Source organism: Bos indicus, chromosome 1 (genome assembly GCF_029378745.1).
Source record: "Bos indicus isolate NIAB-ARS_2022 breed Sahiwal x Tharparkar chromosome 1, NIAB-ARS_B.indTharparkar_mat_pri_1.0, whole genome shotgun sequence".
Lineage (NCBI taxonomy): Eukaryota > Metazoa > Chordata > Mammalia > Artiodactyla > Bovidae > Bos > Bos indicus.
Window position 1 is genome coordinate 128,714,715 of NC_091760.1, and position 1,076,398 is coordinate 129,791,112.

At 43.6% G+C, this 1,076,398-nt stretch overlaps 1 protein-coding gene, 1 long non-coding RNA gene and 1 other non-coding gene across 7 annotated transcripts; 2 read left to right on the forward strand and 1 right to left on the reverse strand.

Annotated features, from left to right (window-relative positions):
* Positions 1-33,757: 33,757 nt before the first annotated feature.
* CLSTN2 (calsyntenin 2) lies at positions 33,758-779,664 on the reverse strand. 2 transcript variants are annotated; one of them, XM_070794086.1, is made up of 17 exons: positions 778,991-779,664; positions 499,150-499,272; positions 228,255-228,450; positions 226,666-226,874; positions 218,577-218,726; positions 165,014-165,199; positions 152,210-152,458; positions 142,852-142,973; positions 84,585-84,747; positions 69,354-69,520; positions 59,778-59,926; positions 55,193-55,416; positions 50,584-50,754; positions 49,948-50,093; positions 49,703-49,820; positions 48,259-48,443; positions 33,758-45,983 (listed from the first exon to the last, which is right to left on the reverse strand). In XM_070794086.1, the coding sequence occupies exons 1-17, from the start codon at positions 779,094-779,096 to the stop codon at positions 45,786-45,788; spliced, it is 2,862 nt and encodes a 953-aa protein (XP_070650187.1). In that variant the 5' UTR covers positions 779,097-779,664; the 3' UTR covers positions 33,758-45,785. The 2 variants fall into 2 exon arrangements, with proteins under 2 accessions (XP_070650187.1, XP_070650196.1); XM_070794095.1 differs by having other exon boundaries at positions 55,199-55,416; positions 778,991-779,663.
* Positions 187,738-263,916, forward strand: LOC109559774 (uncharacterized). Of its 4 annotated transcripts, XR_011567827.1 has the most exons (5): positions 187,738-187,881; positions 189,177-189,303; positions 219,553-219,683; positions 223,779-224,186; positions 224,782-225,287. It is a non-coding gene; the product is annotated as an uncharacterized lncRNA (long non-coding RNA). The 4 variants fall into 4 exon arrangements; XR_011567833.1 differs by lacking the exons at positions 223,779-224,186; positions 224,782-225,287 and adding an exon at positions 263,634-263,916; XR_011567830.1 differs by lacking the exons at positions 223,779-224,186; positions 224,782-225,287 and adding an exon at positions 220,679-221,589.
* A 93,318-nt stretch (positions 779,665-872,982) lies between the features above and the next one.
* On the forward strand, positions 872,983-873,055 carry TRNAG-UCC (transfer RNA glycine (anticodon UCC)). Its single transcript has one exon. It is a non-coding gene; the product is annotated as a tRNA-Gly (tRNA).
* The last annotated feature ends 203,343 nt before the right edge of the window (positions 873,056-1,076,398 follow it).

The window sequence follows — 1,076,398 nt, forward strand, 5'->3', positions numbered from 1 at the left end:
GCCACACAGACTACATTGGGCTTACCAGGCGGGGTGGCGCTAGTGGTAAAGAATCCACCTGCCAGTGCAGGAAAGAGACACGAGTTCTATCCCTGGGTCAAGAAGATCCCCTGGAGTAGGAAATGGCAACCCACTCTAGTATTCTTGCTTGGGAAATCCCATGGACAGAGGAGCCTGGTGGGCTAGTCCATGGGGTCACAAAAGAGCAGGACATGAGTTAGCCACTAAACAACAATGATTTGAGCAGGTTTCTTTTATATTTCACCTCTTACTCTGTATTCAGATTGGAGGAGAGAAAGGGGGCTTCAAATTATGTCCTTACAGTGCTACATTGACCCAAGTTCCAGTCTCCTTTCTGTTTTAAATTATGGGATGTGAATACATGGTGGGTCAATGATCAAACTCACACAACTGATGGAAATAAAGTTCACTTGGTTTGAAGGATGTGGACTGGAGGGGAATGGTAGGGAGAGAGCCAGCTTGTCCAAACTTTGTGCATGTGTGAGGCACAGGTGAAGCTCAGAACAAGACATAAACACCCTGCACAAGATACATACCTACCTGGAAAGGACATACCTGTTAATTCAGCTCACTAACACTTAAGGGCAGAGTTTAAGCCCAGATATACTCTCCATGTGAACCTGAGCTCCAAAGTCAACTGCCAAAGCCAGAAGTTTTGTTACTTAAATCCTGAATTAGTTATGCTACGATGGTTGTGGAGAGTATCAATATTTCACATTATTTAATTTTCACTTTAATTACCTGGAATGTGACTTACTATTTGGAAATGACTCTTGAGAATACCTTGGACAGCAAGGAGATCAAACCAGTCAATCCTAAAGGAAATCAACCCTGAATATTTACTGGAAGGACTGATGCTGAAGCTGATACCCTGGTATTTTGGCCACCTCATGTGAAGAGTCAATTCATTAGAAAAGACCCTAATGCTGGGAAAGATTGAAGGCAGGAGGCGAAGGGATCGACAGAGGATGAAATAGTTGGATGGCATCAATGACTCAAATGACCAGAACTTGAGCAAACTCTAAGAGGTAGAAAAGGACAGGGAAGCCTGGCATGCTGCAGTCCATGGGATTGCAGAGTCAGACAAGACTGACTGACTGAACAGCACAAGGGGTAGGATGTCAACCTTTTGATGCACAAATTCTTTGTTTCCCTGCCCAGTAGTTTTTTATGTCTACTCCACACGGCCTGGGATGGGGAGGGGGTTGTCAGGTGGAGGGAACTGGAGGGCTTTTTCTGTAACTTTCCTGTGGGAGGACATTTTTTTTTAATTAATTTTATCGAAGTGCAGTTGACTTACAGTTTGTGTTAATTTCTGTTGCACAGCAAAGTGATTCAGTTATGCATATGTATACTGTTTTTCCTATCCTTTGCCATAATGGTTTATCACAGGATATTGAGTATAGTTCTCTGTGCTATATAGTAGGACTTTGTTGTTTTATCCCTTCTTTGTTTTAGTTTTGGCTGTGCCATGTAGCATGAAAAATTTTAGTTTCCCCACCAAGGATTTGAACCTGTGCCTCCTGCAACGGTAGCACAGAGTCCTAATCCCTGGACTGTCAGAATTCCCTATCCACTCTATATACACTAGTTTGCATCTGTTAATCCCAAATTCCCAATTCATACCTCCCCCTCACCCCCATCACCAGAGGACATCTTTTGCAGCTAAGTTATAACACAGCGAGCAAATAAGACTTCTAGTTTCCTGTGCACCTATTTGTTTATAACTGGCTTTTCTAGACTGGCTGGACCAGTTTTGGAGCAGAGGTGGGGTTATTTCAAAGACTTTCTTTCAAAGCTTTGTTTTCAGAACTCATTTCCCCCTCTTACTCTCAAAGGGGGGGAAAACTGATAGCTTGGTATAGTTTATTTACTAGCAGCTTTTCCAAGGGAATTGAAGTTCGGCATTTCAAAGGCTTTGTTTTCAGGACTTTTTTCTTTCCAGTTTTTTCCCTTAGAGATAAAAGTTAGATCTATACAGTTTACAAAAGAAGTTCTTCTACAGGGATTTGTGTGCAGGTTCTTTCAGGGTTGCCAGAAGTATTCATTGTCAAATTTCCCCCAGTTCCTAGTCTGCTGGGTTCAAGCAGAAAGGGGCTTCAGCCTGTGACTTTGGGGTGGGGGGCTGTAGCTGCCATCTTATTACCCCTCCTCACAGTCTGGTGTCCAGCTTTATAGCTGCTCAGCTTCTGGCTGCTGCCCAGGCCCCATCTCAGCCCCTGACAACATCCACCTTCATGTTCATGTCCATCCTGGCCTCTAGCCTGGTTTGGGATTGGCCAAGCACTACCTCAACCCCACGGCTCCTCGATGAGCTCCACAGCCTGCAGCGTCCGTGGCCCACCTTCTCATTTCATCAGCTGAGACTGTGTCTTTGAAGTCATCTCTGTGGGAGAAGTGAAAGGCAAAGGAGAAAGGGAAAGATACACCCATCTGAATGTAGAGTTCCAGATTATAGCAAGGAGAGATAAGAAAGCCGAACAATGCAAAGAAATAAAGGAAAACAATAGAACGGGAAAGACTAACAATCTCTTCAAGAAAATTAGAGACACCAAGGGAACATTTCATGTAAAGATGGGCATGATAAAGGACAGAAATGGTAAGGACCTAACAAAAGCAGAAGAGATTAAGAAAAGGTGACAAGAATACACAGAAGAACTATATAGAAAAAGTCTTAATGATCTGGTTAACCACAATCTGGTTAAACCAAATTTAACCACAATCTCGTCACTCACCTAGAGCCGGACATCTGGAGTGCAAAATCAACTAGGCCTTAGGAAGTGTTACTACGAACAAAGCTAGTGGAGGTGATGGAATTCCAGTTGGGCTATTTCAAATTCTAAAAGATTATGCTGTTAGAGTGTTGCACTCAATACGCCAGCAAATTTAGAAAACTCAGCAGTGGCCATAGGGTTGGAAAATGTCAGTTTTCATTCCAATCCCAAAGAAGGGCAATGCCAAAGAATGTTCAAACTACTGCACAATTGCCCTCATTTCACATGATAAGAAGGTAATGCTCAAAATCTTTCAAGCTAAGCTTCAACAGTCCATGAACTGAGACTTCCAGATGTACAAAATGGATTTAGAAAAGGCAGAGGAACCAGAGATCAAATTGCCAACATCTGCTGGATCATGGAAAAAGCAAGGGAATTCCAGAAAAACATCTACTTCTGCTTTATTGACTATGCTAAAGCCTTTGACTGTGTGGATCACAACAAACTGTGGAAAATTCATCAAGAGATGGGAATACCAGACCACCTTACCTGTCTCCTGAGAAACCTGTATTCAAGTCAACAGTTAGAACTGGACATGGAACAACAAACTGGTTCAAAACTGGGAAAGGGGTACATCAAGCCTGCATATTGTTATTCTGCTTATTTAACTTCTATGCAGAGTACATCATGTGAAATGATGGGCTGGATGAAGCACAAGCTGGAATCAAGATTACCGAGAGAAATATCAACAGCCTCAGATATGCAGATGATACCACTCTAATGACCGAAAGTGAAAAGGAACAATAGAGCCTCTTGATGAGGGTAAAAGAGGAGAGTGAAAAAGCTGGCTTAAAACTCAAAAAACTTAAAATTCAAAAAACCAAGATGATGGCATCTAGTCCTACCACTTCATGACAAATAGAAGCAGAAGAAGTAGAAGCAGGGATAGATTTTATTTTCTTGGGCTCCCAAATCACTGCAGATGGTGACTGCAGTCATTAAATTAAAAGACACCTGCTCCTTGGAAGAAAAGCCATGAAAAACCTAGATGGTGTATTAAAAAGCAGAGACATCACTTTGCCAACAAAGGTCTATGTATTCAAAGCTAAGATTTTTCCAATAGTCATGTACAGATGTGAGAGTTGGATCATAAAGAAGGCTATACATTGAAGAATGATGCTTTTGAACTGTGGGGTTGGGGAAGACTCTTGAGAGTCCCTTGAACTGCAAGGAGATCAAACCAGTCAATCCTAAAGGAAATCAACCCTGAATATTCATTAGAAGGACTGATGGTTGGAGCTGAAGCTCCAATACTTTGGCTACCTGATGTGAACAGCCAACTCATTGGAAAAGACCCTGATGCTGGGAAAGATTGAAGGCAGGAGGAGAAGGTGACAACAGAGGATGAGATGATTGGATGGCATCACCAACTCAATGGACATGAGTTTGAGGAAACTCCGGGAGATAGTGAAGGACGGGGAAGCCTGGTGTGCTGGAGTTCATGGCGTTGCAAAAAGCTGGACACCACTGAGTGACTGAAGAACAGCCACCACGACTTGGGTGTCTAATGCTTTCTGATGAGTTGACCTATAACTAGAAGCTCTAAAATTCTATCTCCTGCAGCTACACACTGTCTTTCAGCCTTCACATTCCCCTTCCCCACTTTTAATGAGCTATTTTTGTGCGCAGCCTCCTAGCTGCTGCCTGCGAGAGGAATGGTTGTGCTCATGTAAATGATGACCCTCACTCAGATGCTGGGAAAAACAAATCAACGGTTTACTTCACTTAGAGGTTGTAGGTGCAGCATGTAGGAAGTGGCCTGTCAAGGCCCATGCAAACATGGGAGGGTTTTTTTCATAACCAGAAGCCTGCCATGCTGAGCAAAGTTTGAGGAAATATAGATCATGGGCCCATTCAACTTTCCACCACTTCTTATACCTGACTGGACTACAGCCACAGGTGTTTGTCTACATATTCTGTCTCTACTTTCATGTCAAAGTCAGGGAATTGTAACAGAGATCGCATGATATACAGATTCCAAAGTATTTACTATCTGATCTTTTCATCAAAAGTGTGCCAATCCCTTGTCTTCAGTCTATTGAGGAGAGGAAACTTGAGGCTTCCAGCAAGGCCCGGAGAGATTCAGGAAGGCTTCCTGATGGCTGTCCAGCATCCTTTAAAATATCTATTCTGGGTGTGTGAGATATGAGTGATGCTTAGCCATGTACTAAAGTAAACGTAAGTGCCTGTGACTTTGCCTGCATATGAGAGCCTGAGGGAGGCTCTTAGTTGGCTTGTGCCTATTGTTCCCCTCCAAGGGATGCTATGCTCATAAGAAAGGACAGAACCAAAGATGATATTGTAGTAATATTAGAAACAAAAAATGTTATAATTATTTGCATCTTTGTGAAGGTTTTAGGTTGTTATTTACTTGATGACACCTCACTAGTCATAATGAGGCCGTAACCCTTTGACCACCCATTTGTACGTGGTCAAACCACCTGCAAACCCACCTACCACCATCTCAACCCATTTGTAGGAGTTCAAACCCCCTTGGTAGCCCCAAGGTCAAGGAGCACAGGAGAGCTGTGGGCTGCCACATCCCAGGACAATCCACAAAATAACCATACTGGCAGAGTAAGTGGTGCCTTCCTTGTTGGGTTTCTGCCCATTTATCCCTGGCCCTGGGTAGAACAGCTGAGGCTACAGGGTGCACAAAACATGTGGTTTATTTATACTGATTGACTGTACCTGCAGAAGCATCACCAGGGGCACTGTACCTGAGAAGTTCTAAAGTATTCAGATTCAGGACATGGTTTTATCTTTACAACCCGAGCTTATTCTCCATGATTGTGGTGTATTCCTGAAACAATAGGAAAGAAAATTTACTTGAAGCATAAAAATAAGGCAAAGATGTAAGATGTCCTTTCAATGGCTAACAGGCTCAACCAAAGAGTACTTAATTATTTATGAGAATGTTCCTGTATTTGGCTTTGCTATTTGTTATTTATTAGAGTTGAGACATTGTGAAATTACATGTTGACTTATAATTCTGTTTGATAATCACTGCTGTGCCCCACCCCTTAAATTGTGATTCTATTGCTCTGTAAAACAGTAACTAGTTTTACATCTGGCACAGCAATTGTCTTTTAATTCCCCCCCCCCCCCACATTTTCCTCCAGAAATTTCATTTGAGCACTCTTTTTTAGAAAGCCTTTTGCTGATGACAATACAAACCCTGCTCCCACATACTCTTGGAAGCAGCTGTACCATTTTACTGGCTTGTAGTTAGGATGAAGGCAATGGCACCCGACTCCAGTACTCTTGCCTGGAAAATCCCATGAACAGAGAAGCCTGGTAGGCTGAAGTCCATGGGGTCACTAAGAGTCAGACATGACTGAGCGACTTCACTTTCACTTTTCACTTGCATGCATTGGAGAAGGAAATGGCAACCCACTCCAGTGTTCTTGCCTGGAGACTCTCAGGGACGGGGGAGCCTAGTGGGCTGCCGTCTAGGGGGTTGCACAGAGTCAGACATGACTGAAGCAACTTAGCAGCAGCAGCAGCAGCAGATATGATGAAAGTTATGCCCCAGCTTGTAATTTCAAGCCCCTCCTCCCTTAATGGACTCTCACATCCCATTGGCCAAAGAAAATTTCCTCAAATGCTAGGGCAAAGGAAGTGGGAATGAATAGTAGCTCAATAAGTATCTAACCAATTGTCATGGTTAGTTTCAGGTGTCAACTTAATTGCACCTTGGGGTGCTCAGATAGCTGGTTAAACAGTATTTCTGGATGTGTCCTTGAGGATGTTTTTGGATGAGATTAGCATCTGGGTTGGAGGCTTGAGTAAAGTAGATGTCCCTCCCCAATGTGGGTAAGCACTATGCAATCTACTGAGGGTCTAAATGGAACAGAAAGGTTGATAAGGGAGAATAGATTCTGCCTGACTGCAGAGCTTGACAGCAATCTTTGCCCTCAGCACTCCTGGTTCTCAGGCCTTCAGACTCGAACTGCAGCCTATGACATTGGCTGTCATGCTCATGGGCCTTTGAACTATACCACTGGTCTTCCTGGCTTCTCCAACTTGCTGATGGCAGACTGTGGGACTTCTCAGCGTCCAGTATCCCATGAGCCAATATCATCTATCTATCTATCCCAGCATTTATAGCTATCAGTTTAGTTCAGTCGCTCAGTCGTGTCCAACTCTTTGCGACCCCATGAACTGCAGCATGCCAGGCCTCCCTGTCCATCATCATCCCCTGGAGTTCACTCAAACTCACATCCATCGAGTCGGTGATGCCATCCAGCCATCTCATCTTCTGTTGTCCCCTTTCCCTCCTGCCCCCAATCCCTCCCAGCATCAGAGTCTTTTCCAATGAGTCAACTCTTCGCATGAGGTGGCCAAAGTACTGGAGCTTCAGCTTTAGCATCATTCCTTCCAAAGAACACCCAGGGCTGATCTCCTTTAGAATGGACAGGTTGGATCTCCTTGCAGTCCAAGGGACTCTCAAGAGTCTTCTCCAACACCACAGTTCAAAAGCATCAATTCTTCGGCACTCAGCTTTCTTCACAGTCCAACTCTCACATCCGTACATGACCATTGGAAAAACCATAGCCTTGCCTAGACGGACCTTTGTTGGCAAAGTAATGTTTCTGCTTTTCAATATGCTGTCTAGGTTGGTCATAACTTTTCTTCCAAGGAGTAACCGTCTTTTAATTTCATGGCTTACAGTCACCATCTGCAGTGATTTGGGAGCCCCCCAAAATAAAGTCTGACACTGTTTCCACTGTTTCCCCATCTATTTCCCATGAAGTGATGGGACCAGATGCCATGATCTTTGTTTTCTGAATGTTGAGCCCTAAGCCAACTGTTTCACTCTCCACTTTCACTTTCATCAAGAGGCTTTTTAGTTCCTCTTCACTTTCTGCCATAAGGGTGGTGTCATCTACACATCTGACATTATTGGTATTTTTCCTGGCAGTCTTGATTCCAGCTTGTGCTTCTTCCAGTCCAGTGTTTCTCATGATGTACTCTGCATATAAGTTAAATAAACAGGGTGACAATATACATCCTTGACGTACTCCTTGTCCTATTTGGAACCAGTCTGCTGTTCCATGTCCAGTTCTAACTGTTGCTTCCTGACCTGCATATAGGTTTCTCAAGGAGCAGGTCAGGTGGTCTGGTATTCCCATCTCTTTCAGAAGTTTCCAGTTTATTGTGATCCACAGTCAAAGGCTTTGGCATAGTCAATAAAGCAGAAATTGATGTTTTTCTGGAACTCTGTTGCTTTTTTGATGATCCAGCATATGTTGGCAATTTGGTCTCTGCTTCCTCTGCCTTTTCTAAAAGCAGCTTGAACATCTGGAAGTTCATGGTCCACGTATTGCTTAAGCCTGGCTTAGAGAATTTTGAGCATTACTTTACTAGCGTGTGAGATGAGTGCAATTGTGCGGTAGTTTGAACATTCTTTGGCATTTCCTTTCTTTGGGATTGGAATGAAAAGTGACCTTTCCAGTCCTGTGGCCACTGCTGAGTTTTCCAAATTTGCTGGCATATTGAGTGCAGCACTTTCACAGCATCATCTTTCAGGATTTGAAATAGCTCAATTGGAATTCTGTCACCTCCACTAGCTTTGTTCGTAGTGATGCTTTCTAAGGCCCACTTGACTTCACATTCCAGGATGTCTGGCTCTAGGTCAGTGATCCCACCATCGTGATTATCTGGGTCATGAAGATCTTTTTCGTACAGTTCTTCTGTGTATTCTTGCCACCTCTTCTTAATATCTTCTGCTTCTGTTAGGTCCATAACATTTCTGTCCTTTATCGAGCCCATCTTTGCATGAAATGTTCCCTTGGTATCTCTAATTATCTTGAAGAGATCTCTAGTCTTTCCCATTCTGTTGTTTTCCTCTATTTCTTTGCATTGATCGCTGAAGAAGGCTTTCTTATCTCTTCTTGCTATTCTTTGGAACTCTGCATTCAGATGCTTATATCTTTGCTTTTCTCCTTTGCTTTTCACTTTTCTTCTTTTCACAGCTATTTGTAAGGCCTCCCCAGACAGCCGTTTTCCTTTTTTGCATTTCTTTTCCATGGGGATGGTCTTGATCCCTGTCTCCTCTACAATGTCACGAACCTCCGTCCATAGTTCATCAGGCACTCTATCTATCAGATCTAGTCCCTTAAATCTATTTCTCACTTCCACACTATAATCATAAGGTATTTGATTTAGGTCATACCTGAATGGTCTAGTGGTTTTCCCTACTTTCTTCAATTTAAGTCTGAATTTGGCAATAAGGAGCTCATGATCTGAGCCACGGTCAGCTCCTGGTCTTGTTTTTGCTGACTGTATAGACCTTCTCCATCTTTGGCTGCAAAGAATATAATCAATCTGATTTTGGTATTGATCATCTGGTGATGTCCATGTGTAGAGTCTTCTCTTGTGTTGTTGGAAGAGGGTGTTTGCTATGACCAGTGTGCTCTCTTGGCAAAATTCTATTAGCCTTTGCCCTGCTTCATTCAGTATTCCAAGGCCAAATTTGCCTGTTACCCCAGGTGTTTCTTGACTTCCTACTTTTGCATTCCAGTCCCCTATAATGAAAAGGACATCTTTTTTGGGTGTTAGTTCTAAAAGGTCTTGTAGGTCTTCATAGAACCATTCAACTTCAGCTTCTTCAGCATTACTGGTTGGGGCATAGACTTGGATTACTGTGATATTGAATGGTTTGCCTTGGAAACGAACAGAGATCATTCTTTCATTTTTTAGATTGCATCCAAGTACTGCATTTCAAACTCTTTTGTTGACCGTGATGGCTACTCCATTTCTTCTGAGGGATTCCTGCCCACAGTAGTAGATATAATGGTCATCTGAGTTAAATTCACCCATTCCAGTCCATTTTAGTTCACTGATTCCTAGAATTTCGGTGTTCACTCTTGCCGTCTCTTGTTTGACCACTTCCAATTTGCCTTGATTCATGGACCTGACATTCCAGGTTCCTATGCAATATTGCTCTTTACAGCATCGGACCTTGCTTCTATCACCAGTCACATCCACAACTGGGTATTGTTTTTGCTTTGGCTCCATCCCTTCATTCTTTCTGCAGTTATTTCTCCACTGATCTCCAGTAGCATATTGGGCACCTACTGACCTGGGGAGTTCCTCTTTCAGTATCCTATCATTTTGCCTTTTCATACTGTTCATCGGGTTCGCAAGGCAAGAATACTGAGGTGGTTTGCTATACCTGTATTGTCTCTCTCTCTGTATCTCTATACCTCTTCCATTAGTTCTGTTTCTCTGGAGAACTCTGACTCATATACCAACCAGAGTGGATCAACTGGGGCATTTCATCAGCAGGTCTCCCTGCAGTGCACTCAGTCAGATTCCTAGGACAAATAAAAATGATCGTGTATTATATAAAACATAGAAGCATGCAAACTGACTTCTCAGCAAAAGTGCTGATTATAAATTGCAGCCCCATGAATGTATATCACAGACTTGTGATACAAGGCAGAACCAGTTGGAGATAATAAGTAAATTTAACCAATTCAAATGTTGTAATACTATAATCCTACACTGGTATCAGGTACAGAGATTTTTTTTTTTTTAAAGAATGTCGCTTGTCACAACTTTGTAGGTAAATAGATAGAGCCGATGTAAGCATGCTCATAAAAGACTAAGGTTACACCCATTCAAAAAACATCTAAGATGAAGCAGAAAATTTGAATTAGAGGTGAGAAACTCTGCAGCCTTGGGGACTAAATCTGGCCCATCTTGAGTTTTGTAAATAAAGTTTTATTGAGACACTGTGATGCACATCCCTTTACTTGTGATTTTATGGCTGCTTTAGTGCTACCAGAACACAGCTGAATATTTGCAACAGAGCCACAGGGCCCACAGAATCTAAAATAGTTACTCTTTGGCCCTTTACAGGAAACATTTGCTGACCCCAATCTAAAATATTCCAAATCTGATTTTTGTCTATTCTTAAACTGCCTCTGGATACACCATAAACTGCAAAGTGACATTGAAGGTGGCAGGATGAGCATTGCTAATCCCCCAATCTCAGAGAACCACAGCCTCCTCGGAGCTGTGGAAACAGGAGTCTGCTAGGGGACCTGTTGAGAGCTTCTCCTTCCCTGTTTCTTTTCAGGCATTCTAGAGAAAAGCTTTTCTAAAGGGAAAAATGTTCTGGGTGTTAACATCCCTCAAAGATTTTCCTCCCTCATAAACCTCGAGTTGAAAACAAAAGATATTTCTTTGAAATGTGAAAAACTCCATTTGCAGCAGAAGAGACAGGCACATGCGGTGTCAGGCTGCTGGCTCCCTGCTGACATTGCCAGGATTAAAAATAGCCGTTCTGTTTGTCCTTCAGCTCTGTATTGAACTGGAGCCTCTGAGCCGAGTTCTCCTTAGCTTCACGCTTAATGAAGCATAATTTGTATTAATAGCAGCTATTAAATCTAGAGTGCTTAATAGGAATTTACAGAGGAGGCCCTGAGTCACCGAGCACCTCAGACATGGTCCCCAGAGAGCTGAGCTCAGGCCTGGATGTGGCAGTGATGAATCTTGGGCCTGGTGAGGTGAGGCAGCAGTGGGTGAGCAGGGGAGAAGCAGGGCTCAAACCTTCCACCAGCCTTGGGCTTTCTCAGGTCCCAGGTCCTGCTCATGGTCCCTGCATCAGGTGGTGGCTGCATTCCAGAAAAGGCAGTGCTGGGTGCTGGGCAACAAGTGGAGCTGATGAATTTACAGACTTGCATTAGATTTGGATTCTGCTGTGTCAACTGGCCCTGTTCTCTTAACATCTCTGAACCTTAGGGTTTGTTTTTTTTTTTTAACCTGAGAAATAGAGATAATTAAATATGGATAATATAGTATGATATAATGGGAATTTCTGTGAAGAATAACAAGGAAAGACAGAAATGAACATTTGATGCTGGTTCTGTATCTCTGTTTTCTCATCCTTCTTTAAAACTATCTCCATTTTAAATGTCATATGGAAGGATTTCTGTAGAAAATGATTGCAAAAAGCAAAAGAGCTCCTTTTCAGTTGTTTATTAGCAAACATGTCCTTACTAGACCAGGCTTCCTGCCATTAACACAAGCTGTGTTTGTATTTCCACTATTGTAAATCCTCTGCTCAAAGGTCTGTCCCTGTCCCCGTCCCCACCCCCACCCCATGAGTTCCTTAAAGGCAGTGGGAGAAGCAAATGGTCCTTCTCATCATGAACTCTCCCCTGTCTTAGCACAGAATTCTAAGTAGGTGTGTGATTGTATGGTTGCTATCAACAATCTCACTGTACAATTAAGAAAACAGTGTTAAACACTGGGTCTAATTTTCCTTTATAATATTTCCAGCTGCTTGCCCTTGGGCGAATCACTTAGTCCATTTGGGCCTCAATTTCCACATCTGCAAAATGGGGCTAATAAGAATACAACTTCATAGATCGTTGAGACAATTAACTATAAATATAAGCGCTTAGATTGGGCTTCTGCCCTCTAGTGGTTATTTTTACTGGAAGTGCCATATAGTTATTTCCATCAGAGCAGGAAAGAAAGACTGAAGAGCCTTCAGTGAGTAGCCAGTAGAGTTTTCTGACAGTTGCATGCTCAGTGTGAATGTCCCTTTCTGCCCTGGGCCATGGAATTGGTCTCCATGGTGGAGGCCTGGCTTCAAGTACAGCTTCTGCTCAGCACATGGGGAGCGGGGAGAAGGCAACAGAATGCAAAACTTCAAAGAAATGATCAAGTTTGCAGCCTCCCTTTGGAAAGTACTGTTTGAAGTAAGTCATTGCAACCATGCCCCAGGGCCATTTAAACATGCCTGGGAGAGAACGCCTATAAAAGTCTGTTAAAGCCCTGAAGCGGGAGCATTCATAACAGCTGTGGTCTGGGACTCAGGCAGCCAACAGGAAAACAGACTGTGAAGACCTGGCAATGTGGGAGCCTGAGCAACTTCACAGAGCCACCCTTTCCAAGGAGCCAGCGTTAGAAGAGGAGGAGACTGCTCACTGTTTTATTGAGTCAGCAAGAAAGCTCTTAGTTTATGAGCAAGCTCATGAACCTGTATCTTTCTACCCACATGCACCAGGGGATTCTATTTCAGGGGATTATTCATTTCCATGATGTTGGCTTAGCCAACACAAAGGTAGGGCTCTTTGCTGGACTGTGTACATGCAGACAAGCATTCCTAGAACATTTGTGCATCTGTGGAAGGCAGGAGGCATCTGCAGAGTTGATGACCTGGCAGGAGCTGAGGCGGATCCCCCAGCTCTGTGTATGTTAGCCTCTGGGACAAGAAAGGACTCTGTGTTTGCAGAGGAATAAACTGTGAGGTGACTTAGGGAGTCACAGGGACAGGGCAATAATACTCCAGTTGGCTCCCAAGCTTGCCCCTCTTTCCTTCAGTGGGTAAGTTCTGAGGTGCCAGCACAAGCTGAGACAGTGCGAATGAGACTGACCGGGACCTGGGACCAAAGACCCTTTACTGCGTTCCTTGCACCTGGACAAATATCTCTTGGAGCAACAGAACACAAAGAAACTACAAGGAACTAAAAATAACTTCACGTATGCTGCAGCATGAGTCCCAGTAAAGACTTACCTGAATTCCTCATCTGGCCTCTTATCAATTTCTATTGATTAAAGAGTCCAAGGACCCAGGTCAGTAACATAGAAACTTGGAAACTGCAAGTTCTCCCATCAGGGAGTGGATCCAGCGTTTGCTTGGTTTTTATTGATTATGACTACAAAATTAGATAAAAATGGATATTTATTTAGAATAAGACAGAAATTACATCAAATTTAATATATTTAAAAGCTGATAAAATCAGAAGAATAGCATTGAGCTTAAATAGAAAATCAGATACAGTTCTATGATGCTTTTCATAAACATATTTTGATAGTATATACTTTGATCATTTCTTCATGTGACAACAATTTTATAATGTTATTTTCTAAGGAAGAAAGAGATGATTCAGTCATTCCTTTTGCCTAGTTTGTCAAAAATTGCTTTATATTATTGGTAGTTGAGGAAAATTTCTTTCATCCTCATGTATCATCAAAGTAATGGCATGTAAATAGTAGAATTGTGAATTAGGGGAAAACTTCTATCTCCAATGTAAGGATTGCATATTCTAGGTCTCTGGCTTTTTTTTTTTTTTTTTCTTGTTCAGTAATGTTCTGATTCTCATCATCTCTTTTATCTCTTCTGCTGTTTTTTAATCTATACATGTTAAATATCATACTTTCCTTATCTTCCTCTGGAGCATCAATATTTTAGTCTAGAGTGATATAAGAGGTTTTGACATTTTGAAGCCTGTGTTAGTCTGTCTTTCAGTTGATATTTTTGGCATCCCCTAGGACAGTTTCCTTCTATCATATTTTTGTTTTAGAGTGATCATTAATTTTGAAAATTATACAAAATTGATCTATAATTAAGAATTACACAAAGGACATTGAAATCCACTTCTGTGATGCCAGTTATTGTTCAGTCGCTCAGTTCTGTTGGACTCTTTGTGACCCCATGGGCTGCAGCACACCAGGCTCCCCTGTCCTCCACTATCTCCTGGAGTTTGCTCAAATTCATGTCCATTGAATCAGTGATGACATTTAACCATCTTATCCTCTGACACCCCCGTCTCCTTTTGTCTTCAGTCTTTCCCAGGATCAAGGTCTTTTCCAATGAGTTGACTCTTCATATCACATGGCCAAAATATTGGAGCTTCAGCTTTAGCATCAGTCACTCCAATGAATATTCAGCACTGATTTCCTTTAGGATCGACTGGTTTGATCTCCTTGCAGTCCAAGGGACTCTCGAGAGTCTTCTCCAACACCACAGTTCAGAAGCACCAATTCTTCAGTGTATCATCCAACTCTCCCACCTATACATGACTACTGGAAAAACCATAGCTTTAATTATACTGACCTTTGTCAGCAAAAGTGATGTCTCTGTTTTTTAATATGCTGTCTAGGTTTGTCATAGATTTCCTTCCAAGGAGCAAGCTTCTCTTAATTTCGTGGCTGCAGTCACTGTCAGCAGTGATTTCAAAACTCAAGAAAATAAAATCTGTCAATGTGTCCATTTTTTCCCCATCTATTTGCCATGAGGTGATGGACCGGATGCCATGATCTTAGTTTTTTGAATGTTGAGTTTTAAGCCAGCTTTTTCACTCTCCTCTAAAGTTCCTCTTCAATTTTTGCCATTAGGGTGGTATCATCTGCATATCTGAGGCTGTTGATATTTCTCTCAGCAATCTTGGTTCCAACTTGTGATTCATCCAGCCTGGCATTTCACATGATGTACTCTGCATCTAAGTTAAATCAACAGGGTGACAATATACAGCCTGGACGTGGTCCTTTTCCAGTTTTGAACCAGTCTGGTTCCAACTGTTAATTTTTGAATTGCATACAAATTTCTCAGGAGACACATAAGGTAGTCTGGTATTCTCATCTCTTTAAGAATTTTCCAATTTGTTGTGATCCACACAGTCAAAGGCTTTAGCGTAGTCAAAAAAGCAGAAGTAGATGTTTTTCTGGAGTTCCCTTGTTTTTCCCATGATCCAGCAGATGTTGGCAATTTGATCTCTGGTTCCTCTGCCTTTTCTATATCCAGCTTGTACATCTGGAAGTCCTTGGTTCACGTACTGTTGAAGCCTAGCTTGAAGGATTTTGAGCATTCCCTTCCTAGCATGTCAGATGAGCACAGTTGTACAGTAGTTTGAATGGTAGTACTTTGTGTTTAACTGTATAATTTTGAAATAAACTTATGCTCCGTACACTGACTGTGTAGGAGTTTGGCCAGACAAGTTTCTTAAGGTTGTTTTTTTTGCTTCAGTGGTAATTTTGTATGCAGTTTTATCTGAAACTTTCAGACTTTTTAGTGGACAAATTACATCAGCTATACTAAGCTGTACCTGATGTATGGGGAGGTTTAAGACATGAAATTTCCCACGTAGTCATGTTCTCTGTTTGCATTATTGCTACCGGTTTGTGCCCTATAACACAAGAATCAAGATAAAATTTACTGTTACATTCCATAAAAAGGAATTTTAAAATACGTGCCAAGTTGATAATTGTATATACAACATTATTAATTATAATCCTGAGAAGAGGGACATTTTTATTTGGGTGTGGATGAGCTCCAAAGCCTTTGCTTACAACTGTTTCTTCCTATGATGACAAGAGTATTACACATTTGGTTCTGGCTCCGTGCATTCTTTTTTTTGCTTGGCTGTACTGGGTCTTTGTCACAGTGTGTGGGGGCTTCTCTGGTTCCAGTCTGGGAGCTTAATTGCCCCGAGGCATGTGGGATCTTAGTTCCCTGGCCAGGGATCAAGTTCATGTCCTGTGCCATTAGAAGGGACATTCTTAACCACCAAACAACCAGGAAGTCCCTGGCTTCATGTATTTTAACTGTTTTTGGTTGTGGTTCACCTGCAGGCACAGGGGAACATGTTTATACTGTCACCCCATCTCTGGACCTTTGTCCCTGATGCTGGAGGGGCTGGCACACGTAGGTGAAAGAGTATCCCACAGAAGACACTGTAGCGCTTTTGTAAAATGCCCCACTCAATCCAAATTGAATCTATCCCGCAGCCACTTCAGTGCCACCTGCATGAAAGGAAGTGACGCAGGGGGAAGTCAGATGGAGAACAGTGTGAACCCACTGTATTTAAATATCTTATTTTTGACAAATCACATGACTATGAGGATACGTTGTTAGGGCCCCTGGCAGAGCCTTGGGAAGGAGCTGAGCAAGTGAGGAGACCTGAGGCTAGAGCATCCTCAGCTTCATGGAGAATCCAGCTCTGTCCATCCATAGAGAGGGAGGGAGGAGGAGAGAGAGGCTAGTAGACAGACATGGCAGGATAATCTGATCCTTCTATGTCCAGGGAAAGCACACGGCAGTGAGGAATCAGAGAGGAGAGGACCTAAGTCAGTGTGGGTGGCAGGGAAGGTATTCTTGGGGACAGAGTGTCCAAACTGGAACCTGAATGATGGCCAGCACTTAGCTAGACAAACCAGCTGAGATAGATGTTTCAGGTAGAAGACACAGCATGAGCAAGGGTCCAGAGGTGTGGATGTCCACAGAGTCCAGGGATGCACACATAGCTGTGCTGTAACTCAGAGTGTCAGGAGAGAAGGGGACAGAAAAGAAGCTCAATGAGAGAGCAGGAGTGACGTCACAAAGGGCCTGGAGGACCACGCTACGGGGATTCTACCCTGGGTGATGGGGCGAGACTTTGACAGAGGTGGATGAGATTTGCGTTTAGAAAGCTCACTTAGAGCAATGTTGAATTGCATAGAAGTGGGGTAATTAAAACTAGGACCGGTGCAGTAGTATCGATAAGAGTAGCTTTGTGTGAGAAGAAAAGGTCCAAATGTTAGGGGAGAAAAATAAGAAAAAGATGAGAAAAGAGACTTTGTATATGTGTGGATTTCCAAGGATAGTGATCTAAGTGTCTAAGTTGATGCGATGTTGAGATTGGGCAGAGGAAGAAAGTAGCTTTGTTGGGGCGGCTGGATGAGCTGCTTGAGATTCTTACAGGGCATCTCAGTGAAGACGAACCAGCTGCATCTGCAGTGCTGGGAAGGCACTTGCAGTGACTCCTGGAAATTAGTGAAGCTACAAGCATTCGCGAACTCTTCCAAGGAAAGTCTGTGGCATGGTAAGAGTTGAGGACATAGCACCAAACCCTGAAATAGTAATAGTGAAGGCAAAGAAGTGGAGGGATATGCATTGGAGATTGTGAAGAAATGGTCAAGGTGTAGGAGGAAGATCAGTCTCCAGGGAAGTTTTCTTGAATTTGGGTGTGATCCTAGGACAGGTTAGAATCAGACAGAGCTTCCAAGGAACCAGTGATGTTTGGGGTGTTAGTTGCTCAGTTGTGCCCAACTCTTTCATGACCCCATGGACTGTAGCCTGCCAGGCTCCTCTGTCCATGGGAATTTTCCAATAAAGAATACTGGAGTAGGTTGTCATGCCATTCTCCAGGAGATCTTCCCAACCCAGGGGTCAAACCCAGGTCTCAGGCATTGGAAGGTAGATTCTTTACCATCTTAGCCACCAGGGAAGCCCACTGATGGTTGGGGAAGCCCCCAAAATGGCAAGCATGATTTCCATTTTAGAATTCCAGGTTAATTTTCCATGTTGGCTTCATCTGGTTTATTGTGCCAGTAATTTAAAGGAGAAAACAATTTCCATTTTATTTGTGTTTTCCTTCAGGGGGACTCAAGAAAATACAAAACAATAAGACTGTCAATATCTGAGGTAGACATCCATGCAATGAATAGAGAACATAGACAAACACAAGATAAGTATAGTTTTATATTGCATTCTGTTTAGATGGTTACAGTTATCCATTCTTCTACTTAAATTAGCCAGAATAATGCTATAGAACTTAAAACAATGAAGGTTTATTTCCCACGCATAGTTCATATCTACCATGGTCAGTGAGCTCGGCCCCGCATGGTTACTCAGGATCCAGGCTGGCAGAAAGTCTACCATCTTGAAGCTACACCATTTCGAATGTTTGATTTCTGCAGTCACTTTACTAGGGAAGAAGAGAAGTCCTGGCTTTGTCATGTCCTGGCTTTAATTTGCTTTGTCCCAGAAGGGGTATGAACCACTTTAAGACATAGTCCTTTGGCCATATAACTGCCCATATAACTGCATGGAGCTGGGAAATGTGGAGGCATAGGCGGTGGCCAGTACATGTCTCTGCCATGCTCCATATTGTAAAAATCCAAAGTCCCCAAAGCCAATTTACATCATAAAATATATACAAAAACCAATAATAAAATATCTTACAATTAATATTAGCAAATATTAGTAAAATGCTTTTATTGAAAATCTAAACAAACACAAATGAAGTGCATCTATGTCTGGTTTCATTAGAAGCAATTTACTTCTTTAAAAGCATCTAGTTATTTAGATGCTGACATATTATCTGTAACACTACCACATTGATATTACATTTATATATTTTCCAAGCTTCTAATCACAACTTGTTCTTTCTGGTGACTGGCCTTCATCCAGCAGCACGCCATGAGTCACCTCATTAGAACAAAAGACACTTCTATCACCCAGGGAATACTAAGCATTTTAAGAGCCTTGTTCAGGAACCACGGGCAGAGACTAATATATGTATTTTCTATTATTTCACACCTTGAGGAAATGTTCATGTTATTTTATGTTTATCTAAAACTCATATTACTATGACACAGAATAATTTTGGAATGTTACCAGTTTCCATAGCATATGGAAAGGAGAAAGCAAGGGAATTACTGCTTAGTATTATGTTTATTATTTATTGAAAGGAGGAAGCAAGGGAATTCCAGATAAACATCTACTTCTGCTGCATTGACCATGCTAAAGCCTTTGACTGTGTGGATGATAACGAACTGTGGAAAATTCTTAAAGACGTGGGAATACCAGACCACCTTACCTGCCTCCTGAGAAACCTGTGTGCGTGTCAAGAAGCAACAGTTAGAACTGGACATGGCACAATGGACTGATTCCAAATTGGGAAACGAGTGCATCAAGGCTGTATATTGGCACCCAGCTTATTTAACTTATATGCAGAGTACATCATGTGAAATGTCAGACTGGAAGACCCACAAGCTGGAATCAAGATTGCTACAGGAAATATCAACAACTTCAGATGTGTAGATGATACCACTTAATGGCAGAAAGCAAGGAGAACTAAAGAGCCTCTTGATGAGTGTGAAAGATGAGAGTGAAAAATCTGGCTTAAAACTCAACATTCAAAAAGCTAAGATCATGGCATCCAGTCCCATCACTTCATGGCAAATAGATGGGGAAAAAGTGGAAGCAGTGACAGATTTTATTTTCCTGGGCTCCCAATTCACTGCAGATGGTGACTACAGCCATGAAATTAAAAGACATTTACTCCTTGAAAGGAAATCTACGACAAACCTAGACAGCATATCAAAAAGCAGAGACATCATTTTTGTTGACAAAGGTCATATAGCCAAAGCTATGGTTTTTTCAGTAGTCATGTACAGATATGAGAGTTGGACCACAAAGAAGGCTGAGCAATGAGGAATTGATGTTTTTGAATTGTGGTGCTAGAGAAAACTCTTGAGAGTCCCTTGGACTGCAAGGAGATCAAACCAGTCAATCCTAAAGGAAATCAGTCCTAAATATTCATTGGGAGGACTGATGCTGTAGCTGAAGCTCCAATACTTTCACCACCTGATGTGAGGAGCCAATGCACTAGAAAATACCCTGATACTGGGAAAGATGGAGAGCAGGAGGAGAAGGGGATGACAGAGGATGAGATGGTTGGATGGCATCATCAACTCAATGGACATGATTTTGAGCAAACTCTGGGAGATAGTGGAGGACAGGGGAGCCTGGCATGGGCTGCAGTCCATGGGGTCATAGAGTCGGACACAACTTAGTGACTGAATAACAATGACATACTTTAAAATTAGTAATTAAAATGAGCTTAATTACAATAGCATCTTATTTTTTGATTTTGAATTCATTTGGAAATTTCTGAAAGCTGTGATTTGTAGCTCTTTAAAAGTACTTGCATATAGGCCATTTTCCCCCTGGTCAAAACATATTTATTTTTCAAGAATGCTGTTTTGAAGGAAGTTTTTAAAAAACAATTTTACAAATGGGTTTTAGACATTTAATTATTGATTTTATATTGGATATTTAAGAGATACCTTTACTTATCAAAGGGCGTTCCAAGTACTCAGTGGTAAAGAATTTACATGCCAAGGCAGGAGACACAAGAGACGGAGATTTAATCTCTCAGTCCAGAAGATCCCCTGGAGGAGGAATGGCAACCTGCTCTGGTATTCTTGCCTGCCACCCCTTCCAGTCCTCTCATCTCTGTTCCAGGCAGGAAGAAGAGAGAAGGGTAAAGTCGAAGGCTACCTCAGCCTTGCCTTTTAATTCAGGCAAGAACATCTTCCTCAGGGTCTTCCAGCTACATCTAATTGCCCAAACTGAGTGAAGTGACTATGCTTAGCTGCAGGGACACAGGAAGGTTGTATAATTTTAACTGTTCTGTTCATAAGCAGGGAAGTGAGAGTGTTAACCATATAGGCAATTAGTAACATGTGCTGAACTTACCTGAGTTAAAATAAAGCTACTTATGTAACTAAAAAATTAACAAGTACATATTTATTTGATCAGTGGATAACATTCAGTGTTATTTATAATTGGCCTTCCTGTAGAGCCATCTTGGAGCATTTCTCAGCTCCAGTCTTATATCTTTCTATATCTGACACCTGGGTATTTACCCCCTTTTAAATAAAATGATCTTTGGTTATTTTTAAAATCGAGTGAGGAGGACACTTTTGGTTAACCTATGAGATAACAAGGCAGATATAAACAGATCTAAATAAGGAAATGTTAGAAACCTTAATGGGGCTTCCTAGGTGGCTCAGTGGTAATATGGCAAAGAATCTTCCTGCCAACAAAGGAGACACAGGAGTTGTGGGTTCCATCCCTGGGTCAGGAAGATCTCCTGGAGAGGGAAATGGCAACCCACTCCAGTATTCTTGCCTGAAAGGTCCCATGGACAGAGGAGCCTGGCAGGCTACAGTCTATGGGTTCACAAAAGAGTCAGACAAGACTTAAGCAACTAAACAATAATAACAGAAGTCTTAACACAGATCCAAGTGTATCAAATTATTACCAGAGTCTGAAATGTTATATTTCCCAGCTTTGTTCAATACTATGTTTTAATTTATTTTGAACTTTCTCATGTCAAGTCCAAAGCAAGTGTTCCTGATCAGTGGGCAGCTCTGCCTCAAGTCGTCCATCTCCTGTTTCTACCATCGTCAACCATTGCTTCCAAGGATGCATGTCAATCTGCACCCAATGGCAGAAGGGAAAGAACATGCAGAACTGACTGTTCACAGCCAGTTTCTAACAGTGGCTGGCTTTCTGTCCATGCACATGCCACTGGTTAGAACTTCCTCTAGGACCCATTAAGAGCCCTGTTGCAAGGACGGGGCACTGTGAACTGTTTGCCAGGAAGAAGAGCAAAGGGGTTCAGAAAGAAAGCTGGGCTGTGTCACATAACTGATTTGCCTGGTCAACAATTACCTTTTGGTAAACACTGGTTGAGTCTGGCAAGGTTGGTGGGGCTATATTTCTCTCCTTCACAATTTTGCTGCAGAAGAACCACAGAAACATGTTTGAAACTCAATTCTGATCAATGTACGAGAGGTCACAAAAGAGTCACATGGGCTCTGCTTGTAAAAAAGGAAGTCCTCACTCTCTATCCTTAATGACTGCTGTGGATACTTTGAGTGAAAGTTTCACTCCTGGACAGACCCCCAAATACTCAAAATATTCTGATGGCAGGAGCAGCCAGCCATAAAGCTGGGGGGCTGGATGGAGTGCTCTGTAAAGTTGGTGCTCCCAGGACCAGGGAACTCTAGACCTTAGTGCTGGTCTGAAGGAAGCGGGCTGCCATGCTTGCTTTCTTACTGTTTTTTTTTTTTTAAATAATTTTATTTATTTATGTTTTTGGCTGTGCTGGGTCTTTGTTGCTGTCCTCGGGTTTTCTCTAGTTGAGGTGAGTGGGGGCTCCTCCTCACTGCGGTGGTTTCTCTTGTTTTGCAGCACGGGCTTTAGATGTATGGGCTTCAGTAGTTGTGGTGCATGAGCTTAGCTGCCTTGCAGCATGTGGAATCTTTCTGGACCAGGGATGGAACCCATGTCCCCTGCATTGGCAGGTGGATTCTTAACCACTGGACAACCAGGGAAGTCCTCTTACTGATTTTAATGCAGAGGCCATGGCGATCCAAACCATCTCTGTAGGCAGCCATATATCCAGAATCAACCCTCAGTTCATCAATTCAAGTTCCTTCATTGTTATGAGTAATAGTAGCAGTAATACTAATTTGGACCTCGGGTGCAAAAGCGCTGACCCAGTGCACCCTTCAGCTCCTGTCGTGCTGTCATCATTGTTCTCTGTTCAAAGTCCTGTTCCTCTCCTGTTCTCTTCTCCCTTGCATAGGTAATCCATGTAATGTTCTTTTATCTGTATGTGTTCTTGAAACATGCATAGTTTTGTATGCCTTTTAAAAAATTTTATATTTATTGGGTTAGAGATCTTATTCTACTATTGTTTTTTTTTTTCTGCCCTTATCACTGTTCTTACATGATATGTTCTTACATGTTGCTATGCATGTTGGGTTGGATTTCCCAGAAAACAGACTATGAGATAGAAGATTAGCCTGAAAGAAGTTTACTTAGAATGTTCTGTGATTCAGGATCAAGCCCTGGGAGAGTGGGGAGGAGGGCGGAGGGAGAGAAGCAGGACTGGGCAAGAGGAGGACCTGACCTATGACGCAAATGATGGGGACCTCATGGGGAGCTCTGGAGCTGGGAAGTCCAGCCTCAAGGCATCAACCGGTTATTGGACCTGGGCTGCCCTGGGAACATGACTGGGAGAGGGGCTTGCACTGGCTGACAGAATTGTTAGAGAGGTTTGAGGGTAAGAGTATCAGTGGCCAACAGTTCTAGGGGCTGGAGGACCTGTTCAGTTCTGAATGCTTCTGTTCTGACAGAGGCCACAGAACACACTCTGCTATCTGCCACACGCTAAGTCCAGGCTGTTCTTTCTAAGCCGTGCTTCACATCCCACCATGGTTACTTGCATGGCTTCAGATGGCCTCAGCTCCCTGGTACCAGAAATGATGTTGCAACAAACCTCCCTACTTATCAGGTGGATCCAAGATGTTTCCCGGGGATTGTCGAATGGAGTCCCGGGTGATGGTGTTGGGGGCCTATATCCCCACCAGTGGTGCACAAGGGTTTTGGGGCTTCATCAACTCAAAGTTATATAGCTCTCTAATTTCTGCCATTCCAATGGGCCTGTGATGTTTGAATTTGGTTTGAATTTGCATTTCTATCATTTTTAATGGGTTTGAGAATATTGTTGTATGCCATTTAGCCCCCCGAGTTTCCTCCTTTTTGAATTGTCTGTTCACATTCTTTGTCCATTTCCTCTTGGGTTCTTAAAAATATTTCTGATCTCTCTTTAGCTGGTAAACAAACCTCCTGTATAGATTTTAATAATGATATCTAAAGAATTTAAGCAACCCTCCCTGGAGTGTGGATTCCTGTTCAGAATATTTCAATATTAACTAACCATTCTCTCTCTCTCCCTCTCTCTCTCTCTCTTTCATACACAAGGCTGTTTATTACGAAGTATTTTTGAAGATTATATAACAATTGTTAGTTAATTTTAGCTGAAGATTTCTTTGGAGTGGCTGACAGTGTATGTGTGTGTTTAACTCTCACTGCTTTCTTTGTGCCTATTAGTAATCATTTTCCATCTAAATCTACAAAAATTTATAATATTTTCAACATTTTGGGGTTAGAACTTCTCAACTTATAGTCAATTGAGTCTATGAAGGAGCTGAAGGAGGTAGAAAGACTGGTTTTTCTTCTCCTATCTCTCTTGCAGTCTCTCCTGCTCTCCTCTTTTCTGTCTCTCTCTGGTATATTGGTCAAAATAAGGTCTTGGAATCCCTGAATTCTATCATTTTGGGAATGTTTTTAAGGTACATGATTTTATCTAAAACAGAATATCCTATAGCTGAGGGCAATGTTTTTCATCCCAGAATATGTAAAGCCTTTCCGGACACGTGACATGCACACAAGCTGGGCCATGATCCTGAACAGGTTCATCTTTAGACTCTCCTTTCATAGCTCAAATGGCACCCCACTCCAGTATTCTTGCCTGGAGAATCCCATGGACAGAGGACCCTGGTGGGCTACAGTCCACGGGGTCGCAAAGAGTTGGACAGGACACGACTGAGCGACTAACACTTTCACTTCCCTTTCACAGCTCACCTCCCACATGGGGGAGAAACACCCTCAGGGTGGTCTGCTTCAGCTTTCCCCAGGGGAAGTTTATGTTGGGGGATGAATCTATTCACACCCATCCGTTTGGGGTTAAAATGTTCACTGAATACAGACCAGATCCTCCTGCGGCCTTTCCTGCAGGAGGCTGGGTTGTCTTAAGATGGGCTGACAGTGCAGACTGTGTCCTCCCACACCCAGGAAAATTCAGAGTAACTGTTCCAGCCAGAACACAATATTTAAAAAATTCTCCGCTCCCCACCTGCCCCACTTTTGGGCCAGGCTGCATGGCATGTGTGATCTTAGTTCCCTGACCAGGAATTGAACCCATGCAGTGAAAGCACAGTGTCTTAACCACCGACCTCCACGGGAGTCCCTAGTGCACAGTTCTGAAACTGGTATCTTAAATTCACTTCCAAGCTGGAAGTGGCTTCTTTTTACCTCATTGATACCACCTTTATCCTTGAGTCTAGACACCATATTTCCCCTTGGATGAAGGAACTGGGAAAGTCTGGCAGTACAGCTGGCAGGGATGGTGGACATGCACCCAGGCTGCCCGTCTCAGAAAGCGCTCACCAGAGCCTTCTGGTCGTGAGCAGTCTGCCCCATTGTCCCTCTGTCAAACTTAGCCAGAGGCGCCTTCTAGTGAAAGAAGCCTGCTTCCAGTTGTGTTTGGGTCAAAATGCTCTTATGCTACCTTTTGGCTACTATTGAGAAGCAGAAAGTGTGCACTAAGGAGTCTTTTTAATCAAAGTGTGTTTCCGCCAAGTGACAGAGTTGACATATTTTTGTCAAGTGAAAAGTTAGCCCTCTTATCATTCATTAGCAGGAGGAAAATACACAATGTAGTTTTTCAGTTTTTTAAACAGGTGGTGTCTGAGAAGGCTCATGGCTGCCCATCATCAGTATTACAGGTAAATAGCTACATTTCCCAGAAAGTAGCCTCTTCCTTGAGACCACTTCAGGCTCCCCCACCACCTTACCCCATATTAGTTAAGTCTGATGGGCACACGCATGTGCTCTGGACTGCAGGATTCCACACAGGAAGGAGTGGAGGATGTGTGTCTGTTACAAGCAGGTGGTGGCCAGCTTCTTAACCATATTATAAAGCTTGCAGTGGGTCTCCCTTGTGGTTATGGGGGTCTCTTGGTGGATTTCGAGCAAGGAAGTAGCATAATCTTAATTGACAACATCTGAGTCCATTTGGATTAGAGTAGCCCCATGCTCAGTCTACATACTCACTGACTCTACCAGTGGGCTCATCCAGGCTGAGACACGGCATTTCAGGAGGTAGAGTCACAGGGAATTTGGAGTGAAAGTCTTAGGGGAGGAATGGAGAGAGGAAAGCAAGATGGAAATCCTTGCGGATCTGCAACCCATATCTAAACTCCGGCCTCGGTTCATTCATGCTGGAGAAGACACTGCTGGATGGTGTTTCTGGAAGCTCAGTTTCTCTTGTCACTCCAATCATTCTGTTCATGAATATCTGCTGGCTACCACTAGCTGATGGTGACTTTCTTGTTTGCTAATAGAAACCTTGACCAATTCACTTCCCTTTTCTCCCTCTTCTCAACTTAATCCTGGGAACCTTGGCTTTCTGATGAAGATAATCTACCCTGGCATAGATGCCTGTAGCTCCAGAGGTGCCTCCTTTGCAGTGTTCATAAGTGCAATTATACCCTACTTATGAGTTATTTAATAATTGCTTCTGTCCTTCACTCGACTGGTCATCCAGTGAAGGTGGGAAGCTGGTATTGCTGGTATCCTGGTACCTAGCATGGTGGATGGTTCACAAGAGGCATCATTAGGATCATGGAACAGTTTTGGGCAACTAATAGACAAATGAATGAATGAAGACTCCAAGTTGCTCTCAGCATTGTCATAGATTCCAGGATTCAGAGGTCAACAAAGACTTTGAGGACAGTTAGCTGGCATTACTGCTCTGGGAAAGGAGACCCATTTGCTCTTGTTTCTGAGTATGTATTTTCACATAGTTTGCGTTCTTGTTGGTTTTTAGACTTCCTCTGGTTTACACACTTTTAGCATTTCTATTATTTTTGAAACTCTAGTTGGCCAATCAGGGCTTTTAAGTTCCTATCTTCTGTGTCCTTTGGGAATGGTGGTAGCCCAAGGCACTAAAAAGGAAAAGAGCATTCGTCTCTGGGCTCTGGCACCTGCCACTTGGCTTTCTCAAAGGCAATATTTTACTCTTCAAGGCTGGTTTTCACTCTTCAAGGCTGGTTACTTCTTAGCTGCATGGGCAGACACTTGGTTGAGCAGCCAAACACATTCTGAAAACCACATCTATGTGGGAATCTGGATTCTGTCATTTACCAGCTGTGTGACCTTGACAGGAGACCTCCTCTCCTAGTTCCTTCATGTATAGGATGAAGGTGAAGGTTTCCACATGGGGCTGTTGGAAGGATTCAGTTAGAAAATACCAGTGAAGTGCCTGATCCACAGCAAAATACCTTCTCTTTCCAAAAACCTCCACATCAAGGAGATAAAGTGGAGATACCTATTGAGAGTGTTGTTTAGGACAGACCCCAGTACCGCTAAATGAAGAGATGAGAAAATAGACAAAGGACCGACTGAATGAGTGAGGGTGTGACCCACACTATCTCTGACTAAGGGAGATTGGAGATCAAAACTGTGATGTAAATACTCAGTGAATGCTTGTAGAGCTGGACATTGTGGTAGACTTTTTTTTTTTAATTGGAGTATAATTGCTTTTTAATATTGTGCAAGTTTCTGCTGTCCAGTGAAGTGAGTCAACCATATGTATGCATATATCCCCTTCTACCTCCCTAATCCCACCCATCTAGGTCATCACAGAGCACTGAGCTGAGCTCCCTGTGACTCACAGCAGGTTCTGCTCACTATTTTACACATGGTAGTGTATCCATGTCAATTTCAATCTTCCAATTCATCCAACCCTCTTCCCCAGACCCCGTCTCCCCATGCCTTCTCTACATTTGAAAACAGGTTTGTCTGTATTATCCTTCTAGATTCCACATATGTGCATTGATATGTGATATTTTCTCTTTCTGACTTACTTCATTTGTTTGACAGACTCTAGGTCCATCCATATCTCTACCAATGACCCACTTTCATTCCTTTCTATGGCTGAGTAATATTCCATTGTGTATATGTCATCTTCTTTATCCATTCATCTGTAGATGGACATGTAGGTTGCTTCCACATCCTGATGATTGTAAATAGTGCTGCGATGACATTGGGGTGCATGTGTCTTTTTGTTTGGCAGATTCTTAATGGAAATTATCTCATTAATTATCACAAGAATCTTTTAAGAAAGGTATCATTACCACCATTTTGTAAATGAGGAAGTGAAAGCTCATGGAATAGGTCACATAACTGTGGTGCCATGACTAGTAAGTGGTTTTACTAAGGAATCACAAAAATGGAAGGCCTTAGGTATATATATGTGTGCATAGGGGTATTTGCAGGTATATGTATGTGCCTATGGTATTTAACTTCATCCCAAGAAAACGGTAGGCCCTGATGACATGCTTGTGCAATGATTAGATGACTATAAATGTTGGTGGTAATTAGAAGGGACAAGGCAGATGAAGGGAAGGGTAGAACAGAAATAATGGTTTTGACAATGTGGCCCTGAGGAAGGGAACTCAAGGTCAATTCATGGAGGACTTCTGGGACTGCCTTCCTATATTTTAGGGAAGAGAAAACTGGACTGAAGTTCCTGAGCAAAGTCAGAGAGATGTGCCTGAGGATTCCAGGATCCATGGCTGGGGGGCTTGTGTCCAGTGAGCATCCTGGTGAGTGAGATTCATGGGCATATGTGGAAGTCTCTTCAATATGACCAGTGTATATGAGCACCCAGATCTTTCCTTTTAAAGGTTTTCGAGTAGCTCCATGAATATGGAGCTCATAGAATATAGGCATCTGCTTTTGGACTGATTTGTTATTTTTGTTTAGTCACTAAGTTGTGTCCAGCTCTTTTACGACCCCATGGACTAGCCCACCGGACTCATCTGCCCATGGGATTCTCCAGGCAAGAATACTGGAGTGGGTTCCCACTTCCTTCTCCAGGGGATCTTCCTAAACCAGGGATTGAACGTGGGTCTCCTGCATTGGCAGGCAGACTCTTTACCAATGAGCCACCTGGGAGAGTTAAAAACACTAGTTTGAGCCTGAGTGACCCTGAACTTTAGCATCATGTTGCCTCAGATTATGCACTTGGCCTCTCTGTACTTTGTAAATGGAGATATAAATCTAATAAAATTTTTGTGAGGTTAAAATAAAATAATGCATATAAAGCACAGCACAGTTCCAAGTTCTTAGTGCTTAATAAAATACATATATTAATAATGATTCCCATGACAAAATTTGTTATAATAGAAAGCACTTCTAAGCCATAGTCCATTCAGTTTTATTTTAAGATCATTACAGGGGCTTCGCTGGTGGTCTAATGGTTAAGAATCTGCCATGCAGTGCAGGGACATGGGTTCAATCCCTGGTCAGGGAACCAAGATCCCACATGCTGTGGGGCAACAGAGCCCATGCTCCACAATTCACAGTCAAGGAAATAAATATTTTTTAAAAAGATCATTACAAAAACACAGAGGCTCTTTGAAGGCCTGTCTCTTGGTTTACTTTGCTAACATGTTCTGGTCTCAGTTGGGTGGGACTGACCCAGAGTTTCAAGCCAGGGCATTAACATGGTGACCAACCAGTGGCAAGGAAGAGATTTTCTGCAGGTGCTGTGGCCACCCATGGTACCCGGTCTTGAAGATCAACGAGACCTTTATCTTTTCCATTTCCCTTTGGCAGCCCAGCATCTCAGTGTGCACAGCCTGTAGGTGTCACCCTTCTGCTGGCCAAGCATCACTGCTGACATCACACCCCAACAATGGCGCCATTAGCACCAACCTGAACATGCTTGGGTTCCACAACTTTTCTTGGCCAATTAAACCTGAGATATTGCCTTCATGTGCAAGATCAACAGCATAGAAACTGAAGGGACTTCCCTGGTGGTCCCTTAAGACTCCGCATCTCCAATGCAGTGGGTGTGAATTTGACCCTCATCAGGGAACAAAGATCCCATACACCACATGGCCAAGAAAAAAAAAAAACAAAACAAAACAAAAAAAACAATGACCAAAAAAGAGGATTCACACTGGAAATTTAAGGTGTGATTCTGAGTGGGCTGTTGGAGCAGATAGGTATTGAAGAAGTGGAGCAGGGACTCAGAGGTGTCATGCTTGGGATGAAATTAACTGCTTGGTTCTGGATGGTTCCCTTGGATGAGTCACTAACAAAGGGAAGAACTGTGGGTCTGGGCTCCAGGTCCTTTTCTCAGGCTAAAGGCAGCATTTCCCAAAGTGAATGCTGGTCAGAAAGATGCTTTAGGAGGGCAAGCATTCCACAGTCCAATCAGTTTGAGAAACTCTCTTTCCTGCATTTTCTTCCAGATGATTCCCAATGCATGTTCTGAAAATTTCTGGCCTTAGGTCATGGGTACAGGTGCTCCTGGGATCCTCTTGATACCTGAACTGTAAACAGTGGTGTGTGAAAGTGGCCTTGAAAAAGCTCACTATTAGGATCTCTTTCTAACCCTGACTTTAGTGATGTCGCGTTGGTGGCTTCAGATCAGCCAAAGAGGGAGTAGTTATGTCATGGGAGTCAGCAAATGCTACAAATTTGAACTCTTCCCCCCAGAACTGATTGATAGCCATCCTCGAGCACACTATGGCCCAGAGACCTGCTCACCTTGGTCATGCCTTTGAGTACCCACATGGCTGACCATGACCCACAGGACCAAATAATCTGAATCAAGGTGGTGTGATGATTATTTGTTTCTGATGAATTGAACTCACCTGATCCACACTAATATGGTCTAGGATAGAGGTCACAAAATGGTCAACTGAGTCCTGAAGTCAGCCTGCTAATCCATTTTGCGGGGGGGGGGGGGGGGGGGGGGGTTTCCATACAGCATTTGTTAAAACCTAGGAATTAGTTGCCAAAATTTAAAATCTGGTCTGTTTCACATGAAAACCCAGGTTTCTGATTGTCTTGAAAGAGAAAATCAGAAGCTCTGGCAATCATGAGCAATACCCTTGCATTGAGACAGGGGCTGGGGCTGAGAGGCAGTCACACATTTGTCTTTGCACTGAAGGCCCCATCCAGGTAATTGTGCTACCTTTGGCTGCCTTTACCTCTGCAGGCACATGAGTTTAGCTTATAACAAAGAGTCAGCCCTACAGTCTGTTCCTCCCACAGTCGGCTTGAGATGCTTTACAATAAGGTAGGCCATGCTCCAGGGTGCAGAGGTGGGTAAGATCATCTTCCACTGGGGAAATCAAAGTGGCATTACTGATCTATAGCCCTGAAGCTCAGCAGGGAACTTTCTATCAGAGGTCAGATTTCCATGATCTTGGGTATGGGAGGATGGATGGCATTCCAGGTAGTAGGACCAGCAAGCAAAAACGTGGTGATAAGAATGTTTACATGTGCTTTGGGAATTCTAAGACCTAGGGCTCCTGCTGGGCAATTGGGTGATACAAGGGTGAAAGCGTAGACTGGGCCAGGTCACAGAGCCCCTTGGATTTGAGGTTTAATTCAGTTTAGCTTCATAAATGCTCTCTGAGCCCTTTCTAGCCCAGGTTCTCTGCTAGAGCATGAACACAGTACTGATTGAGGTGAAACCTCTGTCCAGGACTTTTATCCAGAGTGTAGTCATTTATAAGTTGGTTTTTGTTGGTGTGTGTGTTTGCCACGGACACTCATCAAGTTTACCTAACGTAAAGCCCTTTATTTGAACTTGATAGACCAGAACATTTTCAGTTAAAAAAAAAATCTATCTCGTTCGACCTGAGGGACAAGGAAAGCCCTGGAGCTCCAGGGGATTTCCATATGAAGGGTAAGTTCCTAGAAGTCTCTGTAGCCTGTCTGCCTGGGAGGGCACCGCCCAGCGGAGCTTCAGTCTCACGTGGACAGAGTCGGAGAGGGAGGCCAGGAGCAGGCCGTGGTGGAGGCTGAGGGGTGAGGGGATGTGTTTGAAAGAGATGAGAGGGAATAGGCAGGAAAGAACATGAAGGGTCTGTTTATCAGACAGCAAGAACATGGGCCTGATTGTTTCAGGATCAAAGGAATGATGAGAACTGTCAAGGGCCCTCTATATATAGGGCTCCAGAGATGCCCAAGGATAGCTGTAGGTGTGTGTGTGTGTGTGTGTGTGTGTGTGTGCTTGTGTATATGTATTGGAGTGTGCTTTATCCAGGTGAAGATGGAAGGACCCGCCAAACAGACAAAATCTCCTCAGGCTTCTTGCTGACTTTCTGAGACATGATACAGAAAATATAGTTCATTGTGATAAATGTGCTGTCTTCACACAGAACAGAAGAGCTCCTTTTAGGGTGTGAATAGCCTGTATTTGGGGGATTGTCATAGATGGGGAGATGTGAGCAGGGGTAGGAAAAGAAAGGGTGGCAAGGGTAGGTAGACGGCACATGGCTGGAGGAGGGTAGCCAGAGCTGCTTTAAAAGAAAGTGTCTATTCATACAGATGGCTAACAAATACATGAAAAGATGCTCAACATCACTTATTATCAGAGAAATGCAAATCAAAACCACAATGAGGTACTATCTCATGGCGGTCAGAATGGCTGCTATACAAAAGTCTACAAACAATAAATGCTGGACAAGGTGTGGAGAAAAGGGAACCCTCTTACACTGTTGGTGGGAATGCAAACTAGTACAGCCATTATGGAGAACAGTGTGGAGATTCCCTAAAAAACTGGAAATAGAACTGCCATATGACCCAGCAATCCCACTGCTGGGCATACACACCGAGGAAACAAGAATTGAAAGAGACATGTGTACCCCAATGTTCATCGCAGCACTGTTTATAATAGCCAGGACATGGAAGTAACATAGATGTCCGTCAGCAGGTGAATAGATAAGAAAGCTGTGGTACATATACACAATGGAGTATTAGCCATTACAAAGAATACATTTGAATCAGTTCTAATGAGGTGGATGAAATTGGAGCCTATTATACAGAGTGAAGTCAGTCAGAAAGAAAAATATCAATACAGTATACTAACACATATATATGGAATTTAGAAAGATGGTAATGATAACCCTATATGTGAGAGAGTAAAAGAGTCATGGATGTATAGAACAGTCTTTTGGACTCTGTGGGAGAAGGTGAGGGTGGGATGATTTGAGAGAAAAGCATTGAAACATGTATATTACTATATGTGAAACAGATCACCAGTCCAGGTTCAATGCATGAGACAGGTACTCAGGGCTGGTGCACTGGGATGACCCAGAGGGATGGGATGAGGAGGGAGGTGGGAGGGGGGTTCAGGATGGGGAACACATGTACACCCGTGGCTGATTCATGTCACTGTATGGCAAAAACCACTACAATATTATAAAGTAATTAGCCTTCAATTAAAATAAATAAATTTTTTAAAAAAGTGTCTATTGGTGATGTTTGCTGTGTTGCATGCCCCCTCCATGACCTCAAAACTTCCAAGAAAACTGACTTTTCCTTCCTTCTCTCTGGAAACAAAAGGTAAGACTTAACTCGTGGGTGGGCCCGATATAAATTAGAAGGGAGAGGCAGCTGTACCCGTGATTCACGAAAAAGTCCTCTGGATGTCCACTGGGTTTGAATGGGAAGACAGCCCATCTTCAGGTTTCAAGAACACGGTGGCCCTGACTGGCACCTGGGTGTAAGGGAAGGTCAGTGGGAATGGAAGAGCAGGAAGCAATGGGCTGGGGAGAGAGAGGGGGAGAGTGCTGGGCTCAGCCCCACCTGCCCTCTTCAATGCCCCAGCTCCCTTGGGGTCTCATCTTCATCTTAAGATGACGCACATAGAGCTCCAGCGCTTTGTAGGTGCTCAGTAAATACCTTAGCACAGCCTTTGGATTGGTCCCCAGCAACAGTGCTGCCCAGTTCCACTCTGGGGGAACAGGGGGGGAACAGGGTGCCCTGACAGAGCCCAGACAGGGGCCAGTTTGCCATGTCACCATCCCTCACGTCATCCCACGTCCCTCTATCCCCCAGGCATGGATTTAGGACAGAGCCCCAGAGACTACTGACCCAGTCAAAGCTCTTCTTAGCATCTCACCTCATCAGATAGTCTCGAGAATAAAAGCTCTCTGAGGTCACCTTTACTGTGAAATTCAAAAGTCATATTTATTCACCAATTCACAGAAAGTGTCATAATGACCACCAACATGAATCAGTTTGTAGGCATTTACAAGCCAAGGCTGAAAATAAATATCTGTGTTGAATAGGCATTTAACAAATTACTTGGAAACAGCAAGAATCCGAATTATTAGAAATTTAAAGTTTGTGATTCACACACGGGTAAGCTCACAGTCATGGGAAGGAGCCCAGCAGATTCCTATGATGGTTCTTATTTCTTCTTATATCTTTATATACATACAGCTTCTCGGCGCCCCTCACTGTGCGTCAGCCTTCAGTGGATCCGACAGCTCGATTAGGCAGGGGAGGGGAGCTGAGAGAGGGTGGGGGGAGGCGAAAGGGCATGTTCCTCTGTGACTGGGCAATCTTGTTCAATGCGCAAGATGACAGCATGATCTCCCGAAATTAGATTCAGTATAAATGCATCCTTCTAATGAGACAGTCCAGAGTTTGCCTTGTGTCACACTCATACACACACAATAGTATATTTAGTAAATAAACCCATTTTCTAAATTGAAGGAATTCACTCTGAGACAGCTGGAAGATCTCAGAAGTCTGACATGTGTCAGGTACACACTGGCCCAGCCATGGAGCTGCAGATGGCCATGGCGAGAGGCACTCTGGCCACACTGGCAGAAACTGTCTAGACAGTAACGGTGATCAAAGGTGATTCTACAGAATGATGTTGCTGGCCCTTCCTCTGTCTATGGTGTCAACACCACAGAGGTTCTGAGGAGAGAAAGCTCATAGGACCTTTCCCCCACCCACTGTGGTTGGGTAGATTGGAATAAACAGTCATCCAAGGCTTCTAAATGCTGGTGGCAGCTCCAGATAAGGGAGAAGAAATCTCTAGACCTTTCAGATCAGCTGAGCCCAGAACCTTTTCATTTAGCTCCAGAACTGAAGTTGGCAAAATTCAACAGCATTTCATTGAGTATTTAGGAAATGGCAGAGACCACAGGAAGAGAGCCCCTAGCCCCATTCCCTGTAGAAATATCTTGCTGGGAGTTATGCAGATGTGGCTTTAGTGGTACTGACTCACTCACTGTAACATTCTGTCACTGATCACTACCAGAGAGCCTGACCCAAGACCTGCAGCTGGCTGACAGGATGCCAAATTTGAATCTGCGAATCCACAAAAGCTTCTCTTCAGGAAGCTGTGATGACTTACAAGGGGGATGTGGCTGACCTGCTTCTCTGCAACTCATTTAACTTGGGGTGTGTTGATTCTAGGGCTTCCCAGGTGATTTAGTGGTAAAGAATCTGCCTGCCAAGCAGGAAATGCAGGTTCCATCCCTGGGTTGGGAAGATCCCCTGGAGAAGGAAATGGCAACTCACTCCAGTGTTCCTGTCTGGGAAATCCCATGGACAGAAGAGCCCAGCAGGCTACAGTCGCAAAGAGTCACAAAGTCGCAAAGAGTCATACATGACTTAGTGACTAAACGGCAGCAGCAGCATGGTGATGCTACCGTCTACTGAGTGGCAACAAGCTGGACCTTCAATTTCTAAGCACTTACCAAACTCTTAACTATGTGCCAGTGTTTTGAGAGCAAGAATAACAGTAAGAAAAAGCATAACATCCAAACCAGTGCTTCTAAGGAATTTAAAATGTGAACCGTTGACATCTTCATTCTACATCACACTTATTTCTTCATTTTATGCTGCTAAGTCACTTCAGTTGTGTCTGACTCTGTGTGACCCCATAGACAGCAGCCCACCAGGCTCCATCATCTTTGGGATTCTCCAGGCAAGAACACTGGAGTGGGTTGCCGTTTCCTTCTCCAATGCGTGAAAGTAAAAAGTGAAAGTGAACTCGCTCAGTCGTGTCCGACTCTTAGCGACCCCATGGACCGCAGCCTACCAGGCTCCTCCATCCATGGATTTTCCAGGCAAGAGTACCGGAGTGGGGTGCCATTGCCTTCTCTGTCATTTTATATATATATGTGTGTGTGTGTGTGTATGACACATATTCAGCTGTCCTTAGCTACTTGTCTGAAAATTTATATTTAATATATTAATTTTTCAAACATATGTCCCAACAGACCATTCTCTTAACCTTACTGACATTATAACGTCCCTACCAATATAAGATATCCACTCTACTACCTACAGATGTTTCTGAAAACAACTGATTTCTGCATGCAGTTTATTTTCTAAACTCATCAACTGTTTTTCTTCAATCTCCTATCAAGCCTGTCCAGTAGAGACCACCAAAAACCCCTTTTGGAAGCCACTGAAGTCAGGCTGGAAGCAGTCAAGTGGATTGATCCATAATAACTAGTTCATCTAGAACTGAAATCAGCTTCAAACGACTCAGAGTTTGGAAGCAATTGATTTGCTTGCCTCAGCAGTCACATGCCCAGACTCACCCATACTTGGCTGAACCTTGGATACTACAGCTCTCAATCTAGAGCTATCCTCTGGCTTCCCCAGGGAGCCATGTCCCTCTTGCTGTCACTCTTAACTCAGCCTCACCCGTTTCCTCTCCCAACTCTGAGTCACCTTTCCCCTCAATCTCTTCTCTTGTTTTTTTGAGTAGTCAGTCCTGGGTAGCAAGTCTGGCTTCCTGATCTCTTAAATGCTTCTGTTTTATTTCCAGCATTTGAAATTAGTGAAAATGGGCACGACCTCTCCCAAATCCCACATGTCAGAGCCTCCTCTGCAGCCCTGTAAGGGAGTGGGGGGTGTGGGTGGGGCTCCCGATCCTTGTGTTCCTTATCCACCAGGACAGATGCACTTTTGTCTCTGAGGTGGATGTGCACCGTTACATTCACATCTGTGACCCTGCCCCCTCCCTCAGGCACAGGCGGAGCCCCACATCAAAGAGCTATTAACCCTTTCCCAGGGTTGATGCCTCCTCCTCCTCTTCACTCCCTTTTCTGCATGGGGGCTGGAGCCTGTAGCTGAAACTCATGGTTGGTTCTCTGCTTCTGCAAATACACACAACCTGTGGGCTCATTTCTCTGAAAGTTCTTCCCATTGGGGAAAAAGAACCCTCCAATGTGTGTGTGTGTGCATATGCATGCATGTGTGTGTCCCATTTCTGTTCTGAAATGCTCAGGAAAAAAAGGTCTTGGCAGCCGAGATGCATTTTTGTTTCAAGATAAAAGCAAACAGACATTAGAGCTGACATGTTTCTCTTGCCTGTGATTAATACACACCGTCTGCCTTTCAGCTCTTCTCGTGTCTGTTGCCCTCTTTTCATTAGTCTATTGGGAACTGAGCTTCATCTTGATGAATCTCCTCTGCAGTGAATCTGATAAAACGGCCTGAAGAGCAGCACAGGCATTAACAGAATATGACTTTCTCTCCTTGGTCGGGATGCTGCCCATGACCTTTGGGGCAAAGCCAGTTGGCTCATTAAGGCCCACCTACCCCGGCTCCTTGCCTAGGGGCTCCTGTTACTGGTTATAGCTGGGAGAGAGTCCCTCTCCAAAAACCCCCACTCTCTTCTTTTTCCACTGGGGAAGCAGGAATGCTCCCCTTCCTCTACTACACTTCTGTCCTCCTCCACCTGAATTTATAAAGGACCTGAACTTGTATATGGAGAGAAAAGATGGAGCCATTTCCCTCCATTGTAGCATCTTAATTTTTCAAAAGAGGTTAAGTGATCTCTGCTACTCCATTTACTTTAGCATTTATAGAGCACACACTGTGGCCGAGGTGCTTGCTAGATACCCAGGGTGTTGCAATAGATAAATTTCTCTTCTTGCTTTGAGGAGGGGGCCTGGGTCAGCAGAGGAGGCCAGAGTCAGGCAGCCACATTAGCTTTACACAAGCATGTTTTCTAGTGTCCTAGTCACCCCACCTTGTGCCTGGAAAATGAGGGCTGTGGTTCTCTTCACTCAGCGGCAAGTTTTCATGGGGTGGGCCCCTGATTCTGGAGATGTGGCACCTCAGCAGTCCAGAGGCACCAGCTCCCCCCTGCCCCTCAAGATGGGAGGAACTGCTAGTACTGGGACACGACTTTCTCCAGTGGCTAATGTAAATGGCTGTTATGTCCTGCCCAGGGCCACACTGTGTGTGTCCCACCTGTATCCAGGACTTCAGTGAACACCCCCCTTATTCACTCACTCTACCTGACGTCATGGCTGGATCTGAGTCCTCACCCTCAGTTCACGGTGTGTCCCTGTCCTGCCTGACAACAAGGACAAAACCCACCTGCTCCCGGAACTACTGAAGGCCTCGCCATCCTCTTTTTGCCACCCCCACAGGAGCTTTTGTCCCACGGGAGCCTTTGTAATAAGTGACTAACCTCAGGGAAACATATAACCTCGCCTTAAGGTCATGGGCGAGAAATGTTTCATGAGAAAACTCACCAAGAGAGGCCAGCTGTGAACAGAGGCTCTCCTGGATCTAAGTGACATGAAAGAATGCTTTACCTTCCCCTCTTGGGCCTGGCTGGTTCTCCCCCCGCCCCCCAGCACACAACTGGCCAGCCCCATTCATCCTTGTTAGTATACTCTTATCTATGAGAGATGAGTTATTCCCGATAGGATCTCTGTGGTCTTAGGACACTGGACATTTAATTAGAAGATCTTTTCCAAGCTGGATTGGAGAAATGGAGGTGTCCTGGGGCGGGGGAGGGGTGGCATTTGGGAGGTTTCAGCAAGGAGATGGCTGAGAGGACCAGGAATGAGTCCATCAGGAGGGGATGGGAGTTTGTAGGAGTTAAACAGTAGATGCTGGATCTCTGAGGTCATGCATCTGGGCTCCTTCCCAGCCCATTTCTCCTCTGTGCTTCCACCCCAAGGCCCAGCACCCCATCCTCTGATTCCCAAAAATCCATACATGAAGACAGATCAGTACCCCAGAAAGTGAAGTCGCTCAGTCGTGTCCGACTCTGCAAGCCCATGGACTGTAGCCCCCCAGGCTCCTCAGTCCATAGAATTTTCCAGGCAAGAGTACTGGAGTGGGTTGCCATTTCCTTCTCCAGGAGATCTTCCCAACCCAGGGATCGAACCTGGGTCTCCCGCACTGCAGGCAGATGCTTTACCGTCTGAGCCACCAGGGAAGCCCAGAGCTAGGTGTAAATGACTAATAGGGCACCAACTAGTTCCTTCCAAAGGTTTGTGGACCCTCACAGTTTAAGCCTAAATCAAGAAGCTTAATCAATAAAAGGTGGACCTCAGGGATCCAGTTGATGGGGGAAAAGGGTATTGGTGGAGCCTGGCACCTTTGCAGGTCTTAGAAATTCGAGGGCCAAGACATTGTCTGTAGGGAAGGCTGTAGGTTTGTTTTGGGGTTTTGTTTTCTACTTTCAGTAGCATCCAGAGTGAGTTACTTCCCTTCCAAGAAAAGCCATTCATTCACCATCCGATTTAGTGGCTGCATGTGACACCACATGGCCCCATCTCATTACAAATGAAGCCATGCTACAATCACCTGGCTGTGTCCTTAACTGACCCGGCTCCACTCCCGCCAGGCCCTGGGCCACTCCACCAGCGTACTACAGTTTAATTGTTTCCCCTTAAAATACAGATGTGGAGGAGGCCACTCAGCTTATAGGACCCTTTAAGGTGGCCTCCCTAGGGCTGGGTGGCCTCACTGCAGCTTCTCCTGGGCTGTCTTTCTCCAGGATGAGTGGGGCCAGACCAGCAGGGAATGGTTCATGCCCTAGGGGAGGAGCGGAATGGGGACTAGGACCAGGGTTTCCTGAAACCACTGACTCAGAGAGTGGATTAGAGCCTGGGAGGGCCCAGGAGAGATGGCAGTCTGCTTCAGCATTCTCATCAGTACACATTTTTTTTTTTTTGAATCTTGTTAATAGTCATCGGCTCCCAATGCCAGCTTTAATCTTTCTTCTCATCCTCTGGATCAGTGGCTCTGAAACCTTAGCGTGCATCAGAATCAGAGAGCTCCTTAAAACACAGGCGCCAGATACCACCCCGGTTTCTGGTTCAGCAGGTCTTAGGTGGGGTCCAGGAATTTGTATTTACCATTTGATCCCAGGTGATGCTACTGCCTTGGCCTAAGGACACCTTGAGAGCCTGGGTTCCATAGGATGGGGTGTGAACCCGCAGTAGGCCCTCCCAACTCAGCCATTTTTCCTTCTTCAGCTCTAACCTGGGACCTCCGAGCCCCAGGCTATTCCACGGCTGTAGACCTAGGCTCATGCTGGCTCCTGGACCTGGGTTCCCCTTCCTAACTTCCAATGTCTGGCTGCCTGCTGTTTCTACGTAAGAACTTCCTTTGGCTGGTTTCACTGAAACTCAGCCCTTGGCCATGCTATTTCTGCCTTGTAGGCAGGGTGACTGGCTTCCAGGTGACTGGCTTCCAGGTGAGCTGAATCAACGGGCTGGAATTAAGAAACATGTAGGATAGGACTGCCTACATCCCTCGAAAGTTCTCCACTTGGCCTCAGCAATGTGTGGCGGGGTTCCCACCTACCACCTGACACAGTTGGAGAACTGCCAAAGCAAGTTATCCCCCTCTCCCAATCCCAACTTCTGTCCCCACCATCCTGACTGCTCGTGGACAGCCTCCAACAGGGCAGAGGAAACATCCCAGCAGCTCGAAAGATCCTCACGGGTAGGGCCACCACTCATCCATCCTCCCTTCCCCATTCCTGGCACAGGGCCTGGCATGCCACAGGGGCTGAGCGAGGGTTTGCTGAATTACATCGAAAAGAGCTGCAAACACAGAATCCCATCTGTTCGCTCATGACATACAGGGTGGTGTCTGATTGCTTTCTGGGGCGCTCATGAAGGTAACATCTTCTGTCTCTTTTCCTCTCCCTGGAAGAGTCAAGTTTGGCTTCTAACCTACTTCTTACCAAGCCAACTCTTCTTTCTGGTTGGTGCTCCAAGGAAAACCAAAGCAAGATCTATAAAGCAGGTACAGAATAAATTTATAAAGTAAAACAAATAAGGGCAGGAAATTGAAGGTGCTGGAGTAGACTTCAAAACTTTCATTACTCATTGCCTTTGCCTACTGCTGGACAACAGAGAGTGGTAACGTGAAAATTAAATTGTGCCCAGGGTTTTGGCTTCTCAGCCTCGATAAACGTCTGATGCCAATGGAGAATGCTATAGTATCCACAGCCTGCCAGAGTGCATCACAGTAGGTTTTGGGGTCCCACAAAGGCCTCAGGATGGTCTTCCCTGAAAAGCATCTACATTGCACTGGTACATTTTTTTCAAAGGACTAGACCAGCTCTCTCAGTTTTTTTTTTTTTTTTTTTTCTTTTGTTTTAAGTAAAACTGATTTGGTTAATTCAAATAAGGGGATGGTTAAGAAGAAAGTTCTCCTGTTCTCCTTTTCTTCCTTTGGCTAGTGTTGACTCATACAGCCGAGAAGACTGCTAATTTTGAAGTGTGCCCAGCTGGGCTTTCTACTGATTATGCTGTATTGATTTAAACAGTCACAAGTCTTTAAGATCATTTTTATAGCAATGGCATGAGCAGGGCTGAATGGAAATCAGTCTGAGATAATGAACATTCCTGCTTAGAAACCATTACGGGCTGAGTTGTTGGGGGAAGGCCCCGCACCTGGGAGCCAGCACTTAGCTCAGTGGTCAGTGGGTTCCTGGATCCCAGGCTTTTGGCTCTTGACAAATGCTTGCCTGAGCTTGAGTCAATTCAACAAGTAACAAGTTATTTTCTGGTTTTGGTTTTTGTTTTCCCTCTGGAACATGGATTTTAAAAACAGTTTAGTTAAGGACTATGCATTGTTTGCTGTTCATTTTGGAGGCAAAGACCCCTGAGCAGTTTATGGGAGGGCCTAAGATATCTGCTTTTTCTTGGCAAATGAAAGGCTGGAAGGCTGCTTCCCACACACACACAGTTGAGGTGTGCAAATTGTGGCCCCTGGGCCGAATCTGGCCAGCTGCTAGTTTTTATAAGGACCATGCAAGGAGATCTAACCAGTCCATCCTAAAGGAAATCAGTCCTGAGTGTTCATTGGAAGGACTGATATTGAAGCTGAAACTCCAATATTTTGGCCACCTGATACGAAGAGCTGACTCATTTGAAAAGACCCTGATGTTGGGAAAGATTGAAGGCAGGAGGAGAAGGGGACGACAGAGGATGAGATGGTTAGATGGCATCACTGACTCAATGAACATGAGTTTGAATAAACTCTGGGAGTTGGTGATGGACAGGGAGGCCTGGCATGCTGCGGTTCATGGGATCGCAAAGAGTCAGACATGACTGAGCGACTGAACTGACCTGATGGACTCAGAAAGTTATTTCTGTTTTTAAGTACTGGAAAATAGAAGTCAAACAAGTAATAAATTTTTGTGACATCTGACAATAATATGAATTCAAATTGCCTGATTTTTTTAGTGTTCATAAATAGTTTTGTTTTTTTTTTAATATAGCCATATTCATCCATTTAAGTGTATTGTCTGTGGCTGGTTCATGCTACCATGGTAGGGTAGAATACTTGTGACAGAGACCTTATGGCCTGAAAAATCCAAAATATCTACCAACTGGCTCCTTCCAGGTGAAGCTTGCCAATCCTGCCATATGTATAAGAACAGGATACATTACTTCCCTTCCAGGAGTCCATCTCCCTGCAGGGTCCAGGTCTGCCAAGCCACAGCCCATACTACAAGCAGAGCTGTGTGGGCTAAGCCCTGCTTGATAGAAGAGTTGTATATATTTAAGACAGAGGTGGTGAAAGCAGAACCCACTGAAATCACATTTTTGGTAACTAGATGAACTGAGGCCTCAGTCAGATTTATAGCACTTGATGAAACTTATTAGAGTGTACTTAGTATTATTTAACGCAGGTGGCCAACTAGTTGATTGCTTTACTCCACTAGGGCAACTCATTCTGTACTAGCCTTTTCCATTAACCTCTTCCTTCTCTTCTTGTCACCTGAGTTTTCAGCCTATGTGTTTTCAACCTTCAGGGAGCAGGATCTGATCATCTGCTTGGCAATATGAGCAAAAGTCTGTCCTGTGGACAAACTGGTCAGCTGTTCCTCCCTGTCCAGATGGACATCTGCTGCTGCTGCTGCCTGGGTGAGAGGCCACAGGGTATCCAGCCATCTGGGAGTTTGGATTCCCAGATGCCAGCAGATGGAGACTGGAAAACGCTGGGCTGATGAATGGCATTTTCCACCTGTGGTTAGAATCCTTGGGGGATGGCAAGTTATGTTACTCACCGCTCACCTGGATACTCCCTGAAGCTTCTGTTACTTTTATATAATTGCCCCTTCTTGTTCTCACCTGTGGTGCTGAGTTCGGCACTGGGAACACTATACATGCTCACAGATCCAGCAGCATCATCTCAAGGGCCTCGTCCTCAGCGCTGGCAATGCAGGCTGATCTCCCACAGTGGGAGTAGACAGAAAGGGCTCTGACTTGACCCCGCTGTTTCTCTACATATGAGTCCTGTCACAAGTGAATCGGCTGAGCTGCCCTGGCCAAGTGCCACTTTCACCTGCTCCTGTCCCTCCCAAAGCCCCCAAACGTATAATGGTTTCATGTGCCCCAAACAGCTCACTCAGCCATAAATAAGTGAGGTAGCCATTGGAGGCAGTGGAGGGCATGGGGACCACCTTCCCCACCCCAGCCAAACCGAAAGACCTAGCAGAAGCAAGCACCTCCTGAACACCAGAATTAAATATTTTAAACAAAAATCCAATTCCAAAGGAATTGGCTTTAAACATATCCACACAGTATTCATTTTACTGTTATAATTTTGCAAGAATTCTGTTAGCTCCTGAAGGCCCAATTAAAGGATCTCTTTATTTAACTAAGGGGATTGTAAGGAGTAAAAACTCCAGATTTTCTTCTAGTAGATGCATAGACCCAGCCTGATAGGAAAGGGCTATTGGGGAAATTCACAGAAGCGTCTATTTCCATTCAATGAATAGAAAACCCCAAACTTCTGCCGGTGCTTCTAAGAAGGGCAAAATGAGAGCATGGGTTGAGTTTGCGAATGAGTCCCTCTTCTTCCTGCGACTTCTCCCTCTCCCTCTGCATTTGTCTCTTACGTGATTTCTATGCCTATTTCTCCTCTGCAGCTATCAAGTCCTCTAAGGGGAGGAGGGGTTTATTGTCTGCTTTCTTCCTTTCCCACAGCTGCTGGTAGAGCGCTTAGCACACAGCAGATTCCCAGCAATGCCTCTTAGTTCATGAACACAAATAAGTAGAATCAGAGTGGCAGGCCCTAGGCAAGGAGTGGATGGTGGGGAGTCCCATCTAGTTGATGCGTCAGAAAAACTCTGAGCAAGATGCTGAATCTCTGAAGCTCAGTTTACTCAACATGAAAATGGGTCTAATAATAGATGTCCCCTCTACCTCATGGGATACTTGGAGGCTTGAAGGAGAGAAGAGATGCAAAAATCACTCTAGGTGATGGAAAAAGCCGCCTAAGGTGGTTCCCTCAAATCAGAAGGTTTCCTCGAATCAGAAAGACCTGTCACTAAAGGACACTGATGGTGGTCCCCCTTCATAAGTTCTCTCTGAGTTGGTAACACAGCAAGTAGAGTGAATAGATTCTGAAGTTTCTTTTGATCCTGAATGCCCTGTGTCTGTGGACCAGCTCTATTGCTGTGCCAAGCCAATATGAGATGGTTGGGGGATGGGTGTGGGGAGAGTTCGGCGATAGATCATACATACTAAGGACAAAAAAGCCCAAGACATTTGAAACAAAGACATTCGAAGAGCCTCGTGGAAGTCCTGTAACAGCTCTAGTTCTTGCCTGCTATCTTCTTGGCCACAAAAGATCACAGACCAGTTACTATAGCAACAACTCTCCTCCAAAAGTGTCCACGTTAAGATGGAGATGGAAAAGATTTTCTTATTTAAAAAAAGCAGAAAGAAAGAAACTAGGTTTTTGGATATATCTGCCATCCACCTAAAGCACTGCTCCCTTTCTGAGAAGAAAAAAGAAGCTGTTATTACGGCAAACACGCTTCTAATTCCTAGCAGTTTAATCTCCAAACTCTTGTTTTAGACTCAAAGCAGTCCATGCTTGTTCCAATACATCCAAGAGGAATGTATCTTCTCAAGAGGCAGAACTGTGAACTAGGGGATGAGGGACCCTAAGACTAGACGGTGAGAGCCTTGTCCACTTCCGGGCCACCTTCTGGCCTGGGAGGGCCCAGCCACCCTCGTCACCCAGCTCTGTGTCCACCATGCAGCCCAGTCGTACCATCTCCTCAGCCCTTCTTTCTGCTCCCCAGCTGTAGGCTTGTCTCAGTTGCTGCCGGGGGCAGTAGCTGTGTGGAATGCTTTCTGGCCTCCATGGTGTCCTGTGGTTGGAGCTGCCAGTAGGGCAGCCCTGCAGGTCTCAGTGGCTGCCAGCAAGGCAGGTTCTCAGAGCGCTTTGGCGGGAACCAGGCCCTGCTGTGGCCAAGGACCTATTCTTGGTTTTGGACTTTTCATATAAGCTTCTATGGCCTCAAGAAGAACAAAGGAAAAGGCTCTCCAAAATGAGAGAGTGGATGTGTGGGGGTGAGGGGAGCCCAAGCCAACCTGTCCTGCAAACTTAATTCCACCTGGGTAAGGATGTTCCTTTGATATGCAGAGGACTTAGACCTCCCGTGTGTGTAGTCTGACCACCCTGCCTGTAGGAAGCAGCCTAGAGAGTCAGGTGAGGAGAACCTGCCAGACTGTTTGGAGAGAACATGGAGTCCGTGCTCGCACAGTGGGTTGGAACCTAAGAGCCCTGGGGACGCGGAGCCCCAGTTGGGGAGCAACATAAAGGCTGATCTTCTCCCCTACAGGGAGGAGCAAACAGAAAGAACCCACAGATTTGGTTAACAGAATGCTGGGTGAGCCCAGGGCCAGAGAAGTGGGGGCCACAGGAAAAAGTTCACCCCGAAATCCCCACTGAGGATGACGCTGGGCTTCTGGAAACTGCCCCAGGACTGGGACACGAGCTGTGCCCAAGGCGTAAAACATGGGTTCCAGAATGTTGGGGAAGGCCTGCCGGGACCATCATGGAAATCAGAGGCGACATGTGATAGGCTGGGGTGTACATCGGGGCAGGGCTTACAAAACGGACAGGTGGGTGGGCGTGGCCCCGGGGAACTAGTAGGGGAGGGTGGAGTCGTCCCACTCCAGCTGGGCTTGCCTGGCTCCACTCTGCCCGTGTCTGCCCCTGCCCGCCCCTTCCTCCTCCTCCTCTTCGCTGCCCTCGGACTCGCTGCTGCTGGAGCTGTCTTCCTCCGCTTCCTCCTCCTCCTCGTCCTCGGTCTCCTCTTCCCCACGCCCTGGGGCTCCGTGTTTCTGGATGTCAGGAGAGAGAAGGGAAATGCTCATCATGGATCAGACAGAAGCCGTGTTGGCGCTTAAGTCTCTCTCTCCATTAAGGAGATAATTAGGGCCCCTTGGAACTTCCCTTAATGCTAAACCCTTGGGCCAGGAGATGGACTTTGGAAGGGAAGTCCTCTGGAGAAAGACCAGTCGGAGGACTAAGGAAAAGACAAGAAATGGTGAATTCCAAGACCCAGACTTAAGGTAAATTGTTGTGTTTTAGGTACTGCGCATTTAAGTTCATCCCATCCATCATCCAGTGAACCTTTTGGGCTAAGGTTTTGTCCTTGTTGTCTTGTTTTGTTTTAAATTTTTGGTGGACTTCTCTGGTGGCTCAGATGGCAAAGAATCTGCCTGCAGTGTGGGAGACCTGGATTTGATCCCTGGGTCAGGAAGATCCCCTGGAGAAGGGAACCTACTCTAGTATTCTTGTCTGGAGAATTCCACAGACAGATGAGCCTGGTAGGCTACAGTCCATGGGGTCGCAATGAGTCAGACATGACTGAGTGACTAACACTAACACACTTACATTTTGGGCAGAACCCCACAGCATGTGGGACCCTGGTTCCTTGACCAGGGATCAAATCTGCACCCCTGTGCATTGGAAGGTGGGGTCTTAACCACTGGACCACCAGGGAAGTCCTGGGTTAAGGTTTGTTTTCTGGCATTTCTGGAACCTATTTACATGGAACTTTCCAAGTCTTTAGTGACTTGCTTCTCAGTGAGATAATGACATTTAAGTTTGTATCCCTTTTCCAGGTGGGAAAATAATATCTCTGGGAGCAGAAGGTCTTCTAAGCCAAGATTCAGGTGTGCTGCCCCTCAAAAATACTCCTTCCAGAAGGCAAAGTTCACGGTCCTCATTTTCCTTGCCTGCCCTTCGTCACCTGACTTGTGTCCTAAACTCCACTCCACTCTTTTCCGGTCTTATCCCCTCCCCTGAGCTTTTTGGTGATTCCAGTAAAATTTGATATCTGGATTTATCCTTTGAGTTGATAAACTAGCCATAAAAGACACGCACCCATGCCTGTCTTCATCCCTTTTCTGCAGTGTTTTCTCTTCTACCTTTACCTCCCCCTAAATCCTACCCATTCTTCAAGGTCTCTCTTAGGCTCCAAGAAGTCTTCCCTGGACACTCCAGCCCCAAAGGCTTGCCCTGCTCCTGCTTTACTGACTGTCAGGTTAGCCCTTGGCAAGCACACTTTGGTCAGGTAATCAGACTGCTTCAGGCATAATGATCTTGCATTGCATCCCACACCCGAGGCTCAGTTCTATGAGGGTGCAAATGCTGGGGGCCCACACTGATGCACTTAGCATTACACCTCAGCACCTGATGGAAGCTTCATCAGCACGCTGGCTCTGAAACTGAAGCGTGAAGCCAGGTGGGAGGGAAACTGGGGACAGGCTAGGACACTTCATTTCTCAGTGGCACCTCGATGGCCAGTGGCCACCTTGCTTTCCTGCTCCAGCCTTTCCCTCCACCCAGCACCCATGGGCAGACCAAAGGGCACAATGGAAGTGGCTTTTGTTGGTATTCATATGCCCAGATCAGGAGCACTGGACACTCGTGTAGATTTGGGGAGCTGATGGCCAATTAGGACAATAAGAACTTTAGAATCAGGCAGTGGTGAGTTTGAATACTGGTGCTGACATTACCAGTTATGGGAGCCTGAACACTTTACTTTGCCTCCCTGAGTTGGTCCCACATTGGTAAATGAGGATTGGGACTCCTACATCGCAGGTTGCTGGGAAGATTAAATGAGGTGACGTGTGCACTGAGGACCCAGGACAGTTCTGGCATGATGGGTGCTCAATAAATGGCAGCTGTTAGCATTGTGTTTTTGTATTTACCTACTCTGAGCCTCTAAGTGAGCTTTGCAGGCAGATGGAGCATAGCCACCTAATTTATACTGGTAGCTAATAAAAAATTCAATCCTGAGTCCCTGAGTATGAGTCAGCTCTGAATTAAAGACTATGGGAGAGGCCAGGGACAGACACCACTTTGCTGCTTGGCTTAAGAAATGTCTGGTTCTGTTTGTTGGCTGAGAGCAGTTCACAGGTTTTTGAGCAGTACATGGAGTGGGTGGGAAAGTGTGGACCATTCAAGTTGAGAGGGCTGGAGGAGCCCAGAGAAGGGAAGGATGAGTGGGATTAGGCTAGCTGGACAGGGCTTCTGGCACAGAATGGATGGAACCCAGTGGAGGAGAGACATCCCGCTTCAAGCTCCCAGTCCCTGCCTGAGGATCACCTCCATGGGGTTGACCGTGATAGTGAGTGCAGAATCGTCCCAGTCCATCTCTGCTTCCTTGGCAGCCTCAGTCTCTTGGATGAAGTGCTGGTGGGCGATCCGGACCCGGTACACGCCCATGGCCACGACAAACACTAGCATGCACACGGAGATGATGATGACCACTGTGGCAATGCTTGGGACCGCTGGAACGAGGAAGGAATTCACATGGCATAGTGAGCAAAGGACTAGCTTACTCTCAGGATGCAACATGATTGAAACATTCACGTGTAGCTTAAAATCTGCCTACACGTACCTCAGCTGGAGAACTCTGGGTCAGCACCTTAGTCTCTCTGGGCTTCCCTTTTGTCATCTATCGATAATGTAATAGACTTAATCATATGTTTATTGCCTGCATCTATGTCTCTATTTCTGCTTTGTAAATAAGATCATCTATACCAATTTTTTCAGATTCCACATACATGCTTTAATATACCATATTTGTTTTTATCTTTCTGACTTACTTTACTCTGTAGGACATCCTAGGTCCATCCACAACTCTACAAATGACCCAGTTTTGTTCCTCTTTATGGCTGAGTAATACTCCATTGCATGTATGTATGCCACATCTTTATCCACTCCTCTGTTGATGGACGGGTAGGTTGTTTCCGTGCCCTGATTATTGTAAACAATGCTGTAATTTGGTACTATGTATAAAGTAGATAACTAATGAGAACCAACTGTATAGCACAGGGAACTCTGCTCAATGCTGTGGTGATCCAAATGGGAAGGAAATCCAAAAATCACCTACGTATAGGTGATTCACTTTTCTGTAGAGTAGAAACTAACACAACATTGTAAAGCAACTATAATCCTATATATAGGATTATATATACATATACTTAATCATTCCTATCCCATGGGTAGTTTTGAGACGTAAATGAAATCATCTGTGTGAATTTTCACAGAGGCACACAGCAGGTGCTTAATAAATGCACACTCTCTTTTATCTCTTTCTTTTTCCATCAAAGTACAGGGCAGCTGCCCTGAGAGCCAGAAACTGTGGAGTTCAATCAGGACAGAGAGAAGTGCCCACCAGACAGGAAGACAATATTGTAAGTGCTGGAACAGAAGGAAGGGTAGGAGCCTTTTCAATATGGTGCAGTCGTGTGTGTGAGCATACATGAGGTGTTCAGGGAAAGTGCCACGTAGCATATAGCTTTGAGTTGGGCTTAAAAAGATGCTAAATTTTACCCCAGCCCTGTGTGTGAACATCTTTTATCCTACACTGCCTGTAACTCCCTGTATACTTGACCAGCTCCCTCCCAAGGCTGTGAGCAGCTCAGAGCCAGTCTCATAGCTTCTCCATAGCCGGGTGCCCCCTTCAGTTCTGGCTGCTGCACCCTAACTGTTGAGTTGCAATGACCACCTGGCCTCCTGAGGTCCCTCCCCCCAGGTGACCCACCTGAACTGTGCTGGGTCTGGGACTCCGGGTGGTGGACGGACTGGAGGAATGGTGGCTGCGCGATAAGGTGGTTGACGTGCTCACTGTCCGGGACTCTGACCTCATGGAGGACGCTGACCTGGGAAGAGCAGGGAGAAGGTGCTCTGACGGGGAGTGGCCGGTGGACCAGTGTTGGCAGTTTCCTGAATACATGAGGGAGTGAACGGGTGAGCTGGGCTTCCCTCATCACTGCAGGACTCACTCACCTCCAGGTTGAACTCATTGCTGGTGTAGCGCCCGTTGAGTTCTGAGCACTTGATCCTGAAGTGCCGGGACTCCAGGGCAGCTGGACGCCAGTTGCGGTAACGGATGTGACGCAGCACCTGCTCGTAGCGGCTCATGGAGCCCACACCTGTGCCAAGAGACCACACCTGTCATAAGAACGCAGAAGAGGAGATGCTGTGGAGACAGACTGTGCCTACAGAGAGCGCGAGTCTCCCCTGAATTTGGCCAGGGTAAGAGCTGGGGGTATTTAGGGGCAGACAATGTGCGAAAGCAGACGTCCCAGGAACCAATTAAGCTGAAGCACAGATTTTCCATGTAGACTGGCTCTCACTGGAATGTTTGACCTCAATCTGCCAAATGCTGCTGTAATACTTGCTGAGATCAAATATGATAAGAGCAGGCTTTCGCCTAGTTTCTACAGAAGACTTCCTCAGGAATGGAATGGAAGCCAGGACCAGAGGAGGCTGGAGAAGCTTGTCCATAGAGGGGCTAGAAGTCCACGCTTTGAGCTCAAGTGTTCCCTCCTGACCTCCTCCATAGGTGATGGAGCTCCCATTGCAGTCAACTCCCTGGAGGTGAGAGGGGACCACTGGGTCCAGGATTGAGCACCACCTTACCGTAGATGGAGTAACCTGCTGTGGAGTTGGTGGCGTCCAGGTGTCGCTGGTGGAGCTCACTGTGGTTGAGCTCCAAGCACTCCTGTCTGGGGTCCAAGTCCCCTCCCAGCACTAAAATGTCACAGAAATCTAAGTTGTGAAGCATTTCTTCTAAAACTGCTGATTTGGGGGCTGTGGGAAGAGACAATGAGAAACATGGGCATGAGGACAGCACAGATATTGGCTCCCACACACCCCCTCCTCCATGTCTGTACCCCAGGTTCAGGCTGGGTCAGGAGCAGAGGCTGTAAGTCCCCCCAGGTCACCATCTCTGCTCGGATGGATGTCCAGGCGGCCCTTGAGGCTGGGCAGCATGAATTTGTGTGAAGAGCGTGAATACTGCAGTCAGAAGATGTGAATCTGAGTACTAGCACTGCTCCTGAGAACCTGTCTAGTTTACCTGTTGATTTCCTCATCCACAAAGAGGGCGAGGGCATTGAGAGGATGGAAAACAGTGTCTGGCTCTGTATGATTTCAGTACCTTTAAACTATGAAAATTTGCACCTTGTTTAATATGTTCTGTGTCTCTGAGTTTATAGTCTATGGGAACTTGAATAGAATTTGTATCCTGCTGTTGTGTGAAAGTTGTATAAATCTTAAGTATGTTGAGTTGGTTCATAGTGCTTTTCAGGTCTACTACATCACCTCTACTTTTCTATTCATTCTATTAATTTTTGAGAGTTTATTTTGAAACTCCAACTAAAAATCTTATCTACTTAAAAAGTAATTGTAATATATAGTGGAGCTGCAGTCACAAAGAGTTGGACACAGCTGAGTGAGTGAACAACAAATAGTGGAACTATATGTAACTGTGTTCTGTATTTTCCAAGTCTCCTGTAAATGTATTATCATACTTTTATAATTTGAAAAAGAAAAAAGGAAAGAAAAAAATGAAAACGGTGTCTGGCACAGAGTAGATGCTCAAGAAGAACTGGTCTCCTTTGGGACCAGAGGTGAGTGCCCCTCCATGAGGCTCTCACAGCTTTCCCTACGTGGTTATGGCGTATGTCTCTGTTATTCCCAATAGACTCTGATTTTCTCCGAAGCACTTTGCATGACTAACTCCTCAGTATCTGACCCAGAGGCTGACAGACAGCTGTATTATGACACATTGCTCAAGTGGAGGTGCACTGTTGATATAATTAAGTAAGTAAATTGGTTAGTTGGCAAGCTACTGGTCAGCTTAGCTGTCCTTGACTGATATTATGACACCCAAGTTTCCCAGAGGATGTCTGAGTACTTGAATGCTAGACAGGTTGGTAGTCCTAAATTAAACTCCTGCTTTAAAATAAAAGTGATTGGTGTTTGTGGAGTCTTTGCTTTATGCTAGGCACAGTGCAGAGGAAATCCTGACAGGCACTAGAGGAGGTACCATTATTATCCCCATTTCCCTGAGTGGGGAATGGACAGTCCATGAACTGGGCTAGATTGCCTGGGGTTACACAGACAGCTGGGGAGGAGCTGGGATGGCAACCATGACCTTCTTAGTTTTTAAAGATTTTTTTGATGTGGATCATTTTTAAAGTCTTTATTGAAGTTGTTACAATATTGCTTCTGTTTTATGTGTGTTTTTTTTTTTTTTTTTTGGCTTAGAGGTATGCGGGATTTTAGCTTCCTGACCAGAGAACAAACCTGCACCCCCTGCATTGGAAGGCAAATCTTAACCACTGGACCACTAGTGCATGCGTGCTAAGTCGCTTCAGTCATTTCTGACTCTTTGTGACCCTATGGACCATAGCCCTCCAGGCTCCTCCGTCTGTGAGATTCTCCAGGCAAGAATACTGGAGTGGGTTGCCATGTCCTTCTCCAGGGGATCTTCCTGACCCAGGGAACCCATGTCTTTTATGTCTCCTGCATTGGCTAGTTCTTTACCACCTGGGAAGCCCTACCAGGGAAATCCCCAACCATGACTTTCTGATTTCATACTTTGCGAAAGTCTCAGCCTCTGGGCTGTTGCTCTTCAAATGTTTTTGATGTTGCAGGCCTTTATTAAAAATTTTGTGAGCTGAGATCATTTAAATAAGTATATTTACTCATTAAGCAGACTGTTTTATTTTGTGCATGATAAAACATTTATGAAAACAGAAATTTTAAAAGGATTCATAAAAGATGAGAGAGCTATTTTGAAATAATTATTTTATTTTGTTTAATTTTTAAGGAATACCCAAAATATTTTTTATTCTCACTGGATATGTGTTATTAATAAATAATTCCATATGCTTAATTTTAAAAGGCTTGCCAATGTCAATGGCTTTGTGTATTGTTGGCAAAATCTAAAATCACATTAATAAACACTTAACAAGGTCTATTATTAATAATGGTGCATGTATATCTCTCTTTCAAATGGCATATGGTTTCTGGGGTTTCTCTGGAGCCATATTCTTCTCTTCTGAGGTCAGGTTGGGTCATCTTTGCTCCTAGGACCCTACGTGGTTGACTGATTGCTCCCTCTAGGCAGAGGTGTGTTGACCCCACAATCTTATTTTTCTCTCGTGCTTGCATAATGGGCTAAATGTTCCATTGGCAGTTTCCCTGCTTCCCACTGCCCTAAAGGGACTGTTCTGGGCTGAGGAACTTATTGGAAAATCAGCCATGGTTGGTCCTGGAGGAGCTCCTTGTCTGGTTATTAGTAAATAGATAATCACCAACCATGGGCCTGCCAATGTGTGTGAGAGGGAGCCTTAGTGGTTGGGGGGGCATACAGAGTGGTTGGGGGTGTATAGTCTGGGGTCAGGCTGGGGGCTGACCCAGTGGTTGGGGGCTGCCCTCTGGAGGAGGCACTGAAGGTAGACTGTTTTTTTCAGTAATAATAGGGAATAGGACAGAGAAGGACCTTCCAGGCTGAGGACAGACCATGAGCAGATGTGTAAACTAACACAGAGGTGTTGGGGTAGAGAGGGGTGTGTGTGTCGGTGGTACTGAAACAGCACAGTAAGTGAATCCATGGGGGCAGAAGAAGGATGGTGGAGAGGGTCACTGGTGGAAGTGCCATTAGCCTGCTTGTTTACTGCACCCACAATAATGATTATTCTTACAACCATAACAGTAAAATTTTAAAAGTACTAATAATAGCTCTCAGGCACTTGGCTACATGGTTTGCATGCACTTCTCATAAACAGAAGGTGACACATGGACCCATATAATTGCTTGTCGCTGGACTACCTGTATGCTGATGTCAGGCCTTGAGAATTCAGATACTCTTAGCTATGGCCTGCAGCCCGTGCAATCAGAGTCTCTCTTTTTCTGTCTGATTTCAGCCACAAATGAGGACCAGAGGGAAGATCACATGACCCAATTCACCTTGGAGTGTAACTGGAAAATGGTTCTGCCTGGACAGTTGGCCCAATACCATCTATTTTTGTGAGCGTAGAAGGACAGCCTTGCCAGGCATCCCATTCCTAGGGACCAGCGTGGATTAAGGCAGTGGGTAATTAGGATTATTATAGAAGCAGTCCTTCAGGGTCTCAGCCCCACTGGCACTAGCACATCATTAGCAGCTGCTTTTGGAGGCAGAAATGGAGAGTCAAAAATATTCATTTGGAGGAGGAGGCAAAGATGGTTCTCAAACATATTCTTCCCATAGCTCTGGCCCCAGAGGTCTCCTGCCTTCTTTCTTTATCTTTCCATCTTTCTTCCCCTACCAGCTGAATACACTATAGATTTCAGATCAATGTAGTGTTTCTTCCTAGCAGGTAATTCAAATTATGTTTACTGAACAGCCCTCCCAACCATAAAACCACTGGAAAGAACAATTGCAAAGTTCCCTGAGAGTTGAGTGTGATATTACTGAAGGACATGTTTGCTGCTGCTAAGTCACTTCAGTCGTGTCCAACTCTGTGCGACCCCAGAGATGGCAGCCCACCAGGCCCCCCTGTCCCTGGGATTCTCCAGGCAAGAACATTGGAGTGGGTTGCCAATGTATATATTAAGATGCAGCTAAAGCTTCTTTAGCTTTTCTTCTGATCACCAGAATGATACATGCCTACTACAGAACATTTTGCAGTTGTAGAAAAGTGAACAGTAGAAACAAATGAGCTTTCATTCTGCTTTTCAGAGACTGTTAGCACTAAGTGTGTTTCCTTCTGGGCATTTTTCTGTGTATTTTTTTTTTCTTGACATAGTTGTGATCAGTATGTGTGTAGATACTCTCTAATTCACTTCTTGCTTTTTTTTTTTTTAAACTTACAGTTTGGCATAAGTGCCTCCCCTCCGGCATCATACCTCTTATATGTTGTTGCAGTTCAGTGGCTAAGGTGTATCGACTCTTTGCGACCCCATGGACTGTAGTACACCAATCCGTGTTTGTGTTTCACCATCTCCCTGAGTTTGTTCAAACTCATGTCCATTGACCCAGTGATGCCATGGCATCACCTCTTAGGTGGGGGTACCACAATTTGCTAAGGCATTCACTCCCCTCTGTTATGTATCTGCATTATCTCCAGGACTTTTTGTTCTGTTATAAATTGCCCCACTATGGTGAACAACACTGTTGTCCTGAAGTGTGATTTAACAAGAAACATACTTTATGTGAGAATTTAAGGTCTACCATCCCTCGACCCAGTGTATGCACCTGTACCTGTGGTCTTCAAGTCACTGGGAGCCTCAGCTTTGGTGAAGGTGCTCACAATCTTGATGTCAGGGAAGAGGATCACCCCTCTGGCACTTTCAAACTGGGCGGCGGGTCTCCAGAAGCGGTCTGTGCCATGGAGGGTGATCTGGGGCTCGACCGCCTGCAGCACCATCACGTAGGCATCTATGTCGGGGATGCTGATACACACATCTTCTCCAAAGCACCTGGGGAAACAGCAGTCATTGTTGAAACCATCCATCATCCAATATGGACAAGATACCTGCAGCCACCTCTAGTCCTCAATGAGACATCCGGACTGCTTGAGAGCCTCTGATGATGTCAGCAGACATTCAAATTTAAAGTTACATTATTGGCTCAAGTGGTAAAGAATCCGCCTGCGGTGCAAGAGATACAGGAGACAGGGTTCAATCCCTGGGTCAGAAAGATCTCCTGCAGTAGGAAATGGCAACCCACTCCAGTATTCTTGCCTGGGAAATCCCATGGACAGTGGAGTCTGGTGGGCTACAGTCCACAGGGTCACAAAGAGTCAGACATGACTGAACATGAACACATATAGTCAAAACTACTAGCAATCTAGGGACATAAAAAAAGATTGACTTCTAGGAGAAATGGGAATTTTCTATACCTGGCAACAAGTAACCACTAAGGTTAATTAAACCTTAAACCACCTTTAATTATCCTTTAACAAAGTAATCAACAGCAACATTAATTAGACAGCAACTGCTCGCTCTGTGCATAAGGATTTAGTAAAAAGTTGTCTCGCTGGTTAGTTACAGCCATCTTACTAGGTGAGACCCCAGGGCTAGTCTCCCCTATCTGCTGGAGCATGTATGTGTTCTCTCTCTATGAGGATATCACACACGTGTGTGCCTGTTCCAGATGTACCAGTAGACTGCTATTGTAACCACACTCCTTTGCCCTGATACACTGTCACAAAAATGTCTGGGGGCCAGGGTGGTGTGACAACAAGAACAAAGCCTAGGAAGTGAGACAGGCAAGGGTCCACACCCGACTCTGCCACTCCTGGGCTCGGAGGATCTGGGCAGGGAGCACGACTCCTGTGAACCTCAGTCTCTTTATCTATACAATGGGACAATAATTACCTTATAGTAGTAAGGCTTGAGTGCAGGTGACATGTAGATAGGAAGCCACCCAAGAGCCTGCATCGTGGTTGGAGCTCAGTAAATGCTGACAGACTAACACTCTCGTCAGACCTCAGGGATGTGTGTCACTGGCATACTTTGCTGCTCCTTGCGACCAAGACCCAGGCTACATGGAGAACCCTAGGGTCTAGATGGATGCTCTGGGAGTGATGGTGGACTCCAGCTGGTGGGAGCCATCAGCTTACATCCTTTGGCAAGGTTCCTGGGGACAGGATAGGCTAAGCCACTCCATCTTTTTCTCCAGGGCGGGCTGGGTGTGGCCATGGTGGTGGGCTCTTGCTCCCACTTTTTATTTTTTTGGCCTTCGTGGCACCAGCAGCCACTCCCCTTGCCAGTTTATGGAAGCCTGGTCCTAGAGCTGGAGACCAGCAGTGTGGTCTCTTCTTCACTACAGTGTAGGGCTGACCTGGAGGTCAGCTACCTGTTCCCTATCGTAGCCTCCAGGGGTGGCCTTTAGTGTGGAGGTGGGAGCACTTTCTCCATCACTAGAACTGTTGGATGTATTTGCCATCTGTGAGCTCTGTTTTGGCATCTGTCCCAGGCCCCAGCAACATGGTAGGCAGCAGACCCATCTTTCCCACCCTTCTTGCTATCTTTCTGGGTCCTCTTAATGGCTCCAGGTGCCAGGTGACTCCCTTTATGCTTCTCAGGAGTTTTTCTGGGATCCCTTTCCTAGCGGCCCTCCCAGGCAGATGTTTAGCTGAGAAACAATTTGATAGACCAGTAAAGGTGTTATCTAAATGTCACAGTGATAGTCTCATCTCCTTAATTTAACTCTGATCCCTGGGGACAAGAACTATGCCTTCTCTTTCTCTTGCATACTTATTGTATTTAGCAACTCTATCAAGGCTAGGTTGTTTAATTTAATTCAATTAATAAACACTTGTGAAGCATGATACTATACATAGAAAAATCCTAAAGATGCTACCAAAATCTATGAGAACTAATAAATGAATTCAGTAAGTTGCAGGATACAAAATTAATATGCAGAAATCTATTGCATTTCTATATACTAACAACGATCTATCAGAAAAAGGAAAAGAAAACCATTTACATTTGCATCAGAAAGAATAAAATACCTAGGGATAAATCTAATTAAGAAGGTAGAATGTCTGTACTCAGAAACTACAAAACACTGATGAAAGAAATTAAAGATGTTACAAACAAATGGAAAGTTATGTATGGAATGTTCATGGATTGGAAGAATTAATACTATTAAATTGACCATCCAAGTCAATCTACAGAGTCAATGCAATCTCTATCACAATGCCAAGGGTATTTTTTTTTTAACCAAACTAGAACAAAAAATTCTAAAATTTATATAAAACCTTAAAAGATCTCAAAAAGCCAAAACAGTCTTGACAAAGAGAACAAAGCTGAAGGTCACTGAAGTCACTCCCTGACTTCAGACCATGCTGCCAATCTAGAGTGATCCAAACTTAGGTATGGTACTGGCACAAAGAAAGACATGTAGATCAATGTAACAGAACAGAGAGCTCAGAACTGAGCTCATGCAGAGATGGTCAATTAATAAATGACAAAGGAGGCAAAAATACAAAATGAGGAAAAGACAGCTTCAATAGATGTTGGAAAAACTGGACAGCTACACGCAAAAGAAACAAACTGGACTACTTTCTCACATCATACACAAAACTAAACTCAGAATGAGTAAGACCCGAAACCATAAAACTCCTAGAAGCAAACACAGAAAGTATGCTGTTTGACATTGGTCTCAGCAATATTATTTTGGATCTGTCTCGTCAGGCAATGGAAACAAAAGCAAAAATAAACACATGGGACTATATCCAACTAAAAGCTTTTGCACAGCGAAGGAAACTCTCAACAATATAAAAAGGCAGCCTAACGAATGGGAGAAGATATTTGCAAATGATGTATATAGTAAAGAGGACTTCCCAGGTGGTAGAGTGGTAAAGAATCTGCCTCCCGATGCAGGAGACACAGGAGATGTGGGTTTGATCCCTGGGTTGGGAAGATCCTCTGGAATAGAAGATGGCAACCCACTCCAGTATTCTTGCCTGGAAAATTCCATGGACACAGGAGCCTGGTGGGTTGTAGTCCATGGGGTCACAAAGAGTCAGACACGACTGAGCACATACACTATATAGTAAGGGGTTAAGACCCAAAATAGGCAAGAAACTCATACAACTCTACAGCAAAAAACAGATAACCCAACTGAAAGATGGGCAGAGGACCCGAGCAGACATTTTTGCAAAGATTTACAGATGGCCGACAGACACATGAAGAGATGTTCAATATCAGTAGTCAGCAGGGAAATGTGAATCAAAACCACTAGGTACCACCTCACCCCATCAGAATGGCTAATATCAAAAATAAAGTAAATAATAAGTGTTGGTGAGGATGCAGAGAAAAGGAAGCCTCTATGCACTACTGGTGGAAATGCAAATTGGTGCTGCCGCTATGGTAAACAGTATGGAGGGTCCTCATAAAAACTAAACAGACTTGCTGTATAATCCAGCAATTTCATTTCTGAGTATTTTCCTGAACAGTGCCAATTTGGTAAGATATATGCACACTAATGCTCGCTGCAGCATTATTTACACACATTAACTACAACATGGAAGCAGTCTAACACTCCAAGGACAGATGGATAAAGAAGATGTGGATTTATATATTTATGGTAAATACATATTTGTGTATATATATAGTATATGTATTTAAAATATAATTAGACATATTTATCGTATATATATAGTATATATCTAATAGATATATTAATACTATAGCACTAATAAATTATATATATATATACACAATGGAATATTACTAAGTCATAAGAAAGAATAAAATCTTACAGTTTGCAACAATATGAATAGAGGATGTTATGTTAAGTGACATAAGTCAGACAGAGAAAGACGGTAGGATTTCACTTACATGTGGAATCTAAAAAACCAAACCAAACCAGACTCATAGATACAGAGAACAAAGAGGTGGTGGCCAGGAGGGTGGGGGTTGGGGTTGGGGTTGGGGTGAAATAGGTGAAGGAAGTTAAGAGGTACGCACCTCCAGTGATAAAATATCCGCAGGGATGTGACATACAGCATAAGGAATATGCTCAATAGCACTGTAATAACTTTGTATAGTGACATATGGTTACCAGATTTATCATGGTTATCGTTTCATAATGTATGCAAATGTCAGATCACTATGCAGTACACCTGAAAGTAACATAATATTTTACATCAATTATATTTCACTTAAAAAAAAAAAAAGGAGAACACAAATCCACTGGGGTGGCCTCAAAGGGACAGCAGAGAAGCTGCCAGCAGCTGAAGAGAGGTGAATCCTATTTTGCAAGAGAATATCCCAGGGACTATCCTTGATGCCTTGGCTGGGCCCCAGGCTGCCTAGCATCTACTCACTGGACTTTGGAAGAGACTTTCAGGCGCCGCACACCCGCAGTTGGGAACTGCCTGGAGTTGATGTAGGAGACCTTCTGGAGGGCACGGTTGATATTCCCGATGTCATCACCTTCCATTACCAGGACGGACTGCGAGGGGTTGAAATGATACTGGAAGACAGGGGTATCACAGGAGAGAATAGTCAGGCATGTTCACAGTTCCACGGAGACCCTCCATCTCCATACAAAGGCCACTGAGGCATCTCCAGAGCTTGTGGGAGTGCAGCAGCTGTGTGCACAGTGACTTTTAATCCCTCAATCTCTACTCTCCCCTGGTGGACTTTGGGACTGTCCTCTGTAAGATTGCCTGAGATTATAAACTCCTGGTAATACTACCCTGAGCCACAGGATAAATCCTTTTTAGTCATCATGCTCCTGTGGTCCAGCCTTTAGTGGGCTCATGCTCGAGGCTACTATGAGGTCCTTCTCAGAAACTTTCAGCTCCTGGACTGCCCACCCCTTCAGCTGACAGCCTGGAAACCAGGGGCTTCAGCTCCTTTTGCTGTCTTGACTTTGACCTTGAACTGCTCCTCCATTCACCCTGCACTCCACTTCCTCACCCCATGTCCCATCTTTTCAGCTTCCAATCATAAAGTTCATTTTTAAGTTAATGGCCTTCTCTCTGTCTTAGATCTGATTCTTGATCTTGCCTTCTTGGTGCTAAACTTTGGTTTCCCAGGACTTTTAATCACTTGATATTTACATACCTGTCACCTGCCTATCCATCCCATTTGGGGTCCCTAGTATCTCATATTCAGTGAAGGTCAAGGGGCTATGATGCTACCCACTGAGTCACTTGGGTTCTCAAACCAGATAAATTCAATCCAAACTTCTGTCTCTTCCATGGCATTATTCCATCTTCCGCAGTTACTTTATTTCTGAATGAAGCGTGGAGAACTGCTTTTGTACTAATCTGAGTTACTGACCTTGACACACTTCTGAGTAATAACTATTAGGAACTGCTATCAGTAATATGCCAGGGACTTATCTGTGGATTCAGATTTTGTATCCAGTACTCGTGTCATAGGAGAGAGAGACATGGATATATTTTAATGTAGCTACTTGCCAACAATTATTTATATTTTTGAATAGATAACATATCCACATGGTTCAAATATATATGAATATATATGTATATATATATGAATATGTGCGTGTGTGTATGTGTGTGTGTGTGTGTATATATATATATATATATATATATATATGGCTTCCCTGGTAGTTCAGTGTTGAAGAACTTGCCTGTCAATGCTGGAGACATGGGTTTGATCCTGGGTTAGGAAGATCCCTTGGAGAAGGAAATGGCAACCTACTCCAGTATTCTTTCTGGAAAATCCCATGGACAGAGAAGACTGGAAGACTACAGTCCTTGGGATCGCAAAGAGTCAGACATGACTGAGCAACTAGACAACAACAACAGTGTGTGTGTGTGTGTGTGTGTGTGTGTGTGTGTATGTGTGTGTGTGCGCTAAGTGAAATTGTCCATCTTATTTCTATTTCCTGTGAAACTAATTTCCCCAACCCCATCCCACAGGTGATCACTGTTCCATTAATTTCTTAGTACAAATTGCATTATTATTCATAATCAGTTATTTCTCCTCCTAAGAGAAGGAAATGGCAACCCACTCCAGTGTGCTTGCCTGGAGAATCCCAGGGCCGAGGAGCCTGGTGGGCTGCCGTCTATGGGGTCACACAGAGTCAGACACGACTAAAGTGACTTAGCAGCAGCAGCAGCAGTGAAAGGCTTATACAAGCCTGTCAACAGGTTTAATCACATAACTTATGGTACCCCTCTACAGGATATACATTTTTGTCCTGTTGCACTCAATAGTGGTCATGTGACTTGCTTGGCTAACAGAGAGTGGGCCAATGTATTATTTGGTTCACAACCTCGGTAGAAGATTTAACAGCCAGTTAATTCATGGTCCCATGTCCCTTTCCCTCTGCCACGAAAACTGCAAGGTTCCCCAATGGTCTAACAGCCTGGGTCTCACAGTGAGGGGGGTATGGATAAGACTGCAGCTAATTTTTAGTGGGCATGAAGTGTGTACAATTTAAAAAATTTCTATATATTGAAATTTTAAAGTCATTTGTTACTGCAGCATAACATAGCCTGTCCTGACAGTTATATTTAAGCATTTAACAAATGTGTAATCAGTGAATATAGATTCCCATTTTTTTTCTTTCTTCCACCAAAGATAGCTTGTTACATGCTATACTGTACTTTGCTTTTTCACTTAGCTTGTGTCTTGGAGGTCTTGTCTTTTTTTTTCAAGTTGTATAATATTATTTAATATTAAATAAATTATCTAAGCAGTCTTCTAATATGAACATTTGGGTTGTTTCCAATCTCCTACTAATAATGCCATAATGAATAATCTTTTATATATAACACTTTTTAAGTGTGTAAATATATCTGGAGAATAAATCCCTGAGTGAAATTGCTAGGTCAAAGGGTATATGCACTTTAAATTTTAACAATGTTGCCAAATTTCCCTTTGCTAGGGATTATATCACTATACCCTCCCTCTCACGGTGTATGAGAATGCTCTTTTCTCAAAACCTCAACAAAAGAGCATGCTGTCAAACTTTAGGATTTGTGCCAATCTGATAGGTGATAAATACTATCTTAGTGTAGTTTTATTTTGCATTGCTCTTTCCATGAAGTAGATTCAGTATATTCTGAAGGGTTTAAGGGAAACATCTATTTCAGCTTTTCCCTGATATGACCTGGATGTCTTCACAAGAGTTTCTCATTCTCTGTCTGGACCCCACTAGGATGTGGATGTCTCATGAGCACTGTGGAGCCATTGCACATGGCAACCCACTCCAGTATTCTTGCCTGGAAAATTCCATGGTCAGGGGAGCCTGGTGGGCTACAGACCATGGGGTTGCAGTCAGACACAAGTGAGCACACACAACGCACATGGTGGCCTCAGCCAACAGACGCTCAATCACTGTCTCTTTCAAGTATCATGCTAGTGTTTCATTGTTACGTTCTCTTTAAGGCCTCCCTGGCTTCCCCCACTTATGTCCCCACTGGGTTCCTATAGTGCCTATGAAATGGTTTGTTGTTGTTTAAGTTGTGTCTGACTCTTTGGGGACCCCATGGACTGTAGCCCACCAGGCTTCTCTGTCCGTGGGATTTCCCAGGTAAGACTACTGGAGTGCATTGCCATTTCCTTCTCCAGGGGAGCTTCCTGATCCAAGGATTGACCCTGTGACTCCTGCATTGTCAGGAGGATTCTTTACTACTGAGCCACTTGAGAAGCTCACGTGAAATGGTAGTATAATTATAGTGCAGTGACCATGAGCTCACTGAGGACGGGAGCTGTGACTCTTATCCCTGAATCTCAGAACTTCATCCTGAGTGCCCAGAAGTCCCTGTTAGATGAATGAGTGAATGGTCTTCCAACCCATATTTTACTCAGTATCATTTCTTTTTACTCCCCAAAAGGACTTTTTTCCAGTCACTTGTCTTTTCAGTCAAGCCTTGGTGCAAATCATCATCAGTGCTTCCCAAACCGTGTTCTCCTTTCCTTCCTGGAGGCTGTACTTCTCAGCTGCCTCAAGCCACCTGCTGGTGGGTCATGTGACTGTGTCTGCCCAATGGCATGTGAGAGGAAGTGATGCAGGCACTCTGGGCTGAGGTAGTGAAGAGCCCTGCTGGATGCCCCAGCTGTTTTCTTTCTCAACTCTGGTGTTCTAGGTAGAAAGCCTACCTCATTTCCCTGACTTAGTGTGGGAGAAAAATAAACTTTTAAGCACCAAGTGATAGAGTTTTGAAGTCATTTGCTATTGCAATTGTTTGATCCATGGGAAGAATTCAACCCTTCCCTCCCAGGCATGAGTCACATATCCAAGGCTATGTGGTACTTTTGAAAGGTCAGGGGCTGTGTAGACTTTGTACCCCAGGTCCAGAACGAGCTACAGAATACAGCTTGGGACTGTTCACTTCCCCTTTCTGGACTTCATTTCTTCATTGAAAATAATGGGGATATTAATACCTACCTGTCTGGAGCTTAAGTAAGATAATGTATATAAAGTATCTAGCACTTAAAAAAAGGTACTCATTCTATAATAGCTTTTATCATAACTCTTAATACTGTAACTGAGGCTTTGCCTATGCTGGTACCATTGCCCTCACTGTTCATCGTTCCCTATGATCCAGTTTTCTCCCATCCTCAAAGCCCTGAGCAGAGTCTCTCTGAGCTGTGACATGTGGTCCCAAGCACTGTTCCCAGTGTTGGATGTGGGAGCCTCTGGGCATATGCACAGCCTCTGGGTGATGCTACAGTGGGCCCCCGGCTGGCTTCTCTCTTGCTGGGGCTGACTCACTAGCTTAGAGTGCTCAGCTATGGAGATGCCACACACCGGTGAATCATCAGTAGTTATCAGTATTTTACAAATTATCCACTTCTGATCTGAGCAGATTCAAGATCATTCTTCTAAATATACCACTTAAGTCTCTATGTTTTCCCCTGCCCTCATCTCTACAATCCCTGCTATAGAAGTCTTCTGGTGCTTTTGCTGTCTGTCTCCTCTCCCAGAAGATTGCAAGCACCTCCAGGGCAGGGTCGGCTGACTTTTTCAGCATCACCACAAGGTCCAGTACATGATAAGCATGAGACAAGATGATGTCCCCTGCAGAAAAGGCTGATTTCTGAGCCTTGCTTGAGGGCTGCATAGGAAAATCAAGCAGTGCTTCCAGAGGAATGGACTGGCAGCAACCCATGGCATCAGCATCAGCAGAAGGCATTCCCACTGCAGCCTCCTTGAGAGAGGAGTTAGGGAATGTGTTGGATCTCTAGTGCATACACAATTCTGGCTTCCAGAGCATCCCAGAGACTGTCACAGGGCATAAGGTGGGTGCTGGCCTAGCCACCAACTCATTTTCTTACAAGATCAATTAAATCTTCCTCTAGAGTAGGTTTTGTTTGTATGCTTGTGTTGTCTTTTGTGGCATGACTAAAGGTCAGGCTGGCACTACAGGAGACAGAATGGCACTGGCATTGCCACAGGGGCAGGGGATGGCTTCTTGGGAATCAGCACTCACTCAGCCTGGAAAGCTGGTCTGTAGCCAGTGGATTCTTCTTTTGAAACAAAGAGTGATTAGACAAATGGCCTTTGCAGAACTGTCAGCTGTCCTAGAGGGTCAGGCTGGGACATCAGTTAAGTCCCTGCCTAAAGCCCTGGGCTGTTCTTGGGGAACAGACTGGCCATGGCACTCTGGGCATGTTACCCTTTCCGTTGGGCACCTGCCAGCTTTTCTGTGCTGGGCCAGAGGACGATTCACCACAATAGAGGCTATTCTGTTGCAAATATCACCCAGACTTACTTTTCAAAAGAAGCTGGGGCAGCAGCAATGCCAACTGCAAGGTCAACCCAGCAGGAGAAGGGAACTGATTTGTTCAGAGCCTATTTATCAGGTTTTCTAGGGGAGATTTGTATCTATACCTCATCTATATGGATATCTTTGCTATATCTGATATATAAATGTATGTAAGGATATATAAAATATATGTATTTTTCAATTCTTACATTGCTACACAATGATATTAAGAACATTTTACACATGAGGGAATTGGGGTTTAAAGGATTAAAGTACCTTGCCCAAGGTCACCCTTGGGCTTTGAATCTAGAAATGTTTTGTCCCAAAGTTCTTCTTCTTTCCCACACTTCCACACTAGAGATGACAAATTGGCAGGGATGAGGCTATGAAAATCAAAAGCAGATTTTCCTCAGGAATCTGAGGATTCCACTGTGTCTTGTATGGATACATAACAGCACCCCTCTTGGCCATTTACTCACTCCAGACAAGCTGGTGAAATATCCAGAAATGCACATTTTCCAGAGGAAAACAAGTGAGAAGAGGAACCCGCCTGGGTCCATGTGAGTGATCAAGGTATTTCCTTAGTTCGTGGGAGGCTCTGGCTTTTTTGGACTAGCCTGAGAGGAAGGAGGAGGCTGGGAGACAGTAGAGAAAAACTGTGCAGCGTGCTCAGTCGCTTCAGTCATGTCTGACACTCTTTGCGATCCCATGGACCATAGCCTGCCAGGCTCCTGTGTCCATGGGAATTTCCAGGCAAGAATACTGGAGTGGGTTGTCATGCCCTTCTCCAGGGGATCTTCCCAACCCAGGGCTTGGACCTGAGTCTCCTGCTGTCTCCTGCATTGCAGGCAGATTCTTTATCCCTGAGCCACCAGGGAAGCCCAGAGAAAACACTAGTCATTATTCAAAAACAAAATGAGGGATAAAAGAGGGAATGCAGGTAGGAAGCAATTTTAATCATTTTCAAGAATGTCTTCTAATCTGAGCTGTGTGGAGGAAAGAGCCTAGACTTATTTTGGATGAGTCCCTGAGCCCCAATCTCCTTATATCTGAAATGGGTCATAATACTTAATTTGTTGTGAGATGTAGGGATAATGAACCTAAAATAGCCCCCAGTGGGTGCACCGTAAGTCGTGTGTGTTATCATTAACTTTTCATACGTGATCTAGTTCTTGCCTGCTGCATCCCGAGGATGGAACAGGATCATTTGCAGTGGCTGGTTCTGAGCAGGTGGTATCCTGTCAGATTAGCCTCCTCCACCCCCCACAGCTATGAGTGCCACTGAATTTAGCGCTTCCTCTTTCACAGGCTATGATCACTAGGTAGGAATTGCTATGGTTCTTAATTCATATTTCTGAGGATGTGTGGTTTTTAAGTGCAGCACCTTTGGTTGATTGGTTCTGCAGTGCTTGGAGTCCTGACTGTAGCCCCAGGGGATGGTCCAGAGCAGAAAAGATCCACCCAGAGGCAGGGAGCAAATCCAGAATCAGAGACGGGACAGATTCAGGATCTACTGGAGGACAGATTTCTGCATCACTGGCTTGACCAAACACTGAGAGAACAGTACAAACAGGGGATCAAGGATCAAACCCCAGGCTCTGCCTGTGAGAATACCCATCTGAAATGTGCCACGAGGGCCTTGCCTGGGCCAGCTGCCAAGAAACTGACCAGTGGAAAGCTGGCCTTTGCAATTCATGTGGTCTTGTGAGTTTCCTTTGATGACAGGTGATTAGCTGTGTACCCAGGGCACCTGAGTGTGTGTTTTCATGTATGTTAAACAGTGTATTGGAAAGCCATTCTTTACATTGTCCATGTAATCCTCCCATCATCTCCCACTGACCCAGGTCCCAGGGTGAGCATTCTGAACCCCACACCTGTCCAGACCATGTTCCCTTGCATGGATGGAGCCCTTCAATAACTGCTTGCTGCCAAAAAAAGAAATACCACTTTAAAAGATGATTACTCCTTAGAAGAAAAATGACGACCAACCTAGATAGCATATTGAAAAGCAGAGACATTATTTTGCCAGCAAAGGTCCATCTAGTCAAGGCTATGGTTTTTCCTTTGGTCATGTATGGGTGTGAGAGTTGGACTGTGAAGAAAGCTGAGCGCTGAAGAATTGATGCTTTTGAAGTGTGGTGTTGGAGAAGACTCTTGAGAGTCCCTTGGACTGCAAGGAGATCCAACCAGTCCATCCTGAAGGAGATCAGCTCTGGAATTTCTTTGGAAGGAATGGTGCTAAAGCTGAAACTCCAGTACTTTGGCTACCTCATGCGAAGAGTTGACTCATTGGAAAAGATGAGTCTGATGCTGAGAGGATTGGGGGCAGGAGGAGAAGGGGATGACAGAGGATGAGATGGTTGGATGGCATCGAAGGACTTGAGTCTGAGAGAACTCCAGGAGTTGGTGATGGACAGGGAGGCCTGGAGTGCTGCGATTCATGGAGTCGCAAAGAGTCGGACATAACTGAGTGACTGAACTGAACTGAACTGAACTGAATAAGGCCCCATGATGTGGCCTCTGCCCACCTCTCTGGTCTCTTTCTAGCTTTCTTCCTGCAACTTTGGTACTTGTAACACTGACCTTCCACCTAGAATGACCTCCCTGCCCTCTCCCTCACCACTCCCTCCCTTTTTCCTGGTTGGTTCTTACTCATCCTTAACAATGTGCTGAGACTGAATTTGCCTGAGGAGTCGAATTCCTCCAAGGAGCCTTCCCTCACTGCCCGTGCCCCAGGTTCTGAAGCTCTGGAGCAGAGCTGTCTGGGTTCACATTCTGACTCTCTCTTTACTTACTCCGAGATCCTTGGAAACTTTCTCTTCCATGCCTCCATTCCTCAGGTGCAAAATGGGAATATTCATGGTATAATTCTTTTTATCATAAGGTTACCTGGGGCTTAAGGGAGTTAAATCCATAAAGCTTTTAGAACAGTGCCTGGCACCTGGGAGACCCTCAGTAAATGTTGGTGCTTGTAAATTACAGGTATCTGCTTGGACCACTGAGTTTCCCAAAGACAGTAAGCTTGGACCATTCACTTCTGTTTCCCTCTACTCTGCCCAGAACTGTTCTGTGGTTGTCTGTGGAATGTTTGCTCAAGTGACTGCTACAGAAAGAGAAGCATAATGTACCCAGACCACTGGTTCCTTCAAGGCCAGCCTGAATCACAGACCCACAAGCAATTGCCCACTAAGAACGTAAACAAGAGGCTCCTCTGTTGGAGGTGTGACTCCTTGGCCTCTGGCTAGGGACAGAAAGGCAGGGCAGCTCCATGGACAATGCTGAGTGGGGACAGATGGGAAGCAGTGGAAAACCTCTGCTCTGGTCACTGCCTCCTTGGGAAAACTTCTTAGGGCTCGAGGGCCACCCTGACTCCCAGAGAAGAGGCCAAGGGACTGCCTGCTTCCACTGGGATCTGCTATGATACAGCACAGGCTGTGATGATGTTTACCCCTCTATTTGCTCAGGACCCTGAGGCCTGAGGCTGGCATGTGCTCCCTGATCCAGGTGAGGCCAGAGCTATCCCTGCCCATTGGGGCTGAGGGGCTTGATGAGGACAGTCAGCCATATCCTGCCCCCTCAGGAGGAGCTTTTCTTAAAATGTAGCTGGGATTCCCTGGGATAACTTTAGTTATATCGTGTATGGATGACAAAAATCGTAAATCTGCTAGTATTCTCTCTGATGGGAGACATTGCCTGGAGCCCAATCTGGGCTTCAACTTAATAATGGAGGACCCAATGACCTCAGCATCTGCTTTCTAATCCCACCCCACACCAGGATGACTTTCTGTGCTAATTCATATTGTCCATGGTCCAAACTTTTAATTCTACTTTTTTTTTTTTTTGTATTTCTGAAAGGTATGATTGCATGATCCCTCAGTTCCTTTGGGCAAATAAACAACAAAGCAGCCCACCACCCAGGTAAACAGTGAAATATGACAATTCCCTTCAGGTAGACATTGAACATGTGCCTGCTTTTATGCATCAAACTGATTATCCTCAGGCTTCATCAAGGAATTTCAGGAGATGGCACAAAGTCTGTTGTGTAGTCATGGTCATGATTCTCCCCACTGTGGCCACACGTTCACCAGGCACCGTCTCTGTGTCACGTGGCAAGGAACAACTCGGCTTCCAGGAGTGCACTGGTGCTGGGTGCCTCCCCCTCACAAAGCACCATCTGACCGGGGGCTAGGCTGGCTCCTTTCTTACCTTTATTCCTTGGCCCAGGCTTTCCAGGGAATTGATATCCAGCCCTTCCTTGCAGGCCTGCAGGCAGGAAATCACCTTCTGACTGTCCATTTTGCCAGGGCGAATGGTGAGACTGGCCAGGCTGCCGTGGAAGAATTGAGCAAATCGTGGCTTGGTGACTTCTCCTCCTAAAAGATAAAGAAGCACCATTATCTGCCCTGTGGAGATTGGGCAGGCAACATTGCTTCATGGTGCCATCCGGCCATGGAGCCAAGGATGCAGTGATTGTGTCCCTTAAACCTGAGTTTTTCCTTCTAAGTGGAGAGTGCAGAGTTGTGAACACAGAATGTCAAGAGGATGTTATTGGCTGCCAAGACCTTGGCACTCCCCAGCTACACCTATTTAGGATTCTGGAACTTTGAATTTAAAACATTTACTTTCAGAGGCACAGAATGTTTTAAAACAGCAGTCCCCAAGCTTTCTGGCCCCAGGGACCAGTTTTGTGGAAGACAATTTTTCCATGGACTGGAAGAGGGGGATGGTTTCAGGATGATTCAAGCACATTAAATTTATTGTGCACTTTATCTCTATTGTTATTGCATCAGCTCCACCTTGGATCATCAGGCATTAGATTCTTGGAGGCTGGGGACTCCTGTTTTAGAAGACAGAAAGTGCCTACAGAGTCAAAGCAGGGGATAGGGAATCTTCCGGTGATGAAAGACGTGCTGTGTGTCAGGCTGTCTGCTGGGGATTTCATCGGGGTGAGCCTACAAAGAGGAATCATTGTTTCCAAATGACAGACAAGGAGCCCTGGGACTCAGAAAGGTAGAAGGACTTGCCCCAGGACATACAGCTAAACGCTGGAGCTGGCACTCTGGTTCTGGTCTGTGTGACTGCAGAGCTGGCATCTGCTACCCTGTCTTCATTTCACTGAAAGGCTGGCATGCGATTGACAGGTCCTAGAACCCTGAGTCCCTGGGCTCTGATTCTCATGGAGTTGATTTCATATCTGCTCAAATCCAAGTTCTTTGTCATATAGGGGCTTCCTTGATTCTGTTCTACCTCTGTCCTTCTTCCCCTCACCTATGTCCTTCTACTGTCTGTGCCCAGGTCAGCTCTTCAGCTGGGGAAATTGTTCAGTGTGGCTTGTGTTGCAAAGGCAGCCTGGAAGCTGCCTCCTCCCATTCTCTCCCTGATTTCCCAAAGTTCCCTAATATCAATGCCCCTTTAGGTCCAGTGGAAGCCTCAGCTCCTCCAGGAGCCCCTTCCCACTGACTTCATTGAACACAAACACTGTTCCATCCAGGGGCAGCCTACGTCAACAACCTGAGCTTTGATCTTGTACTTCAGTTTGTTCAGAGAGGTAGCCAACGTGCAGGAAAGATGGATCTGGGCAGAACTCTAGCTTTGCTAATTCTCTGTGGGAGGTTCTGTAGCCTTTCTGAGCCTGCACTCACTTGTAGGGGACACTTCTGGGTTTTGCCTCCTGGTTCTCCTGTGCTGCCTCAGTGGCCCCCTCATCAGTTTCTCTAGCACCTGGAGGGCAGGTTTCTGGAAGGTTCTGCCAGAGTAACACCACAGTGACTTCTCTGCCCATGAGTGAGCGATGCTGTGTCAGCAAAGTCTGGACCTCAGCCTGGGTGGCAGAGGACTCTCCACTGGGGGCCCTGTCTCAGTCTTACGGGAATGGGCATCCTGATACCTGCATTCCTATAGCCTTCAGAGTTCTCTCTTAGCAGCTAAGAGATTATTCTCTCTTAGCTGCTTCATTATTCTAGTGCTCTGTTACAGTCAGTGAGTTTTTATATTTTCTTGTTGAAATTACTGTGTGGTTTCTCTCTTCTGATTGGGTCCAGAATGACACACCCTCTATGTTTGCACACATACTTTTGCTCTCACCCATTCCTCCCCACACTAGATACCGCCTCTAAAGTGCTCAGGTCAGGAAGATCCCACTGCTTCTCCAAGGCCCCTCAAGCTCTCTGCTCACCTTGCCTTCTCCCTGCCCTGAGCCTTGGAACACAGATAGTTCATTTCAGTGCACCTCTAAGAACTCAGTGTTGTTAGTTAATGTACGTGTGTTTCATGTCTTCAAGAGCCTATAAGGGGTGGTTGTCAATTATGGCTGCACATTTTAATCATCTGGGAAATCTTTAAAAGAATAATTGGGACGACCCAGAGGGATGGTATGGGGAGGGAGGAGGGAGGAGGGTTCAGGATGGGGAACACATGTATACCTGTGGCGGATTCATTTCGATATTTGGCAAAACTAATATAATTATGTAAAGTTTAAAAATAAAATAAAATTAAAAAAAAAAAAGAATAAACTGATTCTGGTGCTGTATCCCACCCACAGAGGTTATGACCTTTTTTTTTTAAATAGAAGTACAGTTGATTTACAATGTCATGTTAGTTTCAACTGCACGGTGACTCAGTTATATATATATATATATATATATATATATATATATAAACACACACACACACACACATATATATATATATATATATATACATATATATATATGTTCCTTTCAAGTTCTTTTCCCTTATAGGTTATTACAAAATATTGAGTATAGTTCCCTTTGCAATACAGTAGGTCCTTGTTGTTCATTTTATATATAGTAGTAGGTATATTTTAATCCCAACCTCCTAAATTATCCCTCCCCCCGCACCCCTCTTTCCCCTTTGGTAACCATGTTTGTTTTCTATGTCTATGAGTCTCTTTCTCTTTTGTAAATAAGCTTATTTGTATCTTTGTTTAGCTTGCACATTTAAACGATATTATATTTGTCTTTCTCTGACTTCCTTCACTAAGTCCATCCATGTTGCTGCAAAGTGGCATTACTTCATTCTTTTTATGGCTGAGAAATATTCCATTATATATATATGTGTGTGTGTGTGCGTGTGTTTGTTCAGTTCTTCAGTCATGTTCAACTCTTCGCAACCTCATGACTGTAGCCCACCAGGCTTCTCTGTCTAGGAAATTTTCCATGGCAAGAATACTATAGCAGGTTGCCATTTCCTGTTCCTGGGGATCTTCCTGACTTAGAGATCTGAACTGCATCTCTTGTGTCTTCTGCATTGGCAGGTGGATTCAAAGTCATATATACATGTATATATAACATTATATTAATATATGTGTATTTATATACATACCTCACCTTCTTTGTCCATTCATCTATCTCCTTTAAGTGAATCAAACATGAAGTCAAGGTTCAGAACCACTGGGCTATAAGCTTCTTAAAGCCAGGCTTGTGCTTACTCCTAAGTGATCTCTCTGCTCTGTGCCACCTGGTGGCTTACTCTTGCCCATCCTCACACATTGCTAGAATTTATTTAAGTCTGTCTCCTGGTTGGAAGGGAGCAGTCATGCATGATTCATTGTAATGAAGACAATACTGGGCAGGTAGTAGGGGAACGGAGGACTGTTGCAGGCACTTTGCACACATTGGCTCATTTATCCCTCTCAACAACACGAGCCCCTGACCCAGTGTCACTGGGCCTCCTACATGCTGTCTGGCACACAGTGGACACTTCCTAATTGTTGGCTGGATTGAAGGAGATGCTCCAGCAGAGTAGCACCTGTGGCATCTCTCCAGCATCCACCTCACTCCTGCCCTCTTGCAATGGCAGCACTGAAGTTTGAGGGGTTGACTCGAGTTCCAGGGATGGACTCTATTTATTCAAAACTAATGAATAATTCACCTGCCAGTATAGGAGGCACAAGAGACACAGGTTAGAGCCCTGAGTCAGGAAGATCCTCTATTTAGTCAAAGCTGGGTTTCCCTTGTAGCTCAGCTGGCAAAGAATCTGCCTGCCATGCAGGAGACCTGGATTTGATCCCTAGGTTGGGAAGATCCCTTGGGAAAGGGAAAGTCTACCCACTCCAGTATTTTGGCCTAGAGAATTCCATGGACTGTATAGTCCATGGGGTTGCAAAGAGTCGGTCATGACTGGGCGACTTTCATTTTCACTTTCAGTCAGGCTGTTTTGTCTCCATTGCTCCAGTGACTGAACCAGGCATGGACTTGGGATTAGCCATACCAGGTGAAGCCAATCAGCACTTGGCATCCAAAAAGCCACAAGTGTTGGTCTAGGAGATCAAGTTTAACCCAATGAGATGAGCAGAGAAGCTAGCTGGCAGCCTCTGGGACAAGGGCTTCCATCTTCTCTCTAGAAGGTGTCTGGAACCTACTCTTGCTCTCTTTCCCTGGGGATCATTCTGTAAAGATAGAAGGCTGAGAGTGGCTGCAGCCATCCTGCAAGCAGACCAGGGACAACTAAGGCAATGCCTGGAGCTGGGGCAGAGCCAGGAGGGTACAGCAGGCTGAGCGAATCCTGAGTAGACCTCCTCACTGCTTTACTGCAGGATGTCTTCAGCTGTGGGAGCTGGGCATCCATCTTTAAGGGTTTAATCTGTTTTGACTCACGCTACCCAGAACATCTTCACATTGGAAATGAATGGACAAGGCTCTATCAAAGTGCTCTATCCACAGGTTTGACTTTGAGAGATGACCTGAGATGATCTCTCAGGCCATGGCTTTGGGTATGGGGGAGCCAATCTGGGAGTCATTGGGTTTAGGCTCCCGAGGCCCTCATGGTTAAGGTGCCCCTCACAGCCATCAGCATGCTCCTGCCCTACTGAAAGAACACTTCTGTTACCCTGCAGGAAGATGAGTATGAGCCTGGATCTGAATGGCAGACTGCCACACTCCAGGGCATCCAGGTGGTTATCTCTTCCCTGCCTTGTCTCCCACTTAGAGCAGCAGATCCAACAAGAAGTCTCAGTGACTAGGCATGAACTCTGTGCCCAATGCTGTGTGAAGTCCTCAACATACATCATCTTATTGAACCTTCATAGAACTCTTGAGAGGTAGGCATTTCCTCTATGGTTAAAGAGGAACAAACTCAGGTTTAGAGAGAAGAAAGTAGCCAAGGTCATCTAAGGAGTAATTGGTGAAATGTAGGCTTCTAGAGAGTGAGTGTATCCATCCATACTCAGGACCAGCTGGTCATTCTGGTGGTACTAGTCAGCCCAGTCTATAGAGTGTGGCTGGTACTATGGAGAAGAGCATGGAGATTCCTTAAAAAGAAAAAAAAAAAAATATCTAGGAATAAAAGTACCATATGACCCAGCAATCCCACTACTGGGCATATACCCTGGGGAAACCATAATTGAAAAAAAGACTTGTACCCCAATGTTCATTGCAGCTCTATTTACAATGGCTAGGACATGGAAACAACCTAAATGTCCATCCACAGATGAATGGATAAAGAAGTTGTGGTATATATACACAATGGAATATATATATATATATATACTCAGCCATAAAAAGGGACACATTTGAGTCAGTTGTAGTGAGGTGGATGTAGACTACACTGATGTAGTCAGTATAGTGAGGAACCCAGAGCCTGTTACACAGAGTGAAGTACGTCAGAAAGAGAAAAACAAATACCATATAGTAATGCATACATATGGAATCTAGAAAAATGGTACCAATGAACCTATTTGCAGGGCAAGAATAGAGACACAGACATAGAGAGCAGATGGGAAGAAGGTGGGACAAATTGAGAGAGTAGTGTTGAAACACATACATTAACCATGTGTGAAGTGGATAGCTACTGGGGAGTTGCTGTATAAAACACAAGGAGCTCAAACTGGTGCTTTGTGATGACCTAGAGGGGTGGGATGGGGTGGTGGGTGGAAGGGAGGTTCAAGATGGAGGTCACATAAGTATATTTATGGCTGATTCATGGTGATGTATGGCAGAATCCAATACAATATTTTAAATCAGTTATCCTCCAATTAAAATTAAATCGGAAAAAATAGAGTGTAGCTGGGAGAGAGCCCTTGTGGTCTGCCACCCAGAGCCCCTCATCTGCTCACTCACCACTCACCATCCTTTACACTTTCCTGGGTTCCAGAACATCTTCCTACACACTATTTTCACTCAGCAAAACATCCATGTTTTCTATTTTTGACTTAAGAATCCTAGACCTACGATGCACTCTATTTATTAATGACACGACTCCAGGAAAGCAATTCAATTAGCATTGTGCAATAGGAGGCTAGCAAAAACTAGAAATATACTTGCACTCAGAGGTGGTTGTGATGCAGGATTTAAAAAAAGAGTGGATACATATACTGAAAAATCTTTCTGTTTAATATCTAGGGTGTCTGCACACACCACATGGCTTCTCTGCTAACATTTAGACATACATATGCTCATGAATTATTGTAAGAAAAGAAAATAACCTGATTTCCAATACAAAGAACCTTCTCCAAATATTTGCAAACACAGATTCCTAAGGCTAGATCTGCACACATTTTTAAAGTGTTTGCTGTTTGCCTAGCATTCTGTTTGATTCAGCTGATGATAAGATAGGACTGTGTTTTCCAGGAGCTCACATTCAGTTGGGAGAATAAAGTATAGACACTGGAAAAGTAAAATAAAAATGTAAGAGTAAATTGCCAGTTCAGTTCATTTCTTAAGGCAGTGCATGATTAATTTCCAAACACATGATATAGAAAATACATCCAACAGATCAGGGGGGAAAATAATAGCCGTGATTTATCAAGTCCCCAGGGCTTCCCTGGTGGCTCAGATGGTAAAGAATCTGCCTGCAATACAGGAGACCTTGGTTTGATCCCTGGGTCCAGAAGATCCCTTGGAGAAGGGAGTGGCTACCCACTCCAGTACTCTTGCCTGGGAAATCCCATGGACAGATGAGCCTGGTGGGCTACAGTCCATGGGGTCACAGACAGTTGAATACGACTGAGCTACTAAAACACACAGGTGGTGCTAGTGGTAAAGAATCCACCTGCCAATGCAGGAGACTCAAGAGGTGCAGTTCGATCCCTGGGTTGGGAAGATCCCCTGGAGAAGGAAATGGAAACACACTCCAGTATTCCTGCCTGGAGAATACCATGGACAGAAGAACCTGGCAGGATATGGTCCATAGGGTCACAAAGAGTTGGGCATGACTGAAGCAACTTACCACACACACACACTGGGTCCTTAAAACATGACAATTTCTTCCCCAGGGTATTTTATTTAATAATGCTTAAGTTGCAGGATAGTACTTTTGAGATCATAGTCTGTCTCTTCTGATTTCTTTCATCTTACCCTCAGTTTAAACGCATCTCTGTCTTGTGCTCACTGCTGCAAGAACGGTTGACAGGAGGGAGAGAAGATGGGGCTTGGAGCGGAGTTGCTTCCTCAATTTCATCTCAAGTCCTAAATTTAGAAGGGTGGGGAAGATGTATCTTCAACATCCTTGGAAAATAGAGGAAGGAAAAATCTGCCTTTCCCCAGTCTAGGAGATGATACTCCAAGACTCAGGTTTTGCTTGCTCTCAAGCTTTTGACCTGAGTGCCATACAATGCATATGGCTGGGAGGGTTCAAGCAGAATTTCTTGGAGGATCTCATAATTGGGCTGCTTCAGAAAGATGAGGACAGGTTGGGATTGATACAAGGCTGAGGGTGAATGTCCAATTACACGGAGTTCTGTAGACACTGAATGATTTCAGCACCAACTCCCAATGATTTGTGTCAAGTTTACTGGGAAACACAGTTCTCATGAAAAATAATGGTCTTTGGCAAAAGTGATTTAACATAGCTTGTGTTATTCTGAGCCAGAGTTTTCATTCAGCTTTCTTTCCACTGAGAGGTGGGCCCACCAACTATACACATAGCTTTAGAATCAGTAATATTCACTTTCCTCTGAGTAAAAGACCTGTGTTGTGTGAATGGACAAAGTAGCTTCCCTTTGCAAAGTATGTGTGGGATGCTGCTGGTCTTTTTTTTTTTTTTCTTGCTGTCATTCCCACAGCTATTTAGTCTGAGAAGCACATAGAAAGGAGGGGTGGGGGCATATTCCCTCCTGCTTGGGTTGGATGCTGCTCTGTGCATGGCTTGTTGATGGGGATGCCCCTCAATGAACACAATTTCACAGATGGTTAGCTATCAATTTTGAGCAATGCAAATGGTGAGACCATTGGAAATCTTGCTTTCTCTCATTTCAGTGATGGAGATACCCACTGAATGCAAAGACTAAGTGAAGTGTGTAATAGACTCCCATAAACTGTGGCTTTAAAACCTGTGCACAACCCCAGGGTTTAGAACTGTAGTTGTAAGGACTGGTGGTCAGGGATGCTCTGCCCTCAGGGCTGGCCATGACACAGTCTCAGCAGGCTTTCTCGATCCTTTGGTTGTTATGTCTCCGTCCTTCCAGCATTTTCAGTGAACATTTACATGGTGGGTTCTAAGTTCATAAGAAACATATGACTTATGGGATGACCCCAAAAGTCAGTACTCTGGCGTTAGGCACCTAGATTCACAAAGCTGGAATGGCCCTTATATATCAACCAGAATGGCTCCACCATTCTCCAGGAGCACAGAGGCAAGACACAGTCTTCAAAGACCCAGAGCAAGTAAGCAGCAGCAGTAGCAGTAAGGATTTAGAATTCTTTTCTGACTCTAGATTCAGCCCTCCTGTTAAACCAAGATGCCCAGTGGGCTAGTCATTATCTTTGGCCTCAGCTTGACTTTGTCTGATCTGGGGAAGAAAGCCCGGGGAGTCCTGGCAAATGGTTTGCCTGTAGATTCCAGAATCTTCTGGCCTTCCTTGCTTGGCTATTAAATGCCATCTGGTTCTACATATCTCTAGAAGCAGAGGTGGGTGTGGCAGTGTAATTAATGCTGTGGGTGACACAGTTCTCGGTGCAAACCAGGCTCTAGGTGACCCTTCCCAAGGTCCTTATGTTCTCTGTGTCTGTTTCCTCATGAGCAAAATGGAGATGATAATCACAGCCACAACATAGGGTTGTTAAAGAAAAGCCAAGCCAGAGCTAAGCACAGTGCAGGAACTCAAAACTAGCAGTCAGTTTTGGTGCCAGCAAGAACCAAGGAGCTCTGAGATGAGATGATGTCATGGGAGTCTTCTCTTTCTTCAGGGGTCTCTTTCTTTTTTTTTTCCTCCCTGCCATAGTGTGTCTCTCAGACAAGTTAAAATGATACTCAGAATTAAAATGGCCTTTTTCTCTAAGACCCTTGTTAAAATTTTCTAATTAATGTAACTTTTAGAATGAGATTCAAAGTTTAAATTGTAACTCAGTTATCCTGTTTCCACACATAAATCACCAAATTTTAAAGCTGATTTCATCTGTGTTGTCTTTAGACCAATATACCCTTATGCCAAATGAAATCTAGGGCATAGAATCATCTTTTCTTGATTTTTAAATACAGACAATGCTAAGAGACACTGTGTTAGTCACCCCTGTGTATCAGACATGAGCCATACACCTCTGTCAAAACAAACTCAAAACTGGGATATAATTCAATAACCAATAATTATTGACCTTCTCCAGGACATAACATAGGAGGGAAGGGGAGTCTTTGAGAGCAGACAGTCCTTGCTTTCTGCAAATCCATGCCTTAGTGGGGGATAGAGACCTCCATTAATAACTCCAATGAGATGGTTCCCAAACAGTGCTCCAGGAACACTAATCTACACAGAGTGACTTCCATAGTGAAATAAGACTGAGAACCACAGGTTAGGTAATGTCAAACTATTGGTTTCTTGGTGAGTTTCTGAGAGCTTTGAATAAACAAAGGTGCATTGTGACTCTTCAGTGTGGGCCGTGGGGATGGCTTATATGTTTTCCCAAACTAGACCTTGGCCTCCTTGTGGAACCTGGGGGACCCAAGCTTCATGAAGCCTTGGGGAAATTCCACTTGAATGTAAGGCAGACTATGCTAGCACATGCCTCTCTCTCAGCAGCAGAGACCTCCAGGGATGCAGAATAATTTCAACACAGACTTTATTAAGAGAATTTGTATTAAATTAGACCAAGTTTATTAAGTGATGACATGCGCTCCAGGTATGTACTAATTTTAGTGTCTGGCAAAAATAATGACCTGAAAATGTACACCAGATCTCGGGACCACATGTGGCTCCAATTCCCCTCTGTCTGAGGAACAGATGCTATTGATTACTGCAACTTTCAGCATCATTTCTGCCTTTTTATTACTTTTTTTGGCCATTCGTATTCTTTGCCTCAGCCCCTCCCAAAAGCCACAAGTAAGTGGGGTTCTGTGTCTTTTCCTTAACAGAGTCTAATTTTTAGAACTAGCCCCTTCCCTATCTCCTGCTGCTTTGTTTGTTAAGTAGCGGGTAGGACTCAGCCAGACCAGGAGCTAGGGTAGAAGGCCCTCCTCATCCAACACCAGGGGGTACTATCGTTAGGAAGAGGCAAAGCTGGACGCTCTAGGAAGGCCAAGGTCCAGAGCAGTGGAGGAGAGTCCCCAGCAGAGGCAGAGATGAGGTGGTCGCTGGGGACAGAGCCACAAGCAGGGACGACAGTGATGAGCTCTGCCAAGAGCAGATAAGGCTCAGGCAGGGGGCAGGGTGGTACCTTCTTAAATGCGTGTTTACAGCTATGCTTCTTCAAACACGTTTAGCCATTTCATTAAAACAACCCTAGCTCTGATATCATATAAAATTAGTAAGTCAGAGCTTCTCCGGTTGTCGTGATGGGGGAGAGGTGCTCTGGAGTGTCACCTGCTGGGTCATCTCTGTGGCTGGCACATCAGTAGCCTTCCTGACTCACTCCCATGACAACTGAGTTATAGGGCCTGGGTGGCTGGACCCAGGGTAGAGGTCCAGACACAAAGAAGATTATATAATTTTTATCACATATGAGTAGAACTTGAATTTTTGTTGTTAGAAATGGATGAATAGGGACTCTAAGGAAAAGGACAAATTAATTAGTCTTTTAAACAATCTTCCCACATGCCATGACCCAGAGAGAGACAAGGGACCTGGTATTTGTCTAAAGGCAGCAGTTTCTCAGTCAGCACAGACAGATTTTGGCCAGGAGAGAGGGTCTGGCTCCATCCTGAAAATGCTGACACAGAGCACAGAGGTGATGGCTAGGTGGCACACAGCAGCCACACAGAGACAGGACTCTCTTGAGATGCAAGGTCCATCCTGACTTCAAAAGCCCTTGCCTAGAATTAAGATATGCTGCCTGCTTGAGGCCATCCTGGCAATATTTACTAAGTGTAAATGAAGTCTCATTTTTTTTAATTACTGGAAAAATACCCATGAAAATGAAGTTCCACTGATTACTCTGGCTTTCCAATTCAATCACAGGACACAGTAGACTAATTGGGGCGGCAGAGTCCTGCCCAGCCTCTGAGCTGGAGCCTCTGAGTTCCAGCTCTGAGTTCCCGGGAGCACCCAGCAAGCAGCTGCTAGCACATTATTTTCTATCCCCATTGTTAACCCCCTGAATGGAAATTTCACAAATGGGAACTGGTTCCCTTGCCAACCTCAAAAGTACCTGAAAAACTCCCCACAATTACAGTCCCAAAGGGGCCTGTTCACACAGCGGGCTTATAATGTGTGTATAAGTGGAGTTTGGAAGGCTTAGAAACATGCCGAGGCAAGGGCTGTATTACTGACTATCAATTTCACAGCACTGTGTCCTATTGAAAGACCTTTTGATGTCTCCTCCCAAGACAAAGGGTACTTCCTTCGTAGCTCAGTCAGTAAAGAATTTGCCTGCAAAGCAAGAGACCTGGGTTCTATTCCTGAGTCAGGAAGATCCCTTAGAGAAGGAAATGGCAACCCACTCCAGTATTCTTGCCTGGAGAATGCTATGGACAGAGGAGCCTGGCAGGTTAGAGTCCATGGGGTCACAATAGTTGGACACGACTTAGCGACTAAACCACCACCCAAGACAAAAACATAGCTCCAGGGAGCATGTAAATATTCATGAGAATCCAAGCTCCTAACAAGGCAAGATGCACCCTATGGTCTGGTCTCAACTCTATCTCTTCCTCCTCTCCACTCATTCTGATCCACGCACATTCCAGTGATAGGCACCCTGGGCATGCCAACATCAAGCTGCTCTGCCATGGCATATGCTGTTGCTACCTTTATCAGCCTAGTGAACTCATACTCATCCCCAAAAGCTAAGTTTTAAAGACTTTAAGGGATTTTTCTCCCATGCTGAAAATTCACCAAAGATTATCTTTCCTTTCAGAAAAGATACCTAAATCTTCTCCGCGCTCAGAAGCCTGGATGATGAGTTCTCTCCTACAACATCAGCCCCATCTTCCCGTGCTTGTCTTCTGACTGACTCTTTCCCAGGCTCAGTGACCTTCTTTATGACCTAGAGATGGACCTGGCTGGCCAGGGCCTGTCTGTGAGGATTAGTCCTGGGGAAGGGGAGAAGGTCAGTACGTTCAGGGAGCTGTGGGGAAGCTGGAATCACAGAAGCCAAAGTGTACCAAGGTCTTGTGGAAAATCTACCATATAGGGTTTAGGTGCAAGGAGGAGGTAGAGGAGGCAACCAGCAGATGTTTTCAAATTTACACATTCATTCAACTGAAACATGCCAAGCACACTCCAAATGCCTGCACCGAGTCCTTATAATAACCTTGCAATACAGGTATTACTCTAGATAAGGAGATAGGTGAGAAAGTATTAATAGGAACTCAAGGAAGTTAGATATTCTGCAGGTTTCCACTGCAGGCTGGGATGATGGGGCTCAGATGTGGTCCCTGAGGGCTGCTAGGGAAGTCATGGTAAGGTTCATGGTGACATGATTAGGGCCCTTTCTTTCTTTTTTAAATTAATTAATTTATTTTAATTGGGGAATAATTTCTTTACAATATTGTGATGGTTTCTGCCATACATCGACATGAATCAGTCATGGGTGCACATGTGTCCCCGCATTCTGAACCCCCCTCCCACCTCCCTCCCCTACCCCATCCTTCTGGGTTGTCCCAGAGGACCAGCTTTGAGTGCTCTGCTTCATTCATCAAACTTGTACTGGTCATCTATTTTACATATGGTAATATACATGTTTCAATGCTCTTCTTTCACGTCATCCCACCCTTGCCTTCTTCCACATAATCCAAAAGTCTGTTCTTTACATCTGTGTCTCTTTTGCTGTCTTGCATATAGGATCATCGTTACTATCTTTCTAAATTTCACATACATGCATTAAAGTGCTGTATTGGTGTTTCTCTTTCTGACTTACTTCACTCTGTATAATAGGCTCTGGTTTCATCCACCTCATTAGAACTGATTCAAATGCATTCTTAGCGCTCTTTCTTATGGGCAGCATCCAATCTATGTCCCAAAATATCTGCGGCCTGGCTGTGGCATCTAGCTGGGGCATGCAACCACATGAGAGGGCTGTTGTTCTAACACTGTGTTCAGTGACTAATGATTCCTGGGCAACCTCTGAATTAGTGCCTTGCTATACTAACTAGTTCCATGGGCTCGCGTCAGATGACACAGTCTTCCTCTCCTCATATCCTGGGGAATTCTGCAATACTGAGGGAGCTCTTATCACATTCTATGAAACGTTTGAGAAGATTTTTACTGTCATGTGATGTACATCAGACTTCAAGTAGGTGACTTCTACTCAAAAATACACTCTTACTCAGCCATAAAAAAAGAATGAAATAATGCCATATGTAGCTACATGGATGGACCTAAACATTATCGCACAAGGTGAAGTAAACCAGACAAATATCATTGATAATGCTTATATGTTGAATCTAAAAAAAAAAAAGAGATACAAATGAACTTATATACAAAACAAAAACATGAGAAAGTAGCACTGACATATATATACTATCATGTGTAAAACAGATAACTAGTGGGAAGCTGCTTCATAACACAGGGAGCCCAGCCTGATGCTCCGTGATGACCTAGAGGGCTGGGCTGGGGGTGGGGTGGGAGAGAGGCTCAAGAGGGAGGGGATATACATTACATATAGCTCATTCATATTGTTGCACTGCAGAAACCAACAAACATTGTAAAGCAATTATCCTCCAATTAAAAATTAAAAAAAATAATGCTAAATAAATTCTTTTCGTTAAATAACAAATATATTTAAAAACTGGGGGAAAAAAAAAAAACCCAGATACAGACTTACAGACAGAAAACAACCATGGTTATCAAAAAAGGAAAGAGGGGAATGGATAAATTAGGAATTTGGATTAAAATATACACACTACTATAAACACAATAGATAATCAAGGACCTACTATTTAGCACAGGGAAGTCTACTCAAGATTTTGCAATAACCTATAAGGGAAAAAAATTTGAAAAAGAAGTGTGTATATATATACACACATATATATACATATATATATATACATATATATATTCAGTTATATATATATAACTGAATCACTTTGCTGTATACCTAAAACTAATACAACAATGTAAATCAACTATACTTCAATTAAAAAAAAATACACTGTCTTCCGTTGCCTCATTCCTGCTTTGTCTCCTTCCTGGGTTTTGGCCCTAGTGCTCCCAGGGCTGCACCGTGTGCCCTTCTTGCCATCTTCTCTTGCATGGAGCTGCCCAGAATTTACTCTTTGTCCCAACCCAGAGGGGTTTATGTCTCCCCTAGAGGGAGCCAGTCCTCCCAAGTCATAATCTTGTACCACAACCCACCTTTTTCCTCCGCCCCCACAGCAAATGGTCAAGGTCTCAAATCTTAGTAACCCTCAAAGAAGGCATCATCAGGAGTTTGAGGAGTCATCTCCAAGTACTGATCTGCTTATTTGAGGAGCATTTTACTTCCCCTCTGGTCTCTCACTGATACTTCAAAGAACCCCAGCTGTTAAAGGGAGCAAAGACAAAGATGCTCACAAATCTGAGTGGGGAACAGAAAGGCTAGATGCACGCTCAGAGAGCTGGCTCTCCTACTTCCAAAGAGGTGATGAGTCTGGGTTGGGGACTGGAGGAGAAGCAGCAGCAGAGGAAGTGACTTCCCAGAACAGAGAGTCGGGATCTTAGACAATTTGAGTGGGAATAAAGAGAGATCCTTGGCTCCTGACAAGTGTAGAGAGCAACAGAGCCAACTGGCAATTTTTTATACCAGATTCCACTTGCAGGCTTTTCTCTACACAGCCCCAGTTTGAAACCAGATAAGGTTCCAGAATAATAAAATGCATTAGCAACTCAGAGGCAATTCTGAAATTGCTCCTGTTGATCTAAAGTCAAAATCTGGTCTCAAGCCAAGTGCTTTATTATTACACAAGGTTAGTGCTTGGATTCATCCTTAACTTTTTAAGTCCTGTTTTATTAGTAGGGGATACTATATTTTCCTGGCTGAAGCTCATACCACTTGCTTTGCCCTTTTCTCTGCCTGTACCTTTGATGGACTGTACACTGATAGGCCAGGGAGAAGGGCTGGACCTAAGGGTTACCTTGCCAACAAGCGCCGACTGTCAGTTGCATGGCAATGTGAGATGGATGAATGGGCCAATCGTTAGTCACCAGGTATGGTTCATACGTTGCTCCATCCATGTATAAGGTGACCACAGGAAACTCCACATTGATGACATAGTAATGCCATTCTTTGTCACAAATCTAGTGAAAAGAAAGAGAAGCAACACTTAAAATTGAATATGCAATAAAACATCCAATAGACTTTTATTCCAATTATGAAAGAGGGAGAAGAGACCTTTAGGTTAACAATGTTTATTGCAAAGAACTCAGTGAACATAATGGCTGATATGCACTGAGGTTATAGAAACGCACATCAGATATGATGGAGCAAACCATGGAATTGAGGAACACCTGGGAAACTTATCATTAGGTAAATATCTGACTATGGACAGATTATCTTGGTCGGCAAGTTCTGGTGGACAGGTGGGGGTGTCAACTTAAATTTGCTCTGTGTGAGCAATAGTGAGTGAGTGAGTGAAGTCGCTCAGTCATGTCCAATTCTTTGTGACCCCCATGGACTATAGCCTACCAGGCTTCTCCATCCATGGGATTCTCCAGGCAAGAATACTGGAGTGGGTTACCATTTTCTTCTCCAGGGGATCTTCCTGACCCAGGGATCAAACCCAGGTCTTCTACATTGGAGGCAGATGCTTTAACCTCTGAGCCACCAGGGAAGCCCAAAAATGTTTTTCGAAGCTTGAGGATGGATGGTGCTACAAAAAGCAAGATGCTAGACTGGAAGTAGAAATGAAGATGAAGATAGAGAAGGCGCAGAGGAAGGGAAAAAGAAAGAACAAAATAGAAGAGGAAGAAATTAGGAGTTATGAGCAAGGACAGAGCAACAGACAAAGGAAGAAGGAGTTTCATAAGAACAGAAAACCTTCAATTCCTTTGTCTCTATATTAATGCTTGCCCAAGGAGCTGTTGTAGTCTCATGCTCCCTTCAACTGAAGCAAAATAAATTCTGAGACAGAGTCTTCCCAAGAAGATTCAGCTTCATCCCTCCTTAGAGTCCCTGGGAAGCCAAAGAAGGATGACAATGAGTCCTCCTGGCTGAACTTGGTACAGAGCGCACTCACATTCATGTCTGCTCATAGTTTTAGTACCTAAGACTTTTGGTCTTAGACCTGGGAACCAAAACCTAACCTTAATGGGTGGGTAGAGACATTTGGAGCCAGGATAAAGTCACTATTCCTGACCTCAAGGTACTCAAATCCCACTTGTTGTTCAGTCGCTAAGTCATGTTTGACTCTGTACCTCCATGGCAGACTCCTCTGTCGTTCACTATCTCCCGGAGTTTGCTCAAATTCATGTCCATTGAGTCGGTGATGCTATCTAACCATCTCATTCTCTGTTGCCCTTTTCTCATTCTGCCCTCAATCTTTCCCAGCATCAGGGACTTTTCCAGTGAGCCAGCTCTTTGCATCAGGTGACCAAAGTATTGGAGCTTCAGCTTCAGCAGCAGTCCTTCCAATGACTATTCAGGGTTGATTTCCTTTAGGATTGACTGGTTTGATCTCTTTGCAGTATGATCCAAATTAGAAACCAACATGGCATGTCTTGGGAAAGGAGCTAGGAAGAATAAAAGGTGGCAAGGCTGGGGAATGGCACCCCCTTCCTCCAATCCAAGCAAGTGCCTTAGAAGTCACATTAGACTCCATCTCTTCCCCACTCCCTCCCCCTCAGATCCTTCTGCATCCTCTTGTCTTCATCGCCCCTGTCATCTGTGGCAGCAGAGACAGATGAGTTCTGCAGGAAGGTGACCCCCAAGTGAGGGCATCGAAGTCCTCCTTACACCCCACTCTGGATTAAATGTGCTGTTTCTCATGAATAGATAACACCAACAGGGATGCTAAATGATCTTTTCCCTTTCATTTTAGAGTAAGATTTTTTCCCCTTAATGTTCTTTTTATACTGTCTTGTCTCATGTCTCAGAAAATTACTCCTTTTGAAGTCCATTAACCTGATAAAGGCTGATGAATATTTTAGGGACCCTTGAAAGGTAAGCAGGAGGGTTCCAGGCAGACACTTCCAAAATCCTGTTACGCTTCATAAGTATTCAGTTCAGTACTGCGTATATCCCACTAGAGGTCCTAACCCGATTTATACTCCCCTCCTACTTAATGCCTGTGATCAGACACTGGACTGGGTACAGAAGTCTGGGGGTAGGTCTGGGACCCAGGTGAGGCTGATCTAGGGGTATACTGCTAAGTCACTTCAGTCGTGTCCGACTCTGTGTGACCCCAGAGACGGCAGCCCACCAGGCTTCCCCGTCCCTGGGATTCTCCAAGCAAGAACACTGGAGTGGGTTGCCATTTCCTTCTCCAATGCATGAAAGTGAAAAAGTGAAAGTGAAGTTGCTCAGTCGTGTCCGACTCTTAGCGACCCCATGGACTGCAGCCTACCAGGCTCGTCCACCCATGGGATTTTCCAGGCAAGAGTACTGACGTGGGTTGCCATTGCCTTCTCCTGACCTAGGGGTATAGGTGTGGTACAAAGGAAAACCTGGAGACAGGGCCTGGGGGCAACAGAAGAATGAGAAACTAGGGAGAGTTCCGAATGAGGAAGCTTCCAATCCAAGGAGGCCCAACGTATCCTGGACTTGCAGTCCAGGATGCAAGTCAAGGATGGCTAGTCAGAATACCCCCATCCCCAGGATATTCTCTGAGGCATCAGGAAACCTCTGACTAGTCCAGGGTGGGAAAAGGGCAGGTGGAAGTGCAGTAACCCTCTCTACACCTCATGCCCTTTGAAATGTAGACAGAACACAAAAGTCAATTGGGCAGCACAAGGGGGCTCCCTTGCCCAGGTCACCGTCACCCCACTTCCAGTGGCCATGCTCTCGGGCCTGATGGCCACATTGAATCCACGTGCTGGTTGACTCTACAGTACTCCATGTCTGCCAAAGCTGGGTGGAGGCTGGGTCCTCTGGCCTGCTTTCTTTCACATCACTTACAGGGTGGGTAGCAGGAACAACGCCAAGGAGATCTGGGCTGGGAGCAGGGTGGTACTCTAGGGTGAGCTGGGGACTGGAGAAGCCTCTCATGAGAGGGGAGGAAGTTAGGCTGCCAAGAGTTGGTCTAAATGGCCTAGAAAAGGCCACATGGGAAGTTCCGAGTTGGTTTTCTCAGGAAATCAGGTATTTTTGAACATAGTTATTCAATGTGTGATGCATTTACCTACAAACCAATGTGTGAGGGAGTGTACTAGAGGCTGTGTGGAATGCAGAACTTGTCAGGTATGTGCTTTACTCTAGATTTTCAATTTGGGGCAGGGGTGGTGGTGGTTAGGTATCAAATACACAAGAGACTCGAATGAAATGGGAACTGAGATTAGTCTTACAGACAAGACACAATGCACTGTGAGATCCAAACTTCTGGCTGGGAAAAGTGGCAAGTAGGGTGACTAGAACTACTAAGGCTCCATTAAGAATAGATGGTAAGGAAAACATTCAGGTGAATGGAGCAACAATCTTTTAATCCTTCATTCATCAATCCTATTGCCAAAAAAAAAAAAAAAGATAATAGGTTTGGGATGAATGGAGATTCACTCATTCATTCAGTCCTGTGGACATTTACTAAATGCATATCCTGCTTTGTGAAGGAAAGAAAGCACCTGCCCTCATGGAGCTTCCAGTTCAGACATAGAATTGACAAAAAGGCTTGCAACAGTTGTGACTCATGCCCACAGATTGTGTGAGGCACCAGGGTGGCATGGTAGAGGGGGGTGGGTGTCTGATTGCCCTGTGAGGAGGGAAGGAGCACAGACACAGTCACATTGGTTTGGGAAAGGTGAGGAGTGGCAGATGAGGCTACAAGGACAGCTTGGAACTGAGGTCCTAGGACTTGGATAGCTTTTTTTTTTTTTTTTCTATAGGCAGTACGAGGTACCAATCTTTGAGGACCTGAGGAAGATGGTAGTCATAGCAACAATCAATCTTGGAACATGCTACTCAATGTCAAAGCAGCTTTTCCTCTTCCTTGTACCATTTAATCCTCCCTTGTTGTTGTTTAGTTTCTAAGTCATGCCCGACTCTTTGTGACCCCATGGACTGTAGCCTGCCAGGCTCCTCTGCCAGGCAATTTCCCAGGCAAGAATACTGGAGTGAAATGCCATTTCCTTCTGCAGGGGATCTTCGCAACCCAAAGATCGAAATTGCATCTTCGGCATGCTCGCTGCCAAATCAGGGTCTTGAGCAGATACTTATCTCTTATTCTTTTTAAAATAATTATTTTTTACTTTTAATTTTTTTTTTTTTTTGGTTGCCCTGTATTTTCATGGCTGCGTGTGGGCTTTCTCTAGTTGCAGCGAATGGAGGCCACTCTTTAGTTGCGGTGTGCAGGCTTCTCTTGTGAAGCATGGGCTCTAGCATGTGCAGGCTCAGTAGTTGTGGTGCACGGGCCTAACTGCCCCCTGGCATGTGGGATACTCCCAGACCAGGGGTCGAATCTATGTCCCCTGCCTTTGCAGGTGGATTCTCAACCTCTGGACCACCAGAGTAGTCCCAGACACTTTTCTCTTGAGTGACGGACTCACGTGTCAGATTGCCCGAGTGGTCAGCTAGATGTCCTACAGGCATTTCAAACTCACCATGCCCCAAACTGAGCCCAAGAGCCCTGTGCCCAGCTTTGCCTGCTCCTTGTCTTGTGTCCTCCACCTCAGCGAATGCTCCCTCATCCAATCTGTCATCCAAGCCAGTACACTGGGCACTGCTTTTGACTTCCTCCCTCTGTCCCTCCCTCCAGCTAAGTTACTGCCAAATTCCGAAGATGCTTCTCTCATTTGCTCTCACCACTCCACCCTCGTTTCTCCTTAGAATTTACAGTATGTACTAGAGAGGGGAAAGGTCGAGAAAGTGTGTTTGACATTACAGTAAGATGGAAGGCATTTCAGCAGGGGGAGAGGACCAAATGTAGCAGGAGAAGTGTGATAAAGCTTTGGTATGAGTGTGGGTGGGACAGAGTGAGGGGCTGCCCTGGGGCTGAAGGCAGCCACAGAGTGCAGTGGGCAGGGCAACCAAGGAGGGGGTGGGGAGTCCGTGTGGGGTGAGCCTAGGGGTCACAGGGTGGGTATCACACTGGCTTTAGGAATTTCTGGGGAACCATGTTCTGGACTTCAGGAAAGTACTTAAAGCTTCCTGGTCCTTAATTCCTTCACCTGTAGAGTAAGGGTAATAAGAGTATGTACATCATGGGGTTGTTGTGTGAATGGAGCTAAAACAAAGTACTCCAAATACTTAGAGCATATTTTCAACATGAACAGATATGGAAACTCCTTCCCTTTTCCAAACACACTGAGATGCTGCATAAACTATAACAACAACAGCAACAATATAAAACAAAAATAAGAGAGAAAGGCTCAGCCTATCAGCTGTGGTTTCAAAGCCCACAGGAATCAGGAATGACTCAGGTCTTCTGTGCAAAGAAAACTCGAGTTGGCATGTCTGCATAAAGTCTGGGACTGTCTGAAGTCTGGGTCTTGGGACAACTGCCAAAATTGATTGGCTGGGGAAGCCAGCCAATCACTCTGGTAAGCATCTCTTCTGAGATGTTACCCCTCCAAGCCATTCCTGAGCATGCACATTCGCTTCAAGTGTAAACAGCCCACTTGACGTGGAAATTCAGAGCTTAGACTCTACTTTAAAAATGCATCTTTGAAGTCTTTAGGCCTTTAGGAAAGACATATTCAAAACCTCTGGAGAGACATGTGCTCCCAACCCAGGGCATGAGCAGGACAATTCCTGCTGGAGATGAACGGAGAGTAAAAACTGATAAAACATAGAGGGAACAATCCTTTGCATGCATGAGAGAAAGCAGACAAAACAAATGATGAAACACATTCCAGGAACCAGAGAAAATGGAGCAACTGCAAAGGAGATAGGGGACGGCAGGTTTGAAAAAGAACCAGAGAGAAATTTCAGAAATAAAAGACATAGTTGTTGAAATAAATCAAGAAAGCCGACAACAGAGTTAGTGAATTGGAAGAAAGATTACAGCAAAATGAAACATTTGATAAAGCAATCAAGAGAGATGGATTCTATGCGTGATAGAAAGATACTTTCCAACCAGTGTTGTGTCAGGTATGTGTGGCTGGAGGTGAGGCTGGTGGAAAGCAGTGGGGCTGGGATCCTGAGACGCTTGTACACCATGCTAAGGAGTGTGTTACTTTATTTAAGTAAGTGCCTTGTGTTCTAGAAAGCCACTCTTCACTGCAGCAGCCTTCTCACATATTAGATTCAGATGAGAGTGAATACATAAGCTTCATAAGCTCGTGCCCCACAGGACATATTTGAAGGGTAGGTCAAAATTGAACTTCGGTTGCTGAAATGGAACGCTAATGAACCAAGAGGATTGAAACCAACTGCATTCTCACTGAGGACTTGCAAGGCCACCTGGCCCCAGGCCACTGTTTTGGAACATTAGAAAGATGAGGTTTTGGTTAGTGCTAAGATCAACCTTAAGCCAAGGCAAAGATGCCACTCTTATTTGCAAATCAATTTGAGATCTCCCCAGGAGATCGCCTGCACTTCCGAATTGGCAGGGAAAAGTTCAGTGGTTTTTCAGCAGCAGGTGTTTATGACAGCTCAGAAAGCACCTGCTGGGTCTTCTGTCAAAAAGCAATTGCTGACTCAGGGCAGTGGAGCCCAGGGGAGCGGGAAACATAAAAGGTGGCCTGTGTCAAAGCGACTTCTCCCATTTGCAATTTGGTTGAGGAACATTTGGGCAAATCCTCAAAACTATCCCCAAATGCCATCCTCATAATTTGTGCTCAGAGAGTATAAATCAAGAATTGCTAGCACCCAGGATTTAAATTTATCCATGGGGAGAGAGGAACACCTTTATTATGCAGCAATGATAAGACGTGCCCTGGCACCATGATATGATTTTTGCCTGTGTGATCAGCTTACTGGATCAGCTGGTGTCACCCCAGCAAGACATCCTGGGGAGATCCTTTAACTTCCAGGTCTTAATGATGGGCCTTATTTCCATGCAATGAAAAGGTGCATTTCAATTAGTCCCTCAACCAGGACAAAGCTTCTCTTGCCCAGCCTGGGGCTGATCGGCAAATTCTGCAAAGCCCCACAGAGGTAGGGTTGGCTGAGTTCATGTGAGAGTCAGAGGTTAGGGCAGAAATCTTACTCTCAGTAAAGTGGGAGTGAATCAACCCTGAATATTCATCAGAAGGACTGACGCTGAAGCTGCAGCTCCAATACTTTGGCCACCTGATGCAAAGAGCTGACTCACTGGAAAAGTTTCTGATGCTGGGAAAGATTGAAGGCAGGAGGAGAAGGGGACAACAGAGGATGAGATGGTTGGATGGCATCACTGCCTCAATAGACATGAGTCTGAGCAAACTCCAGGAGATAGTGAAGGACAGGGAAGCCTGGCGTGCTACATTCCATGGGGTTGCAAAGAGGCAGACATAGCTTAGTGACTTGAACAACAGCAACAACAAATGTCTGTTGTCTAAACTGGCAATCTGTGGTATTTTGTTATAGCAGCCTGAGCTGAGACATTTAGGAACTTGAAGCTCTAGACATGCACATTCTCAAGCCCTACCCTAGACCACTGAGGATGAGTGGGCCTGGCAGTCTGTGTTTTAACAGGCCCTCCAGGTGGTTCAGAGAGGATAAGTCTGAGAACCACTGCTGCAGAGAACTTACTGTGCTACTGTGGAGAATAAAATAGTCAGTTTGCCAAATTTTCTGAAGTCCTTTATTTTATTTTCTGGTGTGTGTGTGTGTGTGTGCGCTCAGTCGTGTCCAACTCTTTGCAACCCCATGGACAGTAGACCCCCAGGCTCCTCTGTCCATCGGATTTCCCAGGCAAAAATGCTGGAGTGGGTTGCCATTTCCTACTTCAGGGGATCTTCCTGATCCAGGGATTGAACCCATAACTCTTGTATCTCTGGCATTGGCAGGCAGGTTCTTTACCTATGCGCCACCTGGGAAGCCCTTGGGGCACCTATGAATATCACCTGGAACAAAAATCTCAGAAGACACATCCTGTGAGATTCATTCAGTTCATTCAACACAGACTGAGTGCCCACTATGTCCCAGGCACTTCCCTGGAATTGGGAATGTGACAGCAAACAAAACAGGAAGATTTCTACCAGCGCCTTCCTGCTGTCCACCAGATGCTCCTGTCTCTATATACCCTCCCCTCTCACCATCCCTCCTGCCCCACCTGGAAGCTTTCCTGCCTCTGATCATACACTTGAGCACTCCCTCACACCCCCCAAAACAAAAAGCCTCTCAAGCCCAGCTTTCCCCCTCCTGGTTTTTGTTTTTGTTTCCAGGACATGCCATGGAATTCATCTACAGGTATTCTCATCCTGAATTTCCCCAACAGCTAACATCTGTCAGGGCCTTGGGGCTCAGATTGGAGCCTTGGAGGCATGGTCTGCCTGTTGCGGGTTGTAAGCGACTGTGTACAGAGAAAGTTTAATATTTTAACAGGCCAGGAAGCATGTGTTTTCAACTTGACAATTAGGAAAGAGACTATTCCTCCTCTAGGGTTCTTTCCCTGATCACAATTGACTGCACAAAGACAGATTGCATGGTTCCTGAAAGGAATTGTCTTGAAAGTGAGTGAACCCCATCACTTTAGGATGGGGTTGAGGCAGTTAGGGTTCCACCACATGAGTAAGACTCCGTCCCATAAAAGACTGTGAGTTTCTAAAGGTACGTTCTAAGGGAAACAATGGCCACTTACAATTACTGAATGAATGAATGATTACAGTATAAGCCAGCAATAGTGGAATTGGTTCCTCTAGAAAAAGGTGATGAGAGTCCAGGTTAGGAAGCTGGAGCATGATCATGATCATGGGGATGAGGCCATATCTGTATCAAACACCTGGAATCCTGGTGACCTCACTAGGCTGGCAGCCCAAGAGGAAGGGTCGCAAAAGTTCAGCAGACATGGAGAGTTCTGGAAGATTGGAGCCTCATGGGGTCAAGGAAGGAGGGTGAAGGTCATCAGATATGAGTGAGTCCTAGTAACAGTAAGACCCTGGCCTGGAAAGGACCCAGGACTATCGTAGCAGCCTCCCACCCTAACCCCCATCCCACCCCCAGGCATGGTTGCCTCCTTGCAGTCTCACTGACAGGCAATGGCTTTGTAGTAGGGGAAACCACCTTTCTGATCTGGAACCTGGGGCAAGTTTCTTTAAGTGCCAGTTTCTTCATCTGTACAGTGGATAGAACATCCATGTTGCAGGAAGATCTGATTATGTATCCAGTGGATATTTACTCATAGCAGTAATGGGTCAGGAATTATTCTAGGTGTTGCATATATAAAGTGAGCAAAAATAGACACAGTTCCTTCCCTAAGGGAATAGACAGAAAATGAAATGTTCACATAAATAAATGTAACTTTATATCTGAAAGACATACTAGAATGGGATGTGCATGTGTATGTGCTAAATCCCTTAAGTCATGTCCGACTTTTTGTGACCCTATGGACTATAGCCCACCAGGCTCCTCTGTCAATGGGGATTCTCCAGGCAAGAATACTGGATTGGGTTGCCATGCCCTCCTCCAGGGGATCTGCCCAATCCAGGGATCAAACACGCATCTCTTATGTCTTCTACATTGGCAGGCAGGTTCTTTACCACTAGCGCCACCTGCAAAGTCTATGAAAGGGATGTACCAGGTGCAAAATGAGTCCATAATTGGGAGGCAGGTGAGGGGGTCAGTAAGAATGTTGGAGGCAGAGGAACAGCGCAGGTGGTGGACCTGTGGCTGGAACACAAGGATGAGGGCACGGCTTGTAACAGGGTGGGCAGAGACTGGCAGAGCAGGCGCCGTGGAAGCGCCAGTCCTGGCCCTTCTCCCAGCCCCACTGCTGCCAGCACACATGGGGTCTCCTCCAAACTCCCTGCCCCCCGATTAGCCTTCCTGTCTCCTCAGACCGGGCTCTTCGCTGCTCCAAACCTACGGGGGTGCCCATTCCCCACCAGGGGCTCACTCCTCAGCCCAATCCTAGAGAGAGGCTATAGCAAGTTCAACACTGAGGCTCTGGAGTCTGGCCCCTACACTCAAATCCTGATTTGACTACTTCCTGGCTGTCATGGCACAATGTGACAGGTGACAGGCAAGTCACATTCCCTCTCTGTGCCTCAGTTTCTTCATCTATAAAATGGAAATAAGAACATTAGTAACCACCTCATGAGTACCTCATATATATGACCTGACATCAGTTCAGTTCAGTTCAGTCGCTCAGTTGTGTCTGACTCTTTGCGACCCCATGCATGGCAGGCTTCCCTGTCCATCACCAACTCCTGGAGCTTGCTCAAACTCATGTCCATTGAGTCGGTGATGCCATCCAACCATCTCATCCTCTGTCATCCCCTTCTCCTCCCACCTTTAATCTTTCCCAGCATCAGAGTCTTTTCAAATGAGTCAGTTCTTCTCATCAGGTGGCCAAAGTATTGGCATTTCAGCTTCAACATCAGTTCTTCCAATGAATATTCAGGACTGATTTCCTTTAGGGTGTACTCCTCACAGTCCAAGGGACTCTCAAGAGTCTTCTTCAACACCACAGTTCAAAAGCATCAATTCTTCAGTTCTCAGCTTTCTTTATAGTCCAACTCTCACATCCATACATGACTACTGGAAAATTCATAGCCTTGACTAGATGGACCATTGTTGGCAAAGTAATGTCTGCTTTTTAATATGCTGTCTAGGTCGGTCATAACTTTTCTTCCAAGGAGCAGCATCTTTTAAACTCAACATTCAGAAAACTAAGATCGTGGCATCCAGTCCCATCATTTCATGGCAAATAGATGGGGAAACATTGGAAACAGTGACAGACTTTATTTTTTGGGGCTCCAAAATCACTGCAGATGGTGACTGCAGCCATGAAATTAAATGATCTGACATAGTGAGTGCTTAAAAAAGTGGGGGCTATTCTTGGTGCTTCCTTGGTCCCCATTACCTTCAACTACTTCCTCTGCCCTCCCTGCAGGTGGTCCAGGATGTGCCCAGCTTCTTGCCCCTCAGGCTACCCAGGCTACTCTGTATCAGCCCACCCCATCCTTGCCCACCTCCACCTTCTCAAGTCCCTCTCAAAACTTAAAGCACGTATGTAACCCCACATTTTCTAGTAGCTCCATTAAAAATCTAAAAAAGAAGAAAAAGTGAGTCAACTTTAATACTATACTCTATTTAATCTGATATATCCATTTATCATTTCAACATGTAATCTATAGTAAAACTTAGTAAGACATTTTCCATTATGTTTTTCTTGTAAAGTCTTTGTGTCTGTCACATTAATAGCACATCTGAGTTCAGACTAGCTGCATTTCAAGGGCTCAACAGTCACACGTGGCTGGTGGCTGTCCTATTGGTGAAGCCAGTCCTTGACTCCAAGATCCATGAGGGCAAGAACCATGTCTGTCTCCAGGTATGTGGTAGGTTCTTGATAACTACAGATAGCATGAGTGAAAGCTCGCATGGATGGATGAGTAGGTGCCATATTCTGCAAAGCCCTGTCTGCTCTCCCCTGAGGCCTCTTCTTCTGTTACTGGGCAGACAGCCTTTCAGCCACAATGGCAACCAAGTCCTGGGTACCAAGTGCCCAGTGACCTTTCCAAAAAGAAAGTGAGGGGAGAACTTAAAGGACCTGGAGACTGGGTGAGCACCATAAGGAGGGATGTGCAAAGAAGGAGAAAGGGAAGTCACTCAGTTGTGTCCAATTCTTTGAGACCCCATGGACTGTAGCCCACCAGGCTCCTCCATCCATGGGGTTTTCCAGGCAAGAGTACTGGAGTGGATTGCCATTTCCTTCTCCAGGGGATCTTCCCCACCCAGGAATCGAACCTGGGTCTCCTGCATCGTTGACAGATGCTTTACTGTCTGAGCCACCAGGGAAGTCAAAGAAGGAGATGGGGGTGGTAAAGATTTATGTTGTGCTAAGGAGGATAGACCCCATCCTCAGGAGCCCTCAGCCTCCTGCCTTCAGCAAGAGAGGGAGGAATAGATGTTTTTGGAGGAGCTGCAGAAGAGTAGGTGGGAGGGTCCCCTGGGGCCTCTGACCAGCCTTTGGGCCAGAGAATATCAGGGACTTGGTCAAGGTGAAGGAACTTGTAGATGGCAGGGCTGGAGCCCAGAATTCCTGCTTCCTGTCCTCAGGTGCCTTTGAATGTTATCCTTTGGCAAAGATAAAAATGAATCATAGGCTCTTTGAGGGGGACCGCAGGCTGCTTAGATGCAGCTAACTATTCAGTGATGTATGCATTTGAAGAAAATTAATTTTTCATCCTGCCACTCAGAATATTAAGGCTGGCTGTCTATAAACACACAGTTTGACTTCTCCTTGCAAGTTAAAAAGAGAGGAGGCATCTCAGCAGATATCTTTAGCGAAACATAATTATAATTTAGTTGACATTTATTAATATCTTGGTGTAGATGAATAAAATTCCCTTGAATAATTCAAATAATAAATTCTGCCCCCTTGGAAAATTGAGCTGATCTTTAATGGAATTGTTTAAGTATTTCCATCTCCTAAGACATAGCACATGCCAAGTCAGCCAGTGCCTCCTGCATCTCAAATCTCACTGGGATCTCCTTAGATTTTGGCTCTGCAAACCAGGTGCCACGTGGCTAACCTGTCTCACCTTTGGTCACATGCCCACCTGGTGTGTATTTGTTAGCTCTTCAGTAGAGTGGCTGAGACAAGCATGCCTTCCAAACAGAGTGGCTGAACTTCTAGCACAGATACTCCACCACATGGGCTTCCCACTCTGATTTTGCCCTGGTGGCCTCTGGATTGCCTGATTATAATAACAGACGACTGTCAGTGCGCTTTGGCTGTAAACTTCACATGGCTGCTCCAGAAAAGATCCATCCTGGCCACACGTGGATCACCTGCTCCTCCCTGCTCCCCCATCCGCAGAGTGATTTCTGGAGAGGGAGGGGCCGATCTGCATTTTACAGGGGCCTCCAGGGAAGGACTGTGAATAGGTTGCCTCTGCTAGGAATTCCACAGCAAAGAAATTGGTGCTTTGTCTGAACTACAAGTCAGCCAGTTAAGTTTGGCAGACTGTGTAGAAATCTTTAGGGAACAGCCAGAGTTTTAAATCCATTAGCACATCCAAGATCTTAAGATCGGTCTGTTAGGGAGATTCGCCACTTGGAATTTTCACTCTTGGGTTTTAGTCTCACACAAAGCTTTGGGAACAGTTTTTAAGATCCAGCAATATCTCTTCTCCCTCCCCACTTCGTCTTCCTTCTCCACTGGAACACCCAAAGAAACATAGGAACCTGCCAGCACCAACCTTCTCTTGTTTTGGAGACAAGGTGGTATGCTCTGACCAGCCCCATGCCCAGAATAGTCACTTAGCATGGATTCTGGGGCACCAATGAAGCACTGATCAAGTGCAAAGCACCTGCCGGTTTCAACCTTGGGTCTGATTGTAGATGTCAGGAAATATAAATGGGCTGCTACATTAAGAGAGATATGTGTGGTTCATCCACCCTGGCCTCTATCCAAGCTACACTGTGTGGGGACCAGGCTGTATAGCCTTCAAACAAGACCGGGGAGGTCTAAGTGCACAATTCTGTGTTAGCCTTTGTATTACTTTGCGTGGGCTGCTAGGGACCCCAGGTAGTACAGTGGTAAAGCATCCACCTGCAATGCAAGAGACATAGGTTTGATCACAGGGTCAGGAAGATCCCCTAGAGGAGGAAATGGCAACGTGCTCCATTATTCTTGCCTGAGAAATTCCATGGACAGAAAATCCTGGTGGGCTACAATCATGGGGTCACAAAAGAGTAGGACATGACCTAGCGACTAAACAACAACAAGGGGTGCTACACCAAAAGACCACCACTGGTCTCCTGAGACCAAGAATGATTGGTCTTACAGCTCTGCAGGCTAGAAGTCTGAGATCAAGATGCTAGCAGGGTTGGTCCTCTGGAGGGGTCTGCTCCATGGAAGCAGACCTCTTTGGAAGGTCTGCTCCATGCCTAGAGTCAGGTAGCCACAGGCCTCTCCTGGGCTCACAGATACATTCTACCAATCCTCCATCTTCACATGGTCATCTTCTAAGACACCAGTCATATTGGGTTAGGGGGTTGCGGTCCACCCTACTCCAGTATAACTTCATCTTGCTAATTGCATTTGTAACAACCTTTGCAAATAAAGTCACTTTCTGGGGTACTGGAGGTTAGGACTTTAACAACTTTTTTGGAGGAATCCAGTTCAACCCATAATAGCCTTGTTCTGGCCATGTTCCCAAATTGCAGGGCTGGGATTATTAATAGAAAGTTCTCCAAGGCTGTGCCCAGCATTCTATTCTACCGTGTACCTGATAGAAACAGCAAAGTGGCCACGTAGGTCACCATTGTTTTGGGGATGAGGAAAGGCTATTTGAATCCTGTGAACAGTAAATTGGGATATGTTATAAGTGTTCTGGAAATGTACATAAAAGATGCATCAAAAATTAAATAATTGAATCCCATTGAAAATTCTGTACACTATATTCATTCATTCATCCAACCAATATGCATGCAGCCTGCCATGTGCTAGGCACCCTGCCTCGTGTGGAAGAGGCTGAGGTCCTGCTTGGGGAGCCTGGAGCCTTGGCTCTGCCAGGCCAGGCCTCTGAGATTCTCTCTCTGGTGATCTGGCAGAAGTGGGGGAGATGCTCAGACTTAAGACCACTTCATTGAGTGCTTATTATTATGCCTGAATATGAGCAAGATAATGCTAGTAATGCTCAAAATTTTCCAAGCCAGGCTTCAGCAATATGTGAACCGTGAACTTGCTGATGTTCAAGCTGGTTTTAGAAAGGCAGAGGAACCAGAGATCAAATTGCCAACATCTGCTGGATCATGGAAAAAACAAGAGAGTTCCAGAAAAGCATCCATTTCTGCTTTATTGACTATGCCAAAGCCTTTGACTGTGTGGATCACAATCAACTGTGGAAAATTCTGAAAGAGATGGGAATACCAGACCACCTGACCTGCCTCTTGAGAAACTTATATGCAGGTCAGGAAGCAACAGTTAGAACTGGACATGGAACAACAGACTGGTTCCAAATAGGAAAAGGAGTACGTCAAGGCTGTATATTATCACCCTGCTTATTTAACTTATATGAGAAACGCTGGACTGGAAGAAACACAAGCTGGAATCAAGACTGCTGGGAGAAATATCAGTCACCTCAGATATGCAGATGACACCATCCTTAAGGCAGAAAGTGAAGAGGAACTAAAAAGCCTCTTGATGAAAGTGAAAGTGGAGAGTGAAAAAGTTGGCTTAAAGCTCAACATTCAGAAAACGAAGATCATGGCATCCGGTCCCATCACTTCATGGGAAATAGATGGAGAAACAGTGGAAACAGTGTTAGACTTTATTTTTCTGGGCTCCAAAATCACTGCAGATGGTGACTGCAGCCATGAAATTAAAAGATGCTTACTCCTTGGAAGGAAAGTTATGACCAACGTAGATAGCATATTCAAAAGCAGAGACATTACTTTGCTAACGAAGGTTCGTCTAGTCAAGGCTATGGTTTTTCCTGTGGTTATGTATGGATGTGAGAGTTGGACTGTGAAGAGGGCTGAGCACCAAAGAATTGATGCTTTTGAACTGTGGTGTTGGAGAAGACTCTTGAGAGTCCCTTGGACTGCAAGGAGATCCAACCAGTCCATTCTGAAGGAGATCAGCCCTGGGATTTCTTTGGAAGGAATGATGCTAAAGCTGAGACTCCAGTACTTTGGCCACCTCATGCGAAGAGTTGACTTATTGGAAAAGACTCTGATGCTGGGAGGGATTGGGGGCAGGAGGAGAAGGGGAAAACAGAGGATGAGATGGCTAGATGGCATCACTGCCTCGATGGATGTGAGTCTGAGTGAACTCCGGGAGTTGGTGATGGACAGGGAGGCCTGGCTTGCTGCGATTCATGGGGTCGCAAAGAGTGGGACACCACTAAGCAACTGAACTGAACTGAATACTATATATATGTGTGTGTGTGTGTGTATATATATATATGTAAAATACTGGTCTCTGCCTCTGGTTCCTGACCTAAAAATCCTTGTAAGTAGGAGTGCTAGGAGAATATTTTGTCCTAACATTAATCTTTGATCCCAGTTCCTGACACAGAGCTAAGACCTTTGTGATTTCCTCAATGATAAAAGCATCTGACACCAAGCACCTCACCCTCTTGGGACTTCCTGTTTCATAGAAATGCCATTTGTTCTCATAAGGCTACTCTTGGTAGATGAGCATCAGTCACCAGAAAGGCCAAGCCATGACTGGAAGCTTGGAACTTTTAGTCCTACCCACTATTCTAGGGAGAGGGGAGAGGGGAAAGGGGTTGCAGAAAGAGTTACTCATGTATCATGCCTACATGATAAAGCCTCCATAAAAATTCCAATAGTATGGGGTTCAGTATCCGTCAACTTCTGGGTTGGCACATACACCTATGTACTAGAAGGGTCAGTTTAGTTCAGTTCAGTCACTCAGTCATGTCTGACTCTTTGTGACCCCGTGAATTGCAGCACACCAGGCCTCCCTGTCCATCACCAACTCCCAGAGTTCACTCAGACTCATATCCATAGAGTCAGTGATGCCATCTAGCCATCTCATCCTCTGTTGTCCACTTCTCCTCCTGCCCCCAATCCCTCCCAGCATCAGGGTCTTTTCCAGTGAGTCACCTCTTTGCATGAGGTGGCCAAAGTACTGGAGTTTCAGCTTCAGCATCAGTCCTTCTGAATACCCAGAACTGATCTCCTTTAGGATGGACTGGTTGGATCTCCTTGCAGTCCAAGGGACTCCCAAGAGTCTTCTCTAACACCACAGTTCAAAAGCATCAATTCTTCGGCACTCAGCCTTCTTCACAGTTCAACTCTCACATCCATACATGACCACTGGATAGCAGACCCCAATTTCACAGGGACAGAAGCTTCTGAGTTTGGGACACTTCCAGATCTCACCCTATGTGTCTCTTCATCTGACTGCTTGCTCATCTGTATCCTTTATCTGTATATTTTATTACATAAAACTGATCAACACAGATAAATATTCCCCTGAATTCTGTGAGCTGTTCTAGCAAATGATCAAATCCAAGGAAGGGGTCATGGGGACCTCCGACTTGTAGCCTAGCTGGACAGAAGTGGTGGGTAACCTGGGGACTTACTACTTGTGATTGGCATCTGAAGTGGGTGTGTCTCACGTGACTGAGCCCTTAATCTCTGCGGTCTGTGCTAATTCCAGTTAGTGACAGAAACTGAATCGAATGGTAGGACATCCAACTGATACTGGGGAGAATTGCTTTGTATGGAAAAGAAGAAAAAAAAAAGCACATAATATCAGAAGAGTTATGAGTGTGGCATAGTATGAGAGTAAAGGAAAAGTACACAGGTGAGTTTTTCTTAGTACACTGAGATTCTAGGGGGAGGGGTTGAATTTACCAGGTAAGGGGAGGGTAGTGCTGAGAAGAGGGAGGGAAGACCAAGACAAGGACTCTCCCAGGTCCTCGTGGCCTGCAGGCTGCCTTTCCTGTCCTGTGGCTCTTCCTTGGGGATCCCAGATGAAGGCAACTCTGCCAGGATGCCATGTATGACCGTGGTCCTCAGTGTTTGTGTAAAGGGGACGTTCTCCTGACAAATATGCTAATATAGTAAGATAATTGGGTCATGAAAACAATTTTTCCCTCTGTCCCAAACTCTTGGGTAAAATTTTTCTATTCTTTCTTTTTTTAAGGAACTTCTTTACTAAGTTGCATTTCTAGCAAAATACTGGAAGACAGACACATTAAAGTCACCCCCAACTTGTAGGCTTGGATGTGAGAGTTGGACTACAAACAAAGCTGAGTGCTGAAGAATTGATGCTTTTGAACTGTGGTGTTGGAGAAGACTCTTGAGAGTCCCTTGGACTACAAGGAGATCAAATTAGTCAATCCTAAAGGAAATCAGTCCTGAATACTCATTGGAAGGACTGATGCTGAAGCTGAAACCTCAATACTTTGGCCACCTGATATAAAGAACTGACTCACTGGAAAAGACCCTGATGCTGGGAAAGACTGAAGGTGGGATGAGAAGGGGATGACAGAGGATGAGATGGTTGGATGGCATCACTGACTCCATGGACATAAGTTTGAGCAAGCTCCCGGGGTTGGTGATGGACAGGGAGGCCTGGTGTGCTGCAGTCCATGGGGTCGCAAAGAGTCAGACATGACTGAGTGACTGAACTGAACTTGTAGGCAGAATAATAGCCCCAGAGATATCTATACCCTGACCCATAAAATCTGTGACTATGTTCTCTTACTTGGCAAAAGGACTTTTCAGAAGTGATTAAGTGAGAGATTTTGAGATGAGAAATTAGCCTGATTATCCAGGTAAAGCCAATGCAACCTCAAGGGTCCTTGTAAGTGAAAGGGAGGCAAGAGGTTCAGAGGTGATGTGATGAAGCAGGGGCCCATGCGACTGCTAACCTGGATGATACAGGAAGTGCCACAAGCTGGGAATGTGGGGGCAGCCTCCAGAAGCCAGAAAGGGAAGGGAGTCCCATTCACCCCAGGGCTTTCAGAATGAACATCACTCTTTCAACACCTTGATTTTATTGGGTTGGTCAAAAGTTTCCTTCAGGTTTTTCTGTAACATCTTATGGAAGAATAGAACAAACTTTTTGGTCAACCCAATACTTCTAATTTCAGACATCTGACCTCCAAACTCCAAGATTATAAATTTGTGTTGTTTGAAGCTACAAGTATGTGGCAACCTGTACAGTAACAATAGGAAACCAACACACCCATCTCATCAAACCCATAATCCCTGCTTCTCCAAACACACCCATTTTCTCACTGTCCTCTTTTGGTAGTCAGCTCTATTTTTGCATCTGACTTACATCGGTCACCCCTCCTTCTACTTCTCTTACCCTGGTTGGCCCACCCAGACCAGTTCCCACCTGTGCATCCTACACAGCTCTCCACCTCTCCGGCCCAGCCCCAAATCCTTCACTGATACCAGGCACAGTTACTCTGATCCCTGACTGCCCTCAGTATTTTCAAGTGTTTCTCATTACATGTCATCTATGGTCACTTTAAATAAACAAACAAACAAGAATTCCATGTAACTAAAGACATTTAAATGGGCTGGCCACACACTACATAACTGGGAACCTACTGAATCTCCCTAAAGCCAGTTCCCCATGAATTAAATGCTGTTTAATAGGGGCTCATTTTCCTGAAATGCCAACAGTCTTTACATTCAGAGATGTGGAAATGGTTGGCCTTGGCTCCAGGCAGTACTAAACCTGAATGATGTGCTCTTCAAATCTCTGAAATGTCTTCCCAGGGAAAGGCACCCTTAGGAGAAGGGTTGCCCCCATCATCCTGTGACCCCACTCAATGTTGGTACTGCAAGTACCACCCTCTCTCATCTGCTTTGTGTTACTCCCAGGGCCAAGGATTCTGCAGGCATTGCCTTACTCAGTTCTTCCAACAACTCTTGGAGGCAATACTATTATTTTCGCCACTTTACAGATCCAGGGAGGCTCAGAGAGGTTAAATAACTGGCCCAAGGTTTCACAGTGAGTTTGTGACCAGAACCTGGCTGAAAAGCCTTGCTGAGCAAAGCACGAGTCATCCATCAGCAACAGCACCTGCTAGCAGCAAAGGTGTCCCCTGGGAGCTGGTCAGAAATGAGAATCGCAGATCCTGCCCCAACACGGAATCAGAATCCACATTCTAACAAGGTCTCCAGGTGATGGGCTTACACACGAGAATGGAGAAGCTCTGCTCTACACCAAGATGTGCTGTTCTCACACAAGAAAGATCAGTTCATTGTTGGATGAGACTTTGAAGAGGGTGTCTGTCAGGGGTCCTTGTACTTCAAGTGGATGTAGGCACTGTTGAAAGCTGGAGGGCCTTGGGAGAGGAGGTGAGGCTTCCCAAAGCATTCCATTTCATCCCTAAGCACTGAGTGGCAGGGCGTCCCTCAGGCCGGGCAGGGGAGGCCGCTCCTACAGGTTTGCTGGAGGACTGACACCATACTGGCTATTGGTACTTGTGGGGTGGCTGCAGGTAGATGACCTGCAAAGGGTGTTAGAGTGTCCGAGTGATAGTGAGTGCCCTTGCAAACACCCCTATCCAGACCGCACCTTCAGTCCCTTAGTCTAAGGAGAAAGGGATGCAAATTCAGGCAAGCTAGCTAGTAAGGAGAGGGAGAATAGGAGTAGGTCAGGGGAGGGGATGAGTCGCTTTGTAAAGAAGATGCCTCGTTCACCACAGAGTTGAGTGCAGGGCTGGCTCTCTCAACAGACTCCCTCCATTAAGCGGGTCAGGGAGGTCTCCCCTCCCCACAACACTCACCTAGAGATTAGAGGAGCCAGGCTGGTTCTCAATTGCTATCATTACTGCCTTTTAGATACATTCACTTAGATCTCTCTTACTTTTTTATACCCACCTCCTTCCTCATCAGATTTAGGATTAATTTGTATTTATAATGGATACTTAATAACCATCATTAATGGCAACAGCGCTCATCATTTTCCATTAATGAACTAACACCTTATTATTTTCAAAGTACACCTCATGTTATCCAACATTCTCCTCAGAGTCCCAGGGAGGATGACAGGGTGAGTGTTCTATGTGTTCTACAAATGAGAATCATACATGCCTGCAGAAGTGCCATGATTCCATCAGAGGCAGCTTAGGGAGCTGGGGGGCTCCTGATTCCAGAAAACACTGCTTCCTTGGTATTTTCTTCAACCCAGTGAACACATGAAAACTGACCCAGCAGAAACAACACGATGCTAGCTCAATGCAGGCAAAAAGAGAGCAGAGCCCCTCTCCTCCCTGATTCAGGAACACTTTCCCCGGTTCCCCATCCTCTGAGCACATGCCATGTTATCGATTCACGACTGCAGGCTCCTGCTTGAATGCTTTGCTTTGGTTCCATTGTGGGATTGCCCACATCTATTAGAAAGCTTCTCTCCCTCACCAATAGGGGTATATTTCTAATTTTCAAATACATTTCTCTATTTTAAATAGAAGTATAGTTTACAATATTGTGTTAGTTTCAGGTGTGCAACTAAGTGATATATTCTTTTTCAGATTCTTTTCCATTATAGGTTATTACAAGATACCAAGGGGCTTGGAAAATACCCTGATGTTGGTAAAGATTGAGGGCAGGAGGAGAAGGGGGCAACAGAGGATGACATAGCTGGATGGCATCATCGACTGAATGGACATGAGTTTGAACAAACTCCAGGAGATAGTGAAGGACAGGGAAGCCTGGCGTGCTGCAGTTCATGGGGTCCCAAAGAGTTGCACACAGGTTAGTGACTGAACAACAACAACAAAATACTGAATATAGTTCCTTATGCTATATAGTAGAATCTTGTTGGTTATCTATTTTATATATAGTAGTATGTATATATTAATCCCAACTAATTTATCCCTCCCTTGCTTTCTCCTTTGGTAACCAGAAGTTTGTTTTCTATGTCTGTGAGTCTATTTCTGTTTCATAAATAAGCCCACTTGTATCATCAAATATGCTTTTCGTCTGTGGTCATCCCTATATATGTATGTGCTGCTTGGTCTGCTCATTTCCCAGATATTTTCTGTCTCCTTAAACACTGATCAGCAAGACTGGTTTGGGGACCAGCCTCTGATATTTAATGAGAAATGCCTTCCGCTTATGCTAAGTGGATGAAAGAGGAGATATTTACATTCAGAATCCTCAAGGGTCATAAGCTGACTCTGAATTCCTGAGCCTAGACTTGGGGACCCCTAACCCGGACCTATGGCTTCCCAGGTGGCACTAGTGGTAAAGACCCTGCCCGCCAATGCAGGGGGCCTAACAGACATGGGTTTGATCCCTGGGTTGGAAAGATCCCCTGGAGGAGGGCATGCCAACCCACTCTAGTATATTCTTTTTCAATTAATTAATTTATTTCAATTGGAGGCTAATTACTTTACAACATTGTGGTGGTTTCTGCCCTACATCGACATGAATCAGCCATGGTTTTACATGTGTCCCCTCATCCTGAACCCCCTTCCTCTGGGTTGTCCCAGAGCACTGGCTTTGAGTGTCCTGCTTCATGCATCAACTTGCACCGGTCATCTATTTTACATATGGCAATAAATATGTTTCAATGCTATTCTCTCAAATCATCACACCCTTCCTTGCCTTCTCCCACAGAGTCCAAAAGTCTATTCTTTACATCTGTGTCTCTTTTGCTGTCTTACATATAGGGTCATTGTTACTGTCTTTCTAAATTCCACATATATGCATTAATATATGTATTGTTTCTCTTTCTGACTTAATTCACTCTGTATAATAGGCTCCAGTTTAATCCATCTCACGGAACTGACTTAAATGCATTCTTTTTCATAGCTGAGTAATATTCCATTGCATTTATGTACCACAAGTTCCTTATCCATTTGTCTGCCAATGGACATCTAGGTTGCTTCCATGTCCTGGCTGTTATAAACAGTGCTGCAGTAAACACTGGGGTACATGTTTCTCTTTCAATTTTGGTTTCTTCAGTGTGTATGCCCAGCAGTGGGCTGGATCATATGGCAGTTCTATTTCCAGTTTTTTAAGGAATCTCCACACTGTTCTCCATAATGGCTGTACTAGTTTGCACTCCCACCAACAGTGTAAGAGGGTTCCCTTCTCTCCACACTCTCTCCAGCATTTATTGCTTGTAGACTTTGTAATGGCAGCCATTCTGAGCGGCGTGAGATGGTACCTCATTGTGGTTTCGATTTGCATTTCTCTGATAATGAGTGATGGTGAGCATCTTTTCATGTGTTTGTTAGCCACCTGTATGTCTTCTTTGGAGAAATGTCTGTTTAGCTCTTTGGCCCACTTTTTGATTGGGTCATTTATTTTTCTGGTATTGAGCTTGTTTATTTTGTAGTATTCTTGCCTGGAGAATCCTGTGGACAGAGGAGCCTGGCAGGCTACAGTCCATAGGGTCACAAAGAGTCAGACACGACTGAAGTGACTGAGCATGCACACAGCACAACCTGGACTTTCCTAAGCTAAGCTATGCTAAGTCACTTCAGTCGTGTCCGACTCTGTGCGACCCCATAGACGGCAGCCCACCAGCTGCTCCCTATGAAATGCCCTGATATCCACACTCTGCCCTCCCTTCGGTAAGAGCATGTGTCTTCTTTTTTTTTTTTTAAAGGGGTCTTAAATATCTGTACCCCATGTAAGGCAAGGGGTGAACCTCAGACACCCGGGCAGGCCAGTGAGAGGCAATCCACAAGAAATATTTAGAGATGGAGGAATTGTACCACCACTCCACCAAGGGCACTTCTGCCAGTAACCCAGCTGTCTGGCACAAAGACCAGCCCCTCCATCTCTAAATGCTGCCCTGGCATCCAGGCCTTAGGGCATCTTGGCACCGGGCTGGGTCTTTGTTTGTGGGGCTGCAGTTCTCAGAGCCTCAGCCCAGAAAAAGACAGAAAAGAATCCCAAGTGAATGGTGTCCTCCCACATGTTTGTCTGACCATTTAATTACAAGGTCCAGTCAAACTAATTACACTTTCGGGACACTGAAGAGATTAGGTAATTAAAGGCTGCCTCACTGCTGAATTCTAAAAGGTAGACGGTTTTTAGTGCAGGTGGTAGGTGGGGCTGTAAGTCACGCAGTGAAAAGGAAACCTAGAGACCAAGGCAACCAGAGAAAGAGAAGCATCCGAGACGACAAACTCTCCAAGGACTCAATATTGCATTGACATTTTCAGAGTCAGGGAGGTAGTATATAAATTTTTTTCTAGCAAAATCCATCATCATAGAAATCTGGTTTTGCCATCAGGTTATATGGCTGAGCCACAGATGGTAGGAGCTGAGTTCTATGAAATTCAATGACATAAACCTGTTCCAGGGCAGGGTTGGGCATATAGTAAATGCTCAATAAATGGTCCTTATTAGTACATAATTATTGTTACTTATTTGAGTTAATGCAAAAACATTCATCAAGTGCTCAGTGTTGGGGACTCCAAGGAATATTGTTCTTGCAGGTTCTTGGGGTTTCCAATAACAGATGTAACCAAGGTTTAGAGGAAACACTTGAGGAAACCAAGCCTTACACTTGGCATAAGAGTTAAAGGCTACCAAGTTGTGTAGAGAGGTAATGACAGTGGCTAGTGGTTGCATCAATTTAGCCTCAAGCACCAACTTTATCCACCTTCAAGGATGAAAGAGAAGGGCTGTCTTGAGGATATGACTCTCACTGGAGAGTCTGGATTAGCACACAGCAAAGATTTTGGGATTTATTTATACCTCAGCCCATCCAAAAGCAGATTGCATGTGGCTTACAAGGATAAAATAAATACAGGTTAAGAAAGCAGGTTAGAAAATAGGAAGAAGCCATGGAAGGGAAGATGTGGGAAGAACAGTTCGTCAGACCCACCTTGGGTCTCGGTACCACTTCTCTGTGGGTGGTGGGGAGGGGTATGGCCACACGTTGGCTCCAGCTATGTGGCAAATATCTCTGCATGGTCCGCCCAGCTGCTGACCAGTGCTGAGCTTCTCAAGGGCACAACCCACAGCCCTGCCCCTGCTATAGGCTCCCCAGCCATCTCTGAGCCATGAGACACAGCAGGACTCATGCTACCCAGACATACAGAGGGGTGAACACTCCTGGGGCCAACAGGAGGCACGTGCCTGTGGACGAATTCGTCCTTTCTCTCCTCACCTAAGACACCGTAGGTTATTATTCAAAGTTAATAACTCTTTGGAAGAGCCATCACCTGAACTTGATAGTAAGCAGTGTCCAAGCCTGTGACATACTCTCTTTTTCATTGTTTTAGTATTTTTTAATTAAAGTATAGTTGATTTATAGTGTTGTGTTAATTTCTGCTGTACAGCAAAGTGGTCCAGTGTATACATATACATTTTTTTTAATATTCTTTTCCATTATGGTTTACCATAGGATATTGAATATAGTTCTCTGTGCTATATAGTGTGTGTATGCATGCTAAGTCGCTTCAATCATGTCTGATTCTTTGTGACCCCATAGAATGTAGCCCACCAGGCCCCTCTGCCCATGGGATTCTCCAGGCAAGAATTCTGGAGTGTGTTGCCATAGCCTTCTCTAGGGGATCCTTCCAACCTAGGAATCGAACCCATGTCTCTTATGTTTTCTGCATTGGCAAGCAGGTTCTTTACAACTAGTGCCACCAGGGAAGCCCATGTTGTATTTATCCATCCTTGTTTTTATCCATCCTATATATAGAAGCTGGATTTTTTACATATGGATATATAAAAGTTATATATAAATGTAGGTGACCCAGGTCTCTTGCATTGCAAGCAGATTCTTTACCGTCTGAGCCATCAGGGAAACCATATATAAAGCTTACATCTGCTAACCCCGACCTCCCAGACCATGCCACCCACAACCCTCTCCCCCGTGGCAATCACTAGTCTGTTTTCTGTGAGTCTGTTTCTGTTTCATTGATAGATTCATTTGTGTCATATTTTATATTCCACATATAAGTGATATCATATGGTATTTGTCTTTCTTTTTCTGTCTTAAGTTAGTATGATAATCTGTAGTTGCATCCATGCTGTTGCAAATAGCATTATTTTGTTCTTTTCATGGCTGAGTAGTATTCCACTATATATATGTACTGCATCTTCTTTATCCATTCATCTGTCTATAAGATATTCAGGTTGTTTCCATGTCTTGACTAGAACACACCCTCTTTATTTATTTCCTTTTTATTTGTGCCTCACTCCTTTTCCCCTCACTCTCATCTCCCTGAACTTATTCTCCTTATTGTAAAGGAGAAACTCATACGTTTTTACTTTGGACTTTGCTTTCCAGGGACTCGGATGAAAATAGAAAGTTGAGATGAAGCTTCGGAGGGAGTATGTGTGGTTTGCCCCTAAACGTGTGCTGAAAGGGTCTACATTCTTTAGCAAAGGGGCCACCAGTTTGTTCTGCAAGCTAAAGAAGCCAATGCACAGAGGAAACCTGCTGAGTGCTATTACTGAGCCACACCCATGCAATGAAGAGGCAGCTTTTGTCAAAGAGAAGCAGAGCTCTTCCTTGTACTGAGTTCAGACAAAGCTCTCTCTTGTGGTTCTCAAAAAGAGATACTGCATGATGTAGACACCACTATATTCAACATCACCCTTTAAAATCTGATAATGAGTTTTGGGGACTGGTTCTTTTAACACACTTCAGTGTGGTCTGAAAGTTTAATATCAAGGTACACTCCAATAAGAATACATAACTGAAAAGATAGTGCAGTATAAGGTTAAGAATAGGGCTTTGAAGTAGCTTAGTGTGATTTCCAGTTCTGCCACTGGCCACCTCTGTGACTTTGGGCAAATTAAATCCCCTATGTCTCAGTATTCTTCATCTATAAGACAGGTTGTGGAAAGGACAAATAAGATAATACACAAAATGTTTTCACTATGACACTGAGCACACAGTGAGTATTCAGGAGAAATCACTATTGATAAAACCATCCCGAGAGGGACCCTGGGATGAAATCTCAGAACAATGTGGTTCTCAGATAGTCTGTCTTAATTCAAGGATTAAGTGTAGAGTATTTTGTGTTGTAGCTCCCATATTTTTTCAAACAATCACACAAACAACAATATATTTTAAATCGTGACAAATGCTTTGAAGAAAGAGCCCTGTAGTCTAGGGATTGGAGAAGGCTTGCTGGAAAAGCCTAGGGCCATGCTTCCCTCCTCAGACGAGCATGATGGGCATTGTGATTCACAAATGTGGAAAAGGCCAGCCTTCAGGAATGGTGGCCCTCAGCCTCCCTAGGAGGCAGTATGCTGAAAGAACACAGGTTTTTAGAGAGCTCAACTACAGAGCTGTGTGGCTTAAGACCAGCTGCTTCAATGCTCTGAGCAAGTCTTCTGTCTGTGAAATGGGGGTAATGGTTCTCCTGTGCAGACTGCTGTGATGACTAAAAGAAAGAATGCAGGCGAAGTGCCTACAGCAGATTACCGTATGGGAAATCTCGGTAGTGTTCAGTCCTTCATCCTCCTCCCTTCTGCTGAATTATATCTGGCAATGTCATCCAGCTCCTGGTATGCTAGGCAGCAGTTTTGCCAAGAATTTCTTTGTGACCCCCTCAGAACCTAGCTTAATGACTAGTATACAGCAGGCATGCACAGGAGGTGCTGCTCACAACATATCCGACTGAAGAAGCAAACTTGTCACATTGCCCTTAGGTTCCATGACTAATGCTACAGTTATAAGAACAGCATGACTGAGATTCTAAACAAACCCTGTAATGCATGCAAATGATTTTCCACCATTCTAAATAATAACACAGATTTAATTAAAAACACTTTAAAGACATCCTTTCAAAGCCTCAGTCCATCCCTCTGTTCCTTTATCAACCTCTCAGTTTGCTGACTAGAGTGTGATTTTTGCTGAAACCTCTGTATGGCAAATCACATTTTCATCCCGAAGTGTCAGAGATAAAGTCATACAACAGAATAAAATAATTAAAGGCCAAAGAGGTAAACCCAGCTAGGAGTGCAATGGGAAAACATAAGTAGGCCAATGATCTTCACAAACATTTTTTCTTTTGCTGATTAAACCAAAGTTCTTTACTGTAAATTAGAATAGTGTTCTCCAGAAATATTAATCTATGTTGTAAAAAAAAAAGTCCACGTTGATTGTAACAATTCAAACTACTGATGAGTGTTCTTGGTAGAGATGAGTGAGTTTATCAAATCCTTTGTGGAATATTCCTTACATGGTGAGAGATTTCTACCTCCAGTGGGAGCAGAATTAATACAGACTACTAACCTCTTACCATATGTGGTCATTTTCACTCACCCACCCACTCACTTCCGTCCATCTGCCTCCCTACCCATCTACCCACTCATCCATCCATCCATCCATGCTGCCTCTAGCATGTGCCCATGAGTCCCTGCTGTGAGCCAGGCACTGCTAAAGTCCAGGGGGACACAACAGGAAAAAAGACTGGTGGGGTTCCTGCTCTCATGGAGAGAGACGACATAACTGCATAAACAAATAGTTGCAGAATATAAACCAGGATTGTCCATACTGACACCCATGCAACCAAATCTCCTTGAGCTAAATGCAAAAGGCCAAGATATCCTGGTTGTTGAGGAGGTGACTGTCTTTTCCCAAGAGAGTACAGCCCATCTCTGATTTAGCTGTGCATTACTAGTGCCTAGCATGAGACCCAGGACAGTACACACTCAGAAAAAGTGTTTAGTGAAGAGAATCTACTCTGGGGCTACTCAAGGACCAGGATACTGTCTTATTTACCTCTGCACAAAGCAGTGCAGATAGGTTTTAATTCTACTAGCTTTTCGTGAGACCCGTTCATTTCCCAAATATTGTACATGTTGTTCAGTGAACATATGTATGTGCTTTTGCTGGGTAGACTACTGGGAGTGAAACTTCTGGGACTACTAGGAGAATTACTAGGAGATTCTGCCAAGCAGTTTTGCAAAGTGGTTGTACCAATTGACATTCCCATAAGCCATATACAAGAGTTCTAGTTGTTCTGCACTCCTGCCAAGTTTTTAGTACTGTCTTTTGTTCTTTTCTCTCCTCCTTTCCTTAACCATTCTGGTGGCTGTTTAGAGCACCTCATTGTGGACTAAGTTTGCATTTCCCTGATGGAATCCCTCAGAAGAAATGGAGTGGCCATCATGGTCAACAAAACAGTCTGAAATGCAGTACTTGGATGCAATCTCAAAAACGACAGAATGATCTCTGTTCGTTTCCAAGGCAAATCATTCAATATCACAGTAATCCAAGTCTATGCCCCAACCAGTAACACTGAACAAGCTGAAGTTGAATGGTTCTATGAAGACCTACAGACCTTTTAGAACTAACACCCAAAAAAGATGTCCTTTTCATTATAGGGGACTGGAATGCAAAAGTAGGAAGTCAAGAAACACCTGGAGTAACAGGCAAATTTGGCCTTGGAATACAGAATGAAGCAGGGCAAAGGCTAATAGAGTTTTGCCAAGACAATGCACTGGTCATAGCAAACACCCTCTTCCAACAACACAAGAGAAGGCTCTATACATGGACATCACCAGATGGTCAACACCAAAATCAGACTGATTATATTCTTTGCAGCCAAAGATGGAGAAGCTCTATACAGTCAGCAAAAACAAGACCAGGAACTGACTGTGGCTCAGACCATGAACTCCTTATTGCCAAATTCAGACTTAAATTGAAGAAAGTAGGGAAAACCACTAGACCATTCAGGTATGACCTAAATCAAATCCCTTATGATTATACAGTGGAAGTGAGAAATAGATTTAACGGCCTAGATCTGATAGATAGAGTGCCTGATGAACTATGGAATGAGGTTTGTGACATTGTACAGGAGACAGGGATCAAGACCATCCCCATGGAAAAGAAATACAAAAAAGCAAAATGGCTGTCTGAGGAGGCCTTACAAAAGCTGTGAAAAGAAGAGAAGCGAAAAGCAAAGGAAAAAAGGAAAGATATAAACATCTGAATGCAGAGTTCCAAAGAATAGAAAGAAGAGATAAGAAAGCCTTCTTCAGTGATCAATGCAAAGAAATAGAGGAAAACAACAGAATGGAAAGATTCGGGATCTCTTCAAGAAAATCAGAGATACCAAAGGAACATTTCATGCAAAGATGGGCTCGATAAAGGACAGAAATGGTATGGACCTGACAGAAGCAGAAGATATTAAGAAGAGATGGCAGGAATACACAGAAGAACTGAACAAAAAAGATCTTCACGACCCAGATAATCACGATGGTGTGATCACTCACCTAGAGCCAGACCTCCTGGAATGTGAAGTCAAGTGGGCCTTAGAAAGCATCACTACGAACAAAGCTAGTGCAGGTGATGGAATTCCAGTTGAGCTATTCCAAATCCTGAAAGATGATGCTGTGAAAGTGCTGCACTCAATATGCCAGCAAATTTGGAAAACAGCAGTGGCCACAGGACTGGAAAAGGTCAGTTTTCATTCCAATCCCAAAGAAAGGCAATGCCAAAGAATGCTCAAACTACCACACAATTGCACTCATCTCACACGCTAGTAAAGTAGTGCTCAAAATTCTCCAAGCCAGTCTTTAGCAATATGTGAACCGTGAACTTCCTGATGTTCAAGCTGGTTTTAGAAAAGGCAGAGGAACCAGAGATCAAATTGCCAACATGCGCTGGATCATGGAAAAAGCAAGAGAGTTCCAGAAAAGCATCTACTTCTGCTTTATTGACTATGCCAAAGCCTTTGACTGTGTGGATCACAATCAACTGTGGAAAATTCTGAAAGAGATGGGAATACCAGACCACCTGATCTGCCTCTTGAGAAATCTGTATGCAGGTCAGGAAGCAACAGTTAGAACTGGACATGGAACAACAGACTGGTTCCAAATAGGAAAAGGAGTTTGTCAAGGCTGTATATTGTCACCCTGTTTATTTAACTTATATGCAGAGTACATCATGAGAAACGCTGGACTGGAAGAAACACAAGCTGGAATCAAGACTGCTGGGAGAAATATCAATAACCTCAGATATGCAGATGATACCACCCTTATGGCAGAAAGTGAAGAGGAACTCAAAAGCCTCTTGATGAAGGTGAAAGTGGAGAGTGAAAAAGTTGGCTTAAAGCTCAACATTCAGAACACGAAGATCATGGCATCCAGTCCCATCACTTCATGGGAAATAGATGGGGAAACAGTGGAAACAGTGTCAGACTTTATTTTTCTGGGCTCCAAAATCACTACAGATGGTGACTGCAGCCATGAAATTAAAAGACGCTTACTCCTTGGAAGGAAAGTTATGACCAACCTAGATAGCATATTCAAAAGCAGAGACATTATTTTGCCAACAAAGGTTAGTCTAGTCAAGGCTATGGTTTTTCCTTTGGTCATGTATGGATGTGAGAGTTGGACTGTGAAGAAGGCTGAGTGCCGAAGAATTGATGCTTTTGAACTGTGGTGTTGGAGAAGACTCTTGAGAGTCCCTTGGACTGCAAGGAGATACAATCAGTCCATTCTGAAGGAGATCAGCCCTGGGATTTCTTTGGAAGGAATGATGCTAAAGCTGAAACTCCAGTACTTTGGCCACCTCATGCGAAGAGTTGACTCATTGGAAAAGACTCTGATGCTGGGAGGGATTGGGGGCAAGAGGAGAAGGGGACGACAGAGGATGAGATGGCTGGATGGCATCACTGACTTGATGGACATGAGTATCAGTGAACTTCGGGAGTTGGTAATGGATGGGGAGGCCTGGTGTGCTGCGATTCATGTGGTTGCAAAGAGTCGCACACGACTGAGCGACTGATCTGATCTGATCTGATGTCTAATAAAGTTAAGCCCTTTTTAAAGCATTTACTGGCCATTCAGAGAACCTTGGTGCAGTGCTTGCTTGGGTGTTTTGAAGCCTCAGAATTTCTGTCTGCTTGGCTCACTGTGCATTCTCAGGGACCAGAGCAACTCGTGCCACATACTAGGTGCTCATAGGAAGTATTTGTTAAGTAAACGTGCAAATTCACATACCTTTCTACCATCATTTCCCTAATATTTTTTCTTTAAGTCAACTTGTGGTGGTGGTGGTAGTGGTTTAGGTGCTAAGTCATGTGCAACTCTTGCGACCCCATGGACTGTAGCCTGTCAGGCTCCTCTCTCCATGGTATTCTTCAGGCAAGAATACTGAAGTGGCTTGCCATTTCCTTTTCCAGGGGAATCTTCCCGACCCAATGATTGAACCCAGGTCTCCTGGATTGCAGGCAGATTCTTTATTAACTAACCTATGAGGGAAGCCCCTTAAGTCAACTCACTTTTACTTAAATAACTGACTTAAAAAGTAATTTAATATCATTTCATAGCTCTGAAATCATGGCTGTAATATAAAAGTTACACTTTTCCTCTTACACATTAAAATAAATGGGCAACAAATTAAAAAAAAATCCACACATGTATTTCTAATTTCTCTCCCTTAAAGCCACTGTTGATAGACTAATATCGCCCAAATTAAGTGATTTGATCCCCATGAACATATAAGTGCTCTTATGGGTTGGGTATGACTAGCTTTCCTGTTTGTGTTAGTTGCTCAGTCGTGTCTGCCTCTTTGCAACCCCATGGACTTTAGCCCATCAGAATCCTCTGTCCATGAAATTCTCCAGGCAAGAATACTGGAGTGGGTTGCCGTTTCTTTAGGGGATCATCCCAACTAAGGGATTGGACCTAGGTCTCCTGCATTGCAGGCAGATTCTTAACCATCTGAGCCACCAGGGAAGCCCAGCTTCCCTGTATACCAGTGGTATATGAACCACACCAGCATTCAGGGCAAGGGTGAAGTGGGCTCAGGAAACATGTATAGGTCAGACAGTGGTGCTGCAGCCCCTGCAACGTCTTTAGAAAAATCGTCAAAGCGAAGTAGCCAAGTGGACAAAAGGCTGGGGGCAGCGGGGGTGGGGGTGGGCGGGTGAGCCACATGGAGACATGGGAAGACAAGTTAACATGACTATGCTTGTGATGTAAAATATGTTTTCCAAGATTTTAAGTGACCAATCGTGGCTTCCTCCCAGGATAAAAAGCCCGAAATCTGTTAGAGACAAATGACTTGCAGGGGATTGAAACTATGCGAAAATCTTATTAAATGAACAGCCTTTAAATGTTCAGCCTCTCTCTCCCTAGATAAGCAGCTGTTAGATGAAATGCAGAAATGGAGCAGTCTCCAGTAATAAAGTGTAATGAGGAAGCCTCCTAGGCTTCTTTAATTGACCACATGTGAACCTGCCCTGACATCACAGCCAGGAAGGCTGGTCTGTGGGACCTTTGCAAGGTGTGGGGTCTGAACATGGTGACTGAGCCGATGATGGGGTCAGCGTTCAGCCTACGACACTGCCAGGTGAGCAGACTGCCCATAGCTGAAAGGTGGTGAGCCACAGAATCCTGTCTGTTCAGAACATACTCCCAGGGGATGGGCCACATTCTGAAGTGGTCCAGGGCAGTTCAGGCAGACTGGATAAAAGCCTTCTCTGTGGCTCAGGCTTAGGGTTCTAGAATGAAAGTCAGTGGAGCCCCTACTCTGGGGGCAAGTGATTCTTCAGTGATGCCTATTAACGGGGTTGTTTTTTTTTTTTTTTTCCTGGCAATGGGTGTCTGACACACAGGCCCCAAGTGGCGTTCCAGTAGGAACAGCCCTGCCTCCAGTAGGAAGGTATCCTTCCTTCATGTTAGTTAGTTACTGTTAGTTGCTCAGTGGTGTCCAATTCATTGTGACCCCATGGTCTGTAGCAGGTCAGGCTCCTCTGTCCATGAAATTCTCCAGGCAAGAATACTGGAGTGGGTTGCCATTCCCTTCCCTTTCCCACCTCAATAGGGCTGTAAACACGCACAGAGAAGAAGTGATTGGTGTGGAGGCCCCCGGATCCACAGAGTAGAGACCTAGGCTTCCATGCTTGTCCAATGGGCTGAGCAATAGAAGGAAGCAAAGACTCAAGTCTTTCATGTCTTCAGCCTTCACTGAGTCACTGCTTAGCAAAGTCAGAACCTCTGCTATGGAAACAGGAGTTGAGAAGCCCCAGAGGAGCCAGTGATGCCCAGGGAAGGTGCCAGTCAGATTGACAGGGATGCAGGAAGCCTGGAGTCAGAAACCTACAGAGCGTACAATGCACTGTATTACCATGTTTAATCCTCCCAATCCTATGGGGTGAAATTGGGAAACGGAGATACAGTGAACTTACTTTCTCAACTTTACATATGGAAGAGCACAGATTCAAGCCCAGAAAATCAGGTTCAGAAATCTGTGCACTTCAGCCAGGCTCATCCACTTGCCAGGCACACCAGAGGGCATGACTTCTTGTTTCTATTAAGCCCAGAATTCTAGAATTCTCCAGAACAGATTCAAACTGGCTAAGCCAAGACTTTGATCTCTAGGATGGACAAGACTAAGTAAAAACAAGGACAAAGATCAAGCAATGTAATTTATTACCATCCAGCATGAATCAGGTGCTTTATATGCACACAGCTAATGCTCATTAACCCACGTTTAAGATGAGGACATGGGGACTTGAAGGGATTAAGTAACATTCCTAAGTTCCCACTGCTAGAGAGTGGCCATGGTATGATGTGAACTTGAGATTTCCCGTTCAAAAATTACATTCTTGCTCCTATATGATTTCTTCTGTGGCTGTATATTTTCTCCAAGTATAGTGTACACACATCTGTCCTTCTTCTGCCATGGGTATTTGAATGGTAAAATGTCATCTGTCACCTGGGAAGGTGGCTGAGGCCCCAGGATAACCCTGGGAAGCTTGCACCGATTCATAGGTGCCCTGTCGGCACACACGTAATGTACCCTGATTGTGCTTGGTGCTAAAGTTGTATTACTTTGTTGTTTTACTTGGTAACTTTTACTTGGTAACGATGACTTTTTTCACTTTTATCATTTGTGCTTTTCTGTTGCCAACCCCTTCAGGTCCTGGTCAGCCTACTCCCACAGACACACCAGCTGGACCTGTCAGGGAACCTGTCTCAGCCTTCCCTGGTAATGTCATTGGTTCAAGAGTGTAGGTTTGGGTTCAACTCTCAGCCCTTCTAGTCATTGACCAGTTGATCGAGGGCAAATTGTTCTATATCTTGTCTAACCCTCAGTTACCTGCCATCTGAGTAATGGGGCAATAATGTCTGGCAGGAATTAACGAGACAGAGGAGAAGTGGTGTGAATTTCAGGGCAGGGTTCCCTGTCTGTGAGTAGACTGTCTGCCCACATCACCACAGTAAGACCATACTCAAGCTCCTTTAGAGCCAAGACAGACTCACCATCGCCCTGTGTGCTCACACCGGACCAGTGTGTGGTCGGGATTCACAGTTGTTAGGTCCTGTCCTTGCTGTTCCTGACAAGCCTCAGCTGCCCCTTGGGGCTGGCTAGGCGCCCCTCCCTGTCCACCTCTCCCTCTCTCCTAGCTCTGATCATGGTAATCCAACTACCTTCTCTCTCACTCAACTCTAACCTCCTTCAGGGCCAGGCTAGAGCTCCCCTCATTGCCAGAGCACATGGCAGAGTCTCCAGTACACAGCAGCCCTGCCCCAACACATGCTGCATCCTAAGTTACCTTTAAAATCTGTTTTTAAAAATTTGGGGGCCTAGTTGTGTAGCATGTGAGATCTTAGTTTCCCGACCAGGATTGAATCCATACCCCCTGCATTAAAAGTGCAGAGTCGTAACCACCGGACCACTAGCTGCTGCTGCTAAGTTGCTTCAGTCCTGTCCGACTCTGTGCGACCCAATGGATGGCAGCCCACCAGGCTCCCCCCTCCCTGGGATTCTCCAGGCAAGAACACTGGAGTGGGTTGCCATTTCCTTCTCCAATGCATGAAAGGGAAAAGTGAAAGTGAAGTCACTCAGTCGTATCCAACTCCTCGCGACCCCATGGACTGCAGCCTACCAGGCTCCTCTGTCCATGGGATTTTCCAGGCAAGAGTACTGGAGTGGGGTGCCATTGCCTTCTCCGCTGGACCACTAGGGAAGCTCCTAAATACATTTTTACTATAACTTGAAATAAGATGCCAAGAGCCACATAGATCAAGTGTAGAACCTACTGAACTATTTACATTATTGAGCAAACATCCTTCCAGCCACTGTTTAGGCTGAGAAAGAACTTTACCAGTTACAATCTCCCCAAATCCCTTCTGACTGGTAGATCCCACCTGTCAGAATCCCCTTCCTCCTCTCAAGAGTATGGTGTCCTGACTTTTAAAGTCTTTACTCACACAGTATTATCATTCACGTAGGGCTTCCTAGATGGTGCTAGTGGTAAAGAACCTACCTGCCAATGCAAGAGACGTAAGAAATTCGGGTTGGATCCCTGGGTTAGGAAGATCCCTTGGAGCAGGGCATGGCAACCCACTCCAATATTCTTGCCTGGAGAATTCCATGGACAGAAAAGCCTGGTCGGCTACAGTCTATAGGATTGCAAAGAGTTGGACACAACTGAGCAAATTAGCATGCATGGTGGCACACACATTATCATTCAAATTTGTATCCCTAGATACCATGGTTTAGTTTTTCCCATTAAAAAACTAATTTGTTATGCTTTTAAAGTTTTTTTTAATCTAAAGATTCCTCCTCTATTGTTCTTTTCTTCAGAATGTATCTGCTGAAGAAAGTAGGACATTTGACAAAGGAGGCAAAAATATACAGTGGAGAAAAAAACAATCTCTTTAACAAGTGGTGCTGGGAAAACTGATCAACCACCTGTAAAAGAACAAAATTATAACACTTTCTAACACCATACACAAAAACTCAGAATGGATTAAAGATCTAAATGTAAGACAAGAAACTATAAAGCTCTTAGAGGAAAACATAGGCAAAACACTCTCTGACATAAATCAAAGCAAGATCCTCTATGACCACCTCCTAGAGTATCAGAAATAAAAATAAAAATAAACAAATGGAGCCTAATTAAACTTAAAAGCTTTTGCACAATGAAGGAAACTATAAGCAAAGTGAAAAGGCTTTCAGTATGGGAGCTTTCAGTATGGGAGCTTTCAGTATGGGAGAAAATAATAGTAAATGAAACAACTGACAAAGAATTAATCTCCAAAATATACAAGCAGCTCATGCAGCTCAATACTGGAAAAATAAATGACACAATCAAAAAGTGGGCCAAAGAACTAAACAGACATTTCTCCAAAGAACACATACAGATGGCTAACAAACACATGAAAAGATATTCAACATCATTCATTATCAGAGAAATGCAAATCAAAACCACCACCTCACACCAGTCAGAATGGCTGCCATTACAAAGTCTACAAGCAATAAAAGCTGGAGAGAGTGTGGAGAAAAGGGAACCCTCTTACACTGTTGGTGGGAGTGCAAACTAGTACAGCCACTGTGGAGAACACTGTGAAGATTCCTTAAAAAAATTGAAATAAAACTGCCATACGACCCAGCAATCCCACTGCTGGGCATACACACCAAGGAAACCAGAATTGAAACAGACACATGAACCCCACGTTCATCGCAGCACTGTTTACAATAGTGAGGACATGGAAGCAATCTAGGTGTCCATCAGCAGTCGAATGGGTGAGGAGGTTGTGGTACATATACACAATGGAATATTACTCAGCTATAAAAAAGAATGCATTTGAGTCAGTGCCAATGAGATGGATGAAACTGGAGCCTATTAGACAGAGTGAAGTAAGTCAGAAAGAGAAACACCAATACAGCATTTTAATGCATATATATGGAATTTAGAAAGACAGTAACAATGACCCTATATGCAAGAGAGCAAAACAGACACAGATGTAAAGAACAGACTTTTGGACTATGTGGGAGAAGGCGAGGGTGGGACAACTTGAGAGAATAGCATTGAAACATATATATTACCATATGTAAAATAGATCATCAGTGCAAGTTCAATGCATGAAGCAGGGCACTCAAAGCTGGTGCCCTGGGACAACCCAGAGGGATGGGGTGGGGAGGGAGGTGGGAGGGGGGTTCAGGATGGGGGGACACGTGCCCCCATGGCTGATTCATGCCTATGTATGGCCAAAACCACAATATTGTAAAGTAAGTAGCCCCCAATTAAAATAAATACATTTTTAAAAAGTCACCCCCCCAAAAAACAAAAGAACACAGGACATTGACCTGTCAAGTTTCCCAGTCTGGATTTCATTAACTGTGCACTCACATTCTGGAGAAGGCAATGGCACCCCACTCCAGTACTTTGCCTGGAAAATCCCACGGATGGAGGAGCCTTGTGGGCTGCAGTCCATGGGGTTGCTGAGGGTCAGACACGACTGAGCGACTTCACTTTCACTTTTCACTTTCATGTATTGGAGAAGGAGATGGCAACCCACTCCAGTGTTCTTGCCTGGAGAATCACAGGGATGGGGGAGCCTGGTGGGCTGCCGTCTGTGGGGTCATACACAGTCGGACACAACTGAAGTGACTTAGCAGCAGCAGCATCAGCACTCACATTCAGCTCTGTCCCAGTATTTCCTGTAAACAGGCAACTGGATCCAGATTTGTATTGTTCATTTTCTGCCCCAAGCCTGGAATTAGCTATTTCTTCAAGAAAAGCTAGTTTCTTTCATCACAAATGATATGCTAAGACCATAATCTGGATAATGAGAGCAGAGACCTATCAAAGTTGTTTTCACCAGACAGTGCCTGGCATGAAGAAGCTGCTAAGACAGCATGTGTTAAATGCTTATGTATTTAGAAGTAGGAGAGTGCTTATTCTACATCATCATCATTTATCTTCCATTTATCTATCTATCTCCCTTCCCAGGTTACTCAGTGGTAAAAGACCTGCCTGCCTGTGCAGAAGATGTGGGTTTGATCCCTGGATTGGGAAGACCCTCCAGAGAAGGACATGCAACCCACTCCAGTATTCTTGCCTGGGAAATCCTATGGACAGAGGAGTCCGGTGGGCTACAGTCCATGGGGTCAAAAAAGAATCAGACATAGCTTAACATGCTTGCATCTATCTACCTAATTATTTATCCATGTGTATATATATTATGGCAGTGCTGGCCCTGTACAACACTTACATGGATCTGATCTGAATGTTCTGCTGCCACTCCTTCATTGATTTTCCTTTACAGTCATTATATCATTTAATCTTCACAAACAACCTCGAGGTGTTTACAACTAACCTTATTTCACAGATGAGGAAACTAAGGCTCAGAGTGGTGAAGTGCCTCATTCAGATCTCACAGCTAATAAGAGCAGAGCTCAACCACAAACTCAAATCTGATAGACTCCAAAGCCTGCCTGCTTTCCACGGTTCCTTCATGAGCATTTGCCCCTGAAATATTTTGTATGTTCATTTGAAAATTTAATCTCAATTTAAATTTGTTATAAATGAGTGATTGAATAAGCCTAAATTCATGGGGCCGAGTACAGGCAGTCAAGCTTTGCACTCGGCCCATGAAAGAATCTTTCCTTCCTTATTTTATTTTTAGTTCCCATTGTGACATATTTTGGCCAGATATGGCAGAGGGATATTTTTAGTATTCTGGAATAAACCTGAAGGTATATTTTCACTCTTGGCTTGTAAGGCTCATTTTATTCATATGTTTACAGATATAAAAATAAGTGAATGATATCTTTAAGTCATTCATGTCTCAATTCTCATGTATGCACTATTTATGAGTTCTCTTTTTATTTGAGTCTAAATAATAGTTATAAGAGGTTCTTTTTGCTTTGTGACCCCATAGCCAAAGCCTCACTGTCCCCTTATATTTGTGATGGTAATGGAACCTTTTGAGAAGGTTGTTTGATGGAAGGGTGTGTGACCCTTCTAATAGAAGCAGACCACATTACAAAGCTGATACAAAGCTCTGTTTCCTGGGAAACCTAAATAGAATGATAAGGGGTACTCGGTGTCTAACATTTCATGTAATGTCACGAAGGCAGATATTAGACTTCAGTTTTCACTTTCATGCATTGGAGAAGGAAATGGCAACCCACTCCAGTGTTCTTGCCTGGAGAATCCCAGGGATGGGGGAGCCTGGTGGGCTGCCGTCTGTGGGGTTGTACAGAGTCGGACACGACTGAAGCGACCTAGCAGCAGCAGCAGCAGCAGCATGGGATAGGAAAAGTTCTCCTCCCCATGAGCACATGAGAAGTTACCACCTACCCACTAAAAAGAAGAAGACAATGATCCACAGGGTCAAGCACCGCGGTGGCTCCAGCACTGTCCTATTTTCGTCTTGGACAATGAAATCAGGACAGTGTTTTTAGGAAGAATAATTTATCCCCTCTGATAAAGATGAGGGAGGGTCATAACATGTTTGTACCTTGATTTAGCCTAGAAGATGATACGGAAATTGACTCCAGAGCCTCCATTGGACTGTTCATAGAGGCTAGTTTGGCTTTTGAAGACAAAATGGCCACAAGGTCTGGAGGTGAGAGATGAGGATTTAAGGAAATGCCAAGTAAATATGGGAGACTCCTGATGTAAATGAGGGATTATTTCTGAGACCTTTGTGAATACCTTAATTTGTAAATACTATTTATAATTTCCCCCTTTAACCTCTAATTTATGGCTAAAATCATTGTTTTTGTAGCCCTCTTCACTTATTCTTTATTTAAATAAAGAGTGATGCTTATGTTTTAAAAGGGAAAGGACACTTACTCCATCTTGGGTATGCTGATTATCGGATGACACACACAGTCCTCAAGGCCTCTATGGTACACAATTTTTTTTTTTAATTAATTAATATATTTTAATTGGAGGCTAATTACTTTACAATACTGTGGTGGTTTTTGCCATACTTGACATGAATCAGCCATGGGTGTAAACGGAACCTAAGGTTTGTTTTAATCAGGTATGGTAAGATACACCTATGAAAGAAGTTTTTATACTCATAGATCCCTAGAAACAGGAGACATGGCATACCATGAAGGGCTACACAGGAGGGCAGCACTAGGGTTGCTCAGGAGGCAGAGGGGGTGAGAGGAGAAATTAGCTGAATAATTCCAATGGGCTCTAGGCTACAAGTGTGGTCCCTAGTTGTCCAGTACTTGGTTCTGGAATACTTTAGGGCAGGCATATAGTGTCCTGGTCTGCAGAAGTCCAATCAAAGGAGGCAGGTGGGGTAGGAACTCAGCACACCTTTTATAACAAAGGAGTGCTGGCAGACAAGTCATTTACTATCTCCAGAAATAAACTAGCTCTGAGAGGGGCACTTCCTTCATGGGTTCAAAAAGCCCCCAAAGGTCAAGGCATCAAAATATAGGGGAAAAAACCCCATGACTGATACACAAAGGGACAAGGTTGACACAGCTGCTTGCAGCCATAAAAGCAGCAAATTCCACCTTTCTTTCTATTCCTACACTTCTAGGCCATTTTCCAAATCCCTTAAACTTATACCTGTTGCTTTTCTTGCTTATTTTCTGAAACCCAAACCTCAGAATTTTCTCGCTAGGCCCTCTAAAACATGACAACTCTGTTTCATGGCAAACAGACAACCATACATTCTTAAATATTGTGGCCAATTCCAATTAAAGATTGGGAGGTAAAATCAGGCCCTCCTTCATCATTCATACCACCCCTTGAGCACTCTTTTTAAGCATTATTTAAAAATCCCAGGCTCAATTTTTCCACTCCTTTTGTGACCCATGCACACCAATGGTTCTTTTCCATTGTCACCACCATCACCCAATTTTGTCTGTTTTAAGAAATCTACTACATTCTGAGTCTTTTTTTTTTTTTTTTTTTTAGAGCATCCCTTTAATTTCATGGTCTCTACTCTAAAGTAGGCCTTCTTTCACATGCATCGTTAGCTTATCATAGAATACTTAAAGCTAACATTAAACTACTTTACATAAAATGTAAGAAGCGTGCAACAGTATAACTCCATTTCCCACACGCATCATTTGGTCTGCTGCATTTATGTATTTTAAATCTATGTACATTTTATGCCCACAGCCAACTTGTAACTGTTGCAGTAAAAGTTGTCATTTAAATAAACTAGGAGAGAAGTAAAGATAGTCTTTTATGTTCACTCACATATTACCATTTCCAGTTCTCTTCTTTCCTTCCTATAGATTTGTTTTTCCATCTGACACCACTGCCTTTCTTTCTTGAAGATTTTGTCATCCCATCGTCTTTTGGTTTCCATCATTTCTAGTGAAATGTCAGCTGTAATTCATATTAGTGTTCTCCCACATGGAAAAAAAAAGGTTTTTTTTGTTTTTTTGTTTTCTCTTTCTCTGAGTGCTTTCAAAATTTTGTCTTTATTTTGGGTTTTCAACTTGTTGAGGATAATGTGTTTAGGTGTGGTCTTCTTTGTATTTATCCAGTTTGGAGCATGCTTACCTTATTTAAATTTTAAAATGATGTTTTGTACCAAGTTTGGAAAACTTTTCAACCATTATGTTTTCAGTTAATTCTTTTATGCTCCATTCACTTATTTTTGTCCTTTGGTCCTTTTGAGACTTTTCTCTGTTCTCTGCTCCTTTTTTCTTCTCTTGCCCTTCCCCTTCACTGACTCCAGATTTTAAAAAATCTATCTCCTCTCTCCTTTTCTCTTCATATTGTACCACTGCCTTTGATCTCTCTTCCAGTTTACTGACTCTTATATGTCCAATCTGCCACTAAATCCTTTTTTTCATTTTAGATATCGTATTTTCCACTTTAGATTTACATGTACACATAATTCCCATTTCATCGCTGATATTCCCTAACTATTCATTCATTGTGACAATACTTACTTTAAAACTTTAAAACAATTAAAAATAGCTGCATTAAGCTTGCTTTCTGAAAATTCCCATATCTGTGTCATCTCAGGAACAGTTTCTTCTGAATGATTTTACTCTGAATCTTCAGTCAGTCAGTTCAGTCACCCCGTCGTGTCTGACTCTTTGCGACCTCATGGACTGGGGCACACCAGGCTTCCCTGTCCATCACCACTCCCAGAGCCTGCTCAGACTCATGTCCACCGAGTCCGTGATGCCATCCTGCCATCTCATCCTCTGTTGTCCCCTTCTTCTTCCTCTTTCAATCTTTCCCAGCATCAGGGTCTTTTCCAACTCTGAACCTTAGGTCACATTTTTTCCTGTCTCCTCACATGTCTAATAATTTGTCTCTCATACTGGGAACTGAGAATTGTACATAGTAGAAACTCTGGATTCTTTTTATCTTTCTCTGAGACTGTTGATTTTTATTAAATTATTTAAAGATCACTTTGTACCTGTAGACTTTGATTTTATACTATATAAGGCTATTAGTGTTTAGGTTTACTCTTAATCTTGAACATCCTGACATATGAACTTTACTTCTAATATATGTTTATCCTGTCATTTTATTATAAAACTCAAAGTGTTTATTTAGCCCTTATAACTTGGAGGAATTCTAAAATTTGTCTCATTTGAAATAGATGGTAACTAAAATCTCTGATCATTATTTTCATCTTTTGTGCTATCTCTTTTCACTGGGTTTCCAAAGTCTCTTCTGTATGTCCACAGTCCAGGGGTCAGTCAAGGATCTAAAGTAGGTTTGCTTTCAGAGTTGAGATCTCTTCCTATATATCCCTCTTTTCTGGTGTTATGTATGGCAATGGCACCCCACTCCAGTACTCTTGCCGGGAAAATCCCATGGATGGAGGAGCCTGGTAGGCTGCAGTCCATGGGGTCGAGAAGAGTCAGACATGACTGAGCGACTTCACTTTTACTTTTCACTTTCATGCATTGGAGAAGGAAATGGCAACCCACTCCAGTATTCTTGCCTGGAGAATCCCATGGACGGGAAAGCTTGGTGGGCTGCCGTCTATGGGGTCGCACAGAGTCGGACACGACTGAAGAGACTTAGCAGCAGTAGCAGCATGCTGTATGTATGCTTACTCACTCCATCATGTCTGACTCTTTGCGACCCTATAGACTGGAGCCCCCCAGGCTCCTCTGTTGGGATTCTCCAGGCAAGAATACTGGGGTGGGTTGCCATGGTCTTCTCCAAGGGATATTCCTGACCCAGGGATTGAACCTGGGTCTCCTGCACAGCAGGCGGATTCTTACCATCTGAATCACCAAAGCCTTTCTGGTGTTAACTCCCTAAATTTCCAGGAATTCTGGAATTGATGAACTTCATCTTATGACACCTCAAGCTCAAAGAACTGTGGTTTGCTTTCTTAGTTCCTTCCTTCCTTCTTTTCATTCTTCTTCACTTTTAAAATTCTTACTTTTAATAATTTTATTAAATAGCTTCATAGATAAAAGCTATCTTATACATCATTCAATTCATTCAATGTAATTGTACAATTCAATAATTATTTTTTTTTTGATGGGAGAGATATGTTTTTCTTTTTTTTAAATTTAATTTTATTTTTAAACTTTACAAATTGTATTAGTTTTGCCAAATATCAAAATGAATCTGCCATATGTATACATGTGTTCCCCATCCTGAACCCTCCTCCCTCCTCCCTCCCCATACCATCCCTCTGGGTCGTCCCAGTACACCAGCCCCAAGCATCCAGTATTGTGCATCGAACCTAGACTGGTGACTCATTTCACACATGATATTATACATGTTTCAATGCCATTCTCCTAAATCTTCCCACCCTCTCCCTCTCCCACAGAGTCCATAAGACTGTTCTATACATCAGTGTCTCTTTTGCTGTCTCGTATACAGGGTTATCGTTACCATCTTTCTAAATTCCATATATATGCGTTAGTATACTGTATTGGTGTTTTTCTTTCTGGCTTTCTTCACTCTGTATAATAGGCTCCAGTTTCATCCACCTCATTAGAACTGATTCAAATGTATTCTTTGTAATGGCTGAGTAATACTCCATTGTGTATATGTACCACAGCTTTCTTATCCATTCATCTGCTGATGGACATTTAGGTTGCTTCCATGTCCTGGCTATTATAAACAGTGCTGCGATGAACACTGGGGTACACGTGTCTCTTTCCCTTCTGGTTTCCTCAGTGTGTATGCCCAGCAGTGGGATTGCTGGATCATAAGGCAGTTCTATTTCCAGTTTTTTAAGGAATCTCCACACTGTTCTCCATAGTGGCTGTACTAGTTTGCATTCCCACCAACAGTGTAAGAGGGTTCCCTTTTCTCCACACCCTCTCCAGCATTTATTGCTTGTAGACTTTTGGATCGCAGCCATTCTGACTGGCGTGAAATGGTACCTCATAGTGGTTTTGATTTGCATTTCTCTGATAATGAGTGATGTTGAATATCTTTTCATGTGTTTGTTAGCCATCTGTATGTCTTCTTTGGAGAAATGTCTATTTAGTTCTTTGGCCCATTTTTTGACTGGGTCATTTATTTTTCTGGAGTTGAGCTGTAGGAGTTGCTTGTATATTTTTGAGATTAGTTGTTTGTCAGTTGCTTCATTTGCTATTATTTTCTCCCATTCTGAAGGCTGCCTTTTCACCTTGTGCAACAACCATCACAAGCTAGTTTTATAACATTTCTGTCACCTAAAGATGACTGTGCTCATTTATAGTTTACTCCTCCTCTGACTTTGAGTCCCAAGCAACCAGTGATCTATAATATTTTCCATCTTAAAACTGTGTTTTGTGGACATTTCATATAAATGAAGTCATGGACTATCTAGTCTTTGTTGTCTAGTTTTCAACACTTAGCATAATGTTTTTGAAATTGATCTATGTTGTGTAAGTCAATATGTTGTTCCTTTTTATTGCTGAACAACATTCCACGTATGGATATACAATAGGCTATTTATTTATTCACCTGTTAAAGGATATATTGGTTTTGTTTTGTTTTGCTTTTGGAAGCTTTTTTTCAATGTTCCTCAGATAATATTTATATAGCCCAACTGGTACTTATAGGTCTATGGACCAGTGTTTGGGAATCATGGTGTAGAAAATCAAATTATGACATTCAGATAAGGACTCATCTTTTTAAATTTAAGAAGCATATTTTGGACACATATTTGTGTTAGATGCTATGTTAAAAGTTAAAAAGGTGAATAAGACATGATATCCCAGCACTGTGGAAGAAATGAACCAACAAACAAAGAAGTGTAATGAAGTGTGAAGAATGGTGTGATAAAATTCTGGAGCCCTCATGGAGTTAAGGCTAATTCTTTATGGGAGAGAGAATTACAGAAAAGTCTTATAAAGGACGTGATCCTTGAGTCTTGAAAGATAGTCTTAAAAGATGAACAAGTAATTGGTCAGTAAGATAGTAGAAATAACTTGCTTTATCATGACAAATTGTTTTATTTTTAAAAGCTATGCAGATAGGTGTAAACATAATATTGTCCAAACTGTCTTTTCCTTGGAATTTTATGGAAACAAATTATTCCTGTGAGTGTCTGCTGAGATCAATGGATGGAGAAATATGGTGAAAACTTGGCAGATACCCCATTATGCCAAGCTATGTAAATAGTTCTCAACAAGATAAACACATAATGGAAAATAACCCATGTTCTTTTGGAGAACGGTGGACATGGTCTGATACCTTAGGCAAATTGCTTAATCTTTCAGAGCCTCATTTTCAACATCTAAAAAACTGAATTAAGAAATAGCTTCAAAAGTAACTGAGCAGATTAGACTTAATGTATGCAAATCAATGTATTTAGGGATTGGCACATAACAGCCTCTCAAAAAATGCCAGTTTTCCTTCTCTCCCTCACACATTGGCTGTTTGCCATTCTTGCACATAAGGGCTACAAGAAGCTAATGCAATCACAAGGCTTATTTGTCTTTTGATTCCTATGTATGTTGTCTAAAGAACAGTACCTTCTTCCTAGTAACCACCGGGTGCAATAGCAGTTTCATAATGAGGCCTTGCTTCCTTCTAAATATGCACTAATTGTCAAGGTGATGGAGGAGGTTCATTATTTAAAAGCATAATTAAAGGGCACTTCCTTTAGCTAAACTAATGAGCAGAAAGTGCAGCAATATTTGCATGTTTAGACATTAAGGATGGAAACAGATGACTCATAGGAGAATGGGAGAAAGCAGGGAAGGTAGGGCAAATTAATCTCACTGCCTAGGACCTCCAGGGTTATTGCATTGCAGGACATCCCTGGAGGAGTGATATTCCCTAAGAGTCAGCTTCACTGGCTTTTCTTGTTTTATTGGCTGAACAGAACTCTCACCCGCGGACCTCAGGAGAAAGCTGATCTTTACTGCAAAAGATGCTAAAATGTGATTCCTGATAAGCTGATCTTGGAATCTGTTTCTCGCTGGACATCCATGCCCTGTTCTAAACACTTAGGTATCACCACAGATATTGATTCATTCTTCTCATGCTGTGTACTCACTAAGGTTGTAAATCCTCCCAAGTCAATAACAGTGCATTTTACCCTCTTGGCACATGTGTGTTAAGGTCATATTCAAGGTTCTTCCATTTATTAGAGGAGGGCATGACAACCCACTCCAGTATTCTTACCTGGAGAACCCCATGGACAGAGGAGCCTGGTGGGCTGCAGCCCATGGGGTTGCAAAGAGTTGGACACGACTGAAGTGACTGAGCACATTTACTAGATAAGAGATGTGGAAAGCAACCTATTATGTCTCCCATTCTTCATCCTTAACCTGGGTGTTTTGCCTAAATTGCAAGATTCTTGTTAGAATAAAAAAGAAAGTGTCTGGAGCAAAGTAAGAATAGAAATAATGTTCAATCCAATTCTCCTTCTCACTATACAGCAATTTCGTGGTCATCAGTGCCTCTGCCTTATGTCTCCTAAATGAGGGTGTTAGCATTAGAATGTGCTGTTTTATATTAAGTTTCAGTTATGCCAATTTCTTATTTTCTACACTGTGGAAATGACACAGAGAGAAAAATACCTTTCATACGACAAATGTAGATGCTTGGGTTTGATGGCAAGGAGGAGTCTCTCTCCCCTCTCCCTGGTACCTAATCCCCAAAGCAGTCTAGAGAAAAGATAGGAGCAAGTTACAGTCAGTGTGGTGACTGAGTCAAAGCTGCTTCCACTGGGACCACCCCAAGGCCTGAGCATCTTATTACTGAAATGGTGATTTGATTTACTAAGCGTTTGTAATTATGTTGACATTGTTTTTGTCTTTTTAACAGTAAAATGAGACTGATTTTAAATATGTATTACAGGATGTCTACTGAACAGAAAATGCATTTGTTGCCTCTGGGCAGAGGTACAGGCTAAGACACAAATAATGATTTCACAGGAGCAAAAAGAATTACTGAGCAGATGCTCATCTGGGGAAAAGAGGCCAGAGAGGAGCCACGTCTGCCAGCAGAGGGAGAAGGTATAGGATAATTAGCATCTTTGATTTGTTTAAATTTACCAGTGGTATAGCCTTCTACTTCAAGATGGAATAAAAGAGTGGGAGAAGCCAGGTGAGATCGCAGCAGAGAAGAGAATTATAACTGAGCAGGACCCTATGAGATCTTTCTGGAACAAACTCCCCCCCCCCCCCGCCCCCCGCCTCTTGCTTGCCTCTTATCTAAGAAAAACTTTTGCCTTCTAGGCTTTCCTTGAGTTCCAAAGAATAAAATTAATCAGAGACATGAGAAAATGCAGAAAGAAAGGAAAACAGTCAAGCAAGACAAAATAATAGTTTAGCCATTAAACAAAGTCAAGGACCTTTAGATCCTCCTCAAGAGTCATAGATAATTGTGAGAAATATCCTTTGAGATGTTTTGCAGGTAGTGAAACCTCTACCAGGTGGAAGAAGTTAACTGTATGTTGCCCATAAGCACATGGACCCCAGACAAGTTGACACTAGGAGCCCGATGATATTGACTCCCAATTACCTCACCACCAACGAACCAGAAAATGTCCAAAAGCTGATCAAGCACCTCCTAACCCCCTTCCATCACCTTGGCTTTAAAAACGTTTCTTTGAAAGCCATCGGGGAATCCAGGTTTCTTAGGCACAAGCTGCCTGGACTCCTTGCTTGGCACCCTGCAATGAATGCTGCACTTTCTTTCACCACAACCCACTGTCAGTAAATTGGCTTCACTGCATGCAGACAAATGGACCCAAGTTTGGTTTGGTAGCATAATTACATTCCTGCAGCTCTTAATTCACCAAGAGTCCAGATTCTCCTTTAGCACAGGCTCTTCAGAAGAAAAATTAAAGAAAATCATTTGAGTAATAATGGAAATCCAAGAAAGCCTTGCAAAACCCCCTCTTTAAGCAATGACTCAGGATGTACTGACGAGCAAGGCTGAGGGGACCCTCAGCAGGTTTGTGGAGACTATGTCCCCAGTATGACAGATGGAATTATCTATTTGTCATCAGATGGTACTGCAGGTTAGGCTTGCAATCAGTTCCACTACAGCCCTGACAGCCTTCATCTGTACCTTGATAACCTTCCTTTCCTTCCTTTGGCTCACTTCATTTTGGTCTCTTGGTAATTTCCTTCATTTAGTTATAGTTCTGCCCCTGAAATTCTGAAGAAGTCCCTTTCTTTCCAATAATAATAGCAGTGGCTGTTTGCTAACGGCCCACTGTAGATCAATACTCTACCTGTGCATGCTAGCTGGCCAAATAAGAGCAGAGAGTTCATTTGGGAGCTGATTCCACAGAGGAAGAAAGAGGAAGTTGGAGAGCAAGTCAGGGACAGAGAATAAGACAGGGGGCATAGACAAGGTCATGGCTGTGGCTGGTGGGGTAGGGGGTTGGCTGTCTATCACTGGGACTCCTGAGAAGAGAGAAAGAGGCCACCAAGAAATGCTCCTCACCTTCACGCCTGGCTGCTCCCACGCCCTCTGAGTGAGGGGTGCTCCCAGGGCAGTAAGGCTGCTACTCCTGGACTGCGGTCCCTTGGAGCCAGCAGGCTTCTCTCCCCTGGGAGCAAGCCCTGCGGCACCAAGCTGAGAGCACAGCGGGGTGAGGTGTGAACTCCAGTAGAGACCTTCCAGTGACGCAGGTTTCTGTTCTTCAGGGGAATGACAGGTATTATCTAGAGGATCTCATTCATGTATCAACTCTGCCATTCTTAAGGCTCCAAGTGCTACTCTGTCAAGAGAAGGAGGATTTTCTAAGTTTGTCTTAGCATTTTTCAGAACCAAGCATAAAGGACTCACGCTTCTTCCCTAAAGGCAGAGAGGTACCTTTCCCACTGATCATGGCTGGTGAGGTGACCGGCACCTTGGGCTAGAGGAAAGATATGGCTTAGGGCAGAAGGAAAGGCTCAATGTGCCCCATGGGGATCCTAGTCCGGAGACTTGTTGAGGCAGCAGGCTTGGTGAACAGCAGGCAGTAAGTGGGGGATGTTAAAGGCAGTGGCTCTTCATCCCTCCCTGCTAGGGCCATGCCTCCAAGGGGAGGGGTTCTATAGAGACCCTGGACAGAGGCCCCACACTGGGGGTACAGAAGAGTCTCTGAACCTGCCTGGAAAGCTGGGCCCAGGGTCACCTCAGTAAAGTGTGGGAAGATGGGAGGTGATCTCCCAAAGGCTCACGAACAATGTATGTATTTCCTATTGCTGCTATTAAAAAAAAACAAAAACAAAAACAAAAACAAAACAACCTCAGCCTTTCTGTTAAAACAACACAGATTAATTCTATTATAGCTTTGGCAGTAAAAAAATCTGAAATGAATCTTGCTTGGCTTCAATCAAGGTGCCTTTTGGAGACTGTAAGAGACAATCTGTTTTGTTTTTTTTTTTTTAACCACCAGCTCATAGAGGTGGGTGCATTCCTTGGCTCACATCACTCTGACCTCTGCTTCCTGTCATGTCTTCTCTGACTCTAACCCTCCTGCCTCCCTCCTGTAAGAATCCTTGGATTACATTGGATCCACTTGACTAACCCAAGATAATCTCCCTAGCTCAGGATCTTTAATCACATCTATAAAGACCTTTTGCCATGTAAGGTAAAGTATTTACAGATTTCAGGGATTAGGAGGTGGACACCTTCGGAGCCATTATTCTGTCTACCAAAGGTAGACACACTTTCCTCACCAAGAATAAAAGATTTCTCCTCTCCCAGGAGCTTTGGATTTCTAAGCAGGTAGAATAGACTTAATGGGCAAAGGCACTGGTCTGACAAATTGAGTATTTGACTCAAATCCTGGCTCTGTCATTTTTTTCTGGAGGGACTTGGGCCTGTGACGTATTCTCTCCTTTATGTGGGAGGAAAGAAGACCACCTGGGTCTAAGGGACCCTGCCCCGCTCACAGCTGCTCCTTCTTCCTGGGTGTGGTGAGGGGCCACTCAGGACACAACATGCACCTTAGGTGGCTCGCTGGGGGCCCTGGGGAGCCCAGGTGAGGTGTTGTGGGGTGGAGGTAACCAGTGCAGCAGAGATGGGCAGGATGAAAGGCTGCCAGGAAAGGAGCTTCGAGGTGGAGAGAACATGGCTCAGGCAGTGGGTGATGGATTTCTAGGATGTTGGTACCATCTCTAAAGAAAACGGAATGACTGGGATAACCATGCCAGCACTTTCCAGAGAGCAGGAAATGCGGTCACTGCACAGTCCTGACCCAAGAGGACCAAGGCCGTCTGAGGACTGTTCTCTGCCAACACCATGAAATCACAGATGCCCCCTCTCCCGAAATGTTTCTAGAAGTTCTTGGAGATGAGAAGAGGCAGGGAGAGGGACACTGAAAAAAAGTGAGGGCTTATAAAGGGACCTTATGTACTACAGGAAAATAAAGAAGTAAGTAAGACTCACTGTGTTTGTGACTCTCCCCAACTCCTTATCCATTCTGAACAACCCTGCAAGTTGCATCTTAAGGGAAGTCATTTGGGATTCTGCCTAAAGGAGAGACAAAAGAGGTTCTGGACATTCTTCCTCCCCACCCGATTAGGACACATGTTCCTAAAGGGAAGCAGGTCTCACCAAAGGCCAGTGTGCTAGGTGGGGTGTTGAGTGGGCTATGTCACTGCATTAAAGGAAGCATGGCCAATGCACCCAAGAAATCAGTCTTTAACTGTGGAATTAGAGCACTGACAATGCCCAATTATTTTGCTCATTAAGACGACTGGTCTGGACTGGATTGACCATTCTCCAATTAACTCCTCGGCACTTGGCTATAATAATGATTGAACTAACTCATTTGACTCCTAGGGTGGCTGAAAAAGCAGATGCGAGTAAACTCATTTTACATCATTCAAACACACTTTCCTCACCAAGAATAAAAGATTTCTCCTCTCCCAGGAGCTTTGGATTTCTAAGCAAGTAGAATAGACTTAATGGGCAAAGGCGATGGTCTGACAAATGTGAGTATTTGACTCAAATCCTGGCTCTGTCATTTTTTTCCAGAGTAACTTGGGCCTGTGCTTCTACTCTCCTTTATGTGGGAAGAAAGAAGACCACCTGGGTCTGAGGGACCCTGCCCCACTCACAGCTGCCCCTTCTTCCTGGTGTAGTGAAGGGGTCCCTGGGGACACAACATGCCCCCCCCCCCCCCACTTGACACTGGGAACCCAGCATTCTTCATGGAGGGTGGGGCATGGGACTAGGACAGGAGGTGCTCAGAAAGGACAAATGTGCCTTACTGATGAAGATCAAACTTCTCAAACAGCCACGTTACGGTGTGGTTTTCCTGTATCCAGATGATGGGTTTTTTTGGTTACTGATCTTTTGTTTGTTTTTATCAGTGACCAGATTATAAAGTATACCATGGAACATCTGGTTTGATAATACGTTTTTAAATGAGAAAATACTCAATTTGGAAGGTTTTCTATGGCAACCTGACTCCCCATTTGTGAACGACTGCAAGTGCAGCATCAGGCTTGGATTCTTGTGTGGCCTGGATCTGCGTGGTAGGTGAGTCTGAATGAGGACCCACAGTCACCCAGCCAGGCATCTGCACTCACTTTGACTGCTTCTCCTGTCCATGACTATTAGAGTTTGGGACGCTTGCAGGAGAATAATCCTCAGGTCTGTAAAATTGGGCATAATCTAGGCAGGGCTGTGGGCTCCTAAGGCAGGATCCATCGTGTCCTTCTTTCCCCCGGTGCTTGCTGCAATTTCTGGCACAGAGAAGGTGAGGGCCAACAGAATGGATTTCACTTCCTTGCGATTTTTCAGAGATGCATTTTTTTTCCCCTTGTCTGAGCCTGGGGCGCCTGTCCTCTTATTGGTTCATTAAGGCTGTCACTCAAGCTGTGTGTTCCAATAAGTGAGTGTGCTGTCTCCCTCCAAGTACCAGTAAGTTCACAGGGAAGATCATTAGAATTTGTGATGCTGAGTCAACCATATCCAAATAACACGAAAGCTGGGAGGGCTGTAAGTTCATAAACCTTTTGCATGTGAACTGGCAACTGGCCTTCTCCTCTGCTCTTGTCTGGGTTTGCACATGACTAAGTGCAGGCTTGAGGGATTTCCATTAGCAGATCATAAGTAAAAATCTAATTAAAATGACAGTCTCCTCATCATGGATTCATTTTCAAGAGGTACACTGGGTAGTTGGGGCATTTCTTGGGGTTGCCTTGTAATGGATTTATCTGGCAGCCTATATACCCTGGCAAAGGCCTTCTGAGGTGCAGGGGAAAGGGATGGGCTTTTTGGAAGCACGTAGCTCCTCTGTGACAACTACTACACTCCCTGGGCACACACACTTGAAAAGCTATGTAGAACCTAGCCCACCCATCATGCCCTCATTTTATGCCCACAAGCAGCATCTGTCACACACTTAGTCTCCTGGCTGCAGAGAAAGGAAGAGGGAGACCCTGATTCTATCATACCCCCTGCTACTGACCCCAGTGAATAACCTGGCCTGAGTTACATTTGCTTGAATGTGATATTTTATGAATGTCATACTAGCATTCCTCACAGTTGTATCCCCCAAATTATTAGTCTTCTTTTGAATAACAAAATGCTTTGATTGTGGCCCATTCTTTGGGGATAAATTACCAGCTCAATAACACGCTATAAAAAGCCTCTTGATGTTTAATTCCCACCTGCTCCTCCAAACTGGGTCCTAATACCTGTTGAAACTGTACTCAAGTCCCTATGTCCATGTCTTTTGAAGTAAAACTATTTTGTTCTAGTCTCCCAGGTCACCTCTCAATCTTAAAAGATTTCCTAAGGTGGGCCAGGAATTTGAGTACACATAATACATTGCTATTTTTGTTTAGTTGCTAAGTCCTGTCCAGCTCTTTTGCAACCCCATGGACTGTAGCCCACCAGGCTCCTCTGTTCACGAGATTTGCCAGGCAAGAATACTGGAGCATTCTCCAGGGGATCTTCCTGACCCAGGGACTGAACCCATCTCCTGCATTGGCAGGTGAATTCTTTACTACTGAGCCAACAGGGAAGCCCACACAATACATCAGACTGGCTTCAAAGGGTTAATGCTTAGGAAATGCGAAAGTGTAGAAACAAAGACTAGCTGTTGAACCAACAAACTGGGAACAATTTAGACAATAAGTCATCCACAAAGCAGTGTCACTAAACTCCCAGGTCCCTGAGAAATACAGATAAAGGTCTGACACACATTCCTAAGTTGTACAGGTTGCAGACCCCCATCAGATGAAAACTGCTGACTAAAAGCACAGAGACTCCAGACAGGTTGAAACCAGAGGATTGGTGATGCTTACAACTTCACCTTGATGCCAATCAATTAGAACTCTGCATGAGCTGATCACGTACCGTGAGGCCTGCTCCCTCACACCACCTTTAAAAAAATTCTTGCCTGAAAGCCATGGGGAGTTCACAGTTTTTTGAGCATGAGCTGCCCATTCTCAGTGCTTGGAGCCTTAGAATAAATGCTATACTTTCTTTCACCATAACCCGTATCAGTTGGACGAATGGACCCAAGTCCAGGTTCAATAACATTGTCAACGTCTTCCCCTTCCGCCCTGTCCTTGTGCTGACACACAGAAAGCTTACAATCCCCTGAAGATGGCCCTCCTTCTCATTCCCTCCCGGCTTGGCTACCTGGCTCTACCTCCTCTGAACCCTCCCACCCCTCCCAGAAGCTTTCCCAGGCCCTCATACCCAGGGACATGGCAGGATCCTTCAGATTGGTCCCCATGGATGCCCCCTACCTGGTTCCCTGCCTTCTTCACATATCACATAGGATTGTACACTGTTTATGTGTTTGTCTGCCCCGTTGTCATGGATACTTCCAGAGAGCAGAAGCTTTATTTTAGTTGATCTCTGGTACCTAACAAAGAGTTTGGCACAAAGTTTATGCTCAGAATAAATGAGGTCTCATCAGGCAGTAGGACATTTATTATGCTTTTAGAACCCCTAAGGTGGGTCCGCAATTTGAGTACACACAGCACATTAGACTGGCTTGAGCGTTTTCCACTCAAGGCCAGAAAGTTTTATAACAGTTACAGAACCACTGGGGGTAAAATCAGTGAGATCTTTGAAAGAGTAAAATTATCAAGATCAAAGCTGAACCTTTGAGATTCAGAGAGTGAAAAAGGGCAAAATTTTAGAATTTTAAAATGTTCCATAAAAATGGATCAAAAGATCAATTAATCACCAGGAGGTTTTAAAAGATCTCGATTTTTCTTCTCTACTTCCCTCTCTTCCTCCCTCATTTTGTCTCTCCTTTCTTTTGATCTCAACATCCATTCATTTTTATGCAAACATTTACTGGACACCAACTGTGTGCTCAGGGCTACAATCTGCACTGAGAATTTGGAGAGAGTAAGACACAGACATGCCCTCCAGGATCTCAGCACAAAGTGGGAAGAAAGGCAGGACAAATAAATGGGTAACTAAGGCAGAGTAAGTATTGGGACGGATTCTGCATGGAGTCTGGGGAGCACTGGGAAGAGGCAAGCTATACAACATGTGACCCAGAATGGCTTCCTGAGGGAGGTGACTTTATCAGATACACACAGCTTGGCATCAAATGATTTACATCCAAGAAACTTCTGATATGTTTCTGTCTACAGAAAGAAGCTAGAGAGCTAAATAGTGGACAGAGGAATCTGGGTTGGTCTGTATATTCCACTGGATTGCTAGTATGAGTATGGTGGAGGTTCCCTATTCCCACCCACTGTAGCTCCTCTCAGGGTGTGGGCAACTATTCAAGTGAGCTGGGGCTTCTGATCATCAATAGGCAGGCTTCACATTTTTTATGTTAATTTCTTTAGTAGAAGAATGCTATAGCTAAATTGTTCTTTGTTGATTTTGTTTAGTTGCTAAGTTGTGCCCGACTCTTTTGCAACCCCATGGACTGGAACCCACCAGACTCCTCTGTCCATGGAATTCTCCAGGCAAGAATACTGGAGTAGGTTGCCATTTCCTTCTCCAGGGGATCTTCCCAACCCAGAGATTGAAACCACGTTTCCTGCATTGGCAGGTGGATTCCTTACCACTGAGCCACCAGGGAAGCCCTGTAAGCTGAACTGCATCTTTGTAAATTCATATGTTGAAGCTCTAACCCAAAACATGGCTGTGTTGGAAGAAAGGGTCTAATTTTCATTAGGACTAATGAAGGTTAAATGAGGTCATAAGGGTGGGACCCTAGTCCAATAGGGCTCCTGCCTGATAAGGAAAAGGAAAGGTACCTAAGCTCTCTCCACCATGTGAGAACACAGTGAGAAAGGCTGCTGTATATAGCCAGGAGGAGGGTCCTCATGGGGGAATGGCTAGCACCTTGAACTTGGACTTTTCAGCCTCAAGAACTGTGAGAAATAAATCTCTGTTGTTCAGGCCACCCAGGCTGTGGTATTCGGTTACGGCAACCCAAGCTAAGACAAGGAAGACAGAGCTTGAACAAAGTGAAGATTTGACAGTTTCATAGGGTTTCATCAGGATAAACATTTTGCACTTTGCATAATTCCGATCTCCAAATAAAAATTATTTGAAATTTAAAAATGTAAACATTTTGCATTTTGATTAGCACGCTCACCAAAGAGCACTAGAGCATATGGAAAAAGCAGGTCCTAGCCATGTTTATTGTGTGACCTTGGCCAAGTTGCTGGATCATGGTCTCCTGCTCCATATTATCCACGCAGCAGGGCTTGGGGAGAGATGAGATTGAGCTCTGCACAGAGTACCTGGCACAGAGCAGGCACACATGAATGGTAGTAAATGAGACTAGAGAAGTTTGGAAGATATTCAGTGGCTCTCAGCTCCTCCTTAAAGTCATCAGTTTGGGAGCAGATTTCAGAATTCCTAGATTCACTATAAGGTTTCCTTGTGACTCAGATGATAAGGAATCCACCTGTAATAGAGGAGACCTGGGTTCAATCCGTGGGTCGGGAAGATCCCTTGGAGAAGGGAATGGCTACACACTACAGTATTCTTGCCAGAATTCCTTCCTCACCTAGTTTAAATTCCAAAGCCTGTGACTTTCATTTGCCTATAATAGTGCCTTTCAATCCCATCTTAGGAAATACTGAAGGGCATCTATAATGATCTCAGCCAGTATAGAAATGTTTTTATTAAAACCCCTCACAATATGGAATTTATTCTAATTTACCTCAATTCATATTATGTATTTATAAAAACATCCCATATAAACCATATGGTATTTTAGAAGGTAGCCAAGAGGTTGCTGGGAAATCAGATAAACAATGTCAAGATAGTGTAATTTTTGTAAGGCCCAGAATTTCTAATTCAGAAGAACATATATTAATCCAAATGCCATATTTCCAAAACCCTAGGGTCCAGCAGGATGGGATTTATTGAGAATGGATCAGGCAGTTGCCCCAGGACTCCCTCAAACATCTTTCCCATCAGCCTGGCATCCTTGACCTTGTCACGCTGCCTGATGTCCCACCATTGAGACATTCCCTCAGATTAATGAATCTCTCTCCTAAAGAGCATATGTCAGTACTTTCATATAGAGGAAGAGTGGTAGCAATCATTCTCATCTTGGTGGAAATGAATTCCTTCTGGTATGCTTTCCAGTGACACACTCTGAGATCAGCCCCACTGGGTGCCTGGGGCTTCAGCAGAAAAGGGAGTGGGGAGTGGTAGACACAGGTAATAAGGAAAGAGAAAGGAGAGGATTATGAAACATTCAGCCCCAAGCACGGTGAGGCAGGTGGCATCCACCTGGAGGGAGAAAAGAAGGTTGAGGGCCCTAGAAGCTCTCAGAATATGGGTTGGGCAGAAAGAAAGCAAACAAGAGATGCAGTAGAATGAGCATTATTTCATCTGCTTTATTAAGCAGCACCCATGCTATGACCCTCTTCTCTGCCGACCACCACGCTCCCTCTTGACAATGTAAAACCATTGAACAAAAATTTATGCCCCCCACCCACCCCCCACCAAATCTAAGCAGAGGACAACTCTAGGTTTGCTGTACTGATACTTCTTCAGCAACACGACCACCCAGAGAAATGCCACCTCCACAATCTCATCACTGCACAGCCCTCAGAAACAGTCACTTCAAAGCATTTCATTCCAACTAGACACTTAATTCATTTGTCACTGACAAGTCCGACACAGCGGCCCTTGTGATCACAAGTCAGGAGTCAGAGATTTTCCTGCTTCAGAAGAGAACATGCACTGCTCACAGGGCACTGTGTCACTGATGATTTCAAAGTCCTCAGTCCCTGCTCCCAACCTGTGTCACCAAAGGCGAGGCTGCACCGTCACCCAAAGGACAGCATCAAAGAGGAGACACAGAGCATTTATGACAAAAAGATGTGCTAACAAAGATCAGAAACTGGGCCTGGGGATCAAGAGGATCAGCTTCCCAGGAGCTCCACACAGAGCAAGTCGACAAGCTACACACGGGCAAGTCCACTGATGGGTGACGGTCCAGCCAGGAAGGGTGGTCCTCCCCACTTCCTACTGGTCTTTAAGGCGGCAGTTTCCATCCTGACTTCAAGATGCTGTGTGTCTCCCAGAGTTGATTTTCCTCCAAATCAGCAAGTGACCGGAACCGTGAAGTACCTACCCATTGCCATCATCCCTGAACCACATCAACCATCCCGGCAGAGAGGCGGGGGGTGGGAAGGTGTGAGGTGAGCCCCATACCTGGTCCAGCTTCCAGTGGAACTCTGCTGGGCGGAAGGTGTCTGCCTGGTCAAAATCCTTGCGCAAGAGGAAGACGAGGCGGCAGTTGTGCACATACAGGGCGTAGTGATGCCGGTTCATTTCTGAAAAGCAGAAAGAAGATTTGAGGGGGGCCAGAATCCCTAAGCCCATCACCCCTAGAGGAGTCTTCCCAGTTCATCACTTAGCACAACCCCAAAAACAAAGAAATGGGCATTCTAGTTTTTTCTTTTCCAACTGATCTAATGAATAGTTCTAGAACACACGTGTGGAGCTCTCTGAAATGGAAGAGGTAGATTCCAGAAAGCCCACAAAAAACTTCTGCCAAGAAGCCATTTGGGCCTTAAATACCAACATTTACTGCATTAGCGCCTGGATAAAATTACATATGTTCTCAAGCTCTTTTTTTTTTTTTTTGTACATAGACTTCTGGGAGTGCCAAGGGCATTCTCTGACAATCACATCGGCCACTCTAGGTTCCTTTAACACAGCTGGATGCTCCCAGAGCTCTGGGCTCTTATTTTATTTCATCAGGTTTGACAACAGCAACCACAGAGCACACCTTCATTTCTGTGTGCAGTTAAGGAGATCTGCCTCTCTTCTGGCTGCTGAGAGGAGGTGGCAGGTCAACTTTCCAGCACTAGACACAGTTCCCTGAATTTCCAAAGCAATGAATAAATACCTCTTTCCCCATACACAGACAACAGATGGGACTTTCTCTTCCTGCTAAAACTTCCTTTTCTGATTAAAAAAAAAAAAATCAACTGGGTCCTAGCCATGATATCCTGTAGTCACAATATAACAGCCATTGGGAAGCGGGGAGCTGTTCTTTGACCAATACGCAGAGAACTCACACTATACTACAAAGTATCACACTCAGAAGGCAAGTATGGTGCACATGTTCTGTAAGTATTGGGCAAATGAGCAGATACAGCAAGAAGGACATGGGCCCTGGATTCAGATAGACTTGGAGTGAAGCCATACCTCTGGATGATGCTGGAGAAGTAATTCAACCTCTTAGAGGCTTGATTTCCTTAGCTGTATCATGACAGGGATGCTGGATTATCCTAATGTGTCACGAGAATAGATGTTGTGATTGACTAATTTTGCACATCCTGTACACACCTTGCTTATGGAGGTATAAGTGGGAAGAATCAACATCAATTCCCACTTCAAGGCATGGGCTCCACATTGGTTTAAGCCAAAAAGGCTCGTGAAACAACCCCCACCACAGTGTTTGGTTCAGAACCCAGGTCCACGTCCAGCATTGCAGACCATTCTTCTGGCCATGGGGCTTCAGTCAGGAAAGTGACTCGAGTCAGGCCAGTGATTCTGGAGCTGTTATAAGCAGTCTAGGAAAGAACTGTCTCCCTCTTTTAGCAGCTAGCAAGAAGAGACCCCCATCTCTTTCAAGAAGTTGCAGTATATACTGGGAGGCTTGGAGCTGCTGCAGACATGTTTACTAACATGAAATTGATACATATAAGGTGGCAGATCTGAAAAATTGTAGAGAATAGGAGCCAGGACCTTGATCACACTTTATCAGAAGCTATCTGTCTTAGCTCTAGCCACTTTTAGTTACAAGAACCCCACATTCCCTTAATAATTTTGATTTTTAATCATTCTATATCAGTTTGCTCTGTATTTCCCATTCCTTGTAACTGAAAGCATCTTAATTGATACAATGAGGAAATGTGTATAAACCATCTGCCCAGAACAGATGTTCAATGGCTGTTGGTTATTATAAGGACTACTACACTGCCTCATGACCATGACAACACAACAGAGTAGTGTCAGATGCTGTTTTCACAAAAGCATTACCATTCTTCAAAATGCAACCAAAAGATGGACAGAGGGAGAATGGTCAGTTGCCAAGTGTGGCAGCATTGGTCAAGACCAATATTCAGGTGACTACTTGATCTTTACATTGATGAAATACCCAGGCCTGCTTATAGGAATTTTACTAACCAGTTCTTGTCTCCCACACTATTGCCTAACTGATTTCCTGTAGTTTCTATAGATAACTGTCAGGAGGATACAGAAAGATTTCTCCCCTTTGGCTTCATTTGGCATCAGGAGAGGCTGTGGTGAAGAGGTTAAAGAAGAATGAAAAGATAGACCTCATGGGAGGTTTACAGCATCTCCTGCTCTCCCTCCAGTGGTCCCTCCCTCCCCCGCCCTCTGTTGGCTGGATCCCTGGAGTCACCACCCACACCAGGGTAACTGGTTCCTCGATGACATGAGGAACATCAGTGACATATGATACACTCGGAATTCAGCTCCGCTTCTGCTGTCCTTCAGTGTTCTCCCTGGCGGCCCCCCTCCTTTTCCTTGCCCACATCTCTGGCATATCCTAAAGTCTTCTGGCCACTGTCAGGTATTAAATAGTCCAGAAAGTCTCCATATCAAATACCAGCGTGTCATTAGTTAAAAGATCTTCCCCACTCAGCCTTGTCCGTGGCTTGTTGGCCACCAGTGGCGAAAGGACTCTTCTTGTCCCACTGCCTCCTCCCCCAAACTCCTCCCAGCTCCAGTCTTGGTCAGGGGCAGGGAAGGCAGATGCGAAGGAGAGAAGTGGAGTCTCTTTAAAGAGGCAGTGGACTTTGTTATTCCCCAGGGATGTCCAGTGTCCTCTGTCATGTGGGTCTACATGTGGGTTCCTTCATGGGTGCATTGGCTGGTTTTTGGAGAGGCTTTGCAGGGATCACCTGTGGCCATGAAACTGGGCCCTGGTTAAAAAATGTTTTCAGCCCTTCTCCCCCCCAACCCCTTCAATCCCCACACCCTCAATAAGAAAGGGCCTATTACAATCTTCACATAGGAATTGATCTGATATGTGACATTGTTCCAATCTGGACAGCAGGGATATTCACACCACTTCCAATCCCACTTTTGTTGGCTCTTACCTCTCCATTTGGAGAAGGAAATGGCAATTCACCCCAGTATTCTTTCCTGGAGAATCCCATGGGCAGAGGAGCCTGGCAGGCTATAGTCCATGGGGTCGCAAGAGTCAGACAGGACTTAGCAACTAAACCACCACCACCACCACCACCTCTCCATTACTTCTCTAAGCCCTGCTTTTCATGATTCCTTTCATGATTTTCATGACAGCTTTGATGGTCTTGGCTCCTGCCCTCGGTTGCTTATCCCTGCCCCCTTGCCAATCTACTTCTCCTACTGAATTCCCTCTTCCTGGCACTCAGCCCTTTTGGCTCCAGTCTCAACCATTTCTGGATGTCCATTTGGTCCCCAAGAATAAGAATAAAAACACTGATGTTCTGCTAAATTGTAGTAGGGCAGCCCCTCCCCCTGCTGCCCCTCTCTGCTCACTGCTCCCCGCTCAGAGGCAGCTGCCATTAGCCTCTTGCCTTCAGACCATCTGGGCAAGAGTCAGAGCCAGGTCCACCTTTCCTGTACCCTAAACTCCTAGGACAAAAATCACACTTGCCCAGAGCTCCCCTGGGCTCTGTTCTGACAGCAGCCTGGAACAGATGTAAGAGTGTTTTCAGCTCAGCCAACAGGGAGGTGGGAATGAGATTCCCACCTTCTCTCTACTTTAGACAACCTTGGTCCCTCTGAGAGGTTTTCTGGGCATCTCTGGATGTGTGAGAGCACCCCTTCCTTGTCCAGCAGCCTGAGGGACCATCCTAGGACTCTCTACCATGCTGGCACCTCTGTCCCCATCACTTGGTGATTTCTGGACTGGTTGGTCCCTCTGTCTTGGAAAGCACCATATGAAAGTAGCTGGCACTGCAAGTGGCACATCGTATTCAAATGAAACTCAGAGGCAGCGAGAGGGCTGATGCCAGGAAGAAAGGGTCCCACGGGAGGAGCGGGTGTGTAGGGGGAGAGGAGTTTCTAAGAGAGGCCAGGAAAGGACATTGCTCACACCAGGAATGGAGAGATAGGGCCAAGAAAGGTGGGGTTGGAGGGAGCACAAGTGCCCCTCACAATGCCATGTGGTAGAGCCATTGCTATGTATTCACCTAACCTTGTATCCTTGCTCTTAGAAACATAGCCTCAGTCATCTCGCTGCTTCTCTCATGGTCAGATGGAACACTGAGATCAAATTCTCACCAGAAAACTGAGAGCATGTGGCTTGCTGGTCTAGCTAATAAAACCCTTCTGTGTTTAACCCTCTATTCTAACTTTCTGTTCCACGGTTGAAAATGGCAGTGACAAATGATGGAAGGATCTCGAGTCCCTGAATGTCTGGGCAAAGCTGAGCCTCACCCCGCAGCTCCAGCTCGGGCTGCTGGACAGTGACAGGAGGGAAAACGAATGAAAAGGTGTTAGTTATCGTGAGGCTTCTTGGTGGTTGTGCTGAGAGTGGTTTCCTTTCTTTTATAAAACTGCAACTAACCCTTGATGACTAATCAGTTCTGTTATCCAAAAAATAAACTACTTCATCATAGGCTAGCATTGGTGAGTTTTACTTAGTGGGTAAGACAGAAACTAGTGCAATTTTCATGAAGGGTGATTTTGTAATTTATATCAACAGCCTTTCTAACATTTATTGGGTTGACCAAAAAGTTTGTTTGGTTTTAAAATCCAAATGAACTTTTTGGTCAACCCAATATATTCTTTTTTTTTTTTTAAACTTTACAATATTGTATTGGTTTTGCCATACATCAATATGAATTCGCCACAGGTGTACACGTGTTCCCCATCCTGAACCCCCTCCCACCTCCCTCCCCGTACCATCCCTCTGGGTCATCCCAGTGCACCAGCCCCAAGCATCCTGTATCCTGCATCAAACCTGGACTGGCGATTCGTTTCTTATATGATATTATACATGTTTCAATTCCATTCTCCCAAATCATCCCACCCTCTCCCTCTCCCACAGAGTCCAAAAGACTGTTCTATACATCTGTGTCTCTTTTGCTGTCTCGCATACAGGGTTATCGTTACCATCTTTCTAAATTCCATATATATGCCTTAGTATACTGTAACTAACTTAGTATAAGTTAGTATAGTATACTGTAACTAATTGGCTGTTTGGTCAACCCAATATATTCTTTAACTCAATAATTCAGCTTCTGGTCAGGAAATAATCAGAACTATCCATACAGGTATATACAAGAATGCTTATTATATATTGCAATAATGCCTATTACAACATTGTTTCAGCATTTAAAAGGAAATAATCTAAATGTCTAACAAAAGGGAGCCAGTTAAATGAAGTATAATAAAGCCTCAGGACTGTCATGTAATTCATATTTTTAAAGAATATTTTATCACATAGAGAAATGACCTGGATACATGTAATGTTATTTAAGAGAAACATAATAGTATCACAGGTATTATAAAAATAGATTAAAAATTGTAAGAATATTCTATATGTACATAGAAATTAAAATAAGATTTCATTTCATAGCGAAATATGCCAACTGTTATCAGAAAATATCTCCAATTATTAGAATTTTAGATGACTTGTATATTTTTCCTACTTTTCTGCAATTTTAGGTTACTTGCTATAAACATGTGTTGCTCTTATAACTTGAGAATTCTTTTCCTGAAATATAAAAGCCCTAATCAAGCTTTAGTTGATCCTGACAAATTTTTAATTTAGGGCAGGAGATACATACATACATACATACATATATATATATATATATATATATATATATATATATGTTTATTTTCAAGTCAAAGAAGTGAGAAAATCTTCCCCATCTTTTTTTGTGCCAGTGTTGAGCTGATTGGCCCAGTGTTATTTTATGCTGAGGCCAGAGCTGAGCAGTGCCATAACCTGCTGGTTGAAGGGGCTGAAATGCCTACTGGGGGCGCTACTCTGATGAAAGTGAGGCATCATCGTCTAACGCAGTTTTCAGCCATGGCTGCACAAAAGAATCCCCCAGACGCTAACTCCCTGGGCCGGGGCAGGGCCCTGGCATCTGGGTGTTTTTACAGGGTCACCAGGTTATTCCAGTGCATAGTAGGGTTGACAGCCACTGTTCCAACAGCATGGTCCTGAAATGTGAAATCAGTCCTGAATATTCATTGGAAGGACTGATGCTGAAGCTGAAACTCCAATACTTTGGCCACCTGATGCGAAGAACTGACTCATTGGAAAAGACCCTGATGCTGGGAAAGATTGAAGGCAGGAGGAGAAGGGGACGACAGAGGATGAGTGCAGGGAGCCAGTGAGAGGACCTCCACCCATGGCAAAGGTCATGAGGAAGGAGGCTCGACATAGGCAAAGGCGGGATCGAGCCTCAGGAGTCCCCCTGGAAATTCTCGAGCATCTACCCCCATAACCAGAGCCTGCCTACTTTACTACTTTGTGCTCTCACCTATACCTCTGACTTTACGGGGGGCTGTCCCCCACCACCTCTTTCGGAGAAGGAGTTAACTTAGAGCTCCAGTTAATAAAAACTCCTGGGCGTGACAAGAGTGTTTTAACCTACAAACTCCTCTGAAGGTTCTCTAGCCTGCCTGACAGGCTTGTCCGGCCACATGTGATTGCTCACAGCCTCTCAACCATGAGAGGCACGAGATGCTTTAAACCGTCTAAAAACAGGTTCCCTAGAAAAGTTAGAAAACCATTAGTATAAGTATAGTGGGCTGATTAGAAATTGTATTGGTGAAGGGTTTTTCATTTGTTGAGCCAATGTTTGTTGCTAAGACTCCACATCCCCTGACCTTACACACATTAATGAATATATAGAAGAAATAAGTATTAACCTTTGATATAAATCACATTAGACCTTAGGCTAAGTAAATTCTTTCCTTAACTAAAACCCACTACACCCTCACCCTATACGAATGTAACTTTATTTGGGTGGCATCTGTTTTAAGAATAATCACCCCTGGAGAAATAAGTGTTGACTGACCACTGTCACAAGGAGAGGGTCATAAATTGTCAGCAGGCCCCCCTGGCCAGAAGATGATGTAACACCCCTAAGACCTCTGTATACATTTGTATGAAGCACCTGACTTTAATAAAAGTCAGGACTGCTGTCCCTGCGTGACTTTTGTATAACATCTCAGTGTATAAAAACAGACTCTGGAAAATAAAGAATTGGGATCAGTTCCTTGAAAGACTGATCTCCCCATGTCTCTCTCCCTCTCATACTCTGGCTGAGTCTCCATCTGGAGCGCGAAGCCCACCATGCTTACTAATTATGCCTGGGCTTCTAAGATCCGACCGGGGAGGCCTCAGTGTCTCCTCTCCTTCGGGAGAATGGAAGGACACCTGCGGCCTATGTAAGTGGTACAAGCTTCTTGTCCTGAAGTTTTATTGGTTTCCCACGTAAACCAAGCTACTCAGCCTCTTTTCTCCACTGAATTTTCCTGCTGAGCTATCCTCATTCTATTACTCTTTATATCTCTAATTAATATCTAGTTGAAGCTATTGTATCCTGATCCTCCCCGAAGCCGTCTCCCCTTCGAATACCCTGGATCAGCCGGGGCTGGACCCCGGCAGATGAGATGGTTGGATGGCATCACCAACTCAATGGACGTGAGTTTGAGTAAATTCTGGGAGTTGGTGATGGACAGGGAGGCCTGGTGTGCTGCAGTCCATGGGGTTGTAAAGAGTCAGACATGATTGAGGAACTGAACTGAACTGAAACCTGAGCTGGAAAAACTAGGGCCAAGCCTGTTTCTTTGGCAATCAGTTGTGTCATCTTAAGTTAGTTGCTCAGCCTTTCAAATTCCAATTTCCTTCTCTGGAAGCCCAAAGGTCTCTATCTATTTGATCTGCCTCCCAAGGGCATTTGATACATTTTAGAAAGGACTCCATGTGTGTGGCCGCTAACCCTAGCTGGGGATGCTTTGCATTTGGGCTCCTGGGTTCATGATGGAAGCACCCTACCAGACACTGCGAAGATGGGGCCACAGGATGGCTCCTGGGGTCCTGGGCTGAGCTCTGAACCCAGTCCCAATCCCCAGTGGCACCTTAAGCAGGTTTGCGGGGCACTTCCTAGAGGAAGATCCCAGGAAAACCAATCCTTGGCCCTGGCTCTGACACCATATGCCTAGAAAAATGGGCAACTTCCTTTGTCTCAGTTTCTACATCCAAAAAACACTATAACATGTATTGCAAAGATTAGGTGAAATAGGAAATGTGGGGTCCTGATAATGATAGAATATGGAATAAAACCAGAAATAGCAATGACAATGACAACCACATTGAGTAAATTGGCATTGATTTTATGTGTGGATCTGCTAAGTGATTTCATATATTATCTCATGTTTATCTCCCCCATTTTACATATGGGGAAACTGAACTGAAGCTGTGTAGCAAGCCCTCAAAGGTCATGTGTTAAATAGTGGGAAAGCTTCCATGTGAACTGTGACTGCACCACAGGCTCCTGTTATTTATTTGAAATATTTTAACAAGAGTAGCATTTGAAATGGAAAACTGTGGGCATCAAATTTTCATAAGATACCAGAGTATTTGTGTGTGTGTATCTTTACATGTGGGGTGTGATGAGCAGAACACGGGGTTGGAGTTAGCTGGAGCTAAGCTTACCTTCCAGTTTTGATACCTACTGGCTGTATAATTTGGGACAAGCTACTTAACCTCTCAGGGATGTTTCCTCATCCTTAAAACAGAAAACACAATATTGCTTTTATAAAATCAATTGTAGAGATGTGAGACACCGTTTGGAACAGGAAGATTGCACTTCTTGTGTGCCAGCTACTGTTCTAAAGCTCTATATGTACATCAAATCACTTAATTCTGATAAAAACCTTATGAGGTAGATAATACTATTAATAAAATGCATGTTTTATAGACTGGGAAATTGAGGCACAGAGAAGTTAAACAACTTGCTCAAGATTACACAGCTAGTAAGTGGTGGAGCATTTTTAACCACCAAGCTGTGAACCCTGCTGCACACACTTAGCATGCTGAAAAATAGCTAACAAGACTTAGCTACCATTATTATGCACAGCAGTGATTTTCAAACTACTGTTGTAAGTTAGCAGGACCCTTTCATTGAAAATGATCTTAATGGAAATGTGCCTATATATAATACAGTGAAGGTGGAGCTGCTTTGCTTGAAGTAAAGATGAAATCTCCTCCCTCACCCCCAGCCCCTGGTATAGCAGCCCTACATTACTTCTGGGGAAGCTGAGGTTCTGAAGAAACCAGTCTGAAAACCACCAATGCCAACTTTTCGATTCTTTTGTGTCTGTACCCTACCTCCCATTTGTGGTCTTGCCCTACCCCAAGCCCAGGAAGTCAGCAGGCAGAAAACCAAAGACCAGAATATTTCCCAGGTCTCCTCTCATACTCCTGTTTTTCTCCCACACTCGTGGTGGCCGTGGCCATGCCTGACCAGCTGGGACATAACGGGCAGCTGCTAGGAGAGCTGGACGCAAGGCTCACCGGTTTTATCTGAGTTGCAGAGGATGGTTTCCTTCTCAGCTCTCACGCCAGGGCTGGGGCCATGCTTCATCCACATGGTGATGGTGAACTGGTCGGTCAGGTTCTTGGGCACAACTCCATCAGGGATCTTGGCACCCTGCCTGCCATCGAACTTGAAGATCATTTCACTGCTATCCACCAGCAGTCCTATGGTCCAGTTGGTGGCAGCACTGGGGGATGGCAAGAGGTCAATGATGCCAGAGGAAGCTCCTACAGGGGGCGGGGACAGAAAGAACAAAGGGTCATTCCTCCCAGGCCGGGTGTCCTCATGTTCTGTTTTCTGCTCTCAGGGCCACAGTGAACTAATATGCGTACTCACCCAGAGCTAAGAGCTCTGTCCTGAGCTGGGTGACTTGGGGAAAGAAGGGTTAAATGTCATTCTTGCCCAAGTTGCCCATGGCGGCTTGGGGAGGCATCGGTAACTTACAGACAAAAGTATTGCATGTGGGAAAACAGTGCAATTAACCATTATACAAGAAAAAAAGTGCTGAAGGAATTTAGAGAAACGAGATTACCCTGGGGGCTTCGAAAAGCAGGCAAGGTTCCTGGAGAAGGCCAGGGCTTGATTCCAACTGATGGATTCATTCATGCACTTATCCATGCATTAACCTGTCAGCCATTTATCGAGCACCCAGCAGGTGCCAAGACCCCTCCTAGGTGCTGGCAAAGTAAAAGTGAATCAGCGCAGTCCTTGATCTGGAGGAGCTTGGTCCCCACAAATTGATGGACCCCTGGGGTGCAGTGAGACCAGGGCTGTGATGGGGAAAGTTCTAGGTCCTGACCTGGAAGAGCTCGGTCCCCACAAATTGATGGATATCTGGAATGCAGTGAGACCAGGGTTGTGATAGAGGACACACAGCCCAATTCCAAGAGGAGTGTGAATCACTCTGCACTCATCATACTTTTTTCCAATCATTTGTTTAGGCCAAATGGTACAGTGGTTGAGAACACGGGTTCTGAAGTTGGCAGAACTTAAATCTGACGCCTGGTGGTGGCCTGACTTTCTAGCCTCGTGACTGTGAGCAGAGACTTCACTTTTCTGATCCTCCACCCCCTTCTCTGCCACCAGCCCTCCCAGGTGTTGTGGGGACTGGATGAGAGACTGCATCCTGGCTTGGACAGTGTGCTTGGCGCACCATGAATGGAGCTCACTCTACATTAGCTGTAACTCTGCCGTTATTATTAGAGTTGCTATGATTTTTGCTACCACTATGATTCTAGGCTAAGGATAACCCGAGGCAGTGGGAGTGCCATAGGCAGATTTGTGTTTTAGAATAATTACACCAACAGCTTTGTGGAGGGAGGGGCTGAGTGAGCCAGAGGAGCTGACCCAGAAAGTAGGATGGCACAGCCAGGAGGGTAACTGGGCTGCCTTGGCCTTTTCACTGAAGCTCAGGTGGTGCCAGCAGTGCTCTTGGCATCCTTATGCTCTGTAGAGGAGCAGAGCTCAGCTACTCAGGGGATGAGGAAGGTGGAGGGCTTCCTAATTCCAGGGAACAAGAACCAGGGAATCCAAGGTATGCCAAGGGCAGGGGACCAGGTGTGTGGGGCTCCTTCCTGGCACAGTACCAACCAGGTGGTCATAAATGGGTTTAATGGACAGTGGTGCCATTTGTCAGGGATCGCTGGACTTCTGAATTCTGTGTATCAGAGACTCATCTCACCTGGGGACTGCCACCACAAACATCCCCTAGAGTTGAAATGACCCTTGAAAATTCCTCAGAAAGGTGCAATATTAGAAACTAATGTACTTTGAAAATGTTTCACCCAGCCACTTTTCCCTGTAGCCTTGGAACAGATACCTATTGGTTTGCAATTGAAGGTTGGCTGCGTGAAACATTTGTATCCTTAGAGCCAGCTGCTCTGCTTAGCTGGTGAGAAGCTCACCCTGGGAAAGGCCTCCGGGGAACTACAGTGTCTGAGATGTAGGGGGTGGAGATTCTGGTCTCTTAATTCACAATCACCCTGTAGCTATGCTTATCAAGGGGAAATGTGGGCAGCGTTGACTGCATTATTAACAAGCATGTTTCTTAGGGATTTTGCATGGTCGCATGCCTGACACATAGTAGGTGCTCCATTAATGTTTATAACTGCCTTTTCTTCTGTAAAATACCTCTGTGAGATGCTTCTGGCCCCTACCCAAAACCCACCGAGCTTATTCACCCAGCCTCTAGTCCACACCCCACATCTCTCATCAATATTTAGAGGCTAAGACTCGGTGATCACAATGCAAGGGGACCAGGGTTCAATCCCTGGTCAGGGGACTAGATCCCATATGCTACAACTAAACTTGCATGACACAACTAAGACCCAGCCAAGTAAATAAATACTAAAAAAGAAATTTTACTTGTTCTCATCCATACTCCTAGAGTCTTATTTGATGTCCATTTTACTTATCCGATAAGCTAGTTCACACTAACATTTTAATGACTAGCAAAGCCTTCAGCGCTATGAACCTCCCTAGGTATTTGAAAGAAAGAAATCTACCAAGGTAGTGGTAGGTAAAGATTTGGGGGTAGTTGGAGGGTGGGACATATGTGGTTTTTGGAATAAGTTCATTTTCCTAGAATCTCCCAGAATAATGCCAGCTGGTAACAGCTTCTCTGTCTCATAAGTGAGTTGGTTCGGACACCAGGATTTGTCCAGGATAACAGCTGGTGACTAGGGCTCACAATGAATGTGTGTCGTTCTTGAAATTTCAGGTGGCCAGGGAGATGCAGGCTGACCATGCAGGGCTCCTGACTTCTAGCTCAAGCCAGTGCCCCCCAGCACAATCTGGCAGGGCCCAATACAGGGATGTGTGTTCGGCCGTTACCAAGGTCAGCTTTGCCACCACACAGAGCCAGAGACTTGCACACCAGGGAACCAGGATGACATTGACATGACTTAAAACTCCACTTCTTGAGCTTCCCTTTTGATCGAGGACCTTGCTTTTGTTAAGGAGCCAATGTTCCTGCAGAATTCATTAGTCATTTAGGTTACTGAAGGAGCTGATTGCTAATTTTCCCCAAAGCAAGGTTGGATAGAGGGAGGGAGGTTTAGAGCAAGGATGAGGTGGAGGGTGATGGAGAGAAAACAGAAAGAGAAGGTTAGGAGGAACAACTGGTTACATGTCATTTTATGTATGTGTATTTAGGGAACTTTACTTTTCATAGTTACAGACCTTTATTATTACTTTTTTTGACATTGATTTATAATGTTATGTTAGTTTCTGCTGTACAGCAAAATGATTCAGTTATCCATATGTATATATTATTTTTTATATTCTTTTCCATGGTTTATCACAAGATATTGAATGTAGTTCCCTGCGCCACACAGTAGGATCTTGTTTATCCATACTATATGTAGTAGTTTATTTCTGCTAAACCCAGACGCCCACTCTATCCCTTCTCCACACCCTCTGCTCCTTGGCAAGTGCGAGTCTGTTTTCTATGTCTGGGAGTCTGTTTCTATTTTGTAGATAAGTTTCTTTGTGTTAGGTTCCACAAATAAGTGATATCATCTGATATTTGTCCTTCTCTGTCTGAGTTACTTTACTTAGTGTGACAATCTCTAGGTCGATCCATGTTCCCGCAAATGGCTATAGTGCTGTTAAGAGTATAGGGGTGCATGTATCTTTTGAATTATACTTTCAACAGACATTTATTCTCATTTCCCTTGGAACATTTTATTGGGCACTGAGTGGGTCTAGACTTAAGTACGTCAATGCTTTTTCTTAGTTATTCATCTAAGTGGTGGATATTATTATGATTCCAGTTTACAGGAAGAAATCCGAGGCTCAGCAAGCCCAGGATCACAGCCAGCGAGTGAGTGGACTTGTCATCAGAATTTGCCAGCCCCAAAGCCCACACTCCCCACCGCACCACCTCAATCAACCTGGAGGAAGATCTTATCATCTCCTGCACATTCAAAACAAAATGGAAGTATAGTGACTTACAATATTGTGTTAGTTTCAGGTGTATAGCAAAGTGATTTGGTTACACATATATACGTATGTATCTATACACTTTTTTCAATTCTTCTCCATTTTAGTTTATTACAAGATAGTGAATATAGCTCCCTTTGCTATACTGTAAAACCCTGCTGTTATCTATTTTATATATGGTAGTGTACATCTGTTAATTCCATTTCCCCGAATTATCCGCTCCCAACCTCCTGTACATTTACAGACATGGAAACTGAGGCCCAGAAAGGAGAAATGACTTGACCAGGATCACACAGCCACACAGCTAGTTAGAGGCAGGCCCAGCTATCAGACACCTGGTGATATTCTTTCTACCATACAGCACAGTGTCCTGCCAAGCTCAGCCCAGAGCCCAGGACCCATCTCCCTGTACAGGTGGCTGTCCACAGAATGGCATGTGCCCTGGCAAGGCTACCAATGTCATCTTTGATGAGGGAAATAGCATGTCACTCTGCCCAGCCCACAGATGTTGCCTCCAGGAAAGCATGACACTGTGTTTCACTAGATGGTGCAGACTTCCACAGACTTAACTGATTATATTTCATTTTTCTAGGGGCTTCTCAGATGGCTCAGTGGTAAGGAATCCACCTGCCAATGCAAGAGGCTTGGGTTTGATCCCTGTGTCAGGAAGATCCCCTGGAGGTGGACATGGCAACCCATTCCAATATCCTTCCTGGAGACTCCACGGACAGTGTCTAGTGGGCTATAGTCCATGGGACTGCAGAGTCAGACATGACCTAGTGACTGAGCAACAATTTCATTTTCTGGTGCACTTAAATAAAATGAGAGGGATTTCCTTTCTCCTAAAGTTCTCTCTCCTCTCCCCAAGGTATCCCATGGAAAGCAGTGGGTAAACAGGATGCATAACTTGCAAAGATAGTGTGGCATTGTCTGCATGTCAGGGTGTATTTAAGATGCAAAAGTCCCTGGGACCCACTGGGCTACTGAGAGCTCATACTAGTCTGGTGCACAGAAACTGTGGCCTGAGTGTAAGGGGCTTGTAACCAGAAATGAAGTCTGCTTTGAGGTCTCTGAACCCTATCAAGGTGGAGAAGCCTTGCCGAGCCAGCAAGTAGATAAAGACGGGTGAGTAAGGCAGATTTCAGGACACACAGTGGAGTGAGAGCCCACAAGGAGCCTGGGGGCAGGGGTCACCATCTGGGTCTTTTCTTTTTTAATATTTACTTATTTATTTGGCTGTACTGGGTCTTAGTTCTGGCACATGGGGTCTTTAGTTGTGGCACATGGGATCTAGTTCCCTGACCAGGAATCGAAGCAAGAACCCCTGCAGTGGGAGCAGGGAGTCTTAGCCACTGGACCACCAGGGAAGTCCCTGGACCTCTTAACTGTAGGGTTTGTGTGCTGTTCTGGATGGCCTTGGTGAAGGCAGAGTGCCCTCAGCATTTCAAGTGGGCCTGCGGCCATGGTGACAGACGTGGAGCCTTAGTCATGCCTCCTTATGGTCCACAATGGGATGCAGAAAGGGATGGGAGAAGTGGAGGATCTCAGGGAAGAGGAACCATTGTAATCGAGGACACAGGCCTCATTTTGTAGCACCTTCCATGATTAGCAGCATCAACTCCATATTATTTCATTACATGCTTATATTATGTCTTAGTTATACCAGGCACTGTGGTGGGAATACAGCAATGAACCATGCAGCAATGGGCCCTACCTCTAGAGACCCAATGGAAAGTCTTTTATTTTTGGTGGGTGGAATAGTTCATTGGTAGAAACCCACTTCAGTACTCTTGCCTGGAAAATCCCATGGATGGAAGAGCCTGGAAGGCTGCAGTCCATGGGGTTGCTGAGGGTCAGACACGACTGAGCAACTTCACTTTCACTTTTCGCTTTCATGCATTGGAGAAGGAAATGGCAACCCACTCCAGTGTTCTTGCCTGGAGAATCCCAGGGACGGGGGAGCCTGGTGGGCTGCCATCTATGGGGTCGCACAGAGTCAGACACGACTGAAGTGACTTAGCAGCAGCAGCAGAGAGTCTTGGGGGAAGCCAGGGAGGCCCTCTTGACAAAGGCCATACTTGAACTGCATGAACTGCATGATGGTAGAAAGCATTCTTCTGTTCTTAACATGCTTCAATGACCCACTGATCACACTTGGCTGTGTGTGTGTCACTTGCTCTGACCAAGAAAATGTGAATGCAAATGACATGTGTCACTTTAGGGCAGAAAATTTATGAGCCAGTCCAAGGTTCACCACATATATTTTTTCCATCTGCCATGAGATCAACAATATTCTAGATAGAGACTATTCTGTTAGCCTGGATCGTGGTGGGAAACCAACATGGAACAGAGCGACAGTCAACCCAAGAAGGACATGTGATAGGAATGGAAATTAACTTTGTTATTTTAAGCCTATAGACTTTAAGCCTATAGACTTTGGCATCATTTGTTACCACAGCCTAACTTGCCCTGTCCTGGCTGATAATGTGCATAAATGACTGACATCAGTGGCTACCATAACCACTTTTCTATCTGCATACCTTCTGCATGGAGGTGGAGGACTTCTTGATGTCCTTTCCAAAGCTCACAGCCTGTTGATCCTACCATCAGATGGACTAAGTTTTTTACATGACTGTCTTCACCTTGAACTATTAAGTGGTCTTATTAACTTCTAGATAACCTCACGAATGAAAGCATTTGGACACTGAACAAATATTTGCTGAATTAAAAATAAGCAAATGAGGACTTCCCTGGTGGTCTAGTAGTTAAGAATCTGCCTGTCAGTGTAGGGCACATGGGTTTGATCCCAGGTCTGGGAAGATCACACTGCTGTGGGTCAACTAAGCCCGTGTGCTACAACCACTGAAGCCCGCATACTCTAGAGCCTGTGCTCTGCAACAAGAGAAGCCACCACAAATGAGACGCCCATGAACTGCAACTAAACAGTAGCCCCTACTTGTCACAACTATAGAAAGCCTATGCAGCAAAAAAGATACAGTGCAGTCAAAATAAGTAAGTAAATTAAATAAGCAAGAAAGCTGAACTTTCCTTTAAAAAAATGAATGAATGAATGAATAGATTCTCTATGAAAATCTCCTGTGCTCACAAGTGTATGAATTCTGAGAACAGCTCACTGTCTGATGATATGAGCTGGTCTGATGGATCCATTGCTTGATTTAACAGCAGGCTCTCACACTGCAGCCTTTCCTTCAACAGGACATGTCCTCAGAGCTCTTGACTGCACACCAGAGCAGCTGACCCCGAGTGTCATATGGGGAGATGCTGGACAGATGCCAGGAGACTGTGGTTTCAGGAAGGAGCAGTCCTGGCCTCAGGGCTCCAAGAGACGTGTGTGTCACAAACTGCTTTGCTGCTTATTGTAATATGCAGTGACTCAGGGCCATGGAAGCAGGCCTTTTCTTAGGCTTGGGCTAACGTCAAATTGAATTTGGTCAGGAAGCCTCACTGGGGCCTCATCGTACATTTCATTCTCAAGGCAGTTGTATGACACTTCACCTTGGGAAAACCTGGGACTGAGATGGCAGAGTTCTTATCTTGACTTTCTGAATCCAGAGGAAGTTATAAGCAGCTTGTCCAGCTTCCCCACGAGGCCTGGCTTCACATACAGGAAGGTCACTGGGGGACCGTGTTAGGCTAAATTTGTTCCTGCAAGTGGAAAGGGACACAGGCGCAGGAGCTTGTATCATGTTTTACAAAGTCTCAGCGCGCAAACCTCAGGCAGCAATATGGCTTATGTCTGGTGCTCCCTTGGAAACAAAGAGGCTTTTTTCTGGTGCTTTTGCACCTGCCAGGTACTTCCTGACAGTGGCTCTGCCTGGCTGCTGTCTGATGGCTCCTTATTCAGGGATGCCATCACTGCTCCTTGTGAATGATGCTGCAGAAAGAGGAAGCAGGTGGGCACTGATCAGACCTCTCTCAGAGTGGGAGACAGCCTTGCCTGGGCTACTGCACAAGGACAGTGTCACAGAAGCAATGTCAGAATTTAAAAGCACCCGGGAGCCCTCCAGCACTGCTTCTGATAGCAGAGATGGCAGGCAAATATTGACTTAAGGAAAGGGTTTGGAATGGTAAAGGAGAGAGAGGTTCTAGCAGGAAAAAAAAAAATCATGAACAAAGGCATAGGGATGGGAATGAGCTGGGGATGGTGACAAATGGAATACTCTGGCCCAGAAGAGGCAGCACACTGGGAAGAAATGGGCTCTAACAATGGACCAGTGGGATGGTGGCAGGTCCTCGGGAGCTCGGGAGGGTGGGGAGTCATTCTAGAGTTGGGCACCCACACCTGGCTGTTTCACAGATATTTATCATCACTGTCCCCTAAATCCACCCTTGCCTGGAATTTCTAGTTCTGGTTGGTGGCACTCTCATCCAGTTAGATGCTCACATTAGAATCTTCTAAGATTCCTTGTTTTTCACTGCTTGTAAAGGGCATTTTTACAAGAGCTGTTTGAAATACTTAGGTTGTGCTGTTTTCCCCAATCTCCTGCACTATTCTAGAAAAACCTGCCTTCCCATGGGCCCTCCTTTGAGCCTGGCAACATGATAAATGGGGCACTGTGCTACCCAAGCAGGGCATACTGCACATCCAGTTCTCAATCAATGGTTGACCCTTACCGATTTTGCCTCCTAAACCTGTCTTAGGTTCATCCCTACTGCCACTCCCCCAGTTCAGAAATCATTATCTCTTGCTTAGACTATGGCCATAACATCCTAATTGGTCTCCCTGTTACTATCCAAAGTCAATGAAGATATGTAGAATGAAACTGGGGCTTAAAGTGTCAATGAAGATATGTAGAATGAACACTGGGGCTTAAAGTGTCACGGTAGCCCTCTGGCTGGGAAACCCTGCCAGCAGCTTGTTGACAAGCCAGGGAAAATGCAAAGAAGCTTGTCTTCAGAACCTAAGGAGCCCCACTTAAGTCAGGAATCACAACCCAGGCTCCGCTTTAGAAGAGATCTGGTCTACCTTTCCCTCACAGTCTGGAGAGAGCGTGGGGCCCAAGGAAGCAGACCTAACATGGATGGGCATGTGTCTCACTCATTTGCTTCTGTCTTTTCTCCTCTGTAGATTCAAGAGGCAGATTCCTGATCTGGAGGCAGGAATGGCCCCCCCCCCAACAGGCTTACTCGGGGTTCCCAGAAGTGCACACCAGGAAGTGTAAGTGAGGACTATACAGTCCATGGAACTCTCCAGGCCAGAATACTGGAGTGGGTAGCCTATCCCTTCGCCAGGGGATCTTCCCAATCCAGGGATCGAACCCAGGTCTCCCACATGGCAGGCAGATTCTTTCCAGCTGAGCTTGACAAAGGTCGCTCCCAGTACTAGATAAGCTTGCATCTCAGGGTAAAGTGCTTTCCTGTCTGATTGAACCTGCCTTCCTGCCAGGTGAGGCTGGCAGCCCAGAGGAGTGAGCTATATTAACAACCAGATGCAATTTTGCTCTAAAGTTTCTTCCCTTGAAAAATCCTCTCCTTCTCTCCATCTCCTGTTCTCCCCCCAGCAACATTCAGAATCAAATCACCTGTGCGTGCCCTTGGGCTCATCTGATCTTTAACAAGTTGACTCCATCATCTCCTAACCTGGAGGAGTTGAGGAAATGACTGTAACCTGCGGTGGCGTGGGGTTGAGCTGACTTATAATTCAGGTGCACAGGGAGCAAGATGGGATATTCATTCGAAATGAGATGTTGGTGGAGACGGCTTCTCTGTGCGTGGAGTAAAGAGCACCGGAGGCAGCTTTCTCAGTACTGCGGGCTGCTGATGGGCATTTTTACAAGAGCTGTTTGGAATACTTAGGCTGTGCTGTTTTCCCCAATCTCCTGCATCATTCTAGAAAAACCTGCCTTCCCATGGGCCCTCCTTCCAGCCTGGCAACATGATAAATGGGGCACTGTGCTACCCAAGCAGGGCATACTGCACATCCATTCTCAAATTGTCACTTGGTCCTTGGGCAAGAGCTGCGTGCATGAAGCTGTGAGTGTGTGCCTGTGTATGTACCTGTGTTTTCATTGTGTGATGTGTGTACCTGTGTGTTGTGGATGTGTGTACCTCTGTGTGCGCGTGTGTGTACTTGTGTGCATTGTGCACCTAAGTGTGCATGTGTGTGTGCCTGTGCCTACTTTGTGTGCCCGTGTGCATCTGTGTGTGAATGTGTGTGTCCTTCTGTGCATGTGTGTACCTTGTGTGCATGTGTGCACTTTGTGTGCCTGTGTGTACCTTGTGTGCACCTTGTGTGTGTGTGCACATAAGTGTGTGTGCATGTGTGTGTCAGTGGTGAGGGAGGAAAACTTTTGCAAAGACAGCAGTGGAGGGGCCCCCAGTGGAGGGGTGCAGGCTGTGTTCAGGAAGTTACATCTTCCGTGGGTGATGGAGTTACCCCCAAGTACAGGCCCCGTCTTAAGACTAAGCTCTTTCTGAGCTGCCCACAGTCCGGCTGGAGAGGCTGTGTGAGGGCCTGAATAGTCTCGGAGAGAACAAGAAAGAAATGAAATATACATGGTGGGGAGGAAAGAGGCCCATCAACACACCCACGGTCTGGTTTACCAAGCACATGGGACCGTTCCCGCCGTACTGTGTCTTATTCTGCACTTGACTTGAGAGATTTACATTCCAGCTCCAGAGGCCTGGCCCAGCGTCACAGATCCAGAGCCAAAGAGCCCTTCCCTCCCATAGACCTACTTTCAAAGCCTGCCTCTGTCACTCCCTGTGTGACCTTAAACATAATTTTTCCTCTCTGGGCGTCTAATTGTCCATGTTTAAAACTGGATGAATGAGACCCTCCTCAGTGTGAATTAGGGTAGGGCATGTGAAGCACACTGGAGAAGAGAATGGCAACCCACCCCAGATTTCTTACCTGGAGAATCACATGGACAGAGGAGCCTGGTGGGCTATAGTCCATAGGGTCGCAAAGAGTTGGACAAGACTGGATGACTAACACACACACGCATGAGGTGTACACAGCAGGTGCTCAATAAAGCTAAGCTTCCTCGGGTAGAACCTGCATCACCCTGGCTCCCAGTTCTGGCCTGCTTCCTTCTTGGGGCACCATGTCTCAGCACACTGACAGCCGGCCCTCTGTCCCCTACACTTGGATCCTTCACATTCCCCATCTTTCCTCCCAGCCTAGCTCTTCTCCAGCGTGGCCATCCAGGCCCGGCTTCATCAGCATGTGACCTGAACAGTCACACGGGGCCCCCAGCTTGGTTTCATGCTTTGCTGTTTCTGCCTTAAAATTCTTCATAATTTTGGAACAAAGGTCAAGCACTTTCATTTGCAGTAAGCCCTCGTGTGCCATAGCTGGAGGAGACCCGCCTCTCCCTGAGAGGCTGGCACCACCCTTCACACTGGCCCCTGGGAAGGCACTTCTCTGAAATCAACACAGTACAAGGGAACCGTGTTCCTTCAGGTCCCAACTAGGTGCTCTTCCACTCCTGGTGCTGTGTCTACATGTGTGTGCCTGTGTGTGTACACAGGAACATAATGTCCCTATGTTACTGATGAAGAATAGAGGCTTTGTCACAGCACTTGCCCACAGCCTTAGAGTTGGTACATGGTGGGGTCTGATCAGGTGTGGTTGGTGCTGAAAGCTGAGCTTTCTAACCCTTTAACCCAGGGGTCCCCAACCTCTGGGGTCTAGTACCTGATGATCGGGGGTGGGGCTGATGTAATAATAATAGAATAAAGTGCACAGTTAATGTAATGCGCTTGAATCCTCCTGAAACCAACCCCACCTCTGGTCCGTGGAAAAATTGTCTTCCACGAATCTAAAAAGGCATGATACAAATGAAGTTACTGACAAAACAGGAAGAGGTTCACAGCCTTAGAGAACAAACTTATGGTTGCCAGGGGGGAAGAAAGGGGAAAAGGGATAGTTAGAGAGTTTGGGATGGATATGTACACACTGCTGTATTTAAAATGGATAACCAAGAAGGCCTACTGTATAGCACAGGGAACTCTGCTCAATGTTACGTGGCAGCCAGGATGGGCGGGGAGTTTGGAGGAGAAGGGATATGTGTATGTGTATGGTTGAGTCCCTTTGCTGTCCACCAGAAACTATCAAACATTGCTTGTTAATCAGCTGTGTGTAGTTGCTTTAGTCATGTCTGAATCTTTGCAACCCTGTGGACCACAGCCCACCAGGCTTCTGTCCATGGGATTTTCCAGGCAAGAATACTGGAGTGACTTGCCACACCCTTCTCCAGGGGATCTTTCTGACCCAAGGACCAAACCCCCATCTCTTAGGTATCCTGCATTGGCAGGTGGGTTCTTTACCACTAGCACCACCTGGAAAGCCTGTTAATTGGCTATGCCCCAATACAAAAGTGGAGAAGGCAATGGCACCCCACTCCAGTACTCTTGCCTGGAAAATCCCATGGACGGAGGAGCCTGGTAGGCTGCAGTCCATGAGGTCACTAAGAGTCGAACATGACTGAGCGACTTCACTTTCACTTTTCACTTTCATGCACTGGAGAAGGAAATGGCAACCCACTCCAGTGCTCTTGCCTGGAGAATCCCAGGGATGAGGGAGCCTGGTAGGCTGTTGTCTATGGGGTTGGACAGAGTCAGACATGACTGAAGCGACAGCAGCAGCAATACAAAATTAAAAACTTAAAAAAACTGTCTTCCATGAAACCGGTCCCTAGTGCCAAAAGGTTGGGCATTGCTGATTTAACCATAATAAGTAAACTTAATATTCATCCAGGGGTCACATGTGCCAGTGCAGTGGGGAGCGGCTGATTCTTTCATAATATAGTAAGATACGCTTTGTATATATTGTTTAAAACAATGAATTAAAAAATAACCCAAACAGGGAAGCCTACCACATAATTTCTGAAGGGACTTCTCAGAGTAGGTCTCCCGGTCACAGCCCTTCCCAATGTAGTTGGTCTGCAGCTCCGTGGTGATCTGGATGGAGGACACGGCCCCATCGCACGTCTCCAGGTGGATGCTGGGAAACAGGGGCACGCTCCTTGAGCCAGGCTGGTACTCAATCCTCTTGGTCCAGTCTGAGTAAACAAGGAAAAGAGTGACCGTCAGTCAGGTGCAGACAGTTCTGCTGTAACATGTGCTTTGAAAATGTACATTTGTTCCAACACAATTGGTACCTTTGGAGAAGGAAATGGCAACCTACTTCGGTCTTCTTGCGTGGAGAATCCCATGGACAAAGGATAGGCCTAGCAGGCTATAGTCCATGGGTTCGCAAGAGTCAGGCAGACTTAGCGACTAAACCACCACAATCGATATATTAGGAAATGATTCGAGGATAACGGGGATTTCACATTTACTTATGCAAGATTTTGTCCCCAAGAAACACTAGATGAATTCAGAAATCCACACCTGGCTGAGCTAAGCCACATAGGAAGGCACAAAACAGACCCACGTACAGACCTCAAAACATCTACCAGCTACTCCACTCGCCATGTGTAATGAGCCACACCTGCCTGCAATGCAGTTACAGCTTTCTGTGTCATTCAGAAAACCCTCTTCACAATAATGCATCAGCTTCAACCCTTCCTATATCCACCACCACAAGCAAACCTCAGGTCTCTTCAAGGCAAGGTACCGTATGTACTGTAGTACTTATATATTTCTTAATCATTTAACCTGTGTAAAACTGTGCTGGTGTTGTTTTTGTGTGTGTCTTTTTTTTTCAAATAAGGTTGGCTTTTAATTTATTTTATTATTATTTTTGACTATGCTGGGCCTTTCTTCCTGTGCATGGGCTTTCCCTAGTTGTGGTGAAGGGGTGGTGTCTACTCTCTAGTTGCCATATGCAGGCCTCTCACAGCAGTGGCTTCTCCTGTTGCAGAGCACAGGCTCTAGAACTCTGGTTTAATAGTGGTGCACTGGCTTATTGCCCTGGGGGATGTGGGATCTTCTAGGACCAGGGATTGAACTCATGTCCCCTGCCTTGGCAGGTGAGCTCCCAACCACTGGACCACCAGGGAAGTCCCTTTGTCTCTTTTTATGCATCACTGAGTCAGACACGACTGAGTGACTGAACTGAATTTAACTGAACTGATGATGTTTTTGATTGTTGAGTCCCTTGTCCCATTTTTCCCAGCAAGTTGATTTTCAGGAACGCATACACCTTGCCACAAGCAAACAAACAAACAAAAAAAGAGGCCAAGATAATTCAGGACTCCATGAAGCCATGGGGTTAGGCACAATGATTCCTTCCCTTTCAGGACTGTGACTTAAGTAGGGCTGATGGTCTTATCCCTGCATTTTAGTGGAAAAATAACTTGGAGACATCAAAGTGTGGGAGAGGAACAAAATCACAATCAAAATGACACTACACAAAAAAAGAGCAATCAACAAAAATAAACACTGAGAGTGAGCGTACACAAGAACTGATTGAAACAACAAGAGTGGAGAGTCAGAGTCTAGGCAAGGCCATGCTCACGGTGACTGGCAACAGCACTTGCTGACAATGATGCCTGCCTGAGAAGTCTACGTAGGCCTGAGCCAGACTTGTGGGTAGAAGTCTGAATCATCAAGGAACATGAGTTGTGGATACTATTTTATATGACTCTCAAACATTTGTCACATTGCTAGGTGGTATCTCTTTTTTAAAAAGTTTTTTTATGTGAAACATTTTTAAAAAGTTTTTTATATGAACCATTTTTAAAAAGTCTGTTGAATTTGTTACAATATTGCTTCTATTTTATGTTTTGGTTTTTTGTCTGGAGGCATGTGGGATTTTAGCTCCTGGACCAGGGTTGAACCTGTACCCCATTCATTGGGAGGCAAAGTCTTAACCACTGAACAACCAGGGAAGTCCCTGGATGGTGTCTTTATGCCAAGGTAAAAATGAAAATCTATGGATTGCCTGCCTCACCCTTGGGAAACTCAGAAAGTCTTGCATTTAGGATCATTCATCAGCCACCAAGGGGCTTCCTGAAAATACCCATTGGCCATTGGCTGCCATCTTGAGGAAACCAGCAGAGTGAAAGGGCTGAGCTTAGGGACAGAGGGCTTTGTTCAGTGAGCAAACGTATGTTTGAGCTTCTTATGCCCCCAGCTTTGCTTGGAGCATCACAGATACAGCAATGAAGGAATCTGAAAGGGTCCCTGCCTTGTGGAGCTGAGAGAGAGACAAGCAATGGATACGCCATGCTGTCCTATCACGGAGGGTAAGTGCTATGAAAGGAAAAGTGGTGACCTCTAGAGAGGAACTTCTTCAGATGGAGAGAGTTCCTGCCTGAGCTGACGCCTGAATGTCAAGGATGAAAGCCCATGGGGAGCCTCAGAGAAACTTGTTTGAAGTAAAGGCAGCAACGATCTTGGCTTGACTCCATCAGGTCAGGAAGTTCTTGGGCAGGTTATTGAAGGTCTCCAAGCCTCAGGCAGCTTATCAGTGAAGTGGGGCAACCATGTGGGCCTGGCATGCAGTAGGGCTCCAATCCTTGCTCTTCCTTCCCCAGAGAGGAAAGGAGATGCTCACACCCCCTGCACATTCCACATAACCCGGCAATCTGGGTTTAGCTCTGAACCCCCATGATAACCAACCACCCTGTAATGTATTTTTTGGAGTCATGAGCAAAGATTTAACACCACGTTGTGAGGTTTCTCACCAGGAACTTGCTATGGGATGATTTTTGTTTGTTTTTAAATGAAATTTTATTGGCGTATACTTGCTTAACAATGTTTCCACTGTACAGCAAAGTGAATGAGCCATACATATACATATATTCACTCCTTTTTGGATTTTCTTCCCATTGAAAGGATGTTTAGATGACAATGACTATAGGTAAAAGAGAATCTACCCAATTATATGTTTTCTCTCAGAGCCCCCAGGAGCTGTGTCTGGAATGGCCCATTACCTCCTGGAGGATAAGACCATGGAGTTGCTATAGCCCATGTGGCCCCAGGTCAATCTAAAGGACAAATCACTGGCAGACAGGAGGGCTTTTTGTCTGATATATCTGAAAGTCACCGTGCTGTAAGCAGCAGTCCACACATGACCAGGCTCATCTCAACCTAGGTTCAAAATATCGCATACCATTGTGCATTCAGTCATGCAATTTCTTCTGCATGGAGCTCCTTTCCTGTTCCTGTCTGTCTGTTACCTCTACCACATAACTTTCAGGATATCTCCAGTCTGGATAGAAACCTTCCTCTGTGCCCTCACAGCATTCTCAACAGTAGAGTCCAAGCTGATGGTAACTCTGAATCCCCATCATGCTGCGCGATGCCCTGCACAGGGCAGATACTCACTAGACAGTGGGAGAAAGCATGAATGGATCCTGTAGGATGTCATTGGAATGACCCATTTGTGTGCCTTCCCCTTCTTGTAACTAGGAACTCTTTAAAGGCAGGAATTGTGAGTTTACTTTTGATCCCTCCACACCAAACTGTAAGCCCAGGAAATATTTTCCAGGTGGATCTGGGGGGCCCCAGAAACCTAACCTTGACTTCAGCCCTGGCAGCCTTTCTTGAGCCACAGACAGAACCCATAGCCTATTTGTAGCTTATCTGGTACTTTCCCTGTCTGCCCCTACTCTCGTCCTACAGAAACAACCATTCCAACAGAAGCCATCACATGTTTGCTTCTCTTTGTTCTCAAAGGCACTTGGTCCAGAAATGATATGGAAGAATATCTTCCCAGTAACAAGACATGGTATCAAGGAGGAGGCTGCTCTCCTTCCCTTCCTCACTCGTGTCTCTCTGTATCATCCTTCTCTTTAGAGATGCAATTTAAAAAGATCAGAGAAATGGTTCTGTGGAGGGTGCCCATGGTATGGCCCTATATCACCAGTTCTTGAGTCTCTCCTGCTAGTGGGTGAGAGATTCCTCATAATATCTACTTCTGGAAGCCCAAGACATCCCTGGTATTGGTGTTCTGTGGGGGCCGTGGGCATCTCTTTCTCATCCAGATATGTTAGTGGTTATCTTTGATGAGAAATTCCAGCTCAAGTCTTTTTAGGAGTGTAAGTACCAGAGCAAATAAATAACAAGGCTGTATATTGTCACCCTGCTTATTTAACTTATATGCAGAGTACATCATGTGAAATGTCAGGCTGGATGAAGCACAAATTGGAATCAAGATTGCTGGGAGAAATATCAATAACCTCAGATATGCAGATGACACCACCCTTATGGCAGAAAGAGAAGAGGAATTAAAGAACCTCTTGATGAAAGTGAAAGAAGAGAGTGAAAAAGTTGGCTTAAAGCTCAAAAAATCCGGTCCCATTGCTGCTGCTGCTGTGTCACTTCAGTCGTGTCCGACTCTGTGTGACCCCATAGATGGCAGCCCACCAGGCCCCCCATCCCTGGGATTCTCCAGGCAAGAACACTGGAGTGGGTTGCCATTTCCTTCTCCAATGCATGAAAGTGAAAAGTGAAAGTGAAGTTGCTCAGTCGTGTCCGACTCTAGCGACCCCATGGACTGCAGCCCACCAGGCTCCTCCATCCATGGGATTTTCTGGGCAAGAGTACTGGAGTGGGGTGCCATTGCCTTCTCTGCTGGTCCCATTGTGTCATGACAAATAGATGGGGAAACCATGGAAATAGTGACAGACTTTATTTCCTTGGGTTCCAAAATCATTGCAGACGGTGACTGCAGCCATGAAATTAAAAAACGCTAGCTCCTTGGAAGAAAAGCTATGACAAACCTAGACAGCATATTAAAAAGCAGAGACATTGCTTTGCCAACAAAGGTCTATCTAGTCAAAGCTGTGGTTTTTCCAGTAGTCATGTATGGATGTGAGAGTTGGACCATAAGGAAAGCTGAGTGCCAAAGAATTGATGCTTTTGAACTATGGTGTCGGAGAAGACTCTTGAAAGTCGTTTGGACAGCAAGGGGATCAAACCAGTCAATCTTAAAGAAATCAGTCCTGAATATTCATTGGAAGGACTGATGCTGAAGCTGAAACTCCAATACTTTGGCCACCTGATGCAAAGACCTGACTCATTGGAAAAGACCCTGATGCTGAGAAAGATTGAAGGCAGGAGGAGAAGGGGACGGCAGAGGATGAGATGGTTGAATGGTATCACCGACTCGATGGACATTAGTTTGAGCAAGCTTCTGAAGTTGGTGAAGGGAAGCCTGGCGTGCTGCAGTCCATGGGGTCACAAAAAGTCGGACACAACTGAGTGACTGAACTGAACTGAAATAGTGGAGACAGAGTCCTAGCAAAGTTTTCAGTCCTTTTGCTGCCTTTGGTTAAGGGGGCAAGGCCCTCTCCAAGGAGAAATCAGGGAGAAAAGATCTTGAAGAACATCACACCTGCCAGTAGCTTTTGTGATCTCATGAGGCGTGTTTTTGAGGGTTTATGGAGAGCAGACAAACTGCAACCATATCGTAAAAGAAATCAATGAAGCTTTCTGAGTGTAGCATCCTTGACGTAGTGGGAAGCTCACACAAACATCTTTCATTTTTCAAGAAAGGGCGGAGGTTTAAGAGAGCAAAAGGCAAGTCATCAAACTCAGTGTTTGCCACATGAAATATCTATTCATTCTCATTTTCTGGAGGGTAGAATGGCAAGATGTCTAAAAGTATGACCTCCAAATTCAGGGTGCCTGGACTCAGACTCCAGCCTTCTCACTTCCTGCGTGGACTCCGAGTAAACCACTTACCCACCTTGAGCCTGAATAAAAGTAGCACCTACCACCAGGATCTGGGGAGATTAAATGCTGAATCATTTCAGCCTCAAACACAATGGATACATTCATCAGATATGGTATTAATGTTGTTAATTGGTCATGTATTCAATAACATTTATTGCAGGAAATAAGAGGACATACAATTATAAGCATCTACAAGATGCTAGGTGCTTTGACATCTGTTCTTTCATTTAATCCTCCCAGCGACCCAGTGAGTGGGTGTTACTATCTTAATAGTGCACATGGCAAAACTGTGGCTGAGAGTTGGTGTGACTTGCTCAAGGCTGTCTAGTTCTTTTACAATAACTCCTCTATGATTCCGAGGATTTGCTGGGACTGAGAATGGCAATTTTTACAGATTCATCTTGAATATTCAATTTACACTGATAAATTTTTTTTAATGATAATTTCTGATGATGGTAAAGGATCAAGGAATATTGTCAGTTTCATCAATGCTTGACCTTGGGGGCAGTTGTAGGGGTCGAGGGGCTGCTTTGATACTGTAGACTTGAAGAAATCTGGGTTTGAATCTCATCTCACCCAAATTCGGGTCATGTGACCTTTGCGAAGCAGTTATCTTTGGGCCTCTGTGGCCTCACCTGTAGATCTGAGATACTTATACCTCCTCATAGGCTTGATGTATGCATTGAAGGCTGAGGGCCCAACAGAGCGACCTTCCCCATGATACCTCATGATAGAAACATCCCACTTTGGTTCACAAGCTTCCTAAACTTCTCTGAACTATCCCACTTGGAAACGAAATCTTTTTGGAAAGAAAATAATTCCAATTCATGAAAGATCTAGAGACTAGTTAATGAACTGTTGTTCATTTTTTTTCTTAAATAAAGAGAAAAGAAGTAGACCACCTATTGTTTTAATACTCGGGCTCAATGGCATCATAAACATTCTTGGAAAGGTTACCCTGGAATGCCTTCAGGAATTAAATTCCCTCTCAGGGGATTAAAGATTTAGAAATGGGATGAATGTATTATAACTCCTGCTGAATTTGGGGAACATATATTTTCTCATTAGGAAAAGATTAACTACTTAGAACTCTCTTATTAGATGCCTGGAGGTGGAAAAAAGCTAAGCTGAGACTTCTGGAAAGCACAGGCTTTATGGGCTCTTGTAATTCAAGACACTCGGTAAATCGTTCCAACTCTATACTCAGAAGTGACACCGAAGGAGGGAAGGGAAAGACACAGGTGTGTCTGATGCTTTTTTCCCCTTAACTGTGCATGTTCAAGGGCCTCCAGCTCTTCCTAGTCTCAGCTCCTAGCAGAGGAAGAAGCATCAGGTTGTCCAGGAAATTGCTGCATTCATACAAAATAAATGGCTCGATGTGGGGATGCTGGGGAGGGGGAGGGATAGGAAAGGGGTTGTCCTGATCAGGGACTGTTCAGTTAGCTGATATTCTAACTAGACTCTGTAGGTGTCAACCACCTGGCATCTTTCAAGTCTTTCTTCCAGGGATGGGTGACTTTGATTTGGTACCCAGGGACTTCCTTTCCTACTGGGAGAAGCTCGGGAGGTGGACATGCTCAACAGGGAGCATCTTTATCTTCACTGGCATCCAGTGCACCTGAGCTGGGGGTGAGTGAGGAGGTAGAAATGGGCTGGAGAGGTAAGTGGAGGTCAGATGATAAATGCTGGCTAAGAGGTTTGGGTTTCATCTTAGGACCAGTGAAGAGCTATAAATGGGTGTTTAGTGAGGGTATGAAGAATGCAGACTGTGCTTTGGAAATGTCACTTAGCAGCTAGATTAGGTCTGGTGTCCAGAACACTAAAATATCTCCGATTGCCACCTCATAATCAAGCCACACAGAGGGTCACCACTGACAGGGTCACACAATAGGGAAATTAACTTCAGTTCAATTCAGCCAAATTCAACAGTGTTAATTCTGCAGTTGGACAGACTCAGGTCTGAATCATGACTTTGCTACTTTTTGGCTGTGTGGCCCTGGGTAAATCACTGAACCTCTCTGAGCTTCATTTTCACATCTGAAAATGAATTAAAATTTATGATTACATAAATCTACCTTGAAGAGTTGCTTTGGGAATTGGAGAAAAGGTTTGCAAAGCACAGGGCTTCCCTGGTGGCTCAGTGGTAAAGAATTTGCCAGCCCAGCAGGAGATGCAGATTCTATCCCTGGGTCAGGAAGATCCCCTGGAGGAGGGCATGGCAACCTACTCCAGTATTCTTGCCTGGGAAATCCCATGGACAGCGGAGCCTGGCGGGCTACAGTCCATAGAGTTGCAGAGTCTGACACGACTTAGCAACAAAACAATAACAAATGCAAAGCACCAGGAACAGACAGCTACTGCTACTACTCCTGTCAGCAGTCTTGTATCATTCTTATCATTATTCTGATGCTATGCATTTACTGAGCACCTACTATGGGCTAGGCAGAGCCCCAGGCATGAGCGACAGAAAAGTGTAACTCATGAGCCCTGACTCAGAGGCACTGACAGTCAGGTAAGGGCAGTGACAGGCACACAGCCAGCTTTAAGGCAGACAGAGGGACAAAAAGCAGACCCCAGAGAACAAAAAAGAGGTAAGTTATACTGACTAGAGTGAACAAAGGAGGCTTCCTGGAGGAAGTGATCTGGACTTCGTTTTAGCATAGGTTGTATTATTATTTAAGTGTGATAAGGCCAACAAATCAGGATATAATTGCCATTGAAAAGAGAGTTTGTTATACTCACAAGTCTCCAATAGAGGGGGTCCCCCACCACTGGGGATGCATGGAGAATCACCAGGGATAGTTAAGAGGTAGAGGGAGAGGAAAAAACCATGGGCAAGAGCCTGTGCTATGGTTTGCATGGAAGGAAGAGGTCAGGCAAGGTAAGCAGCCTTAGAATCACCTAGTTTGTATAATTTCAGTGGGCTCTGGGGCATGGAGCTGTCCCTAGCTGTCTGGTACCTGGCCCTGGGGTGATTAGTGCAGGTAAATGTTGGCTGGAGTGTGAGACCCTGATAAAAGAGGTGGGTGGGATGTAGGTTTTGGGTTGGTTGGTCAGTGCCTGAAAAGCAAAAGGGTAAGTTGTTCATTCTCTCTAGGAATTCGCTGATTGAGGGGGCAGTCTCTCCAGGCTCAGCCAGGCCCTGGTTGTCCAAGCATCAGGATGCAGGCAGAAGGCACGGTTAACACAGCACTGCAGGATGCGGGGCACACGGTGGGCAGAGAGAATTGGAGGGTGTCACCACCATGGCCTTGGTACAACAACAAGCAGTGCTACTTAGATGGAAAATGATATGAATGGTGCTCCCCACTCAGCGGCCTGGTGGGACTCAGCAAGTGTAGACAAATGTAAGGCCAGGAGTGGGCATCTAGGAGACCTGGTGTGAGATGGGCCAGAAAGCAACTTTGGGGCCAGATTGGCAAGGACTTGAGTGCTGGGCCAGGAAGTGAGCTTTTTGGTAAGAGAGTGACAAGAGCCAGCTTCTGAGACCCTCCTCATGTCTCCTTTCCCCCAGGGCTCCTGGAGTGGAGTCCTCAGAATCCCAGTCTGATTTTGGTTAGAGCCATGGTGACGCTTAGACAACGAAGTAGAGACATGAGGGAGGAGGAGTCAGATGCCTGCCTCCTCTGCCTGCCAGCTACTGCACCTTGCGCAAGACACTCCTTGTCTGTAAAATGCGGAGATATTACAACTATAGCTCATGGAACTGGTGTGGAGATAAGGTTAGATCATATACGTGGTAAGGCCAGGACTTGTGCCAGGCCTATAGGACTCTAAGACTCAACCTCTAAAAGGAATCCTGGCTTTTCTGAGTTCATTTTCTTTTAACATTTTCTCTACTGCTGTTGTGGGTCTATAAGCAGGAGATGGGACATTTAGCTGGAAGGAACAGAGACTGAGTCAGAAACTCAGTCAGAGACTGAGACTTCCAGTCAGAGCTGGAAGGAGTCAGAGCCAGGCATCCAGTCCTGGCTCCAAGACCAGCTTCATGTACAGAAGGGCCCCATGCTTGGTGTAACACTCTGCTGTCACTGTCTTGAAAATCATTTTGACCCCAATAGCTGCCTTTCCAGCTGAATAACCTTGGGCATGTCCCTTCATGTTTCTGAGCCTCAGTTTCTTCACCTGTAGAATGGGAATATTAATTAACTATCCCAGAGAGAGGAGCCTAGGTTTTGGGGTCAGACTAGGTGTAAGTCCTAGGTCTACCTATTGGTACCATGTGCTGGGGGGCCAGTCAGCTCCTTTCCTGCCTAAGTTTACTCATGCAAACACTGGTGATATTATCACCTATTTCAGAGCTGTTGAAAGGGTTTATATCAGATGATACATGCAAACTACTTAGCCTGGGCCCAATACATAAGACATACATCACTTTTTAAGCATTAAATTATGCGATTTTCCCTTCCCCAATTAAAAACAATTACACGCAGGCACACTTTCAAAAGAAAGAAAACACAAACTCTCTGAACTCAATTACAAATATAAGGAGTCCTCTCCCTTCCATCATTACTGACCCCTTTCCATTTACTATACTTATCTTCACAAGAGCATTTTATTACCTTTTAATTCTCACTAAAAAGAGAGATCTTAATTAACTACAAAAAAAGAAGGAAGGAAGAGAAAAAATACCCACAGTTCAGATCAGGAGGTACAACTCAAAGCAGCCCTTTGCCTGGTGCTCAGTCCCTGACACCCCGGTGGCTGGTCCTTCTCTTCCTCCAGGTCCCAAATCGCATGTGACTTTGTAAAGGAGGTTGTCTGGGTCTCGTTTTGGTGATGCGCCCTACCTCTACCCAACTCCTGCCTGGCCTTCCCCACTGAGAATTATTGACTCATGTATCATCTATTCATGTACCGGAGCATAACTTGTACATCACTCTGCAGGGCCTGGTGCATAACTGGTATTCAATAAATATCTAAGAAATGAGTGAATGATTAGGTATATGAAAATCAAAACACACACACTCACACACAGACACACACACACTCACACATTCTAATTTGGCTGCCTAATGCAGGGAATGGAGAAGGCAATGGCATCCCACTCCAGTACTCTTTCCTGGAAAATCCCATGGACGGAGGAGCCTGGTAGGCTGTAGTCCATGAGGTCGCTAAGAGTTGGACACGACTGAGCAACTTCACTTTCACTTTTCACATTCATGCATTGGAGAAGGAAATGACAACCCACTCCAGTGTTCTTGCCTGGAGAATCTCAGAGACGGGGGAGCCTGGTGGGCTGCCGTCTATGGGGTCGCACAGAGTCAGACACAACTAAAGTGACTTAGTAGCAGCAGCAGCAATGCAGGGAAGCTAAACTGCCAGGCACTAAAATGTGAAGAATCCTAGATATAGCTGCTGTGTGTGTGTGTGCGTGCGTGTGTGTGCATTTGTGTGTACACACATACATACACACTTCAGCCTGAGTGTCTGTGGACGAGTGTGTATGATGATGAAACTGCACTTGCATGTGAGTCCAATTTTGGAAACCCTCATGTATTTGCAACCTTTTTAGTCCCCCAAGATGTCTCAATAAATGTCAAATGAGACAACCAGTAATTTGTCCTCAAATTTTGTCCTGCCTGTGAAGTTCTCTTTAATTTCCTGATGATAGAAGGGTTTAATTTCATCCCAAGTCACCATCTTGATTACCAAATCCTTGGTCTGAGAAAACCCTCACATCGTCACCTGGGGGATTTCAAAGTCAGGCATGTGGGTGGACACTTTCAGGCCTTATTCTGGAAGCATCCAGGCAACTGCGGATAGTTTCCTGCCCAATAGCTCCTTGACAAAATCAGGGGCTTCTATCATACCCTCTTCCCTGGCCTATTATTGTCAGTCAGGAGAACCAGTACCATGAGGTAAGTAAGGATCATATAAAGATGCTTATGATCAGATTAAATTAAAAAGATCTGCATGTTGCATGTGCATGCTCATTTGTGTCCAATTCTTTGCAATTCCATGGACTGTAGCCCGCCAGGCTCCCCTGTCCAGGGGATTTCTCAGGCAAGAATACTGGAGTGGGTTGCCATTTCCTACTCCAGGGGATCTTCCTGACCCAGGAATCAAACCTACATCTCTACGGTCTCCTGCTTTGCCAGGCAGATTCTTTACCACTGCGCCATCTGAGAATCCCAAGCCTAAACCATTTCTGATTTTGTGGAGGGCAAAGGAAACAACAGATTCTGGGACAATGCTACTTACTGTGGTCTATAGAGGGGTGTGGCCTTGGAGTTACTTGTTATAGGTCTGCCATAGAAATCCAGGGTAACATTTTAAAAAACTTTATAGCAATTTGACAGGGTGATTTTATGCTTATCAAATCCAATAATACTTAAAAATTGGCTTACATTTTGAATGTCTTTGCTATTTATTTCATTTTTCTAGAAATTTGTCTCATTGTTTTTAAAGAATTAAGGTTCATGATGATTGGGAAAAAAGCCAATCCTTCACCATAGGTGATTTGAGAAGTACAATAGGGAAGAATAAACCTGACTTTCTATTAGATCTGTTTCTTTTATTTTAACCTTTGTATTCTATTTTTTGGCTACAAGAATGTTGCTAATTCCCTGAAATATACATGATAACCTATTCTCAATGCTCTAATCTTTAAGAGTATAAAAGTTTTCCATTTATATAGAGATAAGAAATTACAGAACAGAGAATAACATTTGTCTTATTGGAGGTCTGTAGAAACCTCATGACCTGACCTACCTGCATAGTTGCAAGAACAAAGGATTCTAACACCAAGATGTTTGCAACAACCAACCATACCCCCCTCTCCTTTTAGTATAAGAGCAGCCTGAATTCTAACTCTGATACAATACTTGTTTGGGACACCATTTGACCATCTTCTCAGTCTGCTGGCTTTCTGATAAAGTCGCTATTCCTTGCCCCAACAATTGTCCCTTGATTTATTGACCTGTCAGGCATTGAGCAGCACGAGCTTAGATTCAGTCCAGAAGCACTACTCTAAATAATATCCTATTTCCTAAAACTTACATCCAAAGACTTCAAATCTAGAAGGCAATACTTTAGAGCATTGTAACATTTTACCCTATATATCTACAGGGCTACTAATGCCCTTCTGCTTCTGAATTTTAGAGGACTCCTGAGATCAAACTCTTTCCACTCCAGGTTTTGTTTAAATTCCTTTTTAAACATTAATTTATTTATCTTAATTGATGCTAATTACTTTACAATATTGTGGTGGTTTTTGCCATAAATTGATATGAATCAGCCAAGGGTATACATGTGTCCCCCATCCTGAACCCCCCTCTCACCTCCCTCCCCATCCCATCCCTCTGGGTTGTCCCAGTGCACCAGCTTTGAGTGTCCTGTTTCATGCATCAAACTTAGACTGGTGGTCTATTTCACATACAGCTAATATACATGTTTCAATGTTATTCTCTCATATCATCCCACCCTCACCTTATCCCACAGAGTCCAGAAGTCTGTTCTTTACATCTGTGTCTCTTTTGCTGTCTTGCATATAGGGTCATTGTTACCATCTTTCTAAATTCCATATATATGCATTAATATACTGTATTGATGTTTTTCTTTCTGACTTACTTTACTCTTATAATAGGCTCCATTTTCATCCACCTCATTAGAACTGACTCAAATGTGTTCTTTTTAACAGCTGAGTAATATTCCATTGTGTACATGTACCACAGCTTTATTATCCATTCATCTGCCGATGGACATCTAGGTTGCTTCCATGTCCTAGTCCACTCCAGTTTTACAACCATCATTACAAATCACTACAACAACTTCCTACTTTACCTCTCTTTATGACCTTCTAATCTACAGTGGTTAACATTCCCTAACCACAATATATCTAATTATTCTTCCAGGGATTCCTCCATGATTGCTCCAATCTAGACTGTGCCCTCTCCTTCCCAATTCACAGGGCTTGCAATTTACCTCATCTACATGGAGCTCACACTGCACTCCCCAAATTCTTGTCTATACACAGATTCAGGGTCAGGGCTGGCTTCAGGAGAATCACCTGTAAAAGTTCTCAAGACAGCCTTTTGGGTCTCACCTTGGGAGATCCCAGTAGAAGGTTTTGAGGAGGAAGCCCTGGAATCTGTGATTTTAATCAACCTTCCTCCCCAAAGTGATCTGGATGCAGAGACAGACTTGGAAATGACCAGCCAAAACAATTTGCTGTTTAGTCACTAAGTTGTGTCCAACTCTTTGCAACCCCACAGACTGCAGCACATCATTATCTCCCAGTGAAGGCCTTGTTCACACTCATGTCCACTGAGTCAGTGATGCCATCCAACCACCTCATCCTCTGACGTTCCCTTCTCCTCCTGCCTTCAATCTCTCCCAGCATCAGGGTCTTTTCCACTGAGTCAGATCTTCACATCAGGTGGCCAAAGTATTGGAGCTTCAGCCAAAACATATTGGGCATTAAAATTCCACTCCATCTCTCACCACATTCATGACTTCCAACAGTCAGGGAGAGGCCTGAGAAGGGATTTCTGCTCCCTATGCAGGATGACCACAGGGAGATCTATTTGCTGCCTGAAAGCTGACCCAGCAGAGTAGGACTTGACACCGAATGAGCTTAGAACAAGTATTCTTTTCTTTCTTCACATTGTGTGGGTTCTGATTCCAGAAGAACTACAGATGCAGGGCCAGAGCTCTTAGTGGAGACAGAGCCACTTCCAGTTGTGAGGCATTAGATTATACCTCCTGACCACGTGATTGATAAAACATTTTTTCATATATTGAGATATAGGGAAGTCACTTTGGTTTACATGTGAAGTAACTTGAAGTTTCTGCTAACTAAAATAGCCTGTTTGTGGCCTATCAAACACACAGTATACATCTGCTTTAATTATGAAAGAAAAGGGCACACTGGCCAGAAGCAAACAATGTCCATGTTAAAAATAAGGATTAAATGCCCCTCTACCTGGTACACGAATGCTGGTACTCCTTTGACGATAAGACTCCCTTCCCAGGTGCCAAAGCCATACTGCCTCGCTGTGTGCATGTTGGTCTGTTCTTTTTTTTTTTTTTTTAATCTTAAAGAAATGTAACCATGACTTGTTTAATATTCTTTGTTCTGACAAGATACAAAACTGTGATGAAAACTCTACTTCTCTGGAGCAGTTTCTCAGAGTAATCTAGGAAGCTGGCTTCTGGTTTAAACCAGTTTGACTCAAATAAAACTCTTTTCTACCCTTATTATTGATTGTTTATTGACTATTTTCATTGACACCTTCCTCCGGTGGAAGGAGTACACTTCCCTTCCCCGGTGATTTTGGGGTTGGCCACATGACTGATTGTGAACAGTAGACTAAGCTATTCATTTACTTCCGTGATTGTTTTCCACCTGAAACTCTCACCCTTCACCTCCATCTTCATCTACCATCACGAGTTCCACAAGAGCGGGTTGCCTCCTTTGCTTAGATTTGAAATCTCCAGTGGTTGGTGGAGTTCCTGGAACATGGCTGGTTCTCACTACATATCTGGGGAATGAATGATATGGCTGCTTCATGGAAGGTGTCTGTGCTCATGTTCTGGGTTCTGGGAATCTTCCTGGCCCGTTGCTCTGGTCAGCCTTTCTTCCTGTTGTCTTTATTCTTGGATTCTCCTGCTCCTTCCAGCTTCTCTGAACTGAGGATGCTGCTGCTGTTCTGCTGGGCTGGGTTTAGGGTTCATTCTGTGCACTGTGTCTCCAGATCTGCCCTCAGCCGGGGGTGAGGTCTGTTCTGCTCCCATGCCTGACACAGGCCCCCTTGGCACTGCACCCCAATCTGGTCAGCCCCTGGCTGTTTGCATGCTAGGAGGGAATCCATTCACTGGTCCTCTGATGCCCTTGGGAGCACCTTAGTTTTCCAACAAGCCTCTGAACTTGCTGATGTAGGCACCCCTTCTCTAAAGCTTGGGTCCTCCCCCTTTCGCCCTGGCTCCACACTCTCCAGGATTGTCAGTGCTGCCACCGAAGTGAACCACATGGTGTTCAAAAACCAGGGCCCCATGCCAAATTTGGCTACTCTTACTCCCCACCCTTTTCATTCCCAGAGATTCTCAGCTCACATGCAGAAACATGTCCAGCAGAGTTGATGCTGGAAAGGGGCAGAAACCAGGCAATTTAAGAGCAGCCATTCTGGAAGACAAGTCTCCCAAGGGGGAAATCATTAACTCAACCAATCAGGGTACTTTCTCTTGGATTTATAGAAGCTTTTCTTTCTTATGTCCAATAAACATGAGCATTTTCCAGGCAATTTTCTTATCTTGGGACGAATGCATTATTGGTACAAGATGGAGTAGCTATTCTTCAAGAATCTTTACTTTTATAGCCTTGAAAAGCATTTACAATGCAAGCATATGGTTTTTCAAGCACACACTTTTAGTCTTTTTGTAAAGATGGCTTATGTAAACTTTTCAGACTCCAGTCACGTAAATCTTTTTAATCGATAGATCAGTGGCACATGGTTGCAGAATTAATTTTTTTAAACAAAAGGACCACAACTCCAGGTGATATTAGAGGACTGCAGGGTTTTTCATTTCACTGATTGACTTTATAAAATTGGGACCAAATTATCATCTCTTTGGAAAATATGGCACAAAGCTGCAGAGTCCATCAAATACATTGGAAATCAGAGTCCAAGCGCCCAGGACTGGGGAGAGGTGTCCTTCACATGGATGGGCAGTGGGAGTCATCACAGATGATTAGACTGATGCTTGGCAAAACATACCTTGGGCCTCAAAATGACCATATGCTTTGGCCCAGGTGATAATACTCCTGAGAAAGTACTCCAAAATGCAGACAAAGATTTTTGCACAGATATTCACTGATACACAGAAAAGCAGAACCGAGCTAAAGCTGGACAATCACTTTGTCCCATTTGACTTCAGGAACCCCATCAGGCACACTTGACCTTCTTTGAAAGAATGTTAGGCAGCTGATGAGAGGGCGGTATGGTTTCATGAAGTGGGATAATACATGTGGCACCAAGTTAAGTGGGAAACACGCAAAGTTCAAATGACTGTGTATGAAGGGAGAAAAGTATACTGTAATATTGATAATACTGCATTCATTGGATCATGGGGAACTTTTATTGTAATTATTATCTTTAAAAAGTTTCTTTTCAAGGGCTTCCCAGGTGGTGCTAATGGTAAAGAATCTGCCTGCCAGTGTAAGAGACGCAAGGGCCAGGAAGATCCCACATGCCATGGAGCGATTAAGCCCATGTGCCACAACTCTAGAGCCTGGTAGCTGCAGAAGCTGGCGCACCCTAGAGCCCGCGCTCCACAACACGTGAAGCCACCACAATGAGAAGACTGAGCGCCGCAACAGAGGAGCCTCCACTCACTGCAACCAGAGGAAGCCCGCTCAGCAACAAGACCCAGCACAGCCACAGAGAGATGAATGAAACTTAAGTATATATATTAAAACATTCTTTGCAAATGAGCAGGAAACACTTTATAATTTAAAATATATTTATATTAAAAAGTTGCTGTGGTCCAATTGCTACTTATCATACAGAACTTGTAAATGCTGCTTGAAAACCATCCCTCTCCTTTGGCCACTTGGGCAGACAGACAACCTGCCGCTTCCCTTTGCCACAGAGCTCCTGTTGGCGGGTCTGAGCGCCGCCCACACACTAGGCATGGGATGCTTTATCTTGCATTCAGTCATGAAGGGTGTTACAAATCCATGGTGGGCTGAGAGCCTGAAGAGCAAAAGCCTTGGAGTTTGGCAGGGAGTGGCATGCTGTCACTGCTTCTGGGCCTGTAGCTGGGAAGAAGGTGGGCGAGTCAGTCCACATGTGGCTGCCATTCACCAGACCTCAGTGGGTAGATGGGTCCTGCTGTGCTCCCTGCCAGTGGATGCTGCCAAGTATCACTGGCTGCTGTCACCTAGGGATGCAGGTCAGAGACAGACCCGGCACTGGGAGAGAGAGAGGGGCTTCTGGCCTCCCACAAATGACTCAACGCTGAAATAAGGCTGAACAACCCACGTGTCTTAGGCTGAAAATGAGGTCACATTGCACTCTAGATACTAATTTCCATCAACCAGATTATCAGAAATTCATCATCCTCAGAGTGTACTAGTTTCTACAGCCCCAGACAGATACTCCACATTGGCCCACAGTCTGACAGGGGAGCTCCAAGCCTCTCCAGACCCCTTGAGCTTCCACATTGCTCTGGGCCCATGTGCCCATACCTTGCCCTGCCCTCCTGACCAGGGTGATCAGCCTCCTGCTGAGGACCCCAACTGTGGATGCTCTGAAGGCCCATAGATCTCAGCGACTGACTCTGTTCCATGGGAAGGGAGGGAGAAGGGAAACTCCCACTCCCACCTGCTGAGGCCCACCACGCTCCTTTGGGCTCCAGTGAAGTCTGGCTGGTACACCCACAGCTGAACAGAATCTCTCTGGAAAGTTCTGTCTACTTCATTCACTGTCCACTTTGGAAATCTGACTGCATCTGTCATGAGAACAAACAGGGAAATGCATACTGGTTCATCCATTCGTGCCGAGTTTTCTCCACACTCTTATCTGCAACTTGAACTCTTGTCTCTCCTTGCTCATAGAACAAGAAATGCTGAGTTGGACATGGACAAGAACCCATGGCTGGCATGATTCTGAACTGAAGGTGCAGAACTGAAGGACTAGGCTCTGCTGGAGCACTCCTCCCTGCCTCTTCCCATCACAGCGTCCATCCCTACCTCCTCAGGGCACCTGGCAAATTGTACTGGCCCCTCAATAAGCCTCAGTGCCCCTTCATCCCTTTCCAAAGGCTTAGGCACCCCTACTCTCTGCTCTTCCAGGCCCTGGGCCCTGTCCCTGCTCTGACTTCCTCGGATTGGAATCATATATTCAGGATCTGGTCACCTGCTTGCTCTCTTCCCTCTTCCAGCTCCTGACCCCAGGGTGCCCTGCTCACCTGGCTCAGGCCGGGCCCTGGGGGAAGTTCCCTGTGTTGAATGGAAGCATTGAGAGCATCTCTTATGTGCTGGGACCTCAGCCACCCCTCTGCATGGTTAGAGCGGAGTTAGTGCTCTCGGCCACCGTCCTGGCATCTCCAGGGTCACTACATGCTTCGCTCTGTGAGTCCAGGGTGGACTCCTAGCTCTGCAGTCTGTTGCTCAGTCCACCAAGAGCCACATGATGAGGATGCAGAGAGGGGTTGCTGGCATTATTCTGCCCCTGTTAGAGATGAGGATGAGCTTGGCAAGGAGAGGTGAGTGACTGGCTGTGGTCACATTCATCATGAGAATCAAGTGTCTGGTTGATGTTCAGATGATAAATATCAGTGTCTAGGCTGATGATGCCTTTCAGTAACGCAGAGCAAGAAGGAAACCACCACTTAGTAAACTCTTGCTGGGCCTTTTGTATGTGCTATCAGTCTGCATGGCATCCAACTGAGAAAGGGAGCAGGCCCTCCAAAAGTAGGAGGGCCATTTCACCGATGCTGAGAGCCATTTAACTTATATGCAGAGTACATCATGAGAAACACTGGACTGGAAGAAACACAAACTGGAATCAAGATTGCTGGGAGAAATATCAATAACCTCAGATATGCAGATGACACCACCCTTATGGCAGAAAGTGAAGAGGAACTCAAAAACCTCTTGATGAAAGTGAAAGTGGAGAGTGAAAAAGTTGGCTTAAAGCTCAACATTCAGAAAATGAAGATCATGGCATCTGGTCCCATCACTTCATGGGAAATAGATGGGGAAACAGTGGAAACAGTGTCAGCCTTTATTTTTCTGGGCTCCAAAATCACTACAGATGGTGACTGCAGCCATGAAATTAAAAGACGCTTACTCCTTGGAAGGAAAGTTATGACCAACCTAGATAGCATATTCAAAAGCAGAGACATTACTTTGCCAACAAAGGTTCGTCTAGTCAAGGCTATGGTTTTTCCTGTGGTCATGTACGGATGTGAGAGTTGGACTGTGAAGAAGGCTGAGCGCCGAAGAATTGATGCTTTTGAACTGTGGTGTTGGAGAAGACTCCTGAGAGTCCCTTGGACTGCAAGGAGATCCAACCAGTCCTTTCTGAAGGAGATCAGCCCTGGGATTTCTTTGGAAGGAATGATGCTGAAGCTGAAACTCCAGTACTTTGGCCACCTCATGCGACGAGTTGACTCATTGGAAAAGACTCTGATGCTGGGAGAGATTGGGGGCAGGAGGAGAAGGGGATGACAGAGGATGAGATGGCTGGATGGCATCACTGACTCGATGGACGTGTGTCTGAGTGAACTCCGGGAATTGGTGATGGACAGGGAGGCCTGGCGTGCTGTGATTCATGGGATCACAAAGAGTCGGACACGACTGAGCAACTGATCTGATCTGATCTGAGAGCCATATAACCGAGGCTGAGATGTGAAATGACCTGCCTGAGAGCACCTCCCCAGCAAATGGCACCAACTAGCTGGCCTGACTCCTAAGCCCACTTTAGAGGCCTCTGTTTCTTCATCTCCTTCATGGTTCAAACGGAGATGCTCCTGTGAGCTCAGCACAGTTCTGTCTTGGGACGACCCTCTGAGACAAATGCTATTCTTAGTCTCTTCTTGCAGACACCATATCTGAGGGCTCAAAGAGGTAAGTGACCTGCCCAATGTCCCTGAGCCAAGATGTGATGGAACCTGGATGTGAATCCAGATCTTTCTGGCTTTGGAGCAGTCCTCCCAAGCCCCACTTTCTGTTGACTCCCTTCAGGGAGGAATTCAAGTTGCCTGCAAGTATTTAAAAGAACTGTCCATGGAAGAGGGAGTTGGCTGACTACAAGCGGCTCTGGGGGCAGACCCAGGTCCATGGAGAGATGGGCAGGTGGGCTGGGGCACTGAGTCAGGAGACCTATACCAGCTCTGGTTCCACCTCTCAGCATCTGGATGTCCTCTGGCAAGTCCATCCCCTTCCCAGGGTCCAAGGGGTCATCCAAGAAGGCCTATAGATGCCCTGCTGTCCTGAACAAAGGCAGGCATCACCTGTGGGCTTGTATGGCAGGAGTGGTACTCTCCCCACCACTATCTGGCAAGCCACCATCCTCTCTCATGGTTCCTTACTGTTCAACAACACGTTTTCTTTATAACATGAGGAAAGGGTTCCAACTGTGGGACTGTCCCCAAGACACCTTTCTTTCAAAGGTCTCCCAAGGAGGCCAGTGTCCTCCTTTGCTTTGAGACACTGCAGCTGAATGAGCAGTGGTCCTGCAGGCAGACAGGACTGGATTTGAAGGCTGGTCCTGGATATTAGTAGCTGGCTGGCAAGAGTCTCAACCACCAAGTCCTCGTCTGCAAAACGGGAAGAACACAGCTTTCAGGGTGTGATGAAGAGTGACTGGGTACATGAGTACCTGCCTCAGCCACACACAGGGCATGGCACACAGGAAGTGCTCGGTCAGCAGTGACTATTAATGTGGCTGAGTGCTGCTTGCGGTGAGTGCAGTCCACTCCCCCCTCCCCCTCAGGACTGAGATTATGGACCCAGAAACCTTGGGGCTCATTTCCCCCCAGGCTCACATGGAGCCTGGGGGAGCCGGGTTTTCGGGTGGGCACATTTATCCAGCTAGTCTTTAAGTGCTTTAAAAAGTCATGGAGGAACTTCCATGGTGGTCTAGTGGGGAAGACTGTATTTTCTCTGCAGTGGGCTAGTGTTCAATCCCTGATTGGAAACCTAAGAAGCCACATGCAGGCTGCACAGCACGGCCAAATAAAGAAATCACTGAGTAGGTAAATCAACATCCTGTTCAGAACCATCTGTTGCACCTTAAGGACCGACTGTGCCCACAGTGTCCCAACAGGTCATTATTCACAGCGCAGGAGAGCCCCATGAAGCCTCTCTGGGAGCACAGAGGCGCACCTGGCAGATCTGAGCTGACTCAACAACCACAGTCCTGGGGTCACACCCACTGGAGTTAGTGGGATTCTAATTACTGGAATTGGGACAAAATGTTCCACTGTGATCTTAAGAATTGAAATAAAGGAAACTAAAAAGAGCTGCTGTTCATTAAGCCCCATCACGTGTGGTTCTGAACATGGTACTACACACATTACCTTTCATCTCATCCTCACAAGAAGGCATTGTTGAGCCCTTTACACTTGGGGGAAGCCCAGCCAGGCAGGAGTGACTTTCTCAAGGCTGAAGGCTGGGTTGGAGCTGAGCTGGGACTGAGACCTGGTTTCTCAGCCCCCTAGACTGCTCTTCCCACCCCACCTCACTGTCTCCCTTTGGTCCAAGTCTTAGCCTCCAAAATCAAGGACTTGGTGCTTAAGCCACACAGCCTTACCCAACTCGATGGATTTCAGTGTGTGTATGTATCTGTGCCCATTTTTATGATAGTATATATTTTATCACAACATTATTTGATCACAACATTATTTGATCACATTATTTGCCTGATGATTTAAATTAGCACTTCCACACATAGAGCCTCTTGTGGTCTTCCTAAATCATACAGAATAATTGAGCCAAGGGTCATGATTCTTAATTTATAGTTGAGGAAACCCAAGCTAGCCAGGGAAGGGGCTTCAGCAAAGCCTGAAAATTATGATGGAGCTGTGTTGATGAAGCCCTTCCCACCGCCATCTAACTGTCTGCACTGTTTCTGTACCTGACTGCTGCATCCCTGGGCCCCATCACCCCCCCCCCCATCCCTCTGCGGGGATATGGGATGGGGGGTGGTAGAGAATCCTGATAAAGAGGAGAGTCAGTAGGACAATGAAGGGAGGGCATAGGGATGAAGGAGCTGAGCCCCTGGGATGAACCTCAAATAAAGCCAAGTTCCGTCCTGTTGAGCAGAAGGGTAGATGGTGGATAATCTTCAGGCTATGTCTCTGACAGGAGAAGCTGAGCTTGGGGCGGCATCTTTTGGTTTGAAACTTAACACCCAGGTCTTAGGCTCACACTGGGTTTATCTGGCCCATGAGATCACCAGAGGTAACCTGAGGCTCAGACAAATGGTATCTATTTTTGGGTTTATTCTCAAATGAACTGTAATCTCAAGGGAACAGGGCATAGGATGAGGCTCAGTTAAGGAAATGTGAAAAAGGGTCAGGCATGGAGAAGGGAGGAAAAGAATACTGGGCACCACTGAGATGCAAACTATATATTGCTTCATTGAACACTAGCTGCTCCTTCAAGGTAAGTCTCATCACCATTTTGTAGATAAGGTGATAAAGAGATTACATATATTCCCAAAGGACATATGTGTCTCTTGAACAGCTTTCTCAGATGCCTTTTGTATAAAGCTGCCTCGTTGGAAATTCCCAACTTTCTAATATATTCTCCTCCTTCCTCTTGACACCTTAGTCTGTCTGGGATAGACTGACATGAATGTGAATTCCATCTCTGCGATCTGTCAGATCTATCAGCTGTGAGGTTCTGGGCAAGTCACTCAATCCCTCTTGCCCCAAGTTTTCCTCATCTGTAAAATGGACTAGAATTGTTTCTCTGTCTTCTGTGTGGTGAATCTTGCTTTGGACTTTTGTATCAATACTTCTTTGCCTCTGTCTAAATGTGTTCATTTGTCGTTCTGTTTTTTTTTAGGCTGCCCTAGATACTCTGATAAACTACTACTCACTAAGGTGTCAACAGGCAATAATAGCTTCATGCAAGTGTCAGCAAACATTTTATGGAAAGGGCCAGATAGTAAATATTTTGGCTTTGAGGGCCATCTGGTCCCCATGAAACTCCTCAGCCCTGCTGTCATAGTGCAAAAGCTGCCATGAGATAATACATAAATGAATGAGTGTACTGTATGCCAAAAACTTTATTTATGGGCACTAAAATTTGAATTTCATGTAATTTTCATGTGCCACAAAATATTATTCATCTTTTGATTTTTTTCAACCATTTAAGATGTGCTACCATTTTGTAACTCACCGTTTCACAAAATCAGATCAACTAGATTTGGTGAATCCTGGCTTAATAGTGACATTTGACATTTACAATTTAAGTGGGGATTATCCTGTTAAAAGAAGAAAACCACAGGGCCTAAATGGCATCACTAGGCTAAGGCCCTGTGATATCAAACCTAGACTTAATACTTGACCTAACTGCAGTTCCAACCTTGTCAAGAAATGCAATCTTAATCGGGCAGTCTGGAATTTTATTCTCAGCACTAACAGGGTACTCTGTCATGTGAGATCTCTCCATCCCCCAAAGGAAGAAGCAACCTTCATGGTAGACTCTTGCCCTTTCCCCCCAAGAAAGTGGGCTGGTCTGAAACTATTCTCTCTCTCTCTCTTTTTTTTTTTTCCCACTAATAGTGTCCTTGTTCCACCCTCCTTCTATTCAAAAACCTTCCATTTTGTACAACTTCTTGGAGCATCTATCTAGGTACTAGATGAGGCACTGTTTGATTCATGATTCATGAATTATTGAATAAAGCCAATTAGATGCTCCCATTTACTTGGTGGCATTCTGTTTTTTAGCAGATTTGATGGCAGTAGTGGGACTGAAGCAAACTTTCAATGGCATCTGGGGATAGTAGGAAACACAGGCATGGTGCCCCGTGAACGCTTTCAAGTTCACTGTCTTTCTCACTGTTTCAAAGGGCCATTGGTAAGTTCCTCCCAGTTTGAGCTCCATTCACTTTGCTCTCACGCTTTCAGTATAATTGGCTTTCCTTTATAAGGCAGGTCAGTTTGAGCTGGTAAATGATTCTGCCTGGAGCCAATAGAGGTGGCAGATGACTCTGCCTGGAGCCAAGCCCTTAGCCTTTCAGACTACAATTTTCAGATTTTTGAGTGGAAAACCCCAGCCCTTGATTCTGTTCCCAGATTCCACATTGGGAACTGATGAAGGTTTAGTGTGCAATTCCACATTTGCTTGGAATTCTTCTCCAAATTCCATGTTGGGAATTGTTGGTGGCAGTTGCAGTTCTCCATTTTGTTTGGAATCAATCCTCAATGCCTCAGTCCTTGGGGTCTGCTGGTTCAATCCTTTCTCCAAGCCTCCAGGGGAATTGTTGGTGTTGCATACAGGTCTGTCTTTAGCCAGGATGCAGAATCATCTCTTGGTTACTGCCTGTATGTTAATATGAACATGTTTGTCTTGTTTTGTATTGATTGTGTAGATAAAGGTTGTTGCTAATGAGATTCTTTATACCCAAAACTTGAATGTGCCACTTTCTGACATACCTTCTTATTTTATATTTGAGAACTGTGATTCCAGAAGCTGTAGATATTTTCAAAAGTGGCAAAATCTTGCTAAGCTTGTTTTGTGTCCTGAGAGCTGGGCTCAGTAGCCATCAGGTTGGGGGTTCCAAAATATGACGAAACAGAAATGTGGATTATGCTCCATTTGTGACTAGAGACAGCTGGATAGAAATGTGGGCTAAACTCCATCTGTAGCCAGGGATCTACCAGATTGCTGTCAACTCTCAGAGGAATTACAATGGCCATTATGAGGGACAGATAGATCATTTTAAAACCCTACATAAAAGCTGCTGCTGCTGCTAAGTCGATTCAGTCGTGTCTGACTCTGTGCGACCCCATAGACAGTAGCCCTCCAGGCTCCCCCGTCCCTGGGATTCTCCAGGCAAGAACACTGGAATGGGTTGCCATTTCCTTCTCCAATGCATGAAAGTGAAAAGTGAAAGTGAAGTCGCTCAGTTGTGTCCGACTCCTAGCGACCCCATGGACTACAGCCCACCAGACTCCTCCGTCCATGGGATTTTTCAGGCAAGAGTACTGGAGTGGGGTGCCTTTGCCTTCTCCGACATAAAAGCTAGGGCTCCCAAATCATATGAACAGAATGGGATATCTATTTTGATAGGTATGCAGAAGTCTTCAGAAATTTTTGAAATTCCAAAATAGCTTCATTGAAAGACTTATTGTAAAACCTGTGAAAAAATTAAAGACATAAATTGTACCTAAAACAAAAGCTACATCCCAGTTCTTCAAGGAATTGGAAACAATTGTCGGGAGGAGGAGCCAAGATGGCGGAGGAGTAGGACAGGGAGAACACTTTCTCCCCCACAAATTCATCAAAAGAGCATTTAAACGTCGAGTAAATTCCACAAAACAACTTCTGAATGCCGGCAGAGGACATCAGGCACCCAGAAAAGCAATCCAACTCTTCGAAAGGAGGTAGGAAAAAATATAAAAGACAAAAAAAGAGACAAAAGAGGGAGGGACAGAGTTCCGTCCCGGGAAGGGAGTCTTAAAAAGAGAGAAGTTTCCAAACACCAGGAAACCTCACTGCCGAATCTGTGCCGAGCTTTGGAAGCACAGAGGGCAACATAACAGGAAGAAAAAATAAATAAACAATTAAAACTCGAAGATTGCGAGTCCTACGGTAACTCCCCCAGCGGAGAAGCAGCGCAGAAGCCTGCACGCGCCATTAACAAGCGGGGGCTGGGCAGGGAGGCGCAGCGCGGGCTGCATCGCTTAGAGTAAGAATCTGGCCTGAATACCCTGAGCACTATCTGAGCGAAATAATTTGGGCTAGCAAACCAGACTGTGGGATATCTACCACGCGAAAAGCCAGCCCCAACCTAAGACACCGCCAGGCCCGCGCACGGAACAAAGAATTGAACAGAGATAGCCGGCTGCAGACCTTCCCCCTCCGGTGACAGGCAGCCAGAGCCAGAAGGGGGCAATCGCAGCCCCAGAGAGACATTATCTATAAAACTGTAAGCAGGCTTCTTTGCTAACTAAAACTTCTTGGGGGTCTGGACGGTTAACATCTGCCTAAGAAGGTGCGCCGGTTTTACGCCCAGATAACCGAGTGGCGGGGAGGCGATAAGTCGCAGCATTGGCGCTCGCCAAACACCTCATCACTTGAGCTGCTCGGACCTGGGAAGAGCACAATACTCAGGCCCAACTGAGTCTGCGCCTCTGAGGACTACCCGAGTGCCTGAACCTGAGCGGCTTGGACCCGGGAGGTACATGCAACCCAGGGCCAGCCTCGGATTGTTCCCGGCGGAACAACCTAGAGGCCGAGCAGTGTGGGCAGGGAGGCTACACGCACCGTGAGCGGGGGCAGACCCAGTGTGGCTGAGGCACTGCGAACGCACGCCAGTGTTATTTGTTTGCAGCATCCCTCCCTCCCTCCCTCCCCACAGCGCGACTGAACAAAGAGAAGAAATACAGTTCCACCCATCAGAACACTGACACAAGCTTCCCTAACCAGGAAACCTTGACAAGCCACCTGTACAAACCTACACACAGCGAGGAAAAGCCACAATAAAGAGAACTCCACAAACTGCCAGAATACAGAAAGGACACCCCAAACTCAGCAATTTAAACAAGATGAAGAGACAGAGGAATAGCCAGCAGATAAAGGAACAGGATAAATGCCCACCAAACCAAACAAAAGAGGAAGAGATAGAGAATCTACCTGATAAAGAATTCCGAATAATGATAGTGAAATTGATCCAAAATCTTGAAATTAAAATGGAATCACAGATAAATAGCTTGGAGACAAGGATTGAGAAGATGCAAGAAAGGTTTAACAAGGACCTAGAAGAAATAAAAAAGAGTCAACATATAATGAATAATGCAATAAATGAAATTAAAAACACTCTGGAGGCAACAAATAGTAGAATAACAGAGGCAGAAGATAGGATTAGTGAATTAGAAGATAGAATGGTAGAAATAAATGAATCAGAGAGGATAAAAGAAAAATGAATTAAAAGAAATGAGGACAATCTCAGAGACCTCCAGGACAATATTAAACGCTACAACATTCGAATCATAGGGGTTCCAGAAGAAGAAGACAAAAAGAAAGACCATGAGAAAATACTTGAGGAGATAATAGTTGAAAACTTCCCTAAACTGGGGAAGGAAATAATCACCCAAGTCCAAGAAACCCAGAGAATCCCAAACAGGATAAACCCAAGGCGAAACACCCCAAGACACATATTAATCAAATTAACAAAGATCAAACACAAAGAACAAATATTAAAAGCAGCAAGGGAAAAACAACAAATAACACACAAGGGAATTCCCATAAGGATAACAGCTGATCTTTCAATAGAAACTCTTCAAGCCAGGAGGGAATGGCAAGACATACTTAAAATGATGAAAGAAAATAACCTACAGCCCAGATTATTGTACCCAGCAAGGATTTCATTCAAGTATGAAGGAGAAATCAAAAGCTTCTCAGACAAGCAAAAGCTGAGAGAATTCTGCACCACCAAACCAGCTCTCCAACAAATACTAAAGGATATTCTCTAGACAGGAAACACAAAAATGGTGTATAAATTCGAACCCCAAACAATAAAGTAAATGGCAACGGGATCATACTTATCAGTAATTACCTTAAACGTAAATGGGTTGAATGCCCCAACCAAAAGACAAAGACTGGCTGAATGGATACAAAAACAAGACCCCTACATATGTTGTCTACAGGAGACCCACCTCAAAACAGGGGACACATACAGACTGAAAGTGAAGGGCTGGAAAAAGATTTTCCATGCAAATAGGGACCAAAAGAAAGCAGGAGTAGCAATACTCATATCAGATAAAATAGACTTTAAAACAAAGGCTGTGAAAAGAGACAAAGAAGGTCACTACATAATGATCAAAGGATCAATCCAAGAAGAAGATATAACAATTATAAATATATATGCACCCAACATGGGAGCACCACAGTATGTAAGACAAATGCTAACAAGTATGAAAGGAGAAATTAACAATAACACAATAATAGTGGGAGACTTTAATACCCCACTCACACCTATGGATAGATCAACTAAACAGAAAATTAACAAGGAAACACAAACTTTAAACGATGCAATAGACCAGTTAGACCTAATTGATATCTATAGGACATTTCATCCCAAAACAATGAATTTCACCTTTTTCTCAAGCGCACACGGAACCTTCTCCAGGATAGATCACATCCTGGGCCATAAATCTAGCCTTGGTAAATTCAAAAAAATAGAAATCATTCCAAGCATCTTTTCTGACCACAATGCAGTAAGATTAGATCTCAATTACAGGAGAAAAACTATTAAAAATGCCAACATATGGAGGCTGAACAACACGCTGCTGAATAACCAACAAATCACAGAAGAAATCAAAAAAGAAATCAAAATTTGCATAGAAACGAATGAAAATGAAAACACAACAACCCAAAACCTGTGGGACACAGTAAAAGCAGTCCTAAGGGGAAAGTTCATAGCAATACAGGCACACCTCAAGAAACAAGAAAAAAGTCAAATAAATAACCTAACTCTACACCTAAAGCAACTAGAAAAGGAAGAAATGAAGAACCCCAGGGTTAGTAGAAGGAAAGAAATCTTAAAAATTAGAGCAGAAATAAATGCAAAAGAAACAAAAGAGACCATAGCAAAAATCAACAAAGCCAAAAGCTGGTTCTTTGAAAGAATAAATAAAATTGACAAACCATTAGCCAGACTCATCAAGAAACAAAGGGAGAAAAATCAAATCAATAAAATTAGAAATGACAGTGGAGAGATCACAACAGACAACATAGAAATACAAAGGATCATAAGAGACTATTATCAACAATTATATGCCAATAAAATGGACAACGAGGAAGAAATGGACAAATTCTTAGAAAAGTACAACTTTCCAAAACTCGACCAGGAAGAAATAGAAAACCTTAACAGACCCATCACAAGCACGGAAATTGAAACTGTAATCAAAAATCTTCCAGCAAACAAAAGCCCAGGTCCAGACGGCTTCACAGCTGAATTCTACCAAAAATTTAGAGAAGAGCTAACACCTATCCTGCTCAAACTCTTCCAGAAAATTGCAGAGGAAGGTAAACTTCCAAACTCATTCTATGAGGCCACCATCACCCTAATACCAAAACCTGACAAAGATCCCACAAAAAAAGAAAACTACAGGCCAATATCACTGATGAACATAGATGCAAAAATCCTAAACAAAATTCTAGCAATCAGAATCCAACAACACATTAAAAAGATCATACACCATGACCAAGTGGGCTTTATCCCAGGGATGCAAGGATTCTTCAATATCCGCAAATCAATCAATGTAATACACCACATTAACAAATTGAAAAACAAAAACCATATGATTATCTCAATAGATGCAGAGAAAGCCTTTGACAAAATTCAACACCCATTTATGATAAAAACTCTCCAGAAAGCAGGAATAGAAGGAACATACCTCAACATAATAAAAGCTATATATGACAAACCTACAGCAAACATTATCCTCAATGGTGAAAAATTGAAAGCATTTCCTCTAAAGTCAGGAACAAGACAAGGGTGCCCACTTTCACCATTACTATTCAACATAGTTTTGGAAGTTTTGGCTACAGCAATCAGAGCAGAAAAAGAAATAAAAGGAATCCAAATTGGAAAAGAAGAAGTAAAACTCTCACTATTTGCAGATGACATGATCCTCTACATAGAAAACCCTAAAGACTCCACCAGAAAATTACTAGAACTAATCAATGATTATAGTAAAGTTGCAGGATATAAAATCAACACACAGAAATCCCTTGCATTCCTATACACTAATAATGAGAAAACAGAAAGAGAAATTAAGGAAACAATTCCATTCACCATTGCAACAAAAAGAATAAAATACTTAGGAATATATCTACCTAAAGAAACTAAAGACCTATATATAGAAAACTATAAAACACTGGTGAAAGAAATCAAAGAGGACACTAATAGATGGAGAAATATACCATGTTCATGGATTGGAAGAATCAATATAGTGAAAATGAGTATACTACCCAAAGCAATTTATAGATTCAATGCAATCCCTATCAAGCTACCAACAGTATTCTTCACAGAGTTAGAACAAATAATTTCACAATTTGTATGGAAATACAAAAAACCTCGAATAGCCAAAGCGATCTTGAGAAAGAAAAATGGAACTGGAGGAATCAACCTACCTGACTTCAGGCTCTACTACAAAGCCACAGTTATCAAGACAGTATGGTACTGGCACAAAGACAGAAATATAGATCAATGGAACAAAATAGAAAGCTCAGAGATAAATCCACGCACATATGGACACCTTATCTTTGACAAAGGAGGCAAGAATATACAGTGGATTAAAGACAATCTCTTTAACAAGTGGTGCTGGGAAATCTGGTCAACCACTTGTAAAAGAATGAAACTAGAACACTTTCTAACACCATATACAAAAATAAATTCAAAATGGATTAAAGATCTCAACGTAAGACCAGAAACTATAAAACTCCTAGAGGAGAACATAGGCAAAACACTCTCTGACATACATCACAGCAGGATCCTCTATGACCCACCTCCCAGAATATTGGAAATAAAAGCAAAAATAAACAAATGGGACCTAATTAAACTTAAAAGCTTCTGCACATCAAAGGAAACTATTAGCAAGGTGAAAAGACAGCCTTCAGAATGGGAGAAAATAATAGCAAATGAAGCAACCGACAAACAACTAATCTCAAAAATATACAAGCAACTCCTACAGCTCAACTCCAGAAAAATAAATGACCCAATCAAAAAATGGGCCAAAGATCTAAATAGACATTTCTCCAAAGAAGACATACAGATGGCTAACAAACACATGAAAAGATGCTCAACATCACTCATTATCAGAGAAATGCAAATCAAAACCACTATGAGGTACCATTTCACACCAGTCAGAATGGCTGCAATCCAAAAGTCTACAAATAATAAATGCTGGAGAGGGTGTGGAGAAAAGGGAACCCTCTTACACTGTTGGTGGGAATGCAAACTAGTACAGCCACTATGGAGAACAGTGTGGAGATTCCTTAAAAAACTGGAAATAGAACTGCCTTATGATCCAGCAATCCCACTGCTGGGCATACACACTGAGGAAACCAGAAGGGAAAGAGACACGTGTACCCCAATGTTCATCGCAGCACTGTTTATAATAGCCAGGACATGGAAGCAACCTAGATGTCCATCAGCAGATGAATGGATAAGAAAACTGTGGTACATATACACAATGGAGTATTACTCAGCCATTAAAAAGAATACATTTGAATCAGTTCTAATGAGGTGGATGAAACTGGAGCCTATTATACAGAGTGAAGTAAGCCAGAAGGAAAAACATAAATACAGTATACTAACGCATATATATGGAATTTAGAAAGATGGTAACGATAACCCTGTATACGAGACAGCAAAAGAGACACTGATGTATAGAACAGTCTTATGGACTCTGTGGGAGAGGGAGAGGGTGGGAAGATTTGGGAGAATGGCATTGAAAAAAAAAAAAAAAGAAAAAAAAATAAATAAAATAAAATCTGTTGTTGAAACAACTAAAGCTGACATCTGACATCTGGAAATAGATACAGCTGAATCCATACTATACAATATGTACCTGGATGAACTCCATTTAATTTTTTAGATATAAAAATTAAAAAAATTAAAACTAATTGAAAAAAAAAAAAAGAAACAATTGTCTATATGTTGCAAATCACTGCAGGGCCCTTTTTTCTTTTGTCTTGTCAACCCCCAAACCTCACCTATTCCTCTCAAAATGCTTAAAAAAATTAGGACATTAGACCCAGACTTGTCCTGCACTTAATCTGTGCCTTTGTGATGTAAATTTCCTACCCCTATCTTCTTTAGGACCAAAGAGCCATTCTTTGAAATGCAAACTTAATTGAGAGTTTCTCACCAGAAGAAATAAATGAGACAAAAAGGGAGAGAGACAGAAACAGAGAGAACACGTATTTGGAAACTGGGCTATAAGCTCTCTGCAGCTATATGTGTGTGTGTTTATATTGTATGTATGTTGTAGATTATGTTATGTTTCCCCACCTTTGGCGGGTATCACCAAAATTAATCTGTAAAAGAGAGCCATTTAGTTGATTTGAATGCAAGTGCTTGCATGAATTGGTCATTCTGAAGTTCTCAGAAATAGAACAGAAACTCAAATATTTTTCAAGTTCACATGATTTGGGATAATCTTCAGCAAATAAAAGCTATTTTAAGTTGGTTGGTTTAATTTAAACAGATCTGTCTTTAAAGTTATCAACAGTGACTATAATACAGATAACTTATTCTACCCAGGTTTACTAGTCAAATTCATGTTTCTTGGTCACAAAATTTGTCAGCAAAAATTAAAATAACTCAGGACAATGGCTGATTTTGTCATGAAGTTTTTGGTGGGTAATTTAGACATAATTGATGGCAGCAAACAAGTTGAAGTCAAAGTGACAGTTGCTCAGTCGTGTCTGACTCTTTGCGACACCATGGACTATACAGTCCATGGAATTCTCCAGGCCAGAATACTGGAGAATCCCCTTTCCCTTCTCCAGGGAACTTCCTGACCCAGGAATCAAACCCAGGTCTCCTGCATTGCAGGCGAATTCTTACCAGCTGAGCCACCAGGGAAGCCCAGCAAGTTGCTGCTGCTGCTGCTAAGTCACTTCAGTCATGTCCGACTCTGTGCGACCCCATAGAGAGCAGCCCAACAGACTCCTCCATCCCTGGGATTCTCCAGGCAAGAGTACTGGAGTGGGTTGCCGTTTCCTTCTCCAATGCATGAAAATGAAAAGTGAAAGTGAAGTCACTCAGTCGTGTCCGACCCTCAGTGACCCCGTGTACTGCAGCCTTCCAAGCTCCTCCATCCATGGGATTTTCCAGGCAAGAATACTGGAGTGGGGTGCCATTGCATAAGTGTAAATAGGATAAGAATTTATACATCAATTTTTAAGCAACAGTTATATTTTATTGTATATGTACTTAGGAATAGCCTCCAAAGTCTTTTTGGTATCTTGAAACTTTTGAATTTTCTTGTTAAATGATAGAAATTTGCTAAATATCTAGGTCATTTAAAATAAGAGAGTCATGAAATATTAATTACTGAACATGTTTATCTACTTTTGGCTTCCGATTGCAGAGAAACTCAAGATAAATTTGGTTCTGTTAGTAAACATGTTCTGTATCACAGTGAGAGACTGTACTGTGAAGAAAGACATGTTTCTAGAAATTATGAAATATATTTGTAAATTTGCCAATCTAAAATAAAATGCTTATCTGACCTGTGGTTTACAATCACTTACTTCTTTAGTTTTCACTAAAAATGAAGGTTTCTAAGGGTTAAGAATTCTAGGCAATATATGTAAAGTTATTAGTAATAAGAAGGGACACAATTTTGTATGCAAGGAAAGTAGGATGTGTTTCTTGGTTAAGAAAAGATGTGAGGTATGGAAATGCATGCCTGTTAAGGGAAGTGAAAGTAATTTTGCCTAAACTAGAACTTCTGGTTATGAAAGACAAACTAAATGCATACAAAAAGTTGAAGAGAAAGAGAAAAAGCAGGAATTTCACCTTTTATAATCAATCAAGCTGGCTAAAATTGAAATTATATGGATTTTAAAATATGCTTGAATATTTACTTAAAACTAAAACTTGGTTTTCTTTCATCTGCTAAAATGACAAAGGAGATTCTCTTTCCACATGCACTAAAAACCTCACTGACCCCTGGATTGAGCAGATAAAGGCAGCAAATAAATCCATCTCCTGGTTAGCAGTAAATACAAATGAGATATAATAATAAATCTCTCCTTAACTCTTGGAGACATTGCAGATTCTGTTGCAAAAGCACTAGCTGCCCAGCAAAGATCCTTAGACTCTCTGGTCAAGATCGTTCTTGATAATAGAACAGGCTTTTATCCTATTTTATTCAAATAGCTGAGCAAGTTGTCTGCGCTATACCTGGATTGACACTTCAGGGAAGTTGAAACTCAGTTACATAAAATTACTGAACAAACCACTTGGCTTAAAAGGGTGACTGCTTCAGTGGGGTCTTTCTTTGATTGGTTTGGGTTTTGGGGACCATGGCTCTAAAGTGCACTCCAAACACTGTGAATTATCCTGCTTATTATAATCATAGTAATACCCTAGCGTGTTTTATTTTCCTGAAAGTCTTAAATGCGTGTTTGCAGTTGCTAACCACCAAGCAATGGCACTCTGCTCCAGTACTCTTGCCTGGAAAATCCCATGGATGGAGGAGCCTGGTAGGCTACAGTCCATGGGGTCACTAAGAGTCAGGCATGACTGAGCGACTACACTTTCACTTTTCACTCTCATGCATTGGAGAAGGAAATGGCAGCCCACTCCAGTGTTCTTGCCTGGAGAATCCCAGGGACGGGGGAGCCTGGTGGGCTGCTGTCTATGGGGTCGCACAGAGTCGGACACGACTGAAGTGACTTAGCAGCAGCAGCAGCAGCAACTACCAAGCAAATGATCTCCCTAAGACTAGAACATCAGAAAAAAGAAGATGAGGAGACTGAGCAACTTAAGGATTATGAACCTAGAACCATGGCCTGTGAATGTCACAGGGATTAAGCAAAGACATCATGAGCTATGGATACCACACCAAGGATCAACAAGGCTGTGAGAACTGCAGAGCAATAGGTGAGAGTGGTATTTATGCCTGAACTTTTGATCTCTCAGACTGAGCATTTGACCAAAAGGGGGGAATTATTAAAGGGAAAATCACAGGCTCAAAAGGGCATGCTTGTGCTAAAGCCCCGATACCAAACCTAGATTTAATACTTGACCTGACTGAGGGTTTGACCTTCTCCAGGCATGTAATCCTTTCTTTCTTCCTTTTTCTTCATTCCTTCTTACCTTTCTTCCTCCCCGCCTCTCTCCCTCCTTTCCTGTCTCTCTCCCTCCCTCTTTCTTTCTTTCTCCTGAAGTATAGTTGATCTAAAATATTAGTTTCAGGTGCACAACCTATATACAGGGATATAACCTTAATTGGCCAACCTGGAATTTTCTGATCAGCACCAGTGATTTGCCAGCGGGACCCTTTTCATCCCTCAAAGGAAGAGAGAGAATCTGAATAATAGACCCTTGCCTTTCCCCTCAAAGAGGATGACCTGACCTGAAACAATTCTTTCTTTTCATGTGCTCATAACTTCCTCGCCTCTCCCTCCTTCTATAAAAATTCTCCATATTGTACGACCTCTGAGAACAGTAGTTGGGATACTGCCTGACTCATAAATTGTTGAATAAAACAACTAGATCTTCATATTTACTACATGGAGTTTTGTTTTTTTACAATCTTTTAGAACAAAAAGTGGAATTCCCCATAGTGGAATGGTGGACCGCCTGGCAGGACAATGAATGAGAGAACAGAGGGCAAAGAGCTGTCCTTTCCTCTGTCTTTCTGGAAATGCCCTCTTACATCAGCCTGCAACAAGGCTGACATCGCCATAAATCCTCCAATGGACACATCTCCAACTTCACAACCCCATCTATTTCTGTTTCTCTCAGCAAATCTGGGTACCTTTGTGAGCTTATCATTTTATGATTCAAAATCAATGCCTCTCAACTGGTAAAATCTAAGTCAGCTCTTTGCTATACTTGATCAATAACTGATTTGACTTTTGCAAGGCAGAGGGTGAAGCCAGCTGACCCCTGGGTATTTTTCTACATGGCAGGGTGGCAGGGAAGTGGACAGCTGCAGAGGGGACAGAATATATACTTGACAAAGCTTAGCAGGTGTCTTTTCTACCCTAGACATGCCTGACTGCCAGCCTTGACCCCCTGCCTATGGAGTCTCATGGGATTTGCCTGAAAATCAAACCTTCTTTGCTTCTCAGTACTTTGAACTGGTTTTGGAATAAATGCATGTTTTTAGATATTTTTCTAGAAGTGTTCCACTTAGTATACTTAGGAATAATCATCTTTTTGGCTGGTCTCCCTGCCCCAGTTTCTGCATCCCAGCCACCATCTACATGGTCGGCCAAGCAGTGCTTCTGCTTCAGTATCCCCTTCATCATGTCTGGTGGAGCCTCTAGGCTTCCCATTGCCCTTGGGATAATATAGGAGGTCCCCCTCCGGATCTGGTCCCCACTGGCCTGTCCAGTCTTCTCCTCCATGCCCAGGCCATATCGTGCTCTCCCCCACCTTCCTGACACCTGACCCCTAGTCTAGAACACTCTTCTTCTCTGTGCTGAAACTATTATCCTTCAAGATCTACCCCAGGTACATCCCCTCCATGGCCTCTACAAAGTTAAATGTCTCTCCTTCATGTACCCAGTGCTCCCTCCAGCAGAACTTGTGACCCTCTTATTGCCTTCTATACTATGAATCCTAGTAGGTCTCTTTCCTCTATACCCCCAGCTTTCAGCACACCATGGGCCTTCAATAAAGGGGGACTGAATTCATTCCAGAATATCTCCTACTGTGTCATGTGTGTGTCAATTTCAGTTGTCTCAAATTGCAAATAACATGTATGGATGTTAGAGTTGGACTGTGAAGAAAGCTGAGTGCTGAAGAATTGATGCTTTTGAACTGTGGTGTTGGAGAAGACTCTTGAGAGTCCCTTGGATTGCAAGGAGATCCAACCAGTCCATCCTAAAGGAGATCAGTCCTGGGTGTTCATTGGAAGGACTGATGCTGAAGCTGAAACTCCAATACTTTGGCCACCTCATGCAAAGAGTTGACTCATTGGAAAAGACTCTGATGCTGGGAGGGATTGAGGGCAGGAGGAGAAGGGGACGACAGAGGATGAGATGGCTGGATGGCAGCACCGACTTGCTGGACATGAGTTTGTGTAAACTCCGGGAGTTGGTGATGGACAGGGAAGCCTGGCGTGCTGCGATTCATGGGGTTGCAAAGAGTCGGACATGACTGAGCGACTGAACTGAACTGAAGGGAAAATTAATCTCATCCAACGGCTTTCAGGTTGCTATCTTTTCAACATAAAAATCTTAGGCACCCTCTAGGTGTTTGGTAGTATTTTCTGCCTGACCATCTGACTCCAAGTGAAAGCCATGGACCAGGAACATCCAGGTCTACCCCAGACTTACTGAGTCAGAATCTGGATTGTTCCCAGCCCCCAGGTGCTCATGTGCACACTCAGACGTGAGAAGCACTTCTCTAAAAGACATCCATCTCCTGCCTAACGAAGGCCTGATTTGTGGAATGGTAGAAACACCTTGATAGTTTGATGCACCTGGAGAATTAGTCAATCCCAAAAGAACAGAGAAGAGATGGCCATTACATGGTTGCATCTCCTTTTCTTTCTGTATTAGATAGGACGCCTTACTGTGAAGGTAAAAGGAGCCAGAATTGGGCCCGAGGGAGAAGCTCTAGGAACCGCCAGCGCTGGGTGAACTGATACTGGGCGAGGTGTAATTGGCTGCCATGGGATGGTGCTCAGGTATGAAGCAGGCAAATCCTGGGGGTGGGGGCTGGAGTCTGGAAAGCTGATTTGATGTGGGAACTTCAGATACAGAATGGCTGGATGTCTGGTCGGCAACATGCCTGGGAAGAAAGGGTGAAGGCCTAGAAGGGAAGTGTACAGCGGTTCTCTTCAGAGGGGAGCTGTTTTGCATAAAGTGAAAAAATGAAAATGTTGTTCGCTCAGTTGTGTCTGACTCTTCATGACCCCATGGACTGTAGCCCACCAGGCTCCTCTGTCCATGGGATTCTCCAGGTAAGAATACTGGAGTGGGTTGCCATTCCCTTCTCCAGGGGATCTTTCCAACCCAGGGATCAAACTTGAGTCTCCTGCATGGCAGGCAGATAGATTCTTTACTGTCTGAGCCATCAGGAAAGCCACCATTTTGCATAAAGGGGACAGTAACAGACTGAACTTTGGGTCTCAGCTGGCAGGAGCAAGTAATAAATACAAAATCTGACTTGCAACAATAAAAAGGAAAATGTCCTAAGTAAGTGCTGTGCAGACGATACTTTCGGCTTGAAATGTAGAGAGACATGGGCCAAGGGATTATAAAGAACAATAAAGGGAGGGATAGAGAAGGGATGTGCGGCTTCACTGGTGGCCTAGTGGTTAAGAATCCATCTGCCAGTGCAGGGTACATGGGTTTGATCCCTGGTCCAGGAAGATGCCACATGCAGTGGAGCAACTGAGCCCGAAAGCTGCAACAACTGAAGTCTACATCCCTAGAGCCTGTGCTCTGCAACAAGAGAAGCCACCGCAGTGAGAAGTCCAAGCACTGTAACAAACAGTAGCCCCCAATCTCTGCAACTAGAGAAAACCTCTACACAGCAATGAAGACCCAGCGTGCCCAAAAATAAATAAATCTTTAACAATAAAAAAAAAGAGGTGATAGTCCATCCCATAATGTAAAAGTTAAACAAACTAAACCCTCAACCAGCAACTGAACTGCAAATGCTCCTCAGGACACAGTCTGTGGCTCCTATAAGGGGAGGTCAGCAGCACCTTCTCAATGTCTGTTGCTCTTACTGCCCCCATCACCCTGAGAGCCTCTGAGGGCACTGCATGCTCTGTGATGCTCTGACCCATGGATAGATGCAGATTCTTCCTGAAGTCCTCAGGTGTGGGCACATACAACTGCTTGGCGAAGGGAAAGAGACCCTAAGAAGACTGCAAATCCAGATGCCTGGCATGAAAGGCACGAGCTCGTCTACCGTGCACGTGTGGCAGGCACACCGTTTTCCTGGTTCCTATTAGAATCATTCATCTCCATGAATAAGAGCTGCTATCAGGCCCCTAAGCATTCTCTGAGCTCAGAAAAAAGCACAGAGATTTAGTTTTCCCTTCCACCTGCACTAGTCTAAGTGATGCTTTGAGGACCCTCTTCTTCCCTGGGTAGCTGAGAAATGGGAGTAACACAACCTCAGGCAAATCTCCACCTATCCCTGCAGAGTGAGCTGACTCCTAACACCTTTTAAGAATTACAGTCTCAGAATACAGCAGAGAAGATGAAACATAAGAGCAAGACACATGCCTCTAGTATCCTAGGGTCAAGCCTTCCTCCCTTGCTGTCAACTGAGCCTCTGATAAGTCTTGCTCTGCCATTGGTGAGTGATTGGGGTAAGCAAGTTTACATTTAGGTGATGGCTGGAAAATTCAGTGAGTGTCTGTGGGAAGTCCCACACATCTGAGGCAGATGATGCCTCAGCCAAAGTCTAAAAGGTAGGTGGCAGCAAAGCCAGGGGGTGGGAGGTCCTTCATATACAGCTGGGTTAAGGCCAGCATCACCTGGGGAAAGCTGCAGCACTACATTCCCAGAAGGGGTTATGGTAACAGATAAATTGTCCAGTGCCCCAGGGCATCACTGGGGTCTGGGAGGAAGGGAGGGCTCTAACTGTGAGCAGGTCCCTAGCTTCCCCAGGATAGCTCCCAGGGAGAAGCTAAGTACAGCAAGGCTTCAAGAGCTGATTGGGAGAGAGTGGTCCAAGGGAGACAGAGGGCTCTGAGCATGATGGATTGCTTTCACTATGCTGCAGTCGCCTCCTGCCTGGAGGGAAATGACTTAGAACAGGTACAAGAATTTGAACTGCCAAAATGTGTTTGCTTGGTGGCTCTTGCTGCTTGCTAGAAGCCAGCCCAGGGAGGAGCCTGTTCTACTGGGCAGTTATGCCTGGCACATATCTGCAGATCCCTCACTCAGAACTGGGTCCCAGGGGCTTGGGGATCATTGCAGCTCCTCACCCTGGCATCCAAAATCTTAACTGTCAACCCTCCCCTTCCCCTGATCTCACCAAACTCACTTCCCATTTCTCCCTAGTCCCTACCCACTCCACAAGCCAGACTGGCTTCCTGATACTGCTCACTGTGCCCTGAATAGCCTCCCACAGTGCAGCCTTCATCCCTACACCTGCTTCAGGAAGATCCAGCCCTTTTCCCTAGGAACTGAAGGCCTCCCCCAGTGAGGGACAGCCTGCTTCATCTGCGATCAGTAAAACAAAACAAAACCAACCCAGTTGAGAGGGTAACAGGCAGGAAGGCCAGGGGTCTCCAAATAGAGGAAATAGCCTGCAAGTGTCAGACATTTTTATCTCTCTTAAGCGGCAGGAGGAAACAAACTAGCAATATTTTTTCCTTCTCTATACAAATTTAAAGGGAGGTTTCTCTTAAAATATTGTGTTGCCATAATGACACCCGGCTTCGCCTGAAGTTAGCTATTCTCGAGTCTAGAGATAACCAGTGCCTTTTTCTTATGGAAATGTTTGTCTTAAGCTATGCTAATGTACTATGCCTTTACCCCAAACTCTGTCTCCAAGTCGGTTCCGCCTCTTGGCCCAGAACCTACTTGACAAACCAGTATGGATATTGTTCCCCTAATCTATGTAAATGAAACTATTTGTATGGTGGTCTGCCCTTCTTCAAGATTCAAGTTAATCATTTTATGGCCCAGGATAAACCATTTATCCCAAAATGCATCTTATGGGTGAGGGGCCTGGTGCCATTCTGAATTTTAAGATATTCCTTTCTTTCATTAACAGACTGCTAGTGACTATATAACATCCAGCTAAAGACTAGCAGGGGGGTACTCTTTCTGCCCCCTTCTGATGCCTATGTCAGAAGCTTTCTCTATCTCCTTTATACTTTAATAAAACTTTATTACACAAAAGCTCTGAGCGATCAAGCCTCGTCTCTGGCCCCGGATTGAATTCTTCTCCTCCGGGGGCCAAGAATCCCGGTGTATTCACGTGATTCAACAACAACCTTTCACAGTAAAACATGGCTCACTCCAGTTTGCTCTACAAAGCTGGGAGAAGGGGGCTAGACAGGAGACATATATCTGGGACTAGTGGTGATGCTCTTCCCTGGAGAAAGGAGCACTTCCAGTTCCCAGGCAGCCCTAGCCAGTAGAAGAGAGAACTGGCCCCAAGGGGAGGGCGGAGTTTGCCCCTGTGGAGGAGTAAAGTGGGCCAGTATGGTGGAAGGAGGGAAGATTCTGCACTCGGTCTGGGAGCTGGGATAGGAATTCCAGGAAAGCATTTTGATTTTGACCACTGCCACACATATCAGAGAACCAGGAATGCCTGTCTGTGATCTGTTAGCCTGTTGGGGTGATGGCTGGGGAGACAGACTTAATGCTGTCTACAGCGAGTAAGCTTGAGGGAAGAGGGGAGTGATGCAGAATCAGCATCAGCCACCCAAAGCTGGCAGACTCGGGCAGGGAGCCATCATCAAGTCATTGGTCCTAATGTTACCCCTGTTTACATCACTTTGCCTGGAATGGTGAACTGATACAGGAAGGTGCTGCTTCCTTCTTGTCTTTGTTCCACACAAAGTTATATTTTCCACCATTCATTCGTCCACTCAACACTTGTCAATCACCTGCCTTGTGCCTGGCCCTGTGCTGGGCGCTACAGACACACCAAAAAATGGACAGCATCCTTGCCTTCTTGGCCTCATTGTCAAGAGTGGAAAATAGCCTTGTGCCCCAAGGTAGCGGCCCCATACATTTTTCATATACAGAACTAACATTATCAACATGTTTTACTTTGCATACATTGAACACTGAAATAAGTACAAACTCTGTTTGGAAATTACATTTAAATTTAAGTACAAAAATGTGATTCCAAATCTGTAGGTATCTCATTTATCAAAGACAAAACAGATTGGGATCATTCTCCAGATATGGCTTTGGGTTTTGCTTTCCTCACTTAAAATCCCATTGGGAATGTGGTCCAGGCTTAGAAAACTTTTATATTCTCTCTAGGCTTTCTTTTCAAAAGCACGACTTTCACTGGGGCCAGTTGTTACATGTCAAAACAAGACAAGGCAAGTTCTTTACTCAGATAGCTTTCCATTCACTCATTCATTCATTCAAGGCCTATTTCTTGAGCACCTACCACTGGGGCCAGACATGTGTTAAGCCTGAGAAATTCTACTGCAAACATGAGCGACAGAATCCTGTCCTCAGGATCCTAAGGGTCTAGTGAATTACACTCAACCAGAGCTCAAGCCTCCCAAGGTTGGGAACAGTTTCCCACTCTGGTTTGTACTCATTTCTCTGCCTCTGGCTTGATCCTAAACAGATGGACACCAAGATGACCCACAGTGCTCTTTACATCTCATATGTCTCATCTGTGTCTCCTCTTACTCAGCATTTCATCTTTTTTACTTTGTTCAAAAGGGCTGCCCTTGTGGCTCAGTGGCAAAGAATCCATCTGCCAATGCAGGAGACGTGGGGGTTCGATCTCTGGGTTGGGAAGACACCCTGGAGAAGGAAATGGCAACCCAATCCAGTATTCTTGCCTGAGAAACCCTACAGACAGAAGAGCCTGGTGGGCTACAGTCTGCTGCTGCTGCTGCTAAGTTACTTCAGTCGTGTCTGGCTCTGTGCGACCCCATGATTGGCAGCCCACCAGGCTCCCCCGTCCCTGGGATTCTCCAGGCAAGAACACTGGAGTGGGTTGCTATTTCCTTCTCCAATGCATGAAAGTAAAAAGTGAAAGTGAAGTTGCTCAGTCATGTCCGACTCTTCGTGACCCCATGGACTGCAGCCTACCAGGCTCCTCCGCCCATGGGATTTTCCAGGCAAGAGTACTGGAATGGGTTGCCATTCCCTTCTCTGGGGCTACAGTCTGTGGGGTTGCAAAAGAGTTGGACACGACTGAGTGACTAAAAAACAACAAACTTTGTTCAAGAGCTAATGATTTTGGCTTTGTCCAAGGGTGGATTTAATTACACCTCCCATCTTTCTAGCTTCAAGATTAAGGGAGACAAAGTTGTGCAGGGGACAATCTGAGGCCCTGCCAGTCTGGCCTGCTGAACTGTTTTAGGACTGAATGCCTGGCTAAAAGGCAGCCATTCAAAATCTGGCCAGTGGTCTGGCATCAGCCTGCCTGATAGGGACATGAGCAAAAAACACAGCTTATCACACCCTTTCTGTTGTTGTTCAGTTACCAAGTCATGTCCGACTCTTTGTGACCCCATGGACTGCAGTACACCAGACTACCCTGTCCTTCATCATCTCCCAGAGCTTGCTCAAACTCATGTCTATTGAGTCAGTGATGCCATCCAACCATCTCATCCTCTGTCGTCCCCTTCTCCTCTTGCCCTCAATCTTTCCCAGCATCAGGGTCTTTCCCAGCAAGTCAGCTCTTTGCATCAGGTGGCCAAAGGATCGGAGCTTCAGTTTCAGCATCAGTCCTTCCAATGAATATTCATGGTTGCTGTCCTTTAGGATGATTGGCTTGATCTACTTGGAGTCCAAGGGACTTTCAGAGTCTTCTCTAGCACCACAGTTCAAAAGCATCAATTCTTCAGTGCTCAGCCTTCTTTATGGTCCAACTCTCACATCCATACATGATTACTGGAAAGTTTGATTATACGAAGCTTTGTTGGCAAAGTGCTTTATACTGTGTTGTCTAGGTTTGTCATAGCTTTTCTACCAAGGAGCAAGCATCTTTTAATTTCACGGCTGCAGGCACTGTCTTTAGTGATTTTGTAGCCTAAGAAAATAAAATCTGCCACTGTTTCCATTTTTCCCCATCTATGTGCCACGAAGTGATGGGACTAGTACATTCTCTTGGTAACACTCTATTAACCTTTGACCTGCCTTGTTTTGTAAGCCAAGGCCAAGTTTGTTCCTCCAGGTTATCTCTGGACTTCCTACTTTTGCATTCCAGTCCCCTATAATGAAAAGGCAGGAATCCCTCAGAAGAAATGGAGTGGCCATCATGGTCAACAAAACAGTCTGAAATGCAGTACTTGGATGCAATCTCAAAAACGACAGAATGATCTCTGTTCGTTTCCAAGGCAAATCATTCAATATCACAGTAATCCAAGTCTATGCCCCAACCAGTAACGCTGAAGAAGCAGAAGTTGAATGGTTCTATGAAGACCTACAAGACCTTTTAGAACTAACACCCAAAAAAGATGTCCTTTTCATTAAAGGGGGCTGGAAGGCAAAAGTAGGAAGTCAAGAAACACCTGGAGTAACAGGCAAATTTGGCCTTAGAATACAGAATGAAGCAGGGTAAAGACTAATAGAGTTTTGCCAAGAAAATGCACTGGTCATAACAAACACCCTCTTCCAACAACACAAGAGAAGACTCTATACATGGACATCACCAGATGGTCAACACCAAAATCAGACTGATTATATTCTTTGCAGGCAAAGACGGAGAAGCTCTACACAGTCAGCAAAAACAAGACCAGGAGCTGACTGTGGCTCAGACCATGAACGCCTTATTGCCAAATTCAGACTTATATTGAAGAAAGTAGGGAAAACCACTAGACCATTCAGGTATGACCTAAATCAAATCCCTTATGATTATACAGTGGAAATGAGAAATAGATTTAACGGCCTAGATCTGATAGATAGAGTGCCTGATGAACTATGGAATGAGGTTGGTGACATTGTACAGGACACAGGGATCAAGACCCTTCCCATAGAAAACAAATGCAAAAAAGCAAAATGGCTGTCTGGGGAGGCCTTACAAATAGCTGTGAAAAGAAGAGAAGCGAAAAGCAAAGGAAAAAAGGAAAGATATAAACATCTGAATGCAGAGTTCCAAAGAATAGCAAGAAGAGATAAGAAAGCCTTCTTCAGCGATCAATGCAAAGAAATAGAGGAAAACAACAGAATGGGAAAGACTAGGGATCTCTTCAAGAAAATTAGAGATACCAAAGGAATATTTCATGCAAAGATGGGCTCAATAAAGGACAGAAATGGTACGGACCTAACAGAAGCAGAAGATATTAAGAAGAGATGGCAAGAATACACAGATGAACTGTATAAAAAAGATCTTCACCACCCAGATAATCACAATGGTGTGATCACTGACCTAGAGCCAGACATCCTGGAATGTGAAGTCAAGTGGGCCTTAGAAAGCATCACTACGAACAAAGCTAGTGGAGGTGATGGAATTCCAGTTGAGCTATTCCAAATCCTGAAAGATGATGCTGTGAAAGTGCTGCACTCAATAAGCCAGCAAATATGGAAAACTCAGCAGTGGCCACAGGACTGGAAAAAGTCAGTTTTCATTCCAATCCCAAAGAAAGGCAATGCCAAAGAATGCTCAAACTACCGCACAATTGCACTCATCTCACATGCTAGTAAAGTAATGCTCAAAATTCTCCAAGCCAGACTTCAGCAATATGTAAACCGTGAACTTCCTGATGTTCAAGCTGGCTTTAGAAAAGCCAGAGGAACCAGAGATCTAATTGCCAACATCTGCTGGATCATTGAAAGAGCAAGAGAGTTCCAGAAAAACATCTATTTCTGCTTTATTGACTATGTCAAAGCCTTTGACTGTGTGGATCACAATAAACCGTGGAAAATTCTGAAAGAGATGGGAATACCAGACCACCTGATCTGCCTCTTGAGAAATTTGTATGCAGGTCAGGAAGCAACAGTTAGAACTGGAAATGGAACAACAGACTGGTTCCAAATAGGAAAAGGAGTATGTCAAGGCTGTATATTGTCACCCTGTTTATTTAACTTATATGCAGAGTAAGTACATCATGAGAAATGCTGGACTGGAAGAAACACAAGCTGGAATCAAGATTGCTGGGAGAAATATCAATCACCTCAGATATGCAGATGACAACACCCTTATGGCAGAAAATGAAGAGGAACTAAAAAGCCTCTTGATGAAAGTGAAAATGGAGAGTGAAAAAGTTGGCTTAGGGCTCAACATTCAGAAAACGAAGATCATGGTATCTGGTCCCACCACTTCATGGGAAATAGATGGGGAAACAGTGGAAACAGTGTCAGACTTTATTTTTCTGGGCTCCAAAATCACTACAGATGGTGACTGCAGCCATGAAATTAAAAGACGCTTACTCCTTGGAAGGAAAGTTATGACCAACCTAGATAGCATATTCAAAAGCAGAGACATTACTTTGCCAACAAAGGTCCGTCTAGTCAAGGCTATGGTTTTTCCTGTGGTCATGTATGGATGTGAGAGTTGGACTGTGAAGAAGGCTGAGCGCCGAAGAATTGATGCTTTTGAACTGTGGTGTTGGAGAAGACTCTTGAGAGTCCCTTGGACTGCAAGGAGATCCAACCAGTCCATTCTGAAAGAGATCAGCCCTAGGATTTCTTTGGAAGGAATGATGCTAAAGCTGAAACTCCAGTACTTTGGCCACCTCATGTGAAGAGTTGACTCATTGGAAAAGACTGTGATGCTGGGAGGGATTGGGGGCAGGAGGAGAAGGGGACGACAGAGGATGAGATGGCTGGATGGCATCACTGACTCGACGGACGTGAGTCTGAGTGAACTCTGGGAGTTGGTGATAGACAGGGAGGCCTGGCGTGCTGTGATTCATGGGGTGGCAAAGAGTCGGACATGACTGAATGACTGATCTAATCTGATCTGATAATGAAAAGGACATCTGTTTTGGGTGTTAGTTCTATAGGTCTTACAGGTCTTCATAGATCCATTGGACTTCAGCTTCTTTAGTATTACTGGTTGGGGCATAGACTTAGATTACTGTGATATTGAATGGTTTGCCTTGGAAATGAACAGAGCTCATTCTGTCATTTTTGAGATTGTATCCAAGTACTGCATTTCAGACTCTTTTGTTGACTATGAAGGCTACTTGATTTCTTCTAAGGGATTCTTGCCCACAGTAGTAGATATAATGGTGATCTAGTTAAATTCACCCATTCCAGTCCATTTTAGTTCACTGATTCCTAAAATGTTGATGTTCACTCTTGCCATCTCCTGTTTGACCACTTCCAATTTGCCTTGATTCACGGACCTAACATTTCAGATTCCTATGCAGTACTGCTCTTTACAGCATTAGACATTACTTCCATCACCAGTCACATCCACAATTGGGTGTTGTTTTTGCTTTGGCTCTGTCTCCATTCTTTTGTGAGTTATTTCTCCACTGATCTCCCATAGCATATTGGGCACCTACCGACCTGGGGAGTTCATCTTTCAGTATCCTATCTACTGTGGATATAGTGACTGTGGCTCAGATCATGAACTCCTTATTGCAAAATTCAGACTTAAATTGAAGAAAGTAGGGAAAACCACTAGACCATTCAGGTATGACCTAAATCAAATCCCTTACCATTACAGAGTGGAAGTGACAAATAGATTCAACGGATTAGATCTGATAGACTGTGTGCCTGAAGAACTATGGACGGAGGTTCGTGACATTGTACAGGAAGCAGTGATCAAGACCATCCCCAAGAAAAAGAAACACAAAAAGGCAAAATGGTTGTTTGAGAAGGCCTTACAAATAGCTGAGAAAAGAAGAGAAGCTAAATGCAAAGGACGAAAGGAAAGTTATATCCATTTGAATGCAGAGTTCCAAAGAATAGCAAGGAGAGTTAAGAAAGCCTTCCTCAGTGATCAGTGCAAAGAAATAGAGGAAAATAATAGAAAGGGAAAGACTAGAGATCTCTTCAAGAAAATTAGAGCTATCAAGGGAACATTTCATGCAAAGATGGGCACAATAAAGGACAGAAATGGCACGGATCTAACAGAAACAGAAGATGTTAAGGAAAGGAGGCAAGAATACATAGAACTATACAAAAAAGGAAAAGGAGTACGTCAAGGCTGTATATTGTCACCCTCCTTACTTAACTTATATGCAGAGTACATCATGAGAAACGTTGGGCTGGAAGAAGCACAAGCTGGAATCAAGATTGCTGGGAGAAATATCAATCACCTCAGATATGCAGATGACACCACCCTTATGGCAGAAAATGAAGAGGAACTGAAAAGTCTCTTGATGAAAGTGAAAGTGGAGAGTGAAAAAGTTGGCATAAAACTCAACATGCAGAAAATGAAGATCATGGCATCTGGGCCCATCACTTCATGGCAAATAGATGGGGAAACAGTGGTAACAGTGTCAGACTTTATATTTTGGGGCTCCAAAATCACTGCAGATAGTGATTGCAGCCATGAGATTAAAAGACGCTTACTCCTTGGAAGAAAGTTATGACCAACCTAGATAGCATATTGAAAAGCAGAGACATTACTTTGTCAACAAAGGTTGTCTAGTCAAGGTTATGGTTTTTCCTGTGGTCATGTATGTGAGAGTTGGACTGTGAAGAAAGCTGAGTGCTGAAGAATTGATGCTTTTGAACTGTGGTGTTGGGGGGAGACTCTTGAGAGTCCCTTGGACTGCAAGGAGATCCACCCAGTCCATTCTGAAGGAGATCAGCCCTGGGATTTCTTTGGAAGGAATGATGCTAAAGCTGAAAGCATTAGCCAGTACTTTGGCCACCTCATGCGAAGAGTTGACTCATTGGAAAAGACTGTGATGCTGGGAGGGATTGGGGGCAGGAGGAGAAGGGGACAACAGAGGATGAGATGGCTGGATGGTATCATTGACTTGATGGATGTGAGTCTGAATGAACTCCGGGAGTTGGTGATGGACAGGGAGGCCAGGTGTGCTGTGATTCATGGGGTCACAAAGAGTCGGACATGACTGAGAGACTGAACCAAACCAAAATGATATAAAAAAGATCTTCATGACCCAGGTAACCACGATGGTGTGATCACTCACCTACCGCCAGACAAACTGGAATGTAAAGTCAAGTGGGCCTTAGGAAGCATCAGTATGAACAAAGATAGAGGAGGTGATGGAATTCCAGTTGAGCTATTTCACATATTAAAAGATGATGCTGTGAAAGTGCTGCACTCAATATGCCAGCAAATATGGAAAACTCAGCAGTGGCCACAGGACTGGAAAAGGTCAGTTTTCATTCCAATCCCAAAGAAAGGCAATGCCAAAGAATGTTCAAACTAATGCACAATTGCACTCATCTCACACACTAGTAAAGTAATGCTCAAAATTCTCCAAGCCAGGCTTCTATAGTATGTGAACCGTGAACTTCTTCATGTTCAAGCTGGATTTCTAAAAGGCAGAGGAACCAGAGATCAAATTGCTAACATCCAGTGGATCATCAAAAAAGCAAGAGAATTCCAGAAAAACATCTACTTCTGCTTTATTGACTACACCAAAGCCTTTGACTGTGTGCATCACAACAAACTGTGGAAAATTCTTAAAGAGATGGGAATACCAGACCACCTGACCTGCCTCCTGAGAAATCTGTATGCAGGTCAAGAAGCAACAGTTAGAACTGGACATGGAACAACAGACTGGTTCCAAATTGGGAAAGGAGTACGTCAAGGCTGTATATTGTCACCCTGCTTATTTAACTTATATGCAGAGTTCAGTTCAGTTCAGTCACTCAATTGTGTCCGACTCTTTGCGACTGCATGAATCGCAGCACGCCAGGCCTCCCTGTCTATCACCAACTCCCGGAGTTCACTCAGACTCATGTCCATCGAGTCAGTGATGCCATCCAGCCATCTCATCCTCTGTCATCCCCTTCTCCTCCTGCTCCCAATCCTTCCCAGTATCACAGTCTTTTCCAGTGAGTCAACTCTTCACATGAGGTGGCCAAAGTACTGGAGTTTCAGCTTCAGCATCATTCCCTCCAAAGAAATCCCAGGGCTGATCTCCTTCAGAATGGACTGGTTGGATCTCCTTGCAGTCCAAGGGACTCTCAAGAGTCTTCTCCAACACCACAGTTCAAAAGCATCAATTCTTCAGCACTCAGCCTTCTTCACAGTCCAACTCTTACATCCATCCGTGACCACTGGAAAAACCATAGCCTTGACGAGACGGACCTTTGTTGACAAAGTAATGTCTCTGCTTTTGAATATGCTATCTAGGTTGGACATAATTTCCTTCCAAGGAGTAAGCGTCTTTTAATTTTATGGCTGCAGTCACCATCTGCAGTGATTTGGGAGCCCAAAAAAATAAAGTCTGACACTGTTTCCACTGTTTCTCCATCTATTTCCCATGAAGTAAAGGGAATGGATGCCATGATCTTCGTTTTCTGATTGTTGAGCCCTAAGCCAACTTTTTCACTCTCCACTTTCACTTTCATCAAGAGGCTTTTTAGTTCCTCTTCATTTTCTGCCATAAGGGTGGTGTCATCTGCATATCTGAGGTGATTGATATTTCTCCCAGCAATCTTGATTCCAGCTTGTGTTTCTTCCAGTCCAGCGTTTCTCATGATGTACTCTGCATCTAAGTTAAATAAACAGGGTGATAATATACAGCCTTGACATACTCCTTTTCCTATTTGGAACCAGTCTGTTGTTCCATGTCTAGTTCTAACTGTTGCTTCCTGACCTGCATACAGATTCCTCAGGAGGCAGGTCAGGTGGTGTGGTATTCCTATCCCTTTCAGAATTTTCCACAGTTTATTGTGATCCACACAAAGGCTTTGGCATAGTCAATAAAGCAGAAATAGATGTTTTTCTGGAACTCTCTTGCTTTTTCCATGATCCAGTGGATATTGGCAATTTGATCTCTGGTTCCTCTGGCTTTTCCAAAACCAGCTTGAACATCAGGAAGTTCACCGTTCACATATTGCTGAAGCCTGGCTTGGAGAATTTTGAGCATTACTTTACTAGTGTGTGAGATGAGTGCAACTGTGGGGTAGTTTGAGCATTCTTTGGCATTGCCTTTCTTTGGGATTGGAATGAAAACTGACTTTTTCCAGTCCTGTGGCCACTGCTGAGTTTTCCAAATTCGCTGGCATATTGAGTGCAGCACTTTCACAGCATCATCTTTCAGATTTTGAAATAGCTCAACTGGAATTCCATCACCTCCACTAGCTTTGTTCGTAGTGATGCTTTCTAAGGCCCACTTGACTTCACATTCCAGGATGTCTGGCTCTAGGTCAGTGATCACACCATCATGATTATCTGGGTCATGAAGATCTTTTTTGTACAGTTCTTCTGTGTATTCTTGCCACCTCTTCTTAATATCTTCTGTTTCTGTTAGGTCCATACCATTTCTGTCCTTTATCGAGCCCATCTTTGCATGGAATGTTCCCTTGGTATCTCTAATTTTCTTGAAGAGATCCCTAGTCTTTCCCATTCTGTTGTTTTCCTCTATTTATTTGCATTGATCGCTGAGGAAGGCTTTCTTTTCTCTTCTAGATATTCTTTGGAACTCTGCATTCAGATGTTTATATCTTTCCTTTTTTCCTTTGCTTTTCGCTTCTCTTCTTTTCACAGTTATTTGTAAGGCCTCCCCAGACAGCCATTTTGCTTTTTTGCATTTCTTTTCCATGGGGATGGTCTTGATCCCTGTCTCCTATACAATGTCACAAAGCTTCATCCATAGTTCACCAGGCACTCTAAGTATCAGATCTAGGCCATTAAATCTATTCCTCATTTCCACTGTATAATCATAAGGGATTTGATTTAGTACATCATGTGAAATGCCAGGCTGGATAAAGCACAAGCTGGAATCAAGATTGCCAGGAGAAATATCAGTAACCTCAGATATGCAGATGATACCACCCTTATGGCAGAAAGTGAAGAGGAACTGAAAATCCTCTTGATGAAAGTGAAAGAGGAAAGTGAAAAAGTTGGCTTAAACTCAACATTCAGAAAACTAAGATCATGGCATCTGGTCCCATCACTCCATGGCAAGTAGATGGGGAAATAATGGAAACAGTGAGATACTTTATATTCTTAGACTCCAAAATCACTGCAGATGGTGACTGCAGCCATGAAATTAAAAGGCGCTTGTTCCTTGGAAGAAAAGCTATGACCAACCTAGACAGCATATTAAAATGCAGAGCTATTACTTTAGTGACAAAAATCTGTCTAGTTAAAGCTATGGTTTTTCCAGTAGTCATGTATGTACGTGAAAGTTGAACTATAAAGAAAGCTGTGCACAGAAGAATTAATGCTTTTGAACTGTGGTGTTGGAGAAGACTCTTTAGTTTCCCTTGGACTGCAAGGAGATCCAACTAGTCCATCCTAAAGGAAATCAGTCCTGAATATTCATTGGAATTACTGATACTGAAGCTGAAACTCAAATACTCTGGCCACTTGATGTGAAGAACTGAGTAATTGCAAAAGACCCTGATGCTGGGAAAGATTGAAAGTGGGAGGAGAAGAGGCTGACAGAGGATGAGATGGTTGGATGGCATCACTGACTCGATGGACGGTGACGTTTGAGTAAGCTCCGGGAGATGGTGATGGACAGGGAAGCCTGGTGTGCTGCAGTCCATGAGGTTGCAAAGAGTCAGACATGACTGAGTGACTGAACTGACTAACCGATGGGACCAGGAAGCTGAACAATGAAAGCTTTAACAGGGGCTTTAAAGACATATGAAGGGAAGGCAACAGACAAAGGCCATGAGGCAGAGAAGTCCATGGAACACCATGAGTTATCAGTAAGCAGAAGCTGCAGCAGCAGCAGCAACCAAATGGCAGCACAGAGATGACTCCAGCATCCCTGCCCAGCCAGCAGAACTACTGATGTTACCACTAGAACTCTTGTTACCCCATACACTGTTCAGTCCTCTGTGAGCTCCTTCTCTGCACTGGCCTTCGCATCCTTATTTCTCCTTGAAAGTGAAAGCGAAAGTGAAGTCGCTCAGTCGTGTCCGACTCTTTGTGATCCTATGGACGGTAGCCTACCGGGCTCCGAGGTCCATGGGATTTTCCAGGCAAGAATACTGGAGTGGGCTGCCATTTCCTTCTCCAGGGGATCTTCCCAACCCAGGGATCAAACCCAGGTCTCCTGCATTGCAGACAGACGCTTTACCGTCTGAGCCTCTAGGGAAGCTTATTTCTCCTTAGTTCATTGCTATATCTCCATCACCTAAGAGTAAGCTGAACCTTCTATCTTTGCATCCTAAAAGAGGTAAACAAAAATCCACATCCATCTAAGGCCATTGTTTCTCCACTGCCAGAGCCAATAGTTTAGAAACCTGCTAACGCAGAGGCTGTATTCTGGCTCTCCATCCTCTGCCTGTATGCCCTCCGTGCAAGCCCAAGGAACACACAACCTTCCCCGGGCTGAGCAATGATCAAAACTTGAAACGCACTAGCAGCATGTAGGCTTTCCGGCACTTTCTCCTGAGCACTGTGGGATAATTACTATTGATTGGAAGATGTCATAAGACTTGAGAAAGGGCACCCTGGACAAACTGGGCACATGAGTTAGATGAGTTGCCTTGGACATTCTGAGCTGTACAGTGGGGGCAATATATCACCCAGGAGTTGTGAGAACAAATAGGCTACTCCATTTCTCACAGCAGAGTGCCTGTGCTTTACAAACTCCTCTAGTGATACATTGTGATGATCAGAAGGCAGGTGCAGCCCCTCTGAGACACACGGCCCAGCTGCCTTCAGCCGACAAGTCTGACAAGAGCAGGCCCACCTTGCCAGCCAGGCTTGCAAACTGGCTTCACGTCCACCTGCACCAGGGTGTCCTGGGCTGCGGGCTTCTGTCCACAGTCATAGGCGGTTACCAGGATCTCGTACTGGTGCTGCTTGTCATAGCTCAGCTTCTCTGTGTTTCTGACGTTGCCTGAGGACACAGGGACATTGAAAATAATTTCAGATCAAGTGAACCAAGTTGCAGTTCTTCAAAATCCCTTCTGCCCTCCTCCAGCCTTCACCAGAATAAAATGTCCCCTTTTCTTATCTCTTTATAAAAGCTAGGGCACGTAGGGAGCGTGGCTTCCACATGTGGCCTGCTTGATCCTTAGTGGCAGAGTCCTAGGAACAGCTGGCTGGAGCCACTCCAGCTGTGGGACAGAACTGGCAGGGAATTCTGTGCACACGTCTGGAATCCAAGTGGTTGTATTAAGTACGGGGTTGTCAGAATACCACCCTAAACTGCGCCCATGTGGCTATGTCCCTGATACAGGGTGTTGTGTGCTCACGTTACAGGAAATCTCTGGGAAAAAGATGGAATTCAGAAACTTCTCAACATGTATTTTTTTTTAACATCTGGGCTCTTCGCCAGGAACATGCACTGCCTCTTCTCACATTATTTTGCTACCAAATAAGAAGTAAAATCAATAAGAGAAGACGTGTGACCTCTCTTCTGAAAGCGACACAGAATAATAGATTCCTTGCCCCGGTGGCAAAGACATTTTTCTTCTCCAAGAGAGATCAGATATTGTTTCTGAGCCATTTGTGTGTTTTTGTTCCTGTGGGTTTGATACAATGGTTCAGAAATATTTGACAATTAATGAGCAAACTTTTATTTGACTATTTTTGCTGAAATACAATTTTGGTTTCAAAAATGAATCAAGGCCTGATGTGCATTTAATTATTTTAACTGTTTGATTCCAAGATTAAAGTCTTCCTTTCAGAAGAATAATTTCATTCTGGCTTTTCTTTTCCAGTGAAAATTAGAGTTGACAGCAAATTAGAACTCAAATGATATCATCATCCTTTGCTAGAAGCAAAATCAAGAAGATGGAAATTAAAAAACAAATCAACAAGCAAATACACAAACATGGAATCACTGACTCAGGTATACAATTTCTGTGCAGTTTTGTTGAATTTTTTAAAAAAATTATTAAAGTATAGTTGATTTGCAATGTTGTGTGAATTTCTGCCGTACAGCAAAGTGACTCGGTTATACATACATATTCTTTTGCATGTTCTTTTCCATTTTGGCTTATCACAGGATATTGAATATAGTTCCCCGTGCTATACACTAGGACCGTGTTGTTAATCCACGCTACATGTACTAGTTTGCATCTGCTCATCCGGAACTCCCAGTCCTTCCCTCCCCCCCCCCCCCCCCCCCGCCCCCGGCAACTACTAGTCTGTTGTCTATGACTGTGTGACTCAGCTATATATTTCAGTCTCAGCTCGGGGCCCCGCGCATGTGTGAAAGGGCTCAGTGTGGGGTTGGTAATATTCTCTGTGGCTTCTGTTAACAAACTAGTTCATGGTTATAGCCATCACAAGGGAGTCCTTCTGCCAGGTGGAAGTGCTGTAATAGGACCATGAGAATATGCTTCAGCAATAGCAAATTGAATTTTGAACAAAAAGTTTTATCTTTCTCTTTCTCTAAAGTTAAATGGCTCTCAAAAGATACACCTCGTAGAAGGGGAAGGCTCAGGGTTTACAGGCCGTGTGACATTCAGCAGAGCAACACTATTGACTGTGGGAGAAAAAGAAACACTCAAGACCGCAATCTTTGGCTCAATTTACCACAGCTCCACTTGAGTAAGAAGTCTTAATGAAACTGTCTGAGAAACTAACTTGCTTTCTCCACCACCACCAGTTTCACACAAGGGAGAATGGGTTTCAGAGGATAGGATTTGGAGCATTAGGTAAACATGAGAGTATAATAATGTTGCTGATGGTTGTGGGGGAAGGGTTGTATTTGGCTAAGTCACACTTTAAAAAACATTTTTTTTAAAGATCACAAAAAACCATCCTTTTGTGACGGGAGCCGGCATATTGCATATTGAGTGCATATTGCATATTGCATATTGAGTGCAGCACTTTCCACAGCATCATCTTTCAGGATCTGGAATAGCTCAACTGGAATTCTATCACTGCTGGGAGCCAGCGTGAGGAACTCCGCCCATGACAAAGGTCATGAGGAAGGAGGCTCGGCATACGCAAAGGCGGGATCGAGCCTCAGGAGTCCCCCATCTACCCCCAAAACCAGAGTCTGCCTACTTTCTGCTTTGTGCTTTCACCTACACCTCTGACTTTACGGGGGGCCTGTCCCCCACTACCTCTCTCTGAAAAAAGAGTTAGCTTACAGCTCCAGTTAATAATTCCTGGGTGTGACAGTGTTTCAACCTACAAACTCCTTTGGAAATCCTCTAGCCTGCCTGAATAGGTTTTTCTGGCCACATGTGATTGTTCAGAGCCTCCCAACTGTGAGAGGCAGGAGATGTTCTAAACTGTCTAAATACAGATTCCTTTGAGCAGTTAAAAGATTGATTAGAAATTGTATTGGTGAAGGGATTTTCACTTGTTGGGCCAATGTTTGCTGCTAAGTTTCCATATCCCTTACCTGCTGTGTCCCTGGCAGTGTATTGATTAATATAATTGGTGTAAATAGTAGCTTTAATGTTTGTAACCTGGGACCCTTGAGTTAATTCTTTTTCTTGTTATAGCCCACCACACCTTTGCTCTGTACGAATGCAACTTTATCTAATGCTTTTGGAGGGTGGCGCTTGACTTATCACCTTTAGAGAAAAATAAGTTTTCTGAAGAAAGGGTCTTAAAATGTTAACAGGCCTCCGGGCCAGAAGATGATGCAAATCACCTAAGCTTTTGCATATGATAAGTTTGCAGGAAGAAAGCCTGGCTTGCTGCCTGACTCTACCCCTTCCCCCATTATCCTCTATGCATAACTTAAGGTATAAAAACTACTTTGGAAAATAAAGTGCGGGCCTTGTTCACCGAAACTTGGTCTCACCATGTCGTTCTTTCTCTTACCTTCTGGCTGAATTATTCAGCCTCTTTTCTCCACTGTATTTCCTCACTGAGCTATCCTCATTCTATTACTCTTTGTATCCTTAATTAACATTTAATTAAGCAATAGTTTCCTTATCTTCACCTACACAGTCTCTCCTTCGAATACCCTGGATCAGCCGGGGCTGGACCCCGCCACTTTTGCTTTTGTGACAATTGTTGTTATTCTCCCAACTGGTTAATGATTTCTCCTAGTGGCATCTTCTCAGGAGACTTGAGTCCACAGCTACCCCAGGCGAGCACTGATCTCTGTGTTTCTCTGTTCCAAATGAGCCTGGGAAGCTAACTCTCAAAGAACTATCAGTATCTACCATGTGTCACAGTGAAAGTATTTTTTGAAAACTCAGCCGGGGCGGTGGATGCAATGAGACAAGTGCATTGACCTACACCCTCCTTCTGCCGGAATTTAAATTGGAGCAGCCGTTTTGGAAAGCCACATAGGTTGGTCACTTTGCAACTGCTCATACCTTTTGGCCAAGTCATTTCACATCTAAAAACTGACTCCAGGAAAATGATACAAATTGCAAACCAACAAATATGTTCATCTAAGCATTATTTATTATTAAAACATTGAAAAAGAGTAAAGAAACTGGATGCCCAATCATCAGGAGACAAGCTAAGCCTGAATCTCTGCTTAGATGGACTGCTCTTTACAGTAAAGTATTAATTATGAACTGTTTTACGGATGGAAAAAATCTATACAATTAAATGATAAGTGAAAAAGGGAAAGTGTGGCCTTACTTTTGTTTCAAAACTTCATGGAAAAAGTGCTAGCAAAATGTCAGTGGTAGTTCTCTTTGGTGGGATTACAAAAGTGACTTCTTCATACTTTTCTATGCTGCCCAGTTTCCCACCAGGGGCGAGCAGTTCCTCTTCTATTCAGGTGGAAGGGAAGTATGTTCACGTACTTGGAGATAAGCAGACTCGGGCTCACACCTCACTCTTAGGTAGCCAAGGGCCCTGACTCTCCAGGGCAGCCTGCGGAGGGCTCAGCAGAGGCTGTGTGAAACCAACCACTGCTTGGAGGGTACGAAAGCCTGCTGAATGGAGGCGGGTGTCCCGGTGAGCCCCGCACCTCCCTGTGCGGTCATCCCCACTCCTGGTTGAGTGCTTGCTCTGTGCCGACAGTCTGAGGAGTGCCTTGTGAGATCCGCCCTCTCACACAGGCACAGTATTTATTTATTTGTCTATTTCAGCTGCACTGGGTCTTCACTGTGGTGCTCGGGTTTTCTCTATTTGTGGCTAATGTGGGCTTCTCCAGTTGCACTATGCAGGATTAGCTGCCCCACAATATGTGGGATCTTAGTTCCCTGAGCAGGGATTGAACCATGTCTCTGGCACTGGAAGGCTGATTCTTAATAAGTAGACCACCAGGGAAGTCCCTTAGGCACAGTATTTAATTCCCATTTTACAATGAAAATCTGACATCAAGTTTAAGTAATTCATCAAGGATCTCCTTCTTTCCCTCTCTCTCACAGTGGTGGGCAGAGGATTAAGACGAAACTTTGTATTTTTGAACTTAAATACCATTGTCATACATTCCTGTCAAATATCACTGAGGACAGTGGTAATATCACTGGTGAAAAAGCTTTGGGATAAACATTCAGGGGACCTGGCTCCAGTCCCCACTCTGCCAACTCTTTACTCTTTAGGAATCAGTTTTTCCATCAGTTCAACGAAAGTGAGGATCTACAACCTAGCAATCTGAGAGAGACTAGCCAAGTGCTAGAAAGATACAGGGGACTGGAAGCCATCTGAAATGGATCCAGAATATCCCAAGAGGTGGCAATGCCACAAACTTAGTTACATGCTCATAATTTCAGCTTGAAAATCCATGGGGAGTGAGTAACCTTCATGTCCTAGTCACCCAGGCAAGTATCTGATAATCATGGTGTCATGAATGGAACACTCTATGCCGGGTACCCTGTTAACTTCATCCACAGGCACTGCCTCTCCTCGAGGCCTCACTGCTACCGCCATGATATCTCAGGGGAGGAATTCAAGGGAAGGGAGGCCAAGGACCCCTGGTTGGAAGAGGTTGATTCTTGCGTTCAGACAGGTCAAATCACTTCCATGTCATCTATCCTCCCTGATGCCCTGTTTCCCTTCTTTCCCCCACAAGCAAAGAGTCTGGCAGGTGGAAGGGCCCTGGAGCCAATCTCCCTAAAGGCCTGGGGCCTGAATGAGTGGACCCCAACTCAGCAGTACTTTTTCTAATGTGCATGTGAAGAACTTCTTCAAGGAGCTGGGAAGGTCGCTGGGAGAAGTGATGGATAAGGGCCAACTGGAAAGCTCATTAGAATGGGAGCTGCTTCTGTGTCTGCCCTGAGGTCCTGTCTTCATTACTGGAGAACTGCTTTTGTAAACCTTGCCGTCAAGGGCCCACAATCCCTGGGAGTGCCCGCTCTCCTCTATATCTCAGGCTGTAAACCAACGTTGGAGGCAGAGGCCTGGCGAAGGACCATTACTCACTTTTAATGAGACAGCCAGGGAAATAAATTGGCATATGTTAGTAAAATGGCTCATCAAGGTGAGTAATTATCTTCATGGCTGGGGCAGTTTACCCTCTGATAAAGGAATTAGCATCTCCTCTCTCCCAGGGCTGTGGCTCTCCAGAACTAAGGCAGGAGGCCAAGGGCAGTTTGACCACTAGTTCTGGATGCCCTCCCCCCATCCAGTCCAGCTCTATAGCAAGGACTTGTCACTCCCCCAGTTCCAGAGCTCTCAGAGTCATAGACTTCACAGCTGACCATTGGAGACCGGAAAAATACAAAGCATTACTCTATATTTTATACAGTGGGGTGTGAGTGCCTGTGTGTGTGTGTGTGGTGGTGACAGATCAGCTACGTCACAGGGCCTTGTAGGAAAAGCTATCCAGAGCAGTTCTGGCAGGCTCTACAAATGAAATTACCTGCTTCTTAATCCTGAGCCAAACTTTAATTACAGTACAGTATTTTCTCCTTTACTTCCTCATGCACTGATTTTGTGTCCCACAGAATTAACCTCTAGTGAGTGATGCCCAGGTGTGTGACTGACACTCGCCATGTGTTTGAGCATCTTATAAGGAAATGTCTCTATTATCACGTTATCTGCTTTATGAATATTGGTTTCATCTTTTGAGACAGATGATAAACTCCTGGATGCCAAGGATGAGGGAATCTGTAACAATTCCCAGGATGCAGAGCACTCTGTTACAGGGTATGTTTCTCCCTGGTCTCAACATCAGGAAGCCTGGGAAGCGCTGAAGATTTGCAAGCAGGTGACTGATGGTATTTCCCTCTAGGCACTGGCTACCAGGAGGCTCATGGCTGAGTCACTGCCCACCCCTGGGTCTGGATCAGGGCACGCTTTGTGCACCACCTTCATCCTTGATGCTGCCTTTCTAGTTTTTTTTTTTTTTTAATTTTGCTAGATGGTAAGCTCCATGTGGACAGGCCCGCTTATGCTATGACTTCCCTTCTCTCTCTATTCCCAGTTTCCAGACTGTGCCTGGCACTTAATAAACATTGACAGAGTGGATGAACCTCAGGTTATACAAAGTTTACATCTTTGAGCAGTTAAATCTTGTTTAAAATAAAATAAGGATAATATACATATGACCACACACTCATGCTAATAATGAAACAACGTAGTTGGCAAATAATTATCATTTGATTAATATCAAATTATTGAGAGTTGAAATGGGCTGAGCTGCCTGGGCCTCTGCGTTTGGTGTTTATACTGGAATGAGTTTTAAAAATAATGCTGATGGGGAAATATCCAAATGGCTTTCTAAGTTTAGTTTGAGATTGGGGTATAGTGGGACGGGTCTTTCATTCCTCATTCCAATTAGGGGAGAAATTCTAAAAAAACATTGGCAAGAATGGATAAAGATGATGTGGCACATATATACAATGGAATATTACTCAACCACAAAAGTGATGGAACTGTGCTGTTTGCAAAGACATGGATGGACCTAGAGACTGTTATACAGAGTGAAGCAAGTCAGAAAGAGAAAAACAAATACTGCATATTAATTCATATATGTGGAACCTGGAAAAATGACACAGATGAACCATTTACAAAACAGAAATAGAGGCACAAATGCAGAGAACAAGTGTATGGATATCAAGAGGGGAAGGGAGGGTGGGATGAACTGGGAGATTGGGATTGACATATATACACCACTATGTGTAAAACAGATAACTCATTAGAGCCTATGTATAGCACAGGGAACTCTACTCAATGCTCTGACCTAAACGGGAAGGAAATCCAAAAAAGAGGGGATATACGTACATGTGCAGGGGACTCGCTTTGCTGTACAGCAGAAACTAACACAACATTGTAAAGCAACTATAATAAAAATTAAGAAACAAATCAAAAACCAAACAAAATTGGCAAGAGCTTTAAAGATTCCTATAGTTTAGAAAATCTACAGCTTAGAAGGTGTTTCCAAAATCTCCACCTGTTCTTTTAGTGTCTCTTTGGGAACAGACGGTTTTGGTGCAGAAGTGATGTTCCAGTTTGTTATACAGGAAACTAAGATGTGGCTGAGTTGATGGTATGGCTCACGCTTGAATGACAGCAGGAAAATTCTACCAGAAAACCAACCTGTCTTCGGCATCCAGATACACAGCATCATGAGTTCTATAGACTCTTCACTAAAGAGGTTTACAAGGGATCTTGGGGTGTTTTGGAGAAGGGAATGGGAACCCACTCCAGTACTCTTACCTGGAGAATTCCATGGATAGAGGAGCCTGGCAGGCTACAGTCCATTGGGTCGCAAAGAGTCAGACACAACTGAGTGACTAACACTTTTACTTTAGACCTGACTGGGCTGCTAATTATGTGAAGTCATCCCTTCTAGTGCAGGGAATGTACCCAAGTTCTGGGTACAGAGCCTAGATCAGGGGTGGCAGGGAGGCATCACTTGGCCAAGTACATTCAGAGCCTGAACTTGACCTTTCAGAGGGGTGGGGGGTGGAGCTGTTCCCTGCTCCCATCCACCGGGGTTCTCTAAGGACACTCACCATTCCTGTCGATGGCAAAAGGCACATCAGTCGTGACGATTTCATAGTTGCAAATCTGGCTGTACTGGGGGGAGCAGTCTTCGTCGATGGCCTCCACTTGCAGGATGCTGTCATAGATCTTGCCCTCTGTCACGATAGCCTTGTAGGCCGGCTCTTTGAAGGTGGGAGCAAACTCATTGACGTCCTTCACCTGGATATGGACCACGGCCCTAGGACAACACACAGGAAAGGAAGAGAGGCCAGTAATGAAAGAATTGCACCAGACTCCTGCACTTCCCATGGGCACTGATTCAGGCCCCAAGGCCATGAGAGTGGAGAAATCATGACAACTGGGTTGGCTGTTGTCTGAGGGCCCTGTCCCCCCGTCCACTGAGATGCCTCTGCCTGTCCTGCCCCAATCCTTTGAGATGAATTCACCCCAGAGAGATACCCCCCACCCAGCTTCTTTGACCTTCCTTGTTACCCAGCTTTAGGCAACGCATTTCCTCTAGAATTCAGTGGTCTCCAAGCTTTTTGGCACCAGGGACCAATTTCGTGGGAGATAGTTTTTCCATGGACCGGGGGGTGGGTCCATGGGGGTGGGGAGGGGATGGTTTCAAGATGATTCAATCACATTACACTTATTGTGCACTTTATTTCTATTATTATTACATCAGCTCCACCTCAGATCACCAGGCATTAGATCCTGGAGGTTAGGAATCCCTGCATCTCTCTGGCTCATTTGTTCATTCACACTCCACTCAGTAAGAATTGAGCCACCCTTCAGTTCAGGTCAGTTCAGTTGCATCCGACTCTTTGTGACCCCATGGACTGTAGCACGTCAGGCTTCCCTGTCCATCACCAACTCCCATATCTTGCTCAGACTCATGTTCATCAAGTCGGTGATGCCATCCAACTATCTCATCCCCTATTGTCCCCTTCTCCTCCTGCCATCAATCTTTCCCAGAATCAGGGTCTTTTCCAATGAGTCAGTTCTTCGCATCAGGTGGCCAAAGTATTGAGCCACTCTTACTCTGACCCAATTTGAGAGAGTTATAACCCCAAATGAGGCTTCCTTGGTGGCTCAGATGGTAAAGAATCTGCCTGTAATGCAGGAGGCCACGGTTCAATCCCTGGGTCAGGAAGATATCCTGGAGAATGAAATAGCAATGCACTCCAGTATTCTTGCCTGGAGAATTTCATGGAGAGAGAAGCCTGGTGGGCTACAGTCCACGGGGTTGCAAAGAGTTGGACACAACTGAGCGACTACCACTTTTACACTCTATAACCCCTAAAAGAAAGGCGCTGACTGACAGAAGCATACGGCCTGGCAGAAATCCAGGGAAAGGTTCCAACTCGTTCTGCAGGGATGGGTTGGATCATGGAAAGCTTCCTAGAGGAAGTGACAACTGACCTCAGTCCTGATAGTAAAGTCCGAGTATCTGCACGTGAAGCAGAGGGGTAGAAAATGACCCATGCTTATGCCTGCAGGGGCCTGTGGACCTAGCCAGCGGTCTGGCAGGCTGCAGCTTCAAGGAGTGATACGCATGCGTATCGAAACAGACAGTCAGGCAGGGGAGGGCAGCAGTCAGCTCCATCAGGTCACTCACTTGTGAGATTTCTTCCAGGCTGTCTCCCGGGGCCCCGTGCCACAGTCATAGGCCTGGATGATGAACGTGTACTCCTTCTGCAGCTCACAGTCAATGGGGCTCTTGGCACGGAGCCGGCCTTCTCCAGATGTCTTGTTGAGTACCACAGCCTCAAAGGGCAACTCCTGGCCATGTATCTTGAATGCACAGATTTCTCCTGCAGGAGGACAGAAGGAGACAGAAAGCGTCTTAAGAACAGCCAGACTGCACACAGAGCTTCGACTGGACCAGACTTGCAAACCCAAAAGCCCTAGGCCATTTCCCTCCACACAGATAATTGTCAAGCTGGAAGCAGCCTTTAGGGAGCCAGTGGTAACACCGGAATGTCCCCCATCCAGTGCAGCTGGCAGAAAAAGCAAGGGGGTGGGGAGGGCGGTCATCACGCAGGGGAGCTGGCTGTTCATCCCAGTTTGCCAGTTTTCCTGGCAGGTTTCTCGCCTGCCCTCTGCCCAGAATGAGATTAAGGAATTTGACCACAGTCAAAAGACAAATGACTACAGAGGAAAGGAGAAAAAGGCCAAAGCTTTCACTGTCTTTTGTTCTGTGACAACATCCTCGATTGTTGAAAGTGTGCTCTGTGAAGCAGTGACCTGGGCATCCCTGGGGAGCTTGTTAGAATTACAGGCTCCTAGGATCTGGACCCTGGACCTCTTGAGTCAGGAGCTACATCTTTTTTATTTATTTATTTTTTAGTATGTCCATTATATCTTTTTTTTTAAGTATAGTTGAGTTATAATATTGTGTTAATTTCTGCTGTATAGCCAAGTGACTTAGTTATACATACGTATATATGTATATACATTCTTTTTTATATTCTTCTGCATTACAGTTTATCACAGCATATTGAATATCATTCCCTGTGCTATAGTAGGACCTTGTTTTTTTATCTATCCTATATACAACAGTTTGCCTCTGCTAACTTAATTAGGGTCCCCAGGTGACCTGTTTGCTCAGTCGGTGTGAGCAGCACTGCTCTGCTCTGCCCTTTACTCCTGGTTTAAGCACCCCACATTCCTGCAACCCCCTTCACGTCTCTCACCCACTACTTCTCTGTGGGGACTGGGACGGACACCACTCTGAGCTTGCCATCTTCTCTCCAAACAGTGGAGGTGAGTCTATGTGAATTTCAGAATTCCCATGGAGCCTGAGAAACCACCTTCTTAAAGAACTGACTATGCTGTAAAATGAATGCATTTCTCTCCCCCAGCTGGGTTCATGTGTTATTATACCTTTTTCTCTGCATTAAAACAATAAAGCAACGAAAATATCTTCTTTACCTCAACTGGCAAATATTGACTTCTTGAACCCTGACTCTGAGCCCTGTAGTAAGTGTTCTGGAAAGTACTAAAGGTTTGAGACACATTCTCTTCCTGTGTTGAGGGAACTTATAGACTTCTTGGGGAGATAATATGTAGATATCCAGAAGGACCATTCATAGTGCAAAGAGCTGGGTGAGCATCATGTGACATGGGCATCAAGGGGTCCAGGCTGCTGGTGAATAAAATGTAGGCTTGAGCCCAAGGGCCTGAGTCATGTTCCAGGTTTGCTACTTTCTAGCTGATTTAGTCAAATTATGTTGACTCGCTGGGTTTCAACTGTGTCATCAGTAACAGCACCAGGAGATGATGTTGCAGGGAGAGCATCTACCTGGCATGCCCCAATCCCGGTCTGACATTGTCCCAGCTGCACTGCTGGGACCAGGGTGAGGTGCCTACTGTATATATTTTAATGGGGTCCTCACATTCAGAGTGACCAGGCACCTGCCCAGCTGCTCCAAAGAACAGACACCATGAGAAGAAGGGATAACATGATTGCATGTCTGCTCTGCCCAGGCATCCAGCTTTGTACCCCCACCCAGGTGATCTGCTTTAATCATCCCAATAAACCTGCAAGGCAGACATTTTATACCAATTAGTACAAATTAACAACAAAAAGGATCAGAGAAGTTATTGCTTGCTCAAGGTCACAGAGTGAAAGTTGGTATAAACCCTGGATATGGCTGAGTCCTAACTCCACACCCTTTCTGCTTCACTGCACCATCTCCAAGCAGCCTTCTCAGAGGACCACCACAGGAATTGCTTCTGGTAACATTCTAAAACCCTGTTCAAGCCTCGCTCAGGAGAGAAAGCCCCCATTTTACATAGAGGAAGCATGCGCTGATCTCTTACTAACAATGTTTTCTGAGATGGCCAATCAATACCAATTTTACCTTTAGGCTTTTGTTTTTTATTATTTCATCGATCCTCAATTTCATTATGAACACTCCATTTTCACTACATTCCCTCCTGGCCATTTCTCAAATGTAGTCATGGAATAATGAACAAGACAGTTTGTGGGCCAGGCTCTAACAAGAAGGTTGCTTCCCTTTCTGTCACTGCACTGCCTCTTGGACAAGACTAGGTCTACAGCCTTCAAGGTGGGAGAAGGGGTTTCATCCCACCCTCAAGTTTCATTTCTGCTCTGAATTGGTTGGGCTTGAAGAGATGGACTTCTGACATGCCTGCCTTGAGATTCTATCTCAAGATGAATGCCAGTTACGGGAATACTAGCAGTAAATGTGCCCAGATTAGTTCTAGGGTATTCTCTGAAGTTCCCAACTATTGCCACAATTCTAAGACTCATTGGATCCTTTCTCTTTGAAAAGTTCAATTAAACTGAACGTGAATGAGGGCAATTCTCTGTTAGAGACACTCGATCTCATCTAGAGTAGTCCTCAAGGCTCAGAAATCCTGAACCAGAAGAAAGGAGAGGAAGGAGGAAAAGGCAAAGGAGGAAGGGGAGATCCAGACACAGGGGAGGCTGAGAAAAGTAAACCTCAGGGCCACATATTTTCATGAAACTAAATGCAGCTCAGTTCAACTCCACAGAGCCAGTATTTTTTGAGTAACTGCTGGACCTGGAGACACAAAGAAAACAACTTGGATACCTTAAGGCAGTGGTCCCCAATGCTTTTGGTACCAGGAATTGATTTCGTGGAAGATGATTTTTCCACAGACTGGGGATGTCAGGGGGACGGTTTCAGGATGATTCAAGTCATTACATTTATTGTGCACCCCATTTCTAATTCAATGTCACCACTGATCTGACAAGAGGCAACTGGTCTGTGGCCCAGAGGTTGGGGATCCCTCCCTTAGGGCATAAAGATACCCAATCCTCAAGTCCTCATTACCTCCTAGAAGAGACAGTGAAGTTCACAAGGGCTATGCCATGCTCACCTAGTCTGCACCAGCTCAGACTGAGATGGGACTTAGCCTCCTTTGAACAAAAACTAGAATTCACCCTAGTGAAATACATCACCCTCATTGATCCCACCTCTTCATCTGACTCTTGTGTTCTGGCTGCAAACGTTCATTCATTTATTCACCCATTCATCCATCTCATAAATATTTATTAGGAACTATGCTCCCAGCACTGATGAAATAGTGATGATCAAACCCCACCCAGTCCTGGGGTGATAGCAGTCCAGTGTAGGAGGAAGTTAAGGAATTATATAATCACCTGCTGTCAGGAAGGATGGTGATGGTGATATGTGCATTGAAGGAGGTGCTGAGTCCTGACCTGGGGAGACTGGGCAGGGAGGTCTAAGATAGATGTGATGGCTGAGCTGAGATCACAGGAAGAGAAAAAGGGAGACACTCAGGCCACAGGAGAGTAAACTGAGTTTCAAGCAGGGGGGGTAACACATGGGAGTGCCCTTCAGCAGGAAGGGACGAGGGACTGCAGAGACCCGTGTGGCAGGAGTAGAGGCAATGGGGCAGGGCCAGCGTCATGGATTTGCAACCGGAGAGGCACTCAGGGGCCGTGTGCTCAAGAGGGCCCTAAGCATGGTTGAAATCTCTGCTGCTGCCACACTGAAATTCTTAATAATGTTATCTTTGAACTTGGGTTTTGTAAATGAAATCTGATGGAACAAAGGAGTCTTTCTTAAGCAATGGAGGTGCTCCCTATTCAGTGCTCCGCATTCGTATCTAGTGGTCAGGATATGCCATGAGCAGAGTATTCTAGTGGACCCATGATGTGGAGAAGGAGATTCAGGAACCTCAGCAAGAGCAAGGTGAGCATGTGACGTCTACAACTGAGTAATCCACTAGGCAGGGAGCTGATAACTCCATGAGGCTACCCTTTCTGTTTAAATGAAAATTGAACACAGAATGAAGACAAGTGACCAAAGAACCCTGTCATATCCTCTGTTACTATATTCCTCCCTGTAGGAGCCAATCACTTAGGCTGAAAAGGATGACAGAGAGATAAAGATAAAACCACCCATTATTCCTTTTCTTTTTATACCATCCTTATACCAGCAAGCCAAAGGTGACAGAACATTGGTAGAATATATGTATATGAAGAAGTGAAACACTGAGGAAACCAGAAGGGAAAGAGACACGTGTACCCCAATGTTCATTGCAGCACTGTTTATAATAGCCAAGACATGGAAGCAACCTAGATGTCCATCAGCAGATGAATGGATAAGAAAGCTGTGGTACATATACACAATGGAGTATTACTCAGCCATTAAAAAGAATACATTTGAATCAGTTCTAATGAGGTGGATGAAACTGGAGCCTATTATACAGAGTGAAGTAAGCCAGAAGGAAAAACATAAATACAGTATTCTAACGCATATATATGGAATTTAGAAAGATGGTAACAATAACCCTGTGTACGAGACAGCAAAAGAGACACTGATGTATAGAACAGTCTTATGGACTCTGTGGGAGAGGGAGAGGGTAGGAAGATTTGGGAGAATGACATTGTAACATGTAAAATATCATGTAAGAAACGAAAAAAAAAAAAAAAAAGAAAACAGTTGAGTATTGCTTGTGTAGCATTTACACTGCTCTGGTGAAGAATAAAATACGCATGCATACCTGAGCTAGGACATGCAAATTCTGTAATTTTCAGAGATGCTGCATAGCAGTTAACTGCTCTTCTATTTGCATTTGAAACTGCCATTGCATAGTATAAAGATAAATGGTAGAAATTATGCTAATAATTGAAATTTTTAATTTTTCTTTACTTAGAATCACATCAAATAGCAAATTAAAAACATAGCAAGTTGAAAGAGAGACTGAAAGACAGGAATGTGCTGGGACAGAGTCCTGAGGAAGAAGCATATTTAAAATTGCAGTTCCCAACCTTTGTGAGTGACACATTGGGCTGTCTTGATCTTTTGTGAGGCCTGTCACCAGAATTTGTTATTACTAATAAAGCACAGTAGTAGGAGGATGATGTATTTAAAAGATCAGACCTAATGGCTTCCATATAGAAAATATCACTTTTAAAATCTTGCTTTCCAATCCGCTTTCCTGGGCGGGACAGTTGGTGTGTGACCTGTGTGTGGGAATTCAATGCACAGGTGCACACGCACTTGGGATCAGCAATAGACTCTGGTGAAATGGGGCCAGCAGCATGGGGCATTAGCTGGGGCCTAGGGTGGTTGAATTCTGCTTCACTGAGAGCCCCTGGAGGGGCCAGATCAGTAGAGGAGCCCCTGCAGTGTCGTGGGGGCGGTTGTCACGTGGCTCCAGCCCCTCATCACCTCCCTCCTTCTCACAAATACCTTTTCCTCTGCCGCAACACACCATATGACACATCAGCAGAAATTGGTGTAGTTATCTCTTGAAAAAAACTCTCTCTTAATTCCTCCCATAAGATTCTAGGGAAAATGAATGAATGAAAAAATAGATGAAATTGATGAATGAATGAATTAATAAAACTGATTTTTATAATATATTTTCTTCTTACCCTTGAATACCCTTGACCAACAGATTGGGTTGATTTCATTTTTCAGGTGCAAAACAGGAGCCTCAGACAGATTAAGTGGTTGACCCAAGGTCTCTTTAATAGTAAGAAGTGGATCAAGAACTGAGTTCTAGGCCCTTTGAATGTAAATCCTGTGCCCTCTGTCCTTCATGTTGCTTATCACTGGGTGGGTATGATGTTCTAGGAGAGGGGATTTCAAAGTGTGGTCTGTACACCCCTTGGGTCCCTAAGGACCTTTCTGCAAGGCCCTCAAAGTCAAAACCATCATATTAACACTAAGGTGTTATGTGACTTTTACCCTGCTGATATTTGCACTGATGGTATAAAAGCAATGGTGAATAAAAGTGCTGATGCCTTAGTAGCACCTGACTGCATTCTATGTGACAGGTAGTCAACTGTAAAAATAAAGGAAGAAGTCCAATTTCACTTAAGAATGTCTTTAACGATGCAGTAAATATTGCCAATTTTCATAAATCTCAACCCTTGAGTACACGTATTTTAATATTCTGCATAACAAAATGGAAAGTACTCATAAAGCATCTTTGTAGAGCAAAGAATGGTAGGAAAAGCATCTGTGTGATTTAAGTTGAGTGGGAGCTAAACTAGGATGTTTTCATAGGAGATGCTACTTTTACTTGAAAAGAATGACTGACAGACAAACTATGTTTATTTAAATGAGTGTGTGGCAGGCTTTCTTTTAAAGTAAGTCTGTCACTTCAAGGAAAAGAACTCATCATAGTGGTTAACCAGTGATAAATTTGAGACTTCAATTTTGGAAAATCTGTGTCTGCCACAGACAGTGTGACAATTTACCAATGCTTTAATACTTTTCTGATGAAATGAGTAGTGGTATTAAGGAATGTAAATGTTGATAGGGTATAATGAAATATGTCAACTTTTGAAAGATCTACTTAGCCTGAAATCAATATCTCCTAAATGACCAATGTATATTGTTATGCAGAATGTATGAGTAAAAGATTCATTCAAAGTGTGAAATGGAGCAATGGATTTTAATACAGCAGTATATAATAAGTTCATCGATGTGATTTCAGATTCTTTATGGTAGCCAAACTTTAAGAAACTGTTACTGGTATACATGTGTTCCCCATCCTGAACCCTCCTCCCTCCTCCCTCCCCATACCATTCCTCTGGGTCGTCCCAGTGCACCAGCCCCAAGCATCCAGTATCGTGCATCGAACCTGGACTGGCAACTTGTTTCATATATGATATTATACATATTTCAATGCCATTCTCCCAAATCATCCCACCCTCTCCCTCTCCCACAGAGTCCAAAAGACTGTTCTATACATCAGTGTCTCTTTTGCTGTCTTGTATACAGGGTTATTGTTACCATCTTTCTAAATTCCATATATATGCGTTAGTATACTGTATTGGTGTTTTTCTTTCTGGCTTACTTCACTCTGTATAATAGGCTCCAGTTTCATCCACCTCATTAGAACTGATTCAAATGTATTCTTTTTAATGGCTGAGTAATACTCCATTGTGTATATGTACCACAGCTTTCTTATTCATTAGTCTGCTGATGGACATCTAGGTTGCTTCCATGTCCTGGCTATTATAAACAGTGCTGTGATGAACATTGGGGTACACGTGTCTCTTTCAATTCTGGTTTCTTCAGTGTGTATGCCCAGCAGTGGGATTGCTGGATCATAAGGCAGTTCTATTTCCAGTTTTTTAAGGAATCTCCACACTGTTCTCTGTAGTGGCTGTACTAGTTTGCATTCCCACCAATAGTGTAAGAGGGTTCCCTTTTCTCCACATCCTCTCCAGCATTTATTGCTTGTAGACTTTTGGATTGCAGCCATTCTGACTGGTGTGAAATGGTACCTCATAGTGGTTTCGATTTGCATTTCTCTGATAATGAGTGATGTTGAGCATCTTTTCATGTGTTTGTTAGCTATCTGTATGTCTTCTTTGGAGAAATGTCTGTTTAGTTCTTTGGCCCATTTTTTGATTGGGTCATTTATTTTTCTGGTATTGAGCTGTAGGAGTTGCTTGTATATTTTTGAGATTAGTTGTTTGTCTGTTGCTTCATTTGCTATTATTTTCTCCTATTCGGAAGGCTGTCTTTTCACCTTGCTTATAGTTTCCTTTGTTGTGCAGAAGCTTTTAAGTTTAATTAGGTCCCATTTGTTTATTTTTGCTTTTATTTCCAATATTCTGGGAGGTGGGTCATAGAGGATCCTGCTGTGATGTATGTCGGAGAGTGTTTTGCCTATGTTCTCCTCTAGGAGTTTTGTAGTTTCTGGTCTTATGTTTAGATCTTTAATCCATTTTGAGTTTATTTTTGTGTATGGTGTTAGAAAGTGCTCTAGTTTCATTCTTTTACAAGTGGTTGACCAGTTTTCCCAGCACCACTTGTTAAAGAGTTGTCTTTAATCCATTGTATATTCTTGCCTCCTTTGTCAAAGATAAGGTATCCATAGGTGCGTGGATTTATCTCTGGGCTTTCTATTTTGTTCCATTGACCTATATTTCTGTCTTTGTGCCAGCACCATACTGTCTTGATGACCGTGGCTTTGTAGTAGAGCCTGAAGTCAGGCAGGTTGATTCCTCCAGTTCCATTCTTCTTACCTGTGGCAGATTCATTTTGATATATGGCAAAACCAATATAATATTGTAAAGTTAAATAAAATAAAATTTAAAAAAATAAATAAAATAAAATTGGTTGATGTAGAAGAAAAAAAAAAAAAAAAAAAACTATTACTGGGACTTCCTTGGTAGTCCAGTGGTTGAGAGTCTGCCTGTCGATGTAAGGGGGTATGGGTTTGATCCCTGGTCTGGGACGATCTCACATGCCTCAGAGCAACAAAGCCCATGTACCACAACTACTGAGCCCGCACTCTAGAGACTTGGGGGCACAACAAGAGAAGACGCCACAATGAGAAGCTCACACACCACAACTGGAAAGTGCCCCTGCACGCCACAACTGGAGAAAGCCGACTTGCAGCAACGAAGACCCAGCACATCCAAAATAAAGAATAATTTACAAAAGAAGCTATTACTTACAGCCTTCTGGCGCAGTATCAGAGAAGAATAGCTACGATTATCTGAAAAGATTAAAATACTCCTCCCTTTTCCAACTATATACCTGAGTGAGGCCCTATTTTTTTCTTCACATACTTTAACCTATGCAGCATATCACAACAGATTGAAGGGAGGGAAGTTATGAGGGTCTAGCTGTCCTCTATTGAAGCAGACATTGAAGAGACTGCAAAAATGTGCACGGCACCACTCTTCACACTAATTTTGTTTTGGAAAATTTATTTTTTGGGTCAAATCAGTTATATATGTTAACCTGTAATGAGTTTATTATTGTGATTAAAAAAAATAAGTTAATAAATTAGCATTTGGAATCTTCTCAATTTTTGTTTCGAATACAGTAAATATCAGTAGATATAACCCAAAGTGTCATTAGCAATGAAATGTTTAAAGTGGTCATGAAACCAAAACGTTTATCATTTACCAATCATAAATCATTTACCATGATTTGCCAGCCAGATCATGATTCCATATTCTATTCCTAGTACTTGCAACATGACCCACCACCTGTCAGAAAACTCCTGATCTCAGAGCAACTCAGTTTTCTCTGCATTGCACAGCTGAGGCATTTGTAATAAGAAGAACCAGGCAGAGCTTGATATCAACAAGGTGCTGGGAGTGGGGCTTCATTTCCACATCTTCATTCAAGCATGGATGGTTAACCTCTGGCTCTGTAGCCAGACAGGCTGGACTGGAATCCTCCATTATCTACATGTGTGACCTTGGGCAAATCACTTATCTCTCTGTGACTGCTTTCTCATCTATGAACTGGCATGATATTAGTAACAGTTATTCATAGCATTCTTGGTTGTTGGAAGGATTAAATGAGTTAATACATGCAAAGCACTTAACAGTGCTTGCCATGAAGTAAGTACTATATATATGTTAGTGCTTACTATTGTTATTATATTGAAGAAAAGCCACACACTTCTGGCAAAGTCCCTGTTCATGTTTGAGAATGGAAGAGGCCAAATGTGGAGTTCATTTCACCATCAGAAATATTTTCAATGTGTGTCACATGTGTCATTAAAAACAGTCTGAGGGCTTCCCTTATGATCTAGGGATTAAGAATCCACCTGCCAATGCAGGGGACACGGGTTTGATCCTTGGTCCGGGAATATTCCTCATGCCATGGAGCAACTAAGCCTATGGGCCACAGCTACTGAAGCTCAAATGCACCAGTGTCTGTGCTCCACAACGAGAGAAGCCACCGCAATGAGAATCCTGCACACCACAACTGGAGAGCAGCCTCTGCTTGCTGTAATTTGAGAAAGCCCCATGTGCAGTAATGAAGACCCAGCACAGCCAAAAACAAATAAAAGTTTAAAAAAAAAAGAGCATTTGCCTAACAGGCAAACAGTCTGGCGACTCCTTGAAGTAAGTACTTTACGTTTACCAGTCACAGCTTAACAACTTTCCTGGATATTGTTGGCCAATGACTGCATCCTGTGAAACCGCAAAATCTCGTCCAGGGCCAGTCCTGCTTCATGGGGAGAGATTTTGGGGGTGGGGTTTGTGTGTCGGTCTGATTTTGCTCATCACAGTGACAGGAGGTTGCTAATGGCCTTTATTGGGCAGGAGTCAAGGGTGCCAAGGGCCTTCCTGGTGGCTCATTTGGTAAAGAACCTGCCTGCCAATTCAGGAGACACAAGAGACATAAGTTTGATCCCTGGATTGGGAAGATCTCCTGGAGAAGGAAATGGCAACTAGCTCTAGTATTCTTGCCTGGAAAATCCCATGAATGGTGGAGCGTAGCAGGCTACAGTACATGGGGTCCCAAAGAGTCAGAAATGACTGAGCGACTGAGCGTGTACGCACGTAAGGGTGCTAAACGTTGTGTCCTGAGCGGGCCAGTCTTATACCACTGAGAACAGTCTCACCCAAAATGGCCATAGCATCGCCTTGACAAACACTGCACCCCAAGCGTGCAGATAGAATTGTTGGAAAAAACATCAGGCCAGGTTTATGACCCCAGGTTTGAGGAAAATGATAGATATTGTCAAGGCTTCTGCTTCAGATTGGTGAGGTCCCTGCCAATGGAGGATGGAACCATCTGCTCTGAGCTGCATCCTCTGTCCTCCCAGTACACACACTTGGCAGGCAGGGAATACTGACCACACCACCTGGGGGCTGGGCAGAAGGGTTTCTTAAAGTGTGCTCCACACCTCTATGTGGAGCCACCTGTAGTCACATACGGTGTAATAAAAAAAGGACAGGACAAATGCTAATCACACCAAGTGGTAATCATGCGCAGAACATCAAATCAAGGCTGAACATATACTTTAAAAAAAAAGGTTGATTTTAAGCCCTCCCACTTCAAATAAAAACTTGAAATTTCCAAAAGTGAAAAGTTGAAGGGAAAGATTCAATGGAGTATCCCTGAACTTGGCTGCCCCATCATGTATCTAGGTGGCAGGAAGATTTCAGATCAACCAACACAGGCAGCTGGCCTTGCACTGAGCCCCAGCCCTGCTCTTCTCAGCTGTAAGACCTTGAGTGTATCCCAAGTTCCTATTCACAACTGAGGATATAGCCATGCCTAATCCTGAACGTTCAGTGAGGCTGCACTGACACCTTAAAATGAACTTTGGAAAGCATAAAAGTCTATCTACTTTTTATTATTACAATTATAATAAATCCTGCCTGAAGACCTGCAGCAGCTAGAAGCATATTGGCAACTTACTTTGTTTCTATTAGAAACCAAAGGTGGCGGTGGGGGACTGTCACCATTTACAGTTATCTACTCAGTATTGAGCAAAAATAAAATATACTCTCTTATTTCAAAAGTCATTTTCATTTTCCTAAAGCTTTGTGCTAAATAAAAATCCCCCTCCTTTTGGAATATTAACACACTGGTTATGTTTTTGCTGAAAAACCAATGAAGTTAATGCATTTTTTCCTTCTTCAACAATATTATTGAAAGAATAAATGGTGTAGCAACCAACATTTATGCTAAGAGATTTGGAGTCATCCCCAGGGTTCAGTGAGTCACAACTGGATCACAAAGAACTTGGAGAGATGACAGGCAACCATTTGTCTGGTTGGAGCCCATGGTCTGGAGGTGAAGGACTCCCAAGTACAAAAACATGCTGTGGTTATCATTCACTCATCACATCTTCCCCAGGCATAAAAAAATATAATAAGAAGAAAATAAATAATAATAATTTATAAAGTTTACTCTAGCTCACATTTATAGTGAGCCAGACATTTTTTAGGGCTACAGCTTCCCTAGTGGCTCAGTTGGTAAAGAATCCACCTGCAATGCAGGAGACCCTGGTTCGATTCCTGGGTCAGGAAGATCCACTGGAGAAGGGATAGACTACCCACTCCAGTATCCTTGGGCTTCCCTGGTGGCTCAGCTGGTAAAGAATCTGCTTGCAGTGAGGGAGACCTGGGTTGGGCAGATCCCTTGGAGAAGGGAAAGGCTACCCATTCCAGTATTCTGGCCTGGAGAATTCATGCACTGTATAGTCCATGGGGTCGCAAAGAGTCGGACACGACTGAGCGACTTTCACTTCACAGTGAAAACAAGTAGCTCGCTTCTCTCTGTGTGCTGACCAGCCTGGCCAGGAATGGGAGGTTTAGATGAAACACAGACTAGCTCTGTCTTTGAGGACAGGAGAAGGAGGCAGACATACAAAGAGATGAGTGCGACAGTGTACTGTTGAGGCTGCAGTAGGTGTCTGTTCTGGGTGTTGTGAGAACATAAATGATGATGGATCAGTCAGTCTCTCTCCTAAATACTTCTAGAATTAGTGGTGGTTGTCATGCAGCCACCACCATAACTGCAAGAAGGCAAACCTTTCAGCCTCTGCTGAGACAAGACCCTGTTCTGTGGACACGGCCATGTCTTTCTCTTTGCAAAGGTTTTGGTGCTGCTTTTCCCAGCAGAAGGATCAGTGCCTAAGAGTAAGGCAAACCTAGATTCAAACCCTGACTCTTCACTTGTCTGCTCTAAAATTTATAAAAAGTTAAACTTTCCTATACCTCCATCTCTCCATTTATGAAATGGGAATACAGCAATCTCCTTCTAATGGCCACCATATTATAATCAGAATAGTACTTTTTTCTTTCTGAAGCTGAGAATTTACAATGGCATCAACTGGGTAAAGTGATTCGTGAAAAGCTATACAACGGAATTCTCATCACAGCTGTATGAGGGAGGCAACAGAAAAGGATGGCAAGCCATATCAGATGGGCTCCTTCCTAGTTCCACTGTGTGATCTTACAATGTTAATAATTCCCAGTCCTTCTGCTGACCTCACTGGTTGATCCTGAGGTGTCCACAATTCAGATAAGGTGTGGACAGATGGCAGAAGGAGGGAATGAGCAAGAATACCTCACTGACCAGGACAGTGACTGTTTATAGTGGCTGGATTTTTAATATTTGACAAGAGAGTGTTTAATTTTTGAGTGTATAAAAAATTGCTGGCCTAGATGAAACTACAGGATGGGGATAAGTACCTTTCCCACTGCCAGTGGGAAAGAGGACTGTAAAATAAGGGTAGAGAGTCTTATTTTTAAATGTTTACAATAGCCAGGACATGGAAGCAATCTAGATGTCCATCTGCAGATGAATGGATAAGAAAGCTGTGGTACATATACACAATGGAATATTATTTAGCTATTAAAAAGAATGCACTTGAATCAGTTGTAATTAGGTGGATGAAATTAGAGCCTATTATACAGAGTGAAGTAAGTCAGAAAGAAAAACACCAATACAGTATATTAATGCATATTTATGGAATTTATGGGCTTCCCTGGTGGCTCAGAGGGTAAAGCATCTGCCTGCAGTGCAGGAGACCTGGGTTTGATCCCTGGGTTGGGAAGATCTCCTGGAGAAGGAAATGGCAACCCACTCCAGTACTCTTGCCTGGAAAATCCCAGGAACTGAGGGGCCTGGTGGGCTACAGTCCATGGGGTCGCAAAGAGTCGGACACAACTGAGCGACTTCACTTTTACTTTTCATGGAATTTAGAAAGATGGTAATGATGACCCTATATGTGAGAAAGCAAAAGAGACACTGATGTATAGAACAGTCTTATGGACTCTGTGGGAGAGGGAGAGGGTGGGATGATTTGGGAGAATGGCATTGAAACATGTATATTATCATATGTGAAATAGATTGCCAGTCCAGGTTCAATGCATGAGGCAGGGTGCTCAGGGCTGGTGCACTGAGATGATCCTGAGAGACGGGATGGGGAGAGAGGTGGGAGGGAGGGTCAGGATGGGGAACACATGTACACCCATGGCTGATTCATGTGCATGTATGGCAAAACTACCACAATATTGTAAAGTAACTAGCCTCCAATTAAATAAAAAGAAGAAAAAAAATTGAAGGGATCTTGTTTGCACATAGCTGTTGGATACAGGTGAAGTCCTAAAAAACCTTCTAGAACTAACACCAAAAAAAGATATCCTTTTCATTACAGGGGACTGGAATGCAAAAGTAGGAAGTCAAGAGACACCTAGAGTAATAGGCAAATTAGGTCTTGGAGTACAAAATTAAGCAGGACAAAGGCTAACAGAAGAGAATGTACTGGTCATAGCAAACACCCTCTTCCAACAACACAAGAGATGACTCTATACATAGACATCATCAGATGGTCAATACTGAAATCAGATTGATTATATTCTTTGCAGCTGAATATGGAGACGCTCCATACAGTCAGCAAAAACAAGACCGGGAGCTGACTGTGGCTCAGATCATGAACTCGTTATTGGGAAATTCAGACTTAAACTGAACAAAGTAGGGGAAACCACTAGACCATTCAGGTATGACCTAAATCAAATCCCTTACGACTATGCAGTGGAAGTGACAAATAGATTCAAGGGATTAGATCTGAAAGACAGAGTGCCTGAAGAACTATGGATGGAGGTTTGTAACATTTTACAGGAGGTGGTGATCAAAACCATCCCCAAAAGAAATGCAAAAAAGTCAAAATGGTTGTCTGAGGAGGCCTTACAAATAGCTGAGAAAAGTAGAGAAGCTAAAGGCAAAGGAGAAAAGGAAAGAGATACCCATCTGAATGCAGACTTCCAAAGAATAGCAAGGAGGGAAAAGAAAGCTTTTCTCAGTGATCAATGCAAAGAAATAGAGGAAAACAATAGAATTGGAAAGGCTAGAGATCTCTTCAAGAAAATTAGAGCTATCAAGTGAACATTTCATGCAAAGATGGGCTCAATAAAGGACAGAAATGGTATGGATCTAACAGAAGCAGAAGATGTTAAGGAAAGTTGACAAGAATACACAGAAGAACTATACAAAGAAGATCTTCACAACCCAGATAACTTCAATGGTGTGATCACTCATCTAGAGCCAGACATTGTGGAATGCGAAGTCAAGTGGGCCTTAGGAAGAATTACTATGAACAAAGCCAGTGGAGGTGATGGAATTCCAGCTGAGCTACTTCAAATCCTAAAAGATGATGCTATGAAGTGCTGCACTCAATACGCCAGCAGATTTGGAAAATTCAGCAGTGGCCACAGGACTGGAAAAGTTTAGTTCTCATTCCAATCCCAAAGAAAGGCAATGCCAAAAAATGTTCAAACTACCACACAAATTTCTCTCATCTTGCACACTAGCAAAGTGATGCTCAAAATTCTCTACGCTAGGCTTCAACAGTTCTTGAACCAAGAACTTCCAGATGTTCAAGCTGGATGTAGAGAAGGCAGAGGAACCAGAGATCAAATTGTCATCATTAGATCATAGAAAAAGCAAGAGAATTCTGGGCAAAAAACATCTACTTCTGTTTTATTGACTATGCCAAAGCCTTCAATGTGTGGATTGCAACAAACTGTGGAAAATTCTTCAAGAGATGGGAATACCAGACCACCTGACCTGCCTCCTGAGAAATCTGTATGCAGGTCAAGAAGCAACAGTTACAACCAGACATGGAACAACAGACTGGTTCCAAATTGGGAAAAGAGTACATCAAGGCTATGTATTGTCACCCTGCTTATTAACTTCTATGCAGAGTACATCATGCAAAATGCTGACAGGATGAAGCACAAGTTGGATTCAAGATTTCTGGGAGATATATCATTAAACTCAGGTATGCAGATGACACCACCCTTATGGCAGAAAGTGAAGGGTAACTAAGGAGTCTCTTGATGAAAGTGAAAGAGGAGAGTGAAAAAGCTGGCTTAAAACTCAACACTCAGAAAACTTAGATCATGGCATCCGGTCCCATCACTTTATGGCAAATAGATGGGGAAACAATGGAAACAGAGAGAGACTCTATATTCTTGGGCTCCAAAATCACTGCAGATGGTGACTACAGCCATGAAACAAAAGACTCTTGCTTCTTGGAAGAAAGCTATGACAAACCTAGACAGCATATTAAAAACAGAGACACAGGTATACCTGTGGCAGATTCATTTCGATATTTGGCAAAACTAATACAATATTGTAAAGTTTAAAAATAAAATAAAATTCAAATAAAAATAATTTAAAAAAGAGAGAGAGAGATAAGCAACTGAAACCAAGCACAAATAAATGGTGACTCCTATACAAAAGTGTCACAGTAACCATAAAAAAAAATAAAAAAAATAAAAAATAAAAACGGAGACATTACTTTGCCAACAAAGATCCATATAGTCAAAGCTATGGTTTTTCCAGTAGTCATGTATGGATGTGAGAGTTGGACCATAAAGAAAGCTGAGTGCCAAAGAATTGATGCTTTTGAACTGTGGTGTTGGAGAAGACTCTTGAGAGTCCCTTGGACTGCAAGGAGATCCAACCAGTCCATCCTAAAGGAAATCCACCCTGACTATTCATTGGAAGGACTAATACTGAAGCTGAAACTCCAATACTTTGGTCACCTGATGCAGAGAGCTGACTCACTGGAAAATACTCTGATGCTGGAAAAGACTGAAGGTAGAAGAGAAAGGGATGACAGGATGAGATGGTTGGATGGCATCACTGACTCAATGGACATAAGTTTGAGCAAGCTCCAGGAGTTAGTGATGGATAGAGAAGCCTGGTGTGCTGCAGTCCATGGGGTCACAAAGAGTCGGACATGACTGAGTGACTGAACTGAACTGACAGGTGAGTCAGACGCACTTCACAATCATCACCTTGAGCCTTACCTCAAAGTGATGCTAACTTCTTCTTTTCCCTTTGAGAAAATAAAATGGATGTTGAAGCACCCCGAGAGTGAAAAAATCACATACAAATATAATGACCTTTAACTACTGTCCAATTATCTCCATCAGCAAAATTTTTGTAAGCACCTACTTGCTGTCAGAAGTGAATCTTACTAGGTGCTGAGGTCCCCAGAACCCCAAGACTCTGTCCTTGCTCTCCTGGGTCTCCCAACTGAGTTTCAGAAATAGAAGTTGTATATCAGATCAAATAATTAAAGATGTTTGAGGTTAATAAGTGCTAATGAGTTCTCAAGATATAAGGGCTGAATATTGCAGCCTCATCAATTAATCACGGGAAGACCTAATATTCAAATAGAATTGGTAGAATCATGCTGACAGCTAAAATCTTTAGAATCTCTTTCTGTCCCCATTTTCCTCAGTGTCCAGACAGAGGGCTCAGACATGGCCTCAAGATTGAAGCAGTCAGAGGTTCAAGATCAGTTTTCATTTTTTCCGTCTCCTTTATTCTGAGTTTTTTTCATCTGCAATGTCTTTTGGAACTTGGACAGACACAGGAAGAAAGTTTCTCTTCAAAGAATGACTTGTTAAATGTTTTATACTTTTCACTGTGGAAAAAGACCTTTTTAATGAAAATAGAATGTAAAGTTTCTCAATAAGTTTCTATTTGCTAACATATCAAAATGATTATATTAGATGTTTTGGGTTATATAACATACATTAGTAAAACCAATTTCACCCATTTCTCTTTACTGTTTTAGTGAGGCTATGAGAAAACATATATCATGTATCTGCTTGAATTATGTTTATGTTGGACAATGCTGCTCTACGTTATTCATAATATACACCATTAAAGGCTAATTTTCCCATAAAAATAAATGTAGAGAGATTCACTCTACAGTAACTGTAGAACTGTTCTGCTTTAACACTGATTTTTATTTCTTAGCATGATTCCTAACATTTAGGAGAATGCTTCCTCTTAAAAAAACAGCCCATTTGGCCTTCTTCAGATGATAAATCTAAATTTAGCTCAAGTTCCCAAAATGTTCATTGTCAGGCTTTGCATTAGCATTGCATCTTAACGACTGCTTGGATGGCATTGTTATAGGACAAAAACTATTTGATATTTTAATGACAGTAAAAATTTAAATAATAGCACACTGGTCACTTTTATAAATTCAGATGTATGTACTGACAAATGGTTTTAATACTAATTACCAGCTAAGGTAGAAGTCTTTTGACAATAAGGTTCTAGTTTACAATTCACTTAATCACTAGAATTCAAAATGTATAGCTCTTTATAAAGAAAATTTTATTTTTATAAAACAAATTTAATATTACACTATTCACATTAATACTAAAAAATATTTTTATAAAATAATAAATATATATTGCAAAAGTCATACTATGTCAATATTCTTATTGTACTTTTCCTAGTTAGAATCATTCAGATTCACACAAATTTAATGCATTGTGCTCCTTTCCCTGTGAGTAAAAGGATTTCCCTGTGAGTAAAAAGAACACTTGAGATTGTAAAACGTACAAGTAAAGGGACTTAAAGGGAGATGAGAAGACTCTGAACACAGACTCTCTCATAGAAACATCCATAATCCTTGGAAAATACCACCCCTTCTCCCTAGTTCAGTTCAGTTCAGTCACTCAGTCGTGTCTGACTCTTTGCAACCCCATGAATTGCAGCACGCCAGGCCTCTCTGTCCATCACCAACTCCCGGAATTCACTCAAACTCATGTCCATCGAGTCGGTGATGCCATCCAGCCATCTCATCCTCTGTCGTCCCCTTCTCTTCCTGCCCCCAACCCCTTCAAGCATCAGAGTCTTTTCCAATGAGTCAGCTCTTCTCATGAGGTGGCCAAAGTATTGGAGTTTCAGCTTTAGCATCAGTCCTTCCAAAGAACACTCAGAACTGATCTCCTTTAGAATGGACTGGTTGGATCTCCTTGCAGTCCAAGGGACTCTCAAGAGTCTTCTTCAACACCACAGTTCAAAAGCATCAATTCTTCAGCACTCAGCTTTCTTCATAGTCCAACTCTCACATCCATACATGACCACTGGAAAAACCATAGCCCTGACTAGATGGACCTTTGTTGGCAAAGTAATGTCTCTGCTTTTGAATATGCTATCTAGGTTGAACACCGCCCCTCCCCCTGCCACAAAAACCTAATGGTCTGGAGAGCGATTCAAAACAGGTGGATACTGGAGGGGAGTAGAATTTAGAGGAAGCTACGCACAGTGTGATTTTTTTTTTCTGTTTTAAAATCATTACAAAAATTGATGTAAAATACATATAACCTAAAATTTAATCTTAACCACTTTTCAGTATGTATTTCTGCATTACTAAGTGCATTCATGAGTTTTCTGTTTTGATCCTGTGCCTTGAGAGCAACTGTGGCCCTGGTGGAGCAGGGGGTGCTGAAACTCTAATAGAAAGTCTGGTCAAGTACACAGACCTGCTGGAGTAGGAGGGAGAATCCTAGAGAGGAACAAGCCAGGGAAGGGGAAGCCCAAATTCTAGGCTTAAACTCTACCCCAGAATGAGGCATGTTGGGGACAGACTGAAAGCCATCTGCAATGAGATCTGAACTGCTGCCCACAGCAGGCAAAAGAGAGTTCACAGTTTGGGTTGAACTAAGTAAATTGTCTATTGAACAAAATAACATCATTTTTTGAAGGGATATCACAACCTATAGTCCTTTTGAAATAACATTCAAAACGTCTAGGATGCAATCCAAACTTACTTGACACACGAATAGCCAGGAAGATGTGACCCTTTCTCAAAAACAGGGGCCAACCTTTAGATGACTCAGATATTTGTATTTTCAAACAAGTACACTAAGTTCTTATAGGATGTGTAAGGCTATAAAGGAAAACATGCTTGTAACGAATGAAAAGACAAATATAGAAAAAAAATCAAAAACAAATTCTATAACTAGAAGAGATAATATTTGAAATAAAATATCCATTAGATGGATTTCATGGCAGACTGCAGATGACAGGACAGGTCAGTGAGTGCATGACTGATCAATATAAAAGTAGCCAATCTGAAGGAAAGAGAGAACAAAGCTTGAAAGGAAAGGAATGGTGCTTTAGTGACCTGTGGGAAATCTGAAGTAGAAAAGAAAAAAATATTGGAGAAAAATAAAACCTCAGGGATGTATGGATTGATATAAAAAAGGCTAACATAACAGGTAATTGAAGTCTCAGGAAAGAGAGGAGAGGGAGAATGAGGCAAAAATAATACTCAAAGAAATAATGGCTGAAAAACTTTCCACATTTGGTGAATGGCATATATTTACATGTTAAAGAGGCCAATAAATCCCAAGAGGACTAAATATGAGTGAAATCACACCTGTGCACATTAAAGCCAAAGATAAAGAGAAAGCAGCCACAGATGAATGACATTATATACAAGGGAACAATAATTAGAATGTTTGTGGGCTGATCAAAAACCATGGAAACTAGAATACAGAAGTACATCTTTAAAAAACCAGAGAAAAAGGATCTATCAGTCTCTAATTTTATAGCAAACAAAAATAGCCTTCAAGAAAGAAGGTGAAATGAAAACATGTTAGTTTTTCTCCACTAGACTGGACCTACTAGAAATATTGAAAGAATTTTTTTCTGGAAAAAGAGAAATGATACTAGGGAAACATGGGTCTTCAGGGATAAAGGACGATCAATAGGAATTGTAAGTATCTAAAAGACAATTATTTCTTCTTAATTAGCTTCAGTTCAGCTCAGTTGCTCAGCCGTGTCTGACTCTTTGTGACACTATGGACTACAGCACGCCAGGCCGCCCTATCCATCAGCAACTCCCGGAGTTCACTTACACTCACGTCCATCAAGTCGGTGATGCCATCCAGCCATCTCATCCTTTTCCTCCTGCCTTCAATCTTTCCCAGCATCAGGGTCTTTTCAAATGAGTCATCTCTTCACATCAGGTGGCCAAAGTATTGGAGTTTCAGCTGCAGCATCAGTCCTTCCAATGAATATTCAGGGCTGATCTCCTTTAGGATGGACTGGTTGTATCTCCTTGCAGTTCAAGGGACTCCCAAGAGTCTTCTCCAACACCACACTTCAAAAACATCAATTCTTTGACTGTCAGCTTTCTTTATAGTCCAACTTTCACATCCATACATGACTACTGGAAAAATCATAGCTTTGACTAGATGAATCTTTGTTGGCAAAATAATGCATCTGCTTTTTAATATGCTATCTAGGTTGGTCATAACTTTTCTTCCAAGGAGCAAGTGCCTTTTAATTTAATGGCTGCAGTCACCATCTGCAGTGATCTTGGAGCCCAGGAATATAAAGTCTCTCACTGTTTCCACTGTTTCCCCATCTATTTGCCATATAGTGATGGGACCGGATGCCATGATCTTAGTTTTCTGAATGTTGAGTTTTAAGGCAAATTTTTCCACTCTCTTCTTTCACTTTCATCAAGAGGCTCTTTAGTTCTTCTTCGCTTTCTGCTATAAGTGTAGTGTCATCTGCATATCTGAGGTTATTGATATTTCTCTCAGAAAACTTGATTCCAGCTTGTGCTTCATCCAGTCCAGCATTTCTCATGATGTACTCTGCATATAAATTAAATAAGCAGGGTGACAATATACAGCCTTGACGTACTCCTTTCCTGATTTGGAATCAGTCTGTTGTTCCATGTCCAGTTCTAACTGTTGCTTCTTGACCTGCATACAGATTTCTCAGGAGGCAGGTCAGGTGGTCTGGTATTCCCATCTCTTTCAGAATTTTCCACAGTTTGTTGTGATCTACACAGTCAAAGGCTTTGCCATAGTCAATAAAGGAGAAGTAGACGTTTTTCTGGAACTCTCCTGCTTTTTCGATGATCGAATGGATGTTGGCAATTTGATCTCTGGTTCCTGTGCCTTTTTAAAATTATCCAGCTTGAACATCTGGAAGTTCACAGTTCTCGTACTGCTGAATTAGCTTAAAGTATGTATTTTAAACTATTGTTTAAACTAAAATTATAACATTGTTTCTAGGGTTTATAAGGGTGGCAGGAAAGGCCTTGTGAATGAACCTATATGGTTGCAGGCTTTCTGCAATTTGCACAAAGTTATAAAATATAATTGTAGGAAGACTGTCAAAATTTATAGATATATATATAAAGAAAGTAATCAGCCATTAAAAAGAATACATTTCAATCAGTCCTAATGAGGTGGATGAAACTGGAGCCTATTATACAGGGTGAAGAAAACCAGAAAGAAAAACACCAATACAGTATACTAACGCGTATATATGGAATTTAGAAAGATGGCAACGATAACCCTGTATGCGAGACAGCAAAAGAGACACAGATGTATAGAACAGTCTTTTGGACTCTGTGGGAGAGGGAGTGGGGGATGATTTGGGAGAATGGCATTAAAACATGTATAATATCATATAAGAAACGAATCGCCAGTCCAGGTTCGATGCAGGATACAGGAAGCTTGGGGCTGGTGCACTGGGATGACCCAGAGGGATGGTATGGGGAGGGAGGTGGGAAGGGGGGTTCAGGATGGGGAACACGTGTACACCCGTGGTGGATTCCTGTTGATGTATGGCAAAATCAATACAATATTGTAAAGTAAAAAAAAAAAAAAAAAAAGCTCTGAATGGCATTAAAAAAAAAAAAGAATAGAGAAAGGATCCTGAAAATGTCCAGAAAGAAAGACAAAAACATAAGAGATCAAGAATCAGAACAGCATTGGACTTTTAACACCATGGATGGCTGCAGACCAAGTTCGATGCATGAAATAGGGCACTCAAAGCCAGTGCACTGGGACATCCCAGAGGGATGGGATGGGGACGGAGGTGTGAGAGGTGTTCAGGCCAGGGGGACAAATGTACACCCGTCGCTGATTCATGTCAATGTATGGCAAAACCCACCACAAAACTGTAAAGCAATTAGCCTCCAATTATAATAAGTAAATTATTTTTTAAAAATGCAAAAAGAGAAAGTAATCACTAAAAGAAAGAAAAAAGAAAGACATTGCAGAAAACTCAATAGATAAATGAAATTATAAGAATATTAAAATAATCCCAAAGAAGACAGGAAAGGAGCAATAGAGAAACAAACATCAGAGGCTAAACAAAAGAAAACTAATAAAATGGTAGATTTGACTCTAATCATATCAATAATTATGTTAACTATTCCAATAAAAAGAGGTTATCGGAATGGATAAAAATGCAAGACTCAACAATAGGCATGCTATCTATAAGAGATGTGCTCCAAATATAAAAACCCAGATAGGTCAAAAGAGATGATTGAGAAAGAATTCAATAAAAATAGCAAGTATAGGAAGGCTGGAGCAGCTAACTAAATAGTATATGAAACTGATGGCAAACAGAGATTAGTGCTAAAGAAGGACGCTTAATAATTTTAAAAGGAACAGACTATGATAACAAAACATATGCACCAAATTATTATCCTCAAAACACATGAATCAAAAATGGACAGAATTAAAGGGAGAAATGGACAATTTTACAGCAATGTAGGAGAGTTTTAGTAATTGACATAACAAGAAAACAAATATGATGAATAAAGTCATACGTAATCTAAATAACACTATCAACCGCTTTGTCCCAACTGATATTTACAGAACTGCACCCAACTGTTCAACCTCACAAGTTCAACCTCACAAGCTATGCTGACAAAGACCATACTCTGAGCCATAAAATGACCCAGTCAAACAAAAAGGTTGAAATCCTAGAGTCTGTTCTCTGATCACAATGGCACTAAATTGGAAACCACTAACATTTAACAATAAAAGATCTAGAGAAACCCCACATATGTGGAAATCGAACAATACACAATTAAGCAGTACATGAATCAAAGAAGAAATCGAAAGGGATATTAGTAAATAATTGAAACTGAAGATAATATAAAAACAATATATCAGAATGTACGGGTATGCAGATAAATCTGTGCTCAGAGAGAAACATAGCTTTAAGTGCATATATAATAAAAGAAAAAGATCTGATATCAAGAGCCAGGAAAAGAAGAGTAAAATTATCCACAGTAAGTGTATTTTAAAATCCCTATTATTGCCAAATTTAATCAAATGTTAAGTAATTTGTAATTTTTATAAAAACATCTTTCCACAAAGAAAATTCCAGGCCTGGATTATTTCATTAATAAGTTCTATCATATATCCAAAGAAGAAATAACAGCAATTATACACGGCTTGCTTTTAGAAAATAAAGGAGGTGGGAACACTGTCTCTTTTTAAGAGATTGATGTTATCCCAATACCAAAACCTGAAACATACATTGCCAGACAATATAAGTAAGGGAAATGACAGACCTCTGTCATGAACACAGACACAAAAATCCTTAACAATATCCTAGCAAATTTCATCCAACTCTAAAAAAGGATTATGACTAAGTAGAACTTCTCCTAGAAATGCAAGATTCAGTCAATGTAATTCACCCAAACTTATTAACAGCATAAATGAGAAAAAACACACGGTCATTTTTCAACAGACAAAACAATTTGCTAAAATTCAGCACCCACAGGAAATATAGTCTCCCAGTAAATTAGAAATAGGAAAAACTTTTTCAAACTGATAATGGGCATCTATGATAAATCCTGCTAATGGTAAAATAACAAATCCTTTCTTCCTGAAGTCAGGAACAAGGTGGAGGTCTACACTTGCTACTCAGTCACTCTTGGTGCTTATTTTGTGCCAGGTACAGTGCCAGTCACCTTAGAGCAACTCTTTGTGCCAGCAGAAATGAGAAGACTGCAGCACAGAGAGGTTAAGAAACTCCCCAACATCACACAGTAATCATAAGCCAACATTTATATTCAGATACTTCAGAGTTCACCTCTGATTACATATCTTCTCAATAGTATAGTAATAATTATTATTATAGAACCTAGGTTATATTCTTTGCAGCCAAAGATGGAGAAGCTCTATACAGTCAGCAAAAACAAGACCAGGAGCTGACTGTGGCTCAGACCATGAACTCCTTATTGCCAAATTCAGACTGAAATTGAAGAAAGTAGGGAAAACCACTAGACCATTCAGGTATGACCTAAATCAAATCCCTTATGATTATACAGTGGAAGTGAGAAATAGATTTAAGGGACTAGATCTGATAGAGTGCCTGATGAACTATGGATGGAGGTTCGTGACATTGTACAGGAGACAGGGATCAAGACCATTCCCATGGAAAAGAAATGCATACGAGACAGCAAAAGAGACACTGATGTATAGAACAGTCTTTTGGACTCTGTGGGAGAGGGAGAGGGTGGGATGATTTGGGATAACGGCATTGAAATATGTATAATATCATATATGAAACGAGTAGCCAGTCCAGGTTCGATGCACGATACTGGATGCTTGGGGCTGGCGCACAGGGACGACCCAGAGGGATGGTATGGGGAGGGAGGAGGGAGGAGGGTTCAGGATGGGGAACACATGTATACTTGTGGTGGATTCATTTTGATATTTGGCAAAACTAATATAATATTGTAAAGTTTAAAAATAAAATAAAAAAAATGCAAAAAAGCAAAATGGCTGTCTGGGGAGGCCTTACAAATAGCTGTGAAAAGAAGAGAAGCAAAAAGCAAAGGAGAAAAGGAAAGATATAAGCATCTGAATGCAGAGTTCCAAAGAATAGCAAGAACAGATAAGAAAGCCTTCCTCAGTGATCAATGCAAAGAAATAGAGGAAAACAACAGAATGGGAAAGACTAGAGATCTCTTCAAGATAATTAGAGATACCAAGGGAACATTTCATGCAAAGATGGGCTCGATAAAGGACAGAAATGGTATGGACCTAACAGAAGCAGAAGGTATTAAGAGATGGCAAGAATACACAGAAGAACTGTACAAAAAAGATGTTCACGACCCAGATAATCACGATGGTGTGATCACTGACCTAGAGCCAGACATCCTGGAATGTGAAGTCAAGTGGGCCTTAGAAAGCATCACTACGAACAAAGCTAGTGGAGGTGATGGAATTCCAGTTGAGCTCTTTCAAAATCTGAAAGATGATGCTGTGAAAGTGCTGCACTCAATATGCCAGCAAATTTGGAAAACTCAGCAGTGGCCACAAGACTGGAAAAGGTCAGTTTTCATTCCAATCCCAAAGAAAGGCAATGCCAAAGAATGCTCAAACTACCACACAATTGCACTCATCTCACACGCTAGTAAAGTCATGCTCCAAATTCTCCAAGCCAGGCTTCAGCAGTACATGAACTGTGAACTTTCAGATGTTCAAGCTGGTTTTAGAAAAGGCAAAGGAACCAGAGATCAAATTGCCAACATCTGCTGGATCATGGAAAAAGCAAGAGAGTTCCAGAAAAACATCTACTTCTGCTTTATTGACTATGCCAAAGCCTTTGACTGTGTGGATCACAATAAACTGTGGAAAATTCTGAAAGAGATGGTAATACCAGACCACTTAACCTACCTCTTGAGAAACATATATGCAGGTCAGGAAGCAACAGTTAGAACTGGACATGGAACAACAGACTGGTTCCAAATAGGAGAAGGAGTACGTCAAGGCTGTAAATTGTCACCCTGCTTATTTAACTTATATGCAGAGTACATCATGAGAAACGCTGGGCTGGAAGAAACACAAGCTGGAATCAAGATTGCCGGGAGAAATATCAATAACCTCAGATATGCAGATGACACCACCCTTAAGGCAGAAAGTGAAGAGGAACTAAAAAGCCTCTTGATGAAAGTGAAAGAGGAGAGTGAAAAAGTTGGCTTAAAGCTCAACATTCAGAAAACGAAGGTCATGGCATCTGGTCCCATCACTTCATGGGAAATAGATGGGGAAACAGAGGAAACAGTGTCAGACTTTATTTTTGGGGGCTCCAAAATCACTGCAGATGGTGATTGCAGCCATGAAATTAATAGACGCTTACTCCTTGGAAGAAAAGCTATGACCAACCTAGATAGCATATTCAAAAGCAGAGACATTACTTTGCCAACAAAGGTCCGTCTAGTCAAGGCTATGGTTTTTCCTGTGGTCATGTATGGATGTGAGAATTGGACTGTGAAGAAAGCTGAGTGCTGAAGAATTGATGCTTTTGAACTGTGGTGTTGGAGAAAACTCTTGAAAGTCCCTTGGACTGCAGGGAGATCCAGCCAGTCCATTCTAAAGGAGATCAGCCCTGGGTGTTCTTTGGAAGGAATGATGCTAAAGTTGAAACTCCAATACTTTGGCCACCTCATGTGAAGAGTTGACTCATTGGAAAAGACTCTGATGCTGGGAGGGATTGGGGGCAGGAGGAGAAGGGGACAACAGAGGATGAGATGGCTGGATGGCATCACCGACTCGATGGACGTGAGTTTGAGTGAACTCCGGGAGTTGGTGATGGACAGGGAGGCCTGGCGTGCTGCAATTCATGGGGTTGCAGAGTCTGACATGGCGGAGCGACTGAACTGAATTGATAGAACCTAGAGGTTGGGAAAATCCTCTGTATCCGGCTCCTTCTGCTTCCCCTCCCCACAAGAGGCCCAGGCAAAAATGCCTGCTGACACTTGTCCACTGTGGACAAAGCTGACATAGGCTGAAAGGTACATGGTTCTTAGGAGATGCTAGTGAGAGCTGCTGCCTGATTTACACCTCTCCATCAAAGACGCCATGCTCTCCATCAAAGCAATTTTCACATTACAGTGGTATTTTGCTATTCAAAGTGAGTCTAATTTGCTCATTTTCATTATTTAGAGGCAGTTAATTAAAAACTCAGCTGATATTTATTTTGCTCCCTTAACATCACCAGTGATTTCTTGCTCCTGTGCTTTTGCAGCATTACAGTTTTATGACTTGACGCAGCCTATCGTGGGTTTCTTATGGTTTTGTCTCCCATTATTTTAATTTCAAGCAAGACATTAAACTGCTGTAAGAATTCAGCCATTGCTGGTGAAGCATGAGGAACAACCATGGTGTTCATCTTAATGAAAGAGCAGGCCCTACTGGGTTTTACAGTAGGGGATGGACACCTCATCCTTTCTACAAGGAGAAGGGAGGCTTTGGGACTAGTAAAGGATTGACTACAAGATTATACGGGCAAGAAACTGGCAAACTTAATCCTAATCCCATCCAGCCATTTCACTATCACCTAATGATGGAGACTTCCCTGGAGGCTCAGATGGTAAATCGCCTGTCTACAATGTGGGAGACCCGGGTTCGATCCCTGGGTGGGGAAGATCTCCTGGAGAAGGAAATGGCAACCCACTCCAGTATTCTTGCCTGGAAAATCCCATGGATGGAGGAGCCTGATAGGCTACAGTCCATGGGGTCACAAAGAGTTGGACACAACTGAGCGACTTCACTTCACTTAATGATGGAGAAGGAATTGTTATGCCAAAAAGTGGCCTGTGTTAACTGTGATGTTTCTAACAAAGCTAATGTATTATTTCTTAATATTTTGTATTTTGCCATTCACTCTGTAAAATATCTAAATGTCTTTAAGACTTCTCTGGTGGTCAAGTGGTTAAGACTCTATGCTCCCAATTCAGGGGGCCTGGGTACAATCCCTGGTCAGGGAACTAGATCCCACGTGCCACAAACTCAAGATGCCACACCATCAAAGATATTTATTCTTAGTCAAAGGTATTTATTTATTTATTTATTATTTCCCTGAACCAGATCTTAATTGTGGTACTCAAGATCTTTGTTATGGCATGCATGATGCAACTAAAAAGATTCTGCATGCCACAACAAAGATCTTCTATGCCACAGCTAAGACCTGGCACAGTAAATAAATAAATACCTTTGACTATGAAATTAATGTTGTTTATCCTTGCATCTTTGAGTAGAATTGACATTATGAGAAAATGTGTCATGCTTATCTGGCAACTCCAGATTTGCTTGGCAAGGGCCACTTCAAGTAGAGAGAAGCTCTGCTTGGAAATTGCTGGTTGAAGGTTAGGATATCAGAAAGCCAAATGGCAACTAATGCACAAGCTTTTTCATCTGGAAATCAAGGAGCAAAAATATCCCAACAAGCAGGCTTTTGCAGATTATTTGCAAAGAGAAACCTGTGGAAACAAAAAGGCTTGCAAGTTGCCCATTTGAGAGGTTAGTAAGCAGCTAAGAAAAAGGGCCATCCAAGTTGCTCTTGGTCAACTAACAGAGAACTCTCCTTTTTAAGTATCTACTGGGATAACTCCTACACAAGCTTCAAAACCCAGTCATCTCCTTTGAGGAGCCTGCTCTGACTTCTCAAGCTGAGATGGGCATCACCTCCTTGGTGCCCCTACTCCATGCCCCATGCTTCCCAGGCTCCCTGCATTTTCTGCATTATGAATTGCTTCCACACATCTTTTTTTCCCTTTGGAGCTTCTGGAAGTAAGAATCTATACTTATCTTCCTGACTTTACTGCCTAGCTTAAGACCCGGCTTAATATAGGTGTTCAGGGAATATCTATTGGATGTCAAAGTCTTGATCAACTCATAGGAAAAATGGGATGATGGTTAAGAATCATTTGGAATCAGAATGACTTGGCTTCAAGTACCAGCTCCAACATTCCTAACTCTGTGAACATGGCCAAAATGCATGGACTTTTCTACACCTCAATCTTTTCATCTATACATTGGGAATAATAACAGAACCTACTATATTGGGCTTTGTAAACTATAAATCAACAAAGCAAAGTTCAGGAAGCACTTTACAGGATGCTGGCATGGAAAAAGTATACAGTAGGTGTTGGCAATTGCTCGCATCAGTGGTGGCCCATTTGTACTAAAGCTGGGAAAATCATTTTCTTCGGATTTTGTCCTCCCAGGAGAGAAAGAGCCTCAGAAGTTACCATCTGGTGTCAGAAAGATCTCAGCAAGGTCATCACTAGGACCCTGCCTCCAGGTTTCTCTTTGCCAGTTACCAAGCCCCTTTCTCTTTTACCTGGTCATTTCAAAGTCTGTTTAGCCCCTACCTCAGATCCCAGTTTGTGTCTGGGGCTCTGCCCTGTAACACATCTCTGTTACATCTCTGTTACACCTGGGCTGTTATTCCAGGTGCCAGGCTCCTCTAACGCCTGATGCTATCAATAAGCTTGCCCCATGGTTTGCTTCTTCTGAGCTGGATACACCGTTGCATCCTTTCCAAATTCAGTTCCAGTCAATGGGCGCACTGCCAGTAGGAACTATCACCTTACCAGCAACCCCACTGTCAGTAGGTATTCATCCCACTTAATGGATGAGTCAACTGAGACACAGAGCAACTGGATGACCTGTTCAAGTCACTGTGGGATCTGATGCCATGTGATTCCTAGCTCCGGTGCTGTCTCCAGATCAAGCTTCTTCCTTGTACAGCAAGGCCTCTGAAACTGAGAAACTACTGCAGGTGTACAAGACCTCACATTTTCACTTCTTGACAAGTTCTGCTCATAATCCATATCTGGTACTGAAGTTCCCAAGTGTTCAGGTGGGGAACCCCAAAGGGGCAGAGGCATATTTTAAATGTTTAATTCAAGTTAAGGCAAGTGTCAGGAAAATCCATATTTCCAGCTGCAGAAGAAAGAGAAATGGCAGCCCAATCAATATTACAGAAGTATATGGACTCTTTTTACTGTTCTATCAATTCTGGGAGCTAATAAGTCAGCCTCCCCAGGGGACAGCTTCACAGTTTAAAACCAAAGTTCAGAGGCCGCTGCCTGTCAGGCATGACTCCAGCTTTCATTCTGATCAAGGTGGCTGGGAGATGAAGGACCTTCTTACACAAGGACCCGATGACCCCATGGACACTGCTCATCAAGACCAGGGCTGCCTGGCTGGTAACAAGCACCTCCAATGTGGTTGGCTAATTCTTTATTTCCTTGTCATCGATAGTGCTGACAAAGCCCCCACAGAAGGCAGGCAGATTAAAATGTTAAATCAAACTCAGAAGAAAAATTTGAAAATCAATTTGAGGTTCCTGAAGAAAAGGCCAGGGAAGATAATTAAGGCTTGTAACTCCCAGCTTCAGCTGCTTCATTTTCTAATTCTGGAGCAAAATAAAACCATCACTCCCCCAGGAATCAGAGGGAGCAGGGATGCAAAGGGAGGTCTGAGCATGCTTGCAGGCTGGCAGCCACCATGGCCAAGGCATTCCAAGTTCATGGACAGGACATGCACTCCAGTAAACCAGCCTTTCAGCGAACTGACTCAAAACATCTCTCTCATTTTCTTTGCATGTACTGTTTTTTTTTTTTTTTTTTTCCTTTTTCCTGGCAACAGAAAGCCAATGCAAATGTGAAAGGTTGGCTGCTTCCAAGTTTACAGTAAATAACTTGAGAGAGTTGTAGATTGCCCGGACCCTGGGTGTCAGGAGCTAATGCATTCTAAATGTAACCCATTTCCAGCAGAGCCAAACTCTGCTTTGACATTTTCCTTTGCTGCACACAGATATTTGTATTATTGGTGCTTTGCTCTGGCTCTAATTTGCCGATTGTGATTCACACGGACCAGCAATGTTAATAGGATGCTTCATTTCCCCCTTGGGCCAATGCAAGATAAATTGCAGCCTCATGATCCATCTCATTTTACAGTAAATACCCCTTTGCTTCTTCATGCTTTCCATGCAAAACATATGTGGATGTAGTTCACTTTTTTAAGCTACAGAGAAATGGAAAGAGAAATGGAATTCCCCCTTCTCTAGGTAGGAGTTATTTATAGAACACCCAGGAGAATTTAATTCCCTTGCTGCCAGCAGCAAAGGTCACATAATTATACTATGTCCAATGAGATCCAAAATTCTGCACACCCCAGTAAAATAAATTGACAGAAGGAGTCATTTCTGCAGCTTCTCAGAATTACCTTTGTTTTTATCGATTAGGAAGTCTGCATCGCACATTTCTGCACAAAATTATCAGCCCTAGTTTTTCATCCTCCTCCTGCTTGGTGAATGGCATTTGGCTTAGAACTTTTGGGATAAGCTTAGGGTACAACTACTTACATCTTTTGTCACTTGTTACTCTCCTAGCCAATCACACTCATGCATGGGATATTAGGAATAATTAACAAGCACCTGTTATATTCCAGACACTGCAGAAGAGGCAAAAGAAATAGAGTACCAGCTGACATCTTCTTAGGAAGAGGAGCTGTATGCACATAGCAGTGTGAAGTTTTAGACCAAAGAAAGATTCAGGCCTTTATTCTACTGTTTTTCAACCTCAGTTTGCCAAGGATCATCTTTGTGATTTTGTCTATAATCCACAAAGACTTATAACATTTTTACTTCATAATTTCAATTGGATTTGCTCATTTTTATTTAAATTTATTTATAGGGAGAACACACCAGTGGTTCAGCGTAAAACAAATCTGCCTGCCAAAGAGGGAGATGAGGGTTCAATCCCTGGGTTGGGAAGATCTCCTGGAAAAGAAAATGGCAACCCACTCCAGTATTCTTAACTGGAAAATCCCATGGACAGAGGAGCCTGGTGGGCTATATAGTCCACAGGGTTGCAAAGAATTGGGTATGACTTAGTGACTACATTTATTTATAAAGAAGATTTTAACTATTGCTTGATCAGCCCTGGGATTTCTTTGGAAGGAATGATGCTAAAGCTGAAACTCCAGTACTTTGGCCACCTCAAGTGAAGAGTTGACTCATTGGAAAAGACTCTGATGCTGGGAGGGATTGGGGGCAGGAGGAAAAGGGGACAACAGAGGATGAGATGGCTGGATGGCATCACTGACTCAATGGACATGAGTCTGGGTGAACTCCGGGAGTTGGTGATGGACAGGGAGGCCTGGTGTGCTGCAATTCATGGGGTCACAGAGAGTCGGACACGACTGAGCGACTGAAATGAACTGAACTGAACAGCTTGATAACACAATAATTCACAAAGAGAAGGTGCTGTTTAGGTATGATTTCCAGTTTGACAGTGTTACCCGCATAGTAAGGGAACAGACACACACCCACCCATTTAATATAGCGTCTGAGAAGTACAACAGAGACAAGCTAGTCAACAGTGAGGATGGGGAAGGCTTCCTGGAGGAGGGGACATCTAAATTGGGCTAGAAGGATGATTAGGAGTTCATTAGGAAGACAAGAAAAACTTCCACATTCTCTTGCCGTTTTCCTTGTGTCTCTGGCACCAGCCAAGATGTCTTGGTGTTAATTTACCTGTCATCCTTTCTGGAATAATGCAGAGAAATAAATTACTGACTATCCATCATGGACATCAAAATTGATTTGCACCAGCACCTTTCAAACTGCTTAAGCAGTTACAGTGATGTGATCTGATCATTTCTTTTGTGAAACAACTCAAAAATGTCTGTTTTCACACTCAGCATCTCTCATGTGTTTTGATTGTTATGATTTAACGACCACATTATTGGCTATTCCCACTTTCCCCAGGTTCTGATCATCTGCTAGGATCATAAGCTCAGTCTCTCTAGCTTGCCATGAACATCTCAGTTTTCAAAGTGTAATGATGCCTGGAGACTTGGTTGTGGTGACTTCCCTACTGTAGCTGAAGAACCCATCTCCTGGTCATCTGATTGTCATATAGGGGGAAACCCCCAAAGCCTTTTAGTTGGAGCCCCTCCATTTCTCCTCCTGAGGGCATAGAATCATCTCATTTCTCACAGAGCCTATGTGAAGCATGCTTGAAGTTTGTGCAAAGAATAACAGCCTCTGCTGCTTCCTGTTTTTGATATTACTTTTCTGTAGCAGGAGGTTTTTAGAGGTTATCCTAGTAAATTGGGCCCCAAAAGAAATGAAGTAGAGCATAGTCCATGTATATTGACGAAGATGGTGCTGGTTGCAGGGGTGCTTGTTAACTTCCATGAAAACAAGCAGACTTCCTTGGCAAATCATATTGATTGAATCACTCAGTTGAAAGTAGAGACTATGAGTTACTCATTTTCCCTGGATGATCAGCATCCCTTGGCTTTATGGGGCCACATGTTATCTAGAGGAAATACTGTTTCCATCTGTTCAGTCAGTTGAGTTCAGTTGCTCAGTCATGTCCGACTCTTTGCAACCCCATGAATCGCAGCACGCCAGGCCTCCCCATCCATCACCAACTCCCAGAGTTTACCCAAACTCATGTCCATCGAGTTGGTGATGCCATCCAGCCATCTCATCCTCTGTCATCCCCTTCTCCTCCCACCCCTAATCCTTCCCAGCATCACGGTCTTTTCCAATGAGTCAACTCTTCCACCTGTGAGAGACCCACAAAACAGTCCCCAGCAACCGCTATAAGCACAATCTGAGCTAGGAGGCAGTAACCCATGGATAATAAACTGGGCAGGATCTTGTAATCTCAAATCTGGTCTAATGGTAAAACTAAGTCTCCTTGAAACCAAGTTCCTCTGCCAAATTTATGATTAACCTCTCTATTAAAAATGTTGTTCCCTCTCTCCTTGTCCCCAACCTATTTCCCCCAGGAATGAAGAGTATCAAAGAAAAGGGGTGACTGAAACCTAGCAGGACCCTCTGGAGGCTTCCCAGGGCCAGATCTCCACTCACCCCCACCACCGTGCCCCCCACCTCTTGTTTGTTGGAAAGCTTTAGTTTCCCAGGCTTCTCCTCAGTCTCAAAAGACTGGCTAAAGACTATGAATAACAGTATGGAGGCTCCTTTAAAAACTAAAAATAGAACTACCATGTGACCCAGCAATCCCACTACTGGACATATACCCTGAGAAAACTGTAATACAAAAAGACACATGTACCCCAAGGTTCATAGCAGCACTATTTACAATAGCCAGGACAAGGAAGCAACCTAGATATCCATCGACAGATGAATGAATAAAGAAGATACGATACATATATACAGTGGAATATTACTCAGCCATAAAAAGGGATGGATTTGAATCAGTTATAGTGATGTGGCTGAACCTAGAGGCTGTCATACAGAGTGAAGTCAGAAAGAAAAAAACAAATACCATATATTAACGCACATATATGGAATCTAAAAAAATGCTACAGGTGAACCTATTTGCAGGGTAGGAATAGAGACGCAGATGTTGAGAATGGATGTATGGACATGAGACAGGGGAATGGGGGTGGAATGAACTGGAATACTGGAATTGACCTGTATACACTACCAAGTGTAAAACAGATAGCTAGTGGGAACCTGCTGCGTAGCACAGGGAGCTCAGCTTGGTGCTCTGTGGTGACCTGAAGGGTGGAATTGGGGTAGGGTGGCAGGGAGGTCTAAGAGGGATGTATACATGTAGCTGATTCACTTTGTTGTACAGCAGACACTAACATAGCCTTGTAAAGCTGCTATACTCTAATTTTTTTTTTTTTTTGAGTTAGTGATTGTAAGCATGTGAACATGCAGTAACAAAAAATAGCAGTTGGGCCAGAAGAATGGGCAACAATTTAAACCTCAGATCAGCCACACTGCTGACTCACAGAATCTTTACTTCCTCCTTGATGGACATAGATAACAGTCTCTGAAATGCATTCCTGATTTGTTTTTTACAGAAGTCAGACTCCCACCAGATGGAAACTGCTGACCACAAGCACGTAGACCCCAGACCAGTTAGAACCAGAAGGTTGATGATGTTGACTCCCAAAATATCACCTGGTTGCCTCACCATGCACAAATCGGAGAGCTGTGCACCAGCTAGTCACACAGCCCAAGATCCCCCCTCCATTTTCTCCCTTTTGTTTTTAAAAAGCTCACACCCCGGCCAGCCAGTAAGATGGATCCGAGACAAACTGAAATTTCCTGTCCTCTCAGCTGGCACCTTCTCATTCAGTAAACTTCTTTCTCCTTTGGTTTGTTCGGTCTTACTGTGTGTCAGGCATATGAACTTGGAACAGTGGAAAACAATGGAAAAGACAGGTATCAAATGAGTACAAGACTGATGATGTGGTTACACATGGGGTTTAATGTTAGGATGGGAAAGAACAAGAAAATAACTGCACGTAGGGAGGATGCTAGGTGAGTAAAAAATGAGAAGAAATTTGTCAGACATATTGGGAGACAGGGAAGAAGGGTAGAGGGTAGATACACAGGGCATTTGGGGTAGAAGAAACAGCAGTGCAAAGGCCCTGAGGTAGCAGTGTGCTAGCCTCTTCTTAAGGAAGAGAAAGGGAGTCTGAATACAGTGAGGATGTGATCAGTAGCACGAGAAGAGTCAGAGAGGTAAGTATACACATGTTTTCTAATTCAAGGCTTTCTGGTCTGACCCCAAATTTATTCTTTAGAGGCCTCTTGTTTTCTGTTATTCAGTAGGCCTTGTGGCAAAGGTGGCCTCAGTGATGTTGTTTTAAAATGGCAAGGTCCAGTTGTTCAATTCAACAAACTGATACATTACCAACCTTGGGTCGGCACTGTGCTCTTGCTGGGGACGCCCAGCTGGACAACCTGGGAGGCTCCTGGTGGCCTGTCACTCTCAGACTCCACACCGGAATCAAAACTACAGTATCAGCTCTGAGTGGAGGAACTGTGTGGTCAGTAAGTGTAACCTGAAAACAATGAGAAGTCCCACCTAGGATGAACCAGGCATCATGCTATGTGCTTTACACACAGAACTTCATTTAGACCTTGCAGTGACCTTGGTGTTTGGCTTAAACACACACACACACACACAGTAGGGGGTGGTTGAGGTGAAGAGAGACTGAGTGATTTCCAAGGCTATACACTTACTGGGTGACAGAATCAGCCATAGAAACAACTGTGGATTGAATTATGTCCCTCCACTAAAAGGCATGTTGAAGTCTTAACTTCAGAATGGGACTATATGTATAATTAGGGTCTTTACAGATGTAATAAAGTTAAAATGAGGTCATTAGGGTGGGTTACAGTCCAATATGATGGAGTGCTTAGAAAGGGGGAAATTCGAAGGCAGAGACAGACATGCACAGAAAGAGGATTCGAACACCCAGAAGAAGAGGATCACGTGACTAGCGTGATGCAGCCATAGGCTAAGGAACATGAAGGCCGCCAGCAAACACCAACAGCTGCAAGAGACAAAGAAGGAACCTTCCCTAGAGGCTGGAGCAAGCAGGCCCTGCTGACACCAGATTCTGGACTTCCAGCTTCCAGAACCCTGAGACAGTAAGTTTCTCTTGGTTTAAGCCACCCAGCCCATGGCATTTTGCTATAGCAGTCCTTGGAAACTGATATAGAAATCAAACCAGGAGGCTGAAACTCTCTGCTTTCTGAGCTGCAAAGCCCACAAACACACTTTTGCTCGGCTGCCCTTCAGGTCCACTTGGTCCTTTGTGGGGGCCCTGAGGAGGCAGAGGGAGAGAACGTCCTTGAAGGACATGCAGTCCAGCCATGACTGTCATGTACGTATCCTGTTCAGTATCACAAGCCCCGTGTGAGCAGATGGGAATCCAGCACACAGTGTGCTCAGAGTAAGTTTGCTAAATAGATGAAGAGTCAGCTACAGGGGTGGCTGAAGAGGCCCAGGCAGGGGAGCCCAGCCAGGGGGTGTCTTGAGGGGGCTGGGCAGGAGGCTAGGCTCACCATAAACAGCCCTCCAGAGTCGGTTGAAGGTGCTTAACTAGGTTTTGTGCCTCTGACTAGATTTCTTTCAAGAGGAAATGAAAATAATCCTTGTCCATGTTTCCAAGATTTGGAGGAATTGCTGACTTAAAATATAAATTGTCAAGAACCTCCATAAAAGGACTATACATAAAACCATTATTACTTCATTGTTACATGCTGTCTCTCAAGGTGGTCAGTCCGGTAGACATTTCAGTTTACAGCTGGCCAGACAAGAAGAAATAGAGGGATGATGCAGAATGGGGGTGCGGGGGCACTTTTGGGGTGAGGTTGGGATGTTTCAGTGGAATCATTTACTTATTTATTTTTAAAGATTTTTCTTTTCTGTTTTGATGTGGACCATTTTTAAAGTCTTTACCGAATTTGTTACAGTAGTGCTTCTGTTTTATATTTTGGCTGCGAGGAAAGTGGATCTTAGGTCCCCAACCAAGGATCAAACCCTTATCCCTTGCATTGGAAGGCAAAGTCTTAACCACTGGTCAACCAAGGAAGTCCCTCTGTGGAATCATTTATATGGAAAAAGGCGTCCAGGCTCTCTCCCTTCCTTGTCCATCATGGCCTTTGGGCAGGGAACCTACCTGCTACAGCCTAGAAAGTACAGTCTTGAGTACTACCTGCCACAATCCTGATGGCTGATGTAAGTGGGGGTGGGGTAGAGACAGAAGTTGAAAACTTTGCCAAGCTGAACTGCCCAGTCAGAGTGTCTCTTCCAGGTTTTTGGAATTGATTGTCAGTGACTGAGTCAGTTCTATGGTAATAGGTTCTGGACTATAAGGCATGCAGACTTGAGCTGGGGGCTGGGGTTGGGCCTTTGGGAAAGCAGATCTGAACTGTTTGAAGAGGACACATGAAAGAGACGAGCAGAGAGGGAGGAACAAGGGAGTCCAGAATGAGAGCCAGGCGGAGAAGATAGCTGTTGATGATAATTTTCCATTTCTGATAAGGCTTGAATATCCTTGCTGCACTTTGTTTCTTTGGTATGAGCCTGTATCCTTTCAATAAGCCTTCTTTGTACTGGAGGCAGCATGAGTGGCTTGTTGTTTCTGACCATTCAAGGTGTCCTTTCTGAGACACTGCACAAACCCTCACATCTGGTTCCTCCAAGACTTTTCTCAAACTTACCGTTTGGTAATTAAAGAGCATACAAGACATAAAGTAACAGTAGGCTATCAACAAAAGAGATGAATCAAGGCAAAAGCCATTTTAAAACAGCGTGAAAGGCAAATAACAAGGCTAAAATAAAAATGAACAACATAAAGATAAAACTCAAAATAAAAGTTGAATATGATGAGAGAACTGGTAGATAAAATATAAGCCAGGGATAAAAGTATAAGCAAGATAAAAGAAAGTCATTAAATCCTACATCAGTTGAGAACAATTAAAATATAAGAAACTGAAGAGCAAAGTGAAGACGAAGAATATAATCTACAAACTATAAAACTAGGATAATCAGGCAATAAAACAAAATGGATAAGAAGATAGAGCTCATTTGTCTCCAGTGCATATGCCAAAGTCTTGAGTCTCTAAGAACAAAGACCATCAGGGCCTCTCCAGCCACATTAGTCACTGCTGCAGCACAGGTTCCCAAGACTGTCCCCCCATGGCAACCAGCTCCCAAGCAAATTTCTCTGACTAGAGCACCCCAGGATCAGACAGCAGGCCTCTGTCCTCCCCTTTCCCCTTTCTTTCCTCTCTCCCTCAGTTTGTGCCTCCTCCCCAGGCTGGCTTCTTTAATGCACCACGGTGAAACCTGTACCAGAACAGCTGCTGTCCATCGGTCCCTCAGCTGCATTGTGAGCAGTAAGGACTAAGCTCATTCATTCAGTTCACTACATAGTCCAGCTGTCAAGATTCAGAACCACCAGAGACAGGGGAAAGGGAACGGTTGGTGGTCATGTCAACTGGCGCAGCCACTGTGGAAAACAATACGACTATTTACCAAAAACGTAAAATAAAATTTCCATATGGACTAGCAACTTCACTTCTACTTTTCTGAAGGAAACAGAAGCACTCATTTAAAAACAGAAACACTCATTTCTGTTTTCTGTTGAAAAACAGAAACACTGTATCCTTTGCAATATTATTTGTAATATCCAACATATGGAAGCCACCTAAGTATCCATCAATGGATGAATGGATGAAGGCATGTGTGTATATCTACAATGGAATACTACTCAGCCATAAAAAGAATGAAATATTGTCATTTGTGACAACATGGATGAACCTGGATGACGAAATAAGTCAAAGCATGACAAATACCACATGATGTCGCTTGTATATGGAATCTAAGAAGCAAAACAAATGAACAAACATAACAAAGCAGAAACAGACTCATAGATAAGGAAACAGACAGGTGGTTGCCAGAAGGGAAGGAGGCGGGAGGATGAGTGAAAGAAGTGAGGGAGATTAAAAGATACACATTTCCAGTCACAAAATAAGTGAGTCACAGGGATGAAATGCACAGTGTGGCGAATACAGTCAGTAACTGCATAATCTCTTTGTTTGAAAACAGATGGTAATCAAACTTATTGTGGGGATAGATCATTTTGTGATGTATAGAAACATTGAATCATTATGTTGTGTACCTGGAGCTAACATAGTGCTGTAAGTCAATTATACTTCAATTAAGGGAAAAAAACGGATTCAGAATGGTCATCCTGCTCCTACATGGGCAAAGGGAATTGGAAGGCTAAAGGCCTTATCTGAAATTCTGCAAAAGACACAGAAGCTTTACATTGGGCTGGGGTGGCCAGAGGAAACCATCAGAGCAACAGAGTTGTCTGGAAGCAGCTGGCCTTCTCCCATCCCCCCCCGGAATACTGGGAAGGATAGGACGGCCAACCTCAGTCAGGTGATATCAATATACATTCTGATGCAATCAAGAAGTTACCAGGGAGCTGACAGCAAAGCTGGTAGGAAACAGGCATCTGACTATGAAAATTATTGGCTCCACTTATTTAAGAGTTATATGATTATTTTCCATTTATTTTTTTATCAATTAGAAAAGCCATATTAGAAATTTGTTTATGTTGGTTATATTTTCAAATTTATTGTCGTAGTCATTTTTAATACATTGGATTATCATGTACTGTCTGCTGTTCCCTCTTATCTTCTTGCTATAGGTTATGTCTTCTTTTTAACCTGCTCATCATTATCAGAGGTTTATCCATTTAATCAGTGTTTTCAAAGAACCAGCAAATCCAAAGAATAGGAATAAAGGAAACAGCAAAGAAACTTACAATAGAGAGGCTTATTTAGGGGGGGGGATGCGGGGGAGGAGATCTATAAAGCACAGTTAACAACACGGAGAGGAAGGCGAATGCTATATGAGTGTTTAGTAATGGGTCCTATAAGAGTTCACTCTAAAGACACACCAGGCAGGATGTGGAACTTTAGGTGGGCTGTGGAGAAGAATAGGATGTGCACAGTCTGAGAGGAGGAGGAAGAGGAGGGGTGGGGGAGGATGAAGAGGAAGAGGAGGAGGGGGAGCAGGGGAAGGCATAGTACAGATAAGTTGACTGACCTGGTTCCTCTGCTAGGATTTAAGGCACAGAATTACACAGCAACTAAAAGCCAGGTCACAAAGGGCTGCGATGTGAGAGCCAGTGGGCAGGGGCTGTAGCACATCCTACAGTTAGCGGGCCTTGAAGGAGTCTGATGGATGAAGGATGTTGCCCTGAAGGACCTCTTTGCAGAGGAGTGGAGGGGCAAGCAGCTGGACAGGGAGGTAGCCAGTGGCACTGAAGGCTGTCCGGGCCCAGGGATGGGGTCCAGCTGCAGGAAGCCTGCAGCGAAGATGGAGAGAAGGGTCTCGAGCCTGAGCAATTGGGAAGGAAAACAGCTGGGGGCATGTGAGATGTCAGGTCCAGAGGGAGGGCTCCAGAGAGTGGCCCATTTAGTGCCCCAGTGCTGACAGGAGCCTCAGCCTCTTCAATTTGACCCCTTTCCCTTGGGCAGATTGGGGAGTGAGGCTCCACTTCACTCTTCAAAGACATGATCACACCCCTACCTTTCCTACTGTCAGAGACCACTCATGACAGTGTGTGTAGGTCAGAGCGACTGCTCCTATTGCCCTAAATAGGCAACAGTTGGCTCCTTCCTGAGCCAACAGTCCTGACTGCCAGCACACCACACACTCAGAGAGCTCTTCCCACTAAAGATGGTTACACACCCTGGATGAGCAGCCCCATGGCTCAAAAGAGAAAAAGCTGGAGAGATTCCCTCTGAGTTGTTGGTCTCTGTCAGTCTCTGAGTCTCCTTTCATTAGACAGCACATAGGGTGCAGAATGGACCTTATGTGGGAGCGCAGTGAAGCAGAAAGCTGATCACTTTCCAAGTGTAGCTGCTCACATTGGGCATGTTTTAATGCCTGGTGGGCACTCACAGAGCAGTCGCAGGGGAAGAGGTCATATTTCCCTATGACTGAGCTGAGCTTCTCCCAAGAATGAAAAACAGTCCTCAACGTTTCAGTGAAATTCTCTCTCATATTATCAATATTAAAGTAGTCTTATGATCATGTTTGCTAGAATATATTCTGCCTTTTTAAAACGGATATTACACACACTTATAGTTTCCTTTATGCTACGACCTATGGTTGGAAATTGTTGGGTTAAAACAGGTTCTTCAGTCCAAGGCTTCTCAGAGACTTTAATATGCTAATTTGTACTGGGGATTTCCAAGAGAAATGGTGTTCCCAAGACTATGCATCCTTGGAACTTTTAATATCTTTTTGTAGAGCATCTCCTGCAGCTAGCACTTCACAGGGTACCTTTAGGGAAGATTGGATTTCATCCTGGAAATTATGAAAATATTATGGCCAGGGACACAGGCATGCATGTTTAAGTGTGGGATTCCAGGAGGAACAGTAGTAAACTGAGCTCCTGTTCCTCCCTCCCCAAGCTGGATTTCCCAGGCTGGGTATATCTCCACCTGATGCACATCTTTCTCCAGATTCATCCTATGCCCTTGCTCTATCCAGATCCCCCAGTTACAAACCCCCTTCCCAGGCAGCTGTTACTGGCTTGGTGTCTCTTGGTCTCTACCCAAGGCCCATTGTGAAGCATCAGTGTATTACAAGTGCTCCAGAAAGGGTGAGATGGACATAGTGGGTGTCCCTCTAGGGTTAGGGTTGATGAGGACAGACTGCCCACTTAGTGGCAGTACTACTGTTTAATGTGAAGTTCCCTGACCACAGATTTGCTGAGCATATGCTACTCAGCCATTTTACCCCAACTGGTTTGATGGAGAAATCCTGAAACTGATGAAAATGTGTGATCCTACCTGAGTCCTATACTTTTCCTGAGATGTAATTGTTAGTTGTTCAGTCGCTAAGTTGTGTCCGACTCTTTGCGACTCCAGGAACTGCAGCACACCAGGCTCCCCTGTCCTCCACTGTCTCCCAGAGTTTGCTCAAATTCATGTCCATTGAATCAGTGATGCCATTCAACTATCTCATCCTCTGCCATCCCCTTCTCCTTTTGCCTTCAATCTTGCCCAGCATCAAGGTCTTTTCCAATGAGTCGGCTCATTGCATCAGATGGTCAAAGTATTGGAGCTTCACCTTCAGCGTCAGTCCTTCCAATGAATATTCAGGGTTGATTTCCTTTAGGAATAACTGGTTTGATCTCCTTGATATCCAAGCAACTGTCAAGAGTCTTCTCCAACACCACAGTTCAAAAACATCAGTTCTTTGGTGCTCAGCCTTCTTTATGGTCCCGTTACTTAGCTGATGTGCAGTTACTCAGCTGAAAGTAAAGATACAAGTTCTTTCTCAGGCTTTCTTTAGGATGGATTATATTGGATGATGGACACTGAGGCTCTAGTCCAAGCTGAGACTGGACTCAATATACCAGGACATAGGTGACTCACTGGAGGGCAGGCATCAGGATGATTTACAGGAAGGTTCCAGGGCAACCACTTGATGTCCCTGATGAAAGCAAGGGTTGGAGAGTGTATTCATTGGGCCAAGTTGCTCCACAAACTGGGTGGCTTCAACAACAAAAATTCATTGCCTCGCAGATCTGGAAGCTGGAAGTCTGAGAGTAAGGTGTTGGCAGAGTTGTTTCTTTCTGAGGGCTGTGAGGGAGAATCTATCCACATCTCTCTTTCTCAGCTTTCTGTGAATTGCTGGCTTCACTCCAATCTCCACTTTCACTTCTGTGTGTCCATGTCCAAATTCCCCTTTTTTATCAGGACAGCAGTCACATTGGACTAGGGGCCTACCTACCCCAGGATGACCTCATCGTACTTAATCATACTGGCAAATATCCTCCTCCCACATAAGGTCACAGTCTGAGGTACTGGGGCATAGGACTTCAGTGAAAGAATTTTGAAGGGACACAATTCAACCCACATCAGGGAGGAATGTGGGATGACCCAGGAAGTTCATATGAGACCTGGAAACTGCAGGACTTTGCATGGTCTGAAGCCTGCATCGTGCCAGTGTCTTGAACAGCCTAAATGTTGTGTTGCTCAAACTTATGTCTATCGAATCGGTGATGCCATCCAACCATCTCATCCTCTGTTGCCACCTTCTCCTCCTACCCTCAATATTTCCCAGCATCAGGATCTTTTCCACTGAGTTGGCTCTTCACATCAGATGGTATGTTGGCAGTATATTATTCGTCACTGGTCTGGAGGCTCCACTGGCACCAAAGACTGGTGCAGTCTGCGAAACTAGCTTGTGCGCAGAATGTCTAGCATGTATCTGGTCTTTAGTCTGCGACAGCTCCTTGTCAGCCACCCCCTAACCCCCTATGTTCCAGCTGAGCATGTTCTCTCCTTAATCCTCTTGTCAATTTTCTTTTTTTGCCACCATTTTCCAGGGCCATGTCTTCCAGGCCCAGCCATTTCTGACTTCAAAGATCAACCTACATGTTTCCTGTGGCTGAGGCTCTCTTCTTCCCAAAGCACTGGCCGACCCCTGGCTCCAGAGGTCCCTGCCAGGACTTGTAGAGGGCACGTCGTACCCGCCCCTTTTGTCTTTTAGCAGCCTCGGCGCCAGGGGAATTGCTGGGTGAAACATGTCACCTCTGAGAAGTGAGAAAATTCCTGCAAAAGGTGTTGTTTTCGCTTGCTGCTGCACTTAGCAGGTGTTTAAATTTTTATGAGATGCACAAACTTGTGGAAATTGCAGACTTTCAGCTGGGTGTTTGGTATCAGAGTCACCGTGGTTCCCCAGCCAAGTCCCTGGAGGTGGTGTGGGCTGTGTGTTTGCTTGGGGAAAGGTGGTTCTAGGCTGCTTCTTCTCATGGAAGAAACATTGTGTGCTCATGGATCCAGCATGGTCCCCGTGGAGCTGGGTATCAGAAGAAGTCAGCTCATCTCTAAAACTTGCATTTATTCTTCTGTAAATATGAAGGATTCTCTTTTTTCAACTACATGTCCTTCCCACGTAAGCTTGACTCCAGACTGCCCAGGGAGAGAGCATGAGGAGTAAACACAGTTCTCTCAAGCTAGTGTAGTCATATCGGGGTCTCCTCCTTCCTCCTCAAACCTGACATGACAACCATATTCTAGAACCACAAAATCAGAGCAAAGCTGGATCATAAGCTTCCCATGATGATGCCTTGTTTCCCTCCCTTTCTTTCTTCTTTCCATATGTATAAACTGAGTATCTACCATATGCCAGGCACTGTGCTAGGAGAAGGCTGTAACACCAAGCCATCTTGGGTCTTTGGTCTGGTGGGGCAGGCAAAACCCTCAAGCTTTCAACCAAGGACTGTGTTTCAGTCCCATGCTTACTGACCTTAAGAAGATAAACTTGCTTGGGATCAGAGATTCTCTACCATGACTGCCTATAAGAATCACTGGGGGACTTTTTATCAATACATATGTGGGTCCCAGGCCTCCCCTGAGAGCAGCTGAGTCAGACTGGTCATTCTAATACAGAACCAGGGTGGTGAAGCCTGCCCTGGACCACCCCAGGGCTTCTTTAGACAATCTAAACACATGTCCTTTCCCCTGTTAGTTCAGTTACCCTGGTTAGTTCTCATGATTGATGGGGTGTTTCTAGACAACACATGGAAATCAACCTTCCCTGGAGTAGGGGACTCTCAGACTGAAGACACGTTCTCACAATCCTATGGCAGTGGTCCTTATTCACTTCCAGGATAAATATGTAGTTTCAGCTTTTAACATGCCCTATATGTCTGTAACAAAAAGCAACCCCTAGAAACAACTTACATGGGGCCCTACTTGTAGCTCCCTGTGGTGCTTCCCATGGTGAGGCCTGTGTGTCCATCTCCAGCCTCAATCCTCAACCATCTGCAATTAGGGATTTCAACTCCTGCTGGTAGTAATACAAGGCTGGGTAACAGAAGTGAGTGAGGCAGGCTGAGTTAAGGATAACTACTGGAGGGTTGGCCATAGGAGTGCTGACACTGGGTCCAAAGTGGTTGGACTGTATTTAGCTCCCATTGGTTCTGGTCAAACAAAAACTGAGATGTCAACTGTAGATGTTGACATCTACAGATGCTTTGCAGATTTTTATAAGACATCTCCTGATTTTCAGACATTAAACACCAATCATTTTTTAAAAAAAAAAATTAAAAACAAACAAGCAGGGGCTTCCTTGCTGGTCAATATATGGCAAAACCAATACAATATTGTAAAGTTAAAAAAAAAAAAAAAAGACCTAAGAAAAAGAATCCATCTGCCAACACTGGAGATGTGGGTTCGACCCTTGGTCTGAGAAGATCCAACACGCCTCAGAGCAACTAAGCCCATGCGCCGTAACAACCGAGCCTGTGCTCTAGAGCCTGTGCTCTGCGACAAGAAAAGCCACCGTAATGAGAAGCCTTCATGCAGCAATGAAGACACAGTGCAGCCAAAATTAATTAGTTTTTTAAAACAAAAAAGCAAAAAACACACTGAGCAATGCAAATCAGACATGTCAACTGATCTGATTCAAGTTCTGGACCAAAAGGATGGAAAGTACATTGGTCAGGCAGGGTTCTAACTATGTACAGATCTTCCATGATGGATCATTGCTGGTGACTTCTGCTGGATCCTAGGGTTAATTAATTGATGTTAGAGGCAGGAAAGACCCATAGCTGGCATTCCTCTGCTGCCTGATGCGAAATGCAAGTATGAAGTTCATAAAGATCTATGACATGGAAATCTCTCTCACTGACTCAGTATTGACTTACAATGGTTACTGATGAATTTTACACAAGACAATTAAATAGGAAGCTGTAACAATGGAAGTGCCTAGAATCCAATTGATGAATTTGGTAATTACTGCTTCTCATCTCAGTGATGGGTCTTAAGTGTTGCTGGGTAACTCTGGAGTCACAATCTAGCCAGAAATTCTTTCATTTATTGAAAAACTACTACTGAACCTCTGCTTAAGGTGGCGGGGGTTGGGGGGGTACTCTGACCCAGATGGGATGGCAAGGTCAACACTCTCCTAGAGGAGAAGAGACAATTGTCAATCAAAATGTCTCAATCGTGCTGTGAGAGGGGCAGGCTAACTCTGGAAATCTATACAATAAATTACATTCTTTTATGGGTCAAGAGGTTGAGTTTGTGGCTTACATTTCTTTTTTTTTATTAATTTATTTTAATTGGAGGATAATTGCTTTATAATATTATGATAGTTTTTGCCATACATCAACATGAATTGGCCACAGGTGTGCAAGTGCCAGCCCCCCATCCTGAATCCCGCTCCTAGCTCCCTCTCCACCCTATCCCTCTGGGTTGTCCCAGGGTATTGGCTTTGGGTGCCCTGCTTCATGCATTGAACTCACATTGGTTATCTGTTTTACATAAAGTAATGTACATGTTTCAATGCTATTCTCTCAAATCATTCCACTCTTGCCTTCTCTACTGAGTCCAAAAGTTTGTTCTTTACATCTGTGCCTCCTTTGCTGCCCTGCAGGTAGGATAGTCAGTATTGTCTTTCTAAATTCCATATATATGCGTTAATCTGCAGTATTTGTCTTTCTCACTTACTTCACTCCATATAACAGGCTCCATGTTCATCTACCTCATTGAACTGACTCAAATGCATTCCTTTTCATAGCTGAGTAATATTCTATTTTGTATATGTACCACAACTATATGTACAAATAGAAAATTTGGAAAACTCAGTAGTGGCCACAGGACTGGAAAAGGTCAGTTTTCATTTCAATCCCAAAGAAAGGCAATGCCAAAGAATGCTCAAACTACTGCACAATTGCACTCATTTCACACACTAGTCAAGTAATGCTCAAAATTCTCCAAGCCAGGCTTCAGCAATATGTAAACCGTGAACTTCCTGATGTTCAAGCTGGTTTTAGAAAAGGCAGAGGAACAAGAGATCAAATTGCCAACATCCGCTGGATCATTGAAAAAGCAAGAGAGTTCCAGAAAAACATCTATTTCTTCTTTATTGACTAAGCCAAAGCCTTTGACTGTGTCGATCACAAGAAACTGGAAAATTCTGAAAGAGATGGGAATACCAGACCACCTGACCTGCCTTTTGAGAAATCTGTATGCAGGTCAGGAAGTAACAGTTAGAACTGGACATGGAACAACAGACTGGTTCCAAATAGGAAAAGGAGTTCGTCAAGGCTGTATATTGTCACCCTGCTTATTTAACTTCTATGCAGAGTACATCATGAGAAACGCTGGACTGGAAGAAACACAAGCTGGAATCAAAATTGCCAGGAGAAATATCAATAACCTCAGATATGCAGATGACACCACCCTTATGGCAGAAAGTGAAGAGGAACTCAAAAGCCTCTTGATGAAAGTGAAAGTGGAGAGTGGAAAATGTTGGCTTAAAGCTCAACATTCAGAAAACGAAGATCATGGCATCCGGTTCCATCACTTCATGGGAAATAGATGAGGAAACAGTGGAAACAGTGTCAGACTTTATTTTTGGGGGCTCCCAAATCACTGCAGATGGAGACTGCAGCCATAAAATTAAAATACGCTTACTCCTTGGAAGGAAAGTTATGACCAACCTAGATAGCATATTCAAAAGCAGAGACATTACTTTGTCAACAAAGGTCCATCTAGTCAAGGCTATGGTTTTTCCAGTGGTCATGTATGGATGTGGGAGTTGGACTGTGAAGAAAGCTGAGTGCCAAAGAATTGATGCTTTTGAAGTGTGGTGTTGAAGAAGACTCTTGAGAGTCCCTTGGACTGCAGGGAGATCCAACCACCATTCTGAAGGAGATCAGCCCTGGGATTTCTTTGGAAGGAATGATGCTAAAGCTGAAACTCCAGTCCTTTGGCCACCTTATGCGAAGAGTTGACTCATTGGAAAAGACTCTGATGCTGGGAGGGATTGGGGGCAGAAGGAGAAGGGGATGACAGAGGATGAGATGGCTGGATGGCATCACTGACTCGATGGACGTGAGTCTGAGTGAACTCTGGGAGTTGGTGATGGACAGGGAGGCCTGGCATGCTGCAGTTCATGGGGTCGCAAAGAGTTGGATATGATTGAGCGACTGAACTGAACTGAACTGAACCACAACTACCTTATCCATTCATCTGCCGATAGACATCTAGTTTGCTCCCATGTCCTAACTATTGCAAATAGTGCTGCAATCAACATTGGAATACATGTATCTCTTTCGATTCTGGCTTCCTCAGGGTGTATTCTCAGCAGTGGGATTACTGGGTCATATGGCAGGTCTATTCCCAGTTATTTAAGGAATCACTAGAAGTAAACGTTGGGTTTTCTAGATTGATCCTCCATGCCATAGAGATTTAATGGACAAAACCAGATCTGGTGCGAGAAATCTGCAACACCTCAGTTGTAAAGAATATATGAATCTTAATTTGTTTTTTAAGGAACTGTAATAAGCATGGAAAATTTAATCTTTTAAATATCTTAAATGTATTTAAGAATATCCAAGTGTTTAAGAAAGGTCATGTTGTACTTCATTTAAAAAAAAAAGGAGTCACACACCTTTCTTTCTGCTTTCCAGATTGTTCTTTTCACTTAATGCTTCCATATAACACTGTAAGATACAATGAATGCTAAAGCTATAAAAAATAATTCTTTTTAAAAATTGGGGTATAGTTGCTTTTCAACATAGTATTAGTTTCTGCTGTACAACAAAGTAAATCAGCTTTTGTATACATATATCCCCTTCCGCCTGAACCTCCCTCTGACCCCTCTAGGTCATCACGGAGCACTGAGCTGAGTTTCCTGCTCTGTATGGCAGGTTCCCATTAGCTATCCACTTTACATATAGTAGTGTATATAGATCAATCCCATTCTCCCCATTCACCCTGACCCCCGTCCCCCTCCACATCCACACATCCACTCTCAATGTCTGTGACTCTATTCCTGCCCTGCAGCTGTACCATTTTTCTGAATTTCACATATATGCCATAATATACACTATTTGTTTTTCTCTTTCTGACTTACATCACTCTGCAAGAGTCTCTAGGTCCACTCACATCTCTACAAACGACCCAATAATATTACTTTTCATGCTGAGTAATATTCCATTGTATATATGTACCACATCTTAAATGTTCCCAGTGAATGAATAGCAGGTGGTGGGCACTGTGGAGAAAGATGGCAATTCCTCTGCTCTTTGACTGTAGGTGAGACAGAGGCAGAAGGAGGGTGGAGGTGAAATTTAGTGACCTGAGTCCATGCTGGGTGCTGGAACAGCTTTTTGACAACTAACATGGGTCATCTTGAGGGCCTTCAAGCATAGGTAGAGACAAGCACAGATTGAGAATTAAAGGCCACTTGGAACCAGCAGGAAAGATGAGACTCTGGCTCTGACCCACTGAGTGATGGGGCTTGATTCAGGCCAAAAACTGGATCCTCCAATAGGGTCTGGATAGCTCTGGGTCCCATCGTTCCTTCTGGCAACACTGTCCCCTCCAGCCAGGCTGGCTTGCGTCCTTCTACTGGGTTATTCCCACATTTGAGCCTCTCTTCATGGAAGCACAGAGGCCCTGCCTCTTTCTCTGCACATCCCCCAAAGTCATCTACCTCCAAGGCCAGTTTTAGTCCCATGGAGCCTTCTCCTTCAGGAGCCCTTCCTGTCTACTTCAGTTCCCTGGTGGAAGCTCCTGTACACATGTATTTACTGAGTGTCTACCACATCGAAGGTGCTTTATCTATAAATTAGCCTCTTTCACTCTCACCTGCTTTGGCCACCTGCTGTGAAGAACTGATTCACTTGAAAAGACCCTGATGCCAGAAAAGATTGAAGGCAGGAGGAGAAGGGAACAACAGAGGATGAGATGGTTGGATGGCATCACTGACTCAATGAACATGAGTATGAGTAAACTATAGGAGTTGGTGATGGACAGGGAGGCCTGGTGTGCTGCAATCCATGGGGTCGCAAAGAGTTGAACACAACTGAACTGAACTGAACTCACTCTCACCACCACCAGTACAGAAGGTTCACAGAAGAGAATGTGGAGGGTCAGAGAAGTTCACCACAAGGGATGGGGCCACCCAGCTGCTAAGTGGTATGTATGGAGTTTGACCTCATACTTTTTTCCGTTTTGGGAGAGAAGTCACTCATTTTCTATATGGTGCTCCTTTCAGCCTTTCCTTCAGGAACAACTATACCATGTACAAAAAAAAAAAAAAAAAAACCCTCAATTATCTTTTAAAGAATTTTTAAGGTGTTCTCTTTCACTTAAAGCTTCTTTGCGACTTCCCTGGTGGTCCAGTGGTTAAGAGTCTGCGTGCTAAAGCAAGGGGTGATGGTTTGATCCCTGGTCCAGGAAGATTTTGGGCTTTCCCAGTGACTCAGTGGTAAAGAATCTGCCTGCAGGATCCTCTATGACCCATCCCCCACAGTAATGGAAATAAAAGCAAAAACAAACAAATGGGATGTAATTAAATTTCCTTGCACAATGAAGGAAACTATAAGAAAGGTGGAAAGACAGCCTTCAGAATGGGAGAAAATAATAGCAAATGAAGCAACTGATAAAGAATTAGTATCAAAAATATATAAGCAGCTCATGCAGCTCAATTCCAGAAAAACAAATGACCCAATCAAAAAGTGGGCCAAAGAACTAAATAGACATTTCTCCAAAGAAGACATACAGATGGCTAACAAACACATGAAAAGATGCTCAACATCACTCATTATCAGAGAAATGCAAATCAAAACCACAATGAGGTACCATTTCACACCAGTCAGAATGGCTGCTATCAAAAAGTCTACAAGCAATAAATGCTGGAGAGGGTGTGGAGAAAAGGAAACCCTCTTACACTGTTGGTGGGAATGCAAACTAGTACAGCCATTATGGAGAACAGTGTGGAGATTCCTTAAAAAAAATGGAAACAGAACTGCCATATGACCCTGAAATCCCACCGCTGGGCATATACATAGAGAAAATCAGAATTGAAAGAGATACATGTACCCCAATGTTTACTGCAGCACAGTTTACAATAGCCAGGACATGGAAGCAACCTAGATGTCCATCAGCAGATGAATGGATAAGAAAGCTGTGGTACATATATACAATGGAATATTACTCAGCTATTAAAAAGAACACATTTGAGTCAGTTCTAATGAGGTGGACAAAACTGGAGCCTATTATACAGAGTGAAGTAAGTCAAAGAAAAACACCAATACAGTATATTAACGCATACGTATGGAATTTAGAAAGATGGTAACTATGACCCTATATGTGAGACAGCAAAAGAGACACAGATATAAAGAAAAGACTCTTGGATTCTGTGGGAGAAGGTGAGGGTGGGATTATTTGAGAGAATAGCAGAGAATAGCAGTCCAAGTCTGATGCCTGAAACAGGGCACAAAAAGCTGGTACACTGGGACAACCCAGAGGGATGGGATGGGAAGGAGGTGGGAGGGGGGTTCAGGATGGGGGACACATGTACACCCATGGTTGATTGATCTCAGTGTATGGCAAAAACCACTATAATGCTGTAAAGTAATTAGCCCCCAATTAAAATAAATTAATTAATTTAAAATAAAGAATCCGTATGCAATGCAGAAGATGCAAGAGATGTGGGTTTGATCTCTGGGTTGGGAAGATCCTCTGGAGAAGGGAGGAAGGCATGGATACCCACTCCAGTATTCCTGCCTGAAGAATTCCATGGACAGAGGACAATGGCAGGCTTCGGTCCATAGGTTGCCAAGAGTTGACACGACTGAACAATAAACTGTGGAAAATTCTGAAAGAGATGGGAATACCACAGCACCTGACCTACCTCTTGAGGAACCTATATGCAGGTCAGGAAGCAACAGTTAGAACTGGACATGGAACAACAGACTGGTTCCAAATAGGAAAAGGAGTACATCAGGCTGCATATTGTCACCCTGCTTATTTAACTTCTATGCAGAGTACATCATGAGAAACACTGGGCTGGAAGAAGCACAAGCTGGAATCAAGATTGCCAGGAGAAATATCAATAACCTCAGATATGAAGATGACACCATCCTTATGGCAGAAAGTGAAGAGGAACTGAAAAGCCTCTTGATGAAAGTGAAAGTGGAGAGTGAAAAAGTTGGTGTAAAACTCAACATTCAGAAAATGAAGATCATGGCATCTGATCCCATCACTTCATGGGAAATAGATGGGGAAACAGTGGAAACAGTGTCAGACTTTATTTTTTTGGGCTCCAAAATCACTGCAGATGGTGACTGCAGCCATGAAATTAAAAGACACTTACTCCTTGGAAGGAAAGTTATGACCAACCTAGATAGCATATTCAAAAGCAGAGACATTACTTTGTCAACAAAGGTCCATCTAGTCAAGGCTATGGTTTTTCCAGTGGTCATGTATGGATGTGAGAATTGGACTGTGAAGAAGGTGGAGCTCCGAAGAATTGATGCTTTTGAAGTGTGGTGTTGGAGAAGACTCTTGAGAGTCCCTTGGACTGCAAGGAGATCCAACCAGTCCATTCTGAAGGAGATCAGCCCTGGGTATTCTTTGGAAGGAATGATGCTGATGCTGAAACTCCAGTACTTTGGCCACCTCATGCAAAGAGTTGACTCATTGGAAAAGACCCTGATGCTGGGAGGGATTGGGGGCAGGAGGAGAAGGGGACGACAGAGGATGAGATGGTTGGATGGCATCACTGACTCGATGGACGTGAGTCTGAGTGAACTCCGGGAGTTGGTGATGGACAGGGAGGCCTGGTGTGCTGCGATTCATGGGATCGCAAAGAGTCAGACACGACTGAGTGACTGATCTGATCTGAAACACCCCTTGGTATCCCTCTTGGGTAACCTGGCCCTGAATGACAGGGCTGGAATCTGGGTGGTGGGCTCAGCAAAAAAGTTCTTAAATACCAGGCCCACTGCCAGGCCATCCTGGCAAGCACTCTTTTGAGTGTAGAGTGACCTAGAATATTTCTTTCTGACTGCATGTGGTCACACCAGTCATGTGGGTTTGGCTTTCCCTGCCCTCCTGCACATGCTGCCCAGCTCCAACACAGTACTGCCTCTGCTCTGGCTTGGTCAGTGTGAGCGCCAGGGTCATTCCTAGCAATCAGGTCATAGCATCTTCCACCGTTTTCAGGTGCCAGCTTGTCCCAGAGGCTGGAAGGGAAAAACTCAAATACGGTAGTCCTCACTTATCCATGGTTTCAGTTACCTGCTGTCAACCATGGCTTGAAAATGTTAGATGGAAAAAATCCAGAAATGAACAATCAAAACATTTAAAATTGTGCACCATTTTGAATAGCATGATAATATCTCATGCATCTCACTCTGTCTTGGATCTCCATTGACATTCTCTGTTCCAGACACCCAACCTTGGACATCATCATGTCTCGATTATTCAGGATCACCCTAAGCAGATAATCCTCTTTCTGATGTAACATCAGAAGGTTAACAGCAGCCTAACACTCCGTCACGGTGCCTACATCATTCACCGTACTTTCTCTTATCATGTGGGCTTTTTATCATATCACATTATCACAAGAAGAGGGAGAGTACACTACAGTAAGATATTTTGAGCAGATTCCCTGGCAGTCCAGTGGTTAGGACTCCCTACTTTCACTGTTTAGGATGTGGGCTCGATTCCTGGTCTAAGAAGTACCAACTGTGTGGGGTGCCCCCCCCCCAAAAAAAGAAGATATTTTGAGAGGGACCACGTATATAGTTTTTATTAGAATCAGTTCAGTTCAGTTGCTCAGTTGTGTCCAATGCTTTGTGACCCAATGGACGGCAGCACACCAGGCTTATTCGTCCATCACCAACTCCCAGAGCTTACTCAAACTCATATCCATTGAGTCAGTGATGCCATCCAATCATCTCATCCTTTGTCGTCCCCTATTCCTCCCCACCTTTAATCTTTCCCAGCATCAGGGTCTTTTCCAATGAGTCAGTTTTTGGCATCAGGTGGCCAGAGTATTGGAGTTTCAGCTTCAGCATCAGTTCTTCCAATGATTATTCAGAACTTATTTCCTTTAGGATTGACTGACTGGATCTCCTTGCAGTCCAAGGGACTCTCAAGAGTCTTATCCAACACCACAGTTCAAAAGTGTCAATTCTTCAGCACTCAGCTTTCTTTATAGTCCAACTCTCACATCCACACATGACTACTGGAAAAACCATAGCTTTGACTAGACAGGCCTTTGTTGGCAAAGTAATGTATCTGCTTTTTCATATGCTGTCTAGGTTTGTCATATCTTTTCTTCCAAGGAGCAAACATCTTTTAATTTCATGGCTGCGGTCATCATCTACAATGATTTTGGAGCCCAAGGAAATAATGTCTCTCACTGTTTTCATTGTTTTCCCATCTATTTCCCATGAAGTGATGGGACCAGATGCCATGATCTTAGTTTTCTGAATGTTGAGCTTTAAGCCAACTTTTTCACTCTCCTCTTTCACTTTCATCAAGAGACTCTTTAGTTCTTCTTCACTTTCTGCCATAAGGGTGGTGTCATCTGCATATCTGAGGTTATAGATACTTTTCCCAGGAATCCTGATTCCAGCTAGTGCTTAATTCAGCCTGGCATTTCTCATGATGTACTCTGCATATAAGTTAAATAAGCAATATACAGCCTGGAAGTACTCCTTTCCCGATTTGGAACTAGTCTTTTGTTCCATGTCCAGTTCTAACTGTTGCTTCCTGACCTGCATAAAGGTTTCTCAGGAGGCAGGTCAGGTGGTCTGGTATTCCCATCTCTTTCAGAATTTTACATAGTTTGTTGTGATCCACACAAAGGCTTTGGTGTTGTCAATAAAGCAGAAGTAGATGTTTCTCTGGAATTCTCTTGCTTTTTTGATGATCCAGTGGATATTGGCAATTTGATCTCTGGTTCCTATGCCTTTGCTAAATCCAGCTTGAACATCTGGAGTTCACGGTTCATGTACTGTTGAAGCCTGGCTTGGAGAATTTTGAGCATTACTTTGCTAGTGTGTGAGATGAGTGCAGTTGTGCGGTGGTTTGAGCATTTTTTGGCATTGCCTCTCTTTGGGATTGGAATGAAAACGGACCTTTTCCAGTCCTGTGACCACTGCTGAGTTTTCCAAATTTGCTGGCATATTGAGTGCAGCACTTTCACAGCATCATCTTTTAGGATTTGAAAAAGCTCAACTGGAATTCCATCACCTCCACTAGCTTTATGCATTGTGATGCTTCCTAAGACCTACTTGACTTCTCATTCCAGGGTGTCTGGCTCTAGGTGAGTGATTACACCATCGTGGTTATCTGGGTCATGAAGATCTTTTTTGTATAGTTCTATGTATTCTTGCCTCCTTTCCTTAACATCTTCTGTTTCTGTTAGATCCGTACCATTTCTGTCCTTTATTGTGCCCATCTTTGGATGAAATGTTCCCTTGATATCTCTAATTTTCTTGAAGAGATCTCTAGTCTTTCCCATTCTGTTATTTTCCTCTATTTCTTTTCCTTGATCACTGAGGAAGGCTTTCATATCTCTCCTTGCTATTCTTTGGAACTCTGCATTCAGATAGATATATCTTTCCTTTTATCCTTTGCCTTTAGCTTCTCTTCTATCCTCAGCTACTTGTAAGTCCTCCTCAGACAACCATTTTGCCTTTTTGCATTTCTTTTTCTTGGGGATGGTTTTGATCACCACCTCCTGTACAATGTTATGAATCTCCATCCATAGTTCTTCAGGTACTCTGCCTATCAGATCTAATCCCTTGAATCTATTTACCACTTCCACTGTATAATCTTAAGGGATTTGATTTAGCTCATACCTGAATGGTCTAGTGGTTTCCCCTACTTTCTTCAATTTAAGTCTGAATGATCTGAGCCATAGTCAGCTCCTGGTCTTGTTTTTGCTGACTGTATAGAGTTTCTCCATCTTTGGCTGCAAAGAATACAATCAATCTGATTTTGGTATTGACCATCTAGTGATGTCCATGTGTACAGTCTTCTCTTATGTTGTTGGAAGAAGGTGTTTGCTCTGACCAGTGCATTTTCTTGGCAAAACTCTGTTAGCCTTTGACCTGCTTTGTTTTGTACTCCAAGACCAAATTTGCCGGTTAATCCAGGTATATCTTCACTTCCTAGTTTTGTATTCCAGCCCCCTATAATGAAAAGGACATGTTTTTTGGGTATTAGTTCTAAAAGGTCTTGTAGGTCTTCATAGAACCATTCAACTTCAGCTTCTTCAGCATTACTGGTCGGGTCATAGACTTGGATTACTGTCATATTGAATGGTTTGCCTTGGAAATGAACAGAGGTTATTCCACTGTTGTTTTTTTTGTGTGTGTGATTTCCTTTTATCAAATATTTATTACATTTGTGTTTATTTTTTTTAATTTTTAATAATTATTTTTTTAAATTTTATTTTATTTTTAAACTTTACAATATTGTATTAGTTTTGCCAAATATCGAAATGAATCCACCACAAGTATACATGTGTTCCCCATCCTGAACTCTCCTCCCTCTTCCCTCCCCATATCCTCCCTCTGGGTCGTCCCAGTGCACCAGCCCCAAGCATCCAGTATCGTGCATCAAACCTGGACTGGCGACTCGTTTCATATATGATATTATACATGTTTCAATGCCATTCTGAGATTGCATCCAAGTACTGCATTTTGGACTCTTTTGTTGACTGTGATGGCCGCTCCATTTCTTCTAAGGCATTCTTGCCCACAGTAGTAGATATAATGGTCATCTGAGTTAAATTAACCCATTCCAGTCCATTTTAGGAATCACTGATTGCTAAAATGTCAATGTTCACTCTTGCCATCTCCTGTTTGGCCACTTCCAATTTGCCTTGATTCATGGACCTAATATTCCAGGTTCCTATGCAATATTGCTCTTTACAGCATTGGATTTTACTTCCATCACCAGTCACATCCACAACTGGGTGTTGTTTTTGCTTTGGCTCCATCTCTTCATTCTTTCTGGAGTTATTTCTCCACTGATCTCCAGTAGCATATTGGGTACCTACTGACCTGGGCAGTTCATCTTTCAGTGTCCTATCTTTTGGCCTTTTCATGCTGTTCATGGGGTTCTCAAGGCAAGAATACTGAAATGGTTTGCCATTCCCTTCTCCAGTGGACCACATTTTGTCAGAAACCTGCACCAAGTCCTGTCTAACTTGGGTGGCCCTAAACAGCGTGGCTCATAGTTTCATTGAGTTATACAAGGCTGTGGTCCATGTGATCAGTTTGGTTAGTTTTCTGTGATTGTGGTTTTCATTCTGTCTGCCCTAATTACCCTATTTTATTATTAGTTATTGTTGTTAATCTCTTACTATGCCAACTCATAAATCAAATTTTATATATTCTGCATTCCAATCCTTTATCGCATATATGATTTGCAAAATTTTTTTCCAAGTCTATGGCTTATCTTTTCATATTCTTTGTAGTGTCCCATGAAGCACAAAATTTTTAAAATTTTGATAAAGTCCAATTTATCTATGTTTTTATGGGTCATACCTTTGGTGTCATATCTCAGAACTCCTTGCCTAATTTAAGATCATGAGATTTATAGTAAGTTTTGAAGTCATAAAGTCTAACGCTCCCAACGTTGTTTGTCCTTTTCAAAGTTGTTTTGGCTATTCTGAGTCCTTTGATCAGCTTGCCAATTTCTGCAAAAAGAAGCCTGTGAGATTCTGATGGGGATTGCATTGAATATACAGATTCATTCATGGAGAACTGCCACTGTAGTTGGACTTCCCAGGTGGTGCTAGTGGCAAAGAACATGCCTACTAATGCGAGAGACGTACGAGATGTGGGTTTGACCCCTGTGTTGAGAAGATCCCCTGGAGGAGGGCATGGAAACTCCAGTATCATCTGGAGAATCCCATGGACAGAGCCGCCTGTTGGGCTGCAATCCATAGTGTCACAGAGTCAGACATGACTGAAGTGACTTAGTGCACACACGCCACGTAATAATAGTTAATCTCCCAATTCATCAACTTGGAATATCTCTCCCTTATTTTTCTCATCAATTTAAAAAATAATTTTCAGTGTGCAAGTCTTACACTTCTTTTGTTAAATTTGCTCCTAGATATTTTGATATTTTATCAATTTTGATGCTATTTTGAATGGAATCATTTTCTTATTTTCACTTTTGTAGTGTTCATCATTGGTATATAAAAATACAATTGATTTTTTAATACTGATCTTGTATCTGTGACCTGCTAAACTTATTCATTAGTTCTAGTAGAATTTTATTGATTTTGTAGGATTTTCTACATCCAGGTTCATATTGTTTGTGAATAGGGACAATTTTTAGTTCTTCCTTTCCAATCTGAATGTCTTTAATATCTTTTGTTTTATTGTTGTCTTATTTCACTGACTTAGAAACATCAGTTCAATGCTGAATATTAATATATGTGTTCAGAGTAGACATTCTTACCTTGTTTCCACGTTGTGGGAAAAGCTTTCAATCCTTCATCATAAAATATAACAATAGTTGTAATGTTTTGTAAATTCTCTTTATTAGGTTAAAGAAGTTTCTCTATTTTTAGTTTGAGTGGATGTTGAATTTTTTCACATGCTTTTTTTCTATCTATTGAGATCATCATGTGGCCTTTGTCCTTGCCATTTTTTCCTGTTCTAGTAAAATGATGTAGTATATTAATTGCATTGGTTTTTGAACACTAACTCAGCCTTTGATTCTCAGGATAAATTCCACATAGTCATGATGTATAATGTTTTTTATGTGTTGCTGGATTTGATTTGTCGTATTTTGAGAATGTTTGCATCTATGTTTTGGGAACCCATTCCAGCATTCTTGCCTGGAGAATTTCATGGACAGAGGAGCCTGGTGGGCTACAGTCCATGGGGTTGCAAAGAGTCAGACAGGACTGAGTGAGTAACACTTACTTATGTTCATGAGAGATATTGGTCTGTGGTTTTCTTATGTCTTTGTCTTGCTCTGGGCCAATAAAATGAGGTGAGAAGTGCTTCCTCGTCCCTTAGTTCCTGAAGCGTTTGTGAAGGTCTGGTGTTATCTTCTTTAAATATGTGATGGGATTCACCAGTGAAATCAGCTGGGCCTGGGCTTTCTTCGTGGGAAGATATTTCATTACTGCTAATGCTGCTAGGTTGCTTCAGTCGTGTCCGACTCTATGTGACGCCATGGACGGCAGCCCACCAGGCTCCCCCGTCCCTGGGATTCTCCAGGCAAGAACATTGGAGTGGGTTGCCATTTCCTTCTCCAATGCATGAAAGTGAAAGTGAAGCCGCTCAGTCGTGTCCGACTCTTCGCGACCCCATGGACTGCAGGCTCCTCCATCCATGGGATTTTCCAGGCAAAAGTACTGGAGTGGGGTGCCATCGCCTTCTCCATTTCATTACTAACTCAATATATTTGCTTGCTAGAGGTTTATTAAGATTTTATATTTCTTTTTGAGTCCGTTTTAATTATTTGTGTCTTTTTAGAGATTTTTCCATCACTGAAGTTATCTAACTTATTGACATAAATTCTTCGTGATAGTTCCCCAGCCTTTTGTTTGCCTTTGGTCAATTTCTAGAGTCCAGAAATGGTTGTTATTTATAATTTTTTTAGTTTTATTGTCTTTAACATTTTTAATCATTTTTACTTTTTAAATTAAAACTTTTTATTATTATTTTTCTTATACTCCTTTTTGAGAAGAGTGAGGGTATTTGCCAAGCTCCTCACTCCACCAGTCCAAAAGTCACACCCTTATTTTCTGGCTCTGATACCATATCTTCATTTCTCAGTGAAGTATTTAGTGTGGATGACTAGTCAGATGTTTGGGTTTCTGTTCAAATGACAACTCCTCTGAGAGGCATTTCTTGGTCACTCTCCTCTCAAAAGCCTCACTTCTTTCTTTCCAGGTACTTATGATCACATCAGTCAATTGTAATGTATCATAGCACTGATCACTAGTGGAATTTAGTCAGTCAGTTTTTCACTTATTTTCTTTAAACTTTTTATTTTACATTGGAGTATAGCCTATTATCTTTGAATATTCATTGGAAGGACTGGTGCTGAAGCTGAAGCTCCAATAATTTGGCCACCTGATGCTGGGTGTTCATTGGAAGAACTGATGCTGAAGCTGAAACTCCAATACTTTGGCCACCTCATGTGAAGAGTTGACTCATTGGAAAAGACCCTGATGCTCGGAGGGATTGGGGGCAGGAGGAGAAGGGGACGACAGAGGATGAGATGGCTGGATGGCATCACCAACTCGATGGACATGAGTTTGAGTAGACTCCGTGAGTTGGTGATGGACAGGGAGGCCTGGCGTGCTGCAATTCATGGGGTCGCAAAGAGTCGGACACAACTGAGCGACTAAACTGAACTGAACTGATGCGAAGAGCCAACTCATTGGAAAAGACTGATGCTGGGAAAGATTGAGATCAAGAGGAAAAGAGGACAACAGAGGATGAGATGGTTGGATGGCATCATTGACTAAATGGCTATAAGTTTGAGCAAGCTCCAGGAGATAGTGGAGGACAGGGAAGCCCACTGTGCTGCAGTCCATGGGGTCACAAAGGACTTTGACCCAACTTAGCAACTGAAAAACAACAATAGCCTATTAACAATGTTGTGACGGTTTCAGGTAGACAGTAAAGGGACTCGGCCATACATATACATGCATCTATTCTGGTTTTTCACTTGTTTGTCTGTTTCTTGCTCCATGCCTCCCTTAAGCCTCTCTGCCAGAATATTAGTGCCACGAAGGCAGGGGCTGCCTTCAACTCTATTTACAGCTGCCTGGTACCTTGAAGGGCCAGATAAATATTTTCTGAAGAATGAGGGAATGGAGGAAAAAAGAAGGGAAAGGTTATAGGAGGAGTGAGGCCTTGATTTCCAGATTAGTGGTTTTCCCACCCTCTGTTCCTCCTTTCTAAATTATAAATGTGTTCCAGAAGCACAATGAGGGAAAACTAATATACATGGAGCTGTACTGCCCAAAGGTGGTAGTAGACATTTACTGCACATTTCTAAGCCTCCCTTGCTGTTAGGATGGGGCCAAGTGACTGTAGAATTTAACCTGAAGTAAGCCTATTATGTCTTGACTGTCCTAATTCAGCAAGATAGATAATTAGAGATGAGGCTGCTGAGGGTCAGAGGTTAATAAGCAAGATGACCAATCTCACCCAACTGATAAAAGGTGAAGCTAGCCTTCTTTTTAAACCTGATTCAGAAGATTTGTGATCTTTCTGTGTTTTCATTATTCCTGGCAATCTACATGGAAGTAATTATGCCATTAAGTTATTATAAACAATTAACACCATAAATGGTTTATTGCGAGTTAGGCAGGGAATCAAAAACACCATTTCTTTTTCCTTTGCTTTTCTTAATATGAGTACACATAATGTTTAGCATCAGTGCATCCCTGGCTAACTATCAAAATGATTTTTATGCTGACTTAATTAAAATTTAGGACAGAAGAGCTAGTTGAGTGTGGAAATGGTTTCATTATATGATGTTCAAGGTTTAAATTTAAACCTCGTTTTTGAGCACTTCAGATGCTTTTATTCATCCACTTAATCTCTCACTCACTCGCCCACCAAATATTTTTTCTGGTTTGATTTCCTCTGCTGGGGGATGCAGAGATGAGGACATTCAGCCCCTGCCCTGAAGAGCTGAGTCCAGGGGGAGAACAGGACAACAGGCTTTTACCCACAAACACCAGCAAATAAACCACCATCTCCTGCTTTGGCAGTAATTCCCAGAGCAATATTTGTGGCAGATGTTGTTGAAGTGGGTGGTGGTAGGGTGACTGTAGACTTGAAGATGATACATTTGATTGGCAGGATTTCTGCTGCTAGGTGTAGATGCCCGGATGTCAGAGGGTTTGGTTTCTGGCCTGCCTGGGAGGGCTTGTATTTTCTATTTTTTGGCCTCCTGGTGACTGCCTCCTGTGTACCTGTGTAGGGGGTCCCACCGCTCCCAGATTCACTGCATCAGTACCTCCAAAACCAGGGGCTGAACCAAGCCAGGCTTTCCCTCTCCAGGTGCACAACATCTGTGGCATTTAAAAACCACTCATGCTGTTATCCCACCTCCAGACTAATAGGACCAAATGTGAGAGTTGGAGGGTTGGAGTGATGGGATGGGAGGTGGTGGTAGAAGAATGGTACTTTTTAAAAAGCTCCCAAGAGCTGCCAGTTGGGAACTAGAATAACATTAATCTAAAATAATATTCTGAGTATCTTCCAGCTCTGTGCAGAGGTTCAAATATGCAACACATGATCCAAGAAAGGGTCACAGTCTCGAATCATTTCCATGGCCAAAAGGCATTCTTAATGCCTTACTTTTGATATTGGCTTATGCTTTTCTAAGTGCTTTCATATTCATTAAGGGAATCATCTTTAAATACTAATATTACAGCAAGATAGGCTATTTTCACCATTTTATAGGTGACAATTTTTAATAGATGAAAAATCCTCCTCAAAAGGACAATCCAGAGTCTCTCTCAAGGTCACCAACTATTCAGCCACAAACTGGGGCCAGAGTCCAGCCAGGCTGTGGACTTTCAGCCCAGAGCCCCTTCCAGGAGCTCTCACTGCTTCCTAAAGCCAGGAAACTTCTGGGAAGTTTTTCCAAGGGGAGGTGGTATGGGGTTGGCCATGTCTCCTTGATGCTGTGAGAGACCAAGGACCCAGGCTTCACAGAATACTCAGCAGAGGATACCCACTGATGGGCCACCTCCTAACACACAGCATGGGGAGCCCTAGCCTGCCCTTGGTCTGCTGGAGGATCAAAGACGTCTTAGCCCCATGTGGGTGTGGTGAGAGCAGGCCCCCTCAGCATCAGCCCGGCTCATGCTGTAACAGGAAGAGACATTCTCTCGAGGGCACTTCATACTTCACCCCTCGCTGTCGGCTAATGGACTGTCAGAATCCATTAAAAAAGCCTGCATTTCTGCCATGCAATCCAGAAACGCATCATACTTTCCTCCGTATTAGGTTGACAAGACTAGTTGGCTCAGCACTGGATTTAACAGCTCAGATGGAGAAGTCTGAGCCCCCAGAGCACCCTGGTGATCCTTAGCTGGGCTGGAAATGATGGCACCTAGATGTCCCTGAACCACAGTCCTCTGTGTCCTGAGTAAGACAGTCTGAGTCCCAAATATCCCCTTCCCAGAATCTCATCCTAAAGGCACGTGAAGAAAGGACAGGATGAGGTGGACCATCGAATCTCAGGTGAGCTATGACCCCTGCAAGCAGCATCTCCCGCTGCCTCTTCACTGCTCAGGCTCCGCGTCCCTGTCTGTGCTTGCCTCCCTCACATGAAGGGACCATCCTGGGACAACTAGGCAAATGCCAAGTGACAACACTAATAAAAATCTCTGTGCTAAAGAGCCACATACTCAAGGCTCCCAGCCTAGCTTGAGGCCTGGAAGGCTTCCTGGAGGAGGTGTCCAAGCAGCAGGAGGAACACACAACTGGTACTCCATGAGCACTGGTGGGATGTGTGAAAGTGAAAGTCAGTCAGTTGTGTCCGACTCTATGTGACCCCATGGACTGTAGCCCTCTAGGCTCCCCTGTTCCTGGGATTCCCTAGGCAAGAATACTGGAGTGGCTTGCCATTTCCTCCTCCAGGGGATCTTCCTGACCCAGGGATCGAACCTGGATCTCCTATACTTCAGGCAGATTCTTTACAATTTGAGGTGGAGATGGGAGGGGTATTTTCTCATTTTAGCTTCACAACAATCCTCTGTGACCAATATTAATATGCCCATTTTACAGATCAACAAAGAGAGGCCTAAAGAATCAAAACAAGCATGTGAAAAGAGATGAATTCCCTGAGTCAAACTACTTATTCAGGAGAGTGAAGGTTCATATTTAAGTTTAAAGAAAGAAAATAAGAGGTGCCATTTTGAAATAAAAAATGCCATTCTAAGATGGGTAGGTCTTATGTCCACACACAATTGGGTAGTGAAGCCGCTTCTTTCTGTAAAATACCTCAGACATACATGTTAGCTTAGGTGTTCTTCTGATAACACAGTGAGAGGTGTGTGGCCTCTCCTTACTAACTCACTCTGGACCTCACCAGGATTGCTGGGGACCAGGTGTATATAACCTCAGACACCTCAGAGTGAGTATGTAACAGGGTTTAAAGAGATGCCCATGCTGAAGAGCATCTGTCCATAAGCAGTACACCTGTGCAGTGGGCAGCCTCCAACCTGAGGTGCAGCCTAGCAAAGGTAAATGTGAAGATGGAGAGGAAGACATGCAAGGGGAAGTGGGTGAGAAAGCAAAGTCTCTCTTCAAGACTCTCTTGCAGAAGAAAGTTAAAAGGGGTAACTGTATGTACTTGATTCCTCCCAACCATGGGCCACTCCAGATTCACCCCATCCACGTTAAAACACTAAACACCTGGAGCTATAACGCAGGCCGTGGCTGCTTGCTTTGAAAGTGGACCCTCACAGAATCTCAGGAGATGCCCAAGGGGCTGGGGGATGGTGGGGGACTCGGGGAGGATGCAAAGCAGGCAGAAATCCTCTTCCCTCAACAGCACCATCCAAAGTGCTAGAACACTGGGCAGGGTGGGCTGATGTGGGGGCAATCACACATAGGATGACGTGAAAATGAAGTTTACATGTTGTTACAAAGATGGCACTGTGGTGGGTACCATTGACTACAAAGGCTATAAAGTTTCCGTACAATTAAAGGGCATAAAGTGTCTTTAATCACACATGATAAGTAATTTTACAAAGATACACAGGTACCTAGTGTTTGCTAGCTACACAAACACTCCCAGATGAAAGTCCAGTATCCACCTGTGGCTCAAAGTTCTGCCCTGATCCATGGAACTAGGCTGACGCCATGGTCTGGAGACTGGATGCAGTCAGGTATGAGCATCCATTGCCATTTTCAGGGTGGTCTTTCCTAACTGTTTTCAGCCTCACCCTCTCCACCTCCCCTCGCTCCTAGATAGCAAGGCTATGTGCCCAGCTATTCTCCAAATACAAGGAGCCATTTCAAAACAAGCCAGCACACTCCTGAGTGGTCAAGTGTGGTAGATGAATAGGAGGCTGGTGGCCCAGGCTGACCATTCTCTGGTGGGCTCATCCTTAGAACTGCCTTAGGGCCACTCTGTGGCTCAGAGTCTGCAGTCTGATATGGACTCAGCACTGGGGCTGGTCCTCTGCCCTGGATCACTAGGCAGCCTTTGGTTTGAACCCAGGCAAAGATGGACAGCCCTGTGTGGCATTTGTATCATTAGTCTAACAGTGGGGGCTTCCCAGGTGGCACTAGTTGTAAAGAACCCACCTGCCGATGCAGGAGACACAGGAGATGACAGTTCAATCCCTGGGTCAGGAAAATCCCCTGGAGGAGGGCATGGCAACTTACCCCAGTATTCTTGCTTGGAGAATCCCATGGACAGAGGAGCCTGGTGGGCTAAAAGTCGCAAAGAGTCTGACATGATTTAGCGTACACACACACACATTACTACTTAGACATTTCAAAGAAATACATAACTGGTCTGCAGCAAATACTTCATCATCATTTTTTGTTAATATTTCATTGTAGGCATCTGAGTAAGCATTAGAGCTGTAAACAGAGGGCAGATATTACTATCAACCTCAAGACAGAGGTAGTTCCCTGAAAAGATGGGGTGGGGGTGAGGTTGCCAGGAGGTTGGGTGGGGAGACATGAACTCCTCTGCTTTGAAGGAGATAACTGATGTATGGCAAAACCAATACAATATTGTAAAGTAAAAAAAATAATAATAACAAAAATAAATAAATAAATTGTATTTAAAAAAAAAATGAAGGCGATAACTGGTCCCAATTACCAAACAAACAAACAGACAAACAAACAAACTAATAATATGTAGTTTTAAAGAGTGGCTTTGAGTAAGTGCAGGACACTGTTGACAGGGCCAGGAGCAAAAATGGCTGCTATATTTCTAACAGAATCTCTCCGGGCTTTAACAAATGGGTTGGAATCATTTTTAATTAGCACATCCATTGTCTGAATGCAAATACAGCTGCTAATCCAGCAGCGTTGCTCAAAGTATACTCACTGTGCTTGTTTATAAAGTTATTGTCCCCAGAGCGCTGTTGCTTATGAATTGCTAAAAAGGGTGGGGAGGGGGTGTAAAGAGATTCTTTATAGGAATTCCAGGAAAGGGGTATTGAAGGGAGAGACTGAGTTGGTCTTAGGACAAAGCCTCAAACACCATAGACCTTAAATAGCAAGGAAGGGAGCAATAGGACTTTCCATTCCTCCTTCATGAGCCCAGCCCCTATCCTTTTCAACAAATGATTCAACTGTAGCCCTAGGACATCCCTTTGGCTTTGATTAATAAAGAATATCAATAATGATTTTATCATTAAAACCTATCATTTGTTGAGTATTAGGACATGCATTGCTTCTTTTAACTGTCACAGCAACCTCTGGTGGGCCCAATATTATCCTTATTTTTGAAGCAGGAAAACTGAGGTTTAGTAAGATTCACTCAACATTCACAGGTCACTCATTGGGATTAGAACAGGTCTGGCTCTCTTCCTTGCCCAGGTGTATTACTCAGGTACACTTATAACTACAGGTAAAATGATAGCTGATTTTTTCCCCAAATAATCCAGCTTTATTTTTAATATGGCCTTCCCAGGTTGCTCAGAGGTAGAGTCTGCCTGCCAATGCAGAAGACTGGGGTTTGATCCCTGGGTTGGGAAGATCCCCTGGAGAAGGAAATCATAACCCACTCCAGTATTCTTGCCTGGGAAATCCCATGGACAGATGAGCCTGGTGGGCTATAGTCCATGGGGTCGCAAAGAGTTGGATATGACTTAGCGATTAAAACAACAACAATTCCTAATACACCCTATCAATGCTCCAGGAATTTTAACTTGGTCATAGTTCCCATTACAATATGTGATCTCATGCCCTATGCCTTTGCATTTGTTATTTCTTTTGCTTGAAACCTGTTAAGAAAAAAACACCAAAACATCAGTTTTCTGATTGAAAGTAAGTTCATCGAAGATTATGTGATCTTTTAAGGTCATCATGGAGCAGATTCCATGGCTTGTGGGCCAGATCTAGATAACTACTTGGTTTTACAAATAAAATTTTATTGAAATACATCCACGCCCATTTATTTAACTACTGTCTAGTTAAACTATTTATTTAACTATTGTGCTGTGAGAGTAGAACTGAGTAGTTACAATAGTTACAAAGTCTAGAATATCTACTCTCTGGGCCTTTATAAATGTAGTTTGCTAAGATGTTCAAGCTGGTTGTAGAAAAGGCAGAGGAACCAGAGATCAAACTGCCAACATCCGCTGGATCATGGAAAAAGCAAGAGAGTTCCAGAAAAACATCTATTTCTGCTTTATTGACTATGTCAAAGCCTTTGACTGTGTGGATCACAATTAACTGTGGAAAATTCTGAAAAAGATGGGAATACCAGACCACCTGACCTGCCTCTTGAGAAACCTATATGCAGGTCAGGAAGTAACAGTTAGAACTGGACATGGAACAACAGACTGGTTCCCAATAGGAAAAGGAGTACGTCAAGGCTGTATATTGTCACCCTGCTTATTTAACTTATATGCAGAGTACATCATGAGAGACGCTGGGCTGGAAGAAGCATAAACTGGAATCCAGATTGCCAGGAGAAATATCAATAAGCTCAGATATGCAGATGACACCACCTTTATGGCAGAAAGTGAAGAGCAGCTAAAAAGCCTCTTGATGAAAGTGAAAGTGGAGAGTGAAAAAGTTGGCTTAAAGCTCAACATTTAGAAAATGAAGATCATGGCAGCCAGTCCCATCACTTCATGGGAAATAGATGGGGAAACAGTGGAAACAGTGTCAGACTTCATTTTTGGGGGCTCCAAAATCACTGAAGATGGTGACTGCAGCCATGAAATTAAAAGACACTTACTCTTTGGAAGGAAAGTTATGACCAACCTAGAGAGCATATTCAAAAGCAGAGACATTACTTTGCCAACAAAGGTCTGTGTAGTCAAGGCTATGGTTTTTCCAGTGGTCATGTATGGATGTGAGAGTTGGACTGTAAAGAAAGCTGAGCGCCAAAGAATTGATGCTTTTGAAGTGTGGTGTTGGAGAAGACTCTTGAGAGTCCCTTGGACTGCAAGGAGATCCAACCAGTCCATTCTAAAGGGGATCAGTCCTGGGTGTTCATTGGAAGGACTGATGCTAAAGCTGAAACTCCAGTACTTTGGTCACCTCATGTGAAGAGTTGACTCATTGGAAAAGACTCTGATGCTGGGAGGGATTGAGGGCAAGAGGAGAAGGGGATGACAGAGGATGAGATGGATGGATGGCATCACCAACTTGATGGACGTGAGTTTGAGTGAACTCCAGGAGTTGGTGATGAACAGGGATGCCTGGCGTGCTGCGATTCATGGGGTCGCAAAGAGTTGGACACGACTGAGCGACTGAACTGAACTGAACCTTTGCTCTAGGAGGATTTGGCTGTGTTTTTCATACTGGTTACTATTGATTTGGACAGAGTATTTTGTATTCTACAAAGGATAAAGGTTAACATATAAAAAACATTAGTTTTCTGATAAGGTAGAGAGGCTGGTAGAAAAGAAACTGAAAAATTATGTTATAGTTTCATTGCCATGCAGGAATTATCTGGCTTTGCATCTAATTTATCTATCTCTTTTCAGCATTCCTTTTTATTTCACAAGTTATATAAAATCCCAGTTCTCATTTTTCTTTTGTACTGATTTTCTCATCTTGCTGGTTCCCTCTTTGAAAAGTTAAATAAAACTCTGATACATTCTCTCTCTTTCCACCCCTCATATTGAGAAATGCTTTTTGACAAGCTTATCTAGCCTCTTCTAATCATATTTTCATACTTATCTATGTTGCCCCACTCTCTGGGCAGTTTTTCCTTATCCTGGTTACTGGCCCCTCTCTCTGCCCCTGAAGCACCCTGCGAACCCTTTTTCCACCAGCACTAATTCTCTTAGGTTAGGGGTAAAACAAGGGATGCTGGGTCAATAAAGACTAAGCTTTCTGTGGGATCTGAGAAAATAAACTGCTCAAGTGTTGGCAGAAGGTGGGTAGGGATAAGGTAAAGGGTTCAGGGTTTGTCAAACACCTAATCAGCCTTATGATAACTTTACTCAATGATTTTCTCCATCTTGAACAGCCTCACTCTTTAGAACTACCGAGAGCCCCAGGCTTTAATAACCTGGAGTCTAAGGCAGAAAGTCATGGATTACTTAGATGAAGGAAGAAACCAAAATAAGTGCCTCATTCTGTACATACCACTTGCAGAAGGCTAACATGAACTTAAAAGCATCTTGTGAAAACATCTGGGATGAAAGAACCCAAGAACTTGCCAGCAAGCAAGCAGTAAATGAGTAAATGAAACAGAATCATATGGAGCACCCACTGTTAAGACTTTGAGATGGCATTATGTCACCTATACACTCATTACAATGTGTCCTTCAATGTTTTACTTTTGGAAACTTATAGCACAAGAGGGGCTCTCACAAGCTATTCCATCCCTACCCTGTATGCTATTTTCTGCATGGGATCTGGTCCCTCACCACCGGACTTTCAGAAACCCAAAGCCTTTGTGTTGAAGGTGGAAATCTGCAGCTAGCTATGGGGGATCTTAGTTCCCCAACCAAGGATCAACACCGTCTACAGAAGAAGTGCTGTGTCTTAACCACTGGATGGCCTGGGAAGTTCCTGCAAATTCATTTTACATGAGTGACACTTCTCTACCTATTATTACCTTCTGAGATTAATGTGAGTGTTCTTGGCATTATTTAAGAAAGATTTGCTTTTCTTGGATGTGCTCCTTTCAGCTTTCCAAAGTTATTATCTTTTTTCTTAAGCTGCCGCCAAGCCAAGAGGAAGGACCTAACTTGCCTCTGCAGCCAGCTCATTTCCCCCGGGGATGGCAGGGTGCCTGTGTGCAGAAAGAGGTTCATTAGCCCTCAGCCACTGCCTGACTCTTGGCTCTCCTTCCCATACTTCTGGCAAAGTTTCAAAAACTGTCATCAAAACGAACCCCTCAGTTTTATGGGAAATGTCAGGAAAGCGAGAGGCGGGGAGAGTAAGAGAAAGCTTTGGAGAGAGATCCTGGGATGCAGAATGCTTGTCCTCTGTTTGCAAGCCAGCCAGCGGTGCAGAGTGATAGATAGGGATACATGTGGCTGCTCATTCCCCCGAATCTATGTATCTTTAGAGTCTTGCTAGAGAGAGAAACACAGCCATGGAAGGAAAGCTAGCAAGAGTACATGGGTACCCTTCCTGTAATAAGGGTCTTTCATTCCTTACAGAAATTTCAGACTTTATTTTCCGAGAGAAAGAAAAACAGTGAAACTCAAGCTGAGATGTAAATGACTAACAGCACATCCTTTCTTGAGAGCAGACTGGTGCTGAAGCCTGGTTGGCAGGAAAAGTGCCCTGGCTGACAGGGACCCAGACACAGCAAAGTGAGAACGCAAGGCAAGTGAGACGGTCTTCACTGATTGACCCTATGTTGGGGCATGGATACAAAGGCGGTCAGAGAAAGACAATGTCTTTATAACTTGAAACGGATTTAAATTTAATTTTAAGAGTTAAAAAACTTGGTTTGGGGCACCAGGGTTCATTTCATTCAGAAGTTCAGCCTGTCCAGGCTGGTGGGATAAGACTGAATGAATTAGTTTCTATCTGAGAGTTTGAAGCCAAAGAATTACAGTCACATCCCATCTTGGTTACAACCATTTCAAGAGGAAATTTTCCAGGGGCCAAAGCTTGTGAACTTGACCACAACTGGCTAGGTTTGCAAGTCTAAGAGACGACCCAATACCCAATACCTGTGCCATGACTCTCTCTTTCTACCCGGTGACATGTGTGCTCAATTGCTCAGTCATGGCCAACTCTTTGTAACCCCATGGACTGTAGCCCAGAGGCTCCTCTGTCCATAGCATTTCCCAGGAAAGAATACTAGAGTGGATTGTCATTTCCTTCTCCAGGAGGTCTTCTTGGCTCAGGGATCGAACCTGTCTAATGCATTAGCAGGTGGATTCTTTACCACTGAGACACCTGGGAAGCCCTCTAAGTGACACAGAACAGTCCAAACTTGGTTAGAACAGTGAGCACCCCTCAAGTCCAAAGTTACTCTAGAGTCCTACATGTATGTAAAAGAGTAAAACAAACAAACAAACAAAACAAAACAAAAACAGCAACAATAACCCAGTGATTGTGTAAAGATGAAGGAGAATTTTAATTAATTCAATTCTATCTTCCATAAGACAACTTGTTGAACAACTTTTTATTTGTGTTTAACATTTAAAACTGAAACAGTATGAAGTGAGAATTGTAGTAGGTGCAAATTTTGCTCATAAGTGAAAATTTTCACCCAAGTGACAGTCAATCCCAATTCATTGTAGTATTCTCTGTACTGAGTCAATATTAAGCATCAGATCCTTCTCAACCCACCTCTTTGTGCTGCCAGAATTAGTTGATGGGACTGGGCTCTAGGGTCAAAATCTAATATTTTTTTTCTCCATCAAGTGCAATGAAGAGATTCTACATATACATTCTCCAAAGTTTCCATCTCTATGCTATTTTTCCCTGAAGAAGCAATTCAGGAGAGAGCACCTTAGTAGATATGCAGTAGGTCTATGAGCATTTAATAAAAACTCATATGAAAACAAGCACACGCCACTGACCCTTTTAATAACGATTGCTGAGAGGCAGATTGAAGGAAGCATTACCTGGAGATCATAAAAGTATATGTGCTATGACTGCTAACTCTCTCTTGCTTTGAGAGAAGAAATGATTCATGGAGATCTTATCTACACAGAGCAGCAATAAAGAAGTGCTGTAGTCTAGTGTTTTAGTGATTAATCAGATGTTTGCTTCACAAGTGACTCACCTTTGTTTACTCTCTGATTCAGGACAGCAGAAAAATGCCAGGTCACCAACATGGTAGGCTCCGTGGTACCATCCTGTAAATATCTACTGAACAAAGCCACAGTGGACTCAAGATTAAGCGAAACCTGCCTGGGATCTCCAGCTCACTCAGATTTCATGTCATTGTAATGATTCAATCTCTCCTGTTCAACAAGGACAAGTTCAAAAGCAAAATATTTTTGTGTGTTTATTTTAGGTTTGTTTGTTTTTTTTTTTTTTTTGGTCTATTGGGAGACTTCAAGTAACACATTTTACTCAATGGTACTTTGTGAGAAAAGCATCAAGAAAATGACTCTGTTCAAAATGTGTGTGTCATTCTCAGAAGAAAACAGAATCTGGGCCCCTTGAAAGAAAATAAAGCAAAACTTTGGTAAAGCTGTGAAATCTCTCTCAGGAGAGAAAAGTTATAAAAAAAATGTTATAAAAGATATTCTTTCAGTGTTTACTATTTATGTATTACAAGAAAATAAAAATATGATAACCTAGGGACTAGTACAAGGAAGTCTGATATTAGCTGAGGCACGTTCAGTGGATTGGTAGATAGATAATTCTAACCTTTATTTCAGATTCCAGATAATATAATGAGGGTCGCATGCATTTCACTCTCTATCTATTACCCATAATCCTCACAGCCAGAATGAAGGTTGTCATTCTCCCACTTTTTGCTGGTGAGTACTGTAAAATGCTGGAGGATAAAGTCAGTGGCTAAGAGTCATTAAAGAAAGTGAAAGGCTGACTATACAAACAGATTCAAAGAGTTTTCAACCTCAATTTTAGATAAATAGGATTGAAAACAGCTCAGTTCAGAGTTTCTGAATATTGGACTTTTGTTCCTAAATGTACTCAATTCTCATAATTCAATCCTACACGTTTTTTGAGTAACTTCTCTGTGCAATGCCCTTGGACTAGCAGGGGATGCTGCCCAGAAAATCTGAATGGGCAGAACTGGGAAGGTGGGCAGGTAAAGCACAGCCCAGGGCTGTGGATACAGAGTGAGTCGAACAGGAGCAATGAGCAGAGTGGGTCACTGAAAATGAGATGAAGGTGCCAGACAGGCCCTGTACCTCTATCCCCTATGTTCTTAGAATAGCTCCCTGAGGACTGTTGCTAAATAAGAATACCCAAAAGAACTTGTTTGGGCCATCATATGCAGGGTAGCTGCATGGACTTGGCTACCAAGACATTATAAACTTGAAAAAACAATGCAATATCTGTCTGATGAATTTCATGGCAATTCAACTGGCATGGGAAAAACATCTTTGAGATGGTGAGACTCATATGAACATTTGCAGGCCTAGGGGGATGAAAAGTGACACAAGAAGAGGTGGCAGGGTTTGGGGCTCTGTCATTCCCTCTGATCACTCGTATTCTGTGTATTGATTTGGAAGAGGCTTTTGAATGTCTCCACTCACTTCTTTGGATGAAGACCCAGCCTGGGAAGCCATGCATTGCTTCAGAAAGCTGAGATGATGGGTTATTACATCTAAGAGCACCATATTGAACCGGCAAATGCAGATAATGGAGTTACCTTCAAATTGATCATTCACAGTGAAAGACTTTGGATTTCTTTAAATGAAGAACAGCTGTGACTTTAAAGCACCACCTGGGAAACAGAGATTCCCATTTCCAACCTCATTCTGAAGAAGTTGAAGAGGCTTCAAAGCCTGTAAGTCTGTCCCCTTCACCCTCCTTACTGCCTCTGGAAAGTTCCAAACAGAGATGAGCGGTGGTCACATATGTTACTGCTTTTAACCACATGCACAGCCTTCTGCTCCACACTCCCAGCCCCACAACCTTTACCAACAACAACAAAAATCAACACAGGAACATCAATGGCAAATCGATGACAGATCCTGCATAAAACAGCCTGTATCTACCCAATGCCTCTTGGCCTCAAATTCAAGCCTACTCCTTGGGGAACAAACTGGCAGCTAATCAGACCCGCTCCTCATCTAAGTCAGGATAGGAGGAACAACATTCAAAACAGGCAAGTGAGGATCTAATGCCCTCCAGAACAGAACCTAAGCCACACAATCTACACTGATTTCCCAGTCTCCACACGCCTCCAAAGCAGATGGCATTTGTTGGATAGTTACATGTGCCCAGATAGCTTGGATAGTTCACTCCAAATGGCCCTCCCCCTTGGAAATGTTGAAACCCAGTTCTATCTGTGCTTCTTGCCGAGAGCTGTCAGTATAGAAAGATCACTACCCTTCACCCAATGCCACAGCACAGTGTGCCTTTTCTTTTTAAATCCTTTGAGCTTGGGCTTCCCTGGTGCCTCAGTAGTAAAGGATCAGTCTGCCAAAGTAGAAGACATGGATTAAATCCCTGGTTTGGGAATATCCCACTTGCCATGGAGCAACGAAGCCCGTGTCCACAACTACTGAGCCTGCACTCCAGAGCCCAGGAGCTGCAACTACTGAGCCCACGTGCCACAACTACTGAAGCCTGTATGCCCCAGAGCCCATGCTCCTCAACGAGAGAAGACACTGCAATGAGAAGCCTGAGTACCACAATGAAAAGTAGCCCCGACTCTCCACAACTAGAAAAAAAGCCCTTGCATCAGTGAAGACCCAACACAGTCAAAAATAAATAAATAAATGAATGACTGCATAAAATTTAAGAACAAACAAAAACAGGAACAACTTCTGAGTCTGTGCTGTATGCTGGGGAAAGAATGGTGACGCAGATGTGGTTTAACACTCACGAATGGAAGCGTGGGGGTGATAGAGACCAACAGATACATCCGCTTGGTTCAGGACATGCAGGATGTGATGGGAACCTGGAGAAGAGTTCAGGAACCCAAGTGTGTTATCAGGGAAGGTGTCCTAGAGGAGGTGGCTCTGGCCTGGAATCTCAAAAGATGAGTCAGGGAATCAGATATTTTGACCTCCAATGGAAGAGTATTCAGGTCCAGGGGATGGCATACTAAGATCCAGAGGCCAGAAAGAGCATGGCTCTTGTAGAAGAAGTACTGGGTGTGCTAGATTAGATTACTGCTTAATAAATATTCAAGCACTTTCCCCCTGTCTCCTGGGAGGAGTCTACTGGTATGCAACTTGGCTTTGGGCTGAGAATGTGACTTGTTTTGGTCACTGCTAAGTTAGCAGACAGGCTTCCCAGGTGGTACTAGTGATAAAGAACCCACCTGCCCATGTAGGAGACATACAGATTCAATCCCTGGGTCAGGAAGATATGCTGGAGAGGGCATGGCAATCTACTCCAGTATTCTTGCCTGGAAAATCCCATGGACAGAGGACCCTGGTAGGCTGCCGTCCACAGGGTCACAGAGTTGGACACGAGTGAAGCAACTTAGCACACATACACACAAGTTAGTAGGCACGATATGAGCAGAGGCTTAGAATACATTTGCAGAGTGAGATTTGTATTCTGTGCTCTTGCCTTTGTCATGAGAATATGTCTTAGCTTCAGGCCCAGCCATGACATATGTGTAAAGCAAACTTGAAGTCTATCTTAACTGAACTCAGCTTAAATCAGCCAAACTCCAGGTAATGGTAAATGCTTACTTTTGTAAGCCAACAAGAAGTGAGGTGGCTTGTTATGCAGGATTACCAAAAATATAGCAGACTGATAAACCAGGCAAGGCAAAGAATGGGAATAGAGGAGGCTGGAGAAGGAAGGATATGCTAATCTTAACCAACTGTAAATAAATATAGCAGATAAACAAAGCTAAAAGCAGCCCTAAGACTTGATGTCTGCCTTCTTTTGGATAGCCACCCATGTCTGCCACTTAGAATGAGTCTAAGCACACAGCAGTCAGTAAAGGACAGTTGAACAATCAAACCAGGGAGTCCTCAGCCAGGAATGAACAATGGGCTGCCTGTGCATCAGCAATGCCAGACGATTTTAGCATCAGCTCAAAACTACCACAGGCAAACATTTAGCTATGACCACCTGGCAACTCAGATGGTAAAGAATCCACCTGCAACGCAGGAGACCTGGGTTCAATTCCTGGGTCACAAAAATCCCCTAGAGAAGGGAATGGCTACCCACTCCCGTTTTCTGGCCTGGAGAATCCCATGGGCAGAGGAGCCTGGTGAGCTCATTTGAATCCATGGGGTCTCAAAGGGTCGAACATGACCAAGTGACTAAGCACAGCACAGCTTAGAAACTCTTTCAAGTTATATTATTTCAGAATGATTATGTGAATTACTCAGTGCAACTAGGATTTGCATGAGGATTAAAGAAAAGTAAAACTTGATATTCTGTTTCTCTTTTGTCTAGATCTTCCAGGCTTAAGGAGAATATCACAAGCCTCTGATATAGACAATACTAAATATAACAAAATGCCTGGTCACTGAGGTCAGAAACAGTTATTCAGTAAACACTAAGAACCCAGTGTGTGCACTGTGCATTGCTGGACTCTGGAAGACATAAGTTCACTCTTTAGAACAGTCTCTTAAATGCAAATATTTGTGTGAAATCTTATTTCAAGTACACCAGTCTCATAATTCTTTATTGAGCTAACCTCATAGTAACCAATGCTGTGGCTTTTGCCTTAAAAGGAGCTTTTTCAAGGTGAAATAGAGTTAGCTATTCTTAAGACCTCTAGAATTGAGAATCAAAAGGTTCTTAGAACCACTGGAGATATTGAGAGGGAATAAACCAAACAAAACTCCAATATTAATCCTTTCTAGCTGATCTGGAGGGTAATTTCAACTCAATCTCTTTGGTTATGGGGGAGCCTCTATGATGAAATAAAAGAGAAGAGAAAGCTGGAGAGAAGAGAGTCAGGGCCCACGGGAGAGAAGAGAGTCAGGAGTCAGGGCCCATGGGATGGGGTGAGGGAAACACCCTCTTTTAGGATGATAAAGTCAAGGAGGGAACTTGGGCAGATAGCTATAATAATATTCCCCGACCATATGCTTTTCATACAATGTGACTTTGACACACCTGCAATCTGGGAGTGCTTCTGATCACAGTGAGTTCCCAAAGGCTGGTCATAAAAGGCAAGACAGTTTCCCCCTGCTTCTCTTTTGATAGTCCCTTTTGGAACCCCAAGACACCACATGCTTAAGCATCTGAGTGCCCTGAGGCCGCCATGTTGTAAGGAAACCCAGACCACATGGAGAGGTCACAAGTACATAAACAGGCTACAGCCCCAGCTTAGTTCCAGATGACAGCCAGCATCAACTAAAAGTCATGTGAGTGAAGACAGCCTTGGATGATTCTAGGTCCCAGGTGTCAAGCCCCTCATAGCCTTCGAATATTCCTGCTGAAGGCTCCAGACATCAAAAAGTCACCTCCTAAAGACCATAGCATCCAGAAATGGCTACTGTTTTATTGCACTAAGGTTAGGGTGCTTTGTTACATGGCAGTAGCTAACTGGAACAGGAACCATGATGGGGACTACCTTCCTGGTTTCAAACCCTTGTACTTTCTGCAGTTAATGTTAGCAAGTCGTTTGCCCTATACAGGCAAGGAGTACCTGTATCTCCTAGTCCTCAAGCAGAAACACGAGCATAACCAAGAGGTGCAGACGCATTCCACTGTACAGGACCTAGACAGATACGCAGCCCTTTACAATAGCGGTTCTTTGTGGAGGGTGATTTCCCCTCAGGGGACATTTGGCCACGTCTGAAGACATTTTTGTTCATCACAACTTGGGAACTTGGGAAAATGGTGCTACTGTCCTCTTGCGGGTGGCAACCAAGGACGCTGCTACATCCTAAACGCACAGGACAGTCATCTACAACAAAGAACTATTCTGTTCACAGTGTCAGTAGTGCCAAGGTTGAGACCTTCTACGTGAGAAGACAGCAACCACCCAGAGCTGTGAAATTTGCTGAGTATTTTCCATATTCCCAAAGAAACGCTACCTGGTCCAGAAAGACACGCCAGGACAAGGGATGACTGAAGACTCTTTTCTTCTCTTTTAGGTGTTAAATAAACAAAGCTCAGTCCACTGGTCATCCATCCTGGGGAACCCAGCCCCAACAGTGTCCTTTCTGAACCTTGCCTTCTGTATCAGGCTCCTTTTAAAGCAGAGAAATTAGCCACCTGCTCTCAGACTCACTCTGGAGAACTGTTTCCTTCACAAAACAAACAAAAAACAAGAATAGTAAATTTCAGGACAGCATGGCTGCTGCAGGTGGCCAGGAAACTGGTACCATAGGAAAAGCTGTCTCATTTTCATGCATCACTCTTGTTTGCTTCTTTGACAAAAAGCCAGGGATGAGAGAAGGGAAGAAACTGCTACAATTCACTCATTTATCCCACCGAAAATTGAACACAATACACCTGGCCTGGGGCAGGGAATGCGTGTTCTGAAAGGACAGAGAATAGCAGGTTGTCCTCCAAGCTGCTGGGATGTTTTCAGGTGGCTGGATAAGAACGTCTCCTTCAGCAAGATTTACGCCCTGTTTACAGGCAGCAAGGAGAAAGTACAGCTGAAAGTCCCCTTTAATTTTACAGTGAGGGCAAGGTTCCTGGTTGATTTATGGGGCTGCTCACATGGCATCATCAGAAGATACATTACACGATACACTCTCCATGAGGTTATCAGCCAGGGTCAAGGTCAGGGTCATACTCTGGAGGAACTGAGGCTGTGACCAGACCACTCCGTGCAGGGTCTTCTGGAGGAGCCATGAACAATAGTGTGAAAATTAAGCCATAACAATATATAAAGAAAGGATGAAAGTTTGATGAGACTTTGTCATTTATTTTTCCAAAACAAAAATATATTTTTTATCCCAGATTATCAAAGTAATTACTGATATGTTCATTGAAAGAAAAAAACTTCAGAGTATATGGAACAGTAGACAAAAGAGTATAGTATAGAAAGTGGGGGTACAACTGCATTTATGGTGGAGAAACCTGACAAACACCACCTCAGTCTTCAGGTTGACAGAATGTGCCCATGATACAGTGTGATGAAAATGGCTCTGGACCACTGAGATCTTCCTCCACTAAACCCATAGCCTCAGTCTAATCATGAGAAAAACGTGATACAAAGACCCATCAAGGGGCATTCTTCAATAAATCTGATCAGTCTACCTCCAAACTGTCAAGGTCACCAAAAACAAGGACAGTCTGAGAAACTGTCTCAGCCAAGAGGAGCCCGAGGAGACAGGATGACTGAATGTAATGTGATGTGCTGTATGCGATCCTAGAGCAAAAAAGAATATTCAGTAAAAAAAGTAAGAAAATCTGAATAAAGTATGGACTTCAGTTAATAAGAATCTATCAATACCGGTTCATTAATTCTAACAAATGTACCATCTTAATGTAAGATGTTGATAATGAGGCAAACTGAGAGTGGGGTTTATGGGAATCCTCTGTACTATCATGTGAAAATTTTCTGTAAATCTAAAACTACCCTAAAAAATTAAGTTTATCAAAAAGTAAAAAGGAAATGAGAATCCTCTACAATTGCAGCCACCAGGCTACTGTGAATACCATGCTGTACAACCTTCTCTTTGCATATACAATCATTCTATTTGTATACATACTTTTATTATTTTCTTTTTACATTTTTAAAAATTAAAAATTAGGAATATTCTATAAATTTTTAACTTTTAATTCACTCATTTCCAAATCTATTAAGCATAGATTATTACAGTGTGCCACATACAGGGGAAGGTGAAATATGTGTATTATGCATAAGTAAATTAGAGCTCCTGAAAGTCAGGTGTACTTTACAAGGTAGTCTGGACTATGATGAAAAGCATGCTTTAGGAAGACATCTGCTAGGCAAGTACTAGTTTCAACAAGATCTTAAAGGCACACGTTCGAGCCATAACCAGGGGAGTGAGACTTGAATCCTGATGCTGTTTTACACACTACTCACTTCATAACAGCTATGACAAACCTAGACAGTGTATTAAAAAGCAAAGACATCACTTTATGGACAAAGGTCTATATAGTCAAAGCCACGGTCTTTCCAGTCCTAACACATTTGCCCTGAATAATGAGGTTGTAGGGGGTTTGGCGCAGAAGGCAATGGCCCCCCACTCCAGTACTCTTGCCTGGAAAATCCCATGGACAAAGGAGCCTAGTAGGCTGCAGTCCATGGGGTTGTGAAGAGTTGGATATGACTAAGCGACTTCACTTTCACTGTTCACTTTCATGCATTGGAGAAGGAAATGGCAACCCACTCCAGTGTTCTTGCCTGGAGAATCCCAGGGACGGGGGAGCCTGGTGGGCTGCCGTCCATTGGGTCGCACAGAGTTGGACACGACTGAAGCGACTTAGCAGCAGCAGCAGCGGCGGGTTTGGAGAAAGAGAGGAGAAAGTGAGAGAGAGAAGCGTAGTTGGTCAGCACAGAACATTGATCCTAGGGCCAGGGCTCTTCCTCGGATTTCAAAAATAACCCAAATGGAAAAAAAAAATCTTGAGATGCTTCAATCTAGCCCCTTATGGTACAGACAAGGTACTAATGTTCTGAGGGCCACATTCAAACGTTGACTGTCCTCCTCAAACCCACAAGCCACTGTCCGAGAAGCAGATGGCACGATGTTGCTGGTCGTGGCCACTGACACAGGGCAGCTTTGCCAAGAGAAGCCACTGTATAGGGTGACATATCCCCATTCCCTCCTAACAAAGCAGTGCATGTGGGTCTGTGTCAGGAGGCCAGAACCCTCATCTCTGCCCCCACATCGTTAGCTAAGAGCCCATATGCCCCACTATCCGTTCGGGAAAAGCAGACAAGCACTGTGCACATCAGATTAACAGAGCAGCTGACCAGGTTGAGGATGGGGAGGAAGGGGCATCTGTACACTAAGAACCTTTAGGCCTGGAGGAAGGATGGTCTACCCTTCCCCCGTCTGTTCTACCAGGTGTGTGTCCTCCCGAGTCTCAGATACCAAAAGCCCCTCTGGAGCTAGTGCCAGGTCTGTGCAGTAAAGAACACTAGTCTTTGCACAATTATTTCGCATCCTTCTAGAGCCCCACAAGTTAAGAACTCTGAGTTCAGAGTCATACAGTGCTGAACATTCCAAGGGGGCTCTTACCCAGAAAGCTGCCTTTGACTGCTCGCCACCTAGAGGCTAGGAGTGGAACTGGACATGTTCCATTCTGGCTGCCACCCTTGTGATGTTATTAACTATTTCTGCTTTACAGATGAGGCATAGAGGGCTTAAAATACTTGCTCCATTGGCAGAGATGGAACTTCAACCCAGGCACGAGCAGGAATGGCTCCTGGAGGGCCTGTGGCAGTGTTGGGGATGCAGGTTTTATTCTAGGAGCTACAGGGTCACAGACAGATCTGTGGCCTCAGGTTTGCCTTGCAAATAGACTCCTTGGGCTGCTGTGTGGAGGAGGGTGGAGTGGTGGTATGTGGAGACCCGTTACCATGTGCCTGAGAGAAGAGAGACAGCAGAGAAGACGGAGGAAAACGATGGTGCTTACCCTTGCTACTCAGAGGTCTGTAGACGAACAACCTTTTCTAACAAAGTCATTTCCATGGAAACAGGAGGACACTGTTAATCCACGTATAAACTGTAGACTGCAGCAGGATCACTACAGGTACTCTTAAAATTCAGATTCCTGAGCTCCATCTCATATTTGCTAAATCAGAATCTCTGGGTCAGGGGTTAGTGTAGGGGGCAGGGAGGTGGTTAAAATCTGCATTATCAAGACTTCAGGATTAAAAGTTTGGATCCTGCAGATCCTGCAGTCAGAGTGCTTGAGTTTTCATCCCAATTCTATCACATTAGGGAGCCAGGAAAGTCACTTGCTGTCTGTAAAACAGGTCTCATGCTAGTATCCACCTCCTAAGGAAATGATAAGTGTTAAATCAGTTAGCATATATAAATCCCTTGAACCAGTTCTAGGCCAAGAGTAAGAGCTCAACTAGTGTCCAGCTACTTCTGAAAAGAAAAATGCAGACAGAATGTCAGCTGGTGAGACTCAGGCTCCATCCTCTCCAAGCACAGATGCTTTCTTCCTTGACTGGTCCAGAGCTCAAGATCTCAGAATGAAGAGGGTTGTTCTATTCTGTGTCTCAGACGAGGCTGTCCCACACGCTGAGTGTCTCTCTATCACCTTGGCAGCCTATGTATCAATAGCTCCCGTGCAGATTCAGACACTAAGACAGCATCTCGACTGTTAATGGGTTGAATGTGTCCCCCTCAAAGATGTTGAAGTCCTAACCTCCCGCACCTGTGAATGTGACCTTATTTGGAAATAGAGTGTTTGTAGATGATCAAATTAAGATGAGGGCATTAAGGTGGGCCCTAATCCAACATGTTTGCATGCTAAGTTGCTTCAGTCGTGTCTGACTTTGTGACCCTATGGACCATAGCCCACTAGGCTCCTCTGCTCATGGAATTCTTCAGGTAAGAATACTGGAGTAGGTGCCCATGCCCTCCTCCAAGGGATCTTCCCAACCCAGGGATCAAATCCATGTCTCTAATATTTTCCACACTGGCAGGCAGGTTCTTTAACACTAGTGCCACCTGGGGAGCCCAATCCAACATGACCACATCTTTAATAAAACAGGAACTTTGGACACAGATGAGACATGTACAGAGGGAAGATGATGTGGAAACCCAGGGAGAACATTGTCTATAAACCAAGGAGACCACCAAAAACCATGGGGAAGACTTAGATCTTCCCACACAGTTCTCAGGAGGAACCAACAACCCCTTGATATCAGGCTTCCAGTTTCTAGAACTGGGAGACAATAAATTTCTGTCATTTATGCCATTTGGTTTGTATTTGTTACAGTAGCCCTTGGACATTAATACATCTGCCAGTACAGAAAGGGCAGTAACTGTGCCCGGGAGTAGACAGAGATGAATGGCAGCTCCCCATAAGGAAGGCCATTCCTAAATTTGGACCCAGGATCTGGTCAGCTGAGCCACAATGGGCAGCAGCTCTTTTCAGACTGTAACATGGCTGCTGATTGGAAAAAGGCAGCTGCTCCATACTTTCCTCAACTGTTTATCCAGGGGGTGGTGAAGGGTGATATTGCCAGGGTTGGTCCTTGCTTGCGAAGCTGTGAAATCTGGTTCATGATAATGGGGTGTACTCATGTGCTCCAAATGAGTGTGCTCACTGGGGTCGCAATGAGACTGACATGACTTAGCGACTGAACAATAACAGAAGCCCCATCAGCCCATCATTCAGTTCAGTTAATTTCAGTTCAGTTGCTCAGTTGTGTCCGACTCTTTGTGACCCCATGAACCACAGCACTCCAGGCCTCCCTGTCCATCACCAACTCCCAGAGTTTACCCAACCTCATGTCCATTGAGTCCATGATGCCATCCAACCATCTCATCCTCTGCCGTCCCCTTCTCCTCTTGCCCTCAATCTTTCCCAGCATCAGGGTCTTTTCCAATGAGTCAGTTCTTCGCATCAGGTGGCCAAAGTATTGGAGTTTCAGCTTCAATATCAGTCCTTCCAATGAACACCCAGGACTGATCTCCTTTAGGATGGACTGGTTGGATCTCCTTGCAGTCCAAGGGACTCTCAAGAGTCTTCTCCAACACCACAGTTCAAAGGCATCAATTCTTTGGTGCTCAGCTTTCTTTAGAGTCCAACTCTCACATCCATACATGACTACTGGAAAAACCACAGCCTTGACTAGATGGACATTTGTTGGCAAAGTAATGTCTCTGCTTTTCATTATGCTCTCTAGGTTGGTCATAACTTTCCTTCCAAGGAGTAAGCGTCTTTTAATTTCATGGCTGCAATCACTATCTGCAGTGATTTTGAAGCCCAGAAAAATAAAGTCTGACACTGTTTCCCCATCTATTTGCCATGAATTGATGGGACCAGATGCCATGATCTTAGTTTTCTGAATGTTGAGCTTTAAGCCAACTTTTTCACTCTCCTCTTTCACTTTCATCAAGAGGCTCTTTAGTTCTTCTTCACTTTCTGCCATAAGGGTGGTGTCATCTGTATATCTGACATTATTGATATTTCTCCTGGCAATCTTGTTTCCAGCTTGTGCTTCTTCCAGCCCAGGGTTTCTCATTATGTACTCTGCATATAAGTTAAATAAACAGGATGACAATATACAGCCTTGATGTACTCCTTTTCCTATTTGGAATCAGTCTGTTGTTCCACGTCAAGTTCTAATTGTTGCTTCCTGACCTGCATGCAGGTTTCTCAAGAGGCAGGTCATGTGGTCTGGTATTCCCATCTCTTGAAGAATTTTCCACAGTTTATCATGATCCACACAAAGGCTTTGGCATAGTCAATAAACAGTGAAAGCTGCCAATCAAAGCCTCTGGCAGCCGATTTTCTGCAGCACAATTCACAAAGAACAGCAGCAAATGGCTCCATAAAGAAAACACAAAAGACATCACCCTCCTCAGTACTTCAGCTTTTAATACATTAAGAGCAGGTGGTTTTCAGCAAAATCTTGGCATGCCTACACTGGCTCTGACAGGCTGATGAAAGCTGGGGGGACTGTGCGATTGGCAGAGGGTCAGTTCCTAGCCCTACCTTGTTAGGTGGGGACTCTGTGCCTATGAGTCCCGAGCAGTGGGAGAGCTCTGCCATTCCATGGACTTGTCCACACTTCAGGGGATGCCCAGGAGGGGCCAGTCCACAGGCAGAGCCTGGAAACTAGAAAGAAGGAAGGCCAAGCCCCCTAGAATGATCCCTCTAGAATATAACCCTTCATGACTCATTTTCAGCTGCAGGCCACCCCTCATCTACTTCCTCCTCTCACACACCAGGCTCCAAAACAGCTGAGCAAGGGATCATTCTTGAATTCAAATCCAGTCTCTACCGCATATCTGCTTTGCAAGTTTACAAAGATAGAAACGGATCCTCAGTTTCTATCTCTGTAAAACGGGGAAACAAATGTCTATTCTTTTCAGTTATTTATAAGGATTATATGAGGTGAAATGTTCAAAGGGCCTTCATGATTCCCAGTGCACAGTTAGCACGTGGGAGAAGCTATTATTGGTCATCAGTAACTCTTGCATTGGTTAATTCAACAGTATTTAACCTACAGATAACTCTGCTGATTGACAACAGAATCATCAGAATGCTTCCAAAGGCCCAACTGTGACTCTGGAAAGGATGAAAGAGCAGTTTTTTGCTATCTAGAGTCTAGTTTAACTTAGACTATGGTATGGCCTGGAGCCTCAGTTCTGAGCGCTGTTAAGTTCAGAGAAGAGTAGGCTGTTCTGAGCCTCCTGTTCCTTGCTCTTCACATACATACAGACTCACATACACAAACACATACACAGATACACAGAGATACACACATATACATCATACACACACAGACACACATACAAATCACACACACATAGACACACAAGCACATACACATCATGTACACAGACACCCACACAGACACAGACACAGAATCATAGTCAAGTATTCTGCAAGTTCATTTCTCCCTCTTCCTGGAAGAACTGACTTCCTGAAGCTCATGGCCCCCCAGTTTTAGGTGTCTGATTGAGTTAATGTCAGCAGGGTGGGAATCGACAGCCATTTGAAAAGAACTTTTGACATAATAGTATTTATTCTCCCTTCTGTCTTTATTACACATAATGATAACCAGTCAGAAATGCAGTCTCGAAGATTTCTGATCTGATTTATCCTGTCTTTAACTCTCTTTGAGACTCTGGCTATCTCAATCAGGGGTAACCAGACAGAGTTTCTTTGTTTTTTAAAGGAAGCTTTTAAAATTATTATTATTATTTGGCCATGACACATGGCATGTGGGATCTTATTTCCCTGACTAGGGATCAAACCCATGCCCCTTGCACTGGACCACCAGGGCAGTCCCCAGGCTTCTGTATTCGAGCACAGTGGACCCAGGCCTGCAAAAGAAGAGAGGGCCTCAGAACAGGAGAATGCATGGAGTCCTTTAATCATGTCAGAAAAAAAAAATGCCACTTCAAGTCTCCATGGGGCTTTCTTTGTCTTCCTCGTCTTCTGAGCAAGGACACACTGCTCTGAGTTCCCCTGACAACTTCTCCCCACCTGCTACCTGTGGTAATTGATCCTTTCTAAGAATTGGAAGGTTGAGAAGTTTATTCTCTCTTTAACTACCACCAACCTCATAGTAATCGGTCTTTAACAGATGAGTCTTGCTCCATTTCCAGCCATAGCCACCAAATGGGTCACCAGGTCCAAAGGTCCTAGGTGGCCAGAGGCAGGCTGCCTACCCCACACTTGGATTTTAATCAAAACTAGGATGCAAGTTACTACCCACAGGGCAAGACACTCAACAACAGTTCCACACAGAAGGTCTGGGAAGATTCTACTTGCCTCTGGGCAAATAAACCTGTGTGTCACAACTACTGAGCCCACACGCCCTAGAACCCACACTCTGTAACCGGAGAAGTCACAGTGAGAAGTCCACACACCACAACTAGAGAAAGCCTGTGTACAGCAATGAAGACCCAGCACAGCCTAAATAATAAATAAATAAATGAAAAAGCAGCTCCTGTGGCCACTCCTCCGCTAGCCTTTAATTCCCTCCTGGATATAAGCAACTTTCCTGGACACCCAGGCCCTGTGCCCACCTGCCCACAAGGTAGTACCAAGTAGTAACAATGATGGCACATCCCTGAAGCTCAGGGGTAAAGGAAAGGTTGACTTCCAGGGTCAGCTGGCAGACTGCTGGCTTGGCTTTACACTTGCATGCTGGTCCATTCCTACACTTTCCCTATACCTTCTGCCTATTGTTGACATTCAGCCCAAACTCAAGGCTCATCTCCCCTGCCACCTGTCGGCTCCCCATCCCCTTCTGCAAGTACCTCACCCATCCTATAAGGCTCCTCTTAACTTCTATCTCCTCTGTGAGCCTCTCTGGATTCCTCTGGATGATTTAGTGATCCTTCTCTTGGTCTCCCACTCCTTCATACTGTCACTGATCAGAACATATTGCACATGCTTTGGGTGGGCCTCCCCACGTGGCTGGGAGATGGTCTAAGGTAGGACCTTGGCCTTCCATTCATGCCTACACCACCTAGTCCAGGGCCTGGCACATAGCAGCGCTTCAGCATATGTTGTGATGCACTCAGTGAATGAACGTAGGGTAGTAAATGCATGAGTAACACAGAGAGGAAACTTGCAGGTGGGCAGTGACAAATGAGGCCACCAGCCTGCTTCTGCATTTTAATATTTTAGAGCTGCTATACTTCCTCCATTTATTCAGGACATCCATGAGAATGAGTCATTTCTCAGTGGCTGGGGTGGGTGATGGGTTTTGCTCATTATACAAAACCTTTCTGTAACGGGGGATAAGCAGTGACTTCAGATACCGTTTGTTCCTCTTTGGGGGTAGCACCAAGGGACCTCTGTGTGCAATGTCTCAATCAGGGCACCCCCGAGAGGTAAGAGCACCTTCACTTTGCAGATGAGGAAACTGAGATCCAAGAAGTTAAGCACTGGGACTCAAGGGCATATGGTGACTTAAGATAAACTTGAAATGAGGCTTCTACCTCTGCCTTCTTCTGTTATGCTGTCCACAACTCCAGTCTGCCCATCCTTGATCAAAGTAACATATCCAGACCTAGAATCCATGTGCGATTTTCATGTCATCTGCTCATAACAGTCTCAACAGTAGGTTGAATGTGGAGCAGTAGGTACTTTACTTCTGGGGCCAGTGTTTCTGCCCTAACAACTGTGTAGATGTCCCGGTCTAGTGAAGCCAGCAACCATATCTATAATTATAAGCTTAGACTCTCTTTGTCTTCCCCTCAGTAATATTCAGAATAAAATTCCAAATTAACACAACAGAAAAAAAAATATTGCATGTCTTCTCTCTACTCAATACTGTTAATTGCTGCAATGAAACAGAATGAGTGAGGAGGAAATACTTAGTGTGATAGGGGTCCTAAGTGATAGGAGAGAATTCTACTGGGATGAGAAAGCAAGGGATTGGATAGTGGAAAAGAGAAAACCAGGGATGATATGAGTAAGACTGTAGTCAAACCATGGGGCAAGGGCCCAGGTGAGAGCTCACAGTGTATAGCCATGGAATCATAATGTCATATAATGTTGGAGCTGAGAGGACTCTCAGAAACTATCTGATCCACTCATCCATTCTACAGATGGACATGCTGGGGCCCAGGCAAGAAATGTGGCTTGCCAACAGTCACATGGCAAATTACTAGCAAAAATAGTGCACAATCAGAGCGCTGATTCAGGATATCCTCACTGGTGATGACAGTAGATTAACTGTTAATTAATGGTAGATTAACCTGTAGAGAGATGAATGAATAGGATGATGCTGACATATCTTGGCATAGAGCTTGTATATTTACAAAGGGAGGGTGAGGGCCTTCCTTGGTGGTCCAGTGGTTAAGACTGCACTTCCACTAAGGGGGGCATGGGTTTGATCATTTGCTGGGGAACTAAGATCCTGCATGCTGCTTGATGAATTCAATAAATAAATAAATAAATAAATAAATAAATAAAAAGAAAAGGAGGCTGAGAAAAGTGGAAAGAGATCCTTAAAGGAGGTTGGGTGGAGAGGAAGGAGGCAACATCTAATAAACTTCAACAGGGGTCACCATCAGAACCAGGCTCTGGGCCAGGCACTCTGCTTTGTCCCTTTCATTGTCCAAACAGCCCAGGAAGGCAAAGACCATGAACTCCCTTGAGAAGGAGATCTGAGGTTCGGAGAAGATTGATGACTTGCCTGAGCTTGAATCTGTCTTTGAATAAAGGTAAGACACAATGACCTCATGTTTTTTCAGCTCATCTGAGCCTCCCTACATTTTACAAGGTCATGCTAAGATCTTGAGCAAACAAATAGGAATAGGTCCTCCTCCTCCTAGCCCACTGCTAACCCCCTGCCTGCCTCTCTTCTTGCTCCTGGCTCATGCCTGTGTTCAGGAGGGAAAGGAGTCTCTTCCTATAGACTTTCACAGCAGAAGAGACAATGAGATTCGCCTAGGAGTGTAGACCAGAAAATCCACTGTGTGAAAGGGACAGGGAGCAACAGTGATCATCACAGCCTCCAATCCTCATGACTCAGCATCTTCCAAGTTGAGAAGACTAAGTCCACATCCATGACATTTCTCATCCACTCATTCTGGCCAAGTGTTCATCCCAGTCCAATGAACTCCAACTCTCATGCTTACCATCTAGGAACACAGGTAGATTTGGGAGGAAAATCAATTAAAGTTTTACTATTTGAAATAGAAGCAAGTGTGAAGCTCTTGCTGAGCACCTGGGGTGTCTCCCTATACCTTACAGGGTTGATTACTATAAGCATCTTACTGGGTTTATCCTGTTGGGCAGGACGTTGCTTACCACCTGCACCTACCATCCCCCCACCCCAGTTCAGCCTTATCTTTCTGTTTCCTCTATCTCCAGTTTATACTCCAGCAAAGGCCCTTGTGGACTTTTCTTTTCTCCTTGTCCTTGAACTTGCTATTCTCTCTTGGAATGTTCTCCACATCTCCCACCCTCCACCTCATGTGAGGACAGCTATCAGTCACTGCTCTGCCCCAGACTAGGAAGGGGACTCTCATGCTCACAGAGCCCCTGTGCACTTCTGTCACTGCACTGTCACCTGTTCTGTTTCTGTCTGTCTGTTTGTCTTTCCCCAGAACAGGGGTTAGATTGCTTCATGTCTGCAGACCCAGAGCCAAGTATTTATTAAAAAAGCACTGACTACATTCTTGAAGAATAAACATATGAACAAATGGATGAATCCCAATCAGCACTGTAGTGACCCAAGTCAGCTTGGAAGCTTATAGAACAAGTGGAGACTCAAAGACAAACACTGCAGAACATGGGAGTACCTTTTGGGAGAAGAGTGAGGAAGTCAGTACTAGCCGAGGGTAGATGCAGAAATAAAGTGTCATATGGAACATGGGACAGACTGCCTTGGTTACAGTGTTAGGTGTGTGGATAAAAGTAGTCAGACACAGGGCAGAACCTTGTGTGAAATGGAAAAAGGTACCTTCTTGGTGCAGATGCCAACATGAAGCCACAAGACCTAGAGAGTGAGTGATCAGTACCCTGTTAAGAAACAGCAAACTTTTATTCTGCTGGATGCAGCCCAGCACTCGAGGGTGTGGCCTGGTGAGCAGAACAAGTGCTCACTGGGCTCTGTGAGCAGAGGGTGGGATGGTTGATGCTCACAGAACAAGGGCTCTGTAAGCATGAGGGTCCCTTTCCCAGTCTGGGGCAGAGCAGAACAAGTACCAACTTTCAAATTCCTGTGTTCAGTGCTCTTGTGCAATACCCAACCTGCACAATTGTGGCCTGACCTTGACTGTCTGGGGAAGATGTATAGAGAACAAGATGCACAACTGAAGCCCAGTTCTTTTCATAGACACTGACTTTTAGAGATATTTGTTTTTTTTTTTTTTTTCCAGCTCCTAAGCCTCAAAGTTCACTTCTTCCATAAATCCCCCTCATATTGTGTCCTGAATGGGTCCCCCGAAAGCAGAACCTGAGACAAGGACTTGGACCGAGTAATTTACCTGGGAGGTGTCCAAGGAAGGTGGAGTGATGGGGCAAGGAAAACAAGATAAGGAACCTTGGAAAGGGTCAGAACTGGGCAAGTTACTGTTGTGGCCAAAATAAGACTCAGTCCTTTGGACACCCTTTGAGAATCATGTAGAATGCACATTGATATTGTCCCTCGAAAGGAGGAGCGGCTGAGATGTTAATCAACCATCCCACCCTCTGCTCCATTAGTGGGGAGTTGTTACTGGGAACAGGGCCTTTCCCCCACTTCTGGGCTGTGTCTGAGCATGAGGTGGGCGCTCCAGTGGATGTAGGGATTCTGACAGTGTGCACCAACCTGTCCCTTGTGGTTGCAATGAGATCAGGCGGGTTGATGGGGCAGGATTTGGGGGTGCAAAGAGCATATGACACAGCCTATCCTTAGGTCTCATCAGACACGGAATCTTCTTTTTAGTTGAAGAGTTCAGGAAGAGGAGCAACTCCTTTGGCTCTTTCTCCCAGAAGCCAAAAATGTTGGGTGCAGACCTGGCTCTCTATCAATCGTTTCCTGCAGCACCAAGCATTATGGGACCCTAAGAAAGGCAGCTTCTAGCTGTGGACAGTAAAGGTGCAGGAATTCACCAGTATTTGGGAGCCAGGCGGGGTACTCAGGGCCATTCCTCCCTGAACAGGGGAAGGAAAATGCTCCAGCTTGGCTTTGGCCTCTGGGTAACATTGAATTACTTACATTTAATATTTTATGGTAGGTGTAATGATATAAACTTCATTCTTCAGCATCCATTAGAAATGAAGGAACATTTATATTTTAGTGGCATCCAGCCATAGATTTCCCCATGCCGGCTTTTCTGGGGCCATGCCTTGAATACAGGAAGCAGATGAGAAACCATCGATCAGAGCTTGGATTTTAACCCCATAAATATGACCTGAAGTGCTTATGCCTATGAAATCAAAGGAAGAGGCTGATTTTTTATGAGATCGGGCTCAATCTCTTTTTTTAATTCAAGGTGTGTCACGTATATTTATAAGCTCCAATCACAATCCTTTCAGGGAAGATTGGGAGGTTGCTCTGTGAATACAGAGTACCTAGCATAGGAAACTGACATGGGAAGAAGGACCCAAGCAATGTGCTGGGCAGCGGAGCCTGCAACCAGTCCATTTCTGCCATATCAAGCAGAAAGGCACAGAGTCAGAAGATATAGACGACACCTCACACTCTTTAGGGTAGCCACTTAAAAAAAAAAACCCTAACCCAGAAAATAACAAATGCTTTGAGGAGGTGAAGAAATTGGAACTCTCAAGTACTGTTTTGTGGTAATATAAAATGGTACAGTTGCTAGTGAAAACAATATTGTGGGTCCTCAAAAAACTAAAAATAGAATTACCATATGATCCAGCAGTTGCATTTTTGGGTATATGCCAAAAATTACTGAAAGTTGGAAATCAAAGAGATAATTATGCATTAATGTCCACTGTAGCATTATTCACAGGTAGCCAAAATGTGAAAGTAACCCAAATGTTTATCAGTGAATGAATGGATAAACAAAATGTGGTGCATACACACAGTGGAATATTATGCAGCTTTAAATGAGAAGAAAATTTTGACATGTGATACAATGTGGATTAACCTTCAGTTCAGTTTAGTCGCTCAATCGTGTCCGACTCTTTGTGACTCCATGAACTGCATCATGCCAGGCCTCCCTGTCCATCACCAACTCCCGGAGTCCACCCAAACCCATGTCCATTGTATAGGACTATTAAATAAAGTAAGCTAATCAGAAAAAAACAAATATTGTATTATTACACATACATGCGATATCTAGAGTATTTAAATTCCTAGATTCAAGAAAGTAGAATGGTGGTTACTCAGGCCTGGTAGAAGTAGGGAATGAGGAATAATTGATCAATGGCAACAGAGTTTCAATTTTTTAAGATTTAGAATTTTGGAGATGGATGGTGCGATGGCTGTAAACAATGAGAATGTTAATGCCGCTGTGCTGTGTACTTAAAATGGTTAAGATGGTAAATATTATGTTACATATGTCTGACCATAGTTAAAATTTTTAAAAAGATAGATACAGGCGGGGAGGTCAACACAACCAAGAAGGAGGATGCAGACAAAGCTCACCTTCTTGCATGAATACATCTAAAATACATATACAAGTGGAGCAATTCTTATAGAAAACAAACTTGAGACTGTCAGAAAGTCTCCTCTACAACTAAGACTTTATTGAAAGATCTATAGGGAGCTGGGTACTAAGGGAGAACTGGTCATGTCAGGACCTGGGGCTCCTAGCAGGGGACACAGAGGGGACGGAGGGATATCACAGACTTGGAGATCCTCCTCGGAGAGTGAGAAGTTCAAACCATATATTTGGAACCCCAGCCCTGGGTCTTACACTGGGAAGATAAGTCCCTTTTGCTAGTTTGAAAACCAGTGGGTCTTACTGGACAGCTGTAAGAAGCCAAGACTCTGCTTATGAAGAATATGTATACACTCTAGTTTATTCTTGGAAGTAAGGTGGAGGAAGCAGATTAAAAATGGCTTGGGGTTCTGGTTAGTCTGAAACATCAACAGCATGCACCCCAGACAGCACTAAGTTCCCGCTCCAGCCCCTATTGCTTTGGTTCAGTGCCACACGAATGGAGAAGACTGCCACTGCCAAGGAGAGTACGCACTTGGGGGGTCAGAGCTGGCTTGGACTTGGCCCTGCATCTGAATGGGGTGAGGGCAGCTGTTTCTGGCAAGTACACAGAAGCAGAGAACTGGAAACAGCCTGGGGCTCTGGCTGGCTCTCTAGGACCATGCCAGCCAACACTTCAGCATGCACTAGGTGCCCACTCCAGCTCCTCTTGCTCTGGCACTGATCTCCACTAGATTGGAGGTGCCATTTCTGGCGGTAGTGGGAGAGTACAGTTAGAAGGAATGGAACCACCTTGGATCTGACCCTCAGGGCATCTGCTCCAGCACTTTGGATGCTGCCCCTGCCCCCAGTAGAGCAGTGGCAGTCACTGAGCATAGAAGCCCTGGCTTACACCTCGTACTGGCTCTAGCCCTTCCATCTCTAGTCCTACTTCCTACCTAGGTGGTAGCTGCCAGCACACTCAAAGGGAAGATGTGACACATGCTCACTTCAGATCGAGCTCTTCCAGCAAAGCTACTGGGCACATATATACTGCATATTGATAATCCCCATAAGGATACACCTTCAAGACCAAGATAGGTAACTATTTCACCTAAATTCATAAAGACAGAGAAAGTCAAACAAAATGAGAAGAGTTTGTTTCAAATGAAAGAACAAGAAAAACCCTGAAAAAACAACAAGTGAAACAGAGATAAATAATTTAACAGGTAAAGAATTCAAACATTAGTAATAAGAATGCTAACTGAACTTTGGAAAAGAATAAATGAACACAGCAAAAATTTTAACAAGGAACTAGAAAATACAAAAAGAATCAGTCAGAAATGAAGAATACAATAACTGAAATGAAAACATATTAGAAGGAATCATCAGGAGAATGACTGATAAAATAGAATGCATAAGAAATATGCAAGATAGAATAATGGAAATCACCCACTCAGAACGGCAGAAAGGAAAACAAATTATAAAAGAAAGAACAGTTTAAGGGACCTCTGGGATAACATCAAGCATACTAATATTTTCATTGTAGGGTTCCTGGAGAGAGAAGAGAGAGAAAGGAGTAGAAAATGTATTTGATGAAACTATGGCTGGAAAATTCCTGAACCTGAAGAAAAAGCAGATTTCCACATTCAGAACGCAGAAAGTCTCAAATAAGATTAATCCAAGAAACTCACACCAAGACATATAAATAGAATGGCAAATGTAAAGAGTAAGAGAGAATTGTAAAGTAGCAAGAGAAAAACAGAGTCATACACAAAGGACCCCCATAGGGCTATCAACTGATTCTTCTGGAGAAACTGCACACCATAAGGGAGTGGAATATATATTTAAAGTGCTGAAGGGGAAAAGCTACAACTTAGGATACTCTGTACAGCAAGGTTAGCATTCAGAATTTAAGGAGACAAAAAGAACTTCTCTGATAAAGAAAATCTGAAAGTGTATATCAATACTAAACTGACCTTAAAAAAAGAGTTAAAGGGTCTTCTCTAAGTGGAAAAGAGAAAGGCTACAACAAGAAGTAAAAATCTATACAAATTTGCCACGAGTAAAGGCAAATATATAGGAAAGGCTATGGATTAACCACTTAAATAGGCAAGTATAAAGATTAAAAAACAAAAAATATAAAATGAATTATAAAGCACCACAAACAGTTAAGGGCCAGATAAGCTGTAAAACATTTCATTAAAAACATAAAAGGTGGACAAGAGGAATAAAACATGTGTATCTTATGTACATCTTCTAGAATGTGTTTGAACTTAAAATGACTATTGGTTTAAAACAAGTAGATACAGTTATAGCTCAACTTTTATGTCCATGGACTTCTCCAGGCAAGAATACTGGAGTGGGTTGCTATTTCCATCTCCAGGGTATCTTCCCAACCCAGGGAGTGAACCCAGATGTCCTGCATTACAGGCACATTCTTTACTGTCTGAGCTACCAGGGCAGCCCATATCTGAACACCTCACCCCGCCGCCCATTAGTAGCCACAAGTCAAAAACATACAATATAAACACAAACCAGAGAGAAACACACACAAGCATACCACTAAAAAAAATCATCAAATCACAAAACTAAAAGAAGAAAAGAACAGAGAAGAACTAGAAAACACCCCAAAAATAAGAAACAAAAGCAATAACTACATACCTTTCAATAATCACTTTACATGTCAATGGACTAAATGCTTCAACCAAAATCATAGGGTGAGTGATTGAATTAAAAAACCAAAACCAATGTATATGCTGCCTACAACAGACTCAGTTTATATTTAAAGAGGCACACAAGCTGAAAATGAAGGGACTAAAAAAGATATTTCCTGCAAACAGAAATGAAAAGAAAACTGATCTAGCAATACTCATATCAGATAGACTTTAAACTGTCTATACTGAAATATAAAGAAGAGTATTATATAATGGTAAAGGGATCAATACAAGAAGAGGATGTAACACTCATTAAAATATATGCACCCAATATAGGAGCACCTAAATATATAAAGCAAATATTCATAGACATAAATGGAGAAATTGACCATAATACAATAATAGTAGGGAACTTTTAACACTTACATCAATGGACAAATGATCCTTACAGAAATTAAGGAAACAGTGGCCTTAGACGACATTTTAGACCAGGTGGACTTAGAGATATCCTTAGATATCTATAGGACATTCCATTCCAGAAAAGCAGAACACACATTTTCTTCAAGTGCACATGGAATGTTCTCCAGGATAGATCAGATTCTAGGCCACAAAGCAAGTCTCAACATATTTAGAAGGACAAAAATCATGTCAACCATTTTTTTTCTGACTACAACATTATGAAACTAGAAATAAATTATAGGAAGAAAAATTGGAAAACACTGGAGACTACACAGCATGCTACTTTAAAAAAAAGGCCAATGAATAAATTAAGGGAGAATTAAAAAATACCTTGAAACAAGTGAAAATAAAAACACAACTTTCCAAGGTCTATGGGACATAGCAAAAGCAGTTTTAAGAGTAAAGTTTATAGTGATACAGGTCTACTTTTTCTTATTTGAGATAAGAAAAATCTCAAATAACAACCTTACCTACCATCTAAAGGATTTAGAAAAAGAATAAATAAAGCCCCAAATCAGCAGGAAAAAAAAAGTAATAAATATCATAGAGGAAATAAATAATAGACCACAAAATAATAGAAAAGTTCAAAAAAACTAAGATCTTTCAAGGTATCCCATGGTCATGGATTGGAAGAATTAATATTGTTAAAATGTCCATGCTACTCAAAGAAATCTATATATTTAATAAAATCTCTATCAAAATACTCATGACATATAGTCCTAAAATTTGTACAAAAGCACAAGAGATATGAAGAGCAGTCTTGGAAAAAAAAAAAGAACAAAGCTGGAGTTACCATGCTCCCTGACTTCAAGACTACATTATAAAGCTATAGTCATCAAACTAGTATGGTGCTGAAATAAAAACAGGCACATAGATCAATAGAACAGAATAAAGAACCCAGAAATAAACCCATATCAGTTCAGTTCAGTCACTCAGTCGTGTCCGACTCTTTGCAACTCCATGAATTGCAGCATGCCAGGCCTCCCTATCTATCACCAACTCCCGGAGTTCACTCAAACTCACGTCCATCGAGTCAGTGATGCCATCCAAACATCTCATCCTCTGTCGTCCCCTTCTCCTCCTGCCCCAATCCCTCCCAGCATCAGAGTCTTTTCCAATGAGTCAGCTCTTCACATGAGGTGGCCAAAGAACTGGAGTTTCAGCTTTAGCATCAGTCCTTCCAAAGAACACCCAGGACTGATCTCCTTTAGAATGGACTGGTTGGATCTCCTTGCAGTCCAAGGGACTCTCAAGAGTCTTCTCCAACACCACAGTTCAAAACAACTCTTTGGCGCTCAACTTTCTTCACAGTCCAACTCTCACATCCATACATGACCACAGGAAAAACCATAGCCTTGACTAGACAGATTTTTGTTGGCAAAGTATGGCAAAGCTTTTCAATATGCTCTCTAGGTTGGTCATAACTTTTCTTCCAAGGAGTAAGTATCTTTTAATTTCATGGCTGCAGTCACCATCTGCAGTGATTTGGGAGCCCAGAAAAATAAAGTCTGACACTGTTTCTACTGTTTCCCCATTTATTTCCCATGAAGTGATGGGACCAGATGCCATGATCTTCGTTTTCTGAATGTTGAGCTTTAAGCCAACTTTTTCACTCTCCTCTTTCACTTTCATCAAGAGGCTTTTCAGTTCCTCTTCACTTTCTGCCATAAGAGTGGTGTCATTTGCATATCTGAGGTTATTGACATGTCTCCCGGCAATCTTGATTCCAGCTTGTGCTTCTTCCAGCCCATCATTTCTCATGATGTACTCTGCATAGAAGTTAAATAAGCAGGGTGAAAATGTACAGCCTTGATGTACTCCTTTTCCTATTTGGAACCAGTCTGTTGTTCCATGTCCAGTTCTAACTGTTGCTTCCTGACCTGCATACAGATTTCTCAAGAGGCAGGTCAGGTGGTCTGGTGTTACCATCTCTTTCAGAATTTTCCACAGTTTCTTGTGATCCACACAGTCAAAGGTTTTGGCATAGTCAATAAAGCAGAAATAGATGTTTTTCTGGAACTCTCTTGCTTTTTCCATGATCCAGCAGATGTTGGCAATTTGGTCTCTGGTTCCTCTGCCTTTTCTAAAACCAGCTTGAACATCTAGAAGTTCATGGTTCATGTATTGCTGAAGCCTGGCTTGGAGAATTTTGAGCATTACTTTACTGGCATGTGCTGCTAAGGCGCTTCAGTCGTGTCCGACTCTATGTGACCCCATGGATGGCAGCTCACCAGGCTCCCTGGTCCCTGGGATTCTCCAGGCAAGAACACTGGAGTGGGTTGCCATTTCCTTCTCCAATGCATGATAGTGAAAAGTGAAAGTGAAGTCACTCAGTCGTGTCCCACTCTTCACGACCCCATGGACTGCAGCCTACCAGGCTCCTCCGTCCATGGGATTTTCCAGGCAAGAGTACTGGAGTGGGGTGCCATTGCCTTCTCTGATGAGTGCAATTGTGCAGTAGTTTGAGCATTTACACATGGTCAAATAAAGTATGACAAAGAGGCAAGTATATACAATGGTGAATAGATAGTCTCTTCAATAAGTGATGCTGGGAAAACTGGGCAGTTAAATGTAAAAGAATTAAATTAGAATATTTTCTCACTCCATATACAAAAATAAGCCAAAAGTGGATTTAAGGCCTAAATGTAAGGCTGGAAACTATAAACTTGTAGAAGAAAATACAGGCAGTACACTCTTTCACATAAGTTGTAGCAATATTTTTTTAGATCAGTCTCTTGAGACAAAGGAAACAAAAGCAAAGATAAACAAATGGGATCTAATTGAAATTAAAAGCTTTTGCACAGCAAAGAAAACCATTGATAAAATGAAAATACAGCCTACTGCATATGAGAAAATATTTGCAAATTATATGTCCTATGAATCCAAAATATGTAAACAGCTCATACAAATAAATATAAAAAGAAACCCAAGCAACCCAACTGAAAAATAAGCAGAATACATGAATAGATATTTTTCCAAATAAGACATAAATTGTCAATAGGCACATGAACAGATGCTCAACATTACTAATCACTAGAGAAATTAAAATCAAAACCATTATGAGATATCATCTCACACCTGTCAGAATAGCTATTCTCAAAAAGACCACAAATAACAAATGTTGGCAAGGACACAGGGAAATGGAATACTAGTACACTATTGGTGAGAATATAAACTGGTGCAGCATCATGACAAACGGTATGGAAGTTCCTCTAAAAGCAAAAGTAGGACTATTACTTTGCTGACAAAGGTCCGTATAGTCAAAGCTATGGTTTTTCCAGTAGTCATGTATGGATGTGAGAGCTGGACCATAAAGAAGGCTGAACGCTGAAGAATTGATGCTTTTGAGCTGCGGTGTTGGAGAAGACTCTTGAGTCCTTGGACTGCAAGGAGATCAAACCAGTCAATCCTGATGGAAATCAATCCTGAATAGTCATTAGAAGGACTGATGCTGAAGCTGAAGCTCCAATACTTTAGCCACCTGATGCGAAGAGCTGACTCATTAGAAAAGATGCTGATGCTGGGAAAGAGTGAAGGCAGGAGGAGAAGGGGATGAAAGAGGATGAGAGGGTTGGATGGCATCACTGACTCAATGGACATGAGTCTTATCAAGCTCTGGGAGATGGTGAAGGGCAGGGAAGCCTGGCGTGCTGCAGTCCGTGGGATCGCAAAGAGTTGGACGTGACTGTGCAGCTGAACAACAACAACACGATCTAGCAATTGTACTCCTGGATATGTATTTGATGAAAACAAAAACAATAACTCATAAAGATATATGAACCCCAATGCTCATAGCTTATTTAGCTTATTTAAATAAAGCTAAAATGTGGAAGCTAGCTGAGTGTTCATAAATAGATGAATAGATCACAAGGTTATGATATATATAGATATCAGAGAAGATAAATGCTGTATAATACCACTTATAGGTGGAATCTAGAAAACAAAACAAATGAATAAATATAACAAAACAGATACAGACTCATAGATATAGGGAACAAACTAGTGGTTACAAGTGGGGAGGGAGTGAGGAGAAAGGGAAAGACGGGGATACAGGATTAAGAAGTACCAACTACTACTATGTATAAAATAAATAAGATATAAAGATTTATTATACATCACAGAGCCAATATTTTATAATAATTTTAAGTGGGGTATAATCTACAAAAATATTCAATCACTGTGTTGTATTCCTGAAACATACAATACTATAAATCAATTTTACTTTAACAAAAACATAAATAAATAAAAGATATAGATGACAGGAGGCCTTATAGATGATCTTCTTCAACCCACTGATAATATAATTGTGAGAAAGGCCCAAAAAGCAATGTTAGCTTGACTAAAATCACACATCAAGTGAATGGGAGACTTAAGACTAGAACATAGCTCCTGACTCTCAGTCCAGTGTTCTTTTGTAATCTCATACTAACTCATTTCATTATAAAACACTGTGCAAAATGTCAGTGAGAAGTTTATGGAACGCTTAATGCACGCAAGGCAGTGTTTTGAGGTCTTTACATATACTAATGTATTGAATGCTCATAATGACCTTGTGAGGAAAGAACTATTGATACTATTATTTCAATTTTATACATGAGGAAACTGATGCAGGGAGGTGTTAGATAATTTGTGCCAAGCCACCCAGTGACAGAGCCAGAGGCTGAACCTAGAGAATTCAACTCCAGAGTCCACTGTCTTAACCAATCCACTGTTCTGTTTTCTAAACAGAATTCCTAGCATCCCATGTTTCAGGGGAGTCTTCCCAAATACAAACAATACAATGAACAGTCCTGTGAGGAACCGTCTTAGCTTTCTTCTGTCATCGTATATATACTGAGCTCCCTAGGGCTTTCTTCTAGTGTAGGAAAAATGAAAAATAGAGGAGTTGAGAACTGTGGAGAAACAGCCAAAGATATGATGTCCCCCAAATCCCAGATGTTTTACAATCCAGTGAGAAGCTCACTGAAAGAAGAGCCTGTGCTGGGAAGCTCAGTGAAACTTCTCTTTGGAGGATCAATCTGCCCTGGGTTTTGAAGAATGAACAGGACTTGGTTTAAAGGTATGGCCTATGCCCTGAATATGGGATGTGCAGCCCCATCCTGGGAACTGTGCAGAAGATCAAAATACAGATGCCATTTATTTACTTTCCAGGAAGCTAGGAAAAGTCTGTCTGCAGTCATTTGGTTGGAAATAGGGTCCACCTCCTGGAACTTTCTAGTTTAGAGCTAAAAACTATAGAAGACACCTAGTTTCTTTCTGAAGAATCTAAACCAGTCACAAGGCCAATATGGGTGGAAAGAAGGCACAATGAATACCCAGAACAATTGATAAACCATCCTTCAGAAGCCTATGATTCCCACAGACTTGTGGGATCATCTCAGAAAACTGAGATTGAGGTACAATTGGCCTGAGGTGCTGGAACTCCAGGTCTCCCACCCAGACAGTTTCACTAAACAAACAGGCCTGTGACTAAATATGTCTGAAAACTATAGCAAGAAGTTAACATGCTACACTGAATTCTCAGATCACATAGTTTTCTGTGGAATGGCAAGTAAACCAACATTTATTGAGTGCATGATTACTAATTTCTACTAATCCCCACAGAAACACTAGATGGTAGGATTTACAGTTATGTCCACTTTGTAGATTAGAAATCTGAAGTGAATGAAGGTAGAGTGATTTGCCAAAGATGGCACAGCTGTTTGTCAGTGGAGCCAGAACACGAACAGAAATCTGTTAGAGTCAGAAATCCATATTATCTTGAGTACACCAAGCAGACTTCATCTTCTAAAACTGGGGAGAAGCATGAGGGAGGTTTGGCAACAGAAGACCTACACCCCAAATTTGAGGCCAGCAATGCACGGATCCTACATGAGTTCAAAGAGGCTTTCAGTTCTTCTGCATGAAGGCATTTCATAAGTTGCACCTGTTGCCCCAGCAACAGGGGCAGGTTGTGAACGTCTGAAGTTACCATGCCTGTTATTGTCCCTCTGGAGGGCAGAATGATGGCTATGTTGTGAAGAGCAAAAAGAGCCTTTGTTACCACAGTGAACCATAGAGCATCAGATTTTGACTGGGTACCAGTAAGCCTGACTTCAATTCTAATGATTTTCAGTTTTTCCCATAAGAATGAGTCCTGGCTCATTCAGGAATGAGACAAGATAAACTCATCCTCTTTGCTGTCTGCTTTCTGGCATTGCTTTAATGATACTGACTTGTTTGCCAAGAGCTATATACACTGTCTCTTTAATGAAGTGTTATTTTTTCTATGCAATAGATAATCTTATTTGACTGTATTTTTAGTTACTCTTCAGGGCAAACACTCTGTATTAATAGCAATGACAGATAAAAGGTCACATATAAAATATTTCACATCCAAAAAGTCAACCTTTCCCTCTTTAAATTGATGTCTAAAGCAAATGTGGTTGGAGAGAGCACTTCGGGAAAATGTCACAACAAATTGCACAGGTCGAAGAGAGAGTTTTGTCTGAAGGTGCAGAGGCAAAAAGAAAGCTACTGTCCTTCTAAGGAGGACCAAAATTTTGGTTCCTTTGGTGCCTCATAATTGGCGTCAAGTCACAGCATTCAGTACCACGGCCAGCACCACAGCAAGACTTGTCTGGATAAAACCGGCAACTGGTCAGTCTGGTGGTAACTTTGGAGAAATCTGTCTCCCAGGTTCTCGAGTTCTTGCCAAAATCGGCTATGTATTAACATGAAAACTTCTAAGTTCTTTAACTAATTAGAGCTGATTTTATTCTGACGATGAAGAAACGCTGGGATGATGCAACGATACATGGGAAATGCTCAACATACAAAGTTCCCTGTTCCTCAGTTTCATGGAAGATTTAGGTAGTTCACAGCAACAATCAACAATGAGAACACAATAATCAATCAACACAATAATTGTTGTGATTATTAATCACAACAATCAATGAGAACACAATATTTGGATGCCTCAGGCACAAGACATGCAATGTTGTGACGATCTTGCCTTTTGGGGCCTACTTCCTCCTCTTGTTTTGCCTCTCCAACTTCATATCTAGATGCTTTCCTTATTGATTATTGTTGTTACTGATGGTCAGCTCCTAATCTACGAGCTGCTCTGATAGCCACATAAAGCTTTACATCCCAGAAGGACAGCATTGTTTGAGGAATCTTAAGAAATGAGTGGTTATTCAAGGGTCAAAGAGTAAAGCAATAATGGTGGCGTTTCAGGTATAATGCCAAGCAGCAGGGGAGAGTTTGGATATGAAACATGCAGGGTGAAATTCTGGCACACACAGAGTTTCTTACAATGCATTAAAAGGGTACTTCTTTCTGTGGCTAACATGTCATTGTGGGGTAGGACTGTAAGGAGTAAAAGTACACATTTGGCTTCTTAAAAACTGATTCAGTAATAAGCTATAGATGAGGCATTTGGAGAAGGGAGGGGGTCTTTCATGAACAATTCATCCATTGTGAAGTGAACTGCACTGTCCATTTAGACATCAAACTGGTTGTCTGGAAACCTCATCTCATGCTTTCTGATCCATCTCATCAAACTTCTTGTCTTGGAGGCAGTCTCAGTTCTTTAATCTCTTTGTAATCGAAATAAATGTCTTAATAAAGATGCATGTCAATCCTCTTTAATTTGTCACAGATAATAACTGTGGTTTCCCAAGTTTTCAGCATTTTAATGACATGTTTGAAGTCTCAGAAGGGTCTCCTAACATACATTTCTGTGGTCATTGTCACCACAATATCACTTCTAGTTTATATAACCTGTTCTCAGGGCAAAGAGGTCCTCTCCCTCATCTCTCACTTGTTTCAATAAATCTGTTAAAAATGCATGAGATGCAGAGACTTTCCCACATAGTCTGAGTTGCCTTTTCACATTGATTTTGACAGAATAGAGAGATGTAAATATATACGCAGATCCATGTTAAGAAGGCATTCTCTGTGGTCAGGCTAAGCACCATTATTTTTTTAAATTATTTTTCTCCCTGTTAAAAGAGTAAAGACATGAATTATAGAAATTTTGAACATTGTAGGGAAAAAAGAAAACCAGTCCATCAGGTTCCCATATGCTATAAAAATCACTGCCAATATTTTGGTCTGATTTCTTTAGTGGAGTTTGTTTTTTCCTATACATACTTTTATTTTACAACTATGTTTGTTTCCTTAGTGGAAACAATGTTGTGTATATGCATTTTTATTTACTCACTATACATTATAGGGGCTTCCCTGGAGGCTCAGATGTAGGTCTGCCTACAATGCAGGAGACCTGGGTTTGATCCCTGGGTCGGGAATATCCTCTGGAGAAGGAAATGGCAACCCACTCCAGTACTCTTGCCTGGACAATCCCATGGATGGAGGAGCCTGGTGGACTACAGTCCATGGGGTAGCAAAGAGTCGACATGACTGAGCGACTTCACTTTCACTTTTTTACATTATAGAGAATTTTTATATGTTATCTAAAATCATTCTTAATACTTCAGAATTAGAGGGGTGCATTATTGATTATCAAACCATTCCTCTATTGTTAAACAATTAACTTGTTTCCTTTTATTTCTTGCTTTTAGAAATTATAACATAGTTGAAAGCTTTCTAAATAAAGAATAAATACAGCAAGCATGATAGTTTTTAAATAATGGAGTGTTTCATTAATTGTTTTTAATTAGAAGCAACACTTTAGCGAAGACCTAATGTGTGCACTGTTCTTCTCTAAGAAGTATGAGGGAGATTTGAAGTCTATTAGATCATATCTTTAGCCTTGAGCCTTATTCAAGAGGGTAGGGCACAGGATCTTATCTGGTTGTTTCTTAGAGATCCACCTATTTTCCTTATTGGTAGATTTCCTAGTCTATTGATATCAGGAGGACATCCACTTCTGGGTATGGCCTGTGAACACTGTTGAGTGGGCATGTGATTCTGGGAACCGTTGCAGGCATCTTTGAAGAAAAGCAAGGGACCAGCCTTAGGAAGCCAACATTGGAATTTGGATCTTCAGTGATGTCACTGAGTCGATACTCAATTCATCCTGGTTATGTCCTGACGCCAGACTTCTTATTACATGAGAAATACATTTTTCTCCTTCTAGTTTTTTTTTTTTTTCCAGTTGAGTTGGGTTTCTTTATTATTTGCTGAAAGTATCCTAATAGAGTAAAATCCACATGTCATAATGATGACTATCATTTATAAACCTATTTTACAGACTTTATCTTTTTTTGTCTTTAAAATGTATGATTTAGTTTAAAAGTTATTCCTTTTAAAAAATATTTATTTTTATTTATTCACTTATTTGTCTGAACCAGGTCTTAGTTGTAGCTTGCAAACTCTTGAGTTGCAGCATGTGGGAGCTAGTTCCCCAGTTCAGTTCAGTTCAGTTGCTTAGTTGTGTCCGAGTCTTTGCGACCCCATGAAACGCAGCACGTCAGGCCTCCCTGTCCATCACCAACTCCTGGAATTCACTCAAACTCATGTCCATCGAGTCAGTGATGCCATCCAGCCATCTCATCTTCTGTCGTCCCCTTCTCCTCCTGCCCCCAATCCCTCCCAGCATCAGAGTCTTTTCCAATGAGTCAACTCTTCACATGAGGTGGCCAAAGTACTGGGGTTTCAGCTTTAGCATAATTCCTTCCAAAAAAATCCCAGGGCTGATCTCCTGCAGAATGGACTGGTTGGATCTCCTTGCAGTCCAAGGGACTCTCAAGAGTCTTCTCCAACACCACAGTTCAAAAGCATCAACTCTTCGGCACTCAGCCTTCTTCACAGTCCAACTCTCACATCCATACATGACCACTGGAAAAACCATAGCCTTGACTAGACGGACCTTTGTTGGCAAAGTAATGTCTCTGCTTTTGAATATGCTATTTGGGTTGGTCATAACTTTCCTTCCAAGGAGTAAGCGTCTTTTAATTTCATGGCTGCAATCACCATCTGCAGTGATTTTGGAGCCCCCCAAAATAAAGTCTGATAATGCTTCCACTGTTTCCCCATCTATTTCCCATGAAATGATGGGACCGGATGCCATGATCTTCGTTTTCTGAATGTTGAGCTTTAAGCCAACTTTTTCACTCTCCTCTTTCACTTTCATCAAAAGGCTTTTTAGTTGCTCTTCACTTTCTGCCATAAGGGTGGTGTCATCTGCATATCTGAGGTTATTGATATTTCTCCCGGCAATCTTGATTCCAGCTTGTGTTTCTTCCAGCCCAGCGTTTCTCATGATGTACTCTGCATATAAATTAAATAAGCAGGGTGACAATATACAGCCTTGACGTACTCCTTTTCCTATTTGGAACCAGTCTGTTGTTCCATGTCCAGTTCTAACTGTTGCTTCGTGACCTGCATACAGATTTCTCAAGAGGCAGGTCAGGTGGTCTGGTATTCCTATCTCTTTCAGAATTTTCCCAACCAGGCATCAATCCGGGGCCACATGCATTGGGAGCATGGAGTCTCAGCCATTGGACCACCAGAGAAGTCCTGAAAAGCTAGTCTTACCAAATATAATCACATCCATGGGGAGTTTAAGCTTTGGAAAAAAGCTTCCTGCTAACTTTGTTTCTACTAGTCAGTCTTTGTTGTCAGAAGATCATCATCCAGCAACCATGATCACCCTGCATTGCTGGATGCTTGAGTGAGTTTTATTGCGTTCATATGTGTTTTTATACAGAGGGAATTCATTTATTCTCCAGGTTCTTATTTTAGGTTCCATGAAGAACATTCTTGTGTGTATCTTCTGGAACAAATATTGAATGAGTGCAGTACAGTGTACTCAGATTAACACTTCAGTTTTGTCACTGGGCACATCAACATGTGCTGACATGACTCCTGTCTTGCTTGAGAAAGAGTCATTCCTGATTCCTTTTCTTTCCTCTTTCTCATCTTTTGGCCTTCTTCCTTAGGTGTCATGAGTCTTTAGAGGTCTACCTTTGAGTGCATAACTGCCACTTTGTACTCTCCATTTCTGGTTTCATTCTACAGACTATCTTTAATTGGACAGTGATTCTCTTTATTGAACAGATAAAGGGATTGAATATAAGAGAAGTCAAGCAACTTGCCCCAAATCACGGATCTGGGATTTGAATCCATATTTGTTGGAGCCTTGTTGATGGGGAGATCAGAGAGAGAACAGTGTTGAGAATATTGTTCATGAGGGTGAAGAGGAAGTGGACAGCTTTCTTAGCATCTGTGCCCTTTGTTGAAATATGCATGTGTGGAACTCACTGCTTTCTGAAATCCTTTGACATCTACTAGTCTATTATAGTCTCCCCAAAACATCTTGTTGAAGAGGAGACAGGGCAACCATAGAGGTTTAAATGCTCCTATCCCCCGGCACAGTGCTGACTGCCATCAGAACTGGAAACTAAGTTCCCCGACCAGTGGTCCAGACTTTCCTCCACTAGAGCCGACTGCTGGGGAAGTCTGCTCAAGAGAAGATTCCCATCCTCCTTCCTGGTTTTCTCTCTTTAGTCCCAGCATTCAATATTCCTATTTTTTCAAGCGCAGCATCTACCCTGTGGCGATGTTAACAAATATAATACGTCAGATAAAAAATTACAAATATTTATATCTGCAATAACTTCCCACTCCAAAAGGGGCAGGGATCAGATTATTAGAGAAAATCAACCCAGCATGAAGTGTGCTTTTTATTTCTCCCTTCAATTTTAATTCACATAATGTACATGGTTTTCTGAGAGTGAGAAACTTTGGCTCTGGGAAACAGGACTTTGCATGACAGGGATACTCGTTTGCAAATAAGGGATTTAGTTTTGATTCACTGATTGCATTGGAACTTTGTAACCCAGACATCCCTTAGCGGTTTTCCACCTGGGACTTAGAGATTCCAAGAGTGATGAGAGCATCCTGGTGGGTGTGAGTCAGACACACCTCACCTTCTCTCGCACTCACTCTGAGTCTTTCAAAATCTGCACCTGGACAAATCTTCTTGTTGACTTATTTTTAATAAAAAAAATTGTTTAAGGTTCAACAAGAAATAACAAGTGTTCCCTTTAAAAGACAAGATTTGGTTTACTGCCATCTGCTCTAGAAAATTCCCCTGACTCCCTCCACCCTCATGCTGGCTTGGGGCTTCTCCTCTACATTTCTACAGTCCCTGGAGATGATCTTGGCATTTATCACTCTGCATCTCACTGACTGTTTTCTTGTTCATGTCCTCCACTAGACTCAAGTTCTTTAATCAGAAACCATACTATGCTTTCATCTGTATTTCCAACCCTTAGCATGGAGCTTGCCATGGGGAGAAGTGCTCAGCATGTTCTTCATTCCATCATTCCTAAGTGGTACACAGAACACGACTTAGTGCATGTTCATATCTCAGTATTTGGCTGAGAATTTGTAGCTAGGCTATTTCAGCCTGATGGAAACCAGCAATGTAAAACAGACCAAAGGAAGTCCCACCTCTACCCAGCATTGAATTTCTGTCTCTTTCTCTTCAATAATGAAGTCCCTGTTCTGGGAACTTATTTATGACTAAGACATTACCCTGTGAATTATCCCTGTCCCAGTGCTTCCTTTCTCCTGGAGTGGGGGCGGTGCTGCAGCCTGGAGAGATAGATGCACAGAAGCTGATGGAAGGTGCTGGCCAGGGCCCTCGGGTCTGCTCTAGAGTTAGATGCTAGTTGAGCCCCTCTGCTAGTAAAGTAATGCTCAAAATTCTCCAAGCCAGGCTTCAGCAATATGTGATCCATGAACTTCCAGATGTTCAAGCTGGTTTTAGAAAAGGCAGAGGAACCAGAGATCAAATTGCCAACATCCACTGGATCATGGAAAAAGCAAGGGAGTTCCAGAAAAACATCTATTTCTGCTTTATTGACTATGCCAAAGCCTTTGACTGTGTGGATCACAAGAAACTGTGGAAAATTCTGAAAGAGATAGGAATACCAGACCACCTGACCTGCCTCTTGAGAAACCTGTATGCAGGTCAGGAAGCAACAGTTAGAACTGGACATGGAACAACAGACTGGTTCCAAATAGGAAAAGGAGTATGTCAAGGCTGTACATTTTCACCCTGCTTATTTAACTTCTATGCAGAGTACATCATGAGAAACGCTGGGCTGGAAGAAGCAAAAGCTGGAATCAACATTGCCGGGAGAAATATCAATAACCTCAGATATGCAGATGACACCACCCTTATGGCAGAAAGTGAAGAGGAACTAAAAAGCCTTTTGATGAAAGTGAAAATGGGGAGTGAAAAAGTTGGCTTAAAGCTCAACATTCAGAAAACGAAGATCATGGCATCTGGTCCCATCACTTCATGGGAAATAAATGGGGAAATAGTAGAAACAGTGGCTGACTTTATTTTTCTGGGCTCCCAAATCACTGCAGATGGTGATTGCAGCCATGAAATTAAAAGACACTTACTCCTTGGAAGGAAAGTTATGATCAACCCAAATAGCATATTCAAAAGCAGAGACATTACTTTGTCAACAAAGGTCCGTCTAGTCAAGGCTATGGTTTTTCCAGTGGTCATGTATGGATGTGAGAGTTGGACTGTGAAGAAAGCTGAGCACCAAAGAATTGATGCTTTTGAACTGTGGTGTTGGAGAAGACTCTTGAGAGTCCCTTGAACTACAAGGAGATCCAACCAGTCCATCCTAAAGGAGATCAGCCCTGGGATTTCTTTGGAAGGAATGATGCTAAAGCTGAAACTCCAGTACTTTGGCCACCTCATGCGAAGTACTGATTCATTGGAAAAGACTGATGCTGGGAGGGATTGGGGGCAGGAGGAGAAGGGGATGACAGAGGATGAGATTGCTGGATGGCATCACTGACTCGATGGAGGTGAGTCTGAGTGAACTCTGGGAGTTGGTGATGGACAGGGAGGCCTGGCATGCTGCAATTCATGGTATCGCAAACAGTCGGACATGACTGAGTTACTGAACTGAACTGAACTGAGCCCCTCTGCTCCAGGTGCTGATCCTGTCCTGGACAAGCCTGCAGCTCCTGCATAATCCCTAGATTCCCCCCAGAAGCTGGGAGCAGTAATGGCCCCTTGAAAGCAAATTTGAATTGGATACTGAAGTAGCAGAAGTGGGAAAAATTTCCCAGAACTCTTTCCAGGGAGAACAACCTGATCAGCTCTGGGGATGGTATGCAGCTGAGGGAGCACCAGTATCTGCTAACCACCCTCTTGGAAGGAAGTGCTGTTTATCTGAAGGCTCTGGTTATCCGAGGCCTGTTTCTCCGGGGGATGTGCATCTCTCCCACAGCCTCACTCTTTATTAATAGTGCAGCATTTTAAGGAGTATTGGTTTGAAGGGATGCTAAGTTACTAGCTTCTAGGGTCCCCAGAGGTCCTGAGTGCAGTCCACACCTGAGGTGTAGGAAGCCAGCACCGAGGAGGTGGCACAGGCTGGATGGCACAGGCCACTGGTGGGAGCTGCCTAGGTCCAGAGAGAAGGAAGGGGAGGCAAGCTTGGGGCTGAGGTACACATGATCACCAACTGGCTGGGCCAGACCTCCCCCTCCCCGCCCCTGGCTTTGCAGGTAATTATGTAGGAGGTTGACCTCACTGGGTAACAGGTGTCAAAGGTATTGGCAGAGAGGAGACAGGCAGGATGTGGAGGCTTGAGCATGAGTCTGGGCTGACCTTGGGTCCAAGGCTATGGAGGTTCTCAGGATATGTCCTTTCTAGACTCATCTTGAAGACCCCAAGGCCCCCATTCCAGGAATTAGCTGTGCTCTGCCCAAGGTATACCATACAGTCAAGAAAGCCAGGCTTTCCCATAATCATTCACCACAATCACTCACCATCAGTCATCTAGACCCCCTTGCCCTTTACCTGTTTTAACTAAGCCCATTAATTTCAGCTTCACAGCCCGCAGAAGATAAGGGGACAACCTGCAATTTCCCAGCATCCTTTGTATGGGGCTATTTGGTGAAGCCTTGCTCTTGGCATTCAGTAGATATGATTTCTCCATTGCCCCTGCTAACCTCGCATCAAACAGAAAAACAAACGTAAGCAACTCCGTTTCTTAGTGACTGCATTTACCTTCTGTTTCTGCCTTCTTGCATGCCTGCCATCTATTCTTGCATTTCTGAAGTGACTTAAGGCTACAATTGCATCCCCCCAAATGGCTTTTTCCTATTTGACCTGGTTCAGAGCTCCAGCTAATAATGAGATGCTCCTGAATCTGGTATAATCTAGAAGATACATAAATTGAGTCCTCTCAAATAAAAATGAAGTATGGGTATTACTTATATGGAAGTAGGGGCTGGTGGGCACCCAGCTCTCTTAGGACCACTGCCAGCCTGACTTTGCATGGTTAGGCCTGAGGTGTCTACTCAGTGCTGACAGTGTACCCTGAAGCATGTGATGCCTACATCTAAAATCATCAAATTAAGACCATGTCATTTATCACGCCATCATTTTCCAGCAACTCTATCATACCCTCTTTCCTTTGAAAGAAGACAATGGGGCCATCACTTTCAGTTTGAACCCGTGTCTGGGACTCCCTTTTCTGTGTTTCCTCTTATCTGATTTCCCTACCCCTACCTGAAAACTATAAATGGGAGTGAGTTCTGACAAGGTCCCCCAATCTGTGATGCACTCCCAGTGAGAGCTTGTCCTGGTAACCCTGTTCCTCTACCCGTCCTTGGGATCTCCTGGCTGGCTTGCAACATGCAGAGCTCCTGCAGGGAACCCAATGACAAGGGCTGTCAGAGCAGCTGGGCTGAGGGAAGATGCAACGCATGGTTGCCTGTGGTCAGACCCTGGACGTACATCACAGCCTGAGATGACATTTCACGTGAGAAGGCATCTCACGGCAGGACAAGGACGCCTGTTTAGGACACTAGAGCACAGCATTCAGAGACTGTTGGGAATGCACTTGCAATAAAGTATAAAAGCCATAAAGCAGCTACAAAGTGTTTGCAGTGAGAATGGCCTTTTTCTCTGAGGGGCAGTGGCTCAGATGCCACTTCTCCAAAGCATCAGCATAGTGCTATGCCTGGGGCGTGTTTCAAAAGAGCAAAGTGATTATTACTTGAAGAGGAGACAGAAATTCCTAGAAGAGTTTGCTCCTGTGCTTATTATTAAAGTGATCTACAATCACGCTAAGGTGCAAGCTCAGAACTTTTCACGTGTCATCCCTTTATTCTTTGTGACAAACCTCAGTCACAGTACTTGTGCTGGACACTGTTGTTGGCTGCCTTCCCAGTATCCATCTCCCCACTCTTCTTCCTAATTAGATCACGATTTGATGTACAGCCAGCCCAGCCCCAGCCCCACAGGGGCAGCCTAGTGACTTAAATAAATCAGTGTATGGCATTTCTCTGGCCATTGTAGCTTGACTAGGAGGGGACTCAAGACCATGGGCCTGAGGATAAAGACACATGTGGCATGACTGGGGACCTGATTCTCTCTCCCACTCTCCCCTGGCATGAGAAGAGAGTAGCACACAGACCCAAGTGCCACCAGGGGCCACCTTGGGATCTCAGCAAACTGCCCTTAGCCTAGTACCCATGCTGAGGACAGCAGAGCAGAGGGACAGGTTCAAATTGTCCACTTTACTTTTTCTTTCATTTCCTCCTCAGCTAGGTGCAGAGTAGACACTCAATCTGTTTTTATTAAATGACATGCCTCAGCTCCCCAAGCAGGGAACGGTGGCTCTGAGGAGGGGCCTCGCCTCAGGTCCTTGGACTCTTTTTTGCATCACAATATTTCTCTGGAACTCCATCACATGAAGACGGCCATGCCAGCATGAAGAAAATAATCAGCCTTCAGCAGTAGCAAAGTTTTTACAATTAATCACTTTCAGGTCACAGCCTGGGACCTGAGAGGCCGTTGCTAATACCCTAGGAATGAGCATCCCAGAGGGGTTCTTCAGTAACTGCTCTGCCCTGCTGGGTACCATGAGTCAGCTTCTGCAGAAACCTAGCATCCTGACCCCATCCTTTGTTAGGAAATGGGATTCCTGATGCACCTGCTTTGTCTTTGCTAAAGCTTGACTCTGCCCTCTGCTCTATCACCGTTGTGGTTCCTCTCACCACTTAGCCTCCTAAGCACCCTCCTTACCCCTTTTTTCTATCAAATGCCATCAGCTGGTCATTGGACCAAATGTATGTCTCTGCCCAAGGCACCTGAGATTTGCCAGGATAGCACTATTCCTGTGAGATTTCCTGAGTGATGTCATAGCATAGGTGCTAAGAGCATGGCCTCCAGAGCCAGTGCACAAAGCTCCATCACTCACAAGGTGAGTGATTTTGGAGAGATCACTTCATTTTCTGGTGCCTCCTGGTCCTCATCTAACACAGAGGCTGCAACAGTCCTTACCCTCTGTTGCTAATATTCATTGCCACACAGTCGCAGAGTAATGAGCTGCACAGCCCTGGAGGGTGAGTGCACATTGTGTGCAAACTCTGCACATCAAGGTGGCCCTGAATTGCATATAGTAAGCAATGAATCCATATTTCATGTTAGGCATTATTATTGTTATTATTATTACTTTTCCTGACTAAATTCCCTGGGATCCTCCCAGCCATCTATGCCATCCCAGCTGGCCTCTAGCTATTATGTCCTTACAGAAGGGGACCAAGTGGGTTAGACTCCCTCAGTGCTATGTTTGGAATGAATACTACTATAGCTGGGGTGGGGTGAAGTTGCAGTTGCAGTTTCTAGGAGCCTTAATAACAAGAAGTACAAAACCGTGAGGCTTCCTAGGAAACTAACAAGCCTGCCATGAAATGTGAGGGAAGGCCTAGCTGCATCTTTAATATGAATTTTGGTGTTTCCCACTTCTCTAACAACTGGAAAATGAGTCGGGTAACCTTGCTGCTACTGCTGCTAAGTCGCTTCAGTCGTGTCCGACTCTGTGCGACCCCATAGACGGTAGCCCACCAGGCTCCGAGGTCCCTGGGATTCTCCAGGCAAGAACACTGGAGTGGGTTGCCATTTCCTTCTCCAATGCATGAAAGTGAAAAGTGAAAGTGAAGTCGCTCAGTCGTGTCTGACTCTTAGCAACCCCATGGACTGCAGCCTACCAGGCTTCTCCGTCCATGAGATTTTCCAGGCAAGAGTACTAGAGTGGGGTGCCATTGCCTTCTCCAAGGTAACCTTAACAAGCTCTTATTTATTCATTTAATAGAAGTGTAGTTGATTCATAATATGTGTTAATTTCAGGTATATAGCAAGCAAGGTGATACAGCTATATCACCATGTGTGATATATACAAGGTGTGTATATATATGTATATGCAAGAATGTACAGTGGAAGTGAGAAATAGATTTAAGGGACTAGATCTGATAGACAGAGTGCCTAATGAACTATGGATGGAGGTTTGTGACACTGTACAGGAGACAGGAATCAAGACCATCCTCAAGAAAAAGAAATGCAAAAAAGCAAAATGGCTGTCTGAGGCCTTACAAATAGCTGTGAAAAGAAGAGAAGTGAAAAGCAAAAGAGAAAAGGAAAGATATACCCATCTGAATGCAGAGCTCCAAAGAATAGCAAGGAGAGATAAGAAAGCCTTCCTCAGGGATCAATGTAAAGAAATAGAGGAAAACAATAGAATGGGAAAGACTAGAGATCTCTTCAAGAAAATTAGAGATACCAAGGGAACATTTCATGCAAAGATGGGCCCAATAAAGGACAGAAATGGTATGGAACTAGCAGAAGCACAAGACATTAAGAAGAGGTGGCAAGAATACACAGAAGAACTGTACAAAAAAGATCTTCATGACCCAGATAATCACAATGGTGTGATCACTCACCTAGAGCCAGACATCCTGGAATGTGAAGTCAAGTGGGCCTTAGAAAGCATCACTACGAACAAAGCTACTGGAGGTGATGGAATTCCAGTTGAGCTATTTCAAATCCTGAAACATGATGCTGTGAAAGTGCTGCATTCAATATGCCAGCAAATTTGGAGAACTCAGCAGTGGCCACAGGACTGGAAAAGGTCAGTTTTCATTCCAATCCCAAAGAAAGGCAATGCCAAAGAATGCTCAAACTACTGCACAATTGCACTCATCTCACACGCTAGTAAAGTAACGCTCAAAATTCTCCAAGCCAGGCTTCAGCAATACGTGAACTGTGAACTTTCAGATATTCAAGGTGGTTTTAGAAAAGGCAGAGGAACCAGAGATCAAATTGCCAACATCCGCTGCATCATCAAAAAAGCAAGAGTTCCAGAAAAACATCTATTTATGCTTTATTGACTACGCCAAAGCTTCTGACTGTGTGGATCACAATCAACTGTGGAAAATTCTGAAAGAGATGGGAATACCAGACCACCTGACCTGCCTCTTGAGAAACCTGTATGCAGGTCAGGAAACAACAGTTAGAACTGGACATGGAACAATAGACTGGTTCCAAATAGGAAAAGGAGTTCGTCAAGGCTGTATATTGTCATCCTGCTTATTTAACTTCTATGCAGAGTACATCATGAGAAACACTGGGCTGTATGAAGCACAAGCTGGAATCAAGATTACAGAGAGAAATATCAACAACCTCAGATATGCAGATGACACCACCCTTATGGCAGAAAATGAAGAAGAACTAAAGAGCCTCTTGATGAAAGTGAAAGAGGAGAGTGAAAAAGTTGGCTTAAAGCTCAACATTCAGAAAACGAAGATCATAGTATCTGGTCCCATCACTTCATGGCAAATAGATGGGGGAACATTGGAATCAGTGTCAGACTATTTTTTGGGGCACCAAAATTACTGAAGATGGTGATTGCAGTCATGAAATTAAAAGACGCTTACTCCTTGGAAGGAAAGTTATGACCAACCTAGATAGCATATTCAAAAGCAGAGACATTACTTTATCAACAAAGGTCCGTCTAGTCAAGGTTATGGTTTTTCCAGTGGTCAGGTATGGATGTGAGAGTTGGACTCTACCTGTGGTGGATTCATTTTAATATTTGGCAAAACTAATACAATTATGTAAAGTTTAAAAATAAAATAAAATTAAAAAAAATAAAATAATCACACACACACAAAAAAGAAAGCTGAGTGCAGAAGAATTGATGCTTTTGAACTGTGGTGCTGGAGAAGACTCTTGGGAGTGCCTTGGACAGCAAGGAGATCCAACCAGTCCATCCTAAAGGAGATCAGTCCTGGGTGTTCATTAGAAGGACTGATGTTGAAGCTGAAACTCCAAAATTTTGGCCACCTGATGTGAAGAGCTGACTCATTAGAAAGGACCCTAATGCTGGGAAAGATTGAGGGCAGGAGGAGAAGGGGACGACAGAGGATGAGATGGTTGGATGGCATCACTGACTCAATGGACACCAGTTTGGGTGAACTCCGGAAGTTGGTGATCAACAGGGAGGCCTGGCATGCTGAGGTTGATGGGGTCACAAAGAGTTCGTCGCGACTGAGCGACTGAACTGATTAACTGAAGAATACATATATTCTTTTTCATATTCTTTTCCACTATGGTTTATGATATGACACTGACCATTTCTCTGTGCTACATGGTAGGGCCATGTTGTTTAATCATTTTTTTTGTATTGGTATCTCATTGTGGGTTTTTTTTTTTAATTTTATTTTATTTTTAAACTTTACATAATTGTATTAGTTTTGCCAAATATCAAAATGAATCGGCCACAGGTATACATGTGTTCCCCATCCTGAACCCTCCTCCCTCCTCCCTCCCCATACCATCCCTCTGAGTCGTCCCAGTGCACTAGCCCCAAGCATCCAGTATTGTGCATCGAACCTGGACTGGCATCTTGTTTCATACATGATATTTTACATGTTTCAATGCCATAATTTGTATCTGCTAATCCCAAAGTCCTAATTTATCCCACCCCCACTTTCTCTCCTCTTTGGTAAGCATGAGTTTGTTTTCTATTCTGCAAGTCTATTTCTGTTTTGTAAATAAGTTCTTTCTTAACAAGCCGTTTGAGTATTGAGAGACTTAGTTCCCAAGGTGTCACCTACAACTGTCTCAGGTGAACCTCCTTTTGTCCTTGAGAGAAAATCAGAGCATAGAGATTCCATATTTTGATGTGAGGAAAAGAAAAACTCTGAAGAAGTGGTGACTCCTGACACAGAGAGGCACTTGTAAGTCTGATACTTGAACTGGGGGCCTGAGGCCACTGGCTGCAGGGCAGGCCTTGATGCGGATGTGCCAGCAGGGGTCTCTGGCCTCTGATGCCTCACCTCTTAGTTTGGGTTGCATCATTGTTGTTTAGTTGGTCAGTCATATCGGACTCTCTTGAGACTCCATGGATGGTAGCCCGCCAGGGTCCTCTGTCAATGGGATTTCCCAGGCAAGAACACTGGAGTGTATTGCCATTTTCTTCTCCAGGGGATCTTCCTGACCCAGTGATCTAACCTGTGTCTCCTGCACTGGTGGGTGGATTCTTTACTACCGAGCTACCTGGGAAGCCCAGTTGCATCAGAAAGCCATAAAACTTCTGTTTCCAAACACTGAGGTGACTTATTAGATGTGCCCTCCCAGAAGATTCCTTAAACTTTACCACCTGCACTTTCCAAGGATGATGCAAAAAGCAACAATCTTGTTGGTAATTGAGCCATCTGGTCCACTCACCACTTCTTGGATATAATTCATGGAGATTGTTTTCTTTGTTTGTTTGTTTATTTTTTAAAGGCTCAGCTTCATTACAAGGATGCATTCTTCCCAGAGGATCCACTAATCGGGGAAATCATCGAAACTCTCAAATGGAAATGCCTCTAATAATTCACTTTATTATGACTCTGACTAGCACTAAGAACTTATTTTCTTGATTTCTTCAAGTTATCCCCAAAGTGAAACAATTTTCCCATCATCATGCTGACAGCCTACTCTGCATTTTTCCATGGAAGTCTTTATTTGCATTCACAGGGAGTTTAAAACTTGGAGCAGTTTGATGAGATTAATATGAGGTGTCTCTTCAAAAGTTGAGTGGTATAACAATTTCACGATGCCTCCACTAACTATGTGAAATGAAATATTAGCTTCACAAACACAGTGACAGATTAGAATATCATTTGCCTTCAAGGCAATTATGACTTCTGATCACATGTCACCACCACCCCAGGGAAATGTGTGAGCCCCTGTCAATCACTCCCCAGCTGGCATTCAGTGAACACCTGCTTTTGTCCCACGCAGCTCTGGGAGACCTGAGATATAGTCCCTGGCATCAGGGAGCTGACATACCAGTGGAACTAACCAATGATTAAAATGGCATGTGATCGAGAGGCAAAATGGGTGACACAGACACCAGGAGATGTTGAGAGGAGAAGACAGTGCAGGTTGAAGAAGTGGATCCACAGAAAAGACATTAAAAAATTGTAAAAGTACAGGCACCATTTCACAAATGCTACTTGCGCCAACACCATGCTTGGCATCTGACATATGCTGCTGAATTCAGACTTGATCACAATTCTATGAGTCTGAAGCTCTTCCAAGCTCAAACAGCTATCATCATTGCAACTGGCAGGGCTGGTTCTCCTTTAGGACCTAAGATCTGGGGTCATGAATAAGGCCAGGTGAGATCCCATTCCCTGTGCTGTCTTCTAGAAAGGGCTTCCCTCCTTGACACTACTGCTCGCACGGAATTGTAATCATATGTTAATTTGTCTACCCCCAGACCAGGCTGTGAAGCTCATAGCTGGGTTTCATTTATTAATACTATCACACTGGTGACAACTCAACAGAGCCTGACACACAGCTGGAACATAGCAAATGCCCATGAAATGACTGAGCCTAAAAACTTCTAATTCCTCCAGGGCTGGGGTAGTTGCACGCTCCTTTGCAAGGCCAACCTACCTCTTTCTCCCTCTGCCAAGCTCCCCTCCTACATCTCAGTGAGACAGAAGTCATCATGGAGGTAGTGACCAAACATTCTCTACTTTTTATCCTCTCTACCTTCTACCCCAGACTCTGTACCACGCTGAGCCCATTGCACAGACTTGGGAAACTGACCTGGGTTGTGACCTTGATGAAAGACGTCAGCTCTGACTTGAGACTTTTGCTCAGACAGATGTGGTCCCTGGGTCCCTCAGAAGGCAAGCTGCAAGGAGGATGCTTCATTTTCAGGAAACGACCACTCCCTGGAGTACCCCCCAGGACACTGGAACTTTTTAATTGCCCTTTACTAATTGAAAACCAGTTTAATAACTAAAGGACTTGAGCAAGGGAACAATGGACGGTCTCACATTTGGCACATGGGGAAGGAAAAAAAGCCCCAGCAGTGAGGGATAACAGCATCTACATGAACAAATAAACATTTTCATAATTTGCCTACTAATTAAAATAGCAAATACAATCAAATCCAATTAACGTGGATTGGTCTATGGGGCTTTAAATCAGAGGAGCCTGGTTGATGACTCTAGAGTCATTAATTAGGTCTGACGTGATTTCTTCCAAGCAAATCCTGTTGGTATACATCTTTTCCAATAATGGGGTTCATGATCAGCTGAGAAATCACAGGTGTCATTCAGAACTGGACTCTGGAAGGGGCCTGTTTCAAGGCTTTCATTTGTTTCATTCAGGGAAGGCTTTCCATATTTCTGAACTTGGTTGGTGCAACTGGTGGTTCCTGGAGTTCAAGGCAGGATCGGGGATGTGCGTAAAGGCTGGTCCCCTAGGTCTTCACCCCTTCTCTTATCAGCAGTGCTCTCTGCTCTCCACATCCTGCCCTCACCAGGAAGCAGCCACAACTTCTGGGTCACTGTACTACTAGTTCCTTGGCTGAGGCTAGAGAGTGACAGAATGCTCTCATCTGACTGAGATAAAGAGAAGCTTGGTTCAAGCTCAGTTTCCCTGAAGGATATTTCTTGGTGCTGGTTTTGTGCTAGAGAGTGTCCATGAGTGAGCAGAGGTCTTGCCCTAAGGAACACAGATGTATTTCCTTTGGGAAGACAGACATTTTACAGAGATATTAATAGTTATTCCAATGTCCCCAAGGGCCAGGCCTGGCACAAAACCAGAAAAGCAGGCCTCATGTAAGAAAAACAGGGAGAGGTGGGACTAAATGGGAGACTGTAAGCTCCTTCCTAAGAAGGTGGCCATTACTAACTCACCATGATGGTTTCCTGTCGGGAATCCATGCCCCAGTTCCTAGAAGTTCTAGGTTTACCCAAAGGTTAGAAATCCAGATTTTTATAGAAAAAGCCCCATTTTTTGTTGTTGCTCATTTAGTTTTTCTAAACTGGCTTATTAAAAAAAGCAACAATACAGGAACTTGGAAATATGGATAGCCCTCTGAGATCTCCAGGGGAACAGCTGTAAGGATTAGGCTTAACAACAGACAATTCTCCTCCAAATTAAGGAGATAAGGACATGTAGGAGGCATAAGAAAGAATATGTGCAAAGTCATGGTTCCAAGGGATAACCTGACCTCTTCCCCATCCCAGGAGTCTTGCAGGTGAACAGCCATCCCATGAGGGATGCCAGGGAAGCAGCTAAGGGAACCTCCATGTCAGGAAGCCCAGGGTTTTTCATGTATCATGAATAATTTAGGGGCTTTGAATTAACATCATAAGATTTCCTTCTTACCCAAATTCTTCCTAAAAGCTTAGCCTTGAGGATAGCTATTTAATTTAAAGGGAAGATGGAAGCAAGGAAAAAAAAATCTCACTTCGTGATGTGGTTGTAAGGATCCCATACTCAGGATCATATGAGACCATACTTGGGAAATGTCCAGAGCCTGTCACTTGCCAACGTGATGCGTGCCCTACAGGTCATAGTGTGGCCCAAAGCATTCCCTTCTCTTGAACCAGGTTGTCTGTACTGCGTTCTCTAGTTCCTTGGTCCTGTGGTCACCCAAGGACTGGGATGGAGGTAGATCGAAGGAACCAACCTCAGAAGACAGGGCCTGTTTCTATTCCCACTTTGAGCTGCTCTTGCCATTCCCAAACTGGAAGAGGCAACTTCCCAAAGGGCTGACGACCTTACCGAGGAAGCAGCTGGTGTATTTGCTGGGATCTGGAGATGGGGGCATTGTGCTTTGTATCACAAAGCCATTTTGAGATCTAGACTCTTCACCAATGACATACTTCACATTGTGAGTATATAGAGAGTCCCTGAGTAGCTGGTACTGATGCATCTGAAAACTGTGAAAGCTACCCTGTCAATCTCTGAGTTCTCCCACTCCTGGAATCATTATGCCCCTTTGCTACAACTTTATAACCCATTTGTGCTTCTTCTAAAGCGCTGACCACAGCTGCTGCCTCCTCCAGGCGTTCTCCGCTGCTCGCCTCTGCTCTCAGCCTCTCTCAGCAGTAATTTGTCATATAATTCAAAGTGACACTCTGCTCCACTGAACTGCCATCTCTTCTATGGAGTTTTCAGGAGGACCCTCCACTGACAAAGAAGATGTGTCCTCCCCTTAGAGCATGGAGTCTACACTGGAATGAGGAAAGAGCAATGGACCTTAGAAAGCCCTGCATTCAGTAACTCTGGCGACCTCTCCGAGCCCTGGTCTACTTAGTTGTAAAACGAACCAGTATCCTTCATTTTCAGGGTGATCATGAAGATCAAGCGATGAGACATGCACAACACACAGCATCTGACACACAAAGGGATTCAATGAAGAGCCATAAAATGACATGTTGCACTTGTTTTTCTGTCTCTTCTGCTAAAGAGCCAGTTTCCAGACGGTGATGGTATCTGATTCATCCACCTTCATAACCCCAGCACCTAGCATCACAATTGGCACGTTTCATTCATTCAGTGTAATTGCCTCCACCCCTACTCCCACCAGAGGCCTTGCATTACTTCTTTCCAACGTTTATGTTAAAAAAATTAACACACAAACCAATAACACGAAATAGAAATTGCCCAGGATTAGGGTGGAGACCTTTGGAGACAAGCTAACAAAGAATCCAATTGCTGAAAATGTCACCCTTTAAGAGGTTTTGCTCTCAATTTTTAAAACCAATGCAAATTCCCAGCTCTATTTCTCTCACATACTTGTTGTCAGGCTCTAAAACCAAGGCAAACCAAACAGCGTTCCTCTGAAACAATGCCCACATCCTCAGTCCGTTTTCCCTTGACCTCAATTAATTACAATTTCATTGTGGTTTTAAAGGTGACTTCACTGCAGACTGCAACTGGCTGGCTTGTCCTGACTCTTGACAAGGCCCATCTTAGAGGAGATGGGACCCAAAGGTGGTCAGTTTCCATAGATCTTCTTATTTTAAAAGAGGGCTTAGGGTTGGCTTGCACGTTCCCAAGGCTAAGTGATAGCCTCAAACCAGCTCACAGTTCAAACCCAGAAAGCACTGCAGACTGAAGGGGATAGCATGGCTGTCAAAACAGTGTGTCTATTTCCCCCAGGGAGAAAGACTTTAAAGACAAATAAAGAGAAGGAAACTCAAACTCCTCACATGCGACAATGAAAGAGCAGGTCAGGGGCCCAGTGCTGGGGTGAATCACTGAGTGATGGCTCCTCAGGCAGCCTGTTGGAGGAAGGCCACCACACAGAGCACGTGGCCCCACCAGAAGCAGGAAATCATTTATTTCTGGGTAACTGGGATCCCAATTTGTAAAGTAATGCCCACCTAGCGATCTGAAACCAATTACTTGTTAGCAAAACTAGCACAGAGCAAACAGCGACCAGGAGGAGAGCTCAGATTCATGTCCTAATGAAACTCTTGGCCCCCTCATTAAAAATAAATGTCTACCTTGCTTCTTAGCATTTGGAGACTGACAGGCACAGACTGCAGGGGAGAAAGGAAAGCCCTGTGGGTCCAGATAAACCACAGAAAGCAGAACCAGGCTTAATTGGATTACTGCTAATTAGGTGCCGCTAATGAGAACGGAGAACATTAGATGCACATGTAGAGAAATAACTGGAATAATCTTTAGTATTAGAGACGCAACTTTAGATAAGGCTTTTCGTTTCCTGGATGGTTTGTTAGTACAAGCTTGCTGCTCCATCTTCCTGTCCACAGAGCCCAGGGTCTGAGTCCTGTGCCTGGGTAGAAATCCTGGCCCACTCTCACTAGCTGTGGGACTCGGGCAAGTCACTGAACTCTGTCTCTGTCTCCCCTCATCCGCTGAACACAAATGATTAAAATAGCACTTACTTCATAGGGGTCTAGTGGGGATTGTATGTGTTATTACATTCAAAGCCCTTAGGACAGTATCTAGAACATAGTATGTATTCATGCACTTTAAATGTTATCATCTATTTACTCAAACAATTTTGTTAGGTATTTTCAAGGTCCCTAGTTCTGAGATACGGAGAAGGCAATGGCACCCCACTCCAGTACTCTTGCCTGGAAAATTCCATGGACGGAGGAGCCTGGTAGGCTGCAATCCATGGGGTCGCTAGGAGTCGGACACGACTGAAAGACTTCACTTTCACTTTTCACTTTCATGTATTGGAGAAGGAAATGGCAACCCACTCCAGTGTTCTTGCCTGGAGAATCCCAGGGACGGGGGAGCCTGGTGAGCTGCCGTCTATGGGGTTGCACAGTCGGACACGACTGAAGCGACTTAGCAGCAGCAGCAGCAGTTCTGAGATAAGCAAGTCTGGTCACACCAACCCTAACTAAACAGTTTCCCACTAATTTTTTTTTTTTTAATTGAAGTATAGTGGATTTCACAAGTGGAGCTGTTGGTAAAGAATCTGCCTGCCAGTGCAGGAGATGCAAGAGGTGTGGGTTTGATCCCTGGGTGGGGAAGATTCCCTGGAGTAGGGAATGGCAATACTCCAGTATTCTTGCCTGGAAAATTCCATGGACAGAGGAGCCTGGTGGAGGTTACAGTTCATGGAGTCACGAAGAGTCAGACACAACTGAGCACATATTGGCTGGCTATGGAGCTCCTTTCTACCTATAGTGGATTTACAATGTTGTGTTAGCTTCAGATGCACAGTAATTCTACATAAATATATGAATATACATGTTTGTATTCATATATGTATTTTGGATTCTTTTTCATTATATGTTATCACAAGATATTGAATATAGTTCTCTGTGCTATGCTGTAGGTTCTTGTTATCTATTTTATATATAGTAGTGTATATATGTTAATCCCAAACTCCTAATTTATCCCTCTGTCTCACCTTTCCCCTTTGATAACTGTTAGTTTGGGCTTTCCTGGTAGGTCAAATGGTAAAGAATCTGCCTGCAATGCGGGAGACCTGGGTTCTTGCCCTGGGTTGGGAAGATCCCCAAAGGAGAACACGGCAATGCACTCCAGTGTGCTTGTCTGGAGAATCCCCATGGACAGAGGAGCCTGCCGGGCTACAGTCCACGGGCTCACAAAGAGTCGGACACAACTGAGCGACTAAGCACAGCACATCTGTGTTTGTCTTCTGTGTCTGTGAATCTGTTTCTGTTTTGTAAATAAGTTTATTTGTATTTTTTTTTAGATTCCATATATGTGATATGATTTTATATTTGTCTTTGACTTATCTTATTTCATTCTTTTTTATGACTGAATATATATGCATCTTCTTTATCCATTCATCTGTTGATAGATACTTAGGACACTTCCATGTCTTGGCTATTCTGAATAGTACTGCTATGAACATTGGGGTGCAGGCATCTTTTTGAATTAGGGTTTTCATCTTTTCCAGATATATGCCCAGGGATGGGATTGCTGGGTCATATGGTAACTCTATTTTTAAAATGAAGACTCTTGACCTGTGGCCACATCTCGCTCACCTGTTCCTTCCCATCTGTGCTCTGGCAGGACGGGCCTCCCTCCAAGCTCTGATCAGCCACGGTCCCTGCTCCCGAGAGCCATTGCTCAGACTCTTCTCTCAGCCTGGGATGCTTCAGGAAGGCAGAGTCTCTATCTGTTTTGTTTCTTCCTGAATCCATAGTAACTAACACAGAGGCTGGTTTGTACCAGGTGCTCAATTAACAGTCATTAAACTAATGGATGAATGAATTAAAGACTAAAAAACAGTACATAAGAGTGCTAAGACATGATGTACTAGCTCACATTTATTTAGTGCTTGCTCTGTGAAAGACAATGTTCTAAATGCTTTTCTTATATAATCTCATATCCACTGCAGCTTGAATAGCAGGTAATAGACTAGTTGGAGAACAAAGTACAGGAATAGCACTGGGCAGGAGAGGATATCCCAGGCTAAGCCAATAAGGGAAGGACAGCTGGAGAAAGACCACTGGAATCAGTGAGTTCACCCCACAGTTAGGGAGGGCAGAGAGCATGGCAGCAGCCCAGAAATGACCCCTCAATTGTGTCTGCAGACACTGAGGACGATCTCACAGAGGGGACCAAATCCTGAAAAGAGTGCTGAAGGACAAGCAGGGGAGCCTGCTTCTACAGGAAGTAGGTGGGTTCTTTCCAGAAAGAAGAACAGCAGCTACAGTAGCATGAAGGCTCACCAGAGCCTGGGAAACTAACCAGTGTATGAAACAAGGCGTGGTAGTTCCAGGGAGGGTGGAAAGGGGCTCTGGAGCTGGGGGCCAGCCAGACCTGCCCAGGCCTACAGGCCAGCCCGAGCGTTCACAGAAGTCTTTAAGGGTGAGCGACCAAACATAAACACATCTCTGGCCGCAGGACTGAATTTAGATGGGATGGGACCAAGCAGGAGAGAGGTGAAGAGTGGGGAGACCCCTCTAGTAGCTCAGGGGACAGATGTTCGGACCTGAGCTTCTGCAGCTGTAGCAGTAAGGGGAGGAAGGCCAAGTTGGAAGGAGATGAAGGTGGAGCAGGAGGAGGAGGGGGAGAGAGCATGGAGGTTTAGAGCCCCAAGGCTAGACCTTCCCTGGAGGTGATAACGGCAAGTTAGGGCTGAGGGGCCCAGCAAAATGACCATGCCACAAAAAGCAACACTCAGAGGCATCAGTCCTACTCCAACAGCCAGACGTGTGTCCTGGGAGAATTGGGCATGTGTGTTTGCATATGTATGGTGGGAGGGGCAAGGGGGCAGAACCCAGGCCTAAAGAAGTGGGAGGACAGGGCCAAGTGCCAGGGCATGGTGCAGACATTCAAGGGACAGGGAAGGAGCACAGGGGCTGAGGAAAGACTTAGTCCCCGGGGGATAATTTCTGGCTAGGCCTGGGGGGAGATTCTTGTGGCTGCCAGCTCTTATAGCTGTGACTTGAAATCCTTGACTGAATGCCCTGATCACAGAGGGATCCTACTATGCCCAACAGGTCTGTTGGCGTGTCCAGGTCCTGCATCCTCTGCCTGTCTACCTTAACACCGGCTATGTCCTACTCAGAAGAGCAGCCCTCCAGAGTACTGTGACATCTAGGGTAACTAGCACCCAGAGCTCCCAATCATCCGACTCCATCCCTGAGCCATCTGGACCACTTGCCTCCTCGCCCTCTTCAGACGCCCAGGGTCTTTCCCACCTTCTCCTGTCTCAGCACCAGAAGTAATCCACCAGTGCACACCACAGTCCTGCTCAGGGCCTGCCAGGCCTGAGTATCCTGAGGCCACCTCTCCCTAGCCTCACCTGGCACCACTACCCATGGGAGCAGCAGGTGCCCAGACACCTTCTCAGCACCCATGTGTCCTAAGCATCTCATTGCCTCTGACCCTTCACAGGTATGTTCATGGCCACTTTCCCCCACCTCCTATTTAACCTTCAGTTTGGGCCTAAGCAGGCCTCCCTCAGAAAAGCCTTCCCTTGGAGCCCCAGTTAGGCAATCCCTGTACCCACTACTTCTGCTTTGCCTCACTTGTCAAGATGACAATTCAAATAACCAGCTCCTTAATCATGTATCTAGTGTCTGACTCTCTCATCTGACTCTAAGTTCTGTGAGGGCAGGGGCCAGGCTGATCTATCCACCGCTCTGTCCCAAGTACTTGAAATAGCCAAATACATAGCATGTGCTTAATTAATATTTACTGAATATACATGAATGAATACCAAACGCAACCATGGCTCAAAGATCACATAGCCAGTAAAAGTTAAATCAGGATGCAAATCGCCTATTCTGCATAGGCTTTGGGCCAATTCAGTTAAGAACCAATTTTTCGCAGAGAGTTCGCTTTTACATCATGATAGGGTGGTGCTTAGGGAAGCAGCGAGATCAGGGAGGGAGAGAAGGGATATGACATGCATATTGATTTTCTGAGAATCCTGAATGGCTTAGCACAAAACTGGAGTGAGGGTTATGCTTCTGAAATGTTAAACACTGTTTAATGATTTGGCGCCATATGATGAGAGGTTTCTGTCAACACGGAACACGTGGCACTCTGGCTGGCTGAGAAATGAGCAGGGTGGTTTAGAAAAATTCACCAGTTCCCTTGGGAAAGGCCGACTAATCTGATTTTAGCACCTCGCACAATGATTTGGATTGCGTTCATTCACTGCAAAAATGTGCTTGCCAAAATTAACTAGGTAAGCTCTCCCAGAGCAGATGCAGGGTCCTCCATAAGGACCACATTCATCTATCAGGATGCGGCGTGCACTCCAGGAGGGCCTGCAAAGGATTGATAACCATAGGGTCATATATGACAAGCCTACTATGAGTCAGCCCGGCGTGGCCTCGCCCATGTTGACCAGCTGTCTCTGAGTGGGTGATTCTTACACCTGTGCTGTAGTGAATGCCTTGTCTGGGTCCTGACACCTACCCGAGCAGAGCAGGCCTGGGCACCTGAGGCCCTCTGGCCCTGAAGCCTGTGCTCATCCACCAGTTCTATCTTGTTGGTTCCTGGGTTGGTATTGGTACCATCAGTGTTCCAGAACTGAGGGTTCTGTAGCCTTTCAGTGATGCCAGGTGGCTCAAAATGGAGTTGACAGGCTCAAAGTTTAGCCAAGTGTGGGAGGGGAGGTTTATGATGGGCCATGCAAGGGGGTCCTTTGGTCCACTCCTCACCTTCAAGAAGAGCCTCATAAAGAGACTTGATGTCTGGTCTGCATGGTTATACCTGTGGACCATGTTAAAGGGACACCTTGAGAGACTGCATAGGAAGCAGTCACTACATAACTCTGATTGTTCAATGTAATCTTTGACGGTGGACTTCCCAGGAGGCACTAGTGGTAAAGACCCTGCCTCCAATGCAGGAGATTTAAGAGATGAGGGTTCAATCCCTGGACTGGGAAAATCCTCTGGGGAAGGAAACGGCAACCCACTCCAGTTTTCTTACCTAGAATATCCCATAGACAGAGGAGTCTGGCGGATTACAGTCCATGGGGTCTCAAAGAGTCAGACCCGACTGAAGTGACTTAGCACATAGCACTATGCCAGACAGCATTGTATCATGGGGTTTCTAATGGGTTTGTCATTGCTCTAGTTTTCAATATACCAGAAGCTTCACAAAGTAGAAATGGCTGAGACACCTTTGCTCCCATGAGTGATGGAGGAAAGCATAACATTCCCAAACTAGGGTCTGGCCATTTTAGAGAAGTTGGTTTCAATAAGACAGGGAATACTGGGAAGGATGAAGGAGCAAGACACAATGAACCCATTTAAAAAAACAAATATTCAGTCAACAAACATTTAATGGATACTCACTCCATGCTTTTCCCTGAATCAGGCATGGTTCCATGGACGTGACTAAGCAGAGGTGAGCACTTACTGTATAACTTCACACTTCTATGCCTAGTCCTGAGGGGACTCTTTAGAGATGATCAGCCTCACCCTTCTGTTTGCATAGGACTGAGAAGTGAGGCACGGATGTGGGGTTGTCAGAGCCACAGTCTATATGCCCTGCTGAAGGGATCAGGGAAACACAGGAGCCAGGAGTCCCCAGAAAGAAGAGCAACGAGGGCGAGAGGGAAGATGTAATGGATCCTGTGGGGAGGTTCACACTGGCTTGTTGGAGAAGACTGGGGAGATGTCCCGCAGAATGAGGGACTCTGAGTACTCAGTGTTGCTCATGTACAAACACCAATGAGAAAATACATTCTTAAAAAAAGAAAAACAAAAATAGATCCCAAAGCACCAGAAATCTGGTGGGGGTAAAACTGATTTGAATAGGCAGAAAACCAATTCTGCAACAGAGACATCAATTTGCTGGAAGAGCCGCTTTCTGTGGGTGCTGAGACCAGAGGCCAAGTGGCAACAGGGCTGTGGGTCTGGAGCAGGCGAAGAAACGGGGGTAAGCCGTCAATCCAGGCAAAGCACATGGGGGTGGGAGACAAAAATGTGTGGGGCTGGCGTGCTCTCATAACATCAGTTTTCTCTCAGTCTCAAGTCCTGCAAATCAGACTGTATTATGCTTCCACTTGACAGAGGTGGAAACAGAGACTCAGGAGTTTCAGCAATTTGCCCAAGACCACAAAGAACCAGGATGAGCGGTCAATGTAGCCACGAGTCCATGGTATTAAAGCATGAACATGCTGCCATCCTCTTAGAGGGATGATGCTGTGGGGAAGAAGATATCTTCTAATTGGAGAGGTCATGGTGAGTGTTTGTAACAAAGGGAAACAATTAGAACAGGAGAGATTCTCCATGGCAGGTGGGTCATTGATTGAGAGTATTGATGAGCACTGGCTGGGTGCTAAGTGTCCTGGGCACTTTGCGTTGATCCTGAACACACTGGGATGCCTGTGAAATCAAGGCGGTGCACAGATGCCCTGCTGTGAGTCTATTCGGCAAGGGCAGTCTGGCGGAGACTGGGTGAAAGATGAATAGGCCCTGGATTTGCGTAAAAAGGAGAACTTTCTGTAGTAGGGAGGGGCACAGCATGAGTCACCAGTGGGAGCAGGGATGACTACTGTCTACACCACCCGCTCTAGTCAAAGCCAAGAGATGGATGCTTCAAAGCACCATTCCCTGCCTGATTGTAAAAGTAACATATGCTCACTGCAAATATCCTTGGAAAGACAGAAAAGTATAAAGGAATAACTAAAAAGTCATCCATCAGTCTATGGTGTCTATCCTGGCAGGCTTTGTTCTGTGCATTAAAAAAAAAAACAAAAGAAAAAACTAATCCATGATCAGACTATACAGACATTTCTCTGGCTTGCTTTGTTTTTTTTTTTTTTTAACTTATCAAAATATTGGAAGCATTTCATTCTCCTAAAATATTTTTCAAGAATCTGGTAGCCATGGCTGCATGGGCTTGGTTGAAAGCCTGCCAAGTTCTTCTTTGGCCCTGAGAGTGTTACCCTGCACCGGCTGATACACATGTGGCTTTCTGGAACGGTGAGGCTGGTTCACCAAGGCCCTCTTGGCCTCCTCTGGGCACTGCTTGAGGGCCCATTCATCTCTTCCCGTGCCCTGACTGTACTGTGCTCCCCTCCCCCTGTCCTCCCACGGCATCTGGCCAAGCTTGGGCTGATGTAAAGCAGGGGTCCCCAACCTCTGGAATCTAATGTCCAATTATCTGAGGTGGCGTTGATGTAAAGGTAATAGAAACAAAGGGCACAGTAAATGTACTAACACCTGAATCACGTGGAAACCCACCCACACCCCCTGGTCTGTGGAAAAATTTTCTCTCACGAAACCTGTCCCTGGTGCCAAAAAGGTTGGGGACCACTGATGTAAAGGAAACAGGAGGAACAGTCTACTTCCTCTTTGGGAGCAAGGGTCCCAAAATGCCTTCACTTCACCACACTTGCAAACACAGCGACTAAAGGATTTTATTTTTGTTTTTTTGATATTTAAAATAATTTTTTTTGGAGTATAGTTGATTTACAATGTTGAGTTGGTTTTAGTTGTATATTTTCTAGAGACAACACAGTTTAAAGGAACCTGTGTCCAAAACAGACTCACAGACTTAGAGAACGAACCTAGGGTTGCCGGGGTGGGGAAGGATATGGAGAAGGGGTAGTTATGGAGTTTCGGATGGACACGTACACACACACTGCTGTATTTAAAATGGATAACCAACAAGGACTTACTGCATAGCACAGGGACCTCTGCTCAAAGTTATGTGGCAGCTGGGATGGGAGGGGAGTTTGGGGGAAAATGGATACCTGTATATGTATGGCTGGGTCACTTTGCTGTCCACCCGGAACTATCACAACATTGTTAATTGACTACACTCCAATATAAAATAAAAAGTTTAAAAAATAAACCTGTTTCAGGTTTCTGTAAGTAATAAGAGATGTGATTTCTAATTCAACTCCTGTTGGAAATGAGGGTAACAAGCTATTACTATACACATGAAGCCCCTTCTGACCCTGGTTTTTGTGATGACAGCTTGGATCTGTCTATAGGGCTCTCAGCACAGAACAGAGGCTGCCCCTTGATCGGCATCAGAAATGGGGAGGGAGGGAGCATTGCACACAATGTGGGGCACCAGGCACTTGATAGAGATAATTTTCCCTTGGATTTATAACAATAGGCATGAAAAGAACATTGCCAGTTCTTCTTACCTGAGGAAATAGGGAGGTTAGCCTCTTGCCCACATACATAGATGACACAGCTACCAAGTGGTGGGTTTGGGATGAGGATTTGGGTCTGCCTGGACGCAAAGTTGGCTTTCTTCCCACACCACCCACTACCATCCCCTACCCCTGCGCTGGCTCAAGGAGATTCGAGGCATCCTGTGTCTCCATCACCATGGCCACATAGAGCCAGTGGTAGCAGCCAGACTCAACTGCAGCTCAAGTCAGAGTCCCACTGTCAGCAAAGGACTCCGTTTGGAACTGAACTTGGCATTTTGGAAGATTATTAGGGATGAAGGAAGAAGCATGAAGGGCTTTGAGGTTGGCCACAGTTATCAGAAAATTCAAAGAAAATTGAAGTTTTATGTAGTTACAGTCGGGAGCCATTTAATCTTCTCACTGTCAATTTCCAAGGTAACCACTTAGTTTGCATATATCCTTTTCTGAATTTTACATATATTGGCCATTTAGTCCACACAATTCCCCTAATGAGGAGCGTTTCTGATCATTTCAAAGATAAAGAAAAGGAAACTCAGAGAAAGAAGTAACTCATTTAAAATCAAAGAGAAAGAGTAGCATGCACTGCTATGGACTTTATTTTCCTCCAGATTGTGGATTCTCAGTGCCAGGGCCACAAGCCCTGCCCTGTGACAGTGACCTCATGTAAGGCCAGCGTGGGGGTCTTCATGGTGGCTGGTCTCCCCACACATCCAGCCAGAGACGGCTGACACTTCTAGCACACAGGTCAGTGTTCCCTCCTTTGGAACATTGAAGATATGTTCTAAATATGGCCCAGGGCCATTGTAAGATAGTTACAGGTTACAATGACCCAGGGCCAGGCTGGGACACTGATTGGTCCCTTCAGGCTCGAGTTTGCTCTGATGGCTTTTGCAGAGATCCCTGGACACCTACCTTGTCTGCACCAATTGACGTTCAACTCGATTCACTCTAAAATTTGCAAGGTGATTCCCTGGCAATCCAATGGTTAGGATTCTGTGCTTCCATTGCAGGGGCCCAGGTTCAATTCCTAGCTGGGGAACTAGGATCCTATAAGCTGTGTGGCACAGCCAAAATAAATAAGTAAGTGCTTATTCTCAGAAAAAAAAATTTTTTTTAAACCACAAATTTATGCCATTATAAAAAAAATTTGGAAGTAAGCGTGTTTTGTAAACTGCAGGAAGCTCTATGCTTGGAGGATGTTATTAATCTTACACGTGGGAAAAATCCTGGAAGGATTGTTTATAGAGATTATCCCTCTTTTATAAATGGAAAATTGTCCAAAGGAGCTAAATGACTTGTTAAAGATGGCGAGGTTGGGCAATGGGATAGCTGAGACCGGAGCCTGACCTTTCTTTTGGATTGAGGTCAGTGAAATACTAATTGAACACCTACTGTTTACCCAGCATCCTCCTAGGCACATAGGAGAAGAAGATGTCTGTCCCTGAAGAAGGTGGAGCACAGGTAATCTCTTCTGGTTCCCCCAAGCCTAGCGGTAGGCTGGGCACCAACTATGCACTCAAGAGCTAGTGGTAAAGAACTCCCCTGTGAATGAAGGAGACATAAGAGACCTGGGTTCAATCCCTGGGTTGGGAAGATCCCCTGGAGGAGGGCATGGCAACCAACTCCAGTACTCTTGCCTGGAGAATGCCATGGACAGAGGAGCCTGGCAGGCTACAGTCTACTGGGTCTCAGAGAGTTGGATACAACTGAAGCAACTTAGCACACCACATGCATGCACTCAAGAAATACTGCCATATGAATGGCTGAACTCATACACACTCACACTTTTTAAAAAATATTCATTTATTTTTATTTATTTATTTGTCTGTACCTGGACCTAGCCATGGTGTGTGGGATCTAATCCCCTGACCAGGGATTGAATCAGGGCCTCTGTACTGGGAGCACAGAGTCTTAGCCACTGGGAAGTCCTATGCATGATCACACTCTTGTTTCCTCTTATGAACACTTAGAGCATAAACTGCCTACCTGAGGCCTGAATTCATCCAAGAAGGCCCCAGGCTTTCCTGTCCTCGTGTTCCCTGTGCTCTTCAGTAGCCTCAACAAGATCACATACTGTTTGATGATAGAGACCTTCCTCTTGCTTCAGCCTCCCCTGCTGTGTGCCTCACAGGCCTGGACAAAGGCTGGGGACTCAGCAGCAGCCAAGGAATTACAATCCTATATCACTTCTGAGACTGACAACCTCATTAAGGCAGGCACACCCTTGGCCCATGCCAGAATGCTGGCATCCTCATTTGGCACCTTAGCCCTCCTGGTTCCACACTGGGCCCAAACCATCCTCCCTTAAGTCACCATTCCCACCCCACCCCACCACCCAGCCTCCCGAAGAGGAACCCTCCCTTGTCTGCTCTGCACCCCTGCCTCACCCCCCATCTGGACTGTGGGGCACTCTTTCTATATCTATGACCACCTCAACACCTAGATCTGCAACCACCCCAACACCTAGACCAGGGTTTTTCACATGGCAGGTACTCCAGAAGTTTGTGTTAAACACAGAAAACATTTTAGCCACACGTGTTTGGCTTGTTTTCAGTGAAGGTTTGTTGGCCTTTGAGGGTAAATGCTTTGAAGACCGTATTTTTCAAAGAGCTCCTATGCGAAGCCAGAATTAATAAGCATCTAAATTACAAACCTCACCATGTAGAACAAATTGGATTTCTTTTCATTAATAGCAAGGAAGCAGAAAACAAGCCCAATCCCAAGGGAGCCAAATGAATACAGTTATTCACCATTTTCACTGGCGTTCTTTTTTTCCATCTCTAAACTCATCTTTATTCAATTATGTAGCTTATAAATATGGCCCCCGTATGTCAGCACAGCTAACAAGTGGTCTCCAATGTCAGGGGCCTTCTGACAGCTCACACAGCCTTGCAATAAGAGTCATGGCTGTAAGTATGGGAGTCTTTTTCTCTTTTTGCTTTCAGAGAGGGAAAAAAAAAAACTACAAAAGCTAGCAAAAACCAACCAAGCCTTAAATGATCACAATGTTCCAAATATTAAGATGTGGGCCTACTGGCTTTTTAATCAAATAAACGTTAATGCTGTTCTCTATAATAGCATAGAAACTCTGTTGTTGATGGAAAACAAAGGCCAGTCCACGCACGAAGTATTTTCACATATTCCTTCTTAAAAATGTATTTGCCTTTTTTTTTTTTTGTATTCGCTTTTAAAACAGACCTCTTTTGCAGGAATCTGAGAACACTGATAGCAAAGGCTCTATGCCAAAACAACCCCTATAAGAGCTGGAGGAAATTCCACCTCTGTACTGGGACTGTATCTATACATTCCCCATTTATCCTGTAGGCCAGAGGGTAGGGGGTATCCTCCAGGAAAAGGAGTAGGTCCCCTGCTTGCAGAACAGAAGTCCAACACCTAGCAAGTTAGCCAGTCCCACATCCTTGACCTTCTTGTCTCCAAAAGAGAAATTCTCCAAGTGCAATCCAGGGCCCTAGGTTTGCCTGTGGCCCCTTGGAGGAAGAACCCGTGAATTCAAAACTGTTTTCATAATGTCATGAAGACGTTTTTGTCTTTTTTACTTTTTGTAACTCATGAATATACAGTATTGTGTCCAACTCTTTGTGACCCCATGGACTGTAGCCTACCAGGCTCCTCCGTCCATGGGATTTTCCAGGTAAGAGTACTGGAGTGGGGTGCCATTGCCTTCTCCAGGGGAAATTCCCGACCCAGGGATGGAACCCAGGGCATTGTAGGCAGACGCTTTACCATCTGAGCCACCAGGGAAGCCCCTTTACAAAAGCTACACAAGATATAATATTATAACACATCAAATAGAAAAGCAGCAGCGAGAATTCTGCTGCCTTCTACTAAGCTAGATCTTAAATAGATTCACCATCAGCTAAATCAAAATCAATGCCACTCTTCTCACTGAATTCACTTTGTTTGGGATCATATAGTTAGTTTTCAGGAAAGATGCTAATTATGTTCACATCTAATGGGTTGATTATTGATGAATGAATAAATATGCTCAGTTGCCCAGTCATGTCCAACTCTTTCAGACCCCAAGGGCTCCTCTGTCCGTGGGATTCTCCAGGCAAGGATATTGGCATTGGTTGCCAATTCCTCCTTCAAGGGATCTTCCCAACCCAGAGATCAAACCCATGTCTCCTGCATCTCCTGCATTGTAGGCAGAATCTTTACCATTGAGCCACTGGGAATGAATAAATAAGTATAACTAAAATAGGTCAATTTTCATTCTAATAATGTAAGTGCTAATAAATAGAACCTACATAAATAAGTGATTCGTGGTCCTCAATAATTTTTAAAGAATGTAAAGAGGTCCAGAAAACAAAGAGCATGTGGGGTCCTGTCCAAGGATACCCCTCAGCTCTGCCTTTGACAGTACGTGAACCAAGAATTTCCAGATGTTCAAGCCAGATTTAGAAAAGGCAGAGGAACCAGAGATCAAATTGCCAACATCTGCTGGATTATCGAAAAAGCAAGAGAGTTCCAGCAAAACATCTACTTCTGCTCTACTGACTATGCCAAAGCCGTTGACTATGTGGATCACAACAAACTGTGGAAAATTCTTTAAGAGATGGGAATACCAGACCACCTTAACTGCCTCCTGAGAAATCTGTGTGCAGATCAAGAAGCAACAGTTAGAACTGGACATGGAACAAAGGATTAATTCCAAATTGGGAAAGCAGGATGTCAAGGCTATATCAGAGAAGGCAACGGCACCCCACTCCAGTACTCTTGCCTGGAAAATCCCATGGACGGAGAAGCCTGGTAGGCTGCAATCCATGGGGTCGATAAGAGTCAGACACGACTGAGCGACTTCACTTTCACTTTTCACTTTCATGCATTGGAGAATGAAATGGCAACCCACTCCAGTGTTCTTGCCTGGAGAATCCCAGGGACGGGGGAGCCTTGTGGGCTGCCGTCTATGGGGTCACGCAGAGTTGGACACGACTGAAGCAACTTAGCAGCAGCAGCAGCAAGGCTATATATTGTCATCCTGTTTATTTAACTTATATGCAGAGTACATCATGCGAAATGCTGGACTGGATGAAGCACAAGATGAAATCAAGATTGCCAGGAGAAATATCAATAACCTCAGATACACGGATGACACCACCCTTATGGCAGAAAGAGAACTCAAGCGCCTCTTGATGAAACTGAAAGAGGAGAGTGAAAAAGCTGGCTTAAAACTCAACATTCAAAAAACTAAGATCATGGCATCTGGTCCCATCACTTCATGGCAAATATATAGGGAAACAATGGAAACAGTGACAGACTTTATTTTCGTGGGCTCCAAAATCACTGCGGACAGTGACTGCAGCCATGAAATTAAAAGACACTTGCTCCTTGGAAGAAAGGCTATGACCAATCTAGATAGCTTATTAAAAAGCAGAGACATTATTTTGCCCACAAAGGTCCATCTGGTCAAAGCTATTGTTTTTCCAGTAGTCATGTATGGATGTGAGAGCTGGACCATAAAGAAAGCTGAGCGCTGAAGAATTGGTGCTTTTGAACTGTTGTGTTGGAGAAGACTCTTGAGAGTCCCTTGGACTGCAAGGAGATCAAACCAGTTAATTCTAAAGGAAATCAGTCCTGAATATTAATTGGGAGGACTGATGCTGAACCTGAAGCTCCAATACCTTGGCTACCTAGTGCAAGGAACTGACTCATTGGGAAAGACCCTGATGCTGGGAAAGACTGGAGGTGGGAGGAGAAGGGGGATGACAGAGGATGAGATGGTTGGATGGCATCACTGACCCAATGGACATGAGGCTTAGCAAATTCCAGGAGTTGGTGATGGATAGGAAGGCCTTTCGTGCTGCAATACATGGGGTTTCAAAGAGTCAGACACGACTGAGTAACTGAACTGAGCTGAACTGACTTGATGGCTCAGATGGCAAAGAATCTGCCCGAAATGCTGGAGACCCAGGTTTGATTCCTGGGTTGGAAAAATCCCCTGGAGAAGGGAATGGTTACCCCCTCCAGTATTCTTGCCTGGAGAATTCCATGGAGGAGTTCCACAGAGAGGATTCCACAGAGGAGCCTAGTGGGCTAGAGTCCAAAACTACATAAAAAATATACTCAGTTTAGCCTAGCTTTCATGCCTACGCTTCTACCCTATTCCGAACCAACTCCTCTAGGTAATTATTTTCATTAATTGCTAGTTTATCTTTCCTGTGTTTCTTTTTAAAAAATAAATGAGTATGTATAGAGGTGTAAAAAAATAAAATAAAATCTCACAGATATCACATAGTGTGGCCAAAAAAGCCAGATCTTTATATCACTTTTCAAATCAAAATAAATTTCAGATAGATCAAAGATTTATATGGAAATAACACAAGTACCTAAATATTGGACAAAAACAAGGGTAAATCCTTTTATAATTTTTTTGCAACTCTTTCTGTAAAGGAACAACTATGCTAAACAAAGTTAAAAGATAAATTTAAAAGATTGGGGAAATATTTTAACATATGTGATTGATAAAACGCTAAAATCCTAATATACAAACTGATTCCAAATTCATAAAGAAATGTTCAATATCCTTCTCCCTAAATGGACAAAGAAAAGAAATAGGCAATTTATAGTAGAACTATAAACAGTCAATAAACATATGTACATCTTTGCTTATGACAAAATAAATATAAAGAAAAACAAGGTATATTGTTTTTCTAGAAAACTGGCAAAATCATACATATAAAGCTATGTGTTGATATAAAGTTTCAGAGAGAATGAGGGAAGGAGAGAGAAAATGAAAGCTCATTGATGATAGGGTTTGATACACTCACACATCGTGGGTGGGGATGAAAATTGGTCCCCAGACTCATGTCCCTCCTTCCCCATCAGCTAAAAATGAAAATGACAATAGCTACCTGCAAGCTCTGTTACTAGTTGAAATACTTAGCACTGAAAGTAGCCTATAATTGTATAAAGCATAGTCGCACAGCTTACCGTGTGCAGCTCTGTCAGCAAAACTGCGAGTGATATATTGTTATCCTCACCTTCATTTGGCAGATGATGAAATTGAACCTGAGAGAGGTTAAGTAACTTGCTTAATGTCACTTGACTAATAAAGGTTGGGGAATGAATTTATACTGTACACCCAAGTCTTTGGACTCTGCATCCCGTATGACTCTCTTTTCTGTGTAGCGCTTGTTCTCATCGGCACTCGGGAATGCTGGGGTAAGTTGAGACAGATGCTGTAGCAGGTGGGCAGGGTTGTTAATTGGTTTATTCTTAAAAAGACATGTGAAGGAGTTAGTGCATAGCCAGCGTGATGTAAGATGCTCAGGACACAGCTGTGTTCAACGCAGATATTGTTCTTCATGTTGTGTGTGGGGCTGTATTTTAGTAGGGCATATAGAAAAGAAATGAACATCAATGGCACGGCTAACTAGGTGTATCACCTAGAAGGCTTAACTGAGGAAGAGATATTTGGGCTAAGATGCTCATAACAGGAAGGAAGCAGCTGAGAGCTGATGAAACAGAGAAACAGCATCCCGGGGAGGGAGCAGCAAGACCAAAGACCCCATGTTGGAGGGACAGAGAGAGGCCACGGGGCCTGAGTGTTCTGAGTGAGGGCAAAATCAGCAGGAGAAGGGCATGGGAGGCAGGACTCTGGCAGTCCCTGGGGGCTTTGCAGGCCGTAGGAGAAGGGATGGTTTTTATCTTCAGGGCACTGGAAAGTCTTTGAGTTGAACTAAACAAGAGAGAAACATGATCTGGAATTTGCTTTAAGAAGACGCCCCCCGACCCCCAGCTTTGAAAGAAGGATGTACTGAGGAGGGACGAGCACTAGAGCAGAGAGACCAGTGGGGAGGTTCATGGGGTCCTCCCAGTGGGGTCGATGTGGCCATGGATGCGGATGGGCATGGAGGACTCGGCCATGGCTGTGAGTCTGAGTGGCTGGAGCTTGTGTTTGAGATGGAGAGGATGGAGGGATGACTGTCTGAGGCAGGGGGCCGGCAGAGCTCTGCTTTTGACAGGGGATTCAAGGTGACTGGGACACAGAGGAGCAGAGACCAGTGAGCAGGGGACTATGTGGATCTAGAGTTCATGAGAGGTATGACCTGGAGAGGGTGGACAGGTCAAAACAGTATGTCAAAGACTCAAATGTTTGTCTACCTAGTGAAAGGAGGCAGCAAAGCAAGGAGCAAGAGCTTCCAGCAGAGCCATGGAGTCCCAAAGTCCAAGGGAGAAGTGTTTCCAGCAGGAGAGAGCAGTAGGCATTGTGGAATAATGTGGGGTCCAACAGGGAGCAGACAGGGGGTGGTCATATGATTGAGCTTCACCTCATCTACTGGTGACCTTGGCAAAAGCGACTTCAGCTGCACATTAGGAGGGGAGGGCGGATGGGAGGGGAGTGAAGACTAATAAAATGAAGAGGTCAATAAATTAGTACAGGCAACTTGTTGGAGATTAATAACTGTTAACAGTGAAAGCTCATCCCAGGCTGGGCCCTTTCTATATACTTCATGTGGATTTACTGATTTAATGTTTGTGACCCTTTGGGATGATTATGATAGCCTCTTTTTACAGATGAGGAAACTGGGGTGCAGAGAAATGAGCAGTACTTTCCTGGGGAGGGTAGCAGAGATCTTTGGATGTAGCTGAAGGTGAAGAAAAAAGAAGGATTTAATTTTTTCCTTTAATATCAGATACTTGAGCCTGTTTGTATGCTGATGGTAGTGGTACCTTACTGACAGGTATGAAAAAGGGTATCCTTGCAGGTCAGGTGATGGAATGACCCCAAGAGGAGGAAGGACTTGCCTCCATTGAAGGGTAGGAAAATGTGGAAGCTATCTTCCAATGGCTTCTATTTCACAGTAAGGTATGGAGTGGGGGTCATCAGCTAGAGGAGTAGAGGCTAAAGGTGGTTTGATGACAGGGGAGGAAGTGTGAATCACACTCCTTATGACTACACATTGCATTATCCATATCACACTCTCAAGTAGGAGGGGAGCCAGGAAGCCAGGACCCTGCCAGAATCTCAATCAGGGAAGAACCTTCCCTGTGTTATCTGTCCGTTGCACTATGGTTGGTTGCATTAGGGTCTGTCTTCCCCAGTGGACCATGAATTTCTCAAAAGACATGGGGATGCCCCTCTCTTTTCTTCTTTTTCTCTTCATTTGCAACAATCTCTCCACGTGTCCCTCAACCTTACCTGGAAGACCACCCCTCTGAGAGGACTGAACTGGGTCTTCTGTGTCTACACCAAAGAACACTCTCCAGAGAGACACCTTGTAGTCTCCTCCTGCTATATTAATGCTCCCTCCCAGTGACAGGAAGCTCCCTGAGGGCAGGACTCTGTTCTCTTAGCTGCCTCTAAAGCTCACTCTATGACCAGCTCCCCACCACCCCCACCCTCAATCCCCACCCAGGACTGACTGCAGTGCCTGACTCATGGGAATGGCTCTGTAAATGACTGCAAGATGAACTCAACCCCACACCAAACCAGGCTCAAAAAAATTCATAAAATGGGAGTTTGTAGCCAATTCCAGAATCCTTCATTATCTTAAACATGCAAAAAGATAATGAAAGTCTTTTCTGATGCCTATTAGCAAAATTAGAGCACTAAAGGGACTTTTGATCTTTATTTCTCCACCTTTTACATAAAGTCTGGTTTTAAAAGCCTTAAAAATGTCTGTTCAGCATCTAGTAGTCTGGTCAAAGAGGCTTCAGAGACTACTTTACATGCCTCTCAAGCCCTGTTTCCACCTGAAAACACAATTTTGCCTGACTCAATATGAAAATTTGTCATCATTTAGCATATATGAGATCCTGATAAAATCCTATGCTTTAGATCCTTAAATCTTGTCTGATGTGTAAGAAACATATATTGAGACAATTGACAGGGTTATATTTTCAGTTCAAGAGCAAGTTAGCAGGGCTGTGTTTTCCAGTACTTTGGCCACCTCATGCGAAGAGCTGACTCATTGGAAAAGACTCTGATGCTGGGAGGGATTAGGGGCAGGAGGAGAAGGGGACGACAGAGGATAAGATGGCTGGATGGCATCACTGACTTGACGGATGTGAGTCTGAGTGAACTCCGGGAGTTGGTGATGGACAGGGAGGCCTGGCGTGCTGCGATTCATGGGGTCTCAAAGAGTCGGATACAACTGAGCAACTGAACTGAACTGAACTGATTTTAGAAAGTCAACAATTGCTAAATTCTGTCCTTATATGGGTATATGTTTTGGTGCATGCATGTGCCCCTTTCTTCATTCATTCATTCAACAAATGTCAATTAAGTCACTTATGATGTGCCAGTCATTGAAGAGAGGGTACAGGTTTACTCAAGTGTTTGACCTTGACTCTGAAGACCATGAGGAAAGGGCCTGAAACAGGATAGAGGTCTGGTTGGCCACAGCTGGGACTGAGCTATAGAATTAGGTTATGGCCCCCATAGGTGCCATTCCTTCAGCTTAAGTTTTTGGTCCAGATATTAACTATTAATATGTACCTGAAAAAAAGATCTCAGTTTCTAAAAATACAAGTCAAGGTATGCCAACAAACTTTTTGAAAATGGATTCTATAGAAGACTCCCTGGGTTTGGACCCCAGCACCTCTGTTTCCTAGCTGCATGACTCTCGACAAGTAACTGAATTGTTCTGTGCCTCAGTTCACCTGCCACTATATCTGTGCTGCTGTTTAGTCGCTCAGTCGTGTCCAACTCTTTACAACCCCATGGACTGTAGCCTGCCAGGCTCCTCTGTCCCACGGGAATTCTCCAGCAAGAATATTGGAATGGGCTGTCATTTGCTTCTCCAGGGGATATTCCTGACCCAGGGATTGAACCTGTGTCTCCTGCTTGGCAGGCGGATTCTTTACCACTGAGCCACCTGGGAAGCTCCATATACACAATACTATGTATAAAGTAATAATACTACAACTCATCTCATAGAATTCTGAAGATTAGAGGACTGGATACAGGTAAAATCCTTGCGACCTACCTGGCCCACAGTAAACACTCATACTGACTATCTTGGGGCTACTTTTCCTTGGGTCCTGTGGATACAAAGGAAGTAACTATGGTCTTTCTCAAGAAGCAACCAGTGGAGATTCCAGAGGACTTCAGCACAGTGTGCGCAGGGCAGTAATGCAGTAGCAGCAGCATTGACCCAAGTGAGGAAGAACAGGGTTGGGGAGGAGAAGGGTCTGGGGAGGCTGTCAGGGTTGGGGGAGGTGGGTATGAAGGATGGATGGAAAGAATCCAGCTCATTCAGGGGGCTGTGGAGAATGCTCCTACCTGCTCAGAAGAGATTGGGGTTTCCTCACTAATAGATTAATTCATTAGTGTCCAAGTCTGGTTCACAGTCATTTTCATGTAAATCCCTCAGAAGGTGCTAATGGGACCTTCCACGGCATCAGTGATGGCATTGTAAGCACAAATTAGTTAGTGGTGTTGGTGTAAGCATGGGCTGCTAACTGGAGCACAGTGAGAAAGAAAATCAAAACAATCGATCAGCATTTCCTCAATCCAATATACAAACCTCAGAAATTATGTCCTGGACTGAGGAGGCTGAATGCCATGGAAAAAAAAAAAAAAAAAAAAAACTCAGGGAATCAAAGGGTCCCAACCAGCTGCATTTTTTTTTTCTTAGGCACCATTGAAGACTCTTCCCTAAGCATCCAGGAAACGGTGTTCAGTGATTACAATGGAATTTTTCTCCACAGACCTGGGTCTCTGAGGATCCAAGGGAGTTGGTGTGATCATCACTTCTTAGTGCCAAGCATCTTGGGTGAGAGCAGAAGGGCCAGAATGAGTTGACTATGCACTGATCTAGACGTACGTCCCCAAGTAGAGAACTCTTCCTCCATCTCTTCCTCCTCTTCTCTCTCCCTCCTTCCTTCTTCCTTCTGCATTTCTTTCTACTCCCCTTTCTCACTTTCCTCCACATTTCACTTCTATTTTTATATGATACACGTTCATGATTAATCATGCAAAGATTACAGTGGGGTTATATCTGAAATGAAAGTGGCCCACACCCATCTCTGACTCTCTTTGTTTCTGTTATGCTGATTGCTTTTCACATGAAGGCTATGCCTTGTCTATTTAGAAGAGGAAATGACTAGCAATCAGTGGTTGGGTTAAAAATTTGAGCTAAAATCACTGTGATAATCATTATGTAAGATTCCCCCACCCCCAAACCAAACCCATTCTGAAAGATGAGATGCAGTGTCCTCAGAGGTTTTGGAAGCGCTGTTTGATTCATCAGTTCATCCCTCTCCTCCTGAGCACTGGGGAAGCTTTCAGATGGAGAATCAGTTTGAGAGGCACAGATACAGTACATGGCATAGTGATCTGGAGATCAGATAGACCTGTGTTGGAATTCTGGCTCCGCCCATTACTCACAAGCTGTGTGACCTTGAGTAAGTCACTGAACATCTCTGTGCCTCAGTTCAGAATTTGTGAAATGAGAATTTAATATCTACATCACTGGGTTGCTTGAGAGAATTGCAAGAATTGACATATATAAAGTATTCCATTTTACTTAAGAAATTATACTATGTTTTCTCCACTTACACTATTGTGGTGGATACTATTTAAAAAAAAACTCAGTGAAACATAATTGAAGTGCAAGAAACTGCACACATTTAAAGTGTATGTGTATACACTGTGAAACCATCATTGCAATCAAGATAACAAGCATTTCATCAGCTTTCCACATTTCTTCATGTCCCTTTGTAATTAACCCAGCCCTCTGCTCCCATCCCAGGCAAATTCTGATCTGCTTCCTGTCCTGTGAGATTAGTTTTCGTTTTCTAGAATTTTGTATAAATGATATAAATGGAATCTTACAGGATGCCTTCCTCTTTTTTTATGGCCTAGCTTCTTTGACTCAGTATATCAATGATTTTGAGATCCATCCATGTTGTTGGGTCTATCAATGACTCACTGCTTTGGAGACTTCATGTGGTCCAGTGGTTAAGAATCCCCCCTTGCATGCAAGGGATGCAGGTTCGATCCCTGGTTGGAGAACTAAGATCCCACATGCTGTGTAGCAACTAAGCTCATGGGCTGCCACTACTGAGCCCAAGCCCACACACTACACCTGCTGAGCCTGAGAGAGAACTAGAAAGTCCATGTGCCACAGTGAAAGACCCTGCGTGACACAGTGAAGATTCCAAGTGCTACAGCTAAGACCTGACATGGCCAACTAAATCAGTAAATATTAAAAATCAATTCACTGCTTTGTCCTGCTGAGTAATGTTTCATTAACGGTACTATTTAGCTACTAAGGCCACCTTAACAAATCACACAACATCCTGGAAAAATCAGGAAGTCAGAAAGATTGTACTGTTCTTAATTCTCAGAAAACTTTGCTTACTATTATATTTCAGTTGAATACATGATATAACAGCCACTTCTCAGCTGGGCTCTTAAGGCCCTTCATTATCTGCTCCTTGGATTGGGCCAATCTCTTTCCACTCTGCTGACCAGTCTGATCCCTCACTCCAGCCAGGCTGGGCCCCTCCGTGTCACCCATACTTTCTAGGGTCTCTCCAGTGTCTGTGCCCTGATGATGCTGTTTAACAGCCAAGGGCAGTCTCTCACCCACTTGCCTCTAAAACACCTACCCTTCCCAATGCTCCAGGGCCTGCCTCACCTCTTCCTGGCCCCTACAGCCTCCCTGGCTACCATTCAGTCCCTCTTCTGGCTGAGCAGGCTTCTCCTTCCTCCAGCAAACAGCCTCCAATTGGCAGCTCCCTGTTAGGCTCTGAGCTGAGCCTGGGAATCTGGGAGAGAGGTAAGATGGTCCCTGCCCTCATGGTGCTCACAGTCTATGGCTGGGCAGAGAGGCAGACAAACGCTCCATCAGGCCCAAGGGTATACAGAATATAGAATAAGAGGGAGAGGTGGTGCATACATCTGTCTGTCTGTGATTGGGAACTGGGAATGTGTGTCTTCAAACCATTCTTTCCTTGCCAATTGGTAAGGGACATCCTAGAGCAGGGAGCAAGCTTTGCTGATCCTCTTCACCCCCTTCCAATCAAACATCTATACAGGACTGAACAGAGATGACAATTAATATTTAATTGATTTGGAAGGAGGAAGGGTCCAGAGAGTCTCCCCTTGAAAACATCACACCTAACAAGGAAATAAACCGACCACCAGGTGGGAATCAAAGGCTCTGAGCAGAGCTCCCCCTTCTAGTTCATCCCACAGGCTTCCAGCCTTACCCAGGAGAATCAGGACCTAGACAGTGGGGCTCATTTCTTTGCCAGGGCTACACTTCTGGATGTTGCTCACAGGCTGGGGATCAGATCAAGTCTCTTGCTCTAGAGGCTCCCTGCATCCTCTGCCATTGGAGAAGCAGCATATCTTAAAGCCCAATGCTACAATTTCGCAGGCATCACACACCACAGCCGCCCTGAGAGGCAAGCAGGATTGGGTTTAAACTTCCCACTTGGCAAAGTCACTGAGGAACAGGTGGCCAAGTGCCAAGACACCTCCAATGAGGGTTATCACCCTGTCTGGCTTCTCTAGGACTGTTCTGATTTGAACACTAAAAGTCTCATGTTTGTGGTGCCAGGCCAACCGGGTGGCTGGTCACCTCAGTTCCAACTCTGGTCCACCTTTGACTTGAGCCCCGGAATCTGGTAATGTGGTCACCTGGCCAGCAGCATGGGTATCAGAAGCCCCCAGGCTGGCCACCAGCAATCTGTTTTAACAAGCCTTCCTGGAGCTCCTGGTGCTCAAGCTGATTTGAAAACGACTGCTGTAGTTACTGCGTTTTCTTTGTGGCTCAGATGGTAAAGAATCTGCCTATAATGCAGGAGATCCAAGTTTGATCCTTGGGTCAGGAAGATCCCCTGGAGAAGGAAATGGCAACCCACTTCAGTATTCTTGCCTGGAGAATTCCATGGACAGAGGAGCCTGGCAGTCTACAGTCCATCGGTCTGTTGTAAATAGCCTCAAGCAGCTCCTGCCTCAGCTACACTGGCCAGAGCCCCTCCTTTGTAGCTCCGGCTCTTCTGATGGAGCAGTAGTGCTGGGCGGGCAGTGGAGGGGTTCCTGTGTTGGCAGGCAGATTCTTTACCACTGAGCCACCACATAATCAATAATAAAAATTAAATAAAAGAAATAAAAGTTAAAAAAGTCCGTTTCTCAATCTCATGGGCCAGATTTCAGGTGCTCACCAGTTACATGTGCTAGTGGATGCAATACTGGACAATATGAGAACATACTCAATATCACAGAAGTATCCCTGGGCTCCAGTTTGCACACAGCGGTGACCATCTGGAGGGTGTTCCTTTGTATGGACTTTTCTTCCCTTCCCTCTTGCACTCCACTCAGCCCCCATCTTGTCACCTGGAATCAGCAAACCTTTGTCTCACTCGGCTTTCTCCAGGAAAGGAGGGAGGTGGGGGTGGCCGGTCAGGATTGGCAGCTTCGAGGACAAAGCTCGTCCTGCTTTCACCTTCTGCTGGTCCCCAGCTCTGTCCATCCCTCTGTCCTGGATGTCAGCCTGAGCCAGCTGAGCTTGGACAGGTTCTGCCACCAGCCCAGCAAACATAGGCTTTTGACAGAGGTATCTCTACACTGAGAAATGGGACCTGCAGCTTACTGGAGAACAAAGCCTTCGGCATGAACTGTTTTGGGCAGAGGTTTAAAGGAGATCAGTCCTGGGTGTTCATTGGAAGGACTGATGCTAAAGCTGAAACTCCAGTACTTTGGCCACCTCATGCGAAGAGTTGATTCATTGGAAAACACTCTGATGCTGGGAGCGATTGAGGGCAGGAGGAGAAGGGGACGACAGAGGATGAGATGGCTGGATGGTATCACCGACTCGATGGACATGAGTTTGAGTGAACTCTGGGAGTTGGTGATGGACTGGGAGGCCTGGTGTGCTGCGATTCATGGGGTAGCAAAGAGTTGGACACAACTGAGCAACTGAACTGAACTGAGCTTGCACTGGCTTCAAGAGGACTTGTGCTGCTGGAGCCTGTCTTTGCACAGAAAGTGTGCAGGTTCGCCTGCACTGAGGCAGGTGCAGCCAAGGCAAAGTGACTCCTGAGGTAAGAAATCCACAGTTGGTAACACGTACCCCTGATTTGATAACTTGATCCCCACAGACCCCTGCAGTGTATAAATAATGTGATTTTCTTAGGGAAAAAAAATCACTCGTATTTTCTTTAGGACTCCATTAATATTATATAGGAGGAATAGGCCTACAATTTCTGTTATCTTAAAAGGCTGGTTAAGGGTAATTGTGTCTTGAGGTCTTTTCAATTCAGTTCAACTTGACAAGCATTTACTGAGTAATTATGGTGGGCCCAGTATGGTGCTTTTTAGCCCAACAATAAATTAGAAGCCCAATCTATTCTTTCACTTAAAGAAATCTAACAGCATTTAAATTTTAAAATATATGTAACTCATTTTGACAAAAGCCTACCTGGTTTTTATCTGTCATTACTGCATCTTTGGTAAAACCTTGATTTCAATAATAAATATCTCACTGCTTTCTCTTTTAAAGCAAAAAAAGATATGTTCTTTTGGATGACAATTTTATTTGATCAATAATTGCATCAATTCCTGCCAAAAGCACAGACGAGCTGCCCAAGGTGAAATTTACCAGCTTCCAATTTTTAATTAGCCTGTATCTCTTTTACAGTTGGAGCTTCTCACAGAGAATTAGAGCAAAGCAAACTCACTGAAGAAAGGCAAGTTGTGTAGCAAATGCCAATATCAATTTCCTAAATAAGTCATAACTTAATGCAACTCATCCAGCTCCCAGCTCTAAGGTTTAAAAAAGGGAGTAATCAAAGGAACTGATTGGGCAGGGAACATTATCGATTAATGAGAGGAGTTCAAAGGGAAAACGAATGTACTACATAAATTGGAAAGACAAATTTCAACTGAGGTTTGCTATTTTCAGTTGGTGGAGAAATGACTTTTCTGTGCGGACTCGTCCAACTTTGCCTGTGACTAAGTGACCCAGGGCAAGGCAGAGACCCTGCTGTGGGGGCTAGAGTTGGGGGATGCCCTAGAGCTAGGCAGAGGAAGCCCAGGTACAAGTCTAGTTGTGCCATCTGTGAGCTCCTGCCCATCTCCTACCCCCTCTTGAAGTCCTTATTTTTCCTCCAAAAAGTGAGGGTAATTCAATCTGCCCACTAACCCCACAGGCTCACTGAAGAGACCAGATAAGACTTGAGGCAGAAAGTGAAGCATGAATCTTCTGTGAGGGAAAGTGGAAACTCTATAGTGGGTGTGGGTGCATGCACACATGTGTATATATATGGTATACACGTGTGAGTGTACACGTGTACCATTATCTGCATAAACATGTGTGTAACCTAAAAACATACATAGGCTTTGGCTCTCAGAAAGAGGAGGATGCATGGAAATGATAAACACCGACTTTCTGCTGACTAAATCTGAAAGATTTGGTCAGAGAGAGGCACATAGGGCTTCACCTGAATTGGTGATGTTTTATTTCTTAAGTTGGTTAGTAGGAAAACAGGGTTTAGCTGAATTAGTCTTTAGAACCTTCTGTATTTTGAAATCTATCTATTTAGATCTATCTTTCTACTCTGTATCCGTACCTATCTATCCATCTCTCTATCTATCATCTGTCTATCTAAAGAACAAAGGGATAAGTATCCACTTGATAGGAAAGTCAGAGGTCTGACATCATTACTTCAGGACTGTACCTCATCCCCAGCTGAGTGTCTCTTTACGTCATTTCTCTGGGGGATGACAGCTCAGTTTTAGCAGGGAAGCCATTTTGAGGAGTGATCATCACTTCCTCTCTGGAAACAGCAGCTCAGAGAGTTGCAATGGAACCCATCCTTGGCTTGGTGAGGATGGGCTGCAAATGATAAAAGTCAAGATGCCTGACACTTTAAAGCAATGCATACACTGTACAAACAGCACAGTGAAAGAAGTGTCACTCAGTTCAAGCCCTCAGTCGTGTCCGACTCTTCGCAACACTACAGACCGAAACATGCCAGGCCTCCCTGTTCATCACCAACTCCAGGAGCTTGCTCAAACTCATGTCCATTGAGTCAGTGATGCCATCCAACCGTCTCAACCTCTGTCATCCCTTTCTCCTCCTGCCTTCAATCTTTCCCAGCATCAGGGTCTTTTCCAACAAGTCAATTCTTGCATCAGGTAGCCAAATTATTGGACTTTCAGTTTCAGTATCAGTCCTTCCAATGAATATTCAGGACTGATTTCCTTTAGGATTGACTTGCTTGATCTCCTTGCTGTCCAAGGGACTCTCAAGAGTCTTCTCCAACACCACAGTTCAAAAGCATCAATTCTTTGGCAGTGAGCTTTCTTTATGGTCAAATTCTCATATCTATACATGACTACTGGAAAAACCATAGCTTTGACTATACGGACCTTTGTCAGTAAAGTAACATCTCTGCTTTTTAATATGCTGTCTAGGTTTGTCATAGCTTTCCTTCAAAGGAGCAAACGTCTTCTAATTTCATGATTGCAGTCACCATCTGCAGTGATTTTGGAGCCCAAGAAAATAAAGTAAACCCCTTTTAACACAGACCTAGTTGCAATTTTTGGTTCCTCTGCCCACCAGCTCTGGGAACTTCAGCAAATCACCCCACCACTCTATAAGTTGGTTTCCTTAGTATACACAGAATAATACCCCTCCAAGAATATGGAGATCACACATGGGGAAGGAGATGGGGGAGAAGGAATTTGGAAAAAAAGAAAACAAAAGGTCACAGGCAAGGTTCTTTGGTCCGTGTTCTTGTTGTTTGGTTGCTAAGTCACATCTAACTCTTTGTGACCCCGTGGACTATAGCCCACCAGGCTCCTATGTCCATGGTATTTCCCAGGCTCACAAGAATACTGAGTGGGTTGCTCTTCCCTTCTCATTGGTCCATAGAGTGCATTTAAAAAACTGAATTAGCGGCTAATATTTTAAACTTGGGAGACTTCCCAAGAAGCCCTGATGTCCGGCTTCTTGGAGAATCAAGGATCTTCCTCCCCTAGCCCTCCTCCTCATCAAAAGGAAATCTGCAGTCCTGTGGGCACCACATGCTCTCTGGCCCACCCAGACCCTGTGGGACCACTGCTGCCCACTTGGGGGCAAGGTCCTCTCCATGATGCTTGGGGGAATGTATATGAAGGATCTAACTTAGCATTGCATCTCCATCATCCCTTGTCAACTAGGATATAGTTTCTGGCTGGTGTGCTTACTGCCTAAATAATGCCACTGTTGAGATTGACGTGGTCAGTTGCTCGCCTCTGGTAAGAAGCATCCCTGTCCTCATGCCCATGTCCTCCTTGGACCAGTTAGCCAATCTGATGCAGCAGTGTATGCCTGGAGGGCTGGTGGTTGAGAGGAGTGGGCGATTCCCCAAAGGTTGGGCTTTCATTTGGTTTCATGTCCTCTTTTCTGCTTGTGGTTCCCAGGCTTGTCTCTGGTTGTCTCTTTTGAGTTTCTTTTCTTACCTTGATCAGAGGGCTCCCTCTAAAATTCTCCACTGCTTACTCCCAACCTCAAAACTTGTGCTTCTAATCAGTTGTGGGTTGAGGAATCAGACTGTCAAGATTTTAAAATCAAAGATCTTTTCCCCATAAAAGCTCGATGAGTGGAATGTGAATGGGAGTATTTCTCAGAACAAACTAAGCAGGTAACAGGATATCTCCCCATGTTTCTGGAATTAGAGATATGGACAGAAAAGAGTGATGATCACAGAACCCCAAACCTGCTCCACCTGCAGTGAGCAGCTACCAAGATACATTTTCTCAGCAGCAGCTGCCCTGCGGCTGATGTGATCAAGGTAAGCTTCACGTTTGTTTTATGTTTTCATTTCTGAAAGGTCGTCAAAGTCTAAGAGCTCGCTGCGGGCAGGAACACTCTCCTTTCTGCTATCTTTCACTGTACCTGACACTTTATTGGCACCAAATCAATATTTGTTAAAATGAAAAGAATTTTTTCCTACTATGTTCTAATATTTGAGGCACCCAGAGTTTCCAGGTGGCTCACTGGTAAAGAAGCTGCCTACCAATGCAGGAGAAATGGGCTCAATCCTTGGGTTGGGACGATCCCCTGGAGAAGGAAATGGTAACCCACTCCAGTATTCTTGCCTGGAGAATCCCATGGACAGTGGAGTCTGACTGTTCATGGGGTTGAAAAGAGTCAGACGCAACTTAGCGACTAAATAGCAACAACATTCCAGGCACCCACATACATTTAAGAATTCACTCAAAAGCATTTACAGAATTCCTACTGCATACAACAGACTCGTTGAATGAGATTTCAAATATTTCATGACACCTCCCCACCCCTTGTGAGGTTATATCCACCGCACATGAACTTACACTCACAATTTGACCTTGAGCCTTAGGGAAACTCTAAACCCAGGCCACTGTGCTCTCCATGGCATTCAGGACAGATGCTAGTCAATTATGTCAGTCATGGCACTCCTTATTACTGAGCTCAGTTCTGCGTCAAAATCCTCCATACATTCCCCAGAGGACTCCACCAATTAAGCCTAACTGGCTTTTGAATGCATGAAAGTTATTTACCATCACAAATCAAGTTCAATGTACCAAAGCCCTCATTTTCATGAAGACTGGGGCCAACCCTGGACATGTTCAGTCACTAGCAACCATTCTCAAAGTCCCTCGATGTAACCCAGGCTCTCCTGACTCCTGGTGCACCTCAGCTATGATCTCCAGGTATGTCATTTCTACATAAAGCCACCTGCTCCCCCCATTGCCACCCCCGCCCCTGGCGCACATTGTATCATGGTGCACTGGAAGATGCCCTAGTTCTATACCTAGAAAAACTGAACAGAAAAGCAAGTCTCTTCTGAGCTGTCTCAGAAGTCATCCAAGGAGAGTTCCTCCATAACGCACAGCAAAACATTCTGAACATTCTCCTTCTCAGCTCCTCACAGACATGGCAGGCACTTCCTAGTTACTTTTCTCACCCTCCTAACTCCCCAATTCTCCTCTCAGTTGCCCCCTATCTCTGGCTGTCCCTTTTTCTTATAACTTTCTTATAACTTATAACTTTCTTATAACTTATAACTTTATAAGTAGGAGTAGGTATCTCCTACTCATTCCACCATTCATTTTATGCCTCTGTCATTGCAAATAAATCTAGTCCTTCAATTTTCCCGCTTACCTATTATTGTGATTCTGTACAAAAAAGCTCAGGATCTGCTGAAATGATAATATTTATTTCTTTTTGCACATATATGATTATGTAAGATTCTGGAATCTCAGAATGTCACCTAGTTTGGAAATGCCTTCTTCCTTGCTAAAACTTCCTTTTATTTAAGAGAAGACATGAATATTTTAGTTTGAGGCTCACACAATTTCCTGAGCTCCCTTCTCTGGCCTGACCCTGTGCTGGGGCTTCAGGCACAGAGATGAATAGAGCAGGATCATGGCTCTGGGAGAAAACAGACTACCTGGGGGCTGACACGAATGTGGAGCAAGGCTGGCGCTGGGTTCACTGTCAGGTCATGGCCTTCATTGCTCTAGAAAGGCCTGCTCACCTCTGGAACAGGGCAAGAAGGCTTGATGGGTGTGGATCCCCCATGGCAGTGTGAGGAGGGAGGACTGGTCATCACCTCGAAGTAGGATGGTCTGTCTATATCCCGCTCCTTTGGTCCTTTGGCACCAATGTTAACTGAGCACATGCCGTGTACCAGGCATCTGCCAGGCGCTGGGGACACAGAGACAAATAAGGCAGTCTGCTGGCTTTGAGAGGCTCATGTCCACTTCAGATAAGCAGCTGGTCACCTGCTTTCCCAAATTCACTCAGCCGGACCTGAGTGAAGACAGTTGCTTTGCTACAGTGAACAGGAAGGCAGGTTCCCTCAGAGGCAGTGATCTGATCGGCAGAGCAAATCAGAGGTTTCCTGAGGGCACAGCTGTCTGCCCATATTCATCACGATGGTTCCATCCTCCTGTTTATCTCCCTGCCCAGCTCCTGAGAGGATACACTGAACAGCCTCTTCCCAAAGAGTCAGGGCCTATGGCAGCTTCAGCCCACAGGCTGGTCACCCAGTAGTGAACTGGCCACTGTCCCCATACCCTGAGCTCTGGTGCTGTGCCCACAGCAGCTAGTGGGAGTTCTGTCTGCAGCCCTGGGCTTGTCCCTGTCTTCCACCATCAGGGGTCCCCAGCAGGATCAAACAGGGAAGCCCTGCAGGGGATGAGCTCAGGGTACACTAAATGCCATCAAGATGAGCCTCACAGACATAACGGAGGAAAAGAAGCCAGACACAAGAGTCTCTGCTGTGTGATTCTGCTTCTATAAAGGCTGCAACAGGCAAAGCTGATCAGTGGTGATAAAGTTACAAGCATGGTTACCCTAGGGTGGGAGGCAAGAGGGGGCTTTCTGGGGTGCTAGAAGGGTTCCATACCTTTATCTGTACAGTGGCTACATGCTGGCATAGACATGGAAAACATAATCCTTCTGTGTCTGCAAGATTAGTGAACTTTATATAAATTATACCTCCATTGGGAGTGGGGGAGAACCACTTTTGGAGGCACTGGCAAAGAGGTCATTGTAAATATGCACAGATAAGCTCCCTGGAGCCAGCAGGCTGCTCCTGGGCACTGCACTGGGGCCCAGTATGGCAGTGAAGAGGCCTAGGGCTGATGCTCACAAAGTTCACGGACTGACTGGAGGACAGCCATGGGCCATGCAGAGAGGAGGCAGCTGCAGGCCAGGCCTGGAGGGTGAGCAGCCGCAGGTCCGGATGCGGTGGAGGCAGGCTTCCTGGATGAGGAGCGGCTTAGAGAAGCCACTGGGAGCAGCGGCGTTTGCATGAATGCCAGGAGGGCAGGGAGAGCAGGGCCAGACTTCAGGGTAATGTCTAAGAGTACCTGGGGCCGCTCCCACTCATCTCACCTCATTATTCAGGCCAAGACCCTCCAGGGATCTCAAGGATGACTTATTATAATCCAATTTAGAGCTACCCATCTTGAATACCAAGTAGATGCAGGAGCTCAGTGAAGGGCCATCTCAGATCACCCAGATCATGCCCTCCGCCTTATTTCAGCCTCTGCCTTATTTCAGCCAGCCACAGACTGGTCAGGGGGGCCTGGTTTCTAGGGGGTAGGCCTCAGACATGATATTTTACTAGCACCTTAAGAGAGAGGCTCAGCTGCTTAAGATGCAGGTTCATTCTTCCTCTGCAAGCATCGTTGTCACGGCCAGCAAAGAATTATTCCTTGTCTACATGTATTGTTTATTTCCTCTTTCAATAAAGCCTCATGGAACACGGATATTCTTTCATTTCCATTTTTATTAATTGCCATGTCTTTGAGGTGAATAAAAAGGCTGGGCAATCAATAGTAATGATGGAACCACTGAACACAAACAATATCTCCTCCACCATCTCTCCCCCAGCATCTATCTGCTTTATTAAGTGGCAAAGTATATTAGTTAAAAAAAGTGTGTTGGTAAGGGAAACAAATCTACAAATAATTATTAAAAAAATTAATCGGTGGTATAATTCAATTATGCAGCATGCAATGCAGAAAAGTTCTCTTAATTACAACAGAATTAAATAGAGCATTCTTCAGCCTTAACCTTGTTATTTTTCAAGGTGAGTTATTACTAACTCAATTCTAGGATGGCATTCAGTAGCCTCTCTTTGTAGCAGCTGTCTGCAGAGCTATTTAGAAGGGATGTATCTCAGGCTAGATGCAGCTGGAGATGGATGGAGTATAACTAGATGATTGGAAACCACAGGTGAAAGGCAAGGTGAGTAGGCTCTGAGGTTGGACACCTCTCGCCACTGGAACAAAGCCAGTGACCTCAGGGGAAGCAACTTAACTCCTCAGACCTGCAAGTTACCTCATTGCTCCTACCTTGCAGAGTCCCACACCTAAGATCACAGGTACTGGTAACTGACTTTACTGATGCTTCCACCCACATCCTCCTGGCCCACATCTGAATTCACCTGCAGCTCCATGGACTGTTCAGTGTATGCAGATGGCTTCTTACCTCAGCAGCCTGCATCTCCCAGCTTCTCTGCCTGAGGGATTTCTCCAGTGTTTGCTCAATTGCTTATGTGGGGCAGCCCAGAAGTGCCTATCCCCAAAGGCAATGGTCAACCAGGGAGGGACTTGTGTCAATAAATGCTTCAATCTCTGCATTCCTCGGTGCGTATTCCCACGATATCAGTGGCCATCCTGGTCTGCAAGATGCTGAGGAGATTCTAGGGATGTTCGACTTTCAGTGCTAACACTGGGTCAGTCTGGCAGACTTGGGTGGTTGGTCATTCTCATTATATTGGGTTGGCCAAAGAGTTTGTTCAGAGATGTTATGGGAAAACCTGAATAAATTTTTTGGCCAAATCAGTATCTATGAGGGTCACCAGGGGGGTTAGAACCTGCCACAGGAGCCTGTGTGCTATGCTCCATTCACTGGCTGTCTGCCCTTTGTCCTAGGTCCCCTACTCCTGAACTTGAGCTTCCTGGGGTAACCTCCCCCTCAATAAACCACCTCCATCCTTGTCTCAGGGGAAGCTCAGACTGAGGTAGCACTCAGCTACGAGGTGGTTCTCTTCCCACTCCTGGTCTTTGCCCCACTGCAGACCCTGCTCATACCTAGGCTGAGTGTGGGCTGGAGAGGTGAGCAGGACCATGAAGGGAAGGCTGCCTGCTGGAAGTCAAGGGGAGTTCAGAGCCTTCGCATGGGGCAGGCTGAGGGGACACGCATAGCACCTCATCCTCAGACGCCTGTGAGTGATTAAGGTGCTGCCAGCTGGCTCGTCCTCCAGATACTAGGACCAGCTTGGACCTTCTCCACTATTCCCACACCCATGGTGAGGGCTACCTGGGTGAGGAAGAGAGAGGTGCATTCTTTGCTTTCCAGGTAGAATAAGAAAGGCAGGTCTCTGGTTTGTATCTAGGTTCTCTACCCAACCCACATGAGAGCCTAGACAACTGAGCTTCTTTTCTCTTCAGTCTCTAGACCCCCAGTGTTGGCAGCCGCCTCAGCATCTTTGCTCATGAGTCCCCCTGCTCACATCCTCCCATGGCCTCTCTAACCCCTACCCTTCAAGACTGTGTCAGCCCATATCATCCAGGAAGTTCCCCTCAAATGATCACAATCCACCTTGACCATTATCTTTCTACAAACCTGTACCACTTAGTAGGTACTCATTGAGTCTTGTGGGCTACTCTGCTGCACCCCCTGCTGGAAGTGATTGCCATCACGGACACGAGTCAGATACCTCCTAAGGGGGCTCCTGAGAAGCAGATCCTGAGACAGAGGTTCTTGTGTAAGCAGCTTATTAAGAAATCCTCCCAAGGGATACCTACAAGAAAGTGGGCTGGCTGGCAGGGAAAGGAGGAAATCAGATGAGGATGTGATTTCAGGCAGAGTCCCATGGAGGGTGACTTCACTCGGATCTGGCAGGGGTCTCTGGAGTATATGATATAGCTCAGAATTGTCCTGACCTGAAGCAAGGGGGCTGGACTTTCATACTTCTCTAGACAGTCACTGGTACAGGGTTCCCTGAGGGGAGATGCACAGATTTCCAGGCACCTCCATCTCTCTATCAATAGGCAAAGCACTTCCAGGAGCCCAAAGGCAGTCCTCCCCAGAAGAGACTCAGCTGCTGGCCACGGAGAGACAAAGCCAAGGAAGGTACCTGCTGCCCGCTCTGGCTACCTGGGCACACCAACCTCCACGCTCTACAAAAGTCGCTGCCTCATAAAGGCAAGTATCTGAAACTTCCCATTTCCAGCCTAAATTCTGACTCACCTCCCCTAGCTTATCTTACCCTCTGTTTTGCTATCCACACCTGTCCTTTGCCCCCTGATCCCCAACAACTTTGCCTCGTTCCCCAGATCTGATGAGACCACTGTCTCACAGGCCCGAATCTCTGACTTGCCTCCTTAAAGAGGGCCACACTCACCCTCTGAATGGGTTACTTCCAGTGGTCCTGGGAACCACCCACACTGCATCCCATCCCAGAATCTGGGGCAGACATGCCTGACAGACCTGTCCTGTCTCAACTCTCCCAACATCCTGGCCATCCAGGTGTTTCAGAGCCTGTGAATACAATTGTCTGCCTTTCTCTCCTATTACTGTATGAAGATGTGGCCCATGCTTGGTAATTTTACAGAGTAAGTCCTAATAAGGCAATTTACATGAATGATTACTATTGAAATTGGCTGAATGGACAGTGCTGGGGTAGCATCAGGCAGACCCTGGGAGACTGTCCCAGCCTCTCTGATGAGCCGCAGGGTCTGGGTCTAAGTTGCACTCGGTCAGAGTTTTCATTGCTCAGGAGAGGCAGGACCAAGGCCCCCTATTCCCTGACATTGCTTATCTAGGAAGAGAGCCCATATTAACCTGCATGGCCTCTCCTTGGTGCATGCGTGGTGCATTCCTCTGTGGGAGGGGCCTAAAGGCCCTCAAGCCCTGAGTGTTCAGCTCAGTGTCAATGAGCAAGTGCCAACAGGACAGAGGTCTCCAAGGGGAAGTGTGCAGACTTCTGCTGGCTATGCCCCGGAAGTGGGCGGGGCTGCACTGTAACCTTTGCTTAACACCTGTCCCCTGAGCATGCTGCATGGCCATGGCATTGTGAGTTCAACTGTCAGACATCCTTTGAGTCTTCGTGAGCTGCTCTAGCTCTGCCTCCCTTTTGGAATTAATTCAGACATACCCCTACCCCCTATCCAAGTCACGGATGTTGCAAGGAGAGAGTGAGGTGACTATATATCTACAAAACATCTTCCTAATGGAAAAGAATACAAAAAAGAATGTATATATGCATAACTGAATCACTGCTGCACAATAGAATTTAACACAACACTGTAAATCAGCTATAATTTAATAAAATAAATTAAAAAGTAAAACACCTTCCTACAAGTAAATTATCAATATTTCAACATTTGTTCAGAGCCAGTGCTCTGACTCCACCACCAGGAGTCAGTAGAGCAGGTGAGTTATCCAGAGGGATCGCTGCTGGGGCTTTGTGAGGAGGGCCCAGCCTGGCGGTATGGGAAGCCAAGAGTGAGCATCTATTAGGAACTGACTTTGTACCAGCCCCAGAGCTCTGAAACGGCAGCTGTTTTACATTTTCCCCACAGCCTGCACAGATTTTTCCTCTGCACCTTGATATTGCTAGCCCTACAATTTTTATAAATGTATAAAAATATTATCCTTTTTCTATGTGCTATGGGAAATATGGACTTCCTAGGTGGTGTTAGTGGTAAAGAACTGGAGTGCCGATGCAGGAGACATAAGAGACGTGGGTTTGATCCCTGGGTTGGGAAGATTCCCTGGGTTGGGAAGATGCCCTGGAGAAGGAAATGGCGACTCACTCCAGTATTCTTGCCTGGAGAATCCCATGGACAGAGGAGCCTGGCAGGCTATAGTCTATAGGTCTGCAAAGAGTTAAACATGACTGAAGCGACTTAGCACAGGAAAAATATGCATTTAGGAGTCATCCTGAGGTTACATATACCTGTGAGGCTTCAGCTGCCTTAGCTGTGACACTGTTGTGAAGATTACGTGAATGAACACAAGTTGCAGCATCATAGATGATCAAGATTTTTAAGAAAAAGAGAGAAGTGAGTATATTCTCCAACCAGAAGGAATTCAAAGATCAGAAGTCTGATTTCAGTGGTGTAGTCATTTTACAGGAAGTTTGCCCTCAAAATGTGAGCTTATTTCTTCATCGTGAGTGCTTTCTATCTTTTCCTGAATATGCCATTCATGACAGGGCAGTGAGAGATGCAAGGGGGGCAAGGGGTGGGGTCTGAACCCCAAAATAACTGGGCCCATGTGTATAAGAGCTTTTCCTTCAAGGTTTTCAAATGAACCAAGACAGAAAGGAACGCTGCCAATCACAACCTTCCTTAAACATTCTATGATTTTCCCATCTGGCGATCAATACAATGAAACGCAAAATGCAGAATATTACATTTTAAATAGTCGTGCCAATTATACTAATCGTACTGAGTGGCTCTCGTGTTCTGGACACTGTGCACACCCTTTCAGGATTTTCTTTCTTGTCACACACCCTGTGAGGTCTTAATTGCTGACCTTTTACATGTCCTACGCATATTGATTAAATTGTCACTCTGTCTCCTAAGGAAGGAGAAGAAACTGAAGCCAGCAACATGAAATAACTTTCCCAAGATCTCTCAGCTAGACTTGGGGGAGCTGGGTTGTGGCTCGGGGTTTAACTTGTTCAAAAACCTCTTAAGTTTTCTTATCCTACATCACTCCACAGGCTTTTATGGATCAAGGTGTAAGTAAAACCAAAGCAGGGTGGCTGCATTAAACGCCGTGCTATTATCATGACAAGCAGGAAAGGAGACTGCAGAATGCAGAGTTGGTTTCTGTGTGTACTTTGATTCTAGAAGCTAAGGGTTCACTGGTTTGAGTAAACATGTCTTGCCTCAGCTGGGAACCCACACACATTTGTGAGTCTGTATTACATCAGCACATTAGTTCCAATGTCAAGAGATTTTCTTTTGAAATAAGTCAGACCTAGTGAGCAGCTTCACACACTATAAAACTGGCAGATCCTTTGGTGAAATCAATGGGCTGTCTGGAAGGGAGGTGAGCAGAGAGAAGCACCCCGACTATCCTGCCACTTGCCTTTCCCTGCTTGGACTTAGCTGGCACTGGGGCTTATGCTTTTTTGGGTGTCAGGGCCCTCATGAGCGGAGGTGACCTCCAAGAGATTCGGGGGTAAATGATTACAGAATGCAAAGGCACTCTAAATCCATATGATTGGCAGCAATGATGCACCGAGCCATTGGCTGTTTGGTGAGCCAGTACAAAGTGATTATGCTGCTCCCTGGGAAGGAAATCACCCAGAGATGCTGGGAAAGAATTATCTGGCATGAGGATATCAGGGAGTCATTTCTCTTAAATTATGACTTTGTTGCAAGGGTGCTAAATTTTCTCTGTGCTAGGATGAGAGGTCAAAGGCAGATGTCTTATTGGGTCTATTGGAGATGAGTAATGTTGGGGAAGGAGCTGTAAGCCCTCGCTTGGGACCACTCAGAACTGCAGGTTCTAGAATTCTGCTAGCAGCAGCCAGATAATGAATGTGCTTTTCTTTCCTTTTTTTTTTTTTTTAATATTCATTTATTTAGCTGTTCCAGGTTGCAGTGCTTGGATTTTTTTTTTTTTTCTTTTTAGTTCCAGCAAGTGGGATTTAGTTTCCTGACCAGGGATCGAACCTGGACCCCTTACATTGGGAGCGTGGAATCTTAGCCACTGGACCACATGAATGTGCTTTTCAAGTAAAATGAAGATTTTGTGTAGGCTATAATAAAATCATCTGGAAATGCTGGGTCCCTGTAGCACTTGCCACCTTCTGGAGCAGGATTTCCAACCACAGACACTCAAGGTGGACCAGGTGGATCCCTGCACCCCAGTACCTCTGTCCCGTCTGCACGCACACAGCCTGGCCTCACAGTAGAGGATCCTGTTCTTCATATTCCAGAGTGTGCATTGCTCAGGTGGGGGGAACAGGGGTTGACATGAAACGTAGTGGGTCACACACGTTCTTCCGTTCTCTGATTTTGAATTCCATCCTCACAACCAGACCACGGACACATCCCAAGCAAGGATCCTGTCTCATTTTGTCACAAGGGCAGCTGACACAGAAGGTGGGTGCCAGTCATCTTCCCTTCAGCCTCCTCCCTTCTGTGGACACCCCCTTGCAGAGGGGACCCGGCTACCTTTGGGCGCGAGTCCAGCTCTGGCACAAACTCTTACCTGACCTTCTTGAGTCTCCATCTTACCTGTGTCAGAAGGTCCCAAGTACTATAAGTAAAGGATCCAGGCAATGAATGAACAGTGCCTTGTAGAGAACATGTGGTCAGTCCTCTCAGTAAATGGGAGCCAACAATCCTCATTCACTAGGGCATGCAGGAAGTTCTGGTGTTCACTATTTTCCAGTTTCCTTGGCATGTTCATCAGTGAAGATGGGCTTAATAACACGTACTTCATATATCGGCTTTGAGGTTAAACATGCCCCTGTCCATAAAGCTCAGGGTCTGGTAATGAGCACTTGCTTAAGAAATCATCCAGCACTTCCTCCCCTTTATGTTCCATCTTTCTATCTTCACCACTTTGAACTCGTCAAATCCTCACAAAACCTGTCTGACACATGTATAATTACTATTATCATTACTATTACCATTTTACAAATGAGGAAACAGAGAAGTTAAGTAATTTTCCTGGGATCACACAGCTGGGATTTGAACTCAGGAGTAAACCCCTTCTCTTAATACTACCCCAAGTTCCTATGGGGCCAGAAGCACACTGGTGATACAGGTCAGAAACTGCTTGTCAGCAGGTCTCAATTTCCTACAACACCTGGTTTGATTCCCTATTGGTAAGAAAACTGTGCTTTGTGCAGTGTTGAACTCAATAACAATGAAAGCTTTTCCTTCTAGAAGGGTCCACTGTTTAATTACCTCCATGTGTGTGAACACACTGCAGGCTTGGGCCACTCTGCCCCACAAGAGTGTCCATCGTTAGATTCCCGTTAATTAGTACAGAGTTTAATCTTCTTTGATTACAAACATTGATTATTGCTGATCTTTCAGCATCCCTGCCAGCGGGTATGTATCTGAGTTCCAAAACACTCTGGCACCATCATGCCAGGAGAAAGGTGAAATAAAACATTAAGCTGGGTTTATGGTCAATTTAATTAATGCAAATGTGCAGCTCGGTTCATTTGTCCCAATAATGCTTTCCAATCTCACTATTGGAAACCAACCCTTCCTGACTGTTTATTTTGTATGTCCTCTTAAAAAATTCTTTCTGTAAAAACTAAGGAAGCTAGGGACTGAAGGACATTGTTAAGTTGTATGCAGCTCTATGACTCCATAGAAAACCTACCTTTTGACTGAAACTCTGAAAACAAAGATATGGGTCTCTCAGCAAGCAGACAGTAAGCCTGTGAATTTGCAGAACTGATGGTGGGAGGTAGGTGTGAGTGTGAGGGAGAGACAGAGATAGGGGCCGGGAAAGAGAGAGGAGAGAAACAAGAAGAGGTAGTGAATGTAAGGTTTATCCACCAGCAGATTTAGTAAAGATTTCCCTGGTCCATTAATCAGTAGGCACATCTCAACTGATTAATAATATTTAACATCTGGGTAGAGCCTTCCAGGGCCCAGAGCACCAGCATATATACTAATATACACACAGTAATCAAGGTAGCTGCATATTACGGTTTCCATTCTGCGCTCACAGACAAGGAGACTTTGAGAGCTCAAGTGTGCTGCTTAGGGTTACACAACATCAAGTCAAGACATAAGCAGTGGCTTCTAGCCCACTGCCCCCGGGACACTATATACAGTTGCACAGGTTGCACACTGCACAAAGAGTGCCTGAGTGCTCCCATGGTTCACAGGCTAAGTCAACACTATGGCTGGGTACAGAGTCAGTCAGAAGACTGGGGCTCTTCCTAATTTTCACAATGAAGCTTCTGCTAGTCAAGCCACATGCCTGTGGGTGACGTCTGTCCAGAAGAGGTGCCATTCTCCAGTGTGCCCCGAAGTGCCTCCTGGAGCGGCCAGTCCAGCCTGCCCACCTTCCGGCCCATCAGATCCACCCTAGCCCCATAACACTATCATGTGCCTGACTACATGCACTCCCTGACCTCCCCGATGGGGAGAACTGACCTCTGTTCATCTCTGTGACCCCAATGCCCATGGGTTTTCTAAACCCCATGAATGAAAGGTTGGTTAAAGGGCTGAGGAATAAATGCATAAAAGCATAACCAGTGCTCCTTTCACTGTACATTCTTGGCCCAGCCCTCTGCTGGGTGAGACTCCCTCCTCTGAAGACCCAGAGACCTCAGTCCCTCCCAGCTGGGTCTCAGGTCATTGTGCTCTTATTGGACAGTAAGCTACTTCAGAGGGCTTCCCTGGAAGGCATTCACAGGGCATGCCAGTGAACCTTTACACCACCAAGTTCAAAGCTTGAATCACATATCACATATCACTTCCCTCTCCTTCCCTCTGCCTCCAGTTCATTCCCCATTTTTATGTTGTATGTTTCTCAAGGACAAATGATTTGCGTATATGACAGGAGCTAATGGATGTCAGTTTGGTGTAATTTCATTTCACAGAATCAATCAGAGTCCAAGAAAAACTATACCTTCCAGAAATCCTGTCTTCTCTGCTGTTTTCCAAAGCCTTTATCCACACCATATGGTTCCTATGCTGGGGCTTCTGAGCCAAACCAGAATTCCCATGCCTCCAAAGCTCAGTGCAGTATGAAGCTGAGGTACCAAAAAGATGGCAACGACTTCCCTCAGACCAAGCAAGTTAGCAATCACTGAAGCTTTCCCTTGTACGTTCACAGGCTTACGTGTCTGCTAGCCTGGGGTGTGGCAGACCATCTGGTCTTCTATCAGAAGGAGGCGGCATAGTGATTTTAAGCAGCTTGAACCTGGAGAATGTAGGTATGCTCCTATGGATCAAAGGATGCATCCACACACTCTCAGCTTCTTTAGGTGATTGTCATTGCTTGACTCTCTCTGCTTCAGCCAGGTTCACCTTTTCTCCCTGACCTACAGCTTCCTCAATACCCATAGGCTTTTGTCTTGTTCTGAAATACAGACATGTGCGGCAGACCTGGGGATTGCAACCTATGGACAGAGACGCTTAGGCCAGGGCAGAGGCATTCTATAACATCAGAAAATACTTTCACCGAGGAGCAACATGGAGCTGGGTATGCTCCAAATCTTATTTATCTATATTTGCTCCTTAGGCTGTATTCTCATCCTCCTTGCTAATGAAGCATCAGAGACTTCTGGAGACTGACAGATGCTCAGAAGAGCCTTGGAATCTTGAAAAGGGGATCCCAGTGTTGTAACAGACAAAAAAATACACAATCTCCTCCCTACTCAATTTGTTGCCCTGAGAGGTAACTGGTCGATCTTCCATCCCCTAGGATTTCCTGTTACAGTTGGTTTCAAATGTTGCTGCTCTAATCCAGGGATGCAAAACATGGGTGTCTGTTGTCCTAGTTCTCTCTACATGCATTCATGGTAAACATCACTAATTGATCATGATACTGCTCCCTGCTGAGCCAGTTTCAGACTTGGAATTCTTTCCAGCACAATGATCCGGACAATAACTAACAATCAGAGATGGCACGTAAAAAGCCACGGTTCTCTTCCATAGAGCTAAAGACAAATCACTGTTTTTTTAATTAATTAATTTTAATTGGAGGATAATTACAATATTGTGATGGTTTTTGCCGTACATCAACATGAATCGGCCACAGCATCCACAGTTACACGGACCACCAGTGGACCTGGGAAATGGGTCTATTTAAACTTACTCTGAATGCCAAAGAATGCTCAAACTACCGCACAATTGCACTCATCTCACACGCTAGTAAAGTAATGCTCAAAATTCTCCAAGCCAGGCTTCAGCAATATGTGAACCGTGAACTTCCTGATATTCAAGCTGGTTTTAGAAAAGGCAGAGGAACCAGAGATCAAATTGCCAACATCTGCTGGATCATGCAAAAAGCAAGAGAGTTCCAGAAAAACATCTATTTCTGCTTTATTGACTATGCCAAAGCCTTTGACTGTGTGGATCACAATAAACTGTGGAAAATTCTGAAAGAGATAGGAATACCAGACCACCTGATCTGCTTCTTGAGAAATCTGTATGCAGGTCAGGAAGCAACAGTTAGAACTGGACATGGAACAACAGACTGGTTCCAAATAGGAAAAGGAGTATGTCAAGGCTGTATATTGTCACCCTGTTTATTTAACTTATATGCAGAGTACATCATGAGAAACGCTGGACTGGAAGAAGCACAAGCTGGAATCAAGATTGCCGGGAGAAATATCAGTAACCTCAGATATGCAGATGACACCATCCTTATGGCAGAAAGTGAAGAGGAACTGAAAAGCCTCTTGATGAAAGTGAAAGTGGAGAGTGAAAAAGTTGGCTTAAAGCTCAACATTCAGAAAACGAAGATCATGGCATTCGGTCCCGTCACTTCATGGGAAATAGATGGGGAAACAGTGGAAACAGTGTCAGACTTTATTTTTCTGGGCTCCAAGATCACTGCAGATGGTGACTGCAGCCATGAAATTAAAATACGCTTACTCGTTGAAAGGAAAGTTATGACCAACCTAGATAGCATATTCAAAAGCAGAGACATTACTTTGCCAACAAAGGTTCGTCTGGTCAAGGCTATGGTTTTTCCTGTGGTCACGTATGGATGTGAGAGTTGGACTGTGAAGAAGGCTGAGTGCCAAAGAATTGATGCTTTTGAACTGTGGTGTTGGAGAAGACTCTTGGGAGTCCCTTGGATTGCAAGGAGATCCAACCAGTCCATTCTGAAGGAGATCAGCCCTGGGAGTTCTTTGGAAGGAATGATGCTACAGCTGAAACTCCAGTCCTTTGGCCACCTCATGTGAAGAGTTGACTCATTGGAAAAGACTCTGATGCTGGGAGTGATTGGGGGCAGGAGGAGAAGGGGACGACAGAGGATAAGATGGCTGGATGGTGTCACTGACTCGATGGATGTGAGTCTGAGTGAACTCTGGGAGTTGGTGATCGACAGGGAGGCCTGGCATGCTGCGATTCATGGGGTCGCAAAGAGTCAGACATGACTGAGTGACTGAACTGAACTGATCTGATGAAGGATGCTCACTTGTTAGACTAATAAACATCCTATATGGTGACCATCAGCCCCACAAAAAACTGTCAGACCTTCAGTGCCAGCACAAACAAGATAGTGAAACAAAAACTGAGCCATGGATTTTCAGACGCATTTTCATTTATTCAGCCTCTACTCGAAGCAGAACAACCTACTTAAATCAAATGATGGGTTTAAGCAACCAGTATGTAAACAGGAGGGAGAAGGAAATGGCAACCCACTCCAGTATTCTTGCCTAGAGAATCCTGTGGACAAAGGAGCCTGGTGGGCTGCTGTCCATGGGGTCACACAGAGTTGGACATGACTGAAGCGACTTAGCATGTGTTCATGCATTGGAGAAGGGAATGGCAACCTAATCCAGTATTCTTGCCTGGAGAATCCCAGGGACAGAGGAGCCTGGTGGGCTGCCGTCTACGGGGTCGCACAGAGTCGGACACGACTGAAGCAACTTAGCAGCAGCAGCAGCAGCAGCAGCAGCAGCAGCAGCAGCATGTAAACAGGATACCAATGGATACATCTTCAAATTGTCCTCTAGGAGCTGTGAATAGGAATTGTTCTTTAGGCATGCATGTGTGGGTGAAGGCAATCATGTCTTATACTTTAAGTGGAAGAAATTTGAAAGGTCCTCTCTTTGTTTTATAAGAACATCAAAACTACTTCATAAACACACTTAATACTTTTTCAAGTTTTTTGTGGTTATTTTGGATCTCACTGTTGGGGCATGATTTCTAGTGCTTTTCCTTTACATGTCTTATTGGTTCCATTTGTTTACAAGATTAAAAGTTGAGGAGCATCTACTCAGGGAACCATATCTTCTGTGTGTTCCCTCTGGAAACTGGGAAAATGAAAGGTCAAAAGGTTTGTGGGGTCAGCAAGCCAACACTGAGTGCAGAGAGAGTGAACAGACAGTCGGGTGATGGCTTAAGTCACCCTCGGAAGTCCAGTGCCCCTGTTTCTGGCATTAGGCTGTTGAAGGGTGTCAGGTGCAGCACTGGAAGATCTGCCAGGAACACCCATGAGTCAAGGGGATCTGTTGCAGATGGCTGAGCAGAGGCAATGCAATATTGGTATCTGTGCCAGCTACGCCCACCTAGCCAGGGGCCTGAGACCCCTAGAGCCTAGCTGCTTTCCTGCTGCAGGAGAGCTCTCTGAATTTACCGCTGAGGCTCACAGGAGAGAAGACCTGCACAGATGCCTCTATCTGCCTAATTTTCCAGGGCCTCTAGCCCTGACCGTCTCTTTGATGTGTAACAATCTTGCTGACTTACTTCCCTCTTCAGGAGCTCTGTGTGGGAGTGGGAAGAAGGAAGAAAATCTGGCCCTTATGGAAGAAAACTAAAAGCATTGATGGCTTTCTTTTTCTTCCAGATAAAACCAGCTTTTATTTCCTATCTGCAGCAGGAGAATCGCTCTTAAAAGTCAATGTCGATGGAAAGTGCATTCAAACGGCACTTAATCACACTCAGTGGAGATGGGTTAGCCAGAGTGATTGCCTCTTTTTTGATGAAAGCTTGTTTTCTTGCAGGCTGGCCTCAAGGAGCCTCGGACAGCGTGGTTTCGAGTTTGACCTCATGGAGGCTGTGCAGTGGCACTGAGTCTGAGCCCTCCCTGCTCTGTTGAGAGGTTGTGAGTTCACACTTACCTTATTACTAGCTGAGACTCTGGAGGTAACACTGGCTTAGGGTTCCTTCAGCCCCTGGGAGGACTCCCAGTAGGGAGCACCTTTACCTGGAACTGTTTTTGTTTCCACATCTATCCCCTAAGCAGGAAGGGTAGTGCAGACCAGCATTTGAAGACCCGGGTGTCTGCAGCTCCACTGTTTGGACCCAATTCCTGGCGTGGTCATGTACTGTGTAAATTCAGGCAAGTTCCATCCATATCTCTACAAATGACCCAACTTCATTCCTTTTTATGGCTGAACCTGGTGGGCTGCCATCTCTGGGGTCGCACAGAGTGGGACACGACTGAAGTGACTTAGCAGCAGCAGCAGCAGTATTAAATTGGGCTTCCTCTGGTGGCTCAGTGGTAATCCTCCTGCCAATGCGGGAGATGTAAGTTCGATCCCTGGGTTAGGAAGATCCCTTGGCGAAGGCAATCCACTGTAGTATTCTTGCCTGGACAACTCTGGACAAAGGAGCCTGGTGGGCTACTGTTAAGGAGGTTGCAAAGAACCAAACATGACTTAGTGACTAAACAGCAAACAGCAACTGTATTACATTGTATGTTTGCACCACATCCTCTTTATTCATTCCTCTGTTGATGGACATTTAGGTTGGGTCCACATTCTGGCTATTGTAAATGTTGCTACAATGAACAATGGGGTACATGTGTCTTTTTGAATTATGTTTTTCTCTCGATGTATGCCCAGCAGTGGGATTGCTGGGCCATATGGTAGTTCTATCTTTAGTTTTTTAAGGAAGCTCCATACTAGAGACTGTCATACAGAGTGTAGTAAATCAGAAAGAGAAAAACAAATATTGTATATTAATGCATATATGTGGAATCTAGAAAGATGGCATAGATGATCTTATTTGCAAAGCAGAAATAGAGACAGAGACATAAAGAACAAGATGGATATCAAGGGAGAAGAGGGGAGTAGGATAAATTGGGAGATTGGGATAGACATACAAACACAACTGATACTGTATATAAAATAGGTAACTAATGAGAACCTACTGTATAGCATAGGAAACTCTACTCAGTGCTCGGTGGTGACCTATATGGGAAAGAAATCCAGGGAAAAAAAGGGGATATATGTATACATATAGCTGATTCACTTTGCTCTACAGTAGAAACCACACAACATTATAAAGCAACTATGAAAAGTTAAAGTGTCAGTCACCTAGCTGTGTCCGACTCTTTGTGACCCTCTGGACTGTGGCCCGCCAGGTTCCTCTGTCTATGAGATTCCCCAGGCAAGAATACTGGAGTGGGTTGTAATTCCTTTCTCCAGGGGATCTTTCTGATCCAGGGATCAAATCCAGGTCTCCTACATTGTACGCAGTTTCTTTACTATCTATAATCCAATAAAATTAATTAAAAAACACTTAGGCAAGTTATCTGACCTCAGGTACCCACTCTAAAAAGTGAGAGTAGTATTAAATAATAGTATCTCCTCATACAGTTATGGTGGAGATAAAGATTCAATGGACTACAATAGTGATGGATTACATGGCAGGTCAGCACACACCCCCAGTTCTTTGATCAGTGTTGGGATGGAGAGGTTGGGACCAAAGATAGTCAGCTCCTCAGGAGCAGGGCTCTAAGTCACCTCTGTCATCTCAGCATCTGGTCTGACATAGAGAGGGCTTCCCACAAATGCATGTGGAAGCTGGCCTGTTCACTTGGATCTCCCCTACTGGCTTAGTTCCCAAGTAATAGCCATTGTTCAAGGAGAACTGCCAGGTTCCTAGGTGCCTAGAAACCCCTGAGCAGTTCTCACTTTCTTCTCCCTCTGTCCGAGGCTCCTGGGGCACTTCCCTCACAGGCTAGAGATGATAGATCTCTTGCTGGCAGGTCAGGGGAAGGCAGTGCAAGGGGATAACCCTCAAGGGGAATCATCACCAACCATAGTTGATTCTTGTCATCTGCAGTATTTTTACAGCCCATGAAGCCACCAAATATGCTGAAGCAGTGAATACTGAATCATTGCCCTAGGGGAGAAATACAGGATTAGGTTCCTGAGATCCTCTGGTCATAACATTTTCAACTGCTAAACATGTAAACTTATTTTAAACTGTTTCTGTTTAAAGATACTCTATTTAATATATATCATTGATTCATTAACACTGAACTCATGACCAGCAGCCCTAGAACTCACGTCTGAATGAAGCTCATCTAACCCAAGTATATTTTCTCCATAAAGCACACCACTGACGCTTTGTACTCAGGGACACTAGACGGCATTTCAACACTATGGAAGAGGCCATTTTAGTTGTTTTTTTTTTTTGGCCATGCTTCACTGCATGTGGGATCTTAGTTCCCCCACCAGGGATTGAACCCATGCCCCCTGCAGTAGAAGCACAGAGTCTTAACCAGTGGACTACCAGGGAAGTCCCAGAGGCCATTTTAAATAGCAAAACTACCAACAAAAAAGCACAAAAATGCAATAACACTCAGCACTAAATCGACCATGGAAAGGACATTTGTTAACAAGATGAGCTGAAACACACAGGGAAAAGAGTCATGCTGTTCTGCCTCAGCTGAAACCGGTGCACTGGGCAACTCAAGTGTTTGCCACTTTGCACATAACCACAAATGACTTTAGAGGCATTGTGACTACTGCTTATTGGGATTACAATAATTTTTAGCAAGTAGGTGAACTTGCAGATATGGAATCCATAAAAGATGAATACGGAGTATGTATGAGCATGAAATATGGAAGGAAAATACTCAGTGTGGCATTTGTAATGAATGCCTGTAAACTGCAGCATTGAATGTTCTCAGACTATCGAGTTAAGCTTTAAACTTTCCTTCAGGTAAGTTTCTCCGTCTTGGAACCATCAATGAATAGTTCATCTAAATGTCTCATTGTCCGAAAGAGGGATGGAAAGATGTGTCTTTCTTCCTCTCAAAGACTAGCCTCAACACTCACAGGCTGAATCCGATCACCATTTGCCTTCATCCCAGCCATCAGCCCCTCTTAATGCCACACTACATTTTTCATAGTCTACTGCATCATTTCCAAGCACATACACATACAAACACATTTTTCATACTTTGCTGGATCTTTTTCATCTGCAAATAAACATGCACAGAAACACAGTATATATAAACACAATTATCCTGCAAAATTTTTACTCTAATCTCTTTTTTCAAAACCATGCCTCAGAGAGGTTAAGACACTTACCGAGGTCACACAGCTTATCAGGCAGAACAGAGCAACTCTAAAATCTATAATTTTTATAGCATTATCCTAATTAGCTCGGGTATATGGTTGATCTTGAGATAACCTCCAATACCAATGATAACTAGCAAAGCAAGCTCTGAAGACATTCCATTGGCTAAGGTAAGCTATAAAGATACATGGAGCTATTACACAATTACCAAAGGGACTGACCCAAATGTGTGTCAATAGTATGATATAGACATCACATGTGTGAGGTTATCCATTACTGCCAAAGACACGTCCACAGCGGCTTACATCTCCCTACACAGACAGTCATGACATTATATACATATCATGATTTTCATCAATGAGAAAGCTGATATTGTGGACCGGTTATAGCAACCCACTCCAGTACCTTTGCCTGGAAAATCCTATGGACGGAGAAGCCTGGTAGGCTACAGTCCATGGGGTCGCAAAGAGTTGGACATGACTGAGTGACTTCACTTTCTTTCTTTCGAAAAGAAAGATAATTAGTTATACAGAACACCCTTCTTTTTTGTTAGTTTTAAAAAATTTTATCTATATTTTAATTGAAATATAGTTGATTTATAATGTTGTATCAATCTCTGCTATATAGCAAAGTGACTCAGTTATACACATATAGACATTCTTTTTAAAATATTCTTTTGCATTATGGCCTATCACAGGATACTGAATATAGTTCCCTGTGCTCTACAGTAGGACCTTACGTAAACTATGATATATTGGACGGATAAACAACAGAAGACCTTTCTTAAGCACTCCTTGTCATCAGACAGCCTCTGGTAATCACATGGCAAATGTCAGAAGAATGGAAATTTCCAATATTTTGTTAAAACCCAAAGAGGTCTTGCACCCCATAGAAAACTCAAAGCTCAAAGATATTAAGATGGAAGTTTCCACAAAAGACATTAAAGGAAGAAAAAAAAGATGAATAGGGAGGAAGTAATAGAATTTAATAAGTAGAAAAATTCATCCTCACTTCTAGTTTGAAAAGAACACATATCTCAGCAGCAAATGGGAAATGACAAAACTTCCCATCAGAAACATGACTTTTCATTCTCATTGTGGGCATTTACAGCTTTTCCAAGGATTTGACTAAAGAGAGCCAGAAGAAGAAAAAAGGAAAAGACAAATGAATTGGAAATGACCTCATCTATTAATATTATCTATGGCCACATGGAAGAAATCATGCTTTCCCAAAGCTGAGCCATGGATTAGCTGTCGAATAAAAACCTTATGTATAAATACTTGACCTAAGCACAAAGCATTGAAATAATAATTTCAGCTACAAACATCAGTGAGGAAGTCACTACCAGGTGAAATTAGCAAGTGGGTAGATAAAGGTCTCCACACTGGGCTTTCTTTTCCTAGTCTCAAGGTTTGTTTAAATAACTTTACTAAAGCCAGCCTAACACAAAGGCATAACACAATGAAAAGTTACAAACAGAGCATGTGTAAAAGAGGAAATTAAAAATGTGATTAAGCATTGGGGAAAGTGCTCAATCAATAATGAAAGAAAAACAAATTAAAGATGAGATCATTTTGTGATCAACATAGGAAAAATATATATAATAATAGTCAGTGCTGGCAGAATCTATGAAAGGGAGAACACCTGGATATTATTAGTGGAAAAATAAAATAACAAACCTGAAAAGAATAGATGCGGAGAGTTTTAGAAACATTTATGACGTTTGACCTAGCCATTTGTCTATGGGGACTTCATCTTAAGGAAAGAATCTGAAATAAAGAGTGATATTTTGGCACAAGAGTGATGACTGCAAAGCTTTTTAAAATATTTATGTTTCTATCTGCAAAGATTTGGAAACAATCTACATGCCCAGGAGCAGGAGAATTGTTAATTACATTGTGACACATCTATATGTCAGAACAGTTTGCAGCCATTTAAAAACATATTTTCAAGACATTTTTAATGCCGTGGGAATATTTAATATACAGAAAAATAATTGTACATAGAATGTGATCTTATAACAAACACATACATAGGCACTGCTACACACAGAGCACTGAAAAAGCCTGGGATACCAACAATACTTGCCATCCCTTGCCAATGGGACTACCAGTTATTTTAATTGTCTTCTTTATAAACAACTGCGTAATAACAAAGTTAAAATACAAGAAGTTACTATCATGACACTTATGATCTACCATAAATCCTTCTCATCTTTTCTCCAAGTAAACAAGACCTTCCTCATTACACAGGCAGACTGTGTTACTGTTGACTATGTCTTGACCACCAGATCATGGTTTTCTACTTATCACTTAACACTTTCCCTTATTAAATCATTTTAATCTCTTAAGTGAGCCCCAGAGACTTTCCCGCTTGCAACTGTGCATGAGGGCTATTTATGGAGCACACACTCAGTTCTTATGGAGCCTTTCCTTAGTCTGATGGATGTTCTCTTTCAAAGTTTGAAACTGATCCTCTACACGCTTCTTCAACAGTTCCAGTGAACACAGAATTCCGTTTCATGAATACATTCGTTTTTTAAGCATCCACTATATGCCTTTCTACACTACATATATTACTCTCCAAAGCCCCCTGTGCATCAAGCTTGTCACCCCAGCCACACCGGGGAGTGTGATGTCCAACTTCCAGTAGGCAGCATGGAGTTACACATCTGGTGTGGCCTTGCTTGGAAAGACAACCACTTCTCATATCAGAATGCAAATTAAAAACAAACAAGCAGCGCATTACAAATGTCATGCAATACTGCTGATGATATTTTATTCATATTTCTTTGGCTTCCTGTTGGACTGAATCACATGGAAGTCTCAAACGAGTAGAAAAAGTAATAATGAAAATAATGACAAGTCAATGACTTCTAAAACAAACGCAATAGAGGAAAAAAAAACTCTAAAGCATTGAGAGGAAATAAAATTCTGATTAAATCGAGAAATATCATCTTTATTAATGATTAAAACATTTTAATGAGTTCATTTCCATCCAGAGGAAGTGATTAAATGTAATAAAGTTAGAACAATAGTATAATTTGGGGGAAGTAGAGATTTTGATTCTCAATCCACAAGAAAAGGAATTTATTCAAAGAGAAATAAGAACTTTTATTGGGTGGGAAAACATGAGAGGGATATGGAAAAAAAGCAATATACTAAAACATTCTTAAAAGTCATTACTGGAAAATATCTCATCAAAGTGAATATTGATATAGTCTCAAGAAAAAAATTCCACTTTTATTTGGAAACAGACTAGTTGATAAAGTTGCCATTTTAATTAAGTTGGAAAATTACAATTTGAAAGAAGAAGAAAATATAATTATTGTTATATTGGCTACTTTCTAACATTCAGAAAAAAAATCTATAAATATAAAAAGAAAAAAGAAAAATTTAACCCGAGGAAAATCAAGTTGAAAAGAAAAGTACTCAAAGCCTGGAGAAACACGCCTTTCTTAGGATGTGAGGTCCAGCATATGCTCTTCTAGATGTCAAGCAGGGAAGACAGAGAATGGAACTACCCACCTGAAGCTTGTTCTGAAGAATGCCAGTGCAAATGACCACTACTCAGAGTGATGGCATGCTCTCATTTCATGTCGTTCAGTCTGTACAAATAACCCGGGGAGACTGATGTGATGATAGTTATCCCGTAGAGCTTGGAAAGGTGCAGTATCAGATTTCCATTCACATACTGGAACAGGTTGCAACCATTCAAATACACATTTTCCTCTAGGAATTAGTTTGCTCGTGAATTTAAAATACAGCATTCTTTTTTTTTTTAATTGAAGTCTAGTTGATTTACAATGTTGTGTTAATTACTGCTGTATAGCAAAGTGATTCAGTTACACGTATATAATGATATTTTTCATACTCAGGTTTACCACAGGATATTGAATATAGTTCCCTGTGCCATACAGTAGGACCTGGCTGTTTATCCATTCTCTATTTAAAAGCTTACGTCTGCTGACCCCAGCCTCCCACTCCATCTCTCCCCTAACCCCCTCCCTCTGAGCAGCCACTAATCTGTTCTCTATGTCCAAAAACAAAGTATGCTTAAGGTTGCTTTTTGGAGAAGTGTGGCTCAAAATGAACTTTAATGTTCACCTGCAGCAAAAGAGAGGTAAGCATCTACATTTTGAGATAAGAGTCCCAACACCCAGCAGAGGACTGTGGCAAGGAGACTTTTGTGGACATTTTGGCGGGAAGGTCTCTCTTATCTTAGGTGTTATACCCACGGTTAACTATGACCTAGAAAAAGCTTTGTCGTTGCACATAACCTCATATCAGCAAAATGTGGGGAAAGGGAATATCTGGATTGGCAGAGATCCGACTTGAACACACAGTTTTTCAGACTTTAACAATCTTAAGTTTCCAAATGTCCAAGTGTCCTGAGTTATTTGGAGTCTATAATTTCTGTTCTTAAAGTTTATGCTGGAGTTGAAGGAATAGGAGTCAGAACTTTGGTTATGTGTACAGTTTCCAAAAACCAAGAGGCTTATGGTCAGTGAGCACTGAACATCTCTATGCCTCAGTTTCCTCATGATAAGCTGAAGATAATGGTCTCCACTCTGCATCATTCACAAGGATGGCATGAGGCCCACATGAACCATATTTGAAGGATTTTCTTAAACTAAAAAAAAAAAAAAAAAACTCTAGGTTCTTAAGCTACTTTAAATCATAGCCTTTACAATTTTATGAATTGCCTGATCTGATTCTCATAAAGATATACAAATGCACACATACAAAAATTGTACCCACAATTATTTCAGACAGTTCATGGAATTCCTGAAGCCACAGTAAGTCCTAGATTGAGAAACTCTCTTATAAATTAGTTATGGGAAACTCATAAAATTCCTCCCCATGGGGCCAAAGACCTCCTCACTCCTATATACAATAATTTTTCCTTCTTGCAGGAAGCCAAGAAGATTATTTCCATCTCTTGCATAAGGTTTGCAAGGATGTGCATCTCTTCTTAGATCTGTCACGAATTTGCAATGAGAGGTGAGAACATAGGAAGTCTGCAAATATCTTGTAAAGAACCCTTCCTTACCTATTTTATGATTTTTAGAGAGGACTGGGGAGAGATGTGCCCAAATGAAGTACGAGACCCACAATTTCTGCCCCAAGGATAGTTCCAAAGGAGGCAGAATGTGGCTTCCTGATGGCGGTGAAGAATTACCCAACTGCCTCCAACAAAGGCCTGCTCATAGCTCTGAGCAGAACTGATAGCCCCTGCCTCCTGTGATCAAGCATGGGGATTCCAATTCCAGGAGTCATTCAATCAAAAACTCCCACATCTGTCAGGGGGTGATGGCAAAGGTCATGTCTGGAGGATGCGAGAAAAAAAGCAAAGACTGAAACTCTTGGTGGGACCCTGTCTCCTGGGATCCTGAACATCCTGTCTCCTTGTAATGAAAAGAATTCAACTAAGGTCTGTCCCTGAGAAAGGAGCCATCCCTGATTCTGGTAGATCTGGAAACAGCCCTTCTGCTTCCTGTTCCTCCTGTGTTCTCTCTCAGAGCACACACCTTGCCCTGGGAGGAAAGACAGGAATGCCAACCTATCAGACACCCCTGCTCATCCTCTCCCTCCCTGCACTGTGCTGCTTTGAATTTTTTAAGTGAGTTATAAAAGAGCAATTACATAAATTTGATTATGTAATGTCATAAACAAATTAGTGATGCCAATCATTGCCACTAATTAGGGGCATCAACTCCTTGGGTACCACGTGGATGGTGCCCTTGAGCTCAGAGCAGCTGAAGATAGCTTTCCTGGGTATGGAGACAGCTCCAGAAAGTCCCCATGGAGGTAACTCCCATGTGGCATGCTCCCAGCCAATGAAGGGCCTGGCAGTGACCTTGGCAGAGCTCAAGTGCTAACTCTGACGAGCTCCCTTCTTACACCTACATCTTGCCCATGCCCAAGATTCGCTGATTCTGTCTTTGCAACTGTAACTCTGTGATCTCAAAATGGCCTTTTGCTCTCCATCCATCCCTCTGCCTTGACCTAGGGTAGGGTTTCCCCTGTCCCTTGCCTGATGTACCTGGACTACACCAGGAGTCAGAAGAATCCTGGTGATCAGACTCACACACATGAAAACAGTCTTAGGTGGGAACACACATTTGGTGGACAACGAGATAGTTTAGCAGAGACATCATTTTGACAACAAAGGTCTGTCTAGTCAAAGCTATGGTTTTTCCAGTAGTCATATATAGATGTGAGAGTTGGACCATAAAGAAGTCTGAGTGCTGAAGAATTGATGCTTTTGAACTGTGGTGTTGGAGAAGACTCTTGAGACTCCCTTGGACTGCAAGGAGATCAAACCAGTCAATCCTAAAGGAAATCAACCCTGAATATTCATTGGAAGGACTGTTGCTGAAGCTGAAGTTCCAATACTTTGGCCACCTAAGGCAAAGAACCAAATCACTGGAAAAAGACCTTGATGCTGGGAAAGACTGAAGGCAGGAAGAGAAGGGGATGACAGAGGATGAGATAGTTGGATGGCATCACCAATTCAATGGACATGAGTTTGGGCAAACTCTGGGAGATAGTGAAAGACAGGGAAGCCTGGCGTGCTGCAGGGCATGGGGTTAACAGAGTTGGACATGACTGAGTGACTGAACAACAAGAACAAGAGAGTTTAGTCTGGGGGTGGGGGAGATCCAGGGATTGATGTTAGCATGCTGGCTGGATCTCCCTGGCCTCTGGAGACACACAGGCCAGCAGATTCAGCCATTAGTGGCTTTCATAAAATGGCCTAGATCAAGTCTGACCCTCCCTCAGCTGCCCACGTATCTTTTCAAGTCTCTGAGCCTAAGCTGCTACTTCCCTGAACAACATAATCAGCTCTACAGGGCACATCTGTACACCATACTTTGCTAAATGCCCGCGCCTTACAGAGTTGCGCTCCTCCTTCCCACGATCCTCTGCACACATGAATCTCCAGCTTTCACACAACCCTGATGACCCAGAGAGCTTGAAAATGCAGAATTGGTGGGGACTGAGGTCCCCCACTGGAGGCCCATGCTGGTGGTCTGTGGACCATGCTTCAAGCAGTGAGGGTCTCTGAGTGCTACCACAGGACCTCTGACAAGGGTAGACGTGTGAGCTCACATCTTCACATGGGATTGGATTTCAAACCTTGGGCTTTATTCTAGAATCTACTCCTTCTTTTCCCCTCACTGTCCACTGAACCTGACTCTTAATCTCATCTCTGCTCGACCCTCACCTGTCCCTGCTCCTCTCAGGTCTGTTTCCAAGGTCTTCTCTACAAATAAAACCCATGTCTCATTGTGTCACTCCCTTGGTCAATATTCTTCAGTGCCTCTCCACGGTGCTTAGGTGTGAATGTCTTCATGTGGCATCTGTAACTAGTTAGAACCTAGCCCTGTCTCCCCACTGCTGTCTTCACACCTTGAGCAGATGCCAAAGCAAGCGCATTGCAGCCCCAGGTGTGCCATGGCTGTCTGCCTCTAGGCTTGGAGTGTGGTGCCCTGCGCTGAAACCACCTCCCCCTTCTCCACCAGGGCAACTCTTACTCCTTCTCCCAGGCATGGCATAGATGCCACTGCCTCCGGGTACCAGGCTCATGACTTTGTGCTGTTGGTTTACTTCTTTGTTTTCCTCACTTGACAGAGCTTTGTGAAGGTGGGAGCTGGAAGCTTTTCATTGTATATACAGTGTACTGTTGACAGCACAGATCAGGGGCTTGGCTCAGGGAGGGTGCTCAGTAACTCTTGAGGGAGGAGGGAAGGAGGAGAGGGGGATAGCGGCGAAGGAAGGAGGGATAGAGGTGGGGGAAGAAAGGAGAGAGGGAGAGAGGGAGGGAGAGGGGGCCGGAGATGCGGAGGGAGTCAGCAGCTGCTCTTGGTGACTTTCCTCTCCCCTTGCCACCCTAGTCAAAGAACCAGGTATCCAGCACCAAGCTAGTGTAAAGATGTCTCCAAATTCCATGAAACATTTTTAGCTTTACCTGCCAACATTTTGAAGAAAGCAAATTAGCTCTTCAGACTCTTAGTCACAAAACATTCATTTAATAACTTGGCAAACTAAAAAAAGTATAGAAACAGATGCTGAATAAATAACATAGGCCAGAGCAAATTTTAATGGAAGAAGGTACTTATAATGATTCTTGCTCAAAAAATTTTATAAATGTCAAACTCAATGGCCTTGCCCCAAAGGAGATGCCCAATTTTAGTACTGACAACAATGAAGTTACCTTTTGGTAATGTCACTCTCCTTCCTTCTTCCTTCTTTCCCTTCCCTCCCTTCCTGCCTTCTTTCCTTCCCTCCCTCCTTCCCTTCCCTCCTTCCACAGACAGTGCCTGAATGCCCAGCAGGCAGGTCTCAGAGAAAGCCAGCCAGGAAGGGTGTGGTACTGGCACTCATAGAGGGGACCGAGCACCCAGGCGTCCACACACGTGTGCAGCCCGCAGGTGTTATAGTCAACATATGCTTGACACAGTGTCACAGCGTGAACACACCTGCCACACAAAGAACCAAGCCCGTGGGAGAAAAGGCTCTTCTTGGAATTCTTAAGAAATCTTTTATAATTCCGTATCGTCAGCTCTGGATTTATTAAAGGGCACCCGAAAGCAATATTCTTTTCCACTGAAAAACCAGGCTTTGAATTAAGGCCTGCCTAAAACCACATTTCACATTAATGAAGACTATATTATGAAAATGGATTTTAATTTTAGTGTTTTACTCACAAGTTTGGGGAAAAGAGTAATTAATTAAAGAGACGGCTTTCCTTTCTTTTCTCCCCCTGGGTGGGTTTTCACAACCATTTGGCCTAATTATACCTGGCCAGGGGCCCATCCCATTGCAGCTGAGGGCAGCCTGGCTCTACCCACCCCTCCCCAGCACAGAACAAAGTCTGGCCACAATCCTAGGGGCTGAGTCCCTTACAGGGACAGCAGCTCCCATGCCACTCCAGGGAAGCCTGAAACAAACGATATTACATCAAATGGTTATGTCAATTTGACTTCTAAAATGTAATTAAAATAGATTTTTCTCGTTTTTTTTTCCTCTATGAAAACTTCATGGAGCCTAAGTCCCAGCTGCCCAGAAAGGCGCAGCCAAGTAGTTGTGACTCTCAGTTGAAACCTTCTGACGTGGAAATCTCTAGTATATTCTCCAATGATAGGCCACCCTTCCACTGTCAGTTTGCCGCATTCTTTGGAGGGCCCTGGAGGAGTGTGGGCTTCTGGAAAGACAAAGCAGATCCAGCTCTCTCAGTGTTCCAAGATCCTGGTATAGGGCAGGCACCAGTGAACTGCGCTGAGAGAATACGGGATGGTCAGACAGGCTTCCCTGGTGGTTCAAGACAGTAAAGGATCCGCCTGCAATGCGGGAGACCTGGTTTGATACCTAGGTTGAGAAGATCCCTTGGAGGAGGGCATGGTAACCCCCTCCAGTATTCTTGCCTGGAGAATCCCCATGGACAGAGAAGCCTGGTGGGCTACAGTCCAGGGGGTCACAAAGAGTTGGACATGACTGAGAGACTAAGCACACAGCACAGACAGGCTTGCTGCTGGCCCTGAGTGTTTGCTTCTTGAATAATGTCTGTCTTCCCAGTATGTTGTCAGTCTTATTTTAATATATCCTACCACAACACAGATTAGTTTCAAGTTTTCAATAAAAAATAAACCAGACTCTTTGTGTTAGCCAACTGAGTTGATTTCTGAAACTGGATTGGTATTCACTTAATCCAGAACATCTTACAAAATCATGTCAATCAAGAGATTCAAATTTTTATGTCCACTTTATGAAAACCCATGTGACTGCCCAGGCCATTAGGTTTGCATATCCAATAAGCCATCAAGTATCTATAAGATGTCACTTTACAGGAGCAATGGATGCTATTCTATCCTTACAATGGTGGATCTGGCAGATATGTCTAGGTGAAACAATGGGGTCAGACACAGGGTCAGTGGCCCCAAAAGAGTGCTCTTTGCTGCACAAGCTTAAAAGTACAAAGAGTGATGATAAACTTAAAGGTTTGGAGGTAGATTCTCTGGTCACTGAGAACATTCAGGCGACCGAACCTACCATATCTGTAAAACTCATGGTTTGATTAGCTCTACATGAGCTCTGCCACCACACTGAGATGCTCTTTATTAAAGAAGAACAGATTGTCCCTAAACCTCAAGAGGAGGCTGCATGGAAGAAAAAATACCTTGGGACTTTCCTAGCAGTCCAGTGGTTAAGACTCAGCTTCCAACGCAGGAAGTGCAGGTTCTGTCTCTGGTTGGGGAACTAAGATCCCACATGCAGTGTGACACAGCCAAACAAAAAGTAATATGAAAAAGATACCCCAAAAGAGGGCTTCCCTCATTGTTCAGTGGTAAAGAATCCATCTGCCAGTGCAGAAGATGAGAGTTCAGTCCCTGGGTTGGGACGATCCCCTGGAGAAGAAAATGGCAACCCACTCTAGTATTCTTGCTTGGAAAATCCCATGGACAGAGGAGCCTGTCCAGCTAAAGTTCATGGGGTCACAAAAGAGTCGGACACAACTTAGCAAATAAATGACAACAACAACCCCAAAAGAACGTGCAGAAAGAAAAACTTATGGCTCAGGAATAAATTCAGCATAAAATACAAGCAAATAAAAGGTTTTTTTTTGTTTTTTTTTTTGTTTTGTTTTGTTTTGTTTTTTAAATTAAGCAGGCACCTTTTGAAAGGAGTTCTTGCTATTTCTTAAACTGACCTGATTCTCGGCTAGCGTCTGAGGCCACACTGCTATTGTTCTGGGCTCTCCCTGCCAGCCATAAGCTAGGAGCCATGGCTGGGTTGGTACTGATGCTGCTGCCAGCCTGTTGCCCTGCTGGGCGAGGCTCTCTGGTGACTGTCGTAAACTTAGGCCTTTTCACACTCCTCCCTGACATCTCTAACCTCCTGTATTCCCAAGTTATCTTAGCTGGGACGCATGAGTTACAGTAGTTTCCAAGAACGGTGAGTGATAAGCATACCTAGTATTTAGCATGTACGACAGGAAAGAAAATAGGCTTTCATGCCAGACCATTTGGGGCACAAAGTAACTCTCCCTTTAGAAACCCATGGAAACCCACTCCAGTATTCTTGCCTGGAGAATCCCATGGACAGAGAAGCCTAGTAGGCTATAGTCCATGGGGTCACAAGAGTTAGTCAGGACTTAGCAACTAAACCACCAAATCTTAATTTTCTCATCTGTAAAATGGAGATAATAATGTCCTAAGTTTTGGAAGACATTGGAAAAAATCTGCAAAGTACCAGTACTGTACCTGGGACATTACAGGTACCCAATATGGAAATCATGTGCTATTATCTCCCACCAGGTCATGTCAGCTAATTAGACCAGAACACACAGCCCTTGACTCTCTTGATCATTCCTTCCTGAGAATCCCATTCCCCGAAGCAATACGGTGCCTAATAAGCCCTCTGCTCAACCCTCAGCCTTGTCAGACTTCTCAGACTAAAGGCTGGGCACGTCAACTAAAGTTTCTTATGTGAGCTGCAGGGCAATTGCTCTGGCTGGAACATTTGTCTGTGTCAATTTATCTTCACTGGAGCTCAGATTCTCAGCTGGACTTTTTTGAACAAAGAAATAACTTAGGAGGCAGGACAGTCTCTCTCTGTTAAGGTTCTGTCCATGGAAGTGACATCTTAACAGAGGTAGGGCTGGACTTGCACAAGCTGGCTGGTATCTCAGCCCCTCTGTGGCTCCCAGTGTTGTAGGGATGTGCTTAGGAGAGTGGAAGTGGGGGAGGGGGGCGCATGACTGTGGCTGGGAAAGAGGAATTAAAGACCTCATGGGTAATTCCTTCCTCAGGACCTCTCTCTCTTTCCATATTTACTGCATGGTCCATGGTTAATTTCTCTTTTTTGGCCATATTGCCCTGTGGTTTGCGGGATCTTAGTTTCAACCGATTTCCCTTAACTACCAGGGAATTCCCTGTGGTAGTTAATTTCATGTGTCATCTTGATGGGCTATGGGGTACCCAGATTAATTATTTCTGGGTGTTTCTGTGAGCATGTTTTCAGAGGAGATGGTTATTTGAATTGGTGGAGGACTCAGTAAAGTAGATTGCCTTCCCCAAGCCAGGTGGGTCTCACACAACACTTTAGGAGAACTGTTTAGGCCGAAAGGATGAATTCGTCCCTTTTTTCCTGCATCGCTGATTAAGCTGGGACATTTCTTCTCATCCTCTTTGACTCTTGGACTGGGGTTTATACCACCAGCTCCTCTGGTTCTCAGGCCTTCAGACTTGAACTGATTAACCTTCCAGCCTTTCTGAATCTTCAGCTTGAAGACAGCAGATCATAAGACTTCTCAGCCTCCATGACTGCATGAATCAATGCACTCACACACACACACACACACCCACACACACACACACACACCCACACACCCACACCCACACAGGTTCTGTTTCTCTGGACAACCCTGATGAATAGACACTGAGCTAAAAAAAAAAAAAAGCATGAATACTTAAAGAGTCAGTACTAAGCTGTCTCCTAGAAATCATCTGATCCACATCTCTTATTTCAAAATTGGCTCAATAGAGGCCCAGGGAGGGAAAGTGACCTGTCCAGGGTCATACAGTTACTTGGTGGGAGTGGGAAGCCGAAGTTGAAACTTGCCCTCCAAATGTGTGCAACGTAGCTCCTTCTCGCTCCTGTGTGTAGACCAATGATCATAAGCTAATCTTCAAATGCATTTGGAAGCCCTCAGTTGAAGGTTTTCTGTGGACTTCTTTTGTTCATGTGCAGAGCCTACAGGAGTGTGCACAGGTGGAACTGCTATTACCAGATGGGAGTTGAACTGATACCCAAGTGTCCCAGGTGCCTCAGCGCTTCCTTTCCATCCCAGCATTTCAGCTGTCCCTCTTCTGATGGCTGATGGAGGTCTTCTCAAGTACTACTGCTGGAAATTCTTAGAGTGAGCCTCACGTGCGCTGGAGAGCAAGGCCACTTAATGCAGCATTTCAGGAAGAGTCTTAGTTTCTTCTATTTCTGCCCAAACTTGCCACCCTCTCCTCCTCTCTGGGCTTGGGTCCACTGCTGCTCTGCAGACCCAGCCATTGCTGCCTGTTACAAGGTGCCTTGTTCTTAACTGGTGGCACTCCCCCACAGAACCCCTGGGCAGTACAGTTTGTGTCTATTTAAAAAAAAAATTATTTGGTTTCATGGGGTCTTAGTTACAGCATGCAGGATCTTTCACTGCAGTGCAGGGACTCTCTAGCTGTGGTGCCAGGCTCTGGAGTACACCATCTCAGTAGTTGCGATGCTTGGACTTAGTTGCCTCGAGGCATGTGGGATCTTTTTTCCCTGACCAGGAATTAAACCCGCATCCCCTACATTGCAAGGCAGATTCTTAACCACTAGACTATCAAGGAAGTCCCCACTTGTGTCTTCACTTCAAAATGGCCCCTTCGGTTTAACATATACCCAAGTTTTCTGTGTATATCAAATTAGATGCTTCATTCTGCCCAGGGAATGGACATCACTGCTTCTCATCTCCTCTCAGACACCCACAGACAGGTCTCTGAGGTTCGCCTCTCACATGACCATCAATTTGTGCCTTAGATGTTTGGAAAGTAGAGGGTCTGAAATGTGCTGATGTCTGGAACCTCCACTGCTCGTACATCCTGTTTGATTAGAAACGTGTCCTGGCAGTACTGGCAACATGTTAGAATCACCTCAGGGGACTTAGAAGGAATCCTGAGGCCTGGCCCAAACTGGGCTGAATTAAAACAGAGTCTCTGTGGGTGTGGCCTAGGAGTATGCATTTGCCAAGCTCTGAATGCAGGGCTGGTGGGTCCTGTGGGGCCTGGCTGGGCTGGAGTGTGGGAAGCCAGCCAGGGTGGTGGGACTGTATGTTCATCTGTCACAGAGGGGGCAAAGGTTTTGTTTGTGGAGGTTTGAAGACAGGAGGTGTCTCGCTGCCCATGTGCCCCATGGCTCTCCACACACTCAAACTCCTGCATTTTCCACTTAAATGATACCCATTCAAAAAAAAAAAAACAAAAAAAAACCCAAAACAGCAAGCACGCCAGAAACCATTAGGAGGGGAGAACAGCAGCAGAGGACATAAATCACATCATTTTGTTTTACTCTTGAGACCCAGGTGTTCTGTGTTCTTGTGCTTGTTTTTTAAATGAAAGAAATCTGTCTAATATACAGGTTTGACACTGATTTTTTAGGTTTGGGAGAAAGGTAGCTTAACACAAGTGTAGTTCTGAGCACTACAAGGATACCAGGGCTTTCCAAAGGTCACCTCTCATCTGTAGGGTGACAAGTAGGGGCATGAGCCATCTAATTTGCCTGGAACTAAATAATTTCTCAGTATGCAGGACTTTTTGTGCTAAAACTGGAAAGTTCAGTTCAGTCGCTCAGTCGTGTCTGACTCTTTGTGACCCCATGGACCACAGCACCCCAGGCCTCCCTGTCCATCGCCAGCTCCTGGAGCTTACTCAAACTCATGTCCATTGAGTCAGTGATGCCATCCAGCCATCTCATCCTCTGTCGTCCCCTTCTCCTCCTGCCTTCAATCTTTCCCAGCATCAGGGTCTTTTCCAATGAGTCAGTTCTTCGCATCAGGTGGCCAAAGTATTGGAGGTTCAGCTTCAGCATCAGATCAGATCAGATTAGTCGCTCAGTCGTGTCTGACTCTTTGCGACCTCATGTATCGCAGCACGCCAGGCATCTCTGTCCATCACCAACTCCCAGAGTTCACTCAGACTCACATCCATCGAGTCAGTGATGCCATCCAGCCATCTCATCCTCTGTCGTCCCCTTCTCCTTCTGCCCCCAATCCCTCCCAGCATCAGAGTCTTTTCCAATGAGTCAACTCTTCACATGAGGTGGCCAAAGTACTGGAGTTTCAGCTTTAGCATCAGTCCTTCCAAAGAACACCTAGGGCTGATCTCCTTCAGAATGGACTGGTTGGATCTCCTTGCAGTCCAAGGGACTCTCAAGAGTCTTCTCCAACACCACAATTCAAAAGCATCAATTCTTTGGCACTCAGCCTTCTTCACAGTCCAACTCTCACATCCATACATGACCACAGGAAAAACCATAGCCTTGACCAAACGAACCTTTGTTGGCAAAGTAATGTCTCTGCTTTTGAATATGCTATCTAGGTTGGTCATAACTTTCCTTCCAAGGAGTAAGCATCTTTTAATTTCATGGCTGCAGTCACCATCTGTAGTGATTTTGGAGCCCAGGAAAATAAAGGCTGACACACTTTCCTCTGTTTCCCCATCTATTTCCCATGAAGTGATGGGACTGGATGCCATGATCTTAGTTTTCTGAATGTTGAGCTTTAAGCCAACTTTTTCACTCTCCACTTTCACTTTCATCAAGAGGCTTTTGAGTTCCTCTTCACTTTCTGCCATAAGGGTGGTGTCATCTGCATATCTGAGGTTATTGATATTTCTCCTGGCAATCTTGATTCCAGCTTCAGCATAAGTCCTTCCAATGAATATTCAGGACTCATTTCCTTTCGGATGGACTGGTTGGATCTCCTTGCAGTCCAAGGGACTCTCAAGAGTCTTTTCCAACACCACAGTTCAAAAGCGTCAATTCTTCGGCCCTCAGCTTTCTTTATAGTTCAACTCTCACATCCATACATGACTACTGGAAAAACTATAGCTTTGACTAGATGGACCTTTGTTGGCAAAGTAACGTCTCTGTTTTTTAATATGCTGTCTAGGTTGGTCATAAATTTTCTCCCAAGGACTAAGCAGGAAACTTACTTACAACTAAGTAAGGAGAAACTGGGAAAGTCCCAAGAAAATCAAATCAGTTGGTCACCCTATTAAGAGTGAAGTCCTAATTGCTGAGTGGCTGGGTTCTCAATATGACCACAAGGGAGACATGTGGTTAAAAATAGGCCCCTGTGGGGCAGCTATCAGGCCTCCCAGGTGGTTTAGTAGGTAAAGAATCACCTGCAATGCAGGAGACGTAAGAGATGTGGGCTCCATCCCTGGGTCAGGAAGATCCCTTGCAGAAGGGCATGGCAACCCACTCCAGTGTCTGGAGAATTCCATAGACAGAGGAGCCTGGTGGGCTATACTCCATGGAGTCGCAAAGAGTCGGACATGGCTAAAGTAACTGAGCATGCACAGAGCAGATATTACTGACAGCCAAGTCACAACCCAAGGTCAGAGTCAAGGTCCTTTCATGATCATCAACTCACTTTTCTCAAAACCAACCAAAATCTCAAGGGCATTCATTCCTGGCTAGAAGGGGAATCTTCAAAAGCCTGTTGTGGTGGATGAGTTCCCCACTCTACATTTCCTGGTATCATTTTATAAGTACAGTCCCAGAGTATTTGACACCAAGAATTTGTTGTTTGTTCTTTTTCTTTTCAGCATCAGACAGCTTGCAGGATCTTAGTTCCCTGACCAGGGACTGAACTCAAGCCCTGGCAGTGAAAGCATGGAATCCTATCCTAACCACCACAAGGGAGCTGTCAGGTGCCAAAAATGTTCATGATGCTTTCATTCATTATTCACAGTCCCTCAGTAACTTGAAATAGCACTATTATTCCCATTTGAATAATAACCCTAGGATTGGATCCCAAGTCTATCTGAATTCACAGCCCATGCCCTGCTTACTACGTTTACTGCCTCTCAGAAACAAGTGAGCGTCCCCCAGGACATAAGCAATCCCCCTGGATGACTGCTAAGGAGCCCAACACCCCCTCCTGGAATTTCCTAAATTCACCATCCTCCCTGCCCTGAGATGCCCCCGTCACTCTCTACCCCCATGGACTGTAGCCCACCAGTCTCCTCTGTCCATGGGATTCTCCAGGCAAGAGTGGGTTTCCATGCCCTCCTTCAGGGGATCTTCCTGACCCAGGGGCTGAACCCGCGTCTCTTGTGTCTCCTGCACTGGCAGGTGTGTTCTTTACCACTAGCACCACCTGGGATGCTCAATAATATGTACAAGACAATATAATATCTATGGGGAAAACAGTGAAAGTGTGAAAGCTCAGTCTTGTCTGACTTGTGACCCCATGGACTGAAGACCACCAGGCTCCTCTGTCCATGGAATTCTCCAGGCAAGAATACTGGAGTTGGTAGCCATCCCTTCTCCAAAGGATCTTCCTGACTCAGGCATCAAACCCAGGTCTCCTGCATTGCAGGTGTATTCTTTACTATACTATAATATGGGGTTTCCCAGGCGGTGCTAGTGGTAAAGAATCCACCTGCCAATGCAGGAGATGTGGGTTCCATAATAATAATAATAATATCATAATTATCATAAGAATACCACGAACACCAGTGTTAAGTGCAATTACTATGTACCAGGCATAGTACAACGCATTTTACAACGCATTTTACAACATGTTTCATGAAATCCTCATCTGGGGACGTGGGTATCATGGCCAATGTTGAGTTGAGGAGACCCAGGCTTAGAAAGATGAAGTAAACCATCAAGGTGTGCACAGCTACCTAATCAAAACCACATAGTTCTGATTCTTCCTTCTGGCTCAGAAAGGCTGTGTTGGGGAAAGGCATCTGGAATGATGCTTTGAACTCATGGCAGTGAAAGTTCCCCTATTAGCAACTGGCCACTCAGAACCATAATTATTTGCAGGGATATCCTCTGATTGAAGGGGCAGGAGGTGAATTCAATTAACATTTCATGCAAAGTCAAAATTCATGACTCTCCTGGGGAAAATAATAGAACGTCATCTTAATCATAATTTAAAATGATACTCAACTTCCATCTGATAGGCATCTAAATCTATTTTAGTGTTATTAGTGTGGAAACAGATTCTCCATCAGGGCTGTTCCTGGCTCATAAATAAACTAAAGTAAAAGCAAAATAAATTTTAAGTTGGAAGTATCAATGTAAATGCATTTTTACACGTTGTCTTATTTACAGTCACAGATTCACAGTTTATTGATTGTAAACTGAAAAAAAAAGATACACATATCTGTACTGCATAATAAGAAGATTTTAAGCAAATAAGCATGTCGTGGATATACATCCCTCAGTAGACGCCATCAGCCACGTGCTAGAGCAGGGCTCACACTCTACATAAGCCTCCCTCAGTCCCAGAAGGACAGCACTTGAGTGGGAGTTCACAAATGGTGAGGCCACTGTTCACAGCCACCACAGATTCCTGGAGTCAGGGAGTGTAGCACCTTCCACAATCAGGGTGAAACCACGTCCCTGCAGAGCTGTACTGCCTCTAGAGAAGCAAGGACGTGCACACTGTGACTGAGGATAATCTCAACCCCAATACCTGTCAGTCATTAGATTTTCCCTTTTGGAAGCCTTGGACCAGCATGGACCCTCTCCCTGCATTACCCACCCCTCTTCTTGTCAACCTGGTAATCTCACTGTTATCCTTCCAAAATCCACTTTAGTCATCATGAAGGTAAAGGGTTGAATATTCCTTTTCCTTTGCAATCTCCAAGCCTCATACATCCATCATGTCCCCCATTTATCCACAGTTGGGTGATTTCTTTATTTAAATGCCTGTCTCTCCTTCAAGGCTCTGAGCTTCTCAGGGACATGGCTGAGTCTCCTTCAGGTTTATACTTACCGTGCCTAGCACCGTGCCTGGCACAGAAGCAGTGACCTGCACATGTGCGCTGCATCTGATTAGAACCACATAATGGAGTATGTTTTACCCTGGAACTTACATCTGTTTGACTTTCTCACAGGCACATTTTTATCAAGTTATTTATTCATTCAATAGACACTCCCTAAATTGGTATACGGAGAAGACAATGGCACCCCACTCCAGTACTTTTGCCTAGAGAATCCCATGGACGGAGGAGCCTGGTGGGCTGCAGTCCATGGGGTTGCTAGAGTCGGACACAACTGAGCGCCTTCACTTTCACTTTTCACTTTCATGCATTGGAGAAGGAAATGGCAACCCACTCCAGTGTTCTTGCCTGGAGAATCCCAGGGACGGGAAGCCTGGTGGGCTGCCGTCTATGGGGTCGCACAGAGTCCGACACGACTAAAGCGACTCAGCAGCAGCAGCAAATTGGTATAAACAATCTTACTTACAAAGCAGAAATAGAGACAGACATATAGAACAAACGTATGGATACCATGGGAGAAAGGGAGAATGGGATGAATTGGGAGATTGGGATTGATATATATACACTATTGATACACATATAAAATAGATAACTAATGAGAACCTACACAGAGAACTCTACTCAGTGCTCTGTGGTTACCTAAATGTGAAGGAAATTCAAAAAAGAGGGGACATGTGTATATGTATAGCTGATTCACTTTTCTGTACAGCAGAAAATAACACAACATTGTTAAGCAACTATACTCTGATAAAAAATTTTTAAAAAAGAAAAGAAAGACCAACAATCCCTAAATACCTACTGTGCCCTCTGCCTTGAGGACTAAAAGCCAAGTACGCAACACTTTTCCACTCCTGTAACGTGTGCTTGTCAAGTTAGGAGACAAATGACATGCATAGTAGGTCAAATAGAGCAGTGCTTCCCAAAGTAGCTGTCGAGAACCCAAGACACTGTGAGGAAGAGGGTCCGCGGTGAGGTCAGTGTGGAGATGCTCCCACCCCTGCTTCCTGGGAGCCCCGCTCAGCAGTCCTGCGGCATGACACGCCATCATGTTTTTGAACTTGATGCTTCAGAATTTACTGGGCTACAGAACTTTTAAAAATATAATATAAAATGAACATTCTATAGGAGTAAGTGTTACAGAGAACCAACTATAATTTACATCAACCTAGAACTGTAAGACTAATGAAACATAAGCACAACTGAAAAAAAAAAAAACTCCCTTCCCTCTCCCAGAGTCTACAGTGCAGTTTCTCAGCACTCCCTGTAAAGGTGGAGACTGTGGAATCTGTGGGGGCTCTGCATGTACACAGTAGAGATTACCTGTGTGTCTCAGCTACACACAACCCATACGGGGCACTTTCACTCTGGACTGACATGGGAAACAAGTAGGTATCCATAGAGCACTTCTTTTCAATCATTCACATGTATGTACACATGCCACAGGTCCTCTGTCTTCTCCACTCCATGTCCACCAAAACCTTCCTCCACTCTTTAATCACAGACACATGAGGGCATCGTAACCCAGGATGTCTTGGGACACTGACACTGTTCATGACCCACTTGTGGGAAGCACAGCACTAGCTGATCATTCACACACCAAGGACTTCCCTCCTAAAGTCTGGATCAAAATATTGTGCCTTTGGTAGTGAGCAATCCCCTCCTGACTTGGGAAGTGAAGGCCAAAGCACACTGCTGTTTCTATCTATTCCCAGTGGGCTTTGTCACATACACCTCATGTGTTGCTGGGTCTGTGCTACAGTCTAGGGTGATGGGGAACAATGGGAATCAAGAATATCTCTGCCCTGAGGGTGTGTTTTGGAAAACATAATCTATGCAATAAGCAAACGTGTGCATTTGAGGATCAAGGAAGGAAAAAGTTCAGTGGGCTGCACTGGCTTGGCAAGGGTTCTAGAAGAATCAGAGCTTAATAATGAGTCAGGGAGAAAAGAAAGAAGTGGGTGTTGATAAAATCAAGCACATAAAAAGTACAGATAACCCTTGCAGTGATTGTGTGTTCCCAAATGCGAGTCCAGAATGAGGGCTACCTGGGTGAGCCCAGGTCTTTCACCCGGGATGAACGTGATAGCACTACAGTGGTCCTCTGGGAGAGAATCATTTGGGAAAAGAGTGTTTTTCCTCCACAGGCTGTTGGGCAGTAAGGACTCTGACAGGCCCCATTGCCCCTGTGAATGCCAGACGTGGCAGCCTGGGGAATGAGAGTCTTGTCCTCTCATAAAGCTCAGGGTCCTGTGAGCATGCACTGCTTGTAAGTTTCCCCGTGGGAAGGTGATGGCTGAGTGTCAAAATCCCTCAAGGTCCATAAAAACCCTTAGTGTCCAGCCAAGTGGGAAGACACGTGGTGGGGGTTGTGTTCCTATATCATGTAGGGAAAAGTTAACTTCTCTGGTCTCCTGGAGGTCAGAGCACAGAGAATGGACATTTGGAATAAGGAACACCAGGCCCAAAATGTAAAGTCAACTTGAATAAAATACTCTCAGAAGTTGGCCCATGATAGCCCCATGGCCACCTTTACCAATACTGTATTTCAAACGTTCTTAATATTTCTGCTCATATGTCTCATAGACAGGTTTTGAAAATATTGAAGATGCATTGAAAAAGGACAACATATTTTTCAAGGAAACTTTCACTGCTTCCTGGAATAGGTCAGGTTCCCCTATTTTTATGTATTCATAATATACTATACAAGTTTCCTACTCTGTAGTACGTAAGAGAGCAGTATTTTGGGGGTAGGGCTGTGCATGGCATGTGGAATCTTAGTTCCCTGACCAGGGATCAAACCCATGCCCCCTTGAAGTGGAAGCTCAGAGTAGTAAGCACTAGACTGTCAGGGAATTCCCAAGGGAGCACTATTAAATAGCATGTGTGCTTGTTGAATGCCTTCTTTCTTACAACAGGATTCCATCTGTCTTATTCACTGATCTATCCCCAGATCCTAGCACAGTAGGATCTGATCACAATAAGCACCCAAACAAAATTTGTTAAATGAATGAATGAAGACATAGTCTAATCACTTGTGCCAGAAGAATCAGGGCAAGATGCCTAGGAACAGTTACAGGACATTAATACCAGGATAAGAATTAAGTGCAGGATTAACTTCTTCCTCAGTTGACTCTTAAATGTTTATTTCAACCTACAGATTTGAACAAGTGGATTAATGGAACACTGACTCCATTCTCCTCTTCCTCATCTATAACAGACACTAAAATTTAAGTCCTTACAGAACATTTACTTGCTGAACATGGACATGGCCTGAGAATATTTTACAACAGAGTACTCCCAGAAGTCACTGCCAATTGCTTGCAGATGACAGTAGGTATAAAACCTACTTACTATCCTGAGTATAGGTGACAGGAACAGGCAGGCACAACTAAACAAAATGGATATAAATCTCAACCATGAGATGGCACTCTTAACATTGCTTTTTAAAAACTACCTTGTTAAAAATATGAGAAACAGAACACAAAAATAATAACTTACAAATCATAATTTCTACAGCTGATTTCATACATTATCATTTTTCATGTTTTGTCACATTGTCAACAGTTACAACTCCCCATCTCCTGGAATATTGGTACATTACACCTGATGCCTGGGGACACATACCACTTCCTCCACTCTGAGGCTCCAAGATGATGGTCAGTATGTCATCTAAGAGGAGGAGGGTTCTCTGTTGGAGAGGGTGAGTATAGAGTAAGGGAACCTTAGTGCTACAAAAGAACTTTGCCCTCCTTGTCTATTCCAGCTTCAAAACAGCCCTTGTGCCCTGTTCAGTCCTATTGCTTCAATCTCTGGAAGCTGGCTCTCTAGCTCTCTATTCTGTTGCTTTTCTAGAAGTGAAGTTAAGAATCATCTACCATCAGCAGTCTTCACCTCTTGATCCACAGGACATGTATAAGTGAGATTCATGTGTGTATCATTTAACATCTCTATCAATGTTATCTTATCTGCATTCTCATCAAACCTGTCAAGTTGGTAATGATAGCACCATCATTTGCAGATGAGGAAATGAGGTTCAAGCAGGATATGTAACTTAGCTAAGGTCTCAGCTGGTAAACATTATAGCTCAGTGGAGCTCAAATCTTGTATTTTTGTTTCTAAACCTCATTCTTTCCCCAAAATGTCATGTATACACTCATGTTTATTTTCTTTGTTTATGACAACTTTCTCTGTAAGTACTACCATAAAAACAGCAAGGTATCCAGATGTAATTATGATAGAACTATGGCTAAAGCTGGGGCCAGGGCTTGGAGAAATGCCAAGGCTAGAGATAAGTGCACAGATGGAGTGTTGGGCCCAGGAAAGAAATAAAGGTGACCTATTCTCTCGTATGAGATCCTAGAAAACAGGAAATTTTTTGTTTCTTTTATAAATGTTTATATATCTATGTGTGTATTATATATACATAATATATATGTGTATACAGAAATATATGGAGAAGGTGATGGCACCCCACTCCAGTACTCTTGCCTGGCAAATCCCATAGATGGAGGAGCCTGGTAGGCTGCAGTCCATGGGGTCACGAAGAGTTGGACACAACTGAGTGACTTCCCTTTCACTTTTCACTTTCATGCATTGGAGAATGAAATGGCAACCCACTCCAGTGTTCTTGTCTGGAGAATCCCAGGGATTCTCAGGGCAATCCCAGGGATGGGGGAGCCTTGTGGGCTGCCGTCTATAGGGTCATACAGAGTTGGACACGACTGAAGTGACTTAGCAGTAGCAGACAGAAATATATATAAACATATATAGCACTTCATGTTTTCTAGGATGCATAGTTTTTATATTTTATCATCATTGAAATCTCAATGAATTTTAAAATCAGTGAATCAATGGCATCTCACAATTTCTGGCCAGGCTGTAGTAAAGTTGTAGTTTTTATTACCAGCATATACATATCAAAATTTCCAGAATGGCTTGTAGCACTTGGAGAATGTGCTGGATACAATAACGAGGCACTTTTAAAAAATGCTGAATGAGCAATGCTCTAATGGCATGAAGGATAATATTGTATGGAAAAACTGGATTGGACAACTCTAAATGACATGTCATTAGAAAACTCAGCCTCTACATATGAAGATGATTTGAAGGCTCTTCAATCATTTAATTTTACCTATATTATCATTTTGAAGTATACATAGGATGGATAACAGTCTATTGTTTGTTTTAATAAGTCTTTCAATAAGTATGAAATAAAATATTTTCTAATTTATTAGGAAAATATGTGTCTATTCTCCAACCTTTTACAATATCTGAAAACCACTGAAGCAAAACTGAGTAGCAGGTTTGGGCTAAATCAAAACTGTGAAGTTATCTCATTTTGCTTTTCATGCCACCAACCACCCTACCTCATCCTTACAGTCAGTATTTGAAGAGACTGGCAGCAAAAACTATAATTATTAAGGCATTCCTGCAATCTAAATGTGACAAAGATTGCTGGGATCAATGATGAGAGGCAGAGTACTTTTGAGAATAGTACAGATGTTTTTTCCTACTTTGATTTCACCCCCCCTTAAATGAATGTCTTCAATTCAGCTAGGGAATCTGATTTCCCTTTTAGGTTCACATCCATTGTACTTTACACCATGAATGCTGAATTTAAAATCTGGAATTTAAGTCCTTGCCTTAGTCATTCTATTATTTCAATGCATCACAAATTTCTTTGTAGCTGAATCCAAGGCTCTGAGGCATTCTTGAAATAGTCCTTTTAAAGCTGACATTTTTTAATCACCCCTAACTCAAATTAAAATGGTTTTGACATGGTGTTCTGAGAAGGCACAGTGCTTAACAGCAAACACTTCTCATGTATTAAGCAAGATTAGTCAGCCTAATTCTAAAAAATGTCATAATGAGTATGCTGCAATAGATGTTTTAAAACTTGGGCCAAATTTACTTCTATTTTTTTTCCTTTTAATGTCTTGGAACATGAAGGGAAAGTTGCACTTCTAAAATGAAGAGAAATCTCTTATTACCAATTACAAAACGTGATGCAAGAAAAATGGATGGAGTTCAGACTTATTATTTCTTTTCCCTAGTAGAAGTAAAATACATCAAAAATAGTTGCTTCTGGACAGTACAGACTTTTTTTTTCTACTCTGTGCAGAAAATATTCTTAAAATAGAACACAGCGAACTTTACCTAGCTGAAAACCATGCATAATTCAGCATAGACAGTGAACCATAATCTCTTTACTGTTTGGTTAAATGGTTTGTGCTCTGAAAACAGGAATTTTCCAGATAGCAGTGAAAAGTCAGATTATATTTCTCTTCAATACAAGAATCTGTCACCAGTGGAGGCTCTGGCAATCTATCCTGTGGCCCCAAAGGGTCAAGAGAAATGTCTTCTGTCCACAGAACTGAAACAGGATGCAAATACAGCATTGGGGTTGACGCCTGAAGAAGCACCATGCTTCGTAGCTCTGAGCACAGGGATGAAAAGAATGGGCTGGTCTCTTTGAATGCTGGATGATTTATGTGAAAACACATGCTTATTTCCTTCTTCTGTAATAGGGAAATACAAATTATAATTGGTAAGAATTTTGACTTGATTTACAGAAATACTTTTGAGACAGCAGTGTCTCAGATTTAAGAACATGACTTCAAATCTCTTGTCTACTCCAACTGTTAACCATGCAAGCTTGGGCAAATTACTCAGACTCTTCGTGCCTCAGATTCACCATCCGTAAAACAAGGATAAAAATAGTATCTGATAGAAATTCCACTTCCCACCATGATGGAATAGTAAGAACCTACAGCCTTAAAAAACTAGAACACTTGGAAAAGATATAAAACACAGTGGTTTTCAGATATTGTACAACAGACAACACTGCATAGTGATTTCTGAGGGAAGAGAAGCATGAGAAAACTACCAAGGCTGGGGGGTGGGGAACTACTTAAAAAAAAAAAAAAAAAGGCAGACAGAATAATCCTTGGAGCTCAGTGCTAGGAATAGCTTGTGTTCCTACCACCCAGTGAGGGAAAACCTTGTCATGCAAGAGGCATGGAGTAATGCCTCGGTAATGAGGACAAATTATCCCTAGACGAACAGCTGATCTGGTCCCACCTAATGAGGCTGAAAAGCTAGGCTTGAAAAGCTAAAAGTGATTCTGAGAAATTTAACTGCATTCCAGAATGAAGTCTGAATATATTTAAAGGTATCAAAAACATGCCACAGCTCAACACCATAAAATTCACAATGTCCAGTATCCAATAAAAATTTACCAGGCATGCAAAAGAAGCAGAAAAATATATATGGAGAATAATCTGTTGATAGAAACAGAAAATTAATAGTCACAAACATTAAAACAAATAAAAATTATGTTTCAGATGTGAACAAGTAAAGAAAAGAAAGCATGGGCAGATAAGAAAAGAGATGGAAAATTAGGTAGAAGGTAGATAGATAGGTAAGTAGATAGATAGATATTACTCTTCACTGCTATCTCCTCTTCATATCTGTGGCTTTTCTCTAAAAACTCCTTTTCTCAGAATTTTCCCAAGTATTTTATTCTTCTCCATTCCCTTCTTTCCAGCAAGTAAAGTGTCTTCACCTTCTTTAATCACCTAGCTCTAAGCAAGGTTTAAACCTTGGATGAAGACACACCTCCCATTCACTCATAGATTGGGAATGCATTAGTCTACACATTTAGGAGGAGGCTTAGGAACCCCAAGGATGGTCTGAATCTTCCCCTTGGGGCCTTTACCTCTCCCACCTCTGGAACCTGCTGGCATAGACTAGGTAGGCAGCAGAGACTCCTCACCAGAGTGCAGTGGAAAGGTAAGACTAGCCCTCTGCCAGTCACAGCAGATCAGGAGATTAACTAAAGCCACACAAACCAACAGGTGGGTCCGAAGACCTGCATGGCACTGGACACATCTCAGGTCCTGATTTATTGTTTCTACTGTGTTCACTGAGCATGCATTTAAATGTCTCTCCAAACAGAATGATCCATTTCTGCTCCTAGAAGCACTGAGACTCTCCTTTACCACAACCCTTCTTCTTGAGGGTGAGGGTGGGGTTACGTGCTAACCCAGAAAGTCTTTAGGGGAAGGAAAGGGTGGAAAGAACAGATAGGGGACTGTCAGGACCCCTAGCCAGCCCCCTGAGGCCATTCACTGGGAGCAGCATTGCTATCTGGGGCAATTCTTATCAGCCCATGTGACCAGCTGTGTGCAAAGAGTCATGCGCTAAAAGCATACCATGTACAAGAAACATAAATTATAGTTAATCCTCACAACAAACTTAAAAGATAAATATTCTTCCTATTTCATAGTTGATAAAATTGAGCCTCATGGATGTTGAATGAGTCATACAGCTAAATAAAGGCTGAGGAGACAGTTCTCATAGACAGAGCAATTGTTTGTCCTGGGGCTGTATGAACTTTGAGAAAGAGGACAACACTCTGGGTGGGGACCACAGTCCTGGATGGCTTCCTGTAGGAAGTGGCATGGCAGCTGGTCTTTGAGAAGCAGGCTGAGAGGTGGGATGAGAGAATGTGAACTTAGGGGAACAGTATGATAAAGCAAAAGAGCAAGAAGGATCAGGGCAGGGAAAAGGCCCACGGCTGGGGACAGAGGCTGAATGACATCAGAATGGATAACGGATGGATGGGCCAGTTTTGATCTTCTCACATGAGCCCTGAGATATATAGCCAATTTCACGCAAACAAGAAAGTTTTAGGAAATCTGCTTGTTCCTAGAGAGCTAAGCTATTCCTTCTGAGGAGGGAAGTCCAATATTCAGGAGATCTGCTTGAAATGTTTTGCTACAGTCCTAGAACACAACCGAAGAAAATCATAACAGTTAACATTTATTAAGCATTTTAAGTTAAACAAAACAAAACAAAACAAAACACTACAGTAACAAGTTTCCCGCGTCCCATCTACTCTCCACTATAACCTTGGCAATCGATGTTACTTTCATTAAACACATTGCACAGAGGAGGAAACCAAGGCCCAGGGGGTTAAGTACCTTATTTTCTCCAGTTTACACCATTGAATAGTGAGCCAACTGTAGGCACAGGCAGAGACCATGCACCACCTCCTCACAACTCAAAGTGTGGGCCGCACAGCAGGCACAGGGGCCTCACCTGGGAGCAGTAATACTTGGATTTGAAGATCTTTTCCTCAGTGAATATGAAAGTACTTAGACAAACAAAAAGCTTTATCCTAGGAAAAGTATTAGGAATGCTGCTCAGTCATGGAAATTGGATTTAAGCAAAACTCTAAGGCAAACCATTTTTTTTTGTAAAGGTCCAAGGAGTAAATGTTCTAGACTTTGCAGGCCATATGGTCTCTGTTATGACTACTCAACTCTGCCACAGTGGCATTAAAGCAGTCATAAACAGCACATGAATGAACAAGAGTGGCTGAGTTGCAATAAAACTTTATTTACAAAAACAGGTGGTGAGCTGAATTTGGCCCTCAGGCTATAGCTTGTCCTTCCTATTCTAGAGCACCAAATATTACCCTCTGAAAGAGGGAATGTGGAAGGGAGGGGAAGGTAAGAAAGGATGCTTCAAGCTAATGGACTTTCTACTAGCCACCTGGATGCAGAACATTTTGATGAGGGACAAAAAATCTTTGGATTCTGGGTATCTGGGATGAATATCACAGCTACTAAAAGGGTGAAGAAGAGTTTCAGACTATTTATGGCAGGGAGACTTTTTGCCCTTTCATATCCAACTCTTTGTTAGATGAGCTCTATAAGAGGGAAATGTCAACTAACATCTGCCAGTTCTTTTTATTCATTTATCTTTACTGAATGACTACCATATACCATGTAGTATAAATAAACATGGACTTCCCTGTGACTCGGTGGTAAAGAATCTGCCTGCAATGCAGGAGACCTGGGTTTGATTCCTGAGTTGGGGATATTCCCTGGAAGAAGGCATGGCAATCCACTCCAATACTCTTGCCTGGAGATTTCCATAGACAGATGAGGCTGGCAGGCTACAGCCCATAGGGTCGCACAGAGTCAGACATTAGTGAAGTGACTATGCAGCAGTAGCAATATAAATAAACACAGGATAAATTATGCAGCGTTTATTTTCTCAGAGAGCTCATAATCCAGTGGGGAGGAAGATGTAAACAGGCAGCCTACCTATATGCATGCTAACACAGAGATACCATGGGGCATGGTGTGAGCTTGGAGGAGGGCACCTTACACACACCAGGAGAAGGGGGTCAGAGCAACTGTCTGGAAGAAGATAAGCCTCTATTGATGCTTGAAGTCTTGTAGAATGTAGAATCAACAAAGTGAGAGGGGCAGAGTGAACAACGTTCAAAGGTTAGGGGCAGAAAGCTAAAGCAATCTGACTGCCAAACCAAAGAATTAGTCTGAAAAGCAAATGGTAAGTAATGGGTGAGGGAGAATCTGGGGCCAGATTATCAAAGACCTTTGCAACCTCTAAAGGAGGTGGGCTTAATCCTTAGGGCAATGGGTTTCACTGAAGCCTTTTAAATCAGAAAGAAATAATGCATGGATTTTTAAGAATCTAAAGAAATTTTACTAAGGATTCACTATGGAAAATGGATAGACTAGAGATGTGGAGGGTGGGGTGCAATACAAAGGACAGGCCAATCAGGAAGCTCTGGCAGTGACAGTGGTCAGTGAGAGGAGGTAGAATTATAGAAGGAGAGCTGATGGAGCTTGGGGGATGCTGAAATGTCAGTGGTGAGAGAGAGTAAAGACACTCAAGCTTCCAGCTGAGTGATAGGGTGAGTGAGTGTGCCATTTATAGTAACATTCAGGTTTAGTGGAGACAAAGTGAGGTTAGTCTTTGACTCTAAGTGCCTGTGGAATAGACTAGTGAAGATGTTTAGTAGGTAGGTATATGGACTGGAAACTATGGAGAGATCTGGGCAGAAGGTAGGAATTTGGAACATCATCCTGTAGGAAATGTGATCAAAGGGATGGCAGGGAGGAGACCACACACGGGGCGTGCATACAGTAAGAACAGAGGGCTTAGGAAGACTCTAAGGGGAGCGATGGTCAGAGTAGGGAGACTACAAGGGAGAGGGAAAGGGCACCCATGATGAGGGAAGGAGGACCAAGAGAGACTAGCATAATTCTCAAGAATGGCACTTGGATTATCTTCTGTAATATTTCCAACAGCTGTATGGCTAGAGCTGATTATTCTTATTTTACAGATAAGAGAACCAGGAATCAAAAAAGGACAGTAACTTGACTAGGTTTGTAGTGCCAGTAATGTCTGGAGGTGGGATTGAAACGGTCTGTGTATTTCTGTCCCACAAGCTACATCACAACTTTCAATAATAAAATGAATGATATTTGTTTGTAAATATGCACTTGGCTCTAGACACTGTTATAAACACAATATATTCACTCATTCAACTCTCACAGTAATCCAATGATATACTGTACCAATAATCCAGCACCACAATTTTCCTTATCTTTCAAATGAGAAAACCCTGGCACAAAGTTGTTTAAGACCACACAGCTAAAAAAAGGCAGATCTTGGATTGGAACATAGGAAGTCTGACTTTCAAATCTGTGTACCTAACCACTACACTATAGAACTTGAATTAATCCAAAACCTTTCATTCAGCAAAGGCTAATGGGGTGGCTTAGATGGTAACGAATCTGCTTGCAATGTGGGAGACCTGGGTTTGATCCCTGGGTTGGGAAGATCCCCTGGAGAAGAGCATGGAAACCCACTCCAGTATTCTTGCCTAGAGAATCCCCATGGAGAGGAACCTGGTAGGCTACAGTCCATGGAGTTGCAAAGAATCAGACACGATTGAGTGACAAAGCACAACGGAGTGAGAATTACATTCAAGGCAGCATGTCCAAATTAGCAATTCAAAAATGTGCTAAAATGTTAAAATTCCTACTTAAATAGATCTTACAATCCTGTATCTCCTAGAATTGATTCTCAATCATATTTAGAGAAGATAAACAATGAAGAGACAATAGAGTTGAGTGACAGAATGTGGACAAAACTTGAACTTGGGACTGTTGAGAGAAATTCAGGCTTTTATTGAATACCTCAGTGTGCAGTATTTTTCTAGACTTCAGAGGAGCTATCCTGGGTAAACTAGTTTAAGAGCACCATCACTTAAGGATATTTCAGACTTGCCTTGACCTGAATTTTTCTCTCCTTGTGTTTTCCAGTGGATGTGATGGATTGTGATAGTTAACTCACTGTTCATGAGACAACCTGCATCTTTTAAAAAGTGGTGGCTCAGAGGTTAAAGTGTCTGCCTGCAATGCAGGAGACCTGGGTTCGATCCCTGGGTCAGGAAGATCCCCTGGAGAAGGAAATGGCAAACCATTCCAGTATTCTTGCCTGGAGAATCCCATGGATGGAGGAGCCTGGTGGGCTACAGTCCACGGGGTCGCAAAGAATTGGACACAACTGAGCGACTTCACTTTCACTTTCAAACCTTTTTTAATACCCTTTTTATGATGGGAATAGATGTAGATGTTTAGAATTTAGAAAGATGGGATTTATGGAATCATGGAGCCCATCCAGGGCTGAAGGGGATTGGGAGGCTATTAACAACTCTGGAGCCAGGAAGAGGAAGAGTGTCTACTTCAGGTGGGAAGGACTCTTGGGTGATATCACCAGGGACAGTGAGGGTCTCTCCCAAAAGAAGCCAAGATCCTTGTTTTTTGTTAATAATGGTCTCCTCTATCTCTGGATAATAGTTCTTTTCTCCAGTGCTCACCATGGGATTCCATTGTTATGGAGATGAGAAAGGTCTGAATTAGGAAGGATCTAAAATATATATTTTATTGTAGAGAAATAGTATTTGACTTATAAAAAATTAGAAAATGATCCCTCTATTAAAAGCCAAGTTTCAGCTATCTCTTTGCCTTTAGGAACTGCCAGGCTGTCCTGGTAATGAAGTCTCTTGAGAACCCATAAGGCTTTTTGTTCTCATATAAATAGGACAGACCCTGGGGAGACCACAATATCCTAAGGGTGGTTTGGGAGGAGTTCCATCTACAAATGACCAAAGGTGGTTTCTGAAATAGCTGTATTTACTACTTGAGATATAATTTAAGGACTGAACTATTTATTCAGGGTATTATAGCTAAGTCTAAAGTACCCATGGGTTTGTTCTCTTTTTTTGTACTTATGCTTGCTATGTATTAGACCACACAATATTACTGTGTACAACCTTCTCAGCAAATACATTTGCCTCATATCAGTGCTGTCAGGATGTATTGTTCCATACATCAGAAATCAATGTCAAAACTTCCCCTGCCCCTGATCACTGAGGCCTAATATTTCATCAGTGCCCTGTCCGTCCATCCATCCATCTCATTGATCCAGAAAACACTGGATGAGCATTTAATTTATTGAGCTTTACTATGGGGGCAAGGAGATGAATCAGACACATCCTCCAAGCTGCTCAGAGACTATTAAAGAAGATAGAAAAGCAATAATTTCACTCTAGTGCAATAGATTCTATAATAGCTGTGTATCAAAAACAAACCTAGACAGCATATTAAAAAGTAGTGATATTACTTTGCCAACAAAGGTCCGTCTAGTTAAAGCTATGGTTTTTCCAGTAGTCAAGTATGGATGTGAGAGTTGGACTATAAAGAAAGCTGAGCACCAAAGAATTGATTCTTTTGAACTGTAGTGTTGGAGAAGACTCTTGAGAGTCCCTTGGACTGCAAGGAGATCCAACCAGTCCATCCTAAAGGAGATCAGCCCTCGGTGTTCATTGGAAGGACTGCTGCTGAAGTTCCAATACTTTGGCCACCTGATGTGAAGAGCCAACACATTAAAAAAGACCCTGATGCTGGGAAAGATTGAGGGCAGGAGGAGAAAGGGACGACAGAGAACAAGATGGTTGAATGGCATCACCAACTCAATGGAAAAGAGTTTGGGCAGGCTCCAAGAGATGGTGAAGAGAAGCCTGACATGCTGTAATCCACGGGGCTGCAAAGAGTTGGATACAACTGAGCAACTGAACAACAACAACATCAAAAACAAAAAAATAGGTTGAGCTCCCATCTTACATCCTATTTAGAGTGACAAGCATGGGAGAGGGAACAAGTGTGAGAGAACTCGTCAGCAGAAGTTTCTATGTACACATAGTGCAAAAAAGAAATTCTTCCTTATTAGAGCTTTACCTCTTACAGAGCAAGATCTTAAACTGGGAATAGAACTGCCATACAACCCAGTAATCCCACTGCTGGGCATACACACCAAGGAAACCAGAATTGAAAGAGACACACGCACCCCAATGTTCATCGCAGTACTGTTTATAATAGCCAGGACACGGAAGCAACCTAGATGTCCATCAGCAGATGAATGGATAAGAAAGCTGTGGTACATATACACAATGGAGTATTACTCAGCCATTAAAAAGAATACATTTGAATCAGTTCTAATGAGGTGGATGAAACTGGAGCCTATTATACAGAGTGAAGTCAGCCAGAAAGAAAAACACCAATACAGTATACTAACGCATATATATGGAATTTAGAAAGATGGTAACAATAACCCTGTGTACAAGACAGCAAAAGAGACACTGATGTATAGAACAGTCTTATGGACTCCGTGGGAGAGGGAGAGGGTGGGCTGATTTGGGAGAATGGCATTGAAACATGTATAATATCATATATGAAATGAGTCGCCAGTCCAGGTTCGATGCACAATACTGGATGCTTGAGGCTGGTGCACTGGGATGACCCAGAGGGATGGCACAGGGAAGGAGGAGGGAGGAGGGTTCAGGATGGGGAACATGTGTATACCTGTGGTGGATTCATGTTGATATATGGCAAAACCAATACAATATTGTAAAGTTAAAAAATAAAATTAAATTAAAAAAAAAGATCTTAGTTTGCTTTTGTAAGAGAAGATATTGATAAAGACTAAGCTGGAAAGCTGGGTCTAGATGAGCTCTGGAGGAATTTCTGGAGAAGGCAAAAGTAGCTACAGTATTTTAAGGCTTTCAGAGCGAGCATGGCACTTTCCCCACTTCCTCCTTTGCTTCCTTGTTTACTTACGTCCTTAAACACCTGGACAATTTTTAGTTCTCTTGAATAACCACATAATTAGCATCAGTATGTGTTTTGTGTTATCAAAGGAAAACAACTTAGGATGCTAGGGGAAAAGGCTGTGGAATGGGAACCCGCAGAGCCTCCTTCTCCCATGGAGACACTGACCCAGCAACAATACATGAATGAATCCCCTTTGTGAGAAAACCAGAACCCAGTCAAAAGGATACAGTATCCCAAGTGAGTGCAAAACCAGCTGTTAAGACTATAAAATGTTTTATGTATGACCCATGGTAACAACAAAGAAAAATACCTATAGATGATACACAAAAGAAAATGAGAAAGGAATCAAAGCATGTCTGCAGAAAAAATCAGCAGAATACAAAGGAAGATAGCAAGAGAGGAAAGGGGGGACAAAATTGCTATAAGACAGAAAACAATGCACAAAATGGCAAAGTAAGGACTTCCCTATCAGTAACTACTTAAATATAGTTTAAACTTCTAATCAAAAGACATAGACTGGTTGAATGAATTAAACAAAACAAGATCCAACTACATGCTGTCTACAAGAGATTTACTATAGGATTAAGAACCCATATAATAAAAATGTGGGCTTCCCTGGTGGCTCAGAATCTACCTGCAATGTGAGAGACCCAGGTTCAATCCCTGGATTGGGAAGATACTGTGGAGAAGGGAATGGCTACCCACTCCAGTATTCTAGCCTGGAGAATTCCATGGACAGAGGAGCCTGGCAGGCTACAGTTCACGGGGTCACAAAGAGTCAGACACGACTGAGTGACTAACACTTTCACTTTTCATAATGAAAATAAAAGGAGGTAAAAGACATTTGACAGCAGGGATGGCCATACTTATATCAGACAAAACAGACTTTAAGTCAAAACTGTCACAAGAGATAGAGAAGGATACTATATAAAGATAAAAGGACAATTCATCAAGAAGATATAACAATTATAAATATATATGAACCCAACTCAGAGCACCCAAGTATATGAAATAAACCATGACAGAACTGAAGGAAGAAGTAGATAGTAATCAATAATAGTAGGAGACTTCAATACCCCACTTTTGATAATGGATGGAACATCCAGACAGAAGATCAATAAAAAAACAAAAGACTTGAACAACACTACAGACCAGGTAGACTTAACAGACATATAAAGGATATTTCCCCCAATAGAAGCAAAATACATATCCTTCTCAAGTGCACACTGGACATTCTCCAGGATATACCATTGTTTTAGATCACAAAAAGTCTAATAAATTTAATAAGATTGAAATATTTTCTGACCACAATAGAATAAAACTAGAAATCAAAAGCAGAAAAATTAAAAATTCACAAATATGTGGAAATTAAACAACACACATTTGAACAACCAATGGGTCAGAAAAAAATCAAAAGGGAAATTAGAAAATATCCTGAGACAAATGAAAATAAAAACGCAACATATGAAAACTAAGGAGATGTAGCAGAAGCAGAATTAATAGAGAAGCAACAGGGTTCCAGAAAAACATCTATTTCTGCTTTATTGACTATGCCAAAGCCTTTGACTGTGTGGATCACAATAAACTGTGGAAAATTCTGAAAGAGATAAGAATAACAGACCACCTGACCTTCCTCTTGAGAAACCTATATGCAGGTCAGGAAGCAACAATTAGAACTGGACATGGAACAACAGACTGGTTCCAAATAGGAAAAGGAGTACGTCAAGGCTCTATACTGTCACCCTGCTTATTTAACTTATATGCAAAGTACATTGGAAGAAGCACAAGCTGGAATCAAGATTACAGGGAGAAATATCAATAACCTCAGATATGCAGAGGACACCACCCTTATGGCAGAAAGTGAAGAGGAACTAAAAAGCCTCTTGATGAAATGAAAGAGGAGAGAGAAAAGGTTGGGTTAAAGCTCAACATTCAGAAAACGAAGATCATGGCATCTGGTCCCATCACTTCATGGCAAATAGACGGGGGAAAAAGTAGAAACAGTGTCAGACTTTATTTTTTTGGGCTCCAAAATCACTGCAGAGTGACCACAGCCATGAAATTAAAAGACGCTTACTCTTTGGAAGGAAAGTTATGACCAACCTAGATAGCATAGTGAAAAGCAGAGACATTACTTTGTCAACAAAGGTCCGTCTAGTCAAGGCTATGGTTTTTCCAGTGGTCATGTATGGATGTGAGAGTTGGACTGTGAAGAAGGCTGAGTGCCAAAGAATTGATGCTTTTGAACTGTGGTGTTGGAGAAGACTCTTAAGAATCCCTTGGACTGCAAGGAGGTCCAACCAGACCATTCTAAAGGAGATCAGCCCTGGATGTTCTTTGAAAGGAATGATGCCAAAGCTGAAACTCCAGTACTTTGGCCACCTCATGTGAAGAGTTGACTCATTGGAAAAGACTCTGATGCTGGGAGGGATTGGGGCAGGAGGAGAAGGGGACGACAGAGGATGAGATGGCTGGATGGCATCACCGACTCAATGGACATGAGTTTGAGTGAACTCCAGGAGTTGGTGATGGACAGGGAGGCCTGGTGTGCTGCGATTCATGGGGTCGCAAAGAGTCAGACATGACTGAGCGATTGAACTGAACTGAAGTGATAAACACCTGTGTTAAAAAATAAGAAAATCTCAACTAAACAACATAAATTTACACTTCAAGAAGCTATAAAAAGGAGAATAAGCCCAAAGTTAGGAGAAATAAAGACATGATAGAGATTAGTATAGAAATAAATGAAATAGAAAATCGAAAGGCAATAGGAAAAAATCAATAAAACTGAGAGTTGGATTTCTAAAAATATCAACAAAATTGATAAATCTTTAGCTAGACTAAGAAGAAAAGACTCAAATAAATAAAATTGGAAAGTGGAGACTTTTCAACTGATGCCACAGAAAGAAAAAACTTACAAAAGACTGCTATGAGCAATTATACAACAAAAAACGGATAGCATATTAAAAATGGACAGATTCATAGAAACATACAATTTACCAAGACTACATTATGAAGAACCTGAAAATATGAACACACCTATGAGTAGTAAGGAGATTGAGCCAGTAATCAAAAACCTCCAACAAAGAAAAGCCCAGGATGTCTTCCCTTGAGAATTCTCCCAAATTTACGCCAATCATTCTCAAATTTTTCCAAAAAATTGATAAAGAGGGAACACTAATATTTTGAGGCCAGCATTATCTTGACACTAAAGCCAGAAAAAGACACTACAAGAAAACTACAGGCTGGTATCTCTGATGAATACAGATGCAAAAATCGTCAACAATATACTAGCAAATTGAGTTCAAAAATATACTAAAAGGATCAAACACCAAGACCAAGAGGGATTTATCCCTGGGATGCAGGGATGCTTCAATATATGAAAAAATCAGTTGAGGTGATGCACCACTTGAACAGAATGAAGAATAAAAATATCACATGATCATCTCCATTGATGTAGGGAATTTTTTTTTAATTCAACACTTCTTCATGATAAAACACAGAACTAGGAATAGAAGGAAATTGCCTCAACATAATAAAGATATGAAAAGACCACAACTGACATTATAATCAAAGGCCAATAAAACACAAAAACAATCTGAAAGCTTCTTTAAGATCAGGAACAAGAAAAGGATATCCACTCTCATCATTTCTATTCAACAGTCTTGGAAGTTCTACCCAGGGCAAATAAGCAAGAAAAACAAATAGATGGATATAAATCAGATAAAAAGAAATAAAACTGTCCCTATTTGCAGACAACATGGTTTTATTTGTAGAAAAGCCTAATTATTCCACGAAAAAAAACTGTCAGAATAAACAAATTCAGTAAAGTTGCAGGTTACAAAACCAACATGTAAAAATCATACATGTTTCTGTACACTAACAACAAACTATCTGTAAAGGAAATTAGGAAAACAATTCCATTTACAATAGCACCAAAATAATAAAATGCTTAGGAATTAACTGAGGAGGTGAAAGACTAGTACATGAAATCTGTAAACACTGAGGAGAGAAATTAAAGAAGATACAAACGAATGAGATGTCCTATGTTCATGAACTGGAAGACTTAACATTAAAATGCCCACACTATCCAAAGCAATCTATAGATTCAATGCAATCTCTATTAAAATTTCAATGTTACTTTTTGCAGCAATGGAAAAAAATCCAAAAATGTATATGGAACCACAAAAATACCCCAAATAGCCAAAATAATCTTGAGAAAGAAGAAAAAATCTAGAGGCTTCAAATTTTCTGACTTCAAAACATTATAAAGCTACAGCAATCAAAATAGAATTGTACTGACAATTTACATATATATTTACATACACACACAGCAGTGAACCAAAATAGAGAGCCCAGAACTAATCTATGCACATATAATCAAAAAATCTTTGACAAGGGTGCCAAGAATACACAATAGGGAAAGAATAGTCCCTTGAGCAAATGGTGCTGGGAAAACTGAATATCTACATGCACAAAAATAAAATTGAACCTTTATCTTACACTATAAATAAGAATCAACTCAAAATGGATTGAACTTAAGCATAAGATCTGAAACTTTTAAAATTCCTAGAAAAAAATGTAGGGCAATAGCTTTACAAGACTGGTCTTCACAGTGATTTCTCAGATACAACACCAAAAACATAGACAACAAAAGAAACATCAGACAAGTGAGACTACCTCAAACTAAAACATGTCTAGAAAAGGAGACAGTTGGCAGAGTGAAAAGGTAACCTATGGAATGGGAGTAAGTATCTGCAAATAATATATCTGCTAAGGGGTTAATATCCAAAAAATATAAGGAACTCCAACAACTCAACAGCAAAAATTAAAATAACTTGCAAAGGATATTTCTTCAAAGAATATAAATTGCCAATAAGTATATGAAAAGATGCTCAACATCATTAATCATAAGGGAAATGCAAATCAAAATCATGACAATTATCACTTTATACCTGTTAGGATAGCCACTATCAGAAAAACCAAAACAAACAAACAATCAACAAACAAAATAGTAAGTGTCAGCAAGGATTGAGAGAAATGGGAACACTTGTGCACTGTTAATGAGAATGTAAAATGGTTCAGCTGTTATGGAAAATAGTGTGGAGGCTCCTCAAAACATTAAAAACAGAACTACTATGTGATTTAGCCATTCCACTTCTGGATATTTATTCAAAGAATCGAAATCAGGATCTCCAAGAGTATTTGCCCTCTTACGTTCACTGCTGCACTGTTCACAATGGCTAAGAGGTGGAAGCAACCTACTATCCTCCTTTTCCACTCCCTCCTTAATCTTGCCAACCTCTAAGCTCTTTTCCATTTAAATAACTTTGCAACTCAAAAATATTATGAAATAGGACTTCCCTGGTGGTCCACTGGTTAAGACTCTGAGCTCCCATTGCAGGGGGCCCAGGTGTGACCCCTGGTCAGGGAACTAGATCCCACATGTCACAGCCAAGAATTCACATGCCACAACTAAAGATCCTGCATGCTTCAACCAAGACCCATTGCGGCCAAAATAAATAAATATTCAGCAAAAATGTTACAAAATGGAATCATGCAGTGTAGCCTCTTGGGATTGGCTTTTCCACTTAGCATCATGCTCTGGAGACTCAGGTACATATCAACAGTTCAATCCCAATGTGCTTTCAAATGATTTTTCATACCTAGGGGAACTTCTTCATGAGCTTGTGTCAATGTCAGTTAGTGGAATCCCTTGCGATGTTAAAGAAGGAAACATGTGCTCTAGAGTCTTTCCTTTTTTAAAACACCTTCTGGAGGTTTTGACACTTTGTAGTATTGGTCACAGATGTTTTGAAAAGTTTCCAATATGATTTCTGTGCGTGTGAACTTGAAAAGGGAATAAAAATGTCAGTGGCCATATTCATCTTGCATAAAATATTTGAACTTTATGCTGCACTAAAACAATAAATTCTCTCTGTAATAAGACATGGGCAATTAAACAAGCAAGAGAAACAATTCATGTAGCTTGAGTTGAACAGAAGCAGTGCAACTGAAGTAATGTAATCACACCCTAGGAACTCAAGGAGGGGGGTGTATGCCCAGGAGAGGTGACTGGTTTATGCTTCTTTACATAATGTATAAGGGAAGTGTAATTTAATTTGCAAACAGCAATCTTTAGAAATCAATTAAGAATTTATTCCAAAGAGGGCAAACACTAGTCAAAGATTTACAGACTCCTCTATAAGAGGAGGGTAGTTCAGCATTTAGAGCCAAGTCTTGCCTTATACATCTCCACAGGACTGACTCTGTCAGGGAAGGATATGGTGAGGCCACAAGGAGAGGTGTCCTTTGCAAGTAGCCCCTTGCTTGGGCTTCTTGGTGGAAGAACAAACTCTGTTATTTCTCATTATACGTTAGAGGTGCTTTTTCAGTCATCTCTAGCCAGTATTTTCCTTTTTGTCTTTCTCAGAACATAGAACACAGGCAGTCAGTCTAATAGGAATTAGCAAACAAAGGTTTCGTGGTCATGTGAGTTTGGGGAATTCAGGTTTAATCAAATTTAAGCAGGCATCTTTATCACAGGACCACTCAGATTCTTTGATAAGAGGCTGTGCATGAGAGATCTATAGATTACTGTAAGATTATACAGTTACAATGACTGATTATACCATTATAATCAGGATTTTTTGTTTTGTTTTGTTTTGTTTTAGCCTATCGGACCAGGAGACCTCATTTTCTTGTGAATCTTGACCCAGACAAAAGCACTCTGAGACCCACTCTGAGGAAAGCTGACTTCCTTGATTCTTGCCTGGGGGCTTCCCACTATGTTTCCTGATGTATCTCCACCCCCTACATAGTAAGTGCTCACTGAATGTGGGTTGATGACTAAAAATAGTAACTATTATTGCTTGAGGTCTAGGAATGGTGAATATTTTCAGGTATTATCTCATTTAACCCTCAAAACAATACAGAGAACTAGGCTTCATCGTTACTTCCTTCCATAGATGAGAACACTGAGAGTTACCATGGTTTAATAATTTTCCCAAGTTCACCCAGATAGGAAGGGGCAGGTTGATGCTTGAATTCAGATTTATACGATTTTTCAAGCCCAGACTGGTAACTGGTTCTCTATGCTTCTTCTAGGAAGGAAAAGATACGTAGATAAATCAATCCAGAGCCCATGCAGGAATCACTCACAATAAGGGAGCCAGCCCAGGGGGCCCCAGCTAATCACCCCACTGCTCTGAGCTAATGGATCCTTGGACATGACTTTACAGAATGCTCAGGGATAACATACATTTCCAGAACCTTCCTGGCTGCAGAGGCTGGGGGGTGGATAACATACACTTCCAGAACCTTCCTGGCTGCAGAGGCTGGCAGGTCTTTTTCAAAGAATCCACGCTGAACATGGTGGCATTTGGAATAAAACAGCCATAGCAACAGGTGTGACGAGGTAGGGGGATGGGGGCGGGGAATGAAAGCCTTGGAAGCAATCACTAAAGCTTCCGGTCAGGAATTGGTGGTGGTTTAGTTGCTAAGTCATGTCCTACTCTTGAGACCCCATGGACTGTAGCCTGCCAGGCTCCTCTGTCCGTGGAATTCTCCAGGCAAGAATACTGGAGTGGGTTGTCATTTCCTTCTCCATAGAATCTTCCCGACTCAGCAATCAAACCCGGGTCTCCTGCATTGCAGGCAGACTCTTTACCAACTGAACTATTAGGGAAGCCCTTCGGGAGTTAGGAACATTTATTTTAGCACAGTAGAAGGAGGTCCAGGAGAGAGGGCATCTCAACCTCTCAGTGTTCCCAGTGAGTCTACATGATGGTTCTACCTGCGCTGTGGTAGACAGGAAATAACACACCTGCCCAGGAAAGAGGATGTCAATAAGGTAAAATGCCCAGTGCAGAGAGACCTTCTGAGGACTCCTCTTTGCAAAGAGGAAGTTTCTCAGAAAGTGATGAGTTAGTGCCCCAACACTCAAGGGTCTCTTGAGTTTTGTCCAAAGACTGGCAAAAGACTCCAGAGGCCAGCTCTGATACTGGGAGCTCACCTTTGCTTCTTCCTATTGATGATTTCTCCATGCATCTAGTGTCAGATCCATATAGAAGTCACCTCTGACCCAGAGTGAATAGGACATTTCTTGGTCAACATGACTACAACTCAGCAGAGGACAGTGGTTAAGAAGAAAGATTTTCAAGTCAGATTGCCTGGGCTTGATTCTTAACCCTTCCACTTTCTAAGTGGGTCTGCTTTGGGCAAGTTATTTTATTTCTCTGGGCCTTAGTGTTCCAATCTACATCATTGGGATAAAAATGACAGCATCTCTTAATATTATGGCAAGGAGTAAAAGATACAATAGATGTAAGATATTTGCATGTGGAGGCTCATCTTCTGCATGACTATAAGTCTTGCTGGCCCTCTGGTTTTCAAATCAGCCTTGGTGTGTTTAGGGTAGAGAGGCAGTTTCTTGGTGTTGGATCAGCTCCAGAGCACTGATAAATTCTGGTTTGGGGAGCTGCAGTGCTGGGGTTCCAGTTCTGGCTGCCTTGTGAGTCTTGTGGACCCTGGATCCTGGGTCTCAACACAGGTGCCAGCCAACCTTCAGCACAGTTTCTTATCAACCCCTGAAGGATATAGTGCATGCTAAGTCACTTCAGTTGTGTCTGATTCTGTGACCCCATGGACTGCAGCCCAGAAGCCTCCTCTGTCCATGAGATTTCCCAGGCAAGAATACTGGAGTGGGTTGCCATGCCCTCCTCCAGGTAATTTTCCCGAGCCAGGGATTGAACCTGGGTCTCTTCTGTCTTCTGCACTTACAGGCAGATTCTTCACCACTAGCACCACCTGGGAAGAATTCCCAAGGTGTGCTGGCATCAGAATGAGACCCTCAGGGGCTACAAATCTAGCCTGTCCTCCTGCCTCCCAACATTCCACGTCTCAAGCATTTGCCCCGCATTCTGATGAGATGTTTAGTTCTTAGCTGCAGGGGGTTGCGAAGAGTTGGACATGACTGAGCGACTTCACTTTCACTTTTCACTTTCATGCATTGGAGAAGGAAATGGCAACCCACTCCAGTGTTCTTGCCTGGAGAATCCCAGGGATGGCAGAGCCTGGTGGGCTGCCATCTATGGGGTCGCACAGAGTCAGACATGACTGAAGTGACTTAGCAGCAGCAGCAGTGCGCATAATCTGAGGAGTGTCTAGAGTAATAATTGAGAGTTAAAGTCATAGGCAAAGACTTGAGGACAGCAATCAGGAGTTTAAATCAGGATAACAATATCCTTCTGAGTATCCTTCATGCTTCAAGCCAGAAGAGCCCTCAAATGATATTGTTGATTCATTCTTTCAATAATATAAAACATTTTCTCAGCAACTGGTAAAGGCCTAACTGGTAAAGAATAGGTTTGGCTCTTGATGTCTGCTTTGATTGGTGGTACATTTGAAGTCAGACCCAGTACGGGACGGGGTGCATGTGTGTCTAGAGCCTGGCTAACTCCTTACCTGTCCCCTATGCTCCACCTGCTCTAAATCTGGTTTCCTCACAGTCCCAAACCCATAGTCCCACAGAGCCAGCACCTCAGTTTACTTTCTGCCCTTCCTGGCCTCAGAGGCCTAATCTATTAATGCAGATAATAATATTGACCTCACCAGCTGGTTGTGCGGATCCAAGGACACCATGTAGGTGAATGTGCTGGGCAGGCAGTCTTGGGCACACAGAGGAATCTGTAAATATCATCCTTCTATCTTTCCCTGGATGGAAATTGCCTTGTCTCTATTACAGATCAGCACAAAACGATATTTGGTCTTGTTCTGTTCTTTCTCTCCTATGAGTTCATGCACTGGCTTTTGCTTTTGGATTTTCAATTAGATGGAAAACATTATGGAAGCAGACACCAATTCTGCTCATGTATCTCCGTGATGTATTTCTATTGAAGGCATTTCTACTGAATTGAATGGAAATGGCTCTTGGCAAGTTTGTCTCTGAATGCACCCAGAATCTTCTTCATGAGTGATGGAGTTAATAGTCGTAGACATAGTGGGGAGGGGCACTTGCTATTCCATCCAGGTAAAGATGCTTGGTTTCAAAGCTAAAGACATCTAGACCAATTTAAGGCTAAAATTGGAAGCTGTCTGTTGACTAACCATGGGGCCCAAGTAAGAAGATAAGAGGCCAAATTCCACCAGTGGTCCTGCTAATGTCCACAATTCTATTCTCCCAGGGAACCTGGACTCCCTGTTCCCTCCAGTATGACAGAGGGGCGACCAAATAACATGATGAGCATAGGAAAATGATACTTGGAAGGTGAGCCAGCTCCGCCAGAGGGCGCTGTGGGCAGACTAGCCTGCGGGTCTCTGAGGACCTGCAACAGGTGACACAACGCAGTCTGTGCCCCTTCAGATGCTTAAAGCTGAACTGATACATTTGATTGCTTTCATCTGGGTATTATGTTCTTGATAGCAGGGAAACCATGAGAGGCAGGACAGCGTAGCATCTGGAGCCAAACTACCTGACTCTTGACACTTACAGATGTTGACAACATACCTGAGTCCTCATGTCTTCCATCCCCAAACCTATAAAATAAGGTAAATTAAAGTGCCCACTGCCCGAGTTTGCAGTGATGCGGAATGAGTAAATATGGCCAAAGCTCTCAGAACAGCATGGAGCATAAAACCTGCAACTCAATTAAAAAGTGGACAGAAGATCAAAATAGGCATTCCTCTAAAGGAGACATACACATGGCCAAAAGCACACGAGACGATGCTCAGTATCACTAATTATTAGAGAAATGCAAATTAAAACTACAATGAGGTGTCATCTCACACCAATCAGAATGGCCATCATCAAAAATGTCTACAAACGAGAAATGCTGGAGAGGATGTGGAGAAAAGGGAACCCTCCTACACTGCTGGTGGGAATGTAAATTGGTACAACCACTATGGAGAACAGTATGGAGGTTCCTTAAAAACTAAAAATAGAGCTACCATATGATCTCACAATCCAACTCTTGGACATATATCCAGACAAAACCATAATTCAAAAAGATACATGCCCCCCTCCAATGTTCATTGCAGCACTATTTACAATAGCTAGGACATGGAAGCAACCTATCTAGGTCTATCAACAGATGAATGGGTAAAGAAGATGCAGTACATATATACAATGGAATAGTACTCATCCATAAAAGAGAATGAAATAAAGCCTTTTGCAGCAACATGAATGGATGTAGAGATTATCAAAAAGTGAAGTAAGTCAGACAGAAAGACAAATACCATATGATACCACTTATATGTGAATCTAAAAATACGATACAAATGAACTTATTTACAAAACAGAAACAGATTCACAGACTTAGAAAACAAACTTACAATTACCAAAAGGAAAATGCTATGGCAGGGGGCAAGTAGAGAGGGATAAATCAGGAGCTGGGGATGAACAAACACACAATACTATAAGATAGATAAGCAACAAGGACCTACTGTATCACACAGGGACTCGACTCAATATCCTGTAATAATCTTGTGAAAAAGAATGGATATATGTATATGAACAGCTGAATCACTTTGCTGTATACTTGAAACTAACACAACATTGTAAGTCAACTGTATTCCAATATAAGGTAAAATTTTAAATTAAAAATAAATAAAAATAAAATTTCTAGAAATGAAAAACAAAACAATGCCATAGGTTAGCAGCAGGTGTGACAGTGACAATGCCATATTTCAGAGACAGTCCTGCCTCCCTGGCATATAACATTCCCAGGTGCCAAGCTCCACCAAAAGCTTTTATAAAGCCAGGTTTCCAGCTATTTTCTTTTGGTGTAATTTAATTTTTAATTGGAGGATAATTACAATATTGTGATGTCTTCTGCTATACATCAACATGAATCAGCCATAGGTATACATATGTTCCCCACTTCCTGACCCTGCCTCCCACCTCCCTCCCCACCCCACTCTCTAGGTTGTCACAGGGCACTGGCTTTGGGTTCCCTGTGTCATACAGCAAATTCCCACTGGCTATCCACTTTACATACAGTAATATATACGTTTCAATGCTGCTCTCATAAATCATCCCACCTTCTTTCTCCCCGACTGTGTCCAAAACTGGTCTCTATGTCTGCATCTCCACTGCTGCCCTGTAGATAGGTCATCAGTACCATCTTTCTCAATTCCATAATATGAATTAATATACAATATTTGTCTTTCTCCTTCTGACTTACACTTCACTTTGTATAATAGGCTCTAAGTTCATCCACCTCATTAGAACCAATTCAAATGCATTCCTTTTTGAAGCTGAGTAACATTCCACTGTGTATATGTACCACAACTACTTTATCCATTCATTTGTCAATGGACATCCAGGTTGCTTTCATGTCCTAGCTGTTGTAAATAGTGCCACAGTGAATATTGGGGTACAGGTGTTTTTTCCAATTATGGTTTCCTCAGGGTATATGCCCAGTAGTGGGATTACTGGGTCATATGGTAGTTTTATTCCCAGTTGTTTAAGGAATCTCCATATTGCTCTCCGTAGTAGCTGTATCAATTTGCATTCCCACTGACAGTCAAGCAGGTGAGTCACTTTACCAAGCAGGTGTGCAGGATCCCAGCTGTCCTGATGCCTGAGCTGAATCCACTGGCCAGTCTAGAAGGAGTGGACACTGCCCCTCCATCAAGGCACCATGGACTCCTTCTCACTGTATTTACCAGCATCCAGGGCACCATGAGAAGACTTGCTCTGAGTGAAAAGTGAGCAGCATCCATAAAACATTAAATAAAATACACCAAGAAAAAGAACTCTAGAAATAAGATTGCTCCTAGATAAAAAGCCATCCTATTTTCTTCAGGAGCTCAGAATTCTCAGAATGAAGGAACTGTGGTTTGAAAGGTTACCTTCGGGAAACCTGGAGCTTTTAAAGCCCTGAGTTTTAATTAAAGCTCACTCATGCACAACTCATGTGTGAGCCCAGAGGTCCCCTGAGTGCTCTTCTGGAAAGCAGGCCAGATAAGGGCTTTCATGAGATGAGAAACTCATGAGTCCTTGGCACGCACGTGAGACCTGTGTGCCCCTGTTCCCGTTTGCACTCTTTAGGAAAGGCTGCACTCTCCACTCTTCAGAGGTGACTGCACCCGGCCATCCAAGTGTCCCTCATTCCTGCAACTTGTGTATGATGGCTGCTATGGTACTACCCAAATGGACCACAGTGTGGCTGGAGTTGATGCATAGGTGGTAATTTTTTTAAACTCTCAATTATTAAAATAAAAAAAAATAGGTTCAGGCACCATCTACGAAAATCCTGTGTGCGAACCAAATGCTGCCAACTGGGGTTTCCTGCTCCACCCAGGTTGGGTCCCCATCTGTCACCACTTTGCCATCGCTGCTCCTGTAGTTCACAGAGATGGTTCAGATGATTGCAACATTTAATCCTGCTGCATATGATCGTGTTGGTGAAGTCTGTTACTATATCCTCATCCACCAAGGGACTCCACATACTCTGTTTTTAGGAGCAAATGCAAGTCATCATTTCCCGCAACAGCTTCACCCCAAATACTGTCTTTGTTCCAGGTGTCATGGGGCTTGGGCTATTGGGTAAAACTGCCACCACCTTGAAAGATTTCCAGGGATAAAGCTCCTGTGGGCTAAATTTGGCCTGAAGACATGCTTGCTTGACCTGCTTGATATTTCAAAAAATGTGAACTACTTGCTGATATGTAAAATTCAGGAAGTTTATATGCATCAACTCAGATTCATCTCAAAAATCAGGAGAGCTAGCAATCTGGGCCAACAAGGCAACAAATGTTGGGTCCACTTTCCCTAAGAGCAGACTGTCTTCAGCTCACCACAGTTGCAGGGCCCCTCTGTCTTACACACTGCTGCCTCACTTGAATTTGCATCCTATTTGGTCTTGGGGTAGGTCTTTCCAACCCCCAAAGTAAGAACTAAATAATGAGCAAACGGACTTCCCTGGTGGTCCAGTAATTAAGAATCCACCCTGCAATGTAAGGTGTGTAGTTCGATCACTGTCTGGGGAAATGAGATTCCACATGCCACGGAGCAACTAAATCTGAGTGCCTCAACTAGAGAGTCTGCGGGCTTCAACAAAAGATTCCCCATGACACAGTGAAAATCCTGTGGGCTACAACTAAGACCCAAAGCAGCCAAGTAAGTAAATAAATATTTTTTAAAAGTTAAAACAATAAATGAGTGAACAAATGTTTATGAATGCCTGGATGGCATCGAGAGCACCACCCCCAGATCCCTAACAGCTTTGCAACTAAGGGGATGTGTGAGGTTGCTTCTTTGCTTACACAGCATGGATGAATGCAGGCAGAGAAATAGCAATTTTAATGATTCCGAAGTGTTTTGTTCCCAAATACTGGAGAGGGTTAGTCGATCAGTCCCATTTGACTCTTTGTGACCCAGTTGACTGTAGCCTGCCAGGTTCCTCTGTCCATGGAATTCTCAGGCAAGAATACAGGAGTAGGTAACCATTCCCTTTTCCAGGGGCTCTTCCAGACCCAGGGATTGGATGTGGGTCTCCTGCATTGCAGGTGGATCCTTTACTATCTGAGCCTGGGACGTCCTGGGGGCTCAGATGGTACTGGACTCTCTCAGCTAACAGTGGTGGTCATTTTTCTGACAAGAACTGGGAAATTTCTGCTGATGAGAAAAGTTTAGTTATGCAGACATTCCATTTTTACAGAATAATAACTGTTATGTTTCTTATCAACATTTATTTAGTTTTGTTTTCATTTCCTGAGTTCCAGCTCCTTGATGAGCTCTTGAAAAATGACCACAGGTCCTATAAATGGTCATTTCTCTGCTTGAGGCAGACAGAAAATGGATCAATTCTTCTATGCTGAGTCATTAATTAAGACTTCGAGAAGGGTCTGGTTCATTTCAAGGCCACGTGAGTTGCTAATACGCTTTGGAGCTAAAGCAAAACATGATTTGGTTTCTTCCTTCCTTTCTGCTTTAGAGACATTTAAAATTTAAAGCATAATTTCCAAGCTTCCTCTGTACTTGACATTTCTTAAATAAGTTTCATTTCCTAGCCCAACAAGAGCGTTCTTGCTTTCTAAGGCAAATATGGATTTTTTTTTTATTTGCTTTAGAAAAGCATCTGACTGGGAGAAAAACCAAAGGTGAGGGGAGGCGATTAGAAGAGATGTGCTGCCTTCAAGTCCTAGGACCAAAACCCTCTCTCAAGACGCAACCATTTCTATTCCTTTCAGATCTTGAAAAGGTACAGAAAATATTGTAGAGCAAGATTTATTTTGCTTTTTGCATTTTACTATTTTTACATTTTTGTCAGGCACAAAGTAATTAACAAAACTGTATTTTAATGGTGACTATTTAATGATGATCAGTTTTTCCTGGATCTCAGCAAACCCTAGGGGAGGTGCCACTGTGGGCTGAATGGGAATGAGTTCTAATAGGAAAAATCAATTCTCAGGGCAAATTATAACTCTGCTCCATGGACAGCTGTCCTGGGACAAAGTGGCTTAGTTTGGCTTGTCAAAGTATTTTTGATCAGAGAAAACATCCCCAACCTTGGTCCCAAATTGCTTTTAGAAGAGCAAAATAACAACCTGTGCTTTAAAAATAACCTTTTCTGTAAGGATACAGAAATCAAACTGGTGCATAATAGACCCTCAGCTCCAACCAAAGCCAGCTCCTGGGTAATTATGAAGTCAGCCAACTCCAACTGGACATCCTCTCCTTTCTCTGTTACCTGGCAGTTAAGAAACTGACCCCTAGAGTCATGTTGTTTAGTTGCTAAGTCATGTCTGACTCTTTGCAATGAACTGTAGCCCTCCAGGCTCCTCTGTCCATGAGATTTCCCGGGCAAGAATACTGGAGTGGGCTGCCATTTCCTTCTCCAGGAGATCGTCCCAGTTGGGATTCAAATCCTATTTACTAGCAATAGGACACTGGGCAAGTTACTTGCTTGCAAGTTACTTCTCTGGACCATAGTTTCTCATTTGTAAAATGTAATAATAGTACCTCCCACATGGGCTTTTGTAGAATGAAGTAACTTAGTGCCTGTAAAGCCTTTACACTAGAGCCTGGCACATGGTAAAGTCTTGAATGTGTCAAATTATCTATGGACATACTTACACTCTACTGTCTGTTGGTTTCCCAGGTTTTCTTATCTGGTCTTGGTCTTATCTGGTCTTGTCAGGGCATATTCCTCCCACTTCACTCCCATTACCATCAAAATCTAATACCTGCTTGGAAGTTTGAAGTTGACAAAAGGCTCTTACACTCTAAACCTCATGTGCTCCTTATATCAACCCTAGGTATCATCCCCATTCTGCCTGAGTAGTATGAACAACTCAACATCACTTTATCTCCTCTGAGTTTTGTCTTGCATCACAGGCCTAGAGTTCTGAGAAGTAGATTTCCTTGAATCTTTACCAGCAGATAACAGATTTCTATCTTTGTAAAAGCCGAGAGGCATATGTTGGAGAATTTGAAGGTAGAGGAGGAGCAGAACCTTATTGCTCCTGAAGCCATGGCGGGTGGGCAGACATATGGGCTTTCCAGGAGAGATGGATGGACTGATGCCAGGAGCACTGGGCATCCTCCTGCAAGTCACCTCTGCTGGTGCTGTAATCCCTGAGTTCCAAAATGCTAGTGGTGGCTTTCCCTTTCTTTCACCTCACAGCTCCTCTAAAGACCTTATATCTTCTAATCCCCTCTATGAAATCCCTTCCTGTTGGAAACACAAGAAGTATTTGCCATTTTCTTGACTAAACCCAGACTGATACACCTACTTTATATTGGGTATTACACATTGTTATAATTCCCATTGTTATATACCGAGCACTGTTTTAAGCTTTTCATACAAAGTACTTATTAAATCTACCAATAATGCAGTTTGAAAAGCAGCACTGTTATCTTGATATTTCAAATTTAAAAAGTGGGGCACAGAGAGGTTATGTTACTTGTGCATGATCATCACTGGACGCTCCTGACTCTTAATTGATGGCGTGTTTGTTCTATGCCTGGCATTGTGCTAAATGCCAACATGAACAATGAGTCTCAGGTTTCCTGAGCTAACACAGGTGGTTAAGAGCCAAGCAAGGAGCCCCATCCCTCCCCAAATCTACATCCAGGGTTTCTTTCTCTCAAACCACTGATACCTCTTGCACAGAGACAACCTTCCTGGGGATGTGTATGTGTGCGTGCTCAGTCATGTCCTACTCTTTGCAGCCCCGTGTACTATAGCCTGCCAGGATCCTCTGTCCATGGAATTTTCTAGGCCAGCATACCAGAGTGGGTAGTCATTTCCTTCTCCAGGGATCTTCCCAACCCAGGGATCAAACCCAAGTCTCTTGCATCTCCTGCACTGGTAGGCCGATTCTTTACCACTAGCACCAGCTGGGAAGCCTATCATGGAGATAAAGACAGTCAAACTGTTATGGTTAAAGGGTGTCTGGCTAAGAACTAGTTGTCTCCTCCTGTTCTGTGTGCTCCTTGATAAAACAGAGGAAACTGTTTTATCCCAAAGAACAAGCCTGTAGTGGTGGGACTTGAGGGCAAGGGAGAGTTTGTGATTGGCATAGAAAGAAGTTGGGGGAAACAGGGAGAGAGAAAGGGAATGAAGAGAACGGGAGGTGAATGGTGTAAGAGGAGTAAAGGAAAGAGTAAAGGAAAAGGATGAGGCCAGAGGAGGAAGAGGGAGGGAGAAGGAAGGCAAAGTGAGGGGCAGCTTTCCTGATCCTCAAAGCTAACAGTGGCACAGAAGAGCGAGGGTGGAAAGAGAATCTTCCTACCTCTTATTTCTACCAGGGGATCCAGGTCCCTGTCATTGCAAAGACTAAGTGCAGTTACTAAAATATTCATCCCTCTGCCCTAGATTTACACCATAATGCACAATCCATAAGCGTTTGTTATTTTGGTTGCTTGATAAAAATTTGATACATTCGGATTAACGCACATAAAATAAATAGTCTAATTTTATTATGCTATATAAAGACTTCCAAAATATATGGTGTCTGTGATTTTCCAAAGTGTAAGAAAACAGATAAGGCTTCAGACAGTCAAAGAAAGATTGCTTTCATTAAATTATGCAGTTATTGAATTTCTCTCCTGTGCTATACTCTCCCTGGTCTCAAAGCTGTCTGCCACATGAGCAATCACTTGGGGTGGGAATTTTCCCTCGATCTCTGGATGGGATCCTTGAAAATAACATTTAAATAATTGGGGAATTCTTTACTGAAGACCTGCAAGCAGTGAGGATGTGTCAGAAAGAGGTCAGACAAGCTGGTAAGTGTTGTGCCCAGGCTATTTGGAAAGGATGCAAGCTCTGACTCTAGCCCTGGGATATCTTGAAGTTAAAGAATGTTGACCACCTACTCTGTGCTGGGCAGTTCGAAAGCCCTTTCAAAGTAGGTGGGCATGTTCATCTCTCCCTTTTTTAAAAAAATATATATAATATATAAGAAAGCTGGGGCTTGGATAACATTATCTAAGATAGGCTTAGAAAGGCTCTCTTGGGATGTCCTATAGTCACTGTTCCTTATTTTAGATTGGAACTATGAACCAAACTGCCAGGCCAACTGAACTTTCTGGATCACCAAATCTTGAATAGATTGTCTCAAGGATGGGAATTAAATTTGGACCCTCAACCTTCTTTCTGAGAACTCAGGGAGGGTGTGTGAGTTCCTTCTACTCTCATATTCTTCCAGTAAATCCTGCTCTGCTTCAGCCAGCAGGGTCTGTTTCTGTTGCTTGCAACCAAAGTGAGCTGGGTGATAAGAGAGCACAGCTGGATTTGAGATCTGATCTTCATGAAGCCAATACTAACTCTCTGTGAAAGAAATGAGACTCCTCCTCCTGCTAATTCCACCAGGGGCTCTACTTTCACATTACAAGTTCAGACCTTAGACTAGATGTTCTCCTGGACCAAACAGAGAGGAGTAACTGGGCACCAACAGTTACTACCCAGGACAGTGCTCCTGCCTGGTATTCTGGGCATCTCTGGGTACCATGGGGTAGGTGCGCCTCATTTTACTCTGATAAGAATCAATAGGCATCACTACTGCCTTGGAACTGGCTTCCCCCATGGCTCATGCCAAGTACAATGATCTGTGGGAGAGATCATGCTCTCGGTCCCCTTTGCTCACTGGCATTTTCTATAGGCAATCAGCATCTTCCTGTCCCTCCCCACTCCCCCAGGCCTGCATTCCAGGGGAACAGGTCTCACCTAAGGTCATCAGGTACCCATTCCCAAGACCAAATCTGCTTATCCTGCCTCCTCATTCTTTGGGGCCTGAAGCTATGCAGATACCAGTGGACATAACCCAAATCTAGCGGTGAGATGAAGGGAGAGGATAATCCCAAAGAGCTGAGAGCTGGTTTGGCTTTATCTAGCATGCTGCATTCCCTCCTAAGAGTGACACTTTGAGAGAGGATTTTCCAAACTGTCTGCATTCAGGAGGCTGCCTGATGTTCAACGAGTCTAGAAATCAAAGGGCAGAGGATTTGGCAAAAGTCTAAGAAGAATTGTTAGTGGGAGACACATCAGCTCCCATCATACATTCAGAGGGCAAGTATGGTGATGGGGAGGAGGTACCCTTAGTGGTTGAGGTTCCAGAGGACAGAACTGAGAAAGAACGGTGGGGATTACAAGGGGGAAGATCTTTGTTTACTGCAGGAACAAATGTTCTAGTTAGGGTTGCCTTCTCTAGTACCGAGCATTCTGTTTCTTACAGTATCTGAGCAACAGCAGGAGATGTCTGACCAGGGATGCTACTGGAGGGACTCCAGGTTCTAGAGAAGATCTGATCATATGATCCCTGATGTCCCTCTCTCTTAAAGATTCCAGGATTACAACATACTTCGATGTTGATGGACAATAGGGGAGTAACTAAATAAACTTTTCTATCCATGTTGGGAAATCCTGATGGCCTCTAAAATGAATGAATCAGAGCTAAGGGTGCTGAAGCCAAATTTACAACATACTATACATTTCCAAGGGAGAAGGCAATGGCAACCCACTCCAGTTCTCTTGCCTGGAAAATCCCATGGACAGAGGAGCCTGGTAGGCTGCAATCCATGGGGTCGTGAAGAGTCGGACATGACTGAGCAACTTCACTTTTCACTTTCATGCTTTGGAGAAGGAAATGGCAACCCAATCCAGTGTTCTTGCCTGGAGAATCCCAGGGACAGCGGAGCCTGGTGGGCTGCCGTCTATGGGGTCGCACAGAGTCGGACACGACTGAAACGACTTAGCAGCAGCAGCATACATTTCCAAAAGCAAGCTGCAAAGAGATGTTTCCATTTAATAATGTACATTTTGGAGGGTATAGGGGTGCACAAATACAAACCTGCAAACACACACACACAGGTCAGGAAAAATAATATGAAAAATAGTTGAGGAGCCTGGGACTGGAAATGGTATGTAAGAGGAGTTTAGCCTCATTTGCAATGTTTCTTTTCTTTCTTCTTTTTAGTTTTTTAAAAAGGAGAATATATTAATACACTCTTTCTGGTATTAAAAATGAAAGGAAAATTGCTGATGGCTATCAGGTTATAAAAATGAAGGAAAAAATTTCTTTTCATGCCGATGACTATGAAACTATTTCTTCCAGTTAGGGAATTTGAAGTTTAGCCTTGGGTGATGGTTGGTTGGTTGGATGGTTCATTCATTCATCAATAGCCATTGAGTACCCCTGCGCACTGGCAGTGTGGGGAGATAGAGCATGGTGGAAAGACAGACGGGGTTCTACCCTCAAGGAGCTTATAGTAGAGGAACCAGAGACTACAACAGAGAGTGTGGAGAGCACAAAGCCCAGGCAGAAGGCATCAGAACCAGTTTCCCAAAGACTGAGGGCTGAGGTGTGGGGTGGGGGATCAGAGAGTGGTGGACGAGGATCCTTGACGTAAGCAATATTATGTGGCAAGGTCTGGAGTGAACAGAAGGGCAGTCTATTTGCGGATGTGAAATAAGTTTGTTAGGCTGCTGGGAGGTAAGGGGAACAGAGGGAGATGAAGCTAAAGATAGAGAATGCAGATACTAAAAGGACTTATGGGTCATGTTAAAGAGTTTAGACTTCAGCCAAAGTCAGCAGGGATTCACTGAAGAATTATAAGCAGATAAGAGGTGGAACTTCCAGCTAGTTACAGGTGGTTTCCAGGCTGGGTGGTCCTCAGAACACAACACATAAGCTTTCTACTTATATACATCACAGTCTGGATTTCAAAGAGGTACAACCAAATCAACCTGTAATTATCTGTATGCAGATTAATTGCTTTGTAGATTACCAGTGGCAAATGAAAAATGTTAACCTGTAACTCATGTTCCATTCTTGCACAGGACACCGATGGCTGCTTTTCTGTCATTAGTCACCAATTCCCCTAGGCCTGCAAACTCATTTTAATGCTGGATGGAGCTAAACCATATGCAGAAAGAGAATATCTGCTGAAAATGATTAAAATAATGCATAAGAAAGCTAAGCATAACTGACTGATTATTCAGAGGAATGCCCACAGCACACACCCATCACGTTCCTGAGGAGTCCAATGTCCATGGTGGATTCTGCTCAGCCATGCAGAAAGCTGGGGACAGGGAAGGGGTTTCATCATTGGTGTCACTGCACTTGAGTCCTGGCTGCTCACTAGATCCTTAACCCCTGGGCATCAGTCTTTTCATCTGATAGCTAATAAGGGTGATGCAGGGGAAATCTATGCAAATTTAGAGTCAAAAGTCAACAGGCATGCTGAGAACTGAAAATTAAGCACAATCAAAATTACTTGAAAAATAAAACAACAAAACCTTACATCCTCTTTGAATTATGAACATCAGGCACTTGGAAACCCAAAAGATCTCATATTTTTTCTTCTTCTTTTCCCATGTTTTCCTGATTACTGGAGGTGAAGGTCCAGTTTGAAAGGCTGAGGGAGAGCTGGTGAACGGGGTGAGGGGCAGAGGATGTAGAGGTGAGATAAAGGCGGGTTCTGTCTCACAATTCATGTCTGCTTTCATTCAAGTAAATTAAATGTGTATGATGACTCAGCTCCACTGTACCACTGTAGGTATTAAAACAGAAGTTTTTTGTTGTGAGGAAGCATATCTTATGTGGTTTGGGATGTCTCCTTTTCTCTACTGGTCATAGATAATTGAGAACAGATTTCTTATCCCTGCAAAACAATCACTCTAGAATGGATCTTAAATAAAAGATCTGGAAGTTTCTTTAAAATAATCTTAACTGAACTGCTGAATTTATAGAGGAGGAAACTGGGGCCAGGCAGAGGGCTGATGTACCAGAGCCACACTGCTGGTGAGTGACAGGCCTGAGATGAGGCCCCGACAGTCAGATTCTGGTTCCACCAGGCAGAGTCTGCACAGGAGCCTGGCTCTGTCTGATCGGGGAATGAGGCAACTGCTTTCAACTCTTCTTAAAAGTTATGCTTATATTGATATGGAGAAGGAAATGGCAACCCACTCCAGTGTTCTTGCCTGGAGAATCCCAGGGATGGCGGAGCCTGGTGGGCTGCCATCCATGGGGTCGCACAGAGTTGGACATGACTGAAGCGACTTAACAGCAGCAGCATATTGATATAGACAGCAGAGGCTCTGGTTACTGTTGATGAAGTACTTGGGAATGGGGGAGGGGAAGGGTATTATGAATTTGGAGACTTGAAGCTTCCTAGGAATGTGGTATTCTTAGCTTCATAGATCCTTAAGTATTTTTTTTTCTCATAAAACCCTCCCTTTTCCACCATTTTCACCCCAATTGTTATATCAATAAATAGGTTTATTCTGCAGATTTCTGTAAATACCTGTCTCCATTGAGCCCACTGCATGGACAGGGCCCATACCAAGACCTACTTGAGAATAAACATCCAGGAAAGTGACACTTTCCCTTGGGAATGGGGCAAAGACAGGTCAGGACATGGATGGCTTCACTGCGATGAATTATCCAGAAGAAAAGCAGCTTGATGTCTTCTAGATCCTCTATGAGCTCAGCTCAGGCTACTGCACAATTTCCCTGAAGATTACAAGAGCAAAACTGAACACTTCTCTCAGACTTCAGGAGTCTATCCTCCAGCCTCTTTCCTGCTGGGGATGTGTCATATCAGCTGACTGGCTCCTTGATGCCTAACACCTGCCTGAGAGTGAGTAGTATTTCCAGATGTTTCTTAGCATCCAGCTGTACGGCATCCTCCAGCTACTGCTGCTTCTATCAATGTGAACATCATGGCTCTGTTTCAAGTCACATCCTTGCAAATATATTCTCATCATTCACAGGATTTCAGGATTGGTGGATTTAGGGAGCATGAGGGAAGGGCTTTAGAGTCAGGCAAATAGAAGGTCAAATCCTGTTTCTCCACTGACACAACCAGCAAGTTCCTTTGTCCCAGGTCTTCATTTGTGAAATGGAGACATGGTAGCAACCTCCTAGAGTCATTACAGAGATGCAGTGGTGATACATGTAAGGCTCCTAATAAAAGAGGATGAGGGACTTCCCCGGTAGTCCAGTGGTTAAGATTCCACCTTGCAATACAGGAGATGCAGGTTCGATCCCTGGTCAGGGAACTAAGATCTCACATGTTGTGGGACAACTAAGCCCGAGTGCCACAACTACAGAAGAAAAGTCCATGTGCTGTAATAAAGACCCAGCACAGCCAAAACAAATTTTAGGAAGAGAGGGTGACATGGTAGGTATGCAGTGAAGGATGGATTTTCTCACAGGAGACAGAGAAGGTTCTGTCTTGTTCACCACTGTATCCCCAGTGCTTAGCACATGGCAGACGCTTAATAAATATGAAAAAGGGAGGAAATGAATGAGTAACTGAATGGCCTCTGATTTGCAGCCCTATGGCTTCCATCTATGGGATAGCACAGAGTCAGACACGACTGAAGCAACTTAGCAGCAGCAGCAGGTTCTTAGAAAACCCTTGAAATCTGTGTGAGAACTCCAATCATTAAGGCTCCAACTTACACTTATAAAGTTAGAACCACTTCAAAGTTGAACCACTGAAGAGCCCTCTTCCTCCACCACTTGAACTAAGAGTCCACTGCCTCTCATCATGTTGGCCTCTTTATGCCACTGCTCCTTTCCAGCTTCTAGCCCCCAGGAGAGAGTGGTGTGCAGGGGCCTGGTCACCTTCTCAGCCACTAAATGCCAGGGTTCTCTGCTAGCTCAGCCTGGGGAGCTTCAGGTTCACACAGCAACACAGATGTTGCTGTACTTCAGGCATCTATCTTCTGGAAGGGTCCCTGATTAGCAGCAGCTGGTGCAGTCTCCCTCGGTACCCCCATGGAAGTGTGTACGAAGACACAGCAAGGACCACTCATTAGTTCAGTTCAGTTGAGTTCAGTCGCTCAGTTGTGTCCAACTCTTTGTGACCCCATGAATTGCAGCACGCCAGGCCTCCCTGTCCATCACCAACTCCTGGAGTTCACTGAGACTCACGTCCATCGAGTCAGTGATGCCATCTAGCCATCTCATCCTCTGTCGTCCCCTTCTCCTCCTGCCCCCAATCCCTCCCAGCATCAGAGTCTTTTCCAATGAGTCAACTCTTTACATGAGGTGGTCAAAGTACTGGAGTTTCAGCTTTAGCATCATTCCTTCCAAAGAAATCCCAGGGCTGATCTCCTTCAGAATGGACTGGTTGGATCTCCTTGCAGTCCAAGGGACTCTCAAGAGTCTTCTCCAACACCACAGTTCAAAAGCATCAATTCTTCAGCGCTCAGCTTTCTTCACAGTCCAACTCTCACATCCATACATGACCACAGGAAAAACCATACCCTTGACTAGATGGACCTTTGTTGGCAAAGTAATGTTTCTGCTTTTGAATATGCTATCTAGGTTGGTCATAATTTCTTTCCAAGGAGTAAGCGTCTTTTAATTTCATGGCTGCAGTCACCATCTGCAGTGATTTTGGAGCCCCCAAAAATAAAGTCTGACACTGTTTCCACTGTTTCCCCATCTAGTTCCCATGAAGTGATGGGACCAGATGCCATGATCTTAGTTTTCTGAATGTTGAGCTTTAAGCCAATTTTTTCACTCTCCACTTTCACTTTCATCAGGTACAATGAATTGAACCCTTTCTGTGTGCCAGGCATGGTTACAACCTCTTTATGAGTACCGATTCATTTTATTCTCCTTATCGTCCACTGAGAAGCAAAGAGAAGTTACGCAGCTCACTTGAAGTCACAAGGTCTTTAGTTGCAGAGCTGGGTTAAAAAATAAATAATGTGAAAACCCAGCAGAGTTCATTAAAACAAGATGAATAAAATATGAAAGAATTGCAACAGAACCTCAAAATGCAGATGACAATGAAAATTTGTATTCATAGCACAGAAAAGCAAAATGAACACTGGAAAACTGTCAGGGATGAAAAACATAAATAAAACAGGAAGATGTCTAAGAAAGCAGATAAATGCCAAAGCAACATAGGACAATATCAGAACACACAACATGCAGAGGGCAGAGGTCCTAAGAATTATCTATATTTGGGAGAAATGGAATCAGTAAACAAACATATTGTAAATTCTTCCTGGCTAAGATGAAAAAAAAAAAAGCTGAAACAAACAAACAAAAAGATTCATCATAGTTGTAAGGTTAAAAGATCTTATTTTATTCCATAATCAGTAAAAAGAAACTTTTTCTGGATACAGCCAGCTAAATTTACTAAGTTGGGGATTAATAACATTATTATTAATAAATAATTAATAAAATCATTTTTAAGACAGTTAGTACTTTTACCCATAAGAAAATTTTAAATAGTATTTATATATTTATTGGCTGTGTTGGGTCTTATTTGTGACATGGGGATATTGTAAAGCACGGGCTTCTCTCTAGTTTCTGTGTGCAGACTCAGTAGCTGTGGCACATGGGCTTAGCTGCCTTGCAGCATTTGGGATCTTAGTTCCCTGACCAATGATGGAACCCACATCCCCTGCATTGCAAGGCAGATTCTTAACCACTGGACCACCAGGAAAGTCCCCATTTCATAAAGAATTAAGTTAGAACCTCATCAATCCTACATCAAAACAAATTTCAAATACAGGTATCTCTGCTTTTCAAAAGTTTGCTTTATGCCACTTTGCTTTTTTGAAAGACCTACATTAGTACCTGATTTGCTAACTGAAAGAAATCCAAAGAGGGTTTTAACCTTTGCAACAACAACAACAAAAAAAAAGAGTGAAAAGTGAAAATAGTGTCTAGGGTTTGTTTTGCAGGGAGGCTTTATGCACTTGGACCAGAATGACACCACCAAGCTCTTTCCCATTAAACTAGACTCAGTGCCTCAACATCAAGGCACCATAACTTTGAGCCATGTCAATGAGCATCTGTGCTTCATCTTGATTTATTTTGCACATCTGTTAGCAAGATAAGTCCTAAGAATTGCTCTTTGCATTATGCCATTTTGGCTTATGAAAGTCTTCAAAGAAATGCTCTACCTTCGGATAGTGGGGGAAACCTGTCATCGCAGCACTGTTTAGAATAGCCACGACATGGAAGCAACCTAGATGTCCATCAGCAGATGAATGGATAAGAAAGCTGTGGTACATATACACAATGGAGTATTACTCAGCCATTAAAAAGAATACATTTGAATCAGTTCTAATGAGGTGGATGAAACTGGAGCCTATTATACAGAGTGAAGTCAGCCAGAAGGAAAAACATAAATACAGTATACTAACGCATATATATGGAATTTAGAAAGATGGTAACAATAACCCGGTGTACGAGACAGCAAAAGAGACACTGATGTATAGAACAGTCTTATGGACTCTGTGGGAGAGGGAGAGGGTGGGAAGATTTGGGAGAATGGCATTGAAACATGTAAAATATCATGTAAGAAACGAGTTGCCAGTCCAGGTTCGATGCACGATACTGGATGCTTGGGGCTAGTGCACTGAGACGACCCAGAGGGATGGTATGGGGAGGGAGGAGGGAGGAGGGTTCAGGATGGGGAACACATGTATACCTGTGGCGGATTCATTTTGATATTTGGCAAAACTAATACAATTATATAAAGTTTAAAAATAAAATTAAAAAAAAATAAAAATAAAAATGAGCCACGTATGACCTTGGGGGGAAAAATGTATTCGTATTGTTTGGATATCTGGATGAAGAACCTTTTTTTTTTCTTTTTGCTTAGAGCAAAAAGTAATGGGAAAAAAATCACAAAAGCAAACATCAATGGAATTGACTAACACAGTTTAAAATGTATATCCAAAACAAACTAATCAAGATTTAAAAGCACAAAAGAGTAATATTTCCTACAAAAAATATAGCAGTGGATTACTATTAAAAAGAGGAAATTAGAGCTAGATATTTTGCATTTTAATAGGGAAGCAATAATCACTTCATTTACAAATATATATGAATATAAAACTTATAAGACAAAATAATATACCCATAAACATTTTGTAAATGTTCAAATTCCTCAGTAATCAACAAAATGCAAAACAAAACTGCAGTTTTGCTTATTAAAGGGGCAGAACAGAAGAGACAGTAGTTTGTTTCTTAACTGTTGGTAAGTCAGTTCCTTTCTGGAAGCCACTTCTGCACCAGGGTACCAAGAATACGAACAGTGTACACATTTGACCCACAAATTCGACTCCTAGAAATGTATCCAATGCACCAATAAAACAAGTGCATCAGGACTTCCCTGATGGTCCAGTGGCCAAGACTCTGAGGTCCCAATGCAGGGGGCCTGGGTTTGATCCTTGGTCAGGGAACTAGATCCTACATGCTGCAACTAAGAATTCACACGCTGCAACTAAAGATCCCTCATTCCATAACAAAGATGGAAGGTCCCGAGCGCCACAACTTAGACCCAGTGCAACCAAATAAATAAATAAATATTTAAACAAAAACAAGTGCATCAGGACTTCCCTGGTGGTCCAATGGCTAAGATTCCACGCCACCAATGCAGGAGGCCTGGGTTTGACTCCTGGTCAAGGAATTGGATCCCTAAGAATTTGCATGCTGCAGCTAAAGATCCCACATACCACAACAAAGATTGAAGATCCTGAGTGCCAAAATTAAGACCCGGCACAACCAAACAAATAAATATTTAAACAAAAAGAAGTGCATTAAGGGGTGTCCAGGAGGATTTCTTCAATGTCAGGATGCTTGTTCTAGATTATTTTTAAAACTACCATCAACCTCAGTCCTCACAGGTGTTTTGACCTTCTGAATTTACGGATCATGCTCCCAATGTCATCTTCTTTAATTTTTGAAACAACTCCCCGAGGAAGGCATTATCGTTATCCCCACTTAAAGACAAAAAGGAGAGTTCAATGTAGTCTGAATTAAAGGTCACAAAGTTTTCTCTGCTGGCTGAAATCATGCCACCAAGACATGAAAATATAATGATAGAATGGGAAGCATGGGGACCTAGACCAAATCCTTTCTCTTACAAATTAACAGCTGGCATTTAGAGAGGGGAAGGTTCTTACTGAGATTCACATGGTGATTCTGGAACACTAACTCTTTGAAAAGCACAAACATTCCTGGAGAGGAGGACCTGCTCTCAAACCCTTCTCTTTACTGTTTGCTAGATTATTAGTTAAAATGCAGACATCCGAGAAGTTGTAAATAGGACATGGAGATAAAGGAGGTTAAGGAAGGTCTGAGAAGAGGTCTTGGAATCTCCTAACTTTCCATCTCCACCCGGGAGGGCTCTGGTCACTCAGTGATCCTGGGGATGGATAAAGAAGGAGGAACAGAAGAAAGAGAGAACCAATCTCAGCTGCTCACGGAACGGCTCAGGCCAGGGCAGGTTCTGACATCTCCCAGGACTAGGAATTCCTGCTTCAGGCAGCTGTGTTGTGGTCCCACATCTGCCATTTCAGGCCAACCAGTGCCTGCTGAGCCCTGAGATTTGCCTGGAAGGACCCTGGACAGCGCTCCACCAGCATTCCAAAGAGAAAAACCCATCAGACCCTCCCTGACTGGAGATGCTAACAGGGCAAGTAGGGATGTCTCCTTGGCAAGTCTGTGGGGAGGTTCCCTGAGAGATTTTAAACCTGACCTCAGCCTCTCTCCTGGGCTTCTCAGAATCCACCTGGTAGTACATTTATGGGATCCTTCATTATTTAAAAGAAAAAGCCCTGAAGAATTGGTTTGGGAGCTAATTCGGGTCTGGAAGATGGGTCAGGTTTGGCTTTTACTGTCAGGTGTCCTCCTCTTTGATAAGAGCAGATGGGTATTCACAAAGCCAGACCCCGCCTGGAGTGCTTCAAGCTCATTTCCCGATGGCTGGGGCCACAATTCCTCCAGCAGTTCCTTTAGGGATACTTTGCTGAAATCCCTGCCCTGCCACTCAGCCTTAGCTGAGCCTCTGCTCCCTAGCTGGGGAAGGGTGGCCCCATCCACCAGAGCATGCCCTTCCCTCCAGACTTCCACTCCTGCTGAGCCCAGGTTTCCACCTGGAGAAGGTGTCTTGTGGGTTCCTTCCCTACCTCCCTCAACTCCCCAACTCCACTATGGATAACCCACCCTGCCCCCACCCTTCCTACTCCTGTGAACAGACTAATTTGGAGTTGTTTACAGCTGTGAATCCCAGCAGCAGTATTTCCACAGACAGTGATTTTTTACTAATAAAAGCAAACATTCTTTAGTTTGCAAATGATTTCCTTTCTATTTTTCTTTAAGTAGGAGCAGATTCAAAGTTGTATCGATTATAAAATCTCTTACTCCTGTGCATTCTGGTGCATTTTTTTCCGGGACAGAAGATAGAGCTCCCAGCCCCCAGGGGCAAAGCACACACTCCATCCACCGCCTTGGGCTGACTAGTGAGTACTGCTGGTCTGGAGCTTTTCGAGGCCTGGCTGTTTGCATTGATCGGGGAGTAAGAGCTCATTAGGTCAGGGACCTTGCCTCATTGTTCTCTGGGCTCCAGCCCCAGACACGGTGCCTGCATGCAGTGGGTGCTTAGTCGTCATGGAGTGGCAGAGGCAGTGCTTTGACTGATGAGCTCCTGTACTGACCAAGCCCTGTGTCTGGGCATGCACAGAACACAGCTAGGTGCAGTCAAGTCCGAACAGCAAGGACACCAAATCTTCAGTCTCCCCCCACTCCTTCTGTGAACTTCCTCACCTTATCTGCTTTCCAAACTCAGTTTAATATGGCTCTGATACCCCCACCTTTGTGACCCAGGAGGTACCTATAATGGCCTTTCTCTGAATCTCTGCTTTATGGCTTCCCTAGTGCCTCAGACAATAAAGAATCCACCTGCAATGAAGGAGACCTAGGTTTGATCCCTGGGTTGGGAAGATCCCCTGGAGGAAGGCGTGGCAGCCCATTCCAGTATTCTTGCCTGGAAAATTCTCATGGACAGAGGATCCTGGCGGACTATAGTCCATGGGGTCAAAAATAGTCAGAGACAACTGACTAAGCACACGCACAAAAGTGCACAGCACACACTGCTTTATGGCTTGGCTCGCCTGACCGTGCATCGTGTGCTCAGGGGCTCCCTGAGTACAACCTGCCTTCTTGGCCTACACTTAGCATGCCTCATGGTGGGCATAATGTCTTCTGCACTCACATATGTTCTGCCTTCCAGCATCAAGGACTCAGTGTGAGCTCCATAAGCATTTGAATTGAGTTTAACCACACTGGGGAATAATGAAAAAGAAATTTAAAAAACATAATATTTGGCTGTCAGCAGGCTTGGGTTCAGAGCCCAGAACATACCTTTGGATACTATGTGATCTTGGGCACTTTACAGGCTCTCTGACTTTCATTTTTCTTAACTTTTTTTTTAAGAGCCCAATTTTATTTTATTTATTTATTTGGCTGTGCCAGGTCTTAGTTGCAGCATGTGAGCTTTTCGTGCAGTGCATGGGTTCAGTAGCTGTGGCAGGAAGGCTAAGTTGCCCCGCAGCATGCAGGATCTTAGTTCCTTGACAGGGATCAAACCCAGGTCCCCTGCATTGGAAGGTGGTTTCTTTACCACTAGACCACCAGAGAAGCTCCCACTTTTCTCAGCTTTTAAGATGCACATGATTATGTTTACCCTGTCATGGGCAGGACAGAGGTCACATCTTATAGAAAACCTCTGCCCTTTTCTCACACGCCTCCTGACTCCCCCACCCCTACCATATTTTGAGCCTCCAAGAATCATTGAGTGAGTGAGTGAAGTCGCTCAGTTGTGTCCAACTCTTTGTGACCCCATGGACTGTAGCCTACAAGGCTCCTCTGTCCATGGAATTTTCCAGGCAAGAGTACTGGAGTGGGTTGCCATTTCCTTTTCCAGGGGATCTTCCCGACCCAGGGATTGAACCTGGGTCTCCCGCATTGCAGGCAGACGCTTTACCATCTGAGCCACCAGGGAAGTCCCCAAGAATCATTAGCAGGTCAATAATATCATGATCAATGCACTATCAGTAGGTATTATCAGTCCCTTCCAATGCCTCATAGAGCCAGAACTGGGGACAAGCAGGACTGGCCCATCAGGAACCTACTACAGCGTGGCTATCTGTGGGGCAGTGACGAGGATAATAAGACCCCAGGTGCTGCAATAACCTCATGATTGGTACATGTGGCCCCTCGGATGAGGCGGAGACCCATCCGCATATCTAGTTTCCCCCAGGAAAGAACATTTGGACATACCTCAAGTGACAGGCACTGTTATTCAGAAGTAACAGATCTGCAAGTTTCAGATCCTTTGCCGCATTCCGAGGTTCTGCCCAGGTGCCATGTTAAGCAAAACCAACCAGACAAGGAATGTGTCTTTTTCCAAATGAACACAAAACCACACACATGTGCAAATAATTCTAAGAACTAATTCATTAGGAAGGTATGATGCACCAGATACTCTTTTCTATGTATTCACTCATTAATAAACCCCTCCAATCTGGGGCATAGGTGACAACCTCCACATATGGATTAGGAGAGGGATGCACAGAGGGCTCAGTAACCTGGGCAAGGTTGGAGAGAAAGAACAGGATGATAACCCATTAGATTATCTTCTCTGGATCATCACGTAGATCCCCTACTTGTAGATCTCTGCCTCATGCCAGAAGTTATTTTAGATATTACAATCTCCATACTTCAGAAGGGGAAATTGAATATTTGAAAAGTTAAGTGACTTACTCAAGAGCAGACAGGCAGAAAGTGATGAAGCGGGAATTTAAAGTCAAGCCTTTCTAACATGCCACACTGCATCCCGAAGGACACCTTCTTTTGGTAAGTGGAGAGCAATGAGAGACCCATGGAGATTAACCGCAAAAGGAAGTATTCTCTATTCTCATAGGGCAGTCCTGGCTGCCTCCTACTAACCAAGACCCTTCTCACATGTCTTCGTTCCCTCTGCCAGCTTCTACCAGTTAGGCCGAACCTGGGAGCTTATTTCCTTCCCACGTTAAGTTCAGGTTCCATGTTAAGTAAAATCTTTTCATTGTTTCCCTCTTCCTCCTTCTCCCTTCCCCTCCCTCTCCCCCCACCTCCTCCTCTTCCTCCTCCTCCTCTTCATCCTCTGTCTTTGAGCATAATGCTGTTCATTACCATCCCTGGAACCTCTCCAAGATAAGCACTGCCAGGAGAAGCCATTGTCTTGTCAGAAAAGTCCATTAAGGCTGTCAGGTTCCCTAACAAATCAATCAGGCACCACGAGGCCTTTCAAAACGATATCATTTGCTATTCAGGCGGAAACAAATAACTCTCCTAGGTGAGTGGCAGAGGCATGGGCCACGGGCCAAATTGCACCACCGTCTCAGCAAAGAGCTGACATTTTCCACCAACAAATGGCACAGGGTGTGCTTATTTCTCCCATATTAAAACAATCCTTTTCCCGACCCCTCTTTCTCCAACAGAGAGCAGGTCTAGACTCATGGTCATCAATTTTTTTCCTTTTCTTTTCTATTGGACCAACTCCAATCAGACTGTCCTTCACTCTCCCCCTGAGACTACTCTTCTCAAGGTCATCAAAGACCTCCACGTTGCTTCATGGGAGGACCCTTTCTCAGTCCTCACTCATCTTCCTTGACCATGTGATCAGTCTCTGTCTTTTTCAGAGATACTAAATGCTGTAACAACCAATTCCTAAATCTCTGTGGCTAAAACTACAAAGGGTCATTTCTCACCAGTGATAGATCCCAAAGGGTGTGGCTTGTATGTGTACGGGGCTGGGAGTGCTGTTCCACAGAGTCATTGGGGGCCTAGATCCTCCCATCCAGTCTCTATTCTCCCCTCAGGCCATGGTCCTCCGCTGCTCTAAGGGAGCAGGAGATGTTAGTGGCCAGGCCTGGAGGTAGCATACATCACTTCCACCCACATTTTACTATCCAGAACTCAGTCACGTGGGTGCATCTAATTTCAGGGGAGTGTGGGAAATATAATCCCATTCTGTGCCCAGAAACAAAAGGAGGTGGTTTGGGAGCATCTCCCCAGTCTTCGGAGAAGGCAATGACACCCCACAGTACTCTTGCCTGGAAAATCCCATGAACAGAGGAGCCTGGAAGGCTGCAGTCCATGGGGTCACTGAGGGTCGCACACAACTGAGCAACTTCACTTTCACTTTTCACTTTCATGCATTGGAGAAGGAAATGGCAACCCACTCCAGTGTTCTTGCCTGGAGAATCCCAGGGACGGGGGAGCCTGGTGGGCTGCCGTCTATGGGCTTACACAGAGTCGGACACGACTGAAGCGATTTAGCAGCAGCAGCAGCAGCAGCCCCAGTCTTATCCATGTTCCTCCACGCTTTCTTCACTTTATCTCCAGATACTTTTTTCTCTTGGTTTTTTCCTAATGCACTGGCCATTTCTTCTCAGTCTCCTGTGCTTATTCCACTTCTTCTCTTGAACATCTTAATAGCCCATGGCTTAAAAGACTAGCTGTATACCAGCAATTCTTAATTTATTTCCCCAGTGAGACTTTTCTCCCAAACCCCAAATTTGGGTATCCAGTTGCTTACTTCACCTCTCCACTTAGTGGCTAGAAGACATAGCAATGGAATGTTCTAAAGCGTATGCCCAGTATTGCTTCCCGAATCCACTCCACCCACAGTCTTTCCCAGCTCAGGCAATGGCACCTCCATCCTTCCAGTTTGGGCCTGAAAACTTGGTGCCATCTTAGATTCCTTTATTTCTCTCACTTGTCATATATCACATCGGGAAATCCTGTTAGCTCTACATTCAAAGCATACCCACTCTGCAAAAGTAAATCCCACTATTTCTTACCTCCTGTTAGAAGCCACCAACATTCCCAGCTGGATTATAGCAGTGGCCTCCTGCCTGGCCTTCCAGATACTACCCATGTCCTCCTACAATCCATTCTCAATGCAGCAGCCAAAGGGATCTTACCAGAAGGTATATCAGTTCATTCTATTCCTCTGCTCCAAAGCCTGAAATGGCTCCCACTTCACTCAAAACAAAACAAAACAAAACAAAACAAAACAAACAAACAAACAAACAAAAGCCAAAGTTCTCACCACGGTCTACAAGCCATGCTTGATCTTCCTCACCCTCATCATCTTTCTGACCTCCAGCCTTTCCTTAAATAGTCAGGCATGCTCCCATCTCCAGGGCTCTGTACTAACAATTCTCTCTGTTTGAAATACACCCCGGTCCATGACACAGGGCATAGCCCCTCCTTCCTTCAATATCACTCTCACAGTGAAGCCACCTGACACTCCCGATCTCCATCTCCCTGCTCTGCTTTCTCAGGATTCTTTCCCTTTTCATTTTTCTATCTAACCTACTGTATAATTTGGGCTTCCCTGGTGACTCAGACAGTAAAGAATCTGCCTGCAATGCAGGAGACGTGAGTTTGATCCCTGGGTTGGGGAGATCCCCTGGAAAGGGGGATATCAATCCACCTCAGTGTTCTTGCCTGGGAAATCCCATGGACAGAGGAGCCTGGTGGGCTTCAGTCCATGGGGTTGCAAAAGAGTTGGACATGACTTAGCAACTAAACAACAACACTATATAATTTACATATTTGCTCTATCTGTTGTTTTTGTCTGTCTTTTTCTTACCTCTGCTACAATGTGAGCTTTACAGGGGCACAGGACTCTTTGTGGTTCAGTAATATGAATCCTGGGCTTCACGGGTGGCTCAGAGGGTAAAGCATCTGCCCACAATGTGGGAGACCTGGGTTCGATCCCTGGGTCGGGAAGATCCCCTGGAGAAGGAAAAGACAACCCACTCCGGTACTCTTGCCTGGGAAAATCCCATGGACGGAGAAGCCTGGTAGTCTACAGTCCATAGGGTTGCAAAGAGTCCTAAGTTTCTAGAACAGAGCTGACTACATAGTAGGAACTTAATAAATAGTTTTTCTGCATAAACAATTAATTTTGCAACACCAAAATGTATAGAGTATTCCCAGCAACTCTTGTAGTAGCCAAGATTTTGACTTCCCAAGCCTCTATTCCAGTCCTGTTAATCAAAAACCTTCCTGGCTCCCCACTGAGTACACACTCCCTGGCTGGCGGAGAATGTGCTCCACGTCTTTGTTCCGTTGTTCTTTCTTGGCTGTGGCTCCCACTTCCGCTGTATGCAAAGCCTGTGCGCCAGGCAAAGTAAAGACCACACATTTCTCCCCCTGTGTCTCTGCTCCTGGCTTCCAGTCTCCTTTTGAATGAGCCTCTGGAACTCAGTTGTTTTTCAATGGCCATTTCAAGAATTACCTTCCATGATAAAGCTGAACTGAGGCCATATCACTCTTTAAAGGCCACAGCAGAATTGAGGGCCTCTCTCATGTCAGCTTTCTCTCTGAGTAAATGTTTAGAGGGCAGGGCTTTTGTTATGCTCACCTCAAGGAACAAGGACAGGACTTTAAACTCATTCATTTCCCTTTGATTTAACAAACATTTTTGCTCTGTGCAGGTACAGGGGACCTAGAGGCAAGCAGGTCACCCTCCCCGACTTCAGAGTGGTCCCTGTCGGGAGAGGAGAGAACTGGATGAATAAGCAGTTCCAACGTCATATTGCCAAGGTTCTGTAGAGGAAGTATCAGGTGATGGGGCAATGGGATGGGTGGGGAGGGGCTGGGAAGGCTTAGCAGAGGAGATGATGCTTCAGTTATGGCCTGAAGACAGTACAGGTGCTGAAAAGAAGAGCCAGGTGGTAGAGGAGTGGGCATTCTAGACTAGAGACCAGAGAGGGACTCAATAATATTTGTTCTGGATTTCCTTCTTGGTTCAATGGCTCAGACTCCATGCTCCCAATGCAGGGGACCCAGGTTCAATTCTCAGTCAAGGATCTAGATCCCACGTGCCACAATTAAAACAGCTCGCACGCTACATCTAAAACCCAGTGCAGCCAAATAAATACATAAATAAAAATATTTAAAATAATACTAGTATTTGTTCAATTCAATCTTTGAGAAATGCTCTGTCTTTGATGTGTTTTCAAATGTTTGAACATATTCATACAATGCCTTAATGAGATTGAAGAATAACTCAGTTGCCTTAGAACCAGACACTTTTTTTTAAAGCAAATAACAGGATCTTGCATTTCAAAATAGCCTCTTTAATGCTTCCAGATGCTTTCACATTCATTATACATTTTGATTTTTATTTTTCACTATTATTCTGTAGATATTAAGAACACTCCCATTTCACAGATTTAGAAATAAACTTGGAAATGTATGGCATGCTAACGTTGACGAGCCAATTGCTTTAAATAAGGGTCCACTCTCTTCCCCTCTGAAGACTCTCTGCTATGTTTGGGGGTTATTATCTGGAGTCTAAGGATGGAGTGGTTTAGGGGTTTCATGAGTCCCTGAAAACTTATATGAAATTCTCTCAGTATTTTTCAGGGTACTAAATTCTCTATCATTCATTAGATTTCACAGGGACTGTGATTTTAAAATATGTACAAACTTCTGCACCATACTACAACCAAGTTCTATTTAGAAAGAACACGGACATCTTGGCTTTCAGGATGACCTTGCCCAAGGACAAACCTGGGACCAGTCTGTACAGCTCATACCTAGAATGAAGCTCCAGGTGAAGAAGCAGTAGGCTACATGTAGAGTATAGACGCCTTGGCGCTGAACTGCCTTTGTGCCTACACTACAGGTCCCCTAGGAAGTACCCAGAATGAGCCACCCACTGGCCCAACCCTAACATGCATAACGCCCTTCAGCCAGAATGTGAACTCTATTTGTGCACTGTGTTTGCGTTCAATGCCACTATATTTAAAAGACCTTTGCAATTTCTAACACTCATTGTCTGAGCTGGATGAAATGTCTTTGAAGTCTAACTAAGTGATTGCTGGAGGTGAACTCTGCTGCATCCACCTAATGGCCAGGTACACATGTTTCGTTCATTCATCCTGGCAGGTCTCTGGAGAACAACTTTGGAGACCATCAGATTCACCTGCAGTGCTTGTCAGCCATCTGTCCAAAGCTCAGCCAGGCCCACTGACCATATCTCTGGGAAGGCCAGCTTCAGGCAAGTGTGGGGACTCTGGGATGGAAAAGATGTCAGTGTGTCCCCATTATCCCTGGTGACAATAACCACCTGGGGCCTGAGTGGCTTCAAGTTTGAAAAGCACCCAGCTGATCGGAAGCACTGATCTATTTGGTGATTTTTAAATATGACTCTGCATCAAATTTCCTGGAAGGTCTCAAGACAATTCTGATCCTCAGGGTCACTTCAGGCCTACTGAGTTGAACTCTTTAGGGATGAAACCCATGAAATATGAGTTTTAGATCTGTAGTTGATTCTGATGTTCATGTAAGGGAACGGATGATTAGACAAAGCATTACTTGAACTAAGCCTGGCCAGGCACGAAGACCACACGACTTGTATGTGGTAGATGGATTCTCCACCTCTGGCCCTGTTGGCCTTGTGGGGATTGAGAGAAAGGGAGGGAGTTAGCATCCAGATGGAAGATGAGCAGAAGATAAATCATTGCACATGCGGCTTTTGATTAGCTCTTGGAGAACCAGATGGATTGATTAGGTCTGGGAACCAGAACCAGATCTACCTGGAAGCTGACAGTCAGGCAATAATCTAAAGCCCCTGTGTCTCCATTTACTCATCTGGGGGATGCGTATTAACTTCAGCCTAATGAGATTATTAAGAGCAAGGAGCAGGCACACTAGTAAATTCAGCCAGCTTGCTTTTTATAGCCCACAGGCTAAGAATGGCTTTTGTATCTTTAAATAGTTGCATTTTAAATAGTTACATTAAGTACCTAACTAATAGGTTTGATGTTGCTTGTTGATCTGCAGTGCCTAAAATATTTACTACTGGGCTCTGTAAGAAAGTTTGCTGACCTCTGGTTTACAGGGTTAAATGAAATAATCAATGTGAAAAGCCTGGCACATATTACATTACTCACAACAACTTTTAGGAGCTGAGAACATCTCCTGGGCTGGCAGCCAGCAAGAAAGCAGGGACATCAGTCCTACAGCCACAAGAAGCTGAATTCTGCCAACAATTCAGGCAAGCCTGGAGGAAGACCCTAGCTCTGGGTGAGAATACAGTCAAACTGACACCTTGGCCTCTGCTGGGTGAGACCCTGACCAGAGGACCCAGCCATACCATGTTCAGAGTCCTGACTCTAGGAAACTGAGATTATAAGTAGACATTGTTTTAAGGCACTAATTTGTGATCCTTTGTTAAGTAGCAGGTGAAAACTCAGATACGCTCTAGACACCAAAACTCTGACTTTTCTCACCAGATAAAGGCACTCTGACTTCCCCTTCACTCTCTAGAAGTCTCCCGCCTACTTCTCTCTGCCTCATCTTTCAGGTTCCCTGCCACCCGTGGAGCCACACTTGACTATCCCTCACCCTCAGGGAGTTTGCCGTCCTTGGTCTACAGGCTCTTGGGCATGCCACTCGGCCGTGCATGACTTATCCATTCCTCAGGGATTCCCTGGGCCAGGTGCAGAGGATACTGACACAAGCTAGCCAAGGCTCTTCCCTCAAGGAGTTGCTAGTTCAGGCAGAGCAGGGTGTGGTAAAGCAATATACATGGAGCAGGAGCGAGAACTGTGTTGGGTCTATTATGTTCAGCAGTGTTCACTGAAGTCTCTATCTGCCTGTCACTCCACTCAGCCATGATGATGCAGAAGTAATTCAGCCTGCAAAAAACTCACCCAGTCTCGTGACTCTGGCCCAACTCCACAGCCTCGATGGCTCCAGCAGTGTCACTTACCTCCAACCCAGCTCTAACATGCCTCCCTACCAAGACGTGACCAGGTCCTTGAAGGCAGTAACAGAATCACGCCTATACCTCCATCCTAACCTATGACTCAGAGAGAGTTTAGAATTTAATTTACCAATTCTCAAATGCCCTCTTCTCTAAAATTTAAACAAATCCCTCTTTCTTTCATTGACCTTCACAAAAGCATTAGCAATGAATCTTTAAAACACTGAAGGTCTGCTCTCCACGATTACAAAACACTGAAGTTAAATCCTCATAAAATAAACACAAGTGAAGTGGTTGAAAGGTTTAATCCTTTGCCAAATGTGTGGGTTAATCTGTGCATATGTTGGTGTATATGTGTATAGCATGCTGGCAAAGCAGTAATTTTTTGGCCTTGGAGTAAGTTCTTCCTCTGACCTCCCCTGGCCAGCTGAGCCAGTCAGGGTCATGGTAGGGTTTATGCGGTCTGTACATGTTAAGGGCTCAGCCATGCTTGTGGCTGTCACAGTGTGTGTGTATGTCCATAACACAGTTGTTGGTAGCATGAGTACCTTAGTCCCACTGTTAGCTGCTCTGTCTTCCCCAAAGGCAGCAACATACCATGAAGCACAAAGCTGGGCCAGCCGTGGTGACACAATCACTGGCTGGCATAGAACAGGCAACTTAATTACGGCAAGAAGTCAACATTTAACAGGATCCTCAACGAAGACCCAGATACAATGAGGTGAAGACAGTTTTTTCTACTGAAGAATGCATAAAGCGTCCACACTATATAACATATTGAGGCCATCAAAACTCTCCTTACTTTTGCTTAAAGCCTCAGTCCATTTGATAGGCATTTTTAAGATGACTTCAAGAACCACAAATAAAATTCTAAAGTTTTTCAGGATCTGTAGTGTGTGAAAGTTGGAAATATCTTAGAGGTAATTCAGTCTAACCGTCTAGTCCCTTGATTTACACACAAGAAAACTGAGGCTCAAAGAGAGGAAGTCACTTTTCCAAAGTTAAATTCTGAGCTAGATGCAGAATAGAAACTAACACTGAAGCTTCCTGCCTTCCTGACCAGGGTTTCTCAATCTCAACACCATGACCTGATGCTTCGAGTCAGATAATTCTTTGGTGTGGGGAGCTTTCATGTTTACTGTAGGATGTTTTGCAGCATCCTTGGTCTCTATCCACTAGATGCCATAGCAACCCTCCATCCCATTAAGAAAACCAAAGAATGTCTCTGAATGTTGCTGAGTGTCTCCTGGAGGGCGGGGGGCAAAAATTGCCCCAGTTAAGAACCAATGACCTGAACAAATGATGCCAGCTTATGTGATTTTTGGCTCTAAGATGTACCTGGCTGTGTAATCTCAACAAGTCACATAATCTTTCTCAGACTGAGTTTCCTTATCTTTAAAGTAAAAATAGTACCAGATTTATAAGTTCACATGACTGGAAAATGTAAATGAAATCATGTATGTAAGTTTGTCAGTAAAGTGCCAAGCACATAGTAGGCAGGCAACTGCTATGATTTGTATGAGACCTGACTGTATGACGCCACTCTATTTCCAGCAAGGTTCTTCCTCTCTGCAGTTTGCTGTGAATGCCAATGAACAATCATTCCCTAGTGGAGACAGCTGCCTTGGCTGAGACTAAGGCTGGGGACTCTTCACATTTGGAGGAAAGGGAGAGTGCTTGCGAGTCAGGTGGGGTTGTACTTGCTATGCAGGAAGACAAACTATGAGCTCTTTGTTTGTTTTCATCATGTCTTTAAGCTTTCTTATCTCCAGCTGCAGGATTCTGCAAAATAAAATTCAATTAGTATTTATCATCCTTTTCCTAGCTGAGTAAGTCAACTTCTTTTATGGGTGAAACTCATAAAAAATGAGGAATTGCCAAAAAGCTCTGAAGATTTCAAGGTTTTGAGATGGAAAGGCCCAAGAGTAAAGGGAGAGAAGTAATTTTTTTCATAAGAAAATAACCACGCTGTCATTGGGATCACAGATACTGTTCAGACACGAATGTAAACAGAAAGTTCAATGCTGAGGATTTTAAACTTCAGCTTCACCACAAAATCTGTGTGTGCAGAAATATAATACTGCATAATACATGTGAGTGGGACAGCTTGTGCTGTTCAGGCTGCCTCTCTGTTTCCACCCCACCATGCATGTTTATGCTGTTTGGGATATCAAGGGACTCGAAGACACATAAGCATCTTCAGAAGCAAGACTAATCTTGCATCCACCCTAATGACCAAAAAAGGTCAAAAGAGTTTGTAACAGTGCCTTCTGTGGTTCAGCCCTCTGTCCTTTCTACCCTGGAAATGGCAAGTGGTACCCACTCCATTCCAGCCCCTGGTTTGACCAGACAAGTGCATGCTGAGACAGCTGTTCTTAATTTTCACTTCTATCTCTAGCCCCTCCTATCCATGCAGTGGTAACTCATGCCCTACATCCAGAAGTCAGACCTCCTATTTCCTTGACTTGCATTAGTGTGACTCTGGATATTTTTCCCCAAACCACCATGAAGTTTGGGAAAGCTCTGCTATCTCTGACTATGGCCAGTTTCCAGGTCAGGGCACCCTAATAGCTAGGAGACACTTGTTCCCTCTCTTTTCACTGTCACTGGAGCCAGTGGGGCTGCCCCCATGTATTTCTCTTGAACAACAAGAAATATGACTTTGGATTCCTGAGGAAATTCACTAGGATTAACTATTATAAAGATGGTTCACCTAAGAAGCTGCCCACAGAGTCACATCTTTTTAAGAAAATCTTTTCTCCATCATGATGTCCACTATAGGAGGGTGTGTTTTGTTTGCGCATGTAAGCTCCATGGTGAGAAGCCCTTGACTGGCTCATTCACCACTGTAATTCATGTGCAATAGTCACTCAAAATTTTCTTATGAATTAATCAAGGAACAAATGTGGGATAGGGCAAACATCCCTCTTTGACAGTGTGCAGACCTCCAAGTGTACCAAACTCACAGTCCGTCATCCCTCATTGCCTGGGTAGCCTAAAACCAGAGGTCACAAGCTGGTGGTCTTGGGAAAAATTTAGCTAGCAGTGATGTTTCATCTGTAGACTGTATGTCCGCACAGTGCTCTATAGACAAAATTGAATTATTTACTTTTTAAAAACCGTTTTGGAAATTTCACACAAAATTCTGGATTTCTGGCTTCTTTTGGAAAATGCTAAAACTTGATAGATTTGAGGTTACATTTGTAGATGAAAAATACTACACTTTTTCCTGTTTTTCCCACTAAGCATAAAGATCCTAGAATATATATAAATAGAGATATATACATGTATACATATATGTGTCTATATATAAAACATAGGAAGATTCTTAAAGTTGGAGAGAAGAAAACAAACCAGTCAGGGAGCTCAGGAGCAGAGAAACAGCGTGATAATGAGTTCCCTGGGTTTTCATTTCACCTCATATATCCCAAAACTGGAGCTGAAGAAGGCTGCAATTCAGAAATGCCAATAGACACGGGGAAAAAAACAAAAAACAAAAAACCTCCAAACAAAAGTTTACTTTCTCTAGCCAAAGGACCAGAAAAAAAGAGCTGCCTAGCAAAATAGATACGGAGAAGGCAATGGCAACTCACTCCAGTACTCTTGCCTGGAAAATCCCATGGACAGAGGAGCCTGGTAGGCTGCAGTCCATGGGGTCGCTAAGAGTCGGGCATGACTGAGCAACTTCACTTTCATGCATTGGAGAAAGAAATGGCAACCCACTCCAGCGTTCTTGCCTGGAGAACCCCAAGGACGGCGGAACCTGGTGGGCTGCCGTCTACGGGGTCACACAGAGTTGGACACGACTGAAGTGACAGCAGCAGCAGCAGCAGCAAAATAGATAAGCTTTGAACAATTACCACTCTACTCTACATTACTCTACAATAAATGCTACATAAAAAACTGTGACCTCACCTCTACCTATGCCAAAAAAGGCTCAGTAGGGATCCTAGACCTCCACTCTCATGAGGCTATACTGAGGTACCCAACATCCTGGCTGAAACATTGTCAGAGAAGATTAAGTAGGGAGCTGGGACTTCCATCTTCAACAGCCAGTAACAAGGACTATCCTACAGTGTCAGTGAAGACCATGTGGGGCGCCTGAGTGTCTACCCTCAGCTGGCAGTAATGAGGAGCCCTCCTAGCTCCCCACTGCCAGAATAAACTTAGGAAAAAGTGAGGTCTTTCATCATTTCCCCACTGTAATGAGGCCATCTCCATTGCAGTATCACTGGAGATGATGTGGGAAGCTGGAGCTCCCACCTCAACTTGGCAGTAATAGACAGCCCCCTCAGGTATCAGTGAAAGCCAAGACTCTCTAGACTCTTACCACCAGATGGCACTAAGGATATAGAGCCCACCCTCCTCTCTTGCTCATTGTCAGAAAAAGCCAATTAAAACACACGGTATATATAGGATCTAAAGTTTCAGAGAATAATTTTAAATGTTTAAGGTTTCAATAGGAAAAAACTAAGAAAATTCCAAACTGAATGAAAAACAGAACATCTATAGATAGTACTGCTGAGAAAAAAGACCTATGAGATTTATCTGACAAAGATTTTAGAGCAGGCATGATGCAAATGATTGAAAGGTCAATTATAGACATGCATGAATCAAAATAAAGTAGAAAGCCTAAGTAAGGAATTAGAAAACCTCAGTAAAAAAAAAAAAAAAAAAACAGTAGATATAAAGGACCAAATGGAAATTTTAGAATGGAAAATCCCAGTGAATTAAAAGTTCACTTGATGGGCTTATCAGGAATGGAGGAAGAAATCAATGCATTGGAAGAGAGAAAAACAGAAATGCCTAACCTGAGCAACAGAGGAAAATGTACTTTAAAGAGAGAAAGAGAGAGAGAGAGAGAGAGAGAGAGAGAGAGAGAGAGAGAGAGCTTCAGGGGCCTGTGGGGCCCTACAATGGAAGATCTAACATTCATGTCACTGGAGTTCTGGAAAAAGAGAGCAGTGGTGAAAAAACATTCAAAAAAATAATGGCTTGGAATTTCCCTGGCACTCCAGTGGTTAAGACTCCATGCTTCCACTGCAGGGGGCATGGATTTGATCCCTGGTTGGGGAACTAAGATCCTGCATGCCACACAGTGTGGCCCCCAAAAAGCGGGGGGCTGAAAAACTCCCCTTTCGTACAAGAGACACAAACCTACAGATTCAAGAAGTTGAGTGAATGTCAAACAAGATAAACTCAAAGAAGCCCAATCCAAGGTGATATAACTAAACTGAAAATATAAGACAGAAAAAAATATGGAAAGCAGCCAGCACAACACTTCGCTTATAAGGGAAAAGTAGTTAGAATGACCAAGCAAGTCAGAGGGAAGAAGCACAAGGTTATTCAAGGGCTGAAAGAAAGTAACTGTCAACCTGGAATTTGATATTCAATGAAAATATGCTTCAGGAATGCAGGGGAAATAAAGATACTCTAACAGGAAGAAAAACTAAGAGAACTGGTCATCAGAACACCTATTCTGAAAAACTGGCTAAAGGAAATTTTTGAAAAAAAGAAATAAGAACGTGATGAACAAAAATCCAGGTAAACATAATAGCCTTTCCTGAATTTTCTAAATTATATTGAACAGTTAAGCAAAAATCATAACATTATCTGATGTGATTATAAATGCATGTAAAACATTTAAGACAATTATAAACAGGGGAGTAAAGACACGTAAGTGGAGATAAGGTTTCTGTATGCCATTTGAACTGATAAAATAACAACACCAGTGGACTTGTGACAAATTATGTATATATATATATATATATATTAGCCAGAGCAACCAACAACAAAAACTATACCAAAAGATACACTCAAAATACTATAAATATATCAAAATGAAATTTGAAACATATACAAATAACTAACTGGAAGGAGGACAAAGCAAACAGAAATATAATAAGAACACACAGAAAACAGCAAATAAAATGGCAGACTCAAAACCTAAAATGTCAATAATTACGCTAAATGTAAATGGTGTGAATACATCAATTAAAAGACAGAGACTGGGAGAGTAAATTAAACAGATTGGACCAATAAATGCCCAACACATGGTCTATGAGAAATTTACTTTAAATATAATGAAAGAGGAAGATTGAAAGTAAAACAGTAGAAAAAGATGTAGCATGCAAACATTCATCAAAGCAAAGCAGAGTGGCAATGTTAATATCAGATAGAGTAAACTTAGGAGGGAAAGAAATGCTAGAGGCAGAGAGTAACACTATATGATTAAAGGGGCAACCCAGCATGAAGACATAGAAATTCTAAACATGTATTCAATAGACAACAGAGATGCAAAATGCATCAAACAAAAAGTGATAAAACTGAAAGGAAAAATAGAGAAGCTGAAGCTCTCTACAGTCCTATCTCAACAACTGATAGAACTGGACAGAAAATCAGTTAGGATATAGAAAAAAATCAGCAACACTATCAACCAATAGGATCCAACTGACATTTTTAGAACAGTTCACCCAACAAGAGCAAAATATATGTTCTTTTCAATTGCCCAGAGAACATATACAGAGATATATCCTGAGCCATAAAACTAGCCTCAAGTTTTTTTTTTTAATTAAAATCATACAAAGTATGCTCTCTGATCAAAAAGGAACCAAAGAAGAAATCAACAACAGAAATATAACAGAAAAATCTCCAAACATTTGGAAGCTTAGCAAGACTCTTCTAAATAACTTATGGCTCAAAGAGGAGGTCTCAATGTAAATAAAACTAATATATCAAACTAAATAAAAATGCATCAAAACTTGCAAGGCACAGGTAAAGCAGTGCTGAGAGGAAAACAGATAATACTTAACGCATACATTAGATAAGAGAAACAATCTAAAATCAATAAAGTACACTCTTACCTCAAAAGTCTAGCCAAAGAATAGAAAAATAAACTCAAACGAGCAGATAAAGGAAATATTAAGACAGGAACAAAGTCAATGAAATAAAAATAGAATAACTATAGAGAAAAAATCAGTGAAATAAGGAGTTGGTTCTTCAAAAGGATCAAGAAATGATAAACTTCGAGCAAGTTTGACAAAGAAAAAGAGTGAAGACATAAATTTTCAATATCAAGAATGAATTAGTATATATAATTACAGTGTGACATAGATATCAATAGATAAGAAAAGGCAAAAGATTCAATTTGAAGAGAAATATGAGTATGAATTAGATAACAGGATACTAAAAACAATACTCCACACACATACATCTGCCAACTTATATAAAATAAACCAATTCCTTGAAAAACATAATCTATAACTAGTCACACAATATAAAATAGATTATTTGAATAGCCTTATAACTACTTAGAAAACAATTTATAATTGTAAAACTCTCTAGAAAGCATTTTCAACTGGAGGACTCTACCAAATATTTACAAAAGAATTAACACCAATGCTACACAATCTCCTCCAGAAAACAGAAGGGAGAAAATATTTCTGAATTCATTTTATGAAACTAATATTACCCTGATATAAAACCAGATAATGGCAATACAAATAAAGAAGATGAAAGACTTATATCCCTAATGAATATGGATGGAAAAATCCTTAGTAAAATATTAGCAAGTACAGTACAGCAGCACATAAGTAGACTTATACACTATAAGTAAACTGGGTTTACTTTACAGATGCAAAGTAGAGTCATATATGAAAATCAGTCAACATCATCACCATATTAACAAACTGAAGAAGGAAAAGCACACATTCATAACAATCCATATTAGAAAAAAATTGACAAAAATCAAAACCCATTTATGATAAAACAAAAAACTCTCAGAAACCTTGGAATAAAAATCTGCCTCAACTTGATAAGGAGACTCTACAAAAACCCTGTTGGTTATATTATACTTATTGGTCAAAGAGTGAATGCTTTCCCCTAAGATCTGGAACAAGGCAAGAAAATCTCTCATCTCTAGTCAGTGCAGTAAGGCAATAAAAGGGAACAGACCTGTTCTTAATTACAGATTACATGTTTGTCTATGTAGGAGTTCATTAAAGTTGTAGGACACAAAGCATAAAAACAAACATATGAAAGCAACTGAATTTCTACACAATGGCAATGATACATAAACAACACAATGAAAAATAGAATACCATTTACAGTCACTGTAAAAATGAAATATTTGGGTTTAAATCTAACTAAACCTGTATAGGATTTGTATGCTAAAAACTACATAACACTGCTGAAGGATATCAAGGAAAAGTTAAACAAATGGAGATGTATACCAAGTTCATGGATTGGAAGACTCAACTTAGTAAAGATGTCAATTTCCCCCAAATTGATATGCAGGTTTAACTCAATTCCTATCAAGTATTAGCAGGATTTTTTTTTAGATGTTGACAAAATTATTCTAACGTTTATATGGACAGTGCAGGAAGCTCAAGATGGAGGGGATATATATACACACACATACACACACACACACACACACTCCGATACTTTGGCCACCTGATGCGAAGAAGTGACTCATTGGAAAGACCCTGATGCTGGGAAAGATTGGATGGGAGAAGGGGACAACAGAGAATGAGATGGTTGGATGGCATCATCGACTTAATGGACATGAGTCTGAGTAAGCTCCAGGAGTTGATGATGGACAGGGAAGCCTGGTGTGCTGCAGTCCACGGAGTCTCAAAAAGTTGGACATGACTGAGTGACTGAACTGAACTGATATACACACAAAACACAAATCAGTCATAAATATATATATGTCATAAATATATAATTATGACTGATTCACATTGTTGTGCAACAGAAACCAACACAACATTGTAAAACAATTTTACTCTGATTAAAAAATAAAGTTTATATGGAAAACTAAAGGAACTGAAATTAATAAAAATAAACAGGGAGTCTACCCAATTTTAAGACTTACTGTATATTTACAATACTCAAGACTGCATAATTGTTATGGAACAACATACCAATTAATGAAATAGAAGAGAAAACCCAGAAACAGATACACACAACCATGCCCACCTGATTTTTGACAAATGTGCAAGAGGAATTCAATGGAGGAAAAAAACTTTCCAACAAATGACGTAGGAGCAATTGTACATCCGTTGGGGGGGGGGTGGCAGGAATCTCAACCTAAGTGTTTCATTTTACACAAAAATTAACTCATAATGGATTATACATTTACATATAAAATGTAAAGCTATAATATAAAATGTAAAGCTATAAAACTTTTAGGAAAACACATTGGCAAATATCTTTAGAATCTAGAGCTATGCAAATAGTTCTTAACCTGGACACCCAAAATACAATCCCTAGAATGAAAATCGGACTTCATGAAAATTTAAAGGTCTTGCTCAGAGAAAGACCTTGTTAAGAGGATGAAAAGGGAAACTACATAATGAGAAAAAGTATTTAAAACCAGATATCTGACAAAAGACTTGTTTTTAGAATACGTAAAGAATTTTCAAAGCTCAATGTTAAAAAAATAAAAAGCTCAATAGTAAAAACACAAACAATCCAGTTAGAAAATGGACAAAAGATATGAAGAGACAATTCATGGAGGACATACACACATACGCACCGGAAATAAGGATGTGAAAAGATGTTCAACATCAATAGCCATTAGAGAAATGCAAATTAAAAGCACAATGAAGTAACACTGCACAGCCTATCTGAATGACTATAACAACATAACAGTGATAATATCCAGTGTCAGTGAAGATACAGAGAAACTGGACCACTCATACATTGCTGGTGGGAAAATAAAAAGGTCCAGACACTTTGGAAGATGCTTTGGCGGTTTCTTAAGAAACTAAACAGGTGACTACCATACCACCTAGCAATTGCACTTCCTGACATTTATCCCAGAGAAGTGATGACTCGTGTTCACACAAAAATTTGTATACAAATGTTTAGAGCAGCTTTATTTTTATAATAGTTCAAAACTGGAAACAACCCAGATGTCCTTCAGTGAGTGAACAGTTAAACAAACATTGAGTATGACCCAAACTGGTACGTTTATCTCACTGAATTCCACCTGGCAATGAAAAGGAAGGATAGATTATTGACACAGGCAACAACCTAGATAGACTTCCAGAAAATAATGTTGAGTGAAAAAAGCATCAATTCTAAAAGGTTGTCTACTCGGTGATTCAATATATACAACATATTCAATATACTCAAAATAACAAAAGTATTGAGATGGGAACAGAATCATGATGCCAGGAGTTAAGGAGGGACTGGGTGGAGGAAAGTCAGTGTGGTTATAGCTGGACAACATGAAAGATCCTTGTGATGAACGAAATGTTTTGCATCTTGATTACCAATGCCAATCCCTTGGCTGTGATATTGTGTTATCTTTCCATGAGTTATCACTGTGGGAAACTGGGTGGTATACACAGGATCTTCCTGTGTTATTCTTTACAACTGCATGTAAAACTACCTTTACCTCAAGATAAAGCATTTAATTTACAATCAACTTAAAATAAATTAGCTAGGCCTGAGTAGCAGCTACATCCTCCCTTAGGCAAGGTAACCCTCCACTGGCACAAAGGATCTCTCTGGATCACCACAGTTCCCTCTGGTCCAGATCCACCTGAGCCAGGGCTCTTCCGTCACTGGTTCCATGGGTGTGGGTGTAGCGATCTGGGCAACACACAAGGTGGGGTGACTTTTCTCCAAAGTAAACCAGAGGGCCACCAGGAGTCGGCTTTAGCCTCTTTTGTGGCAAAATGATGATACTATATCCCTATCCTTATGCTGCTTAGCAGTAGGTTTCAAGCCACTTGGTTCTTTCAACTCAGATCAGCAAATATTTCCCAAGAACCTCTAAGTTAGATTATGTGCCAGAACATAGGGATAAACAAGCCTGCTCTGAAATAGTTAAGTAGTTCATTCGTGTCTGACTCTTTCAACCCCACGGACTGCAGCACGCCAGGCTTCCCTGTCTATCACCAACTCCTGGAGCTTATTCAAACTCATGTCCATCAAGTCAATGATGCCATCCAACCATCTCATCCTCTGTCGTCCCCTTCTCCTCCTACCTTCAATCTTTCCCAGCATCAGGGTCTTTTCTAAGGAGCCAGTTCTTCATATCAGGTGGCCAAAGTATTGGAGTTTCAGCTTCAGCATCAGTCCTTCCAATGAATATTCAGAACTGATTTCCTTTAGGATGGACTGGTTGGAATTCCTTGCAGTCCAAGGGACTCTCAAGAGTCTTCTCCAACACCACACTTCAAAAGCATCAATTCTTCGGCACTCAGCTTTCTTTATAGTCCAACTCTCACATCCATAAGTGACTACTGGAAAAACCATAGCTTTGACTGGATGCACTTTTGTCAGCAAAGTAACATCTCTGCTTTTTAATATGCTGTCTAGTTTGGTTATAACTTTTCTTCCAAGGAGTAAGCGTCTTTTAATTTCATGGCTGCAGTCACCATCCGCAGTGATTTTGGAGCCCCCAAAAATAAAGTCTGTCACTGTTTCCACTGTTTCCCCATCTATTTGCTATAAGGTGATGGGACTAGATGCCATGATCTTAGTTTTCTGAATGTTGAGTTTTAAACCAACTTTTTCACTCTCCTCTTTCACTTTCATCAAGAGGCTCTTTAGTTCTTCTTCACTTTCTGCCACGATGGTGGTGTCATCTGCATATCTGAGGTTATTGATATTTCTCCCGGCAATCTTGATTCCAGCTTGTGCTTCATCCAGCCCAGCATTTCTCATGATGTACTCTGCATATAAGTTAAATAAGCAGGGTGACAATATACAGCCTTGATGTACTCCTTTCCAATTTGGAGCCAGTCTGTTGTTTCATGTCCAGTTCTAACTGTTGCTTCTTGACCTGCATACAGATTTCTCAGGAGGCAGGTGAGGTGGTCTGGTATTCCCATCTCTTTCAGAGTTTTCCAGTTTGTTGTGATCCACACAAAGGCTTTGGAGTAGTCAATAAAGCAGAAGTAGATGTTTTTCTGGAACTCTCTCGCTTTTTTTGATGATCCAACACATGTTGGCAATTGGATCTCTGGTTTCTCTGCCTTTTCTAAATCCAGCTTGAACATCTGGAAATTCACGGTTCACGTACTGTGGAAGCCTGGCTTGGAGAATTTTGAGCATTAACTTTGCTAGCGTGTAAGATGAGTGCAATTGTGCAGCAGTTTGAACATTCTTTGGCATTTCCTTTCTTTGAGACTGGAATGAAAACTGACCTTTTCCAGGCCTGTGGCCACTGCTGAGTTTTCCAAATTTGCTGGCATATTGAGTGCAGCACTTCCACAGCGTCATCTTTTAGGATTTGAAAAAGCTCAACTGGCATTTCATCACTTCCATTGGCTTTGTCTATAGTGATGCTTCCTAAGGCCCACTTGACTTCCCATTCCAGGATGTCTGGCTCTAGGTGACTGATCACACCATCATGGTTATCTGGGTCATGAAGATCTTTTTTGTATAGTTCTTCTGTGTATTCTTGCCACCTCTTCTTAAAATCTTCTGCTCTGGCCTGCACATGAACCCTCCATCTCTGAGAAGGGAAGATTTTGTAGCAAAACAGAAAGAGATGTCAACATTAGGAGTCCAAACAATGTTTCTGCGGGAACCCTGAGCACAAGTGGACCAGAAGAGGAGAAATGCTACTTCTTCCTGGGCTGAGAGAGAGGTGGTGAGGGGAGGTGATGAAGCGCTATTACGTGGGCCCATCAACAGTATAGTGGACCACCTGAGGACAGTGGTAGAGTAGCAGGCATCCATAGGTGGGGGGTGATGGAGCACCACTGGTGGAGGTCAAGGCGGAATACACCCCAAATGGTATGGCCAGCCCAGGGCAGATACCATAGGAACAGGGAACAGCACTAAGAAGGATGGCCCAAAGGTAGCCCAGACAGAGACATGGCAGAGGGCAGGCAGCAGGGACTGTACATTTGGCATCTTAAGGACCAGAGGAGAGACACGAAAGAAGGGAAAGGGCCAAGGGGTGTTCCTGGACACTGAACTTGGGTCCAAAGAGTGTCATGTTTTTACCCTTGCAACCTTCAGCAAAATGAGCCAGGAGGCGGCTTTGCAAATATGCCCACACTCTTCAAATAGGGTTTTTTTTTTAACTCTTCCCTGACCTTGAAATTTTGCTAATAGTATTATTAATGAGTAAAAAGAACTCCTGCCACACTGAGATTCTCCTTTCTATAAAAAAAAACACAAAGTATTTGTATTTTAATAAAGTCAACAGCCACCCAAGCTGACCATTGCCAGGGATGTCATTTACCATGGCACTCAGCTGGAACTTAGATAAATAATGATAATTTTTTAAGTTTGTAGATCATATTGAACTCGACTTAATAGGCTCTCTCTCCAAACCTCTGAAAGGATGGCTCATAAAAAACTAATTAGTTTATACAGACTGTCAAGGTTCATGGAGGACAGCTGGCCTTTGATGCCTCATCTGTGATTACAGGCAGCTACAAGATCATAAAATCGAGCTCTGAACTCACGCCAAGGTATTCCGTGATCACACGCTGGACACTGTGCCAACGCAAAAGAACTGAACTATAAATGCCTGCTTGTGCTCCTGTTCTTTGATTTGGAATCTCAAAACAAGCTAAGACATTTAGGATTTGCATTCATAGGCCCCTGATTCCTGTTAAAGTCAAACCACTGACTTTACAAATCCATGTTCATAATTAATATTTGTGATGGGGCTCAATTCCAGGCCTATTCAATATGGCCGCTGTCATAAGCTGCAGAAATAGCTTCTAGAGAAGGGATTAGAATCAGTATTAACTTGTCGAAGCTTGGCTATTAAATGGTCCAATTACAGACAGTTGGAGATAGTTTTCAATCATCATTGATTTCACCGTGATGATTGCTGGTTACAGCTTTTTAAGAGGATTTCTTCAGTGTTTTCAAATTCCCAGTTCATTCCTCTCTATGCTGTTCCCTTATCCTAACTGTCTTGGGCTCTTTTCTCTCCTGTAGCTCAAACAATGCCCCATGCCCTCAACACAGAAAATCACATTGACAGGTGGTTTTTATTTGGCCTCTGGTTTTCAAAGACAGAGACGTACTCAATTATATCAGAGCAGAGATTGGAAATACAAGTTCAGCAAGATCACCAGGACACCAGGCAGGACCACTCAGGAACTGAGGCCACAGTTCCCATCAGGGACCACTTAGACTCCATTCCCTCTGGTCACGTCTGTTTCTCTCTAGGACAGCTGCCTCCTCTCAGTCTGCTGACCAAGCTCTTATACTGTGATTTGCATGTGTCACAGAAGGTTTACCTGCAACCCCTACCCTGTAGCATGGCACCTCAGCATGCAAACAGAAGCCAACCGGCCCACATGGTCTTTTCTATCTAGGTAGCAGGTCACAGGATGGAACTAGCTGATTCATTGGCCAACTACAGTCAAGTGTCCACCCTGTGTCCAATCACAGCCAGGCAAGGGGGCTGGGTCATGTGGCCTGGAATCTAGCCACCAAGGGCAGTGAGTGTGAAAGTACCATAAACTTGTGATATCATGCTTGTCAATAAGGCCATAGATCGGGAGTCCTTTATGTTCAGATATCTTTGGGATTGAAGCTTGGTGGATGGCTGTGTCTTCTGAATTGGTTCTCCAGTAGAAAAAAAAAAAAGGCTTTTATTTTGTGTGTTTCTTATTTATTATATAAGGAGACCCTAACTTTGGAGTTAGGTTTGGCCCATTGTCTTTGGTTGACCTGGACAGAGTCAAGGACACTTACATAGAGATGAATGAAGCTAAGAGTGTCCCCAGGGACTGAGGCCAGGACCTCGACCTCAGGGGCACTGAGGCTACTTCCACTGAGTCCACTAGTCACGGGATACGTTCAGATCAGTTCAGTCGCTCAGTCATGTCCGACTCTCTGTGATCCCATGAACCACAGCATGCCAGGCCTCCCTGTCCATCACCAACTCCCAGAGTCCACCCAAACCCATGTCCATCGAGTCGGTGATGACATCCAACCATCTCATCCTCTGTCATCCCCTTCTCTTCTCTTCCTGCCTTCAATCTTTCCCAGCATCAGGATCTTTTCAATTGAGTCAGCTCTTCGCATCAGGTGGCCAAAGTATTGGAGTTTCAGCTTTAACATTAGTTCTTCCAATGAACACCCAGGACTGATCTCCTTTAGAATGGACTGGTTGGATCTCCTTGCAGTCCAAGGGACTCTCAAGAGTCTTCTCCAACACCACAGTAAAGCACCAATTCTTCAATGCTCAGCTTTCTTTATAGTCCAATTCTCACATCCATACATGACTGCAAAAATCATAGCCTTGACTAGATGGACCTTTTTTGGCAAAGTAATGTCTCTGCTTTTTAATATACTGTTTAGGTTGGTCACAGCTTTCCTTCCAAGGAGTAAGTGTCTTTTAATTTCCTGGCTGCAATCACCATCTGCAGTGATTTTGGAGCCCCCCCAAAATAAAGTGAGCCACTGTTTCCACTGTTTCCCCATCTATTTCCCATGAAGTGATGGGACCAGATACCATGATCTTCATTTTCTGAATGTTGAGCTTTAAGTCAACTTTTTCATTCTCCACGTTCACTTTCATCAAGAGGCTCTTCAGTTCTTCACTTTCTGCCTTAAGGGTGATCTTGATTCCGGGCAATCTTGATTCCAGCTTGTGCTTCCTCTAGCCCAGCATTTCTCATGATGTACTCTGTATATAAGTTAAATAAACAGGGTGACAATATACAGCCTTGACATACTCCTTTCCCTATTTGGAACCAGTCTGTTTTTCCATGTACAGTTCTAACTGTTGCCTCCTGAGCTGCATACACGTTTAACTAAATGACGGTGAAAGAGAACAGTGGTTCGCAGGGAGCAGTAGAGAACAGTGAACTGAGGAGCCCTCCTACAGAAAAGAATCACCCTCAGAATGGGGGAACCTGGCACTATTTTTCTGGCAGGAATATCAAGATTGCTACAGGTAAGTCAAGTGATGGCTATGTGCCTCCATCTCTCCCCCTTTTGATGAGTTTACTGAGGTTTGCCTTTCCCTGGAGGCTTTGTGAGGGAAGAGAAAGTTCACAAGTCTCTGGATCAAGAGGAGCTACATCCAGACTTGATGAGGATCACAAAATCTTGGGCTTCAAGCCAGATGCCTGATTGGATTCCACTTTGGGGAGTTCTGGGATGCAGTGAGCATATTTTGCATGAAGAAGGGATGTGAATAATTGCAGCCTAAGGGTAGGGAGAGAATGACCACACTGGTGTCCCTAAGTTGTCACCTCTCCAGGCCCTACGGTAGTCTGCTCCTACTCTGGCTTAACCATGTGACTTGTTTAGCTAGTGGGACAGTAACAAACTGTCAAAAGTTTTTGCAATCAGCACAGGAATATATATGCTCCGGCCAGCCTGCTGACATGCTAAGCCAGTGTGCTGGAAGATTTCATGGCAGACAATGGTGTCATCCCAGCCAAGGCCATCCTAGCCCAGCCAGCCTACAATCTACCCACCAGCTGTCCACAGATACCGGAGTGAGCCCAGCTGGGATCAGCTGAGTGACTCAGAAGAACAGAGCTGCCCAATCAATAAGTAGACCCATGGGAAAGAGTTAATGGCTCTTGTTCGATGCTCCTAAGTTTTGTAGTGTCTGTTGGACAGCAATACTTAAAGGAGGCATCAACTTCACCATTTGGATTACAACTTCACCTTTATTACTGGGTCTGAGCAAATCATACAATCTGATTTAACTTCAGTCTCTCTTTCTATAAAATAGGGATAAGGAGAATGCCTATTTCAGAGAATTGCTGTAAAAAGTAAATAATGCAGTGTATGTAAAATACCTACTACAGTGCCTGATAGGTAGTGTGGGCTCAGTAAGTGTTAGTTAAGGGACTTCCCTGGTGGTCCAGTGGTTAAGAATCTGCCTGCCAATGCAGGGGACATGGGTTCGATACCTGATTGGGGAACTAAGATCCCACACGCCACAGGGCAACTAAGCCCACAACCTGCCACTACTACTGAGCCTGCATGCCTCAACTATAGAGGAGTCTTCACGCTGCAACTAAGACCCGATGCAGTCCCCCACCCCCTCAAAATACCCAAAACCTCCCCATAATAAATAAACAAATGTTACTTAACTTTCAGTGCTGTGTGCAAGCTGTTTCCTATATGAGGATGTATGATCAAGGGGACAATTTAGGGTTAAAATCCACCTCTTCCTCTACTTGCCAAGTCATGTGCTCTGGTGCAGGACAGTGTCTATCTGAAAGGAGGGGTACCTGTTTTCAAATGGCACAGTTACCATATGGCTGGCAACAACTCTGCTTTAGTACTGATTTCATTATTCACTTTTCATCTTGTTTTAGTATATTGTCATTAATCCAGAATCCAGGAGACTTGAAATTCTCACATCAAGATTTCTCCTATGGCAAGTTTTCTCCAGAATGCAAGTTTTCCAACCTGGGACTCCACCTTCCTCCTATTAGGGTGACGAACTCACTCCAGTTTATCAGGACCTTCTCAGTTTTGGCACCAAAAGTCCCACAACCTAGGAAACTTGTGGTCCTAGGGAAGCCAGCAGCATTTTTCTCCCTGAATGTCCCTTACTCTTCAGTCTTATTGATGGAGAACACCCCACAGTATCCACTGGTTCCCCCTTAAGTGTTAGGTTTACCTGGAACATGACCTCGCCAGTTTTCTCATCTAGAAGGTCAGGGTTATTGGTGAATTGTTTCCTACCTCCAGTCAGACCATGAAGTCCATTCCCTGTTGTCATCCCCTTCTTCCTCCTTGACTGACCACCCCTTGGCTCCTGTGCTCCTTCCCCTGTATTCTGGCTCGAATTCCTCCTCCAGCCATCCTTGACCCTCCAACACCAAGACAGCTTGTGTGAGCACACCATAGGGTCTCTAGCTGCTGCCCAAGAACCTAGTCCAACCAGGCTCCCGTGGAGAGGCCTGGGATACCAGGATTAAGCACAGAGTGTGATGGAGGGGAACTGACCAGTAGAATCTTTAAGATGAGATGGGCCATCTGAAACCTACCAAGGCTGAGCAGACACATAGCCTGCAACATGACACAAGTTAAAACCAACAACCACAAAAGGCCACATGGCAGGGGACACACAGACAGCTTCAGTTTCGGGTGGACAAAGAAAGAGAATAATTAACAAGAAGAAAAAAGTGGAAGCCTTTGTCACAACTGAGAGAAACAATTCAGGGCAAAGACCCCAAAGTCATGGGAAACAGAGATCCAGGGAAGTTCCTTAGTCTCCCTTGGGCAGAGTGGCTTCACCCTACAAAGTATGGCAGGAGGAGTGCTGTGTTCTCTGCTCAGTGAGTGAAGGCTTCGTGCCCAAGTCTCCTGGCCTCTGAGGATGATGTGATGGCCCCTGTCCACCCCCGTGGAGCTAAGATCTGCCTCCTGAAGCACTCGGCCCTCAGCAGACAGAAGGGAGACTGAAAATTCATGAAAGGAGAAAACTGGAATGGATGCAGTGCCTGTGAAGGGATGACCAAGAAAGAACCCCCATTATGCCCCCAATTCCACATCAATCACTGTCAAGGCTGGCAGCTACCAAGTGGGTAGAACAAAGAGAACCAAGGAGCAGAGATAAACAACACTTTAATTCCAGAGTGATGGATGCATCAGGTCTTTCTTTCTCCCAGTCTGCCCAGCAAACCCCTCCAGCAGCAGCAGAATCAGGAGCACAGATGCAGTCTGATAAGCCTTTCTACTTCTGGGGACTGCACATGAACCTTTTCATAGTCACCTCCCACCCCATCTCCCCAGTGATCCCAAGCATCAACTTGACCAGATCTTCTGGTTTACCGACTGGTTGTTGCACCCTCACTTTTTTTTTGGCTTTCAAATAACTCCTGTATTGTTCTCAAATCACAGCTGACCTATAGCTGGAAACTTTCAGATCACGGTCACTATAGTGAGGGGGAGACTTCACCATAGGGATGGAGGCCTGAAGACTACAGAGATGGGACCAAGGACTCTGCCACAGGCTGCAAACAGGTATGGGACTCCTGTCTAGCCCTTACTTCCCTGTCTATGTCTAATCTGAACCCTGCCATCTGCTTGGAAATTGGGCAAACACAGATTATATCAGCAAAAACATTTGACAACACAAGCTCAAATCTGTCACTGAAAAGAGAACACATCTGTTTTTTTCTATTTATGAATTAAACCATAAACATAAAATCCTGACTCCTATGTTTATATAAGAAAGGTGTTTTAAACAAACTTGCCCACGGCAGTGTTATTTTTTTAATGGAAAAATCGTGTAAACAACTCAAATATACAAAACATAGTGGAAAGGTGAAGTAAACCATGATATGGCCATATGATATATAATTATGCCTACATGTTAGTATTTTTGAATATGTTTCAATCTGCTTGGAAAATGTTCTGTGAAAAGAAAAAAACACAAAGACTGAACCATATATACTCCAGATGAATAAGAACTATGTATCTAGACATGAATAAAAATAGTCTGGCAGGGTTTTAGAAATATGGGTATACTGTTTTATTCTTTTTTATTCTTTTTCTTTTGTTCTTTATTTTTATTCTATTAACATGTATTGGGTTGGCCAAAAAGTTTGTTCAGGTTATTCCTGTAGCCTGTCAGGCTTCTCTGTCTATGAGATTCTCCAGACAAGAATACTAGAGTGGGTAGCCATTCTCTTCTCCAGGGGATCTTCCCAACCCAGGGATTGAACCTGGGTCTCCCACATTGCGGGTAGATTCTTCACCATCTGAGTCACCAGGGAAGCCCAATGCCATCTCCTTCTCCAGGGGATCTTCCCAACCCAGGGATCAAACCCAGGTCTCCTATATTGCCTGGAGATTCTTTATGAGCTGAGCCACCAGTGAAGCCCAGGAATACTGGAGTGGGTAGCCTATCCCTTCTCCAGTGGATCTTCCTGACCCAGGAATCAACCTGGGGTCTCCTGCATTGCAAGCAGATTCTCTACCAGCTGAGCTACCAGGGAAGCCTAAGATGTTAAGTACTTGAATGCATAGATGCTGGTCCATATTCTTCTGTTTCCTGTTTATGCTAGATTCCAACTCTGTGAGGTCCAAGGCAACAGCCCACATTGTAGATTCCAGAGCTAAGTCTGAACCCAATTCTCTGCCTGGCCTGCACTTCACTGAACTCTGGTTGAGACCAAGTGATGCTCAGAGAACAGGATGTGACCCCAGCCTCTGGTCCTCAGGAATAACCCCGTACACCAACCATCTTGGAACACAAAGGCACATCCACGGTGAGGCTGACATAGACGGCCCCTCTGCTGCTTGGGCAAGAGCTCAGAGAGTTGTGGGCTGAGACAGACTGAAGATGGCTGTGTCCAGTACAGGTGGTCCTGAGGTTGCTGGATGGGGCAGTGATGCCCAGATGTGGCTGTTCCACAGTATCCCATGTGGTACTCAGCCAAAGACTTCTTTCACAGATTTTGCTGCTGCCATAAACTACCTAAATACTTACTTACTTAAACTTTTTCTTTAAATTGGGCTTTTAAAACTTCAGTAAATGTAATCAGAAAGAAAACTAAAAAGCCAGCAATATGTGCCTCAAATAGAGTATAATCTAAATAAAATACAACAGAATGTTATTAAAATTCTAGCACAACGTGGTTGCCCATGGAGTGCTATGGGATGGACCTTGCTCTGTCTTTGTCAAAAAAGACAGATTAGCAAGTATTTGAGAGTGCTAAAGACATTTTGATCCTCGCAACTGCACATTTCTCCTTGATAGATTCAGAAAGATTCGAAAAATAACTTAAATGGGAATGACTTAACATGGAATTCAACTTTCTTTAACAGTATGTCCAGGTACCATGGGAATCTTGCACTGCCAGTGAGATATGCCTCGCACACTGGAAAACTGGCAGAGGGGACAGGAGGCAGGACTTGGAGTCTGAGGGTCTGGAATTGAGTGACAGGGCTTAGCTTGGCAACCTAGAACAGTTACCTAATTTTTCCAAGTTTCAATGTCCTTATTTGCAAAACAAAATCATAATAGCTGACCCACTTGTTCTACAAGGTTGGTGAAAGGCTTGGATGTAATTCTGTGCATGGAGCACCTTGCACACACACACCTCTGTATGTGTGTGTGTGTGTGTGTGTGTGTGTGCATGTATGCATTTATAACAAAGGAGCACACGGTTCACAACTAATAGGTTATTCCACAGGGATAAATGATAGGTAGAACATAAGGACATTACTTTTCACCTAAAATTTCCAGAGTTCCACACAATTCATAAATGATTTTCCCCAGCATTAGTCAACTGGTTGCCACAAAAGCAGACAATCCAGGCAGCATAGCTTGATGGTACAAGTGGGTGACTACATCAAGCCTTCCAAAAATCCCTGAACTTGCTTTTCTTCCTTCCTTAATATCAGCACCACATATTATATCACTTCATTATAATCAAGCTAAAATGAATAAAACACAGCTTATTGATGATTGTGAGAATTATTGTTACTCTTGATTACTCTCACTACTACCATTGCTAGGATTATCAGAACCATGATACACTGGGCATCCTTTGGCTGCTAGTGCTCTTGGCACTTGGTATTAGTATCTTATTTAATCCACATATTAACCCAGGAGTAGGTACTATGTTCGTTGTCATTCAGTCTCTAAGTTGTGTCTGATTGTTCTAACCCAATGAACTGTAGTCTGCCAGGCTCCTCTGTCCATGGGGTTTCCCAGGCCAGAAAAATGGAGGGGGTTGCCATTTCCTTCTCCAGGGGATCTTCCCAACCCAGCGATCAAACCTGCATCTCCTGCATTGGCAGGCAGGTTCTTTACCACCCAGCCACCTGGGAAGCCCCAGGTACTGTGTTTACCCCTATTTTATTAAATATAAATAAGCTACCCCTCAGAGAGGAGAAGGCAATGGCACCCTACTCCAGTACTCTTGCCTGGAAAATCTCATGGATGGAGGAGGCTGGTAGGCTGCAGTCCATGGGGTCACTAAGTCAGACACGACTGAGCGACTTCACTTTCACTTTTTGCTTTCATGCATTGGAGAAGGAAATGGCAACCCACTCCAGGGTTCTTGCCTGGAGGATCCCAGGGACGGGGGAGCCTGGTGGGCTGCCGTCTATGGGGTCACACAGAGTCATACAGGACTGAAGCAACTTAGCAACCCCTCAGAGGTGTTCAGTTCCTTATCTGAGACCATACACCTTGTCAATGGCAGAGCCTAACTGTGAATCCATGTGTATCTGATCAGAGCCTGGGACTGTTCACAAGTAGGATTCCTTTATCATCATAAGACACCACTGCTGTACAGACCCCCGAGGAGGGTCTCTGCCTCAGGCAGCTGTGGAGTCCAAAGCATGAACAAAGGCCCTGGCTGGGTCCAAAGACAAGGAGGGAGATAGATTGGTAGATGCTGAGCAGAACAAGGAGGACCCAGAGAGATAACCATGGAGGAAAAGTCCCTTCTGCTATAACCAGCTAATCAAACCAGGCCAAATAATATCCCAGGCAATTTTCTGGGCAGCCTTCAGAGAGTCACCCAGGCTGAGAAGCCAGCCAATTATGCCTGATCATTCTCTGCAGCCCTATCCTCACAAAAGACAAGTCCAGACTGGCCCAATGTAGACAAATGAGCAATTCTATTATCTCTGAAAGGTAATCTAATTCCCTTCAAATTTAAAAGTCTCCACAGTTTCCTAACAGGCCTCAGTGGGGCTCATGCAGAATTTAATCAGTTCACGGTGTGCCCAGCTTGCTTTCATTATCATTTTTTTGCCATGCACTGGACAGAATTTTCATTATGATTCAAGGATTCTTCTGTATCTGATTCTCTAAGATCGTGTCTGCTGAGCTTAGACACCAGGTTGAGAACTGAGTTGGGTCTAATGGACTTGATTGAGGTCTGAGAGAGGTTTCATTGACTGAGAGAGAGTGTCTCTGCTAATCAGCTGGGGCAGGGATCAAACAGAAATATCACAGGGAATGGGAACTCCCAGCAAGTATGAGTCTCCACACTCCCCTCCCAGCCCCACGGCTGGCCTACTCTGGGACACAGCAATTTTCTCCGGCTGCCTGTGAGTTAGTGATCTCCTCTATGAAAGGAAGACAAGCATTGTGAAAAGGAAACTCAGATCAACAAAAGGTTTACTATATCTTGAACCATTGCAACATTCTTTAAATTTAACCAATACAATAATCCTGGTAAGCTTATATATTTATTCGACAAAAGAAAAGAGTGAGACTACTGGGACCGCCCTGGTGGCCCATTGCTAAGATTTCACGCTCCCAATGCCGGGGGCCTGGGTTTGAACCTTGGTCAGGGAACTAGATCACACATAACACAACAAAAGATCCTATGTGCTGCAACTAAGGCCCGAAGCAGCCAAATAAATAAACACTTAAAAATAAAAAAGACTGAGACTATGTAATTGGTGATTGCATCTTATTGCCATAAAATAAGATTCCACACCATTAGAAGGAGCCATATACGGTCAGGGAATGAGAGATTTGTGTGGATGTGACTGCAAGTGCATTCAAATTTTCTGGAAAGCAATTTAATGTGTTTCAGAACTTTAAAATATTTGACCAATTAATTCTAATCCTGAAATCCATCCAAATGATAGAATCAGAAATACAGACACATGTTGTAATAAGAAAGATCAGAAATCGACAAATTGTCCATCATCTCATACCAGTTAGGATGACCATCACCAAGAAGACAAGAGTTAATGAGTGTCGGTGAGGGTGTGGAGAAAAAGAAACCCTAAAGTACAGTCGATGGGAATGTAAATCGGTATAACCATCACAGAAAACAGCATGGAGGTTCCTCAAAAATTAAAACCCGAACTACCATATGATCTAGCGATCTCACTTATGGTTATATATCCTAAGGAAATGAAAGCAGTCTTGAAGAGGTATCTGTACTCCCAGGTTCATTGCAGCATTATTCACCATAGCCAAGATACAGAAACTACCTGTCAGTCAGTGGATGAATGAATAAAGAAATATACACAGGCATTATTCAGCCATGAAGGAAAGAAGGAAATCCTTCCATTTGTGACAGTATGGATGGACCTGGAGGGCAGTAACGCTCAGTGAAATAAGTCAGACAGAATGACAAATACTGAGACGTCACTTATATATGGAATCTAAAAAAGTTGAACTCATAGAAACAGCAGAATAGTGGTTAAAAGGGGTTGGAAGTAAGGAAATAGGGAGATGTCAGTCAAAGCATACAAACTTCCAGTCATAAACTTGGGGGATCTAATGGATCACAGCATGGTGATGAAAGTTATACTGTATTATGTACTTGAAAATTGCTAAGACAGTAGACCTTAAATATTCTCACCACAAAAATAAGTGGCAATTATGTGAGGTGGTGGAGATGTTAGTTAACACTACGTGGGGGTAATCGTTTTGCAACATGCAACTGTATCAAGGCAACACATTGTATGCCTTATATTACACATTATATGTCAATTATATCTCAATAAATTTGGAAAAAAATAAAATAACAGTAAACTATAGAATATTCATTGAGTCAGAAATCATGCAGCCATTTAATGAGTTGCAGAAGAGTACTTAATAAAATGGTATATATTCCTTAGTTTAGCAGGAAAAATAAGTTATAACATTGACTATGAACTGTGATCAAAATTTTTAGATTAAAACAAAGTAGAACAATGACTGGAAGGAAATATGCTATAATGTTACCGAGGCTCTTTCTGGGTGTAAGAAATGTTCACATATTCTATAATAAACATGATTGTCATAATCAGGAGATACACAGTAAAAGCTGTTTTATACCCCTGGATTTTGCATTTATCCACAAAATGCAATCATGATTTTTATTTAAATGAATGATACCCTACATAGGAATTTTTTATTAAAAAACTTTTTTTAAAGGGGGGACATCTCAAGAGAAACAAGACAGAGCAAAAGTGACATGGTTGGAACCATCCCCCCATGAGCTTAAAGCTCATCTCACCGGCTAAGTGGAAATAAAGACCACTGGGATGAGGGTGGAAACCTGACACACAACACCAGAGCAGTTGCTAAGGGACACCAGAAGCTGCAGTTGACTTCGCGAAGTGATGGAACTGGTAGATACGAATTTTTCAATTTTATGAGAATGATAGGAATCTGAAATAAATCTTCAGTATTTTCTTTTTAAGATAAATGTTTTAAAATAAATGCCTGCAGCATGGATGGATGGTTAGTGTCTGTGTCCTGTCTTAGAGCCGATCATAAATAATGCCGAGAAAAATAGCTTTGACCATTCTCAAAAGCACCTTTATTTTTCACTCTTAAGAGCTTGGAAGATTATATTTTTGATGCGTTAAGCTAGATTTTTTAAAAATTCAGCCATAAGTATCAAGAGGAGTGTAGAAATTGTCTTGAGAGAGACTACTCAGGGCTTCACTTAGAAGTCAACCTTACATTCAAGAAATGTCAGAAAACCTGTGGTCACATTTAATGGTTACAATTCAACTCCAAGCTTAGAGTATTTGATGGATTTAGAATTGAAGAAAATCCTTTAGTCAATCTTCAGGTGAAATGATTAAGTGTCTTTCAGGTCAACAACCAAGGAAGGTAAGTCATTGTAAATCCAAACTTCCCAACACCAGATTTGCTTAAAAATTTTTTTTCCCACTTTGGTCTTTACATTACAGAGTCTCTAACTTAACTGTAGAACAGCTTAATCAACAACCTCAGTTTCCTAGTTCACTACTGGACGAGAGCAGGGTTACACTGATGCAGACGCAATGAATACTCAGACGCATCCTTCATCTTTTTAAGTGTTAGCCCCACTACACTACAGTGACTTAACAGCATCCATGTACTTCTCATTTAATATGTCGTTAGTTTTCTCTCTTATGTCTTAAACAGGGTTCACACACTTGAATGGAAAGATAAATAAAGGACCTGTACATACTCCATCTAACCAGGGAAGCCACAACTCAGTACTTCAGATACTTCAGATATGACTCATCAAGATAAACCAGAATCCTGCAGTTTTATGCAAAACATCTCAACTTCTAAATGTTGTCTCTACTTCATTTTTAAAAGCACACGTCACATGCCAATTCAAACATTCTCATAACCCAAACAATTTTGCTAGTGTTTGTTTCCAGAGGGTTGGTGAGAATTGCTGATTAATCCCAATATAGTTTAGTTATGTCCAAGAAAGGGATGAGTTGGAATATTCCCGGGACTGGCAAAGAAGGTCTGGGGAAGACACTTCATCTTTTGTGGAAAAGACAGCATGGGATTTACACTGCCAAGTGGCATTTGGTTGAGTTGGGACCTCTGAGGATGGCTGGAAAATATATGGAAATGCCCCAACTCTAAACACCATGGAAGTCACAGTTAGGTACTCTTTGTGGCTACCATTCTGCATAAAATAAAGATGAAGCCTTCTTCTGAGAGTCTCCCCCATGCTCTGCAAGAATACTTATGGGTTTATCTTCACATAAGGCTGAATTTCCCTATTTTACTCACCCCTCATTCCTTACTTTATAAAATGTTCTGTAATGAAGAAAAGGCCTTCACAAAGCTTATCTCTTAGAAGTGTGAAAGAGCCAATTTTTTTCTGCCCAAGCAGCTCATAAAGTAACAGACAAACTGTCAGGAAAAATAGACTTCATCACGGTGAAAACCTCAGCTTGGCACCCATCTATCATAAAGCAATCTTCCAGAAATCTTGAAAACCTTCATTAAATTTCCTGTCTTCCTCCTGACAGTTATAAAATGTTAACAATATCACTCATGATGTAGGCATCTTCAGAAATTCTTTGTCCAACCCCTCCTCCCGCTGCCATCACCCATCCCCTTTTCTTTGCCAAAATCTATAGAAACATGAGACATAGCCATCTTCTTTACACACCCTCCTGGGGACTTGGCCCTTGCAGGAGGTTAGAGGAGGAAGCAGTGGTCATCTTGATGACACTGAGAAGGCTCTTTAGTTACAAGCTGCAAGGACAAAATGGCCCTGCCTCCAGATTCCTTCTCCAAATGGGACATCCATTTTGAAGCTCAAGGACATGACCCTTAACAAATAACTCCTGATACTTTTTTCTTTCCTTTTTCTCTTGTCAATCCACCAAGTTACAAGTCTTCATCTGCCCATGATCGTGAGTAGTGGGGACAGTGGGTCTCACATCTTCTCATGTGTATGAGTGATCTTTCTAGAGAGAAAATTCCCCTATGGACCTTGTTGGCCCAACTTTTCCAACTCTAGGGACCATCTTAGCAATATATCATACACCATCTCTCAGAAAAAGAAGATATAAGGGTCTTGCATTGGCGGCAACACCAAGGAGAAAAACCATAACGAGGTACAGAATTTACCAGAAATCAGAAGAAACCCAGCTTTGAAAGCCCAGCTTTGAAAGCACAAACTCATCTGTGAAAGGCACAGGTGGTGACAACAGCAAAAAAATCTTCGTGGAGGTTTCTTGACACATCTCTCAAGTGAGTGGGGCCCGACCATGCAAAGCCATCATCTCACCTGCAAAAGGAACCGGTGCATCTTTATCCAGGGCGACCAATGGTGGGTCCAAAATGACTGTGTCATTGTTCTCTGTTATGACTCCATGATACGAAGTCTCAATCCATGGTTTGTGCTTGTTCACTGGAAAACAATGGAAACAATAAATCAAAGACTGACTTTTAATATCATCATTTGAATAACTAATCCATAATACTATTATGAATTTGCTAAAATCCCATTATTTCTATTTCTAGATGCCTAGCATGTGTGTGTATGTGTGTTAGTCACTCAGTCACATTCAACTCTTTGCAACTATCCAACCCGTGGACTATAGCCTGCCAGGCTCCTATGTCCATGGAATTCTCCAGGCAAGAATACTGGAGTGGGTTGCCATTTTCTTCCCAGGGGATCTTCCCAACCCAGGGATCGAACCTGGATCTCCCACATTGCCGGCAGATTCTTTACCATCTGAGCCACCAGGGAAGCACGCAGATGCCTAGTGTAGATATTTTAAATAATTGATCCAAAGCTTTATTTCTCAAATGCTACTATTCATAGATGTTTCAGAGTAAAAGCTTGTTATCAATCAACAAAATAGCAGATTACAACTGCATATGGGGATTTTTTTACCTCAACCTTATCTGATCCATCATTAGGAGTTATTACTGAACTTTCAGTTCAGTTCAGTCGCTCAGTCATGTCCGATTCTTTGCGACCCCATGAATCGCAGCACGCCAGGCCTCCCTGTCCATCACAAACTCCCGGAGTTTACTCAGACTCAAGTCCATCGAGTCAGTGATGCCATCCAGCCATCTCATCCTCTGTCGTCCCCTTCTCCTCCTGCCCCCAATCCCTCCCAGCATCAGAGTATTTTCCAATGAGTCAACTCTTCATATGAGGTGGCCAAAGTACTGGAGTTTCAGCTTTAGCATCATTCCTTCCAAAGATATCCCAGGGCTGATCTCCTTCAGAATGGACTGGTGGATCTCCTTGCAGTCCAAGGGACTCTCAAGAGTCTTCTCCAACTGAACTTTATATTCATATATATGGATAAGTACCAAAATATGTGTGAAGATATAGCACACATTTGAATATTTTCTGATCAATGAAAGATTGAGTCTATCTAAATTGTCTAAATCACCTAGCATCTGAAGATGCTCTTCAATAATTTGACCAGCTGAATGATACACTATATAATATACAATTAATACACTTAAAATATGTTAGTAGTTGAGGTATATCCTCCCAGAACATTGTATTCTTAACCTCCAGTACCTTGGAATGTGGCCTTATTTGAAGATAGGGTCTTTATGGAGTTGGTGATGGATAGGGGGGCCTGGCATGCTGCGATTCATGGGGTTGCAAAGAGTCGGACACGATTGAGCGACTGAACTGAACTGAATCAAGTAAAGTGAGGTTATTAGAGTGGGCCCTAATCCAAAATGACTGGTGTCCTTATGAAAGGGGGAAATTTGCACACAGAGAGGGACAGACATACACACAGGGAGATCACCATATGAAGACTGAAGCCGTGCTTCCACACCTGAGGAACTACCAAAAGCTATCAGGGAGACTTTCAGAGCAAGCATGGTCCTGCTGACAATCTGATTTCAGACTTTTGGCCTACCAGTGTGAGAAAATAAATCCCTGAAACCTATCTCTGAAGGTTGAATCAAGCCCAGGGAAGAGAGCCTCTCTGCCTAGAACAGGTCTGAATGTGGCAGCGGGCTCATCCCTGCTCACACGTTGGCCTTCAAACAAGTACTTCATTATGGACTCTGGAAGAATTATAGCCACTCTGGGTTGTCCCCATGCTCGTCTGCTCTTTTATTAGCCATCAACACAAATGAAATGTAAATAATTTGCAACTGTTGGGAAAAATAATTAATCTTTTTTTTTTCCTTTAATTAAACCCAGGGGCCTATTCATTAGAAATGTGTACAAAAGATATGCCAGGAGCTCACCCAATGCTTCAGATTCACGTGCCACTCGGCTCAGTGGCAGACAACAGAATCTAGAGTCATAGTTGCTGGGTTTCCGCCCTGGCTTAGTCACTTGAGGGCTGATCCCCTGAAAGTCTGTTGGCCACTCAGAATCTCAACTCTCTCAGTTGTAAAATGGGGATGATGACGCCACCCATAGGGTTGTCATGCCATTCAGGTGTCCTGGGCTGGATACATAGCCCCTGACTTTTCATCACTCAGATTCACCCCTGCTCTTTGGGCAGTGACAATGTCTTCAGGAAAGGTGCTTTATAATTTTGAGAAGTTGACGCCTCTTCCTCATTAGTGAGGATTTTCCTCTCTATTACTACTACTGTTAGTTGAGTACCTACCACACATCAGGTAGTTAAGATACATTCTTTAGTCTTCCCAACAACCCCTCTAGATACCCCTTCATATCACTGTACAGGTGAGGACCTGAGTCTCAGAGGGCTTTAAACATTCCATTTTTAGAAAATAAGAAGGTTCATTGTCCTAAAATTTCTTCATTCCTCTACTACTTTCTAACTTCTTTCAGATCTATCTCAACTTCTGTTTTGTCAACATTGATAAACATTTGCATCTTGATGAGTAACCCAAATGAAATCTTTGTTTTGTGTATAGATCAAATCCTCAGGGTTGCAAATCAGTACTTAAAATTGACATTATTTTGATTATGAGGATACAGTTCATGGCTAATCCAAGTATTGGGCAAGAATTACTTTTCCTTCTTAGAGGTCCACCAGTTCAAGAACACCATTCCTTGTATCCAGACCAGTTGGATTCTTGATTCATTTATTCCATCAAATGGCTGAGTTGTCCTCCATTTTAATTTGCATCTTATTTGGAACCAGCCTCCTTTCTATATTTTTGGTGTTCTGAACTTAATGACTGTCTTTTTTTATTTTTGTCAAGTAATGAAACACAGAAATTCCTCCCCACATCCTGACAATATTATAGATTTTAATCTTTCCGTACATTACTTTTCCCTCATTTGTAAAATAGAGACACTTCATTGGAATAGTGTGAAAAACTGCATGATCATTTAGTCAAATCTAGTACCCCTGGTACAACGAGGCATTTAAATACTCTCAAGTCCCCCTAGCTCATCTCATGCTCTGAGTGGCTGAGATGTACCTAACACTTCAGAGGTGTTTAGCTCAGCTTCATTCATTCAACAACTATCTATGGAGTACTTACAATGTGCAAAAAGAGTCTAAACATTGGCAGTCAAATGGGGAAAAATGTCGCTGAAAAAAGCATTTGACAAAATTCAACATCCATTTATAACTAAAGCCACTGGCAAATAAAGAGTAGAAAGAAACTTACTCAGCTAAAGAATTTTTATAAAAACCTATAGCTAACATCATAATGATTAAAGAGTGAATGTTTACCCACTTGGTTTGGAAATGAGAAGGTTAAATTGTTTTTATTCTCAGAGAACATGCTTATCAGTGAAGCATATTCTATGGAATCTACAAACGTGCCACTAGAACTACTATATGAGTTTATGAAAGTCACAGGTTAGAAAGTTGACCTATAAAAATCAATTGTATTTCTATGTATTAGAAATAAACAGTTGGAAGTTTAAATTTAAAAATATGAATATTATAGCATCAAAAACACAAACATTTAGAAATAACTTTCACAAAATACTAAAAAACTTTCACAAAATACATGTAAGATCTGTATATTGAAAACACTAAGATATTTCTGAGAGAATTTAATGAAGACCTGGAGAGGTCTTAGTTGTAAGATAGGCAATGTTCACAATTTAGTAAACTTGATATAGTTAAGATGTAAACTTTGTCCTACTTGATCTGTAAGTGTCAGTGCAACCCAAGTCAAAATAAAACGGATAAGAAGCTAATCCTAAAATTTATATGGAAAAGACCTGATATAGTCAAAACAATTTTGAAAAGAAGAGCAATGTTAGAGGACTTAAACTACTTGATTTTAAAACTTCTTATAAAGCTACTTTAATCAAGACAGTGTGATACTAACATAAAGATAGACATATAGATCAAAAGAAAGACTGAAGAGTATAGAAACAGACATACATACATATGGTCAATTAACTTCTGACAAAGGTTCCAAGATAACTCAATGGGGGAGAAGATAATCCTTTCATTAAATGCTGCTTTGGATATCCATAAGCAAAAACAAAACAAAACAAAACCCTTCAATCCTACTTACCACACATCACACACAAAAAAGTGTCTCTAAATAGATCATGGTCTTAAATGTAGGAGTTAAAACTACAAAACCTTGAAAAAAAAAGTATAGGAAAAAACCCTGAGAGTCCTTAGGTTAGGCGAAGATTTATTAGAAGGGACAAAAGCAAGTATGAATTATAAAAGATAAAATTGATTCATTCAACTTTATAAAAGAAATAGGAGAAAACATTAAATAAGCACATCCCATAAAGGGCTTGTATCCAAAATTTAAAAAGAACTCATGCAAAACAAAGACAAATAATCTGCTTTCAAAGGGGCAAAAATTTGAACACACTTATCACCAGAACAAATACATAAACAGCAAATAAGAATGAGAAGAGATATTCAGCATTAATAGTTATCTGAGTACATAAGCTAAAGCCACTGTGGGATATCACCATGTCACTGCTGAATGGTTAAAATGAGACTGACAACACTAAGTTGTGATGAAGATGTAAAGCAATTGAAACTCACCCATTGCTGGTAAGAATGTAAAATAATAAAACCACTTCGAAAACAGTTTAGCAATTTCTTATAAAATGGCTCAGCAACTCCATTCCTAGTATTTGCCCAAGAGAAATGAAAACACAAATTACATAAAAACCCTTGCAGGTAAACTTTCATAGACTTTTTGTTCAGAATTGTGCCAAAGTGGAAACTAAAGTGGCCATCATCTAGCAAATGGATAAACAAATTGCAATATATCCATATAATGGACACCTACTCAGCAATGAAAAGAAATCAACAACTGATCCAGATGACAAAATAGGGGAATCTCCAAAGTATTTCACTGGTGAAATGAAAGAAGTCAGACACAAAAGACTACATGCTGTGTGATGCCATTCATATGACATTCAAGAAAATGCCAAAGTATTGGGACAGATAACAGATTGGTAACTGCTAGAGTCCGCTTGCCAAGGAGTACAAGGAACTTTCTGGGATGATGGAACTATTCTGTATCTCAATTGTGGTGATGGTTACACCTCTGTGTGCCTTGTTGAAACTTACCAATATGCATATTTAAAAAGAGTGAATTGTATTGTGTGTAAATTATACTTCAATAAATACGGGACAACAACAAAGGCCTTATTCTCAAGGGACTCTCAGAGTAGAAAAGGATCCATGAAACCAGGATAGTAAGAGATAGGTAGGAAGAGGAAAAGAAGAGTACTATGGAAAAAGAGAGGAGAAGCACTCATCCAACCATGGTAACCCAGAATTAACTCCTGGAGAAAGCAGATTTGAAGTCAAAAGCAGGAGGAATTAAGCAGGGATACAGGATATGGAGGGTCCCAAGCAAAAGAACATTGCATGGGCAAGGACTCAATAGTAAAGCACCTGTTACACCATGGGGAGTGGGTGGAGGGAGGAACACGAATAGTTACATTTGGTTGGAGACTATAGTTTGAGGGGCAAGGCCAACCAAGAGGCGGGACTGATGGATATCATCTACATCAACTAGGGATTACTGTCTTGCACACAATCATCCAAGAACTGCCTCCAAACTCTGTCTTCAAGCTACACTGGAGAACCATCTCTTTTCCAGAAAGAAGTAATAGATACCGACAATGGTGGCTTGGCCATAATTTCCTATTTAATCTCTTCCCTTCCCTGACAAATGTTTTGTTTTGTGTTTCAACAGACTGAGGCCAGTCAGCACATACTTTGCTCCATTTGGTTGTAACTTCAGAACTGACTTCTTATCAGTTCATAAGACAACATCCCTGTTGGCATTACAACTCCTCTCGAGGTTGAACCCTGTCCTTTCCACAACATTTCAGCCTCTGGAAAATGCCTGCATCTTTACATCAATATAGAGGAAACACCAGTGTGATATTTCTGCTCCATTTACACAGAAATTAGGTCTTGCCCCCCTCCCTCAACGTGCCTTTAACTAGAGCACAGATGCACCCTGAGAATACTCCTCGGCTCTTGTCTCTCTGCTTCCACCTCTGAAACACTGCATTAACACTCAATCTAAGCCCCAGCACCAAGTGGCTGATGATTCATCCTTTGAATCTTCCTATTTATACCCTACAGTTGACCCTCTGGCCATTGCCAGGCAACTTGAACCTCAGAACTACAATATTTTCTCCTGGGTAAAAGTGCATTGTAAGTAAAAACATACCATACTGCTTGCAAAATATTCCAGTGAGGTTACTACATCCTACTAAACAGGTCACTCTAATGACAGGCTGTTCTTTTGCTTGTTATGTCCAATTTTCCCTTCTCACTTCATCCCCTGGTAGAGCTGCCTAGATCAGGGAATCCGTGGGTGGAGTAGGCTGGGCCAATTAATTGGATCTTTAAACTTTCATTTAAGAGGCTGAGAAACTATAATGTGTTTGGTAATGGGTACTTGAGGTGAAAGTTCATAAGGAGTTGGGGCTGGTGTTCATGTAGTGATCACCCAACCCAACATTTAGAAGGAGCTGGAAAGCTATTAAAATCCAAGAAAGCTAATCAGCCAGGAGACAGAGGATCTGGGAGCCAACATACAGAGAGAAGAGAAGCACCCCAAGAGGCTGGTGGGAACATACAGGCTGCTCCCCACTCCTGTTCTCCAGTCCAGGTCCTGCTCATCACACCTTCACTAACTTGCCAGCCTGCTTGCTGCAGGGTGTCTGAGGCTGCCATGTGAAGCCTGTCAGTAATTCTTCCCCCAACCATAATTTTTGAAAATTTGTACTAGTTTGAGTGGGTGTCCGTTCTTACAATAAAATGCTTCCTAACTACAATAAATGTCATAGCATTTCAAAAAGTATTTTTATTCCTTGCTTGGGAGTGAGGGTGGGATAGGATCTCTGTCTCGGTGGAGGTAAGCCTGCCTAAGGGCAAATCTGGTCCTGTGCTTCCCTGCCTTGGGTCCATCAGCAGTTCTCCTAACCACAAGATCACGGAAGCCACCCAAAGACTCTGGCTCCCTGCATGACCCATGGCTTTGCCCTCATGGTGTTGACTACCCCTCTCCTCATACTCCTTTCTTCCTGCCTCCTGTCTGTTCAACCTCCCAGATGCCCCACCTCCTCCAATGGCCTTCCTCTGAACCCTTCATCCTCCTGCACTGCCTGCTCTCAGGTTATAGGACTGCTGCATTGCCATTAACTGGTTCCTTGCCTCTCCTTCCCCCAATTCATGGAGAGGGAGTATCCTAGTCACAGTGATGTCCACAGGTCCTGGCACAATGCCCAGCACCTTGACAAATGAAGTCAGCGTTCATTTGCTTTCCCAGCACCTCCAACGCCTAAAGCAATTAGCAGCACTTCAGTTCCAATGAGCAGGTATTCTGACATCACCCAAATAGAAAGAGGGTGTGTCTCTCAAAACAGGGTGGCATTTGCCATCACTTAATTAGTGGCAATATATATCTCTTGCTAGAGGTACCAATTAGAGAGTTTTAAATGCAAATCCCATATGTGTGACTCACACATGGAAAGATTCACAAAAGATGAATCTTAAGTTACACTGTTTTAATTGGGTTGAAAAAGTGAGGAAGAGACGGTTGAGTCATTAATCCTTATCTACTTGATGGCTGCAATCAGTGTGAGTGGACCAGCGCTTTCCTTCCCTTCCTCTCTCCTTTTGATAGGGACAGAGTAAAGGGACAAAGCAGATCATTCTACAGTTAATCTCATTAGAAGACCTAAGTAGGAAAAAAAAAAGTATGGGAAACCCCTGTACGTTAATGATTATTCAAGAAAGCAGGTTTACTTAACCACAAAACCAAGCAGGCTTGCTTAGCAACAAAACTCTGCAATAGAAGCAAGAGACAGGCCCCAAATAGTAAAATAATGGTGGCAGGAGACCCACATCCTGCCCAGGAAGGTACGTTAATGACCCCTAGGATATGCTCTCTGCACACATAAAAAACAATAATTTATGGAAAGGCGACATCTCAAAGTCAAAGACCCTCACTGTACTGAGACCTGAAATAATTTTTCCACAGTGCCATGACAGTCCTGGCTGGATCATGGATCAGGGACAAAACAACTCCTTTATCCAACCTGGGAGAGGAGCTGATGATGGAAGCATGACATCTACTCAAGAATGAGGAAGAAGGTGGTTTCTTCCCTCTCCCCACTCTTCCTTTGATCATAAAACGGTAGCCCATTAAGTTCTCAGGGCATGGCATCGCTCACCTACCTGTAAGCCTCACAAGCCTCCTATTCTAATAAATCACTTCTTATCTATCATCTTGACTCTCACTGAACTCTTTCTGTGCTGAGACATAAAGGGCTGGAGCTCCTCATAGTCCCCCTACCCCTGAAAATGCCATCTGATGGTTTCACTTTCCTTCTGTCCATCTTTCCATACATGTATCCACCATTCCTATTTTTTCTTTCTTTCCGTCTGTCATTTGCTATCCATAAATACTCAATTGTTTAGTGTGTGGGTTATCTCAAAGTCATGAACTAAATTGCCCCAGCCTGAGGATGACCCATATACCACTATTCCAGTGCATACTGGCATGTGGATCAGGAGAGAGGCTAGCAAGCTCTGTGTGTGTACAGGAGAATTGTAGAATCTCACAAAAGTGAGATTTTTCAGTTGTCTCTAAAGAAGCCATCCAAATAAAGCCAATTACCCAAAGCTTGCCCTAAGACAGATCTTGAGATTGGGTTCAAGGGGTTCTGGGCTTAATGCCATGGTCCTGACACTATGTAACCAATAGATTATCTTAGTCAGTTCTTTCAATCTATCTAGACCTCTGCTTGCCCTCCTTTATAAAATGGAGGTAATACCAATCTCACAGGGTTATTGGGAATGTTGACTAAAAACTTATTCACAACTTAAAAGTTCAGAATTATGTTTTATTTTGCAGGAATTTTTAGGACATCAAGCCCAGGAGGCAGCATCTCAAGTAACCCTGAAAGGGACTTCCCTCGTGGTCCAGTGGTTAAGACCCTGCACTTCCAATGTAAGGGACAAGGGTTCAACTCCTGGTTGGGGAACTAAGATCCCACATGCTATGTGGTGTAGCCAAAAAAATAAAAATGCTATACAGTCAAGTCACCCTGAGAGAATTGCTCCTAGGAGGCAAGGGGGAAAGCCAGGAAACATAGGAGCTTTGCAACAAAAGGCAGGTAGTCAGAGCATCAGAAGATTACTCTCAATTAAAGATAATTAATTAAACCACATATCTCAAGTTAAGGAATTTAGTGCTCTTCTATGTATAGAAGAGTGCAAGATCTAGACTCACTGACATCACTCCTTTGATATGCACCTCAGCTATCTGGGGCCAGTGCCCTGTGCTTTCTCATCCTGAGTTTCCCTAGGCAGCAAGCACCTTAGGGAGGTGGCTACAGTCTGATAGCCACTAGATGGCAGGTACTCTCCCTGCTGAGCTTCCTTAGAGCTTTCTGGCTCAAGTTGGAGGGCTGCAATCGCTGATGACTATGACATCCTTTGTTTACTGATATGGCAGGCAATATTCCATTTATCAGGAGGAAGATAAAACAAGGTGTCAGATCAGAGCTGACTCAGTGGAGATGAGCATCTTACATGTCCCCAGCAGAGGCCCTTTTGATTCTGAATCTCAACACCCACAGCCTGTCAAGACCCACATGGGACCCAGCATGCCCCCAAATAGATGGGGAAACAGTGTCAGACTTTATTTTTTGGGGCTCCAAAATCACTGCAGATGGTGACTGCAGTCATGAAATTAAAAGACGTTTACTCCTTGGAAGAAAAGTTATGACCAACCTAGATAGCATATTGAAAAGCAGAGACATTACTTTGCCAACAAAGATCCATCTAGTCAAGGCTATGGTTTTTCCAGTGGTCATGTATGGATGTGAGAGTTGGATTGTGAAGAAAGCTGAGCACTGAAGAATTGATGCTTTTGAACTGTGTTGTTGGAGAAGACTCTTGAGAGTCCCTTGGACTGCAAGGAGATCCAACCAGTCCATTCTAAAGGAGATCAGCCCTGGGATTTCTTTGGAAGGAATGATGCTAAAGCTGAAACTCCAGTCCTTTGGCCACCTCATGTGAAGAGTTGACTCATTGGAAAAGACTGATGCTGGGAGGGATTGGGGGCAGGAGGAGAAGGGGACGACAGAGGATGAGATGGCTGGATGGCATCACTGACTCGATGGACGTGAGTCTGAGTGAACTCTGGGAGTTGGTGATGGACAGGGAGGCCTGGTGTGCTGTGATTCATGGGGTCGAAAAGAGTCAGACACAACTGAGCAACTGAACTAAACTGAACTGAATAAACACTTTACTTGTTTCACTGATATCCATCTTCATGAGAATTCTTTTCTGCAAAACTGAAGGGCCAAGGCCTTTTCACTGACCTCTGGTCTAATGGCTAAGATTTGGTGCCCTCATCACTTCAACCTGACCTCAGTCTCTACCTGAGAATGAAAACCCTGCTTCAAGCCGCTACAGGCTGAGGCTACCCGAGATCAAGAAGATGGGGGGAAGAGACTGTGAAAGTTTAATGTTCCCATCAATTGCTAGAGCCAACTGGATTTTCCACACAAAATGTCTTACCTACTGAACAACATTATCAGACTGAAGTGTGCACTAAATTGTTATATCTATAATTCCCCAAGATTGTTATTACTTCAATGTCTCATTCTTCACTGCATTTTAGCATCTCTAACCCCTAAAACTAGCCTGTAACTTACTTTAGAATTGGTGCTACTAAATATGTGTCTACAACTCTTTCTGTAATAGCCATTGTTCAACCACAACCACCATGTAACCAATTAGGAATGGCCATTCTGGAGGGCCTACTATGTGCCAGACTTTATAGTTGTGATCTCATTAAATCCTTCCAACTGCGCCTGTGAGGGCTGCAAGGACACCATTTCATAGATGATGTTATGGAGGCTCAGGAAGCTTCAGGAAATCATACAAGGCCATGGTCTCTAATGGAAGAACTGAGGTTCCCATTCCTTGGGTCATTCCTCTTCCAACCAGAGGTCAAGGCAGCAGCACATATTTGTTTCCATTCCAACCCTGGGGGTTGAGTCTTGGACCAAGTGCTCTGAGTGGACACAGAGTTCTCCAGAATAGAGTTCTCTAGAACAGCCAGAGTTCTCCAGAGACATAGAACCAGTGGGAGACGGAGAGACAGAGATAGATAAAGAGGTAGAGTATACACATACATATACAGATATATGCACATGTGCATATATATATGCATGTATGTATGTATATGAAAGTGAAGTGAAAGTGAAAGTTGCTCAGTCATGTCTCTTTGTGACCCAATGGATTATATAGTTCATTGAATTCTCTGGGCCAGAATACTGGAGTGGGTAGCCTTTCCCTTCTCCAGGAGATCTTTCCAACACAGGGATCAAACCCACGTTTCCTGGATTGCGGGCAGATTCTTTACCAGCTGAGCCACAAGGGAAGCCTATGTATGTATATATATAAATATATACATATAAAGGAATTGGCTCACAAAATTGTGGGAACTGGAAAGTCTGAAATCCATGAGGTAGGCCTGCAGGCTGGAAGGAGTTAATGCTAGTCTTGAGGAAGTCTTGGGCTTCCCTGGTGGCTCAGATGGTAAAGAATCTGCCTGTAGTATAGGAGACCTGGGTTCAATCCCTGGGTTGGGAAGATCCTCTGGAGAAGGAAACAGCTACCCACTCCAGTATTCTTTCCTAGAGAATTCCATGGACAGAGGAGCCTGGCGAGCTACAGTCCATGGGTCCCAAAGAATCGGACATGATTGAGCAACTAACACACGCATGCACACACACACACACACTTGAGGCAGAATGCTCTTAAAGCCTTTCATGTGATTGGATGAGGCCCACCCACATTATTGAGGATCATCTCCTCTACTTAAAATCAACTGCCTGGAGACATTAACCACATCTCTAAAATGCCTTCACAGCAACACCTACATGAGTGTTTCATTGAATAACCAGGTATTATCACCCAGCCAGATGGAAACATAAAACAACCATCATACTCACTGAAGAATCTTTTAAAATGTTATATTCAAAATGAGTGAGAAGATTGGATGCAGCAGTGCAAATTCCTTTTAACCTCAGATAGAAACACAAAATTCTTGTTTCTATACTGGCAAACTAAAAAAAAAAAAAAAAAAACCTTTGTGGCTTTTGCTATCAACTTCGTTCTAGAGGGTAGCCAATGTGTGATACATTTTTATTGCAAATTCCATTTCATGCCTTTGATCCCAAGATGTTCAGAACAATGAATGGCAATTATCTGGTTTACAGTATATTCACTGCAAAATGCTCACCTGCTTCTCAGTGCTTCTGAAAGAAAGCACTGGCAGGTCAATTTCACTTCTTATTTATGTGGATTGTTATCTGCATTTCTCCAGCTCTGGCTTCTTCCCAGGAAGTTGTGAAATACCAGAGGTAGAGGATAGGCAAGAAAAGCCTCCTTTCCATCACCACCAAACACACAATCACCATAAAGCCACAAGCCAAATGCCCTAGGTCAGTCTCAGGATCAGCCCTGAGTATCAAGGTATCAGACAACATGGTCTATTTGCATTCAAATTTAATTATCTGCTCAGCTCAGGCACCACTGACTCAAGAAAGCATTTTTGACTTCCTGTTCCTCTCCAACCTGAAAAACACCACCAAACTGAATTAGCTCTCTCCTTGTCCTCCCACAGCCCCCGGCCTATCCCTGGCATAACAACGACTAAACCAGGCTGTAAATACCATTTTGTGTCTTTCCACTACCAAATGGTAAGGAAAGATGCCTGTATCTCTAATCCTAGTACATCAGTTCTCGAAGGATAGCCCAGGAACCCTGAGGGGTCCCTGAGACTCTTTGAGATTCACAAGGTCAAACCTATTTTCATGCAGTACTAAGATACTATTTGCTGTCTTTTCTTTCCCTCTCTCTGCAGTTTTCCAGAGGCTATATAAGAAGTACCATAACAGATTAAATCCAGAAACAGATATGAGAATTTAGCTGTCTTCTAAAAAGCCAGACATTTGTAAAAATGTAAAACAATGGTACACTCCTCATTATTTTAAAATTTTGGATAATGTCATTCTTTTTTAATAAAAAGTATGCCATTTTCATCGACATGTGATAGGTTTTTAAATTATTTTAACTGAATTAATAGATATATATGTTAAATTTTATTACCTCTAATTACTAATGAAATAAATAGTAATAGGTGTGATCCACAAAAACTAAAGCTCAGGGGCTGTTAATGATATTTAAGAATGTTAAAGTGGAGGCTTCCCTGGGTGGTCCAGTGGTTAAGAATCTGCTTTCCAATGCAGGGGACACTGGTTTGATCCCTGGTGGTGGAACCAAGATCCCACACGCCACAGGGCAACTAAGTCAGCACACCCCAACTAGAGAAAGCCCATGTGCTGCAGTGAGGACTCAGTGCAGTCTAAATTAAAAATAAATAAATAAAAATAATGTTGCAGTGTTCCGAGACCAAAGAGTTGGCTGTGAGACCTGGCAGTGGACTTAAAACACAGAACCTACTACTCATATAAGAATAAAAGGTGTGAGCTGAGGAACTGAGGGGAGAGAGAACAAAGAGACAAAGTTGAAGGAAGGAAGAAAGAATACCTGAAGTTGTTGAGGACAGAGTCACATAATCAATTCTTAGATTCAAATTAGTTAGGTGAAAGTCCATTAACATGGTGACAAGATCAATCTTTTCTCTGGTTCTGAAAGACAAGCAACGGATTGACTCAGCAGTTTGCACACCAACTGTTGCAATGCAATGGAGGTAACAGAGCCTCTGATTTTTCTGGAAAAAAGAAAGAGGAGCATCCTCTCTTGCTGTATGAACTTGAGCACATGCTGTCAAGAGAATAACTGTCTGAAATTACAATCTTTATATCACTTGCAACATGGTTGGAGAAACTGCCATAAAAAGAAACAAACTTCATAAATCATTCCTGCAAAAGGCATCAAAGGTTAAACGCATCACGATGAATTTCTGAAATAAATCTGGACTCTGAATTTTCAGAGAGCTGGGGAGGCAATCATTGTACCTCAATAGAGAAATCATGATCTCAGCAATTTTAGAGGGTAACTCCACTACTAAGGTATCAATTTCCCCTGGAGGTAAGTAGAACAGGTCTTTGGCAACTGGAAGAGTCTCTCAATGTTTAAGGCACCCTTCTCAAAAGAAATCTAAGGGATTTCTGATCTGACGATTTCCAAAGACCCTGAGGACCTGATATATGGCAGGTACTCAACAAATGTAATTAAAAGATCAATGAATGAATATGCTCTTAGTGTCAATTATCTGCACAAAGACCCACATAGCACTCTACATGGAACCACTATTCCCTCACAATTATAAATTTTCTTAACCAAGATTTCTAGTTTCAATATATTTACTTCTGAATATGAACAATTTACTTCTTTGATGAACAATGCATAAAAATAGGGGAAAACAACAGAAAGGGAAAGACGGGAGATTTCTTTAGGAAAATTGGAAATATCAAGGGAACATTTCACCAAAAGATGGGCACAATAAAGGACAGAAATGGTAGAAACCTAGCAGACATAGATGAGATCAAGACGAGATAGAGAGAATACACAGAAGAACTGTACAGAAAAGATCTTAATGAAATCGATAACCATGGTGATGTGGTTAGTCACCCTGAGCCAGACATTCTGGAGTGTGACGTCAAGTGGGCCTTAAGAAACACTGCTATTAATAAAGCTAGTGGATGCAATGGAATTCCAGTAGAGCTATTCAAAACTCTAAAAGCTGATGCTATCAAAGTGTTGCATTCAATATGTCAGCAAATCTAGAAGACCCAGCCATGACCACAGGACTGGCAAAGGTCAATCCTCATCCAAAGAATGTTCAAACCAAACATTCAAAAACCAGAACAATTGCACTAGTCTCTCATACTAGTAAGGTCATGGTTACACTCTTGCATGCTAGGCTTCAGTATTACCTGAACCAAGAACTTCTACACGTACAAGCTGGGTTTAGAAAAGGCAGAGGCACCAGAGATCAAATTGCCAACATTTGCTGGATCATAGAGAAAGCAAGGGAATTCCAGGAAAACATCTACCTCTGTTTCATTGACTATGCTAAAGCCTTTGACTGTGTGGATAGTAACAAACTCTGGAAATCTCTTAAAGAGATGGGAATATCAGACCATCTTACTTTTCTCCTGAGAAACCTGTATGTGGGTCAAGAAGCAACAGTAGAATCCTGTATGGAACAACTGATTGGTTTAGGATTGAGAAAGGAGTACGGCAGGGCTGTCTGCTGTCTGCTGCCTTGTTTAACCTATATGCTGAGCACATCATGAGAAATGCCGGGCTGGGTCTGTTACAAGCCGGATCAAGATAGGTGGGAGAAATATCAACAATTTCAGATATGCGGATGATACCACCCTAATGGCAGAAAGTGGAGAAGAACTAAAGAACTTCTTGATGAGGGTGAAGAAGGAGAGTGAAAAAGCTGGGTTAAAACTATTTCAAAAGCTAAGATCATGGCATCCAGCCCCATTACTTGATGGCAAATAGAGGGGGCAAAGGTAGGAGCAGTGGCAGATTTCCTCTTCTTGGGCTCTAAAATCACTGCACACAGTGATTGCAGCCATGAAATCAGAAGACGATTCATTCATGGCAGGAAAGCTATTGAAAACCTAGAAAATGTGTTGAAAAGCAGAGACACCACTCCGCTGGCAAAGGTCTATATAGTCAAGGCTATGGTCTTCCCAGTGGTCATATATGGTTGTGAGAGCTGGACCATAAAGAAGGCAGGACACCAAAGAATTGATGCCTTCAAACTGTGGTGCTGCAGAAGACTCCTGAGAGTTCCCTGGACAGCAAGGAGATCAAACCAGTCAATCTGAAAAGAAATCAACTCTGAATACACATTGGAAGGGCTGATGCTGAAGCTGAAGCTCCAGTATTTTGATTACCTGATGTGAACAGTCGACTCCCTGGAGAAGTCCCTGATGCTTGGAAATATTGACGGCAGAAGGAGAAGAAGGTATCAGAGGATGAGATGGCTGGATGGCATCACCGACGCAATGGACATGAACTTGGGCAAATTTCAGGAGATGGTGAGGGACAGGGAGACCTGGCGTGCTGCAGTCCATGGGGTCACAGAGTTCAACGTGACTGGGCAACTGAACAACAACAACTTCTGAATAACTTTGGTTGATCAAGAGAATGTTGGTTTCCACGTATACTGACATTACTTCTGGGGACAACTAAGCAAGGAAGAAATAAAGAAAAGCAAAGCAGATTGATGGACAGGTAGATAAAGGACATTGGCAGAAGATAAACATCAGCCTAGAACAGTTCAGTATGGAAAGAGAATTCAGTGGAATTGAGAAAGGAAGTTCCCAGGAGGAACTCTGACTTATGAAATCTAATTGTCACAGAACATTTGGTGGGAAACAAGACACACATATCATCTGTAACAAAGCACATAAATGTATGAGCAATGAACTGATTTAGGGTTGGGAAAGTCTACAGGATTCTTCTGAGTACAGAATGATAAATGGAATTAATTGTGCAGAGTTCATTATACTGAATTTAAGGTGGCTATTGATGGTGGATTATTTGCAGTGCTGCATATTAGTGAAAATGGAGAGATTTATTTTTAAAAGTTACACATTAATTCCCAATATCATTTTCTCATATCCTTTTTTAAAAATAAGGATTGAATTCCTCAACAGTGATGCTTCCTCCCGTTGTTCATTTCCAAGAACTCAATCCACTTCACAAAGGGCATGGGCAAGCCCTCCTCTGCTGCCCTGCTGGCGTATGACCTTTGTCTCTTTCTTTTTTTTTCTTTTTTTTTTTTTTAAATTTTATTTTATTTTTAAACTTTACATAATTGTATTAGTTTTGCCAAATATCAAAATGAATCCACCACAGGTATACATGTGTTCCCCATCCTGAACCCTCCTCCCTCCTCCCTCCCCATACCATCCCTCTGGGTCGTCCCAGTGCACTAGCCCCAAGCATCCAGTATCGTGTATCGAACCTGGACTGGCAACTCGTTTCTTACATGATATTTTACATGTTTCAATGTCATTCTCCCAAATCTTCCCACCCTCTCCCTCTCCCACAGAGTCCATTAAGGTGTGCTGGTCCAGGCTCTCCAAGAAACAGATCCCAAGACCCAAGATGGGACTCAGTGTGCAAGAATTTTATACGGGAACATGTAGATTTGACCTTAGTGCAAATGTATTCCCAGTGCAGGAGAAAGGAAAGAAAAGGTCCAATGGAAGTGTCTCATACTGTCCTGCAGCCTGTGTGGGACTATACAAAGCCAAAGCCTTTGGGCTTCCTCCTCAAGCCAAAGTGGGCAGTGAGAGCAGACCCATGTCTCCCAGGACACTTGGTGTCCCCCAGTGGCCCCACACTCCATAGGAACAACTGATGGAAGATGTGGTCAGATACTCAATTCCTAGCCCCTGGTTTTGTGAGAAAGGAAGGGCAAGGATGTTCAGCCCCTGAATCTGTTACTTGCTCGTGTCTTAAAGATGAGCCCCTTACCAGGTATAATTGACCCATTCAGATGTCCAGGAAGCCCTTCCCTCTGGTTGCCACTTGAAAACAGGAAACAACTTTTAATTTCTTCCCCAGACATGCTCCCCACCAAATGGGCACCATCTCGGAAAACGGCACCATTATAGATGCTCAAGCTAAAACCCCAGGAGGTGCCTTCATTCCTGCCTTTTCCTAACCAATAGTCCCTTCATATACACACAGAATCCATCAGCAGGTTCTGCCATTTCTACACCAACATATTACAATGTGGATGGAACCTCTCTTTCTTCTACCTGCCATGATCCTATCCCCAGCCAATACCATCCTTTGCCTGAGCCTCTGCAAGAACTCTCAACTTTATCTTTGTGTTTTCACTCTTTTCCCCTATAAACTCTTTTCCACAGAGCTTCTGGAGTGATGGTTTCAAACAGAAAACCTGATAATAAAGCAGGCCATGGCTATTTCTGCTGAGATCCTCTCAAAGCGGCCCATCATACTTGGAATAAAGTTCCAGTTTCCTCCCATGACCGATTAGGGCCAGCCCTGACTCATCTCCCATAACCTTTTCTCCCCCTCGATGCCCCACCCACAGTGGTTTCCTTTTTATTACTTAAATTTACCAAACTGGGTCCTACCTGTGATACTTGCTCTTCCCACTGTGTGGAATACTTTGCCCCAACAGCATGACTAGCTCCTTCCCATCACCTCAAAGAGCCCCTTCCTGATGACTTCATCTCAGCTATCTCTCCCTGCCCCCACAACCCATCCTTTAGTCTTTCCATCACAGAAACCACACCCAGCATCACCTTCTGCAAGACTCTGTGATTGTCTGCCCTCTCCAGAAAGGGCACCCTGTCTGTCTTGCCCTTCACTGCTTCTTCTGAGCTGAGACAGTGTCTGGCCCAGAATAGGCTCTGATAAACACATACTCAGTGAATAAACTGGAACCATCAGGACTGTCAGTGACGTCGAGGAAGTATCTTTTTTTAATTAATTTTTTAACTGGAGGAAAATAGCTTTACAACACCATGCTGCGTTTCTGCTGTACAACAGTCATAACCATATATTTATATGCAGACCCTCCCTGTGGAGCCTCCCTCCCCTCCCCCATCCCACCCTTCTAGGTCATCGCAGAGCACAGGGTGAACTCCCTGCTACACAGCACAGCTTTCCACTAGCCATCTATTTTACACGTGGCAGTATGTATATGTCAATGCTACTCTCTCAATTTGTTCCACCCTCTCCTTCTATTAATGCACAAATATGGAATCTAGAAAAATGGTGCCGATGAACCTGTTTGCAGGGAAGGAATGGAGACAGATGTAGAGAACAGACTTGTCGACACAGAGAGGGGAGTTTCTGACAGGAGCCCCCTCCTGTCGAGCCCTTTCCTGGCTCAGCCCAGCTCCCTCCAGCTCCCTCCCGTCCCCACACAGAGTTCTCCCCGCCCCGCCACCAGCTGGCATCCCAGCACTCTGCTTGCCCTCCCCGCTGCCCCGCCCCCACCATCACCTGGCCCCATTGGTGGGTGATGCTAAGACTTTCTCCGTCTTCAGGCTCTCATTTTCATCCAGAGGAAATCTGAGAACTCCAAAGGCCTTTTAACCGCCAGAGGATACGGCTCTCAGAGGAGGAACTCAGGGGCAAGGTGGTGATTTTGAGAATGACTTCTCTGACTCACCTGTGCTTTGACTTCTTTTTTTGTTTTTTATTTATATTTATTTTTTCATTTGGCTGTGCTGCACAACTCGTGGGATCTTAGTTCCCGGACCAGGGACTAACCCTGTGCTCCCTGCAGCGGAACTGAGGACCACTGGACCACCAGGAAGACCCTTGATTTCCTCTTTAACCCTAATCCCAAATACACACAGGCACGCCCAACCCTCACAAGCTCTTTCCACAGCAGCCACAGCCTGAGCTGGCAGAGGCCAGCAAACAGGGCTCACCCCAGCACTGGAGAGGGCAGGCCTGCTCCGCACGGCTGCTAAGCAGACTGCTGAAGCCCCAAGCCAGAGCTCTGGCCATTTTCCCTCCACAGGGAGGTGGCTCCAGGCCTGAAAAGTGACACAACCAAAGGCAGAGCATCCCCATGCTTTTGTGAAGGGTGATTTATGTTTATAAGAGCCTGGCAGCCCCTTGTCTTCCCTGTGCCAATGGGCACACCTGCTCCTCCACCCCTACAGCTTTATAAAGCAGCTTCTGTCTACACAGGCTGAGGGACAGGATCCAGAAACAAAGCTGAGAGGGGACCTGGAGCTAACAAGGTGTCAGGACCTGCCCCCACCTCCCCCGGCAGTGAAGGCTGAGGCCTTGTCTCTTTCTCTGCAGGAGTTTAGCAAGCCCCACCCCGTGAGCTGGCATGCAGTTCTGAAATCCTCATAAACCAAGCTCTTGGACATGCCACATACACCAAGCAGGCACCCAAGCCTCACAGCCTTCATGGCCCCAGTCACAGGTGGATCCGGATTCCTTCGGGAACATCTGAGCTGGAGTCAGTGCTGATGGGGACACTCCTTGGCTCCAGGGACTGTCGCTAGGGGTTGTACCTACCAAGCTCTCTTTCAATACCTGCTGGATTCATAAAGTATTTATGAATCTACATTGGGTACGTAGATTACCTCTAACTCCACTGAGCATGGAGTGGGAGAAAATGGGATTTCCGACAGCACAAGGAAAGAGAACTAGCTATGAAGCATAGCTTTATGATATGGGGCTGCTTCATCCTGGGGGCTGAAAGAGACCATAGAGTCATCCCCCTGAAAATAACTTTCAAAATGGTTTCCAGCCACACTTAATGCTGCTGCTGCTAAGTCGCTTCAGTCGTGTCCAACTCTGTGCGACCCCATAGACATAGCCCATCAGGCTCCCCTGTCCCTGGGATTCTCCAGGCAAGAACACTGGAGTGGGTTGCCATTTCCTTCTCCAATGCATGAAAGTGAAAAGTAAAAATGAAGTCGCTCAGTCATATCCAACTGTTCGTGACCCCCTGGACTGCAGCCTACCAGGCTCCTCTGTCCATGGGATTTACCAGGCAAGAGTACTGGAGTGGGGTGCCATTGCCTTCTCCTGGGGCTGGACTAATGGAATGTGAACACTGTTTGCCCACATACACGGCGGAAGCAACAAGTAACAGTTTCAATCAACAAGTATCTGCTTAATGAGTAACTATTGAATGTGGGAGGGACGATGCTAGGTATTGGAGAGACAAAACTAAGGAAGTACACTAGTAATTAAAATAGGATCAGTGCTGAGAAGGACAAACACAGGATCCCATGTGGATACATGTCAAGGGAAGTGACCTGTTTGAAGTTGTTGGAGGGACCACTCTTCAGCAGAGACAGGTGAGCTGAGATCTGACAGTTAAGAGAGAGAGAACATTCCAAGAGAGAATCACACAGGGAAAAACCAAGAGAAGCACAGTTGGTTAATGTGAGAAAGAATTACAAAGAGACAATCAGGTGTGCTTAGGATGATAAGGGTGGCTTCTTCTTGGAGAAGTTCCCAATGGCATAAGAAAATGAGAACAAGATTCAGAACTATGTGATTGGGAGACTCAGATGTAATTTTGTAGAAATTCAGCAGAAGGGGAGCTCAATAATGACCTTCAGGAGATGGAGGCTGGAGCTCAGCTGGGTCTTACATGATGAGCTGGGTAGGTAGAGTGGTGATGGAAGGTCAAAACCCTGCATACCTACCTCCGTGGCTCCCTTCTCTTTCATCTGTTGATTCATCTTTACTGTACATATTATATATCATGTCCCTCACAGAAGTGACTCCTGTGTGTCTGCTTTCCATCCCCACCACCTAGGCCAAACACTGGTCCCTTAAGCATTCTCCCTACTGTGGGCAGAGTGACCTGTAAAATACAGGTTGGTCCACACCATCCCCTGCTCCCCTCCTTCTAGTAGCTCCTGTAAATAAAGGAGCTCCCTTCCTTCGAGTAGCTCACCCTGTGAATAAAGATCACACTCCTTAGCCTGGCCCAGGGCTTCTCAGTCTATAATCTCCATATGCCTGACTTCTGCTCTCTCTCCAGCCCTGCCTGTAGTCCAGAGCTTCTCTCCCATCAATTCCCGAGTCTCTGGGGAATCCATCACTCTTGCCTCATGACCTTGTTTTGTGGACCAAAGGTATCCTCAAACCCCACACTCCCATGCCACACCCACTCATGTATCTCTTCCACACACTCTCCTAAAGCTATTTATATCTGTAAATGACTTTCCCCCCCAAAAAATTACTATTCCTTTGAATCTTCTGAAGCCAAGCAGCTAAATGTTGCCCAAACATTTATTGAGCACCTCTGTGTTTCCAAGCCCATGTCAGCCACCAAGAAAGGCATGGAGGCAGTCATGGGCCTTGCACTGATCACAATCTAATGTCAAATGACATCACCACCAGCAAGGAAGCTCTTTCTAAGAAGGTGCAGGAGCTGCCATGTAAAATTAGATCCATGTATGTAGTTGTATCGGAGAAGGCAATGGCACCCTACTCCAGTACTCTTGCCTGGAAAATCCCATGGATGGAGGAGCCTGGTAGGCTGCAGTCCATGGGGTTGCTAAGAGTCGGACATGACTGAGCGACTTCACTTTCACGTTTCACTTTCATGCATTGGAGAAGGAAATGGCAACCCACTCCAGTGTTCTTGCCTGGAGAATCCCGGGGATGGGGGAGCCTGGTGGGCTGCCGTCTATGGGGTCGCACAGAGTTGGACACGACTGAAGTGACTTAGCAGCAGCAGCAGCAGCAGCATGTAGCTGCATGTCTGACTCTGCTGCTGCCATTCTTGGGCTGTTGTCATCCATGTTTCCATGAGTTGAGCACCTATGCTGTGTGCCAGGAATGGTGCCAGGAATGGTACCAGGCTGTGGCGGGAGGGGTTTCCTGGGACATAGACTCTAAGACATAGTTTATTGTGCAGCATATTTTGTTAGCAGTGGCCCTAGGGTCACAGATGTGGAAGAGAAGGAAGAGAAAGTAGGAAGGGCAGAGGGGAAAGTGATGCAGTCTCAGTGACCCCCCTCAGTGATGCTCTAGGGCTTAATGGCCCTTTCTGCATTGTCCTGGGTTAAGCTGAAATAGATAGGCCTTCAGACTCTTGCATCCATCAGTCACTGGATGGGGACATTCCAGGAAGGAACATGATTCTCTGTAGCTAAGGCAGGGCCTGAAGGGGCTGAAAGCTGGAAGCTGTTTCTGTCAATAGTTCTCGCAGCAGTTGGGGCAACTGGTACTTTACTGAAGAGGAGTCTGGGTGACACAACATGGGGTTCACTACACAGCTGCTTTCCATATCTCACTTTGGAAACTCATGACAACCTGAGAGGTAGATATTATCTCTGTTTTACAGACGCGAAATTGAGACATGGAGAGAGTATCCCACGACTAAAGTTCTACAGTTGGATTTGAACTTAGTTCTGATTTTGCAGCTTATGCATGCTAACTGCCATGTTCATTCCTACCAAGCAAGTGCCCCTCCCTGATCAGAGCCTGGACTTACAATAGACCAGGAAGACCTCCTCTTCACTGAGATAACCATGTGGATGAAGGCGGAAACAGCATGTTCAGATCAGCCCAGGCACAAGTGGGCTGGACCATTATGTCTACTCACCTGTACCTGTGTTGCTAGGATGGGGTCTCATCTAAGCCACAGTCAGGACCCCAGGGGATGGTACCAAGCCTAGGACTCATTGCTGTTCAGTCACTCAGTTGTGTCCAACTCTTTGTGACCTCATGGACTTCAGCACTCTAGGCTTCCCTGTCATTTGCCATCTCCTGGAGCTTGCTCAAACGCATGTGCATTGACTCGGTGATGTCATCCAACCATCTCATCCTCTGTCGTCCCCTGTTCCTCCTGCCTTCAGTCTTTCCCAGCATCAGGGTCTTTTCTAATGAGTCAGCTCTTTGTATCAGATGGCCAAAGTATTGGCACTTCAGCTTCAGCATCAGTCCTTCCAATGAATATTCAGGATTGATTTCCTTTAGGACTGACTGGTTGGATCTCCTTGTAGTCCAAGGGACTCTCAAGAGTCTTCTCCAACACCACAGTTCAAAAGCATCAATTCTTCTGCACTCAGCCTTCTTTATGGTCCAACTCTCATATCTGTACATGACTACTGGAAAAATCATAGCTTTGATGATACGGACCTTTGTTGGCAAAGAGATGTCTCTGCTTTTTCATACACTGTCTAGGTTTGTCACAGCTTTTCTTCCAAGGAGCAAGAGCTTTTAAATGTCATGGCTGCAGTCACAGTCTACAGTGATTTTAGAGCCCAAGAAAATTCCCCATCTATTTGCCATGAAGTGCTGGGACTGGATGCCACGGTCTTCATTTTTTGAATGCTGAGTTTTAAGCCAGCTTTTTCACTCTCCTCTTTCACCTGCATCAAGAGGCTCTTTAGTTCCTCTTCACTTACTGCCATAAGGGTGGTGTCATCTGCATATCTGAGGCTATTGATATTTCTCCCTGAAATCTTGATTCTGGCTTGTGCTTCATCCAGCCTGGCATTTCACATGATGTACTCTGCATGTAAATTAAATAAGCAGGGTGACAATATACAGCCTTGATGTACTCCTTTCCCAATTTGGAAGCAGTCCATTGTTGCATGTCTGGTTCTATTGCTTCTTGACCTGAATACAGGAGGCAGGTAAGGTGGTCTTGTATTCCCATCTTTTGAAGAATTTTCCACAGTTTTCTGTAATCCACACAGTCAAAGGCTTTAGCATAGTCAATAAAGCAGAAATAGATGTTTGTTTGTTTTTTTTTCTGGAATTCTCTTGCTTTTTGTATGATCCAACAGATATTGTAAACTTGACCTCTGGTTCCTCTGCCTTTTCTAAATCCAGCTTGAACATCTAGAAGTTCTCAGTTCATGTACTGTTGAAGCCCCGCGTGGGGAATTTTCAGCATTACTTTGCTAGTATGTGAAATGAAAGCAATTGTGTGGTAGTTTTAACAGTTTTTTGGCATTTCCTTTCTTTGGGATTGAAATGAAAACTGACCTTTTCCAGTCCTGTGGCCACTGCTGAGTTTTACAAATTTGCTGGCATATTGAGTGCAGCACTTTAACAGCATCATCTTTTAGGATCTGAAATAGCTCACCTGCAATTCCATCATCTCCACTAGCTTTGTTCGTAGTGATGCTTCCTAAGGCCCACTTGACCTCACATTCCAGGGTGTCTGGCTCTAGGTGAGTGATCACACCATTGTGGTTATCTGGGTCATTAAGATCTCTTTTGTATAGTTCTGTGTATTCTTGCCACCTCTTCTTGATATCTTCTGTTTCTGTTAGGACCATACCTTTTCTGTCCTTTATTGTGTCCATCTTTGCATGAAATATTCCCTTAGTATCTCTAATTTCCTTGAAGAGATCTCTAGTCTTTCCCATTCTATTGTTTTCCTCTAATTCTTTGCATTGGTCAGTTAGGAAGGCTTTATCTCTCCTTGCTATTCTTTGGAACTCTGAATTCAAGTGAGTATATCGTTCCTTATCTCCTTTGCCTTTCGCTTCTCTTCTTTTCTCAGCTATTCATAAGGCCCCCTCAGACAACCATTTTGCCTTTTTGCATTTCTTTTTCTTGGGGATGGTTTTGATCACTGCCTCAGTTCTTCAGGCACTCTATCAGATCTAATCCCTTGAATCTATTTGCCACTTCCACTGCATAATTGTAAGGGATGTGCTTTAGGTCATACTTGAATGGCCTAGTGGTTTTCCCTACTTTCTTCAATTTAAGTCTGAATTTTGCAATTAGGAGTTCATGATCTGAGCCATAGTCAGCTCCCGGTCTTGTTTTTGCTGATTGTATAGAGCTTCTCCACCTTCAGCTGCAAAGAATATAATCAATCCGATTTTGGTATTGACCATCTGGTGATGTCCATGTGCAGAGTCATCTCTTGTATTTTTGGAAATTGGTGTTTGCTATGACCAGTGCGTTCTCTTGGCAAAACTCTGTTAGCCTTCGCCTTACTTTATTTTGTATTCCAAGGCCAAACTTGCCTGTTACTCCAGGTATCTCTTGACTTCCTACTTTTGCATTCCAATCCCCTGCGATGAAGAGAATATCTTTGTTTTTGGATCTAGAAGGTCAAGTAGGTCTTCATAGAACCATTCAACTTCAGCTTCTCTGGCATAAGTGGTTGGGGCACAGACTTGGATTACTGTGATATTGAACTTCCCAAGACTCATGGATGAGGTTATCTAACTTAGATAAAAATACAGGAAGTCCAGTTAAATTTGAACTTCAAATGGACAGCAAATGATTAATTTAGTATCATTGTGCCATGCAGTCTTTGGGACACATTTCTGCTAAAAAAAATCACGTGTTGCTTATCTGACACTAAATTGATTGGGTGCCTAGTATTGTATCTGTCGAGCTTTGTCATGGGTGAAGTAGAAGCCTGCATCCTTATCTGCAAGATGATTTCAGTGACACGAAAGCTTCCTCAGACCAAGCTCTCTCCCAGTCTGCAATCCATTTTCCTGCATCCAAAGTGTTTCATTGCACGCTTAAAGTGAATGTACCCTGGGAGAGAGGACCCCTGAGCTACACTTATTCACTCTCAAGATATTACTAAGAGCAGATTTTGGGGACTACACACAGAAAACACAGATGGGGAGGAGGAATACCAGGAGTATGCATCCCTAAGGGGTGAAGGGCTCAGGATGAAAGAAAAGGCTGTTGGGGTGTGGGACAGCCTGCTGAGAAATGGGAAGCCTCCATTTTTCTCAGTCAGACTGCCTGAGAGGGGGGTCTTAGTCTTCTAGAATTGCTCAGTGGGTTTCTGAGCTCTTCTCTCTCTACTTGGAGAAGACTCTATTCCCACCCCCACAATAAACTCCTGCCCACTAGCAACCAGCTGTACCCATGGCCTATTTATGGACCATCAAGGGTCCAGTGGCCTAAATGTGTCTGAAATGGACCCAAGTATTGCAAACCTCCCAGCTTTCTGCTCAGTCTCCTCGTCCAGTCATTGGCCTACATCCTAATATTTCTTAGCAACTCTGTGATAAGTAAACAGTGTGTAGATCATCCAAAAAGCATCAGAAGTGACCTGAACATCTTTCTTTTCTCCCAGCTTTCCAGATAAGCCATTCCCTTTTTTATCCAGAGATTCACAAAAACACGTAAGTGAAGGCAACAGCTTAAACAGTTTTCTTTTAGGAGTTTTGGCACTAAATACATGAAATGAATTCCCTCAGCCCTTGGACAAGAAGCCATTAGATATGGACTATTACTTATGTTATCATTACATTAGAGGGTCATTATGAAAAATAAAAGTTCTAATCAGCATGAACATTTATAAAGTGCCATGGTGAGGAATATGCCAGGCTGGGCTGTCTCAAGTATCCAGATGAACCACAGTGAGTAATGACTGGACAAAAGGAGGCTTGAACACAAAGAATCACTTTAACAAATCCCATTTAAAGTCATTAGCAATTAAACACTTTAGGCAAAAGGAGACGTCCACCCCCACCTCTCCAGCTAAGTGAGAGTTCTCTGAGCACTCCTCACTGGCCTGTGACAATACTCACTGTCTTTACCTTCCTACTCAGCCTCCAGCTGGAAGGAGCAGACCCTATGAGGTCCTCACAGGGTTCCAGGCAGCCTGGCAACTGTCAGAGGACCAGAGTGGGTAGTAAGGAGTCACTGCTCATGTAGTGGGCACGAGCAGCGTGATGGACCCTCAGCCCCTCTTTAATCCTGTCCTTTATCACTCGTATGTCTGTTTCTACTGTGATTCCCCTTTGTGAGTTCTAGGTGATTCTAGAATGAGCTGCATTCACCGTCCCCTAACACAGGATGATTTTTAAAAAATATTTACTCGTATCTATTTATTTATTTGGCTGTACCAGGTCTTAGTTGCGGCACACAGGACTGTTAAATACAGCATTCAAACTCATAGCTGCAGCACGTGGGATCTTGCTCCCTGACTGGGGACTGAATCTACGTCCCCTGCATTGGGAGGGGAGGGTCTTAGTCACTGGACCACCAGGGAAGTCGACACAGGATGATTGTAAAGTGAGCACATTACCCCCTTGTCATCTTGCTGGGGACTCTGTCACATTCATGGGAAGTGTGGGTCAACCCCGTGTGCAGACACAAGGGTCAGTTTACTCGGGAGTGGCCAGAAAGAGACTGAATGAGTGAGAAAGGGGTAAACCATGCAAGCAGTCGGGCCAACAGTCCAGTGGAGAACCATTCTTGGATGCTGGGGCTCACTGAAGCGGGGCCTGGGGACAGGAGGGTCATTTTGGCAGATGGTGCCTCAGGACGCCTTCCATCCTTCTCAGGGACACACTCGCTGACTTCCCAAGGTGAGCAGCCCCCACCCCAGGGCACTCAGTGGGTCCTGCACAGACTCCTACCTGAGTTACCTGGAAACAGTTTAGCTGAACTTCCTTGTTCCCGGCTATTAGACCCTGGCCTCTGCTAGGGTAGGGGAGTATCAGACACTCTCACTCTTCCATCCATCCCTCCATCCATTCACCCATTCAGTCATTAATTCCCTCAGCAGATTGGCCATCAACAAGTTCCTTTCACAGTGACAGGTGTCTGTCTCTGTGCCTCCAGCACTGGAAACAGAGTTTGGCACATAGTAGGGTCAAGGGAAATGTTGATGAATAAATGCACAGGTGCCTGAGGACTTGTTCTGCATCCCCAGTTGATCCTATTGCTGAAGGGATGGAGAAAATGGCCGAAAAGGATGTCACTATAGCTAAAGCCTCAGATTCAGGACTGACATAAACATCCCAGCTGACCAGCAGTGTCTCTCTCGCTGTTCCTCCCAGCACACAGAAACTCTTTTACTCTCAGCACCATCACTCTTTTGGATTAAGAAATTTTCTTCTGTGCATTGCCAGTAAAATGTTTACCAGATTACCCCTGCCACTTTGTAGGTGCAACACGATTTCTTTTGAATTTTCGTTTCCCTCAGTTGAACTTCCTCTGAATTACCCACCTGCTTTATTTAGTAAAACCTCAAGGGGCTTTCGAGGAGAAATGCTGGCCCATTTGTCTCCATGGCACTGCCTGCTTGGCGAAATCCTTACATTTCACTTCTCCAGTGCTGCGACTCACTCTCTCGCTTTGTCTGAGCGATCTCACCCTTCGGCTTTTCAGCACCATCCTGACAACGGTCTGCTGAGTTTTTGATATTTCTATAATACCCCTTTCCTAATAAAACCAACCTGCATCGCACACTGCATTTAACTACAGTTAAATTCCTCTTCCCTTATCGTGTGTTCAGCACCTTTTGGGCATCCCAGTTATTGTAAGTTATCAACTTAAGAAAGAAAGTAAAAGAAAATGAAGTCATTCAGTTGTGTCCAGCTCTTTGCAAACCCATGGACTGTAGCCCACCAGGCTCCTCCATCCATGGAATTTTCCAGGCAAGAGTACTGGAGTAGGTTGCCATTTCTTTCTCCAGGGGATCTTCCCCACACATCCGAGTCGCTCTAACCAGTTCCCAGAAACAAAGCAGGTTTCTTGTGGGAAAGTGTTTTGAAATGGCAGGCCATCATGTAGGGAAGATCCCCTGGAGAAGGAAATGGCAACCCACTCCAGTACTCTTGCCTGGAAAAGTCCATGGATAGAGGAGCCTGGTGGTCTACAATCCATGGGGCTGCACAGAGTCGGACACAACTGAGCGACTTCACTTTCTTTCTTAAGTTGATAACTTACAAGTCTCCTGTTTTGTTTATTTTCTTTTCTGTAAAGGAGTCTGTGCCCCATGGTTTATAGTTTTATACTTTTCAACAGGCTTTCTGAGCCAGCAGGGGTCACAGGGAATTATACCTCACCAGGGATTGACACTTGGGCTCCGGGGGGTCCTGGGGATAGGACTTCCCAGAGTCTGCCCTGTGGCACCACACATCCAAGTCCCTCTAACCAGTTCCCAGAAACAAAGCAGGCTTCTTGTGGGAAAGTGTTTTGAAATGGCAGGCCATTGTGAAAGCTGTACCATCTTACTCATGGGCAATGGTTTTCATCAGATAGACTGTTCTGTAATGCCATCTGTCCCACATGGGCGAGACGTGTCAGAAAGATCATCCTGCCAGCTCCAGGAAAGATATTCTTTGAACCTAAGAAACCCTCCTGTGCTTGGAAGAGGCACTGGAATCTTGCCTGGAACTTGTTCAAATGCAGAAGGCTGAACAGAGCATGCAGATGAAGTTGAAAATGTGTTAGAATTTGCCACTGGGGCTCTTGGATAGGGGGCTGGGGCAGCCCTGGGCAGGCTGTTTGATCATGAGCCTCAGCTAGTGGAAAGGAAAGCTGTATTTCCCACCACACACTAGCATCTGCTCAGACCGTTCGGAGAGATTTCTTCTAAGTAGTCCCTTGAGAGCCTATATACTTATTCCAGAAATTCAGCCTTGCTGGACCATTTGGAAAGCTTCTCTCTGAGAACTGCCTTGAGAAGCTATGATCCTTCCAGCAAATGTTTTACACAGCCTGAATGTGCTGTGCAGAGCACCTGGCCCATGCCATTCATTTCTCCTAGAAACCCCACACCTTTAGCAATCATTTTCTCCCTTCTACGGATCAAGAGGTATTAGGCTCAGAAACGCTGAGTCTTTCCCTGTGCCCCCTGCCCCATTCTTATGGGCCAGGAAGGAAGGTGACATTGAAACAAGAGAGAAGAGGGCAGGGCACAAGCTCTAAAAGAATAACATAGCCCTTGAGGATATGACATAAGCTGGTTAGAATCAACTAGGTTCAAGATGGCATAAGATTCAACTTCCACTAGACCTTGAGCCTCATTATGCACTTATGTAATACATCGGTGGTGGTGGTGGTGGTTTAGTCACTAAGTCGTGTCCGACTCTTGTGACCCCATGGACTGTAGCCTGCCAGACTCCTCTGTCGATGGGATTCTCCAGGCAAGAATACTGGAGTGGGTTGCCTTTTCCTTCTCCAGGGGATCTTCCCGACCCAGGAATCGAACCTGGGTCTCCTGCACTGCAGGCAGATTCTTTACCAACTGAGCTATGAGGGAACATCAGTGTATGCTACATGACATGCCCACAGTGCCATGACAGTCCCAAGGCTGATCATAATAAGTAAAATGTGAGCAGAGGCCCAACTCCTGGAAATCTCCGCCCCTTCCCAGAAATAGTTGGAATATTCTTCCCATTCATTAGCCTATGAATTACCCAGCCCATAAAAACCAACCATGCCATATTTCGGAGCCTCTCACCTCCTGAGATGGCCCACACTCTGTCTATGGATGTGTTTCTCTCAGAGCTGCTTTCACCCTCTGAGATGACCCCACACTGTACGACCACTCTCACCTTTGAAACCGACTACATTCTGTTTATGGAATGTATCTCTCTCTAACTAAATTGTTTCTGAGTTCTTTCTGCCATAAGACATAAAGAACCTGAGTCTCATTAAGTCCTGAGACCAGGTGTGTGATCTTAATTAAAAGATAGTAGATTCAAGTCCCAATCTGAGTTGTACAGCTACAAAATCAAAGCTGTCTCATGTCAGAGCCTAAACTCTTCCGATTTACCCATGCTTCTAAAGGTCTAGAGTTTTGAATAAACATTTACTGAGCTGACATCATGTGTTGGATGCTCCACTGGAAGCTGGATTAAGAGGTTTAGTAAAGATCTGCTCTCTGATCTAAAAGAAAGCACAGTGTAAGGAACAATGCCATACTGCAACTCTTCTGAGATGACAAAGCTGCCAAGGAGTAGACCAGGAGCAGCAAGGATACAAGGGCAGGAAATATATTTCTTGGGGGAAAACTGGAGTTGTGAATCTCATTCATGGGAGAAATGAGTTGAAATGACTCTTCAAAGATGACAAGGAGTTATCAAATTCCCACAGAAAGGAAAGCTGTTTCAGGCCAAAAAAAAAAAAAAGTCACAAGTAAAGACCCAGAGAAGGTGAATGTACAGCCTATTGGGTGAATAAAAATGGTTTAGCATGATGCAAGCTAGCATGGGGCTGGGGATGTAAAAGAGGAGCATAGTGCATCTTCTTTATCCCTTAAGATGCGGCCTTTCAAAGGAAGACAATCTTGCTATTTGTGACACCATGAATGAACATAGAGGACATTATGCTAAGTGAAATAAGCCAGTTACAGAAGGACAAATACTGCATGATTATTACTTACACTAAGTGTCTAAATTAGTCAAACACATGGAAGGAGAAAATAGAATGGTGGTTGCCAGGGGCTGCAGGGAGTGGGGAGGGGGGTTTGTTTTTCAACGGGTAGAAAGTTTCTATTATGCAAGATGACTAATCTCTAGAACTAGAGATTGGCTGTGCAACATAGTACCAATAGTTAGCAGTACAGTATTGTGCATTTTAAAACATGCTTATATGATCGATATTGATTTAAATGTTCTTACCAAATAAATAAATAAATAAATAAATAAACCCACAAAAGAACATAAGGAAGTTTTTGGAGATCATAGATATATTCAGTACCTTGGCTGTGATGCTGGTTTCATGGGTGTGTGCATATTTCCAAACCAATAAAGCTTTAGAAAAGATATGCTCCAGTAAAGTTAAAAAAGAAAGAAAGAGCCCAGCATCACTATCTTCAAGAACAAATAACACTTTGAGCTAATCTGGTAAATCTAAACTGTACTACTTTGGGATTTTTCATATTATGGACTCTGAAAATAATCTTTAAAAAAATGAAAAGAAAGAAAGTCATTTTAAGTATGTTCAATGTAATCAGAATAAGTGAACCATCTCCTAAGGGGATGAGTTTTAACATCAACCCTCATTTGGGGGCCTGCTCACATTAACAAGGATCATATTTCTCTCCAAATCTCATAATTTTTACCTATTGTTAGAAAGACCTAGGAAAATGTCGATTCTCTTGCTAGTCAGCTAGCAGCCCTGTTGACAAGCATCCAAGCCCCTAATCTCCAATCAGACTGAATTCTTTGCCTTTCAGATGAACGAGGAGGCTCTTGCTAGCAAGACTCTCTCCCAAGTCTCAGCCTCAAAAGAATGGTCTTGAAGGCTTCTGTTAATTTTATCTGGCTAGAGCGCTGGGGAGCACGTCCAGCTCAAAAAGACATCTATTAAGTTGTCAGTCATGATATCATTTGCCTTCACAGTGTTTAGTATCTACCAAGCAGAAGCTGACAGGCAGCACAAAGGCACTCTGGGAGGGAGCCGGCAGGCATGCTAATGAGCACAGCACTCTCCACGTGCCTTCATGGGTTAGGAGAGCTGGAATCATAACAACTCTTTCTGCTCACTTCCCTCAAAGATCTCAGGTAAAGAAGTGATTGAAAGTTTGCTATCAGAGCATCCTAAATTCCTACACAAATCATTAAGCTTTCTGACCAGAGCTTGTCCTGCCTCGTAGGGTGATGGGCTCAGCCAGCATGCAGAAACATCTTCCCCTAAATAACAGAATGGGGTGAAATTCAGAGAGAGTGAGCTGTGGACCTCTAGAAGATGCTCTTCATCCAGGATTTAAACAGATGTAGTTTGTTGTTGTTGCTCAGTTGCTCAGTCATGTCTGACTCTTTGTGACCTCATGGACTGCAGCATGCCAGGCTTCCCTGTCCTTCACTATCTCCCAGAGTTTGTTCAAACCCCTGTCCATTGGGTAGATGATGTCATCCAACCATATCATCCTCCGTCATCCACTTCTCCTCCTACCCTCAATCTTTCCCAGCATCAGGGTCTTTTCCAATGAGTCAGTGCTTAGCATCAAGTGGCCAAAGAATTGGAGCTTCAACATCAGTCCTTCCAATGAATATTCAGGATTGATTTCCTTTAGAATTGACTGGTTTGATCTCCTTGCTGTCCAAGGGACTCTCAAGAGTCTTTTCCAGAACCAGAACTAAGAACCATTATACTGAAAGGGGAGGGGAGGGAATTCCATGAAAGAATTGGGTCTACTGGCAAAAATACCTGAATTCCTATCTATGAAGATTATAATCAGCCTAATGATGACAATCATTATAACAGCTGCTGCTGTTCTGGGTTTGTAACTTATATGCCAGGCACTTGTTAGAGTCTATACACACATTATCTTAATTCATAGTGGCCTAACAGTCCTGTTGTGATGAGGGAATTATTATCTTTATCAGACCGATGAGAAAATGGGACTCTGGGAGCACATTTGTCATAATATTAGCAAAAAGTGAGGGCTTCCCTGGTGGCTCAGATGGTAAAGCATCAGCCTGCAATGCAGAAGACCCAGATAGGATCCCTGGATCAGGAAGATGCCCTAGAGAAGAGAATGGCTAGTCACTCCAATATTCGTGCCTGGAGAATTCCATGGAAGGAGGAGCCTGGCGGGCTATAGTCCATGGGGTCACAAAGAACTGGACACAACTGAGCAACTAACACTAGCAAAAAGTGGAAGTGCATTCAAGTCCAGGTTGATCAGCTGCTCCTTACATTTGTAGAGTTTAAAGTTGCCTGCAAGATTCCAGTTCCCTTTCAAAGGCATCATCACCTCTGGCTTCCCATGAAGTGAGTGGGGCAGGTGTTATTCCCGTATTACAGTTGGGGAAACAGGCCCAAAGAGATAAGGTACTTATTACCTTAGATCACAACAGGCAAAACCAGAATGCTACTCCCTGCCTCTCAGGACTTCTCTCCAGGTCACACAAGGGCCCTGCAGCATTAGAGCAGTCACTACTTGAGCAGGAATATCCAGAGACAAAGACAGGATGATGGCAATTCTTAGCACGTGAAAAGGAGTTTGAAAATAAGAAGGAAAAGAATCACAGAAATCCAAGTGTATCACTTGGTCACTCCTGAAACTTTCTGTAATTCATGGAGATGGAACCTAGGGGTCTCTGGCATCTGGTGTGGGTTTAGCTGGGGGCTAGGCCTGGGACAACTCCTCGACTTCTATCATGGTCATCCAGCTCCCTCAAACCCCTGGGGCAGACACTTCAGGCTGAGAGGTCCCCCAGACTGGGCGGCCTGGATAGTAGTGTGGTCCTCAAGCACCTGACCCTAGGCTAGGGGTCCTCTGTGAGCAGCCTTCTTGCTCTTAGGTGTCCCGTGTTCCCAACAACTGCTTCCACAGTCCTGATGACATCATCAACGAGCATCACCTGGGAACTTGTTAGAAATGCAGATTCTTGACTCCAAATCCACTGAATCAAAAACTCTAAGATGGTGCCTAGCATTTATTAACAAGGCTTATGGGTGATTTCGATACACCTGAAGGTTTAATAACTTTTGTAGGTACTCAGTAAATAGTTTGTCCTCAGCCAGACCTTCTTCTGAACTGACTTTCAGATATAGAACTGAAGGAAGGAAGTGGCCAGTGGCCAGACCAGTCATAATATAATGGTGATCATTTGGGACAAGTCATTGGCTACAGGACGAGAGTCTGGTTCTAATGACTTGAACATGAGTCAAGAGTACATTCAACTCAATCTAATCCAGTAAGATTTTTGAGTGGTTGCTATTACACAGAGTAATGAACTCACCTTAAAGCAAGTATTCCATACACTCAGACAGAGTTAGAGCCAGTTAAATATGGGATGCCACTTACATTTCTTTAGATCTGCTTCCCCTCAAAGCAAAGGCTTTCATCCCTCACTACACATTAGTATCACCTGGGGAGTTTTGAAAAATCTGGATGCCCAGGCTACACCCCAGACCACTCACATCAGCATCTCTGAGAGAAGGTGAGACCAGGCCTGAGTAGTTTTTAAAGCTCCCAAGGTGACTGCAATGTGCAATACAGGGCTACAAACTACTGAACCAGATAGGTCAGTATGCAATGCTGGCAAGCTGAAGGCAGGCAGGAAGCAGAGGGCAGCCCCTTGTCTTCTTCATCCCCACCGCTCCATTCTCTTGGTCCCCAGTCTCAGGTCATAGACTCATTCATTCTCCCTGTAGAGGCAGAAAGTCGGCTCATGAGTTGGAAGAAGTCATTTGGACTTCAGAGAAACCTTTGGAGAAAGGAAGGGCAAGTATTATTTCAATGTTGTGGATAAAAATAACAACAACAACACTGCCCTTGTGAGATTCTGAGATGTGTTCAGTACTTCACCTGAGTTGTAGGGTGGTCAGAACTGAGCTGAGACTCGACCCCTGGCCGTGGTTCTCTATATCCCCAGACTCTGCTCTATCCTGACATGCTCTCCTTTCATCTAGAAAGCAGCTATATACTGAGCGCCTACCATGTGGCAGGCACTTGACTCATCTCTAATCCAGGCAACTATGGTGATTCATATTCTATAAAGAGAAAACCCAAGTGCAGAAGGAAAGCAATTAACTTGCCCAGTCTCACACTGATAGTAAATGATGGAGCTGAGATTGGACCTGGATCTTCTGCGTCCTTAGTGCTCTTTCTGTGTCTGGGTGGGAGGACTTGAGAAAACTCCAACAAAGCCTCTCAAAATGGACTTTGATTTGGAGCCATCACAAAAAAGTCACTCAGTACCAGAAAGAGGCCCATCAATTTTTCTAATTTTGCACCTTTTCTTCTACCTTTTCTACAAGTCCTGGGTGAACCAGGAGCAGAGAAGGACCTCATATGGCCATACTGACCAGGGTGAGAGTAGAGGACAGACCAGGGATTGAAGGGTTCAACGAGAAAGCCATTCATATGCATCCAGGGGCTGCCAGGCTCCAGGAGTAGGTGTTGACATATTTTCCAGGGTCTCCCAAAATGAACTTGTCATTCAGAGTTGACATTCAGACTGAGCTCCTCAAGTCTACCTGGCTTCACTCAGCCTTGATCTCAGCACATCACCAGCCACGCTGCCTCAGGGCACCTGGACAATGCACCTACCTCAGGTGAGTCTGACTCAGGAAGGATGCTCATTCTTATACCCTGGCCCAGCTGCTGCATGGGGTCCTCATTTGCTGGACAAGGACCAGATAGGTGGTCTAACCGAGCAAAGGAGCTGTGCGTGGGAAGCAGCACTGTGGAGGCAGTAAAGCTGGTTCCCTCTTCTGTCCTGTCCCTTGTCACACAGCACTCTGTCCTCCCTTCAAGCACAGAGTCTCAGGAGAAATCTTCTCTCTGCATTTTGGGTATTTGCAATATTCACAAGCCAAACACTATTGTATTATGTTAGACTTCAGTCCCAGTGGAGAGAGGCCAGGTCTCAGGAAACTAGGCAAAGGTAAGTAATGTAAGGGAAGGAGAGCAGCCAGCTGGTGGAGCCCCTACTGGTGGGTCCGGCACCTGCCGCACTGTCTGCTGGAATTTGTGTTTCCAGGTGCGTATGGCCTGTGTGTCCTTTCCTTAGGACTTCTGTTAAGCAAGAAAATTAACAAACAAATGACAATAGTGAAGCTTCAATACTTTGGCCACCTGATGCTAAGAGCTGACCTGATGCAATACTCTGCTGCTGGGAAAGATTAAGGGCAAGAGGAAACAGGGCTACAGAGGATGAGATGGTTGGATGGCATCACCAACTCAATGGACATGCGTTTGAGCAAACTCTGGGAGATAGGAGATAGTTAAGGACAGGGAAGCCTGGCTTGCTGCAGTCCATGGGGTCACAAAGAGTTGGACACAACTGAGCAACTGAACAACAAGAGGAGACAAAAGGATTTGGAACCACACAGAAGTGAATTGAATTCCAGCCCTGACATACCAGAGCCCACCCTGTCAGTCTTTCCTCAACAGTTTGTCTGCAGGGCAGGGGACAGACAAGCAGGTTATTCTGTTCTACTCAAGTTGTCTGCCTTGTGGTGTTGGGTGAGAACTCAGTGAAGAAAGACCAAGGCAGTGCTTTGTGAACTGCAAAGCTTTATGTAAATATTGGCATAGTTGTAATAACAGCTACCATTATTACATATATCTCTTTGTGATTTGCAAGTACATTATGCCACACACATTCAGATCACATCAGTACTGCCCCTAACACATTACAGTTCTTGGGCTGGGGACAGTCTTTGCCATCAAGAGCTTATAGTCTAGGAGAAAGAGGTTCCCTTGCAAGAGGACACAGAGTAATGGGCACTAAAAATGTTAGAAGGGAGAACAGGGAGGGAATTCAGGTTCTGGTAGAGGGACACCTGACCTAGACTGTGTTCCAAGAAGGCTTCATGGAGGTGGTGACCCTTGAGCTTCGCCCAAGAGGATGTATAAATGTGACACAGCTTGGGAGGCTGGGGATGATGGGAACTTTTCAGGCAACCAGATAGCACTTATATGAAATAGAAAAAAGACCAAGTATACTACAGTAATTTGCTATCTGCAAAGGACCCCAGCTCTCATCTAAGTGATTTTATATCACTAGGCTCGTGAGCCCTGTTGAAGCTAGGACAGAAGGAAGATGAATTTCCCCTTGCTCCTGATTAGACAGCTAGCCCTCATCCTCTGATATACAGATGACACCACTCTTATGGCAGAAAGCAAAGAGGAACTAAAGAGTGTCTTGATGAAGGTGCAAGAGGAGAGTGAAAAAGCTGGCTTAAAACTCAGCATTGAAAAAACAAAGATCATGGCATCTGGCCCCACCACTTAATGGCAAATAGATGGGGAAAAAGTGGTAACAGTGACAGACATCTATTTTCTTGGGCTCCAAAATCACTGCAGACTGTGACTACAGCCATGCAATTCAAAGATGCTTGCTCCTTGGAAGAAAAGCTACAGCAAACCTAGACAGTACTAAAAAGCAGAGACATCACATTGCCAACAAAGGCCCATATCGTCAAAGCTATTGTTTTTCCATTAGTCATGTATGGATGTGAGAGTTGGACCATAAAGAAAGCTGAGCACCAAAGAATTGATGCTTTCAAACTATGATGCTGGAGAAGACTCTTGAGAGTCCCTTGGACAGCAAGGAGATCAAGCCAGTCAATCCTAAAGGAAATCAACCCTGAATATTCATTGGAAGGACTGATACTAAAGTTGAAGCTCCAATACTTTGGCCACCTGATGTGAAGAGCCAACTCTTTGAAAAAGATCCTGATACTGGGAAAAATTGAGGGTAGGAGGAGAGGAGGGCAACAGAGGATGAGATGGTTGAATGGCATCACAGACTCAATGGACATGAGTTTGAGCAAATTCCAGGAGAGGGTGAAGGAAAGAGAAGCCTAGCATGCTGCAGTTCATGGGGTTGCAAAGAATCAGACACACCGTAGTGACTGAACAACAACAACCTCAACAATGATTTCTTCAGAATAAATCAATGCACCCTCAGTACCTAGCCCAAATCCTGGCACATTGTTGGTTCTAAATAAGTATTTTTTGAATAAATTGCATCTTCAGCCTTCAATATAAGATAGAAGTAGCAGGCTATGGTTATGATAAAATGGAAAGTAACTACAGAATATCAAACAGCTCTACATTTTTATAGCCATATCATTTAGAACCTGAATTCAGCTATCTTTTCAGTGACCTGTCATATTTTCTGCTATTCAATCTCCACAATTTGTATCTGACATTAAACCCAGGTACCCTGGCTCTATCAGCCCACAACTCCCTCTTCTTCAAGTGCAGAGTAAGAAGAGTAGTCATTTGTCAGCCAGGACTATGCTCATGGGGTTCCCTAAGTTTTTCCATCCAATTCTTCCAAAAATTTTGCAGGGCAGTTGAAAGGTTTAGAGTCACTATGTCTTCTAGACAGACAAGCTAAAGCTCAGAGAGGCCAAGTGATTTTTCCCAAAGTCATACAGCTTTCACCCCTAAAACCTGTGTTTTTTTTTGCTACATCCATGGTCAAGTTTCCACTTGGGCTAAAGTTAGGAGGTGTGGCCAAGGGACCAAATAATGATAATGACAGTAGCAACAAAAATAACCAGTATATTTCAAATCTCACACCTCTCATCGACAAAGCAACGTACTAATTGTCATCTTACTTAATCCATACAATTTCCTCAAGATAAATACCACTGTCCCCACTTTACACATGGATCTTCACATTCAGAAAGGCTAAGTAACTTTCTCTAAAGCCAACTACTAAGTCGTGACACTAATTCTGCAGAATTCCGAAGCCTGTCTTCCCACGATATCACTTCAGTGCCAGCTCCAAGCACAGCAAGACTTGAGGGGGAGATTTATCTATTTTCAGTAGGAATTCAAGATCCTATTGGGGCTTGATGATGAATAGTGATATATATTTTTAATTACTAGAGCACTGTTATCCATCAAAATCATTTCAGGGAAGCTCAGCTTATAGACATAATCAGCCTCACTCTATTTGATAAACTTTACAGGAACTGTTCATTAAGAATGACACTGACCCTCACTCTGCCTCTCTGGATCTAAAACCTTCGAATCTTCTCAAGTTCAAGGTAAATAAATGACTTACCCATATTAATGCTCCAAGATAGAGACATAAGTCTCCTGCACGCATGCCTGCATTCACCAGCGCTCTCAAGGCAAAGAGCAGAAATATAATTTGGTTTGGGGTTATACAATTTTAAAGATTAGGATTTAAGCCAGGTTCTAAAATGGAGGGGCTCTGGAGAGAAAGAGGCTCATACAACACAGGTTATTTCTTTTATAAACTGACTTAAGCTATCAAAAAAAAAAAAAAAGAAGAAAGGAAGGAAGAAGAAGAAAAACATTGAGATACATACACCACCAGGTTAACAAGTCCATTTGTCAAAAAGCTAAATCTTCCTGCTCCAAGTGTGATCTTGGTTACTTTGCTATATGGCTCTGCTCTCAGGGTAGGAGAAGACAATGCCATGGGCTATCCACACAATCCTGTAATATCTGCTTTCATCCCCTCTCCAAGATGCTTTTCTTTGATGTTCCTAGAAGTTTTGGTGCTCATGAATTTCTCCTAGCCAAACTCACCTATGTTTGGAGAATGTGAGACTAGAAACACACCAGAAGGATACATCATATCAACCTCATTCTCCATTCAGCTCTAAATCCCTCTTCTGAATATGGCCACAAAGACAACTCAGAGGAACACTGTAGTGAAAACTCTCCAGGTTTCCCAACTATGTGCCCCCAAAGAGGAGAGGAGTGTGATTAAGGACATCAGAAAATTTCAGAATCAATAAGTTCAGGAAACTCCGAATGAAACAAAATTAAACAGGTATCTTTACTACAGGTCTCAGAGTCTTCTATATGCAAATAGGCACTGTATAACTCCAAGGAAGTATATCCCTGATATATCTTTTTAAAAGCATCACATTGGACTGTTGTTATTATGAGGACTACTCCCACACCCTCATGAAAATGCTATCTAAGCCTTTCTTGAACCCATTCTTGTTTGCAAAGAGATCACACCTGGCACAAGAAATTCCACATGTTCTCCATTCTAAAATGTTCTTAAATGTACCTTCCAACCTTCTTTTATTGCAACCTAGCTTGGGAAACTCTTCACAAGCCATACTCTAGGGTTTGCTGCAGGTATTTATGTATTTTGGAGCTTTGACAGATGTTTCCTGATGGATTAGTGGAATGGCAGTGTGTGCATCTCGGGCACCAGGTGACAGCTGCTCCCCGCCCTCCCGTCTTTGCCCCAGTTCACTTGGCACTGGTGGCCTGCATCGCACAATGTGTTGTCTGATGCCCTTTGTGCTACACTGGGAGAAATCCATAAAGATGATGTTCACGAGGGTCAAACTATCTTCTCCTAAGCTGATGCCCAAGTGATAACTCCCTCTGACCAAAAGGTCTAATTAGAGATCTAACCTTTCTCAGTTTGAACACAGTCCAGGTTTCTATGAAAATATTATTTTAAGGAGTATGTCTTGAGTCAGCTCTCCAGACCTTTTGCAGGGTCATATGAGCCTCATTCATGCATGGTTGGTTTTCGCAAGAAGTCAGTTGTTTGGGATGGAACTGAACTGTCCTGAGTGGAGAAGAGCAATCCAGTCTGATGTTGGCCAGGGAGCAGACAGCCATCCAAACAGGAGACTGAGACAGAGGGGCTGTGACAGCTCTGGGGCTCTAGGGGAAAGACTTCTACTTCCAGAAGGAAAACACCTTCCGAGTACATGAATACAAGCAAGAGGGGAAAATAAAGGCGCCTTCTGTGCTCACCACTATATGCTTGAGGAAACAGAGATTCAGAGGCAGTTAAGCTATATGATGGACATGGGGTTCCAGGCCAGGTGAGAGCTTTAATTTCAAGTCAGTGGCTCTTTCCACTCTTACTACCTAAGGGACGTGGGGAGGAGGACATCCCATCTAAAGCTCCGACCACCTGAGGTCCAAATTCCAGCCTTAAGTATCCTATTGCCTCCATGGTGGGCTGCAGCTCTTCCAGTGAGAACAGATACTATTCCCACATTTCCAGGGAGAATAACCCAGGTTTTCTATGCTTTGCTGAACGCCATGCATGGAGTACCTGGCTTCCAACCTCCCAAGGTTTCTTCAGTGCTGTGTAATCTGACTGATCTCCTAGCAGCATCTGTGCATGTTCTTGAATCTGGCAATAAACCTCTGGTTACCCCACCTTTGCCCCTCTCCAGGAGTCAAGCTTCAGATGTGGCAGTGACCTGGGTTTTTCCAGACATAATCTTGGCCACACTTCTAACCAGTTATTGATTTGCCAAGTGTCAGCTGACCCCAGGTCTCTCTAGAAATACCTTGGCTATAAACACAGTAGATGAGGTATGGACCAAGACCCTGTCTATGATTCCACTGAAAAAAAAAGACTTCTACGTGGTCTCCAGGTCAACAACTTGCTCAATTAAGCAAACATTTTAAGAAGTTACCCCAAATATCCATTTTAAAATCCTTTAAAATGATGACAAAAAATCTATCATTTTCCAAAGACACTGAATATACTTTTCACTACAATATCTTCAAAATGAGACTTCCCTGGGAAGGACTAGGGGCTGTAACTATCTCCACAGGGACACAGACGCAATTACAAGGGACTAATCATTTTCTAGCTGTTGAGCTGAGTTGCTCTTATAAGAACTGTCTGAGATGCCCATTGGTATCAATCATGCATTTCAACTTGAAGAAATACAAAATGTTTTAGAAGAGCTCACTTCACTGGAGCACCTATTTTGTGCTGTACTTTCACATGTCATCTCTTTGAATCCTCAAGGCAGCCTAAGGTGCTCAATGTCCAGCCAGGAAACTGAACTTCAGACACAATAAACAACTTCCCACACCTAGAGAGAAAGAGAACCGAGATCAGAAGTTGGGTCTACCAAAGCCAGGGTCCAGGCATTTTTCCTTTCCATGCCCCCTCTCCTCTGCATTTCATAGCATGGGAGAATTACTTTCTTTTCTTTTCCTGTGTAGTGTGATATGAAGTTGGTTTACAGAGTACTTTTATTTATTTATTTATTTGGCTGTTTCCAGTCTGAATTGTGGCATATGCAATCTTCATTGCAGCATGTAGAAACTCATTGTGACCCTCAGGCTCTCTAGTTATGGCACACAGGCTCCAGAGTACGTGGGTTCAGTAGCTGCAGTGAGCAGGCTTAGCTGCTCCATGGCATGTGTGACTTTAGTTCCCCAGGAATGAAACCACATCCCTTGCATTGCAAAGTGGATTCTTAACCACTGGACCACCAGGGAAGTCCCTAAAAAGAACTTTTAGATTTATGCGTTCTAAATGAGGTTACCTGTATTAGCTTGAAAAACTAAGAAGGAAGCGATATATGGATATATATATTATTCACCTTTAAATGCAGAAGAAAAAAGAATTCTTTAAGTGCTACCAGTAAAAATCATAGAATTCAAAGGAAGGCATTTCCCCTTAAAGTGAAGTGTCTTTTACACTCTTTCCTCCTGTTAAACTTCAACCAACATGATAAGTTACACGGGCCTGCCATGCAGAAAAGCAATATGTATCAAAATTGCAGCTCTCCCTGTGAGCTATCTATCAGAAAACTTAATGTAATTGCCAGACTGAATCTTAATTCATCTCTGAGAGAAGCTTATTACTTTGGGGGTGTTGTATCACCTGCTTTTAAATCACACACAAGTATAGCTTCAATGATCTATTTAGTCGTCAATGTTTTAAACATCACTACCTGTGTCTACATTAATTCCCCATCTTGTAGCCAATTCAGAAGACACTGGTCCACCGAAGAGCAATTTTAGGGCCTTCTCTGTGCTTTGTTCTTACCTCTGTCTTTTCCCTTCCGGTCCATCTTCCTCTACACAAATGGCACAGTGAGCTTACTAGAAGGCAAAATCGCTGGGCCATGCCCTGTGCAAAAGCCTTGAATGATTCCCCATCATCAACAGGATACAAGACCTCTCACCATCCAGACATCACCTACACCTCTCCCCATCCTCTCATACCTCTACCATTTCCAGACAGAAGCAGAATTAAAGACAACACCAGAACGTCAGGCTAGTTAACATCAGGCTAAAAATTGTCAACAAGAGCCAAGACAACCTGTTGCCTCTAAGAGGCTGTGACAACTCTGGATGTAAACCACAAACTTGACAACTTCCCTTAGAATACAGGAAGAAAAGACAAAAAGATAAAAGTTAAGATGGAGAAAATGATAAATACAGACAACTACAATCATCAAACACACACGTAACTTGCATTCCAAAAGAAAACACCAGTAGAGTTCACAGCATAGAAGCAACAAATAGATATCAAGAAAGAAAACATTTGCTGAGCCAAAAAAATTACCTAAGAGCATCATTGCATTAAAAAAAAAATTCTTTGAAGAAACTCAGTCTTAGTAACCTGGGAAATTTGGATTTGAAAGGACAAAATATGGTCTAATAAGTACCTGAGCAAAAAATTATGATATGCTGCCAAAGAAGTAGAGCCAGGCACCCTTAGACTTCACCTTTGATTCACTAATGCCAGTCCCAGATCTATCAAGTTGTGAGGGACAAAGTGGTTGTGACCCAACAGAGGAACAGAAGCCACGTTTTCCTTCATGGAGGAAGGAAGTGGAAAGATCAGCTTTAGTTCAGAAAGCCTGCCCCTGATGTGCATTTCCTGGGGGATGCAGTATCAAAGTATGTCTATGGGAATGAATTCGTCCAATCAAATCAACAGGCATAAAATTAAGAGCCTAGATAGGGTATAAAAGGACTGTCCATTCTGAAAACAGTTAATAACAGAATTCAATCATTGCCTTGAATTGGGCCACAAAATTGCAAGTGCCCAAACTTCTTGAAAATAAAGATACAAAATATAAAATCAGCATCTAGAAAAGCATCACCCCTCCAGCTTCCTGCTGGCTGGATCAGGACCCCTCCTCCCTGTCCCCCTGCTTCCCTCCATCATAACACTCATCTCACCATGTGTGTTTCGTGTTTGTTCCTTTATCCTTAGAAAGTGAGCTCCTATGAGCAGGCATTATTTTATTTGTGTCTCCCACCCCTGCCCCACAATGCGGCATATAGATTGCAATTGTAAATGCTTATTGAAGGAATGAATAAGGAAAAACACGATGTTCCTTTATTATACCCCCAGGCAACCTTCTGTAAAGGAATCTTTGATTTCTGGCAGGGCTTCAGGGAGGATTTCATGGCATGTGCATCTAATACTTTGTCTAAGAATCAGTGGAATTTCCCTCAGCATCTTCCTAAAAAATGCAAGGGGGCGCTCCTTACACAAGTCTGTTATTGCCACTCCCAGGAGGCAAAGGTGGCAACTGAGGCTCACCAGGGTTGTGTGAGCCTCATACATCCCCAAGTGTATGTTGTGAGGGGAGCATGAAAGCTGACTGCATCTCTCTGGCTGTGAAATCTTCGCTCTGCCTCTATTTTCTTGCCCTGGTCCTTGTCTGGAAACCCGTGTGAGAGATGATCACATTATGACACACAGGACTTTTATCTCCTGGATGTCAGGCCACACTCAGCATCCATTCCAATGCGCGCCTGGCTCAGGCTGCTCAGTATGCTACGGAACTTGTGTTCACTGTACATTAGGCAGCTGAGTTTACCAGGAGAACACGCCATCCCCTTGATGAATGGGGTCCGTGTTGCATTTACATGAGAGTGGGCTTCCCAGACGTGATAAGGGGCTGGGTGATGCATCACTCGCTGTGCCAGCGTGCGCGAGTCAGAAGTGATGAATGGGGCTCATGGACAAACAGTGCCGAGCTTCAACACACCAGGCTCAGCTGATGTGGTACCTGTTTAGGGGTTCCAGAACACCAACCCACTCAAGACCCAGTCATTCATATACCCTTCCTCTTGTCAACAACTGACTGAGCACCTTGTCTGAGCCAGTGCTGGCCAGATGCTGCAGATAGAGAGGGAAGGTATGATCCTTCCCTACCATCCAGTAACAAGAGCATCAATTATTGAGCATTTATTGTTTACCAGACTGTATATGGGCTTTGTTTCCTTGAATCTTCATCACTTCCCTATGAGGTAGGTATAATCCTTGCTTAAAAAGTGGAAAACCTAGGATCCCCTGGTGGCTCAGTGGTAAAGAATCCACATGCCAATGCAGGAGACACAGGTTCGATCCCTGGTCCAGGAAGATCCCAAATGCTGGGGAGCAACTAAGCCCATGTACCACAACTACTAAGCCTGTGCTCTAGAGTCCAGGTAGCCACCACTACTGAAGCCTGTGTCCGACTCCTTTGTGACCCCATAGACTGTGGCCCGCCAGGCTCCTTTGTCCGTGGGGTTTCCCAGTCAAGAATACTGGAGTGGGTTGCCTTCCTTCTTCAGGGAATCTTCCCAACTCAGGGATTGAACTTGCATCTCCTGCATTGGCAGGCAGATTCTGTACCACCAGGCCACCTGGGAAGCCCTTTAAAGTCATAGGAATTAATTCAACTTGACAAACACTGAACACTCAAATTGGATCAGCTCAGTGCTGCTGTCAGGGAAAAATGACATGGCTACTCTGTTTCTAGGATCGCAGTATTTAGATATAAGATTCACATTCCACAAAATATGATGACTTCATGTTCTCAAATCTTCTGACTGTGGAGATTCTATTATTAATACTTTTCCTGCTGAGAATTTAATTATACAGGGTGTCTGCATTTCTGATGATCTTATGTGTTAATCTCACATGATCCACTCAGTAATCTCACATGATCCACTCAGCCCGTCCCGTCTTCCCAACAAGGTCCCTGTGGACATCTTCAGCTTCCCCTCCAGATGGACCTTTCTTTCTCTGCCCAGTTTTGTGCTCCGTGAGACAATAGACCATATCAGGATGGGGAACACATGTACACCCATGGCTGATTCATGTTAATGTATGGCAAAACCACTACAATATTGTACAATAATTAGCCTCCAATTAAAATGAATAAATTTATTAAAAAAATAATAAATAGATCATATCAGAGAGCTTCCCTGCCTGCCCCCTTGTGGTTGGGTTCAGCCATAGGGGTTGCTGCAGGGATTGAGGAAGGGAGGGGAGAGGTTGGGATATTTACTGTTCTAGCAATCACCCCCTAGGTCCCTGAAATGTGGCCAAGTCCCTCCCTGAAAGGAAGGTCACAGCTTTTAGGAGATCCTCTCTGCCCAACTTTATCTTCATGGACAGAAGTGAATCCCTCTCCTTCAAGTCTGAAGGTGGTCACATACTCCACCATGTCTAGACCAGGGTACCACACTCTCTTTTTGTTCACACCATCCTGTCCACACGCTTGTAAATAATCCCTTTGTTAGCCTTTCTTCTAACTACCTAATTTGAATATGCCATCTGTTTCCTATCAGGATGCTGTCTGATGTCATCTTTGAAAGCAGAAACCATATTTAATGCATTGTTTCATCACCTACAGTATCAACCGCAGAGCAGTCAGGCCCACAGTTGGTGGGAATTGCCTGACTGGACATCTCCTCACTTGCCCATGAGCTGGACTTGTGGCAAATCTACTTAAATTGATTTTCTTTTTTTTTTGCAAATGAAATTCTATTTTAATTGGGAGAGCTCAATGTTTCCTAAACTATTATGGGGACATGGATATTTTTTAAATATCTGATGAAAGCTATAGACCTTCAACCTAGCAAAACATACAAATGCATGTTTTTGCAAATGTTTGCATAAATTTTCAGACAGTTCATAAAGCATAGACTAAGAACCCCTGCAATCGATCCATTATTTATTAAACAAAGACTCTCTTATAATGTATTTGCTTCTTAATTCTAAGACATAATCAGTTTTAAATGTTTTATGATGATTATTTAGTATTATTACTATTACTATTAAATGGAAATGGTGCTTGGATTTACAAGTCAGTGTGGTATTCCCAGGATCTGAGATGAAACACAAAATTTCTAGACTCATAAATGACCAAAAAGAAAAATAACAACAGGAACACTTAGATAGCCCTTACTCTGTGCCTGGGACTCTCCAAACTGCTTTACAAATATTAATTCATTTAATGCTCACGATAACCCCACAGTCTCCTATTCTTATCTCTCCCTAGTCTCCTCAAGCCCTTGATATTAGCCTGGCTCTCTTCATTCATACGTGTCAGGGAAATCACTTCTTGACTAGGGAATCAGACTCAGGAGGGATCTGAGAGCCATGATTCCTGATGGTCTGCTCATCCTACTTCATTCCTCTTACATTTTGTTCAGTCATTGCATTATAGTCATCTGTTTGTGCTCTGCCCTTGCCATCACACCAGTGGTTTTCCAAATCTTTCCCACAGTCATGCACCTGACTCATAATACAGACTGTAGCATGTTAATAAGGATAATAATTAAACCTACCATGTTTTGCGACCTTACTTTGTACAGGACTAATCCTATCCTTAGAGTTTTATAGACATTACCACTTAGTTAGTCCTCATGACAAGTCTATCATTAGGAATATTACTATTCCCATGTTACAGATGAGGAAGCAGAGGCTTAGACAGGTTGCTGCTGCTAAGTCGCTTCAGTCGTGTCCGACTCTGTGCGACCCCATAGACGGCAGCCCATCAGGCTCCCCCATCCCTGCGATTCTCCAGGCAAGAACACTGGAGTGGGTTGCCATTTTCTTCTCCAATGCATGAAAGTGAAAAGTGAAAGTGAAGTCGTTCAGTCGTGTCCGACTCTTCGAGACCCCATGGACTGCAGCCTACCAGGCTCCTTCATCCATGGGATTTTCCAGGCATGAGCACTGGAGTGGGGTGCCATTGCCTTAAGAGATCTCAAATGACTAGTAAGTATGGGACCTGGGATCTGAACCCTAGTAGGTTTCCTCAGATTATTACTGCCTTCCATGGGTGAAATAATACTGTGGGGGCACTCCCATATACCCCAGCCCTCTGCCCCTAACATCACCCTGATCTCCCCCACTCAAGAATGCATCCTGGTATGCAAGTGAAGAAGACTGACACTATCATGATAACTCTGAACCTGCTCTGAATTGTTTTAAATTCAACAATTCGCTATTTGCACTATTTTAACCATTTCCAGGAACACAGCACTTGCACCTCCTGACAAATGCAGCTTACTTGTGTATCTGTCCATGATGCCAGGGATCCACTATATTGGGCGGGATCCAGATATGACCATTTCTGTGACCCCAGCACAGCTGAGGCTCTCATTAAAATGAATGCATGCAAGTGTACATGAAGGACTTTTCAGGTGGCGCTAGTGGTAAAGAAACTGCTTGCCAATACAGGAGACACAAGAGACACGGATTCGATCCCTGGGTTGGGAAGATTCCCTGGAAGAGGGCATGGAAACCCACTCCAGTATTTTTGCCTGGAAAATCCCATGGACAGAGGAGTCTGGTGGGCTATACTCCATGGGGTTGCAAAGAGTCAGACACGACTTAGTGACTGAACAACAAAAACAAAGATGCATGAATGGATGAATGAAGTTAAAAATCAGATCCTCAATTTTCAGAAGCCAGCTAATAAGCAAAGAAAAAAATTGCAAAAGGATTAGAAGGAGAAGTAAGTGATGAAGAGACCATACTAGCCCATTGCTCCCCTTAATCCATCCAGAGTCCTGTCCTAATCCTCAAACACATTGGCCAGCCCCTGTAGAACTCAGATGATATCGAAAGCAAACCCACTTCAATCCTCAGCTTTGGATGGTTCCTTCACCTTTTTATTCTAATGGAAACCCAGAAGGCCTTAGGGTCTTTCTACAGGACTTTCTAGTGGTAGAGGTTAATTTTTCACAGCTCGGAGTCTGGAAGAGGGAAGCCGCTTTTTGGTTCCTCACTGTCACTTTCAAACTCTGTCACAGACTTCCTCATTCAAAACCGCCAGCTCTTTTGAAGCATATCATCACACTGCTGTCATCAGCCAAGGCCCCAGTCATCCCGTGCCTTGTCACTCACCAATGACTTCAGACCTGCTTCCCTGTCTTTATGTGGGTGGACCTGAACATCTATGGGAATGCTCTGTCCATTACAAGGGCCTCTGAGTTCCTTGACCTCCTTGACTCAATCTTTTGCTTCCTCACACCTTGAGCACCCAATCCTAAGGTCATGCATCATCAGTCACTGAATTAACTACAAAATTTCTATTTATCATCCATTCCTGACCATCACCTCCTACCCTTCCTACTCATTCACTCTGGCATAAATGCACTAACAATTATTTGACCCCCCACAGGGACCTACATTGACCCCATTGACTCTGACACTTTGTTGCTGTCAACCATGCGCCCTCATCTTTATTTCTATCTTTGTTCTGTTTAGAACCCAATGGTAAGCACCCTAATCCCACCCTCACAAACCTGCCTAACTGCCTTGGCTCTATTTCCTTCTTCCTTACCTGCCCTACTCACCCTCAGTTCAGTTCAGTTGCTCAGTCATGTCCGACTCTTTGCGACCCCATGGACTACAACGCGCCAGGATTCCCTGTCCATCACAAACTCCCGGAATTTACTCAAACTCATGTCCATTGAGTCAGTGATGCCATCCAACCACCTCATCCTCTGTCGATCCCATCTCCTCCTGCCTTCAATTTTTCCCAGCATCAGTGTCTTTTCCAATGAATCAGTTCTTTGCATCAGGTGGCCAAAGTATTGGAATTTCAGCTTCAGCATCAGTCCTTCCAATGAATATTCAGGACTGATTTCCTTTAGGATGGACTGGTTGGAGAAGACTCTTGAGAGTCCCTTGGACTGCAAGGAGATCCAACCAGTCCATCCTAAAGGAGATCAGTTCTGGGTGTTCATTGGAAGCAATGATGTTGAAGCTGAAACTCCAATACTTTGGCCATCTGATGCAAAGAGCCAACTCATTTGAAAAGACCTTGATGTTGGGAAATATTGAGGGAATGAGAAGGGGACAACAGAGGATAAGATGGTTGGATGGAATCACCAACTCGATGGACATGGGTTTGGGTGGACTCCGGGAGTTGGTGATGGACAGGGAGGCCTGGTGTGCTGAGATTCATGGGGTCACAAAGAGTCGGGCATGACTGAGCGACTGAACTGGACTGGATGGATCTCCTTGCTGTCCAAGGGACTCTCAAGAATCTTCTCCAGCACCACAGTTCAAAAGCATCAATTCTTTGGTGATCAGCTTTCCTTATAGCCCAACTCTCACATCCATACATGATGACTGGATAAACCATAGCTTTGACTAGACAGAGCTTTGTTGGCAGGGCAATGTCTCTGCTTTTTAATATGCTGTCTAGGTTGGTCATAGCTTTTCTTCCAAGGAACAAGCATCTTTTAATTTAATGATTGCCATCACCATCTGCAGTGATTTTGCAGCGCCCAAAAATAAAGTCTGTCACTGTTTCCATTGTTTCCCCATCTATTTGCCATGAAGTAATGGGACCGGATGCCATGATCTTAGTTTTCTGAATGCTGAGTTTTAAGCCAACTTTTTCACTCTCCTCTTTAACTTTCATCAATAGGCTCTTAGTTCTTCTTCACTTTCTACCATAAGGGTGGTGTCATCTGCATATCTGAGGTTATTGATATTTCTCCCAGCAATCTTGGTTCCAGCTTGTGCTTCATCCAGTACAGCATTTCTCATGATGGACTCTGCTGCTGCTGCTGCTGCTAAGTCGCTTCAGTTGTGTCTGACTCTGTGCGACCCCATAGATGGCAGCCCACCAGGCTCCCCCATCCTGGCGATTCTCCAGGCAAGAACACTGGAGTGGGTTGCCATTTCCTTCTCCAATGTATAAAAGTGAAAAGTGAAAGTGAAGTCACACAGTCGTGTCTGACTCTTAGCAACCCCATGGACTGCAGCCTATCAGGCTCCTCTGTCCATGGGATTTTCCAGGCAAGAGTACTGGAGTGGGTTGCCATTGCCTTCTCTGATGTACTCTTCATATAAGTAAAATAGGCAGGGTGACAAAATACAGCCTCAACGTACTCCTTTCCCGATTTGGAACCAGTCTGTTATTCCATGTCCAGGTCTAACTGTTGTTTCTTGACCTGCATACAGATTTCTCAGGAATTTTCCAAAGTTTGTTGTGATACACACAGTCAAAGGCTTTGGCATAGTCAATAAAGCGATGTTTCTCCAGAACTCTCTAGTTTTTTTGATGATCCAAAGGATGTTAGCAATTTGATCTCTGGTTCCTTTGCCTTTTCTAAATTCACCTTAAACATCTGGAAGTTCACAGTTCATGTACTGTTGAAGCCTGGCTTGGAAAATTTTGAGCATTACTTTGCTAGCATGTGAGATGAGTGAATTGTGTGATAGTTTGAACATTCTTTGGCATTGCCTTTCTTTGGGATTGGAATGAAAACTGACCTTTTCCAGTCCTGTGGCCACTGCTGAGTTTTTCCAATTGGCTGGCATATTGAGTGCAGCACTTTAACAGCATCATCTTTTAGGATCTGAAATAGCTCAACTGGAATTCCATCACCTCCACTGGCTTTGTTCATAGTGATGCTTCCTAAGGCCCATTTGATTTCGCGTTCCGGTATGTCTGGCTCTAGGTGAATGATCACACCATCGTGATTTTCTGGGTCATGAAGATCTTTTTTGTACAGTTCTTCTGTGTATTCTAAGCCATCTCTTCTTAATAAGTTCTTCTTCTGTTAGCTCCATACCTTTTCTGTCCTTTATTGTGCCCATTTTTTGATGAAATGTTCCCTTGGTATCACTTATTTTCTTGAAGAGATCTCTAGTCTGTCCCATTCTATGGTTTTCCTCTATTTCATTGCACTGATCACTGAGGAAGGTTTTCTTATCTCTCCTTGCTATTCTTTGAAAGTCTGCATTCAAATGGGCATATCTTTCCTTTTCTTGTTTGCCTTTCACTTCTCTTCTTTTCACAGCTATTTATAAGGCCTCCTCAGACAACCATTTTCCCTTTTTGCATTCCTTTTTCTTGGGGATGGTCTTGATCACTGCCTCCTGTACAATGTCACCAGCCTCTGTCCATGGTTCCTCAGGCACTCTGCCTATCAGATCTAATCCCTTAAATCTATTTGTCACTTCCACTGTATAACCATAAGGGATTTGATTTAAGTCATACTTGAATGGTATAGTGGTTTTCCCTACTTTCTTCAATTTAAGTCTGAATTTGGCAATAAGGAATTCATGATCTGAGCCACAGTCAGCTCCCAGTCTTGTTTTTGCTGACTGTATAGCATTTCTCCATCTTTGGCTGCAAAGAATAGAATCAATCTGATTTTGGTATTGACCATCTGGCAATGTCCATGTGTAAAGTCTTCTCTTGTGTTGTTGGAAGAGGGTGTTTGCTATGAACAGTGAGTTCTCTTGGCAAAACTCTGTTAGCCTTTGCCCTGCTTCATTCTGTACTCCAAGGCCAAATTTGCCTGTTACTCCAGGTATTTCTTGACTTCCTACTTTTGCATTCCAGTCCCCTATAATGAAAAGGACATCTTTTTTGGGTGTTAGTTCTAAAAGGTCTTGTAGGTCTTCATAGAACCATTCAACTTCAGCTTCCTCAGTATTACTGGTTGGGGCATAGGCTTGGATTACTGTGATATTGAATGGTTTGCCTTGGAAATGAACAGAGATCATTCTATCGTTTTGAGATTGCATCCAAGTACTGCATTTCGGACTCTTTTGTTGACCATGATGGCTACCCCATTTCTTCTATGGGATTCTTGTCCACAGTAGTAGATATAATGGTCATCTGAGTTAAATTCACCCATTCCAGTCCATTTTAGCTCGCTGATTCCTAAAATGTCGATGTTCACTCTTGCCATCTCCTGTTTGACCACTTCCAATTTGCCTTGATTCATGGACCTAACATTCCAGGTTCCTATGCAATATTGCTCTTTACAGCATCAGACCTTGCTTCTACCACCAGTCACATCCACAAATGGGTGTTGTTTTTGCTTTGGCTCCATCTCTTCATTCTTTTTGAAGTTATTTCTCCACCGACTTCCAGTAGCATATTGGGCACTTACCGACCTGGGGAGTTCATCTTTCAGTGTCAGGCTTTTCATACTGTTTACAGGGTTCTCAAGCCAATCCTAGTTTAACCCAAATATCCCCTTCTCAGATCCTGCACCCGCTTAGAAGTGTTTAGAGAAGAACAAGTAAACAATTCTAGCTTAGACTATGAGACCAAAGTTCCAGTAGGTAGTCAGAACCATGGACAGTGCTACAGGCTTTCCCCAGTAAATTCACTGTCTAGTTCCCCTTCTGATTATTTCACACCTTCCTCTCTCTACTTAAAAACTTCAACACTCTCTCCCTACTCCTAACTCTCAGCTGTTAAGTCTGCCTCATATTTCATGAAGAAAAGAGATGAAATCAAGGAACTACCTCATATTCCCACTCCTAAACTCTAGCTCACTGGCATCTGTTCTCACATACTCTGCTTTCCCTCCTATCACAGTAGAAACCTCCCTGTTCCTAAGATCAAGCTCTCTCTGTAGACCTTAGACATATCCCTCTTGTCCACTCAAGGTCTTTGCTCCTCCAAGTGTCCTCTTTCTCCCAAATAGTCAACTTTGTTCTCACCATGCCTTGACATTGACTCTCTGAAACATTCCACACCCTACAATTCCACTCCCCACTTCAGATACTGCCTCATTTCCATGTGTCTGTTCATGCAAACTTTCTCAAAGGAGTTGACAGTGCTCGTGGTTCTCACATCTTTCCCCTCATCTGACCTCAAACCCACTCCAGTTGGGCTGTCTCCACTGCTCTACTGAGGCCAGTCCTCCATGATCAAGAGTTACCTCTGTCCTGCTAAATTGAATAGTTCTTGAGCCTCACCTTATTCAGCATGAGAAAAGATCACACTGAATCATGGTCTCCTGTGGGTCACCACATGCTCTTGGGAGTCCTCCTACTTTACGGCTGCTGCTCCCTCCTCCTTGGGTGAGTCCTCTCTCTCACCTGGACTCAGTGTTGTCCTTGGCCCCCTTCTCTATACGCACCCACTTCCTGCGTGTTCCCACCCGGCAGGGAAACTTTACCTCCTCTGTGCTGCTGATGCTAACATTTCATCCCCAGGCTTGACCTTCAGACTTGAGTATTAACTCCCAACTCTGCCAACGGCTCCACTTGGATGTACCAATGTCATCTCAACATGCTCAGGATTAGATGGCCTGAGTGATGGCCTGATGGCCTCTATCAGATCCGCTCCTTTCCCAGTCTTCTCTATGCCAGTTACTGGCAACGCTTTCCATTCAGTTGTTCACGCCAAACACCACTGGGGTGCATGCATGCATGCTCAGTTGTTTGGTCGTATCTGACTCTTTGTGACTCTATGAACTATGGTCTGCCAGGTTCTTCTGTCCAAGGGATTTCCCAGGTGAAAATGCTGGAGTGGGTTGCCATTTCCTCCACCAGGGGATCTTCCTGATCCCAATGCATGAGATGCAGGAAACACTGGGAAGTCATACTTTACTTCTCTTTTCAGGTTGCTTACATATCTCATTCATCAGTAAGCCCTGTGGCTCTACCCTCAAAAATTTCCATAAATTCACCCATTTCTTATCATCTCTTACTGCTTTTACCCTACTGCAAGTCACTTGCATGGGGCTTCCCAGATGGCTCAGTGATAAAGAATCTGCCTGCAAAGCAGGAGACACAGGTTTGATCCCTGGTTCAGGAAGATCCCCTGGAGTAGGAAATGGCAATCCACTCCAATATTCTTGCCTCAGAAACACCACAGCAGAGGAACCTGGTGGGCTACAATTCAGGGGGTCACAAAGAGTCAGACATGACTTAGCAACTAAACAACTAGCATCCCCTTGCCTGGGCTACTGCAGTAGAGAGAATCTGATCTCCCTGCATTCATCACTGTCCACTACATTTCAACACCTCTGTAGTAGTCTGCTTAGAACCCTGCTAGCTTCATACAGCAATATTAAAAACCAGCTGTTATGAGGCACTCCCTGATTTTACCCTGGCTTCCCTCTGTCTCATTGTCCACCCAACCCCAAATATGAGTAGGCTTATTTTTCAATACACTCAACAGTTTTTACCCAGGGTCTTTTTTCATGTGCTGTTCCTTCTTCCTGGGATGCTATTCCCTCTATCTTTTCATAGTCAGTATCTTAGCATTCAGATTTCAGCTCAAGTGCCATCTCCTTAGAGAAGCCATCCCTGACCACTCACCCTTGGTGTCATTCATCTTATTTATTTTCTATATAGCAGTTAACAAACACTTACAAAGCACTTACTATGCTCTAGGTACTGCTTTAAGACTGTTACAAATAGCAACACATTTAAACTTCCCACTAACCACATGCTATTTGTTATATTATTATCCCCCTTCTACGATAAAGAAAATGAAGCACTAAGAAACTAAGTTACTTGCCCAAGGTCTTATATCTGGCACATGTCATGGTCAGGATTACCACTGAGGTGAAGGCATTGGAGTGTATGACTTCCAGAGACCCTGCCTGGTGGGGGTAACTCTGAAGAGAGGTCCTTAGCATAAGAGTGAAGTGGTCTGATGTGCCCTGGGCTAGGAGTAGAAAGAGCTCTAAGATCTACTGGGTGACCTTTCTCTCAAATGCTCTTCATCAGTAAAATGAGGACTTTGGACTTCACTTCATTGGCCTTCCAACCATAACAATGATTGTTTGGCAGCCTTGACATAATGGACAGATACTCTGGGATCTTAGCAACTAGTGCTCTAGGCACTACTAATACCACCATCACTATGACTGCTAACACAACTTATAATATCATGACGATGATGATGGTATCTGGAACTTTGTATTGAATGTCTCCTGCTGTGGTCCTGTGCTTCATAGGTTCATCTAGTCCCCGCAAGTGCCCTTGAAGGTTACCCTCATTTTATAGAAAAGACAATTTGAGACTCAGAGAGGTGAACAAAATCACCCAAAACCATACAACTAAGAACCAGTCAAGAAGGATTTTGAAAGAAGGGAGACCCAACCCCTCTCTCCCCTACCTGCTTCCTCTAGCAGTTCCTACTTTTCTATTTATATTTACTTCTTAGCACTTATCACCCTCCTACATACTTATGTTTTTTTCATTGTCTCTCTCCACTACAATGTGACCTCACAGGGCAGAGGTCCTTGTTTACTTTGCCCACTGGCATATCCCATGTGTCCTACAACAGTGCCCGGCATGCAGAAGGGGCTCAGCAATGCACTGCCTGAGTGACTTCCACACAGGCTCCACGGGCTGTGTCCCCCACCTCTGAGGCTCCTGAACTGACTGGCTCACCAACCTCTGTGACAAGGATGGGCAAACTACCTCCCAATGGTCATACCCAGTCTGTGGCCTGGTTTTTCGCAGCCTATAAGCTAAGGATAGTATCTGCATTTTCAATGAATTGTAAAATAAAAAGAGGAAGAGGATGATGAAGTAAAATAGAAGGAGAAGAAAAAGCAGCAGCGGTAGCAACAGCAACCAACCACAAAAAATAAACAATTACTATGTTATATAACAGGAACTAACATAATGTCATAGGTCAATTATTGCTCAAAGACAAACTCATAAGAAAAAGGGATCAGATTTGTGGTTACCAGAGGCAGGGGGTGAGGGGACATGGAAGAGGATAAAGATGGTCAGAAAGTACAAACTTTCTGCTTTAAGATAAAAATAAGTACCATGATGTACAACATGATAAATATAATTAACTCTGTTGTAAGTTGACTCATAGGAAAAGACTCTGATGCTGGGAGGGATTGGGGGCAGGAGAAGGGGACGACAGAGGATGAGATGGCTGGATGGCATCACTGACTCGATGGACGTGAGTTTGAGTGAACTCTGGGAGTTGGTGATGGACAGGGAGGCCTGGCATGCTGCGATTCATGGGGTCGCAAAAAGTCGGACACAACTGAGCGACTGAACTGAACTGAACTGACTGATTTTGCATATGAAAGCTGTTAAAAGAATAAGTTCTAAGAGTTCTTATCACAAGGAAATTTTTTTTCTATTTCTTAAATTTTGTATCTATATAAAATAATGGATGTTCAGTAAACTTACTGTGGTTATCATTTAAAAATAATATGTGACAGAACTAAGGGTCACAAAGCCTAAAACATCTGGCTCTTTACAGAAAAAGTGTGTGGACCCTATACTAGGAGACCAAACGTGAGTGGTGTATGCGCCTTTCTCTCTGGGCCCTCTGCAGAGCATGCTGTGCCAATGGCTTTACACACTTCAGACAGATACTTGCCTCCCAATGACCCCAAGTGATGCACACTCTCCTTGCACCATTAATTCATGCTTTCAGACCACTGGGGAGCTAATGTGGTGCAGGGCAGAGTGCTCAAGAGGGCTCTTCAAGGGAAATTTCCAAGGAAGCCCTTTCTTGGGAGTAAAGGCATTCTTTATCATCTAATATCACAGTTACGTTGTGAATCATTCAGGAGTCTAGTTTCTGCTCTGGACCCAACGTTCTGCCCTTCACACCCATCCAGTGTGTTTTGCTGGTTTTGAAGTGAAGAGGAGCTATTCAGGTTTGCCTCCTCATAAAGCTATCCAGCCCTGTACAGCTAATAGATTAATTCTGTTAAGGATGCATTGACAAGCTGATACAGTGGGGAGAAGCATCCTCTGGCCACAAAACCTGCGCTGAAGGGGAGTGCACACCCATGGACATCAGCATTGTAATCACACCTAAGCATTTTGAGGGGTGTGAAGAAGTGTCCTCTGCAAGACAGTAAGAGAGAGAGCCACTGGGAGGTGCCTCATGCTCGGCTTTAATACTGCTCCTGAATGAATCAAAACTACAATTAACAACCCCCTATTATGGTTGTATTCTCAGATAGCATCACCGACTCAATGGACATGAACTTGAGCAAACTCTGGGAGATAGTGGAGGACAGTAGAGTCTGGCGTGCTCCAGTCCACGGGATCGCTAAGAGTCAGACACAACTTAGTGACTGAACAACTACATTATGGTTGTATTATTGTGTTATTACAGCCGTGTTTACTCTCTCTAAAGTTGGTGTTAACTTCAAACAGCAGACTTGTATATTTGCCCACCAGTTCGTTTCCTCAGGAGGGAAGGTGAGATGAGCCACAGGACTACTGTGCTGGCCCACTTGGGCCGGCAGCATCGTCCTTGCCCTGAATGCCCAGGTTTCACTCTTCCAGGGCTGATTTGAAGGGCTGGGCCTTCCCCTGCTGGGGACAGTCCTCCTACCAAGGAATTCTCCAACCCTGAAGGGGAAGAGCACTTCCCCTGAGAACGTGTGGAAGTGCAGAGAAAAAGCCCTGAAGGCATCCATTTTATGTACCAGCAAATCGAGGCTATGGGACCATCCTTCCACTCAGCACCACGTGGTGTCTGAAAACTCCAAAGGCAACACTCTCTCTGAGGTGCAGGATGCCTGCTGCCTATGCGTTCCAGCAACTGACTGCACTCATGTGGCTTATATAAACCCAACATTTACTATGTGCTGTCTGGTTTGCACCCACTGCTTCACTGAACTGTCCTGTCTGGACACCTCACCCATCTCTCTGGGATGACAGGAGGGACCCAGGTTTCTCGCTCCTCCCACTCCTCGGTGTCTAGAGCTAGACATGCCCCACCCACCTCCAGACCACACCCCTAAAGCCTTCTTATCCCCACCTGTAACACAGAGCTAGCAGTGCCTCTGCCAGGGAAATGATGAAGATGTCATGAAGCTTTGCTAATAAGTTCATCGGTACCACATGTATGCACTAATATATGATACTTGCTTTTCTCTTCCTGACTTACTTCATTATGTATGACAGACACAGACATAGAGAACAAATGTACGGATACCAAGGGGAAAGGGGAGGTAGGATGAAATGGGAGATTGGGATTGACACATATACACTATTATGTATAAAATAGATAACTAATGAAAACCTACTGCATAACATAGGGAACTCTACCCAATGCACTCGGATAACCTAAATGGCAAGGAAATCCGAAAAAGAAGGAGATAAATGTATATGTATAGCTGATTCACTTTGCTGTACAGCAGAAACACAACAGTGTAAAGCAAAGATACCTCAATTTACAAAAAAAAAAAGAAGATGTCATGAAGCAAAACCGAGCCTGAGCCTGCCCATGACAGCTCCCATAACTGCTCGCTCCCCTGGAAAGGGGCTCACTGAAGAGCTGCTATCTGCTCAGAGTAGGGAGAGGCAGCAGAGACCAGTTTCCTGTAAACTACACTTATCATCCCCCTTCTCATTTTAGTGAAAACTTTATTATCAACCACATAGGTCCAATGTTTTTAGCTTCTCAAAGAGTTTTTTTTTTTAATTTTTTTAAATTTTATTTTTAAACTTTACATAATTGTATTAGTTTTGCCAAATATCAAAACGAATCTGCCACAGGTATTGATAATCATGAATTTACAGGATGAGCAGAGCAGCTCTGGGACAGGAGAAGAAGGTGGAGACATACCCATTTTACAAACGGGAAAATCAAGGAGGTGAAAGGACTTGCCCCAAATCACAAAGAGAGCTCGAGGCACACATTGATGCTCATTACTAAGGACTAGCTGACCTGGGTTGACTCAATCCTGGGGTTCTCCTGAGTGCGGGCCAGGGAATCCTAGCAGGAGTTTTCTGCTCCTGATCCAGGAGGAAGCAGTACGGAGAGACAGGCAGTGGGAAGGGAAGGAATGTGAGCATGAGCTGTGAAAACTCTGAGCTGTGACATGCCCACCCTACTTCCTGAGCCAACATCTGACCCCTTCTGGCCCCACAACTAGTGGAGAGCTAGGTCCTATCTCTCCCTTCCTTATGCCCTCTTTGGCTCCCTGCTGTCTTCTCTGCTGCAGTCACCTGTGGCTCTGCTGTGGCTCTGCTTCTCTACCTTCAGCCCCAGCACTCCTACTCAGTGTCCCGGGAATGCAAGGGGACCACCAGAGGAACTCGGCAAATGAAGCGATGATAACAACTGCACCACTGCCTCTTCTCTACCCCAGATATGACCCCTATTTCTGTCTTAGGAGAGAATATATTGTCCATCTTCTAAAGATAAGGAACCTGAGCCTTGAAGAGGTTGAGTAACTTGCCAGTGTCTGAATTCTAGCCTGGGGGTACCTGAAATTGAACCCCGTGCATCCTCATGCAAACTTCCCAACAGACCTCATTCTGAGGCCCATCACCCCTCCGTCCTTTTACCTGGCCTGAGACAAGACCCAGACTACTCCACTGAATTATGTCCATTTTGCCTCTTCTAACCACTGTCGACTCCGAGAGAAGACCTACAGTGTCCTCCCCAGGACTCAGCATTACCAAGTGCTCCAGAGCATTTAGCTTTTGGAACAACATCAGAAGGTCCCAGCAGTGGTGAGACCAAATGATGGCTCAAGGGTCTTCTCTGGAACTGGGAAGTTCTTCCAAGTTTTTCTATCATTCCCCTTGCCCAGGAGGGGAACATAAATAAATATTTATTTATTGTCTTTCAGTTCCAACATATGACTGTATTAGTTAGCTTGGGCTGCCATAACAAAACTTGGTGGCTTAAACAACGAAATCTCACAATTCTGGAGGCTAGAAGTCCTAGGATCAAGGTGCTGGCAGTTTTGGTTTCTTCCAAGACTTATCTCCTTGGCTTACAAATGGACATCCTTTTGCTGTATCCCCTCATGGCTGTCCCTCTGTCTGTGTCCTCATCTCCTCTTTGTAGAACACCATTAACACTGGATTACAGCCCACCCATATGACCTCAGTTTGCCTTCATACCAATTTAAAGGCCCAAACTTTTAATGCACTCAAAGCATGCAAAGATGGTGCTACTGGGGGTTAGGACTTCATTCAACACGTGAATTTGGGGGGAAACAATTCAGCCCATGGGATTCCTTGGTGGCTCAGCAGTAAAGAACCTGCCTGCAATGCAGGAGAAGCAGATTCAATCCCTGGGTCAGGAAGATCCCCTGGAGAAGGAAATGGCAACCCACTCCAGTATTCTTGCCTGGGGAATCCTATGGACAGAGAAGCCTGGTGGGCTACAATCCATGGAGTCACAAAGAGTCAGACATGACTTAGAGACTAAACCACCACCAATTCAGTCCATATCATAGCCTAAGAAGGAGGCAATTAGCAGCAGGACATCTCAATAATAAGGTTTCCTAGAGGCAAAGGGACCAAATGCAAGAAATATGGAACCTAGTTCGGAGCACAGAGGCCCAGGCCTGGCTCTGCCCCAGCTCTCTTTGCGATTTTGGGCAAGTCGTCTCACCTCCCTGATTTTTTCTTTTGTAACGTGGGTATGTCCCACCTTCTTTTCCTGTCCCAGAGCTGCTCTGCTCATCCTATGAATCTATGTCTATGAAAGTTCTTTGAGGAGTTCGAAGCATGGACCTATGGAGTTGATAATAAAATTCCCATCAAAAGGAGAAGGGGCAGTGATACGTGTGGTTTACAGAATGTGGGTCTCTGCAGCCTCTCCCTACACTAACCAGAGTCCCACTTCTTCAGCAAGCCCCTTTCCGGGGGAATTAGCACTCAAGGGTGCTATCATGGGCAGGCTCTGGGTCAAGGGATTCTGCCTGTTTTACCTCATGACATTTTCATCACTTCCCTGGCAGAGGCACTGCTAACTCTGTGTTACGGGAGGGGAAAATCAGGCTTCAGGGGGTGTAGGTGGGGTGAGCATGCAGAACCCCCACTGTCTGATTCTAGAGCCTATGCCCCAGTTCCTGAGCTGGACTGAGCCCTGGTTATTGGCACCATGTAAGACACATGTCCACATTCAAGGACTTCCAGGCTGCAAAGGCCCCCATGATGTAACACCCAGTACAGAAGAAAAGAAGTGGACTGAGCAAGGGTCACTTTTCGTCGTGTGGTGGCAGAGGAACACCCAGTCGGGGAGCGGGGACCCCTGAGCAGGGCTTTGAGGGCTAAGAAGGAAGCAGACTGAGAAAGGCATTTCAGACACAGGAACAGCATAGTGTATACTCAGGACCATCCTAGCAGCACCATCCCCCTGCCTGCATGGGACTCCAGAGTGGGAGGAAGGGTGGAGGGAGTCAGGGGCATAGGAGTGATGCCAGAAGGACCAAAAGCAAACAGCATCCAGGTTCCAAAAGGGGCAAAATGATAGATGCTGGAAAACCTGATGAAATCACTCTGCATCTGGCAGGCATGAGTGAGGTCTTAGCAAAGGGCTTAACCACAGCTAAGAATTACCTGAGTACTAACACACTCACCCCAACTCTCTTCTGATAGCATAGGAGGTTGGAAGGAGTCAGTGTTCCCCACGTCTTTGGCTGGTTCTCCATGAACAAATTTAAGTGGTAAGGGGTCCAGATGATGAATGATGCCCACCCACAGAGGGCTGGGACCAGAGTAAAGCAAAGAGAGGGAGCCAAGGAACAAAATTTAAGGAGGTGCTCCCTCCCTGCATTGGTATAAGTGCAGGGCCATCCCTGGGATCAAGTGCCTCCTTAATTATGTGCTCAGGAAATGCACTGATCTCACCCCATGCTTGGCCCAGCTGGAAGGGAGAAAATTGGTCTTTCTCCACTTCAGAATCAAGTCTGTCTGATGGCCACAGGTCTGAAAACCTGTCTGCCCTCTGGCTTTGAGCAGTCCTAATACTTTCAACCTCTAGCACACCAGTGTCTGGCTAGAATTTAATACTATTGCTTTGATTTCACCATATTTACTTTCATAGATTTATAGCGAGTAGTATTAATTTTCCACTCATGACCAAAACAGAAAGTTCCTTTTTAAAATAACTTTGAATAAAAAAAGGCTTCCCTGGTGGCTCAGTGGTAAAGAATCCACCTGCAATGCAGGAGACACATGTAGGAGACTCATGTTCAATTCCTGGGTTGGGAAGATCCCCTGGAGGGGGAAATGGCAATCAGTTCTAGTATTCTTGCTTGGAAAAAATAATAATAAATTTGAATTTTAAAAAAGTAAGTGCCTCTGAAGAAAAATATCGGGTTGGCAAAAAACTCTGTTCAGGTTTTTCTTACAATGATATGGAAAAACCTGAACAAAGTTTCTGGCCAAGCCAGCATTAAGTCAATAATAGATCAGTGGATCTGCAGATGAGAAGTCTCAGGAGGTGGGGACTATGGCGCTGGGGCTGGCAAATACCAGGATTTCCCACTAAGTTGTTTTCCAATGGAACAGGTTGGTCTTCCAGGGTCCAGGAAAGCTCATGTCTCTGGCATTAAGCACCCACACATCAGACACTCTGTCCATTGAACTAAAAGGCATGACTACCATGACAGAGCAACGCAGGCTTCTGGTCCAGCGGTGACGCTGGGTTTACATATCCCACAGAAACAATGCGGGAAGCTGGCTGCTTCTAGACCTTGTCAGTGTAAGCAACCAGACCAGTCTTAGTCACTTTAGCAAGTTCCTCCATGCAGATTTCTGATCAAATCTGCAAAGCTACTTTATCTTTCCTGAAGAGTGAGCATCTCTGATAAGTGGCCGTTCATTGAGAACAATATAATGGGAACAGCTTCTTGGTAAAGACGTCTTTATTGTTTCAACCCATCTCTTGGGGAATGACACCCTGGGGACCAAAGAGGGTATGACTCCAGTGTCTTCCCTTGAAAAGAATCCCAAACACAAAAATCTTTTGTCCCAGGCTGTCCTGCCAAGGTGCAGAGATCAGAAGGGGACAAGCTGGTTTGGGGAGCAAAATCTAATCAGAAGCAGGGACTTCTTCTGCTTGCTCTTTGTGGATGACCTTCTATTCATACTTTCCTCCTCCATCTCTGCATCAGTGGAGTGAAGAATGAGCTCTTTCTAGCCTGGTGAACCGAAGAAGGGATGGGGGTCCAGGAAATATGTGACACCCCCAAAGAAGCAAGGGATGAAACTGCCCAGCAGTCATGACTTTATACCTTTGAAAATTGTAAACACACACAGAAAAAAGTCACGCATGTTTTAGGGAAATGTCCTGCACCCCACTACAGAATCCCTGTAACTGGGAAGACAAAACAGAATTGCAGAAAGAAAATAAATAGGCACAAGGATCTACTGTATAGCACAGGAAACACTACTCAATAGTCTGTAATAACCTATATAAGAAAAGAGTCCAAGAAGAGTGGCTATATGTATACGTATAACTGATTCATTCTGTTGTACATTGGAAACTAAAACAACATTGTAAACCACCTATACTCCAATATAAAATAATTTTTAAAAAAAAAGAAAAGAAATAGGCTTAGGGGCTGAAGACAGTGTGCTGTTCCCACATCCACCTCTCACTTGCTCACAGTATATGATTTCGCACGAGTTGTGACCTCTAGGAGCCTCAGTTTCCTCAACTGTAAAATAGGCTGGTGCTTCCTCCCTTCTGGGAACAACTGATATCATCCACAGAAAACTTACTGGAAATGAAGATGTGTTGGCCAAACCAGTTAACACTTTCCTTATTATAAATAAGGAAAACAAATAGAATGCAGGCCCAGGAGTGGGTCTGGAAAAGTCAAGATATAAGTTCCCTCAGGGCAGGTGAGAGGAAGGTGCAGCTGTTTTCACCGAGAAGGTTCCAGGGATGGCTCCTGGAAAAGCTGGCATCTGGCACCAGGGAAAATTAAACATGTTAATATTAGATGGAGGAACTGTGGGCAGAGGGTGATGGTCTTTGTGCTGCCAGGATGGTGAACAATAGCAACCTATTTGTTATTTATTCACTGTTTTGGTTCATTCAATGAATACTTGAATGGCACACCTACTGTGTGCCAGGCACCAGGAATAGAAATAATAGACATATGATATCCTACCTCCAAGATCCTTATAATCTGGTAGCCCTATGGAGGGGTGTATTCACTTGACTGCACAAGCTTTGTCATGGAAATCAGATGGATCTTATTGTAAGAGTTATTACCCCTCTGTCCAAGACCATCTCTTTATCATCCCAACACAACATGTACTGAGTAGTTTGGGCTGGGGGATGAAGCTTTAGAAACTAGACTCATTCAAGCCTGTTCCCCAGAGCTTACAGGATGGACACAAACAGATGAGAGAGAAGACAGGGTGCTACGTCATGAGGGTCGTGACAGATGCAGGGGGCAGTAGGAGCACCAAAAGTTAGACACTTAAGAGTGAGTGCACCGTCCTTACAACACAGTATTGTTCATGCTCAGTCATGTCTCACTCTGAGATCCCATGAACTGCAGCCTGCCAGGCTCCTCTGTCCATGGGATTTCCCAAGAAAGAACACTAAAGTAGGTTGCCATTTCCTCCTCCAGGGGATCTTCCAGACCTAGGGATCGAAGCCATATCTCCTGCATTGGCAGGCACTTACTTTACCACTGAGCCACCTCGGAGCAGACCTAACCCAGCACACAGGTGAGGACAAGTCTAGTAGGGAGTTTCTTTACCAAAGAACCAACGGATGCCAAGTTCTAAAGCAGTTCAGTAGAGCAGGGGATGCGGCAGAAGTGATGAGTACAGTCACCAAGATAGGGACTCCCAAGGCAAGGAAAATTGACATGAGATCTGCCAGAGAGGGTATAATGTGGAGCCTCATGGGCAGGGGCAAGGGATCTGGGATATATTCTGAAGGCCAGCAAGAAGTGGATGGACTGTAACTAGCAACATCTTCTCAGAGGCAGCTGTAAGTGACCACAGGCCATCACGGGGCCCAAGAACAGGGTCCCAGAACATCCCCCATTCACTGGCCGGACCTTCTACAGCTATCCCGTGCAGCTGGTACCTTCCCAGGGTTGTAAATAACTTCCCACATTTTATATCATGATTCGTATATGATAAACACACAATATCTTCATTCACTTTATTTTAAAAATTAAACTCTTGGCTCAATCTGAGTCCTGCGTTACCACCGATGAGTAGCATAATTTTGCACAATCTCTCCATCCATTCACTCTCTGCCTTATTGTTTTTAACTGAAAGAGAGGCATGGACGTGCCCAACTTAACCTGGAGGGTTATTAAAAGGGAAATAAGATGCTTTTCAGGAAACTTTCAGGAATCTGCCCACAATGCAGGAGACCTGGGCTTGATTCCTGGGTCAGGAAGATCCCCTGGAAAAGGAAATGGCTACTCACTCCAGTATTCTTGCCTGGAGACTCCCATGGACAGAGGAGCCTGGCAGGCTACAATGCATGGGGTCGCAAGAGTCAGACACAACTTAGAGACTAAACCACCACCACCAGGAAACTCTGACAAATCTGACCCCAGGTTAGTGGAAGTGTATGACTGAAACTCTGCAGTTCCACTCCCACCTGTGTGAACGGTGCAGCACTGTGGGTTGGAATCAGGGCACCAGAATGGCACGGCCCTGAGACAGGAGCTCAGGTGAGTACAGTGGGAGCACCGCTGGCCATGCTGACTGACGGGCAGCTCCCACCAGCAGCTAGAGTGAAGACCCACAGCCATATCACTGAGGGAGACAGTCAGGGTCTGAAGCCAGCCTGCAGGCTCTCTGTGGCTGGGCCCCCAGGCTCACAGGGTCTCCACAGACCTCTGAGGAGCACAGTCGGGGTGCTGCTAGATGTTCTGAATTTGATATCAGCTGGCACACGGGTGTGCTAGGAAACCAGCCCTCCAGAAAACAAAAGCAAAACTCTCCATCTGTAGTGTTGACCTATTTCCACAGTATAAACAGTCCAAACTTGGCCAGTTTCAAGCCACCAGTGGTTTAAGAACTGACTTTCAAAATTCAGACTGCTTAACAATCGGATTCCCCACGCTGGCACAGCCAGCTCCAGCAGGACTCTGAGGCAGACATCAGAAGGATGGAGTTGGCATCACACGGCCTCTCCAGAAAATTACCACCAGCAGATTATGAGCCATTTTCTGTGATAAGCATTTGTACTTCACTTTGGTTAAGTGAAAATCAGCCTCAAAGGGATATTTTTCACTTCTTATTTTATATTGGAGTATAGCCCGTTAACAAAGCTGTGATAGTTTCAGGTGGACAGCAAAGTGACTCAGCCATACGTATACAAATATCCATTCTCCCCCGAACTCCCCTCCCATCCAGGCTGCCACATAACATTGAGCAGTGTTCCTTGTCTATACAGTAGGTTCAAAGGGATTTTTTTTATGGTCTGTTTTTCTCCTGTTCTGGCTCCAAAAGCATGTTTGCAAAGAGAAACTTTCTACCATGATTTTTCCATAGCATCAATAAGTAGGCTCTGCCCAGAGCCCTAAAGAGCAGACAGCTGCCTTTCTCTCATGATGCTTGCTCAGTTAGACATGGAATCTTAGCCCAAGTTCCTCTCGCCTTTGCTTAGAAGTCAGCACTTGCCCAGGTCTATATTCATCTATGAGAAGCTCTACTTAATAGAGGAATGAAAGGCTCCCAATTGCTGAGCTTACAAAGGAAGTTATGGCCCTGTACACAGTATACAGTGTGTGGCTGTCTGCATCTCCACCACATTCTCCTTGAAATTTCTCCATGAAGATGTGTTCCTGTGATTTATAAGACTCCTATTACTGCAGGTTTCAAAGATGTATATATCACACCAAGAAATTTAGGGGAAAAGCAATTATTTGGAGCATAGTGAAAAACATGCTTTTCATATTTGCACCTCTTCCCTGTTACTTCGCTTCATTGGTGATTTCAAAAGCAAAATAAGCTTCAAAAATACAAGTATTCCTGAAATCTCTTAGAAGATAAGCCATTAGAGTAAACTTTCTCTTTTCTTTGCCACTCCTCTCAGAACAGAGGTGAATATCCTATCAAGATGGTACTTTATCTTCTTAGGCAGGAAAGGAAAGCAGATTCTGTGTTCAATAAAGACAATGGATTCAACAAACTAAGAATTCCTCCCATTTCCTTCACTGGAGTTTTGAGCTGAGCCAGGCCAATGACGCTCAGCATCTTTATTCCTAGTTTTGCACACACTTTTGTATAGTGAGGGTTAATCCATACAGGCCTTAGAAAGGATGTGGAGAAAAGGGAATCCCTGTATGCTGCTGGCGGGAATGTAAATTGGCGAAGCCACTGTGGAGAACATTATGGAGGTTCCTCAAAATACTAGAAGTAGAACTACCATATGACCCAGCAATACCACTCTTGGGTATATATCTGAAAAGCAAAAACAAAAACACTAAATCATGCACCCCAATGTACACAGCTGCACTATTTACAACAGCTCAGATATGGAAGCAACCTTACTGCCCATCGACAGATGAATGGATAAAGAAGATGTGGTACATATGTACAATGGAATACATACTCAGCCACAAAAAAGAATGATAGTTTCTCACTTGCAGCAAATTGGATGACTTGGAGGGCACTATGCTAAGTGAAATAAGTCAAAGAAAGACAAATACTGCATGATATCACTTACATGTGGAATCTAAAAAGTACAACAAACTAGTGAATATAACAAAAAAGAAGCTAACTAACAGATACAGAGAACAAACTTGTGCTTACCAGTGAGAAGACAGAGGAGGGAGGGGCAACATATGGGTAGGGGAGTTAGAGGTACAAACTATTAGGTATCAAATAAGCTATAAGCGCTTTTGTACGATCCAGCGAATACAGCCAATATTCCATAATAACTATAAATGGAGTATAACCTTTAAAAACTGTGCATCACTATTTTATACATGTAACTTATATAATATTATACAGCAAATATGCTGCTGCTGCTGCTGTTAAGTCGCTTAAGTTGTGTCTGACTCTGCGACCCCATGGACAGCAGCCCACCAGGATCCTCTGTCCACAGGATTCTCCAGGCAAGAATACTGGAGTGGGTTGCCATTCCTTCTCCAATAGAGCACCTATTCAGTTCAGTTCAGTTCAGTCACTCAGCTGCATCCAACTCTTTGCGACCCCATGGATCACAGCACACCAGGCCTCCCTGTCCATCACCAACTCCCGGAGTTCACTCAAACTCATGTCCATCGAGTCAGTAATGCCATCCAGCCATCTCATCCTCTGTCATCCCCTTCTCCTCCTGCCTCCAATCCCTCCCAGCATAAGGGTCTTTTCCAATGAGTCAACTCTTCACATGAGGTGGCCAAAGGACTGGAGTTTCAGCTTTAGTATCAGTCCTTCCAATGAACACCAAGGACTGATCTCCTTTAGGATGGACTGGTTGGATCTCCTTGAAGTCCAAGGGACTCTCAAGAGTCTTCTCCAGCACCACAGTTCAAAAACATCAATTCTTCAGCACTCAGCTTTCTTCACAGTCCAACTCTCACATCCATACATGACCACTGGAAAAACCATAGCCTTGACTAGACGGACCTTTGTTGGCAAAGTAATGTCTCTGCTTTTGAATATGCTATCTAGGTTGGTCATAACTTTCCTTCCAAGGAGTAAGCATCTTTCAATTTCATGGTTGCAGTCACCATCTGCAGTGATTTTGAAGCCCAAGAAAATAAAGTCTGACACTGTTTCCACTGTTTCCCCATCTATTTGCCATGAAGTGATGGGACCAGATGCCATGATCTTCGTTTTCTGAATGTTGAGCTTTAAGCCAACTTTTTCACTCTCCTCTTTCACTTTCATCAAGAGGCTTTTTAGTTCCTCTTCACTTTCTGCCATAAGGGTGGTGTCATCTGCATATCTGAGGTTATTGATATTTCTCCTGGCAATCTTGATTCCAGCTTGTGCTTCTTCCAGCCCAGGGTTTCTCATGATGTACTCTGCATATAAGTTAAATAAGCAGGGTGACAATATACAGCCTTGATGTACTCCTTTTCCTATTTGGAACCAGTCTGTTCCATGTCCAGTTCTAACTGTTGCTTCCTGACCTGCATATAGGTTTCTCAAGAGGCAGGTCAAGTGGTCTGGTATTCCCATCTCTTTCAGAATTTTCCACAGTTTATTGTGATCCACACAGTCAAAGGCTTTGGCATAGTCAATAAAGCAGAAATAGATGTTTTTCTGGAACTCTCTTGCTTTTTTGATGATCCAGCGGATGTTGGCAATTTGATCTCTGGTTCCTCTGCCCTTTCTAAAACCAGCTTGAACATCTGTAAGTTCACGGTTCACGTATTGCTGAAACCTGGCTTGGAGAATTTTGAGCATTACTTTACTAGTGTGTGAGATGAGTGCAATTGTGTGGTAGTTTGAGCATTCTTTGGCATTGCCTTTCTTTGGGATTGTAATGAAAACTGACCTTTTCCAGCAATTATACTTCAATTTAAAAAGACACTTACGAGAAAAAGGGCATAGGTCTGGGGGTCAGACTTTGGTTTTGAGGCCAAATTTTGCAGCTCACAAGCTATATGGCCATGAGTAACTCACTTGTACTCTCTACACCTCAGTTTGTTTCCTCATCGGTATGGGAACATTCCAAGGGTGTTCTATGCATGCATGCATGCATACTAAGTCACTTCAGTCATGTCCCACTCTGGGAGACCCCATAGACAGCAGGCCACCGGACTCCTCTATCCCTGGGATTCTCCAGGCAAGAACACTGGAGTGGGTTGCCATTTCCTTCTCCAATGCATGTATGCATGCTAAGTAGCTTCAGTAGTGTCCAACTCTGTGTGACTCTGTGGACAGCAGCCCACCAGGCTCCTCTGTCCACAGGATTCTCTAGGCTAGAATACTGGAGTGGGTTGCCATTTCCTTCTCCAAGGGATATTCTAAGGATTAAGCAAATAAGAGAGTGCATATAAAGCCCTTAGCACAGTGGCTGCTGGTACAGAGAGAGAACTCCATAAACTATGATGTTGCTTCTGGCTAGCTGCTCCAATACATGTACCTTGTCTTTAAACCTTATTTTGATTACTTGAAGGGATGGGCCATTTTTCTCATCTCATAGATTCAGGAATACATGAGTATAGGTACTAAGCAAGGTCTTGCAGACTGATGTGTTGTTGAATCAGGAGGTAGGGGAAAGAAGAAAGAAAGCTGAGCCTAGGTAAGAAGGAAGCCCTCAGGGAGGGAAGGGGGTGTCTTCCCTGCAGAGGTGGTGAAGCTTTCCATGCTGAGACATCCTGGTTTAGACCTAAACCTCTACCACATGGCTTTAGACTTGTCTCAAAGCAACCTCTGCTTAAGGGGCCTCCCCAAGTCCCTGGTGACCCAAGTTTTCACTGGAGAGATCATCTCTCTGACTTGGCTAACAAAGATGGAGTCTTTCTGAGCCCACATCCATGAGCTCATCCCCATGGTCTGGGGGCATGTCAGGAGGAGATGAACAACGAAACACAGTCTCCAGTGGGGAGGGCAGAGCAAGAAGAACTGACACATGGGATAGGACATACTCTGTGTCTGTGGGGACAGGGATAATATAAAGCATAAAAAGAAAGATGTCATCTCTGGGCACAAGATTATTTCAAACTATCCAGCAGAATCACTGTCCATCCGTGGAGCTCAGAAAGCAAGCCCATGAGATGGGAAGTGACAGAGGCTGAGCCTTAAAGATGCAACTTAATCCCTTGAGAAGAACGGAGTTGAGGATCCCAGGACCTTCTGAGAGTACAGTCTGTAATTCTATCCTGGTCTAGGAGTTAGCAGGGGAGCGAGGCAAGAAGCCATCACCTGGCCTTCCAGAGGGTCACTGTCTGGCTGGGAAGCCAGTGTGAACAGAGGTTGAGGGGCATCAGAGAGAACTCAGGACTGAGAGTGAGTCAAGTCCTTCCTGCCTGCATGATTGAGGTCGGTGAACCTTGAGGAATGCTGGTTTTCCTATATTTACAATAGAAACCATCTTATTGGCATATAATTGTTGATAGTAGTCTCTTATGATCCTTTGTATTTCTGTGTTGTCTGTTGTGATCTCTCCATTTTTGTTTCTAATTTTGTTGATTTGATTTTTCTCCCTTTGTTTCTTGATGAGTCTGGCTAATGCTTTGTCAATTTTATTTATCCTTTCAAAGAACCAGCTTTTGGTTTTGTTGATTTTTGCTATGGTCTCTTTTGTTTCTTTTGCATTTATTTCTGCTCTAATTTTTAAGATTTCTTTCCTTCTACTAACCCTGGGGTTCTTCATTTCTTCCTTTTCTAGTTGCTTTAGGTGTAGAGTTATGTTATTTATTTGACTTTTTTGTTGTTTCTTGAGGTGTGCCTGTATTGCTATGAACTTTCCCCTTAGGACTGCTTTTACCGTGTCCCACAGGTTTTGGGTTGTTGTGTTTTCATTTTCATTCATTTCTATGCAAATTTGGATTTCTTTTTTGATTTCTTCTGTAGAACTGCCTTATGATCCAGCAATCCCACTGCTAGGCATACACATTGAGGAAAACAGAAGGGAAAGAGACACGTGTACCCCAATGTTCATCACAGCACTGTTTATAATAGCCAGGACATGGAAGCAACTTAGATGTCCATCAGCAGATGAATGGATAAGAAAGCTGTGGTACATATACACAATGGAGTATTACTCAGCCATTAAAAAGACTACATTTGAATCAGTTCTAATGAGGTGGATGAAACTGGAGCCTATTATACAGAGTGAAGTAAGCCAGAAGGAAAAACATCAATACAGTATACTAACGCATATATATGGAATTTAGAAAGATGGTAACAATAACCCGGTGTACGAGACAGCAAAAGAGACACTGATGTATAGAACAGTCTTATGGACTCTGTGGGAGAGGGAGAGGGTGGGAAGATTTGGGAGAATGACATTGAAACATCTAAAATATCATGTAAGAAACGAGTTGCCAGTCCAGGTTCGATGCACGGTACTGGATGCTTGGGGCTAGTGCACTGGGATGACCCAGAGGGATGGTATGGGGAGGGAGGAGGGAGGAGGGTTCAGGATGGGGAACACATGTATACCTGTGGCGGATTCATTTTGATATTTGGCAAAACTAATACAATTATGTAAAGTTTAAAAATAAAATAAAATTTAAAAAGCAAAAAAAAAAAAAAAAATAGAAACCATCATCATCATATGATCATCATCCCAGTGGTTGCAGCAATACATTTACCTTTCAAGGGAATAATTTTAGAACATTCATAGTTAGCTTTTTAATTTTTCTTTAATAAGAACAAATAAAAGCATTCAGAGGAATAGCAAAATGAAAAGTCCTGATCTTAGAATTAAAGCTCTCTTCTCTCTACTGAAGTGTAGAAATTAAGTTCTTTTTTTTTTTTTTTGAAATTAAGTTCTTAATTCAGTAACATGGTGCACCATTGTGTTTAATGTTTACATTTCCTCTTTGCTTATTGCCAAGATATTACTGTGCAAATATGCTCCGGGGTTACTCTTGCAAAATGGTCCATTCCCTGATCTTTTGCACTTCCTGTATTAGTGGTCAGAAGTGGGCAACTCTTTAGAGGAGGCTAAGCATCTTAACATCCATTTGGAACTCAAGAAGTTCATCCTGATTACTCATCCTGATTACAAAGCCCAAGGAAGCACAGACTCATCTAAGTACCATGCTTTTCAAAATAAAAGAATTGAGAAATTCAAGGTAAAACATGAATATTAAGGGGGAATTATTTTGATATTTGCAGATTTGAAGATGAGTGGTGAACATGACTTAAAATCTCCAGCCCTTTAACATAAAGAAATATTTTAGAAAACCTGGACATAAAATTGGCATACACAAGTCAGAGAGTCACGGTTCTGGGAAGCGGATGGGGATTAGAAAAACAAGGGAGTTAGAGGGATTCAGTTCAGTTCAGTTCAGTCACTCAGTCGTGTCCGACTCTTTGCGACCCCATGAATCACAGCACACCAGGCCTCCCTGTCCATCACCAACTCCCAGAGTTCACCCAGACTCACATCCATCGAGTCAGTGATGCCATCCAGCCATCTCATCCTCTGTCGTCCCCTTCTCCTCCTGCCCCCAATCCCTCCCAGCATCAGTCTTTTCCAATGAGTCAACTCTTCACATGAGGTGGCCAAAGGACTGGAGTTTCAGCTTTAGCATCATTCCTTCCAAAGAAATCCCAGGGCTGATCTCCTTCAGAATGCACTGGTTGGATCTCCTTGAAGTCCAAGAGACTCTCAAGAGTCTTCTCCAGCACCACAGTTCAAAAGCATCAATTCTCCCGTGCTCAGCTTTCTTCACAGTCCAACTCTCACATCCATACATAACCACAGGAAAAACCATAGCCTTGACTAGATGGACCTTTGTTGGCAAAGTAATGTCTCTGCTTTTGAATATGCTACCTAGGTTGGTTATAACTTTTCTTCCAAGGAGTAAGCGTCTTTTAATTTCATGACTGCAGTCACCATCTGCAGTGATTTTGGAGCCCAAAAAAATAAAGTCTGACACTGTTTCCACTGTTTGCCCATCTATTTCCCATAAAGTGATGGGACCGGTTGCCATGATCTTCATTTTCTGAATGTTGAGCTTTAAGCCAACTTTTTCACTCTCCACTTTCACTTTCATCAAGAGGCTTTTTAGAGGGATTACTGTGATCAAATGGCCAAACTGGGAGGAAACCTGGAAAGCTTTAACAAATTCCTTTCACTTATTACAGAGGAAAAGGAGCCCAGAGAAAAGCATGGCTTCCTAGGTCCCATGGGTGTTGACTGCAAAGTCAGAACCAAGCACGGCCTCATGACTAGGTCACATGAAAGCCAAGTCTTCACTGTCACTTTTGCGCTAGGCTGAGCCTTTGGTTCCTGTCTCTAGGCTGCCAGAAATTCTTCTTCTGGGAATAGGGGGCCTTTCCACCGCCCTGGGAACTTTCTCAGTTCCCTCAGAATTTTCCCAGCCCTTCTGAAGAGCTATACAGAAGCCAGTGTTTTAATAGAGCAGAGCCACCATGGGGAATTCCCTAAACTTCAATAGCCTTGGAAAGACCAAGGAGCCATCTTTTCAGAAAAGGCTCCTGGCCCCATCACACTCATCACTCACCTCCAGAGCCAGTAAGGAGGAGCCTCTCCACCCACTTCTTCCTAATCTGGAGCCAAATATCCCCTCAGTCAGGCAGGAGCACTTGTCTCATGAGAACAAATCAAGGCTCCTCAGGGAGCACAGGTGTCTCTAAGGCTTCCCCCAAGTATGAGCCCTAGACTTTCCTGGGAAGAAGAGACAGCCTGCCAGGAGTTCAGTTGTCTCAGAAATACCTGACTTTCTGGGGCAGCAGAGAGTGCCCCCCTGAGGCTAGCAAGCACACAGCAGGGATAAGACAACGGGGCCATGGTTTCCTGTTCTATTTGGGCAAGGAAGAGACAGCAGTCTTGTCCATATATGATGTGCTGAGAGCCAAGAAAGGTCCATGTGTCCAGAACCAATGCCCTTAGCCATGAACCACAATGCCTGGGATTCCACCTGTCCTCATCTTTTGTGTTCAAATCTGAGCTTTACCATTTCACAGCTGGCTGGCTTGAATAAGTTACTGGACCCCTCTGAGGTACACTTTCTCCATCTTTAAAATGGGATCATGATATTATGATGCCCAGCTCATAGAGCTGTCCCCAGGACGAGAGGCATAAGAGGAGCTCTCCCTGGCATCCAGTAGGAATACAACCAATGCTGGTCCCTTCCTTTTCCCTTTGGCTGAAGGGCTTCCCTTTCTGGGCCTATCTTTTAAACTGTGTATGTCCAAAGAGGGTGATACATGGTAAGTGTATTCAGGTGAGGGTTTCTTGCAAAAAGAGATTGGACTCCAATCTCATGGGCACCATTGGGCTGGCAGGAGAGAGAACTGTCTGGAAAAGGGATGCTGGAGAGGGGTTGGGGGTGGAAGGTGACTTAGCCTCACTGCTACTGTGGCAGCTGCCCAGGTTCCATTGGCTCCAAGAATCCCTAAAGAGCTTTCTCCCTAAGGCTTGGGCAGGTATGATGGAGGCTGTGATGTTTAAATAATCACACATAATATGATATTAAGTGCTGAAGTTTAAAACTTTAAAGAGCAAACATAGTTAATGCCAAACACCCTCCAATTTCTCCTGAGAGCTAAGATGGAAGGTTTGAGATGGCCCGTGTCAACTTCCCGACCTGTTGATATGGTAGTTCTACCCATATGTGCATAATTACTGAAAGAGTCAACATTAACATTTCAGAAGAAGATGCCACGTGGAGAATCCATTTCTATATTTTCTGCAAACTGGAAACACCCAGAGCCTGGAACACAACATACACGCACGTTTTCTCCCTGGGCACCCTTATCTATCCTCCACTGCTCTGATATGGCAGTGTAATGGGAATGGTGGGCTCAGCTCAGTTGTCTATCCTCAGGGAAGTTCCTTAACTTTTTTTAACTTCCTTTTTCTGAGCTATGGAATTAGGAGAAGAACGCCTATGCTCCTGCATTTTTGTATTAAAAGACCAAGGAGAAAAGAAATCATTTTATTAATTCCCAATAGAATGCTGAATCGTTTCCTCTCAGGGTAACAAGGGGAGCAACCTTAGAGAGTGTTCTGGCTCCTGCATCCTTCCTTGGGTTCCACTCCAAGCAGAAGGGGTGAGGACCGAAACCCTCCCCTGCCTTAGGACTTCAGAGAAAAGAGGAGCCACTGTCTAATGGGAGAAGCAGGGAAGCTTGCTTCTGCTGGAGGGTTTAGGTACAGGTGTACTCAGAGTATTCCTGTCACGCTGGAGAGATGAATATGCAGACGTCTGATCCAAGAGTCCCTGCTTAAGGCACCAAGCAAGTCTGCACTGATACTGGGCACAGGGAGCGCTCCCCTGAAATCTGGCCCTAGGAGACTCTTCCCTGGAGCTGTCCTCAGATGTCCCAGAACAACAGGCACACCCAGAGCCCCTCCCCTCTGAAGGAGGGAGACTTTAGGAGAGCTGGGGAAGAGGGTCCAGGGAAAGCGCCGCCTCCTGTGTTAGAGGAAAAGGGTGGGAAAGACTCTGATAAGAGAGTGGAGAGTCAAAACCAAAGAGTCCAAAGTACAGGCTACTTTTGGGGAGTCATGGCGGGATGTGGGGACCCTCCGGACAGATGCCTTTACCAAGAACCACGTCACTGTCAAAGTGCCCTGTGGACCATGCAGAAATTCTAGTTGTTCTCTCGCCTTTTCCCAGCTGTTTCAGGACTCAGCAAAAGACCCCATCTAGAGTGCTAGTCCTTTTAGACAGTCCCTTTCTCATCACTTCACAACACTGAGAAAGTAGAAGTGTAAAAAAGGCAAAGTTGTCACATCACTAATCGAACAAAGTGAGTTCCCACTTAAAAGCCTCCCCTCCCCTACCCCCACCCTCCCCACTTAACAAGAGAGTCGGGGAAAAATACTCAACACTTGCCTTAGCACACAGGCGCAGTCATAACACCATTTTTATTAAATATAAGAGAAAATGAGCATGCTTCTATACTTTTTAATTCTATTTTTCATGACAGTGTTCTAAACGCCCATTCTGAAATTTTGCTATCTTGTTTTTACAAAAGTCCATTTTGAAAGTGGCCTTTCTTCTGTATAAATTATACAGGGCCTTGTGCGCTGTCCACCACAGTGTGATGCTTTGGGGAGACTTAACTGACCCTCCCATCTCCTTGTGGGCCATCCTGGAGAGGGACTTTGCTTTTTAGAATTCCAGGCAGAAACTAGAATGTGGTGCCATGCCCAGGACATAGGACACAGGGACAACTGAGGCCAGACCTCCTGCTCCATCCGACTGCAGGGAGGCAGCCCTCAGAATGACAGGTGTCCAGCGGGCACAGTCCAAGTGGAGGACCTGGACACAATTCTGGACTCTCTTTGCCATGGGAAGAAAGCTCTTTTGGATCAAATCTGCCCTTTCCTGTGGGAGTTCCAGCAGGCTTTGAAGAGGTTTCCTGGAATTGACTCGCTGGAAGAAATGCATGCCAGGGATGATGTGGGTTCCAGGGGGACCTCTCTCCTGAGCAGAAATGGGCCTGGTCATCTATCACTTGGAGAACCTGTCCATCTGCAAGGTGTGTTGCTCAGGGTTGGATCATGTTACGAGAAAGAATAGGTGGAGGCTCTAGAGACCAGATCTGACATGGGAAGGCAGCCTCAAATGCCTGCCATACACATGAAAAGGCAGGAAACCCTGCTAGTTTTCCCCAAGGAAGTGACCATGCTCTACAGGTGCTCTGTAGGTGACCCCAGGCCTGCCACCTTGGCCCCCACAGACTGAGTGTGGCGGGGGGTGCTGGGGGTTACACTGAAGGAGATGGGACTCAGGCCCCACCATCTCTCAGATCACAGAGCAAGATCTGTGTTCAAAGGGGACCCTATGTGCTGCATGGCAATGGATGGACCCACAGCAGCCTTCTCTCGGGGGTGGTACAGATGTCAAAGAATGAGGGAAAGCAGGTCTTGTTCCCAGACACAGAGGTCAATGCCAGGAGTATACAAGGCCTGCTACATCCTCCAGTCTTGGGTTAGCAGGAAGCCAGGGTACCAGGGGTCTGGTCAAACAGCATCGACACAGCCTGCCATTCCTGGGGAAGGCTCCCATTTCATGGAAGAAGCCTGGCACAGGATAGATGTTCAGCAAATATCTGTCTGATGAGTGACTCTATGAAATCAGCCTGGTGTTGATTCCAGGGATCAAACCTTTCACTGTGGTCTGAGGACAGGAGAGAACGAAGCTCAGTGGCTTGGGAGAAATGTAACATGTTCTCTCCTGGACTAGGGGACTGCAGCCTGGATGAGGAGGAAAGGCAGTTACCATCCATGACCACCTATTGCAAAAAGAACCAAAATGTGTGTCATGTGTGGGACCTTCAAATGTTTGAGTTGAGACAGTTTCCAGCTGACTTAGGATACAATGCCTTCATTCCAGGAACTCTGCTCATACTTGAGGTGTGAACTTTGACAAAAACCTGACATTCAACCAGGTTGCCATGAGCATGGTTATTAACAGGTGCCTGAATGCACTTCATCAAGAACTTTAGTAAAATAGCTAAGTCAGAGAGATCAGAGTATTTAAAGATGATGCATCTTAAGAGGATGAATTTAAAGAAATAAGTCTCTGAATAAAAGTGTTACTTATCTCACTAACTCTTAACTGCTCTTAGTCACTGCTTAACTTAAGTCTGGAACTATCTCGAGCCTTGAAGAGAGCATCTCTTTCTAAGTCACCCAAGTGCTTGCCCTGGAAAAAGATTCCTTCCATGTTACCAACAAAAATTCAGGTTTTGCCTTTTGTTTTCTGTTTGAGCAACAGCTTCTTTTTTTATCCTGGCTTCGGGCCTTTCCTCAATTATGAACAACTCTCTTGGGGATCAATCAATGTGTATTTTGTATGAGCAGAATTATCACATGTTGTGTAATTGATGTGGCTGTAAGATCAGCCCAAAGGACCCTGCTATACTGTGAAGCCAGCAGGCTTGGGGTGGGAAGCAAGAAAAGCGGGGGGCTTCTCCCGCCAGCCATCTCTTAGTTGGCAACAATGAAAGAATCCCAGGTCTTTCCTCACATTTGTGCTAGGAACAGAAGAGAAATGTTTACAGCTGGCAGCTATCCATTGGAGAACAATGACCACCCTGCAGGTGTGGGTGGTACACTGCAGAGAGTAGAGGTCTCTCTTTCTCCCATGCCCCGAGCTTGCGGTTCTGTAAAAAAAAAAAAAAAAAAAAGGGCAGGAGGGAGGGACTATCTCTGGAAGAAGCCAGGTTATCCTTTGAAGGGGGCCATTCAACCCTTATCTCGGTTGGAGTCAGCAGGGTGACAGATATCCTTACTATCCTTACCAACTGCATGAGAGTGAATTGCACAAGTTGGCAATATCCTGATTAAAGTCGTACACTTCCTTCCATTCTGGCTAAAATGACCAGTCTTTACTATGAACAAGTATCTCCTTGTTCCCTTATAAGAACAAGGTGAAGATAAAGTTCTAATCGGCTTCCACGATTCCTGCCACCATCTCCATCCATCATGTTCCAGCTCCCTGGAGATCAGAATACTGTTTGTACCACAGTTTTTCAAGGACTGGCAGGTATTCTGTTCTCTATGGCTGCAAGGTCTTGGTATTATGAAGTCTTTTTGCTTGTCTTTATCTTCCCTCCCCAACTAGTTCAAAAACTTCTTGAGAGTCCAACTGGGACTGAGTACGCAGTAGGTCCTCTATAAAGGCCTGCCCCATTGACTGTGATTCTCAAAGACTTCAGCAAAGCCATGGAAAACAAGAGGAGAGAATATCTCCCCCACCCTCTCCAGAATATGACACTGTATTTTATTTTTGACCGTCTAGATATGGCTGAGTATACTTCCTGGTTCAGACTTCATTTGATATCTCCTAACTAAGATTCTGAGATCACAGCTAAGATGCTTTCTTCAAAAGGAGGTGAATGCATAAGTCACTTATCCATGCAGCTGATGGAAAGATAAATGTATAATGTCTAAATGATGCCACAAAGAGCCTGTGATGATGGAGCTAGAGGCACTGTGGCAGGAGGGGGAGGTTGAGGGAAAATTGTGAACAGAGGCTTCCTGCGTCCCCTGAGAGCTCACTGTGGAAGATGTGGCTGCCTCCCCTCTACTCACAGTAAGCCAGCTGTGCATCACTTACTCAGTTCTGCAGCAGGTGTGTGAAGACAGCGTGAAGGCAATGCAGAAATTAGCAACCCCTGGCTTAGCTAAAGGGACAGCCAGCATCTTGTCAAAAGGAGATTTCTCCAGGCATTCCATCCAGCTGCTGCAGACCCCAAACTGAGCTATAACTGATGTCTGGACTCTGTGAGCACGGTCAGGCCCAGGAGACGTCTGCCTTCAAAGGACTGTGAAATCATAAAGTCAGCTGCTACCTTTAACGGAGCATCTATTCTCTTTCAGGCAATGAGTTACGTGATTTTCATACTTTATTTCAAATATTCACAACAAAGATAGTAATATCCCTATCTGACAGGTGAAGAACCTGAGAGTCAAAAGAACTGAGTAAATTGTCGATCACACAGTATGTTTTAGACCTTAGATATGGAACCCCAACTTGACTCCACTGCTCTTTTCAATGACTGGTCGTTCTGTAACAATTACACCTACTAATTCTTCATTTATTGCATGTACCTCAGTTCTGAATCCTATCTTTAGAGTTCTTTTTCCAAGTTCTCCAACTCCAGCTGGGTGGAGCTGAGGTTTCTATTTCCCAGCTTCTAACACCAGTATCATTAAGAACATGAAATAACAAAGGAGCCATCTGGGTCATGGGAAGACACTGGCTTCCAATGGAGATTTTGTTTTCTTTATGAGGAAATTACCTCCCACTTACAGGAAATCTTGCTAGGCAATGCACAGTATGATTATTAAAGTTTCTGCTTAGAATTAGAGGCAAGATTCTCTGCAATATGTCTCTCAATCTGCACCTTGCCCTACTTTCCGAGGTCCTGAAGTAGGCTACTTAGTCAGCTCAGAGACCTCTGTGTGACATGTGTGGTCTGGCTTGAAATCACCAACAAAAGACCAGTGCCCATGGAAGCTGTGGGTTGGCTGAAAGGACACCTGAGGGGAAAAGTCCAACACTTTCAGCCTTTAGTCCAACACTTTAAAAGTCCCTGCAAGATCTGATTGCCAAAGAAATTAGGAGCAAGAGCAGCATGCTCTGCCTCAGCGACATCTCCTCACAGGGTCTCCCAGAGCCCTGCCAACAGAACTCCCCAGTCTCCTCAATCCATCTGTGGTCCCTGTGTTCACCTCACCCCTTAACCAGAGACAGTCATTTTATTCAAGGTTGGCAAACAGATTTCTTCTACTCTGCCAGCTCTAATTGAACCTGCAGCATCACACTGTGAGGAATTCATGACAGAAATGCTTTAGACAGCTAAAAATGTGCATCTCTCACCCTTCCTTGCAGGCAGGGATGGCTGTGGGCCCAGTTCTTACAGTTGAAATGGAAGCAGGAATCTGGCGAGTGTAGTAGATTGAATACGTCCTCAAAGATATGGCCATGTCTAGGACCCCGTGAGGAATCCCTGGTGGCTCAGATGGTAAAGAATCTGTTTGCAATGCAGGAAACCTGAGTTTGATCCTTGGGTCAGGAAGATCCCTTGGAGAAGGGAATGTCAACCCACTCCAGTATTCTCGTCTAGAGAATTCCAGGGACAGAGGAGACTGGTGGGCTACAGTCCCTGCGGTCGCAGAGTCAGACACGACTGAGCAACTAACACTCTCACATTTTCAGGACCCTGTTACTGTGACCTTATTTGGAAAAGGGGTCTTTGCCATGTACTTGAGTTAAGGATCTAGACATAAGACAATCCTGAATTATCCAAATTGACCCTAAACCTAATGACAAGTGTCCTTATAAGGACACACAGAGAAGAAAAGGCCAGGTAGAGATGGAGTCAGAGATGAGAGTGATGCAGCCACAAACCAAGGACTGCCTGGAGCAACCAGAAGCAAGAAAGGATTGTTCCCTAGAGCCTTGAAGGACCCCAGATCTACAGATACTTTGATTATAGACTTCTAGCCTCCGGGGTACGAGAGAAGAAATCTCTGTTGTTTTAAGGCATCAAGTTCACGGTAATTTGTTACTGCAGTCCTGGAAAACAGGTGGGTCTTGCAGGTTGCTGTTTTTGCTGTTCAGTTGCTAAGTCATGTCTGTTTCTTTGCAACCCCATGGACTGTAGCCCACCAGGCTCCTCTGTCCATGGAATCTTCCAGGCAAGAATACTGGAGTGGGTTGTCATTTCCTCCTCTAAGGGATCTTCCTGACCCATGGATTGAACCTGTGTCTCCTGCAGTGGCAGGTGGATTATTTACCACTGAGCCCCCAGGCAAGCCTGGGACTTTCAGGAAAGCTCCTTAAAAGCTAGCACAGATCATTCAAATCTGCCCAAGGGAAGAAAGCCGCTAGTGGATGAGACTGTCTGAGCCATGCATGGACCTATGTCCTTCTCTGGGCTCTGGCATCTGGCTCACCTCTCACTCAGCTAATTGTCCCAACATTGGACTCTTCTTGCCTCAAGTGTCTACATACGATCTCACCTCTAAGTATCACTTGAATCTGGTTTAATCCTAGGTTTAGGATCTGACCCAGAAAGTGTTTGTTCTTTTCTTTTTGACATGGCAGTCCAGTGAATTTCACCTCTCCCCCTGCTACTGAGTGGGTTTTCCTAAAGCTTCTGTATAAAAATAATAATAATAAATCATAATACTTATAGGAGCACAGAGTTTATAGCTAAGTAATTTAGGACCATGGAATAAGTTCTTTGGAAGCCAGATAGGAAAAAATCAAGGGACTTCATGTCTACTATGAAACAGTGAACTACATCCAAAGAGGATTATATGTTTTTTAGTATTTTGTAATTTTCGCCAAAGCCAGAGGAATGAACAGAATCTCCAGGAGAAAAAAAAAAAAATATTACTTTAAAAATAGTAAATATGCAGTGTCAATACATTTCCAAACAAACATATTTTGATTAAATCATTAATGTCACATAATAGCTCTTTTTCTCTCTCCCCTATGTCCTGCTGAAGGATTTAACATCAAGCAATTCAACAGTGACAGCTGGCGAGAAATCAGCTTTGAGATTTCTCATTAAAAGTAATGCTGTGTTAGTAGCCAAATACTCGGAAATGTGAAATGTTAAAATTTAATGGTGTGGAAAAGGCTTATTCTAACTTTGCAGATTGTACCATATTTTTGGAAGTTGGTAGAAAATACCAGTTTGGATTATGGAAGGCCAAGTGTGGTTGTAAAAACAACAGGGGTTTGCAGAAGTCCGCCCCACCAAGCTGTAGACCTGAGGGTGGTTTGCTTTGTGAAGTTCTTAAAACTTCCCATTGGCTCTTACCCTTGCACAAAATAAAGTTCCCACTGGTCTCTACTTCTTCTCCCTATGCTCTTCACCATTATTGGCCTTTAAGCTGAATAGGCAAATTTATTCAGTTTATATTCTCTTCCCAATGGTGTTTTCAGAAATAGTCCTCCCAATATCTTATATCATTGCATTGTGCAAAGCATTTGGGAAATTCATTTCTCTAAGAGGAATAGCAGGAAATAAAGTTTCATTGTATTTTACACGAAGAATAAAAATACTAGAACTCCCATCCAATGTAATCAAAGCTTCCTATTTGCATTTGGGGGACATAATTACATTCTTTATTTCCTGATCTTAAATCACTTCCTGAAAACCTCCAACACCTGTGACAATGAAAATGTACAACCACACAAAGTAGTCAGTGAATCCCATCTGTGGACTTTAAATACAGTGCCTTCCAACCCTGTAATTGCACTGGAATTGAGGATAGATGGGAATAGGGGGTCTGTGTGGGCCCTCTGGCCCACCCCATCTAGTTCTTTTAAAGAATTTGAAAGTGTATGTGCAACTACGTATCGTTTTGAATAATTTGTGTGCTTTTACCTACATATTTCACATTAGCATGTCTTATCTCCTCAATTTGACTGTAAGCTGCCCAAGGGCACATAGTAAAGGCTGAAGAATATTAGCTGCTATAATCATTATTACGACACCGGTAATTCCAAGAGAAATGGCAGTCCCCTAAGTAAGGCTGGGCAAAGAAGTCCCTAAGCAGAAAAGCAAAAAGTTTAGATCAGACAGTGGGTATATCTGTCCAGTTTAAAGATGGAGTAGAGAGAAAAAAGGACTGCTGGGCTTGGAAACAGGAAGTCACTCTAATCTTGGAAAAGTCATTTAAACCCAAAGTTTGGAGTGACTTTCATTCACTGTAAATGCAACCACCCAAACCTTCTGAGACTTGTCATCTTTATGTGTAAAGGGAAGGTGATAATAAAGTTGTTATTATATGTAATGATGTATATGCAATACTCTATAATAGCATAGTTGTTATTTATATTAGAAAAATATACATAGAGTCCCTGGCACATTATAGGTACTCAAAAAGTATCCATTCATTTGAGATGATAAAACTATAATATACCCAATACTGGGGCTGGAAGAAATCTGAGACCTCATCTGATCCAAACTCCCCTCTAATAAATGAAGAAAGCATGGCTCAGAGAAGGAAGATGAACTGCCCAAGTTTAACCAGGAACTAGACTGCTCAGGGTTAATGGTTGAGCAAGGGCTAGAACCTCAGTGTCCTGCACTCACACCCTGGCTCTGTTTACCCTGCCCATTACTCTTCTCACTTCATGCCTCTTCCAAAAGTATACCAAGTCCAGGAGAATTAGAACTTTTCCTTCTTTTGTTTTCCCCATAGCATAACAGACCAGTCCAGGCTAAGAGATCACAGATGTCTTGTGAGATGAAACAAGACCAACTCCGAGTCAAGGGCCTGAGTCCCCTGCCCAGTGTCCAACATGGGCCATTTCTATCTCTGGGGATTTTCAAAGGAGGCTTTGATGGATCTCCATCAGCACTGAGGCACACATCAGTTAATGATCCTAACTGATATGGTCCTGGGTCAAGACTTAGAAGATTTCCCACAACCTATCACCCCCAGAAGAAGCCATGGGATGGGAGCCAGTCATTCATCAGAAGAGCAGAATACCAGGAAGGTTTTTCTGCCTAAGACCCTCTCCCAGCACCCTACCACCAATGTCACAGTCTACCAGCAGAGCTTCATCCCTCCCTTTATGCCATTTATCCTCAGGCACATCACGAAAGCTTTGAGGAGATGAAATGTCCTGTAGGGCTTCCCAGGTGGCACAGTGGGTAAAGAATCTGCTTTCAATGCAAGAGATGTGGGTCTGATCCCTGAGTCAGGAAGATCCCCTGGAGGAGGGCATGTCAACCCACTCCAGTATTCTTGCCTGGAGAAACCCATGGACAAAGGAGCTTGGTAGGCTACAGTCCACAGGTTGCAAAGAGTTGGACACGACTGAAGCAACTGAGCATGCACGTGTGCACACACAATGTCCTCTAAGCCATTAATGTCAATTGGGATATCAGAAATCTTCCACCGAGAAAGCTGGGAAACTTCTAAGTAAAACAGCATGTTCATTAGATAGCACCAGCTTGAAAGGGGCAGGAGGGGCAGCAGAATCGGTTATGCCCTGAGCTATTTGGGGAGCTGGAGATGGAGGGAAACCACTGGACAACAGAGAGAAAATGAGATTTCAGAAGCAGGAAGGCAGGAGGAAATATGATGCGCTCTGAGAACTCTGAAACTACACTTTGGAGTCATTTGGTAAAATCAAATGGCTTTCTCTTGGCTTTAGCTTTTTCAAGAAGTTGACTAAATTGTCATCCAGCATCCTTAAATTTCCTCATCTACCCATTGTGCTTTATCTCCTAGGAGAGCAGCTTGACACAACTGCACAAGCATTAGAAACAAGAGCCATCGCAGACAAATCAACAGCAACCCACTCACCAACAGTGTGGGTGCCAGCATGTAGCTCAATTATTTCCAAGTCCTAAAGCTAATTTACAGGGTTTCAAGTGGCTGTCGCTGCCCTTGGAAAACACATAGCACTAAAGAGACACAGATGTTGGTTACCAATCACTGCCATGGTCTCCAGCCACCAGGTGTTCTTTCCCACTTACTCTTTCTCCCCTATTTCTGCAGAAATTTGAGAATAGCATGACCAGTACCTCCCAACACCAGACAACGTGTCTGTCTTCTTTCTGAGAATGGAGGGGTGTTTGTAGCTGAAGAGGAAAACTATTAATAATCATACCAAGGCTTGATGCTAATTATTGTGTAAGGCAGAAAATGCATGTCACTTGCTCTCCATCAGCTGACACTTTCAGGAGTTCAGTTCAGTTCAGTCGCTTAGCTGCAACTCCATGAATTGCAGCACGCCAGGCCTCCCTGTCCATCACCAACTTCCAGAGTCCAACCAAACCCATGTCCATTGAGTCGGTGATGCCATCCAACTATCTCATCCTCTGTCATCCCCTTCTTCTCCTGCCTTCAATCTTTCCCAACATCAGGGTCTTTTCAAATGAGTCAGCTCTTTGCATCAGGTGGCCAAAGTATTGGAGTTTCAGCTACAACATCAGTCCTTTCAATGAACCCCCAGGACTGATCTCGTTTAGGATGGACTGGTTGGATCTCCTTGCAGTCCAAGGGACTCTCAAGAGTCTTCTCTAATGCTGCAGTTCAAAAGCATCAATTCTTCGGTGCTCAGCTTTTTTTATAGTCCAACTCTCACATTCATACATGACCACTGGAAAAACCATAGCCTTGACTAGACGGACCTTTGTTGGCAAAGTAATGTCTCTGCTTTTCAATATGCTCTCTAGGTTGGTCATAAAAAGCAGAAAATGCATGTCACTTGCTCTCCATCAGCTGACACTTTCAGGAGTAGAATAGTTGTTAACAGCCCACTGGTTCTGTCCATTCTCCAGTGACACTGGGCTTCCCCATGTACACACACTGTCCCTGTTAGAAGGAGATTATTATTGTTGCTTAGCCACTCAGTTGTGTCCAATTCTTTGCAACCCCATGGACTGCAGCACCCCAGGCTTTCCTGACCTTCACCTTGAGTTTGCTCAAACTCACCCACTGAGTTAATGATGCCACCAACTCATCCTCTGTCTCCTCCTGCCCTCAACTGTGATATCTAAAGAATGTTTCATGTTTGACTTAAGGACATCAGGGAGCACAATCAAGCACCCTGCAGCACCAAATTAAGAATCGGGGCCACATGACAAGACAGTTTCAGAGACTGTCCTCCCTGGGTGGTGGTCATTCACGGAGAACCTTCAGAACAAAAGGCAATGTTGCAAATTCCATGTCTTCCATTAATTCCATCATGACTGCTCCAAATCCCAAATACTCCTAATATGCAAGCAGCTTTGATGTGGTATTTGGAGAAGGGACAGAACTCAATTGGAAAGGGACAGAGAAACTGAGCTCATACAATCTCACAAAATCTTTGTGCAAGGCTCCTATTGGGTTGAGGACACCACCTGCCTCCCATAATGTGGTGACCTCATGCAGTCAATAAAACCTGCTTTAGTTTTTAGAATCCATCTGGGTCTTAACTGAAGGAACTTCAGGACCTCAAAAGGTCACTGAAAGTCACACTAGTCCTGGCAATGACTCCGAAGTCCTGGCTGCAGTCGAATCACTGATGTATTAGAACATCATTCACGCAAAGTTAGTTTGCTACACATGAAACCTGCCACAAGGAAAAGACAGCATGCTCACAAGATCTCAGAACATGGCCAATTTCCTTACTCAAAGGGAGCATCTGGACATTACAACCTGGGGACACAGACCTTACAGTGGGGAGTTTTTTCCGACTTTTTCCGATGTTTGTTGTCATTGCTGCTGCAGGCTGAAGGATATAGTATTGATATTGCACAGCACTCTAGTCCCTTAATTTCAGCACTTAAGATGTTACCTTTTTAAATTAGAGTTTTGAGCACTGAACAGTTCACTTGCTAATGTGTTTTCCCCTTCTTCCCTGCAGAGGCTCCTGCACCATTTGAAATAAAAACTCATTTCCTTGAATACATGGAATGGATGCTAATTAAAATGTCTGGGAGAGTTAAAGGAATCAGCCAGCCCCAGAAAAATAGGTCAATTTTATTTTTCAAAGGGCATGGAGAGAAATTAAAATGCCCTTAATTCAAGTCATAGACTTCATAGAGTCTGAAGCTCCTCTTGGAAAGTAAGAGAAAGAACATGGACTCTGAAGTCAGATAGATGCGGGTTTGATGCTTGACTCTGGGTCTGCCTGATTCTGTGACCTTGAAAAAGATCCTCAGTTCTCTACCCCACTGGACTGGGAAGAGGTTTTAGGAGTGACTGTCAAGTTCATGCAGCAGATGCTTCTGCTTCTCCTGTGTCCTGATGTTGGGGGTTGAGAACTGGTGTCTTTCTTATAAGAAGAATAATATTAGCGATGGAAAATGCAGTTCAAGCTCAGGTAATTGTTTTAATTTCTCCTATGGAGCAGATGGGCTGGCTTCAGAAGAAACTACACGCTCTGTAGTGGGTCCCCCTGGGCACAGTCCCCAACACTTAAGCTCCACCCAGATTCCCTTCTCAGGTTCTTGCTGTATCTGGACACTCTTTGTACTTCTATTTGCTCCTTGTTCTTATTATTGACTTATCAACTCACTTTATTGAGTTATCCTTAAGATATTATTACTTGTATCTGAGAAATAATTGACTTGGCATGTTCATTGCATGTATTTTAATATTCAATGAAATCAACACAGAACTATAAATCAGTCACATTCAGCCTGCACTATTCCAAATGCTTTTGCACACTGCTTGTTGGGACACTTCTTCTCAAGGAGAGAGTGAGAATGGAAGATTATCATGGTTTCTTCCCAGCCAACCCTTAAAATGACCAGATCTGTGCCCCTCCCCCAGCCTATGTGGATGCTGAGTCAGAGACCACCCTGCACCCCAGACCCTCAGTTATTGGCTTTGGGAGACAATAGGACTCAACATCTAAGGATATGAGATGTGCACAATCCAGAGAATCAGTGGGAACTTCACTGGACTCTGTTGTTTAAGGACAAGAGGGAAGGAGGTGGGAAGAGAGCCTGGGGGTCAGTGGCAAAGAGGTTAAAAGAGGAGACTGAAAAGCGGGAGGCAGAGAGGACACCTTCAGGCCAAAGAGGGTGTGGACTGGAGCTGGGTCCCCTCAGCTGTCTGGCCTGGCACTGCTACTTATTACTTCTACTGTCACTTACTTGACTGGCTTTTACCTAGGCTTAAGTAATAATATAATCAATCTGATTTCGGTGTTGACCATCTGGTGATGTCCATGTGTAGAGTTTTCTCTTGTGTTGTTGGAAGAGGGTGTTTGCTATGAACAGTGTGTTCTCTTGGAAAACTCTATTAGTCTTTGCCCTGCTTCATTCTGTACTCCAAGGCCAAATTTTACCTGTTGCTCCAGGTATTTCTTGACTTTCTACTTTTGCATTCCAGTCCCCTATAATGAAAAGGACATCTTTTTGGGGTGCTAGTTCTAAAAGGTCTTGTAGGTCTTCATAGAACCATTCAACTTCAGCTTCTTCAGCGTTACTGGTTGGGGCATAGACTTAGATTACTGTGATATTGAATGGTTTGCCTTGGAAATGAACAGAGATCATTCTGTTGTCTTTGAGATTGTACCCAACTACTGCATTTCGGACTCTTTTGTTGACTATGACAGCTACTCCATTTCTTCTAAGGGATTCCTGCCCACAGTAGTAGATATAATGATCATTTGAGTTAAATTCACCCATTCCAGTCCATCTTAGTTCGCTGATTCCTAAAATGACGATGTTCACTCTTGCCATCTCCCGTGTGACCACTTCCAATTTGCCTTGATTCATGGACCTAATATTCCAGGTTCCTATGCAATAGTGCTCTTTACAGCATTGGACCTTGCCTCTACCACCAGTCACATCCACAAATGGGTGTTGTTTTTGCTTTGGCTCCATCCCTTCATTCTTTCTGGAGATATTTCTCCACTGATCTCCAGTAGCATATTGGGCACCTTACCAACCTGGGGAGTTCATCTTTCAGTGTCCTATCTTTTTGCCTTTTCATACTGTTCATGGGGTTCTCAAGGCAAGAATACTGAACTGGTTTGCCATTCCTTTCTCCAGTGGACCACATTCTGTCAGACCTCTCCACTATAACCCATCTGTCGTGGAACAACAGACTGGTTCCAAATAGGAAAAGGAGTACATCAATGCTGTATATTGTCACCCTGCTTATTTAACTTCTATGCAGAGTACATCATGAGAAACCCTGGGCTGGAAGAAGCACAAGCTGGAATCAAGATTGCCAGGAGAAATATCAATAACCTCAGATATGCAGATGACACCACCCTTATGGCAGAAAGTGAAGAGGAACTAAAAAGCCTCTTGATGAAAGTGAAAGAGGAGAGTGAAAAAGTTGGCTTAACGCTCAACATTCAGAAAACGAAGATCATGGCATCTGGTCCCATCACTTAATGGCAAATAGATGGGGAAACAGTGGAAAGAGTGGCAGACTTTATTTTGGGGGGCTCATAAATCACTGCAGATGTTGACTGCAGCCATGAAATTAAAAGACGCTTACTCCTTGGAAGAAAAGTTATGACCAACCTAGACAGCATATTAAAAAGCAGAGACATTACTTTGTCAACAAAGGTCCGTCTAGTCAAGGCTATGGTTTTTCCAGTGGTCATATATCGATGTGGGAGTTGGACTATAAAGAAAGCTGAGGGCTGAAGAATTGATGCTTTTGAACTGTGGTGTTGGAGAAGACTCTTGAGAGTCCCTTGGATTGCAAGGAGATCCAACCAGTCCATCCTAAAGGAAATCGGTCCTGGGTGTTCATTGGAAGGACTGATGCTGAATCTGAAACTCCAATACTTTGGCCACCTGATGCGAAGAGCTGACTCATTTGAAAAGACTCTGATGTTGGGAAAGATTGAGGGCAGGAGGAGAAGGGGATGACAGAGGATGAGATGGTTGGATGGCATCACCGACTCAATGGACATGAGTTTGGGTAAACTCTGGAAGTTGGTGATGGACAGGGAGGCCTGGTGTGCTATGGTTCACGGGGTCGCAAAGAGTTGGACACAACTGAGCGACTGAACTGAACTGAAGTAATAACAGTATCTGTGAAACAGTGGTTCAGGGAGCAACCACAGGGGGCAGTGCCCCTGCAGCCCTTCACTGAGGAGGCTTGGCCAGGCTGTGGTTGAAGGAGTCAGGTGGCAGAATGGACACATAGCCTGTGACCTGTATCCATTCTCCCCCTCTCTCTCTCTCTTTCTTTCTGGTTCAGAAGCTCCCATCTGAACACTTTGGGTAGCAAAGTGCTTAAATCCTCTGGGTGGTCCAGATAGTATAGACACACCATGGGGAGGACTGATGGATCTGGTGGCCTCCAGAAGGGCAGAGTGGTGTCCAGTCATCCTTCATTCCTGGTCCTTGGCCCCCTCCAGCCTGCTCAGAGAGGAGGACCCCTGCTAGGAGGAGCATCCACCCACCAGGCAGTGCCCAACTCACCCTTCCCAGGTGATGTTCAGGGACACACTGTGGAGCTGCGTGGGGGCAAGGGGTTGGTGGAGGCTCTCTCAGGATTATCTTTTCTCTGGTGCACAGTCCCCTCTCTGTACCCCAGGGACAGTAAACACACAGTGAGCTGACAGCGAACAGAGCTTTCACTGTAGGTGCTATCCCCTTGTGTAGTAATTAACTTGCTTGATGCCATAGAGACTGGAATAGACATAGGTCATCTGACTCTCAGCCCACTGCTCTCTGCAAAGTGACTTCATCTCTGCCTCTGTCACCCAGCCCGGCCAACCTGGACCACTGCAGTGCCTGTAAGCACTGGCCCCAGATGAGACATCCTGGTGGGGGATTGTAGGGGGAGCCCACTCTGCCTTCCAGCTCTGAGACCTTAGGAAAGACCCTCAGCCTCCTAAAGGCATGATTCCCCATGAGAAAAACAATGACACTTCCCACTAAGGTTCCTGCCAGGAAAAAAGGAATAATGTATGTAAATACCAAGCACATGCTAAGTGAACACCAGTTTCTTGTCATGAACTACTGCCCTGGGCTCGAGCCACACAGGGCATCAGTGTCATCTTTATTCTCTTATCAAGGTGCACGCTTTTCCCAGTGGGATTACCAGCTTATCTAAAGGTATGTTCATAGGGGGATGGGTTCTGGGAAGATTCCTCAGTGAACCAGACAGCAAAATTACACCTCAGCTCTAAACATTGCTAAATAGCGCCAGGAGGGTTGAGAGGCACACTGTGCTCTCAGGAGCCTTGAAGCCTCACCCACGACAGAATGTGAATCACTCCCCCAGCAGGGTGATCAGGGGTCAGGAAGGAAGCCCAGGGCATGCTGTCTTTAAATGTTCCATGGGTGATAGCGAGGCACTGCCAGCCTGGAACGACTGCATCACTATTTATTTACCCAACATTTACTGAGCACCTACTATGTGCTGGGCACTGACTGAGAACTGGGAATAGACAAAACAAATGGAAATCACAGGATTGTGTGATGAGGCATAAAGGAAAGGTGAACAGGGGCTCTTGTTTCCATTCATAACAGAACTTGAAAGTGTAACAAAAATTTTAAACACATAATCAACAGAATTTCTCATGGGATATTTTTCCTTTTGTGTTTGTTTCCGAGGCTTTGTGCTTGGCTGAGAGGAATCACAGAAGACCTGGAGTCATGATGGACCATGTGTGTTCTTGAAACAAAACTTTTAAGCACATAATCAACAGAATCTCTCATGGGATATTTTTCTTTTTGTGTTTGTTTCTGAGGCTTTGTGCTTGGCTCAGAGGAACCACAGAAGACCTGGAGTCATGGAGGGACCATGTACATTACATTTCAACAATAAAAAGTGAGGAAAATGTTCCCATTCACAAAGTGACTTAGGAAAATGATTTCATACGGAAGTGCAACAAGTCAGCAGAAACAGTTTCAAAATGTCTTCAAACTGTAAACAGATTTTGGAAATGAAATGCCCTGTTTCTTTCTCTGATTGTCACATACTGCCCAGCAGGCCAGGGTGTTTACCAGGAATGCCTTCCCTCAAGGACAGCTGGGGACTGACACAGACAGTGGGTGAAACGGGAAAACCTGTTCACTGCTCCAGCTCCTGGGAAGCCAGCCTTCTGAGAGCACCGTCAAGGAGATTTCCTTTTTTACTTTTTTGAAGTATAGTTTATTTACAATATTCTGTCAGTTTTCCATATACAGCAAAGTGACAGTATTTGCGCCTGGAGAATCCCTATAGACAAAGGACCCTGGCAGGCTGCAGTCCATGGGGTTGCAAAGAGGCGAACACTACTGAGCGACTCAGCACAGCACAACACAACATAAATATATCTTTTTTCACCTTCTTTTCCATTATGGTTTATTAAAATATATTGAATATAGTATACTCCTCTGTGCTATACAGTAGAACTTTATTTCATATCTAGTAGTTTGTATCTTCTGATCCCAAACTCCTAATTTATCCCTCCTCTATTCCCTTGTCCCTTTAGATAAGTGTAATTTGTTTTCTATGTCTGGGAGTCTTTTTCTGTTCATAAATAAGTCCATCTGTGTCATATTTCAGATTCCACGTGTAAGCAGTATCAGATGGTATTTGTCTGTGTCCATGGGACTTACTTCACATAGTACGGCAATCTCTAGGTCCATCCATGTTGCTGCAAATGACAGTATTACACTCTTTTTATGACTGAGTAATATTCCATTGCATAAGCATACCACATCTTTCAGATCTTCTTTTGTCTCTAGATTCTAGCCCATTTTTTTCAAACTGAAGACTGTCTGTTGAAGTCTCATCATGAAGGTGTCTTCTTCAATCCAGCATGGTGGTGCCCTGGGTATGTCTGGTCCCTGCCAGCCACTCTGTACACAGTCTATTTCACACCCAGTGTTTATGGAGCACTAACTATCTGTTAGTTATTAAAGAGATGGGAATACCAGACCACCTTACCTGTCTCCTAAGAAACCTGCATGAAGGTTGAGAAGCAACAGCTAGAACCAGACATGAAACAACAGACTGTTTCCAAATGGAGTAAAGAGTATGCCAAGGCTGTATACTGTCACTCTGTTTATTTAACTTATATGCAGAGTACATCATGTGAAATGTCATGCTGGATGAAGCACAAACTGCAATCAAGATTGTCAGGGGAAATATCAATAACCTCAGATATGCACATGATACCACCCTAATAGCAGAAAGTGAAGAAGAACTAAAGAGCCTCTTGATGAAGGTGAAAGAGGAGAGTGAAAAGGCTGGCTTAAAACTTAACACTCAAAAAATGAAGATCATGGCATCCAGTCCCATTACTTCATGACAAATAGATGGGGAAAAAAATGGAAACAGTGGCAGATTTTATTTTATTTTCTTGGTGTCTAAAATCACTCTGGATGGTGACTGCAGCCATGAAATTAAAAGACACTTGCTCCTCGGAAGATAAACTATGACAACTTAGACAGCACATTAAAAAGCAGAGACATCACTTTGCCAACAAAGGTCTGTCTAGTCAAAGCTATGGGAGAAATATCAATAACCTCAGATATGCAGATGACACCACTCTTATGGCAGAAAGTGAAGAGGAACTCAAAAGCCTCTTGATGAAAGTGAAAGAGGAGAGTGAAAAAGTTGGCTTAAAGCCAAACATTCAGAAAATGAAGATCATGGGATCTGGTCCCATCACTTCATGAGAAATAGATGGGGAAACAGTGTCAGACTTTATTTTTTTGGGCTCCAAAATCACTGCAGATGGTGACTGCAGCCATGAAATTAAAAGGCGCTTACTCCTGGAAAGGAAAGTTATGACCAACCTAGATAGCATATTCAAAAGCAGAGACATTACTTTGCCAACAAAGGTCCGTCTAGTCAAGGCTATGGTTTTTCCTGTGGTCATGTATGGATGTGAGAGTTGGACTGTGAAGAAGGCTGAGCACCGAAGAATTGATGCTTTTGAACTGTGGTGCTGGAGAAGACTCTTGAGAGTCCCTTGGACTGCAAGGAGATCCAACCAGTCCATTCTGAAGGAGATCAGCCCTGGGATTTCTTGGGAAGGAATGATGCTAAAGCTGAAACTCCAGTCCTTTGGCCACCTCATGCAAAGAGTTGACTCACTGGAAAAGACTCTGATGCTGGGAGGGATTGGGGGCAAGAGAAGAAGGGGACGACAGAGGATGAGATGGCTAGATGGCATCACTGACTCGATGGACGTGAGTCTGAGTGAACTCTGGGAGTTGGTGATGGACAGGGAGGACTGGCGTGCTATGATTCATGGGGTCGCAAAGAGTCGACACGACTTAGTGACTGAACAACAACTATCTGCTAGGCACCAGGCTGTTCCTAAAGTTCATCCACAGCAATCCTCACAATTGCCACAATGGGTCACTGTCATCAGCCCACCTTTAAAATCAAGAAACAATGACTGGCTCTGAGTGAAAAAGGCACCAGAGCTGATGACAAACCCATCACAACCCACCAGGAAGAGTCCAGTATCGTGGAGATTCCTCCACCAGCTTGCTCGGCCTCCATCCTTCAATGCTCCCAATTGGTTCACACTCCCAACCTGGCACATGAGAGCCTCCAACTTCCTACTACAAAGCTCAGTTCCACACCCCCTGAACCTCTGCTCTCCCACCTCTTTTCCTGCCTTTCTTACCCATATTATTTCTAGCCTGCCACAGAGCCCAAATTGCTCCCCCTAAGGGGAGCATTCTAAAATTCTAGAATTCTAAAATTCTCTCCTCTCCCTAGGCTAATTTGCCCCTTGCCTTGCCCTTCAGGGGCCATATTAATCCAGGGGTCCTTCAAGAAGACTTCTCTGCTGATCTTGCCTTCTTCTCCCAAGAGAATTCACTGTGCCCCACTTGTGGTCTGTGTGTTTGTGCTATGTCTCCAACAGGGGTCAAGTTCCCAGAGCAAAGGTGTCAGGACTTGACCTCATTCTTCCCTCATATCTCCTGACACGACACTAGACACCAGGAAGCATATGACCTGCATTTGCTCATTCTTTGATAACATCCCTGTTTTTTCTCATTGATCCTGGATGGAGTAGATCGATTGATATAAAGAAGATGAAAAGGAAGACTGCCAGAACTGAGTAAGCTTCTTCACTGCTCTCTCAATGTCTTGGGTGTTTTGACCTTGCTTCATGAATATGTCCCATTCTCCCCTGGGCACAGCAGAGGGCTGGCCTGGGAAAGAGTCTTCCTGGAGATGCCAGGGTTGGGGCCTAGACTCAAAGGACTGCACTTAGGGGAACCACCTAAGTGTTTAATCAGGACACTCAGAGACCACATAAAGTGAAAGTCACTCAGTCATGTCCATCTCTTTGCTACCCAATGGACTATATAGTCCATGGAATTCTCCAGGCTAGAATACTGGAGTGGGTAGCCATTCCCTTCTCCAGGGGATATTCCGAACCCAGGGATCGAACCCAGGTCTCCTGCATTGCAGGTGGATTCTTTACCAACTGAGCTATCAGGCAAGCCCTGGGACCTCGTAGTCCAAGGTCAAATCTGAACCTTGGCCAAGAAGGAAGCCAGAGGTAAACCCCAAAAGACAGGACTGTGCTTTATTTCTGAAGGGTGCACAAGGTCATATGTAGGAAAACAAGTCCCAGGTAAAACTCCCAAGAGGTCTGAGCAAGTGGAACAGAAAGTCAAGGGGTGAGAGGGGACCACTGAGTTCAGACTGAGTGGTACATGAGTAGACTCTAAGCTGACAGGCCTCAGGAAGTTTGGACACAGACTAAAAGGCTGAGAAAATAGGAGAATGGGCAAGCATCCATGAATTCCCGACTGTGGGTCTTGCCTCAGATAACCTACTGCAAGGTGTGAGGGCCTCTTCAGCAGCGCAGGGGGAGCCCCAGGGATGAGGCATGACATCGCCACATCCATTGTGGCGGACCACATCACCCTGGTAATGAAGTTCTCCCTGGCACCTCAGAGACATTGGGTGGAAGATTTGGTGTCGGGGGAGCGATAAGAAGGGGCCAAGTGACAGCTGCCCTGGAGAGCTGGCTTCTTTTGTTTTTCTGCAGTTATAATTCTGGGAAGGTCAGTTCAAATTACCTTGAATGTCAGTGTAGACTTGGTGCACATAATTGGGAAATGGGATGGGGCTGTGGGCTCAGCTGTAGTCTAGATTAAAAAATATAAGACTTTGAGAAAAGTGTCTCCCCCAACAAGTTATGCCATGTCCAGGTGTCACATAAAAGTGAACCTTGATGTATGTGCTCTGTACAAGAATAAAGGAGACTCTAGATTATAAACTGTGCCTTGAACTCATTGTCTGGCCATTATCAGAACAAATCCCATTCTCAGATAATGGACATCTGTTAAATCTTCTGCTGCTAATAGAAAATGTTGCCTGTGGGACCAAGACGTTTATGGTCACACCATCTCTTCTGTGATAAAAGTGTTCTAAATCTTATTTTAACCAAGAGATTCTATTTGCATCTGATTTTCTTAGGAGAAAAAGAATAATGGGCCCCCAAATCCAATGTGTCTGAGATGTCAGAGCATAACAAAAGGCTGACAAGAAAACAAGCTTTCTTGCCTTCAGCCTTTCATTCAACCCATGGAGATCAATAGTTCCAAACTCCTTAAAATTTAGACTCCTTAACCTGGACTCTGAGACTTGTAGGGCTATGGTCTGAGTCTTGCTCCGTGGTCCTGCCACTCTTGAAATTTATACTCTAACTACACAAGCATTTTGAAGTTTCCAAATATTTCACACATCACCATACCTCCCTGCCTTGCCACCTACAAAGAACTTAACCTTACCTGGTTAACTCAAAACTCACCTCTTCTGAGACACCTTCAGTAACTTTCTTCCCCCCATTTCTGGTTGGGTTAGGTGTTTCCTTGGGAACCTTACATAAATTAATGGTGGTCTCCATATAAGCCTCACCTTACTCTGCAGATGTTTTTACCTATTTTGTTTTCTTTCTAAACTTTAAACGTGCATTCTTCAAACAGCAAGTCTATCTTCTTCACTTCTTTATCCACAACACAACTACCAACTCAGAGATGCCTGGATGGATGAAGTCTTAGATGGATAAAAGGGTGAACTCATCCTGACAGAATGATTCTGGAAGGTAGAGAAATGGACCCTTCCGATGCAGGACACTAAGAGCTATAAAGGCAGGAGATAATATAATTGTTCTTGTCCATGAGATTTTCCCCACAAGAATACTGGAGTGGGTTGCCAGGCCCTCCTCCAGGGGATATTCTGACCCAGGGATGGAACCCACATCTTCTGTGTCTCCTGCATTGCAAGAGGAATCTTTACTACTGAGCTACCAGGGAAGCCCATAAGTTGAACTAGGATATAAAAAATATAAATTCATTTACAAGCATGGCCACAATTCATATTTTTAATCTCTAATTGGCTTATTAGGGCTTGCTTGATAACTTAATCATCCATCTACCTGGACTCTATCTTAATCTCAATGACCTTCCCCTTGACCTATTGAAGAAACTTAATCTAAATCAAAGTCTTCCTTTTACCCCCTTCCCTTAAACTCAACAAAGAGAAAATGAGCATACCACAACTCCTATCTGCTTGGTCTTCAATGACACTGGCTCCTGATCCAGAACTTCACCCCAGCTTCCAAATCCTGTTTCAGATATCAGCTGGGATCCTCTTCCTTCCACTTCAAAAATCTCCACCAAACAAAAGGTCTTCAATTTACCTTTGACATGAGCCATTGATCTGAGTTTGAATTCAGCTTTGCCATTTGCCAGCTGAGCAATCTCAGGCAAGACATTGAAGTTCTCTAAACCATAGATATATTTAAAAATCTCCAAGCCATTTAAGTGTTCTCATTTGTAAAATGCAGATGATCACAGTGTCAACTTGAAAAGACTGTTGTGAGGAGTAAATGAGACAACAAAAGAGAAGCTCTTAAAACTGTTCGTGATACACAGTGACACTGCATATGTCACCAGGATCTGTCAAAGACAGCTGTGCAATAACAGAATGAAAGCAATTCCTAAAGATCAAGTAATGGCAAAAGTCTTAATTTTTAAGAAATGAGAAAGCATGAATCCAAAAATACATGTCATGAGGTACATAGTAATGTCCAAGAAGATTGTAGAAAATATCTTATAGAGATTTATAAGCACTGAAAAACACAAAACAGAAATCCTACGGACCCGAAATGGACTTTTGATGCTAAATACATCAGGTTAACCTTAATTTTTTATTGGATAGATGGTCAGGGATATGTGTTAATAATTTCAATAATAGCAAATGGATGGTCAGGGATATGTGTTAATAATTATAATAATAGCAAATACTTATTTTACACTTACTCTGTGCCCAGGAACCATTCTAAGTACTTGACACATTTGATTCAATTGATGGGAAAGCCCTATGAGGTAGGTACTGTCAGTATCTTCAATTTACAGATGAAGATACTGAAGCACAGAAGGTTTAAGTGATTTGCTTAAGATATCTGAGCTAGGATGTGAATGAAAGTGTAGCTCCAGAGCCTATGTTCCATGCATTACACTAAATTCAGCACACATGCTGGGCTTCTGGAATGGCTCAGCAGTAAAGAATCCTCTTGCAGTGCAGGAGATGCAGAAGACATGAGACGTGGGTTCGATCCCTGGGTTGGGAAGATCCCCTAGAGAAGGGCATGGCAACCCACTCCAGTATTCTTGCCTGGAGAATCCCATGGACAGAGGAGCCTGGTAGGCTACAGTCCATAGGGTGGCAAAGAGTCAGACATGACTGAAGTGACTGGGCGTGAGCATGAGCATACATATTACTACTCGGCTACCACACACCCACAGCAGACATTGCTAATCAATCCAAGCATTCCCTGTCACTGCACAGAGATACAGCCTCAACAATCTTCACCAGATAGTACTTCAGAGGGACCACACCTACTCTGTGGTCTGGTCACACCAGAGGAAATCCTTTTGCCGTTCCTGCCTTTGGCATAACATGTCCAAATGTTGACAGGGTCATCAGCAAAGTCTATTATGATATTTTTACGAATTTGGTGGGGAGGAGGAAGCCCAAAAGTAGATTTGCAGTTGGATGAACATATTTAAAAATTTCATACATCTGAATGAGGGCTCAATGCTCATCTGAGAGGATCTCTAGGAGTTACCCCCAGTGACCTGTACTGTAGCTGGTTCTATACAACATGACTGATTGTGGACTTGTACAAGCACAGGATCTGGAAGATACACAACGGAGTTACAAAGGAGATCAAAGTTCAAAACCTCCCTTAAGGCTACAAATTCTAGGGTATGTGCAGGGGCCAAGTTTTCAGACTCTAGACCAACTTCTATTAAGCCTATAGTCACTCAAGCTTGTGTGAGATCCTGAGTGCAACAAAGGATGGATAAAGCACAAAAGGAAGCAGTCAAGATGCTGGGAGGCAGGTATATCACAGTGACACCTGAGTCTCTCATCAGATGGACCCCAGCACCCAGCCATAGACCACTGGTCATATCAACTCTCTGGGGAGAGTAGCTGACCCCAGAGGATTTGGACTCTCATGAAAGATGCCCACAGCCCACTGACTCTTCCCCACATCAGGCCAGGGTGGTCCCACTAGGTAGCACAGTGAGCAATGTTTCTAGAGTGTTGAATACAGCTCATATCATGGCCCTATCTGCACTGATGTAAGGAAGAAAGTAAGTGGGTTGAATGCTGGTCAGAAGGACTGTGCGTGGGAGACAGAAATACTTTCCAGTTGCTGGAAGGAAAAGACTTCTTGTGCTAAGAGTAGAACAAAATGCTTTGATCTATCATTTTTCTTTCAGTGCAACAATGTAACAGCAATGACACCCATATGTTTGTTGATTTCTTTCTATAAGGCAGGAAATGAGATGTCCACAGAGACTCTGGATGAAGAATGCATAATATTTGCCAACAGAATCAGCCCTCAATTAACTGTACTAGTGGAGGGAGGCTATGCTGCTGCTGTTGCTAAGTCGCTTTAGTCGTGTCCGACTCTGTGTGACCCCATGGATGGCAGCCCACCAGGCTCCCCTGTCCCTGGGATTCTCCAGGCAAGAACACTGGAGTGGGTTGCCATTTCCTTCTCCAATGCATGAAAGTGAAAAGTGAAAGTGAAGTCGCTCAGTCGTGTCCGACTCTTCACGACCCCATGGACTGCAGCCCACCAGGCTCCTCCATCCATGGAATTTTCCAGGCAAGAGTACTAGAGTAGGGAGCCATTGCCTTCTCCGAGGGAGGCTATAAGAATCCAAAATACTGACAATCCTAGAAAGATTCTGTTTCTCATTGGAAATTGTGGGGGGCATGTGGGTAAATGGTGGGAGATCCAGCCATACACGCTGGAAACAAACTCATGGATTACACAAAGTGTGTATAAGCGCACTTACACTCACATCTACACACTTACACTCACTCACACATACACATTGATTGAGTCCTACCTAATTCCAACATCAGTAAGGCTTCATTAGGAGGGTATTGCATTCCCTGTCATTGGAAGGTGGTAGGCAGGGATGGAAAACACTTATTGCAGATGTTGGAGGGGGATTCAAAGGTCTGATGGGAGCACTGCCTCTAGGCTTCCCTCAAGCCCCTAAAATCTCTGTTTCTGGAACTTGTTCAAGTTCAACAATAGACTGTGTCCTGCATCAGTGTGCCCTGGACTGTGTAGTACATCAGAGAACCTACAAATGTGGTCTCCTTGAACCTAAGAACTGAGTAAAATAGCCTTAAAAACAGCAGCATATTCTGTTACAGTTGTCTGCAGGCTTGGTTTCTGACAGATGTTGGCAGATTCTCAGCTACTGTAGGAAATAAGATTTTGTCAGGCAGCTGGAATATGTATGAATGAACATTCATCAATACATACCCCTGTTCCTTACCTTAGCAAAAGCCCACAGATACTAAAGGACTTGCCCAAGTTCACAAGGCTGGTTAAGGGCTTCGCTGAGCAGGAACCTTATCTTCCCATGCCCTGTCCAATACTGCAGCTGCTTCCCTGGGCTGATAAGAAAGAAGGATGAGCTCATTCACTTAGCACACATACCGCTCTGTCTTTTGGATGCCAACACAGGCAGTGGTGCTGCAGGCATGTGTTGGTGCCTCTTGGGAGGCAGATGGGAGATGTATAACATGCCCAGTTTGCCACAAGAAAAGCAGAGAGCACAGCAGAAATGCTGACTCATTTGGATTTGGCCTCCCATTCCTCTGGGGTCATACACAACATCAGGAAACACCTACACTTCCACACCAAGAGAATTTATTACTTCCCTTTGGTAAGAACTTTCTAAATGTAATGAAGGATGACTTCCATTGACCTCTAGCTTCTGTGACACATCAAAAATATAAGTATCAAGTTCACCTTTGATGAGTACAGAATGGAGGCAGAGGGTCAAGGTAAGAAAGGAAGAAAGAAAGAAGGGAAAGAAGAAAGTGTGAGAGAGGGAGGGAAGGAAGGAAGAGAAAGAAGGAAAGAAAGACAGGAAGAAAGAGAAAGGGAGGAAGGGAGGAAGAAAGAAATCCTCAACAAAGATCACAGAGCTTAGGACACATGAATGCTGATATTCTTCCTCCTGTTCATCATCTGTGGCTGCATCCTGCACACAGAGGCCTATCAGCCAGAGTTACCACTAGAACTGGGTAGCATCTCTGTACTGAGCAAGAACTCCTTGGGACAGATGTGCTAAAAACCCTACACTGAAAACACAGACTCATCATGTACCACTCAACACAAGAACCAGGTTTCTGCCCCTGAAATTACAAAGACACTCAGGATCAAAGAGTCCAAAAGTGATGAAAGACTGGAGGACAAAGCTTGGCTGGAGAGGAAAAGAAAGGCAGATATGTAGATGTCACTGAATGACCATGGTTGCTGTTTGTGAATGCTTAATTTTATTTTTTCAATCATTCATTCAACCAACCATCCATTCATTCATCCATCCATCCATCCCTCTATCCATTTCTTCTGCCATTCATTTGATACAAATTAATCAAAGAGCAACATAGTGGATTTATCCCTGTACCAGGTCCTAGGCATAGAGTGGTAAACAAAATAGATCACATTCAACACATAGCTTACCATCTTGAAAAGGAGACATAAAATAGTCAAAACATCACACAAGCAGATCAGTAAAAACTGTGATAAATGCTATGATAGAAGAGTTCAAGAAGTTACAAGTGCTTATAAAAATGACCCTGATACAGTATTCAGTGATCAAAAGGATTCTATGGGACATAACATTTCACCTGAAATTTAAGGGAGTTTATTAGCCCAAGGAAGAAGAAATAGCATGTGCAAAGGCCCTGGGATCCAAATGAAGATGCTGTCCATGGCTACATTGATGTAGAAAGTTTGTACATGTTCTGCATGATCCCCTGATGGAAAGCCCTGTGCTTGTTACTGAGACACACATGGTGGATGTACAAAAGATACAGCCTGGATGTAAGTTCACCATAATCAGGAACCATGTTCAATTCCCCCATATACCTCCAGCACCTAACCATAGCCTGTGGTAAGAGTCAGGCCCCAGAGTGAGTTTATTACTTACTTACTGTAGGAAACTACAGTAGATCATGAGAAGGTTCATGGATAAGTTGAAACAATTGGAAGTAGTACATAAAAGCAACAAGAGCACCCCAGAAAGGGGATGTAGGAAGACTAGAAAGCAGTCACACACACACAGGGTATGATAGGGACCAGAAAGCCACTTCTTTCTTTGGAGTGGTTGTGTAGAAACATTAGAACTACACTGAGCGGTTTGGAGAAGTAAACAGAGGTCAAGTTCTGGAGGATCTTAAAATCCAGAGTGAACCTAATTCACTCTGATCCCCAAAATGAGGCAGAATGGAGACATATATTTCAAGGATGCATTTCCCAGACTTGGCTTGCCCCCTGCATAGCAAAGCCTGGAAGCACGGTCCACTCTGAAACTTCTCAATAGAAAAAGCCCAGTGCAAAAAGCAATAGGCATTCCCATTATTTGCCCCTTCCAGCCCTCCAGATACAGCACACAGCTCTCTGAAGTCAAGGAGTAGGAGAAAAGGAGGTGGGGGGAAAGCCACAGGAGAGGAGCCTAGAGCCCTCAAATAAGGTCAGAAGAAAGATCACAGGAAAGAATTAACATTCCGGCATTACTCCCCAAGCCTTGGGCCCAGAACAATGATCATAAATCCTCTCCTTGGACACCCACCTGCTGGGAGTCTGGACTGTACTGGCCCCTCACCAGTGGCTCCAGTTACGGTGTTTGGTCATTGCAGTGCTCCTAAGAGGCTTGTTATCCACCAACAGCTGGGGAGAAATGTCCTGCGTGACATTAAATCCAACAGAAGGGCTTACACTTAGTTAAATGAATCAGCCAATAGGTAGGTATATCTCCATTTTATATAAAAATAATAACAAGCAAGCTAACTCCAGGGGGGTTTAGCAACTTGCTGAAGGCCAAACAGCTATTAAGCTGCAGAGCTTGACAATTTACCTCCAAGCTGTCTTTGATCTCTAGAGCAGAATACAGGCTAAACCTAGTAGATGAAAATGAACAAAGTTCTACCTCTCACTGGACAGTCTTGAAGACTTCCTCTCTGAAGTGTTCAGAAGTGCTGCTCGGTGCGTGGTGATGACTTCGATGTGGCAGGGTGGTAGGGGTGGAGGGGTGGAAGGAGGGGATATATGTACACTTACGCTGATTCATGTTGTACAGCAGAAACCAACACAACACTGTAAAGCAATTATTCCCTAACTAAAAATTAAAAAAAAAAAAAAGAAGTGCTGCTAAAGGAGATAGAGGTGGCTGGGGCAGCTTGGAAATGGGAAGGAGAAAGAAAGAAGAAAGAAAGAAAGAAAGAAGTGGCTGGAAGGGGAGGACAGAAGTCAGGATGGGGTCAAGGGAAGGGATCTAAGGAGTCTGGATGACCTACCAGCGCCTGGGGCTGCAGCCACAAAGCCAGCAATTTCCTCTCCCCATTCCCTACTAAATAAAATCAATGTCTCTGCCTCCTGTCACAGTTTGCATTTTCAATCTGATTCACAGGGAAAGCATTGGCAGGTAATCTTTATCCATTTCAAGTGTTTAACTTTTCACGCAGAATACTAATAGCAAACTTGAGAAAGGAGGAACATCAACCTCGGCGCCAAGAAATTAATCTTTCAAAACAAAAGAACACATGAAATTGACCCATGCTTTCAACACTGTGGTATTCTCTTTTCTTTGTCCTTCATTTTTAGCAGTATCTTGACAGCTGTGAGGAATTTGCCCTAAGGGGAGGAAACAAACCCAACTGGAAAATGTTGGTATAGGACAAAACTCCCCCACTCAGGGTGTCTTTGTTCACAGAGAACCATCTCTCTCTCACACAGCTTCACCTCTTGTCCTAGGCTGTCATCAACAGAAGCATCTTCTTGTCTCTTGGAGATCCACACTCCACAAAGAAATAGCATGTTTAAGACATCTTTAGAATCGCTGTGTATGTTGTGAAGTTGAGGACAGGGGAGTTAAGTCAGCCTCGATCTACACTTCAGTAATTCCCTTCCACACACAGCCTCCTCACAATGCCAGAAACCAACCCGTGCTTTGGTAAACTTAACTGCAAAATATGTATCTTTAGCCCTGTTGTAGAGACGAGGGGAAAGAGGCTAAGAGAATTAGGGGTCCCCTAGCTGATAAGTGACAGAAGTAAACTGAAACTCCCCCCATTACTAGTAGGATCTTGTGGAGCCCTCCAAGGTATAAAAGCCTTTCCTTATCTCTTGTTTCTTGTTTGTAGGAAAAAGGCTTCAGACTCCTATCCCTTCCTGGAATTCCAAAGGGCAGATTCAAACAGCTCCTCATTAGGGAGGTGAGGGAATGCAGAAACAAAGGAAAAGAAATCAGGAAATAACAGTGCAGCAATAAAGCTGCACTATTGCCTTCACAAGGGATATATGTAACAATATATTTTTTAATTCTTCTACCAATCAGAAAAGTCACACACTTTGCAGCCTGCTTCCTCCTCTAAATTCTCCCTATAAAAACTCTTCCCTGAAAACCATCAAGGAGTTTGTACCTTTTGCACATGAGCCACTCAAACTCCTTGCTTTGCCCTTGCAATAAACCATTCTCTGCTCCAAACTTTGATGCTTCTATCTATTTGGCTTGACTGCATTGGGGCCCAAAATCTCAAGTTCAACAACAACTGCACTTATCCTTGTCGCTGCTGCTGCTAAGTCACTTCAGTCGTGTCTGACTCTGTGCGACCCCATAGACAGCAGCCCACCAGGCTCCCCCATCCCTGGGATTCTCCAGGCAAGAACGCTGGAGTGGGTTGCCATTTCCTTCTCCAATGCATGAAAGTGAAAAGTGAAAGTGAAGTCGCTTAGTCATATCCGACTCTTCACGACCCCATGGACTGCAGCCTACCAGGCTCCTCCGTCCTTGGGATTTTCCAGGCAAGAGTACTGGAGTGGGGTGCCATTGCCTTCTCCATATCCTTGTTACACACCTTGTAATCATCTCATTCTTATGGCAGACCTTGGTTTGCCTCATCCAGGTGGTTCACAGAGCTCCAGCCCCTGGGAGAACACTGATTTGAAGGTGTCTGGGGCAGTACCGTCATCAGTGAGGGATGAGCAAACACAGCCAAGAATTCGAGCTGCAGGTGGAGTTGTGGAAGTCGAAGAAGGGGGCAACACTATGGATGGAAACAATCAGAGGAAAGCTGGAGAAGTGGAGGATCCGGGAAACCTCAGTAGTCAGTCTGGGAGAGCTTTAATCTTGATGAGAAAAACCCACGGGCCAGGGAAAGAAGGTGGAATTGGGAAAAGCATGAGCCCAAACAGGACCCTGAACAGATGAGGCTAAGACTCAGTGCGGCTCAAAGGAAAAGCTGAGACCCAGGCATGTGGGGATTATCTTCTCACAGCATTCAAACGTTTCTTAGGCACCCATGATGTGCCAGCCTCCCACAGGAAGGTCCTGGAGGTTTAGAGGTGAAGAGTACCCAGTTTTTTGAAATTTTGGAATTCACTCTAGAGATAAAGTCTAGTTAAGTCTAGTGAAGAAATGAGCACACTAGAGTGAGTTAAGTGGGGTTGTTGCAGGAAAGAAAGGAAGGGCGATAGAGGAGAGGATGGTCACCACCCAGGTCTCAGGCAAGTCCCGGGAACGGCCATCAGGTGTGAGTTCTTCGCTTCACGCAGGAAAGGATTCAAGAGCAAGCCACAGTAAAGTGAAAGAAGGCTTATCCAGGGAGATGCACACGGCATAGACAGACTGTGGGCCATCTCAGAGGCAAAGGCACCAGGGTACAGGGTTGTCATATTTTTATGGGGTGGGTAATTTCAAAGGCAAATGAGGGGGAGGACTATTCCAACTATTTTGAAGAAGGAGAGGGGATTGCTAGTAACTTAGCCTTCTATGGTCAGCCTTAGAACTGTCATGGTGGCTATGGATGTGTCAGTTAGCTTTCTGATGTATTTCAGTGAGCATATACTGAGGTTCAAGGTCTGCTGCTGCTGCTGCTAAGTCGTTTCAGTCGTGTCCGACTCTGTGCGACCCCACAGACGGCAGCCCACCAGGCTCCCCCATCCCTGGGAGTCTCCAGGCAAGAATACTCGAGTGGGTTGCCATTTCCTTCTCCAATGCATGAAAGTGAAAAGTGAAAGTGAAGTCACCCAGTTGTATCCGACTCTTAGTGACCCCATGGACTGCAGCCTACCAGGCTCCTCCATCCATGGGATTTTCCAGGCAGGAGTACTGGAGTGGGGTGCCATTGCATTCTCCGAGGTTCAAGGTCTAGTGGAGGTCGATCACCTACCATCTTGGACCTAGGTGGTTTAAACCAGTTTATGTAATATCCTCAATAGCTGTCATTCTTTTAAAGCTGTTCCCTGCCATCTTCCTACCTCAGGGTGATGGCAGAGACCCAACTACTGTCAGAGCATAAGGAAGGGCACCCACTGGGCCTGGGAGGGGAAGAAGTTTCAAGAAGATTTTCCAGGTGCCAACATGTTCTCCCTTCTATAAGGCAGCAGGAGGATCATGTGGAGTGTGAACCCTGGCCTCACTCCAGCAATGCAACTTGAGTCTATGTTAAATATTTTATTTTCAATCTCCTCATCTGTAAGATGTGGATAAAATACCTCCTATCACTGAATTGTGAAAACAATGTATGTGAATACATCTGCCACAAAGTAGGTATATATTAATTCCTCCCTACCAAATAATCAAGAATAATCAAGCTTATATGCCTTGGTCCAAAAGGCTAAACATGAAAACCAATGTATTCTTCCTCAGATTTTTTCCTAGCTTTTTAAAAATAACTTTTTGAACTTCATTTTGGAGAAAAAAATATCTATTTATAGACTTATTTCTCCTTTTCATCCACCCAGGTAATGTTTTCTATAGCACCCATGATAGCTGAGCCTTCCATTTCTGTGTAAGTATTTCCAAGGCTTATTATTATCTTTTGGATGAGGTTTCTATATCTTTTAGAGACTTGAGCTTGCTCCTTCAAATGGAGACTAATATGATTACTGTTAATCAAGAGACTCAAAAATCAAATACGCCACACATTTCCTTCTTGGCCTGTGGCTGAGACCACGGAACTGTGTGACTATAACGAAATAAGAATACCAAGTTGGTGATGGCATTAGCAAACCAGAGCCACGGTTTATTTACTGAGTGTAGCTGTTTCCTACCAGGAGCTGAGATCCCTTTACAAATACACATGATGCTATTTGAGCCTCATAACCACCCTGGCTAGGGAGATATACTTATCCCTTTTTACAGATGAAGTAACTGGCCAATAGTCATGCAGCTGCTAACAGGCAGAACCAGGATGCAAAAACAGGTCTAACATCAAAAATCTCCCTCTTCCCCCCAGCATCCCCGGAGCTCCTCCATCCATACAAACATTCATTCCTCAGTTCTCCTTTTCAAAGACTACGAAAACTGCAGACTTATTCAACCCAACATAGCTGCTATGTCTACCAGGAAGTTGGATTTCTTTCCCCCCCAATTCTCATTTTCTTCAACCAAGTTATAAACTGAAAGGAAAAAGTATCAAGTTCATAACAAGTTCAATAAAAACCACCCCAGAAATAAACGACTGCATTTATTATCATGACCCTGCTAATACTATTGATTTCTCCCCCCTTCATCATTCCCCTTTTCTTTGCTCTCTTTACAGACCACTAGCAGGAGGAAAACTCACCATTAACCCCACAGACAGCACTAATCCATCACTATGCTGCCACCCCCGCCCTCTTTTGTGATTGAGCATAATAATTCTAGGCTGCGGCACAGCTTTTCCCCTATCAGTCATCAAGGCCCCCTGTTGGAGACAATATACGCGTTACATGGAGCTCCCCAAGCTGCTGTCGGCTTGCAATCCTGGACTGAAAAGTCACCTTTAATTTTCTAATACTACTAGCAGTATATTGTATCACACTTGGCTCCACATTGGCAAGAAATAGGTCAGCTCTGCCTCAGCCACCTCCCCCAGACCTTGGTGACACACATCATGCACTGGACAGCTTCAGGGTCAAATTCCCAATTCTGTAATCATGAACAGTCCACCAGCAGAAGCTAGTTTAGTGCCTCTGCACTTACCACCTCATTGAGAAAATACGTCAAGCACAGATGCACAGTCTATCACTGAAGAGCTGCTCTGAGCATTTCCTTACATTTATCTGAAGGAGGACGGGGTGTGTGGAAGGGGGACGGGTTCCCTTTTGGTCTTCTGTCCTTCCTCTCCTCCCTTGCAACCCCCTATCAAGCTTCTCAATTGACCTTTTGCAGGGGAATTTCTTCACCAATGCCAGTGACTTCTCATATTTGATTCATTTCCCTCTAGTTTCAACCACTTCCCCTGAGATGGAGCTATAGGCTTTCGTATCACAATCTGGACTGGATTCTAGGAGACGCCACACATGAATTGTCAATGAGTTACATTCCAGCAGAGGAGTGATTCAGCCATACCAAACACTGGCAGTGGCAGCAGGTGGACATTTGATGCTAGATGAAAGGGCATGGGAAGAAAGGGCTGCGTGGGCAGTGGGTGGAGGAGGTTCTAGGGTTGAGCATTTTCAAGTCTTAGGAGTTGAGCCATTTTTTTCTCACCTCCCAATGAAGGGGATGCTGACAAAATCCCTCCCACTGCAAGCCTGATGGGGTTTGTAGGAAGGCCACACCAGCTGTGCAGGGCAGGCCTTCTGTTCAGGGCATCATAAGGGTCTGCCTCCACTGAGAAGAGGGAGCTTCCCCTATCTCTCACATTTGAAAACTTCTGCATGGTACCAACAGACATAGAAATAACTAGTGCATAGAAATACTGGTAGAACTCTTAGGCTCTTTAAGAACCTTGCTTTAAGGAAGGAACATTTACCAGGTGTTCACAGAAAGATGGAGAACTTGACGATGTGTATGAGAGCTCTCTGTGAGGAAACCAGTCAGCCAGCCTGGGATGGCCTGATACAGATCAGAGGAGAGGACATTTTGGCAAAGAATGAAGGAAGAGTCAGCAGATAGCAGATAACTATTAGGACAGAACAGAGCCAGAACACAGCTAGGACCAGGAATCCAGCTCCAGCCATGACTGTCTAAGAGAACTTTGAGCTGACAATGTAGATTCTCCTATTTCATTGAATTTTCCCTTTCCTAGTCATCTTTGAGTTAGTTGTCCTTAAAGTTCAGAGATGAAAAATGCAATTCAAGTGTCAGTCCTGAGGAGCCGGAGTAGAGAAGAGGTGTAACCAGCAGCTTCAGAGCACAGTGCCTGGCTGGGAGGGCAGAGCATCACCCTGTAAATCAGCTCTGGGCAAGGCAGCATTTGGCGCCATGAACCCATGGATGCAGAAACTGTGGCCTCCATTTTCACGGCATCCTTACCCTTCAAGATGTCCTCAGTTTGGCCAGGGAGGCTATGAGCTGTAAAAATATAGAAAACAATTCACACTGCACAGACAAAATGTCAAATAAATCATGCAGGCATTCACTGCTGTTAAGTTCACAGGAAGCACAGCGGGGTCAGGGAAGACTTCAGAGAGAAGTTGGGCCTGAAAGGGCAGAGAAACCATTGGCGGTGAGCAGGCAGTCATGGACCACACCGCTCAGGTCTACAAATGCTCCATAATAACAGGGATGTTAATCTGCTTCACTCACTGAGGTTTCCCTAGGGCCTAGAACAGCACCCAGAAGAGAGTCAGTACTCAATAAATATTTATTAAGTGAATGAATGAAATAATATTTACTGAGCTCCCACTAGGTACTAGGGGTTGGGGTTGCAAGACTTAAGAATCTTTCACTCCAGGAGCTTTTAGTCCAGTGGAAGAGACAAAAGAGTAAGCAAATGACTCTCATTTAGAGTGTTAGGTGCTATCACGAAGCTGTACTCAGGACACACAAACCTCCAGTCCTGGGAATATTCACAGAGTTTGTTGTCCTGTATTGGGAATAAAAGACATAGAGAGTCCTCATGTTTAAACTATTGATACCGAGCAGAACCCTGCAGGGTTGGTTCCTGGGCACAAAAGCCTTTCTGTACCTCTCTATTTCTTGATTATAGGAAAAAGACCTCATTCAGCCTTGACAACCTTCCCTGAGTTCCAATGGGCAGGTTGAAACAGTTGCTAATTAGGGAAGGGAGGGGATGTGAAGAAGAGGGAGGAATAGTCAAAAGAAACAGTAGTGAAGCCTTGGGGCAGGTCCTGGTTCCACCCCAAGGGATACACAACAATATCTTTGAGAAGTAGGGCTTCCCAGGTGGCGCTAGTGGTAAAGAGCCCTCCTGCCAATGCAGGAGACTAAGACACATGTGTTCAATCCCCAGGTCAGAAAGATCCCCTGGAGGAGGGCATGGCAACCCACTCCAGTATAATTGCCTGGAGAAGCCCATGGACAGAGGAGCCTGATAGGCTACAGTCCATGGGGTCTCAAAGAGTCCAACAAGCCTGAAGCAACTTAGCATGCATCCAGATACTGAAACCCCCACCAGGTGGGAGAAGTTAACCCTATGCTGCCCACAAGCACTCAAACCCCAAACTGCTTGAAACCAGAAGGTTGATGATGCTGATTCTGACTAACCTCACCACCAATCAATCAGAAGAATGTCCACAACCTGATCATGCCCTGTTTGAACCATTACTATGAAAGTCCTCACCACACCCTCCAGGTTGGGACATGCACTTTTGAAGGCATTAGCCTGCTGTGGTCCCCTTTGCCTGACAAAGCAATAAAGCTATTCTTTTCTACTTCACCAAAAACTCTGTCTCTGAGATTCAATTTGGTGTTGGGGTACAGAGGCTGGATTTGTCTCCACCATGGGAGTGAGAACATAATGGGTTTGGTTCTAATGCAATGCTCTTACACTCTTACGCAGTGTAGATCAAAAGCATTAGAAAGGAAGGCCTAGCAATGGGCCCAACAGTCCTTCTAGGAATTTATCCCAGGGTTTGAAAGATTAAAGGTGTGCATATCAAATTAACTCAGAGGTTGTTAATTGCAGCACTGTATACAGCAAAACAAAAAGAAAGAAAAGGAGCCCAAACAACAATATTGGTTAAACAAATTGTGGTACTGTCAGACAATGAAATACAATGCAACCATTAACCACTATGCCAGAATATTCACTGACACAGAAATACGTCTCCTGTATACACTTGAAAATGTAAGATTCAAAGAAAATGCATACTGTTAAGATCTGTTTTTATTTTTATAAGTATATGTTATCTTTGAGAAATATTTGAAAAAATATACTCAAGAAAGTTAAAGTGATTGTAAATGATGAGATTATAACAGGGTTATCCAGAGTGAATATGCATTATTTTTGTATAAGGGAAATATGTCATTTTAATAAAAAATGAACAGTCCTTCCCATCCCATATACACTCACCACAAACTAAACTGGCCATCTAGCTCATGTCAAGCGAGTGAAGATTCCTCGGCATTCAGGGTTGTCTTCCCCGGGGGCAGCCCTGTGGCTGGGATCAACTGCCCCAAGTCTGCCCCAGCTCCTGGCCAATTTGTGAATACAGCATTGAACTCCATCATTTACAAGTTTTAAAGAACTGACAACAGGCAGGTTAGATCCCTAACACTCAGAATATCTGGACCATATCCTCTTTGCATTTCTCCTTAAAGAACTTACCCTCTCACTACTTGGAGCTCAAATTACCTCATTATAGAACAGAAGGCTCCAGAAACTCCAGAGTTTGTTTATTATTTATTGATGATCTCTGGAAAGGACATGTGAAGAAGCAAATTCTCTCTTCAGCTGCCTTGGATAATTTGACAGCAAAGAGATTACCTCCAGGAAAGCAGAGAAAAAACAGGCCAGGGGACAATACAATAATGAAAGCCTGTGTGCCAAATAATGATCAGAGTCCTCATTTTTCCCCTTAATATTTACTAAGGATGAACCACCATGATGAACTTGCTTTATGATGGAATCATAAAGGAGCTGCTTGCCAGCAATCCTGCTCATCAGGTGGGGAGTGGGAGGCAGGCACTGACATCCATCGGCTGCTCAAATGACATGTCACTCACATCCTGAGGCAGGCCCTTCCCTCTAAGCTATTTTTGCATTTTTATAACTCGCTTTTTGCTACTCTGATGGTAGGAGCCTGACTGGGTGGCTGAAATGAAGAGAGCTGGTGACCAGAACATGAATTTGTCAAAAGTCACCTGGGCAATCTGAAGTGAGAACTTTAATTAGTGAAAATGAGTGCAAGGCAGGATATAAAATAAGTGCAGGGCAGAAGAAGCTGGTGCCCACCCGAGGGATGATGACATGGACCCCCCAATCCCTCTACCAATGCCAAAGCCTTTATTCGTTTACAATTTCTGTGACTGTGAACTGGAGATGAGATGGTGGCAGAACTAAACTTCAGAGCCAGGAAGAACTGGGTTTCAGTGGACTGCTTTCCTCTCTCTGCCCTCACAACTCCAGCTCACACATACTAACAGTGTGACATCAAGTGGTCTTCATCTGTGAAATGGAGACACTGATACTCCCTGAGCAGGATGGGGGTAGGAACTGAGAGAAGGAGTAAGCTCCCACCCCAGGGTCAGGCCTGATAAATGGGAGGTGTTTCTGTTTGGATATAAGAGTATTAGCCTTTAAGCAGAAATCAATCATCAAAAGATAAACCCGAAAAATCACCCATTTATGTATAGTTAAGACATACACTTCTAAATAACCTATGAGTCAAAAAAGAAAACATGATAGGAAGAGAAAATACTCCGAATTCAAGGACATAAAAAGTACATGTCAACCCATGCAGCATTCAGCGGAAGGAATATTTAGATGAAAATACACAGCCCTAAGTGAAGAAAGGACAAACATTAATACGTTAAAATACCCTTCTTCTTAAAACAGGTACAAGAGGAGTAAACTGAACCCAAAGAAAGTAGAAGGAAAAAAAAAAAAGATGAAAGCCACAGCTTATAAAATAATCAGCATAATGTAGAGGGGATTGAGAAAAGGCGAATAAAAATGATCAACTTCTGTCTGGTGTTGCTGATAAAAAGAAGGAGGAAATAACTGGCATCAGGATACAAGTGAAGGCATTTTGCTGAGTGTGACTGCTACTCCCAGAGTTGGCCTCTACCTCAGGATGGTGACTATGCAGAGGAGAGACAAGACATGTTCCATGAAAAAGCACCAGGATGAGATTTGGGGCAAGTGAGGGCTCCAGGCAGGATGTTCAGGGCAGAGAGAGCTTCCGACTGGGAAGCCAGAGAAGGGACTTCAACAGGGCCGAGAGCAGAACCCCTACTACTTCCTGCAATAAGACCACATCTCATATGGGCCACGAGTGCAGGTTCGAGAGTCAACTGGAACTGAGTCTTCATCTGCAACTACCTAGTTGTGACCTTGTGCAAATCCACTTTGGGCCTCTATTTCTTAACCGCTCTGGGCCTCTATTTCTTCATCCATAAAATGGGAGTAATAAAAGGACCTCTCTTACAAGGCTGTTGTGAGCCTTAGAAGTTGGTACAGAGAACATGCTCAGTTGCACTAAGTATTACTAAGGTTATTATTACTGTATTTACACCTCTATGAACAGAGCTTAATGTACCAACTTGGGCAGAGAGGCAGAACTGCATTTCTGTGGACAAACCCAGACAAGCAGGGACCACTTACCCGCCATGCCCTGAGCAGTTACCTATGAAGCAACTCGAATGTGCCAGTAACAGTTACCATTTCCACCAGGTGGTCCAGGAGCTTCCCAGAAGGGAAGAACATCTTCAGTCACTGCCCAGGCCAAGGCACACTGCCAACTGGGCCTGCTGTGCAACCCCCTCATAAGCAGGGGGTAGGTAGGCCAGGTGACAAAATCTCTCTCAGATGCCATAGGGCCAAAGAATCAAGACAAAAATGGGTGATAATAGTCCTGAGCAGAAGTGGGCAATTCTTTTGAAATTACACATATTAACTAAAGAAAATCAAAGGTCACATTATAGATGAATAAAGAAAAAAAAAACAGCAGCTTTGACCTCAGTTTTTATGCCGAGAACTTTGGGGCTGGTGTTTCCTGTGCCAAAAACAGAGGAGGATAAGCTGCCTGACCAGCCACCGCCAGCAGCATCACCAGCACAGGGACCTCATGCCTGTACCTTCAGAGAGCCTCCAGAGAGCGGGGCCAGGCAGGGGAGGACTGAGTTCACAGCTTTTCAGGCGAGTTCTGCCAGACCCAAGGGCCATAAATCCCAGGAATGGAAAACAGGAGTAAGAAATAAAACCCTTGGCTTCTAGTGAACAGCCAGCCACTTGCTTAGGGCCATAAATAACCACAGTTAAACCAAGCACCCCTTGCACTTCTCGGCAGGGAAGTGCATGAAAACATCTGATGTAAAGATTTTAAATGCTTAACTGCTCTCTGCCAACATCTACTTGACCATCCAGAGATGCCTGGTCCAGATCTTTGAAGTGAGCCTGGCATATCTCTCCCTCCATGGCCCTGACCACTGCCTCAGGGAACTCTGACTGGTGGAGTGCTGGGTAGCATCATGGGTGAGGAGGAGGGGTCAATTAGGGCCTGGCAGAAGGAAGTGGGTAACCCTCAGCTGTGGGTCCAGGTGCCCCAGTGCCAACTCTGGCACTCACCATTCTGCAAGCCCTAAATCAGTCGGCTGGTGAGTAAGTGGCTGAGCCCAGATCCAAGCCTGTGTTGTCTCTGCTCCAAAGCTCAGGCACAGTTTCAACATGCACATCAGAGGCTCCCAGGAGAGACATCCCAGATGGTAACCGTGACTACGACTTTGGAGCTGGGACTACTTATCCTCTTACCACCTTCTCCAGCAACTTCTCTGGAACTCTTAGATTTCACCACCTTACAGTGAGCCTGGTGCGGTAGGCGCTCAGACTTTGGGGATTATGCATTTTCATTTTTATGGAATCTCCGAAGTCAAGGAGTCAAAGCCATGTTTGGGATCATCTGGATGGCCATCTTTTAACCACAAAGTGCCCAAAGATGCAGCCCTGTTGTTTGAGTCACAGGGTCATTGAAAATGAAGGTCAAATGACATTATAGCAGTCAGTGGAAATAAGGATGTCAAAGTAAGTCAAAAAGAGAAAAATGGTGGGGAAATTGAGTCCTTCTGCGTGTAGAACACGCAAAATCGCAATTCACACGGGCCGCAGATGTCTGCATGTGTGCAAGTGTGCACAGCCCCGCCTCTCACTCATTAGCAGTGAGTGTGGCAGTAAATACCCAAGGAAGAATGTTTATGGTCTCAGTTCCAGTGATAATTAGATTTATTACTATTTAACACACATTTCAATAAGCCAGGATGCTAACCTTATTTTCAAATAAACTGGATAGCTTCACAGTATTATCACTGACAGCTCATTAAAACTGGCATTTGAAGGTTTTGATTAATCATGGATCTGAATAGCTTGAACTCACAAGCAAAACCAAAATGTATTTATATAATTTAAAAGCCTATTTATCTAAATAGGCCTTTCTTTTATTAGTATTATTGAACTGAAAGTATAGATTTTACATATAAAACTGAATGTGTATGTATACAACCCATTGTTAATACACTCAACATTCAGTTTTAGGAGAATACAGACATCTTATAAAATTAATAAAACTCATAAACATTTTTAATTTATATGATAATAAGAACTATAAATGTATGAGGTTTATACTTAGTTCAATAGTTCCACATTTTAGAGAAACCTCATAATTAAGGTCTGTGTAGTCAAAGTTGGGGCTTCCCTAGTAGCTCAGCAGTTAAGAATCTGCTTGCAATGCAGGAGACTCAGGTTTGATCACTGGGTCAAGAAGATACCCTGGAGGAGGGCATGGCAACCATGCTAGTACTCTTGATAGAGAATCCCATAGACAGAGGAGCCTCAATCCATGGTTTGCAAACACAGAGTCTGACATGACTGAAATGACTGAAGCAGCAACAGCAGCATATTCAAAGCTATGGTTTTCCCAGTAGTCATGTATGGATGTAAGAGTTGGACCATAAAGAAGGCTGAGCACCGAAGCATTGATGCTTTCAAATTGTGGTACTGAAGAAGACTTGACCATCCCTTGTCTGCAAGAAAATCAAACCAGTCAATCTGAAAGGAAATCAACCCTTAATATTCATCAGAAGGACTTGCTGAAACTGAAGCTCTAATACTTTGGCCACCTGATTGGAAGAGCCAACTCCTTGGAAAAGACCATGATGCTGGGAAAGATTGAAAGCAAAAGGAGAAAGGATGGCAGAGGATGAGATGGTTGGATGGCATCTCCCACTCAATGGACATGAATCTGAGCAAACTCCAGGAGATAGTGGAGGACAGAGCAGTCTGGCAGGCTACAGTCCATGGGGTCACAAAGAGTCAACAGGACTTAGCAACTGAACAACAACCTAATAATTAAATTCAGTAGAACAAGTTTCTGAAAATTTATTTTTACCTTAAATGGAATGGATGCATTACTCATTTGAGAAACACTGACACAATGAAACCTTAATGATGGATATTTAGGTCCTTTCCTGTTTTGCTTTTTTTTTCTGATACAATGTGCAATGAATCTCCTTTTCCAAGTAGCTTTGTGTGTTTGACAATATCTGCAGTATAAGTGTCTAAAAGTGGCAACACAGGTCAAAGTGTAGATGAATTTACAATGCTCATAAGAGCAGTCAAATTACCCTAGAGTGAGACTGCAATTGCTCTTTCCAAACTCTGTATGCAAATATCTGCTTCCAGACACCCTTGACACTTTTTATGTCTTTGCCAAGCTGCTAATCTGACAGGTAAATTAAGATACATCAGAGTTGTTGTACTTTACACATCTTTAATCAGGAGAAGGATGAGCATTTTTCCATCTGTTTATTTGAATTTTTTCATTTCTTCATTGTCTGTGTAGGAACTGTGTGTTGATGCTCTTTGCTGATTAGATTGTTTTATTATTTTCTCATTGATTTGTTGGCACCCTTTGCTTACAACCTCTTTTGGTCATAGTGAGGATATTCTGCCTTGTTTTTCAAGTGTTTTTGGCTTTGCTCTAGTAAATTTACTGGGAAGGCTTCAAAAAAAATTTTAAGTAAAATATATCAGCTTACTTTCCTTTGTACCATTGTTTCCTTTTAGCTTTAAATGATTCCACTGATTATTATTAAATGTTGCATTCATCTGCAATTTCTTTGATATAAGGCATAAACAAATATTGAGACTTTTCTAGATACCAAATAGTTTATTGAATAGTTCATCTTTTCCTGCTGATTTTAAATGTCATCTTATCTTACACTCAATGTAAGTTCTACCAATATTGGGACCTATTTCTGCACTCCTTCATAACATTGAGCAATTTTCTATTCATATGTCAATACCAAACTGATTTAAGTATTTATCAAGCACTCTGAAATTTGGTAAGGTTGGTCTGCCCATATCCATCTTTTCTTATGTTTAAATAGATATTTTTATGTGTTTAATTCACTGGATCAGAAGTTGCAAACTTTTTGTTAAACAGACAGTAAACATTTTAGGCATTTTGTGGGCTATACAGTCTTTGTATAGTAACTACTCAATCCTGCCTTTGTAGCTGGAAAGTAGTCACAGGTCATATGGAAACAAGTTTTGAGTGAGGCTGTGTTCTAATAACGGAGAAGGCAATGGCACCCCATTCCAGTACTCTTGCCTGGAAAATCCCATGGATGGAGGAGCCTGGTAGGCTGCAGTCCATGGGGTCACTAAAAGTCGGACACGACTGAGCGATTTCACTTTCACTTTTCACTTTCATGCATTGGAGAAGGAAATGGCAACCCACTCCAGTGTTCTTGCCTGGAGAATCCCAGGGATGGGGGAGCCTGGTGGGCTGCCGTCCATTGGGTCACACAGAGTCGGACACGACTGAAGCAACTTAGCAGCAGCAGCAGCAGTGTTCTAATAAAACTTTATTTACAAAAACAGCAGTGGGCTAGATTCAGTGAGCCCTGGTTTGCCAACCTCTGTTCTAAATAAACTCTTGTATCATTGTTGAAAGTTTTCCCACCTAAGCAACCAAACCAATTTTAGACTATTGGTTGGGATTGTTTATAATTTAATGATTAGCAGTAGAAGAATTTACGTTTTTAAACGTTGACTCTTATCGTCCAAGAACATTTTTTTCCTTTCTTTAATTTACAGGTTCATTTTTGTCTTCATATGACCATGAAGTTTTTCTCCTAGCTACCTCACATTTCCTTAACAGCTCCATCAGGAATTAGACATCCCATCAGAACTGGTCATCATCAGAAATCAGTCATTCCATCAGGATAACTTAAACAGGTCATGTTCTAGCTAAAGTCTGCCCAGAAAGCAACGTATCACAAGGTAGCCTCAATTCAATAAATATGTGTTGTTCCTCAGTGGAAAGAGAAATGAAGCATACTGCTCCCAAATGCATTTAAATCCAAGTACTCAGGGAATCTGAAAGTCCATCTGGATGCAAAGAAGAACAAAGAGACATAAACTCAACATGAACAGTCCATATGGAACCTGAGGGCAGTCAACCACGTGCCAGCCACAGTGCCAAGAAGCTCCCGGTATCAGTTTATCTGCGCTTAACTCTGAAAGGCTTCTTTGAGTCTATTTATTTGTAGGTGAAGATCCCAAAACCCAGAAAGGTTAAGTGAATTGTCTGGATTCCTGGTGCTTATAGAGTTGCTTGGTTGTGTCTGATTCTTTGCGACCCCATGGTCTATACAGTCCATGGAGTTCTCCAGGTTAGAATACTGGAGTGGGGAGCCGTTCCCTTCTCCAGGGGATCTTCCTAACCCCAGGATCGAACCCAGGTCTCCTGCATTGCAGATGGATTCTTTACCAGCTGAGCCACCGGGGAAGCCCTTATAAGAGGTAGTCAAAAACAAAGGCAACCCCAGGCACTTTCTTCCAGACTTCAGGACCACTGTCCACTTGGCTGAAACGGATCCCACAAAAATAGTGCATGTGCCCAGGACAAATCCTGCCTCCTGCATGACTAAACAAGGCTGGCCCTGCTCTGAACCAGACTATCTGCCTCACTTTTAAATCATCTTCCAAGGAGTGTACCTGGTTGTACATGTCTGCCACTACCCTGGACTTGGGAGTCTGAGAGAAATAGAACTGTGTCCACAGTGCCCAGAGCCTGGAATAGAACCAAAGTCTCACACAAACAGTGTCCATATTGCACAGACACAACCTCTGCCAAGAGGACAGAGCATTCATGTCGGAGAGAAGATAACAAACATCACTAATTTTCATCCTTTTTAGTGAAGCAGTGGGATGAGTTGAAGAGACTCATTATTTCAAGAATTCCATTTCCTGAAGCCAGTGAGGCAAAGACACCAACATCAAAACAATGGAAGCAGCCCCATTTTTCCCAGGGAAATATCCTTCCTCAAATGGCTACCCACAGGGGAGCCCTTGTGATCAGGGGGGATGACAGCACCTGCGATCTAGGCATTTAAATGTCAGGCACACTCAAATTTACATCCATCCTTTGTAGCTCTGTGTGATCATTGGGAAATCATTTAACTTTCTGAGACTCCATCTTTTCCTCTCTCAAATAAATGTGATGCCTACTTTCCTGGACTTTCTGGAGATTCAAATAAAATCATTTATGCAACATGCTTGCCACAAAGAGGTTCTCAATGTGGCAATTTCTTGCTCCAGACTGAAGTAGCATCAGCAGAGACCCCAGGGACATTATCTGTCTGAAATTATGGGAAGCAGATGAAAGTTGAGCATCACTCCATCAACAGAGCTGGATAACTGAGCAAGAATTTGATTAGGAGTTTGGGATTAACATATACACACTACTATATAAAAACAGATAACCAACAAGGATCTACTGTATAGGAGACTATACCCAATATTTTGTAATAATCTATAAGGGAAAAGAACCTGAAAAAAATATACACATGTATAACTGAATCACTTTGCTATACACCTGAAACTACTTCAATAAAAATAAATTAGAAAAAAAAATTTTGATAGCTACAGGGAATGACAGCAGTCACTTCTAAAAACAAAAACCAAAAGAAATAAGGAACCCATGTCCATTCAGCCCCAACCATGTGATGGCCCTGCACTGGGAGCTTTACCCAATGATCTTCAGAACCATCCTACAAGCTGGCGACTAAGTCCCCAATTCAGAGAGGAGGAGGCCAAGACCCACTGAGCTTGTGGAGCATCATTGCGCCTGCTCTGAGCTAGTAAGACACCTTCCATTACCCTACACTACCCTGTTTAATCCTTCATGGAGTCACACAGGCTGGGGGTACAGGGAGAGTCGGGGTCAAACCTCTCCTCCCTCAAGATTGATGAAATCCACTCCAGACATCTCTTGCTCTGATTAAAAATAACAGATGATAAATTACCAAACTCCTTTATGTAGAAATGTGAGTTACAGGAGTGCTGCTAGCAACTGGTTCAGGATGGTTATCACAGAAAGAGAAGGAATAGCCATCCACAGCCTACCTCCTTGCCATTCTTTTCTGACTCCTATGCATCTGTGAGTGCCTGCTGGCAAAGGACAATGAATGAGATGAATTGATGCATTAGAAGAGGATATGGAGGTCATAGCGGTCACAGATTAACATAAATCAACAACCTACTGCTTTGGTTTAATGTACCAGAAGCCTAAGCAGAGGGTTGTTTCCTGCAGGCAGCAAGAGTCTGGAGAGCGTCTTGACAACCTTCAGCCTCTCCTGTTTTTGTTTCTTCCTTTCTGATGGAAACATTCCTGCACAAAAGTTTTGGTGCATTCAGCCCTATTGACTTTCCTGTCTAGCCCTTCTTCCCAGAAAGTATCTCTGAAATCAGCCACACTTCTATGTTAATATACACCTGCTTATCTTCTTTCAAAAGATCATATCCTCCCTTAGCCTTTTCTCTCATTATGGAACAAAAGTTTGGTGCCTACAAACAATACTTCAGGCATCAGAGAAAGATTAGAGAGACAGCCCTGGAAACACATTAGGACAGAGGCTGTGTAGCCTCCGTGCAGAAGCAGAAAGTGGGAGACTACTTCTCCAGCTCCCATCTGTCCATGCAGACAAACAGGCTGCTCTGGGACTCCTAACAGGTGCGGTGAAGAACAGGACGGAGCATTTCAGAATAGATTCTTTCTGGGCACGTGCCTATCTGAAATCGTTAGGTGATGGAGAAGAAAAGTCAAGGATATCAAAATCAAGGTGTAAGTCTCATCTCTGGTACTTTCTAGCTCAAAGAGCACTGGCAAGTTATTTCACTCCTTCATTGACCCATTCTGTTGAGTGAGGATAAGAATATTTGCATATCAGTTGGTGATGGTGAGTGTTATGTAGAACAGTGAGTGTAACACGGGTGGCAAATCATGGGAACTTAAAATACATTAAGTTAACATATGAGGGGTAACTTTCTCTCTCCATCATGGCTGGGCAGAGCATTTAAGATTAATTCTTCCATGGGATAGTTCAGTTCAGTTCAGTCGCTCAGTCATGTCCGACTCTTTGTGACTCCATGAATCGCAGCACGCCAGGCCTCCCTGTCCATCACCAACTCCTGGAGTTCACTCAGACTCATGTCCATCAACTCAGTGATGCCATCCAGCCATCTCATCCTCTGTTGTCCCCTTCTCCTCCTGCCCCCAATCCCTCCCAGCATCAGAGTCTTTTCCAATGAGTCAACTCTTCACATGAGGTGGCCAAAGGACTGGAGTTTGAGCTTTAGCATCATTCCTTCCAAAGAAATCCCAGGGCTGATCTCCTTCAGAATGGACTGGTTGGATCTCCTTACAGTCCAAGGGACTCTCAAGAGTCTTCTCCAACACCACAGTTCAAAAGCATCAGTTTTTCGGTGCTCAGCTTTCTTCACAGTCCAGCTCTCACATCCATACATGACTACTGGAAAAACCATAGCCTTGACTAGATGGACCTTTGTTGGCAAAGTAATGTCTCTGCTTTTCAATATGCTATCTAGGTTGGTCATAACTTTTCTTCCAAGGAGTAAGCGTCTTTTAATTTCATGTCTGCAGTCACCATCTGCAGTGATTTTGGAGCCCAAGAAAATAAAGTCTGACATTGTTTCCACTGTTTCCCCATCTATTTCCCATGAAGTGATGGGACCAGATGCCATGATCTTTGTTTTCTGAATGTTGAGCTTTAAGTCAACTTTTTCACTCTCCTCTTTCACTTTCATCAAGAGGCTTTTTAGTTCCTCTTCACTTTCTGCCATAAGGTGGTGTCATGGGATAGTAAAAGTAGTCAATTAAGATCTAACATTCCCCCACAGCATTTTGTCACTCATGGGTCTGGTGCCCCTCACTCCCAAGGCTGTATTTGCCAACATCATGCTTTATATGAATGAAGCAAAGCATGATGATGCATTTAATGGTCTCTGGGAACTGAATCTTTAAAATCCCCACATCTTCTGACCTTCTGGTTCCAGATAGACTATAAGGAGAGTTTGGGAGGCCAGTTAAGTTTAGATGGTGACTCAGAAAAATATTTTCTTCCCGGAGAATCTCCCTCTGTCCCCAGCCCTCTTGACATGGCCTCTCAGGATAAAATATTCAAGTCCATGGGAAGTACCTGAAAGTCTTGAAGCTATCAACATAATGGCTTCATAGGAATCAATTTCTTGACCATGATGAGAGTAGGCCTTTCTCTCAAATTACTGTTACAATTGCATCAGTATAAGCACTCAAGCTTTGCAAAACCCTTTCCCATCGATAGTCACAAAACTCAGGGGTAAGGAGGTGGTGAGGCTTTCTCTCAGGATGACCATGAAGATAAGGGTAGGATCCAGATGGCCAGATCTGAGCCTCAAAAGTAGCACACTTTGGGTGGGTCTCTAGATCCAATCTGTCCCAGACTTTGACTCGTCTGCTCTCACCTCCCACATACCTGCCCTTGGCCTTGATCACCTGACTTCATTCTGATCTCTGTGTCCCTGACCATGTCCTGCTCCTTGTGTTGCCCATCCATGCACCTGCTCCAGTAAAACCCTGACTCAGTCTGTTCTGACCCTTCTCTGAAAATTTCTGTATTTTTCTTGATAATTCATTAAACATCATTTTAAATTGCTTCCATGGCTATTAGCCAGGTTAACTTTTTGAGTCAAATCTGATCATATACATTTTCTCAGAATGCCAAATATTTCAGAATCTTCCTAATAATTTAGCTTAGAGCTGAAAGTTTTATGACCTTCTAATTTAATCTATTCTATAATCATGGTTATATTCCATTTCTCATCTTAAATCTTCTGTATTTGCACTTGCTCTCTTACTTTATTGATTATATCTAAGAAGAGTGTGTCTGTTTTATTGGTTTCTCCAAAGAATCAGCTTCTAGATTCACTTATAAATTCTAAGGTTTTTCAATGTTTCTAATACATTAAGTGAAAGTTGCTCAGTTGTGCCTGGCCCTTTGCAATCCCACAGACTACACAGCTCATGGAAGTCTCCAGGCCAGAATATTGGAGTGGATAGCCTCTCCAGGGGATCTTCCCAACCCAGGGATCAAACCCACGTCTCCTGCATTGCAGGCAAATTCTTTACCAGCTGAGCCACAAGGGAAGCCCAAGCATACTGGAGTGGGTAGCCTATCCCTTCTCCAGCAGATCTTCCCAACCCAGAAATTGAACTGGGGTCTCCTGCATTGCAGGCAGATTCTCAGTTGGTAAACTGTGTTATCAGGGAAGCCCTGGCCCAATTCTATAATCATAGTTATATTCCATTTCTCATCTTAAATCTTCTGTATTTATGCTTTCTCTCTTATTTTCTTGATTATATCTAAAGAAGAACATGTCTATATTATTGGTTTCTTCAAATAATGAGCTTTTAGATTCACTTATAAATTCTAACGGAGAAGGCAATGGCACCCCACTCCAGTACTCTTGCCTAGAAAATCCCATGGATGGAGGACCCTGGTAGGCTGCAGTCCATGGGGTCGTTACAAGTCGGACGCGACTGAGCGACTTCACTTTCACTTTTCACTTTCACACAATGGAGAAGGCAATGGCAACCCACTCCAGTGTTCTTGCCTGGAGAATCCCAGGGACAGCAGAGCCTGGGTGGGCTGCCGTCTATGGGGTCGCACAGAGTCAGACACGACTGAAGCGACTTAGCAGCAGCATAAATTCAAATGTTTTTCAATTTTTCTAATACATTAATTTCTACTATATTTATGGTTTATTGTTCCCTAATTTCCTTAGATTTCTCCTTTTTAACTTGTACTGAATGCTTTATCTATTTTCATTCTTTCTCATTTATTATTAAGCATTTAAGGCTATAGATTTGCTTTGAAGGATAGCTTTGGTCACATTCCATAAGTTTTGGTATACAGTGTTGCTCTATTAATAGCTTGTAATTGTGATTTTAATTTTCATTTGTACACAAAAGTTGTTTAAGAAAGTTTCAGGTTTTTTTCTTTCCATGTGATTAGGTTTCATTTTGCTTTGATTTTCCTGGTTAATCCTGCAACATAGTACATTTTTTACAACATATCTTTGTACTACAAAGATATAGTACATTTACAATGAAATATTACTCAGCAATAAAAAGAATGAGTGATTCCCATTTACAGCTCCATCAGCAGGAAAGACATTTTATTTCACTTTTCAGAGAGGAATAACCAAAAGCACAGTGAGGTTAAGCAACCAGCCTGAAGCTTCTGAGACAATAAACAATAAAATCAGAAATGATATCCAAAATGTTTTGCATAAGAAAGATAATTCCCCAAATCTTTATTCAGCAACAGGGAATGCGTACAATCATCAGTGGACTTTTCTAGGGCTGGGGAGGGATGTGAAGAGTTTCCAACAGCTAGAGATAAGGTCTTTACTAACAGGGCCTTGGAAGTCCTCCCTTAGCGATATCCGGAGGACACCTCCCAGAGTGCTGTATGCCTTGTTCATGCTCCATCACTGCTCAGGGTACAAGGTGGTGAATGGTGGTGCTCCATCTTCCAGATCAGATCCAGAGCAGCAGGAGCAAAGGCCCTGGAGAGTCTCAGGATACACGTGTTCCAGATGCAAGACTTCCAGCACCCAGAGGCCACAGCTAGACTCATCCACGCGGGTCCAGTGCCCGTATCACTGCGGGTGTGCTTCTGACGATTGTGTTTGTCATTCGATCCTATGGAGTAGTTCGCAGCCCCCTCCACTGAAAAAGAATCCAAGGTTCAGAAAGGGAACATATCCAGCGCAGGGTTGATGGTGCAGGACGGCACTTCTTCAGAGGGTGACCAGACACGGCAGAACACGGTGGTGGCTGAGATATTCCTATTGTAGAGCAAGCTTCTGGTAGAAGTTTAGTCAGGGTTTTGAACCTCTGTTTATGTATTTATCTTTTATATGATTTAACACTCCTCTCCTAAGATGAAGGAGGACTTTATCCAGCCCTAACGATAAGTTTAGGGTGACACCCAGTAAGCGGCAGGTCAGTTAACATGAGGTTGGGAGGGTTCCATCAATCCTTTTCTCCTCTAGCTTGGGGCTCAAGCTGGAAGGGCATGGCCTACCTTTGGCAGAGTCTGACACCAGTAAAATGCTATGATTGGAAGAGCCCAGAGAAACCATGAAGTCCAGGGCTCACTACTGGCATTTCTGGGTACAATTCAGGGGGTGCCTAAAATTTGAATAGGAAATATTTACATCTTTATCCTCACTAATCTCACAGCAGTTCAGGATTTTCTTCACTGTGCATGTAGGCAGCAGACCCCAGCAGTCCTAGCTGTGGACAAATAAAAATGACTTTGTGACTAATAGAAATCATAGGTGCTTGTGTGTCCCATCACAGTTATCACAGACATCTCAGAATATCATTTACATCCATTGCTATTTGAGAATTAGGATAGGTATTATACTCACAACTAGATTTTGTTGCTTAATGTGTTAATAAATAAGCATATATATTACACCATCACAATTTATAAATCTTTGATAGTTATTTCAATATTAGTTCCCTTTATAATCCAATATATTTTACTTTGCTAATTAAAAACCATGACTCTGAGAAAGGGTTTATATGTTTCACCAGACTCCTCTAGAGGTCTATGGTGCAAAAACATGTTTAAAAACTCTGATGGTATAACTATTAGAGAAATGTAAATCAAAAACACACCGAGGTATGACCTTACACTGATCAGAATGGCCAGGATCAAGAAGTCTATAAGTAATAAATGCTGGAGAGGGTATGGAGGGAAGGGAACCCTCCTACACTGTAGGTAGACATGTAAATTTGGAGAAAGAAATGACAACACACTCCAGTAATCTTGCCTAGAGAATCCTGTGGACAAAGGAGCCTGGTGGGCTGCCGTCTATTGGGTCATAAGGAGTTGGACACGACTGAAGCGACTTAGCATGCATGCATGCATTGGAGAAGGAAATGGCAACCCACTCCAGTATTTTTGCCTGGAGAATCCCAGGGATGGAGGAGCTTGGTGGGCTGCCGTCTATGGGGTCACACAGAGTCGGACACGACTGAAATGACTTAGCAGCAGCGGCAGACATGTAAGCTGGTGCAGCCACTATGGAGAACAGTATGCAGGTTCTTTAAAAAACTAAAAATAGAGTTACCATATGATCCAGAAATTCAACTCCTGAGCATATACCCCCAAAGATGAAAACTCTAATTCAAAAAGACACATGCACCTCAATGTTCAAAGCAGCATTATTTACAATAGCCAAGACCTGGAAGCAACCTAAGGGTCCATTGACAAATGAATGCATAAAGATATAGTACATATACAATGGAATATTACTCAGCCATAAAAAGAATGAGAGATTCCCATTTACAGCTGCATACCTGAAACTACCACAATATTGTAAATCAACCAAAGTTCAATTTAAAAATAAAAAAGAAAGCCTTATAGATAAGGTTATAGACAAGGAAACAGGCCCAGAGAGAAGAAGTGATCCAGCCAAGGTCACGGCAGAGTTGGGACCAGACACCATCTTCCAATCCTACCAGCATAGGATGACTTTACAATGAGGGGAACCTGGGGGCGAGGGTGGGAAGCACGGAGCTTAGTCCTACGAGGACTTGTGACAGCTGTGGGAGGAAAGGTCAGGCTGAGCCAAGGCAGGGCGAGGGAACAGGGAAGACTGCACAGTCTGCACTGCCTGCTCAGCCAGGGAGGCCCTCAAAGCAGCAATTACAAGTATTTATTATTTGTTTTCCCGAAGTCTGCTCACATGGAACCAAGCAATAGATTAAATGATTCTTCAGTGGCCACACGAGAAGATGGTGGGGCTTGATTTGTCTTTGCAATTAAAACCCACATCACATGCATGTGTTCTTTATAACTGTATTTGAGCAGCTTAGGGAGAGAATTTAATCCCTCAGTATAATACCTGGCAGGGGGTGAGGGGCGTGCTTGTCTACAGAGTAGGAAGTTTTCTGCTTGGAGAATGCGCCTTTTCCTGGCTACCTGTGACTTGCTGAGGCTGGTAACTTAGAATCAGATAGAAGGTGCTTCTCAAAGAACAGTGTTCACATGTTTAGAGGGGACTAGGTCATTGCACCCAGCATTTTGCAAAATGGGTGCCTGGGACTCCCGATACACACCCACCATTCTCTTGGCTTTTCCCAAATGCCCGACTCATCTCTTGATGAGCCCTCACTTGGAATTCCTTCTCTACACTTCATCACTACCATTATTAATAATAATAACAACTGTTATTATTGTTGTTGCTATTGTTATAATTGCATGCATGCATCGCTTCAGTTGTTTCCAACTCTGTGTGACCCTATGGACTGTAGCCCGAAGGCTCCTCTGTCCATGGGATTCTCCAGGCAAATACTGGAGTGGGTTGTCATTTCCTTCACCAGGGTATCTTCCTGAACCAGGGATCAAAACCACGCCTCTTAACATCTCCTGCATTTGCAGGCAGCTTCTTTGCCACTTGTTATAATTATGGAGTAGCAATTCCTACAGCTTGAGGACTGCTAATAGGCAAGAACTCTCAGTCTGTAAGGCAAGCTGCTGCATGCTGCTGCTGCTGCTGCTGCTAAGTCGCTTCAGCCGTGTCCGACTCTGTGCGACCCCATAGACGGCAGCCCACCAGGCCCCGCCGTCCCTGGGATTCTTCAGGCAAGAACACTGGAGTGGGTTGCCATTTCCTCCTCCAATGCATGAAAGTGAAAAGTGAAAGTGAAGGCGTTCAGTCGTGTCCGACTTTTATCGACCCCATGGACTGCAGCCTACCAGGCTCCTCTGTCCATGGGATTTTCCAGGCAAGAGTACTGGAGTGGGGTGCCATTGCCTTCTCCAAACAGTTAGCCGGGGCAACAACAAATCTCATTACCCAAAGAGGGCAGCCCACTGGTGGTGAGCTCAGACTCTCAAGGGCTTGCTCTAACAGCCAGATGGGGAGCACTTCCTCTGGACCAGGCATCCTTGAAGCCCCATCACATTAGCTATCTCATCTGGCCCTGCCACTGCGAGGCTCAGTTACTCAAATAGCCAGAGCCGAGACCCCTGAGATCCAGGGTTTCCCCATGTCTGGGAAAGCCCAGGCTGGCTTACTGAGTTCACTTCTAAAAGGACTTTGGGGATTTTATCAAGGTAAGCCCTCAGCAATTTAGCAGGTAAGCAGCCGGGCAGCCCTGGTTATAGTCCTAAAGAGCCTTCCTCTCCTGACCCAGGTTCCTCCATCCTCACACCCCACCTCCCCAGGAATATCACACCCTCACTGCCATGTTTCTTCTCCTACGGCTGGAGGACTAGCCTTTCTGCTTTCACAATAGTACATATATTATTCCCTCGAAGCCAGGCTATCTGCACAAATAAGGCATAATAATAGAAGAAAGAAGGATAACAACCCTTTATTGAGCTCTTCCTATATGCCAAGAACCTTGCCGAGTTATTTATAAACATGTTATTTAGTTCTCCTAACAGCCGTGAAGGAGTCTCATTATCCTCATTTTATGGATGAGGAGACCGAGGCTCAGCAAGATGAAGCAGTTTGTCAAAAGCCACAGAGCTGCTCGGGCAGGGCTGAGGCACGATGCCAGCTCCTCTTGAGTTCTGCCTGTGACAATGTTATTCTTAACCCCATCATTCCGTGAAACATTTAGATCCTGAATAAGCTCTTTCTGCATTACTATGAGCCCCTAATTTTTGTTGTTTACTATTGGTACTCTCTTTGGACATTTTTTTTTTTTAGTAAACTAAATGCTTCTGTTGCAACTTGGGAAATCACAGATTGAGGATCCAAAAAGCAGCATGGGATGGGAAGACCCAGGGCCAAGAAGCAGCCCACCCAGCTGCCTCCAAGCCAGTTCCTTCACTGCCCAGACCTCAGCCTCTCCTCTGAAAAATGGGGATGATCATATTTATCCTGTCATGCTCAGAGGAGGCCACTGGGAGGACTGGACATGATGGTAAGTGTGCAAGGGCTCGACACACAGTCCTGAGGAGGCTAGGGTGAGGTCACATGGTCCCCTAGGACCCTCTTGTGTGGCTTTCACTTACCCCCTGCTCAGAATCACACTTACCTCCAGCAAGAGAATGCCTGTGTCCCAGCTCCTGGCATATCACCACGAGTCATCTATTCAGCACTGAACACACTTTTTGGACACACATCTGTGTCCCAGGCATGGTTTCAGGCCCTAGGGAGATAGCAGTGCAAGAGCACTGAAGCCCTGCCCACATGGAGCTGCTGGCATCCAAGGGATGAGAGCCCAGGCTCCCTGAGCTCTCGTCATGGCTGGTCCAGGTACCTAATGCTTCTCTGTCCATTTGATGCTTGCCTGCAAAACTCTGAGGGAGGAGTCAGTATCACAGATAAGGGAACCGAGGTATGGAAGGTTAGGTAAGCTGCCCCAAGTTGCAGGGGTGGAAAGCAGCAGAACTTAGTTGGAACTTGGCGGTCAGGCCCCAGAGCTCACACACCACCATCACTCTCTGCTTCTGCATGTCTACCTGCTTTTCCTTTGACACCAAAGCCTTTCACCTTGTCCTCCACAGCTTGTCCAGTCTTCTCCAGCTCTACTTTCTGGTAGCCTCCTCTCCCTGGCCCAGGCCCTTGTTTGTCCTTCTAGAACCACAGAAACCTCCCTCTAGCCTCTCTGCTTCTTCCAGCCTCTGGCCAGCTCCTGCTTCTCTCACCTCTACCCTATCCTGCCTCCTACCCCAGCTGAGTCCCAAAAAGTCCAGGTGTGGAACCATGGCCTCAAGGCCACCAAGGTCTGCTGAAAACGTGAATTTCTTTTTTTTTTTTTCCTTCTTTTTGATACAGGCCATTTTTAATTTTTTAATTAATGAATTTATTTATTTTACTTTACAATATTGTATTGGTTTTGCCATACACTGACTTGAATCTGCCATGAGTATACATATGTTCCCCATCCTGAACCACCCTCTCACCTCCCTCCCCATCCCATCCTTCTGGGTCATATCAGTGCACCAGTGCCAAGCACCCTATCAGTTCAGTTCAGTTCAGTCTCTCAGTCATGTCCCACTCTTTGCGACTCCATGAATCACAACATGCCAGGCCTCCCTGTCCATCACAACTTCCGGAGTTCACTCAGACTCACATCCATCAAGTCAGTGATGCCATCCAGCCATCTCATCCTCTGTCGTTCCCTTCTCCTCCTGCCCCCAATCCCTCCCAGCATCAGAGACCTTACCAGTGAGTCAACTCTTTGCACGAGGTGGCCAAAGTACTGGAGTTTCAGCTTTAGCATCATTCCTTCCAAAGAAATCCCAGGGCTGATCTCCTTCAGAATGGACTGGTTGGATCTCCTTGCAGTCCAAGGGACTCTCAAGAGTCTTCTCCAACACCACACTTCAAAAGCATCAATTCTTCGGCGCTCAGCCTTCTTCACAGTCCAACTCTCACATCCATACATGACCACAGGAAAAACCATAGCCTTCACTAGACGGACCTTTGTTGGCAAAGTAATGTCTCTGCTTTTGAATATGCTATCTAGGTTGGACATAACTCTCCTTCCAACGAGTAAGCGTCTTTTAATTTCATGGCTGCAGTCACCATCTGCAGTGATTTTGGAGCCCCCAAAAAATAAAGTCTGACAATGTTTCCCCTGTTTCCCCATCTATTTCCCATGAAGTGATGGGACTGGATGCCATGATCTTCATTTTCTGAATGTTGAGCTTTAAGCCAACTTTTTCACCCTCCACTTTCACTTTCATCAAGAGGCTTTTTAGTTCCTTTTCACTTTCTGCCATAAGGGTGGTGTCATCTGCATATCTGAGGTTATTGATATTTCTCCTGGCAATCTTGATTCCAGCTTGTGTTACCTCCAGCCCAGTGTTTCTCATGACGTACTCTGCATATAAGTTAAATAAGCAAGGTGACAATATACAGCCTTGACGTACTCCTTCTCCTATTTGGAACCAGTCCTATGTTCCATGTCCAGTTCTAACTGTTGCTTCCTGACCTGCATACAGATTTCTCAAGAGGCAGGTCAGGTGGTCTGGTATTCCCATCTCTTTCAGAATTTTCCACAGTTTATTGTCCACACAGTCAAAAGCTTTGGCATAGTCAATAAAACAGAAATACATGTTTTTCTGGAACTCTCTTGCTTTTTCCATGATCCAGCGGACGTTGGCAATTTGATCTCTGGTTCCTCTGCCTTTTCTAAAACCAGTTTGAATATCAGGAAGTTCACGGCTCACATGTTGCTGAAGCCTGGCTTGGAGAATTTTGAGTATTACTCTACTAGTGTGTGAGATGAGTGCAATTGTGCAGTAGTTTGAGCATTCTTTGGCATTGCCTTTCTTTGGGATTGGAATGAAAACTGACCTTTTCCAGTCCTGTGGCCACTGCTGAGTTTTCCGAATTTGTTGGCATATTGAGTGCAGCATTTTCAGAGAGTCATGTTTCAGGATTCGAAATAGCTCAACTGGAATTCCATCACCTCCACTAGCTTTGTTCGTAGTGATGCTTTCTAAGGCCCACTTGACTTCACATTCCAGGATGTCTGGCTCTAGGTCAGTGATCACACCATCATGATTATCTGGGACATGAAGATTTTTTGTACAGTTCTGTGTATTCTTGCCACCTCTTGATATCTTCTGCTTCTGTTAGGTCCATACCATTTCTGTCCTTTATCGCGCCCATCTTTGCATGAAATGTTCCCTTGGTATCTCTAATTTTCTTGAAGAGATCTCTTGTCTTTCCCATTCTGTTGTTTTCCTCTATTTCTTTGCACTGATCGCTGAGGAAGGCTTTCTTATCTCTTCTTGCTATTCTTTGGAACTCTGCATTCAGATGCTTATTCTTTTTCTCCTTTGCTTTTCGCTTCTCTTCTTTTCACAGCTCTTTGTAAGGCCTCCCCAGACAGCCATTTTGCTTTTTTGCATTTCTTTTCCATGGGGATGGTCTTGATCCCTGTCTCCTGTACAATGTCATGAACCTCATTCCATAGTTCATCAGGCACTCTATCTATCAGATCTAGGCCCTTAAATCTATTTCTCACTTCCACTGTATAATCATAAAGGATTTTATTTAGGTCATACCTGAATGGTCTAGTGGTTTTCCCTACTTTCTTCAATTTCAGTCTGAATTTGGCAATAAGGAGTTCATGATCTGAGCCACAGTCAGCTCCAGGTCTTGTTTTTGCTGACTGTATAGAGCTTCTCCATCTTTGGCTGCAAAGAATATAATCAATCTGATTTCAGTGTTGACCATCTGGTGATGTCCATGTGTAGAGTCTTCTCTTGTGTTGTTGGAAGAGGGTGTTTGCTATGACCAGTGCATTTTCTTGGCAAAACTCTATTAGTCTTTGCCCTGCTTCATTCTGTATTCCAAGGCCAAATTTGCGTTACTCCAGGTGTTTCTTGACTTCCTACTTTTGCATTCCAGTCCCCTATAATGAAAAGGACATCTTTTTTGGGTGTTAGTTCTAAAAGGTCTTGTAGGTCTTCATAAAACTGTTCAACTTCAGCTTCTTCAGCATTACTGGTTGGGGCATAGACTTGGATTACTGTGATATTGAATGGTTTGCCTTGGAAACGAACAGAGATCATTCTGTTGTTTTAGAGATTGCATCCGAGTACTGCATTTTGGACTCTTTTGTTGACCATGATGGCTACTCCATTTCTTCTAAGGGATTCCTACCCGCACCCTATATCATGTATCAAACCTGGACTGGCTATTCGTTTCACATACGATATTTTACATGTTTCAATGCTATTCTCCCATATCATACTGCTCTTGCCCTCTCCCACAGAGTCTAAAAGACTGTTCTATACATCTGTTTCTCTTTTGCTGTCTCACATAGAGGGTTATCATTACCATCTTTCTAAATTCCATATATATGGGTTAGTATACTGTATTGGTATTTTTCTTTCTGGCTTACTTCACTCTGTGTAATAGGCTCTAGTTTCATCCACCTCCTTAGAACTGATTCAAATGTATTCTTTGTAATGGCTGAGTAATATTCCATTGTGTATATGTACCACAGCTTTCTTATCCATTCATCTGCTGATGGACATCTAGGTTGCTTCCATGTCCTGGCTATTATAAACGGTGCTGCGATGAACATTGGGGTACACGTGTCTCTTTCGATTCTGGTTTCCTCAGTGTGTATTCCCAGCAGTGGGATTGCTAGATCATATGGCTGTTCTATTTCCAGTTTTTTAAGGAATCTCCACACTGTTCTCCATAGTGGCTGTACTAGTTTACATTCCCACCAACAGTGTAAGAGGGTTCCCTTTTCTCCACACTCTCTCCAGCATTTATTGCTTGTAGACTTTTGGACAGCAGCCATTCTGACTGGTGTGAAATGGTACCTCATAGTGGTTTTGATTTGCATTTCTCTGATAATGAGTGATGTTGAGCATCTTTTCATGTGTTTGTTAGCCATCTGAATGTCTTCTTTGGAGAAATGTCTGTTTAGTTCTTTGTCCCACTTTTGGATTTGGTCTTTTTGTTTTGTTTTGTTTTTTAATTTTTTTAAATTTAATTTATTTTTAAACTTTACATAATTGTATTAGTTTTGCCAAATATCAAAATGTATGTATTCCATGTATCCAGGTATACATGGAATTGAGCTTCAGGAGTTACTTGTATACTTTTGAGATTAATTCTTTGTCAGTTGCTTTGTTTGCGATTATTTTCTCCCATTCTGAAAGCTGTCTTTTCACTTTGCTTATAGTTTCCTTTGTTGTGCAGAAGCTTTTAATTTTAATTAGGTCCCATTTGTTTATTTTTGTCAATATTTCCAATATTCTGGGAGGTGGGTCATAGAGGATCCTGCTGTGGTTTATGTCGGAGAGTGTTTTGCCAATGTTTCCTCTAGGAGTTTAATAGTTTCTAGTCTTACATTTAGATCTTTAATCCATTTTGAGTTTATTTTTGTGTATGGCATTAGAAAGTGTTCTAGTCTCATTCTTTTACAAGTGGTTGACCAGTTTTCCCAGTACCACTTGTTAAAGAGATTGTCTTTTCTCCATTGTATATTCCTGCCTCCTTTGTCAAACATAAGGTGTCCATAGGTAGATTTATCTGTGGGCTTTCTATTTTGTTGCATTGATCTATATTTCTGTCTTTGTGCCAGTACCATACTGTCTTGATGACTGTGGCTTTGTAGTAGAGCCTGAAGTCAGGCAGGTTGATTCCTCCAGTTCCATTCTTCTTTCTCAAGATTGACTTGGCTATTCAAGGTTTTTTGTATTTCCATACAAATTATGAAATTATTTGTTATAGTTATCTGAAAAATACCATTGGTAGCTTGACAGGTATTGCATTGAATCTATAGATTGCTTTGGGTAGTATACTCATTTTCACTATATTGATTCTTCCAATCCATGAACATGGTATATTTCTCCATCTATTAGTGTCCTCTTTGATTTCTTTCACCAGTGTTTTATAGTTTTATATATATATATAGGTCTTTTGTTTCTTTAGGTAAATATATTCCTAAGTATTTTATTCTTTTCATTGCAATGGTGAATGGAATTGTTTCCTTAATTTCTCTTTCTGTTTTCTCATTGTTAGTGTATAGGAATGCAAGGGATTTCTATGTGTTAATTTTATAGCCTGCAACTTTACTATATTCATTGATTAGCTCTAGTAATTTTCTGGTGGAGTCTTTAGGGTTTTCTATGTAGAGGATCATGTCATCTGCAAACAGTGAGAGTTTTACTTCTTCTTTTCCCATCTGGATTCCTTTTATTTCTTTTTCGGTTCTGATTGCTGCTACCAAAACTTCCAAAACTATGTTGAATAGTAGTGGTGATAGTGGGCACCCTTGTCTTGTTCCTGACTTTAGGGGAAATGCTTTCAATTTTTCACCATTGAGGATAATGTTTGCTGAATTTTTTTCATTATGTTGAGGTATTTTTATTATGTTGAGGTATGTTCATTATGTGCCTGCTTTCTGGGGTTTTTTTGTCATAAATGGATGTTGAATTTTGTCAAAGGCTTTCTCTGCATCTATTGAGATAATCACATGGTTTTTATCTTTCAATGTGTTAATGTGGTATATTACATTGATTGATTTGAGATATTGAAGAATCCTTGCATCCCTGGGATAAAGCCCACTTGGTCATGATGTATGATCTTTTTAATATGTTGTTGGATTCTGTTTGCTAGAATTTTGTTAAGGATTTTTGCATCTATGTTCATCAGTGATATTGGCCTGTAATTTTCTTTTTTTGTGGCATCTTTGTCAGGTTTTGGTATTAGGGTGATGGTGGCCTCATAGAATGAGTTTGGGAGTTTACCTTCCTCTGCAATTTTCTGGAAGAGTTTGAGTAGGATAGATGTTAGCTCTTCTCTAAATTTTTGGTAGAATTCAGCTGTGAAGCCGTCTGGTTCTGGGGTTTTGTTTGCTGGAAGATTTCTGATTTCAGTTTCAATTTCCGTGCTTGTGATATGGGCCATTTTTAAAGTCTTTATTGAATTTGTTATAATATTGCTTCTGTTTTATGTTTTGGTTTTTTGGCCTTGAGGCATGCAGGATCTTATCTCCCCCACCAGAAATCTAATCTGCACCCCCTGCATTGGAAGGCAAAGTTTTAATCACTGGACCACCAGGGAAGTCCCTAACATGTATTTCTGCATTTTTCTTCCTGCTCCCCAAATGCTCAGTTCACAAAAACTGTCCTCCAGGCCAGAGAGCCTAAACTTTAGGGGAATTGCTGGCCTTCTTGTGAAGATAACCACAAGTTACAGCATCCTTCCCCAGGAGAATAAACATGTATGAACATTTCTTGAAATCTGCACCTGTCTTCTGCACGGTCACAAAACCACCATGAAGACCTTGGTGCTAGACACTCGAATCTTAATACTGTCCCTCTATTCCTTAAACATGTCTTTTCATCTCTCTCTCAACATCTTCTCCCACCTGAGATGCTTCCTCCATCTTCTCTTTTGTCTAATGAAATCCTCATGACCCATCAAAACCCAGCTCCATTGTCACTAGGCTAGGCGAGTGTGCTTCCTTGATGCTTTCACTGAGAGCTGCCCTCAGGATTTCAGTCATCCCTCCCTGGAATTTGGGACCACACCTCATTTCCACCTACTTAAATGGACCCCTCTAGGGCAAGGAGGCTGGTTTAGCTACCTGACAATCTTTCACCTCATGCAGCACAGAGCTCTTGTAAACAGCAGGTATACAGTGTCTATTTTTTGAAAAACTGAAAACTGAAAGCAGCAATCCTTATTTTCAAATGGTAGATTCTAGAATGCTAATGAAATGGATGCTTCATTATCTGTGTCCCACTAATAAGGCTCTGCGGACAGTGGGTTTCTGGAAAATTTCACCAGACATAAGCTTAGGAAAATGATCTCTTGCCTTTGCCATTTGTTAGAAATATAAACATTTCATACCCACTTGTTACCACAGTTCTTGAATTCCTATTTAAATCTCCATGTATTTACTAATGGTAACCTAGTTTATAGGAATCTATGGCTTCTAAAGAAGGTCAGATCCTGATTAATTAGTTGTGATCCATATTTTGTATCTGATAATTAGCTTACAGCTGCAGTGAAAATCGGGCCCTACATTTTCAGAAGGTGGAATATTTTAAGAAAGCAGATATTCTTTGTGTGTTCTGATCTCTGCTTTGTTAAAAGGCTGTTAAAGAGAGAACTATAACATAGGGGGAAAATGAATACATTTGCTCTCAAGATGCGATTAAAACAGAATGCAAATATGACTAATGAGACAATTAACTTTTCTAGAAATATTATGCAAGAGTATCAACTCCTGGGATGTAACATTTCTATACTAAAAAATTCAGTTTGATAGCATCAGTGACCAAAGGGATCTGGGAAGAAAAGGCATTGCTACTGTCAGGGAAGGCTGAGGAGGGCATGAAAAGTGCCCATTTCTTTCTAACTTGATCTACTCAGCTATGGAACAGATGCTGTTGCAAATGCTCCCATGTGGCTCCTACATGTGGGCTGCTTCCAGCAATTCTTTTCAACATGGCACCACGAGAATGGCATTAATTCAGGCGTCAGGAGCCCTTAGCTCAAATCTCAGCACCACCAGCTACAGCTAAATGACCTCGGATGGTCCATATTATGGTTGTGGGCCTCAATTTCTTCCTCTGTGAAATGAAGACACCTGTCTCATGAGTTATAAGGCTCCATGAGCCAATGTATATAAAGTGCATGGTATGGAGATGAGCAGGCTGGTGTGTCCTAGAGAAATTGTTGTTGAAGCTGCAGAGTTAGGGGGCAGGGCATGGAAACACCTTGTTCCAGTAAAAGGCTCTGGCATGAGGTGGGGTTCTAGGAAGGAGGATTAAAGAGTCAGGATCTTAGGCCCTACCCTGTATTTCAAGTTCGAGCCAAGTGATCTTGGGTTTTAGTATCATGCTTTCAACATTCATAAAACAGCAGCCCTTTCCTAAGTGATTTCCAAGGAGCTGTCCTAAGAACCCAGCACTGTTCAAGGCTACAGAAGAGTTCACATTTTTTTTTTACAAGTAGTTCATTACTAACTAGCCTGAATTTCTCCAAATATGCCCATTCGCCACTTTTTCGGTTTCAGTCCACAGCTAAGTTGCCTGTATTACACTGCAATTAAATAGTCCTATTAGGAGCTCTACAAGAACTCCATTTGGAAAACTCAGCCATGGCCACAGGACTGGAAAAGGTCCATTTTCATTCCAATCCCAAAGAAAGGCAATGCCAAAGAATGCTCAAACTACCACACAATTGCACTCATCTCACACGCTAGTAAAGTGATGCTCAAAATTCTCCAAGACAGGCTTCAGCAATATGTGAACCGTGAACTTCCAGATGTTCAAGCTGGCTTTAGAAAAGGCAGAGGAACCAGAGATCAAATTGCCAACATTTGCTGGATCATCAAAAAAGCAAGAGAGTTCCAGAAAAACATGTATTTCTGCTTTATTGACTATGCCAAAGCCTTTGACTGTGTGGATCACAATAAACTGTGAAAATTCTGAAAGAGATGGGAATACCAGACCACCTGACCTGCCTCTTGAGAAATCTGTATGCAGGTCAGGAAGCAACAGTGAGAACTGGACATGGAACAACAGACTGGTTCCAAATAGGAGAAGGAATACATCAATGCTGTATATTGTCACCCTGCTTATTTAACTTATATGCAGAGTACATCATGAGAAACGCTGGGCTGGAAGAAGCACAAGCTGGAATCAAGATCACTGGGAGAAATATCAATAACCTCAGATATGCAAATGGCACCACCCTTATGGCAGAAAGTGAAGAGGAACTAAAAAGCCTTTTAGGAGAGTGAAAAAGTTGGCTTAAAGCTCAACATTCAGAAAACTAAGATCATGGCATCTAGTCCCATCACTCCATGGGAAATAGATGGGGAAACAGTGGAAACAGTGTCAGACTTTCTTTTTTGGGCCTCCAAAATCACTGCAGAATATGACTGCAGCCATGAAATTAAAAGACGCTTACTCCTTGGAAGAAAAGTTATGACCAACCTAGATAGCATATTAAAAAGCAGAGACATTACTTTGCCAAAAAAGGTCCGTCTAGTCAAGACTATGGTTTTTCCAGTGGTCATGTATGGATGTGATAGTTGGATTGTGAAGAAAGCTAAGCACCGAAGAATTGATGCTTTTTTTTCTTTGTTTCTTTTTTTTAAATTTTATTTTATTTTTAAACTTTACAATATTGTATTAGTTTTGCCAAATATTGAAATGAATCTGCCATTCATTATCAGAGAAATGCAAATAGAATTGATGCTTTTGAACTGTGGTGTTGGAGAAGACTCTTGAGAGTCCCTTGGACTGCAAGGAGATCCAACCAGTCCATTCTGAAGGATATCAGCCCTGGGTGTTCATTGGAAGGAATGATGCTAAAGCTGAAACTCCAATACTTTGGCCACCTCATGCGAAGAGTTGACTCATTGGAAAAGACCCAAATGCTGGGAGGGATTGGGGGTAGGAGGAGAAGGGGATGACAGAGGATGAGTTGGCTGGATGGCATCATCGACTCGATGGACATGAGTTTGAGTGAACTCCATGAGTTGGTGATGGACAGGGAGGCCTGGCATGCTGCGATTCATGGGGTTGCAAAGAGTCGGAAACGACTGAGCAACTGAACTGAACAGAACTGAACTGAATGCTGTAGTGGTTTTCCCTACTCTCTTCAACTTAAGTCTGAATTTAGCAATAAGGAGTTCATGATCTGAGTCACTGCTCCCAACAGCTGGATTAATACAGATGTGGCATATATACATATATGCAATAAAATATTACTCAGCCATAAAAAAGAATGAATAATGCCATTTGTAGCAATACGAATGGACCGAGAAATCATCATACTAAATGAAGTAAGTCAGCCAGAGAAAGATAAATGTGATACTGTTTGTATGTAGAATCTAAAATATGACACAGATGAACTTATTTACCAAACAGAGGATAGACTCACAGACATAGAAAACAAACTTATGGTTACAAAAAGGAAAAGGGGGCATTGTTGTTTAGTCGCTAAGTTATGTTCAACTTTTCTGCAACCCCATGGACTGTAGCCCGCCAAGCTCCTCTGTCCATGGGATTTCCCAGGCAAAAATACTGGAGTGGGTTGCCTTTTCTGTCTGCAGTTTATGTTTTCTTATCTAAGGTATCAAAAGGAAAAAGGCATCATTTACTGAGCATCTACTATGTGTCAGGTACTATACTGGATATTTTTGTTTTACCATTCATTTTAATCTTCCCCCTTATAAGTGTGCAGGCAAGCATTTTTATTTCCTCATTGCAAATACAGACCAAGGCTTAGCGGGTAGGTTAACCTGCCCAGGGTCTCACCACTAGGAAGAAGCAATACAAGATTTAAACACAGCTCTGTGTTTCTGAAATTTAAGCTCCTCTTCCTCCACCAAGCTTTTCCTCATGAACACATACCTTTTTCTACTTCCAAAGCCCTGCTTAAATGCTGCAATCTGAAAAGATACATAGAGCTCGTTTGCTGTGTGATGGTGGCTCGAAATCAGGTGAAAACCCAAGGCCTCCTCAAGGGAGAGGAAGGCCCCCTGAGCCAGGGTTTAAGCAAACAAGATAAGAAGAATAAGAAAATGGTTTCTGGACACTGCCATCCATCTCTGTGAAGCCTGAGATAGCAGGCATCAGGTGATGAAGTAGAATGAAATGAGAGAAAAAAAAAGATGAAAATGGAGGTTTACACATGACTGCACTGCCTTCCTATCTAGAGGGAAAACCCAACATTAATAAAACAGAAAAGCTTCAACAAAATCAAAGCCAGTTTTTCTGTCAAGTTCAGAAACAACAGTCCATAAACCTATAGGCATTTCCCAAGTGTGTTCCAGAAATAGCCAGGTTTCTGAGAAGTTGAGTGGAAATCAAATTCAGGGTAAGCTCAGTCCCTGCTACTCAAGAATTCTGTGAATCAAGCTCTGCCAATAAATTTGTCCATGATGAACATGTGTGTGTGCACAAACACATACACACACAGTGTTCAGGGTCTCCTACAGACAGACCAAGGCAGGTCTGCACACTCAGTCTTCTCTGTCCATGGGACTTTCCAGGCAAGAGTGCTGGAGTGGGTTGCCATTTCCTACTCCAGGGGATCCTCCTGACCCAGGTCTTGCATCACCCTCATCTCCTGCATTGGCAGGTGGATACTTTACCACTAGGGCCACCTGGGGATATCCACTCTTTTAGATTCTTTTCCCATATAGGTCATTACAGAGTAAGACTACAGCAGGTAGGTCCTTATTAGTTAAACTTTTACATACAGAAGATATTAAGAAGAGGTGGCAGGAATACACAGAAGAACTGTACAAAAAAGATCTTCATGATCCAGATAATCACCATGGTGTGATCACTGACCTAGAGCCAGACATCCTGGAATGTGAAGTCAAGTGGGCCTTAGAAAGCATTACTACAAACAAAGCTAGTGGAGGTGATGGAATTCCAGTTGAGCTATTTCAAATCCTGAAAGATGATGCTGTGAAAGTGCTGCACTCAATATGCCAGCAAATTTGGAAAACTCAGCAGTGGCCACAGGACTGGAAAAGGTCCATTTTCATTCCAATCCCAAAGAAAGGCAATGCCAAAGAATGCTCAAACTACCACACAATTGCACTCATCTCACACACTAGTAAAGTAATGCTCAAAATTCTCCAAGCCAAGCTTCAGCAATATCTGAACCATGAACTTCCAGATGTTCAAGTTGGTTTTAGAAAAGGCAGAGGAACCAGAGATCAAATTGTCAACATCCACTGGATCATCATAAAAACAAGAGAGTTCCAGAAAAACATCTATTTCTGCTTTATTGACTATGCCAAAGCCTTTGACTGTGTGGGTCACAATAAACTGTGGAAAATTCTGAAAGAGATGGGAATCCCAGACCACTTGACCTGCCTCTTGAGAAACCTGTATGCAGGTCCGGAAGCAACAGTTAGAACTGGACATGGAACAACAGACTGGTTCCAAATAGGAGAAGGAGTACGTCAATGCTGTATATTGTCACCCTGCTTATTTAACTTCTATGCAGAGTACATCATGAGAAAGGCTGGGCTGGAAGAAGAACAAGCTGGAATCAAGATTGCCAGGAGAAATATCAATAACCTCAGATATGCAGATGACACCACCCTTATGGCAGAAAGTGAAGAGGAACTAAAGAATCTCTTGATGAAAGTGAAAGAAGAGAGTGAAAAAGTTGGCTTAAAGCTCAACATTCAGAAAACGAAGATCATGGCATCCAGTCCCATCACTTCATGGGAAATAGATGGGGAAACAGTGGAAACAGTGTCTGACTTTATTTTGGGGGGCTCCAAAATCACTGAAGATGGTGACTGCAGCCATGAAATTAAAAGACGCTTACTCCTTGGATGGAAAGTTATGAGCAACCTAGACAGCATATTAAAAAGCAGAGACACTACTTTGCCAACAAAGGTCCATCCAGTCATGGCTATGGTTTTTCCTGTGGTCATGTATGGATGTGAGAGTTGGACTGTGAAGAAAGCTGAGCGCTGAAGCATTGATGCTTTTGAACTGTGGTGCTGGATAAGACTCTTGTGAGTCCCTTGGACTGCAAGGAGATACAACCAGTCCATCCTAAAGGAGACCAGTCCTGGGTGTTCATTGGAAGGACTGATGCTGAGGTTGAAACTCCAATACTTTGGCCACCTCATTCGAAGAGTTTACTCATTGGAAAAGACCCTGATGCTGGGAGGGATTGGGTGCAGGAGGAGAAGGGGATGACAGAGGATGAGATGTCTGGATGGCATCACCGACTCGATGCACATGAGTTTGGGTGAACTCCAGGAGTTGGTGATGGACAGGGAGGCCTGATGTGCTGTGATTCATGGGGTCACAATGAGTCAGACACGACTGAGGGTCTGAACTGAACTGAACTGAACTGATTGTGTAAATGTCAATACCAATATCCCAATTTATCCCTCCCCACCCTTTACCCTCTGGTAACCATAAATTTATTTTCTACATAAAGGCCCTGCTTACCCTCAACTCCTCCAGGAAGCCTTTGCTGACTATATGAGTCCCCAAGGATCTCTTCTTCCCATGAGCACTATGGAACTGTTGGTTACCATCAGCCCCTTGTGGTCACTCACCACCCTGTCCTGTGTTCTGGGAATTTTCAGCCAGACAGAGAACCAACTGTGGCCATCCACTGGGATCAGTGTCAAGCCTTCTTCTGAGCAGATAATTAGAACACCTGGGTCTTCAGAGAAGGCATTCAATCACCCAAGAAGGGTTTCCATGGAGAAGTTCCTCACGTTCATTAACTCTGACTATATCCAAGCACTTGAAAGCAACCATCTCACTCTATTCTACCACATCCCTCTGAGACAAGTATTATTGAGTCCATTTCCCAGATGAAGAAACTGAGGCACATGGAGGTGAGCCAGTTGTCTGCCCAAAGCTGTGAGGCTCTGAGGGACAGGAATTGAGGCAGAACCATAAGGAGTAAGGGGAAGAGAGATGGGCCATGTTGAATGGGGCAGACGGAGGCAGAGGGTTAGACAGGAGAGAGGACTCTTCCCTGTGGAGACCCTGTTATGAGTAGCTCTCAGATGGCCCCTTCCCTTTGGGCTCCCTGCCACATTAGAGGCATCTAGTGTTCTTGGCACTGGCTCACACTTGTGCTTATCACACCCAGAGAAAGCCAGTGAGAGAGTAACCATGGCCCGGACCTCTGTCCCTGCCCAGCTGAGCAGCTAGTTTATCCTCGATACAATCCAGTAACTCTAGAGAATCAGAATAGGAACTAGATTGCTTTCCTCTAATAAAATTTACAGCGTATACAAATTCAATTACATCATTGTGTGCGCCAACGGTGGCTGAGGGGCCAAGGTCACTTACACACATCCATCACTGGGGTGCAGAGAGTCAGGGGCATGAAATTCTCTCCTATTCAGGGCCCAGAGGATGGTAGAGGCACAGAGAGGGCAACAGTGGGGCTGCTGATTGGGAGGGTCAGCCTCTGGGGCAGGGCCTGCTGTGTTCAATGCCCATCTTCCCTGCACCCAGGAGTGACAGGGAGCCCATGTGGATGTACTGGGAGACCTGACTGCAAGCCCCACCCGTAGGAGGGGTCAGTGCCACTCTTGCAGGCCCATGGTCGGCTGTGCTTTCCTGGTGGCAGCTATGTCTGTCCCTACCACACAGCCTGGGATACGGGACAGAAATGAGGTGCTGTGCCCACACCCAGGGCATGCTATTTTATGTCCCCATATCCTGCGCAGAAGTAGAGCTGTCAGAGAAAGAAAGTGAGCTCAGAGAGGTTAGGTCACCTGTCTTGGACCACAGAGCCTGTGAACTGACAAGCTGTACTTGGAACCCAGGTTTGCTAGGCTCCAAGCCCATGTCAAGGATCTTTCAAGCAGGAGAAGGGAAAGGCAACACTTTCAAAGAGAAGTTCAGGAAGGCCAATGCTTCCCTTGGGGATGTTTCCAAATCCACTTCATGATGGTGGGAGACACAACTGGCTAGAAATAAATATTTTAAAAAGTGCTTCCCTTCCCACTCTCCCCCACACCGGGATTCTTATGATCTGTTAAGTTTAGTAAACACAAACTTAAAAGACTAAATCTAGAATGGGATGGGGAGCAGGTTTGGCTCCTGTGATAATCTGACACCAGAAATAGTTGAAGAAAATATTGGCCCACTGCACAGGCTCAACCAGCCAGGCCCGAAGAGGAACAGACAGACTTCAGTTCTCTGTCCACCGAGCATCGTTTGACCTCAAGCAAATCCTTTAAACTCTCAGAACCTCAGTTTCAACTAAGGTAGTAGTTCTACCGTGTGGTCCCCAGACAAGCAGCATCAGCTTTGCCTGGAACTTTAGAGAAATTCTCAGTCTCCACCTCAGATCTACTGAACCAGCAACTCTGAGTATGGGGCCCCACAATCCAGTTTTCCAAGCCCTGCAGGGGTTTCTAATGCAGCTCAAGAGTATCCCTGCTTGAAGACTGTGATCCTCATGCTGGGTACACACTAAAGTCACCTGGGGAGTGTCTACAACAGTCCCAGAACCCAAGTCACCCTCCAGCCAATGGCATCACCATCTCTGATGTAAATGAGGCGAGACCTAGGCCTCAACACTCTTGAAACTTTTCAGGTTATGCTGGGTATACTGTTCTCTGGAAATAATCACACGGTCCTTGCAGGAAGGGAGTGCCACATCAAAAAGCACAGTTGGAGAAACAAGTGTGAACGAAGCCCCCTCATGGCCCCTGCAGCCCACAGACAGCTCACTGCTCCTCCCTCTTCCCCTGACTGTTGGTCAGGGCCCAGCAACTGTGCAGGTAGGGTATGGATGAATGATGAGAGCACTTTTAGGAAGAGTCCCAGCGGCCATGCCAAGGATGGATCAGACACTGGCCAAAGGCAGGAAGGGCTTCAACTCTGACTGTAATGGGGCTTCATCAAAGCCTGTAGTGTCGACCTCCCAGGTGGCACATTGGTGAAGAATCCACCTGCCAACGCAGGAGACACAAGAGACATGCATTCAGTCATTGGGTCAGGAATATCTCCTGGAGGAGGACATGGCAACCTACTCCAGTACGCTTGCCTGGAAAATTCCATGGACAGAGGAGCCTGGCTGGCTGCAGTTCACGGGGTTGCAAAGAGTCAGACATGACTGGGCACACATGCACAAAAAAGTCTGTGATATTTTATCTAGGTCCAATTGTTTTCCATTCATCAGAAAAAGTCCTGAAGGTCTGCAAACTTGTGCAAACTGCAGAGGCCCTAAGATTGATGGCTTTTCTTGACAGCCTCTCTCTGGAGCAATTTGCCATTTAAAGCCCAGTTCTACCGAAGACCTTGAAACTGTTTACACCATCAGCTGGTGCCTGGACTTTGAATGAGGATTAGATGCTGCGTTTCCTGCCTCCTTTGGCCTTGGGTCCTAGCCAGGGAGTGCCAAAGCCTGTGTGAAATCCAAGACAATCTCTAAAGGCCTCTCTATGTGGATTTTTCTTGTGGTTGGTCCAGTGCTGTTTCTTTCTTTGATGTTACTGAACCTCTGCATCCCTGTTCACCGTGATTGATCTTTAATCCCCCCAACAATAGTAGGGATAAGGATGATAAGGAAGCAGCCACCCACTGTTGGGCTCTCATCTGAACAGAAGTATGGGAGCTGGTGACTCCCCTCTCCTGCCTGCAGATCCATTCTCCACCTCTCCTTCATGTCTGGGAGGCTGATGTCTATGGTTTGATTCATCCATGCCCCTGGTGCCCTTTGTCTGGTTGGATTTAACCAGAGGGAGGTGCCAGAAGAATTCAGAAAGGGCAGCAGGAGTGAGCAGCAGGGGTGTTCATTTCTCTGTCCCTTTGTTGGTCCCAGTGTGGTCCCTGCTCCTTTACAGAGGGTCTTGGCTGCTGGGGGCTGGCCTGTCTCAACAGTCACAGCTCTGGGCAGGGCCCAGTAACCGCTACTGCTAACCACTCTCCCCTGACCCCTCCAGCTGGGGCGCTATGGCTGCCATGTTGCTAGACCTGGGTGCTTCGCCCTTCCTCAATAGTGACACCCCTTTAACACTGCTCACACTTAGGAACCACGTGAAACTGCTGTGTCTGTAGGTCAGAAATGGCCAAATCACTGGCGATTCCATATGGTCCATGTAGTAAAGAGTCCTTTCCTTAACTCTTTTCAGTCAATCCCTCAAGTGGGTCTCCATGTCCTACTCAACCCACACAGCAAGTCTGGGAGATACTCTTCGCCTCCATGTACAGGTTGAGAACAGAGGCAGAAAGGTCTTCGCTGACTCATCCCAGGTCATCTAGTCTAAGGCTGAGAAAACCATACAGTCGAGACTTTACTGTGGGTCAGTCACTGTGCTAACAGTGCACACAGGTATTCTCATTTAATCCTCAAAACTCTGAGGTAGAGACTGGTATCCTCCCCCTTTAACCAATGGAGACATGGAGGCCGGGGTAAGTCAAGAGCAGGTAACTTCTTCCGGTCAAACTCAGCCAGAAGCCAGAGGGAAGGGTACTTGGAGGAACAACCTCCAGAGGTCAGTCCCCCAGGGCTCAGGATGGGACAGAGACAGTGGAGACGGGCCTGAAGGGACAGGAAGGGGCTAACAAGCTCCCGTGCTTTGAGTTCAGATAGAAGGAGAAACCTTGTGGGCCCAGCTCTGGGCGGTCGCCTTACCCTTAATCACAGCCCAGCTGTAACCTTCAAGCCTGTGCTGCTCCTGCCATTCCTCCCTTTGCACTGCACTCTCTTCTTTCTGCCTGCTCCCTCCCACCAGAGGCCCCTGACATATTTAGTACAAGACTGAGTAAGTAATACAGCTTTAGCAGGTGACTGGACCACAGGTGAGAGTGTTTGAACCTGGAGAATGCCAAGTGGGAGGCTCACCACCCCAGGGCCACTACTATCACCACCGTCTCAAGACTCTGAGCTGGGGCTCAGCCTGCCTGCCTTCCCAAGACTTTTTTTTTTTTTTTTTTTTGGCCTTTCTGTGCTGCATGTGGAATCTTTGTTACCCATCCAGGCATTGAAACCGTGTCCCTTGCATTGGGAACATGGAGTCTAAACCACTGAACTGCCAGGGAAGTCCCCCCATGACCCTTTTAAGTTCACATCTAGCCCCTGGGATCCCACTGGGCTCCTCCCAAACCAATGCAATTGACAGGAAGCTTTGGAGTCATGAAGACCATGGCCCAGGGTTCTCTTAGCTCTGTGCCCTGGGTCCCTCACCTGGCCCCCTACACACAGCATCCGCCCCTTCAGGGAGGTGAGGTGCCCCCCCTTAGAGAGACTGAAATAATGAAATAAGATAGCAAAGGTAAAAGCTCATGTAGTCCCTATGAGCATTTGAAAAAGGGCTGGTTTTGGTCTCTCCTTCTGGAAATAATCACTCTATTCTGGAGATTATAAGTGATGGTTTAAAAAGAGAGGCTAAAACCGTTTATCACACATTGATTTTATGCACCTGGGATTAGAAAACTTGCCTTAAAAGATGGTTTCTTGGTTTTACTGTGAAGCTTCAGAATTTCCTTGGCAACAGCCTTCAGGAAGACAAAGAAGTCAGTCAAAGGCCACCCAGAGAGGGGTGAGTTGAAGGCGATTTATTCCTCTTCAGAGCTGGCCCTCTGCAGGGCCTGCTGGTCACTGTGTCCTCCGTGGAGATGCCTTCTGTGCCTCGGTCAGAATTAACTCCCTGCTCTCCGTGTTGCCAGGTCCCTTTGATCATTTCTCTGGCTCAGACTTGAGTTCCAGCCAGTACCACCTGTCTGGGCTTCCCCAAGAGATGGGGCAGTGCTGGCCAGAGAGGTGAAGCTGGTCAGACTAGGAGGGAACAGAGACTTGAAGTAGGTGGGGCCAGAGGCCACGAGATGAGTATCTGGGAGAGCCGGAGTGGCGGGCGGGAGCTGAGTCTGGTCATTGTCCCCAGGCTGGCGGGGCTGGGGTTGCCGGAGGCCGTTGGCCCCAGCAGGAGTGGACGCTAAGTTTGCCAGTGCCCTCTCCAACCTGCACTGAGGCCTTAAACACAGGACCAGCCCAGAAGAGGGGCTCACATGGCTCCACTAACGGGACAGAAGCCCAGCGGAGCAGAGGGAAGGATCCAGAACCCAGTGTCCCCCTTCTCAGGTCCACAGCCAGCTCTGCTACTCCCTAGCTGTGTAATCCGAGACAATCTATTTAACCTCTCTTTATCTGTTTCCTTATTCGTACAATGAGGAGGATCATGAGAGTATCTATCTGTTAGGGTTGTTGTGAGAAATAAGCTCATATATGAGAAGCTCCTATAAGTGCTACTTCGGGTTGGTTGCCATTCCTGTTAGCAGGACACTAGCCAAGTCTGAGGGCCATTCCGTGTGGAGCTTGAGGAAGCCTTTGAGCTCACCACAGATCGCCTGTGGATTGTGGGCATGACGCCTGAAATTCCACTGCAGACCATTCATTCTTGGATGTATTCATTCATTTGATCATTTAACTCTAAGCCGTATTTCCCAAAGCAATTTCCACGTACAACCATGGCATACAAGCTGACAGCAGGGGTTACCCTGGAGAGTGTTATTTTAATTTTAAAGGCTATGCATATTTTTAATTTCCTTATATCAATATTTAAGGCAAGCCCTATCAGCTTTCATTTAAATAAATAATGCTAATATTTCAGACACATGTGTGTCCTTTTAGATCATGATTCTTAGCTTTATTCCCTCCCCGCTCCTGTGCAGTCATCATGGGAACAATATTCTTCTGGTCAATTTTTTGTACTTCATACTTCAATTTTAATAGCCATGCTTTTCTTTATTTCCTTGTAACTTTATTTAAGGCAAGCAATAATCATTTTCCATTTATAGAGGTGACACAGTTTCCTTCTTAAATTAATTTCCATAAGAAATGAACTTGTTAACAGAAAATATTATGTAAATGAAAAGTACAGGTGGAATACTATATGGCAGTTAAAAGAAGGAACTATGAATCTATATATCAACATAGAGAGTTAAGCTAAAATGAAAAGAATGTTATAGACTCAATATATACTTTGTAGCAGCATTAAAAAAAAAACTTAAAATATACCCTAAAGATGACTACTGATATTTTTCATGACTACATGTATATAACTGAATAGACACACAAAATTAACAGGATGATGTTTCCCATGGGAAGGGAAATAGAGGGAGGAGTATGACCAAGACTAATGGTCAAAGGGGATATAAATTACTCAAAGTTTTAAATCTTTTTTTTTTTAATTCAGGAGAGACAAAGTGACTTGAAGGAAATATGAGATGATGCAGCAATCTGGATGGAAGCAACACAGACATTTACCAAATATTCTTGCCTTTTCTTTTATTTTATAAATTTCTCAATATAAATAACATAGAAGGTAGGCATTTGTGAAAAAAAAAGTTACTCAGAAGGGACAGCTGGAGGGGGCAACACCAAGGGCGGCTGGTCGCTAAGCATGCAGAAATGATAGATGAGTCCTAGCTGTTACAGTGTCCTCCTCGCGTGGTAGATGCAGAAAGCAAACTGTCCCAGAACTGAGTCAGAGACGAGCCAGGAAAGGCTTCCTGGAGGAGGTGACAGCAGAGCTATCATTAAGAACTGCAGCTGGGACTGGTGGTGCATGGACTGGTGAATGGATACATAAGAGGAGATATATCTACACAATGGAATGTTACTTGGTAATAAAAGGAATGAAGTCCTGAGACATCCCACAACACAGATGAACCTGAATGATGTTGTGCTAAATAAAAGACACAGACACAAAAGGCCATAGACAGTATAATTCAATTTTTATGAAATGGCCCAAATAGGCAAATCCACAAAGAAAGAAAGTGGGTTAGTGTTTGCAGGGGTCGGGGCGGGGGCACGCTGGGGAAGTAGTAGGGGGGCTGCTAATGGGTATGTGGTTCTTTTTAGTTTCAAATGTATAATGAAGCAAATGAACTTAACTGTGTATTGACTGCTAATATGCACGGAGTTCTTGTTGATGAAAATGTTCTAAAATTGATTGTGGTGATGACTGCACAACTCGGTGAGTATAATAAAAATTACTTAATAGCACTTTTTAAATGGCTGAATTCTATGACTTGTGAATTCTATTTCAATAAAGCTTTAGACTCAGGACTAGGGTGTGGTGGAGCAGTAGGGATCATGACCAAACAGCTCAGTCTGTCTTCCTTCTTTAGCAAAGGTTTCTCTGTCTGGCTCTGCATAATCTAGGCTGGGAATGTTAAGACACAACAGATACCCAGACAGACAGGACCCCTGCCACTGGTGCTTGCCTGGTGAATAGAGAGAAGCAATGGCACTGATGGTCTACAATGACACAGAGATGCTTTAAAAACCTTGTGGGAGATGGTCAGACTCAGAAGGTGGAAGAAACATTGTCAGGCAGGGGAACAATGTGTACAAAAGTGTGGGAACCATGGGTACAAAAGTGTGGAAGCAAGAGAGACTGAGGCTTTGCAAGGATTTTAGGCAAAATTTAAGCACTGAAAGGAGCTGCCTGTAGAGAGACAGGCCAGGGGCAGAAGAGCCGGGGACTCGCACGCCATGAAACCTCAGACAAGACCTGGCTTTCCATCTTTCCTCCTGTACCACTTACCCTTCCCCACAAAGCATAAAAGGTAAGCTGTATTTCCTCCAGGACTGCCCTCTACAAAGATCTTGTCTAAAATGGAACTGAGTTCTTGTAGGCTCCAGACCTCCTAGAGAGACCAGAACCTTCCTGGAGTCTTTTTTCTATAAAATGAACTCTCTATATATGAGAGTTCATTTTCCAGAGAGTTCATTTCCCAGGTGTCTCAGTGGGTAAAGAATCCTCCTGCAATGCAGGAGACACAGAAGATGCAGATTCGATCCCTGAGTCGGGAAGATCCCCTGGAGAAGGAAATGGCAACCCACTCCAGTATTCTTGCCTGGAGAATCCCATGGACAAAGGACCCTGGCGGGTAACTGTGTATAGGGTCACAATGAGTCAAACTTGACTGAAGTGACTGAGCATATCATATATGAACCAGACAGTCCTTCCTGCAAAGCAGATGGCCTTCTCAGCCACAGCCAGCTCCACGTGGCCTAGTGACCCTCACAGACAGTACTTACACAGCCTTGGGAAGAGACTCTAAATAAACTTACTGTGAGTCCGTTAATTAAAGTCACAACCACATCTTGTCTATCTCAAGATGATAAAAATGAGCTCTTATGTCACCCCACTGCTCTACAGATGTAACGTGATGAATGGCACTGCAGATATATCACATGGAGAGCTCACGGAAGCACAAAGGAAGGTATCTCCAATCTTTATTACATTGCCTCTTCTCCACACGGGCTGCCTGCCTTGGAAGGTGCTCAGTTCCTTCATTTATCACTGCTATTGGCAACTGGAGTTGGATGACAAAGCCCCATTTTCTTCCCTCATCCCCCCATCATGCCAGACATGACTGATTAATGGCTAGGCCTGCCTAACAGCCAGATCCTGCACGCTCCACCTTGTAATCATGAAAAATACTCTCTCCCCTCATCGGGACTGTCACCTGCACTGCATTACCAACAGCCTCTGAGGCAAGACTTGATTCTTTTCCTTTCGCCACTGGGTTCAAACTAAATGAGAAGTAAAAACACGTTTCTAAAGAAGGGGTCCATTTTATTTAATCTCTTCAAACTGCTTGGCCACTCGAACTTTCTTTTCACCAATGGGAAAAGACATCAGCACTGAATAAAACATCCAGAGCCCTGGCAGCATCTGCATAAGGTCAGACTGAGTTGCTTGGGGAGGAATACTAACACGGGCAAGCGTGGGCACATTAGTCACTGGCCTTCCTCTTCCCACCTTCCAGGCAGTGAGACAGCATATGAAAATAATACCAGGGGTGGAAATCTGCAGCTTGTAACAGTTCTGTTGGATGAGCTGACTCTATTTAACATATACAATGTATGGTCTGGCACCTTGAAAGAGTTCGGGCTGTTCTTTTCTTCGCACACCGGCACCCAAGGATGTAGACTACAACTTCTATTGTGTTTCTATGACAAATGGTACAGAGAAGTTAGATTGAGGACTACAGCCTGCCTCAGGCCAGGACTGCCTCAGCTGTGCTCAGGAGAGCAAAGCATAAAAAAGATACCAAAGGGAATGAGGTGAGGAAGGCACAGCTACGGAAAACAGTTCATGTGCAAGGCACAGGAGAAACTGACCAGGCGAGTGCAAAATCCGGCAGCTTTAGCAGCTCAGAAATCAATGGTATGAAGTGTGTAAGCTCACCTACAATGCTTGGCTTACAGGATACAAATAATGAATTTTATTGGACAAAGGAATATTGATTGAATACTGGAGCTTTGATTTCTTCAAATGGCTTAAAATGAAGGAAAGTTCTAATTTATCTAACTCCAAATAATTTAGGCATAGTTTGATGTTTTTTACATTTAGAAGTTGTTGCTGTTATCTTTTAATCTGTTCCTACTTATTTAATAAATTAAATACTTTATAACATACATATGCATTTACTTTCTATATATGTCCAAACACATGTAATATACATCTACACACATAAAACAGAATTTTCCTCCCCCTTAGAATCCCAGTTCTCAAGTTGTTTTCAACCCCACAAATTACCTGGTGGCAGGGGAGAGATATAGGGCATGTTGTGGAGAAAGAAATCAATAGTGTTTCTAAGATAGGCCCTAAATCTGAATTAGCTATAGGAATGCCATGCATGGTTATAAACTAAAACACTAATTTATTTACAAATAGAGTCACATGCTTTTTTTTTTTTTTTTTTTACTATTGTTAGTACAATAGTAAATAACACAAGTATTCATGTGCAAAAGATGGACATACAAACTAGAAATATACATCCTACTAGGAATGAAGATCTGGACCAAAACCTTCCAGTGGTGGAAGCAGGAAAAGAAAGTAAGTTGGCAAAATGTACCCAGGAGCCTTAAAAGGCCTCTACCTCTTGACTCAGAAATTCCACATTCTAAGAGTTCATCTTGTGTGCGTGCTAAGTCGCTTCAGTCATGTCTGACTCTTTGCAACCCCACAGACTGTAGCCTGCCAGCGCTAGTGGTAAAGAACCTGCCTGCCAAAACAGGAGACAGAAGAGATGTGGGTTTGACCCCTAGATGGAGAAGATATCCTGGAGAAGGAAATGGCAACCCACTCCAGTATTCTTGCCTGGGATAATCCCATGGACAATAGAGTTCATTTTAAGGACATAATCAGAAATACACAAGAGTACTTCCCTGGTGGTCCAGTGGTTAAGAATCCACCTGCCAATGCAGGGGACATGGGTTCGGTCTCTGGTCCAGAAAGATTCCATATGCTACAGAGCAACTAAGCCCATGTGCCACAACTACTGAGCCGCCACACCCTAGGGCCCACACTCCACCACAAGAGAAGCTGCCACAGTGAGAACCACAACTACTGAGCCATCACACCCTAGGGCCCACACTCCACCACAAGAGAAGCTGCCACAGTGAGAGGCCCATCACCACAGCTAGAAAGTAGCGCCTGCTCTCTGCAACTAGAGAAAGGCCATAAGAAGCGATCAAGAATCAACGCAGTCATAAATAAACAAATTATTCTTTTAAAAATGAAAGAAATACACAAGAAAGATTTATATTCAAACATATTCACCACAGCCACATTTATAATGAGAAAAAATAGAACCAAAATATTCAGGAAAAGGAAATGGATCAAATAAATTATGGTGGATGCAAGGGACAGATTTGTAGCCATTACACAAGGATGGAAGGAAAGAAGGGAGGGAGGGAAGGAGGGAGGAATTTCAAAATCATCACTAGCCCAGAAACCCTTAAGCGAAGAAGAGCAGTTAGTAGGAAGTGGCCTCACCAGATATCTGGGGATAAGTGGCTCAGACTGTCAGAATCAATGAAGTTAAGTAAAGACAAATTCACTGGAACAGATCAGTTTGGACTCACAATGTGTTTCCTCTAAAAATAGGTTAAGCCATGTGAAATTGCCAATATTGGATCACTTTAAACAATAACATGACAATTTCATAGAGCTTAACTAAATACATTTCCTCAAGCTCTAGCTAATGAAAAGACAAGAAATAGTGAAAAACCCAGCAGCAATGGCATCCCTACTACCTAAAAAACATTTTCCAATAAAGACTCTTTAGAGAAATGTCTAATTCTAGGTCTGGGACAGGAGATGAACAAGAGGAGCCACATGCAGCCTATGTATACTGCCAGGACAAAAAGCAAGGATGTCATCAAAGTCTATGGAATTGTGTCTCAGGGAACCCAGGCACCAGCCTGAAGCTATCTTTTCAATGGCAGTAGGTCTGATTTCCATTTATACAGTTCCTCTAGGAGAGAGATGGACACGACTGAGCGACTTCACTTTCACTTTTCACTTTCTCGCATTGGAGAAGGAAATGGCAACCCACTCCAGTGTTCTTGCCTGGAGAATCCCAGGGATGGGGGAGCCTGGTGGGCTGCCATCTATGGGGTTGCATAGAGTCAGACACGACTGAAGTGACTTAGCAGCAGCAGCAGCAGGAGAGAGAAACCAGTGCTGAAAGCCAGCCCAGGTGCCAACTTGCTAAGACTCCTACTCATGGAGCCTCCTCAGGTAGGAACTGGCATTGAAGACCGCCTCAGTCATCCCTTCCCCTGCTTGCCTGATGGAAAAGGACATTAAGCAGAGGCTTTTTGGCTGTGAAGACACCTTCTTGGCAGGGAATGCAGCGCCAGCCTGAAAGTGCTATGCTGAAAAATCCAGATTCTTGTATCTTCTTTGCAAAAAGAAATCTTGGGGGAGTATCTGTTCCCTAAGAAAATGAGGTCTGACTAAAGGTGTGACCTGGAGGCAATCGCTCACCTGATTAGGTCAGGTCTGGGTGGCTTTTGGTTCTCTTAGTTTATATGAATTTCTGTCTGGCAGAGCCTCTATCTTGCTCCTCATCTCAGTCATGGTGAGACTTTCTCCCCAGCAGAGAATACATGTATCTGGATTTCGTCTTTCTGGCTGTTCTGCTGCCTAACATCTCTGTGTTGCCATGAAAGGAGGAGGAAGTGAGTCTGGAGGGAGGCCTGGAATTGGAACATCATGGATATAAGAGGTAAGGGGTGTTACATTGGAAGGTGCTTGACTTATAGATGAAAAACAGTCCCTGTTCTAGAAATGTCTCCAGGGAAGCTGGGAGACTAGGAGAGGGAAGGGAGGGTGATGTACTGACCACAGATGGGACAATTTGAGTATTAATAATAATGCTAACTGAAACATTATTATCTGAATTATTACTGAAAAGCACATCAAATGTGCCTCAGTCATGTGTTCACAGAACATAAAACACATATTAGCTACCTTCAAGTAAGGAAGATTAAGGAGCCAGCTCCTTACTTTAAACCTCCCAAACAGTTACTAAAGGGAAACTTATCTTAATAAAATTATTTTGGCTAATAAGTGCAGAAGGAATGATAAAACTGGAATATCACTGTTCCACAGGCCCTACTGAAATAATTACTTAGGCAATAATCATTAGTGACTGCCAACACCACAAAATTAAGGACAATCAGACATTACATACCATCTGATGGATATTTGCTATGCCACACGAGGTTATCTTGCCAAAACTTCAAGCCAGAACCCAGCAAAGTTCTAGAGCTAACTAGCAATTTACAAGAAATAAAGAGGAGAAAGGAATATGTTATAAGGATACCACAGGGACATAATTTCAGACTGTGGGAAACTCTATAGAAAAAAATTAACATATAAACTGCAAGGAAAAAGGCAGGGGGCATACGTATACGCAGGGGAACTTTTAAATTAAAAGACACTTTTGAGACATATCAGCCAAATGCAACGTATGGACTTTATTTGGACCTTATTCAAACAAAATGAACTGTAAAAATCTTTTATAAGTCAATTGGGGAAATTTGAACAGTAAATGAACGTTTCATGGTAATAAGGAATTACTATTAATTTTTAAGTGAGATAATGACACTGTGGGTATGCATTTAATAAGACAAGCCTTTATCTTTTAGAGATCCAGGTTCACATCTTGATGAAAGAAAGGGTATGATGGTTAAGAGCTCCTCAAAAATACCTCCATGGTAGATGAATCCAAAGTATTGAACCTGAGAAACAGGTACGTGAAGGTTAATAACAGTGGTGTGTTTCTGGTCGTATCTGTTTGAAGTTTTCCAATCTCAAAAAGTTCTTTAAAAGTGTGAAAATAATAACTAAGATTGGTAAAATGTGTCCCTAAAATATTCATTTTCAGAAAAAAGAAGTTACAAAATTGTATGCATTGTATAATTCCAAACTGGTATATAAGTATATACATATAACACAAGAGAAAAACTAAAATTATATACTCCAAAATGCAAACTGTAATTATCTTAGGGTGCAGGGATTATGTAAGACTTTTATTTTCTATATACATTTCTGAATTTTGTACTTCTTTATAATATACATTTTAATCCAAAAATATTATTTCTCTTTACCTCTCACAGTGTACACAATGTTTAGGAATTAGATTAAATATACTCTCATTTAATAAATATGATCTAAAATGTAGTCAAAATTAATGACAACATGCTAAATGCTGGAAACATTCTGATGAGTGACAGAATGTCTTGCATTTTATCTGATCCTCAACCTCCTGTAAAAACAGATCTAGTGTCCTTGCTGACATGATCAGAATAATGGAGGTGCAGTGGTTAAGACTTCACCTTTCAATGCAGAGATGCAGGTTTGATCCCTGGTCAGGGAGCTAGGATTACACATGCCTCATGGCCAAAGATCCAAAATATAAAACAGAAACAATATTGTAGCAAATTCAATAAAAACTTTAGGGAAAAAAAAAGGATAATGGAGGTGGACAGAGCATTTGATGTGATATTGTGATTTGGACATTAATACTATGTCCACTTCATGCATAATAGGGGAAGGAAAGTAGAATTTTAAGGTAAAAATCCAAATATTTCCAAATGTCTTAGCTGTGCCCAGATTTGGACTTTTTTAAAAATTAATTTTTATTGGAGTATAGTTGATTTATGATGTTGTGTTAGTTTCTGCTGCGCAGCAAAGTGGATCAGTTATACATATACGTATATCTACTCTTTTTCAGATTATTTCCCATATAGGTCATTACAGAGTACTGAGTAGAGTTCCCTGTGCTCTACAGTACGTTGGAATTTTTACCTACATACCTGTATTTTTATATGTATCCCAGGATATCATTAATTCCCACTTACTTCAAACAGATTTATCAATAAGGAAAGGCAGCGATGTATAATGCCACCTGAATCTTCAGGGCAAACACTTGACAAGGCCATGGGATTCTTCTAGACTTGAGCCAAGCTGCTCAGAGCAGATTCTAATTAAAGGCAGTGTAAATCACTCTATGGATTTGGGACTGGACTGGGAAAGTTTTAGATACAAGCATACCTCAGAGATACTGCAGGTTCAGCTTCAGACCACTACAATAAAGCAAATATCTCAATAAAGGGAATCATACAAATATTTTGGTTTCTCAGTGCATATAAAAGTTACATTTATACTATTCTGAAGTCTATTAAATATGTCTAAAAAATCCATATACCTTGATTAAAAATATTTTATTGCTAAAATATTCTACCCATCATCTGAGCATTCAGCAAGTTACAAAAGCAACATCCAAGATCAGTGATCACAGACCACTATACAAGTATAATAACAATGAAGAAGTTTGAAATATTTTGAGAATTACCAAAAGGCAACACAGAGATATGACGTGTGCAAATGCTGTTGGAAAAATGGCGCCCATAGACTTGCTCAACAAAGAACTGCCAGAAACCTTTCAATTTGTAAAAGGAAAAAAAAAAAAAAAAAGAAATATCTATCTGCAAAGTGCAATAAGGCAAAATGTAATAAAAAGAGTGATGCCTGTAATGGAATGGAAACCATTCTGAAAAGTGAAACAAAACAAAAGTGGAATGTATATGCTTGCCAGGACTTCAGAAGGTAAATGTTTAGCCACTCATTCAGTAGATACTATCCAGCATATAGTTGGTGTTGAGCCCCAGGCCAGGCACTAGGAAGCAAAACAGGCAAACAAAGCTATCCCCAGCCTTGTGGAGCTCACAGTTTACTGGGAGAGACAGATTTTGATCAAAGAAAACACAAAAGTATAATTACAAGTGGTGATAAATGCACCAAGACCAAAGACCAAGCTACTTTGTGAACCTAGGATGGGGGCCTGGTCAAACGCTGTGGCTCAGGGCAGGGGCCGTCCAGCTGAGATGCAAAAGATGTAACAGCATGTGGCACACACACAGTTGGAGAGGTGAGTTGGGGAGAAGATGTACAAAGCAGAAAGGAGTTGTCTTAAGGTAGTACTTCCCAGGGATGAAGAGGAAACAGATATGACTGGATGCCAGGCAGGGAGCTCAGGAGGAGGTTGAGGGGGCAGGCAGAGGGTGGTGGATCCTCTCACTTAACCCACAGAACAGCCCTGGGAGGCAGGTTCTATTATTATTCAAGATGGAGCAATTTTCCACAGCTAGTAAGATTTAGAGCTGGGACTCAAACCCCAAATCCAAAGTCCACCCTCTCGCCCATGCTGTCTCCTCTGTGTTCACAGTGCTGCTGTGTTGGGAATGACTGGCAGGGGCGGAGGGCGGGGGGAAGGAAGGTCTTCTAGGAGGCTCTCATCCTGTATACTTCACAAAAAGCTTACAGTATCATGGAAGAAAGACATTCCAACTAATGGGCCATCCTACATACTTAAGTGATTCCCTTGACAAAGTGCCACTGGGATCTATAAGCTCTCTTCCTGTCTTTTTTTTCCCCTCCTCTTCTAGTCTTGAGATAGATTAGAATTGCAAAGGAGGCAGAGATTCAGTACAAGTTCCTTAGCTGACATAGGCCATAGGACTAGCATCTAAGCTGGCCAGAATTGAAAATTCCTCAAGGAATTTTTTTTTTTTTTCATAAAGAACTTCCAACATGTATGATTAAGAAGAAAATGATGTCTTTCATGTGTCAATTAATTCCTAAACCAGGTAAGAATTGTTCAGTCACTAAGTCATGTCTGACTCTGCCCAGCTTTGCCCGGACTACAGCATGTCAGGCTTCCCTGTCCTTCACCATCTCCCAGAGTTTGCTCAGACTCATGTCCATTGATTTGGTGATGCCATCAAACCATCTCACTCTCTGTTGACCCCTTCTCCTCCTGCCCTCAATCTTTCCCAGCATCAGAGTCTTTTCCAACGAGTAGGCTCCTCGCATCAGATGGCCAAAGTATTGGAGCTCCAGCTTCAGCATCAGTTATTCCAATGAATATTCAGGGTTGATTTCCTTTAGGACTGACTAGCTTGATCTCCTTACTGTCCAAGGGACTCTCAAGAGTCTTCTTCAGCACCACAGTTTGAAAGCAAAAGTTCTTCAGTGCTCAGGCTTATGGTCCAACTCTCACATCTGCACATGACTACTGAAAAAACCATAGCTTTGACTATATGAACTTTTGTTGACAAAGTGACATCTCTGCTTTATAATACGCTACCTAGATTTGTCCTAGCTTTTCTTCCAAGGAGAAAGCATCCTTTAATTTCATGTATGTCTCTACCCCTAGAATAAATGAATTACTGAATGAAGAGATTGCGGACTGGGGGGAGTTGATTGATATCAATGGATATCAAACTCTAAAAACATTCCCTTGCCCTTCCTCCACACCCCTCTCTCTCTTGGACCTCCAGAGGCTAGAATTCCAGCTGAAGGAAATATTTTGATGAAGGAGAGGAAGGCAGGGCAGGCTTCCCTAAGCCTGAAAGGCCCCTGGAGTCAGCATTTGCAGACATGCTATCCACATGGGATGCCTTATGGCAGGACGGGGATCATTCCCAAGGAAACAGCACAGGGAACCTCTGTAGGGAGGACCAGCCTTATTTCAAACTTTGATCTCAATTTGGCATCTAAGACTCCTGTGGTCTCTGAGATTTTTACTTCCTCCTTCTCTGACAGGATGGTGACATCCCTATTCTAGGTTAATGACTAAAATATGAGAATTCCCATTAGATGCTCCCCCATAGCACCTCTCGCTCCCCCCACTGCTACAGACAACCTCTACAAAAATCATTTGCTCCTTTCCAAATGGCAGAGACTTGGATTTAAGCATTCAGTCAGTTGCCTCAGGCTGTCACCCAAAAAATTACTTATTAATTTCTATGTGCTGCAAAGCCATCTCTAAAACAAATAGAGAATTGACTTGAGACTGTCAGCATTAACCCCCATGTTCTGCCTTTGTGCTTTCTGTCAGCGTCTCAAAAATTTTATAATATAGAGTAATACACATTTGATCACATTTACAAAATGCAAATTTACTCAACATTAATTGAAAACATTCACTGAAGTCTTGAAAGTTTGCACCCTTTCAAGTTGTTAAAGGGCAATGAGAGACATTTTCTTCCGTTTATTATGATACAACTAATTATTTCAACCTCCTCCTGTCTAAAAAAAAATAGTGACTCAGTAGATTAATAGGCTGCAACCTTTTGAGCTTCAGCCCTTTAAGAATATGAAGAGTGCTGGTATTTCACCCAGTATACACATGCACACAACACAAAAAGGGAATTTTGCGCAGACATAAAACACAATTTCAGATATTTCCTGGCTCATCTAAGATCCCAGGAGCCCTGAGGAATATTCTGTCTCTCTCTTTTTTTTCAGTCTACTCAACTGTTTATTAAACGATGGCTGCCCGTTTCATCAGTGGTATTAGAGTGAGCAACGGAGGTGTGCAGAATGATAAGCAGTATTTGTGTTTATTTTCTGCTCTCACACTAAATTATCGGGTGTTTTGCATGCACTTTAAGAAGATGCTCATGGCCTCTGGAGAAGACAGACAAATGCATCACTGAAATGAGGGATGGGGGTGGGGAATAGCATGCCTGACATCCCAGGAAAGGTACAGCAGAAAAGGAAGGCTCTTTTCTGAAGCCCAGCACCTGGCCCAAGGTGGGTGTTGAATAAAGCTGCCCTGGCTATCACTGTGAAGCCATTGTCTTTGAGAGCACAGCTATAGACTGCTGCCTGGCCCCTGATGCGGTTAGGCTGACCCCGCCACCACGCTATGTCCCTTTGGTCTACAAAGGAGGTCTGTGCAGCCTCAGTGTTCTCTTCATCTGTGTCCCAGAGCATATTACAATTTTTATATGCTATCTGCCATGTGCCAGGCCTATTTCTTTTTTTAATATTGAAACAGCTCTCTAGAGTAGAGGTCATGATTCCAATCGTACAAATAAAGAAATCAAGGCTCAGGGAGGTAAAGGGACTCATGCTGGCTTACAGGCTGGTAAGTATTGCAGCCAGATTCTACTGGACCAAGGGCCAGGCTGTCCCTCCCATCTTAACCGCACTTTTCACTTTGCTCACACACACACCCCCACTCATTCTCAAAAACTAACCCAGAGGAGTATTCCATTACCTTTGATTTGGTAAATGGGGAACATGAGGGGCAAGGAGACCAAACCACTGTCCCAATGTCATACATATGTAGATGTGGGGCTGGAGGCCAGGTCTCCTGGGTCCTGGGCCACCGCAGACCCTGTACCACATCTGATGCCCAGCTGGCCGGAGGCAGACAGGTGTGCCCACACTTCTGCCACCTGCACCCCCTGTGAACTACCCAGAAATGGTACTTACTGGCCCTGGAACCTAAGCTTGGTGGGAGCAAAGACAGAGCAGGAGAACAAGAATAAATCTGACACAGACTCATAAAAAGGCTACATGGGAAATAGATGTTTCACAAATTAATTTTTCCCCTGAGTATATTTATGGGCCCATTCGCCCCAGCAAGCCTGTTCATTTTGCACAGACATAATTTTCAGGACAAGCCCCATGCAGTATTTCCAGGGGCAGCACTCTCCTTTCGTCTGGGGTCGGGGAGAATGAGGTGAAAGGATCCCTCCCACTTACTTGAGCTTGCTCTGGGCTCAGGGAGGCTTGCCACATTGTCCCCTCAGCTACAGAGCACCAGGACAGTTGAGCAGTCTGGAGCTCCTGGAATCTAACCTCTGCATTTTACAGAGGGGTCTTGAGACCCAGAAAGAGGAGGAATTTATCCAAGGTCCCCAGTCAACTGTGCAGTGGCTGTGGACACAGAGAGTAGAAGCAGACTGCCTGGGTTGAAAGCCAGCTTTGCCTCTCTAACCAAGTTTAGACAGATCATTCCGGCTGAGCAGAGAATTACTTGAAGACATAGGAATCTTCCCCAGGGCAATATCAAATCATGCAAGCTGCCAGCCACCTGATTTCTTCCCAAGGTCAGCTTTGGATGACACCACTCCACGGTGTAGTAGCAGTGAAGACCCAACTCTAACAAACAGCTTCTTGAGTCTGTGTCCTCTCCATTATACCAAGTTCCAACCCATGGATGCCATCCTTGTCATGAGCTGCCTGGAATTAGGAAACTACAAATATCCCTTGATCTTCGAACTCACACACTTAGATATTTCTTCCAGCTACTTAGATGCTTCTCTCAAATACAGATGCACACTTAATTATCTGAACTGATTTGGTTCCTGAAAGTTAGACAGCAAAGTATCAAGACGTCGGATAGCAAAAGATATGTCCTAACTCAGAACTTTTATCCAAATGATTAATCTCTTCACTTAGGACAGCAAGAGTTGATGTAGTAGGGACTCCTCCCCAGGACCCTTCCAGGTGGCCACCAGGACTTGGATAGCCCACACCTCCACCGCCCCAGGGAAATGGTGGTATACCCCACCCCAATCCATTGAGAACTGTATGTTGCTCATTAGCAAATAGCCAAAAAGGACAAAACAAGGCTCTGCCCATCTTCCTAGTCCAAGACTGTCTTCCCTCCAGATACCACATAAAATTCAGTTTGATTTGTAGCAAAATGAAACTGAAGCAAAGCATGACCCCTCCTCCCCACTGGCTTCCTAAGAATATCAGTCTTTTACCTGGATTTATTTGAGCCCTTTAAAAAACATCAGGCGTAGCTGTTGAGGTCTTTGGCAGAAGGGTGTCCTAACCTTTTGACATGGGGCTGTCAAGTTGTTCCAAGATGAATAAAAGCTAGAAGAGGCAGTGTCAAGCTGACATCTCCACAGAAGAAGGGCTGACATGAAAAAGGAAGGAAACGGAAGGAAATGCATCCACCATTCGTCCAGGGCTGCTCATCCTGAGCCTAATTTATGCTGCAGAGCCCTTAACCCTGTTTCTCTGACTGTAATCTTGTGTCCCACCAAGGGGGCGTAGGAAGAAGATGCCATTTATCTGCCATTCGCGGTCCTTAGAGAAAACGTTGTTGGCATGCAGTTTTAATGAACAATTCCAAAAGTAGATTCAGGAGTGTAGATTTCAGTTACATCATCTCCAGTGAGGGGACAAGACTATTTTTCTTATAAAAAGACTGAAGAGGGGTAGGAAGGAACACTGAGTGTCAGACACCCATCTAGCCCTGTGTCCTCCCCCTGTGGGGCTGTTTCAACAGAGGAATGTAGGGGGTGAGTCTCCACCACCCCTTCAGCCTCATGTTCTCTGAGTCTTCCACCTGCCTGCTGAGAGATCTCCTGGATCCATTAGAAGACAGGGAAAATGGAGGCTGCAAGTGTGGCCCGCACTCCCCACTTCTGTCTACTTCTTAGTTTCCCAATGATGCAGCTCAGCATACACCCAGCTTTCAAGAGTCAGCATTGGTGAGAAATGCAAATCAAAACTACAGTGAGATTATCACCTCACACCAGTTAGAATGGCCATTACCTAAAAATCTATAAATAATAAATGCTGGAGAGGGTGTGGAGAAACGGTAATGCCCCCTACACTGTTGGTGGGAATGCAAATTGGTACAGCCACTATGGAAATCAGTATGGATGGTCCTTAAAAAACTAAAAATAGAGTTACCATACCAGCAATGTCACTCCTAGGCACATATCTGGAGAAAACCATAAATCGAAAAGATACTATTTAAAATAGCCAGAAAAAAAAAATTTCCAGGACATAGAAGCAACCTAAATATCCATCAACAGAGGAATGAATAAAGAATAGACACACCATGGAATATTACTCAGCCTGAAAAAAGAATTAATTAATGCCACTTGCAGTAACATGGATGGATCTGGAGATTGTCATACTGAGTGAAGTAAGTCAGACAGAGAAAGACAAATATCATACTATATCATCTATATGTGGAACCTAAAAACTTGTTACAAATGATATTGGTACAACAGATACTGAGTCACAGATGTAGAAAAAAACTTATAGCAAAGGGGGAAGGGATACGTTGGGAGACTGAGATTGACATATACACACTACTATATGTAAACTAATAGATAACTAATAAGGACCTACTGTGTATCACAAAGAACACTGTTCTGTGCTCCGTAGTGATTTATATGGGAATGAAGTCTAGAAGAGAGTGGATATTTACATACGTATGGGTGATTCACTTTGCTATATAGCAGAAAGGAACACAGCATTGTAAATTAAGTCTACTCCAATTTAAAGTTAATTTAAAAAATTTTAAAAGAGAGAGAAATTATGAGGGAAAGAAGAAAGCACGGGGACTCTGTGAGCAGTCACTGTGGGGCATATACGGTACCTCTAACCAGAGGCCTAACACTGGGGAAGTGACCTAACTCTCCAGTCCCATCTCTGTACTATTATCTTCCTCACAAGTGGATGAGGTGGCATGGAGTATGGCATGCAGCTAGTATGTGCCTGGTACTCAGCAAGCCCTCCAGACAGGAAAGGGTGACTTCAGCCCAGCTCTGTTGCTGCACCCCACTCTACTGTTTTTGCCAGCACACAGCTGCTGACAATTCTTAGTGGTGCCAGGTGCAGTGATGGACAGTGTGTTTTATCACTGAACAAAAAACAGAAAATGCAGGGCCAAGGTGAAGTGCTAAGAGAAGCAGTTGAGGCTGTGACCTCTCGGAAATAGCTTTGGCTTCTCTGAACTTGGCCTTCGGGAACTCTATCTGCTGCATTGTGGCAACTTTGAAATTCATTGAGGTCTCCAACCTGAGTCTTTGGAGAACTCAGTATTAGACTAACCAGGTGATACAGAGGGAGCAGCAGATGGGGAGCAGAAATAAGGGGGAATCCTTGAAGAATCAAATGGTAATGATCCCAACAGAAGAGACAAGAATAACACAAATGTCAAAGCTCTGAGGGAAATGTAATTTCAAAATTTACAATATTTAGACATCAGCATTATAGCACGTCTCATCTGTGTGTTTTGTATCTGTGCATTTCTTACATACAGGTATTATCCAAGCCTAAATTCCCTACCGGGTTCGTAACTCATTGAGTCAGGTAGTTTGGGGAAGACTATTCTAAAGGCCTGATGACACTTTTATGAGGATGACTTCAAATTTCAAACAAGAAAGTTAAAAGTCAACATGCAGGGCACAGACCTTGCATGTGTGGGCCTGACATCTTCATGGGTGCTCTCTTTTCCCTCGGCATCCTTTACAGACCCAAATTCAGCTGTGAATGTTAAGAACACTTACATACCATATGGACACCAGACTTTGAATCACAAAACTCATTATTTCTGCCATACTTAAAATGTAAAAATGCAGGGGAAAAAACAACAAAGGAGAGAATTCATTTATCTTCAAAAATTAACATTTCCTTTCTATATTTACTACAGACCACCTCCTCTCTCACTCCAGACAGATGGAAAAACCTGAGAGAATATACTGGAGTCTCAGAATGAGAATGTTCCAGATCCTAGAAGTTTGGGGAGGAGGCAGAGAAAAGAGGAGATGGAAACAATTTTAAGATGAAACAGCATGAATATGGAAGTGATCCACTGAACTCATTGCACAGTTTCAGAAGGAAGCCCTCAGCTCGGAGTCCTGAAAAGTCAGCTGCCCCATAACTGTTAGTGGGGCTTTTTAAAATGTAACATGGGAGCCCCACCACTCACTCTGCAGGGACCATGCTTAACCTAGCCGCAGCTTCTAAAATGGCTAATTCTGTGTGTCAGCTTGACTGGACCTCAGGGTGCCCAGAAAGCTTTCAAACATCATTTCTGAGTGTGTCTGGGAGAGTGTTTTCAGATGCAATTACTGAGAAGTCATTTGCCCATCAGTGCAAGTGGGCTTCCCAGGTGGCACCAGTGTTAAAGAACCCACCTACCAAGTACTGGCAGGCCTAAGAGAATGGGTTTCATCCCTCCTTGGGAAGATCCATTGGAGGATGGAATGGCAACCCACTCTAGTATTCTTGCCTGGAGAATCCCATGGACAGAAGAGCCTGGTGGGTTATAGTCCATAGGTTGGCAAAGAGTCAGACATGACTGAATCGACATAGCACACATACAAGTGGGCATCAATCACTCCACTGAGGGCCTAGTTAGAGCAAAATAGGAAAAAAAGAAAGAAGAAAATACAGACTTTATTTAAAAAAAAAAAAAAAAAAAGGCAGAGGGAGGAGGGAGGCGTCACCTCCCACCTGGTTGCTAGAGCTGGGACATGGAACTTTTGCAATCTGAGCTCCTGGTTCTCAGGCTTCAGATTCAGACTCAACTATACCCCCGGCTTTCCTGGGTCCTCTGCTTGCAAACAGTAGACTGTGGGACTTTTTGGTCTCCATCTTTGCATGAGCCAATTCCTCAAAACAAATCTTTTCATGTGTGGGGGGGTGTGTGTAAACACATCCTATCAGTTCTGTTTCTTTGGAGAACCCTGACTAACACAGCCTCTGAGATAGAAAACTCAGTTTGAAGCATTCTCATTTCCTCAAACTCTATCCCTCAGCTAAACCCCTACACCCCATCTGCTTTCTTCAAAGAGGCAGATCCAGGAGCAGCCCCTCTCTACCTGCGGAGATTCCAGGGTAGTGGGAACAAACTGCCAGACACTGAGTGGGTTAGAAACTCATTCTCTCACAGTTTTAGAGGCTAGAAGCCCCAGATCAAGGTGTTGGCTGGGACTTCTGAAGGCAGAAGACCCTAGGGAAGGGCCCCGCCTTGCCTCTTCCAGCTTCTGGGGGCTCCCCATTTCCTCAACTTGGGCTGCCTGCCCTGCATCTCTACATCCTCTCCTCATTAAGATGCCAGTGGGTGGATTTATGCCCCACTGTAACACAGCAGAACCTCACCTTAACGAGGTACACCTGCAAAGATCCCATTTCCAATTAAAGCCCTTTAGGGGGACTTCCCTGGTGGCTCAGGCAGTAAAGAATCTACCTGCAATGCGGGAGAACTGGGTTTGATCCCTGGGTCGGGAAGATCCTCTGGAGAAGGGAATGGCAACCCATTCCAATATTCTTGCCTGGAGAATCCCATGGACAGAGGATCCTGGTGGGCTACGGTCCATGGGGTCACAAAGAATCAGACGTGACTGAGCAACTACACTTTCACTTTCTTTTCTGGGGTTCTGGGTGGACATTAGGCAACCCACTGCTGCATTTAAGCCAAAGCTGTGTCTCTGGCTCCTCCACTCGGCCTGCAGGCTCAGGTGGGCTCTGATGAAGCCCCTAGGCTGAAAGCTGCAGAAGGACTGACATTTGTTTTTCCAGGTTCTCCTGAAACATACAGCTGAACAGAAATCCTCATCACGGTTCCGAATCTAACCTGCAATACCTGGGCCTCCATCCAGCAGGGGGAGGTTATCCCTGTGGGTGCTTGTGTGCTGGGGCTCCCAAGGTCACTGTCACAGGTCTGAGTCAGGAATCTGGGCTCTCGGCCAGGAGGCAGGGAGGCACCCCAAGCAGGGTGGTGTGGAGTAGGGAATGAGATGGGGGCCTCCCCACCTCTATGTGGGTCCCTGGTACCCATCTGTGAAACAATGAGCTGGCTCTGGATCTCAGACACTCCAGGGGGAACAGTGAGCGAGTGAAGGAAGGGGAACTATAGGGACACAGGTCCCATTCAGCCTCCGAGTGTCACCTTGCAGTAGGGCACTGGGCCCTAAGGGGCGGGAGCTTCAATTCCAGCCACCCTCCTCCTTTCTCAGCGACCAATCCAACAAGAAATAAGTGGCAGTTCCATTCCTCAAAGCTGGTAACACTATGTGACACAGAGACGAAGCAGAGGAAAGATGGCCCTTTATGGGAAGGCACATTTTTTTGTCTGTTTAGTTCTTTTTCTGCTTTCTGGGCCTTGGGACACATTTTGCACATACACACCCCGCACAGAACATAAAGGGCGTGGTGATGTATTTGCAAGTACTTCTATATACTATTTATTTTACCTACTGAAATATCATTTCTGTCTGGGAAAGATATTGGGTATGGTTGGCCTTTATGCTCTCGGCACTTTCCCCCCTAACAAAACCCTTCCCTATAAATCTGTGGTCCACAGCCTGACTTCAGAAAACACTTTAATAGTTTCCAACTCCAATATTTTCCATAGCGATATATCCTCATGTCAAGAATACTGAAATGCAGAGGCTTGAATTCATCCAAGAGGGCTCATCAACACCCTGCCAGTGGGGTGAGGGACTCAATCTCATCCCACCCCTCACCAGGGAGATGCAGGGGGTGAGGGGAGATGCTGGAGAGAAGGTGGTCCACAGACACTGTCCCCCACTTCCACCTAGGAAGCAGGATGGGCTGCCTAGAGAGGGGAAGGAGAGGGATGCCCTTCACTATTTTTAAAAAATACTTATTAAGGGTGCACTGGGTCTTCCTTGCTGCATAAGGTCTTTCTCTAGTTACAGAGAGAAGGGACTACTCTAACTGTAGTGCGTGGGCTTCTCATTTTGATGACTTCTCTTATTGTGGAGCGCAGGCTCCACGGCACATGGGCTCAGTAGCTGCGGCTTGCGGACTCTAGGGCGCGTGGGTTTCGATAGTTGTGACTGACGGGCTCAGTTGCTCCGCGGCATGTGGGATCTTCCCGAACCAGGGATTGAACCCATGTCCCCTGCACTGATCACTGTACCACCAGGGAAGGCTGCCCTTCACTATTATCAACAACAATCATGACCACTGTCCTTGATCCCAGAAACTCCACGGAGGTACCGCCTCTGTTCCCATGAGCACCCAGCTCTGAGTCATGCATCCTTTCCCTCTTGCATGACCTGTGAGTTGCTTCCATGCCCATCCCACAATCAATTCCATCTTTAAACAAACCCATCCTCAGGAAGGACACCCAGCAAGATGGACATTACTGAAGATCTCAGAAAGGCCTGCATCATACATCATACTGAACACATCTTTGACCTCTTCCTCGCACAGCTCTCATTGCCCTCTCCTCCTCTTCTTGCTGTGCTCATGAAGAATGATTTAACCCCTCCTCGTCATCACCCACCGACATCCATTGGGAGGCAGTGGAAGGTCAGAAATAACCATCTGTAATATCGAGGAAAACAAAACCCTGCACAGATATGCTATTTGTTTGTTTTCATCTCCAATGGGGAAGCTGAGGCTCAGATGGAATGAGCACCTTGCCACAGTCACACAGCTGGAGAAGATGCAGAGGCAGAGCCAAACCCCGACCTCCACCTAACAAAGCAAACACTTGGAAAAAAGTGAATCCTCTCTCTGCACACACACCCCCGCATCTTTGTGGGTGTACTTTAAGACCTAGTGCTGGATGGACACAGCTTTAGTTTGGGTGAGCATCCCCATGAATAAAATTTTGCTGATCAAAATTCTTTGTTTTTAATATAAATGTATTTATTTTAATTGGAGGTTAATTACTGATAAAAATTCTTATGTATCCCACATAGTAAATGAAAACAAAACTAAATGACTTGAGGAACAACACTGTGGTCAGTTTCAAAGTTCCTGTTTACTGACAAATAATACACAGCTAAAGGAAAAGAATTCGAGAAACAGCAAGGTTCCTGACTGGGTAGATCCTAGGTCCTTCATTTCTCATCTGCCAAATGCAAGCAGTTGAGTAGGTTTCTTTCAGCATTACAATTCTTAGCCTAATTCAAATCATTTTGTAAGTGATCACAAGAGTATATTCTAAAGGGCCAAATCCTTAGCCTTGGGTATATTCATTTAAGAAAAATAGCAACCACTATTTATTGAGCAGCAAATATGAGTCAGATGCTTTACATGTAGCATCTTGAGACAGAAAAAAATCATGCAAGATAAGGGTTATCATCCCCATTTTATAGATTACAAAACTGAGTCCTAGAAAGCCCAAGTAACTGGTTCGAGACCACAGAGCTGAGATTTGGATCCGTGCATCTCTAGGTGCAATGTTTGTGTCTCCTTCACCCGCAGCACCACTGTGAGACTTAAAATGAATAGCCCTATAGTAAAAAGAAGCCATCACACAGACCCAGCTATGTGAGGTCTAGCTATGTGAGGTCTAGCCCACATAGCTATGTGGTCTAGCTATGTGAGGTCTAGCCCACATAGCTAGCCCTCTAGCCCAGCCTGCTCTCTACACCACAGAGCATGTGCTGGTGACCAACCCTCCACTGGGGCCAGGCTGAAGATGCCAGAGAGCTGCAGAAAAGTTATTCAACCCATCGGTGATCTCCAGGAAAAGAAAACCTTGTTGCGTGGGGGAAAGGACACATGGCTGAGGTGGGCCCTGCCTGCAGCTCTGTCCACATCTCCCGGGGCAGACTCCCAGGCTGCCCACATGTGTGAGGGACTGACATAGGGGAGGACAAAGGGTGGGCCCCTGGGCAGGAGGCCCCTAGTGCTACGGGATGCTCACATGTGAAACAGAGCATGGACGCCATCTCCATGCTCAGCCTTTACACATCTTATTAGTAAACAGCCAGAAAGTAGCTGGAGTTTAATGAACGTCAATGCTGTATCAGGATGTGTGCTGAGAGCTTTGCACGGACTCCCTCACTGAATCATCTTCATCACAGTAGGTATCCTTACTTATCCCCATTTTGCAGATGAGGAAACTGAGTCCCAGACTGGCTACAGTCTACAATGAATAGAGCCAGGGTTTGAACCCAGGTAATTTGGCTTCAGAGGCTGAGTGCTTAACCTTTGCTGATGGCCTCCAACCCCCATCAATCTCCAGAGGACCCTCCCTGTCACTGTGAGTCAGGGAGGAGGGTAGCACCAAAGCCCCGAGCAGGGCCCAGAGCCCTAGGTCTAGGGCCAGGTGGAGGCCACACCCAGGCTCAGCAATTTCAGTCCGAGCTCTCTTCACTTGGGACCAGACTCCTGCCAAGAAGTAGCGGTGCCTAAGAGGAGCAGGGCAGGGTGAGACATACAGCATCCCTGGAGAGCCGCCGGGTAAACAAGGAGTCAGCACTTCCCTGGGACCCCCGCCCCCAGGAGGGTGCCCTGGTGCCCAGCTTGAGCACCTCCCGGGGCAGTAGATGCAATTCATACCACTGAAAGCTGTACCAGCAGCCTCCTTTGTCCCGTGAAGCCAGGGCAGTGCCCCCCGCAAAGCTACACGTGGGCCCGGGACCTGTTGAGGGCTTCAGGTGGCCCCTAGATGGGGAGGCCAATGCTCCAGAGTATCAGGGACCCAGAGCAGCTCCACCCTCAGAGGACCACCTAGTCTGCTCTCCATATTACAAAAGGCGACACAGGCTCAGAGAAAGCAAGGGCTGGTCCAGGGCCAAACAGCAATTTTTCTTTCATACTCAAAAGAACACCACAAAGTTTCCTGTGTTAGAGAGATTTCCATCTGATCTTCAATGCAGTTGCATTTCAGGAACACAACCAGTCCCAAGCCAAGAAGGAAAGACCAGAGGCAGCCCAGTTCTCAGGTCGGGGGTGTGGTCCTTATTGAGCCTTGCTCTGGGTCCTCACCCATCATTACAGACCAGCAGGCACCACGTTCCCTTAGCATCTTGTCCGGCTACCGCTTCAGAAGCTCAGTGCCTGGGTCCCAGCTCCGCCCACTGCCTGGCTGGCTACACTGCACTCTGGCTCTGGTTTTGTGCTTCTCCCCACAAGTGTGTTGGATGGCCTTTTAAAAATGGTTTTAACGATCAATGGCTGCACACTGTAATCTGAACTAATCTATTTTTTTAATTTTATTTATTGTTTTTGGCTGCACTAGGTCTTTGTTGCTGTGCACAGGCTTTCCCTAGTCTCAGCGAGCAGGGGCTACTCTTCGTTGCAGTCTGTGGACTTCTCATTGCAGTGGCTTCTCTCATTGCACAGCACAGGCCCTAGGTGTCTGGGCTTCAGTAGTTGTGGTGTACGGGCTTCACTACTCTGAGGCATGAGGGATCGTCCCTGAACCAGGGATTGAACCTGTGTCCCCTGCATTGGCAGGCGGATTCCTAACCACTGGACCACTTGGGAAGTCCCTGAACTTGAATGTATGAACAAGGGAGAACTCCATTCTGGACGTGAAAGGGGGTCTTCTTGCCTTAAATCCCTAAGAAATGCACCCCTTATGGGTAGAATAGCAGGTACAGTGGCATGTGGGTGAGAGAAAGTATTTGGACCCATAAGGACAGGGCACTTCATGGGGCTCCCTCAAATCATCCCAGAAAAGTCCCATGGACTCCCACAGTGCTCTTGGAATACAGAAACTAGCCCCAAAACACAGAGACACACTCATGTACACACAGCCCACACAGCCTGTACTAAAACATCAGGTAAATACCTCTGATGAGGAATTTTCTAACAGAATAGGGCTTGCAGGTGTCCCAGGGCTAAGCGTAGAAAGAAAGAAGCCTGGCTCCTGGCGAGGCTGCAGGTGCACTGCGTCACTGAGTCACCTGCGTGGACCTGGCTCTCCTGACTCGCTTTCAGCCCATCATCACCGCAGCCACCATTAGAATCCACTTCTTCTCAGGGCTCTGTGCTGGAGTTCAGTTCTTCTGGAAGATTCCAATCCCTTCAGCCCTCAGGAACATTAATGAGCACAGGGGCAATAACTCAGAGTACTTAACAGTATGCAACACCATCAAAGTACTTAAGAGGCAGGGGACTGTCTGCGTAGCTACAAAGGATGCTTTCCCCATGGAGAGAGACCTGGTGAAACCATGGCTCCAAGAAGGACTGAGGGCATCAGATGGGAGAAGCTGGGAGCCCCGCATCATAAAAGTTATTATCTCACACGAGAGTAGTTTTTTTCTCCGATTTGTATCTAAATACGAGGTGGAAATGAGTGCTGGGTGGGGAAGGGAGCATGCAAGTGTTTAAGTCATTTATAGTTTACATTTTTATGGCACAGCAGAGATCGGCATCCGTTTTCCATCTGCAATTAGAAGACGGAGCAGGCTGCCAAGTCTCCGTGTAAATTGTGCCTATTAAAAGAGTCGACGCCACGCGATGATTGATCAACATCGAGGATTTATTCACTGAGCTAACAGCGGTTTTTACTTTTGCCATTACCCAGGGTGATACATAACAATTTAGATAATGCACCCAGACAGAAACATTTATAACCCCAGTGTCAGAGTCCTGCCTCAGAGGCCGGCCAACCTGCGGGAGGAGGGATGCGGCTCCCAGTCACAACAGAAAGCCTGCTGGCCTTGGACCTGACATCTGGGAGGAATGCAGCCCACAGGGCACCCAAGGGGGAAGACTCGGGCCAGAAATGCTGCCTCCCAACCCCCATCACAGCACTCTGAGCCTGTCTACAGGCAGGGGGCCCTCACTCTCCTCATGTGTCAGTAGAACAAAACAGCTGTCAAAGCGGGCAGAGAGAGGGGGGTCTGTGAAGCTAAAATGAGCTACTTGATGGCTGGTTTACAGACACTCAGTTATTCATAAATGATGTGTGTCCACAAATGAGGGTTCTACCTGAGTACACATGTGTGCACACACGGAAAACCCTTCCCCTACTCCTTCCAGCACAAGCAATACACTGCCTCCCTCTAGGGTGGGGTTGTCTCAGAGTCTTTTTTCATTTGTTTTACTTGGCTGGCATCAGATGGTGTTTAATGCCTTTGCTGAGTTCTGGCGACAGGTATTGAATTTCCCCCTCAGCATTAACTGGCTCTTTGTGTTTGGCCCTTGGGAAAACTAGACTGAGCGAGGCGGGCAAGGCGCTCAGACAGGTGTCCCATGCAAATGATGCTCTGGGAGCAACACAGCCAAGCTCTACATCCGCCGCAGGGTTTCAGCCCTCCAAGCTGTGACATCTCCCAAACCCGTGCTCCCTGGGCATGTCCCTCAGGATAAGGGAGCACAATTTGACATGCCCCCCAGAAAACCCATCACATTGCTCTACCTACCACCCCAGCCCAATCCTCCTCCTTCTGTACCGTCAGGCAGTGACATCCCCAAGATACCCAGGAGCCAGATACACCCTGACTTTCTCTTCGTTCCCCATGCAATGGGGGGTGAACTAATCCCTATTAGTTCCTCTGGCTAAATATCTCCCCACTCCAGACCTCCTCTCCATTCCCACATCTGCTACCAAATTCATCATTTCCTACCTGGATAAATACACTGGTTCCCCAGCCCCTAGTTTCCCCACCCACTGTCTGACCCACTGAGCATCCTTCTAATATATAAATCCAATCATGACCTTCTTTTGTTTTAAACTCTTTAATGACTTGCAGTAAAAACAAGATGAAGCTCAAACTGCTTTGCCTGGGAATACGTATTTAAGAAATTTTTATTTTTTTTATTTTTTTAAAGACCAAGCCAAGCCATCTATATTAAACAGACTTCTCCAGAATAAATAAGGGGTGGGTGGGTGCGTGTCTGTGTGTGTGGATGTGTGTGTGTGTGTGAGAGAACAGATAGGGACTTCCCTCATGGCTCAGATGGTAAAGAATCCACCTGCAATGTTAGAGACCTGGGCTTAATTCCTGGGTTAGGAAGATCCCATGGAGAAGGGAATGGCTCTCCACTCCAGTATTCCTGCTTGGAGAATCCCATGGACAGACAAGCCTGGCAGGCTACAGTCCATGGAGTCGCAAAGAGTCAGACGCAACTGAGCGACTAACACACACACACGCACACACAGATAGATATAGACAGAGACAGATAGACACAGAATTGGTTCACGGGATTATGGAGACTGACAAGTCCAAAATCTGGGGGTGAGATAGCAGGCTGAAGTCCCAGGGAAGAGCCAGTTCAGGTTTGAAGGCCATTTATGCAGAATTCCTTCTTGCTCAGGGGAGGTTGGTCTTTAGTTTTAGGTAGGCCTTCAGCTGATTGGATGAGGCCCAGCACACTAAGGAGAGCAATCTACTTTACTCAACGTCCACCAACTTATACACTGATCTCACTGAAAAACACCCTCAGAGAAACATCCGGATTAATGTTGGATCAAAAATCTGGGCAATGTTGAAACATAAAATTAACTATCACATAGTCTCTCTTCTGTATCGATGGGTTGAGGCTCAGGAAGCAAGCAGGACTGACCTTTCTCCTGTATGACCAGGGCAGACTCCTCTGAGTGGCTCTATACACCAAACTGTCAAAGATGGAGAGACCCCCCCACCCCAGGATCATCAGATTGGACCCCTCATGAGGCAACAGGAAGAGAGGAGCCAGAGAGGCTCAAGGTTTCACAGACATGTAACAATTCATTAACTTGGAAGATGCGGCATCTTGTACATCAGTGCAATAAGCACTTAAAACATACATAAAAGAACCTGAAAGCTGAGGGTCCCATATGATGTGGTACTTATCACTGAGTACTCATCATTGAGCATTACCTACCAAGTGCCAGGCTGTGTGCGGTACATGTGGCACAGTGTGTGCACAGTGGGGATGAGAGTTCCTTTAAGGCAGGGCTAAGGGTAGCCATCCAGTGGGAAGGGGACAGTACAGGCAGCAGAACCTGACCTTAAGCTGTGTCTCCATCACCAACACACACTTTCTACTCAGGTGTCTCCTTACCTGGAGTGATGCACAGATGACCAAAGAATGTTAAGACAAGAATGAGCCCCAGTGACACCTTCCCAACTTGGAAGGGTCACTGCTGACACACAAACCGGGGAAGAATTCCAGACACAGATGGAAATAGCCACTTAAAGCCACGCAGGTGGGAAGGGAGGAGCTCAGCCTTGACCCTTAGCTGACCTCAGGCTCTCCTCTTTCTTCTTCCCGTTCCCCTCCACATTCTTGCCCAGAAAGCCACCAGAGCATACTGATTCTTAGGGACCCACAGCTCCCCAAGGCATCCTTCACTCTGCCCACAGAAAAGGGCACTCCTTTAACTGACTCCAATCAAATGCCTCCCAGCTTCATACAAGTTTCTTATCACAGTCAACCCCCAACCCCTCCCAGGAGAGGTACTTTCTTCAGCAAAGTCTGCTATAAATACCATCATTCTCACAATTACCACTAAATGCACCCCCTCAGACTGAGGGCTCAGGGAGGGAAGCATCATGTCACAGCTGTGAGTCAGTTTTCATCTGGGGATTAGACACCTGTGAATGGATGCATCACACCAGATTAGAGCATCTTCCAGACACACATCTGATGTGACCACAGCCAATCGCTCAGCAGCTACAATGGAATATCAGGAAATGATTTTCTTTAAAAATGTGGGGAAAGGAGTATCCTGAGATTATAATTTATAATCATAGATCAACCTGAAAGGACAAACCACTCTATTCCTTCCTTTCTTAGGGAAGAAAACAAACACAAAAACAAATATAAACACTGTGCATATAGATTACATATATACTGTGTGTATATATGTGCATGTGTGCGTATATATGCTATATATATTATGTGTGTTTGCTCAGTTGCTTAGCCATGTCTAACCCTTTGTGACCCCATGGACTACAGCCCACCAGGCTCCTCTGTCCATGGAATTTCCCAGGCAAGAATACTGGAGTGGATTGCCACTTCTTTCTTCAGCGTATCTTCCCAACCCAGGGATCAAAGTCACATCTCTTGCATTGGCAGGCAAATTCTTTACCAATGAGCCACCATATATTTTACATACATACACTAAGTTTTGTGCTCAGTCGTGTCCGACTCTTTGCAACCCCATGGACTATAGCCTGCCAAGGTTTTCTGTTCATAGGATTCTCCAGGCAAGAATACTGGAGTGGGTTGCCATTTCCTCCTCCAGAGGATCTTTCTGATCCAGGGATTGAATCTGTGTCTCCTGAATCTCCTGCACTGAGGCTGATTCTTTACTGCTTGAGCCATCTGGGAAGCATATATACATATACTAGTTGGTCTGCAAAGGGACCAAGATGAGCCTCTCCCCCTACAGTTGGGCTCAATGGGAAAAGCAATCTCTGGCTTAGGTCTCATGTTTATAAAAAGGATGAGACAACAAAAGTACTCCCAGGCCCTGGAACAGGCTCCCTTTGAGGGACACTTGTCTGCATCACTTGCAGGTAGAAGGAAAGGCCCAACTCAGTCCTGTGGCCAGCTGTGCTTGTGCGATTGGCTCTAGCAATGAAGAACATCACATTCCAGGTCTCCTCTCCATTTGGCTGCCTCTGGAACACTGTCATCTTCCTCCTTCCTGGGAAGGCATCACTTGACATTTAACTCCAGGGGCTGATGGGACTCGACTCCCCATTCCTGACCCTGTGCCTTGAGTCTCTATGGGTTTCTGGCCTGTGCACAGCCCTCCATGTATGCCTGGGGGCTGGGGGAAGTGTCTGGATCCTGAAGTTGTTGGAAGACTCAAGCTCTCATTCCCCTCCAAGCCTTTGTGCAAGTCACTCCCTGTCCAGGAAGCCCTCCCCACTGCTGCCCCTGGATAACAGCCCACATCCTCCAGATCCCACACAGCATAGCATACCTTCCCAGACATGCTTCCTCCTAGACTGATGTGGTACCCTGCTCTGCACCTCCTGGCACAGCCCTGCAGGGGTCAGATGGGGAACTGAAAGGGGAAGTCTACTCCAAGGCTCAAGAGGATAGGTGACCAGAAAGTTGAAACAGCCACTGAGAGCATCTTCTGCCTGGAGTCCTCCCCCACAATCAGAACAGCAAGGCAGACAGGTCAGCTCAATGGTCTCTGGGCTCCGTCTATAGTCTTGCTCTCTGAGCTGTTTCAGTTCAGTTCTGTTCAGTCACTCAATCATGTCCAGTTCTTTGCAACCCCATGAATTGCAGCACGCCAGGCCTCCCTGTCCATCACCAACTCCTGGAGTTCACCCAAACTCATGTGCATCGAGTCAGTGATGCCATCCAGCCATCTCATCTTCTGTCGTCCCCTTCTCCTCCTGCTCCCAATCCCTCCCAACATCAGGGTCTTTTCCAATGAGTCAACTCTTCGCATGAGGTGGCCAAAGTGTTGGAGTTTCAGCCTCAGTCCTTCCAGTGAACACCCAGGACTGGTCTCCTTTAGGATGGACTGGTTGGATCTCCTTGCAGTCCAAGGGACTCTCAAGAGTCTTCTCCAACACCACAGTTCAAAAGCATCAATTCTTTGGCACTCAGCTTTCTTCACAGTCCAAATCTCACATCCATACATGACCACTGGAAAAACCATAGCCTTGACTAGACGGACCTTTGTTGGCAAAGTAATATCTCTGCTTTTTAATATGCTGTCTAGGTTGGTCATAACTTTTCTTCCAAGGAGTAAACGTCTTTTAATTTCATGGCTGCGATCACCAACTGCAGTGATTTTGGAGCCCCCAAAAATAAAGTCTGTCACTGTTTCCACTGTTTCCCCATCTATTTCCCACGAAGTGATGGGACCAGATAGGCAAATCACACACAACATGACCAGAACGTCTGGTCCTCCCACCAGGTTCCTCCCACCATGTTCCCGCTGGGTTGATAAAAGTTTCATCCTTCCACTGCTCCACCCCCAAACCTTGGAGTCCTCCTCATCTCTTTCTTCTCTCACAGACCTCATCAGACCTGTGAAGAAATCCTGTGACTTTACCTGCACTATATACCCAGAATCTGGCTTCTATTTCTCACAACCTGCACTGCTATGACCCTGTCCAAACACCATCATCTTTTTCCAAGTAACATCCTCTTGCTGGGTCCTCCGGCTTTCCCACCTCTTAGTTTACTGTCACCAGACAGCGGGGGAAGGTGGTAGTTCTTCATGCTAATTCCATGTGTTCTGTGACAGTTTGTCCTGGACTATCTTTTCAAGGATGGTTATAGAAACAGACTTCAGAGGAGAGAGACAGTACCTCCTCCCTAGACAGAGGGCAGACTGTCGTCTGAACAAGGTAATAAAGATGCTGTCTCACTCCAGGACAAACTTGGGGCTACTTTGCCCAACAACCCCTCATAAGACTATGGGTTCCTAAACGTGGGATTCCTCGGCTGTGATGCAGACCTACTGTGTGCACGGCATCTACCGAATGGCCCCGGTACAACTCAGGGAGCGAACAAGAGGCAGGAGCCATGCTGCCTGCTATCCTGTGAGTTATAAAACCCTTTATCTCTGATCGGGAGGCTTGTATCTGCCAACATCTATGAGACTGTGGCAGGTAAATCTGTTAGCTTGGAAGTGGATCCTTCATGATTTGGTGGGCTGCAGTCCCTGGGGTCGCAAAGACTCATACACGACTGAGCGACTTCACTTTCACTTTTCACTTTCATGCATTGGAGAAGGAAATGGTGACCCACTCCAGTGTTCTTGCCTGGAGAATACCAGGGACGGGGGAGCCTGGTGGGCTGCCGTCTATGCGATCACACAGTCAGACATGACTGAAGTGACTTAGCAGCAGCCCAAGTACTCATTTGTTATCTAAGTCAGGTCATGTCATTCCTCTATTCAAACTCCTGCAATGACCTTCATCTCACTCAGAGGGAAATGCAAAGTCCCTACACAATGACTGCACAGCCCTGCAGAAGCCCACCCTCCATCCCCATAAGACCTCTTTCATTTCCTCTCTTCCCCCATCTTTCACTCTCCTCTAGTCCCAGTAGCCTCCTTACTGTCCCTCAGACACATGCCAGGCACATGTCCTACTGTGGCCTTTATACAGCCCGATGCTCTTCTCCCACACCCATGTAGCTCCCTCCCTCCCTTACCTGCTTCATGTTCTTGCTCAATGCCAGCTTCTCACTGAGACCATCCTGAACCCCTACTTAAAACCACGTCCTCCCTGCCATTGCAGACCCCCAAGGCTACCTCCCTAAGCCCTGGATCCCCAGTGGACCATCCGCCTCCCACCTGCATAGGTCCCTCCCCTTCTTGGGGCAATTTACAAGTCTCACTGCCACCCCTGCCTCCGACTCTCCCACCCCCCACAATCCTGCCCTGGTCAGAGCCCAATCCTGATAACATCTGGATGATTTAGGAGGGCACCCAAGGTTCTCTCAGCTGTGGGGGAGGGAAAGGCCACCAGGCATATAACAGCAGATAGAAGGAAGCAGCTACCCACTCAGCAAAAGGGCAGAGCACTGGCTGGTCCTGGATGCTGGTGGAGGGAGCAAGGGGTGATGGGCACTGGCTGGTATAAACATCTGCATCACAGGAGCATCAAGGAATACTTGAGGAGGGCGATGAAGCCCAGGGTTGAGCTCTAGCCAGGCATCTGGAAGGAGGCTGTAGTGATTCAAGCACACGTGGACCCTGCCCCGACCCCCTGACCCCCTGGCACAGGTTGGGGACGTCTGGGAGACTCAGCTTATTTTTCCAACTGGTCCATTTTCTACAGTACCTCATACTCTTTCTAGTTCACGATTTTGAGTTTGGTGATGATGACAGGCCTGCTCTGCTATTTATGTTTCTGATTATTTTTAGTGTTTTGCAATTAAATTTTCTTAAATTAAAACTTTAGACCCAAGCATCAGATTGTCTGTCACATGCCACGGTGTGTTCATATAGGCAGTTTATATATATTTGGGTTGCAAAAGCCTCGGGAAAAGAAGACATTTCAATAGTTGGCACCCAAAGCCCTTATTTCCATATCACCCACCCATTTCCATGCACTTCTTTCCATTCCCACACTCAGTGATACCCTCCAGATCCTTGTGAGCCCAAACACAGAGCTGGGTGAAGCATCTAGGTCTCTCACTCAAAGCCATCAGAGCTCAGCTGCCTTTTCGCACCACCTCAGCACCTCCCATGGGCCAGGCCCATGGACAGCACAGCCTGCAGACTCTAGCCTCAGCCCCAAGGCCCAGAGCCCCTTCAACTGTTTTCCCTCACCCAGAATTAGATTCATCAACTCCAAGGAGGATGCCTGAAGTGACACGGCTTGCCTCCTGACTCAGGGCCCGCCACACTTCCCAGTGATGCTCTCCTGACATGGCTCCCCTCCCACAGCCATGCCTGAACCATCCATCCACTTGACTCCTGCCCTGATAACCCCGGTTTGTCACCCTCCTGCCACCTTGATTCGGACAGCAATCTTTCTGTGTTCACCAACGGTTGTGCCACCTCCAAGACTCTATGCCCACCTCCAAGATTCTATGGCCATTCTATGGCCACCTCCAAGACTCTATGCCCAGCCCCACCTCCAGGCTGCATTTCCAGGGCCAGCTTTGCTTCTGTAGAGATGCACTTTGGAATTTCAGGCTCATCAGTTTCCCTCTGAAGTGCCTCTTGCCTCCTAACCTCCTTCACTGGATTAATTCAGCCTGCAGCCACTCAGTCATCCAGGGTAAGTGCGTGGGATCAAGGGCACTGGCTGTCGCTCACCCCACACTTTTGCCAACCCTTCTAACTCAACTGTCTCATCACAGAGGCAGCAAAAGCTAGTGACTTGCCTTTCTTGCAGCCGGAGATTGTCAGGAGACACAGTTCCATCCAGTGAGTTAGAAACAGATGTCTGCTTGGGTGTCTGAAAAAGTTTTTACTTTCCTGAAAATATGGACCAATGCAGCTAGTTACCCCTTCTTTCAGCTTCCCCTTCCCTCTACATCCCCCCAACCCTGATGAGTATCTGGAGCCGAGGCAGCAGCCTTGAGGCCCCAGGGACAGCAAGTATACGATCAGCAGTTGAAGAGAGAAAGAGAACACCAGGGACTTCAGTGGCATGGCTGAGAGGTCCCTCAAGCTCTGGACAGCCTGCCTCAGATAGCTTGTCCTGAAAGAGAAAAAGAAGTATGCATTGTGTTTTCTGATGCATCCTTTTGTTGTTCAGTTGCTCAGTCATGTCCGACTCTTTGTGACCCCATGGACTGCAGCACACCAGGCTTCTCTGTCTATCACCATCCCCGGGAGCTTGCTCAAATTCATGTCCATGCCATTCAACCATCTCGTCCTCTGCCATCCCCTTCTCCTCCTGCGTTCAATCTTTTCCCAGCATCAGGGTCTTTTCTAATGAGTCGACTCTTTGCATCAGGTGGCCAAAGTATTGGAGCTTCAGCATCAGTCCTTCCAATGAATATTCAGACCTGATTTCCTTTAGGACAGACGCTTTGATCTCTGTGCTGTCCAAGGGACTCTCAAGAATCTTCTCCAGCACCACAGTTCAAAAGCATCAATTCTTTGGAGCTCAGGCTTCTTTGTTTTATTGATGCACTTGGTTTGCTCTTACCTCTTCTCCCTCTGACCCCACGCCCTTGCTCTCAGCAGACCTTCTCATTCAGTTGTTCTCTCCCTTGTTTCTTTCCCTTCCTCCCTCCTATCTCTCATCATTGTTTCTGTAAGCACTTGCTTTCTGAGCACCCATCCTGGACAGGCTCTGTACTATGAGAACACTGAGGCCGTGGCATCCTTAGTGCAGATGGTACACAGAGGCAATGTGATGGGCTAGGTGCCCTGGCACATCTTCTGCTGGGCTGAGCATCATCACATCTCCCATTGTGGTTCCATCTGCCGCTTCCTGCACACCCCCAGCCAAAGCAGCACCTCGGATTTCCTCCATTGATGGACAGCAATGCCCCTCAGCTCCCCCAGAGGCGTTTTTGGCCTCACTCTCTTGACCAGGATGGTTCTGCATCCCAGATCTGGAGTCGTCTCCCTCATAGTCCCCTCTCAGGCCACCCCCACTGCCCTGGCCACCTGAGCCCTTAGATCCCACTTCCCTAGACACTCACCCCTCCTGGACGGACTCTGTGAAACCCTGGTGTGAGGGTGGCGGTGGCCAGAGAAAGGGCCCCCAGTGGTTCAGGAAGGACCAGGGTTACATTCTGGCACACCATCTGCAGCCAAACAGTCCTGTGGGAGTCATCGGAAGGACCAAGCCAGGGAGCTCATGAGTGATAAGCAAACATACAGTCTATGCTAAGCCTGGAGCCAGGTGGCATCCACGTTCTATCTCATTTTAAAGTGCACCATTGGGATGGCTTCACAGAGGATGGATTCCAAGGTTCAGAGAGATTCAGCAGTGGGTCTGAAGTCACATAGCAAGTAATGGGCAGATCCACGGTCTGAGGAAAAGTGAAATGGAGTTGGAGGAACAGGTGGTCTGCAGGTCAAGGGTGCAGGGAGGTACATCTGGGAGTGGAGGATGGCCCTTTCCTCGTGCTCTATCACCAGCTCTTCAGCTCTGCTGGGACCCCCTTCCTGACACCAGACACCCACTAAAATGCCAGCAGAGTAGCTGTAACAGACCTAACTCTAATACAGCCATCCCACCAATCAGGGGACAACTGATCCCTGGACATGTTGCACTCTAACCTGCTGCCCTATTAGCAGTGCCAGGGCTCCAGCCCAGACAGGGTCCCTGACTCTGCCCAAGAGGGTCTGAGGAGGCCTGGGCTAGAGCTCAGGCTCTAACTGTGGGGAGACAGGAAAGGGACCAGGTTCTCTGAGCACAGATCCCTCCCCCAGGGGACACCTCTGGGACACACAGGCCACCCAGCTGCACCTCTGGGGCAAAGCCAAAGGGATGTCCAAATCAACAATGTTTTTAGAGCCCCTTCCTTTTTCAAATTGTTTTATAAACACTGAAGTGCTTTCATATCCACTTTCCATATCCATATATCCATATCCACTATTTCATCAGGTTTCCACAGCAATCAAACCAGCACTATTTTTCTAATGTTCTGCATGAATAGTTTCAACAATAGCCACAAAGCGAGGTCCTAAGAAGTCAGACATGCTGAGGACCAAGATATCTTAGAGTGCAGTGGAGTGGACAGCAATAATGGGCAACTTTATCATCCTGACTTTCCTTCCATTTCCCAATGGGACCCCAAGCTCACAGGATCTCACCTCCTTGGGCCCAACAGAGAGTTCAGGGAAGGGCTTGGGACCCTAGTCAGGCCACTCAGAATCCTCCACCCATGTTTGATGGACTTCTCAGGAAAGAGCAATAGAGCAACTGAGAGTCACCGCCCTCCCCAGAATACCTGGCAGAGAATGAGGCCAGGTTACAGGCCTGGAAATGGGAAGATTACTCTCTGGGAACCATCATGGAGCACAAAAATCCAGCCATACCTGAAGCCCATCCCACCGCTAGAATTGTCATGCATGTGACAGTATCTTCTCATCTTAGAAAAAGTCTCTACACCAACACAAAGAAGAAGAACAAGGCCTCCTAACTGGGGGCAGAGCGTAGAAATCTCCTGAAAGATGGAAGTGAAAATCAAAGAAAAACATAAGACAAGCACAGAGAGGTACTTTCACTCATCTAACAAATACTTGAATCCAACCAAGCGCCATACTAATTGGTTAGAAAGACAGCCCGACAACAGGATCCCTGTCTTCAGGGATCTTAATAGGACAGGAGAAGTACAGAACTCTGGAAGGGCTGGGGGTGGTTGCAATAATAATACAGAACTAACCTAATGAGGTGGAGAAGGAAATGGCAGCCCACTCCAGTGTTCTTGCCTGGAGAATCCCAGGGACGGGGGAGCCTGGTGGGCTGCCGTCTATGGGGTCGCACAGAGTCGGACATGACTGAAGTGACTTAGCAGCAGCAGCAACCTAATGGGGAGTCAGCAAAGATTTTCTGAGAATGTCACATTTAAATAGAAACTGAAGGATGATCAAATGCAAACCTCAGGAAGCTGAGTCTGGGCAGGTACAGCAGCACAAGTGAGACTACATTGCTGAGACAGCAACTTCACTACCAGGGATTCAGGCATACTGGCCCATTTGTGTGTGGGGATGTGGGGGCAGCAGGGCAGATTCTACACCTTCTTTTATAATTTGGATGTAAATACAAATATGAAAATCTTTACAAAATAATCAGGTAAGTGTTCCAAGAAATAATGACATGAATCTTTGTGGCAGCAATGTTTATAACAACAGAAACTTATAATAACTGAAATTTTAAAATAACAGAATGTATCGATATGCACTTAGACTTGAAAAGTATTTTAAAAGATGCTGTAAACACACATTTATTGACTTGAGAAGATGTACATGCTTAGGAGAAATAAGTGGGCCTCAAAAATATATAGAGAGGATGATTTCACGTGTATTGAGTACAAAATAGGAATTCAATAAATATTTACTGAGCGAACGGCAAATAAATACCTCTGAACAGATTAACACCAAACAAGATGTTTGCAGTCATTATTTCTGGGTGATGGGATTATTGATGATTTTAAATTGTTTTTTAGATCTGTTTATCTGAACTAACTTTTTTTTGTACTGTGCACATGAATTACATACACTATAAAAAGGAATAAAAAGAAATCTTTCCAAAGCAAGCAATGACTCAACAAGGTCAGTTTTAAGATCAAGATGGATAATTAGGAAACAGAACCTTAAGACAGAAGAGAAAACAGTGTGGCTGGATAAGCATAATAGATAAGAACATATTCCTCCTCTAAACATTGGAGAGAAATGAACCTTTCTTCAATGTCACAGCTAGAATTTGTTTAGCAGAAGTCCATGATATATTTCATATTTGTTCAGCTATCTGTAACACAGCACATTAGTTAAATATTGGTAAAGGAAAATATTTACATTGATGCAAAAATGAAGTAACAGGCTTGTATTTGTACAATGCCAACAAAGTCATTTAAAAAAAAAGTTTATGTATGCCAAACAATTAAATATTTGGGCAAATCTGCAAACAAATGTCATTTGAATCAATTTCTGGGGTGACTGATTGCATCATCCATGTTTCTCCCAGAGGTTTCAGGAGAACACAGAATATGGCCTTAGACAACCAAGCCAGTGCCTGGGCAGAATCACGGCCAGCTAGCTCCACTGTCACCATCACTAACAGCACGGCTAGGCAATTAACACTACCCACTGATGTCTTTTGCAGCCAAACTGTAATCCACTGCTTGTTCATATCATTGGAAAATTCTGTTAACTTTGAAACTCTGGGGGTCCTGATGGAGGCAAAGCACTGGCTCTGATCCTGGCAGATTTGAAGAAAGCCGACAGCAAGTGCTATGGACAGCCTGCCAAATTCAGCCCAGAACCCTGTGCTGTGCTTCGCCACTCAGTCGTATTTGACTCTTTGTGATCTCATGGACTGCAGCCCACCTGGCTCCTCTGTCCATGGGGATTCTCCAGGCGAGAATACTGGAGTGGGTAGCCATGCCCTTCTCCAGGGGATCTTCCCAACCCAGGGATCGAACCCAGGTATCCTGCATTGCAGGTGGATTCTTTACTGTCTGAGCCACCAGGGAAGCCCCTGAGCCCTGGGGACCCCTATAAGTTATAAGAACAGCTATCTATATATTAGATGGCCTTCCAGGTCCCACAAACTTCTCAGGGTGCCTCACCCACCAGGCTGCACCTCCTCACTCAGAAAAGCATGAAAGGAGCTCACAGGAGGCTGAAAATGTCATGAGATGTACACTGCAGGAGCGGGAAGTGAGCTGAGCCTTGGAACACCAGCTGAAGGAAAAAGGATGCCAGGGGCATGATAAATCGGCCACTGCCAAGACAAGGTTGTAGCTCTTGGGATAGCTGGATGGCTTATAACTGCTCCCTTAAAGAAGCATGGGACACTCATGGGACAAACACAAGTACCTGGGAAAGAAGAAGGGCCATCACCCCACAGAACCATGACTCCAACACTACCTGCCCCATGCCGGAAGCAGCCATTTACATGTGGTCATTCTCCACTGAAACATGAGCTCCTAAAGGTCAGATAGTATCCTACTAGGCTTGGAATCCTCGAAGCTGACATAGTCTCTGACCAAGAGTCTTCACCCAGTAACTACAGGCAGGTAAATGAGTAGATGAATGCTTACAACAAAACTCGCATCTCCCCCAGTGCTAGGTTCTAAGCACACAGAATATGCTATGAAACTCATGGATGGTCAGGCAGGTAAGGTTCTGTGTGTGATTCCTCGTGTGCCGAGGGTGAAAGAAGATCTAGGAGAGTGGTAGGATAATTTAGGGAAGCATGAGGAAATGAACCAGAAGCTGGATTAACAGGAAATGCCTTAACCTGTCCAGACGGCACACAGAACCAGCCAGCATCCTTCCTCCACTACTGGGCAAGGTCACTGGTTCTTGCACTGAAGCCAAAGGGAGTGGTTACCAGTTCACTGAGAGTTACCACAGTGTACAGCCTCCCATATACACACACAGGTACACAAACACAAGGACACAAGGGTCTGCAAGGTTCTCACACCATGGTGGGTACTTGGGAACCTAGGCTAGCCTGAGCCTCCTACTGCCCCTGGATCTGCTCACTCTGTAGCCCACCTGCTTGGAGTGGAATGGTGGGATCCCCAGCACTAACTCAACTGATCTCTTTCTCTGCTTTTTCAAAATTGCTGGAAGCATGAATAAATGAAGGAATTAAATTCATATACGATGGGACTCCATATGCCTCTACTTGGATTACCATAAACTCAAAAAGAAGATGGGATGGGATGGGATGCAGGAGGGAAAAGGCTACTCCCTGAGAGGGCAGCCAGGGCCAGCGGCCCTCTGGGTACCACTCATGCTGTGCTAACCACACGAGCTGCCAGAACACCTACCTCTCCTGCTTCCTTGTGTCTTGTTTCCACCCCGCACCCTGGCCAGGGCTTACACTTTGAACTATCCAGTCCCAGCTCAGCCCTGCATCCTCCTAGACACACCTATGCTTTTCTGAATGCTATTTCTTCAGCAAGCCCAATGGCTTGGGGGAACCATCCTGCAAGATGAACAATCCCTCCACCCCATTCTATTTCACTTTCAGATCCCCTAGTGGATGATGGAGGAAGAGAGGCTTCATGGTGGGCCAAACAGGAAAGAAGGGCAGTAACAGGCATAGATATATAGATGTATAATTACATACCAGTGCCATGCCCAGCTGTACTGGAGTCAAAAGGAAATAATCAGTAACACCAATCTTATATCTATTTAAACATTTGACATTTTAAATCCTGAATTTTAGCATTAATTTTGATTTTCTAAAATGTAGCACTGAAATAGTATTAAGCTTTATTTCCAAGGTTTAGTGTGTGTGTGTGTGTCTCCATAAGTTTTACACCTCAGATGGTCCTTTATTCATCTCACCCTAGTTCTTATGATATATCTACTGCTGCTGCTGCTGCTGCTACTAAGTCGCTTCAGTCATGTTCGACTCTGTGCGACCCCATAGACAGCAGCCCACCAGCTTCCCCCATCCCTGGGATTCTCCAGGCAAGAACACTGGAGTGGGTTGCCATTTCCTTCTCCAATGCATGAAAGTGAAAAGTGAAAGTGAAGTCGCTCAGTCATGTCCAACTCTTCACGACCCCATGGACTGCAGCCTACCAGGCTCCTCCGTCCATGGGATTTTCCAGGCAAGAGTACTGGAGTGGGCTCATTTCCTTCTCCAGATATGGCTACTATTTATTATCATTCCTAACCAGACACTGTGCTTAAAAAGTAAATACAATCCTCACAATACTCCTATCAGTGCTTATCAGCCTCACAATACTCCTATTATTCCCATGTGACAAATGGGGAAACTGAGGCACAAAATGTTCACAGAATAGAAAATGTCACACACCTGGGAAGAGGTAGTGAAGCTATAAATTCAAGAGGCAATCAAGTGGACCGTGCTTGATTAGAAAACATCAGCCTACTGTGTATCTTATTCAGGGGAGAAATGGCATGCAGCAGACATGGTGAGGTGCTCTACAGCCAGCCAGAGAGATGTAAATGGATCCCCTGCTGCCTGCAGGCTTCCCAGGTGGCTCGGTGGTAAGGAATTCACCAGCCAAGCAGGAGACGTGGGTTAGATCCCTGGGTCAGGAAGATCCCCTGGAGAGGGAAATGGCAACCCACTCTAGATTCTTGCCTGGGAAATCCCATGGACAGAGGAACCTGGCAGGTTGCGGCCCCTGGGGTTGCAAAGAATCAGACACAACTGAGCGACTAAGCAGCAGCAGCAGTATGATATGTGCTAAGGCTCCAGAGACTTGGAGAACAACTTCTTCCATGGACATTTGCACAGGAACCAAGGAAGGTCTTCCCAGCTAGAGGATCCACATACTGAAGAAAGCCTGATAGATTTTTAAGAAACCAGGTTTTGGATTTTTCATAAGATTATTTTAGATTTGTGGGACAAAGATTATTATAAAATCTGTGGCCAAGAGTTTTTTTCTTGCAATTTAAATTTTTCAGAAAGAAGAAAACAAAATATCTCACAAGAAAAATGTCTGATTTGATTTAAAGCCATCGGTCAGCCTTCTTTATCTGCTCATGAATACCACATCCTCATTAAGACCCAGGGATCCATGGAAACCCTACTGAGAAACCGTGAAAGCTCCACAGGGATTGCACTGGGAGCCACTTTTCCGAGAATGTGTCTGTTATATTGAATATCAACTCTGGCTCCTGAACCATCATTTTGCTAATGTTAGTAGCAGTAGCTTGAATGAACTTAGATATTGTTAACTCCAGGCTAAATCAAATATACAATATTGCTCCAACGAAGCTGTCAACAACAGAGGCTGTGAGTGATCACCATGCTGGTATGTGTCAGTTGGCACACCTACAACTCTGTTTATCATGTCATTTCTTTTACTATAGCTGTTTGCCAGCCACCTTGCCAGTTGGAGATGACATTGGTCAAAGACCAACACTCAGGGAAGACACATCTGTCAGATCAAGATCTACTTCTCCCATTTCAAACTATATTTAATTTTCCCTCATCAGATTTTCTCCAGCACTTATCAGCACCACACCATTTAGCACATAATTAAATATAGCTCCATAAACCCTGAGAAAACTGTAATTCAAAAAGACATATGTACCCCAATGTTCACTCCCTGGTGGCTCAGTGGTTAAGAATCCACCTGCCAAGCAGGAGACATGGTTTCAATCCCTGGATGGGGAAGATACCCTGGAGAAGGAAATGGCAACCCATCTCAGTAGTCTTGCCTGGGAAATCCCATGGACAGAGGAGCCTGGCAGGATATAGTTCATAGAGTGGCAAAAGAGTTGGACATGACTTAGAAACTAAACAACAACCCCAATGTTCATTGTAGCACTATTTACAATAGCTAGGACATGGAAGCAACCTAAATGTCTAAGAACAGATGAATGGATAAATAAGATATGGTACTTACACACAATGTAATATTACTCAGCCATAAAAAGAACAAAATTGGGTCATCTGGAGTGATGTGGATGGACCTAAAGTTTGTCATATAAAGTGAAGTAAATCAGAAAGAGAAAAACAAATTTCTCATATTAATGCATATGTATGAAATCTAGTCCTGGGTGTGCTTTGGAAGGAATGAAGCTAAAGCGGAAACTCCAGTACTTTGGCCACCTCATGCGAAGAGTCGACTCATTGGAAAAGATTCTGATGCTGGGAGGGATTTGGGGGCAAGAGGGAAAGGGGATGACAGAGGATGAGATGGCTGGATGGCATCACCGACTCAATGGACGTGAGTTTGAGTGGACTCCGGGAGTTGGTGATGGACTGGGAGGCCTGGCGTGCTGCGATTCATGGGGTCGCAAAGAGTCGGACATGACTGAGCGACTAAACTGAACTGAACTGATGAAATCTAGAAAATGGTATAGATGAACCTATTTGCAGGGCAGAAATAGAGTCACAGATATACAGAATGGACACGTAGACACAGGCAGGGAAGGGGAGGGCGGGACGAATTGGAAGAGTAGAATTGATAAACATACACCTTGTTGTTGTTTAGTCACTAAGTCATGTCTGACTCTCTGTGACCCCATGAACTATAGCCCACCAAGCTCCTCTGTCCGTGGGATTTCCCAGGCAAGAATACCGGAGTGGGCTGCCATTTCCTCCTCCAGGGCATCTTCCCTACTCAGGAATAGAACCCACAACTCTTGCATTGGCAGGCAGATTCTTTGCTACTGAGCCACTAAGCTACTGGCTTCCCCATATTGTAAAATAGATAGCTGGTGGAAAGCTGCTGTATAGCACAGGGAGCTCAGCTCAGAGCTTCGTGATGACCTAGAGGGGTGGGATGGGAGAGAGAATCAGAGGGAGGGGATATATGTATACATATATCTGATACATGGTGCTGTGCATTAGAAACTAACACAGCACTGTAAAGCACTTATACCCCAATAATAACACTTTTAAAAAATTCTATATAAATAATAAATAAATAACTGAAGCCCCATCTTTTTAAGAACTGAGAAATTTGTGTCTCCTCAGGTAGAATGTAGCTCTGCGGCAGCATTTTGAATTTTAGAATTTCAGCATCTTGTTTTACTTACACAGCACACAGTGTAGGATAAGCACGTATTAGGCTGTCAGTTCAAAGGTTTACTGGGGTGGAAAGGAGACACAAAAAAGAGCAGATGGGGGGCTCTGTGCATGAATCCTGATGGGCAAAGGGTGAGAGGAGGTCAGGAGCCTGGCAGGACTACCTGGGGACCCAGAGAATATGTAGTCAGAGGCTGGACTAACACCAAAGACAGGGAGAGAAGTTAGAGAACAGATAGGAAACACTGTGAAGAGGGGAACCAATAATCACAGGACACACTGGGAGGATCTGGACTGAGGAGGGGGACAAAAACCAGCCCACGCATGTAGTTTAAGACCAAGACCCTGTCTGACATGAGGGTATTGGTGGTCACAGTGATAGCCATGGAATTATGGGGCACTGTCCTGCTCAGGACTATTCTACCCAGAGCTACCGCCATCCCCAGGCCAATGGCTGTAGGGTTTAGCTCCCCTACTCTTGGGTTCTTGGGGCCACCTTTCCCAGTTGTAGTAATACCCAGGGCTGGCTACTGGTTATCATTCTCTCTTCCACAGCCTTCTCCAATGCCCTTAGGATGTGGGGGCTGCCTGATGTAGTCATACTCATTTATGAATCACTACCTTTGGTTCCAGTGTGCCAAGAGAAGGGGCATGTTAGATGGCCAAGTTGTGGAGATTGAACAACAGTGTCTGCTCTGGGATGGAGAAGAGTTTTGGATTTCAATACTTTGCTCAGCACCCAAAAAGAAACTATGGAGTCCCCACAAATAAATCAAATGGGTCTTTCGTGAATTGACCAAAGGTCAGCTTCCCTGGTGGCTCAGATAGTAAAGAATCTGCCTTAAATGCAAGAAACCCCAGGTTCGATTTCTGGGTTGAGAAGATCCCCTGGTGAAGGGAAGGGCTACCCACTTCGGTATTCTTGCCTGGAGAATTCTATGGACAGAGGAGTGTGGCAGACTACAGTTCATGGGGTTGCAAAGAGTCAGACATGACTAAGTGACTAATACTTTCACTTCTTCTTTTCACTTCATAACCAAATTATTACAAGAAGCCCATCACACTGCGTTTTACTTGTATTAGCTGGAGAGGCTACAAACCAGTTCTTCCTGCCTAAAAAATTTTTTTTTTTTTTTTTTTTTTCTTTTTTGCAGTTTGGACATCTTCCTGAAGTGCTCATTCCCAGATGAAGAGCTTCATCTTGCTAGTGAATTACTGGAAGGGCATGAAGGCAAGAAACTTGGTCCCTGAGAGGGCCCCAACCTTAGAGAAAGACTCTAGAGAAAGACCTCCCAAATAATTCTGAACTTTCACCCTTCCTGCTGCCTCTATGAATGGCTCTTAACACTGACTGCTATTCCTGCTTTCTGGAGAGATTTTATCATAAATGGATGTTAAATTTTGTCAAAGGGTTTCTCTACATCTATTGAGATAATCATATGGTTTTTATTTTTCAATTTGTTAATGTGGTGTATTACACTGATTTGCAGATATTGAAGAATCCTTGCATCCCTGGGATAAAGCCCACTTGGTCATGGTGTATGATCTTTTTAATGTGTTGTTGGACTCTGATTGCTAGAATTTTGTTAAGGATTTTTGCATCTATGTTCATCAGTGATAGGAAGTTTTGGCCACAGCAATCAGAGAAGAAAAAGAAATAAAAGAAATTCAAATTGGAAAAGAAGAAGAAATACTCTCACTGTTTGCAGATGACATGATCCTCTACATATAAAACCCTAAAGACTCCACCAGAAAATTACTAGAACTAATTAATGAATATAGTAAAGTTGCAGGATATAAAATCAACACACAGAAATCCCTTGCATTCCTATACACTAATAATGAGAAAATAGAAAGAGAAATTAAGGAAACAATTCCATTCACCATTGCAACGAAAAGAATAAAATACTTAGGAATATATCTACCTAAAGAAACTAAAGACCTATATATAGAAAACTATAAAATACTGGTGAAAGAAATCAAAGAGGACACTAATAGATGGAGAAATATACCATGTTCATGGATTGGAAGAATCAATATAGTGAAAATGAGTATACTACCCAAAGCAATTTATAGATTCAATGCAATCCCTATCAAGCTACCAACGGTATTCTTCACAGAGCTAGAACAAATAATTTCACAATTTGTATGGAAATACAAAAACCTCGAAAAGCCAAAGCAATCTTGAGAAAGAAGAATGGAACTGGAGGAATCAACCTGCCTGACTTCAGGCTCTACTACAAAGCCACAGTCATCAAGACAGTATGGTACTGGCACAAAGACAGAAAATAGATCTATGGAACAAAATAGAAAGCCCAGAGATAAATCCACGCACCTATGGACACCTTATCTTTGACAAAGGAGGCAAGAATATACAATGGATTAAAGACAATCTCTTTAACAAGTGGTGCTGGGAAAACTGGTCAACCACTTGTCAAAGAATGAAACTAGAATACTTTCTAACACCATACACAAAAATAAACTCAAAATGGTTTAAAGATCTAAATGTAAGACCACAAACTATAAAACTCCTAGAGGAGAACATAGGCAAAACACTCTCTGACATACATTACAGCAGGATCCTCTATGACCCACCTCCCAGAGTATTGGAAATAAAAGCAAAAATAAACAAATGGGACCTAATTCAACTTAAACGCTTATGCACAACAAAGGAAACTATAAGTAAGGTGAAAAGACAGCCTTCAGAATGGGAGAAAATAATAGCAAATGAAGCAACTGACAAACAACTAATCTCAAAAATATACAAGCAACTCCTACAGCTCAATTCCAGAAAAATAAATGACCCAATCAAAAAATGGGCCAAAGAACTAAATAGACATTTCTCCAAAGAAGACATACAGATGGCTAACAAACACATGAAAAGATGCTCAACATCACTCATTATCAGAGAAATGCAAATCAAAACCACTATGAGGTACCATTTCACACCAGTCAGAATGGCTGCTGTCCAAAAGTCTACAAGCAATAAATGCTGGAGAGGGTGTGGAGAAAAGGGAACCCTCTTACACTGTTGGTGGGAATGCAAACTAGTACAGCCACTATGGAGAACAGTGTGGAGATTCCTTAAAAAACTGGAAACAGAACTTCCTTATGACCCAGCAATCCCACTACCAGGCATACACACCGAGGACACCAGAATTGAAAGAGACACATGTACCCCAATGTTCATCGCAGCACTGTTTATAATAGCTAGGACATGGAAGCAACCTAGATGTCCATCAGCAGATGAATGGATAAGAAAGCTGTGGTACATATACACAATGGAATATTACTCAGCCATTAAAAAGAATACATTTGAATCAGTTCTAATGAGGTGGATGAAACTGGAGCCTATTATACAGAGTGAAGTAAGCCAGAAAGAAAAACACCAATACAGTATACTAACGCATATATATGGAATTTAGAAAGATGGTAACAATAACCCTGTATACGAGACAGCAAAAGAGACACTGATGTATAGAACAGTCTTTTGGACTCTGTGGGAGAGGGAGAGGGTAGGATGATCTGGAAGAATGGCATTGAAACATGTATAATATCATATATGAAACGAGTCGCCAGTCCAGGTTCGATGCACGATACTGGATGCTTGGGGCTGGTGCACTGGGACAACCCAGAGGGATGGCATGGGGAGGGAGGAGGGAAGAGGGTTCAGGATGGGGAACACATGTATACCTGTGGCGGATTCATGTTGATATATGGCAAAACCAATACAATATTGTAAAGTTAAAAAATAAAATAAAATTAAAAAAAAAAAAAATATTTCCAAGGGAAAAAAAAAAAGAAAAAAAACACTGACTGCTAGATGAGGTTTCCTTGTTGGGATCCAGATGGCCAGAGGTGAATTTCTACTGACTTCTCCCACATCCCACCCCATCAGTGTCTGCCTTCCCCTGGAGGGCTCTCCAGATGGCACTTGTCATAAATGGAAATCAAGGTCAAAATCAGTCATCTGCTTACATTAAGAAAGCCACCTTGCAACTGATTGACTATCTCTTTCTTTGTCTTTAATTATTGAATAAACAAGAAGACTGCATATTAATGAAGGTACTTGTTTGATTATTTGGCACAAGAGAAACTGTAGCTTCATCTTTACCATGAGGGAAACTGCCTGAATATGGAAACATCAAAGAGGTACTGAGCACTGATTGATGCATTACATATGAATGTATATGTTTTACTGGATTGAAGTCATCATTTTCTCACCTTATCTACCTAAAAAAGAAAGGGAAGTGCTCTCTGGTAGAAAATAATTTTAGAGCTTCTACAGTTTTCTACATTCAATGACCAGCATACAATAAAAAATTACAGGACATATGAAGAGGCAAGAAAAATTGACCAACAATCAAGGGAAGACAGATCACAGAAATAGACCCATGTACTATCCCAATACTGAGTTAGCAGATAAGGACTTTAAAAATAGTTGTGATTAACAATGTTAAAAATAGAAGAAAAGATGAACAAAATGAATGAAAAAATGAAGAATTGCAACCGAAATTGGAATGTGTAATAAAAAAATATAAAGGTATTTTAGAACCAAAATATGCAATGTATCAAGAATTCATCAAGTGTATTTAACAGCAAACTGGACACAGGCAGAAGACAAGATGAGTAGACAGTCACACTAACATGCAGAGAGAAAAAAGAATCATGGGAAAAATATGTGGGAAACATCGAACAGGTCTAGCACACACGTAATTAAGGTTGAACTATGCTTTGACCTTCAAGAGACTGGGGTTGAACCTCATCTTCCTCTGAGGTTACTTACTGGGTCACTTACTGGATGAGTGAATAGTGTGCTTAGTAAGTGACCTAACACCTTTGAGCTTCAGTTTCTGCGTGTACAAAACAGGAACAAATAAGCCAACACTGTATGCTTTTTAAGATTTCTTTTTGATGTGGACCATTTTTAAAGTCTTCACTGAACTTGTTACAACAATGCTTCTGTTTTATGTTTTTATTTTTGGCCACAAGGCATGTGGGATCTTAGTTCCCCAATCAGGGATCAAACCTGCACCTCATGCAATGAAAGGCGAAGTCTTAACCACTCGACTGCCTGGGAAGTCCCTGTATGCTTTTTTAAGTGAGTCAGGAGGATAGTTTGAAGTGTTCATTTGTGTGCTTCTCCCAACCTTCTCTGCCCCAGAATCAAGAAACATGCCAACAACTGCAAAAACCTGGTATAAAGGTCCTAATACTGAACTCTTAGGCTTATAAGACCTCAGTCAGAGTGGAAGATGGAAAGAGAGGGATGAGGACTCATGAAGTAGCTTCTTCTATCTCCCAGGCATGATGAGAGAGCACAGGATGGGAAAGTGAAGAAAGAAGAGAGAATGCTGGTCAGGGAAGAACAAGATGAGAAGCCCAGGCTGCTCCACCAGAGCAAGTGTCATCCCTTCCTAGGACCCAGAGATCACACAAAAACAGCTCGGCTCTTAGAGATGCTTTGCACTGCTATTATCCAGTGAAGACAGCTGCAACAGGGCCATCTATAGACTCCAGAAGGAACAAAACTCATCTGGACCCTGACGCTCTGTTAAGTCTCTTATCTGATCCTCTCCATTGGGTCAACCCCTGTTTTATGGTTTGAGACATAGATGAAATGAGACAACAATTTCAATATCTGGTAACATTATTCACAATTGTATTAATTACTGATGATTATGACTTACTATATATTATTTAATTTATGCTGCTGCTGCTAAGTTGCTTCAGTCGTGTCTGACTCTGTGCGACCCCATAGACGGTAGCCCACCAGGCTCCCCCGTCCCTGGGATTCTCCAGGCAAGAACACTGGAGTGGGTTGCCATTTCCTTCTCCAATGCATGAAAGTGAAAAGTGAAAGTGAAGTTGCTCAGTCGTGTCCGACTCTTAGCCACCCCATGGACTGCAGCCCACCAGGCTCCTTCATCCATTGGATTTTCCAGGCAAGAGTACTGGAGTGGGGTGCCATTGTGTTAAATGAATGTATACTATGTGCCAGGCACTATCTTAACATTTCATATGTTTACTAATTTCATTAATTCATTATATTTATTTATCAGAACAGTCTTCTAAGGTATACCATATGATTTCACCTGAGGTGGTTTAGTCACTCAGTCATGTCCGACTCTTTTGGGACCCCATGGACCATAGTCCATCAGGCTCCTGTGTCCACGAGATTTCCCAGGCAAGAATACTAGAGTGGGCTGTCATTTCCTTCTCCTGGGTATCCTCCCGACCCAGGGATCAAACCTGGGTCTTCTGCATTAAAGATTCTTTACCAATTGAGCCACCAGGGAAGCCCCTTTTAAGGTAAGTACTCACTAAATCGCTTCCTCAAGGTCACCCAAGCTAACGAGGTGTCAAAACTTCAATACTGCCCAAGGGATGGGTACTATCTGATGAGTGTCACTGTATATTAGCAACTTTCTCTACTTGGGCTGATTGAATCCAAACAGCAACATCTGGGGCTCAGCCCCTTCTCTGCAATGCAGTTCTGTTGTTAACCATCACTGCCCCTGCAGCACTGCAGTGAAGCTTTAAGGAGATGATTATATAAAGTGCCCATCACAGTGATCAACACGTTGTCAACTCTCATTAGATGTGCTGTCTGTTACCTTTCATTTTGTGTGACAACAGAGAGCTCAGAGCAAAGGGAAGATCTGGAATTTTTAAACTTCCATCCATAGACTTCTCATGGTAAGTTGAAAATGAAAGTTGCAAACATCTACTTTTCTGGTTGCACTTTTTCCTCTATTTAATGAAAGTGAAATAAATAACAAAGGTGTCCATATCTGATTTGGTTAAGGGTTGTCAGCGACAGCATCAGAGCTCACCAGGATATATCAGACATACTATCTTAGCTCATCCCATCCTGCCCAGCAGGCACATCTGAGGTCCATTTCAGGTGCCCAAAACATCTGCTTTTCTCTGAGCAAGCTGATAACCACAGAGGCCCCAGTCAAGACTCAGCTTCCTCCTTACAGAGCTGCACAGTTCGGGGAACAGCCCTGGGGCCTGAGGTGGGCAGGTACAGGGTGCAGATGTATTGCCCATGCCCAGGAGTCAGGATCAGAAAACATCAGGGCTCCTCAGGCCATCACCATGGAGACTGCCCCAGGTGGCTGATGCCTGGAGACAGCTCCTCTCCAAAGGGCAGGCACAGCAGCACGTCTGCCCCAGGCAGGGGAGGCCATGGGGACAGGCAAGTAATGGGGCCACTGGAGGCCTCAGAACACAAAACCACAAGGTCCAGCAGGGAGAGGAAAGCTGAGTCTGAAGCTCCTGCTCTTCCCATCAGAGGCAATTTCGTTCGAAATTTAGCCTCAAGGTTTCTAGAAACCTATTTAGATCTGGTGTCACCTCTGTATGTGACTAGAATATAAATCAGAACATCAGTTGAGGAAATAGGGCTTCCAGCTTCTGAGACCCCTCTGGACCAGGGCAGGGCAGATGGCAGGACCCTAATGGGAAGGGCCCCTGCAGTTCCCGAAGCTGAAGGAGAATGGTCAATGTCCTGAAAGTGAAAGTGTTAGTCACTCAGTCTTGTCTGATTCTTGCAACCCCATGGACTGCAGCCTGCCAGGCTCCTCTGTCCATGGAATTCTCTAGGCAAGAATACTGGATTGGGTAGCCGTTCCCTTCTCCAGGGGATCTTCCCAACCCAGGGGTCAAACCCTGGTCTGCTGAATTGCAGGCAGATTCTTTACCATCTGGGCCACTAGTCTGACCATAATTCAGGGAAGGGAAGCATTCTTTATTGACCTCCCATCTTTGCCAAGTGCCAAACACTGAACTGCACACCTTACAGAACTTTCCCAGGGCCTTGTGTGATGAACTCTACTACCCCAGTTTCCATAAAGGAAACTGATGCTAGGAGACCTGACCCAGGTCAGGTCTGATGAGGTCCCTGACCCAGGTCTTTTAGCTGGTAGGTGCAAAGATGCAAAGCCAGGTCCACATGATTCTTAAGCGCAGGGAGCCCCATTTCCTGGCAGCATACTCTTCCCATTACTGAGATAGCACCCTGGGCCAGACAATGCACCAGGCACTCTATAGACAGGGTTTCATCTTAATTTTCACAATCTATCTCCCTGGGAACAGGAGAGAAAACTTTAAACCAGATGGCCATAAATGTTTTTTTTTTTTTTTTTTTCAATATAAGACCATAAATACCTCTAACTGGCAAGAAGAAAGAAGGGGTTATTGTGTTCTAAACATGTGCCCTGTACTTCCAGGATCCTGAGAAAACTATTATCTCCAGGCTTCTCCTTCTTTGAGACATATACCACATTCATGGAAAGGACGTTTTCATCATTAGGGAGATGTCAGTATTCTCCAAAATGGCCTATAAATTTGATGCAACTCTATTTGAAAACAATAGCAAACTTTTTTAAGGGATTTGACAAACTGACTAAATGTATATTCAGGAGAAATAGACAAGGCACAGCCTCCACCACACTTGCAAAAGGATACAGTGAAGGAATGTACCACATACAAAGACTACAGAGATTAAATATAGAGGTGTGATCACTAAGACAGAAGGGCATTGATAAAGGACTAGAAAAATGACCAATAAACCAGAACAGATGGCTCAGGAAGAGATCTTCACATACGTGGAACTTTAATATTTTAATGTATAAAAGAGACAGCATGAACATACAGGGGAAAGGAGGGTATAATTCAGTCAACAGAGCTGGAAAATGTAGTTTTCTATTTGTAAAAATTGAAACTGGATCTCTAACTCATCATTCACAAAATCAACACTGTGCATGTGTGTGTGTTTAGCTATCTTTCTATTTGGGGAACAGAAAATGATTTCTTAAACAAGATTAAGAAAGTTCTAGCAATAAGAGAAAAATTTATACATATGACTTCATCAAAATGAAAAACTTTTGTTCATCAAAAGATAACCCAAAGAAAGAAAAAGGACAAATCACAACCCAGAGAAGGTATCAGTGGAATAGACAACCAACAAAGGGCTAGTGTCATTATAAAAAGTATCTACAAAAAATTTAAAAAACACAAACAACTCAATAGGAGAATGAGCAACAAACATTACCAGGCATTTTCACAGAAGCAAAAACACTTACAGCTAATAACATGTGAAGAAATGCTAGGCCTTAGCAGCAATCAAGAAATTGGAAATCAAGGTCATGAGATTTCATTTTACATTTGTTCAATGGAAAAATAAGAAAGTAGTCAATATTCCATGTTCAAGAAAATGCAGTGTAATGTGGCTATTTTATACACTGTCAGTAGGGTTATAAAATGATACAAGTATTTTGAAAAGCAATCTGGAATCATCTTGCAAATCTGGATAGTCACCCACCCAAAGGCCATCAACAGCAAAATGGACAAATAAAGTATGTATATGTCAAACTGAAATATAGATACACACAGTAACATCTTAAAGTTGGCCAGAAAAAAAAGTCCCAGAAGACAATATCCAGTAAGATGCCTTTTTATAAAGTTCAATACAAGTAAAATCAAACAGTTTGCAGTTAGGCATCATGTGTGATTTGAAAAACTTAAAAAAAATAAACAAGGAAGTTTAATAAACTCAACCTTCAGAATCACGGTCACCTCTCTGGGGTAATGGAGGCATACAGCTGAGGTAGGGGAGGAGCACATGGGCAGGTGTAAGTTATTGATAATATACAATTCTTGGTTAGAGTTGTGAGTTCATAGTGTTTATTATATTTTTAATAAATAAAAGAGGGTGAATGATAACAGTGTGTCATGAAAAGAACTATGATTAATCTAATTCTGTATATCTAAGGCCCAGTTGTAAAAATCTGGGTTACAAGTGCAATGGAATATTGATGACTGCCAGACACTGCCATCTATAAAAAGTGCCAATCTACCACCCACAGTGCTGCAGATTAGAAAACTGTATGCAGAGATTTTTCCATCCCCCTTCATACCTTAACACAGATAGCACGTATAGCTACTTTTCCTTGTTATGCCCATGACAGACATCAGTGATCTGCTAAGACTTCAAGCTCCTTCTTCACACAGCTCTTCCCATAGTCACCTGGGATGAAGCATGTGGAAAAGTGGCTGAATTCTGTACAAAGAAGCCCAATCAGGATGTCAGAACCACAGACAATTCAGAGAAGAAAAATTCAAGGGATCACATGCAAGGAGAAAAGTCAGCTGATGTAGCAAGATGCAAAGTCCATAAAACTGCCATGTGGCTCCCTGGTTGACAAAGCCCTGGGCACAAGCCCCTCCCTGCTTGGTTCCCAAGAGAAAGGGAAAATCAGAATAAACAACAGCATATTTAACTTGACATGTGGGAAATATGCTATTCTGTGAGGTGTGGAGGCTGGAAATGACAACCAATTTCCCAAAGAAATATCTCTGTTCATGGGTGACTGGGTAATTTGGGGGTCCCAGAGGTTTCGGTGCCCATTTGCTCATTATCTATAAGCTCAGGATTAGCTGGCTACTAGCATCACTTACCCCTCTTCTTCCTTGCAGATCAGGAGAAGCAGCAGCAGTTATGGAAAGAAATGTAATCCCTCTAACCCTGAATGCTCACTGCAAGCACGACTTCAGCCTGGATAGATGGAGTATCGGCATTCAAGTCTCCAAATGCCCCCCAAAAGCTCCTCAAAGTCAGAGACACAGCTAAGAACAGGCACCCCACAAAGGTCAGGACACCAGTAATGAACGGTGTTCTTTTGGTTCCAAGCCAAAATCTTGTGCCTGAGACCACAGTCACTTAGGAAGGATATCAGGATCCCAAAGAAGGAAAGAAGAGGAAGAAATCATATGGAAGGGACCATCTCTCTCTCTCTTGTAAACTCCCCAGTGGCAAAGAAAACATCTCATAATTCTTATAACACCTTTACTTCCTAGCAGAGTATGGGACAGAGTATATTTTCACTAAATGCTGTTGACTGCCTAATTAACTTCTCTAATCCCAAAGTCTCAAGTAAGCAAAAACAATATGCAGAAAGGATGCACCTGGTGTCAATATCATATAAGCATTGAATAGGAGCAGAGGCTGGGGGAAGGGTGGTTAGCAAGGGGGGAGACAAGGAGAACCAGTCCTCCCAAGAGCACTGCACGTTCTAGAAGGTTTGCTTACAGTCCAGGATCTCAACTAGGGCAGAATAATAAAAGTCTTAAGACCTCATAAAACATCGTCTCCATATAAGAATAATAAAGACAGAATACCAGATGTGCGACTCAGAGTAATATAGTAAACATGAGATCAGAAATTAGGAGATCTAAAGTAAGACATCATGTTTCAATTTTCTCAGCTGTCAAATGGGATAGTATCGACCAAGGTGCTGTAAGGATCAGGTAATGCAGATGTGAAAGTATGATAAAAAGTATGGGACATTACAGAAACACAAGGAGAGGTTACTGGCAGTTTCTAAGCCAAATCAAAGATGAAAAAGAAAGTGAAAGTATTTAGTTGCTCAGTCACGTCTGACTCTTTGCGACCCCGGTGGACTGTAGCCTGCCAGGCTCCTCTGTCCATGGGATTCTCCAGGCAAGAATACTGGAGTGGGTTGCCTTCCTTTCCAGGGTATCTTCCTGATCCACGGAACAAACCCAGATCTCCTGCATTGCAGGTGGATTCTTTACCATCTGAGCCACCAGGGAAGCACTTTAGGTAGGACTGGGTAAAAGCAAGCTGAAACTTCTGGGAGGCAAATACACTTCTCTACAGGAAGACACAGAGTCCAGTCCCAAGACTTGGATGGTTTCAAGAACAGCACAAAAGTTCTGAGTCTGTCCAAACACCTGTGAGTGAGCTTTGCTCTTCATCTGGACCCTGGCAGGTACAAAGGTCAGATAGGCCAGCATCCTTGGGGACTGAGCCAGGCTAAGCCAGCATTCCACTGGGAGACTTTGCTGAAATCCCAGGGAAGATCTCACCACAGACGTCCTTGGTTGCCCAGGAAGCCCCAGCAAGCAGCTTGTGGGGACAAGTCCTCCTTCTACAGATTCCCAGCACCAGCCACAAGTCTCTGCTGCAGCTTGCATTTACCATTCACTTGTCACACACTTTTGTCTTCCAAGGCCACCAGGCCAGTATTTTCAGCCTCATTTAACAGATGAGGAAACTAAGATACAAACTGGTCCAAAACCACAAAATTGGTTTGTTGCAAAGTCAGGATTTAAATCAAGATACACTTGTTCGTAAAGCCCACAATTGTGTCCACTGTTTAGGGAATTTGTGTTAATAAATCAATCAGTTTGAATAAATTAACACCCAGGTAGGTGCAGGCACAGTATATGAGTTTCGTGGGAGAGGTGGGGACATATTCGGGCAAAAGGCCCTTCAGTAGAGGGCATGCTGGAAGTTAAAGTGAGGTTTTGGTGCCCAATTGCTCATTATCCACAGATTCAGGATTATCTGGGTACTAGCATCACTCACTGGAGAAGGCAATGGCACCCCACTCCAGTACTCTTGCCTGGAAAATCCCATGGATGGAGGAGCCTGGTGGGCTACAGTCCATGGGGTCGCTAAGAGTCAGACACGACTGAGCCACTTCACTTTCACTTTTCACTTTCATGCATTGGAGAAGGAAATGGCAATCCACTCCAGTGTTCTTGCCTTGAGAATCCCAGGGACCGGGGAGTCTGGTGGGCTGCCGTCTATGGGGTCGCACAGAGTCGGACACGACTGAAGCGACTTAGCAGCAGCAGCAGCACTCACCCCTCTTATTCTTTTCAGGTCAAGAGAGGAAGCAGCAGTAATGGGAAGCACAGGGTCCCCCAGGGCCCCCAATGCAGAGGTCTGTGGTACAGGCTGAGCTGGGATGTAAGGCAGAAGCTACATGGCTCTAGAGTCACATGGATCAGAATCTTGGAACGAGTATGTTCCAGAACCTCTACAGGTAGAAACAAAAAGAGGAAGGGAGACCCCAGGCCCAGAAGAAGGATTTGGCTTAAATTATCCGTGAGGTATTCTTGGAAAAGGAGAAAAGACTAGACTAGATCTCTCTATGGGAGAAAAAGATAGAAAGAAGGCCTGCACCACAGCCTTTCCCCACTTTTGCTGCCAAACCATGCCCAACCACACAAATATGAGGAACCGTTCCCCAATTAAGATCTCAGGCGCAGGCCATCAGCCTTCCTCCCTTACAGAGGACTTAAAGATGGGCTTGGGAAGAGAAGCCATACTGTAAGAACAGAAGATGCAAGAGTAGACCTTAAAGGATATGTGAGCACCCTGAGGTAGAGCAACAAACAACAGTGGAAGTGGAAGAGGAGAAACAATGACTCTCCTGCACTACATGTGGTCTTGAGCCCTGATTGATGCTACTGTGCTCTGAGATTCTTCTCAGTGGACAGAATCTTGGAGAGTAAGAAGACAGTAGAGCAGAGAGATGGAGGAAGCCATGTCCCAATAACATTTTCTGAGCACCTGGATATTGCCATGCCTGAAGCCTACCCTTAGGCTTTTCATTGTGTGAAATTATCAATCTTTTGTCTATTTGTTTGAGCCAGTTTGAGATGGTTTTTTCATTATTTGCTCCTGAAACAATTCTGCCTCACATTAACATCATCACTTCCCCAGAGATCTAACAGCATGGCATACAGTGGACATTCTATAAGTTAAGTTAAATCTAACAACTCTGTGGCAGTCTATTTAAACACTGGCCTCCAAAAGTACAGCTTAACATCTCTCTATGCCCTCTTGGGAAAAAGAAATTCCCCATTTTATTTTGATTTCTAATCTCATTGCAACATCATTGATTCCTCAGGAACTGCTATGGAGAGAAGCTTATTGTCTTCTAACTTTTGGAAGAGCACGTCTAATTAAGGCAATATTAAACAGTAATAACTGTCTTATAATTTTATGGCAATGCCTATGATCACATAAATAAGCATTTTATATCCAATTAGCATTTTATATTTATTCAATCCTAAAACAATCTAGCATTTTTATTAATCAAATAAAATAGCATTTAATAGATACGGTTCTTTTAGCTTCTGAAATTAGCCACATATAAAATAGCAGTACATCCAATTATGCAATATATTGCCCCAAAAGGACAATATGTGCTTGTCAGGATTTCCATCAACATGACACCCATATTTACCTAAACAAGCTAAAACCAACATTTTCCAGAATACTATCATTTGCATAACACTCTCATGATTTCTACTATAGCCATGTGCACCTGTAGTAGCATTTACTTAAAATATTTCTTTAAATAGAGCCACACTGTTCATTTAAATAATTTTATTTTAAAAGGGAACTTTATATCATGAGTTTGATATGCTAGCTATGCTTTAAGACAATATTAAAATAAAGACACAACTATTAACATAAAGCCAGTTTATCGCTGCTGCTGCTAAGTCGCTTCAGTCGTGTCCAACTCTGTGCGACCCCAGAGACGGCAGCCCATCAGGCTCCACCGTCCCTGGGATTCTCCAGGCAAGAACACTGGAGTGGGTTGCCATTTCCTTCTCCAATGCATGAAAGTGAAAAGTGAAAGTGAAGTGGCTCAGTCGTGTCCAACTCTTAGTAACCCCATGGACTGCAGCGCACCAGGCTCCTCCATTAGGCTAACAGTCTAAAACTCTTTTCTAGGTATCCTGGTAGTGCTTTAGTCACTAAGTTGTATCAGACTCTCGTGACCCCGTGGACTGCAGCCTACTAGGCTCCTCTATCCATGGGATTTTCCAGGCAAGAGTACTGGAGTGGGTTGCCATTGCCTTCTTTGCAGTTTATTGCTACACTCACTTAAAGCCATTCTGTGTCCCAACAATGGTCACCATGGCATGTTTAGGGGAAATATGAGTTAAACCATTCCAGTGAGAACTCCAAGGGCATTCTGTCTGGCACCTTCCTCAGCTCACCTGTTTCACACAGCAGCTACCTTTTTGCCTCTAACTTATCCAGGTAGGGCCTTCAGCTTGGACCTCCCGGTAGTGAGCCTTCTTCTCTTTATGAAGCATTTCATTATTTACTGATAGACCACGAACTTGGCAGTAAAAGGTTAGGCTCATCTTCTACATGGTGGGTAACTTCTTTGATTTAGCAGGACAATTGCAAAGGGTATAATTCTGAAGGTTTCAGACAATTTAAATCAGGTACATTTCCAGACCTATGGATAAATACAAAGTAAGGGGGATGAATCCTAGAAGCACATAAATCTGCAAACACTCTTGCATATTTTATTTTGAGGAAGCTTTTTATTTTCTCAGCATGGTTATAATATTCCATGGAGTGGTCACCCTTCTGTTACCATGCAACGTATTATGGCAGTAGCCTGGCCTTCTCCTGGTATTTTATCAGGCCCAAACCTATTGATATTTAAATGCAACTTTCTGGACAAACAATGCTTCCTAATGAACACATCCATGACATTTACACTCCCACAGGGTATTTTAAAAAAGGATTCCAATGATAATAACAGTGAAAGTTAAAGTAACAGCACAAGGGTTACCGAAAATGCCTTACAGCCTGCAACCAATGGAAGGATCCCCAGGATGCGGACATTTCTGTGTTCAAGGGTGAACACAGTTTATAGTTCAGCCATCTGGCTTGGAAATCAAGCAATTTGTAAGAAAAAAATATATGGAAGGGCAAAATGATTTCCGAATTTATACATAAAGTGACATTTTTAAAACTCATTCTTTATATCTGCTTTATATATCTTTATATCTCATTCACTGTTCTCCTCATTGCCCTCCACATGGATTACACTGTTGCTGGCAGGAACCTTTCAGAAAGGAAAAAAATGGGAAAAACCATGGACTGCAGGGTGGATGTGGAGAAGGCGATGGCACCCCACTCTAGTACTCTTGCCTGGAAAATCCCATGGATGGAGGAGCCTGGTAGGCTGCAGTCCATGGGGTTGTGAAGAGTCAGACACGACTGAGCAACTTCACTTTCACTTTTCACTTTCATGCACTGGAGAAGGAAAATGGCAACCCACTCCAGTGTTCTTGCCTGGAGAATCCCAGGGATGGGGGAGCCTGGTGGGCTGCCGTGTATGGGGTCACACAGAGTCAGAGACGACTGAAGCAACTTAGCAGCAGCAGCAGCAGCGGCAGGGTGGGTGGGAAAAGCTTTGTGGTGGTACTTTACAGAGGAAACTTGGCCCAATACAACTTAATCTGTGCCCTATGTTATTTTACCTTCAAAAGAAAACCACTATGAAAACCCAAGGAACTCCATGGTGTTCTCCACAAGTGGTTGACATTTGACTACTTGTTTGAACTCCATATCGAAAGTCATTGGCAGTGTGGGTTGTTCCAGGGGTTGACTTGGCTTTTGTTTTCATTTTTGATTCTGAGTCATTGCATCCTGTACCAGCTATTACTCTATCATTATGAAGTGGGGACGAAATGTGGTATTGCTGTTTGTAAGCTTTTGTTATTATTTTTTAATTATAATTATTAAAGGTCTGACTTAAAAAAAAAAGGAGAGAGAGATTGTCACTTGATGGCCCCTCAGATGTAGTAAGGCTCCGTGCACAACTGGTGAGTACATGATCCCAACTGATTCTCACTTCCCCCTTTTAGAGCTAAGAAACCAGAAGGCTCAGAAAGTTCAGGGACATGCTCACCTGTATAAGTCCTAAGAACTCTGGTTCCTGCAGAAAGAAGCCTTTACTTCAGGCAGGAGAAATGACAGCAGACAGAGCAGAGAGAGATTCAGAGCATGGAGAGTGAAATAGCTCAGTAATAGGCTATGCAGAGGGAAGGAGCACAAGGATTACACAGAGGCATTCTGCAAGTGGGGAGCAGAAAACCACACTGGAGTGAAAACCCTCAAAAAGGGAGGAGGAGAGGAAAACCACAGCCCCAGAGCATGGGAGAAAACTGAGCAGAAGAGGAAGCATGTGTCTGTGACGTGACACGGAAAAGCAGCATCACAACCATTCAGTTCAGTTCAGTCACTCAGTCGTGTCCAACTCTTTGTGGCCCCATGGACTGCAGCACGCCAGGCTTCCCTGTCCATCACCAACTACCAGAGCTGTTCATCTCCACCCAGTCGGTGATGCCATCCCAACTTCTCATCCTCTGTTGTCTCCTTCCCCTCCTGCCTTCAATCTTTCCCAGCATCAGAGTCTTTCCCAATGAGTCAGTTCTTCATATCAGGTGGCCAAAGTATTGAAGTTTCAGCTTCAGCATCAGTCCTTCCAATGAATATTCAGGACTTATTTCCTTTCGGATTGACTGCTTGGATCTCCTTGCTGTCCAAGGGACTCTCAAGAGGCTTCTTCAACATCACAGTTCAAAAGTATCAATTCTTCAGCATTCAGCCTTCTTTATGGTTCAACTCATATCTATACACAACTACTGGAAAAACCATAGCTTTGACTACATGGACCTTTGTTGGCAAAGTAATGTCTCTGCTTTTTAATATGCTGTCTAGGTTGGTCATAGCTTTTCTTCCAAGGAGCAAATGTCTTTTAATTTCATGGCTGCAGTCACTATCTGCAATGATTTTGGAGCCCAAGAAAATAAAGTCTATCACTGTTTCCATTGTTTTGCAATGGAAACAAACCAGATATCATAATCTTAGTTTTTTGAATGCTGAGTTTTAAGCCAGCTTTTTCCCTCTCCTCTTTTATTTTCACCAAGAGACTCTTCAGTTCCTCTTTATTCTCTACCTAAGGGTGGTGTCATCTGCACATCTGAGGTTATTGATATTTCTCCCAACAATCTTGATTCCAGCTTCGGCTTCATCCAGCCCAGCATTTCTCATGATGTACTCTGCATATAAGTTAGAAAATCAGGGTGACAATATACAGCCTTGACATATTCCTTTTCCAATTTTGAACAAGCCCATCATTCCATGTCCAGTTCTAACTGTTGCTTCTTCACCTGCATACAGATTTCTCAGGAGGCAGGTAAGGTGGTCTGGTATTCCCATCTCTTTCAGAATTTTCCACAGTTTGTTGTGATCCACATAGTCAAAGGCTTTGGCATGGTCAATAAAGCAGAAGTAGATGTTTATTCATGACCTTCATCTTATTTGTCCCAATTAGACTCTGCCTTTTGTTAAAAACGGGCTTCCCTGGTGGCTCAGCTGGTAAAGAATTCACCTGTATATATATTCTATATATATAACTGAATTTCAGATTCTTCACATTATAGGTTATTACAAGATATTAAATATAGTTCTCTGTGCTATACAGAGGTCCTATTACCTTAAATACAGTAGTGTGTATCTGTGCTTAATAAACTTTTAAGTTTATTAAGAGAAGTGAAACTGACCATGACCAGGTTTCATGAGAAGTGAAAACTGATAATGCACTGAAGCCCCACAAATACTATGGGATATGGACCTTGGATGGAGTCATGATATTTGGAGGTTCCTTTCATTATGTTGGGACTTTGCTCTCAACACTGTAATGTACTTTAAAATTCCACCCAGCTGAAGACTGCCCATCTTTTTGAAGACTAGCATGATTTGTTTTTCTTGTTTTCCCCCTCTTGTTTCTTTGATACTTGTTTTTAATGAAAGTGAAAGTCGCTCAGTCAAGTCCAACTCTTTGCGACCCCATGGACTATACAGTCCAGGGAATTCTCCAGGCCAGAATACTGGTGTGGGTAGCCATTCCCTTCTCCAGGTGATTTTCCCAACCCAGGGATCAAACCAGGACTCCCACACTACAGGTAGATTCTTTACCAGCTGAGCCACCAGGGAAGCCCGTTTTTAATGAAAGGCAAAGGGACAAATAAGATGAAGGGAATGCTTCTCACACCAGGTGGTGGCTCTAAGTCAGTTGCTTCCTTGAGAGAAAAACGGAGCAAGGTGGCAGGACAGGAGCTACAGCAGTTCCATCCTCCTCAGTAAACGCCCTAAGGCCCCCAAACAGAATTCCTATTCATATGTCTTTAGAAAAATGCCAGTTCTACAATGTTAATACAGATAGAAAAGCTGCGAGCTGGCTAGCATCACCCTCCCAGTGCTAAGATGGAATCTAATTCAACTTAGAGAAAAGAGAATCAAGACTCCACCCTTATGGCAGAAAGTGAAGAAGAACTAAAGAGCCTCTTGATGAAACTGAAAGAGGAGAGTGAAAAAGATGGTTTAAAACTTAACATCCAGAAAACTAAAGTCACGGCATCTGGTCCCATCACTTCATGGCAAATAGATGGGGAAACAGTGGAAACAGTGATAGACTTTATTTTGGGGGGCTCCAAAATCACTACAGATGGTGACTACAGCCATGAAATTAAAAGACGCTTTCTCCTTGGAAGAAAAGCTATGACCAACCTAGACAGCATATTAAAAAGCAGAGACATTACTTTGCCAACAAAGGTCCATCTAGTCAAGGCTATGGCTTTTCCAGTAGTCATGTATGGATGTGAGAGTTGGACTATAAAGAAAGCTGAGTGCTGAAGAATGGATGCTTTTGAACTGTGGTGTTGGAGAAGACTCTTGAGAATCCCTTGGAATGCAAGGAGATACAACCAGTTAATCCTAAAGGAAATCAGTCCTCAATATTCACTGGAAGGACTGATGCTGAAGCTGGAACTTCAAAACTTTGGCCACCTGATGGGAAGAACTAACTCATTTGAAAAGATTCTGATGCTGTGAAAGATTGAAGGCAGGAAAAGAAGGGAAAAACAGGATGAGAAGGTTGGATGGCATCACTGACTGGATGGACATGAGTCTGAGTAAGCTTTGGGAGTTGGTGATGGACTGGGAAGCCTGGTGTGCTGTAGTCCATGGGGTCACAAAGAGTTGGACATGACTGAGTGACTGGAGTGAACAGATTCAGGTAAATACTAGAGTATATTATAGATTACTAGTGCAGTACAAGTCCAGGAACAATTGTAGCTGCCACACAGGTAGGACAGGTTTCCCAGGACAAAATCAAAATCCTTAATTAATTCCAGTTTCTGCAGCCCAAACGCTGAACTCAGAGGAGTTTGGTGACTTTCCTGTTGCCCTCAAGTGTGCAGTTTGTTTTTGTGTATGTGTGCCTGGCACCTCAAGAAGCCTCACCAGGAGGATCAAGGGTGCTAGAGGCAGGGTACCTGCTAACCTTCTACCACTCAAGCTGGATAAATTCCACCACCAGCAGCAACATCTCCATCCTGTTTGCTAGTTTGCAGAAAAAATTGTATTAATGACGTGCTTTTCCTTTTCTATCTCAGCTATCTATAAAATGTAAGTTCCAATCCAATGACAAAATGACACGCAGCCCTTGGATAGAGACCCTGGATGGTGAGAAAGGTGGAACTACACAGGAGGTGAGCAAAAACATGGGAATAATGAATTTTATTGACTATTTTTGGGGGGGATGTTAGTTCTAAAAGGCCTTGTAGGTCTTCATAGAACCATTCAACTTCAGCTTCTTCAGTGTTACTGGTTGGGGCATAGACTTGGATTACTGTGATATTGAATGGTTTGCCTTGGAAACGAACAGAGATCATTCTGTCACTTTTGAGATTGCATCCAAGTACTGCATTTTGGACTCTTTTGTTGACCATGATGGCTACTCCATTTCTTCTAAGGGATTCCTGCCCTCAGTAGTAGATATAATGGTCATCTGAGTTAAATTCACCCATTCCAGTCCATTTTAGTTCGCTGATTCCTAGAATGTCCTATTTGGAACCAGTCTGTTGTTCCATGTCCAGTTCTAACTGTTGCTTCCTGACCTGCATACAGATTTCTCAAGAGGCAGGTCAGGTGGTCTGGTATTCCCATCTCTTTCAGAATTTTCCACAGTTTATTGTGATCCACACAATATATCACACACAATAAATCCACACAATGCATCAGAGGGCAAACACACTGAAACCATAAGCACAAAAAACTAGTCAATCAAGTTTTGACCACAGCCTGGTCTAACTCAATGAAACTAAGCCATGCCCTGTGGGGCCACCCAAGACGGGCAGGTCACACTGGAGAGGTCTGACAGAATGTGGTCCACTGGAGAAGGGAATGGCAAATCACTTCAGTATTCTTGCCTTGAGAACTCCATGAACAGTATGAAAAGGCAAAATGATAGGATACTGAAAGAGGAACTCCCCAGGTCAGTAGGTGCCCAATATGCTACTGGAGATCAGTGGAGAAATAACTCCAGAAAGAATGAAGGGATGGAGCCAAAGCAAAAACAATACCCAGTTGTGAATGTGACTGTTGATAGAAGTAAGGTCTGATGCTGTAAAGAGCAATATTGCATAGGAACCTGGAATGTTAGGTCCATGAATCAAGGCAAATTGGAAGTGGTCAAACAGGAGATGGCAAGAGTGAAGGTCGACATTCTAGGAATCAGCGAACAAAAATGGACTGGAATGGGTGAATTTAACTCAGATGACCATTATATCTACTACTGCGGGCAGGAATCCCTTAGAATAGGAAAAGGAGTACGTCAAGGCTGTACATTGTCACCCTGCTTATTTAACTTATATGCAGAGTACATCATGAGAAATGCTGGGCTGGAAGAAGCACAAGCTGGAATCAAGATTGCCAGGAGAAATATCAATAACCTCAGATATGCAGATGTCACCACCCTTATGGCAGAGAGTTGAAGAGGAACTAAAAAACCTCTTGATGAAAGTGAAAGAGGAGAGTAAAAAAGTTGGCTTAAAGCTCAACATTCAGGAAACAAAGATCATGGCATCTGGTCCCATCACTTCACAGCAAACAGATGGGGAAACAGTGGAAACAGTGTCAGACTTTATTTTTGGGGGCTCCAAAATCATTGCAGATGGTCACTGCAGCCATGAAATTAAAAGAGGCTTACTCCTTGGAAGGAAAGTTATGACCAACCTAGATAGCATATTCAAAAGCAGAGATATTACTTTGCCAACAAAGGTCTGTCTAGTCAAGGCTACAGCTTTTCCAGTAGTCATGTATGGATGTGAGAGTTGGACTGTGAAGAAAGCTGAGTGCCAAAGAATTGATGCTTCTGAACTGTGGTGTTGGAGAAGACTCTTGAGAGTCCCTTGGACTGCAAGGAGATCCAACCAGTCCATTCTGAAGGAGATCAGCCCTGGGATTTCTTTGGAAGGACTGATGCTAAAGCTGAAACTCTAGTACTTTGGCCACCTCATGCGAAGAGTTGACTCATTGGAAAAGACTCTGATGCTGGGAGGGATTGGGAGCAGGAGGAGAAGGGGACGACAGAGGATGAGATGGCTGGATGGCATCACTGAGTCGATGGACCTGAGTTTGAGTGAACTCCAGGAATTGGTGATGGACAGGGAGGCCTGGTGTGCTGCAATTCATGGGGTCGCAAAGAGTCGGACACGACTGAGGGACTGAACTGAACTGAACTGATTGACTATTTTTAGTGGTTCCACTTTCCTTATCATCCAGTGTTTGCTGTTACTAGATAATGCCATAATTAATATTTTAAACATAAGTTTATGGCCATGTCTCATATTCATTCCTTAGGGTAAATTTTTACAGCTTCAGTTACTGAGTGAGGGGTAGCAACATTTTAAGAACCAGTTAATCCATACTGCCAAAGCACTCGCCACCAACAGTTTGTAAGGCCCCAGCACCAGGCACATCAATTGCTTAAGATCTTTGCACATGTTATAAGCAGAAAAGAAAAGGCAGCTATACTTTCAGATTGTATAAAATCTTGTATAAAGATTGCATAAAGTCAAAAAATTTTGACTTTCAGATTCAAAAAATACTTGACTCTCCAAAAGACAGAGGAACTGATTCACTAAAGGTGACTTCTCTTCTTAGGATTGCTATGCCAAGGGGTCTCTTTTCAAGAACTTCAAGCTAGATAATAGGCATGTATGATCTATCCTTAAGTCAAGGAGGGTACATAAGTACAGTCACTGAGGATAATCAGATGTATCTTTTTTTTTTTTTTTTTTCCTGGCAGGTACCCATCTCTCAAAGCAACTCGGTCTCTGGTATCTCTGCCACCTTTCAAATATGGTCCAGGAACACCAGCCCATAGCCAGCCCCTGAGTGTGCAACAGATGCTGCTGACAAACCCAGCTATCTGGTGCTCTGTGTTCTGATGCCAGAGTTGTGTTAATCACAAAAGAATTATCACTCCTTACACCCAGACAAGAATGCCTCAACACTGACCTGCTGCTAAGGGCAGAGCTGAGCACAATCAAGCAGCACAGAAATGAAGAACTTCATAAAGAAACACAGGGAGAGGGAGCCCTGCCCAGAGCAAGTTTATCAGGTTCTAAATAGCCTGGGCTAAAGGGGAGGGAAACCAGTCTCCACTACTAGACTTGAAAGAAAGAGCCATGTGCTCCACAAACAGGGCAGCAGGGTAAACAGAACATCCCTATAGTCTGCCAGACCCAGAGTCAAGTGAAGGGGAGCAGGGGGCCTGAGTCTGCCTACAGGAGTGTGACAACCCACGGTTAGATGCTCAGCTCTGCCACTTACAGTAAGCAAGATCTGAACCTCTCTGGGCCTCATCAAAGAGGTGGGTGAAAACTAATTAGCACAACATAATGCCCAGGAACATGTAACTATCTAATAAAGACATGTAATAAAGGGTAGTTGTTATTTTTAATAATTACAGTAATGATTCATAACAGAAACCTTTATGCACATGTAATAACTTACTGTAAAATTTTCAATACATCCTGGAACTTACTCTATAAAAATTCAGTCATCTCCTAGAAACCCAGGCGAATCATGCAAATGTCAGTGTGTTTCCTCAGTAATACCAGAGAAGACCACATCTACCTGCCAGGGTGAGGATGACATGAGAGGAGAGATGTTGAGGAGTTGGAAGGGCTGAAGTGGTACATGACACCTGGGTGATCTATTCATGTCTACTACACTTGGACAATCAGGCTTGAGGTGGCACTGTCTAATGTGCTAGCCACTAGCCACATGTGGCTCTCTTAATTTAAATTAAAATTAGATAAATATAAAAGTTCAGTTCCTCAGATGTACTAGTTACATTTCAAGTGAACATAGGAGCTGTCATACTGAATGACACAGATGTACAATACTGACTTCATCACAGGAAGTCCTACTGGATGACACAAGCTTGACCTCAGGGCAATCAGGCCCCAAACACAGACACCTAAATGAACCTCAGGGCAACCAAGATTCTACTACCTGTTTTCCTTGACTTTATCCCTAAGTTAGCTTCCCTGGTGGTAAAGAATCTGCCTACCAATGCAGGAGACACAGGTTCGATCCCTGGGTCAGGAAGATCCCCTGGAGAAAGAAACAGCAACCCACTCCAGTATTCTTGCCTGGAGAATTTCATGGACAGAGGAGCCTGATTGCCTGTAGTCCATGGGGCTGCAAAGAGTTGGACACAACTTAGCAACTAAACAACAACAATAATATCCCTAGGTCACTATATTTAAATAACCTACTTTTAGTGACAGCTATAGACCTCTTCTAGAAGCTGATGAAAGTAGTGAATTCTCCCTCCAGGAAAAAAAAAATGCACAGGAGAACACAAACACAATCACATACACACACACAATTTTGCAAACACTGTCAAGAGTTTCAGGAGGTACACACCCATGGACTCCTGATTAGAAACCTCAATCTAGAGAACAACACAGAAGGCCTGTTTATCTAATGACTGACTGATGTAAGGCTGGGAGGAATACCTAAGAAAGTGTTAGTTACTCAGTTGTATCCGACTCTTTGCTACCCCATGGACTGTAGCCTAGTAGGCTCCTCTGTCCATGAAATTCTCTAGGCAAGAATACTGGAGTGGGCAGCCAGCCATTCTCTTCTCCAGGGGATCTTCCCAATGCAGGAATCAAAGCTGGGTCTTCTGCATTGCAGGTAGATTCTTTGCCATCTGGGAAGGTTTTTTTTTTTTTTTTTTTTTTTTTACAAGAAATAAAGCTCAAAAAACTCGATTTCTGTTCCATACCACTTTATTTGGGATGTTCCTTCCTTTGTCCTTATTTAGACAGAAATGGCGGAGAAGGCAATGGCACCCCACTCCAGTACTCTTGCCTGGAAAATCCCATGGATGGAGGAGCCTGGTAGGCTGCAGTCCATGGGGTCGCTAAGTGTCGGACACGACTGAGCGACTTCACTTTCACTTTTCATTTTCATGCATTGGAGAAGGAAATGGCAACCCACTCCAGTGTTCTTGCCTGGAGAATCCCAGGGACGGGGAAGCCTGGTGGGCTACTGTCTATGGGGTCGCACAGAGTCAGACACGACTGAAATAACTTAGCATAGCATAGCATAGACAGAAATGGTCAGTTCCTCACGCTAAGCTTAGTCTACTCCACTCTGCCCTTGTGAGCCTCATTTATCTCAGCTGAGTATGGACTTTAGGCAGAGTACAGTAGGCAGCCACTGAAGAGTTTTAAGCAGTAATGTGAGATGATCTTATTCTTCTTTAAAAAAAAAAAAATTAAGATAGCCACACATGACCAGTGGCTAGCACACTGGACAATGCAGCCTCAAGCCTGGTCATCCAAGTGTAGTAGAGGGTAAATGAATCACCTGGGTGTCACGTAGCACTGCAGCCCTTCCAACTCCTCAAGAGCTCTCCTCTCGTGTCATCCTCACACTGGGAGGTAGATCGGACGGACATGTGTTCCTCTCTGGTTATTGAGGAAACACTCTCATATTTGTGTGATTTGCCTGGGTTTCTGTTGTGGGACTACCCTGGCAGTTCAGTGATTAAGATTCCACACTTCCACTTCAGGAGGCACGGGTCTGATCCCTGGTCAGGGAACTAAGATCCCACATGCCACTGAGAATAGCCAAAAAAAAAAAATAAAAAACCTGTTGAGTGGACAATTATCTATGGCTAATGGTTGTCAATGGCACCCCACTTCAGTACTCTTGCCTGGAGAATCCCATGGACGGAGGAGCCTGGTAGGCTGCAGTCCATGGGGTCGCTAAGAGTCAGACATGACTGAGCGACTTCACTTTCACTTTTCACTTTCATGCATTGGAGAAGGAAATGGCAATCCACTCCAGTGTTCTGGCATGGAGAATCCCAGGGACGGGGGAGCCTGGTGGGCTGCTGTCTATGGGGTCACACAGAGTCGGACATGACTGATGCGACGCAGCAGCAGCAGCAGCAGCAATGGTTGTCAGGGGCTTCTCTGGTGGCTCATTGGTAAAGAATCCACCTGCCAATGCAGGAGACACAGTTCAATCCCTCACCTGGGAAGATCCCCTGGAGAAGGAAATAGCAACCCACCCCAGTATTTTTTCCTGGGAAATCCTATAGACAGAGGAGCCTGGCAGACGACAGTCCATGGGTAGACTACAGTGCATGTTGAGAGGGTGTGGAAATCAGAAGCAGGAGACCAGGTAACAGGTGATGCAGGTGAATGTGGCAGAATACAGGGACTGGTACTTGGTTGTGGCAGTGGAGGTAATGAGAAGTGGGCATGCACATTTTAGAGGCAAAGCTGATGGCATTGTTGCTGGTTTGGAATATTTTTTGAAAAGTTTTTTGACTGGAGCAAGGATATGGTGCAAATACGAAAAGGAAAATGCTTGAGGCTGAGGATGGAAAATAGGTGAACATGAGCTCTGTTCAGCTTTGAGATATTCAACTGGGACCCAAGTGGAAATATCAATCAGACAATTAGAGATGGAAGGCTGGAGTTAGAAGTGCAGCTTTTGGAAACTTTCATGTAATGATTATATTGATGTCTTATCAAAGGAATGGATGGGGTGAGGTGGTACAGGGAGGGCTGAGAAGAGCACCATGGAGAGAACCTAAGAAAATGCCACATGAAATGGTCAGAGGAGTTGGAAAGGGGAAAGTTTACAGCATGGAGGAGTGTGGGAAGGAAGAGGAATGCAAAGTCTGGGGCCCCAGCAGGCAGCATTCCAGGGAGGAAGCGGTGGTCACCTATATTTAAACACTGCTGTGAAGTCCAGCAGTACAAGAAAGGAGAAGGCCCACTGGATTGAGCTGGTGGCAGATGCATGCTCAGTCACTTTAGTCATGTTTGACTCTTTGTGACCCTATGGACTGTGGCCTGACATGCTCCTTTGTCCATGGAATTCTCCAAGCAAAAATACTGGAGTGGGTTGCCACGCCCTTCTCCAGGGAATCTTCTTGACCCAGGGATCGAATGTGCATCTCCTGCAACTCCTGCATTGCAGGTTGATTCTTTGCCTCTGAGCCACCAGGGAAGCCCAGCATCGATGGTGCATGACTACAGAACTGAAACTGGAATGGCTGAAGGGGAAATGCAGAGTGACCAGACACATCTCTCTGTGTCTCTTTTGCTAGATGACACTCTGCTGTCTTGGAACAGCATCTTTGATGCTACTCCTCATTTGTGAGGGACTCTGACCATCCATAGCCCCCATAACCACGGATTGTCCTGGAGAATAGTCCCAGAGTAAGAATCTGTGCTATTGGGCAAGATCACAGTGTATTGGTCTCCTTGGTTGCCATGCACTGGATACCTGCCAACCTCTGTCCCCACTACTTCCTCAAACACACTGCCCCACCAGGTCCCTCCTGCTCCCTGCTCAATCTCATGACTAGGATTTCTTACCATGCCATTGTCATCAACAACCATCACTTGGCTCATTAAAGAGATGGATTAATTTATGGAGTGACTCCCGTGAGTTTTACTTTTGGCTCTGAGAGAGAACCCAGAGAGGAAAAAAAGAAATGTAATGAAGGGAGACCATTCGGGAAGGCTGAATCAAATTATAAATGATTAAGAAATAATACTGCTTTATATATTCATTTTCAGAAACATTAGACTGCTGGATCTGAATTTCACATTATTACAAATATGCAAAGTTAATAACATGCTATTGATTGGGTAAGCTCCCATTTTAAAATGTGAAACACTTTACACAAAACAAAACACGATACACAGTATCTTCTAACTAATCTGGGAGTTGACTGTAAAATACATTAAAAATTATATACTAAATTATTACCATTTAATACTATAATGCAGCAAAAGAAAAGTGGCATTTTGACTCTGCAAGAAATTTAAGTCACACAGGCATTTGAAGATTTAATAAAAATGAACTCTACATGTAAAATTCTGTATTTTTAGAAATCCAAAGGAAAATAGTCTTAGTAATATGCAATAATTTCTCCTGTCCCTCAAGTTCATAACATGTGGATTTTTGTGACTATAGGGTTAAAACAGGGGATTATTTCAAGGCCTTGAAATGAATATGTGAACCAACCAAGTTATGATACTGAATTAAGGGAAAAGCTCATTTCTCTCTTAGGAGTGCTTTAAGGCATATTTCTCCAGATGAGACCCACAGTTTAAAACTTCTTTCCTAATTAAGATTTTAATGTGGTTAGATTATATTAAATCACATGAAAACCACCCTTCCCATCTTTTTTTTTTTTTTTCAGACTGCTCTTTTTTTGTAAACAGATTTCCACATGAGTGGCTGCTTATGAAAGGTGAATAACACACACATAATCAAGTTTCACTGATCAAAACAGATCATGTCATAACCAACACCAAGTCCTTTCAGTAACATCAGAGGAAAAAATAGGAGATTAGACGCAGACTTTACATTAGAGAGAACTCACCTCTGAGGTTTTTATTGGCTGCTTTTGTTTCTTAAGTTTTCATGATGCTCTACAACAAAGCTAGTGGAGGTGATGGAATTCCAGTTGAGCTCTTTCAAATCCTGAAACATGACTCTAGAAAGTGCTGCACTCAATATGCCAACAAATTTGGAAAACTCAGCAGTGGCCACAGGACTGGAAAAGGTCAGGTTTCATTCCAATCCCAAAGAAAGGCAATGCCAAAGAATGCTCAACTTACCGCACAATTGCACTCATCTCACATGCTAGTAAAGTAATGCTTAAATTTTTCCAAGCCAGGCTTCAGCAATATGTGAACCATGAACTTCCAGATGTTCAAGTTGGTTTTGGAAAAGGCAGAAGAACCAGAGATCAAATTGCCAACATCCTCTGGATCACTGAAAAAGTGAGAGAGTTGCAGAAAAACATCTATTTCTGCTTTATTGACTATGCCAAAGCCTTTGACTGTGTGGATCACAATAAACTGTGGAAAATCCTGAAAGAAATGGGAATACCAGACTACCTGACCTGCCTCTTGAGAAACCTATATGCAGGTCAGGAAGCAACAGTTAGAACTGGACATGGAACAACAGACTGGTTCCAAATAGGAAAAGGAGTACGTCAAGGCTGTATATTGTCACCCTGCTTATTTAACTTCTATGCAGAGTACATCATGAGAAACACTGGGCTGGAAGAAGCACAAGCTGGAATGAAGATTGCCGGGAGAAATAGCAATAACCTCAGATATGCAGATGATACCACCCTTATGGCAGAAAGTGAAACTAAAGAGCCTCTTTATGAAAGTGAAAGAGGACAGTGAAAAAGTTGGTTTAAAGCTCAACATTCAGAAAACTAAGATCATGGCATCCAGTCCCATCACTTCATGGCAAATAGATGGGGAAACAGTGGAAACAGTGATAGACTTTATTTTTTGGGGCTCCTTTGGGCTCCAAAATCCCTGCAGATGGTGACTGCAGCCATGAAATTAAAAGACGCTTACTCCTTGGAAGGAAAGTTATAACCAAACTAGACAGCATATTCAAAAGCAGAGACATTACTTTGTCAACAAAGGTCCATCTAGTCAAGGCTATGGTTTTTCCAGTGGTCATGTATGGATGTGAGAGTTGGACTATAAAGAAAGCTGAGCGCTGAAGAATTGATGCTTTTGAACTGTGTTGTTGGATAAGACTCTTGAGTGGCCCTTGGACTGCAAGGAGATCCAACCAGTCCATCCTAAAGGAAATCAGTCCTGGGTGTTCATTGAAAGGACTGATGTTGAAGCTGAAACTCCAATATCTTGGCCATGTGATGTGAAGAGCTGACTCATTTGAAAAGACCCTGATACTGGGAAAGATTGAGGGCAGGAGGAGAAGGGTACAACAGAGGATGAGATGGTTGGATGGCATCACCAACTCAATGGACATAGCTTTGGGTGGACTCCGGGAGTTGGTGATGGACTGGGAGGACTGGCGTGCTGCGGTTCATGGGGTCACAAAGAATCGGACACAACTGAGTGACTGAACTGAACTGAACTGAGTGTATTGTTTACTAGGGAACCAGCAAAATACATATTTTTCTTTGAACCAAAATCTGGTATCTGCCTAATAATATTAATCAAGTTATCTCAATAGTATCTGGTTATGTGTAGTTCCTATTAATTTTTATTGAGTCCTTAATGATTTTTTTCTCTTGTGCCTTTGTTGTAGGCACATTTCTTCTTCATAGGATGCAGCAAAATCTACTTTTAATCTTTAGCTATGGTGTAATTACAATACAATACATTAAATGCAATGATTTAATTATATTACATTGCTAATAAAGTCACAGGAGGACTTTAGTAGCAACTCAATGAACTGTAGATGGATGACTACTCACAAACGGCTTACATTTGAGATCCCATCACTCAGTGGCGGGGCAGGGTGGGCAGTCTTTGCCCTGGCGCACAGCTATTTCTCAGATCTATGACAGCTTGTTAGGTTGCAGATATCAAATAAAAGAAGCCCTTCCAAGCATTATTAAATGGTCTTACTCTCAACAGTATTCTTTCAGCAGAAATAACTCCCCACATAAGTATTTAAACACCAAGGACAGTATATTCGCTTAGTGGCCAGGGTGCCACAGCCTGGGAGACAGAACTGCTATCTCCACCTGTGAGCCCCAGCCTAAGCAAGCAAACATTAGTCGTTCAGTCGTGTCCAACTCTTTGCGACCCCATGGACTGTAGCCTACCAGGCTCCTCCATCCATGGAATTTTCTAAGCAAAAATACTGGAGCAGGTTGCCATTTCCTTCTCCAGGGGATCTTCCCAACCCAGGAATAAAACCTGGGTCTCCCGCATTACAGGCAGACACTGTACTGTCTGAGCCACCAGGGAAGCACTTAGGAACCTACAAAAGCTTTTAAATTGAAAAAATATTAAAATGTTTTAATATTACTATGATACACTGTCATTCACAAGTATAAACATAAAAACCCTGAAAACCACCAACTCTGTACACTTTAAATAGGTGAACTGAATGGTATGTGAGTTTTATCTTAATAAAACTGTCATTTAAAATAGAAAAAAAAAAAAAGACTTCTCTGAAGTGTAACTGGAGCATATGATAAGTTCATTAGGCCACTCATAATCTAAAAATAAAATAATCAGAGTTTTTGTAGGTCTTTTGCCTCCTTAGATAGGTTTAGTTCTAGTTATTTCTTTTTGGTGCACTGGTACATGGGATTATTTCTTTAATTTCTCTTTCTGATCTTTCACTGTTAGAGTAGAAACACAACATATTTCAGTGTATTAATTTTGTATCCTGCAACTTTATCAAATTCAATGATGAGTTTTAGTAGTTTTCTGGTGGCATCTTTAGGATTTATTAGGTATAGTATCATGTCATCTATAAATAGTGACAGTTGTACTTCTTTTCTAATGTGGATTCCTTTTATTTCTTTTTCTTCTTTAATTGACATGGCTAGGACTTCCAAAACGATGCTGAATAGAAGTGGCAAGAGTGGACATTCTTGCATTGTTCCTGATCTTAGAAGGAGTGCTTTCAGCTTTTCACTGTTGAGTATGATGTTAGCCGGAGTTTTGTCATACATGGCAATAATAACAACACATGTTTTGAGGTATGTTCTCTCTATGCCCACTTTCTGGAAAGTTTTTTATCATAAATGGATGTTGCGTTTTATCAAAAGCTTTTTCTGCATCTATTGAGATGATTATATGGCTTTTATTCTTCTGTTAATGTGGTGTATCACATTGATTGATTTGCAGATATTGAAAAATCCTTGCATCCCAGGGATAAACCCCACTTGATCAGGGTGTATGATCCTTTTAATGTATTGTTGGATTCCATTTGCTAGTATTCTGCTGAAGATTTCCGTGTCTATGTTCATCAGAGATATTGGCCTGTAATTTTCTCTTTTGTGTGGTATCTTTGTCTGCTTATGGTATCAGGGTGATAGTGGTCTCATAGAATAAGTTTGGAAGTGTTCCTTCTGCAATTTTTTTGAATAGTTTTGGAAGGATAGGTGTTAACTCTTATCTGAATGTTTGACAGAATTCAGCTGTGAAGCCATCTGGTCCTGGACTTCTGTTTGTAAAATAGAATTACCATATGATCCTACAATCCAATTCCTGGGCATACATACTGAGAACACCATAATTCAAAAAGATACATGCACTTTGATATTAATAACAGCAGCACTATTTACAATAGGCAAGACATGGAAACCACCTAAGTGTCCACTGACAGATGAATGGATAAAGAAGATGAGGTGCATATATACAATGAACTACTACTCATTCATAAAAAAGAATGAAATAATGCCATTTGCAGCAACATGGATGGACCTTGAGATTATCATACTAAGTGTAGTAAGACAGAAAGACAGATACCATATGACATAGCTTAGATGTGGAATCTAGAAAAAGGATACAAATGAACTTATGTACAGAACAGAAATAGACACACAGACACAAAAACAAATTCAGGGTTGCCAAAGCGGAAGGGGAGAGGGATAAATTAGGAGTTTGGGATTAACAGATATACACTACTATGTATAAAATCAATAGCAAGCACCTACAGCATAGCATAGCAAACTATACTCAACATCTTGTACTAACCTATAATGGAAGAGAATGTAAAAAAGAATATGCACGTATATACGTGTGTGTGTATATATATGCATATGTATATATGTATATACACGGGCTTCCCTGGTGGCACAGATGTTAAAAGAATCTGTCTGCAATGTATGTAGGAGACCTGGGTTCAATCCCTGGGTTGAAAAGACTCCCTGTATATATAACTGAATCACTTTACTGTATACCTGAAAGTACCACAACACTGCAAATCAAGTATATTTCAACAAAAATTAAATAAATAAAAATTAAAACAATAATACGCCCTCCCCGCCCCCCCCCCACCCCCAGAAAAAGAACTCAACCAGAAACACACACACACAGAGACAAGAAATTAGCCGTATATTTTAATTTGCTGATGAACACTTAAAACTTGGTTACGAAAAGCTGCCCACAGTATATTCAACTTCTCCTAAATGGAAAACAAGTTATTATAGGCTAAATTAGCAAGTTCCTCATCACTTAGGGCCTATTCTTCTTTGTTCTGCCAATAGCAGGAAAGGAATACACAAATCATGGCAACTCTCCTACAGGCCATGTCTGAATACTGAGGACAGATATTGACCAGCAAGAGAGGGAGGGGCCAGGGTATGGCAGCCTTGGAGACAGAATTGCCATCTCCACCTGTGAGCCCCAGCCTAAGTAAGTAAGCGTTAGTCGCTCAGTCACGTCTGACTCTGTGATCCCATGGACTGTAGCCCACTAGGCTCCTCTGTCCATGGAATTCCCCTGGCAAGAATACTGGATTATGTTGCCATTTCCTTCTCCAGAGAATCTTTCCAACCAGGGATTGAACCCGGGTCTTCTGTATTGCAGGCAGATTCTTTACTGTCTGAGCCACCAGGGAAGCCCTTCCTTAGAAACTTACTTTTTTATCTCCTTACCTTGCAGCATGAGCCCAGGCAAGACATGGAAATGTCTTGTCCATTTGTCCATGAAAATGTCCAAAGTCAACATGGATGACTGGGAAGAGCAAAGATTCTCTCTGAAAAGCCCAGACTCTCTTGTTCTTTTAATTTAGTCTGCCTAATCTCTTTCACCATTTAATTCTAATTATATATATCCAGAAAACTGAGCTGAGGAATAGTCAGTGACCATTAATTAATGTCTAGTATTCCATTTGTTGAAGAAGAAACTCCAATTAATGGGAACTTAACATAGCCACCCTGAAGTATGGGCAATGATAAAAGTTATGGGGGAGGACTATACTTTCAAAGGGCATTAAACCCAGATAGACTTATGCTCTTTTCCATGGGTCATTTTAGCCCCTATAAAGAGGCTAATTCTATCCACACCTCTATTTCCTAGAACAGAACTATGAATACAGCAGATGCTCAAAAATATTTGTTAAATATCACTACATTTTCACAAAGAGGTCAATCTGGGAGTGGGGGCTGTATCACTTCCATGCACACAGCCAAACTGTCTCAGAAAGTCAGTTGAGAATATGACATTTTCCAAAAAGCTTGAAAGAAAAGAGATGATGCCACAGAGAAACAACAGTAAGACTCCAATATGTGCAGGTGACCCATAGACAAGATCACTTTGATCTGTCCAATCAAATATTCACATAAAGGTTTCTCAATGGCAGGATATTCTTGGCTCTATTTTCTGCCCCACCCTCTGTAATACCATACACTGTTCATTCCAGAAATCCAGGTGAGAGTTACACAAGGAAACTAAAAAGGCTACTCTACATCTACAACTGCTGCTGGAAATTAGTAAGGATCACTCTCCATGGTCACTGGGTGTTATGAATCATTTGCATGGCACAAGCCCAATGCCTATATATCCTATAGTCCCTGGAAGTGCTCTTTCCACAGTGGGTGCACAATTCACTCAATGGGATAGTCAACAAATATCTACCAAGTGCCTAGTGTGTGCTGGCACTGTGGCTGTATCAGGGATTGAAATGACAAATGCTCTCATGGAGATTATTGTCAAAGAGGAAGATAAATATATTTGTAATACAGCATAGAAATGGAAACCATTCTCAAGAAATATAAAGTAGAAGGGGCAAGACCATGATGTGGGGGAGCAGCATTGCCATTTTACACATGATAGTCATGGAAAGCCTGTCCGATGAGCTTCCATGGAAGCTGAGATCTATTTGAACAAAAGCACATGATTATCTAGGGGATGATTCTAGCAGAGAACTGAAAGTGCAAAGGGCCTGAGGCAGGAGCAAGCTCAAAGTGGTCAGGAGCCTCAAGAAGGGCAGGGTGGCTGAAGAACAGTGAGCTAGGAACAGAATGACAGGCAATGAGGCCAGACAGGTGGGCAGGTCACACAGAACCTTGCTAATCATTGTGAGGACTTTAGGTTCTGCTCTAGGCACCCCTAGAAGGCATTTGAGTTTTAAGATTTCCTTTTGCAGACTGTAGGCCCCAGGTGGGAGCAGGGAAATGTCAGGAGACTACTACAGTAATCCAGGAGGATGATGATGGCCTGGACCAAGGTAGTGACTGGTGGGGTAAGAGAACTGGTTGTTGGATCACGGATGCATTTTCAAAGCAGAACTCACAGAATTTCCTGATGGATGGGATGCAGAGTGAGGGGAACAGACGAGAGTCAAAGGATATGACTGAAGAATGGCTTGGACAAGTGGGTGAATGGAAACGCCATTGATGACCTGATGACTATGACAACAATGGTGGTGATGCAGCACTAAAATGAAGAGTTTCACACCAGTCAGAATGGCTGCGATCCAAAAGTCTACAAATAATAAATGCTGGAGAGGGTGTGGAGAAAAGGGAACCCTCTTACACTGTTGGTGGGAATGCAAACTAGTACAGCCACTATGGAGAACAGTGTGGAGATTCCTTAAAAAACTGGAAATAGAACTGCCTTATTATCCAGCAATCCCACTGCTGGGCATACACACTGAGGAAACCAGAAGGGAAAGAGACACGTGTACCCCAATGTTCATCGCAGCACTGTTTATCATAGCCAGGACATGGAAGCAACCTAGATGTTCATCAGCAGACAAATGGATAAGAAAGCTGTGGTACATATACACAATGGAGTATTACTCAGCCATTAAAAAGAATTCATTTGAATCAATTCTAATGAGGTGGATGAAACTGGAGCCTATTATACAGAGTGAAGTAAGCCAGAAGGAAAAACACCAATACAGTATACTAACGCATATATATGGAATTTAGAAAGATGATAACAATAACCCTGTGTACAAGACAGCAAAAGAGACACTGATGTATAGAACAGTCTTATGGACTCCGTGGGAGAGGGAGAGGGTGGGATGATTTGGGAGAATGGCACTGAAACATGTAAAATATCATGTATGAAACGAGAGGCCAGTCCAGGTTCAATGCACGATACTGGATGCTTGGGGCTAGTGCACTGGGACAACCCAGAGGGATGGTATGGGGAGGGAGGAGGGAGGAGGGTTCAGGATGGGGAGCACATGCATACCTGTGATGGATTCATTTTGATATTTGGCAAAACTAATACAATTATGTAAAGTTTAAAAATACAATAAAATTAAAAAAAAATAAATAAAAATAAAATGAAGAGTTCGTCTCAGCTTTCCAAAGTTAAAAATCAGTGCTCACAGAACTGAGCAAGAAACCCATATGCAGCTCTCTGTAGGAAGCAAGTAGTCTTCAGCTACTTGCTCAATGCACAAGAACTGAACCAGTTATCTTGGGCTCCACGAACAAGGAAATGTAAATGACAGACGACAGCAGCACTGCCCATATTTGCCCTGCACACCCTCAGAGAACAAGTGAAAAATCTTCAGGGCTCTGCTGGGCTGGGCAGTGGGCAGTGGTTTTTGCTAACAAGGCCCTCACAGAGGAGGCAGGGAGACCCAGCAGGCACCACAGCGTAGTCTGGAGCCCTGGTCATTTATCATGGATCAGAGGCCACTGCTAAACAGGCCTCAGAAGTCAGGGGACCAAGCTTCAAAGTTTGCTACCTCCTAAGTGGGGGTTCACATCCTGGGGTGTGAACAGGTAGGATCCACTAGGTGCTGTGTATCCATTTTAAATATTTTCTTTTTTAAAATGTGCGATTACCTTTCATCAAAATCCAAAATACACGGAATTAAGAATCAAATTGTGCTACAAGGCTTTTTACAAAACAGCAATCACCCCTAATTTTCCCTCAGCCCCACTGCCCGCTTCCCAAAAGCAACTGCTTCTTTATTTACCTCCATACCTCCAAACGTATTTAGGTTGCTACCTCATTTTTCACCTCTAGGCAACATCTTTCCACCTTGGAAGAAGAGAATTTATCTCTTGTTCTCTCTCCACACCATACACCTAAATATGGACACACACACACGTGCATAAACACAACACATACATACATGTGCACACATACATATACACACATAAACATCATCCCCAGTCTTCCCAACAGAGCTGGCTATGTTACACTCTGTTTGGCCCAAAGTTGTTGTTCAGTCACTAAGTCATATCTGACTCTACAACCCCATGGACTGCAGCACACCAGGCTTCCCTGTCCTTCACCATCTCCCGGAACTTGCTCAAACTCAGGTCCATTGAGTCGGTGATGCCATCCAACCATCTCATCCTCTGCTGCCCTCTATTCAGTGTTTACATAATTATGATTGTGCAAATGTCATTCCCAACTAAATCATACAGATGCCTCACTTTTCTTTTTCCTGTACAATGTTTTGTATTTTCCAAACATAGTAACTATCTTGATTTCTGCCTTTCTTGTTTTCTACCCACTTTCAGTAAGTTATTAAGCAGAATCTAAACCTGTAATCTTTAAGTGCATAAGTTCATTCTCTTTCTGACTCTGTGGCTCCTGCACTCAGGAAGTTTTTAGTGGGAAAGGAGACAGTAGCCCCAGAGCAACATTTCAAAAACAAATTCACAAGTAGCTCCTGAGAAGACAGCTTTCCCCAGTCGTGTGGGAAAGACCCAGCTGAGCACCTGGCAACAGTAGGTATTGCATTTCACTGGACTCAAGTTTTCGGAACAATTGAATAGGTGAGCTCAGAGGGTCCCTTGCTTTTTTCTGCTTTTCTGCTCTGTTGAGAAAAGGGTCCCTTTCAGTACTCCTTCAACTTGGCACCAGCCCTTCCTCTGGTGTTTGAAGTCCACATAGAACTGATGCTATGTCTGGGGGTCTTCCTCAGAACCAGTCCCTCCCACTGTCAAAAGGAGAACTATCCGTGCCACTGCCCCTTGGGTCACCACATGTCATGGAAACAGGTCAGCCAGGGAAACACTGGGAACACGCTGAGCAAAGAGCATGGGAACATAACCTCCAATCCAAAGCTTTATTTTTCTCAGCAGGTGAAGAATAAAAAATAATATGATTGGTCTCTTCCCTGGCCAGTACACAGAAGCAACTACAAGTCTGTTCTTTGCTGGGTGATGGCTTTCCTGCAGTGCCCAGGCTGCCTGGTTGGGTGCATGGCTCCCAGTCTCCAGGCCAAACAGACCTGGTAAAAAGTCAGCACAAGGGAAGGACAGTCCCCAAAAGCCTGCAGAGCCTGCGACTTAGAAGGATGCCCTTGGAGTTTGGTAATCCTGATAGAATAATAATCTAGCAGGTGCCTTGGAGAGTCACAGGTGAGGGGAAAAGGCACAGGTATAAAAATCCACACCAGCTGACATTGCTTATGACTAACACCATCATTTTGCTCAAGACCACTGTGGGATTCTGAAAGGAACAAGAGAAAAGAGGGCAGATGGTGAGTCTCAGGTCTTGTGGTGGCTGGGGCCCCAGTGTTGTCAGCAATGCCCACTGGGAGCTGGTTTCCTCAGTGGTCCCTTCTTTCTTCGGTCCCTGTCCCATCCCTGTCCAAACCTCCTGTGGGCTTGCCCAAGGGGCTCTGAAGCACTGCCCAGCCCTTTGTTTTTAAGGAATTGCAGTGTGAATGAAAGATCAGGTAAGGATGCAGGAAGAAGACAGAAAACAGCAGGAAACACACCAACTCCCATTCTCACCTACAAATCACAGTGTTAGTGCTGCCAGTCAGGCCCTGGAGGATGGAAGGTATTGTCCTTTCTCTCCCACTGATTCCTATTTGCAAGCAACTGCTGCTCCTTCCCAGGCCCCACGCCCAGGCAGCAAGAGGCTGGAGCAGGAAGAAGAGGCAGATGGAGGGGGCGGGCACTTCATTACTGGAGGTCTCCAAAGGAGCAGACTGCATATTTGCATTCTAGGAAGTCTGTCTGCTGGGGAGGGTTTTAAGCCTCTAACTCGCCAAGGCACATGCAGGCGCTTCAACAGACATATAGCTACAGACGCGCACCCCCAGAATCATCAACCCAAAGCATATTTAGCTCCCTTTATACTACAAATAGGGGCTTCCCAGATGGCGCAGTGGTAAAGAGCTCACCTGAAAATGCAAGAGATGCGGGTTCAATCCCCCAGTCAGGAAGATCCCCTGGAGAAGGAAATGGCAACCCCCCCGCTGCAATATTCTTGCCTGAAAAATCCCATGTACAGAGGAGCCTGGCAGGCTACAGTCCATGGGGTTACAGAGAGTCAGACACAACTTAGCATGCCTGCATGTACCCATACTACAGATGTGGAAAAAAGAGGCCTGGTGAGGTGAGGGGACCTGATCACGGCAGGCTGCATGCTAGACAGGATCTGAGACCATATGTCTCTTTCTCCCTCCCCAGCCATCTGCCTGCTGGGTGAATCCATCACAGGCCTGCTGGTGGGCACACTGGGGTGGGGGTAGGTGGAAAAGGCAGGGACTTTAGGCTCAGACAGACTCCATTGGAATCCTGGCTCTGTCTCCACTGGCTGAGTGGCCTTGGACGAGTTACTGATGCTCCCCAAGCCTCCATACACTGAGGACAGTATCACCTCCTCCCTGCATTGTTTCAAGGATTCTGTGGGATTCCACGTCTGTGCACTTGGCCCAGTGCCCCAAGCACAGCACCTGTTCCTTTAAGTGGTAGCTGTTAGTAATTCTCACCTTAATATTCAGATTTGTGGCAAATTTAGATGGTGTGGTCCATCCTGGCTGAGCCCTCATCTCTGGATTGCTCCAGAGAGGGAGGCAGCTAATGGCACCGTCACTGGAAAGGCTCTTGACCGAACAGGAGCAGAACACACTCTCACTGCAGCTTCCAGGTGGGGCTGTCAGCTCTGACTGCTCTGCAGAAATATTTGATGACAGTCTGGGATAAATTATAAAATATCCATAATATACACGGAGCAGTCACGGTCATTTATTCCATGTATTGTCATGTATTCCTCAGCCTTTTGATGTGAACTCATTCCATGGCTCCATGGAAAAGTCAGTTTAACGCTACCCCGACTCTCAGGCTCTGCATCCTAACCGCCGCCTCCTGAGTCATGAGGATTACATGGTGTCAGATGTTCAAAGCCCTCAGCAAGTGCCTGACACCCTATGAGAGCTTGATGAAGACTTCTGGCTGTGCATGTTGCAAAGACTGTAGCAGTGATTCAGCTGGCTTCCCAGAGACCAGGGAGGAGGGTCCACACATGTGATACAAGGCCTTCTGACTCACTGAGGATGCGCCCAGTATGGAAGAGTAATGGGGGAACAGTCCATTCATCCATCCACTCACTGGACGAGCACTCACAGAGCCCCATGCTCTGTGTCTGGCCTAGATGCAGGAACCCATGGATAACCAAGACCCAGTACCTGGTCTGCATGACCTTGCGTTTTGAGAAGTCTGAAGCTTTTCACTCCTATCACTGCACCTAAGGGTCGGATCCCACAGGTCCTGTCTTAGAATCAAGATCTCCTGGGTGTTACTTTGGAAAGTCCATTAGTTGCTTAGTTCTGATTCAGTTGAATGACCTCTACTTAGGGTGCCATTTCACATTTGCAATTAATACTGAGAATAACAGTATCACTCTCTGGCTCATGAACACTTAACGAGCGCCCACTCTGTGCTCTCCAGGGCCAAGGGGCCCACCACAGCTGTGGTTTCTGCCCTGAGGGAGTTCACAGTCAAGCACAGCCCTCCCCTCTCCCCACCGGAGTGCCTGGCTCCCTCTGAGTCTCTCTCCCCGCCGCTCCCTGTTGCCAAGTGCAGCCTAGCAGACTTCCTCAGCCCCATCCCCAACTCCTGCACTTCCTACACTGGAAACTGTCCCCTACCCTCATTAGGGCTCCTAAAAGCTCTAGGTCCAGGCCCAGGGACTATCACTTCCAGCCTGTTTCTAGGCAGCTGAGAGGCTTTTCAGGAGACACTTGCTCACCTAGAGTCTCAGCTTCCTCTTCTGCAGACTCAGGAGCCTGGGGATTAAATGAGACACAGCATGAACTAGGCCGTGCTCAGAAGAGGCAAAGCCCCACCTTCTTCTTAGAGCCCTGCACTCTTGGGCCTACTGAACCCCTGTGCCCAGCACACCCTCTAAGCCCTCCTCCTCAGTTTGCCTCTCTAAGATAAATATCTGGAGTCTCTGTACCAGGGCAGCCAGCATGCAACCTGCCCCCTGCCTCCCCTGCCAGGCCTGGTCTCCTAGAATAAATTATAGCAGGAGAAGTTGGGCTCATGAGCAACTGATTTTATATATCATTTGGAAAGAGAAGAATATTATTGTACTTTGTTTTCTTATGACTATTATCCCCATAAGAGCTCATTTCTACCTCTTAACAGGGGTTCACTTAGACTGATGAATAGGCTAAAAGCCTTTCTGCCCAATTTCAATTTATTCAGTGCAATGCATGCTGTAAAACATTCAGCGAGAGCATAAATGCTGTCACTGCAAGATGCTGCTGTTCTTCCCCGGAAACCTCCTCTCTGCCTCGGGGGGCTCTGTGGAGATCACCCAGTGACCTCCGGGGAAGCAGGAAACAGCCTGGGTGTGTCACCTCTCCCCACCCCAAGCAGGACAGCTGACAATGTCTTTGGGACCTTGTCTAGTGGGGGCAGGAGGGCAGAGGGAGAGTCCTGTGGCTGAAAGTATCTTGGTTTCATCCAGAGGACCAGAAATTTGAGTCCTTTACCTGTGACTCCCCTTCCCAAACCAGTTCTCATAGGATGGACAGCATCATCTTCAGGCCCTAAACCTGCAGCTTCATGTGGCTTTGCAAAGCTTCCCCAAAATGTTTATATCAAATTGCTTTCTCTCAAGTATTTCCAGTAGTCATGGATGGATGTGAGAGTTGGACCATAAAGAAGGCTGAGCGCCAAAGAATTGATGCTTTCAAACTGGTGTTGAAGAAGACTCTTGAGAGTCCCTTGGACTGCAGAGATCAAACCAGTCAATCCTAAAGGAGATCAACCCTGAATATTCATTGGAAGGACTAATGCTGAAGCTGACCTCCAATACTTTGTCCACCTGATGCAAAGAGCCTACTCACTGGAAAAGACCCTGATGCTGGGAAAGATTGAGGGCAGGAGGACAAGGGAACAATAGAGGATGAGATGGTTGGATGGCATCATCGACTTAATGGACATGAGTTTGAGCAAACTCCAGGAGATAGTGAAGGACAGGGATGGGGTCACAAAGAGACACGACTGAGCAACTGAACAACAAAACAAGCACCTTGGTTTGGGTAGAGCCACAAAATCAGCCACTTGTGACAGGAACAACAAAAACAGTGTCTTGGACAATCCAGCCGCTTTCTGCCCAGTCCCAGCACCTGATCACACATATTCCAAGCTGAGCTCTTCCTCCCAACATAACCACAGGCTCCATCCTTTCCCAGAAACCTGCCAGTGAGTAATATCAGCTTCCTGGAAATGTCACTTTCCCAGCCAAGCAGGGCTGGGAACTCCAAGTTCCTGGTCTCCTCCTGCCCACAGCTCAATTTCAGGTGTCATAGGCCATCTGATAACCCTTTGCTCCCGAGGACAAGTCCTTCACCTCGTTGCCCCCAACACCATGTCTTTAGGTAGGACAGACGTCCCCTCCTGAAATCATCGCCTAAGAGGAGGCCACCAGTCCTCGGAGTCTGATGTGGACAACTGCCAGAGGTGTGGGCATGGCTCCAGGCAGACCACGCCCCACCAGAGCACCCAACTCAGGGGTGCAGCCTCAGAATCAAGGGACCCTGCATTCAAGGACCTGCCCCTGGCATCCATCAGGAAATGCCCAGCTCACAGCAAGCACTGAATAAGTGTAGGTTCCCTTTCCCACCAATCTGATCAAGAATCCAACATCTCACTCATAGACAAAACTCTGCAGGAATCCTTTTCCTTCTTCAAGGTAGAAGAAAGGAACTGTTGATTTCTAACAATAAAGACAGATGTGCTAGCAATGTTTCCTAGCAAAAAATACCAGATGGCCAGCTCTGGATTTTTACTCATTCATTCATTCATCCAGTCATTCATTTAATAACCACTGCTGGGAGCTAACTGAGGGCTGAGGCAGGAGAAAGTAGTGGTTCTACAAACCTCACACTCTCCCTGATGGAGGCAGTTGGGAGCACCTCCAGCATCACCTCCAAGTTCCCCATCAGGCACACCCTGCACCATGGGATTTGCACAGGATAATGGATGCGGCTAACCACAATTTACTGAGAGATGGCAAGGGGCGAGGGACCTTCTGCTAAGGGCTTATATTGATAGTTAAGAAATCTTCATAAACCCTGGAGTAACTAGGGTTGAGCTCATTTTACTGAGGAGAAAGCTGGGCTCTGAGAAGGAGCTGGGCAGTGCTGTCAGCAACTGACGGAGCTGACCGTGCAGCCCACTGTTGGGATCCATGGCTACACTCTTTCCTCTCACTAAACTTAGCACTTATGGGGAACTCAAATCCTCAGAAAGATGCTCATAATCACGTGACTCCAAATAAATGAGGACCTTCCAACCTGGGCCACCTGCATCCCTCAGGGCACATCAGGCCTTTTCTTTCAGGAAGCCCCTGCAGATGCAGAAGGTCTCCAACCCTCTTCAGCCCCCAAGGACAGCAATTAGGAGACGGTCAGAGGCTGCACAGATGGTGATGGTGACACTAGAGCCTCGTTGGCTGAGGTCATACGCAGGCATGAAGCAGAGCTGGGGCTGGGACGCGTGTCTCTTGTCCTCCTGGTCCACTGCCTAGTGATGGAGGAGGCTCAGTCCTGTCCAGGCTGCTAACGGTGGGCCAGGTCTGCAGTCTGCAGTCTGCAGCCATGGGTGGGCTCAGAACCCAGAGCACCGGCCCGCCTGTGAAGGCTGTGTCCTTGGGTGAGCCCAGCTCACCAAGACAGAGACCTCTTACTCCTTCACTGGGTACAACCCCTCCCCTTCCTTCAAGCCTGGCTGAGGCCACAACCTCCTCCAGGCAGCCCGTGCTGCTGTTCACCCCCAGGAGACAGTCATCTCTCCACAGCCAGCAACTGTAGCTCATTCCTCTGAGTGTCTCCAGGCCGCAGCCCAGGGCCTGGCACAGAGGAGCACTTGATAAATTACTGTTGAATAAATTTTGTTGAACACACCAGAAATGATACAATGGCCTCAGGCTCAAATAGATATTTCATTATCTGGTGAGGAATTAAAAGATGCCAACTCATCTTTAAAATAACTGACTGCTCTTTTATGAGGCCTCTCATCTCATTCCTCTCCAGCCCTGCAGAGTACTGAGGCTCCTCAGCAGCCCTCCTAATCAGGGGTGTATTTATTCTATAAGCATTTCATTTAATGAGAGCCCAAATCTTCAGTGGTCATTCCTTTTCTCTGGCTTCAGGAAGGACTACTAATAGCTATTCAGCCCTGAGAAGAGCATATGCATGCCAGGAAGAAAGCCTGATAATTCTAAACCATAATCTTCCCCTTGATTGATGTCCTCAAGGCAAGAATTTACCATTAAAGGCAGTGTTGACTGCTCAAGGTTTTTACAGAGTCCACTGGCCCTCCATAATGTTGTGCAACGCATCTGACACGGGGCAAGGGGCAGGGGTTCGATGGAGCTTATCATTATTCTTTTAGCTTTTCCGGAAAGCTTTTTCCCATCATTATGTTTAAGAACTATTTCTAAAAGGAGTATCCTCTCAGCCACTGGCCCATCATGACTTAGTAAATACTGAGAGAGGCCGCAATTCCCCTCAGAAACCATAGCATCAGCACCTGTAAACTCCTGCCTGCCCAGTAGGATTGCAAGATTTCAGCTCTTGCTGAAAGATTGCAGCTTTTGAGGGGAGGGGCTGTGTGCAAATCCTGCAGGTGCTGCCAACAGGGGCCAAGCGTATGTGTGTTCAGGATAAGCCTCACTAGGCAGTTCAAAGGCCACTGCGACAAGCACTGTCACCAAAATGGTCACCAGAGGTTACTGACACACCACACCGCCCTCACAAAGCACACACTGTTCCCATGTTTCATACTTTAGAACTGGGCTTTGAGCACCTGCCTTGTTCAGGCCAGGGTGTGAGGTGCTGTGGAGGCTACAATGTTGAATCATTGTTGTTATGACCTTCATGTACTGGCAGCATAAAGAGAGCTGCTGCTGCTGCTGCTGCGTCACTTCAGTCGTGTCCAACTCTGTGCAACCCCATAGACGGCAGCCCACCAGGCTCCTCTGTCCCTGGGATTCTCCAGGCAAGAATACTGGAGTGGGTTTCCATTTCCTTCTCCAATAAAGAGAGCACCTCACACCAGATGCTTTATACATGTGGTTGCCTGCGATGCCAAGAACTCTGGGCAAGAGCCATTTTAATCTGTTTGTGTGTGTGTGTGTCTGTCTGTGTCTGTGTGTGTGTTAGTCACTCAGTCATGTCCAACTCTTTGTGACCTCATATACTGTAGCCCTCCAGGCTCCTCTGTCCATGGAATTCTCTAGGCAAGAATACTGGAGTGGGTAGCCATTCCCTTCTCCAGGGGATTTTCCTGACCCAGGGATTGAACCCTGGTCTCCTGTGTAGTAGGCAGATTCTTTACATCTGACCAGGGAAATCCCAGTCTATCTGCTCAGGCAGAGTTAATCAGTGACTGTCAACCCGTACTGCTCATCAGACTTGTCTGAGGGCCTTTTAGGATCCTGATGCCCTGGCCACACTCCAGCCCAACCTACAGGACAATCTCAGAGTGGGATGTAGACCTCTTTTTCTGGAAACCCTGCAGGTGACTCCAGTAAAGACCTAATGACTGCCTGAAATCCCCATGGCTGTAGAGGGACCGAGTGACTTGGTCTGACTCAAAGGCTGGCATCCCATGTTTTAGGTAATCTATACCAAGGTTCTTGCCTTCTGGTTTCTCTATAAGGGGAACAAAGCCAGTCTACAGCGTTGCAGGAGACAGTCAATCAATTCTACAATGTGGGTACAAAGAGATGAAGGGAGGAGAGATCCTTGAATCTGGGGCAAGTGGATGATGGTTTGTTTGGGAAAGTCTTGTTTGCCTCTATGCCCAGAGGCACAGATCCATAGAGTGGTGATGCAGGTGGACTGTACATCACGTATGACACAGGAGAGCAAAGCAGGCAGGACCCAAGTGAGGACAATCGCTCAGGCAGGCTGGACTGAGAGGCCTAACAGAGAGAAGGGGAAGCAGGGCAGAAAGACAGGTAGGGGCAGGAGGATATGATTATATGGTTGGCAACAGGAAGCCCCTGAAGACTCTCCAGTAGCGATGAAGGTGCTCTTGCAAAAGACATCTGGCTGTCGCACAGCGGAGGCCCTCAAGGCCTACCATAGAATGAGAAAATGACCAAGAGATCAGGTGGATTGGGATGGTGTTCAACTAGGAGGAAGATGCAGCCTTCCCAAGAATTAACAACTGAGCCAGGCTAGGACAATGAGACTAGAAGGAGTAAGGGCTATCTGATGGCAGAATAGACAGGACTTGGCAGTGACTGACAACTCGGGAGGCCTTGTTTTTGGTGGTGGCCCTGACATTTACTTCCCAGGTGGCTCAGACAGTAAAGCGTCTGCCTACAATGTGGAGACCTGGGTTCGATCCCTGGGTCAGGAATATCCTTTGGAGAAGGAAATGGCAACCCACTCCAGTACTCTTGCCTAGAAAATCCCATGGACAGAGGAGCCTGGTAGGCTATAGTCCATGGATCGCAAAGAGTTGGACACGACTGAGCAACTAAACAAAAAACTGACATTTACTAGTTAGGTGACTTTGGGCAAGTCATTTAACTCTCATGGCTTGGTATCCAGCTCTGATGAATGGGAATATACAAACCTTCCCTGCCCATCTCACAGGCAGGTTGTGAGAGTCTCACATAAGAAAATGCATAAGAACGTGTTTGAAGGAGTAAAAAGAGCATTATATACAAAGCTCTATACAATTTCATGATGACTTTAATACTCTGCATGTTCTTACTTTTCCAAGCTCTTAAACTTAAAGGCTATGCTACCATATGAGAAAAAAATGTTAATAATGATCTTTTTTATAGCTCAAAGTTATGAACAAATAAAAAGAGTTTATGTCTTTTGCTGCTGCTAGAGAACAGACTTACCAACATGAATTTGAATTAAAATGTCAATAATTTTTCATTGGGGTTTCTTAAAATATATTTAATTTATTTTTATACTTTTCCCTGACTTTATACAGCCATATATTCCACATATTGAGTTTCTGGACTACTTCAAGATTCAAACTAACCAGAACACAAAGTCATAAAAAAGTTACCTTCTGTCTTCTATTTAAGAAGAAGAGAAAAGAAATAAATTAATGGAGCTCTCAGAAGACTGTGGTCATGAGGATCATGTTTATGCCAAGGGTCCTCAATGGATTATTTTTCTTGAAACTTTGGTAACTTCCTAAAGGGACTGCAGAAGAGAACAAGTCTGAACATTAACCCTCTATTATCCCTAGAATTTCATTAACTAATATTCCATAGTTCCAAGGAGCTCAGTTCTTACAAGTGTGGATTTCTAGTTAATGCTAACCTCCAGTTTACTTTGTGGCCTCCAGTTAATTCTTTGGTCCCCATGGCCTCCAATGTGAGTGCTAAATTCTTTGAAGACTTCATATGTTCAAGAAGGCATACAATGCCGCCCGAGTGGAGAGACCCATTTAGGTTTCTCAACCTATTTTAAACCAAATAACCAATCATTAAGTACTTTGATTATACTAAATGTTTAATAACATTTGCTGCTATACAGATATATGTGTGTTTATAAATCTTTATGTATATACATATATACACAGATATATGTATATATGTGTGATACCTATATAGATACAGACATCATTATTTTATTTTCACAACAAGCTAGGCTTTTTGTTGCCCACTTTACAGGAGAAGAGATTATACAACCTGCCAAGGATAACATAGTATGGCTTTTATGTTACAAAACATTTCCGCACACCCAACACCCTGTGTTCATGCCCCCATTTCTAGAGAACCGGAATGTGAGACCCTGGGCCCTAAGAGGTGTGAGTCATCTCATGTGATTCTCTTCACTTTCACAGAACCAGCGGGCCCACTTGACAAATGGACCGTCTGACAAACTGGTAGTGACTGCATGCGTGTTCTCACGTGTCAACATTAGTCCGATGTGTAAAAACACGGAGTGATTTCATCATTTTTAAACAGCTTTTTGCTACAACTTCAAAATATCCAAAACACAATTGGAGTATAATATTCCTGGCAAACTGGGAGGTCTCATTTTTAGGCAAAGAATAAATTGGCAGCCACTTTTAATAACAAAACAGCTTTTCCTAAAGCAGAGGGAAGAGGGAAAGGCATCCACAGTTTTGGAAACATAATTATACAAAGGAAATGTAATTAGGCTTCCAGAGAACGTATGAGGTTTTGTCCTGTAGCCACCTTGAGTCTCAGAGGCCAAATTCCCTTGGCTTGTTCCTTCAGGACACACGTGGGTGACGGCCGTGACCACTCTCTGGTGGTCCTTCCTTGGATGCCTGGGTGTTGTGATGCAGATGGGAGATGACAGTGGCCACTGCTGACAGATGATCTGACCTCAATACCTAAGACCTCAAGTAGAGGCATAACCAACTGAAAAATTATCTACATCCTAATGGGTGTGATTTCAAAGCTTCAAAAGACAAGGCCATCTTTCAGGTTGCTGTTGGACCAGTCACAGAAGAAGGGAGAGGAATGGCAGGAGGCCTCCTACTCACAAGATCCCTCAAAAGTAGTCCTTGTTCTTCTCTTTCAGAAATCCATCCCCTTTATCCAATATCCCTGCGTAATCCAGCCAGTCCCTGACTCCCACCATGATTGGGGCAGGTGTTCAGGAGCACTGGCCCGAAACAAGCCCCGCCAAGGCCATTACCAGGGGTGGTGGCAATTATCAGGCTGAAACTTAAAGAGCTACAGGCTTCCTCCACCCTCAATGTACTTACAACACGTCCGTGCCCCTTCACATTCTCCTCTCCTGATTTATATTCTGGATTCCCAAGTGCGGACAGTCTGGGAACCTGAAGTGGGGGCAGACTCCCTATCTCACTATAACTAGTAACCTCTCAGTCCTTTGCTGCTGGCAGGCCCCAAGCACAGACAGACACCCAAAAGTCAAACCACATGCCTGACTCTGGGCATCTTCCCTTCACTCATTCTGTCCATCAACAAACACACATATACCTTTGAGGATTGTAGTCACTGATTCAAGGATCCCATGCTAGTAAGATCTAGACAACAAATAAACTATCAGAGTGCAGTGTGGTCCATGCTCCAAGGAACTGCAGGGTTCTGGGCCAGCTCAGAGAGAAGGTCCCCACCCCAAGCTGCAGCACCCTGGGAGGGCTTTCCAGAAGGAGTGAGGCTTCACCTGGTAAATCTGAATAGATGAATAGGAATTAGCAGGCTATGTGAGTGGGGAGGGGACAAATGGCCATCCCAGACAGAGGAAACAGCATCAGCAGAGCAGGAGGTAATAGCAGTCATGGTATATGTGTGGGAATGACACTCACAGGGTCCAGTGTTGGGCTGGGGCTACTTCATAAAGGACCAGAGAGATGCAATTAAGGAGCTTTGACTCCACCCTCGATATGATGAGAGCAGCTGAAGGGATGCAAACAAAGAACTGCACACTGGGATCTGGGTTTGAGGACAAAGCTTACGGCTGCAGAGAAGGTAAAGGGGGTTAGAGACTGTGAGGGGATATAGTGCTATGGCCTGAGTAGGAGGCTGCTGCAGTTCCCCCAGGCACAGAAGGGCTAAGACTGGAATTCGATATCATCCCTACCCAGAGCCAAGACTGACTCAGATGGCAACGCTGGCCCCCCAAAGCCCAGGGCTTTGGGGGCCTTCTGTCTTTTGGTCACAGGAAGTCAGAGCCCAGGGCACCCCTTCCACTACCTGGTCCATGCTCCTGGTCTGAGCTCCCCCAGCACTTCCTGTCCTCTAGGAGCCAGTGCAAATAAAGTGCCAGCATCTTACAGAGGAAATAAACAGCAGAACAGTGGATCAGCCATCATACCATCACCCAACAGGTTGTCAGGGCAAGTTGATTATGAAAGAGAGCAGCAGCGTGAGCAGGACGTGGGATTTACAGAGGCAGCAAGAGAAGGGCGCACTGCTGAATACTGTGGGAGCATCCTGGGACTTCAGTGGGACGTGGAAGCGGGGTGTGGCATGTGGAAAGAGCAGGAGACTATGGGAGGGTCTACCCTCCCTGCCAGAGGGCAAGCAGGTCCCTGGATGGAAGAAAGCTGGAAATCTGGTGCCTTACCTAGCTGTCAAGAGGGCTGGCCCAGCTCTGAGAAAGGCATGTGTTTGACTCCCCGTCTTGATACCATAAACCAGAACAGGCCACCCTGCCTCCAATCTGGATGAAGCACTGCCCTGTATCCCCCTCCCATCTCCCTCCTCAGCACTCAGCAAAGCAGAAGCCCCAAGACCATAAGCAGAAGCCCCAGCCCCAGGTGTGATGGGGGCTGCTCTCACCCACAATGAGAGGAGAAGCAGATCAGCCTGGCTTCTGCTCAGAGCTGCAAAGGACCCACGGCTCGCTCACAAATCCACATGCTCCTCCTTTCCAGGTCACAGACAAGTTTGAGAGAGGTATTGCCCCAGATACAAAGGCAGAGAGGTGGGTTCAGACAGTGCAATTGTCAGAGGATCAATGGTTGCCTCACCTGCAGGACCAAACTTGAGAAAATGATAGAGCCTTTCATTCATTCATTTCATTCATTCTTTTAAACAGCCATTGAACCAAATTGCAAAAGAATATTTTCTTTACTAAATGATACCGTGTAAACTTGCCGGAGACCTAGAGAAGGTGGCAGTAAACGCAGAAGCATGCAAAATAAAATCACTGAAGAAAGTCTCAAAGTAAAAAATATCCACCGTGGCGGTGTTGTCTGAAGCCTGCCATCAAGATGAATGGAGGTCCCCAGGAGAAGCATCAGATGGCATTTGTCAGCTGGTGGTTCTGAAGGACAAAGCAGGTCGTTCCCGAGAGAAGAGAAGGGAGGCGGCTGCCATGGGCCAGAGACGTGTGGCTGTGAGGTGGAGTCAACCCTCCTGCAAACAGCAGTTGCTACCATTTGTTAAAATGCCTTTCTCATTTGTTTAAAGAAAAGGAAGAAAGAGAGAAGACAAAGCATCCCAGGAAAGGTTTGGGGTCACACAGACTGCAGGACAGGGGAGAGGACACAGAAGTCTGCCCTTCAAGGCATGAGCCTCTGTCTCACTGCCCCTCAGACGGCATCCTGACCAGGAAATGTAGACCAGACCATCCCTCCCCACCACCCCCTGGAGCCCCTTCTGGGTGGCTCTGCCCTCAAGTCTGGTTCAAGGCAGCAGCCCCTTCTCCTGGAATGCCTCCTCCAGCTCTTGCTTTGAGCCCAAGCTCAGACATCACCTCCACCCAAGTGTCCTCTGGCTCTCCGGGTTGTTAGAACACATGCTCACACCAAGTCCCACACCACCCTTCCTCGTCCTGTAATCACGCACTTTCTTAGATGAAACGGGCTCTTCCTCTGCCATGGAGAACAACTGCCCTGACCCCCGACCTGGTCCAGATTACATTCTATGAAGATCTTCCTCTTCTTAGACCAGGAGGCATTTGAGAGCACTTCCTGCAGGGTTCCACCCCTGAGACAAAGGACACTGTTAGCATCCACCCGACACCAGGGTAAGCTGGGGGAGGACAGTGATACTGCAGCTATGGTTCCCAAACCGTGTGCCAAGACACCCTGGGGAACCACCACAACCTCCCAGAGATGCCCCTGGATGTTTTGGATTTTTCTAAATATGTGACATCTGCCAGGTGCCACGCAAACAACCAGCTTGAGGCATTTCAGTTTCAGCGTTAGATGGCTGCCTTCCTTTCATGATGCCATCTTTGTGAACTATGAATTTCAGGATTATTATGATAAAAGGCAGAAACTGTGTAAAAATTAATCTGGAACAAGATACAAGGATGGCAGTGTCCAGTGTGATTCTATGGCCTGAGACATCATGTGGCACCTTGCAGGCACTACATTGTTAGGGCATAAATAGTTATTAAATTTGCGGGACAAATCAATTTAATAAGCAGAACTGGTCGGTGTTTTTTTGGGCAGGGGGTGCTATGGGAAAAAAGTCCTGAGCTGGGAAAGTTGGGTAACCTCTGCCCTGGTGATGTCATCCAAGCCAGCATATAAGACTATTCAGTCCCATAGCCATTGAGCTGCTACCATGTGCCAAACATTGCATTCAGCCTGGGATGGGCTTCTTAGGGGTGAGTCTGCTCCAGTTCCCAGACCAAGACACTGTCCACTGACAAGCTCCCTGACAAGCTGTGTTGAGAGACTCATGCACCACAGATAGTGTCCTTCCCACAGGCCAGAATGCAAAGCAGAAAGCAAAGGTCTTCTGGATCTAACTGTAGTTCCCAAAGAAACAAACCCTAAAACAATAGTAGATGGAACTCAACGGGAGTTCTTATCAGATGCATCAGAACTTCTCTCTAGGATCTTCTCTCTCTAGGATCAATGTGGCGAGTGGCTCAGAGAAAGATGAGGACAGACGAGCATGGAGTCAATCTGTCCATCTTCATGGCTCATAAGTAAACCCAGAGATGGCTGGGGTGCAGGGCCCCAAGACAGGCCATGCGAAAGTTGGCATCCTGGGGCTGCCACAATGGGCAAAGGGGACAGTCTCAGGCCACACCTCACTACATACTGTGCTCCTGGGAGGAAGGGCAGAAGAGGACTTCAGGCCCTCTGGCCACAGCCAGCAGAGGACAGGGGTTCACATCTGCAGGAGTGGGGTGCCATTGCCTTCTCCGGATACCTTGGGCAGGTTTCCCCTAATCTCCAAGTCTTGGTGGCTCACCAGAAAAATGGATATAATTCTAGCCCATATGTTTGTATAAGCTTTCAATGTCATGGCATGTGCAATTCCCCGCCTCTACTAATGCTTTCTGAAGCACACAATCTAACATTTCATATTTTATCTTGTATTGCATTCTGTGTACCATATCCTTCCAGAAACCTTCTCTGACTGCCCCAAATAAGTAGACTTGATCATTCTGTCCTCTGATCACTGATGACACTTAGTTTTCCCCTTATGTAAATTCATGTATTCGTTTGTTCAACAATTTTTTTTTATTGAATATCTTGTCTCTCCCAGCCAAGGACAGAAAGCAGGAAAGACCAGACTGGCTTCATGGAATTCCCAGTCACTCCTGCAATGCGGTTTCTTCCGCAGTCCCTCACCTACCACTTCGATTCTCCTCTTAATACTAGAAAGGGTAGTGAGTGCAGAAGAGGGAAAGAAGGTGATGTGATTGGAAGAGGACTATGTCATTTCAGCACAAAGTATTGTAAAGAGAGAGAAAGTTGAATTTAAGCAGAACATGCCAATCAAAGGCAGGAAGAACACAAGTCTACTCTTCTGAGGAAAAGTGGAGGGGGCTAGGGTATAATGAGCAGAGACAGGGCTACAGACCCAGTGTGAGAAGCAAGGTTTAGAAACCACTTTGTGCACAGAGGATCCCTCTTGGTTACTCTCTGTTCAACATCTAAAAGAGTGACAAGAAGGAGGTCTCTATCTCCCTCCTCATTTCCACTCCTCCTCGACCTCAACTTTGATCAGGGAACAAGTGCAATGTTCAATGAGATAGTTAAAACAGTGACAGATTCTATTTTCTTGGGCTCCAAAATCACTACGGACAGTGACTGCAGCCATGATATTAAAAGACACTTGCTCCTTGGAAGAAAAGCTATGACAAACCTAGATAGCATATTAAAAAACAGAGACATCACTTTGCTGACAAAGATCCATCTAATCACAGTTTTTCCAGTAGTCATGTATAGATGTGACAGTTGGACCATAAAGAAGGCTGAGTACCAAGGAACTGATGTTCGCAAACTGTGATACTGGAGAAGACTCTTGAGAGCCCCTTGGACAGCAAGGAGATCAAACCAGTCAATCCTAAAGGAAATGAATCCTGAATATTCATTGGAAGGACTAATGCTGAAGCTGAAGCTCAAATACTTTGGCCACCTGAAGCAAAGAGCTGACTCACTGGAAAAGACCCTGATGCTGGGAAAGATTGAAGGCAGGAAGAGAAGGGGACAACAGAGGATGAGATAATTGGATGGCATCACCACTCAAAGAACATGAGTTTGAGCAAACTCCCAAGAGATAGTGAAGGACAGGGTATCCTGGGGGCTACAATCCACGGAGTCACAAAGAGTTGGACATGACTTAGTGACTGGACAACAACAAATAATAATCATAATCATAAGTATTATCATTATCATTTTAATGCATCAATGTTTTGCCCTAAGAGATAATTACTACTAATGAAAGACACCAATTAGTTAAACATATAACTGCCATACAACTCATCTATTCCATTTCCAGGTACTTGCCCAACAGAAAGAAAAACATATGTTTACTAATAGCTGATATATGAATGTTCACAGCAGCTTTATTTGGAAACAACCCAGATGTCCATCAGTTGAATGGATAAACTAATGTTGGTCTATCCATACAATGGAATACTATTCAGCAATAAAAAGTAATGAACTATTAGTACATGCTGCTGCTGCTGCTAAGTTGCGTCAGTCGTGTCCGACTCTGTGTGACCCCATAGACGGAAGCCCACCAGGTTCCTCTGTCCCTGGGATTCTCCAGGCAAGAACACTGGAGTGGGCTGCCATTTCCTTCTCCAAATTAATACATGCTACAATAGAATAATCTCAAAATCATTATGCCAAGTAAAAACAGCCAGATGGAAAAAAAAAAAAGTAGATTTTGCATAATTCCATTTATATAAAATAAAAAATGCTAACTAACCTAGAATGATAGGAAGCAGAATAGTGGTTGTTTGTGGGGTGGGAGGGCTTCCCAAGTGGTGCTAGTGGTAAAGACCTGCCTGCCAATTCAGGAGACATTAAAAGATATGGGTTCGATCCCTGGATTGGGAAGATCCCCTGAAGGAGGGCATGGCTACCCACTCCAGTATTCTTGCCTGGAGAATTCCATGGACATAGGAGCCTGGCAAGCTACAGTCCATAGCGTTGCAGAGTCAGACATGACTGAAGCGACTTAGCATGCATGCACACACATGGGTGGGAGCAAGGTAGGGAAGGCCAAACAGAGGAGAAGTTTGCAGGGGCAGAAAGAATATTTTCAAAGTGTTAGATTTGTTCATTGTCTTGGTTGTGGGGATGGCTTCATGGGTGCCTATGTATGTCAAAACTGATCAAACTGTACACTGGAAGTATGTGCAGTTTTTATAGCTGTTAAGAAAATGATAATAGAGGCTAGGGAAATAAAGCGATATAAATAGGAAGATAAACCATGAGCCCCTCTTGGAAAGCAGTTTGGCTAAATATATCAGGGACCTTAATATGTCCTTATCCTTGGATACCTCTTCTAGAATTGTACCTTAAGGACACAAAAAGAGATACAAAATTTCCACTACAGAATTATTTTAAACAACAACAAAAAAATTGAAACCACTAATATATCTGAGAAAATGACTGCTCAAATAAATTACGGTATACTCACATACTGAAACACTATGTAGCCACTAAAGGCAATGTTTATGAGGCATTTTTAATAACCTGGAAAAACAGTTATGTGATAATATTAAGTTGAAAATGTAAGATATAAGTGGTATATATGATATGAATTAAACTATGCAAAAATATGCACAGAAAAATCTCAGAAATACCTTGGGGATTATCTCTGAGTGATGGGAAATATGGTAATTTTTAAACTTTGAATGTAAAATTGTAAATGTTCTTACTATTTTTTATGCTTTTCCTTAATTTTCTAAAAGAAGAAAGTATTTTTTTTTATTACAAAAGAAAATAACATTCAAGGAAACATCTAGTCTCTCCTAGCTGCTATAAGGATAAGAACCAGATTGCATTTCTCTAATCCTCCCATCTGTGAAAATGTAGATGTGTCTTTAAGGCAAATTGCCATTCTGGAACTTGAATCCATGTTCCTTCCTTTTAGGAAACCTAGAGAACCAGCCGAAGAACACCATATGTTGTCACCTACTTGCATTTTCTATTTTGTTAGCGCTCCACTTCTCTCCACATTTTGAGTGTAAGCCATGTGAAGGCAGAGGTGGGGTCTTTCCCTCTGTTTATACCTCCCCGTCTCTCCCACCCACTGGACCATAACATCCAGGAATGAGGGAGAGAGCAGGGACACGCATACATACACACCGTAATGACATAAATGAATAATAATGTCATATCATGTTCTTATGCAGTCAGCTTTTCAGAGTCATCTAATTTAATCAAAACACCAACAAAACAGGAGCCCTACGGTGTTGCAAAGAGTCGGACACAACTGAGCAACAACAAAAACAAGAGGTGGGTGGTAAGGTTGGGGGGATTTGGGTTCCATTTTTAAAGAGAAAGATGAGACCAAAGCACTAACTACCCTTGGCTGAGATCAATTCCAGAAGCCTTTCCCTGACACCTCTAAATGGATAGTAGACAGAGTACTAGGACTCCGTGGTCATTCATGAGTCTGTGAGGGTCAGCCAGGTCCTGCTCTTCCCTGTATTGCCACTGTCCAGCCCAGGGAGATATTCAGCCAATTTGTGTTATTTCTAGAAGAAAGGGTTAGCCATTGGAGAAAGGGAGAGCTATGTATTTGAACCTGTTTTCTCTAATGTAATATCCTGGGTTGGCCAACCCAATATATCCAAAAGAATCTTCAGGTTTTTAAGACTTCTTTAATAATTTCCCAAAGATGCAACCCTCTAAACTGTCATTTATTTCATAAGCATCTTTGCAGGTGCCTAAAATGATGGACACACTGAGATCTGCCCCTTATATAAAACTGAGAGCCCCAGACACAAAACTGACTCACCCCATGGCTTCTTCCATGGTCACTGTCACATATAGCCCAAGCAAATATTCTAAAATGACTGAACACCCAAAACAGGTAAAATTGCCGGGAGCTGGCGAGAAACATTCCACTCGTGACAAAGGTCATGAGGAAGGGGGCTCGGCATACGCAAAGGCGGGATCGAGCCTTGGGAGTCTCCCTGGATATTCTCGAGCATCTTCCCCCAAAAAACCAGAGTCTGCCTACTTTATTGCTTTGTGCTCTCACCTCTGACTTTACTGGGGGCTGTCCCCCACCACCATCTCGCTCTCTCTGTCAAAGAGTTAACTTACAGCTCCAATTAATAAAGTTCCTGGGCAATTAAGAGTGTTTAAATCCAAACCCCTCAGATGGCTCTCTAATTCGCCTGACAAGTTTACCCGGACTCCTAGCTATGCATACGATTGTTTACAGTCTCCCAGCCTCGAGAGGCATGGGAAGCTTAAGATATTCAAATAGTTTAGAGCCTCTCAGAGAGTTAGAAACTGTCAGAATAAACTAGTAAAGGATTTCATTGATGAGCCAATGATTGTTGCCAAGTTTTCACATCCCCTGAATTGTATCCTTGAATATGTGTTAATTAATAGTTGGTATGTAGAAAAAATAAGTAGTGGCCTTGGTGTTAGTAACTTTAGACCCTTAAGGTAATAAATTCTTTTCTTTGTTGTAAACCCATTACACATCCACCCTATAGGAATGCAATTTTATCTTCAGAAGATGGCGCCAAACCTTAAAATAATTACTCTTAGAGAAAATAAGTCTTTGTTGATAAGTCCTTGTCAAGAGTCATAAAATGTTAGTAGGCCTTCTGGCCAGAAGATGATGTAAATCACCTAAACCATTTGTATACGATAAATTTGCAGGAAAGAAACCCTGGTTTTTGATAAGAATCAAAGACTGCTGACTTTGCATCCCCTATTATCCTCTATGTGTAACTTAGGGTATATAAGCCCCTGTTAAAAATAAAGCTACAGGCCTTGCTCACCAATGCTTGGTCTCCCCATGTCATTCTTCCCCTTAACTTCCGGCTGAAGTCTCCATCTGGAGCGTGGATATCCTCTGCGACCACTTATTTGCCTGGGCTTCTAAGACCCACTCGAGAAGGTGTCTAAGGTGGGGCACCTTCCACTATTCGAGAGGGCGCCTGTGGCCTCCGCGGTCAGAGCTAACCTGGTGTCACGGGTTATATTGATTTTCTGCGTAAACCAAGCTACTCAGCCTCTTTTCTCCACTGAATTTTCCTACTGAGCTATCCTCATTCTATTACTCTTTATATCTCTAATTACCATTTGAATAGGTCGCCGACGCCGTCTCCCCTTCGTCTCCCCTTTGTCTCCCCTTCGAATACCCTGGATCAGCCGGGGCTGGTCCCCGGCATAAAATGATCGGTGGTAAGGAAAAGGAAGGCAAAATGTCAAGAGAGTCAGCAGGTGTATCCTGGCTCCTTGGGGGCTCAAGGTCAGTGTTAAGGCTGGGAGGAGACCTAAGGGTGGAGAGGTTGCCATGTCCTCCAGAATCAAGGCCAAGCAGACTCTGCCTCTGATATTTTTCTAAGCCATGGAAAACTCTCAAAGCTTTTTACTTGGGGGTTGATACGCTCCAATCTGGTGAAGGATGCCTGCAAGGGGGAAGATACATCAACAGAGGCTTGATGAGGCTGACAGAGAAGATGGGGATAAGAGGGTGGATGCAGAGCTGGCTCAGAATAGCTCGCAAAAACTGACTGTGCACATCCCTTCCCAAGTCCACGTTCAGCGATGTCACAGTGGTAGCCTGCAATTACAGCCATGATGGGAATATCAGCAAATGCTACAAATCAGAGAAGTTACCTACCCGCGTCCAGGATTGCTAGTTAAATAATTATACACACCACCAGATACAGAGTTTGGAAACCAGCTGGACTGAGGAGGTGAAGTGAAGAGAAGGGTCCACAATAACCCCCTGATGATTCCAGTACAGATTTCAGGATGAATGAGGCTATATCCCTTGAGACAGTGAACACAGGAAGATGAGCTGGCATGTGGTCAGGGTTGAAGAAGGTGAGTGCAGCCAAGAACACTTCAATTTTGAAGGATGTGAAGACAACCCAAAGCATGTGGCTAGGGGAGAGTGGAATTCTGTGTCTGCAGCTTGGGAGACAGTTCCATGCTGTGGAGAGAGTGTATCTTAAGCCACAGGTGTGGGCAGGTAAAGGGCAGAGGGATGACCCTGGACTTTGCAGTACCTGACAATACACGACTTGCAAAAGAGATGACTGGGCAAAGGAGACTGAGGAAATTCACAAGGCAAAGAGAAGGAGGGGTGGATGTACTAAGTCATGGGAAGAGGGGAGATTCAATAAAGGGGGATGCTATACTGCCAAATACTGTAGATCTCAAAGTATCTTCTGAGATTGGCATCAGAGGGGCCACTGGTGACCTGAACATGACCAGATTTAAGACAATGTGGGGATCTGGGGAAGAGTAATCATGACTCCTCAATGTTTAATCATGTGATGTTGCATCTTTGTGTCAGTCAGGGTCTAACCAGGAAAACAATGACTAGATACTTCAAAAAGAGGAAATTTCATGCAGAGAATCAGTTACCCAAGTGACAGAGAACAAAGAACCTAAACAGCAAGTGGCAAGACAGGAAGCCACTACCACCCAGGTCTGGAAGGGGCAAACAGAGGTGGCAAGGTCACCAGAGCCCAGGGTCTGGAGCCACATGACAGAACCTGGAATCTTGGTGGGGCCATTGGCAGGGACAGGAGCTGTGTGGCAGCGGGGAGACTGCCCAGGACAATAAACAGAGGGAGGAACTCTCTGGCTTCTCCCTTCTCCACATTCTCCAGTCTTCCACTAAGGTCTCCCATGGGTTGTTCTGAGGCAGAAGCAACTGGCAAGGCCACTGGGGATCATGGTGCCCTCCCTACAGTGCCCAGCAACAGGAAGGTAAGGACAGATCTGACAGCAAACAGGCAAAGGAATGTCACAGTCACTTAACACATTTCATCATCACCATCCATCAGAAGACCCGTCTTGATTTCAGAGATGTTAATATTGGAAAGAACAATCATCAGCTTGAAATTGATGAGACATGGTATACCTGTGCAGACACGGCATGAGGTCACAATGCTCCATGGAGTATCTATTTTCCCAGATGTGTTGGGTTTGTTTGACATTATTGTCTAATCCTGACTCTATGGGGACACATACTGATCCCTTAGGAGGAGCACAGAGTTGCCAAGTGTGCATCTCTGCAGGTTCTTAGTGGTATCTCCCTTTCCTAATGCTCATTTCCCCAGCCCACCAAGTAAATTATGACCTAAGTGTGTGTATGTGTGTACAATTTCTATATATTTTATTATATATTTTCATATATGTATGTATATATAAATATATATATATATTCATTTTATATATATTATATATCATGTCTTCAAGTTCATCATGACCACTTGGGCAGAAGTCACATGTGTTATTTTATCTAGGTGGGGTGATTATTTTAACAAGGTGGGGTGATTGCCCCACCTCGTTCCACAGTGGATTTCCATCTTTTGTACAGAAATGCATACTGTGCCAAAGGAGAAAAGTAACGACTGAGCCAGAAGAAGAGACCACGGGGACAGCAGAAAGAGAAAGCTAGGACGGTGTGAGCACACATCACTTGCTTCCACACCTCCTAGACAAGTGCAGGAGGAGGGGCAAATACCCCATATGGCCAATAAGCCCTCCCCAGAGTGGACCAGCAACATTCTCAGTCCTCACTGACAGTCCCCACCCCCCAGCCTCCCAGGAGACATCACTGTGCAGCAAGGGTTCCAGAGGCCATGATCCTGTCTGGGTGCAATACTGCATCCAGACTCCAAATCAGACAGGAGCAGCTATTTGCTCTGAGCAACCTTCTGAGTGACAGTTGGCCCCAGATGCTCCCTGTGAAGGAGCGCAAGCAGCCTGGGCACTCTGGCTAAGCCCTATTTCCATGTGGCCCTGGCTGCATCTGTAGTGTAGATCAGTATCAATCACGGGGTTCCCCATTGGCAGGTGACTCAGCAGGAGAAAAGAATCAGAAAAACAAGGAAAGTCCATAACTCTGAAGAGTCTGACAAATGGGCTCCCATGGGGTTCCTGAGACCCTGAGTGCCTGAGGATGTTTCCTGTGCTAGCCTAGCCCCTCTAGCCCAGGGCAGTGAGGTTCACCATTAGAAAGGGGGTCCCTGTACTCTCCAGGCCTTCAGATAGCAGCAGTGGCATATATCCTGGTCTCAGCTTGTGTCTGACACAGCACACACACTCTGCTGACTTTGGGTCTCTCCCTGACATCGTTTGCCCTCTCCAGAACTCTCAGAGGCCCCACACCAAAGCATCTCATTGAATCAACAAGTCACTCATTCCTTTGTCCACTCACCCACCCAGTCAACAGTTTGCCAGTTACCAGGTACTGGGGAACAGGGCTGGAGAAGGAAATGGCAACCCACTCCAGTGTTCTTGCCTGGAGAATCCCAGGGACAAGGGGAGCCTGGTGGGCTGCCGTCTATGGGCTCACACAGAGTCGGATACGACTGAAGCGACATAGCAGCAGCAGCAGCAGCAGCAGCAGGGGAACAGGGCTATACTAAGAGATGAGCAGTGCTCCTTTATAGGCTTCACTATCTGGTAGGCAAATCCAGATTTTCAAATTAAAAAAACAAACAAACAGCAAGTTTCTATTTGAGTACAGATTACAGTCAGGATGGGCTTCCCTGCTCAGACGGTAAAGAATCTGCCTACAATGCAGGAGATCTGGGTTCGATCCTTGGATGGGGAAGATCCCCTGGAAAAGGGAATGGCTACCCACTCCAGTATTTTTCCCTGGAGAAATCCATCGACAGATGAGCCTGGGGGCTACAGTCCATCGGCTCGCAAAGAGCCAGACAAGACTGCGTGACTAACGCTTCTCACTCCTAGAGCTAGGACATGACTGTGGGAGAAAGGCAGTCCCCAAAGAAAAGTCCCCAGTGAGGAGACTTGATCTCTCTCCATGGAAGTCTGGGATGGAGGCTGTGCACGGGGAGGAAGTGAAAGCATCCCATGCCCTTCAGGGGAAGAAGTAGTGTTGCCTGAAGGGGTAAACACCTGGTTCCGTCCCTGACCTCAAAGTACCAGGCCGTGACCGGAGATGAGGCTGGAGAGCTGGGCAGCCCCAAGGCAGGGAGGGCCTCCTGCTCAGAGCACTCATCACCTCCCTCCATCACCTCCACCAGCCTGACTCTCCAGTCTATTTCAATGTCTGTGTTGCCCTTCTCCCCAGAATCATCTATTTTTATCTATTTTTGTCTCTCAGCTTGTTGGGAGAGACAACATTCACCAATCAACAACATTCACCCAAGACTTTTTTTTTTTTAATATTTATTTATTTGCCCGCACCATGTCTTCCTTGCAGCACAAGGGAGCTTTTAGTTGCAGCATGTGGGATCTAGTTCCCTGACCAGGGATTGAACCTGTGCTCCCTGCATCGGGAGTGTGGAGTCCTAGACACTAGACCACAAGAGAAGTCCCTCACCCAAGACTTCTGTACTCCAAACAGCCTGCTCAACCAGGAACAGGAGCTGGTGTTTTGGGATCAGGGCTGAAACAGACCCAGCCTTGGTGAAGTGAACTTTACAAAGAGCACTATTCCAGCCTGAGAAATTCCTAAGGCAAAAGGACACTTACCAGCAAAAATAAATTAAGTGATTTTTTTTTTTTTTTTTAAATTAAGAGCTTAAGCTTATCAGGGAATCTTATTACTGGTGATTGACAATCAGCATTGTGCTCAGGTTTTTGTCATGTAAATTCCACATTTATCCAGCAGCTTTAACCTGTCAGAGCCATTTACGAATTCTTTGGAGGGTTTCCTTTCTATTTGCTTCCTGGTTATTGCTTTTAACCTGAAAACAGCAGGGAAAAAAGAGAGTGCATTCCAAATGGGACATCCCTTTAGTAGACTTTCTGTGTTTCAATTTCAAAATCAATACTTTAACAATAAATGAGAAGAAAATTTCCTTTGAAGACTAGAGCATAAACAACAATGCCTTCGCTGCACTCAGTGCACCGGTGGCCAGTTGATGGGGCTCATAAGAGAGAGGATTGCCAGGGGGGCTCCTGGAAGTCATGGCTGCCTCTCTGCCCGGCCCCAGTGCAATTTTCTGAGGGACTCCCAAGTGCACAGGAGGGGTATGTAAGAGGAGAAGACATGCTTTTGCCCTCAGTGAGTAGAGAATGGAGTCAGGGAAAAGGATGAATGCACAATAAATAGAGAACAAAACATGGAGAATGTCACCAAGTAGGAGGCTGCCACCTGAGTGATACTAAGAGCCTAGACCCAGAAGTCACAGATCCAGTTTAAGTCCCGAACACCATAGTTTAGGGAACTTATTGAGAGTTTTCAGAGACTCTGCTTCTTCAACTATAAAGCAGGGGGTTATCAGACTACCTCACAGAGTCCCTGGAGGAAGAGCTGACCTGAGTTGATGGGTGTAACTATGTTCAAGGTCTGGCTACCCCACCACCTCCTTCCCTCTAGCCTTTGGATAGCACCTCCTTCGGGGCCCCATCTTCCCCCCAGAGACTCCGCTGTGCATGCTGTCTGCCTCGTAGTGTGGGCTCAGGACCTGATGCCTGGGAAATGAGTGTCCTCCATCCTCTGTCTCCGGGCGTGAGAGAGTAAAGACGACTCTAGCTAAAGCCAAAGTCAAGGACACAGAGTGAGGTGGAAATCCAAGTCACCATCTAGTGAGAGAACCCCTGAGGGGAGCAGGGCATATTTCCAGACGACGTAGGAAAGGGACGCAGCCGGTCCACAGGAGGCCCTGCAGCTTCTATTCTGCGTACTGGTACAAAGTGTGCCTGTCCTTCCTGCAGGGAGCAAGCTGAACCACGTGCAGCCTCTGTTCAGTAGCTCCAGCTAAATCCAGTTCAGAGTCATCCCAGCCTAGGCACCAGGCCCGGGAGTGAAGAAACCTCCAGGTGATCCCAACCAAGACCTGGTCATTCAAAGCCACCGGCATCACACAGCATTGACAAGTTAACCCCCCACCCCACCCAACCCGTAAATTCCTAAGCCACAGGCTCTATGAGAATAAATTGGAACTCACATATATACACTACTATATATAAAACAGATAACTAACAAGGACATACTGTATAGCACAGGGAACGCTATTCAATATTCTTATTCTTAACAACCTATATGGGAAATGAATCTGAAAGAGATGGATATATGTATAACATTCACTTTGCTCTACACTTGAAACTAACACAGCATTGTAAATCAACTATACTCCCAAAACAATTTAAAAAAACGGTTTCTGCTTTATATGCATTAGTTAGGGGTAGTTTGCTAGGTGGGCTTTCCTGGTGGCTCAGAGGGTGAAAAATCTGCCTGCAATGCGGGAGACTTGGGTTCAATCCCTGGGTTGGAAAGAGACCCTGGAGGAGGGTAAGGCAACCCACTCCAGTATTCTTGCCTGGAGAATCCCCATGGACAGAGGAGCCTGGCGGGCTACAGTCCACAGTGTTGCAAAGAGTTGGACACAACTGAGCGACTAAGCACAGCACACAGTTTGCTAGGTAGCAATAGATAATCATACTCCAGCCCCTTCTATGCCAAGGTTTTTATGTTCTTGGCTTACATTATTTTCCAACGGTGTCTCAAGGTAGGATTTAATATTGGCATTGTAAAGATGAGAAATCTGACCCTCAGAGAAGTTTCCAAGATCCCACTGTTCTAAGTAACATAATCAGGACCAATACACCAAATCAAGATTTACACACCATTCACACACCATGAATCAGTCAATCACCCAGAGTTAAGACAACTTTTAAAATAAATCAGGTGTTGTCCTCAGCACCTGAAATGGCCTATTTACATATATTTATATGCTGAGAACACTCACCCTGAAATAAAGTCATTTGGCTGTCAAAAAAATAAAAAAACACCAAATCGCATACCTTTGAGCCGACCCATGTGACTGAAGCTAAGCGGATGGACTAATTCCTGTCAACCCGCTCAGCCGACAGTGGCTCAGTGCACTAAGTCTCTCAGAGAAAGGGCAGAATTTGTAGCCACCGGATTTTTCTCTGCCTTCCCTGAAATGACAGAATGACCATAGTCATCCAGACACACAGGCAAGCCAGGGTGGGTGGAGAGGAGAGATTTTCAGCTCTACCGGCTGTTTCACATCAGTGAAGGAAGCACTGCAGACAGAGGTAACTGCTTTGCAAATTCACTCATAGGTGCTCTGGGAGAATGCTGAAAATAGACTCTCGAGAATCTGGCTGCGATCAGAGGCACCAGATGTTGCCCCAGACGTGGGGATGATGTGTGCTGCGGGCATCAGCCTAATTTAACTCATTCCCCCTAGGGTGGGGGCAGGGGGAATCTGCCTTAGCCCAGATCTTAAGGAGCTGGGGCAACCTTGTCCTCAGGGGACCTTCAGTGTCCCGGGCCTCTGCTCTCCAAAGAAGAGCTGCCCACCCCAACCAGGCCCAGGGTTGTTGGGCTGCAGAGCCTAGCACACAGCCTCACTGCAGGGAAACCTCCTCACTCCAGGTTGGATCAAAGACCAGGTAAAGTACAGCATGGAAACGCCCCAAGTTCAGTGAAGGGAAATACCAGTCAGGGATCGCATAGGCCTCCAAATGCCCCAGAAGACCTCACAGCTACCAAGCGAGTCTGACTAAATGTGCAAAGGAATCCCAGCATTCAGATCCTGTCAGATTTATTATAGAGAACAGCAGGGAAGTCCACAGAGAGCACACAAATGCTCCCTATAAAATGCCTTCTCTTATTCGCTCCTTCTATCTATTTGGGTTCCCTCAGGATTTGAGTGCAGGTGGTTTATCTGGAGACTTCTCCGATGGCGCTAGTGGTAAAGAACCCACCTGTCAATTCAGGAGACATAAGAGACTTGGGTTCAATCCCTGGGTTGAGAAGATCCCCCGGAGGAAGGCATGGCAATCCCCTCCAGTATTCCCGACTGGAGAATCTCATGGACAGATGAGCTTGGTGGGCTACAGTCCATGGGGTCACAAAGAGTGGGACTTGACTGAAGTGACTGGGCATGCACACACAATTTATCTGGAGATGATCTCAAAAAGACTAGTAGAGGAGAGGAGAAGTGACTCAGGAAGAAAGAGTGGAAACTGGACAAGTGGAACCCAGATCTCATAGGGACCTCTGAGAGACCATGTGAGAGGCTGTAATGTTCTCCCATCTGAGGGACCAGGGAGCGGGGTTACCGATCCACTACCTCCTGTCAGTCACTGGCAGAGGACCTTTCCTGGGGGTGTTAATTCCTTGGGTCTTCTGACCTGGCCCACACAAGGGCAGAGGAGGGTCTTCTGGCCAGTGAGAGCACACAGGCATAGGGCCATTCATGCTGAAAGTTGGGCCTGAATCCATGAAAATGGCAGGAGCAGAGGGAATGTGGGCAGGGCACCCTCAGTGGCCACACATACCTTGTGGCCACTGACTAGCCTCTACCCGACCTGCATGGTATCGAGTCTGTTGCCAGTGTACACTGCAAGAGGGCAGGGTTGACAGCTGCTGTGTGGTCCAGCCTGGAGTTCACATCCCCTCTGGGCAGGAGGCCCCTAATTCTAAGTCACTGGTAGCAGGCCCCACTGAACCTGACAGCTATTCTATTCATCCAGCCCAGCTGGGTGGTGGGGACAGGGTGAAAGAGCCAGCCTTTCCCCCATCCTGGGCTGACTATGGGTAGAATACCGGGCCATCATGGACCTGGTTTTGTGACTACCCTCTGATAGAAGGAGGTCTGCTCCTGAGCCTCCTGGCAAAACAAAGAAACAACAACAAAAACAACACGGAGTAAATAGGCATAAGGGATCTTACTGGGGTCACAGGAATGTTTCAAAACTGACTGATGATGACAGCTGCACCACTTGGTAAATTTATTTAAGCAATCATTGAAATATACACTCAAAATAGATTATTTATGTAATATATAAAATTTGCCTCCACTAAAAAAGAAAAAAAAGATGAGGGGTGGGGCTTCCCTGATGTCTCAGTGGTAAAGAATCAGTCTGCTTTTGCTTGCCAATGTAGGAAATGTGGGTTTGATCCTCGGGTGGGAAAGGTCCCCTGGAGAAGAAAATGCAACCTACTCCAGTATTCTTGCCTGGAAAATTCCATGGACAGAGGAGCCTGGCAGGCTACAGTCTATAGTATAGGGTCACAGAGAGTCAGACATGACTTAGCAACTAAACAACAAAGTTATAAAAATAAATTTATTTTTTTAATTAAAAAATTAAAAGCAAAACCCCACAATACTCCACAAAACCACTGCATCCTAGAACTACCTGAGTGCAACCCCTGACCTGAATTGCTGCCTACAAGTGATATATCGGATTCTTGATATAATCTATTTAGAGCATTGTTTTCCTTCAAGATTGAGCTAATGCTGAAATGAGAAACAAATGTAGAGATGGTCTGAATTATCTAGAAATGCCCAAGAGATACCAGAACACCATGCCCTAGACATCTCTTTTACTCGCCAAATTTTGTTAGAAATACTTTTGTCTGGCTGTCAGAGCAATTTCATACAACCTCAGGCTCTTCCTGCCATTTTACTTTTTCCAAGTTCAACCATTTCAGGTGACTTGGGATGTAAATTCTCCATGAAGTTAAAAAAGACTCCACTTTCTAAAAGAATCTCCAAGGAGCCAATGTGGAGAGAAAAAAATCAAGGAGCCTTGGAGAAGGGAGCATTTTAGTAAGTTAAGTTGGAAGAGTGAGCGTGAGAACTCTCCCTTCCCAGCTGAGTCAATGCTGGGAGCTTGCAGGGAAAAGGTTTTTAAATGCAAGGCCCAAGGTCCATTATGATTGAAAATATGGTGACTCATAAGAGATGATGTTGATTTTAGAATCAGAATGTCAACCAGATCTTCTCATTTCAGGAAGACATACAGCCCTTAGTGCCCTGAAGTTACTGTTGGGCTGAAATTTTTATAAACTCAACTCCAAGTCAAATATTACAGAACTACCAAATGTCACTGAACTACTTATTATGGGGATATACCATTTCCCATTAAAACAAAATACTAAAATTCACTTTCATCTCAAAGTTACTGAAACTCTCTTTGGCAATTCAGCTTCTCTCTTAGGAGCACCTTCAAGCTTATGTGAAGAAAGGAAGAAAAAATAAACAGACACCTAGGGATTAAAAACAAAATAAAAACTCTATTCCCTCTAAATTATCAATGAAAACACTAAGGAAGAATTTTCCACCCAAGAGGATAGCGTTTTACCTCTGAAATATCAGCACTGACCATAATAAATACTCTAGGCAGTTTGTTAGCATTCAATCCATCTGGATATGAACATGAAACACTGTTATTTTTGCCCCCAATAGTACTGTCAAGCTCCTCCCTCCCACTGGATTGCAACTGCCTTAAAGAAACTCCAGCCCAGTTCTATAGCTTTTCATTCAATTAATAAGATTTAGTCCAGTGCATTTTGAAACTCCAATCTCCTATCTGATCCACAGACCTTCTGCTCCCCATGAAAAGGCAAGTCATTCTAGTCTCCTGAAGAAGGGGCCCAGTGTGGTCTGCTCCCCTGTCCTCCTCCTTTTCCCTACTCTTCTGCTTGTGAGAAAGAGAAGCAGGAGAAGAAAAAGAAAAAGACATGTCTTCGTACTTAAAGCAAAATACGTTCTCCCAAATAGCTGGTATTCAGTGCTATGGATACCAGAGGGAGCCCATGACTAAGCTTTCTCACTGATGGGAAAGTTAATTTACATTAATTATCCCGGAAAGATGTACATTCTGGAAACGGCCCCCAGAATCATCAGCCTCAGAGGTCCACGGCCCTAAACCATCTCATATTCAACCTGCATCACCCCCAACATGTCACCTGCTCCCAGTCTGTCTCTGTCTTAGGCAAAGAAGCGGTCCTCTTTGCCACTAGTCTATCCCCTTAAATGATGCTCCAGCACACGTTTGATGTGGTCTTTCAACATGCCCCCTGGAAAGACCTTATGCTTCAGAAAGTCTTCCTGTGAAACGGGACAACCTCTTTCAGTTGTCTACCAGTTGGTAACATTTTCCCCTAGGTCCCAAAAGGTCCCCAAAAAGACTACAGTTCCAGAAGTTGTCTATGCTTGAAGGTAATTTCACCTGCAAGCATATATGGAATCCAGCTTAGAAGCAGAAACTTACAAGCGTGTGTGTGTGTGTGTGTGTGTGTGTGTGTGTGTGTGTGTGTGTGTGTGTGTGTGTTGGGGAGGGGGGGCGGGTGTGTATCTTCCAGGCACCTCTTGGCCTGAACATCCCCCAGCATGCCATTTAGAGCTCCACTGTTCTCTTCTTTATACTAAATGGCACTAGAATGAGTCAGCTAAATATTCTTTGTGTAGCTTTAATAAACTCTAAGTTTCTCAGGAATATAACCATCCTATGAATTAAGACCAGAGTATACTGTCTTGTTGAAGAAGGCAATGGCACCCCACTCCAGTACTCTTGCCTGGAAAATCCCATGGACGGAGGAGCCTGGTAGGCTGCAGTCCATGGGGTAGCTGAGAGTCGGACACGACTGAGCGACTTCACTTTCACTTTTCCCTTTCATGCATTGGAGAAGGAAATGGCAACCCACTCCAGTGTTCTTGCCTGGAGAATCCCAGGGACAGGGGAGCCTGGTGGGCTGCCATCTATGGGGTCGCACAGGGTCGGACACGACTGAAGCAACTTAGCAGCAGCAGCACACTGTCTTGTTCAGAACTTCACCAGAAGAATGTCACCATTTCTTAACAGCGCATTCCCCCAACACTGACCATGGTATCTGACTTGCAGATACAACACACCTGGATCCATCTGCATTTGTAACTGTGGAATTCACAGCAAGCATCTAATTCACTATCTCCTCTAGCACAAGCTGGGTGCAAGCATTATATGTTATTTTATAATACATTATTTTCCTTTTAGTTTCTTTATATTTCAGTTAAGGCATTACACTGATTTGTTAGATTATGTATACAAGCAAGCAATGATATCAGCAGATTTCACTTCAGGATAATAATGGGAGAACTACAAAATATGTGTTGTAAAAAGGAGCCATTGGTTCTGAAGCAATGCAAACCAGTGGTCTAGAATCATGTTCCTTTCTGCTTATTTCCCTGTTACGTGCCCTGACCCTTTAGTCGAACTCAGTTGGGTCCAAGCTCGAGGGTAATGTTGTTTTCCCTTGAGCCAGAGTCATGGGAAGGGGGCAGCTCTGTCCTGTCCAGGTCCCTGCCCCAGCAGCATAAATGACAGAAAAACTTGGGGCTTCCCAGGTGGAACAGTTGGTAAGGAATCCTCCTGTCAATGCAGGAGACACAGGTTGGATTCTTGGGTCAGGAAGATCCCCTGGAGAAGGAAATGGCAACATAGTCCAGTATTCTTGCCTAGGGAATCTTACAGTCAGAGGAGCCTATCAGGGGGCGGGGAAGGGGGTGCTCGCAGAGTCAGACCTGACTGAGTGACAGAGCACACAAGGAGAAAGGGGGTTTCAGGGTCAGAGGCAGGGCTATTAGCCTCCTGCACACCCCACCCTCCCCCTGCACAGTCCACATCGCCAGGAAGAACCTCAGGAGCTTCCCCTCCCAACACCAGCCTCAGAAGCACTGGATCTGGGTGTTTCCCTGTGCAGAGTATCAAAGCCTTAATGCTCAGAACTGAACCAGCATATCCTTAGAACCAGAGTAAATGTTTTGACTTTAACAGATTCCCACTTGCTCATTTTTGGTGAACTATGTGTGCAGCCTGGGAATCTCAGCCCAGCCAGAAGTCAGCATCTCTTCCTGCTTGCCCACTTCCCTGTTAGGGGCAGAACTCCAAGGGCCTTATCACATGGAGCCATCTCACTCTCATTGATGACAAAGCTTTTCCAACTAAAAACTCATTCTTGCCTCTCAATACATATGCATCTGATATCATCAACTGTAAATCACTTTTAATTACTTGTTTTGGAAAAGGAGGCATGCTTTATACATGTAGGACTTCTACATTCTAGGGCTTAAGAGGATACTGACAGGATCGAGGAGGATCCACTGAGAAACACAGGAGAGTGCACTGGGCAGAGCATCAGACCTGCAGTAGCTGATGGCTGGGCATCCAGTGGTACCATCCTGGTGGCTCAGTGGTAAAGAATCTGTTTGCACTGCAGGAGCCACAGGAGACTCGGGTTCAATCCCTGGGTGGAGAAGATCCCCTGGAGAAAGGTTTGGCATCCCACTCTAGTATTCTTGCCTGGAGAATCCCATGGACAGAGGAGCCCGGCAGGCTGCTGTCCATAAGGTCCCAAAGAGTTGGGACATGACTGAAGTGACTTAGCATGCACACACACAGCTGATGGTTACAACTTAATTCTCATCAATGCAAGGACAGAAGATGTTCTCCCAAATAGGCTGCATTCAGTGCTACAGATTAAAGAGTGAGCCTCATGACTAAGCCTTTTCATTGATAGGAAAGTTAATTTAATTATCCCAGAAGGATACACACTCTGGAAATGGCATCCTGAATCATCAGCCTCAGAGGTTCGAGGCCCTGAGCCATCTAGCTTCCCAATCCCAAACCTGTCTCATCCCCAAAATGTCATCTGCCCCAGCCTGGCTCCAGCTCCTCATCCCGGAATGCACAAGTTCATGCCAATGACAGCAGTACCTAGACTGTACTGACTTGCTAACCAAATCCTCATACTCCATCAACCCTACTCAGGTGGGCTTGCACTGGAAAGATGGGCCTGGGGGCCCAGGGATAAAGAAGAAAAATGAGTCAAGGGAAACTCCACCCCAGTCCTGTATCCCCACAAAGCAATGAGCTGGGTTCTAGGGAACTCCAGCCATCACCCACACACCTACCTGTCAGTCACTTCAGTCACTCAGTCATGTCCGACTCTTTGCAAGCCCATGAACCGCAGCGCGCCAGGCCTCCCTGTCCATCACCAATTCCCGGAGTCCACTCAAACCTATGTCCATTGTGTCAGTTATGCCATCAACCATCTCATCCTCTGCTGTACCCTTCTCCTCCTGCCCTCAATCTTTCCCAGCATCAGGGTCTTTTCAAATGAGTCAACTCTTCGCATGAGGTAGCCAAAGTACTGGAGTTTCAGCTTCAACATCAGGCCCTCCAATGAACACCCAGGACTGATCTCCTGTAGCATGGACTGGCTGGATCTCCTTGCAGTCCAAGGGACTCTCAAGAGTCTTCTCCAACACCACAGTTCAAAAGCATCAATTCTTTGGTGCTCAGCTTTCTTTATAGTCCAACTCTCACAGCTATATATGACCACTGGAAAAACCATAGCCTTGACTAGATGGACCTTTGTTGGCAAAGTAATGTCTCTGCTTTTTAATATGCTGTCTAGGTTGGTCATAACTTTCCTTTCATGGAGTAAGTGTCTTTTAATTTCATGGCTGCAATCACCATCTGCAGTGATTTTGGAGCCCAGAAAAATAAAGTCTGCCACTGTTTCCCCTGTTTCCCCATCTATTTGCCATGAAGTGATGGGACTGGATGCCATGATCTTCGTTTTCTGAATGTTGAGCTTTAAACCAACTTTTTCACTCTCCACTTTCACTTTCATCAAGAGGCTCTTTAGTTCTTCTTCACTTTCTGCCATAAGGGTGGTGTCATCTGCATATTTGAGGTTATTGGTATTTCTCACGGCAATCTTGATTTCAGCTTGTGTTTCCTCCAGCCCAGCGTTTCTCATGATGTACTCTGCATAGAAGTTAAATAAGCAGGGTGACAATATACAGCCTTGACGTACTCCTTTTCCTATTTGGAACCAGTCTGTTGTTCCATGTCCAGTTCTAACTGTTGCTTCCTGACCTGCATACAGATTTCTCAAGAGGCAGGTCAGGTGGTCTGGTATTCCCATCTCTTTCAGAATTTCCCACAGTTTATTGTGATCCACACAGTCAAAGGCTTTGGCATAGTCAATAAAGCAGAAATAGATGTTTTCCTGGATCTCTCTTGCTTTTTCGATGATCCACTGGATGTTGGCAATTTGATCTCTGGTTCCTCTGCCATTTATAAAACTAGCTTGAACATCTGGAAGCTCACAGCTCACATTTTGCTGAAGCCTGGCTTGGAGAATTTTGAGCATTACTTTACTAGCATGTGAGATGAGTGCAACTGTGTGGTAGTTTGAACATTCTTTGGTATTATCTTTCTTTGGGATTGGAATGAAAACTGACCTGTGCTAGACCCTAAACCTCTGCAGACACAGGATGAGCATGCCACAGACCCTGACTTCAAGGATCAGGCAGTTTAGGAGCAAGCAGGTAGGCAAGCTGCTAAGTGCCACAATGAAAGTACATATGGGAGCTATGCAATGGAGGCGGCGGTCGGGAGTGGTAAGAATACCCTCCGGGACAGCCCAGGGATGCATCCTAGAGGAGGCACCAGGCTGCCAGGCAAGGCAGAAGCAGATAGAGTAGGGTGTGTGCACTCTCAGAGGCACAAGAAGGCCCAGGAGGCAGGGAACTGAGTTCCTTCCTTGGGTCAGGCTGAAGCATGAGGAGAAGATTCACTCATCCGCTTGCTTAGGCACTCTGCTAGGAGCTGGGCCCTGTGCACATAAGCACACCTTCTAGTCCAGGAACAGGTGGGCACCCACTAAAGAAAGCCTTCTGGGATAAGCCAAGCAAAGTAGGGCTTTGCAAGTGGCACTAGTGGTAAAGAATCTGTCTGCCAATGCAGGAGACACAAGAGACACAAACTCAGTCCCTGGGTAGGAAAGATTCCCCTGGAGGAAAAAAAATGGCTACCCAGTCCAGTATTCTTGCCTGGAGAATCTCATGGACAGAGGAGCCATGTCCATGGGGTCGCACCGAGTCAGAGATGACTGAACATCTGAGTGCACACAAGGAATAGACATTATTCTGAAATTGATGAAGTGACACAGAGGAATTCTGACCCGGAGGTGATGAACTAGGTGTGACAAGGGCTGCATAGAATTGGATTAAAGAGGAATCAGTCCATGAGCTGGAGGGATAGAGAAGTACAGTCAGGCCAGGAGAATCCAAATTACCAAGTGCTCTCTGAGCAGTGACGCCCTGCCTCCCCACCACCCCCCAGCCTCACCCTCCGTCCTGAGCTGGCTGCAGTAGAAAGAGTCAGGGGTATAGATGGTGCCTGTCACAAGAAGCAAGGACCAGAGGGAAAAAAAACAGTCCAGGGCACTGAAGAACACATGGAGAACAACAGATGGAGAAGGATTAGGGTGCTACAGACTGCTGAGTGAGGTGTGCTGGCCGCTGCTCAGGGGATACCCTGCCCTGCCTTTCAGCAGATGCAATCAAGCTAGAGAACTAGGTTGAGTCCTTGCAGCTAATGGAGGGGAGACACTGGGCTGGATGACCATATTCAGGCAGTGCTTCTGTGGTTGAGTCTGAGCACCCCATCTGCACACCTGAGGCTCTTGCATTTCAATGGACATTGACTTCCTCCCTTGCCTCTTGGGGTACCTACTTAAGTGTTCAGGTGGGTTGGCTGGGGATTAGCAGGGCTTGAATTTCCCAGAAATCAAGGTTGCCTTAGTTCTGAAGGGGAGAAAGGATGTTCAAGTGCCCGTTTTCACCCACAGCCATGGAAACCACACACACTAAGCCCCATGGTGTCTCCATGCCAGGACCTAAGAGCGAAAAGCCAACAAGACCCAGTAGAGCTGGCAGTCAGCATGGGCAGGAGCCCAGATTTTTAAGGATCTGTAGCCACTACTGCCAGCTTTTGGATGACATAAGGTGGGTCAAATAGACTCATCCCTGGAGGGCTTCCACAATTTGAGCACAGGAGCTAAATCGCTCTAATACAGTTTGAGTGCCATGACAGAGACCCATCTGTCTCACATGTCCCCCAGAGCCTCCAGGCAGCCTACCATGCTGCCCCAAATGCCACCAGTGTGCAAATGCTTAACCCTAGGGGTGGAGCTGTGTTCCCTCTTTCTAAATGCACACATCACCAAGTGAGATCATACATCATGTCCCATTACCTTAGCTTACAGGAAAGTCAGAGTGTTTCCTCTCTGATAAGATGATGTAAATAGAGCTTTAGGGCATCAGGTCTAGGAGACTTGAGATAGGGGTAGTGGCACCTCCAAATTCCCTCTATCAGGGCCCATATGGTTGGGAGTATGAACAGGTGACTTGTTTTGAAGCTGTGACTGCATGGTGAGCCCTGTGTCTTTAGTAAGATTAGATGGTTCTGATCCACAGAAGTAGCCAAGTCTTCTAAAGATACTTCTATTAACATTTCCCATGGGACTGAGAAAACAGACTGTAAGATTAGGAGGAAGATGATTCTCATTAATATTGGTGGTATTTTAAGCAGTGGCTTCCAAGGAGCAGCCAAACCTTACCTCCAAAAGCAGTTCTTAGTCCTCCAAGGTCTTGAAGAGAGAGATCCTGGTGGAAACCGGGAGCAGGAAGAGATATCTCAGGAGGGAAAACGGTGGATGAGAAGGATGCTAAAGGCGACCCAACAATTCCATCAGCCCTCCCCTTCTCCCTCATAGGCTCTGAGACAAGAGGTGGGATACATCTGAAAGCAAAACTCCAGAAAAACATCTTCAAGCAAAGATGCTTGGCTAGTGTCTGACTTGAATTCCTCCACGAAAGAGGGCTGGAATTTAAGTACTAGCAGATGGGTAGAGAGGGGAGGCAGGGGGCTCTTCAAGAAGAAAATATTTTATTCATGATCTCTAGTCAAAAGAGGAATCAGTTCAGTTCAGTTCAGTTCAGTCCCAGAGGAATAGACCACTAAAAAGACTTAAATGTCATTTTTAAATTAATACACAAGAAACAACCATCTTGATAATTCTGATGATGGTGCAATAAAGCCAAAATCATTGGTTTGCTTTTGGGAAAAAAAATAGCCAATAAAAAGAAAGTAAAATCTAGGTCGTGAATGTAAAATTCTTTTTAACTCTTAAATCTCTGATCAGCCTCCTTCCCTGTTCCAAATGATAACATACGCTCCCACAAACAAACAAAAATACACAAGAAAGGAAGAAATGAAGATGAAGGAAGGAAGAAAGGAAAGTAGGAAGGAGTGAAAGAAAGAAACTTAATACAATAAACTGTAAACTCAATATCTTCTCTCATTGCCTAACATTTCTGTGAATTTCCTGAGTGATGGCTTGTCTTTTAGCTCTTGGCTGAGAGTCCTGATTCTTAATCCCTCCCATACAGGGTATGGAGGAGAGAATTTCAAGCATTTTGCAGCAGATAAGTGTGCCAAGAAGTGCTGGCAGAGCACCATGAACTGAGATTCTAGGACTGAGTGGGTTCTGTCCTTGCGTGAGGACCAGAGTATGTTAGCTCCAGAAACACGGAGAAGCAGTCGCACACTCCAACACTGCTCTCCCACATTCTATGTGACATCTAACCATTAGTGATACATTCCTTCCAATTAACATTATCCTTGGTAGGTCTGGAACCACTAGCTCCAGGGCAGGCTGTGGTTATCTGAAACACACTGCCTTTCAAAGGGTTTGTGGAACAGAGTGAAAATCTGTCCCTAGGAGAGCATTTGCAGGTTGGAGAACTCAGAAGCAGAAAAGAGTTGGAAAAACAAACATTCAGAACCACAAACCACCAAACACATCCAAACACACAGTCAATCAAGTTAAGGAAATGCATACAGAGTCTCCTCCACAATTCCTTTTTTTTTTTTTTTGACGTGGATCATTTTTAAAGTCTTTATTGAATTTGTTACAACATTGCTTCTGTTTTGTGTTTCGGTTTTTTGGCGGCAAGGCCTATAGGCTCTTAGCTCCCCAGCCAGGGATCAAACTGAACCCCCTGCATTGGAAGGTGAAGTCTTCACCACTAGACCACCAGGGAAGTCCCTCCCCTCATTCTTCGAAAGTGTTTATACTACGCCCTGCTCCCTCTAGCCTTTGTGCAATCTCCATGGTCCCATGAGAGAGGGACAGAGCAGGTGACAAGCTACTCCAGAGACCCCAGTCCTCACTCAACAAACTTTCCTTGAAAAGCAGGCTTTTAACTGGATGACTAGGGACTCCTCTTCTCTCACACTCTCACTCTCCACCCCGGCAGGTAAAAGGACAGCGATCTTGGCCCCCAACCTGACAGGTCTGAATAGAGATCCCAGATGAAGAGTCTGGGTCCGTTCCCATCCACCTGACCCTCCTTTCTTTTCCTGATCGCCTCCCAAGGTTTTGTTCACCAGCCTGTCCTCAGCAATCAGACGGTCAAAGGCAGACTGAAAAGGAGGAGCTGCAAGGGCCCAAGGGCAAGATGACCCTTGACGCCCCAATGGGTCACTAACTTTCCATTACCCACACCCACTTGAGGCTGCCCTGTCCACACCCAAAGCTGGGCTGCCTTCTGTGAAATAGGCAGAAGCTTCCTCAGAGCACCTAGCCTGAGCATCAGGCAGAAGCTTCTCTGGCTTCAGGTGTGGATTGACATGCTAAGTGTTTCCTGACAGCCCAAGAGAGCGTGAATACCTAGCCATGTTCTCAAGCTATACAAGTCTAGCGCCAACTGTACTGATGCAGAGGAAATCGCAAATAATGCACTTTAAGGCCAGAACTCCAATATTTTTGAAGGGTTTCATTTCTCCTCCTTTCCAACTTTGATATACATACTTACTTAACAAGGGTCTGGGGAGGGTTAATTGAATTAATGTATGTAAAGTGCTCGAGGTTTGAAGAGAATACGCAATATAAATGGAAGTGTCACTAAAAAGGTTAATCTAATTTACATCTAACACTTTCAGTTCATGGTGTTAATGAACTATATCCTTTTAGAGAGTGATTAATTTATAGAAATGTGATTATTTTTCCTAATGCTTTATATGGGTCAGCTTCTTCTCTTACTGTATCTAACTTTATAGGAGAATTCAGCATTTTATAAATTAAAATAGTAAATCATATACCCCTATAATGGTTATATTTCATTAATTACAAGGAGACATGCATTAGATTAACATTTATCTGTTTTAATTAATTTGCTGCAATGCAGTTATCCATGCAAATTGGAAAACGACACATCAACTTGACATCATATTAACAGTTTTGACTGGTTCTACCCTGAAAATTTATGGGCCTGCAACTGCTGCATAACCATGGTGACCACCCACTGTGCACCATATGCAGACTAAACACAAAAGAACAAGAGCCTTAACGCTAAATGCAGACTTCTGAAAATATCATTAATTGAACTGATAAGACAGTATAAAGGCAGAAAGATGTAGGGCTTTGTTTGAGGGGAGTTTGAGCCCTGAAGTCTCACAGGCAATTTCTTAAATCTGATCACCTTATTTGCTTAAACACTTGATCCTTCCAAAGGGCATTCAGAGCCCTTAGCAAATGGATACTCAGAACTTTCTTGAGCAGAGGAGGGAGATGCCATGGTGTCCTTTTGGCACAGGAAGAAGCAGATATCAGAGGGGCTGCGTGATGTGTCCTGACCCTCACACTGACCAGTGAATCGAAGTCAGGAGACTGGGAAAAAATGCCTTTCCTACCTTCTCCACGATGATTTCCTTGTCGCACTTACTTGGAAGACTGCAGATTTGTTTAACTCTATAATACAACAGGCAGTATGGAAATGCAAAGTGGCAGAAGTCACCAAAAATGATGTGTTGTGGGCTTTTTTTTTTTTTAAACAGCAAAACTTAAATTAAATTTCAGCCAATTAAGCATTTTTAGAAGCAATGAGAGTAGTGTTCACAGGCTTTCTCAGTGAGAATTCCAACAGCATCTGCCACACCTGATTCCCTCACACATCTTGGTGTGCTTAAAGTTCTCCTGATTCATCTGTAGAACAGAGTGTTTTCAGTACCATGTGCAAAACAGCTAGTGGGAAGCCGCTCTATATATAGTACAGGGAGCTCAGCTCAGTGCTCTATGATGACCTAGAGGGCTGGGATGAACATATTCTATGATGTTCATTTACCAGTGTGTAAAATGAGTACTTGTGAAAAAGACAACTGATATGTGTAAAATCCAGCCATGACAGCAGAAGGAAGGGTGGCTTTAGGAGCAGTCAGGTTACCTGCTACTCCATCTACACTATCTCTCCCACCCTTGCCACACTCACCTCCTCATTCTACCGAGTCCAGGCTTCAAGTATAACTAATACACTTGAAAATGTCTGTGGTAGCTTTCTTTGACCCTGGCTATTTAAAAAAAAAAAAGGAGTCAGAGGAGGGCCATGATTAACCCAAATGAACGACTGCTGGGAGGCCTTCCTGGCCCAAGAGACCCGGCCAATGGACCACGCAATGCAGACAGCTGCCTTCTCTGCTTGAGGCCAAGCATGATGGGGGTGGGTGAGGAGGATGGAGGAAGGCCTCCAGCTCCCCGGGTGAGGACAGAGAGGCTATGTTCACTCTTGATGGGGAAGTCAATCAGAGAGTGAGCCTTCCAGAAAAACAATTCTTTCAGCAATTTTGTAGTGAAACCCAAATGCCCTTGGACTGTGAGGAGATGCCTTCCAGGGCAGCAGAGCCTCTCTGGCTCCACTCAGAGCTTCCCTCAGACTGAAGACACATCACACTGCTAGGTATGCTCACATGACATGGGAAGTCCGTGTCTGCCACACTGTTCTGGGTTTACATCTCAGCCCCACAACACTAAGCTGCGGGACCTTGGGCAAGTTACTTCCCTTCTCTGAGTCTCAGTTTTCTCCTCTGTAAATACAGGATAGTAATTCGAACTACATAATCAGTGGATCAATCCAACTGGGGTTAAGATCAAACCAACTGTCACATGCAAAGTGCTTAAAATAGTGCTTGGCACAGGGTATGCATTCAATAAACACGCATTCCTTTATTAGCTCTGTAATCTCTGTGCAGAAATATATTTTTCCATGGCTGGGCTCCCTCCTCACTCCTGCCCATGCACCAACATGGGCATTCTTTCTTTGCATCTACATGTCCTACCCCCCAACCCCATCTTCTTACAAATGCCTACTCACCCATTAAGACCTCTTATCTTTCCTAGTTTCTCCTATCCTTGCCAATTTCTGTCTTTCCTGAAAGACTTTTTCAAGGTCTTTCACGCACAGTCTGACCTCTCCCCAGAAGCTATAGAGTTCTTCAACAGTTTGCGTCATGTGTGATGTTTGCCCTAGACAGAGTGTGAGCTCTCTGACACCTGAAACTTGCTTTATCTTTTTTTTCCCCTCACAGAATAACAGGAGACTGAGAAATGGCTAGCTATTGGCTGATATGGCTAAAAATGGGCCCCAGTTTATGTTTGGGTTGGTCTCACTCTCTCAGGCATTCTCCTCTGATCACTGCCCTCTTCTGCCTTCTGCCTATTGCTCCCTGATGGAATGGTGTGGACGAATGTCAGTGTTCTCCCAAAATTCACCTGTTGAAACCCTTCCCCTCAATGTGATGACATTAGGAGAGAGGGTCTTTGGGATACCCTCTCCTTAAAACCCAAATCCTAGCATACTAGGATTAGAAGAGGTCTTGAGGGTGGGGCCCTCATGAATGGGATTAGTGCCTTTATAAGAGTCATGAGAAAACTTGCTTCCTTTCTCTGCATTTCACACATCAGACACAATGAGAAGTTGGCAGTTTGCAACCCAGAAAAGAACTTTCACCAGAACCCAATCATGCCAGCACCCTGATCTTGGACTTCCTTCCTTCAGAACCATAGAAATCAATTTCTGTTGTTTATAAGCCACCCAATCTATTGTATTTTTTTTTTTTTTTACAGGAGCTCCAGCTGACTAAGATAGCAAACGTCTGTCCTATTCAGTGCCTGTGTCTTCAGTTCAGCATGCTTCCCCCAGCTCAGTCTTCTCATGATCTATCCACAAACCCACCATTCCAATTTCCACAGGCTCCAATTAGTAGTGGGCTAAATAATAAATTATAAAATAATAATCTGTCTCAAACTGTCATTTGGTTATCACAGCTTCAGTTACCCCTTTCCACATAAACATGCGTCATCACAGAAATCGTCAATATCTTAAACAAACAAAAGAATGCTTCTCTGTTTCCTGGGACAGCAAGGCTGGGAGGAAAATATTCACTGGTCAGGGGACTTCTCTTAACAACCCAAATCACACCAGAGACCAGAATCCCATACCTTCAGCACCAGCATTGATAGATGTTTAGATAACATACATTGCCGAGTCCTTCCTCAGAGCTCACCCTGCATTAAGTGCCAGGGCTTTAGAGATTAATGAGATGAGATATGGGTCCCAGCCTCAAAGGCATTCATAGAGTAGTATTTTCACAATTCAAGTCAAATGTCTCTGCGTACATGTATTTATATATCACTATGTGCACATACATGGAGAGAGACAGAGAAAACAGAGTTTGAATGGAGGGAAGGTATGAACAAAGCTACTGAACTGCCAAGAGGTCAGTCAGAAGGGGAGAATCTCAAATGCTAGAACCCAGTGTTTAAATGATCAGAAATTACAGTCACCATATATTTAATTTTGTTTACATGCCATGAACTGCACTAAGTGATTTCTAAACACTATCCTGCCAACTACTCGGCAAGGCAGATCTTTGTATCCCCATTTGATAGATAAAGAAACTGAGGTTCAAAGGGATTAACTGATTTGCCCAAGATTATCTAACTGGGAAGGGGTAGGGCCAGGATTAGAACCCAGGTTTCTCTGGTTACTAAGCCCAAATTTTCCTTCCTAGAGGACAGGAGAAAAACAAAAATATCCAAAATGTCTGTGAAACAATACCATTGCAACTGCAAACAGGTGGCTTCACTAAGCCAATCACTGCTGATTGTTCAGCTGATATTCCAGAGGCCAGGCAGAAGGATAACCTTGGAGATGCAGGGAGAATCAGGATGTGATTCCAGCTCGGGGGCTTACAGGGTGGTGATGGACCAGCCTAGGAGCACAAGGTACTCCGGAGGGAAAACCGCAGCCTGGGGGACCAGACTGGGGGACCAGTCAGGGGAGGCTCCCAGGGGAGACCATGTCCAGCCCTGGCCATGTCTTGAGTCACAGAAGGAATCAGGATGAGGAAGGTGACCTTACAGCCCAAAGAATAGTCCAAAGGGCCCAGGGCAGGAATGAGCCCATCCTGGCCCAAGAACCACAGGTACTCTGGGATGAGTGCAGGTCAGCACATGCCCTCTGATGTGCTGCTGGGGATGTTTTGTCACTGTGCTTCAGTTGTTGGGGAAACTACTGCCACATCGCTAGAAGTCACATGCTACTTTCCCAGAGATGATACAGGACAATTCACCATAAAAATCCCACACCACTTTCGCCCCTGTAGGAGGTTCTGCATGTGCACTTTTGAATAGACAGGGATGGTTTTTGAATCTGTTAGAGGGAGGGTGAGGCTGCTCAAAGCAGGTTTCTGTGATTAAGAACAAGGCCCACTCCCTTCACCTCTTGACAGGCCCCTCGAGACAACAGCCTTGGACTCTCCTGCTGCTGGCAGGACCATAGGGCTCCTAGGGATCTCAGAGATATAGTCAGCTTCCTCATGGCTGCCAGATCTGCCTTTAAACCCAAAGGGGAGAACACTTGATGAATAGTCAGGGGGGCACTGGGTGTAATGAGCCTTCTCATTCTCACCCCAGTGTCACAACCTTCACTGATAGTCCTGGCAAGTCATTTGCCCTCTTTCAGACTTAGTTTCTTCTCTGTGAAGTGGGCTACCAACATCAGCCCTGCATGGCTTGTAAATATGAGACACAGTCCAGGTAAAGAGATTAGCAGAGTGCCTGTTACTCTAAGGAGAGGTTCCACAAACTGCAATTACTACAATTATACAACTCTTGCTACAATTCCGCTCTGTCCTCTCCCCTCCTTACTACCAAATGCTGCACTTGCAAGCCCTTTCCCACCCCCATCTCCCTTGTCTGCATCCCCATCATATGGTACTATGCTTGGTACAAACTCAGCCGGCTGTTATTCTTTTAAAGTTTTCACATAAAAATCTCATCTCTTCAACCAGATCAAAGCTCTCAAAGCAAGGCAGTAGTGAGATGGGAATGGGGGTGGTCTTCTTATATTTTCTAAGAACCCTCCAAAGCACTGAGCCAGGTTCTGGAAACATAGGCAGACACAACATCAGTTATTACTGATGGTCTATACTCAAGTATGGGTTTCTCTGGTAGCTCAGCTTGTAAAGAATCTTCTTGTAATGCAACAGACCCTGGTTCGATTCCTGAGTTGGCAAGATCACCTGGACAAGGGATAGGCTACCCTCTCCAGAATTCTTAGGATTCCCTGGTGACTCAGATGGTAAAGAATCCACCTGAAATGCAGGAGACCCCTGGGTTAGGAAGATCCCCTGGAGGAGGGCATGGCAACACACTCCAGTATTCTTGGAGAATGAAAAATAAGCCTTCTATTTTTTTGAGAATCCCCATGGACAGAGGAGCCTGGCGGGCTGCAGTCCATGGGGTCACAGAGTCAGACACAACTGAGCAACTAAGCAAAGCACATACTCAGGTATTGTTCTGAACAATCAATGCCTGGATCTTGAGAACTGAAAAGGGTTTGCGTACCAGGCTCATGAGACCTGAGACCACTGACATATCACCAAATTTGACACATATCTTAAGGTGTTTATTGTATTTCTTTTTCCCCTGGATAAGACATGTCTTTCTCTGCCCCAGAGGCTCCTTGGGTCCACAATGCCCTCTCAGCTTTGCATAGGATCTGGTTCCTTCAAGGCGTCCTGGAAGTATTTGCCTATTTTGAATAGCCAAGACACAGAAAAGTAAAAGGAAGGTGTTATAATAGCTCTCTGGCCACTGTATTATTTCTGAAGTCGGGGATACGTTTGCACTGAAATTGCAGAGATCCTGCAAAAACGGTTCCCAGGGCTTAGCTGCTCGATTTGCTACAGGCAAGAAGCAAGAAACACAAAGGCAAAACCAGCTGTGTGCCTCAAACACAACATCATACAGGAGCCCACACCAGGAAGATGTGCTTCCAGACAGTTGTCCAGAGGGTGTATTCAAGTCTGCCAGGACACTCCACTCCCAATCTTCCTCTACACGTGAATTCGGAACTGTATGGGAAAAGAAGGGTATTTTTCATTCAATCTTCTTCACATGCCTCCCTGACTTTTCTGCTCTTTAGTAATATGGGAATAATAACAACATGGACGTGTTAAACTGCAAAGTCAGTGGCAGGATGCATCATATACAAAGCATAATCTTCAGTGTCTCAAACATTCTTCAGAGATGATTTGAAATTTGGAAACGTAAAATGAATGTACATTGTGATAAGGAAAGTCAGCCCTGTACTTCCCAACTGAAGTGTTATAGTAAATGTCTCTGTTTTGATCAAGTATTACACATTTGTCTTTAAAAAAAAAAAAAATGCGGCTAACAACGCCCTTTGCAGCCCCCCAGTGGTAGGAAAGAGAAAGAAGGAAGACGAGGGATTCAGAAAGCAACTCGCACTCAGCAGACCAATCAGCTTTTTACTCCAGAAAGACAAATGGCTTGTTTTCAGCACGAAATGAATATGTTCTAACTGAGGAAGATGAAAAGTGTTGGTTAAAATGCACATAATTATTCATATAAGCGTGAATCATTGAGAGCCTGGATTTTTTTTTTTTTTCTTTTCAATCTTTCTCTTTTATCTGTACCGTTTTCCATTCTAACCTGGGAACCCCGCAACGCATTAGCATACCAGGTCTTCTTCTCAAACAAGTTTTCCCTTCTTTCTTCACTTGCTGTGAGCCCCCCTGTTTGCAGACATCTGCTCATACATACACAATTTGCTCTACTATAAAGTGAAGAAAAAATTCAATAGCTATCACTCGCCTGTTTAACAAAGTTTTTATATTGGGGAAGGACAGTAAAAGCTTTGGAACTTCATTAATTCCGTTTTCACAAAAACAACAGTCTCTCGGGGTGATGGGCGGCTTCTTTACACATTTCTTTACCTTTGCCACATGTTTGAGAAATCTTCATCAGTTTTCCGCTGTCTTCCGCCAAAAGAAACTACTTCTCAAGGATGGGGGTGGGGGGATGGGATGAAAAGAAATAGGATGCCTACTTATAAAATCATGTCACCAAAAACCATGTCATCAAAAAACTAAAAGGTTACAGGATGAACAGAAACTCTACTATCCTCAATTGTATCATTCTCAAGTTGCGAGAGAGGCATTTCCGAGGTTCTCAGGAGTCGAACTGTGTGCCTCATACTCTCCCCACCCTCCAAGGGTAATTAAACACAGAAAACATTCCCTCCTGAGCCAAGTGGAAGCTACAGTGCAAAGCCAGCTTGCAAATCAAATTGCCTCTAATAGGGCGTCTCTTTATCTTCTGGAGCAAACTCCTTCCTCTGACAATGGTCACTGACCACGATCCTCCCGGAGCTGGTTAACGGGCAAATTTGACCACAACCATTAAACCAAGCGCACGCTCTCCCAGTTAAAGCACAGAGAATCAACAAGTTAGCATAAAGCTGGGCGCCCCAGCCCAGAACTGCCTCTCCGGCGCCCACCGCCGCCCACCCCTCGCTCTGCTCCTCCCTTGCCTCGCCCACCACCGTCCAGCAAGCACGTGACCTTCCGTTTTCAGTTCACCCTCTGGTCTCCCCCACCCCAGCGCTCCTCCCCGCACTCCAAGGCAGCAAATTCCGCGGTTCGCCAGCCTACAGCCTCTCGACCTCGCCAGGCGTTCGCCCGGATCTTGCTTCCTCCGAGGCGCGAGGAGCCGAGAGGTCAAAACTACAAGCGAACCAGAATAGCCGGGAGGGAGGTCACCCGGTTCTGCGCCCGGGTGCCGAAGCACAGTCGCAGAGGCTGTGGGGAACATCACATCCCGCACTTCTCCTGGACCCCGAGGGCGCGCATTCCCAGGGGAGCCAGAGCCGCCCCGGGGGAGCCTGAGGCCAGCCAAGGGGAGCCTTCTCTGGAGCCCACAAGTTTCCACCCCATCCCCGAGCTGGGAGACGAGCCCTGCTCTCTCATTAGAGGCGCCGCCGCCAATTCCTCTTTCTGGGCTGAAGCAAACAACTGCCTCTGGGCTGAAGCAGACAACTGCCTCTCCGCGTCGCACCAGCGCCCTGCTCGAGTCGTCTCCCGGCCAGAGCCCGCGACTCAGACAGTACGCCCCCATCCCGGGGCAGACAGCCCCGAAACTTATCCCGACTCCCCAGACCTCGCCTTCCCCAGGGTCCCTAGGCCCCGCCCAGGGCTTGGGTCGGCGTCCGCAGGTGAAATCTATCTAGTCCACGGCGCAGGGCGCTCACTTCGGGCAACCTGGGCGCACGGGCGCCGGGAAACTGCGGCAAGGAAGGGTGTGCAAATCCAGCGTGAGCCCGGGTGCCCGCTGCTTACACTCTCAAGCCCGCCCTGCTTCCCTCCTCGAAGACGAAGAAAGTTCCCCAGCACCCACCTTTAGCCGCGAGGAGGCGGCGCCGCCCGCTCTCCCCGCCGCCGCTGCCGCTCCCCACGCCCAGCGCCAGCAGGAGCGGCACCCAGCACAGCCTTCCAGTCAGCATCCTCGCCGCCGCCGCCGCCTCAGAGCTGCCGCCGCCGCCTATTCCCCGCACCGACTCTCCCCTCCCGGTGCGCGCCGGGCCGCGGGCCGCCTCGCCCTGCCGCTGGGTGCGCTTTGGGAGCCGCCGCGCTCGGTCTCCGGTGTCCACCGCCGCGCCGCTAGCCCGCCGGCAGCAGCCGCGCTCACTGGCACGGACCTGGAGCGGCTCCGGCGCTCACCCCGGGACGGCCCGTGACGTCACGGACGGGGGGAGGCGGCTCCTGCATATTCATGAGGCGCGGACACCGGCAGCGGCCGTGAGCTCGCGGCTCCGCGGCCCCGGCCCCCAACTTTGCCCGCCGTCCTCGAGCTCTCGGGGCGCTCCAGCTCCAGTTTTCCTGCTCCAGGCAGGACTCGGCTCCCAGAGGGCCAGGTGGGCGGCTGCGGGGAGCCCTCTGGCCGTGCACCCTTCTCGCTCCGGCTCGCAAATAACTGCCTAAAGGGATGACTGGCTCCCTCAGAAGTGGTTCCCGGGAGCCTGAGCGTCGCCCGCGGGGACTCAGGGCGCCGGGCCCCGCCACGCCCTTGAAGCTGACATCCGCTCCAAGAGAAGCGGGGGCGTTGCTGCCAGTCCTGCCCGTGGCCGGAACTCTGGACGTTCTATGCCGCCTGGTCTGGGGAGGGCGCCCGGCCCACGCTAGAGTTGGAGAGCGCGAGTGCTGCGAGCGCTGGTCGGAGTTGCGGGGCCGTGTGCATCACCGCGGACCGGAAGGGCAGTGGCCGGAGTCCGCACCATCTTGGAGATGCAGGGACAGCCAAGGCTCCTGGAGGCTGATGGACCAGATCACAGAAGGCAGACTTGGGGCGCTGGGCCTGCCGAGGCTACAGTGGGACAGAAACTTCGCTGCAGTATGGTGGCAAGGCAAGAAGTTACCACCTTTCTGTTTCACTGCACGTATCTTAAGACCTGGCCACCTGACGTCATGCTTGGTAACACCTCGTAATTGTCAGATCCCAGAGTGCAAGGGCCATGCACTCCTGACGACCCTCCCCAACCCCAGGCCACAGAGGTTTCAAAGAGGTACTCCATAAACACTAATTAATGGCTCACAATAAATCCTTGACCATATTCGCATACATGTGTGCAGTGCCAATATCACACACAAGTCAGGGTTCAAATAAGGACGTAGAGAAATCCAGAGAGAACCAAAAGTTATTTATTCATTGATTCATCCCTTTTACTGAGCACCTAGACAGGTAATGTCACCCTGCCACTGGACACTAAATTAGACATTAGACCATCCAAAGACCCAGGAGAGTTGTCTGTCCTCTCTTTAAAGTCTTTGTTCCTGTGAGAAGCCAAAAAAGGCAGTAAAAGGCAATTACTATGCTTTGTGGTAGGCACATTATGTTGCTAGATATGAGCCTATACAAATCAATTAACAAAATGTATATGCTGCAACGGTGTCTAAACAGCATCCTATAATTAATAACTGTAGTTTGGGGTACTCAACAAAGCCATAAAATCCATTAACAGCCCTCCTGCTGTTCAGTCACTCTGCACCCAGCCTGGCAGCTCACCCAGAGCTACTGCCATTGTGCGGGTGGACTCTTCTGCATTTCCAGGCACTGAGAGGTGCTTGGAGTGCAGCCATGAATCACACTGGCTACAGAAAGCCTCAACCCAGGAAGGGTGCTTCACCTGCACATCTCCTTTAACCTGCACAACCCATGTCTGTGCTGTTACTCTCCTTTCATACAGGAGTAAATGGAGCAAACTTCCTTGTCCAAGGTCAAAGGGCTAAAAAATCCCTCAGGCCCACACTAGGTTCTTGCCCTTTCCAGACTTGGTGTCGGAATCCAGAAAGAATGGCGTGCAGAAGAAGGAAAAGCTGACCCAAGCAAAATCAGGGAGGCCAGCAAATAGAGGAAGAATATAGACGTGTCTCATTTTCTTCCATTTATGCTACACCCAGGGCTTCCCAGGTTGGCTCAGTGGTAAAGAATCCGCCTGCTAGCGCAGGAGACGCCAGTTCTATCCCTGGGTGGAGAAGCTCACCTGGAGAAGAGAATGGCAAACAACTCCAGTATTCTTGCCTGGGAAATCTCATGTTCAGAGGGGCCTAGCAGGCTACAGTCCGTGGGGTCACAAAAGAGTCTGACACAACTTAGTGACTAAACAACAACTTCATGCTCCATCCAATTATATATCTGCTTCCCCTTCATTTTCTAATAAATAAACTTACTTTACTGACCTACTGTCATTCTATTGAGCTTTCTAAGACCATTTGGCTAGTTCCCAAAATTTTGCATGGACTTTCAAATCAGACCAAATAATGAAAAAGAAGAGAACATACAGTTGATGGGGAAGCATCCTCAAACCCATGCAGCAGATCACCAGAAAGAACACAGCAGAGAAAGATACCAGGAGGTAGGCCAGTTGCTAACAACATTGCTAACCTCTATTTCCTCCTCTACGAATAGGGGGGGATAATTTATGCCTGTTGTAAAAAATCAAGTGCACTAATGGCCCCTATTTGTTTATACACCCCTGGATTCATTCCCTTTGGATATATTATCCACATGATTTGCTTTGGCCAGTAAGACAGCAGCCATGCATGTTTTCTATTCCTCTACCAGGTCAACCAAGAGGTGACCTGCTGGAGGGTGAGACCACACAGAGTGGAGCTGAGCTATCCATCCAGCCACGGTCATCCTAGACTAGTCAGCACCAACTGACCCACAAGCTGAATGCAGACAACATGAGCAAGCCCAGCCAAGACCAGCCAATCCTGACCCACATCAGAGCTGCCCAACCGACTTATGAAAAGTAATCAGTGGTTGCATTCAGCCACTACATTTTGGGGTGGTTGATTAAGGAGCATTTCCCTTGTGGCTTAACTGGTAAAGAATCCACCTGCAATGTGGGAGACCTGTGTTCAATCCCTGGGTTGGGAAGATCCCCTGGAGAAAGGAAAGGCTACCCACTCCAGTATTCTGGCCTGGAGAATTCCATGGACTGTATAGTCCATGGGTCGCAAAGAGTCAGACACAACTGAGTGACTTTCACTTTCACACCTACTTCATAAGTAGGTCATTACAAGAAGTAAATGAGAAAATATATGTAGAACTCTTAGTGTGTTGACTACGTGTTGGCACATAGTCAACATTCAATAATTGTAAAAATGTCTCCATTTCATCCTTACTTCCCAAGTCTCTGAAATGCCAGTCATAAACCTGAGTTATGTCTTTTGCAAGAAAGGCACCAACAACCTAGCATGGAGGGGATGAAAGTAAGTTCAGCCTTGGAAATTCTCAGGCCACAAGAGCCTTGAGCCCACATAATCTGTATGGAGCACAGCTATGCCCTCTGCCTGTGCTAGGCCATTGCAGATACAAAAAGTGGATAATATAACCCAACAGTTAATATGTTCCGGTTCACTCCATGCCAGGCTTTGCAATAGGGGTTTTGCATCCCATACTTAATTTAATCCTTTCAACAACAGGTGTTATTTTCCTGCTTTGTTCTGACCAGTTTACTGTCTAAGAAAGTTTGAGTAATTTATCTACACTAACTTAAATGTGCAGGATATGAATTAATGTCTGCCTAATAGAAATTCTTTCTATGTGAGAGAAATTCTTTCTCTCACACATTATCATTTTGAGAGAAGCATGTAGGATAAGTAAGCAACCAAAAGTAATTTCACAGACTCACAAACATAGAGAACAGACTTGTGTTCCCAAGGGGGAGGGAAGGATTGGGAGTTTAGGGTTAGTAGATGCAAAATATTATATGTAGAATGGATAAACGACAAGGTCCTACTCTATAGCACAAAGAACTATATTCAATATCCTGTGATAAGCCATAACAGAAAAGATTATGATAAACCATATATGAAAAATATATATATGTATCTGAATCACTTTGCTGTACAGCAGAAATTAACACATTGTAAATCAACTATACATCAATAAAATAAAAAAAATTTTTAAGGTAGTTTCAAATCAGAAGAGGTAGCTTCGGGAATTCAGCTTTTTAAAAGGTCTTTATCCACCATCATTTCTGAATATTAAACAATTATTTAAATAACCAATTGAAACCAAAGTAGTGATACAAATCTCTGAATTTGTTGAGGCTGCCCCCTTTATTCTTGACTAGCTATTGTGGTGTGTTCTATTACAGATCTTGCTCAAAAATGGTAAGCAGATGATGTAAGGCTTTGTTCACTTTAAGCTCCACGCCCAGGGCCCCACCTGGCAAAGTGGTATTGAATCTCAGGCAATTTATTTGGGTCAATAGTTTTTAATAAATAAATAACTCTACTGTTTCAGAAAATAGAATCTAACGGGAACAGGCCTGACATAAACACAGCCATTCCCTCTCATTTTCACCAGGGTCATTAATGCTTTGCCCAATTAAGTACCAAAACACAGCCCCTGAATAATTTAAACTGGATGATTGAGGAAAATAAATTATACCAGCTTATGGAAACTTATTTTTAAAAAGAAAATTAAACTGCGGCTTTCTACATGACCTAAATTGAATTTAACTAAAAATACTTAACTTTAAAAGAAAGGTCAAAAACCTGATTCTTAAAGAACTGGAGTCATTTATTGCTCCCCTCCCCCACTTGGCAGGCAAGGCTAAGTCTTCATGACCCACAAGCAACTGGACATGTTACCGAATTTTCAACATCTCTCAGATGCTTTACTGCTCCTGCAGACGCTGCCACTGCCAAAGGAGCTTTTTAAAGTTTACACATTTATCTTCAAGAGAAAGTGAGACAAGCTTGTTCACGACCAAATCCAGTTCATGTTCAACATTGTTTAGACATGAATGTTCTATGCTTGGCGAGGCAGAGTGCCTGACTGAAAACAAAGATGTCATTGATTATACCAAGGAATTATTCCAGCACATTCTCTTATACTTTCCTTGGACCTTTATACCCTGCGGTGTTAAAAAAAAAAAAAAAGCCAGAAAATTCAATGACTTCTCCCGTTGACAGATGGATCTATCTTTTCTCTCCTTGAACCTGAACAGGCTTGAGACTGCTTCCTCAGATAGAATTTGGCAAAAGCGATGCTCTGTGACTTCCCAGACTAGATCATAAGGGCAGTGAAGCTTCTGCCTTATTCACTGGGATGCTCACTTTTGGAACCTAGAGACTCCATTGGCAAAGTCCAATGACCTGAGGCCACCAGCCATGTTGTGAAAGTACCAGGCCACGTGAGGAGGCCACGTGTAAGTGCACTGACCACTCCAGCTGAGTCTAACATTTGCATCATCCCAGAATCTCCAGGTAATTCCACTTCCTAGGTGCTGAGTCACCTTCAGCTGTTTGAATCTTTCCATCTAAAGCCTGGGACACATGAAACAGAAACATCATGAAACAAGTCATTTCCACTATACCCTGTCTGTATTCCTGACGCACAGAAACCAATAGTGTGTGTAACAAAATTGTTGTGAAACAGCATGTAAAACATTGCCCAGCTTACACTGGTTTTGCCTCCTTAAATAGGTTGCTGATTAATCAAATCTTGACTTATTTTACAGAGACAGAACTGTGAATGTGCAAGACAGAAACCCCTGTCTCCAGAATGAGCCCAGAACCAAGAATCTTCCATCTGCAGAACTCAAAGAATAGAAATGTTGCCACCAAAGCTCTTTATGAAGCAGAAAGTCCTTCAAAATCCAAAAATAAGGAAAATCCAGGTACCAACTAGCAAGTAGCTTGTAGGGACTAATTCAAGATGAGCCAAACAGAATCCCAGTTTGAAATCCCCTAACTCCTTAAATTTCACCCTTGAACCCCACATCAGGACAGATTTGAGAGCCTTGTCTTCTGTCTCCTTGCTGGTTGATCTCCCATTAAAAGTTCTTTTCTCAAAAGCTGATGCCATATTCTATGCCTATTAGGCAGTGCATCTTTGCTTGGTAACAGTTTTTTATGCCACTAAGTTTTCGGGTGGTTTGTAATGCATCAAGAGTAACTGCTGCTGCTGCTGCTGCTTAGTCTCTTCAGTCATGTCCAACTCTGTGCGACCCCATAGATGGCAGCCCACCAGGCTCCCCCGTCGCTGGGATTCTCCAGGCAAGAACACTGGAGTGGGTTACCATTTCCTTCTCCAATGCATGAAAGTGAGAAGTGAAAGTGAAGTCAAGAGTAACTAAAACATGCTTATTCTAACTTGGTCCCTACAACAAAGACCGGGAAAAGGAAAATGTGGTGAGGTAAGTCCTGTGAGTAATGTGTAATTATCCCATGCTGTAGCTCAAATGTTGAGATTTGTATGGCCAAGAAAAGGAAACAATGGGGCTTAATGGAAAAAGAATGATTTCTAGAATTGCACAAGCCTAGATTCCAAACCCAGCTCTATTATTATCTACCTAAATATGACTCAAGAAAACTGCTTATTCTGTTTGAGCCTAGTTTCCTCATCTACAGATGGAGGTGCAATATGTAACCTAATGTAACAAGACTATTTTTAGGGTTAAATGAATTGTAAAGAGGTAAATCCTTTCCCTCCCAAATGGTAGAGATGCAGTAAATGAAACCATCCCTGGTGAGAGTGTGTACTCACCTAGACCCACTCTTGCTTATGGTGGGCTTTTTTCTGACTCTTCAGTATTTGGTGTTATCTATGCAGGAAAAATGTGAACATATATGGGCGCCCATGAGACCACATCAGTGCCAGACCCACCAGACCCACTGGCACAGGAAGCACCAGTTCACATGCCCTGCCAGACCAATTCAGGTGTGCTGTATCTAAATCTACCTGCTCTGTCAGCCTCATGCTGGAAAACTCAAAACATTCTTACTGGTGTGGATGTTGGTAAAGAGTAAGAGAGTATGGTGATGGGTGTGTGGTGAAAGTATTGTTTTCACTTTATACAGAAGGTAATGGAAGCCCAGAGAGGTTACGCTGTTGGCTTAATGTCACACAGCCTGGGGTAGATTCTAATTTTCTTGATTCCTGCTCCAGAGCTTCATCTAGACCATGTCCAGTTACATGGAAGTTAATAAGTATACAAACATCAGTGCTTAAAATGCCTGGAGCCAACCAGACCAGGAGCCAGGAATTGCCTTCCACACCAACAGCCCAGTGGAGAGGTCCTAGTAAGAGAGAAGTGAAAGGGTAAACACTTATTTATTTTCCTAGTTCAGAGAAAGAGGCTACCTATGCCTCCTCTTTCTCATTCACAGCCATCCAAGCTTGCTAGACTGCTCCAAGGAAATCATTTCACCCAAGTAATTTTAAAGTTTTATGTCTTTCATATTTCTCAATATTTAAGAAATTCTTTTCCAGGTTGGTATGGTAATGTGTAGTGAATCATGTGTCCAAAGGGGACAGGATATATTATAGCACCTTCACATGATGTTCTACAGCATCTGGGAATGTCAAAAAGCAGTGTCATGTGGTTGCACATGATAAACGGTATATATTTGCCAGCAGAGGAATTGAAGGACATTAAAAACCTGATGCTTTTCCTAAATGGCAAAGCGTGATTCCCTTCCTGCTTTCATCCATGAGCAACTGAATGTTGGAAGCTGACTTTATTGTAAAAAATATCAAGCTGTTTTTGGGATTTAGAGTTAGGAGATGAATACTCTTAAATCAGACTACTAAAATCCAAAGTAAATTCATTTTGCTAAAATTGGTCTAAAGGTTGATTTAATACTGCAGCTACCTGCAGCAGGGGAGGGAGAGAGGGAGGAAGGGAGGGCAGGAAAAAGAGAGAGAGCTTTACAAAGAGCAAATGTGCAAACGATTAAGGATTTTGAAGATTTATGTAACATGATTCATATACATGAATATGAAATTGTACTTTACAAACAGAGATTAGGGCTTCCGTTAACTCTTTATAGAAACTGATCAGATGCCTGTATCTTCAAAGTGCTTAAAACATGCCTGTAATTAATACATTCTTTAAATAACTGAGCTGTTGTTGAAGAATAAATATGAAACAAAGATGCTTTCAGGCACCCACTGATAGGTTATCAGCTGTCTCTCACAGAAGGAAACTCTAAGACAGAAGAAGGACGAGTGTACAATAAAAAACATGTGCTGCTAAGTTGCTTTAGTCATGTCCGACTCTGTGCGACCCCATCGACGGAAGCCCACCAGGCTCCCCTGCCCCTGGAATTCTCCAGGCAAGAACACTGGAGTGGGTTGCCATTTCCTTCTCCAATGCATGAAAGTGAAAATTGAAAAAGAAGTTGCTCAGTCATGTCCGACTCTTAGCGACCCCATGGACTACAGCCTACCAGGCTCCTCCATCCATGGGATTTTCCAGGCAAGAGTACTGGAGTGGGGTGCCATTGCTTTCCCCCCAAAAAACATGTGGATATATCTAAATAAGATCTAAGCAATGAAACAAACAAAAAAAGTTAAAATAATGAGTAATTTGCGTGACCTAAAAACAAAATAGCAGCAAAATACTAGGCAAAAATTACATACAAACCAGAATAGAAAGTTCAGAATTAAAATGTTTTTTGCCCACAAGTATGCTTGTTAAATCCCTAAAGAGGTGGGAATATCAGACCATCTTACCTGTCTCCTGAGAAACTTGTATGCAGGTCAAGAAGCAATAGTTAGAACTGGACATGGAGCGACAGGTTGGTTCAAAATTGGGAAAGAAGCCTGTCTAGGCTGTATATTGTCACCCTGCTTATTTAACTTATATGCAGAGTACGTCATTCAATATGTTGGCTGGATGAATCACAAACAGGAATCAAGATTATCAACAGCCTCAGATATGCAGATCAGTTCAGTTCAGTTCAGTTACTCAGTCATGTCCAACTCTTTGCAACCCCATGAACCACAGCACCCCAGGCCTCCCTGTCCATCACCAACTCTCAGAGTCCACCCAAATCCATGTCCATTGAGTTGGTGATGCCATCCTACCGTCTCATCCTCTGTCACCCCCCTTCTCCTCCTGCCCTCAATCTTTCCCAGCATTAGGGTCTTTTCAAATGAGTCAGCTCTTCACATCAGGTGGCCAAAGTATTGGAGTTTCAGCTTCAGTATCAGTCCTTCCAGTGAACACCCAGGACTGATCTCCTTTAGCATGGACTGGCTGGATCTCCTTGCAGTCCAAGGGACTCTCAAGTCTTCTCCAACACTACAGTTCAAAAGCATCAATTCTTCGGCACTCAGTTTTCTTTATAGTCCAACACTCACATCCATACATGACTATTGGAAAAACCATAGCCTCGACTAGATGGACCTTTGTTGGCAAAGTAATGTCTCTGCTTTTTAATATGCTGTCTAGGTTGGTCATAACTTTCCTTCCAAGGAGTAAGCATCTTTTAATTTCATGGCTGTAATCACCATCTGCAGTGATTTTGGAGCCCAAAAAACTAAAGTCTGACACTGTTTCTACTGTTTCCCCATCTATTTGCCATGAAGTGATGGGACCGGATGCCATGATCTTCGTTTTCTGAATGTTGAGCTTTAAGCCAACTTTTTCACTCTCCTCTTTCACTTTCATCAAGAGGCTCTTTAGTTCTTATTCACTTTATGTCATAAGGATGGTGTCATCTGTATATCTGAGGTTATTGATATTTCTCACAGCAATCTTGATTCCAGCTTGTGCTTCTTCCAGCCCAGTGTTTCTCATGATATACTCTGCATACATGTTAAAAAAAGCAGGGTGACAATATACAGCCTTGACATACTCCTTTTCCAGTGGTTTGGACTCCACTTGACACTGTGGAGGGTGGAGTTCAGGTTTGATCCCTGGTCATGGAGTGGAGTGGGGAATGGAATCCCACATGCCTTGCAGCCAAAAACCAAAAACCAAAACATAGAGCAGGAGCTGTATTGGAATGAATTCAATGAAAACTTTGAAAATGGTCCACATCAAAAACAAAATAAAACAAAACTTAAAAAGGAAAGTTCAACACATATGTAAAAAACAATATATTCTTTGAGGTTAGGGGGGAAAGGAGAGATGATGAGTCAAGCAGCGGCAATGAAAGATCTTCAGATGGAACAAAGGCTTCATCTGAAAAATGCAAAATTATAAATTTTAAAAGAAAGTTTAGGAGAGTATTTTTATAGCTTAAAAGTAGGGAAGAATTTCCTAAGCACAAAACAAAAAGCACAAATCATGAAGAAAGGTATTGATGTATTCAATACTTTGAAATTAGGAACCTTTGTTCATTAAAAGACACCCTAAATAAAATGAAATGTGAAACCATGAGGTGAAAATTGATATTTGCAATCCTTATTACTAACAAAAGATTGGTATCAGAATATATGAAGAATTTCTACAAATCAATAAGAATAAACTAAGCAATTAAGAAATGAGGGTGAATTTATAAACTGGCAATTTATAGAAAAATAAATCTGAAAGGCAAATTAATACACTAAAGATGCTCAATACCACAGGTCATCAGGGAAACAGAAATTAAAAATGATAAAAGATACTGCTGTGATCTGAATGTTTTCCTCCACCCCAAATTAGTATTGAAACCTAACCTCAAAGATGATGATTTTAGGATTTGGGGTCTTTGGAAGGTGGTTAGGTTATTATTAGGTGATTAGACTCCACCCTCATAAGTGCAGTTGATGCCCTTAGAAAAGAGATCCCACAGACGCCCCTGGCTCTTTTGGCCATTGAGGATACAGAGAGATGGCAACCCAGATGAAGGCCCTCACCCAACCATGCTGGCACCCTGATCTTGGACTTCTGGCTTCCAGAACTGGGAGAAATAAATTTCTCTTGTTTAGACGCTACCCAGATGTGATGTTTTGTTATAGCAGCCTGAGCGGACTAAAACAGATACTATTTCACACTTTCCAATTTAGAAAAGTTGTTAAAGTCCAATAAAACCATACACTAGTGAGATTGAAGAGCGATGGTAATATTTATACACTGATAGTGGAAGTGTAATTGCACATTAGAAAGCACTGGGCAGAACCTACTAAAACTAAATACTCAAACATACTCTGGGATCCGGGTTAGTTTCAGAGGGCTACTGTAGCAAAGTCCCACAAGCTGGCTGGCTTAAGCAAATTTATTCCATCACTCTTCTGGAGGCTAGAATCTGAAATAAAGGTGTCAGATATGTTCTCTCTAATGCCTTTAGGGGAAGGTCCTCCACTTGCCTCTTTCAGTTTCTGGTAACCCTGTTCCTTGACTGTGGCAGCATCACTGTAATCTTTGCCTCTGTCGTCACGTGGCCTTCCTGTGTCTCTGTGTCTTCACATGGTTGTTTACTTATGAGGACACCAGTCGTAGTGGATTAGGAGCCCACCCTACTCCAGTATGACTTCATCCTAACTGAACTAACTGTATATGCAAGACACTAGTTCCAAATAAGTTCAGATTCTGAGTACTGAGAGTAAGGGAGACTTTTTTTGAGGGGGGATACAATTCTACCCATAACATCTAGCCATCACTGTTAGTTATATATTTTAAAAATACACACATGCACGTGAAAACATGTATATATAAATATATATATGTATATATTCATTGCAGTATTTTTCAAGATTAGGAAAACAGAAAACTAGAAATATCCTTCAACAGAAAATGTGTTCAATTATGATATAGTCATTCAATAGAATATTAATTAGCATCCAATACAATATTGTAAAGTAAAAAAATAAATAAATAAAAACAAATAAAAATAAAAAGTAAATAAATAAAAATATTAATTACCAGTTAAATTAAATTAAGTAGAAATAACAAATGGGAAAACCAAATATATCATGGCAAGAATAAAATACAAGTTGTAAGTTTCTGTTTTCAACAATATGATAATTAGATATAAAAATAATAGGCAAATCAGAAAAGTTTTAAATACACTACTGAGCTGAAACAAAAATAAAGATTCTGCAAAATAAAAAATTCAGTGAAATGTGAAACCCTGGGAAGTATGTGAGCCGAAAATCTGGCTCTACCCTGGTGACTTTGCCAGTCTTGTAGACCTTTAATGTCTGCCTGTCCTGTGATATTCAGAACCTAAATTCTATATTCCACTTTAAGAGGCTACACCTTTACTATGAGGCTGAGGAATAAACCTCACAGAAAGGGACAGCAAGGACACCTGTCTGACTAAACCCTAGCCCAGGGTAAGTGAAAAAAATCTCTCCTGAGCATCCATAGATATAAACCAGCCCTTTCATGTATTTGTGCCCTTAAAAAAGGTTTTCTGTTTAATGTTTGATTTGTTTTCAAAACTCCTCTGTCTATGGGATTTCCTGGATAAGAATACTGGAGTGGGTTGCCATTTCTTTCTCCAGGGAATCTTCTTGACCCAGAAATTAAACCTCATCTCTTGCATTGCAGGCAGTCTCCTGCATCACAGATTTTTTTTTACCTCTGAGCCAGCAGGGAAGCCCCAGTATCACCTATAACTAGTGGAAAAAATATACTGAGGAATAAAATTTTGTGTAGCCCTCAAAGAATTACCACAGGTAAAGTCTGGAATAAAATGAACAGCACAAGATAAAAAAAACTACATATACATATATGATTACAAACCAGTACATAGGTAGGAAAAGCAAATACACAGAAATCAAATATTGAAATTTAGAGACATAAAAATCTAAATACATTTAATATACATAAAGAAATATTCTTAAAAGCTTGAAAAGAACAGAGAGGAAACCACTAATGAGTAATCTTTGTTTTAGAAAGAACAAAATAAACCTTTAGAAATAAAAATGTGTGATTATTGAGATATAAAACAAAATGAACAAATTAAACAACAAATTATATGTATCTGAAGAGAGAAATTTGGAACTCAAAAATAGATGCAAATAATTACTCAAAATTCAGGCCAGAGAGATTATGAGTAAAAAACATAAAAGAAAGGTCAAAAGACATGTGAGATAGATGCAGAGTTCCAGAAGAGGCCAAGAGAGAAAAAAGGAAGAGACTTTAAAAAAATAAATAGTTTCTGAAAACATTCCAGAATTATTGACAGTCATCAAGTCTTTAGTTCAGAAATTCTAATAAATTTTAAAAAGGATAAGTACTTTAAAAAATCTATACCAAAATACATCTAAGTGCAACCTGAGAACACTATACACAAAGAGAGATTACCTACAAATAAACAGCAATTTGATGCTGACCTTTCTGTAGTAATAGTGGGTGCCAGGACACACAATGCTGAAAGAAGAGTACTGCCAAAATTGTTATTCAAAAAATGAAAATAAAAAAATGCTTTTTTCAGACAAAAATCAATTTATCACAAAAATTATTCTTATGAACATAAAGTTGCAAAGAAACAGGGAAATAATCTAAAATGGAAACTCTGAGTTATAAGAAGAAATGATATGGTAGGCAGAATAATGCCCCCAAGGATGACCACATCCTAATCCTTGGAATCTGCAAATATATTACTTTACATGGCTAAGGGGAATTAAGGTAGTAGATGGAATTAAGGTTGCCAATCAGCTGATCTTAAAATAGGGAGATTACACAGGATTATCTGAGGGGGCCCACTGTAATCACAATCATCCTTAAATGTGGAAGAAGAAGACAGAAGAGGAGATCAGAGAAATGAGAGCATGGCAAAGACTTGTCCTAACATACTAACATTGAAAGTAAAGGAAGAGAGCCACCAGTCAAGGAATGAAGGACAAGAAAATGGGATTCTCCCTAGGGCTTCTAGATGGAATGCAGGTCTGCCAAAACCTTGATGTGGATCCAGTTGAGACCCATTTTGTACTTCTGAACTACAGATCTATAACAGAATGAATTTGTCTTGTTCTAAGCCACTAAGGTTGTGGAGTTTGTTACATCAGCAACAGAAAACTAAGACAAGTGGGGAAGAAAGGTGTTAATAAATGTTTAAATATAAACCAACATTCACATGGTAAAGTAACAAGTGCGGTGCTAAATTTGAAGGAAATCGGATAGGACTAAAATACTGGACAATGGGCGGGGGGAGCAGTCCTAAGATGGCAGAGAATAGGACAGGGAGACCACTTTCTCCCCCACATATTCATCGAAAGAACATTTGAACGCTGAGCAAATTCCACAAAACAACTTCTGAATGCTGGCAGAGGAGATCAGGCACCCAGAAAGGCAGCCCCTTGTCTTCAAAAGGAGGTAGGACAAAATATAAAAGATAAAAAGAGAGACAAAAGAGGTAGGGATGGAGATCCATCCCAGGAAGGGAGTCTTAAAAAACAGAGAAGTTTCCAGGAAACACTCTCACCGGCAGGTCTGTGGTGAGCCTTGGAATCTCAGAGGGCAACATAACTGGGAGGAAAAATAAATAAATAATTAAAACCCACAGATTATGTGCCTAATGGCAACTCCCAGTGGAGAAGCAGCCCAGACACTCACATCCACCATTAGCAAGCAGGGGCTGGACGGGGAGGCGTGGGCTGCATTGCTTATTGCTCAGGATAAGGACCCGGCCTAAATGCCGGCAATCTGAGGGAACTAACTTGAGATAGCAACTAACCTAAGACACTGCCAGGCCCATTCATAGAACAAAGGACTGAGCAGAGCCAGTTGGCTGTGGACTGGCCCATCCCCTGCCGGAGACATGCAGGCGAGGGCTGCCAGAGCCGGAGGGGGGCAATCACAGCCCCAGAGAGGCATCCTCTACCAACTGCAAGCAGGCTTCATTGCTAATCAAGACTTCTTGGGATTCTGGGTGGTTGACATCCACCAGCAGGGTCACAGCCAGAGATCAGCTCCCTAGAAGAGACACACAGCACACCTGAGAAGGCGTGCCTGTTTTACACCCAGAAAACCAAGTGGCTGGGATGGGGGAGGCGATAAGATGCAGCCTCCAACTGGGGGCAACTGCACTCGCCAAGCACCTGGTCACCTGAGCTGCTCAGACCTGGGAAGGGCACAAAACGCAGGCCCAACCAAGTCTGCACCTTTGTGGAGTACCCGAGAACCTGAACCTGAGAGGCTTAGACCTGGGAAGTGCATGCAACACAGGGCCCGCCTCAGACAGTTCCCAGCAGAGCAACCTAGAGCCTGAGCAGTGTAGACTGGGACAGCACACACGCCGTGAGCAGGGGCAAACCCAGTATGGCCGAGACACTGAGAGCACTCCCTACAAACGCCAGTGATATTTGTTTGCAGTGTTCCTCCCTCCCCACAGCACGAGTGAACAAGTGAGCCTAAAAAAAGTGACCACCATCGCCCCCTTGTGTCAGGGCAGAAATTAGACACTGAAGAGACCAGCAAACAGAAGAAGCTAAAATAAACAGAGGGAACCGCTTTGGAAGAGACAGGTGCAATAGATTAAAACCCTGTAGTTAGCACCAACTACATAGGAAGGGGCCTATAGATCTTGAGAAGTACAAGCCGGATCAAGGAACTATCTGAAAATGAACTGACCCTACACTGTCTACAACAGCTCCAGAGAAAGTCCTAGCTATATTTTTACTATTATCATTTAAAAATTTAAAATTTTTTTTTACTTTTAAGCCCTCTAGTACTCCTTTAATTTACATTTTTATAACCTACTGCTGCTGCTAAGTCACTTCAGCCGTGTCTGACTCTGTGCGACCCCATAGACGGCAGCCTACCAGGCTCCCCCATCCCTGGGATTCTCCAGGCAAGGACACTGGAGTGGGTTGCCATTTCCTTCTCCAATGCATGAAAGTGAAAAGTGAAAGTGAATTCACTCAGTCGTGTCCGACCCTCAGCGACCCCATGGACTGCAGCCTATCAGGCTCCTCCGTCCATGGGATTTACCAGGCAAGAGTACTGGAGTGGGTTGCCATTGCCTTCTCCAATAACCTACTATTACCTTGCAAAAAAAAAAAAAAAGACCCTATTTTCAAAGCAAACTTCATATATATATATGTGTATATATATATTTTTTTAAATAATTTTTCTGATTTTGTTTTCTTTTTTTAATATTGTATTTTTGAGAATCTAACCTCTACTCTAGATTTTTAATCTTTGCTTTTTGGTATTTGTTATCAATTTTGTACCTTTAAGAACCCAATCTTCAGTATCCATTTTTACCTGGGAGCGAGATTACTGGCTTGACTGCTCTCTCCCTCTTTGGACTCTCCTTTTCTCCACCAGGTCGCCTCTATCTCCTCCCTCCCGCTTCTCTTCTCTACCCAACTCTGTGAATCTCTTTGTGTGTTCCAAGCTGTGGAGAACGCAGGGAACTGATTACTGGCTGGATCTGTCTCTTTCCTTTTGATTCCCCCTTTTATCCTCCTGGCCACCTCTGTCTCCTTCCTCCCTCTTCTCTGTGTAAATCCATGAACATCTCTGAGGGATGCAGACTGTGGAGAGCACATAGGGAAGTGATTATTGGCTAGCTTGCTCTCCCCTTTTGATTCCCCCTCTTCTCCTCCTGGTCACCTCTATCTCCCTCCTCCCTCTTCTCTTCTCCATGTAACTCTGTGTACCTCTCTGGGTGTCCCTCACATGTGGAGAAACTTTCCATCATTAACCTAGATGTTTTATCATCAGTGCTGTATAGACGGAGAAGTCTTGAGGCTACTGTAAGAATAAGACTGAAAACCAGAGGCAGTCCAAATCCTGAGAACATGAGAACTCCTGACTCCAGGCAACATTAATCGATAGGAGCTCATCAAATGTCTCCATACCTACACTGAAACAAAGAACCACCCAAGGGCCAAAAAGTTCCAGAGCAAGACATACCACACAAATTCTCCAGCAACACAGGAACATAGACCTGAGCTTCAATATACAGGCTGCCCAAAGTCACACCAAACCCACTGACATCTCAAAACTCACTCTAGACACTTCATTGCACTCCAAAGAGAAGAAATCCAACTCTGCCCACCAGAACACTGACACAAGCTTCCCTAACCAGGAAACCTTGACAGGCCACCCATCCAATCCCACCCACAGAGAGGAACCTCCACAATAAAGAGGAATCACAAGCTGCCAGAATACAGAAAGGCCACCCCCAAACACAGCAATATAAGCAAGATGAAAACGAAGAGAAATACTCAGCAGATAAAGGAACAGGATAACTGCCATGAAACTAAACAAAAGAGAAAGAGATAAGGAATCTACCTGATAAAGAATTCCAAATAATGATAGTGAAAATGATCCAAAATCTTGAAAACAAGATGGAGTTACAGATAAATATTCTGGAGACAAGGATTGAGAGATGCAAGAAATGTTGAACAAGGACCTAGAATAAATAAAAAAGAGTCAATATACAATGAATAATGCAATAAATGAGATAAAAAACACTCTTGAGGGCTCCAACAGTAGAATAATGGAGGCAGAAGATAGGATAAGTGAGACAGAAGATAGAGTGGTAGAAATAAATGAAACAGAGAGGAAAAAAGAAAAAAGAATTAAAAGAAATGAGGACAACCTCAGAGACCTCTGGGACAATGTTAAACGCCCCAACATTCTAATCATAGGAGTCCCAGAAGAAAAAGACAAAAAGAAAGACCATGAGAAAACACTTGAGATAATAGTTGAAAACTTCCCTAAAATGGGGAAGGAAACAGTCACCCATGTCCAAGAAACCCAGAGTCCCAAACAGGATAAACCAAAGGTGAAAACCCCAAGACACATATTAATCAAATTAACAAAGATCAAACACAAAGAACAAATATTAAAAGCAGCAGAGGGATGCTATGGGGAGGGAGGAGGGAGGAGGGTTTGGGATGGGGAACACATGTATACCTGTGGCGGATTCATTTTGATGTTTGGCAAAACGAATACAATTATGTAAACTTTAAAAATAAAATAAAATTAGAGAAGTAAAAAAAAAAAAAAAACCAGCAAGGGAAAAACAACAAATAACACACAAGGGAATTCCCATAAGGATAACAGCTGATCTTTCAGTAGAAACTCTTTGGGCCAGAAGGGAATGGCAGGACATACTTAATGTGATGAAAGTGAAAAATCTACAGCCCAGATTACTGTACCCAGCAAGGATCTCTTTCAAATATGAAGGAGAAATCAAAAGCTTTACAGACAAGCAAAAGCTGAGAGAATTCAGCACCACCAAACCAGCTCTCCAACAAATGCTAAAGGATCTTCTCTAGACAGGAAACACAGAAAGGGTGTGTAAACTTGAACCCAAAACAACAAAGTAAATGGCAATGGGATCATACTTATCAATAATTATCTTTAATGTAAATGGGTTGAATGCCCCAACCAAAAGACAAAGACTGGCTGAACGGATACAAAAACAAAACCACTATATATGTTGTCTACAAGAGACTCACCTCAAACCTAGGGACACATACAGACTGAAAGTGAAGGGCTGGGAAAAGATATTCCATGCAAATGGAGACCAAAAGAAAGCAGGAGTAGCAATACTCATATCAGGTAAAATAGACTTTAAAATAAAGGCCTTGTAAAGAGACAAAGAAGGACACTACATAATAATCAAAGGATCGATCCAAGAAGAAGATATAATGATTAGAAATATATATGCACCCAACATAGGAGCACTGCAATATGTAAGACAAATGCTAACAAGTATGAGAGGGGAAACTAACAATAACACAGTAATAGTGGGAGACTATAATACCCCACTCTGGAGAAGGAAATGGCAAACCACTCCAGTACTCTTGCCTGGAAAATCCCATGGATGGAGGAGCCTGGTAGGCTACAGTCCATGGGGTCGCTAAGAGTCGGACACGACTGAGTGACTTCACTTTCACTTTTCACTTCCATGCATTGGAGAAGGAAATGGCAACCCACTCCAGTGTTCTTGCCTGGAGAATCCCAGGGATGAGGGAGCCTGGTAGGCTGCCGTCTATGGGGTCGCACAGAGTCAGACACGACTGAAGAGACTTAGCAGCAGCAGCAGCATAATACCCCCCACACACCTATGGATAGATCAACTAAACAGAAAATTAACAAAGAAACACAAACTTTAAATGATACAATAGACCAGTTAGACCTAATTGATATCTATAGGACATTTCACCACAAAACAATGAATTTCACCTTTTACTCAAGTACATATGGAACCTTCTCCAGGATGGATCACATCCTGGGCCATAAATTTAGCCTCAGTAAATTTTTTTAAAAAATTGAAATCATTCCAAGCATCAGCATCTTTTCTGATCACAATGTAGTAACATTAGATGTCAATTACAGGAGAAAAACAATTAAAAATTCCAACATATGGAGGCTGAACAACACGCTGCTGAATAACCAACAAATCACAGAAGAAATCAAATATGCATAGAAACAAATGAAATGAAAACACAAACCCCAAAACCTATGGGACACTGTAAAAGCAGTGCTAAGGGGAAGGTTCATAGCAGTACAGGCTTACCTCAAGAAACAAGAAAAAAGTCAAATAAATAACCTAACTCTACACCTAAAGCAACTAGAAAAGGAAGAAATGAAGAACACCAGGGTTAGTAGAAGGAAAGAAATCTTAAAAATTAGGGCAGAAATAAATGCAAAAGAAACAAAAGAGACCATGGCAAAAATCAACAAAGCCAAAAGCTGGTTCTTTGAGAAGATAAATAAAATTGACAAACCATTAGCCAGACTTATCAAGAAACAAAGGGAGAAGAATCAAATCAACAAAATTAGAAATGAAAATGGAGAGATCACAACAGACAATACAGAAATACAAAGGATCCTAAGAGACTACTATCAGAAACTATATGCCAATAAAATGGACAACTTGGAAGAAATGGACAAATTCTTGGAAAAGTGCAACTTTCCAAAACTGAACCAGGAAGAAATAGAAAATCTTAACAGACCCATCACAAGCATGGAAATTGAAACTGTAATCAGAAATCTTCCAGTAAACAAAAGCCCAGGTCCAGACGGCTTCACAGCTGAATTATACCAAAAATTTAGAGAAGAGCTAACACCTATCCTACTCAAACTCTTCCAAAAAATTGCAGAGGAAGGTAAACTCCCAAACTCATTCTATGAGGCCACCATCACCCTAATACCAAAACCAGACAAAGATGCCACAAAAAAAAGAAAACTATAGGCCAATATCACTGATGAACATAAATGCAAAAATCCTTAACAAAATTCGAGCAAACAGAATCCAACAACATATTAAAAAGATCATACATCATGACCAAGTGAGCTTTATCTCAGGGATGCGAGGATTCTTCAATATCCGCAAATCAATGTAATACACCACATTAACAAATTGAAAGATAAAAACCATATGATTATCTCAATAGATGCAGAGAAAGCCTTTGACAAAATTCAACATCCATTTATGATAAAAACCCTCCAGAAAGCAGGAATAGAAGGAACATACCTCAACATAATAAAAGCTATATATGACAAACCCTCAGCAAACATTATCCTCAATGGTGAAAAATTGAAAGCATTTCCCCTGAAGTCAGGAATAAGACAAGGGTGCCCACTCTCACCACTACTATTCAACATAGTTTTGGCCACAGCAATCAGAGCAGAAAAAGAAATAAAAGGAATCCAGATAGGAAAAGAGGAAGTAAAACTCTGTTTACAGATGACATGATCCTCTACATAGAGAACCCTAAAGACTCCACCAGAAAATTACTAGAACTAATCAATGAATATAGTAAAGTTGCAGGATATAAAATCAACACACAGAAATCCCTTGCATGCCTATACACTAACAATGAGAAAACAGAAAGAGAAATTAAGGAAACAATTCCATTCACCATTGCAACGAAAAGAATAAAATACTTAGGAATATATCTACCTAAAGAAACTAAAGACCTATATATAGAAAACTATAAAACACTGGTGAAAGAAATCAAAGAGGACACTAATAGATGGAGAAATATACCATGTTCATGGATTGGAAGAATCAATATAGTGAAAATGAGTATACTACCCAAAGCAATTTATAGATTCAGTGCAATACCTGTCAAGCTACCAATGGTATTTTTCACAGAACTAGAACAAATAATTTCACAATTTGTATGGAAATACAAAAAACCTCGAAAAGCCAAAGCAATCTTGAGAAAGAAGAATGGAACTGGAGAAATCAACCTGCCTGACTTTAGGCTCTACTACAAAGCCACAGTCATCAAGACAGTATGGTACTGGCACAAAGACAGAAATATAGATCAATGCAACAAAATAGAAAGCCCAGAGATAAACCCCACACCTATGGACACCTTATCTTTGACAAAGGAGGCAAGAATATACAATGGAGGAAAGACAATCTCTTTAACAAGTGGTGCTGGGAAAACTGGTCAACCACTTGTAAAAGAATGAAACTAGAACACTTTCTAACACCATACACAAAAATAAACTCAAAATGGATTAAAGATCTAAACGTAAGACCAGAAACTATAAAACTCCTAGAGGAAAACATAGGCAAAACACTCTCTGACAAAACCACAGCAGGATCCTCTATGACCCACCTCCCAGAATATTGGAAATAAAAGAAACAAACAAACAAACAAATGGAAACTAATTAAAATTAAAAGCTTTTGCACAACAAAGAAAACTATAAGCAAGGTGAAAATACAGCCTTCAGAATGGGAGAAAATAATAGCAAATGAAGCAACTGACAAAGAATTAATCTCAAAAATATACAAGCAATTCCTGCAGCTCAATTCCAGAAAAATAAATGACCCAATCAAAAAATGGACCAAAGAACTAAACAGACATTTCTCCAAAGAAGACATACAGATGGCTAACAAACACATGACAAGATGCTCAACATCACTCATTATTAGAGAAATGCAAATCAAAACCTCAATGAGATACCATTTCACGCCAGTCAGAACAGCTGCTATCCAAAAGTCTACAAGCAATAAATGCTGGAGAGGGTGTGGAGAAAAGGGAACCTTCTTACACTGTTGGTGGGAATGCAAAGTAGTACATCCACTACGCAAAACAGTGTGGCTGCTGTTGCTGCTGCTAAGTTGCTTCAGTTGTGTCCGACTCTGTGTGACCCCATAGACGGCAGCCCACCAGGCCCTGCCGTCCCTGGGATTCCCCAAGCAAGAACACTAGAGTGTGGAGATTCCTTAAAAAACTGAAAATAGAACTGCTGTATGACCCAGCAATCCCACTGCTGGGCATACACACTGAGGAAACCAGAATTGAAAGAGACACATGTACCCCAATGTTCATTGCAGCACTGTTTATAATAGCCAGGACATGGAAGCAACCCAGATGTTCATCAGCAGACAAATGGATAAGAAAGCTGTGGTACATATACACAATGGAATATTACTCAGCCATTAAAAAGAATACATTCGAATCAGTTCTAATGAGGTGGATGAAACTGGAGCCTATTATACAGAGTGAAGTAAGCCAGAAAGAAAAACACCAATACAGTATACTAACGCATGTATATGGAATTTAGAAAGATGGTAACAATAACCCTGTATGCGAGACAGCAAAAGAGACACAGATGTATAGAACAGTCTTTTGGACTGTGTGGGAAAGGGCAAGGGTGGGCTGATTTGGGAGAATGGCATTGAAACATGTATATTATCATATGTGAAACGAATTGCCAGTCCAGGTTCGATGCATGAGACAGGGTGCTTGGGGCTGGTGCACTGGGATGACCTAGAGGGATGCGATGGGGAGGGAGGTGGGAGCAGGGTTTAGGATTGGGAACACATGTACACCTGTGGTGGATTCATGTCAGTGTATGGCAAAACCACTACAATATTGTAAAGTAATTAGCCTCCAATTAAAATAAATAAATTTAAAAAATAAAATAAAAAGAGAAAAGTTCAAAGCAAAAAAAAAAATTGTCTTTTCATAAATAAATAAATAAAATACTGGACAATAATAGCTTATGTATTGCTCAGAATCCCATTAGGAGATAGAATCCTCTCAGTGATTTGAATGCAGGAAATTTAATAAAAGGAATTATTAACAAGGAAGTAGAGTAATATGCAATTGGCTGATGAGCATGGAAGAGAACTACAAAGAATATAGGAATTGCATATACAGGAAATAATCTCTATCCCTTGGGTAAGTTGAAGTATCCAGAGAAGTGGCACCTATATCTTCCCTTGGACTGAGATCCAAACATCACTGGGAAGAGCAAAACTTGGCTCACTGGACAGCAGAGAAGTCTATACAGCACTGGTGGGACATACAAGGATCCATCCTCTGGGGTGACAGCAGAGACCACAATCAGGTAAACAGCAAGCCTCAGAATTTGGGAGGTGTAAGAGGAAGCTGCTGACAGAGGAATATGTTTCAAATGAAGGAAGAAGACAAAACCTCAGAAAAAGAAGTAAAGAAAGTGGAGATAAGCAGTTTACCCAATAAAGAACTCAAGGTAATGATCAAAAAATGTTCATTGAATTCAGAAAAAGAATGGATGAACACAGTGTGAATAGCCTGACAGGCTCCTCTATGCATGGAATTCTCCAGGCAAGAATACTGGAGTGGGTTGCCATTTCCTTCTCCAAGAAAATATAAAGAAGAGCCAAACAAAGTTGAATAATAAAATAACTGAAATAAAAACTAGACTAGGAGGAATCAATGATAGAATAAATGAACCAGAGGAACAGAACAGTGAACTGGAAGACAAAGTAGTGGAAATCACCCAAACTGAACAGAAAAAATAAAGAAGAAGGTTTAAGAGACCCCTGGCACAACATCGTGTATTATAGGGTATCCCAGAAGGAGAAGGGGGCGGGGGGGAGAAAACTTATTTGAGAGATAATAGCTTAAAAAAAAAAAAAAAAAACCCTAACTTGCAGAAAGAAAGAGACATCCAGATTCAGGAAACACAGAAAATTCCAAACAGGATGACTTCAAAAGAGGTCCACAAGAAGACACACTATAAATAAAGGCAAAAATTAATAAAGAAAGAATCTTAAAAGCAAGAGAAAAGCAATTATTTTCATACAAGAGAACTCCCATAAGGCTATCAGCTGACTTTTCAGCAGACACTTTTCAGACCAGAAGGAGTGATACAATACAGTCAAAGTGATGAAAAACAAAAATCTACCATTAAGAATACTCTACACAGTAAGGCTATCATTCAGATTGAAGGAGAGATTGAGATTTTATAGACAGGAGAAAGTTAAGGGTTAGGCACCACTAAATCAACTTTATAAGAAATGTTAAAGGGACTTCTCTAAACAAAAAAGGAGAAAACCAAACTAGAAATATAAAAATTACCCCCGCCCCCCCCCAAAAAATCTCAATGGTAAAGTTAAACACACAGTAAAGATACTAGATCAATCAATTATAAAGCTAGGAAGAAGGTTCAGAGAAGGCAATGGCACCCCACTCCAGTACTCTTGCCTGGAAAATCCCAAGGACAGAGGAGCCTGGTAGGCTGCAGTCCATGGGGTCGCTAAGAGTCAGACATGACTGAGCGACTTCACTTTCACTTTTCATTTTCATGCACTGGAGAAGGAAATGGCAACCCACTCCAGTGTTCTTGCCTGGAGAATCGCAGGGACAGGGCAGCCTGGTGGGCTGCCGTCTATGGGGTTGCACAGAGTCAGACATGACTGCAGCGACTTAGCAGCAGCAGCAGCAGGAGGAAGGTTAAGAGACAAAAGTGATGAAATCATCTATTGTCCATAAGTTGTTAGTTCAGTTCAGTTACTCATTCATGTCCAACTCTTTGCAATCCCATGGACTGCAGCATGCCAGAACTCCCTATCCATCACCAACTCCAGGAGCTTACTCAAAATCATGTCCATCGAGTTAGTGATGCCATCCAACCATCTCATCTTCTGTCGTCTCCTTCTCCTCCCGCCTTCAATCTTTCCCAGCATCAGGGTCTTTTCCAACAAGTCAGTTCTTCACATCAGGTGGCCAAACTATTGGAGTTTCAGCCACAGCATCAGTCCATCCAATGAGTATTCAGGACTGATTTCCTTTAGGATGGACAGGCTGGATTTCCTTGCAGTCCAAGGGACTCTCAAGAGTCTTCTCCAACACTACAGTTCCAATAACAAACCATCAATTCTTCAGTGCTCAGCTTTCTTTACAGTCCAACTCTCACATCGATACATGACTACTGGAAAAACCATAACCTTGACTAGATGGACCTTTGTTGGCAAAGTAATGTCTCTGCTTTTTAATATGCTGTCTAGGTTGGTCATAACTTTCCATACAAGGAGTAAGCGTCTTTTAATTTCATTGCTGCAATCACCATCTGCAGTGATTTTGGAGCCCCCCAAAATAAAGTCAGCCACCGTTTCCACTGTTCCCCCATCTATTTCCTATGAAGTGATGGAAATGTATGCCGTGATCTTAGTTTTCTGAATGTTGAGCTTTAAACCAACTTTTTCACTCTCCTCTTTCACTTTCATCAAGAGGCTCTTTAGTTCTTCTTCACTTTCTGCCATAAGGGTGGTGTCATCTGCATATCTGAAGTTATTGATATTTCTCCCAGCAATCTTGATTCCAGCTTGTGCTTCATCCAGCCCAGTGTTTCTCATGATGTACTCTGCACAGCAGGATGACAATATACAGCCTTGGTGAACTCCTTTTCCTGTTTGGAACCAGTCTGTTGTTCTATGTCCAGTTCTAACTGTTGCTTCCTGACCTGCATACAAATTTCTCAAGAGGCAGGTCAGGTGGTCTGGTATTCCCATCTCTTTCAGAATTTCCACAGTTTATTGTGATCCACACAGTCAGAGGCTGTGGCATAGTCAATAAAGCAGAAATAGATGTTTTTCTGGAACTCTCTTATTTTTTCAATGATCCAACAGATGTTGGCTATTTGATCTCTGGTTTCTCTGACTTCTCTACATCTAGCTTGAACATCTGGAAGTTCACAGTTCACACATTGCTGAAGTCTGGCTTGGAGAATTTTGAGCATTACTTTTCTAGTGTGTGAGATGAGTGCAATTGTGCGGTAGTTTGAGCATTCTTTGGCATTGCCTTTCTTTGGGATTGGAATGAAAACAGACCTTTTCCAGTCCTGTGGCCACTGCTGAGTTTTCCAAATTTGCTGGCATATTGAGTGTAGCACTTTCACAACTTCATCTTTCAGGATTTGAAATAGCTCAACTGGAATTTCATTACCTCCACTAGCTTTGTTTGTAGTGATGCTTCCTAAGGCCTGCTCAACTTCACATTCCAGAAAGTCTGGCTGTAGGTCAGTGATCACAGCATTGTGATTTTCTGGGTCATGAAGATCTTTTTTTGTACAGTTCTTCTATGTATTCATGCCACCTTTTCTTAATATGTTCTGTTTCTGTTAGGTCCATATCATTTCTTTCCTTTATTGAACTCATCTTTGCATGGAATGTTCCGTTGGTATCTCTAATTTTCCTGAAGAGATCTCTAGTGTTTCCCATTCTATCATTTTCTTCTATTTCTTTGTACTGACCACTGAGGAAGGCTTTCTTATCTCTTCTTGCTATTCTTTGGAACTCTATATTCAAATGGGTATATCTTTCCTTTTCTCCTTAAGAACTTAAGAGAGCATCAACTTAAAATAATCATACACACAGAGACATAGATGTTGTTAAAGATGAGCCTCATGATGACCAAAACCCCCAAAAAACTGTAATACATATACATACAAAAAAAATCAAGAAAGGAATCCAAATAGGACAAGAAGATAGAAACAGAAATCTACAGATATAATCAATGAACAGTGAACAAAATGGCAATAAGTTTATACTCATCAATAATTGCTTTTAATGTTGAAAAGCTAAATGTTCCAATCAAAAGACATAGGGTGGGTGAATAGATGGAGAAAACAAAACCCATATATATGCTGCATACAGGAGAATCATTTCAGACCTAAAAACCCTCACAAGTTGAAAGTGAGGGATAGATTAAAGTCAAACAAAATAACATTCCATGCAAATGAAAACAAAAAGAAAGCTGGGTAGCAACACTTTTATAAGATAAAGTAGACTAGTTTTTTTTTTATATCTCTCCTTTTTAAGATGCCACATATAAATGACATCATATGATACTTGTCTCTTATTTATTTTCACCTTTTGGTTTTTTTAAGGTTTTGGCCGTGCCGTGTGGCTTGTGGGATTTTGGTTCCACAGCAAGGGAAAGCGCCAAGCTCTGTACCACCAGGGAATTACCCAAACAGACTTTAAAACAAAGACTGGGTGAAGGACGTTACATAGTGATAAGGAGAACAGTCCAACCAGAGTTAACAATTTTAAACATATATGGACCCATTTAGGAGCATCTAAATACATAAAGCACATGTTAACAAAGATAAAGAGAGAAACTGACAGTAACATAATAACAGTAGGCATTTTTAACCCCTCATATACATGAATGGGTGGACTTCCCTGGTGGCTCAGATGGTAAAGCGTCTGTCTACAATGCGGGAGACCCGGGTTCAATCCCTGGGTTGGGAAGATCCCCTGGAGAGGGAAATGGCAATCCACTCCAGGACTATTGCCTGGAAAATCCCATGGACAGAGGAGCCTGGTAGGCTACAGTCCATGGGGCCGCAAAGAGTTGGACATGACCGAGTGACTTCACTCACTATACATGAATGGAGGGCCTTCTCAGATGACTCAGTGATAAAGAATCCACCTGCCAACGTAAGAGACCCAGAAGACTTGGTTTCGATCCTTGGGTCAGGAAGATTCCTTTGGAGTAGGACATGGCAAGCCACCCCAGGTTTCTGGCCTAGAAAATCCCATGGACAGAGGTGGGCTACAGTCCATGGGGTCTCAAAGAGTCGGACGTGACTGAGCACAGCACAGCAGCATACATCAATGGACAGATCACCCAAACAGTATTAATAAGGAAACACTGGACCAAAATAACAGGTTAGATCAGACTCTCTCTTTCTTTCTCTCTTTCTGTATATGGAACCTTGCCATTTGTGACAATAAGGATGGATCTAGAGGATGCCAAGCTCAGTGAAATAAGTCATATAGACAAAGACAAATACCATATTATCTCACTTATATGTGGAATCTAAAAAACAAACACCCAGAGAACAAATTTGTGGTTCACAGAATGGAAGGGGGTAAAGGTAGTGGGTGAAACAGGTAAAGGGGGATTAAGAGTTACAAACTTAGTTATACAATAGATAAGACAGGGATGTAATAAATGGTATTGTCAATAGTATTTACCAACTATGTGTACAGGTACTAGACTTATTGTATGCAGATACCAAATCACTATGAAGTATACCTGAAACTAACATATTTAACTATATTTCAATTTTCAAAAAGAAAATTAAAAATTACTGAAATAGGCAAAACCCTGCCCTGATTAATTCAGGAAACAAAGAAAGAAAAACACACATGAACAATATTAAAAATGAAAATGAGGGCAAAACCATACGTGCTATATACATTAAAAAAGACAATAAGATGATATTATGAATTATTTATTCTGATACATAGTTTTATTTGAGTTAGACAAGGCTGTGGTCCATGTGATCAGATTGGTTAGTTTTCTGTGATTGTGGTTTTCTGTCTGTCTGCCCTCTGATGGAGAAGAATAAGAGGTTGATGGAAGCTTCTGGATGGCAGAGACTGACTGAGGGGGAAACTGCATCTTGTTCTGATGGGCAGGGCCATGCTCAGTTCAGTTCAGTTGCTCAATCATGTCCAACACTTTCGACCCCATGAATTCCAGCAAGCCAGGCCTCCCTGTCCATCACCAACTCCTGGAGTTCACTGAAACTCACGTCCATCAAATCAGTGATGCCATCCAGTCATCTCATCCTCTGTCAGAGTCTTTTCCAAAAAGTCAACTCTTCGCATGAGGTGGCCAAAGTACTGGAGTTTCAGCTTTAGCATCATTCCTTCCAAAGAACACCCAGGACCAATCTCCTTTAGAAAGGACTGATTGGATTTCCTTGCAGTCCAAGGGACTCTCAAGAGTCTTCTCCAACACCACAGTTCAAAAGCATCAATCCTTCGGTGCTCAGCTTTCTTCACAGTCCAACTCTCACATCCATACATGATCACTGGAAAAACCATAGCCTTGACTAGATGAACCTTTGTTGACAAAGTAATGTCTCTGCTTTTGAATATGCTATATAGGTTGGTCATAACTTTCCCTCCAAGGAGTAAGCGTCTTTTAATTTCATGGCTGCAATCACCATCTGCAGTGATTTTGGAGCCCAAAAAAATAAAGTCAGCCACTGTTTCCACTCTTTCCCCATCTATTTGCCATGAAGTGATGGGACCAGATGCCATGATCTTAGTTTTCTGAATGTTGAGCTTTAAGCCAACTTTTTCACTCTCCACTTTCACCTTCATCAAGAGGCTTTTTAGTTCCTCTTCACTTTCTGCCATAAGGGTGGTGACATCTTTATATCTGATGTGATTGATATTTCTCCTGGCAATCTTGATTCCAGCTTGTGCTTCTTCCAGCCCAGCGTTTCTCATGATGTACTCTGCATATAAGTTAAATAAGCAGGGTGACAATATACAGCCTTGACGTATTCCTTTTCCTATTTAGAACCAGTCTGTTGTTCCATGTCCAGTTCTAACTGTTGCTTCCTGACCTGCATATAGATTTCTCAAGAGGCAGGTCAGGAGGTCCAGTATTCCCATCTCTTTCAGAATTTTCCACAGTTTATTGTGATCCACACAGTCAAAGGCTTTGGCATAGTCAATAAAGCAGAAATAAATATTTTTCTGGAACTCTCTTGCTTTTTCAATGATCCAGCGGATGTTGGCAATTTGATCTCTGGTTCCTCTGCCTTTTCTAAAACTAGCTTGAACATCTGGAAGTTCACGGTTCGTGTATTGCTGAAGCCTGGCTTGGAGAATTTTGAACATTACTTTACTAGCGTGTGAGATGAGTACAACTGTGTAGTAGTTTGAGCATTCTTTGGCATTACCTTCCTTTGGGATTGGAATGAAAACTGACCTTTTCCAGTCCTGTGTCCACTGCTGAGTTTTCCAAATTTGCTGGTAATAATGAGTTCAGCACTTTCACAGCATCATCTTTCAGGATTTGAAAGAGCTCAATTGGAATTCCATCACCTCCTCCAGCTTTGTTCACAGTGATGCTTTCTAAGGCCCATTTGACTTCACATTCCAGGATGTCTGGCTCTAGGTGAGTGATCACACCATCGTGATTATCTTGGTCTTGAAGGTCTTTTTTATACAGTTCTTCTGTGTATTCTTGCCACCTCTTCTTAATATCTTCTGCTTCTGTTAGGTCCATACCAATACTGTCCTTTATCAAGCCCATCTTTGCATGAAATGTTCCCTTGGTATCTCTAATTTTCTTGAAGAGATCTCTAGTCTTTCCCATTTTGTTGTTTTCCTCTATTTCTTTGCATTGATCGCTGAGGAAGGCTTTCTTATCTCTTCTTGCTATTCTTTGGAACTCTGCATTTAGATGCTTATATCATTCCTTTTCTTCTTTGCTTTTTGCTTCTCTTCTTTTCACAGCTTTTTGTAAGGCCTCCCCAGACAGCCATTTTGCTTTTTTTGCATTTCTTTTCCATGAGGATGGTCTTGATACCTATCTCCTATATAATGTCACAAACCTCTGCCCATAGTTTATCAGGCAGTCTATCAGATCCAGTCCCTTAAATCTATTTCTCACTTCCATTGTATAATCATAATGGATTTGATTTAGGTCATACCTGAATGGTCTAGTGGTTTTCCCTACTTTCTTGAATTTAGGTCTGAATTTGGCAATAAGGAGTTCATAATCTGAGCCACAGTCAGCTCCCGGTCTTGTTTTTGCTGACTGTATAGAGCTTCTCCATCTTTGGCTGCAAAGAATATAATCAATCTGATTTTGGTGTTGACCATCTGGTGATGTCCATGTGTAGAGTCTTCTCTTGTGTTGTTGGAAGAGGGTGTTTGCTATGACCAGTGCATTCTCTTGGCACAACTCTATTAGCCTGTGCCCTACTTCATTCTGTATTCCAAGGCCAAATTTTCCTGTTACTCCAGGTGTTTCTTGACTTCCTACTTTTGCATTCCAGTCCCCTATAATGAAAAAGACATCTTTTTGGGGTGTTAGTTCTAAAAGGTCTTGTAGGTCTTCATAGAACCATTCAACTTCAGCTTCTTCAGCATTACTGGTTGGGGCATAGACTTGGATTACTGTGATATTGAATGGTTTGCCTTGGAAACGAACAGAGATCATTCTGACATATTTCAGATTGCATCCGAGTACTGCATTTTGGACTCTTTTGTTGACTATGATGGCTATTCCATTTCCTCTAAGGGATTCCTGCCCACAGTAGTAGATATAATGGTCATCTGAGTTAAATTCACCCATTCCAGTCCATTTTAGTTCACTGATTCCTAGAATGTCGATGTTCGCTCTTGCCATCTCCTGTTTGACCACTTCCAATTTGCCTTGATTCACGGACCTAACATTCCAAGTTCCTATGCAATATTGCTCTTTACAGCATTGGACCTTGCTTCTATCACCAGTCACATCCACAACTGGGTATTGTTTTTGCTTTGGCTCCATCCCTTCATTCTTTCTGGAGTTATTTCTCCACTGATCTCCAGTAGCATATTGGGCACGTACGGACCTGGGGAGTCCCTCTTTAAGTATCCTAATCATTTTGCCTTTTCATACTGTTCATGGGGTTCTCAAGGCAAGAATACTAAAGTGGCTTGCCATTACCTTCTCCAGTAGACCACATTCTGTCAGACCTCTCCACCATGACCCACCCATCTTGGGTGGCCCCACATGGCATGGCTTAGTTTCATTGAGTTAGACCAGGCTGTGGTCCATGTAATTAGATTGACTAGTTTTCTGTGCGGAGAAGGCAATGGCACCCCACTCCCGTACTCTTGCCTGGAAAATCCCATGGGCGGAAGAGCCTGGTGGGTTGCAGTCCATGGGGTCGCTGGGAGTCGGACACGACTGAGCGACTTCACTTTCACTTTTCACTTTCATGCATTGGAGAAGGAAATGGCAACCCACTCCAGTGTTCTTGCCTGGAGAATCCCAGGGACAGGGAAGCCTGGTAGGCTGCCGTCTACGGGGTCACACAGAGTCGGACACAACTAAAGCAACTTAGCAGCAGCAGCAGCAGTTTTCTGTGATTATGGTTTCAGTGTGTCTGCCCTCTGATGCCCTCTCGCAACACCTACTGTCTTACTTGGGTTTCTCTTACCTTGGGGTATCTCTTCACGGCTGCTCCAGCAAAGCGCAGCTGCTGCTCCTTACCTTGTAAGAGGGGTATCTCCTCACTGCTGCCCCTCCTGACCTTGAACGTGGAGTAGCTCCTCTCAGCCCATGCTCAGTAAATCTTTAATCCAATTTTCTGTTGATGGGTGGATCTGTGTTCCCTCCCTGTCATTTACCTGGAGCCAAACTATGGTGGAGGTAATGAAGATAAGGGCGACCTCCTTCAAAAGGTCCCATGAACCCACTGCTACACTCAGAGCCCCTAACCCAGCAGCAGGCCACTGCTGACCCACATCTCTGCCAGAGACTCCCGGACACTCATGGGAAAGTCTGGGTCAGTCTCTTGTGGGATCAATGCTCCTTTCTCCTGGGTCCTGGTGTGCACAAGATTCTGTTTGTGCCCTCCAAGAGTCTATTTCCCCAGTCCTGTGTAAGTTCTGGCAGCTCTATGGTGGGGTTAATGGCGACCTCCTCCAAGATGGCTTATGCCATACCCAAGTCTGCTGCACCTAGCCATACCCAAGAGCCCCTGCCTCTGCAGCAGTCCACTGCTGACCCATACTTCCACAGGAGACACTCAAACACAGTTCTGTCTCAGTCTCTGGGACATGCAAAAATGAGCACAGTAAAGGACAGAAATGGTATGGACCTAACAGAAGCAGAAGATATTAAGAAAAGGTGGCAAGAATACACAAACTATACAAAAAAGATCTTCATGACCCAGATAATCACAGTGGAATGATCACTCATCTAGAGCCAGACACCCTGGAATGTGAAGTCAAGTGGACCTTAGGAAGCATCACTAAAACAAAGCTAGTGGAGGTGATGGAATTCCAGTTGAGATATTTCAAATCCTAAAAGATGATGCTGTGAAAGTGCTGCACTCACTATGCCAGCAAATTTGGAAAACTCAGCAGTGGCCACAGGACTGGAAAAGGTCTGTTTTCATTCCAATCCCAAAGAAAGGCAATGCCAAAGGATGCTCAAACTACCGCACAATTGCACTCATCTTACACACTAGCAAGGTAATGCTCAAAATTCTCCAAGCCAGACTTCAGCAATGTGTGAACTGTGAACTTCCAGATGTTCAAGCTGGATGTAGAGAAGGCAGAGAAACCAGAGATCAAATTGCCAACATCTGTTGGATCATCGAAAAAATAAGAGAGTTCCAGAAAAACATCTATTTCTGCTTTATTGACTATGCCACAGCCTCTGACTGTGTGGATCACAATAAACTGTGGAAATTCTGAAAGAGATGGGAATACCAGACCACCTGACCTGCCTCTTGAGAAATCTGTATGCAGGTCAGGAAGCATATGAACTGGACATGGAACAACAGCCTGGTTCCAAATAAGAAAAGGAGTTCACCAAGGCTGTATATTGTCATCCTGCTGTGCAGAGCACATCATGAGAAATGCTGGGCTGGATGAAACACAAGCTGCAATCAAGATTGCTGGGAGAAATATCAATAACTTCAGATACGCAGATGATACCACCCTTATGGCAGAAAGTGAAGAAGAACTAAAGAGCCTCTTGATGAAAGTGAAAGAGGAGAGTGAAAAAGTTGGTTTAAAGCTCAACATTCAGAAAACTAAGATCATGGCATCTGGTCTTATCACTTCATGGCAAGTAGATGGGGAAACAGTGGCTGACTTTATTTTTGGGGGCTCCAAAATCACTGCAGATGGTGATTAAAGCCATGAAATTAAAAGACGCTTACTCCTTGGAAGAAAATTTATAACCAACCTGATAACACATTAAAAAGCAGGGACATTACTTTGCCAACAAAGGTCCGTCTAGTTAAAGCTATGGTTTTTCCAGTGGTCATGTATGGATGTGAGAGTTGGACTGTAAAGAAAGCTGAGCATGGAAGAATTGATGCTTTTGAACTGTGGTATTGGAGAAGACTCTTGAGAGTCCCTTGGACTGCAAGGAGATCCAACCAGTCCATCCTAAAGGAAATTGGTCCTGAATATTCATTGGAAGGACTGATGCTGTGGCTGAAACTCCAATACTTTGGCCACTTGATGCGAAGAACTGACTTGTTGGAAAAGACCCTGATGCTGGGAAAGACTGAAGGCAGGAGAAAGGGACGACAGAGGATGAGATGGCTGGATGGCATCACTGACTCCATGGACATGAGTTTGAGTAAACTCCAGGAGTTGGTGATGGACAGGGAGGCCTGGCGTGCTGCAGTCCATGGGGTCACAAAGAGTCTGACACAATGAGGGACCGAACTGTACTGAACTAAACTTATCCTGATACATTTTAAAACTCTAGTGAATAAATACATCCTTAAAAAATTGAGAGTTGTCTTCAAAATGTCAGTGTTATGATAGATATATTTTTTAACAGGTTTGGGAATTATTCTTGTGCGTAGGTGACTAAAAGAAATGAATGAGAAATGAAAAATGTAATGTGATATTTTCTTGGATTATAGGTCAATAAACATTTTTTTAAAAAGCCTATAAATGACACAATTGGAACTTTAGGGGAAATATGAATATAGATTGCATGTCAGTTAAGAGAGTAATATCAATTGCAAATTACCTAAGAATGGTAATAAGAAAACACTACTCAGTGAAATACTTAGGGGTGAAATATAGCTATAATACAACTAACTCGTAAATGGCACAGAAAAAAATATGATTATGTATATATATAGCATTATGTATCTGTGTGTGAAGGAGAGATGGAGACAGTGAGACAGAAAAAGGAAGCAGGAAAGCACAAATGAGTCAAAATGTTAACAATGAATCTAGGTGAAATATTAATATATGAATTCTCATCGAGGTATTTTAGACTCTTTCAAAAGGTTTGAAAGGCTTCATAATAATTTAAATACACATTAACAATATAAATATTATCTATACCAATACCAATACAATAAAATACCAATACCAATACAGTACCAATACAATAAAAACACAAGAACATTGACTCAAACAATATAGGAAGTGACCCAGTAATTTAAACCTCTCATAAAAAGACTAGGCTAACATTTTAATAAACATTTAAGAAACCCATAATTCCAATCTTAAATAAAATTTCCTAAATTTTAAAAAAGGCAAGAATGGCTCCAAGTTTCTTTGTAAGTTTACATTATCTTGATAACCAAACCTAACAGTACAGAAGAAAATAAAATTATAAGATAAACCGCTTCAGGAACATAGATGCAAGTAGTCTCCTTCCCCAGAAAAGAAAATTATCAAGCTGACTTAACAGTATTAAAAACTGGGACTTGTTTCAGAAACACAAGGTTCATTTAATTTTAGAAAATAGAGTAATGTAATTCACACATTAAAGTATTTAAAGAAATAAATGGATGCTAATTTAAAAGATGCATAAAGGTCTTTTTAAGATTCAATATATATTCATAATTTCTAAAAAATCTCAGAAAACTATGAATATATGGAAACTTCCTCATCTTTTAATATGAATGTATATACTGCTGCTGCTGCTAAGTCGCTTTAGTCATGTCATCTGTGTAAATATCTCTATATGTGTATTATATATAAATCTATATGTTATATAATAATATACATATTAGTCATGTTAAAAGTCATATTTAATTGTTAAACTTTGAAAGCTTTTTCTTCTGTGACTGGGAATGAGGTGAGGATGCTAGTCTTATCTCTTTTGTCCAGTTTTGCATTAGAGGATTTAGTGAGCATGATTTAAAAAGAAAGAAGAAAAAGAAGATAAAAAGATTGAGAATAAAAAGAAACAAACTCTTACTATTTTCAGATTATAAGACTGTGAATGCAGAAAGTAAAAGACTCTATAGAAAAATCATTAGAATCATTAAGAGCTTCTAGCAAGGTTATGGGATATAAAAATAATATGCACAAATCATTTACCTTGCTATATAGCAGCCACAAATAATCATTTTAAAATAGAAACATCAAAAAAAACCTCAAAAATAATTACAGTAAAAGACCTCTACAGATAATATGATAAAACATTATTAAGAAACAGTAAACAGACCTAAATAAATGTCTGGAGATAGCAAGTTATGAGATCAAAGTTTTTTTATTTTATTTTAAAGATGTTTCTCTCCAAAAAAACACACCAATTCAATGCAATCCCTATAACAACTCAGAAGTGCTGATAATATATCAATATATAATACATATATCTCACTTTTTCTTTATGCATTTATCCATTAACGAACTCTTAAATTTTTTCAAATAATGCTATAATGAACGTGCATGTCGTAAAGACAAAGTGCAATGGTGATTGCCAGGGACAAGGAAGTGGGGAAACTGGGAAGATGTGGTTTAAGGCTACAGACTTGCAACTAGAAGATGAATAAGTTCTGTAGATCTAATGCACAGGGTACCAATTACAATTGACAATACTGTGATATAAACTTCAAAGTTGCTAAGAGACTAGATTTTAATTGTTCTCAATACAAGAAGAAATGATAAGTATTTGATGCCAGAGAGGTGTTAGCTAGCATTATTATGGTAATCAGATTACAATATATAAATGTATCAAACCAACACGTTGTACACCTTAAGCTTACAGTGTTACTTCCCTGGTGGCTCAGACAGTAAAGCGTCTTGCTTACAATGCAGGAGACCTGGGTTTGATCCCTGGGTCGGGAAGATCCTCTGGAGAAGGAAATGGCAACCCACTCCAGTACTCTTGCCTGGAAAATCCCATGGACGGAGAAACGTGGTGGGCTACAGTCCATGGGGTCGCAAAGAGTCGGACATGACTGAGCGACTTCACTTTCACTTTCACATGTCAATTATATCTAAGTTTAAAAATCCAAAAAGAGTTATTTATCTCTTGATTTTATGGAGCTTTACAAGCTAATCTAAAATATATTCATAAGAATGGCCAAAAAAGCCCAAGACAATTGCATACCTTGTTGGTAAATCTTGCCTTATCTTGTATTAAAATGTATTGCAAAGCTATAGTAATTAAAATAGAGGCAAACAGTCTAGTGGAGTAGAATTGCGTATGAAGAAGCATACCCATGCAAATGGGCTTACCAGGTGGTGCTAGTGATAAAGAACCTGCCTAGCGAGACATAAGAGATGTGGGTTTGATCCTGACTCAGGAAGACGACTTGGAGGAGGGCATGACAACCTACTCGTATTCTTCCTGGAGAATCCCATGGACAGTGGAGCCTAGTGGGCTACAGTCCAAAGGGTCACAAAGAGTTGGACACGACTGAAGTGGCTTAGCATGCACAAACACACCCATGTAAATATGGTTAAAACAATATTGGATACCAATGAAGACATAATGCCTTTCCATAAATTGTAATGGGACACAACAACTCCAAGCACATAAAAAAAAAAAAAAAAAAAACTACATGAAAGGCAAAATTATATTTAAAAGATAATATGGGAGACTAGCTTCATGACCTTGAGTTAGAGGAGGTTTTTTTGTTATTTTTTAAACAATACATAGGAAGTGCTAACCACAAAGGAAATGATTAATAAGTGTGGTTATATTAAATTAAAAGAATGTATTCATCTAGTACCATAAAGAGAGTGAAAATAGGAGCCTTAGCTGTAAGAAGATATTTGTGGTATTTCTTAGTGACTAAGGTCTAAAATCCCAAATATATGTAGATCCTTATTTATTATGAGAATTACAAACCCAGATTGCCCAAGATTAAAAGCCTGATAGTACCTAACACTGATGACAATGTGGAGCAATGGGAACTACCTTATCCTATTGGTGGAGGTAGAAAGTGTCACAATTCCTTGACAAAGCATTAGGTATAAAGTTTAAGATGTATATCCTATGACCTAGGAGAACCACTCCCAGATATTTAGCCTAGAGAAACTCTTGTACACATAGAACCCAAGAGTGTATTATCACTCTGCGATAGTTCCAAACTAGAAACATTCCAAACATCAATCCACAGTAGAAAGGATAAATACATTATGACATCTTCATTCAGTGGAGTATAGTAAGACAATGAACGTGAACAAACCACTGCTATACTCTTGAAAACCATGGATAAATCTCCAAAACATCATCCCAAGCAAGAAAAGTCAGGCACACAGGACTGACTATATGTGGCATTATTCAGTTCATATAAAACTTCAAACCTAAGCAAAAAGGAAAATTATATGTCTCAAGAATGGATTCATATATGACAAAACTACGATGCAAAGCACAGAGGTGATTGTGATAAAAACCAGGATTGGCTTTCCTTTGGAGCTAGAAGCCCCCTGAAGCCAGGAGCCACATCTTTTCATCTTTATCCCCAGCATCTAACACAAGCCAGACACACAGGTGGCACTCAAGACATTATTCTTTTCATTAGATACTCTGGGTGGTATCTACAATTTAAATTATTAAAGTGTAATTGTTAAACATCTTTATGGCCTAAACTTGTCTTCTTTCCAGGCCACAGGTCCCAGACAGAACATCACAGAACTATCCCTGCTGGTCTTGACTCCCTTGGCAGTGTTTGTCAAGAGCTCTTTCAATTTGTTGTTGTTTTTCAGTCATTAGGTTGTGTCTCTTTGCAACCCCATGGACTGCAGCATGCCAGACTCCTCTGTCCTCCAAAAATTAAAAATAAAATTTAAATGACTCATGGCTCTTCCCTACAAGGTTCACATCATGACAAAAGAGTGTAACATGTAAAAGCATTGCTAATGATTAAATACATACATGACACATCCCGTGTGAGAATGTTTGGCTTTCACCAGGATTTTTCCATCTTTTATCCAGGCACTCCCCCAAAGGAGGTTGGTATGTGGTAATTCAGCTAGGGAGGACAGGAGAGATGGGCTGGTATTCCAAATCTTAGCACTTCTGTTTACCACACTACTTGCTGCTTACCACTGGATTGCCCACCCCCGCCCCCCAAAAAAGGTGTTTGGGTTTTTCCATACCAACAAACACGAGTGAACTTTTTGGCCATACCACTACTTCTATTTGGCCAGACCACTTGGAGGAGGGCATGACAAGTGCTGATTTCACCTACCTCTCACCTCCACCTCCCCCCACCCACCCCACTCCTGGGTGTTTGCAGGAGAGGCTGGGAATGTGTGTTGGATTTTGATAATGAGGGTCAGGGACCAGGAAACCTGAGAAGGAGAGTGAAGGGCATTCCCCTTGGACACAGACGCTCCTCTGACAAGATACTGTATCTTAGAAAAAGAACCAGGGACTGAAGAGGGGCAGTGTCCATAAAAGAGCCTAAAGAGGAGGCATTTGGGTGTGCTGACCAGGGTGGGAGGCGGAGATGGCCTCCAGCTACGGGAGGTTGTTCAGGAGGCATCTCATGGGACACCTAGATGGATTGCGCTGCCAGTTACTGTGTGTGCTTATTTCCCTAGTCTTATTCAGAAGCTTGTAGTGGAGTCTTGGTTAAATATTCCTGCCTGTTACCAGGTGCTGTCCACAGGGAAATAAGCAAAAAGCTGCAAGTCATTAAAATTTAGACAGGGAGTGGCACCACCTGAGGCCACCATGGTGATGGCAGCAGTGACTTGCCAGGAGTCCCCAGGGAGAAGCTGAGCATCAGAAGACAGGAATCAAGGCTGCTAAACCCTGCATTCCCTCCTCAGCTATGCCCACATGACAGATACTTCCCCCTCCCCTGGTTAGTTTTATGAAGGGACTCAGAAGGTTTTGCTTTGTCAGGGCAGCTGGCTTTGGGCCAGCGCAGGGTGGCAGAGGGACTCTCTGTTTCTCACCAGCAGTCTCCATTTCCCCAGGAAGCAGGAGGACCAGGAGGACGTTGGAGTAAGTGGCACAGTGGGTGATCACAAAGCAGGACACATGGGACTTGCGAAAATCTGCCTTCCAAATATATCTCAAAGGGTATTGGAGACAACTGTTGGTGGCTCCCCAGGACACGGGTGTGGAGTGCTGCCTAAAAAGCCCACTGCTCTCTGAGGCCTAATTTGTCACACTCAGGTCTGGGACAAATATGGGCATGTTCTTGATTTAGTCTCTGTTTTGTCACTTTCCGAGGGAGAGATTTCCCGAGTCCAGCAGATCTCCACCACCACCCCACCCCCCACCGTTGTGTTTTCACAGCTGTGTGCTGTGTTGCTGTCACCAGTTCATGGAAGAGAGACTTCCAGCATAGACAGGACTCCTGGTTGAGCTGAGAGCAAGCTGAGTCCTGGATGAGGTTTTAGAGGCAAAAACAAACAACTCAGGTAGGAAAGCTGGGGCAGGACCATTTGCAACCAAGGCTGACTCAGAAGAGAATTCCCTTCCAGAATCCAAGATTCCAGACCCCAGGGTCTAACGTCCTGGAATCGGGCTCAACATGTAATCAAGGCTATGAAAAAGGAGACCATCTTTGCCTGTCAGTTTTCACTAAATTGTGGGGAAGTGATGATTAACTAGAGCCCATGACAGACAGTTTCTTAAAATACCAGGGAGAGAAGCCACATACCGCTCGGAGGTGTACTGCTACTGCGGCCACAGGAACAACAAAGGCATCTCACATGTAGCTCCCATCTACAGATCCAAGATTTCCTCCTGCCAGCTGGGCTTTCAATCCAAGAAAGGACTGAGAGGCATTGATATTCCAGTTCTGGATTATCCCTGCAAGTGCTGCCTCTCCAAATACAGCTACAAAGCGGGGTCTTAGGAAAACAAACGGTCTTATAAACCTGAAAATAGCCAAAGCAGCACATTATTTTGAGTCATATCATTGCAGTTCTGCTGAAACTCTTAGTTTATTTCCACCTGGGATTTTTGCACAGGATGAGATTGGTGGGGAGTAGGTGGAAGCCTCTCCAGGCACTGTTGAGATGAGAGAAGAATAGAATGGAGTGGGTGCTGAGAAAATCCACAAGGCAACTTGACTTAATTCATGCCAAGACCTTTCCCTCCAGATGACCTCCACTCCTGTGAACTGGAGATGGCCCCAGCTGGTGAGAAACTCTAAATCTCGCACTTGTCCAAAGACTAAGGAGGAAAATATACTTTCATAGATGGCAAAGGCACTGGAGAGAGGCACAAAATTTTTACTTTTAATAAAAATAAAATTGGATACTGTGTTGAAGGAAATGAAAATGGACTTCTGAAAAGAGATACATTGGTGGTTCTGAGCAATGAAACATAGTCTTCTGGGTTTCATAGACTGAGGCACATATCCTATAAAAACTGATAACTCAAAAAAAAAAAAAAAAAAGGAGAGAGAGAGAGATGGGAATTCTGGACAAGCTGTGCTCCTGTCGCCTGGACAGAGATCTCCAAATTAAATTGCTTACATGCTGGCTGTGCTTGACAAGTGTCTGATTTGGCCATTTCCACCCAAGTCCTTGGTGGTAAGCAGTTTGGAATCCACACTGTGCCTCTGTCCTCAGACCATGATGTGCTTTGCTGGCCATCAGATCCTTTCATTTGCCAAGTGCCTCGTGGCCTGGTCCAGCAGAGTGCTCTTTGCCAAGCTCTAGGCTTTCCGCCCTCCCAACTATAAAGTCCTGCCTCCCTTTGAGTCCAGTGCTCTACCCAAGCCACTTGGCAGCTTGGAAATAAATGGAAGTCCACAAATCGGCAGTGTGAGCAGCTGGCCTCTTACTCTACCTGCAGATAAGGTCATTGCTAATGCAGTTCACTCCAGAGGAAGCTAAAGAGGACATATATTGGGAATCTTTCCTCTTCTTGGAAATTATTCTTCTTATTGCTTTTCAAAAAAATAATTACAATTAAGGGGACTGAATTACAAGTGTCTGTAAGATGACCATCAATTAGATCTTGAACAAAGAATCATATTTCAGATATTACAGTCTTAAAACTTATATCCACAAAACCCCCTAAGAATTGTGTGCTCCCGGAGAAAGCAGTGGCACCCCACTCCAGTACTCTTGCCTGGAAAATCCCATGGATGGAGGAGCCTGGTGCGCTGCAGACCATGGGGTCATGAAGAGTCGGACACGACTGAGAGACTTCACTTTCACTTTTCACTTTCACTTTTCACTTTCATGCATTGGAGAAGGAAATGGCAACCCACTCCAGTGTTCTTGCCTAGAGAATCCCAGCGACGGGGGAGCCTGGTGGGCTGCTGTCTATGGGGTCGCACAGAGTCAGACACTACTGAAGCAACTTAGCAGCAGCAGCAACAGCAGAGAAGTTAATCCCTTTAGCCCTGAAATATTCAACATGCAGACACACACACAATTTTTTTTTCAGGATGCCCAAACCTTTACAAAAACTGAGATTTGATTATCTGATGTGGAAATAAACATGAGTCAATCCTGCTTCTTAACAGACTGCCATGTGTGAAAATGGTTTCAATGGGAACAATAAAGGTATTATGATGACTTTTTTCTTGTATTAATCTTCTGGGTCTCATGGGGAGTTTACCCTTCCTGGACTCTAGGAGGCAGAGGCAGTGGACATCTCACACAAAACCCCCCTTTTGGGAATGGCTGGAACATCCCCCAGCAGGCTAGACAGTAAATCACTGGTCTCTGCTTGCAGGATGGTTTTCAATTGAATTCAGCAAGTATTTATCGAGCTCCTTGCTGTGAGCAGGATGAAAGATGGAGAAGTACCTCCACCTCCCTCGCCTTGGGGCAGGGTGGATTGATGGCTCCAGCTGGAGAGCAGGATGAGCCAGGCTGTGGGGAGAAGCTCCCTGACCTCAGCAAGGTCAGGCTTTGGGATGAGTCAGGTTTTAGGGTTTGTTTCTACACTCTTCACCCCGAGTCCCCAGCAAGTTACATCTGAGGCAGCTTGGAAGGAAAAGGTAATTTAATACTCCCATCCCCAGACCAGAGGCAGAGGGAAGAGGAACGGTGAGACATGGCTGGCTATGGTCTAAAGAGCAGTCAGACTTGTGGCCCGGGAGTAAGGCAGGGAGTGGATTAAAAATCCACTCAGTTCCCCAGCTATTGAAGGCCAACCAAGAAAATCCCCTGAATCCATTGGATCCCCCAAATTTCATTTCCAGAGGGCAATTACTCCACAGTGACAATGGTCCTAGGGATCTCAGCTTTCTTCAAAATGGTATTGGATGATTTCAGTTATGATAAAGAACACAGGCTCCAGGGTAAGTCTTCTTGAGATTAAATCCTGGCTCTGACACTTGTAAACCTCTATTTTCCCACCTATAAAGAAGGATAAGAGTAATAACACCTCCCTGATAGGATAATATGAAGCACAAAGAGATCATCTAAGTCAAGTAAGCACAGGACCAGGCACCAGGATTCAGTAGTGTTGCCTACTGTTTCATTTATTTCTTCAGCAAATATGTAAGTACCTACTAGGACTGGTGTCAAGCCTCCATGTTCTTTAGACCTCACAGAAACAAATGCAACAGAATCCTGTTCTGTGGGAATGTATGAAGAGAGGAGTGAAGCCAATTACACTGCCATTGAAGAGTGCTATGAGAAAGGAAGCCAGGAGGCTGTTGGAACATGAAGGTCCCCTGGCCCAGTCAGGTTTCTTGCAGGGTTCAATTCCTAGTTTGCCTTAAAGGGGGAATAGAACTCACTTGGTGTAGAGAAATAAGAGGAATCAGAAGGGCACCTCAGAAAGGTATTATTGACAAGCTTCCAACACACAGAGCCTATAGAGGCTCAATAACTAGGAATCTCTGGCGGTAACTCAGTCCATGGGAAACAAATGCTGGGATTGAGGGCAACAGAGTCCAGAAATATTTAGGAAGTAAAATTGGCAGAACTCCAAGGTTGGTGGGATATAGACCATGGAGGGAAAAATCAAGACCGGGCTTCTAGTGTGGGAAGATTAGTGGAGACTGGTGCCAATGTCAGAAACAGAGAAAGCAAGAGAAGGGCAGGAGGGTAAGGAGCTTGGGTCTGGAGCAAGTTGGATTGGGCCAGAGGTAGGACAGTCAGGATGCAGGGCAAGGTGACCATGATGATGGGGGCTGAAGTGGGTGACTGGGCAGACAGAGTGCCCAAGCAGGAAGGGCTTCAGTCTGCTTCTGTTGGAACTCTAGAGGAATCCCTCTGCCATCCAGCACTGGCTCCAGCCGTGATGCTGGATGTGGCTGCTGAACATCCTGCACACACCTGCTGAAGAAATGTGAAGGCATCATGACTTTTCCATTACTTGCAGATGGTCCATGAAGACACTGGTTCTCTTACACTGGTTCTCTTGCCTCCTGCCTCTGCCCTCAAATACATCCTCTCTACCCCTGCAGACTGACCTCTTTACAAGACTACATAAACCAGTTTATTTCCTTGCTTAATAATCTTCAATGGCTCCCCAGTGCCTTCACAATACAAGCAAATCTCTACAGAATGGAGATTCCATAACTTTCTGTTCAAATAGTGTCTACATGGTTTCCAAACAACTCAGGGGAAAAAGGAACAAGTGCAATCAGCTACCTGGATACTTTAGAACAGGTAGAGATGGTTCCAGAATCCTTTAGTATCTTCAGCCCCTTTATCACATTGAGCAATATTCCAGCCCCCAATATTGCCAGGCACCTGTGTGTTCTAGAATTTCAGTAAAGGCAAGGCTCAGATGCCAGAGGACTCCCTGCCTTATGCAAGGTCTTCATGTTGTGGGCCCTGCCACTGCTCTTTCTCTCTTTCTCCTTCTTCACACCCACTGTCATACCCCAGGAAAACACACAGGAGCTGCACATATCTGATGCCATCCCTTTCCATATCAGACATCCACACATGCCTTTACTTTTTTTTTCTATAACCCTAATGCTCTTTCATCAACTCCCCTCCCTTTTTTTTGCCAGACTATTTAAGACATCTTGAAATTCACCTCCTTCAGATTATTCCAGAAATCTCTGATGCTTCAGGTCAACTAGGTATCTTGCTTCTCTACTCCTACACCGGGGCTTCCTTCCCTCCACCATGTCACTTCCCACACTGCTGTCCTTGCTGTCTCCTCCTCTAGCTGGTGAGTTCCTTAAGGCCAGAGGCTGTGTCCTGTCCCTCTTTGTGTCACTACTGCTTAGCACAGAGACCCCGCATGGAGTAGTGTTGACCCAGTAAGGCGTAGTAGCTAAAATAAATGCACCACCTAAAGCTGAGAATTATATTTTATTTTGTTTGGTGGACTTGTTGAGGACTCAAGCCCAGGAGGCAGCCTCTCAAATAACTCTGAGTGACTGCTTCCAAGAGGAAAGGGAGGAGCCAGGATACACAAGAGTTCTGCACAAAAACCACGTAGTTGCAACATCAAAGATTATCACTAATTAAAGAAACCAGACATCCCCAGTTAACAAATTAAGTGTTTTTCTCTGCATGGGAACATGCAAGAGTCTAGGCTCAATGAAATCGTTCTTTTGATAGGCACCTTGGTATCCTGTATTTGTCCATCCTGAATCCCCTCAGTAGGCACAGGTCATGTCTGCAGTGACTGCTAGCTTGATGGCTACAACATCCTTTGTTTACTGATACAGCAGGCAACAGTTTTTGTCCACAGAGGCATCCAGAATAGATAAACTAATTTCTCTAAAAACTCCTGACGGAATGTGTTTCCCTGGCATGAGTTTCATCTAAATGCCAGACAGCTGCTCAACAGTTGTAGCAGTCAGCAAGGCCGGCAGTAGCATCCATTGCTGAGCATGAGGCCTTGTTAACACACCAAGCGGGGCGTTGCTGTAGGAAGTACTGTTTGCTAAAGGATAGGAGAAACAGGATTATGAAGTGGAGCAAGTGGCCTTTTAGGAGTGGCACCATTTAACTGTTTTATCTTGTCTTCTCCATTATTCTGAGAAACTGGGGTGGAAAATGAATATTAGACATTCTCCAAAGAAAATACGTTCATAACTTTCCATTTAGACAGTATCTGCATGTTTTCTAAAGTAGATGGAAAACTGGAAAGAAAGTCCCTTGCTTAGCTATCTTGACTGAGTAGGTATGGTCTCAGAATCCCCCAGCATCTTCAGCCTTTTCATTCTGGTGGCTGACACCCTGGCTGCACACAGCCCAATACTCCAGGAGGGAGTCCTTCCTGGCATTTTAGAATTACTAAAGAATCTTTGAGACCACAGAATCCTATAGTCTCATTACAAATATCAAAAGAACTAATGCTCAGGCACACTTTAAAGTACATGTGTATTTCATCCGATTAGAGTAGGAAATGGCAACCCACTCCAGTATTCTTGCCTGTGAAGCCCCATGGACAGAGGAGCCTGGAGGGCTGCAGTCCACGAGGTTGCAAAGAGTCAGACACAACTGAGCATACTCCATCCGATTAAGAGCACACCTAAAATATCAAGAAACTCGACAGTATTCCAAGCTCAAAGGATTAAAGATGCATTCCTTTAAGGGTTTTGAATACGAGGTCCCTCCCTCCAGGAGCTCAAAGTCTGGTGAGGAAACAGATAATTGAAACTGGAAATCATGAGCAAAGTACAGGAATTAGTGTAAACACTAGCAAGAGCGGGCAGTCAACTTAGAACAGGAAAATCATCCTAGCCTCTTACAATTGGAAATATCTGGACTGAGCCCTCGTGTATGTGTAGCCAGGTAAAGAGGTAGGGTGAGTAGGCAGCACGGTGTCCTAGAAAAAAAGGTACTGCATATATTACAAAAGCCTTGAGATAAGAAATCATAGCAAGTTTTGAAGATAACAAATGGTTCAGAAAAACTGAACCTTGGATTCAGAGATTAGGTAAGGAGGGATGAGCCAGGAAGCTTGAAAAGGGAGCCTAGGCCAGACTGAAGTGACTTGTATTGTATTGGTAAGACATAGTGACGCTGAGCAATTCAGACCTTTTTTCTAAAGTCGATGGGGAGAAATTAAAGAGGAGTGATGTGAGCAGAGAAGCATTTTAAATCACTTCAGTCTGGCTGCAGGGGGAGAAAGGACTTGAGAACCAATAGGAAGCCACAGCCAGACAAGAGAGGAGCTGAGAAGGGGCAGCAGGAATGGAGGAAGGGGGCATTGAGAAACATATAAAGGAGACTTGAGGGTTCTTGGTTATTAATTGACATGAGAGGTTAGGAATAGGAAGCAATCAAGGGTGATATTAGGTTCTGAGTTGAGTGACTGGTTGATGTCAATTCTGTGAATGAAGAATACCCAAGAGGAGACACCAGGATGGGATCAAGATTTAAGAACTATCATTTATTGAGCACTTGCTATATGCCAGGATGAAGATCAATGCTTTTCATGTTATCACCTAATGTAATCCTTGAAAAGTAGTGAAACTGTTGGTCACTCAGTTGTGTCCAACTCTTTGTGACCCTATGGACTATAGCCTGCCAGGCTCTTCTGTCCATGGAATTCTTCAGGCAAGAATACTGGAGTGGGTAGCCATTCCTTTCTCAAGGGGATTTTCCCGACCCTGGGATTGAACTCAGGTCTCCTATACTGTAGGTAGATTCTACACTATCTGAGCCATTACTGTAAATGTTATCAAGTAGGTGATATTTTCTGCCTAGTTTACAAACAAGATACTGCAGCACAGAGATACTAAATATTTTTTCCCAATATCTCACAACTCCTAAGTGACTGAGCCAAGATTCAGACATAGGATTGGGTAGAAATCAACAATTCTGTTCAGTTTTGAATGCTAATTAGACACACAAATGGAGCTATCAGATAGATAGCCAGAGCCCAGATTTCAGGAGAGAAGTCCACCCCAGTATCCTGGATGTCAAGAGGAGAAAGGGCTTCAAGAAAGAGGGAGTGATTGACAATGCAAATGCTACTAAGAGATCAATGCCAAGACAGAGACTGGATCTTAGATTTGGGAACATGGATGTCATGGATCACAGCAAGAGTGGAATTAGGAAAAGTGAAGACAAAAGCTCTTTGAAGTGGGCTCAAAAATAAAAATGGGAGGTAGGGTCATGGAGACAGTAACTATACACTTTTTCAAAGAGCTTTGCTACTAAAGGGATCAACTGGGCAGAAGAGAGGACGTTTTGTTGTTAAAACAACACATGCTTGCATGCTATTGAGAATGAGCCAATAGGGAAGGGAACTTTGATATTTTAAGAGAGAGAGACTGGAAAAGTCTAGGAGAAAAACTCAGATTCAGGTGGAATGGTTGGCTTCAGACAGGAACAAAAGGGATGCCTCCATTGTCCAAAGTGGAATGGCTGAGTCTTTAGAGGCAAAAGGTTGCTGGATGTTCTGATGGAAATTTGAAGCTGTCTTCTCATTTTTTCTGTTTTATCAGTGAAAGAAGAAGCAAAATTACAGACTTAAGGTAAGGAGATACCAGAAGTTTGAGAACAGAGAAATGTGTGAAACATTGTGTACATCTGGGGACCTACTTGAGATCTGTGATGATGAATTCAAAATGAGAGCTGATGTTTTTCTCCAGCTGTGTGTAGCTTCTAAGATGCAACTGTAGAATGGGTAGAAAGTTGACTTTATCCAACAGGAATCAGATTCTTTTCAGGGAAGTGCAATGAGAGGAATGAGAAGCAAGGGTATACTCAAGAATAAATAGTGATGAAATTTAAATTTGAAAATAAGGGAAACAGGGGTGACGGACAGTGAAAGTGACTGGGCTCCATATTAGGATCCCAGGGAGTCAAGGAATTGCTGGAGTGAAGTCAGGAAAGGAAATGAATGGGAAAGTTGGCTGAAGTCAGAGTTTGCTAAGCTTTAGGCTAAGACTTTGAGGTTACGGTCATTACTCACAAGAAGGTCTTCAATGTGTCCATGAGAGTGGATGAAGAGGTGGAGTGGAGGATGATCTCAGTGAAGATGAGACAGGTAAGCAACTGAGAGTTCATGAAATTGGGTGCCTCATTGCACGAAAGTCAAAGTTACCAAAAATGATGGCAAGTGAAGAAGATAAATATTGTGAGCCAGATGGATGACTTATATCTGAAGAAGAGTAAAAGGACAGTATGTAATTGCAACGAATCAGATGATAGGCAAGGGAAACAGGAAGAAGGAAGAAAGGATCATTAGGATACGTCAATCAGGAGCGAGGAGGACATCTGACTCAAATCTAGGCTCTGACAGAGAAAAGACAGCCTCCACTTGAAAAGGCTTCTGAGGAAGCCAGGTCCTTGGGGGAAAGTCAGCTATTGGCACAAGAAAGGAGGTGAAGGGACCATTCAGAGACAAGGTCTTTCCAGGAGGCTCAAGGCACATGTAGAGGGGGTTAGCCAGTAGGGAGTGGGCCACCCAGAGCTGTGTGGATGAGGAAAGAGATCCAGTGCCTGGGGTCCACAGTGATGAGATTGATCCTGATTGTCCTTTTGGATTTCTGTGTCACAAGTCCTCTTTGGGGTGTACTGAATTTGAGGTGCCTGCAGGGCATCCAGGACCCATTGATGTCCAGTGGGTGGTGGCAGCTACAGGTCTGAGACAGAAAAGAGAGCACCAAGCTAGAGATGGAGTATTTCTGAAGAGTAGGCTGCTGGCAGGTGACAGTTGAAGCCACAGGAATGTGTCAGACCATCCCCAGGTGTGGGCACTGTGAGAAGAGAAGAGGACCCAGCACAAAGTTCCTGGGAACACCAACATAAAGAAGTGGAAGAGATTAGGAATGTCACTCAGGAGACAGAAGGAACATCCAGAGGAGATGGAGGAAAACTCAAAAGGCCATGGAAATGTTGCCTGTTGGAAATGCTGCAGAGAGGTCAGATGAGGTAAGGAAGGAAAACTTTCCATTGCATTTAGCTACAGTCACTGGTGCCCTTGGAGAGAACCATTGCAGTGGATCCATGAAGGAACAGACTGGGCTGGAAATTCCCCACCTCTACCGCCACCCCTTGCAGCAGTACCTTAAAAAATCTTCTTGACTTCTGAATCTTCATTTTTTAACCTGGAAATAGGGCCACTGATCCCAATCATATGAGGTTGTGATTAAGTAAAATCAGGTACAAGTGTGTTTGGCAAAGAGCAAATATGGAATAAACAGTAGTTATGGTAAACAGGACAAAGAGTAGGTGTGCAATAAACAGTAATTATGGTAAACACTATAAGAATTTATTGCTGCTGCTTGGCTATAAAGGATCTGAGAAATAAGATTGGAGCCAGAATGTATGTTTCATAAATTTTTAAATGTCTTTAACATGGAATAGATTCAGTGAATCTATTCACTGAAGCATGTTTAGAGATAGAAAATATAGCTGTAGAAAATGAAGAAAACTGTCCCTTGTTGAAATGAACCCATGACCTTGGCTGTATTAGCTCCATAGTGAGGAACAGAGCTGACTAGAACATTTTCAGATACATTTGGAAAAGCCACCAAGGTTCCCAGAAAGTGTAGCTAGCTGTTCGGAAACCTTGGGAAATGCCATCCATAGCTTCATTAGACCTTATCATTCCGGCTAGAATATGCTTTCTAGAATGGAATGTTGCTGATTATACAGCCAGGCTATGATTTTCTGATTTGTGCAACAACATCTCTCTGGGAAGAAGATAGATTGTCATGCGTTGAATTCCTAACCAGATGCCTAATTTTGTCCACGGTACTGTAAATCTTGATGCGTTACCTGAAAAGAAACCTTTGATTTCTAAAAAGTGAATATTATAGAGCTTTCTACGACCCAGAGAGACTTGTGGAGCAGGCATAAGCCATGTGGCATGGATTTTTGCCAGCTGCATTCAGGTGCTGAATAGAGAAAACAGCAAATGCTGATCCTGGCCAACTGTCACCCTGGGTCCAGTGACCCCTCACCTTCAACAACTTCAATTGCTGAAAGTCTGAATTAGCACCAGGAATTAGTGAGGAGACGATGCTACTCTTTAGCAAATAAAGTACAAAAGAGTTAATAATTCACATCTGAGTCATCAGGGTATTTTTGGTCTCTAAACGGTCTGCAGGAGAACCATCCAAATTTCAGTCACCTCTCCAGGCCTGGGGGAAGAGGAAAGGTGAGATCCGAAGACTACAAAAGCAGCTTGTAGGCTATCAGGAAACAAACTCAACCAGAATTTCCAATGTTAACTCAGTTTACCTCCTTCAGGAAGTCCTCCTTGATACGCTTAGGAGGTTGGCTCTGTGTCCCCATGGTCTCCCCTGCTTAAACTCTCAAAGCTCTTATTTATTGAAAGTTCCAGAACGTCTTTATAAAAATGGATGAATGTGCCTCAGTCTGGTGAGCAAAGGCCCCTTGGAACTGTAGTTCCCTATCCTTTTACAGAAGATTGAGGAAAGACCAATTGTCCCTGTCAACAACTGTGGGGGGAGAGGCCACTGGAACATTAAGAAAAACCTCCAACTGGCACATGCCTGCATATTCCAAGTTCTCAGGAGGAGTTTGTTGAAATTATGTAATTGATGGAATGTTTTGTTTGTGGCCTGAATCACCTCTTGTCCGTCAGTTCTTTGAACTCATATCCCAGCGCTTGTATTTCCCTCTCTGCTGTGGTCTTTTGTCTGCTGCTTTGAGAAGCTCTGGAGGGAGACTCTAGAGAGCAGGTTGAATTGGTATCAATCAGAAAAGGCCTTTAAAAGAGGTACTGAGGTTCTAGACTGGTCTCCAATAAAAAGTTAAGAGTTTTTAGAATAAAATCGAGGCAAGAACATTGTAAGTAGTAAGAGGCCTGAGCACAGTGGAGAGCAGAGGGACTCGGGAGAGCTCTGATGTGACTACAGCACGAGGCAGGACAGGGTGTGTATGCGAACCACTGACCATGTTCTGAGGGGTCTGGAGTGCAGCTCCAGGACTGTGAATATAATTTAGCGGGCAATGAGAGCCAAGGAAGGTTCTGAAGGGGAAAAAGTGAGAGTGTTAGTCACTCGGTTGTGTCTGACTCTTTGCAACCCCATGGACTGTATCCCATCAGGCTCCTCTGTCCCTGAGATTATCCAGGCAAGAATACTGGAGTGGGTTGCCATTCCCTTCTCCGGGGGATCTTTCTGACCCATGGATCGAACGCAGTTCTCCTGCATTGCAGGCAGATTCTTTTTTTTAAATATAAATTTATTTATTTTAATTGGAGGCTAATTACTTTACAATATTGTATTGGTTTTCTGAGCCACCAGGGAAGCCCTCTGAAGCAGAGGTTTCTGACAAAAACTGTTACTTACAAGACAAGATTGCCTGAATTTGCATTAAAAGGATAACTTTCTTAAGTATCCATTGTTTAAATACTAAGCACTTTTAGGAATAGTCACTATTTCTTGAAATTGAGGCATGTGGTTCTCTTTCATAGGTATACACACAAGGTCATTTATCTGACAAATTTGTAATTGAATCCCTACTGCTCACATCACACTGAAGCAGGCATTATGAGGTTGCAAAGATGTCTAGAAGCAGATTCCCGCCCTCTGGAGGCTTAACACTTAGAGGAAAGATGAGGCAACTATAGTAACACAAATATCTGTGTGATCAGAAGTAGCAAAAACCTACCCAAGTTAGCTACAACTGGTAACAGACTTAAGCTGTGAAAGTGTTCATGATAAAGATACAGAGGTCTTTGTAAACGTACAAGGACCCAGGAAAGGGCAGAACAGCTGAGGGTCCCCAAGGGCTGACAGGAGAGACTAGGGCCAGCTCACCCTGCCCCACCACCCCATTCTTCACCTGTGGCCACCACACTGCAGCACAGATGGCTGCCACTTGAAGTCAATGCCTTTCGGACCCAAAGTAGGATTTCCAGGACACAGAACCCAGTTGGCCTGATTTGGGTCAGGTGTCCAGCCTGGTCCAATCAGCTGTGGGGTGGAGATGGGTCACCTGGTGTAACCATGACCCCTCCCCTGTGGCAGTGGGTAGCACTCTGTCCAAACAGGAGGCCGTTGTGGGGTGGACAGATATCCCCTAACACTCCACCCTTGCCAGAGTGATCTCAGGACTTCAGAGGGCAAGTTGTCTGGGGTTCAGAGGAGGATAAATCACTGCCAGCTGAGGGGTGCTTGGAACCTTCGTGCCTTCAAGGATCAAGGACCTACGGGAGGGGAAGAGCCCACTAGCAAGATAGACTTGGGAGGAGGGAGCTCACACCACATCCAATGGGTGCAGCTTTATCTCTTCATGAAGGACTGAATGCTGTTCTGTTCACATAAAGTCTGCAAATAGAGTCAAATTAAAAGAGGTGGAAAACAGAAAATGACTTCACCATTGACGGTCTCGACACCAGCCTTTTTGTATCTTTGCCCCAGAAGGAAGGATACATGTCTCAAGGAGACAGTCTGGGAGACTTTGTGGCACAAGATGACCAGCCACAGTGGGATCCTCAGAGATGACCATGCAGGCACCCAAACTGGCAGCAGAGAGGGCCCCAGAGGGGCAGCTGGGTCTCTAAGGCCTTTGTGGGATGGGAGGGTTGGCACTGGCAGACTCTGCTTTGCCCAGGGGTGGTCCCAGCACAGAGATGAGGAAGCTGAGGGTCAAGCACCATCCCCACACAGTGTGTAATTCTAAAAGATACAACATGTGCTTTCAGACCTGAAGGCACCATAGAGGATGTTCAGGGCTGGGACCTAGCAGTGACCACAGGCATCATCCAGCGAAACCACAGGAATTAGCTGGGCCTAGAGGGGCGTCTTCCAGACCCATGGAGTGCTGCTTCCTCTGTGCTTACTGCCTCCATGACACAGCCTTGCTGGAGCTGACCTTCTGTAGTGTCACAGGTACTTGGTGTTGGCCAGGACCAACTTCACAACCACTCAATCCTCATTCAGTGTCACACTTTCCATCTTAGGGCTTCTTCCTTCATTACTTTTTTTTTTCTTCCCTCCTTTACTTATTCATTCATCAAATAGTATAAAACTCCTATGTGTCAGGCACTGTGTGAGGACCACATGATTGAGATAGGCAGTCCCTCTCCTCATGGACTTCTTAGATGATGAGAGCAGAAAGAAACTCACACACACAGAATAAACAGACCAGCAAAGGTAAAGATGTTTCCCTAGTGGCTCAGACGGTAAAGAATCCATCTGCAATGTGGGAGACCTGGGTTCGATCCCTGGGTTGGGAAGATCCCCTGGAGGAGGGCATGGCAATCCACTCTAGTATTTTTGCTTGGAGAATCCCCATGGACAGAGGAGGCTGGGGGGCTACAGTCCATGGTGTCACAAAGAGTCAGACACAACTGAGTGACTAAGCACAGCACAGCAAAGGTAGAGATAAGTCCCATGAAGGAAAATATCAAACTGTAGAAGAAACGGGCTAGGGGCTATTTTACATGATCTTACACAGATGGTAAATCATCTCACCAATCTCTCTAAGGAGAGGACACTTAAGACCTAAATGATAAGAAGCTGGCCCTGGTAAGTGTCATTTCAGGCAACACTCAGCATGTGCAAAGGCCCTGAGGTCAATGTGAGATTGGTGGGTCGGGGTGGAGTCCAGTGACTGAGGGAGGGCCATGTGAGGTGAAAACAGAAATGGACAGGGGCAGGTCATGGAGGCCTGAAACCATGGTAGGAGCTGAATTTTGTGCAACATGAAATGGGAAGCCTTTAAAGGGTTTTAAGCAGATGTGTGTTACCAGACAATTTAAACATTAAGCAGAAAGTTTCAGCAGCTGTGTGAAGAGTGGATGAGAGAGAGCAAAGTGACACAGGAAGATCAGTTAGGAGGCTTCCATGGTGTCTCTATGTGAGAGAAATGGTGCTAGATCAGGAGGAGGACTGTGGAGATGGGGAAATGTGGACAGATTAGAGATACAGATGACAAGATAGTGCTGTGTGCTGGTTGGCTGTAGAGGCTAAGGGACTCTTAGGTTTCTGGGAAGGTACTGTGTTCTGGAGGGAATAATTAAGAGTCCCAATTTGGAAGGGTTAATTTTGTCACGTCTTTGAATTTTCTAGGTACAATCAGGTTTGTGCAAAACTGGAGTGCCAAGGAGACCTCCAGGGAGAAGCCTCTAAAGTAAGCTTCCATAAAGTGGCTTTGTTGAGAGGATTCAGAGGACTCTCACCAAACCTGAGGGCACAGATTGCAGACAGGCTTCCCAGGGAGCTGCAGCCAGCAAACCCTGAGGACAGAGGCCAGGAACCTGCAGTGTCTCTGCCTCTGTGACTTGATGGATGCCTGTGGACTCGCTAAGTCTGGGACTCTGGTCTGTCTTTATGTCCCTCTTTCTCGATGTCTGCTGTGTGTGTTTCTGCATTTTTCTCCACATCGCTGTTTGCCTCTGTATGTCTGTCCCTCTGAATGTGTGTCTATGGGAGTGGGTGTGGGCTTCTCCTTGGGTTTTTGGTCTCCAGGATTAGTTCTCTCCTTTCTTCTCTTCGTGTTCAAGAGTATCTGTGTGCTTCTGTCCCTGTCCTGTCTGTCTCTGCTGGTCTGTCTCTCCAGCAGTACTCTCTCTTAAACTGCTTTCTTTTCCCTTCTCTCTCTGTTCTGTGTGAAGGTGACTTTAGTCTCTGCCTCCATACAATGTTTATACCATTTTCTGATTTGCCTGCACTAGCCGAGACTGACCACCAACTCTGAATTCCAATTCCAAATTCCTGGGAAACAGGATCTGATTGGCCCAGCTTGGCTCAAGTGTTATTTTCTTGTTCAATCTATCCATGGACAGGAAAGCTTGAAGCTGGAGCAAGGAAATGTCAGGTAATATAAAACGACTGTGTGCTACTGATGAACAGAGCACAAAGGTCCTGGCCAATGGAAAAGAGAAAGAGGACAAAGACTTAGCAAAAAAGATAAAATGACCACTATTTAGAAACATTATAAACATCTAACTAGAAACACTAGCAGGATCGAACAGTATAGGGAAGCTTGGCAAAATGCTGGATTAAAGGCAATCCAGTAATTAAACCCTAAAAATCAGTATCATTTCTTTACATGTTTCTTTATACCAGTGATAACCAATTAGCAAATGTAATTTTTAAAAAATATAAGGCATCTGTGAAAAAGCATACAGTTAATAATTACTTTTGATGGTGAAACACTGAATGCTTTCCTGAAGATTGGGAATAGTTCAAAGATTTCTCCTCTTGCCAATTTTGTACAACGTTTTACTGCAAATCCTTATACACAAAAAATAATTTAAGAGAATTTAGATCTACATGTAAAAGCTAGAAACATAAATTTTCTTGAATAAGATAAAACATACAGTAATATCTTTGTGACCATGAGTAAGTAAAGATTTTAAAATTGAAACTCAAAAGGAACCAACCATAAAAGGAAAAAAGATAAATCAGGCTTCCATAAAATTAATACTTTTTTCTCATTAAAAGTAACCATTAAGAAAATGAAAATGCAAAATACAAACTGGAAAAAATATTCATAATATATTTATCTGACAAAAGGCTCATATCTAACAGACTGAAGTGGGGAAGATGTGCTGAGAATTTCTACAAGTCAACAATGAAAAGATAATTCAAGAAGAAAGATGGGCAAAGGATATAAAAAGTCACTTCACAAAAAATTAGGCAATAAGCACATGGAAGGGTGCTCAACATCATTAGTCATAAGAAAACGCAAATTAAAAATCACAATGAGACACATTTTGTATTCACTAGTATCAGTTCAGTTCAGTTCAGTTCAGTCGCTCAGTCATGTCCGACTCTTTGAAACTCCATGAATCGCAGCATGCCAGGCCTCCCTGTCTATCACCAACTCCTGGAGTTCACCCCAGACTCACGTCCATCGAGTCAGTGATGCCATCCAGCCATCTCATCTGTCGTCCCCTTCTCCTCCTGCCCCCAATCCCTCCCAGCATCAGAGTCTTTTCCAATGAGTCAACTCTTCGCATGAGGTGGCCAAAGTACTGGGGTTTCAGCTTCAGCATCATTCCTTCCAAAGAAATCCCAGGGCTGATCTCCTTCAGAATGGACTGGTTGGATCTCCTTGCAGTCCAAGGGACTCTCAAGAGTCTTCTCCAACACCACACTTCAAAAGCATCATTTCTTCGGCGCTCAGCCTTCTTCACAGTCCAACTCTCACATCCATACATGACCACAGGAAAAACCATAGCCTTGACTAGACGGACCTTTGTTGGCAAAGTAATGTCTCTGCTTTTGAATATGCTATCTAGGTTGGTCATAACTTTCCTTCCAAGGAGTAAGCGTCTTTTAATTTCATGGCTGCAGTCACCATCTGCAGTGATTTTGGAGCCCAGAAAAATAAAGTCTGACACTGTTTCCACTGTTTCGCCATCTATTTCCCATGAAGTGATGGGACCGGATGCCATGATCTTTGTTTTCTGAATGTTGAGCTTTAAGCCAACTTTTTCACTCTCCTCTTTCACTTTCATCAAGAGGCTTTTAGTTCCTCTTCACTTTCTGCCATAAGAGTGTTGTCATCTGCATATCTGAGGTTATTGATATTTCTCCCGGCAATCTTGATTCCAGCTTGTGCTTCTTCCAGTCCAGCATTTCTCATGACGTACTCTGCATCCACTAGTATAGCTTCTGTCTAAAACTGATAAAAACAAGTATCAGTGAGGTTGTGGAGCAACTGGAACTCTCAGACACTGTTGGTAGAATGTAAAATCCTACCTTAATTTTAAAGGATAATTTGGCAATGTCTTATAAAGTTAGACACAAGCCTACACTAAGACCCAGCAATTCTTCTCCTAGGTATCTATCAAAAAGAAACAAAAACCTATGTCTACAAAAAGACTTCAATGTTAATGTTTATAAAAACTTTTACATAATATATAAAAATAGAGATCATCCAATTGTTTGTCAAGAGACAAATGAAAAACAAATCAACTCAGCAAAAAGGAATGAAAAGCTAATATTTACACCAATGAATAAAATACAGTAGATATAAAAGAATTCAGACTAACTCCATTTATATAAAGTTCTAAATCACATAAAACTAATGATAATAGTACAAAACAGAAAACAATCATGGTTGGGGTGGAATTAACAGAAGAGCTCAGGGAAATTTTCTGGGGCACTAAAAAATACTCTACATATTAAAGTTGTCTTAACTAATTCTGGAATTTTATTCTTCCACATAAATTATTGAGATATAATGTTACATAGAAAGATCCCAAGTATTCAGTTAAATGTTAAATTTTGAAAGCTATATGTAAATGTTGATGTATACAAGTTACAGCTCAATAAATCTTACTGAAGAATAAAAACCTATAGTTAAATAGGATAATCTTAATAAAGAAGTATAACAAGGAAAAACATTCTTTATCAGATAACAAAATATACTATAAAAACATAGTAATAAAAACAGCCTGGCATTGTTCTACAAATAGATTGTGGATCAATAGAACAGAATAAAGAGCCAAAATAGACCATTATCATACCTTTTGCATAACAAAATAACACTATAAATGAAAGCAAATGTTGGTTTAATAACAGTGTTAAAAAATGGAATATAAGAAAATTAAAGCTGGATTCCTGTTTAAATGTCACTTTATTCCACATAGATAAAAGATGTAAGAATCTAGAACATTGTTATGACATAGAAATAGAATAACAATTCCTAAATAATGCTTCAAAAATACAAACCATGCAGAAAATTAGCTGGATTTGATTATGTCAAAATTACATATTTTTCAACTCAGTGAAAGACATTTTGGAAAGTTATTAGATGACAGAAGGAAAGCATATATTTGTGGCATTTAATATCAAAAAGGAATTAATTATTTATAATACACAAGAAGCTCCTATAAATCAAAAGGAATATAGATAGCAATCCCATATTAAAAATGTTCAAAGATACAATTTAGCAATTTATAGGAAAGAAAATTCAAAATGCTCAAATTCATTATTGATTAGGGAAATACTAATTAACAAAAGAACTATCTCTTTATACTTAGTGACTGGTAAAAAATGAAAAACTGGATAATGCTAAGTACTGGAGGAGACTGGGGTATGGAAATTTCTGTGTACTGCTGGTGGGAAGGGTGCAGCCATATAAAGCCAATAAAGTCTAGTAATATTAATTTAAATTAGATATTGAAATACCTATGACCCAGCTACCCTGTTTCTTCAGTATATATCTTAAGAAATTCTCACACAATCCAAGTTGCACAAGTATGAGGATGCTGAGTTGTTGCCAGGGGGTTGGAAGAGTGGTTAGGTATATCATAGCGAATACACAGCCTGACGTAAGTACCAGTTAGCTGTTAGTAGCAATGGATCAACTTGTGTACATGGCAACAAAGATGGATCTGGAAAACACAGAACTCAGTAAAATAATGAGAATTGAAATATATGAAACACTAGCACTTAGGTAAATTTAAAATACAGGAGCACAAAATGATAATATGCCATTTGCAAAAGGTATTGCATTAAACAAGCTTCCCTTGTGGCTCAGCTGGTAAAGAATCCGCCTGCAATGTGGGAGGCCTAGGTTCAATCCCTGGGTTGGGAAGATCCCCTGGAGAAGGCAAAGGCTACCCACTCTAGTATTTTGGCCTGGAGAATTCCATGGACTGAGTAGTCCATGGGGTTGCAAAGAGTCAGACATGACTGAGCGACTTTCGCTTTCACTTTGCATTAAACAATTTAGAATGAATGACTGGTTGAAAGGAAAGGAAAATGGAGAATAAAGAAGAAAATTAAACAATAGAGAGACCTTGTAAGGACCATGTTGATTTTGACTCACAGATAAAAAAGACTAACTCAAACCTCTACACCTACAACTTAAAGCTAGCTCTAAGAATTCCTTCTTGGGGAAAGGACAATTATCTGGAAGGGAGAGTGAGGGCTATAGAGTCAACAGGTTACCAAGAGCCCGCCATGAACCAAATGATGACAAAGGCAGTGTCTTCATCTTCAATTTTTTTAGAAGAAGGAATTGAAGTTCAGGGAAGTTAAACAACTTGTAAGAAGCTGTGCCTGATTTCAGACTCAGTATCAAAATGAGTCATCACTTGACTGTTACTGCCTTGACCAAGCCAACACGGTTGCTCACCAGGACTGCTGCCCTAGCCTCCTCACCATTCTCCCTGCTCCCAGCCATGCCCTATATTCTACTCCTCACAGCAGCTGGAGCATCATTGTAAATCCCTGCAAATGTAAGTCAGATCATGTAAACTTCCAGCTCAGAATGCTGCCAGGCTGTCCCAGTCTCACATCATTCAGAATGACATCTGAAATGCCTGTGTCTCACAAGACCCTGGATGGCCTGGCCCCTGTCTAGCTTTCCAGCCTCATCTCTGATCAGTCTCCATCTGACTCTTTCAGCTATCACACTGACCTTCTTGCTGTTTTTTTAAACATGCCCAGGACAGTCCAACCTCAGGACTTGGCACTAGCCTAAACTTTTCCTTCATTCTCACATCATATTATCAATCCCTTCATTCTGGTCTCTGCTCAAATATTACCTGCTAATAAAGACCTTCTCCGACTACCTTATCAGTCATGTACCATCTTCTATTCTTCATTTTTAATGCCTTACTCTGCTCTGCTTCTACCATTTATCCCTACCTGACAGCACATTATCTATATTTTTGTTGGTTGGTTTATATTTGTCTCCCACATTAGGATGAGGGCAAAATACTGCTCTGAATCATGTGCTTTGTACAATCCCTTGCCCAGGGAAAACCCAGATCCAGTGTGTGTGGATGGGTGTTTAGATGTGTGAGCCTAGACGCATGTTCTTTCCACTGTACCACTCACAGCTCCCAAACAGGGCTTGGGGAAGGGAGTATGGTAAAAATAGGGACAACAACAAAGGTCTAGGTGGCAGGTGTGTGGGTCAGAGAGAGGAAAACCCAGAACCTGATGCGGCTGGACAAAGCGCAGATAGGAGGAAGAACCAGCAGGCGTTGAGATTTTAGGATTTTAGCCTCTCTGATCTTTCTGTTTCCAAAAAAGATGAAAACCAAACTGACCAATCAGTTGCCCCAGCCTTAGATCAATGCCTGAACTTGATCTAACGCCTGAACAATACCTGACCTATGAACCTCAAGGGAGAAAGACTTCACCAGGGCTGTACAAAATTCCTTTCACAATAAGACCATCACAATAAGAAATCTGGCCATATTACAGGTATTAATGTCTCTTGCTACAATTTAATCCCATTTCTTCCAAGAAATGTATTGTGTAATTGAGAAATAAATAAAGAGGTAAATTTCTATGGAAATCTAACATCATTTACACAATCAGATAAGAGATTTTCCCCTGGATCGTAATTATGTTTCTTGTTAATCCCAGCTAGCTCTCAGAACCTAGCTCTTGGGACTGAGCTTAGCAATCAGCTTCCATAAAGATGTCACTTAGTGTGTGTCTTTCTTAAGGGACACTATTGATAGAACCATTAAGAGGAGAGATTCCTTGGTGGAAGGAGAGAAAACTCTTTTCCCAAACAATTCATTGATCTTCTGCTAAAAGCACATTCAATATTCATTTTTACCCACACTCAATGATGTTCTTAGGAGCCCTGGAAGAACTCTAGTCGGGCTACAAAATCCATCTGGTTGGCAAAAAAAGACCAGACTAGTCTCCCTCCAGCATCACCTGAAATGCCATCCTATGGATTAATTCCTTTTGAATGAAGCATTGCCCCCTTCAGTTCTGCATCTAAAATCTCAACAACTGAAGATGAGAGAGACAAGTCCTTAATGTCTTGGTGTACTGGGCCTGTGTTGCTTCTGCTGCATCCTTCAGTCATCCTTCTTCTGATAGCTGCACACATCTCATACACCCATCTCAATTTTCTTGCAGCAACCATCATCAGTTGTATCAGTTATTTTTTGTTGTAATAATGCTGCATAACAAACAATCACAAACCTAAGTGTTCACAGAAATAAGCATCCATTGCTGATATGTCTGCAATAACTGCAATTTTATCTTGCATGGGCTTGCTCACACTTCTGGGGACCACCTAGCTGTTTGCTATTCCAGGACAACTGGAGTGATTTGACTCTGTTCCATGTGTTTCTCATATGCCTGGATATAGTCTTCTGTTGATGACAGAGGTACAAGAGAGCATGCTAAACATTCAAGGTCTCCTGAGGCCTTGGCTCAGAAATGGTACAATCTTACCAGCTATCGAATAAATGCAAACTTAAACAAAGACAAGGTACCTTTTGCACTTAGCAAACTGGGAAGATGAAAAAAATGTTGAGGCACAGGATTGGTGAAATGGAACTGAATCATCCCATTCTTGGTAGAGAAAGAATCAGTTGGTAAATCTCCTCTATGGTGACTTGTCCCTTTGATCTGGACACAACACTTCTCAGGGTTTATTCTAAGCAAACAGAGAAATGTACCAAGATGGGTGTACAAGTGCATTTAGTACAATAGGTAAAAATTGGGACAAATTAAATATCCAATATTAGGAGATGGATGAAATATAGTACTTACATGAAATGAAGTATCATATATTACATATGGTATTATATAGGATAAGTATCGAATGTTGACTGCTCCTACTTTTGTTAAGAAACCACACACATATGTAGATATATAGTCATCGGAAAAAAAAAGTTTAAAGAATCCAAAACGTTCATTGCAAATATCTATATCTGGGTAGAGAATTATAAGATATTTTATTTCTTTTTGCTTGTGTTATCTCACTTTTCCACAGTAGGCCTGTATTAGGCATTTAATTTAAATCTTTAAAATTGTTCCAGGGAAGAACTGACTTCATGCTGGGTCTGTTTATTTTACTTTAACTTTTGCTTCCCATTGCTTTTGTCCTCTAAAAGCATACTGTCCATACATAATGGCCTGTCTCAGGAAACCCCCATCCCTCTGCCTGCATGTTAAACCAAAATGCCTTTGTTCAAGACCCTGCCTGCCTGTAGATGGCTACAGAAAGGAAGAAATTAACACATTCCCTCCCCCAAGGCTTGCTATTCCAGGAGATATTTGTAAGATTAATGGCCTTTTGTACTTTACCTCCTCACAGCCCTTCTTCTCTGTTCTGTAAAGGAACCTGGTATCCAGACCCCAGTAAGATGGTTATTTTGAGACATTAGTCTGCCATCTTCTTTGTCAGTGGGCTTTCTGTAAAGTCATATTCCTTGCCTCAACATCTTGTCTCAGTTAATTGACCTGTCATGTGACTAGCAGAGTGAGCTTGAATCAGTAACAAAATGTGTAGGGTTGTCCATCCTACTGAAAATCTCTCTAGCTTGCAACTTTTTCAGGGGAATTTTGCCCAAAGTAGACTCCAAACTCCCCTGTCCCCTTGACCTAGCCCTGCTTATCAAGGCTGGCATCATAACCATAATCCTCTCCAGTTTCTTTACTGCAGCGGGTTTATAGCCCTGTAACTGTCTAATTAGGGCTTCCCAGGTAGCTCAGTGGTAAATGCAGGAGACTTGAGTTCAATCCCTGGATCAGGAAGATCCCTTGGAAAAGGAAATTGTAACCCACTCCAGTATTCTTGGCTGGGAAAGCCCATGGACAGAGGAGCCCGGTGGGCTACATTCCATGGGATCACAAAGAGTCAGGCACAACTTAGCAACTAAACAACAAAAATCATCTAATTCAAGAGAAGAAACTGCAGTGCCAGTGGCTCCTGGATCCCTAGCACCATGTGGAGTGGGTGGCCTGGTGACAAGGCTCACCCCAGGCTATGGTTCCATTCCCAGCTGCAGGAAATTAACCTGCTTCTTTCTGCAGGAAGCAGAGTATCCCAGGTGAGGAGTGCCTTTCCAGCCCCAGAATTGCTGCTGAGTACTCTTGGGAACAGGAGCCCTGTGCAGAATGCACTGAGGAGCTCATTACTCAAATATGCCTGGTGGCAAACCATTTGCAAAGCAAGCAAGCTGTTTGTAGAGTGAATAATCACTCTAGCATTTGAGATTCACTCACAAGGAATGTTAACAGCACATTGTAAACATTATTCATGTTAATATTGTTTTTTTTCAATCCTTCATTTTCAGATGAAACATTTCTTTCATCTGTCCCAGATCCAAAGCTTATATATATTGGAGAACATGTACCTGGTTAGCAAATAATGTTTTCCAATTTGTATTCCAATGTCTGTATTGGCTTTGATTTGGCCTTAAAGACTTGGCTGACCTTTCAAGCCAGTGAGGTGACAGATTTTTTCAGAAACACAACTAGGATGAGCTGAGAGCAAAGATCAAATTTAAGGCTTATATGATCTTCACTGAGATGTCCCTGGAGGTGACTGGACCTCTTTGTTCCCTCCCCTTCTATCTGCATGAGATTTAATCCACTAATCTACTATTAGGAAAATACCATAGACACAAACCATAGAAATAAATGCACATTTATTTCTCATTTGTTCTCTAGCCTGGAAAGTCCAAAGTCCAATATCCAAGATCAAGGCAAGGAAGGAGAAAGGAATCTCTGGGTCTATATTATAAGGTCATCACTTACTTTCATGAAGGCTCTATCCTCATGACATAATCACCTCCCAAAAACCCCACCTCTGTATATGATTATATTGGGAATTAGGTTTCAGTATACAAATTTGTAGGGACACAAACATTTAGTCTAAAGCATTGCACCTCTGTGCATGGGATTCAAGGGCCCTAAAGCCTCTAAGTTTTGTTTTCTTGATCCATCAGTCTGTGACAGCTCTGTATTAATATCTCCCACTAGGACTTGGGACCATCCATTTCTCCTTGTAATCCTGCCTATTTTTAGGCCTTGTTATTAGAAGCGTGAGGTCATAATTATTATATCTTGATGAATTACACCATTTGTCATGCACCATCTTAATGCTTTCACCTTAAAATCTATTTTGTCTGATAGAACATCTTTTTTTGGGCTAGCATTTGCATGATGTGCTATTTCCATCCTTTATTTTTACACTTTCTATATTCATTTTATTTATGACTCTTAGAAGCAGCAGATAAATGGATTTTAAAACATGGTTTTGATTTTTAGTCAACATGATAGTAGATAGTCCTTGCATTTTAATAGGTTAGCTGAATAAGTTTACATCTGGATTTCTAATTTTTTTAGTTGTTTCCCATGGTCTTTATGTCAATTTTTTCTCTTTCCAAACTTCTCTTTTCCCATTGATTTGATTATGTTTTACTTCTCTTAATCCTCCCTTTATCCCTTAATGGTTACAATATCTGTTTTTATTATTTTAATGGTTGCTCAAAAAATTTAATATGGATCTTTAATCCAACCAGTGCATCCTAAAGGAGATCAGTCCTGGGTGTTCATTGGAAGGACCGATGTTGAAGCTGAAACTCCTATACTTTGGCCACCTGATGCGAAGAGCTGACTCATTTGAAAAGACCTTGATGCTGGGAAAGATTGAGGGCAGGAGGAGAAAGGGACGACAGAAGATGAGATGGTTGGACGGCATCACCGACTCAATGGACATGGGTTTGGATGGACTCCGGGAGTTGGTGATGGACAGGGAAGTCTGGCATGCTGAGGTTCATGGGGTCGCAAAGAATCGGACATGACTGAGTGACTGAATTGAACTGAACTGAACTGAATTTTGGAGAAGGCAATGGCAATCCACTCCAGTACTCTTGCCTGGAAAATCCCATGGATGGAGGAGCCTGGTAGGCTGCAGTCCGTGGGGTCGCTAGGAGTCGGACACGACTGAGCGACTTCACATTCACTTTTCCCTTTCATGCATTGGAGAAGGAAATGGCAACCCACTCCAGTGTTCTTGCCTGGAGAATCCCAGGGACCAGGCAGCCTTGTGGGCTGCCATCTATGGGGTCGCACAGAGTCAGACACGACTGAAGCGACTTAGCAGCAGCAGCAGCAGAACTGAATTTTATATATTTTTAACACTGTCTAAGGGCTTCCCTCATAATTCAGTTGGTAAATAATCTGCCTGCAATACAGGAGACCTGGATTTGATCCTGGGTCGGGAAGATGCCCTGGAGAAGGAAATGGCAACCCACTCCAGTATTCTTGCCTGAAGAATCCCATGGACAGAGGAGGCTGGCAGGCTACAGTCCATGGGGTTGCAAGAGTTGGACAAGCGACTGAACCACCACCACCAACAATACAGTCTAAAGTTTGGGGGTATTATACCCTACTCCTTCCTCTAAACCACATGAAATCATCTTCATTGGTGATACTGTTTAGAATTTCAGCTCTACCTCTGTTGAGGAGGTAGGAGAGAAGAACCAGTAGGAGGTAGAGGGTAAGCCCCTTACACTAGAAATATTAATAATGCTCATTCACATTTCTTTATTTAACACAATTAAAATCATTTTGTTGTATCTTTCGATTTTTTAGAATATATGTTTATTGTGAAATATTTTCAAAACTGTACAGAAAAGTATAAGGGCAAAATAAAAGTTACCCAAAATCCCTCTACCATGTAATGACTAGATTTTGATAACCAACCACTCATATAGCTTTATATACATATGCACATTTTCATAAATGGATTTATATATTCACTTTTAAAATCAAATGACTTACTTCACTCTGTATAATAGGCTCCACTTTTGAGTTTTGCTTGCTTCTCTCTTAATCTAATACACACAACTTATATAACCAATATATTAACAGCTTACCTAAATATCCTATCTGAGTTTTTTCCAGGTTCATTTAATTAGAGATTAATAAGATGAAGGGAAGAAAGGGAGAGAGGGAAGGAGAGAGGGAGAAAGAGAAGATGGGCAAGCCGATAAATATATAAAACTTCAGTCACTGTGTATTTTATAAAACTAGGGTTATATTACTTACATTTCTCTGAAGTTTGCTTCTCCCACCTTATAATTCATCATGTAAATCCTCTGCAGTCAGCCCCAGTAGACTTAACTCATTCTTTGTAGACTTTTATTATGGGAATTTTCATACATACACAAAAGAAGTGAGAAAAATATAATGAACTCTCATATTTCCATTTCCCAGCTTTAATAATTATCAATATTTACATTTCACCAATCTTCTTTCATTAATCCTTCCTACTGTAGGTAGAAAGATGCCCCCAAAGATGTTCACATTCTATCCTCTAGGACTATGTTACCTTCCAAGGCAAAAGGGATTTTGAGGGTGTGACTAAGTTAAGTACACTGAAATGAGATTTTCCTGAATAATATAGATGTGCCAAACCTAGTCATGTGAATCCTTAAAATCAGAGAAACTTACCTGACTGTAGTTAAAAAAAGAGATGTAACTAGGAAAGAATGACCAGAGAAATACAACTTTGCTGGCTTTAGTATAGAGGCAAAGGGATTCACTGGTAGTCCAATGGTTAAGAATTCCCCTTCCAATGCAGGGGGAATGGGTTTGATTCCTGGTTGGGGAGACAAGATGCCTTGGAGATCTTGTGCCTCAGGGCCAAAAACACCAAAACATAAAACAAGCAATATTGTTACAAATTCATTAAAGACTTTGTGATCATTTGTATGGCAACAACAAAAACCTGACACACCTCTGCCTCCTTCCTCTCTCCCTCCTTCCCTCTTTCCTTCCATTCTTCCTTTCTTCCTAGTGAGGGCTGCAATATTTTTTCTTTTTACTAAATTCCAAATATCGTCACATTTTGCCTACAAATACTTTACCATATATTTTTATCAGATGAGGATTTTAAAAAATAATCACAATACTTAATACTTAATTCATCTTACAAAATAAACGTTTGTTGAATATCATCCAATTTATATTCAGATTTCCCTTTTTGATTTCTAGAAAAGGTTTTTTTATACTTTGTTTAATCAGGTTCTAAATAAGGTCCTTGAATTATATTTCACTGATATTTCTCTTAAGTCACTTTTAATTCATAAGTTTCCCCTTCCTCCCTTTTAAACGGCTAGTTTTTGAATAAAGAACCGATATGCATCACTCCAACGGACATTTCATTGGTTAAAGCAAGTCATGTGACCAAGCTTTATGTTAATGGAGTGGAGCTGTATAATTCTCTTAGTAGGAAGGGGAGCAAATAATGGAGAATAATACAGTCAGTCACTGTCACTGTCTGATGTGACAAAGAGAGCAGCAACCTTCGTGGGCCAGCTCTGCGCTGGTGTCCTGCAAGTCGTCCCTGAAAGCTCAAGGTAGACTCACTCCTCCAAGCTTCCAAGCATTGTGTGCCTACCTCATCCCCGACATCAACCCACTTTATCTTCAAATTAGCTGTGATTGAACTCTACAGACACAGTATGGATGCATCACAACTTATTCATTCCACACTGATAATTAATCATTTTGTTTCCAGGTTTTTTATAAAAGAATTTGCTACTAAATATAAAGCTGTAACAAAATCCTCTAAAATATATACTTGAATGCTGTATCTTTATTCCTCAGGAATATCTTTTTAGGTGTGGGATTACAGAGCCAGAAAATATAGATCATTTTAACTGCAGTAGTTTTTCACAATTCTTTATAAAAAAAATGCTAAAATAAGTATTCCAACTTTCTTCCTAAGTCTTTACCAGGGGTATGTAATTTAACTCTTTAGTATTTTGCCATATGATAGATCACAAAGTTATTGTTAGGCCCCTTAATTTGCATGTCTCTGAACACTAGTGAAGCTAGGCATTTTTCTTTTTTTTTTAAACAGATTTATTAAGGTGTAGATAACATACCAGGCTTTCCTGGTAGTTCAGTTGGGAAAGAATCTTCCTGCAATGCAGGAGACCCCTGCATTTGATTCCTGGGTCAGGGAGATTCACTGGAGAAGGGATAGGCTACCCACTCCAGTATTCTTGGGCTTCCCTGGTAAAGAATCCACCTGCAGTGTGGGAGACCCAGGTTCAATCCCTGGATTGGGAAGATCCCTGGGAGAAGAAAATGGCTACCTACTCCAGTATTCTGGCCTGGAGAATTCCATGGACTGTCACAAAGAGTTGGACACAACTCAGTGACTTTCACTTTCAGATAGCATAAGATTCACTTATTACAATTGTACAATTGAATGATTTTTTAGTAAATTTGTAGAGTTGTACAACCAGTGTGCATGTTCAGTGGCTCTGTCATGTCAGATCCTTTGCAACCCTATGGACTATAGCCCGCCAGGCTCCTTTGTCCATGGGATTATCCTGGCAAGAATATTGGAGTGGGTTGCCACTTCCTTCTCCAGGGGACCTTCCCAACCCAGGCACTGAGCCTGAGTTTCGTGCACCTTGTGCATTGGCAGGCGGATTCTTTACCACTGAACCACCTGGGAAAGCCCCATTGTAAATAATGCTGGTATGAAACCCTGGATACAAGTCTTTGTGTGAATATACATTTGTGTTTCTCTTGGTCAGATATCTGAGTGGAAGTGCAGATATGGTAAAATTATGTTTAACTTTTTTAAAAGTGTCAAACTTTTCCAAAAATGGCTATACACATCCATTCTTCCTCCAGAGATGTATGAGGCTCTCTCCACAACTTTTGATTAGAGATACTCTGGTGGATAGGCAATGATATCTCATTGTGGGTTTTTTTTTTTTTCCATTTTTTTAAATTGAAGGATAATTGCTTTACAGAATTTTGTTTTCTTCTGTCAAACCTCAACATGAATCCTCCATAGATATACATATATTCCCTCCCTTTTGAACCTCCCTCCCATCTCCCTCCCCATCCCACCCCTCTAGGTTGATACAGAGCCCCTTTTTGAGTCTCTTGAGACGTACAGCAAATTCCCGTTGGCTATCTATTTTATATATGGTAATGTAAGTTTCCATGTTACTCTTTCCATACATCTCACCCTCTCTCCTCTCCCCACGTGCATAAGTCTATTCTCTGTGTCTATTTCTCTGTTGCTTCCCTGTTAATAAATTTCTCATTACCATTTTTCTAGATTCCGTATATATGCATTAGAATACAATATTTCTTTCTCTTTCTGACTTACTTCACCCTGTACAATAGGTTCTAGGTTCATCCACCTCATCAGAACTGCCTCAAATGCATTCCTCTTTATGGCTAAGTAAAAGGTCAGTTTTCATTCCAATCCCAAAGAAAGGCAATGCCAAAGAATGCTCAAACTACCGCACAATTGCACTCATCTCACATGCTAGTAAAGTAATGTTCAAAATTCTCCAAGCAAACCGTGAACTTCCTGATGTTCAAGCTGGTTGTAGAAAAGGCAGAGGAACCAGAGATCAAATTGCCAACATCTGCTGGATCATGGAAAAAGCAAGAGAGTTCCAGAAAAACATCTATTTCTGCTTTATTGACTATGCCAAAGCCTCTGACTGTGTGGATCACAATAAACTGTGGAAAATTCTGTAAGAGATGGGAATACCAGACCACCTGATCTGCCTCTTGAGAAATTTGTATGCAGGTCAGGAAGCAACAGTTAGAACTGGACATGGAACAACAGACTGGTTCCAAATAGGAAAAGAAGTACGTCAAGGCTGTATATTGTCACCCTGCTTATTTAACTTCTATGCAGAGTACATCATGAGAAACGCTGGACTGGAAGAAACACAAGCTGGAATCAAGATTGCCGGGAGAAATATCAATAACCTCAGATATGCAGATGACACCACCCTTATGGCAGAAAGTGAAGAGGAACTAAAACGCCTCTTGATGAAAGTGAAAGTGGAGAGTGAAAAAGTTGGCTTAAAGCTCAACATTCAGGAAACGAAGATCATGGCATCCGGTCCCATCACTTCATGGGAAATAGATGGGGAAACAGTGGAAACAGTGTCAGACTTTATTTTGGGGGGCTCCAAAATCATTGCAGATGGTGACTGCAGCCATGAAATTAAAAGACGCTTACTCCTTGGAAGGAAAGTTATGACCAATCTAGATAGCATATTCAAAAGCAGAGACATTACTTTGCCAACAAAGGTCCGTCTAGTCAAGGCTATGGTTTTTCCTGTGGTCATGTATGGATGTGAGAGTTGGACTGTGAAGAAGGCTGAGCACCAAAGAATTGATGCTTTTGAAGTGTGGTGTTGGAGAAGACTCTTGAGAGTCCCTTGGACTGCAAGGAGATCCAACCAGTCCATTCTGAAGGAGATCAGCCCTGGGATTTCTTTGGAAGGAATGATGCTAAAGCTGAAACTCCAGTACTTTGGCCATCTCATGCACAGAGTTGACTCATTGGAAAAGACTCTGATGCTGGGAGGGATTGGGGGCAAGAGGAGAAGGGGACGACAGAGGATGAGATGGCTGGATGGCATCACTGACTCAATGGACATGGGTCTCAGTGAACTCCGGGACTTGGTGATGGACAGGGAGGCCTGGCATGCTGCGATTCATGGGGTCGCAAAGAATCGGACACAACTGAGTGACTGCTCTGATCTGAACATTCCATTGTGTATATGTACCACAGCTTCTTTACCCATTCATCTGTCAATGGACATCTAAGTTGCTTCCATGTTCTAGCTATTGTAAATAGTGCAATGAGTGATGGGATGCACATGTCTTTTTCAATTTTGCTTTCCTCCAGGTATATGCCTAGGAGTGGGATTGCTGTGTCATATGGTGGTTTTATTCCTAGGTCTTTAAGGAATCTCCATACCATCTTCCATAGTGGCTCTATCAATTTACATTCCCACCAAGAGTGCAAGAGCATTCCCTTTTCTCCACACCCTCTCCAGCATTTATTGTTTGTAAACTTTTTGATGATGGCCTTTTGGACTAGTGTGAGGTGATATCTCATTGTAGTCTTGATTTGCATTTCTCTAATAATGAGTGATGTTGAGCATCTCTTCATGTGTTTGTTAGCTATCTGTATGTCTTCTTTGGAAAAAATGTCTGTTTAGGTCTTTTTCCCACTTTTTGATTGGGCTGTTTGTTTTTCTGGCATTGAGTTGTATGAGCTGCTTGAATTTCTGAAAATCAATCCTTTGTCAGTTGTTTGCTAGTATTTTCTCCTATTCTGAGGGTTGTCATTTCACCTTGCTTGTAGTTTCCTTTGCTGTGCAAAAGCTTTTAAGTTTAATCAGGTCCCACTGTGATTTTAAATTCTGCTTCACTAATGATTAATGATGTTGAGCACATTTTCCTGTGCTCATTAGCCATTTGCATTTTTCTTTTGGTAAAATGTATACTTAAAACCTTTTACCTGTTTCTAAGTTGGCTTGCTTATCTTCTCATTATTGAGTTATAAGACTTCTTTATATATCTTAACATAAATCATTTACATATATATGATTTACAAATATTTCTCCCAGCTGTGATTAAGCTGTTGGTGTTGACGCCCCATCTCATCCTGGTAGAACCAAATTAAGACAGAAGGAAATAATGAGGAATAAGAACAGTCCCAGACAAGATGCCTTCATACCTGAAGGTCAGTTGGTTTTGCATGAATAAATATTTCTCAATATCTGGTCAATTTTAAGAAGTCTCAAATGATTGTTTGGGCCACATATTTTAGTTGTGTTTTGAGGAGAGGATTCACCAACCTCTTCACTCTATGCTGAAAGTTGCTAGGCAGCCTTTGTTATGTATATCATGATTTGGAGTTGGGTTTCTTTCTCAACAGTCCCAGCAAGTGCCAAGGCTGTATTCTATTTTCTGGAATTGGGATTGGGTCCTGCAACCATCCCTGGACCACTCACAATGGCCAGGGAAATGCAGTGCTATGATTGGTCACACTTGAGTGCCCCACCCACTCCCAGAATCTCAGAGGGAATGAATTCCCACAGCACCTAGCGTGAGAGTGGAAAAGATTGATCATCCAGAAGTGACTTGGGGTAATTTTTCCTACAGACTCTCTTCAGAGTTGATTCCCCAGGGTGAAGCTCTTACATCACAGGCCAAGGACCAGAACCTACAATGTCTACCAGACTCATAGAGACCCTCCTTGACCATTCACCTTGCTGAGTTCTGAATGATCCAGACATTCAGGTGTGTGTGTGTGTGTGTGTGTGTGTGTGTGTTAGTCATTCAGTCATGTCTGACTTTACGACCCCATGGACTATAGCCTGCTAGGTTCCTCTGTCCATGGAATTCTCTAGGCAAGAATACTGAAGTGGGTAGCCATTCCCTTCTCCATGGGATCTTCCCAACCCAGGGATCAAACCCCGATCACCTGCGTTACAGGCAGATTCTTTACCATCTGAGCCAGCAGGAAAGCCCCAAGATAGAGCCTTCCACAGTGCAGGCAGAGAATTCTGGTTTAGGATGTGAGTAGATTTCAGTGCCCTCTAAGATCTCTTCGTACCCTGAACCTAAGAACCTAGAGTTCTAAATTTCTGTTTTGTTTTACATTGCATTTTTTCCTAAAATTTCCTCGTAGTGTCTTGTGCCTTCTATTCAACAACGTTCTGTTTAAACATCCTGTACCTTCCCATCCTAAAAACTCTGGTTGTTGTCTGGCATTCTCTGCTGCTTTATCTTTCTCTCTCACTCTCTCTCTTTCATTATGAACATCTATATATTGAACCCCCACAACAGTCAGGTAGTGTGCACAGCAACAATGGTGTGAAAACAAAGATGTATTAGTTACAATCCTTTGCTTCAAGTTTACAATGTCTTTGCCAAAGAGAACCTATCATTTTTGGTGAAGCTTAACCCAAAAGTCTAACATGTAAGTGCGACATGAAGGATGCTGACAGTGCAGTCTTTGCATTCTTCCAAAGCTGGCCTTGCACACAGACAGATTACCAGAAAGCTTCTGTAACTACAAGAAGGCATCTGAGCTCCAGGATACCTTCCTCTTCCCAGGACTTGAAATAACACACTTCATTTCTTTACACTTTTGAAAAATGCCAGTAACGCGAGAATTACTAGGATGCTGGACACCAGGCATTTGTAATGAAAGACAAATTCATTCCAAAAGGTAGGTTGCTTCTTAAGACAGAAAGTATCACTTTAAATAAAGATGGCAGTTTTGATGTGGTGGGGGAAGGATTCTGGAGCAAGGATACATGCTGGGGTGGGGGGCTTGCATGGGGCTCCCCGAGGGCATTGTGTGCCTGTGATGCAGGATAAGGTAGGTACAGAGGAAGAAAGAGGACCCATAGAAGGGGGGAACCTCCAAGTGTTGATTCTATATACTTCTCTTCTGTGCCAAGGACCACTCAGAATCCCATCCATTATCCCTTGTTTAATTTTCTTCCTCCTTTCTGTTCCTTTCCCACTCAATTGCCAGTTGGTGGGCAGTAGTTTGTATGTGATTTAGAGCTCAGGGCTCTAGACAAAGCATTTTGACTTTTGTTGATGTTTAAAAATTGTGCAGTTCCTGTGATCACTAGTTGCTAATGTCACAGGCTGGTGAGTAACTATAAAGAAAAGCCAAATCTTCCATTCCATCGTGGGTTCCTTGCCATCAGAGTGAATTATTACAAGGGTAAGCCAAGTGCAGAAACACCCTTTGGGGGAGGGGGAAATGAATAGGATTATTCTTGCTATGGAAATTTTTAAAAACTGAAAAAATAGACCCTGGAAAGGGGTGGGGGAAATCACACAATAAGAAGAGAAAAAAAGAATACTATCTCACCTTCGAGTGTGAAATTAGTTTACCTTCGTTAAGACTCCAATCCCATGAAAATTATAAATATAGCATCCTGATTATTTAAGAGAAAAACGCTAATTTTCAAGTTTGTGCTATTTCTAGCGATTCCAATCTGCTGTGCAGGAAGTGTGAGAGTGCTGATAATTAAGGAACACTATGTTAGGCAATGATAACACACCGCCTCTGGATCCCAGCTCATGGTGCCTTGTAAATGTGACAAAATCAGATTTGATACTGCTAAAATGTCAGGGCTACATGTTAGCAATTCTCTTATTTCAATACAATTCAGTGACACCTAACTTCCCACTGCAATTCTTGTGTCAGTGTTCCTTGTCATAGATTATGTGAAATCAAGATAATTATTGCAAGGAAGTATCAAAAAGCCACAAGCTGAAATCATTAACAAATCACTTCTACCCCGCCCCCCCACACACACACCCCTGCTTCTTGTCACTGGCCTCCATAAATTGCACAATTAGTAGTCAGGAGAATGAGGGGAGTTGATGGATCTCCTCATGGCCTTCAAGACTGTGAAACATCAGAGAATGAACTTGTGATGGTCTTCACCCTGTCACCCATCCCTAGATGCTGTTGATGACCCACTAGCTGTCACCCAAGTGGGTTATATTTCCAGATTCTTCTTTGCCTCATGCCAATCTCACCAAATCCTAACAATTTTACATATACTTCTCCAATACCAGGTTCTCCCTCAGATCTCCCCTGTCTTCTGAAGTCACCTCCTGTGTCCCGGCCTGAGCCCCATCTGGCTGCCTGAGTGAGGTATCCCAAAAGGCAAATATAACCACACCTTTCTGGAAAAACCTGCAGTAGTCCCCTTGCCTTCTATGTTGAGGTTCTAGTTCTTTGGCGTGCGTATATGGTGCTTGGTGATCTGCTCTATGCATTCCTCTAAACAGATGCCCCCTCCTCCTTTGCTGTCTGCACCTTGTACTTCCTGCCCAAACCAGAAATACCAAACTCTGGTATGGTATGCATGGTGGAGGGTTCCATGCACTTCTTGCTGCTCCAGTTGCATGTTTTTGTCCCTGTCAGCATCACCCACCACCTTCACCTAGACAGCTACACTCATCCTTTAAGACTGTGCAGAAGGCATTTTCTCCAGAAAGTCTTCCCTGAGCTCACAGAGCGGAATCAGTGTGCTTTCTCAGAGTTTTCCAACCTTCTATCTGTTCCATCATTTGTTGACCTTTCCGTCAGCCCCGAGAGCTGAGAGGTCCCTCATGACAAGAGCTAGGGCTCATTCATCTTTCTACTCCCAGCACAGAGCAGCAGCCCAGGACTGTTGGAGGCATCCTGTGCATCTTCTTAAATTTGAATCTGATTGTCAGTTTGATTAAGTTATTGGTAAAAGTTGTACAAATTCAGATTTCATGGGGGTGGGGATCACTTCCTTCAACCCCTGCAATTCCTGTATTAAAGCAGCAGTGGTTGAATTGAAGCATTTATTCAAATAGGTCATTAAATTATGAAGTCATGGACTGTGTATTTATTTATCTGCAATATTATATTGTTCTATGTTCTAGAACTTACATAAAAGAATCATTCTCCATGTTTTGAGATATACCTTGTTTTTTCACTCAATGCATTTTTAAATTGATTAAAGATGATACATTTAAGATCTAGCTCATTCAATATATTCCACTGGATGACTATATCATGGCATATGTGTTCATGATTGTTGTAATTTCTTGCTAGAATATTTGACCTATATGGGGGTTTTCGTTTTATTTTTAATAACACTGTTTCCATTAAATTAGGTTTTCTCTTATATTGGAAATTCCTCATAGTTTGCTTTCTTTCTATCTGTATTTTCAGGTATAGTTTGCCCTTTTTATTTGTAGATATTCACTACGATTTTATATTTGGGATGCTTTAATGAAAAACAAAAAGTTAGATTATTATTATTTGTAATCAATCCATTGTTTTTTCTTTTGATAGGCAAAACCTATGAACGATGAGATTTAGAATGAATGGATCTAATTTATTTAGATTTAGTTATTACCAGGAAATTTTTAAATTTACTTTCTTCAGTTTCCTTTCTTGACTTTCTTGCCATCTATTGAATGAATACATTTTTCTTTATTTTTTCCTTTCTCCTCTTAACTGGTTTACATACTATAGACTTTTAAAATTCGATTTTATTTTACTTTTAATTTTTAATAAAAAATTATTGAGATACAATTCATATATAATTCACCCATTCAAAATGTACAATTCAGTGCTTTATAATGTATCCATGGAGTTGTCCAACCATCACCTTAACATCCCAATACGCTTTAGAATATTTCATCACCTTACAAAGAAACCTCATACTCATTAGCAGCCACTCTCCATTTTCCTCAGAACCCTCCCTCCCAGCCCCAAGCCACCCCAATCTATTTTCTGTCTCTATGGATTTTCCTGTCCTGGATATTTCTTATAAATGGAATCATACAATATGTGGTATTTGTGACTGGCCTCTTTTACTTAGTATAATGTTTTCGTGGTTCGCTGATGCTATAGTATGTTAACACTTCATCTCTTTTTAGTGCCAGGTAATATTTCATTGTATGGATAAGCCACATTTTATTTATTATTTGATCAATGATGTACTTTTGAGTTGTTTCCATTTTGGCGTCATTATGAGTAATGCTACTATAAACAGGTACAAGTTATTAGATGGACAAATGCTTTTATTACTGGGGTATTTCTAGGAGAAGAATTTCTAGATCATGTGGTAATTCTATATTTACCCTGTTGAGGAACTTTGGACTATTTCCCAAAGTAGTATTTTGCATTCCCACTAGCAGTGTGGGACGGCTCCAATTTCTTCACATTCCTACAATATTTGTTGTCTGATTTTTTAATCCTAGCCATGCCAGTGGATGGGAAGTGGTATCTTGTTGTGGTTTTGAGTTCCATTTCCCTAATGGCTAAGGATGTCAGACATCTTTTTAAGTGCTTTTGGTCATTTGCATATCTTCTTTGGACAAATGTCTGTTTAGATCCTTTGCCCATTTTAAATTGGGTTATTTGTCCTTATGGGGTTTCCCTGGTGGCTCAGTGTAAAGAATCCTGGAAATGTAGGAGATGCGGGTTCAATCTCTGAGTCAGGAAGATCCCCTGGAGAAGGAAATGGCAACTCATCCAGTATTCTTGCCTGGGAAATCCCATAGGTAGAGGAGCCTGGTGGACTACACTCCATGGGGTCACAAAAGAGTTGAACACAACTGAACAACAATGACAACAATTTGTCCTTATATCATTGAGTTGTAGGGGTTCTTTATAAACTCAAGATACAAGTCCCTTATCAGATACATAATTGGAAAAAATATTGCTTTTCATTCTCTTGATGATGTCCTTTGCAGAACAAAGAATTTTAAGTTTGTTGATTTCTAGTTGTCAATTTTTTTTTTGTTTTGTTGCTTATGCTTTTGGTGTCATAAAAGAAAATATTTCCTAACCCAAGGTCATAAAGTTTTACACCTGTTTTATTCTTTTAATTTTTAAGATGCATACTTCATTATGCCACAATTTCCTTTATTCTTTGTTCTGAAAATCTAACTCACTTTACAGTTTCTCCATGTCTCCTAACTGATTTTTTATTTTAATGTTGTTATGCCATATTCTGAATTAATTTGTCTACTCTCTTCTAATTTTTTCCAATCTAAAGTTGATTCCATCAAACATTTTAATATTCCATTTGTTTATTTTTCCAGGGTTTCAAATAGGGTTGTTTTTTTTTTTTCATATCCACTGGTCCTGTTTCATTTTACCTATTTAATTCCATCAGTTCAGTTCCGTCACTCAGTCGTGTCCAACTCTTTTCAACCCCATGAATCGCAGCACGCCAGGCCTCCCTGACTATCACCAACTCCCGGAGTTTACTCAGACTAATGTCCATCCAGTCGGTGATGCCATCCAGCCATCTCATGCTCTGTTGTCCCCTTGTCCTCCTGCCCCCAATCCCTCCCAGCATCAGGGTCTTTTCCAATGAGTCAACTCTTCGCATGAGGTGGCCAAAGTATTGGAGTTTCAGCTTTAGCATCAGTCCTTCCAATGAACACCCAGGACTGATCTCCTTTAGAATGGACTGGTTGGATCTCCTTGCAGTCCAGGGGACTCTCGAGAGTCTTCTCCAACACCACAGTTCAAAAGCATCAATTCTTCGGCGCTCAGCTTTCTTCACAGTCCAACTCTCACATCCATACATGACCACTGGAAAAACTATAGCCTTGACTAGATGGACCTTTGTTGGCAAAGTAATGTCTCTGCTTTTTAATATGCTATCTAGGTTGGTTGTAACTTTCCTTCCAAAGAGTAAGTGTCTTTTAATTTCTGCAGTGATTTTGGAGCCCCCCAAAATAAAGTCTGACACTGTTTCCCCATCTATTTCCTATGAAGTGATGGGACCAGATGCCATGATCTTAGTTTTCTGAATGTTGGGCTTTAAGCCAACTTTTTCACTCTCCTCTTTCACTTTCATCAAGAGGCTTTTTAGTTCCTCTTCACTTTCTGCCAGAAGGGTGGTGTCATCTGCATATCTGAGAGGTTATTGATATCTCTCCCGGCAATCTTGATTCCAGCTTGTGCTTCTTCCAGCCCAGCGTTTCTCATGATGTACTCTGCATAGAAGTTAAATCAGCAGGGTGACAATATACAGCCTTGACATACTCCTTTTCCTATTTGGAACCAGTCTGTTGTTCCATTTTCAGTTCTAAATGTCTTTTATTCATGGAGATCTTTTCTTTATCTCTTTGAGGAACCTAAATATGCCTTTTAAAATTAATTTTCCCATGGTCAGATTTATTTCACCTGGAGTTAATTCAGCTCACAATTGTCCACCTTTCTCTTATTTTCTCTTAGCTTTGGGAATTTTTATTTAAAATCTCACCTTGAGTGAGGAGGTTTATTTTTCTCAACCTCTGTCTCTGAACTCAAAACTCATAATTGTTCACAGTCCCTCTCCAATGGTGATATTTTGGATATTTCCAGTCAGGCAGCAAATGTCAGCATGGCCGGGACCAACCTGGGCCTGCATCCCTGGGCCTCATTGGCAGCGCAAGAAAGCTTTTCATCAGTCATTTCTCCAAGCAGCAGGAATTTATATATCAAATTTCTTTCTAAATGACTAGAAAACCCAGGCTCAGTGATATCCTCACAATATTCGTTATCTGTGAACAATCAGAGACATTGTGAGGCTAACTCAGCTAAGAAATTATGATACTGGGATTTAAATCTAGTTCTCTGACTCCAAAGCCCAGTATGCTTTGTGACTCTGAAGGAGGGTGGCAGCAAGTCATCTTCACACAGCCCCTAGGGTCCCATTCAGAGAAATTCTCATGGACTGAGGAAACAGAGGCCTGCCCGTGAAGCTGTTGCATATAAATATTCCTTCCTTTGAATGAATTGCCTGCAAATTGGTTCCACTCCCTTGAACAGGTAAACCATGCCCAGGAGACTTTGAAGGGAGTGGGTGAATGACTCTGAAACTGTGCAACTCAAATTGAGAGTTGAACCCATAGTCTTTCAATTGAGGTCACACACCTGGTTTCAGGACTTAATGAAGCCCAGGTTCTAACTGTCTCATCATAGAAACAATTCAGTGAGAGATAAAAGTGATAGGTAAGAAGTGAATTTACTTAGAAACACACTCCACAGACAGAGTGTGGACCATCTCAGGAGGTGAGAGCAGTTCCAGGATATGGGGTTGTCAGTTTCTATAGGGGTGGGTAATTTCATATGCTAATGAGTGGGAGGAGTATTCCAGCCATTCAGGAAAGTTCAGTTCAGTCACTCAGTTATGTCCGACTCTTTGCGACCCCATGGACTGCAGCATGCCAGGCTTCCCCGTCCATCACCAACTCCTGGAGCTTGCTCAAACTCATGTTCATTGAGTCAGTGATGTCATCCAACCACTTCATTCTCTGTCGTCCCCCTCTCCTCCTGCCTTAAATCTTTCCTAGCATCAGGGTCTTTTCAAATGAGTCAGCCCTTCACATCAGATGGCCAAAGTATTGAAGTTTCAGCTTCAGCATCAGTCCTTCCAATGAATATTCCCGGTTGATTTCCTTTAGGATTGACTAGTTGAATCTCCTTGCAGACCAAGGGACTCTCAAGAGTCTTCTCCAACACAGTTCAAAAGCATCAATTCTTTGGTGCTCAGCTTTCTTTATAGTCCAACTCTCACATCCATACATGACTACTGGGAAAATCATAGCTTTGACTAGATGGCCCTTTGTCAGCAAAGTAATGTCTCTGCTTTTTAATATGCTGTCTAGGCTGGTCATAGCTTTTCTTCCAGGGAGCAAGCGTCTTTTAATTTCATGGCTACAGTACCATCTGCAGTGATTTTGGAGCTCAAGAAAATAAAATCTCTCACTGTTTCCATTGTTTCCCCATCTATTTGCCATGAAGTGATGGGACCAGATTCCATGATCTTAGTTTTCTGAATGCTGAGTTTTAAGCCAACTTTTTCACTTTCCTCTTTCACTTCCATCAACAGGCTCTTTAGTTGTTCTTTGCTTTCTGCCCTAAGTGTGGTGTCATCTGTGTATCTGAGGTTATTGATATTTAACCCAGGAATCTTGATTCCAGCTTGTGCTTCATCCAGCCCAGCCTTTCCCACGATGTATTCTGCATATAATTTAAAGAAGCAGGGTGACAGAATACAGCCTTGAGGTACTCCTTTCCTGATTTGAACCAGTCTGTTGTTCCATGTCTGGTTCTAACTGTTGCTTCTTGACCTGCATACAGATTTCTCAGGAGGCAGGTAACGTGGTTTGCTTTTCCCATCTCTTAAAGAATTTTCCACAGTTTATTGTGATCCACACAGTCAAAGGCTTTGGCATAGTCAATAAAGCAGAAGTAGATGTTTTTCTGGAACTCTCTTGCTTTTTCAATGATCCAGAAAAGAATTTGGAGGAAACGGATGGAGATTTCCTGGAATTGGGCCACTGCCCACTTCTTAACCTTTATGGACTTAGAACTGTCATGGCATCTGTGGGTGTATAATTTAGCTTGCTACAATAAGCAATGCAGGAGACCTGGGTTAGATCCCTGGGTTGGGAAGATCCCCTGGAGAAGGGAATGGCAATCTACTCCAGTATTCTTGCCTGGAGAAGTCCATGGACAGAGGAGCTTGGCAGGCTATAATCCATAGTATTGCTCAGAGTCAGACACGACTGAGCAACTAACACTTTCACTAACACTTTTACTGAGGCTTAAAGTCTAGTGGAAGTCAACTCATCCTCCATCTTGGATCTATTTGGTTCGAATCAGTTTATGTCATGTCCTAGGGCTATGTCATTCTTTTAAATGTTGTGCCCTGCCCTCCCTTCTGTTTCAACACAAGTTCCAGTCCCAACTCTGCCACTTACTTTCAGGGTAACTTAGGTTATGTTACATCTCTGACTCTATGCCCTAGGTTATGAAGTGGGGACAGTAACACTATCTCACTGGTCATAAGAAGGATTCTGTGAGAAGACTCACAGAACAGTACTGTCATAGTGGGTCACCTTTCCCTTTCTATGGACATAGTCAGTTTCACATAGGGGCCTGAGTATTGCTGGGACCATGCTTCTTCTCCTCCTATGCCTAGAATCTGGAAAACACACACACACTAGGAAAATCTAAGGCACAGTACATAGACTATGTCACACTCTCTGCTATGAGATACACTTCCCTACTGGCCAAGACCATGAGACGGGTAGAAGGGGGCAATGAAACCAACAAGATCCTGTGGGACTCCTGGGCATGGAAGCCTTTCTATGTCTACCATTTCTTGTTAGTAGGAAGAATGTTTCAGCCCCCACGACCTTTGCTGAGTTCCAAAGGGCAGATGCTTGGAACAGCTGCCAATCAGGGAAGAGAGAGGATGAAGATACAGTTGGAGGAGCAGCCAAGAAAAAATAGTGCAGCCTTGAGGTAGGGTCATGGTTCACCTGAAGGGATACACACAATATCTTTAAGCTCTTTATAGAATTAAAATCCTCAAACACATGGAAGATGCTCACATTCTTCCTTCCAAAGAAGATCATCTGAGACCAGGTTAAGGAAACCAGAGAAACTCATCAAGAGACTACCCTACAACTAGAAACTAGATTAAAAGCATGCAGGCCCTACATATATGTTAATCTTATCAGCAATCCCACCCTTGAACCATTGCTATAAAACTCCTCACCAAATCTTTCCAGGTTGGGACACAGAGTATTTGAGGCAGGAGTCTTCTGTGTTCCCCTTTTACCTGGCAAAGCAATAAAGCTCTTCTTTTCTACTTCACCCAAAACTCTGTCTCTGAGATTTGATTCAGCAACAGTGCACAGAGGCTGAGTTTTTGGCCTCTGTAGCATATGAAGGCAAGACCTGTGAAGGCCCCCATTCTAGTCCTCAACAGAGAACACTTTCCCTTGATAACCTGGAACAGAACAGAGCCTCTGGGAGGTGATAATTCTGGGTGACAGCTCCATAGGCTGATACAGACTATGAAGCAAGTCTCCAGAGAATGCTTTTGTTTCAAAGAAAATAGGAGTAAATCAGAGACTTGGGATTTTCTGTGAATAATGCATCTGAGCTTCAATTTTGAGCAGGCTTGAACACCATAACCTTCTTAAAATAAGACTTATGCCTTGGGTGAGACAAATATTTCTTAAATATGACAGCAAAAGCACTGTCTATAAGAGAAAAAATTAACAAATTGGACTTCATCAAGATAAAACTTCTGCTAACATTGTTAACAGAATGAAAAGAAGCAAATCATATGTCTGATAAAGGACATGTATCTACAATATATTAAATAAGAAAATAAACAATGCAACATTTTAAAGGGACAAAAGTTTTAACAGGCACTTCACCATAAAAGATATACGGGCAGCTAAGAAACACATGAAAAGGAACTCAACAACATTTGTCACTGAGGAAATGCATATCAAACACACAATGAAATACTACCACAAAGCTGTTAAAATAACTAAAATGAATTATATACACTATGGCAAGCACTGGTAAGGAACTAGAAGTTTCATACACTGCTGGTGGGAATGTAAATAGAAGAATCCTTTTGGAAAACACTTTGGCAAGAAGTCAAACTTAACTTACCATGTAATCCAGTCATTGGACTCTTAAGGATTTATCCAAGAGAGAAGAAACTTGAGCTCTTACATGTGCTCCTAGCTTTACAAATAAACCTACTATGTGCATCATAGTAACTTAATTTGTAATAGCCTCAAAGTAAAAGTGACCTAAATGCCCTTTAACAGATGCCTTTGTCATCAGATGAACAGATAACAAATTATGGTATATCCATACAGTGGAATATTACTTAGCAATAAAACAGAATGAACTTTTGATACATACAATACGGAAGACTCTCAAAATAGTTTTGCTGAGCAAAAGAAGCCATACAGAAAAAAAGGAGTATGTATTGTATGACTATTTATATAAAATTCTAGTAAATGAACATGTAATAACAGAACGTAGACTAGTGGTTGCCTGGAGCTGGCAGGCAGGAAGATGCAGAATGAAGCTTTTGTGGTTTATTGTGGTGATGCTTTCATGGGTGCGTACATATGGCAAGGCTTACCAAAGTTTACACTTTAGATATATGCAGATTATTGTACATCAACTACATCTCAATAAAGCGATTAAGAGAAGGAAAAAGGACGAGAAGGAGCCCTGAGTTCTGTGATTCTTACTGTTGACCAGTCCCTCCAAGACACTAGCAAAAGTTCCAAAATATAGGAATATCTTTCAAATTTGGAAATTCATACTGGAAATTCAAGATCACATAGGGTCTTTCAGGGTCTTTACAAGTTTAAGGAGTTTTTGAAACTTGATGCTTAAAGGTGTTTTTTACATGAAGCTGTTATCCCAGGTTTTGGAGTTTTTGGTGGAACTATCATTCAAGTCCCCACCTCCATCTTTTCCAGGTTCCAGTCAGTTTCCTAGTCACCTTGCTACTTGTATAGAAAGTGTGGTGTCTCAGCTTCCTGGTGAATGGCCTTGCAGACACACCTGCTCCCACTCCAGCCCGCTCCCTTCAAGTTCCTAACCCCCAAATCTTGTCTCTGCCTGCCATGCTTGACCTGCTCCTGCCTTCTAAGCACTTGGCTTTTCATCTCTACTCTATCCTTTGTCCTCTGGCTCACTCATCCTGGTCACCCATGCAGATCCTTGGCCCTAGTTGTGGTTATACAGGATTCAAACACTGACCAGACACATCTGGTACCTCTGTGGGGTTAAGGGCAGAATTGTGGGGAGGTTGTTCAGATTCTTGCTGGCTGGATTTTCCTCTGACCTGCAGATAGTATCACAGGTTCCTTCAGCTAAGTTTACACAAGTGGCTCAGAGTATCTCCGTGGAAACACTCCTGACCCCCATCCCAGGCTGGGTTGAGGGCCCATTTTCTCCTCAAAGATCTCATGTTTCCCTTTATCATTTCATTTACTTGCTTTTCTTTTTATTTTCTTGCCTTTCCCAAATTCATATCCCTTTTCCAATATGAGAGACTCTGGAGAAAAGGAATTTGTGTATTAAACATCTCTGTATTCTCAGTACACAATGTAGATCCAGGCACATAGAAGACAAACAGCTAAACAGCTAATTTAACTTAGAGCAGTGATACCAGCAGGGCCTGAGTTGGTAGGTCCTGGAGACCATCTGTTTGTTTCAGCTTGCATTACAAATGTGGTTCCAAGACTTTCGATTTTTATCAGTGTGGTTTGGAAGGAAGCAATGACCCTGTTCTTTGATAAACTTTAAAGAATATCTAAGTCTTGAAGACATATAAATGCTAAAGAAGGATCAATTTATTCCTCCCAGATGAACTCTAACCTGCTTTCCAAATATATCACATTTCCTACCCAGCAACCAGAAAGCTATGTGCATTACATTCCTTGAAAAGAGAGATGGCTGAGATTCACATCCCGAGTCCCTGGCCAATCTTCTTCCCACACTGTACGTGATAGGTCTCCATGCAGAATAGGAGAATAATCACTCCAGGAAAGTTTGCTTCTGAAAAATGTTGCTCCCCATCTACTTTCCTGCCTGCCTGCTCCCCATCTACTTTCCTGCCTGGGGAGTAGGCTAGAGAGTGAGAATCATGTGGGACCCCTCCTACCTCTCTGATTTGAGGTCTCTGCAGAAGCCCAGCCAAGTGTCCTAGTCTGCCCTAATTCCCTCCAGTTCCTGTTTGGATACTGTCCACTAAGCAGGAGGCATTCTCATACTTGTCAGACTGCAGTGCTCCTAAGAGGTAGATAATGCATGGTGTCCATCTTTCCTCCCTTTCATTTCTGGCCCTAATCCCTTTATCCCACCCCACTCCCCAGGTGAGAAGGTGATGGTCCCTGAGGGCCCTTGTTCTCATTGGGTTTTGCTCAGACCTGAGCTCATCGGCCCCAGGAATGAAGCTGGGGGCAGGGGTGAGGCCAACAGAGGGAGGGTGATCACAGTTACACATAAAGCAGGATGACGGAAGAGATGTGAGGAATGGCAGCTCAAGCCCTTATTTCTGATGCCCTCTCTCACCACAGCCCCTGCAGGAACTCAACAAGGAAGCAAAAATGACACATAGGTGGGAGAGGTCCTAATCCTCTTTAGGTCCAAGTCCTAAAGAGAGCCAACACATGTCTGAGTTTTCAGGTTCCCAGGGACTGGATGGTGGTCAACTTCTGCTCTGTGGGACCTGCTTCAACCACCTGGAGGAGGTAGGATCCAGTGGAAGGAAAGTGGAGTCCTTTCTGGCCAAATCTGGGTGAAGACATCTGACCACCCAGCAGGATGCATTGGCCCAAGACATCGACCATGAGCTACGAAAGGCATAGAGAGAAAGGCCACTGTCTTTAGTACTGAGAGAAAACCAGTCCTTTATGTCCTCTGCCTTGCTCTTCCATCCTCCACTGATGCAAGACCATCAGCCTGACCTGCTCATGTGCTGGTGGGAGTCACGCCCACAGACAAGGGTATGGAATGAATGAGTCCAAGTGAGGAGCTTGAAGAGGAGCCAAGCAAAGAGCCAGACTTCTTCCCAAGGAGGAACTTAAGTGAAAGAAACAAGAAAAATTAAAGAGAATTTCATAGAAACTGCAGAAAGCTATACAACTAGAAAACCAAAAAAGAATTTGTGTAAGTTTTTTAAAAACATCTGAATTGAAAAATACAATTGCAGAACTAAAAAAATATTGTAAACAACTACATGCCAATAAAAATAAATTTTAAAAAGTGTAGAAAATTCTAAAAAAATAAGCTGAAGGAAAATTAAGAGATCTCACAAGGTCACAGTCATATGATGCCAGTAACATTTTAATTTTTGTGTTGTATTTCCATATATTTACAGAAAGATGTCAAGCTTTAAAAAAGAACTAAAAAGTAGAACTGATGCAACTGAAAACTAAATTAGTAATCAAAAACATCAAGTAGAGGAATGATCTCACTACACAAAAGCAGAAAATATAAAGAATAAAAGAGTAAAAAGAATAAGAGATGTGGAGGATAGATCTAGGAGACTCAAGATGCAAAGTGCATAGTTTCAGAAAGAGTTAAATGAACAGAACTAAGAGAAGCAAAAAGGTTAAAAAAAAGAAAAACTCTGAGTTGAAAACAATACAAACTTTAAAGATACATTTGAAAAAATTTCTAAACTTTGAAAATAAAGAGATTGGCTTACAGGCTTCCAAACATGGCAAGAAGTTTCATTTCAAAGGCAAGAGAATCAGAGCACAACAGATTTCTCATCTGCAACTTTAGATACTAGAAGACAGTGGGAAAATGTATGTTTAGTTTTTCAAGAAGAGCATTGTGATCCAAGAATCTTACACTGTTCAATAAAGTATTCCTTAGTGGCTCAGATGGTAAGGAATCCACCTGCAATGCGGAAGACCTGGGTTTGATCCCTGGGTCGGGAAGATCCTCTGGAGAAGGGTATGGCTACCCACTCCAATATCCTTCCTAGAGAATCCCATGGACAGAGGAACCTGGAAGGCTACAGTGCATGGGATCACAAAGAGTCAGACATGAGTGAGCGACTAAGCACACACACATTCATGTGGGAAGAGAAAGAATTTTTTCAGCTTAAGAAGATTCATAATGGATGCCACCCAAGTATATTTCTAAGTAAATTACTTGAGGGAGTGCTCTATTTTTTTTTTTTTTACTTAGAACAAAAAACTCTCAGATGAAATATTCAAAGAGTAGGAGTTAGGGAAAAAAAAAAAAGAAAAAAGTTAAGCTCTCATTTTGTTCCAGCATAAAGTGGTGAGCAAGACAGGGCTCTGCCCTCCAGAAGCTGCTAATCAGATGCTCAGTGTTGTGAAGATTTGATGGGGGTGATCTGCGGGAAAAGGAACTGATATGCTGGTGCTGCTTTGGCAGAATTGGGGACGGCATTTGAGTTAACTGAACCCAGGTCTCCCACATTGCAAGCAGATTCTTTACCAGCTGAGCCACCAGGGAAGCCCAAGAATACTGGAGTGGGTAGCCTATCCCTTCTCCAGCAGATCTTCCCAACCCAGGAATAGAATCCTGCGTGGCAGGTGGATTTTTTACCAGCTGAGCTACCAGGGAAACCCCTTCTAAGGAGGAGACAACCTTGCATACTTATAGGAGAAGAACATTCTGAGCAGAAAAAAAACACAGTCTTAGTGAGGAAAATAATGATGGTATGTTCTGCTCATTCAGACATGGTATGTTCTGCTCATTCAGACAGAGTGGGTGGCTAGGCATAGGGAACATGAGCAGGAACGGAGGAAGAGAAAGTCAGGGAGGCAATGGAGCAGAGACTACCACCAACTTGCTGAAATCTAGGTTGCTTTTATTCCAGGACACGTTAGATCAATCCTCCAGCCTCCTGGGAAAGTGTGTGTGATCATGAGAGTTCCAGCAAGTGCAACATGAACAGAAGTGACACTCAATTCTGCCCCATCAATGCCACCCATATGCACTCCTTCCTGCTTTTTTCCCTTCTTCCGGCTAGTTAGAATGAAAATGACCCCCAGGCTGACTTTCAAAGAGACATAAGTTGAAGATGACAGCAGCCTGCACCCCTGATGTTTACCAATCAGTGCTGGTATATGAGCAAGAAACAAACATCTCCACACTTTTGTAACTGAAAGTGGGGTCAGTCTTGCTGCTCGCCACTCAAAAGCCAATAAAAAGGCAAGGTTGGTGAAAAGGAAAGTTTGCTTTATTTTGAATGCTGGCAATCAGTGGGGAGGGCAGATGCCTGTTCAAAGGCTGACACCTGCCATTGACAATCAATGGGCAAGAGCTTTTACAGGCTGAGAAAGTGAGTTATAAGCAGAAACAGTACCAGGACATCTTGAAATTGGTCATTGGTGGTGTGACCCGTGTCATCTTTTTTTTTTTTTTTGGCTGCACTGGGTTTGCATTGCTGAGCGTGGGCGTTCTCTAGTTGCAGTGAGCTGGGGACTGCTCTCTAGTTGTGGTACAGGGGATTCTCACTTCGGTGGTTTCTTTGCTGCAGAAAATAGGCTCTAGGTGCTTGGGCTTCAGTAGTTGCAGCACATGGGCTTAGTTGCTCTGAGACATGTGGAATCTTTCCAGACTAGGGATAGAACCCATGTCCCATGCCTTGGAAGGTGGGTCCTTATCTACTAGACGATCAGGGAAGCCCCTGACCAGTGTCATCTTGATTGTTACAAGTACAGTTAGACTTCAGTTCCAGGGTCAATTTGTTACCATTTCCTTGAGGTCAGTTCTTGGAACTGTAGCAGCTTATGTCATGGCTACAGTCTGACCATGATGTAATTAACTTCTTAAACCTGGCGGAGGTTTCAGTGTCTATGATATAGCTCACAGGATACTACCTATAGCTCAGAATATTGCCTATAGCTCTTGAGAAGCAACTAAAAGGTCCTTGACTATGTTTAACTGCTGTTTGTTCTCCTTTGACTGTTTTCTTTTGTTTCTGCATGTTTTCACTTCTTTCATTAAACTTATTCTTTGGCTAAAGTTTTTCCACAGACAAAATACAAGCAGAGGACATGTGGGACAAGGACCATAGGATCCTGCTCTGTTTCAGTGAGCCATTGTTGAGAACTGGGGTAAATTTGTTTCAGCAGTTAGCACACTCTGACCACCACAGGCAGACAGGATCTTATGGGATCATAGTCCAGAGCTGAATTTTCTCACCACATATAATCAGAAAGGCCAGAGGTATCATGGGAATGGGAGGAGTAGGAAGTTCAAGGAGGAAATATCATGACCAAACTTCTAAGTTCTAAGGCCAGGGATCAATCAAGAGACCATTTCCATGGTCTTGGGGAGAGATTGCTGTGTCTTGGAGCAGAGATTCAGAAATTGAGAGGCCATAATGTGATTCAATTAGGAGAAATTTTGGAGGTAAAGTTGATATTTTGAATGTGGGATAAGTGAGGAGAATAAAGGATGATTCATGAGTTTGAGGTATTTTACTGAGATGAGGACAGTTAATCAAAAGCAACTTTGAGGAATGGAAAATTCAGATTTCTGTTTATTCCTGTTAAATCTGAGATGTCTACTAGATATCCAAGGGAGATTTTAGATATATGAATCTGGCATCTCACACAGTAAATGGGAACCCTCAGTGTCTGTTTTTCTGACACCTGTGACTGGGACCTCTTAGGGGAGAGTGCTGGTAGAAATGAGTCTGGCACTTCGGTTTTGTTGGCTAGGAGGAGCCAGCGATGGGGACTGAGGTATGCCAAGAGGGTAGGAGGAGAGCCTGTGAAGTGTGGATTCCCAGAAACTTGGATGAGGTTTTCCCAGCACTGTCCGACTGTACTGATGTAAGTGAGGAATAAGCACACACAGTAAGTCCTGTACATATGAACCTTCAGGTTGCGAACTTTTAAAGATGTGAATGTACGTCTTTATACCCAATCACATCAGGCATGAATGAAATTGAAGCTTGCCTTCCATCTCCAATTGCTGATGACCTTTCATCTCTACCATCTCCCACCTCCTCTCTTTCCTCTGGTCAGTGACTCTTCTTGCCTGCTCACTCAATGCCAGCTCCTGTGTGCCAGCTGTTGTACCGTACTTTTCAAGGTACTGTAAGATTAAAAATGTTTTCTTTATTTTGTCTGTTTTTTATGTATTATTTGTGTGAAAAATATTATAAGCCTCTAAGTTCAGTTCAGTTGCTCAGTCATGTCTGACTCTTTGCAACCCCATGAATTACAGCACACAAGGCCTCCCTGTCCATCACCAATTCCCGGAGTTCACCCAAACTCATGTCCATTGAGTTGGTGATGCCATCCAGCCATCTCATCCTCTGTCATCCCCTTCTCCTCCTGCTCCCAATCCCTCCCAGCATCAGGGTCTTTTCCAATGAGTCAACTCTTCACATGAAGTGGCCAAAGTATTGAAGTTTCAGCTTCAACATCAGTCCTTCCAAAGAACACCCAGGACTGATCTCCTTTAGAATGGACTGGTTGGATCTCCTTGCAGTCCAAGGGACTCTCAAGAGTCTTCTCCAATACCACAGTTCAAAAGCATCAATTCTTTGGCACTCAGCTTTCTTCATAGTCCAACTCTCACATCCATACCTGACCACTGGAAAAGCCATAGCCTTGACTAGATGGACCTTTGTTGGCAAAGTAATGTCTTTGCTTTTGAATATGCTGTCTAGATTGATCATAACTTTCCTTCCAAGGAGTAAGCGTCTTTTAATTTCATGGCTGCAATCACCATCTGCAGTGATTTTGGAGTGCTAAAAAATAAAGTCTGACACTGTTTCCCCATCTGTTTCCCATGAAGTGATGGGACCAGATGCCATGATCTTCGTTTTCTGAATGTTGAGCTTTAAGCCAACTTTTTCACTCTCCACTTTCACTTTCATCAAGAGGTTTTTTAGTTCCTCTTCACTTTCTGCCATAAGGGTGGTGTCAGCTGCATATCTGAGGTTATTGATATTTCTCCCGGCAATCTTGATTCCAGCTTGTGCTTCTTCCAGCCCAGTGTTTCTCATGATGTACTCTGCATATAAGTTAAATAAGCAGGGTGACAATATACAGCTTTGACGTACTCCTTTTCTTATTTGGAACCAGTCTGTTGTTCCATGTCCAGTTCTGTTGCTTCCTGACCTGCATATAGGTTTCTCAAGAGGCAGGTCAGGTGGTCTGGTATTCCCACCTCTTGAAGAATTTTCCACAGTTTATTGTGTTCCATACAGTCAAAGGCTTTGGCATAATCAATGAAGCAGAAATAGATGTTTTTCTGGAACTGTCTTCCTTTTTCCGTGATCCAGAGGATGTTGGCAATTTTATCTCTGGTTCCTCAGCCTTTCCTAAAACCTCTTAAAGTACAGTAAAGACTGTAAAGAAAGCTGAGCACCAAAGAATTGATGCTTCTGAACTGTGGTGTTGGAGAAGACCCTTGAGAGTCCCTTGGACTGCAAGGAGATCCAACCAGTCCATCCTAAAGGAGCTCAGTCCTGGGTGTTCTTTGGAAGGAATGATGCTAAAGCTGAAACTCCAATACTTTAGCCACCTGATGTGAAGAGCTGACTCATTGGAAAAGACTCTGATGCTGGGAAAGATTGAAGGCGGGAGGAGAAGGGGTAACAAAGGATAAGATGGTTGGATGGCATCACCAACTCAATGGACATGAATTTGGGTAAACTCCGGGAGCTGGTTATGAACAGGGAGGCCTGGCGTGCTGCAGTCCATGGGATCACAAAGAGTCGGACACTACTGAGCAACTGAACTGAATTGAACTGGAGTACAGTACTATACAGCCAATTGTGTTAGTTGGGTACCTAGGCTAACTTTGTTGGACTTATGAACAATTTGGACTTATGAATGTGCTCTCAGAATGGAGCTCATTCACTGTGTAGGGGGTTTATTCTAGTCAGTTTTAAGCAATTCATGATTTTTCCAATCAAAAAAATGGATGAGTTAAGCAAAATGGATGAGTTTCCTAGGGCTGCCATAATAACATGGTGGCTTAAAGCACTAGAAATTTACTTTCTCTCAGTTCCATAGGCTACAGGTCTAAAATCAAGGGGTTGGCAGGGTTGCATGCTTCTGGAGACTCTGAAGGAGAATTCACTCTATGCCTCTCTCCTAGTTTCTGGTGACTGCCATAAATCCTTGGCAAAAATTCTTGGTTTTCTTTGGTTTGTAGACACAGCACTCTCTCTGATTTCTGCCTCCCTCTTCTAACTCTGCGTGGCTCCTTTTCTCTTATAAATAGTGCTTGTCATTGGATTTAGAACCTGCCCTAATCCAGGATATTTTATTACATCAGCCAAGATTATTTTTTCCAAATAAGGTCACATTTGAAGATTCTAAGTAGGTGTGCCTGTGAGAGGGCCATTATTCAACTCACTACCAGGAGTGAGGGGCAAGTTGGTTAAAAGGATGTGCAAAGGGGCAACAGAGCTGAATCATGGAATCCAAGCTAGATGGGGAGGGAAAGAAGCATAGGAGACAGTCATGGAAAAATAGAGACTGCTGAGATCAGAAAGGGGAGTGGTTGAGCAGAAGAACCAGACAAGGAAGATGAGGAGGTGGGGTGAAAGGATGGCAGACGGAGTTCAGTTACTGATTATGACAGTCTGGGGAGTGGGCACCTGAGACGGTGACAATGATGGCATCTGAGAACACTCCATTGGAGGAGAGGAGGGTGTGAGGCCCTGAGAATGTAGTCTGGATCACCAGTGCGCATGATGAAGCCCGCAGAATGATGATGAGAGTGGAGAAGGGGGATGAGCAAGGGGTAGACAAGGAGTAAGGACAGCAGCCAGGAGGACTGAGCAAGTGATAGTGATGGCTAAGTCAGAATAGAAGAGTGTAAGGGATTGAAAGATACAGGATATTCTATCAAAATAAAAACTAAAAGCTGGGAATCAAATTCCAAATGATTCCAACAAAACCCAGTTGGTGGGGGAGGAACAGAGACAATGGTGAAGTAAACACATACTAACATTTTCATTTTGATGTGGAATATGTGGTTGGAATTGGGTTGAATGAAACTATACTAAAAAGTCTTCTCTTAAAAAATGGGGACAGTTAGTACATTGATAGAGAAGTACAGATTTGAATATACACTTTATGTATACATATATGTGGGCTTCCCTGGTGGCTCAGATGGTAAAGAATCTGCCTTCAATGCAGGAGACCTGGATTTTATCTCTGGGTCAGGAAGATACGCTGGAGAAAGGAAAAACAACCCACTGCAGTATTCTTGCCTGGATAATTCCATGAACAGAAGAGCCTGGCAGCCTGCAGTCCATGGGGTTGTAAAGAATCAGACACAATTAAAGAACTAACACACACACACACACACACATACACACATACACAGATATACACATATACCCATTAAAAGAGAGACACATGTAGAAAGGCATCCAAATCACCAGAAAGCAAAATACTAAATAAAAATTAAAACTTTTCAATTAAAATTAATTATTGGTTAGGGATCAAATTAAAAATTTAATTAGGAATTAAAAATTGGTTAGGGAACAACAGAACAAATAATATATAATAGCACAAAAAGCACACAATAAGATAAAATAAGGCCAAACATGTCTTTTTTCAATTATGGACACGGTATTTAATGTCCCTATTAAAACATCATTAGGCAGTTATTTAAAACAATCATTTTGGTGATTATTTCATGTATGTACACTGTGCACTTTAAATATGTATAGTCTATTGTATATCAATTTTACTTCAGTAAAGCTGCTTTTTGAAAGAAACAATGAAGACTCTAAGAGCGAATGAAAAATAAAATTCTAATTTTATGTTTTATGCATATACCTAAAAAAGACAGACAAAGGTTGAAAAGAGGAGTGGTGAATGCAAACAAATAGAAAGCAGGCACACACACACATCACACAAAGTGGATTCTGAGGCTAAAATTACTGTAAAACAATGTAAGTATATTTTAATGATAAAAGGTAACATCCACAATATTCTACAGACACAAAAAGCTTTCATGCACCAATAACATAATTTTAAAATATGCAAAGCACTGAGTCTTCCCTGGTGGTCCAGTGGCTAAGACTCTGCACTTCCAATGTAGGGGGCCCAGGTTCGATATCTGGTCAGGGAACTAGATCCCACATGCGACACCTAAGAGTTTGCATGCTGCAATGAAGATCACATGTGTGCTGCAACTAAGACCCGGCACAGCCAAATATAAATATTAATATATATGTGTATATATATATACATATTACATATATGTATATGAAGTATATACATATATATGTGTATTAACTCCTAGAGATACAACAGACAGGCGAATCTACAATCATATTAAGAAAATCCAAGCTAGGTTTCAATAGTATGTGAACCAAGAACCTCCAGATATTCAAGCTGGATTTAGAAAAGGCAAAGGAATCAGAGATCAAATTGCCAACATCTGTTGGATCATAGAAAAAGCGAGAGAATTCCAGAAAAACATCTACTCTGCTTCATTGACTGTGCTAAAGCCTTTGACTGTGTGTGAGTGAAGTGAAAGTTGCTCAGTCGTGTCGGACTCTTTTTGACTCCATGGAATTCTCTAGGCCAGAATACTGGAGTGGGTAACCTTTCCATTCTCCAGGGGATTTTCCCAACCCACAGATCGAACCCAGGTCTCCCGCATTACAAGCAGATTCTTTACCAACTGAGCTATCAGGGAAGCCCCTGTGTGTGGATCACAGCAAACTGTGGGAAATTCTTGAAGAGCTGGAAATACCAGACCACCTTAACCTGTCTTCTGAGAAACCTGTATGCAGGTCAAGAAGTAACAGTTAGAACCAGACATGGAACAACAGACTGGTTCCAAATTGGGAAAGGAGTACATCAAAGCTGTATAATGTCACCCTGCTTATTTAACTTATATTCAGAGTACATTATGAGAAATTCTAGGCTGGATGAAGCACAAGCTGGAATCAAGATTGCCAGGTGAAATATCAATAACCTCAGATATGCAGATAACACCACCCTTATGGCAGAAAGTGAAGAGGAATTAATGATCCTCTTGATGATAGTGAAAGAGGAGAGTGATAAAGTTGGCTTAAAGCTCAACATTCAGAAAACAAATATCATGGCATCCAGTGCCATCACTTCACAGCAAACAGATGGAGGAAAAATGGAAACAGTGACAGACTTTATTTTCTTGGGCTCCAAAATCACTGCAGATGGTGACTGAAACCATGAAATTAAAAGATGATTGCTCCTTGGAAGAAAAGCTATGACCAACCTAGACAGCATATTAAAAAGCAGAGACATTACTTTGCCAACAAAGGTCCATCTAGTCAAAGCTATGATTTTTCCAGTAGTCATGTATGGATGTGAGAGTTGAACCATAAAGAAAGTTGAGCACCGAAGAATTAATGCTTTTGAACTGTGGTGTTGGAGAAGACTCTTGAGAGTTCCTTGGACTGCAAGGAGATCCAACCAGTCCATCCTAAAGGAAATCAATCCTGAATGTTCATTAGAAGACTGATGCTGAAGCTGTAACTCCAATACTCTGGCCACCTGATTCAAAGGGCTGACTCATTGGAAAAGACCTTGATGCTGGGAAAGACTGAAGGAAGAAGAAGGGGATGACAGAGGATGAAATGATTGGATGGCATACCGACTTGATGGACATGAGTTTGAGCAAGCTCCAGGAGTTAGTGATGGACAGGGAAGCTTGGTGTGCTGCAGTTCATGGTGTCTCAAAGAGTCGGACACGACTGAGCGACTGGACTGAACGGAACAAATCTTAATATACTTCTCTCAGAACTTATAAAATCTAGTAGATAAATATGAAATAAATCTATAGAGGACTTGAATAACAGTTAACAAATGACTTAATACACACAGACATGGAGCTTAATCCTCAACAAATAGAAAATGTAGATTCTTTTCAAATACCTTAGAACTTTGTATATTAGCACACAAGGTAAACATCAGTTGCTTACAAAATAAATAGAAATCATAAAATAAAACTAGCAAATGTCAAGAAAAACTTAGCCCATAAAATGTAAACAAACAAAAATCCACTTGGGGATTTTGAAGTTTCTTTTCTAAATCATCTTGAATTAAAGAAGAAATAAAAACTTGGATTTTATTTAGAAATAAGTGAGAAAATTATATGCTAAAACCTTGTGAGAATAAGCCAAATAGTGATATTTAATAGAAAATGTTTTTACTTTTACTGTTATGTTAGGAAAGAAGGATGTTTAAATCACGAACTAAAACCTAATTCAAGAAAATAAAAAGAATTCAGAATAAAACAAAATGAGATAGAAGGAAATAATAAAATTTAAAAAGTAATTATCAAAATAGAAAAAAAAGAAAACCCTATGGTCCTTGTTCTTAGGAAAAAGTTTCAGCTAATTGAGAGGTTATGCCTTTGACAAGAAAAAAGGCAGTAGATCCACCAGGAATGACCAAAAAAGATAAAATTGCAAACAATAAGAAGGCTTAAGAATTTTAAGTCAATACACTGTAAGTACTTAACCAAGCCAAAGGTGGATGATTTCCTAAAAAAATATAAATTACCAAAACTGACTCAAAAAGTAGAAATCCTAAACAGTCCAGAAAAAGTTAGGATGCCAAAGATATATCTCTAAAAAATGCTTACATACAGAAGTAGAAATATAATGTTGAACACATAAATCTTATGTAAGGTTATATACCTGATGTTAACTCAATAAAAACAAAAGCAAACACAAAATATTTCCTCTACCTTACAAAAAAAAAAAAAAGAGAGAGAAAAATGCTTGGCACATTGATAATTCACAGTGCAGTAAAGGCTGTGTATTCTTCCTTGCTCTGCCTCTTACTGGCCATGTCACATTAGTATAGTGGCCAGATTTAGCAAATAAAACTACAGTACACCGAGTTAAATATGAATTTCTTATAAACAACATATATATTCTGTATCAGGATTCCCATTCATAAGTTGGAGATTTTTCCACTTCAGAGTCAGCGACCTGTGGCCTTGTTGAGATAACTTGACTCTTCCAGTCTCTGTCATGTCAAACAGGCATTTAAAAAAGAATAAATATATGTAAGGATCCATCATACCTCAGAGACCATTTGCTTTTCCTTCCACTGAAAGCACTGTGGTGGGTGTCAAGCCTTGGGTGCTTTTGCTTGCATAGGTTTTTCCCTGGAGTGAATTTTTATGTGTGCTCTTTCCTGATGAGAAACAGTAACTGAGACAGAAAAACTTTGCCTAGTCTCTACTTTTGTCTGCTGTGGTTGTTCCATTTCCCTTGGTGGCCAGGCCTCCAAAACCAGATGCAAAACACCAGCTGCTGCTCCACGTCTCACCCCCTCCCCAGGGGACCCCTTGCCCTTTGAGCCTACCTTAGTGCCTCCCCACCTTTCTCCTTCAGCTTCCCACATGCCCGCCTGTGGCCTCCCCTCTCCCCCCAGTTCCATCCTACCCTGAGGCATTCTGCAAGGGTAGGAAGGGTATGCTTGGCTTTGTCTCAGTCTCTGGGCTGCAGAGTCCTTTGGGGCCAACTCCGAGGAAGAAGTGTCCCCACATCCTTAGCCCCATCTGCTTCCTGCATGCTGGCCTCTGCTTCTGCTCTCCGCAGCAAATGGTATCACGTCCCAGCATGCCATGCTTTCCTCCAGTGTCTTTTATTTACACTTTACAGTGGCTGCTAAACAATGAGGCCACTGCATTAAGGATTGTGGGAAGAAAGGCTTTATTTCTAGAGCAGCTGAGTTCCTACTATGTCCCAGACACTGGGCTAAGACTCTGACTATATATTTTTCCCATTTAATTCTTGAATAATGTCATGAAAGAGGTGTGTCTCCCTCCATTCTACAAATTGAAAAGCACAGATTCAGATAGTTTGTGTCTAGTCCAAGGTTACCCACAAGTCAGTGGCTGAACTGGAATTTAAATTCAAGTCTCTTTGACTCTGAGATGATGACTCCATCTTTTCCATGACCCCACACTGATTGCCAGCCGTGGAAAATTTGATTCAATAGTTGTGTGTATGTGTGTGTGTTTGTGTGTGTGTGTGTGTTTGTGTGTGTGTGTGTGTGTTAAGATTTTTAAAATGCACCTAGATCTGAGTAAGTTCTGGTTTTTCTGGCCTCCTGGTCTCCTTCCTGCTCTTGTTTATGGGCCTGTCTCTTTGCCTTCCTGTCTATTCAGTCTCCATAATCAGCTAGTTCAGAAAGCACGGTGTGAGCTAAGGGAAAGTAAGGTGGGCGCTGCCTCTCGCTGCCATGGTGAAGCAGATCCCATAATAAAAGCCTGAATCCCCAGACAGTGTCTTGCGTGAAAGCACAGACCCTTGCTGAGTGGGGAGCAGCCAGGCTGGGATGCAGCTGTCAGCTGCCAGGTCATGTCCACATGCTGGCCAGACCCGGAGCTTTGTCTCCTCTTTCATTTTGTTTCTCTCCCATCTTCCCTCTCCATCTTTTCTAGTAGTTTCTAGGGCTGCCATAACAAAGTGCCATGGACTAATTGGATTAAACAACAGGAATTAATTTTTTTTTTTCCACAATTCCAGGGGCTGAAAGTCCAAGATCAAGGTGTCAGCGGAGTTGTTTCTTCTGAGGCTTCACTCCTTGGCTTGTAGTGTCAAGAGTCACAGGTGACACTCTCGTGTGTCTCTCCTAATCTCTTCTTATAAGATCATTAAACTAGAAACTTCCCTGGTGGTCCAGTGACTAAGACTCCATGCTCTCAAGGCAGGGGGCCCAGGTTTGATCCCTAGTCAGAGAACTAGATCTCACGTGCTGCTACTAAGAACCCTCATGCTATAATGAAGATCAAAGATCCTGCATTCTGCAACTAAAACCTGGCACAGCCAAATATCTGTATCTATCTATCTATGTAAAGGAAGATTATTAACCAGCCGCATTGGGTAAGGGCTATCTCAATGATCTCATTTAATCTACTAACTTCTTTTAAAGACCCTATCTCCTAATATAGTCATATTTCTGGGGTGCTGGGAGTTAGGACTTCAACAGAAGAATTTTAAAGAACAAACAACAACTCATTACACACACTCTCTCTTTCAGACACATACACATACACACACCTATTAATAGTTGAGACTGAGGCTGGACCTGTCTCACTGGAGATTCCTGAGTCCCAAGTTTTCTCCAGAAGAGAAACCAGTGCCTTAGTCACTGTTTCCTTATTACTAAGAAGGAGGAGTGATGGGTGCTGGCCAAGGGCTGGTGGTGGGGAAGGTTTCCATGAGTGTGGAGTACTTGCAAAGGATCCTGGAGATTTCAGGAATGGACTCTTGGACCAGGTGCATTTCTGACTTGTGAGTGTGAAAAGAATGAAAAAAAAAAAAAAAACAGGAAAATTGGGACCCATGGTTGAGCATTTTCAAGAGCTGGAGTCCATGGCCACTTTCGTAGAGTTTTGAAATCCTCAACAAGGATAATTTTTCAAATTTCTATTTTCATTTGAATAATCATCTAAGAAATTAACATAAATACATCCTGAAATATCAAGATGACCACCCAGATGCCAGGGCTGCCATTTCAGTGCCTACATTTGTGTTCATTTCTATCACTGTGTTAGTGCCAAAGAACACTATTCTAAATGCTCAGAGCCCAAAAGAAAAGAACATATTTGAATCTATGCATAAATATAATGTTTATGCAAAGTGAAGTCCAAATAATGGCACAGCTCATGGTATAAGTTGGAGTTTAAGTTATTTAGTTGCTAGAACAGAGAAAAGAGAATTGAATCATCCCACAGCACAATTAAAATCTGACATTTGCAGGTAATCACATACCTTAATCCACTCACTTATAATACTAACTTAATTAATTAATGTTGCTAGTTTTGTTTGCAATCACTTTTTAAAACTGGTTAAATTTGTTAGCCAAGATTTTAGTAGGTTTAAATTTCTTAACTGGTTTTGAATTTTGTTTGTATAGCCTATTACTATAAGAATTGGAATCTAGCTTTATATTGATACACATTTAAGAAATATATTAAATTTAAGTCCAGACTCATACTTTTAGGTGAGACTGAATAGATTGTATCAGACTAATTTTCCAGCTAAGATAAAAATGTAAGAGGAGGCTGAAAATCCAAAAATAGTGTTTGATGGCATCAGAGAATAAATAAAGTATCCAGTATTTGAGGGAAATGCTTTGTGGTGAGTCCTGCATTCAACAGTTTTTTCTCCTTGAGTCATTTATCAATTCCTAGCTGAGACTATAGAGTCAGGAAAGAAAATCAGGGATCTAAAGCATCCAGTAGCTTCTCTGGGCTGGATGGATACAAACTGGAGTTGAATTTGCCACAAAGAAACCACACAAAATCCAAGACTTGTAACCCAAGATCCTGGAGAAAAAGAACAACAAAGAGATAAAGCTGACATTAAATCTGAATTTCTCCTTGAATCATTTTACAATTTCCAAGCTACATGTTGGATGAGACACAGAGCAACCAAGTGGAAAGAAGTTGCCAAGACAGTAAAAATCTAAGCACGGAGTGTTGGAGCCTCATGGTGCTTTCAAGACAAAAATTGAGGCTTGGAACCTGTAATAAGTGAGGCCCTGGTAAACACTCAGGGCTTCAGTTGAGACCCCAGAAAAGCTAAGTCTCACAGTTAAGGACAAACAGAAGCAGAAAGTCCTGCATTGAATCAAAGTGATCTTGCCATATCCTATCTATTTGCAAGAAGATTTATTCTCTTTCTATTTCCAGTCTGGCGAGAGCAGGTTGGGGTCACATGGAGCTGCTCCCCTACAACCTGCTGAGCTCACATGTGGGAACTCCATGGCTTCTCCCCCCACCTCCAGTTCACCAGGGTCCACACCAACCCTGAGGAGTTTAACCCTGGCTTTGTGGCACATTTGATACCCAAGGTAGAGTGGGTGGCCCATCTGGAGGTGGCTGATATCCTGCATCTGGTCGAGCTGTCCAGAGAGGCCATCTGCAGTGTGAGTGTGATGAGAAATTTCAGAGGAAGATATACTACAAACTACAAATATATTACAGGGAACTCCGCCACATCCATAGCCTGGACATCTCTTCCCCATCAGCAGTGGGATTCCCAGCATGCTTGCTGAGTGATGAGGAGACTGAGATTCAACTATACCAGGCACAAAATTTTAGTTCTGTGACCATATGTATCTTTGTTTATATGTATCGTGTTTTCTGGTTCTATCATGTACACCCCAAGACTTGGCCCCATAATACCTCAAACAACATTTTCTTTAGCTCAGTGTGTATATATATATATATAGTTATAGATATATATTCTCATTAAAGTTTCAAAAAAAAAGGAAGAAGAAGACGGTGATGATGACAATAACATATTCTTCTTTGGAGGCAGAAAACATCATCTCAAGTCTCTAAAACTTTTTAAACTCAATGTCCAGAATTAGATAAAGAAAATTACCAATTATCCTAGGAAACAAGACCAAATCAGTGAAATCCAAGAGAAAAATAGTCCATATCAATAGCCCCACAGGTGCTCTGGATATTGAAGTCATCAGAGATATGCTTTCAAATAACTATATCATGTTCAAGAATGTAATAAAACTATAGACCGTTTTACCAGAGAATTGCAGTAAAAAAAAAAAAAAAAAATCAAATAGGAATCCCAGGTCATCAACCTCTCTAAGCTATTGTTTAGTCTAGAAACTTAGGTCTTATTTTTGATTCCTTCATCTTCTTCAGCCTATGAGTACACCTCTGCTTCACTATCCATTGCTAATGTCACTTCCCTAATTAAGGGCAACCTCATGTCTCACCTGGAGAAGGCAATGGCACCCCACTCCAGTACTCTTGCCTGGAAAATCCCATGGGCGGAGGAACCTGGTAGGCTGCAGTCCATGGGGTTGCTAAGAGTCAGACATGACTGAGCGACTTCATTTTCACTTTTCACTTTCATGCATTGGAGAAGGAAATGGCAACCCACTCCAGTGTTCTTGCCTGGAGAATCCCAGGGACGGGGGAGCCTGGTGGGCTGCCGTCTATGGGGTCACACAGAGTCAGAAATGACTGAAGTGACTTAGCAGCAGCAGCGGCGGCATGTCTCACCTACACTCACACTCCATTCCACAGAATGAACTTTCTCTACTGTAAATCTGATCAATCTTCATAAACTCATTTGGTGGCTCTGCTCTTCAGAATAAGCTCCAAGCCCTTTCCTGTGGGCTACTTGGCTCTGGTTTTTCTCTTGAGAAACAGAATATTTTCTGCCATATCAGTAAACAAGGCTGTCACCATCATCAGCAATTGCTGCCCTCTAATGTGAGCCAATGAGCTCTAAGGGAGCAAAGGAAGGAAAAGAACATCTGCCATCTAGCAGCCATCAGATGCACCCACTCCCTATGGTGAGCCTCAAGGAAGCACAGGATGTGAAAACACTGGCCCCAGACAGGAGAGGTGTGTATAAAAGGAATGATATCAGTGAGCCCAGACTCTTGCATCTTCCCTTATGTAGAAAAGCACTAAATTCCTTAACTGGGGAGATCTGGTTTTCTTTAATTAACAATAATCTTTTGACATTAAGACCACCCACCCTTTGTTGCAAAACTTCTCTATAACCTAGCTCATCCCTCACCTCCTCAAAGAAGTTTTCTTGGGGCTACTTGAGATGCTGTCTCCTGGGCTTAAGTCCTAAAAATTTCCACAGAATAAAGCATGCCTCTCAACTTTCGGGTTGTGAGTATTTTTTAAGTCTACACTCTCTAGTATGCACCTTGCTTCTTCAATACCCCAAACCTTAGCAAACACTTGTCCTTCAACTACAGTAAGTTAATTTCAGTCATCAAATGTACTGTGCTTTCTCCACCTCCTGAAAAGTGCATATACTGTTTCCTTTTTGTGACATGTTTTCTTTCTCTTCACTTAGCAAATTCTACCCACCTTTCAAAAATTGTCTTCCAAGAGGCTCTCTCTGAGTCCTCAGGACCTCTTTAACCCTCTCTTCTAACATAACATGTCCTTTTTCAGAGCATTTATCATGCTAGAAGGTAATTAAACATCTACACATACATCTCCCCCATAAAATTCTTTGATGGAAGGAACCATGGCCTCTGAGAGTTTGCATAGTAGCTCACATATTATAGGATAGCACTTGTCCTGGGAGATGGCATTGCAACCAGGGTCCTGAGAACAAAGATTCAGCGTATTTTTTAAAAAGATTCAGCCCACCAATGAGCCCAACTAGGACCCAAATAATGACCTTGAGACTGTAGCTGTTTGCCTCCACCCACTAGGGTTCCTGGGGTGAGATCAGTCTCCATGGAGAGCTGGTAATTACCATCAAGCCCAGAGCCTCTGGGGCCCCACACCCCTTCACGCCAACCCAAGGACAGCTAAATGCCAGTGTTCCATTTCCAAACCCCGTGAAGGTCGTAAGTGTAAGGAACACAATCCCCAAGGGCCTGTCTTCAAACCACAGGCAAAGAGTAAAGCTAGCTGTTCTCCGGCTGTGACTGCTTTCCAAATGGCCTATAAACGTCTATGTTCTTCCCCAAAGTGATCTTTTCTCTTAAAACTTAAGTGCCTAATCAGTTTTGTCCTACCCACAAACTGGAGTAAGAAATGTGAGTTTAGAAAAGTTTATTTGGAGTGATTATACAAACATAAGGAGCAGCTAATACTCTTCTGTGATTGTCACATAGACCAGAATAGATGAGGCTGTTCCCATCAATAGTGAACGAATCTAAGATGCTCTTCAAGCCCCAGCTTTTTTTTTTTTTTTTTTTTTTTTTGATGTGGACTATTTTTAAAGCCTTTATTGAATTTGTTACAATGTTAATTCTGTTTTGTGTTTTGGTTTTGTGGCCCTGTGGCCTATAGCATCTTAACTGCCAGACCAGGAATTGAACCCACATCCCCCTCCACTGGAAGGGGGTGTTAACCTCTGGACCACCAGGGAAGTGGTGGCCCTAGCTCTTAAAGCCCCAATACATTGATCCCTAACAGCATGAGCATCTTCTCAGATGGCAGCTTTAAAAACAGCTGAAACTAATAATACTGGTAAATAACCACTACTCAAATTTTTATACAGCTTAGTCTTTCATCTTCACAATGAGCCTCCAGATTGAGACTTATTATCTCCATTTTGGAGGTAAGGACAATGGAGCTGAGAGGCTCAGTAAGTTGTCTAAGATCACACAGTGACATGTAGCTAGGATTCAAACTCATGAATCTGACGGACGCACTGATCTGAGGATTATTTTCTCTAATGTGGAAGCAACTGCTCCAGGCACAAGTCACTCCTGGTCCTCTGGACTCTGCTTGCAAACCACGTGCCTGGGAAGAGGCAAACACGATTTTGAATTCTACGCTTATAAAACTAAACTAAAAACAGTGGTACTATCAGAATAGGTCAAGGGTCAAAGCTATTTAACTCCAGGACACTGTCTGCTAAACAGGAATCTGTTTCTCCCCCTTTTAAGTCTCTCTTTCCAAGAGCATCTTTGCTACCTGGATGACTCCCTAGCATAAAGAGTTCCAGGGCTCTCCCAAGACCAGTAAACCAAATGTTTATGTGCCGCAAATCTCCTTCCAAGGAGCTGAGGCGCCCCTGGTCCTCTGATTACACTTGATGGCACAAGATAAAGTAAAAAAGAAAGCTTCATAATGATGATGCACTGCTTCCTGCCTCAGCCATAAGGAAGGAAAAGCTCACTGCTGCCTGATTCACAAGACATTTGCCCAAGTTCATATCAAGGTAGAGACATTATTAACTCATGACCTAGCCTAGGACCCAGGCAGCTGTGAAATGTTTCAGTTAGAAAACAAAAAAGAAGAAAGAAAGGGGAAAAAAAAAACCTCCAGGATATATTGCTGATAAAATGTTTGCAGTCGGTTTAACAAATTTTATAGTAATGATGCTTTAAAAATGTGTTTCTCATGAATGACTTTGTGATACTGAATGCAAATAAAGAAATAATGAGACTTGGAATTGCAAACAGATTATCTTTTCCCTGGAGTTGATGGTATCCACACATTCTCCCCCACCAGCCCTCAGCCAAATCCATACACATGGATTTGCCACTTGACTCCTGGCAGATCCTGTAAGTTGCATTTTAGTCACCTTGTCAAGTGGCATGGTGACAGCTGGATGGTTCTGTATGGCTGTAGGTGCCACAGCAACAGATCAGACTTTTCTCATTTCACTTATATTAAAAAATAACCAAAACATCCTAGAGGTTTGGGAGTTGGCCATGTGAGCACCATGGAAACGAGAGAAACTGAGGAAAGCAACACAACTCTTAGGCTGACCTCGGAATGTTTGACCTGGAATAAATGTGAAACAGAGAGAAAGACCAATCTTGCATGGAATCAGCAGAGATGTGATTTTAACCCAGAGAAATAGCAGTGCAACTTGTAAGCATGATGAGGCTGGATGCTGAAGTGAGAGCTAGGGCACACCTGAACCAGTCTTTCAGGCAGGACCCTGCAGACCCCAGGGAGAACCTTAGTCTGCAAGGCTTTGTGTCCCCATAGACTCTGGACACATGGAAAGGGAAAAGCTCAGTTTCATGATCTATGGTAACTTACATTCAATATCTCCAGGTAAGCACTGTAACACAGCCCACTCAGGTCTTAGCTGCTGGCTGGTGGGGAGGGCTAGAAAGTAAAAAGGTGGCATTAGAGTGAGCAAAGAACTCTCATCAGGGAGCAGAGAACACAGATGCTGGAATGAAGGGAGAGTCACAGCATTAGGTGGAGTGACCAACCCACCTCTGATTGCTCAGAACCTTCCCCGTTCTAGCACCGAATGTCCTGGTCTCAGGAAACCTCTCAGTCCCTGGCAAGCCCTGGCAGCAGGGCACCATGCATAGAGAGAAGCAGAAGCTGCAGCCTTAGCAGTGATTCCTAAATGAAACCCAAGACGAATCATGCAAAGCTCAAGGGAGGATTGCAAAGCCTCTTTAGAGGCTGTGCTCATGATGGATGCAGAAGGTTGGCTGAAAGAAAACCCGACAGCTTGGCACTGAATGTCTGGAGGGAAAAAGTGTGGGCAGCTCTGGAACCCAGGAACACAGAGTTATCAATAGGACCTTTGGAGAAGGACCAGTCCAGGCTGGCCCCTGGGTTCTCCAAAAATTCCTTTCAAGGCTTAGAAATGGTGATCAGAGATCACCATGTATCTCTTATAGTTTATGTATATGACAAGAGTACTTCTTTCTCCCCTCTGTGTGTGCACCATGCTCCATCGTGTTCAATACACTTTTCTGTCCATCTCACAAAGCCTTTAATTAAAGAACCTTTCTGGGATCATGTCACATGTGAGCAGGCTTGGTTTGACCATTGCGATAACATTCTGGTTCAAATTCTGCTTTAATCTCCCCTGGTCTGTCCCCACCTCCACATCACCCTGATGGAGCTGTCCCTGTTATGCAAATAGGATTTCACAGCCCAGACAGTGATAGGGTTCAGGCAGAGAACAGAGTGATTTCTCTCATGGATCCAAGTGAGGGTTTACACGTCGTTCATTCCTGACAGAGGCCATGATATAAAATTATCTTTAAAAAAGGCTTTGAAGACCATGAGACTCTATGTTGGTATTATACAAGGGACTGCTGCTGCTGCTTGGTCACTAAGTCATATCTGATTCTTTGCAACCCCATGGACTGTAGCCCACCAGGCTTCTCTGTTCATAGGATTTCCCAGGCAAGAATACTGGAGTTAGTTGCCATTTCCTTCTCCAGGGGATCTTCCTGACCCAGAAATCGAAGCTGCATCTCCTGCATTGACAGGTGGATTCTCTACCACTGAGTCACCTGGGAAGCATTATATAAGGGACAATTATTATTAGCTAGCAAGGCGATGGCACTCCACTCCAGGACTCTTGCCTGGAAAATCCCATGGACGGAGGAGCCTGGTAGGCTGCAGTCCACGGGGTCGCGAAGAGTCGGACACGACTGAGCGACTTCCCTTTCACTTTTCACTTTCATGCATTGGAGAAGGAAATGGCAACCCACTCCAGTGTTCTTGCCTGGAGAATCCCAGGGACAGGGGAGCCTTGTGGGCTGCCGTCTATGGGGTCACACAGAGTCGGACACAACTGAAGAGATTTAGCAGCAGCAGCAGCAGCAGCAGCATTATCATTAGATATTAGAGTGAAGTTTGATACATTATTCCTCTCATATCTCCTGCCTTTTCTGGCAGAGAGACCATCACAAGATATGCTAGCTAGGAAGGAACTTGCTGAGGTTATACTCTTGGGTCAGAGAGGAGCCCACTCACCCCAAAAGCACAAGAGCCCCCTGAACAGTCTGGATTAGAGAGGCTGCTTTCTTCACCGCCCTTCTGTGACTTGAAGAGCACAAGCCCCAAGAAGTTGAACAGAGAGAGCACTATGAGTCAGGGACAGACCTCATCTAGGGACCCCTTCCCAAGTAGAGACTTTCAAATGCAAGCGCCCTAGTGACTGGAGGTTGGGCAACGCAAGAACAGGAAAGGGTGTGCAGAGCAGCTGTGCGTGGTTGTGTAGGCTATGCAGGGTGTGCACTGCACACAAGTGCTCCCTGCCAGGGCACGTGAGCACTGAAGTCTAGGCCCAGTCCTGCTCACCAAGCATCCTATGGAAGGGGAAAGAGCATGTTTGTTGTTTGTCTTTGTGACCTGTTATCTATTCACCAACCTCTGTTTCTGTTGGTCCCTGCCTGCCCAGATGGGGCATCATTTTCAAATTCACACAATCACACTTTGAGCTAGTCTCTTGCTGTAAGCATTAGTCTGCAATTTCTGAACACTCCCACTTTGCTTCCTAGTCAATGCATGTCCTTCTGATTGTTAGCGGCTCCACTGTCCTTGATGGGACAGAGGTAGCAGATGGCAGGAAGAAGCCTCTTCTTTGTGGAAATGGGAGGCAGGCAGGATCAGGGTTCTGCACTAACTCCACCCTGAGTTTGCCCACTTATCTGAATAGGCTAAACAGTCAAGGGTACAGTCAGCCCAGAGACACCTGTCCTTGTAGGGAGGGAGGCCAGCAGAGGAGCAGGACCTTCACAACTTCCGGACACACCAGGCATCACTCACCAAGGGCCATTGGTATGGGCAGTCAGCTGTTACCCCCAGAAGCTTCCAAAATGGTCAGAACAGGGTATTAAATAAAATCGCTCCAAGGCCCCACTACAGTCAAGGCCAAAAATTCACCCCAGTTATATTTCCCATCTCAAATTTCAAGCCATGCTGTCAGATATAGCTCGGTAGAGGAAGCCCAACCACAAACACCACATGATAGCTTAAAAATACTCCAAGGAGCAATTTAAAAATACCCTGAACTCGAGCTCTGTGGAGCCCTCTCCATTATTAAATTCTAGCAGAGAAATTGGAGTTCAAAATTGTAGTTCTCGTCCTTTTGCAAATTAAAATCCCAGCAAATCAACACCTTTCCTCCCAGATTTGAATTTCTGGAGTCTTGGTCAGTGGAGCTCCCCCAGCTGGAGTCTGAGTGTCTCGCCCCCTCCCCCAGAGCAGCTGCTCTTCGCCTAGTGTAGCCACAATGGGTGTGTCCTCCCACCCCCCAACCAGGAGATGGGATTTATCCAATCCCCAAATTACTCATATATCCCACTTTTCAAAGAGTTTGAAAGTCAATAGGGCACACAAGAATAAACCAGCCCCAGCCATACACCCACTAAATTTAGCCAAGCCATGCAATGTTCTCAGAACCCATGTTTCTGCTGCAGGCCAGACATCTGGGAGAAAGAAGTTAGAGCAAACAAATGGAGACATAGAAAGAATATATTCTGCATCTCAGACTCATTAGAATTGCCAAGAAGACTGGCATGTGCAACCCCCCTGCCTCCAGGTCTTCTTTGAGGTGCCATCACCTCCACATCTAACCCATATTTACAATACCTCCAAAAGCCACTCCAGTATTACCTGGAGAATTCCATGGACAGAGGAGCCTGGCAGGCTACCGACCATGCAGTCACAAAGAGTTGGACATGGCTGAAGTGACTGAGCATACATGCACAAATTCCTGTTGGCCCTTTGAGCCTTCTGTTCCCGGCAGCCCTGGGGCTGCTACAGGAGATCAGTCCTGCCTGCCCCTTCCTTCTTGTGAGCAGGAACTTGCCCAAGCCAGGTGTGTATCGCTCTGCTTTCCTGACACCCCCACTCCTCTATGGGACTGTCACTTGTACCTGAGTATTTCCGGTCCTTCCCTGTATTCCCTGCTGCTTCTGCCCCTTTGCAGGCCTTGTAAAGCCTGTCTATTGCGGCCTTTTCCATCTCCCTAGTTTCTGACTCAGTTGAAGAAATACCAGGAACCGAAGCTGCTGTTAAGACATCTGGAGAAGACCCACTGTCTCCTTTCCTGCGGCAGTGGGATAGCCCTCTGGAATCTCATCTCCTTCTGGACTTCCCTGACTCTTTTTAGGCTGAGTTTTACAGTGTATACCCTGCTGCTTCAGCTTGCCCTTTTCCTTCTCTACTATGGGTAGGATTAACATTGCTTCTGGGTCCTGGTGCTTTGCTTTATTTCCCTATTTCTTTGTTTTCAGGGCCAGATGTTTGTGGTCATGAACTTCTCCTGAGTTGTCATGTATGGCCCCACAGAGCAAGGGAAAGTCAGAGACAGAGGCAAAAGTACCCATTACCCAAACATATCCTGCCTATCTTTGTCACTTCCTCTCTGAGAAGTTCAAGTCCACCAGGATGCAACTTCTCAACAGTCATTCATCCAACAAATATCCACAGAGGACCCACTGTGTGCCAGGAATCACCCTGGATGATGGACATGGTAGTGAGCAGGCCCTAGCAAGGCTCTTACTCAGGACACCAGTCCAACACTTAAAGTGGACCTCACTCAGCCATGAGTCTCCTACCTTCAGCTTCCCTTCCAACCATACTCGACACACTATCTGACCCATTTCTTCAAAAACCTGTGCCAGGCCCACTTTCTTGCTTGCAAAAAGTATCTTATTTTGAAATTTGCCTTAACATGCTGGAATCATTCTTCTGGGGTCATTCTCATCTTTCCTCTCAAATCTATGCAAGCTTTCTTTAATCCATCTTGGTCTTCAGGCAGGAATTCCCCAACTGCTTTTAGAACAAGTTCTTTCTAGCTAAAGCTTCCAATTCCTTTCTTAGGCATGAGGTTTGTAATAATTCCATTTAGTTTGTTGGCATCTCAGTCCAAAAAAATGAAACATCATCTGGAGAAGACCATCTGAATCCTTATATATCTGAATCTTTATGCCTCTACAATCTTTATACCTACAATTCAGGGACTATATGATGATTAACTCAGACAACATATATCAGAAGTTAATATATGTGTTTAGTCACAAAGTCATGTCTGATTCTGTGCAACCCCATGGACTGTAGCCAACCAGGCTATGTCACACTTTGAATCCTTAATCCTCTTTATCTATTTACAGATAAAAATCTTCTATTTTTTGAAATGTCTTGGTATTCCTGGTTAGGACTCCCTGCTCTCACTGCCTAGGGCTCAGGTTCAATCCCTGATCAGGGAACTAAGATCCCACAAACCTTGTGGTGTGACCAAATAAATAAATACTATTTGTATTTCTCAAAGGAAAACCCCACATTTCACATCGCTGAATCCAGAATCCTAAGCCAGATCCTGGACCAGGTGCTGGATATGTAAAGATTAATCACAACTAAGAAAGTAAGGAGGACATATATCCATTGCTGCTATTTAGTTGTTAAATTATGTCCAACTCTTTGTGACCCCATAGACTATAGCCCACCAGGCTCTTCTGTTCATGGGATTTCCCAGGCAAGAATACTGGAGTGGTTACCATTTCCTTCTCCAGGGTAATCTTCCCAACCCTTACACTGAAACTGCATCTCCTGCATTGGCAGGCAGATTCTTTACCACCTGAGCCACACATGTCCATTAGGGAAATAGAAATCACTCTCCATATTTCAAGAGGGAGAGATTTATTGCAAGAGATTCAATATTTATAAAACTGATGGGAGATCTGGGGAAGTAATGATAATGGGACATTGATGCTGGCTTTCGGAAAATGAGGAAGAGAAAGAATGTCCCAAAGCCACTGTCTGCTCATGCATGGGTCTGCCATTCCTGGAAGTAAATAATGACTTGTCCTCTTCTTTTAACTTCCAAATCCCATGCACCAGCCTTTTGTTTGAAGAATTTAAACTAGAACTCTGCTGGCAAAGGAATCTGGATAATATAGTTTCCAGACTTCCAGCCTCTATGATACAAGGACAAGCTTTGAAAGCCAGAGGTGGTGTTAAGCATCAGTGGACATTTGGTAGCACGGCACACTAGTTCTAACCAGAAGGGTCAAGAAAAGTCTCTTGCAGGGTGACATCAACTAAGCCTTGAAATATGAAAAGGTGGGTCCACCAGAGGGAGTGATGTGAGTGAAAACAGAATGGCAGAGTCTCCTAAGGAATGTAAAATTAATGAATCCAGTTAAAGCAAGTGTGTGTGTTAGTCACTAAATCATGTCCAACTCTTTGTCACCCCATGGACAGTAGCCTGCCAGGCTCCTGTGTCCATGGAATTCTCCAGGCAAGAATTCTAGAATGGGTTGCCATTTCCTTCTCCAGGGGATCTTCCCAATCTAGGGATGGAACTCAGGTCTCCCACATTGCAGGGGAATTCTTTACCATCTGAGCCACCAGGGAAGCCCTAAACAAGGAGACCAATGAGAACACTTTGCCAAGTGCCAGATGATGGTGGACTGGAGCAGTGGCCATGGGGAGGAGGACCAGGGGCTTGTTTGGGAGGTGGCAGGGGTAGGACTGAGTGATTCATGGACTGTGGGTATAAGAGAGAAGGAAGAGTCAGCCATGCTTCCAGTTTGCATGATTAGAGGATGCTGAAACCTTTCGCTGAAGTGGGAGCTTGGGAGAAGGGTCATGTTTAGAAGGTAAGGGAGATGGGGATTGCTGAGTTTGGTTCTGCTCAAGCTGAGTTTGAAGTGCCTGGGTGATGGAAATGATGTTAACACCAATATGGTGTGAGCTGACATCCTAACCAGAGGCCAGACCATCTGCTCTGTGCCAGGAGCACATAGCAATACCTGTCTTGGAGGAGCTCTGAATTCAGTCCACCCTGAAGAGACTCAACAATGGAAATCCTTGGGGAATATTCAAACTTCACTTGAGGCAAATGTTTTCTGTTCTACAATGTCTGCAAGTAAAACTATCCTGAAAGTGAAGTCACTCAGTCATGTCTGACTCTTTGTGACCACATGGAGTATAGCCTACCAGTCTCCTCCATCCATGGGATTTTCCAGGCAATAGTACTGGAATGGGTTGCCATTTCCTACTCCAGGGGATCTTCCCAACCCAGGTATCAAACCCAGGTCTCCCGCATTGCAGGCAGATGCTTTACCATCTATGCCACCAGGGAAGCCCTATCTAGGAAAACTATCCTAGAGATACTCAAAAGCATATTGGAAATGAGTGCTCATTTTCCTTCCTCTGGGCCCCACCCACTGTGGGTTAGAAATCATAAGAGGGAAGGAGAATACTCTTCTGCCATTTGGTCTTGATTAAATCCCCAGCCTCTCTGAGTTCTAGTTTATCTATCAAACAAAATGATCGGACTTAAAACATTTTTAAGTAGGCACAGGGTGATTTAAAGAGTTTTCTTGGTGGCTCAGTGGTAAAAAATCTGCCTGCAATGCAGGAAACCAGGGTTCAATCCCTGGGTTGGGAAGATCCCCCGTAGAAGGGAATGACAATCCCCTCCAGTATCCTTGCCTGGGAAATTCCATGGACAGAAGAACCTGGAGGGCCACAGTCCATGGGGTTTCAAAAGTCAGATATGACTAAAGTGACTAAACCACCACCACCAAGACAAAGCTGGAGCCCTGGACAGCCAGTCCACTCTGTATGGCTGGCTGAGGGCTCTCTGGGACCGAATTACAAATAAGATTCTACTGAAGCACTGGCATGGGCTAGGGACACGCTTTACCCCCATTTCCCCAGGTTTTAGCTCTGAATTTCCCATGCCCTGGGAATCCCTCCATCCCCGATAACCTGGGACATTTGGTCATCTTATGTGGGATCATGTGCATCTCATTGAATTGAGGTTCCCCAGGAAGACTGGGATAGGGGTCTCAAGACATCCTGGGGCAATTTTAGCCACTTCCCTCAGACCTACAACGGCTGGCAACCAGGAGAGTGAAAAGTCACCTAAACACAATGTATGTCAAGTTCACTTTCCCAAGGAAAACACTTGACTGCCTTACTGTTGTGCAGCACGGCTCCTAATTCCCAACTCTCGAGCTCCTTTCCCCTGCTTTCATTTTAAAATTTATTCCACGGCATTTTCCAGCTTCTGTCATACTAGACTATGTATATAGTTATTGTGTTTATTGTCTATCTCACCTGCTAGAATGTAAAGTCCTTGAGGGCATGAATCTTTTGTGATATTTGATTCTCCATGTGTCACATTTATTTGGAACATTGTAAGCCCTCAGTCTACACTTGTGGAATGAATGAATGAGTTAAATGTGCTCTCGATCTATAGGATTTTAGACAGACCATGAACCAATCTTGACTTTTTAAAATTCAAACGAGACTAAGGAGACATTTGCATTATTTCATATTCAAAGCCGACTGTTGACACATTTAATCTTGCTAAACTCTCCAAGTGTGGCAGCTTTCTTCTGCCAGCAGGTTACATAATCTTCCAGGCACACATTTGAAGCACCAAGCTAACCCTTGCGCATGGCAGCTGTGGAGTGGTAATTGCGAGGGGGTGTCTCTGAAGGGCTGGAGAAGGCAGGCCATCTGCCGCCGCGTCGGAGACAGCCAGGGGCGAGGATACCTGGCCTCCTGCAATGTCTCATCTGCCAATTAGCTCTCCCCAGGCTGGCTGAGTGTAGGCTGCAGGCTTGGCTGGCCAGAACCATGGATGGAACAGAGAGGCCCCAGCATAGGGACCCATCAGCTCACCTGTGCTGGGGCCCGCATGGGACTGGCTGGATCATATCCTAGGGAAGCAGGCAGGAAGCTCTTTCCATTTTCCCACCCACAAGCCTGAGGAGGGGAAGGACTAAGATATCCAGAGAGCAGCTGGTCAGGCTAGCATGGGGCTGCCTGACTCTCTGACCACCCCACACTGAGCCTCTTTCCCAGCCTCCTGCCAACAGAATTAGTCACTCCTTAATCTGAACAACTTCAATAAAAATAAAAATAATAATAACCATAGCAGCAGTGACTGTCAGCACTAGTCACTGTGCTGTGCCTTACACACGGTGCTATCCTTCCCGTCCCTCATGTTTCTGTCTTCACATAGTGACAGGGTGTCTCCACACTGGCTCCCACTCTTCCAGGTCTCAGCTCCCAAGAGACAGGATCTGTGTCTATTTGATTCTCCTCCATAGGCTAAGCCATACCAGCACTTGGCATATAGTAGATGTGCAGAAAGCATTTCCTGAATTAAATAATAATATAGGTAAAGAGCTGGCACCATGGTAGCTGGACTCAAACTGATCTCACTAATTAGGTTAACTAGGAGGAGAAGCAGGCGGCAGAGGATGAAAGGTTGGACGGCATCACTGGCTCAATGGACATGACTTTGAGCAAACTCAGGGAGACAGTGATGGACAGAAAAGACTGGCGTGCTGCAGTCCATGGGTCGCAAAGAGTCAGACACCACTGTGCCACTGAACAACAACAACGAGGTTAATTAGGAGTATCGGGAAACTGATGGGTTTGAATCCATATCTACTGACTCAGTCTGCATTTTCTTAGTGTCCCGAGGTATTACAAATCTGTGAGAAGGCCCCAGACTCCCCAGGAGCAGGGATGCCAATGGCCACTGAAGCCTCAATCTCCTGAGGGTCCTCAGTGCCCTGTGATGCCCAAGGCCATGTGCACAGCGGGAGTCAGGGGTCCAATAACTACCCCCAGAAGCTGCCAACTGGGTTGTAAATTTATGAAAATGTAAGTACCACTGAGAGAATGTCCCAGAAGCACCAGATCTGTGTGGGAGCCCAACTCAAGGCAGTAGGGACCTAATCAGTGACGATGGGTGTTCATGGTCTACATCAATGGCGGTTCTCCTTTCCCCATATTTCCTTATCACATGCCTTGTCCACAGGGCCCCAAATCATCTAACTTAGAGCCCAAGGTTCTGACGAGACAGAACATGGGAACATGAGATGTGACACCTAACAAACAGTTCTGTAAACCATTCAGTCCTTCTCCCTCAGACACAAAGAATGCCAGAGAATCCTTCTCTTCTTTTGCTACTGAAAATAGCATCCAGCCTGGCCCAGCATCAGAACCACAAGACACCTGAATCCCAGGATGCTGGAAAACACAGGAAGTAGCCCGGCAGGGAGGAGTCATCTCACCCATGCTTGGCCAGGGCTCCCTGGCTGCTCCTCTCTGTGGCAGCCAAGGTCAGGTTTCCCAGAGGAATCAGAACAGTGGAATGCCTATGACACCAGCTGCTCTCCTCTTGAGAGCGCATCTGCTTCCCCTGTAATACTTGCTCCTCCAAACATGGCTGGAGATGGACACCGCCACCCAGACAATAATGACTCGGGTAAGAGTCATATTCACGTCACACCTACCCTGTCCCAGGCCCTGTTCTAAGCATTTTACACACAGCAGCTAATTTAAACCTCACAACAACCCCTGAATGCTTTGCTAAGTCATTTCAGTCGTGTCTGATTCTGTGCGACCCCATAGACGGCAGCCCACCAGGCTCCCCCGTCCCTGGGATTCTCCAGGCAAGAACACTGGAGTGGGTTGCCATTTCCTCCTCCAATGCATGAAAGTGAAAAGTGAAAGTGAAGTCACTTAGTCGTATCCAATTCTTAGCAACCCCATGGACTGCAGCCTACCAGGCTCCTCCATCCATGGGATTTTCCAGGCAAGAGTACTGGAGTGGGGTGCCATTGCCTTCTCCAGTATGCATTACTATACCCATTTCATAGATGAGGAAACTGAAGTACAGAAAGGCTAAATATCTACAAAGTCATCCAAGGGCCCTAGGAAGTTACTCAACGCAAAATACCTCTTCCACTAGTAGCCACTTTTACGATTAGTACATTCCTTTGCAGAACAAAGAGGAGAGCTCTTTTGCAATGTTCTCAAAAGAAAAAGCCTAGAGTAACCACTACATTGATGAGAGAAGTGGTTAATACTTTAGGTTCATATATTGGTTTCCTTTCCCATCTTGCATCAGCTGTGTGACCCTGGGCAAGTTGCTGAAGTTCTCTGAGCCTCAATTTTTTCTTTATGCAAAATGAAGACAAATTTGAGTTGCCTCAAGGATAAAATGAGACAATCCCTATATAAAGCTTAGAACACCTGAGCATTCAGCAAATGCTGGCCCCTGTCATTGTTATGAATACTGGTGTTACACTACTGAGAATCTGTTTTTCTTTTCCTCTTCTCAATGTCTCTAGCAGAGAGTGAAGTCTTGCTAGGCTGGGAGGGAGACAGTTTTAAGGAGAGGTGAGCAGGCAGAAATCATCTCACCATCTTGGTTTGTGCCCCAGGAGGCCTGGTATGAAAAGGGGAATGAGAGAGCAGGTCTCACGAGGACACAGGTCCCACAGCAGAGGCACCAGAGGGAGCAGGAGCCCACGGAACGTGGTGGGATGGTCCAGACAGGAAAGTGTGGCCAGACGCAGAGGTGTGCAGTTATGTCTGGGCTTTGGAAGCAGCAGAAGCACCCTCAACAGTCTGGTGCTGCCAGCTTTTTGCTCCCAGACAAGCTGCAGAGGCAGATAGGATCACCCCACTTCAGCAGCACCAGGGGTCTGAAACGGCAGTCCTAGGCAGAGAACTCACTTCTGTTCCCACGTCCAGGGCTCAGGAGGATGTTTTTCTTTCTTTCCTTTGGGAGGAATGTTCTTCCAAGAGATGGTTGGGCCATGAGGCCAGAGAGGAGGCGGAGTTGCCCAGATGGCACTGTCTCTTCTGCCACCCGCCGGTTCTTATATAACATAAGGTCCCCCCAGCACATTTCCTCCCAGGATTATGAGCCAGGAAAGGCGAGTGGGCCGACCAGGCACCCTGTTTACAATAACAGCCTTCATTTTCCAGATAAGAAACCTCAGACTCAAAGAAGCTAAGACCTTGACCAGTGTCACACCTGGATCTCAGGCCTTTGTCTCTGAGACACTTCTGTCCCCTCCCATATGGCACATCACCCCACTTCAGGAGATGTTTACTTCCGGGGGGCTTGCTTTTCTCAGGTACATAGAACTACATAAACAATAGTGCTCCCTTTTGCCTAGGGATGCCATGAGTTTGAGCTAAATTTAGAGAACCCTGTCTCTTATTTTGATTTCCTGATGCAAGTTTCTCCTTTCCTTCTTTGATGTATTTGCAGCAAGTTCTTTATAAAATCTTTGTCTTAACTGCCCTAACGCATGTGTAAGCTGCTCAGATCCCTATTGGGAATAGGTATAGGATAAATAACAAATTTCAAATGTTTACATTTAAACATAGTGTCTACACGACCCTCTGATACGGAAATGTGTCTGGGAAATGAGATGTTCTGAGGATTAGGAGATTCTGATGGATGGAGATGGGCAAACCCTACTCACAAGTGGAGCAGGAGGCTGGCAGCTCCCCTGGTGTGATGTAAGGGGTGCGTAGAGGCTGCACGTGTAGGGGACAATACTTTCCTACTCCTGGCTGGCACCCGATACACCAGAGTGGGAATTTCATCCTCCAGCTAACCATTTTGAAATCCCTAGGGAAATATGGAAGGTGGTAAGAAGGGTCGCCTGCGAGCTGGTTTCAGGCATGGCCGCCTTGGTGCTCCTCTGTTAAATCAGATCATCTTTCGGGGCAAGGTCATGGTTTACAGGGGATGAGGCTGCCCTGAATGCGACACCGCGGCAGCCTGCCTGCACCGTGTCATCTGCCAGTGTCACCCCTAAAAACACTAGTGCCTCAGGGTTAGTTCTCACCTCTTGACCCCCCCCCGCCCCTCCCCCACCTCCAGCCCGCTCTCACCCTCCCAGTTTCTGACCCCCTGGCTTAGGCTGCCATTGTTACCACCATCAAGTTGGTGACACTTGCTCTTCCCCCTCCCAGTTTCCTGATTCTGGGTCCCTCTTTTCCATGCCTGCAGCTTTCCTTTCCCCAAAGGCCCCATGCCTGCCCTCAATGTTCCCCAGAAATGCCCCACCCTTCCCTAAACTGCTTCCTAGAGGTGTGGACTAGAGGAGTGGGAAGACATAGTGGCTGGGTGGGGAGGGGTGGCTTGTAAGGTGACATTGATCATCTCTGGGGCCACTGACCTGCCACTACTTCTCTTGGAGCCCCAGCAGTACAAAAATCAAGTTGGATTTAGCATCTCTAATGCCCTCCCAGTTTAGACATTCTCTGGTTTTCTAAAGTTACCATAGTCTGGGCTGTGGTCCAGCTTGAAACACCCTAATGGTGCTCATCTCATCTCCCCAGACTACACAAGTGTGCATCCCAGCCCCGCTTCTGAATTTCCATGTGATCGTACACAGAAGGGGGCTCCCAGGATCATTGAAACCCAAGTCCAGGTCCCTGTGACTAATTCCTCCACCAGAGGAATTATGAAGAGCTAGTTAGACTGAGGTTCTGGAACCACTAGTGCAGTAGGCTCCCACGAATGCACTTGCAGGACAGCTGAGAGCCCCATTTCCCAACTGGTACCTCATAGGAAGGACAGGTGAGACAGGTGTCCAGTCTGAGGAGGAGGGGAGGGAGGGGCTTCTTCTGGTCCTGCGGCTCTAAGCCATCACTCCACCGGCATCCCCAGGGCAGGCTCTGCTCCACACCTCCACCCAGCATATTCATATCCATTTATTGTTGTTCAGTTGCTCAGTCGTGTCTGGCTCCTTTTGACCCCATGGACTGCAGCACGCCAGGCTTCCCTATCCATCAGCTGCCGGGGACCAGCCCCGGCTGATCCAGGGTATTCGAAGGAGAGACGGCGTAGGCGAAGATCAGGAAACAATTGCTTAATTAAATGTTAATTAAGGATATAAAGAGTAATAGAATGAGGATAGCTCAGTAAAATTCAGTGAAGAAAAGAGGCTGAAATAAGGATAGCTCAGTGAGGAAATTTAGTGCAGAAAAGAGGCTGAATAATTCAGCCAGAAGGTAAGAGAAAGAACGACATGGTGAGACCAAGTTTCGGTGAACAAGGCCCGCACTTTATTTTTCAAAGTAGTTTTTATACCTTAAGTTATGCACAGAGGATAATGGGGGAAGGGGTAGAGTCTTGCAGCAAACCAGGCTTTCTTCCTGCAAACTTATCATATGCAAAAGCTTAGGTGATTTGCATCATCTTCTGGCCCGGAGGCCTGTTAACATTTTAAGACCTTTTCTTCAGAAAACTTATTTTTCTCTAAAGGTGATTGGTCAGGAGCCACCCTCCAAAAGCATTAGATACAGTTGCATTCCTACAGCGCAAAGGTGTGGTGGGCTACAACAAGAAAAAGAATTAACTCAAGGGTCCCAGGTTACAAACATTAAAGCTACTATTTACACCAATTATATTAACCAATACACTGCCAGGGACACAGCAGGTAAGGGATATGGAAACTTAGCAGCAAACATTGGCCCAACAAGTGAAAATCCCTTCACCAATACAATTTCTAATCAATCTTTTAACTACTCAAAAGAATCTGTGTTTAGACAGTTTAGAACATCTCCTGCCTCTCACAGTTGGGAGGCTCTGAACGATCACATGAGGCCGGAAAAACCTATTCAGGCAGGCTAGAGGATTTCCAAAGGAGTTTGTAGGTTAAACACTGTCACACCCAGGAATTATTAACTGGAGCTGTAAGCTAACTTTTTTCAGAGAGGTAGTGGGGGACAGCCCCGCGTAAAGTCAGAGGTGTAGGTGAAAGCACAAAGCAGAAAGTGGGCAGATTCTGGTTTTGGGGGTATATGCTCGAGAATTTCCAGGGGGACTCCTGAAGCTCGATCCCGCCTTTGCGTATGCCGAGCCTCCTTCCTCATGACCTTTGTCATGGGCGGAGTTCCTCACGCTGGCTACCGGCAGTGATAGAATTCCAGTTGAGCTATTCCAGATCCTGAAAAGTGCTGCACTCAATATGCAATATGCACTCAATATGCAATATGCCGGCTCCCGGCAATCAGCAACTCCCAGAGCTTGCTCAAACTCATGTCCATTGTGTTGGTGATGCCGTCCAACCATCTTGTCCTCTGTTGTCCCCTTCTCCTCCCGTCTTCCATCTTTCAAAACATCCTTCATGGACTCAGCCAATGTCTGCCCTCAAGAGGTAAATTTTAACACATTTGTTCCCCTCTGCTTCTACCAAGTGGGAGACATGTAGCAAGTTTCTTCATGCCGCTTGCCAAGAGCTGGGTGGGTGGAGAGGAAGAGGGCTTTTCATTCTGGGTCACAGTCAGCCCTCTAGGTATCCAGCTCCTCTCTCCCCTCGGGCCTGTGGGAAGCAGAGTGCTGACTTCACGTGGGTAGCATGGAGACTTAGTGAAGCCTCGGGGCCCGGGGCAGCATCACTCCTGCTAGTTCACCAACACTGACCTGCTGACTGACACTGAAGAGTGATGTCTCTGGCCACATCTGAGAGGACAACCAGCACGGCTCCTCGGCTGGAGCAGTGTCCTCTGTTCATTCACAAAAGGCCTCACGGCTTCCCTGGGGTCACTGATGGCCCTGCTCAGATAGGGTTCCAGTCTGAGGGTTCTTCTGGTTGGCTTGGGGGCAACTTCACAGAGCCTGCCCTTCAGAGCCTTTGTGTAGTTTTAGGGTCTGTGTGAGTGAGTGTGTGAGTGAGTGTGTGTGTATCTGTTGGATTGAGTAGGAAGGGGAATGAAACTTCATAGAACCGCAAAGCTTGCTTTTTTTGTCGGGGCTTGAATTTTCAATTCCAGGGCCAAGAATTTGACATCTCTATTCCCTGTTGTTCTCTGAGGTCCCCCTTCCCAAGGGCAATGAGATTCCAATTTGATTTCCTGAATTAGGGAGAAAACCTCAGAATACAAGGAATACTTCATGTCAGATGAAGTTAGTTGAAACAAAATGTTATTTTAACATGATCCAATCTGAAGTTAATATGAATAACTCACTACATTACAAGGCATGACTAATTATTACAGAAACATTTATTGACCATGTACTATATACTTTATGCCAAGAAATATGCTAAGATCTTGAGGGAATGGGGAGAGATGGCATAAAGATAAATAAGACAATCTTTACTCTTAGACAATCTACTAAAAGCAATAAAATACATAGACATTACAATAATTCAAGACAGGATATAAAGGCAATGGATAAATTACAAAGTGTTTGATGGGGTTATTAGGCATAAAAAGAAGAACAGCTTAAATACAACAAGGAAGACAATCTGATTCTTTACTTAGAAAACTCAGGTTATTGCACTGAAGAGCCATAAAAACCAAGTGAGTGTAGGAAAGTGATTGGATACAAGATCATACAACAGCCAGAAGCTTCCTCGACACTAGTAATAGCCAATTACCAAATGTCATGGAAGGAAATACCTTATTTACATCCACAACCAAAACTGTAATATATCCAGGAATAAATCTAACAGGAAATGTGCAAGACATGCTTGAAGAAAGTCATAAAACTTTATTAAAGGACATGAAAAAGAATTGAGTAAATAGAGAGATATCCCAAGTTGTTACATAGAAAGATTTGCTATTGCAAAAATGAAAATTCTTCTCAAATTAATTCACTATTCAATGTAGTCCAATCAAAAACCCCAATAGATTTCTTTTTGGAATTTGATGAGTAGATTTCAAGTTTATCCTAGAAAAGAAAATATGCAAGAACCCCCCACCCCAAAAACAATGTATTAAGAAAAAGAGAGAGGAAGAAGAGAAAAAGGGAGAGGGGAACTTCCTCACCATATATTATAATAGCCTCTAAAGCTAAAGTAATTAAAGCAGCATGATATTCACGCAGGGCTAGATAAGTAGTTTATATTGGGGAGGGAAAAAAATCCCAGAAACACATCCCATGTGTCTGAGAATTTAACATGTGATAAAGTAGTCATTTCACTAAGAGAAAGAATGAAATACTCCAGTGAATGACATTGTCCTTGAGTCCATTTTTTCCCTTGAGAAAGACATTGTGCAGAGTGGGGAGGCTCCTAGCTTGGGAATCAGAGAAACCTAGATTTGAATCCTCGCTCTACCAGTTAAAGCTGTATCACACTGAACATGTTTCTTCAACTCTCTGAGCTTTCTTTGAAAAAAACAGAGAAGTCAATTCCTATCCACCCACATCACAGGATTGTGATGACAAATGAAACAATGTGTGTATCTAAACAGAGCTTCTGTGTTGTAATTCTCAGGATTCTAGAAATGAAGGCCCCGGGACTAAACAAAACCAAACAAAAATAAAAATGCCTCATTCATCTAAAGCCTGAAAGGTCGCCATTAGAGTATCTTCCTTTATTTCATGGTCTTGGTCTATGTTACAGTGTAGATTCTCTGAGAGGCAGTTTAAAGAAACTATTGCCAATCATGGACATCTAGAGAAAAAGAATACTCTGGGAGTAGGCTTAAATGATAAAGACAAGCATGAAATAACCAGCAGAGGACAAGCCCAGGGGAAAAGAAAGCTTCAAAGACTAAAGACCGTCTTGACCACCTTCCAAGGACTGCAGCAAGTGAGCTCTGCGGCCGTTATGAAGAATAGTGGTCATTGGCTTGTTTGCCCTCCTGTCCATTCCCGTTGTTTTGCCTTCTCTGCTTGGCACATCCAGAATTGCTTTTCCCAGGCCTTCCTGCCAGCCTATTCCCAGGTAGGTTCAGATAATGGGAGGCATGAGCAGAAGACTGGAGGGTGGCAAGAATGTCTTGCCTCACCTCTGGTGGCATCTCAGCAAGGGTTAGCAACCTTGACAGCTTTTTCCTATTATCCCAGCTCCGGAGACACGGACTCTTCCTTTATTGTCTCATTTCTCACTGTACAAGACGCCACTGACAGCAACACTGACAGGTGTTGCTAAACTCTGGGATTCCTCACTGTCCCATTGTTTGGCTCCTCAACTCTTCTATTATTTGCATGGCCAATTCCCTGAGTTAATTTCCTGTGCTCCATAAGATTCCAAGTGATTTCTGTTTCTCCTGTCTTGGAGAAAATATTAGATACTTACACTAACATTAATACCAACAGTAGTCTCAAAGTTATTGAGTATCTATAAATGCCAAGTGTTGTGTCTTGAAATTGTTTTATTCATTCCTCACATCAACCCCATGAGATAGGCTCCTTTTTACCCTGATATTACAGATTATACAAACAGACCTATATGCAAAATCGAAATCTTTCTTCCTCAGAAATACTTACCTGTGAATGGCTAGCTAATTTTGAAAAGAGGAGAGATCTGAGTCAACCCACAAATCTCTGTAGCTCATAACACTGTCTTTCATGTTTCAGGAGGCTCTGTGGTGGCACGTGCCCCCTTCCAAGCCCTCATCCTAAATTGCAGCCCCTCTGGAGCCTCTGTGTGGGATTGCAGACACCCTCTGGCTACTTCATCAGCTGAAGTGGGCACTAACTCTGGCCAGTGACATTTTCATCTATTTCCTCTCTGCATAGGAAAGCATGGTCATGACAAGCAGATGGTCATCTGTCCCTTCTAACAAACATCTGTGTGGTGGCTTTGAGGGAGAGGGCTCATGCTGACACCTCAGCCATTTCCAACCATGGAATCTTTTATCAACAGCTCAGAACCTTTGCAAAAGGTTAGGCTGGTTGGGCCTTTTACTTCCTGAATCTTGTCTTTTATCATTTTTGCAGAGAAAATAGGAGGTGTTATTCAGACTGCACAAAAAAAGGCTGTAAATTGCTCTTCTTGTCCTGCTGCTGCTAAGTCACTTCAGTCGTGTCCGACTCTGTGCGACCCCATAGACGGCAGCCCACCAGGCCCCACCATCCCTGGGATTCTCCAGGCAAAAACACTGGTGGGTTGCCATTTCCTCCTCCAATTCTTGTCCTAATGCTTCTCAAAAACACCATTTTTCCCTATCACTCCCCTTCCCATCTCACCCCACCCCCTGCCATCACCACACCTATTATTTTAATTATCTTCCCAAGGTAACAACATTGAAAGCCCATGGAGGCTGACTTCTGGGAGATCTTCTCTCTGCCTCAGCTCTTTTCTTCCAATTCAAGGAAGGCACTTATAATTTTCCCCTGTGCTCCTAGATACATCTCTTCTCTTTATCACATCTTGAGATCAAGAGTTCTTGGACTCAACATGCAAAAATTCATCATACTCTTTTCCTAATACATATGCCTATCCCCTTCTAGAGAACTCCATGCCTAATCTGCTTAGTGGAAGCACTTAATTCACTTCAATTGATTACACATTAAAAAGATAGATAGATGATTGATGATAGATACAGAGTGTTTCTGAGGACCACTCTCCTTGGAGAACTTCAGTTTTAGAGAATATAAAGAATCATCAGAACACCAGCAGGGTGAGCCTGTTATTTTTTGTTTGTTTGTTTTGAATTTATTTTGTTTTGTCTTCTGAGGGAAGAAGGTCCCTAATGTGTTCTACAGTTTGGTTTAATAATAAGAGGTTAAGCAACCAAAGGGCTTCCCTGGTGGCTCAGATGTTAAAGAATCTGCCTACAATGCGGGAGACCTGGGTTCAGTTCCTGGGTTGGGAAGATCCTCTAGAAAAGAGCATGGCAACCCAATCCAGTATTCTTGCCTGGAGAATCCCCATGGACAGAGGAGCCTGGAAAGCTACAGTCCACGGAGTCACAAAGAGTCAGACATGACTAAGTGACTAAGCACAGCACAGCAAGCAACCAAAAGTTTATCTTCTGTTCAGAACAGACATCTCCTTTTTTCCATATCCTTGGGGCCAAATGGAAACTAAGTGTGGTTCTATGTCATTCAGCTTCTTATAAACTAGGAGTCACTCATGTCTGCTTATAAGAGGATCCAGTTGGAGAACGGACTCAACTTTTAAGACTTGTCCCTTATTGAGTTCTGTTCCCTTTTAGATGCACTTAAGCAGAGAAAATTGAACAGTGTAAGCAATTACTCTAAACTAATGTAAATTCTTATCATGTCAAGGAATCTATTTTGTAATGGAGGACAGTTGCTAGTGAAAAATCAGAAATGTAAGGCCATCTCTTCACCATCACTCAGTCAATTCATCTTGAAAGTCAAGTGTGAGCTCAACTTGCCTGCTGGGCCCTGGGAGCAGGCACGAAGTGGCTGACCCAGCTCTTATACTCTCTGGATTTACCATAAGTTTGGGGAGATATGGTTAGTAAGGGTCACATCTTGATCTCCAAATGTACTCCCCTTAAAGTAGTCAGGAGGGCAGTTGGGCTGTGCTCAGGAGGGATGTGAAAGCTCCTGGTAACTGTGGCAAAGCACCCAAGTTTGCCTGTGGATAATGAGCTGGTTTGGCACTGGGGCAGAGTTAATGAGGGATTCTGAGTGTAGCTTGACTCCTGAGCGTGGTTCCTGTCATAGAGATAACTCATTTGAAAGCCTGGGAGGAGAGGGATGAAAAAAGGCAAGGCATAAATTAAAGGAGTAATACCATGTTCAGGCTTCCCTGGTGGCTCAGTGGTAAAGAATCTGCCTGCCAACACAGAAGATGTGGATTCTATCCCTGGGTCAGGAAGATCCCCTGGAGGAGGGCAAGGCAACCCACTCCAGTATTCTTGTCTGGCAAATCCCATGGACAGAGAAGCTTGGTGAACTATGGGGTCACAAAGAGTCAGACACAACTTAGTGACTAAACAACAACAAATACCATGTTCATTAGGACTCTTCGGTTGCAGGTAACAGAAACTCACTGAGGCTGGATTAAACAGCAAATGAGAATTTGTCTTAAAGGCATGGGTCAGCTCTCAACACTCAAGGGTCAGAAGCAACTGGAAACCAGAAAAGTCTATAACCAGAAATGGAAAACTAGCAGGAGTCCAAAAGCAGTGTTTCTGCATCTGTCTTCTCTGCTTCTCTCAGCTCACAGGGGACATCATTTCTCAGAAAAGTGTCATTTAGCTACAAGAGGGTAACCTTGAAGTTGGAGAAGCTGACAATGAATGAGAGTAGAAGAAAATTCTGCAGAAACACTGAGTTGGAGCCCTGATGAACTGCTCCTGCCAGTGGATATTTTTACTTATACGACCCAGGAAATCCTCTCTTTGTTTTATAATCCAGTTTACGTCAGCTTTCTCATTAATTGCAGTGCCCAAAGAACACTGTCCCCAAGGAAATTTTATTATTTCCTTACATCTGGACAGCACCTGAAGTTGAAGAACTCTCGGAGCTCTTATCTCATGTGTCCTCCCAGTGAGCGTGTGGAAGCAGCTTGGCAACTTTGCCTTTACTCTGTTTTGTGTTCAGGAGGAAGGATGATTGAGTTGATTGGTTTTTTTAATTATTGTGGTGAAATGTGCATAACATGAAATGTACCATTTTGAAGCGGCATTGGGTACATTTACATTGTTGCACAACCATCACTGCCAAATATCCCCAGAACTCTTTCACCTTCCCCAGCGGAAACCGTACTCATTAAACTAAAACTCCCCATTTGCGTCTCCCCTCAGCCCCTGGCAACTATTGCTCTACTTTCTATCTCTATGAATTTGACCCCTCTAATCACTGGATATAATTGGAATCATACAATATATGTCCTTTTGTGACTGACTACTTCCACTCAACACAATGTCTTCAAGGGTCATCTATGCTGTATCACATGTCAGAATTTCCTTCCTTTTAAAGAATGCCTAACATTCCATTGGGCTTCCCTGGTGGCTCACATGGTACAGAATCTGTCTGCAATTCAGGAGATCCAGGTTCAGTCCCTGGGTCAGAAAGATCCCCTGGATAAGGAAACGGCTATTCACTCCAGTACTCTTGCCTGGGGACTTCCATGGACAGAGGAGACTGGCAGGTTAAAGCTCACGGGGTTGCAAACAGTTGTGTAGGACTGAGCAACTAACACTTTCACTTTTAACACTCCATAGTTTATCTGTGCATTTGTTGAAAGACAGTTGTTTCCACTTTTTGGCTATTGTGAAAATGCTGCTGTGAACATGGATGTACAAATATCAGTTTGAGTCCCTGTTTTCAAGTCCCTTGTGTACATATCCAGACGGAGGAGCCTGGTAGGCTACAGTCCATGGGGTCGCAAAGAGTCGGACACAGCTGAGCGACTTCATTCACTCACTCACTCATAGTAATTCTACATCAAATTTGGGGGGGAGGGGAACTGATATAATATGCTCTGCAGTAGCTCACCATTCTACATTCCCACCAGCAGTGCACAAGTGTTTCAATTTCTCCACATCCTTGATAACATGTATTTTGTTTTGCTTTGTTTGTTTTATAATAGCCATCCTAATGGGTATGAACTGTGAGCTGCTTTTTATCATTAGTAGCCCACCCATCAGCCAGGCACATGCACCTAGGAGATGTCATACCTTAGTGCTGTGGTGCTGTGGGTGCACAAAGCTAGGACACCTAACTGAGCATGGATCAAACAAACTGGAGCTGCTCTATAAACAATTGTTAAAAGAGTGAGTGGATAAGCAGCTTACTTGAATGAATCCCCCACTGAAAAAAACCCCAGAATACTCTACTGCAGGGCTGGGAAAGCAGAATGGGTGGTAGGCTAATGGCAGAAGGTATAATGTGGGCACCAAAGTGAGGGATGAGGGTAAGAATGGGGGGCGAGGCCAAGCTTCTCAGAAAACTTTCTAAGGACATCTGGTCCGGGCACTCTCTGAAATGCTTGCCCTAGTGTTATGCCTTTATCTATGTCTAGCATCCTCCTTTTGATGTTTTCAAGCCCCTGTCTCCTAGAGTAGTACATTATAATCAGAACATCAGTGACACCAGCCCTACGTGTTGTGTGTGTGTTCAATTGCTCAGTCATGTCCAACCCTCTGAAACCCTATGGACTATAGCCCACCAGGCTCCTCTGTCCATGAAATTTTTCATGCAAGAATATTGGAGTGGATTCTTATTTCTTCCTCCAGGGGATCTTCCCAACCCAGAGATTGAACCCGCATGTCCTGCTTTGGTAGGCAGATTCTTTACCATCTGAGCCATCTGGGAAGTTGTTTAAGTATTATTGTGAGTATGTCCCTTTTTCAATCCGTATCTTCTCCAGCATTAGCTGGAGAAAGGTTCTATAGGGGCCTGAATCTCAGCAAATTTTCCAGAAAGAAGCTACAGAGAATTGTTCTCAGGACATGAGATCAGGGTTGATCAAATCCACACTGTTTCCATTGGGAAGAGCCTGGGGGGTTAAATACAGAGAAGTTTCATGTAGCACAAGGAACACTTCAAAGCAGCTGGAAGTTTTGCCTACCAAACCGTTAAAACTAATCAGATATTTCACTAAAGCTTGTCCAAACCACTTTGGTCTGGAGACAAGGTTGGAAATCTCCTGGAGAAGCAGTCTCTTTCTAAAGTTTGCTTTTTCTCTTTCTAGGGAGGATGAAAATAGTAAACAAACAGCAATGTGACCTTGATAAAGTGATTTTCTCCCCAGTAATCAGGCTGGAAGGAGGTTGGCACGTTGTTTTCCTGTTTGCTGATCTCTGTTCTGGAAACCCTGGATGCTGTTTCCCTGACATTTCACTCCTCCCACCAGTTTCTTCCCCGAGTCACTGATGCATCTTCATCTTTCCCTCTTCTGCCCCCACCTGCGCACTCTGATCTACAACCCAGCCAGCAGCAGTTAGTGGCAGCAGCGGGGTGGGGGTGGGGGGAGGCGGTCTCCTCGGAATAGGTGGACAACCCAGTCCCTCCTAGGTAAGGGAACAAAGGGCAAACTGAACATGCACCAAAGCCAAAGTGAAGTGAAGCCGCTCAGTCGTGCCCGACTCTGCAACCCCATAGATAGTAGCCTGCACCAAGCTCCTCCGTCCATGGGATTTTCAAGGCATGAGTACTGGAGTGGGTTGCCATTTCCTTCTCCAGGGAATCTTCCCAACCCAGGGATCGAACCCAGGTCTCTCACATTGTAGACAGATGCTTTGCACCAAAGCCAAGGTATCCAAAATATCCAATGAGCTCCTATTCTCAAAATATACTGTTCTGGCCTAGGTGGTTTTGCTGGAAAACTCTACTAAAGGATTTAGAAAGAAATAATACCAATTACACAAATTCTTAAAGAAAATAGAAATGGCAGAAATAAAAAGGAACAAAATACTGACACATGTAAAAACATGAATGCATCTAAAAAGCATTATGGTGAGTTTAAAAGCCAGGCACGAAAGGCTTCATAGTGTATGATCCAGTTTATTCAACATTTGAAAAAGACAAAATTATAGGGAGAGGTAGAAGATGTGTGGTTTCCAGAGGCTGGAGGTGGGAGGAGGAGATGGTTGCAAAGAGGCACACAGAACCTTTTGGGATGATGGAGTTACTCAATATATTGATTGTAGTGTGGCTATGACTGTATACATTTGTCAAAACTGAGGTGTACACTTAAAATGGGTGGATTTCACTGTATTAAATTATACCTGGAATATACTGACTTAAAAAAAGAAAATCCTAACTTTCAAAGCATTAACTTCAATTTATTTAAAACTAACTTTAAAAAACACATTATTTATTATTAAATAATTATTATTTAAAAACACAGTATTTATTATTAATATATATGTATCCATTTTATTGGAGAAGGCAATGGCACCCCATTCCAGTACTCTGGCCTGGAAAATCCCATAGACGGAGGAGCCTGGTGGGCTGCCATCTATGGGGTCACACAGAGTTGGACACAACTGAAGTGACTTAGCAGCATGCATTTTATACATACATGTATATGTACATATGTATGTTCACATATACACATTCTTTTTCTTCTCATGCTACCATGTTACCATAGCATCCTCAATGTTGGGAATAAGAACAGCTTCTCCCCTGGACTCCCTGTCTCTAGTTGCCCTTGCTCTCACCCATCTTTTTCATCTCAGGCAAGTGGATCTTCCCTAAGCTCAGTTTTGTGCATAGACACAGCAATAACTCAACCAACGTCAGAGTCAAGTCCTGCCCTCAGGAAACTCACAGCTTGGCAGGCCTCAAGGGGATCTATGCTACTGATAGGCAGTAGGTTTGTGAATTATGTTGTCCTTCTAATATAGTAGGGATATTTTGAGGATTCAACTGATAAAATGCGTGTGGAGAGCATTTTCCACACCTAAGTACCTAAGAAGACCCCAACAGAAATGAAAATCACTGTTATTTTTATCAATATTTCCACTCTTTACTTCCTATCATAAGGCTCCGTTTGATTTTCTTGTTAATAGGTACCATTTCTGGAAATAAACTAGCCCTGTCCCTGTCATCACCTGCAGAGTTGAGCAAGGAATGAGTGGGAATCTTACATTGTATGTATACTGAAGCATGAAGACTCTCAAGTGATAATCAGTTAATTCTTCTGACATGGTTCTGGTATCATTTTTACTGTGTCCAGGTCCAGGGAATGCCACCACTAGTCTTACATGTTTCAATTATGAACAAATATTCTTCGAGCACCTAAGATATACCAAACATTCTTCTGTGTACTGAGGATACAGCAGTGAACAAAACTCCCTGCCTCAAGGGTCCTGCTTTTTCATTCTAATCCAAAGTGATCTAATGTAAAAGAGGGACTTCACTGGGGTAGGACCATATGGCCAGAGTTTCAGACATTTCCTCTACTTCAACAAAAGCAGGGGATTTGAATCTATTTTATATCCTGGAAACTAACGTAAGATTTTCAACCAAATATTCTGCATCTAAAAACAAAAACATTAAACCAGTGAACCATATCCCAGAGTCTGTGCCTCCCAACTTGAAGCAAGCTTCATGAGTTTGTGGGTTCATACTGGAGGTGTGGAGGCAGTTGATGATGGGGAGAGGCCCCATGGAGCCCCAGACTCAACCAGGGTCTTGTTTCTGCCATTCAGCCATGCTGATGTGTGCGGGAATGATGCGGTGAGGTCAGGAGGGATTGACTTAATTTCTTTTTCCAGTGGGTGCCTGTGACTTTAGAAGAGAAACAAGGGCCCAACTTACCCAAGGTGCTAAGCCATGATGTGGTTTTCTGAGTCCTTCCTCGCCACTTTGGAGAGAAAAACAGTTTCAGCACCAAGGACAGTGCCAGAATGTTTAAACTCTGTACTGTTCTTCAAGGGGAGACTCAGCAAGAGAATTCAACTTCATGCCCCCTACCCGTGTGAAAGCTGTACCTACATCTTTCCAGTTGATGAAAATCCCAATTCTACATCTAGGCTTCTTTGGGTCCCCATCTTACTAGAAAATCAGACTCTGCCACACTTAATCATTTCCCATCTAATCTGAACATCCTCCTTTGATTCAAAGGTAAAATTAGCCTTAATAACATGCTAAATATAAAGGTACACCACTCACCTCCAGGACATGACAAATGAAAAGAGAGCTGAAGGACCCTAATATTTTCTGTGTTCTCTACTAAATGCTAATAAAGCAGCCAATAAACCACACTTAGAGATACTGGAGTTTTGCTAGTAATGGGGGAGTTCAGCAAAAGGAATCACCTCAGAGGTCAAGGTGAAAGTTTACCCCCACAGTGTAAGAAGGAGACACTATGAAACAGTGTGATGGACACCTACATCTGGCCTCCAACATTCCTCAATGTCTTGGCCACACCCTTGGCTGGTCACTTTAATTCCCCAGCCACAGTTTTTTTTTTTTTTTTTTCTTTCTTTCTTAGGTGAAATGAACATAGTGTCTCCCTTCCTTCAGGATCATAGGAGGATGAAATGAGAAAACGGGCGTGAAATCATCCAGGACAGGGCTAGGTGCATAAGTAGGCACCATAAGTATTACATTATATCCTCCACACTTGGAAGACATTGTTTCTCTTCAGAGTAGATTGATATGGTTTCTAAGTGGCTTATTAATGACCGTTCAGAAAGCATAAGCCTCTCCTTCCATCTGCTGACTTTCTGCAAAGGCAGGCAGACAGGTTTATGCCAGGTTCTCGGCCCAGTCTTATCTAAACTGACCCTTGGCACCATCAACTCCACATGCTCCAGTGAAGTCAGAAACAGGTCAGTAAGTTTTGCATAGGGGTCCAAGATGGCTCTTCCAAATCACCAGTTTCTCAATTACAAAGGAAATGAGCCTGAAAAATGTCTATAGCTTAATCATTAAAGGTGCTTTAGCTGAGAACCAAAATCCATAGTGTTCTTCCCTTGACTAGAAAGTGATGGCTAAGCATTTACCACACTGAGTATTGTGCTACACTGAACTACACTGAGTATTAGTTCATTCTGGATTGAAAGTGAAAGTCACTCAGTCGTGTCCAACTTTTTGCAGCCCCATGGACTATACAGTCCATGGAATTCTTCAGACCAGAATACTGGAGTGGCTTGTATTAATTGCCGACTCTGTGCCAAGCACAGCTCCTACTGGCCTTGGGTCTTTGTCTGGTGGGATACCCCTTGTTCTTAGAGACTCATCTCAGGTATCACCTCCTCCTCCAGGGAGCCTTCACTGCCTCAAGGTGACCTGGGGCCGCTCTCTGTGTCCCCCTTGTCTCCTTCACCCAACCAAGCTCCCTAAGAACAGGATCTGAGCCTGACATTTTTTTGGCTCCAGTGTCTGGCACAAAGCCTGAAATGGAATTCAGCTGCAAGCAGACTGTTGAATGTTGAATAAACATGTATGAGATCTCCTAGTTTAAAAATATTCAAAGTCTATTTCATAGAATCCTGGTTCCTGGGGTTATTACTAGCTATGATATGAAAAAAGATTTTCGTGGTCACTTAAGTTTGAGAAATCGCAACCTTAAAGAAGTTTCCTTGTTACGGAATTCTGAGAACTATATGCTATGCTTATGTGCCCTGTGAATTTCTGAGGATAAACCAACATCAAGGCCTGTCAAATTTGTTTAAACTTGGGACACCAAGTCAGTGCAGACGGGGCGGGGGGCGGTGCTGAGAAAGAAGAGGGAGAACCTCAGACGACTAGGGTTCTCTGGAACACACTTCAGAAAACACTGTCCTGGACTGGCTTGCATCTCAAAAATTTAAGAATCTGAAAGAGGAAGCAAAGCGTGCTGTCCCTAGGAGAGATGGCATATGGGGAGCTTGAAGAGATGGGCCAAGCGTCCCAACCGCCCCTCCTCTATTGGAATGAGGAAACACAGGTCCCTGTCACAGGAGCCCGTAACCAGGGAGCTGAGTTTCTTCTGCTTACAAATCTGGGGTTTCATCTGCACCAGCTTCCCTGGAAATGCAAATTGAGAGCAGCTGGCAAGTCCCCATCAACAGCTGGACAACCTAGTTCCCCTATAGTCTCCTTACCAGGAAAATGCTTCTGAAGGCATTTAAGCCTTCTAAGAAACCTCCTTATCAGAAAAAGGCATTGCTATTCAGAGGGGATGTTTGGGAAGGAAAACTCAGGTGTGGAAGCATGGCTGTGGTGTCTCTGCCGTCATTCCTTCTATCTTGTCCATCTTCCCCACTGTGCTCTGCACATTCCCCTGTGGCCTCTTGTCACTTATGGGCCAGATGCATTTGTACTCTCCAGGCAAAGCTCCAGGCAAAGCTGCTGATGGTCTAAGCTGACAACCATCCCCATTGTTAGGCCAGCCCTTCATTTCTGATCAGCTCTGGGCTCTTGGCACTTTGTAAACAGATTTCTCCTGGATCAAGGGCTGAAAGCTGGTCCAGTCAACAGCACACCCCTCCCCTCACTCTGCAGGAGGTGCCACACCACACTGCTTCTTCCACCAGAGGTAGGGCAGAGCCCCACTGGCTGGAGAAGGACTCTGGCCACACAGATGCCATGATGGGCATGTCCAGGACAAATCCTCTCTGATAGCATTGCTAGCTGTATCAATGGGGGAGATGCAGGCAGAACCACTTCCTGAGTCTTTCACAGCAACACAGAATGAAACTACACATGAGAGCCCTCTGAAAACATCTGTGTTTGCTCACACTTGCAGAGCAGGGCTTAAGTGCATAGACTTTGCAATGGACTGTCTGAGTTCAGCTGCATCCTTGAGCAAGTTACTTCGCCTCTCTGTACCTCAGTCTTCTCATCTGCAAAATAGGGATAACAATGAACCTGATTTCCATTGATCAACCACGTGTAAAACACTTAAAATAGTGCCAGACACTTAGTGACCTAACTACTATCACTACTCTCCTTGGAGGCAAATTTCCTGAGTGGAAAACTCTGGGGTGTTCCCCACACCTAGAACTCACCGTAAAGGGGAGAAGGGTTAAGTATTTGGAAACCACTTGGTTGCTTAAAGCCAAATCCAGAATGCAGATGTTAGTCTGCAGACACTGACCCCTCATTTGATGAGGCTTGTGGGTGCAGCAGGGTCAGAGGGCTTCTTTCTGGAAAGGGGAGTGATCCAGAACATTTAAGAAAGGAAGAGCAAATGTCGCTCTCCACCAGGGACTTGGCTTATCTCAGGCAGCAACATGCAATTGAAACATATTGTAATCATTGTGCCCAGTTGGTTCTACCTCCAAATATATCTCTGACTACTTTTATCCTTCTCTACTGCCCATCCATGTCCTTCCTCTATTCTATCTTATCTGTGCCATGGTCACCAAGTCCTCTTCATTTACTTGTTTCCTCCACGGTCAGCATCGGGTAGGGGATGGGGGGAGCGGCCCTTGAGACACATTCATCAGATCAGGTATCTCCTGCTGAAATCCCGCCTTGCCTTCCAAGGGCCTTGCCTTCCAGGTCCCTGCCCCCAGGTCAGTTGTTTTCTCTCCTGCTCTCTCCTCAGGCTCTTGCTGTGCAGCCCTTCACTCCGTCATCAGGTTCCTCAGCCTCGTGCGGTCCTGTACACATGCTCCTCTGCCCAGAAGGCTCTCCCTCCTCAGCATGTGGGTCTCCTCAGACCTTCTCTGACCATTCTCCTCAGTCTAAATCAAACCCCCATTACATTCCTCCCCCCTGCCTCTGCCTTCCATTCTTGGCACTTATCATGAGTTATCTTGCATTTATTAATGTAATTAGCTGTCTTATGCACACCTCCCAGCACACTCCAAGCTCCTAAAACCATAGAGCGCGTCTGTCCTATTTCCCACTGTGTCTTCTGTGCTGACCTCAGCTCCATAAATACTGGTTGAATGAATAAAACCAATATGGTCTCTGAGATCAGAGGCAGCCAGCAGAAGAACTCCCTCGGGCTCCAAGCACTGCAGCAAGGACCACCCCAAAACTCCTCAGACTGGGTGGAGCTGGTTTGAGGGAAAATCTAATTTTATAGGAGTTATCCAGTGGCTTGTCACATAACGTGGCCCAAGAGGTCTTTGTGGAGATAACATACTGGTGGTCTGAGAATCCAGTGAAATCACAAACATATTTTTCCTGCCTGCAGTGTTAGCAACTAATTTGTTTTTCACTTTAATACCCAGACTTTTAGATGAAAATCTGAAAGATCCAGCATGGCCTAGCCCACTGGACCTATACTACCTGCCTTTCCCAGGTAACTTTGAGCTTCCCACCATCTTCATTGTGCCTCATTCATTGTTTTTGGATTCATGGGTTTTTTTTTTTTTTTTTTTGTAGCTCTTCTATATTCTTATGTCTTATATCTATATTGTGAAATTTTAACTGTGAGCTACATGTTGACAGACACAAGCAAAGTTTTACTGTCTACAAATTATTTTTTAAATTAAAAAGTATTTTATATGCCTTTGGTTTATATATATATTTGATTTATATATATATATGTGTGTGTGTGTATATATATAATATATATTTCAAATATGCAATATTTGACTATAGTCACCGTGATGTACATCTCCAGGAATTATCTTCTAACTGGATATTTGTACCTTTTAATCCCCTTCAGCCATTTCACCCCCTTCCACACCCCACCTCTGGCAAACACCAACCTGTTCTCTGCATCTATTATGGGGGAAATTGTTTGTTTATTTTAGCCTTTTGTTTTTGTTTTTATTTTTTTGTTTTTAGAGACCACATAGAAGTGAGGTTGTATGGTATTCATTGTTCTCTGACTGACATTTCACTTAGCATGATGCCTTGGAGGTCCATCCATGTTGTCAAAAATGACAAGATTTCATTCTTTTCTGTGGCTGAAAAACAGTGTATCTCTATCGCAACTTCTTTATCCATTCTTCCATTGATGGACACCTCATTTTTTTCTGTAGCTTGGCTGTTACAAATGAATACGTGAATGCACATATCTTTCACAGTTTGTATTTTTATTTTCTTCATATACATACCCAGAAGTGGAATTGTTGGATCACGTGGTAGATCTACTCTTAATTTTTTTGAGGAACCTCTATACCATTTTCCATAGTGAATTTACTACTTTACATTCTATTAACAGTGCACAAGGGTTCCCTTTTCCCCACATCCTCTCCAATGCTTGTAATTTGTTGTCTTTTTGATAATAATTAAATGTGAGGTGGTATCTTGGGTGGTATTTTGCTATGGTTTTGATTTACATTTCCCTGGTGATTAGTGATGCTGAGCATCTTCTCAGGTACTTGTTGCTCATCTGTATATCATCTTCAGAAAAATGTCAATTCAGGTTCTCTGCCCATTTTTAAATCAGATTGCTTCTTTTTCTTTTTAAACTATTGAGTTGCATAAGTTCTTTATATATTTTGGATATGAACCCCTTATCAGGTATATGGTTTGCAAATATTTTCTCCGGTTCCACCAGTTGCCTTTTCATTTTGTTGATGGTTTCCTTTGCTATGCAGGAGCTTTTGATTTTGTTGTAGTGCCACTTGTTTATTTTTGCCTTTGTTGTTTTTGCTTTTGGTTGCTGCTAAGCTGCTTCAGTCATGTCGGACTCTGTGCAACCCCATATATGGCAGCCCACCAGGCTCCACCGTCCCTGGGATTCTCCAGGCAAGAATACTGGAGTGGGTTGCCATTTCCTTCTCCAATGCATGAAGGAGAAAAGTGAAAGTGAAGTCACTCAGTTGTGTCCAACCCTCAGCGACCCCATGGACTGCAGCCTATCAGGCTCCTCCGTCCATAGATTTTCCAGGCAAGAGTACTGGAGTGGGGTGCCATTGCCTGGTATTCAAATCCAAAAAATCATCACTAAGACTGATGTTGAAGAGCTTTACTGTCTATGTTTTCTTCTAGGAGTTTCATGCTTTCACGTCTTATAGTCAAGTCTTTAATTTGAAATATTTCAAGTTAATTTTTGTGTATGGTATAGAAGAAAGTGAAAGTAAAGTTGCTCAGTTGTGTCCAGCTCTTTGCCTACCAGGCTTCTCCGTCCATGGGATTTTCCAGGCAAGAGTACTGAAATAGGTTGCCATTTCCTTCTCCAGGGGATCTTCCCAACCCAAAGATCAAACCCGAGTCTCCCACACTGCAGACAGACGCTTAGCCATCTGAGCCACCAAGGAAGTCATATGGTATAAGATGGTGATCATTCTTTTGCATGTAGCTATTCAGTTTTCCCGGAGAAGGCAATGGCACCCCACTCCGGTACTCTCGCCTGGAAAATCCCATGGATGGAGGAGCCTGGTAGGCTGCAGTCCATGGGGTTGCTAGGAGTCGGACACGACTGAGCGACTTCACTTTCACTTTTCTCCTTTATGCATTGGAGAAGGAAATGGCAACCCACTCCAGTGTTCTTGCCTGGAGAATCCCAGGGACGGTGGAGCCTGGTGGGCTGCCATCTATGGGGTCGCACAGAGTCAGACACAACTGAAGTGACTTAGTAGCAGCAGCATTCAGTTTTCCCAGTGCAATTAATTGTTTTTCCCCCATTATATATATTTGATTCCTTTGTTATAAATTAATTGACCTTACACATGTGGATTTATTTCTGGGTTCTGTTCTATTCCATTGATCTATGTGTCTGTTTTTATGCCAATCCATCCTTTTTTAATTACTATATCTTCATAATATCATTTGAAATCAAAGAGCTTAATGTTTCAAGCTTTGTTCTTTTTTCTCAAGATTGCTTTGGCTATTTGGGGGTCTTTTACAGTTCCATACGAATGTTAGGGTTTTTTTTTTCTATTTCTGTGAAAAATGCCATTGGTGTTTACATTAAGATTGCATTGAACTTGTAAATTGCTTTGGGTAGTATGGTCATTTTGACAATATTATTCAGTTTTTTGTGTGTCTTTTTCATTTCTTTCATGAGTATCTTATAGTTTTTAGTGTATAAGTTTTTGCCTCCTTAGTTAAGTTTATTCCTAGATCTTTTGTGTTTGATGCAATTGTAAATGGCTTTACTTTTTAATTTTCTCTTTCCATTAGTTCACTATTAGTGTATGGAAGGAAACACAACAGGTTTCTGTGTCTTGATTTTTTATCGTATTACTTTACCAAATTCTGTTATTAGTTCTAACAGGTTTTTTGTTTATTTTTTGGCTGTGTGTGTGTGTGTGTGTGTGTGCATGGTCTTTCTTCACTCCTCTTTTTTTTCCCCTGATGCCATGGGCAAAACCCAGAAAGCCGTTGCCTCATACCTCAGCTTTTTGTCGCGTAGATGTAAAACCATGGATTCACTCACTCACATCCTAGCTCCATTATTTATCACAGTGTGACCTGGGCCACAATACTCAAACTCTCAGACTCTAGCTCGTTATTTGTAAAAATTGCCTAATGAAAACCTAGGACAAGTTGTTGAACCTCTCTGTACCTCAGTTCCCTTATATATAATAGTACCTCCTTCACAGTTTCACTCTGGGAACTCAATGTTTGAATACACGTAAAATTCTTCAGAGAGTGTCTGACCAAGCGTAAGCTCTCAATGCTGCTGCAGGGATTTTAAATTAGATGATACACATGAAAGCACTCAAGACAGTGCTGAATACATGGTAGGTGCACAACAAAGACTATTTCTTCTCTATTTCTCTCTTTCCCTCCCTCCCTGCTTTCCAATGAATCCTGGAATAGGGTATAGACCCTGAGCAAGCAAGGTCTAAACCATTAATAACCAAAGCCACTTTAATTAAGTTTCAATTAAAAGTTCTACATTCTACGGCCAGGGTTTGCCAGTTCTTATATATTCAATGCAGAAAGCTTTCTTTGGCCTCAAAATATCTTCTAGGAAAAACCATTGAATACCCGCAGAAGCCTCTTAAAATCACACCCTCAAAGCAGACCCTTCTGCTACTCCACCCTAGGACTCCAGTCTCAGTTAATGGCACTTCCATCTACCTAGACAACCAGAAAGAGGGGGAAAAAACCTTGACTTCACCCATCCTTCCCATTATACGTTCAGCTAGTCCCCAAATCTTGCCATGTTTTAGATATGACACACATGTCCACCCACAGTCCCCGGGAAGAGTCCCTTCAGCTCTAACACAGATGACCACAGTTGCTTTCTGGCTCTTCTCCCTGTCTCTGAACTTGTTCTCTCTACATGACCACTAGAATGACCTTCCCAATTCCCACATGAGCTCCTGCTGGCCATCCCCACCACCTACAGAATACAGTCCAAGCTCTCAATGGCTATGCAATCAATATCCTCCTTGGTCTGGCCTGTGCTTCTCCACCCAGGTGAATTATACCTTTTGTCCCTAAAGCGAACAACTTCTAGTTCCTTAACTAGTCCATGCTGATCTCAGCCCCACAGCTTTCCTCATGCTAGTCCTCTAACCTGGAATGCGCATCATGGCAGCCTAACCCAAAGAGTCCCACTCCCTGACAGTTATGCCCTCATGTAATCTCCTCCCATATTGAACAATGCTGATTGTATAATCAACAGGATATAACAGAAATGACAGTAGGGAGATTTTGAAGCTAGGTCATAAGAGACATTGCAGATTCTGACTCACTCTCATATCACTCATGCTCAATGAAGCTGCATTATGAGGACTCTCAAGCCACAGAAACCTCCTGCTAACAGCCGTGTGAAGGACCCATCCTGGAAGCAGATCCTCCAGCCTCAGACAAAGCCTTCCTGAAGACTGCAACCTCTGAGAATCCACAAGCCAGAACAATCCAGCTAAGCTGTTCTTAAATTCCTGACCCACAAAACTGTGTAAGATCACAAATGTTCATTGTTGTTTCACTCCACTAAGTTTTGGGGTAATATGTTGCATAACCAGAGATATCTAAGTGTATCTTTTCTACTCTTCTCTCCCTGCTTGATTCTTACACATCCTTCGAGACACTGGTCAACCATGAGCTCCTTCAGGAAGCTCTTCCTGTCTATCCTTTATTGAGTAGGCATCCTCACTTGTCCTTGGAGCACACCTGCCAAAATGCAGTTTTCTCTTTTCTTCCCCACCAGACTTTGGATGCTTCAGAGCAGTATCTAGACCTTGCCTTTACTCCCCTTCAATTTTCAACATGCTGTGAGTCATTCATTTACTTTGATGAATGAATGAGTGGAGGATGTCAGATTAATAAAGGAGCCAGGAGTGGAATGAAAGTTTGTTATTCCATGCCCTGTAGTCTTTCTTCTACCATCAGTGATTCTCTTCTTTTTCAGCAATGAGGTGCTTTTGGAAAATTCTTCTTCTATTATTGTATGGATTGCATTTGACCACCATCATTCAGACTCTGTTTCACCCAAAAAGAATCTCTTCCTTAGCACAGCCTCACCTGTGGTCCAGCCCTTTCCTGGGACGGTTGCTAAATTCTTCCTTCTCTCTTCCTCTTATCTCTTTTCTTCACCATCCAAGGATGGGCCAGTGTGGGAAGACATTTTTTACAGAAACACTCCACCCCTCTGCTTGACTCTGAAATGACCCTTAGCTCACCTTCTTCTGGCTCTGTGGCTTAAAGATGCAGATGAGGAGATGGCCAGATGTAGTACAGAGCCCATCATCATGTGTGGAGCCCAAGTGTCCCACACAGGCATCCAGAAACAGCAGAGCCCAATGTGGGCTGCTCTTTGGATCCTGGGGCCCCATCAGACCCTTGGATGCTATCAGACTCTCCCCTGGCTGGTAGATGCAGCCTACGCAGCATCAGTTAAGAAGACTTGTTAATTATAATTCTCACATGCAGGTTGTTCAAAATTGGTGTTCATCCATCTGGAGGATGGATCTGAAAGTAAATCACTTTTGTTTGCTCCTTCCAGTGGCTTCCTTTCTGCACCCCCATGGTTTGGGTCTCCACAGTAGCATCCTTGCTGACCTTGGCCTTTCCTCTCACACCCCACCCCTTCCCCACCATGCAGATAAGTGTTGTTTCTAACCCTCTAATGGTTTAGGATTGAAGCCCAAATTCTTGATCATGAGGATAGAGTCACTATAGTCTGGCTGGACTGATTGCTTCACCCACATCTCCTATTACCCATTTCTAATCATCCCTTAGCACTTACCTCTGCCCAATGCCCTGAGAAGGCTCAAAGCCTCTCCAATCTCCTTCCTTCCTTGAGCTTCAGAGCCTATGCTTCTCTGTGTTCTGCTTTTGTCTATTACTTTTGTAACAAATTACCACCAAGACGCTTGCTCCTTGGGAGGAAAGCTATAACAAACCTAACAGTGTATTAAAAAGTGGAGACATCACTTTGCCAACAAAGGTGCATATAATCAAATCTTTGGTTTTTCTGGTAGTCATATACAGATGTGAGAGTTGGACCAGAAAGAAAGCTGAGCACTAAAGAATTGATACTTTTGAATTGTGGTGCTGTAGAAGGCTCTTGAGAGTCCCTTGGACAGCAAGGAGATCAAACAAATCAATCCTAAAAGAAATCAACCCTGAATACTCATTGGAAGGACTGATGCTGAAGCTCCAATACTTTGGCCACCTGATGCAAAGAACTGACTCATTAGAAAAGACCCTGATGCTGGAAAAGATTGAAGGAAGAAAGAGAAGGGGAAGATAGAGGATGAAATGGTTGGATGGCATTACCAACTCAATGAACATGAGTTTGAGCAAGCTCTGGGAGTTGGTGATGGACAGGGAGGCCTGGCATGCTGCAGTTCATGGGACTGCAAAGATTCGGACACAACTGAACTGAACTGAGTGACTGAACTAAACTGAACTGAATCTCCTTATATCAAGATCCTTAAGTTAATCACATCTGCAAAATCCCTTTGCAGATACTAACTAAAATATTTCCAGATTCCAGGCATTACATGTCCACATCAACTATTCTGATTGCCATACAGCCCCAGTTCAAATTCTTCTATTCTCAGAAGATATTCATCCCAATTATTTTGGTGCAGAAAAATTACTAATTGTAATTCAAGGTCACTTTTCTTCTAGAGCCCTGAATTTCAGGCATCTCATGGGTATGCTCAAGCTCTAACCCCTTAGAGACAACTATTCCTTCTACTCAGACAACTCATGAAGGGCTCATGCAATCCATCAACAACTGAGCACTCATTTTCCATTGATACCTTTACTCAACATTTACTGAGTTCTCTGAGCTGGACCATGTGATAAACCTGGGATACAGAGATTAACAAGAAAGAAGGACCCTGCCCTTGAGTGGCTTATGGTCTTCTCATTTTCCCTGTGTCTTGTTCAAAGCTTTTTCCTGAGACCAATCCCTGTCTGGTGGATGGCACATGCTTGGCAAAAAGTCTGTTGAGCTGAGTGATCTGAGATGTCACTCAGCAGCATCATCCTCCCATAATTTCTCTCTGCCACTCTCTTCCTCTCTCATCATCATTCATGGTTCATGGTGAGAAGTGTCTGTCACTAGACTGGAGCCCCTGCTGAAGGCAGGAAACCTGGGGTGTATGTGTGTGTGGTGTGTTCGCTCTACTCAGAGCCAGGTTTCTGATGGCTAGAGAGCCCTCTCCCATGTGATGCTCCACAGCAAAACACCTGGCCATTGTGCTATGTGGTTCAGACCCACAAATACTTGTGGCATAGAGCAAGCGCCTGCCTGATCCGGCAGACACAGAGGGACTCTGCACTAAAGGAATGTGCTTCTGCAGCTGAAGTCACATGAAATATTTATGCCTGAGAAACCTGCGTTTTCTCCCACAGAGAAAGAAGTCAGGAGCAAACTCTAGAATGGCGGTATCCTAAACAACAACAAAAGTGGTAAAAATGATGTCCACAGCCATACTTTGTCAACGAAGGGGTTCAGAGAACCGTTCATTTGTTCAACAGGTGAATGAGGGCCTCCTGCATACCAGGCACTGTTGCAGATACTGGGGGATTGGCGGTGACCAAGGTAGTCAAAATCTCTGCACTTCGAGAGCTTGCTTTCTGGTAATAACTGATATTTATTGGATGTAAATTGTGTGCCAGGCACTGTTCTAAGTGTTTTACCTGTGTTAATTCCTCCTGGTGACCTAGGGGATGTTATTGTTAGTCCTGCTAACAAAGAAGGAAACTGAACACAGAACAATCAATTAACCTGCCTGACATCATAAAGCATCAGAGTGGACAAGCTGGGACTTGGTCCCAGGCAACCCTATGAATCCTACACTTAACTACTTCCTGGTTCTTCTCATGTTAGAGGTGGAGAATTTAGGAAAAAGTTTTATCCTCCAAACAGTGCAGAGAGAAAGAAAGATTCTTTGGCCTCTGGGATTTAGGACAAAAGAAGCTGAAAATACGTAAGAAGAATAGAAGGTATTAGGTTCCTTATGGGTCTCCATGAAGCCTGACATGCCATCATTAAAGTTTATGTTACTCTGGACAAAACATCATCATGGTCTACATTAAGTAGCCTATGAATGGACCTAATGTCCTCTGAGCTTTCAGAGGCCAAGAAGGCAGCACTTTGTATAATATATCTTATTTAATCTTTATATCAACCTTTAAGGTCAATATAACACAATTCATCAAAGGAGAAAATCAGGTTAGGCTATTGGATGAGTGAGGTTTCAAACTGAGGCCTGTGGAAAGCCCTGTCTAATGCACTTTCCAAGACCTAGCCCTCCCTTTTTTGCTCTCCACCATCAATATTTGGACTGCAGCCACAAAATTAAAAGATGCTTGCTCTTTGGAAGAAAAGCTATGACAAACCCAGACAGCATATTAAAAAGCAGAGACAGCCCTTTGCCAACAAAGACCCATAAAATCAAAGTTATGGTTTTTCCAGTAGTTATGTATGGATGTGAGAGTTGGACCATAAGGAAAGCTAAGCACTGAAGAATTGATGTTTTCAAACTGTGGTGTTGGAGAAGACTCTTGAGAGTCCCTTGGATAGCAAGGAGATCAAATCAGTCAATGCTAAAGGAAATCAACCCTGAATATTCATTGGAAGAACTGATGCTGAAGCTGAAGCTGCAATACTCTGGCTACCTGATGCAAAGAGCTGACTCATTAGAAAAGACCCTGAGGCTAGGGAAGATTGAAGATAGGAGGAGAAGGGGATGACAGAGGATGAGACGGTTGGATAGCATCACTGACTCAATGAACATGCATTTGAGCAAACTCTGGGAAATCGTGAAGGACAGGGAAGCCTGGCGTGTTGCAGTCCATGGAGTTGCAAAAAGTCAGAAAAAATTTAGCAACTGAACAACAATGATCAATATTATTTCAAACATTCGATTCTTTTACCCCAGAAAATCTACTTCTAAAAATTCTGTTCTTAGAAAACAGTCAGATAAGAATAAGAATGTTTATTGCAGTCTTGTTTACAATAGCAAATTTTAAAAGTGAGGAGAGGAAATAACACAAATATCAAATAAAAAACTAAATAAATGGTGGGACTTGTTTAAAAAGATCTATGCAATACTTTCATTAAAGATATATTTAAACATGGATAATTATTCCAGAGATATTAGGCAAATATAATCAAGTTTTGAAATAAGTATGGAGGCTTTTATGCATATGTCTATATGAGGTGGAACCATTGAAACTGCCATCTTGTAAACCAAAAATGATTGACTATCAACAATTTCACACAGTTCAACCTAAAAGGGAAAAAAAAAATTCTTACGGATATTCACCAAAATGCTCATTGTGGGTCTCCTTTTGGTGCTTTCAAATGGATTTTTCATTGTTTGTGCTCTTTCATAGTTACGTTTCATCCACAATGTGCATGCATTGCTCTTGATCACAAAAATATATTAAAATAAATGCAAATAATCAGAGACATTAAAAGACTATTCAACACATTTTGAAGGAGTATGCTAGGTCTCTCAGATGTTATGATCTAAGAATAGGTTTTTTTTTTAATGATCCAGTTCCAGTGATTAAATTGAGAACTCATGAAAAGAAAGTTGAACAAGTGGTGAAATTGATTTGTCAGATGACTTTTTTCCCCCTATTGACAACATTTGAGCTCTGGGTTATCAATCAAATTTTGTGCAAGCTTTTTTTTTTTCTTTTTAATTTTATTTTATTTAACTTTACATTATTGTATTGGTTTTGCCATATATCAAAATGAATCTGCCACAGGTATACATGTGTTCCCCATCCTGAACCCTCCTCCCTCCTCCCTCCCCATACCATCCCTCTGGGTCATCCCAGTGCACCAGCCCCGAGCATCCAGTATCGTGCATCGAACCTGGACTGGCGACTCGTTTCATATATGATATACATATTTCAATGCCATTCTCCCAAATCATCCCACCCTCTCCCTCTCCCACAGGGTCCAAAAGACTGTTCTATAGATCAATGTCTCTTTTGGTGTCTCGTATACAGGGTTATTGTCACCATCTTTCTAAATTCCATATATATGCGTTAGTATACTGTATTGGTGTTTTTCTTTCTGGCTTACTTCACTCTGTATAATAGGCTCCAGTTTCATCCACCTCATTAGAACTGATTCAAATGTATTCTTTTTAATGGCTGAGTAATACTCCATTGTGTATATGTACCACAGCTTTCTTATCCATTCATCTGCCGATGGACATCTAGGTTGCTTCCATGTCCTGGCTGTTATAAACAGTGCTGCGATGAACATTGGGGTACATGTGTTTCTTTCAATTCTGGTTTCCTCAGTGTGTATGCCCAGCAGTGGGATTGCTGGATCATAAGACAGTTCTATTTCCAGTTTTTTAAGGAATCTCCACACTGTTCTCCATAGTGGCTGTTCTAGTTTGCACTCCCACCAACAGTGTAAGAGGGTTCCCTTTTCTCCACACCCTTTCCAGCATTTATTGCTTGTAGACTTTTGGATCGCAGCCATTCTGACTGGCATGAAATGGTACCTCATTGTGGTTTTGATTTTCATTTCTCTGATAATGAGTGATGTTGAGCATCTTTTCATGTGTTTGTTAGCCATCTGTATGTCTTCTTTGGAGAAATGTCTATTTAGTTCTTTGGCCCATTTTTTGATTGGGTCATTTATTTTTCTGGAATTGAGCTGTAGGAGTTTCTTGTATATTTTTGAGATTAGTTGTTTGTCTGTTGCTTCATTTGCTATTATTTTCTCCCATTCTGAAGGCTGTCTTTTCACCTTGCTGATAGTTTCCTTTGTTGTGCAGAAGCTTTTAGGTTTAATTATGTCCCATTTGTTTATTTTTGCTTTTATTTCCAATATTCTGGGAGGTGGGTCATAGAGGATCCTGCTGTGATGTATGTCGGAGAGTATTTTGCCTATGTTCTCCTCTAAGAGTTTTATAGTTTCTGATCTTACATTGACATCTTTAATCCATTTTGAGTTTATTTTTGTGTATTGTGTTAGAAAGTGCTCTAGTTTCATTCTTTTACAAGTGGTTGACCAGTTTTCCCAGCACCACTTGTTAAAGAGATTGTCTTTAATCCATTGTATATTCTTGCCTCCTTTGTCAAAGATAAGGTGTCCATATGTGCGTGAATTTATCTCTGGGCTTTCTATTTTGTTCCATTGGTCTATATTTCTGTCTTTGTGCCAGTACCATACTGTCTTGATGACTGTGGCTTTGTAGTAGAGCCTGAAGTCAGGCAGGTTGATTCCTCCAGTTCCATTCTTCTTTCTCAAGATAGCTTTGGCTATTCAAGGTTTTTTGTATTTCCATACAAATTGTGAAATTATTTGTTCTAGCTCTGTGAAGAATACTGTTGGTAGCTTGATGGGGATTGCATTGAATTTATAAATTGCTTTGGGTAGTATACTCATTTTCACTATATTGATTCTTCCAATCCATGAACATGGTATATTTCTCCATCTATTAGTGTCCTCTTTGATTTCTTTCACCAGTGTTTTATAGTTTTCTATATATAGGTCTTTAATTTCTTTAGGTAGATATATTCCTAAGTATTTTATTCTTTTCATTGCAATGGTGAATGGAATTGTTTCCTTAATTTCTCTTTCTGTTTTCTCATTATTAGTGTATAGGAATGCAAGGGATTTCTGTGTGTTGATTTTATATCCTACAACTTTACTATAATCATTGATTATTTCTAGTAATTTTCTGGTGGAGTCTTTAGGGTTTTCTACGTAGAGGATCATGTCATCTGCAAATAGTGAGAGTTTTGCTTCTTCTTTTCCAATTTGGATTCCTTTTATTTCTTTTTCTTCTCTGATTTCTGTGGCCAAAACTTCCAAAACTATGTTGAATAGTAATGGTGAAAGTGGGCACCCTTGTCTTGTTCCTGACTTTAGAGGAAATGCTTTCAATTTTTCACCACTGAGGATAATATTTGCTGTGGGTTTGTCATATATAGCTTTTATTATGTTGAGGTATGTTCCTTCTATTCCTGCTTTCTGGAGAGTTTTTATCATAAATGGATGTTGAATTTTGTCAAAGGCTTTCTCTGCACCTACTGAGATAATAATATGGTTTTTATTTATCAATTTGTTAATGTGGTGTATTACATTGATTGATTTGCGGATATTGAAGAATCCTTGCATCCCTGGGATAAAGCCCACTTGGTCATGGTGTATGATCTTTTTAATGTGTTGTTGGATTCTGATTGCTAGAATTTTGTTAAGGATTTTTGCATCTATGTTCATCAGTGATATTGGCCTGTAGTTTTCTTTTTTTTGTGGGGTCTTTTGTCAGGTTTTGGTATTAGGGTGATGGTGGCCTCATAGAATGAGTTTGGAAGTTTACCTTCCTCTCCAATTTTCTGGAAGAGTTTGAGTAGGATAGGTTTTAGCTCTTCTCTAAATTTTTGGTAGAATTCAGCTGTGAAGCTGTCTGGATCTGGGCTTTTGTTTGCTGGAAAATTTCTGATTACAGTTTCAATTTCCGTGCTTGTGATGGGTCTGTTAAGATTTTCTATTTCTTCCTGGTCCAGTTTTGGAAAGTTGTACTTTTCTAAGAATTTGTCCATTTCTTCCACGTTGTCCATTTTATTGCCATATAATTGCTGATAGTAGTCTCTTAGGATCCTTTGTATTTCTGTGTTGTCTGTTGTGATCTCTCCATTTTCATTTCTAATTTTATGCATTTGATTTTTCTCCCTTTGTTTCTTGATGAGTCTGGCTAATGGTTTGTCAATTTTATTTATCCTTTCAAAGAACCAGCTTTTGGCTTTGTTGATTTTTGCTATGGTCTCTTTTGTTTCTTTTGCATTTATTTCTGCCCTAATTTTTAAGATTTCTTTCCTTCTACTAACCCTGGTGTTCTTCGTTTCTTCCTTTTCTAGTTCTTTAGGTGTAGAATTAGGTTATTTATTTGACTTTTTTCTTGTTTCTTGAGGTATGCCTGTATTGCTATGAACTTTCCCCTTAGGACTGCTTTTACAGTGTCCCACAGGTTTTGGGTTGTTGTGTTTTCATTTTCATTCGTTTCTATGCATATTTTGATTTCTTTTTTTATTTCTTCTGTGATTTGTTGGTTATTCAGCAGCGTGTTGTTCAGCCTCCATATGTTGGAATTTTTAATAGTTTTTCTCCTGTAATTGAGATCTAATCTTACTGCACTGTGGTCAGAAAAGATGCTTGGAATGACTTAAATTTTTCTGAATTTACCAAGGCTAGATTTATGGCCCAGGATGTGATCTATCCTGGAGAAGGTTCCATGTGCGCTTGAGAAAAAGGTGAAATTCATTGTTTTGGGATGAAATGTCCTATAGATATTAATTAGGTCTAATTGGTCTATTGTATCATTTAAAGTTTGTGTTTCCTTGTTAATTTTCTGTTTAGTTGATCTATCCATAGCCCACTATTATTGTGTTGTTGTTAATTTCTCCTTCATACTTGTTATCATTTGTCTTACATACTGCGGTGCTCCCATGTTGGGTGTATATATATTTATAATTGTTATATCTTCTTCTTGGATTGATCCTTTGATCATTATGTAGTGACCTTCTTTGTCTCTGTTCACAGCCTTTGTTTTAAAGTCTATTTTATCTGACATGAGCATTGCTACTCCTGCTTTCTTTTGGTCCCTATTTGCATGGAAAATCTTTTTCCAGCCCTTCACTTTCAGTCTGTATGTGTCCCCTGTTTTGAGGTGGGTCTCTTGTAGACAACCTATGTAGGGGGTCTTGTTTTTGTATCCATTCAGCCAGTCTTTGTCTTTTGGTTGGGGCATTCAACCCATTTACATTTAAGGTAATTATTGATAAGTATGATCCTGTTGCCATTTACTTTATTGTTTGGGGTTTGAATTTATACACCGTTTTTGTGTTTCCTGTCTAGAAAATATCCTTTAGTATTTGTTGGAGAGCTGGTTTGGTGGTGCTGAATTCTCTCAGCTTTTGCTTGTCTGTAAAGCTTTTGATTTCTCCTTCATATTTGAATGAGATCCTTGCTGGGTACAATAATCTGGGCTGTAGGTTATTTTCTTTCATCACTTTAAGTATGTCTTGCCATTCCCTCCTGGCTTGGAGAGTTTCTATTGAAAGATCAGCTGTTATCCTTATGGGAATTCCCTTGTGTGTTATTTGTTGTTTTTCCCTTGCTGCTTTTAATATTTATTCTTTGTGTTTGATCTTTGTTAATTTGATTAATATGTGTCTTGGGGTGTTTTGCCTTGGGTTTATCATGTTTGGGACTCTCTGGGTTTCTTGAACTTGAGTGATTATTTCCTTCCCCATTTTAGGGAAGCTTTCAACTATTATCTCCTCAAGTATTTTCTCATGGTCTTTCTTTTTGTCTTCTTCTTCTGGGACCCCTATGATTCGAATGTTGTAGTGTTTAATATTGCCCTGGAAGTCTCTGAGATTGTCCTCATTTCTTTAATTCGTTTTTCTTTTATCCTCTCTGATTCATTTATTTCTATCATTCTATCTTCTAATTCACTAATTCTATCTTCTGCCTCTGTTATTCTACTATTTGTTGCCTCCAGAGTGTTTTTGATCTCATTTATTGCATTATTCATTATATGTTGACTCTTTTTTATTTCTTCTAGGTCCTTGTTAAACCTTTCTTGCATCTTCTCAATCCTTGTCTCCAGGCTATTTATCTGTGATTCCATTTTGATTTCAAGATTTTGGATCAATTTCACTATCATTATTCAGAATTCTTTATCAGGTAGATTCCTTATCTCTTCCTCTTTTTTTTGGTTTTGTGGGCATTTATCCTGTTCCTTTACCTGCTGGGTATTCCTCTGTCTCTTTATCTTGTTTAAATTGCTGAGTTTTGGGTGTCCTTTCTGTATTCTGGCAGTTTGTGGAGTTCTCTTTATTGTGGCATTTCCTCACTATGTGTGGGTTTGTACAGGTGGCTGGTCAAGGTTTCTTGGTTAGGGAAGCTTGTGTCGGTGTTCTGGTGGGTGGAGCTGGATTTCTTCTCTCTGGAGTGCAATGAAGTGTCCAGTAATGAGTTATGAGATGTCTATGGTTTTGTATATTGGAGCTCAGGGCTGTGTTCCTGTGTTGCTGGAGAATTTGCTTGGTATGTCTTGCCCTGGAACTTGTTGGCCCTTGTGTGGTGCTTGGTTTCAGTGTAGGTATGGAGGCATTTGATGAGCTCCTGTCAATTAATGTTCCCTGGAGTCAGGGTTTGGACTTAAGCCTCCTGCTTCCAGTTATTGGTCTTATTTTTACAGTAGTCTCAAAACTTCTCCTTCTATACAGCACCATTGATAAAAAATATATATTGAAGGTTAATGGAACCTTCTGTGAGACGAGCTTACAACCAAGTAACCATTTCCTGACAAAGTGCTTCGCTTCTCTGCAGTCCAGGCCACCCAATTCAGCTATTCCTACTTCCATGCAAGCAGGTGATTCCTCCTTAGCTCATGGCCCCCTTCCCCTATCCTTAAAGACAGTAACACTGCATCTCTCTGACCCCTCTGTGTTAGTCATGTCTCCCTCTCTGTGCAAGCTTTAAGGTAGTGAAATCACTGGACCATCTTAAAACTTCATGAGATGGATCTGGCATCAGATTAAAAGCTAAACCCTTGCCTGTGAAGAATACATAACTGGCTGACCTAACTGTAAACCAGTTAATCTTGTATACCATAAGGATCTACGAGTTCAAGGTTGGGAGGATGAATCAGTGCATGTCCTGAGCAGAAATGATTACAATAACTGGAAGTCAGAGTTTTGTTTGTATTTTCCTTGGAAAAGTCAGATATTTTTTAGCTTAAGTGAGGCTTCAAATTTTGAGCCACGGGAAAACACAGGCAGAACCAGAATCTTTGCTAGGAAAGCCAAGAGAGTATACAGTATACTATATACAGTGAACAGTAGTAATAATGATTCTAATACAATGGAGGCAAATGAAGGAAACCCCAATAAACAATTTTGCTTATTATATGAACTTCAATATTACAAATATATGGTCTTTAGCCAGGACACTGAAGCAACTGTTCTTTTTTGAGTCTTTATCTCCAAGCTCCATTCCATGCTGGAGATTCCATGCTCCAAAGAAATGAGACAGGTCCTCCAGAACTCTACTCTCCTGCTTGATTAGAATAACTAGTTTTGGCCATTGATTTCCCTTACAGGTTTGGTGATTTTTTAAAAAACTATTTAGATTATTTCTTCTTTTGTTAATGGTGAGCTCCACAAGGAAAGAAAACATTGTTGACACAATTCTATGCAAGCTGCATAATCACACACACTCATAGACAAAATAAGAATTCAAGGACTTCCTTGGTGGCCCAGTGGTTAAGAATCTACCTGCCAATATGAAGGACGTGGGTTTGATCCTTGGTCCAGAAATATCCCACATGCTGGGAGGCAACAGAATCCATGTACCACAACTACTGAACCCTCTCTAGAGCCCCTGCTCTACAACAAGAGAAGCCACCATAATGACAAGCCTGTGCACTGAAACTAGAAGCAGCCCTTGATTGCTGCAACTAGAGAAAATCCACACAGCAACTAAGACCCACAGAAGCCAAAAATAAATAAATGATTTTTAAATAGTCAAAGACAGAATTCAGAAAATATTAAGCTAATATACTTCTCACCCTTTCCTTCATAAACCATGTTTCTCAGCCTCCAGTCAGCCACTGTTGTGGAAGAAGGGAAGGGAACAGAAATGGCATAAGGGAAACTCCCTTTAAATAGGAACTGGAAGCAGAAATCCCACTCTTAGTGAATAAGAGAAAGAGAAAGTGAAACAAGTAGAAGAAGATGTGAGATGCTTGTTCTGAAATCCCCCTCCAGGTGGGGGAGGACTGTACATAGGCTAAGGGGAAACTAAGGTAGAGGGGCCTTTGTCCTGCTCCCTGTTCAGGTCTCAGGAGGTCCCACAGCAAATCTGGGAAGCCAATGATAGATTCCAAGTAGCAGCTCAGAATGACCCACAAAGGGAGCCTGAATTAGCATTCCTAACCCTGCTCAATGCAAAGAAATAGAGGAAAGCAACAGAATGGGAAAGATTAGAGATCTCTTCAAGAAAATCAGAGATACCAAGGGAACATTTCATGCAAAGATGGGCTCGATAAAGGACAGAAATGGTATGGACCTAACAGAAGCAGAAGATATTAAGAAGAGGTGGCAAGAATACACAGAAGAACTGTACAAAAAAGAGCTTCATGACACAGATAATCACGATGGTGTGATCACTCACCTAGAGTCAGACATCCTGGAATGTGAAGTCAACTGGGCCTTAGAAAGCATCACTACAAACAAAGCTAGTGGAGGTGATGGAATTCCAATCGAGCTATTTCAAACCTGAAAGATGATGCTGTGAAAGTGCCGCACTCAATATGCCAGCAAATTTGGAAAACTCAGCAGTGGCCACAGGACTGGAAAAGGTCAGTTTTCCTTCCAATCCCAAAGAAAGGCAATGCCAAAGAATGCTCAAACTACCACACAATTGCACTCATCTCACACACTAGTAAAGTAATGCTCAAAATTCTCCAAGCCAGGCTTCAGCAATACATGAACCATGAACTTCCAGATGTTTAAGCTGGTTTTAGAAAAGGCAGAGGAACCAGAGATCAAATTGCCAACATCTGCTGGATCATGGGAAAAGTAAGAGAGTTCCAGAAAAACATCTATTTCTGCTTTATTGACTATGCCAAAGCCTTTGAGTGTGTGAACCACAATAAACTATGGAAAATTCTGAAAAAGATGGGAATACCAGACCACCTGACCTGCCTCTTGAGAAACCTATATGCAGGTCAGGAAGCAACTGTTGGAACTGGACATGGAAAAACAGACTGGTTCCAAATAGGAAAAGGAGTACGTCAAGGCTGTATATTGTCACCCTGCTTATTTAACTTCTATGCAGAGTACATCATGAGAAACGTTGGGCTGGAAGAAGCACAAGCTGGAATCAAGATTGCCAGCAGAAATATCAATCACCTCAGATATGCAGATGACACCACCCTTATGGCAGAAAGTGAAGAGGGTCTAAAAAGCCTCTTGATGAAAGTGAAAGTGGAGAGTGAAAAAGTTGGCTTAAAGCTCAACATTCAGAAAACTAAGATCATGGCATCTGGTCCCATCACTTCATGGCAAATCGATGGGGAAACAGTGGAAACAGTGTCAGACTTTATTTTCTTGGGCTCCAAAATCACTGCAGAGGTGATTGCAGCCATGAAATTAAAAGACACTTACTTCTTGGAAGGAAAGTTATGACCAACCTAGATAGCATATTGAAAAGCAGAGATATTACTTTGCCAACAAATGTCCATCTAGTCAAAGCTATGGTTTTTCCAGTAGGCATGTATGGATGTGAGAGTTGAACTGTGAAGAAAGCTGAGCACTGAAGAATTGATGCTTTTGAACTGTGGCATTGGAGAAGACTCTTGAGAGTCCCTTGGATTACAAGGAGATCCAACCAGTCCATCCTAAAGGACATCAGTCCTGAGTGTTCATTGGAAGGACTGATACTGAAACTGTAACTCCAATACTTTGGCCACCTCATGCAAAGAGTTGACTCATTGGAAAAGACCCTGATGCTGGGAGGGACTGGGGGCAGGAGGAGAAGGGGATGACAGAGGATGAGATGGCTGGATGGCATCACTGATTCGATGGACATGAGTTTGAGTGAACTCCAGGAGTTGGTGATGGACAGGGAGGCCTGGTGTGCTGTGATTCATGAGGTCGCAAAGAGTCGGACACGACTGAGCAACCAAACTGAACTGAACTGAACCCTGCTCAGGGGCTGTGTGCAGAGAAGAGACCCAGCATTACAACAGAGGGAGTCAGATTTTATTTTCTGGGCCATTCAGGAATTGTTCATTGCCTGTCAACTTCTCCCAACTAGCCTTGGTTCTCAAGCTATGCCATCTTCCCTGTAGATCTACTCACTTCTCCTCAGGCTTAATCTTCTCCCAGAATACCAAAGGGACATCTATTATCACCCTAACTTTACTGGTTATATCTACCTCATTCTGCAGATGTCTTCCCAGACAGCCACTACTGGCAGAAGCCAGAGGATCAATAGCTCAAAGTGACTCCCCTCTGTCACTATCCCAGGGGCCCCCTGGCCAGAGATACAGCGTCACCTCCGGGGGAGTCTTTAATTAACCTCAGGTGGTCACAAGTAGTTGGCTCCTATAGCAATCACCCTGCAGGGAAGAAAAAACCATCCCATTCCTACACATGCATGTCCTTTCAATTGAGCCAGAATCAAAACCAAGCGACCACCATACTGGCACATGTGTCAATACCCAAACCATCGGTCTTCGAGACGTTGGATTATGACTCTGTCGAGAATGTTGATGAATTCTGTGACACTGACCTCCACATCATCTCCAGCTAGCTGTGCAAAGAGCCTCTGGAACTGCAGGACTACCTCACTCTCATTGGCCTTGATGTTGGAGGAATGGGTGCGAGGGGACAGGGCTGTAGGTTGTACTTCGCAGCCACCTCACTATTGGCCCCCGGCTCAGGATGCTCAAGGTGGTTCCGCCTCTGCAGCCTCCGCAGCCAGCTTACCACCGCTGCTGCAGGAAGTGATATGCTGCTGCTGCTGCTAAGTCGCTTCAGTCGTGTCCGACTCTGTGCGACCCCGTAGACTGCAGCCCACCAGGCTCCCCCGTCCCTGGGATTCTCCAGGCAAGAACACTGGAGCGGGTCGCCATTTCCTTCTCCAGTGCATGAAAGTGAAAAGTGAAAGTGAAGTCGCTCAGTCATGCCCGACTCTGTGCGACCCTATGGACATCAGCCCACCAGGCTCTTCTGTCCACGGAATTCTCCAGGCAAGAATACTGGAGTGGGTTGCCATCTCCTTCTCCTAGGAAGTGACATGGCTCCCCAAATGTTTATGACTTTTGGAATGTAATACAGCTGCTCTGCTTGAGCTCCAAAAGATTCAAGCCATGTCTGTTTGCAAAACCTGTGACCAGGAATGAAGGCTGCTCTGTCAAGCACAGGGACAGAAGCAGAACTTACATAGTCTTCCAGCCACTAACACTTTGTAAGATTCGTGGCCATTCTGTGTATGCATTTCATCCATCCATTCTGCAGGCATCAGATGAGCACTCTCCTCTGCCAGACCCATGCTCCCTCGTGGTGAATTGGATAGGATGCTGATCCCTCCTGTAGCTAACCATCTGTAGTGGGCAGAATGGTGGACTCCCAAAAAGACACATGCATGCTGTGATCCCTGAAACCTGTTACTATTACCTTATAAGCCAAAGATGTGAATAATTAAGAATCTCAAGAAGGGCATTCCTGGATTAGCTAGGTGGACCCTAATTTCTATCATATGCATTCTTATGAGAGATACATAGAGGAAAAAGTGCAGAGGAGGAGGCAGTGTGACCATGGAGGCATACATTAGAGTGATGTGGCACAAGGCAAGGAATCTAGAGCCACCAGAAGCTAGGAGGGCAGGGAAGGACTCTTCCCTAGAGCCCTCAGAGGAAGCATGGACTTGATTTCAGAACTGTAAGGGAAATACATTTTTGTAGCTGTAAGCCACCTGGTTTGTGGTAGTTTATTTCAGCAGTCCCAGGAAACTAACAGAACATGTAATAAATGAAATATCCCAGTTGGCTTTTCTAGGGGCAAGTGAGGGATAGGGGTCCCTTCTCAAGTCTCTTTCGCTGAGGAAGGACCCAGGGTCCCTCCTGAAGGCAGATGTAGGAGGGTTTAAGGCCAGTCCTGGTGGGTCAGGTTAATCTTCTTCAATATGAAAGACTCTAGAGGGAAGGAATCCACTCCCAGGCCTTGTATTCTAAGCAAGAGCTCATGGTTTTTTCCAAAAAGCAGCTATTAAGAGAACAATCTCAGTCTTGGACACCATTTATACTGTCTCCCCAAAGAGTCACCAGCCTGTGAGTTTTCTCATCTTAGAACCTCTGGTGGAGGAAGTGAGTACCCGCCTGTGTGGCTACACGGTCATGTAACATGACACTAGATGAGTCTCACACAAGACTGCCTGTCTCTGGGAGGGCAGTGGCTCCCATCAGCAGGGTTGCAGCCAGCCACAGCCAGGAAAAAAAGAACAGAGCGCTGCAGGGCCAGGCTTCATGACCTCTGAACAGGTGCTGTCCCTGCCCTAGGGTCCAGTTGAAGATTGTGTTTGTCTAATTTAGTTTAGACTTTGCTGATGGATAGATACTAAGACATTTCAGTCAACCAATGAGAGATCCCCACTTATGGAGTAAAAGACTTCATTATTGCTCATAATAATCAGGAAGTGAGATGTTACCCCTCAAGGGGCAGGGCTACCATACTGATGTGGCTGTTAGCCACTCTTTTCTTCTCCCGACTTTGAGTGAATAGAATTCCCTGAGGTTGTGCAAGGTGAAGGTCCTGTTTTGGACAGCCAGGGCAGCTCACTAAACTGATGAAAAATCACAGAATTGTCACTCTGGGCAAGACATAACATAGGGACGGGTGACAGGGCTTAAGAGGGATAAAAAGCCCTGAGAATGGCTCCTGGTCATCAAAGAAGACAGGAAAGATTTCTGGGAACAGGGGGACCTCAGTTGGACATGAAAACTGAACTGTTTGAGAGGAGGCTGTGTCAGATATCTGGGCTCACCATCTGGTTTATCAGTAGCTTCTGCCTTGAGTTGCTTGTGACAGTCTATATTTTTTAAACAATGAAATTCCTACTGCTGCTGACCCAGAAGCATGCTATATGACATTACCTGTGTGGGAAGCAGCTTAGTCACAAACCAATGTGTGTACTTGGAAAGACCTGCACTGGGGATTTTTGATTTGAGAGTGTGTGTTGGGAACTTATGTCTGCTTTCTGGGACTGCAGTGTGTTATTAGACAGGCCATGTGTCCTCCAGCTGGCAGCCCCTGGGCCTCTCCTTGTACATTTTTCCAGCTATTGTAGACCAGTCTGCATTCTACCCTGAGCTGCCCCCTAGGGCCCCCGAGGTTTTTACGGAGGCCACATGGTCAGTATTTTAAGACAGTCCATCCTAGAACTGTAAGTTTGGTGAAAAATCAAACCTACCACTTTTATGTTTTAAATAACAGATAAGCACATGAAAACTTACTTTCATTTATACAAATTCTGTCTAAGAATCAGGAACGTTTCGTGGAATCAGAATTTTCACCAAGGAAATTGGAGGGTGTTTACCAAGGCCACCAGACAACATGGTCAGCTCCAAGAGCTAGATCTGCTCTCCCAAGGCCCTACCTTCAAAGCAGGGAAAGAAAGGGTAGAAAGAGGAGAATAAACTTACAGGTCACAGCCAAGAGTATGAGGAGGCAGAAAACAGCAGGTATGAGAAATAGGTTGGGACAAACTGTTCAGAACTAAAGCTATGAATGCTGAGAATGTGACTCAATGCCAGATGGCTCAACAAAAATACCTGAAATGCCTAATAAAAAATGTGTCAGTTTCAAAATATATGTATACCTGATTTAGGATGTTTATCGACAATTAGCATTACCTATTTTTACTTTATATAGCATCAAATGGTTTTTAACCATTCTTTGTTTTTCATTCTACTAAGAAAACATTCATCTAAAGAAAATAAAACAAATTGTACTAGGAAGACCCATATAACCTTAACCTATAATCAAATTATTTTACCACCTAATTGCATCATATGTACCCACCTCTCTCTCTCTAATAGTTTGACTAAGCTGTCTGAAATAAGGTGAAGAGTGAGGGTTTGAGATGGTAGCATAAGATCCTTAATTCATCTCCTCCCATGGGTAAAACAAACCCACAGCTGCATATGGAATAAGTCCTTTTGAAAAGGACCTGAAAAGCTGCATGAAAAGAGTTTCCACAACAAAGAGTAAAAGGATAGCATTAAGAAGGGTGGAAAAAACATAGACACAGACTCACCAAGGGAAAAACTACACCCCAGTCACAATAATCCACAATCAGGAAGGAATCAGGAAGGAACACAAAGGTGTGCCCCTTTTCCCTGAGGAGTGAGAAACCTGAGCTCCACATCAGATATTCAAACCCTTACATTCAGCACAGGGAAGACAAGCCCCAAAACAACTGGCTTTGAAAACCAGTGGGGAATACATCCAGAAAAATTATAGAACTACAGGGGATGAAAACTCCACTCTTAAAGGGCTTGTGTACAGACTCACTCAATCAGAAAAACAGTACAAAAACTCTGGGTTGAAAGACTCATAGATTATAGAAAGGAGCCCACTTACTAACCTTGAAATGTCTGCCAGAGTAGCAGGAACCAATTAGGATACTCAGTATCCAGTTAAGATACTGAGACACTGATGGGAGCCATCTTTGCAATCTTAGGTTATCATGCTAATGCAAGCACCAGTGGGTGCCATTTGGGAATTCCCTCTAACCTGTTAGCATCAATGGGAACACTCTGCTGAGAGCCTGAATCACCCCTGTGTCTCCACTGGGATTCTCCACCTGCACCTGGCAGCAGCCATGACAGAGCTAACACCTGTTCCAGAGGGCAGCTCTGCCCACCAGCATACCACTGCAGGACACTGCCGCAGCAGCCATGGCCCCCACCACAAGAAGAAGTTGCATGCAGCCTGAATAAGGGATACCCATGAATGCCTGGCTCTGGTGCCCTGGTGGGATTCTGCTTCTAAGCCCCACGAGACATCTACATAGGCCATGCTCTCAACACTAGGAGAGGTAACTAACTTAACTAATACATAGAACCAAGCACAGAGAATTAGACAAGATGAGGAGACAGAGGAATATATTACAATCAAAAGAACAAGATAAGAACCTCAGAAAAAGACCTAAACAAAACAGAGATAAACAATCAACCTGAGAAAGAGTTCAAAATAATGTTTATAAAAATACTCACAGTGAGAATTTCAACAAAGTGGTGAAAAATATAAGAAAATATCAAACAGAAGTTATAATGGACCTGAAAAACACAGTAGAAGGGTTCAACAGCAGATTGGATGAGGTAGAAGAACAAACCAGTAAGCTAGAAGACAAAGCAATGGAACTCACCCAGACAGAGCAGCAAATTGAAAAAAAAGAAAAAAGATCAAATCGTGAAAAAACCTTAATTGAACTTTGGGACAATATCAAGCAGAATAACTTTTTTATTATAGGGGTCCCAGGAGGAGAAGAGGGAGATAAAGGGCCAGAAAAATTATTTGAAGAAATGAGGGTTATAAAATTCTCTAGCCCTGTCAAGGAAAAGACGTCTAGGTCCAGAAATTCCAGATAATTTAAAATAAGGTGAATTCAAAGAGATACACACCAAGACACTTTAAAATTAAAATGGTCAAAGTTAAGGATAAAAATAGAATCCTAAAAGCAGCAAGAGAAAAACAGCTATGTACAAAGGAAACCACATAATACTCTTAGCAGGTTTTCCAGCAGAAACTTTACCAGCCAGAAGAAGTGGCATGATGTATTCTAAGCGCTGAAAGGACTAAACTTACAACCAAAAATTCTCTACCCAGAAAGGTTATCACTAACAAATGAAGAAGAGATTAAGACTTCCTCAGATAAGCAAAAGCTAAAGGAATTTACCACCACTAAATTGGCTTTATAAGAAATGTCAAAGACTCTTTTCAGCTGAAAAGAAATGGCACTAATTAATAATAATAAGATGCAGAAAAGTGAAAGTCTCACTGGAAAATGTAAATATATAATAAAGGTAGTGAATCTATCACTTGCAAAGCAAACAGGATTAAAAAACAAAAGTAGCAAAAGTATAGTTTTCTATATATAGGTCTTTAGTTTCTTTAGGTAGATATATTCCTAAGTATTTTATTCTTTTCGTTGCAATGGTGAATGGAATTGTTTCCTTAATTTCTCTTTCTGTTTTCTCATTATTAGTGTATAGGAATGCAAGGGATTTCTGTGTGTTGATTTTATATCCTGCAACTTTACTATAATCATTGATTAGTTCTAGTAATTTTCTGGTGGAGTCTTTTGGGTTTTCTATGTACAGGATCATGTCATCTGCAAATAGTGAGAGTTTTACTTCTTCTTTTCCAATTTGGATTCCTTTTATTTCCTTTTCTGCTCTGATTTCTGTGGCCAAAACTTCCAAAACTATGTTGAATAGTAATGGTGAAAGTGGGCACGCTTGTCTTGTTCCTGACTTTAGAGGAAATGCTTTCAATTTTTCACCATTGAGGATAATGTTTGCTGTGGGTTTGTCATATATAGCTTTTATTATGTTGAGGTATGTTCCTTCTATTCCTGCTTTCTGGAGAGTTTTTATCATAAATGGGTGTTGAATTTTGTCAAAAGCTTTCTCTGCATCTATTGAGATAATCATATGGTTTTTGTTTTTCAATTTGTTAATGTGGTATATTACATTGATTGATTTGCGGATATTGAAGAATCCTTGCATCCCTGGGATAAAGCCCACTTGGTCATGGTGTATGATCTTTTTAATGTGTTGTTGGATTCTGATTGCTAGAATTTTGTTAAGGATTTTTGCATCTATGTTCATCAGTGATATTGGCCTGTAGTTTTCTTTTTTTGTGGGATCTTTGTCAGGTTTTGGTATTAGGGTGATGGTGGCCTCATAGAATGAGTTTGGAAGTTTACCTTCCTCTGCAACTTTCTGGAAGAGTTTGAGCAGGATAGGTGTTAGCTCTTCTCTAAATTTTTGGTAGAATTCAGCTGTGAAGCCGTCTGGACCTGGGCTTTTGTTTGCTGGAAGATTTTTGATTACAGTTTCAATTTCCGTGCTTGTGATGGGTCTGTTAAGGTTTTCTATTTCTTCCTGGTCGAGTTTTGGAAAGTTGTACTTTTCTAAGAATTTGTCCATTTCTTCCTCGTTGTCCATTTTATTGGCATATAATTGTTGATAATAGTCTCTTATGATCCTTTGTATTTCTGTGTTGTCTGTTGTGATCTCTCCATTTTGGTTTCTAATTTTATTGATTTGATTTTTCTCCCTTTGTTTCTTGATGAGTCTGGCTAATGGTTTGTCAATTTTATTTATCCTTTCAAAGAACCAGCTTTTGGCTTTGTTGATTTTTGCTATGGTCTCTTTTGTTCACAATTTGTATGGAAATACAAAAAACCTCGAATAGCCAAAGCGATCTTGAGAAAGAAAAATGGAACTGGAGGAATCAACCTACCTGACTTCAGGCTCTACTACAAAGCCACAGTCATCAAGACAGTATGGTACTGGCACAAAGACAGAAATATAGATCAATGGAACAAAATAGAAAGCCCAGAGATAAATCCACGCACATATGGACACCTTATCTTTGACAAAGGAGGCAAAAATATACAATGGATTAAAGACAATCTCTTTAACAAGTGGTGCTGGGAAATCTGGTCAACCACTTGTAAAAGAATGAAACTAGAACACTTTCTAACACCATATACAAAAATAAACTCAAAATGGATTAAAGATCTCAACTTAAGACCAGAAACTATAAAACTCCTAGAGGAGAACATAGGCAAAACACTCTCTGACATACATCACAGCAGGATCCTCTATGACCCACCTCCCAGAATATTGGAAATAAAAGCAAAAATAAACAAATGGGACCTAATTAAACTTAAAAGCTTCTGCACATCAAAGGAAACTATTAGCAAGGTGAAAAGACAGCCTTCAGAATGGGAGAAAATAATAGCAAATGAAACAACCGACAAACAACTAATCTCAAAAATATACAAGCAACTCCTACAGCTCAACTCCAGAAAAATAAATGACCCAATCAAAAAATGGGCCAAAGATCTAAATAGACATTTCTCCAAAGAAGACATACAGATGGCTAACAAACACATGAAAAGATGCTCAACATCACTCATTATCAGAGAAATGCAAATCAAAACCACTATGAGGTACCATTTCACACCAGTCAGAATGGCTGCGATCCAAAAGTCTACAAATAATAAATGCTGGAGAGGGTGTGGAGAAAAGGGAACCCTCTTACACTGTTGGTGGGAATGCAAACTAGTACAGCCACTAGTGTGTGGAGATTCCTTCAAAAACTGGAAATAGAACTGCCTTATGATCCAGCAATCCCACTGCTGGGCATACACACTGAGGAAACCAGAAGGGAAAGAGACACGTGTACCCCAATGTTCATTGCAGCACTGTTTATAATAGCCAGGACATGGAAGCAACCTAGATGTCCACCAGCAGATGAATGGATAAGAAAGCTGTGGTACATATACACAATGGAGTATTACTCAGCCATTAAAAAGAATACATTTGAATCAGTTCTAATGAGGTGGATGAAACTGGAGCCTATTATACAGAGTGAAGTAAGCCAGAAGGAAAAACACCAATACAGTATACTAACGCATATATATGGAATTTAGAAAGATGGTAACGATAACCCTGTATACGAGACAGCAAAAGAGACACTGATGTATAGAACAGTCTTATGGACTCTGTGGGAGAGGGAGAGGGTGGGAAGATTTGGGAGAATGGCATTGAAACATGTGAAATGTCATGTATGAAACGAGATGCCAGTCCAGGTTCAATGCACGATGCTGGATGCTTGGGGCTGGTGCACTGGGACGACCCAGAGGGATGGTATGGGGAGGGAGGAGGGAGGAGGGTTCAGGATGGGGAACACATGTATACTAATTAAATTATTAAAAAAAAAAAAAAAGAAGAAAATAAAAATGTGTCTAAACAAAAAAAAATAATAAAAAAAATAAAAAACAAAAGTAGCAAAAGTAACTGAATAAATTAGCTGAGAGACATGTAAAATAAATATATAAAATAGGCACATAAAATAAGTACATAAAATGTGTATCTCTTAAAACATTAAATGTGTTATCAAAGAATGAAATGAAGATTGCTTCCAGTTCAAGATGGCAGAGTAGAAGGACACGCACTTATCTCCTCCAGAATGAGCACCAAAATTGCAACTAGCTGTTGAACAGCCATTGATAAGAGGAGTCTGGAACCCACCAAAAAAAGATACCCTATGTCCAAGACAAAAAAGAAGCTACAGCAACGGTGGGAGGGGCATAATCACAATAAGATCAAATCCCATACCCACTGGGTGACTGACCCATAAACTGGAGAAAAATAATAACAAAAAATCTCCTCCAATATTGTCAACATTCTAAACCCCATCCCAATCTTTCCAGCATCAGTTCAGTTGAGTTCAGTTGCTCAATCATGTCTGACTCTTTGCGACTCCATGAATCGTAGCACACCAGGCCTCCCTGTCCATCACCAACTCCCGGAGTTCACTGACTCATGTCCATCAAGTCAGGGATGCCATCCAGCCATCTCATCCTCTGTCGTCCCCTTCTCCTCCTGCCCCCAATCCCTCCCAGCATCAGAATCTTTTCCAATGAGTCAACTCTTCGCATGAGGTGGCCAAAGTACTGGAGTTTCAGCCTTAGCATCATTACTTCCAAAGAAATCCCAGGGCTGATCACCTTCATAATGGACTTGTTGTATCTCCTTGCACTCCAAGGGACTCTCAATAGTCTTCTCCAACACCACAGTTCAAAAGCATCAATTCTTCGAAGCTCAGCCTTCTTCACAGTCCAACTCTCACATCCATACATGACCACTGGAAAAACCATAGCCTTGACTAGACGGACCTTTGTTGGCAAAGTAACGTCTCTGCTTTTGAATATGCTGTCTAGGTTGGTCATAACTTTCCTTCCAAGGAGCGTCTTTTAATTTCATGGCTGCAGTCACCATCTGCAGTGATTTTGGAGCCCAGAAAAATAAAGTCTGACACTGCTTCCACTGTTTCCCCATCTATTTCCCCTGAAGTGATGGGACCAGATGCCATGATCTTAGTTTTCTGAATGTTGAGCTTTAAGCCAACTTTTTCACTCTCTCTTTCACTTTCATCAAGAGGCCTTTTAGTTCCTCTTCACTTTCTGCCATAAGGGTGGTGTCATCTGTATATCTAAAGTGATTGAGACAGCAAAAGAGACACTGATGTATAGAACAGTCTTATGGACTCTGTGGGAGAGGGAGAGGGTGGGAAGATTTGGGAGAATGACATTGAAACATGTAAAATATCATGTAAGAAACGAGTTGCCAGTCCAGGTTCAATGCACGATACTGGATTCTTGGGGCTAGTGCACTGGGATGACCCAGAGGGATGGCATGGGGAGGTAGGAGGGAGGGCGGTTCAGGATGGGAAACACATGTATACCTGTGTCAGATTCATTTTGATATTTGGCAAAACTAATACAATTATGTAAAGTTTAAAAATAAAATAAAATTAAAAATAAATAAATAATAAAGTGATTGATATTTCTCCCGGCAATCTTGACTCCAGTTTGTGCTTCTTCCAGCCCAGCATTTCTCATGATGTACTCTGCATATAAGTTAAAAAAGCAGGGTGACAATATACAGCCTTGACGTACTCCTTTTCCTATTTGGAACCAGTCTGTTGTTCCATGTCCAGTTCTAACTGTTGCTTCCTGACCTGCATACAAATTTCTCAAGAGGCAGGTCAGGTGGTCTGGTATTTCCATCTCTTTCAGAATTTTCCACAGTTTATTGTGATCCACACAGTCAAAGGCTTTGGCATAGTCAATAAAGCAGAAATAGATGCTTTTCTGGAACCTCTTGCTTTTTCAACGATCCAGCGGATGTTGGCAATTTGGTCTCTAGTTCCTCTGCCTTTTCTAAAACCAGCTTGAACATCTGGAAGTTCACGGTTCACATATTGCTGAAGCCTGGCTTGGAGAATTTTGAGCATTACTTTACTAGTGTGTGAGATGAGTGCAATTGTGTGGTAGTTTGAGCATTCTTTGGCATTGCCTTTCTTTGAGATTGGAATGAAAACTGACCTTTTCCAGTCCTGTGGCCACTGCTGAGTTTTCCAAATTTGCTGGTATATTGACTGCAGCACTTTCACAGCATCATCTTTCAGGATTTGAAATAGCTCAACTGGAATTCCATCACCTCCACTAGCTTTGTTCATAGTGATGCTTTCTAAGACCCACTTGACTTCACATTCCAGGATGTCTGGCTCTATGTGAGTGATCACACCATCATGATTATCTGTGTCGTGAAGATCTTTTTTGTACAGTTCTTCTGTGTATTCTTGCCATCTCTTCTTAATATCTTCTGCTTCTGTTAGGTCCATACCATTTCTGTCCTTTATCGAGCCCATCTTTGCATGAAATGTTCCCTTGGTATCTCTAATTTTCTTGAAGAGATCTCTAGTCTTTCCCATTCTGTTGTTTTCCTCTATTTCTTTGCACTGATCGCTCAGGAAGGCTTTCTTATCTCTTCTTGCTATTCTTTGGAAATCTGCATTCAGATGCTTATATCTTTCCTTTTCTCCTTTGCTTTTCACTTCTCTTCTCTGCACAGCTATTTGCAAGGCCTCCCCAGACAGCCATTTTATTTTTTTGCATTTCTTTTCCATGGGGATGGTCTTGATACCTATCCCCTGTACAATGTCACGAACCTCCGTCCATAGTTCCTCAGGCACTCTATCTATGAGATCTAGTCCCTTAAATCTATTTCTCACTTCCACTGTATAATCATAAGGGATTTGATTTAGGTCATATCTAAATGGTCTAGTGGTTTTCCCTACTTTCTTCAATTTAAGTCTGAATTTGGCAATAAGGGGTTCATAATCTGAGCCACAGTCAGCTCCCGGTCTTGTTTTTGCTGCTGTATAGAGCTTCTCCATCTTTGGCTGCAAAGAATATAATCTATCTGATTTCGGTGTTGACCATCTGGTGATGTCCATGTGTAGAGTCTTCTCTTGTGTTGTTGGAAGGGGGTGTTTGCTATGACCAGTGCATTTTCTTGGCAAAACTCTATTAGTCTTTGCCCTGCTTCATTACGTATTCCAAGGCCAAATTTGCCTGTTACTCCAGGTGTTTCTTGACTTCCTACTTTTGCATTCCAGTCCCTGGTAATGAAAAGACATCTTTTTTGGGTGTTAGTTCTAAAAGATCTTGTAGGTCTTCATAGAACCGTTCAACTTCAGCTTCTTCAGCATTAATGGTTGGGGCATAGACTTGGATTACTGTGATATTGAATGGTTTGCCTTGGAAACGAACAGAGATCATTCTGTCGTTTTTGAGATTGCATCCAACTACTGCATTTCGGACTCTTTGTTGTCCATGATGGCTACTCCATTTCTTCTGAGGGATTCCTGCCTGCAGTAGTAGATATAATGGTCATCTGAGTTAAATTCACCCATTCCAGTCCATTTTAGTTCGCTGATTGCTAGAATGTCGACGTTCACTCTTGTCATCTCTTGTTTGACCACTTCCAATTTGCCTTGATTCTTGGACCTGACATTCCAGGTTCCTATGCAATATTGCTCTTTATAGCATTGGACCTTGATTCTATCACCAGTCACATCCACAACTGGGTATTGTTTTTGCTTTGGCTCCATCCCTTCATTCTTTCTGGAGTTATTTCTCCACTGATCTCCAGTAGCATATTAGGCACCTACTGACCTGGGGAGTTTCTCTTTCAGTATCCTATCATTTTGACTTTTCATACTGTTCATGGGGTTCTCAAGGCAAGAATACTGAAGTGGTTTGCCATTCCCTTCTCCAGTGGACCACATTCTGTCAGATCTTTCCACCATGACCCGCCTGTCTTGTTTGGCCCCACAGGCATAGCTTAGTTTCATTGAGTTAGACAAGGCTGTGATCCCAGTGTGATTAGATTGACTAGCTTCCTGTGGGTATGGTTTCAGTGTGTCTGCCCTCTGATGCCCTCTTGCAACACCTACCATCTTACTTGGGTTTCTCTTACCTTGGACGTGGGGTATCTCTTCACGGCTGCTCCAGCAAAGCGCAGCCACTGCTCCTTACCTAGGGATCCAACAAAGGGACCAGGAATCCCAGGGAGTCTGACCTTGAAGGCCACCAGAATCTGATTATGGGACTTTCACAGGACTGGAGGAAACAGAGACTCTGGAAGGCACAAACAAAACCGTGCATGCACCAAGATCCAGAGGTAAAGAGCAGTGACCTCACAGGAGACTGAATCAAAACTACCTGCTAATATTGGAGGGTCTCCTCTGGAAGCATGGGTTAGCAAGGGATTGATGCAGAGATGGGGGCACTGGCAGCAGCAGTCTGGGAAGCTCCCCCTTGGAGTAATCCCTCTTGGAAATCACCATTAACCTTACCATAGAGCCCTTAGACCCCAGGGCTGGGTTGCCTCAGGCCAAATAACTACCAGGCAGAGAGTGCAATCTCACCCATCAGCAGATGATTGAATTAAAACTTTTCTGAGTAAGGCTCTGCCCAACAGAGCAAGACCCAATTTTTCCCACTGCCAGTTCCTCCCATCAGGAAGCTTACATAGGCCTCTTAGTCTCCTCCATCAGAGGACAGACAGACAAAGCTAGAAGAACCACAGTCCCACAGGACTAAAACATAAACCACATTACAGAAAGTTAATCAAGATGAAAAAGCAGAAAATTATGTCCCAGATGAAGTGACGAAATAAAACCCCAGAAAAACAACCCAGTGAAGTGGAAATAGGCAAATTTCCAGAAAAAGAGTTCAGAATAATGATAGTGAAGATGATCCAGGATCTTGGGCAAACAATGGAAAAGATGCAAGAAGTGTTTACCAAAGACCTAGAACAACTAAAGACCAAACAAACAGAGATGAATAATATACTAGAAGGAATTAATAGCAGATTAACTGAGGCAGAAGAATGGATAAATGACCTGGAGGACAGAATGGTGGACATCACTGCCACAGAACAGAATGTAGAAAAAAAGAATGAAAATAAACAGCTTAAGAGACCTCTGGAACAACATTAAATGCATGAACATTCACATTATAGGGGTCCCAGGAAAATAAAAGAAAGAAAAAGGACCTGAGAAAACACTTGAAGAGATAATAGCTGAAAACTTCCCTAACATGGGAAAGGAAATAGTCGACCAAGTCCAGGAAGCACAGAGAGTAGGTAGGATAAACCCAAAGAGGAACGCATTGAGACATGTACTAATCAAACTGACAAAAATTAAAGACAAGGATAAACTATTAAAAGCAACAAAGGAAAAACAACAAATAACATAAAAGGGAACTCCCATCAGACTATCAACTAATTTCTCAACAGAAGCTCTACAAGCCAGAAAAGAATGGCACCATATATTTAAAGTGATGAAAGAGAAGAAATTAAATCAAGAATACTCTACCCAATAAGACTCTCATTCAGATCTGATGGAGAAATCAAATTTTTCCAGACAAGCAAAAGATAAGAGAATTCAGCACCACTAAGCCAGATTTACCACAAATGCTAAAGGAACTTCTCTAGGCAGGAAACACAGAGAAGGAGAAGATCTACAGAAAATAAACCCCAAACAATTAAGAAAATGGCAATATGGTCAAATGCACCACCAAAAGACATAGACTGGCGAGTGGAAGAAAACATGTGCATGTATGTACTTCCACTTAACACATCACTCTGCTTGACCACTAGATTGTATGTAACTATTTTATATTGTTAGGTTAACCATGTTCCCATTATGGCTTGAAATTGTGATTATCTTTTATTTTTTGATTGGCTATTGACTGGGAAAACTGATAAACATCTTTTACTATTGTGATTCTGTAACTATTACTCACTTAATACCATTGTATCATGATGGGACAACAGGAAAATAACAGAACTCTGTATCACCAAAACTACAACTTAGTAGAAAAACCTGTAATCACTTTTTAAAATCTAGATGCATATCAGAATTATCTTGGAATTTTTTGGAAAATACAAATGCCCAGGTATTGCTTTTTCTTTTTTTCCCTCCAGAGCTCCAGATATGTTTTTAATGAGAGTGCATGCTAAATTGTTTCAGCTATGTCCAACTCTGTGCAAACCTATGGACTGCAGCCCACCAGGCTCCTCTGTCCATGGGATTCTCCAGGCAAGAATACTGTAGTGGGTTGCCATGCCCTCCTCCAGGCAATCTTCCTGACCCTGGGATTGAACTTGTGTCCCTTATATCTCCTGCATTGGCAGGCATGTTCTTTACCACTGAGCCACCTTGGAACTCTTCTAATGAGCAGTCATGTTTAAAAACAACTGGACTATATCATGATCTTTTACTTTCAATTTATCTATTTCATACTGAGTGCTCCTATTTCATTTAGTTTATGTTTTCCAATTTCTCCATCTCTGCTTTTTTTTAATGTTCTTTCTCAAGCCATTATCAAGGTTAGTAGAATAGCTTTTATATACATATATATGTAAATAATATGTATAATTATATATTTTAGAAATCTTATGAATTTTTGCCTAACTGAAATATTTGACATCTTGATTCCACCTATTTGACTTAGTATGAATAGAATGCTAGATTTCTAACTTAAAAATAGATATGCAACAAAGGATTACTGTATAACACAGGGAACTATAGTCAATATCTTTTAATAACCTATAACGGAAAATAATGTCAAAAATAATACACACATATATGTATAACTGAATCACCTTGCTGTGCACCTGAAGCACTGTAAGTCAACTATACTTCAATAAAATGTACATATTAAGAAAAAAGAATAAAACATAGAGAGAAATAAAGATAAATCTTTGGAACATCTTCAAACTGAAGTTGCTCTCAACTTAAAACAGATTGCTATTTACACAGGATGTTAGATGTGAACCTCAGGGTAATCACAAGGAAAAAGTACTTAGACTAAGTACACAAAGAAAATGAGAAGGAAATCTAAATGTGCTCAGTCATTCAAGCATGTGACTCTTTCTGACTCCATTGACTGCAGCCTGCAAGACTCCTCTGTCCTTGGGTTTCTTGGCAAGAATAATGGATTGAGTTGCCATTTCCTTCTCCAGTGGATCTTCCTGACCCAGGGATCAAATGGGTGTCTCCTGTGTCTCCTGCATTGCCAGGCAGATTCTTTCACCACTAAGCCAACAGAGCACTAAAGAAAACCAGCAAAACATGAAAGAAAAGAGAAAAAAGAAAGGAACAAAGAAGAGTCAGAAAACAACAAATGGCAATAATTATATACCTATCAATAACTACTTTAAATGTAAGTGGGTTAAATTCACTAATCAAAAGACACAGAGTATCTGAATGGATTTAACAAATAATAATAATAAGACCTAACTATATGCTGCCTACAAGAGACTCACTTCATAAGTAAAGACACAAATAGACTGAAAGTTAAGGTATAGAAAAAGATATTCCATGAATATGAAAATGAAAAGAAAACTGGAGTGCCTATTCTTATATCAGACAAAATAGAGTTTAAAACAAAGACTGCAATAAAGGACAAAGAAGGGCAGTACCTGATTAAGGGATCAATCCAGGAAGAAGATATAACAATAAGAAACATATATGCACCCAACATAAGAGCACCAAGTTTTATAAAATAAATATTATTGAACTTAAAGGGAAAATTGAAAGCAATACAATAATATTAGTGGACTTTAATACACCTCTTACAGCAAATAAACTCATTTGAGATTCCATTCAAAAAGCAGCAGAATACACATTCTTCTCAAGTGCATATGGAACATTCTCCTAGATAGATTATATGTTAGGTCACAAAGAACATCTCAATAAATTCAAGAAGATTAAAATCATGTTAAGCATCTTCTCTGAACACAATGGTGCAAAACAAAAAATGAATCCCAAGGGGAAAAACCATAAAAACATGGATATTAAACAACATGGTACTGAATAAGCAATGAGTAATCAAAGAAATCAGTGATGAAATGGAAAAATACCTAGAAACAAATGAGTACAGAATATGACATACCAAAATCTATTGGGTGCAGCAAAAGCATTTCTGAGAGGGAAGTTCATACCAATACAGTCCTACATCAAGAAACAAGAAAAATTTCAAATAAACAATCTTAACTTTACATATAAATGAGCAAATGAACCCCCAAATTAGCTGAAGGAAGGAAATAATAAATGAAATGAAATAAATGAAACAAATGAAATACAGACTAAAGCAATAAAAAGATCAATAAAACTAAAACTTGGTTCCTTGAAAGAATAAATGACATTAACAAGCCCTCAGTAGACTAACCAAGAAGAGAAGAGAGAGGACAAATGAATAAAATCTTTAATAAAAGAGGAGAAGAATAAAAGAAGTTTCTACTTTGTAGAAATACAAAGTATCATAAGAGTCTACTACAAACAAATAAATTGGACAACCTAGAAGAAATAGATTAAAATTTTAGAAATATACAATCTTCCAAAAATGAATAAAGGCATTAAAAAAATCTAAATAGACCAATTACTAATAAGGAAATTGAAGTAGTAATTAAAAAGGCTCCCAACTAACAAAACCCCAGGGTGAAACAGTTTCACTGGTGAATTCTACAAAACAGTCAAATAAGTTTTAATATCAGTCCTTCTCAAACTCTTTCAAAAATTAAAGAGAAGGGAAATCTTCTAAACATGTTTTATAAAGTCAGCATTGATACCTAAACAAGATAAGGACACCAGATGAGAAAGAAAACTAGGAGCCAACATCTCTGATGAACATGGATGCAAAATTCCTCAAGGAAATATTAGCAAACCAAATTCAACGATACATAAAAAGGATAACACACCATGATTAAGTGAGATTTAGTCCAGGGATGCAAAGGTGGTCCAATATTCACAAATCAATCAATGTGATATACTACATTAACTAAGGAAGGATAAAAATTATATGATTATCTCAATAGATACAGCAAAAAGCATTTGACAAAATTCAACATTCATTTGTGATTTAAAAGTTCTCATCAAACTTGGTATAGAGAAAACATATCTCAATATAATAAAGGCCATTTATGACACACCCACAACTAACATCATATTCAATAATGATAAGCCTTTTCTCTAAAATCAGGAACAAAGCAATGATGCTCACTCTTGCCACTTCTATAACATAGGACCGTAAGTCCTAGCCACAGAAATAGACAAACAAAAGAAATAAAAGCATCCAAATTGGAAAGGAAGAAGTAAAACAGTCACTATTTACAGATGACATGGTATGATATATAGAAAACCCTAAAGACTCCACCAAAAAAACTATTAGTAATAAGTTAATTCAGCAAAGTTGCAGGATACAAAATTATTATTTAGGAATCTGTTGCTTTTCTATACATTAACAGTGAACTATCAGAGAGAAAAAATAAGAAAACAAATCTTATTTATAATCACATCAAAAGAATAAAATAAGAATTAATCATGGAGGTAAAAGACCTGTATTCTGAAAACTATAAAACTTTGATGAAGGAAATAAGAGAGACAACAACTATGCCAAAGCCTTTGACTGTGTGTATCACAATAAACTGTGGAAAATTCTGAAAGAGATGGGAATACCAGACCACCCGACCCGCCTTTTGAGAAATCTGTATGCAGGTCAGGAAGCAACAGTTAGAACTGGACATGGAACAACAGACTGGTTCCAAATAGGAAAAGGAGTACGTCAAGGCTGTATATTGTCACCCTGATTATTTAACTTATATGCAGAGTACATCGTAAGAAATGCTGGGCTGGAAGAAGCACAAGCTGGAATCAAGATTGCCGGGAGAAATATCAATAACCTCAGATATGCAGATGACACCACCCTTATGGCAGAAAGTGAAGAGGAACTAAAAAGCCTCTTGATGAAGGTGAAAGAGGAGAGTGAAAAAGTTGGCTTAAAACTCAACGTTCAGAAAACGAAGATCATGGCATCTGGTCCCAGCACTTCAGGGGAACTAGATGGGGAAACAATGGAAACAGTGTCAGACTTTATTTTGGGGGGCTCCAAAATCACTGCAGATGGTGACTGCAGCCGTGAAATTAAAAGACGCTTACTCCTTGGAAGGAAAGTTATGATCAACCTAGACAGCATATTCAAAAGCAGAGACATTACTTTGCCAACAAAGGTCTGTCTAGTCAAGGCTATGGTTTTTCCAGTGGTCATGTATGGATGTGAGAGTTGGACTGTGAAGAAAGCTGAGCACTGAAGAATTGATGCTTTCGAACTGTGGTGTTGGAGAAGACTCTTGAGAGTGCCTTGGACTGCAAGGAGATCCAACAAGTCCATTCTGAAGGAGATCAGCCCTGGGATTTCTTTGGAAGGAATGAAACTCCAGTACTTTGGCCACCTCATGCAAAGAGTTGACTCATTGGAAAAGACTCTGATGCTGGGAGGGATTGGGGGCAGGAGGAGAAGGGGCCGACAGAGGATGAGATGGCTGGATGGCGTCACTGACTCGATGGACGTGAGTCTGAGTGAACTCCAGGAGTTGTTGATGGATAGGGAGGCCTGGCATGCTGCAATTCATGGGGTCGCAAAGAGTCAGACACGACTGAACTGACTGACTGACTGACTGACAAAGAAATAGAAAGATATCCTTTCGTGGATTGGCAGAATTAATGTTAAAATGTCCGTACTACCCAAAGCAATCTATGGATTTTATGCAATTCCTATCAAAATACTCATGATATTGTTCACAGAACTAGAACAAGTAATTCTAAACTTTGTATGGAACCATGAAAGACCATGAATAGCCAGACCAATCTGAAGAAAACAGAACAAAACTGGAGTTATACCATTCTCTGACTTCATAAAGCGAAGTGAAGTCGCTCAGTCGTGTCTGATTCTTTGCGACCCCATGGACTGTAGCCTACCATGCTCCTCCATCCATGGGATTCTCCAGGCAAGAGTACTGGAGTGGGTTGCCATTTCCTTCTCCACGGGATCTTCCCAACCCAGGGATCAAACCCGGGTCTCCTGCATTCCAGGCAGATGCTTTAACCTCTGAGCCACCAGGGAAGCCCCTCTGACTTCATAAGATAATACAAATCTACAGTAATCAAAGCAGTGTGGTACTGACACAAAACAGACATAGATCCATAGAGCAAAACTACAGACCCCAGAAATAAACCCACATACTTATGGTCAATTAATCTATGACCAAAGGGACAAAAATATACAATGGGGAAAAGACAGAATCTTCAGTATGTGGTGCTCAGAAAATTGGACAGATACATGTAAAAGAATTAAATTAGAACATTTTGTTACACTGTATGTAAAAATAAACTTGAAATGGATTAAAGACCTAAATATAAGACCAGAAATCATAAAACTAGAAGAAAATATAAGTAGAACACTTTGATATAAATTGTAGCAATATATATATATATATATATTTTTTTGGATCTCTCTTCAGGCAAGGGAAACAAAAGCAAAGATGAACTAATGAGACATAATTATACTTAAAAGCCTTTGCACAGCAAAGGAAACCATCAACAAATTGCAAAGACAACCTACTTAATGGGAGAAAAAATGTTTGCAAATGATATATCTGATCATGGGTTAACCCAAAATATAAAAACAGTTCATAGAATTCAAATTTTAAAAACCCAACTTAAAAATGAGCAAAACTCAGAATTAGAGAAAAGAGTTGTGGACACACCAGGGGAAGGAGAGGGTGGGATGAATTGAGAGAGTAGCATTGAAACATATTCATTACTATATGTGGGCCTTAGAAAGCATCACTATGAACAAAGCTAGTGGAGGTGATGGAATTCCAGTTGAGCTATTCCAAATCCTGAAAGATGATGCTGTGAAAGTGCTGCACTCAATATGCCAGCAAATTTGGAAAACTCAGCAGTGGCCACAGGACTGGAAAAGGTCAGTTTTCATTCAAAGCCCAAAGAAAGGCAACGCCAAAGAATGCTCAAACTACCGCACAATTGCACTCATCTCACACGCTAGTAAAGTAATGCTCAAAATTCTCCAAGCCAGGCTTCAGCAATATGTGAACTGTGAACTTACCGATGTTCAAGCTAGTTTTAGAAAAGGCAGAGGAACCAGAGATCAAATTGCCAACATCCGCTGAATCATCGAAAAAGCAAGAGAGTTCCAGAAAAACATCTATTTCTGCTTTATTGACTATGCCAAAGCCTTTGACTGTGTGGATCACAATAAACTGTGGAAAATTCTGAAAGAGATGGGAATACCAGACCACCTGACCTGCCTCTTGAGAAATTTGTATGCAGGTCAGGAAGCAACAGTTAGAACTGGACATGGAACAACAGACTGGTTCCAAATAGGAAAAGGAGTACGTCAAGGCTGTATATTGTCATCCTGCTTATTTAACTTATATGCAGAGTACATCATGAGAAACGCTGGACTGGAAGAAACACAAGCTGGAATCAAGATTGCCGAGAGAAATATCATTAACCTCAGATATGCAGATGACACCACCCTTATGGCAGAAAGTGAAGAGGAACTAAAAAGCCTCTTGATGAAAGTGAAAGTGGAGAGTGAAAAAGTTGGCTTAAAGCTCAACGTTCAGAAAACGAAGATTATGGCATCTGGTCCCAGCACTTCAGGGGAAATAGATGGGGAAACAGTAGAAACAGTGTCAGACTTTATTTTTCTGGGCTCCAAAATCACTGCAGATGGTGACTGCAGCCATGAAATTAAAAGATGCTTACTCCTTGGAAGGAAAGTTATGACCAACCGATAGCATATTCAAAAGCAGAGACATTACTTTGCCAACAAAGTTTCGTCTAATCAAGGCTATGGTTTTTCCTGTGGTCATGCATGGATGTGAGAGTTGGACTGTGAAGAAGGCTGAAAGCCGAAGAATTGATGGTTTTGAACTGTGGTGTTGGAGAAGACTCTTGAGAGTGCCTTGGACTGCAAGGAGATCCAACAAGTCCATTCTGAAGGAGATCAGCCCTGGGATTTCTTTGGAAGGAATGAAACTCCAGTACTTTGGCCACCTCATGCAAAGAGTTAACTCATTGGAAAAGACTCTGATGCTGGGAGGGATTGAGGGCAAGAGGAGAAGGGGACGACAGAGGATGAGATGGCTGGATGGCATCACTGACTCGATGGACGTGAGTCTGAGTGAACTCCGGGAGTTGGTGATGGACAGGGAGGCCTGGTGTGCTGCGATTCATGGGGTCGCAAAGAGTTGGACACGACTGAGCGACTGATCTGATCTGATGTAAAAGTAGATAGACAGTGGAAATTTTCTGTATGATGCAGGGAGTTCAATTCCAGTGCTCTGAGGCAACCTAGAGGGGTGGTCTGGGGTGGGAGGTGGGAAGGAGGTTCAAGTGGGAGGGGACGTACATATAAATCTGGCTGATTCATGTTGATATATGGCAGAAACCGACACAATATTGTAAAGCAATTATCCTCCAATTAAAAATAAGTTAAAAGAAAAAAATGAGCAGAAAACCTGAATTGACATTTCTCCAAAGAAGCCATACAGATGGCCAACAGGAACATGAAAAAATGCTCAACATCACTAAATTTTAGGGAAACATGAATCAAAACTACAATGAGATATCACCTCACACCTGTCAGAACAGGTATCATTAAAAACACAACACACAACAAATTTTGGCAATGATGTGGAGAAAAGGGAACCCATGTATACTGTTGGTGGAGATGTAAATTGGTGCAGCTATTATGGAAAACAGTGTGGAAGTTTCTCAAAAAATTAAAACTAGAACTACCTTATGATCCAACAAATCCTTTCCTGGATATATATCCTAAGAAAGCAAAAACACTAATTTGAAAAGATACATCCACCCCAATGTTCATAGCAGCACTATTTACAACCACTAAGACATGGAAGCAACCTAAGTGTCCATCAACAGATGAATGGATTATATATTTATACACAATGAAATATTACTCAACCACAGAAACAAATGAAATGTAGCCTCTTGTAGCAACATGGATAGACTTGGGGGAAATCATGCTTAGTGGAGTAAGTCAGGTGAAGACAAATACTGTATGTTTTCATTTATAGGTGAAATCTAAAAACTAAAACAAATGAATCTAACAACAACAAAAGAATGAAATTCTGCCGTTTGTGACAACATGGATGGACCTTGAGGGTATTATGCTAAGTGAAATAGATCAGACTGAGAAAAATTAATTACCATATGATTTCACTCATATGTGGATCTGAAAAAAGAAGGAGTGAGAGGAGAGAAAACAAAATAAAACAAATACAAAAAACCAACTGATAGATAGAGAACAGATCAGTTGTTACCAGAGTGAAAGGGGATTGGAGGTAGGCAAGATAAGTAGTTGGGGCCAATTGACTGGAGATGCATGGTAACTAGACTTGTGGTGGGGAGTACACTGTAGTGTATAAACATTAAACTAGTGCTATATACCTGATATAGAAATAAATTTTAAATAATAAAGTAATGCACAGATATTAGAACAATTCATCAAAAAATACGTATCTATTTTTTAATATAAATTTATTTATTTTAATTGGAGGCTAATTACAATATTGTGGTGGTTTTGCCATACATTGACATGAATCCGCCACGGGTGTACATGTGTTCCCCATCCTGAATCTCCTTCCCCATCCCATCCCTCTGGGTCATCCCAGTGCACCAGCCCTGAGCACCCTATATCATGCATTGAACCTGGACTGGCGATTCATTTCACATATGATAATATACATGTTTCAATGCCATTCTCCCAAATCATCCCACCCTCGCCCTCTCCCACAGAGTCCAAAAGACTGATCTATACATCTGTGTCTCTTTTGCTGTCTCGCTTACAGGGTTATCGTTACCATCTTTCTAAATTCCATATACATGCGTTAGTATACTGTATTGGTGTTTTTCTTTCTGGCTTACTTCACTCTGTATAATAGGCTCCAGTTTCATCCACCTCATTAGAACTGATTCAAAAGTATTCTTTTTAATGGCTGAGTAATATCCCATTGTGTATATGTACCACAACTTTCTTATCCATTCATCTGCTGATGGACATCTAGGTTGCTTCCATATCCTGGCTATTATAAACAGTGCTGCAATGAACATTGGGGTACACGTGTCTCTTTCAATTCTGGTTTCCTCAGTGTGTATGCCCAGTAGTGGCATTCCTGGGTCATATGGTAGTTCTATTACCAGTTTTTTAAGAAATCTCCACACTGTTCTCCAGTGTAAGAGGGTTCCCTTTTCTCCACACCCTCTCCAGCATTTATTGCTTGTAGATTTTTGGATAGCAGCCTTTCTGACTGGCATGAAATGGTACCTCATTGTGGTTTTGATTTGCATTTCTCTGATAATGAGTGATGTTGAGCATCTTGTCATGTGTCTGTTAGTCATCTGTATGGCTTCTTTGGAGAAATGTCTGTTTAGTTCTTTGGCCCATTTTTTGATTGGGTCATTTATTTTTCTGGAATTGAGCTGCAGGAGCTGCTTGTATATTTTTCAGATCAATTCTTTGTCAGTTGCTTTGTTTGCTATTATTTTCTCCCATTCTGAAGGCTGTCTTTTCACCTTGCTTATAGTTTCCTTTGTTGTGCAAAAGCTTTTAAGTTTAATTAGGTCCCATTTGTTTATTTTTGCTTTTATTTCCAATACTCTGGGAGGTGGGTCATAGAGGATCCTGCTGTGATTTATGTCGGAGAGTGTTTTGCCTATGTTTTCCTCTAGGAGTTTTATAGTTTCTGGTCTTACATTTAGATCTTTAATCCGTTTTGAGTTTATTTTTGGGTATGGTGTTAGAAAGTGTTCTAGTTTCATTCTTTTACAAGTGGTTGACCAGATTTCCCAGAACTACTTGTTAAAGAGATTGTCTTTTCTCCATTGTATATTCTTGCCTCCTTTGTTGAAGATAATATGTCCATAGGTGAATGGATTTATCTCTGGGCTTTCTATTTTGTTCCATTGATCTATATTTCTGTCTCTGTGCCAGTACCATACTGTCTTGATGACTGTGGCTTTGTAATAGAGCCTGAAATCAGGCAGGTTGATTCCTCCAGTTCCATTCTTTCTCAAGATTGCTTTGGCTATTCGAGGTTTTTTGTATTTCCGTACAAATTGTGAAATAATTGTTCTAGCACTGTGAAAAATACTGTTGGTAGATTGATAGGGGTTGCATTGAATCTATAGATTGCTTTGGGTAGTATTCTCATTTTCACTATATAGAGTCTTCCGATCCATGAACACAGTGTATTTCTCCATCTATTAGTGTCCTCTTTGATTTCTTTCACCAATGTTTTATAGTTTTCTATATACAGGTTTTTTGTTTCTTTAGGTAGATATATTCCTAAGTATTTTATTCTTTTGATTGCAATGGTGAATGGAATTGTTTCCTTAATTTCTCTTTCTGTTTTCTCATTGATAGTGTATAGGAATGCAAGGGATTTCTGTGTGTTGATTTTATATCCTGCAACTTTACTATATTCATTAATTAGCTCTAGTAATTTTCTGGTGGAGTCTTTAGGGTTCTCTATGTAGAGGATCATGTCATCTGCAAACAGTGAGAATTTTACTTCTTCTTTTCCTATCTGGATTCCTTTTATTTCTTTTTCTGCTCTGATTGCTGTGGCCAAAACTTCCAAAGCTATGTCGAATAGTAGTGGTGAGAGTGGGCACCCTTGTCTTGTTCCTGACTTTAGGGGAAATGCTTTCAATTTTTCACCATTGAGGATAATGTTTGCTGTAATTTTTTAAAAAGCTTATTTTTTATTACCAAAAGCCTATCTTTAAGGAATGTGAAACTCATTGATAAAGACTTCATGCCAGTACGTTATGTTCTTAGATGCACAGATTATTGCCTAACAACTTCCCACACAATGCAACTGGAAACAGAACACTTAATCTTTTTACACAATTCTCTGCAGAAAGAACATACTCAAGTATCTACATTATCAAGCCTTTAAAATGTGGGATGGCATCAGGTGGAGTCATCTCAGCCCCTCTGAGATGCAGTGGGAGGACAGGGTGAGAGACGGGGGCAGTGGAACGGGAGACAAGCAGTGGCCAAAACTCCCAGTGACCTGCCTGTCTCCTCTGTGTAGGTGATGCCATAAGGACAGGGGTGCAGTAAGTGGAGGGGAGAACCAATGTAGAGACTAATAACAAAGACCAGAGATATGAGAAAACCAAGAGAAGGGCTAAACATTCATGGGATGCTGAGGATGCTGCTGCATTATTACTAATTATGCTGGCATCACTCCTTGAGCCCTTAATATGCCCCAGGGGCTGACTCCAGACTGTCCACACTCCAGTTTGCTTGATCCCTGCTGTGTCTCCTCTTGCCATTGTTATCTAGTCTTGAAGTTGTGTCCATCTCTTTGCAACTCCATGGACTGTAGCCTGCCAGTCTTCTCTGTCCATGAGATTTCCCAGGCAAGAATACTAGAGTGGGTTGCCATTTCCTTTTCCGTGTATCTCCTGAGATAGGTTGTATTGTCCTCAAGGACAAGACAAAGTTAAGAAATTTTTCAAATCCACGGTGTTTGTCAGGATGACATCTGATAGGAGCTATTCTCAAACCGGTTTGTATTGGCTCACATGGGGTTTGGGCTGTGCCCCACCACAAGGCCAGGCTGAGGTGTTTCATCTCGTGCTCCTCCTGGAACCCCACAGCAGAATTGGAGACCCGTCATGGGTGTAGGTAGGCAGAGATCAGAAAACCAGTCTCAGGAAGGCCTGTAGGGGCTACACATGGGTTCAAGAAAAGAGGAGCAGAGGACTTGAGACAGACCTGGGACCCGGGAGCCTTTGCTGCAGTGCTGCAAAGCATGGACCTGGACACACCTCTCCTCGAGCTGCAAAATACAGAGACTACATGGGACTAAAAATAACTATGTGCATGTGCAGTTGGGGCAAATTTTGGACCAGAAGATACAAAAAGATATAAAACAAACAAACAAACAAAAAACCCCTAACTGCCATTTCTGAAGAGCTGGGAGCAAAAACAGGGTGTCTGGAGCAAAAGCAGGGTTCTGTTCATGACCCCTACACTTAACATCACAAAAGGGTGGGCAAACTATCTAAGCCACCCCTCTGGCCCAACCTCTGGACACAACCCCACCCTCACCCCATATAAGGAAGGAACTTGCCCCCACCTGGGGGGAGCGAGCAAGAGAACATGTTACTTGTTTTCACTCCTTCTGGCCACAGGAGTAGAGGGCCCAATAAAGCCTGGCCTGAATTTCTTATCTGGTTTCTAGTCAATTTCTCTTGATTGGGGAAGGTCAAGATCCCTAGTCAGTATCACAACCAGGAGTGTTAGAGGATCTAGGTCAGACCATCAGGCTCTAAATATCTTCCTGCTGCGGGGACTGGTGCTTTTCAGGAATCTTCTGCTGAGACGGGTGGGTAGCATCTTCTTGGCTAGTGCTTCAGCCTTGGAGCAAAGATCGTTAGCCATAACAATCTTCTTGGAAGCCCCAGGCAGTGTTTGAGTCACCCCAAACCCCCACCAGACTCTTGAGTTCATCTCTGTATTAGAAAGAAATAGCCATAGCTAGAACCCCAGCTTGGGTCCTCCCCCAGCTCCCCAACACTTTCCAAGGTCACTGAGGACTAGGCCAAGGGGCTATTCCCGTCCAATGACACCATCCCTCTAGCTTAGCCCCATGCCCTGCACAGGCACCCTCGTGGAGCAGAGTGAATCCTTTTGCCAAGGATAGAGACTCGTCTGGGCTTCCCTGGTGGCTCAGATGTAAAGAATCTTCCTGTAATGCAGGAGACCTGGATTCGATCCCTGGGTCAGAAAGATCCCCTGGAAGGAGGCATGGCAACCACTTCAGTATTCTTGCCTAGAGAATCCCATGGACAGAGGAGTCTGGCGGGCTAGAGTCCATAGGGTTGCAAAGAGTTGGAAACAACCAATCAACTAAACAGCAGCATCAGAGACTATCTAAACTGATCTGACACAAGCAGCCCCAGCAGCTTCAGTACCGCATTCCCCAGGCCCACGGCCCAGTACTGACCTGCAGGGTCTTCTTACTCCCCCACTAGCCAGAGTTGCTGGCCTAAACCAGGTACTACAGCCCCCTGTATGAGTGATCTCTTAGTTGGTTTCTGCTTGGCTTTTCACAGCGAGGCAAAGAGAGGTGCATACTCCCACACTGAGGGGACTCTGGGCTCCTCTGGTCCCACTAGTCAAACCAAAGAAGAGCGTCCAGCATAGGCAGTTCTCAAAAGAGTACTTACTGCAGCTGAGAGAAAGCACACCAGAGCCTAAAAATTTGTGTCCATCACCACAAAGCTCCATCCCTGGTACATAAGTCCTTACCACTATCCTCTGGATGGAGCAAGAGAATGAGGGGGCCTCACTGGCCTTGGCCTCTGGGGCCTATCCGACCCTCCTGACTGAGCCCTTTTGCCCATGTCCTGTTGTGACCTAAAGGGATGGACACCCCTGTATCAATCAGCTCCAGTTGCCATAACAAAACACCACATATTGGGTGCTTCCAGAACAGAAATGACTATTCTCACAGCTCTGGAGCCTGGAAGCCCAAGATCAAGATGCTGGAAGTTTGGGTTTCTCCTGCGGCCTCTCTCTTTTTTTTTTTTTTTTTTCCTCTAATTTTATTTTATTTTTAAACTTCACATAATTGTATTAGTTTTGCCAAATATCAAAATGAATCCGCCACAGGTATACATGTGTTCCCCATCCCGAACCCTCCTTTAACTGGTAGGTGATCATCTTCTCTGTGTCCTCACAGGATGTCTCATCCATGTGCACACACTCCGGTGTCTTTTCCTCTTCTTAAGATACCAGGGCTGTGAGATTAGGGCCCATCTTTATGAACTCACAACCTTAATTGCTTCTTAAAAGGCCAAATTTCCAAATACAATGACACTAGAGGTTAGGGCTTCAGCATGAGTTTTAAGGGAACATAATCCAGTACTTACCAGTTACGTCTTCCCTGACTTCTATCTCTCCCCATTCCCATCCTGCCCTGCCCTTGGATTCCAGCTGAGAGGTAATACAGGATTCAGGTCTCTGAAGACAAGACGCATGCACACTCACTCCCCACACTCAGTCACGTGTGTAAGAGAAATAGCAGCCAGACCACGTCTGAGTCTCCTCTCTCTTGGGCATTTCTGTTGAGAGCCTGGAGGCTTCCCGAAGCCAGGTTTTTGTTTCTCTCTCCTACTTAATTAAGACAAGAGGCCAAACGGTGCTTTTTCAAATATAATGACTGTTCTTAATTAGCATCATCCAGCAAATGACTTCTTAAACTGAGGACCAGAAACCACCTAATTCTCTGGATATTTACAGTCACGTCTAAAGCAACACAGCTGCCACTGAGCCTGTGATTCCCAAGCTCCCACTGAGATGGGAGGCAGGCGACACGGGTCTCCCAGCAGTGAGACTTCCAAAGGAAAATAACAACTATCTGTCGGTCTCAGGGCTGATGAGACCACAGCCATTCTCCCAGACCCTCTGCATGCATTCCAGGGGTTGCTGATCCTCCAGACCCTGCCAGGCACAGCTGCCAGCTAGGAGAGGCAAGAGGGAGGCATCTGATCTGGGTTCAGAGCCCACACTCACCTCCTTCCAGTGAAGCCCTGCCCCTGCTCCATCCCTGTCCTGAAACTAAGAAAAATGCTTCCTTGTAGGAGAAATCAGAGATGGTGCATGTGAGACACCGCGTCAGGGTTTCTTTTGAGCAGAGAGGCTCCAGATCGAGAAGAAAAGCTGAGTTCAAAAGTTAGACTGTGTGCCTACCTGGAAACACTTGCCTCATTTCTGCATTTCTGAATATCTGATGGGAGAGACAGGGTGAGGTCTCGTGGCCTCTCTGTTGCTGGAGAGAGGAGCCAGTGTCACCTCCTCTAAGTTGCTCTGAACTATCTCCTCCCTCCTCTGTGGCGCAGAGCAAAAGCATTTTCTCCAGTGATCAAGAGAACTCCAGAATACGTTGGCTGTAGCCAAGGCTCTGAAAGGAAGGACTGTCCATAGGCGGTCTGAGAACTCGACAGGTAATAATATTTCAGCCTCCAGCTGAACAGAGTCGCCTCTTGCCCTGTGGGCTCCAGGGAGGCTGTGGAGATGATAGCTCCCATTCCAGGAAAAGCACCTCAGTGCCAAGCTGGTCTGGCACCAACAGTACCAACAGCACAGACCAGTGTGCCTGCCCTCCAGACAGCATCCGCTCTCTACAGTCATTCTCTACTCAGAGTGCTTCTCTAACTTCTCTGACGTGGCTTCTCCTCCCAAGCCCAGAGGAGATGGGCGCCTACTCAGTCTGCTCCAGGCACCAAGTTTTTCTCCACTGAAGCTCTCACCACCCAGAATGGAGAACTGCCTCCTTCATCCCCCTCCTGATAGCACTCAGACACCGCTCTCCCTTTCACACCCTCTCCCCATGCCTCATCCTGCTGATTCTACCTATGTAACATTTCTCATCCTACTCTCCCTCTCTGCCTCACACTATCCTTCATGATCTGTCTGAGTCTACTGTTGACTGGCATATCTTGCCACACTCCTTCCCCTACTTGCCCCAGAGCTTTGCCCTCTGGCTACAGTGAGCCATTTTCAATTTCCTAAAGGAATGATTTTTCTCTCCCCTCCAGGATTTCGCCCTCTGAACCCTCTCCACCCCATAAATCTCCCATTGTATCACCTTCTTTGACTAATTTCTTTGTCATTCAGGACTCCACTTAGATGCCTCCTCCTCCAGGAAGCCTTCTAGGACTTCTCCAGGCAGATGAAGCTGCCCCCTTTGGGGTTCCCATACCCTTTGTGCTATCTCTACCAGAGACAGAGATATCATCACACAGGGCCAGCATCTCCTGAGTCCTGATCACATGGTACCAGCTTCATCTGTTCCATCTGGCCTGTGAATTCCTCAAAGGCAGGGTCTGTGTTCCCAGTCCAGCCAGGGCCTGGCTCACAGCAAACAGTGACAAATGTGGGCTGGCAGTGAACACAACAAATGAATCACCTGCCACTCGCCTGCACCACCAGCTGCCACACGTCCACTGTGCCTGTACATCCACCCGTCGGATTTAAGACTGTGCTCTACTATTTCTGGCCAGGGCCTGAGGCTATAACCCCTGCTTGCTTGAGTCTATTTCAAAGATACAAATAGCACTGGGCTCCAAAGGCTGTTGGACATGGGTAGTTTTCAGGAAGGGGCTGAATAAACAAAGCTCTCCTTCCCCATTCCCCCACCAGACATCCATTTGTTTATTTTGCCTGGAATGTCTCCTCCTCTTTTCCAGCTACCTAGTCCCTATCATCCTCCAAGACTCAAGTAAGTTGTCACCTCTGCCAGGAAGTCTTTTTTTTAAAAACTCATTTTGTATTGGAATATAGCTGATTAATAATGTTGTCACAGTTTCAGATGAACAGTGAAGGGACTCAGCCATATATATACATGTATCCATTCTCCCCCAAACTCTCCTCCCATACAGGCTGCCACATAACACTGAGCAGAGTCCCATGCACTGCACAGCAGCTACTTGTTGGTTATCCATTTTAAATATAGCAGTGTGTGCATGTCCATCCCCTCCTCCCACCTCTGGCAAACATAAGTTGTTCTCTAAGTCTGTGAGTCTGTTTCTGTCTGTTTTGTAAGTTCCTTTGTATCATTTCCTTTTGGTTCCACATATAAGGGGTGTCACATGATATTTCTTCCTTTCTGTCTGTGTCAGGAAGTCTTTCTTGATCCCCAGGTTGGACTGGACACCCCACCACTGTGCTCACACAGCTCCCATGCTCCCCTGTATGACACACTTTGTCCCCTGTGTTTCAATTTCCCACTTACTCTTTGTCTCCCCAACTAGATGTGAGCTGCTCTGGGACCAGACAAAGAGTATGTGTAACCCAGAGTGCAGGCCAGAGCAGCCTGGGCTCACTGCAGAGGGACTCCATTGAAGGAACTGGAGCCATGGGGTAGCAAAATGAAAGAGAAATAGATCTCCATTCTGTCTGTTTTTAACAGCTCACTTTAATGGCTAAAAGAAAGATTCACTTGATGAACTAGGGTCCTGAAGATGCTTAAAAGATAAATATTTTTGAAACAGAGAAGCTACCCTTTCTACCCTAGATTTGGAAAAAATCAAAGCCTTACTTTCAAGTCAGTTTAAAAGATTTATGAGACCTGCTCCTTGCTGTGTCTCTGGGTAGATGTTCCCTACAAATGCATTAATAAATAGTAAAGAAATGTCGCAGCAGCTGTGCTAAGTATATGCCAACAGAATTATCTCATGGTGACCCTTGCCAGGGGCAGGGGCTGATTCCTGGGGTCATGACCCACAGAATCAAAGCTTTTGGACAAGCCTTTATGAACACTGTCTTGTTATAAATAAACCCTGAACTTGGAGTCATGGGAAGGCCGAATGTAGGCCTTTGGTGTGCTTGCTACCCTATGTGTCACCATCCAAATGGATATAAGTGTCAGGAACCCAACTTAAATTGCCTGAAGTATGACAAGGACTTTATGGGCTCACAAAACTGCAAAATCTAGTGGTAGGTCTGCCTGCAGACCTGCCCAGACTCAGAGCTCAACCTAGGCTGGCAGGCCCCAGGCGCTCTGTCACATTGCAAAGCCTTCCTCTGAGCTGCCGTTCACTCAGATGCTCTACAAAGTGCACCCTGAGAACCCCAGGCTTTCATCCCACAAGTTCAGCAGTCCTGGAAGATAGTGACAGGTTGTTGCTGAACCACGAAAAGATGTTGGGATTCTTGGCCTCAGGAGGAGAAGAATTAAATCCGGGGCCAGAGATGAGGCTTGATCACTCAGAGCTTTTGTGCAATAGTTTTATTAAAGTATAAAAGGGATAGAGAAAGCTTCTGACATAGACATCAGTAGGGGGCAGAGAGAGTACCCTCTTGCTAGTGTTAACAATGGAGTTATATACTCTCCGATTATTATTACAATGAATCAAAAGAATGTCTGGAGGTTGTAAAGACCTCACTAGACCTACTCCCATAATTTACATCTTAAGATAACAGGATTAGCCAGAAGGTTTTTTCCAGAGACTGTCCTCAAGCAGGATACATTATTGTTATATAATCCTAAGGAATGTAGAGGGAAAAAAGTTTGTCCTTTCTTCCTCCTTGAGAATTCCAGATCCCTCTCTCCTTGGGGACCCCTGGACTTCTTATCAACCTGCCTAGGAAATGACTCTCTCATTCCCCTCTTTTCTTTTAGGAGAATTACGTTGCCAAGGGAATGGAGCATCGTTTTCATTCCATAACTACTTCCTGCTGTTGAGTGCCATGGTCCCTAAATTGTTGAGGCAACATATTCTCCTAACCCTCATATTGAGGGTCTCTGACCCAGGGGCCCCAAGTAATAGTTGGAGGAGGCTGTGGCACTCGTAGAGCTTGGACAACCATTTGTAACTTAAAAACCTTCATGTGACTAAAAACAAATCCAATTACACAGTTACAGATGCAGGGAGAAAACAGCAAAAACAGAACAATCAGAATTATTGTAATTAAGATAGTTTTCCAGCATGAGGAACTAGTTAACATCTCCCAAAGTGAGGCAATTGAGGCTTCAGGAGTATCCATAGCCTCAATCATCTTGTTCATATGTTTAGTAAAATGAGTAACATTCGTGCTCATATCAGGTATATATGTACAGCATTGGGTATGAATAATGGCACAAGTTCCTCCTTGTACAGCTGTCAGAATATCTAAAGTCAATCTGTTTTGTAAGACCACCTTTCTAATTTGTGCTTGTTCAGCATTAAGAGCTGAAAGACTTAAGACTTTTTGAGAATCTTGTAATGCCTGTTGAGTAAAATTAGCCAAAGCATCCACTCATAGCATAACATCTGTAGTTCCCAGAGAGGGAACAAATACTGCAGCCAAATAATCATACCAGTGAAATACAGACCTTGCCCACCGAGTTTTAAGGTATGGTAAATTAGCAGGCTTTTTTTGGAAGCTCTGAAAATATAAAGCTGTGAGTAAAAGCTAGACCTAGGGTGCATGTCCCTATCCAACCAAGGGGAAGCCATGCCCATAGGTAAGAGCCACATATCCCATAGCTCCCTTTTGGAGCAAGTCAGCATGACTGAGATATCCAGTCCCAATCAGTGCCTGGCCAGGCAAAGGGAGGACCTGAATTGAGGTTGGAAAACACAGGAATGATTACATTCCATATTTCCAGAGACAAAAATCCCAGTGTTTCCAATCATTATAATTAAGTTGTTGACTAACTTCTGGGGATGGCTTTGTTTGTTCCCAGCATATAGGGGCAGCAGATATTAGATGTCCTTTTTCAGGAGTTAACCATATAACCCCATCCCATATTTGATAAATGTCAGATAAAAAACCATTAGATCTAGATCCATTTACCTTATATGTAGTGAAATAGTCATTAAACTGAGACAATGTATAATCAAAATTAAAAGTCACGTTATATCCATAGTTAAAGTACAAAGTGTTGCACCAGTCCATCCTAGGGTTGTTAGATGTCATCAGTTTAAGAAGAGGCATCACATGCGATTGTTGTTGAAGGTATTTGCAGACTTGGAAAGTCTTTTCTTGAAGTAGAGATGTCCACCACAGGAAGCCTTCTACTGATGAAGAGGGGAGCGCTCCTACGCTGCATTCCACAATCCTGGATCAAATAGAGGCTTGCTTGACTCAGAGGCTGGGTCAGGAGTCATCTCCCAGAGTTCCGTTAATGCCTGTTGAAAAGCTGAGAGCTGAGTTACATAATTAGTTAATTCCAAGGTGTCAGGATCTAGAACAATGTCTGTGCATAAGAAAGGCCTTCCATAAATACATTCAAAGGGGGACAGTCCCTCCTTTTTGGAGGCAGTCCGAGCCCTCATTAAAGCTGTGGGTAGAACTTTAATCCAATTGTCCTGCATCTCTTGAGTTAATTTGCGCAGATGTCTTTTGATAATATCATTAGCCTTTTCAACTTTTCCTGAGGATTGGGGTCTCCAGGAACAGTGTAAGTGATATTCTATTCCTAGAGCTTTAGATAACCCCTGAGTTACAGCAGCTTTAAAGGGGGAGCCATTGTCACTCTGAAGGCTCCGTGGCAGCCCAAACCTGGGGATAATTTCATGGATTAAAATCTTTATAACCTCCTTAGCCTGTTCACTATGACAGGGAAAAGCTTCAATCCATCCAGTAAAAGTATCCACCCAAACTTGTAAGCAAGAATACCCATTAGCTTTTGGCATATGAGTAAAATCAATTTCCCAGTCCTCTCCAGGATACTTTCCACTTCGCTGTAACCCAGATTTTGCTAGCTTTCCAGTCTTTGGGTTATTTTTCTGACAAACCTCACACCTTTTGATAATATTCTTTAAAGTTTTCATTACATTTTTACCTTCATACAAACGAGAAGCCATCTGGTAAGTACTCCCTGCACCCAAATGAAAACTCTGGTGTAAACCCTTAAGAATTTTCCATTGAGCATTTTCAGGAATTATTAATCGTCTATCCTTGGACTGTAACCATCCTTTATCAGTAATCTTTGCTCCTCTTTTCTCATATCTTTCTAATTCTTCCTCAGTATATTGTGGTTTTTCCTGTTTCACAGGACCTGTCCAGATCAAAGGCGTCTGTAGTGAAGGGGTTTCATAAAGTGCCGCTTTTCTGGCTTGACAGTCAGCCAGCTGATTACCTTCAGCTACTGTACTCCCATGCCTGTTGTGTCCTTTGCAATGCATAACAGCTACTTCTTTAGGACAATATATAGCAGTTCAAAATCTCTCGATCTCTCTGAAATGTTTAATAGGTTCTCCTGTTGCTGTTTTAAACTTTCTTTCCATATTGCAGCATGAGCATGTAAAATCAAATAAGCATACTTAGAATCAGTGTAGATATTTACTCGCTGCCCTTTGCTTAACTCTAGAGCTTGGGTCAGAGCCACAAGCTCCGCTAACTGAATACTGGTTCCCTGGGGGAGAGATTTTGCTTCTAAAACCTGTTCAGCAGTCACGGCATAACCTGCTTTATGCTTTCCATCTCAAACAAAAGAACTGACATCTGTAAATATTTCCATGTCAGGATTGTCTAATGGGGTATCCATTAAATCTTCCTGAGCTGCATAGTTCAAAGTTAGAAATTGGGAACAATCGTGATCAGGTGTTTCATTTTCCTTCTCAGGAAGGAAAGTGGCAAGATCTAAATTTCCACAAACTTTAAGCTTAGTTACTGGTCCTTCTAACAACAATGACTGATATTTAAGAAGCCTACTGTGTGTCATCCAAATATTAACCCTAGAATTTAAGATTCCACTCACATCATGAGAAGTCAATACAGTAAGGTTTCATCCATTAATTATTTTTAAAGCTTCAGGTGTTAATAAAGCCGTTGCCCCAATTACTCTTAGACAGTGGAGCCACCCACATGAAATTACATCTAATTCTCTGCTTAGATAAGCAATGGGTTGCGGGTGAGGCCCTCGGGGTTGTGTCAAAACTCCCAAGGCCATACCCTTACTTTCAGTGACAAACGAATTAAATTCTGACCCTGTGGGCAAGCTCAAAATGAGAGCTTGCAGGAGAGCAGTCTGAAGAACCTTAAAAGCCTTTTTACTATCTGGAGGCCAAACCAGTTTGTCGGTTTGAACCTGCTGAGTCTCAGCTATCAGTTCAGGTCAGTCGCTCAGTCGTGTCCGACTCTTTGTGACCCCATGAATCGCAGCACGCCAGGCCTCCCTGTCCATCACCAAATCCCGGAGTTCACTCAAACTCACGTCCATCGATTTGGTGATGCCATCCAGCCATCTCATCCTCTGTCGTCCCCTTCTCCTCCTGCCCCCAATCCCTCCCAGCATCAGAGTCTTTTCCAGTGAGTCAACTCTTCACATGAGGTGGCCAAAGTATTGGAGTTTAAGCTTTAGCATCATTCCTTCCAAAGAACTCCCGGGACTGATCTCCTTCAGAATGGACTGATTTGATCTCCTTGCAGTCCAAGGGACTCTCAAGAGTCTTCTCCAACACCACAGTTCAAAAGCATCAATTCTTCGGTGCTCAGCTTTCTTCACAGTCCAACTCTCACATCCATATATGACCACAGGAAAAACCATAGCCTTGACTAGACGGACCTTTGTTGGCAAAGTAATGTCTCTGCTTTTGAATATGCTATCTAGGTTGGTCATAACTTTCCTTCCAAGGAGTAAGTGTCTTTTAATTTCATGGCTACAGTCACCATCTGCTATGATTTTGGAGCCCAAAAAAGTAAAGTCTGACAATGTTTCCACTGTTTCTCTATCTATTTCCCATGAAGTGATGGGACCAGATGCCATGATCTTAGTTTTCTGAATGTTGAGCTTTAAGCCAACTTTTTCACTTTCCTCTTTCACTTTCATATAGAGGCTTTTTAGTTCCTCTTCACTTTCTGCCATAAGGGTGGTGTCATCTGCATATCTGAGGTGATTGATATTTCTCCCGGAAATCTTGATTCCAGCTTGTGCTTCTTCCAGCCCAGAGTTTCTCATGATGTACTCTGCATAGAAGCTAAATAAGCAGGGTGACAATCTACAGCCTTGATGTACTCCTTTTCCTATTTGGAACCAGTCTGTTGCTCCATGTCCAGTTCTAACTGTTGCTTCCTGACCCGCATATAGGTTTCTCAAGAGGCAGGTCGGGTGGTCTGTTATTCCCATCTCTTGAAGAATTTTCCACAGTTTATTGTGATCCACACAGTCAGAGGCTTTTGCATAGTCAATAAAGCAGAAATAGATGTTTTTGTGGAACTCTCTTGCTTTTTCAATGATCCAGCGGATGTTGACAATTTGATCTCTGGTTCCTCTGCCTTTACTAAAACCAGCTTAAACATCAGGAAGTTCACAGTTCACATATTGCTGAAGCCTGGCTTGGAGAATTTTGAGCATTACTTTACTAGCATGTGAGATGAGTGCAATTGTGCAGTAGTTTGAGCGTTCTTTGGCATCGCCTTTCTTTGGGATTGGAATGAAAACTGACCTTTTCCAGTCCTGTGGCCACTGCTGAGTTTTCCAAATTTGCTGGCATATTGAGTGCAGCACTTTCACAGCATCATCTTTCAGGATTTGAAATAGCTCAACTGGAATTCCATCACCTCCACTAGCTTTGTTCGTAGTGATGCTTTCGAAGGCCTACTTGACTTCACATTCCAGGATGTCTGACTCTAGGTCAGTGATCACACCATCGTGATTATCTGGGTCGTGAAGATCTTTTTTGTACAGTTCTTCTGTGTATTCTTGCCACCTCTTCTTAATATCTTCTGCTTCTGTTAGGTCCATCATTTCTGTCCTTTATCGAGCCCATCTTTGCATGAAATGTTCCCTTGGTATCTCTAATTTTCTTGAAGAAACCTCTAGTCTTTCCCATTCTGTTGTTTTCCTCTATTTCTTTGCATTGATCGCTCAGGAAGGCTTTCTTATCTCTTCTTGCTATTCTTTGGAACCCTGCATTCAGATGCTTATATCTTTCCTTTTCTCTTTTGCTTTTCACTTCTCTTCTTTTCACAGCTATTTGTAAGGCCTCCCCAGACAGCCATTTTACTTTTTTGCATTTCTTTTCCATGGGGATGGTCTTGATCCCTGTCTCCTATACAATGTCACGAACCTCCGTCCATAGTTCCTCAGGCACTCTATCTATCAGATCTAGTCCCTTAAATCTATTTCTCACTTCCACTGTATAATCATAAGAGAGTTGATTTAAGTCATACCTGAATGGTCTAGTGGTTTTCCCTACTCTCTTCAATTTAAGTCTGAGTTTGGCAATAAGGAGTTCATGATTTGAGCCACAGTCAGCTCCTGGTCTTATTTTTGCTGACTGTATAGAGCTTTTCCATATTTGGCTGCAAAGAATATAATCAATTTGATTTTTGTGTTGATCATCTGGTGATGAGTCTCAGCTATAAGTTTATATAAAGGCGGAGCAAGTTCCCCATAACCCAGAATCCAAATGCAACAGTAGCCTGTGATTCCCAAAAATCCTTTCAATTGCTTTAAAGTCATAGGTAAGGTATGATTTAGTATAGGTTTAATTTTCTCAGGGCCTAAGGCCCTAGTCCCCTCTGATATGATTAGGCCCAGATATCGAACAGATTGTTGACAAAGCTGAGCCTTTTCTCTTGATGCCTTGTAACGGCCTCCTGCCAGAAAGTTTAAGAAATCTGGGGCTCATGCACAAGCTTCCTCTGTCTCAGCACAGAGCAAAATATCATCTACATATTGTAACACCACCACTTGGGAGCTATTAAAGTTTTGTAGATCCTGTGACAAACTTTGTCCAAATAAGTGAGGACTGTCGCAAAATCCGTGGGGCAAAACTGTCCAGGTTAACTGAGAAGCTGGCTGCGTAGGGTCCTCAAAGGCAAATAGAAATTGACTTTCCTTTACCAAAGGCACAGAATGGAACGCATCTTTTAAATCAGTTACTGAGAAATATTTGACTTGTTCAGGAATTTCAGACAATAGAGTATAAGGATTAGGCACCACGGGGTGTAAAGGAACTACAGCTTCATTTATTATTTGTAAATCTTGAACTAGTCTCCATTTACCATTTGATTTCTTTATACCCAAAATAGGAGTGTTGCATGGACTGTTACAGGGAATTAATAGTCCCTGCTCCTTTAAATTTTCAATGATGGGTTTTAACCCTTCCTTAACCTCAGGTTTCAGTGGATACTGCTTCTTATGTGGAAGTAAGTGTGGGTCTTTGAGCTTGACAACTACAGGAATAGCATTTTTCGCTCGACCCACAGATTTTCCATCAGCCCATACTCTAGGATTTACATTTTGTTCAATTAAAGGGAGAGAAAGGGAAGGCTCCATATTCATGAAAACAGAGGCATGGACCTTGCTCAGTATATCCCTCCCCAAACGGACTGAGGGAGACTCTGGCACGATCAGAAACTCGTGTGAAAATAGCACAGAGTAAGTCACAACTTACAGAGGAACTGAAATAATTCCTTTTGGCTCATCCAGACAATCTCATTACAGAAGTGGATCGGGAAGAAAGTGGGCCAGGGGCTTCAGTAAGCACAGAGTAAGTTGCACTAGTGTCTAAAAGGAAATAGACGGATTGGCCCCTCACAGTTATTAATACCCGGGGTTCCTCAGGTGTAATTGGGACAGGAGCTTGTGTGGGGACCCCAGGGCACCTTCAGTCTTGATTGTCTTGAGAGTCCGGCCCCTAAAACCTACGCCTCTGGGGACAGTCTCTCTTCTAGTGTGGTCCTTTGCAGACCTGACATGGAGCCGGGGGCAGCTTAGATGCCTGAGGGCAATCCCGCTTGAGGTGCCCCTCCTTTCCACAGTAATAGTAAGCCCATCCCTTTTCACCTGGGTCCCTCTGGACACTTTTCTCAGGCTGTTTAAGAACGGTTCTTATAGCCACTGCGAGGGCTTCTGCCTGTTCCTTTGTCTTTTTCTGCCTTTCTTTCTTTTCCTCATATTCCCTACCATAATAGACTATCTGAGCCAATTGTAACAGACTGGTATCTAAAGACTGATTTGGTCCATATGCTCATTTTAATAGCTTACAGCGGATATCTGGAGCCAACCGAGTGAGAAATCTATCTTTTAAGATCACTTTTGGGATCAATCTCAGTGAATCTGCAAAGGGCTTCTCTCAGTCTATCTAGGAATTTACCAGGAGCTTCCTCCTCCTGTTCTATGTTTGCCAATTTGCCATAGTTTAAAGGCTTAGCATGCGCCTGCCTAAGGCCTTCAAGAATACATCTGACAAAATGACTCTGATCCCATCTTCCTTTAGCTGTGTTGTAGTCCCAGTCTGGTTCTATAATTGGGGCCCCCTGATTCCCAGTGGGAAGGGAGTTATCTCATCCTCCCTTTTCCCTACTGATTCATTACCAAGCCATTCATCTCCATAAGCAACCGCTTTACCCAAAACTCAACTTTTTGAGTCAGGAGTCAGCGTTTGTCCCAAGACATACATCACATCCTTCCAAATAAGGTCATAAAACAGAGTAACACCTTTAAAAGCTCTAATATATTTTTCTGGGTCCCCTAAAAAGTCTCCCAGATCCTCCTTGATTCTTTGTATTTCTTGATAAGAAAAAGGCTTATTAACTCTCATAGACTGATAATTTCTCCCGGTGGGTGCTTCATGAAGAGGCAAGTGTGGCTGTTCCTCAGTCTCTCTGGCTGCTCTGCGCATATGATCCCAGGGATAGATTGGAGAAATCTGCTTTATTTTGTCTCTTTGTCTCCTGTCCTCCATCACATCTCTTACTTCGATGGTCTGAGTTTCTATTGAAATCAGAGTAGTCTGAGGTCGTACTGAGACAGGAGTTGTTTGGACCTCTACTTGGGCAGTTTGAATCTCAGTTTGGGTTTTTACTGAGACCAAGGCAACCCTTCTTGGGGGCATTCTCTGACTTCCAGTTTGCACAGTTTGGAGCCCCGGGTATGGGGGCAAAGTAGGAGAACAGGAGGGAACTGAAGGTGTCACATCCAAATCTATACCCTTAGGACATAAGTCTGGCATATTTCGCAGAGAGAAAAAGGGCAAAACATATGCTACTTCTACCCATTTCCCTTGTTTTCTACAGAACCAGTCTAATTGTAAAACAGTATTATACTTAAGAAACCCTCCAACCAGCCACAGTTTGCCATCCTCCAGTGGGTACCGTGGCCATGCAGTATCACATAGGAAGACCAGGTGTGTCTTCTTTAAGCCCTGGGGATCAAATCTATCCCAGTTTTTCAGGATACAGTTTAAAGGAGTGAGGCTGGAATAGCATATTGAAAATCAGAGACATTACTTTGCCAACAAAGGTCTGTTTAGTCAAGGCTATGGTTTTTCCAGTGGTCATGTATGGATGTGAGAGTTGGACTGTGAAGAAAGCTGAGTGCCGAATAATTGATGCTTTTGAACTGTGGTGTTGGAGAAGACTATTGAGAATCCCATGGACTGCAAGGAGATCCAACCAGTCCATTCTAAAGGAGATCAGTCCTGGGTGTTCTTTGGAAGGAATGATGCTAAAGCTGAAACTCTAATACTTTGGCCATCTCATGTGAAGAGTTGACTCATTGGAAAAGACTCTGATGCTGGGAGGGATTGGCAGCAGGAGGAGAAGGGGATGACAGAGGATGAGATGGCTGGATGTCATCACCGAATCGATGGACATGAGTTTGAGTGAACTCCGGGATTTGGTGATGGACAGGGAGGCCTGGCATGCTGAGATTCATGGGGTCACAAAGAGTCGGACACGACTGAGCGACTGAACTGAACTGATCTGTAAGAGAGAAAAAAAGCGACCAGTGCCATCTTTCTACTGGGGGCATCCCTCCTTGCTCTAGATGGAGGTGTAGACAGACTTTACACCAAAGCTTTTCTTTCCTGGTCAGACTTAGTCTGTCCTTTACCGACACAGGCGCCGTACTCATCCTTCCCTGTTCTACTACCAAGACAGGGTGGGGATGCACCAGGGGTAGACCTGATGGCATCCCTGACTGACGTCCAGTTCCTCACCATTAAAACCTTGCTTGCCTCTGATGCCACCCGGGGTGCAATCAGAGTAACCTTCCAAAATGCCTCCCAAGCTAAGGCTGCTTGGGGAAACATTTGTCACCTGAGTGCCTGTGCACGACCCTGAGTATATTCCTGACCACAATAAGACCTATACGAACATAAAACTGAAATGTCCCTTCCAAGCATCACCACACCAGTATAAGAGCCTCCTCTGGTCCACTAAGAGCCAGTGCCACCAAAGGAAAAAAAAAAAAATTGCAGTTCCAATCTAAGTAACCTTTAACCTCAGAGATGCTCTTGTAGCTAGAGCTCCATCTAACTTCTGAACTTTCGATTCCTAGCGAGTTTAGGTGCTTCCTGACTACCAATCCAAGTTTGGGACCTAAGTCATAGAACACAGTAACAGCATAGATCACAAGTCCCCTGAAAGCCTATGATCCAACAGATTAGGATAGTACTTCTAATTCCCAAGGAGTTATGAAATGGTCAAAGAAACTGAAAAGTTTGACCGAGAAAGGAGAGTTCAGTCCACATGCTTTTCCCACTTCTGGTTGGTCCCCAAAGGAGACATTGGGTGCCTCTTGGCATTGGCAGGTCGGTATAAACCTCTGACAGGTTTCTGCCATAAGCCATATGAGGTCACCGTGGAACCGCAGAGCAGGGCTCCTCACTTGCTTCGCGAAGGGCGTGTCATTCATTCACACAAGCCCACCGTAGAGTTAGTAAAATACGGCATAAAACATGTTTGCTAGGAGAACAAAGAACTAGAGCTCCAAGCATCCTTCGCTTGTCCTGAAGAATCCTGGACAAGCCCCCAAGATGAAAGGTTGTTGCTGAACCATGAAAAGACATCGGGATTCTTGGCCTCCAGAGGAGAAGAATTCAATCTGGGGCCAGAGACGAGGCTTGATCACTCAGAGCTTTTGTGCAATAGAGTTTTATTAAAGTATAAAAGGGATAGAGAAAGCTTCTGACTAGACATCAGAAGGGGGCAGAAAGAGTACCCTCTTGCTAGTGTTAGCAATGGAGTTATATACTCTTCAGTTAGTTATTACAATGAATCAAAAAAATGTCTGGAGGTTGTAAAGAACTCACTAGACCTATTCCCGTAATTTGCATTTTAAGATAATGGGATAAGCCAGAAGGTTTTTTCCAGAGACTGTCCTCAAGCATGATACATGATTGTTATATAATCCTAAGGAATGTAGAGGGGGAAAAAAGTTTGTCCTTTCTTCCTCCTTGAGAATTCCAGACCCCGCTGTCCTTGGGGACCCCTGGACTTCTTATCAATCTGCCTAGAAATTGACTCTCTCATAGGGATCGAACCTGCATCTCTTATGTCTCCTGCATTAGCAGGTGGGTCTTTACCACTAATGCCACCTGGCAATTTAAAGGTAAGTAGTCAAGTTTATTTTAAAATCATCATTGTCACTAGTCATAATAATACATTTGTGGAACATCATTGCCAGATTGTTTAATGATCCCTGTGAATTTGGTATCATCATGCCCACTTGACAGATGAGGAAAATTGAGGCTGAGATTCATTGACTTGCTCAAGGAACCTCAGCTGGGAGGCTGAGGTAAGACTCAAAGCCAAGTCTGTCTGACACTGAAGTTCCTGTTCTCGACACTGAGTCACCACTCTTTCTCCGTAGGCTGTTTCACTCCACATTCTGCTTCCTGGTACCAGCCTCTGCTGCTGCTTTTCCTCAGGAAACCCACAGAGAACCCAGACTGCATGTTTTCATTAAATGTTGCTCAAATGATAACTGCTTTTGGAAGACCCTGTAGGGCTGCAGAGTCCCCCAAGCTTGGGACACTGCTGACAGGCAGAGCATGTTACTTGTTCTATGTTCACTAAACTGGAGGTGACAGTCTCAGTGAACCCAGAGGAGTGCACTCCCAAATGCTGACAGCTCCAAACTGAATTCCCATGATTCAGAGATGCGAGCGAGCAAGGCAGCCTGGCCAGGGGCAGCTGGCCCAGGCTCGCTTCCAAAGAGTCACATCAGATAAAAAATCCACTTCTGATAATCAGAGGGCGAGGGCTGAGAGATAATGAGCAGATGCCCACAGGCTCCTCCTATTACCAGGCAGCTGGGCCTAATGAAAAACCCACGTGCCTGGAATCAGGCGGTGGGTTCTCATCCTGACTGCTAATGCCAGGAGTGACCTTGAGCGAGGCCGTACCCACAGCTCTTAGGCTCCCCAGCTGTCGAGTGGGAAGAGTAAGCCCACCTGATCTACTTCTAGCAGCAGCTCTAGGCATTTCACAGACAGCCTCTCTCAATGTTCTGCTCTCTCAGGAAGCATCTTCCAATTACTCCAGGCTAATGTTCTTTCCCTTCTCTGGAATGCCAAAGTGGCTCAAATAAGCTGATTAAAAATATGGTATATGATCATTGTAGAAAATCTGGAAAATGCATACTAGAAAAAAAAACCTTAAAATTATGCATCATCCCACCATGCATACACATATATTTGTAACATTATAACATCATACATATATATGTGGTAAAGATAATTCTCTACAAACACTTATGCATTTTTCATTTAATTCTGTATCAAAAGAATTTTATTACTAAAAAACACCTTTGTAAGTATCATTTTACATTCTGTAAAATACTCTATTGTACGAGGGGGTCAATCTACTACCCACCTTGTTGAACATTTAGATGGCTTCCATTGTTTCAGTATTATAAATTATATTGCACGAATAGCTTTGTTCATAAAGCTTTTTCTTCTCCACTTCTGATCATTCCCTTAGACAGATTTCGAGAAATGACACCATCTGGTCAAAAGGTAACAGCATTCTGGAGGCTCATGTGGCATACAGAAATGTCGCAGCAATGTTCATACCCATCGGCAGAGTGGGACACAGCCAAGCTCCCACAGCCTTTCCATCATTTGATTATTTTCCCTTTAAAAAGTCTTTCTGTTATGATTAGATCAACAAGAAATTGCTGCTTCATTCAGATGTTTAGAATTACTTGTTAGGTGTTCTGTTCTTTTTCTGAGTGGGTTTAATTCTGCTCTGCAGATTTGTTAATTTTCTACTGCATAAACCTGTAGCTTACATCTAACCTCCTAAGAGACAAGATCTCAGTCCACAGTCATGAATTGAACTGAAATTCCTTCTCCAGACCTTGTTTGAATGTTTCGGTATGTTCCTGTCACTTTCCTACCTTGATCCCACTCTCTGGCTTCTGAGAGGGTGGCTTCTCATTTTACTGACTCAGGATCTTAAGAGGTCTCCTGGAGAGCATCACACATCAGGGTCTGGCAGCCATGATAGGATGCTTCAGGGGCTCATGGTCTTCCTCTCCCACTAGACTGTAAGCTCCTTGAGGGGCTCTGTATCCTTGGCCCAAAGTAGGAACTCCAACCCTAAACTCCAGCCAGAAGTACCACTCAGATATGTATATTTCTCCCCATCCCTAGTCACTCCTGCCAGTCTGTGAGCTGGGAAATGGGTAAGAATGGCTGTGTGTGGCTCAGGCCATACTCTCGGATCTCTGGTGGGGCTGCCTGACCTCCAGATGCCCATGCTTCTCCACACCTGGAGTATGAGATAATCTGACACAGGCAGGCTTCTTCCCTGTGGATGGTACTGACTTTGGCCTAGTACAAGAGAGATGAGGAACAAGAAGGCCCCAAATGATTTCTGATGCAAAATGATTTCTTTCTGCCATCTAAGCTCACCATCCATAATGCTGATGCTTATGCCACTCCCTAAACTCTGGACACCCCAGATTCTGCAATACCCACAAAAGTGATTTAGTACCAGTAAAGGCTACACCAATGGTCTTTCCACCCTTTTCTAGAGTGAGATGAGAGGCTTCTGGAATTAACAAATAAATAATTTCCCAAATCCATGAAGTTGACTTTTTCTCTTCAACCATTATTTCCCAAATCTGTTTCTAGATTCTATGGCTATAATTGGGGTACACATATAAAGTATATTCTCTTACCAGTTTCCATTAGAGATACATGGCAGAACAAAGTCAATAAGACTGTCACCCATAGGACTCCTCATAGCCTTTAATATACTAGTATACATCAAGGCTGTATATTGTCACTGTGCTTATTTAACTTATATGCAGAGTACATCATGAGAAATGCTAGGCTGAATGAAGAACAAGCTGGAATCAAGAAAATATCAATAACCTCAGATATGCAGATGACACCACCCTTATGGCAGAAAGTGAAGAAGAACTAAAGAGCCTCTTGATGAAAGTGAAAGAGGAGAGTGAAAAAGTTGGCTTACAACTCAACATTCAGAAAACTAAGATCATGGCATCTGGTCCCATCACTTCAGGGCAAATAGATGGCGCAACAGTGGAAACAGTGGCAGACTTTACTTTTTGGGGCTCCAAAATCACTTCATATGGTGACTACAGCCATGAAATTAAAAGACACTTACTCCTTGGAAGAAAAGTTATGACCAACCTAGACAGCATATTAAAAAGCATAGATATTACTTTGCCAACAAAGGTCTGTCTAGTCAAGGCTATGGTTTTTCCAGTAGTCATGTATGGATATGAGAGTTGGACTATAAAGAAAGCTGAGCACTGAAGAATTGATGCTTTCAAACTGTGGTGTTGGAGAAGACTCTTGAGAGTCCCTTGGGCTGCAAGGAGATCCAACCAGTTCATTCTAAAGGAAATCAGTCCTGAATATTCATTGGAAGGACTGATGTTGAAGCTGAAACTCCAATACTTTGGCTACCTGTTGTGAAGAGCTGACTCATTTGAAAAGACCCTGATGTTGGGAAAGATTGAAGGAAGAAGGAGAAGGGTAAAACAGAGGATGAGATGGTTGGATGGCATCACCGACTCAATGGAGATGAGTTTGAGTAAACTCTGGGAATTGCTGATGGACAGGGAGGCCTGGCGTGCTGCAGTCCATGGGGTCACCAAGAGTCAGACAGGACTGAAGACTGAACTGAACTGAACTGATACACTTTACCTCTTTAAGAAGACGTTAATTTAAGGATTGTGTTTCTCAAACATCTTTGACCTCTAAACCCTCTTTGATCTTATAGAACTAAAGTTCTGTAGAACATGCCTTGGAAAACCTGTGTTATGCAACCTTGGGGATGCCTCTGTCAGATGTTTATGATATTTCCCAGGAGAAGGGACTTTTTGTCAGAAGTGAAGTTCTGACTCATTCAGTCCCTGAACCAATTCCATCTCCAACCAGTGCCAGCATAGGATCTGGTACTAGTCTGCCTATATGCTATAGGGAAGAGGTAGGCAAATTTTTTCTGTAAAGAGCTAGACTGTCAATGTTTAGATTTTACAGCCATATGGTATCTGTTACAACTACTCTGCTCTGCTGGCATAGTAGGAAAGCAGCCATAGACAATTTGTACACAAATGGGCACAGTCATGTTCTAATAAAACTTTATTTACAGAACCAGGTGGTGGCATTAAAGAAACTCATGGGGATTTTTCATGGCATTTGAAATCTCAGAGAATAAAATGGTGGAAACTGATCCAAATTTTTGGAAAGGAGTATAAAAACCCTTCAAAGACTTGAGGAGATACTCTCCTGGTATTGTGCATTACCTGATGATAGGGAAATGCAAACATTGATCAAAATATTCTTAATAAATAATTTTACAAAGAAATAAAGCAGTAATTCTGAATGGAAAAAAAAAAAAAAAAGGTGGTGGGCCATGTTTGGCCCATGGACAATAATTTTCTGACCCTTGGTGTAAGGGAACTCAGACCAGGGAAACGGGTCTCTGGATATTGAGAGTGAAGAAGCAAGTTGGAAAGGACAAAGTCATGACAGCTTTCCAGAGGATAACCCACTCCTCAGTGAGGAAGCTTCCCCCACGGCCAGCCACAGTTTAACTGATGGGGAAACACTGTATGCCCTTCCAGCTCGGAGGGCACAGCTAGTACTCCAGCACCCGATGCTACCACTGTGGGATCAGAGAAAGCTTCTGAAACTCAAAAGCTCCAAGAGAAACCATGTGAGGCCTGTGTGAAGTCCCCAGCATTCCTGAAGAGGTATATTTATGTAGGTGAACTCAGGGTCAGTGGCCTCATCTGAACCAGGATGCTTAATTGGAGAGCAGCTGCTCAGCCCTCAGGGCATGAGAGCAGGGCTGAGTGTCTGCCTGCATTCCACAGGGCTTTTCCCCTTCTGGGCTGGCTATGGAAGAATGCACAGGGAATCCGATCACTGTCGGCCATGCCAACCCCCAGGTGGTGGGCCATGTGGGCTCAACAGGCTTCAGAGACACAAAGCAAGCCCCATTCTCTGTAAACTGGATCCTCATCCTCCAACCCACCATGGAGGGAACTTCATAGCCTCGTCATTCAGGATCAAGGGCTTTGTGAGCAGCATGTGTGGCTGGACAGGGAGGAGCATGGCTGAGGACAAAACCAGCATAGAGAGTTTGACCCAGAAATACAGCACTGGCTGACTATCAAGAACCAACTAACATCAGGTGTCTTATTTAAAGCAGCACAGATTCTTATCTGCAGGGTCCATATTACCCCATCTTACAGTAGAAAATAGAGGCTCAGAAAATATCTGTGAGTTGTCCAAGTTACCAGAGTTAGGGAGAGGGGTGGACTAGAATCTGACCCCAGACTGTGTGACCCCGTTGGTTACCCCAAGGTGCCAATCTTCCTGGTCCTCTCCAGCTTCTAAACCTGACTGCTTCTCAGTTGGGTTGGAGGTGTTCCCCATCTCTACTCATTCCTACCTACACCAGCTAAGCCATGCCTGCCCTTGGAAAGGCTGGTAGTGATGGTCAGATTTATAGTATGTGAGGTCTCCCCAAGATCTGTGATTCCCATTTACAGACCTCACAAGCACCAATATAAGAAATGAGTGGAAAACAAAAGCTCTGAGAGTCATCAGGGTAGCCCTTACCAAGTGGCAGAGCTGATGCTCAACATGCCTGGGTATGCCTTATAACAACGGGAACATTTTCTCGGTGTTTGCTGGACAATAATTTGCATACATTATCACATTTCATCTTCCCAATGACCCACTGAGTTAGGTACTGTCATCACGCCCATTCTTACAGATAAGGACCGGGGCTCAAGAAGATTAAGTAGTTGATTCTGATCACATAGCTAACGCAACCTCCTTAAGGGTCCCATGACCTCGCCACTATGCCATGCTCCAAACCCACTTCTCTTCCAATGTGTAACTTCGACCCAGGCAATCTGGTTTCAGTTCCTGCAAATAGGGGGACCCAAAGGACCCAGCTCCCCAAGAAATCAGCCCCATACTTCTGCCCCAGAACTGGACACCCATCACTTCTTTAGGCGACCCCCACTTGAGCCTATTCATCAATAGTTGTCTGCATTGAGGAGCAGAGCTCATCATGACAGCATACCCTGGATTTGCCTGGAAAATCCAGATTCAAAATATTCTGCTCCATTTTTACCCTGAGTCCTAATTTATAACTCAAAAAATGCACAAAAGTTACCATATTGGGGGAAATAAGTTTGGTGACCTGAGAATTGGGGAGTGAGATCTATACAGAGGAGGCAGCCTGGGAGGTTCATGTTGGAAAATGCAGAAATATTGAACTTCCTGGATCACCTCCAGAATGAAAAGAGACTACACTACAAGTCATCTAAAATAAGATGCTGCTAAAACATCTGTACATGGGTTGATAAGACCTTTTTTTATTAAATCTTCCAAAGATCCTGGGCCAGAACTAGCAACATAGAAGGTTGACTGAATAGATCATTTTTTCCCTGATAGATTAAATTAAGTCAAACTAGAATAAAATGCAAACATCATTGTTTGTGATTATGCTCCCTAGAAGCAGAACCCTGAGATGGGGTCTTTACTGGTCTATATTCTCAGAGGGAGAGGAGTGAGGGAGGCACACAGTTCAGGCGATGAGCCCAGCAAGCTGTGGTTTCAGCTGGAGTCTGGCTTCAGCCTGATCCCATGGAGCACACTGGAGCACAGATTGTTTCAGAAAGCCAGTCCCTCCTTGAGCCAAGGGGGTAGGCCTTTTGTATGCTGCTGCTTCTGCTGCTAAGTCACTTCAGTTGTGTCCGACTCTGTGAGGCCCCATAGATAGCAGTCCACCAGGCTCCCCCATCCCTGGGATTCTCCAGGCAAGAACACTGGAGTGGGATGCCATTGCCTTCTCCAGGCCTTTTGGATATTCACCCCCTAAACCAGAGTCTGTCAGTCTTTGGTAGACAGTCCTGGTGGGACCTCCTGGACAGTGTGGTTCCCTTTAAGCTGAGGGCAATTCCCTGAAGAACAGTGGCTATGACACATGGGCAGCCAACACCAACGGTGCTGGGGGGACGAGTTAGGGTGAATACCTGCCTGGTGAAGGGGAGCTTGTCAGGGCACCAACAGCACCCATCATGATTGTCCAAATGACAAATTGAGTTTGCAGGCCAGAACCAACTGGGTGCCAAGCACTTCAAAATTAACAGTGATTGAAGAAAACAATCAAATTATAGAGGCCTGTCTACATCCTCTTCAACAGACTTATATTAAAGGCCATTTGAGTAGGAAGCCTCCTAGGGAATGTAGGGCAACCAGAGAACTTACCCTTGAGGAGCTTATAATTTACATAAGGAGTCGAGTGGTTGTGAGATATTGATCTACCAACAGTATATTAGAATAAAAACATAACTATCATTACATAAGTACTTTGTACTTGCAAATGGGCCTGAATAAGAAAGAAGCAAAACTAAAAAATTTCCTGAGCTGAAAGAAAGGGAAGAAGAATGTGTTTGGGCCAAGTCTGGGAACATTTCATGGAGAGTTCTCTGTAGGCCTGAACTGGAGGAGATCTTCAAGACCATCCAGCCAAGAATACAATTATCAAATGTGAGCCCCTCTATTGGCCATGGTGGCACCACTAAGCAACCATGGGACTATTTTCAACAGATCCCAGAAGTGTACTGCTCCAAATCACAGTGAACAATCAATAGAAAGCACAGCCAATCAACAAAAATGGCACAGATTTGATAACAGCCAGCAGCAATAGAGGAGAATGCACAGCAAGTTCCATGATGGAGGCCTCATCCAGGGAGCTAACAGGTGGGCCCAGACTAGAGCCCAAGGCCCTGTCTTTGCATCCTGGTCCTTCTCTGGCCCCAAGCAGAGGCACTCCCTAGTGTGTGTCGTGTGCTGGGAGCCCCAGGTCCCCCAGCATTATTTCTTTTCCTGCTGCACTGGAATTCTTCCTTTACAGAAACCTAGACCCTGAGCTGTCCCAGCCTAGTTCGCAGGAACCACAAAGGACCCTTCCTCAAGGATGACCACCCCCATCCCAGGACCACCCCAAATAATGGTTGTGGTCCCACAGAGAAAGTGGTCCCTCCTTTCTGAGAGGATAAAGGTATGGCATATGAAAGGAAACACAGCTCCATCTGGCTGTAGAATATAGGATTGAAATCAGCCTGAGAGGTGTGAGGTTGTACCCATCCCTGCTGCAGTGAGCGTAGACTGCTAATGGCTCAGGATAACCCTCTCTCTCTTGAGATCTCTTTAAGAAAATGAGAGATACCAAGAGAACATTTCATGCAAAAATGATGGGCACAATAAAGGACAGAAATGGTATGGGCCTAAAAGAAGCAGAAAATATTAAGAAGAGGTGGCAAGAATACATAGAAGAACTGTACAGAAAATATCTTCAGGACCCAGACAACCACAATGGTGTGATCACTCTCCTAGAGCCAGACATCCTCAAATGCAAAGTCAAGTGGGCCTTAGGAAGTATCACTATGAACAAAGTTAGGAGAGGTGATGGAATTCCAGTTGAGCTATTTCAAATCCTGAAAGATGATGCTGTGAAAGTGCTGCACTCGATATGCCAGCAAATTTGGAAAACTCAGCAGTGGCCACAGGACTGGAAAAGGTCAGTTTTCCTTCCAATCCCAAAGAAAGGCAATGCCAAAGAATGTTGAAACTACCGCACAATTGCACTCATCTCACAGGCTAGCAAAGTAATGTTCAAAATTCTCCAAGCCAGGCTTCAACAGTACATGAACCATGAACTTCCAGATGTTCAAGCTGGCTTTAGAAAAGGCAGAGGAACCAGATATCAAATTGCCAACATCCGTTGGATCATCAAAAAAGCAAGAGAGTTCCAGAAAAACATCTACTTCTGCATTATTGACTATGCCAAAGCCTTTTACTGTGTGGATCACAACAAATTGTGGAAAATTCTTAAAGAGATGGGAGTACCAGACCACCTGACTGGCCTCCTGAGAAATCTGTATGCAAATCAAGTAGCAACAGTGAGAACCAGACATGGAACAACAGACTGGTTCTAAATCTGGAAAGGAGTACATCAAGGCTGTATATTGTCACCCTGCTTCTTCAACTGCAGAGTACATCATGCAAAATGCTGAGCTTGATGAAGCACAAGCTGGAATCAAGATTGCCAGGAGAAATATCAATAACCTCAAATACACAGATGACTCCACCCTTATGGCAGAAAGCAAAGAACTAAAGAACCTCTTGATGAAAGTGAAAAAGCAGAGTGAAAAATTTGGCTTAAAACTCAACATTCAACAAAACTAAGATCATGGCATCGGGTCCCATCGTATCATGGCAAACAGATGGGGAAACAATGGAAACAGTGACCGACTTTATTTTGTTGGACTCCAAAATCACTGCAGATGGCAACTGCAGTAACAAAATGAAAAGATGCTTGCTCCTTGAAAGAAAAGCCATGACCAACCTAGACAGCATATTAAAAAGCATTGCTTTGCCAACCAAGGTCCATCTAGTCAAAGCAATGGTTTTCCCAGTAGTCATGTATTGATGTGAGAGTTGGACTATAAAGAAAGCTGAGCACCAAAGAATTGATGCTTTTGAACTGCGGTGCTGGAGAAGACTCTTGAGAGTCCCTTGGACTGCAAGGAGATCCAACCAGTCCATCCTAAAGGAGATCAGTCCTAAATATTCATTGGAAGGACTGATGCTGAAGCTGAAACTCCAATACTTTGGCCACTTGATGTGAAGAACTGAGTCATTGGAAAAGACCCTGATGCTGGGAAAGACTGAAGGCAGGAGAAGGGGACTACAGAGGATGAGATTGTTGGATGGCATCACAGACTCGATGGACATGAGTTTGAGCAAGCTCCAGGAGTTGGTGATGGACAGGGAAGCCTGGCGTGCTGCTGTCCATGGGGTCACAAAGAGTCAGACCTGACGGAGCAACTGAACTGAACTGAATCCTCTCTCTAGAGAACCACCCTTTGCTGGGTCCCAGAGGCAACAGCCCCACCCTTTGCTGGGAGATGGGTGCAGCACTGTCCCATGGATGGAGCCTAAAAGGTCGCTCAATTATGTTCATTTGCAACCTCACATTTATTTAATCCATGGTTCTCAAATTTGAGAGTACAGAAGAATCACCTGGGGGTCAGTAATTTTACAAATTGACTTGCCCCCTGTACCAGGAGACTGAGGGATTGTAGTGAGAGCAAACAGCCTGGCCTAGCACAGGAACGCCTCCACAATAGAAGTGATAAAGACCCAACTCCTAACCCATGGCCTTACAGACTATTCCAGGTGTGGTCCCCACCTCTGACAGCGTCCTTCCCAACTCTCTCCTCCACTGTCTGCGCTCCAGCCACACAACAGAAATGAACCATGCTTCCTCCCATCTCAGAGCCTTCACAGAAGCTGCAGGAAAACTCGGACCCCACTGTCGACCCAGTTAATTCTTACTTCATATCTCATTTTAAAAATCCCTTCCTCAGAGCCTTCCCTAATTCCAGACTTGACCCCACCCCAAAAAACTGCACTGCATGATGATCACCTACTGCCCACCTCCCCCTCATGATCTTTTGTGGTTTAACACAAAGTTTAGAATTACTTGTTCTAGTTCTGTGAAAAATGTCATGAGTATTTTGATAGGAATTGCATTAAATATGTTTGGACAAATTGCTTTGGATAGTGTGGACATTTTAATAATATTAATTCTTTCAATCTGTAAGCACAGGATACATTTCTTTGTATTCTCTTCAATTTCCTTCATCGAGGTAAAGAAAATGTATATTATGCTACCAATCATCTGTAAAGGAGGATTTATAAATTCATAAAACAGTCTGCATTTGTTCACTATCTTAGCCCGGTGCACAGCACAAGGAAGTTGTGCTTGCCCGTGTGCTCCATTGCTAAGTCATGTCCAACTCTTTGAGACCGTGGACTGTAGCCTGCCAGCCTCCTCTGTCCATGGGATTTCCCAGGCAAGAATACTGGAGTGGTTTGCCATTTCCTTCTCTAGGGGATCTTCCTGACCCAGGGGTCAAACCCACATCTCCATCATTGGCAGGCAGTTTCTTTATCACTGAGCCACATGGGAGGCTCAATAACAATTGTCTGGCCAATGGCCTTGCCATCTTATTACTGTCCTTGCATGGCTGAAGCATTCCTCCTCCTTGTATGTGTGCTGTGTGCCAGGCTTGGGCCAAGTTCTGGGCACAGCAGAACAGATAGGTCATCTAGTGCACACGATCAAGTTAATTGGGAATGTTTGGCTTGTGGGCACTAAGACCTATGGATATGACCTCTTTGGATATTCAAAGGTTGAAATATGCTAATCTCTGAGCCTCACTCAGGGGCAGGCAGGAACTTTCATTTTAAAGCATGGTTATATATCCAGACTGCAATGATGTACCCACCTCTCCCTGGTCATAACATGGGTGGTTTGAGCTGAGCAGTGGTTTCTCTGGGAAGACAATGAATGGGAGAGAACCAGCCACTTTGGTAAAATGCCCTCTCTCTTGTTTTCTCTCTCTGTCAGGTTTGGATGGCTTCCTTGACACCTGTGTCCCATCCAACACTCAGTGCTGAGAATTTTTCCCAAGCTGCTACTTCCTTCACAGCAGTTCATTCTCACTTTAAACTGCCCTCGACCTCCACCACCCACAAAGTACGTGTGGCATCCCATGGTGTGGCCTAGCCATATCACTCTACTATTGGAGGCCTTCCTCATGTCACTCTGTGGCTTTGGACCACCTGGTCTAAATAAGCTCAGTTCTTCTAGAGCCAGAAATGAAGCATCAGAGATAAGTCTGATATGGAAAAACAAAGGAAGCAGTGCCTCTCTCCCAGGAAGGGGTGGTGATGGGCAGCTGGGAAGAGGAAACTTGGCAAGGCAAGGGGAACTCTGATGGACGTGGGTGTGTGAGCACCTCCCACCTTTCAGAACCAGTCCCAGGCAATGCTGACTGCTGAGGCTGCTGAAGAGAGCAGGCAGGGAGTCGGGCATCCAACTGGCCTCAGATGCCTCAGCCAAGGCTGGCCTTCTAGGAAGGCAGGGGAGGTGGGATGGAGTGTCATGAGGCACCCTCTTTTCAACCACCTGTCTCTCTGGCCTGCCTCAGAGTCCAAACTGCCCTTACATGCCCCTCTGGGCCAGGGTTCCATGGGCCATGATTCAAACATCAAGGCATCATGGAGCCCACCCTGGAGAGTCATCATTTATTCTGTAAACTGGAATGTGCCCTAACTGCACAGCAGTAACACCTAGGGAGATTCTGAAAGTCCAGGACCCAGACAACACCAGGTCAATGACATCAGCGTCCCTGGATAAAAACTCAAGCATGAGCTTTTTAACTCCCTAGGTGTTTTCAATGTATTCTCAGGTGAAGCCTCACTACCCATGCTTTGGTGCGGATGAGCTTCTCAGGTAAGACCAATCTGAGAGCAAGGGGATGGCACACAGATGTGGACGAACAGGCCAGGTACTGGGTGCTATATTTATCATCCCCACACCAGACACATGGGGGAGGCGTTATCACTCTCATGTCCACAATGAGAGGTCCAGAGCTGGGGAAGTGAAGGGGTGGGGCACAAGCCAGGCCAGTGGTTCCCTGGAGCCTTCATTTTTCTCAGGGTTCTGCCCTGCCACTGAGGAGGGAGGACAGGAACCAGCAAGTCACTGGGGACACCTGGGGACACGGCAGCTGTCCTGCTGTCAGGGTATCTCCAGTACAGGTGTGCTCCCAAGGGAACCTGGTCCGAATGGGTGTGGCACTTTTACAACCCAATGAACCAGCAGAGCCGCGGTGTTTTGTTTGTTTGTTTGTTGCCTTGGAAAAGTCATGATTTGTCTGGAATCTCCTCTCTGCATCCCCATGCATTTATCTTGGGCAACTCTGACCACAAACTTTTTTTTTATTATTATTATTAATTTATTTATTTTGGCTGCACTGAATCTTTGTTGTGACACACAGGATCTTCATTGCAGCATGCAGGCTTACTCTGGCTGGGACTCTCTAGTTATGGCATGCTGGCTTAGTTGCTCCCTGGCAAGTGGGATCTTAGTCCTCTGACCAAGAATCAAACCTGTGCCCCTGCATTAGAAGGTAGATTTTTAACCATTGGACTGTCAGGGAGGTCCCAAGACCAGCTTTTAAACAGAGTAGGTAACCTCCCAAATTTCATAAAAATCTGACAAGCACAAGACAGATAGCTAAATGCCTCCTGCACCCACCTTCCCCACTGCCTGAAGCCCCACCACTAGGGCACCTGATCTTCCTAATTAAACCCCTGGTTCCCAAGCTTTCTGAACATTAGAAGCACTTGGCTGCAGTCATGAAATTAAAAGATGCTTGCTCCTTGGAAGAAAAGCTATGATAAACCTAGGCAGCATATTAAAAAGCAGAGATATCACTTCGCAGACAAACGTCCGTATGGTCAAAGCTATGGTTTTTCTAGTCATCTTGTATAAATGTGAGTTGGACCATAGTAAAAGCAGAGCACCAAAGAATTGATGCTTTCAAATTGTGGCTCTGGAGAAGACTCTTGAGAGTCCCTTGGACAGCAAGGAGATCAAACTAGTCAATCCTAAAGGAAATCAACCCTGAATATTCATTGGAAGACTGATGCTGAAGCCAAAGCTCCAATAGTTTAGCCATCTGATCCAAAGAGCAGATTCATTGGAAAATACCCTGATGCTGGGAAAGATTGAGGGCAAGAGTAGAAGTGGGTGACAGAGGATGAGATGCTTAGATGGCATCATAGACTCAACAGACATGAGTTTGAGCAAACTCTGGTAGAGGATAGGGGACAGAAAATCCTAGCACACTGCAGTCTATGGGGTTGCAAAAAGTCAGACACAACTGAGAGATTGAACAACAACAAGAAGTATTGGGGAACTTTTAAAATTCCCAATCTTCAGGTCACCCCTTGTATCGATTAAATCAAAACATCTCAAGATGGGAGTCAGGCGTCAGGAATTTTTAAAGGTCTCCACAATATTAAAACATGTGGCAAAGTTGGGGACCCACTGGTCAGGCATTGTTCTTGGTCAGCACCTCACATAGTGCCAAGGACAGAGGACCTATCACTGCCTACCTGCCCACCCCCCACCACCACTCCCACTCCCTCCTAGGTTCCAGTATGATCCAGGTGCTCAGTTCTCTTCCCTCCTGCCCAGGAAGGCTGCTCACATCACAGTTTTCTCCCTCATCAGGGAGCTGAGACCAGCTCTGAAAAAATGCTCCCTGGGCTAACTCCCTGGCTGTCTCTTTCTCCCCTCATCTGCAGCTTGGTTTTCAAACTGGATCAAGTATCAGAATCCCCTAGAGGGCTTACTAAAGCCAGGCCCCTGGCTTCCACCCTCAAGAGTTTCTGGTTCAGTGTGTCTTGTGCTGGGGCCTGAGGATTTGCATATCCAAAAACTCCAGAAGATACTGATGCTGCTGGTCATTGAAGGGTCACACGTGGAGAATGATTGGTCAGAGGAAAAGAAACAAAATGGGTTCTCAAAAAAGTTAACAGAACAGTAGTTGGCAGAGGCTTGACATAGGAGACCCCCAGGGGTGCTCAGAAAAAATGCAAAATGATTATTTTATAAATTAATTTTTATTGAAATATAGTTGCTTTGCAATATTGTGTTAGATTCTGCTATAAAGTGAATCAGTTGTACATATACATATATCCACTATTTTTTAGCTTTCCTTCCCATGTAGGTCACTATAGACCATTGAGTAGACTTTCCAGAGTTATACAGGAGATTCTCATTAGTTATCTATTTTATACATGCATGCATATGTGAGGTTGCTTCAGTCATTTCTGACTCTTGCAACCCTATGGACTATAGCCTACCAGGCTCCTCTGCCCATGGGATTTTCTAGGCAAAAATCCTGGAGTGGATTGCTATTCCCTGCAGGGAATCTTCCTGAACTAGGGATCAAACCCATGTCTCTTATGTCTCCTGCACTGGTAGGCAGATTCTTTACCACTAGCACCACCTGGGAAGCTCATTTTATACATAGTAGTGTATATATGTCAATCCCAATCTTCCAATTCCTCCCACACCAGCCATAAGTAACCATAAGTTTGTTCTCTGCTTTTGTGATGCTATTTCTGCTTTGCAAATAAGCTTATCAGTACTATTTTCCTAGATTCCACATGTAAGCAATGTTATACAATACAATACTTGTTTCTCTCTTTCTGACTTACTTCACTCTGTATGACAATCTATAGGTTCATCAGTGTCTCTGCAAATGGCATGTCATTCCTTTTTATGACTGAGTAGGATCATCAAAAAAACAAGAGTGTTCCAGAAAAACATCTAATTCTGCTTTATTGACTATGCCAAAGCCCTTGACTGTGTGGATCACAACAAACTGTGGGAAATTCTTAAAGAGATGGGAATACCAGACCACCTGACCTGCCTCTTGAGAAATCTGTATGCAAGTCAAAAAGCAACAGTTAGGACTGGACATGGAACAACAGACTAGTTCCAAATCAGGAAAGGAGTACATCAAGGCTGTATATTGTCACCCTGCGTACTTAACTTATATGCAGAGTACATCATGAGAAGTGCTGTGTTGGGTGAAGCACAAGGTGGAATCAAGATTGCCAGGAGAAATATCAATAACCTCAGATATGCAAATGACACCACTCTTATGGCAGAAAGCAAAGAACTAAAGAACCTCTTGATGAAAGTAAAAGAGGAGAGTGAAAAAATTGGCTTAAAACTCAACATTCAGAAAACTAAGATCATGGGATTAGGTCCCATTGCGTCATGGCAAATAGATGGGGAAACAATGGAAACAGTGACAGACTTTATTTTGGGGGGCTCCAAAATCACTGCAGATGGTAACTACAGCCATGAAATTAAAAGACTCTTACTCCTTGGAGGAAAAGCTATGACCAACCTAGACAGCATATTAAAAAGCATAGACATTACTTTGCCAACAAAGGTCCATCCAGTCAAAGCTACGTTTTTTCCAGTAGTCATGAGTGGATGTGAGAGTTGGACTATAAAGAAAGCTGAGCACTGAAGAATTGATGCTTTCAAACTGTGGTGTTGGAGAAGACTCTTGAGAGTCCCTTGGACTGCAAGGAGATCCCACCAGTTCATTCTAAAGGATATCAGTCCTGAATATTCATTGGAAGGACTGATGCTGAAGCTGAAACTTCAATACTTTGGCCACCTGATGTGAAGAGCTGACTCATTTGAAAAGACCCTGATGTTGGGAAAGATTGAAGGCAGGAGGAGAAGGGGACAACAAAGGATGAAATGGTTGGATGGCATCACAGACTCAATGGACATGAGTTTGAGCAAGCTCTGGGAGATGGTGACTGACAGGGAAGCCTGGCATGCTGCAGTCCTTAGGGCTGCAAAGAGTCAGACACGAATGAGTGACTGAACTGAAGTGAACATTCCATTGTATATATGTACCACATCTGCTTTATCCATACCTCTCTTGATGGACATTTAGTTTACTTCCATGCCTTGGCTATTGTAAGTAGTGCTTCTATGAAAATTGGGGTGCATGAATCCTTTCAAATTATGGTTTTGTCCAGATATATGCCCCAGGAGTGGGATTGCTGGGTCATATGGTAACTCTATTTTTAGTTTTTTGAGGAAGAAATTGATCCTTAGTGATTAGAAACCTCATCTCTCCAGATCCTTCAAAACTCATGAGAAGGAGAGACTGAAAGAGGGGCTGAGTGAGGGATGGCTGGTCAGGGAAGGTCTGATTTGGCCATAATTCATGGCTCCCTGTGTTGTAACACAGGGAGGCATCCCTGCAGGGTGTGGGGGTCTGAATTTTAGATCCCTTTTGTCCAGACGAAAGTGTCCATGCAACTGGTCTTCTAGGCAGAGAACCTGCATGAAGCAGGCAGTTCTTTAATTTCCTCTCTGAAGGCAGAATCTCCCTTGTACCCTCAGCTTCATTTTCTGTCACTCAAAGAGGCAGCAATGAAATAGTGCTCAGAAAAATTACATTCCCAGCAATTTCAGAGTGTGCCTAGATCATGAAGCATGCACATAATTGCTACTTCATAAAAGTTTGATAAATGAGACACAAAATATACAGTTACTGCCTCTGAACAGGGTAAGGGGCCTTATTCCAGGGGTCGTTTTCGATAATGAAAACCACAACTAATGAGTTTGATTACAGGATTCATTAATGGTAGTGAATGTTAAGAAACTAAAAATAAGCCACTCATCCTGGGGGAATTGAGCAAGCCACATCAGTTCAAAGCCTGACTGGCCATGGGTTTCAAGGGAACTGGCTTCTGGACTCTGTTCTGGACCTCTGACCTTCCTGGATGACTTTGGTTAAGTCCCAGACACTTTTTCTACCTCACTCTCTCCAGTAGGAGAGCAGAGAATCACATTTCCCTCTTGATTCTCAGATACTAGTTCTGGGCCTAGGTGGTGGTGGTGGCTTAGTTGCTAAGTCATGTCCGACTCTTGCAATCCATGGGCCGTAGCCTGCCAGGCTCCTCTGTCCATGGGATTCTCCAGGCAAGACTACTGGAATGGGTTGCCATTTCCTTCTCCAAAGGATCTTCCCAACCCAGGAATTGAACCCGGGTCTCCTGTACTGCAGGCAGATGATTCGTCAACTGAACTATTAGGGAAGCCCTCCGGGCCTAGAGTTTGCTGCAAAACAGGTCCCTTGGGTTGGAGCCATAGAGGGCCTGCTGCCCAGTGGACTGCTCAGGATCAAGTTAGTGGCAATAACAGACTTCCTATCCAGTTGTCTGGTTTCTCAACATAGCAGAGAGGAGAGCAGTGGGGAAATAGGAGCATTTCCATCTCAAATAACAATTTCAAACTCCATAATGATGAAGAATGGTATGAGTGTATGTGTGTATTTGAGCCTAGGTGGGAGTGTGTGGATGTGCGTATGAATGTGTATTTCATGAGTGTTTATGGTGAATGTGCATGAGTATGTGAGAGTATGGGTGGGTGGGTGTGTGTGTGTGTGTATCTGTGTATACTTGTATTAATTAGGAATCTGAGTGTGTCTATGTGTGTGTTTATCTGCGTCTGTGTGTATACCAGTTTTGAGGTGTCCTGACTTTTACCCTCTCTTAGTGGGCTTGCCTCCTGCTTGTCTTTATCTCCTTGGACTATCCTCACAATAGTCCCAAGAGGCAGTTCAATAATGCAAGCTGAAAGACACGGAAACAACCTAAATATCCACTGGCAGATGAATAGATAGACAAGATATGGAACATATATACAATGGAATAGTACTCAACCATAATAAAGAATGAAATGAACCTAGAGATTTATCATACAAAGGGAAATAAATCAAACAGAGAAAAACACCGTATGATATCTTTTACATGTGTGCATGCTAAGTTGCTTCAGTCATGTCTAACTCTTGCGACCCCATGGACTGTAGCCCACTAGGTTCCTGTGTTCGTGGAATTTCCCAGACAAGAATACTGGAGTTGGTTGTCAGGCCCTCGTCCAGGGGATCTTCCAGACCCTAGATTGAACCTGCATCTCTTATGTCTTCTGCATTGGCAGGTGGCTGCTTTATCACTAGCACCACCTGGGAAGCCCATGATATATGGTACCATATGATATATCAATACCATATGATATCTCTTATGTGTGGAATCCAAAGTATGAAATAAATGAACTTATTTATGAAACCCAGACAGACTAACAGACATAAAAACAAAACTATGGTTACCAAAGGGGAAAGAAGTAGAGAAAGCATTAATTAGGAGTTTGGGATTAGCAGATGTAAACTATTACATATTGAACGGATAAACAACAAGGTCCTACTGTATACTTCAATTCAGTTCAGTTCAGTCGCTCAGTCGTGTCCGACTCTTTGCAATCCCATGAACTGCAGCACACCAGGCCTCCCTGTCCATCACCAACTCCTGGAGCCTACCCAAACTCATGTCCATGGAGTCGGTGACGCTATCCAACCATCTCATCCTCTGTCGTCCCCTTCTCCTCCTGCCCCCAATCCCTCCCAGCATCAGAGTCTTTTCCAATGAGTCAACTCTTCCCATGAGGTGGCCAAAGTACTGGACTTTCAGCTTTAGCATCATTCCTTCCAAAGAAATCCCAGGGCTGATCTCCTTCAGAATGGACTGGTTGGATCTCCTTGCAGACCAAGGGACTCTCAAGAGTCTTCTCCAACACCACAGTTCAAAAGCATCAATTCTTCGGTGCTCAGCTTTCTTCACAGTCCAACTCTCACATCCATACATGACTACTGGAAGTGCAGGGAACTATATTCAATATCCTCTGCTAAACCATAATGGAAAAGAATATGAAAAAGAACATATGTATATGTATAACTAAATCAGTTTGCTGTACAGTAGAAATTAACACTATAAATCAAATATTCTTCAGTAAAATTTAAAAAAAAAATGCAGGCTGAGGTGTGTGTGCAGCAATTTGTAACAGCCTTTCAAAGCAAATCGTTTGAGGCAGAAGACCACAGCATTATAAAAGCAATACTATGTCCAGTCTGTTCATATGTTGTTGATTCTGCAGAGTCCAAGGCAAGCTGTGGCCCAAAACTGAAGACCCTGTCAGCTGGAGAAAACAGAAAAGTTTTATGCTTACAAAAGGGCCAATTATTTCCAGGCCACAAACAGCTACATTATTAATGCTTAGCCAATAAAAGTTTTCATTAAAAAAAAAATGCCCAAGTATTTTATGAAGACCTGAATATACTGGACCTGAGTCCATTCAAGATTTAACTATGAGATGTGAACAGATGCTTTCAGCAGGATGAACTGAGGCTGAAGATGTCCTTACACCCAAACAACTGTTTGCAGACAGTAGCAGTCTTCACCACCCCCAGGGTTTCAATAGGCCCTTCAGTTCAGTTCAGTCACTCAGTCATGTCCGACTCTTTGTGACTCCACAGTCTGCAGCACCCCAGGCTTCCCTGTCCAATACCAACTCCCAGAGCTTGCTCAAACTCATGTCCATAGACTCGGTGATGCCATCCAACCATCTCATTTTGTCATCCCCTTATCCTCCTGTTTTTGGATGAAAAAAAGCCCTTATCAAAGAAGGAATCACCATCTGAGACTGAGAATAGACAGGTCGTGTATGAATGTTCCATGAAGACGAGGAATGATGTCCATGGGCTGAGAGGGCAAAGTGAAACCTCCTCAGTTCCAACTTCCAACTTGGTGTCTGGATGTAGCAGATGCACAGAAGCTTTTATAAATTAAGTGAACACATGATTAGATGAATCAATCAACCAAATACTGTTAAGGAAGAAAAACAATGAATCCCATCCTGGTTTATGGAATACTTTTATTAAAATGAATCTTGCCACATGATGCTTTTATCCTTAAGCCTGCATGATCCCAGAAATGATAGGTTTTTCCAGAAGAAATTCTAATAACAAAATAATGATTTTCAAGTACCAATGTCTTTGCTGCCAAAGGGACCAAATGCTATGAATAAGTCTGATGTGAATGTAGTGCTTTCTATTGCACAGTGACTGCTTGTTGTAAAGATATCTAAAACATTTTGATACAATTCAACTACTTTTTGTTGAGCAACAAGTGTGCTGGGGGCTCAGCAGCCATAATACCTAGCAGAAAGACAAGATCCATTCCTTACTATAGAGCTCCATGGGTCCTTACTCAGAACCTATTAACACACAATCTTTGTAATCTGGGAGATCTGCACTCCAGGGCACAGTTTCATCACTTTATGGTAGAAGGTAGATTGCTAGAGATAGGCAGAGTGAAACTGACAAGAAATGGTATCATACATTAAAAGGAAGAAGAAGTGAGTCAATGGAAAAATCTCTAAGATGTATTAGTGTGAAAGGCAAGGTAGAGAAAATGTGTAGTATGCTACCAATATCTACAAAAGGAGGGTTTATAAATACACAAAACATATTTACTTATATTAGGAGCTAGCTATCCTTAAATATACCTTGCTTTAGAGATTTAATTTTGAAACCATGTAAATATTTTACCTAAGTATGAAATAAAATTGAATTTTAGAAAAGAAATCCCTTAAAATCAAAATGAAATAAGTGAATTTAACTCTGTACTCAGTTGTTAGCATAACCACACAGAGAGGGATTATTCCCTGTGATTCTAAAACACAGCAATTTGACTCTACATCCATCCTTAGTGAAATATATCTTAAGGAAAAAAAGAACTCCAAAAGATTTGTATTGCTATTCTCAGACTGTTGTGTACGTGTTGTGCAGTAGAGCAAATGAGTCATGATCTGGTGACTGAGAAATAGTATTTGCAATATGATAGGAAAAAACATATACATGTAAGATCAATGAGGTTCAAAACTCACTACTGGACACTTCATTGCACTCCAGAGAGAAGAGATCCACCTCCACCCACCAGAACACCGATGCAAGCTTCCCTAACCAGGAACCTTGACAAGCCACTTGTCCAACCCCACCCACAGGGAGGAACCTCTACAATAAAGAGGAACCACAAACTTCCAGCATACAGAAAGACCACCCCGAGCACAGCAATATAATCAATATGAAAAGGCAGAGAAATATTCAACAGGTAAAGGAACATGATAAATGCCCACCAAACCAAACAAAAGAAGAGGAGGTAAGGAGTCTGCCTGAAAAAGAATTCAGAATAATGATAGTAAAAATGATCCAAAATCTTGAAAACAAAGTGGAGTTACAGATAAATAGTCTGGAGACAAGGATTGAGAAGATGCAATAAATGTTTAACAAGGACCTAGAAGAAATAAAAAAGAATCAATCAATAATGAATAATGCAATAACTGAGATCAAAAACACTCTGGAGAGAACCAACAGTAGAATAACTGAGGCAGAAGATAAGATAAGTGAGGTGGAAGATAGAATGATGGAAATAAATGAAGCAGAGAGGAAAAAAGAAAAAAGAATTAAAAGAAATGAGGACAACCTCAGAGACCTCTGGGACAATGTCAAACACCCCAACATTCAAAACATGGGAGTCCCAGAAGAAGAAGACAAAAAGAAAGGCCATGAGAAAATACTTGAGGAGGCAATAGTCAAAAATTTCCCTGAAATGGGGAAGGAAATAGCCACCCAAGTCCAAGAAACCCAGAGAGTCCCAAACAGGATAAACCCAAGGCAAAACACCTTAAGACATATATTAATCAAATTAAAGAAGATCAAACACAAAGAACAAATATTAAAAGCATCAAGGGAAAAACAACAAATAACACACAAGGGGATTCCCATAAAGATAACAGCTGATCTTTCAATAGAAACTCTTCAGGCCAGAAGGGAATGGCAGGACATACTTAACGTGATGAAAGAAAAAAACCTACAACCCAGATTACTGTAACCAGCAAGGATCTCATTTAAATATGAAGGAGAAATCAAAAGCTTTACAGACAAGCAAAAGCTGAGAGAATTCAACACTACCAAACCAGCTCTTCAACAAATGCTAAAGGATCTTCTCTAGACAGGAAACACGGAAAAGGTGTATAAACTCGAACCCAAAACAGCAAAGCAAATGGCAACGGCATCATACTTATTAATAATTATCTTAAATGTAAAAGGGTTGAATGCCCCAACCAAAAGACAAAGACTGGCTGAATGGATACAAAAACAAGACCCCTATATATGCTGTCTACAAGAGATCCACCTCAAAACAAGGGATACATACAGACTGAAAGTGAAGGGCTGGAAAATATATTTCACACAAATGGACACCAAAATAAAGAAGGAGTAGCAATACTCATATCAGATAAAATAGACTTTGAAATAAAGGCCATGAAAAGAGACAAAGAAGGACCTTACATAATGATCAAAGGATCAATCCAAGAAGAAGATATAACAATTATAAATATATATGTACCCAACATAGAAGCACCACAGTATGTAAGGCAAATGCTAACAAGTATGAAAGGGGAAATTACAGTAATAGTGGGAGAGTTTAATACCCCACTCACACCTACAGATAGATCAACTAAACAGAGAATTAGCAAGGAAACACAAACTTTAAATGATACAATGGACCAGTTACACCTAATTGATATCTATAGGCCATTTCACCCCAAAACAATGAATTTCACCTTTTTCTCAAGTGCACATGGAACCTTCTCCAGGATAGATCACATCCTGGGCTAAAAATCTATCCTTGGTAAACTAAAAATACTGAAATCATTCCAAGCATCTTTTCTGATCACAATGCAGTTAGATTAGATGTAAACTACAGGAAAAAAAAAAAACTACTAAAAATACAAACATATGGAGGCTAAAGAACATGCTTCTGCATAACCAAAAAATCACAGAAAATATCAAAAAAAAAGAAATCAAAATATGCATAGAATCAAATGAAAATGAAAACACAACAACCCAAAACTTATGGGATTCAGTAAAAGCAGTGCTAAGGGAAAAGTTCATAGCAATACACGCTTACCTCAAGAAACAGGAGAAAAATCAAATAAATAACCTAACTCTACACCTAAAGCAACTAGGAAAAGAAGAAATGAAAAACCCCAGGGTTAGTAGAAGGAAAGAAATCATAAAAGTTAGGACAGAAATAAATGAAAAAGAAACAAAGGAGACCATAGCAAAAAATCAACAAAGCTAAAAGCTGGTTCTTTGAGAAAATAAATCAAATAAATAAACCATTAGCCAGACTCATCAAGGAAAAAAAAGGAGAAGAATCAAATCAACAAAATTAGAAATGAAAATGGAAAAATTACAACAGACAAAACAGAAATACAAAGGATCATAAGAGACTATTATCAGCAATGATATGCCAATAAAATGGACAACTTAGAAGAAATGCACAAATTCTTAGAGAAGTTTAACTTTGCAAAACTGAACCAGGAAGAAATAGAAAATCTTAACAGACCCATCACAGGCACAGAAATCAAAACTGTCATCAGAAATCTTCCAACAAACAAAAGCCCAGGACCAGACAGCTTCACAGCTGAAGTCTACCAAAAATTTAGAGAAGAGCTAACACCTATCCTACTCAAACTCTTCCAGAAAATTTCAGAGGAAGGTAAACTGCCAAACTCATTCTATGAGGCCACCATCATCCTAATACCTAAACCAGACAAAGATGCCACCAAAAAAGAAAACTACAGACCAATATCACTGATGAACATAAATGCAAAAATCCTTAACAAAATTCGAGCAAACAGGATCCAACAACATATTAAAAAGATCATACATCACGACCAAGTGGGCTTTATCCCAGGGATGCAAGGGTTCTTCAATATTTGCAAATCAATCAATGTGATACACTACATTAACAAACTGAAAGATAAAAACCATATTATTATCTCAATAGATGCAGAGAAAGCCTTTGACAAAATTCAACATTCATTTATGATTAAAAAAAAAAAGCCTCTAGCAAGCAGGCATAGAAGGAACATACCTCAACAAAATAAAAGACATATATGATAAACCCACAGCAAACATTATCCTCAATGGTGAAAAATTGAAAGCATTTCCCCTAAAGTCAAGAACAAGACAAGGGTGCCCACTCTCATCACTACTATTCAACATAGTTTGGGAAGTTTTAGCCACAGTATTCAGAGAAGAAAAAGAAATAAAAAGAATCCAGATTGGAAAAGAAGAAGTAAAACTCTCACTGCTTGCAGATGACATGATCCTCTACATAGAGAACCTTAAAGACTCCACCAGAAAATTACTAATTAATGAATATAGTAAAGTTGCAGGATCCCTTGCATTCCTGTACACTATCAATGAGAAAATAGAAAGAGAAATTAAGGGAACAATTCCATTCACCATTGCAACGAAAAGAATAAAGCACTTAGGAATAAATCTACCTAAAGAAACAAAAAACCTATATATAGAAAACTATAAAACACTGGTGAAAGAAATCAAAGATGACACAAGTAGATGGAGAAATATACTGTGTTCATGGTTTGGAAGAATCTATATAGTGAAAATGAGTATACTACCCAAAGCAATCTATAGATTCAATGCAATCCCTATCAAGCTACCAATGGTATTTTTCAGAGAACTAGAACAAATAATTTCACAATTTGTATGGAAATACAAAAAACCTCGAATAGCCAAAGCAATCTTGAGAAAGAAGAATGGAACTGGAGGAATCAACCTGCCTGACTTCAGGCTCTACTACAATGCTGTACTATACTATAGTCATCAAGACAGTATGGTACTGGCATAGAGATAGAAATATAGATCAATGGAACAAAATAGAAAGCCCAGAGTTAAATCCACGCACCTATGGACACTTTATATTTGACAAAGGAAGCAAAAATATACAATGGAGAAAAGACAATCTCTTTAACAAGTGGTGCTGGGAAAACTGGTCAACCACTTGTAAAAGAATGAAACTAGAACACTTTCTAACATCATACATAAAAATAAACTCAAAATGGATTAAAGATCTAACTGTAAGACCAGAAACTATAAAACTCCTAGAAGAAAACATAGGCAAAACAGTCTCTGACATAAATCACAGCAGGATCTTCTATGACCCACCTCCCAGAATATTGGAAATAAAAGCAAAAATAAACAAATGGGACCTAATTAAACTTAAAAGCTTTTGCACAACAAAGGAAACTATAAGCAAGGTGAAAAGACAGCCTTCAGAATGGGAGAAAATAATAGCAAATGAAGCAACTGACAAAGAATTGATCTGAAAAATATACAAGCAGCTCCTGCAACTCAATTCCAGAAAAATAAATGACCCAATAAAAAAATGGGCCAAAGAACTAACAGACACATGAAAAGATGTTCAACATCACTCATTATCAGGGAAATGCAAATCAAAACCACAATGAGGTACCATCTCACACCAGTCAGAATGGCTGCTATCCAAAAGTCTACGAACAACAAATTCTGGGGAGGGTATGGAGAAAAGGGAACCCTCTTACACTGTTGGTGGGAATGCAAACTAGTACAGCCACTATGGAGAACAGTATAGAGATTCCTTTAAAAACTGGAAATAGAACTGCCATACAACCCAGCAATCCCACTGCTGGGCATTCACACTGAGGAAACCAGAATTGAAAAAGACACATGTACTCCAATGTTCATTGCAGCACTGTTTACAATAGCCAGGACATGGAAGCAATCTAGAGGTCCACCAGCAGACAAATGGATAAGAAAGTTGTGGTACATATACATGATGAAATATTACTCAGCTATTAAAAAGAATGCATTTGAATCAGTGCTAATGAGGTGGATGAAACTAGATCCTATTATACAGAGTGAAGTAAGTTAGAAAGAAAAACACAAATACCATATATTAAAGCATATATATGGAATTTAGAAAAATTGTAACAATGACCCTATATGCAAGACAGAAAAAGAAACACAGATGTATAGAACAGTCTTTTGGACTCTGTGGGAGAGGGAGAGGGTGGGATGATTTGGGAGACTGGCATTGAAACATGTATAATATCATATATGAAACGAATCGCCAGTCCAGGTTCGATGCACGATACTGGATGCTTGGGGCTGGTGCACTGGGACGACCCAGAGGGATGGTACAGGGAGGCAGGTGGGAGGCGGGTTCAGGATTGGGAACACGTGTACACCCATGGTGGATTCATGTTGATGCAAAACCAATACAATATGGTAAAGTACTTAGCCTCCAATTAAAATAAATAAATTTAAATTTTAAAAAATCATTGAAAAGGATAGGAGAAAATATACTAGAATGTTTTAACAACAACAACAAAACCACTACAATATTGTAAATCAATTAACCTCCAATTAAAATAAATCAATTAATTTTTTTAAAAGATTAATGAGGTTAAGTAGTTCTATAGTCCTAAAACTGAATTGGTAGCTGCAGTATTAACTTCTAGTATATCTTAAATATATATACATATGTATGCATTTTTCCTATATGAATTCTTTGCCATCTGAGCCACCAGGGAAGTCAAGAATCTTTAGAGAAATGCTTGATTAAAGGTCTGGGGCAGAGATTTCATAAGTCTACGAAATCTTTAGGGAAACTATATAACTCTCAAAGGGTCAGGTCAAAAGAACTCAGGAGCAAATTCAAAAAGGCTCCAGCTGGCCAAGCGGAGGCAATTTGAGCTTCAATAATGATAATAACTGGAATAGATTTCATCATCAGATACATTTCATCATCAGGTACATTTCAATCCACAAGTTCATAAAAATCAAAAATAAACCAGTCATCACTAGAAGATACAAATGAAAAACTAATATCTTAAAAACTGGTGAAGAGAGGGGGAAACAATCAAGCATTAATTTGCTTTTCTTAAACGAACTATCCCTCAGGTAACTGTAGAGTTGACAAAGAGAAGCATCTATTTACAGACATTTCCAGCTAATAAACAAAGATGGCATCATCAAATTGGTGTATCAACATTTTGCCACTATCAATGAGTTAATAGTGTAAGCAATGAGCGTCACTGTCCCAGAGAGACTGTCAGGCACTGCATACTTTCTGATAAAACACAGCACTACCTGTGAAGTGGTCCTATAAGCTGAACTTAAAAATATCAAGCCTCTAGATCTAACTTCCAATTTACAAGAAATACAGGCAACAGAGGAACTATTAAACTGGACCACACAAATACAATCAGCAAAATTCACAGTATGATAAACTTTTCAAGACAAAAGATCCAGACCAGACTTTCTCACAAATAAATCACAAGAGAAAAAATTTATAAGGAAATCTGTAGATTAAAAGAGACTTAAAATTTTATGTCAGCGCATCACTTACTTCAGTCTTGATGCAAACAAGGTATTAAAGATACATAGGAAGCATTCAGGGAAATTTGAGCACAGATTGGTCATTTGATGAAGTCAAGGAATTATGGCTAATTTTTTGATGTGATAATGGTACTGTGTCTAATTTTTTTTATTCCTTATCTTACAGAGATATAACCTGAAATATTTAGCAAGAAAATGATACAATAGCTGGAGTTCACTCTAAAATAACCTGGAGTAGGGTGGAAAGGAAGTGGGTAGAGAGGATAAAGAAAAAAAGACGAGCTCTGAATTGATAACTATTGAAGCTGGATGTTGGATAAATGGGAGCTAATTATACTATGTTCTCTACTTCTGTATATGTTTGAGATTTTCCATAGTGAAAAATATAAGAAGAAAAGCAACTGACAGCCTCATAGTGAAAAGAAACAAAAAGATAAATAAAACAACAAAAAAGCAATAAGCAGTAAGCAGTGTCTAAGAAGGCAGAAGCATGGAATAGACTGTAAAGAGCCTTCTCAATAAAACAAGGAACCAGAAAACCCACATAAGTTCCACCCACCTGAAAAATTTAATTCAGGGAGGACTTTACCCTAACAATGGCCATAAACAGAGCTTCATCAAAATTTTTTAATTAATTAATTTATTTTAATTAGAGGCTAATTACTTTACAATATTGTGGTGGTTTTTGAGACAGGAGTTCACCTTCCCTGCAGAAAGCTTGAGTTTCCCCCTCTTTACATTGGTTCCTCTCTGGGAAGGACATCAGTGTCCCTTGATCGACCCAACAAGTCTCTCCCTTGGAGAAGTGACACCCTGCTCCCCAAAATAGCATATCCTGCCTGAAATAAGCAAACCTCCCACAATCCACTGACTCTCACATTCCCAGGGAACCCCTGTTTCATTCAGTGTGCCATCACTGTCCAATTTCACCCAATCACATTATTAATGTTGAAGGATGTTTTCATTAGCATTTGAGGCTTCATGGGCTCATTAGACAGAAATACTCACTTGCAGGTGGCAGCTGTCAGCTCCTAAGGAGGGTGGCTGCAGTTCAGCACACTTAACACAGTGCCGTGGGGTCTCGTTTCTGCAGTGGCAGGTGTGAAATGCCACGTGCTCTAGTCCCACCTCTGGCCTTCACTCTGTGGGAAGAAAGGCTTCCCTTGGTTTAGTGGACATTGGAGCTGGAGAATTTGCAATAAAGGCAGCTAAACTGATTCAGTTCCTTGATGCAGAGTGAAAAGCAAAGCCATCCACTGAGAAGGTTGGTAATGCTGTATCACCCTACGTGCCCAGGAACACAGAGGTCCTTCCATCAGGTCAGGAGGTAGGGGGCTTATGTGGCCCTCTGAGCCAGTCCCTTCATCCTCTAGACTTCACCACTTCCATCTCAAAGATATGGGTGGCAATCCCCACCAAACCTAACCCTATGGGAACAGAGAAAACCATGCGGGTGACCTGGGATCGCTGATGTCACCACCAACACGGATATCTTGGATCTGCTACTCTCGGAGCAGGGACTCCAGTAATGTCAGCCTGCAAGTGCCAGCTGCTTGCTGGGCATACATTTTCCACAGTTCATTCTCACAGAGACTCTGTACAGAAGGCTGCACTGTGATCCCCATTACAGATGACCACTGAGACACAAAAGGGAAATAAATTTTTCAGTCACCCCACGAGGGGGTGGCAGAGTTAGGGTTAGACCCCAAGTCTCATTGATGTCAAAGCCACGCCCTTAACTTCCTGCTACTCTGACTTTGTTCCTTTGAATCCTAGAACAAGGGTTTCAGTTCAGTTCAGCTCAGTTCAGTCCCTCAGTCGTGTCCGACTCTCTCTGACCCCATGAATCACAGCACTCCAGGCCTCCCTGTCCATCACCAACTCCTAGAGTTTACTCAAACTTATGTCCATAGAGTTGGTGATGCCATCCAGACATCTCATCCTCTGTCATCCCCTTCTCCTCCTGCACCCAATCCCTCCCAGCATCAGGGTCTTTTCCAATGAGTCAACTCTTCACATGAGGTGGCCAAAGTATTGGAGTTTCAGCATTAGCATCAGTCCTTCCAAAGAACACCGAAGACTGATCTCCTTTAGGATGGACTGGTCGAATCTCCTTGCAGTCCAAGGGACTCTCAAGAGTCTTCTCCAACACCACAGTTCAAAAGCATCAATTCTTCGGTGCTCAGCTTTCTTTACAGTCCAACTCTCACATCCATACATAACCACAGGTAAAACCAAAGCCTTGACTAGACAGACCTTAGTTGGCAAAGTAATGTCTCTGCTTTTGAATATGCTATCTAGGTTGGTCATAACTTTCCTTCCAAGGAGTAAGCATCTTTTAATTTCATGGCTGCAGTCACCATATGCAGTGATTTGTGATCCCCAAAAAATAAAGTCTGACACTGTTTCCACTGTTTCTCCATCTATTTCCCATGAAGTGATGGGACCAGATGCCATGATCTTAGTTTTCTGAATGTTGAGCTTTAAGCCAACTTTTTCACTCTCCTCTTTCACTTTCATCAAGAGGCTTTTTAGTTCCTCTTAACTTTCTACCATAAGGGTGGTGTGATTTGCATATCTGAGGTTATTGATATTTCTCCCGGCAATCTTGATTCCAGCTTGTGCTTCTTCCAGCCCAGCATTTCTCATGATGTACTCTGGATATAAGTTAAATAAGCAGGGTAACAATATACAGCCTTGACATACTCCTTTTCCTATTTGGAACCAGTCTGTTGTTCCATGTCCAGTTCTAACTGTTGCTTCCTGACCTGCATACAGGTTTCTCAAGAGGCAGGTCAGGTGCTCTGGTATTCCCATCTCTTTCAGAATTTTCCACAGTTTATTGTGATCCACACAGTCAAAGGCTTTGGCATAGTCAATAAAGCAGAAATAGATGTTTTTCTAGAACTCCCTTGCTTTTTAGATGATCCATTGGATGTTGGCAATTTGATCTCTGATTCCTCTGTCTTTTCTAAAGCCAGCTTGAACATCTGGAAGTTCATGGTTAGCGTATTGCTGAAGCCTGGCTTGGAGAATTTTGAGCATTACTGTACTATCGTGTGAGATGAGCACAATTGTGTGGTAGCTTGAACATTCTTTGGCATTGGCTTTCTTTGGGATTGGAATGAAAACCGACCTTTTCCAGTCCTGTGGCCACTGCCGAGTTTTCCAAATTTGCTGGCATATTGAGTGCGGCACTTTCACAGCATCATCTTTCAGGATTTGAAATAGCTCAACTGGAATTCCATCACCACCACTAGCTTTGTTCATAGTGATGCTTTCTAAGGCCTACTTGACTTCACATTCCAGGATGTCTGGCTCTACGTGAGTGATCATACCATTGTGATTATCTGGGTCGTGAAAATCTTTTCTGTACAGTTCTTCTGTGTATTCTTGCCATCTCTTCTTAATATCTTCTGCTTCTGTTAGGTCCATACCATTTCTGTCCTTTATCGAGCCCATCTTTGCATGAAATGTTCCCTTGGTATCTCTAATTTTCTTGAAGAGATCTCTAGTCTTTCCCATTCTGTTGTTTTCCTCTATTTCTTTGCACTGATCGCTCAGGAAGGCTTTCTTATCTCTTCTTGCTATTCTTTGGAAATCTGCATTCAGATGCTTATATCTTTTCTTTTCTCCTTTGCTTTTTGCTTCTCTTGTTTTCACAGCTATTTGTAAGGCCTCCTCAGCCAACCATTTTGCTTTTTTGCATTTCTTTTCCATGGGGATGGTCTTGATCCCTGTCTCCTCTACAATGTCACAAACCTCCGTCCATAGTTCACCTGACACTCTGTCTATCAGATCTAGTCCCTTAAATCTATTTCTCACTTCCACTATATAATCATAGGGTTTTGATTTAGATCATACCTGAATGGTCTAGTGGTTTTCCCTACTTTCTTCAATTTGAGTCTGAATTTGGCAATAAGGAGTTCATGATCTGAGCCACAGTCAGCTCCTGGTCTTGTTTTTGCTGACTGTATAGAGCTTCTCCATCTTTGGCTGCAAAGAATATAATCAATCTGATTTCAGTGTTGACCATCTGGTGGTGTCCATGTGTAGAGTCTTGTGGTGTTGGAAGAGGGTACTTGCTATGACCAGTGTGTTCTCTTGGCAAAACTCTATTAGCTTTTGCCCTGTTTCATTCCGTACTCCAAGGCCAAATTTGCCTGTTACTCCAGGTGTTTCTTGACTTCCTACTTTTGCATTCCAGTCCCTGATAATGAAAAGGACGTCTTTTTTGGGTGTTAGTTCTAAAAGGTCTTGTAGGTCTTCATAGAACCGTTCAACTTCAGCATCTTCAGCATTATTGGTTGGAACATAGGCTTGGATTACTGTGATATTGAATGGTTTGCCTTGGAAATGAACAGAGATCATTCTGTCATTTTTGAGATTGCATCCAAGTACTGCATTTTGGACTCTTTTGTTGACCATGATGGCTACTCCATTTCTTCTAAGGGATTCCTGCCCACAGTAGTAGATATAATGGTCATCTGAGTTAAATTCACCCATTCCAGTCCATCTTAGTTCGCTGATTCCTAGAATGTCAACGTTTACTCTTGCCATCTCCTGTTTGACCACTTCCAATTTGCCTTGATTCATGGACCTGACATTCCAGGTTCCTATGCAATACTGCTCTTTGGTTCCTATGCAATACTGCCCTTTACAGCATTGGACTTTGCTTCTATCACCAGTCACATCCACAACTGGGTATTGTTTTTGCTTTGGCTCCATCCCTTCATTATTTCTGGAATTATTTCCCCACTGATCTCCACTAGCATATTGGGAACCTACTGACCTGTGGCGTTCCTCTTCAGTATCCTATCATTTTGCCTTTTCATACTGTTCATGGGGTTCTCAAGGCAAGAATACTGAAGTGGTTTGCCATTCCCTTCTCCAGTGGACCACATTCTGTCAGACCTTTCCATTATGACCCGTCCATCATGCATTAAATGCCCAATAAACACTTTAAATGAATAAATGAAAGAATGAATGATTAGTAACCCCCAGAGAGAATGATGTTCATGCTGGTGTGGAAAAGATTGTTCAGCCCAGTACACTGAATTTGTGTCTTGGGCACTGCTGTGTTGGAGATGCCCAGGGTTTTGTAAATACATTTTTCTGCTTATAATGGCAATAATACATATTTGCAGTAGAAAATTAGGGAAGTGCAGAGAAGTGTAAAGAAGAAAATAAAACTCATCCATAATCCACCCCTGGAAAGGTAAGTACTGTTGGCATTTGGGCATATTTCACTCCAGGAAAAGAAAATCTTAAATAGTGCAAGGCCAGAGGCAGCCCTTGTGGTCTCCACATCTGTACCAATAACACTCAAGTCAAGGGGGTTCAGAAGAATTCCAATGGACCCCTCCCCCTGACAGCAATAATAATAATAAGCATTTCTATAGCACTTACCATGTTGCAGATATTACTGTAAACATTCCTCATATTAACTCATTTAACAGCAGGAGAAAGAGCCATTTTACAGGGTAAGTTTCAAGATTTTATAGTGTCATAAAATTCAGCCAATAACATTAAACACCTCTCTTTCCTTACCCTGCCACTCACAAGGAAAAAAAAAATCTTTTCCAGGTAATAAAGGAGCAATGACTTCTTAAACATCTGCTTTTAACAAAAAACCACGGGCAATGTTCTTGATAAAAAGAGTCTCTCATTCCCACAGACTCTTACTCAGTCATCAAGGAAATGGTACAAGCCCACTGAGCAGTAACCATCACTTTAGACTGGAAGCATCAGCAGTATCTGGGAACTTGTTAGAAATGGAAATTCTTAAGCCCCATCTCAGACATATTAAATCAGAAACATTGACTTGGGACCCAGCTGTCTGTGACTCAACATGCCCTCTGGGTGACGTGACACACACCAAGTTTGGGAACCTACACTTTAAATATCTTACTCCTGCGATTAAAGCATTGATGCCAAGCACACCTGATGTCCAACTAAAGGGGGAAAAGCCACTGTGGGGCTGGAACAATCAGGAAAGCCTTTCCGGAGGAGGCAATTCGTACCTAGAGCTCAAAGTTGTTCCTTTTGGAAGAAGGAGAAGCAGTGTGGTGGAGGTGAGGGAGCATTGGTTGGCCTTCAGACTCAGACAAGAGATGGACACCTCACCTTGCTGCATCTGGAGCAGCACAGCCAGACGTAAGGGAAGTGCTCACTCCCTCACCTTCAGATTTCAGCCCTGTCATCACCAGTCAATAGCTGTCAATGGTGATTACTGTGAAGAGGCAGGGAAATGCCGACTGGGCAAATGGGAGTGAGAGGTGTCAGCAGCAAGGAGTCCAGAGGGGGTGGGGAGGTGAGTCCTGGAGCACGGGCAGGCCTTCATTGATCATCCTGTTCCTGGGGTTACTCCCCATGTCCTCAGTTGCCACCAGCCCCCAGGACCCCAGAGCCCCCACATATGGCACCTGAGGACCAGAGCAGAAGAGGCAAGCTATCCATCAGCCCACAGCAGCGTATCCACAGAGGATCTGTCAGTTGGACAGGCATGGACTGGGGTGGGGCATGGGGGGCACTCACAAAACAGGCCCACACTGGTCTTGCTGGTTTCCCTCAGATCATTATTTCCTCTTCCCTGACTCTGCTCTGTGGAACAGAGGGGCTGACCCCCTTAGGCTGCAATTCCCAGCTCTGAGATCCGCTCACTTCCAGGTGGTTTATGCCCTGCTCTCTCTGCTTCAGGGGAATGGCCAGCCATAGTCGCCATGGCCTCAGCACCCGTGCAGCCCCATTATGGGATGGCAAGCTTCTTCCTTGTGTCCCCACCCCTGCCTCACCAGTGCCTGCAGCCAATGGTATAACCATATCCAATTTGCCCCACAAAACTGCATGGTGTGAGCTCTCATTCTCCCTTGGACCCTCTGACCCAGGGCCCACACACCCTGACCACCTCTGAAGTCCATCCTCCCGTGTTCATAGCCCTCCTGGGGCTCTCAGTTCCATGAAGGCCCAGATTCCTTGGCAGGCCCCAGACCTCCTCCTCCCATCTGCTCCAGCTTTGCCTCATACACTCCTCTGGTCAAAGAGAAAACCTTGCCAGTCTGAGCCGCATCTTGTGCCCTAGGCCTAGTCCTTCCAGGTGTCTTATCCCAGCCACTTCACCTTAACTGTATTGACTTATCAGAACCTTCTCCTTCCTTCCATGTGAATACCCTCTCCATCAGGAAGCACACCCCCCACACTGCTTATACACCCTGTCCTCTGATCTTGAGGTCTCTTCTGCCCCTCCCTTGATCTATCTCACCTACAACGTTTGAACATCTATGAAGGATTTGCCCAGACCTGGTCCCCAGCTCTGTAAGGATGGGACCAATATATTCCAAGCCTTTTCCCCCACAGCACCTGGCATAGAATCTTCCATGGAATAGAGCCCTAACTGATAGCATACAGCCTTGACACCTCTTCCATCCAGTGGTTTTTCTGAAATTATTTTAGCTGGACCTCCTGTGAACTCTGCAGCAGCCCTCCTGCCCCTAGGGGAGAGTCTGCACTTCTCTGTGTGCCCTACAGACCCACTTCGATATGACGAGGGCTGTGGTGGGTGCCCCAGACCAGCTACTGACTGGGCAGTTTTTCTCTTTCTGAACTGGTCCCCCCCTACCTGTCCCCTATTCCTGCTCAGCACTGGACACTCATCAGGAAACAGTCAGACGCCCCCCTCCCCACCCAGCCCAACAGCTCAGCAATAGGCTCATGCCCTGAAGATTAGAGCATGGAGAGTAAAAAATGAAACCTTGGTAGAGCACCTCAGGCATTCTAGAAGCATCTGAGCTTTGGAAAAATTGCTTGCAGCTTGACCCTCTGGAATTCTGATCCCTTGGTCCATCTCCCCATGGGCGGCTCAGCCCTGAGGGTTGAGGTCCCAGAGCACAGAACAGAAGCTTGAAGGTGTCTGTGAACCAAGGGATGATGGAAATGAAAAGACGTGGGAGGTTCATCTCCCAGGAAGTCAGAAGTATCTCTTCAGCAGAAACCTCAATATAGATCACCAAATAGTTAGGGAGTGGCTACCATACACCAGGAACTAGAAGAACCAAGATGGTGGGATTTTAAGAACACTGTCTCTTCAGCTATGCATCCTCTGGTCTTTGCATAGTGACTGTGCCTGCAAAGGCTGGGGGAGTCAAAGGGGAAAGGCCGGAAAAGAGGAAGCAGGAAGCAAAGTTCCTGTGTGTGCACCAGCATCTGGGATCCAGAGATGGACAGGGAAGTTCCCTGGCCCTCCAAGACCTGAAGCATCCTGATTGCTCAGACAGGACAGTCCTTGAGATGGTCTGTCTCCCAACTTGTTGCTTGGCTGTTGAGAACAGGCCCTCCTGTTGATTTTTCTCAAGTGGGGCCATGAGTGCCCCTCACCATCAGGAGGCCACCTAAGAGAGACTCAAGGAAATATAAAGGCAGCCAAGTGTGAGGACTTGACATCCAGGGCTCTTGCACTCCCAGATGGAAAGGAAGATTCTCACACAGCAGATACAGCAACATCCCAGGTGGCTTCCTGGAGGAGGAAGGCATGGAGTAGAGACTGGAAGCATAGGGTGGATCTATCTGAATGGAGAGGGAGGAACAGGAGCATGTGCGCAAGTGGACAGGGCAGGAATACACACAAGAGCAACATAGGATGCAGAGTGAGAAGTTAGGCAACAAATACACCAAGCGGAGCTTCCTTATGAAAGTCACTCAGTCGTATCTGACTCTTTGTAACCCCATGGACTGTAGACTGCCAGGCTCCTCTGTCCATGGAATTCTCCAGGCAAAGAATACTGGAGAGGGCAGCTGTTCCCTTCTCCACAGGATTTCCTGACCTAGGGACCGAACCCAGGACTCCAGCATTGCAGGCGAATTCTTTACCATCTGAGCCACCAGGGAAGTCCAAGAATACTGGAGAGGGTAGCCTATCCCTTCTCCAGGGGATCTTCCTGACTCAGGAATCTAACTGGGATCTCCTTCATTGCAGGCAGATTCTTAACCAGCTGAGCTACCACGGAGCTTCCTTATAGAAAAGCATTAGTGTGTGTGTGTGTATGTATATAATAGATGCTTAAGCACAGGGACCTACTGTATAGCACAGGGAACTACATTCAATATTCTGAAATAACCTATAATGGAAAAGACTCTGAAAAAGAATATACTGAATTACTTTGCTATACACCTGAAATTAATATAACATTGCAAATCAACTATACTTCTTTCAGTGAAATAAAAAAAAATAATAATAATAAAATATAAAATTAAAAAAATAAATTCTTTTAAAAGTGTTGCTGCTGCTGCTGCGTCGCTTCAGTCGTGTCTGACTCTGTGCGACCCCATAGACGGCAGCCCACCAGGCTTCCCCTCCCTGGGATTCTCCAGGCAAGAACACTGGAGTGGGTTGCCATTTCCTTCTCCAATGCATGAAAGTGAAAAGTGAAAGTGAAGTTGCTCAGTCGTGTCCAACTCTAGCGACCCCATGAACTGCAGCCTACCAGGCTCTTCCGTCCATGGGATTTTCTAGGCAAAAGTACTGGAGTGGGGTGCCATTGCCTTCTCTTTAAAAGTGTTAGTAGGTGCCTATACAGCTGTAGCACAAACTGACCGTGCCATCACCCTTAGCTGTTTATCACCTGCTGTCCCATGCATGGCTTCCTTCAATTGTTCCAACGATCCTCTTAGCCACCTCTGATCAATGGCTTCTCACATTCTCCACTCAGTCATTTCACACCCTTCCCTTATCTTGTAAGCTCCTACCATCTCCTCATGGCCTTGCTTTTAGCACATGATCTGTGTCCTGCCCCACACAGAAATGGAGACCTTCTAGGAAGTTTCCTTTGTAGCCTCTCGAGCTAAGTTAGACATTCACTGCTGGCTGCCTGAAGTCCCAGCATGAATGCCTGTTTATGGGCTGCCTTTCCTGCTAGCAGGCTTCCCTGGTGGCTCAGTCAGTAAAGAATCTGCCCGCAATGCAGGAGACCTGGGTGTGATCCCTAGGTCAGGAAGCTCCCTGGGAGAAGGAAATGGCAACCAAATCTAGTATTCTTGCCTGGAAATCCCATGGACAGAGGAGCCTGATGGACTATGGCCCATGGGGTCGCATAAGAGTTGGACACGACTGAGCGACTAAATCACCATAGGTGAGATCATACGGTATTTGTCTTTCTCTGACTTATTTCACCTAACATAATGCCCTCAAGATCCATTTATGTAGTTGCAAATAGCAACATTTTCCTGCTAGATTGGACATTCCTTGAGGGCCTGTCTTATCTCTTCCTGGTCGCCTGGGCTCAGCATGTAATCTAGACCAGAGTAACTGCCTAGGACGTGTTTGCTAAGAGGATAAGTGACTCAGACTTACTTATCAGGTGGGCATTATTTTCTCCATTTAGTTAGGGGAAATCAGGTCAGAGAAATTGATAGAACTGTCTAAGGCTCCCCTTCCAGTGAAAGGCAGAACAAACTCCTAAACCCACCACTCCTGATCCCAGTGTTGACACTCTTCAGACCCTAAGATTGTCAAGAGAGGAGCCAGCAAATGCCCCCAGGATGGGTTAGCCTTCGCATCTGGCCAAGAGGCTGCCCTGCACACCACCGCCCAGGGCAGCACAGACGGGAGAGATGGGGGCCTGTGGCGGCAGTCACTGTGGAGTCGATGCGTCTGCTCATTTCTGATCCGTATGTGGGCTTTCCTGCCAGTCATCTGCAGACGGCGCTGGATGAGCGGCCGGCTTCTGGAGGAGCCGCGTGGGTGGAGCGTGGCCAACATATGGCTCCTATGCCTTCCTGTTTATGCATGTTGACGTTTCCCCACGCTGTGTGCTGAGCCCGTATCTTCTGTTTGTTTTGAAGTTAGTGTAATTAGTGAACTGGGCTTGACTTCTCTCTCTGTGCCAGCTCTTGGCTCACTTCTCACTAAATGGTTGAGGCTTTTCCGGGGATGCGTTATCAATGCTGTGATAGCATTCGCCCTTCCAGGGATGTGCCAGCCAGCTGCCACATACTACCTAGAGAGGGGGATGCAAAGTCCACAGCAGCAGAGAGGACAAGATGCCACGCTTTCCCTCATTTCAACCCCTCCCTACAACCACAGTTGGTAGACATAGGGTACCCAAAGGGTGTTTTTAGGGGCCTTTCAGCACATGCGGGCGGCAGTGCTTCCTGTGACTCTGCCACCACTTTGTTCAAAACCTCTCAAAGAGCCCCCTTGTTCTACAGGGAACTTCAGAAGCACCCTTCATCCAGATCCATTGCATTCCAGCCCTATCCTGCACTTACCTCCACACTCAGGTCTCCCCCGATCCTGAGGTACCACTCACCTATGCTCTCTCTGCTTCTCACACCTGGAACGCCTTTCCTGCTCTGCCCCATATGCGGTCATATGTGCTTCTGCAGATGGGAACTGTTTTGTTACTGCCAAGTATGGTTTATCATAACCATTCTACAGATGAAGAAACTGAGGTATAGAAAAGTTGAGTAACGTGTCCATGGTCACTCAGCTAGCAAGAGGCAGGGCTAGGATTTTGGCCTGATATCTCTTTCACCACAAACTCTATGATTTTAAAAGTTTGATGCCTCCATACCAGGCTCTCATCTCTCAGGATTCAATTCCTGCTTCCTCTCCTCTCTGAGGCCTCTTCTGAATCCTGTTTACCCTGCCAGAACTTCTCTGTTTCCCTCCCCACCATTTCTCTAGGCAGACTTCACGCTGAGCACATGAAATACTGCACAGCCCTGGGTCTCTGTCGCCCCACTGGACCAGGAGCTCCGCAGGCAGGGAAGGGCTCACAGCCTGCTCGTGCCCCTGGTGCTGCTAAGACACGTGGACACACCTGTAAGTGATCACTACACTGTTTCAATTTTTATTTTTTAAACTTAACTTTTTTATTTTTAATTTTTATACAATTTTTACAATTATTACAACATGTTGGCTATATTCTTGTGTTGTACAACACATTCTTGAGCGTATTTTATGCCAACAGTTTGGGCCTCACCCCACCACTACCTTGTTTTAAAATGAGCTAATTAATGGGTGACAAAAACTTTAAGTGCAAATGGTGGCAAGAGCTAAATGTACCCTGCATTTGGAGGGTCCCACACTTGGGGCTTAATGCTCTGTGTTGCTGTCTTGAAATTCACAATAATCAACTTTCGAACCTGTATTGTAAGTGAAACATGTGGGTACATGGAACAGTGGAGCCTGGCACTGGGCTCTACCTTTGGTGATAATTTCATTTGATTCTTACCCAGGTTGTTACTTCTCTTCTCATTCTATTTTGCAATAAAGGAAGCTTAAGGAGTGAGTCCCCAAGGCCATCAGAAACTAGGTTCACTGCTTGCTGGCCCCGTGACACTGAGGTTCACTTTGGTCCTCTCTGGAGAGGAGATGGGGGGGCTTCCCTGATAGCTCAGTTGGTAAAGAATCTGCCCACAATGCAGGAGACCCCAGTTCCATTCCTGAGTTGCGAAGATCCCCTGGAGAAGAGAAAGGCTACTCACTCCAGTATTCTGGCCTGGAGAATTCTATGGACTGTATAATCCATGGGGTCTCACAGAGTCAGACATGACTGAGCAAGGAGAGGAGATGAAAACATTTGCCTAATTTGGTTGTGATGAGAACTAAATTAAGTTCTGAAATGAACCTGGTATATACTAGGCCCTTGTCATACCCAGCTCTTTAGCAGTAACACGTGTTCTGTGACCTTCTGTGGGTCCTGCTCACCCCCAGCTGTGATTATTCGCAGGACGAGGTTCCTGTATCATTTCTCTCTGGCTCTTAATTGCCACATCTCTCTCAAAGTCCCACTAAGAAGAGAGAAACAGATTCCCATCATTCCCCAACTTTTCCCTGTAAAGCAGCTGAGCATGGCGTCTGGATTTTCCCCATTTCTTGGCTGTTTTTCTCTTTGAAGAAGGTATATAAATATTCAGAGAACACTGGCATTTAGATGCCCTACAATTTAAGGATCTATTTAATATTAAGCATGCTGAATAAAAGTCCTTTATGAGGTGTTCTAAACCCCTATAAAATACCATCACCGACACCTCAGCAAGCGGGTTATTTGCAGCATCATAAACAGAGCAAGTAGAGGGTGTCTCAGCTGTGCCTGGCTCTACCCCGGTTCCTTCTCATAAATGTGGATGGACCCTTGGAACACTGTGTTTATGAGCCTGGCAGAAGGCACCACGCCCAGCCTAGGGTTGAGGATCCATTCAAGAATTATATCCTGGGACATGGGTAATCTCTAAGCGGAGGGGAAAAGCAAACTGAGACAGGGTTTAGGAAAAGCAGCACATCAATCTCAAGGTCTGAAATGTCTTTCTGCCTTTATATCCATTTATCTGCTTGTCTGCTAGTGAGAGCCGGTTGGTCTGGAAACTTCCCTACAGTCCTCCTGCTGGGGCCTCCTGTGGATGTGAAGGGCTGAAGCACCCCATCCCAAGACCTACAAAGGGGCCTTTGGGCTGTGTCCAATGACACCTTTTGCCATGCTTTCTCAGATAAAATAAAGTTACAGTTCAAAGGAAGACTTACACACACACACACACATTGAACCAATGTTCTCTCTTGGTTTTTATATTATTTCAATACTACAATGGCATAAAATGTAACTATGGGGAGAAATTGAGTGAAGAGGATGCCAGACTTCTCTGAACTCTTTGCAACTTCCTGTCAATTTATACAGTAAGTCCCCTACCCTTGCAAACTTTCAAAGATGTGAACCTCAGGCATGAATGAAATTGTTTCTTGCCCTGTGTCTCCTATTGCTGATGATACTTCAGCTCTACCATCTCCCACTTCTCTCCCTCATCTAGTCAGTAACTCTTCTTGCCTTTCCACTTGATGCCAACCCCTGTATGCCAGCTGTTATACTGTACTACTGTACTTTTCAAGGTACTGTAGTTTATGTTTTCTTTATTTTTTGTGTTTGTTGGTTTTTTATGTATTACTTGTGCAGAAAGTATTTTAAACTTATTACAGTACTATATAGCCAATTGTTAGTTGGGTTCCTAGGCTAACTTTGTTGAACTTATGAACAAATTAGACTTACGAACATGCTGTTGCAACAGAACTCGTTCATATGTAGGGGATTTACTGTAATTATTTTTAAACAAATTCAAAATTAAACAAATTAAACAAATTCAAAAGGAGACACTAGGTTTTGAAGAGTGCATTCTAGGCTGCTTGGTAAATGGCACATGATGAGAAGGGGCTATCTCTACTTGCCCCAGGGAAGAGTTTCTTGAGTGGACTTTGGTGATTAAGGTTTTTCATAAGATGATCTTTTTAATTCAAACTATAGGAAGGGAATTTGATTCACTAGATATTTGCCAAAATGTCTACTAAGTATCCTACTCTATGCTGACTATTGAGTTTGAAATTTATCAATTATAATTATAGTAAACACCAATAAAGCATTATAGAGAGTCCTATGTTTTATACTATACCAAGACCTATAAATCTCCACACAGGCTACTCCCTTAGTCAGCACATAAAATTTTCATCGACTGGTTGGCTGATTCAGTGCTGCTTTTACTATATCAGTTCAGTTCAGTTCAGTTGCTCAGTCGTGTCCGACTCTTTGCAACCCCATGAATCGCAGCACACCAGGCCTCCCTGTCCATCACCATCTTCCAGAGTTCACTCAAACTCACGTCCATCGAGTCAGTAATGCTATCCAGCCATCTCATCCTCTGTCGTCCCCTTCTCCTCCTGCCCCTAACCCCTCCCAGCATGAGGGTCTTTTCCAATGAGTCAACTCTTCGCATAAGGTGGCCAAAGTATTGGAGTTTCAGCTTTAGCATCAGTCCTTCTAATGGACACCCAGGACTGATCTCCTTTAGGATGGACTGGTTGGAACTCCTTGCAGTCCAAGGGACTCTCAAGAATCTTCTCCAACACCAGAGTTCAAAAGCATCAGTTCTTCGGCACTCAGCTTTCTTCACAGTCCAATTCTCACATCAATACATGACCACTGGAAAAGCCATAGCCTTGACTAGATGGACCTTTGTTGGCAAAGTAATATCTCTGCTTTGTAATATGCTATCTAGGTTGGTCATAACTTTCCTTCCAAGGAGTAAGCATCTTTTAATTTCATGGCTGCAGTCACCATCTGAAGTGATTTTGGAGCCCAGAAAAATAAAGTCTGACATTGTTTCCACTGTTTCCCCATCTATTTCCCCTGAAGTGATGGGACCAGATGCCATGATCTTCGTTTTCTGAATCTTGAGCTGTAAGCCAACTTTTTCACTCTTCTCTTTCACTTTCATCAAAGGATTTTTAATTCCTCTTCACTTTCTGCCATAAGAGTGGTGTCATCTGCATATCTGAGGTTATTGATATTTCTCCCGGCAATCTTGATTCCAGCTTGTGTTTCTTCCAGTCCAGCGTTTCTCATGATGTACTCTGCATATAAGTTAAATAAACATGGTGACAATATACAACCTCGATGTACTCCTTTTCCTATTTGGAACCAGTCTGTTGTTCCATGTCCAGTTCTAACTGTTGCTTCCTGACCTGCATACAGGTTTCTCAAGAGGCAGGTCAGGTGGTCTGGGATTCCCATCTCTTTCAGAATTTTCCACAGTTTATTGTGATCCACACAGTCAAAGGCTTTGGCATAGTCAATAAAGCAGAAATAGATGTTTTTCTGGAACTCTCTTGCTTTTTCGATATAAGTCTCTATTAATTTCAATTCAATAAATGATTCCACAAATGCCTATTGAGCACTTATTATGTAAAGTCTGGGGCTCAACAAATACCATAAATCAATTGCATGCTCAGCGCAGAGGGATGTGATGCTAATTCTGGTCAAACTTCACTAATCTTAATAATGGGAGTCACAGGGCACTCAGCCTGTTGTTCATTGCAACCACTGTGAGGTAAGTAGTATATAGTCATAATCATCATCATCCCCATCTCATAAACAGAGACTCATCCAAGTTCACACAACTAGTAAATAATAGAGTTGGGATTCAAACCCATAGAATGGTTGGAGAGTCTAAGTTTTTGACCATGATGCCTCTTTCTAAGACACAAAAAATCTGTACAAAGGGCTAGGTAAGAACAACTCACTCTGTGTTGAAAGATGAGAGAAGATTTCCCAGATGAGGTGACACCAGAGCTGAGTTCTGAAGAGTATGAGCTTGGTCAGCAGAGCTGGAGGTCAGAGAAAGTGAGTCACCTGATTGAGCAGTCAAACCTGGTGTCCTACTTAGCTCTGTATACCAAGCCCTGCTTCCCTTATCATTGGCTGGTGGTGCCTGTATTTCAAAGCCCTAGGAATTCAGGTCCTATGAAACCCTATATGTCCACCATTCATGCAGCCTGGCCCTTGCTTTGTGAGCTCTCAAGGAGAATTTGCTCTCACCATCTGAAAGTGCTGATTTGTCTTCTACAGCTAGCCTAGTCATCTGTCCTACTTCTCTGGGTGGCAATGACTTTTTGGTACCCAAATGTGACAAAGATAAATTTAAGTGCTCAGATGAGAAATTTTTTTTTTTTTACTGTGGGAAAAAAATGACCTAACTTGAAATCTACCTTTTAAATCAATTTTTAAGTGTACAATATAGTATATACATACTGTACAGCAGATCTTTAGAATTTTTCATTTTAAATGACTGAAATTTCAGTAAGAATTTTAAGATGGAGACTTGAATCCCAAGCAGTGGTTGGGCACTGTCCAAGGTCCTAAAATACTAATACCAGAGCTGCAGTTTCTCCATGAGTCAACAGAAAATGCTGGAACAGAAAGAGAACCTTAGCCACTATTTTATTCAACTATCTTATCAGTGTCAAAAATGAGATAGAAATCAAAGAGATAAAGGCAGAAAGTGAAAGATTTTCCTCAAATCAAATAAGCTAGAAAAAACACATACAAGACCATTTTGGAAATTTCAGTGTTGAAAAGGTAGGTCATTTTTCCAAAGAGGACACGGTGGCCTCAGTCAAATGAGCACTAGATGGGGTCCACCGCACCGTAGTCTGGATCCCAGTTCTGTTCTTCAGATAGTAATGCCTTCCATTCCAAGCTCACAATGATCAAAAATAAACATGAGATACTGCATGAGAAGGCACTTTGGTATCACGAAAGCATAAACACATAAGAAACTGTTATTGCTAGTGGAGTAATAAATAGTGCAGCAAGCATTGCTGTGTTAGACAGATTTATTCCTACCAAATAAAATCTCTTAAGTTTCTGATTCTATCCCAAATGTATAGAGTAAAGCTCTAAGTGCTCTTTTTATGGAATCAGCCAAGCCTGTTAATAAAAAAGGCCAGCTCCCATTGGAACAACACTCATCCCTGATGTATCCCAAGTGATAAAGCAGAATATTTGACAATGACCTAATGACAGGACAGGACATTCACCTTCTCTGGGACAGATAATGAGGTGTCAGAACATGCAGAGAGGTTACAGGCCTGATCCTGTTAATCTGAACAACAGGACCCAGAAGTGATGCTGGGCGGGAGGTTATGTTTTCCAGCCCCAAGCTAAAAGCACACTCAACTTTATCACATCTAAGAGAATCAAAACATGTATATTTACTCCACAAACACTGTGGAGTCCCTGCATTCTGTGATCTCTACCATCCAGTAACTTGCTGGAAAGGATGTCAAGAATATGGTTATGAAGTATCTTGAGCTTTCATCTGAGGACTTTAAATATCATTCCTAAAATTTGCCTGACAAATTTAAATAGAAGAATAGAAAAATCAGTTTTTAGAAAGATGGTGGGACTTCCATGGAGACCAAAAAAGCAACTGAAGGCAAGTATCTCAGCAAGAGAGAATGAATTCTAACCTAAGAGGGAAAAGAGATGAAGAAGGTGCCAGTTCCAGAAGTAAATTAATAAGAGACTCTTGTCTGATAGGATAATGGAAAATAAGGGAATTCTAGAATGTTATCTAGATTCCTAGACTGGCACTTTGAGATGACATTTGGTGCCATTTATCAAGCTACTGAATACAGAAGGAGAAGGAGCAGGCTTGGGTGGGGGGGTGAGATGGTGAGGATGATGAGACCTATTGGCATATGATAAGTTTGGAGGCCCTGGGAGCAGGAGCAGTCCTTGGTGGAGATAGGTCTCTAATGCAGGCAGAGATCTTGGCTGGACTGAGAGTAGTTAGCAAGTGAATGGTAGTTTAAAAAGTGTGGGAGCTTGACCAGGCAGGAAGCAGACATTGAAGACACCACAGATCAGAACCTCAGGGGAGCCAGGCCACATTGAAGCAGAGGGGGTCTCATGGGAGATCAAAAAGGATCAACCAAAAAAGTGGGAGGAAACTCAGGACACAGTGATGTCAAGCGATGTCCCACAGAGCCCGAATCCCCAGAGGTAGGGTTCCAGTCAGGTTTGCCCAGAATGAGAAAGGCCAGCTCTTCAAGTTCTAAAATTCCCAAATAAATAAATAGTAGAATGTTTCATATTAGCCCTTTCTGAAAAGTCTGCTCAGGAACCAGAGAATCAGAAGACACAACTCCTGCCCTCAGAGTACCTCAATCTAGAGTATGGACCCTGAGAGCTCTGAGGAGTCAGAGAAGGTTCAGGGACTATGGCAGTGCCTAGGAAGGCTTTGCAGAGAGGGGCCTTGACTCTAAAAAGGTGGGAAAATGTTGAAATGTAGACTGGCAGACCATGAAACATAAACAAAGACTAGAATGGAAGGAACAAGATCCCTGCGGGATGAACCTTGCCTGAATGCACTGGGTTTTTACCTATACCCTGCCTTGCAGTTAAATTAAATGACATGAAATTCCTCTAAAACTCCAAGTTCTGTCTGCCTCCAGGCCTTTGAATGTGCTGTGTCAACTATCTGGGCTACTTTACACCCTTTCTTGCCTTACACTGCTTCTACGGTGCACATGCTGCCCCAGACTGATCAACAGTCTGTGAACTCCTTGAGGACTGAAACTATATCTAATCTATATATCTCTAGCTTAGACTTAATGCTATTAAATCCACACTATCACATTTGTTAACTGAATCAATGAATGCTAAGAAGCAGAATGAAGTTGGCTGGAAGAGGCAGGGAAGATGCTCTGAGAAGCAATGTGGTTTTTAACTGATTAACCAGGTGCTTGAGTTTTTAAATTTACTTTACATTATTCCAGTCTGAGACCAACTGACAAATCAATAGATTTTATAGTGGCAGTGTGAGGCTTGAATTAGATTTGAGGAGAAGCAAACATCATCTCTAGATTTAGAAGTTTTTTATTGTTTTTTGTTTTAGCCTATCAGTATTTTACAGAGAAGGCAATGGCACCCCACTCCAGTACTCTTGCCTGGAAAGTCCCATGGACGGAGGAGCCTGATAGGCTGCAGTCCATGGGGTCGAGAAGAGTTGGGCACGATTGAATGACTTCACTTTCACATTTCACTTTCATGCTTTGGAGAAGGAAATGGCAACCCACTCCAGTATTTTAACCACAAAATGCACTTTAATCCAAAGTAGGCTAGGTAATCACTCTGAAACTTTCTAGTAACAGATCTCTGAGAGCCTAGCTTTATGAAAAGATAAATCTTTCTCTCCTTGACTTTTTAATATTCAGAGAGTTCCTCGGTTTGGGAAAATTGTGGTTGACCAGTTGCCACTTCCTGCTGATCTGGGCTGAGCCTACCCAGCTATCCAGCCCTATTCAAAGGGTATTGATAGGAAATGACTTCCTTGGAGGCTCCAGGCTCAGCACCATTTCTCCTTACCTCCTAGCTGAAGTCACTTCTCTTCCCTTCACCCGCTCATCCCTCCTCACCATGATGAAGAATGCAAGATCTGAAGCCAGACTACTTGGATTCAAAACTTCTTGTTACCCTTTCTAGATAAAGAATTATGGAGAAAGCACTTAATTTTCCTGAGACTTAATTTCCTAACTTGTAAAGTAGAGATTTTAATTCACTTACCTCATAAGGGCAGTTGTTCTCAGCTGGAAGCTCCAAGAGACATTTGAGAGTGTCTGGAGACGTTTTTTGGTGGTCATAATTGGTGGTAAGTGCTATTGGCATCTAGGAGATAGAGGCCAGGGATGCTCCTAAACCTCCTATAGGACATCCCAAGGGACAGTTCCCACCACAAAGAATTATCCAGCCCAAAATGTCAACAGCACAGAGATTGAGAAACTCTGTTCACAGGGTTATTATAAAGCATTTGATACTTACCACCTCCTCCCCAACTTCATCTTCAAAATCCCATCATTTCCTTTGGCCTCTAGCTCCATATTCAAAATCCTTCCTTCATCTGTTCTTACCCCCATCACTGCCACAAATATCCTGATGAAAGCCCACATCTCTTTACACCTGAGACCTTCATCTAATCCCTAATTTACCTTCCTTGGTTCCCCACTTTGGAGCAAACTGTGGGCTGCTCACCACTGAGGCTTGGTATTTTCCTCTGTGTGTCTTATGTACCAACTGCAATGCCTGAGACATGGTGGGTGCTGAGTGAATGTTTGCAGGACCAGCTTGAGATCCATGCCTTGCTGAACAGCCAGATCATCTGTTTCAATACATCGCTAGGCACTAATCTCCAAAATGCTGTTCAGAGATAAACTTTTAGCCATCTCACCCAAAGTCCCAAGCTTCACTTGTAGCTTCATTTCCTATCACCCTACATGAACTTTTCTTTCCAACCACATTGTCATGTTCACTGTCTACAAAGCACATCTCTATCTAGTCTTGTCTCTTACTGTACATTTGCTCAATCAGTGTTCCCTACTTTGGTTCCTCCTTCTTTCTTTTCATATAATCAAATTATTTCCATCCTTCAAAACCAAACCCAAACCCAAACTCACCTCCTCCCAAAAGCTTTCCTTGTGACCCCAATCCATCAGCCACTCTCTCTTTCACTTTCTCTACACATGGTCACCTTGAGCATGATGCTTCTCCTTCTGAGACTCAGTTTCCAAATCTTTGAAGCAAGCATTGATGAAGTGTTTTATCCATCTTCAAATCCACAAAATTTCTCCAACCAAGTATTAAACCTACAAAGAAATAGAGCAAAGTTTGAGAAATAACTCTGCAGTCTGCATCTGTAGATGTTATTATTTGAGTATATCTCCTAGGTGGTTCTTGAGAGTTCTTGTTGCTATTCAGTTGCTAAGTCATGTCCAACGCTTTGCAACTCAATGGACCACAGTACTTCCTTGTCCTTTATCATCTCTCGGAATTTGCTCAAACTCATGTGCATTGAGTCGGTGATGTCATCCAACCATTTTATCCTCTATCTCCTGCCTCCAGTCTTTCCCAGCTTCGGGGTCTTTTCCAATCAGTCAGCTCTTCACACCAGGTGGCCAAAGTATTGGAGCTTCAGCTTCATTATGTCCTTCCAATGAATATTCAGGACTGATATCCTTTAGGATTGACTGGTTTGAATCCTTGCTGTCCAAAGGACTCTCAAGAGCCTTCTCCAGCACCACAGTTCGAAAGCATCAATTCCTTGGCCCTCCACTTTCTTTATGGTCCAACCCTCACATCCATACATGACTACTGGAAAAATGATAGCTTTGACCAGACAGACCTTTTTTGGCAAAGTGATGTAAAAGCTTTTTAATATGCTGCCTAGGTTTGTCATAGCTTTTCTTCCAAGAAGCAATCCTCTTCTAATTTCATGCTTGCAGTCATCACCCTTTTTCTTGGAGCCCAAGAAAACAAAGTCTGTCACTGTTTCCATTGTTTCCCCATCTATTTGCCGTGAAGTGATGGGACCAGATGCTATGATCTTCGATTTTAGTTTGGGGGTTTATTTTTTTTTAGGGTTTTAGTGACAATTTATTTATTATATGTAAATTACTTAGAACATTGTTGCCATGTATACTCAGCCAGCTTTTTCACTCTCCTCTTTCACCTTCATTAAGAGACTCTTTAGTTCCTCTTCACTTTCTGCCATTAGAGTGGTATCATCTGTATGTCTGAGGTTGTTGATATTTCTCCTGGAAATCTTAATTCCACTTGTGAGTTACCTAGCCCAGAATTTTGTATGATGTACTCCAAATATAAGTTAAATAAGCAGGGTGACAATATACAGCCTTGACGGACTCCTTTCCCAATTTGGAACCAGTCCGTTGTTCCATGTCTGGTTCTAATTGTCACTTCTTGACCTGCATATGGGTTTCTCAGGAGGCAGGTAGAGTGGTCTAGTATTCCCATCTCTTTAAGAATTTTTCACAGTTTGTTGTCATCCACACAGTCAAAGACTTTAGCATAGCCAATGAAGCAGAAGTAGATGTTCTTCTGGAATTCTCTTGCTTTTTCTATGATCCAAGAGATGTTGGCAATTTGATCTCTGGTTCCTCTGCCTTTTCTAAATCCAACTTGTACATCTGAAAGGTCTCGGTTCATGTACTGTTGAAACCTAGCTTGATGGATTTTGAGCATTACCTTGCTAGCAAGTGAAATTAGTACAATTGTGTAGTTTGAACATTCTTTGGCATTGCTCTTATTTGGGATTGGAATGAAAATTAATATTTTCCAGTCCTGTGGCCACCTGATGCAAAGAACTGACTCATTGGAAAAGACCCTGATGCTGGGAAAGATCGAAGGCAGGAAGAGAAAGCGACGTCAGAGAATGAGATGGTTGGATGGCATCACTGACTCAATGGACATGAGTTTGAGCATTCTCTGGGAGTTGGTGATGGACAGGGAAGCCTGGCATGCTGCAGTCCATAGGGTTACAAAGAGTCAGACACGACTGAGTGACTGAACCAAGTCCTGTGTCCACTGCTGAGTTTTCCAAATTTGCTTTATAATGGCATCATCTTTTAAGATTTGAAATAGCTCTTCAGGAATTCTATACCTCCACTAGCTTTGTTGGTGGTAATGTTTCCTAAAGCCCACTTGACTTCACACTCCAGGATGTCTAGCCATCATGGTTACAATGATCACACCATCATGGTTATGTTGGTCTTTAAGACCTTTTTTGTACAGTTCTTCTGTATATTCTTGCCACCACTTCTTAATCTCTTCTGCTTCTGTTAGCTCCTTACCATTTCTGTCCTTTATTGTGCCCATCTTTGCATGAAATAGTCCCTTAAGTGAAAGTCACTCAGTCGTTTCTGACTCTTCTGTGACCCCGTGGACTATACAGTCCATTGAATTCTCCAGGCCAGAATACTGAAGTGGGTAGCCTTTCCCTTCTCCAGGGGATCTTCTCAACCCATGGATCAAACCCAGGTCTCCCACATTGCAGGCGAGTTCTTTACCAGTTGAACCACAAGGGAAGCCCAAGAACACTGAAGTAGGTAGCCTATCCTTTCTCCAGAGGATCTTCTCAACCTAGGAATCAAACTGGGTCTCCTGCATTCCAGGCAGATTCTTCACCAACTGAGCTATCAGGGAAGCCCACAGATATAGTTCCTTGGTATCTCTAATTTTCTTAAAGAGATCTTAGTCTTTCCCATTCTACCGGTTTCCTCTATTTCCTTGCCTTATTCATTTAAGAAGGCTTTCCTATCTCTCCTTGCTATTCTTTGGAACTCTGCATTCAGTTGGGTAAATCTTTCTTGAGTACTTCTTGATTTAAATTGTCCAATCAGTATGCTTAAGGTAAGAAGAAGAGATCATTTTATTTAACTATTTGAGTAAGGGTGGGTCAGGAAAAACCAAATCGTTATCAAAATTCCAGTCCCTTGTTTCCCTGTGGTCCTCAACCCCAGGTTCTCAGAGTGGAAGGTTGACCATATGTTCCCATAAGCTTCACCCTCAGAAGATTTAGCTTCCATTAATAAATGTAACTGGGAGCAATGAAGCATGTGGATCTCATTTTAACAAGTCAGCACATGTAAATGAAGATTGTGGTTAGCAGAAACTTTTTGTCGTGGAAAATGAGACATCTCTTCCTGCTGCAGCATGTTTGGGGGAGGAGCTCAGGATGGAGGATGAGAACTGCTGAGCCTACGTATAGACAGCCATCTGCAGACAAGGTTTGAGGAGCCCTAAGAAACCACTATCCCCCTTTAATCTCTGCTGTCCATCTGATACAGCACCTGAAATCCCACTAGTAGGGGCTCAATTCAAGCCCACACACATTTGGCTCCTCCTTCAGGGTTCACTCTTAATTCTGTCTTCAAAACTAATCCTGTTTCTCCTCTGGGAGAATTTAAGAAGGTTGAGTGGAGAGTATAGAAAGTTTCAGAAACTTTTGCATTCTTTGGAGAACCTGATAAAGCTGTCTTTTTTACATGGTAATAATGCAATAATTGGGCTTCCCCAGTGGCTCAATGGTAAAAAAAAAAAAAAAAAAAAAAAAGAATCTGCCTGCAATGCAGGAAACACAGAGAATACAAGTGTGATCCCTGGGTTGGGAAGATCCCCTGGAGGAGGGCATGGAAACCCACTCTAGTATCCTTACCTGGAGAATCCCCATGGACAGAGAAGGCTGGCAGGCTGAAGTCCATATGGTTGCAAAGAGTCTGACATGACTGAAGTGACTGAGCACAATTAAGTAATTAATTTATAGTCACACACTCACTGAGAAACCCCAGCCTCAAATTGCCACAGCTGAAATGTACTGGAGGAAGGTGAAAAAGTGTTTCCTGTCCCTGGGTCTTCTTCTCTAATCTGAGAGGCAATCCCATAAAGGAAAATCCATCAGAATGAAGCAAAGGAACAGCCTTGGGGTTGGGGGCCTGGCGGCTGCCATAACAACCTCTCCAATGTCTGACCAAGACAAGTGGTTCTTTCATTCACACATTCTACAAACATGGTGTGCCAAGCCTGTGGATCATGCCAATGACTATTTCAAATCTCTGAGATCTGATGTACCCTAAATCCTCTGGGGTTGTTGGAGGGCAGAGGCACACATCCTTGACCCCATAATCTCACGTCTAGATATTTATCATACAGATACACTTACACATGTACAAGATGTGTAAGATGGCACACAGGCAGCCATATTTGCAACAACATTGTGATAGCAAATAATTAGAAACAACCTACATGTCCATCAAAACAGAAATGGTTAAATGGATTATAGTACTGCAAGAAGGAGGTCATGATGACTACTTAAAACAAGAGCAATCCAGCATGTTATGTTATATTGAGAAAGCATGACAGTGTGTGGAGAAAAATACTATTCTAAGTATCTGCCTGTATTTGCAAATGCATAACCCCTGGAAGGACACACAAGGAGCTCATAATAGCGGTCAAATCTGGGAGAAAAACTGGGTGGAACAGGAACCAGAAGGATGGCTTACCCTTTTTTGTGTGTTTCCTATTTGCCTCTTTTGAATGTGAGCCAAATGCACATTTGCAAAGAATAAATAACTTTACAGAAGGAAAGAAAAGCAAGGGTTTTGTATGAGAGTGCGAATGCAAGCCCTTCCACCAACTAGCTATGTACTTGGGGTAGGTACCTGGAGTGGGCTGTCTAACCTTGCTGAACTTTAGTTTACTGAGATTCTAGGCAGGGATGATATTATCATTCACATCACATTATCATGAAGACTAGAGGATATAATGAAGACTAGTGGTCCATGCCAGAAGCTCAATATCGTCACCCACAGCCACCAGCATTCTGGTTACCCTCATCACAACAAGAGAAGAGCAGCAAGTGTCTGCCAAAAGGCTGGTGAGTGCCTGCATCAGAAGATGGTGTTTCTCTCTCCTTGGTCATCGGGTGATCTCTAACCCTGACCAAGGCTGACCCTGACCTTGAACTCACTGTACTCCTAAATCCTGTTCAGATAATTCCCTAGTCATGACCCTAGTCATGACCAGGGCGGATGTTGGCCTAAGTGGAGCCTGCAGGAGAATCAGAAAAACAGTGGAGAGTCAGGCTAGGGGTGTGGCTGTGACAATTTTGGTTTAAAGTCTCTGCAGTAAAACTGCCCTCACTGTTGGCAGGAGTGTGAATTGGTCCAACAGTTTACAAAACTGTTAGTATTGACTAAAGTTAAACACAAACCTACCCTATAAGCAGCAATCCCAGTTCTCTATATATACCCAACAGAAATGAGTACATATGCCCACACAAAGACTTGCACAAGAATGTACATTCATAGAACTTTATTTATAATAGTCAAAAAATGATAAGCACAGAAACACCCATCATTAGAAGAATGGATAAACAAATCATGGTATATTCATGCAATGGAATACCACTCGGCATTAACAAGGAATAAATTATTGTATTGAATAAAATACTGAATAAATTATTTGTACCCAAAGCAACATGGACAAATCACACTGATGTAATATTGGGTTTAAAAAAATCCAAACACAGAAGTAAACATTCTGCATGTATTCAACAACTGGCAAAATAAATCAACGGTAGTAAAAGTCAAAATAGTCCTTATCATAGGAGGGTAGGTACTGAGTGGAAAGGGGCACTAAGGAAACCTTGAGTGCTAGAAATATTCAGTATCTTGACTGGATGGTGTCACATGGGCATCCACATAAGTAAAACACCATGAAACTGTGCCCACAAGATCTGTGCATTCAATACATTTTATGATGTGTATAGTATATTTCAACTAAAAAGGAAAAAGTGTAATAATAAAACACATCTCTCCCATAAAGTTTTCCGGGCTTGTCTCTGCTCTGACCCACCCTCGCTGGCCAGAAAGTCCATACAGTTATTTAAGTTGTTGTTCCTCCTATGTGGGGCTGGACCTCCCCTTCCTGGCTCTGTTCAGATTGGTCCCGGAAAACGGCCTCCTTCCAGAGGTGGCACCATGTCCCTCAGTGCCTGGTGGTGCAGCCAGTTCCCTCCAGTGCGGAGACAGCAGCTCCCACTCCCCACCTTTCCACACACATCAGCTTGGGCAGGATTCACCAGCACGGAGCAGGGAGGCAGGCTGCTCTCCTCAAGGTTGACCTGTATCCTCCTGGGAAGCCACCCCAAAGTGGAGCGGTACTTCTAGGCAACCGAGGAGAAAAAATCCACCTGCAATTTCTCAGAGGGGTCCTTTGCTATTTATTTGGTGTCAAAACCAGAGAGGAACAGCTGGAATCAGAATTGCTAATGTTCCGGTCTGAGGTCTTCAGAGGCTGCTGGCTTCCACTCTAAGCTCCCTCTGCTGGTTCATTGGAAAATGTATCTGCTTGGCCACAATCTCCGTTCCGACTAAACTGGCCACATCCAGGGTACCCCATGCTGGAAAGCTCCTTTCATGTGTCCTCCTCTTTTCTCGATCTTCCCTGAGGTCCCCAGGGTGAAATCATGGATCTCCTGATCAGTCTTAAAGCAGGAAATCCAGGCAGCCAAGGGAAGCAGAAGGGTGGCCTCTAGACAGATGATCATTTGGGCATCATCCCTGCCCCCAACACATACACAAACACACACATACATACACACACACATTTCTGATGACTCTGGTTCCTCAGGGAGAGACTAAGAATTTCACTTACAGAATAGTTTTCCCCAAGAGTTATGGAAAACCACCCAAATTCCACTGTCTTCCAAGTCCTAATTTACCCAGAGTTGAAGGTGGCCTTGGAGGCCAGGGTTACAAGCTGCTTAAAATAAATGCATCTATTTCCATCTCTGGGCCCCTCTCCAGGGAACCTTGTCCCTCAGGAATTCTCAGGACTGTTTTTAACTGGAGAAAGCTAGGAGATTTGTGAGCTATGCCCAGCTGAACATAGGCCTCTGCTTTTGTTCCAGCCTAGGGCTTCAGAATTCCCTCCGGTGTTATTAAAACCACTTGAGTTGTAATTATAGTTCTTTGGCCCATTGACCCCTTGGAGTGGGGGGCACAGAGGCGAGAAACAGAATGCACTCTTTTTAGACTCTTCAGCTCTTTTCCAGTAATAACTATTTAAAGCCCTGTCAAGCTAACCAATTGCTGCCAACTTGTCAGAAAGGTCTTTTTTCATCTTTCCAATTGCAAGACAAGATTGGATGTAGGTAAAACTTAGCTTTAAAGTCCTTAATGGCTGTTTGAAATGACAAAGAATATAGGAGCATCAATACACCATGCACAGCCTGCCTCTGCTCTGGTTTCTGTCTGGGTCAGCTTTTCCAGCACCTTTGGTATTGGAGAATATATTTGTTCAGATCCACAGAACCTAGTAGAACAAAGTATGAACATCATAATAGCCTGGACTTTAAGGCAACAAATTTGAAAACATCTAGTTGATTGTTTAAAACACCACCCAAGTAATAACTGCCATCATTTGTCCAAAGCAGCTGGCTTTCTATTATATGCACTTGGACCACATGATGGCTGAGAGTCACGTGGGTACCACATTTCCAGGGCTTCCCTGGACCACGTGTGGTTCCCTTCCCGACTCCACCCCAAGCCACTGCCGTCCTCTCCACTAGAGGAAGCCTCTCACACTGCTGGGGAGTAAGCATGATGCTGTCATGAGGATAGCAAGAAATCTGCTCTCATCTGCTCAAAAAGTGATTCATGTCACAAATCATGATTTTTAGGGGCAGACTGAGTTGAATCTTGGGCAACCAGGAAGCCACCAGCCAAGTGGGTCCAGGGTCCCCTTCACACACATCATGCACCTGGTCTGTCTTTCGCTCAGTTAGTACCACTCAGCCTTGGCATATTCAACATGCTGGTGCTAGCTGGGAAAAGGGCATGCAGGTGCAACATTCCAGGTAGAAGGTGTGGCTCCAGGGAAGGTCAGGAACTGGCAAGAGGAGGCAGAGGAGGACCTTTGGGCGGAAGAGCCAATCAAGGAAGGAACCACTGTCTGGGAGGTGGGCATGCCAAGAAGAGCAGGAGAGTGGATATTGATACCAGGTTGCATAATTGCTACACCCAGGACAAAGAAGGTTTGAGTGGCCCAAGAAGTTTGGGAAATGTTTGATCAAAGTTAAATGGGTTTCTTTTCAGTGAGACTTTAAAGAGGCCCTTTAACCTGCAAATAATGAAAATTATGAGATCCAACTTTCCATCCACAACAGATCTATAGGAAGATTGATCAGATCAGATCAGTCGCTCAGTCGTGTCTGACTCTTTGCGACCCCATGAATCGCAGCACGCCAGGCCTCCCTGTCCCTCACCAACTCCCGGAGTTCACTCAGACTCACGTCCATCGAGTCAGTGATGCCATCCAGCCATCTCATCCTCTGTCGTCCCCTTCTCCTCTTGCCCCCAATCTCTCCCAGCATCAGAGTCTTTTCCAATGAGTCAACTCTTCGCATGAGGTGGCCAAAGTACTGGAGTTTCAGCTTTAGCATCATTCCTTCCAAAGAAATCCCAGGGCTGATCTCCTTCAGAATGGACTGGTTGGATCTCCTTGCAGTCCAAGGCACTCTCAAGAGTCTTCTCCAACACCACAGTTCAAAAGCATCAATTCTTCAGCGCTCAGCCTTCTTCACAGTCCAACTCTCACATCCATACATGACCACAGGAAAAACCATAGCCTTGACTAGATGAACCTTTGTTGGCAAAGTAATGTCTCTGCTTTTGAATATGCTATCTAGGTTGGTCATAACTTTCCTTCCAAGGAGTAAGCGTCTTTTAATTTCATGGCTGCAGTCACCATCTGCACTGATTTTGGAGCCCAGAAAAATAAAGTCTGACACTGTTTCCACTGTTTCCCCATCTATTTCCCATGAAGTGGTGGGACCAGATGCCACGATCTTCGTTTTCTGAATGTTGAGCTTTAAGCCAACTTTTTCACTCTCCACTTTCACTTTCATCAAGAGGCTTTTGAGTTCCTCTTCACTTTCTGCCATAAGGGTGGTGTCATCTGCATATCTGAGGTTATTGATATTTCTCCCAGCAATCTTGATTCCAGCTTGTGTTTCTTCCAGTCCAGCGTTTCTCATGATGTACTCTGCAGATAGTGACTCTTTATGATCCTCTGGTTTCCCCTTCCAGAGTGTACTAGTTTGCTTGGGCTGCTGCAACCAAGTACCACAGGCTGGCTAACTTAACAGGAACTTATTGTCTCGCAGTTCTGGAAATTAGAAAACTGAGATCAGCGTATCAGTCAGGCTGGTTTCTTCTGAGGGCTCTCTCCTTGGCTTGTCGATAACAACTTTTCTCTCTGTCTTCATATGGTCTTCCCCCGTGTGTCTGTGCCCTAACCGCCTCTTCTTATAAGGACACCAGACATACTGGATTAGGTCCCACTCTCATGGTCTCCTTTCATTTTAATCATCTCTTTAAAGACTGTAACTCCAAATACAGCCATATTTTGTGGCACTAGAGGTTAGGGCTTCAAATTGCCTAATTAATTCATATCACCCTTATGAATTTGGGGCAGGGAATGATTCAGCCTGTAATGCAGACTTTCTCTTCCCAGCTTCTCCCACAATTGTGCAAAGTCTATTTCTTGTCATAAACCCTTTATTCTGTGACATGCACAGTGGCTCCACTTCCCCAAGTTCTAACACAGAAATTGGTAGTAGAAGTGGGATGATCCTGTAAAAGAGAATGAAAACAAGAGACGTTGGTTTGGGACTGTATAACAGTAGCCAAAGTAGTGGGATCAGTGCATGTTCAGTTGTTCAGCCATATCTGACTCTACAACCCTATGGACTATAGGCCACCAGGCTCCTCTGTCTATAGGAGTTCCCAGGCAAGAATACTGGAGTGGGTTGCCATTTCCTTCTCCAGGAGACCTTCCCAACCCAGGAATCAAACCCATATCTCCTGTGTCTCCTGATTTAGCAGGCAGATTCTTTACCACTGAGAAGTGCGATCAGGGAGTGCCTCAAACTGCAGTCTGTCTCCAGCCTGAAGAGGGATAGCAGGGGGTTCTGGCTATGGGTGGGCTGGAGTCCCTCAGGATCAGGAAATACCCTGGACCAAAACTTCCCCTGCCAGCCCACCCATGACTCACTGTGTCAATGACTGAACCCAGAATCTGAAAAGGCAGCCCATATCAAGGATGTCCAGCCTGGTCCTGCCACCAAGCACAGCACCAGACAAGAGGACCCAACCCCAAGGAGACAGCCATCTCCTCCAGATGACCAGACACACATGCAAAGCAATTAGAGAATCACCAGTAAGAATTATGTCTGTGTGTATGCCACAGACAAGCACATTCTTCCTTTTCTCTACATTATGCTCCAGTCAAACCAAACCACTTACAGCTCCCTGAAATGTCAGGCTATTTCACGCCTCAGGGCCTTTGTTCTAATACTCTCTCCTAGCCGGAAGCCCTGCCAGGGTAGCAGCCCAGCAAACATCTATTCATCTTTCAAGCATCACCTTTGCTATGAAGCTTTTTCTCTTGCCCCCCACCCCAGGGTGGCTGTCATCTATTAAGCACTTGCCAAGTGCCAGCAAATGTGCATGGTAATTCATTTCATCCTCTTGATAGCCCTATGAAATAGGTGTTCTTGGCCCCCTGTTGACAGGTGATAAAACTAAGGTTCAGAGAGATTAAGTGATTTGCCAAGTGTACCTAGCTTATAGGAGGTGCAGCTGGGCTTCAAACTCAGCTGTTGTGATCTAAGTCTGGCTCTGCACATATTCATATATGCAGTATAGACTGCTTCTCTGAACCAGGTTTGAGCCAGAGACTGAGGCCATGCTGGGATGCATATCAGCATCCCACTGTGCATTACAACAATCTAGAGGTCAGCAATCACATCTGAGAGCAGGCCTTTCTAACCATTGTACCTATTAGCATCCAGATAGACACAAGATTCTGTGTCCATGGACAGGACACAAAAAAGCTGGTCAGCATTAGGAGGGGCACTCTCCACAAACAAACAGCTCCTGTTATGTTTTTATGGGAACTTTACAGATGATCAAGGTGGTACTATAGACAGTGGGAGAAGGAAAGATTGCTTAGTCAGTGGTGTCAGGAAACTGGTTTGTCAGGAGGAGAAAAAGAAAGCCACATTATTACTTTATAGCAAAAGATTCTAGATAGAATAAACACCTAAGCATGGAAAATAAAGCTATAAACTTCACAGAAGAAAATATAGATGGATTATTGTTGTTGTTTAGTCCTTATTGTGTCTGACTCTTTGCAACCCCATGGATTTCAGTACACTTATCTCCTCTGTCCTTCACTGTCTCCCGGAGTTTGCTCAAACTCATGTCCATTGAGTCATTAATGCCATCCAACCATCTCATCTTCTGTTGCCCCCTTCTCCTCCTGCCCTCAGTCTTTTCCAGCATCAATTTTCCAATGAGTTGGTTCCTCTTATTAGATGGCCAAAGTCTTTGAGCTTCAGCATTAGTCCTTTAAGAGAATATTCAGGATTGATTTCCTTTAGGATTGACTGCTTTGATCTCCTTGCAGTCCAAGGGACTCTCAAGAGTCTTCTCCAGCACCACAATTTGAAAGCATCAATTCTTTGGTGCCCTGCCTTCTTTATGGTCCAGCTCTCACATCCATTCATGACTACTAGAAAAACCATAACTTGACCATGACCTTTGTTGGCAAAGTAATATCTCTGCTTTTTAATACACTGTCTAGGTTTGTCATGTGTGCTGTGCTTAGTTGCTCAGTTGTGTCCAACTCTTTGCAAGCCCATGGACTGCAGCCCTCCAGGCTCCTCTGTCCACAGGGGTTCTCCAGGCAAGAATACTGAAGTGGGTCTCCATGCCCTCCTCTAGGGGATCTTCCCAACCCAGGGATTGAACCCAGGTCTCCCACATTGCAGGCAGATTCTTTACCAGCTAAGCCACCAGGGAAGCAATATAGCTAACTATTATCAAGTACCCCAAAGCACAAACAAAATAACAAAAAAAGTTAGATATCACAACTTGGTAGTCATGGGGTTTAACAAGAGCATCATAGACAAAATGAACAGATCAATGACAGACTAGAAGATATTACAATATCCAGTGCCATTAATGGGTTAATATGTACTCTAGACTCTACCAGGAACTCCAAGTCGTCAAGAAAAAAGGAAATCCAATTAATTTTTTAAGAAGCAAGGATATGAATATATGAATTTACAGAAAATGAATAATGAGTTCATATTCTTACTCCCTGGTAATCAAATATATGCAAATTAAATCACAAATGAGACTGTACTTCATAGCCATCAGAGTAGCAGAAAAGTGGGTAATCCAAGTCCAGGTGAGGAGGAGCGACGATAAGAACATTGTGTGCTGCTTGCTGGGAGTTTAAAGTTGTTACAGCTGTTTTGGAAAGCAATTTAACATAATTTAGTAAAATTATGTGTATTTATGTCCCATGATCTGGCAATTCCACTCCTGTTTGTACAACCCAGAGATTTTTGCGCAGATCTAATATGAGAACCATATGAGCTTGTTTGTCAACAGTGTTGTTATTTCTGAGAGCAGGAAGTTAAACTTTGGGGTCCATCACTGGAGGGATAATTAAGTGAAATGTGCTGGAGAATCAAATCCCAGGCAGTAGTGAGAAGCTGTGGACTAGAAACACATAAATCAGCATGAATGGGTCTTAAAAGCATAGATTTGAATGGGAAAAGTCAAAACCAGTTTGGATTTTACGGTGCAATACTCTTTAAATCAATTAAAGCCAGGCATGCATAAAACAACTTCAGGTATTTTACAAGGTGACATGCATATTTAAGATTTTTTACATAAAACTCATTAGAGTAATAGCTTATGGGGAGATAGGTGTGGTGATCAGAGGTGGGAGAAATAGATAAGTAGTAAACAAACAAATATCTAGAGAGGGGTCCTTCATGGATGGATGGTGATGTGAGGTGTGAACTAAAGGATGTGAGGAGCTGCTGAGGCCAGATCAGAGGAGGAAAGAACAAGACAGAAGGCGTGGGAGCAAGAGAACCGTTTCCCCAGCAATGGCCCTGGAGTAAAAGGCTTGGCTTCTTATCCTGATTCTGCTACTTGATGAATTTGACTTTGAGCAACTTACTTCACTGGACTCTGTCTCAGTCTCTTCAGCTGTAAAACGGAAATGCTAGCAGTACCTACATCAAGGGATCATTTGAATGATGCATTAGACAGCATCCATGCACAGCACCCATGAGTAGCCAGGGCTGAATGGACAGAAGCCATGAATGTTTCTATATCAATTCTGTGCTCAGCAGTTATGCTGTGTACTTTAAAAGCCTAAAATGACATGACAGTGAAGACACACTCAGAGTCTTTTAATCAGTCATTGTGCATGGATCGTTCTACCAGCAGAACATTCATTCCACCCTAGACATTGTCACAATCATGGACACCACAGTATCCTCCACTGCCACCTCTTTTGTATTGGACAAGACCTGGGCAATGCTGCTGAGAGCTGGATAGGAGAATGGGAAGGACGTGGCTCTAGAGTCAGAGACTACCTGGTTTCCTGTCCTGGATCTGTACTCATTCCTTAGCTCTCTGTGTCTTCTTGTCTTCATCCATAAACACAGATGAGAACAGCATCCCCATAAAGTTCTTGTGAGCATGAAATGTGATCATTGGGCAAAATGCTCCTAACGCATAGCAAGTGCTTTGTAAATAATAGTTGCTATTACTTGTGGCAGGGGACAGAGGGGACATTCTGAATTAGGTGAGAACACCTTGCTGCTGCTGCTGCTAAGTCACTTCAGTCGTGTCCGACTCTGTGCAACCCCATGGACTGCAGCCTACCAGGCTTCTCCGTCCATGGGATTCTCCAGGCAAAAACACTGGAGTGGGTTGCCATTTCTTTCTCTACCCTAGCAAAGACCAAAAGACGAGGGAATAGTGTGTGTAAAACCTGCAAGGAGCCCTTAGTTATGTCCTAGTTACTAGTTAGAGTGTGTGGTGGGCTTCCAGTGCTGAAGGACCCCAGCACTTAAAGGAGGAAGTCTGAAAGCAAAACAGAGTGCTGAGAATCAGTACTTGCTTCATAGCTGAGCATGCTGGAAAGTTGACACTGTCAGATCTTTCAAATGATTATTCTTATAAATGATTATTCTGCTTCCCTTGGGAGCTCAAGAGGCGCTTATAAGAGAGAAACTCGGCTTCCCAATGATGGGACTGTTTTCGAATCAGAGTTGGCATTTGCATCAATTTAGCTGATGGGGAACATTTCTTTTTTCCCACTCCAGCATGATGGAGTGCGATAAAAGAGTTTGGTTCTTTGCACGAGAGGAAAATATGTCTGAAACTGCAGCCCTGGGGAAAAGATGAAGGGTTGTTGGCTTCACCAGTGTGATGGGAAAGATGACTGTGAGGGGGAACACGATGTGGGGCCGATGAGGTCCAGCAGGGCACAGTCAGCTGGTGACGTTCACAACAAAGACAAGTTCCTATGCATTTTATTATTTTTATTGATGTAGATTTTGTTCTGATTTCACTGATTCACCCTGCCGGTGTGCCCTCGATCTGCCCCCATCACAGATATGGGAAATCTTCCCAGGGCTCTTATCTGCATTTGATGGTTCATGGCTTGGACACTTCGATGGTTCTCCTATGGCTTCAGAGTCACTTTAGATTTTCAAACCTCTTCCCTGCCTGAAGCCAACTTGCCCAAGAGTAACTCTGCTTTGGTAGGATGCTATTCCTCCCTTGTCTTCAAGGCCCTCCATGATCTTGCCCTCTGACCTGAACTCCCCACGGGCTCATGGACACTCTGCAGATCTCTCCTCATTACCATGGCCACATTTTTGCCCGCCCTGCAAGGTCCTCTCATTCCTTCCCTCTTCCATGAGCAACTCCATTCAGGCCTACCCAGTTCACTGAGCTCCTGCCTTGGGGCCAGGCCAGAGAAGACAAAGACAGAGTGGAGAGAGATGAAGGGGAGAGATAAAGGGATGAGATGAGCCAGAGACACTGGGAGCTATCTCAGTGTGGTCAGCAAAATAGTAATGGCAAGCAGGTGGCTCAGTGGGGGCCCCAGTAGGGTAATGGTCAGAGGAAGTCCCCTTTCAAGTGCCAAACTACTGCCCCCAGGAAGCCTATCCTGACCCTGCTAGCATGACTTCTTCAAGCATCATCCTAGCATTTGAGAGGCAGGCAGTAAAACATTAAGGGTCCAGACTTCGAAGCCTGGCTGCCTGAGTTTTGAATTCTAGCTCTATCACATACAACTGTGTGACCTTGGGCTAATTCTTTAACCTCTCAGAGATGTTTCCTTATCTGTTAAAGGGAGGTAATAATAGTATGGATGTATCTGTGTGATTATAAGGATTAAATGATATACACAGGTAACGTGTGTGCTCATGCTCCGTCACTGAATCATGTCCAGCTCTTTGCGACCTCATGGACTGTAGCCCACAAGGCTGCTCTGTCCATGGAATTTCCCAGGCAAGAATACTGAAGTGAGTTGCCGTTTCCTCCCCCAGGGGATCTTCCTGACCCAGGGAAGGAACCCATGTCTCCTGCATTGGCAGGTGGATTCTTAACCACTGTGCCACCTGGAAAGCCCCATATACACAGGTAAAGCACTACCTAAAGCAGTATCTGGCCATGTAGTGGTGGCACAGAACTCTCGCTGTTATTGTCTGGGACCTTCGCGCTACACTGTCTGTGGGGCTTCTCTCCTGTGACACAGCTGCCCTAGAAACACTGCTGGAAGGTGGTATTCAGCAAGAGATTGACTTTCATCTGCATCGATACATGTATATTACCAGAACACTCTGCCTTTCTCTTCATAATGACAATTCTGTTGATCATAATCTACCTCATTGACTCACACACTGTCCATGGACTCCCAAAGAGTCCATGGACTCCGCTAATAACGTTACATTTTGATTGGCATTTTTAAAAATAATAGTAATAAAAGAAACTTCTGTCTTGAATGTCCAAGAATAGATTCTGCATAAGCCTTGCAGCTTCAGGCCTGGTACAGAATTGGAAGAGGAAGTGATCGTTTGTCATCTTTCTTTACAGACTGCATTTCTGGCATCACTTCGATGCTAAATGGGACTTTTTAAAAATAGTCTTAACAAGCATTTTGACAGACTCTGTTCTGGATACCAGAGAATAGAGCCAAGGAGAGTCAGCATGTGTGAAATCTGACCCGGCCCCCATCAAACAGCCAGTGACTGCAGTCCCCTCCCAGGGGGGCTATCTGATGGCAGCAGGGACACAGGCTTAAGAGGACCGTTTAGGAACATGGTACTGGGTTGACGCTAAAGCCCTACATGCCTCTCTCCAGAGATGACATGAACTCCCAGGAGTTTGAGGCAAGTTCAGCCAATGAGAGATTATTCCTACCACAAAGGCCACCCCTCTGCTGGGAGCAGTGAAGAAGACCCGTCAGGGACACTCCCAAGGCTGATTCTTTTTGGAGCCTTGTCTCTTCAAGATCAAATCCAGGTCAAACCTAAAATGTCAGTGAACACAGGCTAAGTGCCTTCATACATAGGCAGTAGGTCTGGCAGGAGAAGGGTTGTGCAAAGAGGGAAGAACTCAGACCCTGTCACTGCAGCAAATCCTCAAGACATGGTTGGAGCCGGGTCTGCAGGGGCAGAGGCTCCTGGGCGCCGTCCTAGTCTCTCTGACTCCAGTTCTCCATCTGTAAAGTGGAAATCATAATAACTGCCTCGTGGGAAGATGGTAAGGAATTACAGTGCTTGATGCTGAAAATATGGGAGTGACTGCTATTATTATGATATCAGCAGGAGATAAGACCCTCTGGAGGCAGGATAAGTGGGCACACACAAGGCATTCTGGGGAGAGTGACAGGGACCTACTGCCAGCCAGGATACCAAAGCAGTCACTGCGTACTGCCTCGACATCCATCCAAAGTGGCTCCAAGGACAGCTGACCGAGGTCCACAGCTTTGTACTTGCTATGGCCCCTGACTCCTCAAATCCCTCATCAGCTGCAAATTCCAGACCCTCTGCTCTACTCTTCTGTAGCCCTGGCCACTGGGGCTTTCTCTTGCTCCTCCCCCTCCTCTTTTTTCTCCCCATCCCCCTGCCCCCCCAACCCATGCAGTAATCACTGCTCTGAGTTGTTGTCTTCTTTTGTCCAGAGGGAAAGTGAAAAATCAAGTTGGAACTGGGGAGTAGATGGAAATGAGCCATCCTTGAACATCCTTGACTCAAGCAGATATAGTAGCTACCAGCAGAGCTAGTGCCCAAGGCTATGACCCAGGGGGTCCCGTGTGGAAACACACTGATGGAAGAAGACATCGAGTCCCCAATCCAAATTAGTACACATGGGAAAATGATCGCCCAGAGAGGGAATGAGGTATCAACCACTGAAAGCTTGTGGTAGAGCTAATATTCCAGACCCCAATCAGAATCTTTCCCCTAGATTCAGTCACATGATGTCCCGGCTCCAAGGCATCTTTGAGACCTGACGTCCAGCCCATCCTTTCACAAGTGGGCAACTGAGTCCCAGGACTCAAGCTGCAGGCCAGGTATCAGCTAAGCTGGAATGAAAATGCAAGTCCCTCCATTCTACATAGCCTCCTTCTCCTCTCCCTCAAACACTTGCCTATCAGCTTTACAAGGTTCAGAAAGATATGGACGACCCCCACCCAAAGACCCAAACATTTTCTCCATCTCTCTCTCTTTGGCTTGAGTGCACACGCACACGTGTGCACACATACACATAAGTTGTTGCTAATGGCATGTGTAGGGGATTATTTATCCCTCTTTGCATTTCAAAAAACATTTATCAATTTATCAATATTTACCAGTCAACTGATAATCAAACTCCTTGGTACTCAGCACTGCATTTACTGCAACTGGTAACCAAGGCAGAAGATACCAAATTTTCTCTCAAGTAATTCACAATCAGGCGGGGGAGACTAACAGGACCATGGATGAACCCTTGCTAGGGAGAAGCTTCTGGTTGAATTCAGTAGGAGGAAGCCTGTGGAGTCACGAAAAGCTGCGGAAAGATGCCCTGTTCAGATTTCTTTTGACGGCTTTATAGAGAGATAATTCACATACCATACAATTCACCCACTTAAAGTGTACGATCCAGTGGCTTTTAGCATATTCACAGAGTTAAGCAAACATCACCACAATCACCTTTCCAACATCCTCATCATTCTGAGAGAAACCTTGCACCTACTAAGTTACCTGCTATTCCCTCGGCCCCAGTCCTAGGCAAGCCCGTGTCTACCTTCTTTCTTTATAAACTCTGCTTTGTGGGTTCCTATAAATGAAATCATACAATGTGTGGCCTTTGGTGACTGTCTCCTTTGACTTAGCATAATGTTTCCTGTTGTAGCATCAATTAGTACTTCATTCCTTTTAATGGCCAAATAATATTCCCTTTATACTACATTTTGTTTCTCCATTTCTCAGCTGATGCACATTTTGGTTGTTTTCACTTTTCAGTTCAGTTCAGTCAGTTCAGTTCAGTCAGTTCAGTTCAGTTCAGTTCAGTCACTCAGTCATGTCTGACTCTTTGCGACCCCATGAATCTCAGCACGCCGGGCCTCCCTGTCCATCACCAACTCCCAGAGTCCACCTAAACCCATGTCCATTGAGTCGGTGATGCAATCCAGCCATCTCATCCTCTGTCGTCCCCTTCTCCTCCTGCCCCCAATCCCTCCCAGCATCAGAGTCTTTTCCAATGAGTCAATTCTTCGCATGAGGTGGCCAAAGTACTGGAGTTTCAGCTTTAGCATCAGTCCTTCCAATGAACACCCAGGACTGATCTCCTTTAGAATGGACTGGTTGGATCTCCTTGCAGTCCAAGGGACTCTCAAGAGTCTTCTCCAACACCACAGCTCAAAAGCATCAATTCTTTGGCGCTCAGCTTTCTTCACAGTCCAACTCTCACATCCATACATGACCACTGTAAAAACCATAGCCTTGACTAGATGGACCTTTGTTGGCAAAGTAATGTCTCTGCTTTTCACTTTTGGGTTATTATAATTAATGCTGCAGTGACACTGAGTACAAGTTTTTGTGTGGGTATGTTTCCATTTGTCTTGGGGGTATACCTAGAAGTAGAATTGCTAGGTCTATGTTTAACATGTGAGTAACTGCCAGACAGTTTCTGAAGGGGCTGTGCCATTTTATAATCTCATCTTACTAGCAGCGTTTGAGGGATTCAATTTCTCCACATCCTTGCCAACACTTATTATTTGTCTTTTTGATTCTAACCATTCTAGTGGGTGTGAAGTGGTATCTCATTGTGGTTTTGATTTGCATTTTCCTAATGGCTAATTATGTGCTTATTGGTAATTTGCATATCTTCTTTAGGAAACTGTCTATTCAGACTCTTTGCCCATTTTTAAAATTTTATTTATTTATTTTAATTGGAGGCTAATTACTTTATAATATTGTAGTGGTTTTAAATTAAGTTATTTGCCTGCTTGGATTTTAACCCTTTCTCTATTAAACAGATTGATTTTCAATTATGTTAAGATTAGTAAATATTTTAATTTAGTCAAATCTAGAAATACTCATTTTTTTTTAATTTAAAAAAATTGAATTACATTTAGTTGATTTAAAATGCTGAGCTAGTTTCAGGTGTGCAACAAAGTGATTTAGTTATTTTATATGTGGGGCTTCCCTGGTGGCTCAGTGGTAAAGAATCCACCTGCAAATGCAGGAGACGTGGATTTGATCCCTGGGTCAGGAAGATCCCCTAGGGAAGGAAATGGCAACCCACTCCAGTATTCTTGCCTGGGAAACTCCATGGACAGAGAAGCCTGGAGGGCTACAGTACAAGGGGTCGCAAAAGGGTAAGACATGACTTAGCAACTAAACAATATCAACAACATATATGTGCATAGAATATACATGCTATCTATTCTTTTCCAGATTTGAACTTCCATTTCTTACCAGACACGCGAGGGAGATCAGTGCTGGTCATCTCTCTTACAGTCGTGCAAGCAGAATGGGAACCAGGCTGAGATGGAGGAGAAGCATCATCCCCCTTGGAGGCAAACACCCCGTGTGACCTAGAGGTGACAAATTTGGAAATGCCTCACATCTGGTGGGGGCTCCGGTAGCCCCCAGTCCTCCACCCACCCACCTAGTCCCTCACCCCCACACAGTCACCAGCCAGCCTGAAGGAGGTCACAAACTGTGTCCTGTTCACCGTGAGGAGCATCCTCTAAGCATCTACCGTGTGCCAGAGTCTGGACCAGGAGCCACAGTCTTCAGCAAAGTATCCCCTGATCTTCTTTAACCGCAGTCTGGGGAGGAAATGGGCAGCTTCTAGCCACATGATCCACACTTCTATTGACTGAGGTATAGGGGCACAGTGGGAGGGCTTGACTCAACCCATGTGTCCTGGGAGGCTTCCTGGAAGAGGAACCCCAGGCTGGCTCGTAACAATTTAATAGAAGTCATTCAGGCATCCCTGACTCGGGACACAGCCAGTCTATAACCCAGGAGGAGAGAAAACTGCCGTGACAGCAAGTTCAAGTTGATTATGATTGATAATGCTCAGAATAAAGTGTACTCTTGATATTTTTCTTCATTTGTTTGTAAATTTAATAAATCTTGGTTAAAGAGAAAGGACAAAACCTCTATCTACAAGAAATTCCCCAAGTATAGTCACTTTCTTTGCCTTCTCTGAATTCCATCACTTCCAACTCCAGATTTAAACAGATAAGCTTTATGTTCACAGATGGACTATAGCTTTCTCAGAAGCAGGGACCAACTCTCAGGGACAAGACAGAGACCTCTCTGAGGTTAGATGCTGTACCTTTTCTATATCTGTGTGAATCCGCCCCTCAACCCCGACTCTGAGAGCAGAGTGTGGTACACAGAAAGGGTCCTGCTTGCCCTGAAAGGTGCAGGGCAGCCTCTGGGCTGAGCTGGCCCAGGCAAGCCTGGGTATGGGGTCATGGGCTCTTTAAGGGCAGGGCCAGGTGTTACGCATCTGGGGGGTATCCTCCAATACTCTTTTTAGGGTCCTACCCACACAGAGCCTTGCACAGCACCTTGTACACAGGAGCCATTCAGTGCATGGCTATTGAATGCAGATGAAACTTTCTGAAAAATCAAATACAATTGTACCATGTTGACATAATAATGGCCTTCTTTTTAGATGACTTTGTAGAGGCAAATAAGAGTGCTCTGGAGAGGCCCTGCCCCTCCAAAATGGGCAGCCATCCAGCGCCTCCTTCCTGCCCCAACCCTGAGTTCTGGGCTGAACTCTGCCGACTGAGAGGGGGCATCTACGATGCCAACTGAGCTTTGCCCTGAAACAAGGGTTTCTGCTCCTCAGGGGAACTGGCCCAACATCTGTGATGGTTATCAGGCCTAAGGGAGCTATCCTTCTGTTAAGAGGCCTTGCAGGACTGAAACTTAGACACTGGGGACAGGTGAGAAAAGGGGGACAGGTGTTTTTAAACATATTAGCAGTAGAGCTCTTGGCCAAAGCAACACAAAGCTTTAGGAGAAAATTCACTCTAAAACTATTCAGATGGGGACTTCCTCAGTGGTCCAGTGTTTAGGACGTCACCTTCCAATGCAGGAAACATGAGTTCAGTCCCTGGTTGGGGAACTAAGATCCCATATGCTGTGGGGTTCAGCGAAAAAAAAAAAGCTTTTCAAGTGGAAGAGGGAGCACCAAGAAATGCAAGGAGTGAGCAAGTGTCAATGAGCACAAATTAGTTTGGTCTCCACTTGCTGCGTGCTCAGTCACTTCAGTTGTATCTGACTCTTTGTAACCCTGTAAACTGTAGCCCACCAGGCTCCTCTGTCCATGAGGATTCCCCAGAAAAGAATACTGGAGAGGGTTACCATGCCTTCCTCTAGGGGATCTTCCTGACCCAGGGATCAAACCCGTGTCTCTCATGTCTCCTGCATTGACAGGCGGCTTCTTTACTGCTAGTGCTACCACAGAACCAGGTAAAGCCAAGTAGAAATGGTTTAACTCAAGTGACATCATTAGTTGAGGTTTAGCAATGTGTTCATTCTTTTTTTTTTTTTAATGTATATCAAATAATACAATGCATGGAATCAGGCAATAAATAATGCCGTAAAGTTTAAAATGACCAACAGCATCTCCTGACTTCAGAGGGGGCTGCACCCTGAACCAAGTGATGCTAGATTTTCAGAGCCTCTCATTAGGACAAACCCTTCCTAAATCTTTGTCCCTAATTTTTTATCATTCTCATTCTTAGAGGTTCCCAAATTGCGTATGTTTCAGGCACCACAACTCCTGTCCCCTGTCTGACCTCCTTACCATCCTTTGTACCTCAGTCCTGCTCCTCAAAGGAAAAACATTTCAGCTCCTCAGCATGTTTTTTTCTGGTGTGTATCTTCATGTTGCTAAGTAAAAGACTTATGAGGTTAGTCCTTGCTCTGTTTTAGATAATACCCATCATTCATCATCTTCTATTATAAAAGGTAAGAAGGTCATGGAATGGGAGGGTGACAGGGAAGCCCAAGAGGGAGGGGATACATGTATGCATATGGCTGATTCATGATGTTGTGCAGCAGAAACTAATGCAACATTGTAAAGTAATTACATTCAAATAAAAATAAATAAATTAAATTAAATTTTTTAAAAATGGTGAGGAGGGAGCCCTCTCTCCCTCTTACCCCCACCTCACCATCCCATGAGCTTTCCTCCCGTCTGCCAAATTGATTTGCATCACAATTTTGGATTGAATTACTGTAGAGTGTACATTTCTAGAACCATATAAATATGGTTCATGACCGAGCCAAATAGTGTATGGTAACTACATTCACTTTCTTGTACACGTTTTCATTTTTTCTGAAGTTGATATCACCGTCCCTTCTGGTTTGTTTGTTTCCTAGACATCGATCCCTAATTCATGCTAAACTTAGCGCCAGTTGTAAAGCAACTCTCATTACAGTTAAATATAGGAGATAATCTCTACATTCCACTTCTTGTTTCTCTGGTGACACCGCCCCAGGACCCCTGCACCCTGAAGCGTTATTCTCCAGAACTACTCCGCAGCTGTCACTCAGGACATCCTTGATCATCACCTGGCCAACCCCTTCACCCCTCTCTGTGCTGGCTCCCTCATCTGCTAGTTTCTGTGGTTTTTGTTTTGTTTTGTTCTGTTTTTGTCTTCTTTGACTCCATTTTTGTGGAGCACACGCTTCTAAAGAGAGGTAATTGTTCTATCCTTGACAGTTTGGCCATGTGGAGAATTTTAGACTAGAAAATATTTCCCTGAAGAATTTTGAAGAATTACTCTTTGTCTGCTGGCATCCTGGGTTGCCATTAAGAAGTCTGATGCTGTTTTGAGTCCCACTTATTTTTGTATGATTCATTCTTTCTCCCTCTCCCTCCCTTCCCCCCTCTCTCTTTGAGAGTTTTTAGGATCTTTGCTGCAACTCTGGTACTCTGGCCTTCATGTAGGTCATTTTTCACCCACTGTACTGGACATGTGAAAGGCCCTTTTGTCTCTGAAATTCAAGTCCTTCAGTCTGAGAAATGTACTTGTACAATGTCTTCGATAATTTCCTCCACCAATCTTTTCTGCTCTTCCTTTCTAGAACTCCCATTAGTTAGATTTAGACTGTGTAGATTGAGTCCATAGTTTTATTTTTCTTTCTTTCCTTCCCTTTTGTCTCTTTCTTTTCTTTTTCCTTCCTTTCTTCCTTCCTTCCTTCTGTCCTTTCTTCTCCATCCTGAAATGTTTTTCCTGACTTCTGCATGGGGGTGGTAACCTAGGCAGTCAGTATTCTCGTGGGAGGTGAGTGAGGAAAGAAGCTGGCCTCTCCCTTATCAATTCCAAACTTAGACTTGATCTCTCCATTTTCAGTGTCATTCCTGGGGCCCCTTTCTGCTCTGTGTTGCAAGACCTGATTTCAGGGACTCCCTGGTAGAACTTCTTCAGAGCCGTCCCCCAGTGCCAGCTAAAGAAGAGGAGGTCTGGGGGTCTACTTTCTCCTTTCACAGACTCATATCCTGTCTATCTGTCTCAAGTTTTACTCTTGTTTGGACCTCCCATCCCTGAACCTCCTGGCTCTGGATGGGAATCCTTCAGGTCCTCCATTGCATCCCTGCTGAGGTCACGTGCATTTCAGCCTCACCACCACCCACACCTCATTTCCCCAATCCCATTGCTCTCTCTTCCCCACTGTCTTCTTTGCTCCTAATCTCCTTATCTTGGCAGATTTATACCATTTTCATTCCTTCTTTCTACCATTGCATTAGTGTCTCCAGAGGCAGTAAGGATAAATGCATGTGTGCAAACTATCTTGTTTAACTCCAAGACTTTACTTGTATTTCTTCTTATGTTTCAAAAAATTGAAATTTTATATTGTTTCACACTAAACAGAACTGTGCTTTGTATTTCATAATTTAAATGCCAAATCTCTTACTTTAGGCAGTTCTAACACATTTTTAAGAGTCTTAAGAATATCTGAGAATCTTAAGAAAGGCTGCAACCACTCCACTTCAAACTCTGTACGCTCTGCTTAAGATGCAGTCATCAAGTATTCAGTGGGAGTTGACTGAATTATTATTACATTATTACATTGTATACTTTCAGGTCCCTGCAAGACCTAAGGGTGGTGGCAGTGAGCACAGAAGGACAGGGTCCAGACAGGAGGGGAAGGAAGATACCTGGAGGCAGTGTGGACAGGAGGTGGAAGGGAGGAAGGAGAAGGAGGGTTCAGAAGGAACGCGAGGACTCCATCCATCTGTTGTCACCCCAATTTCAGCATGAAGTTGGACCACTGGATGGCCCAGTCACACCTATGGGATGCAGCTGAGGCACCAAGCGGTGCTGAACTTGGTTTCTCCAATTGAACAGTGCAGGGAGGAAGCAGGCCTTCACTCTCAGAAAGATGTTGAAGAAATGAAATGAGATGGATGATAAATCTGAAAGCTCTTGGAAAGTAAAAGGGCTATATAAATACACAGTGTCATTACCGGATCTAGCCTGGCTCAGGCAAGTCCAGTCCTAACTCATCGTAACTTCATGTGGCAAGTGCAGTGAATTACGTGTGTGGTGCAGATAGAAATAGCCCTTGCACACGGCAAATATATGGAGTGCCTGTGAAGAAATGCAAGATCCATTAAGGAAATTAAAGCTCCAAGTTGACACAGGAAGAGATCTCCTCCCTTCCCTAGATTTCAGAGGACATGTATTAACAGGGCAGCATACCAAAATGGTGGGAGTCTGGGGCCAGAGTCACCAGGTGGAGACCAGCCCTTACTGACTCATATCAGACTTTATCTAAATCAGAAATGAACTCCTGTGCTAAGCCACTGAGATCTGGGGGCTTATTTGTTACCATGACATAGCCTAACCTGCCCTAAGAAGCTTGAACTAAGAGGGGCTGCTGTCACCACATGGGTGCCCAGAGAAGTGTATGGTGATGAGGGGATGAGATAAGACAGGGCTACTCGGATACAAAGGCCCTTCCCTCAAGCCTGGAGGGAGAGCCTGGAGCAGCCGCTAGGTCAGGCTTCATCAAGCATTCTGGGGAAAGTCAGCAAGAAGTGGCAGGCCTGGAAAACGGTTACCCCATCAGATGTTACTCACTCATTTTCTGTGTGGAGTCTGCCACAGGCTGTCTTCCTTTGTCTCCACTCCGCCCCCCAATATGGTACACCCACAGTGCACCTCTCAGCCTGTGTGGAGCCCCGTCTCATGGAGGCCTGTTCTTACCTCAGCTGTCTCAAGGCAACACATTAGCCATAGTCTCCCTGACTGTGGAGACTAGGCCCTTCCTTGGAAGCATGGGACCTCCTTTTAGAATTTACAGACCTGCACAGTCACCCAGCCTCCAGGCTCTGCCACACAAGCAGGTGCAGGAAGGGTGGCCTCATCCTACCAATCTTCCCAATTCAGGCTGAAACACAAGCCTATCCCAGTTGCAATTAAAATCATAAACTTTGAGAACCAGAGTTCCCTTTAGAAATACATCCTATGTTTCAATAGTTTTTTATATTTGAGGAGGGGTGTCATGTCACCCTGTGAGGATATGATGAAATCAGAAAACACATATACTAATAACAAAATGTTGTGACTGGACTTTTCCAGAAGATTCGGGATTTCCCATAAAGCCTCATGCTGGGGGAACCGAGTCACCATGTACTCTATATCTTAAAGTGAGCACAAAGTAACTAGAGTCAGACACCACCCCTCTCCTTAAGGGCTGGGAGGAAATGGCAGAACCAGGCCTGCCACCTTCTGCCATGGGCCACCTTGCCCTTTGCCAGTCTATTATTTTTTCAAATTGAGTTTTATTAATAATGTCACAGGTCTGAGTTTGATGAGTGGGGACAGTCTGCTGAGCAAGCCTGCCATGCAGACACATGGACACCATTGATCTTAAGACTCTCTGGCCCCAGGGGCTCCTTGACTTGCCCTAAGAAAAGAGAGATACATCTCTGTGTGGGTTGCAGGGATGAAGGGCAGGGCAGACTCAGGCCAACACCAGCTTCACTCTGAAGGCCAGCTGCCTAGAAGTAATATCTCAAGGAGAATGGGGGTCAGTGGAGAAGAGAATCACAAGCCTTTGCTGAAGTCAGCTTATGAAGCTCCAAGAGATGACCGAGGAGCCTGCAAGAGAGGAGAGCTGGCTTCACGCATCCCTGAGTGGTTCGGTGGACAGGGTCTTCACAGACACCTCCAGAGCTGATGCTGGATGGAGGAGTGGTTGGTGATGAATATGGGGGAAAGCTTGACACATGTTCCCTACAATTTAAGGTATATGTTTAAACAGAGGCTACAGCCCACTTCTCTGCTAGAAACTTCTCAAGGTGGGAGGCTGGCTGTTGCAGCCCACACCAGCAGAGTAAGTCAGAATTGTGGTATCAAGAGTCTACCACCACCACCACGTGTGACTTGTGGCTGGTACAGGAAAGGACTCTTCTTCTTGACCCCAAGAGGATAACACTGAGGTTAGAGGAGCACACAGAAGCCATGGGCTTTCTGAGCGACCAGTGGCCAAATGAGATGTGATTCATGTCTCACCCAGAAAGGGGCATTAGAAACATGGACTATGGAGAAAATAAAGAAACATTGTTTTCCCTTTTCTGGAGAAATCCTCAGCTGTGAGGAAGCTGAGCACTGTCCCCAGAGCTCATGATCTGATCATCATTGATGCGAGGACCCCCACATCAGCCTCCAGCCAGAGACGGACTCCCAGCAAAGCTTAGCGAGGCCAGCAGAACGTGCCTCCTCCACTGGCCAGTGATCACGGATGAGGGAGGACTTCTGCTCCCTGTTTTTCTCTTCCTTACCCTAGACCTGGGATCCAAGGGATGGAGAAGAGCAAGTGTGTGCATGGTTGACTGCACCCCCAATTCTCAGGTGCCAGGCAGGGGAGTAACCCCCCCTCCCTTCTCCAAGTCCTAAAGTCTCAATGTCTTAGTCTATTTGGGCTGCTATAACAAAGTACCACAGAGTGCATCACTTACACACAACAGAAATTTATTTCTCACGATTCTGGAGGCCGGAAGTGTGAGATCACAGTGTCCACATGCATGGCCAGGTGAGCGCTATCTTCTCACATGTGGACTTGTCATCATATCCTCACATGATGGAAGGGGTTAAGGAGCTCTATGGAGTCTGTTTTATAAGGAACTAATTCCATCCATGAGGGCACCCTCGTGATATCAACACCTCCTTGAAGCCCCACATCCTAATACCATCACCTCTGGGAGTTACGATTTCAGCATATGATTTGGAGGTCAGGGGTGGACATGAGCATTCAGACCATAGCATGTTGGTAGGGTCTTCCCTGCGGGAGAAGAGAAGGGGGTACATAAATGGAGTTTCAGGGACTTCTCTGGCGGTCCAGTGGTTAAAGCTTTGCCTTCCCGTGCAGGGGGTGCAGATTCAACCCCCTGTTGGGAAGCTAAGATCCCATATGACTCATGACCAAAAACCTAAAATGTAAAACAGTGTCATAACAAACTCAATAAAGACTTTAAAATGGTCTACATCAAAAAAAAAAAAAAGTCTTCAAAGAATAAATGGAGTTTCAGATTTCAACTGGACTCAACATCTAATAGTGGCAAGTGACAGGAAAGTGACAGAATCTTGCCGTGATGTTGCTAAAGAGAGGAATCAACATACCCAGCTGAAGGCAATGGTTACAGAAAGATGAAACCATCTCACGTTCCTACCCCGTTAGTTAAAACTGTTCAGTGAACAATGCAAACACCCAAAATTTGGCGTCTGATTGTAATATGTACATGAGCAACCAAAGTTTTTTTTTAAGTCACCCCCTTCCCTCATTTTAAAGATGAGTAAATCCAAAGAGAGGAGGTGGTATTTTCAAAGATGCATAGATCACTGCAGAACCTGGAGAGATGGGCAGCACTGGCTCCTGATGCGTTAAATGGAGTGTTTCTGTGTGGTTTTGTTCTTAATCATCCAGCTTGAGCTACAAGGGCAGTGCTCTAAATTCAAACCACTGAATAGCCTCTCGTGTCCCAGGACTGCCTGAGGTAGTGTAGAAGCCAGCATAGATGGAAGAGAAGAGCTCTGAGATGGTGCTTTGCATCCATTTCAGAATTTGAGATCCAGGAAGGGGGATAGGAAGGTGAGCTGCCTAATGCACTAATTTGCTTGAAGCCCTGTGAGTTTCAGCACACACACATCTACATTCACACATAAGTCAAATAAAGGCCAAAACAAATCAAAAATACAAAGACTGTTAGATGGTGTACCTCCTTGGGATACCTACCCCTTACTGGTCCCCTCCAGAGCTGCTGATTGCGGCATTTTAAAAGTTAACTGCCACAAGGTCTAATTAAATGGAGAAATGGAAGAAAATGTGAATAATAAACACAAATCTCACGTGCACCTCCAAGGGAAGATGTGCTTTCAAGTTTACCTTAAATACCACTGAACCGTTCCATTTTTCAAAAACTAGAAGCCAGCCTTCCTTTCCTGTTAGAAATTGTGCAAACACGGCACATCGTCAGCATGCCTTGCTAACCACAGATTCCATTATGTGTTTAATAATTGACTATTCAATAGAGCATTGATGCATTTTGTCTGGAACTAATTCACCTTTGTCTGTGCCTCGGCACGAATGTTCGGTGAATCACAGATGGGATCGCAGAACTGTTTCGAGTGCTGCTGCCCAACACAGAGTCACATCTCGGGATTATTCTTGTCAGGCCCTGTGCTCACAATGTTCCAGCATGCTAAAGCCACCTGAAAACATGATGTATGGAAGCCGCCAAGTGCGGGACAATACCTCTTCCCTTCTAATGAGGACTCACAATTCACAGTCTGCAGGCCACTTAAACCAGGGAGGAAATTGTTGACTGCGAAATTAACAAAAATGGATGCCCTAACAGCCCATTAAGACCGTGTTGCTACCCAGTTGGAAATCAGGCTGAGACGTGTTGGTTGGGGAAGTCAAGGGTTAGTAAATGCATACGTCTTGGACTTCTCTGTATTGGAAAGAAAACCCCTCCTTTTTCCTAAAGAACTTCTATGTTGCTTTTCTTTTTTAAATAAATTTATATATTTTTAATTGAAGGATAATTGCTTCACAATACTGTATTGGCCTCTGCCATACATCAGCAGGAGTCAGCCATAGGTATGCATATGTCCCCACCCTCTTGAACCTCCCTCCCTCCTCCCACCCCTTCCCTTCACCCCTAGGTTGTTGCAGAGCCCTGGTTTGAGTTCCCTGTGTCTACAGCAAATTCTCATCGGTTATCTGTTCTACCTACAGTAGTGTATATGTTTCCATGTTACTCTCTCCATTCATCCCACCTTCTCCTCCCTCCCTGCTGCCGGTGTCCTTAAGTCCTTTCTCTATGTCTGTGTCTCCATTGTTGCCCTGTAAATACATTCATCAGCACCATCTTTCTAGATTCCATATATATGTGTAAATATAGGATATTTGCTTTTCTGACTTACTTCACTCTGTATAATAGGCTCTAGGTTTATCCACCTCATTAGCACTGACTCAAATTGTGTTCCTTTTAATGGCTGAGTAATATTCCATTGTATATACATACCACAGTTATTGGTTGGGATTTATGAATTGGAGCAGCATCGAAAACAGTACAAACGGTGTGTAATTTTGTGATGAACTGGGTGCACCATCCTGCAGGGCTCTTTCCTAGGGAAGAACCAGTGCCATGTCTGGGCTCAAGTGCTGGCTGGGGTTGGCATAGTATGAATGCCACAGGTTTAAAAGGAGGAGGGGAAGAACTTACTCCAAAGCTGTTCTTATCCATTGCAATTATCTTGGCTGTGTTTTTTTATGAGAAGCAGAGTGCTGGCTGGAGTGGGCATGCCCTCCAGCAGGATAAGGCCCGGTTGCTTCTGCCCAGCCATGAAATTGTATTCTAGTATGTGGAAAATATTTCTTTTTAGTCTTTTGTAAAAGCTGGGTATATGATTTGATAGTAAGCACACTGTTTCATAAAATGACCCATTTATTTAAAAACCCAGCCACAGTATTCGGTATCAAGACCGCCTTCTTGTTATAGCTTGAATTTATCAGTGGAATTTCCATTGCTTGGGGATATGAGATCATTTTTTTTAATTTTAGTGATTGTCCTAAGGTAATGGGTGATTAAATTCATCTGTTCCACTAAGGGACTCTATAGTCTTCTGTTAATCTCAGGGGAGGAAAACTATTGCCTGGCTTTCTCTGCCATCCTTGTTGCTCTGATTTGCTTCATTTTGTTGACTTCAGTGCAGGCCAGCATATTAGCATAGCCCGTGCTTCTGAGGGCCACCTGTGCTTTTGGGGGCAGCCAAAGCCTATGATTTGAGCTGCAGTTATAATTAAGTCTGAACCTGGGCCAACACTGGAAAAGTTTGGCCTGCTGATCAATTCTTTTTTTCATTAATCAGCAGAGTTGTTAAAATACCCTCAAACCATTGCCTAGACCTCAAAGCCTCTTGAATGAACAGGACCCAGATGCTGTTTTTCCTTTAATATCTTTTTCCAGAATAGTCTAGCTAGAGAATAGTCTAGCAGCTGCTGCTGCTAAGTCGCTTCAGTCGTGTCCGACTCTGTGCGACCCCATAGACGGCAGCCCACCAGGCTCCCCGTCCCTGGGATTCTCCAGGCAAGAACACTGGAATGGGTTGCCATTTCCTTCTCCAATGCATGAAAGTGAAAAGTGAAAGTGAAGTCACTCAGTCGTATCCGACTCCTAGCGACCCCATGGACTGCAGCCTACCAGGCCCCTCCATCCATGGGATTTTCCGGGCAAGAGTACTGGAGTGGGGTGCCATTGCCTTCTCCTATGTTAGTTGCTCAGTCACGTCCAACTCTTTGTGACTTCATGGACTGTAGTCCACCAGGCTCCTCTGTCCATGAGGTTCTCCAGGCAGGAATACTGAAGTGCGTTGCCATTCCCTTCTCCAGAGCTAGAGAATTAGCTATAATAACAACATAAACTTATAGAGGTGCAGTGCATGCACACTCAGCCGTGTCCAATTCTTTGTGACCATATGGACTGTAGCCTGCCAGGCTCCTCTGTCTATGGGATTCTCTAGGCAAGAATACTGGAGTGGGTTGCCATTTCCTCCTCCAGGGGATCTTTCCAGCCCTGAGATCAAACCCATGTCTCCAGCGTCTCCTGCAGATTCTTTACCACTGAGCCACCTGGGAAGCCATAAACTTATAGAGTGCTTATTCAAATGCAGGTTCGGTTGTGTTTGTACCTTTTAACTTATTTAACTATAATAACCATAAAAGGTAATTATCTCAAAATTGCAAATATGGAAACTGAGGCACAGAGAGGTTAACAATTTGCTCAAACTCACACAACCAGTAATGGAACTGGGCTCGGAACACAGGTGACCTGTTGCCATAGCCTATATACTAAATCACTGTGTTTGCTGCTTTGTGTGAAATAAAAATGCAACATGTGACTGTGTCATTAATGACTAAAGGCTTTTGATCATTCTTGTCATGAATTCCTTCACTCAGAGCCTAGAAAGTACACCGCATTGTGATCAACCTTAAAGGAGTAATAAAATATAGAATCCTTCCCTTCCAAAATCCAAATGGAATAGAAAGCTGAGTATTATGCGATGGTGCAGAGACGAGGCAGGAGAAGCAAGGTTCCAGCCGTGTTCCTGCTTGCTCTGTGAACCTGGTGATCTAACTTACCTCTCTGAGCCCTTCTGCCCATGTGCATCGTGGAGCACTGCCTCACGGCACCCCATCACCTTGCGGGAGAGGTGTGCACACAGATGACAGTGGTGGTCGCTGTAAGATGATGAGGGCCAAGGTGTAGGGTAGGGACATACTCAGATATAGCTTTGGTCTGCAGTTCTGACTCCCAGATTTACACAGACTCCCAAGGTAACTGTGGTCTGGAAACAATGCCATAAAAAGCGGGAAAGAGGCCAGGGCAGTCTTCCTGAAGAAGAAGTTGAATTGGTCTGAATCATGAAATTAAAGATGGCTTTCAGATGTTAGGAGCCCATAGCTGTTTGATGGGACCTTTGATGATTCTAGAAAATCCCTATCCCATCACTTGTCTGTCCTGGACTGCAGTGGTAGAATAATAAGACGCTACCCAGAGCGTGGAAAGGGACCCTTCCCAGAAGGTGGGGCAAATTCCCACATGCCTGGTCAAGTCTATCATCCTCTCTGGGAGTAGATGGGAGTAGACTGAAGGGCAAGGGGAAACCCACTTCCCAGGGTAACCTCCCCAGACTTCATGACCTGGGGCCTCCTGCCAGTCTGAGTGGGGCAGCCATGACTCGGAGGGAAGAGAAAATGAGGAGAAACAGATAGTTTGTGCATTCATGCAACCAAGGTGTCCCAGGCCCTGGTACTGCTGGGTGCTGTGGTAAACAAGTACACCCTGTTTACCCCTTCAGAAATGAAAGAGGATACACACACTCAGTCTGTAAACATCCATTCTACCTAAGGCAAGGGCCTCATCCATTGGCACCCTCATCGTCTGCACCCACAGCACACTGGCTGATGACTGTCACTGCCTCCAGGCTGCACAGACACAGAGGGGCTCCCCTGAAACCTCACACCCCAACCAAGAGGCTAGAATCTGAAGCTCACCAGGAGACTCTGAGTTCTAGGGCTCTAGCTACTATATGAGGAGAAGGCAATGGCACCCCACTCCAGTACTCTTGCCGGGAAAATCCCATGGGTGGAGGAGCCTGGTAGGCTGCAGTCCATGGGGTCGAGAAGAGTCAGACACAACTGAGCGACTTCACTTTCACTTTTCACTTTCATGCATTGGAGAAGGAAATGGCAACCCACTCCAGTGTCCTTGCCTGGAGAATCCCAGGGACGGGGGAGCCTGGTGGGCTGCCGTCTATGGGGTCGCACAGAGTCGGACACGACTGAAGTGACTTAGCAGCAGCAGTAGCAGAAGCTACTATATGAGTTTCAAAGGGCTTGGTAATAGGTAATTCTACCAGGGAGGGAAAGGTTACTAGCCAGACTCCGACCTGCCTGGTTTCCTGTCCCACACTCTCTCCAATCTACACACTTGGGGCAAAGAAAGAATTGCCATTTGCTGACAGTCCAAATGGGCCAGACACCGACTTGGAGATTCAACTCTATAAAGTAGGTGTTAGCAAGCATGAGAAACTGTACAATTAGCTAAATAGCTATATGATGTTAAATAGCAGAATTAGGATTTGAGATCATCAGACATACCATGGGCCTGTCTGATTCACTTTTCTCACACTACAGCCTGGCTTATAAAATGCTTCAAGCCCAGACTGCCTCTCCAGCCTCACCTTCCTCACATTCTTGCTCTCCCTGAATTATCTGTATTCCCCAGGTATCCCAGGGCCAGTGCCCAGGCTCTTCTAAGTCCCACCTCTGTCTGTCCAATGTCTCTCAAAATTCAGTTCAGATATCATCTCTGCTGGAAGAAGACACCCTGGATACTCCCAAACCCCCTACTACCACCACCAAGGCTGAGCTGCCTCTGGGCTCCATCAGATATCATCTCTGCTGGAAGAAGACACCCTGGATACTCCCAAACCCCCTACTACCACCACCAAGGCTGAGCTGCCTCTGGGCTCCATGGCACCTGTTATCATTGTTGTTGTTCAGTCGCCCAGTCGTGTCTGACTCTTTGTGACCCCATGGACTGCAGCATTCCAGGCCTCCCTTCACTCACCATCTCCTGGAGTTTGCCCAAGTTCATGTTCATTGCATCAATGATGCCATCCAGCCATCTCATCCTCTGATGCCCTCTTCTCCTTCTGCCCTCAATCTTTCCCAGCATCAGGGACTTTTCCTAATGGCACCTGTACTGATCTCTATATGACTGACCAATGTCATTGTACTGAACTTTTGTGTCCTTGAGGCCAATGCTGGGTTAGATTTATTCTCTAGCTCAGAGCCTAGACCTTGACCTGGCTCAACTGGGACTCAAGAATTATTTATGGGAAGAAAGGAAGGAAGGAAAAGAGAGAGGGAGGCAGGCAGCGAGAGGGGAAGGGAGGGATCCTGTCCCCATACAGTCTGTCATACCTCCCTTCCTGCCCTACCTGGTCTGTCTGACCTCTCCCCACTATCTGACTCTCAGATCCAACAAAGACTGATTTTTCTATCCCCAGATCAGGGGACAGATTCCCAGGCTGGGGCCGAAAATTGACCCTGCAGTCAATCTTTAGTCTTCCTGAAGGGCACAATTTGTTCACTTGTGTTCCACAGTGAATTTTTAATCACATCAGCTCCTCCCCTCCCCCTGACCTGACAAGTCTCAGTGCTGCCTGTGCTGAGGGACTGGGGACTCTGTTTGCCTAGGATCTGCAGTGGAACTAATCAGAAGGGAGGATTGCTGCTTAAGCCTCTGCACTGACGGCTGAGCCTCCTGCAAACATTTTCATATGGTAACTGTCCCCACAGTTCTGGGGGAAGTTCAGAGCTGAGAGCACTGAGTTGCAGGAAGAGTTTTCTCACACCGGGTTATAAGGTTCATTATTACCAAGAAGGTTATGGAAGTTAGTGAAATAAAATGTGTAATAAGGGCCCACGTGGACCTAGGCTTCCCAAGTTATAAAGCCTTTCACGTGTGTAACCTCAGTGAATCTTTACAATGACATAGGAGAGACATCATTAAAGCCATTATTTCACTGGATGCTTATGAGAGGCCAGATCCTGCACACATTTGCTTTATAAATACTATCTATTTATGTCTTCAGCACCTATGAGCCAGGTTCTGTTCAAGATTCTTATTTTATGGATGGACCCCAGGAATGTTGTTTCTTTTCTAAAGTCATATAGTTGAAGGATGGGAGGTCTGGAGCTTGAATTCAGATAGGTCAGGTAACAAAGACCATACACTTGACCACTTTCAGAAGCAACATGCCCATTTTGCAGATGAAAATTAGTACAGGGACTTCCCTGGTGGTCCAGTGGTTAAAAATCAGCTTTGCAAAGCAGGGGATATGGGTTTGATCCCTGGTCTGGGAACTGAGCTCCTACATGCCATGGGGCAACCAAGCCTGTGCACCATGACTAGAGAGCTTGTGCACCACGACTACTGAGGCCCCATTCTAGAGCCCATGCATGAAAAGAGAAGCCCACACACCATAACTAGTGAGGCCCACATGCACCACAACTAGAGAAAGCCTATGAATTGCAACAAAGACTCGGCACAGCCAAAAACAGTTTTTTTAATAGAAAAGTGCATAAACAGTAGAACCAGGACAGGATCTGAGCAAAACTGCAGAGAAATGAGCCTAGGATCGGGAATCTGATAGAAAGGGCGATCTCTCTACCACTTACAAGATGTGTGTCCTTGGGCAAGTTGCTGAGTCACCGTCTTCCCAACTGTAAAACAGGGACACAGCGCCTGTCTTGCAAGATTATTTGCTGCAAAACTCCTCAAGGTGCTACTTTGAGAAAATCAAAAGCTTTTCATTTTGGGCATCTTCTAGACTCCTGGTACAGTAAGCCTTCTGAAGGCATTGAGTCACCACTGGCTCAGGCTCTCTCTGTGTTATATGTTCATTCACTCGATGGCCACAGGGTAAAAGGAATCATTATTATTGTTGAGCCCGACTGTGATTCAGGCCCTGTGCTAGGCGCTGTCACATACTTGCCACAGGCCTGCAAGGCAGGAAGTTTTAGGCATCTTACAGGTAAGGAAACTGAGGCAGAGGGAAGTAAAGTGAGGGTCTCAAGGTCTGGTCTGGGGCAGAGGCCAGGTCGCCTGGCCCCACCACTCTGGCGGCCTCATCCTGCCTGTGATTGTCTCCGCTGTCTGTCACCTCCAGGAAATGGCCTTTCTTTGTTCAGGACACCTGCCTTTGGATGAAGAAACAAAACCAAATCTTGTCTGTATAGGTTTGGCTGAATTTTAGACAGCCCAGCTATACTAAGTATGTGGCTTCCCTGCTGGCTCAAACAGTGAAGAATCCACCTGCAATGCAGGAGACCTGGGTTCTATCCCTGGGTCAGAAAGATCCCCTGGAGAAGGGAATGGTAACCCACTACACTATTTTTAACTGGAGAATTCTATGGACAGGGGAGCCTGGCAGGCTACAGTCCATGGGGTCGCAAAATGTCAGACTCACTGAGCAACTAACACTAACACTACTAGGTTAAGAACTTAATTATTCAGCCTTTTATTTTTTTACTTTTCAAAATAAAATGCATTCATCACCTGGGAAAGAGTTTTTTCCCTCCTGTTTGCAAATAATGTTATTTAGTCTTCTTGATACCCAAGAGAATTTACTTAGAAGTAAAAAAGAAAAAGAGGGAAAAGAGAGAAAAAGGAAGAAATTACCATGAATCGAAGACCTATGGGACATAATTACAGAAATACTGCTGGTTCTGCATTAACCGGAAAATTGCAACCATTTCATTGTGGGAGTAAAGCTATTTTCTTTTATTTTAAAGTGGATCCTTCACCTTCCAAAAGGCTAATTATGGTGCTGCCCACATCTTGTGTTCATAGGCTCCAATTTCATCTTTTCATTAACCACAACGGCAAATAACAAAATTGAGCCAGCACTCTGGAAGCATCTCTGTGACGGCTCTGGTAGCAGGCAGGAGGGACATAGCAATCACTCATCTTGTGACTCAGGCCATGTTTTCCATAATTGAGCCGGCCGCGGACCTTGTCAGAGGCCCCTCCTCTAGCTCAGTCAAGAATTCATAAAACAAAGTAGGTAGACAGCTGGAGCCAGGAGGAGCTCCAGGGGCTGTGAGTGGAAAGGAGAGTAACGCAAGAGCTGTTAGAACATAAATGCCCTAAAATGATGTTTATGGAGAGTTTTTAATGATGTAAGAGAATGTTTGAAATCTTAATGCTTAGGAGAAAAAGCAGGCTATACACTATGTCGACAGTACGATTTCAACTATGTGAAATATCTATATCTCCATCTAGGACTATCATTACGATATTGGACTATATCTGATATTTAATACATCTCAATCACCAGATTTTTTTATACAATTTTATATCCTCTTGGCTGTGCTGGGTCTTCGTTGTCGTGCGGGCTTTCTTTAGTTGTGGTGAGTGGGGGCTACCCTCTAGATGTGGTGCATGGGCTTCTCACTGTGGCGCCTTCTCTTGCTGTGGAGCATGGGCTCTAGGTGTACGGGTTTCTGTAGTTGCAGCACGTGGGCTCGGTAGTTGTGGTCCTGGGCTCTAGAGCACAGGCTCAGTAATTGAGGTGCAAGGGCTTAGTCGCTCCAAGACATGTGGCATCTTCCTGGATCAAGGATCGAATTGGAGTCTTTTGCATCTCCTGCATTGGCAGGTAGATTATCACTGAGCCACCAAGGAAGCCCCCAGATTTTTTAAATGTCTAAATATAACTCAATCTCACAGAAAGACAGGGATCCAAAACCTCCTCCTTGAGATGTCAAGGCTCCCCTGAGAAAGGGGGATTTCATTTTTCTAGAGGTTGCCCTTCACCTCTTATTCCAAAGCCTCTCCTGGTTCTGTTGTCAATCCCCTCAAGAGACCTCAGCACCAGTCCCCTGGTCCCTGCTCCTCTCCCTAAGCCACTTTATCGCTCTCTGAACAGGGACCTATCTTCTGCATTTGCCAAGGCACCAGCAGCATCAGGCTGTTTTGCAAAGAGGCTTTTATCCAAAAGTTTTGGGGATGGGGCAGTAGTGAGTGGGGCTGGGGCTGGGGGAGGGGGAATTATTGTATAGCAGAGAGTGCGAAAATGCTGAGAGCTAAAAAAAAAAAAAAAAAAGCATTTGTCTCTGAAGTTCACTGTACATGCCAGTGCCCTGACCAAGCAAAACCTGCTTGGCTTCTTGTCTGACAAAGCAGCCTGGTGTCACTGGGCTTCACTCTCCGCCTGTGTAGGTATATGTTCCTGTTCCTCTCTGGTTTTCTATGTGTCCGACTCTGGGTCTTTCTGTGTTACCTGTTCTCCATTTTATCCTTCTCTTTCTTTCTCTCTCTCTGGGTGTTCCTCACTTTTTCCTTACATGTATCTCTGTCTCAGATCAACTCTTAGACTTTCACTCTGTTCACATTCTTTCTTTCTGGAGCCCCCTAAACAGATCCCCTTCCTCTCTGCTTTCAAGAGAAGATTTAAAAAATTCCTGTCTGATTAGCATGCAGAGAATTCAGAAAACTTCTATTTCAACACATCCAGACTAGCCAGGTAGAGCAAGGGAGGGCAGCTAAAAAGCCCATTAAGGTGTCTTCCCAAACAAATGCCTTCCTTGTCCTTCTACCCAAACACAGAACAGCTGCAGCTTTAAAAATAGCTTGCTTTCATCTTTTGAAGGAAATATGCCAAAATTTTAGCATTGGCTGTCTTTGGGTGGCAAGAACTGCTTTAGCATTATTTATTTCTACCTATTTCTCTGAGTTTTCCAACTTGCCCAAGGCAAGCCTGAACTACTTTATCATAATAAAATCTCCCATGTATTATGCACCTGCCAGACACCCGATTTAATCTTCACAACAGCCTTAATGGGTAGATGTTATTATGCACATTTAGAGGTTCAGAGAGGTCACGCAATTTGCTGAACGTCACACAAACATAGGTGGAGATCCAACCAGACATTAGGCTCCCAGTCACTAAATCCTGTGCTTCACCTGCAGGTGTAAAGGCTTTCCACACCTGAAAGCTCACAAGACCATTCAAGCCACCTTGCTCTACTCCTCACTGTAAATGCAAGTGGTTCTGCAGGTTATGACACAATACTAGCCTTCCCTGGGAGGATTCTACTTTCCTGCATCAGACCTGTGGCCTGTGGGATGACTACACATCCTAAGCCTGTTGAACTTGAAAGTGGCATATGATCTACTCGGGTTAATAAAACATGAATAGAAAGGCCATATCACTTTTGCGCCAAAGCAGTAAGATCCAGCTTATGCTTCTCTGTCTTTCTCCCTTCTGCCACAAGGCAACATCCCCAAAAAGGTCCAAGTGTAAACATGGAGCAGAGCTGTAGTTAACCCAAGACGTACACATAGCCTGAGCAAGAAGTAGATCATCGTTTTTATAACCCATTGAGATGCGGGGATTGTTTGTTGCCACATCATAGCATAGCCTAAGCTGACTAACTCAGTATATGCAAAAGTTTAAAAGCATAGGGGCTCACTGACATGTTTCATACTTCCACCTCTTGGAAGGGAAAAATAGGGGGAGTCTTGCCCAAAGCATAGTGTGAAGTTCAACTTGTCCTTTTCAAAAATGATCTTGGGAAAATTATCCCCTCCAGTAGGGTTTATTTCTACAGCACATTCTCCTGATGAGGCCAGACTGTCAGAATAAGTCCCAATTACATGTCCTGGAACTGCCCAAAGAGACACAGGCCAATTAGTGCACAGCTCTGAGAGGAACCCATGGAAGGGAGCACTCTGCCACTGACTGTGGCCACAACTGGAGGCTCAGGTGCCATCTGGGCAGATGGAGAGCAATAAAGATGGACGACTCAGGGTAGTGCAATCAATTACCACATCTGGTCTGAGATACGAAGAGCAACACAGCCTTCACAGGCAATCTGTTCTCCATGCCTTTAGCAAAGCTGCCTTCGAGGGAAGAATGGAGACTTAATCCAAAAGCTGAAGGCTCAGAAGAAAAAGAATTGCTGTCATCACTGAGGAATGGGCAGGAGAGAAGACACCTCTGCCCCAGAAGGAAGCAGTCAAGTGATTTTTCAAAGAACCCCTGGGGGGATGGACACAATCATCTCATCCCTAAGTGACCCAGTTGGTAGTTCTGTTGCTGAAGTATCTTTATTCAATTTGTTCTTTTCTCTGGCTGTTTCATCATTCCTGCATTCTTTTATCCGGACCATCCTTCTTTCCTTCACTCATGCCATAGTTCATTCATTCTTTCATTCATTCAGCCAGTGGGACCTCTGAGCACAGCACTGCTCCAGACGTCAGCAGCCTAACAGGCATAGACAAAGACCGGTTGGTAGAAGGTGTGGCAGAAACAGATCCACTGCTCAGATCCACCTTCAGAAAGAGTGGCTCCCATATGGGAGGGTCATGGCTTCCTGACCACCTCCAGCTGGTAGGCCTAGTTTTCAAGCCAAGGTCCAGCTACTTTCACAGCAAACTCTGGCCAATGACTTAGCAGAGTGGGCCTATAGGGCCTGGTCATTTCTATCTAACACAGGATGTCTCTAGAGGGCATTCTGAACCCCAGAGCTCCACCAGCTGTCAAAGACCATAGGGTCTCCATCATGGTCTGCTGGCTCCCCCTGCCCATCCTACTTCTACCCCTTCTTTTTCACAGGCGTCACTCCCCTGTAAACTTTTTACACCTTTAACTCCATCTCAGTGACTGCTTCATGGAAAACCACACAGGCACAGAAGAGGAAACGTGGGAGGGAGAAGAGAAAGCACCGGTTCCTCTGACATCAGGAACTCTGTGGTCTGAGACCGAGTAGTGTTTCTCTCCAGCTCCTTCTCAGAAGACAGATCAAAGCTGATTCTGACTATACCATAAGGCTTTAAATTCAACATTTAAAAAACTAAGATCATGGCATCTGGTCCCATCACTTCATGGCAGATAGAAGGGGAAAAAGAAGAAACAGTGGCAGATTTTATTATCTTGGGCTCCAAAATTACTGCAGACAGTGAATGTAGCCATGAAATTAAAAGACACCTGCTCCTCAAAAGAAAAGCTATGATTAACCTAGATGGTATATTAAAAAGCTGAGACATCACTTTGCCAACAAAGGTCCATACAGTCAAAGCTATGGTTTTCCCAGTAGTCATGTACAGATATGAGAGATGGACCATAAAGAAGGCTGAATGCAGAAGAACTAATGCTTTCAAATTGTGGTGTTGGAGAAGACTCTTGAGAGTTCCTTGGACAGCAAGGAAATCAAACCAGTCAATCCTAAAAGAAATCAACCCTGAGTATTCATTGGAAGGACGGATGCTGAAGCTGAAGCTCCAGTACTTCACCACCTGATGCAAAGAGCCAACTCATTGGAAAAGACCTTGATGCTGGGAAAGATTGAGAGCAGGAGGAGAAGCGGGCGATGAGGGATGGGATGGTTGGATGGCATCATCGACTCAATGGATTTGAGTTTGAGCAAACTCAGGAAGATAGTGATGGACAGGGAAGCCTGGCATGCTGCAGTCCATGGAGTTGCAAAAAGTCAGACATGACTTAGTGACTGAGCAACAACAGCACCATAAGGAGCTCTGTCATCTCTTGCTAAAGCTGTCACCATTTAGGAGACAGGAGGTTAGTGGGGAAGGCCAGAACTTAGCCCTGTGGCCCTACAGACTAGCTGGCCACACTGGTCCTGGACAGACGACTCTGAATGTAAGCATTAGTGTTGACTCTGAAAAGCTTTTGGAGTGCTCCAGACTCTAAGGGACCAATGGAGGTCAGGGCTTGGCTGAGAAAGAAAAGTGGAAAGGGCAATATGGTTTGACTGCAAGGATATGAATCATGGAGGGCAGCATGGAGGAGGAGGGATATTTTATCTGAGTCTTAAAGAGTGAGCTCCCTAAGGACACAGGTACAAACCAGGACCCATGGCCTGTTCTGCACTCGTGTGTTTATAAATTAGAATAAGAACAAGGCATCAGCAACAGAAACTGACTCTGGATGATGTAAAGGATTTGCTTGGAGGCCATGGGAGAACAAAGAAGCAGGCAGGAGGCAGATAGAAACCTGGCAGCTCTGGGGCCTTATGTGGCAGGAGCTCTTCAACAGCTCCTCCAGGGCACTGCTGTGAAAATAGGAGAATGCCATTTTAGTGTCTTGGTTTGTCCACTCAGTATTCAGTTTCCAGGGAGGGGAAGAGTGTCCTCACTTTAGCTAGGATGTGATCTGATGCCTTGAGTAGTAGGCCTGCCAAGGCAGGATGCACACTCCAAGACGTAAGAAGAGATCCAGGAGAACGTGAGCTCTCAGGGCCAAGAGAGAAGTTTCTACAAATGCAGTGGCGAGCATTATCAATGGCAGCACATAGGGACAGTCAAACGGGGACAAAGATTTACCCACAGGAATCAGTAATCAGCTGATTGCTTACTTTAGTGTGGAGGCAGGGATGAAGCTAGATGCTCTGGGTAGAGGATTCAATGGGAAGAGAGAAGATGCAGACAGACCACGCCACTGAGAAGTTTGAAGAAGAAGAAAAGGCAAGGGATTGGTTGTTTGAGAGGACCCTTGGGTAAGGGTGGATTCTTTTTAGAACAGGAGAGATTTGAGGTTCTTAGATGCTAAGACAAAGGAGCAGAGGAGAGGCAAAGGTGAAAAGATATAAGAGTAGGTTGTACAGTTAGAGCTCAGGGGCAAGAGGATGCTCAAGAGCCTGGGCAGAATGACTGGCCTTTGAACTCTCTTTACCATTGTTCCTCACTGCTCAGAATGTATTATTATAATTATTTTTAATATTTATTTGGCTGAATTGGGTCTTAGGTGCACCATGCAGGATCTTCATTTCAGAGCACGGGCTCAGTAGTTGTGGTGTGTGGTCTTAGTTGACCCCAGGCATGTGGGATCTTAGTTCCCCAGCCAGGGACTGAACCTACATCCCCTGCATTGCAAGACCAATGCTTAACCCCTGGCCCACCAGGGAAGTCCCTCAGAATGTACTATACATCACAGGCTTTTGCTCTCTACTTTCTTAAGAAGATTATTTTAACTTCAAATCTGCCATCAGCTTCTTGAAGGCAGGAATCATGTCTCTGTAAGTAGAACAGGAAAACGAAAAGTGAAAATGAGCATGTTAGTTGCTCAGTCATGTCTGACTTTTTTGTGACTCCATGGACTGTAGGCCATCAGGCTCCATTGTCCATGGAATTCTCCAGGCAAGAATACTGGAGTGGGTTGCCATGTCCTTCTTTACAGGGATCTTCCTGACCCAGGGATTGAACCCAGATCTCCTGCATTGCAGGCAGATTCTTTACCACTGAGTCACCAGGGAAAGGTGCTGTATAAAACGGATGGAGAGACCAGAGTTCTAGGACCAATCTGTATTATCAGATTGTGAAAGCTGTGTGTTTCTGACACCTGACTCTAGGGGCCTGGCCAAATAGGTTTTTAATTTTCTTACAAAATAAGAAGTCTGTAGGCAGGCAGTTCAGAGTTGGTACAGCAGCCCCATGGTATATTTGGTATATCAGACTCCTTCTATTCATCTGCTCAGGCAGAGGATAAATAGCCTTAGCAAGTACTTTAGAGCGGGGGTCCCCAACCCCGGAGCAGAAAACCAGTACCAGTCCATGGCCTGTTAGGAACTGGGCTGCACAGCAGGAGGTGAGAGGCAGGTGATCGAGTGAAGCTTCATCTGCCGTTCCCCATCACTACCCATCTTGGCCTCCAGGCCCACATTCTAAGACAGAAGGAAGGAGGAGGTGAGGACTCCTGTGTTTGAAAAGAAAAACCTTCCTAATAATCCCACACGAACTCTTGCTTGCTCCTCATGGTCTTCTCTAGCTGCACAGTAGTCTCATGCTTTAAATTAAACAGTTGTTTCATTGTATCCTGATTGCCCTGCATCCCTGGCTTCCTTCCAGCAGCAACTTTGGGGGGTCCTTTGGGGATTTGCCTCTCTCCCCCACGAGGCTTAGCAGTAAATTCAGGCGGCTTCCTTTCAATAACCAAGGTTGAAGGGCTTTGCCAACACCTACCCCAGGACAGCCAGGGGATCGTGTCCTAATCTTGTCAAATGTAAGGGGCCCTCCTGGGACCTGGGCTCTTGCATGAGTGAAATAAAGACAGAAGTGGCTAAAGCTTAATCATCTATCCCGGCAGTGACATCCTCCCCAGACCATGTTTGCTAAGAGATTATTCCCAGGGTTTTCACTTTCTAGGCTTTCAGAACTTCTTTCTTTCTGCCTGCCCCTTTCTAAGTCTGGATTTTCAACCTTCCCATAAATTATGAAGGTCCAATCCTACCAATAAATTCCCAGTCTGAGCAGAGACTTTTCCATTGCTTATAACAACAATAACAAAAAAATTCTGACAATACTCCAACCCCATCTCCGACAAGCTATGCATAAACCTGCAAAAAACATCTAACTTCTTCAGGTCCTCTCTCCTTATCGAAAAACAATGGTTTATTACTAGCATACTTTCCAATGTGAACGATGCATTACGACTTTGACCTCTTTCAGAAGGCCTGCCATGTACAAAGTGAGCCTGGATCAACAGTACTGTCTGGATTACAGTTTTAACAACAGGGTTAGAATATAAAAGCTCCATCAGTAAGATGCTGCTACTGGAACATTTCTTGGACAATTAAGCCCAGGTAGAGGCTCACCAAAACCACTCGACTGCTGGTAACACCAGTGTATAATATTTTCATTAGCAAACAGTCACTGTTCAGTGTTATCTTGCCATGATGTCAAGGCCTCACCTACCAATTCTATATTTTCAACTGTTCTCTATTCCAAATCCACTTCATCGCACCACTATAAAACCTATTTTTTAGGGAATCTTTGTCTTCACCTTAAAGTCCTTTCTGCAGCAGACACGCCTCTGCCTTACAAAATACAGAATCTGCCTTACCTTTAGAATACAGAGCAGAGTAGTCCATACCTTCAAATAAAAAGTACTTTGTAGGAACAGCAAAGTAGCCCCAGTTTGGCCTTAAGTTCTAGAAAAAACTCATTACTTAGCTGCATTTAATAATCCATGAAACATTTCTATTAACTTTTGTGTGTGAATCATGTGCCGCAAAATGGGTTAAAAAAAAAAAGTGGGAAGCAGAAATAAAAGATATGCAGAAAATAAAAATAAGTGAGATCGTAAATATTTGATTAACGCCTCAGTTTTCAGATAAGCAGTTACCGTTTGGGGCCCTCATATGCCAACAGAAGCCACAAAACGCCATTCTAAATTATTAAAATGACCAGGGGAAAGTTTTCTTACTATGTTTGAATGAGTACATATCCCTTCAAACTAACCTCTGCTTAAATACTAACACAGATATTGGTCAAATGTAAAAGAGTCAAAGTTCTAAGCATAACATTCACCTGTAATTATGAAGTAGATTATATAATGCATCTCACCACTTCATTTTATTTCACTTTTTCTCTCTCTCTGCTCTCACGATCCTTCCCAACTTAAGAGGAATCCAATCTGGGTGAGTTGAAAGTCTGCATTCTAGGATATTTTTTAATTGTATGCTTACTGATTTTGTTTCTATTTTTCATAAGTTCAATGCATTCATTCATTCAACAAATATTTCTTGATTACCTACTAGGGGCCAGGCACTGCTCTAAGTGTGGGGATAGGGAGCTCCCTGGAGGTCTTTTCTCCTTTGCTTTTCACTTCTCTTCTTTTCACAGCTATTTGTAAGGCCTCCCCAGACAGCCATTTTGCTTTTTTGCATTTCTTTTCCATGAGGATGGTCTTGATCCCTGTCTCCTGTACAATATCATGAACCTCCATCCTTAGCTCATCAGGCACTCTATCTATGAGATCTAGTCCCTTAAATCTATTTCTCATTTCCACTGTATAATCATAAGGGATTTGATTTAGGTCATACCTGAATGGTCTAGTGGTTTTCCCTACTTTCTTCAATTTAAGTCTGAATTTGGCAATAAGGAGTTCATGATCTGAGCCACAGTCAGCTCCCAGTCTTGTTTTTGCTGACTGTATAGAGCTTCTCCATCTTTGCAAAGAATATAATCAATCTGATTTCGGTGTTGACCATCTGGTGATGTCCATGTGTAGAGTCTTCTCTTATGTTGCTGAAAGAGGGTGTTTGCTATGACCAGTGCGTTCTCTTGGCAAAACTCTATTAGCCTTTGCCCTGCTTCATTCCATATTCCAAGGCCAAATTTGCCTGTTACTCCAGGTGTTTCTTGACTTCCTACTTTTGCATTCCAGTCCCCTATAACGAAAAGGACATCTTTTTGGGGTGTTAGTTCTAAAAGGTCTTGTAGGTCTTCATAGAACCGTTCAAATTCAGCTGCTTCAGCATTACTGGTTGGGGCATAGACTTGGATTACTGTGATATTGAATGGTTTGCCTTGGAAACGAACAGAGATCATTCTGTCATTTTTGAGATTGCATCCAAGTACTGCATTTCGGACTCCTTTGTTGACCATGATGGCTACTCCATTTCTTCTAAGGGATTTCTGCCCACAGTAGATATAATGGTCATCTAGTTATATTCACCCATTCCAGTCCATTTTAGTTCTCTGACTCCTAGAATGTCGATGTTCACTCTTGCCATCTCCTGTTTGACCACTTCCAATTTGCCTTGATTCATGGACCTAACATTCCAGATTCCTATGCAGTATCGCTCTTTACAGCATTGGACCTTGCGTCTATCACCAGTCACATCCACAACTGGGTATTGTTTTTGCTTTGGCTCCATCCCTTCATTCTTTCTGGAGTTATTTCTCCATTAATCTCCAGTAGCATATTGGGCACCTACTGACCTGGGGAGTTTCTCTTTCAGTATCCTATCATTTTGCCTTTTCATACTGTTCATGGGGTTCTCAAGGCAAGAATACTGAAGTGGTTTGCCATTCCCTTCTCCAGTGGACCACATTCTGTCACATTCTGTCAGACCTCTCCACCATGACCCATCCGTCTTGGGTGGCCCCACACGGCATGGCTTAGTTTCATTGAGTTAGACAAGGCTTTTCAACTGTGGTGTTGGAGAAGACTCCTGAGAATTCCTTGAACTACAAGGAGATCCAACCAGTCAATTCTAAAGGAGATCAGATCTGGGTGTTCTCTGGAAGGAATGATGCTAAAGCTGAAACTCCAATACTTTGGCCGCCTCATATGAAGAGTTGACTCATTGGAAAAGGCCCTGATGTTGGGAGGGATTGGAGGCAGGAGGAGAAGGGGACGACAGAGGATGAGAAGCCTGGATGGCCTCACCGACTCAATGGACATGAGTTAGAGTGAACTCCGGGAGTTGGTAATGGACAGGGAGGCCTGGGGTGCTGCAATTCATGGAGTTGCAAAGAGTCGGACACGACTGAGTGACTGAACTGAACTGAACTGAACTGGAGATCTAATGGTTAGGACTCCACACTTTTGCTGCAGGGGGCATGGGTTCAATCCCTGGTTGCGAACTAAGATCCCACAAGCTGCTCAGTGTGGCTAAAAGTAAATAAAAAAAAAAATAATAATAAGGGTGGGGATATATCAAGGAACAAGATATATAAAGACAGAGTCCTTTGGGGACCTTACATTTAAGCAAGGGAGACTAATAATAAAGAAATACATATTCTGGGTCTATGGTGGTCCAGAGGCTCCCAATACAGGGTGTCCGGGTTCAATCCTTGGTCAGGGAACAAGATCCCACACAACACACTAAGTGTTTGAATGCTGCATTAAGACCTATTGCAGACCTTTTTTTTTTTTTTTAAAGAAATACATATTCCAATGACAGATGGTAAGTGCTATGAATGGGGTGGTACTTGGGAGTGTTCATTGTTTATGTCTCAGGTAGGTGGTCTGTTCAAAAGCTAATCAAGTGGATAAATTACCTTGGGACCAGGGGGAGTATACCATTTCAGCCAGTGAGAACAGCAGTTCAGTATCTCTGGGGTGCAAACAGGCCTAGGGTGTTCAAGAAACAGCAGCAAATTCAAGGAGCCTAGGGGTGAGGAGTGGTCACTGTCAGGAGATGATGGCATGGAGAGTTCATCAGGGCAGATCTTGTGAGGGCCTTGGAGGCCATTGGGGAGAACTTGCTGTTTTATGCTAATTGTGGTGGGAGCCACTGAGGACTTCTGAGTTGGGGAGTGCTGTGTCCTGATTCTGCGGAGAAGGCAATGGCACCTCACTCCAGTACTTTTGCCTGGAAAATCCCATGGACAGAGGAGCCTGGTGGGCTGCAGTCCATGGGGTCGCTAGAGTCGGACACGACTGAGCGACTTCACTTTCACTTTTCACTTTCATGCATTGGAGAAGGAAATGGCAACCCACTTCAGTGTTCTTGCCTGGAGAATCCCAGGGACAGGGAAGCCTGGTGGGCTGCCGTCTATGGGGTCGCACAGAGTCGGACACGACTGAAGCAACTTAGCAGCAGCAGCAGCAGTGTCCTGATTCGTATTTCAAAAGGATCAGTTTAACTCAATAGTAACTATGACCAATGGAGCCAGGTTGATGAAATGGTACCTTCTAGTGGAAGCCTGTTGCAATCAGCCATGTAAGAAAGAATCAGCATAGGCATCATCTGTTCATTACCTATAAGAAAATATCCACCTTTTAATTAATTAATTAACTTATTTATTTTTGGCTGCACCTGGGTCTTCATTGCTGCACATAAGTTTTCTCTAGTTGTGGCAAACAGAGGCTACTCTTCCTTGTGGTACACAGGCTTCTCATTGCAGGGGCTTCTCTTGCTGCCAAGCAAAGAATCTAGGCTCACAGTCTTCAGTAGCTGTGGCATATGGTCTCAGTTGTTGCAGCTCAGGGGCTCTAGAGCACAGGCTCAGTAGCTGTGGTGCACGGGCTTAGTTGCTCTAGGGCATGTGGAATCTTTCTGGATCAGGGATGGAATCTGTATCCCCTGTGTTGACAGATGGATTCTTAAACACTAGACCACAGGAAAGTCCAATATCCACCTTCCAAAGTCCTTAAATGGATTGAAAAAGTTGTCCCATTTGATTATTTTAAAAGTCCACCAATCTCCTTTTTTACGTTTTACTTTCAGCAGCCAAAGCTTGCACTTTCTGAGAGCTTAGCAGCCAAGGTTATGGGTTCATCCCACCACAGAGGCTGACTCAGCTTGCAGCACCATCAAGGTCCTGTCTAAAAGCAAGTTTTCCAGAATGTTCATAGGTCACACCTGTAGGCCCGAGATGATATGCAGAAAGTGCTTCATCAGGTGACAGAAGGAAGCTTCAGAGTAGATAGAGCTTGATCTCATCTGGTTACCACATGGTACATGCCTAGAAGTATCTGTAAAATGTTCAGAATAAGCCACCCTGTCAGCTCCAGTGTTTTCCTTTTAGTGACCTCTCTTCTTCACTCTTTCTTAGGTGGGATAATTCTGAGCCAGATTATTTACATATTCTTTGCTTTCTAGAGTTTTCCTACAGGACCAAAATCCAATTATATGTAGCTGGCTTAAAATGCATCCCAAATAAATTTACTTATTGGCTTCCCAAAGAAAGCACTTGCACTTGAATCCCTGTCTCAGGATCTGCTTCTAAGGGACCCAAACTGAGATGCCCTCTGTGTAAAACCCTCCCCCATCCTGAGGTGGCTTTACCTGGCCACATCCGTTACTCATAAAGGCAGAGAGGATTCAGGAGAAATGAAATTTACCCATAAAGGAGCGATAAAAAAAATTACCCTGTTATATCGGTGATTCATTAGCCCTTTGTGCCCTGAAGCAAAGGGCCTGACCCTATCTAGATAGTCCCTGATTTAGAGTATTAGGAGCTAACTCTCCAGAATGGACGTCTTAACCACTGCTCCTCGCCCCTCCTTGACCTGGGTTAAGTGAAGCAGGGCTATTGTGTAAGGTTCTTACCTCCTACGCTAGAAGACACTACCTCACACCCAGACACACCTAGGCACTACCTCACACCCAGTTGTTCAGTCTCTCAGCTGTGTCTGACTCTGAGACCCCATGGACTGGTAGCACGCCAGGCTTCCCTGTCCTTCACCAGCTCCCAGAGCTTGCTCAAACTCATGTCCATTGAGTTGGTGATGCCATCCAACCATCTCATCCTCTGTCATCCCCTTCTCCTCCTGCCTTCAATCTTTCCCAGCATCAGGGTCTTTCCCATTGAGTCAGTTTTTCGCATCAGGTGGCCAAAGTAATGGAGCTTCAGCTTCAGCATCAGTCCTTCCAATGAATATTCAGGATTGATTTCCTTTAGGATTGACTGGTTTGATCTCCTTGAAAGGCAATGGCTAAAGAATGTTCAAATAATCACACAGTTGCACTCATTTCACATGCTAGCAGAATAATGCTCAAAATTCTCCAAGTGAAGCTTCAACAGTACATGAATCGAGAATTTTCAGATGCTCAAGCTGGATTTAGAAAAGACAGAGGAACCTGATATCAAATTGCCAACATCCATTGGATCACATAAAAAGCAAGAGAATTCCAGAAAAACATCTACTTCTGCTTCAATGACTAAACCAAAGCCTTTGACTTTGTGGATCACAACAAACTGTGGAAAATTCTTCAAGAGCTGGGAATACCAGACCACCTTACCTGCCTCCTGAGAAATCAGTATGCAGGTCAAAAAGCAACAGTAAGAACCAGACATGGAACAACAGACTGGTTCCAAATTGGGAAAGGAGTACATCAAGGTTGTATATTGTCATCCTGCTTCTTCAACTTATATGCAGAGTGCTGCTGCTGCTGCTGCTGCTGCTGTTGCTGCTGCTGCTGCTGCTAAGTCGCTTCAGTCATGTCCAGCTCTGTGCGACCTCATAGATGGAAGCCCACCAGACTCCCCCATCCCTGGGATTCTCTAGGCAAGAACACTGGAGTGGGTTGCCATTTCCTTCTCCAATGCACGAAAGTGAAAAGTGAAAGGGAAGTCACTCAGTCGTGTCCAACTCTTAGGATCCCATGAATTGCAACCTACCAGGCTCCTCCATCCATGGGATTTTCCAGGCAACAGTACTGTACATCATGAGAATTGCCGGGCTGGATGAAGCACAAGCTGGAATCAAGATTGCTGGGAGAAATATCAATAACCTCAGATATGCAAATGACACCACCCTTATGGCAGAAAGTGAAGAACTAAAGAGCCTCTTGATGAAAGTGAAAGAGGAGAGTGAAAAAGCTGGCTTAAAACTCAGCATTCGAAAAATCAAGATTATGGCATCTGGTCCCATCACTTCAGGGCAAATAAATGGGGCAACAGTGGAAACAGTGTCACACTTTATTTTTTTTGGGTTCCAAAATCACTGCAGATGGTGACTATAGCCATGAAATTAAAAGACGCTTGCTCCTTGGAGGAAAAGCAATGACCAACCTAGACAACATATTAAAAAGCAGAGACATTACTTTGACAACAAAAGTCTGTATAGTCAAATCTATGGTTTTTCCAGTATTCATGTATGGATGTGAGAGTTGAACCATAAAGAAAGCTGAACACTGAAGTACTGATTCTTTTGAACTGTGGTGTTGGAG

What these genes read in the sequence shown, in the direction of transcription:
- CLSTN2 (XM_070794086.1), bottom strand. Translation starts at nt 779,096, where the DNA reads ATGCTGACTGGAAGGCTGTGCTGGGTGCCGCTCCTGCTGGCGCTGGGC. An exon ending in TTGCAAGCCTGGCTGGCAAG is followed by an intron (nt 165,200 to 218,576) that starts GTGGGCCTGCTC and finishes TTGTTTACTCAG; the next exon opens with ACTGGACCAAGAGGATTGAG. An exon ending in CCAGACCCAGCACAGTTCAG is followed by an intron (nt 48,444 to 49,702) that starts GTGGGTCACCTG and finishes TCCTCGTTCCAG; the next exon opens with CGGTCCCAAGCATTGCCACA.